The 1,109,478-nt window shown below is 42.2% G+C and overlaps 10 protein-coding genes, 2 long non-coding RNA genes and 3 other non-coding genes across 25 annotated transcripts in view; 4 read left to right on the top strand and 11 right to left on the bottom strand.

Annotated features, from left to right (window-relative positions):
• Positions 1-14,082: 14,082 nt before the first annotated feature.
• daam1a (dishevelled associated activator of morphogenesis 1a) lies at positions 14,083-151,380 on the bottom strand. The gene is made up of 27 exons (XM_055640503.1): positions 151,212-151,380; positions 150,613-150,728; positions 107,258-107,474; positions 81,891-81,980; positions 71,968-72,039; positions 68,517-68,611; positions 65,354-65,687; positions 63,734-63,844; positions 63,153-63,256; positions 63,003-63,069; positions 61,914-62,031; positions 60,208-60,346; positions 60,015-60,073; positions 58,966-59,153; positions 57,853-58,170; positions 57,470-57,577; positions 54,613-54,642; positions 51,768-51,874; positions 41,546-41,630; positions 33,131-33,237; positions 30,972-31,060; positions 29,604-29,772; positions 28,831-28,938; positions 27,481-27,541; positions 23,895-24,026; positions 20,926-21,096; positions 14,083-15,143 (listed from the first exon to the last, which is right to left on the bottom strand). Exons 3-27 carry the CDS (start codon positions 107,444-107,446, stop codon positions 14,937-14,939), a joined length of 3,258 nt encoding a protein of 1,085 aa, XP_055496478.1. The 5' UTR covers positions 107,447-107,474; positions 150,613-150,728; positions 151,212-151,380; the 3' UTR covers positions 14,083-14,936.
• Positions 151,381-458,940: 307,560 nt separating this feature from the next.
• Positions 458,941-474,028, bottom strand: dact1 (dishevelled-binding antagonist of beta-catenin 1). Its single transcript, XM_055640502.1, has 4 exons — positions 473,417-474,028; positions 471,397-471,529; positions 466,373-466,528; positions 458,941-462,352 (listed from the first exon to the last, which is right to left on the bottom strand). The coding sequence occupies exons 1-4, from the start codon at positions 473,726-473,728 to the stop codon at positions 460,452-460,454; spliced, it is 2,502 nt and encodes an 833-aa protein (XP_055496477.1). The 5' UTR covers positions 473,729-474,028; the 3' UTR covers positions 458,941-460,451.
• Positions 474,029-523,563: 49,535 nt separating this feature from the next.
• Positions 523,564-902,289, bottom strand: kiaa0586 (KIAA0586 ortholog). Of its 3 annotated transcripts, none has more exons than XM_055640495.1 (31): positions 902,164-902,289; positions 897,184-897,266; positions 884,821-884,896; positions 881,330-881,396; positions 879,141-879,318; positions 871,725-871,961; positions 869,673-869,877; positions 864,621-864,788; positions 850,613-850,733; positions 761,730-761,886; positions 757,307-757,372; positions 743,124-743,350; positions 732,829-732,901; positions 711,893-712,156; positions 706,066-706,252; positions 702,306-702,509; positions 692,882-693,069; positions 690,554-690,658; positions 634,321-634,398; positions 611,387-611,577; positions 607,433-607,545; positions 605,272-605,456; positions 601,327-601,489; positions 590,809-591,040; positions 584,347-584,591; positions 581,920-581,996; positions 574,458-574,589; positions 565,137-565,320; positions 558,506-558,645; positions 553,220-553,304; positions 523,564-525,036 (listed from the first exon to the last, which is right to left on the bottom strand). In XM_055640495.1, the coding sequence occupies exons 4-31, from the start codon at positions 881,347-881,349 to the stop codon at positions 524,894-524,896; spliced, it is 4,368 nt and encodes a 1,455-aa protein (XP_055496470.1). In that variant the 5' UTR covers positions 881,350-881,396; positions 884,821-884,896; positions 897,184-897,266; positions 902,164-902,289; the 3' UTR covers positions 523,564-524,893. The 3 variants fall into 3 exon arrangements, with proteins under 3 accessions (XP_055496470.1, XP_055496468.1, XP_055496469.1); XM_055640493.1 differs by lacking the exon at positions 902,164-902,289 and adding an exon at positions 901,549-902,006; XM_055640494.1 differs by lacking the exons at positions 757,307-757,372; positions 902,164-902,289 and adding an exon at positions 901,549-902,006.
• On the bottom strand, positions 833,645-836,535 carry irf2bpl (interferon regulatory factor 2 binding protein-like). Its single transcript, XM_055640496.1, has one exon. It carries the CDS (start codon positions 836,264-836,266, stop codon positions 834,284-834,286), a length of 1,983 nt encoding a protein of 660 aa, XP_055496471.1. The 5' UTR covers positions 836,267-836,535; the 3' UTR covers positions 833,645-834,283.
• On the top strand, positions 902,097-916,064 carry timm9 (translocase of inner mitochondrial membrane 9 homolog). 4 transcript variants are annotated; one of them, XM_055640499.1, is made up of 5 exons: positions 902,097-902,515; positions 905,459-905,533; positions 905,647-905,742; positions 911,963-912,118; positions 915,548-916,064. In XM_055640499.1, the coding sequence occupies exons 2-4, from the start codon at positions 905,495-905,497 to the stop codon at positions 912,098-912,100; spliced, it is 273 nt and encodes a 90-aa protein (XP_055496474.1). In that variant the 5' UTR covers positions 902,097-902,515; positions 905,459-905,494; the 3' UTR covers positions 912,101-912,118; positions 915,548-916,064. The 4 variants fall into 4 exon arrangements, with proteins under 4 accessions (XP_055496474.1, XP_055496476.1, XP_055496473.1 ...); XM_055640501.1 differs by lacking the exon at positions 915,548-916,064 and having other exon boundaries at positions 902,108-902,515; positions 905,465-905,533; positions 911,963-912,524; XM_055640498.1 differs by lacking the exons at positions 902,097-902,515; positions 915,548-916,064 and adding an exon at positions 902,558-902,704 and having other exon boundaries at positions 911,963-912,524.
• LOC129700210 (mitochondrial import receptor subunit TOM20 homolog) lies at positions 912,251-923,077 on the bottom strand. Its single transcript, XM_055640497.1, has 5 exons — positions 922,894-923,077; positions 919,720-919,769; positions 915,789-915,870; positions 912,691-912,833; positions 912,251-912,450 (listed from the first exon to the last, which is right to left on the bottom strand). The coding sequence occupies exons 1-5, from the start codon at positions 923,018-923,020 to the stop codon at positions 912,397-912,399; spliced, it is 456 nt and encodes a 151-aa protein (XP_055496472.1). The 5' UTR covers positions 923,021-923,077; the 3' UTR covers positions 912,251-912,396.
• A 5,650-nt stretch (positions 923,078-928,727) lies between these two features.
• On the bottom strand, positions 928,728-1,013,149 carry arid4a (AT rich interactive domain 4A (RBP1-like)). Of its 5 annotated transcripts, none has more exons than XM_055640477.1 (25): positions 1,013,021-1,013,149; positions 1,011,962-1,012,016; positions 999,970-1,000,080; positions 999,780-999,845; positions 996,895-996,985; positions 994,856-994,935; positions 994,681-994,778; positions 992,292-992,427; positions 989,661-989,740; positions 987,350-987,426; positions 984,778-984,926; positions 980,698-980,770; positions 979,521-979,615; positions 974,326-974,423; positions 964,845-965,061; positions 953,442-953,713; positions 952,254-952,517; positions 949,356-949,440; positions 945,160-945,361; positions 944,717-944,779; positions 937,727-938,863; positions 936,558-936,662; positions 936,275-936,478; positions 933,224-933,370; positions 928,728-930,630 (listed from the first exon to the last, which is right to left on the bottom strand). In XM_055640477.1, the coding sequence occupies exons 2-25, from the start codon at positions 1,011,965-1,011,967 to the stop codon at positions 930,527-930,529; spliced, it is 3,960 nt and encodes a 1,319-aa protein (XP_055496452.1). In that variant the 5' UTR covers positions 1,011,968-1,012,016; positions 1,013,021-1,013,149; the 3' UTR covers positions 928,728-930,526. The 5 variants fall into 5 exon arrangements, with proteins under 5 accessions (XP_055496452.1, XP_055496453.1, XP_055496455.1 ...); XM_055640478.1 differs by having other exon boundaries at positions 1,013,025-1,013,143; XM_055640480.1 differs by having other exon boundaries at positions 1,013,029-1,013,120.
• Positions 1,013,150-1,030,023: 16,874 nt separating this feature from the next.
• On the bottom strand, positions 1,030,024-1,054,539 carry psma3 (proteasome 20S subunit alpha 3). Its single transcript, XM_055640492.1, has 11 exons — positions 1,054,386-1,054,539; positions 1,044,507-1,044,589; positions 1,043,324-1,043,447; positions 1,041,268-1,041,369; positions 1,040,263-1,040,336; positions 1,039,916-1,039,988; positions 1,034,911-1,034,976; positions 1,033,246-1,033,292; positions 1,030,735-1,030,802; positions 1,030,224-1,030,288; positions 1,030,024-1,030,137 (listed from the first exon to the last, which is right to left on the bottom strand). Exons 1-11 carry the CDS (start codon positions 1,054,404-1,054,406, stop codon positions 1,030,093-1,030,095), a joined length of 768 nt encoding a protein of 255 aa, XP_055496467.1. The 5' UTR covers positions 1,054,407-1,054,539; the 3' UTR covers positions 1,030,024-1,030,092.
• Positions 1,030,080-1,033,474, top strand: LOC129700205 (uncharacterized). The gene is made up of 2 exons (XR_008723992.1): positions 1,030,080-1,030,200; positions 1,032,910-1,033,474. It is a non-coding gene; the product is annotated as an uncharacterized LOC129700205 (long non-coding RNA).
• Positions 1,054,540-1,055,211: 672 nt separating the features above from the next.
• On the bottom strand, positions 1,055,212-1,055,284 carry trnak-cuu (transfer RNA lysine (anticodon CUU)). The gene has a single exon. It is a non-coding gene; the product is annotated as a tRNA-Lys (tRNA).
• Positions 1,055,285-1,055,303: 19 nt separating this feature from the next.
• LOC129700206 (uncharacterized) lies at positions 1,055,304-1,063,103 on the bottom strand. The gene is made up of 3 exons (XR_008723993.1): positions 1,063,005-1,063,103; positions 1,056,841-1,060,329; positions 1,055,304-1,056,520 (listed from the first exon to the last, which is right to left on the bottom strand). It is a non-coding gene; the product is annotated as an uncharacterized LOC129700206 (long non-coding RNA).
• Positions 1,055,689-1,055,774, bottom strand: trnay-gua (transfer RNA tyrosine (anticodon GUA)). Its single transcript is given in 2 exon segments — positions 1,055,689-1,055,724; positions 1,055,738-1,055,774. It is a non-coding gene; the product is annotated as a tRNA-Tyr (tRNA).
• On the top strand, positions 1,056,886-1,056,958 carry trnak-cuu (transfer RNA lysine (anticodon CUU)). The gene has a single exon. It is a non-coding gene; the product is annotated as a tRNA-Lys (tRNA).
• Positions 1,063,104-1,063,243: 140 nt separating the features above from the next.
• Positions 1,063,244-1,090,231, top strand: LOC129700201 (F-box/WD repeat-containing protein 7-like). 2 transcript variants are annotated; one of them, XM_055640484.1, is made up of 12 exons: positions 1,063,244-1,063,356; positions 1,068,954-1,069,132; positions 1,072,908-1,072,996; positions 1,074,902-1,075,087; positions 1,077,274-1,077,392; positions 1,079,032-1,079,183; positions 1,079,987-1,080,059; positions 1,081,156-1,081,267; positions 1,082,753-1,082,877; positions 1,087,372-1,087,447; positions 1,089,211-1,089,326; positions 1,089,658-1,090,228. In XM_055640484.1, the coding sequence occupies exons 1-12, from the start codon at positions 1,063,249-1,063,251 to the stop codon at positions 1,089,784-1,089,786; spliced, it is 1,464 nt and encodes a 487-aa protein (XP_055496459.1). In that variant the 5' UTR covers positions 1,063,244-1,063,248; the 3' UTR covers positions 1,089,787-1,090,228. The 2 variants fall into 2 exon arrangements, with proteins under 2 accessions (XP_055496459.1, XP_055496460.1); XM_055640485.1 differs by lacking the exon at positions 1,089,211-1,089,326 and having other exon boundaries at positions 1,089,658-1,090,231.
• Positions 1,090,232-1,092,537: 2,306 nt separating this feature from the next.
• actr10 (actin related protein 10) overlaps positions 1,092,538-1,109,478 on the bottom strand; it is a 26,355-nt gene continuing 9,414 nt past the window's right edge. Inside the window, exons 5-13 of the mRNA XM_055640491.1 lie at positions 1,104,971-1,105,078; positions 1,103,105-1,103,172; positions 1,102,942-1,103,021; positions 1,101,893-1,101,928; positions 1,100,357-1,100,436; positions 1,098,853-1,098,926; positions 1,097,147-1,097,228; positions 1,095,706-1,095,907; positions 1,092,538-1,093,099 (exon numbers count right to left, since the gene is read on the bottom strand). Coding sequence (XP_055496466.1) covers positions 1,092,918-1,093,099; positions 1,095,706-1,095,907; positions 1,097,147-1,097,228; positions 1,098,853-1,098,926; positions 1,100,357-1,100,436; positions 1,101,893-1,101,928; positions 1,102,942-1,103,021; positions 1,103,105-1,103,172; positions 1,104,971-1,105,078 — 912 coding nt within the window. The 3' untranslated portion in view covers positions 1,092,538-1,092,917. The remainder of the gene's footprint in view (positions 1,093,100-1,095,705; positions 1,095,908-1,097,146; positions 1,097,229-1,098,852; positions 1,098,927-1,100,356; positions 1,100,437-1,101,892; positions 1,101,929-1,102,941; positions 1,103,022-1,103,104; positions 1,103,173-1,104,970; positions 1,105,079-1,109,478) is intronic.

Raw genomic sequence — 1,109,478 nt, 5'->3', positions numbered from 1 at the left:
ACAGATAACAATCAAACTTGAGGGAGGGAAAACATAGACACATAGAAAAATAGACGCAGGAGTAACAGGATTGGTCCATGTCAGCATTGATTTACGAAGGGGAAATCATACTTGACCAATCTTCTGGAATTTTTTGAGGTTAAAAGTAACATTAGCAAATTTGCAGATGACACAAAGCTGGGTGGCAGTGTGAACTGTGAGGAGGATGTTATGAGGATGCAGGATGTCTTGGACAGGTTGGGTGAGTGGGCAGATGCATGGCAGATGCAGTTTAATGAGGATAAATGTGAGGTTATCCACTTTGGTGGCAAAATCAGATTATTATCTGAATGGTGTCAAGTTGGGAAAAGGGGAAGTACAATGAAATCTGGAGGTCCTTGTTCATCAGTCACTGATAGTAAGCATGCAGGTACAGCAGGCAGTGAAGAAAGCTTGTTGGCCTTCATAACAAGAGGAGTTGAGTGTAGGAGCAAAGAGCCCTGCATTTGTGCAGTGCCCTAGTGAGACCACACCTGGAGTATTGTGTGCAGTTTTGATCTCCAAATTTGAGGAAGATCATTCTTGCTATTGAGGGAGTGCAGCGTAGGTTCACGAGGTTAAATCCCGGGATGACGGGACTGTCATATGTTGATAGAATGGAGTGACTGGGCTTGTATGCACTGGAATTTAGAAGGATGAGAGGAGATCTTATTGAAACATATAACGTTATTAAGGGATTGGACACACTAGAGGCAGGAAACATCTTCCCGATGGGGAAGTCCAGAACCAGGGGCCACATTATAAGAATAAGGGGTAGGCTATTTGGAGCGGAGATGAGGAAAAATATTTTCAGCCAGGGAGTTGTGAATCTGTGGAATGCTCTGCCTCAGAAGACAGTGGAGGCCAATTCTCTGGATGCTTTCAAGAGAGAGTTAGATAGTGCTCTTATAGATAGCAGAGTCAAAGGATATGGGGAGAAGACAGGAACGGGGTACTGATTGTGGATCAACCGTGATCACAGTGAATGGCGTAGCTGGCTCGAAGGGCCGAATGGCCTACTCCTGCACCTGTGGTCTCTTGCCATTCCGTCCTTTGAGCCAGCACTGCCATTCAATATGATCATGGCTGATCAGTACCCCGTTCCTGCTTTTTCCCCATATTTCTTCTATCCCTAAGAGTTCCAATCTAGCTCTCACTTGAAAACATCCAGTGAATTTGCACTGACGAGCACCAGGCCACCATCTCTAGCACTATCACCGACTTCATCAACTCCCACGCCCTACCCGACCGAGCCTCCAACCTCACCGTTCCCCAGCCCCGCACGGCCCAATTTTACCTTCTCCCCAAAATCCACAAACCTGACTGTCCCGGTAGACCCATTGTCTCTGCCTGTTCGTGCCCCACTGAACTCATTTCCACATACCTTGACTCCATCCTATCCCCCTTGGTTAAATCCCTCCCTACCTACCTATGTTCAAAGCACCTCAGCCACTCTCCGCCGTCTCCGCGCATTCCATTCTCTAGGCCCTCATCCCCTCATCTTCACCATGGACGTCCAGTCACTCTACACCTCCATCCCCCACCAGGATGGTCTCAAAGCCCTCCGGTTCTTCCTCGACCAGAGAAGCAACCTATACCCGGCCACTGACACTCTCCTCCGCCTAGCGGAGCTGGTCCTTACCCTCAATAACTTCACGTTTGACTCCTCCCATTTCCTCCAAATACAAGGCGTAGCTATGGGCACACGCATGGGCCCCAGCTATGTCTGCCTCTTTGTCGGGTACGTCGAACAATCCTTGTTCAATACGTACCAGGGCCCCATCCCCGACCTCTACCTCCGTTACATCGATGACTACTTTGGTGCCACCTCCTGCACCCACACACAGCTGACTGACTTCATCCACTTCACCACCAACTTCCATCCGGCACTCAAATACACCTGGACTATTTGCGACACTTCCCTACCTTCCTTGACCTATCTCCATCGCAGGTGATAGACTTCTGACCGACATCCACTATAAACCTACTGACTCCCATGGCTATCTGGACTACACTTCTTCCCACCCTGCTTCCTGTAAGGACTCCATCCCCTACTCCCAATTCCTCTGCCTACGCCGCATCTGCTCCCAGGCTGAGGCGTTCCACACCAGGGCATCCGAAATGTCCTCATTCTTCAGGGAACGGCGGTTCCCCTCCTCCACCATAGATGAGGCTCGCACCAGGGTCTCTTCCATACCCCGCAACACTGCTCTCCCCATCCCCGCACTCGCAACAAGGGCAGAGTCCCCCTAGTCCTCACCTTTCACTCCACCAGCCGTCACATACAACAAGTAATCCTCCGTCAGTTTCGCCACCTCCAACGTGACCCCACCACTCGCCACATCTTCCCATCTCCCCCCATGTCTGCCTTCCGCAAAGACCACTCCCTCCGTAACTCCCTTGTCAATTCTTCCCTTCCCTCCCGTACCACCCCCTCCCTGGGCACTTTCCGTTGCAACCGCAAGAGATGCAACACCTGTCCCTTTACCTCCCCTCTCGACTCCATTCAAGGACCCAAGCAGTCGTTCCAGATGCGACAGAGGTTCACCTGTATCTCCTCCAACCTCATCTATTGCATCCGCTGCTCTAGATGTCAGCTGATCTACATCGGTGAGACTAAGCGGAGGCTGGGCGATCGTTTCGCCAAACACCTCCGCTTGGTCCGCAAGAACCTACCTGACCTCCCAGTGGCTCAGCACATCAACTCCCCCTCCCATTCCCCGTCCGTTTTCTCTGTCCTGGGTCTCCTCCATGGCCAGAGTGAGCAATACCGGAAGTTGGAGGAACAGCACCTCATATTCCGCTTGGGGAGTCTGCATCCTGCGGGCATGAACATTAAATTCTCCCAATTTTGTTAGCCCTTGCTGTCTCCTCCCCTTCCTCAGCCCTCGGGCTGTCTCCTCCCATCCCTCAGCCCTTGGGCTCCTCCTTTTTCCTTTCTTCCCCCCGCCACCCCCCATCAGTCTGAAGAAGGGTTTCAGCCCGAAACGTTGCCTATTTCCTTCGCTCCATAGATGCTGCTGCAACCGCTGAGTTTCTCCAGCATTTTTGTGTACCTTCGATTTTCCAGCATCTGCAGTTCCTTCTTAAAAACAGTGAATTTGCCTTCTGTGGCATAGAACACCTATTCACAACTCTGGGTGAAAAAATGTTTCCTCATCTCAGTCCTAAATGGCCTACCTGTTATTCTTAAATTGGTTCTGGACTCTCCCCACATCCTACATCTAGCCTGTCCAATCCTTTAAGAATTTTATATGTTTCTATAAGAAACCCTCTCATCCTAAATTCCAGTGAATATAAGCCCAGTCGACCCATTCTTTCGTCATATTTCAGTCCCAGGTATTAACCTGGTGAACCTACGCTGCACTCCCTTAATAATAAGAATGTCCTTCCTCAAATTAGGTGACCAAAATTGCACACAATACTCCAGGTGCGGTCTCACCAGGGCCCTGTACAACTGCAGCAGGACCTCCTTGCTCCAAAACTCAAATCCTCTCACAATGAAGACCAATATGTTGTTAGCTTTCTTCACTGCCTGCTGCAGCTGCATGCTTACTTTCAGTGTCACATACACCCAGGTCTTGTTGCACCTCCTTTTTTCCTAATCTGACACCATTCAGATGATATGCTTTCCTGTTCTTGCCACCAAAGTGGATAACCTCACATTTATCCACATTATACTGCATCTGCCCACTCATCCAACCTATCCAAGTCACCCAGCAGCCTCATAGCATCCTCATTGCAGCTCACACTGTCACCCAGCTTTGTGTCATCCGCAAACTTGGAGATGTCACATTTAAATCTCTTATCTAAACCGTTAATCTATCTTATATTACTAAAAGTCTGCTCTTGACCGGTTTTGGCCATCTGTGCTGCGATTTCCGAGAGAACGCTGCCACCTACGGCCGTCATTTTTGGCCACCTTGCTCAGAGCCCCCCTCCGCCGCATGTGTGCCGAGGATTTTTCCCGTCGATTAAAAATGACAGAGATATTAATGTTTTTACAAAATTCCCCATTCTCTCTGCTGCCCCCGCTGGCGGCAGGGGGGAGAGACTATAAAACCAGGAAGTGGTGTGCCACACAGTCTCCTCAAGATGGAGGAAGGCAGAGGGTCACGTTTCTCTGAGCTGTGAATAACACTGAACACATGTCTACTCAAATGTAAGTGCCCTTAGTGGTTCTAAAATGCTTGCAGAATGTGTATTGGTTCTAAAGCTTGCACAAAATGTCTATTGGTTCTAAAGCTTGCAAAAAGTGTCTATTGGTTCTAAAGCTTGCAAAAAGTGTCTATTGGTTCTAAAATGGTTCAAAAGCGCCCCCCCCCCCCCCCCCCCCCCCCAGTTGGCTTGGCTTGGGTGTTTCTTGAAATTGAAAGGCACTACTTACTGCAAATGGTGGCTTGGGAGCTTTGGCTTGAAGTTGAAAGGCACTACTTACTGCAAATGGTGGCTTGGTTGCTTTGGCTTGAAGTTGAAAGGCACTACTAACTGCAAATGGTGGCTTGGGAGCTTTGGCTTGACGTTGAAAGGCACTATTACTGCAAATGGTGGCGTGGTTGCTTTGGCTTGAAGTTGAAAGGCACTACTTACTGCAAATGATGGCTTGGGTGTGGCTTGAAGTTGAAAGGCACTAACTGCAAATGATGGCTTGGGTGTGGCTTGAAGTTGAAAGGCACTACTTACTGCAAATGGGGGGCGTGGGTGCATTGGCTTGAAGTTGAAAGGCACCACTTACTGCAAATGGTGGCATGAAGTTGAAAGGCACTACTTACTGCAAATGGAGGCTTGAGAGCTTTGGCTTGAAGTTGAAAGGCACTATTACTGCAAATGGTGGCTTGGTTGCTTTGGCTTGAAGTTGAAAGGCACTAATTAGTGCAAATGGTGGCTTGGTTGCTTTGACTTGAAGTTGAAAGGCACTACTTACTGCAAATGATGGCTTGGGTGTGGCTTGAAGTTGAAAGGCACTACTTACTGCAAATGGTGGCTTGGGTGTGGCTTGAAGTTGAAAGGCACTACTTACTGCAGATGGTGGCTTGGGTGCAATGGCTTGAAGTTAAAATGCATTACTTACTGCAAATGGGGGCGTGGGTGCATTGGCTTGAAGTTGAAAGGCACTACTTACTGCAAATTGTGGCTTGAAGTTAAAAGGCATTACTTACTGCAAATGGTGGCTTGGTTGCTTTGGCTTGAAGTTGAAAGGCACTACTTATTGCAAATGGTAGCATGACGTTGAAAGGCACTACTTACTGCAAATGGCGGCTTGGGTGCTTTGGTTTGAAGTTAAAAGGCACTACTGTAAATGCACTTACTTCCTGTTTGCACTGTATATTGATTTTAGATAAAACGCTACCACTTACGGCTGTGATTTTTGGCCATCTTACTCAGTCCCCCTCCGCTGAGCAGGTGCAGATAATTCTTCCCATCAATTAAAAATAAAAGTGTTATTAATTTTTTTTAAATGTTGAGAATCTCTCTCCTGTCAACCACTCCATGAAAGCCACACCTTTTCCGGTGGGGGGGGGGGGGAGGGGTTATAAAACCCAGAAATGTGGGTGTGGCTCAGTCTCTGCAAGATGGAGGAGGGAGAGGTCACGACTCGCTGTCTTTAGTGGCTTTGCACCCTACTTCAAATGGTATGAAACTGCACTTGAATTTGGTGGCCTTGCACCCTACTAGAAGTGGTAAGAAACTGCACTTGAATTTGGTGGCCTTATACCCTGCTCGAAATAGAATTTCAAGGATTAGCCGTGTCAACTACCAGCCCATCAGCCGTGAGTGAGTGAGTTGCCAGCACAACAGGCAACTGTAGGAATGAGAACAAGAATTAATAAGTGAGGGGAAAACTTGCGAACAATGCTAAACACGATTATTGATACAAAAAAAAACTAAAATAATTCTGTTCTATTCCTAAATAACCATTTTGAAACCATAGATTAAAATACATGTATAGAGGGTTTGAATCTGTAGTTCTTAGTAAGGCCATAAGGTGGTGTCATTGTATCATAGCTCAAAATTAATATTGCACTCTAGAGAATATATACATTTCAGCAAATGCAACTTAAAATTTTGGTTTTTGGATTGTACATTGAGATTGAACATAGTGATTTTCCATAATCCTTTTTTCAAATTGATTAACTAAACACATCCCCCTGCAGCTTTGTAGCAAAGTGGCATTACACGACTCTGGGGCCAGCATGCTTCTCCATTTCCAGAGTAAAATGTCCCTTCTGAAATGAATTATTTAAGTTTCTTGAAAAAAATACTAAGTGCTTTATCCATGCTTGAAAGAATGAGTGAAAACACTCATCCCATCAAGATAAAAGGTTGCCCGAAACACATGTTTGCCTGCGAACAATCCCAGAAGACATATTGAGAGCAGCTGGCCAGAATGGTGTGTGACAGAGAGAGAAAAAAAACAGGAATTGTTTCCTACAGATCAGGATATACAGCGGAGATGGGGGAGGAGACGACAGGGACAGAGGGATTATACTGAGGAAAGGAAGCACTTGTGTCTGCTGTATTGAAGGGACAAAAAATACATCACCAATTACGTTAATTAAAGTTTAGTTTAATTTATTATTCACGTGTACTGAGATACAGCGAAAATATTTTTGTTGGCGTGCTATTCAGTCAAAGAAAAGACCATGCATGAATACAATCAAGCTGTCAACAGTGCACAGATTGAATAAGGAATGCTGCCGTTGAAATAAAGATGTAACAGAGTTAAATGATTGTAATAGACGATAGCAGACCTTCGTCTGGGACCAGCACGTAGAGAGTTGCCACGCTCCGACGCCATCTTGATTTTTTTCCCCAGCTCCAGACTAACATGTAAAAACATAAATGCTTAAGCGTTTTAAGGACTATTAATAACCTTTTGCAAAATCATAAAATTATACAGAACAAAAGGAACCCATTCATCTTATATAAAATTTTGAGGCACACAGATAGGACACAATCAGAATATTTTTCCCAGGGTGGGAATATCAAAGACTAGAGGGCAAAGCTTTCAGGTGAGGGGAGCAAAATTTAAAGATGATGTCTGGGGCAAGTTTTTCCTTACACAGAGGGTGGGAGGAACCTGGAACATACTGCCATGGATGGTGGTGGAGGTGGAGGCATTTACTATTGTGGCATTTAAGATGTTTTTTGATGGGTACATGGATGTGCAGGGAAACTTATCATGTGCAGGCAGAAGAGATTAGTTAAACCTGGCATCATGCTTGGCATGGACATTGTGGGCCGAAGGGCCTGTTCCTCTGCTGTACTGTCTATGTTGTCCCATTGCCTCATCTTTCCTCACAGTTCAGTATATTTCTTCTGTTTGGATAATCTACTGCTGATTGTGCTTCTGCTCTTGTGCGGTGCATTCTAGGTGATGTCAGGTGGTGTGAAACAAAATTATGATCAACTCATTGGCTCTTTTGCCAATTTGAAGCACCTGTCTTCCTTTCAAATTGAACTATTTGGAGGCAGTAAGTGCAAATCAAATAATTTAATAGAAAAATAATAGTAATAATTATTTTCTAAGGACATTTCCTCAGACTAGTAAAAGTTGGTATTCCACATATCAACAATGTAGCGTTAGAAATCTGGTGTGATTTAACAATTGACAATTGAATAATAAAGTTTAAGAGGTGGTTATTATCGAAAATTAATAAATACAAACAACATGAAAGATTAGTAAAAAAAACTCAAATGCTGGAGTATCTCAGCAGGTCAGGCAGCATCTCTGGCAGTCATGGATAGGCTATGTTTTGGGTCGGAAATCTTCTTCAGATTAGAAAAGGTTATTTCAATATGGACACGAAGCAATCAGGAAGAAAACCAAAGCCATGTACTCCCATAATTATCCAAATCGAGGAGCGGATTAGACAATTAGAGAACTTGATCTTAAAACAAAAATCACTCGGAGTAGAAATGTTGGTTACTAAGACCATTAAAATAAAATAAGCACCAAGGTACAATTATACATTGGGAGAATTAAAACAACAGAGCTCTTGAATTAAGACTGTGTGCAGTTTTAATTCCTATGTTACAAGCATAGAAGCTCCATAGGAAGTGTAAAAATGATTTGCAGGGATGATACTGGAGGTATTAGGGAAGAATGAGCAACATTGACTACTTTGAACTGTACACTGCAAGGGCCAGGAAGCGAGCGGGCAAGATCATCTCTGACCCCTCTCACCCTAGCCACAAACTCTTTGAATCACTTCCCTCTGGAAGGCGACTCCGGATTGTCAAAGCTGCCGCAGCCAGACTTAAAAACATTTTTTATCCACGGCCCTACTGAACAGCCAAAAATCTGCAACCTCCCTTTGATCTGGTATTTTGTTGGTCCACATGCTTGATCAATGGTGTTTTATCATTAATGTTTTATTATTATTAATGTTTAGTGTTTTCTGAGTAATTCGTAACTGTCACTGTATGTCATGTTGTTACTTGTGGGCGGAGCACCGTCAAATTCCTTGTATGTGAATACTTGGCCAATAAACGTACTTACTTAAACTTACTTTATCCAGAGGCAGCTGGCTAAAGCTTGTCACTGTACCTCGGTACACGTGGCAATAAACTAAACTAATTAGTTGGAGATACAAGACAGTTTGAAACAGGCAAGATAAAAATAAATGTAATATGATTAACACCTATAGATATAGCAACATCATTGCAGAGTAAATAATTCATGGATTTAGGATAAGATACAGGGATAACAATGTTAAAGATGGTAATGCAAAATGTGTAAAATTATTCCACGTTTGATATTCTAAACTCTTATTCTGGGATTCAGGAATTTGTGTGCGAAACCTTGATTGTGGAGTGCTTTGTTTATGCTTTGTTTTGATGGGTGTGAAATATTAATATTAGAAATAGATCTTCGTATATCGACTATTTTGATACTACAATCATGGCGCACTGGTATGTATGACTGCTTCTGCAGATAGTCACAAAATGCTGGAGTAACTCAGCAGGACAGGCAGCATCTCTAGAGAGAAGGAATGGGTGACGTTTCGGGTCGAGACCCTTCTTCAGTGCTTATGTAGAGTAAAGTTTTACTGAATTGTATACAAAACAAAGAATTTCACTGTATCTTGGTACATGGAAGAGATGTTTTTGCTTTCAGGAGATGCCAGCAAGGTCAGAAATGTCATAAATGCAAACACAGACTAGTTCAGCTGGACTGTCTGCCTCTGAGCTGTAAATTCCATAACACTTGAGATTACAGACTTTCAACGGTTAGTAACTAATCCTTTAACATAGAACAGTACAGTACAGGAACATGCCCTTCACCCACAATGTTCATTCGAAACATGATGCAAAGTTTACCTAATTTCACTGCCTACAAATAATCCATATCTCTCCATTCCATGCATATCCATGTGCCCATCTAAAGCCTCTTAAATTCCACTATTGTATCTGCCTTCACCAACACCTCTGGCAGTGCATTCCAAGTGCTCACCACTCTCTTTGTGAAAAAAAACAACTTGCCCCACACATTTCCTTCAAACTTTGCTTCTTTCACATAAAAGCTATGCCCTCTTATCTTTGTCATTTCTAACCTGGGCCAAAGGTCCAGACTGTCTGCCCTATCTATGTGTTAAATCATTTTATATACTTTATCAGGCCTCCCCTCAGCCTCTGACACTCCAGAGAAAACAATCCAAGTATGTCTAACTTCTTATAGTTAATTACCTCTAATGCAGACAGTATTCTGGTAAGCCTGTTAGGCACTCTCCAAATCCCCACATCTTATATTGGGGCAATCATAACAGCACACAATACCCCAAAAGCAGCCTAAAGTCGTATAAAGTTGCACTTTTGTTTAATGCCCAAAACCATTCCAACAATCTCATTAAATTCAATAAAGCATTATATGACTATAATTGAGGGGACCATCCTGGCTTAGTCCATGCTTCAGGTAAAATGGATTACATCCATTGCATCTTGAAGCCTCTCATAAATAAGTTTTGGCATTCATTCCTACCAAATGCGCAGACACAATTAAAACAATAGTCCCCATTTCCTATCTTGCATAAAATTCTGCTGGTGTAGTTATCAAAGGAATACTGGTGAGGAGGCACTAATTTCTGGTAGAGTGAACATCAGGACTCTTTGGTCTGACAGGAACATCAATGGTGCTTCAGAGATGAGGAGGACTTGCACTGCATCTGCCTGTTAGTGTGCTCAGCATATTAAGATCCATTACAACTTTGACATAAAAATTACCTTGTTCGATACTGTGAGTGTGCTTTCCCTCATTGCCTTGGAGAATTGTGCAGAAATTACAGCACAGAAAAAAATAATTTGTGTACTGATTTATCCTCCACATATAAACATTTTTAATCACATTTATCCCATTTTCCTGCTTTTGGTTGTCCAGCCTAACCGCAAATGTAGGTGCCAGGTTCTTCCTCCTTGTCCACAAATTCCTGCAAAGATGCTTCACCCCAGCCACTTTTGTGGATCATTCCAACTCCCCGGCTTGTTGTCCATGCTCTCCCACACACAATATAGATTTGAAAATGTGGACACCCAAGGAACTGCAGATTCCAGAATCTTGAGTAAAACACAAAGTGCAGGAATAACTCAGCTGGTCAGGCAGCATCTCTGGAGGACATGGATAGGTGACGTTTCAAGTCGAGACCCTTCTTCCGATATGCATATAGAAAATGAGAGGTGTCAGAAGAGTAATTTTTGAGGGCAAGGACTAGTTTCGCCAGGCAGTGGAGAGTTTCAGTAAAGAAGTACTGATTGGGTCTCTGTTCAAGAAAGAACCAGATGGCTCCCGAGAACTTTCTGGTGGAGACTGGAGATGCAAAGGGAGTGGAGATCCATGGTAATAATGAGGCAATGGGGCCCTTGGAAATGTGGCTATTTTCAAGGACCTCAGCCAATGAACAACATTGTGCCCCGATCTAACTCATCCTCTGTAGGATGACCTGTAACTTGTTTAAGATCATGCCCTCACGGCACCTAAAACTAAAGCACGTTCAACGTCATGTAATACATAGTTATTTGTACTTCATTCGATATTAGTCTCAGAATTAACGTTGATTTCAATCCTCAAGGCAACATCATAGCCAGCAAGGATCAACTCAGAAACTGGGTAAAACTATCTATAAATCACATGATAACCTCTTTCCTAATCTAGGCTAATTCATTCAGATGCCTTTGTCTGTAAAATAATCTAAAGAGGAATAAAAATGCTCCCTTTTTATAGCCACAGTGAACCAAATCCAATACTTAAGAGATTATGTGTCCAATCCAAAGATAGATGTGGACCACACTGATTAAAAGCAAATTCATAACCTTGCTGCCTCACTTGCAACACTATGTTACAGCTTTGTTAACTTCCAAAGATGCATACATTTTAATTGAACTAAAGGTAAAGATAAGATAAAAAATAACTATCCTGAGAAAGGAATGAATTCATGCAAAATCAGGTTGGAATAAGAACAAATCCTCAGTTGTTATACAAAAAAGTAATTTCACTTCCTACCACAGCCAAGAATGGTGCAGAAGGCAGCAGTGAACAAACTCCGAATCAAAGGTAGTGTCAGAATAATGACATGAATTTTTTTTGTACTGTACAAATTTCTTTGTTTCTTTTTTAAGATTAATGAGGAAAATATAATGTCAGTACTCATAATGGCCAAACTCTGTTAAAATTATTTCTTGAAACTGCCATATCAGCATTTAGATCTCTTTTGTTTTCAGAGTAAGAAATTAATAATTAATTCACAAATGCCATTTATTACATTATCCGATGCTAACTAGACCAGAAATTTTGAGACATGAAGTACACAAATGTTCTTAAGTTCCAGATAGAAAGTCATCATATAATCTCACTAATCTTAGAGGCTGCCGTTTAAAAATGTTTGCGCTGATTGGCAGTATGATCACTTCAGTTTAAGAATTTCAAAATCTTCTTTCTGGTGTAAGAATGGTCTCTGGAAGACCCTGATGATGCAAGATGCATATAAATTAAATGCATTTAAATGTACGATTTTACAAGATGAAGCCATGTAGTCAAATAGCTGCTCAATTTATTTTGTTGTAGAATATAGCAAATCTTAAAATAGAACTTAAAATAGAAATCTTAAACTCAGCATCAAGGTTTCATCAACTTCATGCACTCTGACGGCACCAATTAGCTGGGTTGGTACTTTCTGAGTCCATTTCCCATTGGATCTTGGTGCACCGAGGAGAATGTTATTGCACTGATCTGTATTGGAGTAAAACTAACATTTCAAGAAGTGAAAAAGTATTGATATAAATCTCAAAATTAACTCAATATACTTGTTTTCAATTCCACTTTCATAGCCACACAATTGTTACTTAAATGCCAGTTAATATTTTATTTTAAACTTCAATGCTGAAGTCACTAAAATATATCTTAATATACTTTTTCAATTATACCAGGTGTGGCCCTATGAAGAAATAAGGCAGCTCCTTTTCGTAAGCATTCAGGAAGATATCTCCAATTACGCCAGCGAACACCACGTTCCAGGGACTCACAAGTTGTGAAACTTAAATAAGAGAGTTAAATGTAGCCTACTTTTTCTCTGTATATTGTAACCGTGGACGTCTAGGGGATAGAAAGCACATGGTTTAGAATTAAACTGGTGCATAAACTAATACATTTATTTTTATCCCATGTCATAATAAATCAATACCTGCATTGCATAATCATCAACAGAAATTCTTACTAAAACATTGTCAAAATTGTATGTTAAAATTCTTCAAAATATGGAAGTCTCTAACTAGGATTTTGATAGGTTTCCAAATAAAACATTGAAATGCTTCACAAGCCGTGATGGAATTTTTCCAATAATTGATCAAGGTAGCCAACCAACATTAACCTACTGCATAAAACTTAGGTGGCAAACTGATCCTGATTCAGCCTTGTTATCAGTAACGAATGTTTAATTATCATACTGTATGTACTGGCAAAGGAAATGGAAATTCTTCCTCGCAGCAGCAGCAGGCCTGTAAACATAATACTCATTGATATATAATAAGCAAACACAATTCAATAAATTAATGATTCCAATACTAGTGGAAATAACCCAATATTTAAACTACAGCTACCTTTTGACACAATGCAGAAAACAATTGTTCAACTACTTTATCTTTTATTGCATTTTACCATTAAGGATTTTACAAGTCATAAAAAGGTACATGGCATTTGTGACTGCTCACGTTTGCTTTAAATGACATCCCACAAAATTACCAAACAAATGAGATCCTTAGTGTACATTCTTGTTCACAAATATTATAACCATTTTTGGCATTGTTGAAAGTTTTTGTCAAATGAACCCAAGAAACAAATGAGCTTCTACCTGAACCAGCACCAGTCTAAAACATTCTTATAACCGTGGCACATGAAATTGCTTTCACACTTCTATTCTGGAGAGGAAAGCAAAATGGTGTATCAATGTCTGACAGGAAGGACACAGGGACATGCGCGTATGCACGCACACGTGTGCGCGCACACACACACACACACACACACACACACACAGTCAGACCTATGCTTTAATTTTGTTCTCACTCTTTACAGGACCAATCAGAACACGTATTTCCCCCAGCCAATAGTTTAAACTGTACAGTGTCCAAACAATTTTTAAACAAAACATCGGAGTCTGAATAAGAAAACTTAAGAGTGAGCCCTATCATAAACACAAACCTGTTTGCAGGCACTTTGGTTAAGGGATCAAGTCACTGTACAGTGAAAAGAAAGGCTCATCTTGTTGCTACCAAATTAATGCTTTACAATTTGGCTAGAAAATTTGAAGTATTTGCTACAGTACTTGAATATATATATTTGAAACCACTTTCCAAATACGTCCAAATACAAATAGGCTGCAGATTTCGATTGTCCTTATTTATTCACACAATCCATTTACATTAACCATTTTCAGACTGTTAATTAGATTGACAATAAACGTCATTTGTTATTCAAGTTTCAAGGACACATTTTTATTTTTTGTCAAAATCCACTACGCCACACAACCCTTAACCCCCCTACCCTCCCTCCCTCCCTCCCTTCACTCCTCCACCAATACAACTGAATAGAACCACTTCAACTATATTTTGTGTCTGGTTATGGTCCTGCTGTAGAGCTGCCAGCAGCAAGAATAAAGGTTCAATATGTCATTGGCCCTTTAGAGAACGCTTACCATCATCCCATTAATTATGGAATGTTTTATAGAAAAACAAAAGGATATCTGGATGTCACCAAGATAACATCTATATTTGTATTTTCATGTTCATACTTGTTTTCAGTCAAGAAAATAGTTTGAGAAAATGATGTTTAAAATAAAGCATTTCCCAAATAAGAATAGTTTTAAAAAATGATCCAGGGAAATTCCTCAATTCCTTGGAACCAGGTCAAAAGCCACAGATATTCAAGGATCTTTAGCAATACACACACTTAAATGGTCCTTCTAAACTCCACATTTAATACGGTCGTTCGGCATGCTTTATTCACTTCAGATTCACATCCAAATAATCATCAGCTCCACACATCTCCTTACTGTATCAGCACCATCTTTAGTCCATTGGGTAACTGAATGGAAAAGTTAAGTTGCGATGCAATGCTTACTTGGTGAAGCATTTGTGGAAGGATATTTTTTTTTTTTTGTTACAATTTCACGGACACCAAGTTGTACTCATCAGTTGTGCGAATCCTAGGAATGCTCCAACATTTCCTGCGCTTTGGCACCACGTGGAACAAGCTTCTCATTGACCGTGGTGCATGCAAAACTCAGCTACAGAGAGGATAAGGGACCCGCTGTGAGGAGCAGCAGCCACTAGCAGGACCAGTGGGCAGGATAATTGGTGAATATGATCACAACGGGATAGTAAGATGGGAGCTGGCTGCTGCATGGCCATTAATCTGCACTGGTGCTGATGGCTCAGTAGTTGAGCTTGGTGACTGGCCGTTCCCGACTCCCATCCGTCACTTGGCTGGTGACACGTTTCCGGTTGCGCTTGAGCTTGAAATCTTTGTCAAAGACTTCTCCCGAACGGAGAGCTGAAACCAGATCATCGAATTCCCCTTCTTCCTCACCACCTTCTTTTGCCTTTCTTGCTTTTCGTTCTCTCTCTCTTTGTTCTTTCATCTAAGGTTTAAAAAGAAATTCATGGATGAGGACAATGTGGAGTTTGCATGATTTCACATCTCCCAAAGGTGTTGGTTTGGAAGTTAATTGGCCTCTGTAAGTTGCCACTAGCATGTAGGGAATGGATGAGAAAATGGGATAACAGTGCAGTAGTGACGGATGGTCAGCATGGACTCAGTGGGCTGAACGGCCCATTTCAATATGCTGATTCTTTAAATTAAACTAAGATCTATAAGAAATAAAGCTTATTTTGGAATATATATCTAATCAGTAAGACTAATATGTTAACATCCAGCTTACACAAGATACTCATTGCAAATCCCATGGTAAAACAAACTGAACAATTTTATAGATGTGTACACAGGAAATACAAGGAACTGCAGATGCTACAGTCTTGAGCAAAACAAAATGCTGGAGGACTCAGGGGGTCAGACATCATCTGTGAAAGCAACTATTTTGGGTTGAGCTGGTTCTTCAGAATTAGGCGGTGTGGCCCAGCATCATCTGTGGCCTGTGGGCAGCCTGAAGAACCTGAAATATTGTCTAATTGTGTTTTACACGAGTGCTGGAGAAACTCAGCAGGTCACACAACATCTGTGGAGGGAACAGACAGACAATGTTTGGGGTCAGGACCCCTCCTCTGTCTGACCTGCTGAGATCCTCCAGCACTTTGTGTTTTCATAAATGTGTGCTTGGCAGCAGGAAACGACCAAAATGCATGTTAAATGAAAAACTGGAAGAAAGCGAGAACGCAATAAATGTTTCCCAGCCAAATAACTACACTAATACACATTTGATGAAATACCTAATTGATTTTAAGTGTTCCTAGTGTTTCTCTCACATTAAGCCTATATTTATAACTGTCAAAGCTCATGTAATCTTAAGACAGAACTTTATTTCTAAATGTAACACATGTGCAAACTGAAAAACAGAACATGCCAAGTCAAGAACAGATGTGAAGAATATGGAATTAATAATTTACTACATGTAAATGATCCTCAAACTATAAAAATCCAATGTTGGATCTGCAACATGCTGGCCTTTAACATTTTAATTTGCATTAGGTCTCGTAAGAAGATAATGGAGTTTGTTCTTTGTTTAAAATATTGCAAATCATGCAACCATCACAATGTACTCTCCAAAGCAATCTCCTATCATTTAGTCTTCAAGGAATAATTGCTAATGGAAAGAGATTTATAATCCAATGTGTAAATGTCCATGTGAGTACAGTAATTAATATAAATTATTTGAGTTTTGCTAGTGTTCCAATGGACTATCTCTTATTGTAAACATTTATGCAAATTCATTTTCAAATAATCTGGGTGAATGAGTTATGGTATTACTCCACAAACTGTTAGGTTTATTATTGTTACGTATGTATAGGTACAATGAAAAGGTTTTGTGTGCATGCTATCCATTCAAATCAGATAATACTACACATATATATGAGCGAACCATACGCAAATATGAAAGGTAAAAAAAACTGTTAATGAGTATTTACGTAAAAAGCAAGAAATAACTACATTGGGGGAAATGAGAGTGATTACATTCTGGACCTACCAGCATCTGAACAGACAAGGCCCAATTAAGAATAGTCAGCATGGATGGCTATGTGTGTGGAAATCATGTCTCACTAATTTTCTGAAGTGGTAACCAAAAAAATTGATGCTGCCAGGATGTTGGATGGTGTCTATTTGGACTTTAGCAAGACCTTTGGCAAGTCTCACATGGTCGGTTACTCTGGAAGGGATTCATGGAGAGCTAGCTAAATGGATGCATGATTGGCTTGATGGTTACGTTGTTTGACAGATTAGAGCCCTGTGACTAGTGATGTTTGGGGGGAGGGACTCAAATAAAGAAAGCTAGTAGACAAGAGTGTGAGGCAGGAGGCAGAGAAGGGAAGCACTCTGACCCAAAATCTAGGGGAGAAAGAAGAAAAAGAAAATAAACAGAGAATAAGAGGCAGTGGGTTTCTTAAATGTGCATATTTTAATGCTAGGAGCATTGTAAGAAAGGTGGATGAGCTTAGAGCCTGGATTGACACCTGGGAGTATGATGTTGTGGAGATCAGTGAAACATGGTTGCAGGAGGGCTGTGATTGGAAACTAAATATTCCAGGATTTCGTTGCTTCAGGAGTGATAGAATTGGAGGGGCAAGAGGTGGAGGTGTTGCATTGCTTGTCAGGGAAGATATTACAGCAGTGCTTTGGCAGGATAGATTGGAGGGCTCGTCTAGGGAGGCTATTTGGGTGGAACTGAGAAGTGGGAAAGGTGTAGCAACACTTATAGGTGTGTATTATAGACCGCCAAATGGGGAGCCAGAATTGGAAGAGCAAATATGTAAGGAGATAGCAGATATTAGTAGTAAGCACAAGGTAGTGATTGTGGGAGATTTCAATTTTCCACCCATAGACTGGGAAACACATTCTGTAAATGGGCTGGATGGTTTGGAGTTTGTAAAATGTGTGCAGGATAGTTTTTTGCAGCAATACATAGAGGTACCTACTAGAGAAGGGGCAGTGATGGCCCTCCTGTTAGGAAATTAGACAGGTCAGGTGGTGGAGGTATGCGTTGGGGAGCACTTCGGGTCCAGTGATCACAACACCATTAGTTTCAATATAATTATGGAGAGGGTCAAAACTGGACCTAGGGTTGAGATTTTTGATTGGAGAAAGGCTAACTTTGAGGAGATGCGTAAGGATTTAAAAGTAGTGAATTGGGACATTTTGTTTTATGGGAAGGATGTAGAAGAGAAATGGAGGACATTTAAAGGTGACATTTTAAGAGTACAGAATCTTTATGTCCCTGTTCGGTTGAAAGGAAATAGTAAAAATTGGAAAGAGCCATGGTTTTCAAGGGAAATTGGACACGGTTTGGAAAAAGAGGGAGATCTACAATAATTATAGGCAGCATGGAGTGAATGAGGTGCTTGAGGAGTATAAAGAATGTAAAAAGAATCTTAAGAAAGAAATTAGAAAAGCTAAAAGAAGATATGAGGTTGCTTTGGCAAGTAAGGTGAAAGTAAATCCAAAGGGTTTCTACAGCTATATTAATAGCAAAATGATAAAATTGGTCCATTAGAGAGACAGAGTGGACAGCTATCTGCAGAGCCATAAGAGATGGGGGAGATATTGAACAATGTATTTTCTTCGGTATTCACCAAGGAGAAGGATATTGAATTTTGTGAGGTAAGGGAAACAAGTAGAGTAGCTATGGATACTATGAGATTCAAAGAAAAAGTACTGACACTTTTGAAAAATATAAAAGTGGATAAGTCTCCAGGTCCTGACAGGATATTCCATGTTGTTCCATTGTTTTAAAAGGGTTCTAAGAGTAAACCTAGCAATTATAGACCTGTTAGTTTGACTTCGGTGGTGGGCAAATTAATGGAAAAGATACTTAGAGATAATATATATAAGCATCTGGATAAACAGGGTCTGATTAGGAACAGTCAACATGGATTTGTGCCTGGAAGGTCATGTTTGACTAATCTTGAATTTTTTGAAGAGGTTAATAGGGAAATTGATGAGGGTAAAGCAGTGGATGTTGTCTATATTGTCTTTAGTAAGGCCTTTGACAAGGTTCCTCATAGAAGGTTGGTTAAGAAGGTTCAATTGTGGGGTATAAATGCAGGAGTAGCAAGATGGATTCAACAGTGGCTGAATGGGAGACGCCAGAATGTAATGGTGGATGTCTGTTTGTCAGGATGGAGGCAGGTGACTAGTGGGGTGCCTCAGGGATCTGTGTTGGGTCCACTGTTGTTTGTCATGTACATCAATGATCTGGATGAAGGTGTGGTAAATTGGATTAGTAAGTATGCAGATGATACTAAGATAGGTGGTGTTGTGGATAATGAAGTAGATTACCAAAGTCTACAGAGAGATTTAGGTCATCTGGAAGAATGGGCTGAAAGATGACAGATGGAGTTTAATGCTGATAAGTGTGAGGTGCTACATCTTGGCAGGACAAATCAAAATAGGACGTACATGGTAAATGGTAGCGAATTGAGGAATGCAGTTGAACAGTGGGATCTAGGAATAAATGTGCATAGTTCCCTGAAGGTGGAATCTCGTGTAGATAGGGTGGTAAAGAAAGCTTTTGGTATGCTAGCCTTTATAAATCAGAGCATTGAGTATAGAAGTTGGGATGTAATGTTAAAATTGTACAAGGCATTGGTGAGACCAATTCTGGAGTATGGTGTGCAATTTTGGTCGCTCAATTCTAGGAAGGATGTCAACAAAATAGAGAGAGTACAGAGGAGATTTACTAGAATGTTGCCTGGGTTTCAGCAACTAAGTTACAGAGAAAGGTTGAATAACTTAGGTCTTTATTCTCTGGAGCGCAGAAGGTTAAGGGGGGACTTGATAGAGGTCTTTAAAATGATGAGAGGGATAGATAGAGTTAACATGGACAAGCTTTTCCCATTGAGAGTAGGGAAGATTCAAACAAGAGGACATGACTTCAGAATTAAGGGACAGAAGTTTAGGGGTAACATGAGGGGGAACTTCTTTACTCAGAGAGTGGTAGCTGTGTGGAATGAGCTTCCAGTGGAAGTGGTGGAGGCAGGTTTGATTTTATCATTTAAAAATAAATTGGATAGGTATATGGATGGGAAAGGAATGGAGGGTTATGGTCTGAGTGCAGGTAGATGGGACTAGGGGAAAATAATTGTTCGGCACGGACTTGTAGGGTCGAGATGGCCTGTTTCCGTGCTGTAATTGTTGTATGGTTATATGTGCTACAGAAATCACTGCTGAGCCCATTGTTGTTCATCATTTATATATAAACAATTTGCATGAGAATTTACAGTAAAATAGGAGGTATCCTAGGCAGTGAAGAAGGTTATCAACATTATCAAGAATTAAAGTGGAATTTTGGTGGGTTTAGTAGTAATCGCAAATAGTTCAATTCAGATATTCGTGAAGTGGGAAGTCAAACCACAGTAAGATTTTCGAAGTGAATGACACCTGGAGAGCGTTGTGCGATCAACGAGTTTCAATACATAGATCTTTGAAAGTGGCATTATAGGTAGGCAGGGTGGTGAAGAGGCCGTTTCATCAGCAAGGATGTTAAGTAGAGAAGCTGGGACAGGATGCTGGTGAGGTCACACTTGGAGTATTGTCCACCCTGCTGTAGGAAACACGTCTTTAAGCTGGAAAGAGTACAAAGATGACATACGAGAATGTTGCCACAACTTGAGGGACTAAGTGATAGTGAAGAGGCTGAGCAGCTAAGACATTGTATAGCACATCAGCGGCAATTCCAAGGCACTGATACAACTGCACTAGCATTTAATGGAACAGACCAGGAATGAGCATCGATGCAGACGTTTTGAGTTAGAAATCGACAAAGACATCTTTGGATTTAAATGTCTCAAATCCAAGCACAATTTTTTCTAATGTACTATTTTGCAGAAGTCTATTGTGTTGGAAGATCGAAGATAGACACAAAATGCTGGAGTAACTCAGCATTTACTACATGTAGCATCTCTGGAGAGAAGCAATGGGTGACGTTTTGGGTCGAAACCCTTGTTCAGACTGATCTACAGTCTATTGTGTTAATGTCATTATTGCAATGCAATGGCATAAATTAAGATTTTATATGTGAACCCAGACATTATATCCAGATCAATACAGAATTAAAAAAAGGCTTCTACACGAAACTTGAAATAATTGATCATTCCAGCTACTATCTTCAAATATTAATCGCCATGAAATCTGCTATCATTTGATAATATGCCAGACCATGCACACTTGATCTTCTGAGATTGACACCATCTGACCTGTGTTTCCATTTTAGCTCTGCGTTCCTCCTCCTCCTTTTTCTTCCTCATATTCTCATTTTCCTGTTTGGCCTCTGCAAAGGCTTGGAGGAATTGATCAAAAATCCCAAAGAATTCATCAGGCTGCATTCTGCCGGTTTCTTCTCCAAAATGCTTCACGGCTTTGGTGAACTGGTTTGTTGGAGAAGAGGAGAGAAACAGACATTAATTTGCAGAGGGGACACAAGGAACTGCAGATGATGGTTTACAAAAAAAAGATAAAAAGTGCTGAAGTAACTCAGCGGGTCAAGCTGCATCTCTGGAGGACGAGGATAAGCAAAGTTTTGGGTTGGGATCTTTTTCATTGTCAGATACTGATTGATTGAAAGATACAACATGGAAACAAGTCCTTCAGCCCACACCGACCATCGATGACCCATTCACACTAGTTCTGAGTTATCCCACTTTCTCACCCACTCCCTACACACTAGGGACAATTTAAAGAGGCCTACAAACCCTTCTTTGGAATGTGGGAGGAAACCCATGCGGCACAGGGAGAATGTGTAAACTGCACACAGACAGCTCCCAAGCTCAGGATTGAACTCAGGTTTCTGCTGCTATGAGCAAGCAGCTTTACCAGCTATGCCACTGTGCAACTCAAATAAATAACAATAAACATTTACAGCAAAATGGTTTCCAGCAGATAACACTCTTCAAACTGGATTGTTTGGTTTTACTTTCAGTTGTATATATGAATAAATGATGACAAAAAACCCAACATCGAATTTTGTTTCAAATATCTAAGATGCAATCTGAACCAACTGTCCATCAATACACTGCCAACCGAGAATGTTTTATTCCTTCAAAGATATGGGAATCTATGGGAGGCACTGCCTCAAAAACGCAGCCAATATCATCAAATATTCACTTAACCCTGACTATGCTCTCATTTCACACCTTGAAGGTATAAGAATCTTCTTCAATGTGTGAAGGTATAAGAATCTAAAAACTGTGACCACTAGATTCAAGAATGGCTTCTTCCCAGTTACGGTCCTGTCCCACTTACGTGTCCTTGGCACGCAAATTATGCGACCTCGTCGTCGCGTTGAGGCGCAGGGGCATCGTGTGGTCGTGTAATTAGCGTGCCAAGGACACGTAAGTGAGACAGGGGCTTAACCATCAGGTTCTTGTACACTACGCAACATTAACCTCAACTATCAAATATGGACTGTCTTTGGTTGCACTGAGGAACTTTGGGGGTTTTTTTGCACTAGTTGCAGTTATTAGTGTATTTAACTTTTGTGTATGTGCATTGTGTTTATGGACCTGTTATGCTGCTCCAAATAAGAATTTAATTGTTCTGCAGTCGGCGCATATGACAATTAAACACTTCTGACTCGTAATTTCTAATTGTGATATTACATTAAACTCTAGTTTGACAACAATGACATGCACAGAAAATTGCTGAGAAAGCCATAATTAAGGCATCATCTAATTGGACAAATATTCTCTGTCCAGGTTTCAGCACGTTTCTTCAAACCCACCCACTCTCTTCCTTGTATTAAAACGTTCCCCACTTCTAATGCTCAACCTATTGAGAACCCAATAAAAACAGAGGTACAAAGAAGAGACTGCAGAGTACAACAATTTGATTTAGATCATAAAACTGTTGTAAACATTTTATTGGAAACATTTTCATTTGTTAACTTCCTTTGATGTAGCCATTTTCTTCTTATCAAAAGGTTTCACGATTAGTACCATCTGTACATTTATTTTTATAGGTCGAGGTAAATTTATTCATTTCATTAAGTACAGGAACCACGCAAGTAGTTAATCATTTGACGAAAGGATGTGTCCACAGAAATTGCTGGAAACACCAGGTAGTCAAGAATATTAATTACTGAGCTAATTTCCATTTGGTCTATGTTTGGTGTCTTTTCATTTGGATATTAAAGACTGGATCTTGCCCGAAGGCAAGCCATAGAGCTGAACAGGGCAGATCAATATTTACAAGGAAGGTTATAACCCAAATAATACTTAAAACATTTTGGAAAGTTAAATTCAACCAAATTTCAAACAAAATCTGAATTTAATAACGAGGATTTAGACAATTTATGTTTATTAGTATTACGTGTACTGAGGTGCAGGGACAATTTGGATGCTATCCAATCAGATAATGCTATTCATAAATACATTCAAGTACAATTGCTGAGCAAAGGGGAAAACACAGAGTACAAAATATAGTTCTCTGCATTTTAGAGCACCAGTTCCAAAGACAGAAGTTCAATGTCTGGAATGGAGTAGTGGTAAATTGGACAGTACCTCAGTTTACGGAAGGACTGTTCAGAAGTCTGACAACAGAGGGGAAGAAGCTATTCCCGAGTTTAGCTTTCAAACTTCTGCACTGCCCGACAGAGGCATGGAGAAGGAATGATCAAAATTCAACGATAAAATACATTTTTTTCAGCACCCCTGTTCTTTCAACATTGATTTTAGTCAGAAACTAAATTGCCACAGATCTTGATTTAAAGTATAATTTATTTTCTCCAATACACAGCTTCTAGGAAAATCAGTCTTAATTGCCTTAGCAAAGAAGCAGGAAATGACAAATCATTTTATTTGCATTGACTTGCAAACATCAGACTCTAAAAGAAGGCAACTGAAATGGCAATGCGGTGTAGATCCACGTTGGAACATGATCTGGCACCGGACTGTGTGGAAGTATCTCTGACTCCTGCACTATGATCTCAGACATCCTGCACAGAGAGCAGCCAACAATTGGTTGGGAGACAATGAATCTTAATCTCGAGCCGTGCCAATATGGACAGCAAACAGGATGTCCACTTACACACAGAAAGAAAACCAGAGATGAAATTGGGCTCATTTTTAGTGACGAATGCTCACCCATCCCCCACTCCCCCCTCTCCTACAAAGCTCAAATACAAAATAATAGAATTCCAAAAATATGCAGAGGCTTTGATGAAATTTACCAGATCTTTAGCTTCCAACAGAAGATCCTCCACATCAGAGAAACTAAAACTTGCTACGGCAATAAACTGACTCACTACAGAGGTAAACTTGTCGCCAGCCTGTGCAGGTTGCAGCTTTTGGTATGCCAGCTCCTGCAAAAAAGGAAATAAAATGGTTATTTACGCTTTTAACAATCTCTTCAAAAAGTGTTTATATACAGACACAAGGAACGGCAAATGCTGGAATCTTGAGGTAAACATCATGTGCTGGAGGAACTCAGCGGGTCACGTAGCATCTGTAGAAGGAATGAATAGAAGACGTCTCAGGTCTGAAAAAAGGGTCCTGACCTGAAAGGACACAAGTCCATATCCATGCAATGATGCTGCCTAACCTGCTGAGTTCCACCAGCACTTTGTGTTTTGCTCAACACAGTTCGTACTTTTCCCACAGACATTAAGAGAATATCTCATGGATGAGAATATAAGAGCAAGAGTAGGCCATTCATCCCTCAAGCCTGTTCTATCAGGCAACATGATCAAGGATGATATTCCATCTCAGCACTATTTTCCTGCCCTATTCCCATTCCCCTTTGACCCTTCCAACATCCACAATCTCCATTTTGAATGGAATCAATGGGCAATCCTTCAAAGGTGTAGAATTTAAAACATTAACCACCATCCGACATGAAGCCATTTCCACTTATTTCAGTCCTAAATGTCCTGGCTGTTATTTTGAGACTGCCCTCTTATTCGAGCCACATTCCCTAGTATATCTACTCAGCTATCTACCTTGTGTAAGAAAGAACTACAGATGCTAGTTTAAATCAAAGGTAGACACAAAATGCTGGAGCAACTCAGCGGGTCAAGCAGCATCTCTGGAGAGAAGGAATCTCCAGAGATGCTGCCTGACCCACTGAGTTACTCCAGCATTTTGTGCCTATCTGCTATCTACCCTGTTAAGTCTTCAAACATTTTTACACATTTCAGCGAGATTAACTTCTTTCTTCTATGTTCTAGATACTAGAAGCCTCGCAGTCTTTCCTCATATGACAAAAGTGCCACCAAAGTCAATCTTTGCTGCACTCTCCATACCCATGCTCAAGTAAGAAACCAAAGGTTGTACATAATACTCCAGTTGTGTTCTTCACTTAGCACTATATAATGATGGACAAAAATCTATACTCATACTCCAACAGGTCAATGTGTCATTTTTCATGCTAACTGCTGATTTCAACTGTATTTTATTGTTCAGTGATGTATGTACAAGGATATCCTGGTCTCCCTGAGCATCAACATTGTCCACCATTTAATAAGATGCTCCTTCATGAATGTATAGCTCCCTGATTCCCATCACATCATAAACGGAATCAACCTCAGCCTTAAAAATAGTTTGAGAGATACAGCGCGGAAACAGGCCCTTTGACCCATGGAGTCCACGCCGACCAGCGATCCCCGTACACACGCACTATCCTACACACACACACACACGAGGGACAATTTTACCATTTTTACCGTAGCCAATTAACCTACAAACCCGTATGTCTGGAGTGTGGGAGGAAACTGGGGCACCCGAAGAGCATTATCATCATTGCAAGAATCAATCCTGAAACTCCACTCTGTAATAAATTCTTCAGATACAGAGATCATGAAGCCCTGCTTTGTCTGTAAGGACATTTCACTTTTGTAATCCCTTTACAATAAAGGCTAACATACCATATGTTGTTTTAATTGCTTACATTAACTAATTTACTTTATCTCATGAACCAATGAATCCTCCAATATTTACTAATTTCCCAAGTTTTTTTAAAGAACATTTTTTCTATTTATCTTGTCCGTGTAAACCATCTCATAAATGTCAATATTATACTTTTTACTGTATTGCTCACCCACTCAACTTGACCATGTTCTTATACATCTTCCTGATAAATTTACTTTATCACCGTGGTTTATAACACTCATATATGTAGATAAAGATTGTGCCACAGGAATCAGTAAAGATGTTGCCAATGAGTGGTAATCCATGTTATTATTAATGGAGAATAGCTATACTGATCCATGTGGCATCCCATGAGTTGAGGTTTGTCCATCCAAAACAATCCACCTCTTTGCCCTCTCCATTTCTGTGCTTTTTGCATTAATACGTATCTTCCAAAACTTGCGCCCTTGTGTGATTAAAACTCATTGAAGTATCCAGACCCGTGGAGAGAGGGGATTCTGACTTGTAACAGGTAGAGTTTTCATGTTTCTTCCCCCCCCCCCCCCCCCCCCCCCCCAACATCACCACATCACCACATTATGCCCCCTCCCACACCCTCATCCCATACACACGCACACAACACACACTTGCTGCTGAAATCATTGCTGTACAAATACAGCGGCTTCAAAAATTAGAATAGTATGTAAACACTTTTAAAAGCTGGAAGTAGCAACAAAAGGTGCTTCCCCTTCCCGAGTTCCTTTGTGCTTTTCTCCCTGTTTTCAAAGTGCAAAGTTGCAAAACCAACTGTGATCTCATCGTGGCTCTTTCATCAGCCACCCCATTTCTCAACATTGTGCATTCACTTCATTTCTGCGGACATGCGGTCATTGGGGCCAGCACAATTAACATTGTCCTCATTTCAATAAATTAAATGTTTGGCCTTTTTGTTTTAAAACAGAACTGAATGCCAAATCCTCACAATGAACAGAAACTAGGACAGCACTAAGTAGAAAATTTGAAAGAAATACGTTTGTGTGCTCCTCTTTAATTGGGATGTTTGATATATATATTTGAACTGTAAATTAATAATAATAATAAATATTTTATTAATCCCCTTTTCAGGGGAAATTCAGATTGCAAAGTAACTAAACTTTCAGAAATACCTTTTTAACTTGTTTATTGTTCACAATATTCGCTATATTCTAGAAGTTGTAGAGAGGGACAAAAATGTATTAAGAAATTCTAAGTTGTCGTGCTTTCTCTTTAAATGCCAACAACAATAGAAATATACAGGAAAGCCAAGTAAAGAGCAGCCACCAGCAATCTGAAGCCGGCGAATGTGTTTCCTGTCAGTGAAGTGTTGAGCACATATAACGTCGCTCCCATCTAGGTGTTAGCATGCAATGGCTTGTACTAATGAACAAAATCTGGATTAAATGTAAAAGTATTATTAGAACGAAACATCTAAGGTAGACAAAAATACTGGAGAAACTCAGCAGATGAGGCAGCATCTATTTTTTCTGGGTTAAGATGAGGTCATAGAGTTGGAGGGAAGGGGGAACTACAGAGGGGGGGGGGGCAGTGAGAGAGGAGATTGCTAAACTGTCTTCGGAGAGAGGAGGAGAACTTCTTCAAAGTACGCATACCTTGAGGAGATTTCGCAGTGGAGTGGACAAAATGTTTAAGCGAAACGAAACATCTAATAGAAAAACCAGTGTAAATTCAAATGCACAACTTCGAAAGGGAAGGGCACTTGTAGTGAAGGAAGGAAGCACGCCTAATGTGAAGGGAAATGGGTTAATACTAATGAATGTGAAGTCTTCCCACCCGGGCTTCCTTTAAGTATATAATAATAATAATAATGAAGAAAACAATCTAACAAAGAGACATAATACTGGGAATACTTACACTCTCCACAGCCTTCAGACCACTTCTCAGGCTACTGAATTCTTTTTCCAACTCAATCAAACTGCAGAACAAAACCACATCATTCGTCAGTGTCAAAAGGTACACAATACAATAACCTTTTAACTGAGATTACTAAATTGAATTTTAAACCTTTCTCTGAAAAGAAAATTAAGTCTAGAGGAGAAACTTTTATTAACATTTTGAAACATTAAAGATATAATTTACTCACCAGGACCATATCAAAAAATGGTTAACATTGTAATATTTATTTATTTTCTGAGATGAAAATTTTTCACCGACGGGTGAATACTCAAGATTGCCAACGAAACTGAAGGAGTGGAAATAAGCTCTGAAATAGTCCACTGCTGGTACTTTATGAGTGATTTGAGATGCGATTTAGTTTAGTTTAGTCGTTGTGAAGTTAAGGAAAGGCAATTGATCCAAGCCACGCACATTCTTCACCCTTTAACAACTACAACCTTCCACATCGCATGTTGGGAGGATTGGAGTTGCTGTAGGGTGAAGAATATGCCTTTTGGATCAATTATCAGAGCTCCTGAGGACTCCAAGAAAATAAATCTTTTTTTTTGTTAAAATCAATGTCTCGACACCAACTCTCAAAGATTGACACCATCCAGGATCCACAGGCAGCAGTGTAGCAGATCATTTCCTTGACAGCACCTCGCAAAGGCGGCACAATCCCACACTCCAAAGACGTACAGGTTTGCAGCTTGGTATACGGGTAAATTGTCCCTAGTGTGGGTGGGGTAGTGTTAATGTGAGCTGATCTGTGTGGACTCGGTGGGCTGAAGGGCCTGTTTCCGCACTATATCTCTAAACTACGCTAAATCACAATCTCTGTTCATCCAGAATGACAAGGGTAGAGGGTGAACAAAAAAAAATGGCATCACCTCCAAGTCCCTCACTATTCTCAAGTTGATCATTTTCATCATTACTTTATAGTAGTTAGGGCAACATTACCGCCACAACACACTGTGGGCACACCCTCACCACAGCAACTAAAATTTGATTAACATCCCATTGTATTAATGAACAGCAGTGAAGAGAATTGCCACATTCCACTCAGCAACTATAATCCCGCACATATATACTGCTGCACCATAAAACTCAAATACATCGCCGATTACCCTTAAATTTGACTTATTATTTAATCTTTCAAAGCAATATTAAGTACTATTATTATTGTATTAATGTTCAAAAATTGAATTAAATGCAAGAGTCTTATTACAACAATGCATCTAATAGAAAAATCTGTATAAATTTAAATGCACAACAATATTAAGCAAAGTTGTATATACATTGAATACCTATCATGCCTTGAAAACTTACTTAACTTTGGCAGCTTCAGGAATACTCCGTAAATCATCATGGATGGTCACCACTTTTGGATATTTCTTCTCCAAAATTGTAATCAAATAGTGCAAAAGAGTAATATTCCTTGAACAAAAATAACATTTTAGGTGTTTGTTATAATATAAAAAAAGACAAGCAATAAAAATCTACAGTCCAAAGTTAAATAATAAACCGAGATAGAGAAACGAGGAATTGCAGATGCTGGTTTACAAAAAAAAGCAGAAAGTGTTGGAGTAACTCAGAAAGTCAGGCAGCATCTGTGGAGGAAATAGGCAGGCGAGGTTTCGGAACTGAACTCCTGCCTTTATCGGGTTGGGTAAGTTGGGTCAAACGCTGAATTCGATAGATTGGTGTTAGGTAGGAGTTATTTAGAGGCAAAGGCACAGATAGCCATCAACTAACAGAGTGGTCGAGGTCAATGGAATGATTGAATGTAATTGCCAAGGAAACTATTTTCACAAAGATGTCACTTCACAAAATGAAGATACATTTCCACAATATTCACAAGGCTAAAAGTGGTTCTGATGTTTATGTGGACATCCCCACTCCAAGCTTTGAAAATAAAGATTAGTCGTAGCTACATTCTTGTTCAGTTGCTGTAGTGCTTTCCAAGACCAATAAGCAGAACAGACTGAAGAAAAAGTATTTGATTCTAGGTTAGTTAAGGGAACAGAGCTATACTGGCCTTAGGACTGACACAAGCCGCACCAACATTTCATTTCAAAAGCACAGGGTTGACAATGTCTTACTTCTCAATACTAGACTTGGTGTCTGCAATCTTGTTCAGACTGGAGAGTTTGAAACCGTAAGCATTGCCTCTTTGTCCCTTGTTCATGTAATTGCCAAAAGCCAAAACCACCTCCAACAGCTGCTTCAGATTTTTGCTTTGCAGAACCTCCTTGGAACTCATACGAATAGCTGGAAGATTAAGAACAAATCTCATTGGTGAAACTAGCTCAGATAGTGATGTACTAAATCTCAGCTGAGGGATCATGCATTAAAACTGAAATGAATCAAGAACATAAATAACAAAATACCTTAAACTATATTCCAGTGTCAGGTGGTTTAAAGCCTAATCAAATAAATAAAGCAGTGAAATATTGTACTCTTGCTAGTGTACCAATGTAAAATTGGAAAATTATGCAAGATGAAGCTATTACATTTTTCAGCAAAGTAATTTTGCTATAATGGAAAATCTTTCCCAGCTACCCTTTCTAATCAGGGCACTACATTCACCTTAATCAATGACTATGATTTATTCAATTCCATTATCTTTAAAACGTCTCATAAATTCATTTGTGAGTATTTAGCACTTGATGCTTGTCAAAGCCCTTGGAGACAACTGACACGGATAATTTTACTCAAATTGTACTAAATATCTTGTGACTCACTTCAGAACTATACAATAAAAATACACCGGTGTAGCAGAGAAAAAACATTTTCATGTGAGATAACACTTCTGCTAATATTTCACACAATAAAAATAAATTATAAAAATGGTGGCACGGTGGCGCAGCAGTAGAGTTACTGCCTTACAGCGCCAAAGATCCAGCTTTGATCCTGACTATGGGTACTGTATGTATGGAGTTGGTGACCTACGCGGGTTTTCTCCGGGATCTCCAGATCCAAAGATGTACAAGTTTGTAGCTTAATTGACTTGGTATAATTGTAAATTGTCCCTAGTGTGTGTAGGATAGGGTTAATGTACAGAGATCGCTGGTCGGCATGGTGGGCTGAAAGGCCCATTTCCGCACTATATCTCTAAACTAAGCTAGTCCTGAATTTAAACCAGGCAAGGTAGAGTTGACGATTAAAATCACAACTGGACACTGATAAATGATCTGTGAAACCTGTATAATATGTACTCTGTTTTACACACCTTCAGGGTAGTGGCAGAACAATTAGTATCTGAATTGCTCTGCCTTTAATTTCAGGCCCTCAAATGAAGAAAATATCTACACTATCAATCTATTGGGACACAACAGTATACAGCGAAACATAGTTTAAAATAGTGGAGTAGACATCACATGCAACACTGAAGAAAGTGGCCAACAGCTTGAAGCATACACTACGAATGCTCTCCGGGCTAAATAACGAGCCAATGATAAGCGTCATACCTTCAACTTTGGGTTTGACTTCTGCCACTCTTTCTGCAAATTTCTTCTTGAAATATAGGGACTGCAATCGCTGCTGATAGTGAGGGATTCTAGTGAAAATAAAGTCACAACATGTAAGCTTACAATACAATACCGTTTATTGTAATTTGAACCTCAAATGAAGTTCAAACGAAATTTGGTTTCTGCAGTCATACAAGAAGAAGAAACAATTAACAAGACACACAACCAACACAGTTCACAAACATCCATCACAGTGAATCTCCTCCTCACTGTGATGGAAGGCAAAGTCTTGTCTTTCCCCTGCTCTCCATTTTTCTCCCGGTTAAAGCCCCCGGCGGGCGATGGCAATTCCCATGGCCGTTAAAGCCGCGCCGGGCGATGTAAGGTCCCACTCCGGGTCGTTTTCAACCCCGCAATTCGGGCGGGAGACGTTGCCGTTGCGGGAGCTCCAAAAAGCGGTCTCCCACCAGGGACCCGCGAGTTCCCGTTGTCACCGTCCACCGGACGTGCGGCTGGAGCCTCCGAAGTGCCGAAGTCGGGTCGCAGCCGCACGCCACCACAGCTCTCCACACTCCGAAGCCGGCCTGCTCCACGATGGTAAGTCTGCAGGCTCCGCGACTGGAGCCCCCAGGTCGTTCCGGTTGGAGGCCACTCCATGGTGCTAGGCCCCAACAACAACGGAGACCTGACAGGGAAAAGGTCGGGTCCCCCGTACAGGGAAGAGATTTAAAAGTTCCCGCCCCCCACACATACACAGCTAAAAACAATATATAAACCACGACAAACTATACACTCAATGGGACAAAAATTTAAAAAAGACAGACGGACTGCAGCGGCCGCTGCCATTTTACCTCCACGATTGTACCTTGAACATACGATCGTCAGGAATTTTGTAAAAATAAAAATTCCTGGTAGCTCGAAGCACTCAATTCAATTAATTCCAAAATAATACAACCCAGAGGGAGTTTTGGCTTGTCTGAAGAAAACAATTGCTTTAACACACCCAAGGCTTTGGTCAGTTTTGATGATCAGCCTCATCTATGTTTTACTGCCAAGGAACAGGCCCTTTGACCCACAATGCTTGTGTTGAACATGATTCCAAGTTATACTAATCTCCTCTGCATGTAATCCATATCCATCGCTGCATTGCCATGGGCCAGTCTAAAAACCTTCAAATGCAACTATCACACCTGCCTCCATTACCACCCCCCAGCAGTGCGTTCCAGGTACCCACCACTCTGTAAAAAAAAACTTGCCCGCACATCTCCATTATACTTTACCCCTCTCACTTAAACCTAAGCACTCAAGTCTTTGACTGTGCATTTACTTCCTAATTAAGTCATTTTAACACCCTGAATTTTAATACAGTTTTATTCTTGCCCTACATATACACAAACAATTTCTAAGTTTCCAAAACAATTTATTCCTTCCAGCTATTTAGGATTTTGTCAGTGAAATTCAACACGGTGCACAGAAAATACCCAGAGCACCCACCTCACATATCACGTACCCTTCACAATTTCTCCTTCTATTGACCTGTATGGAAAGGTGAATTGGGATAGGGTGCACAACTGTTGATTCATCTGTTCCTGCTCCTACTGCACCCCTGCTTGTTTTACTCACCACTGCAATTATCTTGGATTAATTAAGACCATTCATCAACTGCTTTTGAACTGCAGGGGGTAGATACGGCATTGAAATGCATCTAAACAGTCCTACAGTCTATAAAAAGCAGCGAGCTGCCGGGACTGCAAGTATGAAAAGTCATGTGTGTTTGAAATTCTCATTTGATATCAAATGCCAAAATGAGGATGAAAAAATCCTTTGTGTATTTAAAATTGTTTCAGGAAGTTTTGGCTTGTATGAAGAAAACAATTGACTTAACATGCCAAGTCTTTGGTCAGTTTAAAAAAAAACCTGGCACGTCTCCACACCAAGTCAACAGGTTCCATGAAACTGCCTGGCAGTTTACTTCACTTTTTGGGATAATTTAATCCCGATGGAAACACCCTGCTCCAGGAATTTCCAAACAAAACATGTGGCCGTGATAACATGTGGTACAGCATAGTAGGGTTACCACAGCAAGATGGTTTGTTCGGGGGGGGGGGGGGGGGGGGGGGGGGGGGGGGTTCACGGCATAGTTCATTGCCAGTACTTACCTGCTCATTTCAAACAGGAATCGGTCTGCTTTGGCCATCCGTTCAATCTCATGTTTGTGCTCCTCCAGTACATCGATATCACTCTTCTCCGGGACAAATTTCAGCAGCTGAGATGAATGAAAAAAAAACAGACTTCATATCACATGATTTATTTGTTAACCTAACAAATCAACTTGAAAGATGTGCAAGTCAGAGTTTGTAAGTGAGGTTTTGATTTTGTTTTTCAAATTGAATACATTTGGGTGGCACTGTGGTGCATCTGGTAGAGCCACTGCCTCACAGCGCCAGAGACTCGGGTATGATCCTGACATTGGGTGCTGCCTTGTCTATGTGGAGTTTGCACATTCTCCCAGTGATGGCATGGTCTTCCTCCAGGTGCCCTGGCTTCCTCACACATCCCAAAGGAATGCGGGCTTGTCGGTTAATTGGCCTCTGTATAGTTGTCCCTAATGTGTAGGGATTGAATGAGAAAGTGGGATAACAGAACTAGTGTGAACAGGTGATCGATGATCAGCGTGGACTCAGTGGGCTGAAGGGCCTGTTTCCATGTTGTATCTTTAAATTAATCTTCCAACAATTCGTCGCATTACATTGGGGAAGGTGGACAGGTCCATGGCGCACGGAGGTGGAGCGGTGGCTGTGGGAAGTGAGGGTCGATGGAGTGGGACGTTGGAGGCCCTGCAGCAACTGGAGGATCACGTGGATCAGACGCTGCTGAAGGCCCCACAAAGGTTGGACAAACACATGAATCAGACATGGCCTGCAGCAGCACGGATGGCAGCGACGGCAGGCACCAACGTCATTGCCAGGCCCTGCAACACTAACCCAGTGCCTCCACCAGGACAACGGGCCTTTAAGGCCAAGATAAGACTCAATACTTTTAAGGACTTGAAATTTGAATTGCACAAGGGGGCGCCGCAAATGCGCAAATGTCTCTTTGTGTACTTCCTCGGTGATATCTACTACTCTTATTTCTGGGCATGCTGAACATACATGTAAACCATTCCGGCAAAATAGCTGATGTACAACATTGTACATGCATAACGCAAAGAAAAGTAATCAGTTTCTTTATTTTTCATCTCTGTATGTGGAGCCAGAGCCATTTCTAAAACCGTCCCAAAACTGTAACGTTTTACATCGCTTGGTTTAACTCTTCGTGCTAACCTGTTTGTCAGAGATTTTCATTTTTGAAATCTTGTGATTGGCTGGGGAGTGAGGCTGTTCAAAGTTAATATATAAAACTCTCCTCTTAATCTCATATAAATAAAGATTTTAAACAAACCTCCATTTCAAAAACTACTGGGGCCTGCAAAGATAATTAATGGGCAGGATGGGTTGGGGACAGTGGGCCAAGCACAAATATGTACAGGGTTCTGGCAAAGTGCCAATCTACCTGGCCTTCTCTGGTGCCCTAAACTGTTGAGGGTATATCAGAGTCAAAGAGCCGTGCAGCATATGCCATCAAGTTGGCATATTCCCATTTACCTACATTACCACAGCCCTCTCAACCAAATGTATTTTAAAAGTCATAATTGTATCTGCTTCCATATCTTCTTCTGGCAGTTCATTCCATATACAGACTGTCCTGAGAGTGCAAATGTTACTTCTGAGGTCCTTTTTAAATCTCCCCCCCTCTCCTCTTAAGCCTATACCCTCTAAAGCCTATACCCTCTAGTTTTGGAATCCTCCACCCTGGGATAAAGAGTGTGAACATTCACTTTATCCATTCACCTCATGTTCTTGCACCCCACAGCCTCCTACACACCAAACAAAAAAGTCCCAACCTATCTAACGTCTTGCTATATCTCAAGCCTGCAAGCCTAGGCCACATCCTAGCGGAGCGGAGACCTGACTCGGCACCGAAGCTGTAGCGGCGGCAGCGACCACCCACGGAGTTTGAGCCGTCGCCTCGGCGCAGAGGGAGAACAAAGAGGGAAGAGCCAGAGACTTTAAGATTTTGCCTTCCACCACAGTGAGGAGGTGTTTGGTGAACTCACTGTGGTGGATGTTAAATTTGTGTTGACTATGTGTTTTGTCATTTTTTTAAATTATATGTATGACTGCAGGGAAACAGAATTTCGTTCAGACCGAAAGGTCTGAATGACAATAAACGAATCGAATCTAATCTAATCCTGATGAACCACTTCCGCACCCTTTCTAACCGAATGATATCTTGTGTTCCTTGACAAGAAGGCACATTGTTTGCTTTGTAATAATGAGCCTTGTAAAGCAATGGGCAATATCACAATTGGAGCCGCAGGCCTGTTGAAGGATTGGCTGGAGTAAGACATAACTCTCAAGGGATGAGATGAGCTTCTTTTGCCCAATTCGCTGTTATGGATCAAATTCTCACTGGAACTGGGTCAAGACTTTAAAGTCTCAGACTACAAATACCAACTTTGTTCCTCAATAAAAACACAAAGGGCTGGAGAAACTCAGTGGCCAGGCAGCATCTGGGGAGAAATTTGGATATGGATAGGGGGTGTTTCAGATTGTGACCAGCCCCTCCTCAGACTGATGGAGTAAGAAGAAAACAGCCAGAAAAGGGGGGTTGGGGCGGGACAAAGCCTGGCAGGTGAGAGGGGGTCTGATTGGCAGATGGGTGGAGTAAATGACATGGGCTAGAGGTGAAAAGGAGACAAAAGAGTTTCAGATAAGGAGAGAAGTGAAACAAGGAGGAGTGAAATGTAAAGTGTGAAGGGAGGGATAGGTGGGGTACGAGGAGGACGGCTAAAAGGACATGGTGACTCAGAGGTGGGAGAGATGAAAGATGAGTGAAAAGAGGAAGGAAAAAGATCAGAGTGATGGGGATGGTGCTGCTCACAGGGAGAGGGAAAATAGAAGTGGGGATGGGGGGGATTACTTGATAATGGAGAATTCAAAGTTTATATCATTGGACTGTAAGCTACCAAAGCAGAATATTAAGCTTTTCATACCTCCAATGTTAATCAATACTTAAATTCAATACAGTGTTTATAATACAAAATTCTTCAAGCTGTGTATGAAAGCTCACTTGAATTTGAACTTGAACCAGGATTTTAAAAAGGTTGCTGATTTCTAATGAATCAACTGAGATTGTACCGGCAACAAAAGTATAGCATATTTACATATATATTTATTCTGCCAAACGAAGTATGAAAGTCTGATTAATTGTTGAGCTTCCTGGATTCTAGTTACAATGAAAGGTATGCAAAACAGCACCAATTTAAAATCCATGTAAATTTCTTTTGTTCTAAAAATCATCACTCTCCTTTGATTTCATAAGTTGTGTCAGGTTCTTTTTCAATGGACATTTTGACAAATTATCCAAAATTTATGAACTTAATGGTCTAAGCACCAGGAGGCTTCAACACTTGTTTCATGACGAGTACTCTTTTTATTGAAGAAGGGACTTGACCCGAAACGTCACCTATTTCCTTCGCTCCATAGATGCTGCCTCACCCACTGAGTTTCTCTAGCATTTTTGTCTACCCACTCTTTTTACAAGACAACCTTCTGCCTGAGGTAGCGCAAAACTGTATTTTCCTCGAGGTAGCATCTTAGTTTTGCATAACTAGGACCAGTCAGTGGCGACTCTTGCCTTTCAATGTCTTTCTTTCATCTTACGGAACCCGCACCCTTGATCTGGACTACATTTCAACCCTTCCAATCCCGCAATCGGGAAAGAAGACCTATTTTATTCCGTTCACATTGTAAACTGAGACCAGCTGCTTCTACTCAGTTCACTGATGGCAGTCAGATGTTGCTGCTCGATTCTGAACTGATGAAAGAGGAGTGATTAAAGGTGCAAGGGGATTCCCATAAAATAACGAGCCAACTTCTGTCACTCTTAAACAGGAACAGAAAACCTACCGGCCTCTCAAACTGTAAACTGCACAATACACAAAAAATGTTCAAAGCACCTAACTTCAACCCAGAAGTCTAGTATTTAAAACTTAAAAATTAATAACATTTTTAATAAAAATCCATGATTAAATTTTGTATTATTAACCTGCTGCCAACCATGTAAACAATGTCCAGAAATGAATTATTTATGCATTTCTAAATTAGCTTTGAGTCTATAAAATTCTAAATATCTATTGCAGACAGTAACTTTAGCTAAACAACAATACACAGAGAAGTAAAAGCAAAGATAAACACAAAAATCATAATTTTCCAACATAATGACAGACCAAGACACAAACTGCTGGTGGAACTCAATGGGTCAGGCAGCATCTGTGAAGGGAATGGACAGGCAACATCATAAGGTCATAAGTGACAGGAGTAGAATAAGGCCATTCGACCAATAAAGTCTACTCCGCTATTCAATCAATGCTGATCTATCTCTCCCTCCTAACCCCATTCTCCTGCCTTCTCCACATAACCTTTGACACCCGTACTAATCATGAATCAATCTATCTCTGGCTTAAAAATATCCACCGACTTGGCCTCCACAGCCTCTGTGGCAAAGAATTCCACAGATTCACCACCCTCGGACTAAAGAAATTTCTCCTCATCTCCTTCCTAAAAGAACATCCTTTAATTCCGAGGCTATGACCAGTCCTAGACTCTCCCACTAGTGGAAACATCCTCTCCACATCCACTCTATCCAAGCCTTTCACTATTCTCTATGTTTCAATGAGGTCCCCCCTCATTCTATTAAACTCCAGGGAGTACTGGCAAACGGCCATCAAATGTTAACCTACTCATTCCTAGGTAGTGTTTTGCTCAATATTCCAGCATCTGCAGTTACTTGTGTTCCAAAGCATCGGACGTTGTTCCCTCCACAGATGCAGCTTGAGCCGCTGAGTTCCTCCAGCACTTTGGCTTTTGCTCAAAATTCCAGCATTTGCCGTTCCTTGTCTCCATAAACCACAGACCATTAGCAACAGATTTGTGCTTCAGTAATGTCACTACGGGGCCTTCTTTGTACTTTTCATTTAAGAAAATGGTATCAGCTTTCAGCTCAGATCTCATCTCAATATTATTAAAATCCTATTGTATAGCTTTCAATATATTTTAATCATTTTTTAATATTAAAACAAGCAGCATTAAAAAAAGGAAAATATACCAAGGTGTGTTTTAGAGGCAAAACATCAATATTTAAAACTGCTAGGATTCAGGGTTAAATATATGAAGGGAAGTATAACCCATCTATTCCATATAACTATATAACAATTACAGCACGAAAACAGGCCATCTCGACCCTTCTAGTCCGTGCCGGACACGTATTCTCCCCTAGTCCCATACACCTGCGTTCAGACCATAACCCTCCATACCCTTCCCGTCCATATAACCATCCAATTTATTTTTAAATGATAAAAACGAACCTGCCTCCACCACCTTCACTGGAAGCTCATTCCACACAGCCACCACTCTCTGAGTAAAGAAGTTCCCCCTCATGTTACCCCTAAACTTCTGTCCCTTAATTCTCAAGTCATGTCCCCTTGTTTGAATCTTCCCTACTCTCAGTGGGAAAAGCTTATCCACATCAACTCTGTCTATCCCTCTCATCATTTTAAAGACCTCTATCAAGTCCTCCCTTAACCTTCTGCGCTCCAAAGAATAAAGCCCTAACTTGTTCAACCTTTCTCCGTAACTTAGTTGCTGAAACCCAGGCAACATTCTAGTAAATCTCCTCTGTACTCTCTCTATTTTGTTGACATCCTTCCTATAATTAGGCGACCAAAATTGTACACCATACTCCAAATTGACCTCACCAATGCCTTGTACAATTTTAACATTACATCCCAGCTTCTATACTCAATGCTCTGATTTATAAAGGCCAGCACACCAAAAGCTTTCTTTACCACCCTATCTATGTGAGATTCCACTTTCAGGGAACTGTGCACAGTTATTCCCAGATCCCTCTGTTCACCTGCATTCTTCAAATCCCTACCATTTACCATGTACGTCCTATTTTGATGTGTCCTGCCAAGATGTAGCACCTCACATTTATCAGCATTAAACTCCATCTGCCATCTTTCAGCCCACTCTTCCAACTGGCATAAATCTCTCTGTAGACTGTATTCAAATTAAAACGCGAGCAAAAATGATCAACTTCCATTACTGCTCACAATAGAGCAATTCCATGAACTGAACTTCCTGATACGCATCACTCTACCTAGCATTTCCTTCCCAGGGAAACCCAGCTGGTGTGACAGACTTGACCGTTATTGTGCACTTCCTGATCGTCAGCTTAATTACAGACACTTAAGAATAGGTCAATTGCAGGAACATTTGGTCACAAAAGAACTTGGCACTGAATGTACTGGAGGGAATAAACATTAATTTAGTAATGGGCAGGAGCAAGTAGCAACACCACCTTATCTTGCATTTTAATTTTCCCCTACAGTCATGACAACATCCTCTTGCAACGCTGTTCATTTGCTGGTCCAAATACAATGACTACAGAGTGGCAAACAGGAATTCACAGCACATTTATGTTTTCCAAAAGAAAGTTCATTCATAACATAAGTGACAACTTACAACTACAAGAAACTGCAGGTGCTGGTTTACATAAACAAACACAAATTGGTGGAGTAACTCAGCGGATCAGGCAGCATCTCTGGGAGACATGGATAGGCGATGTTTCGGGTCAGAACCCTTCTTCAGTCTGCAGAAGGTCCCGACCTGTAACGTGGCCTATTCCTGTCATCCAGAGATGCTGCCTGACCTACTGAGTTACTCCAGCACTGTATGTTTATTTGTCTTGACATTTTCCAGGATGTAACTGGATAGTTCAGAAAGGTGAAGCAGGAAAACAATTTTCCTTTAAATGTAAGACCCTACAATAATAAAACAAGCCACAAATATGAAATGTTACCATTTTTGGTGTCCTCTTTTCCCTATTTAAGTGTCAGAATATCAATCGCAATAATATAGAAACACGATTCAAATTATGACCCATTTTATGGTCGGTAGTTATATGCAACAAATTCCAGTGAAATATTATTGAACACTTTTCCTTTACAAATACAAGGACCGCATGTTAGGAGATTCAGATTAGTTTGTCATTTATACCAAGATGCCGTGAAATTCCTCGTGCACATGAAGTTCAAACTGTATACGTACTGTAATTATAAATACGAGCGCAAAGCAGAAGAATGGAACAACATTGGAGTGAAAAAAAATCAAACTACAATAACATAATAACCATACGGAGTTATTATGCTACAGTAGATCAAGTTGAGTAAGTATGGGACACGTCTCCAGGAAAGGAATGTGAAAGAGGTCATTGGAGCAACTATTCCAACTCACAAAAACGTCATACATTTATGTAGCACGTTCAGCCAATCGTGTCCATGTGGATTTTTTAAGAAGGAACTGCAGATGCTGGAAAATCGAAGGTAGACAAAAATGCTGGAGAAACTCAGCGGGTGAGGCAATATCTATGGAGCGAAAGAAATAGGCAACGTTTTGGGTCGAAACCCTTTGGGATGCTGCCTCACCTGCTGAGTTTCTCTGTTTTTGTCTACCTATGTCCATGTGAATGCCTGGAAAGTCCCATTCCCATGCTTTTTATCAATAGCTTGCATATTGCATAACTGCATTTTATCAATAATTGCATATATCCAAGTGCAAATGCAATTACAGTTTTAAAATCACTACTGAATCTATTTCAACTGTCCTTTCTAACACTGAATTCGAGATCACAACTTGCTTTGTTTAAAAAAATAGCTCCTGGCCTTTTATTGTCAATTTATCTTAAATCCAAACTCTGCTTACTGACCTGGCAAGATAAATAATTAGTCTCTATTTCCGCCATCAAAGATCTTCATAATTTAGAAAAATTCAGTTCCTCCATTACCTTCGCTGTTCCAACAAGAACCATTCCAGCTCATCCTGTTTCTTCATTACTGCTTGTGCTAAAGAAAATCTTGCAAAGTAATATATTTACTGGTCTGGGAGAAGCAGCTGAAGTAGTGCTTCCCCCACCCTTCATGGTGACAGAGGTCATGGGCAGGGGCTGTGGAGGGACTAGCCATATAGTTAAAAAGACAAATTAAATCTCTAGCCAAGGTCAGTGCCAAGGCAAAATGTGGAGACATGTACATCCATGATATGGGTCGGTGGGTTAATTCACTTTAAATTGCCCTTAATGTGCAGATTAATCGGTGGGGAGCTGATGAGAATTCAGTGAGAAATAAAATGGAAATGGTGTAGGATGGATGGCTGATAGTCAGCAAGGGCTTGGTGGGCCGAAGGGCCTGTGTCCTTGCTGTATCCTTCAATGACTATAATGGAAGGTCATTTCTTGCAGCCAGCCCATACTGAAACTGGGGCATTAACTCAACTGATAATGCAGCAGCCATAAACATTTCAAAAATTGCCATGAAACATGTACTATTTCCCAATTCTCCGCTCACCACACCCTCCCCACAACAAACACACTCATTGTCAATACAGAAAGGCTGTCACAAACAGTGATGTTACCTGTTCAAGCATGTCCTTTGGCAAATCCTCTTGCTCATCCATTGTTAAAATAGCCCGTTTTATCTCATCATTGGACAGCTTTAACCTAAACAGATGACAAACATGTCAATAAGCACAATGCAGTGTTGGAAGCGATGCAAGGGTGCTAACTGTAGCTGGAAGTATAAATACTAATACTTGCACACTAATATCGTGCATTTATAATGGCTCTCTGTTCCACAATACCGGCAAACAAAACACCTGGGGAAAAGTTTAAGCTATCAAGTAACTTTATAACAAATACTATTAGTTAGTGAACTTAAGTCTGGCATTGAATTGTAAATTGAAGAGGTTCAAATTGATAGTCAGATTGATTGATTGGAAGATACAACATTGGAACATGCCCTTTGGCCCACTGAGTCCAAGCAACCATCAATCACCTGTTCTGTTATCCCACTTTCTCATTCACTCCCGAAACACTTCAAATTGTTGAGGCCAAGTAACCTACAAACCTGCGCATCTTGGAGATACAGGAAGAAACCGGAGCACCCAGGTGAAACTCAAGCGGTCACAGGGAGAACGTCTCAACTCCACACAGAAAGCACCAGAGGTTCAGGGCTGAACCCTCAACTCTGGCATTGAGGCAGAAGCTCTACAATTGTGCCTTAGGAGTACAGTGAGGAACAGTTCCAAAGAAAAATCTTGCTTGCATCACACAAGTTCAAACACATAAAACCAAATTATATATAAAATACTCAGAAAAATTTAGGAGAAAGAACAGTTGTTTGCACAAAATAAATAGAAGACAAAAAGATGATTAAGTATTGGTGGCAACAAGGAGAATTCAATTCAGTCCCTCATGTTCTGGTAAAGCAGGCATCGAGTTCCAAACACATCCAGAGCACACTCTGGCTTCTATCATTATTAATCTGCTTTAAATGTTAACTTTACAGACAGTGCTCAACCTGCTCATTAGGTTCAGCATTGCCTTGTTTCAGATTTTGTATCCATCCAGTATCACATGACTAAAGAGCTGACAAACTGGTCAATCAACTGTCTGAGACAGCCCTGCTCTCACAACCCACTTGTTTGAGAAGAAAAGAGAATCATACTGGTAAACTGGTTGTTATAAATGTACTCCATGCCAGTCTGACAAATATTCCCATACATTGACAGAATTAGGTAATCCGGAAATTTCAGTTTATGTCTTCGGGATGACAGTTCCAGAGCAGTAGAAATGTACATGTGACTCTCTACAAGGAATGAAAGAAATGGTGCAGCAATCACATGGTTCACTTTCAGTCACAAAGGACTACAGATGCTGAAATCATGGGTAACATACAAAGGAAATCAGTGGGTCAGGCAGCCTCTGTGGAGAGAATGGACAAGCAAAGTTTTTGTTTGCAGACGACACTTCTCCAGACGAATGAAATGGTTAACTTTGCTGCCTGACGGTTTCAGAGTGCTGGGATTGAAACTGCTGTGTGGAGTTTGTGTGTTCACCTCATAACTACACAGGTGCTCCAGTTTACACCCTGGAGTCAAGAGAACTGCTGGTTATTAGGTTAACTGGCAATTACAAATTGCCCCTCGTGTGCAGATGGGTGGCAGGGGAACAGGAGTTGAGATGCAGCAAAGAAAATAAGAAAATAACTAGTAGGCCAATAGGCCATCTTCCATGTTAGTTCCATTTCCAGTATATCTCCCACTTTCATCAGCATTTGAGTTTAATTTGATATAAATCTCAAGAACATTGTTAGCGTTAAATAAAAAATCCTTTCACTTTAGAATTTTAAACACAGTTTTTGTGCTGGAAAAAAAATGTTGAGCAAACAGCACTCGCCATTATTAAAGTATAAATTGGATGGCAACTACTGGTGAACCCATACACTCACAATAAAGCACAAACATAGAACAATAGAGCAGAGCATGTCCATGCCAAACATTACGCCAATTTAATTTGATCTCCTCTGCCTGCACATGATTCATATCCCTCCGGGAACTTGATGGATCTGTTATATAACTATCCTGCTATATAACAAATAACATGAAATTCTATATCTGCACAAGCTCCAGAAAGATTCAGGTTACTCCATTCCAGTATAAGTAGTTTAGTTAGTTTATGATCACATGTACCGAGGTACAGTGAAAAGCTTTTTGTTATGTGCTATTCAGTCAACGGAAAGACTATACATGATTACAATCAAGTCATTCACAGTGTACAGATGTAGGATAATGGGCATAATGTTTAGAGCAAGGTAAAGTCCAGTAAAGTCAGATAGAAGATAGTCCAAGGAAGTGGATGGTAGTTCAGCACTGCTCTCTAGTTAGTGATAGGATGGTTCAGTTGCCTGATAACAGCGGGGATGAAATTGTCCCAAAATTTGAAGGTGTTCATTTTCACACCTGTACCTCGTGCCTGCAAATTGCCCCCTGGTATGTAGGGAGTGGCTGGGAAAGTGGGATAACATAGAACTATTGTGAATGGATGATCGATGGTCAGTATGGAATCAGCGGGCTGAAGTGTCTGTTTCCATGCTGAATTGTTCTATCTATCAGTCGATTAGGAGCAGTTGCACAACTGACGGAGCTGGAAGCAGTGTCATTGATAAGTCAATTCACGTAAATCAGAAGCTCAGCAATAATAAATCTGCAACAAATAATCTCCAGTGGAATGCTAAATGCTGTGCTCTCCTCAAAGAACTGATGATTTAATTTTGCCTTATATTCTCAGCATGCTACAGCGTCTCTGAGGCAAGATGCAACTGGGAATTATCTCCACTTGCTGCCCCAGACATTCTGTGACCAGTTGCTAGAACCTGCTCACATCACACCTTTTAGCCACAAAAATATGTATCTTGGCAGATGAGATGCATTACTTATTAGGTGTAGTTATTTACACCATCTTAAAATAGTAACGTCTTATACTTGAGCAAAACACAAAGTGCTGGAGTAACTAATCAGGTCAGGCAGTATCGGTAGAAGGAAATAGACAGACAACGTTTCGAGTTAGGAGCCTTCATCAGACTCCACAGATGCTGCCTGAGCTACGGAATTCAGATTCAGATTCAGATTCAGATTCAATTTTAATTGTCATTGTCAGTGTACAGTACAGATTTAATTTTGGAGCTACGGAATTGCACCATTTTGTTTATTTGCTCAAAATTCCAGCATCTGTAATTTTTTTCTGTTTCTACAGTTTTTCACTTGTCAACATCAGCATTATATTTTTGCTGTTGTTGGCCTTTCTGTTCTAACCAACTGTTTGTCTTTTCCATCTTTCTAAAGAGCTTCAACCAATTGACTTGATGCTGTGCCACACATTTTCCAAAGTGTTTCACACAGATAAACAAATCATGACTACAGTGTTATCAATAATAAACTTTCAGCTGATCTTGCCAATTCCTCCAATGGAAAAAGCACCTGTTTATATCAGGCTTTAAAGGTAAAGTTTGCGGAGCGCTGTCCCATAGTGGAGACACAAGGAACTGCAGAACACAAAGTGCTGTAGTAACTCAGCGGGTCAGGCAGTACCTCTGAAGGGTCCCGACTCAAAACGTTGCCCATCCACGCCCTCCAGATGCCGTGCCTGAGTAGCTAAGTTACTCCAGCACTTTGTGGGGCCTCTTTGTCCCACGCTAGAGTTTCATTCAAGAGGCATTTTGACAGGACAATAACAGCAAAGGTCTTCATCAATGATTCTGGCTGCTTCCAATTTGCCTGTGATTCCCAAAAACAGAAAACTTATCTTACAATATTCACCCCTCAGTGTCCTAATTTTACAGAAATGTACTTTTAAAAATGCTTCTTGAAATTAACAAAAGAACTAGTAATAATTTGCAATCTCCAGGAAAAGTCAAGAGAGATCTGAGTCCCTCCCAGATGATTCCTTCCAAACACAAGAAAATAAAATGTTAAAAAATGTCATATTATAAATATTAAACTGTTGTCATAAAGTACAACTATGTATCAGTACCAATGTTTGTTATCTGGCCTTAAATACAGATTACATACTCTTTTTTCATTCAAACATCCAATATCCAGTTTACTGCTAACCAAAGATAGACACAAAAAGCTGGAGTGACTCAGTGGGACAGGCAGCATCTCTGGTGAGAAGGAATGGGTGACGTTTCAGGTCGAGACTCTACTAATCCTTCTCGGTAGTATCCACTTCTCTCTGCACTTCCCGGGGTTACTCCCTTCCCCACTCCTGCTAAATCATCTTCCTACTTTCATTAAGCAGCTGCACTATTGTTGTGCTGGAAGTTACTACAGCAACAGGAAGCACCGTGAGGCACGAGGGAGAGGCACGGACCCTCTCGGCATCCTGAACGCCGATGAAGGAAATGGATTGCTTTCACCGAGGCCAAGAAAGCCGAGATGCCAACACTGCCTTTGCAATCACAAGCCTGCAGCAACAGTGTTAGGAACTGCAGCAGCAAAGGAAGGCGAGATAACAAATGCAACAACTGAACAGATGGCAGTGATGGCTGGCTTCAGCTGAATGGTCTAGTCTCATATTCAGTCTCTTCACACTCATTAGTGAGAAATGGTAACACCAACTATGACTATTTAACAATGCTATAGATACGAATGAAAGATATGACTAGGATTATATACTAATGAATAAAATTTGCCACACACTCCCTCATCTAAACCAAAGAAAGGTGGAAAAATAAAAATCAATTCCCAGAAAACTAATATATTATCCCTGTTAATACTGAGGCAGCAATGATGTTTTAATGATAATGATAACCACCAGGATATCAATGACAAATCACACCTGAAACTAAAATGCCCACAAGGGTGGCACAGTGGCGCAGCTGGTAGAGCTGCTGCCTCACAGCGCCAGAAACCCGGGTTCAATCCTGACCATGGGTGCTGTCAGTATGGAGAATACAAGTTCTCCCTGCACCCACTTGGGTTTCCTCTGGGTGCTCCAGTTTCCTCCCACATCCCAAAGACGTGCGTGTTTATAGATTCATCGGTCTCTGTAAAATGCCTCTAGTTTGTAGGGCATGGATGAGAAATTGGATAGCATAGAACTAGTATCAATGGGTGATTGATAGTTGGCTTGCACCTGGTGAGCCAAAGAGCCTGTCTCCATGCTGTATCTCTAAACTAAACTAAAACATTTTCAACAGTGAAACTCTGGGGAAGATAGCAGAGTTGATTAAACCCCTTGTTGCAAGGTAGAACAGTCAATACAGACCCTCTGTTGACAGAAGTATGAATTTAACTTGCAGTGACAGCCTGTGACAATGACCTTCTCAAGGGTGCATTCACAGCAGTCATTACGTCATGGAAAGCAAACAAAGCAACACTATTCAACATTGAAACAGAAAGCAGCAGATAGGCACTTGCTTAACTGGAACAAGAAGTCAAACACTACATGACAAAAAGATGGCAAATAAAGCAAGGAATACAAAATAAAGTGCAGATCTGTTTAAACATGGACAAAGAATTGAAAATGCGTCTGTTTAATAGTAATGTTTAAGAAAGATCAGCAGGTGCTGGAAAAATCGTAGGTAGACAAAAAAAGCTGGAGAAACTCAGCAGGTGAGGCAACGTCTACGGAGCGAAGGAATAGCTGATGTCTCGGGTCGAGACCCTTCTTCAGACTGATGTCAGTGGGGGGGGGGAAAGAAAGGAAGAGGCGGAGACAAGTAGGCTGTGAGAGAGCTGTGAAGTGGAGGGGAACGAAGGAGAAAGCAAGACTACCTGAAATTGGAGTAGTCAATGTTCATACCGCTGGGGTGTAAACTACCCAAGCAAAATATGAGTTGCTGCTCCTTCAATTTGCGCTGGGCCTCACTCTGGCAATGGCGGAGGCCCAAGACAGAAAGGTCGGATTCGGAATGGGGAGTTGAATAGCTGAGCCGCCACCGGGAGATCAGGTTGGTTATTGCGAACAGAGCGGAGGTGTTGGGTGAAGTGATCACCAAGTCTGCGCTTGGTCTCACCGATGTGGAGAAGTTGACGACTGGAACAGCGGATGCAGTAGATGAAGTTGGAGGAGGTGCAGGTGAACCTCTGCCTCACCTGGAAAGACTGTTTGGATACTTGGATGGAGTCGAGGGGGGAGGTAAAGCAACAAATGTAGCATTTCCTGCGGTTGCAAGGGAAAGTATCTGGGGAGGGGGTGGTTTGGGTGTGAAGGGACAAATTGACCACGGAGTTATGGAGGGAATGGTCTCTGTGGAAAGCCGAAATTGGAGGAGATGGGAAGATGTGGCCAGTGGTGGGATCCCATTGGAGATGGCAAAAATGTTGGTGGATTATATGTTGTATGCGACAGCTGGTAGGGTGGAAGGTGAGGACAAGGGGGTCTCTGTCCTTGATACGAGTAGGGGGATGGGGAGTGAGAGCAGAGCTGCGGGATATAGAGGAGACCCTGGTGAGAGCCTCATCTATAATAGAAGAGGGGAACCCCCATTCCGTAAAGAATGAGGACATCTCCAATGCCCTGGTGTTGAACACCTCATTCTGGGTGCAGATTTGGCGTAGACGGAGGAATTGGGAGTAGTGGATAGAGTCCTTACAGGAAGCAGGGTGGGAAGAAGTGTAGTCCAGATAGCCATGGGAGTCAGTGAGTCTGTAGTAGATGCGGTCAGTAGTCTGTTATCTGCGATGGAGTTGGTGGGTTCTAGAAACGGTAGGGAGATGTCGGAAATGGTCCAGGTGAACTTGAGTGCCGGATGGAAGTTAGTGGTGAAATGGATGAAGATAGTGAGTTCTGCATGGGTGTAGAAGGTAGCACCAATGCAGTCGTCAATGTAGCGGAGGTAGAGTTCGGGGATATGGCCATGGTACGCCTGAAACAAGGATTGTTCGACGTACCCTACAAAGATGCAGGCATAGCTTGGCCCGTGCGCATGCCATCGGGGATAGGGCCACGGTATGCCTCGAACAAGTAATAGTCAATTTCCTGTGTGCCGACATAGCTTGAGAATAAAACGCAGAGTGCTGGAGGAACACAATGGGACAGGCAGCATCTGTGGAAGGATAGGCTATGTTTCAGGTCGGGACAGACGATGTCTCAGTTCGGGACCTTTCTTCAGTCTGTTCATTCCTTCCTCAGATGCTGCCTGACCTCCTGACCAGGCATTGTGTTTTGCTCAAGATTCCAGCATTTGCAGCTCCTTATGTCTATAAATATATTTATTTGTGCAGCTGAAAAATCCATTTTGAAGCAAGCAAACTCTCAGCCAAACCAAAACCTTGGTCTTTTGCCCGTCAATGGGAGAGTTGGTAAATGTTCTTTCTGCAGCGCAACAAGTAATATAGCCCTTGTGACATTCAGCACATGTTCATTGCTCTGATCCGTCTGAGATACTATCAGGATATTCATTTGATGCATTTTTTTCTAAAAACCAGGCCACCACTCAGGACAGTGAAGATGGTTATCAAGAGTTACAGCAGGGTCTTGATCAGCTGGGCAAGTGGGCTGAGGAATGGCAAATGGAGTTTAATTCAGATAAGTGCGAGTTGTTGCCTTTTGGGAAGTCAAACCAAGGTAAGACTTTCACAATGAAAGGTAGGGCGCTGGAAATTTGTAGAGCAGGGGGACATAACTGAATATGTTACAGCTGAACAAAATGTTGGTGAGGTTGCATATGGAGTATCATGTTCAGTTTTGGTCACCCAGCTTTAGGGAAGATACCGTTAATCTGCAAAGAATGGATGTGGGGGGGGGAGTCCAGAACCAGGGGCCACAGTTTACGAATAAGGGGTCACCCATTTAGAACGGAGACGAGGAAACACTTTTTCTCACAGAGAGTTGTGAGTCTGTGGAATTCTCTGCCTCAGTTGGAGGCCAGTTCTCTGGATACTTTCAAGAGAGTGCTAGATAGGGGTCTTAAAGATATTGGAGTCAGGGGATATGGGGAGAAGGCAGGAATGGGGTACTGATTGGCCTACTCCTGCACCTATTGTCTATTAACACAGTAAAGATTTGCGAGGATTTTACAAGGAACAACTGAGTCATGGACAGATTCGGAAGGCTAGGACTTTATTTCTTGAAGTGTAGGAGACTGAAGGCTGATCTTATAAAGGTGTATAAAATCATCAGGGCAATTGTGTTAATGTATAAATTATTTTCCCCAGGGTAATTGTTAAAGAAGTTATGCTTTCTACATAATTACGTAGTAGACTTATGTATAGAGTTGACACAAGGAACTGCAGAAACTGGTTTACAAAAGAGGCACAAAGTGCTGGAGAAATGGCACGGTGGTATAGCGGTAGAGCTATTGCTTTGCAGTGCCAGAGACCCGGGTTCAATTCTGACTATGGATGCTTGTCTATACGGAGTTTGTACCTTCTCCCCGTGACCTGCAGGGTTTTCTGCGAGATTTTCGGTTTCCTCCCACACACCAAAGACGCACAGGTTTGTAGGTTAATTGGCTTGGTATAAATGTTTAAAAAATTCTCTCCAGTGTTTGTGGAGTAGTGTTAATGTGCAGGGATGGCTGGTCAGTGCGGACTCAGTGGGCCAAAGGGCCTGTTTCCACCATAGAGAACATTGGCTGGTAATGTTTCGGGTCAAGACCCTTCTTCAGGCTGATTGCAGTGGGGGTAGAACGCTGGACGAGAAGTGTGGGTGGGCGAGAGATTGGTAGATTGGTGGAAAAAGATTGACAGATTGTTCAACAGTCACACTCCCACAAATCAAGGAGAGAAATCATGAGTTACACATTTTAAACAAAGAGAAACTCTTCATGAATAAAACAAATATCTGCAGCAAAGCACAAAGTGCTGGAGGAACTAAGCATGTCAGGCAGCATCTGTGGAGGATGGACAGATAACATTTTGGGTCAGGACCCATCTACAGGCTCAAGATTTCTTCGTGTTGGAACGTGATATGTGAAATATTCTCAAATACGCGACTGCTATTCATTGGCCAAAAGGATCAGTCAGCGACATTGACAAAACCATAAAAAAAGACAACAAAACATTAGAAGTCACTGTTCAAATGTTGCTTTCCCAATCTCAGTACATCTCAAAGCACTTGGCTGCCAATTGCAGCTTTTGAGTTTTGTGTTTCCGTAATTTGTACTCCCACATGCTCAATATTTCATCAGCATCGCAATAAAAAATAAAGCTGAACGTGCAAGTTAAACAAATGTAAATTTAAACAGGCATACAAAACGTACATTTGACAACACAGTAAATAGCACACAAATGGTTTTGATGAGCAAACACAGAGGTCAATTAAAAGGCAACAAAAGATATGATCTTGTTGAAAGCAATCAGCTGCAGAATCACAAGCTATTGATTTCCTTTCTAACGCTGGCAACTTGACTGTGTAATAGTTCCAAAAATCAAAAGTAATAAATGCATGAAGAAAGGAAACCTGGTGTGGCTTGTCTTTAAAGTGTCTGAGTAAATTCAAAGAAACATTAATTATTTTTGTAATCATGAAAAATAGAACTTTCTGGGTGGCACAGTGGCAGAGCTGGTAGAGCTTCTGCCTCACAGCATCAGAGATCCAGGTTTGATCCTGACCTCAGGTGCTGCCTTTGTGGAGTTTGCATGTTCTTCCTGTGATCAAGTAGGTTTCTTCCAGTGGATCTGGTTTCCTCCCACATCCCAAAGACATGCGGGTTTCTAGGTTAAGTGCATGGGGCATAGATGTGAAAGTGGGATAACATAGAGCTAGTGTAAACAGATGATCAATGGTTGGCATGGATTCAGTGGACCAAAGGGCCTGTTTCTCAGCTACATCGCCAAACAATACTAAAAATAAACTTTCATTTCTCTACTGCAAGCATCTCCAGATGTTCATCAGGGGTTCTATCACCAGTGGCGGTGCTCATGGTACCACAGTTTCTACTTGGTCTTCTGTGATACACAACAAATGGAAATGAGTTATAAACTGGGGATGCCAGAGATCCAGGTTCAATCCTGACCTTCGGTGCTGTCTGTGTGGAGCTTGTACGTTCTCCCTGTGATCTTGTGGGTGTCCTGCAGGTGCTCCGGTTTCTTTCCACATCCCAAAGACTTGGGGGTTTGTAAGTTAATTGGCCTTTGAATATTACCCCTAACGTGTAGGGAGTGGATGCGAAAGTGGGATAACACAGAACTAGTGTGAACAGGTGTGGACTCGATGGGCTAAAAAGAATGTTTTCCATGCTGTATCTTTCAATCATTTAATTATTGCTGGAATCTATAATGTGCATGCAAGAAAATTAAAATGAATCATTAAAAAATTGAGGTTTCCTGTGCCATATCAGAAAACCGTTACCTGGACAGAAGAATATTGCAATTCTGGGCTCTTCTCCCGTCTATCACGGATAATTCTTTGACTTTCTTGGTAGAATTCAATGTGTCTTCATTAGATTCTATCTCTTTCTGTGGTCCAAAAAAATACAAGGAGTCATTAGAGAACATGAACCAAAAATATTCCGTAGACTAATAAAACTATTTATTTAACATCTCCAACCCCTATTTGTAAATGAATGCAAGGAGGCAGCACGGCTGCATATTCCTTAATATTTTGATTGATCTACGAAGATAAATGCCATTTTCAAGTTTGATAAACTCAGGACACGGATCAAGTGAGAAAGGACTATTCTTGCTGATGCAAAACAACTTGCATGAGCATCTCTTATCTCAGATATGCAACTATGACAAAGAGTGTAAAGAGAAAATGCAATGAAGTCCACACACGTGGATCTTTAACACATGGCAAAGCCCAAATGGATACAAGCATTCTTAATTTACAAATTCCTTAACAATTTCAGGAAATAGGAACTCCATGGTTAAAACTAGCCTTTGTGTACAGGTCAAGCTATGCCAATGTGATCCCAAAATCATGCAAATATCATTCAAAATTTTTTTTTTACTTCAAGAAATTAAAAACAAGAACTTAAAACGGATTGACTGCATTCTAAGTTCCCTCTGACATATTTACACTGAAATCAAATTTGGCTTTGGCATGGAAAAGTTTGCTAATTTTGTATCAAATCATTGTGTACATCTTATTATTCCTGTTATAGATTAGTACCTAATTATATATTTTTAAATCAAGACTTCTTATCCCTTTATATCTTTATTATACAATAACATTAATTGGAATAATATTTTTCAAACCTGGGAGCCTTTGTCTCCCAGGGTGCAAATATCAAGGACTAGAGGAATAGCTTTAAGATGAAAGGGGCCAGGGACCTGCAGTCAGGGGAGGCAGAGCCTACCTGTCATATTCCCAATGAAAATAGCTGTTCCATTTTTCTTCTATGTTTCTATGTAATGTTTGTAAACCCCTTCATTACATGTCCTCACCTTCCATAGGCCAGGTAACGTATTTCACATGTAAATATATTAAATTTAGGCTCGCTGGTCTCATCATAAAACTGCAATGAAAAAGCACCAGGGGAGGCAGCGATCACATTTGCCTCACAAGGGGGCATGTCTTGAGCCCAGTGGTGGAAGAGCAAGCGTCAATTACGTAGGCTCAGCCCACATAATTAACGCTACCTCACTCTCCCTCCAAGTTAACTAACTTCAGCAGTCGGGGAACGTGGCGGCCCGGGGCTGCTCTTAGTGTTGTTATCGGTTAGATCCCTCAAATTGTCAGCCGAGACATCACTGGGCCGCCATGAGGAAGGGTGCAATGGTGTGGTGGGGGGTTCAGCGGCGGTCAGAATAGGACGGCTGCGGGTTATAACGTGCCATCGTTCCTCTCTCCCTTCTCTCTCTCTCCCCTTCTCTCTCTCCCCCTTTCCTCTCTTGCCATTCTCTCCCTCCCCATTCTCTCACTCCCCCTTTTCTTTCTCTCACCCCTCTCTCTCTCCCCCCCTCCCTTCTCTCTCTCTCTTTGTCCTCTCTCTCTTTGTCCTCTCTCTCCTCTCTCTCTCTCTCCCTCCATTCTCTTCTCTCTCTCTCCCTTCTCTTCTCTCTCCCTCCCTCCCAGCCACGGCACCACCCTCCCTCACCTCGGGGAAACGCGGTGATCAATACAGGGAGGGCCGAGCCACTGAGACTAGCCAGTGCCTCCCCAGCCATTGACCTCACTGCATTTCACTGAAAGGTGCAAGGTTTAAAGGACTTATGCGGGACAAGTTTGTGTTTCAAACCCAAAGTGGTGTGTGCCTGGAACACACTGGCAAAGGTGGTGGTGAATGCAGATACGATCGTGGCATTTAAGAGGATTGTACCCAGGTACATGGATATGCTGGGAATGGATCACGCACTGCCAGAGGAGATCAGTTTAACTTGGTATCATATTGGGCACAGGTATTATGGGCTGAAGGGCCTGTTCTTATGCTGTACTGTTCTATGTTCTGTCATATATAATAGGAGCTCTAACATTATAACAATATTCCATACACAGGCAGAGGAGATCAGTTTAACTTGGTATCATATTTGGCACTGATATTGTGGGTTGAAGGGCTTGTTCCTGTTCTATGTTTTATGTTCATTATGATAACAATTATTCCCAAGTTATTTCTGATATTAAACTGCAATACAACAGTGCAATAAGTGGTATTTTGTTTAAAAAGATGACAGTACTTGATGACACAAGGAACTACCAATGCAAATTAACAAAAGAAGACACAAGAAGACACAAAGTGCTGGAATAACTCAGCGGGTCAGGCAAAATCTCTGGAGAAATCAGTCTGAAGAAGTATCCCGAGCTGAATCGTCACCTGTCCGTTCCCTCCACTGACACTGCCTGACCTGTTGAGTTACTCCAGCAGTTTGTGTTTTACCGAATAACAATCGTGCTGGTCTTTCCATCCCCCACACCCACACCCGCCCCCTCCAACCCCTGTCTCCTTCCACCTAAACCTTCCCTCTGATTGCATTTCACTTCATTTCTCTCCAATATCCCTGGAGAAAGAGTAAATTGCATACAGTTCTCCAGGGCTGCTGCCTGACCTGCTGAGTTACATCAGCATCTTGTATCTTTTTTTTCAAACAGTAATTTATGTTAATAATGATACAAATTTTGAACTAAATATAGTACACAAAACTGTTCAAGTGCTCATGACCAAATCTGACTTCAATATGCATTTTCACCATTATAAACATCATGTTGCACTTTGTACAAGCAGAGTCCTCGCATTGTATTAAAAGCACATGCTTACCTGCTTAGAGTGATTGCTCAGATAGAAATCCTGAAGTGCAGGCCAAGGCAAAAGGAGGACAACAGGTAGCATCAGTTAATAGCAATGAAAAAATAAACTGCAGTTCAGAAAATGTTGCAAAGTGGAAAATGAGACACAGCACAATTGTACAGATACATTATTTTCAAAGCAAAATGTGATTGAAGGCATACCAGCATCAAGCAAGAATATCAACTGCATTCATTAACCCTTTCACCATCACAAGGAAAGGTATTTTGCAAAATATTAGGTTCAAATGGATCTTGATATTGACATAGATATCAAATTTTTGTTAAAGAAAGAGCTGCAGACGCTGGAAAAATCAAAGGTAGATAAAAAAGGATCTCGACCCGAAACGTTGTCTATCCCTTCTCTCCATAGATGCTGCCTCACCTGCAGAGATTCTCCAGCATTTTTGTCTACCTTTGATATCAAAGTAGTATGTTTTAATAATAATAATTGTAGAATCGCAATATTTACGTATAAAATTCCAATGGTCTTGTGAACAAGATTGAAATGTCAATACCCCACTGACAAGAGTCCGAATAAAGTTTTATAGGAGTTTACAGGGGTCCCTGATGTTGAAAGGGTTCAAGCAACATAAATGATCAAGCAGTATTCTCCATATTATAATGCAAAAGCTATTACATGCAAATCAGTGTCCATTTAACAAGCCACGTAATTTCTGCAATATCAATTCAATGTATTACGATGACGGATGAAACACATAAACAGCTTTCAAAATAGCAAAAGGAAAATAATTAGCTTGAAATTCAAAGTGAGCAAAATCAGAGATAGGCTGGAAAGAAGATTATTTTTGACCTGTTGTCTCAATGCTTTCTCTTTGCTGGAAGATTTTACATCTGATCACAGCCACCCTAATTCTCAACCACCTGCAATAATCATTTGTTCATTTTTCCCCACAAATTCTGCAATAACTTCAGCCACAAATATTTGTTTTCTGCACTCGATCAGAGAAAATCTGCTAATCTCTTTCTCCCTCAATAGTGAGGATCTTCTATTAATGAGAATATCCCCAGTATATCACTATACACAAGATGTTGACACAAGGGACTGCAGACTCTGGTTTATCAAAAAAGTGGTAGCGCAATCCAGCCGATCAGGTAGCTACTCTGGGGAACATGGGTAGAAGTTTGACGGAGGATAGGTCCCTCACACGTCTCCTCTGTGTCCCGCAGTTCTGCTCATGCTTCCTCTCCTCCCAGATGCAACAAGGACAGTTCCCCTAGTCCCTATCTTTCACCCCACCATCCAACACATCATCCTCCAACATTTCCATCACCTCCAACATGATCCCACCACTAATCATAGCTTCCCATCTCCACCACTTTCCATCTTCTGCTGAGACCGCTCCCTCCACAACTCCTTGGTTCACTCATCCCTCCCCACACAAACCAGTGTGAAGCTCCCCAGTTACTTTCCCCTGCAACCACAGGAGATGCAACATCTGTTCTTATACCTCCTCGCTTGACTCCATCTAGGAACCCCGACAGTCCTTCCATGTGAGACAGAGGTTCACATGCACCTCCTCTAACCTCATCTACTGTGTCCAATGTTATCGATGTTGGCTCTTGTACATTAGCGAGACCAAACGTACACTCGGGGACCATTTCGCTGAACACGCGCTCAGTCCGCCAAGGCCTACTGGATCTTCCCATACTGATCATTTGGTCCTGGGTCTCCCCCATTGTGCAGTGTGAGCCCCAACTGCAAATTGGCAACCACTACAAAGACTATTTCCCCTCTCGTTGCTTCCACACCCCCACCTCCCCCCCCTCACTTGACCTCCCCCATCCTAAAAGTCAGTTAATCAGTTACAGTTTGTGTATCTCTCTTAGACTCACAACATCCCGAGCCAACAACTGGTTAATGAGGTCTGAGGTCATGTGTTGCCGGCCCTGTTTGTCCTGGTGGTTTCTTGATTCAGTCGCCCCCCCCCAATCAATCTGACTAAGGGTCCCAACCCAAATTTTCTTCTATCCATTTTATTCAGAGATGCTGCCTGACTCACTGAGTTACTCTGTATAAAGCATCCTGTCAGATTCCATGACATCTTGGTTTGGGAACTGTTCTGCCCAAGACCTCAAGAAGTTGTAGTGAGTTGTGAATGTTAGCCCAGTCCATCACACAGACGAGACTCCCCACCACTGACTCCATCTACACTTCACACTGGTTTGGAAAAGCAGCCAACATAATCAGAGACCTTTCTCACCCTGGTAGAAGTTACAGAAGCTGGAAAGCACACACCACCAGACTCAGGAATAGCATCTTCCCCTCCATTATTAGGCTTCTGAATGTGAATGGTCCTTCCAGAAGCTAGAGTTGTTCTCATTGTGAACTTTGTCTCTGGAACTACTGTGCTACAATGTGTCGGTATTGCCGCTGAGCAAAGGGGACTGACTAATGAGGCATGAGGGAGGAGCTGGCCAAAGTTGACTGGAAAGGGACCCTAGCAGGAATGATGGTGGAACAACAATGGCAGGAATTTCTGGGAATAATTTGGAAATTGCAGGACCTTTTCAATGAGATTAGGAGGAAGAGATAGCCATGTTTGAATGGCAGAGTAGGCTAGATGGGCCAAATGCTCTAATTCTTATCATATGATCTTATGATGTTGAGAACTATATTTTGCACTTTGTAACTTTCCGTTCACTCTACCAATTGCACTTGAGTTTGGTTTGATTGGCTTTATGTATTGTATTATCTGATTGGATTGGATAGCCTTTAAAACAAAGCTTTTCACTTTACCTCAGTACATGTGACAATAATAAACCAACCCAAACACTCAAATTGAACGGGAACTACCTCATTGAATTACCTGTTGCCTTTGGTATGCAGAGAATGTCTTTTCAAGGTCTTCCAAGTCAAGTATTTTAAAAACCTTCAAATCATCAATATCCTTCCAGATAGTTTCCCCAAGTTTGTTCTGTTCATGAAACAAACAAAAACTGTGATAACCAGTTCAAAAGACAATTTAGTATTCTACAATTTCCACACAAAATTAAACGTCCATTTTTTTTCAAGATGTTAACTGGAATTATATTGCAAGTTTATTTAAGCCTTAACTGTACGGACAATAAGAAATTCTGTGCAAAAATGATTCAGCAAAATCTAAATTCAAGGATCAATACAATAAAATATTTTCATACATTAAATAGAAGTCTCCACTGTAACCATTTGCATTAGCCATGCACAGCTCACCTCTGGTAACTTGGACCAGTTGAAGGATTTTAAAGCGTTTCCTGGTTGAGGGATATTTTTCTTCATGTTCCCTGGACCCAGAGGGGCTCCTGGTGGGGGTAGCACACCACCCAAGGGTGGCATTCCTGGAGGGGGAGGGGGACCTCCTGGAGGCAGGGGTGGTGGAGGCGGGGGAAATCCCCCAAACAATGGGAGGGGAGGGGCACAGGGAGGAGGCGGAGGACCCCCGATGGAACCGAGTGCAGAGTGAGGCAGGGGTCCGCCGGGGGCTCCCGGAGGTGAGAGGGGGGCGCCCGGAACTCCCGAGAACCTGGCTCTCTGAAATCAAAACAGAAATTGGAAAATAAATTATCAGAAACTAGATCATTTTCAACACTTGGACAAAACTATAACAAAAACAGGCTGTATTAATATGTTATACAAAACACAAAGGAACTCAATGGATAAGGCAGCACATGCGGAAGGAATGGATAGCTGCCGCTTCTGGTTGGGATCCTTCTTCAGGATCCATTTCCCCGCACAAATATAATCTGACCCTCTAAAATCCTCCAGTAAACTGCTTTGAACTATATCTCGGGGGAGACAGCTGCAAAAGGTGGGGCGGGACAGAGCCTGGCGAGTGATAGGGGGGGGGGGGGGGGGGGGGGTGAAGTGAGCGCCAAAAGCTAGAGGTGCAACGGAGGCAAAAAGGTATCAGATAAGTGGAGACAAGTGAAATGTAAAGTCGGTGGGAGTAATATAGGTGGAAAGGGATATGGGAGGGGGGCGAATGGCAGGGGGCAAACAACACAATGGTTGTTTGGTAAGACACAAAATACTAGAGTAATTCGGTGGGTCAGGCAAGATCTGTGAAGAGAGTGGACAATAACATTTTGAGTCGAGACCATTAGTCAGAATGTTTGTAGGTGGTGGTACGGAGAAGGGGGAAGGGGAGCTGGAACGAGAGGTGGGGGGCAGGACAAAGCCTGGCAAGTGATAGCTATTTTACATTTTTTTGTCACTATAATCAGAGGAAATGTTTTTGATTTTTCAATAATATTGTGTAAATTAAGTGTATTCATTGTGACGTGTTACAAAAGGCAGTAAAACGTGCTCAGTTGCACGAGAACTTGCATTGCTTAGATCCTGGATCTGGGCTGAGAGATCAGCTGCCTGTTTCTTTGCAGCTTTGTGCTCCTGAGATTCTTTTTCCAGTTTTTCTTTCATTTTATTCAGTGTCTGCATCATGTCCTCCTTCTCCTGTGTCTTAGCTTCACACTCCCTCTCCTTTTTCTCCAGCTTCTGTAACAGCTCATTGTGCTCTGGAAACAGAGAGACCTTTGAGATGCGTGATCAATAAAAGCAAAGCCCGACCTCCCTTTCAAATAATGGCTACTACTGATTTGCAGACAGCAGGGGCGATTGTTATTCTCGTGTGTCAAGACTGCTAACTTCATGGGAGTCCTTACCTCAGATGTCTCGGGTGCTGTTCCTGCTGAAACCAATACAAAACATCTGGGCGGCACAGGTGCTGCTTCATGGTGTCAGAATCCTAGGTTCGACCGTCACCTCTCAGTATGAAGTTTGCACATGCTCTCTGTGATCATGTGGGTTTGCTCCCACATCCCAAAGACATGCGGAATTGTAGCTTAATTGAAGTTTGTAAAATAAAATTACCCGAATGTGCAGGGAGTGGAAGAGAAAGCGAGATAACATATTACTAATGCGAAAGGTGGTCGATGGTCGGCATGGACCCAATGGGCCAAAGGTTCCTGTTCCTATGCTGCATCTCTGAACTAAACTAAAATATGCACTGGTTTTTCTGTAATGCAATCTTAACCCGTTCCTGGTCTCGACTCACACAAAAGTCATGCAACACCACTGAGGGTGGCGCAGTGGCACATCTAGTAGAGCTGCTGCCTCTAATGCCACAGCCTCTGCAAGGACTCAATGGGCCGAAACGTGGACTCAGTCTCCATAATGCAACTCTAAACAAACTAAAATCACTGCACCAATGTGCTTTTGGATGTTACTGATGACTTTGCAACTGAAGATTGAGTGTAACATTCAGCACAAGAAAGATCAGAAGACCAGTATCGGCTCTGGCTTAATTACAGGCCAGTAATCACAATCATTTCACATATACAATATCAGAACCAAACAAAAAATATATATAACTGCACCTTTTCTCATCTTTTCTGCTTGTTCCTTCCATTGTTTGACCTCATTTTCATTCACCAACCTATTTATGTTGAAGATCAAATAAAAAAATTAAAAAGATTTAGCAAACAGTAAGAATCAGATGCTCTGCAAAAGCTCAGGAAATCTATTCCTACAACTCTGAGACAAAATACGCTGCAGAAGAAATAGACTTACATTCTGACAACATTCCTCACATTGAAATTTTCCAAAGGAGTAACATCGGGATCGTGTCCTTTATCATTTTGTAAAACTATCTGTTGCAATATTCGGTCCAACAGTAGCCAATATTGTAGAGTGTTTCCACTTCGCTTATCTGGGGGGAATAAAGTAGTGGGAACTATTAAAATTTGAAGAAAGTAACAGCTGAACACACAAACCATTGAAGATAGTACACAACAAAAACTTAAAAGTTGGTAACTAAGAATAATAACTGAAATACTATACCAAAACAGCCATAATGCCTGGAGTAACTCAACAAGACAGGCAGAGTCTCTGGAGGATATTTTTGGTTGTTGTGCAATTAGTCTGAAAAAGAGTCCTGACCTGAAACATCACCTATCCATGTTCTCCAGAGATGTGCTTGACCCGCTGAGTTACTCCAGCACTTTGTGGTTTTTAAAATCTGTATCTGCAGTCCCTTGGTCCACAAGATACTGAACTAGCCGAGATTATATATTATGAATAGTAATTGGAACCTTTAAAAATCCACTAACTAGCCACAATATAATTCAACAGAGGAGGGCAAAGGGGTTAATTAAGAGGGGAAAAATAGAGCATGAAAGAAATATTGGAATTGGTGGTGAGGTGGAATATTGTGTTGGGGGCCAGCCTTCCCGTGTGAACATGGGACCCAACGGGTCCCACTTAGTCTAGTATTTCTATAAAAGTTTCTGAATGATTACAACTAGCTACATTAGTCAATAGACAATAGACAATAGGTGCAGGAGTAGGCCATTCGGCTCTTCGAGCCAGCACCGCCATTCAGTGTGATCATGGCTGATCATCCCCAATCAGTACCCCATCTCTGCCTTCTCCCCATATCCCCTGACTCCGCTATTTTTACGAGCCCTATCTAGCTCTCTCTTGAAAGCATCCAGAGAACCCGCCTCCACCGCCCTCTGAGGCAGAGAAAGACACACTCACCACTCTCTGTGAGAAAAAGTGTTTCCTCGTCTCCTAGTCTGTTAACAGGATTAAATTGGACTGAACTGAAAGATACAGCATAGTAAAGGCCCTTTGTCCCACCGAGTCCATTCTGACCATCAATAATCCGAATACACTAGTTCTATGTTATCTCACTTTCTCCTCCATACACTGGGGATCATTTACAGAGGCCAATTAACCTACAAACCCATGTCTTTGGGTTGTGGGAGGAAGCCAGAGCACCCAGACAGAACCCACACGTGGTCACAGGGAGAATGTGCAAACTTCATTCAAAGAAGTCAAGATGGAACCCGCGTTTCTGGCACTGTGTGGCAGCAGCTCCACCAGCTGTGCCACTCTGCCACCTGGATGTTTTGTATTGCTTTCAACAGGAATAGCACCTGAGCTGTGGACTCTCATGGAAACTAGCCAACTAGCACCCGAGGGCTGGATCAAACCAAGGTTTCTGGCACTGTGGGGCAGCAGCTCTAACGGCTGCATCACTGTGCTGACTCTTTTAGAGGAATTAAAGTAACACCATTGTAAGCATCTTAACATTCAATTGAACCATGTCTAATCCTTATTAAGGAAGCGGAATTTTGAGGATAGTTTCGATGTCAAGTCCATGCTAACTATTTGACAGGACTTCAGATGGCGACACGCTTTGCTCCATGTTACTCACTCTTCCATTGGAGATTTAATAACATTCTACCTCACCAATTCCAAACGGTACTCACATGGCATCTGAAGCCAATGATGGAGAATTGACATAAAGTGCGGGTATGCATCTGTGTGGCTGATTTTTTTCTTCACTAGTTCAAACACCTGGGTAGCACTTTTTGTGTCGATGTGTACCTGAAGTAAGATTATTCGCACCAGGTTAACAGAACAAACTTTATACGACAATCAGCAGGAACAGCACATAATAGAGTCCTACAGCATGGAAACAGCCCATTCGGCCCAACATACCTATGTGCGACACCACATCTAAGCTAGTCCCATTTGGCCCATGTCCCTCAAAACCTTTCCTAACCATGTGCCTGTCCAAAAGTCTTTTAAATGTTATTATTGTACCAGCCTTGACTACTTTCTCTGGCAGCTCGTTCTATATACCCATCACTCTGTGTGTGAAAAAGTTGCCCATTGAATCTATTAATTTATTTATATCTCAAATTAAACCTATGCCATCTCACCTTAACCCTAATCCTACCCTGGGAAAAAGGCTGTGCATTCACCCTAACTATTGCCCTCATTTCTTTATACACCTCTATAATATCACCTCTCAGTTTCCTGCACTCCAAAGAATAAAGTCCTAACCCAACCTTTCTCCACAGCCTAGGCGCTCGAGTCCTGGGAACAGACTTGTAAATCTTCTCTGCACTCTTTCTTGCTTAATGGCATCATTCCCATAGCAGGATGACCAAAACTGAACACAATACTCCAAGCGTGGCCTCACCAACATCTTGTGCAACTGTGGCATTAAATCCCATCTGTTATATTCTGTTCTCTAAGTGACGAACAAAGGCCAGCATGTCAAAAGCCTTCTTCACTGTCCTCTCTCCCTGTGAAGCCACTTTCGGGATAATATGCAGGCAGTCCTTGATCCCTCTGCTCCACAACACACCACTTCCATAAACTGTGTAGGTCCTGCTTTAGCTCAATGTCCCAAAATGTAGCACTTTGCACTTATTCGAATTAAACGCCATTTGCGATTCCTCGGCCCACCTGCCCAGATGATCAAAACTCTGCTGTAATTCTTGATAACCACCTTTACAGTCCACAAAACCACCTATTTAAGTTATTTCAGCAAAAATCCATCTACTTACCACATCAAATCTTTTTGCTACTTCCATTTCATCCTCATTTCTCAGCATCTCAAAGAAATCTAAATGCCTAAACAAATCATTGAAGTTAGTTTCAAACACATCAGCAGCAAATGTTCAATAAATGAAGCTCAATACATAAAGTCCACTAACCTATCTAAAGTTGCATTTTCATGTTCACGTAATTTGTCAATAACAGGTTGAATACCTAACATTAAAAATTCATATCGGAGATGCACTCTGAAATCAAGACTTTCCTATTGAAACAAAACAAAGAACACAATTACAAGTTTTACATTACCCACAGTTAGACATTTAAAAATCTACATGATGGATAAAAGGATTGAAATTGGTCAATCACAGAAATGGCAGATTACAAGTCATTCTGCACTAGAGGTTTATCACAATGCTGTCTGGATTACAGGGTATTACCTATAAGGAGAGATTGGACCAACACATTGTTTTCTCTGGAGCGTCGGAGGTGGAGTGGGGATCTGATGGTCAGTCAGAACCTTCCCCCCCACCCCCCCGTGTGGAAATATTTACAAAGAGTAGTGGGTGCCTGGAATGTGCTGCCGGTGGCAGTGGATGAGGCAGATACGATCGTGGCATTTATGAAGCTTTCGGATTGGTACATGGATATGCAAGGAACAGAGGGATATGGACCATGATCCATATGAGATTAGTTTAAACCCCCCCCCCCCCCCCCCAATGGCCGAGAAGACATTTCCTACCTCTCCTGAACCTTGGCTTAGCACAGCATTAATGAAAGACATGACAGCAGTTTTAAGGTTCACTTCATCTTTGTATCTTCCTGTATTTCTGTCCAAGTCGTTGATTAGAGTCTGATGGGAAAAAGATGTACCATTTTTGTTTTGTTTTTAAATTCTATCGTTTGAGCAAATTCTCCCACACTACCAAATAACAGATAAATCTTTACAGTAATCTAGATATTGCATTGACAGAGAAATGTTGAGAGATCTGGATGCCTTAGAAAAGTTGGCTACACAACGGCATGCAGGTAAAGCAACTAAATGGGACATCAGCTCACAATATTGAATTAAGATTAGGAGGAGACAACAGAGCCTCTTGAGCTTGCTCCATCATTTAATAAAGTCAGCATTCATCTGATCGTAACCTCGAATCTGCTTTCCCATTTATCCACAGTAATCTATCAGCCAGTACCTAGCCATGGCCTAGCCACCTCAGTCCAACCTGCCCCAATCCCCCAGGATATTCTCCACAGACCTGGTCCTCTTATTTAAGGATGCAAGTGTGGGGGAAGCAGTGCCATTAACTTGCTCTGGAAATATCTAGATTGAGCAACTTGTCCAATGAGGAGAGCTTGAACAGGCTAGTCCACAGCATTTAATTGGATTGAAAGAAATTATCCTGAGGATATTTGAGAGTGTGGATATGGAGGGAAATTTACATTGTGGAAGAAACTGGAACTGGAACCAGATACGATAGTGGCTTTTAAGAAGATTTCAGATAGTCATATGGATATGCAGGGGATGGTGCGATATGGATCACGTGCATGGATTAGTTTAACTTGGCATCAAATTCGGCACAGACATTGCCGGCCAAAGGGCCTTTCCAATGCTGTACCCTTCTATGTTCTATGTTTTACAGCTTCATGCTTTCAACATAACGGGTCATCCATTTAAGACACAAGATGATATTTTCTACTTGCAATGATCTTATGTGTTCTAAACTCTCCTCCTTGAAGGATATTGGAAACGGCATATTTGTATACACTTGAGATAATGGTAGACAGAATCTTGATAAGCATTGTGGGTAAAAGGTCACTAGGAGCTCGGCAATAAACTAGAGTCTTTGGTTGCACTAAGGACTTTGCGCTTTTTTTTGGCTCTAGTACTGGGATTTATAATTTATTGAATTATTGTTTATTATATTGTCTCTGAGAATTGCGTTTACAGGCCTATTATGCTGCTCTAGGTAAGAATGTCATTGTTCCATTATCAGTACCTATGTCAATTAACAACTCTTGACTGGATTCTTGATACTAACTTTTGATATGTTTGCATTCCCCAAGATAACAAACCCGTGTTACATCTGGCTGGCTAAATCTTCAAAAAGTAAACTAAGTCATTTTGTTTGGACCTCAATGGGTCCAAATGACAAATAAATTGTATCTTGTATCTTGTATCTTGTAAGTGGCTCGACTGAAAAGCCTGTCACAGGAAAATTTGATTTTATTTTATGATTAATGATTTATGATTTACTTCAGGATTAAAATAGCCAACTCAGATTTTTACATGCATTAACTTGTCACCAATTAAATGAAATGCTCGCTTTCATCTTGCAGTGCATAATGAACAGGTTCACTGTACCTGGAAGCGCGTTCTCTCACTGGCAAATTTCTGGTAGTGTAGCATTGCCTCCAATACCTTCTTATGCCCGCCTGGCACCAGACACACAGCACCCAAAATTTCCAAGACTGCCACTTTAGTCTTTATATTCTCCGTGGTCAGACTTTGGGCAATGACATTAATGCTCTCCACGTGAGCCAAAACATGAGCCCTGCCCTGAGAGTTGTTCATGAGTGCTTTAATGCAGCCGATGAGGGAAGTGTGTATTCGAGATTCTGAAGTTTCATAGTCCATACTTTTCAGGAAGTTGAGAATGCACGTTAACCCATCCAAGTCAATGAATCTGGTAACAAACCTGCCAAAAGCAAGAACATCATCATTCAAAGAGTGCACATGATATATCCTAGACAAAATGGAACTGCAGATGCTGGTTTACCAAAAATAAATCACAAGTACTAGAGTAACTCAGCAGGTCAGGCAACATCTCTGGAGAACATGGATAACAAGGGTCCAAACCAAAAATGTCACCAATCCATCTTCTCCAGAGATGCTGCCTGGCCTGTTGTGTTACTCCAGCACTTTGTGTCTTTTTTTTTTCAATAAAGGATATACCCTGTTGAGTCCATACAATTTAAGTAAAAATACATAATACCCATCTCCTTCCAGATGAATGAAAACAAAAATATTTCCTGTGCTAGAAAATATTGATACGGGTGACTCCCCCATTACACTACTCAGATTATTGGAAATGTTTCCTTATAAAATTCACAAAATTTGAGATACAGAATTTAAATTTTTTTTAAAAAGTAGGTAAATAAGCAAGTAATAAAGCAAGCATTGCACTGAGCTAAATTACAATACAGATCGTATTCTAATAACACAGATATTCAGCATCTTAGGGTCACCTGTATAGACTTTGTGGGAGAGCAGAGGCAAGGGAACAAGTGAAAGTTATGCTTGATGTAGATAAGGGTATATAGACAGATTATATATAGACAGATTGTACGACAAAGGTTATCGATGAAAATACAAAGATTGTGAGATAAGGATAGAAGAGGTGCGAATTGCGAAGCCAGAGGAAGACATATTGGTGGGAGGAGAAAGGGAAGGAGAGAAATAGATGAGAGTTTGTGTGGGGCCAAGGGAAGGGGGGTGGGGAGGAAAGAAGGAAGGAAAATAAGGAAAGGGTAGTTTTTAGGTTAGATACCTAAAATTGGATAAATCAATGTTCACACTGTAAGCTGACCAAAAGGTTGGTATTGGAATGGGAAGAGGAATTAAAATGGTTAGCAACCAGCAGATCCAGTAGGCCTTGGTCGGCTAAGCGCAAGTGTTCAGCAAATAGTTGCCAAATCTATGCTCGGTCTCGTTGATGTACAGGAGGCTACATCATGAACACCGAATGCAGTAGATAAGATGAAAGGAAGTGTATGTGACTCACTGCCTCACCTGGAAGAGCGGTTGGGGTCCCTGGATGGATGGAAGAGGTGTAGGGACAGGTGTTATATCTCCTATGGTTGCAGGGAAAAATACCTGGAAGTAAACCAAGGAGGTCCGGAAGGAGTGATCTCTGCAGATGGGAATACATTGAAGGTGGCAGAAATGTTGGAGAATGCTGTGTGGGATGCAGGGACTGGTGGAATGAAAGAAAGGTAAAGAAATGTAAAGAGAGAGAATATCTTGGATGTCCCAGAATGGAAAGCCTCATCGAAGGAGCAGGTGTGGCAGTGACGGAGGAATTGAGACTAGGCGATAGCTTTTCTGCAAGAGGCAGGGTGGGAGGATGTGGGTTTGTAGTAGATGTCAGTCAGTAGTCTCCTTTGATGGAGACAGAGAGAGATCAAGAAAGGGGTGAGAGGTGTCAGAGATAGACCAAGTGAATTTGAGGATCGGGTAGAAGTTCGTGGTAAAGCCAATGAAATCAATGAGTTCTGCATGGGTACAGGAGATAGCTCTGATGCAGTTGTCAACGTAGCAGAGAAGGTGCTGGAGCATGTGTACTTTCAGAACAAGGATTGTTCAACATAACCAACAAAAAGGCAGGCGTGGCTGGGGCCCATGGCTTCACCTTTAACTTGGAGAAAGTGAGAGGAGTCAAAAGTTGTTGAAGGCGAGGACAAGCTCTGCCAGGCGGAAGAGAGCGTTAGTAAACTGATCGGGTCTCTGTTCAAGGAAGAACTGGACGATTTTGAGACCTTCCCAGTGGGGGAGCAGAGTGAAAAGGGACTGATGTCCATGGTACAAATGAGGCAATCAGGGATTAGATATTGAAAGTTATTGAAGGGTTGAAGAGCATGCAAGGTGTCTCGATGTAGGTCTGAAAGGACTGGACAACAGAGCTAGGATGAAATCAAGATTTTACATTGTTTCATTTTACTAAGTGAACAGCCAATATTTAAGAAAGAGCAAAAACACAAAGTGCTAGATGAAGTCAGTGAGTCTGGCAGCACCTGTGGAGGGAATAGACTGACGGCGTTTTGGGCCAGGACCGTACTTCAGACTGAAAACAAGCAATGTTTCAGGCCAGGACCCTACCTGATATTTAAGAAAGGAGGTACTTGCAGTGGATGCAATTTGATTTCTGGGATGAATGGCTTTTTGTGTGAGCTAAGGTTTAGCAGATGGGATTAAAAAATAAATAGGTGATGTGTCTCACACGTAAAAGATTCCAACAGGAAGGATGCCAGACGGTGTTCCCTTTATGGAAGGGTGGTGGGCGTGGGCAGAATCGCCAACCTAGGGCTGTGGCTTCAGAACAAGGGTCACCCATTACAAATAGGGATAAAGAGGAAGGACATTTCTCAGAGGGTCATGAATTTATGAGACTGTCTACCACAGAATGCTGTGGTGACAGAATTATTGCAGATTTTCACAGTGGAGATCAACAGACATTTTAAGTACAAGAAGACAAGGGATACAAGGTGAACAAAGGAAAATGATGTTGATGCAAGATGTGATCAGCAATGAGCAGGATTGTGATATCAACTGGCATACTCCCACTACCATTTCTTTTGTTCTTATTTAACTTAAGAACCTCAGGAGACGGTATCCATTAAAAGAGAAAATCAGCAAAAACTTCAACAGAGCGTTGACCAATGCACATCAACATCATTTTTTTGTTGAATTAACATTATTTTCCACTATTTTTCTCAGTCATGCGAGGATAAGATCAAGAATAGTTTGCCTCATGGGTTGAGTTCGTAGTGCTGTCTTCAAACTCTCAATGGTTTTATTCCTTTCATCCTCGTCTTCTTTTTCCAAAGCCAGGAGCGATTTCCTCTGAAAAGGAATGAATGATGAGCTCAGGAATTTAGTACTCTCACTAACCATGTATGGCGGCAGGCGCGGGCACACCGCGACGCCCTGTGTCTCCCTTTCAAGGGAGATGCTAAAAATGCATTTCGTTGTCTCTGTACTGTACACTGACAATGACAATAAATTGAATCATTTCATTTTTCTTTTTTTTTTAAGGCCATATGCAAAGGTGCACGCCATGCTTCACATCACGTTAGCAGAAGGTTTTATGACTGCAATTTGGCGCCCAGTTTTACACCCAATTAAACAAATTTTGGGTTTAACATAACCACCATTGAAGGAATCTATAGGAGGAACTACCTCAAAACCGCAGCCAGTTTCATCAAACATCACACACATTTTCAATTCACTCCTATCATTGGGAAGGTCTGGAAACTATGACAATCAGATTCAAGAATAGCTTTTTCACCAACAACCATTAGGCTCTAGAACACTACACAACACTAACCTCTACGATGAACTACAGACTGTCTTGGTTGTACTAAGGACAAGGGCTTTCTATTGCTCTAGTATTGGGCAATGATTTATTAGCCTTTTGTTTATAATATATTACTTATGTATTGTGTGCTACTGCACGTAAGAATTTCATTGTTCCGTTGTCAATTAAACATTCCTGAGTCTTGACAAGTTTCTGGTATAGTTCCCAACACAGTGAAAGGAAGATGTTCTGAGAAAGATACTGGCTTTGTGGAGCTGCAGTTGATGACAATTACTACAATGGAATTGGTTCATTCTAAATCATGGTAACTAATGTTCATGAACGGCATGGTGGCACAGCGGTAGAGTTGCTGCCTTACAGCACTTGCAGCGCCAGAGACCTGGGTTCGATCCGGACTATGGGTGCTGTCTGTATGGAGCTTTGTGTTCTCCCCGTGACCGTATGGGTTTTCTCTGAGATCTTCGGTTTCCCCCCACACTCCAAAGACACAGAGGTTTGTAGGTGAATTGACTTGGTATAAGCGTAAATTGTCCCTAGTGTGTAGGATAGTGTTAATGTGTGGGGATCGCTGGTTGGTGCTGACTCGATGGGCCGAAGGGCCTGTTTCCGTACTGTATTTCTAAACTAAACTAAACTAAACTTCTGGGAGATGAAGTATGACTATTTGATTGATAATAATCATCACACGTACTATCATATGAAAGGCCTTTTCGCCATATCAACAGATTACTCTGGGCTGGGTTGCTTATATGATTGCATAGAAAAACAAACCAAAGTAATTAAATTGGCATCAATCAAGAGAAAAAATCATCTTGAATGGCATTTGGCACTACCGCAGAACAGGTGGTCAAATGAGTCAGTGCAGCACAAATGTGTTTGAGAAGCTAATTATTTGTTCTTGGCAAGGCAGGAAAAGCAATAACTATTCTGCCAGATGATCATCAATAGATGATGCCTACAATGCACTTTGACAATTTCTTTTTCTTCAAAACATCTTTTGATACTTTCACCTAACAATCTACTTCTGGTGATCACATATTCCATAGGAAATTTCAACTGACCCCATCATCAGTGGTAGACACAAAATGCTGGAGTAATTTAGCAGGACTGGCAGGATCTCTGGAGAGAAGGAATGGGTGATGTTTCGGGTCGAGGCCCTTCTTCATAATCAGTGGATGGACTTGCACTAACTATGCAAAAAAAAGTTTCTCACTTTATTCCTGAACGGTTAGCTTTCATTTTAAGACTGTGTAACATAATTTTGGATTTCACCAACAGAGGAAATAATTCATCTACTCTACTCTTTGTCACTTTAAATACCTCCATTAAGCAAACCCCCAACTTTCTGAACACGTTTATTTCACATTGGTCATAACTTAACAATGAGCACTTTGACATTATTCCAGTAAATTATCAAATTTAGCTACTTGCAGACGTGGAAACAAAGGCCCTTTACTGTTTCCAGTCCCTTGTTTAATTATTAAGAATACATTCTGATTACATCACACTTAAGAATATTAAAGCATATAAATATATCAAATATATAAACTGATTATTAATGTTTTGTATTATTGATAATCGTATATTTATATGTGTGCTTTGCATCTGTGCCTCTATGGTGCAGCAAGTAAGAATGTTATTATTCCATTACTTATGACAATTGAACACACTTGAATAATTGGAAAAGCACCCATTTCCTGCAAACTGAAGTCCAACTTGGAGTTGGTGGAGGACGGCAGCCCGTGGGAAAGAATTAAGATTTTATTTTTTTAATCTGAACGTTGATGACCAAGATATACACTGCACTTTAGTGTGAAAAAAAAGTCCTGCAATTCATGAGCAAAGACTTCAATGGTCAATTTGTTTTCATGCACAAATGTCTTAACATTCTAGTATTCAGGGAATGCATTAAGTAACTATTTGCAAGATATGAATACTCTCGGGAAAGTATTGTTGGTTCAGAAATGCATGTGAAATTAACCACCAGAGTCCAGAGCTGAAGGTACAAGATTCCACAATCACCAAAGTGTAAGAGTGAAAGGATTGATAGAAACATAAAGCTATACATTTAAGTTTACGTTTATTGTCACATGGGTACCATGGTACAATGAAAATCTTTGTTTTGCTTGCAATCCAAATAGATCCGATAATACTATACATAAATACAGACAAGTCAAATTCAAGTAAATAGGTAAAGCAATGGGGAAGATACAGACTGCAGAATATAGTTCTCAGCATTGTAGTACATCAGTTCCATAGAGAAACTCCAATGTCGGCAATGGGGTAGAGGTGAAACGGACAGTCCCCCTAGCCTATGGAAAGACCATTCAGAAACCTGATAAGAGGGGAAGAGCAGTTCCCAAGTTTGGTGGTGCACGCCTTCAAGCTTCTGTATCTTCAAATGGACAAGAGCGGGGAGGAGGGGACGTATTTGATTATGTTGCTGCTTTTCCAAGGCAGCGAGACGTGTAGATTGAGTCAATGGTGGGAAATCAGGTATGTGAAATTTTGGTATTAACTTCTCACCTCACGTCATTAAATGTAAGTGAGAGAAGACAGTATTTGGCTGCTGATACTAAACAAGTAACAGCTGTTGTTACGTTTATAGTGCCTTTGCCTTCAATGAGTTTGATTATGCGACCAAAGAAGAACTTCTTCCTCAATGTCTTCAAACAATTTTACTGTAGAAATGTGCTGACAGAATTTTAACAAAATTTAATGATTATAGAGGCACAAGGAACTGCAGATGCTGGTTGCAAATGCTGGATAAAAAAAAATGTGCAAGATGCTGGAGTAACTCTGTGGAATAGGCAATATCTCTGGAGAATATGGAAAGATTGTGCACATTTATAAATATAAAGCAAAGTAAAAAAATACTCACAATTGCCATCGAATTTAGTTGGTCAATGTAAAATTCTGGCCAACTTGTTGCTCCTTTATTTTCTTCTTGTTCCTGTAAAAGAAAGATTTCACAAAACAGTGACGTGAATATAGTGAAGCCAACTGAAAGAAGAAAGTGTGTCTGGGATATATGACAATAAAACACTCTTGACTTGACGATTCCTTTGTCGAAAATATGGACAAATACGGATTAAAATTCAATAAATCAAGTTATAGTCGATAGAAAACCCATGTTTCAATGAGAAAATTGTGCATTTTTATGTGCTAATGACATTCAAAAGTCATTGTACTTCTACTGTGTTTCCTCTCAGAATAAGGATCGCTTCACCAGGTTAATTCCTGGGATGGCAGGACTGACATATGATGAAAGAATGGATCGACTGACCTTATATTCATTGGAGATCTTATAGTAGCATAAAATTCTTAATGGATTGGACAGGCTAGGTGCAGGGAAAATATTCCTGATGTTGGGGGAGTCCAGAACCAGTGGTCATAGTGCAAAAATAAGGGGTAGACCATTTAAGATTGAGATGAGAACAAACCTTTTCAGCCAGAGAGTTGTTAGTCTGTGGAATTCGCTGGCACAGTAGGCAGTGGAGGCAAATTCACTGGATGTTTTCAAGAGAGAGTTAGATATCAAGGGATATGGGGAGAAAGCAGGACGGGGTACTGATTTTGGATGATCAGCCATGATCATATTGAATGGCGGTGCTGGCACGAATGGCCTACTCCTGCACCTCTTTTCTATGTTTCTATGATCCTGACCTCAGGTGCCATCTGTGGGGAATTTGCACGTTCTCCCTGTGACCATGTGGGTTTCTTCCGGGTGCTCAAGTTTTCTCCCACATCTCAAAGGCGTGCGGGTTTGTGGGCTATTTGTCCTCTATAAATTACCCCTAACGTATAGGGAGTGGATGTGAAACTCAACGGATCAGGCAACACCAATTAAAAAAAAGCAGATTTCAGAAATAATATGATATGCATCACCTGGAGTGTGGCAAATAAAACATTAAACAGCCCCTCAAAAGTTGAGACAGTGTACTGAGCAGAGGTTATACTAGACTAAATCAAAGAGAAAAATCATTTTGGTTTATAAACACAAAGCCTTTCCCCCCCCCACCCCCAAAGTCTTCAAACTTATAGCACGCATGAACTTTACGTTAAATTATCCCACTCCTTTTATTCAATAAACCACAGCGTGCCTGCAGTTAGGACATTATCAGATTTTCCACAACCTAAAGATGGCCACAGCAGCAAAAGATAACAATCATCGCTGGCACCCTATTCCCCCAGCCAAAATGAAATACAAAACAAATTATCCAGCACAGAAGTGAAAAAGGTGTGTCATTCTACACGAGCGTCAGAAAGGCAACAAGAACCAATCTTTAAACATAAATGTCCACCATATCTCTGAAGATCAGATCCAATCCTATCTAAAACGCTACTGTGTTTACAAGCCTGTGACGTGCTGCAAGTATGAATTTTGTTGTTCTGGTTTTGGTACATTGGACAATTAAACTCGTGTTATCTCTCAACTTCACGCATGGGATCATCAGGCATTTCTCTGCATCATTTAAGATTTGGCAGCAATTTAGATCAGTAAAATCACCACATACAACCAATTAACAATCAACTGTGGAGTTTTGCCCATCATTTTCATTCAGAAATTCAGCTGTGTCTTTCAATGTTATAGAGATCAATCTGTTGGAAAATGGCTAATATCTCTCTTTACAAATCCTCACATTTGATGCAATGTTTAAGATTATTTGTTCAGTCAGCTGCTGTAAGACTAAGCAGTTTAAACTGATCACAAAACCTCCAAATGTTGCTGGGTTGGAGGAAGTTGTAAACTTGAATGAAAAAAAAGTGACTGCAGTTTACTATGGATCGTTCCGAACTTCAGTCCAAGTAGCAAAGTACGGATGTCATAAGAAAGGATACAAAAATTCACTGAGCTTTGGCTTTTATCATCTTTTTAATGATTTCATGCTTGATATTGGTGTTGGTGACAGAGACGGACAGGGGGACACGTCCCCTCCATGATTTGAGAGGTGGGGAAAAATCACCCCCTCCCCATGTTTTGTAATCCGGATTTTGAAATTCGGTGAAAAAAAATATTAAAAATCTCCGCTTTCCGCGAGACAGTGGGGGTGGGGCTGATGATCAAGGGCACCGATTGGACGAGAGAGACGTCGGTCAGCAGGCAGTGGGAGGGGACCATGATGATTCAGCGTGATGATTGGAGGAGGGAGATGTCGGTCAGAGGCGGAAGTACGGGGGTGGGACTGAGGATAGAACGCAGTGATTGGAGGAGGGAGACGTCCTGGTGGAGCAAAGATCATAGAGCGGAGCTTGAATTGGCCCGTTCGCGGGGCCTTTCATCGCCCGGCCCGTCTTAAAATCGGCCGCGGTCAAATTGCTGCGTCGAGGAGATCAAGGCTCCCGATGTTGAAGCCACCGCCGGGCGATGGAATATCCCGCGGGCGTTTTTAAGCTGCGCCAGGCGATGAAAGTCCCCGCGAACGGGTCGATTGAAGCCGCTGTTGTTGCTGGAGTTCGGAGTCGGTCACAAACCAGGTCAGTTCCCGATGTTATCGCCCACAGGGCCCACGGCCGAAGCCTCCGAAGCCACTCATGTGTGCACATGCGCGTACGACCGCCAAGAAATTGTGTCCCCCCCCCACCCCCCACCCGCCCCTGCTTCTGCCTGATGGAACAGGAGATGACAGTGGTGTAAGTGCTCCTTGGTTATGTTGGCTGTGCTTCAAATTGCTGATGATTTGTCAACAAATCTAATAATTTTAATAGATTAAGTGCTGGTTTAATGTTTGCCTATTTGTGTCATAAGCAACGCTGTGTGGTCTCCGTGGGCCGAAGGGTCTGTTTCCATTGTATTCGTCAATGATTCATTGCTTCCATTAATATCGCACTCGATAAACTTTTCTGTATCAATCTAAACCATCTCTCGATGCCACCCTCCCTGTTCCAGATTTGAGGCAATCATCTTGTAGAATCGGCAACTACAATGTTCTGCCTGTAGCATTCCAAACACTTTGTGCGGCACAGTGGCGCAGTGGTAGAGTTCCTGCCTTACAGCACCAGAGACCCGGGTTTGACTCAGATTACTGTCTGTATGGAGTTTGCACGTTCTCCCCGTGACCGTGTGGCTTATCTCCGAGATCTTCGGTTTCCTTTCACACTCCAAAGACGTATGGGTTGGTATAAAATGTAACTTGACCCTGGTGTGCATAGGATAGTGTTAATGTGTGGGGATTGCTGGTCGGGGCGGACGTTGGTCCAAAGGGCTTGTTTCTGCTCTGTATCTCTAAACTAAACTGAACTAAATTAATCTTCAAAAGTCATTACCATTCTGAAAATGGTAAGTATTTCCCACTTCTGCAGACTCTTCTTCATGGTTTAGATGCCTAACCTCACCCCCGTTTATTCTCAATGTACCGTACCAGTGACTAATTGCCTAGCTTAATGCAGGTAGAGACGACTGTCATTAAGTATAAGCCATAACTTGCTGAGATACCCAGAAAAAACATGCTTCATTTTTAGTTTAACTCGGAGATTCAGATGGCTCTTCGTATTTCCCATGTTATGCAGGAATGAAGCAATAACTGATCTTTCATAAAACTGCCCTCCTCCAAACATTATTCCAGAGGGTCATAGAATGCATTTATTAAAGTCATCAGCCTTTTCCTTGATCTGAATAATTAGTTGTTAGAGATACAACATGGAAACAGGCCTTTCACCCTACAGAGTCCACTGATCACTTTCCCACAGTATGTTATCCCACTTACTCATTGCCTATCTGCACACTGGGGGGATTCATTTACAGACCAATTAACCTACAAACCCACATATTTGGGATGTGGGAGGAAACAGCAGTGCCCAAAGGGAACCCACACAGTCACTGGGAAAACATGCAAAGTCCACACAGGCAGCACCCAATGTCAGGATCGAACCAAGGTCCCCGTCACTGCGAGGCAGCAACTCTACCAACTGCACCACTGAGAAACCCTCAAAATAATTAAAACAACATGAAGGTCATCTAATGGCAGAAAATAGTTCAATTGAAGGGCCACATCGTGTGTGAATGCATCTATTGCATAGATACATGGATACATAGAAAATAGGTGCAGGAGTAGGCCATTCGGCCCTTCGAGCCTGCACCGCCATTCAATATGATCATTGCCTTTCAGCTGTGGACCGATCCATAGAGTATTTCAAACACAAAAGTACAAGAGCAGAAGATTCTCGTGGCTACAATAATGAGCAATTATTGACACAAGGAATTGTAGATGTTGGTTTGAACAAATGCTAGTAACAAGCAAATGCTTGATGTTTTTATATGATAAAATGTTCTAACCTTTACATTAAAGAGCTGCTAATTTGCTTTAAAAATGATAACATAAAAAGCATGCGCTAACTAATTCCCCAGGGCAGAAGGACTGATATAGGCCTGGCTGACACAAGGTGAAAGTCATAATGTGCTGTGCTACAGTCTGGTTATGTTTTGGCAGCAGTGACAAAGGTGGAGCAGGAAGTTGAACAAGATGACGCAGTGAGTTCAGCGAAGTCAGTGGCAGCACCACCCAACAGGAGATGCTCATTCCATTCAATGGCCGTCATAGCAAATGTGACAGGAAGTGCCTGCAGTGGACAGTGCAGAAAAATCACCAACAAAAACCATGACGTTAGATTTTTGATGACAATGCAAAATTATCTTTGTGATTTGTTCATGTTATTACACAAAACTCAAACACTGGATTGGAGATGTTGTGCTCTCTGAGAAAAAAAATTCAAAACTTTACAATGGAGTTATTCTTGAAAGAATTGCATGGTTTAAACGGCCTGTCCCACTTTCACGACCTAATTCATGACCTTTTTTACTCGCGGACATTTTTCATCCTGCTACAAAAACGCCCCGGCCTACTTAATGCCACGAGTACCTACGGCTAGCATCACGACCTCCTACGACCTACCTATGACCTCGTGACGACCATGCTGCGAGTACGAGTCAAGGGCAAACTCGGCAGAGGTCGTGAATTAGGTCATGAAAGTGGGACAAGCCCTGAACACTTTAACCATTTATTTAGGATGCATGCCATTTATTAATAGAAGGGCAATAGAGAAGAGTGTAGGCAATTATTTAAAGATCTCACCGATTTATTAATAGGGCCTGAATCTAGGACTCTTAACACTGGGTGATTTCATTCCCAGAGCAATAATAACCCGTGATTGCTATTAACCTGCAGTGCAGTGACCTGGAAGAAACACTTAGGTATTTATTTTGGAATGAGAGTGGAAACGATGGAAGTTTAGTACTATTAAAATTTAAAATGGTACCTTAACTGGTAAGAGAAAGTTCTGCATTCAGGTTAAACTGATCAATGAAATGCTCATTGCAGGAGAAGGCCAGGAAAGAAGAAATTGTATTTTGTACACAAAGAATTTTAATTATCAAAGGGGAAGATAAAAATTGTGTCTGCTGGATATTTGAAGTATTAAATAGGGCTGAGGGGGATCTGAAGTGCGGAGATTTATTCCTCTGGTACAGGTAACCACGATCAAGGGACAGTGACAAAATGCTGTATAAAAAGACAGATCTTGTCGATTAAATTAGCACATCAGAATATTAGCTAAAGAGTGAAACTCTCCAACCACAGGCATTTGCTTTTCACATTAAAACTCTGATAATCGACACACTTGTGACTTTGATGGTTCCAGACTTTCAGGATACTACATTTAATATTCCAACATTTCTAATTTGCTTTTTAAATGTTATGCAATAAAATAATACATTTCCAATGAACACAGTTATTCAAAAGGGAGGGTAGGAATTGGGTTCCCACCAAATTAAAATGGAGCATTAAGAAGATGACTTGGCGAGGCAGACGCCAAGCCACTGAGATTTCCAAATGGTTGGATAGCAGATCATTAGAGTGTTATGTATATCGGCACGAGGGTTCAGGCATAGTGTTTCCATTATAATGTTAACATTACCCAAAATTGTAACATCATAACTAGAGTTTCTGGGAAGGAAAATGTAGCTTAGAAGCCTGTCCATAGTTGGATATAAAATGACCTTCTGATGCCATGTAGGTTATGCCAGAAGTCTCTGGAGTCTAAAAAATGTCATAAATGACTGAAGGATGAGTAAACCATGAGCATTTCCATGTTAAGATTATGTCTTTCTCTCCTGATTATTGGGGTTTTCCTTGACCGAGGGGGATTGCATTGCCAAAATCCCTCAAAGATGTGCAGCAAGTTCACAGAAACAAGGTTGATTTGCAATTTAATAATGTTTACTAGAAAACTGCCTGGATTAGAGAGTATTAGCTTTAAGGAGAGATTGGACAGGCTTGGATTGTTTTCTCTGAAAGGCCAGAGATTGCTGTGAGACCTGATATAAATAATTACAATTATGAGGGGCATACGTAGATAGGGTAGATAATCTGAAACCTTTTTTCCCCCAGAATGAAAAAGTGAAAGACTAGAATGCATAGCTTTAAGGTGAGAGGGTCAAAGTTGTATAGAGCATGTTTTTTGTTTTCTTACATTGATGCATGGAACATACTGCCAGGGGTAGTGATGGAGGCAGATATGATAGTGGTGCTTAAGGGACTTTTAGATACGCACACGGATTTGCAGGGAATGGAAGAAAATATGGATCATGTGCAGGCAAAGAAAATTAGTTTAACTTCAGGCACGAACATTGTGGGTCAAAAGGCCTGTTCATGCGCTGTAGTTTTCTATATTCTACGATCTAACTAAAAGCTGCAGAGCCCAGTGTCTATCTTACTTATCCCTGGTCCCGATTGTCCCAAGCTTCAACCAATGTAGATCTTAAACATACAGCCTAGAGGTTGCAAAGTTGGACCTCCATTTTTGTTCTTCCGTCGAGATTTTGCTGTATTTTATTTTCAACTATATTAGATTCATTTAACTTTATTTTGTGCAGGGAGTAGATGCCAAAGTGGGATAACATAGTGTGAAGTAGTGTGAACAGGTGATCGATGGTCGGCGTGGACTTAGTGTGCCGAAGAACCTGTTTCCATGATATATCTTTCAATCGATTCAATAAATTACATACTTTGAAGGGAATTGCAAACCCATATTTAAAGATACCACTAGACTAAGTGGGACTCGTTGGGTCCCAGTCACACGGGAGGCCTGGTCCCCCAACACAACCCATTCCCTAACGCAATACTCCACCACTCACCTGTTCCCCCAATGCAACCCATTCCCCAACACAACATTCCACCACTCACTCATAGCCCCTAACTCAGCAGGCGTGGCTCATTTCCCCTGATCCCCAAGCACTCCCTCCCCTGGGGGGGGGGGGGGGGGGGGGGGGGGGGGGGGGGGGGGGGAGGGGGGGTGTATGGCGAGGGGGGTGTGTGGGGTTGTGGGTGGAGGGATGTGGGGACAGGTGGGGGCGTGTGTGGGCAGGGGGAGATGGGTGTGTGTGCACCCAGGAGGGTGTGTGTGTGTGGACAGGGTGTGTGTGTGGGGCGGGGAGAGAAGGATGTGTGGGCAGGGGGGGGGAGTGAGCTCGGGGAAAAGACGGGGGATGAGCCAGCCAAGGGAGAGGGGGGCAGTACAGGGGAGGGGGGGGGGGGGGGAGCCAGCGAGGGGGACTAGAGGGGTAGTGGCTGGAATTGGCGGTGCAATGGGGACTCACAGCGGGTGCTGGTCGTTCTTCTCCGCCGGGATCAGAATATCCGCTTTCCATTTGGCGACATCTCCGACTCCAGGCTGGGCTGAGTCCGGTCTCCGGGGCTGGGCGGCTGCTTGGGGCGGGGCTGTGCTGCTTCGGATCCCTCTGAAAGTCCGGTTGGAAACCTCCGCCAGCCAGTCTCAGCTCCAGTAAAGATGCGATGGCGCAGTGAGACAGTGGGAGTGACAAGGGAAGAGACTAATCCGCGCGGCTCTGGAAGGCAGAAGTGATCGATCTGCGCACGCGCGTTTTTTACGATTTTTAAACCTCACTAACTTTTACGACATTCAACCGATCGGAACGAATTCGCAGCACAGGAGAACGGTGGGTGAACTGGAGAAAAATCGTAGCAGTATCGCGAACCGTTTTTTTGCGCAAATAGAAAGACTGCCAAACCGGAAGATAACAAGATCAGAGTTTTAGTTATAAATTGATGTTGGTTTATTCCTCATTTTCAAAATTCACTTTCCACGGGGCAATCTAAGAGAGAGATCCAGTGAGAGGCAATAATGATACTGTTGTATCAATGTACCCATCCAAATGTCTTTCGATGATGTTCCAAGCACATAGAGCAAATGTTATTTTAGTGAAAACAAAAATTGATAAATATGCAGTGAATGTTTAAGTGAATTGATGCAAACAGATATATACAAGAATTAAATAAAACTTGTTCATAGAAACTAGAACTGGTTAACTCGCACAAAAACCCTTTCTTCAATGACTGCAGAAAATATGAAAATGGGCAAAATTTCTTTGATTTATGTTTAAGCAGTATGGAAAATGTGTAAATTAGATAAAGGATGAGCCAAGACCATGCTAACCCAATGTATACAGTTACTCTTGTGATTTTCATCTGTTCACCAACAAACCAAAAGCAATTACCAGGAAAGAAAGCTGTATTTATTCTGTAATCATGGTGTGCATGGTTATTTAAAGACCTTAAGCTTTTTACTTCAAAGAAATAAGCGATCAAAATAAATAAGCTATTAGACCACCATTCCACACTTAAGCAAGTGAAGATTCATTGCCAGGTTAGACTAATATCATCTGCCTGTACATGATCTATATCCCTCCATTATATGCATATCCATGTGCCCATCTAAAATCATCTTAAACACACAATCCTATCTACCTCCATCACTACCCCTGGAAACACATTGCAAGCACCCACCCCTCTCTGTGTTAAAAACTTGCTCCGCGCATCACCTTAAACTTTGCCCCTCTCATCTCAAAGCCATGCCCTCTAGTCTTCGACCTTTCAAGTCTGGGAAAAAAGGTTCTGTTTACACCATCCATGCCTCTCATAACTTTACACGTTTCTATCCATAGATAATAACTTCCTTCTTCCATTACAAAAATAATGCAATCTTCGGTGATTTTATCGACATTGATTTTTAAACTTGATTACAGCAGGGCAGATTAACTTTTTTTTGTTCCATCCTGCACTACCCCCTCAAAAAAAGATTGTTATCATATTCTCCTCTGCTTCAATCCTTTCTCCCACTCTCAGCACAGATGGCACAATCTGCCATGCCTGCCACTACATGAACATACACATGAACATGAGAGTGCCCAAGAAAATAGTGCACAACCCCACAGAATATGTTGAGTGTCCTCCTGGCAAATTTTCATCAGACCATTTGGAGTTGTAAATGAGGGAAATTAGCTATGTGTGGATATATATGTAAGGAGAGAATGAAGAGGGACTTCTAAAAAAATCTACAACAGGAGAAAACAAGAGTTTAGTTTAGAAGTACAGCATGGAAATTGGCTCTTTGGTCCACTGAGTCCATGCCAAGCCATCGATCACCTGCACACACTAGTTCTGTGTTAACCAACTTTCATATCCACTCCGTTCACACTAGGGACAATGAAATGAGGCCAACTGATTTTTGGAATTTGGGAAGAGAATGTAGCAACCGGAGGAAACCCACGCGGTCACAGGGAGAACGTGCCAACTCCACCAAACAGCACATGATGTCAGGATCGAACCTGGGTCTCTGGTGCTGTTAACTCTGGTGCTCTACCAACTGCACCACTGTAATGGTGAAAGATACAATTCACTCTGCTGACACAAATCATAAGCGACAATGGCATTTGGCTTCCAGTTCCTAAAGTTTTAACTTGTTCAAATAAAAAACAACTTTTTAAAGTGCAATCTTAATTTTACTCACCTTTTTCTTACTGCAGTATATCTGCCATTTCTTTTCTGCAGGAAGTGCAAACATGGCTTCTCTATGTTTATCAGTGAGGTCCAGTTCATCCTAGGAAGAGAAAGTACAAAGTTATGAGCTTGGAACATGTACCATGTACTAATATTACCCTTCATTACCAGTCCCAATAAATTGGTGACGTTTGGAGGGTCTAAACTGGTACAAGTGGTTGGTTTCCTCCTCAATGCCATAAATACTCATTCTCTGTATGCATTACAGATATTCAATTGATCAAATGCAAACACTGTGCACACACTAGGGAGGGGGGGGAAGAAGATAAGAGGGGAGGGACCAATGCATGCAACCAAGCAAAAAGGAATAAAAGAAAATATAAAGGAATAATCATTGATCAGGATGTCCGAATACAATCAAATCAGATAATAAAGTCTACTTGCACCTGAAAAATGTTCACTCTCAAATTATTGAATATCAGTGAAGATTCAGGAAATAAATTGAGTTAAAAAATATTATTATAAAAACCTACCTCCATTCATAAACCATTTTATATATTTTGGATCACTTCACAAAAAGAATCGTTAATTTGACAGACTTTTTTGTTACCCATTCTTACCCAGACTAATGAAGTAAGCAGGTCAGATGACTGACCAAAAACACTGACTTGGTTTCTCTCTCCAGACACTGTTCAACCCTGCCAAGTGCTTGTAGCATTTTATTTTCTTATCCAGCCTACTCATGGCAAAAACGTAATAACAGCCTAAGTAAATGATAATCCTCAAAATTCAAGAATAGGGTCATATAATCTATTTTTTCCTTGAAGGTTATGCTGCCATAACCAAAATATTGAAGAAACTATGGAGCCAATGCACAAAACTCATTGAAACATCTCATAGTCTGGAAAATTGAATACGTGTTATTTATCTCCAAGGCTACCAGCTACATCAACAACTGCATGTTAATTCGGTCCTTCGCAAATAGCAATGTTTTTCCTATCTGGCTATCACTCTTTAAACACTAACGGCCTGAGCAATATTTGCCAGAGACTTTTTATAAATGATAGCATTTTGCTTAGGTACATAGAACGATACAGCCCACAATGTCTGTGCTGAACATGATGCCAAGATAAACTAATCTTCTGTCTGTATGCAATTCATATCCCTCCAAATGTCTATCCATATGCCTATCTAAAACCCTCTTAAGTGTCTCTATTGTATCTGCCCCCAGAGTCACCCCTGGCAGCGTGTTTCAGGCTCCCACCACCATCTGTATTAAAAAACACAAAAATCGATTTTCTTTTGACCCAGAACCCGAGGATCCCAGAAATGGTTCAAAATTATGGAGCACAGTAATGAATAGCACTGTACACATCATCAGTCAATATGGCAAGGAGGCAGCTTCTACCATCTGCTAAATGTAACTGGGAACAGATAATAAATATTTATTAATTATGCTTCATCATACAAATTAAATAATAGCATCTATTGGTCTTCAAACCTCCCCCGGTGACAGCAATTAACCTAATGTTAGCCATCTAACATAATCAAGTTAGGGGGAAAAGGTTGTTTAATATTCCACATGGTGTGCAGTGTATTATATCAACAAAGGATTTTATTGTTCCTAACATGGTACAAATCTGCGTTCTAAAATAAGAAATACATACATATCAAATTAGGTGCAATGACCTTAAACCTATCACCTATAATTGAACCTCAGTATTATGTCCGACAAAATTATGCCGGGGCACTGTAAGTCTTTGGCTACTGAGAGTGAAAGATATTTCTCCTGGAAATGGAGTACCTCTGCACAGAAATAAGCCCCATGGCCCTCTGAGTTCTCACTTCATCAACCATCCACTTACACTTATCCTAATTTACTCTCCCCACATTCCTATTAACTCACCCAGATCTTCAGGGGCATCTTAGAGTAATCAGTTAACCCATCAAACACATGACTTTAGGAGATGAGACGAGTCAAGAGTGTTTAATTGTCATATGTACTGGCAACGGAACAATGACTTTCAAAAGGGCCATTTATGCAGCAACACACAAATAAATATACAATACTCAATAATACAATAAATGAATAACCAGTAATACTTGGTAACCAGACAATAACAGTGCACAATCATAGTGCATCCAAAACAAAATCTTTAGTACCACTTAGCTGCTGCAGCAGGGTCATGGTCTGTGTTGTGCAATGTTCAATAGGCAATTGTAGTGTTCAAGTGCCCAATATTTTCTGGGAAGAAGTTGTTCTCGAACCTGGTCATCAAAGTTTACAATCTCCTATACCATCTTCTCGATGGTAGTAGTGAGTTGAGAGTGTGGCAATAAAAGATACTTTTTTGACTTTGACTTTAGTGTGGGTCTTAGATGATATAAGATGCATTAGAGCAGATTGTGCAAACTCTAAGGAGCAACTTGAGGGCAGGATTGGATCCAGGTCATTGGCGATGTGAAGCAACAGTTCTATTGGCTGGACCAGTGTGTTACATTGCCAGAAAGGCTCCCATCTATCAGTCTTGAAGTGTCCTCTGAGTTTTTATGAACTGTTGCACTTTTCAAAAGTCAGGAGTTGTTCCCTCACCAATACCCTGACTGAAGGCCAATGTACCAAAAGCCTACTTGACCACCCTATCTACCTTTGATGGGTGCTCCAGTTTCCTCTCAAATCCCAAAAAAGACGTGTAAATGTGTAGGTTAATTTCAGAGCTGCCAAGTTTTGTCAGAGCATTTCAACATTCTAGTACCTGAAAATCATTATTTTGCCGAGGAAATCAGTATTTATACGCGGTGCCATTTTGCTGATTTTTATTTTATTAAATGTGCGGTCATATCCAGGTAAGAGTACAAGAATGCATTACTTGTTTATTGTGTATTTGCAATACCTTTCCCCCTCACCCTCTCTCTTCTGTGACAGTACGGAAAACGTAATGAAAATGAAACTCAATGCAGGAAATCCCAAACAAAAATTGATAAAACTGGAAACAACTCAGCAGATGATGGTCCTGAAATAACAGATTACTTCTCTTTCTCTGGTTGCTGCCTGACCAGACAAATATTTCCAGCATTTTATTCTTTCTCTGGTTGCTGCCTGACCAGACAAATATTTCCAAATAAACAACTTCAGGTTCATAAGTTGTTGGAAAATTTCCAGCCATGTTATCTCATGAAGCCTCGGTTCCCCTGGGTTATCCCCCTTCATTCCCACTCTTCCATGTTTTCCACAATCTCAGTCTGACTAAACCCTTTAGAGACTCACGAGGCTGCAGACTCACGAGGTTGCACAACACTACATGCACTATTGCAGAAAAGTTCAGCTGAGTGCAACCTTCCATTGAATTATAAACATGGAAAATAGGTGTAGGAGTAGGCCATTCGGCCCTTCGAGCCAGGACCACCATTCAATATGATCATGGCTTATCATTTTCTAGGCTATTGTTAATATAATTAAGAGATTTTGATCAGTCAGCAAAACAAGCTGCTGGAAGAACTCAGCGGGTCACGCAGCATCTGTGGAGGAAATGGAAAGGCGATGTTTTGGGTTGGGACAAATCTTCAGTCAACAGAAGGCTCCTGAACCAGAGCATTGTCTATCCATTCCCTCTACAGATGCACTGAGTTCTTCCAGCAGTTTTTTTTATAACTAAATCCCTTCATCTGTGGGTTACTTCCTACTTTTGAATTGCTACTTGTTCCTCCAACATCTACAAATTTAAACCAATTATTTTCTCTGACAAGATATCGGAAGATGAGGAAAACAATCAACATAATTAAAATTACTCATCCAGCTGATTATGTCTGAATGTTTTTGCCCAGTTTCATTATTCTGTCTGGCAGTCTGTTCTGTTTTGACCATGATGCGCAAAGATTAACTTGCTGACACTGGTTTCCATTTGCATGATGATCGTTTTCAAGCAATTAAATGGATTTTCTTTTCCAAAAACTAATCACTATGTTATACTCTTCTTAAGCAATCACTCAACAGCAAGGATGACTTCCATTCCAATTCCGTGGCTGGAAGAGGTTGTTGTAGCTAATATAGGACCCGTAGACTTTGACACCTTAAACCACTGGAAATAAGGTTCTGAAATAGCACAGCACAAACTGAGCTGACCTTGAGTGGAGTTTGAACAGTTTTTCATTAAGGTAGATAAGCACCAGGAAATCAGTAGGAGGCAAAGTGCCACAGTGGGGCGAGAAAGATGATACATTCTGGCTTAACTTCAATCTGGAGATAGGGTCTATTGCAAACTTGTTGGTTGTAACCACGGCATGGCTCAGTAACTCTAACACCCAGGAACGAAGGAGGCTGCAGAAAGTGATAGACACTGCCCAGTCCAACACAGTGACTGTCCTCCCCACCGTCAAAGTGATCGGCAGGAGGTGCTGCCTCAAAAAGGGCAGCCTATATCATCAAAGACTCACAGCATGCTCTTATTTTGCTACTACTATTGGGAAGGTGGTACAAGAGCCCGAGAACCATGACATCCAAGGATAGTTTCTTCCCAGTAACCATCAAGCTCTGAACACTACAAAACACTAGCCACAAACCTACCTCAACTGCGATGATCTACTACGGACTTTGTTTTGATTGCACAACGGTTTTGCTTTATTATGATCTGGTTTCCATTTATTGCATTACTTATTATTGTATATTTATTTGTGTTATTGCATTAAAGGGCCAAAAATGCTGCAGCAAGAATTTTTTGTTCTATTGCCGATGCATATGACATTAAACTCTTCACTCGACTCATCATGTAGCGGATGCAGGAGGAAAATTATGTCGATCAGCAATTTTCAGGAGCTATTTAATCCATCTATTTATACACTAATCACCTCTGTCCATGTCACACAAGGCCAATATAAACACCCTATTTCATTAAAAATTCTAGAAGATACTGAGAAATAATTGTGAGGGAGGGGACTACTTGGAAATGGCCCCTTCAGCCCACTGAGTCCATGCCTACTTTCAATAACCCATTCACTTCAGTTCTATGTTATCCCACTTTCGTATCCCTCCCTAAACACAATGGGCAATTTATAGAGGCCAATTAATCTAGAAACCCACGTCCTTTGCGATGTGGCAGGAAACCAGAGGACCCAGAGAAAACCCACAGGGTCACAGGAAGAACTTGCAAACAGACAGCACCCGAGGTCAGGATCGAACCCCGGTGAAGCAGTGACTCCACCAACTGCACCTCTGTGCCACGCTTGCATTGTTTCTATTGATATATCAAAACAAGTTTCTATTTCACAGTATTGAAAATCTGTTTCTATAGGTTTTGGTGTCACCAGTGAGACACAACAGGAGGTGTGATTGACATAATGGAAGTTATAAATCCTCAAGTTACAATTTCTCAGAAATCACAGAAAGGTTTCAGCACCAAAGAGGATATTCTGCCCTTGGAAACCGTACCAGCTATATTCACGAGTCAAACAGCCAGCTTTTCTCAATGCCCTTTATCTCCATAGCCGTGCAAAATCCTTCCATTCAAGTAGTTATGCAGCACAGAAATAGGCCCTTCAGCCCAACTCATCCATGCTGACCAAGTTGCCCTAACCAAGCTTGGCCCGTTTTCCCACACTTGGCTCATATCCCTCTAAACCTTTCCTATCCATGCACATGCCTTTTAAATGTTGTTATTGCACCTGCCCCAACTACTTCCTATGGCAGCTTGTTCCATAACCCAAAACTATCTGTGTGGCCTTCAGGATTACTTCCCAAAAAAAGTGAATATTGAACATTTTTAATTTGCAAGAAGTCCGAAATAATTTTATTGGGCAAAGGCCATCAACGGATCTGGAGCAAAGGTGTAAAGTGAAACTGGAGAGATAGATCAGGTTCTCTGGGCTAACAAGCTGATTCCTGCTCCTAATTTACTTCTTTACCCCATTTAGAGGCAGTTGTCTAAATACTGCAAGTTTCCCATTGGAAATAATCACAATCAGAACACTTTTTAATTCTAGATGCAGATGGATAATTCAATAACTATGATCCAAATAAATGTTCTTTCAGCAGCAAGGCAGAAAGAAAGAAAAAAAATATGAAACTGCAAACTTTATATTACAACTTGAAGCACTTTCCACAGAATTTCCATGGAATTGACACACTTCACTGCCAACAGTGAAACCTACACAAATAGGTGTTCAAAGAACAAAACCTTGCTTGGGAGTACCAACGGAAGCATTACCCAATACATACAATTATGAGAGGCATATATATGGTAGACAGACAGAGACATTTTGTTTGGGGGGGGAATAACTTTATGGTGAGGGGGGATGGGAGTTTAAAGATGTGCAGGGCAAGTTATGTTAAAACAGAGGGCAGTGTGTGCCTGGAACATATTGCCAAGGGTGGTGCAGGTAGACACGATGGTGGGGTTTAGAAACATAGAAAATAGGTTCAGGAATAGACCATTCGGCCCTTCAAGCCAGCACCGCCATTCAATATGATCATGGCTGATCATCCAGAATACCCTGTTCCTGCTTTCTCCCGATATCTCTTGATTCCGTTAGCCTCAAGAGCTGTATCCAACTCTCTCTTGAATACATCCACTGAATTGGCCTCGACTGTTTAAGAGACTTTTAGATAGGCAGATGATATACAAGGAATGGAGGGATATAGATCAGGTGCTTTCATTATTCAAACTATTGATTATTTTGTTATTGTTACTGTTAAAATTTCCAAGCACTAGTCGACAGCAACAATAAATCTCTAGTCTGTGTTTGAATGTGAGACATTGTAACACTATCTAAATAGGCTAAGCAGTAAAGTGGAAACATTAGTTGCAAATATTGTTGCAATTCACACATGCCTTCACTTTACAAAGAGTGCAAGACAAATTTAGAGATTTGGGAGATTTACTAGTGATTGGAAATCCGGTAGTCTGTATCAGAGGAAGCAAAAGAGGCGAATACAATAAGCGAGTTCGGTATTCCGAGTGTGCATGCCCAGGTCATACGCGATAAACATTATCGGCAGCTCAGCTGCTGCGTGTATAGAGACCTGCGTTTCATCCGTAGTCAGGATCCCGTTTCCACAGTGAACGGCTCGGACTCAGAGCCACAGTTGCTGAGCACTGTGACCAACATGCCATCATGTAAAAGCCTCAATATTCTGAAGTACTTGTCGTGACAACCGTACCTTGATAGTATGCTCCAAAGAGCCTGGCGGTCTACCGAGTCAAAAGCCTTTGTCAGGTCTATGAAGGCCATGTACAAAGGCTGCCTTTTTCCTGGAGTTGGCGTGTTGTAAATATCATGTCTGCTGTACCTCTGGATGGGCGGAAGCTACACTGTGATTCTGGGAGTACCTGCGCAAACAGTGGTAAAAGTCGGTTTGCGAGGACACGAGTAAGGACTTTGCCTGTTATTGACAGGAGCGAGTTGCCCCTGTAGTTTCCACATTCGACCTTGTCCCCATTCTTGAAAATGGTCACTATTAGAGCATCCCTGAGTTCTGAGGGAAGTTCTTTTTCCCAGACCTTGAGGAGTAGGGTGTGGATGTGGTACAGGAGCTCCAGTCCATCTTCCTTTAAGATCTCAGCTGGGATCCCATCTGGACTGGTGGCCTTGTTGTTCTTAAGGCTCTTGATGGCATCTTGAACCTCTGTAATAGTGGGAGGTTCTACCATGTCTTCTCTGATGGGACTCTGGGCGATGCAGTGGATAATGTCTGGTTCAGTTGTGCTGTCATGGTTGAGGAGTTCCAGGAAGTGCTCTTTCCATCGGGCGTTAATGGACTCATTGTCCTTCAGCAGTTCTTGTCCGTCTTTTGAGCGCAGGGGGTTAAAGCCGCGGTAGCTTGGACCATAGACAACCTAAGTAGCGCTGAAGAAGCCTCTGGTGTCACCCGAGTCTACCAGTCTCTGGATTTCCAGAGCCTTATCTGTCCACCAAGAGTTCTGAAGCTCCCTCACCCGGCTCTGGACATCCGCCTTGGCTCTGGAGCGAGCTGCCCTTTTAGCTTTGCAGGTCACATCATTTTGCCAGGCATGAAAAACTTTCCTTTTCTTGGAGACGAGGTGTTCTATCTCTGTGGCGTTTAATATGCCACATCATGTACTATACTGTGCAGACCTTTCTGCTGCTCAAAATCAGTAAATAAACTAATCGCTCGATTGTTCGATCGCCCTATGCGGGGGAACTGACATCCCCCCCCCCGATGCAGGAGCTTGATCGCCTCGAAACGGAGGATCCGAACGCTGCCGGCTACAGGAGTCAAGATCATCCCGTCAATGGGGGCTCGAGGCCCACGACCAAAGAAGAACTAAGGGAAGGACTAAGGTGTATGGGGGAGAGCATCACGGCCTGGTTTTGCAAATCCAGGGCCAAAGGAGATTACAAGGAGTGGTGAACATTGCCTGGTCCATCACGGGGTACTGACCTCCTCATCAGAGAAGAGATCTTTAGGTTGTGCTGTCTCAAAAAAGACACCCGGTATCTACATCACCCTGGTCACGCTCTGACTTCATTCCGACATGTCGCGGGGTCACAGCTGTATGGTCTTGAGTAGTCGCCCACAGGGCCAGCCTTAAGCCGATTGGACCAATTGCTCCCAATTGGGCCCCGCGCCTAAGGGGGCCCCGCGCTAGAGTAATCTACTCTCAGCTCGGGTAGATCTACCCCGGGTGGAGGGGGAGAGGAAGGGGTAGATGGGGAGGGGGGTGTGAGGGGGAATGGAGAAGGGGGAGAGGGGGAGGTGGGTCGTTCCCTCACAGTCCCGGGGCAGCGCTCCCGCCCCTCCAGTCGCCGTGCTTCACGCACACAGCCCCGGCTCCACCCCTCTCTCTCCCCGGGGAGGTGTGATGAATAATACAGAGAGGGCCGGGCCGGGGGTTGGAGCAAGATTTACAAACCTTGGCCTCAGCTCACACCCGTCCGCCCGGACCCCGGCATTCGCTCCTGCCACCGGCCCTCTTCCTCCCTCCCCTTCACTCCTTTCCCTCCCTCCCTTCTTTCTCTCCTTCCCTCCCTGCTTTCTCTACTTCCCTCACTCCCTTCTCTCCTTCCTCCCTTCTCTCCCTCCCTCCCTTCCCTCCCACACACATACATCACGCACAGACAACTAACATACACACAACTAAGACACACACACAACTAAGCTGGGATGGGGTAAAAGCCCAAAGGGTAGGGTGGGGCTGAAGCCCAAAATTTAATGCCTGGACTGGTTTTTTGCCAATAGTTATTGGTTTACCAGGATCTAGTTCATTAATTTTTTTATTTTTCATTTCACAATCATTAAAACAAGTGGTATTGTAACTATGTACTTTTCAGAGGTGATCTACACATTTTGTTTGATACTTGTAGGAGGCTTACATGTATGCAATTTTATATTAAAATGTAGCTTAGATCTGTTTGGTCCATTAACTCGCAGGCACATTTTCAACGCACATTTTGATTACTTTCCATTCTACCAAAGAGATATATAATAGACTTTATTTGTATTTCTGTGATTTTACAGACCTTGGCTGGGAACCTGGGGCTCACCAAAATTGTTCCCGATTAGGCCCCGCACCACCATTTAAGGCCGGCCCTGGTCGCCCAAAGAGTCGTACCTTTTTCTGGTCGCCACTGGATTTTCAACATGTTGAAAATTTTCGGTGATCTGCTGCAACTATGAAGGGTACCAGCAGTTGCAGAAAAAAATCGTGTTAGTGGGACAGGCCCCTAAGAATTTCATTATTCCAATGTCAGTACCTTTGACAATTAAACACCTTTGACTATTGAAATATAAACGCATACCAACAATGTACTAAACAATTTTTTGGTTGGCACAAGTGAGAGAAACCCATACTCTGATCTGGGGAAGAATGTTTCTCTTTCTGCACTGGGAAATAATCGAGTCACAGTAAAAATCCAGACAAGATTGCTGAAGAATTCAGAAATTTGCACGGCATGGTGGCGCAGCGATAGAGTTGCTGCCTTACAGACCCAGGTTCGATCTTGACTACAGGTGCAGTCCCTATGGAGTTTGTTTATTCTCCCCGTGACATGCGTGGGTTTTCCCCAGGAGCTCCGGTTTCCTTCGACATTCCAAAGATGTACAGGTTTGTAGGTTATTTGGCTTGGTATAATTGTCCCGAGTGTGTACGATAGTGCTAATGTATGGGGATCACTGGTCGGCGCGCACTTGGTGGGCCGAAGGGCCTGTTTTCGCGCTGTATGTCTAAACTAAACTAAATACAGCCAGCTGAAATCTAATCAGCAGGCCCTCACAAACCAGTTGCTAAGTCTGAGGCCGAAACCAGTTAAACCTGTTGATGACTACTTTGCAAGGAACAATAGCTCGCATGTGCAGTCAGGGATCAAACGTTAGTGGGCAAAACTCATCTGGGGGCTCGCAAGCACAGACATTAAGAAGGCTTTGATCAGGAAAACAGGAGCTTGCTGCAGCCTAGACGATATTTATGGTAAAAACACATAGCCGAACAAAGACAGCCAAGGTCCAGATTAGGAAGCAGGGTTGGTGCAGTTAAATAAATGAAAGGAACTCCGGGGAGAAAAGTCAACTGTGCACAGATTGAGCTGCAGGTTATGCAGCATGATGCATAATGCAAAAACAGAAAGGAAATACAAAATGAGGAATAAAAGGCTGGTGAATGAGAAACAAAGCACAATATCCATACCAGGAAGATGACAGAAATTTGAGAAATTACAAGAATTGTAGCTAGTGTGGATTTCATTTTTCCCTGAACTGCTACAATTATAAAAGGGCAAAAGCAACTACGAACATCAACTTCAAAATGGATATGAAAGGGCAAAGGATCCTCATGCACTCAGGGATTACCAAGAGCACCAGAGACTCAGGTTGAATCCTGACCTGCGTGTGTGGAATTTGCATGTTCTCCCTGTGACTCTGGGTGCTTCGGATTCATCCCATATCCCCAAAACGTACAGGTTTGTAGGTTAATTGAAATCTGGAAATTGCCTCCAAGAGTCAAGAGTGTTTGTCATATGTTCCAGATAGGACAATGAAATTCTTGCTTGCTGCAGCACAAAAGAATATATAAACATAGTGCATAATGGGAGAATAAAAAGTTCAGTGTGTATATATACACACACACACACATGCGCACGTAAATAAATATGTGCAATAATAATAATAGTCTGTTGTAGTTCAGAGCTTATTTGTTTTTGTGTTTAATAGCCTGATGGCTGCAGGGAAGAAGCTGTTCCTGAACCTGGATGTTACAGTTTTCAGGCTCCTGTACCTTCTTCCCGATGGCAATGTTGAAATGCATGGGCCGAAATCCTGGGGGGGGGGGGGGGGGGGGGGGGGGGGGGACAGAGAGGACACGTCCTCCGAAGCCCCACGTGTATGCGCACGCGTGCGAGCGGCAGCCAAGGATTTGTGTGTCCCCACGTTTTAATAGTGATTTCCGTGCCTGGTGAAATGAGTGTGTGGCCAGGATGGTGTTGGGTCTTTGATCATGCTGGCTGCCGTTTTGAGGCAGCGACTTCGATGGATCCCTTCCAGTGTGTTGAGAGTGGGTAATGTAGAACTAACTTGAATGGGTAGAATTAACTTGATGGTCAGCTTGTACTCGGTGGGCCGAAGGGCCTGTTTCCATGCTGCATCTCCAAACTAAATGAAATGGAATAGAAACATAGAAATTAGGTGCAGGAGTGGGCCATTCGGCCCTTCGAGCCTGCACCGCCATTCAATATGATCATGGCTGATCATCAACTCAGTATCCCGTACCTGCCTTCTCTCCATACCCCCTGATCCCCTTGGCCACAAGGGCCACATCTAACTCCCTCTTAAATATAGCCAATGAACTGGCCTCAACTACCCTCTGTGGCAGAGAGTTCCAGAGATTCACCACTCTCTGTGTGAAAAAAAGTTCTCCTCATCATATTAATACAAAAACAGATGTAATGCCAAGGCTCTATAAGGTTCTGGTCAGCCTGCATTTGGAGTACTGTGAGCAAATTTGGGCCCCATATCTGAGGAAGGATTTGCTGGCTCTGGAGAGGGTCCAGAGGAAGTTTACAGGAATGATTCCAGGAACGAGTGGGTTAACATATGATGAGAGATTGTCGGCACTGGGCCTCTACTCGCTGGAGTTTAGAAGGTTGAGGGGGGAACTCATTGAAACTTACAGATAATGAAAGGCATAGATAGAGTAGATGTGGAAAGGATGTTTCCACTGGTGGGAGAGTCTAGGACCACAAGTCAAGCCTCAGCATTAAAGGGCGCTCTTTTAAAGAGGAGGTGAGGAGGAACTTCTTTAATCAGAGGGTAGTTAATCTGTGGAACTCATTGCCACAGAAGGCTGGAGAGGCCAAGTCACAGGATATATTTTTAAGGCAGAGATAGATGTTCTTGATTAGAATGGGTGTCAAGGATTATGGGGAGAAGGCAGGAAAATGGGATTAGGTGGCAGAGATCAGCCCTGATTGAATGGTGTAGAGTCAATGGGCCGAATGGCCTAATTCTACTCCTATAACTTGTGAACTTGTGAAAAGAAAAAGGGAGCTGAAGACTCGGATAGGATTTGCAGTTTTCTGAACAACTCTGACAAATGTGAGGGGTTGTAATTTGACGTCAAATCAGGAAAGGCCGATACACAGCAAATAGTAGAGCCCTGAAGAATGTTGGAGAACAGAGAGATCCAGGAGTACAAGTGGAAACAAAGAACTGCAGGTCCTGGTTAATACACAAAAGGACCCAAAGTGCAACTGCATCTCATCAGGTCAAGCAGCATCTCTAGAAAACATGGATAGGTGACATTTTGGGTTGAGATCTTACCCTAGCACTTTATGTTCTTTTGGAAGTACAGGTGCATTATTCCATGAGAGTGGCGAGTCAGGTGGATGGTGGTGAAGCTGGTGCTTGGCATACTTGCTTTTGGTGGAAACGGTAACGGTAATGATCATAGAGTAATCACTCTATGACCTCAGGCAATTTTATCACTTAAAGGGGAGACCGTATCCAGAATGAGCTGCCAAAGGAAACTCTAGAAGCGCATACAAACACAACTTTGAAAATACATTTTGACAGATATATGCATCGGAAGGATTAGAGGAATATTGGCCAAATGGGACTAGCTCAGTATGCCAACTTGCTCAGGATGAACAAGATGGACCATAGGGCCTGTTTTCATGTTGCACAACTCTGACTCTATAACTGCAAGTATTGAGCAGGAGCATATATGCAACATTATCAAGAAGAAATAATTACACAAAGTTCATGGTCCATTCAACGCAACTCTCAAAACAGAAAGGTATTGCCTTACGGGCCTGTCCCACTTAGGCGATTTTTCAGGCGACTGCCGGCAACTGTCAATCCTGGAAAACTGGCGACTGGCACGGCGACTGGCAGATTGGAACACACACACACATCGCTTCCTTCACCAGCCCTTTATGCAGGCGGGGGACATGTTGAAAAATTTGCGGCGACCATGATGAGGTCGCAACCAGTTCCCAAAATGCGGGAACTCCTCACGACCATGAAGGAGACTGCCCGGCAACCACACACGAACATGTGGCGACTGCCAGAGCCTCCAGCTGTCGCCTAAAAAAATCGCCTAAGTGGGATAGGCCCATTATACAGCCAATTCTCCTGTTTCAGTCCCTTGCTGAAATATCAAAACACAACAGTAATAATCTTTATATCAGCCACTCTCCTTGTAAAAGTCGTGAAGCAAGGATGGCTATCATGATAATTACATGTTGTGCGCGAGGCACAAATAAAACACGAGGTGTTTAGCCAGAATGTTCCAGAGATTAACATCATTATCCAAATTTAGTTACGCAAAAAAGATTACAATGGAAGGAAATTAATGTCTGCTCTCCCAGAATAGCAACATCACATTGCTGATCTCCTGACCGTCAGTCTGGTTAATTAAATAAGTCTGGGCACTGACACATCACTTTGTTTTTTTGCATTTACACAAAAATGTTTCTGGTCATTTATAGAAATAATCCAGGATTAATGTCATAAATGGGATCTGGGGCATCATGGTCAGCATAGACGGCTTGGGGCTTGTTTCAGTGTTATTTGACTCTACTCTATTGTCATCATCTTCAATAATGCAAAAGTCCCTTATGGAATTACCTTATTTTTAATAACTAGTCTTCCAAACATCACTGCCACTAGTTAATGCTCGTGTTACCTACTTTTAAATTCACTTCGTGAGACACCAAGTATTACCCATTACCTACTTTTAGTTTGTGTCAATGGAACTGGCTCAAACAAGATTTGACATTTTCTAACACATCCAAGTACACGGAATGTCCCAAAGTCCTTTGGAATCGTTAGATGATTTTAGTGTAATCAGTTTTGTAATCAGGATATTGAACTGATAACTTTTGCACATCATTCTCCAATAAATCAGAACATATTAACCAGATAAATCTGTAGAGACAAAAGGAACTGCAGATGCTGGAATCTTGCGAAGAATTCAAAGTGTTGGAGTAGCTCAACGGGTCAGACAGCAACTCTGGAGGATTTGGGTTGACAATGTTTGGTAAAAAAGGGCTGGAATAACTAAGTGGGTCAGGCAGCTTCGGTGGAGAGAATGATAGGTGATGTTTCATGCCAGGACCCTTCTTTAGACTGATGATAGTAGGGGAGAGAAAGCTGGAAAAACAGTGGGAGCAGGTCAAAGCCTGGCAAATGTCAGGTGGATACAGGTGAGAAGGGAGGGGGGGGGGGGGGGGGGGGGGGGGGGGGGGGGGGGGGGGGTTCATTGGCAATGGGTGGACAAAGGCTAGAGATGAAAAGGAGACAAAAGGGTGTCTGTCAGAAGTAAAAAGAGGAGTGAAATTTAAAGCCAGAGGGAGGAAAAGAGCAGGCAGAGCTTCAAACCATTTTACAAATGGACAGGGGAAATATTTTGTGCATCTGGGGTTTAATACACCCTGAAATGTGTTGGGTACATGGGCACTTCTGCCTATGATGCCAGATTGTAAACAGTTGTTAGAAGAGGTGCTAAATGCTATTGAAAGACCAATCATTCATAGAGCTTTCTGCTGTGCAAGAAAACTGCAGTTCTAGTCAGACAACATAAATGCTGTCTGGAACTAACCTTGCAATTATCAAATTCAAACTGCAGTATAAATGTATGGTTGATTAATTATAACAATGAAGAAATGAAGATTAATTTGCTTTACAAAAACCTATGCCCACGGGGAATTGAAGTACCATGATTAAAATTATTCAGTGTGCTCAAGTAGACTGGGCAAAACAGTCAAAATACTGATGTCAAGGACCTCTTCATCGGCTTAACTGTCTCTGATATTCAGAGGCATTTACAAGATGAAATGCAATAAAATAGTAAGAACAAAACCAAAATTAAAAGTACATTTTTTAAAAATCATTACACAGGTGAAAATGAATTCTAAATTCAATTTTGGTCTCCAAATCTGAGGAAAGATATTATTGCCATAGAGGGAGTACAGAGAAGGTTCACCAGACTGATTCCTGGGGTGGCAGGACTTTCAAATGAAGAAAGACTGGATAGACTCGGCTTGTACACACTAGAATTTAGAAGATTGAGGGGGGATCTTATAGAAACTTACAAAATTCTTAAGGGGTTGGACAGGCTAGATGCAGGAAGATTATTCCCAATGTTGGGGAAGTCCAGAACTAGGGGTCACAGTTTAAGGATAAGAGGGAAGTATTTTAGGACCGAGATGAGAAAATCATTTTTTACACAGAGAGTGGTGATTCTGTGGAATTCTCTGCCACAGAAGGTAGTTGAGGCCAGTTCATTGGCTATATTTAAGAGGGAAGATGTGGCCCCTGTGGATAAAGGGATCAGGGGGTATGGAGAGAAGGCAGGGATGGGATACCGAGTTGGATGATCAGCCATGATCATATTGAATGGCGGTGCAGGTTCAAAGGGCCAGATGGCCTACTCCTGCACCCATTTTGTATGTTTCTAAACAGAAGCATACAATGAAATAAAATAAATAAGAATATGGCTAGCCTTTTAAATGAAGGTCAGCAACCTCAATGTGTACAATCAGATGCAGCTGATGTAAAACTGAGGGTCCTGATGAAGGTCGTTCTGACGTGCAGTGGCTGTACCCAACAATGGTCTCGACCCAAAACGTCACCCATTCCTTCTCTCCAGAGATGCTGCCTGTCCCACTGAGTTACTCCAGCTTTTTGTGTCTATCGGCCTTGACTTGCCCGCCACAGAACCGGGAACCCTTCCAGAGGGGGAAGACACCGAGCCCCGCCCCTGCTCACCCCGTGGATCGGAGGGGAGGGAGTCGGAGTTGGACAGGATACAAGTACACACACTGGCCACGGCAGGCAATACAGTGTCTGGATGGTGGAGTGGCTCACTGGAGGCACTGCTGCATCCTGGGGCACGGCTGGATTGTGGACCGCTCCAAGAGGCCGAGATGACATGAGCTGCAGTTGCACAGACTTGTGGAGCAGCAATGGAGGACACCAATTACTACGCTTGGCCAAGTCAACCCTGCAACACTGCCAGGCCAACGGGCCTTCACGGGCAGGTTAAGAACTTATCACCTATAACAACAGGGACATGAAAATGGTGCCAAATCTGGCGACTCTGTATCCTGTCCCAGTGTACTACTGAGATACATTTGAACTGCATCTGAAATGTTTATCCAAGGTATAAGTGCTTATGTGCTGAACTGTATATAAAAATTAATTCTACTGTACCTCACTACATGTGACAATAAAAGTACCATCAACCATACATCCTGCCAAACCTTTGACTGCCACTGGGCACAATAGTGACTGGAGTTAAAAACATCGAACAGTACAGCACAAGAACATGTCCTTCGGCCACGATGTCAGTATTGAACCTGATGCCAAGACCAACTCTCATCTGCCTGCACATAATCCATAGCCTATCCAAAAGTCTCTTAAATGTCACTATCGTATCTGCCTCAACCAACATCTCCAGCAGCACGTTCCAGGTACTTACTGCCCTTTGTGTAAAGAACTTACCCCACATATCTCCTTTAAATTTGTACCTCTCACTTTAAAGCAATGTCCTCTAGACTTTAACATTTTCGCCCTGGGCAAAAGGTTCTGACTCGAGATAGACACACCTATCTATGCCTCTCATAACTTTATATACTTCCATCAGGTCTCCCCACAGCCTCCAATGTTCCAGAGAAAGTCTGTCCAACATCTCCCTGTAGCTAAACCCCTTATTCATGTATCATTCTGGTAAACCTCTTCTGCACCCTTTCCAAAGCCTCCACATCCTTCCCGTAATGGGGCAACCAGAACTGCATGCAATACTCCAAATGCTGCCTAACCAAGGTCCTATAAAGCTGCATCATGTCATCCCGACTCTTATACAATGCCTCAACCTGTCAGCAAGCATACCTTATGCTTTCTTTACTAAACTAACTAGTTGAGTTGCCACGTTCAGGGAGTTATGAACTTGGATGCCCGAGCCCTCTATACATCAAGGGTCATGCCATTAAAACTATACCTTCCCCTTACATTTGACATTTGAGTTCTGAGTGAATTAGGCCACGATTCCCTACAGTACCGTGCCCAAAAACAAAAGCACAATGGTTATTTAAGGCACAGGTTTATGTCAAGAAACTCACCACATTATAAAAACAGCAAAGCCACCGTAGCCTTTTTATACATGTTCTAAGTCTTCCACTGTAGACAATACATAACATGACAATTGCAGAACAGCTTTGATTTTTTCCTTTTACTTTTATTATTCAATTCTACTTCAAACAATTGTAGTCTTTGCTGCACCAGCCATTTCTGCCAAGGAATCTTCCTATTTCATGTTTCACTGAGAGATTTGCTTTCACTGCCTTTCCTCACAATTCTTACATTTTGAGAACTGCAATAGACCTCCAGCAATCTTCCCAATTTCTGATAAACTTCAACTTTTTCCGTTGTTGTAACATCCTTTACATTAGTGTTGGTGTATTGTCATGTATACAGAGATGCAGTGAAAAGCCTTTGTTTGCATGGTTTACAAGTAAATGTTGTAGTAGTACCCACCTCAACTACCCCTTCTGCCAACCTGTTCCATATATTGTACCACCACCATCTGTGTGGAAAATGTTCCCCTCAGAATCCTATTAAATTTTGCCTCTCTCATCTTAAACCCATATCCTCTGGTTCTTGATTAATCTAATCTGGGTAAAAGGCCAGATTATCCCCTTCTCATTCGCCTTATTCGCCTTTTTTTACACGCAAGATCACGCCTCAGCCTCCAGCACTTCAAGAAATAAAGTTCTAGGCTGCCCAACCTCGCCCTATATTCGAGCCCTCAAGTCCTGGGAACATCTTTGGAAATCTTCTTTGACTCTTTCCAGCTCAATTCTACCCATAGCAAAGTGACCAAAAATGAACACAATAGTCCAAATGAGGCATCACCAATGTTTTGTACAAGAATTAAACCTGATCATACTGTACATGAGTATAATCAAGCCGGACTTAAGTGCAATAGAGGTGGTGCAAATAGAAAAATGTCAGAGTACAGAATATAGATTTACAGCATTGTTGCATTACAGTTCCAAAAGAAGGTCCATGTCCAAAGAAATGTCCAATGAAGGCCCATGCCCATTGATCTACCTCAAACACAGTTAGCAAATGTTCGGAAAAGTTTAACACCATTTGTTTTCTTTTACATTGATTGTCTCTGTTAAAACTAAATAATCTCATCAAATATTAGCTAGAAAAGCCTTTATTTCATTTTCTTTGCACTGCTAAAGATCTTTTAATTTTATCATCAGATCCTTCCTTTCCACGTTAAACTATTATTTTCTCAAACAAATCCATGAGAGTAGGATTTCAATGGATGTTACCTGCAGAGTAAGTCTTTGCCTTTAAGGATGGAATGAATGAGAAACAAAGAAAAATGATACTAATATACATCGTGACAATATTCACCAATAATCTCTCATGGATTGAGTTTCCTGTCGTGAGCAAGATTATCTTAAATTAGTAGGAAGAATTATTTCTGAAATTGACCGCAGGTTTATTTTATCTGTCAGGAAATGACATTGGTCGTTATTTAGTTAGTTTAGAGACACAGCATGGAAACAGGCCCATTCGGCCCACAAAGTCCATACCAACCATTGAACATCCGTTCACACTAGTTCTTTGTTAACCCAATTATCATCCAGTTCCTACACATACTATGGACTATTTAGAGAGGCCAATTAACCTACAAATCAGCATATCTTGGGGATGTGGGAGGAAACTGGAGTATCCGGAGGAAACCCATGCAGTCACAGGACGAACATGCAAACACCAAACAGACGGTACCAGAGGTCAGAATCAAACCCAAGACTGTGGCACTGGGTGGCAGCAGCTCTCCCAGCTGCACCACTGTGCTACCAGTTATTGTAAAGGGCGTTCCAGGGGTTTGGTCCATTAGATTAATAAAGTGACTGTTATTGATCTTTTATCATTACCCTTTTCATATCACACAAATTTAACAAATTATGAACTTTTTACTGGCAAATTATGGTTCTCTCCCTCCAACAATATTCAGTAATAACAAGGAAAGTGCCCCTTCTCTTTCTACACCCCCCCCCCCACCTCCCCAACCTGGCCCCACCCCAAAGATAGTGAGATATATAAATCCATGTAATTTAGCCAATTATTTTGTTAGTACATGGGTTCCATATGTTCTGGATTACACTACACACAAAGGATGTATTTAGATACACCGCAAAGCCCAGCAAATAAATGCATCACAAATATCCTCGCCAGCACATTTAACTGGAACCATTAGGTCTTTACTGTTTGCTCTTGGGCATTTGGTTCTGGCATACTTCAAAAAGAACAAATAATTAATTCGGCATGACCAGCCATCCAAATGATTCACCAACAAAATACCTTGATTCCTTATTTCACTTTTGAATTGGTCCCGAGTTCACTGAGTTAATTTGTGAATATTGTTAAATACATACCCCAAGTTCAACCTGGTGTATGAACCAGCTTCGTAAAGTTTTCAAATAACACCACGTGACTAGATTATTGTGGCAGTTTTGGTTGCCCCATTAGAACAATAATGTGGAGACTTTGAAGAGGGTGCAGAAGGGGTAGTTGAGGTGGGTACTACTACAACATTTACCAGAATGCTGCCTGGATTAAAGGGAATTAGCTATATGGAGAGGACACTCTATATCACCACCTTTTCCCCCCAGGGTGGGTTATGTCAAAGACTAGAAGGCATAGCTTTAAGGTGAAAAGGGCCAAGTTTATAGAAGATGTGCTGGGCAAGTTTTAAAATATTGTTTAAACACAGAAAGGTGGGTGCCTGGAACATCCTGCCAGGTTGGTGTTGAAGGTAGATATGATAGTGGTGTTTATGGGGCTTTTTAATGGGTGCATGGTTTTGCATGGAATGGATCATGTGCAGGCAGATTAGATTATTTTATCTTGGCTTTATGTTTGACACAGTCATTGTGGACTGTTCCTTTGCTGTGTTTTTCTAGGTTCTATGGCTGCCCTGAGGTTGCCTTCCTACTTATGCAAATTAGCCAGCTCATTGTCATCCATTATATCTTCCCCCTCTGTGGACACATCGATGATCCTTCCCTCTTATCAAGAAACAGCAGCAGGAGTAGGCATCTGACTCCGTCCTCAAGCTTGCCCCTGCAATCAATATCATGGCTGTTCTACCTCTGGGCTCCTCCATGTTAGATCAATAGCCCTTAAAGCCATACACACCATAGATCATTTCCCTGATCTCGCAGAAGTTTATTTACCTCCACTTTAACTACTTCTACTGAGCTAGACTCCACAGCTGTCAGGTGCAAAGAAATGCAAAAATTCACCATCGATGCGAGTGGACATTTCTACATACCATCATTTCAAATGATCAGCTCCTTAACATGATGTTTAAAAATGAACTGCAGATGCTGGAAAATCGAAGGTAGACAAAAATGCTGGAGAAACTCAGCGGGTGAGGCAGCATCTATGGAGTGAAGGAAATAGGCAACCTTTCGGGTCGAGGCCCTTCTTCAGACTGATGTGAGTGTGGAGGGGGCAGGGTGTAAACTGCCCAAGTGAAATATGAGCTGCTGCTCCTCCAATTTACGGTGGTCCTCACTCTGGCCATGGAGGACGCCCAGGACAGAAAGATTGGATTCGGATGGGAGGGGGAGTTGAAGTGCCGAGCCACCGGGAGATCAGGTAGGTTAATGCGAACCGAGCGGAGGTGTTCGGCGAAGCGATCGCCAAGCTTACGCTTGGTTTCACCAATGTAGAGCAGCTGATACCTAGTGCAGTGGATGCAATAGGTGAGGTTGGAGGAGGTGTAGGTGAACCTCTGCTGCACCCGGAAAGACTGCTTAGGTCCTTGAATGAAGTCGGGGGGGAGGTAAAGCGATTACGCCCCAATCATGTGAGGCGTAAAACAGAATCTAGCAATGGGCACGGTTTAGAAGCCAAGAAATAAGATGATCCATTCAGAGTAACTCATCAACAACCTTCTCCTGAATAGTAGCAAAAGAAAAGTACATTCTGGGCCAATACTAATGGTGGTTATTAATAGGGTTTATACTTTCTAAGGTTTCAGTGGAATTTTGAATGTAATGGGCTACATCATAGGTCAAGAACAGCATCTTCCCAGTAACGAGCACGGTTTTGAATACTGCACAACACCAACCTCAGCAACTATGATCTTCTATAGACTGCCCAGTATTATGGTTCTTGATTTATTGCATTTTTATTAATATATATTTACCACTGTGTTACTGAGTTTACAGGCCTGTTAAGCCACAGCAAGAAAGAATCATTAACCAATCATTATTTTGTTATTGGTACATATGACAATTAAACACTCGTGACTCCTGAAGATCACAACAGGCGTTTTGTACTGCATGAGGACTTCCTCAAAAAGCACCCTCGTCAAGATGAACATATGCCCCAAATCCTATCAAATTTCAAGTTGCAGTCATTATCTGAAATGACAGCTCAGGCAGAAAATATAAATACTGCAGGATGGCACATCTCATAATTTCATAAGATATAGGAGCAGAATCAGGTCATTCAGCCCATCAAGTCTACTCTGCCATTCAAACATGGCTGATCAATCTTTCATTCTCAACCCCATTCTCTTGCCTTCCCCCCCATAACCACCGACACCTGTACTAATCTGCCAATCTCTGCCTTAAATATATCCAATGGCCTCCACAGCCTTCTGTGGCAGGAATTCCACAGATTCACCATCCTCGGACTAAAGAAGTTCCTCCTCCTACTTCAAACAGGCTTGAACATTTCCTTTAAAGCAGTCAACAATTGAAGATGGACGGCCATATTCGACAACAAAACACCTACTTACTGGAATCTGGATAATCAGCAAAACAGCACCACATTTTACATCGGAATTCAAATGCTAAGATTTGATGGATTTGTAGCCAAGTTTGCAGATGACACGAAGATAGGTGGAGGGGCAAGTAGTGTTGAGGAAACAGGGAGTCTACAGCAGGACCTGGACAGGTTGAGAGAGTGGGCAAAGTGGCAGATGGAATACAGCGTAACAAAGTATACAATCATGCACTTTGGTGGAATAATAAAGTAATAGACTATTCTCTAAATGGGGAGAGGATTCAGAAATTGGAGGTGCAAAGGGATTTGGGAGTGCTGCTGCAGGATTCCCAAAAGGTCTCTGGAGATTTGAGGCAGCTCTCCACCAGCTGCGCCATTCTGTCACGAGAGTTGCCATTGTTGTACATGCAAAACTGTAAGAGACGGCATAGTTGACAGTTTGGAAAGAAATATTGCACGATGATTGTGCAGTTAATCTTCTCGTGCCTAATAATTTCAACTGTTGGGATATTGTTATATACTTACTGTCCCCAACTGTAATAAATTGAATGCATACATTATTGAATGTGAGCAGCACAGTGGCGTCTGGTACTATGAGCTGCTGCCTCATAGTGCTAGACCCATGTTTGATCCTCACCTCCGTTGCCATCTGGGAGTAGTTTGCACGTTCTCCCTGTGACCACATGGGTTTCCTCTGGGTGTTCCGATTTCCTTCCACATCCCAAAAACATGCAGGTTTGTAGGTTAATTGGCCTCTGTAAATTGCCCCCAGTGTGTAGGGAGTGGATGAAAAAGTAGGATAACATCGAACTAATGTGAACTGGTGATCAATGGTCAGCATGGACTCGGTGGGCTGGAGGGCTTGTTTCTATGCTGTACCGACAATAAACTAAAACCTATCTTCTTTCCGAAAGAATAACGTGAAGCATAAATCTTCAATGTAGTACAAATAGCTGATTTAATTCGTTTTTCTCCCCAATAATCACAAAAGTTGAATTTCCTTTTCCACCCCACCCACTATCTCTTTAGTAGGCTTTCCAAATCTATGAATTGCAATAAAAGGAGATGATTCAATGTCTTAATTTTCCATGTTTTAGCTTTTATCATTCATTAACAAGTTTTTCTTTTGAACGATTTTCACTCTACCAAAAGCTCCATATGCATGCTGCTCCTTTGGTCTCTCTCTTTTCGAGAGAAACTACCACAAAACCACAACTCAGACAGACAGAAAATAATCAGCAACTGGAGAGGTTTGCAAATAGACTTGATCCTGGCGAGGATTACTATAAAGTAACCACAATGTCTATTTTTAATCTGTACAACAGTCACTTTTACCGAAGCAGCAATGTTAGCTTTCCACCCATATTTTCAATCATAGGTGAAAATAGCTCCCCAGACCGGTGGTTCTGCATTCCATTCTCAACTCTAACCATACAGCAATTTCAAACCCAATGCAAAGATTTTTTAATTGCCTAATTTGACAAAATACTTTTCAGATTAAAACCAATCCTGCAATTGCTTACAAAGTAGAATTTAGATTGAATAAAGCACATTTAAAGTCTGTGGCGGAGCCTATTAGTAATCGATGTTTGTCATGTTAACAGTCATGTGTTAGTGTATCACACGATAAAAAAAAAGAAAAATACTCGGAATCATTTGCAAAAGGACCAGGTTTAAAATCTGAACTCTGGAGAATCTTGCATTCCCTTCATATTTCAAGCTATTCAGTTTTAAATTGTTGTAGTAATCAAAAATGTACTCGGACAAAATGCAGATGTACACAAAATGACATGCAGAATTCGAAATAAATTTAGGTTTAGGTTTGTTATTGTTATATATATCAAGAGGAATAGGTAGAGCAAAGGGGAAGATTCTGGATGCCATTTTGGCCGTGGTACCGCACCAGTTCCACAAACAAAGCCTAATATCCGCATTGAGGAAGAGGCGAGTCAGACAGTACCCTAGTCTTTGCTAATAGGCACTCAAATTGGGCAGCACAATGGCAGCTGGTAGAGCTGCTGTCTCAGTCAAAGATCCAGGTTTGATCCTGACCTGGGATGCTGTCTGTGTGGAGTTGCACATTCTCTCCATGTCCGTATGGGTTTCCCCAAGATCTGTAATGTCCTCCCACATCCCAAAGGCATAAAGGTTTGTAGGTTAATTGGCCTCTAAATTGCTCCGAATGTGTGTGAGAATGTGCGATAACGTAGAACTAGTGTAAATGAGTGATTGATGGCTAGTGTGAACTCAGGGGCCGAAGGCCCTGTTTCCATGCTGTATCTTTCAATCGTCAGTGATTCACGACTGAATCACCCACCTAGATTTACCACACCCCTCCTTCAATGTGCCTAAACCATCCCACAAAGGAGTCAGATCTGACCCAATATCATCTCGTTACCACTGATGTCAAAAATGTTCCCTCTTTTCCTGTCATAATGTTGACATCACCAAAGAGAACCTAAACTAGAATGAGTAACTTGACAGAAAAATAGCTGTAACAAGCGCATTTAAAAATAAAGTTCTTTCCCGTTATCAGCCCTAAACAAATTATTTTTAATTTAACCATCTTTTATGTTTTCACATATTCCTTGTAGTAGGAATTCACAAATTTGTGTTTAAGTTAAACGGTGAAAAGCTTTGTTTTCCATACTAGCCAATCGGATCAGATAAGATAATACTATATATACAATCAAGTCAAACTCAAGCACAATAGGTTGAGCAAAGGGGATGATACGGAGTACAGTATATAATACTCAGCGCTGTAGCTCATCAATACCTTCGACAAAGTCTAACGTCAGTAATGGGATGGGTACGAATCAGACTGTACCCTAAATTATGGAAGGGCCGTTCAAAAGTCAGAAAACATATGGGAAGAAATTGTTCCAGTCTGGTGGCGTGCGCTTTCAAGTTTATGTATTTTCTACATGATGGGAGTGGGGGGGGGGGGGAAAGAAAGACTGACTGGCATAGGATAAGTCTTTGATTAAGTTGACTGCTTTTCTGAGTCAGTACACGAACATCCAACATGTAACAGTACCAACATCTCACAAAGATGTACATGGTCAAAGGTTAATGTTCAATTGGACTGATTGTGAAGACAGTGTACATACCACAAGCTCAACGAACATGGCATCCAATTCTTCAGTTGGTGGCATGGGCAATGATGGCTCCATCGTCTGCAATGCAAAATTGCTGTCATTCCTCAGCCTGTAGGTGATCTCTGGGTGGTCGCTCCCTCGAAAGCAGCAGAATATGAAGGAGAGACCCCGACTACTTCTCTTTCGAGGAGCCATGTTCATGATATTTACTCACAACAGATGGCAATTCCTACAAGGTTGAAAAGAAACAATACTATCAGCAAAACTATTATTGTAATTCACCAAAGTCCACAAAACTTAGAACACCTAAAATACTCGATACCAAGTTAAGTTCATTCTGCAATCTTGCTAAATTTGCAATGCATTCCACTTACTCACAAGAATTCTGATGTGACACTCAATCACTTAAACTAAAATTAATACTGGTCTTCTCCAAGTAAATCTTATGCTATTCATGACAGGTAGTTGAGATATATTTAAAAGGGGCTCCACATTGTCACATTAGTGTCTATTATCAAGTAAGCCAAACGGCTGCAAAGCAATTCAATTTCTACAATCACTGGCAGAAATAGACTGGGCTGTTCCAGCTTCTATCTGTCAACGCCCCTCACAGCTTGACAAAATGGTACTTGACGTAGAGAGACGACAAATTTAGAGAGAGGATATGAACATATCTTGGCAGGCCAGTTGGATGATGAATGGTGCACAAAGAAGACCTGTAATCAGATCAGAACTGTAGAGTTCATCCATAATTTATGCACCACCAGCTTCCCCGAGTGTCAAACCAACTACAAGGTATAAAGCTGTATTTCATGTGAAGAATTTTGAGGGTTTGGTTGTGTCTCTTGTCCCTGCTTTATTCGAGAACTCTCACCCACTAATTGCCCTCTTTGCATAGCTTTTGGGACACGCAACCTCTCCAACTGCCCCCATAAACCGGTTAACAAGGTGTCCTAGTTTACATCTCATCTCCAGGACAACCCTGCCCTCACCGTGTCAAAGATATTCCTGGTTCAAACCATTTTCCCTAAACCTCACTAATTTTAGTTTCTCCTGTTCAGTTTTAATTGGTTGAAAAATACAGCATGGAAACAGGCCCTTCGGCCCACCGAACCGATGCTAACCATCAATTACCTATTCACATTAGCTCTATGTTATCCCACTTTCACATCCACTCCCGACCCAGTAGGGGATAATCCACAGAGGACAATTTACCTTCAAATCTGCATAACTTTGGAATTTGGGAAGAAAGCAGAGCACCTGGAGGAAACCCACACGGTCTCAGGGGGAATATGCAATCTTATACAGACAGCACCAGAGGCCAGGATTGTGCCTGGGTCACTGGCGCTATGAGGCAGCAGTTTTACCAGCTGCACCACTGTGCTGTCCTGATGGAGAGACCAACATTTAACTCCGATTCTCTTTCCTCACAAACTGACTGACCTGCTAATTTTTATTATAGTAAATAAACTAGCACCTGACCAAAAGGCCATTCCAATGAAATACTTTGCCTCAAAATTAAAACAAAATATTACTTATGCCATAGGAGTATTCTGAAATAATGAAATGTCTATATATCTTTTGTTCTGTGGGGAGCCGAAATAAATATTATCAGACTTATTAACCAGGACATTTTCTAAAATGTTCAGGAAAATCAGAGCATTTTCTGAAAGGTTCAGAAATGTAGTAACAGAGGCCTTTTTTTTTATCAAGTTACAGACTGGCCTCTACATCAATTATTTATTGTAAGATGATGTTATAATGTTTGATTATCCTCCAGGCCAGTGTTAGGTCCAGGTACTTTAAATTTAAAATGATCAGAAAACCCTAAGATAAACTATAATTAGCATTGAACTAATATATGTATTGTTTACATAATCACTTATGCTCAAACAAGGGGCAAACACCAAATCAATAGCATTTGCTTTATAATCAGTTATGAAGAAAGTGCCTGATGGAAGAGATGAAAGAAAAAGATGGATTTTTTCCACATTGAAGTGGTTAAATTCACCAACTTGCCTTGTTAGACACAAAGAACAAGAAATCTCAAAAACTGAGCGAGTCTATACATCCCAAACATAAAATTAGACCAGCCTGATGTATTCAATTAGTCTTCCAACAAAAAAAACCATGAAACATCAACGATTATTTAAAAAAAATATTATTAAATGATTGAAACTCATAGTAGCATGTGATTATCACAGTAGGATGGTGACTCAAACTACACAACAAAATGAATTGAACAAAAACTCTCACCTTCATGCACAAATTAAAACAAACCACATGAAATGTCTTGCTGACATTGGATAGGCTCCAACTTTATGTACTGTGAAACTCACAATAATTATTACTTAACTTCTATGGAAATAATTTGCTTCCGAATTCAGCGACTGTATCACCAAATGCAATAAAGTCTCATCATGTTAATAACAATTATTGGGATGCAAAGTGCTAAATAGCAACAGAATGCAGCAAAGAGATCATATTTCCCACATACAATGGTGAAGTCTCAATTTAAAATCGAGAGATTAGTGTGCATTGAATAAAATACATTCAATGAATTGCATCACAGCTTGTGCACAGTTTTGGGACAGCTCTGTCCAAGACCGCAAGAAATTGCAGTTGTGGATGTAGCCCAGTCCATCAGACAGACCAGATTCCCCACCATTGTTCCATCTACACCATGCTGCATTGGGAAAGCAGCCAACATAATCAAAGACTTTTGGATCCCGGTTATTCCCCCCCCCCCCCAACTGGCAGAAGATACAGAAGCTTGAAAGCACTTACCGCTAGATAGATTCAGGAACAGCTTCTTCCCTTCTGTTATCAGACTACTGAATGGTCCTTCCATAAGCTAGCATATGACTATACCTCACGGCAGACATTAGAATTTGTCTCTGGAACTGTTATGTTACAATGCTGAGAGACTATTCCTCAAACCCCTGTCCCACGGTACGAGTTCATTCCAAGAGTTCTCCCGAGTTTGCCCTGATTCAAACTCAGAGATTTACGGTAATGGCTACTCGTCAGTACTCGGGGCTCTCGTGGACATTTTTCAACATGTAGAAAAATCTTCACGAGTCTTCCCGTGCTTACCTGCCATTAGCGAGTCTTCCCTAGTACATGCCGTTAGCGTTACGAGCCGCTATGAGACGTCCCCGAGCTCCGACGTACCCGCTACGTTCATTCTCCGTGCGTACCACGAGTTTGATTTTTTTTAAACTCGGGAGAGCTCTTGGAATGAACTCGTACAGTGGGACAGGGCTATTACTCTGCATCTTTCCTGTCTCTCCACTAATTGTACTTGAGTTTGGCTTGAATGTTTCCATGCATCGTATTATCTGATTTGATTGAATGCAAAACAAAGCTTTTCACTGTATTGCCGTACTCATGACAGTAATAAACTTAAACATAAACAAAGCATGTTCAGTTATCCATTTCAGTAAAGCACTTTGTGATGCATTTCATGTCCAGTTCATGTCTTATCGTGAAGCAGATAACACAGTACGTTCTTTGGATTGCAGAGGGTTTAAATCATATTATTCCAATCAAAATCAAGGCTATTGCTCAACATATGCATTTTGTTGTAAAAGAATCCTCTCTTTTTAAACACTGCCAACAATGCCTGGCTAGTTACAAAATCAAAACCCTTGCTTAGTGTATAATTGTCTGGAGACAAGATAAAATGTTGTGATTCACTTGCTTGAAATAAGGTTAGGATCAAACCCTGGACTCTGGAGCTGCGAGGCAACGATTCACGAACAGTGTACAACACAAAGTGCTGGAGAAAATCAGCGGATCAGGCTGCATTTCTGGAGGACATAAACAGGACACAGATGCTACTTGACCCACTGAGATCCTCCAGCACTTTGATCTACACATGTTTCCAGCATCTGCAGTTTCTTGTCTGCAATTCACTAACAGGTTCTCTTTCCACCCTCACCTCCTTTCCGACCCCACACTTTCACCGTCTCCCCCAACCCTTACTGCCCCCCATCCACAATTTGGAAAGAAAAAGTTGGGAATGCTCAGCAAGTATGGCACAAAATGTCCTTTCAAAAGCTGGGGTCAGCACAGCGATACAGTATGATAGAACTTTATTTATCCCAGGTGGGAAATTGGTCTGCCAACAGTCATAAAACACACCAAGATACGTGAAACATGAAATTACAGTGATGAGTGGAAAGTGCAGGATTTGGCATGTGCAAAGGTTGGGGAGGGGAGCCAGACCACCCCACGACAGAAGGGGGAAGAGTTGCACAGTTTGATAGCCACGGGGGAAAATGATCTCCCGTGGTGTATTGTGCTGATGTCGCAGATGGTGCTCTAGAATATCAAGCTCAATCCCAATCTCTGGTGTGGCCCATGAGTCAATAGTGTTTAATTGTCATATCAGTGTCATATGTACCGACAATACAGTTACAACAGCAGAACAGGCATGTAAACACAATACACGTAGATGGCATATAATAAACCGCTTTTTGTAATCTCCTTCTCTCCCGGGAGCTTTCATGTTTTGTAATGAAATGGTGCCTCTCAACTCCAGAGCCCAGGGTTCAATCCGGACCTAATTTCAAGCAAGTGAATCACAAAATATCTCTCGTCTCTCAATTATTTGTTTTAGTTTAGTTTATTATTATCAGATGTACCGAGGTACTTAGGAAAGCTTTTGTTTGTGTGCTGTCCAGTCAAAGACTCTACGCAAATGCAATCAAACTGTCAACAAGCAAGGATTTTTATTTTGAACATGAACTTATGAAGCAAGGATTTTGATGGTGAGATTTGGCCATGGATCGTTGACGTTATATTGAGAGAGAAGATCCCTTTACGACATTTGTATAAGTTGAGCCATATTCACAATTTTGAGTGGAACAATGCGATTGGCATTGCGACAACATTTCTCCAGGTGTTTCAGCTTCCTCCCGCATGTCAATGACGTGCTGTTTGGCAGGCTAATTGGCTGATCTAGTGATTCCTTGTGTACATAGTTGGCAGGAGAATTAGACGGTGGGGAGGTGGTTCAGATGGGCACATGAATGGAAATGAGGGATTAGCACAGATTAGCCCAAATGAGTGCTTTGTGGTCAGTTTCGACTGTGTGCCAAACAGCGTGTTTCCATGCTTATAGCGCACTGACTTTGTTAACATGGACTGAGGTTGTCAGCAGAATCGACATTCATTCAGCACAAAGGGCTTTTCCATGTAACTATCAAATCCCTCGTGCTGATATTCAACTATCAGTTACACTCATCTCCAGCAACTTTGCAACAAATGATTACTGCAAAAAGTAATGTGGAATATTGTAGCGGTGCCTGCTAGCGCACGCAGATATCGAACCCGGCGTTCGGAAGCCGCGGTCACGTGACTCGGGAGGGGCTGTTGTTTTCGCGCGGTTTACCCCTGCGCGCGTTAGTTCAACGCTGACCACCAATGTGGCCAGACGTGTCTGTTAAACCTGTATGCTGCAACTTGAACTTTCGAATAAAGTATTGTTGAAAACTCCAGGAGTCGTTTATCAGACCACTAAAATATCTTATATATTCTGCAGCACCTTATGTCTCCTGTCGGAGAAATTGAAACGTATTGTTCTGCAGGCCTGCTCTTGGCAAAGGGTATGCAACACTTGCAGCAGGAGCACGATTTGTTTAGTTTAATTGGATACCGCCTGGAAACATGCCCTTCAGCCCACCGAGTCCACACTGACCATCGATCACCCGTTCACACAGGTTCTATATCATCCTACCTTCTCGTCCACTCCCAACACACTAGGGACAATTTTATAGACCAATTCACTGACAAACACACACATCTTTGTAACGTGGGAAGAATCCGAGGAGCTAGAGAAAAACGACGCAATCACGGGGTGAACGTGCAAACTCAGCACAGACATCAACCGAGGTCAGGATCGAACGCAGGTCTGCCGCTGTAAGGCAGCGGATCTAGCAACTGTGATTATTGTGCTGGAGCACAGGCATTTAAAGTGCAACACACTTTTTCTGCCATCCAAAGCTCTGAAGCCACACTTCTCAACTTCAAGTTACACCTTGTGCAATGTGCCACTACACAGTCTCTACAACATCTCGCAACTCTCACAAACAACATAAACAACTCCACCCCAACACAAAGCAGATCCCTACTTTCTTCAATTGCTTCCAAGTCATCAAGATCAGCGGCGCAGATGGTAGCTGCTGCTTCGCTGAACCAGAGACCCAGGTTCAATGCCGACCTCAGTTGCTGGCTGTATAGAGTTTGTACGTTCTCTCTGTGACCACGTGCGTTCCCTCTGGCTCCGGTTTCCTCCCACATCCCAAATAAATGCATGATTGTCGTTTATCCTACTCCAGTTAGAGAGTCACACAGAAACAGGCCCTTCAGCCTAACTTGCCAATGACAACCAAGATGCCAATGCCAACCGATGCCAATCTGCATTAGTCCCATTTGTCAGTTTGCCCATATCCCTCTAAACATTTCCTATCCATGTACATGTCCAAATGCCTTTTAAAATGTTGTTATGGTACCTATGTCAACTACCTCCTCTGGGAGCTCTTTCCATATACACACCACCCACTGTGTGATAGGTTGCCCTGCACATTCCTACTAAATCTTTCCCCTTTCACCTCAAACCCATGTCCTCTGGTTCTTAATTGGCTTACTCTGGGTAAAATGACCCTGTTCATTCACTCTGTTTAAGAAGGAACTGCAGATGCTGAAAATCAAAGGTTAACAAAAATGCTGGAGAAACTCAGCGGGTGAGGCCGCATCTATGGAGCGAAGGAAATGGGCAATGTTTCGGGTCGTGACCTTCTTCAGACTACTCTTTGAGCATCTCACCTTAAATCTATGCCTTCCAGTCTTTGACCTTTCCACCCTGGGGATAATGTTTTGACAGTCCACCTATACACTTTTGTCAGAAGAACCAAGAATTTGAACACAATAATGCAAATAGTGCCTCCCCAACTAGAACACTTCAAATGTGCTATAATGTTGTAGCATCTGCCTTCAATGGCAAAACAGCTCCAACAATGGCACACAGCCAATGCTATGAATGTTTTTCTCATCAACCACAGTGTGCTGTACAGTGCGTCAATTTCAGAAATGCTGCTGTTTTTTGCTGCTTTTGCTATGAGCCTTGTGCGTTCTCCACCACCACCTTGTTTACTTCACGCTATTTTCCTGACTTGTTCAACATTCCTTTCACCGATCTAAAGTTGCAGGCAGGTTGAATATAAACACTCAAACCCACCAAAATCGATCAAACACCAACATGAACGGGGGGGGGGGAGGGGACAAAATGCGACTGGGGCAGAAGAAGGTCAGGAGAGGAAGGAGGAGGGGAGGGCCATGAGCGAGGACAGAAGGGGAGGGGAGGGCCATGAGGGAGAACAGAAGGGGAGGGGAGGGCCATGAGGGAGAACAGGTGGGGGAGGGGGCAGGAGTAGGGACAGAACAGGGGTGGAAGAGGTGCAGGGGACAGAAGAGGGAGTGGAAGGGAATGGGGTAGAGGAGGAGGACATGTAGCAGTAGCTAATCTCACTACTGTAGGGTGCTGCTCTCATGGGTCCATCTTTGCTCTAACCTTCGTTCAACTGAACACAAACTCCTTTTGATAGTTAATTTAAATCTCACTTGGAGACAGAAATGGCACAATTGCTGTCATTACACAGGAATATGACAAAAGATGACAAGTACTATTTTGAGGTTATTATCTCCTTGCTGGAGGCAAACTAAACTCTTGGTGCAGTCAACTATAAATACAAATGTAGCTTTGTTATATTAAAAATATCACCATGGACTGCAAATTGCCTCCAAATATCAGCTGTAATCCAATAAACTGACCAATTAAAAGATGAAATGGTTCCTTGTCCTTCACAATCCATTTCAAGTTAGAACATCCAAGACGAGTCAACAACACGTGTTTTCTTTTTAAATTGTGCTATAAGATGCAGCAAAAACTAAATGTAGCCGTTACTTACTGTGAAACATTGCATGCGTTTTGTGTGTCATCAGGAGAATTGGGAGATGGGGATGGTTTGTCAGTTCGGAGATCATGGTGTGGAGAAAAAGCAGAGAGCGGTTGTGGGTGCAGAGTGTGTTTCTCCCTGGGGTCGGGGGGGGGGCAGTGGGGGGGGGGGGAGAAGGAAAGAGTGAAGTATGGAGAGCCGTGAGGAGAGAGTGTTTGTGGAAGTCAGGTTACAGAAGAGAATGCCGAGAGGGCTGTCGGAGGAGAGAGATCAGTTCAGAGGAGGGAGTGTTAGAGGGAGGGTGGGGATGGGATCAATCTGAGGTGGGAGTGTTGGGGTGGCATTCATTTCTGAGGGAGTATTCAGAAGGAGTGGTGGGGGAGGGGGAGGGAGGGGGAATGGGGTTAGTCGGAGGAGTGATTGTTCAAAATAGACTTTATTCGAGAAATAAATAAAATACATGATCCTTACAAAACGCCATCCCACATTCTCGGAGGCTATACATACAATACAGTTTCCCCAAATCAAAAATTTACCCCACACCCATGCCACTCATGTGTCCCATTGGCGTGGAATCCCTTCCCTTATTTTTCAGGGGTGTCTCCACCACACCCTGCCCCCCATGTCCAGCAGCGGAAGGAACCTAGACTGTGGTCCTCCCCCACCGAGCCTTGGCCTTGGCTGCACCGAACTTCAGTACGTCCCTCAGCACGTACTCCTGCAGTCTGCAGCGGGCCAGTCGGCAACATTCCCCGACGGACATTTTGCTCCACTGGGTGGTCGAACATTGACTTCTCTAGCTTGCTTTTCCTCTCTCTCTCTATCCCTTCCCCTTCTTAGTTCTCCCAACAGTCTTACTGTCACTGACTACATTCTATCTCTGTCCTGCTCACTTCCCTGACATCAGTCTGAAGAAGGGTCTCGACTCGAAACGTCAACCATTCCTTCTCTCCAGAGATGCTGCCTGTCCCGCTGAGTAACTCCAGCATTTTGTGTCTTCCTCGTCATTTCCCTCAATATACAAAAATCTATCCATCCCTGCCATGAACATACACTGAGTGACTAAAACTTCAGAGATTGGGTGTTGACTATCAAAGATACAAGGGCTGCGGAAAACTCTTGTTCAACAACCATATAAACAAGAGGACATGACTTCAGAATTAAGGGACAGATGTTTAGGGGTAATATGAGGGGGAACTTCTTTACGCAGAGAGTGGTGGCGGTGTGGAATGAGCTCCCAGTGGAAGTGGTGGAGGCAGGTTCATTGGTATCATTTAAAAATAAATTGGATAGGCATATGGATGAGAAGGGAATGGAGGGTTATGGTACGAGTGCAGGCAGGTGGGACTAAGGGGAAAAAAATTTGTTCGGCATGGACTTGTAGGGCCGAGATGGCCTGTTTCCGTGCTGTAATTGTTATATGGTTATATAACCATATAACAACAATTGGTATTTTATACTTCATAAATATCTAGATTACAAGTGATTGTTATCTTTTTTTTCCTTTGGCTGTACCTCCACTATTTAAAAGAGACTTATAATGACAGCACTATACAACTTGAAATAAACTCTCAGCATCCACCGAGCCTAGATAATGAACAGTTCAGGATTTGGTACAGTCAAATGTCAAAGATTCCCTCCCGGATAATGATCAACAAAACTGAAAGCCCCATTATTTAGAGGCAGAGAAAAAAAAATCTTTGTAAGAAACCATTTCACTTTTCCAAAGCGGATATTACAACGCGAAATACAAACAAATCTCATGCACCATCATGTTATTAAAGGCTAACAATTGATTCATTGTCAAAGTTACCCATTTCCAAACACAGTTGACCACTTATTCCATTGAAATAATTATTTGAATTTACTAAGTTGATGGGTTGAAAGAAAAAAGCCATAAATGTTGACATGAAACTAAACAAAGATGATGACATTTATACCAGCAGTTATTTTAAAACCCATAAAGCGATGCATTCAATCAACTTCCACATCATTTAACCCAAATACCAAAGTACAGTAAACTCTCATTAGAACAGACCATAGAGGGGGGAATGATATCCGATTTTCCACTCTAACCGAGTCAGATATTACCGAGGAATAGAGTATCATTGTATAAGCAGTGGAAACAAAGAATTGCAGATTCTGGTTAATACACAAAAGGACACAAAGTGCTGGGGTAACTCAGCAGGTCAGGCGGCATCTCAGGAGAACATGGATAGGTGATGTTTTGGGTCAAGACCCCATCTTGAACTCGGTCTAGAACAGGGTCTGGATCCAGGTGAGTTGAGGCAAGGATCGGCAAAGTCTTTGGTCGCGGCCCGTGGGCGACAGGAGTGCAGGTGAGGGGCAGCAGTGGCGGCAGCAGAGGCAGGCTTGGCCTGGAAGCAGCCGAGGAAGTTGTGTGGAGCAGTGGTGGTGGTGGTGGCGTAGGACCGGCCTGATGTTGAAGGTCAACAAGTCCATCCGCGAGAACCAAAATTCATTATTAAGAGGTCCACAGTCAGGAGGGTTTACTGCACGACGATATTTCTTTATGTTGCAAACATTTTAAAACATGGTTTTCAACCAATGTCTAGTGGTCATCCCACCCAAGAAGAATAGCCACCTACTTTCTACCTCTTCGATGTCATTGAGTCAGACAATACAGAAATAGACCCTTCGGCCCAACTCGTCCATGCCAACCAAGATGCCCTATCTAAGCCAATCCATATTTTCCCGCATTTGGCCCAAATCTCTCTCAACCTTTCTCATCCATGTACCTATCCACGTCAATATGGTCACAGCACAATTCTGACAGCAGTCAGTGATACAGCTAAAGGGGATCAACCAAAAATGTCTCAATTGGCATGCTACATTGTGTTATGATTGTGCTACTTGTCTGAACTTCAGTTCTCTTCCCGATTCAATATCATCAGCTATGAAAATGTAATAAGCGAGTGGAGGAGGACTCAACGTTGCACAAGTTAATTAGTGTTTACAATTTCTATACCAGTTCACTTCAGGTAATAGACCTGCCAGTAATCCCTTACTCCCACTCCCGTGTTTATGAATCATTATGTACCAATTATAAAAGCAAATCAAAATAATGCAACATTTTTAACAACACTTGTATTATTACCAATTGTTCAGCTCATAAAATATAAAACTCCTAAAAAAGTTTCACTTCCCTTCAACGATACATTAAATTGCCAAAAACGCTTTTCTGATCTTGCTTCAGAGCACTGCTTATGAAGCTTTCCAATTCAATGTACCGATTTTTATTCATAAACCCAAAAGCTGAGTTATGACATTACGATGTATCAAGTTAAGTATTATTTTGAAATTATGCCCACTATTACATTTCAAATGATAACAAAATAACTACTGGGGAAAATTCAGTGAAAAGTATACATCAAATATGACAAGGCACAGTGAAAGCCAAAAAATATTTTCACAGTATTGTGAAATTCCGCTTCGCTTTAACAGAAGCTAAGCGCTTTTCCAATATAATTAACGTTCCCAAAGGAATGAAAGGAAAGAGTTAGATTCTGAAAAGTATTGAAGAATTGCCTCCTTATAAGCTAATGCAAACGTTATATGTAAAAATAGCTCAGAACGTCTTGCAGGGTCGAATCTATGCACAACTTGCTTAGGAAATCCATGATTAAATCCCTCCCACAATTTCTGTAGCATTGCACGCTATTATAATGATTTGCAAAGTCACACCAAAAACCCCCATGCAGCAAAGATAAATTTACTCTGCCATTGCCAATACAATCTTGAGCAAAAACCAAATTGCCGGAAGAACTCAGCAGGACAGGCAGCATTTGTGGAGGGAATTTCGAATTGGGACCCTTCTTCAGGCTGATTGTATTCAACGTTCATGCCATCCGGACGCAAGCAACCCAGGCGGAATATGAGGTGCTGTTCCTCCAATTTCCGGTGTTGCTCACTCTGGCTCACTCATTCTGAACGTTGAATTCTCCCAGTTTTGCTAGCCCTTGCTGTCTCCTCCCCTTCCTTAACCCTCGAGCTGTCTCCTCCCATCCCCCCACCCTCGGGATCCTCCTCCTCCCTTTTTCCTTCCTTCTCCCCCCCCACCCCCCATCAGTCTGAAGAAGGGTTTCGGCCCGAAATGTCGCCCATTTCCTTCGCTCCATAGATGCTGCTGCACTCGCTGAGTTTCTCCAGAATTTTTGTGTACCTTCGATCTTCCAGCATCTGCAGTTCCTTCTTGAACAGTATATTTGCCAATATGCGATCACAGAAGTTGAACAAGTCAAACAAATTTGAAAAGTGTCCAACTTTTAATGAGAGGCAGCTGAAGGCCAATGATAAGTCAAACTACTTTTAAAACTGGATTGTTTTTAAATGAGATTCAAAGTAACAGCACAACACGCAGAGAAAAGGTTGCGCAAATTATGAAATTAAAATTCCTGAGCTAAATTATTAGCTTACAACAACAGTACTCCCTACATCCAAATACCTATTTCAAGATCCCAGTGGAAATGCGTGTGTCACTGTGTGGGATGAACAACAATTAAGGATTATTCAGTCACCACTCATAAGAAAACAAGAACTGCCCAAAAAGTGCTGAAGTAGCTCAGCAGATCAGGCAACATCTCCGGAGGACATAGATAGGTCCCAACACGAAAATTCATCCATCCAAGTCCTCCAGAGATGCTGCCTGATCCACCGAGTTACTCCAGCACTTTGTGTTCTATGCATCTGTAGTTCTTTGCAACTTTTATGTTGCAGCTCCACTGCAAAATCTCCTCAAAGTGAGCCTACTTTGAAGAAGTTCTGTTTAGACACAAGCAACAATAGATGCTGGTTTACAAAAAAAGACTAAGGGCTGGTCTAACTCACCAGGTCAGGCAGCATCTCTGGAGAACATAGACATATTGGGTCATGCCCCTTCTTCGGACCAATTATGGTAGGGAAGTAGAAACCTGTAAGCTCTTCCCCTCTGTCTGATGGGAATTCTGTGAGACACTCTTTCACTGCCCTCTGTTGTGTCCCGACCCGAAACATTGCCTCTCCACTTCCTCCAGAGGTGCATAAACACTGTGGCAAGTATTAATTTTCAGCCATATTAGTTATCAGATACTGTAAAATCCCAAGCTGGCTGACTGCACTGTGAACATCTTCATCTGCTTCCCTTCTAAAGGAACCATAATTGAACAATGTAAAATGCATTACTATGCATTAAAGGAGAAATGTACAAACTTCTTTATCCTTATTGACAACTTAAGTGCATTCCATAGAGTTTGGTGGAATGCACCATAAGCTAAAATGATGTTTAGCTTAATGTGTGTACATCTCAACATAATGATGAATAAGCTTTTATGTTCTTTTATTAGATTTATTCACTGCTGAGTTAAGATAATCGAGAATGCTTCTAAATCTCCAACAAAAAAAAAAATCACACAGGATGAGTCTCTGGGAAATGCAAACATGAAGAGATACTGCTACACAAACACTGTATGCTACAGCACACTCAAACAATTCAATATCATCTTTTCATGGTTTATTTCCTTGCTATTTTTAAATTGAATCGATTTGAAAAATATAACATAGAAACAGGCACTTCGGCCCAAAGTATCGATGCCGAATATCGATCACCTGTTCACATAATTTCTATGTTATCCCACTTTCTCATCCACTTCATACACTCGAGGGGCAATTTATAGAGGCCAGTTAACCTACAAACCTGCACTTCTTTAGGATATGGGAGGAAACCAGAGCACCTGAAGGAAACCCATGCGGTCACAGAGAGAATGCAAAACCTCCACACAGACAGCACCCGAGGTTAAGATCAAACCCGGGTCTCTGGCACAATGAGGCAGCAGCTCTAACAGCTGCGCCACTGTGCTGCCCTTATTTGTGATGGACCTGGTTAGAGGGTTTGAAACAGTAAAGAAAATATACCAGCCACCATGTCACAGCTTTACATAGGTAATATATTTACATTATATCATTCTGAAGAAGGGTCTCGACCCAAAACGTCACCTATTCCTTCGCTCCATAGATGCTGCCTCACCCGCTGAGTTTCTCCAGCATTTTTGTCTCCCTTCGATTTTTCTAGCATCTGCAGTTCTTTCTTAAATATTTACATTATTGCACCTTAATAAAATTACAAGTGCTAAGCATTCATATCATAACACTCACTATTTCTCTCTCCATCATACGGTAATATGGAAGCAGCTTGCTAAACAACCTTCAGCATACAGATTCACCTACCCCAGAGATATGATTTTCAGTCATTAAGAGAAAAAAGAAAATCTTGTACCTCATGTTTCGGCAGCTTCTCAGCACCAACTTGAAAAATACATCAAACAGGCCACATTAAATTAAATTCTCCAATAAAAATGCACTATTTGACGGAGCTCCTGGCAGCCATTGCCTTTTGCACAGTAAAAGCACGCAGCCACATCTGCTGCCGGCCTGTGAATAGCAATGTGGTCAATCAAAGCTGCAGAGATGGGATTCTACATTAATCTCACAGGCAAGCTAGCAACACTTTCTCCCCCGACCCTCAGAATCTCATCACAGCAAGAAATCTGCTGTTCCAATCATCGGTGAAGCAACAAAACCAGTGCGTTTTGACTGGACTAAAAAAAAACCGTCAGATGTATTGCCTGGAGGCGTCTTTACTCCCGATCAAATTATGCTACTCAGTATATGTTGTGCAAATGACCAGACAAGTAGAAGAGTCTGCAAGATTCAACATGATGCTGATCCTCGAGGGAAAATAAAAATAAATGTTTCTGTCTTGTATAGCTAAATCATTTTTTAAGTATAAGGGTGATTTATCTGAAAAATAATTGCTACAGTTCAAGTACTTTGTTCATTTAACCAGTTTCTGTATGTAAACAAATACACCAAAAGAGATGTTAATCCAAGTACCACACCCATGTGTTGAGCGTTACCACCAGGGGCGCCACACGATTGTCTGTTTTTCGTCTTTTTAAAAAAAAAATTGAGTGTGGAGGCCTCCTCGGACTGACTTGAGCCCCACCGTGGGACGTGGACTTAACATCGGAGCTGATCCCTTGCCTGGGATCGCTCCTACCGTGGCTTGCGGACTTACCATCAGGAGCTCGCAGTCTCAGGAGAAGATGAGTCGGGAAGCTCCAACAACGCAGAGGCTCGACCAGCCCCGACCCCCGATCGCCGGCGCAGGGGAGCTGACATCCCCCCGATGCAGGAGCTGATCACCCCAATGCGGAGGGCCCAAACGCCGCCGGCTACGGGAGTCAAGATCGTCCCGTCAATGGAAGGCTCGAGGCCCCCGATGCGGGAGAGCATCGAAGGGAAGTGATTTGAACTTTTTTTTCACCTTTCACCACAGTGGGGAATGTGGAGGAGTCACTGTGGTGGATGTTTATGTTAAAATGTATTTTGTGTGTTCCGTTGCTTTTTATTTGTATGACTGACTTGGTAAATTAAATTCCTAGTATGTTGCTAAACATACTTGGCTAATAAAGTATTATTGTGATTAAGAATTACACCTGACTTGTCTTTGTATCCCTTCCCAAGCAATAATGATTGACCAAATATACTTTCATAAATCTAGTGGCTTTTCAAATGTTAATAACTGTAATGTAACATTGACATGCATGTGATATCCATATTATTCCAAAAACTAAATAGATCATACTGCTTTTCCAGCTTCAACTTCTATAATCACTTACTTTCATTAAAACCTTATTGTCAAAATTTGAACCAGTAATCCCGTATGTAGTACCAAATTATTTTTGAAATTGTTACTTACTTTTGTAAGTAATTCTTCAATTGCAAAGTCTGTCATAAAGAATTGTAACAAGAAACTGGCAAAAATGTAATTCCCCTCCTCTTTCCTTCACTTCTATACTGCCAGTACCCTGGAAATCCTGTAAACTGCAAATCAGATCCCTCCTTTAGCCATGTTTCTGTGATGGCTGGAATATCTCAGTCCCATGGACCGGGTTTATCCACCTTGGAGTTCGTGCAACCCTTCCCTCTTGTACAGGTAACTTCCGCCACAGTGGAGATTCCAATGGTCCAGAAATATGAATCCTGTCCCCTGCACTAACTCTTCAACCACACATGAAACTGTCCTACCCTTCTATTCCTCCCCTCCCCTTCTTGCCCCTGCACTCCCCCGCCCTCTCTTCCAGAACAAACCCCAATAGCTGATAAACCAATCTTGAAAATGTCCCACTCAAACTATAGTCATTTTTTAAATATTTGAAGCACATAGAGCTTAAAGTTATTTTGAACCTTATTAAATGCAGTAATCAATAAATCCTTTGCACGTCAATAAACATCTAGATTATATCATGAATCATCATTTGTTCAGTGGCTTAAAATCTCAGTGAAAGTCGCAGCATGGAAACAGGCCCGTCAGCACTTGTCCATGCTGACCATGATACCATATAACCATATAACAATTACAGCACGGAAACAGGCCATCTCGACCCTTCTAGTCCGTGCCGAACACATAATCTCCCCTAGTCCCATATACCTGCGCTCAGACCATAACCCTCCATTCCCTTCCCATCCATATAACTATCCAATTTATTTTTAAATGATAAAAACGAACCTGCCTCCACCACCTTCACTGGAAGCTCATTCCACACAGCTACCACTCTCTGAGTAAAGAAGTTCCCCCTCATGTTACCCCTAAACTTCAGTCCCTTAATTCTCATGTCATGTCCCCTTGTTTGAATCTTCCCTACTCTCAGTGGGAAAAGCTTTTCCACGTCAACTCTGTCTATCCCTCTCATCATTTTAAAAACCTCTATCAAGTCCCCCCTTAACCTTCTGCGCTCCAAAGAATAAAGCCCTAACTTGTTCAACCTTTCTCTGTAACTTAGTTGCTGAAACCCAGGCAACATTCTAGTAAATCTCCTCTGTACTCTCCCTATTTTGTTGACATCCTTCCTATAATTAGGTGACCAAAACTGTACACCATACTCCAGAATTGGCCTCACCAATGCCTCTTGTACAATTTTAACATTACATCCCAACTTCTATACTCAATGCTCTGATTTATAAAGGCCAGCACACCAAAAGCTTTCTTTACCACCCTATCTACATGAGATTCCACTTTCAGGGAACTGTGCGCAGTTATTCCCAGATCCCTCTGTTCACCTACATTCTTCAATTCCCTACCATTTACCATGTACGTCCTATTTTGATTTGTCCTGCCAAGATGTAGCACCTCACACTTATCAGCATTAAACTCCATCTGCCATCTTTCAGCCCACTCTTCCAACTGGCATAAATCTCTCTGTAGACTTTGAAACTCTACTTCATTACCCGCAACCCCACCTATCTTAGTATCATCTGCATACTTACTAATCCAATTTACCACACCATCATCCAGATCATTGATGTACATGACAAACAACAGTGGACCCAACACAGATCCCTGGCTAAGCTAGTCCCATTCACCCAAATTTCCTGTAAACCATTTCTATCCATGTACCTGGGGTCAAGGAAAGAGCGTTCACGTCACGGCCCTGTTTCCACCAATCTTTCCACCACCACGCACAAGAAGAGCATGACAGACACCATTGTATGCAGATGCCGAGAAGTGTGTTCAGCTCTGGCTGAACAACTTCTAATCTTGTGTGTGCACAATAAGAAGAAGATGTTCCATGTACCTGTCCAAATGTATTTTCAATGCTGCTAAACCCGCTTCAACTATCTCCTCTGGCAGCTTGTTCCATCTACCCACCTGCATCTGTGTAATAAAGCTGCCCTTCAAGTTCCTATTAAATATTTCCACTTTTACCTTATTCCTATATCCTTAGGATCATAGATAATCATAAAACAAGGAGCTAGAGGAACTCAGTAGGGCAGGCAGCATTTGAGAATTGAAATGGAAAGACAACGTTTAATATGAGAGGGGAAAGATTTAATAGGAATCACTCGGGTATCTTAAACCTGTGTCACCTAGTTCTTGATTCAGCTACCCTGGAAAACGGGGTGCACTCCCCTCAAATTCCCCTCTTGATTTATGCACCTCTGCAAAATGACCCCTCAGCTTCCCACAATACAAGGAATAAAGTCCTCGCCTGTCCAACCTCAACATATAGATAGATCAGGCCCTTGAGTCCTCTCAACCAGAATCAACCCAAAATCCTGACATAATTGTGTCAAGTCTTGCATTTTGGTTTAGGAGCACAGCAAAAAAAGACACAAAGTGCTGGTGGAACTCAGTGGGTCAGGCAGCATTTGTGGATGGAATGGACAGGCGACGTTTCAGATCAGGACCCTTCTTCAGACGTCCTCCACCTGGCTCAACAACTTTTTTTTGAAGAAATCCATGGCAATACCGGCTCAGAGTGGGGATAAATCACTGTACTCAATTCAATGTGCCTCCTCTCTCTGTCACTTACTTTTTTTTGTGGATTCCTAGAACAAAACCATCATATTCCAGACATTAGCAAGAAATTTGCCCTAATGACTTGGCTGAGGTCCATTATGATAGTCTCCTGAGAGTGTCATATAGCTTCAAGATAATTCACTGCATTGAAACATGGTGTCAATTATCTGGGTGGCTATGATAAATCAGTTAACATTAATCTAAAAAAAATATATACAATTTCACTTTGAACCTAAAATATGTCTTGCTTAATTTTAAGCATTTACTTGAAATTTCATTAGCTTGTGCGCTGTTTCAATTTAATTACAAGAACATGTACATTTAATATATTAAAGCATATATACAAGCAGCATTTGCTGTTATACCTGCTTTTGCTGTTATCAAAAGGATTTATTGATTACTGCATTTAAGAGCCAAAAGTCCAGAGTGTTAAATTGTCATACATGCTGAAAATGGAACAATTAAATTCTTACTTGCACCAGCATAACAAGTCTGTAAACACTGTACTCATAGGTTCCACTAAACAAAAGTTCAATTAATGAAAAAAAAGCAAAATTAGTGCAAAACAGAAGCCATGTTCCCAGTGCAACCAAGACAATTTGTAATCTCCTTTTTTGGCATTGACAAATCAACGTTAATGAATAATAGATTGTAAAGATTAAAAATATATATATTAACTACATACCAGAACCCACAATCTATGCCATCTCCTCCAGTCTAGTGCATCGGTGCACCATCCACTTCATAGTTCTCACTGTCTAATCATTTTGTCAACATGGCATTCAGCCAAACTCTTCCCTGAACCAATCTATCTTCATCTCCATCTTATAAAGCAGAGGTGGAAAGAGACAAGAGATAGATTTATTGGGGAAAGGAAATTAGAAATATTAGCAATATTCCCAAAATATCCTGCATATTACAGACCACAACCATCAACTGTGGAATACCTGCATATTCAAATATTAAGGGTACATTTTGGTTTTATTCTAAAGGTAGCCCTCAGATCCAGCTTGTCTTTCTGGCCGTTGTATTTAATGTATTTCTCAGTTGTGACTAATTCTATCAAGGCATCCCGTTTTGCTGCTTATTTCCTTGCATCCGCAAAGATTAACCTTTCATTATTTTGTTCCGTTCCAAGTCAATTTTCTGCAGCCATGAGCATTATTAATTAGAGTATCACCACCTTAACTCCAACGTTTCATCTCCCGCTGTGAAGAGTCCCAGTTATGAAGAAAAGTAATTTACTTTCAAAATTAACTCAGTGTCTCTCCCTCAGGTGCCATCTGATCTACAGGACATTTTGCAGCATGCTTTTGTTTTCAGTTCTTTGAATTTAGCTGCTTGTCAATTCACATACTAGTACTTTTTGACTTCAGTAATCATTCCCAATGGCACATCAAGGTCAGTTACATCCTTGATTGGTATCAACCTTGCACATAATATCCTAGGTGCAACCTGACCAATGCTATTCATGACTGGAGATATTTCCTTTTATCAACAGCATATTGATTGGAATCGATTTAAAGGGGAATGACAACAAAACGTTGACAAATCAATTTCAACTCCATGAATCTTTTTCCAATAATGCCCATGAATGGATCAAAAAGAGTAATTAAGACATCGACTCGCATCAGGTCAAGTCCCTGCAATTTACACGACAGATAGGGAGGATTTGAAGATGGCAGAAGAGGTTGACTGAATTAAGGGGTGTGAGCTACAAGGAGAGGTTGGAAAAAATTGAATTGTTCGCTCTGGAACGCTGGAGGTTGAGGAGAGACCTGATAGAAGCATATAAAATTATGAGAGGCGCATAGGATGAAGTCAGAATCTTTTTCCCCCAAGGTGGAAATGTCAAGGACTATAGAGCATAGCTTTAAGGTGAGAGGGGCAACATTTAAAGGGAATGTGTGGGGCAAATGTTTTTTCTTACACAGCGGGTGGTGGGTGCCTGGAGTGCACTGCCAGTTGTGGTGGAGGAGGCAGATACGATAGTGGCGTTTAAGAGGCTTTTACACAGACACATGGATATGGAGGGATATGGATCACGTGCAGGCAGAGGAGATTAGGTTATCTTGGCATTATATTTGGTACAGATATTTTGGGCATTAGGGCCTGTTCCTGTGCTATACTGTTCCATGTTAATTTAAACTGTGTCGCCCTCAGATCTGATCATACAATTGCAATCTTTTCCACTCAGCAAATCATGTTTAGTTTAGTTTAGAGATACAGCGCAGAAACAGGCCCTTTGTCCCACCGAGTATGCACTGACCAGTGATCCCTGCAGCTCCACACTATCCTACACAAACTAGGGACAATATACATTTATATCAAACCAATTAACCTGCAAACCTGTACATCTTTGGAATGTGGGAGGAAACCGACGATCTCGAAGAAAACCCACACAGGTCACAGAGAGAACATACAAACTCTGTACAGACAACACCCATAGTCAGGATCGAACCTGGGTCTCTGGCGTTGTAAGACAGCAGCTCCGCTACGCCACTGTGTTCTTTAATATACTTCCCCCTTAGTCTCAAGAATCTTGAACGTGCACGGATTTTGAAGCTGCCACTTTATGTTTCCCAGACTATTTTCAGCAGAATGAAGCAACCTGTTATGAAGAAGTGGTTGGCAACCTTTTCCTTGCTCCTGAAGTACAATGACCTTTTCTCTGTCCCACACCATGGTAGGTTGTGGGGACAGCCATACACCGATACAGCCATACAAGTATTTATTTGCATCTATGAATAGGAAGAAACAAAAAACTGTAGATACAGGAATCTTGAGCAAAACGCAAAATCTGGAGGAACTTAACGAGCCAGGCATCATCTGGGGAGCATATGGGGAGACCTTACTGTCTTAGGCCTCCTCCACTAGCATGCTTCAGGAACAGCGCCTCATATTCCACTTGGGTAGAGCTTATTACACCATGGTTATGGTTAAAATTTTCCAATTTTAGGCAAAAGCCACCCTCCCACCTCCCACCCACCCCCCCCCTTCCTTCCCCCCGCCCTGTTCCACATACGAGTACAACCCATTTCTCCCACAATCCCACCACTCCGTCTCCTTCCACCTGCATAACCCCCCTCTGGCTTTCCATTTCACTCATTTTCTCCTTATCTTTCACCCATTGCCTCCTTTTCAGACTCACCCTTTATCCACCCATCACTTGCATCACATTGTTGTAATTAATGAACCATACATTTACTCAGCAGCTTTGAATGTGATAATTGCGAGGTTAGTTCCAGACAGCATTTATGTTGTCTGACTAGAACTGCAGTTTCCTTGCACAGCAAAACAATCTGTCAATGACAATAGTAGCACAAGACATCTCTTCCAAAAATAAGGTTTAAACTCAGGCAACATGAGCAGAAATGCCTATGTACCAACACATTTCAGGGTATCTTGAACCAGATGCACAGAATATTCCCGTCCATATTTAAAATAGTTTTGAGGGTGAGCTCCAAATATTTCCTTGCATTGGTTTATATTTCACTTATTTGTTCTCCTTATCTGACACTCTTTTCTCTCTTTTTCATCTCTAGCCTTTGTCCACCCATCTGCCAATTAACCACACACACACACACCTATCACTAGCCTGCCTGTCTCACCGCCACCTCTCTTTTGCAGCTTTCTCCCTCCTCCAACAATTCAACTGAAGGGTCCCAATCCCAAAGGTCGCCTCTCTGTGTCCTTCACAGATTCTGCCTGACCCGCTTTTTTAATGTACATATTTAAAAAATGCCCTCATCTAACCTTTTATAGAAACTAGTCGTATCCAGCTTTGGACTAACAACATGGGGCCAGAATCTTAAAGTTCCGCAGTAACAAGAATCTCTCAGCATAAAAGCTGAGAGCTCATTCCATATAAATCAATTATGAACGCTGAGAATTTCTCCTGAGATTGCACCCAACTGCTGTGACTCAACAAGAACTCAGCAAATATCAGAAGAGCCACAAAGATCAGAGCAAAAAGCAGCCAAATTTTCGTTCCAACCAATAAGTTTTATCTGCGCATGTTACAGAAGGTCAACTTAAATTGCTGAAACTGTTTGTTGCTTCGGCTCATACACATACACTCTGTATACAAAATAAGACTGCTAGATCACTGCATTTCCACAAGGCAAAGCAAGACAAAAGATATTCTATTCAAGGTCCAGAGCTTTCCAGAAACATCAGGGCAGTTGAAGGAATAAAAGATGATTGTAACCTCTGTACCAGCACACAAGTCATCCCTTCAAGCTGCAGGGCAATAAAGAAGCAAAAGTCATCATGCTCCACACAAAGGCCTGGGCAGGCTGAGGGAATTCTGCAAGAAGCCACTTCGAGGAGCTGCAGACACGTGTGCCTCTCAGGCATTCTTCAGTGCAAAGGCAGGAGACTGTGATAGTCTGAAACCACAGGCTTTAAGGTATCCAATTTTAACCAGGTGACATCTTTAGAAATCTATTCATGGTCATGCAGTAGGAAACATCAAACAATTACTTTTCATACTTGTTCCTCGCGCGTCTCATTTATTTTGTGTGTTTCCAATCTGGATGGCACAGTGGCACAGCTGGTAGAGTTGCTTCCTCACACTGCCAGAGATCAGGATTCAATCATGATTGCAAGTTTAAGAACTCTTCGCTCCAACCGTGCGCAAACATTTTTCAAAAGTGATAGGAGTGGGGGAAAAACAAGTTGGGTTATCACATTACACATTAAATGCTTCAAATCACCAAAACTCCATATCAAACATGTTTGGTTGCCTCTTCCAATTGTTTTGTCTCAATGCCTCTTTCTTCTCTCTCGCTTCCCACTCCCTTTACATACCTATGAAATTATGTAGATTGCTGAATGGGTGCCAAAAAATTTACAATGGCATCTGAACAGGAGCCTCGTTACTTAAAAATGACTTCCCAAATCATACCTGTTTGTGCAAACAAAAAAAATGCATAGAAATCTAGTGGAATCTCATGTAGATAGGGTGGTAAAGAAAGCTTTTGGTGTGCTGGCCTTTATAAATCAGAGCATTGAGTATAGAAGCTGGGATGTAATGTTAAAATTGTACAAGGCATTGGTGAGGCCAATTCTGGAGTATGGTGTACAGTTTTGGTCGCCTAATTATAGGAAGGATGTCAACAAAATAGAGAGAGTACAGAGGAGATTTACTAGAATGTTGCCTGGGTTTCAGCAACTAAGTTACAGAGAAAGGTTGAACAAGTTAGGGCTTTATTCTTTGGAGCGCAGAGGGTTAAGGGGGGACTTGATAGAGGTTTTTAAAATGATGAGAGGGATAGACAGAGTTGACGTGGAAAAGCTTTTCCCACTGAGAGTAGGGAAGATTCAAACAAGGTGACATGACATGAGAATTAAGGGACTGAAGTTTAGGGGTAACATGAGGGGGAACTTCTTTACTCAGAGAGTGGTAGCTGTGTGGAATGAGCTTCCAGTGAAGGTGGTGGAGGCAGGTTCGTTTTTATCATTTAAAAATAAATTGGATAGTTATATGGATGGGAAGGGAATGGAGGGTTATGGTCTGAGCGCAGGTATATGGGACTAGGGGAGATTATGTGTTCGGCACGGACTAGAAGGGTCGAGATGGCCTGTTTCCGTGCTATAATTGTTATATGGTTATATGGAAATCGCAGCAGGATTTTAGACGATAGTCAAGAGAAATGGCTACTTTATTTATATACTTCAGATAGCCCTTGCTTTCTCTCTCCATCCCCTTCCCAGTTCTCCCACTAGTCTTACTGTCTCTGCCTACATTCTTTCTTTGTCCTGCCTCATCCCCTGACATCAGTCTGAAGAAGGGCCTCAACCTGAAATGTCGCCCATTCCTTGACTCCGGAGATGCTGCTTGACCCGCTGAGTTACTCCTGCATTGTGTGTCTACCCTGGCTACTTTATTAGCTGTGTTCCCATCACCAACTTCCCAAACTTTCACCAATTGGCATTCTCAGTTAAATATTGCAAATACAAAGCTTACTTAACAACCAAGATGTATCCAGTCAAGGCAATTTCAACCTATTAATCTCCAAATAGCACCAAAAATTCTAAGAAAAGTTGTATTAGAATGCAGCCTAAATTGCATGTTGCATTCATCTGTTCCGTTAAAATTTAAAATCCCCGTGAATAAAAAGGATTATATTAAATCAAATCAATGAACAGCAAGACAAATGCTAAAGATGGAAAAATACTTAGGGCAAAGGTCCAACCAAATCATCTTTTTCTTGCGAAATTTGGATCAATATCCGTAAATTATGTATTAACAATTATATACATAGGTTTTAATGTTGATAATGATGAGCAAGAAAAATTCCCTCTCATATTGTCTGTCCTTATTTAATAACACGAATCAGTCTACAATCCAACGTAGAAGATAAGGACCATTAAGATGGTATTTTATAACTGAAACTATTTATTGCTTCCTTTAACAAAAAAAAAATCAGAATCCTCCAACATCTGCAATAATTTCTATGGGTGCACAGCCAAAGATGAATTGCACTGGACCTCAAAAGGTTTCCCCTGATCAAACTGTCCACTTTTCATGGTCATTCTAGTGCTCGAGGGTCTTTAGTGTGAAAAAGAGTGCGCGCATCAAGAGCAGTGGTAACAATTTGAGAGAGGGAGGGGTGTAGAGCACCAGAATAGTCTGAAAAACTGTCTTTAAACACAGTATTATTTTCTTTAATACCTAGGCAAACAATGGTAGTGAACCATATTCATGTTATAAAATCAGTTCTGATCCATTTACCAGGTTGCAGTGCAGAGTGAATGAATTGAAGTTTCTCTGCAAAAATCTGTCATCTCTAGTACAATTATATTTTGTGAACTAGGACACTAGGAAGACAGTTTTTTATTTTGGTTTCTTTTTGGGTTTTTTACAGCCCCGGGCTTGTTCTACCATTCAAATAAGGACCCAGTGATCTAGTTTCATTTGACCATCTTTGTCTTCTTTCCTCAATATTTATTTTAATTTACAGAAACCTAGCAACCTCAACTTGAAACTGTGCAATTAACTTCCAAACTTCTTCCATCCTCTGCACATATTCCTGAAAAGTTTGAATCTACATTCAAAAAGCATGAAATTGCAAATGCTGAAAATCTGAAAAAAAAAAAATAGCGAGTCCTGGAAGTACTGAGTCAGACAGCTCTGTGAAGAGAGAAATTAAAGATAACCCTTCAGTTTGATGCCCAAAGCTCCAATGGAGTTCATCAACCTGAATTATTAACTTTGAATCCAAGTTTTGTCGATCATACCTTCGACTCGTCATAACTTCAAAGTGATTACAATCGTGGTCTGTGCAAGATTTACTTAGAACATAGAATACTTAGAATATAATACATGAACAGGATCTTCAGCCCACAATGTCTGCCAGGATAAACGAATCACCTCTGCCTGCACGTGATTCATATACCTCAATTTCTTTCATATCCGTGTATCTAAACGTTTTATAAACATCACTACGATATCTGTCCATCAGGCAGTGCATTTCAGCCATCCACACATATGAAAAAAACTTTGCTCCTCTCATCTTAAAACCACGCCCTCGATTCTTTGACATTTTCTTCCTTGGAAAAATATTCTGCATGTCTACCCTATCTACGGTTCTCATAATTTTATAGGGTCTCCCCTCAGCCTCTGGTGTTTCAGAGAAACATTATCAGCTTACAGTACAATGAAGCATCAGTAATCTAACAGACATGGAACATGGGAGGTGTGAACCATCTGATTTTTTTGACTGTTGGATGTTACTCCTATTAATACCCTAAAACAATTCCAGATTAAAAAAAATTGTTACACATCAGTATCATTATTATTTCAGTGAACCTGCTGGGTTTAAAAGGAACAAGAAGTAGAACCCATTGAATTTCAGCCACACACCCCTGGACCCTTGCCTCACACACACATTGTCCAGGGCAGTGTAGAACTGCCTACTTGTAATTCAGCAATCTGGATTATTATTCTTTTTTGTTAGATAATTACTTTCAATTTAGAAGTTTTAATTTTAACTTAAAATTTCTGAATCTGCCACATAATACTTAAACCAAAACAATAAGAAACTACAGATATTGGAATCTTGAGCAAAAAAAAAAGTGCTGGAGGAACTCAGCAGCTCAGTCAACATCTGTGGAGGGAACGGACAGACATTTTGTGTGGGGACTTGTTCAGGCTGCAGACTGCAATCTGAAGAAGGATCTCAATTCAATCATTTTGTCCTTTCCCTCCACAGGTGCCACCTGTCCTGGTGAGTTCATCCAGCACTCTGGTTTTTTTTTGCATAATATTTAAATGATCTATGCAAATCTCAAGGCCTCAGTTGTTTCCATACTTTATACCATTTAGAAGTGTGCCCTGGCCCCTTTGCATATCTTTCTGAAGTCCAAAGTGCACAACCTCACATTTGACTACATTTACATCAATTTTCCAGTTTAGGTTAATGATTTATTTACATCTCGATAAATAGTTGCACATCCAATCAAACTATTAAGAATGTCATAGATATCTTCTATCTAATAAATTTGAACAGAGGGTTCCAGAATGCAAGCAAAGGAAAAGCAAATTATTTTCATGTACTGTTTATGTAAAAGTAAATGTGTTTTTGGTCCAGGATTTAGAAATTTATGTTAAAAAAAGACAGAAAGGACTGCAGTTACAGTCTGAAGAAAGGTCCCAACCCGTAACGTCACCTTAACATGTTCTTCAGAGAATCTGCTGAGCTATTCCAGCATTTAGTGTATTTTTTTGTAAACCAACATCTGCAGTTCCTCATTTCTACATGAAAAAGCATGAAAACCAATTGAAAATTATTCAAGATTCACCAGATGATACATACCAACCAACAGCTATTCCAATCAGTTTACACATACACAATTAATATTCTCTTTGGAATCATAATATAAAGTACAAATCATTAACAATTCTCCAACCCAAAACCAATCCGAATGTAATTCAAAAGGAAATTGCACTTTGATCATCATAAGTTTAATAACAACGGCTGGTTTATATTTCATGATTTCTTTCTGAGCACAACATGTCCCTTAAACAAAATAAGCTAAAAGATGATTGTAATAGCATTGAGTGTCAATCTACAATTTTCTTGTCAAACAGCAGACAACTGCTTTCAAGTCACAGTAAGGAGGATAAAAGACTCCCGTGACCTCTCCAACTTGCTTTGTCATCAATAGCAATTTACTTTTGGCACACACGCTCCCTTTCTGTCCTTTACAACACCTGCTCCTCACACATTCTAATGAAAGCGAGAGGAAGTGGTGCTCTCTACAGTTCAATAAAATTGTCCTGTTAAAATCCATTAGCAATGATTGCGAGTCACAGAATCATACAGGAGAGGATCAGGCCCTTTGACCCAAACTTGCCCATATAGACCAAGATACCCAATCTACCCATCCACATTTGGCCCATATTCCTCCATACCTTTCCTATTCATGTACCTGTCCAAATATCTTTTAAATGCTGTTATAGAACCTCTCACTATCTCCTCTGATAGCGCATTGCATATACCCACCACTCACTGTGTGAGAATTCTGCATCTCAAGTTTCTGTCCCCACTCACCTTAAATGTTGGAGGCAAAGAGACAGGTGAGGAGAGACACGCAAAATACTGGAGTAACTCAGCGGGTCAGGCAGCATCTCTGGAGAAAATGGGTAGGTGATGTTTCGGGTCGCAGTCGCTGCCTCAAAAATGCTGGCAGCATCGTCAAGGATCCACACCATCCTGGCCACACACTCATCTCCCCCGTACCTTCAGGTAGAAGGTACAGGAGCCTGAAGACTGCAATGTCCAGGTTCAGAAATAGCTTCTTCCCCACAGCCATCAGGCTATTAAACTCAACTGAAAAAATCTCTGTACACTAATAGATCATTATCTGTTTATTTGTTGATGTGTGTATATATTTATATAATGGTATATGGACTCACTGATATGATATGTTTTGTATTTGTGCTTACTATATTCCATTGTGCTGATGCAAATCAAGAATTTCATTGTCCTATCTGGGATATATGACAATAAACTCTCTTGACTTGATTTGGGTCGGGACCCTTCTTCAGACTATAAAATGAGATTGCTTCCAGTGCCCCACCCTTCTTTCTCCCCCCTCACCCCCTTCCACCTGCAACCTTCCCTCCAGCTTTACATTTCACTCTCCTTATCTGACACCCTTCTGTCTCTTTTTCACCCCAAGCCTTTATCATTTACTCCACCCATCTGCCTATCACCAAGGGCACCCACCTACCACTTGCCAGGCCTTGTTCCGCTCCCACCTCTCTTTTCTAGCTTCCACTCCTTTATTACAATCAGTCAGAACATTCCCCTACCAAAATGTCACCTGCCTATTCCCTCCACACATGTTGCCTAACCCACTGAGTTACTCCAACACATTGCATTTTGCTCAATATTCCACTATCTGCAGTCCGTCGTATATATCGCAGAATTACTTGGTTAAATCACTTTGTTGCTACATTCAAACAAACTGATGGTTATACTTCTAAACACTTCAGAGTACTTCGTGCTCCCAAACACTAACCATATCTTTTACTTTTTCCGCAACTTGAACTAGCAAGCACAACAGAACATTTCTATACCATAACATTTGGAAGTATTTGCACACTATCTATCTTAAAATGTCAAACTACAGAACAATATGACACACTTTTTCCTTCCTTGAGTCCGTAAAAGATATCACTCACGGGTAACTGTACAAAGAAGGACAGAATAAAAGTGCAACTTAAACGATGAAAAATAACAATTTAGCAGGGGATAGTTATCAGAAGCACTTTCAAAAGAAAGTGCCTATTAACCTGAATTAATTAAAGTGGTGGATTAGCACATTCTGAAGGGAATCCTGTTGACAGATAAATTTAGCAAATTTAATTGTTCCTTATCCAAGTTTAAGTAGAGACAATCCAAGAAACATCTGCCTAATCAAGACCATATACAAGTCATGCAAGAAGAAGCTTAGAGGACATAATATAATTAACCACTCCACTGTCAAGTATCCATGACCAAAAATTAATTCTGGCTAACAAACGACAGAGATCTTTAGAACTGCTCTTCCAGTTTTTACATCCAAACAGTAGCTAACATCCAGTTTGAATTAGAAATGCCGCAGCTGTCTGTCACCTCTGCCAATTGGAAGCTTTTTAACAAGGAGCGTGTTCTATCGCAGGTCAGGCAGAATCTACGGAGGGAATGGACAGACTATGTTTCTGGTCAGGACCCACCTTCAGACTGTGTTCCTCCAGTAGATTGTTTGTAGCCACTATTGACCATTCTGAAGAAGGCATCTTTCCCGAAACATCACCTGTCTATTACTTCCACAGATGCTATCTGACTGTTGATATGCTCCAGCACTTTGTGCTATGAACTGGGAATAGGTCTGCTTCAACACTGCATATTTGCATATTAAGCCTGAGCTTTCACCTCAGTTCCACTTTATGGTACTTCCCCTCAATTCATTTTGGCTTCAAATCTATCCATCTGTCTTACATTTAGCCATTGAACACCATAGCCAATTATGAGTAGAGAATTTAAAAGATTCACTACCATCAGAGTGAAAGTTTTTTTTTAAATCATAATCTTGATTAGCCACCACCCTCCCCCTCCTCCCCTCCCTGGTTAAGCTGCTGCCTCACAGTTGCAGAGGCACAGGTTCGATCCTGATCTCTGGTGTTGCCTGTGGTGGTGTTTGCATATTCCCCGTGGATTTCCTCCAGGTGCTCCGGTTTTCCCAAAGACATGCAGGTTTACACGTTAATTGTCGGCTGTAAAATGGCCCCGAGTGTGTCGGCAGTGGATGAGAAAATGGAATAATGTAGAACTAGTGTAAACAGGTGATCGATGATCGATGGTCAGCATGGACTCAATGGCCCAAAGAGCCTGTTTTCATGCGGTATCTCTAAATTAAACTAAATCACAAATACCCTGCCCTAGAAATCAAGCGGATGAACTTTACTTTGGCCCTGGAAGAAAAGAGAGATATTGAATCTGGAGTATTTCCAAGGACAAAGCAGATGGAACATGCTTTATGTCGATCCTTCAGAACGATTATGCCAGTTGCATAGACACATAGGGGCGAGCTATACATTTACCCAAGACACAATTGCTACAGTTACATAGCCTAGTTTATCACGTTACAAAAATGGCCACAAAAAAAAATCATAGACAATAACAGGATATAATGTGGATATGAGTGTTTCACAATATTAAGGCTAAAATTTATGTTAAGCAAAAGATCAATTCTGTGGACATTTGTAATGGGTTAGGTCTAGATTCAGATGACATCTATTGATTTAAAAATATTTGATCTATATCCAAAATTAAACTTAACATTAATTGATTCCACCCCCATGACCCCTTAATTCACGTTAATGTATTATTTTTTCACTACTTTGACCCCCAAAACACACTCTCCTCTGCAGGAGATTCAAAGGTGCTGAAATGCCTGAACTTTAAAAATTTATGTTTGCCTAAAAACAATAAATACTACCATCAAAGCCTTGGTCCAGTCAATCTGCATGTTATTTTTCATCAGAGTGTGCTAAAAATTAAGCTCTGATGTGAAAGCAGCCAAGGTGATGAGTGGGAACTCCTTATTTGTCATCTTGTCGGGGGGCTGCAAGTTGGGCAGTGAAGGTTTGATCAAGCTTTGTGTTTTGCATCTACTCATGTAGTCAAGTGACAAAAATATACATTTCCCAAACATTGCTCCAATATCTTCCAACTTGTTCTCCCTCCATATCAAAATTCCTCAACCTATATCCACAGTTATGCCCTTGACATTCCACTCCAAGGACAGTCATCCTGTCTTCGCAATCGCAGGCTCGGCAACTGGGGTTTGGTTCTTAATTCAGGACATCATTTCTGCGGCTACTCTGAGAGATATGGCCTAGAAAATGCCCTTTGGCCCACGCCGACCATCAACCATCCATTTACACTAATCTAATCAAACTTTAGTCTCTTCATATAGTTTCAGTTTAATTTATTGTCACGTGTACCGAGGTACAGTGAAAAGCTTTTTGTTGCGTGCTAACCAGACATCAGAAAGACAATACATGATTATAATCAATCCATTTATAGTATATAGATGCATGACAAGAATATCATTGTTAGCAAATTCGCCCTGATTTTAGCACTCATCACACATGACAGGCAATATACCGTAGCCAATTAAGTGCAAGATGAACTCAGAGGGCAGGCGATATCTGTGGATTGGGGGGAAATGGAGAGGCAACGTTTCACGTCAAGACACTTCTTCAGACTGATGAAACTTCGCCTGTCCATTCCCTGCACAGATGCTGCATGATCCAGAGTTCATCCAGCACTTTGTGTTTTGTCCAAGATTCCAGCGTCTGCAGTTCCTTCTGTCTCAACTTTTTACTCTGAAGAGGATAATTAGGTTTCCTTTTAAATAGGCAAATGGAATAAAAATCAGGGAGAATTTCTCGTGATAAAAATAATGGAAATTGATGTTATGACTCGATACATCGACGTCCAAATGAAAACTGTGTACATTTTATAAAGGAGAAATCTGCAGGACTAACTCAACAGCCAGTACCAGCAAATTCAACCATGTATGCTTCATACCTCTTCAATGAACTGAATAATTTTATGACTGTTGGTGTTAAACTTAAAACTGTCACTGTAATTTTTCAATTACACCTTACTGCATATCCAAACAGAATTAAAATTACATGAAATTCAGTCTCCGACAAATGTAGAAGATTAATGTAATATACCAAGACAGAGACCAGATGTAATCTGGCGCAAAACAAAACAAAGTGCTGGAAGAACTCAGCGGGTGACGCCTGACCTGCTGAGTTCCTCCAGCATTTTGTGTTGTACTCCAATGTAATAAACCAATTATGGTCATTTTTCCAAAAGAGGCAAAACTATACACATCGAAGATTAATGTAAAGTGAAAGATGTCTTCACTTTTTCCAGCAAAAATTGAAGTGTTGAAGGATTCTCTATTATTCTTAATCCAAACAGTAAACAACACTTAAGTGTAAGTACAATGCAAAATGCAGATATAATAAATTGAAGAATTACATATTGTAAATGCTGATCAGTGGCATCAACATTATTTTTTGATATAAACTGCAAGTGTGCTTAACTATTTTAAAAACTAATCAGAAATTTGCCTATTCTGATAATGAATAGATTCTTAAGTCATGATTCAGATGTTATTTTAAACCATAAAAACCTTAAGTAGTAAAAGAACTAATGTATGGATTTAGGGGTCCAAATTTCTGATTCCAATGAGAATAGAGAGATAGAGAGATACAGCACGGAAACAGGTCATTTGGTCCACTGAATCTTCACTGACCATCAACAACCTATTACACTGAATCTTCACTAATCTAATTCAGGTTTATTCTCTCCATATTGTCCTCAAACCCCATGAGATTTGACCACTCATCTATGTACAAGAGGCAATTTACAGAGGCCAATTAACCTACCAATTTGCACATCCTTGTGAGTTTTGGGAAACCGGAGCATTTGGAAGAAATATATGTGGTTGCAAGGAGTACGTGCAAACCACACAGGTAATCCAAAATTAGGATTGAACCTGGATATCCACTGCTGTGAGGCAGCAACTCTATCAGCTGCACTTCTCAGTGTGACTGGAGTCACAGGGAAAATGTGCAAACTCCATACAGACTGCACCAGAGCTCAGAATCGAACCCGAGTCTCTGGTGCTGTGAGGCAGTGGTTCTACAAATTTGCCATCCTACAAATTGATGGATTTATAAATTTCTAAAATCAATTGTCTCACATGAACCACATATGCATGTTCTAAATAAGGAGAATATTGAAAACGCTATTAATCTTACAAGCACGTTGTGTAGATGGCCCTTTGCTTGAGAGCCCATATATATTCCCTGAACAATAACATTAAACACAACTGATTAATCTGGTATCACATCAGCACAAGGATCTCCACAAAATATTACTAGAAGAGACAGATTCCTTTCTAACTGCGTAAATCCCAGCAGTTGCTGTTTCTGTTAGTGTAACTGCAAAGAATAGAGTTATAACTGGCTGGTGTTTGAGCTTCACATGAAAGACATTCTTTAAATGAATGATTCATAACATTATCCAGCATTCAAGAAACTTGGCAGGGAAATCTCAATAAAAAGACACAAATTGTTGGGGCAATTCAGTGGACCAGGCAGCATCTCTGCAGAATGTGGATAGGCGAGGACTAGGGTCGGCACCATTCTGATTGTAGTAGTGCGGAGAAAGCTGGAAAAGAGGTGGGCGTGGGACAAAGCCTGGCGCGTGGTAGGTGGATACATACAAGGGGAGTTTTGATTTGCAGATGTTTGGACAAATGCCAGCAATAAAAAGACAAAGTGTGAGATAAAGATAGAAGAGTTATGAAATGTGAAGTCAGAGGAAGGAAATTAGATTGAAGGGTAGAAATGGGTGCACATCCAAATGGAGGACAGCAAAGCGAGGGTGAAAAGGAGGGGGAGGGGGGGGGGTTGGAAAAAGTTGAGTTGAAAAAGAGTTGTTGAAGGTTAATTACCTGAAACTGGAGAATTCAATGTTCATATGATGGGTTGTAAGCTACCCAAGCGGAAAATTAGGTGCTGTTCCTCCGAATACGAACAGCTGACCGAGGGCCAGGGAAGCATGAGAATTCTCCAGGACCTTAGGACAGGGGTAGATGAGGGAATATTATTTTCCAGCAATCTGGGGCCTTCTCATCCTCTGAACCTACCTCAATATTTGAGAAAATTAATTGTTTTCTCATTAATAACAAAATGTCGACATGAAACTACTCATGTTATGATATGGCATGAAATTCTCAGGAGTTGTCAGGTCATGGAGAGAGAAGCAAAGTTAATGCTTTTACTAGATATCAATTCACCAATCCTGAAATGTTAAGAATGAGAAATGATTTTTGTGGCAGAAAAGAGGGAACCAAGGGAACATCTGTGAGAAGATGGAGACCAAAGGAATGAATGACAAGTGGAGATAATGATGGCTAATTTACCGGGGGGGGGGAGAGGGGGAGAGTCCTGACGGGATGCATCACACCAGTGTTTGGCATCTGGTCTGCCCAAGGCTGCAAGAAATTGCAGCGAGCTTTAAACGCAGCCCAGTGTATCACATAGACCAGGCAACCCTGCCATTGACTCCATCTATACTTCACGCAGCCTCTGGAGTGCAGCCAATATAATCGAGGATCCCTTGATCATTTCTCCTTCTCCCATAGAGCAGAAGATACAAAAGCTAGAAAGCACGTACCAATAGCTTCTTCTCAGCCTTAAATCACAGACCTCATAAACTAAGGATGCATTCCTGATCTCACAATCTATCTCTGCAGCCCTTACATAACCATCTGCCTCATTGGAGGCCCTTGGCCTATCTATAATAGGACTTTTCTTGTCTTTATTTTGCACTAAACGTTATTCCCTTTATCCTGTATCTGTATACTGTGAGCAGCTTGATTGGAATCATGAATAGTCTTTCTGCTGACAACGCAACAAAAAAGCTTTTTACTGTACTTCAATATACATACTTCGATAAACTAAGCCACGTTCGGCTCTGTTCAAGTCCTCTTTTTGCACTGCCTGTCGTATTTGTCATGGTTTGATTGTACCCTTGTATTGTATGATTTACCAGATAGTAAGCAAACAGTTTTTCACTGTACCTCGATATACGTGACAAAAATAAACCAATACCAATACCAGTCCTGGTGCTTTGGCCTATATGTAGGTAAGGGAATTTTGAAGCTCCTTCATCTAACAAGCCTTAAAACTTGCTTCAATATCATTAATCACCCATGATTGTTCCAAAGTGTGCATCCTGTGAAGTTGGCCACAGCCCAAGAGTACTTTTGTATTGACTGACGCCCTCTCAAGTGCTGCTACTTATTAAGTCTTCCGGGCTGCTAATCTTTAAAGGCCCAACAGTTTTACATCTGGCTCTGTAGCAAACTGAATAAAACCTTAACATGGGTCTAGCACATGTTAAAAACAGCTGGAGGCTGCCAACTGTTACCAGAGCTAGCAATATGGACAACTCAAAATAGACAACTCCTATTATGCAATCCAAGTGAACCCAAGCAGCTTCACATTTGACTTGCAGATATCTATACAAGTTCAACAACCTAGAAAGTAGTTGAACCAGTACATTTTTGTGTGCTGCAAGGGAACTCTGTGATAAGTGCAGCAAGTGTCACCAATGTACAGCTTCACCCTTTCAATTAATTGATTGATAAATACAGCATGGAAGCAGGCCCTTCTGCCCACAGAGTCCATGCCAACCATTGATTACTCATTTGCACTAGTTCTCTGCTATCCCATTTTTGCATCCACTCCTTGCACAGAACCTACAAACCCACAAGATTTTGGGATGTGGGAGAAACCAAAGCACCTGAAGGACATCCACGTGGTCGCAGGGAGAATGCGCAGACTTCACACAGACAACACCCGAGGTCAGGATAGAAACCGGATCTCTCCGTTGCCGAACAGGTCTCTCCGTTGCCGAACCAGCAGGTCGAGGAACAGCTTCTTTCCGGCGGCTGTCACTCTACTCAACAACGTACCTTGGTGACTGCCAATCACCACCCACCCCCCCCTTATGAGCATGTTTATTAATGCATTTCGTTGTCTCTGTACTGTACACTGACAATGACAATTAAATTGAATCTGAATCTGAATCTGAATCTGAATCTCTGGCGCCATACGGCAGCAGCTCTACCACTATGCTGCCACAAAACAGTTGGTACAAGGGCATGAAGTCCTTCTCCTCCCTCTGTCCCTTCTGTTCTTAAGTAGAACCACTTCAGATCATTAGAGTTATGTCGAAAAGACCATCAAAAATCCGCCAATTGTGGTCAACAAGGTACAAGTATGGGCAGAGGCCCATTTTGGCCAAGTAACAAACAATTGTCAAAGTTTGTGGCAGAACTGTTACATCTTCCACTGCATCCAAAAAAATAACATCCTCCTTCCTCTTCAATGAGAAGATGTTTACAAACCACATTCATTTGAAGACCTCCACATCTTTGAACATCATACAACAATCTCTGCCCACAACCTTTATACTCCTTTGAACAAATCCAATTTGTCACTCTGGTGCTTTCATTGTTCATTCTACACAACTCTTTCAAGTTCCACATGTCCCAATTAGTCCAAAGATCTAGCAGAATTCTATTGTCAAAAGCCCTTACCTCTGTGCTCATTGACATTCAGATAGTTCTGTATTTCCAACATATCAGGTAATCTGTCAAGGATTTAAAGTCCATTCAAGTATTTTTAAATATTAATTAACAGCATAGGGGTATGCAGACAATCTGAGCAACAAGACCTTGAAACTTTGTTGTGCCATAGATTATGCAAGTGTTTTGTAGAATTTCAAATATCCATAAAAAGGTGAGGATTCTGGCACATGGCTTTTACTAACAAAATGCCCAGAGTGTTAATCAATATAAGAATGGGAGGTAGATATAAAATGCTGGAGTAACTCAGGCAGTATCTCTGAAAATAAGGAATGGGTGATGTTTCAGGTCAAGACCCTTCTCCAGATGTCGGGGGAGTGGGCGGGACAGAGATTAGAGTGTAGTCGGAGATAGTAAGACTGGTGGGAGAACTGGGAAGGGGAGGGGATGGGGAGAGAGGGAAAGCAAGTGCTATTTGAAGTTAGATAAGTCAATGGTCATACCGCTGGGATGTAAACTACCCAAGCAAAATACGAGGTGTTGTTCCTCTAATTTGCGCTGGGCCTCACTCTAACAATGGAGAAGGACCCCCATCAGTCTGAAGAAGGTTTTCGGCCCGAAACATTGCCTATTTCCTTCGCTACATAGATGCTGCTGCACCTGTTGAGTTTCTCCAGCATTTTTGTGTACCTGGGCCTAGAACAGTGCTTGTTCGGCATTCACTACAAAGAGGCAGGCATAGCTAGGGCCCATGCGAGTGCCCATAGTTACGCCTTGGATTTGGAGGAAGTGGGAGGAGATGAAGGAGAAGTTGTTGAGGGTGATGATCAGCTCTGCTAGGCAGAGGAGAGTATTAGTAGATGGAAATTGGCTGGTTCTGCGGTCGAGGAAGAAACGGACCTTCCTGGTGGGGGATGGAGGTGTAGAGTGATTGGACATCCATAGTAAAGATGAGGGAGTGGGGGCCTGGAAAACAGAAGTCATTGAAGACAATATAAGAATGTTGTTCTAAGACTATGTAGTTCTCTGGCACAAGTTCTATTACACAAATATGAATCACACCCTAACTGTCAATAGAGGGCTCTGCTCTGCTCTGCCATTCTCGTTTCCACAGTACAGTTAAAACAATCCTGCTCCATCAGAACATAGAACAGTACAGCACAGGCACAGACTCTTCAGCTCACAAAGTGCCTGCCAAACAAAAAGCTCTCCTCCACCTGCATATCCCTTCATATCTACTTGCCCATCTAAAAATCTCTTAAATGCCACTATCATATCTGCCTCCACCACCATCCCTTCCAGGCACCCACCACCTGTGGTGTAAAACATTTGCTCCGCACATCGCCTTTCAACTTTCCCCCTCCCACCTTAAAGCTTTGGCCTCCAGTATTTAACATTTCTACACGGGGATAAAGGTTCTGACTGTTTACCCTATCTTAATTTGATATACTTCTATCAGGTCTCCACTCAGCCTCCAACGCTCCAGAGAAAAGAACCGAGTGCCTACCCGTGTCTAGTAGCTATTTCCTAATCCCAACAGCAACAACAAAAATCTTTTTTTTTTTTAAATAATTTGCATTTAATTTGCATTTTATAAACCTGCCTTGCCCTGCACTATCCCAGAGTTGTATTCCACAGTGCCAACCCCAAACAAAGGGAAAGATCGAAGAGAGAAACAAGAGACTGCAAATGCTGGAATCTTGAGCAAAAAACATAGAGCGGGAGGAACTCAGCAGGTCAGGTCATGGACAGATAACATTTGATAATCAGTCTGGAGAAGAACATTGACTGTCCATTCCCTCCACAGACGCTGCCTGACCAGCTGAGTTCCTCCAGCACTTTATGCTTTACTTGCGTAAAGCATAAAGATCCATGGGTCAAATTAGGACCAGCCTCAAGTTACACGGCTGTGCGCTACATTGCAAATGGAACCATGGTTCAGAAACACAAATGTTAGTACGTTCTCTTTGGGTCTTGAGGAGACATGCACGCGATCACAGGCAGAACATTTAAATTCCAGACAAACAGCACCCAAGTTCAGGTCTCTGGTGCTGAGAGACAGCAGCTCTACCATCTGTGACTGTGCTCCCCCTAATGAAAAGATACTCTGACACAAAGGTAAGAAAACAATCCAATAATACTGTACAACGACAGCAAAATTATTTAATTCCATGTAGATTTTCTCTACATTGAAGTTAAACGTGCGTCTCATTGTAAGTCGAGCATCAAGTTTCAAAACAGCTTTGTAATCTCCAATCTAATAACCTTGGCTTCAAATTCATTGGCACAAAACAGGAATTCATTCCACTTTCTGTAGGTGATTCAAGAATTCAATCAAGAATGTAATTGCTTTTTAAACTAACTAAAATAACTTTTTAAACAACACTGCCACCAGATCAAAATAAAACCACGGGTTTAAAACGTTATTGTTTTTTTCCCCACAGTGCATTTTAGAATTCATTGAAATGGGAAATTATATTATTAAAATAATGCATCTTTCTCTGCAAAGCGGGATCAATATTCCATTTTGTGAAAGAGACCGCCCCATCGTTTGTTGCATCTACTGTGCACTAAATAATTCATCACAAATGAGCATTTTGATCCACTCGCGTTACACGTAGTAGCAAACTCATTAAAAACAACAAAGGATCAAAGTATGGAGAAAAGTGGCAGTTCAAATTAAAAAAAGATTAATAAGCATTTTTGAAGAAATGAGACAATGGGAAAACTATTTGCAAAATAAATTTTACAATATCTTTTGTAGTTAATAAGCCGAGTGAAATTCAGCCTGCTAAACAGAAAAACAAAGGATTATTCAGTGATAGAGTCAGACAGCACAGAAACAGGCCCAACTCACCCCTGCGACGGAAGTGCCCATCTAAGCCAGTCTCATTTGACTGCATTTGGCCTATATTCCTCTGAACCTTTCCTATCCAGCATAAAATAGAGTACCCCTGTGTAAGCCTAAATCACAGCACATGTCTTTGTGGCACGTATCTTGGTATTTTCTATCTCCATGTTTTTTGGATTGTTAGTTGTCTTTTTACTAACCCTCCCCCCCACCCCCATTTGTATCTGCAGTTCAGGTCTTATGTCACCCCCCCTCATGTCTTGAAACGTTGCCTATCCATTGCCCCCAGAGATGCTGTCTGACTAGCCAAGATCCTCCAACACTTTGCATATTGTTCAAATGTTTCAGTGTATCTGGTTTTGTAGGATGTCGACACTGTGGAACTCCACCCAATGACAATTGAAGGACGAGAATATCCCTCAAAGGGTCTTCTATCGCCCAGTCCACTCCATGTTCTAAATTTTACTACCTCCTTGCCACTGATGCCCAGTGGTGGTATTACTGCATTCCTAATCAGCAGCACTAGAGAACTGATTTATTCTGTAAACTATTTAATTTTATTCAGTCTCCTCCATGCAATATATATGTAGCAGGTGCACGCATGAGCGGCTCTTTGCAATCTGCATTGCTTTTGTGGTGTCCAACAGGAAGGAATGCACAATATGAATCACTACGAACAGGAATTTTAAACTAAACTAAATGCATGTTTAGTTTAGTCTAGTTTATTGTCACATGTACTGAGGTACTGTGAAAAGCTTTTGTTGCCCACAAATCAGTCAGTGGGAAGATGATACATGATTACAGCCGAGCCATCCACAGTGTATAGATATGTGATAAAGGGAATAATATTTAGCACAAGATAGTGCAGTAAAGGCCGATCAAAGATAGTCCGAGGGTCTCCAATGAGGTAGATAGTAATTCAGGACTGCTCTCTAGTTGTTGATAGAATGGTTCAGCCTGATAACAGCTAGGAAGAAAATGTCCCCTAATCTGGATGTGTACGTTTTCACACTTCTATACTTCTTGCCTGATGGAAGAGGGAAGAAGAGGGAGTGACTGGGGTGAGACTCGATCCTGATTATGCTGCTGGCCTTGCTGAGGCAGTGCGAGGTGTAAATGGAGTCAATGGAAGGGAGGTTGGCTTGTGTGATGGTCGAGCACCCACAATTGTTTAAATATTCTTTACTCTCCTCTGCCATGTATTTTACTCAGAAACCTTTTTTTTAAGTTGTAAATTTGCATCTGCATGTTTATGCTGAATTTGTTGGCAGGAGGGTACAAACGATTCCATGCCAGCTCTGCATCAACATAAACATAAAATCAGCATTGCACAACATGCTGGACAAGTTTTGAATGCAACCTTCACTTCCCCGAGGAATATTAAAACTAAATTTCCACTGGAATAAAATGACCTAAAATTATTCATTAAGTTGCTCTTTTTAAGACTTTAGCTTTTTTTCCTTTCAGGATTTTTAAAAACTCTTCTTTCATCAACTGTTCTAATGAGGAATACTCTATTGATTTACAAAGCACTGCAAACCAATTACACTAACGATAAATAAGCACACCTAAATTGAAAAGTTATATCCTCATACAACATTAGAGTACATATTCAACTCTGTATAATCTACAAGCCAGACTTCTGGGAATTCCACAGAAGTATTCAGGACATTTTTAATTATTGCTTCTGGAAAGAAGTTGTCACTTAATAGCATATATTATAAATCATGGTGCAATTTTCCCAAAATAAAATATCATATTAGCTGTCATATGATGGCATTATATTTGGAGGTGTAGCATTGCAATTAAGTAAGAAGATTCTTACATTGTCGCTTTATAGGACTTGTATGTGCAATTATGGTATGGTCACTCCATTATAGGAAGAATATGGAAACGTTGAAAAGGGCACAGAAGAAGTTTACCATTAGAGAGTATTAACTCTAAGTAGAGCATGAACAAACTTGGATTATTTTCTGTGGAGCGTTGTATGTTCTTGCGAGACCGGATAAAAGTATATAAAATTAAGAGAGAAACAGCAGTCAAAACCTTCTTCCCCCGGGTGGAAATATCAAAGACTAGAGGGCATGTTTTTTAGGTGAGAGGGGCAAACTGTAAAGGAGATGTGTAGGGCAAATTTGTTTACATAGAGAATGGTGGGTGGTTGGAATCCACTGCCTGGGGTGGTGGCAGAGGCAGATACAATAGTGGCATTTTAAGAGGCTTTCAGATATAAGGAATAGAGGATATGGATCATGTACAGAAGATTAGTTTAACTTGGCATCATGTTCAACATGGACATGGTGGAGCAATGGCCTGTCTCTGTGTTGTACTGTTCTATTGCATTGCCATCATGTCCATTGCATGTTTTTAAATCGGGACACAGTTTTACCCTGAAGAAGTGGTTCTAAAATAATTTGGATCTTTCATTTTAAGAGACCATGGTAGCATTTACAATCTGTGAGCAGAACTCAAACAGAATCTGCTTTTTGAACAGAAATGTTATAATTCATAAAAGGTGCCAACAGATTTTCAAGATTTAACATAACACAGCAATCTCAAATTGAAACATGTCTTTAACATGAATTCGAAGTTTTTACTCCAAATATCGATCTGTTATTGTTTTAAATCTCAGATTTAAACTCCTCCTCAACGTTGTATTAATTTATGCTGTCATCGTGAGTTTGAAAAGTCTAGATTGCTTTACAATAAATAACATCTGCTTTATATAATCAAACACCAGTGTTATTCAGCATTGACTAATTTGACACTGCTCTTTATCATTTAGACGGAGGAGCTACACCCATGCTCGATTTACAAGGTTACATCCTGTTCATAATCATTCTCCAATTCGATTCTAGACACAAAAAGCTAGTGTAAGTAACTCAGCGGGTGGGACTACATCTCTGGAGAAAAGGAATGGGTGAGGTTTGGATCGAGACCCTTCGGAAACGTCACCCATGCCTTCTTTCCAGAGATTCTGTCTGTCCCGCTGAGTTGCTCCCGCTTTCTGTGTCTACCTTCGGTTTAAACCAGCATCTACAGTTCCTTCCGACACATATCAAATTCGATTCTGGTCAGTTGAACAGACTAATCTATTAGAGGCGAAAGGCAGAATATGCGCAGGGAGATGTTGTAGCACGTTCAACCCTTTCATTTTTTCCAAGTTATGCCTCCTGATCGTATTAACTTCTCCCTGAAGGTCTCACGCACAAAAAGGACACACCCAATTTTTTTCATTCTGACACATATTCCAAATACATGCCTGACCACAAGTAATGCTCTTAACGTCTTCTGATCATCGCCTAAACTCTCTCGCCCACTGTAGGAATCACATGCGGAGACATTTAACCACATTCTGTCCTTACCCCGACATCCCTGAGTTCACGCCACGGCAGAAGTGGGAAGCAAGTGTTTTCCTGATTCTCGGATATTTTTGTTGTTATTGCACGTAAATCAGACCGAGATAAAAAAGATGACACCAGAATAGTCCGTGCACTGAAATCGCAGCTGTCTTGAAACATACCATTTCCATTAAACACCGACCACAAAGAGGGCGTGGGTGAGCTGTTGCGAGCAGGAACACGGAACCCGTTTACAGGTGATCGTCTTCGACAAGTAACAGTCCCAACCCACAGGTCCAATAATCAGGACGATTTAAACAGCCCTCTGGTGTATCCGCTGCACATTGCATTGTTTGAAGCACCCCAACAAATAAATCTGTTTTTTTTACATCATTAATCCCCATCCCTTTTAAAATAATCACTCCCCCCTGCTAAGTTTGAAGCACTAGCCACAAATAAAACGTTTATTTTACATCATTACTCTCACCCCCTTTTACAATAATCACAACCCATGCACTGGGTTGTGCAGTGGCCACATTCTATTGTTTGAAGCTATTACCACAAAGAAAACATTTGTTTTACATCATTCATCTCAACACTTTTGCAACAATCTCACTCCTTATCACACCGCCAAAAACATGCACCTCTCTCTCCTGCCAGTCTATGAGCCTCACCTTAACAAAAGCATCCACTCTTGTTCTTCCACAGCTTACAAGTGACAAACAAAAAGCGAGGCGCAGGGTGGAAGTGGGAAAGATGAATGTGTTCTGGCATGCGGCGTTCTAATTCCCTGAATCAAAAAGAGAAACAGAGAGACAAGGCATTTTTTTTTAAATCAGCCTGACAATCCTTTGCCATCCGGATGCATCGGCGCACAGTCTGTTCAAACATTCACCTCACAAAGTGATCTCCGCACACGCAAGCAAGCAAGCAAGCAACAGCTGCAAACCCCATGGAGTCTGGACACTGAGGCTGGAGACTGCAGTGGCTGAGAGGAGCCAGGAAGCGTGCAGGCAGTTATGTGTGTGTAGACTGGGACTCGGACTGCTGCTTCCTTTTGTTGCAAAGGGAGACTCGCCTGACAATCCCTTCTCCCGGCTCGGAGCCCCTTGCAGTCGCACCCAAGCTAACCTGAACGCTCAGCTCTGCTCTGCTCTGCTCTCCCCCCCACCCTTCCCCTTGATGAATCGACCAACACAATAGCAAGAGCAAATGTCACTCCAGCAGGGAAAAGAACACACGCAACACCCACACACACACAGAAACAATTTACCGACAAATTCCAGCCATCCGTGCAGCAACGTCCATATTTTTCCCCCTTTCTTTCTTTACAAAAAGGATTCAGTTTAACAATTTCCTTTCACTGCAGGTGACATCATCCTGTTCTGCTCATAGAAGACAGCAGCACGTCCGCGCGCATGCGCCACACGCGCCCGCTGCATTGTGGGGGCTGTAGTCCTGAGGCCGGCGTCCGTCCCGCAAACGGGAGGGGAGTGGCCCATTGTCAGGGACTACTGTTCCCAGGAGACGACGGTGCGGCCGCTGTGTTGCCAAACCCATCGGGTATTGGGTGTGGGGAAGGCTGAGGATGGTAACCGTGTCCCGATTGGCTGCTGTGCACCGGCTACTGTGCTGCTCCTGAGTTATTACCTGGGCACATTGAAGCTTGGCACTGCCACACCTGCCCAAGGAGCAGGAGAGACTGGCACCAATGCAGACCGGACTTTCGCATAGCCCCTTACAACAGTTATGTACTTATTATTGGTGCTGCTTAAAAAAAAATGCCTGTGCTACAATCACGCCTTATCTGTACCTTGAACATGCAATATTTAGAACTGTCATTGAATATTCAAAGTAAACTATTTCTAAGGTCAAATGAGTATTTGCTTTAATTTACAAAGGACATGCACAGCAAATGCGTCAAATGATCGTTTTATTATATAACCTTTTATTCTGAAAACTGTTTATATTGCACCATGATTGTACTGACAAAGATCTATTTGGGGCACAGTCAGGTAGAAATACTCCCTCTGAACGACAATATAGAGGACACAAGGAACCATAAGGCTCTCGTTACATGTGTGTCAAAGATCGAACATACAGACCTTTCGACAGGGAGTAATGCAATACGGACCTCAGGAATCTGCGCTTGTTTATAACAGCATGTTTAAATTAGAATTTAAAAACCTTTTGTTACTTTTTGTTGCCAACTGGGCATTGGTAACGTGACGGTATAACCCAGTGATGATACGATTTAAAATAAATTATTTGCTAGCATGGTTGCAAATTCATTGTTTTTCCACATTCAGATTTTGAAAGCAAAATCCTGGAATTTGAAGCCACAAGTGATTTGAAGATCGCTAACTTTCTAGGACTTTTTCATTTGGATCGTAATTCACTTCAACACTGATAAATCATAAATCGTTAAAATGCACGTGTGAGGCAATAGGTAATGCGCGTATAACCGTAATTTAAAAATGTTTTCAGAAAACTGATTGGTATTTCACACCTATGCCTTAAAAAACTTTCTGGCAATAACTTTGTTCAATGCAAAATAAAGTAGTTTTTTTGCTCTGTTTATCATTTACATTCTCAATGATCAAGCTAAAGTTTAAACATGTTGGTATGCTTGTAAAATAATAGATATCAGAGAATTTAAAAAAAAAAAGTTAAAACCTGGTCCATTTAATATATCATTGCAAAAACAGATAAAAGAAATATCAACACATTTAGTTACATAGCATCAACTTCCAATGAATGTTTGCAGAAACAATCATCAGAGCAACAGTTTGTTGACTTGTTTTACAATACATCTCTCGTAAATTTAAATGTAACCAATATGCTACTTCATAAGATAGAAACATAGAAAATAGGTGCAGGAGTGGGCCATTCGGGCCTTTTGAACCAGCACCACCATTTAATATGATCATGGCTGATCATTCAAAATCAGTACCCCATATCCCTTGATTCCGTTAGCAATAAGATTAAATATTTTCTTTTAAAAATATAGAAGCTGGACCATGTTTGAATTCCCAACAATCTTGAAATTAATTTCCACTATGTATAAACTAATACATAAATGTTGTGGCTCAATGGCATCTACATCTGTGCTTAAACAAATATACATGATTGGTATCAACTCAATAACTATTTATTCGTCAATAGCATGTCAACCTACATTCAGTGTGGGTTCAGCAGGGCCATTGGCCACTTATTGGTCCCATGACACCTATCTGGAGAAGAATGGAAAATTATAGCAAGCGGTTCCATCTCCTCTTCTCTCGCCATTTGAGATGCCAGCTGTCTCCACTGGGCAGTGTATACATTCCAAGCATAGCTAGAATTTCCTATCCATACAGCCTATCAATTTTCATCACACCCATAACTGTTACCATTTCAACTCCTGAAATTCTGTTAGCATTCTCTACCATAGCAAACACTGAGAGAAGTCATGGAGTATTCTGGTCTTGCTTGTGTTTCTAATATGCTCCACTTTATCATACAGTCATAAAGCTGTAGAGCACAGAAATATGCCCTCCAGTCCATCTTGTCCATGTTGACCAAGTTGGCATATCGGGGTAGTCCCATTTTCCTGCATTTGACCCATAGACTTTACACCTTTTCTATCCATATATTTGACAATTTCTTTTAAAAGTAATAATTTATCTGCTTCCATAGCTTCCTCTGACAGCAGTTCAGATATGGACTACCCTCTAAGTGAGAAAGTTGCCCTGTGTTTCCTCTTAAATCTCTCCTCTCTCAGCTTAAGCATATGTCCTCTAGTTTTTGAATCCTCCACCCAGGCAATAAGGCTGTGAGCATTCACTTTATCCATGCCCCTCATGATCTTGTACAATAAGTGCACTCCGCAACCTCCTACACACCAAAAAAAAGGGCCAGTCGATCAAACCTCTCCCTGTAACTCAAGCCCACAAACCCAAGTAATATACTGGCAAATCTCTTTTGCATCCTTTCCAACTGAATGACATCCATAAACCATAGTATTTTACTATCTGCCACAACTTACCTATGATGGTGCTGCAAATTTCAATTAATCAAATTGCCAACATTTCTGACAGAAAGCATGTGCTGAGTTTGGGAGTTGTTGGCTTTTATTGTCCACCTAGCATTCTGAGGCATGACAGCTCAGCTGAAATAAAGATGAAAGAGAAAACTGTAAGTCATAGCTGGTGCTAGGAAAGCAGGCCCAACCCAGCATGACATTCTGACTGTGCTTACAAACCAGCTGTAGGTTGGTCTGAAGATGGGTCTCGCCCTAAAACATCACCTATTCATGTAGTGCAGAGATTTTGCATGATTTGTTGAATTACTCCAGTATGGTAGGTAAAGAGAGTGATAAAGATAGCGCATTGATAATTGGGACAAATGGGTTAAATCGAGGGTATGATTAACATCTTGCGAGCAACTAGACAGCAGCTCTGAGCTATTATATATCTCATTGGAGTCTTTGATCGGACTTTACTGGACTTTATCTTGCACTAAGCAGCGTTATTCAGGTTATTCCCTTTATCATGCATTTGTACACTGTGGATGGCTCGATTGTAATCATGTATTGTTTTTCCACTGACAGTTTAACAAAAACTTTTAACTGTACCTCGGTACACGTGACAATAAACTAAACTAAAGTAAACTATTGATGGGAATGAGTTGTAGGTGTTCTTTTTTGTACAGTGAGCCATCTTGATGTCTCTGACAATGCAAGGAATGCAATGTCACCTGATGTGTCATGAAAGGAGCATTTAGCATCTATCTAATTATCTATCTATCTATCTATCTATCTATCTATCTATCTATCTATCTATCTATCTATCTATCTATCTATCTATCTATCTGTCTGTCTGTCTGTCTATCTATCTATCTATCTATCGTCATTCTATTTGTGCAAAAACGGTATGCGATAGTGCTACGATTTTCACCAGCTTACTCACTGTTCTCCTGTGCTGCAATTGCACCAAGTTTTGTTCCAATCAGTGGAAACTGGTAACAGTTATCGATGTTTAAAATTCTTAAAAACAGCGCGTGCGCAGATCGATTGCCTCTCCTGCCATTCAGCGCGGCGTGGATTGGTCTCTTCTACTGTCACTCCGCGGGAGGGTCCGCCCCTTCCTGTGCCATCGCGTCTTTACTGCAGCTGCGGGAGGCTCTGGATGGCCGGCGGAGGTCTCCAACCGGACACAATTTTCGGAGTGATGGACCGGAAACGGCCTGACCCAGTCCAGCCCAGCCCAGCCCAGCCCAGCCAAGCCCAGCCCCACCCAACCCAACCCAACCCAACGCAACCCAACCCGAGCCAGCCCAACCCAACGCAACCCAACCCAGCCCGGCACGGAGTCCAGGATGGCGCCGATGTTCCCAAACAGAAAGCGGAGAAGGACCAGCAAAGTGACCAGCGACCAGCGGCCAGCAAGGAGTGCCCGCTGTGAGTCCCCATCGCACCGCCAACCCTTTCCCCCCGCTGGCTCCTGCTCCCCTCCCCTGTGATACCGCACTCTCCCACATGGCTCTTCCCCCGTCTTTTCTCCAACCTCTCAGCCCCTTCCCCCCCCTCCCTCCACCCACACACTACTCCCCCCCACAACGCTGCCCCCCACACCCCCCCCCCACATCCCCCCCACCCCCCCCTCCCATACCCCCTCGCCCCCCACACCCCTCCCTCCCACAACCCCTCCCCCCCCACACACCCGTCTCCCACACACCCACCACAACCCCCCTACCACAGCCCCACAACCCCCCCACCCCCACACCAGCCACACCGCCCCGCCCACACACCCCTTTCCCCCACAACTCCCGCTCTCCCCCACAACCCTGCCCTCCCCCCCACAAACCTCCCCGCCCCCACAACCCCCCACACACCCCTCCCCACCCATACAAAACCTTCCCCACACACACACACACACACACACCCCCCCCACCCACACACACTCCCACTCCCGCCCACACACACACCCCTCCCGCCCACACACACACCCCTCCCCCAAACCACCCCCTCTCCACTCCCAACATCCTCCCTCCCCCCACACCCCCACCCACACACACCCCCTACCCCCCTACATCCGTCCTCCCCTTCCCCCTTCCCAAACCCCTCCCGCCCCCACATACACACCTCCCCTCCCACCCCAACCCCCCCCCACCACACACCCCTGTGGCGACTGGGACCCAACAGGGCCCACCTTAGTTTAGTAACAGTTAAGATTACAGAGATATGTATAGTCAGAAGTAGCACTACCATGGCATGGAGGCTAAACTGGATACCAAATTAGTGGCTGGTTCATGCTGAAGATATACTATCTTGTATAGTGGAATTTAGTTGAGTTCAAGGTACGAGACTTCTTCCAGAACGTCCATTGTCAACCTGTTCTCATATAATGTAACCACTTTCTTTCAGAACCCTATCTGAAATTATAACCACTAGGGTGGAAAAAACTTTATAACTAGGAAAGATAAAGATATATGTAGTGGATTCTTACTGGTTTTGCATAATTGCAACATTAACAACCAGTGTCTGAAAAATGTTTTAGTGTCTGAAAATAAAACAGGGAACTTACTTGTTCACTGCTTTCAATGTTAAACAAATAAATGCTTGATTCATCACTGTCAGCATATTTTTAATTAAATAATCCTTAAGATTGTAGCTACACCAAAGTATAAGATGACATTGTGGGCTGATGAGATTATTAACATGGTTGTGCTGCACTGCAATAAACCCATTCTTGAGAAGCAGACAACTTTGGCATCAACTTGGCATGTAACTGAAGCCAAAAGTGGAAAGTAATATTGAGCTGAGAGGGAAAACCAGAGATCCCTCAGCAAATGTACCTGGCCACAATGCTCAGGAAAAAAATAGAGGCTGCGTTCAAAAATATACAACAAAGCAGTGGCCCCTGAATCAAAGCCAATATGTTGGGTCACTGCTTCAAGATGAGCAGTTATATTAAACTCCATTTTATTCCAACCTGTGGGGAAGAAAACACTTTATAACCAGGAAATATAAAATGTAAATGTATACAGTGGGCTCTTATTGCTTTTGCATAATTTGAAGATATTTATTGTTGTTTTTGGCATCACATTTTTGTGGAAGTTGAAAGCCAACAGCTTTAGGCATCACACAAAAAGCGATGCTTCAAGCCGTGCAGGGAATGTCCCTGCTCTTGGTCCCGCTGTGCAACTCACATCATCAAAAATGTAATTGAAACACAATTTTTGAGGGACATTATTAATTGCAAACCAAATATTCTTTCCGTGTCTTGCTCAGCTGTTCTTTTGGATTATTTTCTCCTCCACATTTTTTTTTCAACCTTGCGCTGAAATCTCCCCTCATTTGTTATTTCTCCCCATCCCCCCACCCACCCCTCATTTGCAGAACACATATATTTCTAACCATGGCTTATGAATTATGATGTCAATAGAACTAGATTAGAATTTGGCACTGCAAGCTGACATAGGTATTTTCTGGTATAAACCAAATAGATAAATACAATTATGCATTGCTATTACTTTATAATGTACAGAAAAATGCTCCAGAACAGGCAATATTCTCAAACTGTTCATTTTAATGTTGATATCAAATAACATTGTGGAGTTTATTTGCTGTGTTAGCTATCATTTACCAAGTCTGAACATGACATGAATCATAATTTCATTTTTAAAATTAAAATCTCACTTTCAATTTCTCTGCTGATTTGATTGGTATCAAATCAATTTCATATTGATACAATTTTATTAGATCATTTCCTCACTATTCATATATTTTAAAAATCAAAGGTAAATAATTAAATGTGATATCACTTTCAGGCTTAATCTCATCAGGATATTGTTTTGTTACATTTTTGTCACCTGCTGAAATTCATAATACACTGAAAATTATTGTAATTCTCTGCAGACAATGCAGAGACGTCAAAGCCAAGGGTGCTGATATATCTTTTACCCATTAAACCAGTTGCAAAAACAACTGACCTTTTCCGTCCACACTTATTTTGATGATCCAGCAGCATTAGCCATGGAAACAACATTGCTTGGCAGAACTTGGAGATATCACAGTGGAAATTATACAAGATATGGCCTGAATTATGTTGCTGTAAATCTCAACATTCTTGCACGCAACCCAAGCAGAAAATTAGAAACTGATCTTGTATATTAAGTGCTTTCTGCTTTGCAACCTATAATTTAATTTGTCGAGATACAGGATGGAATCTAAAAATTGGAAGGAAAAATAATAAACTGTTCAGTCCAATAAAGTGCCATAATCTACGAAATTACTACATGCCAGAACTAATACATTCACCGCATAAGTGCTGTCTTTTATAACCATTTCTTGCAGGTGAATGGCTGATATTAGGGAGTGGTAAGCAGATCTTTCAATGCGGGATTCCATCTCTGGAACCCAGGGAGTAATAAACATGCTCATGGCATTGCCTCCATTCACTTTTGCACACATGCTCGAATATTACGCATGTGGACATCAGACCACTGCAAACAGCAGGATTAGGCTGTTTGATTCTGCCCCATCATCCTTGACTCGGTGTCGTCCGCGGACAATGTGTACGCACAAAATATGGCCCATTTCCCCGATAACCTGCTCATCTCGATGTCGATCTCCTGGTGTTAGTAGCCTAGCCCCGCCGTAGATCTCGTCTGCTGGTCCTCCTGCACCCACCTTTGCCCACGCCAGTTGTGCCTTTGTTCACTGGTCCTGTGTCCACACGGTCCGGCCACCTTATTCGGACTCCCGCTCGTTTTCTTTCCTCTGGTTCTGGGGGCGGGGGGGGTCATGTAGCGGCACCTAGTGGTTACGCTGTGTATACAGAACCCTCGTCAGAAATCGGGACTGTCACGTGACAGGGTTAATAATTAGTTCAGTAGCTCACGCCCTTCGCAATGACAAGAGCTTAAAAAATGTTTTTTCTCGACTAAGTGCTCGTCTAGTCCAAATACCATTTTGTCAATAAAACCATTTGCTTTACCCGCCTGGTCTCGCTACAACGTGTACCGAGGTACAGAGAAAATATGTCGTTGCGTGCTAACCAGTCAGTGGAAAGACAATCCATTATTACAATCGAGCCATTTACTGTCACAACAACCAACAACCATTCTACACTTTGAACTAACTCTATAATTGATCCACTGCATCTCTTTTGGGTAGGTAATTCCTAAGATATATCATTCTTTACAGAAGAAATCTATCTTCAGCTCAATTTCAAATGGTCTCCCTCTTTTCTGAGAATTCGCCTGTAGGTCCGAGCTGGACTCTTCATTCAGGGATCCGTGCTTAATAAGAATTTGGCACATTTATGTGAGATCTCACATTCTTCTAAACTCCAGACACAACAGGCCTATCTTATGCAATCTTCCCTCACACTGCAAACAGTTTAATCAGAGAATAGTTTAGTGGTTCTTCACTGCACGCCTTCTACAGCAAGTACATCCTTAAGTGCAGAACTACATATAATGCCTAAGGTAGGATCTTACCAAGGAGCCTAACAGTTGCAATTTGACACTTTTACTTCTGCAATCAAATCCTTTCATAATAAAGGTGACTGGTAAAAGTAAACAGTTCACTCAAAAGTATAATTTTCCATTCCAATCATAGAGTCATAGAGTCATAGAGTGATACAGTGTGGAAACAGGCCCTTCGGCCCAACTTGCCCACACCAGCCAACATGTCCCAGCTACACTAGTCCCACCTGCCTGCACGTCTGGTCCACATCCCTCCAAACCTGTCGTATCCATGTACCTGTACAACTGCTTCTGAAACGATGGGATAGTCCCAGCCTTAACTACCTCATCTGGCAGCTTGTCCCATACACCCACCACCCTTGTGAAAAGGTTATCTCTTGGATTCCTACTAAATATTTTCCCCTTCACCTTGAACCTATGTCCTCTGGTCCTCAATTCCCTTGCTCTGGGCAAGAGACTCTGTGCATCTTCCCGATCTATTCCTCTCATGATTTTGTACACCTTTATAAGATCTCCCCTCATCCTTCCGGAATAGAGACCCAGCCTGCTCAATCTCTCCCTATAGCTCACACCCTCTAGTCCTGGCAACATCCTCATAAATATTTTCTGAACCCTTTCAAGCTTGACAATATCTTTCCTATAACATGGTGCCCAAAACTGAACACAATATTCTAAATGCGGTCTCACCAACGTCTTATACAACTGCAACATGACCTCTCAACTTCTATACTCAATACTCTGACTGATGAAGGCCAATGTGCCAAAAGCCTTTTTGACTACCTTATGTAGCTGCGACTCGACCTTCAAGGAACCATGCACCTGCACGCCTAGATCCCTCTGCTCTACAACACTCCCCAGAGGCCTACCATTTACTGTGCAGGTCCTGCCCTTGTTAGACGTCCCAAAATGCAACACCTCACACTTCTCTGTATTAAATTCCATCAACCATTCCTCAACCCTCCTGGCCAATCGATCCAGATCCTGCTGCAATCTTTCATAACCATCTTCAATATCTGCAAAACCACTCACTTTTGTATCATCAGCAAATTTGCTAATCTTGCCCTGTATGTTCTCATCCAAATCATTGATATAGATGACAAATAGTAATGGGCCCAGCACCGAACCCTGAGGCACACCACTAGTCACAGGCCACCAGTCCACGAAGCAACCTTCCACCATCACCCTCTGCTTCCTTCCATGGAGATAATTTGCTATCCATCCAAGTAACCAAGAACCAAGAACCATTCAGCTATCTCTTCTTGGATCCCATGCGATCTAACCTTCCAGAGCAGCCTACCATGTGGAACCTTGTTGAATGCCTTACAGAAATCCTTGTACACAACATCTACAGCTCAGCCCTCAACGATCTATTTGGTCACGTCTTCAAAAAAATCAATCAGATTTGTGAGATACCTCCTCCCAAACACAAAAACATGCTGACTATCCCTAATCAGCCCTTGCCCATCCAAATGCCTGTATAACTTATCCCTCAGAATACTCTCGAGTAACTTTCCAACTACAGATGTTATGCGCACCGGCCGATAGCATTTGCATCCATCTGCATATTCCCTCGTCAGCCAAGCTTCCTTACGTTTGCCTGCTTTGCCCTTCATTCTAACGGGGATGTACATATCCTGAGCTTTAGTCAGCACTCTTTTTAAAACATCCCACTTAGCCGATGTTCCTTTCCCCTCAAATAAACTGCTCCAGTCAATTTGAGTGAGACCTTCTCTCATACCCTCAAAGTTGACCTTACCCCAGTTGAACATTTTAATTTGAGGACCCACGCCGTCCCTATTCATAACCATCTTAAACCTAATCGAACTATGGTCACTGGTCCCAAAAGGCTCCTCACAACCTCTTCGTAGCCCCATGTAAATATACTTACCAACCCCATCCCACCAGACAACCTTCCACTCATAATTACTATGTATTTCTCCCTCTGTCCCCTCCCCTTCCCAGCTCTCCCACAGCCCTCTGTCTCCGCCTCTTCCTTTCTTCTTCCCGCCTCCCCCACCCCCACATGAGTCTGAAGAAGTGTCTCGACTCGAAACGTCACCTATTCCTTCGCTCCATAGATGCTGCCTCACCCGCTGAGTTTCTCCAGCATTTGTGATTACCACAATAAAGGTCATTTTAAGGACACACAAGGTAATGGGAACATGGAATGAGATGTCAGAGGAGATAGTTGAGACAGGTACCATAACAACATTTAAAAGACATGGATAGGAGAGGGATATAGGCCAAATGTGAGTTGGTGAGTCTAGAGTAGATGGGTCGGCATAGGCAAGTTGGGTCGTAAGGCCTGTTTCTGTGTGTTTGACGATGACTATTTAAAGGGATCATCTACCACCAACAGGTTATTCACTGTTTGATGTCTTTGGCTGTTGCTAAGATTCCACACATGTTTATGCTGAGTGGTATGGCAGGTCTAGGAAGTATTTCCGCCAAACTGCAGCTCTGGAATGTGTGATTCAGAACATAAGTAGAAATAAAATGCAAAGGAGGACCAGCTGCAAGAAAAGGTGGGTGGGGTGGGCGGGGGCGATTAGTTTTGGAAGGGTTAAGTATTGAGCAAGCAATTCCCTTCCCTTGGAAGGAAATAGCGAGTTGTCAGCTCTCCACCTGCTTCACCAACAATGTTGATCCCAAGCAATCTGGTGGCAGTCAAGTGATTATGATAAAATTCTCTCATGCACCTGGCTCATTCCAGCTGAATCTGAAGATATGAGCGTAGTTTCCCAGCACTATCACATCAAGATCGTCATTGATGCTCTGTTCAGACATTAAACTGACCCAGGACATAAGATCACAAGAGAGGATGTTAGCTGACTCCATTTGGACACAATCATAGAGTGGTTGTGAGGCATAGAATGGATAAGAGGCTTAGTTTTATGTTTATGTTTAGGTTTATACCACATATACCAAGGTACAGTGAAATGCTTGCTTTAAATGCTATCCAGTCAGATCGGAAAATATTATACATAAATACAATCAAGCCAAACTTGAGTACAATAATAGAGAAGAGAAGATAGAGAGTGCAAAATATAGTTCTCCACATTTAGTAAGTCAGTTCCAGGGAAAAGATCCATGACCGTGATGGGGTAGAGATGAGTCAGACTGCACCCTAGCTCATGGAAGGACCATTCAGAAGCCTGATAACAGAGAGGAAGAAGCTGCTCCTGAGTCTGGTGGTACAGGTACATGCTTTCAAGTTTCTGTACCTTCTGCCAGATGGGAGCAGGGAGAAGAGAAATGGCTGGGATGGGGCGTCTTCGATTACGTAGAGTGCAATTCTGAGTCAGCATGATAGAGTTATATGGGGTCTATTTAAAAGACCCAGTCCATCACAAAGACTATACATCTATGGTGGGGAGTATGGTCTTTGTAACGGATTGGGTCTTTTAGATAGGCACATGCATGTGCACGGAACGGAGGGATATGGATCACGTGCAGGCAGAGGAGATTAGTAGAAACCTGGCATCATGAGTGGCATGGACATTGTGGGCTGAAGGGCCTCTTCCTATGATGTACTGTTCTAATGTTTTTACTCTTTCTTGCTGGAAACCAATAAGTGGAGAGAGCATTGCTGCACCATTGCTGCAGGTATGGAGTCCAGAACTCATTAATCTCTAGATAGTCAATCAAGAGCTTTTACTCTCAACCTATTTGGCATCAGACACACATCTCACCTGCCCAATCATTGACAACTGGAATATCCCCCACAAGACAACAATGAAAAGTAAAACTTACTCTAAGATAAATTCTTCAAACCAATCTTTTTACATGATACCCCACACCACAGCTAACTCATCAACCCTTTGAATTAATGAGGTAACATCCTCCCCCCTCCTTTTTCATTCTCTCTTCCCTGTCCCCCCCCCCCCCCCCCCCCCCCACCCCCACCCCACTCAAGTGCCCAACCATTTCTGCCCTACCCAACCCCCCTTCCTTCACCTGTCCCCTTGCACCCGCATGCCTCCCTCTGGCTTTACATTTCACTCCTCTCTTCTTATCTGACATATTTTTGTCTCCGTTCATTTCTAGCTTTCGTCACTTATTCCACCCCATCGTATTCATCCATCACTTGCCTGCTCTGCCCGACCCCTTCCTCTTTTCCAACTTTCTCTTCCGCTGCCCCAATCAGTCTGAAAACAGATCCAGACCTGAAACATTGCCTATGCATGTCCTCAACAAATGCTGCCTGATCCGCTGAGTAACACCAGCATCTTGTGTTTTGCTCAAGATCCCAGCATTTGCAGTTCCTTGTGTCGCCTTTATATCCTCCAAGTTTCTATCCTCTGTTCTACTTTTACCTCTGCTGATATTCCTGCATGGCAGACGATACCCTCAAAATACACTGATTTTCAGCTGGGTAGACTTTTATGAATGGCGTTACGTGGCTCAGGGCTGGTTTGATAACAGGCAACAAAAATGCTGACTGGCTGAGTGAAGAATGCAGATCTGCCTCCCCTTGAGCCACTCCCAATGGGCAGAGCACTGTAGTAATCTTAAGATATGTGTGGGAGGGTCAGTTGCTGGACATGAGTAGCAGTCTGCAAGACCTTTTGAAAGGCAACACAAAGTCACAATAGCAACCGTCCAAACTCAGTTAAACACAAAGTGCTGGAGAAATTTATTGGGTCAGGCAGCGTCCGTGGAAGAAATGGATGTGCGACATTTACATCCACCTTGTCTTGGACTACAGTCACAGGGTCCTTCCGCTGTTGGACATTGAAGGGCAACGCCCAGTGGGGATACCCATCAAACAAGAGAAGGGATATCACCCCAGGAGGCCACAAGAGTGGCAAGCATGCTTGGTTTAAGGGTCGTTGCGAACACTACCGAATACAACACTAATGAATGTATAGACACTGAGAATGTCTGAAGAAATTTTGAACAGTTTTTGTTTTAGATATATGTTGCATTACTTTAAGATTTTGGCGGTGCTGGCTCGATGGGCCGAATGGCCTAATCCTGCACCTATTGTCTATTGTCTAAGCCTAATCAATGAGCTTCCCAATGGCAGCCAATGTGTTCTCATGAACAAAAGTTAGAATTTCCATGGACACATGTCCTCATCTTATTACTTCCTGCTACCTATGGTGGTGCATCCCCTTGGCCCTTGAGAGTTAAGCACATTTGACAAGTCTCTTCAGATGTACCTGGAATATCTGGGAATGAGTGGGGATGAGGCTTGCAGAAATGTTAAGTGTTGAGGGTGTGGTGAAGCATATAAATGTTAGGTATGAGTCAGGACTCATTGGGATTGTTAACAAGTGAGTAATGGGGAGTGGTGCATCATGGAGTGCTTGGGGCTAGTAATACAACCAGTAGGATCTGAAGCATTCCGTAATGTTGATTGAATGTGTGAGCTTGTTGAACTTAAGGGCCTGTCCCACATGGGCGACCTAATTCGCGAGTTCTGGCGAGTTTGCCCTCGACTCGTACTCACAGCATGGTCGACACGAGGTCGTAGGAGGTCTTCGTAACTCCCCTTCATGCTCGAGAGTGGTCTCCGCGTATTCGAGGCCTCAGCTAGGTCGCGGCATTTTCTTCAATATGTTAAAAAATGCTCGCGAGTAAAAAAAGGTCTTCATGGAAAAAATCGATACTTTTTTTACTCGTACGTTTAGTCGTAGTAGGTCGTAGTAGGTCGGCATGTAAGTCATAGGTAATCGAGGGTAGTCGAAGGTAGGCGAAGGTAGTTGAAGGTAGTCGTAGATAGTCTTCATCATAGTCGAAGGGAGGTCGAAGGGAGGTTGAAGGAGATCGAAGGAGGTCGTCTTCACTCTCCACTATTCGGTGTCCAATTTTCCCGAAGTTAGTCGTAGCTAGTCGAAGCTGGTCTTCAACATTGTATGAAGGAGGTCGAAGGAGGTCTTCTACATAGTCGAAGGAGGTCTTCAACATGTCATTTTTTAAAACTCTTCTAAACTCGCCAATTAGGTTGCCCAAGTGTGACAGCCCCTTTACTGGTGCGCTGCCTCCAGCTCCTTAAGACTACTAATTATTGATACATAGGTCTAGCAATGTATCAATATTGATACATAGGATTTCCCAGTGTGTATTGGGAAGACTGACTGGCTTTCTATGAATATGCCATATCTTTTCCTGTCCAAATCTTTTTCCCAAGCCCCCTGGTCTTTCTTACAGAAAGCTTGGAACCTACTCCATCCTAAGTTGTGTCATTATTCATATTCCTGGATCAGTTTCACTAGCAGTATTCTAACCGGCTACTGTTCCTGCCACAAGACATGCCCTCTTTAATAAGCTTCGCATCAGTGTATTTTGTGCTGTCTGGACACAGTCCTGCCTGCTGTGCTCTGAATGGGAAAAGATTAATTATGCAACGTGATTCAATAGCTATTGATATGAATTTTACCCAATGTAATGCAACAAAGTTTTGATGCTATTTATCCACATATTGATTGCTTGATTGAAAGATACAGCCTTTTGGCTCACTGAGTTCACACTGACCAGCATTACCTGATCACATCAGTTCTATGTTATCATAGTTTTGCATCCACTCCCTACACACGAGGGGCAATTTACAGAGGCCAATTAATATATAAACCTGCATATCTTTTGGTGAGAGTGAATGGTGGAGTACCTGGAGGAAACCCACACGGTCACAGGGAACATGTGCAAATTCCATGCAGACAGCACACCAGGGTCTCTGGTAGCGTGAGGCAGTGAATCTGGTTGTTTATTCATTCATTCCTCAAACTGGAAACCTTGTCTATTCATTCCTTCCAGCCCTTTAAAGTCGTTTTTAAAGTGACCGAGTTTTAAAATAAATACAAGTTCACCTTCAATGCAGAGGTCTTAATATTTTAATGTTGGGTAGGGAGTGGGTTACTTGCTTGTTGTTTGATTTGAGAACTGTTTTTTGATTTGATTGAAAGATACAGTATAGATCCCACTTTCTCATCCATGCCCTGCACACTGGGGCAATTTACAGTGGTCAATTAACTTACACAACTGCACATCTTTGGGATATAGCATAAAACTAGAGCACCCAGAGAAACCCCACGTGGTCACAGGGGGAACATGCAAACTCCAAACAGACAGCAACCGAGGTCCGGACCGAATCAGGGTCTCGGCAGCTCTATCAGCTGCCCTACTTGGTAGAAGAAGAGAAGAGAATGAAACTGAGGAAATTGGAAAATGTACAATTAAGAAACAAGTAGACAAAAATCTTGGCATGTATCGCAAGAGCTCGGATACTGTACAATTCACTTCTGCCCCAGAATGGAAATTGGACATTGTTTCTGGAACTGTGCACTACAATGCTGTCAGATCCCTGTATCTTTCCTTTCCTTCATTCTATTACACTTGAGTTTGACTTGATTGTACATATATATTATCTTATCCGTGTGGATAGCACATAAAACAAAGTCTTTCACTGTACCTTAATACACATGATAAACCTAAACCTCAACCTAAACCTAAAAGCTACTGTGAGGAAAATGATCTAAGGCAGGAGTAGAGTTGTTTTTAAGTGGCCTAGTTTTCTACCATGTTGCTAAAAATAAAATACTATTTCAATTGAACCTTTCAGTCTCAATATTTTAAAATAACATTGAAACAAATACTCTGATGAATGGTTACATTTTTTATCTAAAATCATGGAAATTGACTTATTTTTCCATGCCCTGCTCTGGGATTCCCCTGCTATCTCCTTGTATGAATCCCTTGATCAGAATTCTGAAAGGGGAAGTGGGTTTGGCAAATGGGAATGCCGATGCCTCAAAGACCACTCAGATTACTCATGCCTGTTCCTTGCAAATGTGTACAATGTCTACACGTATGTACCATATGTTCAGATGCACCACAGAAAGATGCTGTCAGATTGCATTACGGCTTGGTTTAGAAACAGCTCAGGCCAAGACAGCAAGAAATTGCAGAGATCACCCAGACCACCACATGGACCAGGCCTACCACCATTGCCCCAGAAAAGCAGCCAACATAATCAAAGACTTGTCCCAATTAGGTTATTCCTTCTTCTCCCTGCTCCAGTCTGGCAAAAACTACAGAAGCTTGAAAGCACACACCACCAGACTCAAAAACAGCTTCTTTCTCTCTTTTATCGGGCTTCTAAATGATCTTCCCATAAGCGAGGGTACTGTCCAATTCATCTCTACTTCATTGCGGACATTGGGCTTTGTCTATGGAACTAATGTGCTGCAATGTTGAGAGCTATATTCTGCACTCTGTATTTCCTCCTTTGATCTACTTATTATAGTTGTGCTTGGCTTGATTGTATTAATGTTCGGTATATATAATCTGTTTGGATAGCATTCAAAACAATGCTTTTCATGGTAACTCGGTACACATGACAATAATAAACCTAAACCTAAAACATATGTGCATGTACGCACCCCTCTGCAAGCAGTCCAATTTAAATTTCTGCACCTGCTCTATTTCCCTCATCAAGAACATGCTTGACTATCTCTGTGACTGTCCCAAAGTTCATTTTTTATTCTCCCCAGTCATTTTGCAGCCACTGATGTGGCTGGCCATACAATACTCCTTCAAGGTTTCCTCTGCTACTGATGAAGGTGGAGCTTCCCTCATCTCATTTCCCACCGAATGTCTAGAAATACCCAGATTATCTCCAGCGGCCCTGAGCTCGATCAGTATCCTTGTCAACTGCATGGTTCCTCTTCATGTGTGTGAAGTGACACCTCAAGATTCTACCTGTTCATTACCTCTCTTAATTAATGCACTGCTCCTTAGCTTTTAGAAAGGTTTTCTCACACAAAGCTAACAGCATCTACAGGAAGAACTCAGCAGGTCCAGAAGCAACTGTGGAGGCAAAAGGATAGCCAACCTTTCCATTGAAACCCTGCACCGTGACGTTGAGTCTTGTGTCTACATCTGACATTCAGTCTTGGTTGAGCAGATAGAGTGGTAAAGAGGGCGTATGGTTTGTTTGACATCAATAGTTGGGGCATTGAGTATAAGAGTCAGGAAGTCAAGCTGCAGATTTGTAGGACTTTGATTAAACCACATTGGGAGTATTGTTCCCGTTGTCCCATTACAGGAAGGATATGAAGGCTTTCGAGAGTTTGCAGAAAAAGTTTATCAGATTGCTGCCTTGATTAGAGGATATTTGATATAAGGAGAGTTAGGCCAAACGTGTATTGATTTCTCTGGAGTGTCAGAGATTGGAAGAAGACCTGATAGAATGATATAACATTATGAGAGGCAATGGAGAGGGTAGGCAGTCAGAATCTTTTTCCCAGACTGAAAAGTTCAGAGGCTAGAGTGCGTCGCTTTAAAGTGAGAGGGGTAAAGTTTTAAGGAGATGTACAGGGCATGTTTTTCACATAGCGAGTGATGGGTGCCTGGAATGCGCTGCCAGGGGTGGTGTTGAAGATAGTCATGATAGTGGCATTTAAAATTAATGCAGGGAATAAGGGAATATGGATTGCGTGCCTTCAGAAGCGATTAGTGTAACTTTGTATCATGTTCAGCAAGGACATTGTGGGCTGAAGGACATGTTCATGTGTTGTACCTATGTTTTTCAACAAGCTAACCGCTTAGTTTTATTGGATTACAACTTTTCCATATACCTTTCATGATGCAGGTAATAACGTTAGTTACTCATTTGCACAAGGCAATACATCTGACATTCCAGACTGATTCCTGGGATGTCAGGACTGTCTTATGGAGAAAGACTGGATAGACTTGGTTTATACTCTCTAGAATTTTGAAGATTGAGAGGGGATCTTATAGAAACTTACAAAATTCTTAAGGGGTTGGACAGGCTAGATGCAGGAAGATTGTTCCCGATGTTGGGGAAGTCCAGGACAAGGGGTCACAGTTTAAGGATAAAGGGGAAATCCTTTAAAACCGAGATGAGAAGAACTTTTTTTCACACAGAGAGTGGTGAATCTCTGGAACTCTCTGCCACAGAGGGTAGTTGAGGCCAGTTCATTGGCTATATTTAAGAGGGAGTTAGATGTGGCCCTTGTGGCTAAGGGGATCAGGGGGTATGGAGAGAAGGCAGGTACGGGATACTGAGTTGGATGATCAGCCATGATCATATTGAATGGCGATGCAGGCTCGAAGGGCCGAATGGCCTACTCCTGCACCTAATTTCTATGTTTCTATGTTTCTCTGAACATGAGTAGAACAGCCAAGCAAAAAAAAAAAACACATGAAAATACAGACTTTAGTGTAATGAGATAAAGTCAGTGTTCATTCTTCCACATCAAAACATTAATCATTCCAATATTCTGTTCCCTTCCTCGTGATCATGATGGTTGATACGACCTTTTACAGAATCGGTTCATTGTGTCGAAACCCAGCTGATCCACTGGTTTAAGGCTAGGACCAAGTCCTGATTTAGTGAATTCATACCATTCCAATCACATGTCATGCTCTTGGTAATACGATGACTTCACAAATAGACATTCTCATTTTGAGCATTAAAGTAGCCATTCCTGTTAACCCGATAGCTGAATTTTTCATTCTTAATGCTAAGGGTAAACCTTTACCATCTCCACACACTGCTAGGCCCAATTAATTGTTTCACAAAGTAAATAATACTGTATTATAGAATATATTTTATATTGATTACATATTTAGCAAAACCACTGTTTGATTCATCTGCTGTATTATGCTGATGAATAAATCTGTATTGTGCTTGGTGAAGAGTTTAACTCAAGCTATGGTGATTACAATGTTATTGATCCTTTCAGCGTCACCAAGTTCCATAATGAATTCTCACAAATATCGTCATTTCTTTTATAGACAATAGACAATAGAAAATAGACAATAGACAATAGGTGCAGGAGTATGCCATTCTGCCCTTCAAGCCAGCACCGCCATTCAATATGATCATGGCTGATCATCTAAAATCAGTATCCCGTTCCTGCCTTCTTGCCATATCCCCTGACTCCGCTATCTTTAAGAGCTTTAACTCTCTCTTGAAAGCATCCATGAATTGGCCTCCACTGCGTTCTGAGGCTTAGAATTCCACAGATTCACAACTCTCTGGGTGAAAAGGTTTTTCCTCATTTCCGTTCTAAATGGCCTACCCTTTATTCTTAAACTATGGCCCCTGGTTCTGGATACCCCCAACATCAGGAACATGTTTCCTGCCTCCAGCATGTCCAATCCCTTAATAACCCTATGTTACAATAAGATTCCCTCTCATCCTTCTAAATTCCAGAGACTACAAGCCCAGCCGCTCCATTCTATCAACATATGGCAGTCCCACCATCCCGGGAATTAACTTTGTGAACCTACGCTGCACTCCCTTCTTTTGTCCTGCATTTTTAGGAGTAACTTGTCACTCTCTGCAATTTCTCCTACCATGTTTCTCTCCTGCGCTCCCTTCATTTCTCTCTCCACATATAAATTCCACACATTTCCGCGCTAATATTGCCATTTTGTGTGGTTTCACCGGACCCATTCAAAGAAAAAGCAATCTCTGATTATTCCTTCTATGGTTCTTCATCGTCTTCTCTCTTCCCACTCCTTCCATTCCTTCCTTGCATCTCCGCCCTACAATTTCCAAATTCCAACCATCAGACTTCATTCCTCAATGCACCATCATTCTTCCGCAGCTCACAATTGGTCAATTGCATCAACCTCCACCTTCTGTCTGAAGAAAGGTCCAGACCAGAAACGTCACTGGCCCATTCCCTTCACAGATGCTGACTGACCTCCTGTGCTCCACCAGACAACGATGATCTGTTCTCTATTAAAAACGTTACGTTCTCTTATCCGGCCCTTTGTGCTAATGCTCAATTAATTTCCTCTCCTTTAAATCTGAGGATTGAGAATAATGGATATGGTTAACAACTAGATTAGGCATTCACTGCCAAAGTCACAGGGCTGCGTAAGTGGTCCTGTTGGACCTAATCATCGAATCATAGAGTCATGGAAACAAACTGCTTGACCCAATTTGTCTTTTGGGTGGTTGTAAATTTCCTGAAACTACTCCACTGCCAGGGTGAGGCCAAATGTAAAATGGAGTAAGAGCACCTCACATTCTGCCGGGGTAGTCTATAACTCAACAGTGTGTAAGTTGAATTCTCCAATTTCAGGTAACCTGCTCCCCCTCTGTCCCTTTCTCGTTTCTGATCTACCCATTTTCTCATTTTCCATGTCTTTATCTTAACCAGTTCCCCTATCACCCAGCTCTCCTCCTTCCCCTATCCAATCCATCTGTCCATTCATCCACACACTCCTCCCACTGAGACCCCTCCCTCACTGTCACTCTCTGCCCACCATACATAGATACATGGAAAATAGGTGCAGGAGTAGGCCATTCGGCCCTTTGAGCCTGCCCCGCCATTCAATATGATCATGGCTGATCATCCAACTCAGTATCCTGTACCTGCCTTCCCTCCATACCCCCTGATCCCTTTAGCCACGAGGGCCACATCTAACTCCCTCTTAAATATAGCCAATTAACTGGCCTCAACTACCTTCTGTGGCAGAGAGTTCCAGAGATTCACCACTCTCTGTGTCCTTATTTGGTTCCATACTCCGTCTTCCTTTCCTACGATGTCACCAAATACAGCTGCTTTGTCCGATAATCCCGTCCAAGTGTCCGTCACTATCTCCATCCTTCCCTTCCCCACCTGATTCCATCTTCCAATAAACACCTCCTCAGCTGGGAACCCACCGATCATTTGCCAGCTCTCCCTTCTACTCTTTGTCTAGATAAAGAATCCCAATCGTTAGAGTCAAAGAGTCATAAAGCACAGAAACATGCTCTTCACCCCAACTCGACCCTGCCGACCAAAGTAGCCCTACCTTAGCTCGTCCCATTTGCCTGCTTTTGGCGATATCACTCTGAACCTTTCCTATCTATGGTATGCTAGCCTTTATAAATCAGAGCATTGAGTATAGAAGCTGGGATGTAATGTTAAAATTGTACAAGGCATTGGTGAGACCAAATCTGGAGTATGGTGTACAATTTTGGTCGCCCAATTATAGGAAGGATGTCAACAAAATAGAGAGGGTACAGAGGAGATTTACTAGAATGTTGCCTGGGTTTCAACAATTAAGTTACAGAGATAGGTTGAATAAGTTACGTCTTTATTCTCTGGAGCGCAGAAGGTTAAGGGGGGACTTGATAGAGGTCTTTAAAATGATGAGAGGGATAGACAGAGTTGATGTGGACAAGCTTTTCCCTTTGAGAATAGGGAAGATTCAAACAGGAGGACATGACTTCAGAATTAAGGGACAGAAGTTTAGGGGTAACATGAGGGGGAACTTCTTTACTCAGAGAGTGGTGGCGGTGTGGAATGAGCTTCCAGTGGAAGTGGTGGAGGTAGGTTCGTTGGTATCATTAAAAAATAAATTGGATAGGCATATGGATGAGAAGGGAATGGAGGGTTATGGTATGAGTGCAGGCAGGTGGGACTAAGGGGAAATAATTGTTCGGCACGGACTTGTAGGGCCGAGATGGCCTGTTTCCATGCTGTAATTGTTATATGTTATATGTTATATGTTATCCATGTACCTGTCCTTCTGCTGCTGGACATTGAGGGGCTGATTCTGCTGGGAACACCATTAAAACAAAGGAAATGGACACCATCCCAGGGGGCCACATGAGTAGCAAGAGCATATTGTTTTGTTTAATGCTAGCTGCGAAGGCCAGACAGTTTAACACTAATGAATGTATAAAGTTGTAGAGTTTTTGCAACGTTTTTATTCTGAATTAAGTTTATTTTTGGTTAAAAAAAAACAACTGAGTGAAAACGTTCCCCCTCAAGTTCCAATTAAATTCTTCTCCTCTCACATTGAACATATTTTCTGGTTCTTGATTCCATCTTTTCTGGGCAAAAAAATCTGTGCATTCACCCTATTGATTTCCCTCATGATTTTGTACACGTGTGTTAGATCACCCCATGGCCTCCTGCGCTCCAAGGAGGGTTGACTGTCCATTTCCCACCACAGATGCTGCTTGATCCATTGAGTTGCTCCAGCACTTTGTTTGCTGCTCCAGATCCTGCTGTCTGCAATCTCTTGGGTCTCCAACAACTTTCTGAGATAGTTTCATTTTTCCTCTCTTACTTTAGTGGAATCTTTAAATAAGTTGCCCGGGTGGGGTACTTATGCCATGTCATCAATTATATATACCCTCATCTCTAGAAAGGACGCAAAGTGCTGGAGTAATTCAGCAGGTCAGGCAGCATCTCTGGAGAACATGGACGGGTGACCAGTCATAGAGTCAGACAGCATGGAAACAGGCTCTTTGGCCCAACTTGCCCATGCTGACCAACATGCCCCATCTGCACCAGTCCCACCTGCTTGTATTTGGCCCATATCCCTTGAAACTTATCCTATTCATGTACCTGTCCAAATATTTTTTTTAATAACCTTGTGCCTTTCAAACTCCGAAGAAGTCCTGACCCAAAACCGCACCTATATCCATGTTCTCCAGCGAAGCTGCCTGACCCACTGAATTAAATAATCCAACCCTTTATGTCTTTTCTGGTCAAACCAGAATCTGCAGTTCCTTGTTTCTACATCTTTGGAATGAACGTTTTACACTTTGTTGCTGTTCTAGCTTTAATCTGCTCTTTATAAAATTCATCTGTGTTTACATCTCTTTATGTGACTTGACATCAATTTGTTTTTGATAATGGATCTCAAAAGTGCCTTAGTGCCAATGTTAAAGGTGCCTTAGAAATACAAACTGTTGTTTTTCGGACAGTGAAGCTTCAATGGACCTTTGTTTGAGATCTCTTTGTAAGAAAACAAGAAAAGTCTGTTGCTATTTGTGATGCAAATAGTACAAAAAGGTATTGTTTGAGAAAACAAACATTTTATCCCAAAAGATCAAAGAACCTTTGTTTTTCCCAATGATTTGTCCACAATTGGTCGTCAGTGGTATGTTATTTAATTAAATTAATTTTCTTGCTCAGTGTGAAGAATCAGCAATTTGTAATCGGTTATTATCTTATTCATGCAGAAATTTGTTGACAGCTCATAAATGAAAAATATCTTGGTTATATTTTTTATGCTTTTCTTACAGTTCCAGTAATTATGTATAATTTTGAAACTAGAATTGTAAATGAGAATTATAATTTAATGGAGGCACGGTGCATCTTGAAGTTGCTGCATGTCCCACTGAGTTACTCCAACATTTTGTGTCTATAGAACTGTACAGCACAGGAATAGGCCCTTTGGCCCACAATGTCTGTGCCAGTCACAATGCCAAGTTAAACTAATGTCTTCCGCCTGCACATGATCCATAATCTCTCCATTCCCTGCATATCCATGTGCCTAACTAAAAGCCTCTTAAATCGCACTATCATATATGCCGCTACCACCCCCATTCCTGGCGACGCATTCCTGGCACCCACCACTCTCTCTGTAAGGCCCTTCAGCCCACTGAGTCCACGCCGACCAGCGATCACCCTGAAAACTAGCACTTTTGGGACAATTTACAATTTTACCAAAGCCAATTAACCTATAAAGCTGTACATCTTTGGAGTGTGGGCAGAAACCACAGCACCCGTAGAAAATCCACGTGGTCACAGGTGGAACATACAAACTGCATAAAGACAGCACCCGTAGTCAGGATCGAACCAGTGTCTTTGGCGCTCTGAGACAGTAACTGTATCGCTGCGCCACTGTGCCGCACCTACAGAGGAAGTTAGTGTGTGCTTTTCTCTTATAATTATCTTGAGGTTAATGATATTTTGCATCTGTTCCACACGAATGCGGCAGTAAGTCCAGGGCATGGAAAGAGAGTTGGGTTAATGGAAATATCCAACAGTGACTATCTAAGATGTGACTGTCCATTGCTACATTTGAGATAACGACTTCTTGCAGACTGCCACATCGTTGAAATGCTTTGAAGCTTATGATTTAGATATATTTGCCTAGTAAATAAAGCAAGTAGAGAAAGCTCAGACTTGACATTTACATTCTAAATATGTTAATGATGTGCTATTAATGTCTGCCAGTCAACCACACTGGCAATGTAAATTAAATATTAAACATGTGGAACCTCTTTCCTTCAAGTATTAATTGTTGTTGTAGATTTTACAATGATGATTAATCTCCTTCCAATCTTTGCTTCATTTCTCCTGCACAGCTTGGCTTGAGACTGGATCTACCTGATCTAATTTACAGACACACAAGGAACTGCAGATGATGGTTTCTTAAGCTAAATCCAAAGTACCTGGAGGAACTCAGCATCTGCAAAGTGAATGGACATAGCTTCCAGTCAGTCAGAGAATCATCAAACCAAACAGTGTGGAAATAGGCCCTTCACTCCAGCTTGCTGACCAAATATCTTTCAAATGCTGTTATAGTACCTGCCTCAACTAGCTTCTTTGACAGCTCTTTCCACATACTCACCATCCTCTGTGTGAAAAAGGTGTTCCACAGGTTCCTCTTTTCCCTCTCACTTAAACCCATGTCCTCTGGTTCTTAAGTTCCATACTCTGTGTAAAAGACTATGCATTTACCCTATCTATTCCTCTCATGATTTTATATACCTCAATAAGATCACCCTTCAGCTTTCTGTGCTCCAAGAAATAAAGTCCTAGCCTGTTCAACCTCTCCCTATAGCACAAGCTCTCAAGTCCTGGCAACATCCCTGTTTAATCTCTGCACTCTTTTCAGCTAAATGACTCTTTCCTATAGCAGGGTGACCAACACTGAGCACAATACTTCAAATGCAGCCACACCAACATGTTGTACAACAGTAACATAACATTCCAACTTCTATACTCAATACCCTGAATGATGAAGGTCAATGTACCGAAAGCCATCTTGACCACCTTATCTACTTTCAATGCTGTTTAAAGCATTGCCTCATAATTCAATTGGTTAAGGAAATACATGATTGCTATCTTGTTTACTGAGACCCCAAATACTTTTCTTTATTTTGCCGTATTTATAACAGCTTACACTTTCAACAATTTGCCAGACAAAGAAAATGTTATCACCTAACCATGCGAAGAAAAGTCTGACTAATGGCAAAACCTATTAGTGAAACTGTTGCAATAAATTGCAGAATATTCATGTAACGGTTCTTCAAGAAAAATCATAGTTCACACTTAATTTCATGGCTGTTAAAGCGCCATTTCAGTAATCAATAAATGTATTTTCAATTGCAAATATTTTCATGGAATGAATAGGTAGCTAATAGAGTCATGGAGTCATTAGCAGAGAAACTGTTCGTTTGGCCCAACAAGCCAATGGTGATCAAAATGCCCTAACCTATTCCCGTTTGCCCACATTGGCCCATATCCCTCTAAAATGTTCTTATCCATGTACCTGTCTACGTGTCTCTTAAATGTGATTATAGTACCTGCCTCAAGTTACTACTTCCTCTTGGTAGCTTGTCCATATACCTACCACTCTCTATGTGAAAAATGTACCCCTCGGGTTGCCATTATATTTTACCCACCTCTCAGATAAACTGATGTCCTTGAGTTCTTGTTTTTCCTACTCTGGATAAAAGACTGTTCAATCATCTTAACTATTCCCCTCATGATTTTACACACCTCTATAAGATCACCCCCTCAGCATCTTGAGCTCCATGGAATAAAGTCATAGCCTGCACAACCTCTCCTTGTAGCTCAGGCTCTCGAGCGTTAATGTGTTCCATTAAAGAGTAAATGAAGGATTTTCTCACACATCATTGTACAGTGCACTCACTATAGCCTGGCTCATCATTTGACATTGGTCGTAGTAGTGAGGTGCAGTGGCATGGATAGTGGGTAGATAAGTGATAACAACATTGAAAAGACATTTGGACAGATGGATGGATAGTAAAGGTTTAGTGGGATATGGGGCAGGCACGAGCAAGTAGGCCTAGCTTAGATGGGGCATCTTGGACAGCATGGACGATTTGGACCGAAGGGCCTGTTTCCATGCCCCATGACTCTATGACCCTTAGTGACAAAGTGCTGCACACAGCAGAGTTAAGGCTGGTTATATACGATATGGTAACGAAAGACATGCACCTTTGCTACTGCTTCCCCATTGCTGAATTCCTGGCATTGTGGTCCAGTTATAATTTTGCCTGTTAGTTGAAGGGTCTCAATGCACCTTGCAATATCTCTCCACCTTTGCATCTCCTCCAACATTCACTCATAGTCACAGCATCTTATAGTTTGTGTAAACTACCCGTTATTCACCAGTTATGCTCATGCACCCAAGCATGTTGCACAACAGAAACTGATTCACATCTTTCAGAAGGAAGAGATGCTCAAATGGAGCCAACAGCTACGAACGAACTTGGGCAGGCATTGAAATGTTTAATGCAAAGAACTGCAGATGCTAGAATCTTGAGCAAAACACAAAATGTCCGAGGAACTCAGCATGTTGGTTTGTGCAAGGAATGGGCAGATGATGTTTTGACTTTGTCAGTCTAAAGAAGGTCCCAATCCGAAATATCATCTGTGTTTTCGCTGCACAGATGTTACCTGGCCCACTGTGTTCATCCAGCAGTTTGTGTCTTGCTATGTTTTAATCAACTCAAAAAAGATGGTTCTGGCCTTGATAGGAACTATGTTGCCTCAAGCCATGGGCAACATGGTTCTGAATCCATTGATGAGATTGATATCAATAAACTTACTCCCCCGATTCATGTCCCACCTGTCCTCGTTCAACAATCTATTTTTTTGCATATCTTTCATTCATTTGTTCTACGTGCCATCTATATCTCTCACTTCCTTTCCCCCCGACTCTCAGTCTGAAGATGGGTCTCGGTCTCAACCCGAAAAGTCCTTTTCTCCAGAGATGCTGACTGAGCTGTTGGTACTCCAGCTTTTCCCCTTCAGATATCCAAGATAGGTATGGTTCCAATCAACAAGCCAATATTTACACACTGTGCAGGAGCAGGTGTCAATGCCAATATTTCCTGTCCTGGTGGAGGTGAGGGAAGATACGTTCTAGGGAAGGAGATGAGCTAGTTATGCCCCTGTCCCACTTAGGAAACCTGAACAGAAACCTCTGGAGTCTTTGCACCCCACCCAAGGTTTCCATGCGGTTCCTGGAGGTTGCAGGTGGTTGCCGGAGGTTGCAGGTAGTGGAAGCAAGTGGGGAGACTGACAAAAACCTCCGGGAACCTCCGGGAACTGCACAGAAACCTTGGGTGGGGCGCAAAGTCTCCAGAGGTTTCTGTTCAGGTTTCCTAAGTGGGACAGGGGTATTGTGATTTTTCTCTGCTGGAAATTTGGAAATTGTGCTGGATCAAGGACATAAATATATTAAATGCCCAAATATTTTGTCAGATTCTTATATTGTAATGGTGTCTCGCACTGGGAGGGGTAGGGGTTGTTATGGTAGTGAGGGTATGTAAAGATTAGATATTGGGATTTAGAAATGTGTGAGACTTTGTCTATTAATTCACCGTTTGCTTATAATGGGATATAGACTTTGCAGTGAAGGCTATAACTGGCTTCTTGGCATTCATGTTACTCATGCACAAGGGATTTCCTGCTGATCATTTTGGAAATACAGCTGCATCTCCCAAGGCAATTTGCATTATTGTTTGGAATTACAAAGGTCAAAAGCATGGCAGGATTTCCTGGGCAGAATCATTAAAGTCCCCTCGCAGTTTCTGGAAAGTCACACCTGCATTTCCTGTTGACTGCACATTTTGAAACAGAGCCTTTCCTGTCACGGTGAAGCTGAGATGAATGGACTGATTCACTGGGGACACCGAGGGCCAATGTGAGCAGGCAATGTGTCTTCAATGATGAGGCGTAGCAGCAACGCTGAATCCAAAGGGAAGGAAACAAACAAGAATACAATCTCACACAAAGATGCGATGGCAAGAAAGACAAAAGAAGACCATAACTTGGAACCATATCCTGCAAACCGACTGTCAGGACGATATTTTAAATTTCAACATTTGGGACCGCCTTGAGGGGGGGGACTGTTGTGAGGGAGGGGGAAGAACAATGAACAATGGAGGACCCAGTGGGGGGACCGCTGTGAGGAGAGGAAAGGGGGAGAACACAGGGGGACCTGGCATGGGTACTTTGTAACTTTTAAGCGCCCTTTATGGTGACTATTTGCATACCTTGGGTATGCAAGCAAATAATTTCACTGTGACTTGTCACATGTGACAATAATGTATTCATTCATTCATTCATTCAATCATTCTTGGTTCTTGGTTCTTGGTTCTTGGTTCTTGGTTCTTGGTTTCTTGGTCCTCCAAAATATTCCAAATGGAATTTAAACTGGAGGTGATGGAGGGAGGACTTAATTCATTCATTCATTTCAAATTACTTTAAAGTTTAGGTGCCTGCCTCAATATATTTTAGTGCACTTTTAAAAAGGTGGACAATACTCCAAATGCAAAGCAAAACACAAAGTGTTGGAGAGAAACTCAGTGTGTCGTTTATGGAGGGAAACGGACAGATGATGTTTCAGGTTGGGGACCCTTCAGACTCTGAATGTAGTATTTCAGTCTGAAACGTCACCAGTCCATTTCCCTCCATAGATGCTGTTTGACCCGCAGTAATCCTCCAGCACTTTGGGTTATGCTCAAGATTCCAACATCTGCAGTTCTTTGTGGCTCCAACCTAAATGCAAATCTCCGCAATGTATTCCCACTAGCACATCTGTAACAAGTATGAACCGGTCATATAGGAGCAAGGCGATCTCTTCCAATTGAAACACATGAGCTTGATTTTGATACTACATGCTAATGCCAAAAATAGAAAAATATCTATTATCTGTTGCTCAATAATTATTTCCAAGAAACAAATGCACAAATATGAGGCATGTTTTTGTGATGTGGTGTTTTAATCAACATGAAGTTTAATCTCCTGCTCCTGTGAATCTCCACTGTGACATTTTATTGAGGCACAAGTCCCATGATTTATCTTGTCATCTCTCTTCAGCATACACAAACAACACAGTTTCACTGTCACAGATAGCTGAACATCTTATTGCTTCTGGCCCTATTTGTACTTTGTGCTTCCTCAATAACATTGACCTACATCGAATGGATTATCACAAATGTACACGGAATTGCTACATCCACACAAACACATATTTTACTGGACAGTATTATTGCCCACTGTTGAACAATGCTATGAAAATGTACTAAATATGAAACCTCTCTAATCACTTCATTTGCAAAGGGGAATTATTTGCAAATTAGGTCAATCATGGGAAAATGATCCATGTAACTAATTTAAAAAAAAAGTATCTTTATATCTAACGGACACACACATTAAATGGTCCAACGTTATTTGCAATGTGGCCAGAGACAAGATGTCTAGTATCCTGACAGACTCTGGAATGACACAGCTGGCTTGTTCACTAGTGAGAGAGAGGGAGAGAGATGAGAGAGAGAATGAGATTGTTAGAGTGTGAGAGAAAGAGTGAGAGGGGAGAGAGTGCGTGAGAGTGTGAGAGAGGGAGAGGGATTGAGAGTGAGAGAGGGAGAGTGGGAGTGTAAAAGCGTGTGAGTGAGAGAACGAGAGAGTGAGAGAGAGAGTGAAAGGGAGAGAGTGAAAGTTTTTTTGGATTTTCTTTTAGATTTTAGAGATACATCGTGCAAACAGGCCCTTCTGCCCACCAAGTCCGCATCGACCAGCCATCACCCCATACACGTCACTGCCCTACACACTAGGGACAATTTTGCAGCAAGCCAATTAATCTAAAAACATGCACATCTTTGGAATATGGGAGGAAACTGGAGCACCTGGAGAAAACCCACACGGTCACAGGGAGAACAACCAAACTTTGTACAGACAGCACCAGTAGTCAGGATCGAACCCGGACCTCTGGCGCTGTAAGGCAGCAACTCTACTGCTGTGCCACTCTGCTTGCCCCAAGAGAGTGAGTGAGTGGGAGAGTGCAAATTTAAGAGAGAGAGCCAGTGAGAGGGAATATGAGAGAGTGGGAGAGTATGATAGAAAGAATGTGAGAGTGAGACAGAGGGAGAGAGTAAGAGAGAGAGTGTGTGAGAGTGAATGAGAAAGAGTAAGAGTATGAGTGAGAGAGTACGAGTGAGTGAGAGTGAGAGAGAGAGAGAGAGAGAGAGAGAGAGAGAGAGAGAGAGAGAGAGAGAGAGAGAGAGAGAGAGAGAGAGAGAGAGAGAGAGAGAGAGAGAGAGAGAGAGAGAGAGAGAGAGAGAGAGAGAGAGAGAGAGAGAGAGAGAGAGAGAGAGAGAGAGAGAGAGAGAGAGAGAGAGAGAGAGAGAGAGAGAGAGAGAGAGAGAGAGAGAGAGAGAGAGAGAGAGAGAGAGACAGAGACAGAGAGAGAGAGAGAGAGAGGAGAGGAGAGAGAGGAGAGAAGAGAGAGAGGAGGGAGGGAGAGAGAGAGGAGAGAGAGAGAGAGAGAGAGAGAGAGAGAGAGAGAGAGAGAGAGAGAGAGAGAGAGAGAGAGAGAGAGAGAGAGAGAGAGAGAGAGAGAGAGAGAGAGAGAGAGAGAGAGAGAGAGAGAGAGAGAGAGAGAGAGAGAGAGGAGAGGAGAGAGCGCATGAAAGAAAAATGTTGGGACCACAGAAACAAAGAAATACAGTGAAGAAAGGTCACATGATCGACAAATGTTGAAAGCATATCCAAGGACCACTTTATAGTTGTGTGACATGGCATGGAGAAAAAATAAGAACCAGCTAAAGGAGTCTAGATAAGGTCATTTTGTAAAGAGATTATATGATGAGAAGAAAAAATAGGAACAGGCAACATTATAATTAAAAACCCTCGAGCATGGTAAGGAAAGAAGATGTGTCTTGTTTACTCAGTCCTTGGATGTGACATCATGAAATAACTGTCTTCCAAGTCATGAGAGACATGGGCTAATGTTGGAACAAAGGCTTCCCTTAGAAATTGACAGGAAAATCATGTGAAAGAAGGGAGGTCCGAGATTGGCAGTGACAATCCGGCAAACAATCATTGCAAGAAGGAGGGCCCCGGGTTCAGAGAAGAATAACCAACAGAGCGGACCTGGCCAGTTCATTTACATGGGTAGTAACTTACTCCAAGCCCTGAGTCTTGTGATTTAGTGCAAGAACTGATAAGTTGGAATAGTGAATCATGAGCTTCATGTGAACTAAGAATTTAATTGCACCAAGGCCTGTGGGCAGAGCGGTGGGGGCAGCGTGTGGTGGGGGCAGCGTGGTGGGGGGCAGCATGTGTGGTGGGGGGCAGTGTGGTGGGGGCAGTGTGGTGGGGGCAGTGTGGTGGGGGCAGCATGGTGGGGGGCAGTGTGGGGGGGGGCAGTGTGGTGGGGGCAGTGTGGTGGGGGGGGCAGTGTGGTGGGGGCAGTGTGGTGGGGGCAGTGTGGTGGGGGCAGTGTGGTGGGGGGCAGTGTGGTGGGGGCAGCACGGTGGGGGCAGTGTGGTGGGGGCAGTGTGGTGGGGGCAGCACACGGTGGGGGCAGGGTGGTGGGGGGCAGCACGGTGGGGGCAGGGTGGTGGGGGCAGTGTGGTGGGGGCCACATGGTGGTGGGGGCAGTGTGGTGGGGGCAGTGCACGGTGGGGGCAGGGTGGTGGGGGCAGTGTGGTGGGGGCAGTGTGGTGGGGGCAGTGGGGTGTGGTGGGGGCAGTGTGGTGGGGGCAGCACGGTGGGGGCAGTGTGGTGGGGGGCAGTGTGGTGGGGGCAGTGTGGGTGGGGACAGTGTGGTGGGGGCAGTGTGGTGGGGGCAGTGTGGTGGGGGCAGTGTGGTGGGGGCAGTGTGGTGGGGACGTGTTTGGGGGGCAGTGTGGTGGGACAGTGTGGTGGGGGCAGCACGGGGGGGGCACGGTGGGGTGGTGGGGGGCACACATGGTGGGGGCAGTGTGGTGGGGGCAGTGTGGTGGGGGCAGTGTGGTGGGGGCCACATGGGGGGGGGCAGTGTGGTGGGGGCAGTGTGGTGGGGGCAGTGTGGTGGGGGCAGTGTGTGGTGGGGCAGTGGTGGTGGTGTGGTGGGGGCAGCATGGTGGGGGTGTGGTGGGGGCAGTGTGGGGGGGCAGTGGTGGTGGGGGCAGTGTGGTGGGGGCAGTGGTGTGGTGGGGGCAGTGTGGGGGGTGGGGGGCAGTGTGGTGGGGGCAGTGTGGTGGGGGCAGTGTGGTGGGGGCAGTGTGGTGGGGGCAGCGTGGTGGGTGGGGGCAGCGTGGTGGGGGCAGTGTGGTGGGGGCAGTGTGGTGGGGGCAGTGTGGTGGGGGCAGTGTGGTGGGGGCAGTGTGGTGGGGGCAGTGTGTGGTGGGGGCAGTGTGGTGGGGGCAGTGTGGTGGGGGGCAGCGTGGTGGGGGGCAGTGTGGTGGGGGCAGTGTGGTGGGGGCAGTGTGGGGGGACAGTGTGGTGGGGGCAGTGTGGTGGGGGCAGTGTGGTGGGGGGCAGCACGGTGGGGCAGTGTGTGGTGGGGGCAGTGTGGTGGGGGCAGTGGTGGTGGGGGCAGTGTGGTGGGGGCAGGTGGTGGGGGCAGGGGGGCAGTGTGGTGGGGGCAGTGTGGTGGGGGCAGTGTGGTGGGGGCAGTGTGGTGGGGGCAGTGGGGTGGGGGCAGTGTGGTGGGGGCAGTGTGGTGGGGGCAGTGTGGTGGGGGGTGCAGTGTGGTGGGGGGCAGTGTGGTGGGGGCAGTGTGGTGGGGGCAGTGTGGTGGGGGCAGTGTGGTGGGGGCAGTGTGGTGGGGGCAGTGTGGTGGGGGCAGTGTGGTGGGGGCAGTGTGGTGGGGGCAGTGTGGTGGGGGCAGTGTGGTGGGGGCAGCGTGGTGGGGGCAGTGTGGTGGGGACAGTGTGGTGGGGGCAGTGTGGTGGGGGGCAGTGTGGTGGGGGCAGTGGTGGTGGGGGCAGTGTGGTGGGGGCAGTGTGGTGGGGGGCAGTGTGGTGGGGGGGGCAGTGTGGTGGGGGCAGTGTGGTGGGGGCAGTGTGGTGTGGGGGCAGTGTGTGGTGGGGGCAGTGTGGTGGGGGTGTGGTGTGGTGGGGGCAGTGTGGTGGGGCAGTGTGGTGGGGGCAGTGTGTGGTGGGGGGCAGTGTGGTGGGGGCAGTGTGGTGGGGCAGTGTGGTGGGGGCAGTGTGGTGGGGGCAGTGTGGTGGTGGGGCAGTGTGGTGGGGGCAGTGTGGTGGCAGTGTGGGGGCAGTGTGGTGGGGGCAGTGTGGGGGGGCAGTGTGGTGGGGGCAGTGTGGTGGGGCAGTGTGGTGGTGGGGGGCAGTGTGGTGGGGGGCAGTGTGGTGGGGGGGCGTGTGGTGGGGGCAGTGTGGTGGGGGCAGTGTGGTGGGGGCCACACGGTGGGGGCAGTGTGGTGGGGGCAGTGTGGTGGGGGCAGTGTGGTGGGGGCAGTGTGGTGGGGGCAGTGTGGTGGGGGCAGTGTGGGGGGTGGGGGCAGTGTGGTGGGGGCAGTGTGGGTGGGGGCACAGTGTGGTGGGGGCAGTGTGGTGGGGGCAGTGTGGTGGGGGGCAGTGTGGTGGGGGCAGTGTGGTGGGGACAGTGTGGTGGGGACAGTGTGTGGGTGGGGTGGTGGGGTGGTGGGGGCAGTGTGGTGGGGGCAGTGTGGTGGGGGCAGTGTGGTGGGGGCAGTGTGGGTGGGGACAGTGTGGTGGGGGCAGTGTGGTGGGGCAGTGTGGTGGGGGCAGTGTGGTGGGGGCAGTGTGGTGGGGGCAGCACGGTGGGGGCAGTGTGGTGGGGGGCAGTGTGGTGGGGGCAGTGTGGTGTGGTGTGTGGGGGGCAGTGTGGTGGGGGCAGCACGGTGACGATGCAGTAGAGTTGCTGCCTTATAGCACCAGAGATCCGGGTTCGAACCTGACTACAGGTGCTGTCTGTATGGTGTTTGTACATTCTACCCGTGACCATGTGGGTTTTCTCTGGGTGCTCCGGTTTCCTCTCACACTCCAGAATCGTATAGGTTTGTAGGTTAATTTGGCCTCGCTAAAAAATTTAAGCTGTCCCTTATGTGTAGGATAATGTTGGTGGTGTATGGGGATCGCTGGGTGGTGCGGACTCAATGGGCCGAAGGGCCTGTTTACAAGTTATATCTCTAAACTAAAAAAAGAGTCTCAAGTCAGAAGTGTTTAATTGTCATATATATCAAAACTTGACCAATGAAATTCTTACTTGCAGCAGTACAATAGGTCTGTAAACACAGTAAACAAAACAAAGTTCAATGAACTAAAAAACTCCAATATTAGCGCAAAAAAGCCAGTTCATAGTTCATAGTTCAGTTGTGTTTGTAGTGTTCAAGAGCCTGAAAGTTGCTGGGAGGAAGCTATTCATGGTTTTCAGATTTCTATACCTTATTTTTGATGGCAGGAGTGAATGAGAATGTGGCTAGGGTTATGCATCTTTGATGATATTAGCTGCTTTTTGAGGCAGCGCCTCCTGTAGATCAGTTTGATGGTGGGGAGGTCAGTGCCCATGATAGACTGAGATGTACAGAGTACCCGTGCCCACCACTTTTTGTAACTTTTTATAAACACTCTGGTGTTTATGACGAGAAAATAATCTGAATATAAGGTGAAAGTATCAAGAGTTTGCATTTTTAAGGAACTCTCATGCTAATAAAGATTAACTTATACTAAACCTTGGTTCAGTCTTTTCTTTGACACTGCAGAGGAAATGGATCAACAAGAATATTCAAGTTGATGAGTCCACCATGAATCAACCAACCATTCCAAACTGACCTTGGCCATGATAACTTCATGTAACTAGCACTATAAACTGGTACAGAGTGTAACAGCAATGTTAATATTTGTAAGAATTGGGACTCCAGTCAAAGGGTTTATGAAGGTTGCCAAGGTTTCCATGTACTGTCTTCTTTCTAGGTAAGAAAGCTGTTTTATTGACCATACTGAGCTATTGATACGACAGGCAGGACTTTGGTTGAAACTCTCAGTAAAAGGACACTTCCAACTGACCCCCTCGGTACAGCTCAGGAACTGAAGCCCAAATTTACATACTCAAGTTCTACATTCTAATGGGATTTGAGCAGAGTACCTTCCTTCTGTAGAGATGCACTGTAACCACAAGCCCTACAACCCACAGGGTCCATGACAATCATTGATCACCCTCACACTAGTTCCATGTTATCCCACATTCCTGGCATTTTACAGAAGCCAATTAACCTTCAAACCATCTTCTCTGCAATGTGGGAGGAAACTGGAGCACACGGAGAAGATCCATGTAGTCATAGGGAGAAAGTACAAACTCCACACGTCGCACCCATAGTCGGGGTCAAAGCCGAATCTTTGGCGTTATGAGGCAGCAGCTCTACTGCTGCCACTGTGCTCAGACACAGCTTTTTCAAAGCTGTTTTGTCTGAAGCTGTCATGAAGTCATAACAAATCATCTGAATGCAGAATTTTGAGTAGATTTTGACACTGAATGATTGCACAGAGCAACTCATAGTGAATGAATAACCCAGTTAACATCTCATTGGAGTCATTCCAGAGAATCAAAGGAAATATTTTTTTTAATCTACCACTGCTCACCTAACATTAAAGCATTCACTGCAGTAAAACTGCTGTGTCAGAACTGCATAGTTAAGGTAAGGGGGATGAGATTTAAGAAGGACCTCAGGGGCAACCTTTCCACTCAGAGGGTAGTCCATATCCGGAATGAGATGCGAGAGAAATCCATAAACGGAGATACAAGTGAGACATAAAATATAGTCGAGCAGATATATGTACAGGAAGGGTTTAGAGGCCAATGGGGAAAATGCAAGGGGCAAGCCCAGTATGCAATCTGATCCAGTTTAGTCAGCGTGGGCAAGCTGGGCCGAAGCTTCTGTTTCCATGTGGTGTAACTCTGTGACGCTTAAGTCCACATTAATGCCCCGACAAGTTTATTTTGACATTCAACTGATTCACATGACTTTAATATGTTATAGAAACATAGAAACATAGAAATTAGGTGCAGGAGTAGGCCATTCGGCCCTTCGAGCCTGCACCGCCATTCAATATGATCATGGCTGATCATCCAACTCAGTATCCCGTACCTGCCTTCTCTCCATACCCCCTGATCCCCTTAGCCACAAGGGCCACATCTAAACTCCTCTTAAATATAGCCAATGAACTGGCCTCAACTACCCTCTGTGGCAGAGAGTTCCAGAGATTCACCACTCTCTGTGTGAAAAAAAGTTCTTCTCATCTCGGTTTTAAAGGATTTCCCCTTTATCCTTAAGCTGTGACCCCTTGTCCTGGACTTCCCTAACATCGGGAACAATCTTCCTGCATCTAGCCTGTCCAACCCCTTAAGAATTTTGTAAGTTTCTATAAGATCCCCTCTCAATCTTCTAAATTCTAGAGAGAGTATAAACCAAGTCTATCCAGTCTTTCTTCATAAGACAGTCCTGACATCCCAGGAATCAGTCTGGTGAACCTTCTCTGCACTCCCTCTATGGCAATAATGTCCTTCCTCAGATTTGGAGACCAAAACTGTACGCAATACTCCAGATGTGGTCTCACCAAGACCCTGTACAACTGCAGTAAAACCTCTCTGCTCCTATACTCAAATCCTTTTGCAATGAAAGCTAACATACCATTCGCTTTCTTTACTGCCTGCTGCACCTGCATGCCTACCTTCAATGACTGGTGTACCAATGACACCCAGGTCTCGCTGCATCTCCCCCTTTCCCAATCGGCCACCATTTAGATAATAGTCTGCTTTCCCGTTTTTGCCACCAAAATGGATAACCTCACATTTATCCACATTATACTGCATCTGCCAAACATTTGTCCACTCACCCAGCCTATCCAAGTCACCCTTGGATGTACCTGCCATTAGCCGCAGCTAATGGCAGGTACAGTTATGTCCAAACAGCAACAGAGGTTATCATGTGGATGAGAAGGGAATGGAGGGTTATGGTATGAGTGCAGGCAGGTGGGACTAAGGGGAAAAAAATTTGTTCGGCATGGACTTGTAGGGCCGAGATGGCCTGTTTCCGTGCTGTAATTGTTATATGGTTATATGGTTATATGTGGGTAATTAAGCTTCAGTTTATAGATATTGTCAGCAAAACCAGAATATATTGCCCATGAGAAGGCAGTGGTGACTAAAAATCTTGAAATCATCCATACCCTCTGAGGAAGGCGAGCTCACAATGCTGCTCAGCAGGAACATGGACACAGCGATGATGAGGAATGGCAAAGTATTTCTAAATCAGAATGGTTTGTGACTTGAACGAGAACCTGCAGGTGATGTTCACATACACCTGAAGAACTCATTCTTCTTACTGCATTAAGTTGCAGGTTTGGAAGGTGCAGTCAGCTGCAGTATATTTGATAGATGGAACAATATTGCAGTCATTGTGCAATGGTGGTGGAGGAGAGGAATATTTAGGCCAGTATAGAACACAAAGTGAGGGTCAGGAAATATGGAGAGGTGACGTTTCGGGTCGGGACTCTTCTTCAGGCTGATTGTAACGGGGAGAAATAATTGGAAAAGAGGTGGCACGGGACATACCTGGCACACCTGGTCGGTGGATGCTGGTGAAAGGAATTTGAATGGCAGATGGGTGGGCAAAGTCGAGAGATGAAAGGAAGACGAAAGGGTGTCAGACAAGGAGAGAATAAGAATGAAATGTGAAGTTGGAAGCAGGGATGTAGGTGGAAGGGGATGGGGTGATGGAATGGGTGGGAGAAATGGATGCAGGATAATGGAGGGTATGCCATCATCCTCCTGTTATGCAGAATGAATGCCTCAACCATTCTGCCTACGACTATTAAATAGTGAACCAGCATTACAACTATCAAGGGGGTAAACAGATAGCAGCAGTAACCTAATTAATAAAATTATGACACAAACAGCTGGAGGAACTCAGCAGATTCCTCCAGCACTTTGTGTTTTTTTGCAAAGTCAGCCTCCGCAGTTCTTCGTGACTGCTAATAGAAGTATGCATGCTTTTTATGCAGTGCAGAAAAGTGTCAATGCAGATGGGAAAGAGAAGAATTGAAGGCAACACAATTACAGCGTTGAAGAAATCAACAACAATATCAGAAAATCCACTTTATCCAGAGAGTAATGGGTACGCAGAACCTAGTATCAGGAGGAGTATTTGTGATAAATGGAAACAGATGCACTTAATAAAAAGTTAGATGAACAAGCGGGAAAGTTAGTAAAGAATTAAAGAGTAGGCTGAAGGATGGTGAAAGGGTGTGGTGGGGGACAATTGGGGTAAGTCTCAAGTGGAGCATTAGTGCCGAATTGTGCTGGTTGGGCCAGATAGATATTCACAGAGCTGCATGACTTTTGTAATTCATCATAAGGACTGGAAGTGTTCCTTGAACAAAGGTGTTGTGATAAATATCACCCACATATTAATTACTTCATTAAGATATGTCGGTTGCCTCACTTAGAAGGGATGCGAGATAGCACAGAAGTAAATAATAAAAACTGAGAAGGTGTAATGAGCCGAATCAAGAGACAGCTGCTTTTGGTTTGAGTTCACCGAGATGGCCATTGGTGTGTAAACCATTGGTGCTCCTCGTCCTTGGGGCAGGAAGGAAAAACAATCAGAAACCCTGGCAAAGTGGTTCAGCTGGAGATACGAGAGAATGCAGATGATTGGATTTTGAATAAAGCACAAAGTGTTGGAGGAACTCAGTGGGTCAGGTGGCATCAGTGGAGTGGGTGAACAGGCAACATTTCAGGTTGGGACCCTTCCTCAGGCTGATTGTAGTAGGGGAGAGAAAGCTGGAAAATAAGGTTGCAATGGGACAAAGTCTGGCAAATGATAGGTGGATACAGATTGGGGGGGTGATTGGCTGATGGGTAGAGTAGAAACTGAGGCTAGAACTTTTTAAATATCGTCACTTTTTAAAAACTTTTTTATATATATTTATTTTACAGAACCATGCGCATGAGACATTTTTATGGACGCACCTAGAACTTTTAACTATTACTTGATTTTGGAGAGTAAAATGCAACAAAATTTCGTTCAAGGTGCACTGTGTCTAGGTGTATATCTGAATGACAATAAAGTTTTCATAAAGTTTCATTCATTCATTCATTCAATCATTCAATCATTCATTCATTCATTCAATCATTCATTCATTCAATCATTCATTCATTCAGAGTAAGTGATAAAGACTAGAGGTCAAAAGGGTGTCAGATAAGGAGAGAACAGGCAGAGGATAAAAAGAGGAAAGTGACTGAATAGATTTCTGTGCCCCACTCCACTGCACTGCACTGTACAATGTGGGCTACTGGTGACAAAGAGAGACTCATCACTGTTTTCTCGATGTTTGAATAGCCGGTTGAATAGCAATATCTTTAATTTCCTCTCTTTGAACATTTTTCAATTTGGTCTAGGACCACTGTAAGGCTATGGTTTGAGAGGATGATCACTCACCTGTCCTTTTTCCAACAGGCCTTCAAGTTCAGAATCTGAAGAATAGAAGTGATTAGAAATTTTAAGCGATGAATGAGTCATTCCATCTATATTGACCATTCTTCCTGAATCTCCCTAAAATTTGCTTCCTATATCAGAAACATTGGGTTCTTCTATGCAATGGAATAAAACATATGACTTGGTGTCTGAAGAAGGGTCCTGACCAAAAATGGTGGCAGTCCATTCCCTCCACAGATGCTGCCTGATCCGTTGAGTTACTCCAGCACTTTGGGTTCTATACAACCATCCAGCATCTGCGGTTCCTATTGTCTCCAAAACAAATTGTGATATGTTTATACTAAAGATTGCAATGAAATGTTACTTCTTCCAATGACTCTGACATAAATTAATTTTGCTTTACCATCCAGGCTTCAGGTTTTGTATTATTATGTGAGTTGTTACCGACTGATTAAATAAAATAAAAATTCATCGAACGTGGAACAGTACAGCACAGGAATATGCCCTTGGGGCACCATGTCCATACTCAACATGATACCAAATTAAACTAATCTTCTCTGCTTGCATGGATCCATATCCCTTCCATGCATATCCATGTACCTGTCTGAAAACCTCTTAAATGTCTATTATATCTGCCTCCACCTCCACCACCACCACCACTATGTTCTATGGCATCCAGGCATCCACTGTTTAAACAAAAACATACCCTATACATCTTCTTTAAACTTTGCCCCTCTCATCTTAAAGCTGTGCCCTCTCAGTGTAAAGAGACCTTCCCCACAAGTTCTGGTCCGTATGTTCATGCATTTTGAAATGTACTAAAAATAAAAGCAGCCATGATGTAGATTTGAGAAGCTTTGAGATCATTTATTAGCACAGTGTTTTAATAAATAATTGAAATTTGTGCATTGAGATAGATTCTCTCAGTTTTTAAATTCAGCGTCCCCTGCTAATTATTTCTTGTTGGAAGAACGTATAAATAATTAGACATCAAGAATAGCAAAATAAGACAGACAATGAATTACTAAAGAAGCAGAGGCATAAGAGAAAAAGATGGTCAAATAGCACAGAACATAGAGAGGCACAGAACAGGCCCTTTGGCCTACAATGTCTGTACTGAACATGATCCCAAGGTAAATTAATCTTTGCTTTATAAAAGCTCAAAGGAAATAAAAATTGCCTTCTGAAAGGAATGTCCAACCTGTACCTATTCAATGCACTAAAACATATTACATTGTTTTATGTTTTATTGCAATGAATGCACAGGTGATAAGTTGAAAATCACTGAATACCACAACCTCGGATCAATATTTTTCATTTGTAAATGCATGTGGGAATACTGAAAGAGAAATGGTTTGACTGGAACTATTTCATTAAGTGTCTGATTTTGCTTTTAATAAAATTGTTGATTTAATTTGGACTTTTCACTGAATGACCAAGCCAACCTATAATTATCAGCCGTAAATAAAATATTTAATTACATTTTTTTTTCAGGATCTGGGCAATGAGACTGTCAAGCTGTCCCAGAGGAGGATCGACTATCATCTAATACAATCGCCCTACACTTTAAAATTTATTTCCACTTGAAATTAATTATTATCTGCACTGCTGTATTTTTCTTATCACTCTATCTTTTGTACATGTGTTTGGCTAGATTGTATTAATGTATAGTATCACCTGACTCGATTGGTTTAGGTTTAAGTTTAAGTTTATTATTTAGCTTCAGGGTTTGGTTTATTATTGTCAAGTTATACTTAGGTAAAGTACAAGGCTTTGTTTAGATAGCTCGGTATGCTAACCAAACAGATTAGATAATATTATACGTTAATACAATCAAACTTAAGTACAATATGTCAAGTGAAGGGGAAGATACAGAGTGTGGGATATTGTTCTCAGCATTGTAGAGCATCGGTTCTAAAGACAAAGTCCAATGTTGCACAGTACACGTACTTATGGAAGGATGGTTCAGAAGCCTGATAACAGAGAGGAAGAATTTGTTCCTGAGTCTGGCAGTGCATGCTTTCAGTCTTTTGTACCATTTGTGCGACAGAAACAGGGAGAAGAAGAATGATGGGATGTGGGACAAAATAGCACACAAACAAAACTTTCAATAATTTAATAATATACCCAAACCTAAAAAACTAAACCTGTTCAGAAGGTGATGGGATGCCACCTTTTCAATGTCTGAAGCTCTTTGGTAGAAGGTACTCTCACAGCAATCTCACAACGTCATCAGGTGTGGATTTCCAGGATGTAGACCAAGTGATGATGGGCGCACGGTGATATATTTCCGAATCAAGGTAATGTCTCCTAATGGAGATGGATTTTGCCTGGCATTTTAACATCCTCCAGGTGACTTGCCATTTGTCAATATACACAGGTATGCACAGATACACACTGACACACTCACTCACACACACGTGTTCATGTCACAGATTTTCTCTGAAGGGTGCTGGTGAATCAGATGGATTTTAACATCCCTCCAAAGCTTTTGTGATAATGACATGGCTTTGTAAAAATAAAAATCTAGGCTGTTAACTGACATTAAATTCCAAAGGTGTCATGGTAGGATTTAACTTAATTCTCTTTATTATTACATAGCAAATCACAGATGATTACAAATTCTTAATTAATATGAGATCAACTTCACAACATGAACAAAATAACATTGGAAGTCTCCATGCAAATGCAGAGACAGCATTCATGGTTCTATCGGCACATCAGTTTTCAATGTTCATATGACCCTATTAACAGCCTTCAATTTTCATTGAAGATTTAACGAGAACTAACTGCATGGATGATCATTCGAATGCAACATTCTTGTCTAATTGTGATGTGAAATGCACCACTCACACCACTGACCGGTTTACAATGCTTTCAGAGCGAGTGTGGGGAGTTTACATCTTTATGTGTTTAAGCGATATTTATTCCTGCAGAAGATGGAGGGAGATGGAGACTTCAGGCTATGCCTCTTGCATACGGGCAAATTTTATACCTCCTGCTCCATTCTTGAGATACAAATCAAATTTATTTTTGCTTGAAGATTACTGTGGTGTTTCGAATGCACCAGACCTGATTTGCGTCATAGAAGTGGCCATTTGACCCCAGGCAGGCAGTATTGAGAAGCTGTTTAGTTGCGCGGACCTTAACAGATGCCACCCCTGTGTTCTGGTCAGGAGCGTTTACTGAATAGGAAAATTGTGATCAATTTTCACCTTCAGTAAGGTCACCCTCAGTAAGATGAGCATGCACTGGGACATGTATTAGATGTGATAATGGATTCAATCAATTCTAATAAGTACTCCTCAACATGAAGTAATGTGGAATATATAATGTTATTCATAAGAGTCTAATAATGCAAGGTTTATGTAAATCAAATTGTTATCAATGATAGAAATTAAAAAACAAATCTGCATATTTGAAGCTCAATTTAAAGTGCAGTGTTATTGTTTAAACTTTCCTGACTTTGATTTCACTAAAATTGTAAACATGACTGACGTCATCCACCTCAGACACAATCAAGCACATTGACAATGTAGGGTGACTGTGTAACAATAAATCATTATAACCCTGTACAAGCACGTCATTCGGTCCGTCTAAATCCATTCAAAAATACATGCAATTGATTAATTGATGTTGCAAAGAATATATATATCCATGATGAGCAGTACAATCTAATACACATACATTTGTTGGGTCTGGCAGCATCTGTGGTGTGAATATACAGATGATGTTTCAAGTCGGGACCCTTCTTCAGTTTGTCCATTTCCACCACAGATGCTGCCTGACCCGCTGATTCCTCCAGCACTGTGTTTTGGTCAAGATTCCAGCTTCTGCAGTCTCCTGACTCTCAAGCAGATGATTCCTTGAAGACTAGAAATGAGCTAATGTGGCTGAATGGGATTAGCGTGGATGGGCAAAAAATATATGTATGGAAGTGGTGTGCTGAAGCGCCTGTTTCTGTGCTGCACAACTCAGAAATTTGGAAAGGGGAGTTAAAATATATAACATGATCAACATTTCTACTGAAATTGGTGGTAAGAGAAGAGGAGATGAGTTGGGGGCCGCTAATCCATCCCCACAAAGGTAACCAAGCACTCGTTTCATGGGAAGCTGGCAACAGGGATGTCCCTTCCCCATTTAGATAACACACAATAGCACACACCTTCCCGTATAAATAGGATACTCACCTTCCAATCTCATAAACCCAGGGGACATCATCCATACACAAGCTTGACATATTTTTGGCATTAGTACTTTTGCATTTAGCAGCTGGTACATACACTGCAATGGAACAAAAGTACATGGAATCACTACAGGAGCAAGAGATACAGCATGGAAAATACCCCCCCCCCCCCCCCCCCCCCCCCCCCCCCCCCCCCCCCCCCCCCCCCCCCCCCCCCTCCCCCCCACCCCCCCCTTCAGCCCAACTCATCCCTGCTCACCTAGGGGCCCAATCTAAGCAGGTTCCATTTGCCCTCTAAACCGTTCCTCTCATGTACCTGTCCAAATTTCTTCTAGGGGCAGAGTCCAGTAGGGACATCCCTCAAACAAGGGAAGGGAAATCACACGAGTGGCAAGAGTGCTTTGTTTAAAGATAGATGAGAACACTGCTGAGTATGACACTATTGAATGTATAGACACTGAGAATGTATGAAGAGGTTTGGCATAGTTATTGTTTTGTAAATGTTTTTTATTCTGAATAAAGTTTGTTTGTGAAAAATAATATTTTAAATGTTGTTATTGTGCCCACCTCCATATACCCACCACCCTTCAGGTTCTATTAAATCTATTGCTTCTCACCATAAACCTATGACCTCTGGTTCTCCATTCCCTACCCAAGGTAAAATACTCTGTGCATTCACCCTATCTACTATGTTGATGTGTGGGGATCGCTGATCGCTGATCGCTGCGGACTCTGTTGGCTCAGCGGCCTGTTTCTGCACTGTATCTCTAAACTAAAAACAAAACTATTCCCCTCATAATTTTACACACCTTCACAACATCATCCCTCATCCTTCTACACTCCACGGAATAAAGTCCTACTTAGCCTGTCCAACCTCTCCCGATAAGTCAGGCCCTTGATTATTTACACTTTACATAACTGCCCTATAAACCTTCACAGTATGTTACCATGGACCAGCAAAATTCATTCCAGTCACAGCCAGCCACATGAATCACTGTAATAGCAAACCACAGCTGCCAGCACATCATTACTTTGACAGGTTCCTCCCCTAGGGGATTTGATTTGTGCCCATTTTATGGCAATTCCCAATTATCTTTTGCTTTTGACTATTGATTCCATCAGAGGTCCGTTAACATAAAACAAGGTCTAATGAGTGGGGCTTCCTGATTTAATTTTAATTTTAATTACTTCGCCGGGAAGACATGGCTCCTGATGCATTTGCTCCAGTTCTGTAATGAGGACAAAGTGTCAGCTGCTGAGCTGTTGGAACTGGACCCAACTTGTCCGCCCTAATTTAATAGAATTTCTATTTTTGCCGCACTGCTGTCAGTTAACGTACTAATCAAATCTAACCAGACACTGGGACACAACAGAAAAATATATCAACTTTTCCCCCCTGATCTGTCATGCAGTTTATTGTTATTTTGCATATTTGTAAAGATAAATGAAAATGCTAATACCTGTCAACCTCGATCTCAGGGGGGAAAATATTCCCTGAACCCTGATTACTTAATCGCTAACCAGATGTGCTGCTTCCGTTTCATTATGTCTCCCTTGGTTCTTTTATAGGACACTAGCCCCAAGGACATTTTGAGAAACTTTAAAATTTGGACCATTCATGAATGCCTGTGGCGGCACGCTGGTGGAACTGCTGCTTCCCTGTGTCAGAGACCCGGGTTCAACCTCACCTCGGGTGCTGTCTGTATGGAGAGGTTTTGACACATTCTCCCTGTGACCATGTGGGTTTCCTCCAGTTGCTCTGGTTTCCTCTCACATCCCAACAACATGCAGGGTTTGAATGTTAGTTGCCACTTATAAATTTTCCTTAGCATTTAGGGAGTTGATGCAAAGTGGAATAACAGGTAACTGGAGTGACTGGGTGGCCGATTGCCAGCATGGACTCGGTGGGTCAAAAGCCATGTGTCCAACGTATCAAATTCAGGCTCAAGAGATACCTTCCATCCTAATAACTACACACCTGCTGGCTAAATATATGTTACTTTGTACTCTGTGGAACTAAAAGATGCCATGGATCCTGAAAATGGTTGCACTGTGCACAGCAGGGGAGAGGCAAAGCACTCAATTAGCATCAAGTCTACATTTTGGATCTGACCCATCACTTCTTCCCTTAAATAACTATGTTCAAGAACAGAATACCAATCAAACAAATAACCTAATTCACCTGTTTCTTTGAAAGTTGAGGGGATACCTCATGGAAGTATATAAAATTACAAGAGGAATAGACAGCATAGACATACTGAACCTTGCTCCCAGGGTGGAAATGACAAAGATTTGAGGGGCCGGCCTTAAGGTGAGAGGGGCAAAGTTTGATGGTGCCTGGACAATGCTGCCATGGATAGTGGTAGAGGCAGGTACAATAATGGTATCTAGGAGGATTTTAGATAGGCACATGGATAGGCAGGGAATGGATCACGTGCAGGTAGAGGAGATTAGTTTAAGTTGGCATCATGTTCAGCACAGGTATGATGGGCTGAAGGGCCAATTCCTCTGCTGTACTGTTCTATATTCTGTCTTATATAATATGAGATCCAACATTCTTAAAACATTCCACAGATGAAAATGTTATTAAACAATGCATTTTTTGTTGTCTGTGACAGGGAGAACAGAGAAAGAGAGAGAGAGAGAGAGAGAGAGAGAGAGAGAGAGAGAGAGAGAGAGAGAGAGAGAGAGAGAGAGAGAGAGAGAGAGAGAGAGAGAGAGAGAGAGAGAGAGAGAGAGAGAGAGAGAGAGAGAGAGAGAGAGAGAGAGAGAGAGAGAGTGAGAGAGAGAGAGAGAGAGAGAGAGAGAGAGAGAGAGAGAGAGAGAGAGAGAGAGCGAGAGAGAGAGAGAGAGAGAGAGAGAGAATGAGTGGGAGGCAGAGAGGGAGACAGAGAGAGAGAAAGAATGATCAAGGAACAGAGTGCAAGTTAATATAGAGACAGAGAAGATAGAGACAGTTAAAAAAGATTGAGAGAGAAACAGACGGAAAGAGAGAGAGACATGGAGGAGAGGGAGGACAGAGACAGAGACAAAGAGACATGGAGGAGACAGAGGGACAGAGAGACATAGAGACAGAGAGGCAAATAGTTGTGTGCATGCACGTGAGTAACTTCAGTTCAGGCTGGGCAGTGGAACTAACGCCATTTCAATGACATGTTTCATACTGCTGACGTTAGTAACATGATTTTTAAGTAAATTACCCAGATTAAAACAAATGCGCTTTTTAAAAGCTTTTAAATTTAGTGTCATAATTGATCTGTTTGCTGCTGCAAGATAAATGGCTACAGTTTCTGCTCAGACTCAATAGACTCTTTTATTAAATTGAATTCGTATTTGACGATAGAAGATTTTATAGACTCCGTTCTGTGGGCTAAGGGAGAAGTGTAGCCCTATTATGGCATTTAAATGGACAAACCAATGAGCTCAAATATTAATTTAGTTCATATCAAGAGAACTTTGGATCAGCTCAAGTTTACTGAAGGTGTAGAAAATGAAGTTTGGTGGAACAGACAAGCCTGCAGCTAAGAGTTTTGACCCAAGGTCAAGAGCAATGATAGCAAAAGTGTAAGTAAGGTAACTCTTGCATTAAAGAGGAAATGTTGCCACGGGTGAACCCCAAGGTAATTTGGGAGTCTCACTTGCGTTCAATCCAGTAGCCCAAGGATGGGAGAGAGGACATGAGATAAAAAGATAGATTTACGGGAATGAGAAGCAATTTATACAATCTAACACAACTGAAATGCCGCAGACTAAAGGAAGGGTTCTTTACTAAACATTGAACCTATTCACTTGACTTCACTGCATGGATCAAAATGCCCTGACACAGTATTTTCTTGTTTGAAAGTAGTGTTTGAAGACTTAAACTTTGGAATGCAAGCTCAGCAAATTCTAACAATGCTGCAATGTTACACAACAGAGTGGGAGATGCAAGAGGACTTTCCAGATATCAGATTTCGTCAACAATTCTCTTCAAAAATAAACAGAACCAGCTCATCCATAAAAATAAAAAAATATATATATTTTTTTTGATTAGCCCTATATGTGGAAAATTCAGTTTCCATTTCCAGTTTCTTTATACAAATCAAAGGTTTATTGTTTTAAAAGTGTGGATGAATGAATGTGAAATCTTCGTCCTTTATGTTTCTGTGGGTGAATACTAACCTCATGGCAGTGAGGGTCACGAGGTTTACAGTGATCTTTCTAAAACAACAATAAATAGAACTGGCAGTGAACGTTCTGCAGCTAAACTTGTCAGACTAGTAAAGGTGTGACAATGGGACACACCAGCCCATACCCGACAGCAACAGCATGACTTTCCATTTCAGTCACATATAAAATATGACAAAGTAAGTCATAGATACATAAAGAGATGTAGCATGGAAACAGGCCCTTCAGCCCACCGAGAATGCGGCTACACAATGCGGCTCCTATGTTCATCCAATTTGATTCTTAGAGGCGCAAGGAATCCAGGACGGAAACCCCGGGGGGGCCTGTGTGGACACGTTCCCCCCATGTTTTGAGAGGCGGGGGACATCCCCTCTCCCCCCCCCAAGCTTTTGTGATCCCGATTTTAAAACCTCCGCTTTCCGCGAGACAGTGGAGGTGGGACTGATGATCGAGGGCGCGATGATTGGAGGTGAGCCTACATCCCTCCCTGGACTTGAGGGAAATATGGCCAGCGCGGAGAGAGCAGCGCCGATTGTCCCGTCAGTCCAGCACAGACCTGTGCCTCATCCGCTGGCAGGATAGATCCCGGCCAGGTCTCCGGAGCTGCGCGCGTGTGCGTGTGTGTGTATGCGCATGCGCGCGCGGCCGCCAAAAAATTGTGTGTCCCCTGTCCCCTCCATATTTTAATAGCGAGTTCCGCTCTTGCAAGGAACTGTAGCTGCTGGAATCTTGTGCAGCATCTATGGAGGGGAAACAAGACACCAAGTGCTAGATCTCTGGAGAACATGTATATGTGATGTTTTGGGTTGGGATCCTTCTTCAGGCCGATTGTGGCTGTGGAGGCGTGGAGAAAGCTGGAGGAGAGGAGGGGCAGGACAAACCCTGGCCAGTGATAGATGCATACAGGTGAGGGGGATGTTGGGTGGGAGGGTTGATTTCCCCCCAATTTCCCCCTATCCCATTGCAGGCAAAGGCTTTTAGAATTGGCACTCTGCTGTGCTACAAACAACATTCTGCATTCATAAGTTCATAAGTCTTCTTCTTCTTATCGAGTCCATACACAAGATTAGAAGTTGTTCAGCCAGAGTTGAACGCACTTCTCGGCATCTGCATCCAATGGTGTCTGTCACGCGCTTCTTGTGCGGGGTGGTGGAAAGATGGTGAAAACAGGGCCGCGACATGAACACTCTTTCCTTGACCCCAGTTTATGTCATTGGAGCAGAAATGTGTCATTCAGCCCACTCTATACCTTCCCCTTTACCTATTGTACTCATTTGCCTTGATTATTTTTATGTCTAGAAACATAGAAACATAGAAAATAGGTGCAGGATTAGGCCATTCGGCCCTTCGAGCCTGCACTGCCATTCAATATGATCATGGCTGATCATCCAACTCAGTATCCCGTACCTGCCTTCTCTTCATACCCCCTGATCCCTTTAGCCACAAGGGCCACATCTAACTCCCTCTTAAGTATAGCCAATGAACTGGCCTCAACTATCTTCTGTGGCAGAGAGTTCCAGAGATTCAGCACTCTCTGTGTGAAAAAAGTTTTTCTCATCTCGGTCCTAAAGGATTTCCCCCTTATCCTTAAAGTGACCCCTTGTCCTGGACTTCCCCAACATCGGGAACAATCTTCCTGCATCTCGCCTGTCCAACCCCTTTATGTCTAGTAGCAATCTGATTGGATAGCATGTAAAACAAAGCTTTTCACTGTACCTCAGTACAAATGACAATAATAAACATAAGCTTAAATCCCCACATGTTAAATTTTGTACGAATGTCTCTGGAATCATCCCTCAATAGATAACCTTTTTGACTCCAAGGAGAGCAAGCCTGCATTGAGTGCAAATTATTTTCCTTTTCTTTCTTCCCCTGAATTATGGAAAATGGTTCATGGGTAAGTAATTAGATTAAGCGGCTGCTAATTTATGAAATGTATGAGCTTTTGTAACTGTTGCATTTCCTGCACTGCAGAAGTAACTACACTGCACTTGGCAAGGGAGGACTTTGGAACATACTGGTCCTGAAATAGACCGCAGAATCCTACGTTTGCTCTTTACATTCTTCCGCAAGTGCTGCATCTGAATTCAACCCATTCCTTGTCTCCACACAAACATATTCCAGCAGGAGCTCGAAGGTAGAAATCAGCAGCAGAAATTCCAAGTAATAAGATAGGGTAGAATCTTTCCCCAGTGAGGAAATGTGAAAGACTAGAGGTCATAGCTTTAAGGTGAGAGGGGTAAAGTTCAAAGGAGATATGCAGGGTAAGGTTTTTTTACATTGAGTGTGGTAGGTGCCTGGAACCAGCTGCCAAGAGTGGTGGTGGAGGCATGTACGATAGTGGTGTTTCAGAGGCTTTTAGGATAGGCACATAGATATGCAGGGAATGGAAGGATATGGATCACGTGCAAGCAGATGAGATTAGTTTTTTTATGTATCATGTTCGGCACAGACATTGTGGACGGTAGGGCCTCTTCCTGTCCTATATTGTTCTATATCCTATAAAACGTTCATCTTGGTGTTAATATATCATATCTTAATATACTTTCCCCATTTTTGCCACTGTGGCACACATATGCAGTAGCACTTGTTTGAGATTGTACTAATTAACTTAATAGGCCACAAATGTATTGCTTGATTACTTCACAAACAACCTGAGCTCACTTTTCCTTTCATCCCAGTAGCCGGTATAATTTCAGGGTTTCCGCTTGTGGACAAATAAGCTTTGAAGGCAATGTTGTAAACAAATAAATCGGAATGTTTTGGCATTTGGAAATCACTGGGGACCCAGGCAGCACAGCCTTTGTTTGAGCCACTGATCACTTCCTATGAAATGGCTTTCAAAGTCAATGGTTTGTAACTCAACCATAATTACGCAGAACTGCATGATTTAACTTGGAATCATTTGCTGAAGGTTCAGTGACAAATCTTATCTAAGGAATTTATCAGATTATAAGATGATAAGACCATACAACATAGGAGCAGATTTAGGCCATTTGGCCCATTGAATCTGTTCTGCCATTTGATCATGGCTGATCTATTTTGCCCACTCAACCCTATTCTCCTGCCCTCCTACGTATCATACTCTTCCTTCACCTGATTTGGAAATCAAGGCTATCAAGTCTCCTGTGTGACATTTTTTACATCTGAATTTGTGCTTTTGTGGAAATACTTAGGCAAGAAAATGCTGGAGAAACTCAACAGGTCAGGCAGCATCTGTGGAGGGAATTGTCGGAGGACATATTGGGCTGAGATTATATCAATTATATTTGGCCTGTTTGACTGTGGGGTCGAGGGGAGGGGGAGCACTTCTAAAGTCTACAATCTGTGGTGTTGTTGATGGTGAGTGGGGAGAGGGGAGGGGGAGCACTTCTAAAGTCTACAATCAAAAGTGAGATCACATAAAACTAGTATGAATGGGTGGACTCAGTGGGCTGAAGGATCGGTTTACATGCTGTATCTCTAAACTAAACTTAAACGTATCTGCAGTTCCTTGTGCCTGCTGAGTCATTTTCTGTTTTTATTATGATATCCGGCATCTGTAGCATTTTATTATTTTCATTTACATATGCTACAATGTTGGAATGTGACAGAATTTTCTCCACATATACTCAGTTATAAAGAAACAATAAATACTTCAGTTGAAGAAGGGTGCCGACCCAAAACACTGTCTATTTCCATCTACAGATGCTTCCCGACCCGCTGAGTTCATCCAGTATGTTGTGTTTTACTCAATTAATGCTAAAATATCTTTGAAAGCTCACTGTTTCACTCCCACATTTTTCTTCATGGTTAGAATTATTGACTGTGCTTCCAAGTGGAGATTGATAGGTCACATTTAACATCCAGACATTGTGGGATCTCTGCTCTCATCCCACATAGCTGCTCCTCCTTCCATTCCTTCCCTCTAACATCCCTCCCCTTCCCCGCATAGTTTTTTTTTAACCTGAAATAAAATTGACCCTTAAGGAAGAAAGCAAAGAGAATTAACTGGGGAATTATCCCAGGGGATTCTTATGAATTTACAGTTGGCAACAGAGTGTCACTGGTGGAGGTCTTCGAACGAGTCCTGGGAAGAATGCAGATACAAACAATCTCATGGGAAAATGAGGCAAAATTAACAAAAATGTTTCCATGAAATGGGCCAAAATATGACATCATCTGTGAATGTTTTCATTTATGTTTCTTTCTTTCTTGTACGAATTCATGAGTATGGTATAGGAAGCAAGAAAAAGAGTTTCCATTTGGGGCATAATGGTACCGACCTGAAATTTCAAGAGCAGGATATCAAACGCACAAGTGCAATGTTCAACATGGACTCTACCTCTACCTCAAATGTGCAGAGACGGTTCATGGAATCTAGCGGCAAAGAACAAATAATATTGCCTGCAGTGATTTGTTGACAAATACCCGAGCAAATTTCAATGGGGTGGATTAGAATCCTAAAGGTAAACAGAGCATCTGCTCTTCCCAACACATGGAATTTTAAAGCATTAACAATTACAATCAGAGGTAGATGCTGGAATCTTGAGCAAAAAACAAAGTGCTGTGGGAACTCAAAGGATTGAATAAGATTGGTGGATTGGATGGGCAGGCAATGTTTTGATAGATTAGTGGAGAAGTCCAGTAGGAGACTGAGATATTGATTGATTTAAAGATGTAGCAAAGAAACAGGCCCTTTGGCCCACTGAGTCCACACTGGCCACAGATCACCCATTCACACTATTTCTACGCAGTCCCACTTTCTCATGCACTTGCAACACACTTGAGGGCATTTGGCAGAGGTCAATTAACCGGTTTAAGAGAGAATGTGAAAACTCCATTCAGACAGCACTCGAGGTCAGGATGAAACTCGGGTATCTGGCATTCTGAGGCAGCAGCTCTACCTGCTGATCCACTACCTCCACCACTTCATTCTGCTGAGGTAGTGCCATGGAGTTTAGAAGGATGAGGGGATCGTCATTGAAACTTAACAAACAGTGAAAGGCCTGGATTGAGTTGTGAAGAGGATGTTTCCATTAGCAGGGGAGTGTAAGACCAGAGGCCATAGCTTCAGTATAAAAGGACCTACCTTTAGAAAGGAGATGAGGACAAATTTCTTTAATCAGAGGGTGGTGAATCTGTGGAATTAATTGCCATAGATGGTTGTGGAGGCGAAGACAGTGGTTATTCTTAAGGGCCTGTCCCACCTGGGCATCATTTGAGTGTTATTTACACAACATGATTTACGTGTCACGATGCATGAAACGTGTGATGTGACGCACACGTGATGCGCGCATGGCGTGTGGTGAGGCGTGGTGGCGTAGGCAGTGACGCGTGGTCGCGCGCGGCACCCCAGGATTTTGGGATTCACAAAATCGTCGCGCACCACCTGCATTACGCGCAAATGCCGCCCACGTGGGGCAGGCCCTTTAAGGCGCAGATTGACAGATTCCTGATTAGTAAGTGTGGATTTTGGGGAGAATGGGGTTGAGAGGGAAAGATAGATCAGCCATGATTGAATAGAAACATAGAAACATAGAAAATAGGTGCAGGAGTAGGCCATTCGGCCCTTCGAGCCTGCACCGCCATTCAATATGATCATGGCTGATCATCCAACTCAGTATCCTGTACCTGCCTTCTCTCCATACCCCCTGACCCCTTAGCCACAAGGGCCACATCTAACTCCCTCGTAAATATAGCCAACGAACTGGCCTCAACTACCTTCTGTGGCAGAGAATTCCAGAGATTCACCACTCTCTGTGTGAAAAGTGTTTTCCTCATCTCGGTCCTAAAAGATTTTCCCCTTATCCTTAAACTGTGACCCCTTGTTCTGGACTTCCCCAACATTGGGAACAATCTTCTTGCATCTAGCCTGCCCAACCCCTTAAGAATTGTGTAAGTTTCTATAAGACCCCCCCCTCAATCTTCTAAATTCTAGCGAGTACAAGCCGAGTCTATCCAGTCTTTCTTCATATGAAAGTCCTGACATCCCAGGAATCAGTCTGGTGAACCGTCTCAGTACAAGAATGGCAAGAATGTCTTTCCTCAGATTAGGAGACCAAAACTGTACACAATACTCCAGGTGTGGTCTCACCAAGTACAACTGCAGTAGAACCTCCCTGCTCCTATACTCAAATTCTTTTGCTATGAATGCTAACATAATATTCGCCTTCTTCACTGCCTGCTGCACCTGCATGCCTACTTTTAATGACTGGTGTACCATGACACCCAGGTCTCGTTGCATCTCCCCCTTTCCTAATCGGCCACCATTCAGATAATAGTCTACTTTCCTGTTTTTGCCACCAAAGTGGATAACCTCACATTTATCCACATTATACTGCATCTGCCATGCATTTTCCCACTCACCCAGCCTATCCAAGTCACCTTGCAGCCTCCTAGCATCCTCCTCACAGCTAACACTGCCCCCCAGCTTCGTGTCATCCGCAAACTTGGAGATGTTGCATTCAATTCCCTCGTCCAAATCATTAATATATATCGTAAATAGCTGGGGTCCCAGCACTGAGCCTTGCGGTACCCCACTAGTCACTGCCTGCCATTGTGAAAAGGACCCGTTTACTCCTACTCTTTGCTTCCTGTCTGCCAGCCAGTTCTCTATCCACATCAATACTGAACCCCCAATACCGTGTGCTTTAAGTTTGTATACTAATCTCTTATGTGGGACCTTGTCGAAAGCCTTCTGAAAGTCCAGATATAACACATCCACTGGTTCTCCCTTATAAACTCTACTAGTTACATCCTCGAAAAATTGTATAAGATTCGTCAGACATGATTTACCTTTCATAAATCCATGCTGATGGAGGAGACCTCATGGGTCGAATGCTCCTAAAATTTATGAACTTATGACTTTTTTGCGGTGCTCAGTACCAGCACATAGCATCACTAAAAACATGATTCTACCCATTGCTGATCTCCACCAGAGAGCTTTTGCCACTCCCAATCCCATCGCCCATTGTCTGCCAATCCAGATCCTGATGTGTTGAGATATTCCCTCTTCTTTTTACAAAATGCCGGGTTCCCCATCTACCATGCACCCCATCCTGCCTTTAAACAAGATGTACAGCTGACACATATTTCACACAACACTGTACGCCACCCATCCAGTTGCATGATGGAAAATGTCTGGATCTGAAATGGTCCGCTTCGACTCTCTAATAGAAACCACTAGAGTTTCTGGGCAGCTACATCCAAAACCTGAATAAATCAAACAGGTGGCAATGGAGGAACAATTCATGATCAAAAGGTATCAAACACGACAGAAAGTTTGAGGGCCTGTAAGTGGCATACCTTGGCCAATGTCGCAGAGGATGTCATAGGTGAGTTTGCCAATCGCTTCTTTAGAGCTGTCTTACTTTTCATGTTGGTCAAGACTCAAGAGTGTTTTATTGTTATATATCCCAAAACATAACAATAAAATTCTTACTTGCAGCATCACAACAGATATATAAACATAGGACTCAGTAGACACCATACTAAAGAACAAAAATAAGTTTGATATAGAGAAACAAGCAATATAGTGCAAAAATAAAACAATGCCTCCAAGTCCCTCATGCAATCAAGGCAGTTTAGTTCATTAATAGTATTCAATAGCCTGATGGTTGTTTGGAAGAAGCTGCTTCTGAACATGGATGCTACAGTTTTCAGGCTCCTATACCTTAATCTAGATGACGAGAGTGAAATGTGTGCTTGGCCGGGTTGGTGTGCATCCCTAATGATGTTGGCTGACGTTTTGAGGCAGCAACTCATATAGGTAGATCCCTTTGATGGTGCGGAGGTCAGTACCTACAATGGAATGGGCAGCATTCACCACTTCTTGCAATTCTCTTCATGCATGCCAGAACAAAGCTTTTCAAACCCACTGTCAGAGAGGAAAAGGTATGAACTCAAAATAAGAGGGCAACAGATGGACAAGCAAGGTGGTGCAGCTGGTTGAGCAGCTGCCTCACAGCGCCAGAGACCTGGGTTCAATCCTGTCCTAGGTTGCTGTCTGTGTGGAGTTTCATTGGGGTGCTCCGCTTTCCTCCCACATACCAAAGGTGTGTGGGTTTGCAGGTTAATTGCTCTCTGTAAATTGCCCCTGGTGTGTCGTGAGTGGGTAAGAAAGTAGGAGAACATAGAACCAAGGTGAAAGGGTGCTCAATGGTCAGAGTGGACTTGGTGGACCAAGCCAAGGACCTCTTTCTCTGCTGTACCTTTAAATAAACAAAAAGTAGGTCGAGACACAAATATATTGACAATTATTTTGGATTATAATTATTTGTTTTTAAAGTTTCCATCCTTTTCTTGTATTCTCACACCAGGCATCGTTGATGAATGTGAACTGAATCATGTAAACCTTGGTCTACCACAGCTCATAGAAACAAAACCCTGGAGATATATCTGCAAGAACTCAAGAAACAACAAAGCCATGATATCAGCAGTGGAGGCGATACAGCGAGAACAGCGTTCTCCCAAGACGCTTGTGAGTAACACTGTGCGAGATCATAGTAATCTTGGTGTGCAAACATGAATCACTTGTCCAGACTGGAATAACAAAAAGGATCATAACTCATTTTATTCTGTTTGTTCAAAAATAATTCCTGACATTTTGAGAGATGGCTGGTGTAGCTGGAGTAGTGCAGAAAGCCCAAAGTTGTTGGTCGGTTTCTTCAATGCCTAAACATGTCAGTTGTCAGACTGGGCTAGGTTTAATAAGTTAGCAACCGGATTACAATGCATTGAGTGCTGCCCAGTGGCATCTACTTTTTGGGGTGGTACAGTGGTGAAACTGGTAGATTCATTGCCTCACAGCACCAGGGGTTCAATCCTGACCTTAGGTGTTGTCCCATATAGAGTTTGCATGTTCTCCCTGTGATCATGTGGGATTCCACCAGGTGCTCCAGGATTCTCCCAATATAGATCAGCCATAATCGAATGGCGGAGCAGACTTGATGGGCCGAATGGCCTAATTCTGCTGTTGTGTCTTATGATCTTATGGCCTCCCCCAATAATTAAAGAGGGAAGCCCAAAATACAGGGTCATAGGCTGAGGGAAGACCTGATAAAAGGTAATAAAATTATGAGACAATAGATAGGGTAGACAGTCAGAACCTTTTTCCCCAGAGCGAAAATGTCAGGGACTAGAGGGCAGAGATTTAAGGTGAGGGCGCAAAGTTTAAAGAAATGTTGACAATGCTGAGAATAGAGAAAAACTTTTGGAAATGTCTCCACTCTTCCAAATATGAAATTCATTTAAAAATCTGGTCTAACATTTTTTCATAAAATCTCATATTTTCATTAAACAAAAAGCAACCATTTATGTCAATTACTTTACCTACCAAACAGTCCCAAGTTGAGATGATCAGCATCACTGTTTCTCTGGACATTTAAAACTGTTTAGATCAGTTTAACCCCTTCACATTACCAGGAGCTGTTCCTGGCAGCTCCCATTAAGTTTACCAGTGCTTCTTATCACATTAAAATGAAAAACAAGCTTGTTAAACACGATTTCATTGATTCAATAAAAACATCAACAATTTTTATGGTGAGACTCTTTCCTTGAAAGATGAGGCTGTTAAATGGTTTGCTTTGATTTGCTGATATAGACTGGAGAAATATCCATTATTTGCCCAAGTTTTAATCAGTTGGTACATACAACTGTGATTCAAAGCAGCTTTCTTTCTGCTGGGACCATTGTTTTCCTTTCAGTGCACCAATAGTTACATCACATTACTCATTAAAGTTTATAGATTAATTTGTACAACGCTAAAACTGGTTTCCTAATTTCCAAAAAATGAAGAAAGTCTAAAGAAGTCCCAACCTGGAATGTTGCCTGTTCGTTCTCTCCACAGTTGAGGCCTGATCTGGAGTGTTACTCCAGCACTTTGTGTTTTGCTCAAGATCCCGGCATCGGCAGTTCCTTGTGTCCCCAATGTCTAACATAGAATTAATACATTTATTTTCAACCATAAACACAATCTCACAATCAACTGGTAGAATTAGAAAAACAAAATTCATCAAATTGTATCTATTGAGTCACAAAGTTATAAAGACATGCTGGGTGATGGAGAGAGGCAATGAGTTTAAATCTGTGTGAAGAAGTGAATAGTGGGTGGATGAGTAGATGAACAGATAATTTTTGCAATTGTGACCACAGCCTGCAACACGGCCAAAAGGGGCATGAATGAAGTGCACACTCTCAGTCCCCCCCCCCCCCCCCCCCCCCCCCCCCCCCCCCCGTGGTGGTATCTAAAATGAGAGAGCATAGGCTTAAGCTGAGAGGAGAGAGTTTTAAGAGGGACCTCAGGGGCAACCTTTTCCATTCAGCAGGTAGTTTATACCTGGAATGAGCTGCTATATAAGCTCATGGGAAGCTATATAAGTGGATACAATTACAACTTTTGAAAGTCCTTGGAACAGATATATGGATAAAAGCGTTTACAGTAGAGGGCTATAGGCCAAGTGGGACTAGCACATTGGCATGGTCAAGGTGGGCTAACGGAACAGTTTCCATACTATACAGATCTATAACTTTGCAACCTCTGCACGTTACTGAGTGATGACTTTAAGTGATCTTCATAACCAAACTAGAACCTTAACTACTGGACTGGTCCATAATCACAGCATCTAATGTCCTTTACTGATTTATTTCTGCATTGATCATAATTTAAAGTTCAGTCTCCCAGTATAGATTTTTGAAGTGAGGAATGAAGGAGTGAATGTCCAAATAAAATACCTTCCCAGTATTATCTTTGAGCCTAGTGAAGCAGAATAGTCTCTGGCACCACAGCAAGCATAAGCTGTGGCCTTTCCTGGTGCCGATATCGACCACACCTCAAGCTTCCTGTTGGTTACAGATGCAGCCACTGCCTCCAAAATATCAGTATCACTGAACAAAAAAACTATTTGAGAAGTTGCCAAGTTAAAAGATGCGTGGTCAATAATTAAATGAGGCACAATTATTAGAAATTGTTTTTTATAAAAAAATATTTGCAGGTTGATTTTAATGACCCAGTCAGCAAATCTCCCTTTATTTTGTCTGTCTGTCTGTCTGTCTCTGTCTGTCTCTATCTATCTATCTATCTATCTATCTATCTATCTATCTATCTATCTATCTATCTATCTATCTATTTATCCGTAACTAAAACTCTGATCTTGTTATCTTCTGGTTTGCATGGTCTTTCTATTTGTGCTACGATTTTTAGCCAGCGTACTCACCGTTCACCTCTGCTGAGGGGAAATGAGCCCCACCTGCACAGTTAGGGGCTTTGGGTGAGTGGTGGAATATTTCATTGGTGGAACGGGTGAGTGGTGGAATATTGCGTTGGGGAATGGGTTGCGTTGGGGGACCAGGCCTCCCGTGTGACTGGGACCCGACAGGCCCCACTTAGTCTAGTGATTCCTAATTTTAATATTCCATTTAAGCCGAGGCATTAATCAACTAATTTTGATGAAGTATCGTTGACCTTGAAAGTAATTGTTCACTCTCGACAAATGTTATCTGATCCTTTAAGTATGAAGTTTTTGTTTCTTCATCTTAATCTCAGAACAGCACTTCCTCACCTTGCGGAGTTTGATTCCCATGTTGCTGATATCCACAGATTTAACACTGCTGTTCTTTACATCAGATGTTTACACTTCTAAATCCACATTTTTCATCATGGCCCTGAGGAGAGAGAGTTTCTGATTGAGTAAATGTTATGAGTAAATGTTATTACCGGCCTCAGAGAGACCAAATCAGAATGAATCAGCTATGATACAAATATCATAAATATCAGCTGTAGACCCTGAATAACATTGGTAATTTGGTCATTGTTAGCACCAAACTTTGACAATTGCATGCTGATGAATTACTGGGGGCGAGGTCAGGACAATGAGAATTCATTCCTATCGGATCAACACAAGCTGCATAAAAAGAAGCCAGTTGTCACTTTGTTTCCTTCACATCAAATTAAGTTCATTGTCAAATGCACAGTATAGTGAGGTACAGGTACAATGAAAATCCTGCTTGCAGCAGTATAACAGGCACATTGACCCAGACAAGGCATGAAAACAAATTATACATAGTCTGCATTCATTTTATAAGACATTGACAAGAAAAGATCAGTGGAAAAAAAAATGTTAATAGAAGAAAAACAGAAAACTAATCCTTGGTCGTCCACATGATGATCTGCAATGTTAAACATAACAGTAGGATTGTGCAGGTCCTTTCAAGAACTTGATAGTTGTAGGAAAATATGTGATCTTGACCCTGGTAGTTTGGGACTTCGGGCTTTTGTACCTTCTGCACAATGGTAGCAGCAAGAAGATGGCATGGCTGCATGGTGGGGACCCTTGATGATTGATGCTGCCTTCTTAAGACAGACCATTCATGTTGATGGTGGAGAGGAAATGATGCACGTGAGACCACTATTCTCTGCAGGCTCTTGCTTTCATTAGAATTGTTGTTGTTGGCCTTGATGCAACCAATCAAAACATTTTCCGCAGTGTATTTGTAGACATTTGCCAGATTAGTGTGACACACCAAATCTCTTTAAACTTCTAAGTAAGTAGATACACTAGCTCGCCAACTTCATGATTGTGTCCACGTGCTGGGACCAGGACAGGCTATCTGACATGTTAATGCCCAGGAATTTGAAGCTGCTAACTCTCTCAACTGCCGACCCACCAATGCAAACGGACACATGGTCTCCAGGCATCTCCTTTATGAAGTCAGCAATCACCACCCGTGATTTGGCCAACAACGACTCATATATGTCTGAAGGAAGGTCCCAACACGAAAAGTCACCCATCCTTTTTCTCCAGAGATGCTGCCTGACCTGTTGAGTCACTCCAGCACTTTGTGTTTTTCATCACCCATACACTAGTTCCATCCTGCACACCAGGGACAATTTACAGAAACCAATTAAGCTACAAACCTGCAATTTTCTGTAATGTGGGAGGAAACCGGGGCACCCGGGGAAATCCCACACGGTCACAGGGAGAATGCAGAGACTGCGTACAGACAGCTCCCGTAGTCAGGAGTGAACCTGGATCTCTGACTCTACGCTGCTCCACTGTACCGCCACTGTGCAGTCATGGGTTAAAAGAGAGTAGTACAGGAGTCTACGCATGCAGCCTTGATGGTCATTGAGCACTACTAACTCCTGACATCCCAGTGCACTGGAGCAGCAAGCATGCAGTGTCACGTCTTTTGGCCATCTCACGGAATTAAAACAAATATACCACCGAGGCATTCGAAACATATCATCACAGCCTGATGAAGGGTCCCGACCTGAAATGTTGTCTGTCCCTCTACAGATACTGCCTGACCCACTGAGTTCCTCCAACACTTTGTGTTTTATTCGAGGTTAAACAGCATCTGCAGTACCTTGTATCTCTACATGATCCGCCTCTCCTGTCATTTGGAGTGAACGGCAGAGGTGAAGCGTCAGTATTTGAGCCACGCATTGAAGAGTACACAGCCCCTGTCCCATTAGCCAAGGCCTGATGAAGGGTCTCGACCCGAAACGTCACCCATTCCTTCTCTCCAGAGATGCTGCCTGTCCTGCTTATTTACTCCAGCTTTTTATACCTATCTTCGTGATGAAATGATTGGTGTAGTTAACCATGTGGCCATTGGTGACCCCTGTAGATTGATGGCAGGGAATGTTATGGAATGATACACCCAAACATCGAGAGGAGAATACTGAGCCTTAACTAGTTTGAGATATATGCCACTTTTATAATGTAGAGTTTACTTTGCATCTGTTACCCAAAGGCTGGATGTCGTCCAGATGCTGCTGTTAGCTGGCACCTTCTGCACCATTACTGTGGGAGGTGTTAATGGAGCCACGTACAGTGGAGCCAAACGTTTTCACAAGCTGCTTATGTCAAAGAGTTTATTAATCCTGGTTTATGTACAATATTAATCTGGTAGAGAGGAATCAAAGAGATATGCAGTCACTGCACAGCATAAGATAGAATTACAGACTTTGTTTTGTAACAATATTAAAGTGAAAATCTGCATGGCTACTGTTCTATGTCTCAGGGATAATTTGTGACATATTAAGATGTGTGGGAGCAGGGATTTTGGAATTAATCTTCTCAGCCTCAAGTGGTTTTATTTCTTTCAAAGCTAAATTTGTACGGTATATAATTTTACAGATACTACACATATTGTCTGAACAACAGGCCTCTTCTCTGTCTGTTTTTAAATCACTTCTTAAAACCCATCTCTTCTCCGTGGCCTTTGATACCCAGTAAGATGTCGACTTTATTTATTTACTTGATTTAATTTCTTATTTTTTGATTGCTTTTATTCCGTGGCTATTATTTTTACTCGTGTTTTATGTCTTTTAATTTATTGTTGTATTTCATATGTAATTTTTGCGCCTCATGTGAGCTGTTATGGTGTCTGTTTATGATGAATTGTTTATTCTTCTGTACAGCACTTTGGTCAACATTGGCTGTTTTAAAGTGCTTAACAAATAAAGTTGGATTGGATTGGATTGGAACAAGAAAAAACCACAAGAAGCATCAATGAAATATAAGCTGGTGAACTTGCCCCAAGGATAAGCCTACTATTATTCAAAATGTTACTGATGTCAAAAATGAAATGAGATGAGAATAAATGTAGTCAGACTGTATCTACAATATTTGTTGGCAGCAGACCCATGTTTTATGAGGATAATAAAGCCATGCATCTAAATAGGTTAAAAGTATTATTTACACCTCATAGCTTTCTCAGTCTGTCCCTCACAACTTGTTACCTTGTTCTATTGAGAAGGATATTTTCCATGATGTAATGTCCCGTGTTTCTACAACTCAGGAGAAATGAGCGGCATTGGAATAATGGTGACAGGTGCAAAAGTCAGTGCCCCAATACCTACAGACAAGGACAAGTTGTCATTGACTCCAACTTGCATTTGATTTTGATGATGCAAAGTGATTAAAATTATGCTTTCTCTGTCATCAGCTGATCATCACACTGGGTCACATCTCTCGCCCTACATAGTCACAGAATTATAGAGACATACAGCACGGAACCAGGCCCTTCGATCCTGCTCATCCATGCCGACTAAGATGCCCGATTTACAGTAAGTACATTCCATTTGTTCACATTTGGCCCATTTCGCTCTGAACCTTTCCTATCCATGAACATGTCCAAATGTATTTTTAAACATTGTTATAGTATCAGCCTCAGTGACATCCTCTGGCAGCTCGTTTCATACACCCACCCCTCTCCAATTGAAAAAGTTGCCTCTCAAGTTCTTATTAAATCTTTCCCCTCTCACCTTAAACCTATGTCCTCTGGTTCTTGATTCCTCTACCCTGGGTAACCATAAATACCCTGGTTTCACCCTATTTACTCCTCTCATTATTTTATACACATCACCTCCTCAGCCTCCTGCTCACCAAGGAATAAAGTTCCAGCCTGGCCAACCTTTCTGGAAGCTCAGGCCTTCAAGTCCTGGCAACATCTTCGTAAATCTTCACTGCACTCTTTCCAGCTTAACGACATCCCTCCTATAACAGAGTGACCAAAACTGGACACAATACACCAAATGCAATCTCACCAACATCTTGTATAATTGTAATAAAATTACCCATCTTCTATACTCAATACACTGACTGATGAAGACCAATGCACTGAAAGCCTCTTAACCATCCTATCTACCAATGACATCACTTTCACGCAACTATTTACCTGCACACATAGAACCCTCTGTTCTACCACATTCCTCAGGATCCTACCATTCAGTAATCATGCCTTGTCAAATCTCATCCAAATTATTGATAAAAAACCACAAACAGCAACGGGCCCAGCACTGATCCCTGAGTCACACCACCAGGCACAGGCCTCGAGTCCAAAATACAACTTTCCACCACCACCCACTGCTTCTTTCCAGGAAACCAATTCTGTATGAAGTGAAGATAGACACAAAATGCTGGAGTAACTCCGTGGATCTGGCAGCGTCTCTGGAGAAAAGGAATAGGTGGTGTTTTGGGTTAAAACGCTTCTTCAGATTGAGAATCTAGGGGAGGGAAACTAGAGATATGAAAAGGTTCAGAACAAATCAGAACCAGCACCGATGACCAAGATGGAGCTCCAGCAGAAATACTCCGGCATTCTGTACCTATCTTCAGTGTAAACCAGCATCTGTAGATCCTTCCAACACATTCTGTATGCAGTGACCTAGCTCTCCTTGGATCCCATGCCATTTAATGTTCCAGAGCAGCCTGTTGGTCATGTTAGTAACCATGAGCTTTCACAGGCTAACGGAACCATAACATGAGTTAGATACGTTTTTAAGTCCCATCAGATCCTGGGGACTTATCCACCTTAATTCTATTCAAAAAATCAAACATCCCTTCCTTCTTGATCTCAAACTACCCAAGCATTCAAGTATACCCCACACTATTCTCACTGTCCACCTTCTCCTTGGTGAATACAGATAGAAAGTACTTGTTTAGTGCCTTACATGCATCCTCTGTCTGTAAACATAGATTACTTCCTTTATCCTTGAAATTCCCCTCTTGCTTTTACTGGCACTGGCAGATTTTGGTAGACTGCCTTCAATTGAATGGTACCAGTTGCCATAGGATAGTTGCATGTGCCAGGTGACATAGTTATGGCAGTCCGCAAAAGACCTGGCAGGCTGTTATCTCGGCTCCTGCTTGCAGACATGACACGTGTTGCCTCAAAATGCCCAGAGGGCTGCCTCCTCACAGTTGTCGTACACAGAACAATCTTCTGTTCAGCAGACTCTACACTGGGGGCCAAGTGCTGAATTGTTCCAACATTTACCTCCTCATTGTGCTTATTCATTTTGATTTTTTGCTGATAACTTGTTCAATACTCACCTGTATCCACCTTTCACTTGCCAGGCTTTGTACCGCCCCTTTACCAGCTTTCTCTCCCTTACTCCATCAGTCTGAAGAAGAGTCTCGTCCCAAATTGTCACCTGTCCATTCTCTCCAGAGATTGCTGGCCCGTTGAGTTACTCCCACCTTTTATGTTTTGCTCAAGATTCCAGCATCTGCAGTTTCTAATGTCTTCACTTGTTCAATATTGTTCACTTTCACAGATGGGCCAGTTCAGACAAAGTGAGTAGAAACTGACGAGAAGTAAAGTTTAAAAAAAACATCAGATGCAGAAATGTTGATATTAATTACATTTTGTCTTTTCTTTAAGCCAGTGTGGAGGCAGTTGCACAAGCAAGTGAAGTAAATTTATACAAGAAGGTGTTAAAGGTCTTTATTTAGAAAGCTTAGATATCTCAAATATCTGTGCTCCATGTGCAAATGTGACCTTGTGTTATCGGTCATTCTCATTCTGAAGTTCACTCCAATCTCCCAACACCTGCCAATATTATTCCAATGAGATACAGCTAGAAATCAAGGAATGGCAACACCTCTTTGGACTGAACACTTTATATGTTTACAGTATTAATAGAGTGATGAAGAATTTTGGATCACAGTAACAGCTCCTAGTCTTTTTGAATAGCAGGCAACAGTAATGACTGTTATAAAGTGCTATTTGCAGTTTTCCACCATTGATGTGATCTATAAAAGGCGCTGCTGCAAAAAGGCAGCCAGCATCATCAAGGCCTCAAACCACCCTGGCCATGCTCTCATTTCACTCCTACCATCGGGAAGTAGGTGCAGAAATCTGAAAACCATGACCTCCTGGTTCAAGAATAGCTTTTTCCCCAACAACCATCAAACTCTTGAACATGACAAAATACTAACTATATTATGAACAATGAACTATCCTGATTTCACAAAATACTTTGTTTTTTTGTACTAGTATTGAGGTTATTGAATTATTGAATTTTTTTTAATACGATATCTGCTTTATTGCTGCAGCAAGTAAGAATTTCACAGTTCCATTGTCAGTACATATGACAATTAAACATTCTTGACTCTAAACGTAATTCAGGCTGGGTACAATCTCCAACTTCAATAAACTTTGCAGCAGAAAGGGGAAATAGTTACTGTGGAGTTGACATGTAAATGAATTTCCACTAGGCAAAGTCTGGCTTATCTACCACTTCTTTCCCCATTGTCACTCATCCTGGTCCCTCACCATATATACCAAAACCAGGCTATTAACTCCATTTCTCCCGACCCGTCAGCCGGAACTGCTGGGTATTTCCAGCATTGTATGGCCAACTTCACCAAGCCAACCAAGATGTTCCACCTACGCCAATCCCATTTGCATGTGTTTGCCCCATATCCCTCTAAACCTTTCTTATCCATGTGCCTGTCCATGTCTTTTAAATGTTGTTATTGCACCTGCCTCAACTACCTCCTTCGGCATCACATTCCATGTACCCACTATCCACGCAGGGTAAAAGTTGCCGGTCAGGTTTCTATTAAATCTTGTCTCTAACCTTAAAGCTATGTCATTTGGCTCTTGATTCCCCTACTCTGGGTAAAAGGTTGAACATTCACCCTATCTATTCCCTTCATGATTTTATATCCCTCTGTATGATCTCCCTTCAGCTTCCTGCATTCATCTTAACGTGCCCTCAAGTCCTGGCAACATCCTCAAATTTCAGATTAGTTTGAATATCTACAGCAGTAGATTTTTTAAATATATATGTGCACAAAATAAGGTGCTTGAAAGGGAAACTACCTCAATATCACCAAAAATAAGCCTGTTGGATTCACATCTTCGGCGACTGCCCTTAACTGATGAGACACTACACTTCTAACTCAATGCGAATACATACCATTGATGTGAATTATTGTCACTTTCCAGATATAGTGAAGGCTTGAACAGATTAGAATCAACACCCAATACCTGTCATTCCTTTTTGTCTGTTTGCAGTGCAGGACAGGAAACTGCAGAATAATCAGCCAACAATCTCACGTAGGAAACATTAATAATGTGCCTCACATCACCAGACTATATTGAATTCTTTAAAAGCAGCTTCCACAAAATAACTTGCAGGATCGCATTGCTTATTTAGTAACAGTTTGAATCTACTTACAGAAGTTTGGGTGATACCTGAACTGCAAGAGTGCAGGTCAAAACAAACAATTGGTATTTGCTGAATTTGGACAACAAGTTACAACATATTTATTGTACAGGTATCTTATTTATTATCACAGCAATGTCGAAATCGCTCCTTCAAAAATTAACAGGTCATCCATTTCCTAGTCCTGTGTGATCTGGCATTCAATGAGTCCATTACTGTGTCCCCTCCACTGCTGAATTATTACTGGGATATGAAGTTGAATTTTAAATCACCTTGCCGCATATCATTTTATATTCACGTGCAAGTGGCAAAAATGTTGTTCCTCAGCAGGGAACATACATGCAAAATAATTTGGCTGTGGAATGCAGTAAAGCCATCACTAAATGGACTAAGTACAGCATAGTTTATCAGATGAAATAGTTTCCACTTGACTAAATCGGCGGCTTACTATAATCCCACATTGCAATGTTGCAAATAAAGAACAAGAAACAAAACCGGTCATTGCAAATGGAACTGTTTCAGAAGGTGAGAAGTGATGTACAAAAGCTACAGTAGAGAATGCAGTTTGCTTTAAAAAGTGATTTTATCTTGTCGAGACAAAGATTCATACAGCATGGAAACAGCCCCTTCAGCCCAATTCGTCCATAATGACCAAGATGCTCCATCTAAGGTAGTCCCTTTTGCCCGTGTTTGGCCCATATCCTTCTAAACCTTTTTTATCCATGTACCTGGACAAGTATATACTGTTATTGTATCTGTCTTAACTATCTCCTTTAGCAGCTTGTTCCATATGCCCATCGACCTATGAGTCAAAATGTTGCCCCTCAGGTTTCTAACATCTTTGTGCAAAAGCATCTTCTGAAAATAGAATTAAATACAAGGAACTGCAGATGCTGGAATCTGGTGTAAAACACAAAGTTCTGGAGGAGAGGAGGCACTTCTTTAGTCAGAGGGTAGTTAATCTGTGGAACACATTGCCACAGAGGGCTGTGGAGTGCAAGACAGTGGATATTTTTAAAGCAGAGATAAACACATTCTTCATTAGAATGGATGTCAAGGGCTATGAGGAGGGCAGGAAAATGGGATTAGGAGGCATAGATCAGCCATGAATTAATGGCGGGGTAAACTTGATGGGCCAAATGGCCTAATTCTATTCCTATAACTTGTGAACTTGCGAACTTATGAAATGGACAGATGATGTTTCAGGTTGGCACCCTTTTTCAGAAAGGGAATGACCCGTTGAGTTAACCCAGCACTTTGTGCTCTGAAAATAGATCTAATACAAATGTTATAAGATTTTTATTCTCAGCCTAATTGCAAGGAGAGAACATTAAAGAAAATACAGCACTCTTTTCCCTTCTCCTGACATTGACTGAGATAGGGATCTGCAACACACTTCCATGTTATAAGGAATAAATCACCAGAATATTTTCTGGCTTGAGTTCCAGGGAGAGGTTGAATAGAATGAGATGTTTTTTAGACCTTACTGAGGTGTGCAAGATCTTTAAGGATTTTGGATAAGATGAATGCTCACCGTCTTTTTCTCAAGGTAGTGGATTCTAAAACTAGAGGGCACTAGAGAGGATTAAGAGGGACTCAGGGCAACATTTTCGCTCAGAAGGTAGTCTATCTGGAATGAGCTGCCCGAGGAAGCTCTAGAAGCAGATATAGTTTCAACTTTTAAAATACATTTATCAATAGAATTACTTTAAAAGGATATGGACCAAATGGAACTAGGCCAATATGCCATCTTGGTCAGCAAGGATAAGGTGAGCTAAAGGTGTTTCATGCAGTACAGCCTCTACTATGACTCCGACTTGAATTGCTTGATCCCCTATACTCTATGCATTAATTCTGCTGCTCTCCACTTTTTCCATGCTCTGACTTTATGTTCTCTATTTTTTCTCTCTTGCTTTGTTGCTGGTGTTAGGTCCTCTTCCTTATATCCACCAATGCTCAGCCCCCTGCTGTACTCACTCTATACTCATGACTGCATAGCCGGTCATAGTGCGAACTCCATCATCAAGTTCGCTGACGACACCACTGTTGTGGGACATATCACTGATGGAGATGAGTATAAAAATGAGATCGACCATTTGACCAAATGGTGCCAGCACAATAACCTGGCTCTCAACACCAGCAAAACGAAGGAACTGATTGTGGACTTTGGAGGGGCTAGGATGGGGACCCACAGCCCCATTTATATCAATGGGTCGATGGTGGAGAGGGTCAAGAGCTTCAAATTCCTGGGCGTGCACATCTCTGAAGATCTCTCGTGGTCCAAGAACACTGATGCAATTATAAAGAAAGCACATCAGCGTCTCTACTTCCTGAGAAGATTATGGAGAGTCGGGATATCAAGGAGGACTCTCTCGAACCTCTACAGTTGCACAGTAGAGAGCATGCTGACCGGTTGCATCATGGCTTGGTTCGGCAACTTGAGTGCCCAGGAGCGGAAAAGACTGCAAAAAGTTGTAAACACTGCCCAGTCCATCATCGGCTCTGACCTCCCTACCATCAAGGGGATCTATCGCAGTCGCTGCCTTAAAAAGGGTGACAGCATCATCAAGGACCCACACCATCCTGGCCTCTCACTCATCTCCCCGCTGCGTTCAGGTACAAGGTACAGGAGCCTGAAATCTGCAACATCCAGGTTCAGGAATAGCTCTTCCCCACAGCCATCAGGCTATTAAACTCAACTCCCAACAAAACCCTGAACATTAATAGCCCATTGCACTTTATCTGTTTATTTATGTGTGTGTATATAGGCGGTTGATAGGCAGGTAGTGGACAAAGGCTAGAGATAAAAAAAAGACAGAAGGCGTAAAATAAAACAATTGAAGAGTTGTGAATTGTGACGTGCAAGATGAAGGACTGTAGGTGGAAGGAGAGGGGGAGAAATAGATACAAGTCTGGGTGGAGCATTAGGAGGGGGGATTGGGGGAAGAAGGGAAAGGGGGAGGGTTTTGTAGTTGCCTAAAATCAGAGAATACAATGTTCATACCATGGTACACGTTGTTGTCCATTCCATCTACAAATGCTGCCTGACCTGTTGAGTTCCTCCAAAAGTACTTCTTGAATATCGCTGATTTCTTTTACGTTCGGACTTTCGAACAGAGTACGTGAATGAGATAGAAGGCTTAGTAATATGGTGTCTATATAAACATAATCTCCCTCAATGTCAGCAAGATGAACGAGTTAGTTATCAAATGCAGAAATTGTGGTGTAATGCATGCCCTCAATCAACATCAATGGTGCCAAAGTGGAAATGGTTGAGAGCTTCAAGTTTCTTAGAGCAAATATCACCAACAATCTAATCTGTCCTGGAGCAAGCACATTGAAGTGATAGCCAAAAAAGCACCTCATTGCTTCTACTTTCTAAGGAGGCTTAGGAAATTAAGTATATCCCCGTGCAACCAACAAAGCATATTGGCGAGTTCCATGTGTTTAAGAAGGAACTGCAGATGCTGGAAAATCAAAGGTACGCAAAAATGCTGGAGAAACGCAGGTTTTCGGCCCAAAACATTGCCTATTTCCTTCGCTCCATAGATGCTGCTACACCCGCTGAGTTTCTCCAGCATTTTTGTGTACCTTGGCGAGTTCCATCACAGCTTAGTTTGGGAACAGCTCTTTTCAAGACATCAAAAATTGCAGAGTTGTGGATGTAGCCAGTCCATCATATAAGACCAGACACTCCACCATTGACTCCATCCACACTTCATGATGCCTTGGGAAAGCATCCAAAATTATCACATCCAAGATTGTCTCACCCGAGTCATTCCTTCTTCTCCCTATTCTTGTCGGGTAGAATGAAAAGGCACACAACCAGACTCAGGAACAGCTTCTTCCCCTCCGTTATCGGACCTCTGAATGGTCATTTCATATCCTAGGGTCTAGTCCTGGTTTTCCAACCTATCTCAATGCAGCCATTGGAGTTTTTCTCTGGAATCGTTACGCTGCAATGCTTAGAACTCTATTTGCCACTCTGGTATTTTCTCTCTTTGTTCTACCTGTTGTGTTGAACGTGGCTTGATTCTATTCATGTATATTATTGTCTGATTTGATTGGATAACATGCAAACGAAAGCTTTTATACTTGACAATAATAAACCGAACTCCAACCCGTTTTTTCTGCAAGGTTTTTTTGATCTCATTTCAATTTCTAATGAGATTCTCCCCTCATTTACCTCTACCCTTTTACTTATTCTCTCTTATTTTCATTGTCCCCAGAGGGCACATCAGGCAAATGCGTGCATTAATTTGGCAACTTAGATATCCCCAGCACACATGACAACTAAAACGGGCATCACTTGCAATACCAACAGTTCAATTAACTACTTACCGTTGTTGGGAGCTTGCCATTATCTTCAAATTGTACAAAAAATAAAAATCTCTATTTATCCAAGATACTTCAAAACTTGAGTTAGTCTTTTTAAAATTGCGTTTGACTTTCAATAAAAATGTCCTCTTCTGAAAATATCCAATTGTCAGAGATCGCAATTGCCTTTAAGAATACATACTTTAAAGAAATGCTATTTTCAAGTCTGGATAAATGTTGTACCAAGCTATGTTTATTTTCCCAATGTGGAGGTCAAGACTTAAACTCAGGGAGTCAAGTTGATTCAACTGCAAACTGTGCAAGACCCTCTCTGCTTGGAATGTTGCCATCCCCAGATACCACATTTAAAGGTTGAATAGTGATTCCTATCCCTCATTCCTATCCATCGCTCACAATATGTCCCCTGTTTTACAAGTGCGCTGACATTTTTGTTGCATTAGTTTAAATTTTCGCACTATTTCCAAACACCACTCTTGGATGCACCATCTTTTCAATAAGAAACTGAACCGAAGTCTCGGGGACAGATTAAATTAATTCAATGGCGCTAGTGGGTCCCTCTATGTGCCAGCCTACATTTATCAACAGAATGTAGACACAAGGAACCGCAGGTACTGGTTCACAAAAAAAGACACAAAGTGCTGGAGGAACTTAGCAGGTCAGGCAGCATAATGGATGGGCCACATTTTGAGTTGGGACCCAATTATCAGACTGATTGTAATAAGAGGGAGAAAGCTGGAAGAGAGGTGGGGGTGGGACAAAGCCTGGCAAGTGCTGAGAGGATACAGGTGAGGGAGATTTTGATGGGCAGATGGGTGGACAAAGGCCAGAGATGGGATGAAGTCAAAAGGCCGTGAGATAAAGAAAGAAGAGGCATGAAATGTGAAACCACAGTGAGAGATGAAGGTGGAAGGAGATGGGGAGAGGGAAGAGGAAAGCAGGGCAGTCTAGTGGGAGAAATGGTTGTGCATCTACAGTATGTGGGGCACAGGGAAGTGAGGTGGGAAAAAAGGTGTTATTAATTTTAGTGATCTAAAATTGGTGAATTCAATGTTCATACCACAACTTATTTTATTATTTATGGGATCTTATCCTGTATTTAGCAGCTATTATATTTCTCAGCATTATGACATTGGCTACATTGCAAAAGCACCCAGCTAATCATGGGCTGCTGTGTTTCATCGCGTGGAAGTGAAAGGTATGTTATAACTACATCCTTTCAAATTAAATCTGTGTGAAGTTCTATCATCGTTGTAAAATGTGCTCTTTCTTTCAGTAATGTCTCACATTGGCATTCTGAACAGACTATAACTTGGTATTTTTGTTCCATTCCTGGTAAATGATTCCATTGTCCTGCTTAGACAATTGGAGCTTGATCTTCCAACGCACTTTGTCAGCTATTGTAAGCATAATGTAGCACAGTGGCACAGCTGGTAGAGCTGCTACCTCACCACACCAGAGACCAGAGTTCCATCCTGACTTCGGGTGCTGTCCGTGTATATATAGTTTGAATGTTCTCCCTGTGACAGCATAGGTTTCCTCCAGGTGCTCCAATTTCCTCCCACAAACCTGCAAATGCTGCTTTGTAGGTTAATTAGCCTCGATAAATTGCCCTAGTGTGTAGGGAGTGGATGGGAAAGTGGGATAACATTGAACTCGTGTGAATGGGTGATCGATGGGTCTTAGGGCCCGTTTCCATACTGTATCTTTCAAACAGCCAATGGGGCTCATGTTGTCGACCTCCCCGTGGTGAGCCCTGTCAACTGACCTCAGTGAGGCGAATGACAACAAACAGAGACAGCAGCAGAAATGCAACCTCAGTCGCCGCAGCTTAGCGCCAACCTGGAACATGCGCCCTTTTTAGGGCGGGCACCTATGGATGTCGAACCGGATGGCATCACCCAGCTGCAGACTTCTGCTGCCTCAAGCGCAAGAAGAAGAATACACAGCTAATTCAATCAATAATGCTTCTCCTCCATCCTTGATATTTCTGTACGACAGAATTCTATTTCTGTCTCATTTTTTTCATTGGTTATAACTAATTGATCTGATGTTACTACTCTTTAATTCCATTTAGCTCTCGTTCTTTCTGCCTTACAAGGAGGGATAGCAGATCCTTCACTTTTCACCCAAGTAATGAGTGCAATAACAACAGGGACTAGGTTTCGGATACAATGTTCCATCCTTGATTTTCCTCAGAAGTATCACATTGATAATTAACAATTTTCAAGTGAGCTGTTGATTTGCCTCCCAAGCTTGTTAATAAGGTTCGTCATTCTTGTTACAATGCATTGCAAATACTCTGCTTAATTTTACCATATCGATGATAAGGGTGAGGAAAGTTTTGGAAACGCTTGACAAAGTGGTAAATAATGTAATATTTAAGGGTCTAAGGCAAGTGTACCCTTGCTAAATTCACAATAATGATTGGATATCTTTCTCCAGCAGTCCAGCTTGATGTGAGGGTGAGACGTTTGAACCTAAGTGAGGACATCTAGAAGCTATTTTCAGTTCACCCAGAGGAAACCCCATGGCTAAATCTTGCCAGATGATGACATCCACCATTTGAAGCCACCAGCGCTTAAATTAAACTCATGGAATTGCCTTAATCAGCTCATGGCCAATGGTTCCAGTATAGTCATAGAGTCATAGTGATACAGTGTGAAAACAGGCCCTTCAGCCCAACTTGGCCACACGTCCCAACATGTCCCAGCTATACTAGTCCCACCTGCCTGCGGTTTGTCCATATTCCTCCAAACCTGCCCTATCCATGTACCTGTCTAACTGTTTCTTAAATGTTGGGATAGTCCCTGCCTCAACTACCTCCTCTAGCAGATTGTTTCATACACCCACCAACCCTTTGTGTGAAAAAGTTACCCTTCAGGTTCCTTTTAAATCATTTCCTTGTCACCTTAAACCCATGTTCTCTGGTTCTTCTTCTGGTTGGGTCCAACATTTATTTGCAATTTAGTCAAATTCAAATGCATTTTCTCTAATGTTTCTGACCCCTTAACTTAATGTCACCTCAGAACCGCAGAACTGGAGAGGAAGCACGAAGCCCCTGACCCTGAGAGACTGCCTTTCTTGTAAGTTACGAGTGACACAGCACTGCTGTTAAATCTCAGCGGAAGCTGCGTGCTCAAAGCAGGTGTGGGCCAAATGAGGCAAGCTGAAGAACGATTAATTTTAATATTCTTCCATCTCCCTATTTCTGTTGCCTTGGAAAATTGAATACGCAGTGATGATACTGTTTCATCAATTAGCTTGGAAGTGTAACTGTGTGAACTAATGAGAGAGAACTAAATTAGCTGTGGGACTTTCAGTTATCAACTCTGCAGTGCTCCCTTTTCTAATTGTACTTTGAGAATTAGTTTATCTGCACTTTTGGATTGAACGATTTGCCAACTATCCATATGTAGACATCACATTACCAGAAGCAAGAAGGCCAACTGTACAACTCAACAAACACACACGGGAATGTCTGTCTGTTGATAGAGCAAAAGTAAAGCTCAACGATACCACTTTGTGGCGGGATGTTGATACTGCAATCAACCTGTTAAAAATGTGCCCAGATGAATTTGTACGATAAAATATACAAGGATCGTGCATGGAATAGTGAGATGATTAGCTTAGATTCTAACACAGATTTTATGGTGACAGATTTAGATAGATACACGCAGGAAACAACAAAGTAATAATAAATGTGTACGCGGTATCTTCAGCTGAATATGCCACCAGTCATCAAAGGAGCTCCGGACAAATGATTCCATTTCACATAATGTGAACCAAATAAAAGCTGACAGCGAGATTAAAAAAAGTAATTGGTAATGTTGTACAGGACTTCAAATAAAGATCCACACAAGAGAGAACACATGTTTTCAGGAGGTTTAGTACATAAAACAGTACAGAACTGACCCTTCACCCCACAATGTCCGTGTCAAATATGTTGCTAGGTTAAATTAACATCCTTTGTCTGAGCATGATACTTCCCCGGTTCACTGCATGTCTATGTCCCTATCTGATAGCCTCTTGAACTCCATTATCATAATTGCTTTCAACCCAGGCAGCATGTTCTAGGTACCCATCACTCTCTGTAAAAAACATGTCCTGCACATCCCCTTTAAATTTTGCCCCTCGCACCTTAATGGCCTGTCCCACTTGGCCGTCATTTACGGGACACGTACCGGCTGTCGCGCGCGTCGTCACCCGTCATCATGCGCCTTCAAATATTTTTTTCGCTCTGCAAGTAGAATTAGTCAGTGTATTGACATCATTTGTTAAGTGAAACATTGATAAAATTATTGTTTGCTGGAAAAATTAATTTACTTTCTGAATTACTCCCAATAAACACAAAATTGTATTCCATTATAGCAGTTTGAGGGTTTGAACCCAGCTTAAGAATTAGTTTGCAAATTTTTTTTTAAATGGCATTAGTAAAATTGTGAGTGGTTATTTAAAAAAAACTAATTTGGTTACTGGTGTTCTTTTAGGATATAAAATCTGCGATCCTTACCTGGATATTTAATCCTTAACTAAGGATGTTTCAAAAATACATATTAAGGTGTTACTCTGAAGGCATTACTCTGAAAGCATTGATGCTTACGGTGTAATTATTTTCTCATTGTGGCCGACTGCATATGGGAGCGCGCTGCAGTGCATGGTTATGGACAGTGACGTAATCATGTGTCACCACGCGCCACACGTACGAGGTCAGGACGCCCGCGAGCGACCGCAATACGCCCGCTTGCGTAGGCGATCTGTCATGCTGGAGGCGGGCGAAGATTTTGTGCCCTACAAAATCCCGGAGAGCCGCCCGATACCGCGCGCAACTCCATACCCCTCTCCATGCAACCGTCTCGTGCGTCTCAACACGATGACGAGGTCACGTAAATGGCACGCAAATGACAGCCAAGTGGGACAGGCCCTTAAAGCTATGCCCTCTCATCTTTGACAATTCCACCCTGGGGAAAAAGGTTATAACTGTCTAACATATAGGTTATGACCCTTTCTATGCCTCTCATAATTTTATATACTTCTATCAGGTTTACGCACAAAGTTATGGACACGAGCTTCCTTGCAACATTCAAAATCAACAACACTGCAAGTTTCAAGCAGGAAAAATCAAGTAAACCAGGTGAAGAGACCAAATAGAAAGACCCATTAAAAACAGGCCAAATCAGACAACTCAAAAAGCACTTCAAGGGCAGCAATAGTTCAGTGACTTCAAAGCAGAATCACCATAAATCACCCAGAACTCAGGATATTAAAATATATAAATTATATCCCTTTCAACAAACCAAGAAAACTTCAATGAAATGCTCAGGATTGGGACAAATCTCACAAGCTACAATTGCAGGTAAATTGCATCTCTAGACAGTAAGCACGTCAGTCTGGCCAGAAAAAAATAAAGACAGTTTTTACTTTTGATTACCCTTTACACTTGCCGTTTAATCAAGTTTTATGTTTGAGAGATACAGCATAGAAAGAATCTCCAGCCCTCCGTCGACACCGACCTATTTACACAAGTACTATATTATTCCACTTTCTCATCCACTCCTTACACACGAGGAGCAAATTTACAGAGGCCAAACAAACCCGCACATCTCTGGGATGTGGGGGGAAACTGGAGTACCCGAAGGAAACCCACGCACGTGTAAACTCTACATCGACAACACCCGAGGTCAGGATTGAACCTGGATCTCTGGCATTGTGAGGCAGCAGCTCTATTGGATGTGACACTGTGCCGCCCTTTTGAGTTCAATCATTTGTATCTGGTCAGTGAACAATTCTTTTCACATTTTGTCACCTGGTAGGCAGCAAAGCTCAGTAGTTTAAGCACTGACATCTCAGGGCAGCACAGCAGCACAGTGGTAGAGTTGCTGCCTCACAGTGCCAGAGATCCATGTTCGATCCTGGCCTCGATTGCTGTCTGTAGTGAGTTTGTACATTCTCCCTATGACCACATAGTTTTTCTCCGGGTGCTCAGGTTTCACCCCACATTCCAAAAATGTGCAGGTTTGTAGCTTAATTGGCTTCTGTAAATTGTCCCTGGTGTGTTGGATATAAGTAGTGTATGGGTGTATTGTTGGTCAGCACCGACTCGGTGGGCCGAAAGGCCTGTTTCCACATTGTATCCCTAAACTAAACTAATCTCACTGCTGGAAATCAGGTTCTGAGCCACGTTGACAAATTGGCGGCTGACGAGGTGAGATCCATAAGTGGACAGAAGGAGGACTGACTGGGCCTTGATTATGCAGGCTGCTTTTCCGAGGCAGCGTGAAGTGTAGATGGAGTCAGTGGTGAGGTGTCTGTGGTCTGTGTGATGGATGTATTCTGTGCCTCAATCCTAGATCCTGGCCCACCCAGACCCTCTCATGATTCAGCACCAAAATGACGTTCTCAGAAAGTCGAAATACAGAGGCAGAAGGATAGTAAACCACAACAGAGTGAAACAGAAAATTAGATTGTCACATAATTAAAAGTAGCTGTCAGGAATAGAAACAGAATCAACGTAATTTTCTAGCCTCAGCATTGCGCAGCATCATCAACCCGCTGAAAAAAATTCACCCACACAAGAAATTGAAATATTAGGTTTGTTAATGAGCAAAATCAGCAAAACAGAAACTTAAATCCATGTATAATCAGACAGGAATAGCTTCTTCTCCTCTGTCATCAGGCTTCTGAACAGTCTTTACACGTTAGGTTACTGATTCACCTCTGCCCCCATTGCAGACATTGGACTTTGTCTATGGAACTTTTATGTTACAATGCTGGGAACTATATTCTGTTCTCCGTATCTTCCCCTTTGCTCTTCCTATTGTACGTGGCTTGATTGTATTTATGTTTAGTATTATATGATCTGATTGCAAAACAAAGCTTTTCACTGTACCTTGGTATACATGACAATAAGAAAGTTAAACCTAAGCCTAAATATTGAAGTATGTGGGGGAAAAAAGCAGATGGAGTTTGTAATGATATAATCTAATCTACAACCATCATTTCTCATTCATGCTGAATATAAACTCATCAATGTAATCAAAAGAATCACCAATGCAGGAAGTAAATACTAATCAGAAAGTTATGCATGGGGGCCAATCAAATGAACATGAATGAACGAGTTATTGGCAGCCGACCCATTGGTAAATCAGCTAACAGGTAGATTTGTTTATACATGTTTGACAAATACACAAAAAGGAGAAAAATGTAGAGAAATCAGATTACGTTCTGAAAGACATCTTAGGAATTGGAAAGGTGTGAGCAGTATTTGTATTTTGAAGATCAGAACAAGGCTGCCCATACTCCTGGTCTCTAAATTGCACAAACACAGTATCCAAGCTTGTGAGATTTGGTAAGGGTGTAACATAGAAAATAGGACATAGAAAAGTACAGCACAAGAACAGGCCTTTCAGCCCACTATGCGTGTATCAAACATAATGCAACATTAACAAATCTGCCTGCACATGATCCACATCCTTCCATGCCCATTTGCCTATTTAATAGCCTCTTAAATGCCACTATTGTATCTGACTCCATCACTACCATTGGCAGTGCGTTCCAGATGCCCACCACTCTGTGTACAAAACTTGTATCATACAGCTCCTTTAAACCTTGCCGCTCTCACCTTAAAACTACGCTTTGTCTTTGACATTTCCTACCCTGGGAAAAAGCTTCTGACCGTCTACACTATCGATGCCTCTCATCATTTTATGCATTTCTATCAGGTCTCCCGGACCAATGAAGGTGACATACCATATGCCTGCTACGCCACTCGATTTACTTGTTTGCCACACTTACATTCATCATTGTCGGGCCCGATGAACGCAGGTCTGAGCGCTAGTTGTCACAGACTGCTGACAACTGTGTGACGCTTGGTGAATTGAGCAATGCCTGAGGAGAGTGTTGCAGTTGGTCAAAGTCAGTTTATTGTCACATGTACCAGTTAAGGTACAGTGAAATTCAGATTGCCATACAGTCATGCCAGTAAGGGGAAAAAGACACCCAAATAAGTTTTTAACATGAAAACCCACCACAGCGACTCCCCCACATTCCTCACTGTGATGGAAGGCAAATAAAGTTCAATTTTCTTCCCTTCTTTGTTCTCCCGTGGTCGGGGCACTAGAATCTTCCGTTGCTGGGCGATCTTGGCTCCCGGCATCGGCGGACGAGCCCTCCTCATCGGGGCAATCAAGCTCCCGCCTCAGGTGGATCTCAGCTCCCCGCGCTGGGCGATCCGACTCCCGAGTCGGGGCTGGTCGAACCTCCTGCTGCTTGGAGCTTCCCGACATCAGCCTCTACCCGAGACTGCGAGCTCCTCAAATTTGAAATCCACAGGCCGCTGTTGGAACTTCGATCCCAAGCAAGGGATTGCAGGCTCCAATGTTAAGTCCACGGCCCTGCATTAGTCCCACTTAGTCTAGTATCCCTCTAAACATTTCCTATTCTTACTTCCTCTGTGTCAGTGCCAGAAATCCCACCAGTCAGATCCCAGCAATCTGTAGATATTCTGCACACCGCATGTTTTTCTTTCCTCCACGATGTTACCTGTGTTTGTCTTGATTCAAAGGTCTTTTATTGTCACATGTACCAATTAAGGTACAGTGATATGCAAATTACCATACAGCCAGAAGAAAAGAATACAATATTGATGTATAGTATTTAATTGGATGGCATGTAAAAGAAAGCTTTTCACTGTACCTCACTCAGTACATGTGCTATTAATAAACCACAGCATAAACCAATCCTAATTTTCTCAGAACTTTCAGTAAAACAGCTGAGAAACACAGCTCACCCACTTCTTTGGCATCTTTCTTTTCCATCGTTTGCAAGTGTGCTCCAGTAGTTTAAAAGACGTGCCAGCATCTGTTTCAGCCACATTGTGGGTTGGCCTTTTTATAGGAAGAGTTAAAGTAGCCTTGATTGGTGTCCGCTGAGCACAATCCATAGGCGCCTAGGTGGTGAAAAACCAGTGCAGTTAGCAGCAGTATGAGGTTGCCATGGTGATAACCCTCTAATACACGGGGGGGGGTGGGGGGGGGGGGGGGGGGGGGGGGGGGTAAGAGGAGAAACAGATTCACATCTGTCGATGCTCGCATCCGATAAAGCAATAAAATAAGGCATAGTCTGTGATTCATTTTGTGGACTGTAGAATTTGATCTCCTTTGATGAAGGTTATGTTAGTGGCATTCAAGGGGTCTTAGGCTTGGATATGCAAGCAATGGAGAGATATGGATTATGTGCAGGCAAAGATGAATTTGTCTTGGCATCATGGTTGATACAGACATGTTGGGCTGAAGGGCCTGTTTCTGTGTTTTTAGTTAGAGATACAGTGCAGAAACAGGCCCTTCGGCCCACGGAGTTGGCACCGACCAGTAATCCCCGCACATTAGCACTATCCTACATATGAGGGACATTTATTTAAATTTTACCAAGCCAATTAATCTACAAACCTGTACATGTTTGGAGTGTGGGAGGAAACTGAAGATCTCAGAGAAAACCCACGCAGGTAACGGGGAAATCGTACAACGTACTGAGAGGACATGTAGACAGGATCGAACATGGGCCTCCAGCACTGTAAGGCAGCAACTCTACCGCTATGCCACCGTGCCACCCACTACGTCATCGTGCCACTAACTGTGCTGTACTATGTTCTATGTACGTCACCAAAATCTAATGAGCAGGCAAATATTGTCAAAGTGAAAGTAATTCACGTCCATTGTAATCACATTGCGTTCAGAGTGTTGTGTCTCGTCATTTGAAGGCAGTCACTAAAGATATGCGTCCAACAGGTTTATGTTTAGTGATATTGAGTTAGTTTCCTTTCAAGCATCTTATTTTGTACCATATATACTTTAAAAATGTCATTTCACAAATATTTAGACCAATCTGAAATTTACAAGGATGATGCCAGGACTTAAGAACGTGAGCGAAAGGGAGAGGTTGATAAGCCATGACAGTATTCTTTGGAGCGCAGGAGGCTGGGGTGAACCTGTAAATGTGTATACATGTTGTAATACGTGTATACATGTCAATCATTCATGAAGGGAATTGATAGGGTGAATGCACAGAGTTTTTTCCCCAGGGTAATGTCAGAAGGAATAGGAGTAGAATTAGGCCATGGGGCCCTTCAAGTGTGCTCTGCCATTCAATCATGGCTGATCTATCTCTTCCTCCTAAGTCCATTCTCCTGCCTTCTTGCCATAACCATTGACAACCCTTGGCTTGAAATGATGTCTCAGGGGACGTTTGAGAAGCTGGGTATGTTCTCCTTTGAGCAAAAAAAGGTTGACGGAAAATGTGACAATGGTTCTAAGCCTGAGAATGCCTATAATGATTCCCCCCCAACCCCCACATTTGGGGGGGTGTAAACAATGGCTTGGGGATTGGAACCCAATCTATCTCGTATATCTAACGAGGAAAGAAGGGTTGTGATGTGGTTGTGACGAGGGGAGAGGGGGGAACCAGGTCGACCATATTTTTAGCCAGTAGAGATGTTGAATGGCAAGTGGGACATGAATCAGAGGAGTTAGTTTGTTTATATCAACTTCATCAATGGATTCAGAACCCCACTGCCCACGGCTTGAGGCAAGATCTTTCCTGCCAAGGCCAGAATCATCTCAACCAAGGGGGTTAAATCAGCAAGACTCTGGAGGAACTCAAAGGGTCAAAAAGCATCTGTGGGAGGAATGGTTGACGATGTTTCAGGTTGTGATCTTTCTTCAGGCCATAATACTCACATATCATGTTAATACCTCATAAGTAGTGATTTCCTAGATTTCCAAATGGGGAATGAATTGGCAGGCTCACTCTCCCAGCTCTGGGTGAGTATAAGCTACTCGAAGGGAATGGTGATGTTATTGGAGAAAATGTAATTTTGGTGGTTACTAGTAACATACATTTTCAGAGTAATACACACCCCCAATAACCTTGGAATCTAGGTTCTGACGACTTATTTTCTCTTTTTTTAGTAAACTTATTGTTTAACAGGCCACTCAAACCACATTAAAATTTGGCGAAAGGTTCCTTGTTCCACATATCTCACTTAGCCTCAACTAATTCAAGCTCATCACCATAACCTCCATTGTAAAGGGACTCAAAAGCTCAGCCTAAATCTGAAATAGGTTTTGCTTAGTAAACCAGCATATCAAGTTAGATCAACAGAGCAGGCAGCATCTCTGCAGAAAAAGGATGTGAAGTTTTGGGTCGGGACCCTTCTTCAGTCTCAAGTTAGATATCAAGTTACCTGTGTCAGAACACTGGAAGTGGCGAGGGAGAGGAGGTTTGATACAGCATGGAACAATAAAGTGGTGGAGTTACAGGATGATTAGGGTCACAGTGAGACTGTCCTGGTTACGCATGTGAGGAAGGAAGTGGGAAACAGATTGCCCACATTGAGGAACCACAAGTTTGCAAGCACAAATCACAAGATCAGTTAATGAGAGAAAATCAGTGAGTTGGTCCACTGATGTCATGCTGTAATGTGAAGTCATGGCCCAGAGGAAGACAGCAAGAATTCATCAGTTAATCTTTAGCTTCAGATGAATCAATGTAACTAGCCATTGCAATGGCAAACTCTGTCATCATTTTACTGATAGTATGTGCTCTATCACAGTGAAATAAACTGAGGAAAGCAGTCAAAAAGAAAACACTGCAGATGCTGAAAGCATTATTCCTTGCATATTATTAATAATAAATAATATTAGCATATTATTCATTGCTTAACATTTTTTAACGCATTTCGCTGGAGATGTAATTTGTAAGTTTATCAAGTCAATGGCAACTTCAAATTTGATCACTTGACTGTTTAAAGAGATTATAAATTCACATTTAGAGTTCCCACAATGGAGCATGCAGAAGCAGCAGCTCAGCTGGTAGAGCTGCTGACCAGTCTTGGGTTCAATCCTGACCTTGGGTGCTATCTGTGTGGAGTTTGCATGTTCTCCCTGTGACTGCTTCAGCTTCCTCCGGGTGCTCTGGTTTCCTCCCATATCCCAAAGATGTGCGGATTAGTAGGTTTTTACTTGGCATCTGTAAATTGGCTCTAATGTGCAGGGAGCAGATGAGAACGTGGGATAACATAGAACTAGTTTGAATGAGTGATCGATGGTCATTGTGTAATCGAACCGATAATAATGTCAGTATATCAAATCGAATAAATGACGCTTCCAGTCAACGACACATGTCAAGTTTCCCTGAAAGTCAAAATTCTTTGGCATAATATAGTTCAATCCCACTATATGTTGAACAAATATTAAGTTAAGTTAAGAAACATTTGGACAAGCAAGCAGAAATACTGAAAAAAAATGTTGAAGTTGCCCCCTCTATTATCAGAATGGAATGATCTTCCATTAAGCTACAGTGTAGCCTTGATCCTCCAACCAACCTCATTGCCGATATTGGACATTTATATCTGTAACTGTACTGGTACACTGCTGCAAAACTATATTTTCTCTTTGTGCTATCTAAATCGCTTGATTGTACCAATGTACAGTATAGTGTAATCGTATCTATTATGGATAACATGCAAACAGAAGCTTTTATCTGTATCTCGGCACAAGTGACAATAATAAACCATATCAATATCAGTTTGCTATGACATTTAGACGTTTGTTTTTAACAAACATTTTCATCTTTTTATTTGTACTTTTATGTTTTACTTTAAAATGGTTGCTGTCAAATTGCTTTCTATCATTTAAATACTAATTATTTATTTCAAAAAAGTTAAATTTTGAACTTTTTTATTTTTGCTGGTGACCATTAAAATATTACTGTCATATTACTCTAGAGATATTATGCGACTCTCACACCCATCACCATCAGTGTTGATAATTATACGGTAGATGAGTCACACCACACTTTTGTTAATTGCTGGAAATATATAAATATATAATAATATTTTCACCAAAATTGCAACATCCCCCATGCTTGCTTCATTGAATATTAAACACTGAATTTGAATACCTCATACATATTCAATTCTGCATAATACCAAATTCAATTTGAATATGCTAAATGGAAAAAGAATCCCTCTATAATAAGCTTAATTGCAATAACATTTTACATATATTACAAACAGACTTTTCCCATGTGAAACATTCTAATACTGCTATTATATGTTGGCTATCTGTATATCTCATATAGGAAGAGCTATTGGTAAAAAAAGAAGGAAGGCTGAAGGATTTATTTAGAACAAAACTTCAGGAGTAAATATATCTGTAATTTAAGAAATAGTGGTTTTAATAATGTATCAAGGACTGGAGATACAAAAGAGCTATTTTATATCACCTCATTATTGCAATGTTTCATAAATAGACTAATCGTGGTTCTAATTAGCAATGGGAATATGTAATTAGTAAAGCCGTATGAAAGACAATGAATAACTGCAAGCTTCTAGTTTAAATCACTGAGTTAATCCACCTTTATAAACTATTTGGTTGGGGGTGTATGATATGTAGCCCCAAAACCAAAAGTTAAACACTGCCATAATTGGTCTTATTATATTAAAGCAAGATGTGTGACTCATGAATCTGATAAAGATTTTTGAGGAAGTAACTAAAAAGAAAGATGAGGCCAAAGCCATAGATGTCATCTACAGGGACTTCAGCAATGCATTTGATAGGGTTCCACATAGTGGACTCCTCTGGAAGGTTAGATCGCATGGGATTCAGGGAGAGCTAACCGACTGGATAGAGAATTTGCTTCATGGAAAGAAGCAGAGGGTGATGGTGGAAGCTTGCTTCTCGGACTGGAGGCCTGTGACTAGTGGATTGCCTCAGGCAACCAGTGCTGGGCCCTTTGCTGTTTGTGGTATATATCAACAATTTGGATGAGAATGTACAAGGCATGATTAGCAAGTTTGCAGATGACACAAAAGTGGATGGCATCGTAGATAGTGAAGATGGTTATCAAAAATTGCAGCAGGATTTTGATCGATTGGGCAGGTGGCCTGAGGATTGGATGAATTCAGTTTAATACAGATAAATGTGGGGTGTTGCATTTGCGAAGTCAAGTTAGGACAGGACCTCCACAGTGAATGGGAAGGCTCTGGGGAGTGTTATAGCACAGAGGGATGTAGGAGTGCAGGTACATAGTTCCATGAAAGTGGCATCACAGGTAGATAGGGTTGTCCAAACTCTTTCGGCACCTTGGCTTTCAACAGTTAGAGTATTGAGTATAAAAATTGGGAGGTTATGTTACAGTAGTACAAGACATTGGTAAGGTCACATTTGGAGTGTTATGTTCCATTTAGGTCACTTTATTCTCAGAAAGGGTGTAGAGAAGATTTACGAGGATGTTGCCAGGACTCGGGACCTGAGTTATAGGGCGAGGTTGAGCAGACTAGGACTTTATCCCTTGGAGTACAGAAGAATGAGGGGTGATCTTACAAGATCACTAGAGGAATAGATCGGATAAATGCCCAGAGCCTTTTACCCATCAAGAACCAGAGGACATAGGTTTAAGGTGAAGGGCAAAAGATTTAATTGGAACCTGAGGGACAACATTTTTACACAAATGGCGGTAGGTATATGGAATAAGGTGCCAGAGGAAGTAATTGAGGCAGATAATATCACAATGCTTAAAGGATATTTGGACATGTACATGTACATGGATTGGATAGGTTAGAAGGATATGAACCAAACGCTGTAGATGGGAACAATATGTTGGTTGGTCTGGGCAAGTTGGGCTAAAAGTCCTGTTCCCACATTGTATGACTGTGACTATGACTGATCATCATTTAATATGACAATGACTTCCACTCGCACAGGCTAAAGTTAATTTTCTTCATTCAAAATTGTGCTTTGACTTGGGGAGGTGTGATCTATGTATAATAGCTTTCACACCCTTTGAATCTTAAATATTCTTTCACTCAGAGCTGTATATTGTGAGGGTGTGCACTGATACAAGGAACGTCGTCCAATTTATTGTAATATGAATATGACAATATGAATGGTGAATATGGAGAGTGAAATACAGGTACAATACATTCTTGCTTCATTATAGATTCAACACATAAAACATAAATCACACATAAATTCAATTAAAGAGAATGAAACCATAAACCCATCATACCCATCTCCAAACTGCGGGATCTAGGATTCAGCTCTGTCTTTGAAACAAGATAACTTCCAATCAATCAATCAATCAATCAAACTTTATTGTCATCTTGCAAGCAACAGTTGTACAGTGCAAAATGAAAAGACGTTTCCCAGTGAATAGCGGAGCATCGCACATGAAATTTAAAACATTCCACACATAATAACACTAAAAAACAATCCAGTCCCTGATGGAACAGTATAAATAGTTAAAAGCAGGTAAAAACACAACGTTAAAATCCTTCCACAAAGAAGAAGGATCATGACCCGAAATGTTGCTTTCCATTTCCACCACAACTGCTGCCTGACCTGCTGAGTTCCCCAAACACATTGTGTTCAGAACTATTAAGACCATTATAAAATGGACATCAAAACACTAAATATATATATACACACGCACACAGTTATACACAATCGTCTTGTTATTTTATGCAGACTATCCAAACAGCCCAGGGTACAAAGGTACAGGCATCTGATTAATAATTTACTTTTCAACAAGTTTCATTAATCTTTCTTCAAGATTCAAGATTATTTAATGACCACACAGTCAAGCTGGTGGAATTCATGTTCAGTACAGGATTTTACACAATAAGCTGATTCCAGTCATGCAGACATACAGTTTGTGTTACAGAAGAACACAGTAAGCAGAACATAACATAACATAAAACACAGAAAACATACAGTATACAGTACATGCACGGGGTGGCTTTGTGATATTATCATAGAGTGATCATAGTTCGATTTACATATGGGTAGAAACTGTTTTTGAATCGTAATGTTTTGGCAGGCAGTGAGCTGTAGCGCCTCCCTGAGGGCAGCAGGTGGAAGATGTGGTGAGCTGGGAGGGAGGGATCAGAAATGATTTTCTTCACACGGACCGTTTGAGATTGAGTGATTCTATTGATGGGAGGGGGGTGCTGATGATTTTGGATGCTTTGTTGACAATGCGCTGTAGTTTATTACGGGAGTGAGTGTCCAAACTGCTGTACCAAACTGTTATTGATGAAGTGAGCATGCTTTGGATGATGGCTGTGTACAATCGGATTAGGAGATGTTTCCTCACTCTGAACTTCTTGAGCTGGCGGAGAAAGAAGAGTCTTTGGTTGGCTTCTTTATAAATGTGGTCTGAGTTGGTTTTCCATTTGAGGTTATTGCTTATGTGAGTGCCAAGAAATTTGAATGAGTCATTGGTGGATATGGGTTCGCCGGAGATGAGTAGGGGGGTCTTGAGTTGTGCCTTTTGTCTGAGGTCGATGATAAGTTCATGGGTTTTTGATGTGTTGAGTAGGAGGTTTTTGTCTGTGCCCCAAGTGACCGCTTTGTGTGTTTGAGTGCGGTATTCTGTTTCGTTGTTGTTAGAGATGAGACCTATGATGGTTGTGTCGTCTGCGTATTTGTATATTTTGACTGAACTATACTGGGAAGTGATTTGGTTTGTATAGAGTTAGAATAAATGTGAGGTTATCCACTTTGGTGGCAAAAACAGGAAAGTAGATTATTATCTGAATGGTGGACGATTAGGAAAGGGAGAGATGCAACGAGACCTGGGTGTCATGGTACACCAGTCATTAAAAGTAGCCATGCAGGTGCAGCAGGCAGTGAAGAAGGCGAATGGTATGTTAGCATTCATAGCAAAAGGATTTGAGTATAGGAGCAGGGAGGTTCTACTGCAGTTGTACAGGGTCTTGGTGAGACCACACCTGGAGTATTGCGTACAGTTTTGGTCTCCTAATCTGACGAAAGACATTCTTGCCATAGAGGGAGTACAGAGAAGGTTCACCAGACTGATCCTGGGATGTCAGGACTTTCATATGAAGAAAGACTGGATAGACTCGGTTTGTACTCGCTAGAATTTAGAAGATTGAGGGGGGATCTTATAGAAACTTACAAAATTCTTAAGGGGTTGGACAGGCTAGATGCAGGAAGATTGTTCCTGATGTTGGGGAAGTCCAAAACAAGGGGTCATTGTTTAAGGATAAGGGGGAAATCTTTTAGGACCAAGATGAGGAAAACTTTTTTCACACAGAGAGTGGTGAATCTCTGGAATTCTCTGCCGCAGAAGGTAGTTGAGGCCAGTTCATTGGCTATATTTAAGAGGGAGTTAGATGTGGCCCTTGTGGCTAAAGGGATCAGGGGGTATGGAGAGAGGCAGGAACAGGATACTGAGTTGGATGATCAGCCATGATCATATTGAATGGCAGTGCAGGCCCGAAGGGCAGAATGGCCTACTCCTGCACCTATTTTCTATGTTTCTAATAACCAGGGTGACAAGACGCAGCCTTGAGGGGCTCCTGTACTGAGGTGTAGAGGGTGAGATGTGGTGTTGTGTATCTTCACCCTTTGTTGTCTGTTCCAAAGGAAGTTATGGATCCAGTGACAGATGCAGGGGTCAATGTTCATGTCCGTTAATTTATGGAAGAGTTTGACCAGGTTGATGGAGTTGAATGCAGAACTGAAGTCCATGAACAGGATGCGGGTGTTTCCAGGTGTTGCAGGGTGTGATGGATGGCCAAGTTGACTGTGTCTTCTACTGACCTGTTGGCTCTATATGCAAATTGATATGGGTCCATGATGGAGGAAGTGCTGGTTTTGAGGTGAGTGAGAATGATGCGCTCAAATGACTTCATGGCCACGGATGTGAGGGCAATCGGTCTGTAGTCATTGAGGCAGGATGTTGTGTTAGACTTGGGCACAGGAATGATGGTGGATTGTTTGAAGCACTGGGGCACTGAACATTGGCAGAGGGAGGTGTTGGTGAAGACAGGGGCCAGTTCTGCTGCACAATGATGGAGCACTGCTGGGCTGATGTTGTCTGGGCCTGCTGATTTATTTTTCTTCTGTCTCCTGAAGGTAGTCTTCACCTCGGCCTCCTGGATGTGGAATGGAGGGGGAGGAAGAGGAGAGGGGGACGATGGTGGAGAGACTGGAGACTGTTCAAACCTGCCATAGAAAATGTTCAGTTTATCTGGGAGTTGATGATCATTATCAGGGATGGGGGTGGATTTCTTTTTGGAGTTGGTGATTTCCTGAAGTTTTTTCCAGACAGTTCTTGTGTTATTGGTTGAGATTTCTTGTTCTATTTTGGTGGCATAATTGTATTTGGCTTTCCTTATTGTAGACCTTAATTTATATTTTGCAGCCATATGGTCCTGCTTATTTCCAATTTTATATGCAGCATTTTTCTCAGTTCTTAATTGTTGAATTTCTTTTGTGAACCAGGGCTTATTGTTGTATTGTTTAACCATTCTTAAAGGGATACAGAGTTGCTCGCAGAATTGGACATATGACGTCACTGTGTCCGTGTGGTCGTGGAGGTCACCAGCTGCGCGGAAGACTTCCCAATCAGTGCATGCGAAGCAGCCTTGCAGCTTTTCGATGGCGTCTGTAGACCACGACCTGACAGATTTGGGCGAAGTTTTTGAGAATTTTATTTTTTGCTTATACTTTGGGATAAGCAGCAGCATCGCGTGGTCTGACTTGCCCAACGGAGCTCCTACAAAGGCACGGTAAGCCTCCTTAAACGGCGTATAGCAGTGGTCGAGCGTGTTGTTCCCTCTGCTGGGGCAGGTTACGTGCTGGTGGTAGTTTGGAAGCTCAGTGGACAGGTTGGTGTGGTTGAAGTCACCTAACACAATTATTGCTGCATCTGGGTATGATGCATTCCTCTATTCAATGCCTAGTGCTGTACCTGTGAATATAAAAAGGTGTTGTGTATTCAGCTGATTAAATATGACAGAAAAGGCAAAATATTGTCGCAGAGTCCGTCTCACTGACGTTACTGATCAACTCTGCGATATATATTTATCAGCCTCTGAACGTTACAGCTGACTGCACCGATGAATACATTTCAGAGATGGAAATGAAGCTCGACAAAGCTTCGCTTATGCAACAATGAAAAAGGCACAAATTAAAAGCAAAGAAATAAAATTGCTATTGCCCAGTATGCTGCAATTTTACCCTTCAAAATTAATCACTAGTAAGTCATAATAGGTCAAAATATCAAAATGCCTTAAGTCAGTTAATTTGGGAATGCTGTTCCTGCAAAATTAGCAAAACAAAATATCTAAATGAAGTTATCCTTTTTTAGTTGTACTGTTGAATTTGGCTTTGTTACACAAATGTTACTCAATTTTCTCCCATGGTTTGGCATCTTGTTCATTTTATTTCTATATACAAACTAAGCCAATTAAAAGTGTGTTTGGTTTTAGCATGCTCATTTAAAACATGCAACATTGAAGAGTACCACACAGGAACAGTCCCTCCTGTCCACAATGCCCCTGCCGAACAGATGACCAAGTTAATCTCCTCTTCTTGCACATGATTCATAACCATCCATTTCCTGCATGTCCATGTGCCTATTTAAAAGCCCCTTAAATGTCTACCCTATCTAGGCCTCTCATAATTTTAAATACTTCCATCGGGTCTCCCCTCAGCCTCCGATGTTGCAGAGAAAAGTTTGTCCAATCTCTCCTTGTAGCCAATACATTAAAAACCTGGCATTCTTCTGGTAATCCTCTTCTGCATTTGTCGCAATCCTATTATACGAACACGTTACAGTTAAACAATAACTGCTTGGCTATTGACATTTATAAGCATACTAGACCAAGTGCAGACCCGTTGGGTCTGTTCCCCCAATGTGCACGGCATGCAGCGTCCCCACCACTAACCCCCCCCCCCCCCCCCCGCACTCATGCTAATTACCCCCCTTGATATTATATTAATATTAATTTGCTCCTTTTACCCCATAACCACCCTATCTACTGATGCATAGCCCCCAACTTGCAGTTACATCTAGAGAGGGGGGGAGGGGGGGCGGGGTTAGAGTGAGGGCAGAGAGAGAAGGGGAAGAGGCAGAGAGAGAGACAGACACAGAGAGGGGCAAAAGGGATGGGGGTGGAGCGGAGGAGAAGAGGGAGGGTGGGTGAGGGGGGAAAGGTGGGGGAGGAGGGGAGGAGAGAGAGAGGGTGAGAGTGAGGGGGAGAGAGAGGGCAGTGCTGAGAGGGGGTGATGGAGAGTAGTGGGGAGCAGGGAGGGGGAGGGAGGGGGGAGGGTGGAGGGAAGAGGGTAGGGTGTGTGGAGGGGGTTTAGGGGAGGGAGGGGGTGGGGGAGGGGATGGAGGGGATGAGGGGAGGAGAGGGGGGGGAGAGAGAGGGTGTGCTGAGAGGGGGGAAAGAGGAGAGGGGGGGGGGAGAGGGGAGAGAGGAGGGGGAGGGAGAAGGGGAGAGAGGGGGAGATAGAGAAGGTGTATGGAGAGAGGGAAGGAGGGAGAGAGAGAGAGAAGGGGTGAGAGGGAGGGGAGGGGCGAGAGAAGGGGAGGGGCGAGAGAAGGGGAGAGAGGGAAGGAGAGGGAGAGGGGGGGAGAGAGAGAGAGAGAAAGGGGGAGAGAGAGAGAGAGAGAGAGAGAGAGAGAAAGAAAGAGAGAGAGAGAGAGAGAGAGGGAGAGAGAGAGAGGAGGGGAGAGAGAGAGAGGGTGCCATTTTACTTCATCCCAAACAACCATTTGCAGGCAGTGCTTTTTTCCTCAAACTAACCATATTTTCATTTTCAAACCACATTATGGGCACACAGCTGTGGAGACATTTGTTCAGTGTTATTCAGAGCTCTGATTGAGGCACACCACTTGCAGAGACTGATTGAGGCACACCACTTGCAGAGACTGATTGAGGCATACCACTTCCTGGTTTTATGGTCCCCCCCTTTATCCAGCAGGGGTAGCAGAAAGAATGGGGAATTTTGTAAAAACATTAATATCTCTGTCATTTTTCATCGACGGGAAAAATCATCGGCACATATGTGGCGGAGGGGGGCTCTGAGCGAGGTGGCCAAAATTGATGGCCATAGGTGGCGGCGACCTCTCGGAAATCGCAGCACAGAAGGCCAAAGGCGGTCAAGAACAGAGATTTAGTAATATAGATAGTAAGCATTCAAGAAAGAAATGGAGAAAGGACCATAAACTAATTAGTTAAATAACAGAAATGTTAATATGTCCAGCAGATTTTTTTTGGTGGTAGATCAGGGTCACTGAGGAGAGGGGAGGGGTGTGGTTGATGGTTGGGGCTGGTAGCAATGGCTCATTCTTCACTCACAGCGCGTGCCGCAGTCTGAAAAGCGAACGGGCCACGAAAAGTGAGCGGGGAGTGGAGGAAAGGAGCGGGGAGTGGGGATCGGGGAGCAGACAGTGGTCAGCAGGCAGCGGTGCGCGCGTAAACCAAATTACTGTGTGTTCAGTGGCTTCAATCCAGAGCCCGGGGGAGGAGGGCGGCTGTGCTGCGGGGGAGGGTGGTTGTGCTGCAGGTGATGTGGGGCGGATGGCGGGCTGAGTGCGAGTCGACTGCGAACGGGCGGCGACCAAATTACAGCGAGTCGGGGGGGGGGGGGGGGGGGGGGGGGTGTAATGGGGTAACTCGCTGCGCATGGAAAACAGTGCGCAGCAGGCCGCGCGAGGAGACCCATTGTGACGTCAGCGGCTCGTATATTTTTAAAATTATTTGAAATTTTACCGTAAGGGTTATTTATCAGTGCGTAAGTGATCATATACACACACACACACACACACACACACACATCCAAGATCAGAGTTTTAATACTGTGGTTACTAGACCAAGTGGGGGGTTAGGGAGGAGGGGGGAAAGAGAGAGAGAGGGGGGGGAGAGGGGGAGTAAGGGGTGGTAGAGGGGGAGGGGATGGGGAGAGGGAGGGGGGGATGGGGGGGAGTGGGGAGAGAGAGTAGAGGGGAAGGAGAGAGGAGGGGGGTGAGGAAGAAGGGGGGGAGAGAGGAGGGGGAGAGAGAGGAGGCGGGTAGAGAGGAGGCGGGGAAAGAGGGGGAGGGCGGAGAGGGGATGGGAGAAAGGTGGGGAGAGAGGAGGAGGAGGGACGGGAGAGGAGGAGGGAGGCGGCAGGTGGAGAGGAGGAGGGGAGTCGAGCGGGCAAGCGGGCTGCGGTCAGAGGCGGGCTGATTCCCGAACACTGCCGTTGGTCGGGGGGGAAAGGGGGAAGAGGAGGAGAGAGGGGAGAGGGGGGAGGAGAGGAGAGGGGAACGAGGAGGAGGGGGAGCAGGGTGCACGTCAACCAAAGGACATCCGCGGCTTCAATCCAGAGCCCGGGGGGGGGGGGAGGGGGGGGGGGGGGGGGGGCATTAGAGTGGTCGGAGGGTGATGTCACTCGCAACGCATGGAATATAGCATGAGCAGAGCCATTGTGACGTGCCCATTAGTTTATTTTCAAACATTTGTGAACATTTTCATAAATAACTCAAGGAATAAAGCTCGAATTTTTTAGGTAAGATGATTTTGGACTCCACCGGATAAAACTCTGCAAGAATATGTAAAATTGTAACCGTAAGGACGTTGTTTTTCAGAGCAGATGTAATTATACACACACACACATCCGAGATCAGACTTTTAATAGTTATAAAATAAGATTATCTGTGTATTGTGTTTATAGGCCTGTTAGGCTGCTGCAGGTAAGAATTTCATTGTTCCTTTGTCAGTACTTACGACAATTAAACACTCTTGATTCTGTTATTAGGAATATTAAATGCCTCCTGAGTTATTAGATGTTCTTCATTTAAATGGCAGGGCCTGGGTTATTTGATCTCATGCAATCATCCTTGAACTCTGTTAATAATTTGGCAGCATTTGCAACATTATTGATAAATGATTGAAAAGGGTAACTGTGAAATATATCTCAAGCTTTTTGGAATTCTGTGTGATATATTTTGAAATATAATGGCTTTTAAGTAGATAGTTTTTTTGTGAATGGAGGTATCAGTCAATTGCTCTTTCCTTCTTCTCTGATGCGGCACAGTGGCATATTTGATAAAGCTGCTGCCTCACAGCGCCAGAGACCGGTGGTGCAGGCAGGCAGGCAGTTTGAAAGGCAGAGATTCTGCCACCTTCTGTTGGTAGGACTTCAATTCTCTGGGGTAACCCCAACAGAAAATCTGATTTGTTATACCTCAGCCACATTTGACCCACAAGCCTGTTGATGGAAAGAAGTCAAAGATTCGGGAAAACACAAAGTGCTGGAGCAATGCAGCGGGTTAGGTAGTAGAGGGAATGGACAGGCTACTTTTTGAGTCGCGACCCTTCTTCAGAACGATTGTTGTAGGGAGGAAAAAACTTGAAAAGGGAGGTGGGGGCAGGACAATGCCTGGCAAGTGTAAGTGAATACAGGTGAGGGGAAGTGGGGGAGTTGATTAGTAGATGGGTAGTCAAAGACTAGAGGTGAAAAGGAGACAAAAGATTTGGCAGCATTTTGATGCTGACTGTCAGCATTACAAAGTACTGAAATGGCCCAAAAGAGTGTGTGAGACTGCCCTCCCCTGGCAAATCAATGCCACCGAATAAGTTAGTCCAGCTGTTGTGCTGCATTGTATTTTTCATGCTAAATTAATTCAGGATGATAATGGGGCAGAGATAAATGCAGCACTGGGTTCTCTGGCAGCAAGAATTTATAATACATTGAACATTTAATTCATCATTTTGATGTCCAGTGTATTTCAATATAGTGCCATCAGGACTCGGGCCCTTAACGTGAGAATATAGAATATTAGAAATTATATTTCTCCTCAGACAATATTGGAGTTTTCACAGACTTGGAAATTAAAGGTTGGTGCCAGAATGTGATGACTCTCTGCGTGCTGTTCCAGAAGAGGATCAATTGTACTCACATACAGTTTGATTTGACTGGATGGCAAATCAAGCTTTTCACTGTATCTCTGTACACATAGAACTAGAACAGTAGAGCACACGAACAGCCCCTTCAGCCCACAATATCTGTGCCGAAGATATTTGTGCCAAAATCAAATACTGTCTAGGTACACAGGTGGCATTTCTTCATTCCTTCTCACCAATGTTCTCGAGGTGCAATTTAGTTTGAAGGCAGATAATGGGGGCTGCACAATCCTTGAGTCTTGGAATCCAATTTTGGTCACCTTCTTTGTTAAGATGCATACAGGTAGGACAAAGCATGGGTGAGCATTCTGGGGGTCATGAGCCTGAACACAAGTGTTATTGCTGAACACACTATCATCTTTAGCATCACTTCTGCAGATCTGTTCAGGGTGAAACGAGAGCCAGTCTAGCAGTGCTGTTTAGTTTTAACAGTAATAATCGCCACGAGTTTCAATACAAGGCTACTGCAAATTAACAGCACACGGACCTAATTTACACATACAATTATGCCAATATTCCACAACTCATAGGATTTACTTAAATGCATGCAAATATTCCCCTCTGTGGTGTGCAGTATGCACATTGCTGGGGAGGTGTGTGGGGGTCAGTGGTGTGCATTGTGGTGTGGTGCCGGAGGGGCTGGCGGAGAGGGTGTGTTGCTGCATTCCCAAAGGTTGAAGGTAATATATTAACACACCTGATGAACATTCTCATGATGAAGAAAAATGCACAGGGCAATTGAATTCCTAGACAATCAGCTCTGATTTTATTTTGACCATGATACTTTATACCTCTTGGAGCTGCAGTTTCATTTGGTGGTCAGCAGATGGCAGTTTGTCTCTTTGTTCAGCTAGAAAGGCACGGGAAGGTCTGAGGCCCATTCCCTTTACAGTTGAAATCTGTCTGCACCCACTTCATCCAGTTCCATTAGTACACAAAGAAACACCTGCTGCTCATACAGGACCTTGACATAATTTGTCCATGCAACCAAGATGCCCCATCTAAGCTAGTCCCATTTGTCTGTGTTTGCAACATGTTCCAAAGTAACCCGATGCTCCACAAAATTATCTTCTGCACTATTTATGTCACACTGGACACAAATAAGTCCTGACCCAAACATCTCCTGTCCATTCCCTCCACAGATGCTGCCTGACCCGCTGATTTCCTCCATAACTTTGAATTTTGCTCAAGATTCCAGCATCTGCAGTCTTTTGTGTTTCCATTTTTGTAACCTGTCTGAATGAACTCTCAGGAATTATTTTCAATACGTTATTTCAGAATCCCATATAGGGTGAAGTATACATGAGCCAGAATGAGGCTTGATCTATTGGAAAATTAGATGGTCCAGACTAGATGATACAAGTATTTAGCACATCTTTACATGAATGAAGATAGTTTCTGCTGCAAATGGATATGCAGGGAATGGAGGGATATTGCCCATGCAAAGGCAGAGATTAGTTTATCTTGGTATCATAGAAACATAGAAACATAGAAACATAGAAATTAGGTGCAGGAGTAGGCCATTCGGCCCTTCGAGCCTGCACCGCCATTTAATATGATCATGGCTGATCATCCAACTCAGTATCCCGTACCTGCCTTTTCTCCATACCCTCTGATCCCCTTGGCCACAAGGGCCACATCTAACTCCCTCTTAAATATAGCCAATGAACTGGCCTCAACTACCCTCTGTGGCAGAGAGTTCCAGAGATTCACCACTCTCTGTGTGAAAAAAGTTCTCCTCATCTCGGTTTAAAGGATTTCCCCCTTATCCTTAAGCTGTGACCCCTTGTCCTGGACTTCCCCAACATCGGAAACAATCTTCCTGCATCTAGCCTGTCTAACCCCTTAAGAATTTTGTAAGTTTCTATAAGATCCCCTCTCAATCTCCTAAACTCTAGAGAGTATAAACCAAGTCTATCCAGTCTTTCTTCATAAGACAGTCCTGACATCCCAGGAATCAGTCTGGTGAACCTTCTCTGCACTCCCTCTATGGCAATAATGTCCTTCCTCAGATTTGGAGACCAAAACTGCACGCAATACTCCAGGTGTGGTCTCACCAAGACCCTATACAACTGCAGTAGAACCTCCCTGCTCCTATACTCAAATCCTCTTGCTATGAAAGCCAACATGCCATTCGCTTTCTTTACTGCCTGCTGCACCTGCATGCCTACCTTCAATGACTGGTGTACCATGACACCCAGGTCTCGCTGCATCTCCCCCTTTCCCAATCGGCCACCGTTTAGATAATAATCTGCTTTCCCGTTTTTGCCACCAAAATGGATAACCTCACATTTATCCACATTAAACTGCATCTGCCAAACATTTGCCCACTCACCCAGCCTATCCAAGTCACCTTGCAGTCTCCTAGCATCCTCCTCACACCTAACACTGCCCCCCAACTTAGTGTCATCCGCAAACTTGGAGATATTGCCTTCAATTCCCTCATCCAGATCATTAATATATATTGTAAATAGCTGGGGTCCCAGTACTGAGCCTTGCGTTACCCCACTAGTCACTGCCTGCCATTGTGAAAAGGACCCGTTTACTCCTACTCTTTGCTTCCTGTTTGCCAGCCAGTTCTCTATCCACATCAATACTGAACCCCCAATGCCATGTGCTTTAAGTTTGTATACTAATCTCTTATGTGGGACCTTGTCGAAAGCCTTCTGGAAGTCCAGATACACCACATCCACTGGTTCTCCCCTATCCACGCTACTAGTTACATCCTCGAAAAATTCTATAAGATTCGTCAGACATGATTTACCTTTCGTAAATCCATGCTGACTTTGTCCAATGATTTCACCACTTTCTAAATGTGCTGCTATCCCATCTTTAATAACTGACTCTAGCAGTTTCCCCACTACCGATGTTAGGCTAACTGGTCTGTAATTCCCCGTTTTCTCTCTCCCTCCCTTCTTAAAAAGTGGGGTTACGTTTGCTACCCGCCAATCCTCTGGAACTACTCCAGAATCTAAGGAGTTTTGAAAGATTATTACTAATGCATCCACTATTTCTGGAGCTACTTCCTTAAGTACTCTGGGATGCAGCCTATCTGGCCCTGGGGATTTATCGGCCTTTAATCCATTCAATTTACCCAACACCACTTCCCGACTAACCTGGATTTCACTCAATTCCTCCACCTCCTTTGACCCGCGGGCCCCTGCTATTTCCAGCAGATCATTTATGTCTTCCTTAGTGAAGACGGAACCAAAGTAGTTATTCAATTGGTCCGCCATATCCTGGTTCCCCATGATCAACTCACCTGTTTCTGACTGCAAGGGACCTACATTTGTTTTAACTAATCTCTTTCTTTTCACATATCTATAAAAACTTTTGCAGTCAGATTTTATGTTCACTGCTTGACAGGGTTATCGTGGGCTGAAGGGCCTGCTCCCATGCTGTATTGTTCTATGTTCTAGGTCATTCAGCAGTGGAAAAAAGTTGTGTAAGAAGGAACTGCAGATGCTGGTTTAAACCGAAGATAGACACAAAAAGCTGGAGTAACAGCGGGACAGGCAGCATCTCTGGGGAGAAGGAATGGGGGGTGGGGGGGCGTTTCGGGTCGAGATCCTTCTTCAGACAAAGTTATTTTGGTAGAAGTTGAATCAGGCACATAATACTAGCTATTTTATCAGCCCCTCTTGGAGAAATAGATTGAAAGGTTATTTTGAGGACCCTCAGACATTTTCAAAATGTATAATTTTGGATTTTAAATTGTATTTAGGTCGCATGTAGCAACATGAAAAAGATAATGATTTCCAGATCAGAAATGGTCAAAATCTGGAGACATACAAAATCATGGCTGCAGATTGCCCATTTCTGAGATTAACATTAACAGAACCAATAAGCCAAGATCCTATTAATCAGCAGCAACATGCGTACATGTCTGATCAAGCAATGAAAGGGAGAACAAAAGATGAAATGCTGGAAGAACTCAGCAGGTGAGGCAGCATCTGTGGAGGGAACAGACAGAGGATGTTTCGATGTCCACCTCCTTCTTCAGAGTGAGTAGAACAGGGGAGAGAAAACTGGAAGAGAGAGATGGTGGAGACAAACCCTGGCAAGTGATGGGTGGATACAAGTAATGAGGATTTGATTGGTAACCACGTGGGTTTCCTTCGGGTGCTCTGGTCTTCTCCCACATCCCAAAGATGTGCGGGTTTGTCTGTTAATTAGCCTCTGCAAATTGTCTGGTGTGTTGGGAGTGGATCTGAAAGTGGGATTCCAGTGAACTGGTGTGAACAGATGGAATTGACTTGGTGAGCCGAAGGGCCTCTTTCTCTGCTGTAGCTTTAAATCAAACCCAGGTTTTGCTCTGCATTCCCACAGCTTTAAGTTCCTGTGCAACCCAGTGATTGTTTCCATGGTTTGAAAGTTGAGTAGGCAATGGGTGGGGCCTCCTGTTCTGTCAGTCTTTAGCTGTCTGATCCCAGTTTTGAACAAGATCTGTTAAAAATAACTGTCCAAGGCTGAGGCTTGGAAAATTTATTAGCGCATGAAACAGATTCATGTATTCTCAGTGCATGGGTGTGTTATGCACCAAAGTAGTCATGGCACTACCAAGCAAATTACTGCGAGACTATTTCAGACTGTCTCTGGACATAATCATAAAGTGTCGAAAAAGCAACAATCTTCCACATTCAAGCAATAAATTGAACAAACATGTACAACAGATTGAAACTGTCTTTGGAGATTATAAAATTGTTTCCAGCTAAAACACTGCAATTCTGAAGGGATATTGTTCTGAAGGGGTGTTCTTGAAAGAGTTTATAAAAGCTGAACCACAGAATCACAAGAGACTGCAGATCCTGGTATCTATTTTCTGTGGAGACACTGGAGACTGCAAGATCTGAACAAGGTCCCAACTCGAAACGTCATTGTCTGTTTACTTCCACAGATGCTGGCTGACCTATTGACTTCCTCCAGCACTTTGATTTTAGCAAAAAAGAACCAATGGGAATAATTACGTCATATCAACAAACTACATAACTGTCTCTGAGCCATTCTGAGTTAAAAACCTGTGGTTACAAAGATTTCAGCATTTGCAGTCTCTTGTGAGACCATGGTTCATCTTTGCTGTTAGGGTTTTCTGAACCCTTTCAAAGGACACTTCTTCAGAAAGAAAATCCCTTCAGAATTCCAGTGCTTTGGTTGGAAACAAAATTATCTACAAAGAGGAGCTGAATCTGTTGCACATATTTGTTAATGCACTGAATAAAATATAGTGATGCACAGGGGTTTGTTTTGTTCCATGCAACACTCTGCAGCAGGGATATTCTACCATGCACAAGAGTCAAGGAGTTGTGCAAAATACAATGACTTTTGCATATTTTGCATGCACATTGAGCATATAGAGTGGCACAACTGGGAGAGTTGCTGCCTCACAGTGCCTGAGACCCAGGTTCGGTGCTGCACATGTGGAGTTTGCACATTCTCCCTGTAACCACATGGGTTTCTTCTAGGTGTTCCAGATTTATCCCACATCTCAAAGACGGCAGGTTTAGTTTTAGTTTAGTTCAGTTTCGAGATTTAGCATGAAAACAGGCCCATTGGTTCACTGAGTCCGTGTCAACCAGCGATCTCCTGCGCGCCGGTTCTATCCTACACACTGGGGACAATTTTACAGAATTAACCTACGACCCTGCAAGTCTTTGGAATGTGGGAGAAAACCGGAGCATCTGGAAAAAAATCATGTGGTCACAGGGAGAATATACAAACTGTACAGACAGCACCAGTGGTCAGGATTGAACCTGTGCCTCTGCTGGTGTAAGGCAGTGGCTCTACAGATTGGGTCTGTGAGTTAATTAGCCACTGTAAATCACCACTAGCGTGTATGGAGTGGGTGCAAACGTGGGATAACATAGAACTAGTGTGTGAATGGGTGATTGGTGCTAGCGTAGACTCAGAGGGACAAAGGATCTGCTTTCATCCTGTATCTTTCAATCAATTCAATCAAAAACATTAAACATCATTGCTAACCAAGGAGAGATAGGTTAGGCTGCATAATGTGAGCTGACATCACAAAGAGGATTGGAGGGGGGGGTCAGGAAATGTTTTTCTCAGACATATGATCGATCGCCCTGCAGACATCAGCATTAGGGTTGGAACAAATCTTAAGAAAATCAAATCAAGGAAGACCTATCTGGATGGTGATGAATATCTTGGACATCCCAATGGCAGATCAGATAAAACCATCCTCTTAAGGTAAGAGGGTTCAACCCTTTGATTGAGGGCTGCTTCAATGTTCCAAGTATTTGTTGTTTATGAACCTTGTCTGTACAGAAGTATTTTACTCAAGTTATGTCGAAATGTGTGCTGCACATGATTTGTCTTAGCTGTGCTACTGTCTGCAGTTCTGGCCACCCCATTACAATGGAGACTTTGGAGAGGGTGCAGTGGAGTATACCGGAATGATGCCTGGGTTGGGTGGTATTAGCTGCAGGAAAGGGTTGGGTTGCTTTCTGTGGAATGCTGGAGATTGCTAGAAGACCCGATAGAAGCATATAAAATTATGGGAGGCAATGGGATAGACAATCAGAATCATTTTCCCAGGATGGAAAAATTAAACATGAGAGGGCATAACTTTAAAGTGAAGAGGGGCAAAGATTAAAGGGAATCTGCGGGGCAATTTGTTCACATGGAGGGCCTGCTCGGGGTGGTAGTTGAGGCAGATACAATAGTGACATTTAAAATACTTTTGGATGGGCACATACTTATGCAGGAAATGAGGAGATATGAATTATGTGCAGACAGAAAGATTTGATCTCGACCTTAAGTTTGGCACAGACAATACAATACAATACAATTTATTTGTCATTTGAACCCCATTGAGGTTCAAACGAAATGTTGTTTCTGCAGTCATACACACAAGAAAGAACCAAGACACAACACAATTTACACAAACATCCATCACAGCGCATCTCCTCCTCACTGTGATGGAAGGCAAAAGCTTATCTCTCTCCTGCACTCCCCATTCCCCTCCCGATGTCAGAGTCAAAGCCCCCGGCGGGCGATGGTAATTGTCCCGCGGCCATTAACGCCGCGCCGAGTGATGCAAGGCCGCGCTCCGGGTCTTGTTGGAGCCCCCGGTGGGCGCTAGCAAAGTCCCACAGCCATTCCAAGCCACGCCGGGCGATGATGTAAGGCCCCACTCCAGGTACTCTTCAACCCCGCAACTCGGGCGGGTGAAGTCGTCGTTGCAGAAGCCCCGAAAAGCGGTCTCCCAGCAGGGACCCGCGGGCTCCCGGTGTCACTGTCCACCAGACCTGCATTTGGAGCTCCGAATCTCCGGGATCAGGTCGCAGCCGAGCGCCACCACAGCTCCGCCCGCTCCGAACTCGGCCAGCTCCGCGATGGTGAGTAGGTCCGCAGCTCCGTGACTGGAGCCCCAGGTCGTTCCTGCTGGAGGCCGCTCCACGGTGCTCAGCCCCAATGACAACGGAGACCCGACAGAGAAAAGGTCGGGTTCTCCGTGCAGGGGGATAGATTTTTAAAAGTTTCCCCCACCCCCCGCCCCCCACACACATACCCACACACATACACAAAAAAATAAAATAAAAACTACATTCAAACGAGACAAAAATTAATAAAAAGACAGACGGACTGCAGAGGCCGCTGCGACGTGAGTCGCACCGCCCACCGGAACATTGTGGGCCAAAGGACCTGTTCCTGTGATGTATTGTTAGAAGTTCTATGTTCTATGTGTATGTTTAGCAACCTCAGAGCTTGTGTGTGCCACACTCACATAGGATCCTGAAAAACATTTTCGGAACTCCACCACTTTGGGCTTCTGAAAAGAAATTCCAATGTGCAGAGAATTAAAACATTGTGCTCTATGGTAGATGTTCTATGATTTTGTGTTATAGCAGCATCTTTTGTGCATTTTTAGTAATATGTTGGATTTATGTGGAAATACAGTAAGCAACAAGCAGCATAGATCCTGAAATTATTTGTTTTACAGAGCACTCTCCATAAGAGGGCACTGTGTTCACAAAATTCAGTCTGTTTTCCTGCAAGATCAAAATCTGAGCTAAAATGACCTCCTTACTTGAAAGCTCATTTATATTAACGTACAATCTCCAACTGAAAGGTACCTACCAAGCAAGACCATCAGAGCAGGTACACCTTCAGGTGTTCAGACACATAGTGAAGCAGTTTAGTAATTCAAATGCAGATCTCTACACAAAATATATATATTTATATGACATGGGGAAATAAAAATGGATTTGCTGCAATTTATTTTTTGTTTTATTTGTTTCAATTAAAAATATTCTCTCAAAACTCAGATTATACTTTATAGCATCTAGAGTAAATGAATATAAATTAGCTTGCAAAGCTGTTATTTTTGATGAGCGCGGTTATGGATGAGGTGCAGTACATGGCACATTATACAATAGTTATGATATGAATACTGAATAAGTCTGCTGCTTTGTATTCTACAGGCAAGGGAGAAACAGTCCAAATCTGCTCTCACTTTATTGATCTCATGCATTCCATCAACAGCATAAAAATTATACCGTGCTCAGAATTAAGACGTAGCAAAAGATGCACAGCAGGAGTCACGGGAGAACATTAAAGGGGTGGCATGGTGGTGCAGCTGGTAAAGCCACTGCCTCACAGCGCCAGAGACCTGAGTTTGATCTGAACCTCAGGTGTTGCCTGTGTTGAATTTGCACATTCTCACTGGATTTCCTCCGGGTGCTCTGGGTTCTTCCCACATCCTAAAGATGTGCGTGTTCAATTGGCCTCTGTAGATTGCCCCTGGTGTGTAGGATGTATAAATGGGGTAACATAAAACTAGTGTGAAAGGGTGATCGATGGTCAGTGTGGACTCTGTGGATTGAAGGGCCTGTTTCCATGCTGTATGATTCTCAATTGAATGAATATGTCAAAGACCTCATGCATTCACGAGATGAACAGGCTCATTGAACTCATGAAGTAATCTGATCTTGAAAAGAATCCCAAATCGCACGTGGCACAGATGCCTTGTTTCCAATAAGCCACGTATACATTATCCATTTTAAATGCTATAAATAAACACGGAGAGAGATATGTGTGGGCAATCGCTTAGTAGTGCCAGCTGTCATAAGTGTAATAACCTCAGTGGAGTGGGCAACATATTAGACTTTGCAGACATATTAGAAATGCAGATTGCAGCAGGCATGGAGATCCAACCAGAAGAACTATGTGCAGAGATTAGCTATAAATATTCTACAGTAAATGCAGTGACATTGATTGATGCTGTAAATAATCTGTTAAATATGATGTAAATTTCTCTAGTTTTAGACAAATTACAGCAATTGGAAGAAGTTGCTGGAAACTATTATCTATGCCCTGTCCCACGACATACTGTACAAATATATTCACATCTTGCAAGAGGCTTGGGAGTGTAAGAGTTGTTTGGGAACAGCTCCATCCAAGGCCGCAAGAATTTGCAGAGAATTGTGGACGCAGCCCAGACCATCACACAAACTAACCTCCCTTCAATTGACTCAATTTATACTGCATGCAGCCTCCGGAAGGCCACCAGCATAATCAAGGATGATTATTCCCATCGGGCAAAAGATATAGAAGTGTGAAAACGCATACTTCCAGGTTCAGGGACAGTTTCTTCCCAGCTATTATCAGACAACTGAACCATCCTACCACAACTAGAGAGCAGTCCTGGACTACTACCTACCTCATTGCTGACACTCGGACTATCTTTAATCGGACATTATTGGTTTTATCTTGCACAAAACGTTATTCACATTATTTCCTTTATCATGTATATGTACACAGTGGATGGCTGGATTGTAATCATATATTGTCTTTCCGCTGACTGGTTAGCACGCAAAACAAAAGCTTTCCACTGTACCTCGATACTCGTGACAATAAACAATAAACTAAAGTGAAAAAAAAGAGAATGTGCCTTGGTCTATTCCCATTATAGTTACTGTAAGCACACAGACTTGGTCTGTAACGGCTACGGAAAGATGCAAAGGAAGCATTAAACTGCCACCATAAAAAAAAGGAAACTTTAAAATTGTTTACAGTATGTCTGACAAAACCGATCTATGTTTCATCAAGACGAGGAATAGCACGTACTGCATGCTGCAACTGTTGAGTATGTGTCTGCATGACAAAATAATCCACATCCTACAGATGGAATGCCTGATTGTTTCAGTTAGAAGTGACAGGGTGATTTATAAATAACTGGAAAGGAATTCTGTGCTGTGTGGTCTAAGCTATCTATGGATTAACATTGCAGCTCGCAAGAATGTTCAAACAGTGGCAACGGGGCTCTTTCCCACTCCAGAAAAACTTAAAAAACTAACCTAAACCTGAGTGCTGGAAGCAAGTCCACATGTCCACACAGACAAAATCTTGGAAAGTTAGTGAAATTGTTTTGCTTTTAAGTGCAAAGGAGCTGCTGACTAAATTTGTGAAATTAAAAGTACCATTGCCCATTTTGAAAGAAAAAAAACACATTCCTTTCAAACTTAGAACCCAGGCAGGGAATGCAGGGATATGGATCACGTGCAGGCAGAGGAGATTAGTTTATCTTGGCATCATGTTCAGCACAGATGTCGTGGGGCCTGTTCCTGTGCTGCACAATTCTATATTCTATAACTGAACAATGTTACATTAATGGCAAAACATGGAGTTTGAAGAAGGGTCCTGACCTGAAACATTACCTATCCATTCCCTCCACAGATGTTGCCTGACCCACTGAGTCTGAAGAAGGGTCTTGACCCGAAACGTCACCTATTTCCTTCGCTCTATAGATGCTGCCTCACCCCCAGCATTTTTGTCTACCACTGAGTTATTCCGCCACTTTGTGTTTTGCTCAAGATTCCAGCATCAGCAGTTTTTTCCATGGATTGGCTTTGTTGGTCACAATCACTGGTTCATAAGATCATAAGTAATAGATAATGCCTCACTAAAATCCATACAGACAACATCCACCACCCTACTCTCTTCTTCGTTACATCCTCAAAAAACTCAATCGTTTGGTAACACAAGACCTACCATGTACAGTCATGCTGACTGTCATAAAGTTATGTGATAGGAGTAGAATTAGGTCATTCGGCCCATCAAGTCTACTCCGCTATTCAATCATGGCTGATCTATCTCTCCCTCCTAACCCTATTCTCTTGCCTTCTTCCCATAACCTCTGACACCCTTAAGGGGCTGTCCCACTGCGGCGACCTAATTGGAGAGTTTAGAAGAGTTTAGGAGAGTTTGAAAAAGTGTCATGTTGAAGACCTCCTTTGACTATGTAGAAGACCTTCTTCGACCATGTTTGAAGACTAGCTTCGACTAGCTTCGGGAAAATTGGACCGAATAGTGGAGAGTGAAGACGACCTCCTTCAATCTCCTTCGACCTCCCTTCGATTATGTTGAAGACTATCTACGACTACCTTTGATTACCTTTGATTACCCTCGATTACCTCCTAATAACATGCCGACCTACTTCGACTAAACCTCTGAGTAAAAAAAAATTGTTTTTTCCATGGCGACCTTTTCTTACTCACGGGCATTTGTCAGCATGTTGAAAAATATGCCGCGACCCAGCTGAGGCCTCGAGTATGTGGGGACTACTCTCGAGCATGAAGGAGAGTTACAAAGACCTACTAGGACTTTCTATCGACCAAGCTGCGAGTATGAGTTGAGGGCAAACTCTTCTGAACTCGCGGATTAGGTCGCGGCAGTGGGACTAATCAAGAATCTATCTATCTCTTCCTTAAATATATCCACTGACTTGGCCTCCACAGCCTTCTGTGGCAAAGAATTCCACCGATTCGCCACCCTTTGACAATGATCTGTGTAATAATCTATGTTGAGCCATGGAGTGCATGGGCAGCATTCCAAACAAGGATCATCATCGTCGAGTTATCCCAGGGAAAAGGAGGTGCAACAACTAATCTGAAGTGTGTTACTTCACATGAACTAAAACATCTGGCTGCAGACCATTCCTGTCCGGAGTGTCCGACATCACTGAATGAAAAACAAGCTTGTCTCAAAACCCCCACATCCCTTTGTAGTTATTCTGCTGAAAATCCAGATGCTGCACTGCTTTTTGATTTTATCAGATGAAACCCAATGATTAAAATTTGAAATGAAAGCAGTTTGTCCTCCAGGGAGATCATGCAATTTGATAATAATTATTCTTGGTTTGTTTTTACATCCATCGTTTTGAAAGGAATGAACAGGACTACAATTATGGTTCACTTTCCCATGAAAGAGGAGTGGAAACTCATGATCCCAATACTTCCTTCTTATGTGGAAAACCTAAGTTATTAAATGCACGTGATCTAAGTTGATAAATGTAGTTGTGGACCTTTTTCATTATCCATACACTATCCATAAAGCCAATCAAGCAAAACTCAAGTACTCTGAATCTGCGATTTGGCACATTCTATCAAGTCCACAGATGGAATTTGAATCATTGATCCAAGATGGTATTTGGTGGAGATGCACGCCAGGAGCACCATGCACACAAAGTATGCTATGAGTCACCATGTATAGGGTGCCGACAAAGTCACAAAGCAGTCCTCAATGGTCCCTCGTTGTTCTCGCCTCCCCCTCCCTCCCAACCTCCCTCCCCTCCCAACCTCCCTCCCCTCCCAATGCTGGGTCTCTTTGTTCTCAACGGTGCACCCTCTACTGGCCTCCAGCACCCACTGCAGGCCCGTCCTTGGCTGCCCACTGCTGGGTCCTCTCTTGGATGGCTCTGCGGCACTCGCCGGGACCCTCATGACGACCCTACCATGCTTCTCGACAGCCCCCCACCTCGACAGCCCACCGCGCTCCTCGATGACCCAACTCTACGGCGGTTGCTCACGAGCCCCTCCAGGTCCCGTCGACATCAATGGCCGTCGAGCCGGGCCTACTGGGCGGATCCTATGTTTCTGACAGGCCAGCCGGGCCTACTGGAGGGCTTGTCCTCACTCGCCGGGAACGCTTTCGGCCATGTTGTTTGCTGGGAACATGCATGAACTGATGATCGGTGATTGGTGTGGGCTTGGTGGGCCAAAGGGCCTGTTTCTGTGCTGTATTCTAATACTAAAGCTAGAATTGCTTTTGTATTAAAACAGTAAATGCTGGAGATACTCACATGCTAAATGGTCATGAAACATTAACTCTGGTTCTTGCTCCACAATTGCTGACTGACCTGTTGAATACCTCCAGTATTTTCTTCTATATTCTGATATCTAGCAGCTGGTCGATGTTTTTGTTGCTTTTTAACTGCATTTGACAGTTGAATAAAACACATCAAGTCATTGGAGCATATCGTCAAAGTGTCACACAGCACCGAAACAACGTGCGCAAAGCCGCCTGCATGGCCGCGCACCTTCTGTATCTGGGCTTCACTGTCGGGATCGGGGTTATCAATAGGCCGGGGATGAGTGGGTGTAAGTATTTGAGCTACCACCTTCAGGACAGAGCCAAGGCAATGGTCCGTAGGTGCGCCATGTTCATCAGCGCCAGTAACTAGTAACTAGGGGCCAGTGCTCCGGGTGGCCGATCACAAGATCAGAGTTTTAGTTATGTATAGATTTTAAAAGAAGCATACGATGACCTCTAACGACTGCAGTGACCCATATTCTACAGGGCCACTTACACCAGTGGTTCCAGTCTGTGCCTGGACTTGTAGCTGAAAATCCTCCCAACTCCTGGCCCCATCAGCTCATTTATACCAACCTTGCCTGCTCACTCCTGCAAATTCGACATAATATAAGTGGTTTGCTTTTCTTTGTCCTTTTTTTTCTGGAGCGTTCGAAGTGTGCTGCATTAAATCCATTACCAAATTTGCTTAAGTGTTAGGAATGTGACCTTTTAAAGAGCCAAGAATGGTTGGTGATTCCAGACGTCAGTTGAGAGTGCAGCAACTTCAGTCATATATTGTTTGTACCGTGGAGTTGAATGTCAGGAATGCTATACTCAGCTGACATGTAACTTTTAATGTACATCTTCAGAGATGCTTATGACAGAGACAAGCCAGAAGAGAGCCTGTACTTGAAAGGAGCTGGAAATCCTCCCAACTCCTTTCAACATCAGCTGACCTACCAGATATCTGTTCATGATGTGCATTCAACATAATGAGTTTGCTTTAAGGAGAGAATTATTTTTTTTCATGAACGAGCCTCTGATTCTACATGTCTCCACCAGGGCTAGATAAACTAAACAGCCCAATTCAAGCTTAGTTTAGGAATGTGAAATTATGAGAGCCAAGAATGGTTGGTGATTCCAGACGTCAGTTGAGAGTGCAGCAACTCAGTCATATATTGTTTGTACCGTGGAGTTGAATGTCAGGAATGCTATACTCAGCTGACATGTAACTTTTAATGTACATCTTCGAGAGATGCTACTGACAGAGACAAGCAAAGATGATGGAGCACATAGAAACTAGAAATTAGGCTGGAGGAGAGGCACATTTTCAACAAGGCTGCACCGCCAGATAATATGATCATGGCTGATCATCAGACTCAGTTCCTTTAAGGAGAGCCTTCTCTCCATACCCTCTGATTCCCATCTAGCCACAAGGGCTAGATAAACGTAACCATAGCCAACTCAAACTTACTTCAGAAGTACCCTCTATGGCAGAGAGTTCCAAAGACAGGGCAGATGGTCAAAAAGTTTTCTCATCTCGGTTTTTAAAAATTTCCGTGGGCAAAGTTTTTAAGTGAGAGGAGGAAAATTTAAAGGAGATAGGTGGGGCAGGTTTTTTACACAGAGTTGAGGGGGCCTAGGATGTACTATCTGGGTAGATGATGGTGACATATGCAATGTGGTGTTTAAGAGGCTTTGGGCCAACCACATGAATAAACAGGGAATGGAGAGATACAAATTCCGTGCAGGCAAAGCAGATTAGTTTAGCTTGGCATCACGTTCAGCACAGAGATTGTGGGCCTGAGGGACTGATCATGTGCTACACTGTTCTATGTTCTATAACTCTCAAAGGAATTTAGATGTGGAGTTATGGATCATAGTCTCATTAGTTACATAATTTATTTCCCATTCTTAAGGGAATGCTAATTGGAATTGCCAATTACAAATGATCTGTTGGATTCTTGAAAGGAGCAAGTTTATTTTATTTGAGACCAAGAAAAATCTATATTCTGAACCTCCAACATCAGATAGAATAAAAAATTACAAAACAGCCCCATGTGAAATGATGATGAACATTTGCATTATCTGTGAAAGCCAGTATCAGGTTCAGCAAACTAGTGTGGCTATTTTTTTCATGAAGAAGCCCTGCCATTCTCTTGGATAACTAAGACCATTAGGTACAACAATTATAATATCATTTCATTAACTACAATTCTTCATGGACCTAAATACCACTGATTGCTAGTTTTTATGATATAATAAGCAGCTACAGTAGAGCTTGAGGCAGTTTACAACCATTGGAAAAGGGGGTTGGATATTTCGATAATCAAGTAAAAACAACAATTATGGCACAGAGGCGCAGTCTCGCAGCAGTAAAGTTGCTGCCTTACAGCGCCAGAGACCCGAGTTCGATTCTGACTACAAGTGTTCTCTGTACAGTGGTTGTATGTTCTCCCCGTGACCATGGTGAGTTTTCCCTGAGTGCTCTGGTTTCCACCCACACTACAAAGACATGCAGGTTTATAGGTTAATTGGCTACGGTAAAGATTGTAAATTGTCCCTTGTGTGTAGGATAATGCTAGTGTACAGGGATCGCTGGTCAGCATGGACTCGGTGGGCCCGAAGGGCCTGTTTCCACACTTTATTTCTCAACTAAACTAAACTAAACAGAAGAATCTGATTTGTAATGGCCAACAAATAGGTGTGGCTGCTGGATTCTTGCCTAAAACACATATTGGACAAGGGTCTGCAGAAGGATCCCAACCTGAATTGCCACCTAAACTTTCCACAAATGCTGCCTGACCCGTTGAGTTACTCCATAACTTTGTGCTTTGCCAATCTCCAATCATTTGTGATTTTTGAGACAAAGTTCTGCAGTAACAGAGTGAAAGTTAAGTTTGTCCTTTTTCCATTAATGTTTTCTGTCATTGCCTCTTCTCCTGAAGACATCAAATTGGATTTCAGTTTTGCCTTGAGCAGTGAAAGATCAGCTGAACTAGTTTGGTTGTCTGGAGACACAAGGAACTGCAGATGCTGGTGACCCGTTAAGTTACTCCTGCACTTTGTGTGTTTTTTTTACTTTACTTGTCTGTTCACGAAGAGCTGATTTTGATATGTGCAACGATGCGTGCCTATGGAAGTAATGGTTCGGGGGAGAAGCGATAGATGTTTTAGAACCACACATACCCTGGCACTAAGTATTAATAGTGCCAGTATGCTCTTATATAAGGGGAGGGGGAGGCACCTTTCAAATGCTATATATATCGTATTAATATATTAAATACAATAGTTTAGTCTCTGTAAAATTGCCCCTAGTATGTAGGGTGTGGACAAGTAAGTGACATAACATAGAACTAGTGAGATCAGGGGATCATGCACTTGGTGAGCCGAAGGGCCTGTTTCCATGCTATCTCTGTAAACTAGACCATCGATCCCCATATCACACTAGTTCTATGTTATGTAACTTTCTTGTCCACATTCTACATACTAGGGCAATTTTACAGAGGCCAATTAACCTACAAACCCACACGTCTTTGGAATGTGGGAAGAAACCGGAACACCATTAGTAAACCCATGCGGGCCACAGGGAGAGCGTGCAAACTCCACCCGAGGTCAGCATTGAATGCAGGTCTCTGGCGCTGTGAGGCAGCAGCTCTCTCGGATGTGCCCCCATCCCACTCTCACTCTTAAGTAGAGTTTTAAACAAAAGTCAAAACTTTAAGGTGAGAGGGCAAAGTTTAAAAGTGATTTGTGGGACAATTTAATTTACACAGAGGATGGTGGGTGCCTGGACCACTCTGCCAGAGATATTGCTGGAGGTAGATCCAATTGTGGTGTTTAAGAGGCTTTTAGATAGGCAAAAGGATATGCAGGAAATGGTGTGATATGGATCACGTGCAGGCAGAGGAGAATAGTTTATCCGACATCATGTTTGACATGCACATTGTGGGCATTACGGCCTATTCCAGTGCTGTACTGTTCTATGTTTCAAGTAAACACACGTCAGGCCAATCAACTAGATTTATTAAGCAAACGGTGAGTGACCTGCGCGAGGAGTTGAAATATTTGAAGTGCCACGTAAATCATGGTGCTGTACTGAATTTATAAATCTGTTTCCCATATTAACTCAGGAAACGTCCCACTCATTCGATGCCCCAGCAGATCTGAACAGGAATGAGTACACCAGTGAGACCACCTTACTGGGCAGCACGGTGGTGCAGTGGCAGAGTTGCTGCCTTACAGGTCGTTCAGTGACAGAGACCCAGATTCGATCCCGACCATGGCCGCCGTTTGTATGGAGTTTGTACATTTTCCCCATGACCGCGTGGGTTTTCTCTGAGATCTTCGGTTCCCTCCTACACTCCAAAGACGTACAGGTTTGTAGGTTAATTGGCTTGGTATAAATGTAGATTGTCCCTAATGTGTATAGGGTTGTGTTAGTGTGCAGGGATCGCTGATCGGTGCAGACTTAGTGGGATGAAGGGCCTGTTTCCACAATGTATCTCTAAACTAAACTGAACTAAACCACCTATTCAGGTGGGTGAACACTCACAGTCTTTTCCCTAATGTAGTGAATTCTACAACTAGAGGGCATTTGCTTAAGGTGAGAGCGACCTCAGGGGCAGCTTTTTTCACTAAAATAATGGTCCAGATCTGGAATGAGCTGCCAGAGGAAGATATAGAAGCGGATACAATTATGACATCCAATAGACATTTGGAGAGATGTACGGATAGGAAGGGTTTAGAGGGATATGGGGCCAAATACAAGCAAATGAGACTAGCCCAATATGCCAACTTGATCAGCATGGACAAAGAGGGCCAAAGGGCCTGTATCCATGCAGAGCATTTCTATGCATCCTATTGTGTCATAGGGCCAAACAGCACAGAAACAGTCTGAAGAAGGGTTTCGGCCCGAAACGTTACCTATTTCCTTCGCTCCATAGATGCTGCTGCACCCGCTGAGTTTCTCTAGCATTTTTGTGTAATTCGATTTTCCAGCTTCTGCAGTTCCTTCTTGAACACAGAAACAGGCCCTACTGCCTAACTTGCTGCCCATGAAATGTTATCCAATGGGCTTGTTAGCTGTTTAAGAATAGATTCTGCACTCACTATATTCTACAGCTCATTCTCTCCTTGGACTAAGAGCGGGCTTTTCAGAGACTTGGGAGATACCAGGTGGCTCTGAAATGTGGAAACTCCCTGTGTGCTGTTCCAGAAAAAGATCCATACTCCTCATGAAGAGTATGATTTAACTGGATAGCATGGGGAAACAAGCATTTCACCAATTAATTCCCTAACATTTTCCAATTTTGTGTAAATAACCCCCCCTATTTTATCTCCCTCCCTCTCTTCCCTGTGCCCCACCTGGAATACACACTCATTTTTCCCCATATCCATCCTTTCCCCTTCAACCTACATCCCTTTCTCTGTCCTCAGTCATACCTCTTCTCTCCTTGTTTCACAGCCTTTTGCCTCCTTTTCATCTCTAGACTTTGTCTACATATTTGCCATGGCGATCTGAAGAAGTTGCCTGATCCAAAATTTTGCCTGACCATGTTCTCCAAAGATGCTGCCTGACCCACTGACTTTGTGCTTTCTGCTCCAAGCATTTCACTTTCTCTGTATGCGTGACAATAAACTAATTAACAAACTAGATTAATTGATAGTCACAGTGCATGGCAAATCTTTTCAAAGGTAGTAGTTTAAAACCATTGATTTATGCACCCTTTCAAAGTAATATATTAGAACAATTAATATTGTTCATCTTTTTAGATCAAATAATTATTTTCCATTAAAAATCTAAAGCAGATGTTGTTTCAATAGACCTTGAAAAATGATCACTGTGTGATTTCAGCTCATTGTGAGCTGTTCAGAACATCCTCAACTACCCTTAAACATTCACACAGTCAGAGAGTCTTAGTAATTCAGCACTTAAACAAGCCCATTGGCCCAACTCGTCCATGCTGACCAGGGTGCTCCATCAGAGCTAGTCACATTTGCCTGCATTTGGCCCATATCCCTCTCAACCATTTCTATGCATGTACCTGGCTAAGTATCTTTTAAATGGTGCTACAGTATCTCCCTCAACTACCTCCTCTGGCATCTCATTCCATATACCCGCCACCCTCTGTGTGAAGAAGTTACCCCTCAAGCTCCTATTAAATCTTTCCCCTTTAACCTAAAATGTAAGTCCCCGAGTTCTTGATTCCTCTATCCTGGGTAAAAGATGGTGCATTCACCCTACCTATTCCCCTCATGATTTTACCTCTATAAGATCACCCATAGCCTCCTGCGCACCAAGGGATAAAGTCCAGTCTGCCCAACCTCTCCCTATAACTCACCTAGTTCTTCCAATGGAACAGAAACCACCAAAATCACTTCAGCAATTGGTCCCCCCCCCCTATAGCAGGATCAAGCGCAGCCAGATCTCTCAGTAAAAGTGGCTCTGTGGCAGGGAACATAATAAAATGTATATGAGGAAAGGAGAGAACCTGACATCATGAGGAATTATTAATTAAATAAATCTGTAAATTTGTAAATCAAACAAATGGAAAAAGCATGTCCAAAATCACAATTTTATTCAATGCATTTTTCTCAGTTGTAACGTCCAAAATAATTCACAGTTATGATTTTAGCTTTACTTCAGAGATACAGCATGGATACAGCATGGAAGCAGGCACTTCATCCCACCAAGTATACAGCGACCATTGATCACCTATTCACACTAATTCTACTTTATCCCACTTTCAGATCTATTCCCTACACACTAGGGGCTATTTACAGAGGCCATTTAACATACAAACCTACACATCTTTGGGATATGTGAGGAAACCAGAGCACCAAGAGGCAACCCATGTTGTTCACTGGGAGAACATGCAAACTTGACTCAGACAGCTCCCAAGGTCAGCATCGAACCAAGATCTCTGGCGCTGTGAGGCAGCAGCTTTACCAGCTATGCTACTGGGCCACCCACTAAAGTTTACACTAATTGTATATTAAAATAATTACCTGATATGCTACTTGGTTTAAAAGCCAATTTAACTTTTCAGAAATTTAAAGTTTAGAGATAAAGGTGTAAACACCTTTAGGTGTGAAAGGTGTAGTAGGATTGATCAGCGACAACGATGAGTCAGCCTACAGGGATGAGATCCAGCACCTGACAGCCTGGTGTGCCAACAATAACCTCGTCCTCAACTCCAAAAAGACGAAGGAGATTATTGTTGACTTCAGGCAGACCAGAGGAGGCAGTCATACCCCCATCCATATAAACGGGACTGAGGTGGAGCGCGTCTCCAGCTATAAATTCCTCGGAGTACATATCTCGGAGGATTTGTCCTGGTCCCTCAACACCTCCAAGCTGATCAAAAAGGCACAGCAGCGCCTTTACTTCCTGAGGAGGCTCAAGAAAGCCCACCTGTCCCCCCAGATCCTGACCAACTTTTACCGCTGTACCATAGAGAGTATCCTGACCACCTGCTTCACGGTATGGTACAGCAGCTGCACTGCTGCGGACAGGAAGGCACTACAACGGGTGGTGAAAACCGCGCAGCACATCATCGGTGCCCTGCTCCCTGCCATGGATGCCCTCCACCGAAAACGGTGTCTGAGACGGGCTGGGAAGATCATCAAAGACCCCTCACACCCCAACCATGGACTGTTTGCCCTCCTCCCATCAGGGAGGCGGTACAGGAGCCTCAGGTCACGTACCAGCAGGATGAGGAACAGCTTCTACAACAACACAATCACACTGCTGAACTCGGAGTCCCGACGATAGATTTCTCTGGTCCCTCCGTCCCCATTGTTTAATTATTCTGTATTTCCTGATTATTCTGTATCTTCCCTCTTTCTATTTTTTTTTGTTTTCTTTATGTACAACTACTACGGACTGACGCAAAACTGAATTTCGTTGTACTGATACTTGTATTTGTGCGATGACATTAAAGTTGAATTGAAAAAAACCAAGCCCTAAGACTCGCCATGTCCGCGCCGACCAACAATCACCCTTGCACTACTTCTATCCTACACACTAGGGACGATTTTTATAAAAGCTAATTAACCTACAACCTGCACGTCTTTGGAAAGTGGGAGGAAACCATGGTTTCCTAGCGGCTTGGTGGTGCAACGGTAAAGTTGTTGCCTTTACAGTGCTTGCAGTGCCCAGAGACCCAGGTTCGATCCCGACTACGGTTGCTGTCTGTACCGAGTTTGTATGTTCTCCCGGTGACCATGTGGGTTTTCTCCGAGATCTTCGGTTTCTTCCCACTCTCCAAAGACGCACAGGTTTATTGGTTAATTGGCTTGGTATAAGTATAAAATTGTCCCTCGTGTGTGGAAGATAGTGTTGATGTGCAGGGATCGCTGGATGGTGCGGATGCAGTGGGCCGAAGGGCCTGTTTCCACACTGTATCTCTAAACTAAATTAAACTGGAGCACATGGAGAAAACCCATACAGAAAGAACTCGTCAGGATCGAAGCCCGGATCTCTGGTGCTGTAAGGCAGCAACTCTACCACTGCACCACTGTGTGTGCCCAAACCCAAACAGTCAACAAATGTTGTTAAAATATTTTAGCCTCTTTGTCATTTGAAAGGTCAATGTTCCAAGAGCTGTGTACAATGGAGTGCAGAAGGAAAGGGACAACTCAAAGAGTCGTACTGGCCATCGGTGTTTATGTCTCCAAATGGTGAAGTAGATGCTCTTTAAATGCAATGTGAGCACGTTACTGAGACTCCCCAGAGAATAAAAAAGAGAGGAAACAGCAAGGAAGGAAGTCCCTATTTTCATAATGAAGGAAACAGAGGTGCCTTGAGAATAACATCAAGAGTTGGCAAAACTTGATCCATGTGAAATTCAATCCTATGGCTAATGCTCTTTGTATGTGGAAATTCACAATTTATACCACCTGTGGGGATAATATAAACAAGCTGAGTAGCTGCAGCACACGGCAAAAATCTTAAGAGAGCAGAAAAGGTTCCTGCTTATATTTTCCAATTACACTTTGGAGAATCTGGATTTCATTCCAGGGTATCCAAAGTATATTTCAATTTTTCCATCCTCTCATTCCACATGTAACATAAATGCCAGGTTTGATATATACTGGTATGTTGTCGTCATAAATTAAAAGTTCATTATATTCAACCACTAACCATAATCTACCAGTAGACTTTTTCCTTTAAAATGTTTTAATTTGATACTGCGTGTTGTGGAAGGAAGAAATTTCCATTCACAGATAAATATGCAGCAAAAAAGACACAAAGGTGCTGGAGTAACTCAGCACTTTGTCGTGTAACAACAACAAGTACCTCAGCAGGTCAGGCAACATCTCCAGATAACGTGGATAGGTGACGTTTCAGACAAAAACAGGGTGTTCACTAAAGAAAGAGCCGAGAGAGTCAAGAATGTTTAATTGTCATTTGAACTGGAAAAGGAACAATTAAAATTCTTACCTGTTACAGAGAACATGCCAATGTGTGCAATAACACTTAGATAAATATATCATAATACAATTAATTAAAAATTGTATTATCAGAAAAAGAAACATAGAAAATAGGTGCAGGAGTAGGCCATTCGGCCCTTCGAGCCTGCACCGCCATTCAATATGATCATGGCTGATCATCCAACTCAGTATCCTGTAGCTGCCTTCTCTCCATACCCCCTGATCCCTTTAGCCACAAGGGTCACATCTAACTCCCTCTTAAATATAGCCAATGAACTGGCCTCAACTACCTTCTGTGGCAGAGAGTTCCAGAGACTCACCACTCTCTGTGTGAAAAATGTTTTTCTCATCTCGGTCCTAAAGGATTTCCCCTTTATCCTTAAACTGTGACCCCTTGTCCTGGACTTCCCCAACATCGGGAACAATCTTCGTGCATCTAGCCTGTCCAACCCCCTAAGTATTTTGTACATTTCTATAAAATTCCCCCTTAATCTTCTAAATTCTAGCGAGTGCAAGCCAAGTCTATCCAGTCTTTCTTCATATGAAAGTCCTGACATCCCAGGAATCAGTCTGGTGAACCTTCTCTGTACTCCCTCTAAGGCAAGAATGTCTTTCCTCAGATTTGGAGACCAAAACTGTACACAATACTCCAGGTGTGGTCTCACCAAGACCCTGTACAACTGAAACCATCCGTAACCATAATAGTCAAAACTGAAGTGTGTCGTGTAACAACAACACATTTGCTGAAGTTAGTGTTGTGCAGTGTTCAAGACTCTGATAATTGCTGGGAAGAAGCTGCTCTTGAACCTGGTGGTCACGGTTTTCAGGCTCCTGTACTGTCTCTTCGATGGTAGTAACAAAATGAGAGCATGGGCAGGATGGTATAGGTCTTTGATGATATTGGCTGCCTTTTTGAGGCAGCACCTCCGATAGATCCCTTAGATTGTGGGGAGGTCAGTACCTGTGATGGACAGTGTCTCCCACTCTCTGCAACCCCCTTTGTTTCTGGGCTTTCGAGTTGCCGAACCAGGTCATGATGCAACCAGTCAGTAGGCTTTCTATCGCATCGCCTAGCAACTAGTTCAGAGTAGCATAGATAGGGAAGCTTAGACCGTCAGCTGTTCACTCTTTCAGAAGTGACTGTGCAAGGAAGTAAAATAATCTTTGACAAGCACAAATATGTGGCCGGTAAAACGATCTGCTCATCTTTCAAACCGGGATCTGCCCTGGCCTGGAATTGCCAGCTGACAGTGAGGTGACTGGAGCATAGAGGCCTGGGCGAATGACAGCAGCACCTGCCTGTGGCTGAGTTTCATTACCTCAGAACACTTAGGGACTGAAAAAGAAATAGAACGACAGAGAAGGAAACTCGACAAATCGGTAAGTTCAAGAGAAGCAGAAAAGAAAATGTAATTTAATTATGACAGAAAGAAAAAGAAAGAAATATAAAAATGTAGCATTTTGCAATTCATGGTATATATCTTTCCCATTATAAATATCTACGGTATGTATATATTCTGGACCATCTGAACATGAAACTGGTCACTTTTCTTCCAGAGCATTCTGAAGCAATACAAACCCAAATAGGTTTTGTAATATATATAAGCCACAGTCATGTTGTTACACGATGGGTTGAATTCAATGCTTTTGAGCTTCTTCTTGTCTTCCCTTGTAAAAAAGATTTTCGCATTTTAGAGGCAGTTTTTTGTTACACAACGACACTTCTTTTTTAATGAATTCATCAGATATTGGAGTCACTGACAAGCCCTACATTTATTTCCTGTCCCAAACTGAATTGACTGCTTTGCATAGATATTCCACAGGGGAGGCAAGTGATAAATGCATTGCTCTGTGTCTGGAGAAAATAGAAGGACAATGGGTTTTATTCCCTGAAGTATATGAGGAAACCAGGTAGGTTTTTGTAATAATCCTGGAGCATCTTGTTATCATTACTTACATGAGGAATTGTCTTCTTGAATTCAAATACTCTAGCTGTCATGGTGGAATTCATAGAACAAAAAACTACATACAGGAACAGGCCCTTCAGCCCACAATGTCTGTGCCAAACATGATGCCTAGTTAAAATAATTCCATCTGCCCACTAATTCCATCTGCCCAAATCCCTCCACTCCTCCATATCCATACCTATCTAAAAGTCTCTTTAATGCCTCTATTGTGTGTGCCTCCACCACCATCCCTGGCAGCAAGTTCCAAACCCTAACTACCCTCCATATAAAAAACTTGCCCCACGCATTTATTTTACATTTTTCTCTCTCACCTTAAAGCTATGCCCTCTAGTCTTTGGCATTATCCTGGGTAAAAGGTTTTGAATGTCTATCCTATCTATGCCTCACATGATTTTATATACCTATCAGATCTTGCCTCAGCCTTGGAACAAAAGAGAAAACAATCCAAGTCTGTCCAACCTCTCCTAGTTGCTAATACTGTCTAATCCAGACAGCATTCTGGTAAACTGCTTCTGCACCCTCTCCAAAGCCTATACATCCTTCCTGTAGTGGCAACAGCAGTGCATTCAACACTCCAACTGCAGCTTCTGATCCATTAGCTTCACAACTGTTGAAATACCCCATGCCACACTATATTCCTACTTGGAAACTCTCAGCACTGAGCAACAGTACTTTAAGGATATTGGTAGGAAGTAGCAAAACTTATTGTTGGGTCTATGATGGCTGGATTATGCCACACTGATGTTTAGTTGAGGAAATCTTACTTAATGGTACAACGGCTGCTACTGTCTACTTTTCATGGTGGCAGGTTTCCCTTGGCAAATAAGGCTTGATGCAGTTACTGACCGAAGTATGCCTATTACAGCAAGTACTTCCAACAGTGAGGTGATAGGGCAGGTACAAGGAAGCTCATTGCAATGTGAAATAGCATTCTAAGTGTCGTTCCCTTGCATGGAGCTGGAAAACGTAGAATAGTGGAGCACAGGAACAGGCCCTTCAGTCAGTGCCAAACAGATGCCTTGTTAAACCACATAATTTACTTCTGTCAGGCTTCCCCTCAACATCTGACAGTCCAGTGAAAACAATCAAAGTTTGTCCAACCTTGTTAGTAATGATTAGTAAGGGTGTCAAGGGGTATGGAGAGAAGAAAGGAAATTGGTGTTGAGAGGGAAAGACATCAGCCATGATTGAATGGTGGAGTAGACTTGATGGACCGAATGGCCTAATTCTTCGCCTAGAACAAGGGTTCCGAACCTGGAGTCAATTTATCCCCAGGGGGTAAATTTCACCTACCCAGGGGGTAAGTTTGTTGATTCTAGATTTGTACATTTTTTTTCTCATTGACAGACTGTGTTCGGTTCTGGTATACCGGTATCTGTTCCATCATTAGTTGTTCATAAATAAGTGAAGTAATATTGTTATGTGCTATTAAAGTTGCCAGGGGTAAACAGGACTAAATGATTGGGAACCCCTACCCTAGAACTTATGAATTTATGAACTCTCCTTATATATAATACCCTCTAATCCAGGCAGCGTTTACAATTGGAATTACAGATTACTCTTTCCAAACGATTGGATTCTTTACTCTGGAGTGTTGAGGTTGAGGGGGGAAGTGATAGAAGTATATAAAATTATGAGAGGCATTCTCTGTTATAAAACTACAGAGAAGGTAGTTCTAGGGTTGCCAGTGGTGGTAGTGGAGGCAGATATGATAGGGGCAGTTAAAATACTTTTCACAGGGATATGCAGGGAAGGGATCATGTATTTAAGAGAGAGTTAGATATAGCTCATAGGGCTAATGGAATCAAGGGATATGGGGAGAAAGCAGATTCTGGATGATCAGCCATGATCATATTGAATGGCGGTGCAGGCTTGAAGGGCCAAATGGCTTACTCCTGCACCTATTTTCTATGTTTCTATGTTTTTATGTGTAGGCAGAGGAGACTAGTTTAAACTGGCATCATGTTTGACACAGACGTTGTGGACCAAGAGGGCCTGTTCCTGTGCTGTGCTGTGCAATTCGATGTACATTACTTGGATCTCTCCATTCCTTCCAAGCCTGAAGTGGAGTCAGCAAAATTAGATCAATGGTATGTCCTTAGATTGTAAACGATCCGGGGCTTATTTGAGGCAGGCACCAGTCGCACGTGCAACTGTCATGACACCCTGTGCATGATCCCCTCTCCCTCCTGCATTCCCTCCGTGGAATGTTCATACTGAGCTGTGCAATTAGATCGTGCATGGCAGCTGAGAGCCTCAATAGCACTGTGGCCAGGGGGCAGTGCGAATATTACCATTTCATTGCAAAAAACTGTCAGGATTAGAAAGATAAATGCTCAAGCAAGAGTGCCTTTGGTCACATTTGGTAATGTGACAGAATGAAAATAGCAGCAAGAAAAATAAAATAGTGTTACCATAATTTCCATACATTCCATTTGATGACAAATTGGGGACATTGATTAGGTTAGACAGTCAGAATCTTTTTCCAGAGGTGGTAATGTCAACGACTAGAGTGCATAGCTTTAATGTGGGAGGTACAAAGTGTGAAGGAGATGTGCGGGGCAAGTTCTGTTTTTACACAGGGAGTGTTTGGTGCCTGGAACCTACTGCCAGCACTGGGGGGTGGAGGCAATTACAATAGTGGCATTTAAGAGGTTTTTAGAGAGGAACATTGATATACAGGGACTGGTGGGAAATGGATCATGTGCATGCAGAGAACATTAGTTTAACTTGACATCATGTTCAGCGCGGACATTGAGGGCCAAAGGGCCTGTTCCTGTACTGTACTGTTATATGCTCTATTGGATCAGACCACAGCAAAGCACTCAGGGCAGAATATGTTGGTTGTGAGGTACTAATGGGCAAAATAAAAATTGTGGTCTATACATTAATAGTTACATTGTATTGTACAGGCCAACAATGTAATTGAACATATTATTCACTGAGTTCACCAGAGCCACTTAATCACTAATTTCTTCCCAACTCTCAAAGATGGGCTGGTGGGTTCAATGGCTATTGCAATCTGCCCTTTACTTAAATGGAAATAATCCAAGGGCATGGGCAATTGGAAGGTGATAAATTGTAGGGCTGCAGGGGTTAGCAGTCAGAACCTGCATGGACTAAATAGGCTGAATGGCCTCCTTCTGTGGCACAATAAGTAAATGCAAACTTATGCAAAAAGCTGTGCCCCAAGTTCTTTGGCAGCATCTCCCAAACCCTGTGACAACATTCAAAAACGCTATTTGGTATTGCCTTCTCAAGAAAACAACTGGCATGGCTAATAAATGCACTTTCACTCATTTCTCATGAGTCGATGAATAACAAACTGTATTTATAATTCATTGACTCGGGAGAAATTAGTGTCAATTCCTTGTGCTGCCATGTTTTATTAAAGTGTATTTAAGGAATTGCAGAGGGTGGAACCTAGAATAAAATGCAAAGTTCTGTAGTAACTCAGCGGGTCGGGTAGCATCTTTGTAGGACATTATCCATGTTCTCCAGAGATGCTGCCTGGCTCGCTGAGTTACTCCAGCACTTTGTTTTTAAGTCAACTGTCTGAATAAGGATCCCAGCCCTTATTCCGGTAAATCTCTACCGGAATAAGTAACAAATTCACCATTACCACATTGGTTTTTCGAGGTGATGTGAATCAAAGAAAAAGTTCATGCAAACAAACTCACAAGTAAACAAACTCACAAGTAAACATCCAAGATCAGAGTTTTATAATAATACTAGACCAAGGGGGACCCGTTGGGTCCCGTCCCCTAAAAGCGCAATTGCGGGGGGGGGGGGGGGGGGCAAAGAGGGGGGAACAGAGAGGGAGGCCCCCTCCCCCCCTCCCCTCCCCTCCCTCCTCTCTTCTCCCCACTCTTCCCCGTCTCCTCCCTCCTCTTCCCCCCCTCCATTCCCTCCACCCCCTCTTCTCCACCCCGTCTCCCCCCCTCCCTCTCTACCCCGGGTAGAGAGGGAGGGGGAGGGGGTAGAGGCAGCACCTACCCAGGTCGTAGAGCAAAATCCTCCAGAGCTAGGCTGCAGCCGGCATGGACCAGACTGAGGCCCGGAGCGATCTGAGAATGGTGAAAAGCAGCGGAGGGCCAGCCAATCGTGGCTTCCGCGAGGGTAAGCCCACCCACCAGTATGACAGACGATCGGGTGGGGGAGACGGAGAGGAGGTTGTTCCCTTTTTGATCGCCGCCATGGCCACTTTTCAACTGAGCTTGGCCGACCGCCACCTCTATGTTGTAAAAACTTGAAGGTGCCCAGCGGAGCGCACAGCACAACTTGAACACGTGTTCAACGGCTTCAATCCAGAGCCCGGGGGGGGGGGGGGGGGGGGGGGGGCGAGGGCAGTTGGGCCACATAACTCGCAGCTCGTGGAAAATAGTGGGGCTGCGCATTGAAAATTCTGCGAGGAGCAGAGGCATTGTGACATCATCTAGCTCACTTCAGCACATCTATCTATATACTTTTAAAACTCTGTGGATGTGTGGGTGTACAGCGTTTTGCATTTGATTTGTTACTCTTCCAAAACCAGGCGAAAAAACGCCGTCATTTTTACCATTTCGCTAGCGATTTTACTTTTACATTCGCACATCCACTCCTTGGTCAATTATTTCCCCAGATTTTGAGTAAAATTGATCACAAAACTCAAAACAAAACTCAATTGTTTAAATCTAAACGGCTTTAACCAGCTGCTGACGTCACAATGCCCACATGCTGACCAATCCAAGCCGCTTCTCTCTCTCTCGTCATTTGGTAGCCCGGCTCTCCTCCACTTCCCCCCCCCCCCACCCGCTCCAAGTACGCTTGCACCACACCTCCCGCAGCTCCCACGCCCGCCCACCCGCTCCAATTCCCCCCTTCTCAAAATGATCTGCAGATCAGGAGGTCATCGGAGGTCACAGCCAGTCACCGGAGGTCACCGGCTTGAACATGGCGGCGGCAGTTATTGTCACGTGGGGCATAAAAGGCCTGCCCCTCCAGCATGCGATTGCATGGGTCTAGCGCGAACAAACGTGGTCGTTTGAGGCATACGGCCGTGCGGGGCTGGTCCCTATTCAAACCGCAGAGGCGTATGGAGTTGTATGGGGCTGGTACCGACATCATACGCACCAATCCGCTGGGCAGGAGGCAGGCTGACTGAATTTGGACGTCGCATGGCGTCAAGTCAAGTCAAGTCAAGTCAAGTTTATTTGTCACATACACATACGAGAAGTGCAGTGGAATGAAAGTGGCAATGCTCGCGGACTTTTGTGCAAAAGACAAACAACAAAACAACCCTATCGGGCGGTGACGTCATCATGCAATAGCAAGCCGAGCGGTGACGTCATCGTGCAACGCCACGTGCTAGGCGTACGCCATCAAGACGCTGTATACGACATTAAGACACTGCGTACGCCCGTCGAGACGCTGCGTATGCCCTCAATGCGCCTGCAGGCTGACAGGCCAATGGTGCGCGGGATTTTCGGACAGTGCAAGATTTTTGGAGCCCCGCGCGATGTCGGGACCAGCCCCACACAACTCTATATGCCTCCACCGATCGAAGTGGGACCGGCCCCGCGAGGCCGTTCCCCCCCCTCCCTGTCCCCCCCCCTCCCTGTTCGTCCCCCCCTACCTCTTTCCCCTCCCTCTCTCCGCTCCCACTCTCCCCTCCCACTCTCCCCTCCCTCTCTCCCCCGCCTCCCCCCCTCAACCGCACGTTGGGGGAACAGACCCAACGGGTCTGCACTTGGTCTAGTTAGATTTTATAAAGATGTCAGATTGATGAACAATTTTATTAAACAACTCGGGAAATAATAAACTAAATTTTCAGATGAGTGGATTTTTGAGATCATGAGGTAAATCTCCACCGGAATATGTAAAAATGTCACCGTTACCGCGTCAGGTTTTCGAGGAGATGTGAATCAAAGAAAAAGTTCAAGCAAACAAACAACCCACAAGTACACATCCAATATCAGAGTTTTATATTATAATAGATAGATTGATGCCCAAACCATCAAATCCATTCATGGATAGAAGTTCTTCAAAGCAAAAATCTTTGCAGAGTTCTTCACAAGACCTTGAATTAACCATGTTTATAGACAGCCATTTAATCATTCAATTGAAAGACATCTCCGTCTGTCTGTGCTATTTGTGAAGATATCCACTAGAGGGCACTAATTTGACATTAATATATTTTTTGACTATCATAAATATTTCAAATTTATGTCTTACATTCTCATCGTTTGCCAAAGGCATTTTTAATTAATGTTATGTTTCCAATTTCATGATTTATATACATGAAATCAAGCCAAAGGCTTTTTCTAACATTGGACAGTACAGTGGTGCAGCTGGTAGAGCTGCTGCCTCATAGTGTCCGAGATCCCAGTTCAATCCTTCCCTTGGGTGCTGTCTGCGTGGAGCTTACATGTTCTCCAGATTTCCTCAGGGTGCTCCAGTTTCCTTCCACGTCCCAACGTTGTGCGGGCTTATAGGTATCGGTACGATTATCCCTAGTGTGTAGGGAGTGGATGCAAAAGTAGATTAACATAGAACCAGAGTGAATGCATGATTGATGGTTGGCGTAGACTTGGTGGGCAAAGGGGCAATTTTCACTGTTGTATCCAAAAGAAAACTAAGATTTGCTGAAAGACCAATTACATATTTATATCAAACTGCAACTAAAGCTACTGTGCCAGTGGAAACACATTGACACAGTCACAGAACATTCAAACCTCATCAAGAGAAAAGTGAGTTTTTTTTTGAGATACAGCATGAATACAGCATGGAAACAGGCCCTTTGGCCCACCAAGTCCCTACCAACTATTGACCACACCGCTCACACACTTTCCCTGTTATCCCACCTTTCTTATCCACTGCCTACATATTAAGGGCAATTTACAGAGCGCAATTAGCCTCTCACATCTCAGTTTCTCACATCTCAATTCCTCCCACATCTTCCAGATGTGGGAGGAAACTGGAGCACCCAGAGGAAAATCACACAATCGCAGGAGTGTATATGCAAATTCCTTATGGATAGCACTCGAGGTCAGGATCAAATTCCGGGTCTCTGGTGTTGTGAGGTAACAGATCTACCAGCTGTACCACTGTGCCGCACAACAAGTATTTTGGATGAGGTAACTAGCCAGAACCAAATTTCAAAACAAGACTATGAGGTTCGGATCTTATTTGGAGGTTATGTGTACTTGATGGTCTGATGGCAGTCGGGAAGAAGCTGCTCCTAAACCTGGACGTTATAGTTTTCAGCTCCTACTTTCCGACGGCAGGAGTGAATCATTTAACGATGTTTTAATCATATTTCTTTGTGGAAGTCACGGATTCTAGAGGAAACCCTCGCTATCTTGAACTGACTTTTTTCAGCCCATGGCAATTAAACAGATTCAAATCCTTCCAGTTTTAGGTGGTCCTTCCCCTCCAAAGGATAAAAAGGCCCTGTATGCTTGACCATCTTCTGTGAGTTTCAATGGTTAAATGCAGCACCATTAACTGTTGTCAACCGTGATTGCTTTTGGGTGTTATTATTTCAAAGGGGAACAAAGCGTGGTAGCTGGACTCTTAATGAAGAAACTGGAATTCCATTGCGGAACAGGCAAACTTAGCATTCAATCCCTTACATTATTTTTGTTTAGGTTTTTAAATTTTTAGTTTTGCAAGTTACTTCATGAGGTTGTACGTACCCTGACAGTAGAGGCAAATCTTCAAGGCATTTCCAAACTGAATTTCTTCACATACGGATAATCAATCTGTAATCTGAATGAATTTTTTTCAGTAATGCTAAGTAGTATTTCAGCACAACCACTTTAATTCTTCTCGAGTCTTTTGGTCATTTTTTTTTTAGATATTCTTGACAATCAAGTGGCAGTACTTTCAATGAATTCATTTTTCTATTGATTAAGAAAGGTTTTTCCTTCTGGTTTCATTAATACTTGATGTTTCATGTTTTAAAACATCAGAATTTTGGAACCGAGTCAAAAATTAATAACAATCTCTGGATTGTTTAACCACAGAAATGCCCCCACTTGAGAGGCACCGCGTTCAGTTAACAGAACTCCCCGAAGAATCAAGATGTGTGGATTAGGTCAACCCAAACTGAACTTCAAACTGGACTATTTAAGGTTTGTCATTCTGATCTCAATCTGGAGTCAATTACCATGGAAATGCCTGTCTGAATTTACTGAAGGTTTGACACCACGTAATAGTTTGTAGCACTGATGATGATGACAGCACGAAAACCAGAGGTGAATATGCAGAGCAAAGCATAACAATTGGTACAGCTCAGAACTGTCCAATCTTTGCTTAGTCTAAAACTCCTCTCCTACTTTCAAATACATTGAAAATCAAAGTTGCCTTAAAGAAATGCAAAATCTTTTAAGTCAGAGAGGGCTTTCCATTTGTGTCAGTGCTACTTATTCATCTCCTTCAGAGGAACAAAATCTGATGATGATTTATTAACCTGAAGTGGCACACAAAGGCATCTGTTTTCTTCAAGGATCATATGAGTTATTTGAAAATAAAGATAAAATGCCTGAAACCTTTATGGTGTATCTGGTTTTAATATTCACCTCATTTTCTTGTAAAGCCTAAAAGAACTCATGGAGTCATACAAGCCTTCTCTATATCTGACTTGAAATCTCAGCGACCCAGATATTATTTGATGAACACAAAAGAATGAATTTTAACCATGATAATTCAATTACAGAATATAAAATTCTGAGGGAAACACTGTTTTAGCAAAGCTACGTATTTGAAGATACCTGAAGAAATGAAATCTGGGTATATTGTCGTCTTCAGCAAGCGTTTCGGAGGAAGTGAACGTTCCGTCAGTAAACAGGTCACAAAAATTATACCAGTCCATTCCTATGCCAATATGAAAACACAGTATCTAACATGGAGGATGTAAAAAATTGATTATTTGCCACTGGGAAAAGCCTGCTGGTACCTTTTAGTCCAAAATGTTTCCTGAACTGTAGCCATATTTTAAGCAAGGCTTTAACCACCGGGTTTGTCATTTGTATTTTACGATTATAAGGTAGTGAGCAGGTGATTATCGGTTGAGGATCAGATAGGAGTTCCATTACTGCTTCTACCACCACCCCTGGCAATGGGTCCAGGCACCCATCACTCTCTGTGTAAAAGAGTTGCCCAGCACATTTCCTTTAAACTACCCCTCTCTGACCTTTATGAGAGAGAATCTCAACATTTTTTAAACACAAATAGAACTTTTAAAGCTGTTTTTTCATCGATGGGAAAATCCTCTTGTCCTGTGCAGCGGAGGGGGACTCTGAGTAAGATGGCCAAAAATCACAGCCGTAAGTGGCAGCGTCTTTTCTAAAATCAATATACAGAACAACAGGAAGTGGTCAAGATCAGACCTTTAGTAATATAGATCATATATGCAATTAAAGCTGACATGCGTTGTTTAAAGGGTACCTTCATCCCAGATTTGTACTGCAGTAGATGTACAGCATGGAAACAGGCCCCTCAGGTCACCGAGTCAACCCCGACCATCGATCATCCCACTCACACTAGTTCTATGTTATCCCACTTCCTCTGTCCCCATTTACAGAGGCCAATTAACCTACAAACCTGCAAGTCTTTGGGATGTGGGAGGAAAGCGGATCACTCAGAATTTTCATAATTTCACTCCTCCCTGTCTAACACGGTGGTGCAGTGGTTGAATTGCTGCCTTACAGCGAATTCAGCACCGGAGATCAGTGTTCGATTAGTGTACTACAGGTACCGTCTGTATGGAGTTTGTACGTTCTCCCCGTGACCTGTGTGAGTTTTCTCTCACACTCCAAAGACGTACAGGTATGTAGGTTAATTGGCTTGGTAAATATTAAAAATTGTCCCTTGTGTATGTAGGATAGTGTTAATATGTAGGGATTGCTGGTCGGCGCGGACCCATTGGGCTGAAGGTCCTGTTTCCGCGCTGTATCTCTAAACTAAAACTAAACCAATATTTCTCATTTCAGCATTTTAGCGTGCCATTTTTCAAAATTTTCTGCTGGTTAATTAGGTGGGACATTAGAATAGAAGGGGGGAATGTAAAAAGGCATCAATGGGATATTAACAAGCTGGATGAGAACTGGGCACATGCAATATAATATGGAGAATGTGATGGTATCCACAAAATAGAAGAGCAAAGGTTTATTAAAATGGTTTGATATTGGGTTGTGTTCATGGTCAAAGGAACCTCGGGGCAAAGTTTAACAGTCTTGTGCATAACGGGTGGTAGGTGCCTGGAATGTGCTGCCAAGGGTGATTGTGGAGGCAGAAATGATGGTGGCATTTAAGAGGCTTCAGGATAGGGACATGGATATGCAAGGAATGGAGTGATATGGATCACTTGCAGGCTGAAGAGATTAGGTTAGCTGGTTATATGCCTTGTTGTCACCTTCTCTTCAGCTTACAATGTTCCATTCAACATTTCCTGATCATCATCTGCTTTGCTGTCGTTTTCACACCACACCCTTCCACATACCTCTCGTCTCCCTCTCCCCTGATTCTCAGTCTGAGTAAGAGTCTCGACCCGAAATGTCATCCATTTCTTCTCTCCGGAGATGCTGCCTGAGTTACTCCACCATTTTGTGTCTATCTTTAGTTTAGCTGGCATTATGTTTGGCTGAGATCTTGTGGGCAGAGGGGCCTATTCCTGTGCTGTACTGTTCTGTGTTCTATGTCTCCAGTTGGGATATTAAACACCAAAGAAAAAAGCATAGTATTTCAAATATCTCCTCATGATTATACTTTCTTATTGGAGTTATCTTTCTTTCATAAATTGCATGGTGTCTCCTGTCTCCTGAAATTGCAAATAGAACTTATGCCCTTGCATTGAACTGGCCAATCGTACTAAGTATGTATTTGATTGAATACTGTTCTAAAGTCAATGACATCAGTCAATCTGAGATTATTGGAGCATAAGTAAAGTGAATGGTCACAGACTTTTTCCCACAATGGAAAATTCTAAAACTAGCAGACATCATTTTAAGATGAGAAGGCAATGATTTAAGAGGGACCTCAAGGGTAACTTTTCCCATTCCAAGGGTGGTCCATATCTCGTATGAGCTGCCAGAGGAAACTACAGCAACAGATACAATTACGACTGTCAAAAGACTTTTGTACAATTGTGGGCCTGTCCCACTTACGCAACTTTTTCGGCGACTGCCGGCACCTGTCATAGACCGTTGCAGGTCACAGAAAATGTTCAACATATTGAAAACCCAGCGCCAACCAGAACAACCAGACAGACCCTTTGGGCGACTACTCATGACCATACAGGCTTCACCCCACGTACATGTCACCAGGGTGTTGCCTGCATGGTCGTGAGTAGTCTTCTCAGTCGCCAAAAGAGTCGTAGTGTCATTCTGGTTCTGGAGTATGGTGTACAATTTTGGTCGCCTAATTATAGGAAGGATGTCAACAAAATAGAGAGAGTACTTAGAGGAGATTTACTAGAATGTTGCCTGGGTTTCAGCAACTAAGTTACAGAGAACTTATGGTTGAACAAGTTAGGGCAATTATTCTTTGGAGTGCAGAAAGGTTAAAGGGGGGACTTGATAGAGGTTTTTTAAAATGATGAGAGGGATAGACAGAGTTGACGTGGGTAAGCTTTTCCCACTGAGAGAAGGGAAGATTCAAACAAGGGGACATGACATGAGAATTAAGGGACTGAAGTTTAGGGGTAACATGAGGGGGAACTTCTTTACTCAGAGAGTGGTAGCTGTGTGGAATGAGCTTCCAGTGAAGGTGGTGGAGGCAGGTTCGTTTTTATCATTTAAAAATAAATTGGATAGTGTATATGGATGGGAAAGGGAATGGAGGGTTATGGTATGAGCGCAGGTATATGGGACTAGGGGAGATTATGTGTTCGGCACGGACTAGAAGGGTCGAGATGGCCTGTTTCCGTGCTGTAATTATGGTTTATATGGTCGCCGCTGGATTTTCACCATGTTGAAAATTTTAGGCGTCCTGCAGCGACCTATGATGGGTGCTGGCGGTCACTGAAAAAGTTGCGTAAGTGGGACAAGACCATTACATGGATAAGAATGGTTTAGAGCGATATGGGCCATGTGTACGATGGGTTGAAGGGCCTGTTTCCGCATTGTACCACTCTATGAATCTGTTATTATATTTAAAATCTTATAAAAGAATACCTCAACATCATTTTCTGGTGCATGATTTATTGTTGCGAGCAGGAATAGATTAAATAAATTTGATCATAAATGTTGACCTAATTTGTCCATTTATGTGTTATCCACTTCCATTTGAATAGATGTCATCTATCAATTTGGCAAGGATTTGGCAAGAATACCATGACTTTCTGAGTGATGCTAGATTATTTTGTGACATACACTTTCAAAGATCTGCTTAAAATCTTAGTTGTTGAACAATAGATATTGTGTTCCATACAGTTTTCCAAAATCCATCCATCACAAATTGTTGACTTGGTCCTAATCTAAAGCTCGTTCTTCATGCCATACCATTTCCATGTATATTTTAATGTTCCTCTGCAATGCAGCACAGTGGCGCAGCTGGTAGTGCCGCTGCCTCACAGCCCCTGACCTCAGTTAATGCCTGTGTGGAGTTTGCACATTGTACAAACCTACCATCAATTACAGATTTAACTCTGGATGCCTGAAGATTATGGAGACACAAAGACCTACTGGAATGTTAATCAAGGTACAAAGTGCTGGAGGAACAACAGGTCAAGCAGCATTGGTGGAAGGAACGGACAGACACCATTTTAAGTTGCAACCCTTCTTCAGACAGTTTGATCATTGTCTGTCCATTCCCTGCACAGATGCTACCTCACCTGCTGAGTTACTCCTGCACTTTGTGTTTTGACTAAAGATTATATTGCCCTTGGTAACAAGTGGCACAGTTCTGGAGACTCCTGTCAGGGCTCTGCATATCTCAAGCCTATGAGCAACACTGGAGGATGTCAATGCCATAGATGACATCTTGGGAAATCAGGTCTCAATATTCTAAAATGTTTCCAGAACCCACACATCAGGGTTACTGAAAAAATCAACAAATCCCATCTGCCATATTTATATGCATCCTGCACCTCTCGCTTACCATCCAACCATGGCAGACTTTTCCTACACACATTTTTTTTCACAGCCTTTAAACTCCCTTCCCTTATTCTTCTGAGGAAATGCAACAGGCAGGCAGGCGGTACAACATGGCAATAAATTTAACTTGGTTTTATTTCAAAAATAAACTTTTATCCATAATAAAAATATATGTACAATGCAAAAAATGCAAAAACCCAACGCATTCTTAGTGTCTATGCATTCAATATTGCTGGTGCCATTCGCAGTAGTGATGACAACTCTCGTTACGCATCACACCATTTCCACTCATGTGGCCCCCTGGGGTGATATCCTTTTCCTCTTTTCACTTTTGACATCACAATACAGCTTACAACATGTTTTTAAATAATAATTGATGCATTCTTCACGATTGTCAGAGATTTCAATGTCATGACTAAAATACTCAGATCCATCTTTGTGCTACTTTGCAGCACAATATACCAAATGTTTTTTTAATAATTCTCACTTTTACCAAGCTGATCATCAACTCCTCTCTTTGGCAAAATATAAAATGTCCCTTGCTGCTTCAATAAAATTTTAGTTCCTTACAGAGACACAAGGAACTGCAGATGTTGCAATCTTGAGCAAAATACAATGTGCTGGAGTAACTCAGTGTTCTGGAGGCATTTGTGGAGGGAAATGAACAGACAACATTTTGGGTTAGATCTCTTCTTCAGACTGATTAGTCTATCTGTAGAAGGGTCCCAATCCTGACTATTGTTACTCCAGCACGTTCAGGTTTTGCTGTAGTTCATTGTCTCTCTCCTATCAAACGTTAAATGCAAGCAAGCAAATAAATGACTTTGCAAGGCCCTGAATCATAGTTCAACATAATACCTGCTCCAAAAGAAGTGTGGTACCTTCATTTCATCGATTACTCCTTCTGTGCATAATGATCAGAATTGTGATTTCTAATTATTGTTATACGAAGAGAAAACATTGCAACATTATATATTTTATTTTCGACAGGGCTGTTGATATATCATGTCAGGTGTTTTTTTTAAACTGTTCACTTATTCAAGTGGAATTCCCTTTGTCTCTTCTTCCTTAAGGGCTTGTCATTTATTTCCAAAGATGGTGGAATTGGTCTTATCTCTTATATGTTCAACCCTGTATAATACTTCCAGCAAATAGTATATACACCGTATCCAATAAAAACAGAAAATGCTGGAAACACTCAGCAGGTCAGGTGTACATCTGTGGAAAGAAAAGCAGAGTTAACATTTCAGGTTGGAGACCATTCATCCAACCTTTTCCACAACTGACCCACTGAGTGTTTCCAGCATCGTCTGGTTTCATTTCATTTCCGGCATCTGTAGCTTTCGATTTGCAGTTACATTGCATTCAGTTCTCTTTAAGATTAAAAAAGAGCATGCCTTGAAAAAATAATATGCCTGCTCAATTTCCAAACAAAATTTAGAATTAGCTTGACAAAAATGGGATTTGAGCCCCAGAGCGCTGTTTTTTTGGAATGCGATCACTGTGTGTCTCCGAAATGAAGCCAGTCCATCTGTTTGTAACAGACTTGTTCAGCATGTGAGATCTACGAAGCTCTGGCAGCTGAAAGGCAACCTCTCAGTGTCCACATGCACATGTGTGAGACATTTTCTGCAGTCAAAATAATGCAAACACACATATGTAAAAATTGAACCATGCTAATTAAAAGTACACCCGAGACAACTCTGAATTTTATTGACACCAAGATCCAAATACATGGAGCACATTGCATTAAATGATGCCGATTATAATGTTCAGTATATCTCAGTATCATGGCATGTTTGTCCATTCAGAATTTACAGGATTACAGGATTAGTGCAATTCTTCTCCACTCCCTCACGATGTACATAGGATTAACGACACACAATTCACGAGCAGCCCAAATGCTTAAGCAGCTCATTTCAATGGAAAGAGATATTGCAATAACACCACATTAGTGTCATATTTTTAAAAGCTGCATTACATAACTATTCATAGGATGTTTCAACTCATCGTGGCTAAAATAAAATGTACACACCGCACAAAATAATCAACATTGCTTCTAGAAAGGCAACATTACAGGAAAGATATGAAGGCTTTTGAGAGGGTGCAAGGGAGGTTTATGAGAATGTTGCATGAATTAGAATTTATTAGCTATAGGAAGAGGTTGAATTAACTTGGATTGGTTGCACATTTTCATTGTGTCAGCGGTTGATGAGGGACCTGATGGAAGGATGTTAAATTATGAAAGGTATAGATAGGGTAATTCAGCAGGTCAGGCAGCATCTCTGGAGAAAGTGGATACGTGACGCTTCGGATCAGGACCGTCTGCAGAGTTGTGAACTCAGCCCTGTCCATCACAGGCACAGCCATCTCCACCATAAAAAGTATCTACATGAGATGCTGCCGCAAGAAGGTGGCATCTATCATCAAGGATTCCCACCATCTGGGCCATACCCTCTTCTCGCTGCTGCCATTGGGCATGAAATATCTGCAATGTACTTGCAATAAATGATTTGTTAGCCCTTAATGACAATGCCATGAGTTGTTTGGCCTGCTGCCCAGCCTGTGCTTGAAAGTGCAATGCTTAATTGGAAATGAAATGAAATGAAATGACAATGCCATTAGTTGTTTGGCCTACTGCCCTGCCTGTGCTTGAAACTGCAATGCTTTATTAGGTTTAACTGTGTTTGGAAGGAATAAATGCTTTATTAGGTCCAACTGTGTTTGGAAAGAATAAATGCTTTATTAGGTCCGACTGTGTTTGGAAGGAATAAATGCTTTATTAGGTCCGACTGTGTTTAGTCCAAACTTCCCGCTCATTTTGTTACTCCCGCTTAGTGGACAGGTCGCGCGTAATTTCCAGGTCACGCTGATTGTGGAAGTGCCGCTGACTGCGGAGGCCCCACAGTGGAGAGGCCGCGCTCAGCCATGTGAGTAGATTCAAGAAAGTTTACTGTCATATAATGGTGTGTGAGTCAATGTGAGTGTGAATGTGTGTGTGAGTGTGTATGTGAATGTGAATGTGAATGTGAGTGTGTATGTGTGTGTGAGTGTATATGTGTGTGTGTGAGTGTATGTGTGTGTGTGTGTGTGTGTGAGCGTATGTGTGTGTGTATGAGTGTGTGTGTGTGTGTGTGTGTGTGTGTGTATGTGTGTGAGTGTATGTATGTGTGTGTGTATGTGTGTGTGTGTGTGTGTGTGTGTGAGTGTATGTGCAAGTGTATGTGCGTGTGAGTGTATGTGAGAGTTTGTGTGAGTGCGTGAGTGACTATGCGTGAGTGTGTGAGTGTGTGTGTGAGTCTGTATGTGTGTGTGTGTGATTGAGTATGTGAGTGAGTGTGTGTGTGTGTGTGTGTGTGTGTGTGTGTGTGTGTGTGTGTGTGTGTGTGTGTGTGTGTGTGTGTGTGTGTGGGTGGTGTGGGGAGGGTGTGTGTGTGTGTGTGGGTGTTTGTGTGTGTGTTTGTGTGTGTGTGAGTGTGTGTGTGTGTGTGTGTGTGTGTGTGTGTGTGTGTGTGTGTGTGTGTGTGTGTGTGTGTGTGTGTGTGTGTGTGTGTGTGTGTATTGGAATTGGTGGAGAGGTGGAATATTGAGTTTGGGGACCAGTCCTCCCGTGTGAAGCTGGGACCCAACTTAGTACAGTAGAAAATTAAAGTCCCACACCTCCAGGTTCTGGTGCAGCTACTTTTTTACAACCACCAGGTTCTTGAACTGACTTGCACAACCCTAAACCTACCTCAGCAACAGAACACTACAGACCAATCCTCGCTCTACTATAACCTTGTTTTCCAATTGTATTTTGCACTAATGTCTTTGTTCTGCAGTGTTCTTGTTTTCAATCTCTAGCAAAATTGATCTGCAGTGCATTCAGAAAGTATTCAGACACCTTCACCTTTTCCACATTTTGTTACGTTATTCTAAAATGGATTAAATTCTTTTTTTTTAATTCATCAAGCTACACACAATACCCCATTACTAAAAAGTGAAAACAGGTGTTTTAAAAATTTTGCAAAGTAATTAAAAAGAAAAAACTGAAATATCACATTTACATAAATATTCAGACCATTACTCAGTACTTTGTTGAGGCACCTTTGGCAGCGATTACAGCCTTGTCTTCTTGGGTATGGCGCTACAAGCTTGATACACCTGTATTTGGTAATTTCTCCCATTCTTTGCAGATCCTCTCAAGCTTTGTCAGGTTGGATGGGGAGCAACGATGCACAGCTATTTTCAGGTCCAGAGATGTTCGATCGGGGTCAAATCTGGGCACTGACTGTGCCTTTCAAGGACACTCACAAACTTGTCACGAAGCCACTCCTGCGTTGTCTTGGCTGTGTGCTTTGGGTCATTGTCCTGTTGGAAGGTGAACCTCCAGAGAGGTCAGAGGTCCAGAACACTCTGGAGCAGGTTTTCATCAAGGATCTCTTTGTACTTTGCTCCGTTCATTTTTCCCTCGATCCTGACTAGTCTCCCAGTTCCTGCCACTGAAAATTATCCCCACAGCATGATGCTGCCACCACCATGCTTTACCTTAGGTATGGTATTGGTCAGGTGATGAACGGTGCCTGGTTTCCTCCAGACGTGTCGCTTGGCATTCAGACCAAAGAGTTCAATCTTCGTTTCATCAGACCAGAGCACCAGAGAAAACAAACCTATTGGCAAACTACAAGCGGGCTGTCATGTGCCTTTTACTGAGGAGTGGCATCAGTTCGGCCACTCTACCAAAAAGGCCTTCTCCCTTGATTGCTCAGTTTGGCCGGGTGGTTCCTAAGTTCTTCCGTTTAAGAATGACAGAGGCCACTGTGCTCTTCAGGACCAGCAATGCTGCAGAAATTGTTTTATACCTTTCGCCAGATCTGTGTCTTGAGTGAGTGGAAAGCTCATACACTGGGCTGGTTACAGAGACAAAGATTCCACTTCTGACAGTCTAGAACTAGGATTCATTGTCTCAAAGCAGCTCACAATAAGAAGACATTCAGGATAGAAATAAAGAGAAATGTCTTCATGCAGAGAATGGTGACTGGATTCCAGACATCTGTGAAGACGTAATTAATAGGTTTGTTCAAAACTGCGATCAGCAATTTCTGGATATTACTGGAATCCAGGGATATAGAAATAGTGCAGGAAAATGGCAATGATATAGATCAGCCCTGATCTTAAAGAATGTGGGAACAAGCTCAAAGGACTAAATGCCGTGCCTGCTCCTCTTTCCTATGTTTCTTTTTAACACATAGCACAGTGGCGCAGCTGGTAGAATTGTTGCCTCATATTGGAGACCTGTGTTTGATCCTGAACTCCAGTGCTGTCTGTGTGGGATTTTTATGTTCTCCCTGTGACCGTGTGCGTTTCCTCCGGGTGCTCCGTTTCCCACCAACATGGAACATATAGACGCGCGGGTTTGAAGGTTAATTGGCCTCTGTAACATGCCCCTTGTGTTTAGGGAGTGGTGCAAAATTAGGATAACATAGAACTAATGAAGGGGTAATCGATGGGTGCTGTGGACCCAGTGGGCTGAAAGGGCTGTTTACATACTGAATTTTTCAATCGATCAATCAATCAATCGCTTTTCGTTTCAACCCCTTTTTCACATTGTTTACTTTCTTTCACCAATTCCAGGAAATAAATGTAGTCAAACCTAAACCAAAGATCACAGAACGTAGCTGGTTTCATCTGTCTGTAAGCACCGCAGATGAACAAAGAAATTGTAACGCAAGTTAAGAGCATTGTGAAGAATGCAAAGAATTCTCGTTTCCCTAGTCGACATAGAATCAGGGAGTACAGAAAAATATGTTGCTCTGTTTTTCACTTCAAGCTTGTTTTTAATCTCAGTGCTGTGACAGTTTGGAAGCAAGGTTTAAATTATTCCTATGAGGAGTATTACTGAAAGCATTTATAATTGGGAACAAAGAAAAAATAGGGACAGCACAGTGTCCCTGCTGTCCGTGTGGGGTTTGCATGTTCTCCCTGTAACTGCATGACATTCTCCAGGAGCTCAGGTTTCATCCCATATCCCAAAGATGGGTTAATTAGCCATTGTAAATTGCCCCTTGTGTGTAGGGAATGGGTACAAAAGTGGGATAACATAGAACTAGTGTGATCGATGGTCGGCATGGATTCGGTGATCCAAAGGTCCTGTTTCCTTGCTGCATCTTTCAATCAATTAATCAGTATCCAGATTAGCTATTGTTTTGTTATTCCATAAATTCATAAAAGATTAGTGGGGTAATTATAAAAATTATAAATTTAATATGTTATTCCTGGTCAGATGTGGAATTTGATAAAAGTAAAAAACATGCACAGTGAACAGAGGACAGATGTATTCAGATTTGCAAAGCCAACACTCAACATAAATACTTGGCAATTTAAATCTGCAACAACAAAATGGAAGAGGGATTTCACCAGAAGCAAAATTCATATTCTGACATGTTTTATCTCTGATAGTGCAGAAGCATTTTAACAACAAAGGAAAAATTCAAGATAAATATATATTATTTTACCTGATGCGCGTGAGATAGTTTCAAGGATACCTGAATTATTATGCATATTTCATTATTTTTGAAGAACCGTGATTCTTTTATGAGGACTCAAAGGTGCACTTATCTCACTAATATAATCAGCAAGAATTTTTTTTTAACATATGTTAGTTGGTTTGACTATTATACTGTCTCTTGATTATCCACCACCTTCATGTATTACCACGGAATAATTTACATATCATCACAAATTCTCTGGAAAAATGCTACATGAACATCTGTCAAGTGTTTACCTTTTATATTTGTGCTATTCAGTATGATGAAGCCTTCACTAGCACCAGACCCTTCCACAAACTGGTATGTACAGTTGTGAGTGTCAGCAGGTGGCAGAGAATGTCTTTGATGCAAACAGATTTGCCTGCTATCACTCTGATCATCATTGTCTCCAAGACGACTGGTCAGGTGATCCCCACAGCGAAATCTATCTTGTAACAAAGATGCTGCTGCAAGCAAAGCAAAGATGCAGTGTATCCAGCATGGTAAATTGTTCATGTGGATCTATCCTCAAGGGGGGAAAAAATCTTAAAATAAAGTGGTAAAAGAACCTGACAGACATTTAACATTATCACACTGCGTAATGAATCATGCCCCTCCCCCCAACCCCCTTCCCAATCTTTGCACATCCCCAATCCTTTCCACTCGTCACTTTAATAGTAAGATTAAACGAGTACTTACCAGTACGAAGTTTGATCTGTATTTTATGAGGAGTTACGATGAGGGATTACGTGAAGAACCCACCCAGCGCGCAGGCGCGGCATACTTCCAAGCAGCGGTGTGGAATCACAGATAGACACTAGTTGAAGTAAAGATAGTGAAGACCAACGAGACATTAGTCCGAATTTGATCTATATAATGAGGGTGGGAGCGGAGGGCACGTAATCCCACATCGTAACTCCTCATAAAATACAGATCAAACTTCGTACTGGTAAGTACTCGTTTAATCTTACTATTTTACTTCGGAGTCACGTGAGTGACTACGTGAAGACTTCAAAGGTCTGTGATTTCAAACCGTGTAACAGTTATATCACTCACTGCCGAAAGATCATCGAGGGAGGAAGTGGTAGCTAGAGACCAACAAGTTTGTTTAGTTATAAAAGAAATGTTTATTAACTATAACAAAAAACAAAATAGCTCCCATGGGCTTTAAATCATAACTTTGCGGTTTTTAAAATGGTATCCGCAAAGACGTCCTGTTCCATCAGCGGTTTCTTGTAAAATCGTTGGAATGTCGATTCCCTTGACCATCCCGCTGCTCTGAGGATGTGGTCTAGGGGAACCTGCATCCTATCCGCCGCTGAGGTGGACGCTGCCCTGGTTGAATGGGATTTAAAAACATTTGTGTTAATCCCTGCCATGCTGAGGACCTGTTTCAACCATCTGGATAATGTTTGGCTGGTTACCCGTCCAAAAGGCTTTCTGTGGCTAACCCATAAGGCTTTCTCTCTCCCTCTAAGCGTTTGGGTTGTGTCTAGATAATGATGAAGGTGGGTCACCACACACAGCCTAGGTTCTGGAGGGTAAGCCCGGAAGATCAACGGGGAGTTTGATGTACCTGGTCTACTTTGTTTTACCAACCCCGGCATGGTGAAAGTAATGGTATCTGGGGTGGTCACCATGTAGTTCAGATTTAGCTGATGGAGCGACTGAACCCTTTGAGCTGAGACAAGCGCCATGAGCATGAGGGGTTTATAAGTGGCCTGTTCCAGGCTCAGGGATCCCACCGGAGGCCAACCTCGAAGGTGTGTCAGAACTACACTCACATCCCACATGTGAGTGTATCTAGGTGTAGGGGGTTTGGTATTAAAGATCCCCTTAAGGAGTCTGATGACTAGAGGGTGGGATCCCACACTATGCTGTTCTATCGGCATGAGGTATGCGGACAGTGCGCTCCGAGCCGTATTGATGGCACTGTAGCTCATCTTGAGATCATGGTGCAGGTGGGCCAGGAACTCCAGCACATCCGAGATCGAAGCCGTCTTGTAGGATGTCCCTGCGTCCAGACAGTACTGTTCCCATTTCCTGATGAAGGTCAGGTACTGTTTCTTGGTGGAAACTCGCAGGGATGCCGACATGGTGGTGATTGTTCTGTCTGATAACCCCAATCCCCGGTAAGGCCTGTTCAAAATCTGGAAACCAGGAGTTTCAATTTTTGGTGGCATGGATGGCTAATGCCAGTTACCGGGTGAGTCAATAGTTGGGGGTGGTGTTGAAGGACCATTGGTGTCTCTACCACCATGTCGTGGAACATTGGGAACCATGGTTGGGTAGGCCAGTCGGGCACGACCAGAATGCCAGAGGCTGAGTCTGCCTGAATTTTCTGGAGTACCCGACTGATGAGGCAGAAGGGAGGGAAAGCATAGAAAAAGAAATTTCCCCAATCCAGCGTGAAGGCATCTACCGCTGCTGCCTCTGGGTCTGGTTCCCAAGCCACATACATGGGTAGTTGGTGATTTAACCTAGACGCAAACAAATCTATATCTGGCGTACCATATTGCTTGACAATTTTAGCAAATAATTTTGGGTCCAACATCCATTCGATGTTGTCGTTGAATTTTCGTGACCTGGTGTCCGCCACTAAATTTAGCTTGCCTGGTAAATAGGCAGCTGATAGCCAAATATGTCTCTCGACACACCATTGCCAGATTATAGCAGTTAATTTGTCGCATGATACTGATTTAATGCCACCCATGTGCTGGATATAAGATACTGCCGTAGTGTTGTCGATCATAATTCTAACATGCACGTGCCGCATATCAGATGCATATGCTTTTAGCCCATAAAAGGCGGCGAGCATTTCCAAAAAGTTAATGCCCAGTGATTGTAGTAGCGATGCCTCTGAGTTAGTCCATCTGCCACCTGTGCTGTCTATGGAGTTAGTAGCTCCCCAGCCTAAAGCACTGGCATCCGTTGCAATGGTTATGTTAGGATTGGTTACGGCGATAGGACTGTGACTGTGCCAAATATTGTCAACCCACCACTGAAGTTCTGATTTGGCTTCAGCGGGTAAATCCATTTTACGATCATAATGCCCCCTATGAAGGCGTAATGCATGAGTCCTTGCTCTTTGTAGATTTTGATAATGCAAGGGCCCATGTTGGGCAGCCGGAAATGCTGCTACTATAGAGCCAATAACTCTGGCTACATGCCGTATTCTAGGTTGCGGTGTAGCAATTAAATGGCTACAAGCTTCAATGAGTGAAACTGTTTTGTTTCTGGGCAGAGTGACAGTCATGTGAATCGTGTCAATAGTGAAGCCTAAGTAATCCATGTTAGTAGTAGGCTCCAATATTGATTTATCTGGGTGAAGGATAAAACCCAAAGTTTCAAGGAGTTGTTTAGTGGCTAACACTCCTGCGACAGCTTGTTCCCGTGTTCTTCCTAATATGAGAACATTGTCCAGATAGGCCACTACTAAATGTTTTAGTTCTCTCAATTTCTTCATGACCACTTTAAGAATTTTCGTAAATAGTCTGGGAGCTGTCGTTAAACCATTGGGCAAAGCTCGGTACTGCCATAGCTGGCCTCTCCAGATAAATTTCAGATATTTAAAGTAATCTTTATGAATGGGTACCAAATAGTAAGCATCTTTGATATCTATGCTTGCCATGTAGTATCCCTTGGAGATCAGTTGTCTGGCAGTGACAAATGTCTCCATTTTGAAATGTTGATACTCAACAGACTGATTGAGTGATGTCAGATCAATAATAATGCGACATCCACCATCTTTTTTAGTTTTGAGAAAAATATTTGATACAAATTCTTGCGGCTCGTGTGTGGTCATTTCTATGATGCCTTTAGCCACGAGCCGATCAAGTTCAGCTTGTCCTTCTACCTTCTCAACTGCCGAGGGAAGGAACACCCTTTGGGGCATGTGCAGAACTGGCGGTTCTACGCCTGGTTTGAACTCAATTTTGTATCCACTAATACTGTTGAGTATAAACTGATTGTTAGTAAGGGAGCACCAAACATGCTTGAAGAACCTCAAACGTCCCCCTGTTAATACTACACCCTTTGTCTGTGTATGTTGACAGGAACCAGACCCACCTACCTCCATGTTCACTTGTGGGGTCGTTTCCGGTGGGTCTGGCCCAAGGTTGTCCGTGTTGGTGCTGCGGTGGGGCGGCGCATCTTCCCACGGCTCCGCCCTGGGCCCCGCTCTAAAAAAGAGCACTGGGGGTAGTGGGAGGCGGTCACCAGGCTTTCACCAGCTCGGTATCTGCTGGTGGCTGCCGAGGCGTGCGGCCAACTGGGTGTCTTCACCCTGCTCGGTCCTGGCCCTGCCCTCATGAGGCCTACTGGTTTTGCCGCCTCCTCCAACTCCTTGAGCCTTTTGGCCAGATCCGCACCAAATAGCAGCGCCTGTCGTTCGGGCGCTGGAGCTTTACAGAGGCCGGCATATGTTGGGTTGAGGGCAGGCCTGATGTTGTCCCGCCGTAGGTTGTTCAGCTCATACGTGGTGCTGCACATCAGTGCGAGGGCATCCTGCTGGGGTATGGTCAGGTCTTCATCCCCAACGGACCGAGCAAAGGCGGTGACGGCTGCTGAGTGGAGCTTCAGGACTCGCTGCATTTTGACCTCCTGAGCCCTTATTTGCTGCCCCAGCTGGTTCCAGATCTGCCCATTGACCGTCTTGACCCTCAGCGCCTCGCAATTTTCTGGCGCGATGTAGTTGTCAAGGGCCTGCTGGACAGCCTTGTCCTGCAGCGGGTTGTTGGACAGCCTGTTTATAGTTGCCGCCATTCTGGGTGGCAACACCATCCCAGTTGTTGGTGGTGCCGCATATCGGCCCACTACACCCAGTAGCTCTTCTTCCGGCACGCCCGGCATGCTGACGATATCCTCCGCCTGCCCTTGGGATAGGCCAGCCCAGTCCTGGCCTCCCTTACTGCCCTCGAACATAGAGGGTACAGAAGGGTGTGGAGAGGAGGAGGCCAAAGCCCGTCCTCCTGGGAGATGCCGCATCTCCTCATTTATCATACGCTCGAGGAGCTGCCTCATGCAGCTTATCCGAGCGTCTCCCCTTTTCGGTGGGGGAGAGTGTTCCCGTTCCTCCGATTCATCGGAGGACACCGGCCGGTCGGTTTTATGTGTCGCCTTCCTCCCTGTGCGGGGCGTTGAAATCTGCAGCACTGGGGGCGGCTCGGTGTCGGGTGAGCGGGAGCGTTGAAAAAGCTCCTCCGCTGCGAGAGGCTGCCGTCCCGCTATGGACCCGTCCTCGGGTGGAGTAGGGCAGGCAGTCCTCCTGGCTGGTCGCTTGCGAGAGGCCATTATTCTCTCTAGCGCGACTCTGTAACAAAAAAGGCACTTACCTGAGGTCTCGTCTTTATGCTGCAGCTGGAGAGCCTGGCTCCAGCTGCTGCCGCTGTTGCACTGCTGACGTAATGCCGCGCCTGCGCGCTGGGTGGGTTCTTCACGTAGTCACTCACGTGACTCCGAAGTAAAATTGAATGTTTCATGTATCTTGTGTTTCATGACTGTTGGCAGACCAATTTATCTCCTGGGATAAATAAAGCTCTCTCGGATCATATCGTATCGTATTGTGTAGTATGTAATTATGGATTGCAATATCAAACTGGCAGAATTAGGACGAATATTAATAATATATGGACACAAGGAACTGCAAAGTGCTGGAGTAACTCAGCAGGTCAGGCTGGAGAACATGGACAAGTGACGTTTTGGAATTGTTTGTATGGTATTGACAATTAGTTTTAGATTTGTATTTCATATCCATGATGATTTAAGGTGGGGAATAGTAGAGGAGTTTTGGGAAAGGAATGTTAGAACTTGACATCCAAAGGGATACCTGCCAAAGGTGAAGTAAATAAAAAATGGGGATGTTTAACAAATGGCTCAGGCTAAAGTGGGGTAGCACAGGAATATCGCAATGCTATGGAGTGAGCTAAAAACAAGAAACAGAATGAGAAATGTGATGTGGTGGTATAAGCACAAGGGGATGAGAGGACTAGGTGGGAGCTCAGGTAAGCATAGGAGAGATTTGAATAAGGTCTACTTTATAGGTTGCCAAGTCAAGTCTGTAGCAAATAAAGGCATGGTTGAGATGAGCCGAGGCAAAAATGGAATTGAACAGTATTTTATAGAGATGGGATCAAGAGACAGTCTTGATCACAAAGCAGAGGTATGGCCAATAGTTATCCAAGAGTCAAAAATAAGATCAAGGTTTTAAATGAATCTCTAATTCAACCAGAGATAGAACATAGAACATAGAGCATGACAACACGAAAACACACCCATTGGCCCATCGCGTCTGTGCCAAACATGTTGCTAAGACAAAACTCTTCTGCCTTTACATGATCCATATTCCGTCGTTCCCTGCATATCCATGTACCTATCTAAAAGCCTTTTAAATGTCACTATTGGACTGCCTCCAGCACCACTCCTGGCAGCAGGTTCCAGGGACCCAAAATCCTGTGCATAAAAACAATTACCCCATACATCTCATAGATGCACAGACAATAGATGCAGGAGTAGGCCATACAGCCCTTCAAGCCAGTACCGCCATTCAATGTGATCATGGCTGATCATCCAATCAGTACCCCGTTCCTGCCTTCCCCTCTTACCCCTTGATTCTGCTAGCCCTAAATGCTCTATCTAACTCTCTTTTGAATGCATCAAGTGAACCGGCCTCCATTGTCTTCCGAGGCAGAGTATGCCACAAATTCACAACTCTCCGTGTGAAAGTGTTTTTCCTCATCTCAGTTCCAAATGGCTTAGCCCTTGTGGCCCCTGGTTCTGGACTCACCCAATATCAGGAACATGTTTCCTGCATCTAATATGTCCAATCCCTTTATAATTGTATAAGTTTCTATCAGATTCCCTCTCATCCTTCTAAATTACAGTGTATACAAGCCCAGTTGCTCCATTCTTTCATCCTTTGACAGTCCCGCCATCCCGCGAATTAACCTTGTGAACCTACGCTGCACTCCCTCAACAGCAAGAATGTCCTTCCTCAAATTAGGAGACCAAAACTGCACACAACACTCCAGGTGTGGTCTCCCCAGAGCCCTGTACAGCTGCAGAAGGACCTCTTTGTTCCTATACTCAATTCCTCCCATTATGAAGGCCAACATGTCATTAGCTTTCTTCACTGCCTGCTGTAGCTGTATGCTTACCTTTAGTGACTGATGTACTAGGACACCCAGATCTCGTTGTACTTCCCCTTTACCTAACCTGACACCATTCTGATAATAATCTGCCTTCCCGTTCTTGACTCCAAAGTGGATAACCTCACATTTATCCTCATTATACTGCATCTGCCATGCACCTGCCCACTCACCCAACCTGTCCAAGTCACTCTGCATCCTCATAGCATACTCTTCATAGTTCACTGCCACTCAGCTTTAAATTCCCTCTCACACAGCTATGTACTTTGCCTTTGTTGTTTCCACCCTGAGAAAAAAAATGACAGTCTACCCTATTTCAAAATGTTATATTCTTCTATCAAGTTTCCCTCAGCCTCTGGCGCTCCAGAGAAAATAATCCAAGTTTGTCCAACCTCTCCTTATAGATAATGCCCTCTAATCCACACAGCTTTCTGGTAAAGATATTTTCCAGGGAGATGGATGGAGTTGGGAGCTATGGCTAGAGTTTGTCACAGGGAACAAAGACCACAGCTTAATTATTTCCAATATTTAGAGGAAAAGACTCTACTACTATTGGATAACAGTCAAGTGATGTATCAAATCACTGGGAGACAAATATGCTGAAGAAACTCAGCGGGTGAGCCAGCATCTATGGAGCGAAGGAAATAGGTGACGTTTCAGGTCGAGACCCTACTTCAAATCACTGCTGCTTGGTGAGACAAGATTGGTGGTTGTAGTGTAAAGCTATATTATCCTGCTGCCATGCTTTTGGGTAATATCATTGATAGTCAGAAGGCAGGTAGAGAATAATCAAGGGTAAAGTATAGGCTGAGAATACTCTCATGTTTGCAAGTTGTCATATCCCGACAACTAAAATTACAAGAATGAACCCAGAGCACTGAGTCCCTCTGAACAGAATCAATGTAAAGAAACATGGTCTATAAATAGTCAGCTAGGACAAGAAATGACAGTTTTCATGATCACATCCACATGGAATGCTGTTTGTGACATTGATGAAGGCCGTTTCAGTGTTGTGACAGTAATGGATATGATGCCGGACGAGAAGTGAGATAGATAGGAACTATTTCACAAATTGCTTTTTACCCATTATAAGGTCAGAAGTCGGGGTGTTAGCTAATGATTCCTTTGTGTGTAGTTCCAATGCCAATACCACAGGTAATGAAGCAATCCGTGACAAGGTCCAGATCACATTGAGATTTTGGCATATGAAGCAAGCAATTTTCACGCCTCAAGTTTGCCAGGCACAAATCATCTCCACCAAGAATGGCCTTAACCACTCACCCTTGCAATTCAAACGTATGACCGTCAGTAAATTCCCCACCAACTTTCTGAGATTATCAGCTGATCAACTGGTACAATTGCATTAATTCTCTAGCTACAAGAGCATTCAGAAGTGTGATGGAAATTCTCCATTTATTTGGATGAAATCTGCTCCATTATCACTTAAAAATAAACCTCAAAACCATCCAGTGAAAAAATGTACTTACTTGACACAACCCTATGTATTCACTTCCTCCGCCACCATTGTAAAGTGACTGTGGTAGAGCAGCAGCAATTTATCATAATACCACAGAGTGGTTACAGGAGGCCATTCCTCCACTGTGCCCGTGTAGGTTCTCCACTGGAGCTATGCACAAATCCCACCTACAACCTCTTAGTTTTAGTTTTATAGATACAGCATGGAAACATGCCCTTCAACAAACCGAGTCCTTGCCAAACAATCACCTGTTCACACTAAGGTACACAAAAATGCTGGAGAGACTCAGCAGGTGCAGCAGCATCTATGGAGTGAAGGAGATAGGCAACGTTTCGGCCCGAAACCCTTCGGGCTTCGGCCCGAAACGTTACCTATCTCCTTCGCTCCATAGATGCTGCTGCACCCACTGAGTTTCTCCAGCATTTTTGTGTACCTTAGATTTTCCAGCATCTGCAGTTCCTTCTTAAACACCTGTTCACACCAGATCTACGATATCCCACTTTCGTATCCACTCCCTACACACTGGGAGCAAATTACAGAGATCAATTAACTTACAAACCCACACGTCTTTAGGATGTGGGAGGAAACCAGAGCACCCAGAGGATGCCCACCTGGTCACAATGAGAATGTGCAAACTCCACATAAGCAGCACCTGAGGTCAGGTTCGAACCTGCGTTTCTGGTGTTGTGAGGCAGCAGCTTTACCAGCTGCACCGCAATGCAGCCCTGTGTTTACTTTCACATTTTTCTTCAGGATATATTCATTGAACCCCTTCTTGAAGTCCACATTGGAACGTGCCTTTTCCAAATCCAGATTACAGATTCCTACCACACCATGTGTCAAACAGATTTATTTTATGTCACTTTAAATTCCAACCCCTTTATTTTATATGTTGACGTCAAAGAGACAATCTCCTTTTATCCACTCTGTCCCATCCACTAATCATTTTATGATCATTCCTTAGTCTTTTCTTATCCAAAAAAAAGTCCCCAACTTCTCTCATCTATCCTTGTAATTGTATTCCCTTGTCTCTTTTAGAGATGTATAAAATCATGAGAGGAATAGATAATGTGCATGTACAGTGTCTTTTCCCCCACAGTAGGGGAAGCAAGAACCAGAGGACAAGGTAAGAGGGGAAAGATTTAATAGGAACCCGAGGGGCAACTTTTCTACACAGAGAGTGGCATGTATATGGAACGAACTGCCAGAGGAGGTAGCTGAGGGAGGCACTATACAGCAGTTAAAAGACACTTGGACAAGTACCTGGATAGGTAAAGTTTGGAGGGATATGAACCAAACATGGGCGAATGGGTTGAGCTTAGATGGGGCAACTTGGTCGGTATGGACGAGTTGGGCTGAAGGGGCTGTCTCCGTACTGTATGAGTCTACAACTATGAATCATTCCCATAAATTTTTCTCAGACCTTGTCAAACATCTTCTAAGATGACCAGAATTGAGCAGCCTTCAGCCCAAAACCCTGAAGGACAAAGCCAGAGGTATGGGGATGTTAGCACTGCCACATTCACCTCACACACACCATCCAGGCCTGGCATTGAATATCCATCCCCACATCATCTCTGAATAAAAATCCACAAACTGCCTCGCTAATTGCAACGATTCAAGTAGTTACCTTCTTAAAGCGTAGCAGTAATGAGTCTGAAGAAGGGTCTCGACCCGAAACGTCGCCCATTCCTTCTCACCAAAGATGCTGCCTGTCCTGCTGAGTTGCTCCAGCTTTTTGTGTCTATCTATGGACAACAATTGCTGGTCTTCCCAGAGAGTTCCACAACCCATGAATTGGATTTTCTTTTATTTATAGTGTCACGGTTAAAAAAGTGGGGTCAAAGGTGAAATGATTGGTTTTTGCAAAGTGCAGTTCAAAGACTTGCCTATTCTTTTTTAAATCGTGGGGCACAACACATTTCCTCATTGTTTCTCAGAGTTTGAATTGATTGCAAAGTATATACAATCTTCAAAACATTCGGCATGTGTGTTTTAAATTACAGTATCATAAATCAATTTTAAGACAATAGGCTAAGCTGAAGAACAGATGACCTTTGTAATTCAACTTGCATTTATAAGTCAGAATGCCATCTGAATCATTTAATTAGTTGCCTACGTTGCAATTACTTCTTAGTATCCGTTATTTTAGATAAAATAACAGAAGTAGATTGTTGTGATTTGCTAAAATGAATCTTCTATTCATGATTTAATAGTCCTGTGGGTTGCTGTTCACTTTGATTTCACCAGGGGTGCTGCGCGATTGGCAGCCCCGCCAACTGTCTGTCTGTTTTTTGGTCTTTTTTTGTTATTGTTAGTGCGTTTAAAATGTTTGTGTAAATGTTCTCCGGTTTGTTTAATGTGGGGGGGGGGGGGGAGAGGGGGGGGGGGGGGGGGGGGGGGGGGGGGGGGGGGGGGGGGGGGGGGGGGGGGGGGGGGGAAACCGGTTTTTTTCAATTTCTTACACTGCCGGAGATGCGATTGTTTTCCGGATCATATCTACAGTCTGCTGCCTAACACCTCCTCGGACTGACTTTGAGTCCCATCGCGGGACATGGACTTAACATCGGAGCCGATCCCTTGCCTGGGATCGCTCCAACTGCGGCCTGCGGACTTTACATCGAGAGTTCGCAGTCTCGGGAGAGGCCGAGTCGGGAACACCAATGACGCAGAGGTTCGGCAAGCCCCGACCCGGGGTCTGATTGCCCGGCGCAGGGGAGCTGACACCCACCCCCCGATGTGGAGGGCCCAGACGCCACCGGCTACGGGAATCAAGATTGTCCCATCAATGGTAGGCCCGAGTCCCCTGACCTCGGGAGACCAAAGAAGGGAAGAGATTGAACTTTTTTCCCCCTCCCATCACAGTGAGGAATGTGGAGGTCACTGTGGTGGATGGTTATGTTAAAATGTATTTTGTGTGATCTGTTGCTTTTTATTTGGACGACTGACTTGGCAATTCCTTGTATGTTGCAAAACATACTTGGTTAATAAAGCATTATTATATTGTATTGGATCCGTATCACAAGAAAATGCCACGGAACAGAAGGAATTTTAAGGGCTTTATTACTTACGCATTATACATTTTAATGCTGATGAGATAATTAGCATCCTATAAAGAATAATTTATAACATCTGTTTTAATCATTCATATCCTCCTGCACTCATTAATTGTGTGAAATTCTGTTTATTAGTACAAGCATGTACACCAATGGTGAGCATGCATATCTATTTTAATCAGCACTATGAATTCTCCTTCCTGCCTTTAATCTTCTCCTCAAACTTTTATTCGTTAGTTAGCAATTGGTCATACATAAGACATATAACAGCACAGCACGGGACCTGATGTAGTGGTTGAGGCAGGTACGATAATGGCATTTAAGAGGCTTTTAAATAGATTTAAAGTAGATTTGCAGCTATATGGATATGAAGGTAGAGGAGAATAGTTTATATAGGCATTAGTTTCAACATGGAAATTGTGGGCCAAAGGGCGGTTCCTGCTCTGTATTGTGTAGGAAGGAACTGCAGATGTTGATTTACACCAAAGATAGACACAAAATGCTGGAATAACTCAGCGCGTCAGGCAGCATCCCTGGAGAAAAGGAACAGGTGACATTTCAGGTCAAGACACTTCTTCAGATCAGGGGAGAGGGAAACTGTTGGAAGAAACTGCAGATTCTAGTTGTAGGAAGGAACTGCAAATGCTGGTTCCCTCTCCCTTGACTCTCAGGCTGAACAACAGTCTTGACCCAAAACTTCACCTATTCCTATGTTCTATGTTTGCCCAACAGCTAACTGACAAAAAAAAATAGCTTTTAAGGAAAAGATTAAAGAAGAGAGGGGGAAAAAAAGAGCTAATTACAAAACGATTGGCTAAATAAGTTGGTGATGTAGCTTCCCATGTAGTGATCCACAGAATTACAGAAAGGTTACGGCTCAGAAGGTGGCATATTGAGTCCATGTCATACAGTAACACTGATAGAAACTTATAAAATTAGTGAGAGGCACTGTAGATGGTCAGAACAAATTTTCCAATTGGAAATGCCAAAGACTAGAGGGCATAGCTTCAAGGTGATAGGGTCAGAGTTTAAAGATGTGCGGGGCAAGATTTTTTACGCGGAGTGGTGGGAGCCTGGAACATGTTACTGAAGGTGGAGGTAGATATGATAGTGCCGGTTAAGAAGTGTTTAGGTAGGCACATGGAAATGCAAGGAATGGAGGGACATGGATCACATGCAGACAAATGAATTTAGATTATCTTGGCATTGTGTATGGCACAAACATTGGGGGCCAAAATGCCTATATCTGTGTTGCCCTGTCCTACGTTAATAACAATGAAATATTGTGGTTACATGTCTAATGATAATGCATTAATCTTATAAGTGCAATGCATGTTCTGAATTTGGAAGGCTCAACTCTGTGAACTTTCCTGATGCTATTTTAAAAAGACATGCATTCTCACCATTGCAGTGCATGCCTATACTAATCAACAGAATGACACCAGGGAACCACCAGGGAACATTTCAAAACTCGTAGCAGTACCCACCAAGACTCACCCATGGCTCTCCACTATATTCCACCATGGGGGTCCTGCCTTCAGTGTTATCAGATGCTGGAAACAGACTAATAGGACAATTATGGACTGTTTTTCCCCAAGTGTCTGAAGGATGCAAACATAAATAGGTTTTTGGCATTCAGCCTCACTACTACGGAGACCCATGTCCCATCCTGACCTTAAGCGCTGAGTAGAGTTTGCATATACCATGTAGAGGTATCCTGGATGTTCCTGTTTACTCCCCATGCACCCACCATAGCAAATGCTGGAGGAATGCAGTGGGTCAGGCAGCATCCCTGGAGAACATGGATATAGATAACATTTTGGGTCAGGACCCTTCTTCAAACTGGTCGACTCAAAATGTCACCTATCCATGCTCTCCAGGGATGCAACATGACCCGCTGTGTTGCACCAGCATTTTGTGTCTTTTCTTGGTAATCCAGCATCTGCTGTTTCTTGTTTCTACCGACCTATACCAACTGCTGTAAACTTCCCAGAGCATAGACTGGCAGGTGAATTGGTGAAGTGGGTAAAATGATGGGGGTGCAAATGGAAAACAGGATTAGAATGGATGGGTGTTGGAGGCCTGTTCTAGTTCTGAGCTACATGACCCAGTGGCTATAACATTTCATAGAACTTGCTAATTCAAAACATTCAAATGAGAGCCTATTACAATGGAGACAATCCGTCTGGAGAAGGGTCTCGACCTGAAACATCACCCATTCCTTCTATCCAGAGATGCTGCCCGTCCCGCTGTGTTACTCCAGCATTTTGTATCTAACTTTAATTTCAATGGGAATTGATGGACTATGTGAAACACGTACACATGGATATACAAGGGCTGAGTGTCCCATGTACTAAACATTGTTGTAACAGTCGGGAATTGACTAGCATTGAGAATGAATGCGTAAGGAACAGCAGATACTGGAATCTTGGGCAAAAAAATAATAATTCTGGCTCTGCAGCATCTGTGGGGGGGAAAAGGACAGAGGACAATTTTTGCTGGGAAGCTTCTTCAGATTGCAGGGAAATGGACAAACAATGTTTTGGGTTGGAACCCTTCTTCAGATTAAAGGGAATTGGATAGACAATGTTTCGGGTCAGGTCCTTTCACATTGAAGGGAAATGGACAGACAGTGGTTTGAGTCATGAGCCTTGTTCAGACTGATCCTGAATGTTTTATTGGTAGCTCGACCCCTTCTGGGGAAGCAGAAACACCAAAGAGCCCGCTGTGAAGTCGGTTAGGGTTTTCAAATGACCACAGATATCCAGTCCAGATCTCCCTTGAAGTTTAGACATGGAGGATTTAACGGAAAGCAAATTGTTCCATCCAACAAACACATATTTAGAACCTCTGTAGTTGTCAAAACATTCTGCTGTGGTGTAACATCTGACTTGCACATCCCATGACATCCTGCCTCCAATGTAGAGAAAGTGGAAAGAATTTAATGTTGGTCATGAACTATGATACTTGTCAACTATTTCTAAGAACAAAAACAAAACAACTGGATAAGAATCCATTAGCATATAGACCACACACAGAAAGTGAAGGAAAACAACAGAAAGGAAGACTTTGACAGGTTTACTCAGTAAACCACCCACACTTGGACATTTCCAGCTTTAATTCCCATCTTGTTGTTAAATGATCACAGTTGAGATGTTTGTGCCTTCAGCTGCCTAGACCCTCTCGTTTACCTCTCTAACCTTCTCTCAAAGTACTCAAGTGCAAAGATTGAGGAGGATAACTGAAATTCAGCAGTCGAAACTTATAAATGAATAAAAATCAAACAGAGCAGCAGTAAGAAATCACGATATCATATGCCAAAGAAGCAATTGACATTTTCTGAGGAAAACACTAGAGATTATTGCAGCAAAAATAATAAAATAACTTGCACTTGACAAATATTGAGACTTTATTCAGCCAATAAGCCATTGATTTTATTGTGGTTTGGACTGATGTAAGGTTTGGGCTGAACTTTCACTGTAGTGGGCCACCTGGATTTATTCATGCAAAAATACACCAAGGAACCTTCATCATAGGAAAAAGAAACAAACAATATACTTTGTCAACCTCCAACTGTTGCAGTGAAAGCTACTAACTCTGTAACTATACTGTAACACTACAATACTGTAATACTAAATTCTGCATTCTGTTATTTTTCTCTTTACACTACCTGTTGAAATCGTGCATTGGTTGAGTGTACTTATGTATGCCGGTAGCTTGATCTGATTTACTTGGATAGCATGCAAACAAATGCTTTTCATTGTACTTCGGTAGAGTGACAATAAATAAACTGATACCAATACCAAGGAGACGCAAGAAACTGCAGATGTTGGAAGCTTGAGTGTGAACACAAAGTGCTGGAGAACTCAGCATTTTGGATTCAGCACAGGCTCACTCACAGAGGACAGAGGCTTGTGGTGGAAGGACAATATTCAGGCTGGAGGCCTGTGACAATGGAGTTCCGCAGAGATCTGTGCTGGAACTTCTGCTGTTTGTGATACATACAAATGACTTGGAAGTTAATGTAGAGGGATTGGTTAGCAAGTTTGCAGATAACACCAAGATTGCTGGGGTTGCAGACTGTAGGGAAAGCTGTCAAAGTATACAGGAGGATATAGATCAGCTACAAAAATGGGCTGAAAAATGGGAGCTAAAGTTTAATCCGCCACATCAGAAACATTGATGCAGAACCAAGGGCTGGGCTTAAAACATAAACTGGGTTTTTATGATAGAACGATCCATTTTATATCAGTTGGTTCAAATAAATTTGCTGGAACATACATTTATATCCGTTATGCCCAACAGCAAAAAAATTATATTACATAAATAAGCCTGATTGGATATAATTGATGGAAAGACAATATCATGAGTCTGTTATGATTGGTCTGTTGTGCAGAGATATTTATCTTATATATTACTGCAAAATACGTGCCCAATCTACGACAATGAAGCACATTTATAACTGGAAAGTAAATAGTTTTAAATGTATTTGTAAGCTTTCATCCATACCAAAAAAAGAAATTAGAGGAACCTTCTGGCTGAGTCACTGTCATTGCAATTTATTATTCAAAGAACATTTATTTCCAATGTTACCTCTTTAACAGTCTTGGAATTGAAATACAGTAGACCCCTTCATAAAGTTTTCAAAACACAGCAATGTTTTGATGTACTTCCTCAAGGAAGCTTTATAAATGGGACCTATTGTATTTTCATTCACTACGATGCAACATTTGCAAAGAATTATTTGACTACATTATCGTGTGAGCAGTTATTTTCCAATTTAATTGAATTTAACTCAAATGCAATGCAATACTTGAGCACAATGTTCTGATTAGATAGTATGAGTCTTGTCATAATCAAGATAAAAACCGTCTTTTGTGTTTGCTTCAATTAGTTACCATTAATTAGGAATTAAGTACAAATGGTTCATGGATGATTGCGTCCATTATATTGAGTTTTTCCTCATCACCAATAGTGATTAAAGAAATACTTTTACCAGCAAGATGGTATAAAAAAAAATGACACCTGACTGCATTTTTTTCTATCCTAAATCTCTCTTCCTATCTTTCCTCCTGGAAGGGTGGCCAAGTGGCACAGCGGTAGAATTGCTGCCTTACGGAGCCAGAGATCCGGGTTCGAACTTGACTATGGGTGCTGTCGGTACAGAGTTCATACATTCTCCCTGGGGTTTAAAGGGGGGGGGGGGGGGGGGGGGGGGGGGGGGGGGGGGGGGGGGGGTGGTGGGGAATGGATTGGCAGAAGAAAGGGTAGGGGGGATAAGGGATGGGGGGGGGTATTACTTAAAATTTGAGATTTCAATGTTCATACCGTTGGGTGGAAGATCCAAGTGTAAAGCTGAATTATTTTTTGTTACGTATACACTTTACTTTGATATGGGTTAGTCTAGAGATACAGCGTGGAAAATGCCCTTTGGCCTACTGAGTCCATGGCAACCATCGATCACCTGTCTCACTAGTTCTATCTTATCCCACTTTCGCATCCACTGTCTACACACCAGGGGTCATTTTTCAGAGGCTAATTACCCTACAAACCCACACGGCTTTGAGATGTCGGAGGAAACCAGAACACCCAGAGGAAATCCACGCGAACAGATGGCGAATGTGCAAACTCCACACAGGCAGAATCTGAGGTTAGGATCGAATCTGGGTCTCTGGTCCTGTGAGGCAGCGACTCTTACCGGCTGTGTTGCCCTTGATGCCTTGTCAAGTTTTCCAAGTATCAATTTTTTGTATGTACTAGCACGGCCAAGCATCTTTTAAAATTTATCATCCATTGCTCACTCATTGAAGAATGAGGAATGAATTATGCCATGTCCAAATATTTACAGAAAGTATTGCAAAAGAGAATAAATGCAATATCTTTTTAATTATGTGAAAAAAAAGGTTACTAAAAAGGAAGCAAAGACCAATGTTCAGCAAAACAACCTCTCTGCCAGCTCTAATACCGCTTGGCGTCAATAAGGAGATAGAATTACCTCTGCAGTCATTGTGGAAATATGCAAAAGGATTCAAACCATTTTGTGTAAATGTAAACAGGATTTTCATTGTTGCATTTAGCTGGCACATGCAACATTTGCATTTAAACTCTTCTCGTACAATCACAGTTTTCTTCGCGGGGGCTTTAGCAAACTATTTGCACACTTCGAAAACAGCTGCAGGCCCCAAATCCACTCTTCCTCACCAGGAACTTTATTACACTGCAGATGTTCATCTGGAAAATGGATTGTGTTACCAAAAGGATGTGAGTCTGGTCAAAATGTCTGGCTGGTTACTGTACATCAAGGGGAGCTCTGTCTGCAGCAGAATGGTCTTGAGGCAGCAGTTGTATATTTAACGTGTGGAGTTGACTGTGAATGAGAAACTAATGACCGTGTCGGTGATTTATGGACCCACAAACTGACTTGTATTTCAAGCAGCAAGTAAAAAGCGGGTAGACTTGCTACTGTGACCAAAAATATATGAATGTCGCATAGTAGCTGTCCGGCAGCCAGTTCGGCATTCACATTTCTGCTGACAGTCTGAGTAGGTCGTGAGGAGAGGGTAAAAAAAATCGTATCTAAAAGAAAACTTTCTTCCGTGCCAGACTGTTCACTGTTGCAAACTCACTCTCGCGCTGGCAACAAGCCACTAATGTGTCGACTGCAAGAGTTTTGGAGAATCCCTGGGTGGGAGATTCATTTCCCTAATCTGCCCTGTAAATGTTCTGAGATAAAGCGAATAATGTTTAATAATAATCAGTCACAAGAAAGTGCCCACGGAACAACGAGGAAGTCCCCTCCTTCCCACGCAACAGGAAACAAATGGAAGCGCGACCATTTCCTCCCATAAAAAACTCCCACTCTCTTCATTAGTTCCCCTCCTACTAAAAGGTGGTGATGGTACTGAAACATACCTGATTCTGGGAAAGACACAAAAAGCTGGAGTAACTCTGCGGAACAGGCAGCATCTCTGGAGAGAAGGAGTGGGTGAATTTTCGGGTCGAGTAAATGCTGCAAAGATGCTTCTCCTGGTTCAGGCATCTAAAATTTGGGACATAGTTTTAGAACAAGTGTCTAAGAGGGAGATCAGGAGAAAATTCTTGACTCTAAGGTCAACAGTCAAGAGTGTTCAATTATCATATGCATCAGCAATTGAACAATGGGATTATTACTTGCTGCAGCTTAACAGGCCCGTAAATGCAATAATGCACAAATAAATACACAATAATACATTAAATTATTAGCAGTAATACTAGATAGTAACACTCTTAATAGTGCAAAACTGAAGTCTGTAGTTTGTGGGTCAATATGGCCGGGTAGATGTGTTGGTAGAGTGGGCTGCTAGAGGCCCTGCAGCAGCCTGGGGATTGATTGGATCGGGCACCGCTGCAAGAAGCCAAGTTCCAGGTCAGAGAAGTGCCTGCAGCAGCATGGAGTGGTGCAGCTGCGGTGGAGGGCACCAACAACATCACAAAACCAGGTCGATCCCTGCAACTTCAACCCATTGCTGCTGCCAGGACAATGGGCATTTAAGGCCAAGTTAAGACTAATTTTCAAGAACGTTGAAAATTGAAGGATGTGAGAAATGTGGTGACGTTTGATTTGGTGTGTCTTACACTGAGAATCAAATACACAGGACTAGATGTTAAAAGTCCCTTGTGCCAATAGGTGGGGAGCATTTCACGTCATCCGTTGAGTGTTGAGAGTGGTAGACGCTCAACATCGGTGGGGGGGGGGGGGGTGATACACATATCTTGGCCTGTGTAACCTTCAGGATAGTTGGGCACAGGACACATCATCAGTAGTGTACCCTTGCATCACTGGGTGTTTCGGCCTTTTAACACTATACACCCTCCACAAGGGCGGCCCGCTGCAGGATGATCAGCCCTCAGCGCGTGTCCCGTGTCAAACCATCCCAAAGATTCACCCTGACGTACTTGGGGCCCAGCATGGGTCTTTCCGCTTGAGCCAAATCCACCGGCTGCTTCTTTCAGCCGCCTCTGAGAGTGATCTTATGGTCTTCCGCAGAGCCTGACCGTGGATTCCAAGCTCCTTCAGCAGTCTGATTGTAGATGACGCAACAAATCCTCTGCATCCCACTTCAACTGGATAGACTTTGGTGTTCCAGCCACGCTGCGTTGCCTCTGCTGCAAGCTCTGCGTAGCGCAGCTTCTTACGCTCATAGGCCTCCTCAACACAGTTCTCCCATGGAACTGTGAGCTCTATGATGTAAGCAGTCTTCTGTGAAGGGGACCAGAACACCAAGTCTGGCCTGAGGTTGGTGGAAGCAATTTCAGGTGGAAAAACTAGTTGTCGGCCGATGTCCGCCAGCATCCTCCAGTCACGGGCCCTGCATAGGTTTCCTTCTTCTGATCTGGTGGAAGGATGTTTAGATGTTTTCTGTCCTTCTCGGACAAAGGTTGTTGCCCTTAGGCGGGGGGGGTTGCTTGCTCTCGGAGGCAAGGAGTTGGTCGCACACCGCCTGTTCTCAAGGGCTGATGCCAGGCTTTTTAGTACCTGATTATGCCGCCACGTGTATCTCCCTTGCGTGAGGCTGGTCTTGCAGCCTACCATGATGTGTTTCAGGGTTGCTGGAGTTGGTCAGAGGGCACAGGTTGGATCCTCGCCGTACCACTGCTGGAGGTTCTTTGGTGTTGGAAGCACATCATAAGTCGCTCTGATGATGAAGCTGATCTTGCTTGCTTCCATTTCCCATAGTTCTTTCCAGCTGATCTTCCTCCGCTCCACACCTTCCCACTGCATCCATTGCCCCTGTTTGGCAAGAGAGACCAGACCGCCTTTGCACTTCTTGCGGCCTCCTCCTGTCGCCGCACCTCCTCGACCACCAATGTCCTCCGCTCTGATGTTGTGGCCTTTCACCAAGTTGGTTTACTTGTCGTAAGGCCAAAGCCTCCTCTTCCCTGCTGGACTTGCCCCACGATGTCTTTGTGCCTCAGGGCTGATGAAGCTTGCTGTACTGCATCAGATGGTGTCCACTTCCGGCCAGTTACTAGGGGTGGCGCAACAGCACTGATGGTCTTGTCTCTAGAGTCCCTCAGTGTCATCTGAAGTCTTACTTTAGAACACTTGTATTACTCTGTTAGACTAGTGAGAGGTAGTTCCAGGACCCCTTTGCCATATAGGCCGATGTTAGTTAGACATCGTGGGACCCCGAGCCATTTCTTCGCGTATGAAGTTATGGTTCGCTCCATCTTCTCCACAGTTGTTATTGGAGCTTCATAAACGGTCAGTGGCCACATCGTCCGAGGAAGGAGTCCAAACTGTAGGCACCAGAGCTTCAGTTTCCCAGGCAGTAGGGTCTGATTGATGTTCTTCAGGCCGTTGACAATTTCTTGCCTTAGTTGTTGCACCTGCTCTTTGTCCTTGAGACTTGCGTTGTACCATCTGCCCAGGCTTTTAACTGGCTGTTCAGACACTGTTGGTATTGGGTCGTCACCGATACAGAACCTTGTGTCTCTAAGCACCCCCTTGACTATGGAAATGCTTCGAGATTTACTTGGTTTAATTTTCATTCGGGCCCACTTGATGTTCTCCTGCAGCTTTCCAAGTAGCCGCTTGGTGCATGCTGCAGTAGTGGTTAGTGTTGTCATGTCGTCCATGTATGCCCTGATGGGTGGCAGACGGAGCCCAGCCCTTGTTCGTTCACCGCCCACCACCCACTTTGAGGCCCTGATGATGACTTCCATGGCCATTGTAAAGGCCAAGGGTGAGACTGTGCAGCCTGCCATGATGCCTACTTCCAAGCGCTGCCATGTTGTACTGAAGTCAGCTGTTGTGAAGCACAGCTGCAGGTCTTGGAAATAGCTCTTGACCAGTGTGGTGATGAGCTCTGGTACATGGAAAAAGGCAAAAGATTCCCAAAGGAGTTCATGGGGAACTGAACCAAATGCATTGGCCAGATCGAGGAAGATCACATGTAGGTCTCTTTTGTCCTTCTTAGCTGCTTGGATCTGGTGCCAGATCATGCTTGTATGCTCCAAGCAGCCCGAAAATCCTGGAATTCCTGCTTTCTGTACAGATGTATCAATGTACTTGTTTGTTACCAGATAGGTGGACAGCCTTTGTGATACAATGCTGAAAAATATTTTCCCCTCGACGTTGAGGAGACATATTGGCCGGAATTGGCTGATGTCTGACGCATCCTTTTCTTTAGGTATTAGCACACCCCCGGCCCTTCGCCACGCCTTAGGTATTGTTTGCTTCTTCCACACCACCCTCATGAGCTTCCATAGAAAGCGTAACACATCCGGTGCATTCTTGTAGAGCTTGTATGGTACTCCGTTTGGCCCCGGAGCTGATGCTGCTCTTGCTCGCCGGACAGTGTTCTCTACCTCTTTCCATCTTGGAGGGCTGGTGTCCAGGTTGAATTCAGGTGGTTGAATAGGCGGGATGTCATGTGGGATGACTAACTGCTCATGCCTTTTCGTGTCTTGGTGGGCCTTTTCCAGGTGTTCCTCCAATTCCCGTTTCGATGTTTTCAAAGTTCCACTTTTTTCCTTTGCGAAGAGGTCTTTGATGAACTTGAAAGGGTCTTTGTAGAACCGTGTTCTTGTGTGTTCTTTCTTCTTGCGAAGTTTCCTCAAGTTCTCTGCTTTTCGCAAGGTTGCCAATCGGCTCTTGATGCCCTCTTGGAGTAGCATGATACCTTCTCTCTCTGCGTCAGTTGCTTTTTTCCATTGCTTTTTCAACTGTCTCCTCTCTCTGATTAGCCTCTCGATCTCCTGCTGCCTCCTGGACTTGATTGGTGTTGGTAATTTCTTTCCACCTCTCCCTTTACTCACCCCAAACCGTTCTTCTCCGTAGCTGTAGATTGGTATCTGATTTCTGAATGGTCTTTCCAAAAGCTGGGGAATTGTCCTGATATCCCAATGTCCTGATGTCCTGATATAAGGATGGTTGCCCATCCTTTCAAGCTTTTCCACTGCTGTGCCCGCTTGTTGCTCCAAGATATGTATAAGGTCACTGTTGACCGTCTCCCACTCTTTCTTTTCAACAGCTTTGGGCCATTTCACTCCAGGTTTGTGCCCTTTGATCTTACCCTCCAATGGAGGTCTTTGTCGTTGTTGCGTGGGCTCCTCCACCGGCATTTCTGTGCTTGTATCACCCTCTTCAGTGACATGGGTGCTGATGCTCTGCGAACTTTGGTTTGAGTCCCGTCGCTGTGCTTCACTCGACTGATTTGACTGGTTGCTTCGTAAGAAGTACTGGTCAATGCGAGGCCCATGTCTCTGCTCTCTCAAGCACTTTTTCTTCCCTTGGTGGATCTTCAAGCCTTTCACTGATGTAATTTTCTCCCAACCACAAATGCACACCTGAAGTTTGTGTCCCGCAGCTGTTGTGGATGTCTCATGTGCCATGCTCTCCTTGTCCGTAGTCGTTTCCGTTCCTGGGTCTGTAACCGTGTTATCAATCGGTGAGCCATCTTCCGCCCCCGCTCTCGCAGGCTCTAGGGGTATTCTCTTTAATTTACTTTTTGTAGCATTTAGCGGGTGTCTCCAACTAACTGAAACAGTGTTGGGGACTGCTATCATGGGTAGCTAGCCCATGACGGCCCCAGTGGGGTCTGTTCCCTCCTGCCAGCTGTCTCTCCAAGCTGTCACGTGGACTTTCCCATGTTGTCAGCTGTCCTTTCACAGCAGTCACTGGACGAGTCCAGATTATCAGAATCAAATACACAGGACTAGATGTTAAAAGTCCCTTGTGCCAATAGGTGGGGAGCATTTCACGACATCCGTTGAGTGTTGAGAGTGGTAGACGCTAAGTATAATTAAGCAAATCTATTGTAAGATTTTTCCTGAACTATGTTCAAAAAGGAATTTAACTTTACCTGAGTTCATGTGCCAATAAAGTACCATTGAACCATTGAAACAAGTTCTGAAACCATGCCTTATGGAGATTTGGAGGTTAAATGCATGATAGACAAATATTTGGCATGCAGGAAGTTCAAGGGTTTGGAGGAACAGGCAGGAATGTGCAGCCAAATTCCCTGATCACATCAGGCATAATCTTGTTGAATGGGAAAGCATGTTCAGGGCCTGTAAAAGCTGATTATTCACCTATATTTTGCGTTGTAATGTTCTTAATCTCAACAACGTTGTCTATATGGATTTCATCAAGGCATTTAACATGGTTCCTCATGGTAGGCTCTGGAAGGTGAGATCACATGGGATTCAAGGAGAGCTTGCTGACAGGATAGAAAACTGGCTTCACAGAAGGAAGCAGAGCGTGACAGTAGAAAGTTATTTCACGAGGTTGGCATGGGCAAGCTGCCTTTTGGCTTTTCATCTCTGGCCTTTGTACAACCACCTGCCAATCAAACCCCTTTCACCTGTATCCACCCATCACTTGCTAGGCTTTATCCTGACCTCTCAGTTCCAGCAACTATGAGGTTCTTGAACACTGTACAACACTCACCTCAAAATCAATGATATTCTATGAACTGTGTTTTGATTGCACTGCATACTTTGGTTTTGCATTATTAGCTAGTGTTACAGATTATTAATTAATTGTATTATTGATTATTTTATATTATCTGTGTGTTACTCTGTTAATGGGCCTGTAAAGCTGCATGAGAAATTTGTTGTTCCAAAGGCGGCACACTTAGCAATTAAACACCTTTGACAGTGATTTACATCCAGTTCTAAAATGCTTTTATTTGCCATAAATTTTAGTGATAAATTCAAACACAATTTTTAAACAGAATCTCTGCACATATTGTTTTCACTTAAATTTTGTTCACTTAAAGCTTGTGGTGTGTTATCCCAAGGTTGGAGAATGCTACAATGTTGCCTCTTTCTACATCGCTCCCATCAGATTCAATTTTAATTGTCAGTGTACAGTACAGAGACAACGAAATGCACGAAATCCCATGCCCAATTATCACAGTTTAGATATAACAAAACCACGTGAAGTGTGAAACTATTAAAATAATGCACCCCAATTCCAACATCTGAAAAATACCCCCAAATTCAGAGAGATAATTTTTGCTCTACTCTTTCAATAACAATCACTCAATTCCCAATTCATGAAATATAAAACAACATGGTACAGCACAGGGACAGGCCCTCTGGCCCATCACAACGCCTGTGCCGAACATGATGCCAAGACCTTATCTACCTGCACATAATCCATATCCCTCCATTCCCTGCATATCCATGTGCCTATCCAAAAGTCTCTTAAATGCCACTATCGTGTCCATCCTCAACCACCTGCCCCAGCAGCGCACTACAAACACCAAACACTCTCCGCATAATACATTTGCCCCAGACATCTCCTTTAAACTTTGCCCCTCTCACCCTAAAGCTATGCCCTAACTCCAAGAGAGATCAACAATCTAGTGCCTCATTATAAGTTACATTCCGTGGTCCCATTTCCAGCAGAGCTTTTGTTGAGACTGGTCAAACTCATTCTACTGAATGACTTTGCAGTCAGCAGACAAAGCAGACCTTTATCGCATGACACAAGCCTACATTGAAGCCCTTCATTCTAAAGCACTAATGACTTACATTCCCCATAAATTTTAATTGAATATACTGTATATGGTGCTCTCAGTGCAGTTCCAAAGGTGCTTGTAAACGTAAATTTATTTTGGTCATCTCACAGGGCTATTTTCAAGACAATAAAAGATGAAAGCAAACAAGACGAAAACCAACTGGTGAAAACTACATAGTCCATCAGCACAGAATAAGGCCGTTCAGCCCAATAGTCCATAAGCACACATATGTAAAAGACACATATGTAAAGAGCTTTCATAACATCCAAGAGCATTTCACAATATGTTTCACTGCGGAAATAAACTACTGAGTTCTTCATGCATTTTCTGTTTTCAATACATGAAGATCATCTTAGGTTACAGCCATGTGACACGGAAACAGCCCTTTGGCCTAACTCATCCATGCTGACCAAGATTACCCATCTAAACTAATCCCATTTGTCCAGACCTGGCTCCTATCCCTGGTAGTGTTGCCTATCCATGCACCTGTCCAAATGTATTTTCAATGTTGTTAATGGACCTTTACTCAACTACTTTATCTGGCAGCTCATTCCATACACCATATTCCATATACTATATGCAAAAGGTATCCCCTCAGGGTCCAATTAAATCTTTCCCCTCTCACCTTAAACCTATGGCCTCTAGTTCCTGATTCCCCTTTTCTTGGAAAAAGACTGTGTGCAATCACCTTACCAATATCCCTCATCATTCTATACACCCCCATAAGATTACTTCACAGGCTTCTGTACTCCAAGGGAAAAAAGTTATAGCCTGCCCAACGTCTCTCAATAGCTCAGACCCTCAAGTCCTGATATCATCCTTTTAAATCTACTCTGCATTCTTTCCAGATTTAGGGCATCTCCCTATAGGAGGATGACCAAAATTGAACACCATATTCCAATTGCATCTTCAACAAGAGAGTGTGAAGGACAAGCCATTTGTTTCATTCTGCAGTGTCGGACACAACCCATAGCCTTTGGCTTCAATTACACAAAGTTTGAAAAATAACATAATACCACGGACTCTTGATTTGTGACACGTATGTGCCATCAATAATGCTCAATCATCCATTGAATAAACAGTGAAACGCATCTAAACATGAACAAAATTACCTATGGCAATATCTATTGATAATGGTATCTTTCATAGGTAGTTCATTCATAATTTAAACCTCAGCTCTGCACAAGCAGGTGATAAAGTACTCAAATTTGCCAAGTCAGAGAGGAAAGGAAAGCACACAATATGTTTTACAGATTAAAGAGAAAGACACAAAGTGCTGGAGTCAGGCAGCATCTCTGGAGAACATGGATAGACAATATTTTGGGTCAGTACCCTTCCATGTTCTCCAGAGATGCCGCAGAGTTACTCCAATACCTTGTGCCTTTTTGTTTTTTATACACCGGCATCTGCAGTTACTTGTGTCTATATCTTTAAGATGGTGAATTGTGTTTGGGGAGACCTTTCCCTCCACAAGGAGAAGTGATTTTGTTAAAACAAAATTTCAGAGGGTGAAACAGTCCTGCACATTTGTTTTCTTTACTCCCTTCAGTGAAAGCCACGATTAAGCAGACTGACTAACAGTGGCAACCATTGGTTTTAGATCAATGCTAATATTGATGTAGAATGAAAAAAACCCTCTAAAGTTGTAGAAGAAGAAAAAACCCAGTTTGGCAATTGATCAGCATTGACCCTGGATTGGATGGCATTTACTGTAAAGAAAGGTTGGCCAAAATTTGGATGTTTTCTCTGGAACTTCAGAGACTGAGGGAAGACCTGATGGAAGTTTATAAAAACTATGAGAGGTATTGATAGGATAGACTGTCAGAACCTTTCTCCCAGAGTGGAAATGTCCAAGACTGGAAGGACTTTTTAAGGTTAGAGGGGCAAATTTTAAAGGAGATGTGCAGGGCAACTTTATTTTTTACACAGAGAGAGGTGGGTGCCTTGAATGCGCTGCCAGTAGTGGTGGTGGGGGATAGATACAATGGTGGTATTTAAGCGACTTTTAGATGGGCACACGGATATGGTGGGGATGGAGGGATATGGATCAGGTGCAGACTTAGCAGATTAATTTACCTTGGCATCATGTTCAGCACATTCATTGTGGGCACATAGGTTCCTGAGCTGTACTGTACCATGTTCGAATGTTCTATAAAAGCTGATTGTTCTGTAAATGAACAACATCTGTCATTTATTAGACCTGTAAGGTTGAAGCTCATACAAGACAAACTTTGGACATTGCACAATTGACGTAATTGGAGCAGGTTTACAAGAGAAAGGTGTTACTTCTGCTAATGAAATCCCATCGGAAAGTTGTGGGTCAGATGTCCCGGTGGAGTGCAAGAGACGTGAAAAATACATACTTGTTCTGCTAATCCTATTTTCAACGTCTCTTCACTAATTTGTACCGTGTTGAAAAATGGTGTGTCTAGGTCCATACATGCTAGCTTTAAACGCAAAGTATGGCTGCAAAACATTTAACGATTATTGATACACTCACAGTCCTAAAATCCTGCAAACACATCACTTCGGAATTTTTAATGCACCTTACGTGCATTAAAAGGAAACACAAAACTGGTCTTTGTGATGAAGAGTCCAAAGCAAAAATCGTAGTAAAATGGAAGAAAAATCTGTTGACTTCTATGCTTTAAAATCTAGTTTAGATTGGGCACCTTGAATGGCATGGACAAATTGGTCAGAAGGGCCTGTTTCTATAATGTCTGACTCTCTGACCAACTTAATGTAATTTGAAAAGAACCATTTAGTTAGCACAAATGCAGAAAACACATGCATGGCTTTGTTACATGAAGGTGGAACCATTATTTGGAACCAAGATGGTCTTCGGCAGTGGAGGCAACAGGCATTTGATACAGGAATTCTCAGTGTGTTGTAATTCATGTTATTTAGTCACATACCAAAATTGAAGTCATCATTTAGCTTGTTAATTTAGTTCACCCCTGAGCAACACTACATTGGGTATTCCTGGCTCACATGAAAATACAGACTGTTCTTATAAATATTAGAGATGGGCACAAAATACTGGAGTAACTCAGCGGATCAGGCAGCATCTCTGGAGAAAATGGATAGGTGACTTTCGGGTCAAGACCCTTCTTCAGACGTCTTCAGGGGTTGAATGCCACACTTAATTTGGAAATAGAGTTAGCACCAACAACTTAGGTTTAGCTTTACTATTGTCTCATGTACAAAGTACAGTGGAAAGCTTTGTTTTGCATGCTATCCAAACAGATCAGATGTACCATACATAGATACAATCAGTTTTAGGTTTAGCTTGATTATTTTCATGTTGCCTGTTTTGCATGCCATCTGATCAGATAATACTGTACATAAATGCAAACAATTCAAACTCAAGTACAATAGATGGAACAAAAGGGAAGAAACAGAGTTCAAAATATAGTTCTCAGTTTTATAACGCTTCATTTCGATAGACAGTCCAATGTCTTCAATGGGGTGGAGGTGAATCGAACAGTACCCTAGCTTATGGAAGGACCATTAGAAGCCTGATAATAGAGGGGAAGAAATTGGTCCTAAGTCTGGTGGTGTGCATTTCCAAGCTCCTGCCTGACAGGAGGAGGGTGAAGAAGGAATAACTGGGTTGGGACGTCTTTCATTACATTGGCTGCTTTTCTGAGGCATCGTGAAGTGTAGATGGAGTCACTGGTGGGATGTCTGGTCTGTGTGTCTGGGCTACATCTACAACTTCACAACTTAAAAGGTGTTTTTAATCTAATAAGTAAATCCCAGTCACCGCGCATGATATCAGATAGAGATTTGTCATCGGTTTACAAAATGTGGTACAAGGTCAAAAGCTTATCTAAAGAGAACTCGCGAGAAACTGCACATGCTGGACCCTTGAGCTAAAAGCATAAAGTGCTGGAGGAACTCAGCAGGTCAGGCAGTAAGTCCAGAGGAAAATGGACAGGTGATGTTTCAGGTCAGAAGAAGGGTCCTAACCTGAAACATCGCCTGTCCCCTTCCCTCCACAGATGCTGCCTGGCTCGCTGAGTTCCTCCAGCACTTGGCTTGTCCAAAGAGTACGGTTTAAAGGCACAATTAAATGGTTAGGTGTGCAGAATCCTGTATAGTTTTTTCAATCTCCAAAACTCTGGTCCCTGCTACACAGTTTGACTGATGCCTGGGCAAAGTAGTGATGCCTTTCACTGTGCTGTCAAGTGGGGATTAAGGAAAGCAGTTGCATATTGTCAAAAATATCAATATCAATTCTTGTATTGCCTGCAGGTCAAGAGCTGGAAATTGAAGTTCCTGTAACTTGAATCTGTGCAGAGTGGCTCTTTGTCAATTTACAGTGCTTACTGCATCATACTTGCGTAGTAGTCAACCACAAAGCAAATTATTTATATGCGGGGAGAGGGTTTATTTTCCTGTAAGGGGTCTCCATTTGAATGAAAACTCTTAAAGATGGTAAAATGACTAACAAGAGGCATTAGTGAGTGCTGAAAAATTAATGGATGTATAAAGTTAAGTGTTTCTCCATGCCAACTGTCAATACTTTGGAGCTGGTGTAGAAAGGTGCACTAGACATTAGATCAGATGCTTCATTAAGTGGTCTGCTGCTTGACGCAGAAAGGGACTCCCAGTGCAATACATCAATGAATGTAGCAGTGGCACTGGGGTTAGAACACAAGGGAGCTTTCTAATGTAACATCCTTCATTTGGGACCGTTTTCTCTGTGCATTCCTTCAGTCTTTCCACGAACCATTGCACACACCGGCGCACGTCTTTAATACTACCAATAATGTATGGAGAGGTGGTGGGGGGGGGGGGGGTAATCATTGGATTTGGGGTGCGATGCTATGCCTCTCCATGCCCCGACTTGCATCCAAGACATGGTAAAAAGTGAGTAGAGTGTGTAGCCTTAAGGTGAGTGGTGCAGAGCGTAAAGGGGCTGTGAGGTTTGTGGGTATATGGAACAAACTCACAGAGGAGGTATTTATGGCAGGTTCTATAACAGCATTTAAAAGACACTTGGACAGATATATGGATAGGAAAGGTTCAGAGGGATATGGGCTAAATGCCTTATGGGCAAATGGGACCAGGTTAGACAGGGCATCTTAGTCGGCATGGCTTTAAATACACCAAACATTGTTACAAATCTGTTTTTTGATCAATTGATCAAAGTTTTGTGGCTAATCCTTTCCAGCACAGGAAAGAACACTACACAGACATGGGTGAGTTGGGCTAAAGGGCCTGTTTCCATGCCGTATAACTCTATAACAGTTTAGCATGGGCAAAACAAAATAGATAAAATCCAATTTCTAGCCAACAGGGTTTAAACTGCATTTCCCTCTTTTTTTTTCCAACAACCGACCGAAACACAAATTGCTAGAGAAATTTGGACCTGGCAGTATTTGTGGAGGGAATAGGCAGGCAGACGCAGTACATCGGGACCCTACTTCAGGCTGGAGGACATCGGGTCTGAAGGATGCTGCCCTGAAATATCACCTGTCTACCCCCTTCACAGATGTTGCCTGACCCCCTTGCCAGCACTGTGTTTTGCACAAGATTCTAGTATCTTGTGTCTCTTATTTTTCAATAGCCCATTTGCTGACTGACTAAATTGTAAATCAGCAGAGCAACACCATAGGATAATTGCACTGTATCAACTCTGTGGTGCAGCTGATAGAGCTGCTGTCTCATAGCGCCAGAGACCCGGGTTAAACCCTGAACTTAGTTGCTTTTAATGTCGAGTTTGCACATTCTCCCTGCAACCACATGCGTTTCCTCCAGACTTACTCCGATTTATTCCCACATGCCAAAGACATGCGGGTTTGTAGATTAATTGTCCTCTGTACAATTGTCCCAGGTGTGCAGTACGTGTGAAAATGGGACAACATAGAATTAGTGAAAACGATGGTGATCGATGGTCGGCGTGGACTCAGAGGGCAAGAGGGCCTGTGTCCATGCTGCAGCTATCAGTCAATTGATTCACTGACAACCACTCTGTTGTAAGCTACGTCTGAAGAAATCTCCTGAAGACATCAATGCATCACATGGTTACCCCAATCAAAACCGTATGCATCAGACAGCAGAGTTCCTGCCGGGGAAAGGCACACACGAGGGCCGCTGGGAGGGAGGCGTTGAACAATGGACAAAGGAGGACTCAGCACGGGGGGGACTGCCGTGAACGGGGGAGGGTGGGAAGAACAATTGTCACTGGAGGACCCGGTGGCGAGACTTCCATGAGGGTTGGCGAAGGGAAAGAACGATGGACAATGGGGGACGCGGTGTGGGGGGAACCGCCATGTGGGGGGAGGGAGGAGGGGAAGCACAAAGGTAGATCTAGTGCGGGATATTTTGTAACCTTGTAAGCACTTTATGTGGTGACTATTACATACCTTGGGTATGTATGCAAGCAAAGAATCTCACTGTGACGTTACATGTGACAATAAAGTATTCATTCATTCATTACCTGAAGCTATCGGTGTCTGAGATCGGCGATCCCAGGCAACAGAGCCCCCACCCGCTTTTAGCCCTCCTAATCCCTGGCTTATGCTCATGAGACTGAGGAGATTCTGCAAGCAAGCTTGCCTAGACCACACTGGGCGACAGATAGACCATGAATGAACAGGAGCAGATGGTGGGAGTAAAGGAGCAGTTTTGATGACCAGTTCACCTCTATTATTAGCGGCTGAGAATGATGATTCAGTCCCCGGGGGTGTCTGCTTCTAAAAGAAGAATGCTTCCCGAGCATGAAAGGTTCGCAGTTATTAGACTCGGCACCAATCAGTCTTCAACAGGTGGCCACGCGTGTGGTGGAGTCCACTTACAGTGTCGCTGCACAGAATCCAAACCTTGAAGTCGACCTTGGAACATATGGTAAACCCAGAGACATCTGCAATAAAGTCCCCCATGAGAAAGGTTCTAATGCCACTAATTGCATCTCCTTTGAATGAGGTTTAGACTCCTGTCTCAGCAGCTCCAGGGCAAAAATCCAGCAGATTAAGAAAATAGGAAATGCAGGCAATTTCAAATTGGATCTACATAAAACATTGTACGGTACAACGCAGGAGGTTTGACCCACAGGTTTGTCTATGCTAAGTCAAACTAATCTCCTCTGCCTGCACATGATCCACATCCCTCCATTCCTCTGTTTATCCATATGCATATCCAAAGGCCTCTTAAATGCTCATATTCTAACTGCCTTCCAGCACCCCTGGGAGTGAGTTCCAGGCACCCTCTGTGTAAAATTACTGGCCCTGCGCATCTCCTTCAAACTTTGCCCCTTTCACTCTAAAGCTATGCCTTCTAGTCCTTGACATCTTTGCCAGTATTAGTGTTGATGATTATCATCTTTGTCATCTTCCTTCACTGATTGTCATCTGTTGGTTGGGAAGTCAAGGATCCAGTTACAGAGGGGTTTGTGGAGTCCAAGTTCCACAAATTTGGAGATGAGCTTGGTTGGGGAAATGGTTTTGAAAACAGACCTGTAGTCTATGAACAGAAATATGACGTTGGTGCCCTTTGCATCCAGGTTTTCTAGGGATAAGAGTCGGGCCGGAGAGATGGCACCAGCCGTGGACCAGTTGTGGTAGTAGGCGGACTCCTCTATCCATGCTAGTACCGTGCATCTAATATGACTGACATATCTTGTTTAACAACCTCATCTGTGGCAACTTATCAAAGGCCTTATGAAAATCCACGTAAACAACATCCACTGACTCTCCTTTGTCAATGCTGCTTGTTACCTCCTCAAACAGATTCATCAGGCAAGATCTCCCCTTAATAAAACCATGTTGACTTCAGTCTATTTTATGTGTTTCCAAGAACCTTGAAACCTCATCCTTTATAATCAACTCTAAAATGTTACCAACCAAAATTACCAAGTATTACCAAGTGTTCCCTGGCTGCTGACTGACTGACAGCTCCCTCAATGACTGCTCCCAGTGGGTTTTCAACAATGATCATAGTGAGAATGTGCAAACATCATACTGCCAGCAGCAGAGGTCAAATGTGAGCTCGGGTCTCTGGTGAAGTGAGGCAGCAACTCTATGCCCAACCGATCATTCCAACAACAGGTTTGGAAATTAATCTTGAAGAGTGTGATAGAATGCATTTGGGGAGATGAAACAACGCAATGAATGTCAAGGTATTGGGTTGTTTGGAGAACGGATAAATGTTGCAAGCAAATGGTCTAGCTGAGATATGGATGAGTTGGGCTGAAGGGCCCATTTCTGTGCTGTGTGACTCAGTGAGTAAATGGATAATAAAACTAACAAAGTCCAGTATTGCACAGGGATTGATTTAACATGCACATTATAGGCAGGCACATGAGATTTATCACATAAACTTCAAGTATATTTACAGATTCAGCTCTTTAGTGGTAACTTTTAGTGATAATTCTGTGATTCAGGCAGAGTGGATACGATCAGGTGATTTCCTCTATTGACCAAGCTGTGCATTGTAAGTGAATGAGATTCATTTTTCTTGCACAAGATCTATTTGGAAACTATCCTCCATTCACTGTTTTGAGAAACCACCCTGCTTTTATAGGGAGAGGTTACTGTAGTTTCTGTTTCACTATACCACGGTACAGGTGATAATAAACAAAATAAAAATAAAATAAACCATTTTCTCCTCTGTACAGTGACAGCTTATGAATCCGCACACCCACTCTCCAATGTGATAGCTCAATGCAAGTAAGCACACGGTGTCTTTGATAGTTGACCCACTTTTCAGTCTGATGACTTGCATGCTCTTAGGTGGCTGATTTTTTTTTTCTAAGGTTTCTTTAATAGTGCAGTGATTAAACAGAACATGTGGTTTGGCACTCAGTGTTTAGCAAAGCTGCAGCTTTAATCCCATAATGAATTATCTGACAGCAAATGTAGTCTATCAGATCATTGTGGAAGAGTGAGGGGAGAAAAGAAGGGCAATTATTCCACAACACTGCACAATGCAAAGCTACTTTCTATGAGGCAGGCTGAAGAAAAGCAATCATATTTTAGTTGCAATGTTAAGCTGACAACACTAAATGAGGCAACAATGAGAAATATCTGATAATTGGTCAATTAATTTTAAGAACATAAAGTGTTCCAGTCTACTGGCAGGTTAGCGGTACAAATTATTCCGTAGGTTTTAACTTTAGACAAAAGACAATAGGTGCAGGAGTAGGCCATTCGGCCCTTCGAGCCAGCACCTCCATTCAATGTGACCATGGCTGATCATCCACAATCAGTACACTGTTCCTGCCTTCTCTCCATATCCCTTAACTCCGCTATCCCTAAGCGTTTCTAACTCTCTCTTGAAAGCATCCAGAGAACCAGCCTCCACCGCCCACTGAGACAGAGAATTCCACACACTCACAACTCTCTGTGTGAGAAGGTTTTTCCTCATCTCCATTCTAAATGGCTTAACCCTTATTCTTAAACTATAGCCCTGGTTAATCCTGGCCAAATTGGAGAGGCCAGGACCCTAAAATTGAGTAAAGGCTTCTGGGCTGCTAGGACAATTTAAAAGTGCTTTCTGTAGAAATGGGACAGGCTGCAGAATGGTGCCAGTTTGTCTAGAGCCTAGATCAGAGCTGCAGAAAGAGAATAGGAACATCTGCAGACTCTGACAATTAGGTGCAAAATGCATAGAATGGATTGGATGAATGCAAACCAGACATACACATTGTAAATAATGTTGCAAAGCTTTACTTTGCTGGATGTTGATTGGATTACGTATTGAGCCTTGTCTGGTTTTCTTGCATATCAAGGGCACATGTTGCGATGTTCGTTTCCTCTGAGAAACACTGTTTGAAAACAATGTATTAACCATTGTATTATTGGGTTAGGGAAATGTCTGTCATGTATGGGGGGGGGGGGTTAATCGATATCTTTAATTGGGTTGTAATGAGATCACCCCCATGTGATTCGGCCCCTCGAGGTTCGGGGACCTATAAAAGTCCCCTACCATGAGGTCCTGTGTTGATCTTCTGGGAGAACGCTTAGGACTGCATGACCTTCTGGAGTGTCTCTGTTTGCAAGGCCAAGAGGGCTTGATACAGTACAGTAGTTGGAACTATAATTGTGTTTTGTCAAAATAAAGTTTAGATGCGCAAGTGCTTGACAGTGATTTTTGACTGAAACTAGACTGGGGGGAAGCTGTGAACGAGCTATTTACAGATTCCTCCAACATCGGGAACATGTTTCCTGCCTCTAGCATGTCCAAACCCTTCATAATCTTATATGTTTCAATAAGATCTCCTCTCATCCTTCTAAATTCCAGAGTATACAAGCCCAGCCGCTCCAATCTATCAGCATATGACAGTCCCGTCATCCCGGGAATTAACCTCATGAACCTACGCTGCACTCCCTCAATAGCAAGAATGTCCTTCCTCATGTGTGTAGACCAAAACTGTGCACAATACTCCAGATGTGGTCGCACTAGGGCCCTATACAACTGCAGGAGGACCTCTTTGCTCCTATACTCAACTCCTCTTGTTATGAAGGCCAACATGCCATTCGCTTTCTTCACTGCCTGCTGTACCTGCATGCTTACTTTCAGTGACTGATGAACAACGACCCCCAGATCCCGTTATACTTACCCTTTTCCCAACTTGACACCATTTAGATAATAACCTGCCTTCCTGTTTTTGCCAACAAAGTGGATAACCTCACATTTATCCACATTAAACTGCATCTGCCCACTCACCCAACCTGTCCAAGTCACCCTACATCCTCATAGCATCCTCCTCACAGTTCACACAGTCACCCAGCTTTGTGTCATCTGCAAATATGCTAATGTTACATTTATTCCCTTCATCCAAATCATTAATATTTATTGTAAATAGCTGCGGTCTCAGCACCGAGCCTTGCGGTGCCCCACTAGTCACTTCCTGCCATTCTGAAAGGGACAGGTTAATTCCTACCCTTTGTTTCCAGTCTGCCAACCAATTTTTGATCCATGAGAGCACCCTACCCCCAATACGATGTGTTCTAATTTTGCCCACTAATCTCCTATGTGGGTCCTTATCGAATGCTTTCTGAAAGTTCAGGTGCACTACATCCACTGGCTCTCCCTTGTCCATTATCCTGGTTACATCCTCAAAAAATTCCAGAAGATTAGTCAAGCATGATTTCCCCTTTGTAAATCCATGCTGACGGACCAATCCTACTACTGCTATCCAAATGTGCCGCTATTTCATCTTTTATGATTGATTCCAGCATCTTCCCCACCACCGAATTCAGGCTAACTGGTCTATAATTCCCTGTTTTCACTCTGCCGCCCTTCTTAAAGAGGGACAACATTAGCTACCCTCCAATCCACAGCAACTGATCCTGAATCTATAGAACATTGGAAAATTGTCACAAATGCGTTCACGATTTCTAGAGCCACTTCCTTATGTACCCTGGGATGCAGACCATCAGGCTCTGGGAATTTATCAGCCTTCAGTCCCATCAGCCTAACCAACACAATTTCCTGCCAAATGAGAATTTCCTTCAGCTCCTCCACCACGTTAGATCTTCTGCCCACTAGTAAATCAGGGAGATTGTTTGTGTCCTCCTTAGTGAAGACGGATCCAAAGTACCTGTTCAACTCATCTGCCATTTCCTTGTTCCCCATAATAAATTCACCCTTTTCAGTCTTCAAGCATCCAACTTTGGCCTTAACTAGTTTTTTTTTCTCTTCACATACCTAAAGAAGCGTTTATTATCCTCCTTTATATTCTTATCCAGCTTACCTTCGTACCTCATCTTTTCTTCCCTTATTGCCTTTTTAGTTATCTTCTGTTGCTCTTTAAAAGTTACCCAATCCTCTGGCTTCCTGCTCATCTTTATGTTTGTTATGTTATATTTATTCTCTATTTTCAGTATATACTCTCCCTGACTTCCCTTATCAGCCACGGTATCCCTTACTCCCCTTGGAATCTTTCTCCCTCTTTGGAATGTCGCCAAAACACTCCAAAGTTATATCACCATCACGCTGACTGCAGCTTTTATTTGGATTCAGGACTTTAGGTTTAACTATTATTTTCATGTGGACTGAGGTGCAGTGCAAAGCTTTGTTTTGCCAGCTATCCAAAGATCATATAACACTATATATAAATGCATTCAAGACAAACGCAGGTACAATAGGTAGAGAGAAGGGAAAGATACAGTACAAAATATACAGTGTTCTCAGTGCAATAGCTCCAGAGGCCACCCAATGAGGTAGAGGAGAATCAGACTGTACCCCAGCTTATGGAAGAACCACTCAGAAGCTTGATAACGCAGTGAGAAAAGCTGCTTCTGAGTCTAGTGGTGCGTGCTTCCAAGCTTCCATATCTTCTACCCAATTGGAGTGGGAAGAAGAAGGGACGATCAGGGTGGGAAAAGTATTTGATTATGTTGGCTGCTTTCACGAGGTACATAAAGTGTAGATTGAGTCAATGGTGGGGAGTCTGTTCAGTGTGATGGACTGGGTAACATCCACAACTCTCTGTAATATCGTGTATGGGATTTACGGAATGTTACCAGTGTTTGGGCACAAAGTTCCATCCATTTTCTCACAAATCAAGAGGTTTGTTGATATTAACGCAAACAGTTTAGAAAAAAGGAAAAATATAAATCACAAAACTGTGGGAACTAAGGGGTTAAGTATCAAAATCTTTACAGAAAGTTCTTTGTTTAGTCTGGTCTTTAACAGGATTGCTTTACCAAAGAACCCCTCTTACATTATTTTCCCAGATAGGGTGTTTACTTAGGCAGCTTCTGGTAAACAAGATGGGTCATCTATCCAAATGCTGGAGCAGCAATGAGCCAATGCCTTGACTGTGTGGTTCAACTGAAGGCTGAATATGGAAACACGGCAGCTGTGCTTGGCTGCTGTTAACACAGTACATCACCATCATGCTGACTGTCAACTTTTATTTGCGAAATATCATTATATCTTTCAGCTCATTTCCATTACTGACAATTTTCCACATGGCGCGTTGCAAAAATCAGATTTATTGTGACTATCTCATTATCAGTCAAGGAGATAGTGGCCCTTTTCTTTTATTTGAAAAAAAAGATATAATATTAGCTAGCCTCTACTAACTGCGTTCCAATTATTACATAGCAATTAAGTGACTGCACATTTTTAAATTTGTGATTAGCAAGAGCGAGTTCATTTTTGCAGAGATTTTCCATTTATTTTTAAGTTTCAATTTAAATTTAGGGTTACAGCATGGAAGCAGCCTCTTCTCCCCACCAAATCCACACTGGCCATCAGTCACCAATTCACACTAGTTTATGTTATCTCACTCACTACACATTAGGGACAATTAACAGAGGCCAATTCACACACAAACCCACATGTCTTTGGGGATGTGGGAGAAATCCAGTGCATCCGAAGGGAGCCCACGCGATCATAGGGAGAACATGCAAACACCACACAGACAGCACCAGAGGTCAGGATCAAACCTGGGTCTCTGGAGTTTGACACAGCAGTTAAAGCTTTTCCATACACTGCATTAAAAATGTGTCATTATTCGACATTGGTAAAGCATTCTAATTAGCTGGTAGTGAAGATTATGGAGAATCCAATGAGATTTTATTTCCATTAAGGGTAAAACTAGAACCCATCGACCAAAGACTATGTGTGGAGCTGCAGCAGATGGGCAAAGTCCTCGATGGATATTTCTCTTCTGTTTTTACTGTGGAGAAAGGCACAGCTTTTAACGTGGGGTCGAATATGAAGACCAAGGAACTCTGGAAAGTTAGACATAGACATAGAAATTAAGTGCAGGAGTAGGCCATTCGGCCCTTCGAGCCTGCACCACCATTCATTATGATCATGGCTGATCATCCAACTCAGTATCCCGTACCTGCCTTCTCTCCATACCCTCTGATCCCTTTAGCAACAAGGGCCACATCTAACTCCCTCTTAAATATAGCCAATGAACTGGCCTCAACTACCCTCTGTGGCAGAGAGTTCCATAGATTCACCACTCTCTGTGTGAAAAAAGTTTTTCTCATCTCGGTTTTAAAGGATTTCCCCCTTATCCTTAAGCTGTGACCCCTTCTCCTGGACTTCCCCAACATCGGGAACAATCTTCCTGCATCTAGCCTGTCCAACCCCTTAAGAATTTTGTAAGTTTCTATAAGATCCCCTCTCAATCTCCTAAATTCTAGAGAGTATAAACCAAGTCTATCCGGTCTTTCTTCATAAGACAGTCCTGACATCCCAGGAATCAGTCTGGTGAACCTCCTCTGCACTCCCTCTATGGCAATAATGTCCTTCCTCAGATTTGGAGACCAAAACTGTACGCAATACTCCAGGTGTGGTCTCACCAAGACCCTGTACAACTGCAGTAGAACCTCCCTGCTCCTATACTCAAATCCTTTTGCAATGAAAGCTAACATATCATTCGCTTTCTTTACTGCCTGCTGCACCTGCATGCCTACCTTCAATGACTGGTGTACCATGACACCCAGGTCTCGCTGCATCTTCCCCTTTTCCCAATCGGCCACCATTTAGATAATAGTCTGCTTTCCCGTTTTTGCCACCAAAATGGATAACCTCACATTTATCCACATTATACTGCATCTGCCAAACATTTGCCCACTCACCCAGCCTATCCAAGTCACCTTGCAGTCTCCTAGCATCCTCCTCACAGCTAACACTGCCCCCCAGCTTAGTGTCATCCGCAATCTTGGAGATATTGCCTTCAATTCCCTCATCCAGATCATTAATATATATTGTAAATAGCTGGGGTCCCAGCACTGAGCCTTGCGGTACCCCACTAGTCACTGCCCGCCATTGTGAAAAGGACCCCTTTACTCCTACTCATTGCTTCCTGTTTGCCAGCCAGTTCTCTATCCACATCAATACCGAACCCCCAATGCCGTGTGCTTTAAGTTTGTATACTAATCTCTTATGTGGGACCTTGTCAAAAGCCTTCTGGAAGTCCAGATACACCACATCTACTGGTTCTCCCCTATCCACGCTACTAGTTACATCCTCGAAAAATTCTATAAGATTCGTCAGACATGATTTACCTTTCGTAAATCCATGCTGACTTTGTCCAATGATTTTACCACTTTCCAAATGTGCTGCTATCCCATCTTTAATAACTGACTCTAGCAGTTTCCCCACTACCGATGTTAGACTAACTGGTCTGTAATTCCCCATTTTCTCTCTCCCTCCCTTCTTAAAAAGTGGGGTTATGTTTGCTACCCATCAATCCTTAGGAACTACTCCAGAATTTAAAGATTTTTGAAAGATTATTACTAATGCATCCACTATTTCTGGAGCTACTTCCTTAAGTACTCTGGGATGCAGCCTATCTGGCCCTGGGGATTTATCAGCCTTTAATGCATTCAATTTACCTAACACCACTTCCCGACTAACCTGGATTTCACTCAATTCTTCCAACTCCTTTGACCCGCGGTCCCCTGCTATTTCCGGCAGGTTATTTATGTCTTCCTTAATGAAGACGGAACCAAAGTAGTTATTCAATTGGTCCACCATATCCTTGTTCCCCATGATCAACTCACCTGTTTCTGACTGCAGGACCTACATTTGTTTTAACTAATCTCTTTCTTTTCACATATCTATAAAAACTTTTGCAGTCGGTTTTTATGTTCCTTGCCAGTTTTCTTTCATAGTCTATTTTTCCTTTCCTAATTAAGCCCTTTGTCCTCCTCTGCTGGTCTCTGAATTTCTCCCAGTCCTCTGGTATGCTGCTTTTTCTGGCTAATTTGTACGCATCATCCTTCGCTTTGATACTATCCCTGATTTCCCTTGTTATCCACGGATGCACTACCTTCCCTGATTTATTCTTTTGCCAAACTGGGATGAACAATTTCTGTAGTTCATCCATGCAGTCTTTAAATGTCTTCCATTGCATATCCACCGTCAACCCTTTTAGAATTAATTGCCAGTCAATCTTGGCCAATTCACGTCTCATACCCTCAAAGTTACCTTTCTTTACGTTCAGAACCATTGTTTCTGAATTAACAATGTCACTCTCCATCCTAATGAAGAACTCAACCATATTATGGTCACTCTTGCCCAAGGGGGCACATACAACAAGACTGCTAACTAACCCTTCCTCATTACTCAATACCCAGTCTAAAATAGACTGCTCTCTCGTTGGTTCCTCTACATGTTCCTCTACATGTTGGTTCCTCTACAAAGTTCGTGGGGATGCCTTGGGAATAGTCGGCGTTAGAGTAGAGGGGGTGCTGAATGTTTTGAAACGTACAAAGGTTCATAAATCTCTGGGGACATTAGATATATTCAAGAAGATTATGGGGAACCTGGAGAAGAAGTCACAGGACAACCGTAACATTTAAAATAAATTTGTAAAAGAATAAGGATAGGAAAGACTTAGAGGAATATGGGTCAACCGCTAGCAAATAGGACTAGTATAGATGGGTATCTTGGTCGTCATGAGCAGGTTTGGCCAAAGGGTCTGTTTCCATGCTGTATGACACTCTGAGAATCCAATCATATTGCACTTGCAACATTTATAAGTGCAGCTAGAGATACAAAATCTCAGCAGAGTTTTAATCTTCAGCATTGTTATGCAGAAGATATAGATATACCAGGCTAAAATCAGACATACAAAGTGCTGGAGTAACCCAGAGGGTCTGGCAGCTTTCTGAAGGACATGAGCAGGTGACATTTTGGGTCGGTACCCATTTTCAAACCGATTTCATTAGGGAGGAAAAAGAGGAAGGTGGGAGCCTGACAAATGATAGGTGAATACAGATGAGGGACGTTTGATTGGCAGATGGGTGGACAGGGAGAAAAAAGACTGTCCCATAATGAGAGGAGTGAAATGTGAAGCTAGAGGAAGGGATATATGTGGGAACGGGAGGGGGGAGGGGGGGGGGGGGGGGGAGAAGGGAAAAAGAGAACAGGATAATGGGAGAAATGGGTCTGCATGTGGGAGGGGCACAGGGAAGATGGGGGGGGGGTGGAAGGGGCTGTTGGGTTGTTATAATTGGAGGATTCATTATTCATATCATCTTCCATGGATGGCTGATGTAGAAATTTCCAGAAGTTCACCACACCCTCAATGATAAATTTAGTTTATTATAATTGTCATGTGTACCAAGGTCCTGTAATGGGGTGACCAGCACTGAATAATATCTCAAATGCGGCCCAACCAATGTCCTATAATGCTGCAACATGACTTCCTCACTCATACGTATGATGGCAACTGTACCATATGCCTTCTTTACTGTTTCTTCGTCCAAAGAGTTGTACTACAATACACTTTTAGAAGAACACATGCAAGGGGGGGAGTGGGCTGCTGAGTACAGTTTCTGCAGTTGAAAATCTGTTGACATTCAACATCAATGTCCACCAGTGAATACTGAACACATAACAAGGAATGAGAGGCTGTCCTGCAAAGGAACAGTACCACAGGTCCATTTAGAAGAGTGGAAGGATCGGTGAAAATATTTGCAGAAATAACATTTTAATAAATGAATGAATTTTGCTCCCCTCTTCTGTCATAGCTCACTATATTAGGGCAATCTTCACTGCATGGTTTGCAATGTTACTCTGATTTATTAAAAATATTTCTTGGAATATTGTACTCTGAGAATGAAATAAACTCTGTTGTACACGGTATATATTGTTACAAAATTATTGTGGCAGCATTGCCCTTTACGGTTGCTAGGAAATAGATGACTGAAATTAAATAGTTTAATTACAGTCAATTATGTGAAATAATTCACCACATGCTGTAATATTAAGTATCTTAACTGTGTAAAAGGTCCTAATGCATAGCCACACAATTATCACCAGTCTGAAAGGTCCCAACGCAAATTGTCACCTGTCCATTTCCCAACACAGTTGCTGCCGGAACCGTTAAGTTTTTCCAGCACCTTGTGCTTTACTCTGTAGTTACCAACATGTTCTGAAGGCTAAATTTGATTTACCCCCAAAAAAAATCATCAGCTTTTACTTTAAATGGGTCATGAGTGTTTCTGACAAGACCAACATTTATTGCCCATTCATAAATGCCTTTGCAAAGACGGCGGTGAGCCATCTTCTTGCACCATTGCAGCTCTTCATTTGAAACTGTGCTCACTTTGATATTCAATAGGTTTAGGTTTATTATTGTCATGCAAACCAAGATACAGGGAAAAGCTTTTATTTGCGTTCTATCCAGTCAAATCAAATCACGTAAATATAATCAAGCCTGACACAATTACAAGAGGATGAGTGAAGAGAAAGATACAGAGTGGATGATATAGTTCTCAGCATTGTGACATAACAGTTCCGGAGAAAAACATCAATGTCTGAAATGTGGTAGGTTGGAGAACCAGGATTGTACCCTTGTTTATGAAAGAACCATTCAGACGCCTAATAACAGGGGGGGGAGTGGCTATTCATAAATCTGGTGGTACCTGCTTCCAAATATCTGGATCTGTCCAGCCGTTGACTTCATTTACACATCATGCTGCCTTGGAAAGCAACCAACATAATCAAGCACTTTTCCCTCCATGCCATTGAGAAGCAAGTATCAAATGGGATGAGCTTAGGTCATCTTAGTCAGTATGGATGAGATGGGCTGAAAAGTCTGTTACTGTACTATATGGCTCTATGTCCTGCAATATCAGAAGATGATGGTTGATCACAATGAGGATCTGGATGTGATGCCACAAGTAAATTAATCTTCAAAAAGGCGTACAGACGGAAATGTGCCTCGCAGGGTCCCGCGGTCTCCCGTTGCTCGTTTCAAGAATAAAAAACAAAGTGCGGGAGTAACTGAAGAATGGTCTCAACCTATAACATCATCTATCCATATTCTCCAGAGATGCTGCCTGAACCAATGAGTCACTCAGCACATTTTCTTTGCAAACCAATTCCTTGTGTCTACTTTGTTTTAAGAATATCCAGTTTTGGATATTCTGCTCATTTCATTTGCTTCACCTGTTTACCAACATTCTACCAGCTTATGTATTATTCTGTTTTTAAAGAAAATCCAGTTGGCTTCAGTAGCGCAGCAGTAGAGTTGCTGCCTTAAGGGCCTGTCCCACTGCGGCGAGTTGGCAAGTTTAGAAGAGTTTGCCCTCGACTTATACTCGCAGCATGGTCAACACGAGCTCCTAGGAGGTCTGTGTAATTCTCCATCATGCTCGAGAGCAGTCCCCGCATACTCGAGGCCTCAGCTAGGTTGCGGCGTATTTTTCAACATGCTGAAAAATGCCCGCGAGTAAAAAAAGGTCGCCATGGAAAAAATTGATATTTTTTTTACTCGTACGTTTAGTCGAAGGTAGTCTTAGGTAGTTGAAGGTAGTCGTAGATAGTCCTCAACATAGTCGAAGGGAGGTCGAAGGAGGTCGTCTTCACTCTCCACTATTCGGTGTCCAATTTTCCCGAAGCTAGTCGAAGCTAGTCTTCAACATAGTCGAAGGAGGTCTTCTACATAGTCAAAGGAGGTCTTCAAAATGACACTTTTTCAAACTCTCCTAAACTCTTCGAAACTCGCCAATTAGGTCGCTGCAGCCCCATTGCAATGTCTGAGACCTGGGTTCGATTCTGACTATGGGTGTTGTCTCAACAGAGTTTGTATGTTCTCCTTGTGACCTGCGTGATTTTTCTCTGGGTACTCTGGTTTTTTCTCACACTCCAAAGATGTACAGGTTTGGTAAAATTGTTAATTGTCCCTAGTGTGCAGGATAGTGCTAGTGTATGGGGTGATCACTGGTCAGCGTGGACTCGGTGGGCCTAAGGGCCTGTTTCCCACTGTATCTCTAAAGTCGAAAGTCGAAATCGAAAGATAGTGAGATTAAACTAAACTAATGTAAGCATGCTTCTCTTTCAATTCAGATATATTCATGAAATTTGTCAGCAACTTCCCACAGGACTATGAGCACACTTTACAATGGGGCTTTCTGGCTATTCCAACTGTACAACCTCAACATCTCCCCTCAGCAGATTACGGTGTTTGCTGATCTGTCGGAGGAATGGCAGCCACTCCACAAAGCATAACTGTGCTGTCTTCTTTCAGGAGGGACCACATTTGTCCTGCCTTCTCTGCCACTTGATTGGGTCCTTGCTGTCAGTCAACCAGCCCAGATTGCTACTGCTTGTTTTGAGATGGTATATTCAGCCAGGGCTTCTGGGCACAAAGTTGCTGTGGGTTACAGATGCCTTTTTTACCACAGGAGAGCTCGGGACAATCAAACAACTATCAAATGCAACTTCACCCGAACAGTTCGAAAGTACGTGACACCTGATGTTGAAAACAGCCCAGAAAAATCATTATAATTGATTCTTTTTGTTGTTGATAATATACCCATTGATATCCTGCTGAATAAAAATGATCCATAATTAGCATTGGATCAAGGTAACATCTAATGCCCAAGAGCTCAATTAGGTTTCTAAATGTTCAAGCTAATCCTTCTGGGAACAACACATATTGTCACAGCAGTTTTATTTTACTGTCTTCTTTGATGTGTACCCTTTCATAAACACCATTTTTTAAAATGCAATAATTCAAATGTGATCAATTGAACCACTTTATCGAAGGTCGCAGAATATTGAGGAGAGCATTGCTTGTGGCTTATTTTCACAATTTTTTTTAAAAACATGCCTTGTGTAAGTTAACATAAAGGGGATACTGTTTCTTTAACGGGTTTCTGAATGTCAGTGGAATTTGACATTAGCCTGCAGCCAAAGCTGTTTAATATTACATGGCTGGAGACACAGTTCCCTTAAGAGGTTAGGTAGCCATGGTTTAATCAGGGACATCTATTTTGTTACCAGAATATGGGGCTCACTGTTTCCAAGCCTTGAACAAGGTCATTGTTCAACGTTCAAACTCTATGAATGAACACAGTAGTTTTTCATACTTGAAGCATTTTGCCTAAACATACCAAATCATTTTACATCTTATGAGCGTCTTTGGCTTGAAAACAGTTATAGAACATAAATGAGCATTAGTTACACTGCTTTAAGCAGCTGTAGTTTAGAACTAGTGTGTGTAAATTAAGGTTCACCCAGCAATCTAATTCATGACATTTAATCCATGCTGAATTGCAAAAGAATATATAAATCTTCCCACACTGTCTGCCTTTCTTTTGTTTGAAGCTCATTCAACTTTGAAAGTTCCTTTATTGTATCCTATGCCACATGAGATGTTCTGCCTGTCCGATTTTAGCAAAATAAATATCAAGCAAGCCGCAGACTATTCCTAATCCTAGCTGTTTAGTTTTGGAAAAAATCCAACTTCTTGATGTTTAACATAGAGCAGTGTAGCACAGTAACAGGCCCTTCAGCCCACAATGTCCATACCGAACACAATGCCAGGTTAAACTAACCTTCTTGTCTTGAATATAATCCATATCCTTCCATTTCCCTTATATCTATATGCTTATCTAAAAGCCACATAACTGCCACTATCATATCTGCCTCCACCACCACCTAAAGCATCCATGTGTTAAAAAAACTTGCCCCACATATCTCTATTAAACTTTGGCCCTCTCACCATAAAGCCATGCCTTATAGTCTTTGGCATTTCCACCCTGGGGAAAAGGTTCTGACTGTCCACCCTATGTATGCCTCTCATAATTGTATATACTTGCATATAGTTCTTCTTCGAGTCCATTGCAATCTCAGATGTCGTTCTGCCAGTATCTGGCGCAGGTCACAGCTGGTCGGGTCGGTTCAGCCAGGTCCTGGGGGCTGCACTGGGGGGCGTCGTCACACTCCAGTAGGTGGGACATTGTCTGTACTGCTCCACAGCTGCATGTGTCTTCTGCCTGGTAGTTCCATGCTTTCATAAGTGCTTTGCACCTCCCCTGCTCCACTCGTAATCTGTTGAGGGTCTTCCAGGTTGGCCATGGGAGGTCGTGCCCGCTGGCGAGGCATTCAGTCGGAGTGATTCCTCTCTCCATCCAGTCGTGGGCTCGTGTGTTGAGCTGGTTCCATTCATCTTTCCAGATGTTGGTCCTTGCTGTTTCTTTGGTTGTCTGGAGAGGTGGGACTGTCTGCAAGAAACTGGCTCTAGATTTCAGTCGGGGTGGAGGTGCTGTGTGTCCGTGCAGGGGGTGCCTGGTATCGATCTCCTGTGCTCTCCGCTCGTCTTGGGCGACGATGGATCGTCTGATATGGGGGGGGGGGGCAATACCAGCTAGGGCGTAGAGGCACGGGACTGGCGTTGTCTTTATGCATCCCGTGATAATGCGGCAGGTGTCGTTGAGGGCTGTGTCAACAGTGTGGTGTGGTGGGAGCGGCTCCAGCTTGAGCACGTGTATTCAGCTGTGGAGAAGCACAGGGCTAGGGCAGTTGCACGGATGGTTGGTGGATCAGCGCCCCACTTTGAGTTTACCAGTTTGCGCAGGATGTTGTTGCGAGTGTTGACCTTGGCTTTGGTGTTCTGAAGGTGGGTTTTGAAAGAGAGTATCCTGTCGAGTGTGACTCCGAGGTACACGGGGTGGAAGTGGTTGGAGAGTTTGTGGTCATCCCATGAGACGCTCAATTGTTTTCCGGCATCTCGATTTTTAAGATGGAAGCTGCATAGTTGGGTTTTTGATGGGTTGCGTTTCAGGTGGTTGTTATTGTAGTAGGTTGTCATCTCTTGGAGGGCGCTTTCCAGGACAGCATATAGTTTAGTTGTGTTGATCTTGGACATTTGGAGTTGACAGAAACTGTAATCAACAGGTATTAAATGATTTTGAGCTATAAAGCCATGCCAAGAAATACTCAGCAAGATGACATGGGTAGACTACATTTCAGACTTGTTCTGTTTGAAGGAAGGACCTGACCTCCAACTTCATCTGTCCACGTCTTCCAGAGATGCTGCCTCCAGCACGTTGTGTCTTTTTCTGTAAATCAGCACCTGCAGTTCCTTGTGTCTAAATACTCGGTGTGGATTTTTCCCCAGAATCCACAAAGATCTTTTTGCTGATTTGTAAATGCACATTAAAATAGATTCTGTAATTGAATTGTGTCTGCAGATCTCTTGAAAGACAGTGTTTTAGCAATTGGCAAAAATGAAACTTTATACATCGTATCTCCAATAACAAACAAAAAGAGGTTATTTAACCTTTTCCTTTTGTTCGACACAAGCAGAAAGTGGTAACAAATCTTGGGTTGACTCAGAGAGTCAGAGCATACAGGAAATCTATAGGCTTGCTCATGCTGCGTTTGCTCTGCCTGTCTCCTGACATAAACTGAACTATTTCTGGACAGGGGCAAAGATCATATGAAAGATACATGGCTTAACAGATTGTCAATTGGATAACCTGGCCTGGTTTTGATCAGCTGGAGAAATGGAAAAGGAATTTTCTAGGCTTCTTTTCTCTTTTTTGGTACAAAGTTTTTGGACCCCAGAATGGGACAGGCTAGATTTCATTTCCTAGGCAATTATGTGTGTTCTTTTTAGTACAACCATATATAACCACATAACCATATAACAATTACAGCATGGAAACAGGCCATCTCGACCCTTCTAGTCCATGCCGAACACGTATTCTCCCCTAGTCCCATATACCTGCGCTCAGACCATAACCCTCCATTCCTTTCCCGTCCATATAACTATCCAATTTATTTTTAAATGATAAAAATGAACCTGCCTCCACCACCTTCACTGGAAGCTCATTCCACACAGCCACCACTCTCTGAGTAAAGAAGTTCCCCCTCATGTTACCCCTAAACTTCTGTCCCTTAATTCTCAAGTCATGTACCCTTGTTTGAAACTTCCCTACTCTCAGTGGAAAAAGCTTATCCACGTCAACTCTGTCTATCCCTCTCATCATTTTAAAGACCTCTATCAAGTCCCCCCTTAACCTTCTGCGCTCCAAAGAATAAAGTCCTAACTTGTTCAACCTTTCTCTGTAACTTAGTTGCTGAAACCCAGGCAACATTCTAGTAAATTTCCTCTGTACTCTCTATATTTTGTTGACATCCTTCCTATAATTGGGCGACCAAAATTCTACACCATACTCCAGAATTGGCCTCACCAATGCCTTGTACAATTTTAACATTACATCCCAAGTTCTATACTCAATGCTCTGATTTGTAAAGGCCAGCACACCAAAAGCTTTCTTTACCACCCTATCTACATGAGATTCCAACCAAATGGATTTTAAATTTCTGCTGTTTACTTTTTTTTTTAAAGGAATGAAGGAGCCTGCTTATGTTTTCCATTGAATGGAAGAAATATTTGCTGCTTGACTAATTATGTTTAGTTCAGATCTGGTCACCACATTGTAGGAAGGATATATAGGCTTTGGAGAAGGTGCAATAGAAGTTTACCAAAATGCTGCCTAGATTAGCGGGTATTAGTTATAAGGAGAGTTGGACAGACTTGGATTGTTTTCTCTAGAGTGTTGGACACTGAGGAGAGACCTAATATATGTCTATAAATCATGAGGCATTGACAGTGTAGGCACCTTTTTCCTCCCATGGTGGAAATTTCAAAATCGAGAGGGCAAGTTATTTTACACAATGACTGGTGGATGCCTGGAACATCAAGGGTGGTATTGGAAGTAGATACGATAGTGACATTTAGAAAGATAGAAACATATAAATTAGGTGCAGGAGAAGGCCATTCCACCCTTTGAACCAGCGCCACCATTCAATATGATCATGGCTGATCATCCAAAATCAGTACCCCGTTCCTGCTTGCTCCCCATATCCCTTGATTCCATTAGGCTTAAATCTAACTCTCTCTTGAAAACATCCAGTATTGGCATCCACTGTCTTCTGTGGCAGAGAATTCCACAGATTCATAACTCTCTGGGTGAAAAGGTTTTTCCTCATCTCAGTCCTAAATGGCCTACCCCTTATTCTTAAACTGTGAATCCTGGTTCTGGACTCCCCCAACATGGGGAACATTTTTCCTGCATCTGGCCTGTCCAATCCTTAAGAGGCTTCAAGATAGGCACGTGAATATGCAGGAAATGGAGAGCTATTGATCACATGCAGGCCAAGGAGATTTAGACAATAGGTACAGGATTAAGCCATTTGGCACTTTGAGCCAGCGACGCCATTCAATGTGATCATGGCTAATCATCCCCAATCAGTACCCTGTTCCTGCCTTCTCCCCATATTACTCCTTATTCTTAAACTGTGCCTCCTGGTTCTGGACTCCTCCAACATCAGGAACATGTTTCCTGCCTCTAGCGTGTCCACGCCCTTAACAAACAATCTTACATGTTTCAATGAGATATTCTCTCATCCTTCTAAACTCCAGAGTGTACAAGCCCAGCTGCTCCATTCTCTCAGCATTTGACAGTCCCACCATCCCAGGAATTAACCTTGTAAACCTACGCTGCACTCCCTCAATAGCAAGAATGTCCTTCCTCAAATTAGGGGACCAAAACTGCACACAATACTGCAGGTGTGGTCTCACTGGGGCTCTGTACAACTGCAGAATGACCTCTTTGCTCCTATATTCGATTCCTCTTGTTATAAAGGCCAACATGCCATTCGCTTTCTTCACTGCCTCCTGTACCTGCCTCCTGTACTTTCATAGACTGATGTACAAGGACCCCCAGATCCCGTTGTACTTCCCCTTTTCCCAACTTGACGCCAAGTTAGTTAGTTTAACCTGGCATCATGCTTAGAATGGACTCTGAGGGCCAAAGGTCCTGTTTCCTGTTCTATGTTCTATCAGCACCGGGCAAGTATTTTCCATTGAATGGCTGGAATATTTTCTGCTTAAATTGTAATGCTTTGAAATATGCTATTTCTCCCACTTACTTCTTATGAAAAGTCCCAACCATGACTCAGTCAGTGGCAATCGCATTGCTGAATCAGAAGATAAGTGGTTCATGTCACCCCTGAGCATGAGTGACACAAGACTAGATGGATGCTCCAGGGCAATGCTATCGGAACATTATATTGTCCAAGGTGCTTTCTTTTGGAGGTTAAACTAATGGCCGGCCTGCTCTCTCAGGTATATGCAAGATATCCCACGACACTATTTAAAAAATCATCAGTAATCCCTGGTGTCTAGCCAAAATTCATCCTCATCCAAAGTCCTAAAAAACCCCAAATAATAATTATTTTTAGAAAAGATCGTAGGTCCATGAGACGTGTAACATTCATTAGAGAGAGAGCTCTTCCAACAATGTGGCATTCCGTCAGGTCCACATTCATGTCAGCCAAGGCTATATCATCACAGGAAGTGCAGATGCTGGAATTAATTAGAACACAAAATGCTGGTGTAACTCAGCTAGTCAGGCAGCATCTGTGGAAGATATGGATAGGTGACATTTCTGGATGGGACCCTTTTTTAGAATAATTGTAGTGGGCTATGAGCTAAGCTTGGAGCTGGAATTCTTAATTTACTGTCTCAGAGGCATGAGAACAAACTGTATCTAAAGGGATGAAAGGAAAATCAAATGCTTGCACATCTTTATTTCAAGGACTGTTCTAAAGGCTCTTGTTTGAATCAGTTTGGAGAACTGTGACCTTTGGTAGACCTGCTGTGCGACTCAATAACAACATTCACCATGAAACCATTGTAGGGATTGAAATCCAAAGACCCTTCCTGTATGAAACCGCTGTTCTAGAGTATGTCAAAAACATTTGGTTCCTTGAAACTTCCCTCTCCAGCAATGACAACTGCTCAGAGTCTACACAACAACCATTCCCCACCATTATTAATTCACGCTCATAAGATGTTGCAAAATAAAATTAATTAACAGCAGATAATTAACACAATTACGTTTCTTCTCATACTGTTTTAAGATCAATATGCATTTGGTTTGAAATGAGACCAGGATAGAGAATACTTAAATGCACTCTTACTCTTGTTACTCTTTTTGTAAACCAGCGTCTGCAGTTCCTTGTATCCACCTAATACTTAAATTGAATTGGGTTTCTGCAAAAAAAGTGACCAAAGGGAGAGAGAGATGTTGGGTGGATTGGTGGGAGTGTGAAAGGAACATTGGGCAGTAAGCTAACCCACTATTACCTGAAAGATCAATATTAAAACAGGAGTAGGTTTTCAATAGGGAGATGAAGGCTGAAATTGGCCGTGCGATACATAATTCATTATTTTGCCTTACTTGATGCAAGTCAGATTTTCTCTTATGGACTCGCTGGGGAATTTTATCAATGGCTTCACTTCAAAAGTATTTAATTCACTGTACGGTGCTTTGGAATATCCAGTGGTCATGAAAAATGCTTTAAAACAATAAATCTTTCTTTCGGTTACCATCTATCATGGTGTCTCATCCAGCTGCAAGGTTATGAATCGAATATATAAAGCTTCAAATTCATGGCACGTTACCTGAAAATGATAGATGTGTCTGAAATGTAGCCAGGGAGTGGGTGGAGGAACGTTAGCTTGTGGACAATGGGTTTGTTTCGAAAAAGAGAGGCCAGCACTTGATCATTTTAAGTACAGCATTTCTGATTTGATTGGACAGCAAGTAAAACAAAGCTTTTCAGTGTACCTCAGTACACATGACAATAATAAATTAAACCTAAAGTCAAACCTATGGAAAAATAAAGTCAAAAAAAGACACACAGTGCTGGTGTAAATCAGCAGGTCAGGCAGCAAACCTGGAGAACATGGTGCTTCGGATCGCAACTCTTCTTAAATCAACCCATCCCTTTAAACCTGTTAAATAGAATAGATATTATTCTGAAGAACCTACTTTTAAAATACTCAAACCAATAAAGGTAACTGCATTCAATGAGAATTGCTGTGGTTTTGATCTTTCCAGCTGTGAAAATTCGTACAAAATGATCATTTGCTGTCACAGATTAAAGGAGCCATCTCCCTCTCTGCATATTAAGGTGTCTGATTAAATCCAGCAGCAGCTTTCCTAACGAGGCAGTGAAAATGAGACAAACAGCAGAATACAAATGACTTTGCATGGGGGAGGGCGGAATGGAGAATGGCACAGTTCACTTTCACCGTCAACAAAAACCATCACCAGCCTATTCACTGCAAACAATGGGCATAAAGTCACATTCAAGTAGAGTGGATCTTGCTACACACCGAGTGAAATGCAAGTGCTATTTCTGTCAGGCATGATCACGCCAAGGTTCTTCAAACATTGCAGCTCTCTGTCTCCTGGCGAGGTGCAGAGTGAGTAATTCCCCAAGTGGCCAATAAAATTGGAGTAACAGTCAGGTACTGCAAGAACGCCCGGTGTGCAGTGTAATCTTATTACATGGTTATTTTAATTTCTGAGCCTTCAGGAATGTTTCTGCTGCTCATGAACTGAACGTGTGTTCAGGACCAGAAACACAGCCTAACAATGGGCATTAAAAAAAACTGATACATTCGATGGTTTGGGGGCAATAATGCATTTTTCTTTTGTTTGTGTAACATTCACCTGGTGCGGTGCGTGGAGCTGAGAACACCGCAGTATGATGCTAATCAACTCCTCCTACACACGCTCTGAGTACTTATTACACAAATCCAATTCAGAAAATATTGAGACTTTCACCTCAAGCTCACCAATGCATTTCTCAGTGTTTACTCTGTGTCACAAGATTGCCAACTGAAGCCAACCTCGCGAGGCGAATCGGATGCCGCAGGGAATTTGGCTCAGAGAAAGGCCAATACCCATGATTTAAAATGTTTAAGTTTCATTATTATAGCTGATCTCAACCAAGATTGTAGTGTAATCTTATTACATGTTCACTTGGACATAGAACATGGAATAGTACTGCACAGGAAAAGGCTATTCAGCCCACAATGTCTATGCCGAACATGATGCTAAGTTAAACTAATCTCATCTGCCTGCACATGGTTTATATCCCATGTGCCTTTGTAAGTGCCTTTAACTGTTGCTATCATATCTACCTCCACCACCACCCCTGGCAGCGCATTCCAGGAATCCACCACTCTCTGTGTGAAAATAAACAGCCCGTATATCTCCTTTAAACATTGCCTCTCTCACCTTAAAGCTGTGCCCTGTGGTCTTTGATATTTCCACCCTGACGAAAAGATTCTTACTGTCTACCCTGTCTATATTTGTATCAAACTTTCTCCAATAAAGTGGAATGTTTCTGTTGCCAATGTATATTTATGAATAGTGGGAAACAGTGGGACAATTCTGCTTCAGGCTTCACTTACCTTTACTAATCACAAAACCCATCTCCACTAATGCCCCTGTCCCACTTAGCAAACCTGAATGGAAACCTCTGGAGACTTCACGCCTCACCCAAGGTTTCCGTGCGGTTCCCGGAGGTTGCAGGTGGTTGCTGGAGGTTGCAGGTAGTAGAAGCAGGTGGGGAGACGGACAAAAACCTCCGGGAACCACACAAAAACCTAGGGTGGGGCGCAAAATCTCCAGAGGTTTCCGTTCAGATTTCCTAAGTGGGACAGGGGCATAACCCTAATCCAGCCTCCCAGTGCAGTTACTGGCAGTTCCCATCATATTCAGGCTTCTATTCACTGCCATTCGCAAAAGAAGGCAGAGCATTAAGATGAGAGAGCTAAAGTGTAAAGAAGAAGTGCAGGCAAGTTATTTTACAGCGAGTGATGGGTGCCTGGATCAATCTGCCAGAATAGTGGAGGAGGCATGTATCTTTGTTGCAATTTAAGAGGCTTTTGAATAGGCACATGGATATGCATGGAATGAAGGGATATGGATCACTTGCAGGCAGAGATTAGTTTTGCTTGATATATTGTCCGGCACGGACATTGTGGGCCAAAGGGCCTGTTCCTGCGCTGTACTAGTCTATGTTCTGTTTTATTAATTTTGAACAAGAATTGGCTTTCTAATGTTAATTAGTTGAAAACAGTCTGAAGTTTAATTAGGTAAACTGGGACAAAACATATTGACCTCACTCGTGTCCAGTGTCCACAATTGGAATCACGGCAAATTTTGTGCATTTTTCAAACCTGCCTCCCCAATGCCACAAATGTCAAGTAAATAAATAGTTTTCTTCCATTCCAGTCATGGAATCATTCAAAACAGAAGCAGGCCCTTCGACCCATCTCATCCATGCTGATCACAAAGCCCCATCTAAGCTAATTCCTTTTGCCTACCTTTGGCCTCAATCTTTCGCAACCTTTTGTCTCCATGTACCTGTTCAAGTGTCTTTTAAATGTTGTTATAGTAACTGCCTCAACGACCTTCCGAACATAAAGGGTGGCATGGTGGCGCAGCGGTAGAGTTGCTGCTTTACAGTGCTTTCAGCGCCGGAGACCCGGGTTCGATCCCGACCACGGGTGCTATCTGAACGGAGTTTGTACGTTCTCCCCGTGACTGTGAGGGTTATCTCCCATATCTTCGGTTTCCTCCTAAACTTCAAAGGTATGTAGGTTAATTGGCTTGATGTATGTGCAAATTGTCCCTAGTGTGTGTAGGATAGTGTTAATGTGTACGGGGATCGCTGATCAGCGCGGACCCGGTGGGCCAAAGGGCCTGTTTCCACGCTGTATCTCTAAACTAAACTAAAGGTCGTGGGGCCGAAAAATGAGTTGGGCAGATTGTCAAATGGCACTTCACCCTGGCACTACTTCCCAAGGCAAACATCGACCCAGGGTTTCCCCATACACTTCCAAAACTAGATACATTTGGCAGAGCTGCTGCTTGCCTGACCACAGGGGCAAAAATCAGAAAGCCCTCTTTGTGAGATGGGCCGAGCTCTGTATTGCAACTGCAAGCTTTCACTTTCCTATGTTCTCATATCATTTTACTTCCTCTTATTTTTGCTTGGGTGAAAATCGGAGCGCAAGGCTGTGAAAACAAAACTCACATTGAAAGAATAAATATCGGGGACGTTCTAGATCGCATGCTTGGTGGTAGAGCCTCACAGTCTCGTTTTGTGATTCTGGGAGAAAGGGCAGGGTTGTGAGCTGGGCTTTACACTTTGAAGTGGAACTCTGACACAGTGCTCTGTGTTCACTTTATAAACACCGTTTACATTCCACTCCATGGCGCAGTGCTCTTTTCCCAATAAACAGAAGTTAACTCGGGAATTTTCCAAACAGCATAGAGCGTTTCCTGGCAAATTATCATCACTTTCTTCATATAAACAACCCTCTGAAAGAAAGCCACATATGTAAAGAGCTTTCACAACATACATCACTGTAGAAATAGACCACTAAGTTCTTCGAGCATTTTCTGTTTTCAATGCATGAAGATCATCTTAGGTTACAGTCATGTGGCATGGAAACAGACCCTGTAGCAGAACTCATTCATGCCGACCAGAATGCCCCATCTAAGCTAGTCCCATTTGCCTGCATTTGGCCCATATCCCTCCGAACCTTTCCATTCATGCGCCTGTTCAAGTAACTTTTAAATGTTGTTATAGTACCTGCCTCAACTATTTACTCTGGCAGTGCATTCCATATACCCACCACCCTGTGTGTTGAAAAGTTGCTCCTCATTTCCTCTTAAATCTTTCCCCTCTCGCCTTACATCTATGCCTTCTGGTTCTTGATACCCCTATCATGGGAAAAAGACTGTGCATTTACCTTGTTAATTTACCACATGTGTTTGGACACCCCTGAAAGATCACCTCTTAGCCTCCTGCACTCCAAGGAATAAAGTCAGAGGAGAAACAAGGAACTGCATATGCTGGTTTACAAAAAAAGACACAAAACACTGAATTTAAGGGCCTGTCCCACGAGCATGCGACTCCATGCAGCCAGCGCGACCTAAAGGGCCGGTCCCACCAGCATGCGGCAAGCGCGACCAAACCAGAAGCGGGGGGCGCGCGGAGGTCGAGTGAGTGACATGAAGTTCGAGTGAAGTCCGCAGGAAGTTCGTGCGTGACAGACGGCATCAAGGCGGCTGCGGGCCGGCAGGCAATTGCCGCGCGGAATTTTTGATCAGGGTCAGTTTGTCGGAGCCCCACGCAATGTCGGGATCAGCTCCGCACAACTCCATACGGCTCCGGCGATCAAAGTGGGACCGGCCCCGCGGGGCCGTACGGCTCAAGCAACCATGTTAGGTCGCACTTGCCGCATGCAGGCGCATGCTGGTGGGACTGGCCCTTTAGATCGCGCTTGCCGCATGGAGTCGCATGCTCGTGGGGCGGGCCCTTAACTCAGTGGATCAGGCAGCATCTCGGGAGAACATGGAAGGGTGACGCTTCGGGTCGTGACCCTTTTTCAGACGGTACCCGGATGTGGCATCGAAGGACAAGAAGCCGAAGCAAAGACGTGGAAGCCAAATAATCGAACAGAAACAAAACTGAAAAGCCAACTAACTGAAATGGTGGGATGCCTAAAAGAAAACTCATCGAAAAGGCCGATATGCCGAAACTCCAACTCACCGAAAGGCAGTGATGTGATGGACGCGGGGGTCTGGACCAATCGCTGACAAGTCCCGCCCCCCGGCGACGTCTGGTCCGTTATTTGGCTTTTCGGCAGAGCGGTCATTCGGTGAGTTGGCTTGTAGGCGACGCAGCCTTTCAGTTAGTTGGCTTTTCAGTTTTGTTTCTGTTCGGTTATTTGGCTTCCACTTCTTTGCTTCGGCTTCTCGTCCTTCAACGCCACGTCCGCACATGTATTCAGACTGAAGTTGGAGTCAGCCCAACCGTTTCTTGTATCGGGCTCCCCCGAATCTTGATTCAACCTGTAGAAGTGCTAACCTTGTGCAATGCTAATATCTGTGGCTTTTTCCAGAGAGGTAAGGAAAAGGCCTCCCAGAATAACAAGTGATGACGAGATCCTTTGGTGATTTCTTTTGATGCTCAGCAGATTGGGTTTGACCATAAGGATTCCCTCCACCCTTTTATTGAAGGAATAGTCATCGAATCATAGAGGTGTACAGCAGGGAAACAGGGCCTTCAGCCCACCTTGTCCATGCCGTCCAAGTTGGCATACTGGGATAGTTACATTTCCCTATATATAGCCCCATCCACCCCCCCCCCCCCCCCCCCCCCCCAAACCCCCCCTATCAATATATTCCTATCTATATTTTTTTTTAAACGATCAATGTTCAAGAGAACTGCCAACTCAAATCCTAGTGACAGAATCATAATCCCACAAAAACTCAGCCCTGCCAAGAGCCATGATAATGTAAGCTCCCGGGACTGGGACTGGGCCCAAACAAGTATAAAAGCTGCTTAAGGTTTTTTGTTGTACGAAAGATGTTTTATTTTAGGGTGGATTTTGACCATTTTTTTTGCCTCAGGTTTCAAGCCATCAGACCCCTATTTACATGTCTGGATGGAGTTGCAAATCTATCACGACCCTTACAGGCACAGAGTTCCACTCCCCGTGGTTACGGCGAAACGTTTAGCGAGTGTGATAAAAACGTTAACATAATCTGAACCACTGATAAATTATCTGGAAGAAATGAACAATGGTTTTTTCACTAATGGGTCGATGCTGTTCTCTGGAGAGTGAGCATTTTCCGATTATTCAGCACCAGACATCGTTGAAAGTTGTGGTGTGTGAACATCCCCAAAATGCTAATTTGCCAACGGGTTAACAATCATCTCTCTTGGGCCAGGTTGGGATAGAATGATGCTTTAAGTAGAACACCAGAGTCAGTAATCCACTAAATATGTCTGATGGTGGAAACAGAGATAAAATGGGTGATGCAATGCTTTGAGCTATTGTGGCAACTCTCCAGACTATCCACCAGAATCTATGTTCAGAATCTTCTTCACAGTATTATTATTATTCAGAATTCCTCTTAGCTCTTACGAGTGGTTTTTTTTGTGGCAGCATGGCGTACCGACGTCTTTAAAAAGTTAAAAACTAGATTGATGTACAACAGCTAACAGCATTATGTGAACATTACGTTATATACGGACCAGCACCTTCTTGTCTACAGAAAAAAACCCAGTAGCTGTTAGCCTTTGTGAATAAGGGGGCAGAGATAATGCCATTCAGGCACTGAATCATAGGATCAAACAGTAGATGATGGATAAAAGCAAATGATGAAAGACGTCAGAAGGAATGGGTATCTATCAAGATTAATTCCACAACAACAGAATGCAAACACACACAATGACCGTGGTCCAAACACTGGGAAGTTTAGTTTAGTTTAAAGACACAGCATGTAAACAGGCCATTCAGCCCACAACGACCATCTATCACCCATTTACTCGAGTTCTATTTTATCTCACTTTCGCATCCACTCCTGACACATTAAGGGCAATTTTACAGAGGCCAATTAACCCCCAAACCCTCATGTCTTTGAGATGAGAGACGAAATCGCAGCAGCCGGAGGAACCACAAGATCATAGGGAAAATGTGCAAACTCCACACAGTGTCAGAATCGAACACAAGTATCTGCAGCTGTGAGCCAACAGCTCGACCAGCCGCGTCTTTAAAAAAAAACTGCAGATGCTAGAAGTCTGAACTGAAAACAGAAAATACTGGAAAATCTCACAGGTCAAGCACCAGCCCTGTAAAAATAAGCATCTCAGGTCAAAGACTCGCCATTAGATTCCAACCTAAAAGCAGCAATAGTTTCCCCGAAATGGTTTCAAAACAAAACTCAATACCAAAAATGTGTTAATACTGGTGGTCTCTCTTGTGGAGTTAAACTTGTGGCATTAAACAGCAGTTAGTAGCACCTTCCCACAGAGTTATTGAGCTCTAGAAACAACCCTTGGAAAAAAAATGGTCTCACACAATAAGACCAGAACTATTTCTGCTTTTGTGTTGGAGCGAGGGGTCTGGAAAGCAGATGTGGGCTGGGTGGAGTGTGTTGCAAGGTCTGGATACATGTTAGCATGATGAAAAGTGGGTGGACAAAGACCTCTTGGAAGCCGAGGAAGCCATACAGTCTACTGAAAAATTCACACCAGAGATCGCTACCTTGTCCAAAAACTTTAGATGGGAAATTATCAGAGTAGATTGCAGTCAGGGCAAGTGTCCTCTTTCTATTTTTGAGAGCACTGCAATGGTATTTGGCCTAACTTGGTGCAGAGTCATGGGACAGTCTACAGTGCAGAAACAGACCATTCAGACCACTATGTCCATGCCAATCATTAAATACCCATCTATATTAAGCCCATTTACCAACACTTGGCTCATAGCCAACAATGCCCCGTCTCAATGTCTCTTTGTCATTGTCAGTCTAAATAACGCTATTGCCTTCCCAGGCAGTACTTTCCAGATTGCCTCCACTTTGGTGAAAAAAAATCCTCATAACTGTCATACTCTTCACATGGTCACCTCTACCGTGGGGAATAGTTTTTTTAAGCATCTACCCTATCTATGTTTCTCCTAATTTTGTTGATCTCAATCAGCTCCCTCCTCACCCTCCTCTGCTCAAAGAAAAACAAGTCCAGCCTCCTCGAATGAAATGTGCAGGTGAATCTCTTCTGAACCATCTCCAATGCGATCACATTCTTCCTAATGTGTGAAATACAGAACTGCACAAAACATTCCTGCTGTGCTCTAACCATTGTGCTATAAAGTTTAGTTTGGTTTAGTTTAATTTATAGATACAGCATAGTAACAGACCATTTGACCCACTAAGTCCACACTGACCTTCCATCACCCGCTCACGTTAGTTATGGTATTCCACATTCTCATCCTCTCCCAACACAGTAGGAGTGGGAAGAATAGACTAAGTAGTGCATGCTTGCAACTTCTGAGCTAATACATCAGAGGGAAACATAAGGAACTGCAGGTATTAGAATCATGAATGCTGAAGGAACTCAGCAGGTCAAGCAGCATCTGTGGAGGGAAATGGACTGATGATGTTTCAGGTCAGGACCATTCTTCAGATTGATTGTAGTTGAGGGAAGATAGCTGGAAAAGAGAGGCGAGACAAAGTCTGGCAAGTGATAGGTCGATACAGATGGGGCAGTGGGAGGGGGTAATTGATCGGCAGATAAGTGGACAAAGGCCGGAGGCAAAAGAGTGTCAAATAAGGACAGAAGGGTGTAAAAGGAATGTAAAGCCAGAGGGAGGGATATAGATGGGAAGGGGTGAGGTGGGGCAGAAGGGATAGGCAGGAGGATGGGAGAAATGGGCGCACACCCAGGTGGAGAGACACAGGAAAGAGAAGAGGGAAGTAAAGGGGGAGGGGTGTTACCGAAAACTGGAGAATTTAATGCGCACACCATTGGGTTGTGGTTCATACATCAGACAGGGGAGGAAGGGGTACTGAGAGGAAGATTAAAAGTATACTAATAGTATCCCTCCATTGGTCACAATCAATACAGTGGACAGGAAGTTTTAAGAAGGAACTGCAGATGCTGGAAAATCAAAGATACACAAAAATGCTGGAGAAACTCAGCGGGTGCAACAGCATCTATGGAGCGAAGGAAATAGGCAACATTCGGGCCAAAACCCTTCTTCAGACTGATGGAGGGGTCAGTGGACAGGAATGTCTCCATAGCAAGTGCGAGTTAATGTAGAGGCTCTCGTTCCCCAGTGGGGAACTCCTGCTGTTGTTGCTAATGCATCATCTGTGTTGAGGAGAGGAGTGCATCTTACATACGCACCCATGAAGGGCATGCAAGATTGGAAGTAGGAATGCGAGCCTTGTAGTTCAGCATTTCACAGTGCAGGCCAATTTATGAAGCCCGATTGTTGGTAATTGTTTGTTGGGAAGTAATTTATAGAGGTGTTGTGCAGATCAAGTATTTTCTGAGCATATTATGGAACTGCATCAAGTGCTCTTCAACATTTACTCCTGAACTCTCTACATTCACTGCCTTTCCAACATTCACCTGGTTTAGTTTAGTTTAGACATACAGCGCAGCATCTGGCTCTTCAGTCCACGCCGACCAGCAATTCCTGTACATTAGCACTATCCTACACACTAGGGACTATTTACAATTTTTACCAAAGCCATTTAACCTACAAACCTGTTTGTCTTTGGAGTGTGGGAGGAAACCGGAGCACTAAGACAAAACCCACGCGGTCACGGGGAGAACGTACAAACTCCATACAGACAGCACCCGTTGTCAGGATCAAGCCTAGGTCTATGGTGCTGTAAGGCAGAAACTCTACCACCACTGTGCCACCTGCTTGATCTCCTCAAAGCTGCAGACAGAGAATATGTCACATTCAGGGGGTCAAACACATCCCTGTAGGCTGCCAGGCTGTGTCATTAAGTCGATGTCATTAAGTCAAGTACATTGTCATATGCACAATTACAGTGGAGTACAAGTGCAATTTAATCTTGCTTGCAGCAGCATCGCAGACAGATAGACTCGCACAATCGCTCAAAATCAAAATATGCATAAAATTCCTAAAAGAAAGACTGCAACAAAAAAAGACGTTAGTACAAAAAAACAATTAGAAAGAAAAGTCCATAAAAGTGCAAGAGGTGGCCCTAGTGTTCTATTGTGGGGGTGGGATTAGGGTGCGCAGGTCAGTTCAAGAATCTGCTCGCTGCAGGAAAGTAGCTGTTCCTGTACCTGGTGCTGTGGGACTTCAGTACACCTGTTCAATGGTAGCAGTGAGAATAGAGAGCATGGTCCGGATGATAATAGATGCCTCCTTCTGAAGGCAGCTCCTCATGTAGATGCTGTCAATGGAGGGGAGGGCTGTTAGGCCTATGATGGACTGGGCTGAGTCCACCACTCTCTGCAGCCTCTTGTGTTCTTTGTGTGCATTGGAGTTGCTATCCCAGGCCAGGATGCAACCAACTGGAATACTTTTTCCACAGTACATCCATAGCAGTTTGTTTGGAGCATTCAGTAACATGCCAAATCTCTTTAAAGTTGTAAGTCCTGAAAAATCAGAGGCAGATTCTATGTGAATTGGGAGCATGGCTGATAGGATTTCCAGCAGCAGTCAAAAGACCCAAGGGTCTCAGTTAGAAAGAAATGAGGAAAGCTGAGATTCTCTTTGCTTATGGTTGCCCTTGAACTAAACGACTTGAATTTGCTGAGAGTTTGGAATGACATAAAGAATAGATCTGCTAACACGGCAGAATCCCTTTCCCAGATAGATTTCTGTGACAATCAAATATTTTTATTGCAATTACTGACGGTAATTCCCGATTTAGTTAATTAATTAATCTAAATTCCCTTGCTGATCTGGGAGTTGAACTCACGGCTAAACAGCCGTACTTCAAAGCCATCCCATCCTCGTGCTTTCTGAAAATGTTTAGCATCTCTCTCTCTCCTTGCAAATTAATATAGTCCTCAGCACTCTAATAGAGTTTGAACCTTCTCCCTGTTCAATAAAAGATCACTCACTTATTTCTGGCCAGGTTTGATGTTTGTCTGTGCACACAGCCTGAAGTGAAGGAGATAAAGAATGGAATACGAGTAAAAATGAATTTACGATGGAACATTGTTAGATATCTGGCTAAAATTATGCAGTGGAGTGCTGGGACCAAATTGACACCAAAGCATATATTTCAACGTGACAAAAATAGAGAGCTAAAATAAGGCAAATTCAGTAATTGTTCCCAGCTGACAACCCAGTGCGCATGAAGGTCACATTTCAAATGAGTAGTTTCTGCCAAGAATTTTTTTTTGAATCAGATTTATGTCACCACAGTACATCAAGAGCAATGGTTCAGGCCACTTGCACATCAGCAGAATTCTTTGCTTGGCTTCCCAGTCCATAATATGTAGGTCACTAAATCTTCATTGTCCTTCTTTGATTCTGACTGAGTTGAGAGTTTAGACATACAGCAAGTAAACAGACCTCCAGCGCACCAAGTCCACGCTAACCATTCATTACGCATTCACACTAGTTCTATGGGGTCAAGGAAAGAGCGTTCACGTCGCGGCCCTGTTTCAACCAATCTTTCCACCACCACGCACAAGACGCACAAGAAGCGACAAGACAGACACCATTGTGCAGATGCCGAGAAGTGTGTTCAGCTCTGGCTGAACAACTTCTAATCTTGTGTGTGGACTCGATAAGAAGAAGACTAGTTCTATGTTATCCCCCTTTTCGATCCACTCCCTACACACTGGGGGCAATTTTACAGAAGCCAATTAACCTACAAACCTGCACATCTTTGGATTGTGGGAGTTAACCGGAGCACCTGGAGGAAACCACGTAGTTACCGGGAGAACTTCCTAACTCCACGCAGACAGCACTCAAGGTCAGGATCAAACCCTGGTCTCTGGTGCTGTGAGGCAGCTGCTGTGTTATTGTCTCAGTCACAGTCTTTCTCATCAACATCGTGGCCCCACACAGTCCCAGCTGAACAGCTGCAGAATCAATAAAATTGGCCGCTACCTTGGAAGACTGTTTGGCATGTTCATGGGAATGACTCCAAATTGCAGCAAATTACTCGCATATCTAAATGGGTGTCAGAAATCATTTGTAAGTGATCATTGTGGTTTTGAGAAACAAATTGGTGAGCCCCTCCCTAAAGTCAGCTAACTATGATTCCTCCAGGTGCTCCAGTTAGTGAAAATCAGTCCACATTAACTATTCAATATTTACCTCATGATCTACATAAAGCAGCTTAACATTCACTGCTTGTCAACCAATTTGTCAATGAAGGCACACAGAACTGCTGAATGTAGTATATTGAGCAAGGCCGGATTAACTCAATGAATCTGACAGCAACAATGTATAGGTCCCAACCCAAAACATTGTCTATCCATGTACTGCAGCCTGAAACATTGTCTATCCATGTTCTCCAGGGATGCTACCTGACCCGCTGTGTTACTCCAACGCTTTTTTTTGCTTAATATATTTTAAATGCTGATTAATTTTGCCATTTAACTTTTAATTATGGAGTCTTAGTCATGCAGCATGGAAACAGGCCCTTCAGCCCAGTTCGTCCATGCCAACCCGGATGCCCCATTTAAGCTAGTTCCTGCCAAAATGGAAAATGCTGGTTGGTGGTGCTGTCAAGTGATTGCAAAGGGTTGACCAGTTCTTGATCCAAATCTACCTCATTTAGAAGAGGAGTTTTCAATGAGAAATGTATTTGACAGTGATAGTGATACCAGGGGAGCCAATATACAACTGTTCATGACATTTTCTAGCAGACAGATCCAATCATTGCACATAGCCAGGGACTCTGGATCTGCAGTACATTGAAAACAGAACATGCACATTTTTGACAAAAATTAACTCCATGACACTTCATGGACAAAGTACAAATTAAAGAGAAAAGAGACACAAAGAATTGCAGATGCTGGGATCTTACGTAGAACACGAAGTGCTGGAGTAACTCAATGGTTCAGGCAGCATCTCTGGAGGCTCAAGATCCTTCTTCAGACTGATTGAGTGGAAGGGAGGGGGGAGGTGAAATTGAAAAGAGGTTGGGACAGGACAAAGATTGGCAAGTAATAGGTGGATACAAGTGAAGGGGAGTTTAATTGGCAGATGGGTGGACAAAGACCAGAGATGAAAAGGAGACAAAAGGATAAAAAAGGAGAAAAACAACTCTTAAATTGAGAAATTTATCTCTTCTCTCACCAATCGTCAATAATCCCTCGTTTAAGTTGTCTACTTTAGACAAGTTGTTCATACAATGGGATAGATTAGGAATTAAAAAACTGTGAGATCTTTATGAGATGGGGCTCTCCTCTCATTTCAAGAATTACAGTCAAAATATCATCTGAAAGGTAGCCAATACTTTAGATATCTTCGAATACGAGACTATCTGAAATCACATACCCAAGACTGTCAATACAGGTGCACAACCTTTTATCCAAAAGCCTTGGGACCAGACACTTGTCGGATTTCGGACATTTTCGGATTTCCGAATAGAAGATTTTTAGCGTAGATTAGGTAGGTAGCGCGGGTGGCTTGAAAAGTCTGGAGCGACTGCCTCCTCCCCGGAGACCGGGGAATCATTGTAAATCATTGCATAAATGTTAGTCAGTTAGTTTGGAGGGATTTTATGTGGTGGTGAGGTGGGTGGGTGAAGGGGGAAACTTTAATTCTTAGTCCCCTACCTGGTCGGCGACTCCCAACATCGCGGAGCTGGGGGCTCCGTCCGGCCGCGGGTGGCGCCGGTTGGAGCTCCGACCCCGGCAACTCTACCCCTGGCTGCGAGGCGGTCCAAATCCAGCGCCGCTCGCAGCCCCCAGCTCCGCGAATGTTGGGAGAAGGCGGCCTCAGCGCCCTGGAGCTTACCGCACGGCGACCCGGTAAGGCATTGCCCGCTCCCCGCTGGTATCCCAGCGCCGCGGGCGACGGTGGATTTGGAGCGCCTCGCAGCCAGGGGTAGAGTTGCCGGGGTCGGAGCTACAACCGGCGCCGCCCGCAGCCCCAGCTGGGATTTGGCGGCCACAGCGCTGTGGAGCTTACTGCACGGCGACCCGGTAAGGCATTGACCGCTCCCCGTCTCTCCGACCAGGTAGGGGACTAAGAATTAAAGTTTACCTCTTTCAACCCCCCCTTCACATAAAAGCCCTCCAAACATTTAAGCAATGATTTACAGATGTTTAAGTGTCTCCCCGGTCTCCGGGGAGGAGGCAGCCGCTACAGTAGTACAGACCTGGGTTGACCGTGGGTCTTTCGGGTCAAGTTTGGCGCCAAACGCGAGCTTTGGTGTGCAGACGACATCCTGGAAAAAATGGCCGGTTTTCGGAGTTTTTCGGTTTCCGGAACACCGGATAAAAGGTTGTGCACCTGTATATGGTTCCAGACATACTAGACAAATGCATGAATAAAAACTCGGATTCAAATAAGTTAATATCGTACCTTTATAATACCCTTTTAAATATACAAATCCCATCGTCAGAAATAATTAGGCTAGCTTGGGAAGATGAATTGGGCCTAACAATATTAAAAGTTAGATGGGAGGAAAGCCTTCTATATATACATAACTGTTCTCTTAACGTTAGGCATTCATTAATACAATTTAAAATACTACATAGACTTTATTATTCAAAGTCTAAACTGAATAAGATCTTCCCAAATGTTTCCCCTATTTGTGATAGATGTCTCCTTCAGGAAGCAACCATTTTTACACAGAGAGTGGTGAGTCTCTGGAATTCTCTGCCACAGAAGGTAGTTGAGGCCAGTTCATTGGCTAGATTTAAGAGGGAGTTAGATGTGGCCCTTGTGGCTAAGGGGATGTATACGCTCACAGAGTCCAGTCACTCCATAAAACTAGACTGGATAACATGGTGATTCACCCCTACGCATCACGTTCATCATTCTAGGTCTGGGAACCCAAACCTAACTCATGGTATATGGGACTAGGCGAGATTATGAGTTCGGCACGGAGGGTATGGCCCTCCTGGTTCCAATTCCGGGCCTACCCACCATTGCCTACCCACATCCAGGTTCGAGGTGAGGAAAGCATCTGATCTAGAGAAGGCAGGTACGGGAAACTGAGTTAGATGATCAGCCATGATCATATTGAATGGCGGTGCAGGCTCGAAAGGGATTCGGCCTACTCCTGCACCTATTTTCTATGTTTCTATAACTCATGTATAAAGTTGCCTCTTGTATAAAGTTACATAATTTCTGGAGGGGAATTTTTGAAATTTTTTCTAAAATACTTAAAATAAAATTGGACCCCGACACAGAATTGATTACTCTAGGTATGTCAGAAGCCTGTTCTGAGCTAACATTATTTCAAAGACATCCTTAACTATGGCCTGATAACGGCAAAAAAACTAATACTTAAATTTTGGAAACACACGTCAGTCCCTACTGTAAAGATGTGGATTACAAACATGTCCGAAAATTTGGAAAATATTAAGGTTGTCTTTGCAGAAAAACCCAGATCAAGGCGGCCTTTTCAGCGACGGTGGATTTGGAGCGCCTCGCAGCCAGGGGTAGAGTTGCTGGACTGGGTTGAACTGTGGTCTCTTTCGGGTCAAGTTTGGCGCCAAACGCGAGCTTTGGTGTGCAGACGACATCCTGGAAAAAATGGCCGGTTTTCGGAGTTTTTCGGTTTCCGGAACACCGGATAAAAGGTTGTGCACCTGTATATGGTTCCAGACATACTAGACAAATGCATGATTAAAAACTCGGATTCAAATAAGTTAATATCGTATCTTTATAATACCCTTTTAAATATACAAATCCCATCGTCGGAAATAATTAGGCTAGCTTGGGAAGATGAATTGGGCCTAACAATATTAAAAGATAGATGGGAGGAAAGCCTTCTATATATACATAACTGTTCTCTTAACGTTAGGCATTCATTAATACAATTTAAAATACTACATAGACTTTATTATGTCTCAACTGCATAATATCTTCCCAAATGTTTCCCCATATTGCTGAGAAGACGAATGGACACCCTTTACCGAATTCTTACAAGGATAGTATAGCGCAACACAAATTTGGATATAAGGAATGGAGGAAAGAGGAATGGAATGTAAAGCCAGTACACAAATTATAAACGATTATAAATGTAAAATGTTACTGTCAGTTTGGTCTAAATTTAAATGAAACAAACATCATTCCATTACTTCACTCAATCTGGAAGAATGAACTAATTTTCCCCATTCAAATGCAATACTGGTTTTGCACATCCAGATTTACAATTATTGGTCTACTTTTATGGGGCTTTTGCACGCCACAAGTAAGACAGCTTTGGAACAAGCGTTTTCTCACCCAAATTATAGCGTTTGAATGAACATCAAAGCAGCACAAGCTTGTGCAGCTGCCAAGATGCAAAGGAAGAAGTTTGGCAAAAGCAGAAAGAAGGTTAACTTTGTGAAACTTGGGCAGAATTACACAAGGAGACTATAAAGGGAACATCTCCACATTAATCTTGGTTGTACCTGTCATTATTTTCCTGCAAATCTGTGATCTTAAAGTTGATTTATTTCATTCTATTTATGAATAAAGAACCACCGAAGCCATAATTTAAACTTGAGGGAGCCTTTCTGCATAAATATTGTAGTCAGAGTTGTACAGTACAAAAACAGGCCCTTCGGCTCATCATGTCTATGCCAGCCATCATGCATGTCTATACTAATCCCATGTTCAAGTACTTGTTCATATGCTTCTTAAATGTTGTTAATGTTCTGCCTTCCCCCCTCGTTCCTTCTTTCTGTACCCTCCTGGTAGTTCATTTCAGATACTAACTATCCTATGTGTGAAAAATCTACTCTTCGAACCCACTCACTCTCACCTGAACCCCATGCCTTTCAGTTTTAGACTCTCTTGCCATGGGAAATACATGCTGGCAATCTAGCCAACCTATACCTCTCATAATTTAATATATTTTGATCATGTCACATTTCAATCTCCTTTACTCCAGGGAGAGCAGACTAAGTCTATCCAATCTCTCCTTATAACTCAAGCCATCCAAGTAACATCCTTGGGAATCTTTTCTGAACCCTCTCTCGCTTAATCATACCTATAGGATGGTGACCAGAACTATAAACAATACTTCAAGCGCAGCCAAACCAAAGTTTTGCACAACTGTAAAATAAAGTGCCAGATGCTGTTTGTTTCTTTGCTCCTTACATTTGATTGTTGTCTAACTTCTACCTCCAATGATGGTGTCTAACTTCTACCTCCAAATAAATGATGGAAACCCCTTTGAGATGTATTTGTTTACCAGCACTGTTGTAAATTCAAAGTGTGACAATAGTTTACTTTGACAAATTTATCCTGAAAGGCAATATTTTTCCGGCTCAATTGAACAAGCTCAATTTTGACAATGATACACTAAAACAATCAAAGCCTGCGTCTGCACAGTGGTTGGTCCATGTTATGCACCACAAACACCTTGGAGTCAGAGGTCAGTGTCTATTCCATAGAGAGGGCAAATTTCCGGTATCTAAAAGAATGAAGCTGCCACTGAGAGAGTTAAAAAATAAGCTGATTGATTAATCTGGATTTGACATATCCCGATTCAAGAGCAAAAAATGAAGACCTCCAGGGTTGTACACAGTGGGAATAGCTTGTTGAATGTCACATTTTTGTCAAAGCACAGGATGCAAGATACAAATCCTATTAAAGTGACATTTCATTGAACACGTGTCACTTATTCTCCATGAAGCAACAAACAACAGACAAAAGCACAGTTCTAGGTTTTATGTGCGCATGCTTCTATCCATCTGGAGAACTATAAACTTGAAGAAATTAAGGTATCCCTTCACATTACAAATAAATCAGTTCAGTGCATAAGCAGTTTCTCCAACAACGGAACCAGATCTTCTAGTTGCTAACCATTTTAACACCCTTTTCCATTCCCATACTGACCTTTCTGTCCTGAGCCTCCTCCATTACCAGTGAGGCCATACACCAACTGGAGGAACAGCACCTTGTATTCCACTTGAGTAGCTTACAACCTAACAGTGTGAACACTGATTTCTCAAATTTCAAGTACTAACCCCACCATCCCAGTGGACACCCATTTCTCCCACCGTCACACCCTTCCCCCAGTCACTCTGCTCCTTTCCCCTCCTTAGTTCACTCATCTCCCATCTTTGAGCCCTCTTCCTCCTACTCTGCATCACTCTTCACCTATATTCCTCTCTCTGGCTTGACATTAAACTCCTCTTTTCGCCTCATCCAACACCCGTTTTGCTCTTTTAATCTTCGTCACTTCCTCCACCTTTCTAGTAATCAAACCTTCCATCATCTGTATCCCCTTGCCTGGCTTTGTTCAGCTCCCACCTCCCTTTTCCAACTTTCTTTCCCCTACCACGATCAGTCTGAAGAAGAGCCCCAACCTGAACCAACATCTATCTATTCCCTCCACAGATGCTGCCTGACTTGCTTAGTTCATCCAGCACGTTGTGTTTGAATCAAACAATTTACTCATGACATCTTGCACACACATTAGTTGTGAGAAGACGGGCAGAAGAAAATAAATCATCGATTTACGATCGACAGTGTTTTACTTAAACCAATTTGTTCTGGACGATTGAAACAAGTTATGAAGCAAATATGACAAGGCTTACTAGTGAATGTACTACTTCCAGCACAAAATAAATTATTAGTAGCAGTATTGTGAAGGAAAACTACATGTTACAAACCAGGGAACAGGTCCTCTTTATCACCACTGATATATTAAATCTGAAACTTCGATCTAATCATCAACAGTAGCCAGAGATTAGAAACACGCAGCATAGAAAGACTCCTCAGCCCACCGTGTTTATGTTGACCATCATGCCTATCCATACAAATCCCATTTGCCTGCAAGAGATATTTCGATCTTTAAGCCTCACTCTTGAACACATTTTCTGGAATAAAGATCAATGCTTCAGAGCTGTCCGGGGGGAGTTTTGCATTTCAGAGATACTGTATTTCAGGTGAAATTGAGGCACCATTTGCCCAGTCATGTGAATGTAAATAATCCTGTAAACGGGCAGAGAGTTTCACACTGTTTTGGTCAATACTCATCTCAAGCTGAAGCTCTCAAAACCATTCATCCCTAATAAACAAGTTATCTGCTGCATTGGACTACAACGCAAGAGAAGCATCTCCAAAAGTATCAGTTAGATGAAGTGTTTGGTAATGAGAATGTTCCATCCTAAGATTTCTACTTCTAAGTGCTGTGGTTCTCAGTACTTAAGAACCACAGCACAATGTTAAATTTGTGTGTCTGTTGCAGAATCAATTCAAGTACTTCCCTGTGGTTAAATGTTCCGACTCAAAGTACATCAGTCGTGGCACAGTCAGCATCATTACTGCTTTCAGAGAATTCGGGATCAAAATCCCACTTGAGAAAGGAGGGAGATAGAAGATTCAATGGCACCTTTTCCAATGAAGACCAGCGAAGGAAAGACAAGAGATTGCAGATGCTGAATTCTTGAGCAAAACATAAAATAATGGAGAAACTCAGCAGATCAGGCAACATCTGGGAGTAGAATGGACAGGCAATATTTTGTTGTTTTTCACACGCTTTTCCCTCTGGAGATGTTGTGTGACCCGTTGAATTCCTCCAGCACTTTGTGTTAAAACCAGGGAAGCTATGCCTGGTGTCAAAACTAATATTCCCCCAAACAACATTCCTGATAATGAGACCTTGCTATTCAAACAATTTCTCCCCCACTTTACCTGTATCACAATAATGACTGCAATTTAAAAGTGTGGAACAGCGTTTCATAGGCTACAGCAAAAAACAAGGTGGAGGAACTCAGTGGGTCAAGCAGCATCTGTAGAGGCAAAAGGATGGTCAGAGTTTCAGGTCAAGATGCTGCATCAGGAATGAGAGTGTAGAGGGGAGATAAGTAGAATTCTTCAGCAGTATGTAGAAGCGAGAGGGTAGGGTGGAGGTGAGGCAGAGGCTGGCAGGTGGTAGGTGAAACATAAGAAAGATTACACAGATGGAGCGGGTGGAGGAGGGAAAGGGTAATAACAGAGGCTGGGAGATGGAAGTGCTGAGGTAAGATAAGGGAGACCCAATGGCTGCAACCTGCTATGGGATATCCTTAAAGTGAGTTGAACGGCATGATCAAAATTAAATCTTTCTATATTTCCATTGATACCTGGACTAATGTGTGACAGGCCAAAATAAGATGGCATGGCAAAATAATACATTTAGCATGATATTAAGAACAATAGCGAACTAAAATCATTTGATATAGTGAATTTTCAGGGTAGGGAAATCAACAACAAGAGGGCATGGGTTTAAGGTTAGAGGGAAAAGATTTAATAGGAACCTGTGGGGCAAAATTTTCCACACAGAGGGTGGTGGGTATATTGAACAAGCTTCCAGTGGCGGTAGTTGAGGCAGGTCCTATAACATTTTGGTATATACATGGATAGGGAAGATTCTGAGGAATATGAGCTAAACATAGGAAATGGCATGAGCAGAGATGGGGCATTTTTGTCGGCATGGATAGGTTAGGTCAAAGACCGGCACGGTGGCACAACGGTAGAGTTGCTGCCTTACAGCGTCAGAGACCCGGGATCGATCCTGACTACAGGTGGTGTCAGTTCGGAGTTTGTACGTTCTCCCTGTGATCTGTGTGGGTTTACTCCGAGATCTTCGATTTCCTCCCACACTCCAAAGACATACAGGTTTGTAGGTTAATTGGTCTCGGTAAAATTGTATAAATGTAAAATTGTCCCCAGTGGGTGTAGAGTGGTGTTATTGTGCGGGGATCATTTGTCGGTGTGGACTCGGTGGGCCGAAAGGCCAGTTTCTGCGCTGTATCACTAAACTAGACTAAAACCAAACCAGTTTCCATGTTGCATGTCTCTATGACTCTAAAGAGTGGCTTAACAAAAAGGAAATATGTATGATTAAGATTTTAATTTCCAAGAACATTTAAAATCCATAGAAATGGGGCTTCTGACATAATCAGAAACCCACACCATCCTGGCCACACACTCATTTCACCACTGCCATTGGGAAGAAGGTACAGGAGCCTGAAAACTGTAACGTTCAGGGTCAGGAACAGCTTCATCAGGCTATTAAACAGTACAACCTCAAATAAGCTCTGAAGTACAATAGACTATTATTATTGCATGACTATTGTTTGTTTTTGAGGTATGTGTATGTGTAGGTGTGTATATGTATACAAATATATGTGTATACTTGTGTGTATGTGTATATACACACACTGAACTTTTTTTTTCTCTCTCGTTTATCATATTGTTTACAGTGTACTGTGTTTACATATTCTGTTGTGCTGCAGCAAGTAAGAATGTCATTGTTCCATCTGGGACATATGACATTAAAACACGCTCGACTCTAAAAATTATTCATTCGAGCCAGGAGGTTCAACCAGCTGTAAGCATCACTTATCACTTCATTATAAAGGTTACTCAGACTGAAATGGAAACGGTCTTCATATTGAGGCAGGTTCACATTGAATGCAATGTTCAGGGTACAGGGGCTTCACATTGTTCAGTCTATTTGATTGACAGGTGGAAAATCTTTTCCAAACCTGACAGCAATAAGACAGACAGAAAGTGCCACAAGATTGCAATGTTAATTATGCTTTTTGCTTTGCCTCGCGATTCTCCAACACTTGCACTTAAATAATGGCAAAAAATCATTTAAATTACCGCTAGCTTGGCAAGTTACCGAGATGTTTAGTATTGAGTGATTGATTGACCGAATAAAAGATACAGCATGGAAACAGGTTCAACAGCCCATCGATTCCACGCAGACTGTTGATCACCCGTTCACATTAGTTCTAAGTTCTCACATAATCGCATCCACTCCCTAAACACTCAAGGCAATTTGCAGTAGCCATATAACCGGCACGGTAGCGCTGTGGTAGAGTTGCTGCCTTGTAGCCTTACACCGAACGAGACCCGGGTTCGATCCCGACTACGGGTGTTTGTCTGTTCAGAGTTTGTACGTTCTCCCCGTGGCCACATGGGTTTTCTCCGAGATCTTCGTTTTCCTCCCACATTTCAAAGACGTACGGACTTGGGGTTAATTGACTTGGTAGAAATGTAAAATTGTCCCTAGTGTAGGATGGTGCTAATGTGTGGAGATCGCTGGTCTCACGCAGACTCTGTGGGACGGAGTGGCCTGTTTCCACGCTGTATCTCTAAACTAAACTAAACTAAACCAAACCAACAAACCCGACAGATCTTTGGGATGTGGGAGGAAACCGGAGCAGTCACAGGGAGAACGTGCAAATTCCACACAGGCAGCATCTGAGGTCACGATCACACCCAGGTCTCTGGCACTGTAAGGCAGCAGCACTACCAACTGCCTTGTAATAGGTGAAGCTCCGTATCAAAAGTTTCTAGTGTTGAGAATGAAAGGGTTTGGTGCGTGTAGGGTTTGCAGGGCGGTGGATATAGGAAAATGAGCTGCCAGAGGAGGTAGTCGAGGCAGGTACTATTACAGCATTTAAAAGGCACTTGGATAAATACATGGTTAGGAAATGTTTAGAGGGTTATGGGCCAAATGCAGGCAATGATCTCTCTCTCAATGTCTGCAAGACAAAGGAGATTGTGATTGACTTCAGGAAGTGAAGCATTACACACAGATTGGCATATATTACTGATGCCAAAGTAGAGATGGTCAAAAGCTTCAAATTCTTAGGAATCAATATGACCAACAATTTGTCCTGGACCAGTCACATCAAAGCCATGCCCATGAAAGTACACCAACATATCTACTTCCTTAGAAGACTTTGGAAGTTTGGCATGTTCCCAAACAACCTTCACCAACTTTTACAGATGTGCTGTAGAAAGCATTTTATTGGGATGCATCTCAGCCTGGTTCGGGAACAACTCCATCCAAAACCACAAGAAATTGAGGAGTTGTGGATGTAGCCTAGACCATCATGCAAACCAACCTCCCTTCCATGGACTCCATCTACATTTCACATTGCCTCGTCGAGGTCACCAACATAATCAAGGACCAGTCTCACGCCAGTCCCTCCCTCTTCTCTCCAAATCAAGCAGGTGGTACTGAAGTTTGAAAATGCATGCATGCCTCCAGATTCAGGGACAGTTTCTTACCAATAATTATCAAGCAACTGAACCAGACTCTTCAGACTGAATCTGAGGAAGGGTTTCGGCCCAAAACGTTGCCCATTGCCTTCGCTCCATAGATGCTGCTGCACCCGCTGAATTTCTCCAGCATTTTTGTGTACCTTTGATTTTCCAGCATCTGCAGTTCCTACTTAAACTAAAATGGGACTAGCTCAGATGAGGCATTTTGATCGACATAGACGAGATGAGCTGACGGTCCTGTTTCTATGCTGTATGGCTATGACTCTTTGACAGATTTAGTGGAAGCAATTAGCTGGAATTTGCACAAGAATATTAAAGGCTCAGTATATTCCATCAAATCCTTTAAGTCTCAATTTACTTCCAGTCACACTTCCTGCAACACGATTTATTGGTAGTAACTCAAAAGTAAATAACATCTCCAGTGCCAGTAATTTTCCATAATAGTTCTTTATAGCTGACAAGTTCATAATCTTTGGCCTTGTTAGAATTTCCCGCACTAAGAATATGGAGTCACAGCTCATAGTAAACAAAACCAAACAAAATCTTTAGAAAGCCATTAACAAAGTTTATAAGAAACAGCAGGAATAGATTTATAATAATAGTGGTGGATATGTGCACTTTTGAAAGACAGCCCAGTAGTGCCAGCAGAGGGGAGATACAGTCCCTTTCATCTCCAAGAGAAACCACATTTAAGTCACAGCTTAAAGAAAAAAGATCCACATCAGCTGTTTGTGGATTCCAGCTACTCAACTCTCCCGCTGACAGCTTTGCATTTATGAGGCTGTGATGCTAGAAGCAAAGCTCTCGCAGTCTGGAGCCATGTAGTCTGGCTGCCTCTTATTACCTGTTTCAGAGCAAGCGAGTAAGAAAACTAGCAGGAATAATGTTTGGGGCTGCACTCACACAAGGCAGTAAACAGCAAAAGGCGAGGAGGAAGGCATTGATTTGCAGAACTTCTTGCGAGAAGTTGTAAGACAAAGTTGTAAGTCAAGAGGGTTTTATTGTCATATGTCCTGGATGGGACAATGAAATTCTTACTTGCTGCAGCACAACAGAATATGTGAATATGTAAACATAGTACATAACAGGGGAAGAGAAAGAAAGCAAAAGTTCAATAAATAACAAATATAGTGCAAATAACAAATAATAATATAATCTTTTGCTGTTCAGAGCTCAGAGCTTATTCGGTGTTGTGTTTAATAGCCTGATGGCTGTAGGGAAGAAGCTGTTCCTGAACCTGGACGTTACAGTTTTCAGGCTGCTGTACCTTCTTCCTGATGGCAATGGTGTGTGGCCAGGATGGTGTGGGTCCTTGATGATTTTGGCTGCCTTTTTGAGACAGCGACTACGATAGATCCCTTTGACAGTGGGGAGGTCAAAGCCGGTGATGGGCTGGGCAGTGGTCACAACCTTTTGCAGTCTTTTTCGCTCCTGGACGTCCAAATTGCCGAACCAGGCCACAATGCAACCAGTCAGAATGCTCTCTACCGTGCACCTGTAGAAGTTTAGGAGAATCCTCTTCGACATGCTGAATCTCCGTAATCGTCTCAGGAAGTAGAGTCACTGATGTGCCTTCTTAATAATTGGGTCCAGGAAAGATCTTTGGAAATATGCACACCCAGGAATTTGAAGTTATTGACCCTATCCACCATCGTCCCATTGATCTGAACAGGATTGTGGGTCCTCATCCTTCCCCTACCAAAGTCCACAATCAGTTCCTTGGTCTTACTGATGTTGAGAGCCAGGTTGTAGTGCTGGCACCATTTGGTCAATCTCACTTCTATACTCTGACTCGTCCCCATCTGTGATTCATCCAACCAGTGGTGTTGTCGGCGAATTTGATGATGGAGTTCGCATTATGTCCGGCTACACAGTCATGGGTATAGAGTGAGTAAAGCAGGGGGCTGAGCTCGCAGCCTTGAGGTGGTCCCGTAACTAATTGTTACTGAGGATTAAGTGGTTCCTCCAATTCGAACAGATTGTGGTCTGTGGATGAGGAAGGCGAGGATTCAATTGCAGAGGGATGCGCAGAGGCCCAGTACCGTGAGTTTGGTAACCAGCTTGGAAGGAATGATGGTAGTAAATGCTGAGCTGTAGTCTATAAACAACAGCCTGACGTAAGTGTTTTTATTGTCCAAGTGTTCCAATGCGGACTGGAGAGCCACTGAAATTGCATCCTCCGTTGACCTGTTGCGGCGTTATGCGAACTGTAGTGGGTCGAGGTTCTTGTCGAGGTAGGAGTTGATGTGCACCATAACCAACCTCTCAAAGCACTTCATCACCACAGATGTTATTGCCACTGGTCAATAGTCATTGAGGCACGTCACTGTACTTTTCTTGGGCACCAGCAATATTGATGCCCTCTTAAAGCGGGTGGGAACCTTAGAAGTGAGAGGTTGAAAATGTCTGCAAATTCTCCCGCCAGTTGGTCTGCACAGGTCGTGAGAACTCGACCGGTTGTACCATCAGATCCAGGCGCTTTCCGAGGGTTCACCCCCCTGAAGGATCCTCTGTCATCAGCCTCTGTGACTGTGACTGTAATACCGTCAGGGCAAATGGGGGCTCGGGAAGGCACATCAGTGTTCTCCCTATCGAACCGTGCGTAGAACGCATTGAGCTCATCAGGGAGTGATGCTTCGCTGTCGTTTGAGCTGCCTCCTGATTTTGCCTTGTAGGAGGTGAAGGCATTCAAGCCCTGCCACAGTTGCCCAACATCCGCATCATCCTCCAGCTTAGAACAGAAGTCCCTTTTGGCCTTTTTGGTGGCCTTACCAAGGTTGTATCTGGACTTCCTATAGACCTCTGTATCGTCAGACCTGAATGCCCGGGATCTGGTCTTCAGAAGAATGCGGATCTCATGGTTCATCCAAGGCTTCTGGTTAGGAAACACTTGGAAGGTTTTTGTTGGGATGCAGTCCTCTTTCTTCAGTTGCTGCCTGCATGCAGGAAGAAGCAGCACCACTGAATGGTCGGAGGGCTAGGGATAGAGCGATAGGCATCTGTGATGGTCGTGTAGCAGTGGTCAAGGGTGTTAGATCCTCTGGTGCTGCAGGGTTTCTGTAAGTTAGGGAGCGATTTCTTCAGGTTGGCTTTGTTGAAGTCCCCAGCTATTGGTGGTAAACACCTCGGAGTAAGTTGAATGGTGCTTGTTGACCACGGCGTGCAGCTCCTCCAGTGCCAGACGGACGTCTGCCTGGGGTGGGAAGTAAACCGCGGTCAGGATGATGGAGGTGAATTCCCTCGGTAGGTAGAAGGGGCGGCACTTCACCTCCAGGAGTTCCAGGTGCAGAGAGCAGGAGTTAGACAGGATTGCCACGTCTGAGCACCACGAAGAGTTGACCATGAGGCAGACGCCCCCTCCTCTCCCTTTCCCAGATGCCTGCATAGGTCCATATAGTGGATGGAGAAACCTTCAGGCTGGACCGCTGAGTGGGGAGCTGGGGGTGAGCCATGTCCCTGTGAAACAGAACACAGAGCATTCCCTCAGCTCCCTTTGGTAAAGCAGCCTTGACCTTAAGTCCTCCACTTTGTTTTCTAGTGACTGTACGTTGGCTAGTAGGATGGTAGGGAGAGGGGGCCGAAGTCCCCTGCGCTTCAGTCTTACTTGTAGTCCTGCCCGATGGCCAAGTTTCCGTACTCCATGGAGCCCTCCTCGGTGTTAAAGGTACAGCACTCATGAGTCTCTGCGACGTCGGGGATTCCACTGTGATCGGGAATTCCCTTACAGTCGGCACCTCCAGCTCCTGCCCGATGGTCTCGATTCCGGACTCCATGAAGACCGCCTCGGCGAGGTCGGGGATTCCCCTCCGATCGGGAATTCCCTTACAGTCGCTACCTCCAGGAGATCGCAGTAGCGCTAATGCATATAAAATGCGTTATCAGCTCGCTACTTACATCGCTGGTTTCTGCAGATTCTTTTATACAGGTGAGCTCAGAAATACAATATTTGAAGATTCTCTGTCATGCAGCTGGCAAAATGTCACCGCAGGTAGGCGCCATCTTGGAAAATTAGTTGATTCATGATCACTTCCCACTTTCACATCCACATCTTACACATTCGGTCCAATTTACTGCGGCCAATTAACCTACAAACCTGCACGTCTTTGGTATGTGGGATGTGGAAGGAAACCAGAGCATCGGAGGAACCACACAATCCCAGGGAGAACGTGCAAACTCCACACAGTCAGCACCCAAGGTCAGTATCGAACCCTGGTCTCTGGCTCTGTAAGACAGCAGCTCTACAAGCTCGCCTTATTAATTTCCATGAACAAATCAATACTCGTCTCCGTGTTAGGATTCGATAAGGGAAGCACCACCAGTGATTTTAGACCAATACACCATTAACAGTTCATGAGGGATGAGAATTATACATATGCTGATATTTTTCTGAAGAAGAGTCCCGACCCAAAATGGCGCCTTTCCATTGTTTATGGAGATGCTGCCTGACCCGCTGAGTTACTTCAACAGTTTATGTCCAAAAAGGGAGTAGTAAGATTGTGTAGGTGTGCAGGCCTACGCTCTAATTTCTCATCGTTTTTTTAAGGTCATAACGTCAAAAGTGATAGGAGCAGAATTAGGCCATTCGGCCCATCAAGCATTCCGCCATTCAATCATGGCTGATCTATCTATCTCTCCTGACTCCATTCTCCTGCCTTCTCCCCATAACCCCTGACACCCATGCTAATCAAGAATATGTTATTGTTATTCAACTGCTTTTGTAGAGTTCTGACTAGAGAGATGTTGCAAAGACACAAATTTCAATGGATTAATGGTTCAATGTTGCTTTAATATCACATGTACCTCGGTACAGTGAGATTCTCTTTTTGCATACAGTTCAGTAAGAATCTTAATATAGATAGGCACATTCATACTTGAGTACAAGAGTGTAAGATAGTAGATTACATGGCAGTATACAAGAGTCACCACGTTTTTGGTACTACCTTATATCCTTCATGTTCAGAGTTCTTAAAAATGGAGGGTCTTAACTTTTCCATAAAGCCCCGTTGTCCTGCCAGTGACACTGGGTTTGAGTTACTGGGGTCGGCCTGGCTTGGAAATGTTGTCAGTGTCCTCCACTGCTGCTTCACCACTCCATGCCGCTGCAGGCCCTGTCTGAACCACGCACTGGGCCACTTGGAGCGGCACCCAATCTAATCAAACCCCAGGCTGCTGTTGGGCCTCCAGCAGCCCACTCCACTGACACCTCGACCCAGACACATCGACCAGAGGGTGCACCGTCCATCACCTCACACAGCCACTGCTCCACCGCCGTGCCCCGGGACACCTCCCACAACTGACCTTGGAACACCTGAAGCACCTCTGAGGCAGGGGAGGTAGGACCTCAGACCGATCACTAGCACCGTTCTTTTCCTGTCTGCTGCTACTTCCACTTTAAACGGTCTTAAGACCATTTGATCATCGTGTTACTCCAAAATATAGGTATTGTTATTGTTACCTTCACCAGTTCCAAGAGTGAGGGTAAGAATAACAATACCTGTATTGTGGAAGCGGCATTTAGAGTAATTCTTCCTCAGTAGGCATGTGTTTACAGTGCACACGTCTCCGCATATTTATTTCACAAGTCACCACTGAGCTGTCAAAGGTAATTAAGATGCTGAGATTAATGGCTATTTTAATATGTAGCACTTTAAGGAATTAAGTATGAACTGGAATTGCATTCCATTGCAAATAGGCCAAACATTTCAAAGCAATGGCCTTTAAATATTAATACCATCTGGGACAATTAGCCTTCTAGTCGTTCAATGTTTTTATGAAGTACAGATCAGACCTCAGCAAGATTGGTTCAAATTTTTTTGGCGGTTGCAAAGTGACATGGCTCACTACCTTCTCCAAAGAGTCAGAGTCAAGAAGTTGCAACAGAGAAACAGGCTCTTCAACCCACCACAGCCATCCTGACCCTTTATGCCCAGCCGCACAAATCCCATTTGTCCGCATTAGGTCTGTATCCTTCTGGTGCCTCACCTGTTAGGTGCCTGTCGCTTAAACATAGTTATGGCATCTGACTCCACCATCTCCTCTGGCAGCCTGTTCCAGATATCAACCATACTGCGTAAAAAATCTTTCTCCTCAAATCCTCTTGAAAATTCAATCAAATCCTAATTCTGTGCAGACGTAATGATAAATGTGGCAAACATACGTTAAAGGTACTGCAAGAAAATTTAATGTGTTAACAGTGAAGAAATCAGATGGAGTAATTGGCATACACTAAATTCTCATGTTAATCCAATTATTGATATCCAATGGATGGAGCAAACAGCAATTATTAAGCTGAGATTTTGCATTACAAAAAAAAGACACAATCACCAGTATGTTAAAATAAAGCAGGGAGCATAAAGACAACAATGAACTAACTATATTTCAAATATGTTTCAAACTATATTTTTTTACTTATTTCCTTTCCTTCCTAAGACCCTGTTTTCTTTGGGGCCGGTTTTCTTTTCTTTTTTCTCTTTCACATTCTCAAGCACACAGTTTACTTAAACATCATCATTCATTTAATGCCAATTACTGCGGACTACACTTCACTACTATCCTCATCCTTCTCTTTTATCTTTTTCTATTACAGCTTAAAGTTTAAAAAATATGAGCAGTTGTACACAAAATGTATTATGTTGCATATCATGATTAAGATGTATGTACAATGCTTATAATAAATTAAAAAAAAGAATAACAATCTAATAGAGAACAACTGAATTGCTGATAGAAATGTCTGCAAAAAACCTTGCGTGTGTGAATATCCCATAATTGTGATATGCACCAGCGAAAAACTAATGATATTCTTAGTTGCGACAGTTTTACATGCTCATTGATGTAATAACACGGATATAAATATAGTACAGTAATCAATAATGCAATAAATTAATAATCATCAATAATAAGTAACCAAACCATAATAGTGCAAAAGCAAAGTTTGTAGCACAACCAAAATAAAGTCCCTTGTAGATCATAGTTGCGGAGGTGGGACCATAGATGGGCAGATTGTCAGTGTTTTGTGTTATTACTCTGTGAACCTGACACAGCTGGGATATTCATCCAGCCATTATTTCATATCTCATAATCTGTGTCACTAATTCAGTATCTCTCATTTGATTCCATTCATTATGTCCTTTGCTACCACAGTCAAGGGAAATCACTTATGCAGTATTAGCAAACTGAGTTAACATGAAGTGCTGGAAGAACTCAGCAGGTCAGGCAGCATCTGTGGAAGAAATAGACAGGCGATGTTTCAGATTGGGACCCTTCTTACGACCTGAAACATCGCCTCTTCATTCCCTCCACAGATGCTACCTGACCCGTTGAGTTCTTCCAGTACTTTATGGGGTTTTTTTCCAAGATTCCAGCATCTGCAGTATGCTGTACGTCTACTATCAAACTGACTGCTTTTCATGTACCAATAAACCTCATCTTTATTTAAACCATCTGTGTGAGATTTTAGTGGCCAACCATGCAATAATTATTGCTTAGAAAACCATCTGGCCCTAAAAATATCAAAGTTTATTTGTGCTCATTGTAATTTCCACACCGCAATGTTTTCAAATAGATGGGATTTTAATTTTATTGATATCTCGGCTTCTTCTTCAATCTCATATTGTTCCAACTTTATTTACCACTCCTATGTCTTTTTAAATTACTTTTAAAATGTGCATATTACTTTGTCCATTTCCATCCACAGATGCTTTCTGACCCACTGAGTTTCTTCAGCACTTTGTTTTTTGCTCAGGGTTCCAGCATCTACAGAGCCTTGCGTTTCCACTTTACCTCCAGGTTGGTTGTGAGGATTCTTTAGTGTGATTCCTTTTTCAGACAATCTGATGACATCGCAGCAGTTGGGAACCAGGGATCTCACTGTTTAGTTCAGAGATACAGCATGAAAACGGGGCCCTCTACAAACCTGCACATCTTTGGGGTGTGGGAGGAAACCGGAGCACTCAGATAAAAACCGACACGGCCACAGGGAGAATGTATAAACTCCATACTGACAGCACCCGTGGTTAGGGTCAAACTCGGGTCTCTGGCGCTGCAAGGCAGCAGCTCCAGCACTGTGCCCCTATACTGCCCTAAACTCACATGATGCCTGACACCAGTACTCACCAGAAAGAAGCAAGTTCTTGTCACTGAGGTGACTACATTTTTGTGGAGTGCTTTCTCCGAGGTTAGCCTCAAACAGAACTGCTTCACCGCAGGCTACAGGTTGGGGGGGAGGGGGGGGGGGAAGAGATTCCATAGCGTACATTATGGAAATATACAGGCCATTTGGTCCAACCCATCCATGCTGCATAATTCCCCATCTAAGCTTGTCCCATGTGACTCCCTGTGACAGAATAGGTTTTGTCTCAGTGCTCTGGTTTCCTCCCACATTCCAAAGATGTCCAGGTTTGTAGGTTAATTGGCTTCTGTAAATTGTCGCTAGTGTGTAGGATGCAAAATTGGCATAACCAAGAACTAGTGTGTGGGTGAGCGTTAGTTGGTGCAGACTTGGTGGGCCAATAGGCCCGTTTCCACGCTGTATCTGTAAACAAAACTAAACTATGCTCTCTAGTCTTTGACGTTTCCAGCCTGATACATAATCAAAGTATTGCTGAATTAACAAATTATGATCCAGGACCTGCTCAAATTGCTCACCTAGATAAATAAGAGAACATGACTTTTTGTTAAATTAGTTTTAAGCTTTTTAGAAATGTTCCACTCTGCTCCTTCAAACAGAAGCACTCCTTGGAACAACGTGCAAGTTTCACATATAATTAGTGGGCAGATCAGCACCAGGGAGCATTTGGTGCACAAGGAACCCCGTTGCAGCAGAATATAGCACCTTCGCAGGATGAAAATTGGAAGGTGTTTGCACAACATTAAAAGACGAAAGCAATAAACAGCAGCAGAGTGCTGGCTAAAACACACATCAAAATAATATTAAACAGCAGAAAGATGAAACTACCAAAAGACAGCTGGAAAATGAAATGAAGATCAAAACAAAAATCAAGTCACCAGTTAGAACAGACAGACTTTGAAAGAGAAACAATGGGCTGTTAGTAAACCAGGCAGGCATTAATCCCTTGGTTAATCTCTGGGGCAAAACACTCCTCAGGACAATTCTGCTTTATAAATAGGAGCACTATCACATTCTCACTCTCTCTTGTCGGTACCTCTGCTGACTCCCTCCAGCAATGCTTTTAAGTCAATCAGCACATCCTGCCTCCTCAGCTGGAAAGTGCTTGTTTTAGAGCCCCACTATCTGTTTTTTTTTTAAACAACAAAGTGAACTCATACATCAAAAAGACCAGTTATGTTCCTGACCATCGATTTCCCACACCAGGCTGCAGGATGCTGACATGAAAACTCGAGATAGGGATGTTGCTTTTTCTTCCACTTAACACGAGATATTGAGAGGCGTAGATAAGGTAGACATCCGAACCTATTTCCCAGGAAGAAAAAAATCAAATACTAGAGGGCAGTGGTTTTAAGGTGGGAGGGGCAAAGTTTAAAGGAGATGTGTGGCGCATGTTTTTTATATAAAGGGTGGCGAGTGCCTGGAGCTCGCTGCCTGGGATGGTGGTAGTCGTATACGACAGTTGCATTTAGGAGACTTATGGATGGGCACAAGGATATGCAAGGACTGGAAGGATATGGATAATGTGCTGATAAGATAAGAATTGGCCTTGGCACGTTAGACACAGATGCTGTGGGACGGAGAGCCTGTTCCTGTGTTCTACTGTTCAATGATCTACGGAGCTGTCTGCCATTCAGGCTACAGTCCTTACAAATATATCAACCCAAAAGCAGAAATTAAACGAATATGGGGATACCCAATGTATAAATGACCCGATTTATAGAAATCCAACTTACGCAGGTTCTCCCATACATCTTTAAAGCCTTTTTCTTTTGCTCATGCAACCGAGTGGAAAAATTCCACTGGAAACCTTGCTATACAAAGTTTCCTTCTGCTACCAACAAAAATAAAACGGAGCAGGGTACCGATCCGAAACATTATCTGACCGCTCCCTCCACAGACGCTGCCTGACCAGCTGAGTAACTCCAGTATATTGTGTTTTGCTCAAGATTCCAGCATCTCCAGCTCCTTGTGTCTCTCAGAGAATACCTAACGCATTATGTTTTATTTAGTTATTGCTGACAGAATATTAATGGGCTGTAATCAATATTGTTAGTTGGGGGTGAATAGTAGCACAGCAGTAGAGTTGCTACCAAAGTCCTGGGTTCGATTCTGACTACGGATGCTGTCTGTACAGAGTTTGTATATTCTCACATGTCCACGTGGGATTTCTCAGGGCGCTCCAGTTTCCCCCCCACATTCCAAAGACATGCGGATTTGCAGGTTAATTGGCTTCTGTAAAATGCCCTAGTGTGTAGGATGCAAAACTGGAATAACATGGAATTAGTGTCAAAATGGGTAATCACTGTTGGCACAGATTTGTTTCCACACTATATCTCTAAATTAAACTAGTTAGTACTGGCAGTAGTAATAATAATTTAAAAAATCAAATTTAGTCCAGAGATATAGCATGAAAACAGGCTTTTCGGCTCACCAAATCCACACTGACCACCGATCACTTGCTCACATTAGTTCTATGTTACTCCACTTCATTCTCTGCACACTAGGTGCAATTTACTAACGACAATTAACCTATAAACCCACACGTCTTTGTGGGAGGAAACCGGAGTACCTGGAGGAAACCCACAGGTTCACAGGGAGAATGTGTAATCTACATAAGACAGCACCCGTGGTCTGGATCAAACTCGGGTCTCTGGCACTGTGAGACAGCTGCTCTACCTGCTGTGTCATTGTGCCTCCTCCTATGTTTAGTTGTATTCATGAATGAATGATTACAGTATTTACTCCATTTGTTTAATCAAGGGGAGTACAAGGTTGATTATTCAATGCAATAAAACAATTAGAGTAGGTGTATGTAGAGTAATACGATGAGGGTAACTATAGAAAACAAAAAGTTTTTGACTAAGAAGAAATTGGCTTTTGGATAGTTCTCAGTAATGGATCCCTCATGGCTGCCTGCACTACTAACAAGATACATTAACATTGCGTCACCAACAACTAAATTAAACGTAATCTGACAGGTATACTCCGAGTCTTATTCTTGCAGGGTGCAGAAGGGAACTTTGTAGAGTAAGGGATTCCAAGTGAATTATTCCGTAAGGTTTCATGAGCAATTAGTGACGGTTTTAAACACCAAATAGACTCAAAATGGCTGTGAGTAAAAGACAAAGTGCTGGGGGAATCCCAGTGGGTCAGACAGCATCAGTGGAGGGAATAGGCAGACAACATTTCAGGGCAGATGCTCCTTCCAACTGATTGTTGTATGGGCGAGAAAGCTGGAAATGAGAGATGGGGATGGGATAAAAGCCTGGGAAATGATAGATGGATATAGGAGGTAGACACAAAGTGCTGGAGTAACTCAGCGGGTTATGGATGGGTGGAGTAAGTGATAGAGACTGAAGATGAAATGGAGATAAAAGGGTCTTAGATAAGGAGAGAAGAGGAAGTGTGAAATGTAGTGCCAGAGGGTGGGAAGTGGGTGGAATGGAGAAGCGAGAACCTTTCATTTCCATTCACCCCCCCGGTTCGTTTCCACTTTCGTCCTCACCCACCACACTCCCAGGTTTCAGGAGGAGAGAGTGAGGGAGCAAATTGGAAGATTCAATGGTCATACCATTGGGTTCTAATGTACTCAAGCAGAACATGAGGTGCTGTCCCTCCAGTTTACACACAGTACCCTAATTTATGGAAGGACTGCTCAGACGCCGGGTCTGGTGGGGCATGCTTTTATGCTTCTGCCAAGTGGGAGCAGAGAGAAGAATGGACGATTATGTTGACTGATTTTCTGAGGCAGCATGAAGTGTGAACGGAGGAATGGAGTCAACAGTGAGAAGTCTGGTGTGTGTGTGATAGAGTAGGCTACATCTACAACTCTCTGCAATTTCTTGTGGTCTTCGGCGGCAGAGCTATTACCAAACCAAGCTCCAATGCAACCAAACAGTCTGCTTTCAATGGTGCATCTGTTGAGAGTTTGCAAGAAATACAAATTCTAAGGGGTTGGAGGACATGCAGAAATTCCCCCATAGGGAAGTCCCTCAGGGGTCACAGTAAGGAGGCTTTTATGTGGAACTTTTTTCACGCATGTGGTGGTTGGTCCATGATAGCCATCATTGGTATATTAAGAGGGACCAAGGAACTTGAAGCTCTCCAGGTACCATTTGGATGATCAGCTGCATGATCATTGATGCCATAAGGTACAGGTCCTGTCTAAGGCATGTATGTTTCACCAGTTTGCATGTACTTCATTCTCCCATGCATAGAGGCTTTATGTACTTCACCATGCATGGTACTTCACCAGGCAGCTGTACCATTTTCACCATGCATGTACATAAGGTACAGGTTCACCATGCTTCACCATGCTCCTGAAGTAAACAACTAGATCCTTCATCTTGCTGATAGAGGACAAGGTTATTTCAGGATCGGGTGAAGGGTGGTCAAGAATAATAAATAGCTATTTCTCCTTCAGTCCCCTGTTTTCTATCTCCTCTTTTTCTCTCTCTATTTTCTCTCTTTTCTTCTTTCCTTCACCTCACTGTTCGATATCATGCACTTCTCTATTTTTCTACTATTCTCTTTCTTCTCTTCCATTTACTGCTAAAAAAAAAAAATAAGAAGTTGTACATAAAATGTAACATGTCAATATATATTAGGTATCTACAAGGTACCACATTATTGTACTTACTTCTAATAAAATAAAAATTAAAAAAAAAAGAGGAAGAGGTTATTGTCCTGATACTATAATCACTGAGTCCATCTCCTTCCTGTACTCTATCCCGTCTTTGTTCGTGGTTTGGCCCACCACAGTGGTGTAATCTGCAAAGTTGCAGATGGAATTAGATGGGATTGGGATCTTGTCAAATGCCTTACTGAACTTCACATGGACAACATCTACTGCCCGACACAGATCAATCACCTTTGTCACCTCCTCAAAAGCTCAATCAAGATAGTAAGACACAACCTGCCCTTCAAATTAACCAATTTTCTTCCAAACAGGAGTAAATCCTATCCCCTTGAATCCTTTCCAATAGCTTCCATAAGACCATCAGACAAACGAACAGAATTTGGTCATTCAACATATCGAGTTCATTCTGCCATTCAATCATGGCTGATCTATTTTTCCCTTTCAATTCCATTCTTCTGCCTTCTCCCCATAACCTTCGACACCCTCACTAATCAAGAACCTACCCCTCCTCTGATGTGCGTCCAAAATATTCTAAATGTGGCCTCACCAGCGCCTTCTAAAGCATCACCATTAAATCCGTGCTTTTATGTTCGAGCCCAGGTACAGGTGTCTACCATATGGGTTAAACATTCTGGAATGGGCATCAGGGGTTATTGGGAGAAGGCAGGCGAATGGGGTTAGGAGGGAGAGATAGATCAGCTATGATTGAATGGCAGAGTAGACTTGATGAGTCGAATGGCTTAATTCTGCTCCTATTAATTATGACCCTCATGGAATGAATGCCAGCATTGCATTGGCCTTCCTCACCACCAACTTTACCTGCAAATTAACCTTTCCGAAATCCCGCACCAGCGCTCCCAAATCCTTTCTCATCTCTGATTTCTGAATCTTCTCCCCATTTACACTACATAGACCACTGTCTCTGTCTTTACTCCTGCTACCGAAGTGCATGACCATACACTTTGATACATTGTATTCCATGTGCCACTTCTTTGCCCAATCTACACTATCCAAGAATCAGTCAGTCAGCAGCTTAGGAAAGAAGACGAGTTAATAACAGGTTAAAGCTGGGTGAGGTGCTGCCACAGTGCCAGAGGCACTGGATTGATCCTGACCTCAGGTGCAGTCCGTGAGGATTTTGCACGTTCTTCCTGTGACTGTGTGGGTTTTCTCAGGGTGCTCCAGTTTCTTCCCACACTCCAAAGGCGTGCAGAGTTGTAGGTTAATTGGCCTCTGTAAACTTGCCCTTAATGTGTGGTGTGGATAAAAAGTGGGATTACATAGAACTAGTGTGAACGGGTGATCGATGGTCGACATGAAACTGGTGGGCCGAAGAGTCTTTCAATCAATCACTAGTCTTTAAAACTGCTCTAAACTTTGCAGCCAAACTAAACAAATACCTTTCAAATAGTTCAACTAATAAATTTAATCGCACAAAATTCAATTGACAGGAAATAAAATCTATAACCTTTTTATAATGCAATTTGCAATTTATTTACTATTAGAATTATTAATTGGCATTGGTGCCATCACAAATCACAAATGCATCGCTTTGAAGGTAACTTGCCACAACACGCAATAAATATGCAATTAACAGCTGTTGTGACAGCTGCTGCTGGATTTTACACAGTGAATATCTGAGTAACATTAATTTGGCTATCCACTCGGTAATTATGAAAACAGGATCACAAGAGATAGATCACTGCATATTTAAATGTCCTGGAAACACCTTGGAATCTTGGATATCCCAGCATTAGTGAACTGCTGCCAAATCTGAAGCAGCAGTCTGTGTGGATGAGGAGGAATGAAGAGAAAAGAGCAATCATGCGAATGAACACTGGAATAGAGGGATACTTTGCATCCAACAAATCCACTCTTCTCTGATAGATACAAAATGCTGGAGTAACTCAGCGGGACAGGCAGCATCTCTGGAGAGAAGAAATGGGTGACGTTTCGGGTCGAGACCCTTCTTCAGACTGAGTTACTTCACACTGTTACTGAAGCATTTTGTGTCTATCTTCGATTTAATCCAGCATCTGCATTCTTTCCTAACCATTCTTCTCCGAGTTGCTCCAGCTCTGTCCTTCTAGCATATTTCATAATATACACACCATCCAGGAAAATCCACACATTTTAATAACTAAGATAACGGAATTGGACGTTTACCAGATTAAAATCAAAACTGTAACTGTGTATGTACCTTATATGTACTTTATGATATTTTTTAATATGCAATGTATTTTTTATGTAATGTTGCCCCTGGTCTGGACCTCGAGTCCGTAATAAAGTTTATTATTATTATTATTATTATTATTATGGGTAACAATGTGTCAGAGTACAGGAATGTAGATTGAAAATCTGATTGAATGGTGCCAGAACAACAAACTTGTTCTCAATCCTACTCTCAATGACAACAAGGAGCTGATTGTTGACTTCAGGAGGAGACAGCCAGGGACCCATGAGCCTGTTATGTCGCTGGGATGATGGTGGAGAGGGTCAACAGGTTCACCTTGCCGGGCAGGCATATTTCTGATAATTTGTCCTGGACCCAGCATATTGACGCAATCATAAGGAAAGACTAGCAACACTTCTACTTCCTGAGAAGGTTGAGGAGATTGGGCATGTTGATGAATTCTCAATTTAACTTCTACAGGTGTATGGTGGAGAACATACTTCTGTATACATCACAGCATGGTTTGGTAACTCGAATGTTCAGCAAAAAATGAAGGAGATGTCAGAAGGTAGACACTGCCCTCCCCACAACAATCAACACCAATCAACAATCAGTCTTATTCGTCACATTGCACATAAAGTGCGAGTGAAATGAATTTGCCAGCAGCGGTACAATGAGAAAGAACACACAAAAACACACTAAAAATTTAACACAAACATCCACCACAGCATTCATCACTGTGGTGGAAGGCACAAAATTTGGCCTCCTCCATTTTCCCCTGTGGTCGGGACCTGTACCCTCCTCAGCGGGCGGTCGGAGATTTAAAGTTGGTGCCGCAGCCAGAAGCACCGCAGACTGCAGGGCTGGCAGTCGAAGCTCCCCCCCAGGGGTCCCGGCAAGGGACCCCGCTCCTGATGGTAAGTCCACGCTGCGTCTGCGGTAGAAGTTGGCCGCGGACGGCATTTGGAGCTTCTTCTTCCCCCGGGTCCCCCACGAGGGATCCCAGGCTGCTGACACCGTTCAAGCTGGAGCTCTGCAGACTGCGGCTTCAAGCTTCAGGCTGCCGCGGGCCAGCGAATGGAGCGCTCCCCATCCGGCGATCCCCAGCAAGGGCTCGCCCGCTCCACGCTGAGAGTCCGCGCTACGCCTGCCGCTGAAGCCCCAGGTGCGTCCCCGGTATAGGCCGCACCAATCCTTGCTGTTAGGCAACGGGGGAGGCGACATGAAAAAAGTTGCCTCTCCGTGGAGGAGGCGACCAAAGCGGTATCCCCCCCCCCCCCCCCCCCCCCCCCCCCCCCCCCCCAAGACACTCAAAGAAACATCAAAACCATATATTAAAACATACTAAATTTAAAAAAAAAGTAGAAAAAAACGGACACGCTGCTGACAGGGCTGCCGGCTTGCAGCGCCCCCACCGACCATCGAATGGATCTGAAGGAGGTGCCGAGTCACAAAACAGCCAGTATCATCAAAGACCCACCCAACCTTGGCCATATTCTCATTTCACTCCATCAGGAATAGTGCAGGAGCCTGAAAACCAAGAATAGCTTCTTCTCAGGCTCTTAAAAACGACATAATACTCTCCTCAAGAACTATGAATCTCACTGGACTGTCGTTGGTTGCACTCAAAATTTTGTTTTTGCACTGGTGTTATGGTTATTAATTTATTGAATTTTTAAACATGCATAAAATATCTGTGTGTTTTACTTCTACAGGCTTGGTGAGCTGCTGCAAGTAGGAATTTCATTGTTCCGTCATCGGTACATATGACAATGACTTGACTCTTGACAAGGAATAGTATTTGAGGAACTGGCCATTCGGTCAAAAAAAAAGTAGGAAAATTAAAGCCAAAATTCTTTGGAAGACAAAAGAGATGGAATGTGAAATAACAGGGAAGAAATTGGTGTCTGACAACAATCAGGTTAAAAACACAATAATAAGACTGAAAGTTCAGGTAATAAGCAAAAACAATAAGCAATAAGTTCAGACAATAAGCAATAAGTCAGGCAAAGAGAACACAAGACAAAGAATCGGTAGCAAACATGAAAATAACTTTATTGATGCGGACACTAGTAAAGGGCGATAACAAGCAGCAGCCAAAAAGGAGATCATCTTTTTGAATCAGAAGGAAAGGGTCTTACATAGGTACTTAACCTCAGTGCGTAGAAGACAAAAGCTGCTGGAATCTCAGCAAAGGAATGTGCTGATATTGGTTGAGTATAAAATGATGCTGATACTGGTTGAGTATAAAATTTAGGAGGTCACAGAACAGTTAGCTATATTTAAATAGATACATCACATAACCTACACTTCAATTTATCTGCATTATTGCTTTTACGGGCCTGCAAAGCTGCAGTAAGTAAGAATTTCATTGTTTCATTGCCAATATATAAGACAATCAAACATTCTTAACTCTTGACTTGAAATTTGAATAAATTAACAAATCTATCCTGGCCATCTCTAAATGCAAATCATGTTTTATTAATTTCATAGATTTTTTGATGATGTAACATAGTGGTTTGAAGAGGGAAATGAGGTTGATATGTACATGAACATTCAAATGGCATTTAATTCACTGACATTCAGGATAAGGTTTATTATTGTCACGTGTGCTGAGGTACAGTGAAAAGCTTTTGTTTGTGTGCTATCCAATCAAATCAGAAAATATTATACCTGAATACAATCACGTTAAACTCAAGTACAAACGGTAGAATCAAGAGAAAGATACCAGAGTGTAGAATATCATTTCTCAGCAGTGTAGTGTAACAGTTCCAGAACAAAGTCCAATGTCTGCAATTAAATAGGTTGGAAGATCGGGACTACACTCTAATTTCTGCTTGGCATTATGATTGAAACCCATGGAATAAAAGTGGCAAGAGCAACATGGATAAACAAAATTGGGTCAATTAAAGGAGTAAAGAAAGGATATGGAGCAAAATGTATGCAGTGTTTATCAAAGGTCACTTCTGTAGATGTGTCTTGGACGTGCATATACAAATCTTTTCTAAAAAGTTACAAATAGCACAAATTTGGAAAAACTTCCTGAACAATAAATGAGCGTAATAAGAGATTTCAAGGTACCGAATGGCTAGATCAAATTTAACAAAGGAAAGTCCAAAGTATAACATTTCTGTTGGAGCAGTAGGGAGAGGTAATGTAAACAAGGAGGCATGGTTGAGGAAATGGTTACGAAAAGACAAACAGAACTCTGCGCTTTATAAGTAGAAGCAAAGAGGGCAAGAGTAAGGAAGTCATGACACATCTTCGCAAAGCACCGTCTGTCACCCTTAGATGAACATTTCTAGACACCGTACTCAAGGAAATGTGTATCAGAGGAAGCCAAGATAGGTCTCAGTGTGTACAGTGAACTGTTCCCGGTGACAGAAGGGTCAAGAACCAAAGGATATAGCATGATGGTGATTGACAAACACAAAAACAACAAAAGAAATAAGTCCCACATTTCTGTTTTATCCCCCTTCTTTCCCCTCTCACCTGTCCCTCACCCATTACCCTCCCTCTGCCGATACATTTCACTCCTCATCTGACATCCTTTTACCTCCTTTACAAATCTGGCTGTAGACCCTTCACCCATCTGCAAATCAAATCCTCCTCGCGTGTATCCGCGTAACATTTGTTTGGCTCTGTCCCGTCCTCACTTCACGTTTCCAGCTTTTCCCCACTACTCGAATCAGTCTAAAGAAGGATCTGGATCCAAAATGTCGCCTGTCCATTCTCTCCACAGAGGGCAGCAAAGTGGTGCAACTGGTAGAGCAGCTGCCTCACAGCGCCAGTCACCCGGCTTCAACACTTCACTGCTGTCTGTGTGGAGTTTGCATGTTCTCCCTGGGTTTCCCCTGGTGGTCCGCTTTCCACCTACATCTGAAAGACGTATGGATTTAATCTGCTAATTGGCCTCTGTAAAATTGCCCTGAACATGTGGGGAATGGTTAAACTAAAACTAGTGTGAACGTATAATCAATTGTCCGTGTGGCCTCGGTAGGCCTTAGGGCTTGTTTCCATGCTGTATCTTTAAAACTAAAATAATATGCTGCCTGACATGCTACTGTAAGTTTCGCCAGCACAAAAATAAAGAAGTAACATGGCACACACACACACACACACACACACATGAGAGAAGAAAAGTGCATCTGTGATATTCAAAAGGAAGCTGGATAAGTACCTAATGAGAAAATATTTGCACGAGTCTAAGAGGGATGTGCATGGGACTAGCTGGATTCCTCTTACATTGAGCCAACAGGGACTTGATTCATTAAATGAACTTCTCCCATAATGTAACCCTCGTGATTTAGATTAATTAGCTGTGAGTGACAAAGAATGTGATCCTTCTTCTCCCCAACACCACCCATCCCGGCCCCCAGTGTTTCACTTCATGGTAGGGTAACACATTAAACCCTGGCAGCATCTTTCCTTCCAGATGGGCAGTAAAGATCCCGTGGTAGTATACAGAGTTCCAGAGCAGTTATCCCTTGTGACCTACTTCAATCAAAAAGCAACAGATTTGCCATCAATATACACTGTGGCCTGTTGTGCTCAAAGTAACTACCATGTTTCCAGCATCTCGGCAGAGACTGCAGGCTGATTACATAAGTTGTTTTGAACTGTAAAGTGCCTTCAAATCTTCTGAAGAGAATATAGAATGAACCAAACAAATGGATGGTTCTCTTCCGTGTAATTTTAATTAGATTACACTCCCATCTGCCACACTTATCATGTTAAACTAAGGTACTTGTCTTCACATTTGAGGGAAGATGTGATAAAAGTATTTAAGATAAGAGAGGCATAGATAGGATAGACAATCAGAACCTTTTTCCCCCATGGTCGAGATGTCAAGGACTAGAGGTCAAAGCCTTCAGGGGCAAAGTTTAAAGGAGATGTGTGGGGCAGGTTTTTTTTTGGGGGGGGGTTTTTACACAGAGGGCAGTGGGTGGCTGGATTGTGCTGCTGGGGATAGTGGTGGAGGCAGATACTATGGTGCCATTTAAGAGATTTTAAATAGGCAAATGAATATGCAGGGAATGGGGCAATATGGATCATGTGCAGGCAGGGATTAGTTTATCTTGGCATCATATTGTGGGCTGAAGGGTTTCTGGGCTGTTCTATATTCTTTTGAAAGCAGAAGATATCCAAATCACATTCTCCATGTTGGAAGCATTTGTCGGATTGATAGTGATAGGAAATGTTTTAACATGACAGATGAACCCAAACAATGATTTGAAGCATTGAAAATGGCAATGTTTCATTTTGTATGACATTTCCAGACAAGTTCCACTGATACACATTGCCTTGAAGCACCTTGTACACAACAGCATCTTTCCGTGCGAGCTTACATCTGTGAGACTTGGCAGACTGCTCGAGAGTGGTGCGGATGGGGATTGCTGACAAACCCGACTCAGCTGATGTGTCCCTTTCAAATACGCTCACGTTTTTCAGGAGGAGAGTCACGGGGTAGTAATCAGGATCAGACACAGCCAATCCACACTCCTCCACCCCTCAGTGTGCTGAGACCGATTACAGCACTCGATGCCTTGGCAGATGAGTTTAGCAAGTGCCACAGAGACCAACATTCAACACCTAGGATTCTCAGTGTTGCTATGACATTTCCCAAGGTAGAAATGTCAAAGACTAGAAGACACAACTTTAAGGTGAGAGTGGAAAAGTTTAAAGGAGATGCACGGGGCAATTTTTTTTTTCTCACACTGAGAGCGCCTGGAACATGCTGCCAGGGGATTTTATTTTCTTCATCATTGAGGTACAGCGATCACAACCCTGGAAGGGGCTTGTTGCATTTTACGCTGCATTGTAAATGCAACGGAAAATATTGCAGCTGCCATTGTATCATACGAATTGACTTTGATCTGGTTCTGCTGATATAATAGATGCCTCGGGCCTCTATAGCTGATCATTCTGTTTTTCTTATTACTATCCCCTTGCATGTGACCACATTTAGTGTAACTTGTCTTCTTCCGAGACTGTTGGAATAAAATGAAATACTGGCTGCTCTTTACTGGGCTGCGCTAACCTTGGATTGATTAACTGGAACAAGTGATGAGATTACCATCTGCAACACTATACTATTCCTACGTGGCAAGGGGCGGCTTATTGTTCCCAGAATGGAGGCCCAGTGTTAGCACTAGCCAAAGGTGGGGGCTCACTAAATCTATAACTGCTCTCAATATATTGCACCAAACAGCTGTGTTTGAGGAATGGCCCAGTGGAAATTCTGGTGTGCAAACAGCAAGTAAAAGGACCCAATCATTCCACAAGGAAAATATGCAGGCTGAAGACTGTTGTCAATCTTGAACTGTAAAGAAATCAGAATAACATTCACATATACAATTTGACTTCACATGCTGAAGCACAAGGATGTATTTGAGGATTGGTGTTTTGTTCTCATGTGTAAGAGATGATTTAATTTTAGCATGTTTGGCTTGTTCAACATCTGGAATACCGATGCCTGCAAAATATGTTGATTAATGTAACTAACTACAGAAAATAACCAGATAATCTTTTGGTCAATTAAATGTTTCATTTAGTTTAGTTTAGTTTAATTTGGTTTAGAGATGCAGCATGGAAACAGCCCTTTCAGACGACCAAGTCCACGACAACCATCGATCACCCATTCACACTAGTTCTGTGCTTTTCCACTTTCTCATCCACTCTCTGAAGAGCAAGGAAACAGGCCCTTTGCCCCTCATCCATGCAAATCAAGATGCCCCTTCTAAGTTAATCCTGTATGACTGTTTGGCCCAAATTTCTCTAAACTCGCATCCACATATCCATCTAAATGTATTTTAGCATGTTCCATAGACATACCACCCTCTGTGTGAAAATGTTTCCCCTCAAATTTGTATTAAATCTTTGCCCCCTGACCTTAAACCAATCAAAAACGACGTATTTTTTCAATTCCCCTACCCTGGAAAAAAGACCCTGCATTCACCCTTTCTATACCCCTCATGGTTTTACACAGTTCTTTAAATCACCCCTTTGTTACCTATGCTCCAAGGAATAAAGTCATAGCCTGTCCAACCTGTATCCAAGCCTAAGAGTTCTGGGAATGCTGTAAGTATATAAAAGTATAAGAAGCATAGATAGGGTAGATAGTCAGAACCATTTTCCCCGAGTGGAAATGTCAAAGACTGGAGCTCATAGCTTTTAGCAACTTTGGACTTGGATCATACAGTATAGCATTGAAAATGTGGCACTCTGTGTAAAATACTATCCCTATACTCTTTTACTTAAGTATGATTGTGTCCTTGCATACTAATTATTTTTACTGAACTGTATTCATAAAAATAATTTCATTGTACCAAGTTGTACCATTGTACCATTGTTCATTGTACCCCCCCCCCCCCCCCCCCCACCGCGGTCCCCCCATGCCGGGTCCTCCATTGTTCTTCCCCTCCCCCCGTCATGGCGGTCCCTCAACGCTCTCATTGACCTTGGGTTGACTCACGAGGCATCGCCGCCACCACGAGGCTTCACCACCCCCGAGGCCCCATCGTCGCGAGGCCCATCTGTTGCCGAGGCTTCTCGCTGCCAACGCCCCACTTCATGCCTCCATGTTGCCGACCCTGGCCCGAGCTAAAGGCTCTGTTGGTCACTCCACCGAACCGGACTCCGACCCGCGAGGCCTGGCTCCTCTGTCCGACCGGCGAGGTCCCGGCTGGGCACTGACCCGGGCTTCTCCGCGGCGATCCCCTTCCCCTTGCCTCTCCCTGCCTGCATTCTCTCTTCTACTGCACCAGTTTGAAGAAGGGTCCCAACCCAAAACATCGTCAATTCAATTCAATTTTAATGTCATTGCACAGATACAAGTATGGGTACAACAAAATGCAGTTTAGCGTCAGTAATAGTCCAATATAGAAATAAAAATACAGAATAAGCAAACAATGTGGACGGAGAGACTGGAGAAATCTATCGGCGGGACTCCGAGTTCAGCAATGTGATAGTGTTGTTGTAGAAGCTGTTCCTCATCCTACTAGTACGTGACCTGAGGCTCCTGTACCGCCTCCCTGATGGGAGGGCAAACAGTCCATGTTTGGGGTGGGAGGGGTCTTTGATGATCTTCCCGGCCCGTCTCAGACACCGTTTTCGGTGGAGGGCATCCATGGCACGGAGCGGAGCACCGATGATGTACTGGGCGGTTTTCACCACCCATTGTAGTGCCTTCCTGTCCGCTACGGTGCAACTGCTGTACCATACCATGAAGCAGGTGGTCAGAATGCTTTTGATGGTACAGCAGTAAAAGTTGGTCAGGACCTGGGGGGACAGGTGAGCTTTCTTGAGCCGCCTCAGGAAGTAAAGGCGCTACTGCGCCTTTTTGATCAGCTTGGAGGTGTTGAGGGACCACGACAGATCCTCCGAGATATGTATCCCGAGGAATTTGTAGTTGGGACGCGCTCGACCTCACTCCCGTTTATATGGATGGGGGTATGTCCGCCCCCTCTGTTCTTCCTGAAGTCAACAATAATTTCCTTCATCTTCTTGGAGTTGAGGACGAGGTTATTGTTGGCACACCAGGTTGTCAGGTGCTGGACCTCCTCCCTGTAGGCTGACTGGTCGTTGTCACTGATCAGTCCTACCACCGTGGTGTCATCGGCAAATTTAATGATGGCGTTGGAGCCATTCTTAAGGAAGCAGTCATGGGTGAAGAGGGAGTAGAGAAGAGGGCTGAGCACACAGCCCTGTGGCACGCTGGTGTTCAGTGTTATAGTGGAGGAGGTGAGGTTGTTGACCCTAACAGACTGCCTATTCCAGTTGCTGTCTGACCTGTCGAGTTCTTCCAGCACTTGGTTGTTCCAGATCCCAGTAACAAACAGTGTTTGTTCCAGATCCCAGTAACTGCAGCCTTTTGTGCCTCCATGGACAGCCCAAGATTGATGGCCCCATGTCAATTAACAGGACATAAATTGTCCTGTGAACATCTCAGTAAGATCAAGAACGCTTCAATTTTGAATCTTTATGATTGAAATAATTCTGTCGTAAACTCTGCCCATATAATCCAAAAGATATATTCGAATTGAACTGTATTGAATTGAAAGAAACAACTTTGAAACAGACCCTTCGGCCCTCTGAAATCCATGTCCCACTTTCAGATAAGAATACTGTATGTTATTCCACAGAACACAATGTTATCCAACCCCCCGCACACGAGGGGCAATTTACAGAGGCTAATTAACCTACAACCTGCGCGTCTTTGGGGTGCGGGAGGAAACCGGAGCACTTAGAGGAAACCCACAGAGACACAGGGAGAACATGCAAACACCACACAGTCAGCTATGAAGCCATAACTCTACTAGCTGCACCACAGTGCTGGGGTTAAGGAAAGAGTGTTCATGTCACAGCCCTGTTTCCACCAATCTTTCCACCACGATGCTCAAGAAGCACAAGACGCCATTATATGCAGATGCCGAGAAGTGTGTTCAGCTCTGGCTGAACAATTTCTAATCTTGTGATGTGGACTCAATAAGAAAACCACAGTGCTGCATTCTGCAGTTGTATAGGGCTCTGGTGAGACCACATCTGGAGTATTGTGTACAGTTTTGGTCTCCTAATTTGAGGAAGGACATCCTTGTGATTGAGGCAGTGCAGCGCAGGTTCACAAGATTGATCCCTGGGATGGCGGGACTATCATATGAGGAAAGATTGAAAAGACTAGGCTTGTATTCACTGGAGTTTAGAAGGATGAGGGGTAAATCTTATACAAACATATAAAATTATAAAAGGACTGGACAAGCTAGATGCAGGAAAAATGTTCCCAATGTTGGGCGAGTCCAGAACCAGGGGCCACAGTCTTAGAATAAAGGGGAGGTCATTTAAGACCGAGGTGAGAAAAAACATTTTCACCCAGAGAGTTGTGAATTTATGGAATTCCCTGCCACAGAGGGTAGTGGAGGCCAAGTCACTGGATGGATTTAAGAGAGAGTTAGATAGAGCTCGAGGGGCTAGTAGAGTCAAGGGATATGGGGAGAAGGCAAGCATGGGTTATTGATAGGGGGCGATCAGCCATGATCACAATGAATGGCGGTGCTGGCTCGAAGGGCTGAATGGCCTCCTCCTGCACCTATTTTCTATGTTTCTATGTAAAATAATTAAGATACACATGATATTGGAGAGAGAAAAGCAGGTGCCAACCAATATCTGGCTCTGCACAAGGAAAAAATAAGTATGTGAAAAAATATATAGTAGACATTTGTAGAATGATTAGGATCTGCAAATTCCAAAAACATTAGCTTACAGACAATGAGACAAAGAATATCATCGTGTGTAATCTTGTTTTACAGATGAGATACTGGGTGGTAAGTGGGATCAGAACCAAAGTAGTCTTAATTTTTTTGAAACTATAATAAAATACAGCTGTTCAAAAACATTACATTATCACAGCTGCTTCAATAATCATTTTGTACTTAGTTCATTTTAACCACCAGACGTGGAATCGATATCTAGAACAATAGAGCCAAGCAAAGGGAACACAGACAATACCATTAGCACAACAATCCACATACATCTGAACCGAATCACCAAACAAACACGTTTTTGTAGATTATACACGTTTTAAATCTTGTAAAGTTTCTTATTTCAACAGTTTGAAGTTTAATCCTTTATTAGGATAGTTTTGAACAACTGGCAAAGAATTAGTTGCAGCTCCAATCTGTATCTGGAGTTGGATTAAATAGATTTAAAAAATGAACCAATCCAAATTAAATTCACATGCGTAAGATTAAGTCGGATGTGAGAATGTACTTTCTCATACGCGATGGATCCAGTTGAAAGATTAACTGGTTGGTGGTATGAAATCTCATTATATATGATAGAAACAAATGTAACCTTTTATCTTGTGTTAAATCTCAAACGGTCTGTTGTTTCGAAGATGATACAAACAAATATTAATCAGCATCGGTACCATCACGAGAAACAAACTCCCAGAATTTTTCAGTGGGTCAGGCAGCATCTGTGAAGTTGAAGATATTGCCAACATTTCAGTTCACGACTGTTGCAGGGACTCGACTTGAAACATCGACTATCCCTTTGCCTCCACAGATGCTGTTTGGCCCATTGAGTTCTTCTGGGAGATAATTTTTGGTCCAGATTCCAGCATCTACAAGTTCTTGTGTCCCCAGCACTATATTGGACTGAATATGGAGACATAGGAAAGGAGTGATATGGATACGCAGTGATAGCAAGCCAGGCAGAAATCAAAGATAGAAGGAATTGCAGATACTGGAATCTTGAGCAAAAGTGCTGGAGGAACTCAATGGATCAGGCAGCATCCATGGACGGAATAAACAGATGACATTTCATGTTGGGACCCTCCTTCAGAATGTTCATAGCATTGGGTTGTAAGCTACCCAAGTAGAATACGAGGTGCTATTCTTCCCGTTTGCATGCGGCCTCACTCGGTCAATGAAGGGGGCCCGGGATAGGAAGGTCGGCTTGGGAATGGAAAGAGAATTGAAATGGTTAGCAAACACAGAGATACAAATCAACTAGACAATCTCATTGACACATTGTCAAACACCTTTTAGTTAATCACTGAACTCCAGCATGCAGGGACCTGGGAAGATATCACTTTCCACTGAGATATGACACAGTGCATTATCAAAGGGTGAAGCGTTGAAAAGCTGGGGTGTTTCTCCAGAACAGATGGTTATTAAAGTTACAGCATACAAATTTTACTAATAAGCAATCAAAAAGTCAAACATGATAAATAATATGAGTCTCTACATAATTTGTATAAAAATCACCAGTGTTTTTTAGTAGACAAAAAGATGCCGGTACACATGTAACAGTTCACATGATGCTATTGGTTGTAGTTTATCTAGCTTTAGACAGATTAGAGATCCCTTTGGCCCATTGAGTCCACACGACCAGCGATCATCCGTACACTTGGGTCTATCCTAGACACAAGGGACAATTTGCAGAAGCCTATTAACCTACAACAGAAAATATTCAGACCCCTTCACTTTTTCCACATTTTGTTACGTTACAGCCTTATTCTAAAATGGATTAAATTTAAAAAAAAATGTTTTTATTCAAATCACACAATACAGGGTCGTTGTCCTGTCAAAAGATTCTAAACACCCGTTTTCGCTTCTTCATTCTGGGGTATTTTGTGTAGATTGATGATTAAAAAACTGAATTCAATCCATTTTAAAATAAGGCTGTAACGTAACAAAATGTGTAAAAAGTTAAGGGGTCTGAATATTTTCTGTAGGAGGTTAATTGGCTTTCTAAATGCACTGTATGTCTTAGGAAAGATATTGTCAAGCTTGAAAGGATTCAGAAAAGATTTACGAGGATGTTGCCAGGACTAGAGGGTGAGCTAAAGGGGGAGGTTGAGTAGGCTGGGTCTATATTCCTTGGAGCGCAGGGGGATGAGGGGGCGATCTTACAGAGGTGTACAAAGTCATGAGAGGAATAGATCAGGTGGTTGCAATGAGTCTCATGCCCAGAGTAGGGGAATCGAGGACCAGAGGACATAGATTCAAGGTGAAGGGGAAAAGATTCAGTTGGAATCCGAGGGGTAACGTTTTCCACACATAGGGTGGTGGGTGTATGGAACAAGCTACCAGAGGAGGTAGTTGAGGCTGGGACTATCTCATCGTTTAAAAACTGAATTGAATCAATTTTAAAATAAGGCTGTAACGTAACAAAATGTGTAAAAAGTGAAGGGGTCTGAATATTTTCTGTTGTAGGTTAATTGGCTTTCTAAATGCACTGTATGTCTTAGGAAAGATATTGTCAAGCTTGAAAGGATTCAGAACAGTTAGACAGGTACATGTGTAAATAGCTCATTCTAAGCTTCCCCCAGTCTAGTTTCAGTCAATAAAATGCTGAAAAGCACTTGAGCAACTAAACTTTATTTTGGATAACACAACAACAGTTCCCCTGTGCAATACCTAACCAACGCAGGTTCGATCCTTGTATCTGCTTGGCCATACCCTTCTAGCCTTGTGCAAGCAGAGACACTCCAAAAGGTCATGCATTGTATCCTGGGAATGGAGGTCGCGGAGCCCTGCTGGAGGCAGGTTTGCGCTGGTCGTGGGTTTTGGTGTTGGCGGTAGTGGCCACGGCCACGGGAGGTCCTATAAAACAGCCAGCTAACTGGGTGGATTGAGCGCAGCCTGCGGCAGCTTAACACAGCGGTGGTGAAAGGAGCCAACAGTGACACAACTGTGCCAGGCCAACCCCATTCGATAAAGTAAGAAAATATGAAAAACTTTCTTTGGTCAAGTTTGGGCATATCAGAGGTTTGGAAGTTTGCATGATGCGCCTGATCATGGCAATTCTCCGCGTGCTGTTCTGAGAGGATCTATTGGGCCCATGCATTGGAAGGAACTGCGATACAGTTAAACCGAAGATAGACACAAAATGCTGGAGTAATTCAGCGGGACAGGCAGCAGCTCTGGAGAGAAGGAATGGGTGATGTTTTGAGTTGGGACCAGTCTGAAGAAGGTTCTGACCCGAAACGTCACCCATTCCTTCTCTCCAGAGATGCTGCCAGTCCCGCTGAGTTACTCCTGCATTTTTTGTCTATCTTTTGACCTCACGTGTTGTCCGATTTGATGATCCGCATGCAGAGCAAGCTTTTATCTGTATCTCTGTACATGTAACAAGAAAGAAACCATTGAACTACTGAAACCTCTTTGCACCCTGTTGTGCAGGTTGACGAGAACAACCCCTTAAACAAGCAAAATCTCACAATGATGAACCACGAGACCATCTATGACAATACCATGAAATATTTGGGTTTGTTCAGAACAGCTCCCACAAAGATTTACCAATCAACACCTTAATCCTTTAGTGCCAAAACAAACTTGCACATTCAGGAAAATCTAGCAGACAAACATACTTGTTCAAATGGATAACCTTCTGCTGAATACAGTGTAACTTTGGAAGTTAACCCTTTACATGCTGCAAGATGTAAAGATGTACATTTTCAGAGCAACTAAAACAGAACCTTACAATTTAGAGAGGGAATTTGGCAATGCATACAAATGAGCAAAACCATGGCAAATCAATAGAGATAAATTAACAAAACACAAAGTGCTGCAGGAACTCAGGAGGTCAGGCATCATCCATGCAGGGAATAGACAGACGACATTTCGGGTCAGAATGTCTGAAGTCTCTCCTTATATGACAGATATGCTCCAGCACCCAACCTGATGAATCTTCATTCCAATGGAGTTATACAGCACGGAAACAGGTTCTTTGGCCCAACTTATCCATCCTGACCAAGATGCCCCATCTATGAGAGTCCCATGTGCTCACATTGGGTCCATATCCCTCAAAACCTTTCCTATCCATGTACCTGTCCACGTGTCTTTTAACGCTATTACAGTAATTGCCTCAACTGCCTTCGCTGGCAGCTTGTTCCCTATACCCCACTACTCTCAGATTGTACTTTCTGCAGCAAGTATAAGGTGATTTTACGAAAGGTCACTGGAGCGTAGATCCGCACCCACGTGACCGAAAATCTCAAGTGGAGGATATGCTAGACATCCGGCACATGTTAGTGGATGGGAAAACACGCACTTTCCCACCCGTTAAAAACATAGAAAGCGGCCAGGTTTTGATCTGCAATTTATTGTGCCAGTCGGGGTGACCGTGAGGCACAGCTACCTAGATTTACAGTTAAAAAAAAAGATAGAAACTAAGGTAAATTAAAGAGGGAGCTGAAGGTGCCAATCCAGCGGAAGTGAACAGCGGACATTTACCGTGGAGATTTAAAGGTCCAAAATATCGGGAATTATCGCGCTTGCTCGCTGAATTTCATCAAAAGTAAAGCATTATTGATAATTCCCGATATTTTGGACCTTTAAATCTCCACGGTAAATGTCCGCTGTTCATTTCTGCTGCATTGGCACCTTCAGCTCCCTCTTTAATTTACCTTAGTTTCTATCTTTTTTTTTTAAACTGTAAATCTAGGTAGCTGTGCCTCACGGTCACCCCGACTGGCACAATAAATTGCAGATCAAAACCTTTCCGTTTTCTATGTTTTTAACTTGTGGGATAGTGCGTGTTTTCCCATCCACTAACATGTACCGGATGTCTAGCATGTCCTCCACTTGAGATTTTCGGTCATGTGGGTGCGGATCTACGCTCCAGTGACCTTTCGTGAAATCACCCTATATCCTTTTGCTGCTGCTAGTGTGAATTTCAATGTTCAGCTTCAGAACATATCACAATTAAACACTCTTGGGTCTTGTAGGAAAGGTGACCAGAATTGTAAATATTCTTACAGATGCAGTGTCACAATGGTGAAATCTTGCACATAAATCTTCTTGCAATGACCTGCAAACATTCATGGAATGGAGGAGCAAACACAATAAGCGTGGATTACCCGAGGCACGGCATTGAGGCAGCTGTGGGCTTCAACATGCTGCCCCGCTGCTGCACAACTTGAGAGGAAGAGTCTCCTCCTATGTTTTCAATTACTGCAGATCAAATCGCTTCCCTTTGATTTGAAGAGCTTACTTTACCCCTTCTTATGTCGGATTGTGACAAACTTTCCTGCTTGGTAAATATAGTTTTAACTCATATCAGCTGTCTGACCAAGGTTCCACCCAACACATAACCCGAAACAAACCAATCTCAGAAATTACAAAATGAATCAATACTGAAAAGACCTTTGATTAAATAACTATGGAGCTGACTGCAAAGCAATAGCATGCTTACTTTGGCAATGCTACATTGAGCATTCTTCTGTGAAAAAGTAGTATTTAAATCAAAATTCATTCATTTGCAGAAGAGAACAAAATTGATGCCTTTCTGCAAATTTAAACACTTAGCACTTTTTCTATCTTTGTAATTGTTAAAATATATCACACGCAAGACCAACACAATGTGTAATATCGTACACAATCATAGGTGTCCCATTTCAATCTATCCTCTCCTCAATTAGTTTACTGTAAAATTGAGGAACATAAGAGTTCATTTTCTGATGCATAACATACAGAGATGTAACATTTTATATTAATTCTAAACAGTGCAAAATTAACATTACACTCCCAAACACTTCACTGTTGGTAAAATTCTGCCAATAATTAGAATACAAAAAGTAAGAAACAAAGAGGGAAGGTGACCCAAGTGCAATTACTAAAAGCAGTTCACTTCCCATGGTAATCCTGGCAGAAAGGAGACAGGGGTAACGACAGCTAACATAAATAAACAGTGCATTGGGCTTTGGAGATTTGTTTTTGATAATTCCAGTGATAAGCCCCACCACCCCAGATTCAAGGATGTTTTTGGAGCCTTTGTTAGTCAATAACAGGGGGTGAGATCTTTTCCCATCATGTAAATGGAATGGAGCAGCTGTCTTTTGCTGATTAGCAAAGAGATTCCCTTGGCAGGAAACCAATTGCTTTCCCACAGTAAAGAAAATGATACGCCTTCCCTCTTTTAATATACACTGCAAAATCTGGTATTCATTGGCATCCAGCATGCACTCATGGATAAGCAAAAACATTTCTGATCTCGAGAGTGTTCAGAATAAAGGTTGAAGTCTGGCAGAGCATTCCCCGACATTAAATATCCGAAGTTATATGGCAATACAAAGAGCATTCTTGTTTTCAGTTGAAGAACAATTGTAACAAAGAACTGAGCACAAAATCATCTGAGGGGCAGCATAGTGGTAGAGCTGCTGCGTCACAGCAACAGGATTGATCCTGACCTGTGGTGCTGTCTGTCTGGAGTTTGCACATTCTCTCAGTGACCCCATGGGCTTTCTTCGGGTGCTCCAGTTTTCTCTCACATCCCATGGCCTGTGGGTTTGTAGGCAAATTAGCCTCTGTAAATTGCCTCCAGTGTGTATGGAATGGATGGGATAACATAGAACTAGTATGAATGGACAATTGGTAGTCAGTGTGGACTTGATAGGCCAAAGGGCCATGCTGTATCTCTAAACTAAATGTACAGTCAAACAGAAAGTGCTTATTAAAGAATACTGCAAAGCTGGATGTCCACACATGTTCATTGCTATTTAGAATTTAAATGAATAGATAAGTTGGTAATCGAGTGGTATCTGAATTTTGCATTCTTTTGAAAAAACCTAGTTGCTGTTCAAGTAATATTAATTCTCGTAGCCAAATTGTTTGATTATGTTCTCCAGTTCCAATTCTGTCCATGAAGAACCAAATTGAGCTGAGGAAAGAGAAAACTGTTCATCATTTTTTTTTTAATACTTGGCCTGCTGAGCTTAATCTTGCACCCTGACCTTGACACCATGCTGAAGTTTAAGCTCAGCCTGAACAACGAAAGTCGATGTTAACTGTGTTCTGGGCTAGAGTGACTTGTGCTTACTTAGAGAGACAGCACGGAAACAGTCCTTTGGCCCACTGAATCCATGCCGACCGTCAACCATCTGTTCACATTAGTTCTATTTTATCCCACTTTCTCGCACACTCAGCAAAATTTAAAGAAGGCATTTAACCTACCAACCCACACATTGTTGGGAAGGTGGGAGGAAACGGGAGGACTCCGAGGAAACCACCACAGTCTCAGGGAAAACTTGCAAACTCCACACTGTCAGCACCCAAGGTCAGGATCAAATAGAGGTCTCTGGCGCTGGGAGGCAGTAGTTCTACTAGCTGCGCCACTGTGTTGCCTTATGATCTCATGGTTTGACATTTAAATAATGCAAGGATCTCTGCTGTAATCAGCCATGGTGTCCAGCAAGAAAATAACATTTTCTGATCCATCATTTCAATCACTGCCAGATATGTTATTCAACACTGGCCCTGGAAGGTTTAAAAATGCACCTTGAAGTTGGTGTAACTTAGCCATTGCAGGTGACATTGTCTCAGGATAGCAAAAAAATAGAGATGGAGGAACTCTACGGGCCAGGCAGCATCTGTGGATGGAATTGACAAACCATGTTTCAGGTTGGGATTTTTCATCAGACTGACTGGTCTGAAGAGGGGTCCTGACCCTTAACATTGTCCGTCCATTTCCATCCACTGATGCTGCCTGGTGCAATGAGTTCCTCCAGTACTTTGTTTCTTTGCTCAAGATTCCGGCATCTGCGGTTCCTTGCATCAATAGAAACACATGGCTGCACAGGGCCACACCTATGAATTGTGTATGTTGAATTCTGTCACCACTATGGAGCAGTTATTTAACCGCTTAAGTTTGTAGCCCATTATTTGGTTTTTGGCAAATTATCTTCAGTACAAGGCATGGCATTTCTCTACCTCCAGTTCCCTCCCCTCTACTTTCAGTCTGATGAAGGGCTCCAACCCAAAACGTCACCTATCCTTTTTCTACAGAGATGCTGCCTGACCCGCTGAGTTACTCCAGCACTTTGCATCTATCTTTGCTATAAATCAGCATCTGCAGTTCCTTTTTACACACGGCATTTCAAGTTTCTTCGATGAAAGGCAACGTCATCTGTATGGACCTGATTCAGACCACAGTTCAACCATGGCCAAGTCTCGAAACTTTGCATCCCCCCCCTCCGATACAGTGAAAGGAGCCAATAGCATTGCGCTGGGCCAAGCCAAGCCCAACATCATCGATCCAGGACATCGGGCCTTGAAATGAGAAATAGAAGAAACTGCACAGTTCCTCAGCCAAAGATAGGACTTTTCAGAGACATGGAAATTGTAAGATGCCACTGATTCATAGCGACTCTCTGCGTGCTGTTCCAGAAGAGGATCTACTTACAATTGTTTCATTTATTTACTTGTGCATTATTGTTCTCATGTGTAGCATGATTTAACTGGAGAGAACACACAAGCTTCTTAGTCTATCCCAGTACACATAACAACAATAAACTATAGACATTCTGTATACATTCAATTCCTTACTAGCTACCCACAATTTATTTTTTGTTCCATTCTTCATTTGCTCCCTCTCCCTTTCTATCTACACTGGTCTTCAATTATTTGAGATAGTGAATAGCCTAACACAACCCAAGATTCAAGCAGTAATAAGAAAATTGAGCCACAAATTTGAAGCCTGTCTCCACCCTTGGAACCAACATGAGAAGCAGTAAAATAAATATCTTTGCTTTCAACATTCTGTGAATCATGCTCGGGAGAACATGACTTTACTCACATGAGAATACAAGGAATGAGGAGAGATGGCTGACCTCAGTCCTTACACGCCTAATGAAAAATCTATCCGTGTCAGCAGTGGCCCTGTGGAAATACACACAGCTCGGTCAGAAGATTGGGGCTTTAAGTACCACTCCAGGATTAAGGTTTACATTGTTGTTCTGGATTGGAAGGTCATAATGAGGCTTGGTCTTCTGGGATTGATTGAATGACACAGCAAGAAAACAGGCTCTTCAGTCCACTGCAAGCATTGATTGCCCGTTCACACTCATTGGATGTTATCTCACTTCCTCATCCACTCCCAACACATTAGGGACAAATTATAGAAACCAATTAACTTAGTTCCACTTGTCTTTGAAACCTACTGCATCTGTTTTTTGTTGGAAAAGATACCATCATGACTTTCATATGAACTTGTATCATGAAAAAGGAACAAGAAGCTTCAATAGGGCAGCACAGTGGCATGGGTGATAGATCTGCAGCTTCACAGTGCCAAAGGCCTGGGTTTAATCCTGACCACTGGTGCTGTCAGCGTGGAGTTTGCATGTTCTCTCTGTGGCTACGTGGGTTTCCTTCGGTCCCTCCAGTTTCCCCCCTAAAGATGAGTGGGTTTGAAGGATAATTGGCTTTTGTAAATTGCCTCTAGTGTGTGTGGGAAGTGGATGTGAAAGTGAAATAACTTAGAACTAGTGTGAATGGATGATTGATGGTCGATATGTACCCATTGGGACGAAGGGCCTATTTTCCTGCTGTATCCTTCAATCTATTCAATCCGATAATGGAGTCAGGAATTGTAGAATTCTCCATCCTACTTGCAAATTTGTTGGAACATTAATCTAATGTATTGTATACGGGGTTCACAATATATTAGGTTTTACACCGGTCAAAGCAAATGCGCTTTGCATAACCACTTTGCCGAGTACCTGTGTTCAGTCTCAGAAATGACCCAAGACCATACAGCCTGCCAGTTTAATTCTCCAACCACCTTGCAATTTAATCTACTGTCTGTAAGTCTTGTCTATTTTATATTAATGGTCAATGCAAGCATGAAGAACAAACAGCACCTCATCTTCAATCCAGGCACATTCAGCCTTCCAGAATCCGCATTGTATCCTCTGTCCTTTCAGAGATAATGAAAAATCTATCCCATAAAGAGTTAGCTATGACTCCACGGTAATATACAAAACTCAGTCAGGGCGGCCTCGATGGCACAGCGGTAGATTTGCTGCCTTGCAGCGCTTGAGACCCGGGTTCGATCCCAACTACGGGTGTTGTCTGTACGGAGATTGTACGTTCTCCCCGTGGGTATTCTCCGAGATCTTTGGTTCCCTCCCACACTCCAAAGACATACAGGTATGTAGGTTAATTGGCTTGGTATATGTGTGGATTGCCCCTAGTGTGTGTGTAGGGTAGTGTTAATGTGCGGGGATCGCTGGGGATCAAAGGGCCTGTTTCCACGCTGTATCTCTAAACTAGAGAAGATTGTTGTTTTGGGCCCTGCTCCAAGATCAAGGTTTACATTGCTGCATAGTATAGGAAGGTCACAATGAGGGTGTTCAGGTCTCCCATTTTCTTTGTCTGTTTCTGCATGAGCCAGTCCCTCGGTGGTAGTGGCCCAGTTTGATCCACTAGCAGAGGCTGATTTGTTGGGCAAGTCTCGTGACTCTGCATCTCCTCTTGATACAGTGGGCGGAGACAACAGCATTGCGCTGGGGCAAGCCAAGTCCAACATCATCAATCCAGGACATTGGGCCTTGCAATGAGAAATAGAAGAAATTGCACAGTTGCTCAGGCAAAGATAGGACTTCTCAGAGACATGGAAATTGTAAGATGCCATTGGACCATGGCGACTCTGTGCGTGCTGTTCAAGAAGAGGATCTACTTACAATTGTTTCACTCATTTACTTGTGCATTATTGTTCTCATGTGTAGCATGATTTAACTGGAGAGAACACACACAAGAAGCGTTTAACTCCATCTCAGTACATGTAATAATAAACTATAGACATATACATTCCTTTCCTTACATTCTCACGAGCGGCCAACATTTTACTTTGTTTCATTCTTCATTTGCTCCCTTTCTCTTTCTATCTACGCTGGTCTCCAATTCTTTGAGATGGCAAGTAGCCCAACAAAACCCAAGATTGAAGCAGTAATAAGAAAATTGAGCCACAAATTTGAAGCCTGTCTCCACCCTTGAAACCAACTTGAGAAGCAGTAAAATAAATATCTTTGCTTTCAACATTCTGTGAATCATGCTCGGGAGAACATGACTTTACTCACATGAGGATACAAGGAATGAGGAGAGATTACTGACCTCAGTCCTTACACGCCTAATGGAAAATCTATCCTGTAAAATGTCTACAGTGGCCCTGTGGAAATACACCCAGCTCAGTCAGAAGATTGTGGTTTTAAGTCCCATTCCAGGGTTAATGTTTGTTGTGCTGGATTGGAAGGTCACAATGTCTTCTGGGATTGAATTAATTGATTGAAAGATGCAGCAAGGAAACAGGCCCTTCAGCCCACCAAGTCCATGCCAGCAATTGATCACCCGTTCACACTCATTGTATGTTATCTCACTTCCTCATCCACTCCCCCCAATTAGGAACAATTTATGGAGACCAATAACCAAGCAACGAGGAGCGGCCTCCAACGGGAAGAAGCCGGGGACTCTGGTGCCGACTCACCGTTGCCGTCGCGGAGCTGGCCGAGACCGGAGCGGGTTGGAGCGGTGGAGGAGCGCTGCTGCTGCTGCTGCTGCCGATCTGCTGCTCCACTGAGTCCTGCTACTGCGGGTCTGCAACGGCTCGGACGACCCCGCGCGGCTCCCTGGACCAATTACCGCTTTTCGGGCTGCTTCCACGAATTCTCTTTGCGGGGTCGAAGAGCTGGAGCGGGGCCTAACACCATGCCCCGCGCTGTTTTGCGGGACTTTTGCACACCGGGGAGCTCCAACATCAAGACTTGGTGGTATCGATCGCATCACCCGGCGTGGCTTCAACAGATGGCACAATCGCCATCGCCAGCCGGGGGCTTTGACTTTGACTCTGGCATCGGGGGGGGGGGACCGGAAGCAGTGGAGAGATAAGTTTTATTTGGCCTTCCATCCCGTTATGTGATGGATGTTTATGCATTACTGGGGTCTATTTGTGTGTAATGTATGGCTGCAGAAACGGCATTTCGTTTGGACCCCCAGGGGTCCAAATGACAATTAAATTGACTCTTGACTTGACTTGACCTTAGTGCCACATCTTTGCAAAGCTACTGAATCTGTTTCGTCTTGTAAGATATACCATCATTGGTATCGATGATGGGACGACAGATGGCGCTAAGTGTTCGGCTGGCGACCGGAAGGTAGCCGGTTCGAATCCCGCTTGGAGTGCATACTGTCGTTGTGTCCTTGGGGCAAGACACTTCACCCACCTTTGCCTGTGTGTAAATGTAATGTAATTATGTGAAGCACTTTGGGGTCAATGAAAGTTGACTAAAAATGTGCTATATAAATAAGATTATTATTATTATTATTAGATCTTTCATATGAACTTGTATCATGAAATTTTAAAAAGTCCAAGAGGCCCCAATAGGGTGGGCACAGTGGCACAGCTGGTCGAGCTGCTGCCTCACAATGCTGGAAGACCCAGGTTCGATCCTGACCTCGGGTGTTGTCTGTGTGGAGTTTGAAAGGTCTCCCTCCCACAGCGTGGATTTGGGATGTGGGAGAAAAGCCACGTGATCTTTGTGAGAACGTGCAAATGCCACACAGACAGCACCCTCGGTCAGGGTCAAACCCGGGTCTCTGGTGCTGGGAGGCAGCAACTCCACCTATGTGCTGGTTTCATGACAATCTCCAATTTCGACAAAGCTGGCAAAGCCAATGCCCACTAAAAGACCTACAAATAAAAGTAGACACAAAGTGCTGGAGTAACACAGCAGGGCAGGCAGCTACCCTGGAGAACATGGATAGGTAACATTTCAGCTTATGACCCTTCTTCAATCTGCAGAAGAGCCTCAACTCAAAACATCACCTTTCCATGTTCTCCAGGGATATTTCCCCGACCACCCCATATCACAAAAAGTAACTTTATTCAGAATAATAAAAAATATATACAAACCAAAAACAGTGCAAAAACTCTTCAAACATTCTTGGCGTCTACCCAGAGTTTCTTTTTTCCCCAAAAACAAACTTTATTCAGAATAAATTAAAAAATATACAAAACTAGCACAAAGCAAAAACTCTCCTGACACTTTCTGCGGCTGCACATACATTCATTAGTGTTATATTTGGTGGTGTTCACAAAACTATCATTATACCCGGCGCCCTCGTCATTCATGTCACCCCTGGGGTGATATCCTATCCCTCACTTGAGGGGGGTCTCCATCACACACTGCCCCCCAATGTGTAGCAGCAGAAGGACCCTACACTGCAGTCCTCCCCCACAGAGCCTTGGCATTGGCTGCACCAAGCTTCAGTGTGTCCCTCAGCACATACTCCTGCAGTCTTGTACCCCCTGAGTTTTTCCAAAAATAAACTTTATTCAGAATAATATTCTGTACAAATTACATACAAAAGAGGAACTGTGCAAAAATGCTTCCGATGTTGCCGGCAGCGAAACATACATTCATTACTGTTGTATTTAATAGTGTTCACAAACACCATCATCATACCCTGCACCCTTGGCAGTCAAACCCCCTGAGTTTTTGCTTTAAAGAAACAAGGAACTTTACATTTTAATTAGAACTAATGTCTCCAATTCCTTTTAACATAAAGTAATACAGAATTTATAAATAAACAACAGTATAGTAAGTCCACTTATCATAGTAATACACTAAAGAATTTGCTGTTACTTGTAATACCAAATGGATAATACTGTGAGGATTTGTGCAAAATGCATGCAGCGTCATAGTAAAGACCAGGATCAAAACTGTTCATGTCTTCTTGGAATGGAGTGCAGTAAGCAGCTTTGATAGTAGCTTTAGGTTGTTATCTTTCCAACCACTTCCATGACTGCAATCTATTCTTCATTGAGGATTAGTCATTCCCATTGTTACATTTTCTCCCATCTCCTCTGATAGAATAAACAAGGTTCCAGTGGGGTCTCAAGATCACAAAATGATTGGAGCAGAATTAGGCCATTTGGCACATCAAGTCTACTCCGCCATTCAATCATGGCTGATCTATCTCTCCCTCCTCACCCCATTCTCCTGACTTTTTCCCCATAACCTCTGACATGCCTACTGATCAAGTATCTACTTCTATCATAAAATCAAAATAAACAATTCAGAATAAAAAATATTCCGAAGCAACAACTTCAGATATTCACAGAGGCTGTACATACATTAATTAACATCCCATTTGGTAGTGTTCACAAAGCTATCATTATACCAGGCACCCTTGCCACTCACATGGCCCCCTGTGGTGATATCCCTTCCCACATTTGAGGGGCACTGCCACCACACCGTACCCACCCAATCTCCAGAACGACCCTAGACTGTGGTCCTCCTCCACATAGCCTTGGTGTTGGCTACACCAAGCTTCAGCGCTCCCTCAGCACGTACTCCTGCAGTCTGGAGCAGGCCAGTTGGAAACATTCCCTGATGGACATCTCACTGTGCTGGGAGGTCAACATGTTTCAGGCTGACCGAAGAACATCTTTCACCAAATTGATGACCTTCCAGCAGCATTTGATGTTCATCTCCAAATGTGTCCCTGGGCACAGTCCATAAATCAGTCCTCTGTTACAGAGTTGCTCGGGATAAACGGTAACAAGCACCCTTGCATCCTTCTCCAGACTCTCTTTGCAAACCCACACTCTGCAAAGAGGTGGGCAACCTTCTTTTCTCTGTAGCAGCCGCCCCAAGAGCAGCTTGCGCTGGTAGTAAGATTCCAACTGTGCAGGAAGGATCTGACTGGGAGGGACCTTCTCACTGCCAGCCAGCATGGTCTTGGTGCATGTTGGTGGGCACCGGCGATGAGACATTTTGCCAGACCATATGGGCAGTCTGCTCTGGGAACCACGCCACAGGATCCATGGAGTCATTTCCCTGCAGTGCCACCAGGATGTTCTGTGCTGACCACTGCCTGATGGACTTGTGGTCAAAGGTGTTCGTCCAGAAGAACCTTTCCACAAACGACAGATGGTGCGGCAATGTCCATTGCGTGGCACCTGTGCCAGGCCCATCCTTCACAACACCAGGGACAGGTAGAACCTCAGCAGGTAGTAACACTTGGTGCCCACGTGCTTTGGTTCTACACACAGCCTGATGCAGCCACACAAAATGGTGGCCATCAGGATGAGGAGAACATTGGGCACACTTTTGCCCCATGTTTTCTGCCGACTTATGCATTGCGACCCATCAGACCCTGTCCATCTTTGAACCCCAGATGAACTGGAAGACGACCCAGGTGACCGCTGAGGAATAGGAGCGGGGGATGGGCCACACTTGCGCCAAGTACAGCAGACTGAGGGCACCTCACACCTGACCAAACTGGGGGAGAAACCGCCACAATAAATGTTCAACATTACTTCGGCCAAGCTTGATGGTGAAGGGGACAACAACATATTTGATGATTAAAAATTGCAGCTGTAAATTAAAATCCATACAAGATTATAATGTGTCAAAAGAAAGTGCAGATGCTGGCTTTCAAAAAAAAGACAGCGCTGGAGTAACTCAGCGGTTCAGACAACATCTATGGAGAACATGGATAGGTGACATTTCGGGTCTGCAGCCTTCTTCCTGACACAAAACAACACCTATCCATGTGCCCCAGATATACTGCCTGACCCATTGAGTTACTCTAGCAAAAACTCTAGTAAAATATTTTTTTTTTACAAGCATGAAGCCATTTGAAGGTGTGAATCCTACCAAACTAAAATTAACAGCGTTAAGCAGGTATTAGTCAGCATTGGTTTGTTAAAAAAGGTTGACAAATTGTAATTTGAATGACTTTAATTTCAAATCAAACAAAAAGAGCCTGAAATATACGCAAGAAATCCTTAGGCTGAAAAACTATCCCCAAACCTTCAGCACTCATTTGAATTATCTGATGCATTTTCCTAAGATTGCAATTGAACTGACCCTTCCTCCTGGACAATGAGACAAGAGAAGCTTATGTTATTACAGGTCGAGAGAGGGAGAAGCAAGTAGTTACATAAGCCTATAGTGGTGGTTGCTTCATCAGTTCATGTTTCCCTGCATTCCAAGAAAATCAGCATTGTGGTACACACTGCCAGGGGTGGTGTTAGAGGCAGGTATGATCGATAGATGAGCCATGATTGAGTGGCAGAGTAGACCTAATGGGCCAAATGGCCTAACTCTGCTCCTATAAATTACAAACTTATGAAGAGGTTTTTGGAAAGCCACATGGATATGCAGGGAATGGAGAGATACAGATCACGAGCAGGCAGATGAGATAGTTCAACTTGACATTATGTCTGTCACAGACATTGTGGACCGAATGGCCTGTTCCTGTGCTGTATCCTAGGTTGTGTATTCTGTATTCTAGGTTGTGATTTGGTGTAGGTTTATATTAATGCAATAGTAACTTTGGGTTGGAATTTATGAAGGAACACTGCAATAAACCAATGTGTGGTTATTAATGTGCTCATCAGCCAGCAAGCTGTGGTGAGGAAGAGGGTCGACCTGTGAATTATGACTTCCACATTGCTGGACCATTCATCCTTTTCCTCAAAAAAACCCATAAGTGCTGGAATAACTCAGCGGGTCAAGCAGCAACCGCGGAGGACATGGATGGATGACATTTCGGTCAGGACCCTTCTTCAGACCCATCCTGATCAAAAATATCACCAATCGTGTTCTCCAGAGATGCCGCCGGATCCTCTGTGTTACTCCAGCACTTTGTGTTTTTTGTAAACCAGCATCTGCAGTTCTTTGTGTCGGTATCTTTCCCCAGCCAGCAACCATTGAACCTACTATTGTTTTCTTGACATTTCAGTATTTGTACATTTTTATTTATTTCACGTCCCATTTTGTGTATCATGGGCAAGACTAGAACTTATTGCCCATTCCTAACTTCCCTCAAGGAAGAGGCGACCTCTTAACCCACCACAATTCCTCTTGTGAAGATAATCCCACAATGCTATTCCAGATGGAGACCCAGTGATGATGAAGAAACATTAATATGTTTCCAAATGGCGGGTGTCTTAGATGGGGCACCCACGTGCTCGTTGCTCTTCTTCAGCACTGCAGGCAAAGCTGCTGGGAGTAACTGTAGTGTGATTTACAGATGATACCCAGTGCAACTGCTGTGTATCAGTGACGAGTGCCAGGGCAATTAATGGAATGCTCATGGAAGTACCCTTACAACAGCACGATAACTATGAATAACTACTACTCAGACTGGCCCAGAGCATAAAGGAATGAAATACTGCATGTTTATCTAGATGTAATTGCTTCAGTAGATTTTTACAATGTCTTTTCTTTCCAACCATTATTCCTGTGCAGTTCTGGTTGACCCATTACAGAAAGGACATGGAGGCTTTTGGAGAGGGTGTAGAAGCAATTATAACCATGAAATTGTTAAAGAAATAACAGCAAGAAACCAGTAGAATGCAAGAAAGAATGCTGAAGAGCATATCTAAGCCACCAATTAAACTGCTTTCCAGAAAATGAACCATAATACTATTTTTTTTTGTGTGGCGCAAGGTTACCAAGATTTAAAACATAAAATGTGTTACTTTAATTTGGCAATCAGGCCATAAACCGGTTTATAATACGGCAATCCACCATAGACATGTGTTCAGGCATCTTGTTGTCTGCAGTCAGAACCTTTCTCCACAGGGTGGAAGTGTCAAAGACTAAAGGGCATGACTTTGTCATGGTTACTGCTACTCAAAATTAACTCAGGTGACACAGAGAATTCTTCAAGAAGTTCAAACCTTTATTTACAAACCGAGGCTGGAACACTCAAAGAGTAAATCACTTGAAGAGTTCACTCCAAACGAAGAGCTGCCCCTTTTTATGGCATGTTTAACTCCGTACGTCCCACCCCCGGTGCAATTCCGTACCCAATCACTTGCAGACATTCCCTTATCGATAACCAATCACTTGCAAACATTCCCTTAGCAATAACCAATCACTTGCATTTACTTTTCTCCTCCATCCAAGTTATTTTCCATTGCGTAATCCACCCTTATTTAAGCCACATGTCTTCCCCTTCTTGGACCCCTTATTTCTCTTAGATAGGGCTTGATACAGAGTTACAGGAGTCAAATAACTCACCACTGATTTATGCTAATGGCTGCAAGGGGATCTTGTGACTCCATTATCTCTTACAAAATCAATCAAACCAGAAAACAAGGGACAAAGACCTTCACATAGAGCACAAACATGCAAAGTTTTCAAAGTTTTAAAATACAAAGTATAAAAAAAGTTAAATATCTCAAGTATTACAAATACCAAGAATATAAAATATAAAGATACTACACTTCTATAGCTTTAAGGTGAGAGGAGCAACGTTTAAAGATTAGTGGGGCAATATTTTTTTTTACACAAAGTGAATGGTGGGTGCCTGGAAAATGATGCCAGTTGTGGTGTTGGAGGTAGATATGATGGGGGGTATTTAAGAGACTTTTAGATAGGAGCATGGGTATGCAAGGAATGAAGGGATATGGATCACGCATAGGCAGAGGAGATTAGTTTGTCATGGAATTTTGTGACAAAGGGCCTGTTCTCGTGCTGTACTTTTCTATGTACTATGTTCTTAAACAAGGCACTGAAAAATTATCAATGGAGGTACTATTGATTCGTGCATGATCTTCGACTGGGAGCCCAGTTTGATGGCCACAGCAGGTGACGTTATGGAGATTTTAGTGATAGAGGAAGAGACAGAAGAATAGTGGCCTGGAATTTACCTTACAACCAAGGACAAACAGAATAACTGAGGGGATTGAGAGACCAGTTACAGGAACCACTTGCACGGAGTAGATCTTTTCATGTCTAGAAGACCAAGATATTAGGTGGCAACTGTTTGTGAAAGTTTAAATGGAATACTGTATTATATATCATCTAAGACGTTACATCAGAATAGAAGGACTGTTAAGAGGAAGACAAATAATTAAATTACATGCCTGGAAACGTAAGCACTGCATTTTAACCGTGGTAAAATAACATTATGGTTGATTCATTGGTCTTTGTAAAGGTTATATGGGGTCATAGCATCATACAGCAAGGAAACAGGTCCTACGGTCCAACTTGCCCTTGCCGAGAATGCAGTGCTGACTAATGCCACGCCAAATATGCTAACATCTGTGGGCAGAAGAACAGGTAACGTCATCTCATCCCTTTTTTTTTTGGGGTTGGCCTTACCACCTTTGCAGTTGCAGCCCCTAGACTGTGGAACAGCATCCCCTTTCCCATCAGAACTGCCCCCTCCATCGACTCTTTTACGTCAAGATTAAAGACTTATCTATACTCCCAAGCCTTTCCTGACGACCTCTGAGTGAGGGCTACATGTATATATGTATGTAGTTTGTTTTGTTGTGCTATTCTTATAACAAATGGAAAGCACTTTGGCCAACGAGAGTTGTTTTTTAAATGTGCTATATAAATAAATGTGACTTGACTTGACCTGAATGTAGATGTGAACAGAAAAGGTGGCACAAGTTGGCATCAACTGTCACTTGGAATCAACCTATCCAAGGGGAAGAGGTTAACGCACATAAGGATTAATTGAAGTTTGCCTTAAATAGCACAGCTCAAGGGAGACGGGGATAAGAAAATCTGGTCGCTCTGCAGCTAAATCATAATTGGTATTTCTTAGACTGGTGAAGTTCACAATCCCACATAATAATACCCAATTATTTGGCCTCCACATCCATCTGTGGCAATTAATTCCACAGATTCACCACCCTCTGGCTAAAGAAATTCCTCCCCATCTCATTTCTCAAGGTATGTCCTTTTATTCCGAGTTACTCCCAGAAACTCCTGTCATTGCCACTCCACTGTCATTCCTGCTAGGATCCCTCTCCAATCAACGATAGCCAGTTCATGCCTTTGTAACTAATTAACTTTATTCGATAGTAATACCAACACATCTGATTTCATCTTCTCCACTCTCAAACTCAAGATAAATTTATGTGCACCAATATTGGCATTAATTGGGGCAGCGGGTGGGGGGGTGTTAACTTGTTAAAAAATGTCAAGGGGAACAAAATAAAATGTGGAAGTTAAAAATTTCCTGATAAGCACAAATGCACTCCAAATAAATGGCCACAATGTGCTCCCAATTTACAGCAGCACAGCGGCACTTGGTGAATAGTGAGAGAGTGATGAATCTTTGAACAGGCCCCTGAAACAAGGATCAAATACATCACTAAAATGTAAGTTAAATTGAATTTCCTCCTGAAAACATTTTGGAACATTGTACAAATAATCTAAAGAAAAGAAATTTGTTACGTGCCGTAAATTTGAAAAAGGAACATTATCCGAGGGTGTAGAAGTGATGTCACCGCTGGCACTTTCCCCACACCATGTGGATACAGCATGGAAATAGGACCTTCGGCCCACCGTGTTCACGCCGACCATCTATTACCCGTTCCTGCAAGTTCTATGTTATCCCACTTGCGCATCTGCACTAGCGGTAATTTGCAGAGGCCAGTTAACTAGAAATCTGCACATCTTTAGGATGGGGGAAGGAAACCAGAGCACCCGGAGGAAACAAGCGCGGTCACAGGGAGGACATGCAAACTACACGCAGTCAGCCCAGAGGTCAAGTTTGAAGCCAGGTTTCTGGCATTGTGAGGCAGCAGCTCTACCAGATGTACCACCAGACTGACACTTCACTGGTAATGACGGGCCATTCGTAATTGTCTGGAGTATTGTGTGCAGTTTTGGTCTCCTAATTAGAGGAAGGACACTCTTGCTATTCTGGGAGTGCAGCGTAGGTCCACCAGGTTAATACCCGGGATGGCGGGACTAACATACAAGGAAAGAATGTGTCGACTGGGCTTGTATTCACTGGAATTTAGAAGAATGAGAGGGGATCTGATAGAAACATATAAAATTCTTAAGGGATTGATGAGGGAAAAATGGTCCCCATGTTGGGGAAGTCCAGAACCAGGGGTCACAGTTTAAGAATAAGGGGTAGGCCACTTAGGACTGAGATGAGGAAAAACGGTTTCACACAGAGTGTTGTGAATCTTGGGAATTCTCTGCTGCAAAAGGCAGTGGAGGCCAATTCACTGGATGTTTTCAAGAGAAAGTTCGATTTAGCTCATAAAGGCTATCGGAATCAAGGGATATGGGGAAAAACAAGAACAGGGTACTGATTTTAGATTTTCCGCCATGATCATATTGAATGGCAGTGCTGGCTTGAAGGGCCGAATGGCCTACTCCTGCACCGATTTTCTATGTTTCTATGTTATATTTAGGCAGAAATCACTCTGCTGCAAGTGAAAGCAGGGTATTTTGGGGTTGGTACGGTTATAGCACCACACTGTTTTCCAGTGGCTGCCAATCCCCAGGCTGCGATTTAGCAGGTTGAAAATCTGCAAACATCCCCTTGCATTCATCAAACTGACAATTAACAATTTTTGAATTAATTCCAAACATCTCTGTGGTGAAATATGTGATCTGCAATCAAATTTACACCTCCATTCTCCACTGCAAGTCTCTTCTCTCTGCTCATCCACTGGGCCCCCAACCAGCAAGAGGCAAAAAAATAAATGCCAGGGATAATCTCTCCTGAACAGCTCCCTGGAGTCTCCTGCGATTTTCACAAGTGGCTGAAGCTTCAGTATTGGCTGAGACATGCATTTCACTCATTCCTCTTTCAGAAGTAGTTCGTGTAATGGATTAAGTGAAGCACAGATCAGACAGATTAATCACTGAGCTGTTATCTCAGTAGTTTGCCAGCACTCAATGTGCCACGTTTTAAAAAGCTATCATACCATATATTTCACTCTTCTCATTTTTGCTTGAACTACAAGCAATCACGAATCTATACTTTTAAAATTTTATTCTGGTTATCTGTAACACTGGTACACGCTCACATTCGATGTATACTGCCTTTCACTGATAAACACAAAATACATGATTTCACAGCGTAAATGTAGTGTTCATTTTCTAGAAGACCCCTTTGTACAGTAGGAACAATCTGCACGGGAAGGTTTTTTCTTTAAGAAAAACAAAACCTTCATTAGCGGCAGATCATTAGGATGCTGGGAGATGAAAGGCTTCTTCAAACTCCACATTCGTTTACATTTGGCTTTTGATTTCCCCTTGCCAGGACAGCATGTCTTAGTTCCTTTCTTTTCAAGACAGCGCGTCACCAGTCAAGCCAGTTGGTGGCCAAAGTCATTATCAGCTCCCAGAAGTGGAAAACCTCAGATCTCTAAAGGTTCGCACAACAAATGGCTGTGGCAACATCAGCATCACAGAGAATTAGCACAGGGAACCAAATGACGTTAGAAATTTCAAGGCTTTGATGGATTAGAAGTAGAGTCCTTTGAGATCCTTAAGCTTCTCTGGCCTTTGGTTTGGTAATTTAACCCCACTGCAAATTATCTTCTTTAGCTGTGGACAATATGCTATTTGGCAATTCAAAAGGATTCTAATCCAGATATAATGGTTGTTGGATTTCTGTTTAAATAGCATAACGGGTTGCAGTGCGGATTGAAAGTGACCAAAATCTTGCGGTTTGATTTTTTTTTTGTTATTTATCCGTTAAGAGAAAATCGCAGTCATTAAACAGCGCCATCAGGTGATATTTGACACATTGGCTTCACAGCTCTTCCTGGACAAATTGTTTTAGAATGCCTAGTTATTTATTGTGACCTGCACAAAGATACAGTGAACAGTTTATTCTGCATGTTAGGTCCTTCTCCACTTGTTCAGGGCCCTAGTGAGACCACACCTGGAGTATTGTGTGTAGTTTTGGTCCCCTAATTTGAGGAAGGACATTATTGCTATTGAAGGTAGTGCAGCGTAGGTTTACAAGTTTAATTCCCAGGATGGCGGGACTGTCATATACTGAGAGAATGGAGCGACTGGGCTTATATACACTGGAGTTTAGAACGATGAGAGGGGATCTTATTGAAACATATAAGATTATTAAAGTTTTGGACATGCTAGAGGCAGGAAACTTGTTCCAGATATTGGAGGAGTCCAGAACCAGGGGCCACAGTTTAAGAATAAGGGGTAAGCCATTTAGAACGGAGACGAGGAAACACTTTTTCACACAGAGTTATGAGTGTGGAATTCTCTGCCTCAGAGGGCAGTGGAGGCTGGTTCACTGGATACTTTCAAGAGAGAGCTAGATAGAGTTACCACATTCTGCGGCCATCTTGCAACTTTTAAGTCTCGGAAAAATCTGATCTTGGACCAAGGAGGCATGCAATTTCTTATATTGCTCAATTTAAGACCCAGTGGCCTGGTTGATGGAATAGGGCTCGGCCTGGCCCAGCCGTCGGCTCTTTCCATCGCCGCTTTCCGCAGCTGCCGCAAGCTGCACCCGATCCACTCACCCACCCGGTTGCTGTAGGACCTCCCGCAGCCACCTCAAGCACCACCACGATCCGCGATGACCATAAACAACCTTTTGTCACCTCCAGCAGTTCCACCTCCCTCTGCTTTCGTGTGCCAAGATCAATCACTGTGCCCCACTTCCCGAGCCAATCACAGAACTTTTGAACACTTTCTGAGTGTGCTGGGAGGTGTGTTCACATACTGTTCACAACTATCGACTCTCCCCCTCACCTTCCATCACTGTTATCTTGGCAGAACCCACTGCAGGGACGTGGTTATTTCAGAACACGTTTGGATGTGAACTAGTAAAATAAGTGGTTCTGAACATATTGGACAATAAAGCACAGTGATGTTGTAGCAAACAAACTGGGCCACACACTTGCAGGGAGAAAGTGTTGGGGGGGAATGCAGTGGAAGGGTGGGGATTAAATTTGAGAAAGTGGAAATCCTGGGAAGGCAGAGATATGGTCAAATTTTACAGTAACACCCCTCAATTAATTTTAATGCAATTTCTTACTTGAAAGATAACAGGTTCTCTGGGTGGAATGTTAAAGACCACTTGGAATGGTGAGGAGACATCAAGGACTAGAAAGCTTTGGAAATTTGCAACCAGGAGGCTGTTAATGACCAAAGATTTTCTTTAGGGAAAAGAGGTCCTGATATTGCTCCCAGTTTCTAAAAACTTTGACAAACTGCAGCCCCTTTTTGCTCCAACAATCCAAAATCTTTCTGCCCATCAATCATTCTTCACTTCCTAGTTGGTGGTCCACACAACCCGAGGCAGAAGTATACCCAGGGTGGAAACGTCAAAGACTAGAGGGCATAGCTTTAAGGTGAGAAGAGCAGTTAAAGACGTGTTTTATTTTTTTTTAAACACAGAGAGTGGTTGGTGCCTGGAACCGGGTGCCAGGAACATGCTGCCAGGGATGGTGGTGGAGGTAGATGCAATATCAGCATTTAAGAGGGTTTTGATAGGCACATGGATATGCAGGAAATGGATGGATTATGGATCATGTGCTAATCAGGAGATGTTTAAATTGGCTTCAGTCTAGCCGCAACTTTCCAAAACCTTGTAGTCTTTGATGCGAGTGTTCTGTACAGTTCCTGCTCTGCACAGTTCTTTGCTCTATGTGCACAAACACAATTTTCAATATTTTGGCCAACTGTTTCTCCATCTCACCCAAAAATAAGAAGTTATGACAGCAATTTCAGGCTAGTAAAATAGCACAAATGTTTCAAAACAGCCAAAAGCCCTATCAGCTTTCAATGACATTTTTGAAACACGAAACATTAACAATCACTTTCAAAGAACAAAGTAAACAGGTTTAAAACCCACCAAGTCCTGCTGATGTATGGTCCTGGCTCATTTGGTAACATTTCTGCCTTCAACCACAAAGGCATGTGTTCAATTCCCCACACAGACCCCAAATATTTCATTTTGACTGAAGCTGCTGGGGGCTGTTATATTATGAGAGGCACCGTCCTTTATAATCCTATATATAAAAGAGCTGTTAAACAGATGGCCTCCTCAAGTCCCAGAACATTACTAAACTGGAAAAAACGGGTGAATCAGAGATGATGGAAACAGGCTCTTTAGCCCAACTCATCCATGCCAACCAAGATATCCCATCTAAGCCAGTCCCATTTGCCTGTTTGACATTATACTTCTAAACCTTTCGGATCCATGCAACTGTCCAAATTACTTTTAAATGTTGTATTGTACCTGCCTCAACCACTTCCTTTGGTACCTTATTCCATGTACCCATCAACCTCTGTGTGAAAACATCACCCCTTTTGAAGATGTAACTAGGAAAATGGACAAGGGAGAGCCAGTGGATGTCATGTACCTGGACTTTTAGAAAGCATTTGATAAGTTCCCACATAGGAGATTAGTGGGAAAAATTAGGGCACATGGTATTGGGGGTGGAGGGCTGACATGGATAGAGAAGTGGTTGGCAGACAGGAGACAAAGAGTAGAGATTAACGGGTTCCTTTCAGAATGGCAGGCAGTGACTAGTGGGGTACCGCAAGGCTCGGTGCTGGGACCGCAGCTATTTACAATATACATCCATGATTTGGATGAAGGGATTCAAAGTAACAGTAGCAAATTTTCAGGTGACACAAAGCTGAGTGGCAGTGTGAACTGTGAGGAGGATGCTATGAGAATGCAGGGTGACTTGGACAGGTTGGGGGAGTGGGCAGATGCATGGCAGATGGAGTTTAATGCGGATAAATGTGAGGTTATCCACTTTGGTAGCAAAAACAGGAAGGCAGATTACTATATAAATGGCATCAAGTTGGGAAAAGGGGAAGTACAACGGGATCTGGGGGTCCTTGTACATCAGTCTATGAAAGTAAGCATGCAGGTACAGCAGGCAGTGAAGAAAGCGAATGGCATGTTGGCCTTTATAACAAGAGGAATCGAATATAGGAGCAAAGAGGTCCGTCTGCAGTTGTACAGAGCCCTAGTGAGACCACACCTGGAGTATTGTGTGCAGTTTTGGTCCCCTAATTTGAGGAAGGACTTTCTTGCTATTGAGAGAGTGCAGCGTAGGTTTACAAGGTTAATTCCCGGGATGGCGGGACCGTCATATGCTGAGAGAATGGAGCAGCTAGGCTTGTACACTCTGGAGTTTAGAAGGATGAGAGGTGATCTCATTGAAACATATAAGATTGTTAAGGGCTTGGACACGCTAGAGGCAGGAAACATGTTCCCGATGTTGGAGGAGTCCAGAACCAGGGGCCACAGTTTAAGAATAAGGGGTAAGCCATTTAGAATGGAGACGAGGAAACACATTTTCTCACAGAGAGTGGTGAGTCTGTGGAATTCTCTGCCTCCGAGGGCTCTTAAAAATAGCGGAGTCAGGGGATATGGGGTGAAGGCAGGAACGGGGTACTGATTGGGGATGATCGGCCATGATCCCATTGAATGGCGGTGCTGGCTCGAAGGGCCGAATGGCCTGCTCCTGCACCAATTGTCTATTGTCTTAGGTTCTTATTAAATCTTCCCACTCTAGTCGTTCTCTTGAATCTGGGTAGCAAACAAATATAAACCTACCCTTTCTAAAGGCAGATACATGTTTAAGAGAGATTTAGGCAGGCACGTGAAGAGGCAAAGAACAGAGGTACAGACAATGTGAATACAAATTGATTGTCACATTAATCGCACGATAACATAAATGACACCATAAATAGTAACTCAACACGTTTTAAGTTTGAGTGTTGTTTCATGTGGTATGGAAAGAGTTTATTTCCACCCTAAGTGCTTTATGCAGATTGGCTTGAATTGCATTACTTAATGCATTATAAAATTGTTTCATTTTTTTAGCATTCAAAAACTAAAATTTAACGGTGTTCCAAACTGGCAAAAAAAACCTTGATGCCAAGCAATTGGGATGAACTAGGAGGTTTAAGTAAAAGTGTGTTTGCAATAAGATTTTATTTGAAGAGGAAGAAAGGGTGGAGACAGAAATCCTGACGATGAAAGTAAAATGGAACACACAGCCCAGGAACAGACCCTTTGACCCAAGATGTGAGTGCCAATCATGATGCCAAATTAAAACTAATCCCATCTGCCTGTATGTTCTGTATCCCTCTAATCTCTGCCTCTTCATGTGCCTTTCTAAATACCTCTTAAACATTGCTATTGTATCTGCCTCCAACATTCCATGGCAGGATATTCCAGGCACATATCACTCTGTGTAAAACAAATTGCATTATAAATCTCCTTTAAACTTTCCAAATTGGGGAAAAGGGCTCTCTCTATGCCAGTGGTAATTCTTTACACTTCTATCAGACCTCCCCACAGAAAATAATGATCAATTTAAATAATCCTAACTGTTCTTAATAATTAATCCTCGGATTCGGAGAATATCCTCTGCACCCTCTCCAAAGCCCTTCGCATCCTTTCAGTAATGCAGCGACCAAACCTATACAATACGGCCAAGCTGCACCATGACTGCCAACGTTTACATTCAACCCCTCAAGCTGTGACGATATATGTGCCATACACCCTCTTTACCACCCCATCCACCTACATTGACACTTTCTGGGAATTATATACTTGCACCCCAATTTACTATGTGCCTCACACTAGCCTGGATGAAACTTAATCTGCCATTTCTCTGCCTACATTTCCATCTGATCTTTATCGTGCTGCGTCCTTTGAAAATCTTCACTATTCACAACTTCGCCGATTTTTGTGTCACCTGCAGGATTATTAAAATGTTACATCCTTGTTTTCCATCTCATAGGATCAGGTTATTCCTGAATTCTGACCAGTCGGTATCCCATGTGTTAGATGTGGACCTGCCCTCTTAGTTTAGTTTAGAGATACAGCGTAGAAACAGGCCCACAAGAAACATTTAGACAGGTACATGGTTAGGAAAGTTTTAAGAGAGATATGGGCCAAATGCAGGCAGGTGGGACTTGTGTAGATGGGATATATTGGTCGGTATGGGAAAATTGGGCCAAAGGGCCTATTTCCACGCAGTGTGGCTTTATGACTCTATGCGATGTGTCGAACTGTAGGCGAGAATGGAAGCATGAATCAGCTTCACCCAATCCTCTCCCCAAAAATAATCAGCCATTGGTGTTCAGACAGCAACATAGAATTAAAAATGTTTAAGACTTCCAAGCATTAAGACTCACCCTCCAGTCTTCTTGCTAAGCGGTAGACAAGACAAACTGATGGGATTAAACATGAACAATTGGCATGGACATGTGTTGCTTAATCAAACAATGTGTATTTAGAAACAATCTTATCCCAGAGTTCTTGGCTGAATTTTGTCCCGTTGTAGACTGGCATAATATTCAAAGCAAGAAATAACATCAACAAAAACAAAAGATACATGTGCCAAGCATAAGGTTTTATGAATATCGTTGGATTTCACCCAATATTAAAAGCTTTTGTGGTTGCTATTTATTGATGGGACTATCTTTCTTACTGTGAGCAATGCAAATGATAGATTTCCCGGAGTCCTTCTGCAAAGAAGTAAAGAAAATGCCATCTGGAGTAGTAATAAATTAAATATATTCTATTTTCATTGCAAGCCTGGCTTCAAAACACACGAGTATATCTGCATACAAGCAATCAATTGTTCAACAGTACTTTATTGTCACATGGACCTAGATACAGTGGCATTCTTTGTTTTGCATACAACACAGTAAACTCATATTATACAGGAGCACAATCATACACAAGGACAAGGGCACAACAAATGTAGTGTCAAAATTGTAGATTTCTTCTGAGGCAGTACACAAAGAGTTGCTGTGCTTCCACCACCATCTTGTACCTTTCTCCAAAGTCTAAAGTACCAAGTTGTTAAAAATGTCGAGTCTTATCTTGGCATTCAAGGCAGCGGTGAAAACGAGTGGCTCGTTGGGGAATTGTAGACCAGGATGAAGAGTTACATTTTGACCAATGCAACCAGCATTTATTGTCCATCCTCAATGCCATGAGGTGGAGAGCCACTCTCTTGGGCCACAGAGGGTTTCAGGTTTAGATACACCCATTGTGCATGACCTCTGGCAGGAGATTCCTAGATTTAAGTGCTGTAACAATGAAGCAAAGGTAATAGGTGCATGGTCTATACTTGGATGGATATCTCAGGGTGCTGTAGTAATCCTGTACGAAAATAGGGCTTTTGGCCCATTGAGTCCATGCCAACCACCAAACACCCACTTCACTCTAATCCCATTTTATTCTCCAATGATCTCCTTCAATCCCTCCTCAAATCTACCACTCAGCTACATGGTCAACATGGTCAATGGTAATTCATGGTCAATGGTTTCCTTATTCTCACGTGTGCAGAGAGAGGTGCAGTGAAATGCCTGTTCTGCATGCTATTCTATTAACCTCACAATCCCCGCATCTTCAGGATGTGGGAGGAAACAGAGCATGTGGAGGCATCCCACAATGTCACATAAAGGATATGCAAACTCAAATCCAGACTGAGCCCAGATTGCTCGAGTTGTAATAACTCTAATGCACCACTCTGCTATCCACACACTCGTGCATTTCCATTTGCCAGTTTCTTTATTGAAGACATCACAGTGGTAGCACAATGGCACAACTGGCAGATTTGCTATCTCACAGCACCAGAGGCCCAGGTTCAATACTGACCTAGGGTGCTGTCTGTGTGGAGTTTACACATTCACCCTGTGGTCCCGTGGGTTTCCTCTGTGTGCTCCACTTTTTCTCCCGCATGCTAAAGACGTGTGGGTTTGTAGGTTAATTGGCCTCTGTATATTGCCCCTTGCATGCAGGGAGCAAATGAGAAAGTGGGATAACATAGAACTAATGTGAACAAATGTTTGATGGCCCCGTTTCCACGATGTATCTCTACAAAACTTTTTTTTTTTTTTTTATATAAAGTCACAGTTTGCAAAGTGTGTCTAATGCTGTGCTGGCATTTAATTTAAAAGGTGACTTTGCAAGGAAGTTACATCATTGGTTAGTCCAGCACTTGGCATCCATTCAAACATGAACCAAGACATTTCAGAGTCATTGCAAATCTGGAGTTCAATGAGCAGTGACAAGATCAGACAAGGGTATCAGACTTCTCAAGACAACATTTCTGAAACATAGATTTTTTAGCAAATCTGCCATTGTCACAATTTTCTTGTTCTAGCTTCTTGTTCTAGATTTGATCTTGATCTTATAGAGGTGTGCAAAATCATGAGTAGGGGAATCGAAAACCAGAGGACATAGGTCTAAGGTGAAGGGAGAAAGATCTAACAGGAACCTGAGGGGCAACATTTTTACACTAAGGGTGTTGGGTGTACAGAAAGAGCTGCCAGAGGAGTTAGTTGAGGGAGGGACTATAACAATGTGTAAGAAACATTTAGACAGGTAGACAAAATGCTGGAATAACTCAGCGGGACAGGCAGCATCTCTGGAGAGAAGGAATGGGTGACGTTTCGGGTCAAGACCCTTCTTGAGAGGTACAGGTTTAGACGGGTATGGGTCACAGTAGGCAGGTGGAACTAGAGTTGGTCATGTTGGTCAGTGTGGGCAAGTTGGGTTGAAGGGCTTGGTTCCACATTCTATGACTCTATTTATCCGATTCATTGAATGTAAATTACCCAGCTGGGTGCATTCAAACTCTTAACCATCCAAAGTTCTCGATATTCACTCAGTATCTTGGTCAGTAAAGGCAATACCCTTCCACACTGCTCATTGAACCGGTGTAGGTTCTCTGACTTGATAGCAATGTTAGGGTGAGAACTGTCAAGAAGTAGAAGATTGAGGGACAAAACTATGTCAATTCAATGGCCCATAGATAGCAACTTTCAACTTCAAAAATATTTCTGTACCCAAATCATTTAGTGCCACACAGCACCAGAGTATCCTCAGTGTGAAAGTAGTTTTTGTTTCTGCAAGGATGGTGCAGCAATCTGCAAGAACAATCTGGTGACCATTTCTACCAACGCATCTTCAAGAAGTAGACTGCAGGGACTAGTCACCTCAGTTACCAATCACACCAATTCACTTACCCCCGACTGTACATACTGGCAGCAGTGCCATTTAAGAGAGAGTTAGATAGAGCTTAAGAGAGCATTAGATAGAGCTCTAGGGGCTAGTGGAATCAAGGGATACGGGGAGAAGGCAGGCACGGGTTATTGATTGGGGATGATCAGCCATGATCACAATGAATGGCGGTGCTGGCTCGAAGGGCCGAATGGCCTCCTCCTGCACCTATTTTCTATGTTTCTATAGTGACTGGATCGTAGCGCAGTGAAATAGGCCTTTCAAATACAACAAAGAGTGCATCATCACCAATCCCAACAATTGGCTCTCACTTTACTACATCATGGTAATTCAGGTATGCATCTAAATACTACTTTAAATGTTCTACCAGCCCCTCGGGCAGCATCTTCCAGATTTCAATCACCCTCAGCATGCAACATTTCTCCCTGTAAATCTCTTAACCTACTGTAACTTTAAGCCTCTGCTGTCTGGTCGTAGATATAGATGGCAAAATAAATATTTCTCACTCTCTACCCGACAATTAAAAAAAAATAAAGCTGGGATGAGCCAGATTCAAAAAAAGGCAATGTAGCACTGGTTTATAATGGTAATTCTGAGCCTCAAAGTGACACAACATACTGACAGTTTTCCAGACCTCTTTATACACTGTTCCTCAACATTTCTCTGTTTGTTGCTCTGGGCTGCAAACTCTGCAGGGAGTTAAAGATTCCTGAAAGCATGCCTTCTGCTTGTTCTTGTTCCAGCAGCTTTTCATTGCCTCCACTCTTTTCCACCTTGCCAGAAACCCCTTAAAGTTAGAAAGGGGCCACTTAAAACATTTATTTTTTAATTCCTCATGGAGTTAAAGGCAATAACCTAATACAACAAAATAACCCCCACCCCCAACTGTTGCTGAGTGTTAACCGGAATTCTTTCCATTGTCTGCATTTATTCAACAGGGCCTTCTCCTTGTCCAGCTCCACAAACCGCCTGGGATACTTTGCAGACAGTTCTGCAGTAGTAAGTCTGACACTTTGTCAATTTTCATCTTGCAGGTGTAAATTAAGCAGCAGCTGAAATAAAAAAACTAATCAGCCTTTAGGTCCTCGGACTTGAGCCGATGTTGACATTGATGGAAAATCTAATTGCGTCAGAATCATACAAGATACAGCACAGGAGCAGCATAGTGTTGCAGCTGGTAGAGTTGCTGCCTCACAGCAATAGAGACCCGAGTTGAATCCTGACCTCAGAAGCTGTCTGTATGACTGTATGCACGTTCTCCCAATGACCGCGTGGGTCTCCTCCGGCTGCTCCGGTTTCCTCCAATATCCCAAAGACGTGTGAATTTGTAGGCTAATTGGCCTCTGTAAATTGCCCTGAATGTGTAAGGAGTGGGATAACAGAGAAATGGTGAGAATGGGTGATCAGTGGTCAGCATGGACTGAAGGGACTGTTTCTATGCGGTATCTTTCAATTAATCAAAATAGAAAATTTGGCTCATTGACACACACACACCTCCAGATGTCTCCGTTTAGGAGGTGGGACAGGGGCATCAGGTAGAGCTCTTAGAGCTAGCGGAATCAAGGGACATGGGGAGAAGGCAGGAATGGGGGACAGATTGTGGATAATCAGCCATGATCACATTGAATGGCGGTGTTCCGGGGGAAAGGGTCAAATGGCCTACTCCTGCACCTATTGTCTATGTAACCATGATCATTATGATCTTTGACATTTCTTACTTTCAACCTGAATGGACAAGGCTCCAAACTGAAAGACCCCCCAAAACAAATCAGGAAAAGCACTTTTAATGTTGCAAAAAAAAAGATCCCACATGTGTGAAATTCCTTGCATTGTTCTCCAGGGGTAATGAGCGTTGTCAAGACCTACAAAATAAATATACCGTGACAAACTTCTCCCATACACTCAGGAGTGAAAAATGCATCTGAAAAAGCCATATAAAACAGAAAATAGCAACAATACTATGTCTATTCTGTGCACGTTTCACAAGGTGTTTTCCAAGTCTGCCCACATCTCAGTTCTGATGCCAGGCACTGGAATCAAATGATGTCTCTGCATTTCAAACATTAATCACTGCGATTCAAGTGGAAGTTTCAATCAGAGGACTTGTTTAAATAAATTGATCATGTTTATATTTGCACAGAAACATGAAAAGCACACGCGTGGCCCAGTGATAGCACATTTGTGTCTTCAGACACAGCTATTGCTCCTTGGCCCAAGCCCCAGGTTGCCTGACTTTGTAGCAGGAAGAAGTATATCATACTGTTTGATAAGACACTAGGTGTAGAGGAACTCAGTGGGTCAGGCAGCATCTGTGGAAGGATATGGACAGATGACCTTCCACGTCAGGACCCTTCTTCAGTCTTATTGTAGCAGATGAGAGAAAGCCGGATAAAGAGGTGGATAAAGAGGTGATTGGCCTCATCAGCAACAACGATGAGCTGGCCTACAGGGAGGAGGTCCAGCACTTAGCAGCATGGTGCGCTGACAACAACCTGGCCCTTAACTCCAAGAAGACCAAGGAGCTCATTGTAGACTTCAGGAAGTCCAGAGGCGGCACGCACACCCCCATCCACATTAACGGGACGGAGGTGGAACGTGTTTCTAGCTTCAGGTTCCTGGGAGTCAACATCTCCGATGACCTCTCTTGGACCCACAATACCTCTACTCTGATCAAGAAGGCTCATCAGCGTCTCTTCTTCCTGAGGAGACTGAAGAAGGTCCATCTGTCTCCTCAGATCCTGGTGAACTTCTACCGCTGCACCATCGAGAGCATCCTTACCAACTGCATCACAGTATGGTATGGCAACTGCTCTGTCTCCGACCGGAAGGCATTGCAGAGGGTGGTGAAAATTGCCCAACGCATCACCGGTTCCACGCTCCCCTCCATTGAGTCTGTCCAAAGCAAGCGCTGTCTGCGGAGGGCGCTCAGCATCGCCAAGGACTGCTCTCACCCCAACCATGGACTGTTTACCCTCCTACCATCCGGGAGGCGCTACAGGTCTCTCCGTTGCCGAACCAGCAGGTCGAGGAACAGCTTCTTTCTGGCCGCTGTCACTCTACTAAACAACGTACCTCGGTGACTGCCAATCACCCCCCCCACCCCCGGACACTTATTATTTTTTTTTTTTATTCAAATCGTTTGCTATGTCGCTCTTCAAGGGAGATGCTAAATGCATTTCGTTGTCTCTGTACTGTACACTGACAATGACAATTAAAATTGAATCTGGATCTGAATCTGAGTTGGAACAAAACATGGCAAGTGATAGGTGGATACAGGTGATGAGGTTTGATGGGCAGTTGGATGGAGAAAGGCTAGAAGTGAAAAGGAGACAAAAAGGTGGCAATGAGCAGAAAAGAGGAGTAATATGTAAAACCACGGGGTGGGATGTGGATGGAAGGGGGTGGTGGAGAAGTGGGGAAAGAAAGGTTGTGATTGTGGGGAGAACTGGGTGCATACTAGGGTGGGGAGGGCATGGGGGGGGGGGGGGGGGGGGGGGGGGGGGGATGTTACTTAAAATTAGAGAATTCAATGCTCATACCATAGATTAAATATCCTAACAGTCTGAAACAAAACTAACAGTCTGTCAGCCCTCTTGGGGCAATATAAACATTACCACTAAGCCAAATTAAGAGGAGAGGTTTTGGCCAAATTTATCCATCGATCAAAATCAAAAATAAAGATGATCTGATCACTGCTCTTCCTTTATGCTGATATATTTCTATGTGCAAATTCACCGCTGAGTATCCTACATTAACACAGTATATATGGTTCAAAGGTACTTCCTTGGCCATGAAAATCTGTGCTTTAAGGATGAAAAATATTCCATATTTTTATCCACATTTCAGGCGCACGCCACATCATTTAAAGTAACTAACACAGACCAAGTGTTGTTGTCAATTGTGGTCATAAAAATACCTCGTAAACATTAGACTTTAAAGATAGTGTGGAAACAGACTCCTCAGTCCACCAAGTCCGTGCCGACCAGCAAGCACCCAGTACACCAGCACTATCCCACATACCAGGGACAATTTACAATTTTACTGAAGCCAATTAACCGCCAAGCCTTCACGTCTTTGGAGTGTGGGGGGGACAGCTCCCGGAAAAAACCCATGCTGTCACGGGGAGAGCGTACAAACTCCGTACAGGCAGCACCCGTAGTCAGGATCGAACCCGGGTCGCTGGCACTCTAAGGCAGCAATTAGACCACCATGCCGCTCCTATTGTAATATAAAATGAAGAGTTTAATGAAAAGAATGAAGAGATCATATGCTATTGGATGCATGATGCCTGAGAGACGCAAAATAAATAGAGAGACAAAAATGTTAGATCAAGAGATAGAATTTAAATAGGGTCTTAAAATGAAAGATCGGCAAAGGGAATTCAAAAGAGCAAGTAATAAGTGGCCAAAGACTGCAACTATAGTATAGATTTGCATAAATTACTGGAGTCAGGATAATTAAGTCTTCAGAGGAGTTTTATAACTGGAGGCTATTGAAGAGTTTGGGAATATAGCCATGTAAAGTCTTGAAGCAAAGTATGAGGATTTTAATCTAGAAGCCACAAGATTTATGCACATATACTTTTCACTCATCTCCCATTGCTAAGTCCCTTATTTCCTTTTAATCCACATCTCTTTCCCCTACCCACGGTCACCTTCCATCCATACCCCTCCCGCTGGCTTTACATTTTACTCCTCTGGTTATCTGACATCCTCCGTCTCCTTTTCACCATGTCACTTACTCCACACATCTGCCAATCAGACCCCACTCACCAATATCCACCGATCATTTGCCCGGCTTTATCCCACCAACCTTTCTATTCTAGCTTTCTCTTCCCTCCGTCATGTCTGAAGAAAAGTCCCAACCTGAAACACTATCTATCCGTTCCCTCCACAGATGCTGCCTGCCCTGCTGAATAACTGCAGCATTTGTATTTTGCTGAAGATTCCAACGTCTGCAGTTCCTTGTGTCTCCAATGGCCGTGATTAAAATTGGGTGAAGAATGGATGCTGACTAGGAAAATGGTTCCTTCAAGTTGGATGAGGATATGCTGGTCAACACTGGTGAAGTCGAGGGGTGCAAATAGATAATGTCGATATTAAGAAACTAAGTATAGAGAGGTTATAGATCGGTGACTCGGGTTGCAGATGAAGTGAATACCAAGTTTCCAAGTCAAGTCATGTCAAGTCAAGAGTCAAGTCGAATCAAGTGAGTTTATTGTCATGTGTCCCAGATAGGACAATGAAATTCTTGCTTGCTGCAGCACAACAGAATATCATAAATACAGAATAGTTCAGTGTGTCTATAAAGCATAGATCATATATATATATATAGAAACATAGAAACTAGGTGCAGGAGTAGGCCATTCGGCCCTTCAAGCCTGCACCGCCATTCAATATGATCATGGCTGATCAAGGGCCACATCTAACTCCCTCTTAAATATAGCCAATGAACTGGCCTCGACTACCCTCTGCGGCAGAGAGTTCCAGAGACTCACCACTCTCTGTGTGAGAAAAGTTCTTCTCATCTCAGTTTTAAAGGATTTCCCCCTTATCCTTAAGCTGTGACCCCTTGTCCTGGACTTCCCCAACATCGGGAACAATCTTCCTGCATCTAGCCTGTCCAACCCCTTAAGAATTTTGTAAGTTTCTATAAGATCCCCTCTCAATCTCCTAAATTCTAGAGAGTATAAACCAACTCTATCCAGTCTTTCTTCATAAGACAGTCCTGACATCCCAGGAATCAGTCTGGTGAACCTTCTCTGCACTCCCTCTATGGCAAAAATGTCCTTCCTCAGATTTGGAGACCAAAACTGTACGCAATACTCCAGGTGTGGTCTCATCAAGACCCTGTACAACTACAGTAGAACCTCCCTGCTCCTATACTCAAATCCTTTTGCTATGAAAGCTAACATACCATTTGCTTTCTTCACTGCCTGCTGCATGCCTACTTTCAATGACTGGTGTACCACGATACCCAGGTCTCGCTGCATCTCCCCTTTTCCTAGTCGGCCACCATTTAGATAATACATAAATACACATAACTAAACAGATAAAGTGCAATAGGCTGTTATAGTTCAGAGTTTGTTTGATGTTGTGTTTAATAGCCTGATGGCTGTGGGGAAGAAGGTGTTCATGAACCTGGATGTGTCAGGTTTCGGGCTCCTGTACCTTCTACCTGATGGCAGCAGAGAGTTGAGTGTGTGGCCAGGATGTTGTGGGTCCTTGATGATGCTGGCAGCCTTTTTGAGGCAGCGACTGCAATAGATCCCTTCGATGGTGGGGAGGCCAGAGCTGATGATGGACTGGGCAGTGGTCACAACTTTCTACATTCGTTTCCGCTCCTGGGCGCTCAAGTTGCCAAACCAAGCCACGATGCAACCAGTCAGCATGCAGATTCCCTACTGTGCACCTGTAGAAGTTCGAGAGAGTCCTTTTTGACATACCGACTCTCCGTAATCTTCTCAGGAAGTAGAGGTGCTGATGTGCTTTCTTTATAATTGCATCAGAGTGCTAGGACCAGGAAAGATCTTTCGAAATATGCACTCCCAGGAATTTGAAGTTTGCGACACTTTCCCTCATCGTCCCGTTGATATAAACGGGATTGTGGGTCCCCATCCTACCCCTTCCAAAGTTCACAATCAGTTCCTTAGTTTTGCTAGTGTTAAGAGCCAGGTTATTGTGCTGGCACCATTTGGTCAATTGGTCGATCTCTCTTCTATACTCTGACTCGTCACCATCAGAGATACGTCCCACAACGGTGGTGTCATCAGCGAACTTGATGATGTAGTTCGCACTATGTTTGGCTACGCAGTCATGAGTATAGCGTGAGTACAGCAGGGGGCTGAGCACGCAGCCTTGAGGTACTCCTGTGCTGATTGTTATCGAGGATGACACATTTCCACTAATACGGACAGACTGAGGTCTGTGGATGAGAAAGTCGAAGATCCAATTGCAGAGGGATGCGCAGAGACCCGGTTCTGGGAGCTTGGTAACCAGCTTCGAGGGGATGATCATATTAAACGCCGAGCTGTAGTCAATGAATAACAGCCTGACATGAGTTTTTGTTGTCCAAGTGATCCAGAGCGGAGTGGAGGGTCAGTGAGATCGCATCCACCGTTGTGGCGGTAAGTGAACTGCAGTGGGTCGAGGTTCTTGTCAAGGTAGGAGTTGATATGCGCCATAATCAACCTCTCAAAGCTCTTCATCACCACAGACGTTAGTGCCACTGGTCGATAGTCATTGAGGCGCGTCACCTTGCTCTTCTTGGGCACCAGTATAATTGATGCCTTTCTAAAGCAGGTGGGAACCTCAGACCTCAGAAGTGAGAGGTTGAAAATGTCCGTAAAAACTCCAGCCAGTTGGTCTACACAGGTTTTTAAGAACACGACCGGGTATATCATCAGGTCAAGGCGCTTTCCGAGGGTTCACCCCCCCTGAAGGATCTTCTGACATCGGCCTCTGTGACTGACTGAAATACCATCACTGCGAATGGGGGCTCGGGAAGGCACATCAGTGTTCTCCCTATCAAAGCGTGGGTAAAACGCATTGAGCTCATCAAAACACATGATTCACATGTTCCAAACAAATGATTAGTACTGGAAGTACGAATCAAAATCTATAACCAGGCCAGGTGGTGCGCTGAAGAGACCAAAATGATGCATCAATCATTCTAATGCTTGTTGGACTAAAAGCAATGTGCCCCAAGAACTCAGGTCAGGCAGCGTCCATGGGGAGAATGGACAGATCACAGATGCAACCTGACACAGAGTTCCTCCAGCACTTTGTTCCAAGTTGCCAGCATCCACAGTTCCCCATGCCTTGATTCTTGGACAAGTTGCGTCAGGGTTCAAGGGAGATAATGGAAAGGGTGCATGGAAAATATCAGCTTGTTATTTGTGAAAGCTTGTCCTGTGTCATCAAGGAGCGATGGATATACTTGTATATGAAGGAGTCAAGGGGAATCAAAAGAGTATTTAATTGTTATATGTACAAGCAACAGAAATGAAAATCTTACTTTCTGCTTCGAAACCCTTCTTCAGACTGATGTGAGGATGGGGGGGGGGGGGGGGGGGAGGGATGGCGGGAAGAAGAAAGGAAGAGGAGGAGCCAGTGGGCTGAGGGAGAGTTGAGAAGGGGAGGTGAAAGTAGGGACTATCTAAAATTAGAGCTTGAATCTGGAGGCATGGCTTTCAGGATCCTGCACATGATGGTGGCAGTGAGACGAGGGCAGGGTGGTGCGAGTCATTGATATTATTGCGATGCACCAGGCAATGTCTTCCACTTTCTATAGTCTTCTTCATTCCCGGGTTTTCGAGTTATCAAACCAGGTCCCATGGACCAAGTCAGTATAGAGGAAAGGAAGGTTTGTTGAGATGGGAGCATCAATTTGCAGGGGTTAATATTAGTTCAACCCAGTGCACTTCTTTTCACCTTCAGCCTGACAGAGTTTTAGGTTTGGTATTGCATATCATGGAAGAGAGGATACATCCATAAAGTTTTATCGATTGGGTTGGCACGACTCAGATCACAGGGAGCTTAATTATTTTAAGTAGATGTAAAACCTTCTGTTAATCTTCTTATTGTAGAGTTTACAGACAGATGCATTAATATTTGCTCGACAGTTTTTAAAGATTAATTTTTTTATTGAAATAACAAGCTTAATTTCCCAAAAGGTGGGAAGAAATTTACTGGCAACCTACAGTGAAATTATATATTTCTTTAAATCGTATTTATAACACCACTTACTTAAAATGACAGAGGAACCTTTGTCCTCTGGTTCTACATTGCATCATTGGAATCCAGTTTCTAAGACATAAACAGGCCACTTGGTCCGACAAATGTACGCTGATATTTATGATCCTCACACACGCTTCACCATAACTCTTCATCCAAGATCATGAGCACAAATCATTTTTTTATCTAATTTATCCACAAAATTATTTATGCTTTTACTCCAGTATAGCTTCAAATGAATTTCCTTCAATAACAAAAAGCCATGGAGTTATTTAAGCATTTCTTTGATAGGTTTCAAAATAACCAGAATATCGTTAGCTTCCATACCTTACCTGTCCAAAGGGTTAAACCATTTCAATGTGTGAAGTAAAATATTGATTTTCTCAATTACATTTGGTTGCAAATCAATTTACACCAACGAAGCAAGACAGTGCTAGATTATTTTCTTTATATTTTTTGCAGGTTATTCACTGTTAGAATGAACACATCGACGTGAAAAAGCAAGGTTAATTTGAATAACGTTAGTTTCCACAAAATGTATTTCTGTATAACCATGGCCTGACCTCGTTCTCACATTCACTGCTGAATATCACGTTATCCTGGGAGAGAGGAAATCCATAGATTTTAATAAATTTTGTTTCAGTGACTCGGATCACATTGAGCTCATTTATCTAAAAGGAATCAATGCTGCTTGTTCAGTCAGGCATTTATAAACAATTTTGTTGTCTAATCCTATTTGTTCATTAAATGAAACTCTATTATGGGTCACCTTGTTTGAATAAAGAAAAAAAAAACACAATGACATGCTGACCTGCTGACTAGCCTTTGAAGTTTCTAGCCTAAGGAATATGCGAGATCGTCTAATTCCTAGCTTGATTCATCATCTTTCGTCTCAAATATATCACAATCCCAAATCCAACCTCCCTTTCCCCTTATTGATGAGTTGCTACATGATTGGCCCTGCCACTGCACAGAAGAAACATGGCCTATAATGTTAGTGATTCTAGTTCAGTTTTCCGCTGCCGTCAATACTGTTCACCAATTTCCTTCCACACATTCTTCCAATTCACAGGAAGTGGGCCAGCTTAGTCGTCTGGCCTATTCAATTGCACCCCAAGTATTTCCACCAATCTTCCTTTCCAGACTTGGTATTAATGTCTCCAGTTGTATAGATTTGTAATATTGACAAATATTCTATTGAACTACTACAGATGTACGGTAGCAAGCATCCTGACTGATGGCATTGCAGACTTGTTCGGGAATGTGAACCCCAGGATTGGAGGGGATTACAGAGAGTGGCAGACACTGCCTGATCCCTCAGATACCGACCTACCCACCATCAAGTGGATCCATAGGAGGTGTTGTTGCAAAAAACCCAGGCAGCATCATCAAAGACCCACATCACCCTGGCCACACTTTCATTTTGCTCCTGTCATCGGGAAGGTGGGACAGGAGTCTGAAAACTCTAACCACCAGCTTAAAGATCAGCTTCTTCCCAGCAACCATCCAGCTCTTGAACACTTCACAACATTAACCTCAGCAACTGTGACCTTTTACAAACTTCATTTTGGTTGCACCATTGACTTTTTTTTTGCACCATTATGGTTACCTAGTATTATGGTAATACATTAATTGTATCTTTGTTTATCATATTATACCTATGGTATTGAGTCTATGGAGCTGTTAAGCTGCAGCAAGAAAGAATGTCATTGTTCTGTTGTTGATATATATGACAATTAAACACTCTTGACATGATTAGTTCAATTGATTAAAATAATTAACAATTACCAAAATAATTAAAATTATGCCAGCAAAATGTAATTTTTTTCCCATTTTTGAATTAATTTTTCTTCAGCAAAAAAAATTAATTAAAAAGACCAAAGTAATCATCAGTACATTTGAACTGACTTTCGTAAGAACAAATGAAAATAAACAACTGTAGGGAGCATTGGTACCTCAGATGAACCAGTCGATCAGGGAACAGGGGAAATCATTGGAATTATAAAGCAAATTTGAAACATGGAGAGAACAACCCATAGAGTTTCAGAAAATCAATGCAAAAATGGGTGCATGATGAAAAGGTTCAAAGTCAGGCTGGAGAAGTTAGTTTTTTAGAGGAAGGGGCACTAATGTAAAATATGCACAATATAGTGACCAGAAGCACCAGCTGCAGTGGATGGGGTGACAGAGGTGGGCGGCAGCAGATGGAAGCACAAGTTGCTGGAGTCAGAGTTCAGGAGGGGGAACAGGATGTCTATCAGCGTGACAAGGATGGATGTTACACACATTGGGAAGGTGACAGCTAGGAGGAATTGAATCGGATGCTGGACGATATTTCTCCAGCTTATTTGAATATTTCTGGGTGCCATATGAGGACCTGGGAGTTCTAAGAGGGCAGACGCTGACCTTTACCATAAACCTTTCTGGATGGGTCTGCCCTCTTCACAAGAGCTGCTGAGCACTGGAGTGGACACTTGACAGACTGCATACACAGTGGTGCCTCAATGGAGCCTGGCTCCAAAAAAAAAATTAACTTTGACCCATGATTAACTTTGAAATTTGAGGAATGGGCCAAAGTGCTCCCTTGCACCACCTCATCGCCCATACACCTGTTGTCTCACCAAAGTTTACCGTATGGCAGAGAATACTAGCTCACCAGTACTGCTTTAAATTAGTACTTTAAAGGAGACAGGTTAGCATTCGTTCAGCTTGGCAAACAAAAGGAGCAAAGCAATGAAGTAAAAGACTAACTGTTGAATCATGCCACTAATACAAGCTTCCAAGTTTGAAATATTTAAGAACCCAGTTGTTTTGACCAAAGGACATGGGTGGGTGCCATCAGTTCAAAGTATTTTCACACTTTCTAAGCGGTTGTTCTTGAAACAGACATCTGTTACCTCTTAGTTCCTTGCCTGTCATATGGCCAGAGCAAACAATCCCTCCCCCTACACAGCCAGAGACATCCTTTGCTTGCTGGGAGGCTGCATATCAGACCAGCTGGATCCCGCCACCAGTCACATCCAGACACACAGAGCTGCACCCACAGCTTTTTGTTTTGTCAGGTGATCTTTGTGCAAACAAATTTGTTTCCACAAGGCCACCACCATCCCAGTTAGGAAAGTGGTGACTTTAAAAATGCCAAAGCAAGTCACTTAATTACAATTGTGCAAAAAAAAAAGGCAAGTTTAAAAAACATTTTTTGGGGGTTTTCAATATGTCAATTTGGAAATGATTCACATAAATTTCTTGAAAAAGTGGCTGAAACAGAGAAGAATTTTGTCAAAGTTAATATTTGAGACATATTGAAAAAAACCTGGAAAAACAGACCAAATGGAAGAATTTTGTCCAAGTTATTGTTTCAGACCTGTATCAACCGTGTGATTCAATTTATTATATTTAAAAAAAATGTTTTCTGTTGCCTGGGCACCTGGTTTTGATAAGTTTAAAAAGACTGAACCATATTTAGTCCAAGTAAATCTGGAATTCCATACCACGTCTCTGAAGGGTTGCTTACATAATATTGTTAGCATTATTGGCAACGTTGAGCTATGAGTGTGGGGGATGGGGAAGGAAGAGAGGAAGGTCGATGTTATTCTTAAGCCATGATCCAGTGATCCCTCCCATCAGTATACCGTTTGACCTTGCTTAACATCAGTTCCTCTCAGACTCAGAAAACACGTCAGTAACACTAAAGAACCAGTAGGTCAACAATTTTCTAAGTGTCACTGGTGTACAATCACTGCCAGCCTCAGTGGTAACATCATTATTTCCATATCCAATATTGTCAATTTACACTTCCAAGACTATCGGCTCCTGAATGGTGAAGTCTTGTTGCTACATTAGGAAAGACCAGAACAAGCCTCAATCTAGAAAAAGCAGAGGGAAAACTATTAACGAGCATCTAAGTCACATGCCCAGTTGTCTAACCTGAAGTTCTCCAAGTATGAAAATGGACTTAAAAAGCTGGAATAACTCAGCGGGACAGGCAGCATCTCTGGATAGAAGGAATGGGTGATGTTTCGGGTTGAGACCCTTCTTCAGATCTCCAAGTATGGATCCACAAGACATTCCAGCACTAAGGCACAGTGGAGCTTATCATCAGCAAAGAGCAATTAGCAATTTCAGGGTTTCCCCAGTCTCGATGCTGGTTTGCAGGTTAATTGGCCTCTGTAAATTGTCCATAGTGTGTAGGGGCTAGGATGAGAAAGTGGGATAATGTGGAAATAGTTGAACAAGTTACTGATGGTCAGCATGGACTCGGTGGGCTGAAGGGCCCATTTCCATGCTGTGCCTGTAAATTAAACTGTGATTGATTGAAAGATGCTGCATGAAAACAGACCCTTTGCCCCACTGAGTCCACATTGATCAACAATCACCCATTCACATTAGTTCAATGTTATCCTGCTTCTTATCCACTCCTTAAACAAGAGGCAATTTGCAGAAACCAATTCACCTACAAAGCTGCACGTCTTTGGGATGTGGGAAGAAACCAGAGCACCTAGAGAAATCCCACGCAGTCACAGGGAGAATATGCAAACTCCACACAAACAGCACCCAAGGTCAGGATAGAACCAGGGTCTCTGGCACTGTGAGGCAGCCATTCTGCAAACTGCATCGCTGCCATCATAAACTCAGTAAAGCTAATGCAGAGAATTGGCAGTAATTCGAGAATTATTACCTACAAGGTATAACACAATAACTCACATGACCACAGATGATGGTTCTCTATTTAATCAAAAGACAGTTTATAGACTGAACAAGAATCAGATTATTGCATTCAGAAGCAGCAAAGAGAATTAAAAGTATTGACACAGTACTGCTTTCTATTTGGTTAATGAAAACAGAACTGTGCTTTTTAAAATGTCAGATGATAATTCATTTCTTGCTACAACCATGAAGTTAAGTAAATAACTTTTCTGTACAAATCCAAATTAAAAAATGAATTGCCTCCTCTATGGAGTAAGAACAGTGTTGTAAACAGGATTGAACCTTCAATAAACCACACAATTGCATGGCCCCTTTTCCATTTAAGAACAAATAACATTTAGCATACAATATTTGATATTGGAATGAAAATAACTTGTACTGTTCCATTCCTTTTTGAAAAGGAATACAGCACAGGAACAGGCCATTCGCCCCAGTACCCGGATGCGGCATCGGACGACGAGAAGCAGAAGCAAAGAAGTGGAAGCCAAATAGCCGAATGGAAACAAAACTGAAACGCCAACGAACCGAAAGGCTGCGTCGTCTACAAACCAACTAAGCGAATGCCGCTCTGCCGAAAAGTCAAATAACGGACATGACGTCGCCGGTGGGCGGGACTTGTCAGCGATTGTTCCAGATCCCCGTGTCCATCACATCACTGGCCGGTGGAGACGGGAGGGTTGGGGTCATTTTCCCACACAAGCCATTATTAGCCTTTGAGAGAGCGGCATTCAGTTAGTTGGCTTGTAGGCGACACAGCCTTTCGGTTACGTGGCGTTTCGTCAGAGCGGCCATTCGGCGAGTTTGCTTTTAGGCGACACAGCCTTTCGGTTCATTGGCATTGGCGTTTCGGCTTTGTATATTTTCGGTTCGTTGGTATTTCAGTTTTGTACGTTTTCGGTTATTTGGCGTTTCAGCTTTGTTTCCATGGTATTTACGGAGTACTAGGTTTAAATATCTGTTGTGCTGCTGCAAGTAAGAATTATATTATCCCATTTCAGGACATACAACAATAAAACGCTTGAAGAAATGACTGACATTTAAGAAGGTGATTCTTCCTTCATCTGCTTAAGCATTAACAGTTGTTATATTTACTGGCATGGCATCGATTGATTCCCTGACTAATTTAAGAGAATTAACAACATCTGCACTTACAAATGATTTCATTATTTCCATCAGTCTCCAATTGCCTCTTGATTTGAAGTAAAATACAACTCACTTGTGCTACCAGGTTGCCCGTTTGCAGGAAATTGCCACATGTAATGAACCTCACCACCGAGTTCAGGATTCAGACCCAAAGATGAACGTCCAAGTGGCCAAGGTGTTCCTCACTGGTGATATCCCATTGCATTCCCACATTGGAAATTCACATGGCTTCAGAACCATTCTTTAATTATCCTTCAGATCAGATTGGAGTGCTTTGTTCCTTTCCCCATACTGGGAAGGCACGCCTTACTGCTCCCTTGAAGGACAAGGCTTTCAAGAGCCAAGAGTGTTTAATTGCCATATGTACTGTCATTGGAACAATAAATGTTTTACCTGCTCCAGGTAAGTCCATAAAGGCAATAACACAAAGATAAATACCATAGAGTAGTAGTGTGGAAACAGGCCCTTCAGCCAACTTGCCCACACTGGCCAACATGTCCCAGCTACACTAGTCCTACCTTCCCACGTTTGGTCCATATCCCTCCAAACCTGTCCAATCCATGTACCTGTCCAACTGTTTTGTAAATGTTGGGATAGTCCCTGCCTCAACTATCTCTTCTGGCAGCTTGTTCCATACACCCACCAGCCTTTGTGTGTAAAAGTTATCCCGCAGATTCCTATTAAATCTTTTCCCCTTCACCTTAAACCTATTCCTCTGGCCCTCGATTCACCTACTATGGGCAAGAGACTCTGTGCATCTACCCGATCTATTCTTCACATTATTTTTTATACACCTCAATAAGATCACCCCTCATCCTCCTGCACTCCAAGGAATAGAGTCCCCGCCTACTCAACCTCTCCCAATAGCTCAGACCCTCAAGCTCTGGCAACATCCTTGTAATAAAACGCAATAAATTAAACAGTTATACAAGGTAACCATAATTGTGAAAAACCAAAGTCTGTAGTACAACCAAGGACATCGTCCATTGAAGATCGCAGTTGCTGAGGTTAGTGTTGTGTTCAGGAGCCTGCCAATGTAAAGAGTGTGAAGACATGGAACAAAAGGTAATTCATGTCTCCACAGATTAGACACCACTCCTACATCCACCCATATACACCACCTACATCTTTCCAAAGTCTGTATCTCTATTGCTTACGTTTTCTAATAACTTGCTCAAGTTTCATCAATATTTTGTTACCTTTATTTTTGTTCCTTTTCCTTTACAGTTCTCTTATTTAATAATCGTGGCTGTGTTCTTGATTGGTTTCTTCACAGAAAAGGACACTTTTTCCACTCCCTTCAAAGCAATTCTTAAAATATACATTTCCCCCCCCCCCATTCAATTGTGTTTCCGCGTTCTAATTTCATCTGTGTCATTCTCCCAAGACCCTTTGTTCACCACTATCAAATCGTTCAGTTATGCATGTTCATCTTTTGATCAAGAGTCACATGGTCTGTCAGACATTTAATAATGCCAAACGCCGAGGTGATTTTATTTGAAAGCATGCACAAATAATTTTGTGTGATACTACATTGTATTCAAATGTTATGTTGAAAAGCATGGGTTTAAACATAACTGGCCAGTGCAAATGGAATTGGAGTAATAGTTCAGGAGGCATTGGGAATTGGGGCATCTTGTCATGATGTGCATGCTTCATTTGTGCTGCCATCTGTTCAGGAGTTCTGACACTCTCAGCATGGGGCTGACATAGGCGTATAGGAAAGGCTCCATTTCTATTACTGTAATTACTGAAGGACTCCAAAGATGTAACCTCACTGCATGCGATGAACATCACTGACAACTAATTGTCCTATAAACTTTCAATCCTTGCCTGTAATGACAGTAAAGCCAGACTAACAGAATGTATCTTTTATTCCCTCAAACATAAAATATTCATACACATGGGACATGGGTGAGATCAGCTAAACTGTACACTATAGACTTGCGTTAAAATGCTAACGTAGGGTCAGTAAACTGAGCCAGCAGTGATGCAGAATCCAAAAAATATTGGAACACCAACTGCTGGAGTAACTCGGAAGAGGTCAGGCAGTAAGTATTACTTACATTACAGCTTTCTCACCCCCCCCCCCCCCCCCCCCCCCCCCCACCCACCACCCCTCCAACCCCCAACCCCCCCCCCCCCCCCTACACATCGCCCCATCCCCAGTCCACCCACCTGCCTTCCTCTGGCCCCAACTCCCATCCCTGCCGGGTGTTCACCATCCCCCCGACCTCCCCCTCCCCCACACCGAACGGTCTGTCCTCAGCAGAGGTCTTACCTTTGTCCCCCTCCGTCCCCATCTCAATGAGTTCCGCGCCCACCATGACTTGGAGCGCTTCTACCGTCGCCTCCGCCTCACAGCGCACTTCCATGGGAAGGAGTCCTCGCTCCCCAATGATGACCCTTTTTCCTCCCGTCTCCAACGCACCCCCTCCTCGTGGAACCCCCCTCGTAACGTCCCGGCTCTGGAACTCTTTATCCAGAACTGCCGCCGCGACGTCAACCGCCTCAACTTCTCCACTCCCCTGTCTCACTCCAATCTCTCCCCCCCTGAATGCACTGCCATTGAATCACTCCGCAAAAACCCAGATTGGGTTATCAAACCAGCCGACAAGGGAGGTGCCGTGGTAGTCTGGCGCGTCGATCTCTACAAAGCTGAGGCCACGCGCCAACTCTCGGACACCTCCTCCTACTTACCCTTGGACCATGACCCCACTGACGAGCACCAGGCCACCATATCTAGCACCATCACCGACTTCATCAATTCCCACGCCCTGCCCGACCAAGTTTCCAACCTCATCGTTCCCCAGCCCCGCACGGCCCGTTTTTACCTTCTCCCCAAAATCCACAAACCCGGCTCTCCCGGCAGACCCATTGTCTCTGCGTGTTCGTGCCCCACCGAACTCATCTCCACATACCTTGACTCCATCCTATCCCCCTTGGTCAAATCCCTTCCTACCTATGTTCTAGACACCTCAGACACTCTCCGCCGCCTCCGCGCATTCCACTCTCTAGGCCCTCACCCCCTCATCTTCACCATGGACGTCCAGTCACTCTACACCTCCATCCCCCACCAGGATGGCCTCAAAGCCCTCCGGTTCTTCCTCGACCAGAGAAGCAACCTATACCCAGCCACTGACACTCTCCTCCGCCTAGCGGAGTTGGTCCTCACCCTCAACAACTTTACATTTGACTCCTCCCATTTCCTCCAAATACAAGGCGTAGCTATGGGCACACGCATGGGCCCCAGCTACGCCTGCCTCTTTGTCGGGTACGTTGAACAATCCTTGTTCAATACGTACCAGGGCCCCATCCCCGACCTCTACCTCCGTTACATTGACGACTGCTTTGGGGCCACCTCCTGCACCCACACACAACTGACTGACTTCATCCACTTCACCACTAACTTCCATCCGGCACTCCAATACACCTGGACCATTTCCAACACTTCCCTACCATTCCTTGACCTCACCATCTCCATCGCAGGGGACAGACTTCTGACTGACATACACTACAAACCCACTGACTCACATGGCTATCTGGACTACACGCCTTCCCACCCTGCCCCCTGTAAAGACTCCATCCCCTACTCCCAATTCCTCGCATCTGTTCCCAGGATGAGACGTTCCTCACCAGGGCATCGGAAATGTCCTCGTTCTTCAGAAAACGGGGATTCCCCTCCGCCACCATAGATGAGGCTCGCACCAGGGTCTCATCCATACCCCGCAACACTGCTCTCTCTCCCCATCCCCGCACTCGCAACAAGGGCAGAGTCCTCCTAGTCCTCACCTTTCACCCCACCAGCCGGCAAATACAACACATAATCCTCCGCCATTTCCGCCACCTCTAACGTGACCCCACCACTCGCCACATCTTCCCATCTCCCCCTGTATCTGCCTTCTGCAAAGACCGCTCCCTTCGCAACTCCCTTGTCAATTCTTCCCTTCCCTCCCGTACCACCCCCTCCCCGGGCACTTTCCGTTGAAACCGCAAGAAATGCAACACCTGTCTCTTCACCTCCCCCCTCGACTCCATTCAAGGACCCAAGCAGTCGTTCCAGGTGCGACAAAGGTTCACCTGTACCTCCTCCAACCTCATCTACTGCATCCACTGCTCTAGATGTCAACTGATTTACATCGGGGAGACTAAGCGGAGGTTGGGCGATCGTTTCGCCGAACACCTCCGCTCAGTCCGCAATAACCTACCTGAACTCCCGGTGGCTCAGCACTTCAACTCCCCCTCCCTTTCCCAATCCGACCTCTCTGTCCTGGGTCTCCTCCATTGCCAGAGTGAGCAACACCGGAAATTGGAGGAACAGCACCTCATATTCCGCCTTGGTTGCTTGCGTCTGGATGGCATGAACGTTGAATTTTCCCAATTTTGCTAGCCCTTGCTGTCTCCTCCCCTTCCTTAACCCTCGAGCTGCCTCCTCCCATCCCCCCGCCCTCGGGCTCCTCCTCCCTTTTTCCTTCCTCCCCCCCCTCCCCCCCCCATCAGTCTGAAGAAGGGTTTCGGCCCGAAACGTCGCCCATTTCCTTCGCTCCATAGATGCTGCTGCACCCGCTGAGTTTCTCCAGCATTTTTGTGTACCTTCGATCTTCCAGCATCTGCAGTTCCTTCTTGAACACAGGCAGTAAGTATCCCTGGAAGAAATGGATAAACTGCAGTCTGAAGAAGAGGCCCAACCCAAAATGTCACCCATCCATGCCCTCTCCAGAGATACTGCCTGAACGCCCGAGTTACTCCAGCACTTTGCATTCTACACAAGATACCAGCATCTGCAGTTCATTGTGTCTGCAACAACTATTAGAGGATGAAAATATGCAGAATGTATTGAAAGCTTGAAAATAATAGAAAAAATAATGATTTGTTGAAATGATTCTAATCCGATTTCACTTGCATCCCCATTTCTGTTCCATGGTGGTTTAGAATTACTGCATTTGTCATTTTTCTACAGATAATTGATGTTTACAAGGGAAAAGATTGATCTCGTGGATGCCTGTCGAGCTTGAAAACAAACAAAATGAGCAGCCTAGCTCGAGCAGGTTTCAGCTGCTCTATTGAAAGTAGTAACAAGCTGGAAAATTTGATTGGAGGCATTTAAAACAATGATTTAATTTGAATTTGATTCAGATGACATAAAAACAAACCACTGGGTCAATGTCAAAGTTCAGTCTATTGGCAGAATTTTAATCAACAAATGGATAAATTGGGTCATGAGAGATCTTACTATTTGTCAATCAACTAACGGTAGGCGTGTCACAAATTATTATGAAGATGTATGCTTAATATCCGAATTCTGTGGCTTAAGACTTCTGGTGAACAAAGCTAACTGGTTACCCAATGAACACCAGCAGTCATCCAAACCCTTTCCTCCACATTAATCACCCCCTCAAGCAATCGGAACCCACACACTCCCAGTCCTTCCTGATCAACTCCTCATTACTTTCCCCCATCTCCTTCCCACTCTTAGGTTGCACTCATCAGAGGCATTTCGTTATAACAATCTGTCCAATCGCCACACGACTGAGAAGAAATGCCAAACAGATCCTACTGTTAAAAATCATTAGGTCCCAAGAGAAATTCAGTTCTCATGGAGTTCCTGACGCAAGATGCAATCCGCTTTTCCCAAATCCTTCAGCTCTATAAATCAAAATCATTCATCTTCGCTGTTTGGCTGAAATAATGTGCATAAAAGGTTTAGAATCTAAATGCTCAGTCATCTACTTATCTTTTTTTTTTTTTATTTTATTTTTATTAGATGTACGGTAAATTACAATCCTACACAACACATATATCTTAATACATTTTTTGTACCGCTTCATTTTTTTTGAGCTTTAACAAAAAGGTAGAAGTAAGGAAAGTAAAGAAAGTGCAAGAGAGTCGTGAAGTGCAAGAGTGTTGGGAAAAGAAAGCCCCTTAGGAAAGAAGTTAGAGAAGGAAGTAAAGTGAGAAAATAGACCCTAGAAAAGAAAGAAAGAGAAAATAGAAACAATCGCTCTATTATAACATTAAACTCCGCAGAAAGGGGACTACCAACCAAGTCTGTTTTTGTTGTTTTACCTCCCATTACCAGGTCCTGATACCACTTATTTATATATTTGTTTGTTTTTTTTTTAATTACTATTGCACCTAGTCATCTACTTATCATTTGGTGCCACGATGAAGGCAGCAAATACAGAATTGCTAAAGGCATCAGCTTAACAAAATCCAAGGAGAAAATGGCAAAAGAAGTGTTGACCAAGTATATACAGTGCCCTCCATGATGTTTGGGACAAAGACCCATTATTTATTTGCCTCTCTATTCTACAATTTGCGGTTTGTAATAGAAAAAAAAAAAAATCACATGTCCTAAAGTGCACATTGTCAGATTTTAATAAAGGCCATTTTTATACACTTTGGTTTCACCATGTAGAAATACAGCAGTGTTTATACATAGTCCCTCCATTTCAGGGCTCCATAATGTTTGGGACACAGCAATGTCATGTAAATGTCACATTTAGTATTTTGTTGCATAGCCTTTGCATGCAATGACTGCTTGAAGTCCACGATTCATGGACATCACCAGTTGCTGGGCGTCTTCTCTGGTGTTGCTCTGCCAGGCCTGTATTACAACCATGTTTAGCTCATGCTTCTTTTGGGAGCTAGTCCCCTTCAGTTTTTCTCCTCGGCATATAAAAGGCATGCTCAATTGGGTTCAGATCGGGTGATTGATTTGGCCACTCAAGAATTGACCATTTTTTAGCTGAAAAATTCTTGTTGCTTTTGCAGTGTGTTTGGGATGATTGTTTTGCTGTAGAATGAACCGCTGGCCAATGTGTTTGGAGGCATTTGTTTGAACTTGAGCAGATAGTATGTGTCTGTACACTTCAGACTACATTATACTAGTACCATCAGCAGTTGTATCAGCAATGAAGATAAGCCTTATACTAATACCTTCAGCAGCCATACATGCCCAGGCCATAACACCACCACGTTTCACAGATGAGGTGGTATGCTTTGGATCTTGGGCAGTTCCTTCTCTCCTCCATACTTTGCTCTTGCCATCATTTTGATACGTTAATCTTTGTCTCATCCATCCTCAAGACCTTTTACTAGAACTGTGGTTGCTCGTTTAAGTACTGCTCGACAAACTGTAACCTGGCCATCCTATTTTTGCAGCTAACCAGTGTTCTGCATCTTGCAGTGTAGCCTCTGTATTTCTGTTCATGAAGTCTTCTGCAGACAGTGGTCATTGACAAATCCACACCCGACTCCTGAGGTGTGTTTCTGATCTGTCGGACAGGTGTTTCTTTATTATAGAGAGAATTCTTCCCGTCATCAGCTGTGGAGGTCTGCCAGTCCCTTTACGATCAGTGAGCTCACCAGTGCTCTATTTCTTCTTAAAGATGTTCCAAACAGCGAGTTTGGCTGATGTCTCCAACAGTTTTATTTGTGTTTCTCAGTCTTTTAACGGCTTCTTTGACTTTCATTGCCACATCTTTGGTCCTCATGTTGATAAACAGCAATAAAAGTTTCCAAAGGTGAAGGCAATACTGGAGGAAAGACTAGGTGTTGAGAGCTCTCTTACACCTGCATTAAGGCGGCAATTAAACACACCTGAGCAATTACAAACACCTGTGAAGCCATGTATGCCAATCATTATGGTGCCCTGAAATGGGGGGAATTATGTATAAACACAGCTGTAATTGCTACATGGTGAAACCAAAATGTATAAAAATGGCCTTGAATAAAATCTTGACATTGTGCACTTTAACCACGTGATTTAAAAAAAATATTCCATATCTCTAGATCTAGATGTAGTACGCTGAAAAGCTCTAGGTCGAGCATCACTTAGCACTGGACAATTTTTACATTTATCAAGCCAATTAATCAATTAATCAAGACAATTAACCTACAAACCTGTACGTCTTTGGAATGTGGAAGGAAACCGAAGATCTCGGAGAAAACCCATGCAGATCATGGTGAGAACGTACAAACTCCATACAGACAGCACTTGTAGTCGGGATCGAACCCGGGTCTCTGGTGCTGCATTTTTGCTGAAAGGCAGCAACTCTACCACTGCGCCACCATGACTGCTCAAATTGTGGAGTAATGGGACTTTAAATAAACTCCCCCCACTGAAAATTGATGTCAACAAGTTCTTCATTGTAATCCTTACCAGTTTAAAGCCTGTTAATAGTGTAATAGGTTACCAATGTTGCAACCCCAATTAATTTCTCTCTTTGATTTACAAAGGTATCTAATCAGTATTCTCAAACACACGTGTCGGAAAGACTTGGGCTGTTTTCTCTGGAATATTGGAGACTGAGGGAAGACCTCATAGAAGTACATAAAACTGAGGCGTAGATTGGGTTTTTCATCAGGGTGGAAACGTCACAAACTAGAGGGCATTGCTTTAAGGTGAGAAGGGCATAGTAGAATGGAGATGCGCAGGGCAAGTTTTCTTTTTATGCAGAGGCTGGTGGGTGCCTAGAACGTACTACAAGAGGAGTTGCTGGAAGCAGATACAATGGTGGCTTCTGTTTTTATTGACCGACACATGGATATGCAGGGCTTGGAGGGATATGGATCACATGCAGGCAGAGGAGATTAGTTTAATTGGGCATCATTACAGGGAATAGGGAAATTCATTTCACGGCACCTTTGGTGCATATGACGAATAAAATTGACTGATTAGTTTAATAGGGCAACATATTTGGCACATATTGTGGGCTGAAAGGCTATTTCCTGCACTGCATTGTTCTGCATTCTAAACATATACTAAAAGCTCAAGAAGTGAATGAATTCTACAAAGATGTCTCAGGGATTGAAACCCATAAAGCTGTCATCTCTGCATCACATCCATCAACAGCATCCTACTGATGGATTGTCATTAGTGCTATCATTTACTTCAACATCTGTCCTTGTGAAAAATGTTACAATATAAAGAGGACTATCATTGGCCCTTACTATTCATTAGGTTACTACAGTCCCCTTAGAATATGCTCAGGCCAGTTTCCTGCCAAATTCTAAAATTGCGGTCAGGTTCAATTAAAAAAAAGATATTTTACATCAATTGAAAAAAAATTGGATCATTGTCTTCAAAGGGAGCCTATGAGTAATGGGCATTGAGAGATCAGGAAATGGTCAATTTGACACCCAGTCACATTGAAACTTGTATCCGTGAGAATAAAGACAGTTCGAATCACCAATATAAACTGTAATGTTGTCTGGGAAGTCAGGCGATGCCTTGCACAAACTTTTCTCCTGTGAAATCTCATGCAATTCAAAAGGTTAGATAATTAGAGAACAATTCAACATCCCTTTACCTCGGAAGGCAATTTCAAAGCACGAATATTATCCGATGAACTAATCCTTCAAACCGAATGCTAAACAACCAATGTACATTAGAAAAGTTACTGTACATTTAAATATATCCCAGAATCTTCATGCGCAAATCATTTGTTTCAAAGCTATTTTCATGATGAAAATTCATATCATGTAATAACCTATTATCGAACTGTTGATATCTCACGAGGAGTAGAAACAAGGTTATTTTTCAACCAGCACTGGATGTTTTAGAACATTGTATCTGGACCACCAGAAATTCACACCAAATCTTGTGTTGGTGGCTGACAACATTTGTGCTGTAGACTGGACAATGACTTGAAAATGCATCTTTTGGCCAAACTGCAATCCATTGAATCACCAACTAATTATTATTTTCAGTACTATGATAGCATTGCTGCATTAAAAATATACATTGTTCCAGAGTTCCACAAATCACATTAAAACACACCAGTACTTACTCTCAACTTTTACAAAATTTGCTATTTCAGACTGCAAGTTAGTTCGACTTCTTTAAAAATTTGATGGTAAAAAAAAAACGTTTGATTGCATTGTAGAAAGTAAAAGTACAACAATGAATGCCTGACTACATTGGCGTAATTACACTAAGACCAAACTTTGCCAGTGCATTCGGATCTTGATGAACTGCCATGGATCAAAATATTTTCCACTGCTTTAGAATTGCTAGTTACGTTTCAATTCTGGTGAAATGGCACTTCAATGGTTTGTTTTATCTATAAATTTGACACTACCTCATAATCCTTCAAGATATCAGCTTGCCTCCAATTCTGGCCTTTTGCACAAAGAAAAACATTCCTCCTCGACTTAACTTTCAACTGTGATTTGATCTCCACATCCTCATGCACTGGAATACCCTCCCCAAACTCTCCCAAGCACGTTAGTTATACCAGTGATGCAGAACATCACAAAAAAAGTGTCCCAAAAGAGATACATGGTGAGCTGGACACAGTGAGGGCTCTGGATGACTGATAAACAGATACATGAAGCATTAAGGCAGCTGGAGAATTTACATCCAGATCTTCAATAAATTTGGGGGGAAAAAATCTACCAGATTAGAAACAGACCATATATGTAACGTTGTCAGATAATATACGTAGACCAGTACAGCACAGGAGCAAGCCTTTCTGCCCACAATAGCCCAGGATTAACTCATCTCCTCTGCCTGCACATGATCCATATCTCTCCATTTCCGACATGTCCATGTTCCTACCTATACCCATACCCCCCCCCCCCCCCCCGCACACACTCCCCCACCCCCCACCCCCCTCCCCCCACCGCCCACACACCTCCTCTCCTCGCCCACACACCTCCTCCACCTATCTCTCCCACAACACCCCTCCCCCTAAAAAACACACACACTCCCGCACCCCCCCCCTCCTCCACATGCCAACAGCCCACACACCCTTCCCACCCCACCCATCTCCCCCCATACCCCCCCCCCCCCCAGGTAAACAAACATAATAGTTGAGTGGCAAATGACAATAGTGCTACCTTCCCAATATTTAACTGAAGGAAATAATGGGTTATCGGGGCTGTATTTTGTGACAGACAGCCTGACACCTTGCATGTCATTTTAATATTACACTTATCCCATCCCCCTGGATATTCAGGATTAATAAATTAAGGTTTTGTCAACACATTACAAATCAGGCTAATTACAAATCAATAACATTAACCAACTCGGAAACACGAAGCGCTGAGCATTGGATCCAAACATCACGGACGACTGGCCTCAGCTCCCCCCTCACATCTGGCAGTGCTCTCTGTCTGAACCAGGGGCCACGGAGCATTTTTGAAAGTGGGGAGGCTGAGCGATCACTGAATACTGGCCTTGGGGGTACCTGGCGAGGGAGTGGAGAGACCGAATGGGAGGGGTAGGTGTGGGAGGAGGGTGTCTCCCGTCCCACAGTAGGGTCTTTTTGAAATTTGATGTATTAAAATCTAGTTTTAGTGCATTGTAGAAGTATGATTTCAATGTTTTTTTGTTTGTAGTATTTTTAAGAGGTAAATTGTTAAGGGGTAACTTTTCCACACAAAGGGCGGTGGGTGTATGGAATAAGCTGCCAGAGGAGCTAGTTGAGGCAGGAACTATCCCAACATTTAAGAAACAGTTAAACTGATACATGGATCGGACAGGTTTGGAAGGATATGGGCCAAAAACAGGTAGTGGAACTGGGAGATGTTGGCGGGTGTGGGCAAGTTGCACCGAAGGGCCTGTTTTCACACTGTATCACTCTATGATTACATTATACCTCCATCATGCATGAATGCTTCAAAATCAAGTGGTCGAGTTACATTGCCATATACTCAAGCATAGAAACATAGAAAATAGGTGCAGGAATAGGTCATTGGCCCTTCGAGCCAGCACTGCCATTCAATATGATCATGGCTGTTCATTTAAAATCATTACCTCTTTCCTGTTTTTCCCCCTATATCCCTTGATTTTGTTAGCCCCAAGAGCTAAATGTAACTCTCTCTTGAAAACATCTAGTGAATTGGCCTTCACTGCCTTCTGTGGCAGCGAATTCCACAGCTTCACAACTCTCTGGGTGAAGAAAGTTTGTCCTAACTGGCCTACCCTTTATTCTTAAATTGTCACCCATGATTCTGAACTCCCCCAACATCGGGAACATTTTTCTTGCATTTACAGTAAGTGAAAATCTAGCAGGCAAGCAGGATGCATTCTCCAATTACCCCCACTTGAAGGCCACTACCTTCCACCGTTTCTACTAAGTGCTTGGTACCTACTTCCAGCAGCCACTGGTTGTCCTCCAGGATGCACCGAGCCGCAGCCCGATCCATGCAGGTCACCAGGGCAAATTCGGCACAGAGACTCTCATGGCAGCGGCGCAACGCTTCCGACACCTCCGACGGCCCGGGACTCTTGCACTGAGGCTGCTCCATGGCCGGAGCTGCAGCGAGCAGCTCGCCAGCCCGGCCATGGAATTGTTCTAGATTCCAGCATCAGCAGTCAATTGAGAGTCCATTACATAACTTCATTGGTCCCAATCAACCACAGAACACGATTGAGTTGTGAGATAATGACAAGGAAGAAACTGCATTGAAACATTAGAAGCAGCAGGATTTCCAGGAATAAGTTCACAAATTTTCTGCATATTAATATTGGTACCTACAGTTAACAAGAGCCAAGGAGACACTATATTCTGCTTCTCCGAATAGGAAAAGCAATGGTACATCCCGGTAACCAGTTAGATGGAAGAAAGATGAATCAGTTTTGTAGCGAGAGCAAGCAACAGCCACAATAGTGAATTCAACGCCAATTCAGGAAAAGCAAGTAAAATGGGGGGAAATAGAGCAGATGAGGCAGGCAGGCAGGGGCAATATAAGAATTCTGTGGTATGAAACTTTCAGTGAAAAGAGCCAAAAATAAAGCAAAGTTGACTTTTTTATTATTAAAACCTGAAGCAATGAGAATCTGATCCCACAAATGTTCAATGCCAGAGAATTTATTTGGCTACAATTTAAAACTTTACACACCATTAAGAGTGATTTCAGTGGAAAAGTTTAGATTGCAACTTTGAGCCAAGTACACGAATTGCATGCTGGTGAGCATACTTGAATAACTATTAGGTCACTGAGATATTATATCAGAGCATTTGGAGAGTCAAAACATCTCAGATAGCAACCTTCCAATTTCCATATTGAACCACATTTAAGCAGGTACACTCACAATCCAAAATCTTACGTCTTTATGGATCTACAATCAAAACATTCTTTCTCAACACCCACTCAAAGTGTTATTAATTTTTGCACAAGGTTTTGATTAAGTTGTTCTCCCTAAATATCTTCAGAAACCAATTGCATTAATGCTGGAAACAAAAGGCCTACGAAGCATAGATGAAATATCTAGTGTTCAAGTTTTCTGAAGGTCCTTGAAAATACTATTAAGTTTCCAGTGTAATTACTTTAAAAAGTTACAAGCTTTGTTCTAAAGGTACCCACTCTGTTCTAAAAATATCATGCCATTCAAATACAACCTCTAACTTGCCATTAAAGCTACATCATTATTCCCCGTTCAGTAATCTTCCAAAAAATCAAATTAGTTACTTGCATGTTGTGTTGCCATAACCTGAAAGACTTAAATTACATCTGCACCATCTCCACCAGTGCAGGTTGGAAATAAGTTCCAATTTCTAAAGCATTGATTAGCATGCAATATTTGTGCAAAGTTCCATATTTTTAGTTGCTTGAGCTATACAAATTATAAATTGCACAAACTTAAAGACTCAAGGTTAAATCAGCAGGAAATGTTCTCACATTTGTTCTAAGGGGGTAGGTACAGAGCTTTCCCCCAAGTTTATTTCCATACCAATCTTAATCTAATGGTTGAATCAAGATAGTGAGACTTGGCAAATTCTTTAACAATGAGGGATACTGTAGGGCTTGCCTCAATGTTTGCTCTTTCATAGAGTTCATCAAGAGTCACCCTGCCGACATTTCTCCCTCATCATAAAATAATGCCGGGACTCGGCCCCGGAGCTGTGGCGGTGGCAGTGACCAGACTCGGCCCCGAAGCTGTGGCGGAGGCAGCGGAGACCCGACTCGGCCTCAGAGCTGTGGCGGCGGCGGCAGCAGCAGCAGCAACGGAGACCCGTCTCGGGCCCAGAACCGTTGCGGCGGCAGCGACCACCCGCGGAGTTTGAACCGGCCCGTTCGTGGAGCACGGTTGAGCCGCGGGATTTACCATCACCAGGTGGAGCCTGGATCGCCTCGGCGCAGAGGGAGAACAAAGAGGGAAGAGACAGAGACTTTAAGATTTTGCCTTCCACCACAGTGAGGAGGTGTTTGGTGAATTTGTTAAATTTGTGTTGATTGTGTGTTTGTGTCATTTTTTATTATATTTTATTATATGACTGCAGGGAAACAAAATTTCGTTCCGACCGAAAGGTCTGAATGACAATAAAGGAATCTAATCTAATAATAGAATCCCAAATATACCTCTACCTCGGGGCACCTAACTCAGTTTCTGTCCATAGAAACTGACCAACCTGCTGAGCGCTTCCAGCACTTGGCTTTTTTTTGGTCCGCAGGTAACTTAACATGAACTGTGTTGATATCCTCATCTCAAACTACACTATTCTTATTTAAATTCAATCACAGAATATAGGTACTGCTGAAAAGTCCAGAACTCCTTAAAGTCTTTGAACAACCACAATACACATGGAAAAACACCAACTTACGGTGCAGCACAAGAGCAGGCCCATCAGCCCACAATGTTTACGCCAAACATTATGCCACGTTAATCGCCACCGCCTGCTTGTGACCCATATCCATGTGCGTATCTAAAAATCTCGTAAACACCATTACCACATCTGCCTCCACCACTACCCTGGCACCCACCTCTGTGTAAAAATAAATCTGTCTTCTGCTTTTAACATCGCCTTCTAGTCTATGATATTTCCACCCACCAAAGGTTCTGTCAACTCTCTCATGATTTTATATACTTCTACCAGGTCTCCCCTCAACCTCTGACATTCCAGAGAAACCAACCCATGTTTGAAAAACTCTTACAACTAAACCAGGCAACTTTCTGGTAAATCTCTGCTGCACCCTCTCCAACGTCTCCACATCCTCACTGTGATGGGGTGACCAGAATTGGACACAATACTCTAAATGCAGCCAAACCATGGTTCAAGTAATTCTATTACAGTGTCCAAAACCTTTTAAATCCAATAAAGCTAAGGGAAGAGAAACACATGGTACATAACCTGCAGAGGGATTAGATACATCAGTTTGGAAGTACCCAATAAGATCCAACCACATTGCTTGGTCAGGTGTAGAAAGCAAACTTTCTTTTAAATAAGGTCACATTGAGACAGTTGAATGTTTAGGATTGTTCATGATCAATCACATTGTGATCCCTTTCATGTTGCAACCAGGCAACATTTTACTAACAGAATACAACATTCATGACAAGATATTCCAAAGATGCATAATGCAAATATGAAGTTTTGTAGTTTTAAGAACTCTGCAAAAATGAACACAACTTATAATAAAGCTCAGCTGAACTTTAGGGCAAGTAATTATTTAATAGTTAAGCAACTCCTTACCTGTAAAACCAGCATATTTAATTTGAGTCCCACAGGCATGTCAATGGTGATCTGCACAATGTTTTTACTGCGGGTCTTTTCGAATCAAATCCCCTGACAGGGATTCCTTTAGGGAATGAGCAGCAGCTTAGCACAGCCCCAGCACAGTTGTTCAGGTATTAAGTTTGTCCACCTGGCCACAAGCTGACCACATCATTGACCTTTTGGGTCAGCCTTCTGCTGATGCACTCACAGAAACCGCTTCAACTCAAAACAGCTGAACTGCTTTCAGGTCAATCAGCCATCTTCAATCTTTCAATGTGAAAGATAATGAGGGCTGCTTTCTGTGCTTTGTCTACCAATTATACCATTGAAAAAAAAAATCTGTGGTAAGACCAAAATAAAATTTGGGTAACTTGACACTGAAGAACAATTGCCCTCCCAATGAGAAAACATTGAAAGGAATTACCCTGAATGAATGGTCACACAAATAAAGTACTGTTTGTCTGTGTTGTGATACCACACCAAAGAGAATGTTCTTGTTTTTTTCCCTGCCTGCGCTTTAATAATTGGATTAGGTAGGAGATAGTTTATTACTGATAAATGTCGATTTCACCTCACCAAATTTTATTTCCACTGACTTTGATGATTCTAAGATGGCAGTATAATTCCTGTCCTAATCTCACCCCTGGTTCAGTAAAACACTGAGTCAAGCACTGGATCAACTAACTTTATTTTCCGAACACAAACACACTAACTAACCAACACCGCAGGTCGGATCTTTGTCTCTCCTCGTCCAAACCCTTCAGCCTCATGCAAACAGACACCTCCAGGTGGTCAGCATGGTCCCAAGTGCTACCCCAGAAGATCGACACAGACTCATGTGCTCTTCCCTCTTATGTACTATATCGGACCCTTGGCGCGAAATACATGGGAGGGGCAACCCCTAGAAGCCAATCATAAATAAAGATCATACAATACATTAATTGACAGTTTCCTAACTCAATCACAGAATATCCCATAACATTGTTTCTACAGAAAGTTCTTAATGAAAAACAGTTCCCTTAAGTAAAGAGGCATTTTACCAGGTAATGTAAACAAATTGGGCAAGGTCCCTCTCATTGACCAATCACAAATAGCAGTGCAAAGACCCTGCAACATAGTTAACAATAGTAGTATAACCCATCATTTCCCAACCAATCCTGATCATGCATTTACCGCAGGACCCAGCTCCTTCTGCAAAACCCTCATACATATTATCAATTAAAGGACATCTGGACATCACCCTGTACTCAACTTCCTCCCAGGCCACAGACATTCTGGAGCCATGATCCTCGTGGTCTTTGCAGCCCTTGCAAAAAGATGCCAAGCAGGTTTTGCAAATGCAGAAATCCTCCATTTTGTCAGGCACTTAAAGTACCCAATATTATCAGCAGCAGTGAAAGATGAACAGGCTGTGAACACTGTGAACTCACCTTCCACTCCCTCGGAAATGGCGCTGGAGTTCCATGATGGGTCTGGGACTTCGGCGCAGGTAAGCAGAGGGGCGGCTGTTGGAGGCGATGGATGGCCTGGTTGATGGTGGTGTTGGTGGAGGGGGCATGCGAGGCCCTACAACAGCTGGATGAGTGAGAGGTCTGATCACAGCCTGTGGCAGCTGCACAGAGGCAGTGGTCGTCACACTGGGCCTGGCCAATGCCTACTGCATCGATCCAGTGCTGTCAGTGAGAGAGGTGGAAAAATAGGCTTTTTTGTGTATCTGCTTTTGAGAGATTTGGAAGTGGAAAGATGGTGACAGAATGTGGCAACTCTGTGTGCAGTTCCAGAAAAAGGGTCTATTGTACTCACGTATGGTATGATTGGACTGATGTAGTATTCAGATCAGGCTTTCCACTATGTCTCTGTACATGTAACAATAAACAAACCAACAAACTATTCAAAATGGAGACAGAAGCCCGTGAGACATACCCTTTGAAATGTAGCAGATGGCTTTAATATGTTGGAGACAAAAGCCAGCTTTCCCACAAGGTACTGTATGGAACTGATTGAAATGCTCCACCCTTCATTCCAGTTCTATGCTAAGTTCAGTTGAAATCAGCTGTGGTGTTTCACTTATCCTTATAATAAGCTGAGGGAAATAGCAAGGCTTTCCTTCCTGATATTATAATCCTCTTCCCTTATTGTACAGGCAAAAGCATGGCAGAAAAAAAAACCAAATAAAGGTCCAGGATGAAGTTAACAATGATGGTTGTTAATCCTTGAGCAAATGGTTCACATTTGGAATCTTGAGCAAAATGTGAAGCGTTGAAGGATCTCAACAGATCAGGCAACATCTGCAGAGGAAATGAACAGACGATGTTACAGGTTAGGACCCTGCTTCTGTGTCTCAAGAGTGATCTCCACCTGTAATATTGTCTGTCCGTTTCTTTCACAGATGCTGCCTAACCTACTGAGCTCCTCCAGCACTGCATATGTCTCAAGTGAGTAGGTGTAATCCCCTATGGATCTCACAGTGATGTCGTCTCCCTGTACACAGAGAGCTACAACTGGATAAGTGTTGACTAGAAGCCCCATGTGATAAACCAAACTGACCTTGCAAGTAGCACTCCCAAAGGTAGCTGTCCATGGCATAGAGGATGGCAGCTTCACCAACAAGAATTAAGGGCACTCCACCCAATGTTACAGGCATGAATCCTGCAAAGGTTGTAGGATTACAAGGTTGATGTGTGTATTTTTTTTAAATACATCTGCTCCCTCATCCTTAATTTTACATAATCCAGTAAGTAAACAAATAGCAAAATAAATGCCAGAAAATAAACTTTTCTGCTGAAGTTATTAAAAAATAATAATTTCTGACAAGCCTGCATCTCATTACAGAAAGAATAAAGTGAGAGGCATTTGGCATTGGTCACGTAACCTTATTCATACAAGTAAAGATGTCTCCCAACCCAACACTAAGTTCTCCTCACAAACTTCACAGGGACAGACTATCCACTGACATCTACTACAAACCCACCGACTCCCATGGCTACTTTGATTACACTTCCGCCCACCCTGCTACTTGCAAGAACACCATTCCCTACTCTCAATGTCTCTGTCTCCACCGCATCTACTCCCAAAATGAGGCTCTCCACTCTCGGACATCCAAGGTGTACTCTTTCCACAATGAGTACTGTTTCCCCCTTGCTGTTGTAGATGGAGCCCTCGCCCATGTCTCCCTCCTGCAGTTCCCCCCTCTTTCCCCTCCCTCTGTCCCCTTCCAAATTTACACTTCACTCCTCTTCCTACCTTACAAACTTTTGTCCTCTTTTAACCTCTGACCTTTGCCATTTACTCCACCCATCTGCCAATCAATGCCCCTCCTCCTCCAATTGTACCCACTCATCACTTGCCAGGCTTTACCCCACTTGTACCTCTCTTTTACAGCTCTCTTCGCTCCTCCATCAGTTTGAAGAAAGGTCCAACACAGAACTTTATCTGTCCGCTTTCCGCCACACATGCTGCCTGACCCACTAACTTTGCTCAAAATATTAGCATAGGCAGTCTCTTGTGTCTCTGTGGACCAGTCCTGAAATTGTGAAAATAATCCCATAGATTAGTCCAGTAACTGTCCTACCGTTGTCCATCATAATCATACATTACAAATAACATTCTGGACTTATCCATCAAAGTCCCCAATCTATTAGGTCCCTCCAGCAGCACAGACCATAGTAGTGACACTGATATATAAATAGGAGGGTGTAGCCCTTAAGGGCCCTCAATGTTCACTCCACGCTCCATGAAATATCATAGCATGAAGTCAAACATGGGCAGGAAATCCTGTCCTGATTATTTACTGGAACGCAAGTGTAGATGCTGAAATCTTGAGTTAAACACGAAGTGCTGGAGTGACAGGGAGCATCTGTGGAGTGAATCAATTTCAGGTCGAAGCCCTCCTTCGGACTGACTGCTGTCCTCTCTTAGCTGATGAATAAATGCCCCACCATTTTGAACTGGAAGTGGTTTGGTGGCAGCTGCATTGGCAGAGCTGACGTAGATGCAACAGCAGGCCTTGGCGATCAAAGAGCAAGTGTCCCGTGAAATGGTCGCCCAATCTACACTTGGTCTCGTGATGTAAAGGAGACCACGACGAGTACACCAAATGTAGCGGACGAGGTTGGAAGATTTGCAAGTGATAATCTCTCACCAAAAGGATGTGGGTGCCAGACTGGGTCTGCAGGAGGTGATGAGTGAATCAATAGAGGATAAACGTATACAATCCAAAGGAATGAACATTGCATTCTCCAATTTCAAGTAATACCCCACTACCCCTCTCTCTTTCCTATGTCGTCCCCCCCCCCCCCCCCCCCCCCCCCCCCACAAAGTGTGGACCTTCCTAATAGTCTTTTTGTGCATTCACCTCCCATCCCAGAGTCTGTCATTTTCATTTTTATTCCCCGCTCCTCTCCCTTCCACTTAAATCCCTCCCTCTGGCATGACATTTCACTCATCTTCTTTCCTTATCCGACACCTCTGTCTCCATTTCACCTCCAGTCTTTGTCACTTACCCCCCTCACCTGTATCCCCCTATCACTTCACAGGATTTGTTTCCCCCCCCCCACCCACCTCCAATGTCAGCTGTGTCCCTATTATTATCAGTCTGATGAAAGGTCCCAACCCAAAACATCGGTTGTTCATTTCTACCACAGATACTGCCTAACCTGTTGAGTTCCTCCAGGACTTTGCATTTTGCTCAAGATTCCATCTTCTGCATCTAAAACTACTTGATCGCATTCTCACAATCAATCGCAATCAATCACAATTTATCTATCTTCTATCTATCTATACATAACTAAAACTCTGCTCCTGTGCTTTACGGTTTGCAGTATTTTCTCTTTGCGCAAAAATGGTACACGATAGCGCTACTATCTTTCGCCACCTTACTCACCATTCTCCTGTGCTCAAGTGCCACCAGGTTTTGTTCCAATCGATGTTATAGTTTCAAAGTTATTAAGGTTTGAAAATCTTAAAAACAGCGCATGCGCAGATTGGTTTCTTCTCCTGTCAGTGACCGGCATGCAGATTGGTCTCCTGTCCTGTCATTCACCCGCCTCGCCCAACGATGCACGGCCACAGCCACACAGCCAGTCGGCCGGAAGGGACCGCTGGAGCCGCTGCGGACCACAGCCGGAGCCACCGCTGCTCCGGGGGACAGGAGCGGCAACCTCGAGATCCTGGGGAGGTGAAGAGCGAGGTTGCCACAAGGGCCACACTTTTGCCACAAGGGCCACATCTAACTCCCTCTTAAATATAGCCAATGAACTGGCCTCAACTACCTTCTGTGGCAGAGAATTCCAGAGATTCACCACTCTCTGTGTGAAAAATGTTTTCCTCATCTTGGTCCTAAAAGATTTCCACCTTATCCTTAAACTGTGACCCCTTGTTCTGGACTTCCCCAACATCGGGAACAATCTTCCTGCATCTAGCCTGTGCAACCCCTTAAGAATTGTGTAAGTTTTTATAAGATCCCCCCTCAATCTTCTAAATTCTAGCGGGGGGGGGGGGGGGGGGGGGGGGGGGGAGAGAGAGATAGGAGGGTGGTAGGAAGGAGAGAGGAGCTATGGAAGGAAGGAGTGACTGAGGGTAGGGGAAAGGAGAGGGAGGGAGGGGGGGGGGGGGAGATTGGGGAGGGGAGGAGGAGAGGGAAAAGAAGAGGGAGGATGAAGAGGAGGAGAGGGAGTGCTAAGGGATGAGGGAAACGCCTGCGCAGTTGGGGGCTATGGGTGAGTGGTGGAATATTGCGTTGGGGAATGGTTTGCGTTGGGGGAACGGGTGAGTGGTGGAATATTTTGTTGGGGACCGGGTTGCGTTAGGGGACCAGGCCTCCAGTGCGACAGGGACCCAATGGGTCCCACTTAGTATAGTAATACTTTATTAGCCAAGTATGTTTAGCAGCATACTAGGAATTTAATTTGCCAAGTCAGTCATACAAATAAAAGGCAACGGCAAAAGGCAAGGAATTTAACCTAAACATCCACCACAGTGACTCCTCCACATTCCTCACTGATGGAAGGCAAAAAAAAGGCAGATTTTAAATTATTGCTGGATCGATAATGACTGCTGATTCTAAACAGCATTACCCTTTCACATCAGATCCAATCTCCCAAACAAAATCTGTTGCAAAACATCATTTGTAGAATGTAAAAAAGGTTGAAGGGCAACAGATTCCTCGTGCACGACCTTCAATACACAAAAATGTCACAATTCACCAGAGTACTGTCAAACAAAGAACACTGAAGAGCCAAATGAGAGATAATGGGACAGATGATCAACATGATAAGTTTTGAGGAATGTCTTGGAGGCACAGATCCAAAGAAATTTAGAACACAAATGGTCATGCAGAGAATTAAGGGATATGGATTACGTGCAGGCTGATGAAATAAATTTAACTTGGCAACATGTTCGGCACAGACATTGTGGGCCGAAGGGCCTGTTCTGTGGTAATCTGTTCAAAATTCCATCTCCAGAGCTTAGGGCCTTGGCAGTAGAAGGCTTGGTCATGCACTGTACAGCCATTTTCCAGGGGCTGGAACGGGAGTACAGATATTTCAGAGTGTTACAGTGCTGGAGTAGATTAGAAAGGGTGAAACTGAAAAAAAAAATGTTTTAATTATAATTTAACCGTGGTGCAAGTCATCCAAAGAACAGAGTAGATGAATGGCCTTGCACTCATGAAAAAGAGGGAAGGCGATGCACATGTGCCTCAAATTGTATACGACAGTTACAAAGATGATAAATGCAGCATCAATCAGCTGAGGCAGGAACAGAATAGGATGGTGTTATACAGGGGAGCTTAAACAATGACAGGTGTGCCCCGGAACAAAACTCCAGATCAAATATCTTATTACTGCTCCTGTTCTTATTTGAAATATTACCAAGGGGAAAGATGAAGCCAGTGAATAAAACACCGTTAATTTATCTAGCACTATACAACATTTTCCAATGGTTTTATGGAAAATCTTTAGGTAGCAAAGCATTTAAATCAATCAACATTTCGTATGTTTAGAACTAAGATTGTGATGAAATGTGGCTTCCATTAAATTCACATTTATATTCCATTATCTGTGACAGTGACGATGGTGGTTCTCGCGGTGGAACGATTAGCAATGGTAGCCGGCCTGGCCAGGAGAAAACATTGGAGTTCTGAACAAGGGTCCATTCCTTCCACAAATGTTGCCTGACCCTTTGAGTTCCTCTGGCACTATGATTTGCTCAAAATTCCAGCATCTGCAATTCCTTGTGTGTCGTGAGTAAAATAAAAATTAGGCTTAATGTCCCCATTTTGCTTTATTCTCTATTGCTATTCCATTTCAGAGTGGACTGTAAATGTGAATCCAATGCTTTGTGTGTAATATTAGATGTGGTTAATGTAATAAATATTGTTAGCATTTGGTATGAAGCAAGTGGAATCAGAACACATGCATACAAATGTCCCGCTGATGAGAAGTACTTATTTCCCCAAATAGAGGATATATCCAGGATATATCCAGCGTGATTGACAGGACATCAGGGAACACAGAAACATGAACTTGAGATAGAAGACCAGTTATGATTTTATTCAAATGACAGAGCAGATTTGAGGGACCACATGGTTTTCTCCTCTCTGGTAAACAGTAGACAGGAGGCCCAGATCAATTTCAAGTACACCTTGAAACTATTTTACAAAAAGGAAAAGGAATTTATGAAACATTTCATGACCACAGGACATCCTGTGCAACATAAGCACTATAATATAGAAAATGTTACAACCAACTTGCTAGCAGGCAGTTCCCAAGGAATTAAGTGTCCAGATGAAGGATAAATGGTCAAAAGAGACCTAATGATCCTCTTCACTGGATCTTCTTCACATCCAGTTCAAGGGATAGAGAGAACCTGGCTTCAAAGTCTTACTGAAAATATAATACAAAGCTTCCCTTAAGCATTAGACTGGCTTATGCACTCTTACAGATTTCCATCACAAATACATCACCCTTACTTTTAAAACACAGTAACAAATAAAGATTCATATTTTAAACTGTCCATATGTTAACCCTTAAAAACATTTATTTGTTGTATTTTGATGAATACCAACTGCTCAAGTTTAGTTTGCGTTCATCAACTATTAACCCACAACTAGCTTCACAACAGGCAGAAACACGGTGATCAGAAATGGGAATCCAATTAATCCAGTCCATATACACATTGGATTGCTGAAGCTAATTTCCCCAAGGCCAACTTTCGCTATTGCACTCGATGACAGTCAGCCCAAACTAACCCAACTCCGCATTTGATGGTGCAAATATCAGAGGCATTCTAAAATGGGCAACTGAAACACAACTTCCAGAAAATAAGACGATTTTAAATAATTTGCCGAAAAGTTCAGGAATACAAGTTGAATGCAGCAAAACATTGGGGCACTCAATTCGAGCAAGAATGATTAACATCTGAGCTCAGGAATTTTGAGTATTCCAGGTTCCACATTAAGGAAGTAGATACTTCAATCCTGCATTATAATACGCTATAGTTCATTGATAGAACAAGATTAGACAAGATTACATGGGGGGAAAAAGTGCACACTTGGACAGTTAGATGCCCTATGTTTATTCTATGGCTTTTTCATAATTTTTTACTTATTGGTTAAATGAATCTTCGGAATACTGCATTGGTATTGGAGAGACCAGTTTTGATTATTCATATCCGACCTTCCTCTGTGCAACAACTATTGGTTCCTCAAACATTATTTACAGTTTCAGACTGAATTTATCAATTCAAACCTTTACTTGCTTTATGCAAAATGTAAAGGGGAAAAGTACAGTTAATTATAAAACAGTTTAAAGATTCAAGGTAAAACAATTTATTAAAGCATGAAACAATGTATTAATATACAGGTAGTATATACAATTAGCAGTGTACAATTTGGAGCTAATATTGAACAATAATATCATGCACAGAATACCGAGTTCAAAACGTACATGCTTATTTCTGACAACTGAATCTTTAAACTCCATAGAGTGTACAATTCAAAATAAGATCCTGTGTCATTTGGAGTTCTCAGCAACAAATTTCCACTTCTCTTATACAGTTGTCATTAATTTCAGTGAACCCGATCTGAATCGTAGGATCTTCTTCTTTAGATTGTGCGATGCTTTGATTTTGACAAAGGCCTTTGGTGGAGACTTCTTTAACTCAGCAGTCGATGGTTGTGCAGGTCGAGACTGGGTGAACTGTGGCCAGACCAGTGCACCACTTGCATCAGAGTCACTGGATGAAGTGGATTCTCCGGCGAAATCAACTTCACTCAAACTGGACTCGCTATCTCCAAAACAATTGGTGGTGTAGTTACTCTGCTCATCCTCACTGGTGTCCGCCACAGTGGAGTGGAACAAGGATTCGCACTCGGCTGAATATTCCGAATCACTTCCTTTCAGAGCAGGGAGGCCACCATTCTGTAAGTATGTACCAGGCAGCGGACAGGGCACTTCTTTCCTGTTGCGCCTTCTGAAGCGTTTTATTGCTTCTTCACGGGTCATCTCGGCAGTGGTCCTCCACTTTCGGTATTCAATTCTTTGTTTGTACCTGGGCTTGACCAGGACAGCTTCCCTTGCCTGCCCACTACACTTGGTGGATTTGGCCCCAGTCTGTCTACCCACAATATTGTTCTCAGATATGGTGTAGAAGGTCTTCTTCGCTCGGGACACAGGCCGCTTGGCATTCCGCTTCACGTGTTCAACGTCGTCAGAAAAATGGCACCTTCTTGGAGCGGCTTTAGGTTTTTGTTTTACGCTCTGAGCGTTTGATGGAAGAGGTGCTTCACAGTGGGGCCTGGGCTTCAACGTTGAACTCTTAAATTTGCTGACCTTTACATTTTTGGTGCCTTTACGGGATTTCATCGCTTGCTGCTGCTGCTGCTGCTGCTGCTGCTGCTGCTGTGCTGGAATGAAATGGGCATTCACCAACTGCCCAGTACCCTCCAAACTGTGCGCAGATGATGCTTCACTCCTGTCGTCTAGTGATGGTCTTTCTTCCACTGTGGAAGGAAAGGAAGCCAGCAGCAGTCTCGACGGTCTTTTGGGAAACGCCACTTTAGGAGGTTGCACACCATTCTCTTCATGCACTGTGACGTGCTGATGAGAATTATCTTTTGGGGTGCATGTGCCACACTCACCATTACCTTCTTGATAATCAAAAGTCACAGGGCATTTAGTGAGTCCATTGGTCAGCACGTTGGTCTTCTTCTGAGGCAAGCTACCACTCTGCACTTCATTAACGTTAGTCTGAACTGTTATTCGGTTACTTATCGCTTCTGTTTTAGATTCCTGCGTGTTATTTTGTTCTTGTTTCTTTTCACTGCCTGGAAGTTGCCTTTGTGGTGATGCCACACTGCATTCAGAGCCATTGGTTGCAAGGGAATGGGTATGAAGGTTTCTTGGCACTTTCAAATCAGTGTTAAGGGGCACCACTGATTGTTTCACACAGATACTACCTTGCCTCAAGATCCCCTTTAGAGGGTCTGTGTTGAGGCTAGTCCTTGGTTTATTGGGTCGAAGAGGCGGGATTTTCTTCTGAAGGAGGCCGAGTATATAATTATCCAGCTTTTTCATTGTAGAAGGGTGCACAACTGGACAAGAACTGACCTGGGGGGCTGGAACAGTGGGCTCAGTTTTTACAGATTCACTCTCCAGTGCCACTGGTGAAGTACTCACACCACCCGGAGGCTTCTCCCCTTCCTCTTTAACGTTCCCGGTTGCAGGATGGAAAAAGATTGGACTTTGTACAGCGACTGCATGCAGAGGGCTCGGGTACCGATAGACATCACCACCGTTTTTGGAAACCAAGTCACACTGATACTTGGGATGAATGTCGGCAACCACATCAAGTGAACTGGAATAGGGTGCAGAGAAGGAACGTCGAACAACACCGGCATATTGGCATTCAAGCAGCCCCTCTCCATAATCCCTCCAGCCAATGAAATCCTCTGCAAATAAGAAAACAGGAGTCAAACATCGCAATTAATTGACTTCAATGTCTCAGTCTTGCAGAAGGTAGAGCCATGCTCCCAGATCCCCTAGAAACACCAGACTCTCTCTTCCCTTATATTTGTACTTCAAGATGCTCCTCAAAATCCAGCTCCCAACATTTTTGGTCATCCATCCAAAGAAACAACTATTACATTTTCAATTAATACATGCAACATCCTGGGACTTTTACCATGTAAAAAAAGTATCTGTTGTTGACTTGCATGTCATTTGTTTTCACAATTTGTCACTGTGTTTTACAGTTAATAAATTAATGTTGCAGCATACATAATCGTAATCTATACATAACTAAAGCTCTGATCTTGTGATCTTCCGGTTTGAGCGTTTTTTTCTCTTTCCGCTATAACAATGCGCGATACCCGTTCTCCTGTGCTGCGAGTGCAACAAGTTTCGTTCCGATCGGTGGTACATTGTAAAAGTTAGCGAGGTTTAAAAATCGTAAAACCCGCACATGCGCAGAACAATCTCCTCTCCTGTCACTCCCCGGATCGGTCCGCCCCTTCCTGCGCCATTGTGTCTTTACTGGAGCTGAGGATGGGCCGGCGGAGGTCTCCAACCGGGCACAATTTTCAGAGGGACCGGAAGCGGCGCGGAGTCGTCACCAAACGTAAAGCGGTGAATCTGATCCCGGAGGAGAGCGTCCAGCTCCCGCTGCGAGTCCCAAAAGCACCGCCATCTCCACGCCCCACAGCTCCAGCCCCTTCCCCGCTGGTCCCCCTCGCTGGCAATTACCCCCTCCACCGTGACACCCCCCTCTCCCCCATGGCTCTTCCCCCGTCTTTTCTCCGAGCTCTTCCCCCCCACCACACCCCCACTCCCCCTGCTCACACGCTGGCGTAGCCATAGCTGCTGGTGCTTCCGGGCCGATCCAAGGCCTGGCTCTGAGGGCGCTGACGGCTGATGCATCCTTGATGCAAGAAGGGAGAGGAGCGGCAACCTCGAGATCCTGGGGAGGGAGAGTGGGGGAAGAGAGAGGATAGAGGGAGAGGAGGAGAGAGGGGATAGAGGGAGAGGAGGGGAGAGGAGTTATGGAGGGAGGGAGGGAGTGACTGAGGGTAGGGGAAAGGAGAGGTGAAGGAGAGATTGGGGGAGTATAGGAGGAGAGGGAAAAGAAGAGGGAGGAGGTGAGGAGGGAGAGTGGGGGAGGAGGCGGAATAGAGGGGGGGGGGGAGTAGAGGAATGGGGAGGTAGGGAGTGGGGAATAGAGGGAGAAGGGGCAGTGGGGGAGCTGTGGTGGGATAGGGCAGGTGAGGAGTTGGAATGTGGGGATTAGAGGGATAGGAGGGTAGGGATGGGAGAGGAGTTATGGAGGGAAGGAGGGAAGGGGAAAGGAGAGGGAGAGAGAGGCGAGGGAGGGATTGGGGAGGGATGGAGGAGAGGGGAGGAGGAAAGTGGATGGAAGAGGGTGGGCGGAGGAGAGAATGCTAGGGATGAAAGGAAATGAGCTGTGTCTGTGCAGTTGGGGGCTATGGGTGAGTGGTGGAATATTGTGTTGGGGGACCAAGCCTCCTGTGTGACAGGGACCCAACGGGTCCCACAGTCTAGTGTACAGTAAGCTTCTAGAAAAGTGTGATAGCAAAAGAGAATCAATTTTTCCCCCAAGTATTGTTGAGGAATAAGTGTTTGCCAAGACACTGGGGTTAACTTTTCTTCTTCAAGATCACATTTATAATCTATCTCAAAGGACATATAGACTTGTTTATGTCTTTGAGGACAGTGCCATAGTATATGTCAATACTTTGGCATAACTTCAGCACTAACTTTGAGTACAAGCCAAGCTCCTTGTCTACCTTTCCAAAATATGAGACTTGAAATACTCAGAATACCTTAGCATAGATGCATGAGATTTACTAATCTAGTCTAAATTGGAACACCTAGTGGTGGTCCAGATAGTCATAGCTAGCAATACAATAACGGAAACAATCTCGTCCGAGCTTGATCAACCAACTCAAGATCCACTCTATTACTACGTGGCAGTGAATGTGACAGCCACTCTTATGCCTTTGCATTGTAGCAGTCCCTGAATCACTGATTTGAAATGAAAGACTTTCATTGAAATTATAAGCACATATGCGTCCAAAAATATAACATCTGGAATGATCATTATATTTTGATACCACTCAGAAACAAAACCAAATTGTAAAGAGACACAAGGGACTGCAGATACTAGAATCTGGAGCCAAAGACAAAATGCTGGAAGAACTCTGTGGGTGAGGCAGCATCTGTGGATGGAACGGAAAATGTTTCGGGCCGGGACCCACTTCCAGATTATTTTTACGTCGGCTTGTACTCGCTAGAATTTAGAAGATTGAGGGGGGATCTTATAGAAACTTATAAAATTCTTAAGGGGTTGGACAGGCTAGATGCAGGAAGATTGTTCCCGATGTTGGGGAAGTCCAGGACAAGTGGTCACAGTTTAAGGATAAACGGGAAATCCTTTAGGACCGAGATGAGAAAAACATTTTTCACACAGAGAGTGGTGAATCTCTGGAACTCTCTGCCACAGAACGTAGTTGACGCCAGTTCATTGGCTATATTTAAGAGGTTGTTAGATGTGGCCCTTGTGGCTAAAGGGATCAGGGGGTATGGAGAGAAGGCAGGGATGGGATACTGAGTTGGATGAACAGCCATGATCATATTGAATGGCGGTGCAGACTCGAAGAGCCGAATGGCCTACTCCTGCACCTATTTTCTATGTTTCTATGTTTAAGAAGGGTCTCAACCAAAAACGTCATCTATCCTTTCCCTCCAAAGATTCTACCCGATGCACCGAGTTCTCCATCAGTTCTCCATCATTTTGAGTTTTGCACAAGGGCTTCTTTTAAAAATGTGCATCTACATCCACTATTGCAATGGTTCTAAAATTTAATTAGGAAGTTTTCAGGGAGCGATTTTAATTCTACATAATGTGGTGCACTCCAAATACATTTAGATAGATTATAAGCGAGACCAAATAGGTGTTCTTTCTGAACCCAAGGTGTTTCAGAGACAAAAATGATTTCCCCAGACCCAAGAATAATTATATAAATTAATTGCCTACCATTAACCAGCATTGAGAGGTTTAATCTTGGACAGAGACGTGCAATCAAAAGCCCAAGCCATTAAAGGTCCAATCAAAGATAGTCTTCAAAAGGGCAAGCTAGACAAAAATAACTTTCTTCTATGCCTCTCCAATATTCAGCTGCTGATATAAATCTCAAATATTTATTGGATATGGCGGCATCTATGTATTTTTCATTGCGAATAAGCATTTGGTTGATGGATTGTTGAAACAATTCTAAATTATTGTCACCATCCCGCCGCCATAACTGTATAAAATTATCAACTAAACAGTTAATTCAACCAAGTTTGCATTCACACACCCTCCTCTCATTGCAAAAAATAAGATCATAACATCATGTGATAAGAGCAGAATTGGAGCCCATTTCTGGCCCATTTGGGGCCCATCAAGAATCTATCTATCTCTGCCTTAAATATATATACTGACTTGGCCTCCACAGCCTTCTGTGGCAAAGATTAAACATAAACATAAACATTAATGTTGTTTAAAAATAAACATTAAAGAACGACAGATAATGAACTGGTCAACAGATAATGCAACAACAAGATCACCATGTTGGTAAGAAGATGTTCCATTATTTGACAGATCATAATCGACCGGCTGAACAAAGATGCCCATCTTCTTTGCTCGTCCAGCATTCAACTACTGAAATAAAACAAGTATTTATTTGACATGGTGGCATGTGTGAATTATTTTGTTGAACTCTCCATCGCATCACAAGATTAGTCAGAGGTTATGTGGAAATGGCAGGAGAATGGGGTTAGGTGGGAGAGATAGATCAGCCATGATTGAATGGTGGAGTAGACTTGATGGGGCCAAATGGCCTAATTCTACTCCTATCACTTCTGATTAACGACAATTTCTTTCAACCCTAATGTCCAGTTCACAGGCCGCTCACCTGTTGACTTGGGCCGCCCATCTGTGATGCTCAGCGATGCGTCCAGAGGGCCACAGAAGCAGGTGCTAGAGTGGCAACTGGATAAACACTCACTGAAAACGGAATTAGAGGAATTGGAGAGCGATCCGGAGGCTCCATCACTCAGTTCGTAAAACCCTGTTAAAGTAAAAAAGCAAGTTGAAATTTTCTAATTAGCAAGTTCATATAAATTTGTTATAACTTACTTGATTTTTACCTCTCAGGCACACAAATCTGTGTACATGACGCGGTATAGCTCAAGAGAACGCAATTTGAAAATTTTAGGTCTTCACATTTGATTTGGGTACTGCACTTCTTGAAAAGGAAGTTTAAGTCAAACTTTCTAAACATTTGATTCATTTGAAGCTGAAAGAACCTGGGCTCCATTTTGGGTGTAACTTTGAAATATTTGGATAATTTTCACTTAATAATAAAAAATAGATCACGAATAAAAATGTTCCTACAATGTTAAACAAATGGGCAAAGATTGTAATCAAAAAAGAGAGTGCTGGAGTAACTCAACGGGTCAGGCAGCATCTTTTGGAGAACATGGATAGGTGACATTTAAGATTGGGCCTCTTCTTCAGACTGATTGTAATAGAGGGAGGAAGAAAGCTGGAAGGGAGATGGGGCAAGACAGAGCAGAGCAAATAACAGGTGGGTGGAGGTGAGGGGGGGCTTTGCTAGGCAGATGGTTGGACAAAGGCCAGAGATGAAAAGACTGAAGGTGTGAGACAAAAGGATTGAAGAGTTGCAAACTGTGGAGCTAGTGTAAGGAATGTAGATGGAAGGGGAGAGAGAGATATATAGGTGTAAGGGCACAGGGGAAATAATGGTGGGAGGGGGGGGGCTTGAAGTTTCCTAACTTGGAGAATTCAATGTTCATACGTTTGGGTTGGAAGCTACCCAAGCGGAATATTAAGTGCTGTTCTTCCAGTTCGTGCAAACTGTAGGAACATCACCTCAGAATCAGCTTGGGTAGTTTACAGGTTAATACAAAACTCACCTCTACCACCTCCCCTGTGCCCCATCTGGACTCCCACCTATTGCTCCCCTCCCCCTCCCCTTCCACTTACATTCCTTCCTCTAGCTTCACAGTTCAAAACTCTTCAATCCTTTAATCTCACACCTTCGGTCGTTTCATCTCTGGCCTTTGTCCAACCATCTGTCTCTCAAAAACACCCCTCGTCTGTATCCACCTACACCCGCAAGGCTTTGTCCTGCCCCTCCTCTCTTCCAGCTTTCGTTCATCCCCCCCCCCCTCCCCCACCACAATCAGTCTGAAGAAGAGTCACAATGTGAAACATCACCTATTAATGTTCTCCAGAGATGCTTCCTGATCCTTTGAGTTACACTAGGACTGTATGTCTTTTTTGTAAACTCGCATCTGCAGTTCATTGTTTCTACAAATATTTTAATCTCCTGGTTTAAGACATCAGTAGCAAAATAACTTTATTGTAAAGTTGGAACTAAGGAAGCAGGGTTTAAAAGTTAGGGAAAGAGTGTAAATATGGGATGTTGTCAGCGCATGGAAAACCAAAGCACCTTTGAAGGTAATCTAGATAAATGCTGAAGCTGAGACAAGTAGAGGGCAATGGTGGAGACAGCAAGTTAATGAGTTTACTTTTGTATTGTTCTGGCTGAGCAACAGAATGGAAAAGATAAAACGAATGGATTATTTCTGTGCCACAACATCCACTTTACACAAACTGAGATTACAGCTAAATATGGCAAAACAGAAAGAACTGGAAAAAATAGATGTACTCATTTGTAAAAGGTCTTACCAATCAAGTGGCTTCAGAATAGCATTTAATGTGTATTCAAAAAATAACTTTTAAAATGCCTAGTTTCCACAAGGTAACCTCATATTACTTATTTTGCAGTATTTTATCATCCTTGAAGCTTTAACATCTAGGGCAATCCAAACACAAGTCAACAATACTTGAAATTATCTTTACCTGCTGAGTATTTGTGTATATTGGGACATTTTCTCAACCTTACCTAATTCTCTTTCCTGATGTAGAGGTCAATTGGTAGTGCCAACAGACCATGGGAACATTAAAACAAGAGCCAGTTTTTGTAAAGTTCTCAGTTGACATAAATAAATGTCCGCAAGGGACCATGATCAGGATTAGCAAGTCTGCTTGATACTCCAAACTTGCTATCACCAATAAGGCCTTGTTCACAATCAGTGAATGCACTGTGGGTAAATACAGTGTAATTTACCCAGGGTAGGGGAATCAAGCACTAGAGGACATGGTGAGAAAGGAAAGATTTAATAAGAACCTGAGGGACAACTTTTTCCACTCAGATAGTGATGGGCATATGGAACAAGCTGCCAAAAGAGATAATTGAAACAGGTACTATCACAGAATTTAAAAGACACATAGGCATCTGTATTGGATAGGAAAGGTTTAGAGCAATATGGGCCAAATGTGGGCACATGGAACTAGCTTAAATTGGGCATCTTGATTGGCATGGACAGTGGGCCCTGGGGCCTGTTTCTGTACTGCATGGTTCCATGACCAGCCTTGGTGAGTATTAGTTAATGAAACAGACCAAGGTTTAAATGCACCTTCCAGATGCATCGTTCTGGGTGGGTTACTAATACACAGGACAATACACTTATCTACTAAGCCAGGGGTGTCAAACTCATTTTAGCTCATGGGCCGGATTGGGCAAAATGCGACTTCATGTGGGCCAGATCAGTTGTGCACGCGCAAACGCACCCTTTCCATTAGTAAACCATTTTGCCTCAGTTTGCCTCTAATTTTTATTGAAGTGATTGAAGTGAGGGTGTGTGTGTGTGTGTGTGTGTGAGGTTGTGTGTGAGTGAGTGCGGTGAGGGTGTGTGACTCGGGTGTGTGAGGGTGTGTGTGAGAGTGTGTCAGTGTGTGTGAGAGTGTGTATCAGTGTGTGTGTGGGTGTGTGTGTCAGTGTGTGTTCAAGTGTTTGTGAGAGCGTGTGTGTGTGTATATGTGTGAGTGTGTGTATAAGTGTTTGTGAGAGCGTGTGTGTGTGAGGGTGTGTGTGTATATATGTGTGAGTGTGTGTACAAGTGTTTGTGAGAGTGTGTGTGAGGGTGTGTGTGTATATGTGTAAGGGTGTGTGTACAAGTGTGTGTGAGAGTGCGTGTGTGTGTGAGGGTGTGTGTGTGTATATGTGTGAGTGTGTGTACAAGTGTTTGTGAGAGTGTGTGTGTGTGAGGGTGTGTGTGAGAGTGTGTGTGTGTGAGGGTGTGTGTGAGAGTGTGTGTGTGTGAGGGTGTGTGTGAGAGTGTGTGTGTGTGTGAGGGTGTGTGTGTGTGTGTGTGTAAGAGTGTGTGTGAGAGTGTGTGTGTGTGTGTGAGTGTGTGTGTGTGTGAGAGTGTGTGTGTGTGTGTGTGAGAGAGTGTGTGTGTGAGAATGTGTCAGTGTGTGTACAAGTGTGTGTGTGAGTGTGTGTGTGTGTGTGTGTGTGGGTGTGTGTGTGTGTGTGTGTGAGGGTGTGTGTGTGTGTGTGTGTGTGTGTGTGTGTGTGTGTGAGTGTGTGTGTGAGTGTGTGTGTGTGTGAGTGTGTGTGTGAGGGTGTGTGTGAGTGTGTGCAAGTGTGTGTGTGAGTGTGTGTGAGTGTGTGTACAAGTGTGTGTGTGAGGGTGTGTGTGAGGGTGTGTGTGAGTGTGTGTACAAGTGTGAGAGGGTGTGCGTGAGAGTGTGTGTCAGTGAAGCAGCGACAACACCGGAGTGAGCGGAAACTCTGAAACTTGGCGACGTCTGGGAGCGTTTCCTTCTCCTCCACCCATCCACCCTCTCGTCACCCCACCCCCCCCCCCCCACGTCTTTTCCCTCCACCCCCAATCCCAGGAATGTGGACCCACCCAGGTGTTCTGTGTCCAGCTGGGGTCAGGGGCGGTGAGGGTCAGTAACCCGGGGGTTGGGCATCGGAGCGGAGCCTTAGCCCGAGATTCATCCTTGCGGCTCTGGAGGTGGCACCGACGCCTGCACTCACCCGGTCCGCTCCTCCAGGCCGGGGTTAAAACTCCATGGGGTGTGGACAGAGTGGCCGATGGACACAGAGCCACCGGAGGTAAGGATGGGAGGTGTGAGCGGTGCCTCTGGGGTCAGTGCTGGGACCATCACCGTGTTTCACTTATCACACCATCTGCATGGGAATTTTTAGTTTAGACTCTAAACTAAAATACTTTTTTATCACCCAAATGATCCCTCAGGCCGGATTAGACCCCTTCACGGGCTGGTAGTTTGAAACCCCTGTACTAAGCCATTGGGAAACCCAAAGCAGAACAGCTTTTTTGAAAAAGTAGAATACTCTACAAAACTAGAGGGATAATTCAAGGTAGTCTCCAAATCAGAAGGTCACTAGTTTATGATCCAGAACCTGACCACTTAATGTGGCATGGACGTACTGCAGTCTATCAGATAACGTTAATCAGAAATGGCTTTCACCTTCCTTGCTGCAATGTAATAGATTTTATAATAATATGAAGAGCAAAGAATTATCTTGGTATGCTGGGCATCCAATAAAACCCTCAACAGATTAAGTGGCTGCTGTTATCCTATTGCCTTTTGTGGGATGCCATTCTGCTACATTTGTCTATATAAAATCATAGACGTCATATTCTGATAATGTGAATGTTATTATTAATATTCTTGGAAAAATAACTGGCTGTCAGATGACAGTTCTATTATCTCGACAACAAACTGTTTAGCAAAAGTAACTGCACCCTGACAAGGGTGATATATAACTTATTAATATCATGTCTTGTGGCTTTGAAGTCCATATGCACAAAGGGAAAAAAAAGGGACAACACAACATTTCTCAGATTACTGCTGTGCTGAAATTGTCATTAAATTCCAGATCAGGGTTTTAAAACAACATGATCTAATGGATAAGGAAATAGATTTGAGAGCAGGAAGGGATATTTAGTGTTCCAAGGGTATGTAATGTTCCTACTGGTGTAAATCATCCTTTGATGTGCATATCCAGATGTCTACCACAAGCAGGCTGACCTGAACTGGGTCTGCTGTCCGTTTCTAGGTTGTCATGTGGACCTTTCTCTGCATCCAACTGAAGGTCACTGATCTGTCGATCCAGCTCCTGCAGCTGATTAATGAGGCCAGCATCTCTCCTCCTCAAGCAGTTCTGAAACGATAGAGCAGCGTATACGTTTTAATCAATTGAAGAAATAGGTGTCGTTCAGTTTTTTTACCACGTAATTCGGCGAATGCCCTTGTACTGACATTGCCGCAGTCACATCACCAAACACAGGTATGTGTTCCCCGCAAGACCAAAAGGCCAGCATTCCACGCCATTTCGACAGGAGTTATTTGTCAATTATTCCACTCCCTGCTTAAATCATATCTGCGGCATATTTTCTCTTGGAAATTCTAGAATACATGAACAAGTTGCTCGCATAATTGAAAGAAAAATCGTTAAATATCGCCGGTCCCACGAGAGAACCTTTGAATGCAGTTAGTTATTCCTGCAATATAACGGCGACCAGCTAAAATGAAAATACTCGTTACAGTTACTCGATTCAAACGTGAGAGATGGAATTGGTGAAAGGGGAACATTTTTCATTGTTGGCAGCGGGCCATCTTATGCACACAGGATTGTCGGAGTTAATGGCTAGCGATGATTGTTCCTGCATTTTAAACAGAACTTTATTCTGTAGATTCTCGTCATCAATGTGAGCTTTTATATTTTTTTATGTATGTTTTAAAACCCCCAAAATAAACCTCTCAGGGCCAATTTCCGCAATGAATTCGATCGTAGGTGACAAGAAGTTCAATGTCATTGATAAACCGGTGAATCATTACCAATTGACACAATGTCTGGGCGTTAGTCCCCGCTGATTGAATTAATCTCATTTTTAATAAGCGCTGACGTGACATTTTATCCCAAGGCCCGCCGAATTACCTATAATACACCTAGAAATACCGTTCCAAGACATTGCGGGTCCTTCCCCATCTTATATATTTATTTAATATTGAAATTTGGAGCTAAATGGCCCTGGCTAAGTAACGCCCAATAACATTCACATTCGGTCACGGTAATTTGGGGGCACAGGGTGTGTGATCAAATGTACAGTTTTGTCAAGCGACGGCCTGTTCCATTGTTCCAGCAACGACGCAGCCCCACTGCACAGAAAGAGACCAGCCCGCTCTAGCTCTCTCCCTCTCTCTCTGTCTGTGTCAGCTGATCAGTTAATATAAACAGAGGCTCCAGCATCCAGCTCTGCAGGAGAGCCGCGGACTGCTTGTAAAGTTAGTTATGTCTATTACAACCGACCAAAGGGCTTTAAACCCCACAGCTGGACCTCCTCCGAGGAAGAGATTAGTATTTTGCTGTTATTTCATTAGCAGGAAGTCGTTTTATTGCATTTTTTTTGGTAAAAAGTCATGACTCCTCTTATCGTTTCAAAAGACTAGTCGAACTCGTTGCAAATGCCCCATTGCATTTCTCATTTACTACCAGTTCCCTCTATAATACGGCTTCTGCAACAGAATAGTAAAATCCGACTGTTACTCTGTGCAAATGTAAACTGGTCCACTTAGTCCTGTGTGTGTATGTGTATGTATACGCACACATCTGCAATCCTAGAATCTGCAGTCAACGGGCCGAGGAAAAAAAGTTCCAACTAAACCCTTGACTTTTTTTTCTGCCTTTGCTTGTTCAGTGGGATTATGAAAATCAGCTGTACGTAAATCACCGATTAACACGGCACTAGGGTCACTCAAAGTAAATGCGGAAACCATTAAAAGAGTTATATACCGGCAAAATAAGTCGTTTTTTTGGAATGGGACAATGTCCTTCAGAACTGTGGATTCCGTTTGGCTACAATGGTCTTCCTAGTGCGATTTTACCAGCCACGTTGCAAAGTATGACGCTGAAGGAGCTAATGAACATATAGGATAATGTTGGGGCGATGTACAATTAATGTCACACATGTACCGCTGACACACTAAGAATAACACACAAATAATATTTCTTTACTGCGAAAAAAAAAGCTTCGTTTCAATGTCTCACCAATTGTTTCCTCAACATGAGGATGTTATCTTCTAATTGCTTTTCCTCAGGGGTCAAATATAGTTCCCCTTGAGAAGCCTTTCTTCTTTCGTCTTTCAGAGCTGCCGGCTTCTCCGAGGCTTTCAGTAATTCCATTGCACCCCGAACCAAGTACTCCTGCCTGTGTTTCAAGAAATCCAGCTCTCCCAGTCCTGCCAAGGTGGCTTCGAACCGGTCCCGGGTCCGACTGCGGTCGCTCTCAGCCTCTGCCGTTTCCCGGTTGCGGGACTCTCCCTCCAGCTTCATCGGATGCCGAGTCCCGTTAACAGGCATCGTGAAACGAGCGAGCGACCGTGTGTTGCAACAGCTCGGATTCAATTTTGCTCCCAACCCCCGGCGTCTTCCCCGCAGTGTTCTTTTGTTCCGTTGATGCCAGGGCTATTTTAAATCCACTGTTTTCCCCGGGATGAGGATCACAAACTACACTCTCCTCTCAATGTTGTCGAGGCGGCGGCAGCAGCAGCCCCGGCCGATGACAGCTCTCCCTCCTGACTCAAATACAGAGGCAGCCAAGCGCGTCTGTGCGTGAGTCCGCGCCCGCCTCTCCAATTCTCTCATCGAACTATGCTGAAGTGGAGCTGAGCGGCCACATCAAACAGCGCCGGGCCACCACCTTTGTTAAAGGGGCAGGTCCTATCCTCCGGGGGATCAAAATTAACTCAAAACACTTAAAAACAGAAGGTTGAGGAAATAGTTCCGCATCGTGTTTCTTTTAAGACGTTATCATTTCAAATCATAAACTGAAAATAATGCAGGGATGATTTACGAGAGTAAACACAAAATGCTGGAGTAATTCAGCGGGTCAGGCAGCATCTCTGGAGAGAATCAATGGGTGACGTTTCAGACTGATTTACGAGGGTGTTGCCGGGACTCTAGAGCCTGAGCTATAGGGAGAGGTTGGGCAGACTGGGACTATTCAATTGAGCGCCGGGAGGCTGAGGAATGATCTAATGGAGCTGTATAAAATCATGAGGGTGGGTGGATGCACAGAGAATTTTACCCAGGATGGGGAAATCAAAATAAACCAGAGGACGCAGGTTTAATATGAAAGAGGCAAGATTTACTAGGAACCCAAGAGGCAACTTTTTAAACTCAGAGGAGAAAGGGAATGTGAAACAAAATGCCAGAGAGGGTAGTTGAACCGGGTACCATCATACCATTTAAAAGACACTTGGACAAGTACATGGACAGGAACGGTTTAGAGGGGCGTGGACCAAACGCAGGCAAATGAGGCTACCTTAGATGGGACAACTTGATCTGCATGGACGAGTTGGGCTGAAGTGCCCGTTTCGATGCTGTATGACTCTATGACTCCAATGGAAAACTGTGTGGTGGAGACGGGGACGATCAAAGGCAAAATTAATTTTCAAAAGCAAAACTACAATTATACCAAAATTGTAAACGTATTACGCCAAGGATTCCACGTGGCTTCGGATACACCAAATTATAGCCTGACGATTTATAAATAGTCTGAAGAAGGGTTTCGGCCCGAAACGTCGCCTATTTCCTTCGCTCCATAGATGCTGCTGCACCCGCTGAGTTTCTCCAGCATTTTTGTGTATCTTCGATCTTCCAGCATCTGCAGTTCCTTCTTGAACACTATAAATCGGGATTGTTTGATCCCAGTGGTATTGGCTGCAGACACAATGAACCACAGATATTGGACTCTCGAGCAAAACATAAAGTGCTGTAGTAGCAATGGCTTAAGAAGCATCTGTGGTGGAAATGCACACACGGCGTTTCGGGACAAGACCCTTCTTCAGACTGTAATTAAAAAAAAACTGCAGATACAAAGTGTTGGAGTAAACTGATGGACAACTGATGGACACATAATGCTGGAGCAACTTTCTCCGGCAATGTTGCCTGAACCGCTGAGTTACTCCAGCATTTTGAGTCTACCCTTCTTCAGACTGATGGGACAGTACCTCATTGTTTTACGGTTTGAAACCGCAGGTAGAGTGGCAATAATAATCGGCACTGAAAGAGACCACACAGCCAGAGCTGGGTCTACAATTCATTCAAGTAAATGCAAGATGGCTAGCACAGAAATACTCGTCAGACCGGGCAGGATCGGAGTGAGGGATTCCGATCAATGACTTTGCATCAGCAATGGTAAACGTTAAAAGGTCAAACATGTTGCCAATCGCAGAAAAGCAGGTTTTAGACACTATACAAGGAAAGGTCAGATGGAGGAGGATGAGCGCGGAATCGGAAGGCAATGAGGGAGAACATGGCAAACGGAATGGAGGCGCTTCATACAGAAGGCTCGCATCTGGAACATGTGAAATACACTCCAACCTCCGCGGTGAAGAGACGCTTTAACCTTGTGTCAGCTCCATTGGTTCCTGGTTCTCACCTGTCCTTCAATCTAATCCAAACACCCCCTTTTCTTCTCTCTTGCACTTTTCGCTTCACCTGCCTCCTCGTTAACTTTCCCCCCACGTAGTCGACCTGAAACCTCACTCCCCAATCCACTCACATTTAAAAAAATAGACATAAAGAAGTGGAGTAACTCAGCGGGACAGGCAGCATCTCTGGAAAGAAGGAATGGGTGACCCTTCAGTCTCGACCCGAAATGTCACTCATTCCTCTCCAGAGATGCTGACTGTCCCGCTGAGTTACTCCAGCTTTTTATGCCTATTTTCGGTTTAAACCAGCATCTGCAGTTCCTTGTTACACAGAAAATAAAGCTTGGTTTACGAAATATTTCAATCACTACTGTTTTATTTCAGACCACCAGCATCTGTGATATTTTTTGTGAGATAAATAACGATGGGTCCTGGAGAAAACATTAATTTATTTTTCTTACTTGGCTTTGTAATTCCTTTGCATTCTCGTGTAATTTCGTCCAATCAATATAAAATACGGGTCAGCTGCTCTCCTATCTGCTGACTGTGCATCACAGCAGCCTGAATGCAACGCTCCAGTTTTGATCTTAGGTCAATTTGCAGCCATCTTGATAAAGAACACGTGCTTTCCTTGAGAAAACACATGGGCAATAACTAAAGGATAGATAATCAGCCAGGCAGCATGTTCACGGCAGGCTGTTCCCCGATAAAGACGTTGAGAACTCGATGTCAAAGTGTGATAGCAGTCCTTTCCCAAACTTCAAGCGTTTTGAAGTTGACATGAAACATGGGAGAGATACTATCCACTCAACCCCCCGATACAGGAGAAAATCTACAGCCACTTTAGCAAGTGAAGTTCTTGCCCAAATGAGTAATCACTGGAATGGTCTGAAAGTTCTCTAAATACATTGGAGTGAAACCGAGTTGGAAGCTTGAGTGACTTTGCTTTGCCGAGTGAAATTTCTGTGGCAATACGAATAGTTCGACCAAGACCCCTCACAAAAAATCTTTGTCATTGTCCCATAGCATATAACCAACCCCAATGTGAACATTGGTCATTTTTTTGTGGAACTGTCACACTACAATGCTGTAACAATATATTCTGCACCTTGGTATTGGATCTGTTGAACTTGTGTGTGACTTGATTGTACTCATATATAGTATGATCTGATTTGACTGAATAGCACATAAACACTAACTGTATCTCAGTACATGTGATAATATTAAACCCACACCAATAATTTAAAATACAATCTTACAGTAGTGGTAATTTGGGGTAAACCTAAGCGCCCAGAACCCAAAATCACAATTTCTACAGCATCCAACAATGGCCATTCTTCAATATGCATTTTTTTGGGAATGGAGCACCTTGAGGTAATTTAAGGAGCTTTATAAATGCAATCCTTTTTCCCAGCTGAGGCGACCGTAAATCCTTGCAAATTCTCATGGAATTGATAGAATCAAGAGTGTTGTACTGTCATAGTAAAAGTCATAGTAAAGATGATTTGTTCTTTAGCCATGACGGATAATCGATCTCAGCATCCTCCTGAGATCCCCATCACCACAAGCATTTGCATCCAACTCATTGCATGAAACTTCATTTAGGGCAGCACCGTGGCACATCTGATATAGCTGCTGCCTCACAGCGGTGGAGACCTGTGTTTGATACCAGCCTCGAATGCTGTCTGTGTGGAGTTTGCAAGTACTCCCTGTGACTGTATGTCTTTCCCCCGGGTGTTTGGGTTACCTCTCACATCCCAAAGATGTGCGGGTTGGTGGGTTAATTGGCTTCTGTAAATCACCTCCGTTTTTAACTGGCTTAGTGCAAACATGGCAGGTTAACCATTCTTCCAAACATTGTGCCCATTTCACACTGACATTACCGACACACTATATTGGGACGGAGACTTGAATGAGCTTTTAGTGCGGTCCATTCGGGAACTGAATTTGAATAAACTGAGCAAAACACAATGTGCTGGAGTAACTCAGAGGGTCAGACAGTGTCTGTGAAGGGATAGAGAGATGTTTCTTCTGAAGGTGGGTCCCAACCTAAAATGTCGCCTGTTCATTCTCTCCACAGATGTTGCCTGATCTACTGATGATCTCCAGCACTTTGTGTTTTGCTCAAGAATCCAACACCTGCAGTCCCTGTGTCACTTTGTGTCACCATTGAATAAACTGAAGTTACGTAGTTTCTGAAATTGAAACAAATATATTTCACATTGTTGGCAACTTTAACAGCTACATTAAAGGAGAAATGAAGGCCCCTTTCTACATGTAATCTCTCTGCCTTATTACTATTGAATGTAAGTCAAAGGCACCCTTCTCACAGATGGGTGAGGCATTCACAAAAAGGGCACGTTGTCTACAATGATCTATCAGCACAATGTCCTTCTCCAGAGACCTCAACAAGTGATTGCCCAATAATTTGTACATAATAGGTATTGCTACTTTAAAGTGATGGATAGTCACTATCCAGGCCTAAAAAGACTACTCATTTACCATGTTCAAAAGGCTTATTGCTAACCTCAACTTTCTGGCACAGCAGCAGAATCTGACCAAGGTTCAAAATTATTATTGTTAATTCGGTTAAAACTGAACCACTACACTTTGCCCATGCACTAGACTTGATCAAGAGAAACAATACTAACCTTGATGACTTTAAAATTATGATCCTCCTGACCTCATCAAAAGAAACAAAAAAGCTTCATGTTAACCTTATCAAGACTGTAAAGTGATCAAGAAAAACTGGGTCTATGTTAACTTCATTAAGTCATTCCATCCACTTGATTAATGTATCTGCAAACATCTCATGCAGATGATGTCTCCCTGTAGAAAAACTGTATAAATGTTAGAAGGCATTATGACTGAACATAGAAACATAGAAAATAGGTGCAGGAGTAGGCCATTCGGCCCTTCGAGCCTGCACGCCATTCAATATGATCATGGCTGATCATCCAACTCGGTATCCTGTACCTGCCTTCTCTCCATACCCCCTGATCCCTTTACCCACAAGGGCCACATCTAACTCCCTCTTAAATATAGCCAATGAACTGGCCTCAACTACCTTCTGTGGTAGAGAATTCCAGAGAACCATCCTACCGCACCAGAGAGCAGTCCTCAACTACTATCTACCTCATCAGGGAACTTCGGGCTATCTTTGATTGGACTTTACTGGCTTTACCTTGCACTAAAAGATATTCCCTTATCACGTATCTGTACACTGTGAATGGCTCGATTGTAATCATGTATTATCTTTCCGCTGCCTGGTTAGCATGCAACAAAAGCTTTTCACTGTACCTCAATACACGTAACAATAATTTTAACTGGAACTGAAACTGAGGTGTTACATAGACAAAATAGAATTAACTTCTTGGCCAAATATAGGTTGATAGAGTGTTATCTCCCACAAGTGAGGGTACGTAGGCATTTATAACATCTACTTATAACATCTACTTATATATTTATAACAATGCTTAATGCTTTGGCTTAAGCTTGGACTCGAGAAGGGGGTACAGTCAATATCATAACATTATTCAGAGATTGCATTGGATCATGCTTCTAACATGCTTTTTACAACTGCAGTATAAGGGATGTGGCTCACTCCTGCACCATTATAGTCATTCCATCTTTCACCTCGCTAAGTTGATTAGTTTTTTGAGGAGGTGATGAAGGTGACCGATAAGGGTAGGGCAATGGATTTTATCTATGTGGACTTTGGAAAGGTATTTGACAAGGTCCCTCATGGTAGGCTGCTCCAGGCAAAGATGCATGGGATCCACAATGACTTGGTAGTTTGAATTCAGAACTGGCTTATCCGTAGAATACAGTGGGTTGTGGTGGAAGGATGCCATTCCATTAGAGAGTGGACGACTTTGAAAATGGCGCCAAAGCATGGCACCTCTTGCATGCATGCGGGCTCAGTCGACTGGAGACTTTGCTAATCGGGATGTGCTTAGGTATGGCAATACTCTGCTGGACTGTTTGTAAGAAAATAATTTCACTGTGTATTTGCACATGACAATAAAGCCGCATTGAACCATTGAACCTACACTAGAAGGATATACAGTTCAGAAGCGGCTGCATGTGTGGCATTGGAGTTTTGTACATACAATGTAGTAACTTGATGACACTGCAAATGTATTGACTTTAGCATATTCTGAATTTATAGATTTAACAACGCTATGAATGGATAGAATGAAATATAAACAAAGCAAAGTACTAATTTTATTTCCTATATATATATATATATATAGGAAATATATAGGAAATATCTATATATATATATTATGAATAAGGATTAATATTGGAATACAAAAAAGTCAGAAAGAAAACAAAATGAGCACCACCAGCTGTTGTTTTTGACAATTCTGGACTTCAAAGGGGTCACAAAGATAGAATCCAGTGATTTAATCCTCTCTTCAAAGGACATATCATCTACCGGAGCTCCGCCAAATGTTCTCATTGTGTATTACATTCTAAATTGCAACCTGAGGGTGTCCACATTTGATAAGTACAGGCCGTATTCATGCAAGTTCTAGCCAGGATTTATGCCTCTGTTGTTCATCACTTTGCAGTAATCTGCTGAAGTGACCACCCAGTTTTATTTTTTTTTAAACATGAATTGTTTGGTAATGCCTAAACAATGTCAGTATCAGAGGTAGAAATTCATTCAACGAAGAATCTTTTATAATCAATTTCAACCAAAAATATCAAACGTTTCTGAAGTGACCAACACAATACATATTTGACAAAAGCATAATCTTGGGCATCTTCAGGAAAAAACAGTTTACAAATTAAGAACAGATCGCATGAAAGAACAAATAAAGAAATACAGCACTTCAGAAGGAGTAATTGGGACAAAGTTGCCCCATTCATGTGTGGTAAATGTGAGGTCTATACAATTCTAGTGGAGGTGTTTGTTAGAATATTGGATTCTGGTCAATTGTTTTAAGGAAACATTCAGAAAGTGATTTGATTATAATGCAGATTACGTTACATTTGGAAACTTGCCTCCAATCCTACTTTGTCACTTTACAGAAATATTTTTAGCAGAAAGCTGCACAATGCCACGCTGCTTTCAGAACAGGATACGGTGACACAACAACAATCCCTTGAGTCTGTGAACTGATATGTATAGTTTCCTGTGCAGGATAGTAAGACTCATTAAGCCCGATTGAGGTATCTAGTAATTATGCAATTAGGTAGAGTTTTATAAAGACTGATTCAAATAATTCACACCAAGATCTGTTCTCATGTATTATATTTGTGAAAGTACATTGAAGCAAGTTAATCTCAAATTTCACAAGGCACTGCAGGTTATAATAAATAAAAATAGGAATGAAGTAAGTTGGTCATCCAATGGATGAAAAAAAACAACATTCCTACCAAAGTAGATAACAATTTTTACACAATCCCATATTTTTCCACCATCACCCCTACACTTAGAATTTCATTTAAAATATTCGGCACATTTCACAAGAACATCATTACAAAAACACAATTTATTTTTCTATATTGGCTTTTTACCGACCAAATTTATGATCAGGTGCTACACGTGACCTAAAGTTATATATTAGATTGAGCTGCACATGAACAGGTCCTTCAGCCCACCATGTCCATATTAGTTTAAAGATATAACAAACCCTTCTGCCCTCTGAGTCCATGCCAACCAATGATCACCCTTTCACGTTAGTTCTAAGTTATCCTATTTCTCATCCACTCCTTAAACACTAGAAACAATTTATGGAGGCCAACTAACCTATAAACCTGCACAACTTTGGGATGCAGGAGGAAACCACAGCACCCGAAGAAAAGCCACATGGTCACAGGGAGAATGTGCAACGCCACCCACTCTTTAATCAGCTAGAGACAAAGTAAAATATTTACCACTTACACATCCTTTTTTAAAGCATTACTTTTGTTAACTTTTGTCGTTGCAAATATTTAGGGATACAGATGCTCAGTTGAAAAACCTTTTATCGGGTTGCATCACAGGTCGGTTTGGGAACAGCTTCATCCAAGACTGTAAGAAATTGCAGAGAATTGTAGACGCAAACCAGACCATCACAAAAACCAACGTCCCTTCTATTGACTCCATTTACACCTCACGCTGCCTCAGCAAGGCCATCAGCATAATCAAGGACGAGTCGTACCCCGGCCACCTTCTTCTCACCTCTCCTATCGTGCAAAAGGTATAGAGGGAGGGAGTTAGATGTGGCCCTTGTGGCTAAGGGGATCAGGGGGTATGGAGAGAAGGCAGGTACGGGACACTGAGTTGGATGATCAGCCATGATCATATTGAATGGCGGTGCAGGCTCGAAGGGCCGAATGGCCTACTCCTGCACCTAATTTCTATGTTTCTAAATGTGAAATCACACACCTCCAGGAATTGGAACAATGTTAACAACAGTGAACGAGTCAAAAATGTCCTTCTTGAATAATCTTTTGGATGGAATTTTAATACTTTTGGGCGACATTAGCCGAAGTGTGTGTCATATCCTGAGCAGCCTACATCCTTGCCTTAAAGCAGTTGAAAAGTCACAAGGCACCGTCTCAAGTTACTATTCCACACACGTTCTGTGAAACACCAGGTTCATGAGCTTTAGAAAAGCAGGGATCCTTATCTGTTTACATTAGATTGATTTGCATCCTTTCGTTTTTTTCTGAGAAGGTTTAAAATAGTAACCAGATGTGGGAACTTTATTCCTAACCAAGATTGAAGTAAACAAATTTGCACCACTTAAATGATGCCTTTTAATTTGAAACAGCTGCATTCTTTAAAAAAAAAAGGTCATCACCAATAGCTCAGGCAAGGTTTCTGATGCCAGCAAGAAAGAAATACAGAAAATAAAGCTCAGTTGTGGTCGTAGTCTGTGGGTCAAAGCCGCAGTATGAAGTGTCGCAAACATAATTATTAGCCCATGGAATTTACACTGAAAATAATTTGCGTAACAGTAAAATAATTTCTAAAGGTCCTTTTTAACGAGAAGAGACTACAGAGCTGGAACAAAAAGCAAACTCCGCGGAACTCAGCGGGTCAGGCAGAATGTGTGGAGGGAAATGCTTAGTTGATGGTTTAGGTCGGGTCCCTTCTCCAGACTGATGTTCTGTTACTTATTTCACATATCTTCCTAATCACTTCAGTGTTAGGCTGTGCAGATTTTGTTTTCACACACTGTACATTTGTGTTGCCATCCATGCGGCTGGCTGTTAACCCAACAGTTTGATGTACTGACTAATCTTCATCTGAAGGGAATTAAATCTATCTGAGACTTCCAATCCCAAATATTACCATTTGTACCATTGGTTTAACCCATCTGCTGCTGAACTGCAGTTATCTCCTTCATGCTTCTTTGTAAAGCAAAGAATCTCAGTAGCTTTGGAAATCTGAAATAAAAACAGAAAATGTTGCCGATACTCTGCTAGTCAGGTAATAATGGTGGATTAGGAACAGAGTCGATGACCTTTCATCAGTTTCGTCATTTTTATCCCTGTGTCACAGAGTTCAGAATCTGTGTTCCTCGAACACTGAATTTCTGATCTCAGATAGAAATGGAGGTCAGTGTCATAACCCTACAGATGGGAAAAACTCTATTAATATTAGCAGGGCCCTGGAGACAGCCTATCCTTCACGGTGGGACACAGGAAACAGTTTTGACTGGGCTGTATTGAACGTTATGAGGTGGAGTGTGGGAGGGGGATGTTGGTGAACATTGAAAGGTCAGCCAGGAGTAGACATATATTAGAGGATAGCCGGGAAATGGATTAGGGTTTAGCGGTCGCTGGCTGGAGCAATGTAATAAACTGGTGATATTTTGGAGGTGTAAGCCTCAGCTGAACAATATAAAGACCAAATACACCATCTATAAAATAAACAAAATGTTGAAGTGACACCATGTTCCCTGCATCATCTCTGGAGGGCATGGAGAAGTGATGTTTCAGGTCAGGACACTTCTTCAGACTGATTTAGGAGGGGAAGGAAAGCTGGAAAAGAGGTGGGGCCAAGGCAAAGAGTTAGGAGGTCCTGACCCAAAATGTTGCCTATTCATGACCTCCAGGGATACTGCCTGATCTGCTAAATCACTTCAGTACTTTGTTTTTTTGTTTGTAAACCAGCATCTGTAGCTCCTTGTGTTTCCAAATACGCCACCTGTGGTTACAATTCACACGCTGCATATTTAGCCTTGAATCCAGCTTTATTTGCGCCCGCCGTCCAAGGTTGAACCAAATTGTTCATTATTTAGACCATCCTGAGTTTGCGCCTCAATCCCCACATAATTTCTATTATGAATACCACCCCTTTTCTGCTCCACATATTCTGCAATTTTCATCTCATCCCAATGCATCGCCATTGAAACTTTCAACCTGCCTTTGTAGTCTTCAGAGGCAATAACTACAATGCTTTCATGATTGGCTGCCATCCCACCTTTTAAACATTAGGGCATTCAAAACCAAGGTATGCATTCTATCTAGCATGAAATCCTTCCCATCCTTCACCTTAGTCCTCACTAACACACAATGGTCCCTGGTCCCAACATATTTCAAATCTGAAATCCACATTCTTGTCTTTAAATCCCTCCCTGTACTCATCTCTCCCAATCCCTTCACACTTCTTACCCATTCCTTCTAAACATCTCATCCTCTTGTTCTGTTCTCCCTAATATCCTTTGTGATCCTTCAGTTCTGCAATGACTTCCTTAAATCGCACAGACTCTATTCCCTTCTTTAGCAGTACGCTACTTTTTGACTTTCCCCTGAAACCCAACACATTCAGCTGAAACACGGCATGTGTTCATCCTGAAACACAGCCTGGATACAGTGAACACTCACATTATTTTTTTCCAGGGTAGAGGATTCTAAAACTAGAGGGCACAGACTTCAGGTGAGAGATTTAAGAGGGACCTCAGGAGCAACTATCTCACCTAGAAGGTAGTCCATATCTGGAATGAGCTGTCATTGGAAGCTATTGAAGGGCTAGGCCTTCCAAAAGACATTGGACAGAAAAAATGGATAGAAATGGCTTAGCAGGCTGGGGGGGGGGGGGGGGGGGGGGGGGGGGGGGGGGGGGGGGGGGGGGGGGGGGGGGGGGGGGGGGGGGGGGCAAATGCAGCAAATGGGGCTAGCCCAGATAAGATGCACTGAAGGGCTTGTTTCTGGGCTCTGCAGCCCTATGATGCTATGGCATTCTCATTAATTATCCATTTCTCTCCTGCACTGGTTTGGTATCCATTGCTTTCAGAAACACTGTAGAAAGGATATTGTTACAATAAGCAAGTTTGGTATTCTGATTGCACATACCTAGGTCATGGGTTACTCGCGATCAAAGATGATAGAGTGGAGCAAGATATGCCACTCAGCGAAAAAAGCGTAGTACATCATGGGTGAATGTTCGCGCCATTTTAATGGGCTGCCTTGATACTGTCATGGCATCCACATCTACATCCAGAGCTCACTGTTCTGCTATAAATTGCTGTAATCGCCAATGTAGACGACCCTACCTGTCTTTCTTCAGGCTCCCCAATAACAAAGAAAGGTGAGGAAATATTATTGTTTTCTGTCGATATTATTCTGTCCTGAAAATGTTATTTTCTGTTCCCCCATCAACGGTCATTGGGAAACTAGGTTTGGTGGTACATTAGAAAGTTATTAGATTTTTAAAAAATAGATCTATACTTTCCACAATAATAATGTCACCAATTTTTGAACTTCTGTTTGTTTTTGTTCTTGTAAGGGAGGAGTCTCCAAATATGGCCTGCGGGACACATCAAGCCCATCAAGAGATTTTTCAAGCTCAGATTCGAGTCGGGGAGCGTGGCAACCCGGGGCTGCTCTTAGTGTTGTTACCGGTTAGATCCCTCGAATTGTCAGAGCCGAGACATCACAGGGCCATAGTGAAGAAGGGTGCAATGGTGATGTGGGGGGTCGGGCGACGGTCAGAATGGGACAGCTGCGCGTTATAACGTGCCATCTTTCCTCTCTCCCTTCTCTCTCTCTCCCTTCTCTCTCTCTCTCTCTCTCTCTCTCTATCTCTCTCTCCCTTCTCTCTCTCTCCTTTCTCTCTCTCCTTCTCTCTGCCTCTCTCTCTCCCTTCTCTCACTCTCCCTTCTCTCTCCCTCCCTTCTCACACTCTCCCTTCCCATTGGTACGGAGCTTTCACATTTTTCAGCTTGAAATTGTGCAATCTGATGCATACTGAAGCGAGTCTTTTAACTTGCACTTGAATGCAATATTTATGCTTTAATTTAGCTATGAATAAGGTTAGGCTAAATTACATTCCTAATTACATTCCACAGTAGAGCCAGGCTCTGATCAACAGGTGCAGCACATGAATGATCTTAACATATTCATGTATGGAAATCAGATTATAATCAAACACTTGGCCCATGTTGACCAACCTGAGTCTCACTGAGTCTCCTGACCCTGACTCCAGTTGCATACCTTCTCTCATTCCTGACCCTGAGTCCAGCCTTACACCTGGCCCCCTATTGTACCCTGATTTTAGCTGCTCACCTGCTTAGGTTCCCAGTGCTGAACACTCCCATTGTCCCAGCTTTGACTGCACACCTAGTACTATTCCAGACCTTGACTCTGGATGTACACTTGGCCTTGCTCTAGCCCCTCTGCACTGGCAATATATCTGGTCCACACTTAAAGCCCCATATCTGACCCCCTGGACTTGATCTATTACATTCAAGTCCACATGTGCTAATCTAATGCGGTAATCTTTTATGGGGCACTTCACAGACCAAATTTTGTATAACAAAATTTGCTACATCCATTGGCTTCCTTGTTATCTAACATGCTAGTTACTTTGTCAAAGAAGTAATCAATTGGTTGAACATAATTTCTCATCCATAAAATTATACTCACTAAGCTTAGCTGTATAAGTATTCTGTTACCATTTCCTTCATTTTCCTAACAAACTGTCCTGAAGTCATTTTCACCCCCAATATTTTCAGTATTTTGCTGTCTTCCTCTCAGCTGGGACCTTTCCGAAATGGTAAGTCCAATAACTATATATTTAAGCAATATTATTCTATTAAATGTGATCTTGAGAGTACATAATATATTCTGTGGTATTCATAACACAATCATGATAAAAAAGATCTTTGTTTTGATTGCACCTACCAACATGCATACATTATTATATTACAGTTAATATGTACCGTGGGCAAATTTTTGTTCCAATGCTCCCCATTACTTTTACATTGAAATGAATTTTAAATGGCATCGGAAAAATAAAACCTCTGGAATGGATGATATTCATTACGTGGTTGGTTGCAGTATCAGCACAATTACTGTATTAAACTTTGAATCTTCAGATGTCCTGGTTCAAGCTAAAACTAAAGACAAATAATAACCTCCTCACACATTCCCCTGCAAGTATCTCTGTCACTCCTTTAAAATATGCCCCTTCTTTGAACAAGCTCTTAAATATCGCATCTGAATCAGTTTCCATCTGATTACACTCCTTGAGGATGTTCATTTACGTGTTCAATTAATAATTCAACGAGATTGGGAACATTTCTATTCAACCTGTCAAAGGAATTTGGGGGGTGGGGGGGGATTTAGAAATAGTCAGTGAGGTAAACAAACATAATAGTTGAGTGGCAAATGACAATAGTGCTACATTCCCAATATTTAACTGAAGGAAATAATGGGTTATCGCGGCTCTATGTTGTGATAGACAGCCTGGCACCTTGCATGTCATTTTAATATTACACTTATCCCATCCCCCTGGATATTCTGGATTAATAAATTAATGTTTTGTCAACTAATTACAAATAAGGCTAATTACAAATCAATAACATTAGCCAACTCCGAAACACGAAGCGCTGAGCATTGGGATCCAGACATCATGGACAACTGGCCTCAGTTCCCCGCTCACATCTGGCAGTGTTCTCCGTTTGAACCAGGGGCTGCAGAGTGTTTTTGAAAGTGATCACTGGCCTTGGGGGTACCCGGTGAGGGAGTGGAGCAACCGAGTGGGCGGAGGGTGTGGGAGTGGGGTGTCCTCCCTCCCACGGTAGGGACCTTTTGAAATTTGACGTTTTAAAATCATGTTTTAATGCATTGTAGAAGTATGATTTCAATGTTTTTGTCTGAAGTATTTTTAAGAGACAACTTTTTAAGGGGTAACTTTTTCCACACAAAGGGTGGCGGGTGTATGGAACAAGCTGCCAGAGGAGGTAGTTAATGCAGGGACTATCCCAACATTTAAAAAACAGTTAGATTGATACATGGATAGGACAGGTTTGGAGGGATATGGACCAAAAGCAGGTAGTGTAGCTGGGACATGTTGGCGGGTGTGGGCAAGTTGCACCGAAGGGCCTGTTTTCACACTGTATCACTCTATGACTACATTATACCTCCACCATGCATTGATGCTTCAAAATCAAGTGATCGAGTTTTATTGCCATATACTCAAGCATAGAAACATAGAAAATAGGTGCAGAAATCGGCCATTCGGCCCTTCGAGCCAGCACTGCCATTCAATATGATCATGGCTGTTCATTTAAAATCAGTACCTCTTTCCTGTTTTTCCCCATATCCCTTGATTTTGTTAGCCCCAAGAGCTAAATGTAACTCTCTCTTGAAAACATCCAGTGAATTGGCCTCCACTGCCTTCTCTGGCAGAAAATTCCACAGATTCCCAATTCTCTGTGTGAAGAAAGATTGTCCTCATCTCAGTCCTAACTGGCCCACCCTTTATTCTTAAACTGTGATCCCTGGTTCGGAACACCCCCAACATCGGGAACATTTTTCCTGCAGTTACAGTAAATGAAAATCTAGCATGCAAGCACCCCCATCCAGGACGCACCGAGCCACAGCCTGATCCATGCCGGTTACCTGGGCGAATTTGGCACAGAGACTCTCATGGCAGCGGCGCAACGCTTCCGATGCCTCTGACAGCCCGGGACCCTTGCACTGAAGCTGCTCCATGGCCGGAGCTGCAGCGAGCGACTCGCCAGCCCGGCAAACAGTCGCCAGCCTCGGCTCCCCGTCTCCATCTGTCCCCGTCGCTGTTTCTGCTTCCAACTCTCTCTCAGCCCCGGCTCTCCAAAACCCGCGGCCCATGCAATTGATATGAGTTTTTAAATTTTCGTTGATCACAGAATTTCTCACGACAGAGCGTGAGAAATTTGTGATCAGCGTGAGAATTTGGCCAAATGCGTGATTCTAACGCTCAATGCATGAGAGTTGGAAGCCCTGATAAACAGGTCTCTCCCTACAAATGAAAACAATTGCACAGAAGTGATATATCATCCATTCTGCAGGTATGTAGTTATAATCAATTTTTTTCTTATTTGTTAAACCTATATGATACTTTCTGTAATTTCAGATGTCGACAGCGGGTCCAGAATACTCGTCGACAAGATCTCCTACACCAAACTCTGGTGTACTAGTCAACCAACCGCTGTCTTTGTTCTGAACACTGAACTTGACCAGTTTTCTGACAGGCAGACCAATAACAGGCTAAATTGGAATGTAGTTCCAATGCTATTTGACATCCCTAACCCGCCGAAACATCTGTTTTCCCAACGCAGGTTACTCAAGAGGAAGAATAAGAACCTCCCGTTACCCATACAAAATTGTGCAAATGACGATTTATTTATTATTGTATATGTTGGAAATGTTGCCCTTTGCGGTAAGCAAGGGGTGGGGCTATCATTGTTTGGAATATGTTGAATTTTACATCATTTTCAATGATTAGCTGATATGCAAAACACTGCAACCCTGTATATCTCGCACATAAAATGATGTAAATATTACCATGAATGACGGAAATATAAAGTGTTTTCCTTGTTTATGAAGTTCAATTTAGAATTATTTGAAATTGTGGGGGAAATATACTGCTGACCCACAAATGTGTCATTACATTCACATTTAAAAAATATATATATATATATATATATATATATATATATATATATATATAGATAGAGAGAGAGAGAGAGAGAGAGAGAGAGAGAGAGAGAGAGAGAGAGAGAGAGAGAAAAGAGAGAAAGAGAGAGAGAGAGAGAGAGAGAGAGAGAGAGAGAGAGAGAGAGAGAGAGAGAGAGAGAGAGAGAGAGAGAGAGAGAGAGATGTTGCTAAACAAAGAGGAAATCACAAGAAAGAAACTAGAGAAATATATATGTGTGTGTATATATATACATCTATATCACATATTTTTTATGTGATATATATACAATATACTCTCTCACAATTGGTCATCAAAACTAAGAAACTGAGCCAATCTTCAATTTGGAAACACACTGCCTCATCGGTCATCTATGTCACTCAGATCCATTAGGTAATGTACCGTTTAGATCACATGCGGTGTCCACCCAGATGGATGCTGTATTCTACTACATGATCAGGTGAATTAAGTGGAAACGATGTTTGCAATTTTATTGTTCCATGTGATATTCATCAACATAGAAAGGAATAAGAAATACGTGCACTTATTGTGTCAACCAGGTCTCTGGTGGACACCACGCGACAACCGTTACACAAAATGTATTTGTGTATTCTGATGCCTTTTTCGGAAACTTGCCATCAATGTGCTATCTTTTCTTATATTTGTTGTTGATACTATGTTAGTCATGAACCCAATAAAGTGATTGTCAAGGAATTTGAAATTTGACCCCGTATGTCTGAAGATCTCTCCTGGTCCGAGAACACGGATGCAATTATAAAGAAAGCACATCAGCACCTCTACTTCCTGAGAAGATTACGGAGAGTCGGCATGACAAGGAGGACTCTCTCGAATTTCTACAGGTGCACAGTAGAGAGCATGCTGACTGGTTAAATCGTGGCTTGGTTCTGCAACTTGAGCACCCAGGAGCGTAAAAGACTGCAAAAAGTTGTAAACACTGCCCAGTCCATCATTGGCTCTGACCTCCCCACCATCGAGGGGATCTATCGCAGTCGTTGCCTCAATAAGGCTGCCGGCATCATCAAAGACCCATACCATCCTGGACATTCACTCATCTCCCCGCTGCCTTCAGGTAGAAGGTACAGGAGCCTGAAATCTGCAACATCCAGGTTCAGGAATAGCTGCTTCCCCAATGCCATCAGGCTATTAACTCAACTCAAAAGATGCTGGAGTCAATTATAAAAGATGAAATAGCCGTACATTTGGATAGCAGTAACAGGATCGGTCCAAGTCAGCATGGATTTACGAAGGGGAAATCATGCTTGACTAATCTTCTGGAATTTTTGAGGATGTAACTAGGAAAATGGACAAGGGAGAGTCAGTGGATGTAGTGTACCTGACTTTCAGAAAGCATTTGATAAAGTCCCACATAGGGGATTAGTGGGCAAAATTAGGGCATATGGTATTGGAGGTAGAGTGCTGACATGGATAAAAAATTGGTTGGCAGACAGGAAACAAAGAGTAGTCATTAACGGGTCCCTTTCAGAACGGCAGGCAGTGACTAGAGGGGTACCGCAAGGCTCGGTGCTGGGAACGCAGCTATTTACAATATACATCAATGATTTGGTTGAAGGGATTCAAAGTAACATTAGCAAATTTACAGATGACACAAACCGTGGTGGCAGTGTGAACTGTGAGGAGGATGCTATGAGAATGCAGGGTGACGGACAGGTTGGGGGAGTCGGCATTTGCATGGCAGATGAAGTTTAATGTGGATAAATGTGAGGTTATCCACTTTGGTATAAAAAACAGGAAGGCAGATTATTATCTAAATGGCGTCGTTGGGAAAAGGGGAAGTACAACGGGGTCTGGGGGTCCTTGTACATCAGTCTATGAACGTTAGCATGCAGGTACAGCAGGCAGTGTATAAAGCGAATGGCATGTTGGCCTTTATAACAAGAAGAGTCGAGTATAGGAGCAAAGAGGTCCTTCTGCAGTTGTACAAAGCCCTAGAGAGTATTGTGTGCAGTTTTGGTCCCCTAATTTGAGGAAGGACATTCTTGCTATTGAGGGAGTGCAGCGTAAGTTTACAAGGTTAATTCTCGGGATGGTGGGACTGTCATATGCTGAGTGAATGGAGCAGCTGGGCTTGTACACTCTGTAGTTTAGAAGGATGAGAGGGTATCTTATTGAAACATATGAGATTGTTAAGGGTTTGGACATGTTAGAGGCAGAAAACATGTTCCCGATGTTGGGGGAGTCCAGAACCAGGAGCCACAGTTTAGGAATAAGGGGTGAACCATTTAGAACGGAGAGGAGGAAACACTTTTTTCTCACAGAGTGTTGTGAGACTGTGGAATTCTCCACCTCAGCTGGCGGTGGAGGCCAGTTCTCTGGATACTTTCAAGAGAGAGCTGGATAGGGCTCTTAAAGATAGTGGAGTTAGGGGATATGTGGAGAAGGCAGGAACGGGGTACTGATTGGGGATGATCAGCCATGATCACATTGAATGGCTGGCTCGAAGGAGCGAATGGCCTACTCCTGCACCTATTGTCTATTGTGTATGGTCAGAGGAGGCTCAGGACAGAAAGATCAGTATGGAAATGAGAAAGGGAGTTAAAGTCTTTGGCAACTGGGAGATTGTGTAGACCACTGAGCGTAGGTGTTCAGTGAAATGAACGCCCAGTCTGCCCTTGGTCTCTCTGATATAGATAGGAGTGATCACCTGAAACAGTGGATACAGTAGAGGAGGATCGAAGAGGTGCAAGTGAACTCCTGTCTCACCTGAAAGGACTGTCAGGGTCTCTGGATGGAGTCGAGAAAAGAGGTATAGGGACAGGTATTGCATCTCCTGTGGTACCTGGAGAAGGGGTGGTTTGGGTGGAAAGGGTTCAGTGAACCAGGGAATTGCGAAGGACAACTTATAATAGTTGTTCAGTACTGCACACCACACAGTAAATTACAATTTACATAGGATTTACTCTGCACCAAAAAAACCATTTAGCCCAATTGGCTGGTTCTCACATATACTTTCTCCCAAGACATTTCCTCATCTTACCTAATAAACATATTAACATAGCACATTTCAGCCACTTCAGACTGATGGGGGGGGGGGGGGAGGAAAAAGGAAGAAGAGGAACCCCCCATCAGTCTGAATAAGGGTTTTGGCCCGAAACGTTACTTATTTCCTTCGTTCCATAGATGCTGCTGCACCTGGTGAGTTTCCAGCATCTGCAGTTCCTTCTTAAAGGCTTCTTTTGAACTACATGTGTTCAAATGGAAGGGTGCAGTGATTTCGGTGGAAGGGTAAGAATTTGAAACGGGGTTTACTTGAGAAGCCTATATATCAATTTGCTGCAACCCCTCTACTTCAAGCTGCAAAACACGCATGCCTTGTTGTAATGTTGAAATGCCTTGCAGGGAAAACGATGGAAAAATTATAGCAAAGCCAGACATTAAGTGTTTTGAATCGAGCATTTTCGCTGATTGAACACGAGGGATGGAGTTATCAATAATGGGAAAGGTCAAGGATGTTGTGCTCAAGATATGTACTAACTTATGAATATCAATAATCCTGCGTACATCCTTAGCCATTATCCTATTGCACTTGGTTATATTCTGTGTATTCTAGGCATAAGCTCAGGGGCTACCGCGCCTTTGCGGTTGCAGCCCCTAGACTGTGGAACAACATCCCCTTTCCCATCAGAACTGCCCCCTCCATCGACTCTTTTAAGTCAAGACTAAATACTTATCTATACTCTCAAGCCTTTCCTGATGTCCTCTGAGTGAGGGCTACATGTATATATGTATGTAGTTTGTTTTGTTGTGCTTTTCTTATAACAAATGTAAAGCACTTTGGCCAACGAGAGTTGTTTTTTAAATGTGCTATATAAATAAATGTGACTTGACTTGACGTGTGCGTTATAACGATGGAAATGACAAGATGACTCTCATTACATTCGGCACGGCCCAGTAACCTTGTGCCATGTGGACGGCTGCAAAGATTAAGATGTCGGAGTGATCGTATTATATTTTATCCATTATTATTCAAATACGTATTGCAAGATCATTAAATTAGCTCCCTGTTGGATGGATATTAAAATTAATCAACTCCTGAAATTATAACGGAAGCAAGGATTCTCAGTCTCTGATGTAATTAGTCATTTGCATCTCCCATATAATTATCGGTTAATTAAATCTCGGGGGACGGGGGGCGGGGGGAGTTCGTCTCTCTATAAGTAGTTATATGCAAATTAATTATTACTTAAGTTACTGGCAAGATTTCAGTCGCTAGCCGTTTAGGCTTTGTCGCATCTCTGGACGATAGTGGCGTATTTGCAGGTTGAACGGATCTTACAAGTAGATACACAAATGGTGCGAACTGTGAACTTGAACAAACAACGCGGCAGATATTGAGCTCATGATTGGGGTTTATCACGTCTGGCATAAACCAAGCCACTCTCTAGAACACACACTGTGCAACTTTCTGGGACAAATAAAGTATCTACCGGACCTAACTGGGAAATCGCCGGGCGTAATGCGCCAGCGATTATAGCAAAGAGAGGAGTTAATTGTAATCGAGGTCAGTGCAGGACTTCCCCGAGACACAAATCATGGTCGTGTTAATCTCAGCGGGCCAGGCAGCATCTGTGGAGGGCATGGATAAGCGAAGTTCCGGGTTGGGGACCTTCGTCAGACTCTATTCCAGCACCTTGTGTCCTTTCTTCGAGTTCCTTGGGTCTACATAGGAGTGTTACTACACTGGACACTAAAAACACAGAAATTAATATTGGGAACAATGGAATATAATTCATATGATGCAACCCATCTCTCACTTGCCAAGTTTTGTACCGCCCCGCCACTTTTCCAGCATCCCCCACCAGCATCCCCAACGACAATCAGTCTGAAGAAGGGTCACGACCAGAAATCTCGTCTGTCCATATGCTGCCTGGCCCGCTGAGTTCCCCAGCACTTTGTTTTTGATAAGGAGTTTTCCTGGTTGTAGTCTCCGTTGAATACGTTCAATGGGTTTTCCCCATCTGCAAATATGAGGAACGCAAATTACACGTTTACTCGGTGGAATACAACGCGCTGGAGTATCTCAGCGGGCCAGGTGGTATCTGTGGCTGACATGGAGAGGAGACACTTCGGGCTGGACCCTTCATCAGACTGAAGACCCAATCTGAAGAAACGTCCCGACCCGAAACTTGACCTATCCATGTCCTCCACGGATGTTGCTCCGGCGCTTTGGGTTGTCTGCAAGATTGCAGCACCAGCAGTTCCTCGCGTCTGCATTTGTACTCTGTCGCTTTCTTATGTTGATGCTTGTCCGGTTGATTCAGCCTTCTCTGCTTTTGCAATTGCCCATTTATTTTCGTTGTAAATGACCCACGAAGATTTCCCACCCAGAGTGAACAAACAGACAAATATTTTCAGAGTGATAATGCGCTGTTCCACCTGGCGCTGGGGAAACCAACATGTCTTTAGATGTGTTGAATGGGTCTGTTTGCGAAATCAGAAATCTTCCAGCAGCGAAGTCACAGGCATGTAAGCAACCATTTCTCTGGCATTGACTTCATCCCTCTTTGTTGCAGTGTTTATTTACATTAAAGTTGCAGGAGTGTTATTTTAATGACCCATCGAGTGTTATTTTAATGACGTTTCGCACAGCTCCCGTCTCAACGCTTCAGCGGAGGCGCATCGTTTTGGCCCGGCCATTATGTTACAAGACGGATTGAATCTCCTTTATCTACACCTACAGCAACGGGTAAAAACAAGGTTGCATTCCAGACTGCTCGGTTTCAAATATTATTTTTCGATGAGAATATTGCAAATAGCATGAATTAACTCGAGAGAATATAGGAAACGCAAACAAGGACGACATGCACTCGGGGGCCGGAGAGCCACCTGGTGCAGAGGCGAGGCATCAGTGGATGGATGAAACGGTGCCAATTTCAGGCCGGCTTGGTACCGAGTTGCCGTTCACGCCTTTCTCGGAACTTGGTAGCAACTCACGGAGCTTATGTTCAAACTTTGCCTTTCTGTAACAAAACAAATTATCCCTGGTTTGTACAACCTGGTCAACGTGTAACCGGACAACACACGAGAGATGAACCAGAATCAAGAACCAGAGGGCATAGGTTTATGGTGAAGGGGGAAGGATTTAAAAGGAATCTAGGGGGTAACTTTTTCCACACAACGGGTGGTGGGTGTATGGAACAGCTGCCAGAGGAGGTAGTTGAAACAGGGACTATGGCAACGTTTAAGAAGCAATTAGACAGGTACATGGTTAGGACATGTTCAGAGGGATATGGACCAAACCAAGGCAAGTGGGACTTGTATAGATGGGACATGTTGGTCGGTGTGGGCTGGAGCGCCTGTTTCCACACTCAATGACTCTATAACAGCTACATTCATGTTTTCATCCTGTAGTTCCAACATAGGCGAATCCGAGGTCCAGTGAGATACAATGGTTTAGGCGCACGCTCGACTGCTATCCCAAAGTACTTGAGAATAAATTATTTCTACTTTTCCCTTACTGTATCACTATGTCATGTAAACCAGAGGAGTGAGGAGTATCCTTTGATGACTATGATCCTCCAGGTTTCTTCCTGGACCATTAAAAAGCAATTGAGCAGACTGCCGACATGTTCCTCTTTCCAATAAGCCCATTTTCTTTACACTGGTTCAATCCAGTAAAGGGCTGATACTATCATCAGTCTCTACTGCCATATTCACATTGACTTTAAAGAGACAATAAATGAATCACACATTCAAAATGAGAAAAAAAATTGACAAAATGAAATGACTTTCAGATTCTCATGCTGGATTCACATTTTAAGTCATGTTGTCAACCAGAATTTCTGCCCAACATTTTCTAAGCATGAGAGAACACCCAATGACTAGTCAAAAGTATTGGTGTGAGCCCAAAGGTACAAGGAGCAAACCCAGAGAGGTGAGATTATGAAGTGTGTTGGGAGGAACTGCAGATGCTGGTTTAAATAGGATTGACAAAAAATGCTGGGGTAACTCGGCGGGACAGGCAGCATCTCTGGAGAGAAGGAATGGATGACGGTTCGGGCTGAGACTCTTCTTCAGTCGTTTCCCTTTCCCCTGACTCTCAGTATGAAGAAGGGTCTCGACCCAAACCGTCACCCATTCCTTCTCTCCGGAGATGCTGCCTGTCCCGCTGAGTTACTCCAGTTTTTTGGGTCTATCTTGAGATTATGAAGTCTTGCTCTGGAGGTTGGGAGGCAGAACATAACTGCACATTCGAGACAGTGAATGGGAATCCAGTATGGAATATTTTGATTTGCATGGCAAATTAACATAGAATGGTGCAACTGTCCATCAAATCATCAGGGGGATTTAGAAAGTTGCAGAGAATTAGAACTTTGATGTTTCTGGCATGTTTTACGATCATTTACTATTGATTGGGGAAATAGAAGAAGCTTGTGTGTGTGAGGCTATGCGAATTTAACAAAGATCTGCAAGTAACAGAACAATGTAATATATAGAGATGTTTGAAGTTATTTATGCTTTAATTTCTAAATAAGTTTTGGGTATGCCGTGTAAGTGGATAAGCGGAAATGAATAACCAAACCCTGAAGACCTGTTACCATCTTGAATCCCTGAAAGGAGTGCAAATATTATTTCTAGCAATTGTTAGCAGCAGCATTTCTGAGCTTGGGAAAGGAACTTGGTATTATTAGGTTTATTATTGTCACGTGAAAAGCTTTTATTTGCGTGTTATCCAATAAAATCATGCAATTCTACAAATGAATATAATCAAACCATACACACTTGCAATAGGTAAAATGAAGAGACAAATACCAGAGCACAGAATATTGTTTCTCAGCATTGTAGCATAACTTTTCAAGAGAAAAAGTCCAGCAATGAGGTAGGATGGAAAATCGGGACTATACCCTAGTTTCTGGAATGACCATTCAAAAGTTTCCTGCTCCTATTCACAGATGATTCTGGCTGGAAACTTAATTATAAACAATGCAGTTGATTTTAACTCCCAGCAATTTTCCAGTAAGCAGTCATGATAATCAGCTTGTTCTTAATTTGTATGCATTAAGTTAATATTATTCATTGTTTAAAAATGTTAATTGTGTAATATTTAAATCTAGATTAAGTTGAATTTAAAACAGAGAATCTAGAAAGGCAATGCCAAAAGGTCACGCCCGGGGACACAAGAGACTGCAGAAGTTGGAATCTTGAATGAAAAAATAAGCGCTGGAGGAACTTAGTGGATCAGGCAGCATCTGTGGAGTGAATGGATAAGTGATATTTGGGTTGTGACCATTCTTCAGACTGTCAAATAGTCTGGATTATTTAGGAGAATAATTTGGTTAAAAGCTTTTCAATTTGGATGTAATAAACTATATGAGAGTTCCCATCAAAATAAAAGTCTGTCCCTGCAAGTAATTTTAAAAAGGATTACTTTTCGTAGAAGTAATTAAAAAGGCATTATTTTGTGGCAGAAAATAAGAACTATTTACAAAATCATCTGAAAATTGTGATTTGCAAGCTTCCCCGCGAGGCCCCAAAGACCAATCTCAGTCACCAAGGCCAATGTCAGATCCAGCCCCAAAAAGCATACCTGTCCACATTTTTAAAACCTGCATGGACCAACTGGCTGGAGTGTTTGCTGGCATCTTCAACCTCTCACTACTATGGTCTGAGGTCCCCACCTGCTTTAAAAGGGCATCAATAATATTGGTGCTCAGAAAGAACAAGGTGGCTACAATTTATCAACCGTCACATTAGATGAACGGGGGATGCGATTTGGCAGGCTCTGCACTATACTGCCTAGAGCCATGGAGTCATAGAGCACAGATATAGGCCCTTCAGCCCAACTTGCCTATGCTGACCAAGATGCCTCATCTACTCTAGTCCCACTTGCCCGCAAGTTCCTACATCAATAAAAACACAATGGCAGGTTGTTGTTCATCGACTACAGTTTGGCGTTCAATATTATCATTCCCTCCAAACCTGTTAACAAACTCAGGGAACTGGGTCTCTGCCCATCCCTATACAACCGGATCATCGATTCCTCATTGGCCGATCACGAGCAGTATGAATTCACAACAACACTTACAGTATTCCTTGAAAACCATCAGCACAGGAGCACCTCAAGGCTGTGTGCTCAGTCCCCTGCTCTTCTCGTTCTATACCCTGACTGTGTAGCCATGACTGACATCCAATGCCATCTTTAAATTTGCTGACAATATCACTGTGGTTGAACAAATAAAGGCTAACGTTGAATCACAGTATAGGAGGGAGGTTGGTGTTCTGGCTGAATAGAGCAAGAACAACAATCTTGCTCTTAACATTAGCAAAACCAAGGACTGATTGTTGACCAGAAAGGGAAAGTCGAGGAGCCACACACCGGTCTTCATGTTCCTGGGTGTGCATATCTGTCGTTGGAATCATGAAGAAACCTCTACTTCCTGAAAAGATTGACAAGATTCGGTATGAGGCGGAATACTTTATCAAACTTCTATAGGTGCACAGTAGAGAGCATATTGACTTTGTAGAGAGCATTGTGGCCTGGTTCAGTAACTCAAACACCCAGGAACAATGGAGGCTACAGAAAATGGTAGACATTGCCCAGTCCATCACGGATACTGACCTCCCCACCATCAAAGTCAGATAATATTAGCAAAACCCCACGTGACCCTGCACTAATAGTATTATTATTGCATAAAAGAGGTGGGGAGAGGGGAGAACAAAGGTGGTCCCGGCGTGATGGCTTTATTCTCCCCCCTCCACCATGAGAGGGGAAGGGGGAAGAATAAAGGAGGACCTGGCACGGGAAACTTTGTTACTTTGTCAGCGCCCTTTATGAGGTAACTATTTCACTGTGACTCGTCACATGTGACAATAAAGTATTCAATTCAATATCTATCTGTGTATTATTGCGTCAATGAGCTTGTAAAGCTGCCGCACGTATGAATTATATTGTTCCATTTCCAGTACATATGACAATTAAATACTCTTGACTTTTGACTGGGTGATTTTGATTCTGGCAACCTCTACCTCTTTTTTGTAATGCCCCAGTGTCAGAATCCTGGTTTTACAATCTAAATTTAGACTATTTTATTAAGCGCTCTGATTTGCACTTTTTTAAAAGACCGTGCTCAAAATGATGCACTTATTAATTGTTTTCTAGAGTTCAGAATTATCTGGATTAACTCATTTGACACGGAAACAGCTGGAATTTCTCTCTTCTATTTACTGTAAATCTGTCAAAATCACATTAATGTCTGATCTGTGGAGACTTTGGAAAATGCTCTCAAACATTTAATGTGATGTATTAGACCCAGCAATGCATTTCACTGTTTACCTGTTTTGCCATGCTTATAGAAATTGATAGGCATAGCACATTCCAAAAATACATTCTTCAGAGACTAGGCCTCTTAATCAGCCAATCTATAAATCACTTCCACTGGTGGAGCCCATGGGTTGCCTCTACAAGTATGTGGCTTGAAAATAACCTCCACAATCGCTAATGATACAGATGTTGTGCTCTGTCTCTGGGTGCATTCATCATAACTACATCCCTCACGATTTTACACACCTCCGCAATGTCACCCCTCCGTCTCCTGTGCACAGAAAAACGTCCTTGCCTTTCCAACTTCTCCTATAACTCAGGCCCTCGTATCATGGGCAATATTCTTGTAAATATTCTATACATCTTTCTGATGGACGGCTAGACAAAACTGTACAGAAAACTCTTAAGGGTGGCCTTACTAACGTCTTGTGCAACACCTATTGTGTGACATCATGTCCTAACTCCAGTACTCAATAACCTGACTGAAGAAAGCCAGTGTGCCAAACACCTTCTTCAACACCCTGTCTAGCTGCAATGCCGGTTTCAGAGAACTATTTAATCCGATCTCTCTGTTCTACAACATTTACCAGAACCCTACCATCCACTGTGAATGTCTTAATCTGGTTTGACTTTCTAAAATGCAACCCCTTGTTCTTATCCGAATTGAACGCCATTTGTCATTCCTCCGTTCACTTACCTAGCTGATCAAGGATCCATTGTAATTTTTGATGATGTTCTTCATTGTCTACGATACCTCTTATTTTAGCATCATTTGCAAACTGCATGGCTTGTACATTCTCATCTAAATCATTGAAATCAAAGGCAGACAACAATGGGCACAACATCGGTCCCGGTAGTACACCAGTACTTATAGGCCTCCATAAAACAACCTTCCATCATCACCTTCTGCTTCCTACTATCAAGCCAATTATGTATTCAATCAGTTTGTTCTCTCTGGATCCTATGCGATCTCAGCATCCAGACAAGCCTATCAAGTGAAATTTTGTCAGACAGTGATAATGTCCACAAATGCCCTTGTCAATCCCATGGGATACTTCTTCTAAAAACTCTTAACACATTTGTGAATCATGATTTCCCATGCACAAATCTATGCCAGCTATCCCTAATCAGGCCTTGTATCTAAATGCTGGTATATCCTATCCTTCCAAATCCCCTCTGGGAATTTGCCTACCACTGATGCCCTTCTTAAATAACAATACAAGATTACCCACGCTCCAGCCTTGTGTACCTTAACCTGTGGCCAAGTGCAGTCATGAAAAATGTTGGCAACCATGTTACCAGTGCCATGTTCAGTGCCAGTTCGAAAAAATCTGTCCACCGATAACAAGTTTGGGTTTAGCAATGACATCCAGACTCCAGACCTCATCACAATTTTGGTCCAAAGAGGTGTCAATTACTTTATTTTTAGATTAAATTGTGCATATTTTAATGCTAGGAGCATTGTAAGAAAGGTGGATGAGCTTAGAGTCTGGATAGACACCTGGAAGTATGATGTTGTGGCGATCAGTGAAACGTGGTTGCAGGAGGGCTGTGATTGGAAACTAAATATTCCAGGATTTCGCTGCTTCAGGTGTGATAGAATTGGAGGGGCAAGAGGTGGAGGTGTTGCATTGCTAGTCAGGGAAGATATTACAGCAGTGCTTTGGCAGGATAGATTGGAGGGCTCATCTAGGGAGGCTATTTGGGTGGAATTGAGAAGTGGGAAAGGTGTAGCAACTCTTATAGGGGTGTATTATAGACCGCCAAACGGGGAACGAGAATTGGAAGAGCAAATATGTAAGGAGATAGCAGATATTAGTAGTAAGCACAAGGTAGTGATTGTGGGAGATTTCAACTTTCCACACATAGACTGGGAAACACATTCTGTAAATGGGCTGGATGGGTTGGAGTTTGTAAAATGTGTGCAGGATAGTTTTTTGCAGCAATACATAGAGGTACCTACTAGAGGAGGGGCAGTGCTGGACCTCCTGTTAGGAAATGAGACGGGACAGGTGGCGGAGGTATGCGTTGGGGAGCACTTCGGGTCCAGTGATCACAATACCATTAGTTTCAATATAATTATGGAGAGGGTCAGAACTGGACCTAGGGTTGAGATTTTTGATTGGAGAAAGGCTAACTTTGATGCGATGCGAGATGATTTAAAAGGAGTGAACTGGGACATTTTGTTTTATGGGAAAGATGTAGAAGAGAAATGGAGGACATTTAAAGGGGAAATTTTAAGAGTACAGAATCTTTATGTTCCTGTTCGGTTGAAAGGAAACAGTAAAAATTGGAAAGAGCCCTGGTTTTCAAGGGAAATTGGACATCTTGTTCGGAAAAAGAGGGAGATCTACAATAATTATAGGCAGCATGAAGTAAATGAGGTGCTTGAGGAGTATAAGGAATGTAAAAAGAATCTTAAGAAAGAAATTAGAAAAGCTAAAAGAAGATATGAGGTTGCTTTGGCAAGTAAGGTGAAAGTAAATCCAAAGGGTTTCTACAGCTATATTAATAGCAAAAGGATAACGAGGGATAAAATTGGTCCATTGGAGAGACAGAGTGGACAGCTATCTGCAGAGCCAAAAGAGATGGGGGAGATATTGAACAATTTTTTTTCTTCGGTATTCACCAAGGAGAAGGATATTGAATTATGTGAGGTAAGGGAAACTAGTAGAGTAGCTATGGATACTATGAGGTTCAAAGTAAAAGAAGTACTGACACTTTTGAAAAATATAAAAGTGGATAAGTCTCCAGGTCCTGACAGGATATTCCCTAGGACATTGAGGGAAGTTAGTGTAGAAACAGCCGGGGCTATGACAGAAATATTTCAAATGTCATTAGAAACGGGAATAGTCCCCGAGGATTGGCGTACTGCGCATGTTATTCCATTGTTTAAAAAGGGTTCTAAGAGTAAACCTAGCAATTATAGACCTGTTAGTTTGACTTCAGTGGTGGGCAAATTAATGGAAAAGATACTTAGAGATAATATATATAAGCATCTAGATAAACAGGGTCTGATTAGGAACAGTCAACATGGATTTGTGCCTGGAAGGTCATGTTTGACTAATCTTCTTGAATTTTTTGAAGAGGTTACTAGGGAAATTGACGAGGGTAAAGCAGTGGATGTTGTCTATATGGACTTTAGTAAGGCCTTTGACAAGGTTCCTCGTGGAAGGTTGGTTAAGAAGGTTCAACTGTTGGGTATAAATGCAGGAATAGCAAGATGGATTCAACAGTGGCTGAATGGGAGAAGCCAGAGGGTAATGGTGGATGGCTGTTTATCGGGTTGGAGGCAGGTGACTAGTGGGGTGCCTCAGGGATCTGTGTTGGGTCCTTTGTTGTTTGTCATGTACATCAATGATCTGGATGAAGGTGTGGCAAATTGGATTAGTAAGTATGCAGATGATACCAAGATAGGGGGTGTTGTGGATAATGAAGAGGATTTCCAAAGTCTACAGAGTGATTTAGGCCATTTGGAAAAATGGGCTGAAAGATGGCAGATGGAGTTTAATGCTGATAAATGTGAGGTGCTACACCTTGGCAGGACAAATCAAAATAGGACGTACATGGTAAATGGTAGGGAATTGAAGAATACAGTTGAACAGAGGGATCTGGGTATAACCGTGCATAGTTCCTTGAAGGTGGAATCTCATATAGATAGGGTGGTAAAGAAAGCTTTTGGTATGCTAGCCTTTATAAATCAGAGCATTGAGTATAGAAGCTGGCATGTAATGTTAAAATTGTACAAGGCATTGGTGAGACCAAATTTGGAGTATGGTGTACAATTATAGGAAGGATGTCAACAAAATAGAGAGAGTACAGAGGAGATTTACTAGAATGTTGCCTGGGTTTCAACAACTAAGTTACAGAGATAGGTTGAATAAGTTAGGTCTTTATTCTCTGGAGCACAGAAGGTTAAGGGGGGGACCTGATAGAGGTCTTTAAAATGATGAGAGGGATAGACAGAGTTGATGTGGACAAGCTTTTCCCTTTGAGAATAGGGAAGATTCAAACAAGAGGACATGACTTCAGAATTAAGGGACAGAAGTTTAGGGGTAATATGAGGGGGAACTTCTTTACTCAGAGAGTGGTAGCGGTGTGTAATGAGCTTCCAGTGGAAGTGGTGGAGGCAGGTTCATTGGTATCATTTAAAAATAAAATGGATAGGCATATGGATGAGAAGGGAATGGAGGGTTATGGTATGAGTGCAGGCAGGTGGGACTAAGGGGAAAAAAAATTGTTCGGCACGGACTTGTAGGGCCGAGATGGCCTGTTTCCGTGCTGTAATTGTTATATGGTTATATGGTTATTTGAACAGGAATGGCATAAGGGAGCCCTGGAAAAACTGGTGAACAGGCACTATAGGTTTGGATGGTACTGTATACAAAGCAAGATGGTTGTGCTAGTAGGAGGCACATCCCAGCCATAGGACCACTGCAGGAGTTACTTGGGTTGGTTCAAAAGAGTCAAGAGTATTATATTGCCATATGTACCCACAACAGCATAATTAAATTCTTCTTCTTCTTCTTCCGTATGGCGTGCACAGCCTAAAGTTGTAGGACAACTAGTTCTATCTGATCTTATTTGATTGTGCACGCCGGATTGATTGCATTTGTCGAAACAGGGTGGACCACATGCAGGTTGCATTCTCCCACCCCATTAAATTCTTAATGCAGCAGCATAATAGGTCTGTAAACACAATTCACGCAGATATATAATAAAATACATTAATAACCACAGTACTAGTGGAAAAAACCTGGCACCACAGGGTCTCGACCCAAAACGTCACCTATTCCTTTTCTCCAGAGATGTTGCCAGATCTGTTGAGATACTCCAGCTTTTTGTGTCTGTGTTTGATTTAAACCAGCAAACCTCCCTACACATAGAAGTTCATCATTGATATCAATGTTTTGTGGTGTTCAAGAGCCTGATGGTTGCTGGGATGAAACTGTTCTTGAACTTTGTTTCACGATTTTCAGACTCCTACACCTTCTTTCTGATGGGAACAAATGAAATGAGAGCCTGGCCAGGGTTGTGTAGATCTTTGATGATGTTGCAACTGCTCAACAGAAATAACTGTTCATGTCAGCATGCAGCAAGACTGGGTGGTATTCAAATATGAGTACCATTCAATATGAGTATAAATAGTAAGTAATGTTCACACCACCCAATTACCAGAAAATGACTATCTCCAACAAGAGAGACTACAGCCATCTGGCCTCATCATAATTCTCCATTGATCAATAACTGAACTGGACCAACCACATGAAAACCAATGTTTGAGAGCAGGTCAGATTGTGGGTATCAATTGAACAGTCATTCATCTCCTAACATCCTAAAGCCACTTTAGCATCACAAGGCACAAGATGATTAAGGAATGCCCTCCATTTGTCTGTTCCATCAACACTCAGTATCTCAATACTATCCTGAACGAAGCAGCTTGGTTTATAAACACCAACATTTCATAAACTGTCATTCTATCCAACAGAAGCACATAAGTATTTGCCTAGGTTATTCCAATAACACCTCCCAAACTTACAAACCATATCAGCAAGAACATGAGTAGTGGGTGCATGGGTGCAGCGCCACCTGCAGGATGCCCCAGTGTTGCATGGCTTGCTGATTTGGGAAAATGTCACCCATCCCTCTGTTGCCAGAAGTCTACCCAATGGTATATGCGTGCATTCTTTCAACAGGATAGCTTAGAATCTCCTTTCATGGCTATTTAGAGATGAACAATATATGCCGGCCTTGCAAAGTCCAGAAAATAAATGTAAACAGATGAGGTATTTTTGTTTCATTTCTGCCATGAATTTTTGCCAACTTGAAATCATGTTTTAGAAGCAGCTTGTTTCAGTCATCGCCTTGTTATTGTTGGTTGACCACTTCCAGGTGCTCTGTCATTACACCTTGTTAAATGGCCCAGTTACAGAGTTTATGGTGAGTTGCTGAGATCAGGATACACACCAGAAATAGTTTCTTCCCAACACCCTTTGACACTTCACAACATTAACCTTAACTAAGAACTTCCTTGCACTGCTTATAGTTGCACTAAAGACCACAGCGTTTTTTTTTTGCACTAGTATTGTGGTTATTAATTTATTGAATTTTCTTTTGTTATTATGTATTACCTGTGGGTGCTGTGTTAACAGGCCTGTTGAGCTGCTGCAAGTAAGAATTTCATTGTTCTGTTGTCTGTACAGATGACAATTAGACACTCTTGAGTCTTGATGTATTATTAATATTATTTCTGTGAAATTTGGCATATGAGTCAGTACTTACATATTCACACAACACAGGAGGCTTTTCAGCCCATTGAGTCTATGCTGGATCATCATGCTCGGCCTCCCAATTATTTCCACTTGGATGGTATGCACTCACTTGCCCCTGGCTCTCCTTCCACTCACCCACACTGGGCAACTTAAAACAGTCAGTTCACCTACCAATCAGCATACTTTTGAAATGTGAGAGGAAACTGGAGCCCCCAGTGGAAATCTATGCCTTCACAGGAAGGCCATGCAAATTCCACAATGTTGAAACTGTATGGGAACAGCAAATTTAACAGCCAAATTTAACTGCCATGGAAACCTCTTCACCCGTATCCATCTATCACTTGGTAGGTATAGGAGGGAACTGCAATTGCTGGTTTAAATCGAAGATAGACACAAAGTGCTGAAGTAACTCAGCGGGACATGAAGCATCTCTGGAGAGAAGGAATGGCTAGGCTTTGTCCAGCCTTCGTCTCCTTTCCCACTTTCTCCCTCTTGTGTCAAACTGTCTATTGCCTCCAGAGATGCTGCCTGACCATTTTGTGTTTTCTTTTCAGTAGTAGCATCCATTGCTGCACTGCCGTGCCTCTCTTAACATCTGATGTGGTACTTCAGCACATCCATGGTGCATTCTGAAATTATTCTGTAAGTTTTGAGCACTTCCTATACATGCTCAATGGCTTTAACAACCCTCGTTGAATAAGGTATCAGCAGGATTTCCTTGGTTCTTTAGAACCAGTTTCAAACTTTTCTTTATGCATCAATTAATGATAACTTGGATTACTGCCTTTAAATAAATGTATTCTGACAGCTGCTTGAAAAACATGCACTGATCTGCTCTTGAGGGCCCTAATGACTCCATGTATTGGAACCAATAGTCTTTATAGTTTAACAATCGGAAAGAAAGGACGTAGGGACTTGGCTGCATATAGAACCTTTCATGATCTCAGGACGTCCCTGTACATTCTCTCCTTGTGAGGTATTTTTATACTGCGGTGCAGAGAAACACCATCCATCCAATTTACACATAAGGCACCATAAACTGCAATGTAAAAATAAACTATTTTACAGATGTTTTTGAGGTGTAAATGTAGGCCAGAACAATGTGCTTCTGCGAAAGATACTGCAGAGTAATTCATAAAGGACAGCACAGCGACCACTGACTACTGCCCTGTAGTGGCGGCAGCCAAAGTCCCTATATTGGGGAACTGAATTCATAGCATGACTTAACAGCTCCCACAAGGTAACGTGACTTGGCAGCACCCCACTAAAACCATGGTAGCTCACTAGATATTGCCATGTGATGAATCTTTTCATGTTGAAACAATGCTGCTCCCTCACATAAACTAACTAGTTTCCCTCAAGCAAAATGATGTAATTTCTTCAGATAAGATTTTTAACTTCAAGACAAGAGTTATTACAGTCAAATATGGTTCACTGGAGTATATAACAGTAAGGGTGGGCACAAATGATAGAGTAACTTAGCAGGACAGGCAGCATCTCTGGAGAGAAGGGGTGGGTGACGTTTTGGGTTGAGATCCTTCATCAGACAGAAACGTCACCCATTCCTTCTCTCCAGCGATGCTGCCTGTCCCGCTAAGCTACTCCAGCATTTTGTGTCTATCTTTGGTGTAAACCAGCATCTGCAGTTCCTTCCTACACATAGAATGGTAAGGCACAGGAATAGGCCCTTAAGGCCACATTATCTGTGCCAAACAGATATGTATGCATTCTGTAGAATTACAATTCATTTGTCAGGACAGCCAATGTTAAGCTAACCAGTTAACAAAATAGGGAGACACACACATTGAATACCAGATGGGTAGGTGCAACAAGTTATGCCAATTCATTTAAATTGAAAGAAAATTTCATTGCCCCACGTCTTGTTCTTGCATATGGCGTGCACAGCCTAAAGTTGCAGGACAACTTGTTCTATTTGATCTTATTTGATTGTGCACGCCAGGTTCATTGCATTCATTGCAACAGGGCGGACCACGTGAAGGTTGCAATCTCCCACCCCATTGCCCCACTGACTGGAACTTCACACCAAAGATACAAATCTTTTTATGGGTTGGGGGGGATGCAAAACAATTGTCAAGAGATTTTGGTTTCCTAGAATAGGCTGTAAAGGGTGACCCTATGATCATCATAGGTTATGCAGAATTTATAGCACAAAATCATTCAGCCCACTCATACATGCTCCATGGTTAAAGGGTTTTCCTGCTTTTTTTTGCTTGGTTTTAATTCAGTGTAATCAGATCTTCAGAAAATCCCCAAATTATCACGAGAATAGAGCAGCCGCAATTATGAAAAAACTCTCCTATTTTACCGACATCAGCAGCAAGTTTGAAAAGGTAGATTTTGTAGATCTGAGTAAACGCGATATCAACAGTGGCTGACCCCATCATGATCCCAGTTGAGCAATACCTAGGAATGCCATGCTGGATGATCATCAAGCCATGAGTACAGCAGGATATTAATAAAAAAATACCCAGGATGCTGCAGGATGACACCAAGAACTTCACCATTAGCAGTTCATGAAAGAGGCTCACCACCAGATCCACAAAATGAATCCGCAGTTATCAAAAAACTTGTAGCCTAGCCAAAGATGCCTGCAACAAACATTCCATTGCAGGATGCTGAATGCAGGCATTGCTGGCAAGAATGCAGGTATTGCAGGCATTATTGTCCATTTTTAATTGGACCTGAGAAGCTCTGATGGGCTGCCTTCATGAGTCGGCCATAAGATTGGCCTTCATAAGATTGGTCTGAATTGAGCTGCTTTCAGCATGTCAGCTGGTCTCGTGGACAATACCCTGCATTTATCTGGGTCAGGTGGGGAGGTCCCAAGCAGGTGACTCTCCAGTCTTGGGGGTTGGACAACCAGACCTCAGCAGTGACTGCTGTTACACGCTGGGCCTGTATGAAGGATCAGTTGACCACTGGCAGGACCCTTCGAAACTGTCTGCCACAGCCAGGTTGATGTGGTCTCATCAGTATGTATTCTTACCAGTCCATGGCTAAATAACTTGCTTCTGAGTTCTATTATGGAATTACTAGAATCTTGATTACACTTACAACTCCTGGTTTTGAACTCTCCTGCAAGTGGAAACATATTTCCTACATTTATCTTATTAATGTGGTGGTCACGGTGGCGCAGCTGTAGAGTTGCTGCATTACAGTTGTCCCCATGACCTGCGTGGGTTTTCTCCGAGATCTTCATTTTCCTCCCACACTCCAAAGACGTGCAAGTTTGTAGGGTGTAGGATAGTGTTAATGTGCGGGAATCGCTGGTCGGCGCGGACCCGGTGGGCCGAAGGGTTTGTTTCTGCGCTGTATCTCTAAACTAAACTTTAAAAAAAACTGGACTAAGTGGGACCCGTTGGGTCCCTGTCACACAGGAGGCTTGGTCCCCCAACGTAATATTCCACCACTCACCTATAGCCCCCAACAGCACAGGCACGGCTCATTTCCCCTCATCCCTAGCACTCTCTCCCCCTCCTCTTCACCCTCCCTCTTCTTTCCCCTCCCCCATTCCCTCCACCTCTCTCCCTCTCCTTTCCCCTACCCTCAGTCACTCCCTCCCTCCCTCCATAACTCCTCTCCCCTCCCTACCCCCTTCCTATCCCCACTCCGCAATTCCCTCTATCCCCCCCAATATCCCTCCTCATCTCTCCCAGTGCCCTCCTCTCCCTCTATTCCCCACTCCCTACCTCTCCCCTCTTTCCCCTACCCTGTCTCTCCCTCCCTCCATAACTTCTCTCCCCTCCCTACTCCCCTCCTCTCCCTCTATCCCCTCCTTCCCCACTTTCCCTCCCCAGGATCTAGAGGTTGTCGTTCCTTTCCCTTCTTGCGTGCCCCTGAGGAGCATCAGCAAGAGCTCAGAGAAAGGATGACGGGAGAGCCATGGGGGTGAAGGTGGTATCACGGGGAAGGGGGGCAGGAGCCAGCGAGGGGGACCAGAGGGGAAGGGGCTGGAGCTGCGGGGCATTGCGATGGCAGTACATTTGGGACGCTCTCACAGCGGGATCAGATTCACCGCTTTCCGTTTGGCGGCATCTCCCGGGCCGGGCCGCTTCCGGTCCCTCCGAAAATTGTGTCCAGTTGGAGACCTCCGCCGGCCATCCAGTGCGTCCCTCAGTGTCAGTAAGACGCGATGGTGCAGGAAGGGGTGGACAATCCCGGGGAGTGACAGGAGAAGAGACTAATCCGCGCGGCGCTGACTGGCAGGAGAGAAGATCGATCTGCGCGCGCGTGGTTTTAAAGATTTTTAAGCCTCGCTAACGTTTACAATTTACCACCGATCTGAACGAAACTTGGTGCACTCGCAGCACAGGAGAATGGTGTGAGCTGGTAAAAAAATCATAGCATACCGTTTTTGCGCAAATAGAAAAAACGCGCAAACCGGAAAAGCACAAGATCAGAGTTTTAGTTATGTATAGATTTGCATCTCTTTTTAGGCTCACTCTAATTTTTGGAGAAATAGCTTTCAATGTGTCCAATGCTTCTTGATGGTTATATCCCTGTAGTTCTGGTTGATCATGGCTAGCCTATTTGTATCAACTGGAAGACAATTCAGAGTGGAAAAATATGAAGATATGGCTGATCTGTTTCACCTACCCAGTGACATCCATACTTAAAAAGACCTCTCGTAAGACGGTGCGACTAATTGTAATTCAACTGCAAGAGTAAAGATATCTTACCCATATCTGAAATTAAAGGCTTTGCTTTCTAAATATTTATGAGTGTCAAAGTGACAGTGTACTAGTGAAGGTGCATCAGTACTTTACACAAATCACACGAGACAGCTTGTGTTGTTCGTCAGATGCATTTAGCTGCTGTCTTAAAATCCCCTAAGCACCGAGCAGTAAAATATGATCTCGGAGCTAAATGCCACTTTGGTTTGAAGTAAAACCATTCAATGGGTTGCTTTGATCTCCTGACCTCCCCTCTTTACATAATTTCTATCCTCTTCTCCAGTTACAGTAGTAAAAACAAAAGCTTTTCAAGAATTATCGGAGCTCACATGTTAAGTTTCTGGATGGACTTATGAGATATTAATTAAAACAACCTGATAGTTTCTTTCCAAATTGAAATACATGATTGTGAATGCAACAAGAAAAAGTAACTTCTAAAACTAAACCCTCTTTTTAGATAATCTCCTGACTTAGTCCTTTACGCTATTAAATTAGCAGAATATTTTTTAAAAAGCAATGTACAAGCAGCACCACAGTGCTTAAAGCTGCAGATGATTGATAGGATTCATACTTTAACTTTACGCGTGTCGTTTACTACAATCAGAGCTAAAATCTATTAATTTTACAAACGAGGGTAAAAAGCTATAGTATCAGTGCTTTCACGTTATATATGAGGTATGGAGAGAATGTACCATGATTTAGCACACTATATACCAAAATTAACACCTTCAGTGTGAGAGGCTTAAACATCTCCTAAATATCAATCTTCAAAATTAACAATAGTTTTGCATATTTGATATGTGACTAAACAGTTAAATGCACAAACTGTGGTGATATCTATATAATTAAAAGTCTCTTCACTACCCTTCCTGTCTGCTCTGTATATTGATTTTAGAAAATACGCTGCAGATGATTGATAGGATAGAAAAATAAAAAAGTTATGAGTGTTTAAAAAACCTTGAGATCCTCTCGCCTGTCAATCACCGCAATGAAAGTAACGTCTCTTCCTGGGCAGGACTATAAAACCCCGGATGCCTGGACATGGCTCAGTCACTCTACAAGATTGCGAGGGAGAGGCCACAACTCTCATTCTATGCTGTGAATCAACTGAACTGTGAGTCTGTAATGTACTTGCAATAAATGATTTGTTAGCCCTTAATGACAATGCCATGAGTTGCTTGGCCTGCTGCCCTGCCTGTGCTTGAAACTGCAATGCTTTATTAGGTCCTACTGTGTATGGAAGGAATAAATGCTTTATTGGATCCGACTGTGTTTAATCCAAAAGTCCCGCTCATTTTGTGACTTCCGCTTAGTGGGCAGGTCACACTGATTGCGTAACTTCCGGTGAGTGCAGAGGTCGCGCTGATTGCGTAATTTCCGGTAAGTGCAAAGGTCACGTTGATTGTGGAAGTGCCGCTGACTGCGGAAAACCCAAAGTGGAGAAGCCACGCTCAGCCGTGTGAGTATTCAAGAAAGTTTACTGCCATATATATGGTGCGTGAGTCAGTGAGTGTGTGAGTGTCTGTATGTGTGTGTGAGTGCATGTGTGTGTGTGTGTGTGTGTGCGTGTGAATGTATGCGTGTGTGCGTGTGTGTGTATGTGAGTGTATGTGCGTGTGTGTGTGTGTGAGTGGTCTCAGTGACTGAGCTGCCAGCCCAAGAATCCATTTGGCCCACAATGTCCACACTAGCCCTCTGGAAACCAGTCCCTTCGGTCCACAACACCATGCTAGCGCTCCAGAAAACGCCCCCTCCCCAGCAATATTGGAATTGGTGAAGAGGTGGAATATTGCGTTGGGGGACCAGCCCTCCCGTGTGAAGCTGGGACCCAACGGGTCCCACTTAGTCTACTTGATCAATATAAAGTGGAGAAGCTTCAGTTTCAGCTTCTGGTCTTTGTTGAGCTGCACAATTAACCAGGAGTGCTTTGGTGCAAGAATATTGGCGTCAGTATCCCTAACCCACAGGATGTGAATTCAGCAAGAATTCCTGCCATCGATTCTAGTTCTTTGCAGTTGTGACATGTGGGCGGTAAGTCACATTGATTTTTATATTTACAGAGCAATTTAGTGCATTGCTAAAGACATCTCGCCACATGAAAACATTTGTTTGTGGTCCATTGATTATTGTACTTGTAGTGGTGGATGCAAGATAAATGTCTATAATGCATTATTGAATGGTTTATACGGAATATGTTCATACTGGTAACCTAACTTGCAATGACAAGTTTTTCAGATCAATGAGTGGAGATTGCTGGAGATTGGAGGGACAGAGCGCTAACATTAGTTCTAAATTAACCGGGATAGTCAAAAATGGTGGCAATAAGCAGTTATTTAGATGAGAAATGGAAACTGTAAATTTATGTATAGTCTCAATCAAGTGTTGCTTTCTCATGTGTTCTCAACTATTTCAAAATTGCTAAATTAATAAATCTTTTTAGCTAGCTTGGAATATCAAATATTATCAATAAATTTCTCACAGCCTGTGCAATAATAGACATAATTGCTAGCAGATTGGTAATGTGCATTGAATACTTTTATATCAGAAAGAGCTGAATTTCTGACATTTGATATCCTTACTAGTAAATATTTACCGAAGTGTGAGCTCGTGGGTTCATCCTGTCACCCGACGCAAAGTGCATTTCCAGTTAAATTCTTCCTGTGGTTATATACCTGACGAGAGAATATATACTTGTTTGAGTCGATGGCACAATTTTCTTTCGGAACAACAGCTAAACCTTAGGCGTTTATCCCATAACCTGTGGGGAGCTGAGAAGCTGCTGTTTAACTGATGGACAGCAGGCTGTGCTCTGACACTTGAGATCAGGGAAAGACAATGTTACAGCGATCTCCCACCACCTGCGCTGGGTCCTCACCTGGAGAATCTCAGTCAGGTCCGAGGAGGAGCAAGACAGCCAACCCTATTGATTCAAACAGATGCAATAAGACAGACTGATATAGAATTTTTAAAGCATTTTAATGCGTTCTAAAGAGAATACTTTAAACTGTTTTATGTTTCAATCTATAGCTTTTATTAGTCTTGTCATGTTTTGACCATTTCTGAAATATTCAGGCTTTCACAAGTCTATGTCTGTTGTTTCATATTAATTACTTTTAGGATGGAGTTATTATTTCTCAATCAAATAGATAGTTGATAAGATTTATGTAGTTATTCTTTAATTTTCCGGTTTACATTAGCCATACTGTTTTCTTATTCCAAATGCAATTGGCTTAATTTCATTTAATGACCAATTTCTGACTTTTGTGTGTCACACTTGACCTCAATGTATTAATCTTTCATACTGCGATCACTTTTCCCTTTAGAGTTAAACCTATCACATTGCACAAGTCAAAATCTAAAACAGTCTATTCCTTAATTGGTTAAAGGGGCTTATAAATCAGTCCCAACAGTATTTGTGTACCTTTTTATCTCTTATCTCCAACAACTACAGGTGCACAACCTTTTATCCGAAGTTCCAAATAACGAAAAGCTCCAAATAGCGGACATTTTTTCGGTCATTGAAGAAAGGTCCTTGAGACGTTCACCGAGGGCGGCCCGCAGAAGTGACAGACCCACAGCCAGCAGCAGCCCAGCCCCGTTCCAACTCCATAGGAAAACTGCAAACTGGCCGGAGACGTCAGGACCACCAGAAGCCATTCCCCGATGGGCCGCTACGGCGACAAGTGGCAGTTCGCCCACAGCCCGAGCTGCGCCCCCTCATCGGGACACCGACCCCCAGGCCCACTGCAAGCACGGAGATCCCAGATCAGCAACTCCAGCCCAGCCCCGCTCCTACTCCAGAGGAACACGTTCCCCGTAGGGGCAGAAGCTGATGGTGTGCAAGGTACGTCTTGTTCTTGGGGTGGCGCAGCTCGGGCTGTGGGCGAACTGCCACTTGTTGCCGTAGCTGCCCATCGGGGAGCGGATTCCTCTGGAGTTGGAGGGGGAGGGGGGTATTGTGCTGTTTGATCGCCCCCTGCTATCCCAGGGACAGGGAGACACAGCGGCTTTTGAGACTGGTTGGCAATCACTTCCAAAGTTCTGCCCACACAGTCAGTACACCTCTCCTACACTGCATTTCATACAAACATTTATTCTACAAGAAAAAACTACATTGAACACTCAAACTCGCGACCGAGTAACTGCCGGGATCGAGGCGCAAACTCGCGACCTTGCGGATATGAGCCGAGCACTCTACCACTGTGCCAGCCGTTAAAATCTACGCTAAAAATCTTCCATTCCGAAGGCCGAAAAATTCCGAATTACAAAAAGTGTCTGGTCCCAAGGCTTTCGGATAAAAAGGTTGTGCACCTGTACTACCAAATCTTCCAACCCAAGTGTAGATGGTTTATGCATGCAACCTATAATGTAGCTACCTCAATACCACTAACCACGCCCAACCATATCAGTATAACTGTGATATCCTCCCTTTGTTCCTCCCTGTTTGTCCCAGTACGCCTGAAGACTAGATGCAGTCAGTACTGGGATGTGTGTGACATGTGCCTTAATTAAAGACTCAGTACAGGTTACAGTGTGTCAGACTCCACTCCTTTACATGGTGTCAGAAGTGGGATTCGAACCCACGCCTCCATGGAGAAGATGAACCATTTTTCAAGAAGCTTGTCAAGAAGTGCCCCAACTGCAATTATGTCCACTCTATGCAGTCGCAGTGCCCAGCATTTGGTAAAGCTTGTAATTTCTGTAAGAAGATGAACCATTTCTCAGCTGCCTGTCCCTCCCGTGGGAACGTTCCTTCAGCTCCTAGACAAGTTTTAAACAACCTTCAGCAAGCTGATAACGAATTTGATTCCCAGTCTTCTGCCGACACTACCCTCGACTCCGAGCCCAGCTATTCCATGGGAGATGCCAGTGTTTACACTATCCTTCATGGCCGATCTCGCCTCCCCGATCCTTCTGTGCTCATTACTGTCAACAACAAGTCCTTCACTGCTAAGCTCGACACGGGGCAAAGGTGAATGTTATGTCAACATCCCTATTCAAACAGATAAGAAATAATGAGCTGCTGACTGCTGATCGCTCCATATTGCGTGTTTATGGGGGAGAGGAGCTAACACCTGTGGGAAGGGCCACCTTCCACTGTGTGCTGAAGAAATCATCCCGTGACCTGTCGTTTTTCATTCTTGACTGTGACTGTGTGACTCTGTTGAGCAAGCAGGCCTGTCAGGATCTCGGTCTGGTGTCTTTCGACCGTACGGTCCACGAAGAGCGTATGATGCTGAATCCACTCTCCAAGTGCCCTGACCTCTTCGATGATAAGCTGGGGAAGCTGCCACTTGTATACAAGATCGCAACTGACCCATCGGTCGTACCAGTGGTCCGTGTTCCACACAGGGTGTCGTTTGCCATAAAGGGCAAGGTCGAAGCCATGCTGAAGAACATGGTTGATATGGGAGTGCTTGCAGCCGTCAGCGATCCCACTGAGTGGGTCTCCACAATGGTCGCCACAATGAAGAAGGGTAAGAGCGAGATACGGGTGTGCATAAACCCCAAAGACTTAAATCTGGCAATAAAACGTCCCCACTACCCTATGAGGACTGTAGAAGATGTTGCTGCCCAGGTCAGTCAGGCCACGGTGTTTTCTGTTCTCGATGCCAGGAGCTCGTTCTGGCAAATACCCCTAGACAAACGCTCCTCGGACTTAACCACTTTTGGCACACCCTTCGGAAGGTTCAAATTTTTGCGGATGCCATTCGGCATCAACTCCGCTAGTGAAGTGTTTCAACGCTCCATGGCGCAACTGTTTGCTGGTCTGCCGTGTGCCATTATTGTGGATGGTATCCTGGTCTATGGGAAAGATGCTGCTGAGCACGACCACCATCTCCGACGGATTCTAGACCGCGCTTGCCAGATCAACTTAAAGCTTAACCCGTCAAAGTGCAGGTTCCGTGTAGCTGAAGTACCCTATGTTGGCCACATCTTCATGGCCCACGGGCCGAAACCTGATCCGCAGAAGACCAACGCTATCTCCGAGCTGCCTGCCCCGACAGATGTTACCAGCCTGCAGCGTTTCCTGGGCATGGTCAACTATTTGGGGAAGTTTATCCCCGACCTCAGCGAGTTGAGCGCACCCCTGAGGCAACTGACGAAAAAAGACATTGCCTGGTCCTGGTTTCAGACTAGGTGCTGCCTGCCTGCAGCTCTATGATGATGGCTCGTTGCAGCCATTTCTTATGCCTCGCGAACCATGACGGACACTGAGCAGCGCTATGCACAAATCGAGAAGGAGCTTCTTGCGGTTGTGTTCGCCTGCTCCAAGTTCAAGGACTTCCTTTTCGGTACCAAGTTCACCGTCGAGACGGATCACCAACCCTTGGTGACAATCCTCAATAAACCTATCCACATCGCTCCAGCCAGACTACAGCGAATGATGCTACAGCTCCAGCGGTTCGACTTTCAGATCGTTTACAAGAGGGGCACTGAGATGCATGTGGCTGACGCGCTGTCCAGGGCCCCCGGTCCTCCTGCGACAGACATCCCTACGAACAGGAGGATCTGCAGGTACTCAATGTCAACTTTGTTCCCTCTAAGCAGCTGCAGTGCCTGGTTGAGCACACTGCCACCGACCCAGACCTGCAACAGCTCGCAGCTGTCATCCAGCGGGGGTGGCCAAGCAAACGCACCTCGCTGCCTGCTGGTGTCCACCCTTTCTTTCTGGTTCGAGATGAACTAGTGCTCCGGGACGGGACCATCATCAAGGGATCATCATCAAGGGTCCCTGCCTCCCTGTACAACTTGTACTACAACGCTGCCCACATGGGGCATCCCGGACCCGATGCCACTGTCTCACATGCCCAAGAACATTACTATTGGCCCGGCATGGCAAAGTACATTAAGGCCCAAGTAGCCTCCTGTCCTGATTGTAACACTCTTGCCCCACATCAGCAGCGCCAGCCACTTCTGCAGCAGCCCGCCCCTGCTATGCCCTGGTCATCGCTGGCTGCCGACATATTCGAATGGCGTGGAAAGCAATACCTAGTGTTGGTCGACTCCTACTCGAACTGGTTCGAGGTGGACCTTCTCCCTGCTATCACCTCTGAAATGGTCACCAGTAAGCTGCGCCGACTCTTCGCCACTTTTGGGTCTGCGGTCCGCTTACAGACCGACAAAAGCCGTCAATTCACCAGTGCAGAATTCAAAGCTTTCGCTGTGAAGTGTAGCTTCACTCACTACACCAGCAGCCCTGAATACCCGCAGAGCAATGGCCTGGCCGAACGTGCTGTCCGCAGTGCTTGAGCAGTCTCGTCTCTCCAATGGTGACTTCTACCAGGGTCTGTTAAACCTTCGTAACATTTCCAGGGACACTACCATGCGATCCCCTGCCCAATGTCTGATGTCCCGCGTTCTTCGCCCACCGATGCCGATCGCCCAGCAATCTCTAGTGCCCAAGGTCCTCCAGCCTGCTGCCATCCAGCAACGGATTGTTCAAAGGCATGAAGTACAGCGCCGCTCTCACGACAAGTCCTGCCGCCCGCTCTCACCACTACTGCCTGGCCAGGTCGTCCGCATGCAAACAGCCACCGGATTCTCCCGACTCGCAATCGTGGTTGGGGTGGACAATTCACCAAGATCCTACTTGGTGGACTTTGAAGGAACTATCTACCACTGTGGCCGCCAGCACCTGTTGGCCGCCAACAAGCCTCAGCCTCCTCCTGCGGCCCCCTATGCGCCTCCATTGCGTTTCGAGCCTCCCAATACTAACTACCCCTCAGCTCCCTGCATGCCCCGGTCAGTCCGCTTGCCGCGTTCTCCTCCCTCTGCCCTTCCGGGGTTCTCCTCCCCTGCCCACTCTCCTTCTCCCCCGTCTCCTTCCCCCCTGGCTCGCCTGTGCCGGTCGGGTCTCTTTCCGCATTCCCGGTTGGGGCTCCGCCGGCTTTCTCCTTCCCGGCTGCTATTGCGCCTCCGCCTCTTCTTTCGGGTGGGGAGGGTGAGGGTGCCATGCGCACTCGCTCGGGTCGGGTTGTCAAACCTCCTGTCCGTTACGGTGATTTCGTTTAGCTTTGCAGGTGTTGTATAACCACCCTGCCACTGTTATAACTTCAATTTTAAATTTCCAAGGGAAAGGATGTAGATGGTTTATGCATGCAACCTATAATGTAGCTACCTCAATACCACTAACCACGCCCAGCCATATCAGTATAACTGTGATATCCTCCCCTTGTTCCTCCCCGTTTGTCCCAGTACGCCTGAAGACTAGATGCAGTCAGTACTGGGACGTGTGTGACATGTGCCTTAATTAAAGACTCAGTAAAGGTTACAGTGTGTCAGACTCCACTCCTTTACACCAAGATCACTCTTCACAAGTGCTGTTTATTGTTAATTATCAGGACTAGCATATTTCCTCTTCCATTTGATCTGGTCTTTCCAAACATTGTTCTCGGAAATATTTAACTGAACATTGGTCACCAGACGATCGTTGTCTTTTAGATCAAACCCCTTTATCTGCATTGTGTGGTTGGAGAAGGTTTTCATTGCTAATCGAAAAGAATGAAATGTTATACAGAACAATGATTGTTCTCCTGTTTTTGTAAATTCTGAGCACAGGTATATCTAAGGTTGCAGTGACTAGTGGGGTCTAGTGACTAGCAAGGCTCGGTGCTGGGACTGCAGCTATTTACAATATACATCAATGATTTAGATGAAGGGATTCAAAGTAATATTAGTAAATTTGCAGATGACACAAAGTTGGGTGGCAGGGTGAACTGTGAAGAGGATGCCATGAGAATGCAGGGTGACTTGGACAGGTTGGGTGAGTGGGCAGATGCAGTTTAATGTGGATAAATGTGAGGTTATCCACTTTGGTAGCAAAAACAGGAAGGCGGATTATTATCTAAATGGTGTCAAGTTGGGAAAAGAGGAAGTACAACGGGATCTCGGGATTCTTGTTCATCAGTCAACGAAAGTAAGCATGCAGGTACAGCAGGCAGTGAAGAAAGCAAATGGCATGTTGGCCTTCAGAACAAGAGGAGTTGAGTACAGGAGCAAAGAGGTCCTTCTGCAGTTGTATAGGGCCCTAGTGAGACCACACCTTGAGTATTGTGTGCAGTTTTGGTCCCCTAATTTGAGGAAGGACATTCTTGATATTGAGGGAGTGCAGCGTAGGATCACAAGGCTAATTCCCGGGATGGCGAGACTATCATATGCTGAGAGAATGGAGTGGCTGGGCTTAGAAGGATGAGAAGGGATCTTATTGAAACATATAAGATTATTAAGGGTTTGAACACACTTAGGGGTTGTCCAGAACCAGGGGCCACAGTTTAAGAATAAGGGGTAAGATATTTAGAACGGGGATGAGGAAACACTTTTTCACATAGAGAGTTGCGAGTCTGTGGAATTCTCTGCCTTGGAGGGCGGTGGAAGCCGGTTCTCTGGATACTTTCAAGAGAGAGCTTGATAGGGCTCTTAAAGATAACGGAGTCAGGGGATTTGGGGAGTAGGCAGGAATGGGGTACTGATTGTAGATGATCAGCCATGATCACATTGAATGGCGGTGCTGGCTCGAAGGGCCTACTCCTGCACTTATTGGCTATTATTATTGTCAAAGATTTGTAGGTACAGGTTCCTGTTGGTTCTATTAACGCGTTAAAGCATTTATTGTCTTACAAAACCGTGTAGGGCATGGGTGGTCAATCTTCAGAACTTTGTGTGCTACTAAATACATGACATCATTGTACATGCATTTTTATTGCTAACAATTAACCCGTTAAAATTTATCTGCAAATACTAATCTCATCTCCTCATGACATATCATTTGTAACTTTATGAGTCCATTCTGCTCATTGGACTTGAAAATCTGGTTGAAATTTATCAAGGAGATGTAGAGAACCTCAGCAAGATGTTTCTGTAAGGGCTGCATGATGTTTCATATGTAGGAAATTCATCCTGGAATGCAGCCATTGATAACAATATGTTGTGCCAAAATCGACACGGGGCGCAAACCAGTTTTTTTATTGATTCAATGGTAATTCTTTTCCTGGAAATTCCTTCCAGAATTTGATTGCATTCTGGAATTACTGACACATCTTTCTGGAATTCCATATGTTCTCCGGTAGTTGTTTCTGCAACCACAATTATGGGATTCAGACATTTTTCACTGATTAGATCAATCATGGATTGGTATGCAAGAAAGAAACAGTAGGATCCTCAGATCTGGCCCCAAAGTCATGAAACAGTCAGAATTATACAGCATGGAAACAGATCTTTCAGTCAAAATGATTCAGGTCCCATTTGCCTGCGTTTGGCCCTTACCTCGCTAAACCTTTTCTATTCATGTACCTGCCCAAATGCATTTTAAATGTTGTTATTATACCCGTCTCAATCATATATGGACCACTATATGTGAAGAGGCTGCCGCTCAGGTCCCTTATAAATAATTCCCCCTCAAGTTAACCTACGCTTCCAGTTTTTTCATTCCCCTTCCCTGGGAAAAAGACAGTGATCATTCACTTATCTATTCCCCTCCTGATTTTATACACCTCTATAAGGTCATCCCTCAGTCTCTAATGCTCCAGGGAATTAAATCCTATCCTGGTGAAACTTTATAACTCAGGCCGTCAGGTCCTGGCAACATCTTCTCTGCACTCTTTCCAGCAAAATGAAGTCTATCCTTGAGCAGGGGGACTAAAACTGTACACAATATTCCGAAGTGCAGCCTCACCAATATCTAATATAATTGCGATATTTCGTCCCAACCCCTATACTCAATACTCTGACTGATGTAGCCCAGTGTGCCTAATGCCTTCACCACCCTCTTTATCTGTGATGGCACTTTTAGGGAACTATGTACATGTACTTTTCGATCATTCCGTTCTACAACACTTCCCAGGGAACCTACAGTGCCCTGTTTGACTTTCCAAAATGCAACACCTCACACTTACCTGAATTGAATGCCAGTTGCCAATCTTCAGCCCATTTATTAAGCTGATCGCAAGATTCTGCTGTAATTTTCATCAATCTTCTTCACTGTCATATTTCAGTGCCATCTGCAAACTGAGCAACAATGCCTTGTTCATAGGTACACAAAAAAGCTGGAGAAACTCAGCGGGTGCAGCAGCATCTATGGAGCGAAGGAAATAGGCAACGTTTCGGGCCGAAACCAATGCCTTGTTCATTCTCATCCAAATAATTTAAATAAATGACAAACAACATCAATCCCTATGGCACACCACTCATCACAGGCCTCCAGTCTGAAAAACAATCTTGGGTCATTACTTGCTGCTTCCTACCATGAAGCCAACCATGTATCATTGTAATTTCTGTAATGGTTGAGGTTGTTATCTTCTACTTGAATTTCTGGTGGTGTTCTTGAATTGAGAAAGTGATTTAAGATGCTTGACATCATGTCTTTTGTATAATCTTTAATTTGTTCTGTAAGGTGGAGGTTGTCTGAGTAAAGGCAGAAATAATCTTGTTAGTACCAACTTGAGAGTTTTCAAATGGCCTATACATCGTGCAACCATTGCTTATAGAGTCATAGAGCGATACAGTGTGGAAACAAGCCCTTCGGCCCAACCTGCCAACAATGTCCCAGCTACACTAGTCTCACTTGCCTGCGCTTGGTCCATATCCCTCCAAACCTGTCCTATCCATGTACCTGTCTAACTCTTTCTGAAACAATGGGATAGTCCCAGCCTCACCTACCTCCTCTGGCAGCTTGTTCCATACACCCACCACCCTTTGTGTGAAAAGGTTACCCCTTGGCTTCCTATTAAATCTTTTCCCGTTCACCTTGAACCTATGTCTTCCAGTCCTCGAATCCCCCACTCTGGGCAAGAGACTCTGTGCATCTACCCGATCTATTCCTCTTATGATTTTTAACACCTCTAGAAGATTCCCCCTCATCCTCCTGCGCTCCATGGTCCCTGCCTACTCAACTTCTCCCTATAGCTCACACTTTCTAGTCCTGGCAACATCCTCGTAAATCTTTTCCGAGTCCTTTCAAGCTTGACAATATCTTTCCTATAACATGGTGCCCAGAACTGAACATAATATTCTAAATGCGGTCTCACCAACGTCTTATACAACTCCAACATGACCTCCCAACTTCTATACTCATTCTAAACCTACATATCTTCAAGCTGTGGATAGGACTTTACCTTTTCTTCAAGGAAAACACTGAATGGCTCCAAAGATAAGATAAACAGGAAGGGAACCACTTCACAACAGTAGTTAGGTTTACCTTCAGGTTCCTGTGTGATGGAAATGTCAATAAATAGGCCCTTTTTGTAACATTTTCCTTTTTTGGACGTCTGCTGGTGAGATGTGCATAGTGGACAATGCAAAGAAAAGGGAGAATGTCTTGAAATGTCAGACTGTGCTTCAAGAGATTAATAAAACCTTTTTTTCCCCTAATGGTTCAGGCATTCCATATGTTGCCTCAATGAAGAATCTATGCTGCAGCACATTGTCATTTTCCAATGCTTATCAAGTGAGACACAGGAAGTTGCTTTTAATGCCATTAGTTCTAACTAATTCTGAGTCTCATCACAGAAACACAGCAAACATGTGTCGCTAGCAGTTATTTATCTTCTGTATATATGGATTTGTTGAGTGAGAGGTTGTATGGCAGTGACTTTTTAGATCATTTTGCATGTTGTTGGAAGCATAAACACTGATTTGTACACACGTCTCTATGTGTTGTTGTGTGGAATCAGAATTTAAGATCTAAAATTGTAACCACAACGACACTACTCCTAAATTCATCAGAATATGGGTGTCTAATGCAAATGATTTTCTATGAATAATGAAACTAACTGCAGTGATCATGTCAATTTCCTTAATGGATGTTGAAATTCGAGTCTATTGGTTGTTTAAACAGTTTTAGTGTGATTAGTTCATTTTATCTTAATTCCGATCCAGGAGGATATTCAGAGGAAGACTTCCTTTGATTAATTTTGTGATGATGTTTCAAAGTACCTGCTTTGTATAACAGTGTCTGCAAAATCGTCGTGTCATTTTGGCTTAAAACCTCTGTTTTCTTTTTCACCCTTGTTCCTCGTAATCCATCAATGCCACTGCACCCATAAAATTAACATAGAGTTAATGATTAAATGTTGTGAATTGGAAACATAACTTGTAGAATGCAGGAAGATTGCAAGCACACCAGTTTTGCATTGCAAAAGGTCCAAAGCAGGTTGTCCCAAGTTATACTGAACCAAACTCAGGATATAATTTGCCCCTAATCCCCTTTTATGGTCAGTGCTTGCTATCAGGTGTCTCTCCCAGTGTTAAGTCTGCAAGGTATATCCAAGTGCAATTGCTCTGCAAGGCACGCTTGAACGAAAAAAAGGTCAGCACATGACAACCGGATGAACTTTGTTCATATCGTGTGGTGCAGGGTACCACAGGGTTGTTCCAGGGTATCACATGCTTTCAGGGATTTTCACTGATTGTAATAATGATCATTGCACAGCTAATTGATGAGTTTAGGATTATTTGTAAGAGGGAGGTTGTTTCTTGAATAAACTTTTGCCAGCTTGTAGGCAGAACATATTTAACTGCCAGCCATAAAAAAACATTTGTTTATCACTTCAATTTTTAATGGTAATTGGTATTTTACTACTTTAAAAACATTAGACTGGGAGACAGAATAAAGGAAAACACACACACTGCATTTAAGTTAAATGCTTTTCCGTAAGAGTAAATGTTATCTGTCTTCCCATTGAACAAACCTCCAAATTTATTGCTCATTAATGACTAAAACACAACTATAAATAAAAAATTCTAGCATGTCATAATCCTTGATTTAAAAGGAATAATTTAGCAGTATAGTCGCAACTTGATACTGCAAGATAAAAAAATGTATCAAAACTGCATACTAAAATATGAAAAAGATATCTTAAACAATTGGTAGAAAGATGAAAAGTGCAAAGAGACTATTATAAGGAAATGATGCAAAGCATCAAAATATTTCCGCTCCAGAAGTATCATCACCATCTAATGTGCTAATGCTGCCAGATTGGTCCTCTTCGTTCATGGAGGGTAGAGTTACAGACATCTTCAAAGGGCCTGCTGGAGGTCCAGAAGACCTTTCAACCTCAGTACCTGAATACAGGGAGCAAAAGGACACATCATCAGAAACTATAATAAAGAAAAATTGTCAGTTGAAACAGATTTTATCTCTTCAAGCAAAATTCTGAGAATTCCTTGCTACAAATGTCATTGCATCTTTTTCCTTCATGCTTCAGATTAAGCCCAAGTAAAGGAGAACATTTATATAAAGTTTTCCCTGCCTTTTTCACTTTTAACAGGTATAAAATGCATTTAAAAAAAAACCCATGAAAGATAGCAAAGTAAAACTGACTGCAAAGTTTTGTTCATTGTTGAAACACAGGAGACCGATTATTTCTGACCTCATAAAATGCATGTGAAAAATTAGCAGAAACATCAAGATCTGAGCATTGTAGTGACTTTGTGTCATTAAGGTAATAATACAAATTAATTAGGACCTAAAAGTCACCTTCCCCTTGACCAGGGCATATCGCTCCATCATGCAGGCAACCTTATTCTCAAAGCACTGAGCCCTAGATAAGGCATTGATGGTTGATCATCTTCAAAGATGATAGTGGTCTCCCCCGGGTTAGTTCCTGCATTTTAGCAGACCATTGATAATGGCCCAAAGGGCTCTGGTGTGTTGGGCAGCATGTACAAAGACCCAGAGCCTCCATGCCTTGATTCAAGCACCAATGTTGCTGGGATTGGATGGCCTGAGGGTAACTGCTCAAGGAACAGCTTCTGGCCCTACAGCTGTAGCAGCCTGAGTCCGCAGCCTGAGTCCGTCCCCCCCCCCCCCCCCCCCCCCCCCCCTTGCCCCCCTATTAGGGCCAGATGGAACAAAATATGGTTGAGATGGTTAAGATAAAGCTCCTTTTGATGTGCGAGCAGTGAGCTGGGCATTGGGACCAGATGTCAAAGAATTTCAATCAATAATTGACTGCACTAAACTTGAAAAAGTAAGCATCCCTTGTGCATTTTCTCATTGGGAACACATTAATTATTTTTTTGGGTATGGCTGCTGTTGTACATGTTACATTTCGCTGCAAGCATTAAATAATGTATGGGGCCGAACTCTTAAAATATAACAACCCCAAACATTCTCTGTATCATCTTACTCAAACTAAAAGCATAAATTCTGTACTGAAAAGAAAGTAATACTATGGTAAAAGAAATGTTAGAATAATTCATCTCACATTCTGAAAATTCAAAACCACTAAACTATCAGCCACCACAAGCCCATGTGTAGTAATAAAGGGAAGAAAAAGCAGTCCGGTGTCTCACAGTAACATTTACTTTATAATACCCAGGTTTATGACAAAATCAGTTAAATAATGCCAGAAGATTTTGTAGATATTTTCTAATTTTCTGCTGTTAGTGACGAACTTAGTAACTTCTTATCCATGGTCTTGTAATTATCTTCCAGTGAAGTCATAATCTTTATTTGTCCACATTATTAAAAATATTTATTTGCTTTAACTAACACTGGACAAAGTTGAACACAGTGTATCAAGCAAAAAATACAGTGTTATCTTGTGAGAGCACCTGGCTCCTCAATGAGTTTTTTGCAGCGATGGTGAAAATTCCTAATTCCCATTTATAAACCTAATTTTTATTTCTAACAGAGCAAAAATTTAAAAAATGATTCTTGGTGACAAAAATGTCACCTATATATTTGCAAAACTTCCTATGGACATTTCCTTATCAAATTGAGGCGGCACAATGGCACAGCTGATGAAGCTTCTACCTCACAGTGCCAGACCCGAATTCGAGCCTAGCCTCTTAGTACTTTCTTTAAAAATCTCAAAAAAACTGAAGATCTGGGGGGTTTTCTCGTTGGAAATAGTAATAATCATTTTGGAATTTCAGCTTCAAAGGGATTATTTAAGGAAGTCAAAAGCTTGTTTAGTTCTTTAGTTTGACTTTTTTTGCTGGACTTTTAGTTTGACTTTTTTTGTTCATGCTCAAGATTCCCTAAAAGAAAGCAAAGATACCTGTCCAAAGAACAGGTAACTGATACTTCAAGTGTTTTTAAATACATTTGAAAGCGATTCATACTTTTGATGGTGGAGAAGATTAAAACAAAATCAGGAATGAAAAAATGTGTGCACATGTAAAATAGGTAAGAATTACAATCATGCAAAATGGCAGCAGTTGTAAAAAAGTATTAAAACAAATTAAAATATGCTGGATTTTACAATGAAAATTTAAAAACATTTTCATTTGCATGTCAACCCATTATTCACTTCACATCCAATTTTTCATAAGGAAGCAAATAGAAGCATCTAGTTCTGTGGTCTGTCTTTGTGAAGTTGTGACACCTCCTGAAAATGAATCACCCTTTCAATCTGTTTTGGAATCAAGGGAAACAATGGAATAGCAGGTCTTTCTATTTTGCTCAAATTGCAAAATACTAATGTTTGGTGTGGGGAATCTGTTCCCACGAACCACAATAACCCAATGAAGAAGGGACCTGGACTGTTTTTAAACAGATCTGATCGTTGACCAGTACATGAAAGCTTTTCATTGTACCTTGGTACACATGACAATAATAAACTAAATTAAACTATGATATCTTGGGAGAACTTGTTTATACATCCCAACCAAATAGATTACCTGGAGGCTGCACAAAGAAGATCACTGCATCTCCATTACTGATTCAAAAGTAACCACGTACATTTACCCAAAACTATGTGTCAATGACATTATTCAGGTACAAGCACTCAACTCTGCTCTGCCCTTAACTCAATTTCTTCAATATTTGTTTTTCCTCTAACTGTTTAGTTTACATTGTCACTTTGACTGCCAAATTTAAATCACTCGATCAATTCCTCTTCTGATGAACATGATGGAGGTAAATAAAATCATAACACAAGATCACAATGGAAATTAGAGTATGTCTTTCAGTGCCTTGAGCCTGGTCTACCATTCAACAATATACCAGTCTTCTATCTTTTCCTCCCTTACAGTCACATCTCCACTCGAATATTCAGAAGTCTATTGTTCTTTGTTTTTAATGTAATTAATAAATCAACATCCCTCTAATCCCTAATTCAAAGAGTCTCCAACCTCTGAGGGAAGACATTTCTCAACATTTCTGTCCACCCCGAACTTTGAGGATGGATGGATAGATCTATCTTTCTATCTATAACTAAATCTCTGATATTGTTATCTTCCGGTTTGGCAGTCATTCTATTTACGCAAAAACGTTTCGCGATAGCAGTACGATTTTTTGCCAGTTCACTCACCATTTGCCCATGCTGTGATTGCGCCAAGTTTTGTTTCGATCGGTTGAATGTCGTAAAAGTTAGCGAGGTTTATAAATCTTTAAAACCGCGTGTGCGCAGATCAATCTCTTTTTCTGCCTTCCAGCGCCGCGCGGATTAGTTTCTTCCCCTGTCACTCTCCGGGACGGTCCGCCCCTTCCCGCTCCATCGCGTCTTTAGTAGAGCAGAGGATGGCCGGCGGAGGTTTCCAACCGGACTTTCGGAGGGACCCAAAGCAACCCCGCCCCAAGCAGCAGCAGCCCAGCCCCAAGCAGCAGCCCAGCGTCGGAGACCCAGCCCAGCGTCGGAAATGTCGCCAAATGGAAAGCGGAGACTCTGATCCCGGCGGAGAACAACCAGCGACCAGCGCCCGCTGTGAGTCCCCATCGCACCACCAATTCCAGCCACTACCCCTCTGATCCCCCTCGCTGGCTCCTCCCCCTCCCCCGTGATGGCCCCCTCTTCCCCGTCTTTTATCCGAGCTCACGCCCCCACCCGCCTACACACCCGTCTCCCCTCTCCCCCACACAATTCCCCCGCGCCCGTTTGTACATTGCACGAGTTTCCTCTGGGTGCTCCAGTTTCTTCCCACATCCCAAAGATGTGGGTTTGTAGGTTAATTCGCTATTGTAAATTGCCATTATGTGTGGATGAAAAAGTGGGATAACTAGAAGTTTTGTGATGGATGGTGTGGACCTGGTGGGCCGAAGAGTCTGTTTCCATGCTGTATCTCTAAACTAATCAAAAATATGTTTTCCCTTAATGCTGGACTATATTGACTTCGACATCAATCACTTTCAGCTGCACTCTTTGAATACATAACAAATCTGTTGTCACAGATGGTGTTCTTGCAGCACAAATGCTATCTTCATAAGCTTGAATGGAGCACCTGGGGCCATTTAAAGCAACATTATCCAACTTTTATGAATCACTGACAGATTTTCTTTCTAACAGTTCCTTCAACATACTAGTTCCGGCTGATATGTGGCTCATCATTACAAGATATGTTTCAAAGCCAGATGCCACACTGAAGTGCAGCAGGTCATCTCAAAACATCTCTCCCAATGCACTTTGCGTTTCTTTGATGATCAATTTTTCTTCTGCTCTTTTAGCTGCGATACAAGATAAACATTGGCTCACTTAACTTTGATCGGAGTCATTTGTTAATATGTAAACCGTGATCCTGCATTAATGTTGATTTTGCACCTGCTTTATGCATTGTGCATAAAATGCAAATTATGTCACAGGTGATGAAATGCATTTTTAAAATGTTTTCTGGATTATTATAGATTAAATATGGTATGAAAGAGTTGGTGATTCATTGAAAACTCACTGCAAGTTCATGAAGCCCCTTCAGTAATGGTGGTTTCATAGCAAATGTTAGACAAAAATAATTAAGATTCACCTTGTTTATTTTCCTGGATTAATGCAAAGAAAATCGCCCAGAAAACGAGCAGTTTTAGCAAAACTGCATTTTGCTGGGCTGGGTTGATGTTGAGATTCTCTCTTCATAATAACAGATCTGAAAAAAGTTCTGATCGACGGGGTCACCAATGTAGGTAGAGCAAAATGTTCTTTATTAGCGAAACAACACTCAAACTACACGTGTACTTGGTCAGGAATAAATTATCTAAGCTCCTGTAGTTGTGTGGAGCACCAGCTGAAACTATACTATTCACCATACTGAAAAGCCCGCAAACTAACCCCTGGTCACGTGACAGTCCCGACCAATGACGAGGGTTCTGAATACACAGCTTCACCACTAGGTGCCGCTACACCAGTCAGCTTTTCTTATATTGTCGGGTTGTGGGTTTGTACATAAATATCAATAAATTCTGCGTCAGAGGGAGGTGGAGGCCGGTTCTCTGGATACTTTCAAGAGAGAGCTAGATAGGGCTCTTAAAGATAGCGTAGTCAGGGGATATGGGGAGAAGGCAGGAACAGGGTACTGTTTGGGGATGATCAGCTGGCTCGAAGGGCCGAATGGCCTACTCCTGCACCTATTGTCTATAAATCAACCCATGGTTTTCCCAGTGGTTCACATGAGCTGCCATTAATCCAGATAGCATCAAAGCATTGGCTGTGCATTTGTCAGTTAGATTTGGACTGTGAAACCTGGCACTTGGGCTAAAAGATTGAACATCTATAATGTCAAGACGACAAGGAGAAGATTAGAAAAACAGAGTTGGTGAAAACATGCACAAGTTGAATGATTACATATTGAGCAGAGTTTGTAAACATACATCCCACTTTTATCTGCATTAAATTCCATCTGCCATTTCTCAGCCCATTTCATCAACACATCAATATCACTCTATAGCCTAAGACTGCTCCCCGCACAGTCAACAACTTCACTAATCTGTGTCATCTACCAATTTATTGATCTGTCTGAATAGGGACCATTTCTCACACAAAGGGTGGTGGGTGTATGGAATGAGCTGCCAGAGGAGGTCGTTGAAGCAGGGATTACCGCAATGATTAAGAAGCAATTTTGATAGGGCAGATTTAGAGGGATAACGGTCAAACACAGGCAAGTGGGACCAGTGTAGATGGGACATGTTGATCAGTGTGGGCAAGTTAGGCCAAAAGGGTCTGTTTCCACACTGTGTGACTCTATGACTGACTCCAAAGCTTGATTGACCTGAAATGCTCTCGCTGTCTCCATAGATGCTGCCTGCCCTGCTGGGCATTTTAGGCACTTTCTGTTTACACTTTTGTACGTTTCTATGTTTAACATGTTTTAATGTTAAATTTCTTCTTTAATGTCATGTTGTATTTTTATTAGTGTGCTGCAAGGACATCTGAATTTCCCTGAAAAAGGGATTAATAAAGTATTTATCTATCTATCCATCTTCAAAAAGAAAACTTTTTCTGCCAGTAAAGCCAGGCTGTCAACAATACTGCTCCTGATTTGGCTGAATACTTGTAAAACAGCTAAGTGAAAATATGCCCACAAGGAAAATGCATTGCTAATAAATCGAACCAACTGGTGTTGAAATAATGAAGAATTATACTGTTCAACGAGTTAAAAAAACACTGATATATCTTGGGCTTGATTTAATAATATATTCCTGGCCAAATCCATGTCTAGTGATAACCCCAAACATTCACATACTTTATATCCATGAGGAGAAAGAGCAGTTAGGGCCACAGTATACATTTTGCATTGGTATTTTGTAGGCAAAACTAAACAATGAACACACTGGGGTCTGTACAGCATCATGACTGCATGCAAAGGATTTTAGGTTCAATTTGTAGCCCAAGGCTTTCCTGCCTGCTTCTTAGAATACCTCTCATTGCCTTCTGTATTTTTGGCCCTGCTCCAGATACCTTTTATAGTCTTTTTCCTGACTTTCCACTTTGAGCCTCAAAAGCTATAAAAGCTGCCTTGGCTGCTGCCTCTCTACGGGCTCTCGTGCTGTGCTTTGCCAAAAATGCGTAACATCTGCTACATTTGAAGAAAAATTTAATGAAATAAAATGGAGGAATAATGTACAAAAATGCAAATGCGTTATATAAATTTCAAGAAGAAAATATGAAAAGCATGCCACCTCTGCAATGGCTTCCACGTAATCAAAGCAGACACTGGGAAGGGAAAACAATGAAATCAAAGGGCAGAATAAGCACCGAGAGAAAAAGCAGGACAAAGAGAGAGCCATGGAGGTCAAGAGCAATAGAAATAGAAGATGACGCCAATGTGGACAGACTGGACAACACCAGTGCACTGCAAGTTATCTTGTGCATTGCAATGGGATCTCTGCAAATTAATAGTTAGCTCACTCCATAATATTTTACAAATGCAAGCACGCACTGTATGATCAAGAAGATTACAGCAAGCCTAGATTTAAACCTCAATTATAATCACTTTTATTTTAGACCTGCCAACTTCTGCTTTCCCAAGGTTAGTAGCAGTGTTTTATTAAGCCCCACTGAATCACAGCGCTCATATTTGTTTTTTTTGGTATTGCTGTTCTTTTCTCATCCTTATCCAATTTCCTCCCACTCTCCATTTAACTCTTAACTGTCAATATATGTAATGCCCAGCTACAGTCCTGTGCCTGAGATAAAAGTAACAGTCAATCATCCTCCACTTATTACAGCGGCAGGGAATGCTGGTAGATACCTGCAACAATATTGAAGAAACACACAGCTCATTTTACACATCTGCAAGTGAAAAGTGCAACAGCATTAACACTTTTGAAAAATATAAAAGTGGATAAGTCTCCAGGTCCTGACAGGATATTCCCTAGGACATTGAGGGAAGTTAGTGTAGAAATAGCTGGGGCTATGACAGAAATATTTCAAATGTCATTAGAAACAGGAATAGTCCCCGAGGATTGGCGTACTGCGCATGTTGTTCCATTGTTTAAAAAGGGTTCTAAGAGTAAACCTAGCAATTATAGACCTGTTAGTTTGACTTCAGTGGTGGGCAAATTAATGGAAAAGATACTTAGAGATAATATATATAAGCATCTGGATAAACAGGGTCTGATTAGGAACAGTCAACATGGATTTGTGCCTGGAAGGTCATGTTTGACTAATTTTCTTGAATTTTTTGAGGAGGTTACTAGGGAAATTGACGAGGGTAAAGCAGTGGATGTTGTCTATATGGACTTTAGTAAGGCCTTTGACAAGGTTCCTCATGGAAGGTTGGTTAAGAAGGTTCAACTGTTGGGTATAAATGCAGGAGTAGCAAGATGGATTCAACAGTGGCTGAATGGGAGACGCCAGAGGGTAATGGTGGATGGCTGTTTGTCGGGTTGGAGGCAGGTGACTAGTGGGGTGCCTCAGGGATCTGTGTTGGGTCTTTTGTTGTTTGTCATGCACATCAATGATCTGGATGAAGGTGTGGTAAATTGGATTAGTAAGTATGCAGATGATACCAAGATAGGGGGTGTTGTGGATAATGAAGATGATTTCCAAAGTCTACAGAGTGATTTAGGCCATTTGGAAGAATGGGCTGAAAGATGGCAGATGGAGTTTAATGCTGATAAATGTGCGGTGCTACACCTTGGCAGGACAAATCAAAATAGGAAGTACATGGTAAATGGTAGGGAATTGAAGAATGCAGTTGAACAGAGGGATCTGGGAATAACAAAATTCAGGGATCTGGGAATAACAAGCGTCCTGCAGCTGGGGGAGTGGCACGGCTTCAGGCGGGGGCTATAGGGGGGCCGGTAGGCGATGGAGAAGCATCCAGCAGCTGGGGTGAGGAATGGCTTCAGGCGGAGCCTGTCGATGGCTGGTGGGAAGGGGGGGGGAGCGTGGCCATGGCATGCCGCTGCCGTTGCCTGCCGCTGCCTACCCCTGCCACTCCCCGCCGGCTTCAGGTGGGGACCGGTGGGACGGCTTCAGACGGGGGCTGTCGGGTGCCGGTGGGGTAGGGGGCAGCTTCCTGCAGCCGGGGTACGGGGACGGCTTCAGGCAGGGGCTACCGTGGCCTATCGCTGTTGTGGCCTACCGCTGGCCGTGGCCTGTCGCTGCCACTCCACACCAGCTTCAGGCGGGGACCGGTGTGGAGCAACCTGCAGCTGGGGATGGGGACGGCTTCAGGCTGGGGCTGGTGGGGGGTGGAAGAGCGTCCTGTAGCTGGGGACAGCGTGGCATCAGGTGGGGGCTGGTGGATCTGCGCACATGTGGTTTTTAAGATTTTTAAACCTCACTACCTTTTACATTAGACCACCAATCGGAACGAAACGGCACAAGAGAATGGTGAGTAAGCTGGCAAAAAATCGCAGCGCTATCGCAAACCGTTTTTGTGCAAATTGAAGGACAGTGCAAACCGGAAGATAACAAGATCAGAGCTTTAGTTATGTGTAGATACACATATATTCAGTTTTCCTAAATGATTCCTTATTTCCCCTCTCTTTATTGACTGTAGCGCTTGCCAACATTAGATGCTCATTCCCAGCTTCTGTCTTCCTTCCTGTTTGAACAAAGGGATCACATTGGCTGCTTTACAATCTTCTGGTATTCTCCTGGAATTTAGCAAATTTCATTCCCAATGGGTCCTGCAGTCATTTCCTTTAAAACAGTTAGGTGCAAGCTATCGAGTCCCAAAGATTAGTCTGCCTTTAGCCCTGTGAGAGATTGGAATCTTTACGTTTCTCCATGCTATGTGAAAGTAGTCCACCTGTTATCTCAGGTCATTTGCCGTATCCTCCACGGTAAAGACTGATACAAAAATTGATATAGTGCATGTGTTATTTCTTTACTTGCTGTTTTAATTCACCAGCCTTGTTCTTTAGAGTCCAACATTAACCATATCTGCCTCCATCCTATTTTTATATCCGAAGAAACTCCGAATACCTGTCTTACTATTACATTCCAGTTTTCTCTCAGTCAATTGTTTTCATTCTTTTGAACTTTTTAGTCTTTCGCTGCTAAATCCTAACAACTTTCCAGTGCTCTGGCTGACCACCAGCCCTTTCCAATTGTATACCTTACTCTTTCATTTAACATTATCCATAATCTTCTTTATTAACCACAGATTGTTCATCTTTCTTGTGGGATCCCTCTTACTAATTGAGGTCAATTCTTGCTGAGTGTTATGGACCAGCTCTTAGAAAATATGCCATTGTTCATTAACTGAACTGTCCCTTATCTTATTTCCCCAGTCCACCCGAGCCAATTCCACTTTCATTCCATAATTGCCCATCGTCAAACTGACTTGGGTGTTCCATCATATTGTGCTAATTATTTCCTAGGGGATGTTTATCCACGAGATGTCTTATTAGTCCTTCCTCATTACTCATGACCAAATCTAAATTAGCCTGTTCCAAAGTAGGTTTCGTTATGTACCATTCTCAGAAGCAATCCCTGATACATTCCACAATTTTTTCTTCAATTATACCTTTGCCAATTTGATTCATCCAATCAATATGTGGATTAAAATCTCTGATGCTCATTGCAGTTCCCTCTCATGCCCTACATATTTCCCCACTGTGCCTCGCCCTATGGCAAGATCACATTTTGAGGGCATTTGGACATCTCCTGCCTGTGTTTTCTTTCCCCTGCTATTCATGATTTTCAACCCAAATTGATTCTACATTACCATGACTCAACACCACTGTGACACCTTCCCTGGTTAATAATGCTACCTCACCTCCTTTCCCTTTTGGCCTGTACATTAGGAGCATTGCATAATCTGAACTGAGCATGCAGTTCTGGTCACCCTGCAAATCAGTCTCTCTAATAGCTATTAGATCTTGCACATAGGTCGCTATCAGTGCTGACAACTCATCTATATCATCGCAAATGCTATGCTGTTAAGCTCCAGGTCATTAACATGTAAGATAATCCTGGGGGGGGGGGGGGGGGGGGGGGGGGGGGGGGGGGGGGGTAGTAGTAACAATTTGCTGTGGGAGTTTTTGAGCTTGCAATGAATTCTTTCTCACGAATTTTGACAAGCCAGAAAAACCCAGAAAGGGAAGAGTCAGAGATGGATCGTGTAAAGGTAAGACCAGGGTGAAAATCAGGCAGAAAAAGTGCTGACATATTTGAGTTCTGAAGGAGCATGAATATAATTGTCAATGTAATGTCAATGTTACGTCCTGAAAAGTTAATCACATGCTCTCACACGCTGTGCTCAATTATCTAAATACATGAGATTTTATTTTGTTGTTGGGTTGCAAGGAATCAGCAAGACATTGTAGCCTGGTTGTGTACTGTACTCTGAAGATACCAGTCTGATAAATGCAAAAAGTGGCAAATAAGAAGGTAGTAACAATTATTATAGAAACACATTGAACCACAGCTCTTATGGTTACGAATCAAAATATGGTTATTTCACAATTTTATGTTGATCCACATGTATCGTGTTTAATCTCAAACCTGTTGACGGAACAGTTCACAGCACATATGGAGCTGATGCGAATAAGCGCTGGTTCAAGTTCCATGTTGCTTGTTTTCTGGTAATAGTTCCAAGCTGTAAAGCACAACTGTACAGCCAATCCAGACTGCTCTTTTGTGCTTACTTTGATATTAGAGGGGTCTACAAGTGTCAGGATTGAGGGAAGGCAGTGTGTTTGGCTGTGAAGCCTAACCGATGTAAAACAGATGGGGCTTAGATGAAGCCAATGCAAAGAAACAATCAAGTCATTCACATGACTAGCTCACAAACTTGGTCAATCAAAAAAGGACAAGAACAGTATCAATTCCAACTACTTCCAACAAAAGTAATTTCTATTCCTGTGGATTGTGAATTTGTTAATGTCAGTATAAACCCCTCTCAGCATTTGGTATGGGCTTTACAATCTCTCTATTAATGTACAGTAGATAATATATACAGGTGTTGTGAAGAAGACACCAGAGTTTAAAGCAGGATACTGCCGAGAGTTCTCACATTCAGCAATATGTCTTTGGTCCATTTGTTAAATAAATAATTACCACGGCTCAGAGGATGAGAACAAAATTTTAAAATCCTTAAGGCTGCACAATTCTAATTTGCAAGAATTTCTAACTAAATTAGAAGCATCTGACACAGTACAGGTGACATTGTCCAATCGTTTTCATAGAATAAATGCAAAGATTATAAGATAAAGGTTTGTGAGATATCAGTTTAAGCAATACCAAATATCCTGTCACAATCCAGTGAAGCACAACATTGCCACCATGATAGATATAATGCTAACTCCAAAATACTTTCATGAAATTTGATGGCTTTTTAGCAAATCAGCATTTAAAGGTAATGCTAAAACTACTAGCCATGAACATTTCACAATCATCTGCTACATACCTGACCATAATAGATACCATTCGGAAAAAAATGTTTACTGGCTCAAGGAAAAATGGCACAATTTGAAATTTGCAATCAATAATGTGGTATCACATCAGCATAAAACTATAATTTTAAGTTAGTTCATTCATTTGTTTTTGTAGAGATGCAAAGATAGATACAAAAAGCTGGAGTAACTCAGCGGGAAGGCAGCATCTCTGGAAAGAAGGAATGGATGACGTTTTGAGACCTTTCTTCAGACTGCACGGTTGCAGATGCTCATTAAATTAAATCAGATTAGAACAAGGTAATCTTAAGAAATTTTATCAAGCTTAAACATTAACAGTGTTTCCCTCTACTCATAAAGTTTAAGTTTAGATTTAGGTTAAAAGGTTATGTAAAGGAGTCCAGTCTGACACACTGTAACTTTACTGAGTCTTTAATAAAGGCACATGTCAAACACATCCCAGTACTGACTGCATCTAGTCTTCAGGCGTACTGGAACCAAGGGAGGAGCAAGGGGAAGATATCACAGTTATACTGAGATGACTGGGCGTGGTTAGTGGTATTGAGGTAGCTACATTATAGGCTGCATGCATAAACCATCTACATCCTTTCCCTTAGAAATCTAAAATTGAAGTTATAACAGTGGCAGTGTGATTATACAACACATGCAAATTTAAACGAAATCACCGTAGCGGACAGGAGGTTTGACAACCCGACCCGAGTGTGTGCGTATAGCACCATCATCCTCCCCACCAGAAAGAAGAGGAGGTGGAGCAGTAGCAGCCGGGAAGGAGAAAGTCGGTGGAGACCCAACCGGAATTGCGGAAGGTGACCCAACCGGCACAGGTGATCCAGGAGGAGGAGACGGGGGAGAAGGAGAACAAAGTTGACATTTAGTACCTGCAGATCCTCCTGCTCGTAGGGGTGCCTGTCACAGGAGGACCGGGGGGCCCGGGACAGCGCGTCGGCCACATGCATCTCGGTGCCCCTTTTGTACACGATCAGAAAGTCGAACCGCTGGAGCTGTAACATCATGCGCTGGAGTCTAGCTGGAGCGATGTGGATAGGCTTATTGAGGATGGTCACCAAGGGTTGATGATCCGTCTCGACGGTGAACCTGGTACCGAAAAGGAAGTCCTTGAACTTGGAGCAGGCGAATACAACCGCAAGAAGCTCCTTCTAGATTTGTGCATAGCGCTGCTCAGTGTCTGTCATGGTACGCGAGGCATAAGAAATGGGCTGCAGCGAGCAGTCATCATGGACTTGCAGGCAGGCAGCACCGAGTCCGAAGCGGGAAGCATCACACGTAACTACAATTGGACGTTGCAGATCGAAAAACTTGGTCGGTGTGCTAATCAGCTTTGTTTTGAGAAGGTCGAAAGCCTGCTGGTGTTGGGGAAACCAGGACCAGGCAATGTCTTTTTTCGTCAGTTGCCTCAGGGGTGCGCTCAAATCGCTGAGGTCGGGGATGAACTTTCCCAAATAGTTGACCATGCCCAGGAAACGCTGCAGGCTGGTCACGTCGGTCGGGTCAGGCAACTCGGAGATAGCGTTGGTCTTCTGCGGATCAGGTTTCAGCCCGTGGGCTGTGAAGATGTGGCCAACATAGGGAGGGTACTTCAGCCACATGGAACTTGCACTTTGACGGGTTAAGTTTTAAGTTGATCTGGCGAGCGCGGTCTAGAATCCGTCGGAGGTTGTGGTCGTGCTCAGCAGCATCTTTCCCATAAACCAGGATGTCATCCACGATAATGGCACACGGCAGGCCAGCAAAAAGTTGCTCCATGGAGCGTTGAAACACTTCGCTAGCAGAGTTGATGCCGAACGACATCCGCAACGAGCTCCTGGCATCAAGGACAGAGAACAGCTCCTGGCATCAAGGACAGGCCTGACCGAACTGGGCAGCAACATCTTCTAAAGTCCTCATGGGGTAATGAGGGCGCCTTATTGCCAGATTTAAGTCTTTGGGGTTTATGCACACCCGTATCTCGCTCTTACCCTTCTTCATGGTGGCGACCATGGTGGAGACCCACTCGGTGGGTTCGCTGACAGCTTCAAGCACTCCCATGTCAACCATGTTCTTCAGCATGGCTTCGACCTTGCCCTTCATGGCAAACGACACCCTGTGTGGAGCACGGACCACTGGTACAACCGACGGGTCAGTTGCGATCTTGTATACAAGGGGCAGCTTACCCAGATCATCATCGAAGAGGTCAGGGTACTCGGAGAGTGGATTCAGCATCACCCGCACTTCGTGGACAGTACGGTCAAAGGACACCAGCCAGAGATCCTGACATGCCTGATTGCTCAACAGAGTCACACAGTCACAGTCAAGAATGAAAAACGACAGGTCACACGAAGATTTCTTCAGCACACAGTGGAAGGTGGCCCTCCCCACAGGTTTTAGCTCCTCTCCCCCATAAGCACGCAATATGGAGCGATCAGCAGTTAACAGCTCATTATTTCTTATCTTCCTGAACAGGGATGTTGACATAACATTCACTTTCGCCCCCGTGTCCAGCTTAGCAGTGAAGGACTTGTTGTTGACAGTGACAAGCACAGAAGGATCGGGAGGCGAGATTGATTATGAAGGAGAGAATAAACACTGGCATCTCCCATGGAAATACTGGACTCAGAGTCGAGGGCAGTGTCGACATAAGACTGGGAACCAAATTCATTATCAACTTGTTGAAGGTCGTTTAAAACTTGTCTGGGAGCTGAAGGAACGTTCCCACGGGAGGGACAGGCAGCTGAGAAATGGTTCATCTTCTTACAGAAATTACAAGCTTTACCAAATGCTGGGCACTGCGACTGCATAGAGTGGACATAATTGCAGTTGGGGCACTTCTTGACAAGCGGGACCCGAGCGGCATAAGTCAGCCACAGTGCAGGATGAACGTTGTCTTGCTTGCGACAGGGCATGGCAACACCAGTCAGATTAATAGCCCGATTGTCAGATCCCCTCTGCCCATGTAGCGGGGCAACCACCTCAGCTATTCGGCATGCATGCATAGCCTCAGTCAGGGTGAGATCCAGTCTTCGCAGCAGCTCTGCTCGTAGCTTCTGATCTAGCATGCCGGTGACCAAAATATCTCTGGTGAGCTGATCACGCATGTTCTCGAAACGGCACCGCTGAGCAAGGCAGCGCAGGTCAGCGATAAAACATTCAACAGGTTCATCAGGCTGCTGTTTCCTTGTAAAGAATCTAGCCCGCTCCAATATACGGTTGGAGGGCAAGTCACAAATCGCCACAAACTTGCGTAAGAGACATACCGGGTCGTTGGCAGATTCTGCCGGCTCGACGACCTGGTCGTTGTCATCCAGGACCGCTGGATTGTAAGTGAAAGCATGGGCACGCTTCATAGCATCGGGACCGGCAAGGTTCAGCAGGAGTGAGGCTTGGACCGCATCAGGGTCGTTTCGGTGCACGATGTTGATGAAGTGGTTGTAGTCCATCACGAAAGTAGCCCATCGCTCCGCAATGTCAGCGTCAAAGACAAGGGGAGAGGGCTTGCGGCACGAGAATGCCATGGTAAATAGGGGATTAAACACTAGTAAAACTAGGAGCAAATAAAACCTGACAAACAGGAGGCGCGCGTTTAACTTACTGACACCATGTAAAGGAGTCCAGTCTGACACACTAACTTTATTTAGTCTTTAATAAAGGCACATGTCAAACACGTCCCAGTACTGACTGCATCTAGTCTTCAGGCGTACTGGAACCAAGGGAGGAACAAGGGGAAGATATCACAGTTATACTGAGATGACTGGACGTGGTTAGTGGTATTGTGGTAGCTACATTATAGGTTGCATGCATAAACCATCTACAGGTTACATTTGGATTTTGTTTTATTATCGTCTCGTGTACTGAGGCACAGTGAACAGCTTTGTTTTGCATGCTAACCAATCAGATAATGCTGCACATAAATACAATCAAGCCAAACTCAAGTACAAATGATAGAGTAAAGGGAATGGTACAGAGTGCAGAATATAGTTCTCAGCATTGTAGCTGATACACATTCTCGTTGTCCGAGCACGACGTGAGGAGGGCTCTGACACGTGTGAACACGAGGAAAGCAGGAGGCCCAGATGGCATATCTGGGCGAGTACTAAAGTCTTGTGCTACTCAGCTAGCTCCGGTGCTCACTACAATATTCAACCTCTCCCCGGCCAAGTCCATGGTCCCTGCCTGCTTGAAAAGATCCATCATTATACCTACACCAAAGAATGCCTCTCCAGCTTGTTTGAATGACTACCGACCGGTAACCCTCACCTCGGTAGTCATGAAATGCTTCGAGAGGCTGGTCAAGAAACACATCTGCGCCTTCCTCCCTCGCAACATGGACCCGCTACAATTCTCATAGTGTCTGAACAGATCCACGGACGATACGGTCTCCCAGGTTCTGCACACTGCTCTCTCTCACCTTGACAACCAGAAGGGGGGCTATGTGAGGATGCTGTTCATTTACTTTAGCTCAGCCTTCAACACGATAGTCCCCACCAGACTGGCCGAGAAGCTGCTGGAATTGGGGCGTAACACACCCCTGTGTGCCTGGGTCCTGGACTTTCTCACCGCCAGGCCCCAGGTAGTCAAGATGGGAGGAAAATACATCAAGGACCCTCACCCTGAGCACAGGATCCCCCCAGGGTTGCGTCCTCAGCCCCTAACTGTACTCCCTGTACACACATGACTGTGTGGCTAAGTTCAGCTCCAACTCTATAATCAAGTTTGCTGATGACACTGTGGTGGAGGGCCTGATCACCAAAAATAATGAGAAGGCCTGCCGGGAAGAGGTGGCTGATCTGTCAGGACAACAGCCTCCTCTTGAATGTCAGAAAAACTAAAGAGCTGATTGTGGACTTTAGGAAGGCACAACATCTGAGGACGTATACGGCACTGAAGATAAATGGGGATACCGTAGATAGGGCGAGCTGCTTTAAATACCTGGGAGTCCACATCCGAAAGGTCTGAATGACAATAAAGGATCTATCTATCGATCTCAGAGGATCTGACATGGACATCGCACGCTGCCGCACTGATGAGTAAGGCAAGGCAGCGCCTTTACCACCTCAGGCAGCAGAGGAAATTCAGAGTGTCTCTGAGGATCCTCCAGTGCTTCCACTCAGCGGCTGTAGAAAGCATCTTGTCCGGAAACATCACACTCTGGTTTGGGAACTACTCTGCCCAGGACAAGAAGGCTCTGCAGAGAGTAGTGCGTTCGGCCGAACGCACTATGGGAACTACACTCGCACCTCTGCTGGATCAATACATCAGAAGGTGCAGATCCAAAGCCAGCAATAGACTGTTCAGCAACGGACTGTTCCAGCTGCCACGGTCAGGCAAATGCCTCTGCTGTCATGCTGTGAAAAGAGAGAGGATGAGAAGGAGTTTCTTCCCAGAGACCATTAGGACTGTAAACTCTCATCTCACCAGGGACTAACATACCATACCAATTTACTGTTGTGTTGTGTCTTTTGAAAATTGCTGTTTTTTTGCTGTTTTGTAGTTGCTGTTAAAATTGCTGTTTTATAGGGGTTTTTTTTGCACAATCCCGCAAGCATTGCCTCTTTTCATTTCACTGCACATCCCGTATGCGTATGTGACAAATAAACTTGACTTTTCTCACAAGGCCGCTCCTCGCTGCCGCTCACCTAGAGCAGCCTTGCTTATATTGGCTGATAAATTGCCTAATTTGCCAATTTATAAATCAAATTCCTCAGTTTAAAATTGTTTTTTTTTCTCCTCCGAGTCACCTTTCCCACGGGTTTCAGCCAATAGGCTCAATAAGTTTCTGTCTACATTTCAAAAACAAGCCAGTGAGTTACTTTAAATTGCTCGATAGTGTAGTTAAGTGGCAAAAATATCAAAAGGGAGTTGATGGGTCTGAGAAAATGTTGCACAGCCTCGAGGAAATAAAGAGAGGAGTGGATATTATACAATTACTCTGGTGGGGGGCACAGCATGAATTTGATGGGTTGAATGGCCACCTGTGTTGAAAAAGCACCCAAAGACCAACATTTGCAATGAGGTAATCTATTTGTTTGTTATCAATTTGGTTCTCCAATCCAAATTGAATAGTTTGTCCCAGCCCGCCAAAAGCAGCGATTAGTTGAAGAAATAAAGGCACGTTTACTGATTCTACGAAATCAGCTACCTGGTGTTGAGGTAGGATCAGGAGCAAAGTCGTAGCTATGTAGCCCTGATTTCCAGAGCCCGTCTCCTTTTTTTGTACATTATCTGGAGATTCAGAATCAATGATTTTTTTTCCTTAATGTCAACATATTTTTTAAATCATAAATATTGTGGAAAGCTTCAGTTTTCATTTGTAATTTAAAATGTTTAACCAAAGTCAGGTTTTACCAATTGTGCAAAATGGTAATATCTGACTTAAGGCTGCAATGGAAAATTCCGTGAATGTTGGAAATCTAACAAGAAAACAGAAAAAGCCGGAAATAAGAAAGAAAACAACTCCTGTTCCTGTTTAATTCTTTGTCTGTAGGTTCTAAGCCAGAAAAGCCATTTAAACCCTCTTTTGGAATATGAGCACGCAATTTCAAGGGCCAAGGTCAGTTTATTGTCACATGTACCAATTAAGGTACAGTGAAATTTGAGTTACCATACAGCCATACTACGTGAAAAGCAACAAGACACACAGCCACATAAAATAAGGTTTAACATAAACATCCACCACAGCGGCTCCCAGCATTCCTCACTCACTGTGATGGATGGAAATAGTCCAATCTTACACTTTATTTTTAGTGTAAGCCATGGCTCAATTGGAAGTACTTTACCTTTTGAGTTCAAAGGTTGTGTCTTCATGATCCGCAAGGGCACAAAAACTAGGCTTACCCTCAAATATAGTACCAATCAAGACTGCCAGTCTCCCATACATGTATACATAAATGATCTGATACCACGATTTCCAAGGAAAACATATTAGTTCTTCACATTGTGCTGGCTAAGATTTAATGCTCAATTAACATCACCAGAACAGATGATCAGATCATTATCATTGTGTACATTTGCTAGGTTTCCTACATTACAACAGCGGCTGCACTTCAAAAGTATTTAATTGTCTGCAAAAAGCTAATATATTTCCGGATGTCCCGAGATTGTGAAGAGTTTTATATGAATCTTTTATTCAGTATGGATAATTCTGTACTGAAGGCACGTTGTCTTGTCTGGAAATCTCTCAATAGGAATACTCAAGCCTTCTCTGTCAATCATTCAAGCAAACAATGAAAATCATGATTCTATTTAAACGAAAAGCAGAAAAATCTTTCAGCATCGTAATCTGCATTCCTTCTGCAACAGACACCATCAGCAACTTAAAACAATAGACAACAATCAGTCCGAAATGGCAACAACACTTCCTCCTCGATAACCAATAGCACAGGGGCACCTCAAGGCTGTGTGTCAGTCCCCTGCTCCATTCACACTTATGGCTGTGCAGCCAGGCACAGCTCCAACGTGATCTTTAAAATCACAGACGATGGGATGAATAACGTGTAATGAGTCAGAGTACAAGAGGGAAATTAACAGGAGGTTAATGCTGGAGAAACTCAGCGGGTGAGGCAGCATCTATGGAGCGAAGGAAATAGGCAACGTTTCGTGCCAGAGCAACAATCTTGCCCTCAATATTAGCAAGACCAGGAGCTGATTGTTGACTGCAGGACGGGAATGCCGTAGGTCATGAACCTTGCTTCATTGATGGAACGGCATTGAAAAGAGTCAACAACATCAATTTCCTGGTTGTACATAGAAACATAGAAAATAGGTGCAGGAGTAGGCCATTCGGCCCTTCGAGCCTGCACCGCCATTCAATATGATCATGGCTGATCTCTGAAGATCTGTCCTGGAGCCAGCACATTGATGCAATCACAAGGAAAGTTCATCATCACCTTTAATTCCTAAGGAGATTCAGTATGTTAACAAATACTCTAGCAAACCTCTATAGGTATACAGCAGGGAGCATAGTGGCTGGTTGCATCATTGTGTGGTTCAGTAACTCAAATGCCCAGGAATTAATGGTAGACACTACCCAGTCCATCACAGGTACCGACATCCCCACAGTCGAAGGGATCTGCAGAAGTTGCTGCCTTAAAAATACAACTAATGTCATCCAAGGCCCACACCACCCTAGTCACACTCTTATTTAATCTATATACGTATAAAACTCTCATCTTGTCCCTCCCCCAAGCATCGATCCAGCATCGATCCAGCTCTTGAACAATGCACAACACTAACCACCACCTCAGCAACTACGATCTTTCATGGACTGTGTTTTTGGTTGCACTACGGAGTTCAGTTTTGTACTGTTCTGGCTATCTAGACCTTCAGTTATTATTTCATTGTATATTATATTTTTGTGTTTTATTGCATTAATGGGTTGGTTAAGCTGCAACAAGTAAGAATTTCATTGTTCTGATGCCAGTACGAATGACAATTAGCCTCTTGACTCTTGAAATACAGCATGTACAGAAAATAATATTGTCATCCATCATTTTGTGTATTTTCTTTTGATTTGGTTATCACCTTTTTACCCAACCACAATTTAAGTAGAATACTTGCTCCTACACTTCTGAATACACTCCAGTACAAAATACCTGGGGCCATGAGACCAGTCAGGCTTCCAATGTTTACTTCCTCTTCTGTTGGTGCTTAATCTTTTCAGATAATAGCTGAGACCCAAATCAATATTATGGCAAGTCATAGGCTAGACCTATCAATCTGTTACATTGATGGAAGGATCTATCCTCTATTCACAAAAGCTAACAAGAAACTTAATTTAAGTTCACCGGCATTTGACAAAGCCATCTGTACTTTCTGAGGAGGCTCCGCTCTTTCAATGTCTGCAGTAAGATGCTGCAGATGTTCTACCAATCGGTGGTGGCCAGTGCCATCTTCTACCCCAGCACACGACAGTGAAGCAGGGCGAAGGCTGCGGCCGGGTTAACAAGCTCATTAGAAAGGCCTGCTTCGGCCTGGGGCGGAGTTGGATTCACTGGAGATAGTCTTGGAGGAGAGGATGATCCTCAAACTGTGGAGCATTTTGGACAATGCAGCAGACACACACTGGGCAACCAGAGGAGCACCTTCAGCAACAGACTGGTTCCACCAAGATGCAGGACAGAAAGCCACAATAGATCCACAATAGATCTACCCCTTCTATCGTGAGGTAGACTGACCCCCCCCCCAATCTTTACACATCCCCAATCCTGGACTTTCCACTCGTCACTTTAATTTCATGTCTCATGTATCTTGTTGTGTTTTATGATGGTTGGCACACCAATTAACCTCCTGGGATAAATAAAGTTCTATCATATCGTATCGCGTGGAGGTTTCAATGAATGTACTTTGGAATGTGATGATTTACATCAGATTCCCCTGCAGGAACAATATGCTGACAAGAAAGTAGCTTGCTATAAGAATAGATGGAGGAGAGGATGATCCAATGTACAGAGAGGAAGTAAAACAACTAGTGGACTGGTGCGGCAAAATTAATCTAGAATTAAATGTCGACAAAACAAAGGAGATGGTTGACGACTTCAGGAGGGCGCAGCCAAAGCATACGCCCCTCAACATCAGTGGCACTACAGTGGAGAGAGTGGAGAGCATAAAGTTCCTCAGTGTGCAAATTACAGACAGCCTCACCTGGTCCAGGAACACCACTGGGACCATCAAACGGGCCCATCAGCGACTGCACTTCCTGAGGAAACTAAAACAGGCCTCACTCCCCACCAACATCCTCAGGACTTTCTACAGGTGGAGTCTGTACTCACGCACTGCATAAATACGTGGTACTCCACCTGCAACTGCTCGGACAGGAAGGCTCTGCAGAGGGTAGTGAGGGGAGCAGAGAGGATCATTGGCGTCTCCCTACCCTCGGTACAAGAACTGTTCCAGAGCCGCTGTCTGAAAAAAGCTCAGAGAATTGCTAAGGACAAGCTGCACCCCCTCCACATACATCTGGATCTCCTGCCATCAGGCAAGAGATATCGAAGCATCAAAGCCCGGACTACAAGACTGCTAAACAGCTTCCTACCACAGGCTGTGAGGCTCCTAAACAGTCACTCTGTACTCACAGTCACTTGATTCTGCTGCTGGCACGGACACTTTAATAACTGGCACTGGCCACTCAAATCAGCTGCCCCGGACATTTTTATGATTGGTTTATTGTATTTTAACGTTGTGTTTTACCTGCTTTTAACTATTTATACTGTTCCATCAGGGACTGGATGGTTTTTAGTGTTATTATGTGTGAAATGTTTTAAATTTCATGTGCGATGCTCCGCTATTCCCTGGGAAACGTCTTTTCATTTTGCACTGTACAACTGTTGCTTGCAAGATGACAATAAAGGTTGATTGGTTGATTGATTGATGAGTAAACCATGGATTGTCAAAGTGTCAAAATTTAAGTAAAAGATTTCCTCGTGGACAACCTTAAAACAGCTTTGGCCATAATTTCAGGTTATTTTTTGTGATAATCCAAAATTATGGTTGACTACAGCTGCCATCTTGTGGTAATGCAGTGAATAGCAACTGCAGCACAGAAAAGTCTGCCCTCCATTGAACCCACTGAGTATCCACCTATTTTATCTCTACTAGTTTTAACCTTCCAATAAATATGGTGGGCTCAAATGTAATAATTTGGAATAACTGAGGCTGTTTCAAAACATTGCTACAGGACAATTTGAGAGAGTTAACAAAAACATTGGAAAGGAGGAAGCCTTTTACTCCTTCAGGCCAGTTCAATTGGATCATAGCTCATTTAAAATTTGATTACAGTTACATGTTTTTGATCTTAAATATTTGAAAATAAGAGAATTAAAGGACAAATACATGGATTGGAAAGGCTTAGAGAGATATGGGTCAAACGCGGGCAAATGGGACTAGCTTATCTGGGGCATCTTGGTCAGCATGGACGAGTTGGGACAAAGGCCCCGTTTCCATAAATTCATGTCATCGGAGCAGAATTAGGCCATTCAGCCCATTCAATCCTGGCTGATCTATCTTTCCCTCACAACCCCATTCTCCTGCCTTCTCCCCATAATCCAATATCAATGATTTGGATGAGAAAGTATAAGGCATGATAAGTAAGTTTGCAGATGACACTAAAGTGAGTGGTGTCGTGCCATTGCGAAGATGGTTGTCACAAACTGCAGTAGGCTCTTGGAGGTACACAAAAAAGCTGGAGAAACTCAGCGGGTGCAGCAGCATCTATGGAGTGAAGGAAATAGGCAACGTTTCGGGCCGAAACCCTTCTTTGTGTACCTTCGATTCTCCAGCATCTGCAGTTCCTTCTTAAACACTGCAGTAGGCTCTTGATCAGTTGGGCAGGTGGAATCATTAATGCTTAATACAGTAAAGTGTGAAATGTTATATTTTGGGAAGTCTAACATGGGCAGGACCTATACAGTGATTGGTATAGCCCTGGGGAGTGTTGTTGAGTAGAAGGGTCTAAGAGTGCAGGTACATATTTCCTTGAAAATGACATCGCATATAGACAGGATGATCAAAAAAACATTTGGCACATTAGCCTTCATAAATCAGTGTTGAGTATAGAAGTTTGAAGGTCACGTTAGAGTTATATAAGACATTGGTGAGGCTACATTTAGAGTATTGTGTTCAGTTTTGATCACCCTGTTTATGGGAAAGATGTTGTTAAGCTGGAACGGGTGGAGAGAATACTTACAAAGATATTGCCAGGACTTGAGGGCCTGAGCTGTAGGGAGAGGTTGAACAGGCTCGGACTCTATTCCTTGGAACACAGGAGGATGAGGAGTGATCGTATAGAGGTGTACAAAATCATGAGAATAGATCGTGTAAATAGATCTGGTCTTTTGTCCAGAGTGGGGGAATCGAGAGCCAAAGAACATAGGTTTAAGATGAGGGGGGGAAAGAAGGAACCTTAGGGGTAAATTGTTTTTTTTTTACACAAAGGGTGATGGGTGTGTGGAACGAGCTGTCAGAGGAGGTAGTTGTGGCAAGTAATATCACAATGTTTAAGAAACATTTAGACAGGTACATGGATAAGATAGGTTTAGAAGTATACGGGCCAAACACAGGCAGGTGGGACTAGTGTGGATGGGACATGTTGGTTGGTGTTGGCAAGTTGGGCCGAAGGTCCTTTTCCATGCTCTATGACTCTAATTCCAAGTATACTGCATAGAATGCAAGTTGCAATACTGACAGATCCACTGTGGTGGCAGTGACACTTTAAGAATTTTTGCTTTCATCTCCAATCTCAACTGGCCTCAGCAACTTTAAGCATCTATCCTGCCGTTACCCCTCTCTGCTTATTTTAAAGATTGTTAGGATTGTACCCCAAGAAACAGATCTCTGAAGACATAATTGATCAATAAGCCTTAAATATTAAGGAATTCCTTAATAAACGGGTGTGAAACTGAGCAGGTTAACATTATTTTATGTATAAAAGGAGGAAAATATGGGTATTAGGCTATTATTATTATTATTATTATCATCATCAGAAATTGGGAAATTCTTCCATTTTAATCAAGCTATCTGCAGCATAGATAATTTATTGTATTTTTAGTTATATATTATCCATGTGTTATTGCATTTATAGGCATGTTAAATTGCAGCAAGTAAGAATTCCATTGTCAGTACATATGACAATTAAAAACTCGACTCATTCTTACTGTATGATCAGCAGCAATATATTGCTCTGAGGCAAAGGTGAAGTTAACGGATTCTCTCACCCAGCACTGTGAAATAACCTGCAATTCTGGCGTTCTTATTTGAATATAGATTGAACTTCTAACTGGATCAGTGACTAAATTCCCTTTTGGCATGGTTTGAGGTATAGAAACGCAGGAAGGTTTCAGCTCAATCTCCAGCCGACACAGTTTGGTTGCACAAACTAAGATTGTGAGGGGATGTCAGCACCAGAATTGATCTTCGTACAAGAGATTAGAGCAAGAACGAAAAAAAAAGCAATCAGCCACTTTTTCTTAAATGACTTAGATTGGAAAAGACATCTCTGTGGCTAGCGAGTGAAAAATTAGGCAGTTAGCAGAGGCATCCATTCCCAATCAGTTAGCCTCCTGGACACTACTAATCAACAACGATCTTTAATATATGGGATGCAGCATCAGAGTGACTAGTAACCATTGGTTTATATCCAAAATTATTCAGTGTCATTCGCTGATCTGTACACATGATTGTAATAAAGTATAGTCTTTCCACTGACTGGATAGCAGGGTTACAAAATGCTTTTCTCTGTACCTCGGTACACGTGACAATAAATTTAACTAATAATTGTTGGGCCATAGCCCAACATAGATCATTCCCTGCAGCAAAGAAGCATAAGAGACAGATTATTAAAACAGTTCTTGTAGCCATCTGTAAACGCGTTTAGTATGTATAATCCAATGTGCTTATTATATTTTCAGGGTTATGTGCTTGGTAAGTTCAAGATTACTGGCCTCCACTGTGAATTATAACACAGAACAGCACAGGATATATTAAAACAGCAGTGTCCCCGCACAGATCCCTGCAGAACTCCAATAGTCACAGACCTCCATCCAGAATATTTACCTTCCACCACAACCATCGGTCTTCTATAAATAAGCCAGTTCTGAATTCATATGACCAGGTTACTGTGAATCCCATACATCTTAATCTTCTGGATCAGCCTACCAACAGTGACCCTTATCAAAAGCCTTACTAAAATCCATGTATATAACATTCAGTGCCTTAACTTCATCAATCTCCTTCATCACCTCCTCAAAAAACTCAATCCAGTTAGTAAAACATGACCTACCATGTCCAATGCTGTGCTGGCTGTCCCTAATTTGACCATTCAAATGGGAGTAAATCCTATCTCCAAAAGCAGTCTAACCAAATGCAGTGTAATCTTATAATATTGCTTTCATCTGTGTCCTCCAACAGGACAGAGATGAAAGCAAATTAATTAATCAATCTGATTAATGAACCGTTAGGTTAATGAACCGTTAGGTTCATTAATTAGATTAAGACTGCTGCATTCATGTGCAAAGCATGCAGCGAGGTTTTGCACAGGGACTTGGAAGTAAGTTGTGCAGTGAATTAGGTGGCAATGACATGTTCATGAACTTCAGAGAAAAAGGAGTGATTGGTGGTGAGTGGTAAGTGCTGAAAATATAAAATACCAGACAGCATGTTAACAGTAATCTTTACGGGGATTAGGTTGGTTTGTGAGAGAAAAAAAACAAATGACAATGGCTGGTTCTTATGGCAAAAAATAGGGAGCGCAGGTGTTTTAACATCTCAGGTGTTATACTGACTTATCCTTGGCCCACCAACGCCTCTGTTTTCTTTGATGTTGGAAAAGATTCAGTACTCTGAACACGCCAACAAACCTCTACAGATGCACTGTAGAAAGTATCCTGACTGGTTACATCATGGCTTTATAGAGCAACTCCAAAGCACAGGAATGCATGAGGCTACAGAGACAATAGGTGCAGGAGTAGGCCATTCGGCCCTTCGAGCCAGCACCGCCATTCAATGTGATCATGATGATCATCCCCAATCAGTACCCTATTCCTGCCTTCTCCCCATATCCCCTGACTCCGCTTTTTTTAAGAGCCCTATCTAGCTCTCTCTTGAAAGTATCCAGAGAACCTGCCTCCACCGCCCTCTGAGGCAGAGAATTCCACAGACTCACCACTCTCTGTGAGAAAAAAAGTGTTTCCTCGTCTCCGTTCTAAATGGCTTACTCCTTATTCTTAAACTGTGGCCCCTGGCTCTGGACTCCCCCATCATCGGGAACATGTTTCCTGCCCCTAGCGTGTCCAAACCCTTAACAATCATATATGTTTCAATTAACAATCTTATATGTTTCTAGAGAGTGGTGGACTTGGCTCAATCTATCACAAGCCCAGCCCACTCCACCATTGAAAGCACTTACATGAGGCACTGTCTTATGAAGTTGGCATTATCATAAAAAATGATAGGTCATTCGGTGATAAATCATTCGGATGGCACATTGGTAGAGCTGCTGCATCGCAGTGCTAGATGCCCGCGTTTGATCCTGACCCCAGGTGCAGTCTGCGCGGAATTTGTACCTGACCCCCCGAGGTTTCTATGAGTGCTCCAGTTTCTTGCCACAAAGAGGTGCACGTTTGTAGGTTAATTGACTTCTGTAAATTGCCACTAGTGTGCAGAATGTGAAAGTGGGATAACAAAGAAATAGTGTACAGGTGATTGTCAGCATGAACTTGATGGGATGAAGGGCCAGTTTCCCACACTGTATCCCTAAACTAAACTCTCTAAATCTATCCCCACCATCTGGACCATGCCCCCTTCTCACTGTTGCTATTGAGCAGGAGGTTCAGAAGCCTGAAGTCCCAAACCATCAGGCTCAGGAGGTAGTTTCCTACAATTGGAGACAGAAGAGAATGCTGATGTTGGAATCTTGAGCGAAAAACTACCAGAGAAACTCAGCAAGGTAGGGTGCGTCTGCGGAGGGAATGGACAGACAATGTTTCAGGTTGGGACCCTTCTTCAGACTGACCCGGAACATCATCCTGGCTCGAAACGTCATCCGTCCATTTCCTCCACAGATGTTGCCTGACCTGCTGAGTTCCTTGAGCTCTTTGTTTTTTCCAACAACTCTCAGGTTCTTCAACCAATCTGCACAACCCTCGTTCTACATTGACAATGGAATACTGGGGACCACCCCTTGGACTTTTATTGTCTCTGATTCTGTTTTTGCGCTAATATCTTGTTCTTTGCAATCTTCTTTCTTTTATATTTTATACATTATTTAAGTATCATTTGCTTTGTGTGTGTTGTCTGAGTATGTGTAGGAAAGAACTGCAGATGCTGGTTTAAATCGAAGGTAGAGAAGGAATGGGTGACGTCACCCATTCCTTCTCTCCAGAGATATTGCCTGACCCACTGAGTTACTCCAGCATTTTGTGTCCACCGTCCGAATATGCTGCTGTAAGCAAGATTTTCATTGTATTTGTACCTATTATACTCGTACATATGACAATAAACCCCACTCCACTTGAGTTGTGGGGAAACATCAGACAGATGGAGGTTTAATATGGGAATGGAAAAGATGTAAAATTGCTTGGTTCTAAGCTCGATGATGAATAAATCACAGGTCTTTGACGCTCACCTGAAAATTGTTCAATAATTTTGGAAGCATTAAATGCCATTTTCGTGCACCAAAAGATTATTTGTTAGTACTATCGGAAGTGGTGTTAATATATATTAAAAAATGCATTGTCTTACCTGGTCGGAAATCCTTGGTTCTACTTTCAACTTGTATCACTCGTGCAGCTGCTGGTTTTTGCTCCATTAGTGCTATATCATCACCCTAAATAAATGTTCATGGGGAAAAAAAGTGATTCAATTTTATTTTCTCAACATTTTGAGTAAAAAATGGTTTAACCAAAAATAAGATTCTGATTAGGATATCCTAAATAAGACCACTAAAATGTTTACCAGAATTACTTCATAAATGACTTCATGTGTGACAAATTCTCATTATTTAACCCAAATGTGGTGAAGGTGAAAATTGATTTAGCAAAAGGCAAAACTTGTTCTTGTAAAATGACCAAATCTTTAAGGCTCGAAGAATAAATTTAGAATCAAATTCCTTTTCTAAACTAGAGAGCAGGAAATGTAGATAATGAATGTTCTACATGTCAATCTCTTGCACCTTTCAATTATACAAGCTAAATAATGTCCTCACTTTTTAAAAAAAGTCTGAAGATTGAAGATGCACACACACTGCGAAGCATAACAGAAGGAATATCCACTATTTGACAATTTGAATATATTCACATTCAGAATACCATAAGTCAGTTTCAATAACTAAGTTATGTTATTATCGCAATGGATTCAAGTAGGCAAAGTGATTGACACACTGACAAGATAATTAGAAACACAACATTTTCCATAATTTAGTTAAACTATGTGCGCAATGTACTTACTTGCACTGCAAGGAATCTAAACTTATATGGAGAAAGGGGAATTTGGTTGCCGAGAACACTGCATTTTTCATTGAACCGCAGGTCAACTTTGGACAAGTGATGCCAAAGTATTGCCTTACATTTAATTGAACCAGTAGTTTACTCTTTCAAGTGACAAACCCCCTAAAGGTTTGTTGAAGTCAAACTGGAGTGTTGTTATTAGATGGTATGAACATTTATTTTGACTTGTTCTATGTTGAATTGTTCACTTAATAACAATATGGATTTATGAAACTAGTTTAAAATGTGCAACAATTGCCATCTTTTTGAATTTATGTTACTTTTTATATTTGGATTTTCAATGGTATGGCAGAACTTTGAAAATGGACAGCTCAGAAACGACATACTGCACTTTCACCTTGGGTTCTTGGTTCAAATACTTTCTCAAACAGATGGGTTTGAAAGTTAGCATTCCATAACATTCCACTGGGAAACAAACTGTTGAAGTTTTTACTGAGGCCCTAGTTCATGTGAGTTTACGTTGTAAAGCAGCCTGCAATTGCACCAATCTAGAAATCTCTGTTGGAGGGGTTGTTAAAAAGGTTCACAACAGTTACAGTGTGGATAGAGAAACAAACACACTCATTGAGATATAAAAGCAAATCATTTTACGCAATTTAATCCCTTGATGGTGTATAAGCAGCATTACCCTTTACAACCTGAAAATTTAAAGACAAAATTATAAGGATTGTGCATTTAGTAGTAAACATAGTTTAAACATTCTTGTCCTCACAATTTTGGAGATATTCCGGCATAGCGAATTCCCCAACTTTTAGCTTGATATTCATTCATTTCAATTGTTAAAGAGTAGATTATCCACTTTTGAAGACAAAGCTGAAACTCCAACCCAAAGATACACTGACTATCAAAATCACATTCTCTGCACATTATGCTCTTAAAATTTACATTGCATCACAGACAATGTTGATAAAAGATACTGATGATGGAAACAATTTTGGTCACACCAGCTGGTTTTAATACCCGAGTAGACTCATTCTCATGCTACACCAGGAAAGACATGAAAGTAGAAATTCATCGCAGATTATTATGCAAGAAAGGAAGATTCACAATAGACAATAGGTGCAGGCGTAGGCCATTCGGCCCTTCGAGCCAGCACTGCATCAACCTGTTACTTGCAAAACTTGATAAATAATTCCAATTTACTGCTATGAAACAGAATATTTCATGCATATTTTAATGTGCTGTTCCAGATATTCTACCAAATTGTTTATGGTTTGTGTGTGCTAAGCAATAAAATGGAATTGGAAAAGCTACACATTGTTTATAATTCCCCCATGAATATAGTATGGTGTGTATTTAGGCACCTGGACATGCAACAGGGCATCCTGCAGTGTGCAATGCAAGTTTTGATGCTATCTCCGTAAAGTTCCATCTTGCACTGTGGCCCATAATCGGCACAGGGCCACATGGCCGCAGACATTAATAATCAATATGGAGCTTGGTGCAGAGCAGATGAATCCTGTCTGATCAGGTCTGAAACCCATGAAGTCAGGCGATTGGAATTACTCACACCCAGGACAATTTAAAATTATTAATTTTTGTCTACTGTGATCTTTCTTCCATCCCCCATGTGCAGTCCACAGTCTATATGTGAATATAACAAAAAGGTTTCCTCCCTCTGACAGATGTTGGCACAATCTACTCTGTCAGCTTTTTGTGATGGTGACTCTGATGCTGCCGCTCTTGATCTTCCTTCAGCCCCCAATCAATGCCATAATGATACACCTTCACAAAACCTCACCAGGCTATCCTGTGACCTACCAGTCTTCCTCCATTTGCTCCACAAAGAAAATGGCAGCAGAGGGTAAGCCTTTTGTGCATGTTAAGCATGTAATGCATCTTCCATCATCTGTGGTCTCCGATTCAACAAATCCTGCTGCAATGGAATTATGCACAGAACTTGGATTGACCCTCTGCCAACCACTATTTCCTGGCAAAAATTATTTTCAAGGACAGGGTATTTTAACTTCCTTACGATTGCCTAAATATAAAATCCAAACAGAAATTTTCTCAAACCTAATGAGAACAAGAGTTTTTTTCACCAAAGCCAAAAAAAAGTTGTATAAGGTTCAGCAACTATTTTGACACAAAGTTCTGTTTAACATTGAATTAATGGAGGGATATAGGTCATGTGCAGGCAAATGATATTAGGCTATCTTGGCATCATGTTTGGCATAGACATTGTGGGTCAAAGGACTGCACTGTTCTATAAAAATCATTGGCTAACTAAGCTGAAACACCTCATTTTACAGATTATAGTCATAGAGTGATACTGTCTGGAAACAGGTCCTTCGGCCCAACTTGCCCACACCGGCCAACATGTTCCAGCTACACTAGTCCAACCTGCCTGCGCTTGGTCCATATCCCTCCAAAGTTGACGTATCCATGTACTTAAACGTTGGGATAGTCCCAGCCTCAACAACCTCCTCTGGCAGCTTGTTCCATACACCCACCTGCCTTTGTGTGAAAAAGTTACCCCTCAGATACCTATTAAATTTTTTCCCCTTCACCTTGAACCTATGTCCTCTGGACCTCGATTCCCCTACTCTTGCAAGAGATTCTGTGCATCTACCCGACCTATTCCTCTCATGAAGCACAATTTTCAAAGATCTTACAGCCGGATAGCTAATAGAATCATGGGTAGACACAAAATGCTGGAGAAACTCAGCGCCTCAGGCAGCATCTCTGGAGAGAAGGAATGTGTGATGTTTCGGGTCGAGACACTTCTTCAGACTGATGTCAGGGAGGGGGCGGGACAAAGATAGAAAGTAGTCGGAGACAGTAAGACTAGTGGGAGAACTGGGAAGGAGGAGGGGATGGATAGAGAAAGCAAGGGCTATCTGAAGTTGGAGAAGTCAATGTTCATACCGCCGGTATATTTCTACCCAAGCGAAATATGAGGTGAGTTCCTCCAATTTGCGCTGGGCCTCACTCTGACAATGGAGGAGGCCCAGGATAGAAAGGCCAGATTGGAAATGGGAGGGGGAGTTGAAGTGCTGGGCCACCGGGAGATCAGATAGGTTAAGACGGACTGAGCAGAGGTGTTCAGCGAAACGATCGCCGAGCCTGCGCTTGGTCTTGCCGATGTAGAGAAGTTGACACCTGGAACAGTGGATACAGTAGATGAGGTTGGAGCAGGTGCAAATGAACCTCTGCCTCATTTGGAAAGACTGTTTGGGTCCTTGGAAGGAGTCGAGGGGGGAGGTAAAGGGACAGGTGTTGCATCTTCTGTGGTACAGGGGAAAGTACCTGGGGAGAGGGTGGTTTGGGTGGGAAGGGACGAGTTGACCAGGGAGTTTCGGAGGAAAAGGTCTCTGCAGAATGCAGAAAGGGGTGGAGATAAGAACATGTGGCCAGTAGTGGGATCCCATTGGAGGTGGCAAATGTGTTGGAGGATTATATGCTGTATGCAACGCCTGATGGGGTGGAAGGTGAGGACAAGGGGGAGTCTGTCCCTACGAATGGGGGGAGGGGAGCAAGAGAGGAGTTGCGGGATATCAAGGAGACCCTTATGAGAGCCTCTTTTATAATGGAAGAGGGGAACCCCTGTTTCCTAATCATGGTCCTTGTTTCCACAACACTGAGTTATTTGCATCAAAAAGGAAACAATGTCGGGCATTTCATAGACTGATTTCCAATGGATATCAAGTTCCTGCAATCTGTGTGGCAATAAAAATTTATTGCGGAAATGATGCTCGTCCACAAAACAGACCCACAATCACAGCTGCGAGTTTGCAGCCAGTTGCGCCTGTTTGTGCCATTTGAATATGGTTTTAAAATTCTGAGTTTATTCAAGCACAAGATCACTAACATAGATATTTTTTTTCTAACTGACTTTCTAATAAACTAACTAAAATACACAAATGTAACAAATAAAGAATTCTGCAGTTTTACAAATTCATTTTTACAAAAATAATATTTTGTTAGTCATTGTGAATGGACCTAACATTAATAAGTGATAAACCCACTTTCAGTGTGATTATTAAATCTGTATAGTTACCACAGTTTAATATAATATTTTTGATTGTTTTTTACATGTGATAATAATGGTTGATTGGGCATGTTCATAGAAAACTTACATTCAATGCTACACAAATATGAGTGAGAGAACATGAAAAGCACAAATAGGTTTGTTAAAACCAGCCCCATTTTAAGTGCAATTTGAACCAATTGCATCCAAAGAACAGTCTACAAGCTAATGCCCCTGTCCCACTTAAAGATGCACAGAGAAGCCTTAGGTTAGTGCGAGTAACCAGCTAAAAATTAACTTGAACTTCCCAGTTCTGACTCTCAAAACCTTTCAATCTTTTATTCAATCTATTTATAAATGCATAATCAAGGTGAAGCGAGAAAACTGACATTTCACTGCACCAGCCACATTTTTACCTGCTCATTCAATGCATTACATTTGTAAAACAGACTGATTTTCAGATTGCTCTAAAAACTATTTAATGTTTGCTTCCACATTCAATTACAACAGAAATAATTGTTCAGCGAGGTTTATGAGGTCTTAAATTTTTACCTGTCCTCTATCGCCTGTCACAGGAGTCTTCTGAGGTGCAACTATCACATGTCTGGTCTGAAGTGCTGAGCCTGTGCCTATTTCTAGATCTCCCAAGGTCAGAGGTCCATGGCTAGCTTCAGATTCTCTTCCATTCCTTTCTGAAAGGAGAACAAGTGAATGTATTCAAATCATTCAACATATCAGAAATTACACAGTATATGGGGAAATAGAGGAATGTTGATACATCAAAGATTTCATCTTTACGCAATTTACCACTGTCTACTGCAAATATTTTTGGAACAAATTGTGATATAAATTCTTTACTGATGATCAGAGAGTACAACGGTCTAATTTATGAGGGTTTGGTGCCAATATTTGAAATGCAGCAACTGAATTCAAAGCAACTACTACAATAATACCTAATCACAAAAATCTGATTTAGTCTGCCGTATAGTGACATATATAAAGTGTAAATATTGCTGCCATCAGATTAGAAATATACTATATGTACTCCACAAATCAACGTTTGATTGGTTCCACTAACTTAACAGAAATGTATTTCCGTAAACATGCATATAAATATAGGAGACATAGTTAAAATACGGATCAGATTTTAGTCAATGATTTCCCAAAACTGTTTGAATATTATACACATGAATTTTGCTTTGAAAAAGGCATGGCTAAGAAATAAATCTAGAATTTACCGTACAGGTTTGATGTAGCTACAATTTAAGACCTCTGTCATTTTCTGTCAATCTCACAAAAGGACACAAAGTGCTGTAGTAACTCAGCAGGTCAGGCAGGATCTCCACACAATATGAATATGCTCAGTTATTCCAGCATTTTGTGTATTAACCAGCATTTGTAGTTCTTTGTGTCCACTTTACACAAACTCCTTGACTGACACCTGATGCCGCACTTTCAACCAATACCAAATCCAGTGTGGCTGGAGCCTGTGACATCTACATAATGCATTATGGCAACTCGCAATAGCTTTCTTGACAGCATCTTCCAAAACTCTCAAACTCCATCAAGCCAAAGGAGGACAGCAGGCCCAAGGAAGTACCAGGAAATCCCCTTTCACCCTCCACGTCATCTTAATATGGGAATATATCTTTAATCCTTCATCACAGAGGCAAAGTTCTGGAATTCCTTGCAAACTGATATTGCAGGCGCTGACCTCCCCATCATTGAAAGAATCAATAGGTGGCGCTGTCTCAAAAAAGGCAGCCAGCATCATCAAGGACCCACAACCCATTTTCAGGAACAAGGTACAGGAGCCTTAAAACAAGACTCTGCTGCACTCTATGCAGCATCTTAACAGGTGTAATCTATACTATTAGTAAAACTCTCATCTTGTCCTCTTCCGATTTGCTTTGTTATTAAATCTATCTATACTATTACTAAAACTCTCATCTTGTCCTCTTCCGGTTTACTTTTTTTTTTAATTTGCACAAAAATGGAACCGTATATCGTTGGGATTTTTCGCCACCTTCCTCACCGTTCTGCTCTGCTCCAAGCGCACCAAGTTTTGTTCCGATCGGTGAAATATTAGGAATGTTTTTGGTCTGTTATTTGCCAGGACGGCAACGCCCCTTCCGGCACCTGCTGTCAATCACCGGTGGCAAGTACAAAGCTGAAGGAGCGGAGTGTGGGCGGTGTTCCATGGGCGGAGGCTGGCTGTGTTTGTGGGCGGGGGCTGTGAGCGCGACAGGCGCGGGGGACGGGAGCCGCTGAGTAAGTTCGGAGCCGGGTCCTGGAGCGGTCTGGGCCGGGAACCGGTGATCCCCACACACCCCTCCCTACCACCCACACCCCGCTTCCCCACACATCCCCCCCCCCCCCCCCTACCACCCCCACACCCCTCCCTACCACCCACACCCGTCCCCCTGCCACCCACACCCGTCCCCTCCCCCACACCCCTCGACCCCATATCCACCCCCCCCCCCCCCCCCCCCTACCACCCACACTCCTCCCCCACACACATACAACCCCTCGCCTACCCCCTCAACCTCCCTATCCCCACAACCCACACACACTCCATCCCCCCCACACACACCCTCTCCATCCCCTCCCACACACCCCTCCCCCACACACACACCCCCTCCCCCACACACACCCCCCCCCCCCACACACCCGTCCCCACACACATCCCTGCCCCCACACACATCCCTCTCCACCACCCCTCCCCCCCACACACCCCCTCCCCCACACAAAGCTGTTGTTGATTGGGATATAAAACAATAACATTTTTTTTACCCTGGAGTTTATTGTTCGATATGTTATGCATATACATGATTATGCATAAGGCATTTTGTGATATATCTGAATACATTTTACAAGCTAATGTGTTTTACTTCCTGTGGTGGTGCCTATCAGAACTCTTCAGTCGAATTGTAGACACAAAATGCTGGAGATACTCAGCGGGATAGGCAGCATCTCTGGCTAGAAGGAAATGGTGACGTTTCGGGTTGAGACCTTCAGATTAGTTGCTGAGCTTGATTGGGTGATGTCAATGTTGCTGGATAGCATAGACCCTTCACAAATGGTCTTTGATTCCAAATCATAAAAGGGAATATCCATGCCACAGATCCCAATAATTCTTTATAAGACCATCTATCTATCTATATCTATCTATCTATATATATATAAATTTTATATATATATATAAAACTCAAATCAGTCCGCCTGCAGTACGGATCCCTTCCTGCCTTTCGATTCGTTGACGGCTGCTCCTTCCTCAGCTTCCAACACACTTCGAAACAATGTTGCAAGACAGGAACACTGAACTTTTCACTGCTGCAGCAGGCAGGGATTTTTTTTAAAGAGGCAGGGCAGTGCTGGAATCTTACTTTTGAGAACGGCTTCAGTTCCATTGGAGGAGACGGGTGCATGGTGGAATATTGGGTTGGGGGATCACACCATTGGGGGAGCAGACCCAACGGGTCTGCACTTGGTCTAGTATATCTATAAAACTCTGGGGCTATCCGTCCGGCTGCTGTCCGGATCCCTTTCTGCCTTTTGATTCGTGCCCGATACTCGCAGATGTCCAATCGGAATGGCCGATGCTCGCAGATGTCCAATCGGAATGGATCCATTTGCATGTACGGCTGCCGGCTGCATTTCTTCCTTTGATTCATTGCCACGCCCAATCCAGACGCTCAATCTCCGAGATCTTTTCCATTTCGGTAGAGATTTCGCTTTTCTTTCTAAGTATCCGCTCCTCATTACATTTCGTCGTGTTGAAGTACACGTTTTTAATCAAATCCTTCTCCCCCCCACCCCCAAGTATTTCAAAAATAAACTGGCTTCTCCATTTACATGTCAGCTTCCAACACACTTCGAAACAAAGTTGCAAGACAGGAACACTCTGAACTTTTCACTGCTGCAGCAGGCAGGGGAGGTGCCATTGGATTTTTTTTTAAATCCACTGCTGAGGGAGGCAGGGCAGTGCTGGAATCTTACTTTTGAGAACGGCTTCAGTTCCATTGGAGGAGACGGGTGCATGGTGGAATATTGGGTTGGGGGATCACACCATTGGGGGAGCAGACCCAACGGGTCTGCACTTGGTCTAGTTAATATATAAAACTGTGTGCCTGCCGGTGTCCCTCCCCACTTTTCCACTTCTCTCCCCCTTCCCCTCCACTCTCCCTCCTCCCTCTTTCCCCTCTCTCCCCCCACCCCCTCCCCCTCCCCCTCCCCCTCCCCCACATCTCTCTCCCCATCTCTCACCCCCTACCCCCGCTCTCCTTTCCCTCCCAAATCTGTCCCGTTACCTCCTCCTCCTCTCCCCTCCCTCCCCTCTTCTCACCCCGCCCCCTCCCCCCACCTGTGTGTTTGGGGGTGGTTAATGAGAGTGCGATGCCGCAGCCCCCTCCCCCCCGCAAATGCCGTTGGGGATACAGACCCAACGGGTCTGCACTTGGTCTAGTTAATATATAAAACTGTGTGCCTGCCGGCATCCGGCGTCCGTCCGTCCGGATGCCGGCCGCCGGCCGCCTTTCTTCCTTTGATTCCTTGCTACGCCGAAACCAGACGCAGAATTGCCGAGATCTTTTCCATTTCGGTAGAGATTTCACTTTTCTTTCTAAGTATCCACTCCTGATTACATTTCGTTGTGTTTATGTACACATTTTTAATCAGATTCAGATTCAACTTTAATTGTCATTGTCAGTGTACAGTACAGAGACAACAAAATGCATTTAGCATCTCCCTGGAAGAGTGACATAGCATATGATTTGAATAAATATTTACATTAGCATATATACAGACATAGTGTTTTTCCTGTGGGAGGAGTGTCCGGGAGGGGGGTGATTGGCAGTCACCGAGGTACGTTGTTGAGTAGAGTGACAGCCACCGGGAAGAAGCTGTTCCTGAACCTGCTGGTACGGCAACGGAGAGACCTGTAGCGCCTCCCGGATGGTAGGAGGGTAAACCGTCCATGGTTGGGGTGAGAGCAGTCCTTGGCGATGCTGAGCGCCCTCCGCAGACAACGCTTGCTTTGGACAGACTCAATAGAGGGGAGCGAGGAACCGGTGATGCGTTGGGCAATTTTCACCACCCTCTGCAATGCCTTCCGGTCGGAGACAGAGCAATTGCCATACCATACTGTGATACAGTTGGTAAAGATGCTCTCGATGGTGCAGCGGTAGAAGTTCACCAGGATCTGAGGAGACAGATGGACCTTCTTCAGTCTCCTCAGGAAGAAGAGACGCTGGTGAGCCTTCTTGATCAGAGTTGAGGTATTGTGGGTCCAAGAGAGGTCATCGGAGATGTTAACACCCAGGAACCTGAAGCTAGAAACACGTTCCACCTCCGTCCCGTTAATGTGGATGGGGGTGTGCGTACCGCCCCTGGACTTCCTGAAGTCTACAATGAGCTCCTTGGTCTTCTTGGAGTTAAGGGCCAGGTTGTTGTCAGCGCACCATGCTGCTAAGTGCTGGACCTCCTCCCTGTAGGCCGACTCATCGTTGTTGCTGATGAGGCCAATCACCGTTGTATCATCTGCATACTTGATGATGGTGTTAGTACCATGTACAGGTGTGCAGTCATAGGTGAAGAGGGAGTAGAGGAGGGGGCTCAGCACACAGCCCTGCGGAACGCCGGTGTTCAGGGTGAGGGTTGAAGAGGTGTGCTTGTCTAACCTAACAGACTGGGATCTGTTGGTTAGAAAGTCCAGTATCCAGTTTTGATGCCCAGGTTACCGAGTTTAGTGATCAGTTTAGATGGTATAATGAAATTGAATGCTGAGCTGTAATCGATGAACAGCATTCTTACGTAAGTGTCTCTGTTGTCGAGGTGGGAGAGGGCGGAGTGAAGTGCTGTTGAGATGGCATCCTCCGTACTCCTGTTCTTGCGGTAGGCAAACTGATAGGGATCCAGTGTGGGGGGTAGGCAGCTTTTGAGGTGTGCCAGGACCAGCCTCTCGAAGCACTTGGTGATGATGGGGGTAAGTGCAACTGGGCGGAAGTCATTGAGGCTTGCCGCAGTGGAGTGTTTTGGCACTGGCACGATGGAGGTGGTTTTAAGGCACGTGGGGACAACTGCTTGGGCAAGTGACAGGTTGAAGATGTCAGTCCAGACATCTGTCAGCTGCGCAGCACAGGCCCTGAGCACGCGCCCGGGGATGCCATCAGGGCCAGCAGCCTTACGTGCATTAGTCCTACTCAGTGCCACGTATACGTCGTAGGGGGTGAGTGTGAGGGGTTGGTGATCGGCAGGGAGCACAGCCTTGATAGCTGTCTCTAGATTGTCACTGTCGAAGCGGCCATAGAAGTGATTGAGCTCCTCAAGGAAGGAGGCATCGCTGGATGTGGGGGTGATGTTGGTGGGTCTACTTGGTCTAGTTTCCTATAAATCTATGGTGAGCGCGATTCATTTCTTGATAATTGAAAAAAAACCTGGTAAAGAACAATAGAATCCAATGACAGAGAAAGCAAAAGTAGCAAAAGCTTTTCTCCGTATTTTTAAATCATTGACACTAATACCAATATGTCTTGTGAGGACAACATAGAATTCACTCTGATATCACAATTAAATAATCTCTGGAAACTGCACCAACGTTGACCTACAAATGACAATCTTTTGTTTATTTTTCCCCGAGAAAGTAAACAAGAAAGCAGCTTCAAGAAAAAAAGAGGGGTAAATGTTGTTAAACATGTTTAACCTTGTCCATTATTTTCTTACAGAAAACATTGCAATGCACAATGTGAACTAGTTTGGTACAACCTTGATATCAATATAAAATAGCAAAGAACAATAACCATACTGCTGAAGGAAATTAGTGAGTCATGCGGCATCTATGGTGGGAAAAAGATAGGGCACATTTTGGCCCGAGACCCTTCAACAATACCTTGCTGCTGATTAACAGGCACATCTTCTAGCTAAGATGCACTGAGAGATGTCAGGCAATTCGGGGTAACATTAAAATTAATACAGGAGAAATTATTCCTGCCAATTGTAATCAGTCCATACTAAGTATCCAACTGAGGAAAGAAATCTTGTTCAACCAACTATGAAGCTCGAGGAATTAAACCAAACATACTAATTGCCCAAAAGGTTTGGTACATGCTCGATAAGGTACAAGTAGAACAGAATGTACTGAATTTGTTTTTCAGATGAGCATGCCAAACCGTGTTGCACTAGTTACCTGTTTGAACGTGAAGCTGCCCAGGAGATGGTGAGCGTCTTGTTCGCGGGAGGTTTATGTCACCATCCATTGAGAGAGGTTTGATGTTAGATGGCAGCCCAATCAGGATGCTTTCTGCTGTTTTCGTGAGTCTGGGCATCTGACCTTCACTAATCTGCCCGGTGCTGCTGTCATCATCAGAGTTCTACGTGGCAAAAAAAGGAAATGGCACAGGAGTAAAATCTTGCAGAGGAAATAAGTCAAGCACAGTTGATCAATGGTACAAAATTTGTAGTTTCTTAATAGTTCAGACTGATTTCTTACTTCTTCTGAAAATGCAGTAGGACTGCATTATTTGTTAGGACATATAACCATATAACAATTACAGCACGGAAACAGGCCATCTCGGCCCTACAAGTCCATGCCGAACAAATTTTATTTTCCCCTTAGTCCCACCTGCCTGCACTCATACCATAACCCTCCATTCCCTTCTCATCCATATGCCTATCCAATTTATTTTTAAATGATACCAATGAACCTGCCTCCACCACTTCCACTGGGAGCTCATTCCACCACTCTCGGCGTAAAGAAGTTCCCCCTCATATTACCCGTAAACTTCTGTCCCTTAATTCTGAAGTCATGTCCTCTTGTTTGAATCTTCCCTATTCTCAAAGGGAAAAGCTTGTCCACATCAACTCTGTCTATCCCTCTCATCATTTTAAAGACCTCTATCAGGTTCCCCCTTAACCTTCTGCGCTCCAGAGAATAAAGACCTAACTTATTCAACCTATCTCTGTAACTTAGTTGTTGAAACCCAGGCAACATTCTAGTAAATCCCCTCTGTACTCTCTCTATTTTGTTGACATCCTTCCTATAATTGGGCGACCAAAATTGTACACCATACTCTATGAGGAACCTTGTCAAAGGCCTTACTAAAGTCTATATAGACAACATCCACTGCTTTACCCTCGTCAATTTCCCTAGTAACCTCTTCAAAAAATTCAAGAAGATTAGTCAAACATGACCTTCCAGGCACAAATCCATGTTGACTGTTCCTAATCAGACCCTGTTTATCTAGATGCTTATATATATTATCTCTAAGTATCTTTTCCATTAATTTGCCCACCACTGAAGTCAAACTAACAGGTCTATAATTGCTAGGTTTACTCTTAGAACCCTTTTAAAACAATGGAACAACATGCGCAGTACGCCAATCCTCGGGGACTATTCCCGTTTCTAATGACATTTGAAATATTTCTGTCATAGCCCCGGCTATTTCTACACTAACTTCCCTCAATGTCCTAGGGAATATCCTGTCAGGACCTGGAGACGTATCCACTTTTATATTTTTCAAAAGTGTCAGTACATCTTTTACATTTGAACCTCATAGTATCCATAGCTACTCTACTAGTTTCCCTTACCTCACATAATTCAATATCCTTCTCCTTGGTGAATACCGACGAAAAAAAATTGTTCAATATCTCCCCCATCTCTTTTGGCTCTGCAGATAGCTGTCCACTCTGTCTCTCCAATGGACCAATTTTATCCCTCGTTATCCTTTTGCTATTAATATAGCTGTAGAAACCCTTTGGATTTACTTTCACCTTACTTGCCAAAGCAACCTCATATCTTCTTTTAGCTTTTCTAATTTCTTTCTTAAGATTCTTTTTACATTCCTTATACTCCTCAAGCACCTCATTTACTTCATGCTGCCTATAATTATTGTAGATCTCCCTCTTTTTCCGAACAAGATGTCCAATTTCCCTTGAAAACCAGGGCTCTTTTCAATTTTTACTGTCCTTTCAACCGAACAGGAACATAAAGATTCTGTACTCTTAAAATTTCCCCTTTAAATGTCCTCCATTTCTCTTCTACATCTTTCCCATAAAACAAAATGTCCCAGTTCACTCCTTTTAAATCATCTCGCATCGCATCAAAGTTAGCCTTTCTCCAATCAAAAATCTCAACCCTAGGTCCAGTTCTGACCCTCTCCATAATTATATTGAAACTAATGGTATTGTGATCACTGGACCCGAAGTGCTCCCCAACGCATACCTCCGCCACCTGTCCCGTCTCATTTCCTAACAGGAGGTCCAGCACTGCCCCTCCTCTAGTAGGTACATGAAACATTTCCAAACTATTTTTGCTCTTTGCATAACGTTATAACGTTAATTCCCATTTCCAGTCAGAGTAATAAGCCTAAACTTTAACTACAGAAGTACATCTGTATATATACTATTAAATTAATGACACTTGTTAAATAAATAATTAATCTTGGGTTGGTTTTTTTTTTAAAGAAAATCCATATTATTTATATATTTTCCAACAGTTTTATGGAATTTAGCACTGAGAGATGTAAGTGTTGCATTTTGGGAGCACTATCATGGGCAGGACCTGCACAGTGAACGGTAGGGCTCTGGGGAGTGTGCAGAGCAGAGAGAACTAGGAGTACAGGTGCATAATCAGTTGAAAACGGCATCACAGGTAGACAGGGTGGTCAAAAAGGCTTTTGGCTCATTTAGCTGCGGGGTATCATTTTCACACAAAGGGTGGTGGGTGTATGGGACGAGCTGCCGGAGGGGTTAGTTGAGGCAGGTACAATCGCAACTTTCAACGAACATTGGGACAGGTACTTGGATAGGACGGGTTTAGAGGGATATGGGCCAAACACAGACAGGTGGGATTAGTGTAGATAGGGCATGTTGGTCGGTGTGGGACTCGGACTCAATGAGTTTCTAAACATCTTGGTTTAAAATTTAGGTTTTTAAAAAAAAAAAGTTGTCCATATTCAATGACACAAGGATTAGATGTCCCCAATAACATAGAATAAATTATGCTGATCTGACTACGTAAGCAGTTCTTTGAAGAAACGGTAGCTGACTGCAATGTCAGTGTTATTGACTCTGGACAACACCAGATAATGTTGCAAATATTTATGCCCCTAACAATGAAATCTTAAATTTGTCATATAATCTGATAAGATCAAAGAACACGCATATTACCCCCTGTTAATATATAATTTACCCAAGGCAAACCAGATGATTATGTCAACACTGTATGGCCAAGGTAAATCCGTGCACTGTTCATAAGATGCATAATTTATCAATGATACAGGCTTTACTAATCTAATATTTTTGACAATTTACAGGGCAAGTGCCAGATCAATGCCAGGATTTAAAGCTTAGAAACAATCAAAATAGGCCAAAATATACATGTTATATTACAGGAAGATTCTTGTTATGCATAAATTATGTGAAATCCAATCGTGCCTGAACCTTTATATTTATTCATTTTGTATAAATGAAGGAGTAAATGAGGTGCTTGAGGAGTATAAAGAATGTAAAAAGAATCTTAAGAAAGAAATTAGAAAAGATAAAAGAAAATATGAGGTTGCTTTGGCAAGTAAGGTGAAAATAAATCCAAAGGGTTTCTACAGCTATATTAATAGCAAAAGGATAACAATTTGAAAATGATCCCTGGTGTGTGCGGGGAGCTCTGGTCGGTGTGGACTAGATTGACCAAAGAGACAGTCTCTGCACTGTATCTCTAAATTAAACTAAACTCAACGTCAAGTGACCCGCACCACGCCACTGATGACCAGTGGAACTACTTAAACTCAGATCTCTGTAATCCCAACCATAGATTCCTTGTCTCTCCGCCTTTAACATCATTTACCTCATTGATCAAGCTGGAATAAAGGGAAGGTCATTTAAGACTGAGGTGAGAAAAAACGTTTTCACCCAGAGAATTGTGAATTTATGTAAGACCCTGCCACAGAGGGCAGTGGAGGCCAAGTCACTGGATGGATTTAAGAGAGTTAGATAGAGCTCTGGGGGCTAGTGTAGTCAAGGGATATGGGAAGAAGGCAGGCACGGGTTATTGATTGGGGATGATCAGCCATGATCACAATGAATGGCGGTGCTGGCTCGAAGGGCCGAATGGCCTCCTCCTGCACCTATTGTCTATGTTTCTATGTTTCTATAACAAGGGATAACATTGGTCCATTAGGGAGTCAGAGTGGACAGCTATCTGCAGAGCCAAAAGAGATGGGGGAGATATTGAACAATTTATTTTCTTCGGTATTCACCAAGGAGAAGGATATTGAATTATGTGAGGTAAGGGAAACGAGTATAGTAGCTATGGAGACTGAGATTCAAAGAAGAGGAAGTACTGACACTTTTGAAAAATATAAAAGTGGATAAGTCTCCAGGTCCGGACAGGATATTCCCTAGGACATTGAGGGAAGTTAGTGTAGAAATAGCAGGGGCTATGACAGAAATATTTCAAATGTCATTAGAAACGGGAATAGTGCCGGAGGATTGGCGTACTGCGCATGTTGTTCCATCGTTTAAAAAGGGTTCTAAGAGTAACCCTAGCAATTATAGACCTGTTAGTTTGATGTCAGTGGTGGGCAAATTAATGGAAAGGATGTTTAGAGATAATATATATAAGCATCTGGATAAACAGGGTTTGATTAGGAACAGTCAACATGTTTGACTAATCTTTTGACTAATTTCTTGAATTTTTTGAAGAGGTTACTCGGAAAATTGATGAGGGTAAAGCAGTGGATGTTGTATATATGGACTTCAGTAAGGCCTTTGACAAGGTTCCTCATGGAAGGTTGGTTAAGAAGGTTCAATTGTTGGTATTAACGGTGGAGTAGCAAGATGGATTCAACAGTGGCTGAATGGGAGATGCCAGAGAGTAATAGTGGATGGCTGTTTGTCAGGTTGGAGGCCAGTGACTAGTGGGGTGCCACAGGGATCTGTGTTGGGTCCACTGTTGTTTGTCATGTACATCAATGGATGTGGATGACAAACAACAGTGGACCCAACACAATGATCTGGATGATGGTGTGGTAAATTGGATTAGTAAGTATGCAGATGATACTAAGATAGGTGGTGTTGTGGATAATGAAGTAGATTTTCAAAGTCTACAGAGAGATTTAGGCCATTTGGAAGAGTGGGCTGAAAGATGGCAGATGGAGTATAATGCTGATAAGTGTGAGGTGCTACATCTTGGCAGGACAAATCAAAATAGATCATACATGACAAATGGTAGTGAATTGAGGAATGCAGTTGAACAGAGGGATCTAGGAATAACTGTGCACAGTTCCCTGAAGGTGGAATCTCATGTAGACAGGGTGGTAAAGAAAGCTTTTGGTGTGCTGGCCTTTATAAATCAGAGCACTGAGTATAGAATTTGGGATGTAATGTTAAATGTAATGTTATAATTGTACAAGGCATTGGTGAGGCCAATTCTGGAGTATGGTGTACAATTTTGGTTGCCTAATTATAGGAAGGATGTCAACAAAATAGAGAGAGTACAGAAGAGATTTACTAGAATGTTGCCTGGGTTTCAGCAACTAAGTTACAGAGAAAGGTTGAACAAGTTAGGTCTTTATTCTTTGGAGCGCAGAAGGTTAAGAGGGGACTTGATGGAGGTCTTTAAAATGATGAGAGGGATAGACAGAGTTGACGTGGATAAGCTTTTCCCACTGAGAGTAGGGAAGATTCAAACAAGAGGACATGACTTGAGAATTAATGGACAGAAGTTTAGGGGTAACATGAAGGGGTACTTCTTTACTCAGAGAGTGGTAGCTGTGTGGAATGAGCTTCCAGTGGAGGTGGTGGAGGCAGGTTCGATTTTATCATTTAAAAATAAATTGGATAATTATATGGACGGGAAAGGAATGGAGGGTTATGGTCTGAGTACAGGTAGATGGGACTAGGGGAGAATAAGTGTTCGGCACGGACTAGAAGGGCCGAGATGGCCTGTTTCCGTTATATCGTTATATGTATGTCAGATTGGCAAGTTCTATGAAATTGATGATCTCCACATGGTTTTGCAAATTATTCGGAGGTATAAATATATTATAAAAGCAGTAGTGATACATTGGCTAAAATCTATACAAAGGGAATACAGAAACCCCTGTTATAACGGACCATGGGGGAGGGGGAGAGGTAAGAAATAGTGTCCATTATTGCAGATTGTCCACTATAACCAAGTAATTGTGTAACTGTGTAACTAGTAGAAACAAGCATACTCAAAAGAACACAAAGTGCTGGACTAACTCAGCAGGTCAGGCAGATCGCTGGAGATCACGGATCGGTGATTTTTTGGGTTAAGACCCTTCTTTAGACTCTCAGTCCAGAACTGGGCCTGGAATCCAGGTGAGTTGATGGCCTTAGCCTGCTGGCCGCCAAGGGAGAGGCAAGGAACGGCAGAGTCAATGGTCGCAGCCCACGGGCAGCCGGAGTTGATGGTGGCAGACGCAGCCTGGAATCAGCAGCTGGGGATGGGGGGGGGGGGGGGGGGGGGAGAGAATAGCATGTGCAGCTGGAGCTGTCAGTGACCAGTGAGCAGTGTGAACTAGGATTGGCATGGGCTGTCGGAGTTGTAAGCGGCCAGGGAAGCAGTGCGAGCCAGGGGTGGCATTGGCAGCCTTCAGTGGGTCCATCTGTTATAACCAAAATCCGTTACAAAGAAGTTTGTTAAAACAAGGGATTACAGTAATTCCCAGTGTATTAGAATTGTTTATTTATATTTCAAAGATTATGATTTAGATTAACTTCCAAAACACTATCTTGGTATTGAGAAATGGAATTATTCCAGAATTTATTCATCATATGTCATGAGTTATCTGATGAATTATCCATGCCTCTATCCCTTTTATATATATATATCTATTAGGTCTCCCTTCAGTCCACAGGAAGCAATCCAAGTTTGTCCAACCTCTCCTTGTAGCTAAAGCATGCGTCCTGCAGTATCTGGATTACTACGTACAGTATTTGTTTCCTTATTTCAAGAGGGACTTTAATGTGTCGGAAACAGTTCAGGAAAGGTGCACCAGACTAATAATTTAAATAAGCACGTCTTATGAGAAATAGCTGGACAGTTTAGTTTAGAGACAGCGCGGAAACAGGCCCTTCGGCCCTCCAAGTCCGCACCGACCAGCGTTCCACGCACATTAACGCACACACTAGGGACAATTTACATGTACCAAGCCAATTAACCTACAAACCTGTACGTCTTTGGAGTGTGGGAGGAAACCAAAGATCTCGGAGAAAACCCACGCGGTCAAGGGGAGAACGTACAAACTCCATACAGACAGCAACCATTGTCAGGATCGAACCCGGGTCTCCGATGCTGCAAGCGCTGTAAGGCAGCAATTCTACCGCTGTGCTACCGTGCCGCCCCAGGCTAGAGACCAGAGACAGGCTAGAAAGATATGCGACAAGGTGGCGAAAGGTTAATGCAGAGTTGATATTCCAATCAGATGAGCCAGTAGATCATGAAATGGTGGAGCAGGTTTAAATTATCTTTGTACAAAAACTCTAGTAGCCATGCAATCTATTGGGGAAGAATGCAGGGCTGTAACGTGAAACGATTCTGGGGAATTTACTGTCCAACCCCTCAGGTAATGTAAACTATTCCAGGAGATGACATTAGCTGAGTGTTTACAACTTTCTGGCTGCAGTAATGGAACAAATTCCTAAACCGACGTGTCAAATTCCTGCTGATGTAATATAGTCAGACTTGTGAAATCCAATGCCTTTTGAAAGTCCAGGTTAACATGGCCAGTATTTATAACTTCTTTTTTCACCCTGAATTCCATCCTTTTTAAACTATATTTTCAGCATAATTTCTACCTAGTAGCAATTCTGGGGTTATTTTCGTACTTGCATCCTAATTTAGTTGGAGCAAAATGACATGATACTTTTATATTTTTGGAAGGTAGATACAAAATGCTGGAGTAACAGGCAGCATCTCTGGAGAGAAGGAATGGGTGACGTTTAGGGTCGAGACCCTTCTTCAGACTGATCCTTTATATTTTTGGACTTGGCTACTGAGACCTGGTTCACCATGATAATACTGAAAATAAATCTAACCCATATGATTCAGCATTTCCCAAGAGTTTTTTTCTATTTTTAACAGCTGATTCACAGAAATACAAATTCCACACAAAAAAAGACTCTGACGCCCTCTAGCTCAGGAAGTGGATGCTGGCAAGCTTCCATCCCTGCACTTCTGTCTCTCTGTTTCTTCTTTCCACTCTAAGCACATCTTTTCTTTCTTCTACGGGACTTAGCGCTTCAGTGCTTCAAGCCCCATTTCAAGTCTGGGCTTTCATTTTATCTCTGTGCCGATCTCCAGAGCCAACTAGCTTAACATCCAAAAAGCCAACCATCCCTGCCATGGATTCAGCAACTGGATGTCTACTGCGCACTTGGGAAATCATTTCAATTTTCACCAATAACATCTTCTGGGTGAAGAAATGTTCAGTTAGAGTCATCCAAGCAAAGATACAAGCTGTTTGGTTAATCTCTTCCATACCGACCAAGTTGCTCCATCTAAGCGAGTCACATTTGTCTGCTAATTTTACCTGCCTCAACCATTTCCTCTGGTAAGTCGTTTCATATACCCCCACCTTTAAAAGCCTCCCATTTGCCAGACCTGTCCTGAGTAGTAATCCTTATTTTGAAGTACCCTAGTAAGTGGAAGATTCAAACCTGCCAGGCCCCATAAGAATGTTTTACTTTCAGTGAGATTCTGCTTAATTTCTCCTTGTAGGGCGCACCATCAGAAATCAATCAATCTGCTGCATAAATATTCTTACTTAGGTAGGGAGACCAGACGACAATATTTCATATGCATCTCAAAGGCCAATCGAGAAGTCTTTGAATATTAATCTTTTTTAAGCGGCGAGAGGTAGATATTTGATAAGCAAAAGGTTGAAACATTACTGCGGATAGATGGGAATGCGGAATTGACATTACATTCAGATCAGCCACAAAACTATTAAATAGCAGGAGGTTTAAATTTGCATGTTCATACATAACCAAGGACTTTCTACTTTCTAGCAGTCATGTAATCTCCTGGGAAAGGAAAAAATAAGATGGAAAATTACTCTCCAACCCTTTCGATAATTTGAACAGGTCTGGAAGCAACTGCCTGGTGTTTACAACTTTCTGACTGATGGAATGTGATGGAATGCCAATCAATGTGTCAAATTCCTCATGATGTAACAGATTCTGATTTATGAAATCGATTGTTTCTTGGAAGTACAGGACAACCTGAATTACCTCATGCACCACCTTGGTGACTTCCTCAGAAAAACTTAACTAAGTTTGTAAAATATAGCCCTCATCTTTGGAAGCATCATTTCGAAAATCGCTTCTTTTTCTCAGTGATCATCGGAAACCTTAGAGCATCTTGCCATGATAGACATCAGGCTGTTAGGCCTATGGCATTCAGACTCTATCTTGGTGCCATATTGCAGTTAAAATATAATTAATCTAAAGCAACAAGCAGAGCAGAACGTACACTACTTATTTTTACCTCGGGGTGATGGACTTCTTGCGGAGCAAATGGACATTGGCCGACTTTGGATAACATTGTGCCAATTGAGTATTTATGTAATCCTTTGCGTGACTTTGAGATGACTTGTCCCACACTGGGAGGATCTTCATCCTAAGTAAATGAAAGAGTTTCATGAAAAACGAGAAATATAAATAAACTGAGGTTTTTTATATAACTGTTATTTTACCCTCAGTAACATCCTATTTCATGTCTGAGCTATATTTTCCAAGATAATTTGTACCTAACAAAGTTACAATTCTTAGGTACACAAAAATGCTGGAGAAACTCAGCGGGTGCAGCAGCATCTATGGAGTGAAGAAAATAGGCGACGTTTTGGGCCGAAACCCTTCTTCAGACTCTTGTTGCAAGTTGCAATTCTTGGTTCTTTTACAAAGTACTAGGGCGGTCACCCGTATTTTGTTGGAGTTAAATGACATAGTACTTTATTTTTGGTCTTGGTTATTGAGACTAGTTCACCAAGATAACCCCTGAAAATATATCTGAAGCAATCCCAATAGCTTTTTTATTTTCTATTTTTAACTGGTTCACAGAATTACAAATTCCACACAAAGAATGACTTTTATTTTACCCTTGTGCCACATTCTTGCACTTGTGGATGCTGGTTAATAAAAGAAGAAACAAAGTGCTGGAGTAACTCAGCGGGTCAGGCAGCATCTCTAGAACATATGGATAGGTGATGTTTCGGGTTGGGACCCTGCACCAGGTGCATGGTGGTAGTGGTGGGGTCAGACAACCTCTGTGTAAAGCTAATATTTCAGGTTAAACCTTCATCAGAACTCATTTCAATTCTGATGAAGAGTATTTGGTCTGTAATGTTAACTGTTCTCTATCTTGGTCTCTATCCAAATGCTGCCTGGTTCGCTGTGTTTTTATCCAACATTTTCTATATATATCCCAGGGTCGATCCTGTTAAGCTCCGTAAGAATTTTCTAATTTCAATGAGATCATCTGTCATTCTTCTAAGCTCTGGAAAGACACTTTGCATAATTTCTCCTCATAGGATAAGCTCCCGTCCCAAATATCAATTTGGTAAATCTTCACCAGGCACATATACGGTATGTAATTACTTAGTTTAGGAGATTAGACCTGAACAAAATATTCCAAATGTGGCCTGCCCCAGATTTTATATAAATCCACTAAGATTTCTTTACTCTTGTACTCTTTTTTTGCAATAATGGCTAACAAACGTGTCTTCCCGCATATGTATTTCCTCGTGTCTCCTTACTTTTTTAATAGTTCATACCTGCATGTTACTTATGGTGGAACCCTCGTCAGTAGCTACGAAGGCTGGCATGTGACGTCATGGGCTAGGGGGAGTGTCCTGCTACATAAGCTTATCTCACCTTGAGATCTGGGGAGTCAATAGGTAGCTGAGCTCGAGCCAACACTCGCTCAGCTGCAGCATCAATGACAATTTCGTTATCATGTAACAACTGAATAAAATTACTGTTTGAACCTGCCCGACGCCTGGCCTTTTCCTGACCAGTTTGGTGCCATTACATACCCCGACTATCCAAATTTCCAATTTGGATTCCTACCGACGCACGCAGCCTCGGGAGACCTGATGTCTGCAGCCGACTACCCAGCCCTGCAGAATGACAATGCCAACCCGGCCCTACCCTAAGGTATGCCGCAGGCCGCCCGGGTCATGGGGTGCCGTCCAGTGACAGTCCATGTGTGACGGCTGCCAAGCTCCCCCACATGAGTTGCCCGGAGCCGACCAACGGAGCTGAGAGGCTGCGGCCGCTTCCGCACCAGCTGCTGCTCACCGGAGCTGAGAGGCCGCGGCTGACCGCCGTCCACAGCACCACCTTCCAGCCGGACGCCGTCCCTGCAGCCTGACCACCGGCAACAGCGCCACCCTCAGATCGACTGCCGTCACTGCAGCCTGAGCGCCGGCCACAACGCCATCTTTAGGCCGGATGCCGTCCTTGCTGCCTGACCACTGGCAACAGTGCCTCGTTCAGGTCAGAGGCTGTCACTGCAACCTCTGGTTTTCCAGCACAGCTTCCCATCCTGCACCATGGACACTGGACAAGTTGAACTTACCTACCACTTTGCACGTGATTGCTCACTGTAGTTTGTGTTGTTTTCTTTGTTTACACTGTATCACCACGCCGGGTTTAGCAATCAGTTTATTTATTTTAGTTTTTTCTTCATTGTTGCTGACATCTCCCAGCCGTTGTTGGGGGCCGTATTTCTCAGGACACGATCCCTGAGCTGGTCGAGGAGATGCGACGGTGTCTCTTCAGTCCAACAGCTTTTGCATCTGTCTCCTCGCACCCATTGGCATACCTCGGGATCGCCCACAGCCGGCGCGTCGACTTTGGTTTTGGTTAGGTGGATGTTTTGGTTTTAGTTTTATATTATTTTTTGCTGTGTATATGTGGGGGGGGGATGTGGTGGGAGAAACTTTTTAATCTCTTCCCTGTACGTAGACCCGACTTTTTCCTTGTCGAGCCTCCATTGTCGTTGGGGCCTAACATCGTGGAGCGGGGGCCAACTGGAATCGACCTGGGGCTCCAGTCGCAGAGCCTGCGGATTCACCATCGCAGAGCTGGCTGACTTCAGAGCACGGAGCAGTGTGGTGGCGCGCGGCTGTGACCCAACTTCGGAGCTCGGAGGCTTCGGCTGCAGGCCAAGCGGACGGTAACATCGGGAGCTCGTAGGTCCCTGGTGGGAGACCGCTTTTCGGAGCTCCCGCAACGGCAAACTTCGCCCGCCCGACTCGAGGGGTTTAATCGACCCGGAGCGGGGCCTTACATCGCCCAGCGCGGCTTAAACAGCCGCGGTACTTACCATCGTCCACCGGGGGCTCTAACAACAAGAGCCTCGGTCAACTCGATGCAGCAGTTTGACTGCGGGAGCAGAATAAAGAACAGAGAACAGGGAAGAGATAAGACTTTTGCCTTCCATCACAGTGAAGAAGTATTTGGAGATTCACTGTGATGGATGTTTGTGTGGAATTGTGTGTGTTTTCTTTTGTTATTATGACTGCAGGAACATAATTTCGTTTGAGCCTATGTTTAAATGACAATCAACGGCATTCTGATTCTGATTCATTTTGTTACTACCATTGGGAAGAAGGTACAAAAAACTGAAAACCATTACCACCAGGTTGAAGATCATGGATCTGCATGGCACAACTTGTTGGCTGCGAGTGTCCCAATGTTTGAGGCCTCGTGGGCACTGTCATGTAATTTTGTTAAACTAAAACAAACAGTTCAGGCAACTACTGACGTAGCATGAAATCATGTTTAACATTTTCACAAAATAAAATCAATTTAAAATGGTTCTGAATGATTGGAAAGACTACTGCAGACACAAATATGTTTTTAAAGTAGACAAAAATGCTGGAGATACTCAGCGGGTGAGGCAGCATCTATGGAGCAAAGGAAATAGGCAACGTTTTGGGTTGAAACCCTTCTTCAGACCCTTCAGGGTTCAATATGATTTTAATGTTACATTCCTGCTTGCAGACAGAAAATCTCCATTGAAATGAACGGGAAGAAGATTCTACTCCAGGTCTCCAACTGACTCACATGGCTATCTGGACTACACGTCTTCCCACCCTGCACCCTGTAAAGACTCCATCCCCTACTCCCAATTCCTCCGCATACGCCGCATCTGTTCCCAGGATGAGACGTTCCACACCAGGGCATCGGAAATGTCCTCGTTCTTCAGGGAACGGGGATTCCCCTCCGCCACCATAGATGAGGCTCGCACCAGGGTCTCATCCATACCCCGCAACACTGCTCTCTCTCCCCATCCCCGCACTCGCAACAAGGGCAGAGTCCCCCTAGTCCTCACCTTTCACCCCACCAGCCGGCAAATACAACAAATAATCCTCCGCCATTTTCGCCACCTCCAACGTGACCCCACCACTCGCCACATCTTCCCATCTCCCCCCATGTCTGCCTTCCGCAAAGACCGCTCCCTCCGCAACTCCCTTGTCAATTCTTCCCTTCCCTCCCGTACCACCCCCTCCCCGGGCACTTTCCGTTGCAACCGCAAGAAATGCAACACCTGTCCCTTCACCTCCCCCCTCGACTCCATTCAAGGATCCAAGCAGTCGTTCCAGGTGCGACAAAGGTTCACCTGTACCTCCTCCAACCTCATCAACTACATCCGCTGCTCTAGATATCAGCTGATTTACATCGAGGAGACTAAGCGGAGGTTGGGCGATCGTTTCGCCGAACACCTCCGCTCAGCCCGCAATAACCTACCTGAACTCCCGGTGGCTCAGCACTTCAACTCCCCCTTCCATTCCCAATCCGACCTCTCTGTCCTGGGTCTCCTCCATTGCCAGACTGAGCAACACCGGAAATTGGAGGAACAGCACCTCATATTCCGCCTGGGTTGCTTGCGTCCAGATGGCATGAACGTTGAATTCTCCCAGTTTTGCTTGCCCTTGCTGTCTCCTCTCCTTCCTTAACCCTCGAGCTGTCTCCTCCCATCCCCCCGCCCTCGGGCTCCTCCTCCTCACTTTTTCCTTCCTTCTCCCCCCCACCCCCCATCAGTTTGAAGAAGGGTTTCGGCCCGAAACGTCGCCTATTTCCTTCGCTCCATAGATGCTGCTGCACCCGCTGAGTTTCTCCAGCATTTTTGTATACCTACTCCAGGTCTAACTTGGTGCTGGATCCATGAACATGTTTCCTTTGCAATTCAGTGGCTGAATAAACTAGCAGAATCACTGTCAGGAGTCCCTTCGTGAATTTGTGTCATCTTGATTTGGAGCCATGCAACAATTTCCTGAACTTGTTTGTATTTTGGGGGTAAATGCTACTTTTACTCCTACCTCTTAGCTGACGTGCCAAAACAGGCTATTTACAGCCATGACCACAGAGCTGAAGAGCCTGCCATCACTCACCATGATGGCTCATGACATTGTGGACCAAAACACCAACCAAGAATCTTATTGTCTGGGTGTCCATGAGAGAGAGAGAGAAAGAGAGAAAATGTAGTTTAGAGATACAGCGCGGAAGCAGGCCCTTCGGCCCACCGAGTCCGCACTAACCAGCGATCTGCACACATTAACACTGTCCTACACACACTAGGGACAATTTTACAATTACAGCAAGCTAATCAACCTACAAACGTGTACGTCTTTGGAGTGTGTGAGGAAACTGAAGATCTCGGAGAAAACCTACGTGGGTCATGGGGAGAACGTACAAACTCCATACAGACAAGCGTGGATCCCATAGTTAGGATCGAACCCGGGTCTACTCCAGTAGCTCTACTACTGCAGCACCGTGCTGCGCATAAAAGGGATAGATAGGGACAAAGGAAAAAAAAACACACCTGCAATGAAGATTAATCCTGTCTGGCTTCTGACATTCATGCTGCCTGCAAAACCTTTCTATAAACAAATCAACCCACGGATCCCCCGACCTCATGTTCTTCCCACTATTCCTGACTGGCTGAAACATTGGTAACTGTGGCCTACAACCCGTGGCTAATGCATTCACTGATAGCTGGGGTGAAGAGGGGAGTGAGGAGTGAGAAGTGTCCAGTTCTGATGTCAGGTGGATGGATTACAAGGGGAGACACACTGGAGAACAAGAATGATAAAAGCAATTGCTTATTGTGATAATATTTGACTGGACTTTAGATATAAATCAGTAAGTGCTGGAACTGCTTAGGAATTAGAGAAGCAATTATTCTTTTTTCACAGATGTTGCCCGACCTGATGAGTGCTCCCAGCACCTTCTGTTTAATTTCATTTTCTTGCATCTACAGTGGTTTATTTTAGGATGCATAAGTTTCCAAAGATCCAACCACTGAGTTAAATGATGAGCGAGCCAGAGAAAGATATTGGAACCTATTATGAGAATCACAAACACCACCTGTTGTATACAGTGAGAATTACATTTAAAACTGAAATCTGACAGGTAAAATTATTAGAGTTATAAAATGAAGGAGTAAAATGTTATGAAGTTTTAAACATGCTAATTAATGTGATGAAGCAGAATTGATTAGTTTAAAGTTGTCATTATTTTGTGCAGCTTTTAAGATAATAAAATTATGAGAGTCGTAGCTACGACTAGAGGGCATAGCTTTAAGGCAAGAGGGACAAAGTTTAAAGGAAATGTACAGGGCACGTGTTTTCATGGTGGGTGCCTGGGATCCTCTGCCAGGTGTGGTGGTGAAGGCAGGTGTGATAGTGGCATTTAAGAGACTCTTAGGCACATGAATAAGCAAGTAATGGAGTGATATGGATCATGTGTACAGTTTAGCTCGGCATCAGTAACGGCAGACATTGTGGGCTGAAGGACCTGTTCCTGTGCTATGTTCTATTATGTCAGCCATATTGATATTGCACAGGTGTCTCCAATTGTTTGTGGTGACCACTAAGCATCTGATGAGGTTTTACCTTCATCACGTCAGTGGCATTTGGGAACTAAATGCACAGGAGTACAAGGGATCACTGAGAACAGCAAAAGGGAATGGTCTGGATAATAACCTGATTTTCCTCTCCAAATTCAAATGAAATAGAATATTGGATGAGTTCTATTAAGTGCATATAAAAAGCTCTGATGGGTTTTTTTCCATCCGTTACCTCTGGGCGATCCTTTGCATCCATTACATTTACTGTTAAGTTGTTTCTTTCCCAGGCATTTTATTTGCAAAATCTGAATGCTATCACATTCTGTTAAATGGCAGGAATACAAATTTGAAATATGCTTTTCAATTTACATTTTATGAATGTTTCTACCTTTGGGCAATGCAATAATCAGGTGATAATATTAATTCACATTCTTTGGGATAATTTAGCAATTAATTGATTATGACCTAATTTACTGGTGAAATTAAAAAACTTGAGCAAACTGGAACGTAATTTCTGACGAGTATTAGCTCTTCAAAAACTAAGTGGCTCACAAGAGTTTAATCTATACCAGAGAACTCATTTGCGTATTCCTCTTACAGACACAGTCAGCAATATACTTTTCAATATTCAGTCAAAATAAAAAGGATATATCTATCACTCAAGTTCTATAACATTTAGATTTGATCTGGAATGGGCTAAGATCATCTACATTTCTCCTGCCAATTCTGTATCCCACTTCCTTTCTAAATACACTAATTTCAAGCTGGGCTACTTTATGCACTGCTTGGCCTCCTTGGGCAAATTGTCATAATTTCACTACAAACTGTGCCGTGAGGGCTGGCAGACCTTTCTTCACAGAGGCTGTGTCTGTCCACTGTTGACAATGACACTGGTACGCTTGCATTTCCAGTGGGGGTAATTAGATAGCAATTAACGACAGAAACATATGTTGATTTTCACTTTCCTAACGCCAAGGCGTTGAAGCAGAACCCATGGATAACACACAGATGAAGCAAATATAAAGAAACCAGTGCATTTTAATCCAAAGACTTTGTTGGATTAATTGCAAACACAGACCTTTTGCAAACTTACCATTTCTTGAGTATCAAGAAGAGTACTGGACAGAGTATCATTGAAGTTTGGAAGAAATATACCTCCTTCTGCCAAGGCTGCAAAAACAAGCAAGGACCAATTACACACCGGAACAGAGAAAATTCAGAATCGCAGATATAATTAAAAATGACAATGAATCACTGCAATGAAAATGTTTGCTTCCTGCACATATAATAATTGCATGTACTATTTATTCAGCACACATTAGCAAATGTATGGCTATTTGTCTTTATATGAACAGTGTGTCGGCTCATTTGCACACATGTCACACCATTGTGGTGTTGATTTTAAACAACCCCCCTCCCCCTTCCATCACTGGAAATGCAAGTATAATAATGTCAACAGTTCAACAGTTTATGCCGATAAATTCTAATCCCAACAGACTGCTGCAAGGCTTTCAACCTGTTAAATATTCAACCAGTACTATGCTCTCTCTCTTCTCTATTAGGTGGACCTTTGGAATCAAACAAAGATGAAAGAAGCTGCAGATGCTTGAATCCTGAGCAAAAAGAGCTGGAGAAAACCAGTGGGTCAGACAACATCTTGGAGGGAATGGATAGACCCTCTTCCGGTGGGTACTTGTACTTCCGGTGGCGCTGGTGGCAGCAGCCTCCACCTACAGCCCGGTATCTTTTTGTTTTTTTGTTTATTTAGTTATGTTAAAGTCTGTTTTTTTTGTGTTTTTTGGTGTTTTTATGTGGGGGAAGAGGGCACGGTGCGGGGGATACCGTCCTTCGGCCGCTTCCTGGTGAGGACGCGACTATTATTCGAGTCGCGTCCTCGCTACCCCCCCTCCCCCCACAGCGGCCTACCTACCTGGATTGGCGCGGCCTTTCCTGCCGGGATCGACCGGAGCTCCAGCAGCGGCGGGACAGCGTTGGAACATCGCAGGGCTGGCGATGCCTTACTGGGGGTCGCCGTCTGGAGCCCGGAGTGCTGGACCTGCTGCACCGACATCCTGGAGCTGCGGTTTGCGGAGCTCCCAACGCGGGCGGCGCTGATGGACAGCGCGGGGTCCTGTGACTCTGCCGGCTCGGCCTGCGGACTCAGGAGCTGCAGACTCCAGCAGCGCGAGGCGGCTGATCAGAAGGTCCGGGCCGCTGAGGAGGAGGATGCTCACTGTCGGGGTTCGGCGTCAGCGTTCCACCAGCCCGGCGTGAGGGCCTGAACATCGGGCCACCCGGGGCGGCGACTGCGGGTGCTCGGAAGGCCCCGACCACGGATGAACATGGAGGGGAGGCTGGCTGGACTATGGTGCCTTCCTCACCTGGGTGCCATTTATGTTATGTTGTGTCGTGGACTTTCTGTGTTTGTGCTTTTTTTAAATTTTTAAATTTTTAATTCAATTTCAATTTTATTTTTAATATGTTGTATTATTTATTTATTATTTATTTTTATTATTTTTTTGTGATTTTTTTATGATACTGCCTGTAAGGGAAATTCATTTCGTTGTCTCAAATTGAGACAATGACAATAAATTTGAATACAATACAATACAATACAATAGACCATGTTTATGGTTGGGACCCTTCTTCTGACTGATGAACCTGAAGGAGGGTCCCAGCCTTCGGCCGTCTGTCCACGAATGCTGCCTGACCTGCTGAGTTCTTCCAACACTTTGTCTTTTGCCTTTGGAATCAAAGATAGCTTGTGTCCATTCCATTCCATTCCATGTGTTCTGTAACGGCCAATGGGGCTAATGTGAGACCTACTGATTCTGACAAAGGTGGAGCAGAAGATGCTTGACAGCATGGATGGGTGAGTAGGTTGGGATGTGTTGTGTTTCTATGTGTGACTGGCAAATGATCTTGAGGTTCTCAACCCCAGCCAGAATGTTCTTTCTTCGTATGAGTAGTCATAGGTCAAGGTTTCCGCCAAATTACTGGAGAGGTTACAAAGAGGTTTTGAAAATATCTTTGAATCATTATCTTTACTCACTGGTAATCTTTTGTCATGACAAAGTTCAGAATAGTGTAATTTCTTCTAGATTGATGAGTCTAGATGTTGAGGAGTCCAGATGAGCACTTGAAGCATCTAGGAATTGAAGATTTCTTGCAGATGGGTCAAATTCCATACCATTTAACTCCATGTCTCTATCACAATGATTAAACTTGCCTTTGTTTATCATACTGGTTCTTTTGAATTAGTGTAGTTTATCGCAAATAGGCACTTTATATGCTGTGTATCTGCTCCCATGGACATCTGGATGAATTTGTCCAAACTCCAATCAAACAACACTTCACAACCAGCTACACCATTCAGTTCTCAAGTGTATGTGGCATTCCGATAACTATGGCTAGCTTTTCCCAACATGGCACATCACTCATGGTTTCCACAGTACTGTGCAATGGTCTACCTCCAACAAATTAATGGTCACATACTTTTAATGGGCTGTTATGGTTATACCTTTTGCTGCAGCCACCTGCCCATAGCTTAACAGGATCTCTCCCTCGGAGATATTTCGATCAGCAGTCTCGGTTTCGGTGGCGGAAATTGTTGAGCTACTTTCTTCAGTGGACGCAGATGGAGTCTCTGATGGACAATGGGGTACTGGAGTTTGCACGTGCATTGGAGGAATGACAGGGGCAGTTGAGAGTGGAGGTGGCAAAATTAAGTTCTCAGGTTCCTCGTCATTGGCGACTGACATAATACTAAAATAGAAGATAATAGATATTAATAAACAAATAGCAATAACATCATTTATCCTTATAATTCCTGGCGTAAACGAGCTAGGAAGAATAAGGATAAATTAATACTTTTAAAATCCTTTATAAATAAATATAGAAATCTAGAGGAGAAATAAATACTTATTCCAAGATATAAATCTGAAACTTGAAAGACTAATGAGCCTTAATTTATTGTTGTGGTTCAATATTGCATGATAGGTTCATTTATTCTACTTATTTGGTGGACTAAAACATGTATGTGTATGCATGTGTGTCTTTTATGGGCACACATGTGACCCTTCTCAGATCATGAGGCTGACAGGAACACATTTGTCTTCAGATTTCTTTGTCGATCGCTGGTAGAATGAGAAATGTGAACACCCATGTGGTTAGTGCTTAATTTCATCTGTTATGAATGATTAACAATCAGGACATAACCAAAATTTACAATTCTTGACCAAAAGAGTCAGTTTTGACAAAGGGGTATTGCTTGTTCAAATACTATTTTGTGAATAAAAGCAAAAAGGAATGATTATATTAAGGGAGCCTTTGGATTATTTAACTAGAGTGAAAGGCAAATGCAAAAATAGGATTTGCAACCAAAGGTAAAATAAGAGCAAAGGACAGATCAAAATAGACACAAGCAACTGCAGATGCTGGAATTTTTAGTAAAAAACACAAAATGTTGGAGTAACTCAGCGGGTCAGGCAACATCTTTGAAAAACATGGCTAGGCAACATTTCGGGTCGGAATCCGTGCTCTCCAGAGATGCTGCCTTATGAGTTACTCCAGTACTTTGTGTTTTTGTAAAAGCAGAGAATTCAGGCAATGAATTCAGGAATTCAGTGTTGTAATGTAGCATGTGCAAATCCATGCGCATATACTTCATGTTTAAGAAGGAACTGCAGATGCTGGAAAATCGAAGGTACACAAAAATGCTGGAGAAACTCAGCGGGTGCAGCAGCATCTATGGAGCGAAGGAAATAGGCAACATTTCGGGCCGAAACGTCTGAAGAAGGGTTTCGGCCCGAAACGTTGCCTATTTCCTTCGCTTCATAGATGCTGCTGCACCCGCTGAGTTTCTCCTGCATTTTTGTGTACCTGCATATACTTCATGACTGAATTAAAATATTTATGACAAATAGTCAAAGACAGGTAATAGAGGCAAAAAATGGAACACAGATGATGAAATATATGAAAGATGCCAAAAATGGCAACACGGTTAAAGCAACCATGGTTAAAGGAGGGGTAAGATATGCTTGTCTTTCGCGGTTGGAGCATTGAGTAGAAAAGTTGGCAAGTCATGTTGCAACCACATAAAACGTTTGGAGTTGTGTGCAGTTCCAGTCGCAACATTATAGGAAGGATGTGGAGGATTTGGAAAGGGAGCAGAAAACATTTGCCAGGATGTAGACTGGATTATAAAGTATTAGGTATAATAAGTGGTTGGTCAAACTGGGAGTTTTCTTCTCGGGAGTGTCGAAGACTGAAGGATGTGACAGAATTATATACAATTATATGAGAGGCAGACATAGAATAGATATTTTTCCCAGGATGGAATTGTTATCTACAAGTAGGCATAGTTTTAGAGTTAGAGGGGTAAAGTGTAAAGGTGATATGTGAGAGAAGTTATTTCAATATAGACAGATGTGGGTGCCTGGAACGTCGTAGTGGATTTGCGAGGGACTGGAAAAAGATGCAAGGATCCTTGTCATGGTTTATCACAAGTAGATCCACAAGATAATTCTCTGATTTACGACTGTTCCCAGGGACACAATCCGACATGGATATCAAAGGTTGCTGGAATATCATCAACTCAGTGAAAGACACACTTTGGTCTGCCTGAAACGTGTTGGTTTCCCGGCACAGCGAGACGTCCATCAGGGAATGTTGCCGACTGGCTTGTTCCAGACTGCAGGAGTACGTGCTGATGAACAAACTGATGCTTAGTGCAGCCAACACCAAAGCTCTGTGGGGAGGACCATAACCCAGGGTCCTCCCCCCATGAGATTAGTATACAAACTTAAAGCACAAGGCATTGGGGGTTCAGTATTGATGTGGATAGAGAACTGGCTGGCAAACAGGAAGCAAAGAGTAGGAGTAAACGGGTCCTTTTCACAATGGCAGGCAGTGACTAGTGGGGTACCGCATGGCTCAGTACTGGACCCCCAGCTATTTACAATATATATTAATGATCTGGATGAGGGAATTGAAGGCAATATCTCCAAGTTTGCGGATGACACTAAGCTGGGGGGCAGTGTTAGCTGTGAGGAGGATGCTAGGAGACTGCAAGGTGACTTGGATAGGCTGGGTGAGTGGGCAAATGTTTGGCAGATGCAGTATAATGTGGATAAATGTGAGGTTATCCATTTTGGTGGCAAAAACGGGAAAGCAGACTATTATCTAAATGGTGGCCGATTGGGAAAGGGGGAGATGCAGCGAGACCTGGGTGTCATGGTACACCAGTCATTGAAGGTAGGCATGCAGGTGCAGCAGGCAGTAAAGAAAACGAATGGTATGTTAGCTTTCATTACAAAAGGATTTGAGTATAGGAGCAGGGAGGTTCTACTGCAGTTGTACAGGGTCTTGATGAGACCACACCTGGAGTATTGCGTACAGTTTTGGTCTCCAAATCTGAGGAAGGACATTATTGCCATAGAAGGAGTGCCGAGACGGTTCACCAGACTGATTCCTGGGATGTCAGGACTGTCTTATGAAGAAAGACTGGATAGACTTGGTTTATACTCTCTAGAATTTAGGAGATTGAGAGGGGATCTTATAGAAACCTACAAAATTCTTAAGGGATTGGACAGGCTAGATGCAGGAAGATTGTTCCCGATGTTAGGGAAGTGCAGGACAAGGGGTCGCAGCTTAAGGATAGGGGGAAATCCTTTAAAACCGAGATGAGAAGAACTTTTTCAACGCAGAGAGTGGTGAATCTCTGGAACTCTCTGCCGCAGAGGGTAATTGAGGCCACCGTTCATTGGCTATATTTAAGAGGGAGCTAGATGTGGCCCTTGTGGCTAAGGGGATCAGGGGGTATGGAGAGAAGGCAGGTACGGGATACTGAGTTCGATGATCAGCCATGATCATATTGAATGGCAGTGCAGGCTCGAAGGGCCGAATGGCCTACTCCTGCACCTAATTTCTATGTCTATGTTTCTATGTCCTTCTGCTGCTGGACCTCTAGAGACATCCCTCAAACAAGGGAAGGGATATTAGCTCAGGGGGCCACATGAAGGGAAGGATGTTCTGTGTAAAGATAGGTGAAAACACTACAACATATGCCAGTATTGAATGTATGGCACAGAAAATATATGAGGAGTTTTTTGAAATTTATGTTTTGAATATATTTTTGGATATAAAGAAGCAGTTACGATAGTAATATTTGAAATGCATTTTATCAGACACATGAACGACTATGGAATAGTGGAATACAGACCATGTGCAAAGAGGTGGGATTAGTCAGATTAGCACAAAGGTTGGCGCAGATATGACATGATAAGGTGAAGGGTCTTTTCCTGTCCATCAGTTCTATGTTTTATAATTGACGTAAAACAAAAGCTCAATATGAATAGATTGAGAAGTAACAATATTAAAAAGAATAAAAACTAATGTCTATCCATAAAAAACAACTGGGTGCATGATATTGTCTCTGTTCTGAAGTAGCAAAATATTTTAAACATTATCTTCTTCTTCAATGCACTTCTCTCAATTTAATTTGCTCCTTTTAGGCTTTTGTCTATGTTTTATTCTGATTCTCTGACTATTTTTTTCCATTAATCCCTTTCTAACTGTTGTTCTGTTGCACAATTTCCACCGAATCTATGGTAGTTCTGACTGGACGGTTGCGTTTCAGGTTTCTGTATCCAACCTGTTCTATTATCTTCTGGTGATCAATTAACCCAGTACTGAAGTCACAAAAGCTACCCTGGTAGCTTTTCCACATATCTTGTGCACACAGAGGGCATCTGAAAGCAGTAACATCTCAAGGCATTCAACTGGAAATTGATCGTGACACATGAGACGCTTACCAGCATCATCTAAACAACGAGATGTGTCAAATTACATTCATCAATCTATTATTCTGTATGTTATTTAAGGCACTGCTTGTGGGACAGTGTTCCTCAGTGTTTCCAGATGATACGTTATAATGGCCAGAAAGCTCCTGTAATTGAATCATCCGATGTGAATGGAAATGTTTTGTAACATATGGTTTGAGTTGTCACAATGCTAGATTTTATTTCACTCCAAGCCACAGGGGAATGACAAACATGGTAGATACTATAAGCCTTTACATGATTGCGGAATTTAATGCTATTACTGAATTGGATGAAATACTAGCTGTCATTCAGAGGTTACTGCCATCGTAGTACTGCAGCAACACAATAGAAGCTGTCACATAGTGACTCCTCTATGCCTTACAGACCAACAAAGACTGATTTTTGTAGTTCACTGTCACTCATATTATGAGTCATACTTGGTAGCTCCGCCCACTAGTTTAACAGAAAGCTTCTCTTCCCTTTCTTGAGTTATGTGTTAAGATGAAGTTACCTGTGCTGTAATGCTAATAAAGTATTTGGATCTTAATCATTGTGTGTGATTGAATTTATTCCAGTAGCAGAGCTCAACAGTTTATAGTCAAATATGAAATTGTTCAACATTTAGCTTGTATTTTCCACTAAGTATGCATTAACAATTGTGTGTGCCAGTCAAACCACAACACAATTTCAACAACCGGCAGTATTAATATTATAATTGCATTAGACTAGATACTGGTCAGAACATAAAAGTGCTGGAAAAAAATACTTCTCTGTAACTTTTTGCAATATACTGTATATGTTTAACGAGACATTTTGGGTTATTTTATCCCTTGTTGACAGCATAAAATATGCATTGATTTCTTGACAGCTAGTCAAACACTGTGATTTTCCTTTTTATTAAGTTTGATAGACATGGAAAACAGAACAGAAAGTAATAAGGGGAGCCAATTGTTAATGCTTGTTGTATGTTCCTCCAAATCCAAGCGTCACCCACTAGCTGTATCTTCAAAAAAGGAAAAGAAATGGGAAGAAAACAGGCAGGAGAAAATAAATACAATGTCCATTCTCATCACTCCTCGACCTTGTAGGCTGTCAGGAGCTGCTTGACATTCAAGTCACCAGACAACATTTGACACACGTTTTATTAAGTGAAGGATTTGTGACAAAAAACGGTCAGGAAGGTACGTTTGAAGCAATGTTTTCAAGGAATGACAGAAGAAGTAGAGATTTACAGAAAGAAAGGAAATTTCTGAGAATATAGGTAACTGAAAGCACAGGTGAATCTGGAAACAAATGTGACTGCAGATAATGGAAGCTTGAGCAAAAAACGAATGGCTGGAGGAATTCAGCGGTCAGCCAGCATCTGTATAGGGAAATTAACTTAAGACATTCTTCAGGACTAGAATGGAGGAAAGATAAGTAGAAAGAGCTGAGAGGAAAGGGCGAGGCAAGATCTGGAATGTGATGATGCTGAATGGATCCAGGGTAAGGGAGGGATGATTGGCACAGGTGAATGTGGGGTTGTGCATTGGTCCAGGTACAGAAGAACACAAAAGTAGGTGAATGAAGGAGGAATTAACTCATGGAATGATCCAAGAATATATTTTTTAAAGCGTTTATACTTTATAAAAGCAGTAGCCAATGTAAGTCAGTGCTGGAATAACTCAGCAGGTCAGGCAGCACCTGGAGAACATAGATAGGTGACGTTTTGGATCGAGATCCTTCTTCAGACTGATTGTAGGATGCACATGAAAGCTGAAAGAGAGATGGGGGCAAGATAAAGCATGGTGAGTGATAGGTGTATATATGTGTGGGGATTTTTGATAGGCAAATGGTTGGTCGAAGGCCAGAGATGAAAACACAAAAGGTGTGAGATAAGGAAAGAGGTGTGAATTGTGGCCAGAGGCAGGAATATAAATAGAAGGGGAGAGGGGGAGGATGCAAGGGGATAAATTGGTGCAAATCCAGGTGGGGTTTGGGAAAGAGAGAGAAGGGGGAGAGTTCTAATTTTCAACACCATTCAAGATTATTTGACAGCACAGGTTAGCACAGGTGTGAACAGAATGATCAAAAAAGGCAATAGCACTAGCATATAATGTCTATGAGAGCAGTTACATTGATCAAAAGCTGCTGACAGCAAGCATTGCATTTTCACTTACATGGCTCTTGGCCGTGGTGCTGCATCTTGTGCCGGGCTAGGATTTTCTTCCTCTAAGGGGAGTTCTGCATCTCCCCAGGGATTTGGAGGAGTCTGCGAAGGCGCTGAACTTGTCTTTAAGATAGGCTGCATGATCGGTGAAGGTGTGGATACTCTTGAATGGGTGGGAGTCGGTGTGATAACAGGAGTAACGACCGGGCTGGATTTTTCCACAGGTTTCAGTCCCACATCATCTACAGCCATGTTAAACATAATGGGTGTTATCTATTGTGCCACAGTTGGAACAGTAATAAAACATTTGAATAATTAAGATAAACCTTTATTTTTATTGACAATGTTATTGACAATAATTAACTGATTTTGTGGTCATCTCTGGAATATAAATCTGTCAACTTTTTTCCCCAACATCTCCCAATAAGCGTTGGTAGGCAAAGCAGGGTACAATCTTGACCATGAGGCCCTAAACTGTGACATGGCATAAAAACAGAGAAGCAACAAATGGATTGGAGGGTGGAGAGGAGGTAGAGATCAGGGGGATTACCAGTGATATCTATAGAGGAAGTCCTGCCTATTAAATTGTCAGATGTCTGAGTTGAGTCACAGTCATACAGCACAAAAAAATGCCCTTCGTCCCGACTTGCCCATGTTGACCAAGATGCGCCATCTACACTAGTCGGACCTGCCTACATTTCGCTCATGTTCCTCATGTCAAGCTTACTTTTCCTATCCATGTACCTGTCCAAATGCTTTTTATATGTTGTTATAGTACCAGCCTCAACTACTACCTTTGGTAGATTGTTCCATATATCCACTACCCACAGTGTGAAAACCTGTCTATCGGTGAAAGCCTAGGCTAAACTCACCGAGGCTTTGACTTACCCATCTGTGGTGCAACTGTGCTGCTTTTGTTTTCCCTGGAGGTCAAGTCCCTCTCCACCAACAATATCTAAAATGGTATACTTGTCAGAGAAGAGAACTGCTGGTGGAGACCCTTGCAGTGCCTGCCTGCCTGTTCTACCTGGCTGGACCTGTGCTGTGACCACATCTTTGAAACCCCAATCTATTATTAACACTTTCTGCCCTCAGTGAGTCCAACTGCTGCACCAGCTGATCCATGCAGTCTGAGAGGAGTTGGAGCTGAACACGATTCCTGCAAACGTAATCATCAGGGACACGACTTCTCATTGTTCCTCCATATTTTACAGGAAGAGCATAACTTTCTGCTAACCGCCATTATAGAGCAGTTCTAGCAATTCTGAACTAAAGGCAGAATTAGGCCCACACGTTGTTGCCAAAACAGATAGCATTGATCTGTACAGTAATTTCACCTAGAATGGGAGGGAGGCAGGATCCATTACAGGATGGGGGCTGGCGAGAGGCTGGTAGTCTCAATGGAAGCTGAAGAAAGTTCAGGGGACAGAATAGGCAAGTGCACGCAGGGAGGAAGGAAGGACTGTTGTATTGAATTGTAATTATTTTAATGCCAGAGGCCTGACGAGTAAGGCAGACGAACTCAAGTTGTGGAAAGGTACATGCGACGGACGTTGTAGCTGTTACAGCAACTGGGTTAAGAGATGGACAGGACTGGCTGCTTAATGTTTCAGCAGAGATAGAGGTGGTGGTAAAAAGAGAAGGGGGTGTTGCTTCATTGATTAAAGAGAATGTCACTACAGCAGACTGAGATTACATTACTGATGGTTTGTCTAGTGAGGTTATATGGGTAGAAGTGAGAAATAAAAATGGGATGATCATCTTGTTGGGAGTGCACCACAGCTCCCCAAATAGCAACGGGAATTAGAAGAACAAATATGCCACGAGATTGCAGGCAGCTGTAGGACTAATAAGGTCGTCATAATAGGGGATTTTAACGTTACCAGTATAGACTGCAACTATGATAGTGCGAAGGGCTTAGACGGGGTGGAATTTGTGAAATGTGTTCAGGAAAGTTTCCTCAGCCAATATGTGGAGGGCTCGACAAGGGGGAGGGCACAGCTTGATCTGCTCTTAGGAAATTAGGAAGTGCAGGAGACTGAAATGTCTGTGGGCGAGCCTTTTTGGGAGCAGCGACCACTGTTCGATTTGTTTTATATAGTTATGGATAAAGACAGGGTGGGCCCACAAATTACATTTCTGAATTGGGGCAAGCCCAACTTTGATGTTATGAGACAGGAACTTGCTAAAGTTTTGGGTACTAAGGAGCACACTTTGGGAAGTCTAACCAGAGCAGGACCTTCACAGTGAACGGCAGGACCCTGGGGAGTGTTGTAGAGGGATCTAGAAGTGCAGGTACATAGTTCCTTGAACGTGGCGTCACAAGCAGACAGAGTGGTCAAGAAGGCTTTCGATGCATTGACCTTCGTCAGACAGGGTATTGAGTATAGAAGTTAGAATGTAATGTTACAATTGTACAAGATTTTGGTGAGGCTTCATAAGGAATATTTTGTTCAGTTTGGTCACCCTGCTATAGGAAATATGTTGTTAAGCTGGAAAGAGTACATCATTAATGTACAACATGTAATAAGAAATCATTAATGTACAAAGTGAAGAGTAGCAGCCCCAACACCGACCCCCGTGGAACTTCGAATGTCACTGGCAGCCAATCAGAAAAAGCCCCCTTTATTGCCACTCTTTGCATTCTCCCATCCAGCCAACCTGCTATCCATGCTCATATCTTTCCTTTGATTCCATTGGCTCTCATCTTCCTCGGCAGCTTATGGCACCTTATCAAAGACTTTCTGAAAATCTAGGTAAACAACGTCTACTGGCTCTCCTTTGTCTGTCCTACTGTTTACTTCTTCAAAGAATTCCAGCAGATTCATCAGGCAAGATCTCCCTTTCACAAAACCATGCTGACTTTGGCCTATTTTATCATGAACTTCTAAGTACTCTGCAACCTAATCCTTTATAATGGACTCTAAAATCTTACCCACCACTGAAGTCAGACTAATCGGCCTATAGCTCCCACTATTCTGCTTTGCTCCCTTCTTGTACAGCGGGGTAATATTAGCAATTTTCCAATGGGCTGGAACCACTCCTGACTCTCATGAATCTTGAAATATCACCATCAACGCATCCACATTCTCTAAAGGCACCTCGTTCAGAGCCCTAGGGTGCAGTCCTGGTGACTTATCCACCTTCAGTCCATTCAGCTTCCCAAGCACCTTCTCCCTAGATTAGCCACTCCACTAACTTCCACCCCCTGACTCTCTTGAATTTCAGGCACATTGCTGTTGTCTTCCACTGTGAAGACTGACACAAAAAAGTTATTCAACTACTCTGCCATTTCTTTATTCCCCATTATCACTACTCCTGCATCATTTTCCAGCGGTCCAACGTCCACTCTTGTCTCTTTCTTACTCTTTATATAACTGAATAAACTGCTGCTCCCCTCTTTTATATTATTAGCTAGCTTACCTTCGTATTTCATCTTTTCTCCCCGGATTACCTTTTTAGTTACCTTCTGTTGTTCTTTAAAAGCTTCCCAATCCTCTGGCTTCCCACTAACTGTTGCAATGTTATACGCCTTCTCTTTTAGTTGTTATTGCCCTTGACTTCCCTTGTCAGCCACGGTCGCCTCATTCTCCCCCTAGAATCTTTCTTCCTCTTGGGAATGGATAGATCCTGCATCTTCTGAATTATTCCCGGAAATTCTTGCTATTGCTGTGCAACCGTCATCTCTGCTCGGGTCCCTTTCCAGTCAACTTTGGCCAGCTCCTCCGTCATGCCTCTGTAATCCCCCTTTGCTCAGCTGCAATACCGACAACCGATTTCACCTTCTGCCTCTCAAATTTCAGGTTGAATCTTATCATGTTGTCGTGGCTACCTCCAAGTGGTTCCTTTACCTAGAGTTCCCTTATCAAATCCAGTTCATTACACAATACTAAATCCAGAATTGCCTTTTCCCTGGTAGGCTCCATTACAAGCTGTTCTAAGAAACCATCTTGGAGGCACTCTACAAATTCCTTTTCTTGGGGTCCAGTACCAATCTGATTTTCCCAATCTACCTCATGTTGAAATCTCCCATGACCACCGTAGCATTGCCTTTCCTACATGCCGATTATATCTCCTGATGTAACTTGTACCCTATCTCCTAGCCACTGTTTGGGGGCCTGTAAATAACTTTAATTAGGATCTTTTTACCCATACTATTTCTCAGCTCTACCCACAATGACTCTATATCTTCTGATCCTATGTCACCCCTTGCTGAATTTCATTCCTTACCAACAGAGCTACGCCACCCCCTCTGCCCACCTGTCTGTCTTTCTGATAGGAAGTATAACGTTGAATATTTAGCCCCCCCTTGCAGCTGCGTCTCTGTAATTCCCACAACGTCATACTTACCAATTTCTAACTGTGCTACAAGCTCATCCACTTTGATTCTTATAGTAAGTGCATTTAAATACAACCCCTTTCATTCGGTATTCACCTCGCCTCATCTGATTATACCCGACCTTATTGTCTTATCCCTTCCGTCATGATACTTCTGGAGTCCACTTCTATTATTTTTTAAATCTCAACATTCAAGTTATCTAGGTACGTCTCCAGCCACTTAATAGAGGGATAAGAGATGTCTTTGCTTTCAATTTTCTGTTACTTTCTCAGTAGGAGGATACATCACCAGGTTCTGATCCAAACAATCCAAATAACTACCGCCCCAACTCCAACCTCCCATTCATCACTAAACTTCTGGAAAGGACAGTAGCGACACAACTTCAAGTCCACCTTCAAAACAATAACCTCTATGAACCATTTCAGTCCGGTTTTTCGCCACAATCACAGCACTGAAACAGCCTTGGTAAAAATTACAAATGATCTCCTTCTCGCAGCTGACATTTATCCATTCTGATCCTCCTCGACCTCACAGCAGCCTTTGACACCATCTCCCACCCAATTCTTCTGGAACATCTATCTGCCACCGGCATCAACAACAATGCACTACTTTGGTTCAGGTCCTATCTACACGACAGAAAACAGTTCATCCAGGGAAATAAAGTCACATCCACAACTGCCACAGTCACCCATGGTGTTCCTCAGGGATCGGTGCTGGGGCCACTGCTTTTTATCATCTATATTCAACCTCTTGGCAATATTCTCCGTCATTTTGGAATCAATTTTCACTGCTACGCCGATGATACACAACTTTACCTCTCCACAAAACCAAACACCTCCCTTCCCCCAACTGCCCTCACCACCTGTCTTCAAGCTATCAGCAACTGGATGTCACTCAACCTTCTAAAACTCAATGGAAATAAAACAGAAATCATGCTAATTGGCTCAAAGTCCACACTCTCCAAAACCCACCCGTTCACCATTTCAGTTGATGGCTCACCCATACCCACCTCCTCCCATGTCAAAAGTCTCGGCGTCATTCTGGACAGTACACTTTCCTTTGGCCCCCACATCAGCAGTATCACACGCTCTGCATACTTTCATCTCCGCAACATCTCCAGACTCCGCCCCTCCCTCTCCAAAGACAATACAAAAGTCCTCATCCACGCTCTGGTCACATCCCGCAACGATTACTGCAACGCCCTTCTCACTTGCACCTCCAATAAACTTCTTCATCGCCTCCAATGCATTCAGAACTCTGCAGCCCGGATCATCACTCGCACCAGATCATCGAACCACATCACACCCATCCTCACTCAGCTCCACTGGCTCCCTGTGCACCACCGGATTAACTACAAGATTTTACTGCTGACCTTCAAAGCCCTACACCACCTTGCTCCCCAATACCTCTCTGACCTGCTGCTACCATACACTCCTTCCCGGTCACTTCGTTCCTCCTCAGCTGCAATTTTAACTGTCCCCACATTTAGACTCAGCACTATGGGTGCCAGAGCCTTCAGCTGCTCTGCCCCACGTCTCTGGAACACGCTCCCACCTCCCATCCGTCACCTGGACACTATCGATCAATTCAAATCACAACTCAAAACACACCTGTTTAGATTAGCATACCTGACATAACTTCCACCATGTTCACCCTGATTTTAATGACTTCAAATGTTTTGTGTATTTTTTTTTTTTTTTTTTTTTTTTGTTTTTAATCAACTTGATTTTAATATTGATAAATGTATTGTGATTTTATGTCCTGTAAGGTGTCCTTGGGTGTCCAGAAAGGCGCCAGCAAATAAAATGTATTATTATTATTATTATTATCATTTCTTCCACTTTTTTCCCTTTGAAGTACCTTCAATCAACCTGTTGTTGCCATGACAGGTTCACTGAACTTATAAGCTTTCTGGAAGAGAAGCTTGAAAGAAATCTATTGGTGTCAATATGCTCCAGTCTATTAGATAGCATAGCTAGTTACCATAGTAACTCAGTCTTCCACAAGTAGTCTACGCAAGACCTAATGTGCACAATTTGCTGAATTACATTAAAAAAAATAGAAAGCCTTCAAATAATAACAGCTCTGCTCCACAAAGATCCATTAAATATAACAATACAGCCAGACGCAAGTCATTCAGCAAAAGTCGATGCCAGCAATTTTTGCTGGAAAAGTCACACAGTCTAATCCCCATGTCCTGTTTTTCTGCCATATTTTTTAATGTTTCTCTCAATTCAAGTATTTCCAAAAGATTTTTCGTAGACCTGCCTCACCTGCGATTTTTGCTTGAGAATTTTGCTTTCAAACCATCTTTGGTAAGCAACTGTGTTTTGAATTTCTACTCAAATTTATTTTATACTTAGTTCTTAACTTAAGCTTTCTATTCTAATCATTGTATGAACATGTGCGAAGCCTCCAACACTGTTGTCACAGCATTCCTTCACCATCCCCGCTCTGGTGAATAAACCCTAACATCGTAAAATCTCACCAGTAACATCCAAATCAGCTCATCCAGTGTCTTTTCCACTAAAACATAAGAAACCAGAACACAAGTAGTCAACTGGGCCCTCCATCATGTTCATCTCATCGTTACTTTCCCATTTTCTCCAAACGCGTACATTTGAACAAGCGTTTGGGAGATGGGCGGATGGACTTTCTGGCTGTTGCAGAGTTGGTTACGTCTCCTGCCACTTCTGAACTTATTTTGAAGCATCGTTACCAGATTATGAACAGTTTGCAGTAACATAACCCTGCGTAATCTGGGAAGGGCTTGTATTCTCCTGTGGTTTAAATGTTCATCAATCTCCAGCTAGAATATATTCAGTGACTACATCCACAGTTCTCTGGGATCTAGATTTCCAATCCTCTGAGAAATGTCACCTCATCCCAAAAAATTAATGACCCAATTATAATGAAGTAAAGTACAGCACAATTACAGGCCCATCTGCCAATCTTGTCAGTGATCACCACGATGACTATATGTCTGCATATGGTCACTTTCCCTACTATATACTGCCTGTTCATGTGTCTGTCTAATCACCTCTGGAACATGGCTGTTTCTATCACCTCCTCTGGCAGTGAATTCCAAATATCTGCCACTCTCTACGTTAAAACATGCCTCACAAATCAACTTTACATTTACCCCTTTCTAATTTCAAACCGATGTTCTCCAGTATTTGACATTTCCACCCTTGAAAAAAGATTCTAACTACTCTGCCTAGGCCTCTCAGAATTTTGTGTAGTCCTATCCTTTCATCCCTCAGCCTCAGATGCTCCAGAGAAAACAACCCAGGTTTGGCTGACATCTCCTTACAGCTAATATAGTCCAATCCAGGCAACATCCTGGTGAGCCTCTCCAAGGCTTCCACACTCTTCCTATAATGAAACAACCAGAACTGCATATAATATTCCATTGTGGCCTAAGTTTTACACAACTGCAACATGACTTGCCAGCTTTCATACCCAATGTACCTACTAATAAAGGCAAGGATGCCTTCCTCATCACCCTATCAACTTGCGTTACCAATTTTATGGAGCCATGGACTTGCATCCCTAGATCCCTTTATTCATCAATGCTGCTAAAGATCCTGCCATTTACTATATACCCTCTTTTGCATTTGACTTCTCCAAATGCAATACCTCGTACTTGTCTGGATTAAACTGCATATGCCATTTCTCTTCCCAAAATTTCAAACTGATCTGTATACAGCTGTAGATGACCATCCACTACTTCACAATTTTGCGTGTCATTAGAAACTTCTTCATCAGACCACTTAAGTTTTCATCCAATTAATTAACATATATTACAAACAACAAAGATTCCAGAATTGATCCTTGCACAACTATAATCAGAGAACACTCCACCACCACTACCCTCTGACTTCTCTGACCAAGCTAGTCTTGGGATCCAATTTACTTACTCGCCATGGATCCCATATGACATATTCTGGACCAATCCACAATGAGGGACGTTGTCAAATGCTTTACTAAAGTCCATGCAGAAAAGATCCATAGTCCTACCCTCATCAACCATTGTTGTCACTACCTCGAATAACTTAATCAAATTTGTGAGACATGTCTCCCCCAAACAAAGCCATGTTGATTTTCCCTCGCAAGTCTACGTTTTTCCAAATGTGATTAACTCCTGTCCCTTCGAGTCTTCTCCAAAAAATCTCCAAATGCAACCAAACCCATAGTTTGGAAGAGTTATACAACAATTGTTCCTCCACTTATTAGAAAGCATTTGAATATATTAAAGACTCAAGAAAGAAACAGCTTATATACTGTAAAAAAAATACAACTTCAGTGCTAACTCTATCTTAACCACATGTTTTTACAGTTTGCATAAATGGTTTAGTTGACTGCTAATGACAGTTTTCTCATCATGCATCTTCAAATCAACACCAGGTTCTTAGTTGGATAATTCAGAACAAGTAAGAAGCAGTATGGTTGTTAAGATTCCGAGAAGCAGAGGAAATAAAACTCTTAAGATTACCAATGCTGGAAATTCTCCTCAAATTGTTGAGCAATCTGAATGAAAAGGAGGTTGGTTAAAGCGATGATCAAAAATTGACCGGCGCATTGAACGTCAAGGTAAATTTGTGTTTTGGAACATATACTGTCATTATGTGCACCCTGACTTGAATTAATGTTAAAAGATGGATTACGAACTGAAGGTCATCTTTCAGCTGAGTGCCATGTCAGTTAGTTTGTTTCAATTTGTTTCAACAAACTAATGACTCAGCTTCTCAGCAACAATCAAATTGATATAAATCTGGCAGGACATTGGGGAAAAATAGCACATTCAAACCACCTGTACTTTTTCCCTGGCGGTTCCACTGGCTCCACACAGGGATTTGCAGTGGGAAGTCAGCAGGATGCCAACTGAATTTGAGGGCATGTATGTCCTATCCACTTAAAAACCATCTTCCTACCGGAGCAATGTTTTTGAACAATCTTTTCTTGTCACACATGGGAAATTATATTTACATAGTGACAGAGGTCTGTTGGACCACAAGCCCGAAACATCTCAAATATAGCCAATCTGATCCTGATGGATCAGTACATATAACAGTACAGCACAGGAACAGATCCTTCGACCCACAAATGTTTGTACAGAACATGATGCCAAGTTAAAATGATCTGCCAGTATATGATCCATAATCCCTCTATTCCCTGCACTTCCATGTGCCTATCCAAAAGTCTCTTAAACAACGCCACTATCATGTCTACCTCCACCACAACTCCAGGCAGTACGTTCCAGGCCCCCACCACTCTTTGTGCAAAATAACTTGCCCTGCACATCTCCATTAAACTTTCCCGCTCTCACCTTAAAGCAATGCCCTATGGTGTTGGATATTTCCACTAAGAAAGAAAGGTTCTATCTACCCTAGCTATACCTCTCATGATTTTATGTACTTCTATCAAGTCACCCTTCAACCTCCGATGCTCCAGTGAAACAAACTAAGTCGATTCAACCTCTCCCTGTAGCTGCAACCCTCTAATCCAGGCAGCATTCTGGTAAACCTTCTCTGCACCCTCTCCAAAGCCTGCACATCTTTCTTCAAATGGGGCAATGAGAACTGCACATAATGATACAATTTCCCCTGAGAGCTAAACCATCTGGAGCTATGATCCTGGCAGGGTCAACCATCGTGGGCAGATGACAGGGCGAGGTTCCTGGCCAAGCATGTCCCAAGATGAAGACCTCAATGATGAAATGGGTGGAGGATGGTTGCTGGGCAATTGATGGAGCACCACGATGGCTAAGGAGGAGGGAGAAGGCTGCAGCAGGGAGAGACTCCCAACCATCATAGAGACCATGACATTGGACCTGGGTCTGGCTCTGTCAAAGACTCTATAGTGGCTGTCTGCGCACCAGTCTTCTCATGCTAAAAAACTGTTGTGCACAGGCATCCTCCTGGAGGAACATACCATGCGACATCCCTTAAAAGATCTGAAGACCGACAGAAAGCATCCACCAGGAGGACAATCATACTTACCGCCTGTTGTACATGTGTATGGTTTGATTGTATTCACGTGTAATACCATCTGATTTTGATTTTGATTGAAGAAAAGCTTTTCATTGCATTTCAGTGCACGTGACAATAATAAATCAGTACTAATACCCATATTATCTTCCACCTTATGGAAAACACTGCATACTTCGCAGGGAAGGTTTCTACTCACTTAGTGGTGACTTCACAAAAGGTTCCAATTCTGGTTCAGATTCTGATTCGTTCTCAACAGAACCTTGGGGTGTGAGCTCTGGTGTTTCAATGAGGGTAGCATTTCTAGCTGGAGGTGATGGCGTCTGTCTTGGTGTTGGAACTGGTGTTGGAATCAGCATTATCTGGAGGAATGGTAAAGTGCAAATAAATCAGGCAGTCAGACCAAGATTGGGTTTTGATTTGAAGCAGTTCGGAGGTTAAATGAGCTTAAATGACTGCATCTATGAATCCACACCAAAACATCCAACTCTGCACTGAGCTCGAACATGACAGGTTGCCTAACAATTTGGAAGAGACTGGCTAGCAATTTCAATACGTTAGCAACTAATTTTGAGAAATTATTACAGAACTTTTGAACTTTAATTCTCTGCAAAGTTTTCCAGCCATCCTGGAACTCCCCACTATGATGATGAAGCACAACAGCCTCGTGGAGACCGGATATTTGATTAGCAAATCTACAATAAATTCAGTATGAGGATTGTTTAGAAAACATTAGGCCAATATCCTAGTAACTGTGGCCCAACAGTTCTGAAGAGAATCGCTAACATTCAGTTATTACCACACAAGTTCAGGCTTGTATGGATCACCCAGAAGATTTATTGACCACAGCTGCCAGTGGATATGCCACTTGGTTCAAATGCTGGACTCTGAATGGGGTCCAATGGGAAAGACAGGATTTCCTGCTGGGAATGTGAGACGTTGATTTAAGACCACATTTATTTCAGAGGGGGAGCTAAATGTTTCTTTCTTTAAATTATTTTACTTTCATATAAGTATCAAACATAAGGATTTTTAAATCCTTTCAATTAATTTTGCTTTTATATTTTAAAATGTTTTCAAGACTGTTTATAAACTTTGAATGATTTTATACATATCTGAATAAATTAAATAAAAACCTCATGGGCATAATATCAATCCTTGACACCCATAGCTGCAAGTGGCATGAATGAGGCCCTGATTGAGATGAAAAACTCTGTACAGACCAAAGAACAGGGTGGCTTAGAATACCACCATATGACAACGTTATTTCTTCTAACTAAACACTCTGTGATGCTAACAAAATTGACTTACCGAACATTTAAAATAATTTCACAAGGAAATAAATAAAAAAAAGGTAAAAAATATATAAATAGATCTTTATCTTCTAAAAACAAACACTAAATTTTACAACAGATTTATAAACTTGGTTGTCTCAAATTTGTGGCCATAAATGTTAAATATTCAAGCACACAGCCTTTTCGTTCGACAAAAACACGTTAATCAGAAAAAGTTAAAAAATTAAATTTCTGCTATATATATTTTGGAGTGTACATTTTTAGTGTTTCACAAGGGCCAGTCCCACTTAAACGATTTTTTAGGTGACTGCTGACGACTAGGCTATCACCACACGGTCACCGGGATGTCGTCTGTATGGCCGTGAGTAGTCTCCTCAGTCGCCCAAAGAGTCGTAGCGTTTTTCTGGTCGCCGCTAGATTTTGAAATGTTCAAAGCTTTTCGGCAACCGTGGGCTTTTCATAGCTTGTCTTCTCCTGACATAGGTGCTATCATAGGTTATTGCCAGGATGGCATAGGTTGTCGCCAAGATGACGTAGGTTGTCGCCAGTTGAAGTAGGTTGTCGCTGGTGCTGACCAGTGAATTCCATTGTTGTAGTTGCCTAAAAAATCGCCTAACTAGGACAGGCCCATTAGTCCAGTCGCCGGTTTTTCAGCGACCTGCTACGAAAATATGACAGTCGCCAGCAGTCGCCTAAAATATTGCCTAGTGGGACAGGCCTTTCAGTCTTCCGCCTTTCATTGCCAAGATATCATTAGATAAAGCATAGCGCAAAAATATTTCAAGTTTATTAAAGCAAATCTTCTGCCTTCTACTATCAACATGCTAATCTAAGAAAGGAATCAATTGGAAATTATCAGATTTTGCTTGTGGTTAAATGGAAAAACATTTGCCCGCAGTTTACTTATCTTCATTGCAAAATGCTTATGTAAATCACGTTCCCTTTTCTCTACACCACAGATTTAAATTTGTAGCAGAGATTGCCAGTGACATCTTTTTTAAAGATAATCCACTTCGTTGACACATAAACAGAGTACTTATTTTAAGGTTACACAAAAAAGCTGGAGAAACTCAGCAGGTGCAGCAGCATCTATGGAGCGAAGGAAATAGGCAACGTTTCGGGCCAAAACCCTTCTTCAGAATACAGTACTTATTTTAAGTACTGTATTCTAACCTTTTCCAGGCAATTTTTAACACGCATCAGAAAACAATACAAAGGTTTTCTGACTTGATGTTATGCTATCCTGTGAACTGGCCTATCACCTGTTCCACCACATTGTGGCTCAGTAAGATATGTTCACAATACCGCTCCTGCCATATTTTATCAAAGCTAGGTTGTTAGACAAGTAGCAAATAAAGGCCAATTGGCTTTCCCCAAGGCAGGGTCCAAAAGTAGCAGTGGCCACACTACAATATGAACAAAATCAAAAGAGTAGAGAAAATGAGCATAATTTCTTAATTGTAAACATGGTGTTAAGAAATATATTAATATAGTTTTTGTTTTTCACTATGTAGACCTTTAACATACTATTATTCTGAGACTAGCTGTACAAATTACCTGCAAGATATATATAATGATAATCCCTATCAAATCTCAGAAGTGGATGATAGAGACGAGGCAAAATTAGATGCACGATGCAGTAATTAATAAGCACAGTTCCCGGATCTCAAAGCACAATTTGATGATTGTTAAAAGTATATTCTTAATTGGAGGCCTCAATTAAATTTTACAAAATATACCACTGATATGAACATATGTAGCAGGGCTAAAACTATACTCCAAAGAACAGCAGTGTTTTGTTCTAATAATATAGTTAAGTTGAATTCCAGGACCAGCCTAAATAGCCATGTCATTTTTAGTGCATGTATAGAGTGTAGCGAGATTGGAATGACAGCAGATGGCAAGCATGAAAATAGTTGTTGTGACTGTAATACAAAAATAGAGAGGTCACTGTTTAAAAATAGGTGGTCACCCCTTTAAGACAGGGATGGGGTGATCTTTTTCCTTTCTCAGGGTCCTGGGTCTTCAGAACTTTCTTTTTCAAAAGGCAGTGGAAGTAGACTTTGAATACATTTAAGGCAGAGATAAATAGATTCTTGATATGTAAGGCACTGAATGAATTGGGGACTGGTGGGCATGCAGGGTTGGAGTTACAATAGAATCAGTCATGGTTTTATTGACTGACAGAACAGGTTGGAGAGGCCAAATACCTAATACTTCCTCATTTTTATGTTACCAGGTATGCTTGCACTTAGATATTTTTTTCTTGAGACCTTTACAGCAAGATTCAGAAACACAGCGTAGGGTGGAATTATTTATGTAGAAGAATTCTTTCAGTCAGAATGTTAAATTGTATTTTTCTTTTGAGGATTCTAGCAAAGTAATGTAGATAGCTTCAAACTCACTTCTAGCGAATAGGCATTAGTAGTTGTGAATATTCCTTTATATATGGCATTGAATAGAAGCCCCGCATTGTTTTTAATGTTATAGTCAGTATAAATCATGTCTACTTTTTTTACATCAAACTACCCTGATACCTTTGGGGAGTAGATGCTCATTTTGATTCATCAGCATTGTTTTTTTTGCATGGTTTTATATTAATCCCTGATGATGCCTAGTTCAGACAACAAAATGCTTACATTTCACACCAGTGAAACACATCATTTACTGCTGTGCAAACTGAGAAATTAAATAATGAGTGGGCGTGATTAAATCACTCCCCAATTCCACGCTCTGCCACTTGCGTTTGATTAGGATTCAGACCCAATATCAGACAGTATTCTCATACACATTATTGAGATAAATGTGTTCAATCTCAAAATGTTTTGTGGAATATGAGAACTTCTAACCGGTGAAGGTGTTCTTTGTTGAGGAGGTTCTTGTACAAGTGTTTTACTTTCACTCTGGCGCTGCCCCAGCATAATGGCGATTATCTCAGCAAGTGCTTCATCTACAAACTGCCGAACGAGTTGAGAGTCCACAGGAATGCCTGCATCCACAAAAAGCTGCAAGCCTCCTCCTCCAGCAGCTTCGACTGTTGAGGAAGCAAACAATAACATCTTAGCTCTGGAAACCATATCAAACCACAATGCACATTAGTAAATTATGTTACTGAAAATTATATATTTCCTGTTTTCACAAATGAAATCGGGACAGAAAAAGCTGCCTCCTTTACAACCATCAGAGGACGGCAGTGTTACATGCTAATCATTCAGCTTTAATTCAGAGAAGAAAAGAAAGATACTTATTTCATATCTCTGCTGTGAAAGTGCCATTTTATTAATAGTGAAAGTTTATAAACAAGAAAATATGGCTCTCTTTAAACAACAGAAATATGAGGAGACAGAAATGTGCTGGAGTAACTCAGTGCATCAGTCAGCATCTCAACAGAATAAGGTGACATTTAGGGGTGGGACCCTACTTCAGACTGATTGTGGGTGGGGAGAGGGAAAGAGAGCAAGAAGAGAGGAGGGGCAAGACAAAGTGTGGCAGGTAAAAGGGAAACACAAGCAAGTGGGGTTTCTAATAGGTAGGTGGTTGACAAAGGCCAGAGAAGGAAAAAAAATAGGTGTGAGACAAAAGGATTAACGCATTGCAAATTGTGAAGCCAAATGAAGGAATGTAGGTGGAGGGGGGAGGGGAGAACTCTGTGCGAGTCTAGGTAGGGCACAGGGGTGGGGGGGTGGAGGTAAGGGAAGAAAACAAAATATGGCTCCCTGAAAACAAGAACAAGCAAAACATGTTTTTTTTAAAACAACAGAAATGTCATGAGAAGGTTGGACAAAGGCCAGAAATGAAAAGACAGAAGGTGTGAGACAAAGAGACTGAAGAATCGCAAATTGTTATACCAGAGGAAGGAATGTAGGTAGAGGGGAGGGGAGAAATTAATGTGTGTCCAGGTGGGGCACGGGGGAGATAAATGGGGAAACCGGGGGAATAGAAACTGGGGGGAGGTCAGGATAGTTTCCTAAAAGCAGAGAATGCAATGTTTTTTCCATTGAGTTGTACCCAAAGCTACCCAAGTAGAATATGAGGTGCTATCACTCCAGTTTGTGTGCAGTCTCACTCTGGCAATGTAGGAGGGTCAGGACAGAAAGGTCAGTATGGGAATGAGAAGAGGAGTTAAAATGGTTAGCAACCGGGAGATCCAGCAGGCCTTGGGTCATCAAGTGCAATTGTTCAGTGAAACAGTCGCCGAGTCTACACTCGGACTCATTGAAGCAAAATTCATGCAGATGTAGTTAGAGGAGGTGCACGTGAATCTCTGCCTCACCTGGAAGGACTACTGTGGTCCCTGGATGGATGTGAGGGAGGAGGTATAAGAACAGGTGTTATATCTCCTTCCGTTTCAGGTGAGTGTACCTGGGAAGGGGGTGGGTTAGCTGTAAAGGGATGAGTGAACCAAGAAGTTGCGGAGGGAACAGTCTCTGCAGAAGGCAGAAAGTGGATGAAAAGATGCGACTGGTGGAGAGAACACATTGGCGGTAGCAGATGTCATGGGAATATGTCACATTTATCAAAGAGAGATTATCCAAAAAGCTGCCAACATTGAGTTCAGGACATTTGAATTAATGTCAACACCGAATAGTAAGTACTGTGCTAGTGTGGCCAAGATTTGTACCAGCACACTATTAATTATGCTGCAAGAAATGTGGATTCGAACATGACTTCCACGTGTAGCATTTGTCACATTTTAGCTATTTTCCCAAAGCTGGTTACAATATGGAAAAGTGGACGATGAGAAGCATATTACTCCTCAGAGACATTTTTGCAGCGATACATTGCTAACATCCAGGCAGGAAACGGAAATGTCAAAGGAAAGCACGGAGAATAAAAGAGTTAGAAAAATAGAGATAATTTACAAAATCCCAAAATGTGTTCAATGGTAAAAATTGAAAGGCAATCTTCTTGAACTGAAGCAACCTTGCATAAGTCATATTAAACATTATTAGGATAAGCTTGAATCTAAATTGGCGCAGCACTTTAAGTTGATGTTAAGGTGAGACATACCAATATCTGAGCCTGACAGCACACTCTCCTCACTTTCGGAATGAATAACATGTTCCACAGGTTGGACAGGACACATCTTACTAATGATTCGGGACATGAGTTCTTGTTCGACCCTGTTGGAATAAGAATTTCAATATTTGTTGACATAACAGAAAATATTCATAATATGTGGACAGATCTTTAAAAAAAGGCATAGAACTGTGTTCTACATTTCAAGCTGCATAAGACATTGGCAGCAGGCACGTGCCGTGAGTAATTGCTCAGGGTGGGCAGTCAGTCGGCTTTAAAAAAATCTTAAACTGCGCAGATTGTTCTCTCCGTTAGCTGTCAGTCAACTTTTATAAAGTCTTCAAAAGCCAAATCTCTTAATAAAGTACAGTATTTCCCGGCAATGAAAACGCACCCCCCATTTTGAGTTGCTAAATTTTGGAAGAAGGCTGATGGGACATAGAATTTCTCACGCTCAAAAAAATTAAAATAAAGAAAGCAATTTGCCCAACGCTTCCAAATCTCCTTCATTCTGAATTACTGAATGGGTGGGGGGTGGAGGGTGATGGCAGGTGGAGAGATGGTGGGAAAAACGGGAGCACACTGGGACAAGTTGAATCAGTTGTGATCTTATTGAATGACAATAGTTGTTCAAGGGACCAATTGGGGGGAAAGTTCCTTTCACAGCGTGTGGGGAGTGCGGTCAGGGGTAAAGTTGCGGGGAGGACAGGAGCATTGAGAAGGAGGGGGTCGGGGATCATGCCAGTAACTCACTCACTCATCGCTGCCACGGCTCCCCGGGCATGGAGCCACCGCATTGTGGCCGGGGAGGGAAGTAGCTCAGGTGGCTGCCACCTCAGCGCCTTCTGCCGGCCTGCTCACCTCTGGCAGTGCTCTCTGTCTGAACATCTCTCACCTGCCGCTCGCCGGCTTCGCTCATGTCAGCCGCTTCCCGTAAATCCTTAAATTCCAACAGCCGAGTAACCTCAATTGGTCCCTTGATCGCGCTGTCAGAATTTAAAGATTTGCGGGAAGCGGCTGACATGAGTGAGGCCGTCGAGTGGCAGGAGAGAGGTTTTCAGACGGAGAGCACTGCCAGAGGTGAGCGGGGGCCGGCAGGAGGAGCTGAGGTGGCGGCCGCTTGCAGCCACCCGAGCTACTTCTCCCCCCGGCCACAATGCGGTGGCTCCGCGCCCGGAGCATCGTGGCAAGTGAGTTGCTGGCATGATCCCCGACCCACTCCTACTCCCCTCCTCAGCAGCGCGGTCCTTTTATAGCCGCTTCCCATCAGCTGCCAGCAATGAGGGATAGACCTGGCTAACCCTCAGTACAACAATATCATTCTTGATGTTGCTGTACTGAAGGATAGCCAAGTCTATCTTTCTTGGCCAACAACCTTCAAACTTCGGCTTCCAAGGCACACGTAAATTTTCATGCCTTATTTTTGGGTAAAAAATAACGTCTTCATTGCCGGGAAATATAGTATTTAAAAACATATAACACCAAGAAATCTACTTACCACATCATTTGTACATGAGCTCCAATCTTCTCTCTTTTTATTTTGTTAAGATATTCTTAAGATAATGGCAGTCCATGTTTGAAAAACCCGCCAAGAAACTTGCGCTGCGCATGCGCAGTACTGCAAAGGCAGAATTTCAGCTGCCTTCAGTCTCCTGGAAATTGACGGCTTGAAGCAGCGTCAACGGCACTTGGGCTGCACAGACCTTCGCGTGTTACATGCACTGCGGATGAAAGGCACGGAGAATTATGCCTACCGAAGAGATCGATCTCTTAGGTCGGCATTATTCTCCCATGCAGTGGCGGACTGGCCAGGGTGTCAGCTTGCCCGATGGCAAGTGGGCCCCTGATGAAGTGAGCCCCTGATGAAGTGGGCCCCTGATGAAGTGGGCCCCCTTTGTCTCCTGGCAACCAATATTTTTAGACTCCCATGCTACAGCTACAGCCATGCTACAGCTCCCATGCCTTTACTATTTATATTTAATAACTACCATTTTATAATTTTAGTCAGGGTAGGCAGTGCCTACCTTGCCTACCCTGACGGCACGTGCCTGATTGGCAGCTTCCACTGAACTTGTGCTCCCTTGGGGATTGTGGGCAGCTGTACAGATGGAACAAGGCCAGGTGGGGCCAGGTGCACAGGCAGACCACTGCTGGGAAATTCACCAGGTAAGTGTACAGAGTGTCCTGCGAAAGGGACCATGTATGTAGGAGAAGCATGGTCAGGTTTGGGGTCAGGAGTGCAGGCACAGTGTGCCAGGGTACTCTGTGAGTGAATAGATTGTGCTGGGAATGGGAAAACATATGCAGAGAGAGCATAGTTGGGACCAGGAGTGCTATGGGGTGTGGCCAGGATGGGCTACAGGAGCTGGGAAAGTGGGCGGTTGTGCAGATTTGAATCAAAGCTGCAATGTTTTTGAATTGCGTTAGATTGACAATAGACAATCGACAATATGTGCAGGAGTAGGCCATTCGACACTTCGAGCCAGCACCGCCATTCAATGTGATCATCTACAATCAGTACCCCGTTCCTGCCTTCTCCCCATATCCCCTGACTCCGCTATCTTTAAGAGCCCTATCTAGCTCTCTCTTGAAAGAATCCAGAGAACCGGCCTCCACTGCCCTCCGAGGCAGAGAATTCCACAGACTCACAACTCTGTGTGAAAATGTTTCCTCATCTCCGTTCTAAATGGCTTACCCCTTATTCTTAAACTGTGGCCCCTGGTGTGGTCTCACTAGGGCGTTGTACAACTGCAGAAGGACCTATTTGCTCCTATACTCAACTCCTCTTGTTATGAAGGCCAACATGCCATTCGCTTTCTTTACTGCTTGCTGTACCTACATGCTTACTTTCATTGACTGATGAACAAGGACCCCCAGATTCCGTTGTACTACCCCTTTTCCCAACTTGACACCATCTAGATAATAGTCTACGTTCCTGTTTTTGCTACCAAAGCGGATAATCTCACATTTATCTGCAATAAACTGTATCTGCCATGCATCTGTCCACTCACCCAATCTGTCCAAGTCGCCCAGCATTCTCAAATCATCCTCCTCACAGTTCACACTGCCACCCAGCTTTGTATCATCTGCAAATTTGTTAATGTCACTTGTAATCCCTTCATCTAAATCATTAATTTATATTGTAAATAGCTGTGGTCCAAGCACCGAGCCTTGCGGTACCCCACTAGTCACTGCCTGCCATTCTGAAAGGGACCCGTTAATCCCTACTCCGTTTCCTGTCTGCCAACCAATTTTCTATCCATGTCAGCACTCTACCCAAGATACCATGTGCCCTAATTTTGCCCACTAATCTCCTATGTGGGACCTTATCAAATGCGGGACCTTATCAATTGTGACCGTTTGCAGGTGGATTGTGTCCAGGAATGTGGTCATGTGTGCAGATACAGTGAGGTCAGGTATGAGATCATGTGTACTGATGGAGTACCATGGAATAGTAGGGCCACCAATGCAGCAGACTGGGAATGGGAGCTGTAGGCCACAATGTGGCCAGAACCTGTATGGGCTGGGAATGTTTTCAAGTGTGCACCATGAACTGAAGGCCAGTCTGAGATCGTGAGCTGGATCATGGCTGGGAAAGGGCTGAAGAAAGTTAGAATGTGGGAGAGTGGAAGGGAACATGTGAGAGGGTGGCAGAAGGTTAAAGAGCGGAGCAAGAGAGGGAGCAAGCTCAAAATGATTTAGGAGTGGGTGTGAGGAGATGAGGGGAGAGCAGGTGACTGGACAAGGGAGATGTGTGTGATTGAGAGAGAGTTTTTGAATATATGTGGGTGGTATGAGGAACACCAATAAGAGGCAGCACCAGTATGTTTTAATTGAATCTTCACTTGCATTGAAGATTTGTTTTGCCAAAGTACCCTCTGCTTCAGTGGAGATCATCAATGTATACAATTCACGACATTTCAATGTCTTCAACATGTTACCTACCACTCTATAAGCTGATTTTCTATGGATTCCTTGCGCTCTATCACTCCTACAATATCAACAACTGGATGAGGGACAGGAACAGAAGGAGGAAATGATGGATCTTTGTACAAAGCAGAAATGGACTCAGCAAAGCCTTCCAACTCTATCGCTGGTTCAGGTGATCCTTGATATTCAGTATCAGTGTCAGGGTCCTAAACACATAAAAACAAGTAGGGTTTAAAATGGAAAAAGTCAGATAAACATTGTTCTGTTACTTAATAATATTTAGCAGTCAGACGGCATCTATGGAGAGAAAAACAGAGTTGACATTTCAGGTTAACAATCCTTGAACAGAATAGTGAGAAAACAAACATTTAAAGTTGCAGAGAGAGATAGTAATGTCGAGAACAAAAGGAAACAAAGGCTGGAGGCCAGGATTGTTCAGGTGATGTGATTAGTTTTGGTGTTATCGAGGAGAAAAATAATAATTTGATCCTATCTTTCTGGAACTGTATAAATGGAGAGAGATAAATGATGGCAGTGGAGAGGGAGAATTCATATTTGAATTGTGACATGTAAAACACAGCAGCTGATGGAAATCTAAAACAAAAGAGAATGCTGGAAATCCTCAGCAGATCATGAAGCATGTGAGGAGAGAGAAAAATGTCTGGCTCAGACAAGGAATTCATGAATTCAATACTGAGTTCCAAGGGTTGTAAAGCCGAAATGGAAGAGGATGTGCTGTTCCTCGAGCTCAGTTTGGGCTTTGATTGTATTGTACAGTGTATGAAACGGAACTAAGGGTGAAGGAGGGGGGGGGTGGGGTCAAAGTGGAATGGAGAATTGAAGTGGGAACTAACAAAAGTGGAACAAACAGAGGGGGTCTGCCAAGTACTCATTTGTTCAGTTCACAGTTTTTCTTTGGAAATTATAAATTATGATATTTTCCCACCTAAATCATTGATATAAAAACTGAAACCTGGAATTAAGAAATTGCAGATTGCAGATTGGCTGCTTTAACTGTAAAACCCTCCTAACGTCCACAAGCCTGAATCTGACTATTTAATTGCGTGTTGTTTTAATTCTCCGCCCTTGGCATCTACTGTGCACCAATAAAGCTCTGTCGAAGCTTAATAAACAGCGCAATATTTTCTTAATTAGATTCTGAAGTAAAACTGAACAATTTTGATTTCAATAGAAAGGTAAGCTGGAAGTTTGAGTGCAATGGGAAATGTTTGCTTTCTTTAATTTTTTTAATGCGTTCATCAGACACAGGCAGCACAGGCAGGGCAAAACTTTAATACTTCCTGAGAAGGTAGTGGAGCCTTTTTGAATTGCTGCAATCCATTTTATTAAGAGAGCGAGAATTGGAAGAGCAAATATGTAAGGAGATTGCAGATATTAGTAGTAAACACAAGGTAGTGATTGTGGGAGATTTCAATTTTCCACACATAGACTGGGAAACACATTCTGTAAATGGGCTGGATGGGTTGGAGTTTGTAAAATGTGTGCAGGATAGTTTTTTGCAACAATACATAGAAGTACCTACTAGAGAAGGGGCGGTGCTGGACCTCCTGTTAGGAAGTGAGACGGGTCAGGTGGCAGAGGTATGCATTGGGGAACAGTTCGGGACCAGTGATCACAATACCATTAATTTCAATATAATTATGGAGAGGGTCAGAACTGGACCTAGGGTTGAGATTTTTGATTAGAGAAAGGCTAACTTTGAGGAGATGCGAAAGGATTTAAAAGGAGTAAATTGGGACAGTTTGTTTTATGGGAAAGATGTGGAAGAGAAATGGAGTACATTTAAAGGTGAAATTTTAAGAGTACAGAATCTTTATGTCCCTGTTCGGTTGAAAGGAAATAGTAAAAATTGGAAAGAGCCATGGTTTTCAGGGGAAATTGGAAAGAGAGAGATCTACAATAATTATAGGCAGCATGGAGTAAATGGGGTGCTTGAGGAGTATAAAGAATGTAAAAAGAATCTCAAGAAAGAAATTAGAAAAGCTAAAAGAAGATATGAGGTTGCTTTGGCAAGTAAGGTGAAAGTAAATCCAAAGGGTTTCTACAGCTATATTAATAGCAAAAGGATAACGAGGGATACATTTGGTCCATTAGAGAGTCAGAGTGGACAGCTATCTGCAGAGCCAAAAGAGATGGGGGAGATATTGAACAATTTCTTTTCTTCGCTATTCACCGAGGAGAAGGATATTGAATTATGTGAGGTAAGGGAAACAAGTAGAGTAGCTATGGAAACTATGAGGTTCAAAGAAGAGGAAGTACTGACACTTTTGAGAAATATAAAAGTGGATAAGTCTCCAGGTCCGGACAGGATATTCCCTAGGACATTGAGGGAAGTTAGTGTAGAAATAGCAGGGGCTATGACAGAAATATTTCAAATGTCATTAGAAACGGGAATAGTACCGGAGGATTGGCGTACTGCGCATGTTGTTCCATTGTTTAAAAAGGGGTCTAAGAGTAAACCTAGCAATTATAGACCTGTTAGTTTGACGCCAGTGGTGGGCAAATTAATGGAAAGGATACTTAGAGATAATATATATATGCATCTGGATAAACAGGGTCTGATTAGGAACAGTCAACATGGATTTGTGTTATGTTTGACTAATCTTGAATTTTTTGAAGAGGTTACTCGGGAAATTGTTGAGGGTAAAGCAGTGGATGTTGTATATATGGACTTCAGTAAGGCCTTTGACAAGGTTCCTCACGGAAGGTTGGTTAAGAAGGTTCAATGGTTGGATATTAATGGTGGAGTAGCAAGATGGATTCAACAGTGGCTGAATGGGAGATACCAGAGAGTAATGGTGGATGGTTATTTGTCAGATTCAGATTCAGAGTCAGATTCAATTTAATTGTCATTGTCAGTGTACAGTACAGAGACAACGAAATGCATTGTAATTGTCAGGATGGAAGCCAGTGACTAGTGGGGTGCCACAGGGATCTGTGTTGGGTCCACTGTTGTTTGTCATGTACATCAATGATCTGGATGATGGTGTGGTAAATTGGATTAGTAAGTATGCAGATGATACTAAGATAGGTGGGGTTGTGGATAATGAAGTAGATTTTCAAAGTCTACAGAGAGATTTATGCCAGTTGGAAGAGTGGGCTGAAAGATGGCAGATGGAGTTTAATGCTGATAAGTGTAAGGTAGGCAGGACAAATCAAAATAGGACGTACATGGTAAATGGTAGGGAATTGAAGAATGCAGGTGAGCAGAGGGATCTGGGAATAACTGTGCACAGTTCCCTGAAAGTGGAATCTCACATAGATAGGGTGGTAAAGAAAGCTTTTGGTGTGCTGGCCTTTATAAATCAGAGCATTGAGTATAGAAGTTGGGATGTAATGTTAAAATTGTACAAGGCATTGGTGAGGCCAATTCTGGAGTATGGTGTACAATTTTGGTCGCCTAATTATAGGAAGGATGTCAACAAAATAGAGAGAGTACAGAGGAGATTTACTAGAATGTTGCCTGGGTTTCAGCAACTAAGTTACAGAGAAAGGTTGAACAAGTTAGGGCTTCATTCTTTGGAGCGCAGAAGGTTAAGGGGGGACTTGATAGAGGTCTTTAAAATGATGAGAGGGATAGACAGAGTTGACGTGGATAAGCTTTTCCCACTGAGAGTAGGGAAGATTCAAACACGGGGACATGACTTGAGAATTAAGGGACAGAAGTTTAGGGGTAACATGAGGGGGAACTTCTTTGCTCAGAGAGTGGTGGCTGTGTGGAATGAGCTTCCAGTGAAGATGGTGGATGCAGGTTCGTTTTTATCATTTAAAAATAAATTGGATAGTTATATGTACGGGAAAGGAATGGAGGAATGGTCTGAGCGCAGGTAGATGGGACTAGGGGAGAATACGTGTTCGGCACGGACTAGAAGGGTCGAGATGGCCTGTTTCCGTGCTGTAATTGTTATATGGTTGTATGGTTATATGGTTAATACACTCCAACAGTGTTATGTGGAACTCTTTGGATTACATCACAGCAACAACTCAGCTCCACCTCCAAGTAATGATGAAGCATCAAAGCTAATCATAAAAGATATGCATTACGTTCCTGTACTGGTCACTGGATGGTATTCAAGCATTTTTCAAAGAGAGGTGGAATAATTCCTCAATATTTTGTGACATTGGCCTGCGTAAACATAAATTTTGGAAATTGATGTATCCAACAGGGCACTTGGCAGGCATTGCAGCTGGAATTGCTGTTGAACAGTTTTAGTATTACTCAGATGCATATAAGCTTGCTTTCTGATTGTGATGAGAAATAAATGCAAACTGATTGTGTAATGATGTATCCAATTGTTAAGATGCCAAGGAGTAGAAGTGCTGTGGAAAAAATACATTCAATAACATGTGGTGAATTCATGACATCTACTTCAAAATGTTGCTCTCCTGTTCTTGTCTGGACTGTTACGACAGGAGCTTTTTTGATTGGCTGGTCTAAATCTGGTAACGGTTTGGTTGCTATGGGGACATATGCTTGCTGCACAATGTTTCATAAATCAAGCTGTTTTAAAGTCTGGTGATTTTGTATATTTTACGGTGCTCTTATATGGACCAGAATGCCATAGGATTATAAAAGTTTTATCTAAAAAGCGGAATTGCTGAACAAAGTAATCTGCATTACAAACATTAGCATCAGTAAGAATGTTTTATCAAATTGCAAACCAAAATCTTTGAAAGTATAAGTGTTTATACAACGTGGTTCACAAGATGGTGATACCTCTTTAAATGTAATACACTTTCTCCTGCCTACTTCTTTAAATGTGATTATGACAACAAAATATTTCAAATCACACGGCCATAGAGAGATATGACAAAAGTATGTACACTGAAACGTCAGGTGTTAGGAAGGAAAAGCACAAGGGTTTTCTGTGTACTCCAATATGTTTTGCTGTACACATTACCACTTGTTTGTGTGGTATTTTATGGGACAGCCTGTTTACAGGATGGATTCTGTAATGGTTGGGAGGAGAGAAAGGGAAGGCAACTGTACAAAGAGCATTGCATTTGTCAAAAACGCTAAAACAAGATGAAACTGAAGCAAAGATTTTAAAGTATTGGCCGAGTTATGACATGCCTGTCTGATTTTGACAAGCTGAGGTCAAGTGACATGCATCATGGAGTCAACCACCGATTTCACTTTGTGATCATGTTGAGTACTCTCCATCTGCCGAAGCAGTGTGTGTCACATCTCCTCGGTACATTTCAGATCTGTGGGATGCCAAACTTTGGTCCATGAATAAACCCAAGCTGGTAACATTTAAAGTTTTCTCAAAGTTAAACAATTACTTTGCAAAGTTATTTGTAACAGAGATGTTTGCAACAGGGAGCACTGCCAATGCAACATTTCACTCAAAAACACTAAACAGTTCATGCAAAGCCCAGAGATCAACTTTCCTGGCAACGGCTGCGGATTTTCTTGAGGTCTGTAGCATTTTTATACCGTGGCCTCTTGCCAAGACAGATTTCCAGACAAACATTTTTGTGCCAAGCACGCTACATTTGAAGTTACGAAGCAAAATGAAAGGGTAATCTGTTGTATTTGGTGCTGGAAACCTGAGTGGTTTTAACTGGCTCGGGCTTCAGTACAGCATTTTGTTTTTTCTGGTCAGATGCGTGTCGTACTTTTTGGAATCAGTATAATACTTTATTGGCCTGGCAATGGAAAAAAGGCATCGTGCCAGAGGCATGAGCTACAGTTTAGTAAAAGTTTTAAGAGGAAAATGTAATCCACAGCACAGCCTTATTAAAGTTGCAGTACTATGGAAAATAAAATTTACACATGCTGCTCAAAAGTACTGAGATGCTTTTGATTTTGTTTCAGGTTTCTAATACTGGGTTTTAATGGTTGAGACTCACTACGGTCATTTCACTAAGAACTATAAATTAGAATTATAGAAATTAGAAAATATTGGAAAGGGACACTGGAAGAATGCATCGATTATGTGGCAGAAAATGATCACAAGAATAAACCGCATTTACAACAATAAACTTGAACATAACTTATGTTCATTCAATCACATCTGTTACATCCATGTGAAGAGGGAGGAAGTGACATACTGAAGCAATTAAAATATTTAATCCTTTGAGCGAGAATAATATTTCTCACGATATGGGTAATTTGAACAAAAACTGCTCCGTTATGACTTTGCTGCTTTGACAATTCAACGTTAAAATAAACCTTTTCTGAGGGCTGCAAACTGCTGGTTCATGCTGTAGTTCAGCAGGCACGACACAGACATGCCACAGAAAGTGAGATGTTGATTCCCAAACACCGGAGGACACCGAAGATCTTGGAGAAAACCCACGCAGGTCACGGGGAGAACGTACAAACTCCACCCGTAGACAACATCCCTAATCGGGATCGAACTCGGGTCTCTGGCGCTCTAAGGCAGTGGCTCTACCATTACGCCACCGTTAGTTTAGAGATACAGCATGGAAACAGGCCCTCTGGCCCACCCCGACCATTGATCACTCGTTCTCACCAGTTCTGTGTTTTCCCACTTTCTCTTCCACTCTGCACACACTAGGAGCAAGTTATGGAGGCTAATTAACTTACAAACTTGCATATCTTTGGAATGTGGGAGGAAACTGGAGCACAAGGAGAAAACCCACTTTGACAAATTCACTCAAACAGGGAGATTTCCCGCAGACTGTGGAAACTTCCCGCAGACAGCACCCAAGGTCAGGATCGAACCCGGGTCTCTAGCACTGTGAGGGAGCAGTTCTATCATGTTGTGCCACCCTGAAAAAAGTTGTTTATATCACTGGCACAAACAACTTTGAAGCATTCGGAGGTTGTGAAAGGCACAATATAGATGCAAGGTTTGCTGTGCATGCTGGAAGCTGGGAAGAGAATAGAAATATCAATCCAGTTTTTAGCATCCAACATAAGACTTGGTGAGCGGATACGACTTTGGAAATTGCGCCAAACCTGGCAACATGAAAATAATTTCAGTGTTTTGCACATGTGACTCTTAAGCATTATTGACTAAGATCAGCTTAGACAAAGATTTAAAACAGATTAGTTGCATGCACTGTCAGATGGAGTAATTGTGTATAAAATGGTCACTGGGGAGAAGAGGAGGATGGTGGATAAATCCAAGTTTGCATGGGTGCTTGTTAGAAACAGGTGTTAGTCTCTATGAACATCTAAATCAGGGTTTTTAATATCTACTTTGGGGCTGCAGTTAAACTTCATTGACATCTGGGTAGAACACACATCCATGGTCCGCGGATTTTACAGGTTTTAAGCAATCTAGCCAGTCGTCCTTGAGAGGATTTCTGGAGGTCTCCCAATAAAAAAGTTTTCTTTGTATGTGTTTGTTTCTATCGCTGCTCATTGCTCCGTAAAAATACTGCAGACTGCTGCTGGCCCATGTTCATGTTCCACCTGTGATGTGCGGTGAGGTCAATGGCTGGGGAGGCACTTGCTAGTATCAGAGCCAGATTTACACACATATGAACCCGATAGAGGTAGCTTAAATTCACCATCCAAAATGGCAGGTTGCGCAATGACTATTGGATAGACAACCATATGTTTCATATTTCATACCAGCATTCTTTACAACACACGCTGGAAATGTTTTGCTGGAGCTCAAGGACAAAGGACAAAGGACATTTATTGTCACATACACCAATTGGTGCAGTGAAATTTGAGTTATCATGCAGCACACAAAAAAGATAAACACAACACTTTAGAATTTAACATTAAACATAAAAACATCTCCCCACATCGTAATCAATGTTTCCCACTGAGGGAAGGCACCAAAGTTGAACAGGCCCCGACCAGAGGTGAACAGAGGAAGAGGACTGAACTTTGAAGGTTCAGTCCTCTTCCTCTGTTCACCCATGGTTGGGGCCTATTGAGGCCTCTGCAGTCGCTGCTACGGCCCAGAGCCTCCGAATCAGCCACTTCCCTACTGGAGACCGCGGCTTCCGAAGTCCACAAGCCGAGCTGGGCGGAGATTCAACGCTGGTGACCCCCACGATGTTATGGTCAATGCCGCCCACGGCTGGAAAGTCAGCACCGCCTACGATGGAATCTAGTGCTGCGCCTCTGCTGCTGAAGCTAGCTAACGTGGAGGTAGAGCGAGGCAGCGTCAATTATGTGGGCTGTGCCTACGTAATTGACGCTCGCTCTCCTTCCACTGGGCACAAGATACGCCCCCTTGTGAGGCAGATGTGATTGCTGCCTCCCCTGGTGCTTTTTCATTGCAGTTTTATGATGAGACCAGCGAGCAAGAATTTAATATATTTATATGTGAAATATTTTACCTGGCCAATGGAAGGTGAGGACATGTAATGAAGGGATCTACAAACATTACATTGGTGACATACAGAGATAGTAACAGGCACATGCTTATTGCCCGGGCTCCATTCGGTTTCTGAGGGGTTGCGCAATCAGAGGGGAGGCTCAGCTCTTCGCTGCCTCACCTCTCATCTGTATTTGCAGCGGAGCTACGCAAATATGGCGATTTTAATATAAAAAATGATTAGATTCATATAGAAATGACATTTATAACACAGATCAGTGGAAAAATCTTTATATTTATTTTATTTTATTATTATTTTTCTTTATTTTTCTTAACAGCTATTTTCATTGGGAGTATGACAGGTGAGGCTCTGCCTCCCCTGACTGCATGTCCCTGAGTTCCACTTCTGTTGGCCTTCCCTAAGATTTTTGGATCTACAGGGTTACTATCCAAATTTCCGATGTGCTTCATTGCGATGCCTCATAGCTGGTGTGATAATGTTCTGCCTGATTCTTTTTGCATCTTTCTTTCACTGTACAGTCCATTCTGCCTGGATACACAAATTACATTTTATCTGTCATTTTCTTTTGCTCTTTATTTGAGTCTGTCTTTTTGCCTGCCACACAAATTGTTTATTAATCTCTCACGCTATTAATATATTTTATTGACCATTTGAATTTGTTCATTTCATTTCTGTTTAATCTTTTCCTGCATTCCATGTTGTTTGTGTAAATCCCCTTCTTTTAATCCCTTATTTAAGTTTATTCTCTATGCTTATTTTCTTAGCAATGCTTCCGTATCCATAGCTATAGAAGTGGAAAGATATCAGTGAGAACTTGACAAAATAGGGAAGTTGGCCAGGACTTCGTGTACGCAGGGAAGGACATATTCAGGTCAGAAAAGCATCGTCTACAAGACCAACTTTAAATATTTACCTGTAGTAGGAAGAGACATTTGAGCAGTGTAAAAAATAATCTGTTAGTTGAGGCTTAATCACACTGAAAATATCCTGTGAAAACTGAAAAAATACCCGAGAGCATGAGCATAAAAGAAATAGAATAATTAATGGGATATATCACCAGAGTGTTTAAACACAGAAACAATGCATAGGACTGGCTGTTTTGCACATTTCTTTGGAATGAACTGTTGCAACATGATTGGATATGAAGATTATATAATTTGAGACTGGTTCAGCCATAACTGGAGTACTGAGATTAGTTCTGGCTACTGCACTTTAGAAATGATATAAAGGCTTTAGAAGAGGGGCAGGGGAGATTTACTCAAATGATTCCAGGGACAAGAGATTTATTCATGTGATCATATAGGAGTAACTGCAGCTATTCCGTTTGTATCAGGGAAGGTTGCAAGGAGATCTCATGGATATATTTAAAATGATGAAGGGTAGAGACAGAGAGAAACTGGTCCTATTGGCAGCAGGTCAAGAACTGGGGACAAAGAATGAAGGAGATTGACGCAAGAATTTAAAAAATGACATGAAACATTTTTTTAAATGTCATTAGGAATGCACTATTAGAGGTACTAGACAAATTCAATGGTATCATGTAAGTGGAATTGGATCAGTAAATGAATGGAAAAAATAATCAGGGCCACTGGGTGTAGGCAGAGCAATGGAACTGGCTGAATTGCTCATATATAACCAATGCTGACTCAATCGGGTCAAATGGGTGTAACTGTTCTGTAATTCTATGAGTAGAAACAAAGAACTGCAGGTGATGATTAATACACAAAAATACACAAAGTGCTGGAGTAACAGCAGGTCAGGCAGCACCCCTGGAGAACATGGATAGGTAACGTTTCGGGTCACAAACTTTCTACAGATTGACTGTAGGGGGGGTGGAGAGAAATTTGGAAAAGGGGAGATGCAGAAATTGAACTGTGAAATGCTACATATTTGTCCACAACGATGACATAACTCAATTGCAGAGATGTACAGACAGAGGTATAATACCAACAACAGGCATTTGCATTGTGCCACCTGACATGGGATGCATGTGATTTGAAGCAGAAAGAGTTAAAGTTTATAGGGGAAAAAAAGTGAAACTGAAGCAGCTAACTGCATTTTGTCTCGTGTTCCGCTGATTTCAGCAAAAACATGAATCAACATTGTACAGGCTAATGACTTTAGCTCATCAAAAATAATCAGTTCAAAGCAAGCAATAAAATTGTAAATTAAGAAAATGATACGGCCTAAGAATACAGAATATTGCATGTTTTAGAAGTTGGAAGTTTTCTTAGTGATTAGAGTATTTCAGTAATTTTGCCAATTATAGGGAATCAAAACTGCAATTTTGAAGATATGAGACTGGAACTTGCAGAGACCCTCCTACAGACTGACTAGGGTGGGGTGAGAAAGCTAACGAGATGCTAAATACCTGTAAAGGGATGTCTGACAAGTAGGATAGTTTGGAAAGGTGATATTGGGTGAATTCAAGGACAGCATGTTCCTGTTCAGACAAGCTTGGAAGATTCATGGATCCTTGGCTGATCAGGTAAATTGAGACTTTGGTCAGAATAAAAAAGGCACAAGGCTACAGAGATGAAGCGAATCCCTTAAGCAATAAGAAATGTAAGAGTACACTTAGGAAGGAAATCAGGAGGGCAAAAAGACACAAGATAGTTCTGGAAGACTAGATAAAGGAAAATCCGGCGATCTAAAGGTATGTGGAGCAAAATGTAACAATAGGCCCCTTTAAGTGTCAACATTGTTGCTTTGGACAGCATTTCTCCATCATAGAGCAAGATTAAAAATATGACTAACTTGACATTTGTTTAGCGTAGATAGCCAGAACCTTTTTTCCAGGATAGATATATCAAAAACTGGCAGGAAAAGCTTTAAGATGAAAGGGGCAAAGTTTTACACAGAGGGTGGTGAATGCCTGGAAAGCACTGCTGGGGGTGGTGGTGGAGATACAATAGTGGCAGTAAAGAGACTTTTGGATAGGCACATGGATATGCAGGGATTGGGGAAATACACATTATGTGCAGGCAGATAAGACTTGGTCTTGCTTCATGTTTGGCACAGACATCGTGGGCCAAAGAGCATGTTCCTGTGCTGCACTGTTCTATGTTCATCTTTTGTGGAAACTTAATAAACAAAATGTCTGTCATATTTACTCATAACTACAACTATATTTTGTCTATACTTTAAAAGTAATTTATTGGTGGAATAGTTTTGAGTTGAATGAAGATGTGAAAGGTGCTCGACAAATGGTGGTTCGTTCACCTTTCAGTTGGTAAAGAGAACTGTGGTAATTTACAAAGTAATTGGAGTAAAAACAGCTGATAATCCTTAACGCACCATTTTTCAATCATACTTGCTTAGTTACAGTCTTGCTGGCAACACAGTTTGAATTAATTTTAAGTAACTGCACTTACATGTTGGTATGGCTGGCAGCCAAGAAAGGAAATGGAAACAACTGGCTCTAAGATTTACTGTTTTCCAAGAGGTTCGAAAGCAAAATTAATAGAAAGAATAATATGCTATAATTTTTGTCTGCAGCACAACATGACTCCACGGAAAAACAATTTATTTTCTTGCATGGGATGGTGAGAGGAGTAATGGTCAGTAATAAAATCTGGATTGCATCTGCCAATATGCAGCATTACATACATTACATTACTTCAGAATTAAGGGACAGAAGTTTAGGGGTAATATGAGGGGGGAACCTCTTTACTCAGAGAGTGGTAGCGGTGTGGAATGAGCTTCCAGTGGAAGTGGTGGAGGCAGGTTCATTGGTATCATTTAAAAATAAATTGGATAGGCATATGGATGAGAAGGGAATGGAGGGTTATGGTATGCGTGCAGGCAGGTGGGACTAAGGGGTAAAAAAGTTGTTCGGCACGGACTTGTAGGGTCGAGATGGCCTGTTTCCGTGCTGTAATTGTTATATGGTTATATGGTTATATGATTTAGTGAAGGTCAGCTCATCCAGAAACAACACAGAGAGGGGGAAAATATTCATGGTGAAAGAGGAAAAGACTACACTTTCCTCTCAACTCATGCCTAGGCATTAATATTACTGGCCCTCGCTACAAATTACCTTCCGTGTATTTGTCTGTAATATATTTCACAATTAAAATATTTACTTATATGAACAAATGTTGATCTTATAGAGGAGTATATAATCTTATAGAGGTATATAAAATCATGAGAGGAATCAACAGTGTATTTTATCCAATGTAGGGGAATCAAGAATCAGAGGATTGAGGATTAAGGTGAGGGGAGAAAGATTTAATAGGAACCGGCAGGGACATCTTTTTCATTCAAAAGGTGGTGACTATATGTAACGAGTTGCAAGAGGAGGTAGTTGAAACATAGAGAAATAGAAAATTAGGTGCAGGAGTAGGCCATTCGGCCCTTCGAGCCTGCACCGCCATTCAATATGATCATGGCTGATCATCCAACTCAGTATCCTGCACCTGCCTTCTCTCCATACCCCCTGCTCCCTTTAGCCACAAGGGCCACATCTAATTCCCTCTTAAATATAGCCAATGAACTGGCCTCAACTACATTCTGTGGCAGAGAATTCCACAGATTCACCACTCTCTCTGTAAAAAATGTTTTTCTCATCTCAGTCCAAAAATATTTCCCCTTCATCCTTAAACTGTGACCCCTTGTTCAGGACTTCCCCAACATCGGGAACAATCTTCCTGCATCTAGCCTGTCCAACCCCTTAAGAATTTTGTAACTTTCTATAAGATCCCCACTCAATCTTCTAAATTCTATATTCTGTTATAGTATCCGAGGCGTTTAAAAGATGGTTGGACAGGAAATGGATAGGAATGATTTAGAAGGATATGGACCAAATGTGAGAAAAAGCTTCCATGGGTCATCTTAGTTGACGAGGCCGAAAGGGCCAAAGGGCCTGTTTCCGTGCTGTATGACTCTATCTATCATTACCACAATACTGTTTACTTGATGAATTTCATGTGAACAAGGAATTTCATGGCACTCTGGTGTTTTGACAAATTACTCTGCTTCTGAAACTCACTATTGTAGATGACGCTTGACCATTGCTCCCTTTTTCGGGTGGTGAAGAGTGCTGTGGTAATTATGGAGTAATTGGAATAAATTGAAGTCAGTTATTGAAATACATTTTTGTTAAATTATTCTTTACCTGTAGATTTATTTTCCACAGATGTTAAAAGAATCACAATCTTAACGTCAAAAAGCAATATTCTTGGGGGAAAGCTTGGGAAGCAAGGATTTTATTCCTAGCAACAAAGGGGGCTGAGGGGTGATCTTCTAGAGAGGTATAAAATTATGATTATTTTTCCTAAGCTGTTTCAGAAATTCTTTTTGTACTATGTTGTGAATGCCCAGTAGAGTGCAGTGCGCAGTAAGAGGATTGTTCCACACAGCCATTTTCTTGAAATAACCTCCATGTGATTTTAGGAGACAATCTTATAAAAAATCTGTAAAACTATTAAGCATAACAACATAGCTTCGACGAGTAATGATTCAGTCCCGATGCTGTCAGAAACATGACAACAATGACTGAAAGAAACCTGGCTAATCTGATGAAAATGTCACATTATAGAAAAGTATGCTCTCTACATTCTCTGACTGTCAGCACCCAACAAAATAAATCCTTTCAAAGAAGAATGGCAACCAAGGTGTAGTGCATGCATTATGTTCGATGTGTTTTACTGCGAAACATTTTCACACTGTTTGTGCTGTGCTCGTTATACATTCTTAGCAACGGTATCTCTTTGGCAAATCCTGTGATGACCAACATGATACATGGCTTCATTTCAGTGTGAAAATTTTTATATGAGAACCCAAGGGGTTATAGCTCTCATGAAAATCTGCATTCCCAGCCATGCGACAATAGGAGGCTAGAAACGTGTTTGATATTCTATTATATTGCAAAAGTATGCAAAAAATAACAATTTCCTCAACATTTCCACCTTCTTCAATGTTAACAACATTCCATCAAATACAATTGTGGAATAGACCTGATGGAAGAAATATTCAAATCTGGTCATAAAATTTGGTGCACAAGATAGCATTTGGATTTCTTTTTTGTCAAACTGTAATGGAGAAATTGATGCAATTTGCAGAGGTGAATTATATTCAAAGACTATGAAGTACCTATTGTGCCTTTTCATATAAATCATAGTGTTATGAGAACAGAAATGGCCCACTGTATCCGTGCCAACCTTTTTATCTGCAGCAATCCCATTTGCCCGCATGAGGATTATTTTATTTATCTGTCTAAATGTGTCTTAAAAGGTAGTTATTGTATCTGATTCCATCACCTCCTCTGGCAGCGAGTTCCAGATATCAACCACTCCCTGTGTAACCCTCAGTCCACCTTTAAATCTTTTTCCTCTCACCTTAAACCTATGTCCTCTTGTTTTCAATACCCCCATCACAAGAGGAGAGATTCTGACCATCTACACAATCTATGCCTCTTGATGCCTTAGCATGCTTTTTGCAATTTTATTTACCTCAATTGGGTCATCCTTTGGCCTCCTTCACTACATGGAAACAAGCTCTAATATCCAATCTCTCCCTACAACTCATCCATTCCAGTCAATATCCTAATGAATCTCTTTGTCAGTGAAATAACATCCTTCCGATGGTGTAGCTACCAGAACTGCATATAACACGCCAAGCGTGGCTTACTCAGTATTTTGTAAAGTTGTAACATGACGTCCCAATTCTTATATTCTGTGCCTAGATCTATGAAAACAAGCATGATATACACCTCCCTTTTGGCTACGGCTTCATCGACTCGCGAGGCTCCACCTCCAACCCTCGAGGCTCCGGCCCGCAAGGCCCAGGCTTCGACCCGCTCAGACTCCGGAAGGCATCTGCCACAGAGGCCATCCGAAAGACGTAGAAGAGCTGGCTGTCTGGAGCTTCTTCTCGGCAGCAGCTTGACCAACCGGTCGGTGGCACTGGTGGTCACGAGTTGCTTAGTCTTTCTTGAATCTGCTACAAGGGAACACAGCTAGCTGCGAGGCACACCACGTTTTCCTCCTTCTTCCCTCACCCTTTTCCCCTCTCTTCTTCTTCTTCTTCTATATAGTGTTTTTTGGCGGTTGGCAAACAACTTTTTTGGTGCATTACCGCCACAAACTGGCATGGAGTGTGGATCAAACAACACCATTACATATTCTAATAACCTATATCCTTCCGAACAAATTGGTTACCCTAAGAAAAAGCAACAGGATTTGATAGCACTTATTTGAACTCCCTTGCAAAATATCTACCAAATCAAATTGTACTCCTTCTTTTCTGAACTCCTCACTCATCCGTTCTCTCTCCTCCTCATACCTCTCACAATGTATAATGACATGCTCTATCGTTTCCTCTTGCCCACAGTATTCACATCTGCCTGTATTATGCTTGCCTATTACAAAATGTGTACTGTTCAGACCAGTGTGTCCAAATCTAATTCTTGAAATCACTGTCTCCTCTTCTCTGTTCTTTCCTGCACATCTCATCTCTCCCACTTTCCTCTGGACTCTGTAGAACCACCGTCCTTTCCGCTCTTCCTCCCATTGCTTTTGCCATCTTTCCTTCAGTCTTTGCTTAATAATGTCTTTGATTTCAGTTTTACCTATGTTAATACTTAAATCAATCTTACTTCTTTTTGTTACCTCTTTTGCTACCTTATCTGCCATTTCGTTTCCTCTAATGCCAATGTGTCTTTTCCCCTCTCTCTGGAATGCCTGGGTGTTATAGGGTGTACACTGACAAGCTTCAGGTGGCCAATCCAATATCAGCTAATTGGACCCAGCCGTTACCAGTGATGCTGGGGACTGGCCTCTCCTGGCCTGTCAGCCAGTGATAGGGGTCAGAGCAGCATGCGAGGAGGTGGCACGGTCACCAGGCCTTGTCTGACTTTGTCTCCATTATCATTCCAGGCAATAAATTCCAAAGCTTAATCACCCCCTGAATAAAGAAACCTTTTCCTTAAATCCCCCCTTCCTTCCTTGAGTCTTTAACCCTGTCTCTCTGAACCTGTGCTCCCTGCTCCTCAAGCCAGCCATGAATGGGAACATCTTCCCTCTACTTCCTCTGTCTAAACCTGGCATGCTGTTGTACGCCATTTATAAAATCTCCCCTCCAAAGAGAACAACTACAGCTTCACCAGTCTACTCTGGTAACCAAGATCCCTCATCTCAGCAAATATCCTTGTAAAATGTTTTCTGGATCCTCTCCAGGACTTCCATTTACTTCTTAAAATGTGGCGATACGGATGCAATGCTCCAAGTAATATGTGGTTTGTATCAAATAACGTTAAAGTACATCATTGTGTTTTGCACTCTATGTCTCTATATATGAATTAGACTCCCAAATGCTATACTAACTGCTCTCTCAACATGACATGGTACTACAAAGATTTATGTATGTGTCCATCTGGAAGTGGCGGCGCTGCCCTGGCAGCAGCGGCTCGCCTGCAGTCCGTTTATTTTTACTTTTTTGTGTTGTTTTTTTTCGTTTTGTCTGGTTAAGATTTTGTTTTTTGGGTTGGGTTTTTGTGGGGGGGGGGGGGGGGGGGGGGGGGGGGGGGGGGGTTGAAACAGGGCTTGCTGTCTCTCCGGGTAAATGCGACTTTTTTGTCGTATCCCCCTTCTCTGCCTCCGTCTGCGCTGAGGCCTAATGGCGGAGCTGGCGACCTCGAGACTCCGGAGGCAGAGCCAGTCAGGACTTGCCCTGGGCTCGCTCCCGTGAGGGCGGTCCGGCTCGGGGCTGTGGCGCTCCCGTCGGGGCGGCCCAGCCCGAGGGTGGAATGGCGCTCCCGTCGGGGCGGCCCAGCTCGAGGGAGGTATGGCGCTCCCGTCAGAGCGGCCCAGCTCGAGGAACGGCACTCACGTGAGGGCGATCCGGCTAGGGGCTGGAACGGTGCTCCGGTGGCTGGGACGGCGTTCTGGCGGCAGTGACCTGAGTCCGGGGTTCAGCCGCGGGCCAGCGGCTGCGTCCGCTGGACTGGAGGGCGGCAGCTTCGACCACCCCGGGCCGCGGTGTTTGAGCCGGCCCGTTTGCGGGGTTCGGTGAGCCGCGGGACTGTTTGTACCATCGCCCGGTGGGGTATCGCCTCAGCGCAGAGGGAGAAGAGGAGGGAAGAGACTGCAGCCCTAAGATTTTTGCCTCCACCACAGTGAGGAGGTGCTTGGAGGACTCACTGTGGTGGATGTTAATTTGTGTTTATTGTTGTTTATTATTGTATTATTGTATGTATGACTGCAGGCACGAAATTTCGTTCAGACCGTAAGGTCTGAATGACAATAAAGGTAATTCTAATTCTAATTCTAATCTAAGTCCCGAGCCCCTGCACACCCCGTAGAAATGAGCATTTAGCCTACATAGTCTTTTTTTGTTCTTTCTGTCAAAATGTATTACTTCTCACTTTTCTGCATTAAATTTTATCTGTCACGTCTGCCAAAGCCAAAATTGCCATCGAAACAACCCGCTGAGAAACAAATCCTCAGATTCAGTGTAATTTATTGTCACATACACCCGGTGCTGTGAAATTCCTTGCTCACATGAAGTCCATAAAGCAAAAAGAACATGAAATAATAAAGATACAACAATAACAACAATGACAAATGCAAAACAGCTGAATGGTAAAATGATGCAAAAAATACTTTAGTCCAATAATGGAATAATAACAGATTTCAGCTGGTAGCTTGTGATGGGATTCAGGCCCTGTAACTGTTTCTTGGCATCTATTTGATTGAATTGTGCCATGAATTAATTCATGGCATCCCTTACATAGCATTACAAAGACCACACTTGGCCTTCATGTACAAGGTCATCCTACTTTGAAAGCATTGGATCTGGACCTTAGCAAAAACTGAATTCACCTGTTCATCTATGTAGAATATGTTCAAGACCAAGTCAGCCAGTCTGAATGAGTACACATCAGTAGTCACCGGTTTCATCAAGAAATTCATTGACGACGGCGTTTCAACAAAAACAATGTACTGTATTTCCCGGCAATGAAGACGCACTAGTGTCGAAGACGCACCCCCAATTTAAGTAGCTAAATTTTGAAAACAGGATGGTGGGACAGGATGGTGGGACAAGACTTTAATCTCAAGTCATACTATCAATGCTGTGGTATGTGCTTGGAGACACAAGCAACCTTAATTTAAAAAAAACACAATGTGTTGGAGTAACTCAGTAGATTAGGCAACATAATTGGGGGACATGTATAGGTGAGTTTCAAGTCGGCACCGTATTCCAGACGTTAAAGACAAAAAGTGTGAGATAAGGATAGAAGGGGTATGAATTGTGAAGCCCGAGGAAGGCACAGGGGAGGTTAGGGGGAACTATGTATAAACACAGCTGTCATTTCTACATTTTGGAACCAAAATGTGTAAAAATGACCTTTAATAAAATCTGGCAATGTGCACTTTGACCACATGTGATTTTTTCTATTACAAATCTCAAATTGTGGAGTGCAGAGGCAAATAAATAAATGATGGGTCTTTGTCCCAAACATTATGGCACTGTATACTCCAGGAAAAGAAGTACATACAAAAAAAACAAATAGTCATAACTGCTGCCAGCCTACAATTTTACACAAAAAAATCTACTGAGAAAGTGTAAGCAGAAGAACACTATACAAAATGTTATTGAGCAACAAAACATTTTTGGGGTTTTTGCAACTGGTAGAATTTTTGATTTTGTAGTGATTTTTGTTTTTTTAATTTGCAGTGATTAATTGAGAAATAAATACCTCTTTGGGAAGATTTTCTAGTATCATGTTATAATTCATTCTGCTCAATTTCATCGATTGCCTTCAGTGATGTTGACAGTGCTGTGGTAGAGTCACTTTATTTCCCTACCTTTTCTGTATCCATAGTAACCGAGTTAATATTTTACTGCAGCATTTTGCAGCTTCTACATGTTCTTATTTTTCAGGGATATGGGAAGGAACATCACGAGCTGTAGTATCTGCACTGCACAATTGGTCCATAACCTCAGCACTGTATGGTTAACCCAAAAGCTATATACGGTTTGATTGGTCTGAGATTCACTCTGTGTTACCGGCCTAACAGCACTATAAGGTTTGATTGGTGTAAGAGCGCTGCGCTGTATTACTAATAAAGGTGCAATGTACTGTTTGATTGGTCCAAGAGTTCTGCACTCTATGACAGATTGAAAAGCCTTGCTTCCCCACACTACTAATTGTTAAAAATAACTACCTGGCTGCTGTATTCCATTAAAATATTTCCTTCAAGCAATGACTGAGGAATTATGATAATCAGGCAGAAAAACATTTAACAGCTTGTCTGGAGGTCATTTGCAGCAGCAGGAATAAAATGTACACTCTCGTTACAAAGCATTTCCAAACTACCAGTGATGTTCAAATTTTAATCATAATTTTTCTTCCTCTTCTTTAAAATCTCTAAAATTTGCAAATGTGGAAAAAAAGACCACATGCACATCTATTTAGAATCAAAAGATTTCAATTCACTTATAGAATGACGATGCTTTTTAAATACATTAAATGTTATGTTCTACAGTTAGAATGCCTAGAAACAGTGAAAGCTAGGTAACATAAAATATGAATGATTGTTAATTGCATTCTGCTGTGCAACTAATATTGTTTTGAGGCCAGAAATCTTTTTATTGTAATTCTATTAATTAATATGCATTTTGTCAATGTTAATACACGGCATAGGTATGCTCTTGTCAACGCTTTAGGGCTGGAATTCAAAGTCTTAAGGAGCTGACAAGAGCGACATGCAAAATCTGTTTTCAAAGTTTTTTATATTATGTTCAATAAGCGAGTTCGGTATTACAACTCAGCATACCCAGGTCATGGGTCATTCGGGATAAATATTCTCGCCAGCTGAGTTACTGTGTGTGTACAGACCTGCGTATTCATTTCAATGAGATTTATAAATACATTTATCCGTCAAATATGTCAGCAGTAGGCCACAGCATACTGCAGGCTGCACAAATCCACAATTGTATCTATTTAAATTATTGACTCAATACAGCACCAGCCTTGAAAATGCAACAATGCCTGGAATGAACCTGTCAATTATCAAATCCCTGGTATTAGCCTGAGTCACAGCCATTCAAATTCGATATTGATTTACCCGAATTACAAGTTGTGTGGTCAACCAATTTGAGACAGTCCTTATATTCCTATTTAAACAACCTTCCTGGATTGAAAGAAACAAGGAGAATGTTCTGTGTGAGTGGAATGTTGGAAAGTTCAGATTGGATTCGAACAGGCTGGTTTAACCTTTGAGGTGGGTTTGCTTAAATAAAGATGCTGTTGCTTTAACCTCTGGGGTTGGTTCCAGTCTGTCAGGGCACACAGTTGCGAGCCGGGTCCGGGTGACCAGGCTGAGATAATTATGAGAATTTGCAGCCATTTGAACCACAGCCCACTAGAGGCTTCACTCAGGAGTGGGTCGCAGCTCCCCAACTGACGGGATCTGTTCTCGCTCTCTTTGAAGGAGGCGCCGCCCGCCCCAGCGAGTGGACAAACACGGAGCCAACCTGCAATATGAGTGGGAGGATATTCTCAGTCAGACTTTGTCGACAGTTGGGGTGGGGGATCTGGGAGAGAGAGAGCTGGCGATGCCGCACAGACGGAACAGTTTAATAACAACCCATTAAAATCCGCCCTTCGGCCACTCGACAACCTGGGCTGATCTGATCTGACAGCCCTCTCGCTAGCTCGCTGCGTGCCCGATCCTAACGCAGAACCTCCACAAAACCTTTGGGCTTTGGGTAACACCTGCACAGAGCCTCAACAAGGGCTGGCGAACTGTGCTGGTCAACATGCACTGAGCGAGATGGCTGGGGGGAAACGCACCGCAACCACCGCAAACTTGGAACAGCACAGACCCTCCACTCAATCTATCCAATACTAAAGGGCAGGCATTTTGCAGTTAAATGTCTTATATCGGATTGGCGGCTTCACAGGGCCAACCATGTACTCAGTTTTCCTTGGAGATGAATCTTTGCCTTGTACATCCACACCGCCTGTAGGCAAAGCATCAGCCCACATCACACTGATACAGTTGCTGCCTGCCTCAGATTAAATATTTTTACACATACATTATGAATAAAGATAAGAAAATGTTTCAAACACAAGTAATATTTTCTTATTCCAGTATCAAACACATTAAGGATTAAATGAAAATATTTTTTTTTTTAACTTTTTGAATATCTCATAATTGCAGATTAATGAACTGAACTAGAACTGGGACTGTGTGAGTAGTGTGTGAACAGCAGGCAAGAAAGAAAGCTATTGAGTTGACAGAATTCTAGATTAATTCCTTGGAAGAACAGTTAACAATCTATATACAGTTTAAAGCACTGCTTTCGCTTTTTTTTAATCCCGAATGACTTTTGACAAATCCCATGAATCCTTGCATTTATCGAAATACCAAACTTGCTTATTGGACAAGCTTATCGAAAACATAATTACATTTGGTTGGGGGAAGAGAGAAAAAGAGATAATCTCCGAGGGAAAGGGGAAAGAGAAAGGGGGATAGATTGAGAGGTGGGTGAAGAGAGAGAGCGGGGTGGGAGAGAGAGGAGGAAGAGAGGATGGGGCAAAAGGAGGAAAAGAAGGAGAAGGGAAGAGAAAGGGAATTGAAAGAAATGGGAAGGAGAGAGAGAGAGAGAGCCATACATAGGAAGGAGGAAAGTGTTGTACATTCTATTTATTCAATGAATGGCAGAGTCTGTCATCAACAATTATGCTTTCGAGTGATATTGAGCTTTTACTGAATGGAACCAATATCATATTTAACACTTCCAATCAGAGTCTTCTCAGACAGACAGCAGCACTGGTTAATAGTTTTGGTGGATATTTTTACAAAAAGAGAGCTTCACAAGGTAGCATTGTGATCAAAATGTTACAGGTGGGATGCGCCTCAGCTCTAACAGCAGTCATGAATCTGTATGCTGCACAAACATGCTTTGTGTGTAACAGTATTGCAGTGGAAAGCTCAGCAGTACTTATCAGATGGGTGTTGCTATGGCGACCAGACACTGCTGTTGAAAGTCGTGTGCAGCTGCTTCAATTTATTTTCAGCCATCAGCTGCTCACCATCAACCATCGGTTGGTTCCTTGCAGCTTATGAACTCAGGTGGAAGCACGTCCACATCTCCACATCTCGTGTGCACGAAGCAAATTTCATCTCACGTTGTGGTAATCCCCACATGTGTTAGATAACATTACTTATGTTTCAATTCCCCCATGAAAGTAATATTTATATTCTTGAAATGGCAAGCGCTTTCCCTCAGTGGGAACACGGATCTATATTTTCACCCAAAGGTTATTTTCCAAACATATGCAATGTCTCTTATTTTGCCATCTGGGGTGCACATGATACAGTATGTTGTTCTTCCCTCAAAGTGCAGCAACATCATTCATTGAGAAAGAAGTGCATCATTGGAAAGATTTTCTAATATCATGTTATTATTAATTCTGCACAATTTCATCAATTGCCTACGGTATAATTGGCAGTTGCTCACTTATTGTTCTCGGTTATTCTAATAGCTTGGAATTTAATGATATTGATTGGCATTATCACAGTGAAGAGATATGGAATGTTTGTTACTCCGATAAAAAAAGTAGATTAAGCTATTTTTGTATAATCATTTCCTTTGTAGAAGTAGTTTAGATTTAAATGTGGATTCAAAAAATGTGCACAAACCTTTGGTAAATCAGCGACAGCAATATAGTTTGTTCCTGGGAAGCCAGTTCCATCCTCCTCTTCACTTTGTTCTGGAGACTAAAAATAAGGGAAGACATTGATCAGAACCACTGTGTGCTGTACAAATGAGTGAGAGATACAGTTTTGCAACTAAAGCTCAAGAGCTAAGCAAACAAAGTAGCCTATTTCCAGCCACCTCATCGCAATGTTTAGAAGCTATATTGTTATTTTATTGTTCATTATTACACCATATTATCCATAAGAGATAGGTACGGAGACTTCCTATGATCAAGGGTAGTTTGAGATTAAGAAGGAGGAGGTGTTGGGCCTCGAAGAGCATTAAAGTGGATAAATCTCCAGGATCTGATGGATCTATTGGAGGTTATTGTGAGAGGCAAGAGTGGAGATTGTGGGAGGCTTGACGAAGATCCTTACATCTTCTCTCGTCACAGGTGAGGTCCCGGAGGACTGGAGGGTAGCTAATGTTGGTCCTTTATTTAAGAAGTAGAGAGACTTCCCTTCTTAAATAAAGGACCAACATCTCTTCTCTTGCCTCTCTCAATAACCTCAAATAGATCCATCAGATCCTGGTGATTTATCCACCTTAATTTGACAATTTCCACATAAATTTCAGCTTGTCAAAACAAACATGGCTTGCCTCTGGCTTCCTGCAATCTGACAGGGAGGCGAGCTGCTGGCTTTTCTCACCATTAATAGCAGCAAATTGCACATTTGTTAACACAACCACCAAAGCTCCCAAACTCCAGCCATAAATTTACCCATATTCCGGCGGCACAAACTAAAGACCACGATTCTGGTTACAAACATACTCATCTTCCTCACCAAAATTAACCCCTTGTCCACGACAAACATCAATTACGAATTCACACTAGTTCTGTTATCCCACTTTCGCATCCACTCCCTACACACTAAGGGCAATTTACAGATGCCAAGTAAACCCACATGTTTTGGGAGGAAACCGGAGCACCCGGAGAAAACCCATGCGGTCACAGGGCAAAAATGCAAAATCCACACAGACAGCACCCGAGGTCAGGATCAACCCGGGTCTCTGGACCTGTGGGCTAAGTACCAGCTGCACAACTGTGCTGCACTGACTCACTCACTGAATTCCTGACTCTGACCCACCCACTGGGTTCTGGCAACTGCCACAATACTAGCCATATCTCCGTGGAGATAGACTCTTGATATTTCATCATTTGCCACAACATGATCCATCTCATGCAAACAGGAATCACTGGTCTATGCAGGAAAAGACTTTGGAGGAAAGGGCAGTGTTTGCCAACCCTCCAAGTAATACACGGCTGACAATGCAAGTATGCAGATCCACTGACAATAAATCAGTGAATAACAAGAACAGTCCAGTCATTGAAATCCTCCCCCTCTCACTCCTTTCTATTTTCCACCCCAATGATAAACCAATAGCTTGCAGAAGTGTGCATTCTTAAATTCAATGGACTGACTCTTCTTTTATTCAAATATTCTGTTATTACACTTCAGTTTTTATGTTGCACTACAATCTTTGCACAATACAGCTGCTTGCATTTGCCATTGTGTTCTTGGTTATATCTGTCATTCCCACGCATTCTCTTTCTGAGCTTCATGCGAATGAGGAATTTTACAGCACCTGGTATATATGTCAAATAAACTGATATGAATTGAATCCAATACAGAATTATTTTCTCAATGTTTCCATATCTTTTACTTTCATTGTTCTTTTTTAAAAACTTTTCTGTCTCCCCCTGCCTGTATTTAAAGTAATGATTATCTTAACACCTTTGATTTGTACTCTACCATATAAATATAGGCCAGTGAAGCTTCAGTCAGGCACAATTACAATACTTAAGACATTTGGAGAGGTACATGAATAGGAAAATGCTTAGAGGCATATGGACCAAACTTGGGCAAATGTGACTAGATCAGATAAATGTCTGGGTCTACATGGACAAGTTGGGCCAAATGGCATGATTGCATGCTGTAGAACCCTATGACTGCAAATATCTCCTCTTTCCTCATCTACTCACATTTCTCATTTGTCCAGTTCCGCTAAATGGCCTAAAAGTGACCTAAAATGTAATCTCCTTTTCTCTACCCATTGGTGCTGCATGATTTTGTTTTTGTTTCAGATTTCCAGCATCTGCATTTTTGCTCTGATTACAACCTAGAACTCACAGAACATTTGGGGGGGGATAAGATGATTGCAACGCATGCTAGGTATTTGTGTACAAAGATTGAGAGGGCATTAGAAGAAAGGAGAGCAGTAGAAGAAAGAATAAGGAAACGTATTTGCATGAAGAAAAGCAACAGGATACTGCATCAAATGAGCAAGAAAGGTTTTGCTCACACTGCTCTGTATTTGTTTAGAGATGTTTCACCAATACAATTCACACGGAGCACCTTTGTTTTACTGGTTTGTCTTTCATTCGCATACACTGGCAGTTAATCTCAATCAGTAAGAAATGTTTGCAAGTGCTTTGATCTGTCAAGAGGCATCACAAATATCCATTTAGTAACCCTATCTGGAAGAACACTTCAATATATTTCAATGAACTCAATTAATTCAAACAGTTAAACTACCTGAACTTTATCTAATCCCTTGAAGCTGTTCCTCTCCATTGAAATGAATGAAATCACCGAACCTGCACCAAGATTAACATAGCGTGGGTTCTGTGGCCAGATCTCCCAGCATAATCGCTGGGAGACAGCAGGAAGTTGGCCCTTGTATTGTGCAAATCCAACATCACAGCGCAATCAGAATGACAATGATGAGACTTCTCAGGAAATTCAGAACTTCCACTACCATGGAAGTGATCATATAGATTAGCAATCTGACCTTCCTTACTAAAAAAGTTATTCACCAATGAGGTAAGAATATTAAGAGAAATGCTCAAAAATGTCTGTTTCTGATATTTTACTCGGGAGGTAGACGTGCAAGATTGTTTGTTTGCTTCTCATGCAAATTTCCACTTTCCTAGCTGTGCTTCTGCCAGATGCTGCTCCAAATATAAACTAGTGATTGACATGAAAATACTGATGGACTGGTATCGAAAATGTGGTGGAGGAATAAACCGTCTTTATTCCAAGTACTCCTGAAAACAGTCTTGGCAAGTTGTGACTAATGGCGTACTACTGTCCCCAGATGACATGAAATTAACATGGGAATGTGGGCATTGAAAAAAAAAGCAAAGAGGCTTCAAGGCTGCAGACAACTTCAGTGAGTGATAAGTTCAAATAGTGTACAATATGTGTACAATATGAAAAAGCGCGAGGTTAATCACGTTGGTTTAAAAAAAAAGTGAAATGCTGAGTTATTTTGAAATGACAGATTGGAAAGTGTTAATATTCAATGTGAATTATATGCTGTTGTACACAAGTCATTGAAAGATGCAGGTGCAGTAGGCAGGAAGCTAAGTGGTGTGTTGGCCTTTGCTACAGGAGTGCGAGAGCAAAGACGTGTTTCTACAATTTTACAAGGGTTTGACGAGACCACATCTGGAGACTTGTGTATTTCGGTTTCCTCATTAAAAAAAAGGCACATATTTGTCATACAGAGCATTGCAAAGATTCACCAGACTAGTTTCACCAATGAAAGTAACTCATTCATATGCACACATATTCAGTATATAAAGCCTTTATTCTTGAGGAATGCAAAGACACAAAGTGCTGGAGTAACTCAGCCGGGTAAGGCAGCAATTCTGGGGAACATGGATAGGTGATATTTCAGGTTGATTCTTCTTGTATGTCTTTTTGTAAACCACAATCTGCAGTTCCTTGTTTCTCTACTCTTTATTGTTGAGAGTTTGGCAAGAGGGAGGACACATTATTGAAGTATACAAAATATTTAGAGGGCTTGGCAGGGAAGATGTTTTCCTGGCTGAGGACTTATAAACTAGAAATCACAGTCTCAAAATAAGGATAGGTCATGTAGGATTGTTATTAGGGTAAATTCCTTGACACAAGGGGTGTTGAATCTTTGCAATTCCCTACCCAGAGGGCTATAGAAGCTCATGAATTCAATGCATTCAAATCAGAATCAACGGATTACTGAAGATTAAATGAATGGAGGGACATGGCGATAGGGCAGAAACAATGTTAACTATGATCATGTTGAATGTAGAGCTGATGAATGGGCTGAGTGGCCTATTCGTGCTTCGATTTATTAAGTTCATATTTGACATCCTTACATGATTACAGTTTCGGCTGTCAGTCCTTCAGCAACCCAGGAGACCAAGAATTGGAACAGAACAGACATTGCTGAGGAAGGAACAATACAAACGGATGTTTAAACAACCAGAGTAGGATTGGCAATCAATGAATATTGAACAATATACCTTGATGCCCTGCCTTTATCATGATCCAGCAGATTTCTGACTATCCAAGCAGCAGTCCTCCCACTGGCAAGTTCCCAAGGACAGGAAGAAATACTTCAGGCAGCCTACCAAAAATATTTAAATTATGCCAACCACAGACATTTAATCAGGGTTTGCACCAACTACCACAGAGCTACATTTCCACTGGCAATTGTACTTCCAACAGGAAGAGCAAGTGGCAACACAGGGATATTCAAATTTTGCTATCAGCCTTCAATTATGGTTTTCGCGAAGACTTTACTGAATAGAATTGACATAGAAAATTGAATCTCTAGAATACACAATTATTTGCTTGGAAGAAGGAAATGAAAACTCACAAGTAAAATTAAAAACATACCAGAAACACACAATATAATTCAGAAGAATAGTTTTTGATCTAAATTACTGATTCATTTTCTCTTTCTCTTGACCTGTTGTGCTTTTATTTCAGATTTTTTGATTGAATTAAAATGCACTTTAGTTTCACAATTCACTGTGGAAATCAGCTGCACATGGGATGAGGATCTATCTGCAAGGCTGCCTTCAGATGGGATTTGAGTAACCAAGGTTCAGGAGTACTTGTAATAAACTCAGTATTCACTTAAGAATTCCAACTAAGGAAGGCTGGAAACATGAATTGTCAATTGCAGATATTTAGCTGACATGAGTGTTTAACGGGATAATGATGATTACCTGATGTAATCATTTTAATTGGCTGGGTGGTCAAGTGGGAGAAAAGTTAAGTAGAACAATGATTTGTGCATCAGTAATATTCAAGTGGGACCAGTTGGTAGATTCTCAGACCAAAGTAAAAGATGCTGTCCAGTAACTAACGAGAATTAAATCTCAATTCCAACAAAACATTAAAATATCTTGATGGGGAATTTCAGTGTTGACTGATTCTATAGGATCATGAGGTCTTTGTTGGAAATGTTGATATTCCACGGAGACCTTCATTGCCCTACAGTTAGCACAGTGGCACAGATACCACAGTTGTCTTCAATGGTTATGAGTTGAGAAGACAATTGAAATTTTGGTACAGTTTAATATCCAGCAATAACATACTTTAAATATCAAGCAAAGTGTTGTTAAATAAACTTCTGAAATCTATCATCAAGATCAGCATGTTTCAGAGAGAACTGCAGATGCTGGAAAAATCGAAGGCAGACAGAAATGCTGGAGAAACTCAGCAAGTGAGGCAGCATCTATAGAGCGAAGGAATAGGTCTGAAGAAGGGTCTCGACCTGAAATGTCACCTATTCCTTCACTCCATATATGCTGCTTCACCCGCTGAGTTTCTCCAGCATTTCTGTCTATCAAAATCAGCATGGTAATAATGTCTAATGGAATTCCAGAGAGGATTAAATGACTTCAAGTCGGTCTGGGACAACAAAAAAGAAAAAGGAAATGTATAATTGTTTTATTGTTGAATTGCCAGTTGCAAATTCTTTGCTTACTAGAGTATTTAACAAGATAATGATGTGAATGCATTCACCTGTTTTAATCATTTTAGTTGGATGAATGGGCAATAAAGAAAATAAATTAGGTAGAACGATTTGTGAATCAAGGATGATCTGTGAGAAAACCAGGAGCTTGGAAATAACTCAGTGATGCAATTTTAAACTATCATGGGATGGTGATATTAAACGGTTTTTATTTCAATATGCAGAATTTTAAGAGTTACTTTACCAGTATTTAAAAATAGCTACCAATAATATTTTGGAATCTACTTTTAATGAATATTAGAAAATAAATATTTGATTTCAAATTTAGAAGCTATTAATCAAAGGTATCCTTCAGAAATGTGATGTAACAAATACCAAGGTAACAAATCTGTTACAAATCATAACTGTAATAATACTGACAGATGAGTAAATTGTACCAGACACACACGCACAGCATTATACAGCATAAGCAATTTAAATTAAAATTGATTAGGCTGATCAGATAATTCGTGGAAATGCGCAACAATTATTTTTTCTATTTGAAACACAGCAGTAAAAAAGATTTATTATGTGTAATTATAAACAAAAGTATATTAAACTAGAAATAATTATTTCTGAAGAAACTGATCAACAAGGCTGTGGCTTATCTAAAAGAACAGATTATCAGTCAGCCTTTGGAATTAACCAATTATGGATAACCTGACTGAGTTCAGATCCATCTGAAATATTGATCGAAACTGTGACGTAAACAATGCACACAGGTACTAACTGCTGCTTTATAACTTTCAAAGTTTACCTTCAGAAAATAGTGAATTGAGATGCAAAGTTTCAGCACAATATTTTCAGACTAAATTGTTCTCTTGTCAATTTAATTAAAAACAATGAGAAAACTTTATAAATTAACTGTAACTTCATGCCAAATTTTAAAGAGGCTAGAGATCGCTTTGACCATCAGCTTAATGAACGATATGATCTCCACTCTTTTCCTCAGACAAGTGCACCGAAGATGATGATCAGTTCCTGCTGATAGTTGCAGAGCTATGGCAAGAGATCCATGCTTTCCAAGATATTTATTGACAAGAGGCAGTTTGGTTCAGTGGGGTCACTGACCTCTTACAGATATTTAGTGTCAGGTCCGTTCTCTTGCATAGGTCAGGGAATGAAGATCTGGAGCTCATCTACAATTGTGTCCAAGCACTGCAGGTCAGTGACTTGCCCTGGTTTGTGCATTCTGTAGATCAGATTGTTGGAGATGAGGTGTTACATTACAGCCAGTATGATTGAGATGTGAACTGGAGTAATGGCGCAGTCATGTTTGAACCCTATCTGCACTGATTGAGTAAACTAGACTATAGGTTTACCTGTAAGTATGTCCCAGATGTAGAATAGAGACGACATTTCTGAGGACAGATAGATTTCTGAAGGATTCTCCACAATCCCTCTTGGCTGTTGGGGTCCAAGGGACTGTTTTCTAAGAAGCTCTCATCACAAACAATAACATAGTTGCTGCTACATAGTAAAAAAAAATCACTTTTATTTACACTTATCTCACGTTTCTCAAAAGCAAGAACAAAGGATTTGTTTTTGCAAACTACGATTAACCTCAGTCCTTGGGGCTTTTCTGAACGCTTGTCACAGATGAAAAATTTCAGTGATCCAATTGTGGCAGCTTTCTAACATTCCCAGCATTTTCCAGGCTTCTTGGCCACGGTTGGAACCGCTGCCTGTCCGCACAAGACAAATGTATTCAGAGCTGCAAATTCTTAGGCAGAAATCCCGTGCTCCTTGATGGGGCCTGACATCCTGCTGACGACAGGTGCACCGAAGAACATGAGATGCAAAACGCAAAGATGGTGATAACCACATGTCATCAGAGATTCCATGCCTGCAGGTACACAACCCTGCTTGGGTGTGTGGACCTCCTGACAAACGGTTTTGATGCATACCTTTTAAACTGCAATGGATAGCTCAGTGTAAAATATGCATCCACAACAGTGCAAACACCAACCTCCCCCATGCAGGTCACAGGACTCAAATAGACCCTGCAAACTCTGGCTGAATCAATATTTAAACGTTTCAGTGAATATATTACTCTGGGCAGACCTGGTGATGTTCAGGGCAATTTTATTAAATTTCTAAGTGTGACAGACATGTTATGTTTATACCTGACAGAGAATAAATGGATCAAATGAGGCTTTCTTTTGAAAGATGTTATGGTGATCAGTCCATTTTATTTTGTTAAATATGGTGCTTCGAGATAATTTATATAACCACCAAGCTCATTGGAGTTTGTGCGATACATAGAGCCAAGATCTTTTTGCTGTCTGTATTATAACCCCTTCCCTCCTTTCCTGCTGATATTGATCATCTTGATAGATGATCTTCCACAGCCTCCATGCCTAATGGCTACTCTATAGTCACAAGTCCCAACACTGAATCGTTGGAAGCTAATCTACTGTGGGAGTATCACCTTTAATGCTCCCACTGTACAGCAGTTTGTACTCAGCAAGGGAATTCTTTGTGTGTAGTGATCTGTGGGAACTCCAGCTGTTTTCCTGATCACTAACTCAGAAACAACATTGTCCTCTGCTTGATATCAGCCAGCACATCAGGTCCTTTCTGATTTTTCAGTTTCTCGTTATTTGGATAAACTCTACAAACATCTGGATAACCACAATCCTCAACATCCAAGACATTTAAAAGCAGTATTGCTGACATTTAGGAAGTGACTCATTTAAAAATGTATTAAATTTTCCTTATTCACCAAAACTTTCCTCGACAAGAATGTGTCCCTCCCTTCCATCTCCACACACATAGGAAATATTTTAAACAGGTTTTACAATGAATCTATGCTAAAAATTTATTTGAATCTTGCTGAAAATCTTGCTTTATGCATTTCTTATAAAGTGGGAAATAAAGAACACACAAAATCATACTAAAATTCTAAAACACTGGAAAACATCACGTTAAATAAGCTCATTCCACAGTGGCTGACTTGCAGATGGAAGGAGGATGTTACCTCATACACTTTGGCATGACTCCAGATTTAAGGGAAAAGGAAAAGGATATAGAAGGCTTAGGTTTAAGTTTATTATTGTTACTTGTACCGAGGTACAATGAACTCCACTTGTAGAAAGGAGGTGGGCTTCAGCTAATTCACTTCAATTTATTTTTGAAATACAATTAAATGCAGTGTGCCTGGCTGTAAAATATTCTATGTACATTTAAGTGAGACATTTTCCACAGGAAGGCAGAAAAGATTGTGGCAGAAGAGAAAGAGAGTTGGGGAGGGGGAGGGTGGTAGCTTTCGTACTAAAAGGGACAAAATGTAAATAAAAGGCAATTCAGAAAATGTATAATCCAAATTCAATTTAATAAATGAAATGCCGCCTTGTGCTTTGATAGTCTTGTTGGAAACTGATTTCTCCATTTTTGCTTTCATTTACATTTAAGATTTATTTAATATTTTCAGCCAAGCTCTCATGACGGCAGAGGGTGTACACTGGATTGACACCCAAATGTTAATAGGGAGAGACTCTGCACACTGTGATGAAGTAATAATTGGAATTGCTAATTGAACTCACCATGCACTTAATTCTGGCAGACTGGTAATTATCACCGTGCAGCTGCATTGCAAAGTCCTTTACAGACTCTTACAGGCTGTCATGTTGAAACATATATCTAATGAGTTAAACCTTTGATAACCATTTTTTTAAAGAAAAGGCATATCATCACATGTTGCAAAGAAACTAATGAGTCATCATACTAATAGCTGTGTTCACTATTTTTTCAATTAACAACATATTTCAAAGCACAATAGCATGATTCCACAATCAGAGCATGTTCAAGCCGAGAAGCAAATCCTCCAGTTGTTAATTACGCCTATCCCAAATACAGGAAACTAGTCTGGCCAACACCCCATGTTTTTTTCTATGCAGTGGTTGTGATTAATGCACTGCAGATGAGAGACCACCCCAAGGGCTAACTGGAACAATGCCAAGAGAAAAGGGAAATAGATTTCTACTGTACTTAAAGCCAGCACATTGGCATTTGGGACAACATGTTATTTTGTTAAAAGGGGAATAACACCACACTGCAGCTTTTATGTGAATCAATCATTTAAACAGTCATAAAATAATTTCTGAAATATATTTTATGGACCGAAGCGGGAGTACATTCTATCAAAAAAAATGTTTTTGGTTGATACAGGTTTTGCACAGAAGAATCGTTTCAAGAGAGAAAATTGTAAAACATAAGTCAATATATCAAAACAGTCAGAATGAATAAAGAATAATATTCTTTGCTACCTGACAGTAGCAAAGCTTTGTTCTCTTTACCATTCTAAGTTAAATGAATCATCCTATATTCTTAATTGACCATTTACTCTCCCACACTTCAATTAAAGGACATTTTAAACATGTTTTATTTAAGTTATTTTTGGAGAGAGGGAAGTGCAAATGTCTGTTAACTTGTAATGAAAGGTTTGCTTAGTGTTCCCTTTGCACATGAATACTGGTGCTTCTGACAAACTAACTGGATAATGGTCGGCGAGCTCAATTACAAGGAAGAATTTTCATCAAACAATCAGGGTGACATCATTGACAATCACCGGGCAGCTCACAAGCAGTATTCAGCTAAGCAACACCCCAAAACAAAATCACTGCATTGAAGTTGTTCTCAGACATCCTCAGGAAATAACACTACATATTCAGTTATGGCTGTATTAAATTATTCTGGAAGTTGACCCACAGTTAGCTACAAGAAAAATAAACAAAACGATAACTGTAATAATATTAACAATAACTGCAGATAGATACATAACATACTCAACAGAAAGGAGAACAAGAAAGAGAAATGATATGCAAATAGAAACCCCATTCGCCAGGACAGATATTTATAAGAACTCATTCTTTGTAAGAACCTTGAGGGAATGGAATAAACTAGACAACAATATGGTCAAATCACCTTCACTAGACAGTTTTAAGGGGGCACTAACAGCATGTTAGTATGCACAACACATCCCAGTTGGCGATATAGAAACATAGAAACATAGAAATTAGGTGCAGGAGTAGGCCATTCGGCCCTTCGAGCCTGCACCGCCATTCAATATGATCATGGCTGATCATCCAACTCAGTATCCCGTACCTGCCTTCTCTCCATACCCTCTGATCCCCTTGGCCACAAGGGCCACATCTAACTCCCTCTTAAATATAGCCAATGAACTGGCCTCAGCTACCCTCTGTGGCAGAGAGTTCCAGAGATTCACCACTCTCTGTGTGAAAAAAGTTCTCCTCATCTCGGTTCTAAAGGATTTCCCCCTTATCCTTAAGCTGTGACCCCTTGTCCTGGACTTCCCCAACATCGGGAACAATCTTCCTGCATCTAGCCTGTCCAACCCCTTAAGAATTTTGTAAGTTTCTATAAGATCCCCTCTCAATCTCCTAAATTCTAGAGAGTATAAACCAAGTCTATCCAGTCTTTCTTCATAATACAGTCCTGACATCCAAGGAATCAGTCTGGTGAACCTTCTCTCTGCACTCCCTCTATGGCAATAATGTCCTTCCTCAGATTTGGAGATTTGGAGAAAACTGCACGCAATACTCCAGGTGTGGTCTCACCAAGACCCTGTACAACTGCAGTAGAACCTCCCTGCTCCTATACTCAAATCCTCTTGCTATGAAAGCCAACATACCATTTGCTTTCTTTACTGCCTGCTGCACCTGCATGCCTACCTTCAATGACTGGTGTACCATGACACCCAGGTCTCGCTGTATCTCCCCCTTTCCCAATCGGCCACCATTTAGATAATAATCTGCTTTCCCGTTTTTTGCCACCAAAATGGATAACCTCACATTTATCCACATTATACTGCATCTGCCAAACATTTGCCCACTCACCCAGCCTATCCAAGTCACCTTGCAGTCTCCTAGCATCCTCCTCACACCTAACACTGCCCCCCAGCTTAGTGTCATCCGCAAACTTGGAGATATTGCCTTCAATTCCCTCATCCAGATCATTAATATATATTGTAAATAGCTGGGGTCCCAGTACTGAGCCTTGCGGTACCCCACTAGTCACTGCCTGCCATTGTGAAAAGGACCCGTTTACTCCTACTCTTTGCTTCCTTTTTGCCAGCCAGTTCTCTATCCACATTAATACTGAACCCCCAATGCCATGTGCTTTAAGTTTGTATACTAATCTCTTATGTGGGACCTTGTCGAAAGCCTTCTGGAAGTCCAGATACACCACATCCACTGGTTCTCCCCTATCCACGCTACTAGTTTACATCCTCGAAAAATTCTATAAGATTCGTCAGACATGATTTACCTTTCGTAAATCCATGCTGACTTTGTCCAATGATTTCACCACTTTCCAAATGTGCTGCTATCCCATCTTTAATAACTGACTCTAGATATGCAGAGTACTGCCTTGCTGACTACAAATCCAGAAGATTCAGAAGGTAACAATGGTGTCTGCATCAGATGAAATTGGATGACTGAGTTGATTGAAAGATACAGCATAGAAAAAGGCCCTTTGGCCCACAGAGTTCATGCTGACCATCAATCCCCCATACCCACTGGTTCTACCTTTTCCCACTTTCACATCCACTCCCAGCACACGGAGGGGCAATTTACAGAGGCCAATTAACCTACAACCCCATGCCTTTGGGATTTTGGAGGAAACGGATGGGTTTAAACTAGATTGTGAGGGGGGTAGAGTCCTATGCAGGACCGGGGCAGTTGAGAGGCTGGAAGTCGATATGGGTGGTGATGTATGTAAGTTCAGTGGACAGAATAGGCAGGAGAAAGGGAGGGAGCGAGGATGGACTGATGGTTTGAATTGCACTTATTTTAATGCAAAATGCCTGACGGGTAAGGGAGATGAACTCAGGGCTCAATTAGATATTAGATATTCTCATAGGTATGCTCAACTGGGATGTCATAGCCATTATTGCAACCTGGTTAAGAGAGGGTCAGGACTGACAGCTAAATGTTCCAGGGTACAGATGCTTCAGGAAAGATAGAGGTGGGGGTAAAAGAGCAGGGGGTGTTGTTTTATTGATTAAGGAGGATGTCACAGCAATGGTCAGAGATGACATTATTAGTGGTTCATCCAGTGAGGTTATATGAGTGGAGCTGAGAAATAGGAAAGGAATGATCACCTTGTTGGGAATGTACTACAGGCCCCTAGATAGTCAATGGAAGTTGCAGGACTACTAAGGTTGTCATAGTCAGAGATTTTAACTCTCCCAATATTAACTGGAACTGTCATAGTGCAAAAGGTTTAGACGGGTCAGAATTTGTCAACTATGTTCAGGAAGGTTTCCTCAGACAATTTGTAGCGAGCCCTACAGAGCAGAGGGCAACGCTTAATCTTGCCTCAGGAAATTAGGAGGGGCAAGTGGATGAAGGGTTCATGGATGAGCCTTTTGGGAACAGCGACCACTATTCTATTAGGTTTAAGATAGTTATGGATAGAGACAGGTTAAAATTCTAAATTGGGGCAAGGCCAACTTTGAAGGTATCGAACAAGAACCCGTTCAAGTTGATTGGAGCAGATTGTTTGATGGAAAAGGAATATCTGGAAAGTGGGATGTTTTTAAAAGTGCGCTGACAAGAATCCAGGACAAGCACGTTCCTGTTAGAACGAAGGGCAAGGCAGGGAGGCATAAGGAAGCTTGGATGGCGAGAGAATTTGAGACTCTGCTCTGCTCACTGAGATGGAGAATTCTCCCCATCTGCGGCATCTTGCACTGTTATCATGAGACTGGAGGAACTGCCCCTCATCAATCCATCTGGCCACATTGATGTCAAATTCCACAACTTCTGGTGACTTTATTTATGTCTGTATTAGTCATTCATCTGTGATATTGGCTCAGCTTGCCTTTAGCCCTTTTCCCTCGGGATGTGGAGGGCATTCCCCCAAGCCTGAACTACGCTGCATTTTGCAACTCCTACATTATTTTGTTTATGTTCCAATGTCTATGTTCTCACTTCCTTATTGCTCCTGTTTAAGCAATGGCCTGTTAAACTTGCTTATCACCACGATCAACCTAATTTTACTCAATGAGAGACATCCCCCTCGCCTATCCTTCCTGCAGCTCAATCAGCTTATGTGTTTCCTTCCCAGTTTTGACAAAACAGTCTTCCAATGTTTCTCTTCCTACAGATGCAGTATGATCAGCATTTTCTTTTAACATATCTGACATTTTCAATATTTGTTCTAAAAAAGATAGCTGTACTGGATACTTGTTTTTAGCATACTTTATCAGTCCATATCAAAGTTTCAGCCTTGACTCAGTTGGTCGCAGTTTTTTCTTTGAGTCAGAAGATTCTGAGTTTAATTCCTACTCTAGACAAGTTCATAACCATAGGTTCACAAGAGCATAAATAACATCTAAATTGATGCATCACTGGCTGGTCAGCACACAACAAAAACCTTTCACTGTATCTCGGTACACGTGACAATAAACTAAACAATAATGTTGAACTGAAGATGTCTGCATGACCCAGATTTCATCTTTCAGATCACAAATCTATTCTTTTGAAAGGGTACAGAAGGGCGTAGAAGTCACCTCTGGTACTCGCCTTGGTTTTAACATTAATCAACATCATTATTTCATTGGTATCTCATAACTCTTTACTGGATGAACATTGGTTGATTGCTACAATGGTTACACTTCAGAAATATTACATTTGTTGTAAACTGCTCAGGGATGCCCAGGTCATGAAAGATGTAAAATGAACTCAAATATTTTTTGGGTACTGTTGTGTTGCTGGCCTTTCATATCACAACCATGCTTGGCTGGCAGTGAGAGGGCTCTACCTGACAGAACCTTCCTGCATGGTTGCACTTTTACTCCCAGCATATGCTGCCATCGAGCCAGCTGCCATGAGGATGCAACAATTCCCCACCCACCTCTTTACAGAATGTGTTTGCAAAGTAGGTCGTAAAACAATGCAGTAGTTCTTGTCGGGATTTCGTTGTCTCTGTACTGTACACTGACAATGACAATTAAAATTGAATCTGAATCTGAATCTGATTTATCCCAAGCAGCTGCATTACAGGGGATCCTCCAAACTTGGGGTTGTCCCAGGGAAGCATACCCAGACAGACATCAAGTGCTGCTGGAAGATCATCAATGTGAAAGACGCACTTTAGTCTGCCTGAAACTTGATGGTCTTCCAGTACAACAAGATGTCCATAAGGGAAGGCTGCCACTTGCCACATTCCAGACTGCAGGAGTACATGCTCAGGGTTGCATAGAAAATTGGCATTCCAACGCAAGGGGGGTTTGTGGGGAAGAACTGCAATCTAAGGTATTGCTGTCATTAAACAGGGAGGAGTTGTGTCTTGTGCAACAGCCTCTCAAACACTTGTAGGGTGTATTGTTCCAAGAGGATACATGAGTGGCATTGGAGTTTTGTTCATATTCACTTAATGACACTACAAATGTTTCCAGTAGACTTTGCAACACTATTACTATGCAGACCAGCCAACAATATGAATGTCAAGAAAGCCTTGCATTGTTTCTGTAGATGTATATATTTTTTTGAAATATAGTTCCTTTTTAAAATTAAAAAGAACAAAAAATATTCTGGATAAAGAATAATGCAGATGGAAGCCTTCTCCTCAAACTAGCCAGTTAGGCAGATCTCGATGCTATGATTTGATCAAGCTACTAAGTTGATAAACTGCACATCCTTTTCTCATTCTATATTTCTAGAATTCTAATGACCAAACAAGACAGACCAGAACTTTCAGTCTTAATAGGGAAATTCTGCAGACAGAACAAGTAACTAAAATTCCCCTTCCATTCAGATGTTGCCTCAAATCACTCTCAATCTATAACCCAAAAATTGAAAAGAGGTGGTATGTGGAGAAAGCTTGAGCAGGTTTAGTATGAAGCGCAGTGCAGCAATATTCAAGGATGTGCTGCCTGCAACAAATGCAGGCTACACTTGTGATGTTCTACCATTGTGGAGGTGACGGACAAAGGGAACTGGGTAGTAGATTGGGTTGAGGACAGGTTTCAGGACCAGGGAGGTAAAAATCAAAGAAAGCAGTAGGTGGTTTCTGTGAAGAGAAGAATCATCAAAGAATAAAGGGGAGAGGATCCAGGATAAAGACTCCCACTCCTCAATGGAAATAATCAAAAGAGTCTGGTTGAGGTCATGTGGGGTGATGATCAAAAGGGACTGCGTGGTGGGGGCAATCATCTGAAAAGAAAATTTGATGAACCACCTACCGGTAAATTTCAGAATCACTGCTAGTGGACCAGGGAAGCTGTTTTACATAAAATTGAACCAAGCTTTTGCATGCCCACTCATTGCCTATGATACAAAAGGTGACATCAAGCCAAGTGCTGCACAATGTCATAATAAGCATTGTATACCCTCACTGCACATGCATAACATCATCACTCATAACAGGTGTGGAAGAACTAAATCTAATTTTTGCTGCAAAACACAAATTATTCTGTTATATTTAACTATTCGAGCAGACGTATGGACCATAATTTGTCAACTCTAGTCATCATCGGTGAAAGTTAGAAATCAGGGTGAAAACACCATTCAGAAAACTAACATTTCTAGATTACTGCACTATGACAATCAATTTATTAAATCAATGCAACACTGGAAAATATGAATGGAAATTTTGAAAGTATCATGGAAACAACATTATTAATGCAACATAGAACCAAATTATTTTAAAGGTGGACCATTCTTCTGTGTCACATCTTCCACCCTAGTTCCTTCATCCTTTTAATACAGTCACACAACATTTCATCACAACTCAAAAGTCAAACCATGCACAAACACTTAATATTAATTTTGCATTATTTAACGTTTCTATTAAAGTTTGTTTTGTCTGTTTGAACAGCAAGTGGAAATTGTTTCTTTATTTTGGGCTGGTACTTGTTTGTTTTTTCACAAAATGATCCACTATTAACAATATTTCTCATACACCTCTTCAAACTTCAATTGGCAAATAAAGCACTGATGAAGGAGAATCCAAGCAATGAAATTACTTAAACTATTGGCAAAAAAACTTTGAAGAACTGGATATGTTATCACAATTCTTATTGTTTCTGCTCTGAAACTAAAAGAAAATGAACTGCAATGTTTGAATGTAATTTTATAGATTTTATGATAGATTCAAAAGATCTTCAAAAGTGAGAATATACATGATATAGCGGGCTTGCAGTAAGATGGTATTATAATCAGTTAAAATCAACAAAGCACTGCTGAAAATATACAGAAATTGACAAAAGGAAATTAAGTCTGTATGTCTGGAAGGTGTCCTCCAAGCACGACATTCGGAGTGGTACTTTCATAAATGACCTAAAGGAGGCTACCTGCAAATCCATCTCAATATTTATTGTTGACATCAAAGTGCCTAGGATGAAGAATCGTCTCATCTGACAAGCATCTTGGGGAGGCAGACAATCGATTGGCAGAAACAGTCTAATCTAGCTGACTGTAAAATAATGCAGATAGAGATACAGGACAGAAAGAGTAAGAAAAAAGCACCGGTCAAGGTGAATCTCGAAATGGTTTGCACAGATATATTAAATGGGTATCTCATGAATCAACATTGAGTGCGATATTATTTTTGACATTATCGAGGATCTTTGTCGGATGCTGCCTAAAGTAATGTATACATCTCCTGAAACAAGGGAATACAGAGTGGAATATTAGTTCATTCTCCCAAGGAGAATAGTTTGGGAGTTAATTTGGATCTGGAGTCTAACAGTTTGAAGGTTCAAAAAACGGACACATACCATTTTGACAAAAATTTAAAAATGCAGGCCCATTGGGTCTGCTCCCCCAATGCAAGATTCCACTACTCACCCTTTCCCCAATGCCAGCCGGTCCCCCAATGTAATATTGCACCACTCACTCATAGCCCCCAATTGCGTAGGCGCGGCTCATTTCTCCTCATCCCCTAGCACTCCCTCCTCTTCCTCTTCACCCTCCCTCTTCAATCCCTAGAGAGGGAGCAGGGGTACAGAGGGGGGGAGAGGGGGGGTAGAGAGGGGGGTGGGGTAGAGAGAGAGGGGGTAAAGAGGGAGGGGGGGGGTAGAGAGGGAGGGAGGGTAGTAGAAAGGGGGAGGGGGGGAGAGGTGGGGGGAGAGAGAGGAGAGAGAGAGGGGGAGGGGGGCAGAGAGGGAGGGGGGTAGAGGGAGGGGAGAGAGAGGGGGGGGGGGGGGCAGATAGGGAGAGGGAGGGGGGATAGAGAGGGAGGAGGGGGTAGAGAGGGAGGGGGGGGGGTAGAGGGAGAGGAGAGGGAGAAGAGAGAGGGAGGGAGGGAGGGGGTAGAGAGGGAGAGAGAGAGAGAGGGATGGAGGGGGTAGAGGGAGAGGGAGGGTAGGGTAGCTCAGCCGCTGCCTGGGGGCAGGGGATCTCCGGGGTCCCTGGAGGGTAGATAGGGAGAGGGCGAGAGAGGGAGAGGGCGAAAGAGGGAGAGGGAAACCCAGGCAACATTCTAGTAAATCTCCTCTGTACTCTCTCTATTTTGTTGACGTCCTTCCTATAATTTGGCGACCAAAATTGTACACCATACTCCAGATTGGCCTCACCAATGCCTTGTACAATTTTAACATTACATCCCAACTTCTATACTCAATGCTCTGATTTATAAAGGCCAGCACACCAAAAGCTTTCTTTACCACCCTATCTACATGAGATTCCACTTTCAGGGAACTGTGCACAGTTATTCCCAGATCCCACTGTTCACCTGCATTCTTCAATTCCCTACCATTTACCATGTACGTCCTATTTTGATTTGTCCTGCCAAGATGTAGCACCTCACACTTATCAGCATTAAACTCCATCTGCCATCTTTCAGCCCACTCTTCCAACTGGCATACATCTCTCTGTAGACTTTGAAAATCTATTTCATTATCCACAACCCCACTTATCTTAGTATCATCTGCCTACTTACTAATCCAATTTACCACACGATCATCCAGATCATTGATGTACATGACAAACAACAGTGGACCCAACACAGATCCCTGTGGCACCCTACTAGTCACTGGCCTCCAACCTGACAAACAACCATCCACCATTACTCTCTGGCATCTCCCATTCAGCCACTGTTGAATCCATCTTGCTACTCCACCATTAATACCCAACAATTGAACCTTCTTAACCAACCTTCCGTGAGGAACCTTGTCAAAGGCCTTACTGAAGTCCATATATACAACATCCACTGCTTTACCCTCATCAATTTCCCGAATAACCTCTTCAAAAAATTCAAAATGATTAGTCAAACATGACCTTCCAGGCACAAATCCATGTTGACTGTTCCTAATCAGACCCTGTTTATCCAGATGCTTATATATATTATCTCTAAGTATCCTTTCCATTAATTTGCCCACCACTGACGTTAAACTAACAGGTCTATAATTGCTAGGTTTACTCTTAGACCCCTTTTTAAACAATGGAACAACATGCGCAGTACGCCAATCCTCCGGCACTATTCCCGTTTCTAATGACATTTGAAATATTTCTGTCATAGCCCCTGCTATTTCTACACTAACTTCCCTCAATGTCCTAGGGAATATCCTGTCCGGACCTGGAGACTTATCCACTTTTATATTTCTCAAAAGTGTCAGTACTTCCTCTTCTTTGAATCTCATAGTTTCCATAGCTACTCTCATAGTTTCCATAGCTACTCATCTGACTATTGACTCAATGAATTCCTCCAGCACTTTGTGTTTTGCTTAAGAATAATATATTTTAATAGCTTTACAAATGAAAATCGTTTAGAGATGTTCATGATCTGCCAAGGGTACTTGTATTTATGCCAAAAGATTGGGAGATATGTAAATGATTGAGAAAGGGCTGTTTCTGATGCGGTAAACAGACAGATGAAATGTTGGTAAATTAGAATTAGCTTACTGATGCTGTTGGCAGACGCATCTAGCTTAAGTTTCTTTTATTGGACTCGCATGCTAAAGAAAAACACAGTTTTGAAGTAAGTCCAGCATGAAAACGGCTAATTGGACCAAATATGCTTCAACCAACCTTCGTATGTTTTCAATGCGCTATTTTCAACAACCATTTTCTATAAAATATAGAATTTCAAAATGATGTGTGTATGTGTACATACACATTTATATATTTTTTTTAAATAACAATTTTGTTTATCATCGATTTCTTTAATTTATGCTACACATGTGTAAATATATAACCTTAAAAATTGACAATAATAAAAGGATTAAAACAGTGACTGTGCAAGGGCACTAATGCCAGTGTAAACTGAGAGTTGTGTGCTTGGGTGCTTTGTTGCAAGCAGCTGACCAATTTATGCCTCAAGGCACAATTAGCATAGATGTTAGTTTCTATGGCAACCGTGAAACCACGTTACAGTATAATTCTGGTTTTCGCATTTTCAGTCGGGAAAACTGAGCTGATTTGTAATCAGCTACATTGAATCCTTCTTTAATCCTTGCACTGCTTTTAACTGTATGACCATTGATATAAAATGCATGAGGTTAACTCAACATTCTAATTGGTTACACATCTTGATTAGAAGGTTAGTATTTAAAAAGATTAAATAAACCAATATTCAATAAATTCAAAATAAATTTAAATCAAGAGGCTGAAAATATTGATTTATTAATCTACTGTTGTATTTGTTGCAATAATGAATGTGAAAAAATGCAGTACAACAGGAGAAATCCCATCTATTTTGCAGCAAATATGCTAGAAAGCAAAGTTTCATTTAAATGGCTCACAAGACTGTTCTGCTATTTTAAGCTCTTTGCTTCCTGAGGGATACTATTAAAATACTCGCCCATGTCCTCAACTTGCATTTGCATTACATGTTAAATGCAACAAAACATCTCATGATACTTCACAGGAGGATTATCATGCAAAATCTGACAGTGAGCCACATATTTTGGCAGATTACCAACTGCTTAGTTAAACAGGTCAGTTTTTAAGGAGTGTCTCAAAGGAGGTAAGAGGAGACATTTAGGGTATTGTCAGCTCAAGACATTGGAATCCACGATGGTGATTATAATACAATGAACAAGAATTAACAGTTTGAGAAACACCAATATCTCAGTTGAATGGAGAGAATACTTAGATGTAGAGGGGATTAAGGGTATTTCAAAATGAGGATGTAAATGTTTTAAATGTAGACACAAGGAACTGCAGATGCTGATTCATCCAAAAAACATAGTGCTGGAGTACAGCTTAAGCAGGTGTTAATGTAAGACTCCAAGTATCGGAGTAATAGGTGAAATGGACTTGAACATAGATAAAGAAGTAAAGCTTGGGAGGCTGCTGCGGTTGTCTGATGGTAACAAAAATACAGTGTCCTCCATAATGTTTGGGACAAAGACCCATCATTTATTTATTTGCCTCGGCACGCCACAATTTAAGATTTGTAATAGAAAAAATCACGTGTGGTTAAAGTGCACATTGTCAGATTTTATTAAAGGGTATTTTCATACATTTTGGTTTCACCATGTAAAAATTACAGCTGTGTTTATACATAGACCCCCCCCATTTCAGGGCACCATAATGTTTGGGACACATGGCTTCACAGGTGTTTGTAATTGCTCAGGTGTATTTAAATGGCTCCTTAATGCAGGTATGAGAGAGCTCTCAGCACCTAGTCGTTCTATCACCTTTGGAAACTTTTATTGCTGTTTATCAACATGAGGACCAAAGTTGTGCCAATGAAAGTCAAATAAGCCATTATGAGACTGAGAAACAAGAATAAAACTGTTAGAGACATCAGCCAAATCCTAGGCTTACCAAAATCAACTGTTTGGAACATCATTAAGAAGAAAGAGAGCACTGATGAACGTATTAATCACAAAGGGACTGGCAGGCCAAGGAAGACCTCCACAGCTAATGACAGGAAAATTATCTTGATAATAAAGAAACATGCCCAAACACCTGTCCGACAGATCAGTAACACTCTTCAGGAGTCAGGTGTGGATTTGTCAATGACCACTGCCCGCAGAAGACTTCATGAACAGAAATACAGAGGCTACACTGCAAGATGCAAACCACTGGTTAGCCGCAAAAATAAGATGGCCAGGTTAGTTTGCCAAAAAGTACTTAAAAGAGAACCACAGTTCTGGAAAAAGTCTTGTGGACAGATGAGATGAAGATTATGGCAAGAGCAAAGTATGCAGGAGAGAAGGAACTGCCCAAGATCCAAAGCATACCACCTCATCTGTGAAACACGGTGGTGGGGTTGTTATGGCCTGGGCATGTATGGCTGCTGAAGGTACTGGCTTAATTATCTTCATTGATGACACAACTGCTGATGGTGGTAGCATAATGAATCCTGTGTATATACAGATCATATCTGCTCAAGTTCAAACAAATGCCTCAAAACTCATTGGCCGGCGGTTCATTCTACTAAAGCAACAAAGGAGTTTTCAAAGCTAAAAAATGGTAAATTCTTGTGTGGCCAAGTCAATCACCTGATCTGAACCCAATTATAGACAATAGACAATAGGTGCATAAGTAGGTCATTCGGCCCTTCGAGCCAGCACCGCCATTCACTGTGATCATGGCTGATCATCCGCAATCAGTATCCCGTTCCTGCCTTCTCACCATATCCCCTGACTCTGCTATCTTTAAGAGCTCTATCTAACTCTCTCTTGAAAGCATTCAGAGAATTGGCCTCCACTGCCTGCTGAGGCAGAGAATTCCACAGATTCACAACTCTCTGGGTGAAAAAGTTTTTCATCGCCGTTCTAAATGGTCTACCCCTTATTCTTAAACTGTGGTCCCTGGTTCTGGACTCCCCCATTGAGCATGCTTTTTATATGCTGAAGAGAAAACTGAAAGGGACTAGCCCCCAAAACAAGCATAAGCTAAAGATGGCTGAAATACAGGCCTGGCAGAGCATCACCAAAGACACACAGCAACTGGTGATTTCCATGAATTGCAGACTTCAAGCAGTCATTGCGTGCAAAGGATATGCAACAAAATACTAAACATAACTACTTTCATTTACATGACGTTGCTGTGTCCCAAACACTATGGTGCCCTGAAATGGAGGGACTATGTATAAACACTGCTGTTATTTCTACATGGTGAAACCAAAATGCATAAACATGGCCTTTATTAAAATCTGGCAATGTGCACTTTAACCACATGTGATTTTTTTCTATTACACATCTCAAGTTTTGGAGTACAGAGGCAAATAAATAAATGATGGGTCTTCGTCCCAAGAAGTCTGGAGGGCACTGTATGTACGAGGGTTTCAGCAGCAAATTATGATGCAGAACAGGTAACATTGCTGAAGAGGAAGTAGGTGGTCTCAGCATTGCTGCAAAATGGGCTCGAGGCAAAAACAAGAACAAGAATGCAAACAGGGACTGAAACAATTGCATTGATCCTCCAAATATTCACCAGCAGAAAATGTCTGCATGAGCAGAATAGATGGAAGACAAGCAAACCTTAATTTTGGATAAGTCAGAGAAATAGTGATGAGGAACAGCTGAATGTATAGAGAAAACATTGAATCTGTGGCATTCATGATGTTCCTAAAATAATCAACCACTCAAGTTTTCATGTTGTATGTTCATATATAATAAACATTATCCTAAACCTTTTATGAAGATGAGCTAGTGTACATTTATATCGAAAGAACAAGCATCTTTAAACAAGCAGAACATCTTTCCATTTTTGTGCATTCTTGTTTTTAAAAAAAATACCAATACTTTGTTGTTGAGAGTCAGTTTCTCTTTAAATAGTTAATTCATACAGCATGCTGCTTTACCAGCATTACGATTCCAAAAAAAAACATTGGTTCCTTGCTGTTCCTGCCTGATGTGGTGCATTTCAGATCTGCTAAAGAGCACTAGCCTGCTGGATAAAGATAATTAAACACAGCTGCCAGCCGTCTGATTCAAACACATGAAGGAAAAAATAGTCACAGACTACATCACCAAAGCTGCACACTATGCAGAATTTTTAACAGTGAAAATTTGTTTTAATTTGCAAAAGAAAATCCCTAAAAATGAATAAGATCTGGCAAATCACAATCCCTTATTTTCCCCTGCAATCTGTGAAATGAATTGTCAGTAAGCCATGCTTATTTCCAAAATAAAACCTGTGACACATCATACCTCATTTTACAGCGATTTTATCCCCCAAATATACATAGCCATCCAAAAGTATCTGATCTGATTTACTTTTGAAGTAATAGGGCTCACCAATTTTGCTGATATGTGTAGTAAGGAACTGCAGATGCTGGTTTACATCGAAGATAGACACAAAATGCTTGAGTAACTCAGCGGAACTGGCAGCATCTCTGGAGAGAAGGAATGGGTGATGTTGTGGGTCGAGATGCCGCTTCTTCAGACTGAGAGTCAGGATAGAGGGAGACAGAGATAAAAGGAGATGTGATCAAGGAAAATGTAGAATAGATCATTAATAGCTAGGAGAAGGTGACAACGAAGCATACAGAGATAAAATGTAATCAGGGTGACTGTCAGACGGTCAGAGAACTAGGAAGGGGGAGAGATTTAGAGAGAGGGAAAGCAAGGGTAACTTGAAGTTAGGGAAGTCAATATTCATACCATTGGATGATATGTTTTGACTTTGGTTATTACACTAAATCAGAGGCAACTGCTTTTCACTCATGTCCATTATGTTAAATCTACCGAACAGCAAGGATAAATGATTTGTTCCAGGACTCACTCATTTTAAAATTTAGTAAATGGATATTATCAGCTGATTTTTTTAAATAATATTTTGTCTTTTAATTTACAGTTAACTACAAAATAGATGGTAAAAATAAATTTTGGGAGCCACAAGTCTTTCAGGTTTTGTGCAGTTAAGATATCATTTATTCACAAGATAAAGGATAAAACGATAGAAATATGCCCTATACGAGCCCAGTTTGAGCAATAACAACTAGTGCCGCACTTAGTATTCAATTGGTGCTGTGTTAAGTACTGGGCAAAGGTGCCTTTCTATAAAGAGGCAGGAGTCTCACTGGGATACGTTTATGTTCCTGTCAGCAGCTTTCCCAATCTGAAATCAGCAGACATTCAAGTACATGCTGCCAACCTGCTACATTGGCAGAAGCCAAGAGCTGGCACAGAAGTGGATATTAAGGATTAATGTGGGGGAAATCAAATTAAATCATCTTCTTTAGGAGATGAATTTAGTAAGAGAAGTTAAAATATTTTATAAAAATATTACACCAATAAAGAATTCCATTTACAGTAATCTCTTCCAAATTGCAATATTCTGTTCTTCCAAGACTGAACAAAAGAGAAATTGACCATTGTCAGTTGTCTAGTGCACGGTTCACCTATCAGGTGAAATAGACTATGTCTATAATGAAAATCTGCAACGTTAATTCTACGTTAATTAGAAATTCAGGCAGAAATTGCAATTTATTATTGTAGTGTGCAGCTTGGTGTAAAAATCCAGCTTTTTTTAAATGTAGTTGTTTTTTTCTGAAAATTGGATTGTGAATTTGCAGTATGAAACCCATGGCACCCATGTAAAGATGTCTTGCCCCCTCACCATTCAAATATTCTGCAGGATCACACTGGACTGACATACATTGCGTAAAGATGGGGACTGCCTGTCTCCTTTTATTAAATGGTACTGTTTCACCATCAAAAGTGGAAAGATTATTATTTTTAAATTCTGTTCTGATGCAATAAATTTTCAACATTTATAAACAACGATTTATTTAAATGTACCTGAGTTTGCAGTGACTAGAAATCTTTTTGATGCATTACTAAAATAACAATTCAACAGGTATATGGATCCTATTTTGCACAACAACATAAGAAATGTCACAAGCTGGAAGCATCTCTGTTACATCCAAACAGTGGAAGACAAATTTAAGAAACAATGCAAGAGTCACTGGAATCAGACACTCAGGTTAAAATCACATGATGCAAGAAAGTAAAATTGAATAAACAATATCGGCTATTAAGACATTTCAAGTTTAAAAAATAAGTAGAAACAAAGAATTGCAGAAGTTAGTTAATGCTCAATAGGCCACAAAGTGCTGGATTAATCAGAAGGTCAGGTGAGATCTCTGGAGAACATGGGATAGGTGACGTTTCGAGTCAAGACCCTTTTTCAGCACGATTTGGGGGGGGGGGGGGGGGGGGAAGAAAAGCTGGAAAAGGGAAAAGGCAGGACAAAGCGTGGCAGGTTTGAAGAGTTGCGCATTGTGAACCCAGAGGGAGGAGTGGGGAGTGGAGGGTCTAGGTGAGGCACAGGGGAACGAGGAGTGGAAGAGGGGGGCGGAGTGGGGGGGGGGGGGGAGAGGGAGGGGGTGGGTTGGGGGGGGGGGGGGGGGGGGGGGGGGGGTTCTGTGAGGCTATCTAAAGTTTGGAGAATTCAATATTCATAGCTGACAACCCTATAATTGACTCTATAAATGTTGAATTCTCCAATTTTAGGTAGTCTCCAACTACCCTACAATCCCACCCCCCCCCCCCCCCCCTTTTTCTCCCTACAATCCACCACTCCCTTCCCCCCTCCTTTCCCTGTGCCCCTCCTGGACTCCAACCTATTTCTCCCCTTCACCCCTTCCTCTCCTGCTATTTTCCTCTTTCTGGCTTCACAATCCACAACTCTTCAAACCTGTCTCACACCTTATCTCTGGCCTGTTTGAACCCTGGTCAAAAAGCCCTCTCGCCTGTATAAACCTATTACTTATGCCACGCTTTGTCCTGACCCTCCCCTTTCCAGCTTTCTTCCCGCCTTCCCTCCCACGAATCAGTCTGAAGAAGGGTCTCAACTAAAAAGCCACCTATCCATGTTCTCCAGAACCGCTGCTGCCTGACCTGCCGAGTAACTCCAGCACTTTATGTCCTGTTGTTTAAAAATAAGTACTTTTGAATTAACATGAAAACAAGGAAAAGACTATTGTGAATATTCCCGCGGCATCTTGATCCATACTGATGAGGCATTTGTGGCATTTTGCAGGAGCACCTTCAGCCGTACTCTTGCAAAATGCTTTCTCTGTGGAGGTCAATGTCGCCGTGACTCATTTTCCTATGCCATATTTAACAGTTTCCAGTTGAATGCTGCATCAGGAAAGACAGCTACACTTTCCATTTGCAAAAGGAAGGATTTTAGAGTTTTGATTTTAGACGGAGAGAGTGGTGTGTTGGGGATTAGGATTGGTCAACATTGCTGTCTTCAGCAGGGTGAAGCCAGCCATTGCCCACGAAGACTCAAATTAGCAATTCATCACTTTCATCAACAAAAAGGGTTTCAATTCCACAAATTAATATCTTCTATGTGGATCACAAGAATAATACTAAGATGTTGACTGTCACATTTCCTGGCAGCTCCCATTACTTGTTTACTCTGTACAGCTGGATATTTTCAGCTGTCAGGACTGCCCCGAGGCTTGGATTTTGATGAACAAAGGTCGCCCTCTTGATCTACAGCTTTGTACTCCAACCGCACCAGCTGAACATCAATATAATGCGAACCACCAAAATATCAGAATAAAAGTGGAAAATGGAGACACAATAGACTGCAGATGCTGGGATCCGGAGCAAAAATAATCTGCTGAATGAACTCAGCAGTCGTGCTGCATCTGTAGATAGAAAGGAAATGGTTGATGTTTTGGGGTGAACCTCTACATATGGACTGAGAGTGGAGAAGGAAGATAGCTGATACAGAGAGGGGGAGTGTTGAGACAGAAGCCAAAGGCGTTTGGTGGAGCGGGGAGGAATGAAGGATGACAGACATATGGAGCCAGATATGGAGCAGAGAGTAGTGCGTTCGGCCGAACACACTATGGGTACTACACTCGACCCCCTGCAAGACCTGTACACCAAGAGGTGCAGATCCAGAGCCAGCAACATTATGGGGGACCTCTACCACCCCAGCAACAGTTCCAGCTGCTATGGTCAGGCAAACACCTCCACTGTCATGCTGTGAAAACAGAGAGGATGAGACAGAGTTTGTTCCCACAGGCCGTCAGGACTGTAAACTCTTATCTCACCAGGGACTAATTTACTGTACTAATTTACTGTTGTGTCTTTAAATAAAAACATCTAACATGTAAATACTGATTCTGTTCTATTCCGTTCTGTTGTTTTTGCACAATCGGCAGGTATTGCCACTTTCATTTCACTGCATATCTTGTTTGTGTATGTGACAAATAAAGTTGACTTGACTTGACGAGATATGGGAGGGGGAGGGATGGAGTTGAGAAGCAGAGGTTCTTTGTTGCTCTCAAAGTGGAGAACACAATGTGTATGTTCTTGGTGAGATTCTACTGTCTACATTAGTCCAGGCACACTCTGCAGTATGCATTAAGCAAGTGCAGAGATTTCACTGAAAAACAGTGCATACTTCATAACTTAGCAACCCAAGTGGTGCTAGGGGAAGAGCAACATGATGAGTTTGAGAAATAAAATGACAGAAAGAGCTGGCGTAACTTACTGGGTCGGGCAGCATCTCTGGAAAACATGGTTTTCCAGTAGGGTCCCTTCCCCCCGATTTGAAACATTGCCTATATATGTTCTCCAGAGATGTTGCCTGACTTGCTGAGTGACTTGCTGAGAGATTTTGTGTCTCTTTTTGTAAACCAGCATTTGCAGTTCCTTGTGTCTGCATGAGTTGTAGGATCACCACTCTGCAGGGGCAAACATTGGTTGAAACATTGAATGCTTTGTCTGTATTCAGAATCATTAGTGGATGCTTCAAATCAATGGAAATCCACACACATTCAGTGATGTGAAATCTTCAAGGAACTTCGATTGAGGCTAATTACTGGTTGATATTTTGAGGTAGTGACAGGGTAGGAAGTGAAGAAGTCTCAATGGCAGATATATCAGGTTTCATTCAGCTCACAACTTGGATATGACCAATATAGCGCCAAGCTTGCTCACCTAGTCCCGTCTCGTTCACTCCCCCTGGAGAGCAGAAACACTGCGCAGGTGTCACTTCACCCTGTAAATGTGCTCATATTGTGCTCAGAAGAGCTCCTTCCCTTAGTGACGGCTATGGATAAATATTGCTAGAGCACATCAAGCAAGGAAGAAGATTCCTAAGATAAGAATCAAATCACATCGGTGGTCACACTGCCATAGAAGATGGCAGATGTAGCAAGAGTCAAATTACTGCTGGTGTTATCTTTAATGGAAAAGCATTGTTCACGGTCTAGCAGCAATCAAGTGCAAATTAATCAGAAGCATGATAGTCAAAGAGGAGCATTATAGATTATGCACCAATGCCAACAACTGCCACATCAGTCTAACATATGGAAAAGGATGTTATTTGCCTGTAATAAAAATGCATGTGAAGAATTTAACTCAGGGATCCTCAGTTAGCTACATAAACCTCAAACTCAAACTCAAACTCAACAGCGATAAAACAGAATTCCTCCTCATAGGCTCCAAATCCACACTCAGCAAAATCAATAACCCCACTCTCACCATCGACGGCACCACTGTCTCCCCATCTCCCCAGGCCCGCAACCTTGGCGTGATCTTTGATTCCACCCTCTCCCTTGAGCCTCACATCCGCCATGTCATTAAAACCTCCTTTTTTCACCTCCGCAACATCGCCAAACTCAGACCCTCTCTCACACCTCCCGCTGCTGAAAGACTCATCCATGCCTTCATCTCCACCCGACTGGACTACTGCAACTCACTTCTCCTTGGCATCAGCTCCACCTACATCAACCGACTCCAACTGGTCCAGAGCGCAGCCGCACGACTCATCACCCACACCAAATCCTGGCATCACATCACTCCAGTCCTCAAACAACTTCACTGGCTTCCCATCTCCCACCGGATCACCTACAAAATCCTGGTCCTCACCTACAAAGCCCTCCACCATCTGGCCCCCCCATATCTCACTGACCTCCTCTCCCCCTACCAACCATCACGGTCCCTCAGATCCACATCAGCCGGTCTCCTCTCCATCCACACGTCCAACCTCTGCAGTTTTGGGGACAGAGCCTTCTCCAGGGCAGCTCCCAGGCTCTGGAACTCCCTCCCCCAACTGATCCGCAATTCCGTGTCCCTCACCATCTTCCAGTCCTGCCTCAAGACCCATCTCTTCACCTCTGCCTATCCTTAGCCCCACGTCCCCCTTCCTTTTCATCTGTGCTTGAATTGCCTCATATTGTGTTTTGAATTGAATTCTGTCTTTAATTTGTGTACTAGTCATGTCTCTACTATTTATTTCATTCCGCATACATGTTTTTCCTCTACTTGCTAAATTTTTGTAAGGTGTCCTTGAGACTCTTGAAAGGCGCCCATAAATAAAATGTATTATTATTATTATTATTAATGGATACTAAGTATATACTGTAATATACAATGATTGTAAATGCTCTATTTACTTCATTGTTATTTAAGTGAAAGACAGAAACATTTGCAGTTATACAACATCTTTCACACCTTTGGACACCCTGAACAGTTTTCCAGCCAAAGCAGAATTTTTAAAAAAGTAAATGTTGTTATAATCTAAGAAACGTGGCAGCCAATTTGTGCACATCTAGGTCCTACGAATAGCAGTGTGGTAATGACCAGATAATCAATTGTAATGAATAAAGCTCATTTTTCCGCAAAGCAAGTGCCACTGGAAAAGCCCACCAGTGCTTGCATGCGAGAAGGTGGTGATCAGCCATTGGGAACCAATGCAGAGTTATGGTGAATCTCCTCCTTCAATGCTGAGAGATTTGGACTTTCAGGTTTTGGACTCAACGATGATGAAAGTATGTAAATGTATTTTCAAGTCAGGATGATTTGTGAGTTGAAGGGCAATCTACAGGTAATGGTATTATCATGCACCTTATCCCTTTGTCTTTCTGTGGTGGAGGTCAGGATTTGGGGGTAGTAGCAGGCCCCCCTCGGTCATGACCGACCATGGGTGATGCATCCTAGTTTGCAGGAGATGCGTGGTCGGATGCAAGCCTTGTTGCACATGCAGCACGTCCCCCCTCTCCACGTCGCTGATCGATCCAAAGGAACAGCAGGGCTGTTACAGTTTGGCACCAGCGCTGTCACAGGAGCTGCCAGAGGGAGGTTGTAGACAACGATGAACTGCCTTAGGGGCTCCAAAGCCAGATTTTCTTGAGGTTTACTCCAGGAGCCTTTTCCTTGACTGGATATGGCCACGAGGCAGTGGAGGTTTTAAATCCGAGTTTTCCCTCTCCTAGATGGACTGCCTTCCCAGGCTGACGAGTCCCATCTGCCCGAGGCTCAAGGGGGCAGGAGCGTCTACCTTCCCGTACAGGTCTATAACACCTGCCCACTGCTAAAAGGGATGGTCAGTCTAAACTGGGTGTAAATGTAGGGCGTTGTGTAATTAGTACATGATGCAACCATGGTGTGTGGTGATGTGAAAGGAATGAACAAATAGGATGGTAGGTGACATACCAATCTGGTATGCTCCTTTATGCTGCTTGAACATTGTTGGTGTTGCACATGTCCAAACAAGTAGACATTTTTCATTTACACTCGTTAGCTGTTCTTTGTAGATGGTGAAAACAAATCTGGAGCATCAGGAGGAAAGCCCTTTACTATTTCATCCCTAACTTTTAACAGCTCTTCTCAGGCCAGTATTTACATGTTTGGTGCATTTGCTTCAGGTCCATGCTGAGCCCCAGGCTGTTAATGGATTCTCAAGGGAATTTTGTGGCGCCAACGATACCCATTCTATTTCAGCCCATGCCTAAATGTTGTCTGCATCTTGCAACATATAGGTGTGAACTGTTTGTTTTCTGAAGGATTGAGCGTGGAAACTAAAAGAAAATGTGTATAACATAGCAAAGAGCAGCAGGAAGCCAGAGGATTGAGACTTTCATAGGACAACAGAATGTAACAAAAAGGGCAATAAGGGGTGAAAAGATGAAGTACAAGGGTAAGCTGGCCAAGAATATAAAGGATAGTAAAAGCTTCTTTAGGTATGTTAAGAGAAAAAGATTAGTAAAGACAAATGTGGGTCCCTTGAAGGCAGAAACAGGTGAAATTATTATGGGGAAAAAGGAAATGACAGAAGAGTTGAACAGGTACTTTGGAAAGACACAAACAATGTCTCGGATGTACTAGAGGACAGAGGGTCTAGGGAGCAGAGGAACTGAAAGAACTTTGCATTAGGCGAGAAATAGTATTGGGTAGACTGATGGGACTGAAGTCTGATAAATCCCCAGGGCCTGATGGTCTGCATTCCAGGGTACTCAAGGGGGTGGCTCTAAAAATTGTGGACGCATTGGTGATCATTTTCCAATGTTCTATAGATTCAGGATCAGTTCCTGTGGATTGGAGGGTAGCTAATGTTATCCAACTTTTCAAGAAAGGAGCGAGGGAGAAAACAGGGAATTATAGACCAGTTAGCCTGACATCAGTTGTGGGGAAGATGCTGGAGTCAATTATTAAAGAAGTAATAACGGCGTATATGAATAGCAGTAAAAGGATTGGTCCAAGTCAGCATGGATTTATGATGGGGAAATCCTGCTTGAGTAATCTTCTGGATTTTTTTGCAGATGTGATAAGTAAAATGGATGAAGGAGGCCCAGTGGATGTAGTGTATCTGGACCTTCAGAAAGCCTTTGACAAGGTCCCACACAGGAGATTAGTGGGCAAAATTCGAGCACATGGTAATGGGGGTAGGGTATTGACATGGATAGAGAATTGGTTGGCAGACATGAAACAAAGAGTAGGAATAAACGGGTCCCTGTCAGAATGGCAGGCAATGGAGAGTGGGGTGCCGCAAGGTTCGGTGCTGGTGTCACAACTATTTACAATATATATTAATGATTTAGGTAATGGGATAAAAGGTTAACGAGGTTAATCCCTGGGATGGCAGGACTGCCATATGAGGAAAGATTGGATAGACTGGGTTTGTATTCACTGGAATTTAGAATGATGAGAGGGAATCTTACAGAAACATATAAAAGTATAAAAGAACTGGACAAACTAGATGCAGGAAAAATGGGGTCATAATCTAAGAATAAAGGGGAGGCCTTTTAAAACTGAGATGAGAAAACACTTTTTCTACCAGAGAGTTGTGAATTTGTGGAATTCTCTGTCACAGAAGGCAGTAGAGGCCAATTCACTGGATGAATTTAAAAGAGAGTTAGATAGAGCTCGAGGGGCTAGCAGAATCAAGGGATATGGGGAGAAGGCAGGCACGGGATACTGATTGTGGATGACCAGCCATGATCACAATGAATGGCGGTGCAGGCTCGAACGGCAAAATGGCCTCCTCCTCCTGCACCTATTTTCTATGTTTCTATGAAAAGAAATTGTGCAATCATAAAAATCTTCACTTCTGACCTTGGGGTTGAAGAAAGGCGTTGATGAAGAATTGATGGGCATATGGCATTGCACAGAGGAACTGCAACAACTCCTGAGACAGTGATGATAATGTTCTAACAATAACAACCATCAACCAACCATGGAGTGCTTCAGTCTTGATGCACACAGACTTGGTTTTATGAGTGTTCTTTTTTGGCTGAAAGTCAAATATTGACCAGAACATCAGGATTAATTTCTGCACTCTTCAGCATAATGCCGATGGAAATGAAGCAAAGTCATTTAATGCCTCATCCAAATGATTGCACGACAGTGCAACACTCTACGTATATACTGAGATGGAGTGTCAGCCAAGGTTTTTGAGCTCAAGCCTTTGGAATTAAACATAACCCACAGCCATCCCAGTGAATGACACAATGGGTTAATCACAAACGATCCACTGATACCAAATCCAAAAAGCATGTTTGTACTAATGCCAGTAATTGTGTTTTTTTTTAAAGAATGTCTGAAAGTGTTGGTGTCAATCCAATTCAGCAATGACTAATAGCGATTCAAAGAATAAAGTAATAACATATTGAGTGAATAGGAACCAAGGTATGCAATTTACTGTTCGAATTATATCATGTGACAAATTACCCTGGCAACAGTTTTGCAAAAATCCAGCCATCAGGCGATTTAGTTTTATTCATGAAAAGCAAAGCATTAACATATTTTATTGAAGATGTCTTTGTCTCTGGCTATTCTTATGGAATAATAGTAGCAGTTAATTATGTGGAAATACTTAGAAATGATGAAAGCTTACTGGGGTGAGATGTTAACAGTGTAACTCCTTCAACAGATACTGTCCAACATTTCCCATTTTTATTTCTTACTAGACCAAGTGCAGATGTTGGGTCTGCTCATCCAACGCAATATTCCACCACTCAAATGTTCCCCCAATGCAAACCGTTCCCCCAACACAATATTGCACCACTCACGCATAGCCCCCAACTGCGCAGGCGCGGCACTCAGCACTCCCTTCTCCTCCTTTTCACCCTCCCTTTTCAATCCCTAGAGATGGAGGGGTGCTAGAGAGGGAGAGGGGTAGAGAGTGAGGGGATAGAAAGTGAGGGGGTAGAGAGGGAAGGGGTGGAGAGGGAGGGGTGGTAGAGAGGGAGGTGGGGTGGAGTGGGAGGGGTGGTGGAGAGGGAAGGGTGGTAGAGAGAAAAGGGTGTAGAGAGGGAGGGGGTAGAGAGGGAGAGGGGTAGAGGGAGGAGGTAGAGAGGGAGGATATAGGGAGATTATTATCTAAATGGTGTCAAGTTGGGAAAAGGGGAAATACAATGGGATCTGGGGGGTTCTTGTTCATCAGTCACGGAACGTGAGCATGCAGGTACAGCAGGCAGTGAAGGGAGCGAATGGCGTGTTGGCTTTCATAACAAGAGGAGTTGAGGTATAGGAGCAAAGAGAACCTTCTGCAGTTGTACAGGGCCCTAGTGAGACGACACCCGGAGTATTCTGTGCAGTTTTGCACGCCAAACTTGAGGAAGGTCATTCTTGGTATTGAGGGAGTGCAGCGTGGGTTCACAAGGTTAATTCCCGGGATGGCGGAACTGTCAGATATTGATAGAATGGAGCGGATGGGCTTGTATACTCTGGAATTTAGAAAGATGAGCGGGGATCTTAATGAAACATATAAAATTATGAATGGATGCAGGAAACATGTTCCCGATGTTGGGGGAGTCTGGAACCAGGGGCCACAGTTTAAAAATAAGGGGTAAGCCATTTAGAATGGAGATGAGGAAATACTTTTTCACACAGAGAGTTGTGAGTCTGTGGAATTCTCTGCCTCAGAGAGCGGTGGAGGCTGGTTCTCTGGATGCTTTCAAGAGAGTGTTAAATAGAGCTCTTAAAGATAGCGCAGTCAAGGGATATGGGGAGAAGGCAGGAACGCGGTACTGATTGTGGATAATCGGCCATGATCACATTATGAAGTTAAACTTCTTAAGGTTATGATATTTTTATAATATCCGAAACACGTTCTAAGGTTATCGGTATAACAAATTTAATTCACAAACACCTCACCAAAATGCAAAGAAAATAAATATACTCGATGTTCTGCTTAAATTTGGAACAAAATTAAATGGTGACATTACAAATCATTTGTATGCCTTCCAATCGCACCCTATTTCTTTGTTGGTAAGTGTTTTGTGCACCCTCGATTAGCAGTAACTCACAGTCCAAACTACAAAAAGGAAATTGAAGACACAAGAGACTACAGAAGCTGTAATCTGCAGCAATAAAGCAAACCATTAGAGGAACTCAGTGGATCTCCAATTTCAGGTAAACTGCACTTTGTCTGCTCCTTTCCTCTCCTGATCCATCCAGGTTTTTTCCCTGCCCCACCTGGTTCTATATGCCTATCATCTACGCATTATCCCCTCTCGGACTTCTATTCTCATTTCTCAATGGGTTTTAAAGCGCATCATTCTTTTTGTACCATAAACCAGTTGTCATCCACCTTTCTTGACAGATTCTAGCATTTGCTGCATTTTCCATCTTCCAGCCTCTGTCTGCCAACACCACCCCTCTATCCCCCACATAGCTTCATCTATCCATTATTCACCCTCCCAATCTGGTTCCACATATTGTCTGCCAAAACCCCTTCCTTGAACCTCTTAATACTGGTAATCTGCCTTATACACTCAACCCTTAGGGATATGGCCAAATGCAGGTAAATGGGACCAGCTTAGCTGATGCATCTTGGATGAGTTGGGTTGTAGGGCCTGTTTCCATGTTGTATGACCCTATGACTCGAAATGTTGACTGGCACTTTGCCTCCACAGATGCTGCTTGGCATGAGAAGTACATTATAATTTTGTTTTAATGCTTGCTTTCCATGTACATGATATTTCTGCCTTACGCAAGGAACTAGTAACAGGACTAAAGGTCATTGAACAAGCGTTCCACCAGGAGTGTCCAACATAACACGTTGTGAGATGCTGAAATGCCTCCATATGGTTCTTCTCATGTAATTGAAAAAGTACACAGAATTCTTTTGGTTGTAATTTTGCTATTTGATAACAAATCTTTCTTCTTCCTTAGCTCACAGTTGGTGATTTTTATTCAGTACTCCGAAAATATACTTTCCCTATGCACTAATGCAAATTGCAATTAACCCAATGATCACCAATGATTTTAACTCTGGTACACCAGATTCAGAATTAATGTGCTACAAATGACACCACCAGGACAACCAGCCATATTGTCTTTCTTCTATTTGAAATGCATTCAACATATTTGCTTTGATCCTTTTTTAATTTATATATTTTCTGGATTGAGCATTGCTGGTAAGGCTAGCCTTTGTTGCCCACCCCTAAATGTCTCCAAGAAGGTGGTGGTAAAATGGCTTCTTGATGCCCTGCATTATTTCAGGTGACGGTGCTCCCTTTGAGCAGAGCAGACTTAGACCCAGCAACACTGAAGGATCAGCGATAACTCTCCATGTCAGGATACGAGTATGTGACTTGTAGGGATAACTGTAGATTGCAAATTTTCCCATGCACCTGCTGTGTTTATCTTTCTAGGTGGTAAACATCACAAGTTCAGGAGCTGCTGTCAGAGTAGCTTGCCTGAGAAATTGCAGTTCATTTCAACATTGGACTTTGTTTATGGAACTGATGTGCTACAATGCTGAGAAGTATATTCTGCACTCTGCATCGTGCCCTTTGATCCATCTATTGTGCTTTAGTTTGACAATTGTTTTCATGTATGGTATGTCTGATGTGTTTGGATAGCATGCAAAATAAAGCTTTTCACTGTACCTTGGTACATGTAACAATAATAAACCTAAATCTAGTTTGCACTGTGGCCACTATGCGTTGATGGTAGAATTAATGAAGGTTTTTACAGGATTCCGTTCAAGTGAGCTTAATGCCCTCCATAATGTTTGGGACAAAGACCCGTCATTTATTTATTTGCCTCTGTACTCCACAATTTGAGATTTGTAATAGAAAAAAATCACATGTGGTTCAAGTGCACATGGTCAGATTTCAATAAATACCATTTTTATACATTTTGGTTCGCACCATGCAGAAATTACAGCAGTGTTTATACACAGTCCCCCCCATTTCAGGGACCATAATGTTTGGGACACAGCAATGTCATGTAAATGAAAGTAGTGTATTCTGTTGCATATCCTTTGCATGCGATGACTGCTTGAAGTCTGCGATTCATGGACATCACCAGTTGCTGGGTGTCTTCTCTGGTGATGCTCTCCCAGGCCTGTATTGCAGCCACCTTTAGATGCTTGTTTTGGGGGCTAGTCCCCTTCAGTTATCCCTTCAGCATATAAAAGGCATGCTCAATTGGGTTCAGATCGGGTGATTGACTTGGCCACTCAAGAATTGACCAATACAATACAATACAATACAATATTTATTGTCATTTGAACCTCAGTGACGCTCAAACGAAACTCTGTTTCTACAGCCATACAAACAAAAAACAATTCCTACTAGACACACAACCAATTTAATTCACACAAACATCCATCACAGTGAACCTCCTCTTCACTGTGATGGAAGGCAAAGTCTTTTCTCTCCCCAGCTCTCCATTTTTCTCCCGATGTTGAAGCCCGATGTTGAAGGCCCAGGCAGGCGATGGTAAGTCCCAAGGCCATTTTGGGCCACGCCGGGTGATGTACAGCCCCGCTCCGGGTCGTTCCAACCCCACAACACGGGCTGGAGAAGTCGCGTTGCGGGAGCTCTGGAAAGTGGTCTCCCACTCGGACCCGCGAGCTCCCGATGTCACAGTCCACCGGACCTGCAGCTGCAGCTGGAGCCTCCGAGCTCCGGAGTCGGGCCGCAGCTGCGAGCCACCACCGCTCCCCACGCTCCGAGGCCAGCCAGCCTCACGATGGTAAGTCCGCAGCTCCGCAGGCTCCGCGACTGGAGCCCCCAGGTCGTTCCGGTTGGAGGCTGCTCCACGGTGCTAGGCCCCACCGATAACGGAGACCCGACAGTGAAAAGGTCTGGTCTCCCGTGCAGGGAAGAGATTTTTTAAAGTTTCTCCCTCCCCCCTGCCCCCCACATAAACACAGTTAAAAACAGTATAAAAAAACACAACAACTACATTTAGCTAGACAAAAAAATAAAAGAAAGAAAGACAGGCAGTAAGGGCCGCTGCAACAGTAAGTCGCGCCGCCAATCATTATTAGCTTTGAAAGACTCCTTTGTTGCTTTAGCAGTATGTTTGGGATCATTGGCTTGCTGTAGAATGAACTGCTGGCCAATGAGTTTTGAGGCATTTGTTTGAACTTGAGCAGATAGGATATGTCTGTACACTTCAGAATTCATTATGCTATTACCATCAGCAGTTGTATCATCAATGAAGATAAGTGAGCCAGTACATTCAGCAGCCCACACATGCCCAGGCTATAACTCATCCACCACTGTGTTTCACAGATGCGGTGGTATGCATTGGATCTTGGGCAGTTCCTTCCCTATTCCATACTTTGCTCTTGCCATCACTCTGATCTAGGTTAATCTTCATCTCATCTGTCCACAAGACCCTTTTCCAGAACTGTGATTACACTTCTTGGCAAACTGTAACCTGGCCATCTTATTTTTGCAGCTAACGAGTGGTTTGTATCTTGCAGTGTAGCCTCTGTATTTCTGTTCATGAAGTATTCTGAGGATAGTGTTCTTTGACAAATGCACACCTGACTCCCGAATAGTGTTTTTGATCTGTCGGACAGGTGTTTGGGCATTTTTCTTTATTACAGAGAGATAATAATAATAATAATATTTTATTTATGGGCGCCTTTCAAGAGTCTCAAGGACACCTTACAAAAATTTAGCAGGTAGAGGAAAAACATGCAAGGGGAATGAAATAAATAGTAGAGACATGACTAGTACACAAAGTAAAGACAGAATTCAATACAAAACACAATAATAAGGCAATTAATGCACAGATGAAAAGGGAGGGGGACGTGGGGCTAAGGATAGGCAGAGGTGAAGAGATGGGTCTTGAGGCGGGACTGGAAGATGGTGAGGGACATGGAATTGCGGATCAGTTGGGGGAGGGAGTTCCAGAGCCTGGGAGCTGCCCTGGAGAAGGCTCTGTCCCCTAAACTGCGGAGGTTGGACGTGGATGGAGAGGAGACCGGCAGATGTGGATCTGAGGGACCGTGAGTGTTGGTAGGGGGAGAGGAGGTCAGTGAGATATGGGGGGGGGCAGATGGTGGAGAGCTTTGTAGGTGAGGACCAGGATTTTGTAGGTGATCCGGTGGGAGATGGGAAGCCAGTGAAGTTGTTTGAGGACTGGAGTGATGTGATGCCAGGATTTGGTGTGGGTGATGAGTCGGGCGGCTGCGTTCTGGACCAGTTGGAGTCGGTTGATGTAGGTGGAGCTGATGCCAAGGAGAAGAGAGTTGCAATAGTCCAGTTGGGAGGAGATGAAGGCATGGATGAGTCTTTCAGCAGCGGGCGGTGTGAGAGAGGGTCTGAGTTTGGCAATGTTGCGGAGATGAAAGAAGGAGGTTTTAATGACATGGCGGATGTGAGGCTCAACGGAGAGGGTGGAATCAAAGATCACGCCAAGGTTGCGGGCCTGGGGAGATGGGGAGACAGTGGTGCCGTCGATGGTGAGAGTGAGGTTATTGATTTTGCTGAGTGTGGCTTTGGAGCCTATGAGGAGGAATTCTGTCTTATCGCTGTTGAGGTTGAGGAAATTATGTTGCATCCAGGTTTTTATAGCTGACAAACAGATCTGGGTGTCATCAGCGTAACAGTGGAAGTCCAGGTTGAAGTGGCGGAGTATCTGACCAAGGGGGAGGATGTAGATGATGAAGAGGGGGGGGCCGAGTATGGAGCCTTGGGGAACGCCTTGAGTGACTGTGGCTGTAGCAGAGGTGTGGTTGTGGAGAGAGATGAAGTAGGATCTGTTGGAAAGGTAGGAACGGAGCCAGCTGAGTGCAGAGCCTTCAATGCCAAGGTCTTTGAGTCTGGTGAGCAGGATGTTATGGTTCACTGTATCGAAGGCTGCGCTCAGGTCGAGGAGGATGAGGATGCTGAGGGAACCAGTGTCAGCAAAGGTGAGGAGGTCGTTGAGGACTTTGAGGAGAGTAGTTTCTGTGCTATGGAGGGGGCGAAAGCCAGATTGGAGGGGTTCAAGTAGGTTATACGCAAGGAGGTGGGAATGAAGTTGCGACGCAACGATACGCTCCAGGGTTTTTGAAAGAAAGGGGAGGTTTGAGATTGGGCGGTAGTTAATGAGAGAGGAGGGATCAAGACCAGGTTTCTTTAAGATTGGTGTAACAGCAGCAGTTTTGAAAGCAGAGGGGACAATTCCTTGGGACAATGAGGAGTTGAAGAGATTAGTGAGGTAGGGGCAGAGAACGGGGAGGCAGGACTTCAACAGGGGAGTGGGGAGAGGGTCGAGGGAGCAGGTAGTGGGTTTGAAAGAGCAGATAAGTTTGGAGATTTCAATAGGGGTGACCAGGTCAAACTGATGACAGAAGAGAGATCCCTTCTGTCATCAGCTGTGGAGGTCTTCCTTGATCTGCCAATCCCTTTGCGATTAGTAAGCTCACGCGTGCTCTCTTTCTTCTTAATGATGTTCCAAACAGTTGATTTTCGTAAGCCTAAGATTTATTCTTGTTTCTCAGTCTCATAATGGCTTCATTGACTTTCATTGGCACAACTTTGGTCCTCATGTTGATAAACAGGAATAAAAGTTTCCAAAGGTGATGGAAAGACTGGAGGAAAGACGAGGTACTGAGTGCTCTCTTATACCTGCATTAAGTCAGCATTTAAACACACCTGAGCAATTACAAAAACCTGTGAAGCCATGTGTCTCAAACATTATGGTGCCCTGAAATGGGTGGACTATGTATAAACACTGCTATAATTTCTACATGATGAAACCAAATATATAAAAATTGCTTTTTATTAAAATCTGACAATATGCACTTCAACCATATGTGATTTTTCTATCCCAAATCTCAAATTGTGGAATACAGAGGCAAATAAATAAATGAGTCATTGTCCCAAACATTATGGAGGGCACTGTCTCTCAGCTAGAAAAATGTACGGTGGTGGGAGATGGGATTACATCCAGACCAGTCTGTGTTAAATCAAATTCTGGTAGGACATACAAAATAAATAGCAGATACCTGAGCAGCATTGACGCGCAGATGGATTTTGAGGTGCAACTCCGTATCTTGCTGAAAGTGATGAAACTGGTAGATGGGATAGGGACGATGGCATTTGGTATGCTTGCCTTCATAGATTGAGGCACTGAGTATAAGAGTTAAGGCATCATGTTGCGGCTGGACAAAACAATGCTTAGACTACAATTGGACAGTACCGGTCACTGTACTAATGATATGTTTGCAATAGAATATAGAAGAGATTTGCCACTATGTTGCTAGAATCAACTTTGGGTGGCGCCACCGCGGTAGCTGCCTCGCCAGCAGCTGTTACTCCTTTCACCCTTTTCGTTATTTTTAGTGTGTCTAAATGTATGTTTTAATGTTTCTTAGTATGTGGGGGGTGGTGGTGGGGGGAATAGGGGGAAATCGTTTTACAATCACTTACCTGGACGGAGATGCGTCTTTTCTCAGTGTTGCATCTTCTACCCCCCCCTACCAACTGGTTTGGCGCGGCCTTTCCTACCAGCAGCAGGAGCAGCGCTGAATTAACATCGAGGAGCGGGGGCGATGCCTTGCTGGGGATCGCAGTGTTGGAGCTCCGGAGTGTTGGGCCTGTTGGACCGTGGAGCTGTGGTCTGCGGAGCTTCTAGCCACGGGCGGCACTGACTTTAACATCGCGGAGCGAGGTGATCCCTTGCCGGGGGTCGCCAGTGTTGCAGCTCCTTCCAGCTCGGCTTGTGGACTTCGGAAGCCGCGGTCTCCGGTAGGAAGCGGCCGATTCGGGAACTCCAAGCCACGGAGCGTGTTCCTCCATTCCGACGCTGGAGTTTTCGATCTTCCCTGCGAGAGGGCCTGTACATCAGGCCATCTGTAGCGGCGACTGCGGAGGGTTCATGGCCCCGACCAACAAATGGAAGATGACTGAACTTTAGTGCCTTCCATCATAGTGGGAAATGTTGATTCTGCTGTGGTGGATGTTTATGTTAAACTCTATTGTGTATTGTGTTCCTTTTTATTCATATGGCTGTATGGTAACTCAAATTTCACTGTTCCAATAGGTGCATGTGACAATAAATGTGAACTTGAATGGAGGCTTTTGTTAAAGAATGGCTCTGATACTCTGTGCTTATTCTCACTGTAACATGGGAGGCTGAGGGGTGACATACAGCAATTTATAAAATTATGAGGGTATACTTAGGATAAATAGCCAAAATCGTTTTCCCATGATAGGGAACCTAGAACCAGAAGGCATAGGTTTAAGGTGAGAGTGGATAAATTTAACGGAGATGTGAGGGCAAGTTTACATACAGAGGATGCTGGTTGAACAGAACAAACTACCAGAGGAGGTGGTAGCTGCAGATACAATAACAATTTTAATAAGGCATTTGCACAGATATTCACATTAAAAAAAATGTAGATGGATACATGGCTGGTACAAATCTCAAATTGTGGAGTACAGAGGCAAATAAATAAATGATGGGTCTTTGTCCCAAACATTATGGAGGGCACTGTACTTCATCCTGGATTATCTTGTGCTTTCTGAGAGTAGTTGGTGCTGCATTCATCCAGGCAAGTGAAAAGATGCATGGGATCCACCATGACTTGGTAGTTTGGATTCAAAACTGTCTTGCCCATAGAAGTTAGGCAGTAATGGTGGAAGGGTGTTATCTTGGCTAGTGTTCTGTGACAGTGATGTTCCACGGGCAGGGGTGTCTGTTGTTTATGGTATATGAGAAATATCAAATTGTGAGGTCAAGTGTAAGGAGAAGGTATAGATTTTATGAATGGCTGAACCCTTCAGAACATTGATGTATAAAGGGGATTGTAGGGTCCAAATCCTGTAAAGTCCTTAAAAGTGGCAACATAAGTAGATAAAATGATAAAGAAGGCATATTGTATGTTGCCTTCATTATTTAGGGCACTGACACAATAATCAGGAAGTCATGTTGCAGCTTTATGAAGCTTAGAGTAAGCCACATTTGGAGTATTGCATGCAGTTCTGGTCATACAGGAAGGGTGTGGAGGCTTTGGAGAGGGGACAGAAGTGATTTCTGAGGATCCTGCCTGGATTAGAGGGTATCTCAGGAGCGTCTTAGGATGGAGATCTGAAAAAAGTTAATATAGTTATGAAAGGCACAGATCGGGTAGACAGTGAAAACCTTTATTCCAGGGTGGAAATGACAAATAGGAGAGGGAGTGTTGTTTAATGTTGGAGTGGTAAAGTTTAAATGAGATAAGCAGGGAACGTTTTTTTTAAAACACAGAGAGCGGATCACCATCCAGGAACGTGCTGTTAGAGGTGGTGGTGAGCGCAGATACGTTAGTGATGTTCAATAGGTTTTTAGGCACATGAATATTAAGGGTATGGAAGGATATGTACCACATGCAAGCAGAAGGAATTAATTAAATTTGACATTATGTTTGATGCAGACGTCGTGAGTCGAAGGGCCTATTCTTGTGCTGCACTGTTCTATGTTCTACCTTCCTTTGTGTGAGGAATAACTTCAGCCATTGGAATATTTTCGCATCGAAGACCTGTGACTTCTGTTTTACTCAGATTCTGAGTTCTTTCCGGCGGCTGTCACTCTACTCAACAACGTACCTCGGTGACTGCCAATCACCACCCCCACCCCGGACACTTATTATTTTTTTTATTCAAATCGTTTGCTATGTCGCTCTTCAAGGGAGATGCTAAATGCATTTCATTGTCTCTGTACTGTACACTGACAATGACAATTAAAATTGAATCTGAATCTGAATCTGAATTCCATAATGCTATACTTGACTAATTGCTGCCTTGATGTCAAGGATAGTCACTCTTACCTCGCCTCGAAAACCCAACACCTTTAGTACAAGGATGTTTCGACCAAGCCTGGGGTGAAATCTGGAGCCAAGTATAGGGAGGTTTCACGGCAGTCGGGTCACGACCCATGACCCGTACTGTTGCTACGCTACTCCAAATGGATTACACGCGATGTACTGCAGGTAGGCACTTACCATTGTTTCCAGCGTAGCGGGCCCGTTAAAACCCGCTGAAATTGTCAATTTTTGCGCTGTAAATAATTATGGAAATCGGGATAAGCGTGTGAGACATTTAGCCTACTTCAGAATTCCGAAAGTGAGGAGAAATGACGGTAGATAAAAACAAGAGCTGAAGGGACAATAACAGCCAGAGTGCTTGGCGAACATTGGCCGTTTGCTCACTGCATTTCATCAACAGTAAGGCATTATTTGTGTTTTTTCTTGATTCCTTTGGCATCTAAAAAGTTTCAGAAGTGATGAATCTGGCTGTAATTTTTTTAAATCACCCATGGTTCTCGTGGGGTTTTACCTACAACATGAAAACGCATCTGATGAAAAATTTACATCCAGATTTATCACTATTGAGAATTTTTAGATACCAAAGGAATCAAGAAAAAACACAAATAATGCCTTACTTGATGAAATGCAGTGAGCAAACGCGATAATTTCCAATATTTTCAATGTTCACCAAGCACTTTAGCTGCTGTAGTCCCTTCAGTTCTTGCTTCTCTATACCTTCATTTCGCTTCACGTTTGGAATTCTGAAGTTGGGTACATGTCTCTCACACTTACCCCGACTCCCACAAAATTTTTCAGCGCAAAAATTCAACATTTTGGCGGTTTTTAACAGGTAAGAAAGTACGCGTTTCTAGCATTAATAACATATACCGGAAGTGACGGATGTCTTCCAGTTGGATTTAGCGGCTCCGTGCGTCGAGCCCTATGACCCAGTGACCTTTCGTGCAACCCCCCTATTCCTGGCAAAATAAACTGAGCATATTGATGTTGTAAGTGCCATTTGATAAACCTGTTGATGACACTTTCCTGATTATTTACAGCAGAGATTAAAATGAAATTCCCACACCTTGCTCCTGGGAATCGTGCAGTGGTATCAGGTGAGCACTAACCTGAGCTTAGTTTAGATGGCCCTGATGAATGAATCATTGAAAGCAGCAAGGCGAGTTGAGAAAACAGTTAATAAAGCAAGCACATTTCTGGGCTTTTTTCCATACAGGCATAGAGCATAAGAGCAGCAATGTTATGTTGACCTTGGTCTGGCCTCAGTTAAAATACTGTGTTCAGTTCCGATTGCCACATTGTAGGATGGATATTTAATCATCAGAGTCCAGAAAAGATTTACGAGAATGGTTCCCGGGACCACAGTGACACGGATACATCAGAAAGGATGGGATTGTTTTCTTTGAAGAGAATGTTGTGGGAAAGTTAGACGTCACTTACTGTAATATGATGAGGCCTCTGGGTTGGAGTGGATGGGAATAGCTGTTCCCTTTGGTGAAAGGGCAAGTATGCGAGGTCACACGTACAAAATAAAACAAAAGAGAATTAAGAGTGGCACGACAAAACACTTTTCGTATGTTGGGGTCTGGAATGTGCTGCCTGTTGATGAGGTGGCAACAAGTTCCAAATTGGCCTTCACGAGGGAATTGGAAATGAATGAGAGAGAATGTTTTTCAAGGTTATAAAGAAAGAAAGTGCATGGCTCTGCTAGATCAATGGGGGGACATGTCTCCTACTGTGCTGTCACCATTCTGTGACTAGGATCTTGCATTTTGCTGGAAAGTGAGATTTCACTTGGACAAAAGCGGCACAATGTTCCATTCTAACATTTAAATGAATCAAATAAAAATTATAACATTTATTTAAATCGCAAATAATAACGTGCATTCTTCAGCTATTCAAAATCAGCGGACAATATCTCCAGATGGGGTTTCCAAAAATGACTCAACAGCATTTTGAAAAAGTACCTCTTTAGGTTTAGTTGCTGGAAATTACGTTGCTCAGCTAAGTATACTCTCAGTGACATCTGCAATCACTCATCAGAATCTTGAACCATAGAAATGACGAAGTCGGTCTCAACCGAATGATTGACAAGTCCAAATATAAAGAAGCAAACAGGTCCACGCACCTAAGCTAACTCCAGAGTGATCTGAAACAGTGCACCTATACGTACGGTGGACGGAATGGCAACCTGAAACACGTTCAACGCCCACCCATGCATGAGAGGTTCTTGCAGTTGTGATTCCAAATGCAACCAAACATTAGACTTCTCATGGACCCAGCAGCTACTCTGCATAATCTGGGCACAGAATTTGCATTGCCAACTCCAATCATTTCAATGGAGAGAAACTGCTACAAAGGAGGCAGGCAAATCTCAGATAATCTACCCTTTTTAACCAATTAAGTTAAATATTTTAATGGAAGTACATGCTATTTTAAGGGTTTTCATTATTTTGAGTCTTTAAAAAACAATTTAATTTTTAAGGTATTTTATGATTTTTCAAATTGATACAGTTCAATTGACTTTTAATAGTTTTTGAAATTTCTGAACATACATTCATATCTTTTGACTGTTTTGAGTCTGAGACCATTACTTAACTACCCGTTAATGCATTTCTGCAGATAGGAGTTGTTACTTTTAAGGGGACTTTGAGCAGCAGGTTCAGTTTAGTTTTAAAGCAGAGCTGCATTCATCAACTTACGAACAATGTTTAACCTTGTACTCTATAACATTGCAAATGCTCCATAAATCTAAACATCTAACCTCTAATAAGATGAAGTTTTTATTTGCTTCTATGAGTTTGGAACAGTCATTGATACGGCTCAGGGAATTCACTACTGGAGTGCTTTCAAGTGAAACATACAGCTGTACAGTGTGGAGACAGCCCACCTTGTTCATGCCGACCAGGTTGGCACAATGAGCCAGTCTCATTTGCCTCTATTTGGCCCAGGGCCCTGTAAATCCATCTGTCCAAATCTATCTATACATAATTAAAGCTCTGATCTTGTGCTCTTCTGATTTGTGCGGTATTTCTATTTGCGCAAAAACGGTATGCGATAGCGCTACGATTTTATGTCAGCTCACTCACTGTTCTCCTGTGCTGCAAGTGCAACAAGCTTCGTTCCAATCGGTAATATATTGTAAAAGTTAGCGAGGTTTAAAAATCGTAAAAAACGCGCGTGCGCAGATCGATCTCCTCTCCTGCCAGTCAGCGCTGCACGGATTGATCTCTTCTCCTGTCACTCCCCGGGACGGTCTGCCCCTTCCTGCGCCATCGCATCTTTACTGGAGTTGAGAGACGCTGCGGGTGGCCGACGGAGGTCTCCAACAATTTTCGGAGAGACCGGAGGCGGCCTGGCCCGGCGCGAAGTCGGAGATCTCGTTAAACAGAAAGTGGAGAGTCTGATCCCGGCGGAGGAGAACATCCAGCGCCCGCTGTGAGTCCCAAACGCACCGCCAACGCAATGCCCCGCAGCTCCAGCCCATTCCCCTCTGGTCCCCCTCGCTAGTTCCTGCCCCCCCTTCCCCGTGATACCCACCTCTCCCCCATGGCTCTTCCCCCGTCTTTCCTCCGCGCTCTCCCCCACCCCTACCTCACCCACACGCTGGAACGGCCGTAGCTGCTGGTGCTTCTGGGCCGATTCGAGGATCCGATGCCTGGCTCTAAGGGCGGCGACGGCTGATGCTCCTCCATATTTGGCATGCAAGAAGGGAGAGGAGTGGCAACCTCGAGATCCTGGGGAGATGAGGAGGGCGTGTGGGGCAAGAGAGGGGAGAGGGGGAGAGGAGGGGAATAGGGAAAGGAAAGGTTATGGAGGGAGAGAGGGATTCGGGGAGGGTAGGAATAGAAGGAAAAGAAGAGGGAGGAGGTGAGGAGGGAGAGTAGGGGAGGAGGAGAGTAGGGAGAGGAGGTGGAATAGAGGGAGAGGAGGGTGGGGAGTAGAGGAGGGGGGGAGTGGGGGAGATAGGGAGTGGGGAATAGAGGGAGAGGAGGGGGTAGGTAGGGGAGAGGAGTTATGGAGGGAGGGAGTGACTGAGGGTAGGGGAAAGGAGAGGGAGAGAGGTGAGGGAGGGATTGGTGGAGGGGAGGGAAAGAAGAGGGAGGGTGGAGAGGAGGAGGAGAGAGTGCTAGGGATGAGGGGAAATGAGCTGCGCCTGTGCAGTTGGGGGCTATGGGTGAGTGGTGGAATATTGCATTGGGGAACCAAGCCTCCTGTGTGACTCTTAAAAGAGTCTAGTCACTTTTAAAAGTTAATTATTGTATCCATTTCTATAGCTTCTGATGAGATTGACATAATGTACGGCACAGTCATGTGGGCTGAAAGGCCTGTTCCTGTGCTTTACCTTTCTAAAATCTCTGCTCTCTCACCTTTACTTTATCCCTCTAGTTTTAGTATTTTCTACCCTTGGAAAAATACTGCGAGCGTTCATTTTAACCATGCCCCTCGTTACCTTGAATACATCAGGAAGGTCACCCTCAGCCTCCCAGGCACCAAAGATGAAAGTCCAGCCTATCCAAACTCGTCCTATAATTCAAGCCCTCAAGCCCAGTTAACATCCTGGTGAATCTCTGCTGCACCCTTTTGAACATAAAGGTGTCCTTCCTGCAGCTGGGTGACCAGAACTGCACACAGTATCTACGTGAAGTTTCACCAATTACTTTAACAGCTACATCATGATGTTCCAACTTTACCCATCCCAATGTAGCCAAGTGTGCCAAATGCCTTCCACACCACACTACCTACCTGACTCGCTAATTTTAGGAAACCATGCACCTATATTCTTAGATATCTCTGTTCTGCAACACTCTTCCAGGGTCTGCTATTCACTGTGTAAAACCTACCGTGATCTCACATACCAAAGTGCAATACCTCACACTTATTAAATTCCATCTGCCATTCCTTGGCACACCGTCCCAATTGATCTAGATCTTGTAAACTTTGATATCTTTTCTCACTGTCTAATATACCACCAATTTTGGTGGCATCTTTATCATCCAAATAGTTTATGTACATAACAAACAGAAGGAGATCCAGCGCCGACCCCTGCTGCACACCACTGGTCGCAGGCTACTGATTAGAAAAACAACCCACATAACTACCCATTGAGTCCTTTTCTCCAAGCCAATTTTGTGAATCCAATTGGCCAGCTCACCTTTGATTCCAAGCAATCTAATCTGCCAGTGGGACCATTCTGTCATGTGGGAACTTGCCAAAGGCCATATTAAAGTGCATATAGACAATGTCCACTGCTCTGCCCTCATCAATCCTCTTGGTGACCTCTTCAAAGCAAAATATCGCCTCCATTGCAGACAATTGGTGACAAAAGATAGGTATGCAGTAAAATAAATAATCAATTAACAAGCATATGGTCCTGAGTGACATCGCAACCTTTCAACGATACACAGCATTTTTCATTTGTACACTATCCAATTCCAGGGACCAAATTGTTAATGTAGATGCTGATGCTAATATCTAGCTGAAATATCAATATATATCAACACATACAGTTCAACAAAAAATACATTTACAATAAGAATAACACACTTGAGACCCATTTGTATTGGAACAGTCAAATTTAAAAGCAATTCTACAGTTAGTTTCAAAGCAGTCTAGTATTTGGGGAGAAATGGAATGGATAGATTCACATATCTTTAAAGTAGCAATGAAATTATACGATATTTTAATTTGATTTTACTCCTGCAGACTCAACAAACTTTAAGAATTTAAAAATATTTTGTAGGCATGGCATCACAACAACGAATCCTGCAATATTGTGTTTCAAGCATTCTATTTTCTCTGCTTTCTTTATTAAACTCTAGGTTTGCGGAAATATTTTTCCTCAATGAGTATTTCTCCTCTGTTTTTCCCCATGGAGAAAGATATGAGAAACTTGGGGCAGGCAATGGAAGTGTCTTGAGGGTGGTCAATATTACAGTTGAGGCAGTGCTGAATGCCCCAATGTGTATGAAGGTAGATATAGGCCAAAGGGATATGGGCCAAATTTGGGCAAGTGGGACTAGTGTAGATTGGGCACCTTGGTCGGCATGGGCAAGCTTGGCCGAAGGACCTGTTTACATGCTATTTCTCTCTATGACCCAAAACCGTGCAAAATATGGGCATTTATAAAAAGCAAGAAACAGATGAAAAGCTATGATTATATATTAATTGTACAATCATTCCTTCTGGATGGAAACAATTATTAACTGGTGCATTTGTTAGCTAGGACACCAGATACAGCAAATAGCCTACAGCTCAAATCCAAACAGTAAATCACATTGGCATATTGGAGTACCAAGTTTGTACTGTATCCAGCATGTGTCATAAATACTCTGCTGTCATGAGCAACAAACAAATTAATAATTCATCACCATCAAGGAAAAGGAATACTATAGAAGCTCTTATGAAATGGGTGCATTGTGGCATATACCTTTGCTGGTTAATATTAGGTCTCAATGGACTTAGTCAAAGAGACAAACAGATGGGAAACAGGCCCTTTGGCTCAAGTTACCCCTGCCGACCAAGATGCCCCATCTACGTTGGACTTACCTGCCTGTGTTCGGCCCAGGCCCATCTGAACCTTTACAATCCTTGTAACTGTCCACGTGTCTTTTAAATGTTATTATAGTATCTGCCTCAACTACCTCCTCCGACAGATCTTTCCAAATGCCCACCCACTCACTGTGTGAAATAGTTATCCGTCATGTTCCTAATAAATGGTTCCCCTCTCACCTTAAACTAATGTACTCTGGCTCTTTATTCCCTTGGGGAAAAAAGACTGTGCAATCAATGTATCTATTCCCCATAATTTTATACACCTCTATAAGATCACCCCTCAGCCTCCTGCACTTCAAGGAACAAAGTCCTAGCCTTCCCAACCACACGCTGCAGCTCAAGTCCTGGCAACATCCTCAATGGCTGCACTCTTTCCAGCTTAACAACATCAGTTGGACAGGAGTTGGGCGAGTTGGATTAACTGCAGACCTAAACTTGACGTCCCAGCTATTTTAATTCAACTGAATACACATTGCAAGTGGAACAGAACCCCTCCAGCTGTCATCAGGGGAAGGGGAGGAATGGTGAGAGATTTCCACAAGGTTCTGTGGGAAGGGAGAGCTGGGAGAAGTCAGAGGCAGATGAAACAATCTTCCTTCCAGTCCTGAACAAGTACTCCACCCTGCTCAACAAAAGGAACTTCTTCACTAATCCCTCTTCCAATAAAGGCCTGTTTTCATTTCCTACAGTGGACAGGGAAGCATGGCAGCTTCCTGCTCAAACCAGATTTAAATGAAATTTAGAAATGATTATCATAATAAACCGTGGCCATTCAATAGCACAAAATATTACAAATTGCATCTTGATAGAATTTTAACCTCTTAAAATGATAGTCATTGGGATTCCTGTGTCAAGAGGATGGCTAGATCCTCCATTTTTTAAAGGTCCTTTCTTGCATGACTGGATTAAAATTGATAGTCATAGAGCTATGCAGCGTGATAAAGTGCCCTTCAGCACACCTTGTCCAGGCTGATCAATGTGGCATTCTATACGTTTAATTTCTCTGCAGTTGACCCACCAAACCTATCTATATATCTGACCCTATGTCTTTAAAAGTGGTCATTATATCCACTTCTTTAGCTTCTTCTGGCAGCTCATTACAGATACGAACAATCCTCACAATCGAAAAATTGCCCACCCGATGTCACTCTTAAATCTCTCCCCTTTCAGGTTAAGCCAATGCTCTCTAGTTTTTAAGATTGGAAATAGACTCTGAGTGTTCGCTTTCCAGATCTTGCACACCTCCATGAGACCCCCCCCCCCCCAGAGAAAAAAGTCCCACCCTCTCTTTTACCCCACCATTGTCATAGTTAAATTCTATTTACTATTCCTTGTCCCACCTTTCCAATGTATCTAGATTATGTTGTAATCTTAGATATCTTTCCCAATTGTTCACTATAACACCAATTTTGATGTAATCTGCAAATTTACTAACTATGTTAACTCTGTTGTCATCTGAATTTTAATGTAGATAATGAACAACAGTGGACTTAGCACTGACTCCTGTGGCACTCCACAAATCAGAGACGTTCAATCAGAAAAATAACCCTCAACAACTACCCTACGACTCATTCCTCCATGCCAATTTTGATTCGACTTAGTTGGTTCACCTTCAATTCCATGCAATCTAACCTTCCAGACTAGCCTACCTTGTGGGTCCTTGTTGAATGCCTTACTAAAGTCCATACAGACAATGTCCACCACCCTGTCCTCATCAGTCCTCTTGGTGACCTGTTCAAAATGTTCAATCAGCTTTTTGAGATGATTGCCCACACAAATCTATACTAGTTATCCCTAATCAGTCTGTGCCTATCCAAATGCTAGCAGATCCTGTGCCTAAGAATCCCTCCAACAACTTTCCCACCACTAACATCAGGCTCATTGGCCTGTCGTTTCCTAGCTTGCCCTTAAATAACGGTACAACATTAGCCACCTTCCAGCTTTCATCTGTGGCTAAATATGATGCAAATATCTCTGCAAGGGCCTCTGCAATTTCCGCCCTAGCTCCCCACAAGATCAGAGGATGCAGTTGGTTAAGCATTTATCTACCTTAATGCATGATTTCGAAATGATGGAAATTATAAGCAAAATTGTAGGTTTGTATTATGTACAACCAAAGGGCATACCTACTGGGGAAGCATGATGGAAAAAGAGGCCAACATAGTGAAGGTAACTTAAAGGTCATGTTAGGAGAGGCAACAGATAGATTTAAGAGGTGTTTAGACTACAAGGCATAGCTAGTTGGGAGTAGAGATTTTAGCGGTCTGAGAAACGACCACTGGAGTTTTCAACAAAACTTTATTCGAAAGCTCAAGTTGCAGCATACAGGTTTATCAGACACGTCTGCCCACATCGCTGTCTAACGCGCGCAAGGGACAAACCGCGCGAAAACAACAGCCCCTCCCGAGTCACGTGACCGCGGCTTCCGAACACCGGGTTCAATATCTGCGTGTGCTAGCAGGCGCCGCTACAAGATAAACATAGATAGTTGTAAACAAGGCTAAGGCCAATAAAACTAATCATGAGATTAACAGGTTCTTTATCACATCTAATGTATTTGTCAGACAAATAAGAGGATGTTTTTTTAATTAATTCTGATGAAACTAGGGGAGCGAAAAGAAGGATGAATGATTACAAAGAAATATTGATAACTGATTAATTATTTCAAAAATTTAATATCCACATGTAACCATTGAAATCCAGAATAAAAGCGGCTGTGGGTGCTGTGAATCTCTGAAATACTTTGGGTTCTCTCTCAGAGTGTTTTCCAATGCGTACTGTTAAGGTCTTGGATAAACCGAATTGTATGAGAAACTCACTACTGCTCTAAGAGGTTTTTTTTTTGTCTGTACGATCTGAGCTGCAATTAAGAGAGCAACTGGGACCCACATGAAAGGCAGATTGTGGGTAATGTTTAAAACACAATTCCCCCCAACAATGCAGTTTAAGACCACCAATACCTCCTCTTTTGTAATTCATATATGATCTAAGACATCACAACTCCTATGATTCAAATCCTTCGTTTCCTCAGTAGAAAACGGATGACTGGCCTTGTTAAGATGATGATTACAATCACCATGTGAGCCTAGTGACATATGCCAATAGATTTAGATTCTCCAATTTTGCAACAAATTGGTGAACAGAATTCTCGACTACTGTATAACCCAGCTCCCCTTTCATGCAGGAATAATTGTTCGATTAAAGCACAAATCACAACTGCACAGCTATTAGGATTGGCAAAAATTGCCCAGCACTTCTAATGCCTTCCTTTCATTTCTCACCTCAGAAATCTGTCACTGACAGAAGGCAGACATCAGGTTCATTTTGTCCATCAAGAGATATTGTCTCAACCATTGATACACATTGTTACACAGGACTCTGCTGCATGCCAGCTTTAGCATGAATATAATTCTCCACAATCCTAGCACAAAGAATTACAGTGCATGTACATCAAAATCTCAATAAAGTCTAACCTTTTGTGTATACAGCCTTATGAAGTTACTCTGGCCTCAAAGTTCAGATTGATTATACAATGAGCTTCTCTGTCCCATATTTAGGATAGAATATTCAACAATTTCTGGCTGGAAGGAACAATTACAAAGGAACACGTCTCTGGCTCACGTCTCTGCTAATCACTCATTGAGCATCCTGCAAGATAAATCATCCAAGCCATTTAAAATTCTTTGATGGTTTGTAATAGGACATGGAGTAAATAGCTGGTGGTGATGGTGCCGTCTGTGCCATTCAACTTCGACAGCTACAATGTTAAGATGGTCAGCACATCAAAGTAGTTGACCTATGGATGTTTCTCCACCTGTGAGGCCGTTGATGAAACACACACTGGCATTTCAATGGCTTATGTGTGGCATGAATAAATTACAGAATAGAAGGCAGTTGTTCTCTAGACAATAGATAATAGGTGCAGGAGTAGGCCATTCGGCCCTACGAGCCAGCACTGCCATTCAATGTGATCATGGCTGATCATTCGGGGTCAAGGAAAGAGCATTCACGTCGCGGCCCTGTTTCCACCAATCTTTCCACCACCACGCACAAGAAGCACAAGAAGCGACAAGACAGACACCATTGTATGCAGATGCCGAGAGGTGTGTTCAGCTCTGGCTGAACAACTTCTAATCCTGTGTGTGGACTCGATAAGAAGAAGAATGGCTGATCATTCACAATTCAGTACCCCATTCTAAATTGTACCCTAGAATTGCAATCTAGGAGGTATACTTTGTTTATTGAAGGGGAGAGCTTCAATATCTTCTGGTTTATCGTTCACAATTACTGGTTACGTTTTCTCGGCTTAAACATGCATATTTGGTTCTCTAATGATTGACCAAGTGACATGAACCTTCTAATACCATCATGTTTGACGGTAAGACCCGTTGGGGTCAAGATTCAGATTTCCAGCATCAGCAGTTTTTAATACCAGAGTCAAGAAGGCCTGCAGGTCTCTAGGGCATTATTAGTAACAGCCTGGTTCATGAGCTGTTCCTGGAGGATTCGTCCCATTGATTTAAATATCACTATCATCCAGGGTCCAAAAGAGAATGATATATTCTTATATTCTTGTAATATTTAAGTAGTTTAACCACTTTCGTACACTGGGTACATGGTCTTACGCTTTTGTTCTTGTATCCAAACTCACTAGATTTGATTTGTGGCTGATATAGCTGATCTCTAAATTAGACAAACAAAACTTTCTATGTCTATAGAAAAACTTTATGTCGTGAGCAATAGCAGCAGCTCTCTCTACACTAGGCAAACACAACAGTCGAGTTCTCTTGAACAGGTTTCACAGTTTTGTCCAGCCGACCACAGAAATGTTGTTCATCAAAATGCTATTACAAATTTCAACAACTTTTTTTAATATTCAGTGCCAATGAGGTCTGACATCAGCTCTTTTTGTGAGATAAAAGGCAGCTTCCATAAGTTATTAACTATGTATACTCTTAAGTGGAATGTCATCCAAATATTAATTTCAGTAAATATTTCGAAGAAAAAGGAAAACATACTATATAGTGAGTCATAAAGTCATGAGGCAGCTCGAAAAGACCGGTTACGCCTTATTTGGAGTATTGTGCAGTTCTGGTCGTCCCATTACATGAAGGAATTGGTGACTTTCGAGAAGGTGCAGAAGAGGGTTTGCTGGGATGCTGCCTGGATCATAGGGTATTATGCTTACCCTATTAGGGCAATTAACGAGAGGTTGGACAAAATGGATTGTTTTTTCTACAACGCCAGAGGTTGGAGACCTGATAGCTATATAAAATTATGAGAGGCAAAGATAGAGTAGATGGTGAGAACCTTTTTAAAATGTGAAAGATTAGAGGGCATAGCTTTGTGAGTGGGGCAAAGTTTAAAGGAGATGTGCATGACAATTTTTTTCCAGAGCGTTGTGGGTACCTGGAACGCGCTGCCAGGGGTGATGGTGGATGCAGATATGATAGTGGTATTTAACAGGTTTTAGATGGGCACATGGAAATGCATGGAATGAGGGATAAAGATTGTGTGCAGGCAGCGATTAGTTCAACTTGGCATCATGTTCGGCACATTGTAGGCTGAAAGGCCTGTTCCTGTGCTTTACTGTTCCATGTTCTATAAATGGATTGTACCATCAAAAAAGAAAAACATTTAAAGACACTGACATCAAAGGTACCTGTTTCAGAGCTGGTGCAAACTGTTGCAGCTCAGGGCTGGCTGACCTTTGGCTTGCTGCTGGACTGATGCTAGGAAGACTAGCAATATCCATATTCGGCAACACCTGTGGATACATTTTCATTACCCGTTATATGAAGAAAAGATACATTGAGAATAAGACAATGGGTCATTTTGCAAAAAACAAAATTATTGAAAATGGATATTCTAAGTTGTAAGAGTTTCTGAAAATTCTGTCATCATGAAAAATTATTTTTTATGTCAAAATAAACCATTATTATTTGTTTTGTCATTTGTATTTGTTTCTTGTCAAATTCGATTTAAAGTTTATTAATTATAATTTATCAGACTGAGCGTTCTAGAGTTGCTATTGATCTGTAGAAATACCAAAAATCACTAATGTATAACAACACCCAAGCGATTTTTGAACGGTTGGCTATTTGCCCGTCAGTTCCAGACTGCAGGTGTACCTGCTGACGTACAAACTGAAACTTGGTGCAGCAGAAGCAAAGCCCCTATGAGGGAGAATCACAGTCTAGGGTCTTTCTGCTGATGGACACCAAGGCATTGAGTTTGGAAGGAACACTGCTTAACACGGGAAGGGTTATCACCTCAAGAGGGCCACATCAGTGGCAAGAGTGTTTTGTGGAAAAACAGGAGCTAACACACTGGACATAACACTTGTAATATTGATTGTATAGAATATATTAAGAATTTTGCATGGTTTTTGTTTTGTCTATATTTTTATTCTGAATTATTCTGAATTTTGAAAAATAAAAATAATACATTTTCACCATAGTCTATAATGATCGCATCAATCACATGTTCATCATTCTGAAATCTCTACTTGATTTGTTGGTGATTATATTTTCCGTTCCATTGTTGCAAATGCTTGTTATATTTTCTCTAACAATAATGATTTTCTCACCTATCCAGTTGCTGTGTAAAACTAAATGTCCAACAATTTCCTGGGCATGTTCTACATACTTCAAAAATAATTTCCATTCAATGTTTATGCAGAAAACACAAAACATTTTAAAATAATTTTAAAGTCAAATTAAAAAATATATTTAAAGAATGAACATTGGTTTAGTTCTACAGGTTGGCATCTGTAGAAGACTAGACTGGTGGAAAAGGTATGAAAGTTAATGGACTTAAAATTAATTATCTTTTGCTGGTGGTTCCTTACACTGATATTTACTTCCCTATGGATTTGTTTGCCTGACTTTCAACCCTGCACATTGCAACGGAGATGAACTGGAGTCAGATGCTGTCATTTCTGACCTCCTACTCTATCCCTGGACTCAGTGTCAGACCTAGGAGCAGAACAGAATCATATTGACCAGAGGGGACAGGGTGCTGTTTGCGTCCAATCTGCAGTTTTACACTAGTCGTTGCTGGCAAGTGGAGCACGTCACCATTCATTGGAATGGGTTTGCTAACCATGAATGGAAAATTAAGTGCAGGTAAGTGATATGTTCGATTTTGTTTTATGTTATGTTTCTGAACATTTTTAGTACTTTAGATGTTTTGAAGAGCACTTCGTGAGTCACACCACCTCTTGCAGTCTCCTTTGTATTGGTCCTTCTGTGTGGCAATAAATGCACAATGAGCGAGTGGAGGGAATAAACTGGGTTGAGCACAATTAGGGTCAACACAATCTGTACTTGTTTGGATTTTCCCCAAAATCCCTTATTATATTTCAAAAATTAAATAGTTTTATGGACATTATTATCACATACATATTTGACTAAAAATTGATGGAATTAAGAATCAATTCACATCAGCATGTTACAAATTAATAATTAAGTTCTGTTTGATTTATGTTTATCTAGTTTCACTGATTTAGAAGGAAGTTACTGGGCAGTGCTACCCAAGAGAAAGCATTCAATTCAACTAAAATCAGAATACATGAAATGTTATTATTATTTTCAATCCAACTGACATAATGGGGCAAATTTTAATCCTGAAGGACGGATGAGCTGGAGGGAGCTGGAAAATGAAATATTTTTCAATATATCAATCCTGATGCTTTCTCACCTATTTCCACTGGTAAAGGGAAGGATCAAATCAGAGGCAAATGGACTGAAAGGTTGTGGGTCATGAACAGCAAGGTGTTTGGTTCATGTCCAATAATTTGGTGGCTCTACATACCCGATCAGCTCTCCTCACATCCCACAATTTTCAACATTCTCCTCATGACCTCACATTTCACAATATTCAAATGTGCATTAGGGAAATCTGTACTCGTAGGTTTCTCCTCCACACAAGCTTTGCTGTCTTCACTGCTGTAAAGCATGGTAGCTGCACAGTACAAAATGCATCTTACCTGTACAGTTAGCTTGACTGGTTCCTTCTTCTCAGACTTCATGTGCATGACGGCGATATTGGGTTTTTTCACCTTTGGCTGTGACTTCCGAGGAGATGAAGGAACTGAGGTTATTACTGTGGTAGGATGTGACCTGCTGATAATCAAGTCTGCGGGTTGTGGAGCACCATTGTCCATCCGCGGCATGCCTAGAAAGACAAAAGGAAATTTAGTCATGAAAGGATTATCAGTAACAATCACTAAATATCTTGAGCCATGAAGGTCACAATGAAAATTTCCCGGGAACTTCACATGCTTTTTAAATGAACAAAATCTGCAGTCAAACCACAAAAGCAGATAATAGAGTAAATGATCAAAAGCCGGATTAAAGAGGACATTTCAAGGAGCTACATAAAGGTCAAAAAAGAGATGTGAACCTCAGGGATGTAAATGTGGAAATTGGGATCTTTTGCAACTGACCAACGGGCTACCAGGACTGGAGAAAATATATTCTGGGATGATCAAGTGGACAGATACAGAGAGTGCAAATAGCTCAGACATTTACAGAATTGTAAGATATTGTAACGATAAGGAATGTGGGCAGCAAGATTGTAACCAGATGGCCTCTGGTTAAAGAAAGTAGAACATGAGTGGTCAACTCTGGGATGGAAGGAAGACTCAGGAGCAGTTGAGTCAAATCAGACAATGCCACAAACAGGGTAATGAACAGTCTTAGTATGGTGCAGATATATGGTATTTTTGTTCACTTTAGAGTGAAATATGACACCAAGGTTGCCAATAGTTTGTTTCAGCTTCAGGCAGCTCCCAGGGAGAGGAATTAAATCAGGAGCAATGGAATGGATTTTGTAATTAGAATCAAAAAGGATAGCTTGGAAATTGCCTGACAGACAATCACCTGGACAATTTGGCGAGTTGGGTGACTCACCAGTGGTGGATAATAGAATGACATTGCTAAGGGACAATACCTTGACAAGAAACAGAAGGGGAGATCCTTGGGAGGAACAGTAGTGGTAACAATGTGTAGATGTGAAAGAGAGCTTTGACGAGAAAACAAACAGTTTGGCGTCTGAATAAGGAATCCAACCCAAGAACGTCATCTATATATGTTTTCCCAAAACACTGCCTTACCCACTGAGTTACTTCAGCACTTTGGGTCTTTTTTTGACAAAAGCAAATCTGTGCTAATTGGATTAGAAAAGCTAATGGGTAAAATGAGTAAAATAAAATATTTACTCCCAGTAGATTATTGGTACACCAAGAATGAAACATTTATCTCGATTTAAACTGGGCGGTACAGTAGGCAGTTTGAGACAAAGCATGGAGAGCTTATTGTGCAGATTTTGGTTTTGTGCAGCCTGTCTCAGATTAGTCAAGAGTGTTTTATTGTCATATGTCCCAGATAGAACAATGACATTCTTACTTGCTGCTGCACAACAGAATATGTAATCATAATAAATAATATAACAACATTCAGAAAAAAAAGAACAATAACAATGCAATAATAATAATAATAACCATATAACCATATAACAATTACAGCACGGAAACAGGCCATCTCGGCCCTACAAGTCCGTGCCGAACAAATTTTTTTCCCCTTAGTCCCACCTGCCTGCACTCATACCATAACCCTCCATTCCCTTCTCATCCATATGCCTATCCAATTTATTTTTAAATGATACCAATGAACCTGCCTCCACCACTTCCACTGGGAGCTCATTCCACACTGCTACCATTCTCTGCGTAAAGAAGTTCCCCCTCATATTACCCCTAAACTTCTGTCCCTTAATTCTGAAGTCATGTCCTCTTGTTTGAATCTTCCCTATTCTCAAAGGGAAAAGCTTGTCCACATCAACTCTGTCCATCCCTCTCATCATTTTAAAGACCTCTATCAGGTCCCCCCTTAACCTTCTGCACTCCAGAGAATAAAGACCTAACTTGTTCAACCTTTCTCTGTAACTTAGTTGTTGAAACCCAGGCAACATTCTAGTAAATCTCCTCTGCACTCTCTCTATTTTGTTGACATCCTTCCTATAATTGGGCGACCAAAATTGTACACCATACTCCAGATTTGGTCTCACCAATGCCTTGTACAATTTTAACATTACATCCCAGCTTCTATACTCAAATAATAATAATAATAATAATAATAATAATAATAATAATAATAATAATAATGTCTATTGGTTCAATTTTACAATTTTAACCAAATGAATACAGGCCACCTTTGCACAAATGCAAGAGTAACTCCAGATATAGCAGTCTCAATATTTGCTAAATGTCACATTTATACCGTGGAAAATATTTTTATTTTGGGAAGAAAGAAAAATGTCATCCTGGTTAACCAGAGACCAAGAAAGATTCCATGGTTTGGCTAAAAAAACGTCACGACTGCAACAAGATGAGTTGATTATTACAGGTGTCTTAGCTACATTTTAACTAGAGAGATAAAGAAGGAAATTATCAGTCATAACTCAAAATTACATAAAATGTTGTTGTCATTCTACACCATCTAGAATGTGCTGTGAAGCAAGAGAGAACAATACCTCAGGCAATGTACATTAAAACATCCTGAAGTACCAGAGATCAATCAAAGTCCTGGCATAGAATCTGAGAATAAATTCCCCAGCATAAAGCTGGGAAATCCAGCAAAATTGAGCTGCTGCTGGACTCCATATGGGAGGTTGAAATGCACTTGCCGAAGCTGAGCCTCATAACTACTCGAAGGATTGAGCACCAGCGGTTCCAATCAGATCATCACTTTCCTTATGTAATTGACAAAGTGACATAACATTGGTAAATGAGATTACAAATGAAATAACTTCAATTCAATTGACCTCAACTGAATGAGTTGATTCAGTTTATGGATGAAACTGGAAATTCAATCCAAATGAACAAAACAAACATTTTCAAATTGTCAGTGATAAAGGCTGTACATATTTGCCTATTTACCCTAACAAACAGGGTAATTGTAATGCTGATTGAATAATGGGTAATAATAAAATGGTAGCTGTTTAATACCACACCAAAAAAAAGGTGCTGGAGTAACTCAGCAGATCTCACAGCATCTCTGGAGGACATGGAAAGGTGATATTTCCAGTAGACTCTGGTCAAGAAGGCTCACCAGCGTCTCTTCTTCCTGAGGAGACTGAAGAAGGTCCATCTGTCTCCTCAGATTCTGGTGAACTTCTACCGCTGCACCATCGAGAGCATCCTTACCAACTGTATCACAGTATGGTATGGCAACTGCTCTGTCTCCGACCGGAAAGCATTGCAGAGGGTGGTGAAAATTGCCCAACGCATCACCGGTTCCTCACTCCCCTCCATTGAGTCTGTCCAAAGCAAGCGTTGTCTGCGAAGGGCGCTCAGCATCGCCAAGGACTGCTCTCACCCCAACCATAGACTGTTTACCCTCATACCATCCGGGAGGCGCTACAGGTCTCTCCGTTGCCGGACCAGCTGTCACACACCTGGCGGCTGTCACACTACTCAGCAATGTACCTCGGTGATTGCCAATCCCCCCCCCCCCCCCCCCCCCCCCCCCCCCGTCACTCCTCCCACCAGGAAAACACTATGACTGTATGAATGTAAATAGATGTATTTATTGTCATATTCTATGTCGCTCTTCCAGGGAGATGCTAACTGCATTTCGTTGTCTCTGTACTGTACACTGACAATGACAATTGAAGTTGAATCTGAATCTGAAGAACCCTTCTTCAGACCTGACTGAAATGGGAGGGAGAAAGCTGAAGAAGAGATGGGGGCGGGACAAAGCCTGGCAAGTGAGAGTTAGATACAGGTCAGAGGGGGTTTGATTGGCAAATGGGTGGACAAAGGTTAAAAATGCATAGGAGACAAAAGAGTGTCAGATAAGGAAAGAAAAGGAATGAATAATAAGCCAGAGGTAGGGCTATATGTGAAAGGGGATGGGCAAAGGGGGAAGGTGGGGCAGGATAGTCAGAGAATTGGGTGCGAACTGTGGCACAAAGAAGGGAGGAGGGAGAAAATGGGGGAGGATGTTACCTAAAATTGGAAAATTTAATGCTCATACTATTGGCTTGTAAACTAATCTACCTAGATTTTTAAGAAATTCAAAATCTGCAACACACTGCCTGAGTGGGTGGTGGAGGCAGATACCCTCACAAAGTTTAAGAAGTATTTTGATGATCATCTAAATGATCAATGATTCGAAGGCTATGGACCATGTGCTGGTAAATAGGATTTGATGGTTGGCATGAGCCTGATGGGCTGAAGGGCCTGTTTTCTGTACTTAGTGCATCTGTGCCTTTGGTGGTGAAATTGAACATCATAGAAACGTGATTACACACTTTTCTTTATGTGTATATTGTTCAGAGCCTGAAGGGAATTGAATATTTGATTCCTTTTCAACAAATACCTATTCTGACCCGGGTCATTCAGGAAGCAATTAAAGATGGCTGACTTTCAGCACTTTTGGGAAAATTAATTTGTAGGTCTACAGGGAATGAACAGTGCAACGGTACTGACCATATCGCTTAACAAAGAGCCAACATGGACTAAATGGCACTTCACATCCTCAAACAATTATATGATTCTGTGAAGGGATTACTATATTAATGGGACTGTGCTACAGTTTCCATAATTACAACAGAAACAGAATGTTAATAAATAGCAGTTAACTAAATAGAAAAAAACAGAATTACTATTCTGTAAGATATTAATTGTACTAGATATGGTTGTATGGCTGGAAGGGAAGAGATATTTCCAGGTCCAATTATTAATCAATTTATATATCAAGAAGCCAAATGTGGTTAATAGTGCCCATAATGAAGTTGAAGGTCCAATTTGAGAGAAGTTTGCTCAGAAACAATGGGATTATATTAGAAATATCAGCTATGAACTAGTAGGAAATGAAACTGGTATATCATGCTGTACATTTAAGGAAGCTGGAGAATGTGAATGTATGTCATTGACAAAGAGGTTAATCAGGTTTCAAGGTATCATTGTAGAAATAATAGTTTCCAAGAGGTATGATAAAAGTTAAAAAGAATACAATAAAACTGGGTTAGGAGAGGATTGGAAAGATTATGTCGAGAGAATATTGAATTAAAAAAAAGCAGTCTAAAAATATATCTGTTAAACATCTGGGCCCCAAAGGAATGCTGTTTAAACAAATTAATGCTGTTTCAACAGATTACGATCAAGTACTTGAGAAATATTTCGCAACATATTTTTAAGACGGAGATTCTTGATTAGTAACGCCCCTGTCCCACTGATGCCCCAAACCTGAACGGAAACCTCGGGAGACTTTGCACCCCACTCAAGGTTTCCGTGCAGTTCCTGGAGGTTCCCGGAGGTTTTTGTCCACCTCCCTACCTGCTTCCACTACCTGCAACCTCCGGCAACCACCTGCAACCTCATGGAAACCTTGGGTGGGCGCAAAGTCTCCAGAGGTTTCCGTTCAGGTTTCCTAAGTGGGACAGGGGCATTAGCGCCCCACCCAAGGTTTCCGTGCGGTTCCCGGAGGTTTTTGTCAGTCTCCCTACCTGCTTCCACTACCTGCAACCTCCGGCAACCACCTGCAACCTCCGGGTACCGCACGGAAACCTTGGGTGGGGCGCAAAGTCTCCAGAAGTTTCAGTTCAGGTTTCCTAAGTGGGACAGGGGCATAAGGGTGTCAGGGGTTATAGGGAGAAGGCAGAGAATGGGTTGAGAGGGAAAAATAGATCAGCCATGGTTGAATGGCAGAGTACTTAATGAGCCAAATAGCCTAATTCTGCTTCTAGAACTCTGAAACTTATGAATTCAAAATTATGAGCAAAATGTAACTGGTTTTATATTTCATTCAAAAAATAATATTCACAAAGTTGCCATTTTATCCTGTTCATTCACTCTTAATAACTCCAAATTTGCTTGGCTGTTCTTGACCACCTGATAAACCAGATTTCTGGATCAACATTCACTCCAACACATATAAATGTTGCCGAAGGAGCTGGTTGGAAGCTAATATAATATCATGATGTAAAATATCATAATATAAAATATCATCATGTAAAATAAATATTGCATGATGTAAAACAGTTTAAAAAAAAAGGTTCTGCAATTTTAAATAAAAATAGTGGAACACACATTCACGCCTATATCAAGGCCAGAACAAAAGCTCTTGATTACACCTGACAAGTCAGTGGAAGGAGTGAATCTACATAACTGGGCTTCGATTACTTTTTTTTTGCAACAGTAGTTAATTATTTTATTATTGCTATAGTGCCGCATTTTCTTGGGCATGTTTTGACATTTTTCTAATGCTCTATAGGAACAGAGCATGGGGAAAAAGCTGGAACGGGGTACTGATTTTGGATGATCTGCCTTGATCACATTGAATGGCGGTGGTGCTGGCTCGAAGTGCCGAATGGCCTACTCCTGCACATATTTTCTATGTTTCTATGTCTCTATGTTCCATATTGGTGATTTCAGAGCCTTATATGTAGGAAAGCATTATCTTAACCTAGAAATATGGATCAGAATAAAATAATAAATTAATTGTTTCAATTTGCCAGGAGATGGCTGACTGTAAGCTGTCGACACCATTAACCACACAAGTGTCAACAGTGAAACCATGGCAACGGCAGACTAATAATATCCAGACTGCATTGCAGGTATGATTACAGGCAGGCACCTAGCACAAATGATTTCAATTCAATAAATTTCAGTCTTACATTTTGGGTAGCTTCATCACCTGAACCCTCTACAGGGAGCAGAACAGTTGAAAAGTCTATAATAGTTGAAAAGTCAGGTCCGCGGGGAGTTCCCCCCGCTACGGGTAGCATGTAATCCCGTGCTACCTGCTCCATGGTCGGATAGCCGGCGACTAATCCGTCTCCCCCACCTAGTTTGCCAGGTAAGGAGGGGGCTGTAGACCCCCAGCAGGACCAAAAACAAGACCTGTCAAAGGGCAGATGAGCTCCTAGCGAGCCAACGGCCATCCACACTTCAGTAGAAGTTGTGATTACTAGAGTACATAGCATTGTAAGGCATCGTGCCTGTTGATGTTTTCAACGATGAAGATGCACTGTTACTAGGGTCCAAGTACTTCAAAACATGAATACTGAAGATTATAAAGATTCTTTATGCTCATAGATAAGCTATCTGTAACCTTAACTACACTGAAAAGCTCATCAAGCCATTCCAAATAACAAAAAAACTACTTACAGAGTTTAACATGCAACACAAGGAAGTCATAGAAATAACAAATGTGATAAATAGGTACAATAGCATGCTAATTTATCAATATGAAAAGGTAAAGTATGAATATAATGTTTTATTTTTGCAAATTATTACTGCTTTTCTTCCCCTAAATGCATCTTATTATCTAAAGTTTTTATTGCATGTTTTAGTCTGCATGAATTTTGGACTCTCTTTTGGGGACGTTTCATTTGTTATTCCCTCTCTACTTATCCTGTTTCCTTCAAATATCATGAATTAATATTTTATAAAGAATAATCCTTATGTTCAAGCCAATTAATTTTTCTGAATTTATGGATTGATTAAGTTGTTGATTGGAAGATACAGCATAGCAACAGGCCCGTCAGCTCACTGTTCATGCCAACCATCAATTACCTGTTCACACTAGTTCTATGTTGTCCCTCTTTATCATACATTCCATACAAAGTAATGGAAATTTACAGAGGCCAATTCATCTACAAACCCACACGCCTTTGGGATGTGTTAGGAAACCGGGGCACCAGGAGGAAAGCATGCGGTCATAGCAAGAACATGCAAACTCCACATAGACAACATCGAGGGCAGGATCAAACCTGGGTCTCTGGCCCATGAGTCAGAAACTCTACCAACTGAGCCGCTGTGCTGCCCTTATTTATGAATGCTCTAAATAGAAACAGGTCTAATAAAAAAATCTGCTTTGGAAAATCCTCTATAACTGTATATTGTAAAGTTTGTATAGCAAAAATACAAGTACAGCATGTTCTTGAATCTGAGCTATTTGGAGGATCAAAATGAATTGTATGAATCTTCCGACAATTACCTCTTCTGCAAAATGACCTTAAACATAGAAACTAAAAAACAAAGCTGCTTTTACGGAGATTGTACAATCATTCCTGTAAAGACACTTATCGGCAACAAAATCTTTCAGTTCATGAGAAATTAAAAATGCAAAGATTTCTTGCTCAAATTTTTGCTTTTAGTACCTCATATGACATTTTAGCGTGCCTCCTCTGATATTTTTCTCTTTTAAAGCTCCATTTGCTACCAATACCCTTTATGGATTCCATGTGTACATACAGGGAGCCTCTTTATTAATGCTTAAGACTTAAGTTCAATGCCTCTTCAATGAAGCTCAGCAGCAGGGTAGCTGAATGACCTTCAATGGCACAGCATTAGTTGGAACTAGCAACTCTTTACTAGTACGTTTAATGAGGGCACTACCTCACCAGGGTTTTCCAGCACACACTGCAGTTCCATATTATTTTTCTAAAGAATACATACAGTCTAACAAAATTACACACGGGTTGTTTCCCACAGCTGGAAACTACTTTTGAATTTTGTCACTATCAGGTTTAGCAAATTCAACAATGTAAATGTTGCTTTTCAGCAGAACTTTTGGAAAGTTAGAAGCATCTGCAGAGCACACAAAGTTGAGACAATTACAGTATCAAACAATGTTTATACACATTTGAGCAAGTAAGCTTAGTTGAAAATGCATATGAGAAAGTAATGATTTTAACAAGACCAAATCCATGGCTTTATCGCTACTGTTTTCAGTCATCATTGTAAGATAATTGTCACAATGAGTTCTGATAAAATGTTGAAAGAATTCTGCATTGATATTGGTCGATCTGATTTTTTGAAAATAATTTTGCCATAGTAATGTTAACATTTAGAGTAAGAAACTTCAATAAATCACCAGTCATCTGTTGGAAGTCTAAAATCACTGACCAATAGAAAAAACATTTTTTAAATCTCCTTCTCTCCTCTGTGCTGCTTTCAATTACCGGTAATTCCTGAATCCCCTTTTATCTGATTTTGGCCTGTTCAGCACATTCTGTCCCTAATGTTAAATTTGAGTCAGTCTAATTAATTTACTATTTCTTGTTCCAAATTCCCCACCCCCATTCCGCCTGTTTTAATTATTAATGAGATTCACATTAACATGTCCTGGTCCCAAATTAAGCTGAAGCAAGGAACCAAAACCCAAGTATAATTCATCCATTTTCTAACTCCTAACTTATGTACCAATAGTTTAGTACTTTCCTCTCTGAGATTCAATAAAGCATTTTATAATTTATCTTCATTTTTCTCTTTGCAATATATCTGGGAGTTATATATACACAGCCATGCACTTTCAGTAAGAATGGAGATAATGATAATCTAGATTTTTTACATTTTGGAATAGGTTTATCTAGAAAAGGTCATTGTTTAATTTTGAACATACCTAGGGAAACAGCCATTGGGACAAGATGCCCTTCAACTGGGCCTGAAATGACAGATGTAGATGTTATCTGATGAGATGGACTAAAAAGGTATTGGTTGTTATGAAAATGTGGAGCGGAAAGTTGTTGCTGTCCTACTGCAGGACTAACGTCTGCCTTGAGTGCAGAGGGAATAGTTTGTGTTCTTGCAGATTTCACCTTGACACCTATTAAAATAAGAAAAAAAGAGTTATGGGAGATCTATATATTTTCTAGCACTTAAAGCCCTGACCCACGGTACGAGTTCATTCCAAGAGCTCTCCCGAGTTTGCCCCGATTCGAACTCGGAGATTTACGGTAATGGCCACTTGTCGGTACTCGGGGCTCTCGTGGACATTTTTCAACATGTTGAAAAATCTTCACGAGTCTTCCCGTGCTTACCTGCCGTTAGCGAGTCTTCCCGAGTACCTGCTGTTAACGTTACGAGCCGCTAAGAGATGTCGCCGAGCTCCGACGTACCCGCTACGTTCATTCTCTGTGCTTACCATGAGTTTATTTTTTTTAAACTCGGGAGAGCTCTTGAAATGAACTAGTACCGTGGGACAGGGCTATAAGGAATTCATTTACGAACGATCATAGATGTCCATTAATTAAACCCTTGAGTCTATCATTCCAAATCTAAAAATATCATATGCTTTAAGTGCTGTATCCCAGAAAGTCCTATGTGCTACACAGTTGCATAGCTGGTAGGGCTGTTGCCTCACAGCACTAGAAACCCGAATTCAAATAGAATAGAATGCTTTTTATTGTCATTCAAACAGCTTGGTTTGAACAAAATTGCATTTTCTACAGTCTTAACAATTACAAAAAAATACAAGATCCACACTTAACACACTTTACACAGACATCCATCACAGTGAATCTCCAACACCTCCTCTCTGTGATGGAAGGCAAAAGTCTTATCTCTTCCCTTGTTCTTCTCCCGCGGTCCAGCAGTCCAACTGCAACGTCGAGGCGAACTGGGTGACCCTGTCTGTGTGGAGTTTGCACATTCTCCATGACTGGATTTCGTCCGGGTGCTCCATTTTCCTCCCACATCCAAAAGATGTGCAGGTTTATAAGTTAAATAGCCGCTGTAAATTGCCCATTTTGTGTATGGATTGGATGTGAAAGTGGAATAATGTAGTGTGAAATAGTGATTGATGGTCGGTGTGGATTCAGAGGGTCAAAGTGCCTGATTCCACACTGTATCTTTCAATCAGTTTCACACTAAGCAAAATATTAACTTTCCAAGCATAATAATATACAAGCCAATCTGCTTGAAGTCATATGTTTCCTATATTTCCTGTTAAATACTTTTATGATTGAAGTTTTGAACTCTTATTTGGCAATTGCAGCATTCTTTTCATTTACTCCTGGAGAATGGTGGGCCACATTGTATGATTGCTCGCAGATCTCAAAGAAACAGCCAGCAATCAGCTCTTGAGTCAGAAAGCCATAGACTTCCATACACGGTTGGGAAGTCTTGAGATAACCTGAGGCGAGGCTAACATGACTCTATCACTTGTATCAACACTTAAGAGCTGTGCTGGAGCAAGAAGGAGAGATTTTACAGCAAGGATTGCAAATCGAGGAATGACAATCCTATTCAATTAATTGGGGTCACTGACTTTACAGGTAAAAGGATAGGGAAGGTACAAAGTGAAGGTAATTCTTTTAATTATATTCAACTATATTGTGGTATTAATTACCTATTTTAAACTTTAATTATCAGTGATGTTATATTTAAAGTTTAAAATATGTAATTAACATAGCAATATAGCTGCCACACCAAACGAGTTAACACTGTCCTTAACTCTGCAATGTGGGTCATCACAGGGACGCTTAAGTCAACACCTTTGCAGTGGCTCCCTGTCCTCTCTCATATCGCCTCTCCTAGCATACGCAGAAGTGAGAGGATGTTGAAAGATTGGTGCACCATCGAGGCTAACCCTGACGTTCCCATCCATGCTGACTTGAACAATCTGCCCAACATGCGCCTGAAGTCCCGTAAACCCTTTGGGTCTTCAGCCAAATCCCTGGAGGACTTTGACCCCCAAGACAGAGTGGCACATAGCCTGGAAAGATGCCAACACCAACAACGGATAGGTCATCACAGACCCCACAGCGAAACCAACGGGATTTGACCTCCATCACAAGCAATGGCTAACCCTGAACAGAATCCGCACCCTCTATGCAAGAACAGCCCATCACCTGCATAAGTGGGGGATGACAGACAGCGCTGCTTGCGACTGCGGACATCCGGACCAGACCATTCCACACATCGTGAATGAGCGCCCACTGAAGCTTTTTCCTGGTGGCATCAAAGCTTCCACTCAGTAACTGATGCTGTCCTGGCCTGGATGTCTACCCTTGACCTACAACTTCAGGCTGTGCACGCCATTCGCAAGAAGAAGAAGAACCTTAAATAAATTTATTTTTTAAATTAATTATGTTTAATGTCTACCTGACAAAAGCTGTCAGGATGTTTAGGAGGCTGGGGCTCAGGATAGAGCTTCACACTATTTGGATCTCTCCACATCTTCAAATAGAGGGCACATTTTTTTCAGATCTCCATATCTCAAAGCTGTAAATGCGAGTGAGCAGGGACTGAGCAGGCAGTGAATCTAGCCAATTTCTCTCCCAATTTTGCTAGCCCTTGCTGTCTCCTCCCCTTCCTTAACCCTCGAGATGTCTCCTCCCATCCCCCCGCCCTCGGGCTCCTCCTCCTCCCTTTTTCCTTCCTTCTCCCCCCCACCCCCCATCAGTCTGAAGAAGGGTTTTGGCCCGAAACGTCGCCTATTTCCTTCGCTCCATAGATGCTGCTGCACCCGCTGAGTTTATCCAGCATTTTTGTGTACCTTCGATCTTCCAGCATCTGCAGTTCCTTCTTGAACACAGTGAATCTAGCCAGTTGGCTGCTTCAGGATGATTCGATACATTTACACAGAGAAAATGTCACATTTCTCTACAGTTACTATGAGAATGGTATGCAGTATACTGAATTGTTTTTGATGTATGATCCCACAATGCAGTGCCATACAATGTTGGAAAGCAAGACTTATTTGACAATAAGTTGTTCCAGACTACTTTTAACAGCTTCTGTCTGGTGAGTTTCTAAATGCATTGTTTTGATCAGAATAAATACATAAATAGAAGTTGGTAAAAGTTTGATTCATACAATGATTGATGTTTTTGTACCACAATATTATGCATACTCTCCCTTTCCTCCATGCTTCTTGACAACAGTTTTCAGCTTTTAAAAATTCTCAACGAGTGCAAGCAAGCATACATAATTTATTTTTAAAACGGCTAAATGAAGTGTACTATAATAGATTACATGAAACCCAGCAACATTTGAAAAGTTTACATCCATTTGTGTTCCCGTAGAAGTGAACTTGGTAATTTTTTTCCCGGGAACATAAATATATACATGATTAGGAATAAAAGGAATAAATTATTATGAACATCATCTATTTCCATGCCATTCACTGTTGCTGTAATTAAACACATCTGGTAATGACCTACTTAATGGTAAATCAGCATCATTATCGTCTCCTCATTTAATTAAATGTAGATTCAAATTGGAGTGAGAATCAGAATAAAATGTACACGTCCTGCTCGAATGATTAAACAAAAGCAGACTTGCAAGATATTTCCTAAAGCCACATAGCAGAACAAATCTGAGAAACGATATAAGTAGTGGAACATCAAACATAATTTAAATTAAAACAAATTACTCACCCTTAATATTCTCAATTATTTTAGGCCTGTGAGCTTTGGATTTAGGTAACGGAGAGTTCACCCTCAAATATGGTCCTTTTTTGTATGTACTGCGATGGCCCTGATAAAGTGCTTTTCCGTATACTTTTCTGAGGTAATCTTCACCTTGTAACACTGGGGTGGTTGAAATAAATTCATCCACAGATATCTGTATAAGAAAGTAAAAAAATAACTTTAGGTCCGTTTCAAAGAATTGATTATTCACAAAAAATAAGGAGCATGGAAGTGATCTGTCCAGCTCCTCACTGGTATTTCTTGAAATGTGTGCTGGAGTGGGACAATTTAATGATGTGGGCACAGATCACCTTTGAATTTAAGTATTCAATCGGTGTTGTTTTATCCCACAACAATCAGCAATAATGTTGGCTTCACAGCAACCTGCAGATAGATTATAGCGAGAAAGCAGGATAATGGCTGGCTTCCTTCACTCTCCCGATGCTGCATCTATGTTTCTATGTTTCTATAGGTAAAATGAAGGGGGGCAGCAGTTGTCAGAGGCAAGAACAATGAAATGTTTGACTGCCTGGCAAATATATAACTATCACTCTGCTCAACATAAACTGCTGGACCTAATTCTGCTGTTTAAAAATGTCTTCATCATAAATGTTGCAATGCATTGGAAATGCTTCTTTGAAGGTTCAAAGCTTTCCCTTCTCACAGTGCTCTCCAAACCAATTCTTCTTTCTGCAACTTAAAAAAACATATTTTTTTCCTTAGATATACACAAAAGAATGGAGTAAATTAGCAGGTCAGGCAGCATTTCTGGAGAAATGAAGGAAGTTGATCATTTTTTGAAAGATCAAGTTGTTGCAGAACTAGCTAAAGAGTTGTTAATGGCAGATTATCCATGATCTTGTTGAATGACAGTATAGGTGAGATGAAAGGCGACCTTCTCCTGCTCCTATCTTCTTAAGTTCATACATTAATTTTGGACAGCATAATTAATTGTACATGGTCAAAAAAAATACAATGCTTCAAAGCAAGTTAAAGTGGAAATTCCATTTCAACCTGCATCTTTGTGTCTACGTCATCCTAAAGAAAAAATCCTTATATATTGACATCTGCTCTTTAATTTAATGTGTTAGTTGATGTTTACATTAAATATTTATGTTAACTTTAATAACTCAAATTTGATAACTCTGTAACAAATAAATCTGAAATACCATATTAACGGGCTGCATTAAATATATAAGAGAATAGAGCCTGTTGATTATAACATAAAAGTGTAGTTTGATCTGCTTCATTAACTGCAGAACATAAGAAATAGGAAAAATAGGCCATTCAGCTTTCACATGTGCTCTGTCATTCAATGTTCATAGTTGATCTTTATCTTGATGCTATGTTCCTCTGTGCCCCTGTCCCACTTAGGAAACCTGAACGGAAACCTCAGGAGACTTTGCGCCCACCCAAGGTTTCCGTGCAGTTCCCGGAGGATCCCAGAGGTTTTTGTCAGTCTCCCTAATGGTCTAAAGTGGTTTCCGCTTCTTCTATGTTCCGGCGATTATTTCAAAAAATTCAAAACCGGCCGTTGCGACTAAAAATAGGTTGCCGTTTTAAAAATCGTTATTTTTTAGTCGAAGCCGGTTGCGATGCTAGTTGAAGGTTGTTGCCGGAGGTTGCAGGTAGTGGAAGGTAAGACCTCCCTGGTGGATTACAACTGGGTTAAAAAAAGGTCTTACCTTCCACTACCTGTAACCTCTGGTAACTACCTTGGGGCACTTCAGGAATTGAACCAACTAGAACATAGAACAGCGCAGGAACAGTCCATTCAGCCCATAATAACTGTGCCGAGCATGAGGCCAAGATAAATTAATCTCCTCTGCCTACACCTGACCCATGCCCTGCATATCCATGAACTATCCAAAAGTCTCTTAAATGCCATTGTCCTTGATGAATAGAAATTCTGAATCAATGTTATAAGATTGTTCTGAAAGACAAAATGGTTGGCCAGGTAGACTGAAACAAAGGACATAAGATGGCTGCTGACCAGACTTGCTGGAACCGGCTGTTAGAATGGATACACAATGTCTTGCAGTTACTGTGTAGTCATGAATAAAGGATCACAGGCCCAGTCTGACAAGATTGAGGAATACACAACCTCCCCCCCTAGCCAGGAAGACTGAGGAATGTACTGGTCTGAGATTATGTGTGGTTCCTCTTTCATCCCCTTATATGTACATACTTGGTTTCCTGTATTCTTCGTACCTGTCGGTTCTTTGATCAGGGGAATGTGGGAGGTGCTAAACGGTGGTATTAACATATAAAGAGCCTTGCAATTAAGGGCAGGCAGCTTGACTCTTTGCCAGGTTGTAACCTGTGTGGAGACTCCTGCTCAATAAAACGTACGTTTAAAGCAACCCTGGTGCCTGGTCGATTATTGTCGAAACAACCGATGTGAGAGAGAAACGTGAATCAACATTCTTAGATCTTAATGATCAGAATGTCTGAGCACTGACCAGCAACTACCATTCCAACTGCAGATGTTTATCTGTTTCAAGTCGGAAGATGACCAGCTTGACAGAATGCTCAGATTGGTGACCGGCTGAACTTCGCTCCATGCATCGATCAAGCCACGTCCTTGCTGACCTGGAGCTGAGCATACCACCATCATTTTCACTCGTCTCCATCTAAGGTAGCTTCCATCCCCACCAGTCCAGTCAATATGGAGACTTATCAATGCACTTGACAATAGGAAAGATATGGTGCTCATTGTCCAACTCTTTGGCAACTATTATTTTGTCCTTTTAGAATTACTACGCTACTCTCTGGTAATGCTAAGACTTTGGATTCTGGGATTGATTTTGGTTGCTTCAACTTCCTCCAAATCTAAAGTTACAAGTTATTCAAAGTTATTCAAAATCAAGTTATCCCTCAATCAGTGAAGGGTTTGGAGTTTGAAACCCCCCCATTTACATACTCTTCATTTTATATTAACTCAACTAGTATGCTTGCACTCTAATTACAGACAAGTAGGCTTTCATGGATTTACTGTAAATGCTGCTCCAAATACAATGACAGGACATGATAGGGGGTTAAATGAGATTGCAAAAGCAAGTATGCAAATTTGAATGGGTGTCAGGATCAATAGCAAGTTTCAATGATGTCTGAATAAATTAGTACCATCTTCAAAACAATCCCTCACATGGATTTGATTTAAACTGACACCCATTTGCTATCTCTAAACTGGTTTAAATATTTAAAACTTCTGAGATAATATACCAGGTATCTAGGAAGAGATTGGGAAGCTATGGGAAGAGCCAGATATAATGAATAACAAAAATATGACAATACCACAAACATAAAACACAAAAGTGAATTAATGATAAAAGGATGAACATTTAGTTTATTAATGTCATATCAGAAATAACATGCCATTAAATGTAAATTGGAGAGACTTTATTTTGTTCTTTAATCAGCACAACAAATAATCTGCCGGAGGAACGCAACAGTTAAAGTAGCCTCTGTGGGGGTAGGAAAGGAACTGTCAATGTTTTGGGTTGAAACCCTGTATCAGGACAGGAAGTGAAGAGGGGAGATAGCCAACGAGGAGAGGTGCCAGAGGTGATTTATTGACTGAAGAGGGATGAAGGATGACAGGCAGACAGATAGAGCCGCGTAAGCATGGCGAAAAGGTGGAGATGGCAGACAATTCCTTTCCCCTACACAGATGTTGCACGGTCCACTGAGTTCCTCCAGCAGATTGTTTGTTGCTCCACATTCTATCAGCCACAGTCTTTCGTGTCTTCCACAAGCAATTTATTGCTGTATTTTAATGTCTTGGTCCATGTTTGAGGATATGTGACTGTACCTTTCATTTCTCAAAGCTATAAATCCTATCCGTGAATATCCGTGTATTATAAAATATATTTTTTTAAATGTCCATTATTATATGAATCAGTGATTTTTCATCGTTCTGTTTGTTTTCTGCTGCTGCGGTTGCTGTGACAATTGCATGTGTGAAAGCCAATCATCTTATCTTTTTTAAACATCAATGATGCCTGTGCCCTTTAAATGCAACCTCAGCTGACAGCAAGAGATGGAGGAACTACTTGTTCTGCAGTTAAAATTGTCTAGAAAATAGCCAGCAAGAGGCAGGTCAGGTAGTGCAGCCCAATATTCTTTGCTTCTTTCGCGAAACCAAGAAAACGAGACTGCAGGTAGCCTCAGAAGTGGGATACAGGAGCATACTCATGCAATCCTGGATTCAGTGCCTGAGATCAGGAAAGGTGAGCAATGGTACATGAACTACAGAAGGGTCTCAACCCGAAATGTCACGTATTCCTTCAATCCAGAGATGCTGCCTGTCCCACTGAGTTATTCCAGCATTTTGTGTCTATCTTTGTTGAACTTACAGACCAATGTCTGTAACATTCCAAGTCCCTCCATCTTGTCTTCTAAACTCCATTCCAACAGATATTTATCTTGCAAGTACACTGATCCCTGTCTATGCAATTGATCACTCAATCTTGTGCAGAAACTGTTGAGATACAACCTATCATAATGGAATGCTATGCCACTTCCTCATAATCATGATCAACAAATGCTCTTCACTTACATTCAACACATACCATTAATGCCACTCACAGATTTTTTTCTTTCAAAGCAAAATATCAATGAAAAAAAAAGAAAATTTGCACCATTTGCTCTTAACCACTGGAGGTGATCGACATGATGTAAGGCACAGACTTTAGAGATGGGGATCTCGTGGCTTTTTGGAAAAAAATAATTGCATTCATCCTTGTGGATTTGAAGTCAGCAGATAGTGAAAAAAATGATCATGTGCGCAATAATAAGTGTTGTTGGAGTGTTATACCAGTTATTTTGACAGAAAATTATTTGTTGACTATTTTTTGGTCTTAGACATTTTTAATTAGTGGAAAGCAAAGATACTAGAGGAGCTCTAGTGTCTTTGGTGGAAAGTGACACATGTAGAAAAGTGATACATAGTTGACAATGGGGTTGTTTATATTGCACAGTAAGTGATCAGTGGTGTGTATTTGGCTCAGGATGTCGAATAGCTGAGTCATGGTGACTCATTGGGAAACTAAGGCATTCCAGATAGCTTGACAGCTTTACTTTCATTGTCGACATAAATATCTATTTTTCATCATTCAATGGTAATACGAATATCACTGTACCTTAATTGGTACATGTGACAATAAAAGACCTTTGAAACCTTTGAAAAAGCTTTGTGCTCTACAGGTTGCACCGCCAATGTTTGCTGCTCTAGAGAATGCAACACATCACACCTATCTGTGGAGCGTGGCTGGTGTTTACCAAAGGGCATCACCAGATCTGTTAGGGCACAGTGCATTTTCGGCTTGCTCATTAATATTCTACATATCAAATAGGTTTTTATACACCTTGCATGGGCTATATTACACATGAGTGATATAAGCCACAATTTAAGGATGGATTTCATGGCCTCCAATCCCCCTATCTCCAAGCTGACTTGGAGGAGCATTCTGGGAGGGTAGACTACTGCAGAACGAGACAGGCTGGCATCGGCAAAATAATCTACATGGTCTTCTTGCGGTTACACACTTTATGCAGTTTGACAGAGTGGAAGCCCATGCCTATTCTGGGTGACATGGGGACACATAGATCATCTTTCTTAAAAATACTATGAACCAAATTGCACCAAGACAAATGGTTCATATGACCAATTACATTATATTTCTATACATTGATTCAGATAAAAACACTAAACCAGGTCTTTGGATTATAATTTCTTATCGCAATGGCATAAAATTCAAAAATAATTTCTCATAATTTTCACAACTCTCACCTTTGATTTCTGTTCTTTCTGCTGTGATGACTGTGTGGTAGTCTTGCTTCTTTGGTTCCTATTTCCACAATCATCCTCAAATTGCTTCTGTCCTGATCTTATTGTGCTTATGAATCTGCTTGCTGTTGATTCTGGTTTATTTTGCATTTTATCCTTCATGTCTTTGTTAAATTTGATAGCCTTAACATCATATCCTTTTCTCGTAACACTCAGTTCCTGTTGCCTTGATTTACTTTGAAGAAAATTCTTCCTTGCAATTTCACCCTGAATGAGAAATTGAATATTTATGCATTAGACATGATATACCTTTGAAATACACGTCAGAACAGAAAAGTGATCATTAATTTCAACTTTTCTGCATTTTCCACATTTTACCGAGCCTTATGTTTTAATCACCCAAGACCATATCAAAGCATAGAGACTTAGAAACATAGAAAATAGGTGCAAGAGGAGGCCATTCAGCCCTTCGAGCCAGCATCGCCATTCATTGTGATCATGGCTGATCGTCCCCTATCAATAACCCATGCCTGCCTTCTCCCCATATCCCTTGACTCCACTAGCACCTAGAGCTCTATCAAACTCTCTCTTAAATCCATCCAGTGATTTGGCCTCCACTGCCCTCTGTGGCAGGGAATTCCATAAATTCACTACTCTCTGGGTGGTAACGTTTTTTCTCACCTCAGTCTTAAATGACCTCCCCTTTATTCTAAGACTGTGGCCCCTGGTTCTGGACTCGCCCAACATTGAGAACATTTTTCCTGCATCTAGCTTGTCCAGTCCTTTTATAATTTTATATGTTCTATAAGAATACCCCTCATCCTTCTAAACTCCAGTGAATACGAGTCTAGTCTTTTCAATCTTTCCCCATTTGACAGTCCCGCCATCCCAGGGATCAATCTCGTGAACCTACGCTGCATTGCCTCAATCTAAAGGATGTCCTTCCTCAAATTAGGAGACCAAAACTGTACACAATACTCCAGATGTGGTCTCACCAGAGCCCTATACAACTGCAGAAGAACCTCTTTACTCCTATACTGAAATCCTCTTGTTATGAAGGCCAACATTCCATTAGCTTTCTTCACTGCCTGCTGTACCTGTAAGCCAACTTTCAGTGACCGGTGTACAAGGATGCCCAGGTCTCGCTGCACCTCCCCCTTACCTAACCTAACCCCATTGAGATAATAATCTTCCCCCTTGTTTTTGCCACCAAAGTGGATAACCTCACATTTATCTATATTATATGGCATCTGCCACGCATCTGCCTACTCACTCAACCTGTCCAGGTCACCCTGCAACCTCCTAATATCCTCTTCACAGTTCACACTGCCACCCAGCTTTGTGTGTTCCGCAAACCTGCTAGTGTTGATCTTAATTCCCTCTTCCAAATCATTAATATATATGGTAAACAGTTGCGGCCCCAACACCGAGCCTTGCGGTACTCCACTCGCCACTGCCTGCCATTCTGAAAAGGACCCGTTCACTCCTACTCTTTGCTTCCTGTCTGCCAACCAATTTTGTATCCATGTCAACACCCCACCCCCAATACCATGTGCTCTAATTTTAGTCACCAGTCTCACGTGCGGGACCTTATCAAAGGCTTTCTGAAAGTCTAGAAACACTACATCCACTGGTACCCCTTCATCCATTTTACTTGTCACATCCTCAAAATATTCCAGAAGATTAATCAATCATGATTTCCCTTTCATAAATCCATGTGAACTTGGACTAATCCTTTTACTGCTATCCAAACGCCCCATTATTACCAATTTAATAATTGACTCCAGCATCTTTCCCCACCACCGAAGTCAAGCTAACTGGTCTGTAATTCCCCATTTTCTCTCTCACTCCTTTCTTGAAAAGAGGGATAACATTAGCTATCCTCCAATCCACAGGAACTGATCCTGAATCTATTGAACATTGGAAAATGATCGCCAATGCGTCCACTATTTCTAGAGCCACTTCCCTGAGGACCCTGGGATGCAGATCATCAGGCCCAGGGGATTTATTATCCTTCAGTCCCATTAACCTGCCCAATACTATTTTTCGCCAAATGAAAATTTCTTTCAGTTCATCTACCCCCTTAGATCCTCTGTCCTCCAGTACATCTGGGAGATTGTTTGTGTCTTCCTTAGTGAAGACAGATCCCAAGTACCTATTCAACTCTTCTGCCATTTCCTTGTTGCCCATAATAATTTCACCCGTGTCTGCCTTCAAGGGACCCACATTTGACTTTGCTACTCTTTTTCCCTTAACATATCTAAAGAAGCTTTTACTGTCCTTCTTTATATTCCTGGCCAGCTTCCCCTCGTACTTCATCTTTTCAGCCCGTATTGCCCGTTTTGTTTCCTTCTGTTGGCCCATGAAAGTTTCCCAATCCTCTGGCTTCCAGCTACTCTTTGCTGTGTTATACATCTTTTCTTTTAGTTTTATTCTATCCCAGACCCCATCCCTTTATTCTATTCCATCCCAGACACAAAATGCTGGAGTAAATCAGCGGGACAGGCAGCATCTCTGGAGAGAAGAAATGGATGACATTTTGGGTCGACACCATTCTTCAGACTGATGTCAGGAGAGTGGGTGGGACCAAAGATCCTATAGCGAGCAAGATAATCCACTCCTGCTAAATCCAATGGGCTGACGTGTTGTACACAACGGAGCTGAACGTCGGCCTTTTCTTCGGCCATTTCAGTAACCCGACCCGACTTTGTATATCCCTCTTGCAGTGTAATCAGCATTGCGGGGGAACAGTTTGTGTGTGTGTGTGTCTGTCTGTGTGTGATAAAGGGTAAGATTCATAATTCTGTTAAATTTTGTTAAAGATTAATATGTTACATAGAAACATAGAAATTAGGTGCAGGAGTAGGCCATTCGGCCCTTCGAGCCTGCACCGATATTCAATATGATCATGGCTGATCATCCAACTCAGTATCCCGTACCTGCCTTCTCTCCATACCCCCTGATCCCCTTAGCCACAAGGGCCACATCTAACTCCCTCTTAAATATAGCCAATGAACTGGCCTCAACTACCCTCTGTGGCAGAGAGTTCCAGAGATTCACCACTCTCTGTGTGAAAAAAGTTCTTCTCATCTCGGTTTTAAAGGATTTCCCCTTTATCCTTAAGCTGTGACCCCTTGTCCTGGACTTCCCTAACATCGGGAACAATCTTCCTGCATCTAGCCTGTCCAACCCCTTAAGAATTTTGTAAGTTTCTATAAGATCCCCTCTCAATCTCCTAAATTCTAGAGAGTATAAACCAAGTCTATCCAGTCTTTCTTCATAAGACAGTCCTGACATCCCAGGAATCAGTCTGGTGAACCGTCTCTGCACTCCCTCTATGGCAAGAATGTCTTTCCTCAGATTTGGAGACCAAAACTGTATGCAATACTCCAGGTGTGGTCTCACCAAGACCCTGTACAACTGCAGTAGAACCTCCCTACTCCTATACTCAAATCCTTTTGCAATGAAAGCTAACATACCATTCGCTTTCTTTACTGCCTGCTGCACCTGCATGCCTACCTTCAATGACTGGTGTACCATGACACCCAGGTCTCGCTGCATCTCCCCCTTTCCCAATCGGCCACCATTTAGATAATAGTCTGCTTTCCCGTTTTTGCCACCAAAATGGATAACCTCACATTTATCCACATTATACTGCAAGGATGTTAACAAATTATGATTATGTTAATTGTCTTTTTTAATGGTTTTTTTTAAACATTTCTTTTTAAATGGCTCGTGTGCTGTGTTTGAGTTGATTTTTGTATTACTCTCGCACACTGTAATTCATCTAATCACACTGTTCACAACTGCGGTATTTGGAAAAATAATAGCAATATGAAGATTCCAGTTGCTCTACTCTTGGAATGTTCCTTAATATTCCTCAATGATTTTTTGTGTCTATAGAATTGTTTTTCAACAATAAAATGGGTCTGGTCTTCCCAATAGCCAGAGAGTGGAATGAGATCTGTCTGTAATGGTGGGATTATGCAAATGAAGTATTTAACAAAATAAAAATTGTTTTGAGCTAGAATAAAAAATTATGTATAACTTAAGGATGGTTTTATTCAGCAAGCATACAACTGATTAGAATGTGTAGGAAAGAACACACATACACACATATATGAATGTGATATAGATGTGTTTAATCAGATAACACACAATATCTATTTCTCCAGATTTTTATATATAATGATAAACTTTATTTCAGACACAAGACCCAGACAAGGGACAACATTACACAAAAATACATTGCAAACCTTCCCGTAACTTTACCCTGGCATCCCAGCCGTGCTGATCTGGGTCAGACTTCCCACAAGCTGTAGAAGGAACATAGGCATATTTTTGCCTTTAATTGTGAGGCAGAAAGAAAATTAGAAGATTTTTACCAAAGATCTTTGATTTTTACAAGGATGTTTCCGTAACCGGCTTCCGTCTCCGCACTAGTATCTTTGCTCCGCTTTGGGATCTTTGGTGCGGAGACGGAAGCCGGTTACGGAAATACGGGGCGAAAATTACCCATGAATCTGCCCATGACCGTACTATGTCTTTTTTGTCAAGTGGACTATCTTGCTCGCTGTATGATCTTTGGGTGGGACAGAGATAGAATGTCGTTGGAGACAATAAGGCTGGTCTGACTACATTCTATCTCTGTCCTGCCCACTCCCCTGACATCAGTCTGAAGAAAGGTCTCGACCCGAAATGTCATCCATTCCTTCTCTCCAGAGATGCTGCCCGTCCCGCTGAGTTACTCCAGCATTTTGTGTCTTCCTTCGATTTAAACTAGCATCTGCAGTTCTTTCCTACACACATCAAAGCAAGTACTGTAGGAGCCGCTAGGTGGGATATGATCTTCATAATTCATCACATTGAAAGCATCTAATCAAGTCACCAAAGTGAAAATTTAGACTGGAGAAATTCCTTCATAACAATCATAAACAATCATAAATATAGCCAGATCAGATGATAAATTGTGCCTAGCAATTAAGTCTGGGTAATAATGGTTAATACATTTCTGAAGACTGTTACATATGGTGCTGTATGTATGCTATCAAGTTTAACCTTACTGAGAATAATTGTGAACCGGAATTGAATTGAACAATTCTCAAGTCTTCTGGGCTTCTACCCCAAATAGAACAGTTCAGCATTCATCCATCGGGCTGCCCACTGATTTGTCAAGCCCATGCACGATAGGAAGCACATTACAGTCATGATTAAATAGCTCAATATGACAATGGAGTATATGATTGAGCAGTTATCCAATTGGAACAATGTTTGGTTCTTACAGATGTGGTAGCAAATAGCCCAAGAAGTATTCTTAAAACAGATGAGACTAGGATGATAAAAAAATACCATCCCACCCAAAGCCAATTCAATTAAGCCACAAGAAATTAATGTTTACTAATCCTGCGACATGATACTACATCTGCAGATGTACAATTTTCCCAGCAGGAAATATATTTGGAGAAGACTACATAGCAGTACATCAATGTTACCATCTAAAATTGGCTTCCATTAAGAATCATTAAAATGAAGCTCTACAGTGACATTTTATTTCAATGCTAAACTATAATATAAATATTTGTTTTAACAAATATGAATATATTTGCTGAACTTTTTAACAAAGCCTTGAATTATTTTCGAGCTAGTCGATAGTTTCCAATAATTAGGCAATGCACTGATTCGAGCCTTGAGCATTAGAAGTGTTTGTTATCAACAGCAAGTGGTCTGAAAAGGATAACCACTCATGATGGTACTCCAGAGACCTTACTCTGCCAAGAATTAATGAGAAACTGTCTGACCTACAATGAGTCCATTCTAAAACCAAGGTTACCCAAAACATGTTTGCAGATGACACATAAATTTGAACACACAGTTGTCAATCACTTTTTTCAAGCCAACAGCCCCAGCACTAAGTCCCTGTCGCTCTCAGGCAGCTATGTTAGACACGCCATCTCATTTGTTGCATGCCTAACAACAGGCTTACAAAACAGTCACTCTTTTCCGAGCTATGTCATAGGAGAAGATTACCAAGTAGACGGAAGAAAAGATTCAAGGGCGTTCAGTTTAGTTTAAAGCTACAATGTGGAAAAAGGCCTCTTGGCATCTTGGCACACCAGATCCATACTGACCATTAATCACTCACTCACACTAGTTCCAGGATATCCAACTTTTACATCCAGTCTCCGCATTTTTTTTTCAGAGTTCAATTAACCTGCAAATCTGCACGTCTTTGAGATGTGGGAGGAAACCAGGGCAACTGGAGGAAACCCACGTGGTCACAGGGAGAGCATGCAAACTCCATTGAGATAGCAGCCGAGGTCAGGTTCGAGCCTGGATCTCTGGCGTCTACCAGCTGTGCCACTGTGCTGCAAACTGCGTGCTTCAACCTTACTTAGACAATTGCAACAAGCCCACTAACTCCTGGGAGCTTCTGCCCACAACCATTAAAAGTGGAGACGATGCATTTGAGATGGTAGATGAACTAGACTATGTTTGAGGAGCACGCGGAAGCCCGGAGGAAGCAGCAGAAGAAGCACATCACCTCATACACTGACTACATGCCCACCCATCAGCCAACTCTTGCCCCATTTGTGGAAGAATATGCATTTCCCACATTAGCCTCTTTAGCCATCTCAGAAGCCACATATCGTCGTAAAGTACAGACGCCATGTCGAAAACCAAGGCTTATAGATTCATGCACGCAGGAGAAGTGGTTCCAATATATGACCACCAAACAAGTTCATGTGATGAAGATCCACAAAAATGTCAAGGACTTGGGGAAGAACATCATGTGAATGTTTGCCAAGAATGGAAGGCAGTAGTCATAAGGCTGGCTTTATTCGTTTTGGAACATAGGCAGCTGAGGGGTAACTAAACAGAGGTTTATACAATTATGAGGAGCATTGATTCATGGGCTCAGTAAAAAGGAGCATAGATAGGGCAGATATTCAACATCTTGTTCTTAGAGCATGGGAGTTAAGAACTAGACAGACAGGTTTAAGTTGAGAGGGAAAATAGTTAAAGAAGATGTGAAGGGTAATTTTTTGCACAGAGAGTGTGGTGGTTTTCTGGAGCAAGCCAATAAGGTGTTTAGACAAGAACTTGTATAGGAAATGTGTAGAGGAATGCAGGCCTAAAGCAGGCAAATACAATTGGCTTGGATTGACATCACGGTCACAAGAACAAGGTGGGCCAAAAGTGCCCATTTCTGTGCTGTACAATTCTATGAATCTATATAATACCATGTATTTTGTACAAACCTATCTTTTTACTGAACCCATTATTCTCATTCGTCTACGCAAGCTCATAATTTATTACAGGGAGTTGTGACCATCTCAAAGCATCTGAATTCAACCTGATGCAAGAAAAGAGGAAACCATTTCTACTGGATCCTGAGCTCTGTGATCCACAGTGGTGCTCTCCCACACAGCTGTGAATTTAGATCATATGGCACTCGCCATTCCAGTTAACATGGCCCAGATCCTCAGAGGAATAAGCAAGTTCGCTATTTCGATAAACGCAAGGAATCATGGGATTTGCCAAAGGTCATTCAGGACAAAAAAGCGAACGCAGCGCTGTATAAACTGTGCATAAATTATTAACTATTCTACCAATTAATTAATCTAGAATTCTGTCACATCAATAGCTTCCTTTCTTGTTCTGCTGTTCACACACTACTTACACAGTCCCAGTTCTAGTTCAGTTCATTAATTTGCAATTCAAAAAGTTAAAGTTTATTATTTTCATTTAATCCTTAATGTGTTTGCTACTGGAATCAGAAAATATTACTTATGTTTGAAACATTTTCTTATCTTTATTCATAATTTTTGTGTAAAAATATTTAATCTGAGGCAGGCAGCGACTATGTCAGTGTGATGTGGGCTGATGCTTTACCTACATGCGGTGTTAATGTACCATTATCTGCCTGCCAAAACCAGGGCAAAAATCAAAAAGGGCCACTTTTCAACATAATTGTATAAGGGGTAAGAGTGTTGTAAAAACAAGCCTGAAGGCTTTGTGTCAATGCAAGGAGCATTCGTAATAAGGTGGATGAGTTGAATGTGCAGATAGCTATTAATGACTATGATATAGTTGGGATCACGGAGACATGGCTCCAGGGTGACCAAGGCTGGGAGCTGAACATCCAGGGATATTCAATATTCAGGAGGGATAGACAGAAAGGAAAAGGAGGTGGGGTAGCGTTGCTGGTTAGAGAGGGGATTAATGCAATGGAAAGGAAGGACATTAGTTTGGAGGATGTGGAATCGGTATGGGTAGAGCTGCAAAACACTAAGGGGCAGAAAACGCTGGTGGGTGTTGTGTACAGGCCACCTAACAGTAGTAGTGAAGTTGGAGACGGTATCAAACAGGAAATTAGAAATGCGTGCGACAAAGGCAAAACGGGTATAATGGGTGACTTCAATCTACATATAGATTGGGTGAATCTCTCCCTGCACTGGAGACCCGACCTTTTCTCGTCGGGTCTCAGTCGTCATTGAGGCCGCAACGAGGAGCGGCCTCCAACAGGAAGAGACCGGGGACTCAGGTGTCGACTCACCGTTGCCGTCGCGGAGCTGGCCGAGTCCGGAGCGGTGGAGGAGCGCTGCTGTTGCTGCTGCTGCCGGAGAGTCGGAGGCTCTCTACAGGTCTGTGGACGACGGCGCCGGGAGCCCACGGCTCCCTGGGGGGAGACCGCTTTTCGGGGCTTCTGCGGCGGCGACTTCTCCCGCCCGAGTTGCGGGGTCGAAGAGCTCCTGGAGCGGGGCCTAACATCACTGCCCCGCGCGGCTGGAATGGCTGCGGACTCTGCGAGCGCACACCGGGGGCTCCAACACCAAGACCCGGTGTGCGACCTCGCACCACCCGGCGTGGCTTTAATGGCCGCGGGACAATCGCCATCGCCAGCCGGGGGCTATGACTTTGACTCTGACATCGGGGGGGGGGGGGGGGGGAGAGTGCAGTGGAGAGAGAAGTTTATTTGGCCTTCCATCACAGCTATGTGATGGATGTTTATGTTAAATGTAATTATGTTGTGTCTGGGGTCTATTTGTGTGTAATGTATGGCTGCAGAAACGGCATTTCGTTTGGACCTCCAGGGGTCCAAATGACAATTAAATTGACTCTCTCTCTTGAATCAAATTGGCAGCGGTGCTGAGGAAGAGGATTTCTTGGAATGTATGCGGGATAGTTATCTAAATCAACATGTAGAGGAACCAACGAGAGAGCAGGCTATTTTAGACTGGGTATTGAGTAATGAGGAAGGGTTAGTTAGCAATCTTGTTGTACGTGCCCCCTTGGGCAAGAGTGACCATAATATGGTTGAGTTCTTCATTAGGATGGAGAGTGACATTGTTAATTCAGAAACAATGGTTCTGAACTTAAAGAAAGGTAACTTTGAGGGTATGAGACGTGAATTGGCCAAGATTGACTGGCAATTAATTCTAAAAGGGTTGACGGTGGATATGCAATGGAAGACATTTAAAGACTGCATGGATGAACTACAAAAATTGTTCATCCCAGTTTGGCAAAAGAATAAATCAGGGAAGGTAGTACATCCATGGATAACAAGGGAAATCAGGGATAGTATCAAAGCGAAGGATTATGCGTACAAATTAGCCAGAAAAAGCAGCATACCGGAGGACTGGGAGAAATTCCAAGACCAGCAGAGGAGGACAAAGGGCTTAATTAGGAAAGGAAAAATAGATTATGAAAGAAAAACTGGCAGGGAACATAAAAACTGACTGCAAAAGTTTTTATAGATATGTGAAAAGAAAGAGATTAGTTAAAACAAATGTAGGTCCCTTGCAGTCAGAAACACGTGAGTTGATCATGGGGAACAAGGATATGGCGGACCAATTGAATAACTACTTTGGTTCCGTCTTCACTAAGGAAGACATAAATAATTTGCCGGAAATAGCAGGGGACCGCGGGTCAAAGGAGTTGGAGGAATTGAGTGAAATCCAGGTTAGCCGGGAAGTGGTGTTGGGTAAATTGAATGGATTAAAGGCCGATAAATCCCCAGGGCCAGATAGGCTGCATCCCAGAGTACTTAAGGAAGTAGCTCCAGAAATAGTGAATGCATTAGTAATAATCTTTCAAAACTCTTTAGATTCTGGAGTAGTTCCTGAAGATTGGCGGGTAGCAAACGTAACCCCACTTTTTAAGAAGGGAAGGAGAGAGAAAATGGGGAATTACAGACCAGTTAGTCTAACATCGGTAGTGGGGAAACTGCTAGAGTCAGTTATTAAAGATGGGATAGCAGCACATTTGGAAAGTGGTGAAATCATTGGACAAAGTCAGCATGGATTTACGAGAGGTAAATCATGTCTGACGAATCTTATAGAATTTTTCGAGGATGTAACTAGTAGTGTGGATAGGGGAGAACCAGTGGATGTGGTGTATCTGGACTTCCAGAAGGCTTTCGACAAGGTCTCACATAAGAGATTAGTATACAAACTTAAAGCACAAGGCATTGGGGGTTCAGTATTGATGTGGATAGAGAACTGGCTGGCAAACAGGAAGCAAAGAGTAGGAGTAAACGGGTCCTTTTCACAATGGCAGGCAGTGACTAGTGGGGTACCCCAAGGCTCAGTACTGGGACCCCAGCTATTTACAATATATATTAATGATCTGGATGAGGGAATTGAAGGCAATATCTCCAAGTTTGCGGATGACACTAAGTGGGGGGCAGTGTTACCTGTGAGGAGGATGCTAGGAGACTGCAGGGTGACTTGGATAGGCTGGGTGAGTGGGCAAATGTTTGGCAGATGCAGTATAATGTGGAAAAATGTGAGGTTATCCATTTTGGTGGCAAAAACAGGAAAGCAGACTATTATCTAAATGGTGGCCGATTGGGAAAAGGGGAGATGCAGCGAGACCTGGGTGTCATGGTACACCAGTCATTGAAGGCAGGCATGCAGGTGCAGCAGGCAGTAAAGAAAGCGAATGGTATGTTAGCTTTCATTGCAAAAGGATTTGAGTTTAGGAGCAGAGAGGTTCTACTGCAGTTGTACAGGGTCTTGGTGAGACCACACCTGGAGTATTGCGTACAGTTTTGGTCTCCAAATCTGAGGAAGGACATTATTGCCATAGAGGGAGTGCAGAGACGGTTCACCAGACTGATTCCTGGGATGTCAGGACTGTCTTATGAAGAAAGACTGGATAGACTTGGTTTATACTGTCTAGAATTTAGAAGATTGCGAGGGGATCTTATAGAAACTTACAAAATTCTTAAGGGGTTGGACAGGCTAGATGCAGGAAGATTGTTCCCGATGTTAGGGAAGTCCAGGACAAGGGGTCACAGCTTAAGGATAAAGGGGAAATCCTTTAAAACCGAGATGAGAAGAACTTTTTTCACGCAGAGAGTGGTGAATCTCTGAAACTCTCTGCCACAGAGGGTAGTTGAGGCCAGTTCATTGGCTATATTTAAGAGGGAGTTAGATGTGGCCCTTGTGGCTAAGGGGATCAGGGGGTATGGAGAGAAGGCAGGTACGGGATACTGAGTTGGATGATCAGCCATGATCATATTGAATGGCGGTGCAGGCTCGAAGGGCCGAATGGCCTACTCCTGCACCTAATTTCTATGTTTCTATGTTTCTATTAAGGCAGGGGTTGGCAACCTACAGCCCAGGAGCCGGATCCGGACCGTAACCCAAAATCATCTGGCCCGCAGGCGTATTATTTTAGTGACTAGAATGTTGTTCTTGCCTTCAGTGAGACCTTGCCCAGAGTTGTCCCAGTGCTCGGGTAAGGCAGCTCTCATGGATGGTTTTGACTGGAATAGTTTTACATTGTGAAGTTCACTGTGCCTGAGTTATTGATCAGAGTGAACACCCGCTTCTGTGGACACGTCTCACTGTGGAGTCTTTTACAGACGGTTTCAACCGCCTGTTGGTCAATAATTGGATCGAGCTCATAAACCAGTGGCCACGCATCTACCGGTGTGTGTTATTTCCAAACTGAACTCACTGTGGAATGAATCCATTAACATAGCCACGTTGCTGCCGGATTCTAAGTTGTCCCTGCCTTCCCTCTGGAACCCTCCTCATCCCCATTAGATGCCGTGTTCCCAGAGCCCTGGTTAAACGCGGCCGGTCACGGTTAAGTCTGTGAAACCGGCCCCATCAGAGACTGCGGGCAGGATTAACAAAGGAATGGACCATTCAGCCTATTGTAGCGGGTGGCTGTTCATGAGGAGTGTGAGAGAGAAAGTGGAGAAGTGTGGGGCGAGATTTAAATTCCAGTGGCATGTAAATGATGAACCCACAAGGATTGACACTGCAATGGTAGTAGCGAGAGTGAGAATGTTTTAACAGTTTGTTTATTTTCAGCTGAGTTTAAAAAAAATAAAACACAAAGCGACCTGAATGATCACCACACTTACTGCCGATGTCATACATACTGCCATTGATACTATACCGCAAGGAGTGAACAAATCCAAATATATCACAGAAGACTGTAAAAGTTTGTTTGCCGAAGTTCTTTCCAGGCACACCAATAACTGCAGTGAGCGTATAACTGTTATACCAGTGTCTCAAACTAACTACTATATTCAGTAGACATAATATTAAATAGACATAATAAAGGCCAAAAGCCTTTCTACCTGTGATACCACTTTCAAGGAACTATGTACCTGCAATCCTAGATCCCTCTGTTCTACAACACTCCTCAGTGCACTGTGTTGGTCCTGCTCATGTTAGACTTCCCAAAATTCAACATCTCACATTTCCCTATATTAATTTCCATCAACCATTCCTCAGCCCACCTGCCCAAATGATCAATATCCTGCTGCATTTTTGACAACCATCTTCACTATCTACAATACCATTGACCTTTGTGTCATTTGTAAACTTGCTAATACTGCCATGTACGTTCTCATACAAGTCATTGATATAGATGACAAACAGCAATGGGCCTAGCACTCAACCCTGAGGCACACCACTACTCACAGGCCTCCAGTCTGGCAAACAATCATCCACCATCACCCCCTGCCGCCTTCTGTGAAGCTAATTTCTATCAATTCAGCTATCTCTCCTTGGATCCCATGCGATCTAATCTTCCAGAACTACTGACCATACTGAACCTTGTTGAATGCCTTACTAAAATCCATATATACAACATCCACAAAACCTTTATCACATCTTGAAAACGCAATCAGATTTGTGAGACACGAGCTCCCACGTACAAAACTATGCTGACTATCCTTAATCAGGTCTTGTCCATCTAAATGTCTGTGTATTTTTTTTCCCTCAGACTTCCCGACAACTTATGTTAGGCTCATTGGCCTGTAGTTCCCAGGCTTTTCCCTGCAGCCCTTTTTGAATAAATGCACAACATTTGCCACCCTCCAGTCTTTCAGTACCTCGCCTCTTTTTAATGACGACTCGTGCACCTGCAATTTCCTCTCTAGCTTCTCACATTGTCATGGATATGTTAATATCAGACCCGGGAAATTTGTCAATCTTCATACGCATCAGGAACTTCAGCACCTCTTCGACCGTACCTGTAATACTGACAGCTCTCTGGCCACTCCCACTGACTGCCCCACGTTCCCCAGTCCACATGTCTTTCTCCACAGTAAAAACAGAGGAGAAATACTCGTTTCAGACTTGCCCATCTCCTGTGGCTCCACACAGAGTTGACCACTTTGATTCCCAAGTCCCATTCTCTCTCTGGCTATCACATCGCATTGGCAAATTGAACGCTCTGAATTACTTTACTTCAGAATGTTATCTCTATATGGTCAACTGCAAGTTAATGCGCTAAAGGGGGAAAAGTCATGTATTTTTCCTAACTATAGTCTAGAAGCTCTCCCCGCATTTACTCCTAAAGCACTGAGAAGGCAGGATCAATTGTGTCCAACATCACCATGGTGAAATGCGCCTCAAATAGATCAAAAATCTATTGATTCAGTTGGGCAGGATGGCCAATTGGTCATGGCTACACCAATATGTTCCAAACTGCATTTGGGACTTCAAGGCCCAATAATGATTGTGGATTCTCAGTGCCTGGTGCCCCCAATATAACATCAACAAGCTGCACTTTGCAAACTATAGTCAGTAAGAAAATACACAATTGGAGCATCAGGTCAAGTAAGCTTATAATCATAGAAACTTATAAAAGGAATCTATCAGACCCACTATGTCAACCTAGACGAAAAAGGTTTTTGAAACCAAGATCATCTTCTAACTTTTGGTACATAGTCCCTTGTTGGTAATAGCATTGGAAGCATCCATTTAAATACTTTTTAATTGTGCTGGCGTTTTTCAGGTAGCATGTTACAGACTGGGAGAATTTATTTTCTCCTAAATGTTCTTCTAATCCTTTTATCTATTACCTAATCTCAAACTCCCCTAATTACTGGCTCACTGAAAAGGAAAATATGTCCTTCCTTTACATCTTATTTAGGTCTCACATATAAAATATATGCGTCAAATAAATCTCAAATCAAATCTTGTACCAAATCAAAATAAACTTAGTCTAGCCAAGCTTTCCTCATGACTAAATCTCTATCACCAGCAACAGCATCATAAATCTTTTTCTGATTGGTGCCTAATGAGATCGCATCCTTCCTTTCATGTGATAGCTAAAATTTCTTGTTGTATTCAAACCGCATCCTAACGTGTTTTATACAATCCTTATCATGCTCTCACTGTGCACATATTCCATTTCACAGTTAATGAAGTATTTTTCAAATGCCTTCCTCAGTGGATTATCCACTTATGCTGCTAATTTCATTGGGCATGTTCCTCTGTACTTTTCACGGCCTGACATGTTTTGTATTTCCAAGCCTTATTTGGCCTCCAAAAAGCATGACTTCCCACCTCTCTGGGTTGAAATTTACTTACAACTATTCTGCACATTTAGAAAACCCAGTCTACAGCCTTCTTATCAACCAGACAGACAATTTTGGCATAACCTACAAACTTGTTATATTTAATCCAAACCGGTGACATCCAAGAACCAAGGAGAATTGATCCAGGAATGAATCCCACTGCAAACTGCCCCCCAGTAATATTGATCAATTGGCATCCTACGCACTCTACTTGATATGTTCCTTCAGATCCAACAGATTTTCACTTGTACAGTAATTATGTGACAATTTGTGAACCAGCCTACTAAAATCCAAGCAAACCATACATCAATTCCAATCGACCCTCATTGAGGTTCCACTCAAAAAAAGTAAATGTAGTCCATTGCGACATGTCCATAACAGGATCCCAGTCTCAGAATCATAGTTATGGAGCACACAAACAGGCCCTTAGGCCCAACTCCACCATCCCGACCAAGTTGTCTTAGCAAGCTAATCCCATTTGCCCGTGTTTGGCCCATATGCCTCCAAACCTTTCCTAACCATGTACCTGTTTAAATCTCTTTAAAATGTTGTAATTACATCTGTCTCTATAGTTTCTTGATAGCTTGTCCATACACTGTCCATCCTCTCTGTGGAAAGAAAATGCCCTTCTGGTCTCTTCTAAATCTTTCCCTGCTTATCTTAAACCTTTGCCCTCCAGTCTTACTGACTTTGCTACCCTGGGAAAAAGATTTGTCCCACTTAGTTTATTTATGCCCATCATCATTTTAGCAAGATTTGGATCACTTATGCCCATCATCATTTTATATCTTATATTACTAAATCTCTGTTCTTGACTGCTTTTGCCCTACTGTGCTGCAATTTCCGAGAGAACGCTGCCATCTACGGCCGTCATTTTTGGCCACCTCGCTCAGAGCCCCCCTCCGCCGCATGTGTGCCGAGGATTTTTCCCGTCGATGAATAATGACAGAGATATTAATGTTTTTACAAAATTCCCCATTCTCTCTGCTGCCTCCGCTGGCGGCATGGAGGGACTATAAAACCAGGAAATGGTGTGCCTCAATTAATCTCTGCAAGATGGAGCTCTGTCAATTAGTCTCTGTCACTCTGAATGACACTGAACAAATATCTACAGCACTGTGAGTACCCTTAATTTGGTTTGAAAATGAAATATGGTTAGAGGTAAAAAAAAAGCACTGCCTGCAAATGGTTGTTTGGGTTTGGGTTGAAGTAAAAAGGCACTCTCTCCCTCTCTCTCTCTCCCCCTATCCCTCCCTCTCTCTCTCTCTCTCTTTCTCTCTCTCTCTCTCTCCCCCTATCCCTCTCTCTTTCTCTCTTTCTCTCTCTCCCCTCTCCTCTCCCACCCACATCTCCTCTCCCACCCCCCCCCTCTCTGTTTGAGCAGATAGGATGTGTCTAATTATTAATAATTGCCAAATTCGAGACACCATAAAATGGAGGATCCCTGCACTTGTCAGAATTGCTTAACCCTTGTCAGCTGAACATTACAGGCTTTGGATAGTGCCAGCAATCTAGGCTCAGACTGGTCTGCAGGATGGTGAGGGGTCCAGGTGTTCTCCTTGTTTCTCCTAAATTGATAAAATGTATAGCAGTTTTGCAAACGACCCTCAAATGCATCATTTCGATTGGATCGCTGCAAAAGCATTGTAAATAGTATAAATAATGGTGCAAGACGGTCATCCTGCTAATCGATGATTGGTTGAACTGTTGAGCCTTGGAGAAACTGTTTGAATCTCAGGGCACACGTTTCAATGCTTATTCTTGTTTGCTTCCATCTAGGACTGTAAAGAGACCACCCCCATGTGGTTCGGCCCCTCAAGTCTTGGGGGACCTATAAAAGTCCGCTCCCAAGAGGTCCGATGTCGATCTTCTGGGAGAACGCTTAGGACTGCGTAACCTTCTGGAGTGTCTCTGCTTGAGCGAGGCTAGGAGGGCTTAGTCAGGCAGATACGAGGATCAAACCCACGATCGGTAGGTACAGTAGTGGGAACTGTAATTGTGTTTTGTCAAAATAAAGATGAATTGCGCAGTCCAGTAATATGAATTAAGGTTCATATTGTTTGAATGAGATGCTAGTCACGGCTGTGATCTCATTATAGATAAGCTTTGCAATTGTGTCCATCTTGGTGTTAGAAGCCACAAGTTATATCTGTAGGGTATATCTGTAATCATCCACCTGCCAGCTTACGGTTTGACATACTGGCATAAAGGCAGGATGAATGAATACCAACTTTGGTCTGAATACAAGGTATGGACGTCGTGACCATGGTCACAAACCAGACACACATGGAGGATGTTGTAACCCTTCAGGTTGGAAAAAAACGCTAGGTTGGTGATAAAGAGGCTGAAAGAAAATGTACCTTAAATTCTGGCACACCTGTGTTGCAAGCACAACATAGCATTCTCTTTCCTTTAATTGTTTTATTTCTGGTAGAAATTTTCCTTGTGATTTCAAAAATCCAATCCTCTATAAATATGGTCCATTATTTCCCGAGATATTTACTAAAATTTATCACCAAACTGACATTTAAAAAAAAATATTAAGGTTGCCCAGCTGCTGACCTCACAATGCCTTTCCTCGTGGCCCCGCCCCCACACCCCCAATGCTCTGGATGAATGCAGCTGCTGTCAACGCGCATGCGCAGTTTTCCACAAGGTACTTTAGCCCTCCGCCCCGTTCATCAAAAGGTGCAGACAGTTTGAGAACGTTCTGCAGCAAATATCCTACAGCTTGGCTCCACTATAGGATCTTTGTTCTGCTCAATCGCGAGGTCAGAGGCGCTCACGCGCTGAAGCTTCTCCGCGCTGCCCGTGCAGCTTCTGAAGCCCCGCCCCTCCCATCCCCCGCCCGCTCACTCAGCTGCCGGTTTCCACAGAGTCGGGCCGGTTTCCAGATAGTCTCTCTCCGTTGTTCGCAGCCCACTCACTCGCCCGTCACAGGGGATAACCTCCTCCCCTCTCCTCTCTGCCCGTCACAGGGGATAACCTCCTCTTGGTCCGTGTCCATGGCCCGATCCTCTGTAACGCTGGCGGAAGCTTTTGGCAGTCCTCAGTAAAGAGACTATAGCTCACTATAGGATCTTTGGTCCTCGGATCGCTCCGATCTCGCTCGGGCCCCTGCGACCTGCCGCCCTGCCCCACTCCTCTCTCTCTCTTCCCCCCCTCTCTCTCTCTTCCCCCCTCTCTCCCTCTTCCCCCCCCCCCCCCCCCCCCCTCCTCTCTCCCTCTCTTCCCTCTACCCTCTACCCTCTCCCCTCTACTCTCTCCCCCCCTTCCCTCTACCTCCCTATCTCCCCCCTCCACTCTCCCTCTCTCCCCCCTCTGCCCCACGTAGCCCCTCCCCACCACCCTCCCCTCTCCCATCCACCCCCCTCCGTTCCCCCCTCCCACGCTTCTCTCTACCCCCCTCTTCTCCCGCTCCTCTACTTTCTCTCCCCTCCTCCCCCCTCCCCTCCTCCCTCCTCTTTCCCCCCTCCTCCCTGGTTGGTGACCTGTTTTTCCGGAGCTCCTGCAACTACAGCTGCATCCGCTGGACTGGAGGGCGGCAGCTTTGGCAGCTTCGACCACCCCGGGCCACGGAGTTTGAACCGGCCCGTTCGCGGAGCACGGTTGAGCTGCGGGACGGACTTACCATCACCAGGCGGGGTCACAACAACGGAAGCCTGGATCGCCTCAGCGCAGAGGGAGAACAAGGAGGGAAGAGACAGAGACTTTAAGACTTTTGCCTTCCATCACAGTGAGGAGGTGTCTGGTGAACTCACTGTGGTGGATGTTAAATTGTGTTTATTGTGTGTTTTTGTTATTTATTATTATATGTATGACTACAGGCACGAAATTTCGTTCAGACCGAAAGGTCTGAATGACAATAAAGGAAATTAATTTCAAAGGACAAAGTTGACCTTATTCGGTGACAAGACTCCATTGTGAGTGCAAAGTACTTCTTACACAATGGGTGTGTGCTCCACCACAATTACTTCAGCGCAGATACTGCTTCTTCCATTTTTTCTCCTGCTTTCCCTCCTCCCAAATCCTCCTCCTCGTCTCTTAATTTCTAGACAGGCCAAAAATACCTTCTATAATTGCGAACAATTTAACAGCAGCACTAGCAAATATTTCTCATCCTCCGTAACCAAACTTAACCTTGTAAATCAGACAGAGGTTGAAATGCCCAGACATGAACCATCAGCCAGAAATTACAAACCAATCAGTAAACTGAAAATACTCCATGGCGACATATTCCTTTTGCCAAATACCTCCACCAGAACTCATCTTGTAACAAGCCAGACCTTTGTGGCAAAGCAATATCAGGAACAAGTCATTCGCACAAGATTTGGACCCTCAGTTCTTTTGTGTATCCAACAATGCCATTAAAGGTGACAACAGTGATAATGAGACGACACAAGGAACTGCAGATGCTAGTTTATAAAAAAACACAAATTGCAAGAATCAATCAGTAGGTGTAAGAAGGAACTGCAGATGCTGGTTTATACTGACGATAGTTACAAAATGCTGGAATAACTTAGCGGGTCAGGCAACATCGCTGGAGAAAAGAATAGCCAATGTTTCGGGTCAGAACCCATTTTCAGACTGGAAGATAGAGACGGCCAGAACAAAACAGGGCCGGCAACAGATGACCACAGGAAGGATGGAATCTGATCAAAGGTTCTGACCCGAAACGTTACCTATTCCTTTTCTCTCGAGATGCTGCCTGGCCCGCTGAATTACTCCAGCATTTTGTGTCTATGTTTGCGTCAAGCAGCATTTCTGGAAGACATGGAAAGGTGACATTTTGGGTTGGGACACTTCATCAGACTAATAGTAGTGGGGAGGGCATGAAATCTAGAAACTAGGTGCTGGTGGCACAAAGCCTGGCAAGTGATCGGTACATACAGGTGAGGGTGGTTTTGTTTGGCAGATGGGTGGACAGAGATGAAAAGGTGTCAGATAAGGAGAGGAGTGAAATGTGAAGCCAGAGGAAGGGATGTAGGTGGAAGGGGCCAGGAGGAGGAGGGGGAGGGATATTGGAAGAAATAGTGCCACCTGGATGGGGTACAGGGAAGGAGGGGTTGGAAGTGGAGAGTTGCTGTTACCAAAAATTTGAAAATTCATTGTTCGTACCTTTGGGTTGTAAGATACCCAAGCAGAATTTGTGGTGCCTTTCCACTACTTTGTGTATGGCCTCACTCTAGCCATAAATAGAATGTCGGTATGGGCATCGGTCAGGCAGTTCAAATGACTAGCAATCAGGAGATCCAGCAGACATTGGTACAACAGGTCTCAGCATTTCTATTTTCATAAATGAAAAATTCCATAAAGGTCTCAGCATTTCTATTTTCAATGCCTACTTCACTGTTTATATTTCTACACAATATGAACTTCTTTAAAAGTTTGTGATAACTAAGGAAAAAATAAAGATGCAAAGACAGGTATTCGGACTATGCAAATGGCATATGCAACTGTAATGCTATTACATTGAAAAACAGCTCAATGCATTGCAACTGAGGTTGCTTTGACATTGGCATTAGCAGGTCATTTGTCCACTTGGGATTAATTGTTTTTCTAAGCCAGTGAACATGGCAACTCTTGCTTACCACATGAGGGCCAGTATCTGGAAATTGCCAATAAAACTATTAGTTAAAAATGGGTATAAATAGAGCTCAGGCATGACTTTAAACTAAAATGGCCCATGCGAAGAAACAGTACATAGCATTATAGAAGACTCAAAATGCTGGAGTAACCCAGCTGGTCAGGCAGCCTCTCCGAAGAACATCGACAGGCGTTGTTTCGGGTCCGGACCCTTCTTCAGACTTTGTTGGGGTGGAGAAAACTGGAAGAAATGAGGGGCAGCACAAAGTCTGGTAGTAGATACAGGTGGAGGACAGTGATAGGCAGATGGGTCGTCAAAGGCCAGAGATGAAAAGATAGAAGGTGTGAGAAAATAATTGAGGTATTGCAAATGATGAAGCTAGAGGAAGGAATATAGGTGGATGGATGGGTGGGGGGTACAATTAGTGTGTCCAGGTGGGTACAAGGGAGGAGGGGTTGTAAAGAGAGGGTTGGGGGTGGAGGGGAAAGGGGTTTCTGATGCCTAAAATTCTCAGCATACCTGAATATCCTTATCAATAACTGTGATCCAGGCATCTACAGTCTTCCCAATGCGAATCTTCTCTGCTTCATCACTGAAATATAATTCAATTAATTATTGTCAAAGTTTTCTGCATGTCATACCTATCCTTAATTTATCAGTCTCTTTGAAACATAAAGTGAAAGCACATGATCATGTTGGTCTGCATTGCTTTCAATTCGTGCATTGACATTAAATTATACTTTCCCAATACGTCATTGCAATTTTGGTGGTTAATAGTCTTTCAATCAATCCTATCACAACTATAGATTTACAAGCCATTCCAAATTCCAAAATAAATTTGGGCATTACGCACCTTTGCCATTGTGGCTAATATTTTATATTAAAACATCAGTTTTGAATTACAAATAATTGAAAGATCAAAACTGACAGGGCAATATTTTATTGGTGATTTTCCATCATCTGCAGTTCCTTCTTAAACACAACGGGCAACATTTATTTCAAGCTTATTATTGGCACAGTCGAGGACTCGCCTATGAACCAATATTTGTGTGTTTAAGCTCCACGTCAGGCACTTAAGAATACAACACAAGCTGACAACAGGATACAATATTGAGGGACATGTTGGAGATAGTATTTGTCAGATGATAAATTAAACCAAAGCCGGGTGTTTTCTAGATAACACTGAACTAATAAAACTAAATCAGATTAATTGGTCATTTATCTCACCATTATTTGTGAGATCACGCAATGCTTAAATTAGCTGCTGCGCTTCTTACATTGCAACGCTTCACTGTGAAGTTCTTAGGATGTTGTAAAAATGCTACATTAATGCAATTCATTTTGATTTAAATCTTTTTATTTGAATTTAGAATTTAACAGCAATTTGCATACACACAATGATAACAGGCAGTGATAGTCAGGACATAATTGTACAACAGTATGTAAACGACCCTCAAAACCCTTACCCTTACCCACCCTCGCCACCCGGGGACAAACAACACTCACATACGTACACATCCACACAAATACGATAAGATAAACAAAATGAAAAAAAAAGTGTGGGGAGGGAGGGGGGAGGGGTTGAGGGGATAGCAGCTGCAATAAGACAGAGCAGTGATAGAGGGCACTCAGTCCTCTTCCGAGTCCGGAAACAAGTTAAGAGAGTTAAAACAAGTTCCAGGAAAGGGTTCCATGTATCTAGGGATGTCTTGGTAGAGCCTTTGAGAGAGAACCTAAGTTTTTCAAGCTTTAAGTTGTAGAGCACCTCCTTGATCCAGCGGGCGTGTGTCGGGGGACAGGTAAGCCTCCAGTTAAGCAAAATCAGTCTCCGGGCTAACAAGGTTGTAAAAGCCAGGACCCGCTTCAACGCAACAGAGAGGTTGGTGTTGGGAGGAATACCAAAAATAGCTGACAGTGGGTTTGGAGGAATAGTCTGGCCATAGGCTCTGCTTAGCACGTCGAAAGCACTACTCCAAAATCCAAGGCAGAGTCCCATTGCTGGTCTGTTAGTTTTGTAATCAGCTCGCCCTCCCATACAGCTTTTAATGAGGTATGAGATTTCAATATAACCGACCCTAACAAGTTGTACAAAAAAGAGATGCATTTCTTCCGGTTGGGATCTAGAGCTAGGATGGAATCGGTCAGGGTTTCAGGGGGACGATTTGGGAAATGGGGGAATATCTTCTTCACAAAATCCCTAATCTGGAAAAAACGAAAAAAGTGAGAGTTTGGGAGGCTATAGTTGGACGAAAGCTCCGCAAAAGACGAAAAAATGCCATCCTTGTATAGGTTTTTGATACTACTGATGCCATTACTATGCCAGGTTTTGAAAGCGGAGTCTGTACTTGAACGTTTAAAGATGTGATTTTTTTAAGCAGTGGGGCCTTGTAAACCGAAGTTTATCCTAAGTTGACTCCATATCTTGAGCGAGAGGGATGCAATTGGGCCTGCACCCGCAGATGTTATAGAAAGGGGGAGTTGAGAGCATAGGACAGACCGCAACGGGAGATGTGAACTCGCCTTTTCCATGTGTACCCAGGTCGGTAGGTGGTCGCAATCATCATTCATCCAGTACAGGAGTTTGTGCAAGTTAGCAGCCCAGTAGTATCGCCTAAAGTCAGGAAGTGCCAAACCGCCGTCACTCTTAGGAGACTGTAGTACCGTCTTTTGAATTCTGGCCGGTTTGCTGCCCCATAAAAATTTAGATATTCTCCTTTCTAATTTATCAAAAAAAAGATTTAGTGATAAATATAGGAACATGCTGGAAAAGGTACAGGAATTTGGGTAGGACGACCATCTTGACCAGATTTATCCGGGCCGCGAGGGATAACGGTAAAACTGACCAGCGGTCAAAGTCTCTTTCAGCTTTCTCAACCAGAGGCATGAAGTTTGTGCGGAACATATCAAATATAGGTATTGTGATAAAAACGCCGAGGTAGCGAAATCCGTCCTCCGCCCATTTAAATGAGGTTAAAGAGAGAGGGAGCTGCTTAGCTGATGAGTTAATCAGTAATAGTTCACTTTTTTGGTAGTTAAGTTTATAACCAGAGTACGCACCGAACCGTTCTAAAATATTCGTAATCACAGGGAGAGAGCTGACTGGATTCGAGATGTACAGGAGCAGGTCATCCGCATACAATGAGACTTTATGAATTGTGTCAAACCGTGTGATACCTTTAAAGCCCTTCTCTGAGCGTAACCAAACCGCCAAGGGCTCTATCGCGACAGCAAACAGAAGTGGTGATAACGGGCAACCCTGCCTGGTACCTCTCCGAAGGGGGAAGTGGGGCGACAGTGTGTCGTTTGTTTGTACTGAGGCCACCGGGGACGAGTTTAATAGACTGACCCAATGAATGAAACTATTGCCGAGGCCAAACCTGTCCATCGCCTCGTATAGGTACTTCCACTCGACCCTGTCAAAAGCTTTTTCTGCGTCGAGGGAGACCACTATCTCCGGGGTCTCACTACTTGGTGAATGGATGATGTTAAGGAGACGCCTAGTATTGTGGAAGGACTGTCGGCCTGGCATAAACCCTGTTTGATCTAACGAGATAATAAAGGGCATCACTTGTTGAAGACGGAGCGCAAGAACTTTAGAGAGGATTTTGAGGTCCACATTCAGGAGTGAAATTGGTCTATAGCTACTACAAAGCAGGGGATCTTTCTCCTTTTTAAGAATTAGGGAGATAGTAGCCCACGACAAGGTGGGCGGTAGGCGACGATGTAAAAACGCCTCATTGTACATATCTCTCAGGACTGGTGCGAGGAGAGCAGAGAAAGCTTTGTAATATTCTACAGTGAAGCCGTCAGGTTGGTTATATAACATTTCTGAAATGGCTCCTTCTAAATTCACTTTTTTCCAACCTACATTCTAACTTCAGCGATTTGATTTGCATTTGGCCGCCACACAAATTGTATATTCCATGGAAACATCGACCAGCAGGAAATAATAGCTGGCTACAAGTGGAGTTATACGAAAGTCAAGATTCAATAAAAGGATAAAAACTCAGATTACACTAGGCTACAAGACTGAAACGATCTGGTACTGTACCTTTGTCCAAATGCACAAACCACAAAGATACTTTTATTCCACACAGCAATTTTTTTTGATTTGTGTCAAGATTCAAACTTCAAATTATTTCCACATGTTAACATGCTCAGTAAGTTGGCAGGTTACTGTGGAACCTATTCAGCTATGGCCGGAAGGAAAAACATGGAAGTACGTTTTAGTGTTTTGCTGAGTACAAAACGTATATTTCAAAAGAGAAAATTGCAAAAGATATAAAGGGAGTATGGCTACATAACTATATTTTACTTGTAACTGGGGATCTGCAACGGTCATAATTTCTGGACTCCGGTTATGGGCTTCAGTATTCCAAATGACTGGATGAAAAACGGCATGCGATGCATGCTGGTCCCATCTGGCTTGGCAAGCCGACTTGGAAAGGCATCGGTTCCAGATGCATGTTCTTGTTTGGCAATACAGTGGTGCCTCTGACCCAGCCGTGATCTCACTAAACCCAGACAAGTTGCTTGAATCGGTTTCACCCTTCCCAAATATTAGTTTAGGATGAGATCTGATCTGGTGTATGTCCCTGTTCCCTTCTTTTTACTGTAGCATTTATTTGACAATTCCAATAAGTAAACTGACTACTGAGCAGTGTTCCAAACCTGTGCAATTCCACACATTCTTCAGCTGGTGCAATGTTTTCAGTGGTCCACAGAACAAACCCACATGTTAGCAGTTTTGAACAGAATTTATGCTCATATCAATATTTTCCCCTGTGCAGTGAACCACATACAATTGAAGGCAGTGGAACTATTTAAACTTTTGGGAATGTGACCCAATTACTTAGCAGCATACTTTGGTGTTGATTGTTTTTAAGCAGTAAGCTTTGTCATGTTAATCATTCACCTGAAGAATTTCTGGAATTAAACTGCTGCAATCAAATGGGAAAACTGACATCGTCCATTGTAAAAAAAAATTACAAAGTGCTGGACTAACTCTGCGGGATCAGGCATCATCTCTGGAATACATGGATAGGTGACATTCAGGTCACCTCACCATTTACTCGAATCGTCACCTATCCATGTCTTCCGGAGATACTGCCTGTCCCACTGAGTTATTCCAGGACTTTGTGGGGTTTTTTGTAAACCACCATCCGCAGTTTCTTGGGTCTACATTTTATCAGCTAAGGTAAACCTGAGAGTCTTCCAAAAAACCTGCAGCAGGACTTCGATAAATAAATTGTTACAAGTCAAAATGACCCATTTGAAATATAACATATGCGCAGCAATAAACATGTCTGGGAAGTAAAAAAAAAAATACAATATATTGCCATAAACTTTCTTGTTCAGGGAAGAATTTAAGTTTACTGCACTTTGTACTGCAGAATAAATCTTTGATCTATTCTTGGCAGCCCAAACTAATATTTTCTCAGGAATGTATTTGAACTCCAACATTAGGCCAATTGAAGCCATTAATGGTTTCAGTGGCAGATGTGAAAAATTGCTGGGTAACTTGTTCAATTATTTTATGCTCTTTGTGGTCCTTCTCCAGTTCACTCTCAGCACTGGCTGCTATTGCATGGTATTTTTCCATTGCACTACGTCGACAGTTATTTAGGATTCTATCGAAGATGTAGCTGAGCTGAGGGTTGCTAAGCAACGGTTTTAAGCAGGAGATAAAAATGGGAGCACTGTGCATGCTAGCACAGCTTCTGTTGATGACCAATATGGCTGACTATCGATTCTAAATACAATCTATGAGGAAGGTTTGATTTGTGACAAAGCAGCAGTGCCTCAGTAAATTATGTCGGCATTCATTTCAAACATTATAATTTGTCTGATAAAGGATTTTACCCCAAATCTAATTTTACATCACCCAGCATATGTCTAATCAAGAGAAATTAAAGTTAATATGAAAATGAAGTGATTTATCAACAGCTGTTAGCAAAAAGATGAAATTTTAAAAACAATCAAGTATCAGTCATTTGATTTGTAAAAATGATGACTACATTTTAATAGATAAAACAGTGTAATTTCTATGTTTTTCTATAATCCTTAAACCTACCCAGAAACGGACTCATGTCAATGCTACAGTAAACAGCCAGTGAAAATTAAACATCATCAGCTGGGTACAATCTGTCATTCAATTTTTGAGAGGTGATACATTTTCGTAGGCAGTGCCTGGTTTCTGCTGAGTTATTCTTCACGGCAATATGGCCAACCTCTTAAGTGCAGCGAGGTTAAAATAATTCGATGTTTACTTGAATCTTTACCCCCCCCCCCCAGTGAAATGGGCACATAGGTTTAGGTTTATTGTCACATGTATCCAGGTACAGTAATAAGCCTTGTTTTGCATGCTATCTAATCAGATCAGCCAAAGGCAAAGGAGGTGTGACTGAAGATTTTGTCAGAGGTACATTTGATGGGGGGTTCTTGACGACAGTAGGAAGAAGAGGTTAAGGGATAGATTATCTGTGGGAATAAGAAAACATGATGGCAATAGTTTATAGAGAATGGCAATAGCAGATAGAAAGTCATAGTAAAATGAGATCACGTGATCCGTTTTATTTTCTAAGAATGAATGAAATAATGACAGTCATCTGGACAAAGTGCACTTAAATATCCAAGTAACGTAAAATCCTCAAAGATTTTTATGTGGGTCTTCAAACACCCAGGCCTGCACAAAGTGCTTTGTTCATTTCTGGGGAAATGTATACTATTCCAACTTTAAAATAGTGACAGTGGTGGAGAGTTAGATTTAGCTCTTAGGGCTAAAGGAATCTAGGGATATGGGGGAAAAAAGCAGGAACAGGGTACTGATTTTAGATGATCAGCCATGATCATATTGAACGTAGTGCCAAATGGCCTGCAGAACCTATTTTTCTATGTTTTTCCCTCTGGTTGTCTATAACAGGGGTCTCCAAACTATGGCCCGCGGGCCACATCTGGCCTGCCACGAGATTTTATCCAGCCCGCAGCAAGCTCCCAAACATATTCCGTGCAGCGGGCTATTTAGCGGGTTCTGTGCTAACGAGATAAAACAGCGCCCCCACTTGCCCCGCCCATCCCGTCTTTACTTGACTGGCGTCAAAATCTTTTTTCCCCCTCAGGGACCCGACAGCTCCACGGGTAAGTTTCCTTTTCTGTCCCGAGGTGCGGCAGTGAGCATCCTGGAGCCAGGGGAATAGCCGCGTGTCTCCCCGCTCCCGGCCCTTGCACCGGCTTTAACCCTCTCCCTCCCGCTCCCTTGGAGCACCGGCCTCGCTCTCCCGCTCCTTCGGCTCCAGGGACGCTCACCCCCCACCCGACATCGTCGCCCAGAGAGAGAGACTGAGAGAGAGAGAGAGAGAGAGACAGAGAGACAGACAGACAGAGAGACAGTCAGAGAGACAGTCAGAGAGACAGTCAGAGAGAAAGTCATAGAGACAGTCAGAGAGACAGTCAGAGAGACAGTCAGAGAGACAGTCAGAGAGAAAGTCATAGAGAGAGAGAGAGAGAGAGAGAGAGCGCAAGAGAGAGAGAGACAGTCAGAGAGAGAGCGAGTGTGGGAATGAAATTGAGAGATAGACATATTGTTTCGAAAGGTTTCTAAAGGGGAAGGTCAAAGAGAAATAGAGAGAGCGAGACCGAGAGAGAGAGAGAGAGAGAGAGAGAGAGAGAGAGAGAGAGAGAGAGAGAGAGAGAGAGAGGGGGGAGTGGGAGAGAGAGAGGAGAGAGAAAGAGGGAGGGGAGAGAGGGAGAGATGGGAGAGGGAGAGGGGGGAGGGGGAGGGGGGGGGGGAGAGGGATGGAGAGGGAGAGAGTTTACATTTATAAAACTGACATTTATTTTTTCCTACGGCCTGCAAAGGTGTGCCAAATATATAATTAGGCCCTCATACTGAAAAGTTTGGAGGCCCCTGGTCTACAACATGCAGTATCTTACACAATCTGGTGCCACATCATGACCATTAAACCCTGGAATTACAAATTCTAAAAAATGTTTTCTCTGGAGTGCTGGAGATTGAGGGGAGGCATGATAGAAGAATCTAAAATTATGAGAGGCATAGATACAGTCAGAATCTTCTTCCTAGGAGGAAATGTCAAAGTCTAGAGGGTGAAGCTTTGTGGTGAAAGTTGCAAAGTTTAAAGAAGATGTGTGGAGCAAGTTTATTTTTTTGCACAGAGGGTCAAGCTATAGCTACAGCTCCAGTTACAGTTATAGCTTCCGACAGCTACAGTTCAAGTCTCCCCTCAGACTGCAGCACCCCAGAGAAAACAAGTGTGGTCTCACCAACGACTTGTACAATTGTAACATAAGGTCCCATCTCCCGTACTCAGTGCCTTGACCGATGAAGGCAAGCATGTCAAAGACTTCTTCCCCAGCTTTTCTACCTGTGTAGGGACTTTAAGCGAACTATGTGCCTGGACCCCTCGGGGTCTCTATTCTACAGCATTCTCCAGGATCCAACCCTTTACTATGCAAGTCTTGTCATGGTTCAACTTACGAAAATGCTTGTCAGAGATCAACTGTAATTGCTATGTATTGACCCACTTCTCCAGTTCCCTCTGTAATTTTAGATAGCCTTCTTCATTGTTCACTACCACCGATTCTGATGTCAACCACAAACTTATTAACTATGTCAACAAATTTGTCACCCATATCATGATTATAGATTACAAACAACAGTTATTCCAGCACTGATCCCTGCAGCACATCACTCATTACAAGTCCGACAATCTGAATAACAATCCTCCACTATCACCCTAGACTCCGTCCATAAAGCCAATTTTGTATTGGCGTAGCTCACTCTGGATCCCATTTGATATAATCTTCAGGACAAGCCTACCTTGGGGGACCTCAAAGGTCTCACTAAAGTCTATTATCGGTGATTATATGTTGAAAATTATGGTTCAAGCAATTATCGTTTAGGTCTCAACATTGGTAGTCAAAGCAGATGCAGAAAATGACATTATATGGTTTGTGCAAATTAAGGTACTGACGCTTTACAATGATCTTAAGCAATTGTGACATACCAAATTACCAGAAGATTCACATGTATTTCCAAACTATTGATATCTGCCAATGTTTGGCTCTACTGATGTTTGCCACAGTTGGAGGCCATTTTGAAATACTCAACAATTATGTTCCATTTAATTTTTGACATCATGGCAGTAGGAGCATTATTCTGACTCCCACAACCTGTCATCCCAAGGTCATCACCATAGACTACTCTTGAATTAGTATCCTCATCCCACTCTCCCACCCATTCTCACTTTACTTACTTTGACTGGTTCAATACTGCCAAAGATCTTATCCCCTCTGGTGAGCTGCTTTTGGTTTGCGTGTTTATCCACTTCTATTAGATGCCTGCCTACATCTTACCTTATGAAAATGGCCGCATGTAGATCTACTCACACATGAACAAATGGAGAAGTGTTTCATATAATCAGCAGTGCCTGCAATTTTAGTCCTGATGCCTATCCAGTTCCAGCTACTGAAAAATGTGCATCTTGAAATCATTTATACTTTGTCTTTAATATTGGATAGCTTGACAACTCTTAAAATCCTTGTGAACACTGAATGAATGTTTAGTTGGTGATAAATATCACCAGGATATGTGCGTATGTAATGCAACATGTTGAATCACTAAAGACACAAGGAACTGCAGATGTTGGAATCTTGAGCAAAACATAAAGTGTTAATCCACATTAGAATGTGTTCCACACACTCCAAAACATCACCAAGTAAACATTCATTCAATGTTCACAAGGATTTTGAGAGTTGCCATCCAATATTAAAGACAAAGTATATATAATTTCCAGATGCACATTCTTCAGTAGCTGGAACTGGATAGACATCAGAACAAAAAATGGAGGTTGCGCAGAAACTGTGGAGGCAATGGATAGGTGATGTTTTGAGGTTGGGACCCTTCTTCAGCCTGATGCTCTCCACAGATGCTGCCTGTCCTGCTAAGTTATTCCAACACATTGTGTTTTGATGTTGAATTATTAATTTTACTGGCAATATATATGAATTTCAACTCAACAATGAAAATATAACAAAAGTATCAATGTGCTTTTGTTGAGATTTTGTTAAGAAGTTATCAGAATTATCATGGTTATCATGAGGGAGCTTGTCTAAGTTTCAATGCACATGTCATCACCTACCAATACAAATCTTACAAGAAAACAGAGAGGGGGGGGGGGGGGGGATATTAATGCCATAGAAAATTCATTATCAAATATTTAAAACCATGATCCTAACCGAACAATTTGAAGTTTAAAAGGTGTAATGTGGAGGAGGTAGCCAAGCAACTAAATATTGAGTGGTTGCTCATAACTTTAATAAGGTATTGGCATGGTGTACCTCCAATTTAAAGCAGCATTCGGTTTTAATGTCACCGATGTGGTTTCACCAGGCTTGGGAATTCCAACCATTGAAGGAAGATTGCTGGTAGCAGTAGGTAAATAATTGTCCAGCATGGCCTATGGGTGAGGCAGAACAGCAGTGCTGTCTCTGGCCAGTCAATCTATTATGTTACATTGGTTACAATGCTTGGCTGGGTTTCACAGATAAGCTCAATCTGTTGCCAACGTAGTAGGAGTTTCAACTGTCATCACTGTAATGAAGATGAATTTAGGCAGTTGGAGGCATATAATTATTTTTAAAAAAGGTCCCAAGTAGTCACATGGATCGACAATGCATCTTTAAAATCTATGGCCGATTTGGGAAAGAGGAACAACAGCAGCACACAAAATATCCTCCCCAATAAAGCATCAATATTACACTGATATTACAGTAACATCACATTGTTAGTTCCATACCTGTTTGCAGTTAAGGAATCAATTACTGAATATAAAGAAGCACTGTCCTTTGCTCTAACAATTGCTTCAAGGTTTTCTTCAATGAATTTCTTATTCAGTTGCACCTCACGCAAAATTCTTTCAGCATCTTCAAACATTGATTTTGGTGCTTTTACTGACTCAATCAGTGAAGGCTTCTGCGAGCATCTAGAGTCGGTCCCTTTGGCACTGAGGGTAGGTTGCTTGAGCTGAAAATGAATTTATTTTAAATTTTACTTTGAGGGTCAAAAATTGAAGTAGAAATGAAAGATTAAACTTACACGTTTGACAAAATATCAAATGCATTCGTTATCTCTCTTAAATTTATGGATTTCTTCTTTTAAAATATCAACTAAGCTTAAAGAAGAAGAAACAGCTTTGCTTTCTGTGATGACATAAACTGGTGTAAAACTAATGACGTAAATGCCACTGTCAATCATCTGCATGCTAAAACTGCACTTTACTTTTTTATTGAACAATATGTCTTTGGAAAATCAGAAATGAGTAATTTGAAATAAAAACAAAGAATGCTAGAAACACGCAGAAGGTCAGGCAGTCTCGGTAGAAAGGGAAACAGGTAAACAAGCAAAACAGGATAACAGCAAAACAGAATAGCAACAGGGCATATGCAAGCTGTCAGAATGAGCAGCCAAGTGGCAGAAGTAGCTGAATAATTTAATTGTGGACCTTGCACTTTTTATTTTTTATTTTTATATAATCGGGACTTTCTTTGTAACTGTAACACTATCATGCTGACACACTATCTTCTGTTCTCTGGTATTTTTCTCTTTACACTATTTGTTCTACTTGCATATGTCTTGATTTTACTCATATCTCATTTGATTTGGCCAGATAGCATGCAAACAAAGCTTTTTGTGGTATTTTGATACACATACAATTAAAAAAAACCTTCTAATATCTACATCATGGCAGAATACAGGTTTACAAGCACAATTCAGAACTGGTTCAAGAATGGATGGCACTGGCTGTGTAAAGTAGAAATAAATGTTGAGAGGGCATCAAATAAAGCATGGGGGATCTTTTGGTTGATAGACAGAAAATATACAAAATCAAATAGGCAATGTTAATTTTTTACGACCCACTGATTGAGCACAACTGGAGTACAATGTCCAATTCTGGCCACCTTATTTTGGAAAGAATGTAACGATTCCAGAGTGGGAGCAAAAAATCACTTGCATGAATGGTTCCTAGAACGAGGGGTTTCAGCTGCTTCTTACACTGTAAGTTGGGATTGTTCTCCTTCAAGCAATAATTGAGAGTATAATTGATAATGTAGGAAGATGAACACGTTTAGCGAGTGTCTTGGACTTTCCAAAGGAAACTGAAAGGTCCTTGAGGGAAAATATTCTATGGACATACAGGGGAAGCGCTGGGGAATTAGATCGATTGCTTTGTGGATAGCTGACGTGGACACAATGGGTCAAAGTATTTCCTTCTGCGCCAAAATGATTATATAATTCTAACTGTAATCCCATCGTTGGTTGCAATTCTGCAGGCATGATGGCACTTCGATGTTGTATTACAGTTACACAAAACTATATTTCAAACCCAAAATCCCAAAACATTTTATAGGTATGTTATAGGCAAGGGGAGACCCATTCAATACCAAAGGGCTAATCTGTGCATGGAGCCACAGGATGTTGGTGACATCTTAAATTAATATTTCTTATTTGTACACAGAGAGAAGTACAATGTCGTTGGATAATCAGGGATGATGACATGTTCGCTATCAATAAAAAATAATTCTTATATTCTTAGCAAATGTGGCATCTTCATTTATGAAGGGCAGCAGAAATAAACATGGTAAATGCAGGCCTGGGTCTCAAGTCAATGGTAGTAAAATTACTTGAAGTAATTTGGAGGTCCAGGATTAATCTACACTTGGAAAAGCAGGGTAAAATCAAAGATAGTCATATTGCTTTGTTATTGTTGGCTGACCAATTTGATACAAATTTTCAGAGGTCACTAAAGTATTGATGAGGGCAGTGAAGTTGATGTAGTTTACATGGACCAGTAATCAGAATATGAATCAGAATGCTTTATTGTCATTGCATGTGTCACATACAACGAGATTACTGTCTCTCCATTTAAAAGAACTTCAAACATTCACATATTCATACTTTTTACACTCCCTCCCTCCCTCCCCAAACCCACCCATGGATTCACATTTACATAAATTAACACTGTCTCCCACCCCCCCTCCTTCCCCATAACCCGCTCCCGAGACAGAGTTCAGTTCCAAGATTGCTGATGGGTAAAAGCTGTTCTTGAGTCTGGCAGTGCGTGACTTTAGCGACCTGTACCTTTTTCCTGAGGGCAGCAGTGTGAAAAGGTGGTGACAAGGATGTGTAATGTCTTTCACAATATCAGTAAGATCTTAGACATGATCTTACATGGGAAGTTAGTCATAAAGAGCGACCAAACAGTTTGCCCATGAGATCCAAATCAAGTTGGCAAATTAGATATCAAAATGGCTTGTTAATATAAGAGTAAGGGTGATGGTGGAGAGTGCTTTTATGATTGGAAACTTGTGACCAGTGGTGGAATCGGGGGATCCATCACCAAATCATAGAAAGCTACAGACCAAGTATCAGTGTATGAGATTAGAACGGGTTGGTAATTGATGGTTGACATAGACGTGATGGGCCGAAAGCTTCCTTCTATGCTGCATGACACTATGACTCTGACCATTGCAATCCTGTTCAATATTGCTGACAAAAGCACCTTTTAAAAAAGGATGAGAGAAATTATGAACAAGAAGCAAAAGTAGGAAATTTATTTTATAAGCTGCAGCAACAGACCGAATCCTGGTCAGGAGTTCCTGACTGTGGCTGTTTCCTTCAGTTATACATTCCAAATGTTTCCTTCAGTTCTTAATTCCAAATCCCTCGCTGGATAAAGTGGAATATGTTACTGAACTTGCAGAAATGGAAAGTACAATAGGAAACATGAAAGGGAATAAGTCACCAGGCTTGGAACAGCATCTGATAGAATTCGACAAAAGCAAGCCAATATTACTGAAAGCCTTTGCATGGATAAAAGAAGATGCCAAATGCTCCAACACAGGTCAGTAGGGGTCTTATTTCAATTCTGGCAAAGGAAGATCTATACACTGTACGCTTGTCATAACTTGGCTCACTGTGCAGTATACACAAACTAGTCTGAGGCTGGCACCAGGAGCCCTGAGAGGAATAAAAGTTAACCAGCCAGTTTTGCAGCACTCATGGGAAACAAACTGTCTTGGCAAGGAGAAGGAGAACTAATCTTGATATGACATACTGCTACATTTCTATTTCGGTCATCTCAAACTAGAATGAGGGTTAAAAAAAGATTTAATGTAGAAGAATTTATTCTCAATATTTAAAAATGACAACTTTGATTAACCACAAAGATCAAATGAGTGGCTTATGTCAATGGTCGGCATTTCCTTTAAAAAGCCCTGTGCATGTCATGACTTCTCGTGACAAAATCCAGCCCCATCTGCCGATTCTCTCCTCCTGTTTCTTTGTCTCACAGCAAGCAAGAAAACAACCCTCAGTTGTTGTGCACTGTGAGAGCTGCATACTCTTTGAAAGCCTTTCTAGCTTCACGTCCTTTGGTGCCAACAGACAGAAGAGAGTGTAGGAATTCAGAGGTATAGGAATTCAGAGAAAAAAAAATGAATGATAACAAACCAAATCAGGATCTGGAGAATTGGAGGGGAGAGAATATTAGAATAATTCATTGCGAACAACCCTATTCCAGACTTACACTGGCCCCATCTCCAAACTATCTCTGCTACATTGACGATTGCATCGGTGCTACCTCCAGCATACATGCAGTACTCAAGGACTTCATTAACTTCACTACCAATTTCCATCCAGTACTCAAATTCACTTTGAACATCTCCGACTACCACCTCCCCTTTCTTGATCTCACCGTCTCCATCACAGGAGATAGACTATCCACTGATGTCTATTATAAATGGACTGACTCCCACAACTTAGACTACACTTCTTCCCACCCAGCCTCCTGGAAAGATTCTATCCCCTACTCCCAATTCCTCTAAATACGCCGCATCTGCGCTCAAGAGGAGGTGTTCGTACCATTACATCCGAGATGTCCCCAATCTTTAGGGAAAGGGGGCTCCCCTTTTCTATCCTATTCAACATACAAATTCCTCGTGTGTTGCAAAACATACTTGGCTAATAAAGTATGATTATGATGATCATCTTTGATGAGGCCCTTACACGGGTCGCCTCAGTATCCCACAGCTCTGTCCTTGCTCCCCTCCCCCCAGTCACAACAGGGACAGTTCCCTTAGTCTTCACCTTTCACCCCATCAGCCTTCACAGACAATTCATAATACTCTGGCATTTTCACCACCTCCAACAGGATCCCACCACATCACATCTTCCCATCTCCATCCCTTTCTGCAGAGACTGTTCCCTCCACGACTGGTTAACTCATCCCTTCCCACCCCCTCCCCAGAAACCTTCCCCTGCAACCGCAGTAGATGCAACACCTGTTCCTATACCTCCTCCCTCGAGTTCGACCAGAGACCCTAACAGTCCTTTCAGGTTAGGCAGAGGTTCACTTGCACCTACTCCAACCTCATCTACTATATCCATTGTTCCAGGTGTGGATTTCTATATATCAGCGAGACAAAGCGTAGTCTTGGTGATCGCTAAACACCTTTGCTGGCTGGTTAACTTTTATTCCTATCAGGGCTCCTGGTGCCAGCCTGGGCCTACGTCATCCCCCAGTTGCCAAACTCTCCTTCCCATTCTGACCTGGACCTCCTCCATTGTCAGAGTGAAGCCAAATGCAAATTGGAGAAATAGTACCTCAAACTTTGCTTGGGCAGCTCACAATCCAGCAGCATGAATATTGATTTCTTTAACTTCTTGCATCCCCTCCCTCTCCTTCCCTCCCCCACCTTAGTCGTCGTACCAGTTTCACTGCCTTCCTGTTGAGTTTCATTCTACACTCGTTATCACCTATCCCACAGCAGTCAATGGACCGTTGTGGGCTACACATAGTGGAAACAGGCTCTTTAGCCCAACTCGCCCACACCGGCCAACAATGTCCCAGCTACACTAGTCCCACTTGCCTGCGCTTGTTCCATATCTCTCCAAACCTGTCCTATCCATGTACCTGTCTAATTGTTTCTTAAATGATGGATAGTCCCAGCCTCAACTATCTCCTCCGTGATCCATACACCCACCACTCCTTGTATGAAAAGTTACCCCTCGGATTCCTATTAAATCGTTTCCCCTTCACCTTGAACCTATGTCCTCTGGTCCTCGATTCCCTACTCTGGTTCCTACTCTGGGAAAAAGACTCTGTGCATCTACCAGATCTATTCCTCTCATGATTTTCTATACCTCTATAAGATCTCCCCTCATCCTCCTGCGCTCCATGGAATTAGAGACCCAGCCTACTCAACCTCTACAACATTACCCAGAGGCCTACCATTACTGTGTAGGTTCTGCCCTTGTTTGACGTCCCAAAATGCAACACCTCACACTTTTCTGTATTAAACTACATCAACCATTCCTCCGCCCACCTGGCCAATCAATCCAGATCCTGCTGCAATTTTTCACAACCATCTTCACTCTCTGGAAAACCACTAACTTTTGTATCATCAGTAAATTCACTAATCTTGCCCTGGTATGTTCTCTTCCAAATCATTGATGTAGATGACAAATAGTAACGGGCCCAGCAACGAACCCTCAGGCACACCACTAGTCACCGGCCTCCAGTCTGAGAAGCAACCTTCTACAATCACCCTCTGCTTCATTCCATGGAACCAATTTGCTATCCATTCAGCTATCTCTCCTTGGATCCCATGCAATCTAATCCTCCAGGGCAGCCTACCATGCAGAACTTTGTCGAATGCCTTACTGAAGTCCTTACAACATCTACAGCTCTGCCTTCATCAAACTTTTTGCTCACATCTTCAAAAAATCAATCAGATTTGTGAGACACGGCCCACGAACAAATCCATGCTGACTATCCCTAATCAGCCCTTGCCCATTCAAATACCTGTATAACCTATCCCTCAGAAAACTCTACAGTAACTTACCAACTACAGATGTTAAGCTCACCAGCGTATAGTTCCCAGCATTTTCCTTGCAGCCCTTCTTGACAAGAGGCACAATATTTGCCACCCTCCAATCTTCCGACACCTCTCCTGTATTTAAGGACGACTCATAAATTTCAACCAGGTCTCCAGCAATTTCCTCTCTAGTTTCCCGCAATGTCCTCAGATACATCTGATACAGGCCCTGGAGATTTGTCTGCCTTCAAACACGACAGTACCTTCAGTACTTTTTCGACGGTAACCTTGACTGCTAATTTCCGAGTCTGAAAATGACACTTCCAGTGACTGCTCAAATTTCTTCCATCCTACTGTCTTTCTACTCAGTAAATACAGAGGAGAAATACTAATTTAGAACATTGCCCATTTCCTGTGGCTTCACACAGAGGTGACCGCTTTGATTCCTGACATGTCCCATTCTCTCTCTCTAGTTACCCTTTTCCCTTTATGTATTTATAAAATATTTTTGGACTGTGCTTAATGCTACCCACCAGAGCTATCTCCTGGTCCCTTTTTGCCTTTCTGATTTCTTTTTTCGTATATTCCTTAATTCCCAAAACTCGTCCAGGGATGCACTCGATCCCAGCTGCCTTTTCCTGGGATCCCATGCATCCTTCTTGTTTTTGACTAACGTCGCAGTTTCCCTCGTCAGCCAAGCTTTCTTATGTTTGCCTGCTTTGCCCTTCACTCTAACGGGGACGTACACATCCCGAGTTTTCTTCAGTGGACTTTGAAAAACATCCCACTTGGCCGATGTTCCTTTCCCTTCAAATAACCTGCTCCAGTCAACTTGAGCGAGACCTTCTCTCATACAGTCCTTTACTTAATCATTGTTACTTTTTCGTATCACTCTCATTCATTTGTTCTATACCTCGCCTATATCTCTCATTTCCCTTTCCCCTGACACTCAATCTGAAGAAGGGTCTTGACCCAAAACGTCACCTATTCCTTTTCTCAAGAGATGCTGCCTGACCCGTTGAATTACTCCAGCTTTTTATGTCTATTTAAAGCAAACAACAAGTTGTGGACAATGCTTTAAGATGAAGGAAATTAAGAAGCATGAACAGGCAAGGGATTGGGTAGAAGAGCTGCTGATAGCAGTGATGGCTTGAACACCCGAATGAGAAATATGACTGAAAAGGATTCCTTCTTTAATTGGGCAATAATGATGAAGAAAAGTTCCAGTTAGAGAAAGAGAAATGATCTATAATTATCAGTTTGAATGTAGCAACCTAATAGAAGTAATGCAGACACAAACAACTGGAATCTTAAGTAAAACACAAAATGCTGGAGTAACTCAGCAGGTCAGACAGCATCTGTGGAAGGGATGGACAGGCAATGTTTTAGGTTGGGACCGTTCTTCAGACTGATCAGATCTAGTCCAAGTTAGAAAGCCAGAACGTGGCAAGTTGTTTTGAGATATCAGTATTCATTTGGAAGGCTAAAAGATTGTCCCTGTGAAAAAGTAGAGAATATAATATGGAGAATGTGAAGCAGTTCAGGAAACTGAAAGGATTCCATATGGAAGAGTGATTATCTCCTGGGTCTACTGCAAATTCTAATGTTATCCTCACATTGATTGTTATAAAATTAATTTAAATGAATTAAAATGAAAAAAACTTAGAATGTTCCAAGGTAAATATTATTCAACACCCTAAATAGATAACCAGTTTTATGCCTTTAATATCTATAGTTCTCTCTTGTTCAGGTTGTTTTCATCGGTTGAGAAAATGTAGCAGCATCTTTTGGAAGTAAAATGGTAAAATCTATCAGGTTGGAAAAATGCCTGCTTTGAAAAAGGTACAACCTTCATAATGGTTCCTGACTAAGTGAGTTTTTATTTTCAAATAAAGCATGAAGCAGTGAAGTGGAAAAACAGTCAGGTCAGAATGGCTGGTGAACGCATGTGCCTGACAGAACAGTTGCTAAGCAGTCCCACAAAATAAACAATCACAGACTACATTGGGCTTCTGATCAGTGACAAACATAATCAAGGATAGCTCTTACACGTACAACAAGTTCCAAACAATGCAAATGGCCACAACACACTGTTATGCTTTTGTTTATGTGATATTTCAACTATTGTGCATACCTTGTTTTGTAGATTTATTTCTCAAAATATTTATTATATTTCTAAGGGAATAAGGAATATGAGAATCTCATCTATTTGATGCATTAGCTAATTGTTAGTTCAGCCTAGTCACAATAGATTCAAAAGGCAACAAATGCTTGTTCAGACTATTTGTTTCTGTTTAGTTCAAATGCTTGAATTTTACAGTCTTGTTTGGTTTGTTCTCAGGGCTGCAATCAGTGCAATATTGTCTTCAATTCGTCAAGACAAAAGCATTGACAAAAATCAGAAGGGTGCGAGATTTAAGCAGTTTAAACCCGCAAAAGCACAGGAAGAATATCCCACCAAGTAAGCAAAGTTGCCACAAGAAGAATGAACATGTGTTTTTGAAGATTAGAAATTAAATTCCACGAGTCATTCCTGCCCCACAGACCCAGATGATGAAGATCCTACTGTAGTTCTTGATAATCTTCTTTACTGTCTACGATACCATCTATTTTAACGTCATTTGCAAGTTTACTAACCATGCCTCGTACATTCTCATCCAAATAATTGACATAAATGAAAACCATGAGGCCAGTCCGATCCGTGAGGCACACGAGTCATGGGCCTACACACCCAAGCAGAGAGTAGTGTGTTCGGCCGAACGCACTATGGGAACTTCACTTGCCCCCCTGCAGGAACTATACATCAGGAGGTGCAACTCCAGAGCCAACAATATCATGAGACCCCTTCCACCCCTGCAACGGACTGTTCCAGCTGCTACGGTCAGGCAAACACCTCCGTTGCCATACGGTGAGAATGGAGAGGTTGAGAAGGAGTTTCCCCCCCCCCCTCCTCCCACCAGAAAGGGCGTGTCCTTCATGGCGTGATTGACAGGAGAGAGAATCTCAACATTTTTTTAAACACTAATAGCTCTTTTATTTTTCCTCGATGGGAAAAATCCTCAGCACCTGATGAGCGGTAGGGGACTCTGAGTAAGATGACCAAAAATCACAGCTGTACGTTGTAGCGTTTTTCCTAACATCAATATACAGTGCAAACAGGAAGTGGTCAAGATTAGACTTTTAATTACATAGAAGGCAAGGCAACTTTAATTGGGCAAGGCAACTTTAATTGGGCAAGGCAACTTTAATTGGGCAAGGCAACTTTAATTGGGCAACACAGCTTTAGCATTTCCAAACCAAATGCAACACAGCTTTAGCATTTCCAACCCAAAGGCAACACATCTTTAGCATTTCCAACCCAAAGGCAACACATCTTTAGCATTTCCAAACCAAAGGCAACACAGCTTTAACATTTCCAATCCAAAGGCAACACAGCTTTAGCATTTCCAAACCAAAGGCCACACTGCTTTAGCATTTCCAAACCAAAGGCCACATAGCTTTAGCATTTCCAAACCAAAGGCAACACAGCTTTAGCATTTCTAAACTATATTTTCAAACCACATTAAGGGCACTGTCTGGTCAGTAAAACCACTCCCATTGAGTGTACATGTGTTCAGTGTTTTTCACAGCTCAGACTGAGAGACGTGACCCTGTCGCTCCCCCATCTTCCAGAGACTGAATGAGGCACTCAACACTTCCGGGTTTTATAGCCCCTCCGGAAGGGGCATGGCCTTCAAGAGAGAGAATCTCAATATTTTTTAAACACTAATGACTCTTTTATTTTTAATTGATGGGGAAAATCCTCTTGTCCTGCGCAACAGAGGGGACTCTGAGTAAGATGGCCAAAAATCACAGCCGTAAGTGACAGCGTTTTTTCTAAAATTAATATACAGAACAGGAAGTGGTCAAAATCAGACTTTTAGTAATATAGATATGATATAGATAAGCTGATTTTTTATTAACAATTCAATTGTCTTATCACACAAATGGAATCTTTCCCTTGTGTATTACTTTCTTACGCAGACAGTTCTAAGGTTTCCACAGGGTTTTGGATATAACCTTATTGTGCATAAAATGTTATATCTGTCACTGGGCATTTATGACACCTGTAAGCGAAATTGTATTTATCTGCTCTACTATGCAAACAACATCAGTTTCTGCATTGCAACAATAGTGTCTTTCTGAATTGCTCACAGTCAATTCTATGGAAGAGAAGTTAGTTAGTTACTTGCAAGCAAAGTAACTCTCATATTTGATACTGGGCCCAAGTAAATAAAAACTATTTATTTTCGGCAATTTGAACTTTACTCAAAAAAGTAAAGATATCAGATTTACATTCTGTGGCACCAAAATCAGCAAAAGCTTCCTCACCGTTTAAACAGTATTAAAGGAATGGTTACATTTTAATGTATTTTAGATTTGGCCAAGAAACACAGTGATGAATGCTGACCGTGTTACTTAACCAAGCTATTCCCAATTGCTTGCGAGTGGCCCAAATTCCACCAAATCTTTCCTATCCATGTGCCCATCCAAGCATCTTTAAATGTTGTGATTGTACCTGCCTTTACCACTTCCTCTGGCAGCTTGTTCCAATATGCACACCACTCTGAATGAAAAAGTTGTCTTTTGGATCCCTTTAAAATCTTTCCCGTTACCTTAAAATTGTTACCTCGAATTTTAGACTGCCCTAACTTGGGGTAAAGACTAGGTATTCACCTTATCAATACGCCTCATGATTTTATATACCCCTGTTAAGTCACCCTCAATTTCCTACACTCCAGTGAAAAATAACCAAGCCTATCCAGCCTTTCCTTCCAAATCAAACCATCTGCAGCCAGTAACATCTGTAACAGTCATAAACATATTCACACGCTTCCAGTTTAATAGCATCCTTCCTATAACAGGGTGATCAGACTAGACATTGCTCTAGATGTGGCTTTACCAATGATTGTACAGATGTAACATGGCATCCCAACTCCAGTACTCAATATGTGCAGATGCTGGTTTAAATCAAAGACAGACACAAAAAGCTGGAGTAACTGAGTGGGTCAGGCAGCGTTTCTGGAGAAAAGGAATAGGTGACGTTTCGGGTGGTGACCCTTCTTCAGACTGAGAGTCAGGGAAAAGGGGAACGTGAGATCTAGATGGTACTTAGGACAAATTAATGAAAGATGTGCAGAAAGCAACGATAATCAAAGAAATGTGGAACCCACAATGGTCCATTGTTAGTTGTGGGATAGGTGATGATGAGTTAATACAGACAGTGGAACTCAACAGGACAACAGTAAAACTAGTAGGACTAGGGTGGGGGAGGGACGAAGAGAGAAAGGGATTGCAAGGGTTACTTGGATTTAAAGAAATCCATATTCATACAGTTGGATTGTAAGCTGCCCAAGCAAAATATGAGGTGCTGTTCATCCAATTTACATTTGCCCTCACTTTGACAATGGAGGAGGCCCAGGACAGAGAGATAAGTATTGGAATGGGAAGGGGAATTAAAGTGTTTGGCAACTGGGAGATTATGTAGGCCGAGGCGGACGGAGCGAAAGCGTTCAGCGAAATGATCGCATATGGAGTATTGTGCTCAAATTTGATCAACCTGCTATATAGGATGTTGTTAAACTAGAAAGAGTGCACAGAAGATTTTAAGATGTAGCCAGGTCTTGAGGCCCTAAGCCAGGAGCCTCCAAACGTTTTACAGCATGAGGGTCATATTATATGTTTCGCACATTTTTCACCACTCTGCACAACTTGCCTTTGCAACACAGGAGCAGTGGCACGGTGCTGCAGCAGTAGAGTCAATGCGTCACAACGCCAGAGACCCGGGTTCCATCCTGACCATGGATCTGTACGGAGTTTGTACCTGCGTGGGTTTTCTCAGAGACCTCTGGTTTCCTCCCACACTCCACGTTTGCAGGCTAATTGAATTTGTCCCAAGTGTGTGTAGGATAGTGCTAGTGTGTACGGGCATCGCTTCAATGGGCCGAAGGGCCTGTTTCCATGCTGTATCTCTAAAGCTGCGCTACCACAGAACCCGCTAAACAGCCTGCCGTACAGAACGTGTCAGAGCTTGCTGCGGGCCGGATAAAATCTCAATGCGGGCCAGATGTGGCCCGCGGGCCATAGTTTGGAGACCCCTGCCCGAAGCTATTGAGGGGAGTTGGGCAAGCTTAGAATTCATTTCTTGGAGCACAGGAGGCCAAGGGGTAATCTTGTAGAGGTATACAAGATCATAAAGGGAGTAGATAGGATGAACGCACAGGGTCTTTTACCCAGAGGAGGAGAATCAATAATCAGAGAACATAGGTTTCAGGCGAGAAGGGAAAGATTTAATAGGAACCTAATGGGCAATTCTTTCCACATAGAGGGTAGTGGGTATATGGAACAAGCTGCTAGAGGAGTTTTTGAAGCAGGTACTATAAAAAAAGTAAAATACATATGGATAGGCAATTGGATAGGAAAGGTTTAGAGGTTTAAGATAAACAGGATAAACGGGGTCTGATTAGGAACAGTCAACATAAATTTGTGCCTGGAAGGTCATGTTTGACTAATCTTCTTGAATTTTTTGAAGAGGTTACTAGGGAAATTGACGAGGATAAAGCAGTGGATGTTGTCTAATATGGACTTTAGTAAGGCCTTTGACAAGGTTCCTCAGGGAAGGTTAGTTAAGAAGGTTAAACTGTTGGGTATAAATGCAGGAATAGCAAGATGGATTCAACAGTGGCTGAATGGGAGAAGCCAGAGGGTAATGGTGGATGGCTGTTTGTCAGGTTGGAGGCAGGTGACTAGTGGGGTGCCTCACGGATCTGTGTTGGGTCCTTTGTTGCTTGTCATGTACATCAATGATCTGGATGAAGGGGTGGTAAATTGGATTAGTAAATATGCAGATTATACCAAGATAGGGGATAATCTAGGGGATAATGGATAGGGGATAATGAAGAGGATTTCCAAAGTCTAGAGTGATTTAGGCCATTTGGAAAAATGGGCTGAAAGATGGCAGATGGAGTTTAATGATGATAAATGTGAGGTGCTACACCTTGGCAGGACAAATCAAAATAAGACGTACATGGTAAATGGTATGGAATTGAAGAATACAGTTGAACAGAGGGATCTGGGTATAACCGTGCATAGTTCCTTGAAGGTGGAATCTCATATAGATAGAGTGGTAAAAAAAGCTTTTGGTATGCTAGCCTTTATAAATCAGAGCATTGAGTATAGAAGCTGGGATGTAATGTTAAAATTGTACAAGGCATTGGTGAGACCAAATCTGGAGTATAGTGTACAATTTTGGTCGCCCAATTATAGGAAGGATGTCAACAAAATAGAGAGAGTACAGAGGAGATTTACTAGAATGTTGCCTGGGTTTCAACAACTAAGTTACAGAGATAGGTTGAATAAGTTAGGTCTTTATTCTCTGGAGAGCAGAAGGTTAAGGGGGGGACTTGATAGAGGTCTTTGGAATGATGAGAGGGATAGACAGAGTTGATGTGGACAAGCTTTTCCCTTTGAGAATAGGGAAGATTCAAACAAGAGGACATGACTTCAGAATTAAGGGACAGAAGTTTAGGGGTAACATGAGGGGGAACTTCTCTACTCAGAGAGTGGTAGCGGTGTGGAGTGAGCTTCCAGTGGAAGTGGTGGCGGCAGGTTCGTTGGTATCATTTAAAAATAAATTGGATAGGCATATGGATGAGAAGAGAATGGAGGGTTATGGTATGAGTGCAGGCAGGTGGGACTAAGGGAAAAAAGTTGTTCGGCACGGACTTGTAGGGCCGAGATGGCCTGTTTCCGTGCTGTAATTGTTATATGGTTATATGGTTAAGAGCCAAACATAGGCAAATGGGACTAGTGTGGATGGGCAATTTGGTCGGCATGGGAAAGTTGGGTCGAAGGGCCTGTTTCTGTGCTGTGTGATACGCATTCTTATATTAAAGAAATTACGAAAATTCTTCAATGCAATTTTATAGCTCAACATGTGGCATAAAGAAACTGAAATAAACTGGAGAACTACCAATAGGAAAAGCAGCAAACCTCAGGGGGGAATAAAGTGAGGACTGAATACAGAGTGGAGATGAACAGTGTAGCAATTTCCATGGCAACTCACCAGATGATATTGCAGAGGCGGTGAGTCAATACGCTTGCGGCTGTTGTGCTGATTGGCACTCACACTCTATTTGCGAGAAAGGGAATTAAGAGAAGGAATAAGTGAAACACCACTGTATCTTGTGACCCTTTACTGTTATTTTCATTCCTGTCTCAATGTGCTACCAAACAGTTGAAAATGCTGTGAATATTTTAAGAAAAATCAGAATGCAAACCTTAATGCCTTCCGTATGAGATTGCCTCTGCTCTGTCTCCAAAAAGTGACAGCGCGTTTACAGTTAAGTCTTCTACAAATCAGAATCATTTTACAGTACTCACCTTGCTTGCCTCTACATTTGACAAAGAAAAAAATTAAGACTATGGTCTAATTCACGGTTCTAACAATTAAGATACTGAGAGCAAAACACGAAACGAGCTGTAAAAAACAGTGGAAGAAGTCTAACACAGTTCAAACAGCTTACAATGAATAGGCTGCTATCTGTGTGCCACGAGTCTCCCTTTTACCTCAAAAAATAAATAGAAAATTTCCCATTTAATGCTTTGAAGCAGTAGCCAACAGACACAGTTAGCATTCAATTTAATGTCAGAAATGTCTCATGGATTTTTATTAAGTTTGTTTCATGTAGAAAAACCAACAATGATGCAATCGTAGCCCTTAATGTTTGTCGTTCCCATTACAAAACATTTGCGCTATTTATTATCTCTCTCATTATAATCACATTTTGGATTACAAATCCAAATTCATGTAATAATGATTCATTTATATGAAACGAATATTTGTTTTCAGTTGATTAAGAATAAATTCTCATTTGGCTTTCCTTGTTGCAATACCTGCCGAGGATTATACATCCTTCAACTTAATTTTTATCCGTATTTTGTCAACAAAGGCTATGTAGTTTCCAAATGCTCCCAACAAGTATTTTATACTTTTCTCCAATTTTCCCGATGACAAAATATGTCAACGTTATATATTGTGTAAACATGTTATATACAGAATTATTTGAATTAGATCTACTGAGACATGCTGCAGATTCCCATTATTTTTAATACAATTTTCTACATCACTGTGATTTAACATATTTGCAAGTGAATTGCAATGAATTTACATAATCTGGTATATAACTGAAAATATTGCAAATTGACACCCCAAGAGTGTTAAGAAAGCAATATGCTGATACAGGCATTCAAGAAAAAAAATCTGAGCTGATTTAATGGCTACATACTAATGTTTGTGAATGACTAAATAGCTTACATTTTGGTTATCTTTCTGATGCATGCGATTAATAACCAGAGCAATCCCAAAATATTTGTGATGTATATTTGTAGATGGATATCATAGGCAACATAATAGAAATGTAATATTACCATAAATTAAGAAAGCAAATGCCTTGTATATTTATTGTACATTATGCATGGGGCATTTCCAGATACTTAATGTTATTACCACCAAACAGATAATGAACATTTCAATATTCTGCCACTTTTATTTCAGTAAAATGCAAATTCTTTGTTCAATATAATAACAAAAACCTTCAATCTGGCATTTGCCCATAATTAGCATCCATTTAAAATACTAAAAATGTCTAACATCAATTTTTGGGCATGTGTTCTTTGTTACCAGCTCTTTCCAATACATTTAGTTCGCGCTGTAACCATTTTTATAAAGAGAAGCAACACAAATTATATATATATTGAATTATCGTATATATTTTTAAACTGATTTAATAACTTAATCAAAATTATTTTCTGCTAGTAACAGATGGCTGGAGGATAAGCCACTGATATGAATAAATGCCTTGTGGATATTTACATCTGTTAATAGATTCACAACTGCATATGTTGACATTCTGAAATTAAAACAGAGAATGCAGAAAACACTCAGCAGGTAAGGCAGCATCCAGGACAGAAAAGGAGGTACCGTTAATATTAATCACCACAAAACATTGACCAAAAGATGAATCCTCCATTCAGCTGTGCCTTGTTGGCTGTCACCTGTGGCTTTACCGTAGCATTTTTGTCTGAGACTAGACTAAGTGGGACCCATTGGGTCCCTGTCACACAGGAGGCTTGGTCCCCCAACGCAATATTGCACCACTCACCCATAGCCCCCAACTGCACAGGCACGCTCATTTCCTCTCATCCCTAGCACTCTCTCCTCCTCCTCTTCACCCTCCCTCTTCTTACCCCTCTCCTCCTCCCCTCCCCAATCCCTCCCTCGCCTCTCTCCCTCTCCTTTCCCCTACCCTGAGTCACTCCCTCCCTCCATAACACCTCTCCCCTCCCTACCCCCCTCCTATCCCTCCATCTCCATCTCCCCCACTCCTCACCTCCCCCTATCTCCCCCACTATCCCTCCTCACCTCCCCCACTGCCCTCCTCTCCCTCTATTCCCCCTCCTCGACTCCTCCTTCCACCCTCTTCTTTTCCCCCTCCTCCTGCACTCCCCAAATCCCTCTCAACTCTACTTTCCCCTACCCTCAGTCACTCCCTCCCTCCCTAACTCCCTCCCCCTCCCTCCCCCTCCTATCATCTATTCCCCGCCTCCCCTATCCCCCCCCCACTATTCCTCCAAACCTCCCCCACTGCCCACCTCTCCCTCTATTCCCCACTCCCTCCTCTTTTCCTTCTCTTCCTACCTTCCCCCAAACCCTCCCTCACCTCTCCTTTCCTCTACCCTCAGTCACTCCCTCCATAACTCCTCTCACCTCCCTAACCCTCCCTCCTCTCCCTCTATCCCCTTTCCTCCCCCACTCTCCCTCCCCAGGATCTCGAGGTTGCCGCTCCTCTCCCTTCCTGCATGCCCCGGAGAAGCATCAGTCGTTGGCGCGGATACTCAGCTCAGCCCAGAAGCACCAGCAGCTAAGGTGTGGGGGTGGAATGCTCAGTGAAAAGACGGGGGAAGAGCCATGGGGGAGAGGGAGGCAGGAGCCAGCGAGGGGGACCAGAGGGGAAGGGGCTGGAGCTGCGGGGTGTTGCAATGGTGGTGCATTTGGGACTCACAGCGGGCGCTGGACGCCGGGATCAGACTCTCTGCTTTCCGTTTTGCGACACCTCCAACGCCGAGCCGCTTCCAGTCCCTCCGAAAATTGTGTCCGGTTGGAGACAATCCTCCATCCTCAGCTCATCCGGCCATCCTCAGCTCCAGTAAGGATGCGATGACGCAGGAAGGGGCGGGCCATCCCGGGGAGTGACAGGGGAAGAGACCAATTTGCGCGGTGCTGACTGGCAGGAGAGGTGATTGATCTGCGCATGCGCGGTTTTAAATATTTTAAAAACTTGATAACTTTAACAATATCCTACCGATCGGAACGAAACTTGTTGCACCCGCAGCACAGGAGAACAATGAGTGAAATGTCGAAAAATCGCAGCACTATCGCGTACCGTGTTTGCGCAAATAGAAAAAACGCGCAAACTGGAAGAGCCCAAGATCAGTGTTTAGTTATGTATAGATCGAAAGTCGTTCAAAGCGACTTACAAAGCACAAATATCCTGGCTGACATTCGTGCTGGGATTTTGGATGAAGCACTAAAATGAGAAAATAATGGCGTTATCAAATTTGTGGAAAAGACAGTATCGTTTGGGAAAAATATGGTCTAGGTTTATGATTGTCATGTGTTCTGAAGTACAGTGTAAAGATAGCTGTTTTGCACATTATCAAATCAGATCAGATAATGCTATACAATCAAGCCAAACTCAAGGATAAGTAGAGCGAAAGAAATGATACAGAGTGTAGAATATAGTTCTCAACATTGTACGACAAAGTCCAATATCCAAATGAGGTAGAGGAGAATCGGACTGTACCCTAGTTTATGGAAGGACTGTTCAGAAGGCAACAACAGAGGGGAAGAAGCTGTTTCTCAGTCTAGTGGTGTGCACTTTGAAGCTTCTGCATTTTTTGCCCGATGGAAGCAGGGAGGAAGAAGAATAACAGAGGTAGGAAAGGTCTTTGATCATGTTGGCAGCTTTCCCGAGGCAATAGATAGATGGGGAGTCTGGTCGGTCGAAAAAGAGCTATCCCTGCACACCTTTTTTTCCCCTGAATCAACATTATGAACAGATTAACAAAGCATTTTAAAATGAATGTCTGTGTGGATGCTTGCTATTCTCATTGTGGCTGTCATGTTCCTTGCACTGCTCCAGAAATCCCCAGCTGTAAAATGCATTGAGACGTAAGGAACATGAAAGACATCTAAAATGCAAGTCATCTTTTATACATCTTTACCAGCCTACACGGTGAGTGTTTCCTGCATTTCTACTCCAATGTCATCAATTAATTTTATTAACAATTCCAGGAACAGGCTGACCAGCTGTTTGTGTGGATCGAATTCTAATATAGCTTTCTATGTTTGTTTTCAAATTTCTTAAACAAGCATTTGCAGTGAAGACTTGCAGCTTCAAGCAATGCATTGTTTATTGTTTCATTACCTGTAGAATGCCATGCATTTCCCCATTCAGTCCACCAAGGTCACACAGCACATCAGTAGCTCTCTGTGCAACTGCGCTGGCTTTGCAAGCTGCTGATCCAGAACCCCTAGAGGCGTCTACAAAGGTTGTAAACGATTCAGTCAGCGGGTTGCTTGAGCTACAAAAAAAAAGCAAATGAAATTCACCATCTAAAAATTGACATCAGTTGAATACAGACACATATTAACCCTAAACAGATTAGTGCAATTTCAACATGTTCAGAAATGCTATAATAACAGATGACATTTTAAAACATGCTAAGTCAACTAGTGAATAATTATTAATGCAAAAAACATTACATATCGGGCATGCCTGGACATATTTATTGCTTTATCCTGCTTTGGCTACTGTCTGTGTGGAGTTTGCATGTTCTCCCTGTGACTGTGTGAGTTTCCTCCAGGTGCTCCGTTTTCCTCCCACATCCCAAGGACGTGTGGATTTGTAGGTTAATTGGCCACTGTAAAATTGCCCCGAGTGTGCAGGTACGCTGTAGTAGATTAGAAAGTGGAATAATAAAGAACTAGTGTGAACGGGTGATTAATGGTCAGCGTGGACTCAGTGAAGTGCCCACCGAGTCCATGCTCTCTCACTCTAAACTAATCTCATTCCTTCCTACCTGGACCTACCCTTCCCACTTGTATCTGTGACATCCCTAATACTCTTCACTGCTTCAACAGTTTCAATTTCTCAGATGCCAAGTGGCTAATCTTCAAGGGCATAAAATCTCTCCACCCCTCCATCCCAAATCAGGAGGTCTGAGGGTTATCTGCTTCCTCATTAAACAGCGCACCAACCAGATCTTCACTACCTACACACCCATTCGGCTGGATTAACATGTTCGTCAACACTCAATTTCTCCAGACCAAAGTGTAACAGCGAGAACTGGCATGGGACAAGCCCCGTCTTGAGCCTACCCCCTCAGCTCTTTTTTCCCCCACTGCATCAATGCAGTGCTGTTGCTTCCTGCACTCAAACAGAACTCAGCAATTTAATTACTGCCAATGTCTACCCTGCTCTCACCTTTACATGGTCTATCCGTGGTCCATCCTTTTCAGCGTTTCCCCATCTTAATCTCAGAGCATGGGGCGGTAACAAACATTCATTACAAGCCTACAGATTCCCATCCATACCCTCCCATAGATATATCCTCTCATCCTGCCTCCATTCCATTGTCTCAGTTCTTCTGTCTCTGTTGTATTTACCTCACTAATATGGTTCTCTACATAGGCGGAAGGAGACAGCCTCCTTCTTCCCAATCTGGGGCTTTCCCTTTACCATAGTTTACATTGCCCTCCACTCATCTCATCTATCTCCCACAGCTCACTCTGAACCCCTCTCCTGCTGGACAGAACAAGAACAAAGTTCTTCAGTCATTCCACCCCATCAGCCTCTGCATTCAACAGACCATCCGTTACAAATTTCAGTCAGCTCAAACAAGATTGGATAAGGATATCATTAAGCTAAAAAGGGAATAGAAATGGTGTTACCAAGATTCGAGGGCTTGAGCTACAAGGTGAAGCGATAAAGGCTGGGATTTTATTCTCTGTCGTGTAAGAGGCTGAGGGGTGACCTTGTTGAAGTATACAAAATCATGAGAGGCACAGATAAGGTGAATTATCACAGTATTTTTCCCAGGGTACACTAGTCCGGAAGTAGAGTCCATAGGTTTAAGGTGAGAGAGGAAAGATTTAAAAGACTTCACAGTTATCATGGCTTCCGTCTCTCATGGATATTCATGTGTTCTACCCATTCCTCTCCGCCACTGAAAACTCACTGTCTTTTCACTCTTTCAGTTATAACAAATGGACTTTGACCTGAAATGTCAACTCATGTTGCCTGACCTGTTCAGTCTTTTTGGCATTCCCCGTGTTTGTTTCAGATTTCATACATCTGCAGATATTTTGATAACCAGAAAAAAATCATTGAACATTATTGCAAAATAAAGATGACCAATTTTAGTTATAAGCTTAACTTTCAGTTAGTGAAGCATTTCACTAATTATGCTATTTGTTTATTAATTTTGCGACCATCTTTATATTTACATTGTCTAATTAGTAAACCCAATCTATGACAATAAAGTTTGAATAGAAACAAAATCTGTGTTGTGTTGAACACAAAGGTACACAAAATTGCTGGAGAAACTCAGCGGGTGCAGCAGCATCTATGGAGCGAAGGAAATAGGCGACGTTTCGGGCCAAAACCCTTCTTCAGACTGATGGGGGGTGGGGGGTGTTGATGGGGGGTGTTGAACACATGTCCTTTGTATTATACTTCATTGGATTAACTACACACAATTCAAATTCTTGCGTCCATTTGTTATCAATATAACTCATTGCATCACATAACAAAAAATCTGTTATTGCCTTGTGTCATGAAAGCAATATATTTCAACCATAAAAACAATCTTAATACATGAACAATATAAAATATTGGCACATTCACCTTTCCTTTGTCTGTCATGTGTGAAATGGTGCATTTTCTGTACATTTAATAAAACTGAATTGTTAAGATAGAACGATGAATTGCAGATGCTGGAACCTTGCGTAGAACACAAAGTGCTAGAAACGCAGGGGTAAGGCAGCATCTCTGGAGAACATAGATGTGATGTTTCAGATCAGGACCCTGAATTAAGTGGTTCAGCTGCTGATAGCATTAACAAGAGAATGGGCTAAATAGTCACGTGAGAACTAAGTTTAAAATTCAAAGGGAATGGAAAGAAACCTTGTGTCTTAAATAACAATAAGCCCACTTACATGGAAAGATAAAGTGCACATCCATGCCCACAGTTTCCTACAGTTCACGTTCATGGTTTGTGCAGATGGAATTGAAAATTGCTAAGTTGCTCACAACCTGTGTGGTTCTCACACATTTCCCAACAGTACATCATTTAGCAACTCCGCACAAAACTCCAATTAATTTTCTTTTTCAGGATTGGCGGGAGCTGAAGCATAAAAGATCATGGGGTAACACAGCATAAATCAGGAAAGAGAATTTAATTTGAACCTCGGCAAAAGGAATGAGCAGTGTAATGAAAATCGGGTACAACCCAGGGTATCTGGGTTTTTTTAAATGCTTCTTTCAGCTTAACTTAATCAAACAGACCCTGCAGCCCAACTCAACAATACAGATCAAGGTGCCTTCCTGAGCTTCATTTGTGATATTTGAGGCTTTGAGGCCGGCACATGAACATGCAGGGAATGAAGGAGTATAGATCATGTATAGGCAGATGAGATTAGTTCATCTCAACATTATGTTGAGCACAGACATAAGAATGGCTGAAGGGCCTGTTCCAGTGCAAAACGTTTCCATATTCTTTATTCTATGTTGTACCCTTTATTCTATGTTGGCCTCACCCTCAATGACCCCTTTTGTCTCCTCTCACTTCTTCCATGTTAAAGGTGTAGCCACGGGCACTCGCAAGGGCCCCAACTACACCTGCCTTTTTGTCAGTTACGTCAAACAGTCCATGTTTCAGATATATACTGCCCAATTCCCCAACTCTTTCTTTGCTCCATCAACGTCGGCATCGGGTCTGCCTCCTGCACACGTGGATTTCATTAACCACCACTAACTTCAAACCAGCCCTCAAATTCACCTGGACTATCCCTGACACCTCTCTCCACTTTCTTGATCTCTCTATCTCCATCACTGGGGACAGACTATCAACTGGCGTCTATTATAAACCTATCATCTCCCACAGTTAACTGGACTATGCTTACTCCCACCCAACCAATAGCAAAGATGCTATTCACTACTCTCAATTCATATGTCTTTACCACATCACTCCCAAGATGAGGCTTTCCATTCTGGGAATTGGGAAGGCGATAGAAACAGGTAGTGCAGGGCTGGGGAACGATAAGATTGGAGGCTGGGTACGGGAGATAGCCAGTGGTGATGAAATCAGTAATAAGCTCGAAGATAATGGCCTGGTGTTCATCTGTGAGGTCATGGTCAAGGCGTAGGTATGAGGAGGTGTATGAGAGCTGGTGCCTGTATAATGCCTCAGCTTTATAGATGTGAGCATGCCAGCCTACAACAGCACCTCCCATGTCAGCAGGTTTAATAACGTTGGGATTGTTGCTGAGTAAATGGAGGGCTGTGTGTTCAAAGGGGGTGAGATTGGAATGTGTAAGGGGAGTGGAGAAGTCAAGGCGGTTGTTGTTGCGCTGGCAGATGGAAATAAAAAGGTTCAGAGAGGGTAGATGGCTGGCAGGGGAGTCCACGAGGAGGAGAAATTATGGAGACAGGAGAAGAGGGTCGTCACTGGGCAACATAGACTCCTTACCAAAAAGGTATGTTCATGTGCACAGATTGTAAACATTCTTGGCAGTTTTGACTGATAGCTTCAGCACCAAACCGTCATTTCACAGAGTCTGTCAACTTGCCCACAGTGCCAGGAAGACTGACCTGGATATTTCAACATCGAGCTTGTTGGAAGATTAGATTAGATTAGATCGAATTTATTTGCCACACAACCAGGGTCGGTGGAATTTGGGTTGTCAGCAGCGGTACAATAATAAAGAACACACAACCACAGTAAAAATGTAACACAAACATCTACCACAGCATTCATCACTATGGTGGAAGGCACAGAACTTGGCCAGACCTCCTCCATTTTCCCCCGTGGTCGGGACCTCCACCCTCCGCAGTCGTTGCTGCGGGCGTCCAGATGGTAAGGGACAAAGTCAAAGTCAGGGTAAGTCCAGGATCGGCTCTTCCCCACCGTAGACCACGGCTTCAGGCTGGTGTCGGCCGCAGACCGGCGGTCGAAGATTTAAGGTTCCCGCCACGCCGCAGCCAGAAGCACCGCAGACCGCAGGGCCGGTGGACGAAGCTCCCCTCCAGGGGTGATGGTAAGTCCATGCCAGACCCGCGGTAGAAGTTGGCCGCGGGTCGGCAGTGATGGCTTCTTCTTCCCCCGGGTCCCCAACGTGAGATCCCGGGCTGCAGACGCCGTGCCAGCTGGAGCTGTGCAGACCGCGGCTTCAGGCTGCCGGCTGCCCCGGGCCAGCGAAGCAGAGCGCTTCCCTCCAGCGAGCCCCAGCGAGGGCTCACCCGCTCCACGCCGAGAGTCCACGCTGCGCCCACGCTTAAGCGCCGGGCGCGTCTCCAGGAAAGGCCGCTCCAATCCTTGCTGTTAGGCCACGGGGGAGGAGACCTGGAAAAAGTTGCCTCTCCATGGAGGAGGCGGCCAAAACAGTTTCCCCCTCACCCCCCCCCCCCCCCCCCCCCCCCCCCCACCACACCACCCCCCACACACAAAACACACCGAGAAACATCAAAAACATACTTTAAAACATACTAAAAAAAATTAAAAAGTTGAAAAAAAACTAACACGCTGCTGACAGGCTGCTGCCACTGCAGCATACAAAGGTCAGACTTGAAAAGTATGATTTGTTTAAAAAAAAGAAACACATGCAGCAGAATTTAACTCAAGCCAAGACGTGGAAACATAGATCTACTGGATGTATAAATCACCATTGTTGAAGTTGGTTTGTCACCAGTTATGTACAAAACATAAAAGCAAAGGTTTTCAGACAAAAACAATTGCACCTAAGGTACTTCTCATTGGTGGAGATACACAAGCATATTTGGAGAGTAATGACCTTTTTAAGCCATGGATTTGTCAGTAGCCAACTCCTGCTAAAATCGTCCAAGCCCAATCTTTACTCAGTAACCCAGTCCATAGATAACAATTGGTTGAAGACTACAATATACTTGTGTTGCTAATATTTGATTGCTGAAAATAATAAAGTACCAATGCATATTTTCCCTTTATCCACTCAAGGATCAATCACATCAATGACTTTGAAGCAAAATAATATTTTGTATGATTGCCAATTAGTTGCAGTCAAGAATGTTTAATTATCTTATGCACAAGGAGAGGTTGGACAAAATTGGATTGTTTTCCCTAGAACGCTGGAGGTTGAGGGGAGACTTCATAGAAGTATATAAAATTATGAGAGAGACTGTTCGGGTCAGAACCTTTTTTCACCAGAGTGGAATTGTCAAAGACCAGAGGGCATTGGCTGCAGTCTAGTAAGTAATTCTTACTTGCTGCAGCAGCATAACAGGTTTATAACATAATACATAAAATTCAATAAATTATGAATCCCAATACTCAAGCAAAAAAAGCCCAAAGTCCTTTGTGCAACCAAATGTTGCAACTAATTAATTACATTACATCTTAACTTTGCGCCCTATCCACTGAAATATTGAAGACCATGCCCCCCCAAAATCAGCTGTTTCCTTTGATAAATGTGAATCAATTAAAAAGCATGTGCCTGTTTTTCCCAATTAAGTCCAGAGCTTCTTGGCCAACTGTCAGATCTGTATTGCACCTTGAAGATTTATGGGATGCCAGTGGCTCAGAAATCAGAATAGTAATCGGTTTTGAAGATTGACCTTGATTCCCATTTTAATGGCTATTTAGCAACTCCTGTTGCAATTCAATATTGCGGGGATGTCCAATGACATTGGACGAAGGAGTGCCCCCATTACAATTGAAAAGCTCATTAAGGATCACAGCATGCATCTGGTTCCTATAACATCAGTATTCACTGCTTTATGGAATGGAAAGAATACAAAATGTGAGAAATCATAATTAACAAAAATAGTATTTAGGCTGTACTTCCTACAATTTACATTCAATTGTCTCTTTAAGCTGATTAAACACAGCTGAAAACTGGATAGTCAATAGTATGAGTTTTATCAAGGTAGCAAAATAGTTAACTGCAATATTGTTATCTGCCCTTTTCTATTCATTTTTTTTATATATAAGAATCTGGATGCATCAGTGTATTGCTATGGAAATCTGATTGAATCCAACACTTTCAATTCCCCTGCAAATGGTAAACAGCTTTTGCCTCAGGGGAATTTCCACTTGGAGTTAGAAGCAGCTTCCAATAACAAACATGGATGTGCCTAGCAATCCGCTATACACAATTTACACACTGCACGGTAAATGGTTCATCAGTCAGTGAATCCAGGTTTTAAGTCCTGCATATCACATTGCACTTTAGTCACGAAAAACATTTTGTTGATATATGCTGTATATCTAGACAGCAAACAGATTGTCAGGCTGAAGCCATCAGCCCTGTAACACTCATCACACACTCGTATCTGCATAAACTAAATTTAGATAGTGGCAATATACAAAACCAAACAATATGCTGTTACATGTCAGTGTACCTGCAAAAGCCAAGCAATTTAAAATAAATCCATAAAGTGGAAGACAAAACCTAATACAATTATAGACAAAATAAATTAATTTGGAAAGTGTCCAACAAGACTACATATGCAAACAAGTATGTGTTTGTGGCGTGGACTAAACAAAACTGCAGAGGATATTACATTTCCCCTTACTAACTGCTTTGTGAAGCAAACTGTTCTTGGAACAGCAGACTCTTTCATTGGCAGGTTACCCTACCCCAAATTCATTGCAAAACCCACGACTATAATAATGCAAAATGGATTCCTTCAGACATTCTAGTTTATTCCTAGGTGGATTCATGTTTCTTTCTATATAGCCATGAATAATATAAATGCAAAGCTGATTTCTTTCTCCTTAAGCAGTATTTGGATTTTAGTGTGTATAACATTTCAACAAGACAATGAAAATAAAGATATACTCTTTCCCGCAGCCAAAGCTCCTTAAAATTAATTTCAATTACATTACAAGCATTCACAGAAAATTCCAGGTTTAGGTGAAGCAACATGTTGCTGTATTTTTGTTTAACCATTTGGTTTGTCAAGCTCAATGGATGGCTCAATTAATGAGTCCAGTGAATATCTAAACCATACAACAACTGAAAATGTTATAAAATACCCGTTTCATAAGAGCAAATTCAGGCAACAAGACAAAAACAGATATTTGTACAGATGACAAAAGGTTTGATCAAAGATAGATTTCAAGTAACATCTTAAAGGATTAGAGAGCTATAAAAGGATTAGGCAAGAAAATTCCAGAGCTTGGGGCTGAGGCAATTGCAGGTTTAACTGCAGGGGGGGGGAAGCTTGATAGGTCCTTGTCCCGGACTCATTATCCTATTGCTTAAGCTTGAAATTTAGTTGGTGGGTGGACAGGGAGAGAAGCAAAGAGTTTTAATGGAAGAAAAAAAATTTGAAAGTCTACCGCTTTTCTTTGGCTAATTGACATTTTAAATGCCATTCAAAAGTTCCACTGACTAAGTCACAATCAGCTCCTACATTGTAAAAAGTAACAAACACAGATATTGGATAATAGATGCCCTGTTTTCATTTTTTTCTGAATAAATAAATAAATGTTTTTCTGGCAGATATGGCTTTTGTTGTTTTTACTGGATGTGTGGAATTGTTGAAATATGTAGTGTCCATTTTTAAATTAAAATTTTGATGAAAATCACTCTAAGTACAATTGATTACTTGCAATCACTTCCAGTATTTTATTTGTCCTTTTCATGAACCGAACCTGCCATTTTAAAAACTCACAAGGGATCAAATGTTTCATTCATAACAGTCTCGGCCCAAACTCCACCAGCGACTCACAGTACCAAAATGTCACCTCTGGTTTTCTGAATAACAAACAACAGCATAAAATTGACTTTCCAAATTCAATCTCAGCAGGCTTGGAAAAATAAGTCTATCACGCTAGACAAAAATGTTGGAGAAACTCAGCGGGTGAGGCAGCATCTATGGATCGAAGGAAATAGGCAACCTTTCGGGTTGAAACCCTTCTTCAGATTGTCTATCAGGCTGTTGAGGTAGTACATGGAATCATAAATTGCTATATCTCAGGAGGAGGCTATTCAGCCCATTGAGTCCATGCCAGCTTCCTGCACAACAGTCTAATCTACCTACTCCACCATTTTCAACCTGTAGTCCTGCAATTCCCTGCCCCCCCCCCCCCCCCCCCCCCCGACTTTCCTAGATTTATTTCCCATGACACAATACCCCGGAAATAGTATTTCACTCTGGAGCTAGCCGTGCCTTTAGCCAAGATGCTCAATTGTAGTAACAACTCTGGCATCCACCCAACAATATGGAAAATTGCCCAGGCAAGGGCCGTCCAAATATTGGACAAATCTAATCCATTTTAGTACTGCCTCATCAGTCTACTCTCAGATATTAGCAGAATGAATGGAAGTTGCTGTCAACAATGCCATCAAGTGACCCTCATTCACCCATAACCTACTCGCCAATGTTATATTTAGGTTTCACCGGGATCACTTGGCTATAGAAACTTGGTCCCAAACATGAACTAGAGAGCTGGTGTGAGATGAGAGTGAAAGTTCTTAAAAATCAAAGTGTTAGATCCTGTGTGGACTCAAGGAGCCTGGTAATACTGATATAATTGGGTAAAAGAAAGCATTTCCTTTCTGTAGTAAATGTGATCAGCTATTGGTCTTCACATTCTAAGTCCTCTTGCAGTTGATACAATTCCCCCTCACTGTTGACGCTACTTCCCTATTTTGAGCCATGTTGAAAATTTACTCTGCCTGCCCATATCCAAGTCGCTAATGCACATCGAAGAAAGCAGGAGTCCAAGCACTGATCCAGGGGGAAACCACTGGGCACCATTCTATGGTCTGTTTTCTTTCCTCAGCCAATTTCTTAAACAGGCTGCCGATAATCCTTTCCTTCCGTGGTCTTCATGTATGTGGTTGATTTACACAAAGATAAAGCATGGCCCAGATTAAAAAAAAAAAAATTCTCATGATGATGCCTACATTTTGTGATTAAAAAAAAAATAATATTCATTTATGGGGACAGGTTTATCAAACAGAAGAAATACAACATGTTGTTCAACCACCGTTACTAACTGCAAACCACAAGCTTCTCTTACATCTGGAAGAACTTGCTAAGAGTCTGAAAGCAATTTAAGTTCCACTAGAGTTTTGAACATCTGTTTGTTTCTGAAGTATGATACAAATATTTTAATGAAAATACACATGCATCATTAACAATCACATAGATTTTTAAAAGGAAAATAATGACTACACAATATTTCTCTTTTATAATAAGAGACAATTCCTTATGTTATTTTACTTTGGCTAGGAAACAAAAAATACTCCAGCTCATATTGTCAAGGCTACATATTTCTAACCTCCAAAAAAAACATTACCTTTTGCCTTCAGTTCTTTTTCTGCTTCCAGCTACTTGCTCAGACCAAACAAAAACAAAAACAAAAACAAAAACAAAAAGTGCTGGAGTAACTCAGCAGCTCAAGTATTCATTTGTGTGTTTCTTTTTGTAAATCAGCACCTGCAGTTCCTTATTTCTATAAAATCATCAGTAGCCTGTGTTATCCCAAATTTAGTTTAAATCCTATGAACAGTAATCACTGAGATTGGCTAATTCCATTTCTTGACCTTCCATGCCCCCTGCCGAGTTTCTCATTTGCAACTCAGTAGCTGCCAGGCCCATCTCTCTTCTCACTGCTCCATGCCACCAATCACCACATATCAATTACAATTCCATCAAATCCTCCTGCCAAGCCTTGCCCTCTACAATTTCCAACGTTGCCCATTACATGCAGTTTAAAGTCATACACATCTTCTGACTTAGTTTGATTTCAAAATCCTGTCCTCAGCTTCAAAATTGTAGTTACCAACCTTTAACTTTCCTGCCTACTGCCAGTGCTTAAAATATTTCCACTGCAATAGAATACAATTGTATTAATACTCATGGAGGTGATTATGTGCCCATTGGTGCCATATTGTTGGAACTGGTTTGAAACACAAAGGATGATACATTGAATGCAGAAGCTGGTGGGGAGCGAGGAAGTGGGAGCAGGGAAGGTAAGGATCGGGGAACTTGATTCTTGCTCTGCAGGAGGAGATAGGGATGAGAGTGGAGCTACGAGACATAGATGAGATGCAGTCAATGGATCTGTTAGTAATGATCATGGGAAAGCCATGGATTGGAAAGGAGGATATCAGTTCAAAAGGCCAAGCCCCATGGACAGAGGAGGTGGGAAATGGATGAAATCCTTATAGAAGGCAGTGCAGGGGAAATATGGTCAAGAGTATCAAGAGTATCAAGAGTATATTTAATTGTCATTTGGACCCCTGGAGGTCCAAATGAAATGCCGTTTTTGCAGCCATACATTACACACAAATAGACCCCAGACACAACATAATTACATTTTACATAAACATCCATCACATAGGCCAAATAAACTTATCTCTCCACTGCACTCTCTCCCCCCCGATGTCAGAGTCAAAGTCAAAGCCCCCGGCTGGCAATGGCGATTGTCCCGCGGCCATTAAAGCCTCGCTGGTGAAGAAAGCTGTGGTGGTCTTGTGGATTTTGTAATGTTAGCATGTGGCTAACCTCTCCCCTGAGGGAGCAGAAGAGATCATGCAATAGAAGAGTCAGAAATACACCACGTGAAGGTGAGAACAGTGGAAATTGGTACCAAAAATGATGATATTTTTGAATTTGAGTGAATGCAAAAAGCAGCATCAATGCTGTCGCCAATGTACTGGTAAAAGGGTTGGAGGAGCTGGCCCTAATAACACTGAAACATAGGCAGGGTTAGATTTGTCCCATGAAAGTTCCCACAGCTATGCCTTTAATCTCAAAAAAATGTGTGGAGTTGCAGCTTATCTATTTCAGAACAGGTTCAGCTTGCTGGTAAGGATGGGTTCATGGTGGCAGGGTGCTGGAGGGTCAGAGGAGGGTAGGTCAGCATGAGTGAGGCAAGCAAAAATATCAAGGTGGTTAATGTCCCATCAGCAATTAGCAATGAATAGATCAAGAAAATGTAAGAGGTTAGAGGCAGGGATTCAAGTGGATTGCAATCCTGAAGATATTGGACTCCATGAAGTGGAACTTGACAATTGCAATGCCGCATACGAGTGGTGATCTGCCTCTTCATTTAATTAATTTCAGCCATCAGATAGCAGCAACCACCTTGCCAAATGCCTTGAGACAATTTGCAGTGGTGAGCTCCAATTAGAAAAGAACACAGCATCATGATCACAGCAGGCACAGACAGTCATGCAGAAATTACATCCGACCTGTAAAAGACTGAACAAAATGGCAAACTGTCACACTCATAGCTTTCAGATACTGCACAGGAGGCCTTTGTGAAAGAAAGACCTCTGTCTGGAGCGTGTCAATAGGTCTTCAAGAAACATAGTCAGAAAACAATGGCAATGTACAGCTGTAGAAGTTAATGGGATGTAATGTTAAAATTGTACAAGGCATTGGTGAGGCCAATTCTGGAGTATGGTGTACAATTTTGGTCGCCTAATTATAGGAAGGATGTCAACAAAATAGAGAGAGTACAGAGAAGATTTACTAGAATGTTGCCTGGATTTCAGCAACTAAGTTACAGAGAAAGGTTGAATAAGTTAGGTTTTTATTCTCTGGAGCGCAGAAGGTTAAGGGGGGACTTGATAGAGGTCTTTAAAATGATGAGAGGGATAGACAGAGTTGTCGTGGATAAGCTTTTCCCACTGAGAGTAGGGAAGATTCAAACAAGGGGACATGACTTGAGAATTAAGGGACGGAAGTTTAGGGATAACATTAGGGGGAACTTCTTTACTCAGAGAGTGGTGGCTGTGTGGAATGAGCTTCCAGTGAAGGTGGTGGAGGCAGGTTTGTTTTTATAATTTAAAAATAAATTGGATAGTTATATGGACGGGAAAGGAATGGAGGGTTATGGTCTCAGCGCAGGTATATGGAACTAGGGGAGAATACGTGTTCGGCACGGACTAGAAGGGTCGAGATGGCCTGTTTCCGTGCTGTAATTGTTATATGGTTATATGCCAGGATATATGCCCATAAACCTAGTTAAAATACTACACACCTGGCGTACATATGAATGTATCCCCACAACAACGTTCCTGTCTCTTAATTGATCATTCAAATAGCCAAGCAAATAATTCAATTGAACAGCAATTAGGAATGGCCAATAGATGCTGGTCTTCGTCAGCAATATATACAAGACAGAAAACGAATGTGTCATATCCAAGAACTCAGTAGATCATACACCTGCCACTGATATGCTAACAATCATCCACCATCGGACCTATCCTTAACCTTATTTGTTTCCCTGCTATGTAGTTAGCACTGATGGAGGTACATTTGCTGGTAAGTCAACCAGCACAGGTGGCTAATCCACAGTTTGCATAGTACTTGCTGATACAATTCCCTCTCTCTTGGTGGCAACTAACCAAGGCAACAGCATGAACTGAGGTGAAATATTTGTGTCCTCATGGCTTAATCCCAGGAAAGAGATAGGATGTCCATTATACATTGGTCATTGCCGGATACCATGGGCAGCAAGGATTCTGAAATAATTAAGATAATTGGATCTTCTTGCCTAACTCGCTTCCTCAAACACCATCTTCAAATCAGTTCACGTCCCAAGTTACAGCTGGTGAAAGAATACAGCCTCTGCCTCCCCAATTCACTGAACTACCAGTTCTTTTTTTTTTTCTTTTTACTTCAGATAATAACTGCAGATGCTGGTTTACAAAAAAATGACACAAAGTGCTCAGTGGGTCAGGCAGCATCTGTGGAGAACATGGCTAGGAGATATTTCAGGTCAGGACTTCATCTGACTGATTGGAGTTGGGGGGAGCGGGGGATTATATTGGAAGATAGTTGGACAAGGGCCAGAGATGAATAGACAAAAGGTGGTGAGATAAGATAAGGAGGGAAGTTGCATGAAATGTGAAGCCAGAGGAAGGAATATAGGTGGAAGGGAAAAGGGAGCAATGGGTGGGCCATAAGGAAGAGAGGAAAGAAAGGGGGGGGGGGGGGGGGGATTTGTAGGTAGATAACTAAATTTGGAGAATTCAACGTTCATACCTTGGGATTAAAAACTACCCAAGTGGAGTATGAGAGGCTGTTCCTCCAATTTGGGTGTGGCCTCGCTTTAGCAATGGAGGAGGCCCAGGATCAAAAGGTATGCAAGGAAATGGGAAGGGAAATTAAAATAGTAAGCAGGGAGATCCAGCAGGCCTTGGCGGACTGAACACAAGTATAGCCTGGTCTACACTTGGTCTCACTGGTGTAAAAGAGGCCACATCGGGAGCAACAAATGCAGGAGATGATGTTAGAAAAGGTGCATCTGTACCTTTGTCTCACCTGGAAGAGCTGCTGGGGTCCTTGGATGGATGTGAGGAAGGAGATATCGTGACAGGCATTATATCTCCAGTGGTTGCAGGGGAATGGACCTGGGAAAGGGGTGGTTTAGGTGGGAAGGGATGAGCCAAGGAGTTGCAGAGGGATTGTTCTCCATAGATGCAGAAAGGAGTAGGGATGAGAAGATATGACTGGTTATGAGATCATGTCAAAAGTTGCGGAAATGTTGGAGAACAATGTTGGATGCGGAGGCTGGTGGAGTGAAAGGTAAGCTCGGGGATCGCTATCCTTGTGACATCTTGTGGGAGGGGGAGCGAGAGCAGAGCTACAGGACACAGAGGAGGCACAGGCGAGGGATCCATGTACATCAGCTAAAGTGGAAAGCCTCCACGGGAGCAGATGTGGCGGAGATGGAGCGATTGAGAGTAGTGGATGCCATCTTTGCAAGATGCAGGATGGGAAGAAGTTTGGCCCAGTTGCAGCCCCATGGCATTCAGCTATGAAGTAGAGAAAAAGTTGGGGGATGATGTCAGTATATGGTTGGAGCAAGGACTGTTGTTCAAAGGTCTGTTATTGTCACATGTACCAATTAAGGTACAGTGAAATTCGTATTGCCATACAGCCATACTAAAGAAAAGTAACACGACACACAACTCCATAAAAGTTAACATAAACATCCACCACAGCGGATTCCCCACATTCCTCACTGTGATGGAAGGCAATCAAGTCTAAGCTTCTTCCCTCATTGTGTTCAATGTCACCAACAAAAAGCCAGGCATAGCTGGGCCCCATGCAAGTGTCCATGGCTAAACCTTTAACTTGAAGAAGGGAGAGGAGTCAAAAGAGAAGTTGTTGTGTGAGGACAATGAAGAAATGCTTTGAAAATAATACGACTCAGATACACAAGATGTCTTCACTGAATTTTACATTCACAATCACAAATTCAGATTGTGACTTTGCAATCTGGAGGACAGCTCAAAAGTGAGATCCTTCGATGTCAGGATGGTGGAGAATAAATGCACATGTGAATTGAAGTACAATAGACTTCAATGAAGCATGTTGCACATGACAGCTGATGACTAAACAATAAAATGCTTGCTCAGTGGAAAGCATGCTAGAAATCCACTATTCGTTGTCAATAATTGAGAAATCCACCCCTAACTTGGCACTGGGTTTTGCATAAAATTTACAGTGTATCCCTTGCAGTGTGGCCAACGTTATTCTCATGCTTGTACCCCAAATATTTATTGTTGTATCCAATTGCAGATTTCCTTGCAACCCATCAACATCTGAGTGTCACACAAGCTACGGCTTTGATCTTGCAAGGTCAATTACAAGGAAATAATCTTTCCTTAAATATGGGAACCAAAAAATGTTCACAGTACTCCAGATCTGATCTCGCTAATGCCTTATACAGTTGCTGTTAGACTTTTCTATTTTTATTTTCCAACCCTCTTGAATTAAGGGCTAAGATTCCATTCGCGTTCCCTATTACATGCTGCTTTTGAATGTTAGCTTTCTTTGTTTCATGCACAAGAATCGACAAATTCCTTTGTGTTGCAGCTCTCTTCAATTTTCTTCCCCTTAAATAATATGCTGGTATTTTGTTTCTCCTTCCAAAATGAACAACTTCATATTTTCTCCACTTGCCAACTAACCCATCAAAATCTCTCTGCTTGTATCCTCTCAACTGTCTTGCCTTCTCATCTATGTTTGTGTCGTCCACAAATCTGGCTGCCATTACATAGTTTAGTTTAGAGATACAGCGAGGAAACAGACCCTCCGACCCACCAAATCCTCATCGACCAGCAATCCCCGCACATTATCACTATCCTACACACACTAGAGACAATTTACATTTATACCAAGCCAACTAACCTATCAACCTGTATGTCCTTGGAGTCAGGGGCAGAAACCCTGGGGGGGGCTAGAGGGGATACGTCCCCCCCCCCATGTTTTGAGAGGTGGGAGACATTCCCCCCCCCCCAAGTTTTTGTGATCCCAATTTTAAAATCGCCGTTTTTAGCGCAGGATTGAGCCTCCGAAGCCTCGCGCGAGTATGTGCATGCGAGCGTAGCCACCACAAAATTGTGTTCCCCGTCCCCTCCATGTTTTGATAGTGAGTTCCGTTCTTGCTTGGAGTGTGGGGAGAAACCGAAGAATTCAGAGAAAACCCATGCGGTCACGAGGAGAATGTACAAACTCCGTACAGACCGCACCTGTAGTCAGGATCAAACCCGGGTCTCCAGCAGCGTAAACGTTGCAAGGCAGCAACCCTACTGCTGCGCCACTGTGTCACCCTTGTTCTTTCCTCCAAGTTAATGATATTGAAACAGTTGTGGTCCCGTCATACTCCACAGGACACACATTGCCAACCTGAAAATGACCCCCCCTTATCCCTATGTTTAAGAAAGAACTACAGATGCTGGAAAAATCGAAGTTAGACAAAAAAAAGCTGGGAAAACTCAGCGGGCGAGGCAGTATCTATGGAGAGAAGGAATAGGTGATATTTCGGGTCGACCCGAAACGTCGCCTATTCCTTCTCTCCTTAGACGCTGCCTCACCCGCTGAGTTTGTCCAACTTTTTTTGTCTACCCCTTAACTCTATTCTCTGCTTCCTGTCCATAAGCCTTTCCTCTATCTAATCCTCTTTCCTCTATCGATAAAATGTATTCTCCACTCCCTCTTGGAGGATAGGCACAGATAAAATGCACGGGAGATGATTTGATTTCTGCATGGAACCACATAGTATACACTGGGTTTGCAATGTTTATTTTGTGTTAGCTTTTACTTATGGATTGTGAACATATAAATACTGTAATGTTCAGTGGTAGTAAGATGTGAGACTACTGCTAAATAGAGAATTTGGCTGTAGACATGTCTGGATCAGTTACTCTAGCATCCATGGCATAATGCAGGTATTTGGTTTGCCTTTATGCCACACCTCTGTCAGCTCTCAACCTCAGCACGCTTCTGACGGACTTAGAACATAGAATCATAGGACACAGGAACAGGCCCATCCTCCACAATGTCCGTGCCAAACATGATGCCAAGTTAAATGAATCTCTTCTGCCCATACATCATCCATGTGTGCCTATCCATATACCCATCCAAAAGCCTCTTAAACTCCATGATCACATCCACACATTCACAATGTGTACATTTTCTCACCACAAATGTACACCATTTTAGATTTCCAAGAGCACTTGTGGTTCTGAAACAAAGGGGCTTTAATGACTGTAATCTCTCAGTGACCTGTCCATGTGGCTGTCCAAATTTCCAAGTATGATGAATTAACACTATTGTTCAACATACAAACTATTCACCTTAGTCACAATCATCTTCCAATGAGCTTGAAAATTTGTCAAGTTGATAACTGCGGCATTGTGCACAGCTGCCTTACAGCGCCAGAGACCCGGGATCGATCGTGACTACGGGTGCTGTCTGTACTGAGTTTGTACGTTCTTCCTGTGACCGTGTGGATTTTCCCCTAGGTGCTCCGGTTTCCTCCCACATTCCAAAGACATACAGGTTTGCAGGTTAATTGGCTTCGATAAAGATTGTAAATTATCCCCAGAGTGTAGGATAATGTTGTTGTACGGGGATCGCTGGCTGGTCACAGGGTCTGTTTTCACGCTGTATCTCTAAACTAAACCATTCAATCAATGGAAATATTCTTCCTTCCTTCATACAAATCATAACATATACAAACATATTTTATCCCTCCAACTTTCTACACACTGAATTCAAAGAACAAAATGGAGATAAAATGCTCTCTAACTTTATCTGGTCAGCAACTTACAAAGAACTGTGATGTTGAAATAGTCTCCTCATAAAAACAATCACAGACCGAGTCTTCTCCTCCCCAAGTACAAAGAATACCTATTAACAAGTACAAATTGGAATTTAAAACTTAATTGTTTTATAATGATTGAGAATTTAAATGATAAACCGTGACACATTCCAAACTAAACTAGTCCTGCTCCTTCCTTGCGTCTGTCTCTTTGAAAGACATTCCTGATGCGGAAACTGCCAGACATCTTCACCTCAAAAAATGCCATTTGCTTGGCTTCAACTGGTAGACCTGATACGGCCTGGGTTGTGACCAGTAAAATGCATTTTGATCTTGTCCATTAGAATATGAACATTTCCATTGTTTTCTCAAAACCAAAGCAGGTGCACAACCTTTTATCCGAAAGCCTTGGGACCAGACACTTTTCGTAATTCGGAATTTTTCGGCTTTTGGAATGGAAGATTTTTAACGTAGATTTTAACGGCTGGCTCAGTGGTAGAGTGCTCGGCTCATATCCGCAAGGTCGCGTGTTTGCGCCTCGATCCCGGCAGTTACTCGATCGCGAGTTTGAGTCTTCAATGTAGTTTTTTCTTGCAGAATAGGAGAGAATAGGGAGGGTTAGGCTGGGATCATTCTCTGCAAGATGATCTTAGTGCGGGAGACAAGTGTAGGAGAGGTGTACTGACTGTGTGGGCAGAACTTTGGAAGTGATTGCCCACCATTCTCAAAAGCCGCTGTGTCTCCCTGTCCCTGGGATAGCAGGGGGCGATCAAACAGCACAATACTCCCCTCCCCCTCCAACTCCAGAGGAATCCGCTCCCCGATGGGTCGCTACGGCGACAAGTGGCAGTTCGCCCACAGCCCGAGCTGCGCCACCCCAAGAACAAGACGTACTGTTTCCGTGCTGTAATTGTTATATGGTACCTTGCACACCATCAGCTTCTGCCCCTACGTGTTCCTCTGGAGTTGGAGCGGGGCTGGGCTAGAGTTGCTGATCTGGGATCTCCGTGCTTGTAGTAGGCCTGAGTGTCGGTGTCCCGATGAGGGGGCGCAGCTCGGGCTGTGGGCGAACTGCCACTTGTCGCCGTAGCGGCCCATCGGGGAGCGGCTTCTGGTGGTCCTGACGTCTCCGGTCAGTTTGCAGTTTTCCTCTGGAGTTGGAACGGGGCTGGGCTGCTGCTGGCTGTGGGTCTCTGGGATCTCCGTGCTTGCAGTGGGCCTGGGGGGTCGGTGTCCTGTTGGTCCTGACGTCTCTGGTGACTGGCACTGACCTGCTGGCATCGCCGACATGAAGACAGTGTAAAGCCCCCGCGCCGGTGCAATGGGCGGGGAGCTGGAGAGGGGAGGGAAGGGGTCATGGCTGGGAAGCAGAGGGGTGTAGGTGGGGTGAAACTGAAGGGAGCGACAATCTGTTGCTGCCTGCCCGCCGAGTTAAAAAGTTCCCACGCAAGACTCACGATACACTGTGTATCGTGAGTCTACCGTGGGAACTTTTTAACTCAGCGGGCAGGCAGCAGCAGATTGTAAATTATTAACCCTCCCATACAATATACCCTCACCTTCTCTTTTATGAATGGGGATTTAGTTCCCCTTTCTTCGAGGACCGACCGGAGGCTCCGCTGTCACCTCTGCGGGCCGCCCTCGGTGAACGTCTTCAAGGACCTTTCTTCAAGGACTGAAAAAATGTCCACTATTCGGAGCTTTTCGTTATTTGGAATTTCGGATAAAAGGTTGTGCACCTGTAACTTCAGAATTACTGCAAATAATGCATCACCTAATCCATTTCATCATTGCAGCATTTGAAATAGTCACTGTCATAAGGAAGCAAAACATCAAAACCAATTGCATATACCAAAGGCTACAAAGTCATAAACATGAATGGAGCTAAAAGGTACGTTACAAACAATTTTAAGTTACTCTTAAAAGTTTAGCAATAAATAAACCACAATCACAAAATTAAGACCATTGGAGAAGAAAGAGCAATATTCAAATTATTTGTTGCTGCAACGAGAGCCGAGTCAATTTACTGTCACGTAAATAAATTTCTGAATCCAATTCCATAATTAGTAACTCTCATCCAAGAAACAACATTGATTATTTAAGAAACTGTGAAATCTTCTTCACAGGCAACAGAACACAATCATGAACAAAAGTGAAAACTCTCCTTCCTGCTACTGTTTTTAATTTATTTCTTCGTTCAACAATGCAAAGTAACATAGAAGTCTAGAAATATGATAGCAGCATGGTTGCATGTTGGGTGGGAGGAAAGAATCAGACTTTCCTCAAGTGCATCTCCCAAAGCTGGCTGCTGATAGGCACTGGCTTAACCCTGTAAATGAAGTAATTGTATACAAATACTGTCATTTGGGTGTTCCACTCACAAAAATGCCAATAAACAACTTCCACACCCTGCTAAAGTAGTCGCTGGCTTAGCTGATTGTCCCTGCAGTCACAAGCCAAATACTTCTGATGCCCAGTAAATTCAAAAATATTCCAAAACTATTAAAACAGCATCAAATTAATGGACAGGCAATTGGATTTGTCAAAAAAAACAAATCACTTAACGGCATTTAAATAAAATGTTTTAAAGATCCATAAACACCAGCACACACTATGATTCGCTGCAAACATTCCCCTTCATTACAATCAATGGAGTGGAAGTCCTTCTGACAAGTTTAACCTGGAGCTGTCCTTTGAGCAGTTTCTCCAGTGCAAGTGCTGGGGATCTGTTGCAACTTTGTGAATCTCAATGCAGAATTTCATGCCAAAATATAGTAAGAATAACATAGTCAACAGCTAATTTGAGACTCTCCATTTCACATGCAACCAGGTTTCCTGAATTTGCTGGGATATTTGCTGGGAAATGAAAAGGTCCAGTGAATTGGCCTCCACTGCCTTCTGTGGCAAAGATTTCCATAGATTCACAACTCACTAGGTGAAAACGTTTCCCCTCATCTCAGTCATAAATGGCCTACCCATTATTCTTAAACTGTGACCCCCTAGTTCTGGACTCCCCCCAACATCGGGAACATTTTTCCTGCATCTAGTTTCCTGTTTCTATACGACACCCTCTCATCCTTCTAAATTCTAGTGAATACAAGCCCAGTTGACCCACTAGTCTTAATGACTACAGGCCTGTCGCACTGACCTCTGTAATCATGAAAACCCTTGAAAGACTAGCGTTGGCCCAACTGAGAAGTATCACAAACTCCCTGCTGGACCCCCTGCAGTTTGCATACTGGGCCAATAGATCAGTAGATGACGCAGTCAACCTAGGCCTGCACTTCATCCTCCAGCACCTAAACTGCCAGGGGACCTAAGCAAGGATTCTGTTTGTGGACTTTAGCTCTGCATTCAACAATATTGTGTCAACTCCAGCTCAATGCTCTTAAGACAATGGAATTGGTTGTAGACTTTAGGAGAGCTCCCCCTCCCCTACCCCACTCATCAATAATACTACAGTCACAACTGTGGAGTCATTTAAGTTCCTTGGAACCATCATCTCCAGGGACCTTAAATGGGAGGTCACCACAGTCAAAAAGGCCCAAAAGAGGATGTACTTCCTGTGGCAGCTGAGGAAATACATCCTGTCACAGGCAATGATGGTCCAGTTTTACACTACCGTCATAGAGTTCGTCCTCACCTCCTCCATCATGGTCTGGTTTGGCTCAACTACCAAGCATGACATCCGGAGGTTGCAGTGCATCGTTCAATCAGCCAAGAAAGTTGTTGGCTGCAACCTTCCCCCACTGACGAATGGCACACTGCAAGGGCCAGGAAGCAAGCGGGTAAGATCATCTATGACCCCTCTCACCCTGGACAGGAACTCTTTGAAGTGCATCCCTCTGGGAGGCGACTCCAGACTATCAGAGCCACCATAGAAAGACATAAAAACAGCTTCTTCCCATGGGCAGTAGCTCGACTCAACGGCCAAAAGTTTGTACTTTGTTTTCACATGTTTAAATTATAATGTTTAATTTTTAATTGTCTGCTGTATATCATGTTTTTACCATGTGCGAGCAAAGCACCAAGTCAAATTCCTTGTAAGTATACATACTTGCCCAACAAATGTATTCTGATTCTTTCATCATATGTCAGTCCCGGGAAAAATCTGGTGAACCTACGCTGCACTCCCTCAATAGCAAGAATGTCCTTCCTCAAATTAGGAGACCAAAACTGTACACAATACTCCAGGTGCGGTCTCACCAGGGTTCTGTACAACTGCAGTAGGACTTCCTTGCTCCTATACTCAAATCCGCTCGCTATGAAGATCAACATGCCATTTGCTTTCTTTGCTGCCAGCTGTACCTGTATGCTTACTTTCAGTGACTGGTGTACAAGGTCACCCAGGTCTCATTGCACCTCCCCTTTTCTTAATCTGACACCATTCAGATAATAATCTGCCTTTTCTTGTTCTCTTAAACCTCACATTTATCCACATTATACTGCATTTGCCCACTCACTCAATCTGTGGAATTTACCACCCCAGATTGCTGTGAAGGATCAGTCAATACATTAATTCAAAATAGATTAATAGATTTCTGGAAGAAAATAAAGGAATTGGTCCCAGGGAGAACGTACAAACTCCATGCAGACAGCACTCGGTAGTCAAGATAGGACCCAGGTGCCATGTGAATCAATGGAAATAATACAGGATGTCGTGCTGAGGTACCAATCAATTGGTTGAAAATCCCACAAACAAACAAAACTCCAATGTCCTCCCACATACCAAAGGCATACTGGTTGATACCTTAATTGGCCTAGTGTGAATAAGTGTCAGGAGAATCAGGAAGGAGTGTAGACATGATGGGGTGCGAAAGGAAAAGGGGATTATTGTAGATAGGTGCTAGATGATTGGCACTGGTGTAGAGAGGCAAAGGGCCAGCTTCTGTGCTGTTTAACACATAAAGTCATTTGTACGGCTCAGTCAATGGTCAAACTTAAAAATGCACAGAACTTCTTTGTTCGGTTATTTATAAATTATGTACTCAAGGTGAGCACAAAGGCAGGCAGGCTAGAACTGGCTTGCAAAAGTCCTTGAACTTTTGCCAGATTTATACACTCCACCCACCCAATCCGTACACTTCTCCAAAATAAATGCTTTTTCATGCATTTTTGAGTTACACAATTTTGTTTTGGACATTATTGTCGATTGCAGCATCTGAAACTATCACAACGATAGAACAGAATCAAAAGCAAGACTGAGACTCATTAGAATAAAAATAAAGAATGTCCACAGGTCTTAATCTACAAATACATGGTAATGATGAGGTGCAAATATACTGGCCTGGATACTGCATGCTGCAGAAACAGAAAGGGCCAGCTGCTCACAATACCTAGGCATTCACAAACCGCCTGAAATAAAATTTGCAGCGATTGGAGGTCTAAAGCAACACAATGCCAGTCACAGATCAGAAACCCAGACAGAGAAAATAACTCAAGGCAGGGAGGAGCTGGGAGGTAACATTGAAGTTGGCAGACTAAATCTGGCAAAAAAGTGAGCAGAAGTCAGCTCCAACCTCCCAATTTCTGCAATTAACTTCCACATTCCACACAGTGTCAAAGCTGATTCCGTCCAATCACTCAGGGGAGAGGAGCATTAAGTTCAACATCACATTCACAGGTCTCATATGTTTCCTGACACTCATTATTGAGAGTAAGCAAGAAGCACAATAATAATTTTGGGAAGTCTGATCAATATTCATGGAATGATTGGAATAAATATTAAGTACGCTCAGATGTATTTTGTCCACTTGTGGAAATGGATCTAATCATCGTACTTTTATTTATAAATTACTTTCTACACTTCAAAGGCGTTCTGAATTAGGAAAGGTTTAGAGGGATATGGACCAAATGCAGGCACGTGACGAGTTCAGGTCGGCACCTTTGTTGGATGAGTTGGGCAGTGTGCACCTGCCAGGGTATATAGAATGATTTGAATGGACACCATAGTTTAAATATCACTTTTTACTATCATCCCTTATGCAGACTAGCTCCACCTCATTGCTGTCACTGCCAGAGAGCATTTTGATGCAGAACAAGGGGAGGAGACTGCAAGGGCTAACAAAATTGGGAGAATATTCCGCTTGGGGTGTCTGCATCCTGGGGGCATGAACATTGAATTCTCCCAATTTTGTTAGCCCTTACTGTCTCCTCCCCTTCCTCAGCCCTTGGGCCGTCTCCTCCCATCCCTCAGCCCTCGGACTCCTCCTCATCTTTTTTCCTTTCTTCTCCCCTTTCTCCCAACAGTCTGAGGAAGGGTTTCGGCCCGAAACGTTGCCCATTTCCTTCGCTCCATAGATGCTGCTGCACCCGCTGAGTTTCTCCAGCATTTTTGTGTACCTTCGATTTTCCAGCATCTGCAGTTCCTTCTTAATCACCTTATTCCCTGCTGTTATCAGATTATTAAACGAACCTCTCAGACGCCATTACCGTAGCTCTCCACTCTGTGCTGAGCCATCTGGAGCAGGGGCAGAGTTACGTCCGGATGCTCTTTGTGGATTTTAGTTCAGCCTTTAATACAATCATTCCAGACGTTCTCATTGGTAAACTGGTCACTCTCGGCCTCCCCACTGTCACATGTGCCTGGATAAAGGATTTCCTCACCAACCGGCCCCCGACTGTGAGACTCGGCCCCCACCTCTCCTCCACTCGCAGGTTGAGTACCGGTTCCCCACAGGGCTGTGTGCTAAGCCCCCTCTTATACTGTCTCTACACCTACGACTGCAGTCCGGCCCATAACAACAACCGCATCGTCAAATTTGCTGACGACACTACTGTGGTCGGACTTATTTCGAAGGGAGACGAGGCAGCCTACAGAGAGGAAGTCCTGAAGTTGACAACCTGGTGCTCAGAAAACAATATGGCTCTGAACATCAGGAAAAACAAAAGAGCTCATTGTCGACTTCAGGAGGCACAGCACCGACTTAGCCCCCCTACACATCAACGGGGAGTGTGTGGAGAGGGTCAACACATTCCGGTTTCTCGGCGTCCATATCGCTGCTGACATCTCCTGGACGGACAACACGACAGCGGTCATCAAGATGGCTCAGCAGCGGCTGCACTTCCTGAGGGTCCTCAGGAAGCACAACCTGGACTCTAACCTGCTGCTGACCTTCTACCGCTCGTCTATCGAGAGCCTGCTGACATACTGCATTACAGCATGGTATGGCAGCTGCACCATGGCAGACAGGGAGAGGCTTCAGAGGGTAACCAGGACAGCGCAGAGGATCATTGGCTGCCCTCTCCCCTCCCTGATGGACATCTACACCTCCCGCTGCCTTAGCAGGGCAAAGAAGATCATCAAAGACAGCTCCCATCCTGCGTTTGGACTGTTCGACCTGCTGCCCTCTGGAAGGCGCTATAGGTGCATCAAATCCAGGACAAACAGACTCAGGAATAGTTGCTTTCCGAGAATTATATCTACTATAAATTCAAATTCACACATGCACTGACTACACCGCCCAACACGGACTTCCATCTGTATATATGTATATATGTATGTAGCGCCGCAGAATGTGTGCACCTATTCCACCCCCCATCTCCCTTCTGTTTTTTGTTTTTTCTGTTTCTTGTTTTTTGTGCTAAATTGTATGTATGCACTGAGTACGAGCAGCTTTCAGTTTCACTGTACATGTATAGTGACAATAAATGGCATATCTGATATCTGATGTTAAGTATAAATATCCGATCTTCCAATCTACTTTTTTACAGCCCTCACACTTTTTTCTAATTTGTACTAGCTGCAGCTCTGTTTTCTGCACTTTGTTTATGTTTCCTTTTGGATTACCTGATGTACTCGTGTGATTTGCCTGGGCAGCAAGCACAAGTTTTTCACTTGATCTGGAAACACGTTCAAATAATAAAGCACTATTAATAACAAGAGAAATACAAAAGTGGAGCTAAATTTAAAATATTATTCATATCACTTTAATAGTTTTTCTCACCTCTCAATAACTGGGGATGTTACTGATGTAGCAAAATTGCTGGAGAACAGTTTAACAATGGCAACCTCTGATTATTGTGGTCACATACAACAAAAGGGCTGAGGAATTTAGGGGAGAAACAGTGGTGCTCAGGGGGGTGGGGAGAGGAGCAGTGGCTTCGAGCAAGGTGCTGGGCTATAAGTGAATCACTGAAGTAATTGCAAAACATTTTGTTTTAACAACTCCATTTACAATTAGTATGCATAATTAAATAATCAATTGGTGATCGCATTGATTAAGTCCATTCATGATGATTAACTGACGGTCCCACATGTTTCCATTGTTAAGGCTTCACATCTGTGAGGATTTCCTGTTACAAGTCATTACTTGTTCTAAGAGCCTTGTCAACATTTGTCATTCAATTCTAAATCAAGAAATTTCACAACTGCACCAAAAAAAGACACAAAGTGCTGGAATAACTCAGCGGGACAGGAGTTACTCCAACAAGTTTTGTCTTATTTTGTAGGCCAGCATTTGCAGTTCCCTGTTTCTGAAGAAGGGTCACAACCTGAAACGTTACCTATCCATGTTCTCCAGAGATGCTGCTTGATCGGCTGAGTTACTCCAGCACTTTGTATCTTTTTTTTGTAAAACAGCATCTGTAGTTCCGTGTTTCTCCTCGCACAACTCTTCATTTGACCACCAAGTCAGAGTCAAAATTTCAAAAAGTTTACAGCTATTACTTACTTTCAGCATCGAGGTACATAGCGTTACAAATAAAAAAAACAATTTTAATTCCTTGCTGTCTTCCAGTCCTGACTTCCCCAGAAAACTGTGACGAACAGACACAAAGGAGAAAAAGAAACAGAAACAAAGAAAAAGTAAAAAGAATGTGCAATGGCAGCATAAAGGAGACACCAAGAGCAGTGGAACATTGCACAGTATAGCATAGGAACAGGCCCTTCAGCTTATAATGCCCGTGCCGAACCTGATGCCGTTAAACTAATCTCTGCCTACATCTATCTATATTACTAAAAGTCTGTTCTTGACTGGTTTTGGCTTTCTGTGCTCCGATTTCCGAGAGTACGCCGCCACCTACGGCCGTCATTTTTGGCCACCTCGCTCAGAGCCCCCCTCCACCGGATGTGTGCCGAGGATTTTTCCCGTCGATGAAAATGACAGAGATATTAATGTTTTCACAAAATTCCCCATTCTCTCTGCTGCCTCTGCTGCCCCTGCTGGAGGGAGGGGGAGGGACTATACAACCAGGAAGTGGTGTGCCTCAATCTGTCTCTGCAAGTGGTGTGCCTCAATCAGAGCTCTGAATGACACTGACAAATGTCTACAGCACTGTACCCTTAATTTGGTTTGAAAATGAAAATATAGTTGGAGGTAAAAAAGCACTGCCTGCAAATGGTTTTGGGTTTGGGTTGAAGTAAAAAAGGCTCTCCCCCCCTCCCCTTTCTCCTTCCCCCCCCCCCCCCCCCCCCCTTTCTTTTTCCCCCCCCCCCTTTCTCCCCCCCCCCTCTTTTCCTCCCCCCCCCCCTCTTTTTTCCCCCCCCCTCTTTTTCTCCTCCCCCCCCCCTTCCTTCCCCCCCCTCCTCCCCCCTTTCTTCCCCCCCTCCTCCTCCTCCTCCTCCCCCATCCCTCCCCTAAACCCCCCCCCCCCCCTTCCCTCCACCGTCCCTTCCCCTCCCTGATCCCCCGCCCCTCATCTCTCCCGCCTCTCTCCTCCTTCTGTGTAAAATAATTTGCCCTGCACACCTCCTTTAAAATTTGTCTCTCTCATCTTAAAGAAATGATAAAGATGGAGCCAAAGAAAGAATGAGACATGGGAAGATATATTAAGATTGCAACATAAGAAAAGAAAAATATTAGTGAGAATGAAAAACATCATAACTCCCCAGATATATTTCAAATCTCTTGACTGCACATGAATATCCCTTCAAGCCAGTTACAAAAGACATAATATTTCCAGACCAAGTATCACTCAGACACAGTCAGCCTCATGTCATTTCTCAAGCATAAGGAATTGGAGCATTCGTATCATGGTTTTGTTATCTTGAGGGCTGGACAGAGAACTGGGTTTTGCAAAAGACAGTTAAGGAATCAAATTCAGTTTTTGAAAATAGGGAAGAAAAATGAAACCGGTGGCAATAAAGTCACATCATAATGGTCTGAAAATCTAATTAATTTGCTGATGATCTTAGGGAAGACAAATACCAACCTGAACCATCATCAGCCACAAACCTATATAGAATAGAATTGTTTCTTTATTGTCATTGTAACATGAACCATGTACAACAAAATTTAAAAATGTCAGCCAGTCAGTGCACCATTCAAACATTTCTAAAAGCTAATGATACATACAAGATAAAATATTAAAAGATAAACAACTAAAATAAATATCACGAAAATAGCACGCATAAACACCCAACCCTCCATCCTTCTGTCGATTTCACAGTGTACCACAGTCCCTTAGTATGTATCGCCCCTGCGTTCCTTGGCGGCTACATTTAGTGCTTTTATAGCAGTGGGGTAAAAACTGTTTTTTAGTCTGTTCGTCCTTGTCCTTGTAGATCTGTACCGTCTGCCTGACGGCAACAGTTCAAACAGGGAGTGTCCGGGGTGGGAAATGTCCTTTATGATACTCTGGGATTTTTTGATGCAGCGGGAACTGTGTAAGTCCTCCAAGGTAAGGAGAGGGCAGCCGACAATCCTCTGGGCATTGTCAATGGCCCTCTGGAGCGCTTTCCTCTGAGCCGCTGTGCAGCTGGTGTACCACACGCATACACAGTATGTTAGTATGCTCTCAATGGAGCACCGATAAAAGGACAGCAGCAGTCTCTGAGTGATGTTATTCTTCCTGAGCACCCTCAGGAAGTGCAGTCTCTGCTGGACCTTTTTCAGCAGCGCAGTGGTGTTCACGCTCCACGTCAGGTCCTCCTCAATATGGATTCCCAGGAAGCGGAAATCCGCCACCCTCTCCACACAGTCCCCTCTGATAATCAATGGTACCATGTCCGTTTTATTCTTCCTAAAGTCTATTATTAATTCCTTTGTCTTTAAGGTGTTGAGGAGCAGGTTATTTTCTTCACACCACACTGTCAGCTGCTCCGCCTCATCCCGGTAGGCGTACTCGTCCCCCCCCCGGAGATGAGTCCCACCACCGTAGTGTCATCCGCAAATTTGACAATGGTGTTGCTGTGGTGGGCGGGGATGAAGTCATGTGTGTAGATGGTGTAGAGCAGGGGGCTCAGTACGCAGCCCTGTGGAGAGCCGGTATTGAGGCTGAGGGCCGTGGATGTATGATGGCCCACTCTGACTCTCTGGCTGCGACCCGACAGGAAGCTATTTATCCACGTACAGGTGGAGTGTGGAAGTCCCAAGTCCCCCAGTTTGTCCACCAGTTTGTGGGGAAGGATGGTATTAAAAGCAGAGCTGTAGTCCACAAAGAGCATCCGCACGTAGCTCCCCCGCTGCTCCAGGTGAGACAGTGCAGCATGGAGAGCTGTGGCTACAGTGTCCTCTGTAGATCTATTTGCTCTGTACGCAAACTGGTGGGGGTCAAAGCTTCGGGGCAGGAGTGATGTGATATGACCCCGGACCAGTTTTTCAAAACACTTCATCACCACTGGTGTGAGTGCGACTGGCCGGTAGTCCTTGAGGCTGGAGATGTTGGTTTTTTTTGGGCAAGGGGACTATGGTGGAGGACTTCAGACAGGGTGGAACAGTGGACTGGGCCAGAGACTGGTTAAAAATCCTCGTACCGACTCCAGCCAGCTGGTCTGCGCAGTCCTTCAACACGTGTCCAGAGACGCCGTCCGGACCAGTAGCCTTCCTTGGATTGATGGCCCGCAGCGTGCGCCTCACCGCATGCTCCTCTATCTTGAGGGTTAGGCTGCTGTGGACCATGTGCTGTGATGTGGCTGTCTCGGGTGGCTCCACTTCAAAGCGAGCAAAGAAGTGGTTCAGCTCCTCTGCCAACAAGGCGTCACCTTCAACAGCTCCAAGGTTGGTCTTTGGATATCAAATCCAAACTTGGTCAAGAAGATGGCTCACATTATCTCAGGACCACCTCGTTTGCAGGCACCAACAGCAATTCTGATAGTTTAAGAATTAGTTAAGACTCACTCTCTCAGCTTACCCAGTCATTAAAAACAGTTCATGAAGACAATTTCAACTGGGTGAAATTCAGACTACACTGATAAAATTGTGACTTCAAACTATCCACAGCTAACAGTGCAAGAAACATGAGAATTGTTTAAACAAATCTGAAACAGAACATTGTTAGTGTAACTGATGATTGGTTGTAATTCAACTAAGCAGTTACAATAACGTTATAAACCACAAGAGTAGACCTGGACAGGTTTATAAACTTTAGCAGAGAAAGATCAAATTGCACTCTTAAGCATTCTTCCAAAAATCTTTTATTTTTTGTAATATAATGTATTTTGATTAAGTGCTGAACAATTGCTCATAATGTTAACGATTCAACCGAAGAACTGCAATGTTAATGCCAACTGATGAATTGCAAAGCAATTTTTTTAATTCTACATCAATTATTTGATATTCCTGAATTTTAATTGATGGATACGTTTTCTTCTTTGTTTTTAATATTTATCCCTTTATTTTTTAACGTAGAAAATGAAATAGTATACAAGATGTACGAGGCTATGGTTTCCTGTTAACACTACTGCGAGTGGGAAATTGAGATGAATCAACAGTGTTCAGCGGAGATAATTTGATAGCACTGAAAGAATGATACTGAGATGGCAGCACTGATGCAGAGTTGACAGAGATCAGTAGCACTGTATAAGGGGAATTTGGCATGGACTGAAATGATGGGTTGGATAATGCCAGCAGTGGATGCATGGAAAATGAAAAACACCTTAACTAGCATTCAACATCGGGGACTGGGACAGAGAGATACCCTAATCAATAGGAGGCTTGAAGCTTAATAACATCAGAAATAAACCAGGGAGAGCATGGGAAAGAGCAAGGATTTCAGCTGTAAAGCTAAAGGTATGGGAAAAACACATTTCTGATCAAAATCTGATTAGAAAAATCCTTCATGTATCTCAATATAAATAAAACCCGCTGAGAGAAACTGAAAACATAGCATATAGCACTATTTTTTCAGTTCTGCGCTGTCACAATCTATGTAATAAGGATGGGAGTGGCATGGAAGTTTTTTTTTTAATGCAATGCCCTGAAGTATAGATGAATGACAATGGGTAAATATATAGAAAAAAAAATAAATTCCCTGATTACTATTGCTGACTTTGTGCTAATATGGATTTATCCTCCAATTTCTCTTTTCAGAAAGATGGATTCAGTAAAAGCAATGAACATCCTGATATTTATGTTTGGAAATGCCCCCCTATGGATTTCCAGTTTCATTATAGTATTGCTTCGCACAGATTTGCATGCGACTCTTTGCAACTTGTTGCTTGGGGCAAAGCAATTGAGATTAAGCCTATCTCAAAACATAATTTCCAAGAGTCTAAGTCTGAGAATATCGAATATCAGACTGTAGAACAGCATAGATGCAGAGGAAGGAGGTCAGAAAGTCAAATGAAAGATTTGCAGTTTAAAACCTATGTACCTTATTCTACATTGGTATCTAATGACATATCATTGTTATTTGCACCTTTAATTTCATTCACCTTTTACACTGGAATGGTTAATATCAATAAACAATTTTGAATATTGCAAATAATAAGTGAACATTTTAATCCATTTTATCAGCTGTTTACATTTTGCAAATAATTTTATTTAAAGAACATTTGTGGATGTTATAGCTGTTATGATTATTTATATAATCAATGTTTTGAATTTCCATCGCAAGGTACCAGTTGTTCAAACCACTGCTATATATATTTGCAGTACAAACCAAAGTGCATTCTTCTGAAGATTGAGTAACAATATTATTTTCTTCTATATTAAATTAACACTTATTAAAAACAAAACAATCTTACTCATTGACTCGTGCAAGGGGAAATGACAATGAATTCATAATCCTGTACGTATAGCAGATGACAAGTGGGCGTTTTGAATTCTTAGTTAAAGATAACCCTTGACAGTGACATTCGTAGCCCGACTGATGAGTCATCCTATGTTTGTGCTCAGTGTCAGCTCTGGAATAATAAAGACAGCCTGGGGGTGCACATCAGTGTTTTTCATCCTTGCTGCAGCTTCAGTGCAGACAAAAATACATTTATGGAAGGCCATTTTCTCACTTTCTAATGCTGCTGTCTTCCATTAATGGGGTGGTGCAGAATCTCAGGGGAAGAATGAGCTAATCAAAAGCATCTGTATCCAGGCAACCATACCCATGATTTTCACAAGTAAGAACAGCTGAGATTCTTCAGGCTGATGACCAGTCACAAGAACATCAGAGTGCCTATATTTCAAGCTCCTTCATTTATGCTCTCTCATCACAGTGACATTCAATCCTTTTCCAGTAAACACCCTCCCCCTCTATTCAATAAATAACCACTCAAGCATGTATAATACCATAAGGTTGAATAGACACGACTGAGCAAGATTTTAACATGTGGAAAGCCTGAATTGTAATTTAGCTACCTGTCAAAGACATTTAAAATTCCTGTGATACATTCATCCAGAACATTCTTTTCTGGTAATGTGTTCTGAACAATCTAAATGAATATAAATCCTTGCATTTTTCTTTCTAAAGAATGGAAAAAATAAAAGAAATGGGAGCTGTGACATTATCAAATTAAGAGCCAAACAAAAAATTAAATTGCTTAACATTCGTTAATAATTCACTGATGAACTACAAAGCTCCTAACACCAAAAACAGAGCTGTAGGTCAAATACTAAAAATGTGGTCACTGCCAAACAAAGAAAAACAGCTTAGAAAACGATTGTAAATCTGAGCAATCCAACCAAAAAGGCTTTTTGTATTTCAGAGATTTTTATATAAGTAATGCACTTTTGTGTTGTAAAATAAAAATGATTGACACGGTTGCATTTTTTTACAAAACTGAATTAAAAAAAATTTTTAACACTATTTTTCCAATAGTGAAGAATAGGAATCAAATATTCATGTTATTTGTACAAACATCCTGCTGATTTGCTCTCTCCTAGATCTACAGTTGGAAGGAATTGATGGGAAAAGCTGTTTACAAATCTCACATTTTAAGTATCAATTTATGTTATTTAAACACAATCTTTAAAATGAACTATGCTCTGGATAAATGTATACGGTCTGTATATCTCAAAAAAAAAGAAATTTTCTTCATGAAAAATCCATTAGTGTGTCTAAAGTTAAATTTAAAAATTTACATTGCTAAATGTTCTGCAAAAACAAAATTACAGTGAAATGTACAATCTTACTTTTAAAAAATGGTTTCAATACCTTGCAACAAGAAACAATAAACATTGGAAATTCTGTTGCTGAATGTAAACTTCAAAGCATTGAAAGATTATAGCCCGAAGGCTTTCAAACACCTGGTTAGCATAATTATTCTAAAGAAACAAACAATGCAAAATATAGGTATTGGGCCCTGTCAGATAAATCATGAATGGATGATCTTGCCAAGATTGTATGGTGATAATCTTTCATAAAAAACAAGATTAAATTTGTGTTTTTACAATGAAAAGTATTTGAATTTTCATCTATTAAATGTTATTTACTTCATCCCTTTAATGTAAACAGAATATCCCAAGCTGACCAACATTGCCATGGATGAAACAAATAACATGCATCAGTAAAGACACACAACACATTTAAGCAACTGATTCCTTTGCAGTATATCTTCTCAAAACAGTAGTTTGTTAATGGAATATTCTGCAAGTTGTTTACGTGGTAAAAAAACTCTAAAAGGCCACAACTTATTCACAATTGACAAAAATCTTCACATTTGATACAAAGTAGCAATAATGTTTACAGCACGAGCTTTAATAAGCATCTTCCACCAAACATTTCCTCCAGCACACTTAAATCTCATAATATCACTTGGAGAATAATGGTGGTACTGTTTGTTAAAGTTTCCTCGATGGAATTAACACAGCTGATCCAGTTTATGTCAGTACCTATGTTCCTCCCATTCTACATATGTCATATAACTCAAAACCTATATTCCTTTCTCCCTTAGACATTCATTTTATTATTTATGCAATGGTATCCTTTTTGTTGATTGAAAAGTTAATTGGAAATAAACAGGTATTTGTGCATTCTATTTTCTACTTTTAAATAGGATAATTGAAAATTGTTCCATTGTTACATGCTTTCAACAAGGTTAGTTCACAAATAGTGCCGTTTCTTACATCTGCCAAAACATCATTACGACAGCATTGTGCAACTGAGCCTTACGGATCAAAAGATTGTGTTGTCCCTTAATCTCTTCTTAATTATTAGTCGTCACTAAGCATGAGAAAACTACTACATGCAAAGCTGGATAAGCAGGTTGCAAACTATCCAGGATTCTTCATTCAAGGGAAATTGGCTTTGCTGGCTAGGCCTACATTTACTTGCTCTTCCGTAATTAGCGTTGAGAAATTAGTAGTGAGCTGTTTTTTTTTAACTCCTGCAGTCCTTGAGGTGTGTGTATATCCACAATGTTGCTAGAGAGGAAGCACCAGGATTTTGGCCGAGCAAACAGTAATATCTTTCCAAGTCAAGATGTTGTATGGATTGGAGGGCAACTTCCAAGTAGTGGTGCCCTGGCCTATTTAGCTGGTGGAGACTGTCAGTTTGGAAGAGGCTGTAGCCTGTAGGGAGAGTCTAGGTAGACCTGCACTTTATTCCTTGAAGTGCAAAAGGCTGAGGGGTGATCTTATAGAGGGGTATAAAATCATGAGGGGAATAGACAAGGTGAATGCTTAGAGTCTTTTACCCAAGATAGGGGAATCAAAAACAGGAGGACATATATTTAAGGTGAGAGGGACTGGGTACAAACATAAGGGGCAACACTTTCACTCAAAGAATGGTGGGTATCTGGAACAAGCTGCCAGAGGAGGTAATTGAGGCAAATATTATAACAGCATTTAAAAAAACACTTGGACAGATACATGGATAGGAAGGATTTAGAAGGATATAGGCCAAACCTAGGCAAATGAGACTAGTTTAGATGGGGTATCTTGGTTATCAAAAGACAAATTGCCCAAAGGTCCTGTTTCCATGCTGTATGACTCTATAACACTATGTGAAGATCATTTTCATCAGCCAGGCAATGAAATGGGAATGATTGCCTCTCGAACCATATCTAAGTACCAATCAGCAGCATCTGGGGCGAATTTTTTGTATCAATGGTTCACATTGTTAATTGTTTTTGTTAGCTTACCAGCTTCATTTATTGACAATTACATTTTGTTATTCACAAAGCATAGGTTCAAATCAAAATAGTAAAACTTTCAGAAAGTTGAGACATTTTGTAACTTGCCAGCTCATCAAGTTAAATTTCATCTTCATACCATTTTCAATTCAATATTAGCATCTTCAATAAGCATTTTTTTCTCTTGAACATGTCTGCCACTGTTCTTGCACGTCATAAGTTTCATTGTAAACATATTGGTTCTGCAGAATACATTTTTTTGTTAAAATGAACAATTAGGATTCTTTCCTCAAAACATCCCAAAGAACCAGAGAAGGTGTTTTTGAAATATCGTCAGTGTTGTAACATAGGAACAGGAGTAAGGCCATTTAGCCTCTTAAGCCTGTTCCATCAGTCAATTAGGTTGTGGCTGATCAATTAAGTCTATGCTAGTTATCTACCATTATTCTAGATATTGTTGCTGAATACTAGCCCTGAAATCTCAATTCTAATATTGTGTTTGATCATTATTAATGTGTATTACAATACCTTTCCCACCAGAAAAAAGTTTCCCTCCGTCTATGCAATAAAGATCTTTCATTTTAAATATCTCAATTTAATCAGCTCTTTCTCCCCACAGCCATCAGACTATTAAACACAACTTCAAACAAACTATGAACTATAACAACCTATTGCACTTTATCCGTTTACTGATATATATATATATATATATTGGTATATGGACGCACTGCTCTGATCTGTATTTATAAATACAATATCCTGTTGTGCTGCAGCAAATGCAAGAATGTCATTGTCCTATCTGGGACACTTGACAATAAACTCTCTTGACTTAAGAGATAAATATTGGCTAGAATATTAATAGAACTTTTTGCACTGCTTCAGGAATTTCCACACAATGGCTTACTTTAACAATTATTAAAATCACAACTCTCCATTTGTATTGCAACAAAACATCAGCCCAGAATGCATACCCAAGTATTGGAATAAGGTCTTGTAACCACGGGTTAGAATGTGCCATCAGCTATTTGTGATTCCACAGAAAACTGCACGCTGGCTGCGGCATTTACACCTGTATGCTGCTGTAGAAAGATGGAATATGAAAGATTGAAAGGTACAACATGGACATAGGTCCTTTGTCCCGTTGAGTCCTCGCCGACCACCAATCACCTGTTCACATTAGTTCTATGTCATCCCACTACCGCATTAATTCCCAAAACACTAGGAGTAATTGCAGAGACCAATTAACCTAGAAACCAACACATCTTTGTGATGAGGGGTACAAACCGGAGTACCCAGAGGAAACCTATGCGGTCACAGTGCAAAAGTGCAAACTCCACCTGCAAAGTACACTCCCCTTCCCCCTTGCCTCCACCCTAGTCGTTTTATCAGTCCCACAGTTCACTACGTTGTTTCTCTCTTGAGATCAAACTTTCCCCAGCCAACAATGGACCCACCATTCATTGTCCTGCCTGAGATCAGTTGTGGATGGCCCTGTTCTTTTCTCACCTTCAACTTTTCACCTCAAACCCACCCCCTTCTTTCAGTCTGATGACAGGTCCCGACCAGAAACGTGACCCATCTTTTCTGGCCAAGGATGCTGCCTGACCTGGTGAGTAACTCCAGCACTGTATGTCTATCTTTGGATTAAACCACAATCTGCAGTTCTTTACTTCTTAACTTTGTGCAATTTGATCATAAGCTCACATGACTTTCTGTCACGTTTGTTTCCTGGGAGGGACTCTTCTGTCAATCCTGGGAGGGAATTTACTCAAAAAGTCTTCCTTGCCTGGGGCTAGTATTTACCTTAGCTTCTTTAAATACAGATTAGATTATCGTCATGTATGTCACAATAACAAATGCAGAGCAGCAGGATGGTGCCAAGATTGTGGTGCAATCTGAAGTTATATATAAAAAAATTAAACTACAATAACTAAATAATCAATGAGGTATTGAGTACTTGGGAGTAAGAGTACTTGTCAGCTGTTCTGGGAAGGGGATGTGAAATAGGCAACTGGTTGAGCAGGTGGATCATGTGGGAGAAGCTGTCTTAAATTTGGACATCCAAACTTTTGAGCTCCTGTAACTTCTCCCAGCAGCAGAGGAAAACTAAATGGCCAGAGTGGCAGACATCCTTGACGATATTCCAGCCCTCCTAATGCAAGGCACAGTGACGATGTACTGGATATAAGGAAAAGACAACCTTGTGATGGACTAGGCAGTATTCACCACTACCCACAGGTTTAGGCGGTTAAAAGCAGACAGTTGCCATATCAGGTGCAGATATCATCTGTCAAAATATTTTCTGTAACTCAATTTAGAAGTTCGAGAGAATTTGTGTAGACTTGCCAAATCTTCTAGGATGCCAAAGAAAGTATATACGCGGACGCGCTTTCTTGATCATGAGCATGAAAACACACACAGGTTTATGTGGTCATATCTCCTTACAGCTGCTTCATGATTTCTTACAAATAAAATTGGAATCCTCTTAATAAAAACCAATACTCCTAATTTTAAATAAAAATTGACTACAGAGTATAGTTGTACAAGGCCAAAAAAAGTTTGTTTATTTCAGTTAATTTGCTTTAAAAAAAACAACTTTTACTTGGAAAGCACGCCAGCTGATAGTCGCATCTTTATAAAATTAATGAAATCCGAGAACCACTCACTGATAAATTTGGCAGGTAATAATGATTCAGCAGCAACCGACTCTCTCTCTCTCCCCCCCCCCCCCACCACCCTTCTGCATGATGCCGTAACCAGTGAAGTTCCTGTTATGTAAATATTTTTTTTCTGAGTGATGGCTGCAGGCCAGAATGTGGACAATGAATGGCCCAGATCTGACCTTGCCTTCAGTAATTCTAATTCTTTCCCTGTCATAGCTTGTGGCTTCACATCCTGCTTCTCATGAAAGATTAATCGACTGAACTGGCTCGCAGGTAGTCACATGATGCAACACAAAAAGCAGAGGATCGGTATGAATGACTCGAATGATAAATAGCAGTTAGAGGATAGGGATTTGATTTTAATTATATATGAGGGAAGGGAGGAATTAGGGCCCATTTCAGCCTGATAAACTGTAAAAGCCTACATGATGTAAGCAGCAACCAGGATGACTCTGATGCTCTAATTGTGTTTGCAGTGTCTCGAGCCAAGATGGCTACCACCCTTTGATGAAAACAAGCCTGAAGCAATGAAAGAGTCTGCATTTATTTTTATAGCAAATCGACTAAGGTGTCTCAAAAACGTGAAGATGACAAGCTCAACAAATGTCCCTAACATGCACCGTGCCACAGAATCATTGTTTGCACAACGTCTAAGAAATAATGCATAAGGTAATTCTACCCGAGATGCCCAATCCCCAGTGAAGGAAACACTAATTTATTTGATATCTACATGTGAGCAGTCTGGAAATTTAAGGTTATGATGTTTTTTTTGACATCTCCATTTCTTTTGATTATTTTTATATGATCCTTGAGAATGTTTTTTTAAGGTCTTGCTCATTTTTAATTTACCTTAATGTTGTTTTAAATGACAATGTTTCAAGTTTGAACAGCAGCAATGCGATTTAAGCCAATCAAAGATTAATTTAGATTATTTTGCCTTTTATTCATTGAGGCTTGTCCTCTTTCAATTATTCCCCTGCCTTGATCACATTACCAGGTTTGTATTTTTCCTTTGTTCTGTTAATTATACTTCATTTGTTACTGTGTATTTCCGGTGGCCGCAATGTACAAGTCAGCAAACTAAATTCAACAGGGTAGAATTAGTGTATTTGGCATCTTCACGGTCAGCAAATTGAATTTGTGCTGCTTACACAGCAACACGGATTTAGTAACCATCGATCACCTTGTTTTTAAAAGTAAACAGAGTAAGGAGTAAAATCTGACCTAATCGAACCAGTGCTCAAACAAACAATAATACAAAGCCAATTTATACTACTCCTGAAAAAACTGGAAAGACACCAAACAGTGCATGTTTCCGTTCATAGCCAAAGTATATAATTTAAGGGGCCCCGAGGCTGATGGGGGAAGGGCAGTGAGCTTGTTGAGCTAAAACAAAGCAGTACATACATTCCAAGAAGCCAAGGATGGAAACCTAGTTTTATACAAAAACAGAGGTCGACTGGATCAAATGTTTTTAATTGGCATTTGCAAGTAATACTGTAAAATTTGGTGCAATGACAGCTATCTTTCTGTTGGGATGAATAATAGAAACAAATTTTAAGCAATAGTATTCTGTATTAAATATTCACGATAATTGTACAATCTAGCAGTATGTGAAATCGATTTCAAAAGGGCAAAGCTGCACACATTAGTTAACTACTGCACCAGTTTGAAATATTTTCTGATCAAATGTCCATTAAACAAAGTGCATATAATGTGATGCATATGATGTTTATATCGCATTGATCACCAAACTTAGAACAGATTTATTAAGTTCATTTTTTACATGTAAAGCAGATAAGCAGGTAAAGTAAATGTGCATGATTTAGCAGAAATTCTTAATTCCCTGTGTACAACTAGTTGCTGAAAACTAATAAAACTGAACTTTGATTAACAAACACAAGGGGACAAAATTAGTGTTCAAAAATGAAATAATCCTTCTATGAAAGAGTTGCCTATTCAAGATATCTTTCATAATCTTTCATAAATTTAAATCCATCTTGCAAAATGTATGCCTTACATAAACATACCACCCAAGTGTTCGAAAACATAATTAGTCAATCTTTGTTCCATATCGAATGTAAAAATTAATACTGGAAACATTCAGGTCAGGCAGCGTCTGCGGTAAGAAAAATTGAGAACATTTCAAGTTGAGGACCCTTCTGATGTGAACTGGTAATTTGGTTTCTTTCCACAGATGCTGCTTAACCTGCTCAGAGTTTCTAGCATTTTCCATTTACGTTTCAGATCTCCAGTGTCTGCACATTTTTATTTTAAATATTTTAATGGTAGGTTTATAAAGGTATCATTTTAAATTTCATTTCACAGATCATTGTAATTATAGGAATATAGCAGCGTAACATTCTCTTTGGCTGACAAACACCCTTTTACATTGGTAGAACACGAAGTGCTGGAGTAACTCAGTGGGTCAGTCAGTATTTGGATAGCTGTAGCAGGATCGATCCGAGTCAGCATGGATTTACGAAATGGAAATCATGCTTGACTAATCTTCTGGAATTTTTTGAGCATGTACTGAGGAAAATGGACAAGGGGAGCCAGTGGATGTAGTGTACCTGGACTTTCAGAAAGCATTTGATCAGGTCCCACATAGCAGATTAGTGGGCAAAATTAGAGCACATGGTATTGGGGATAGGGTACTGACATGGATAGAAAATTGGTTGACAGACAAGAAACAAAGACTAGGGATGAACAGGTCCCTTTCAGAATGGCAGGCAGTGACTAGTGGAATAAGCTCAGTGCTGGGACCGCAGCTATTTACAATATACATTAATGATTTAGATGAAGGGATTCAAAGTAACATTAGCAGATTTGCAGATGACACAAAGCTGGGTGGCAGTGTGAACTGTGAGGAGGATGCAAGGTGACTTGGACTGGTTGGTTGAGTGGGCAGATGCATGGCAGATGCAGTTTAGTGTGGAGTGAGGTTATCCACTTTGGTGGCAATAACAGGAAGGCAGATTATTAACTGAATGGTGTCAAGTTGGGAAAAGGGGAAGTACAACGAGATCCGAGGGTCCTTGTTCATCAATCACTGAAAGTAAGCATGCAGGTACAGCAGGCGGTGAAGAAAGCGAATGGCATGTTGTCCTTCATAACAAGAGGAGTTGAGTATAGGAGCAAAAAGGTCCTTCTGCAGTTGTACAGGGCCCTAGTGAGAGCACACCTGGAGTATTGTGTGCAGTTTTGGTATCCAAATTTGAGGAAGGACATTCTTGCTATTGAGGGAGTATAGCGCAGGTATACGAGGTTAATTCCCGGGATGGCGGGACTGTCATATGTTGATAGAATGGAACGGCTGGGCTTGTATACTCTGGAATTTAGAAGGATGAGAGGATATCTTAATGAAACATATAAGATTATAAAACTGTTTGGACACACTAAACGCAGGAAACAAGTTCCCTATGTTGGGGGAGTCCAGAACCAGGGGCCTCAGTTTAAGAATATGGGGCAAGCCATTTAGAACGGAGATGAGGAAAAACCTTTCCACACAGAGGGTTGTGAATCTGTGGAATTCTCTGCCTCAGAAGGCAGTGGAGGCCAATTCTCTGTATGTTTTCAAGAGAGAGTTGGATAGAGCTCTTAAAGATAGCAGAATCAAGGGATATGGGGAAAAGGCAGGAACGGGGTACTGTGTGGATAATCAGTCATGATCACAGTGAATGGCGGTGCAGGCTCGAAGGGCTGAATGGTCTACTCCTGCACCTAATGTCTATTGTCATCTATGGAGGGAATGGACAGGGAACGTTTCAGGTTGGGACCCTCCAGTCGGGCCCGCTCAGTTACTCCTGTATTTTGTGTTTTACTTAAGATTCCAGCATCTTATGTCATCCTATATTACATTAATCCTATATTAATCCTATATTTACATTAATCCTATATTATTCCAAAATTATTCTCCCTCCATTCCCATCCACTCCTAATTTCTACCGCTCACTTACACACTGGAGGCAATTTACATTTAACATATCTTTGGAATGTGGGAGGAAATCAGCGAACCTGCAATCATAGGAGAACAATCAAACTTGACACAGATATTACCAAAATACAGGATTGAACCCAAGTCACAGAAGAGGGGAGACAGCAGCTGTGCTATCCTACTTACTTCCAATTACTGATGAAATTCAAGAAACAAGCTTAAATTTTTTATATTATAAAATTCTCAAACACATTCTCTTCAAATTTTGTAAATTCTTATCTAAACTTACAGCAATGGAAATCCACTCTTATTTGCTGCATTAGGGAGCCACCAAGGAACTAAACTTGTATTTGGTTTTCTTTAAACAGTTTGAGGCAATAGCTATTATTTCACCCGAGGAATGCTGGGAATCGCAGTGCTTGACCTGCCTGAAGATTCATAATGGCACTTCACATTTTAAATGTCAAAGACACACTGAAAAAAAATTCAATGTTTTGTTAACTGCCTTATCGTAAACGTGCAATTTTGTACAATCAATGAAAAATAATCTTGCAAATACACATTTTCCAATGCCGTCAAATTTAGTTCCCCTTTTAAATTATGATATTGCTTCTTATGTTTAGTATCTGCTTTAATTTTTTTAAAACTGAAAAATCACATCAGAGCCACCCATTATCTGCCAATAATCACCAAAATTATAAATGACAGACAAAAAAACTGAATATCATTTATTTTCATCATACCTTCATCGCTCAGAATCTCTATTATCTTTTACGTGCATCAATTGAATTTTTATATTTTGATTTCTTGTAAGCCCTTCAATGGGAAAAATAGTTTGTTTCTTTTAATACCCCACAAAGTCATAGTTCTGTATATTGTTACAATACCCATCTCATATTTTCGATAGCTCCAACTCCAAGTACTTCAGCCTTGATTGGCTCCATTTATATTGACAGTGGTAGACAGAGAATCACTAACAATTGATTTTAGTTTAGAGATGCAGCCTGGAAAAGGGTCCTTCGGCCCACTGACTCCACACAGACCATTGATCCCCCATTCATACTAATGAACTCTCATCCTACTTTCACATTTGGATGCAATTTACAGAGGCCAATTAACTTACAAATCTTCGTGGATTTGGGATGTGGGGCGAAACCAGGGTACCTGGAGGAAACCCATGTGATCATAGGGAGAACGTACAAATTCCAGATAGCACCCGAGGTCAGGATCAAACCCGGGTCTCTGGGACTGTGAGGTAGTGGCTCTACCAGCTGCACCACTCTGCCTCCCTCAGCATATTTACCAATAAAATATTCTCCCACGCTGGCATCTTTACCGTTACAGAATTCTTGGTACCACAAATATCATTGTCAGCTTCAGTTTCTTAACTACATGTTGCCTCTCAGCAATTTCATCTGAAAACACAGCATATGTCAATGCCTCTCAGTTCTCTTTCACCATCTCTTGATTCCACTACTGCCATTCTGTTTGTTAACGTCCTGTACTAATTCTGGAGCGAATTTCTCTATCTAACCAAATTGGGCCACTGGCACAGATGTTGCCTCACAGTGCCGGAGACCCGGGATTGATCCTGACCTCGGGTGTTGTCTGTGTACTTTGCATGCTCTCTCTGGAACCTTGTGGGTTTCGTTCAGATATTCCTGTTTCCTTCCATATTCCAAATTATGTGCAGGTTTGTAGGTTAATTGGTCTCTATTGCCTCAAATAGAGTGAATACAAACACGGAATAACATAGAACTACTGTGAACGGGTGATTGATTTTTGGTGTGGACATAGTGGGCTGAAGAGCCCGTTTCCTTGCTGCATCTTCCAGTCAATTCAATCAAACCATTGTGGAGATCAAAACAATTCCTTAACTACTGGGCGGTACGATGGCAGAGCTATTGCCTTACATGGCCAGAGACACGGGTTCAATCCTGACTACAGCTGCTTGTCTGTATGGCGTTTATTCATCCTCCCCGTGACCTGCGTAGGTTTTCTCAGAGAACTTCGGTTTCCTCCCACATTCCAAAGACGTATAGGTTAATTGGCTTGATGTAAATGTAAAATTGTCCCTAGTGTGTGTACGGTAGTGTTAATGTGTGGGGATCACTGGATGGCATGGACTCGGTGGGCCGAAGGGCCTGTTTCCACACTGTATTTCTAATCTAAACTGATTATTGCCTTGTCTGAAGGAATTGTCCGAACATATCATGATTCTGGTATAAGATGAGATGAGCTTCAAAATACAGTCCACAGTATTACACTATATAATTTCTCCTCAAATATTGTCAAACTCCACTCACTGTCTCAGCTCATTTACTGTTGAAACCTTCATCCAAGTCTTTGCTACCTTGGAATTTAATTATGCATTGGGTTCTATCAGTGTCCCTTCCCTACAGATAAAGTTCGCAGCTATGAAAAACTGTGTTCCCTGGGAACATATTTTGCTCACCCAGACACATTTTCTTTCTGGCTTAGCTCTGATATTCCCTCCCTAAACCACTCCACCTCTCTCCTTAAGATTCCGCCCCTTTGAACAAACTTTTGATCATCTGCCCAAATAAATTATTGCATGGCCCTCAATCAGCTGTTGTTTGGTAAAGACCCTGTGAAACTTCTTGGGAGGTATCGCTGATATAACATGTAAATAGAAGTCACAGTTATTGAAGAAATTATATAAATACAAGTTGCTGTTATTGTCTTGAGGGATGACTTCCTATGTTAGAGATGCTGTATAAACGAAAGTGATCATGGTGAGAAAGAATTCTGGGCTATTGCACAAGTAAACAACATTTTTGGCTGGCTGTTTGATCTTAGCTCAGAAGGTAATCTAGTGCCTTGAACTGAGAGGGAAAAAAATGGGCAAATTTCCAGCTGTTGATCATTATCCAATGACCCCCGCTGAAAGTCTGAAAAATTCAGCTTGGCTTTGACATTAGACTCAGGCATAGGCTATCTTTATCCCCATAAAATTAAGTAAACTAAATCTATGCAGATTAGGTTAAAAGCATTTAAAATGGTTCACCTTATGTGATGACATAAGGTTTACATTTTTACCATAAGCGATCCAAACAGCCAAAGATTGCAGTACCATGAATGTTTTTAAAACTGGGTGAAAGCATTTCCTTCTCATTGCAGCAAGACCAATTATGTACAATATATTTCACCAAAAGTTACTTTGAAATATCCTGCAACACGTGTAGAGTGCCATTATTGATACACGGCAAATTAGATCAGCTCCCATTTTTCCTATCACCACAATAAATTCAATACCATTTTGTATTGAAATTTGAGTTAACATTGTCATTTTCCTTTTGCAATTTGAATGATTGAGATGACAGCAAATAAGAGATCCGAGTGAGTTTATTTAATTATTGAATACTGGATAATTTACTTCAAGTGTAGGGTGTTAAGGCTTTCAGCTTTCTTTCACACTTCTAAATGACCAGCAAAATACCTGAACTACAAAATGAAAATGTCATATGCCTATGCTATAACATTTGAAAGGCTCTCAGTGGAAAAAATCTAACAACCAGCCTCCTGGAAAGAGTTCAGGAAATGGGTGAAATTCCCATCGGAAACTTAATATGGTTACATCCCATGCTCCAAATTGCATACATGTTTCCATCCTGAAAAAGAGGCACCACAGCTACCATTTGGCTTTGCCTTAAGTTATGCTTTGAACTTCCAATAGACACACACTAAATACACTTAAGCAATATGCTAATAACATTCGACAACCCAGATTCATGCCTAGAATTTTACTCAGGTCCGCGATGGAGTCAAAGGATTTTGAAAACATTTTGTATATGACCTATTATTTGTATTATTCATCATGAGCAAAGTGTTTGCATTTATGTTAAATATTTACGTACTAAATATTTACTTTAATAGTTGGGATTTGATTGGCTTAAATGAGGATATGAATTTCTGTCAAAAAAGGTGGAATTAGAAGGAATGCTCTGGATGTGAAATTAATTTGTCTGTGGAAATTATCCTTGTACACAGGGGTATGCAAGTATTTGGCTATCAAAATTTGTATATAATCCATAATAAAAGTATAGTTCCATATATCATGCTTTCTACCTTGGTTGTCTGAAAAGAGTCATCATAGTCCGACAGAATTTTTTTATTTTTTTTTAAAGTGGCAAATCATATCAATTATAAATTTATTTTTAAAACCAAAAAGGAATTTTAAAAAGCCTTCACTGCCCACATGTTTAAAGAGGTCAGGAAACACTAACTTAGCCCTGAGCAGCTTTTCTGCCAAAATGAAATGCTTTAGATTGTACACGTTACCAGTCAAGAAGCCCGGGGCATTGAAAGAGATTGCTGACATCATTGTCTGTAAATGGTTTGCCATAAAGCTGCAACTAATACAAAATGGAATGTTAAAAAAAAATTTAAAAAAGATTTGTGTATTGGGAGGTTTCAGCTGAGAAGGATGCCCAACTGCAATTTTTGTCCAGCTGTACGGTGTACAATTCTCGGAAATAGTTCAAACATGCACAAAAATAAACATAACACAATGAAAGATACATTTGGTAGCAGTTGAAAACAAACTTGGGCACACAAGAAGTTAATTACTCAGTGCCCTTGCTGAAGCTCGTACTCTTGCATTCTAGAATAAATCAAGCAGCCTGTTTGAAAGGCTGCTTGCCAGAAGCAATAATACTTTCAATGATACAAAAGTCAAATTTGTTACATTGATTTCTGTGGTTAAAAACAAAACAAAAAGTTACAAAATGAGAAATATTAGAAAGCAGAAATTTATAGTAGAATATTACACACTTCTTGAAGGCAGCCAAATATATTAAAATTTTAATTTCTATCTGCTGGAGGCTGTAGCAACAATCTCATCCAATATGATCATCTCAACGGTATCATTTATCATACACTAACCATTTATCTCAAAATGTAATACCAGTTTCAAAACTGCTCCAAGATTCTGTACAATATTTCAAGTAGCAATTAACTATCTAATGACCAAGTTGAGATGTTTAATAACTATTTGGCACTTAAATTATGAGAGGCATAGATAGGGTGGACTAGACAGAGCATTTTTTCCCCCAGGTTGCAATTGTCAAAGAGCTTGAAGGTAAGAGGGACAAAGTTTGATGTGCAAGGCAAGTTTTCTTTTATACAGAGTGGTGGGCGTCTGATACGTACTGCCAGGGTTGGAGGCAGATACAATAGTGGTTTTTAAGAGGCTTTTCGATAGGTGCATGAATATGCAGAGTATGCAGAGATATGGATCAAAGAGCAGGTTAGTTTAGCTTAACATCAGGTTCTTGTTGGTGAAGGGCTTGTTTCTGTGTTGTACTTTTCCATTATCTTTTTGTTACATTCTCCTAGATATCTCCAGGTATAAATTCCTGCAGTATCCCACAGATAAATTAAACACGTGAAAGAGTCTTTCAAAAGCTTTAACCATTACATAAAAGGGCGACTCTAAAGTATACGTTAGTATCAAGAGATCCTTTTAAGCTTCCTGAACTATGTGACACTTTAACCCAACACGCATTCCATGATATATATTTAAAATTTTGGCTGAATTGTTCTCAATGTTTGTGCACATTGTCAAATGATTTAGGCAACCATTTTTATAAGCATATCAAAATAGAGTCTGGAGATCTTGGATAGTTGTTCATTTTTTCTATTTAAGCACCAGATATCAGATTTCTGGCCAAGTCAAACACTTTGAAAAATATATTCTGGATCCCTCCAAATAACCACTTAGAACAGACCTTCTCATTACCTAAGTGTCATCACCCATTGCCTGTATCATCTTTCCTTGTGGTACTTTTATGAAAGTCTGCTAATGTAGGGTTATTTTATGATGCAGACTCATACTAACGTGGAACAAATTCATTTCACATGGAGTCCTTGAGTTGTTAGCAAGAGATTTTCATTCTTGACATTAAAAAAGTTCCAGGAAAGATGTGATAAACAATCACAACAGATCTCAATCAATGCAGAATAACACAGATTGGAGGTACAACAGTTCCAGTTCCAAATATTCAGAAAACATCACAATTCTTTACTCCCCAAGCCTTCTGAAAATAATTTCCTTAAAATAATTATATTTTTAATTATTTATCATATTGCCTTTAGAATGTAACCATTAAGTCTGCCTCTGGCACCCTTTCATAGGGTGCACTCCAAATCATAACATCGCATTAGATAAAATGTCCCTTAGTTCTTTTGCGAATTACTATAAATCTGTGCTCTCTGATTACTGACCACATCAACAATCCACGTTAATTTCAAAAATAATTACAATTTTGAATCTCTACCAAATGGCCCTTGGACTTTCTCTCATCTCTCCATGCCGGCCAATTCTTTCTTCAGTAAAGTGGCAACATCCTTTCCAAAGCATCGTCCATGACATTGACAATTAACATCGACAATAATCAAAAAAAAATTACATATATATGCCGATTTGTATTACAATAATCTTAAATCAGTGAGAATAGCATTTCTGATGTAGGAAATCAGAATCCCACAAATTTTGAATTTACCAAAACATTTCATAATGAAAAGGGTGCGATCACATGGCTCAGACTATTTGTTCTGGAAGAAGGTCCACCACATTCTCCTCTCTAGTCCCTGTCACCTATCCTCTCGCACATATTCCTTACCTTTCAACCACCTACATTAGACAATTTACAGTGGCCAATTAACCCAATAATTAGCATGTTTCTATGATGTGGGAGGAAAATGGTGCATGGGAGGGTAAGCCCAGAGAGGGAATGTAAAAACTCCATACGGACAGCACTGGTAGTCAGAGTCAATACTGACTGGCTGATGCTATGAAAAAGTAAGGGGGTGGAGAATTAATTTTAATTCAGAGTAGAGAAGACAATCTCCTCCAATTAATAATGACATGTTAATAGTACATGTAAAAATCATGACAAATCTCCTTATAAGTATCAATCACATCAGTGTTTGAAGATGCAAAATTCAGACTGCCCTTCCTGCAAAACCACTTCTTGATATAAATGAACGCAAATATCCAAGGAGAATTTATTCAAATCTCCAGTGAACATTTGAGGATCGGTGCAGTCAGGACCAGATAAGAGCCACTCTGCAATTGTGTTATCCCAGAAAACCATCCTACTGCTTGGTCATAGACATAGAAACATAGAAATTAGGTGCAGGAGTAGGCCATTCGGCCCTTCGAGCCTGCACCGCCATTCAATATGATCATGGCTGATCATCCAACTCAGTATCCCGTACCTGCCTTCTCTCCATACCCCCTGATCCCCTTAGCCACAAGTGCCACATCTAACTCCCTCTTAAATATAGCCAATGAATTGGCCTCAACTACCCTCTGTGGCAGAGAGTTCCAGAGATTCACCACTCTCTGTGTGAAAAAAGTTCTTCTCATCTCGGTTTTAAAGGATTTCCCCCTTATCCTTAAGCTGTGACCCCTTGTCCTGGACTTCCCTAACATCGGGAACAATCTTCCTGCATCTAGCCTGTCCAACCCCTTAAGAATTTTGTAAGTTTCTATAAGATCCCCTCTCAATCTCCTAAATCTCATGAATTCATCATATTAAAAAATTATAGTTTAAGGGTACCACAATTCCGAATCAGTTCTCAAGCTGAAGTGTAGCTGTCATTGTTTTCCCGAGTTAATCTGGAACATGCCCAGCTAGAGCGACACATGCCAACTGTGCATGGTGGAGCTTTACCACTGATTTTTTTTTTTTTAAACTGATCTGTGGCCTAGATTTATTTTCCCTTGCAATTATTTTTGAACCAACAATCAAATAAACAAAGTCACGGTATTTGAACTTGATGACTTTTGCATCAATAGAAATTTTGGAAATATTTCCCCATCAGTACCACAACATTGCCATTCAGTTTAAGTTGCAATGATTTAATTAGAACAAATATTTTTGATAAACCTGATTACACAACAAGCACTGCAGCAGAATTCCAATCGCTCTGTAAACTATCTCTCTTCATGTCAGTCTAATACATTTACAGTTTCAGCTTCATGCAAAAACAAAACCATAGTTCACGCTAGGCAAGCTTCCTTGCCTTGTTTATCCAAATGCTGTTTTCCATTAGTAAAGAACAGCTGCTTGCTCAATCAAGCACACATCAGCAACAGTGCTCAGAAATTTTTTTTTCTCTGAAAAGTGATGGGGGTGGGAGCAGGGAAGGAAACCTGGGCCACGGCATCAAATGTGTATGGAATTACTGTTAGCATCACCCAGAATAGTCTCCTTAATTATGATGATGGTAATACTGAAGGTGACAACATCTTGAAATGTAAATAGGAAGTTTGAGAAATGCTACATTTTAATGGAATTTATATGAGAGAATAACCCAATGGCATGCTTTAATAGCTGCTAATTCAACCCTGCATCTTTCCATGAAAAATTCAAGACAAACATATTTAAGTGTTCCAAAATACAGTTCCATCTCTAGATAAAATGGAGTTTGATATTTCATATACTGATTTTATGTCAACCTGTTTATATACATAATGTTGAAAAGTAGACTAAATGTGAAACATTTTATTGTTGAGCAGATAAGGAGCCTTAATGACCAAAGCTGCACATTTATTGTTTAATATTTTGGAATCAATTAAGATGTTCCTGACACTCCAACATTACATAAAATAATAAGGAATAACACAAACTATTACACCAGTATCCAAAATTCACATTTGATTTTAATACAATGCTCGTTTTAATATAGCTACTCTGTGCTAATTTTCAGTGTACAAAGAAACTAATTTCTAAAACAATCAGGAAGTCGAAAATAAAAATAAGAATCAAAGCTGCATTTTATTTGCTCAATATTCCCCAAAGGGCAAATTTCATCATGCACTCTGCAACACACATACACAATCCTCCTTTTATTGCAGCATAATTACCAACTTAAATTTGTTAACTTTGCTTTTTTTAATTTGAATGCATTTTTAATAAAAGGGATGTTGTGCTTCATACCCAAACACCTGGTACACATCGCTGAAATGTGCATTTTATAGGAATAGGTAGGGTGCTGGTTAACATTTACGAAACTGGAATGGAGAATTAAGACAGCAATTTTTTTTTAATTCTTTGATTTTCCTCAAAATAAATGATTTTTTTCCCCCCATGCCATATCACCTCAATTTGAAACCAAGCTCGCTGAAAAGAATATTATCAGAATACCAATTTTGAGCAATCTAAACTTCACTATGCAATTCACTTGTTCATCATCTTTATCTAAATATTACCCTTCTTCTTACTCATGACAAAATTAGCAATGAATTCAAGCTCAGCCTGTCTTAATTCAAGTGCACAATTTGATATCCATAAAACAAATTAACCACAATCACAACACATGCAAAAACAAAGTGAACAGTTCTTTTTCTTTTTGTGCTTGTTATATTTAGGGCAAATGTGTTGCTGAATTTAATCACTCAGCAAAAATTAAGGATCGTGTGAACATTGTGGTGGAAAAGAAACCAGTTCCCTTGCATACAATCAACGGTGCAGCGCTATCAAACATGTGCTTAAACATTTGCCTTTGTTGCCCATTTTAGTCCTGCACCATACTTTGATCTTGAAGCAGCCACATTATGCTCTGGAATGCAGACCTTTGTATGCATCTCTGTCCCAATTGATCTGCTTTATTGACAAATGAAGTTTCACTCAGCTACCAGGAATATTCAAATGTGAATCAAAAAGGCAGAGAGGACCAGATATTAACTATGCCTGTGATAAATGTTTGTTACAATTTGATTACAGTCATGGGGCCTGCTTCTCTTTCTGTATTCCTCTGCCCACCATGTCTGTGCCAGCCTTCAGATTTCCATGTATATTTAACCCATTTTCCAACACTGCCCATAGCCTATGCCATGGGGTTCATAGTGTTCATTTAAATAATTAAGTATGAGAGGACCTGCCTTTCTCAGGCAGTGCATTCCACCTTTCAACCACCCTGTGAGTGAATGCATTCTCTGAAATTCTTTCCAAATCTCCAACTATCTTCCTTAAAAGCTATGCCCACTGATTATGGCCACCTGTGCTAAGCAAAAAAGGTTTCTCACCATCTGGGCCCATCAAAAATGTGTGCATCTCAATTATGCCTTCTGCACTCCAAAGAAAATAAACCAGCCTATCTAGTCTCTCAAAGTCAAAATGCTCCATCCCAGGCAACATAGAAGAGAAGCAACTCCGTACTTTCTTCAGGCAATCATCTCCATTCTACAGTGTGTCACACAGTAGTCCAACTGACACAATTAATATTTTATTTAGTTGCACCAAAACCCCTTGCTAATGAAACCCTGTATCACGTAACAACCTTATCTACCTGTGCTGCAACCTTCAGGGATCCTTATACATACAGATCAGGTTCCATCTGCCAAAACTCTGCCCATCTAATCAATATTGTAGAGCTTCAAGCCACCAAGCCTCCTCTGCAAAGTCAATATTAGTACGAAATTATATATATATATATTAGTGGAGATAAATAATTACGGGGAACTTGCTCTTTGCGTCTTAAGCATTACAGCCAGGATTGATAATGTCAGTAAAGATGTAGTTTATTTACTTATTTGTGTCTCTTTTCCTCAAGTAGCTCACTACGAACTAACAAAACACATCAAAATGCATACAAATGTTCCATCTCTTTCAGAATTAATTTGTGACCTTGCTTCTGTTTTTTGGGCATAGCTTAAATAACATGAGATCATTGATGCTCCGTTCTGTCTGGACCTAGACATAGGGGTTGGCAGTAAAGTAACAATACTCACCATTTAATACACTGACACATACCCATGAATCTTCTGGGCAGATGGCAGAATAGCAAGATGGATTCAACAGTGGCTGAATGGGAGAAGCCAGAGGGTAATGGTGGATGGCTGTTTGTCGGGTTGGAGGCAGGTGACTAGTGGGGTGCCTCAGGGATCTGTGTTGGGTCCTTTGTTGTTTGTCATGTACATCAATGATCTGGATGAAGGGGTGGTAAATTGGATTAGTAAGTATGCAGATGATACCAAGATAGGGGATGTTGTGGATAATGAAGAGGATTTCCAAAGTCTACAGAGTGATTTAGGCCATTTGGAAAAATGGGCTGAAAGATGGCAGATGGCGTTTAATGCTGATAAAAATGTGAGGTGCAGGACAAATCAAAATAGGACATACATGGTAAATGGTAGGGAATTGAAGAATACAGTTGAACAGAGGGATCTGGGAATAACCGTGCATAGTTCCTTGAAGGTGGAATCTCATATAGATAGGGTGGTAAAGAAAGCTTTTGGTATGCTAGCCTTTATAAATCAGAGCATTCAGTATAGAAGCTGGGATGTAATGTTAAAATTGTACAAGGCATTGGTGAGACCAAATCTGGAGTATGGTGTACAATTTTGGTCGTCCAATTATAGGAAGGATGTCAACAAAATAGAGAGAGTACAGAGGAGATTTACTAGAATGTTGCCTGGGTTTCAACAACTAAGTTACAGAGATAGGTTGAATAAGTTAGGTCTTTATTCTCTAGAGCGCAGAAGGTTAAGGGGGGGGGGGGGGACTTGATAGAGGTCTTTAAAATGATGAGAGGGATAGACAGAGTTGATGTGGACAAGCTTTTCCCTTTGAGAATAGGGAAGATTCAAACAAGAGGATATGACTTCAGAATTAAGGGACAGAAGTTTAGGGGTAACATGAGGGGGAACTTCTTTACTCAGAGAGTGGTAGCGGTGTGGAGTGAGCTTCCAGTGGAAGTGGTGGCGGCAGGTTCGTTGGTATCATTTAAAAATAAATTGGATAGGCATATGGATGAGAAGAGAATGGAGGGTTATGGTATGAGTGCAGGCAGGTGGGACTAAGGGAAAAAAAGTTGTTCGGCACGGACTTGTAGGGCCGAGATGGCCTGTTTCCGTGCTGTAATGGTTATAGATGTTGTCACTGGTGTAGTGCTGCACCTTTTATGATGATCTGTGGCACTCACAGAGCACCAGATGTCGTTTTTACAGCCAGATCAATAATGTGACATTGCAATTGTAACCCTGCTCAGTGCAAGAGGAATTACAGATTTGAACATTTATTGTATGTGCATGGATGAGGAGCCAATAGCACAAAGATCAGATTAGATTCTTGAAACAACTAAATCCCTTAGAAACAAAGAAATTAGGTGCAGGAGTAGGCCATTCGGCCCTTCAAGCCTGCACCGCCATTCAATATGTTCATGGCTGATCATCCAACTCAGTATCCCGTACCTGCCTTCTCTCCATACCCTCTGATCCCCTTAGCCACAAGGGCCACATCTAACTCCCTCTTAAATAGAGCCAATGAACTGGCCTCAACTACCCTCTGTGGCAGAGAGTTCCAGAGATTCACCACTCTGTGTGTGAAAAAAGTTCTTCTCATCTCGGTTTTAAAGGATTTCCCCCTTATCCTTAAGCTGTGACCCCTTGTCCTGGACTTCCCCAACATCGGGAACAATCTTTCTGCATCTAGCCTGTCCAACCCCTTAAGAATTTTGTAAGTTTCTATAAGATCCCCTCTCAATCTCCTAAATTCTAGAGAGTATAAACCAAGTCTATCCAGTCTTTCTTCATAAGACAGTCCTGACATCCCAGGAATCAGTCAGGTGAACCGTCTCTGCACTCCCTCTATGGCAATAATGTCCTTCCTCAGATTTGGAGACCAAAACTGTACGCAATACTCCAGGTGTGGTCACACCAAGACCCTGTACAACTGCAGTAGAACCTCCTTGCTCCTATACTCAAATCCTTTTGCTATGAAAGCTAACATACCATTCGCTTTCTTCACTGCCTGCTGCACCTGCATGCCTACTTTCAATGACTGGTGTACCATGACACCCAGGTCTCGCTGCATCTCCCCTTTTCCTAATCGGCCACCATTTAGATAATAGTCTGCTTTCCTGTTTTTACCACCAAAATGGATAACCTCACATTTATCCACATTATACTGCATGTGCCAAACATTTGCCCACTCACACAGCCTATCCAAGTCACCTTGCAGTCTCCTAGCATCCTCCTCACAGCTAACACTGCCCCCCAGCTTAGTGTCATCCGCAAAGTTGGAGATATTGCCTTCAATTCCCTCATCCAGATCATTAATATATATTGTAAATAGCTGGGGTCCCAGCACTGAGCCTTGCGGTACCCCACTGGTCAATGCCCGCCATTGTGAAAAGGACCCGTTTACTCCTACTGTTTGCTTCCTGTTTGCCAGCCAGTTCTCTATCCACATCAATACTGAACCCCCAATGCCGTGTGCTTTAAGTTTGTATACTAATCTCTTATGTGGGACCTTGTCGAAAGCCTTCTGGAAGTCCAGATACACCACATCCACTGGTTCTCCCCTATCCACGCTACTAGTTACATCCTCGAAAAATTCTATAAGATTCGTCAGACATGATTTACCTTTCGTAAATCCATGCTGACTTTGTCCAATGATTTCACCACTTTCCAAATGTGCTGCTATCCCATCTTTAATAACTGACTCTAGCAGTTTCTCCACTACCGATGTTAGACTAACTGGTCTGTAATTCCCCGTTTTCTCTCTCCCTCCTTAAAAAGTGGGGTTACGTTTGCTACCCGCCAATCCTCAGGAACTACTCCAGAATCTAAAGAGTTTTGAAAGATTATTACTAATGCATCCACTATTTCTGGAGCTACTTCCTCAAGTACTCTGGGATGCAGCCTATCTGGCCCTGGGGATTTATCGGCCTTTAATCCATTCAATTTACCCAACACCACTTCCCGACTAACCTGGATTTCACTCAATTCCTCCAACTCCTTTGACCCGCGGTCCCTTGCTATTTCCGGCAGATTATTTATGTCTTCCTTAGTGAAGACGGAACCAAAGTAGTTATTCAATTGGTCCGCCATATCCTTGTTCCCCATGATCAACTCACTCCTTGTTTGCATAAAGCTCACAGAGTTAGCATGATGATGATAGCATGACGTGGTAATGGTAGATACAAGAAGAAAAACAATTATATATGCAAAACAGCAGTAGATTGGTGCACTGATTGTCGTGCATTCTGAGGTAGTGCAACAATATTCAAGTGCAATAACGGAATAACTGACAGTTAAAAGTAAGATGCTGCCATACACTCTCCGGGAAAAGGATGAGATATAGGTGATTAGTTAAAGAGACGGATCAGAGCGGAGAAGAAGTTGTTCTTAAGTCTTTCAAGCTTCTGTACCTTCTCGCAGAAGGTTGGAGAGAATTAAGGGAATGGCCTGAATAATAGACATCCTTGGTAGTACTTCTTGCCTTCCTGATGAAACACATTGGATAGAAGGAAGTGACAAATCTCTGATGGACTGGGTTGCGTTCACCACTCTCTGCAGGCAAACAAGAGGTGTAAAATGTTGACACCAGGAACTGCAGAAGCTGGTTTAGAAAAAAAGACAAAATGCTGGAGTAACTCAGTGGGTCACACAAATTCTCCGGAGAACATGGAGAGGCTAGGTTACAGGTTGGAACCCTTCTTCAGACCCTTCATTAAGAGCAGAACAGTTGCCGTACCAGGCTGAGATGCATCCCGACAGAATGCTTTCTACAGTGCATTTGTATATGTTCCGCAAATACAAATGCCAAATCTTCTCAATGTCTCAGAAAGAAAATACACTGATGCACTTTGCTGATAACCACATCAGTGTGAAAGGACCAGGTTTGATTGCTGGTGATATGGATGCCTAGGAAGATCTCAAACATCCATGGAATTATGACTGAACGTCTCCAAGTCAAAACTCTGCCTAACAGAAACCACATAGCCTAAATCAGAAAGTATAATGCAGGCTGGAATAATTAAATTTGTGCAAAAAACGAAATATGAGTGCAATGAAATGCAATTGAGACTAGAGGCAGACATGTAACAGCAGAATTTCTATCCATCTTTAATCATTAAAAAATCTGTGACCAAGCCATCCGACTTGCTAAAATAAAACTCATTATTTGTCATTAATTCTAATCTAGCACCCCTACAAAAATAAACTTTTACTCTCACACACAAGCTCCGGCAGATGAGAAATATCTAATGGTTCAACTGCAAACATCGACTTCAATGTCCAGGGCATCCACAAAGATCTAATACAACCTCCCCAGCATAAGCAAAGTGATGTAGAATGGAAATTCCTAAATTTCATCTTTTAATGAGCACACCTATGCACCAGAAGTCACCACATTCTTCACCTCTTAAAGAGATAATGTTCAAAATTGTTGAAACTCTCAATATAAAAGCGGAAGTGGAATATTTACTGCGTTTCTAATGTAAAAAGCACAAAAAAACTCATCAACCCAAGTGATTTCATCCAAATGATTTACTAAATTCTGATTCAAATTTTAGAAAATGAAATGTTTAAAGCCCAAATCACTCAATTAAAAAGGACAAAAAAAACCACCAGTTTCGGAGATGTCTGAGGGACAAAGTTCAAAAGGAGGTGTGCAGGGCACATTTGTTTAACTTGCCATCATGTTTGGCTCAGACATATTGGACTAAAGGGCCAGTTGCTGTGCTGTACAGTTCATATGTTTGATTATTTTTTATGGGTTTTTTGGCAAATTAATACAAAACAATTATGAAGCATGAAACCCAATAATTCAATTTCCTACAACAGCAACAATGTATACTCTGCAAATTCCATCAACACGTGATGTATATCGGCCACAATATAAATCTGGTTCGATAATAACATTTAAAAAACTGCTAACAAAGACTTTTTATCCCCCAACTTGATCCCTTTATCGATAAATTACAAATCAAACGAGTTCGAATCCACAGAACTGACTTTTGCAAACAAACCCCAAATCAATGGCTGTATTTGAAGCAAGGCTAGTGAAATAAAAGCTTCAAAGTCTGCTTCCCATGTCCCAGCCCTAGGGAATTAAATCACATTTTCCAGATTAGATTCCCCAGCTGGTATATGATACAGCAGAAATGTGTTGGTATTTTTAAGATTATGCTCAATTCAAATCTAGATCAGGCAAAAAAAGAACACACATGGCCATGTGTTTCTATGCAATAGCCTTAAGAGAAGTGTCTAGCAACCCATGACAAACATTTCGAGGAATTAATTAAATTTGTGTGGTTATATTCATGAATACAGTAACCCATGGTGGCAGCATCGTCTTTTACTCTCCAAACCCTGCTTGTTAATATTTATATTTAGCACTTCAATTATCATTGCTATTTAAAAACCCTGTCGCAAATTACATTTCACAAGCATGCGCTTGTTTGCTTTTTTATGTTTAGGAGCACAGCATTCAAAATTGTTATGTAAACACCAACATTACCCAAGTCATAAACAAATGCAAAAGTATTTCTGCCAACCAGTTACACATTTTGCTGGATATATTTATTTTGCAAAGGTTCACAAAATAGCAGAGAAGGGGTCAACCATTTAATCTGTGTGCCAGTTTCGCACACCCACCTTGGAAATTCGACCCTCAGCTATCCTGCACTCGGATAAAATCCACTGCATCATTCTGCAGAATAATCAATTTCTCAGTCTGAGGAGCATTCTTCTCACATGCCAGAGTAATAAAAGCCCATTTAAATAAGAGGCAGAACAGCTGCCAGAATACAGAGCAGCTAAAAATAAAGCCACCGATAGAATTAGACTGAGCAGCACTGCAATCACAAAAGAGCCGCTCTTCAGTTTCCACTTTTTTCACTATGCAGACACGGAAGCTCTTAGAAACATCAATTAACGTTGAAATGATTCATGAATAAGATTCCCCATTTCAAATGCTTCAATTTAAGATTAACTTCGCAGTAAGCCACTTTTTCTGTTTGTTTATGCAAACCGATGATAACTAAACCCGCCGAGCTCAGAAATTTGTGATAATTATGCTGTCACCGGGTTTGGGATTATTTTATTCTACTGAGAAATATATTTGCAAACAGAATATAGAATCCATCTTTAAATCCGTCTTTGTTTCTTCGCTGTAAAGAGATAAATGGTCAAACAAATCATTGTCGCTCAACCATGCTTTTCCCAGTGTAAAGGTATTCTTAATTTATTGTTATGTGGTGGAAAGATGCAACAGTCATACAGAAAAAATAACCTTTAAATGAATTAACTAAAATATGTTTTCAATAAATGTACTTAATTTGCTTTTATTGGTTATATCTAATACCTAAGAATTAATTTGTTATTTTCCAGACTCCTAAATAACAATCAAGTTTTGTAGTCGTTATTTCACCTTCATTCTCGGAACACTAGCTGATACCAAATGGTAATCTTGCTGGCAAAAGAAAAAAAACAAGAAAGTAAATCTAAATATGTGACTGCATGCATTTTTGTGAATTATTGCAGAAGACATTCCTCATTCAACAGAGGGGGCTTAATGACAGTAGAGGGCTGTTATTTGACTTACAGAAGCATAGACATCTAGCATGTACTAACAACTGCTCCTTCAGAAATGCCACTGGGGATGAAGACTACATCACATGACCGTCTAGTCCAGTACCAGTCAAGCATAGTTAATTCCATCTGTGTCCACATGCCTTGACATTCTTTAGGCTGTCCCAGTTTTAAATTACATAGAAGGAATTGCCATTAGCAGGAAAGAAATGTGCCTGGCAACACTGCAATTATTTACATCCTCACATGCAATAAAATGAGACAAAAGTTTGAAAAAATAGAAAGCTAACCTAATGACAATATAAAACACAATCTACAAACACAATTGACAATACTACAATGCAGTACCGATAGTGTTGCAATTGTGGAGGCACTAAAGGCCCACTTTGCATCTAATGCAAATTATCCCATTAATGCCGTTCTGAAGAACAGTACAGGAATACACTCTGGTGCCATGGCCAACATTTATCTCTCAACTTTAAAAAAAATCAAGCAAACCAAATCATTATCACATTTCTGTTTGTGAAGCTTGTGTGCAAATAATTGTATTGGGTTTTCGTGGCGGGCCCTCCATGTCGGGGCGGTCAAGCTCTTGCATCGGAGGGGAGGGGGGGAGGGGGGGGAAAGGGGGGGGCGGAATCTCAGCTCCGCCGTGCCATCTACTCCGGGTCGGAGCTGGTCGAAACCTTCTGTGACGAGAGCTTCCTGACGTCTCTACCCGCGAGCTCCCCGATGTAAGTCCACGGCCCCGCGGTGGGACTCAAAGTCAGTCTCGAGCAAGGCCGCAGAGCGACCGGAGATACAATCCGGAAAACAATTGCATCTCCGACAAGGTATGAGATTGAAAAAAAGTTTCCCCCGACCCCCTCCCCCACATAAAACAACCAGAGAACATTAACACATACTTTTAAAACACAATAAAAATAACAAAAAAGACAGACCGTTAGCGAGGTTGCCATCAGGACAAGATGGTAGTTTGATGAAGGTGATGAAATTGACCTGTTCTGCACTGTACAAATGTATCTACTTTATTTCATGTCAACTACATAACGGTGGTTACACTATAATAAGCACCCATACCATATCCACAAATGTTATAACACCAATGATAAAGTAGTGTAGCTATGAAAATGTAACAAAATAGAACCAAGTTTCAGATTTGATATGGACCAAATGATTAGCCCAGTTATACCATCATGTGACTGTGTCAAGGACTGTAACAAAACTGTACACACCAATGGAGACAATTTGAAAATCTAGAAATAAACTAGCCAACCAGCAATTCATTGAACTTTATAGAACAGAGAATGGACTAGTTCACAAAATATGAACAGATTTACTACATGTACTGTTGTAAAGTGAAAATGTTTGTTTTGCAAGCTATCCATTCTGATTATACTATACATAAATACAATCAACCCAAATTCAAGTGGAGCAAAGAGAAAGATACAGATTGCAGAATAGAGTTCTCAGCAGTGTAACAGTTACAGACACAAAGTCCAATGTGTGCAATGAGGGGAAGGAGAATCGGACTGTACCCAAGTTTAATGGAAGGACCATTCAGAAGTCTGATAACCGATGGGAATAAGTAGTTTCTGAGTCTGCTGGTGTGTGCTTTCAAATTAATTCACAACAAGGCTTACAACAGAATTGGTTAAGGGGCTGTCCCACTGCGGCGACCTAATCCGCGAGTTCAGAAGAGTGTCTTCAACCTTCCAGCTCGAGCTGGATCAACAAGCAGAGATGAAACCGCGAGCTGGATCGACCGACCGCACACACACACACGACGCAAAGGCAGAGGCCAGGGAAAGCACTGTCTGAAATTCACACCCACAATGAACAAAAAGGTAAAAGACGGTTGCACAGTGTACGGTAAGACCTTTAGAGAGCGCGGGGGGGGGGGGGGGGGGGGGGGGGGGGGGGGAGAAGGGGTGAGAAGGGGGTGAGAGAGTAACTTTTAAGAAGCCAGACAACTTACAATAAAGTTTAGCGGGCATTTAACCTACCGGTCGGTTTGATTGGGTTCTGAAATGAGTCAATTAAAATGCCCGGTCAGCGAAGGAGATTGCCTACGGCTGCCCTCGACTGCCTGTAACTACATAGCGACCCGGCTGCCCTCGACTGCCTGTAACTACATGACGACCCGGCTGCCCTCGACTGCCTGTAACTACATAGCGACACCACTCCACTGCCCTACGACTTCAAAAGAACCATGCCGACCAATTTTTACTTGCGGAAAAATTTTCAACTTGCTGAAAATCTTTCCGCGACCTAGCTGAGGCCGCGAGTATTCAGGAACTTCCCTCGAGCATGAAGGAGAGTTCCAGTGATCTCGAAGGACCTCCTAACACCACGTGTCGACCATGCTGCGGGTTTGAGTCAAGGGCAAACTCTTCTAAACTCGCAGATTAGGTCGCCGCAATGGGACAGCCGCTTTACAGAGTAGCCACAAGCAATACATAAACATGCAGAGCATTTACAAAATATTAACGTAAAACATATATTACTTAAAATGAAACAAAAGTGGAAAATAGATATGACAATAAATACCATCTTCTGTACCTACAGCAGAAATAAAGGCAAAGTATTAGTTAACAGAACATTGACTATTTTCTTTCTCAACCAAAAACAAATGTGATGCACAAACACATCAAACAACAAAAGGGTGAATATTCAAAAATCAAGATTCATCACCAGTCATTTTTAGCACTGGATCTGTCAGTTAATGGGTGCTCTTTTAAAGAGCACTTTGGTTTGAACAGACATTAATTTGGATATCAATTTCCTACTTATCCTTTTGTGTTCATTTGGCATAAACAATTAGCTAATGGACCATTTTTCGCATTGTTGGGTTGATTCCATTAAATAGTTGGGGATTCTTGAAACATTAAACTCCAAAATAAAAACAATTGATACATTCTGGTTTAGTGTTAAACCAAAATGCCATTCAATTCATGCTAACAGTACTCCACATTTGACAACTTACTTGCAGTGCATATCCAGTTCATTACAATGTTACTGTCATGCTAAACCATATTAACAACACTACTTCAGATAGGAGACAAAATATATGTAATCTAGGCAATAAGACTAGTTTCTTGTCTATCCAGGCTCAAGCTTTTCCAAGCTTTCGGCACACATAAAAGATGCATTTTATGTAATTCTGCTTTGGGCCAAAACGTGTACTGGCATACGTGCTTTTGGTACTCAAGAACAAAATCTTTCTACCAGTTCATTTTCCAGGAGCTTTTTACAAATTGTCTTCAATAGTATTAAGCAAAAGGCGAAGGACAACTATTGATGAATAATCTTATACTGTTATAGAAGCAGCGCAAAAAAAAAAACCATATAGAAAGTACAACTTCAAATGTTTTTGTTGCAAGACAGATTTCATTTGGATACAACAAATGAGTTGTAAATATGAAAAGAAAATTAGTCATTCTGCTGCAAACTTTGGGCTAAACCTTCCAAAATCAAAACATGCAGAAAACATTTGTGTGCTTGTCAAAGATTAGGAAGCTCCAAATAGTTTTTCCTCGTCTTACCTGTTCAATTTCCATAAATTCATTGTTTTTGGGATAACTTAATTATTGCAACTCTGCTTCTTGAAAACTCTGGTTTCAAGTGATTTGTTAGAAGTGTCCCAAGCTGTTGTATATAAAAAGTCTTTCTTCACATCACAAAATGTTTTTCTTCTACCCGAGATTGAAAACAAATTGGTGTCAACTCAAGAGTATTTGTTATACGAACTGGAACAATGAGATTCTTACTCAGGTAAAGGGAAATTCTTCCAGGATTGAAAATTATTTTTCTTCAGAAGTGTCTAATATTTGTATTTATAAATTAGCAATGAGCCTGTTTTGTTTCAAATAGTATCCATTCCTTCTCAAAAGATACCTATTTCCATCACACTTCTAGGTAATGAAGGGAATTTGTTGTATATTTTACTAAAGCATATCTGTGGTTACTGAAAAGATTTTAATTCCAGAAATTCAATATTTCCTTTATTTGGTCCTCTTTTTATTTTTATCATTGCATAAAATATTCACATTGTACTTGCAGCTCAAATTTTCACACATTTTCCCCGATTAGGATAAAATGTAATTATTACCTGCATTGGAGCAATGATAGGACGCACTGTTTTTAAGCAATTGTAGATTTTACAAATCAGAAAAGAAATCCAAAGATCTGGATGGCATGCTGCTTTTCTGACATCATTATGGTCAGGAATCAGTTCAACACAAGCCAAGACGTCCAGCAACTGTGATGTCATTAAGCTGGTTGAGTAGCCAATCACTAATTCCCAGACACAGAATATAAACTAGTTAATGATTACACTATTCACAAAGATTGGTGCATATTTGTGAGCATAAAATAGAACCCAAAATATCAACAAACTCAAAGATAATTTGACAATTCCTTATATTTTGAAGTATGTATGCAAGTAAATTACAATACACAAAATAAATCAGAACCAGATTGAAACATAGAAACATAGAAATTAGGTGCAGGAGTAGGCCGTTCAGCCCTTCGAGCCTGCACCGCCATTCAATATGTTCATGGCTGATCATCCAACTCAGTATCCCGTACCTGCCTTCTCTCCATACCCTTTGATCCCCTTAGCCACAAGGGCCACATCTAACTCCCTCTTAAATATAGCCAATGAACTGGCCTCGACTACCCTCTGCGGCAGAGAGTTCCAGAGATTCACCACTCTCCGTGTGAAAAAAGTTCTTCTCATCTCGGTTTTAAAGGATTTCCCCCTTATCCTTAAGCTGTGACCCCTTGTCCTGGACTTCCCCAACATCGGGAGATTGTTTGTTCAGCAGTTATTTTAGCTTTTCTTACCTGTGAAAAAATCACTTAACCTTCAGGGTTATTTTGCAGTTGGTCCAATTTGATAATACCCTAACTTCACATCAGCTCAAACAATTTAAGTACAGTGTAGATTGTGAAGATATGTAGTGAATACATAACTGGCAGTGCATGTTAAATTACTCACAGCAACTTCCAGAATTCTAAATTAAGCAAAACTTGCACACAAAAAAATTCCAAAGCTGCTGTCAGTTTTTGTGTAACGGTGAAAACAGCAACAACCACATATCCAAATTTCAACCTGCTATAGATGTAAAGCAGTCACATGTAGCTTTCGACTACAAGTTGTCAGAAATTGTTTAGAAATGTGCTCATCTTAAACCTTTCTTATTTAAGATTCAACATTTTAAAAGAGCCTTTAATTCACTAGGCTACACTATTTCACATCAGGGCCTATCCATAATCTCCAGATATGCTGCCTGAACTGCCGAGTTATTCCAGCACTGTTTTGTTTGTAAGCTAGCAATTGTTGTTCCTTTAGTATCCAATGGAATTGTTAGTTCACTATTAAAAATAAATGGATTAGTTAAAATGCAGCAATTGATTAGAAATACTATGATATAAGATATAAGCCCCTCATAATCTAACCCTCCCCTTGCTTGAATAATAACTTTTCGTAGTTATTGTACCAACAATTAAAACATTTGTTACAATCCAATCCAATGTGTTTAAAATGCATATTAACTTGGCTGCACTGTTCATTCATTTTTGGAAAAATCTTCTGCTAAGAAAACATTTGCCATCCATATTTAAACCTGACCAATATATCTTGCCAAGCCCGCTGAACCAGCTGTTACAATGTTTAACACATGCTTCTTTTTCTCACCAGCTGGAAGGGATCATCGTTCCTTTTCCATGCAGTGCATTCTGGGTTTATTCATGTTCTGTGGTTTTGCCATCAGACTTTCCAGAGAATTCTGGTTCATAAAGAAGCAAATATGTGTTTTGCTTTTGAGCCAAATGTCTCCGGAAGGTTTTTTGGGTTTTTTTTTTAAATAGCATGGCTACAGCACACAAATGCCAGAATTAACAATCTTTCCCAGAATGCAATACAAGATGGTGAAACAACAATGTCCCCCAGTGGTGAAATTATTCAATGTCACAAGTGAGTTTTTCCACACAAATGTACAATAGTAAAGGTGCTAATCATCCACCGTGATTTTTATTTAAAATACAGTCCCTATTCAAATACTGCCCAGCAGAATCAAGACAAATGTGGTTTTGCCATTGTAATGAGATCGTTATTTTCTTTGCAAGAATCTTTAAAATGTAACATTTATATAGCGACCGTGGGGGATAAAGCTTTTGTTTTTACCCCCCCAAAGGATATGGAATAGTTCCTGAAAGCAATTAGTTATCAAAAAGATAACATTGTAAAATGCACAATAAGAGGCCCACCATAAATTGGAGGAGCAGCACCTCATATTTCGCTTGGGCAGTTTATACCCCAGCGGTATGAACATTGACTTCTCCAATTTTAGGTAGTCCCTGCTTTCTCCTCCCCTTCCCTGCTCTCCCTCAGCCTACTGTCTCCACCTCTTCCTTTCTTCTCTACCCCCCCCCCCCCCCCCCCCCCAGCCTCACATCCAGTCTGAAGGTTCTCGACCCGAAACGTCACCCATTTCCTTCGCTCCACAGATGCTGCCTCAGCGCTGAGTTTCTCCAGCATTTTTGTCTACCATTGTAAAATGCACAACTAGTTTAACACTAAATTGATCACTTAGCAAAGAATTTGTTTGGAAAATGCAAATGTTATTCATTGCAATAAAACAGGAGAACTTAATATGTCATTCGATTAATGCGTCATTCCAAGCTACTGTTTTCTGGCAGTCTGCAGCAGTTCCTCTGCTCAGACTGGAGAGCAAGTAATCACCAATTCATTTGTTGAAATATCTAAATATAAATAATTTTGTATTTTTATTGATTTTTTTTCTGCAACTCCTTCATGTTTCCATACACTCATTTCCAGCTGAGAAAACGGTCTTATGTAGGCATCCGGCAAACTAGCCTGATGATGAATGCACCAATGCTAGACAAAGTATCTGGAAAAATATACAGATGACCATGCCAAACTTTACTGCAAATTATTATCCAATAGGGAAAAAAGTGGCCATTATGAACCAATTTAGTGACATGATCACTAAAATGGCACAGGAAAAAGTTATTTACAGTAGTAAACTTTCATTAATGAAAGACAATTCCAGACAATTCCTAACTGAATCCACCCCAAGCTATAGAAAATATAAAAATTTAGTACCGACAGAAAAATCATAAAATTTTATGTTAGAAATATAAATATATCATTAAAAGTATTGGATGTAAATACAGTAACCTCCAATGGTCCACAATGTCTAACATTTTATGGCTGAGGCAAAATTAACTGTTCTGAAGAAGGGTCTCGACCCGAAACGTCACCCATTCCTTCTCTCCAGAGATGTTGCCTGTCCCGCTGCAGTACTCCAGCTTTTTGTATCTATAACTTCTGTACTAATAACATAATTATTTTGTTTAAACCCAAAGTGTATTAAACAAACACTTTAGTTTGCAAAGCTGTTCACCACTTAAGGAACACATTTCTGAAGGAAAAATTCCAAACATAATTTCAGTTATTTATTTATTTCAAAAGCAACATTACAGGTACAAGAGTCTTATACTTTTAATCATATACATTCAATGGAAATATTAGGACTGCGGGAATAGGTAGCTTTCAGGAAGTACGTTCAACATATTTACTAATTAGCTCAAAGTTGTAACGAAATCCATATGCAAGATGGCTCAGTTACATAGAATTGACAAACTTTATAAATACATTTCAATTGATGTAATTGGGTCTGATCATTAGGTGCAACCATTACACTCTCAAGCTTTGCAAATAATGCTTCTGTAATTACTATCACATCAGCAATCGTTTATGTTCTTTTAGAAGGTGCATTTCTTTACATTCGATTTGTCTCTTCAAAAATTGTTCATAAACCACCAAAACTTGAGAGAAGTAGTTACATTACATGAAGAGACCCAATTCTCTTTTTAGATCTATTTTTACCAAACAGATTTATAATATTGGTCATCTTTAACAGTGATATACATCGTGCAAACATTTGGATTCACCTTACCCTGCAGAGCAAATACTGTAAAATAGGTTGAGCAACTTAAAAGAAAATAGTTAGAGAATAAATGACATAACTGTAATTATATCGGCAACCACGATATTGTAAGATTAGATATATTAATGTCAATGTGACAATTAATGCTTCTTTCTCACAAAATATAATAAATTTGAATTAATTTTGGTTTACATGGCGAGCGCACAGAAGGCAATACACAGACAATCCTCTCGATTCAAGCAACAGTAGAAAGTCCAAAAGAGCACAGACCACAAATCAAGCAAAAAATAGACTGAAGATCAGTAATGCAAGTTTAACGTGTTGATATCCAAAAGGATTAATGAGATACAACATGGAATTTCAGGTACAATAACAACCATCCACAAATATAAATACCGGCCTCTCTACAGACCACAGATACAGCACTGTTTACTGGTTCTTGCTCGATCTCACACTGCAACTATATTTCAGATTACTGAATAAATAATTATGAGCCAGAGTCTGATAAAAAAAATATTCTATAACACAAAAAAATTCAAATAATTTAATGTACTCACTTACAGCATGAGATGGCTTCCTGGACATTTAAATGAAATATAATGTGTGATTTTGTCAGAGTGTATAAATTCATGAGAGGGATAGGGTAAATGCACGTTGTCTTTTACCCCCGGTAGAAGAATCAAAAACCAGAGGACGTAGCTTTTAAGATGAGGCAAGATTTAAAAGGAACCTGGGGCAATCTTTTCACTCAGAGGTAGTACCTGAAGCAGGTACTAAAACAGCATTTAAAAGATATTTGGACAGGTACAAGGAAAGGTTTAATGGAATATGGGCCAAATGCAAACAAATGGAAGTAGCTTAAATGGGGCACCTTCATCGGCTTGAACAATTTGGGCACAGAGCCTGTTTCCATGCTGAGTGACTATGAATCTATGTCAATTGAATTGTCCTAGATTTGGAATCACACAAGGCCAGGTAAGTAAAGAGATGGCAGAAAGAACATTTGTAATTCAGGTGAGTTTCATGACAATTCAGATAATTTAATAGTCATGATTACTGATCCAGCCTTAATTAATTATTCAAATGTAATTTTCTTGATGCATATACCAGCATTGTTCACTGATGTATGACGACCCGATGCAAACTCCAACAAAATGCTTTGTGTCATTATTGATAGGCTTTAGGTAGTAATCTAGTAACTTAATCATTATCTTACTGTACTGATTGTGTTGCCAGACTACAACGGCAACACAACACATGACATGAATTAAAATCCTACTATTTATATCTTGTTTTCTTAAAATAAAGTACAAATAAATATACAACAAAACTTTACAATTAAAAGATATGGTGATGGAGTAATTCAGCAGATCAGGCAGCATCTCTGGAGAACATGGAAAGGTGAAGTTTCGGGTCAGCACCCTTGTTCAGACAGAAAGGTGCATGGAGAGCATTATCATAAAAACTCTACGGCTCCACTAACAAATCAAAGGAACCAGCAAAAGACTGTAATCAGCTCTGTATGTAATGCAATGCAGCAAAATGGCCCATTCAGTTCAAGATTAGCGATAGGCAATAAATAATGGTCTTATCATCATTGCTTCCTGTAAACCAACTAAATTCACAGTTTACAAAAAAAGACAAAAATGCTGGAGTAACTCGGCAGGTCGGGCAGCTTCTCTGGGGAAAATGGATGGGGGATTATTTGGATTGGGACTCTTCTTCAGATTGATGGTGGCGGGGTGAATTGTGGAGGAAAAGCTGAAAGTGAGAAAAGGACAAAGCCTGGCAGATAATAGCGATTACAGGTGATCGAGGGGAGGGCTTGATAGGCAGATGGTTGGACAAAGGCCAGACATGAAAAGATAGGTGTGAGACAAGGATTGAAGAGTTGCAAATTGTGAATCTAGAAGGAATATACATGGAAGGAGAAATAGGTGCGTGTCCAGGTAGGGCACAGCGAAGAGGGGGGCAATTGAAATGTGTGGGGGGTGGGGGATTGCAAGGTTAGAGAGGGGTGGGTCTGGTGGTTACCTAAAATTAGTGAATTCAATGTTCATACCATTGGGTTGGAAGCTACCTGGTGCTGTTCTTCCAGTTTGCGTATGGCCTCACTCTAACATTGGAGGAAGCCCAGGACAGAAAGGTCAATGTGGGAATAGGAAGAGAAGTTAAAATGGTTAGCAGCTGGGAGATCCTGTAGTCCTTGGTGGACCGAGCACAAGTGTTTGATGAAGCCTGCTAATGATTTAGACCTCGAACTTGCATCAATATTTAATTGGAAACAATTCTATTCACAACAAATGCTTAGATTCACTTAAAACCATCAGTAGAGACCTAAACACTCCAAATATTATTTCCATCGCAACTGTACGAAACAATTTACAAAATATTACAATATTTTTCTAAATCTCTAGATTCTTAAATATAAAATTCACTGTCCTCCTTCATCTTATTCATTAGCTGATAATCTTTAGCTGACAACCGTGTTCCCATACCTGTCTTTGTGATAATTAATTTCAAAAGTTCTTGTGTTATCAATTACTTTAAAAAAACATATTTTCAAATACATATCAACCAGTTCCATTACCATGTTTCTGAATTTCATTGCACCAGTGTTAGGGTCATTTTCTCCCCATTCAACACTGTAGAAGAGTACCCAATTGATATTTGTTTAAACGGATACCTTAATTGATTTTTCATTTCAGTATTGGTTTTCAAGCATCAATGCTAAGTTTGTGTGTGCAATGTGCTATTTCATCTTGTACTATTTTGTTCCACATTGACTTGATGTTCAAAATACTAAATTTCTGTTTAGTAGTACAGGTAATATGGTTAGTAGTAAAACAAAAAATGTGCTTATACATTAGAACAAAAATAGTCTGTTGTTTTTTTAAAGGAACTACATCAATATTTTTAATTACTCTCCAAATCTACAACCAATTTCCTCCATGTGGATCCATCGACTTTTAAAAATGCTCAAGACAAATCCCGTAGAATATATTAACAGGTATGCAGGTACAAACCTTCCTTTGTTTAAAAAAATTAAAATGAACGCAGTTAGCCATTCCACCATTGGTAACTATGCTTATGTTCAAGGCCCCAATTCCTCCCTGAAAATGTCTGCATCACTTTCCTCCTCTAACATGCTCCTTAAAACCTACGTCTCTGTCATCTGCCGTGATCTCTCTTCGGCTTGATGATGTTGTGTTGAGCAATATCCCTATGAAAGCATCTTGATACACTTTACTTTGTAAATTCTGCTTAAAAATAAAATATTATTCTTATGAGCTTCTAATTAAGGATTTATAACAGGCGCAGACCAGACTCTTACAAAGTTGGAATGATTTGCTTCACTGAGCTACTATATAACAGAATGTATGTGTTTTTTTGTGGTAATAATAAAAATAAACAGGGAACAGCGCTTCTAGCTCTATCCACTTCCAATTATTTCTAGGAAATGTGAAAACGGAAACACTCACTTAAAAACGATCATTAATTGGAAAATTTAAGTTATGTAGCTTTCTAAAATCTCACTAAAAATTATTATGCAAACTATGTTGTGGGACATGCAACTTAGCACAAAGACATCAACGAATATAAAAATAACGAATTAAAATATAAACGTAACTCCCAACTTTATTACCTCCAAAATAAAAATCTGTCACTGACAAACAGGTGCATAAACTAACAAGAGGCACAAATCCTGAATGCAAATCCCCCAATGAAAAAAATAAGATTGACATTCCTTGAAAACAGCATTAGCTACAATCAACATTTACTTTTCTTCTGTCAGTCACTTGCAGAATTCATCCACCTTAATGGAAATAGGAAATTTTGAACTATTAATAAAAATGTGAAATTGTCATGGAATCCAATAAACCATTGATGAAACAATTATAACATTACACTCACACTTTCCGATACCAATTAAACGGATAGTCTGTCATTTGACTTGAAATAAATTTGCAATAGGATGAATTAAAAATATGCCAAACATTATCACACCTCGCTGGTCAATTTAGTCAATGTACAGACCAAATGTTTTACTTTTTTGCCAAAATTGAAATTTTAAGTTTCAGAGAAAGTGCATTTCAAATATTTCAAGTGTGCAAAAACTCAGAAAACATTAACTGTAGCAGTCCAGATGTAGCACTCTATTGCATCAAGTTGTTTAATAGACATACTGTTGAACCGTAACAATTATGAGGGTAAGCTACCAGGAATGTAAACATTGTAAATGCAGAAAATAGAAAAACTCCCAAAAGTCAAACAATTATCATGTATATTTGTATCTGAAGACATTTTGAACATTTGCAATAAATATTGAACTGCACAATAATAGGGCAGATCAATTAAAAATATTATATTTGGGATTAGGAATAAATTGCCTCTGATCAAGGTAAACAGCTGTTTTTTGGTGTACTATCTGTGTTCAAACTTGTTACAATTATCTAGACCACTAGAGTTAACCAGCACAGATTTCACACAGTAACATTCAATCAAGTTTATTTAATCTCAGAACAATTGTTTAAGATTGTGTTTCAGTTAAATAAGTACAAACTGGAAGTCGTCAGGTTTTAATCCAATTAAAAAATCTGAATGGTAAAACCCGAATCAGCAGTTTATTTCTATAATAAACAAGCAGTCAGGTAATTTGTAAATAAATGGCTCTTTGCCAAGACAAGTAACTATTGCAATAAAAGCATCTGATAAGAATGGCTTCTCCAAAAGAGCTTGAAGAAATAAGATTTCCAATTGCAATAAAGACAACCAGTTTCTCTCAGGTCAATGCATGTCCAATGTGTTTGCATTACTGACATCTGTAAAGAAATGGACTACTCAGGGAGCTTATTCATTGAATTTATTACAATTTATTCAGCTCCAAGGCACATTACAGTCTTCTGTTACTACAGAAATGTATAAAGAACAAACAGAGCATTTTGTCATATACAGTACAGCATTTTGCTCTACAATTTAAAGCATTCGTGCATCCATAAAGCAAAAAAAACACATTATAAAAAATTCAGATCACTGAATCATAAAATGAAAGATTTTGCCCTTGGAAACTAATATAAAGAACCCCTCACCTTTTAAAAAAAGTCACTTTGTAGACTATCCATAGGGCTTGTAACATAACTGTAACCATTCTTTGTAACAATTTGTTTGCATTTCTGCAGACGTCAACACTGGCCTTGGCAATTCAGCGAAGTGCATACATTTACAAAAACACACCAGCAGCGTTAATTGCTAAGTGCTATGATTCTGTACCTAGCCAACACACTGCCATCGATAAGTGAAAACAGTATTAAGCAGTAATATCGGATATTCTTTCATAAAACCAGGTTCATCCTTCAATTGAAGAAGAGTACATACCTTGTTTCAAAATATAGAAACATACGACGAAAAATGAAAATGTCTATACATAAGACTAAATGCTTAGTTCTTATTCACATTTGACTTCAATCATTGAAGTATCAACAAAGATTAAGGGTCTCTTTCTTTTTTGACCTTAACGTCCCCGGCTAGGATTGTAGCAATCTCTCCTTGCATGAAGGCCCACGGAACATTTGAACCTACCAATGGGCATTTTTCTCCACTGGGGCAATAAACTTCTCCATTAGCCCCCTGAGCCTTGATGCTCTCCCGTGAGCAGGGGAAACAAAATTTGTGATTGGGCACTGATGGGCATTGCACAAAGTGAGTGTCCTCCAAACGTTCGTGACAAATGGTGCAGCAGAGTGGCCCATTGTTGGCCATCGGAGAGTCTGGAATGTTTGGGGGGTGAACGGGATCGATGCTGGGGTTGGGGTGGCTGTTGGGAGGAGCAACGGACAGAGCAACATCTCCGTTCCTGGACACCATGCGGCGCTGGCTGCCCCCTGACGCCGGGGACACCGGACTGTTGCTGTTCCGCCTGGTGTTGGTGGTAGTGGTCGAGTGTACGGAATTGTTGCCGTCTTTCGGCGAGTGGGCATTGCCCAGGGTGTCAGCGACGGACATCAGAGCAGCCATGGGCGACTGTCCGTTCTGGGGGCTGCATTCGGGAGGCGTGGTCCGGTTGGGAGGAAGATTGGGAGCCCCGTGCGCCACGCCGGCCGCTCCAAAGGCACCAGATGCCGCCATGGTGAGCTTTAAGGCTTCGTTTTGGTTAGGCAACCACTGTTGCTGCCGCTCTTCTTTGATGCCACCCGTTTCTGAGTCCGGTTCGGGAGAAGCTTTCCGCTTGCGCATCCCGGGCCTGGAGCTGCTTGGCGGGGGACGGGGCAAGTTGCACAGGGCGGTGGGCAAGATGGGGCAACTAGCGTCGATGTGGGGCTGCGGCAGCATGTCGGCTCCCACCACCTCCTTGAAGAATCGCACCGACTCAGGCAGCAGGTCCCCCAGCAGCCGCCAGTCCCCTGAACCGTGTTTCTTCTCATACTCGAGGTACTTGAAGCCGGACGAAAGGCCCCGGCCGAAATCCTTCATACAGTCTTGGTACATTTGCTTGGCCACTCCTGAAGCGCTGGAGAAGACATTGGCCGAGCCGCTCGGATACTCGATGAAGATTTTCAATTCGTAGTCCATGCCGGGCTTGGAAACGGCGTCGAAAGCGAAGACCCGGCCGAGCAGAGAGTGGTCCTTCTTGAAACGCACATCGAAGGGGTTGCAGTTGGAGAGAGTGAGCAGCGTCTCCCGCACGATCTTGGGCTTGCTCACCCAATCCTCGGAACGGTTCCGCAAGCTATCGCCCAGCTCGGCCAGCGTCTCGGCATTGCGCTGCTTCTCCTTTAGTTCCCGCTCCTGGTCACTACTGGACACCGAGCCGGGCCGCTTGTTGACATCGCTCAGCACCTGGCTGTTGACGGTGAGCGAGGTGCCGGCCAGGCTGGTGGAAGGAGACGGCCGGCCAAGTAGCCCGTGGGAGCTGACGGCTCCTGTGCTCGGACCGTTCAGGGTAGTCTGTGGCAGCAGGTTGGGCGGCACCGTCACCGGGCCCGGGGGCACGATGCCGTGATTTCTGCGCGATGAATTAGGACTCTGCCGGTTAAGTTCCGGCGGGACGTCCTCCGATTTAGGAAATCCATTGGGTCCATTCAAGCCATTTGGAAGCCTGCCAGCGTGGGCGAGCCCTGGGTATTCGAAGCGAGGTCTCTCGGCGCTCAGGGAGTAGCGATCAAGAGGTGGCTGCGGCCCCTTGTTCGGACCGTCGACGTGGTTGAGCTGCTGGCCCGGGTCTTTGCTGGCAGCCAGCGACTGCACTTTGACAGGCGGAGGCCCCGGAGAACGTCCCTCTTGGAAGCCGTGAGCCCGCTTCAGCTGACGCGCTGTCTCGATCACAAACTCGATCCTATCGGCCCCTTCATAGTTGACGCAGCCTCGGCACACGGGTTCGGTAAAATCCCAGATCATGGCCCATGGCATGCGGGGCAGATCGCAGAGGTAACACGATTGTCTACGAGCCGAAGATACCTGTGCGGCGGACATGGTGGGAACGTTTGAATTCCTTCGGTGCACAGCGTGGAGTGTAGGTAGGCCCGCTGGTTCCGCGGTGTGGCCGGGCCCGGGCTCACTTCGCTCGCCTTCCCTCTCTGCTTTCTCCTCTCTACTATCGGCCGCGCCACCGAGCTCCTCCGAGCAGCACGTGACGTCGGCCGCGCTCTGCAGCCTGTAACCAGGCGAACGCGCAGGCGCACCGCCACATTCTTCGCCTTCCCCACCCCCTTCGATTCTCCTGCAAGTCTGCTCTGCTCCATAAAATCTCAAATCTCTGTTTACCAGAGTACTTGTATTCAGGTCCAACGCATTAGGTAGCAACGCAAGCACCTTCTCCCTCCCCCACCCGCGCCCGTTTCGCGTGAATCAGCTTGCACTTAACTACACCAAGCAATTTCAGCGTAAGGCTGGAAGGTGACGTGTCTTGATTCCAAGTCCATGGATTTTTATGGTAATGCTACAACCTTTCCCTTTGATAACACATCTGCTGGTATGCATTAAAATATGGCTGTTGCAGCGTGAAGAACTCGCATCTTGTGCTTCAGAGAACACCATGTACATTTAAGCCTGAATTCGATTACAGTTTAAAATTTAACCAATTACATTTAAAATCTAAATGCAACTAAACGATGAAAGTCCAGCCTGAAAGAGCCAAAGCAATATTTACTTTGCCTAACAAGTGACCTCTAAGAATAACATTGCGGGCGAAATGTTAAAATGACCGAAAACAAAATTGCGACGAGGATTTCCTTTAACCGTCATAAAGGCACAGCCCTTCTGATAATAAAGTAGTTATTGTATAAATTGCATATTTAAATTGTGGGGATATTATGTCAGTGTTTGCAATGTTGTCTCGGTTTTCCCCCGCCTCTCAGCTGCAGCTTTCAGCAGCAGCCTCGGTCCCTCCCCATGACGTCAGGGCCTGTTCTATTTCAGTTCTTTTCACAATGTCGCAACACTTCGGGCGTTTTGCGCCATGTCACTCACAAATCGAGCACGTATTTTATTCTCTATTGTCGGGCCACTTTGTAAGCTCCCATTATATTGGTCAAAATTCATTCATCCCAATACATTTAAAAATCTATTGCTACATTAGTAAATGGACATTCTGTGTTTCCCTGCCAGAAACAAAGGGTTCACAAAATTAGATAGAAAGGAAATGTTCGCAAACCCATTGAAGATCGATCTCTAGCAGCCTTAAAGAGAAATGATAAGATTAAATCAGAGATGTTAAATCAGAGAGCTTACATAAAAGCTTGTTACATCGTATTGTTTTATAATTATGCAACTTCCACCCAAATCTAACCAATCCTTTGCCGGTTTCCTGTTGTGTAATTTGCTGCGGGGAAACGGCAATCGAAAACGATAATATGTCTCCCAATGAATGCTTGTTTTTACTTCTCATTAAAGTAATTGTTCAATGGTGCGTGTCCCGAGGTGAGGGAGGTGCTGCTTGTTTTTCCACTACGGTTCAATCATTAATATGGAGGTAGAACATCAATTTCGGAGGCTACGTCAGCGCTTTACAATAAATAAACAATAATTTGGTTACTGTTTGATCAAGTTTAAAAAAAAACTCGAACTTTTAACGATTCTGGAATAGGAAATATAAAATAACAAAACAAAGAGTTAGGAAAATCGCCGTTAGATTATAGGTCTATCGCTAGATTATCGCCGATCATGGAATTGCAGCAGAAATGTTGTAGGAAGAGACTACAGATGCTGGTTTAAACCGAAGATAGTAGACACAAAATCCTGGAGGAACTCAGCGGGCCGTTTCAAGTCAAGACCCTTCTTCAGACTGAAGGGTCTCGACCCGAAACGTCACCCATTCCTTCTGTCCATAATCCAGAGATACTACCTGTCCGCTGAGTTGCCCCCGCATTTTATGTCTACCCATGGAATTGCAGCAAATATCCATGATTTTTAACATGGTAAATGATTTGCTGATTGAATTTAGCTATTGTTAAATTTTTAGTAGTTCTGAAAGTAATGCTCATTTCTCTGGGATTTCTATTTGTGGGGGCAAAAATGGCGTTCAAAAACATGCTGTTAAATTTTAATATATTTTTCAGATTGCAAATTATTTCAATTGACTTTCATGTTTTGTATTTATCAATAATACCATGTTGTATGCCACTATCTTCACATATAATAACATTCCAAATATCTGAGCATTTTATACAACAGAAATTTGGACCGAAAGACACTTAAATGTGAACACACATCGGGCCTCTGTGATGTCAATGACAACTGTATCCTAATACTGCTTTCTGATCTAAACCTCAAATGCCAACCTGTGCAGCAGACCAGTCCACGAGCCCTAGGGCAAGAAACCGAGAACCTGACCAACTCCTTCTCATTGCTGACATTTTTGACTAATAATTAAAAAACACGTTTTAAAGTATACGTTGACTTAAGTTGAATTAAAATAAAAATCTTGAAATCATATTAAATTTATTTTAACACAATTATGCAAAGGAGAAACTTAATTAATGCGGAAAAGAAACAAGCCACTTACCTTCTCCAGCCTGGACGGTGATCCATTCAATGAATATGGCAGCGTTAGAAATGCCAGCAAAGTAATGTATTAAGATGAGTGTTCAGAAGTGAACTGTTTCTAATCCCTCAAATCAGTACAGTAAGGATTCACCTTGAACTCAGTACAATTCCAACTGCAGGAGATTAGGTAGGCTGACATTTCACCACCAATGTGCTCCATATTTCCACACCATAGTGTATGGGCACAGATATCGTAACCTTTTCTGTATTGTCACCCAAACAGAAGTATATTTTGAAGATAGACAAAAAATGCTGGAGTAGTAACTCAGCAGGACAGGAAGCATCTCTGGCGAGAAGGAATGGGTGACATTTCAGGTCAAATATACAAAATATGTGGAGTAGGCCATTCGGCTCTTCGAGCCAGCACCGCCATTCAATATGATCATGTCTGATAATCCAAAATCAGTACCCCATTCCTGCTTTATCCCCATATCCTTTGATTCCATTAGCCCTAAGAGCTATATCTAACTCTCACTTGAAAACATCCAGTGAATTGGTCTCCACTGCCTTCTGTGGAAGACAATTCCATTGATTCACAACTCTCTGGGTGAAAATGTTTTTTCCTCATCTCAGTCCTAAATGGCCTACCCCTTATTCTTAAACTGTGACCCCTGCTTCTGGACTCGCACAACATCGGGAACATTTTCCTGCATCTAGCCCGTCAAATCCCTTAAGAATTTTATATGTTTCTATAAGATCCCCTCTCTTCCTTCTAATTTCCAGTGAATACAAGCCCGGGCGATCCATTCTTTCAACATATGTTAGTCCCGCCATACCGGGAATTAACATGGTGAACTTACGCTGCACTCCCTCCTTCAGACTGAAGGGTCTCGACATGAAACGTCACCCATTCCTTCTCTCTAGAAATGCTGCCTGTCCCGCTGAGTTACTCCAGCATTTTTTGTCTATCTTCAGTTTAAACCAGCATCTGCAGTTCCTTCTTTCACAGAAGTATATTTTGGTCTTTGTTTTTACAGAAATGTGCAATCATACCATTCCACATCAACGTAAATAGCCCCCATTGAAGAGATTGAATGCAAATCATAAAAATGGGCCTCCCATGCCTGAAGTTACAACACAAAGCAAACTTGTCCATCTTAATTTTGCCATTTATCACCACTTGTGGTGGTAATACAGGTCTACATCACTACTCTAAGTATAATAATTTCTATTTTTTAAATCTTAAAATGAAGATTTCTAAACTTAGCAGACTTAAGTCACAGCAGTTAATACCATAGCCATGTTTTTGGTTTGTGGCATTCGACAAGTTATTTTGCAGAAATATCCAAAAGAAGAAATAAATCAATAACATAGTTAAAGGAAGACTGTATTCACTTTCAAATAATTAAAAAAATAGATGACACTTGAAAAGGATAAAGATGGAGTGATGAATATTAACTTGGCCTGATCACATTAAATTCCTAATAATTGATCATGCAGAGAACGTAACGAGGGGCAACACTGACTTCCATATAGCAAAGTGAGCCTAGTGTTGGACTCAAGTTAGATTCTCTACCGTCTTAGTTTAGTTTAGAGATACAGGCCCTTCGGCCCACTGACAATCATATGTACAATCATTTCTAAAAAATATGCTCTCACAGATCATGTTTAAGCCAATAACAGCTACATCAAAATAAATGTGTAGGAAAATACAGCTGCGCATTCACTTCTTTCGTTGAAACAGTAAGTTTCGACACTGGTCATTATTAACGTGTCTGACATTTTCTGTCCATAATAGAATCTGAAACAATCATATCAGACACATTTCTTGTTTGAATAAATTATTTTCCTCAGAATTTATCAAAGGTAGAAACCATGTTTAATTATTTGTTTTACACTATATTTATTTGAATTAAAGTTGATGCTTTATATTACAAACAAACTTGCTCTTCACCCATGTCATCCACTACAGAAACTGATACATTGGGGTAGATTAATGAAAAGTGGAATAAATTTGTATTTGCAACTTAGAGAGTCATATAGATGTACAGCACCAGAACAGACCCTTCGGCTATCTTGTCCTTGCCAACCAAGTTGGCATATTGGGCTAGTACTATTTGCCTGCATTTGGCCCATTGTTCTTTATTCTAAAATGTTAAGATATTCTAGCAAAATATTCAAAAACCACTCAGCAATTGTAAATCATTAAATTCACAGGTGAAATTATAGCGTGGATAGTTCAGCTCAAATTATAAATTTATATATAATGATGCAAGAGAGATCTTATTTCTGTTAATGCAATGCATTCTTGACTGTTAATAGGACACGGTGTACAGTTAATCAGTGTACAGGGTAAGCAGTAGCTAGAAGGACTGTCAATTTATCTTTAGAGTCTGGCTTCAAATTTTTCCAGTTTTGCTCCTGTGGAAGTAAACTCATTATGCAGGCCCTAATTTAAGATTTTTGTTAATTTGGACCCAGGATGATGAAACATTTATGTGCCATCCACATTGTAAAAGATATTACAGAGAATGAGGCAATATCAATATTTGGTGGAGATAAATACATCAATCCACCATGACAGAAGATTTATGGTTCATATATGTAATTTCTTCTCTTCTGAGCAATCCACAAATAAATTAAAATACCTGTAAGTAATTTGTGCAAATATATCTGTATGATGCATAATATTTTACTTTTAGAAATGTCAGCATTAAACTTTCCAGATTGTTTTCAGACAAGATGGAGAGAGGAGCGATATTGGTTCCACTTCAATCGTTCAGCTGAATAGAATGAGCATCAAGTACTCACTCATGTGACCTCAGTAGTACTACAACATTACAGTCGTAAGTTGATTTGCTGTGTAGTTGTTAAATATTGAATATTAAAAATCTCTTCCTGTAATTGACTGAGTTTAGAAGGTTGAGGGGGACATTGAAACTTACAAAATAGTGAAGGGCTTGGATAGAGTGTATGTCAAAGGAAGTTTCCACTAGTGGGAGAGTTTAGGACTAGAGGTCATAGTCTCAATTACAGGACGTTCCTTTCGGAAGATGAGGAGGAATTTATTTAATCAAAGTGTGGCAAATCTGTGGAATTCTTTTCCACGGAAGGCTGTGGAGGCCGTCAATGATTATTTTCAAGGCAGAGATAGATAGATTCTTGATTAGTATGGGTGGCAGGCGTTATGGGTGGAAGACAGGAGAATGAGGTTAGGAAGGAGTGATAGATTAGCCATGATTGAATAGCGGAATAGACTTGATGGGCCAAATGGCCTAATTCTGTTCTTATCCTTTAAGAAGTATAAGACTTCTACTTATATTCAGGTTCAAAGACACAGGATTTGGGGCTGGAGGTCAGAGTGAAAGTTGGATGGACTATGAAAAAAATGAAAACCCATGAATCATACATTCAAACTTAGCAGGAATTGGAATGGGAGTAGCTTTGGCCCAATATCTGTCTGGAATAATAGGAATATTAGGTAAATGAAAAAAGTAAAGTAAATCAAAGAAAAGGCAAGTTAAAAAGAACATTTAGTGCAACTTCACCCCATTCAAAAGTTTGAATATGGAATTTCTCAGCAAGGTGCAGTAAGAATGAAGCATACACAAGAACATGCAAAATCTCGATTCTGTGCTTAACTGTCTCCTGCCACAATCTATATAATTAAAAGTGTCATCTTGACCACTTCCTGTTTGCACTGTGCTTTGATTTTAGAAAAAACTTTACCACATATGGCTGTGATCTTTTGGCCATCTTACTCAGAGTCCTCCTCCATTGTGCAGGCCCCGAGGATTTTTCCCATCGATTAAAAAATAAAAGACTTATTAGTGTTTTAAAAATCTTGAGATTCTCTCTCCTGTCAATCACCACCATGAAGGTTACGCCCCTTCCAGTGGGAGGGGGGAGTGACACGAGGAAGAAGAAGTCTGTCTGCAAGATGGCGAGGGAGAGGTCACGACTCTCTGTCTGAGCTGGAAAACTACAGAACACTGTGAGTATGCAATGTACTTAAATAAATGATTTGTTAGCCCTTAATGAAAATGAAATGAGTTGTTTGGCCTGCCCTGTGCTTGAAACTGCAATGGCAATGGAAGTGAAATTAAAATGCAATGAGCTATTCGGCCTGCCCTGTGCTTGAAACTGCAATGTAATTGGAAATGAAATGATATGAGTTGTTTGGCCTGCCTGAAACCATTAATTTCGGCCCACGAGGCCCCTATTAGCCGAGAAACCAGGCGTTTTGCCCCAAAAGGCCCGTGCCAGGCCAGGAAAAGTCCAGAAAAAGTGCTTTTCACTGAGATTTCACAGATTTTTTTTTAAAGATCCCCTTCGGCCCATCAGGCCTGTACTAGCCCAGGAGTCCCTTCAGCCCATCAGTAAGTATTCCCCCTGCAAGTATTAAACCTCACCCCAGTATTTTTCTCCCTCCCTTCATTTGCTCCCTGTGAGATCCAGGCCAGGATAGACTTTCCTCCTTCATTGCTGTGATCTACAGAAAAAGATGAAAATTGTCTAAAATTGATTCTCCTCCCTCCCCCTTCGCTTTCACAGAGTCTCTCACCTGTTTTGGGCAGAATTTCTGGCAGTTTCTGAGCCACCAGGCCTGAGTGATTGAGCTGCCAGCCCACCAGGCCCGAGTGACTGAGCTGCCAGCCCACCAGGCCTGAGTGACTGAGCTGCCAGCCGAAGAATCCATTCGGCCCACAATGTCCATACTAGCCCTATGGAAACCAGTCCCTTCGGCCCACAACACCCATACTAGCGCTCCAGAAAGCCCCCGCGCCCCACTGACCAGCAATATTGGAATTGGTGGAGGGGTGGAATATTGTGTTGGGGGACCAGCATGACCGTGACCGTGTGAACATGGGGCCCAAAGGGTCCCACTTAGCCTAGTATCATTTATATGTTGGCTAGTTGAATAAAAATAGAATAACGATCCAATTAATCAGAATGTAGATGGTAGTACAATCTATTTCATACTCACATATTGGATTTTATACAGTCAATATTAACTATATTTAAAAAAAAACATTTTTTTTTCCGTCTGGTTCTTTGCACTCCATAACCCTCTGAGCTGCTTTTAATAAGGCTGAAATCATTAAAGGATGTATATTTGAAATTGATTCTCCGAGTTTCAATTACCAAATATTATTACAAAGCCTCACAGAATTAATAAGGATCACATGCCAATGACGCATTTCACTGTCCTGGAGGTTGGCTTTCCCATATACATCAAATTCAACTTGATGATGCACATGACTCGGTTTTAAACGTTGACATTTCAACAAAGATTTTCTACTTTATTCAATATAACCAGCTACTTATTACATATGTCTATAGATCATAAACATTTCCAGGTGTTAACAATCTATTAAAACTTTCCCTACAGGATGATAAAAGTGTTTTGCAAAAATTTGCTGACAGTGAAAATGGATCATACGAGTGAGCAGCTGAAAGCTCCATATGGATCAAGAAGACTATGACTGTATTATTTAATTCAACCCCAACAGATAGCCTCAATAGTCACATTCCCTTGCATTTACAGCACCTAAACACTTTCAGCAGTAAGATTACAGAGTAACAATCCTACTTTTGAGAGAGGGAAAGCAACTCACAGATATTATCTGACACAATGCTTGAGAGAGACGGAAAAAGACAAAGGATGAAATTTTGCTCCACATCCTAGGTGACTGGAGAAGTGTTGCGTGAGAAACTATCTGAGGCACTCTCATGAAACTTTGGAATAATGATTGTAGATTTATGGGGATCAGAGGGACAAAATAGCAGCAATGGCAGAAAAACAGAGAAAGACAGAAACTCTAAGAAGGACATAATTAGCTATTTGGCCCATTAAATTTCAACAGTCTAAATAATCAGCCATTATTCAAAATACATTTGGTACCATGCTTTTACCAACTCGGGGTCAAGTGAACCCCAAGATCAGCCAATACCCATCTCTATACCTATAAAAGTCTGAACTGTGTTTGTATTAATTGTATCTTCCTCAAAACGCTACGCGCTGATGCTAACATCTTTACATATTCTTACTCACATTTTCCCCCTCCACGACCTACTCAGCTTCACTTAAGATTCCATCCTATATTTCACAAGTTATTCACGATTAAAGCAGACTGCCTTTTTCCAGCAGCTTGCAGTGATGACATCACAATGCCACTCACAGTGCACCAATCACAATTGGTTCTCAAGCTGCCGAGTACCACAATGACATCACAATCGGACGTTGCCAATGGTAACCGCAGCTTCTCAGCCTTTAATGCCACTCACAGTGCACCAATCACAATGGACTCCCAAGCTGCCCACTGTCACAATGACATCACAATGGGACGTTGCCAACAGTAACCGCAACAGAAGGAGAGGTTGCCAAAGGCAGGCCCTATCAGAGGGGGAGCAACGAGTACCATTTGGCATGGGCCTCATGCCTGTCTGCTTCAAAGGGACTTTACTCAGAGAGTGGTAGTGGTGTGGAATGAGCTTCCAGTGGAAGTGGTGGAGGCAGGTTCATTGGTATCATTTAAAAATAAATTGGATAGGCATATGGATGAGAAGGGAATGGAGGGTTATGGTATGAGTGCAGGCAGGTGGGACTAAGGGGAAAAAAAGTTGTTCGGCACGGACTTGTAGGGCCGAGATGGCCTGTTTCCGTGCTGTCATTGTTATATGGTTATATGGATCTTGATTTGGGGGTCTTTAAAATTGAGGGGCCTCTGCTTGATCTTAGTTTGGTAGCCTCTGAAATTGAATTTGGCCTGGGCCTCAGTTCATCTATGAGAGAGGCAGGGGGAGAGAGAGGGGGGGGGAGAGAGAGAGAGAGAGAGGGGGAGAGCGAAAGAGAGAGAGAGAGAGGTGAGAGAGGCAGAGGGAGAAGTGGGGGAGAGGGAGGGAGAGAGGAGGGTAAGGGGGAGGGTGAGATTTTATATATAGAATGCCTTTTATTGTCATTCAAACCACTTGGTTTGAACGAAATTGCATTTTCTACAGTTTTTACATTACAAAAAAACCCAAGACCCACACTTAACACAGTTTACATAAACATCCATCACAGTGAGTCTCCAACACCTCCTCCCCTTAGTTCTTCACCCGCGGTCCAGCAGTCCAACTGCAGCGTCGAGGCGAATGTTAAAGCCCCCGGCTCTGTGTCCTTTAAGCCCCGCGATTCCAGCGGGAGAAGTTGCCGTTGCGGGGGCTCCGAAAAGCAGTCTCCCACCAGGGACCTGGAGCTCCCGATGTTCCTGTCCACCGGGCCTGCGGCCGGAGCCTCCGAAGATCCAAAGTCGGGTCGCAGCCACGCGCTACCACAGCTCTTCCCGTTTTGAAGACGGCCAGCTCCGCGATGTCAGGTCCGCAGGCTCCGTAACTGGAGCCCTCAGGTTAGACCCGGCCTCGGCCGCAGCCGGCTCCACGATGTTAGGCCCAACGACACCGGAGACCCGACAGGGAAAAAAGCGGGTCCCCTTGCAGGGAAAGAGATTAACGGTTTCCCCCACATCCCCCCCTCCACCCCCCACATATACACAGCTAAAAAATAAATAATAACTAGGCTCAAGACAATAAAAACTAGGCTGAAGGCTGAAGGTTTGCTCCTGGGCCGGGCCAGTCCCCCCCTCCCGCCCCCTCTTGTCCCGTCCCCCTCCCCTCGCCCCGCCCCCCCTCTCCCCCGCCCCTCCCACGTATATTGCTACTCATAACTTTCTAAGTCAGGCATGATTTAATGTGCAGTAATGAGCATTCATGATTGAAGAGAGGAATTCAACATTTATGCTGCTTTCAGTGCTCAGAAAAATATTTTGTTTATTTTTACAGTACATTGTGGATCAAATGCATTCAAAAACACATCTCACAGTTACAAGAATATGCTTTAACTCCTGCATATGATTACTCAGTATGTGTGAATTTTCTATTTCCAACTGCAGTCTTTTTGTTCATATAGAATGTACAAGTCGGAAAATATATTTTTCTTATCATTTGTCACTTCAATTTTTCATCCCATTTCGATTCTGACCAATTTGTCTGCAGCCTCATTCACCATTAGAAAGAAACCTAATGTAAGCTTGAGGAACAGCACCTCTGGTTCTATCCGAGCATGTTGCAGCATTCCTGCCTCAATATTGAATTCAACAACTTCAGGTAATTCTTTGTCAGGACTGACCAGTTCTGCTGTAGGAAATTTGATCCGTACTATTGCCTCCGATTTTTCCCTTCACACACAGCCTGACCTGCTGGGCATTTTCTACAACCTTGCAGTTTGTAGTTTATTGCACATCCCTTTGTTTGTGTTCACTCTCTTTGACTGTCATTACTAATCTATCAATCAGTTGGATGCACCAACATGTCAACAAGCAATCCAGGCCTTGCCTGTGAAAGATATTACCTTTGTTTTATTGATCCCTCACTGCAACTAAAACTATGTTATTTTTTCAGCATAACAGGATGCTGCCTAACCCGCTGAGTTACTCAAGCACTTTGTGTCTTTTTAAATTTTTCATTATTCTGGTTCTAGCTAAAGATTAACCAATTTGCTCTACTTTGATGTTGCTTAATACGTGAATGCTTCAAATGCTCTGTTTATATTTCCTCATCAGTATGGTTGAGTTTGAATATAGGTTCCTATGGTAAAAGGATACTTTGTTACATTCATTTCTTGTAACACATTATGCCTAAAAACAGGTATAAAATTGTTCCCATGAGAATGAAAACAATAATTAGATTTACATACAAAAAATTAAAAACAACAATGTCGAAAACACGTTGTCCATAAGATGATTGTGCTTGATCTATTCTAGACTACACATAATTAAATGCATAGCTTTTGCTCTTCGTAGCCTCAAAAGTTCAAAATCAAAGCAATGCTCCAAATGGCAAAGATAATAAAATTATTTTCCTTATTTCTAATAAATACCTCAGTATTTATTAGAAAATATTTATTTATTAAATGCCAAAAACATCATCTCTGCAACTCTAATTGCCAAAATATCTTGAGTTCAAAACAATCTGTTCTCCCAGCACAATAAATGTTCAGCAAGGAGATGGCTTAAACAATCTCCTGTTCCTAGCTTCTCAAAAAATTACGATATTAAAAACTAATCAAAGTCTCTGTTATGATTTCACAACCAAAGTTAAGGAAGGGCATGACATGGAAACCTATATGAAACAAGCTTGATAACTGAAAAGGATGAAAATTGGTCTCGTTTTTTGAAATGCATATTATTGATAACTATTAAAGGTACATCACAGCAAATGTATGTGATAAAGTTAGAGATGCACTAAATATTCAGTACAATGGACATAAAATATCTACCATGAGACAATTTAAAAAATGGCACTGGAAAAATGTTGAGTCTATCAATGAAAATCAGTAAAATTATGTCATGAAAATGTGTCTGACTAATTTGAAAGACCTTTGTGCAGAGTCAATGAGGACATGTGGTTGATTTTGTTTATCTGGACATCTAAAGGGATTTAATAAAATAAAACTAATGGCATTAAAGGTCAGAAACCAATGCATGGTGGCTGAAAAGGTGTTTCAGCATGAAGGCAATACACCCGTGTAACCCAGGGATGGTCGTAAGAATAATTCCTCATTTTTATGTGTACTTGGGTGTACTGGGTACCATTTGAAATTTGCCGATGATCTGAAAGTCAGAAAGTCAGTGAAAAGTGAGGAGCACAGTAACAGACTTCAGGATGACACAAATAGGTAACTAACTGAAATATGCATTCAGTGGCAGATTAAAATTAACATAGCAATGTGAAGCAATACATTTCTGGTAGAAGAGTAAGGAGAAGAACTGTACAAAAATATGTTACAATCTTAACAGAGGATGCAAGAACAAATACCTAGTGCACAAAAATCTTTGCGGGTGACAGTATAAGTTGAGAAGACCAATACAATATATTAAACTTTTGACTCGACTATTACAAGCATATAGTGAAATTAATAATAGTAAAACTACATGTTAGCCTTCAGTCAAACCATTTACATGCATTGTGAGTTCCATGTATTGAAAAATATCAAGGCCTTGGAAAAGATGAAGGAACATTTATTACAATAATAGAAGGTATGAAGAACATTTGGAAGTGAATCTTGGAGGTTCGCATTTCTAAAATATGAAGGGATTTAAGGTATATTTTTGGTAAAAAAGAGTAATTTTGCCTGGGTAAATGAGAAACTGCTCCAGTGGCAGAAAAGGCAGAGAGAGAAATGTATGATGATCGGTTAAAAAAAAGGCAACATTACAAAAATACTTATTATGCAACAAGGAGTGCATGCCTCAAAATGTGAAGATAATTTATTCAATTGGAATTTTGAAAAAGAAAGTGAATAAATACCTGAATGAAAATACATTACAGCCACAAGGGAAATTCAAGATGTGGGACTAACTGAATGGCTTTTTGAAATGCTGCTCACATTCATTGGACTGAATGCCATTTATTGTGCTGAATCATTCCTTTCTGCACTTGGAAATGTAGAAATTATATTTTCCAGTTACAAGGGTTACGAAAAGCCTACATTTTGTAGAAATGTTATGGTGAGTGATTTCTTTACAAGAGATTAACCTGTCTTTTTACTTACATTCTTTTCAAATTTCATTTAGTTTTAAGTAAAAATTCTAGAATTTAAAACATTTTATATGTTTGGCAGTGGATGAATCAAAATTTCATTATTTAAAAAACAGTGGCTAAAAACACGATGAACACTGTTGAACAATTAAGTCATAAAAATACTCTGGATTACTTAATATAACTTGCCTTGTTGGAATAGAAGAAAGCTATGTACAACTATTTAATGGTGCAGCACAAACGAGCAAACATTCTGCCACAGATAATAGAGTTGATTTTATGGAAGTCTTTCTTTACATTTTACGTCAAACCTAATTTTCTTGAACTCCTTCCAGCTGCCTAAGTGACAATTTTGAGTCCATATGTACCAGCAACTGGTAAGTAACATAAATGGGGAATGATAGTTGAAAATCCATGAATATTTCTTTTAATTACCCCTTTTGCCTCCAATAATGAATCAATTATGCTTCCAGTAATCGTGAACTGTGCACAAAAACATCTAGTCTTTACACAATGAGGCAAAAAAAAAGAAACAATACTCATTCTCTCTGTTGTATTCAATTTTTAACTATGTAAAATGAAAAGCAAATATAACAAAGTGGACAGCTGCTGAAACATCTGTTTTGGAAAATTTGAAGTGATAAATAATAAAATATAAAAAATCAAAATTACTTTAACAAAAACAAAATAGATTATTTACTTTGTTTCAAATGATGTTTGTTGCCATCATTTACATTGCACTGAATAGTGAAGGAAATTAACAATCTCAGTTTGTGCAATCAACTTCATGGGTTAATTTTTAGCTTCCGCTAAGTATGTGGCGAATAGCCAAATAAAGGATGATGGGAAATGAGAGCTTGCCAAGTACAAACTGCCAGCATTAAGCAGGCTTGACAGCTATGCTTCTTATAAACTTGGCAGCAGTTCAAAGTGCTTTTTCAATTGAAATCCTGGAACCTTGCCACGTGCATACAGATTTGCTTTGCCTCTCTCATAAGGAACTGATAAATGCCATTATGGTAACCATAGAAACTGAAGGATATCAGAATGGCCTTGTGATCTAGTCTCCTATCTTCGCAGTTTGAAAAGCAACAAAAAAAATTGAGTTCATTTTCATTATGTATTTGCATAACATATATTTAGCATTAGAAAGCCTCAAAGTCAAAGACTTTGCAGTTGGTGTATATACTCTCAGTTAATTCCTATTAAGGAAAAAAATATTGCTGAGAATATGCAGCTAAGTCTTTTTTTTACCTGGACCTTTCTGGATATCTGCTAGCAGTTGTCATGGCAACGTTGGTTTTCTCTACATCATGGATCTCACTTGTTGGATTTTCCTGATTATTTAGAATGTTTTCCAAAAAATTCCTTTCTCCTGAAACGGTAGAGAAAAACAGTTGATGTTACCTGCACAATTTACCGAAGTAAACAAATAATTGGCTGCTCTGTAAATCTAGGCCACAGTGCTGGAGATACTCCAAATGGAAACCAAAACCTGAAAGTTTGTTGAAACCAGCACTAAGCACATTAATTTGAAAGGCATATAACAGCTTTAAAACTACGGCAATTTCAAGAGATATTTATGCAAAGTCACCCAAAAGATAGGTCTAAAAAGAAACACGTGGTACATTAATTCAAATTTATTTTTTGAAGTGTAGCAGTAGTACTGAAATCTGAACATCTGAAATTGTGTGTTGTTTTGCTTGAACAGAGTAAAACCAAGCACAATATGAAAGCACAAGCTGAAAGTATAACCTGTTCACAATATCTAATCATCACCATTCTAGTCAGGTGAATCATAATGCTTGCAAAATCGGGTACTTCCTTTGAGGAGTACACAAAGCTTTCTAAAATTTGTTCAAGCAACAATATACCAGAATTTAAAAAAGGATAAACATGTCTAATTGTGCTTCACCTGTAGGTGGCAGTGCAAGAATAGTAAAATATTGCCCTGTTACTCCACCGTGTAACATGAAATAAAATACTAATGTAGAAAAAGCAAGGGTAGAGCAGGAAAGAAATGAACCAATGAGCATACAATAGATTGATGAGAAACAGCATCAAATGAAGTGAAACCCAGAATTAAACTCAGATCGGCAAAAGGAACACATTCAAACCAGGCAAGCAAGGAACAAAGCAAAACTGCAATCTCCCACCCATCCTCAGTAACTACCCACGCCAAATACCAATGGCATCTCATGGTTTATAAACTGTCATCTACCAAACTGTTCATTCCTACCCAATGTTCAGTGTTACAATCCCACTTTTCAAAATAATCTTTGGGATTACTGATACTTTCCCTACGAATATTCCCGCAGAGCAGATATGGTACATATTTAACCAAACTGAGCTTCTTCCTTCTATAATAATACTTTTTTTACCCGAATATTTCCTCAGCCTCATCCTTCTCCACATTCCCACTTTTATCATCTAATTCAATTAATTGCTCCAACATCATTTGATTTAAAGAGCTCCCCTGGTCTCAGCTTCCTGTGGGAGCTATTACGGTTAACAATCCACTGATAATTGCATTAAAATTCAAATTATTTTCAGTCAGTATGAATGTAATTTAAAACCAAAATTTGTGTGAAAATTAATTTCTATTACTTTAAGCAGCACCTTACATAGTCTAATTGTTGTTAGCACAATGGGATTTATATAGCTTAAACAATAAAAACACATATGTCAGGCTGTTGTTTGTAGACTACACCAACACCATCATCCCTATGTTACCAAGCTCAGGGAATGGGTCTCTGTGCATCCTTATGCAACTGGATCATTGACTTCCGCATCAACTGAACACAATTGGTATGAATTGGCAGCAATCCATCCTCATTGATAACCATCTGTACATAAGCACCCCAAGGCTGTGTGATCAGGCCCCTGCACGACTTTATAGCCATGATTGTGTAGCCGGACATAGTTCCAATTCCATGTTTAAATTCACTGTCGACACCACGTGGTTGGACGAATTACAGATAATGATCATTCAGAGTATAGGAGTAAGATCAATCGTCTGATGGTGCCAGAACAACCTTGCTCTCAACATCAGTACGACCAAATAACTGACCTTTAGAAAAGAAAGTTCGAGGATCCATAAACCTGTCTTCATCGTTGAATTGGTGGTGGTGGAGAGTCAATAACCTCAAGTTCCTGAGCATGCATACTGTATCTCTAAAGATCTGTCCTGGACCCAGCACAATGACGCAATCATAAAGAAAATCCATCAACACATCTACTTCCTTAGAAGATTGAAGAGATTCAGTATGTTGGCAAATACTCTATTGAACTCGACAGGTGTATCGTAGAGAGCATACTGACTGGTTGCATCATGGCCTGGTTTGGCAACATCGAATGCCCAGGAATGAAGGCGATTATAAGCAGTGGTGAACATTGCCCAGTCCATCACAGGTACTGACCTCCCCACCACTGAAGGAATCTACAGGAGGCACATCCTCAAATAGGCAGCCAGCATCATCCTGGCCACGCTCTCATTTCATTCCTGCCATCGGGAAGGTGGTATGGGGACTGAAAGCGTTAACATCCAGTTTCAAAAGCAGTTTATTCCCAACAAACATCAGGCTATTGACCTGTACGTCTTTAGAATGTGGGAGGAAACTGAAAAACTCTGAGAAAACCCACGCAGATCACAGGGAGAACATACGGACAGCAACCGTAGTCAGGATCGAACCCGGGTCTCATTGTTTCATTGTTTCGTTTTGGGATATATGACAATAAAACTTCCTTGCCTCTCTTAAACCTCTTTATGCTGCGCTATTTAAAAACAACTTGGGTCATAACTAGCAATATTTACAACTATGCTTCTAAAAACGTTGTACACAAGATGATTTTCACTTTAATTTTAATAGTGTTCATTTAACAAAATGTATGTCCACTCCCCACCTTCCATTTCTTTTCAATGTTCACTCTTCACAATTATACAAACTGAAGGATATTATTTCCCACTAATGGTGGTGGGTAAATGGAACGAGCTGCCAGAGGAGGTAGTTGAGGCAGGTACTATAACACCATGTAAAAGGCACCTGGATAAGTACATGGATAGGAAAGGATTAGAGGGATATGGGCCTCACGCGGGCAGGTGGGACTAGTGGAGATGGGGCATCTTGGTCGGCATGGGCAAGTTGGGCTGTAGGGACTGTTTCTGTACTGTATGACTATCCTCACCATGAGGACTGCAACATTAAGAAGGCAGCTCACCAATATCTATTCAAAGTAATTTCGGAAAGTGACCAAATGCTGAACTTGCTGGTGACCCCCACGTCATAGGAATTTGTTAAGTACAGAAATTACAAAGGGGCACTGAGAGATATATTGAGGGAAATAGGTCCTTTGTTCACCCAGTGCACACTGACCAGCAGCCATCCATTTTCATTAATTTCATGCTAATCCCATTTTATTCTCCCCACATTCTCAACAACAGTTACCCGATTATACCACTTGCATACACTAGGGACAATTTACAGTGGCCTATTACCTTAGTAACATGCGTTACTTTGTGATAGAGGTGTTAGAATTGTAGATAGTTGTGACGGTTGGCGAGGAATACAATTAGGCTGTGGGCCGAGGAGCTTTTTCGTTCAAGTTCATGACCCAACTCACGGAACTACCTGAATTTTGAACATATTGTGTAAAAATATTATATAAATCATACCTGAAACTCGTCAAGACCAAAACTTGCACATTTTTTAAAAATATGAGAAAAACGTCCAACTTTCGGAATAGTAATTGTACAATCAATGCACGTTTGACATTGAGGTCGGATGCAAATTGACCAATTTTGCGCTTTGGTTTATGGTCGCTAGGCAGCGGGGACCCTGGGATCATGACTGCCTCCTAATTACATCAAAACAATAACACGGTTTCGAAGGAATAAAGGTAATGCTAACCTTGCTGATCATTTTGTTTTTCAATTGATTTATCTTTATAAAGTTATGATGTGAACTGTTAAATAAAAATGATAAATAACAAATGTAGAGGTAGGGTTAGGATTAGGGTCAGGGCCAGTCGGTCATTCAATCGGTCAGTCGGTTATTCAGTCGGTCGGTTGATCAGTCTGTCAATTGGGCTTGTCGATAGGCCGATGGATGCTGTGGAGGATCGGTCGGGCTGTCGGGCTGCTGGTGGGTGGTGAGAGTTGGGCCGGGCCACTGGTGGGTGGTGAGAGTGGTCGTTCGGGCCGGGCTGACGGTGGGTGGTGAAATTGGCCAGGCTGCCGGTGGGTGGTGAGAGTGGCCGGACCGCCGTTGGGTGGTGAGAGTGGTCGGACGGCCGGTGGATGCTGCAAGTGGTCGGACGGCCAGTGGGTGCTGCGAATGGTCGGTCAGGCTGTCATTAGGCCAGTGTTGCAACAAGCGTGTGGGAGGTCTGATGGAGCCGGCGCTATGGTGGTGCTGAAGGCAGCCTGATGACCACGATGATCCAGAAGGGCATGCTGGCCGAGGTGGACGCACTGCAGGGCCACATGTACAGAGCCCGCAGCCAGTCCCAAAGCAGCTCCAGCTCCAGCCGTGGGCAGCTCTGAAAGGGGGGTGAGTGGGGTGAGAAGGATGGAAAAAGGGGAGGAGGAGGAGCCCGATGGCGGGGGGATGGGAGGAGACAGCTCGAGGGTTAAGTGTGCTTTTTTATTTTAACCATATTTTCATTTTCAAACTACATTAAGGGTACTTACTCACAGTAGTGTGGACATGTGTTCAGTGTTATTCACAGCTCAGAGAAACGTGACCCTCTGCCTTCCTCCATCTTGAAGGGACTGAATGAGGCACACCACTTCCTGGTTTTATAGTCCCTCCCCCTGCTGCCAGCGGGGGCAGGAGAGAGAATGGGGAATTTTGTAAAATCATTAATATCTCTGTCATTTTTCATCGACTGGAAAAATCCTCGGCACACATGCGGCGGAGGGGGGCTCTGAGCGAGGTGGTTGAAAATGACGGCCGTAGGTGGCGGCGTTCTCTCGGAAATCGCAGCACAGATCGCCAAAACCGGTCAAGAACAGACTTTTACTAATAAAGATAAATAGATATAGAGAGAGATATGGTATAATATATGGTTTAAATAGACTGCAACACGGAAATAGGCTCCCCATGGTGTAATATGGTAATTGGACACTAGATGGGGTATACTTTTTCGATCTCATTTCCTAATTGGTTATTTAATTAATGTGCAACTTTTGGCAGGTGACTTCCTTCTCAATTATATTTTCTCTAAATTAGTGCAAAATTTCATGTAGTTCCGAGACATGTGTCACAAAAGTTGATTTCTAGACACATTTTTTATGCTCGGCCCACAGCCTAAATGGGACATACAGTGCCCTCCATAATGTTTGGGACAAAGACCCATCATATATTTATTTGCCCCTGTGTGGTGAAACCAAAATATATTAAAATGGCCTTTATTAATATCTGACAATGTGCATTTTAATCACGTGATTTTTTTCTATTACAAATCTCAAATTGTGGAAAACAGGTAAATAAATAAATGTATGGATGTCGTCACTCTACACCTCCATCCCCCACCAGGATGGTCTTAAAGCCCTCAGTTTCTCCCTCGACCGCAGAACCAACCAATCCCTGTCTACTGATACTCTCCTCCGCCCCGTGGAGCTGGTCCTTACCCTTAACAACTTTTCGTTTGACTCCTCCCATTTCCTCCAAATACAAGGCCATGGGCTCACACATGGGCCCTAGCTATGCCTGCCTCTTTGTAGGGTAGGTCAAACAGTCTTTGTTCGAGGCATACAAGGGCCCTATCCCCAAACTCCACCTCCGCTACATCGACGACTGCATTGGTGCTACCTCCTGCACCCACACACAACTCACTGACTTCATCCATTTCACCACTAACTTCCATCCGGCACTCAAATACACCTGGACCATTTCCGACATTTCCCTACCATTTCTAGACCTCACTATCTCCATTGCAGGTGATAGACTACTGACCGACATCCACTATAAACCCACTGACTCCCAAGGCTATCTGGACTACACTTCTTCCCACCCTGCTTCCTGTAAGGACTCCATCCCCTACTCCCAATTCCTCTGTCTACGCCGCATCTGCACCCAGGATGAGGTGTTCAACACCAGGGCATCGGAGATGTCCTCATTCTTCAGGGAACGGGGGTTCCCCTCTTCTACTACCAGGGTCTCACCTATACCCCGTAACTCTGCTCTCACTCCCCATCCCCACTCGTAACAAGGGCAGAGTCTTCCTTGTCCTCACCTTCCACCCTACCAGCCGTCACATACAACAAATAATCCTCTGACATTTTCGCCACCTCCAATAGGATCCCACCACCGGCCACATCTTCCCATCTCCTCCCATCTGCTTTCCGCAGGGACCGCTCCCTCCATAACTCCCTGGTAAATTAGTCCCTTCCCACCCAAACCACCCCCTCTCCTGGCACTTTCCCTTGCAATCGTAGGAAATGCGACACTTGTCGCTTTACCTCCCCCCTTGACTCCATTCAAGGACCCAAGCAGTCTTTCCAGGTGCGGCAGAGGTTCACCTGCACCTCCTCCAACCTCATCTATTGCATCCGCTGCTCTAGGTGTCAGCTAGGCGGACGGCTGTCCGAGTGCGAGTCGAATGTGAGCGGGCGGGGCGACAACCAAATGACTGAGGGGGGGGACCACACACACACGTAACTCGCAGTGTGTGGAAAACAGTGCGCAGCAGGCAGCGCGTGGAAAACAGTTCGCAGATGGCGGCGCGAGCAGAACCATTGTGACGTCATGAGCTCATTTACTTTTAAAGATATTTCAGATGTGAACATTTTTGACTTGACAGGATAAAACTCTAGAGAAATATGTAAAAATGTAACGGTCAGAGCGTGGTGTTTTGGAGCAAAAAAAAAACACACGCACAGACACAAACACATGCAATAGGATAAATAGCCAGAATCTTTTTCCCAGGAGATGAAACCTAGCACCAGAAGGCACAGGTTTAAAGTGAGTGGAGAAATTTAACGGAAATGTGAGGGCAAGGTTACATACTGAGGGTGCTGGTTGAACACAAAAAAACTACTCGAGGGAGTGGTAGCAGCTGATACAATAAAAAATTTGCACAGAAATTCATGTAAATTGCTGGTACAGGCAATTTGTTTTGGATCATTGTTGGCATAGACGAGGAGGGCTAAGGGCTTGTTTGGACATTTTGGATTAAAATTATTCTACCCTTTACCTATAATAGTATCACTCGATTTACTAGTGGCAAACCCCTTATCAATCAAGTCAAGAAAAAGTTTGCTATGCATGTGTGTGTCTGCATACTTAGTGAAACACAAATTTATCAGCTTATTCAAACCTCTGGACAGAGGTGAATGCATTTATAACAATGAGGCAGATGATTACTTAGTAAAGGAAGTCAAGAGACAAATGATAGCATCATAATGAAACTTTACTAATTTCTATCGTGGGCAGCATGGTAACAGCAAAGTAGGTATCCCTCTCATCATGATTACACTATTAATTTCTGAAGCTCTGGTATAAGGAAATGTTAATAACATTTAAGAAAGTTTTCTTCGGATTGTGGTCAGCAAAGAAACAAACGGAACAGTGCCATCTGCTGGAAGACATCTGAGTTACTACTAAATATAATCGGCTATGAGCAGTGCCAAAGCTTTGATGTGTTACTGCATGAAGAGACTGCATTGCAGATTGCCTTTCTTCTATGTCCACTAACTTTTTAACAAAAAATGTTTTTGAATTAATTCACTTTTTGAGATTTGCAAAATGCGTTTGATCCTTTCTGTGGTATTCTCTTTCAATTGTCCTCATCCTTCAATTTAAAGTTACATGAAACTCCTACATAAAACCTCCTTGACATCTTTCCGTGTCAGAAGTTGTTAATGAACTGATTGAAGGTTTAAACAAAACTAGCTCATTACAAAGTTCATGGTTAAATTATGCAAAACCCACAACAGCTATTTTGACAGCAACAACTAGATTATACGATAGGCATGCTTTACAACAGTGATTACACTTTAGAAATACTTTATTAGTCTGAATCAAAACAGTCGACAAGGGTGTGAAAAATAGTGAATAAATGCAAGTCTTTCTTTAATTTCAATATGAAAAAACATCTTGGCCTGCATATTTTATCATATCATCATATCCCTAGAATTATAAAGCTCTGGTTTTGGATGTGTGTGTGTGTGTATAATCATATCTGCTCGAAAAAAACGACGCTCTAATGGTAATTTTTTTTACATATTCTGGTAGAGATTTATCCCCTAGACTCCAAAATTGTCTTGCTTGAAAAATTCATGCTTTATTTCTCGAGTTATTAATCAAAATGTTCAAAAATCTGAAAGGACTCACAAAAAAACCCCACCTTGTTTTGGCTGATGACGTCACTATGGATCTGCTTCACGCAGCCTGCGTTATGTTCCACACTCTGCGAGTGACGTCTCTCCCCCTCCCCCCCCGCCCCCAGTCGGGCCCTGGAGTCTGCAGCCTCAAGCCTGCAGCCGGGACCAAGGGAGTATTGCGTTCAGGAACCAGGGCTCTGGATTCAAGCTGCTGAACACGCAGTCCTTTGGTTGACGAGCGCCCCGCTACCCGCTCCCTTCCTTCGTCCCCTCTTCCTCTCGCCCCCACCTCCTCCTCTCCTCCCTCCTCCCACCTCCTCCTCTCCTCCCCAAGCTCTCCCCCTTCCCCCACCTCCCCCCCCTCCTAATTGCCCCTCTTTCCCCTCTCTGCCCCCCCCTCTCTCTCTTTCAGCCCCCTCTCTCTCTCCCTCCTATGCCCCTCTCTCTCTGCCCCTCTCACAGAAACATAGAAAATAGGTGCAGGAGTAGACCATTCGGCCCTTCGAGCCTGCACCGCCATTCAATATGCTCATGGCTGATCATGCAACTCAGTATCCCATCCCTGCCTTTACCCACAAGGGCCACATCTAACTCCCTCTTAAATATAGCCAATGACTGGCCTCAACTACATTCTGTGGCAGAGAATTCCACAGATTCACCACTCTCTGTAAAAAATGATTGTCTTATCTCGGTCCTAAAAGATTCCCTCTTATCCTTAAACTGTGGCCCCTTGTTCTGGACTTCCCCAACATCGGGAATAATCTTCCTGCATCTAGCCTGTCCAACCCTTAAGAATTTTGTAAGTTTCTACAAGATTCCCCCTTAATCTTCTAAATTCTAGCGTGTACAAGCCAAGTCTATCCAGTCTTTCTTCATATGAAAGTCCTGACATCCCAGGAATCAGTCTGGTGAACCTTCTCTGTACTCCCTCTATGGCAAGAATGTCTTTCCTCAGATTAAGAAACCAAAACTGTACGCAATACTCCAGGTGTGATCTCACCAAGACACTGTACAACTGCAGTAGAATCTCCCTGCTCCTATACTCAAATCCTTTTGCTATGAATGCTGACATACCATTGCTTTCTTCACTGCCTGCTGCACCTGCATGCCTACTTTCAATGACTGGTGTACCATAACACCCAGGTCCCGTTGTATCTGTCCTTTTCCTAATCGACCACCATTCAGTTAGATACTTTCTGTGGCCACCAAAGTCATTCTTTCAATTATACTGCCTGCAATGCTTGCCCACTCACCCAACCTATCCAAGTCACCATGCAGCCTCCTAGCATCCTCCTCACAGCTAACACTGCCCCCATCTTAGTGTCATCCGCAATCTTGGAGATGTTGCATTCAATTCCCTCATCCAGATCATTAATATATATTGTAAATAGCTGGGATCCCAGCACTGAGCCTTGCGGTACCCCACTAGTCACTGCCTGCCATTCTGAAAAGGACCCATTTACTCCTACTCTTTGCTTCCTGTCTGCCATCCAGTTCTCTATCCACATCAATACTGAACCCCCAATACCGTGTGCTTTAGGTTTGCATACTAATCTCGTATGTGGGACCTTGTCGAAAGCCTTCTGAAAGTCTAGATATAACACATCCACTGGTTCTCCCTTATCCACTCTACTAGTTACATCCTCGAAAAATTCTATAAGATTCGTGACATGATTTACCTTTGATAAATCCCTCTCTCTCATAGCCCCCTCTCTCTCTCTCTCTCTGTGCCCCTCTCTCTCTCTGCCCCTATCATTCTCTTTCTGTCCCTCTCTCTCTGCCTCTCTCTATCATCATATCTCTAGAATTATAAAACTCTGGTTTTGGATTACCTCCCCTCCCTCTCCCTCTCTGGACACGCGTGTGAGTTGGGGACTATGCATGAGTGGATAGGGTGGGGATGAGGTAAAAGGAGTGAATGAATAATATTAATATAATATCAAGGGGGTGGTTAGTGTGTGTGTGTGTGGGGTGGTTAGCGTGTTTGTGGGGGGTGGTTAGTGTGTGGGTGACGCCGCAGGCCGCCCGCCCGCAACCACGTGTTGAGGGGACGGGACCCAACGGGTCCCACTTGTTCTAGTAACTATTAAAAGTCTGATCTTGCATGTGTGCGTATTTGTTTGTTTGTGTGTTGTCACATCTTCACGAAAAAACAATCCAGTATCGATAAAAAATTTACATATTCCTGTAGAGATTTTTCCCATGGTATCCAAAATCACCTTATCTGAAAATTCCATGCTTTATTTCTCGAGTTATTACAGAAAATGTTCAAAAATAGGACAGAACTTTGAAATAAAAACAACCATGTTTCGCTGACGGCGTCACAATGGATCTGCGTGCCGTTCTTCCTCGCGCTGCGAGTGACGTCACCCCCCCACCTCTCCCTCTTCCCCGTTCCCCCGCTGCCCGCCCCGCTCCCGTCCTCCTCTCCACCTTCCCCCCTCCCAAGCCCTTCCTCTCCCCCATCTCTCTCTCCCCTCTTTCTCCCCTCTCTCTCTCTGCCCCTCTCTGTCTATGCCCGTCTCTCTATCTCTGCCACTCGCTCTCAGTCTCTGCCCCCTCTCCCTATCCCTCTCCCTTCCTAGACGCGCCTGCGAGTTGGGGGCTATGCGTGAGTAGATAGGGCGGGGATGGGGTAAAAGGAGCAAATTAATAATATTAATATAATATCAAGGGGGGTGGTTAGTGGTGTGTGTGTTGGGTGGTTAGTGTGTGTGTGGGGCGGTTAATGTGTGTGTGAGATGCTGCAGGCCGCACCCCCCCCCCCCCCCCCAACTCCCCGCAACCGCGTTTTGAGGGGACAGGACCCAATGGATCCCACTTGGTCTAGTAACTATTAAAAGTCTTATCTTGGATGTGGATGTGTTTGTTCATGTATTTATTTGGTACTATCCCAACATTTAAGAAACAGTTATAGACAGGTACATGGATAGGACAGGTTTGGATGGATATGGACCAAACACGGGCAGGTGGGTCTAGTGTAGCTGGGACATGATGGCTGGTGTAGGAAAGTTGGACCAAAGGGCCTGTTTCCACACTGTATCAATCTATGACTAGCATTTATTGCAACAGGGCTTGTATACAAAAACAGGAATATAATGCTGAGGCTCTATAAGCTGCTAGTAAGGTCACATTTGGAATATTTAGTTAACAGAAGCTTGATCAAAGAAATGGGTGATAAGAATGAACAAAAAGTTTAAGTACATTTCAAAATTAGATCTAGGTGATTGATATTACGGCCAGACAAATCACTTGAAGGAACAAACCAGAGATTAGAGCCATGGCAATGGAGTTCAAATATTGGTCAATGTCTAACTGATGGAAGTTAGAAGAGTGAAGAAACTAAGTCTTCTAAGGATTCAAACACGGTCATGAATTGTAATTTAATTATGTTGTGTACTAGAGTCATACAGCATGGAAACAGGCACTTCAGCCCACCTTGTCTATGCCAACCAAGGTGCTCCATAGTCTACACTAGTCCCAGCTGCTCACTTTTTGCCCATATACCTCTAAACCTTTCCTATCCATATACATGTCCAAATTTATTTTAAATGTTGTTATAGTTTCTGCCTCAACTATTTCCTTTGGCAGCGCGTTCCATATATCCACTACCCTCTGTGTGAAAAATTTGCTCCTTAAATTCCTATCAAATCTTTTCCCTCTTGTAGCGCGACAATAATCCCGAAATGAAGGCGGGGAGCCAGGTGTTTCGGGAGGTATTTTATTCCCTGTCCTTCTCCTGACCAGATGAGTCTGCAAGAGAGAGATTGCACCTAAACCCCTGCCCTTTATCCCTGTAGCTAAGGGCCGCCCCCAGACTCATTCATTCCCGTGCCGAGGGGTTCGATAATGGATATGCCTGACCTTTGGGAGCTGCCACACTCTCACCTTAAACCTATGCCCTCTGGCTTTTTATTCCCCTACTCTGAGTAAAACACTTTGTGCATGTACCCTAACTATTCCCCTTATGATTTTATACATCTATGAGATCACCTTGTATCCTTCTATGCTCTAATGAATATAGTCCTATGCTGTCCAACCTCTCACTATAGCTAAGGCCATCAAGTCCTGGCAACATCCTCGTAAATGTTCTCTGCTTCCAATCCAGCTTAACAACTTCTTTCCTCCAGCAGGATGACCAAAACTTAAAACAATACTCCAAATATGGTCTCACCACCACAGCCTTGTACAGCTGTAACATAACATCCAAACTTCTATACTCAATGCCCTGATTGATGAGGGCCAATGTCCCTAAAGTCTTCTTGTCCACCTTATCTACCTGTGGAAAAGCTTTTCCCACTGAGAGTAGGGAAGTTTCAAACAAGGGGACATGACATGAGAATTAAGGGACTGAAGTTTAGGGGTAACATGAGGGGGAACTTCTTTACTCAGAGAGTGGTAGCTGTGTGGAATGAGCTTCCAGTGAAGGTGGTGGAGACAGGTTCGTTTTTATCATTTAAAAATAAATTGGATAGTTATATGGATGGGAAGGGAATGGAGGGTTATGGTCTGAGCGCAGGTATATGGGACTAGGGGAGATTATGTGTTCGGCACGGACTAGAAGGGTCGAGATGGCCTGTTTCCGTGCTGTAATTGTTATATTATATGGTGACACCACTTTCAAGGCACAATGTATCTGTACTCTTGGACCCTTCTACTCTACAACACTTCCTAGAGCCCTGCCATTTACTATAAAGGTCCTGCTCTGGTTAGACTTTTCAACATGCAACATCTCACATTTATCGGCATTTAACTCCATTAACCATTCCTCTGCACACTTGCCCAACTGATCATGATCCTGCTGTAATCTTTGATAACCATCTGCACTGACCTACTTTAAATAATCTGCAAATTTACTCATCATGCCTTGCACGTTCTCATTGCTTCCTTGAAGCAAATTTTCGTTCCGATTGCTAGCTCTCCTGGATCATATCCAGAGCAGCTTACCATGCGGAACCATGTCAAACCATGAAATCCATATCTACAACGTCTACAGCTCTTCCCTCATTAACCTTTTCGGTTACATCTTCAAAAAACACATCAAATGCGCGAGACATGATCTCTGATGCAGCAGCAAACCTGGAGGATATGTTCATGGATTAATAATCTTGAAACCTGATCCAGTGATATTGACTCAAATCCCTCCCCGAGTGCTGGGGAATTTGAAATTATTCCATTAAAAAATTGCAATATACATCTAATGTGACTGACTACATGATGACTACCAAACAGTTTCAACAACCTATTTTGGGTGATTTGATAGGTAGCTGAATAAAGGCCAGAGATGAAAAGACAACTTGTCCCTGCTTTCCCAAATGCCTAACAAGTCAGTTATACCAAACTGTCATGACAAAATCATAATAAAAATGGATATGAATCAAGCCACCGAGCAACAACTCCAAAACTGGGCATCAATGAAAAAGTGTGGCATATTAACAGCTGCAGGATTAAAGATAAATTCAGAATACATTTTCAAAAAGGAATTGAATATGACCTCAATTAGGAATACTTTGCAAGGATGAATGGAATAAACAGCATAGTGGCATCAGCTGGAGCACTGGTTAAATTACTTTTTCATTTATTGTGTCATTAAGTAATAAATGATTAGGATGGTATATATATATAAACAAAATAAACCTAAAACACTGTACACAAACTAAGGATAATTCACCATTAATTTATCATTAAATGGCACTTCCTATTACAGCTATACACATTTCTGGCCAGTTACATTTTACTTTATCATTTCAATTTTGCTCTTATGATGTTCCAAACAAAGAATATGTTCCAGATTTGTCAAAGATTTATTCACAGTGCAATAGTGACAGTGCTTCAAATTTATCTTTCATTCCAAACGTTTAATTTGATACTGCCTAAATTGTTTTCAAACTTAATAAGAGTGCTCATTAGTTTTGCTAATAATTCATTTGCTGTTACCTTGTCCAGATGCAGAAATCCTTGCACTTGCTTTTGCTTTCTGAACAGCAGACCTCATCTTCTGTTGAACGTGAACATCCTTAGACATTGGCACTGGGGCAGACTTGCGGGGTGCTGGGGTCTGCAGTGAACTTCCTGTGCCAAATGCACCTGGACAACTCTGATAAGCTGAAATTAAAGCCAAAACATGTGTCAAGTTATTATTTTCCTAAATTATAAACATGTTACCCCAAGAAAATGGAGGCTTCAACACTTTGCCATAACGAAGCATTTTGGAATGGCAAATATTGAATAGATTTGATTAATACTCAACACCTGACTGCAATCATGGCTATGAGTTTCCAGTCATTTGCCACTTCCATCCTGCATCTACTCTGTCCATCTCTCGGTCCTTCGTCTTATAAACTCAATGTCATTATCATGAAACATTCCAGCCAATAGTATATTCAGAAAGCAGAGTTTTCAATTCGTTAAGATGTAATGGAGGATAGACACAAAAAGTTGGAATAACTCGGCAGGACAAGCAGCATCTCTGGAGAGAATGAACGTGTGACGTTTCAGGTCGAGACTCTTCTTCAGACAAGATGTAATGTACAACGATGGTGTTATCCATTCCTTACAGATATGGCAAGTTATAACCTCTATGTATGATTTAAAAAAAACCTTCAAGGAATAAACGTTATTGGAAATTTGGAAATGCGATTAATTGATGTGGGACTATGATTCTGCAAACAAACAAAACTACTTCTTTCCCTGCATTACCAATCTATTACTATTATCATTTGAAATAAATATAAATGCTCATATAAACTGTGCATAGCTTTATCTTTTACAATTACAATTTACTACCAGTTTATAATAGTGTGCCTCCCAGAACAGTCATGTAGGCAATAAGACTAAAAAAATTATGCGCAAATTTTACAAAAGTGCACATTTTTATTTTAGGAGCTACAATATTGTTGCAATAGGAACAACATTTTAACAGGAATATCATAATCATAAAACTAATAATAAAACTTAAGGCTGCACAGCGGTAGAGTTGCTGCCTTACAGCACCAGAGACCCAGGTTCAATTCTGACTACGGGTGCTGTCTATACGGAGTTGTACATTCTTACTGTGACCTCGTGGGTTTTCTCCGAATGCTCCGGTTTCCTCCCACTCTCAAAAGGCGTACAGGTTTGTAGATTAATTGGCTTCTGTAACTTGTAGTAAATTGTCCCTAGTGTGTAGAATAGTGCTAATGTGCGGGGTGATCGCTGTTTGGCGTGGACTCGGTGGACCTTGGGGCCTGTTTCCACATTGTATCTCTAGGTCTAAAGTCTAATGAAGAAGACACAAAGGGAAAGGAAAAGGAGCAAAGGAAAAAAATAGTGCAGAAAATAGTTCTCAGCATTATGGAGCAATAATTCCAGCGACAAAGACTAATGTTGGCAATGCGGTAGAGGTGAATTGGACTATACACTCGTTCATGCAAAAACCTGGCGCCTGGTCAATCATCAATTACAGATATGGATGGAAAAATGGCAGCCAAAGTTGAATCTGCGCAAGTGGAAAGTGTTGCACTTTGAAAGGTCAAATGCAAGGGGAAAGTATGCAGTTAATGGCTGGACCCTAAATACCATTGATATACAGAAGGACCTTGGGATCAAAGTTCATAGCTCCCTGAAATGGTAACGAAGATAAATTATATGCTTGGCTTCATCGGTCAGAACATTGTGTACAAGAGTCAGGAAGTTACATTGCAGCTTTATAAAACTTTGTTTAGGCCGCATCCCGGAGCGCGTGTGTAATTGTAGACAACCCTTTACAGGAAGGATGTGGAGTTTTAGACAGGGTGCAGAAAAGATTTACAAGGATGCTGCCTGGGTTTGAGGGCATCAGGTATAAGGAGAAGTTGGACAACTTAAATTGTTTTCTCTGGAGTGTCAGAAGGCGAGGAGAGACCTAATAGAAGGATATACAACTATGAGAGCCATGGATAAGGTAGACAGTCAGAATATTTCTCCTAGCATGGAAATGATAAATAACATTGCTTTAAGGTTAAAGAGGAAAGGTTTAAGGAGATGTGCAGGGCATCATTTTTACACAAAGTGGTAGATGTCTGGAACCTGCTGTCAGAGGTGATGGTGGTGGAAGCGAATACGATCATGGTATTTAAGCAGCTTTTAGATGGGCGCATTACCAGGACAAATTTATATATGGCTCATGTGCAGGCAGAAGGGAATAATTTAATTTGTCATCATATTTGGCGCAGATGTCATGGGTCAAACGGCCTGTTGCAATGTTATAACATTCGATGTACGTACATAAATCTGGTGTTCGTAATCTGGGAAAGATCCGTATCGAAGACCGAGGGGGGATCTGATTGAAACTTACAAAATTGATAAAGCTCTTTGAAGATTGGTTTATGAATGCAACCAATCATATATATCTTAGCATCACTAATCCCGCCTCACTGTATCATTTATACTAACACCCACTTCTCCCGCTACACAGTTCAGTAGCAGGCTGGAGCCAGTGAATACTAATATGTTGTTAAGTCTGAATGTATATTAAAGGCTATCTTGAAGTTACACGTGTGTAATGTCTCATTTACATGGTGTCAGAAGTGGGATTCGAACCCACGCCCCACGTCCTTCTCGCCTCCGGTCCTGTCGCTGCCCTCTAATCTTTCCGATGAAGGGGTGGGAGGGTTTGGTCCGTACGCGTTCGGGCCGTGTCAGTAAACCGCCTGTTAGATATGGTGATTTTGTGTAACTTTAATGGCACGGGTACCCACCATACTCAATCTTCCAAGGGGAAGGATGTAGATTGGTTTATGAATGCAACCAATCATATATATCTTAGCATCACTAATCCCGCCTCACTGTATCATTTATACTAACACCCACTTCTCCCGCTACACAGTTCAGTAGCAGGCTGGAGCCAGTGACTACTAGTATGTTGTTAAGTCTGAATGTATATTAAAGACTATTTTGAAGTTACACGTGTGTAATGTCTCATTTACACTCTTGATATGTTAGATGCAGAAAGGCGTTTCCTGGATTGCAGTGAAGGACCATGGGCACAATATGAGAATAACCAGTAGGCTATTTTGGACAAGGATGAAGAAAATGACTGGAGAAAGAATGCTACCCTCTAATTAGCCATTCTGTATCTAGTCTGTTGATCACCAAGGCATCAAAACATTTGATTCCAAGAGTGAATTCATTTTTTTCTCAAAGATAGGATACAATCTTCTTCCCCTGATAGGGGCATCAAAAACAAGAGGACATAGCTTTGTGAGAGGATCTTTAAAAGAGATACGACGGGATTTTTTTTTTTCGCACAGGCCGATGCAAGGATCTGGACTCAAGCGACAAGTGGAGGCTCTGCAGTGGCCAGGTGCTCGACTGGATCGGGCACGGCTCCAAGAGACTGAGCGAGCGAACCAGACGTGGCCTATAGTGGCACAGAGCGGTGAAGTACTAGTGGAGGATGCCATAGGTTTCACTTGGCCAGGTGGATCCTGCAATGCCACAAGGACAATGGGCCTTTATGGCTAGCTGCACTTTAAACATGGACTTTGAAAATGACGCCAAAACCTGACAACACTTGTATATTGTCTCAGTAGACTATTTCCATACACTTTGTACTTAATCTACAACTGTGCTTATGTACAGTAATACTTTGCTGCACTGCACCTCGGTACATGTGACATTAAAGAACCATTGATAATAAGGTGCTGTTCCTCCAGTTTGCGTGTGGCCTCACTCTGGCAATGCAGGAGGCCCAGGACAGAAAGGCTCGTGTAGGAAGGGAAATTAAAATGGTTAGCAACTGGGAGATCCAGTTGGCCTTGGCTGACCGAGTGCAAGTGTTCAACAAAATGATTGCAGAGTCTATGTTTGGTCTCGTTGATGTAAAGTAGGCCACCGAGAACACTGGATGCAGTAGATGAGGTTAGAGGAGGTGCACATGTACCCGTCTCACGTGGAAAGACTGCTGGGTTCACTAAAAGGATGGGAGCGAAGAGACATAGGGACAGGTAATACACCTCCAGCTGTTTTAGGGGAAAATACCAGAGGAAGGGGTGGTTTGGGTGGGAAGGGATGAGTGAACCAAGTAAATAAGTACATTTTATTTATAACACGTTTAAATCAACTCGCGTTGAAACCGAAGTGCTTTACATAAATAAATAATTAAGTTTCCGTACATCCATAGAAAAAGAAAAAAAAAGAAAAAAATGACACAACACATTATAGAAATCAACATGAACGTCCCCCACAACAGAATCAAAATTTTCCACTGTGGGGAAAGGCACCAGAAAGTTCAGTCCTCTTCCTCTGTGATCACCCGAGGTCGGGGCCTCTTTGTGGCCTCCGCAGCCAGTCCGATATTTTCAGGCCCTCTTGCCGGGAACATGGAACTCCGGCGTCAGGTGTACACTCCTCAGCGGCTTGGAATGTCTGGAGCGGCCGCTTCCTCCCTGGAGACCGCGGCTCCCGAAGTCCTCAGGCCTTCGGAGTTGCAGAGGGAGCAGTCTCTGCAGAAGGTGGAAAGGGGTGGGGATCGGAAGGTGTGCATAGTAGTGGGATCACATTGGAGGTGATGGAAATATCGGAGAATGAAGTGTTGGATGCAGAGACTGGTGGGGTGAAAGGCGAGGACCAGGGAAACTCTATCCTTCCACATGGGGCAAGCACTATGTGTCTTTTTTTTATAAATCACCATCTGCAGTTCCTTGTAGGTGTGGGCCAATGGGCCTGTTTCCATGATGTATCTGTAAACTATTGCAGACACGGTTCTGGGCTGGAAGCTCATCTTTTGGAAGAAACTAAAAATCATTACAATTTTCATTCCCAAATTATTATTATTACAAAATCACAATTTTAACTATGGCTTTACAACAATAAGCAACATTAATTCTTTTCATAATACTCCTACTAATGACACTGTAACAAGCATCCAGCTAAATTTCAAAGACACTGCAACTCTGACCATTTTTCAACTATATTGCATTAGATAATGAGGCTTTTTCTCCAGGAACCAGAATTGTTTGCTCTTCTCACCTTGTGTTGCTGTAGAGATGTCAGATGGCACATTCCTTAGTGAAACATGTTTGATGTTGTTGCCAGGCAACTGCTGGAGTCCTTGACTCATTGTCCGTGCTGCGGTACACGTTGCTGAACTTTGCAACAATGTATCTGAATGTTCTGGCAACGCACCACCTGGATGAATGCGATTTGTCGTGAATGCAGAAGTGAACATTTGTGACTGAAGGAAAGACAAAAATTAGAACCAATAAGAGCCACTGTGCAACATGCAACAAGACCTCCCAGATTCTACCACTCACATCATGTGGGGCAATTTGTTTACCACCCACATCCCAATGACATAGGTTAATTGCACTCTGTAAATATCCCCTAGTGTATAAGAACTAGATGCAAAAGTGAGATGACATAGAAATAGTGTGAATGGGTGATCAATGGTCAGTGTGTTCAGTGAGCCAAAGGGCTCGTTTTCATGCTGTATTTCTAAATTAAACTAAAAACTAAGTCTTTGGGATGTAGGAGAAAACTAGAACTTGTGGAGGAAAACTATTGGTCATAAGAACAGTTAAATTCAACTAACATACAGTTAAATTGAATAACATTGAATCTAGGTCGCTGGCACCGTGAGGCAATGCCTCTCCCAGCTGCACCACTGGAAATCAAAGCTTTGCATCGAAGTTCAAGATAAAATTCAGCTTTGCTGGTATGGAAGTACAGACATCAGTCATTTACTTGTTACTCAACTTTTGTATCTTTTGTATTCTTTGCAGCTTGTTTTGTAACTTGTGTAAATCATTGTAACTGGTGACCTTGGTAACTTTGTAACGTACCATAGCTGGATGAGTAAAAGATAAGGTGGCGAGATGTGAGAAGACATGTGATTCAGAGCAAGAATGGACTAAGACAAGAGATAAGGGTGGCAAGATATGAGAAGACATGTGATCTGAAACAAGGATGGACTAAGAGATGGCAAATAACTGGCAAGAGAGGAGATGTGGCTGCAAGTGATTGGTTATTGCTAAGGGAATGTCTGCAAGTGATTGGGTATGGAAATGTACCTGGGATGGAAGCATGCCATAAAAAAGAAGCGACTCATTGTATGAGGTGGGCAGTCAAGCGATTAACATTTTGATTTGCAAATAAAGGTTTGAACTTCTCGAAGAATTCTCCACGTCGTCGGACTTAGTCTCGAGAATCGGTAACCACGACAAAATTGGAGTAGTCGGCAGGATCGGAAAGAGGCCCGTTCGGTAAAGGACGACCAGCCGAGGGCACTTCCCAACCCTTCAGGGGCTCCCTGGGACAACAGGACAAGGTTTTAAGTCTTTGGGAGAGCGTTTCCTCAAATGCCCTATCAGGAACAAAATAAATCTGGAAATAAGCCCAGACAGTGGTATCTAGAGTGGTATCTACAATGCCCTCCATAATGTTTGGGATAAAGACCCATCATTTATTTATTTGCCTCTGTACTCCACAATTTGTGATTTTTAAAAGAGAAAAAAAATCACATGTTGATAAAGTGCACATTGTCAGATTTTATTAAAGAGTATTTTTTATCCATTTTGGACCATGTAGAAATTACCTGTGTTTTATGTCCCCCCCCCCCCCCCCCATTTCAAGGCACATGTTTGGGACACATGGCTTCACAGGCGTTTGTAATTGCTCAGGTGGCTATTGTGTGTAACATAGTAATATATACAAAATGCATTACAGTAAACCATCCAGACTATTGCAACTCCAAACCAAAGATCTCTACCACCAAGCCCAAAACAACAGGCACATTGGATTACCATCCACTGCAGGTTTCCCTCCGAGTCATACATTGTCCTGAATTGAAAATATTAGTCTGACCCACTGGGTTCCTCCAGCACTTTGTGTTTTGCTCATCCATTCATGTTATTAGAACTAAATCTTGGAATTTCCTGCCCAACAGCACTGTAAGAGTACCTTCACCAAAATTATTTCAAGACAGCAGCTCACCACCACCTTCTCAAGAGCAATTAGGGATACGCATTAAATGAAGTCTTTGCCAGCAATGCCCAGATCATAAAATACGATGAATAAAAATACCTGGAGCTCTAGCTGACGTTCTTGAATTTTTTCCAAATGGCTCAGTCGTTGATTCGAGAGCATGCTTAACTGGGCCTCCAGTTCTCTGACTCTCTCTTTGTGATTCTTGGACTTTGGATCCTGAGTCGACACTTTTGCTTGATGTTCTGTGATGTGCTTTACTTGTTGATCCATTTCCTGAAGTTTAGTTACCAACTCAGTCAGAGCAGCAATTTTAGCCCCAAGGTCACACTGAGCCTACATAAAATAAATTTCAGTTAATTAGAAAGATAACAAATATCTGAAAAACTTAAATTTGATTGCACAAATCAAACATACAGTTATATCCAATTTTCAAATGAAGAACTCATTACATCCATCAAATAATTTGCATGGCATTTGTTCGTTTTTGAGGTTTGTGAATTAAAGTTAAATCGTATTTTTCTGATGTGGGCATCGTGGTGAAGGTCTGCATTTTTCTCATATCACGAACGCAATCCTGGTGATCCTAAATCATGAAATGTCTTAGGTAACATGAAAGTAAACCTGGAATTATTTACCCTATTGTAATCCGAGGCAAGAAGAATGGCGGATTGTTTACTTTAGCAAGGCTGAAGTCTGTGCCAGCACTGTGCAGTAAAAGACCAAATATTACAGCTTCGTATCATGCTGAGAAATCAGCAAATGTAAAGAAGCCTCTGAACAGAGACTTGGGCTCGGAGAAATACAACAGATGTGTGACAGCAAGGAGTCAATAAGTCTAGCCATCTGGGGTGTTTGCATATTCACAGAACTAGCCTTCACAATACCTTCCTAAAATAGAGGCACCTTGTGGATGAATTGTATCCCAAAGTCCTTCTAGAAATATTGACAGGCAGCAGTTTGCTTATACATGACATGAGCATGACTTGTGTCCAACTGCTTTCAACATTAGAGCGAAAGTGCTGAGGAGTTTCAAAACTTATTTCTTCACTTGAAAATGTGTTCTTATTATACAATTCTAACAGTGAAATTAAGGTGACATAAGTATCATAAAGGAAAGGTAAAAATGTTTATGCAGGTCAGCAAAGGAAGAAGGAAGATGAATGCAAAAGCAATGCTACATCAAATGGAATATATACATTTCTATAATTAATTATAGAGAGGGTGTGTGTGTGTGTGTGTGTGTGTGTGTGTGTGTGTGTGTGTGTGTGTGTGTGTGTGTGTGTGTGTGTGTGTGTGTGTGTGTGTGTGTGTGTGTGTGTGTGTGCGTGTGTGTGTGTGTGCATCTTCTCTAAAAAACGACGTGCTAATGGTAAAACTTTTACATATTCCGGATTTATCCCATCGACTCCGAAATTGTCTTACCTGAAAAATTCATGCATTATTTCTCAAGTTATTAATCAAAATGTTCAGAAATCTAAAGAAACTTTGAAACAAAAATGGCTGGCTTTGGCTGATGACGTCACAATGGCTCTGCGTGCTGCCCGTCTTGGGTCTGCTTGCTGCGAGTGACATCCCCCCCACCCCGCCCTCCTCCCCCCGTTATTCAAAAGTCGGGCCGCCGATTGAAGACAAAAGATCATAGCTGAAGACTGCTGTCAACGCCCGCTCGCGCCTCAGGTCAGGTCCGGTCCTTGGCTCGGCTTGCCTCGGGCCTTCCCCCTCCGCTCCCTCTCCCACTTCCCCCACTCTTCCCCCCTCTGTCTCTTGCCCCCTCTGTCTCTCTCTCTCTACCCCCTCCCTCTCTAGACGAGGCTGCGAGATGGGGGCTATGCGTGAGTGGATAGGGCGGGGATGGGGTAAAAACCCTACCACCTCTCTCCACCCCCCTCTTCCCTCCCCCCCCCCCCCACCCCCACTTCATCACTAAAAGTTATTAATGAAAATGTTCACAAATCTGAAAAAACTTTGGGAAAAAAAAACGCTGGCTTTCGCTGATGACGTGATAATGGATCTGCGTGCTGCCGTCTTGAGTGTGTGCGCGCAGCCCTCTTGGGTCTGCGTGCTGCGAGTGACGTCCCCTCCATCTCTCCCTCCTCCCCCTGTTATTCAAAATACGCTCGGGAACGCTTTCTCTCGGGGATGGCTTTCTCTCGGCTCCTCTCTCCCCCCCCCCCCCCCCCCCCCCCGGCCTCTCTTCCCCCTGGCCAATCTCCCCCCGCCTCTCTTCAACCACCCCCCCTCCCCCAGGCCTCTCTTCCACCCCCCCTCCTAAACCACCCCCCCCCCCCCCCCCCCCCCGCCCCTCTCTGTCTCTGCCCCCTCTCCAGACGCGCCTGCGAGTTCGGGGTTAGTGTGTGTGTGGAGGGTGGTTAGTGTGTGACGCCACAGCTGCCTCCCCCCCCCCCCCCCCCGCAAACGTGCATTGAGGGGACGGGACCCAACGCGTCCCACTTGGTCCAGTTAAACCATAAAAATGGGGCTCTCGAGCATCAGAATTACTGCATTCAGGACAGTATTGGTCCACTGTCTATTGACAGGAGCTTTAGTCAGGACAGGGTTACAACAGAGATACTGTGTTCCAAAGAATAAACTGGTAATTCGGCAGTTGAAATGCTGACAGGTGGACAACTGATATACAAACTGCTCTTCGTAAAATAAACTGGTCAATTAGCTGAAGTCATGTTCATTGTTCATGTTCATAATATATATTAATGATCTGGATGAGGGAATTGAAGGCAATATCTCCAAGTTTGCGGATGACACTAAGCTGGGGGGCAGTGTTAGGTGTGAGGAGGATGCTAGGAACTGCTGATGACTTGGCACCATGTTGGTGATTTTAGTTTGGCAAAAACAGTTTAATGTGGACACATATGTTCCCATAACGTGAAAGCTCTTTATTGTCTAAAAAGTGGCCGATTGGGAAGTGGGAGATGTGCGAGACCTGGGTGTCATGGTACACCAGTCATTGAAGGTAGGCATGCAGGTGCAGCAGGCAGTAAAGAAAGCGAATGGCATGTTGGCTTTCATAGCAAGAGGATTTGAGTATAGGAGCAGGGAGGTTCTACTGCAGTTGTATAGGGTCTTGGTGAGACCACACCTGGAGTATTGCGTGCAGTTTTGGTCTCCAAGTCTGAGGAAGGACATTATTGCCATAGAGGGAGTGCAGAGAAGGTTCACCAGACTGATTCCTGGGATGTCAGGACTGTCTTATGAAGAAAGAATGGATAGACTTGGTTTATACTCTATAGAATTTAGAAGATTGAGAGGGGATCTTATAGAAACTTACAAAATTCTTAAGGGGTTGGACAGGCTAGATGCAGGAAGATTGTTCCGATGTTGGGGAAGTCCAGGACAAGGGGATAAGGATAAGGGGGAAATCCTTTAAAACCGAGATGAAAACTTTTTTCACACAGAGAGTGGTGAATCTCTGGAACTCTCTGCCACAGATAGTTGAGGCCAGTTGTAGGAAAGGGAGTTAGAGGGCCCAGTGGAGGGATCAGAGGTCTATGGAGAAAAGGCAGGTATGGGATACTGAGTTGGATGATCAGCCATGATCATGTTAAATGGCGGTGCAGGCTCGAAGGGCCGAATGGCCTACTCCTGCACCTAATTTCTATGTTTCTATGTTTCTATTGGTACAGTGACCCAGGAAGGGTGTCAGTATATCCAGTAAAATTCTGATAATCTGGCACCATTGGGATTTTAGCAAACAAAACACCCTTGCCACACAGATGTTCCCATAGGGTGAAATCTCTTCCTTGTCCTTCAAAGTCTCGCAGCAGAAGTGCCCAAAACTGTGGTATTATTAGCCTGCAATAATGTTGAGGGCAAGAGAGACGTGAATCCCACAAAACTAAAACATGGTAGGCTGGTTTTGATGGGATCAAGGGAGAGTTAGCAATTGTACACAAGATTGGCTTAGTGGAAGAAGTCAGAAGTGTGAATTATATCTGCATGGAATCAGTTCATCTTCAAACCATCAGCTCATAAAAATGAATTATTGACGGCTGGGCTGGAATTTATCAAATATGTTCAGGAAAGTTTCCTCAGGCAAGATGTAGGGCCCTAAAAAAAAAAAGATGGCAAAGCTTCATCTAGTTGTAGGAAATTGGTAAGGGCCAGTGAGTGAAGTGTCTGTGGGTGAGCATTTTGGAACCAGCGATCATTATTCCATTAGCTTTAAAATAGTTATGAATAAAGACTGGGTGAGCCCACAAGTTAAAATTCTTAATTGGGTCATGGACAAACTTAATGGTATTTGACAGGAACTTGGTGAAGATAGGTTGTTTGTGGGCAAAAGGACATCCGGAAATTTTAAAGGTGAGATCTCATGGGCATGCATGTTCCAGTTAGAGTGAAGGGCAACGCAGATGGGAGTAAGGGAGCTTAGATGATGAAAGAAATTGTGGCTCTAGTTAGGAATAATAAGAAGCACCAGGACAGGTAAAGGCAGCTGGGATCAAGTGTATCCCTCGAAGAGTTTTGGGAACCGAGGAGCATACTTAAGAACAAAATCAGCAGTGCAAAAAGGGAGCAGGAGATAGCTTTGGCAGACAATATTATGTAAAGTTTTAAGCAGATTTAAGAAATATGCATTAAGGGAAAGAGGGTAACTGGAGAGAGCACAGGAACCTCAGAAGCCAAAAGCAAGTTCAAGTTCAAGTTCGTTTATTGTGATGTGTCCCTGTATAGGACAATGAAATTCTTGCTTTGCTTCAGCACACAGAACATAGTAGGCATTTACTACAAAATAGATAAGTGTGTCCATATACCATGATATAAATATGTACACACATACATAAATAAACTGATAAAGTGCAAATAACAGAAAATGGGTTATTAAAATTAGTTTTTTGTCCGAGCCAGGTTTAATAGCCTGATGGCTGTGGGGAAGTAGCTATTTCTGAACCTGGTTGTTGCAGTCTTCAGGCTCCGTACCTTCTACCTAAAGGTAGCGGCAGGGAGCATGCAGCCAGGATGGCAGTGGGTCTTTGATCCACCGCTGCCAGCCTTTTTGAGGCAGCGACTGCGGCCAATCCCTCGATGGAAGGAAGGTCAGAGCCGATGAGGACTGGGCAGAGTTTACTACTTTTTGTAGTCTTTTCCTTTCCAGGGCACTAATTGCCGAACCAAGCCACGATGCAACCGGTCAGCATGCTCTCTATTGTGCACCTGTAGAAGTTAGAGAGTATTCCTTGACAAACCGACTCTCCGTAATCATCTCAGGAAGTAGAGGCGCTGATGAGCTTTCTTGATAATTGCGTTAGTGTTCTCGGACCAGGAAAGATCTTCAGAGATGCGCACGCCCAGGAATCTGAAGCTCTGACCCTTTCAACCATCAACCCGTTGATATAAATGGGGCTGTGGGTCCCCCTCGTACTCCTTCCAAAGTCCACAATCAGTTCCTTGGTTTTGCTGGTGTTGAAGGCCACGTTATTGCGCTGGCACCATATGGACAGTTGCTCGATCTCTCTTCTATACTCCGACTCATCCCCATCAGAGATACGTCCCACAACAGTGGTGTCATCAGCGAACTTAATGATGGAGTTCGCACTGTGATTGGCTACGCAGTCATGGGTATAGAGTGTGTACAGCAGGAGGCTGAGCATGCAGCCTTGAGGTGCTCCTGTGCTGATTGTTATCGAGGCTGACACATTTCCACCCATACGAGCAGACTGTGGTCTGTGAATGAGGAAGTCGAGGATCCAATTGCAGAGGGATGCGCAGAGACCCAGTTCTGCAAGTTTGGTAACCAGCTTGGAGGGGATGATTGTGTTAAATGCTGAGCTGTATTCGATGAATAACAGCCTGACATATGAATTTTTGTTGTCCAAGTGGTCCAGAGGGCCAGCAAGATCGCATCCACCGTTGATCTGTTGTGGCGGTAAGGGAACTGCAGTGGGTCCAGATTTTTGTCGAGGTAGGTGTTGATTTGCTCCATGATCAACCTCTCAAAGCACTTCATCACCACCGGCGTTAGTGCCACTGGTCGATAGTCATTGAGGCACGTCACCTTACTCTTCTTGGGCACTGGTATAATTGATGCCCTTTTAAAGCAGGTGGGGACCTCAGACCTCAGAAGTGAGAGGTTGAAAATGTTCGCAAAAACTCCAGCCAGGTGGTCCGCACAGGTTTTTAAGAACACGACCGGGTATACCATCAGGACCAGGCGCTTTTTGGGGGTTCACCCCTCTGAAGGATTTCTTGACGTCGGCCTCTGTGACTGAGTATGAAATACCATCACAGCGAATGGGGGATTGGGAAGGCACATCAGTGTTCTCCCTATCAAAGCGTGTGTAAAACGCATTGAGCTCGTCAGGGAGTGATGTTTCGCCGACATTCGAGCTGCCTCCTGGTTTCGCCTTGTAGGTCATCTCTGTGGGGAGCCACAGGAGATGCGCAAGGACCTCAATGATCATTATCCTATTTTTACCGTGGATAAAGACATGTAGAATGGGAAGTTGGAACAGTTAATGGATATGGCTTGAGAACAGTCTATAATACGTTTGAGGTGGTGCTGGACATCCTAAGGCATATTAAGGTAGATAATAGACAATAGGTGCGGGAGTAGGCCATTCGGCCATTTGAGCCAGCACCACCATTTAATGTAATCATGTCTGAACATCCACAATCAGTACCCCGTTCCTGCCTTCTCCCCATATCCCTCGACTCGGCTATCTTTAAGAGCCCTATCTAGCTCTCTCTTGAAAGTATCCAGAGAACCGGCCTCCACCGCCCTCTGAGAGAGAATTTTTCAGAGACTCACAACTCTGTGTGAAAAAGTGTTTCCTCATCTCCATTCTAAATGGCTTACCCCTTATTCTTAAACTGTGGCCCCTGGTTCTGGACTCACCCAACATCGGGAACATGTTTCCTGCCTCTAGCGTGTCCAAACCCTTAATAATCTTATATGTTTCAATAAGATCCCCTCTCATCCATCTAAATTCCAGTGTATACAAGCCCATCCGCTCCATTCTCTCAGCATATGACAGTCCCGCCATCCCGGGAATTAACCTTGTGAAACTACGCTGCACTCCCTCAATAGCAAGAACGTCCTTCCTCAAATTTGGAGATAAATCTCCCGTGCCTGATCTGATATATCAGAGGACACGAAAGGAAGCTGGGGTTAGTGTCATTAAGCAATTAAACCTTAATTAATAAAGAATAAAGCATTTTAGCAGAAATAAATCAATGTCCAACAAGACAAGAATTGCTACAGAATTGCTGCCAATGAACTTTCATCGCATTGTATATTTAATAGTTCTCATAAAATATTTAAAAAATTATAATCATAGTAAAGACCCAACTATGACTGCATATGCAACCTACCCCTAAGTCATGACCAATGCCGACTGCCAATGTGTATCTTTATTTCCATGAATATTGTAATATTAAAAAAAAGTCCATTTACAACAATTTCTTGCATAAAAATACTTGTCTGCACAATTCTTTGCAATTTTTAGCATGCCACTTATCATTGCTATTACAAATGCATCAACAGATTTCACCAACCTTAAGCAGAGGTGCAGTTGCAGCAATGGCTGATGCAGTGGCAGCTGCGGTCATAACAGTATTGGAACAAAAATTGGTCTCTCTCGCACCCCGTGTAAAAGATTCCTTATCATCAAAAGAAGGCTTCACCAGAAGTTGCGCTTCCACATATTTTCCTTTGGGACCAGTCAGCACCTTTCTGGGAATTAAAATTGTACTAAAGTTCAACACAACCTTGACAGGAATATGAACACTTTTTGAATTGACTGTTACTGTCTATGTATGAAGTTCCTTTTGTAAAGTTAGAGAGAGATGCTTCTATAAGTAATGGGAACACCGTTTCCACAATATTTTGACATTATATACCCATATACATAGATTGTACTGCAGAGTAATCAAAAACTCACCGAGACTACTTTAAAACAGCAACATGCGTTAATTACAAAAATAAATATAATTGTATTTTATAGCAAAGAATTGGAAAAGCAATGGTATTGTATTGTTGTGGTGTGTGCAGCATTGAACCATCAACATTTTCAGGATTAATTGATTTTAGTTAGGGGAGAGGAGGCAGTGAGGGGGCAGAGAGTTGGGGGGTGAGGCAGACATTAAATTGTCAGGACAACAACCTAACCCTTAATATCAACAAGACAAAATAGGTGGTTATCAACTTAAGGAAGCGACGGTATGACCAAACATAACCCTCTCCTCATCAACAGAGCTGCCTTATATCCATATCACCAGTTACCTAACTTGGTCCCTTAACACTGAGGCAGAGATCAAGAAAGTGCATCAGTATATTTACTTTCTTAGGCTTCTGAGAAGATTCAGCATGTCCACAAAATTTCTCTCGAACCTCCACAATGTGCTGCAGAGGTATTCAGTCAGGATACGGGCATGGCAACTGCTCTGCTTTGGACACCTGAATCTGCAAAAAGTGGTGGACACAGCTCAGTCCATCCTTCCATCCAGTACAAATGCAGGGTGGGTTGCATCAAGTAGGCTGGAAGTATCATCAAGGATGCCCTGGCCATTGCCTTTTCTCGCTTCTATTTTCTGGTGGAAAATACAGGAACTTGAAAGCCCAGTTGTCCAGATTTAACAACTGCTTCTTCCGCATTGTTATCAGATTCCTGAACGAAACTCCTCTTTCACACCCCATTCCTGGTGGTGCTGCCATGTACTCTTACTCTAACATGCAGTTATTCCATTGTTGTTGTTTTGCACTTGTCATTGTATTTACCATTACTGTATGTATACTGTTTATTCTGTGATCAAGGAATTCCATTGCACCCTGGTGTATATGACAATAAACTAATCTACAATATTAATTTTATTCTGTGGGGATAAGAATTTACACTTGCCAAATTAAATCCAACACCTCTAAAAGGATGCTACTGCCAAGCATAAGCGTCCTACTACTATTATTTCAGAATTCTACAGATACCATTTTCTCCAGTTCCATCTCCATCAAGACCTACACCCTTGCTTGCAAATCACAAAAAATGCACCATTGGTCATTTTACCACTTACCTTCCCACTGTCCAAGATTCTATCACTCAATGTAAGTGAAGAAGCAATTCATGTGTACTTATTTTAAAACACTATATTCACTACTCATGATTTGGGAAGACCAAGCACACATCTGCGGACTGCTTTGTACAACATTTCCACCGTCAGAGGTATAATTTTTCAGTTGAAATGTTAAACTTAGTCGCAGCTGCTCTATTGGAATCTACAGCATTATTCCAGCAAATGGCTTGATGTTCTGGTCAATATTTATCCCTTAAATCATTATCAATAAAAGCAAAATCAAGTATCACAAAATAAGCATGTTCATGAAGTTTGTTATAGACAAATAGTCTGCTATCATGCTTTATGGCTCTATTTAGAAGTGGCTCGAAAGTGGTTCAGAACATTGGGGTCTTCAAAAACCTTATCAAGTACAAGACTTTGCTTCAATGGAGATGGACTTCAAAAAAGAGTAACCATGTATAAATCAATAAGGATACCAGTTTAATGTATGCCGAAAATACACCAACGCAGCACATCAATAACACATTTTATAGGTGATCTCATTTTAAGAATAAATAAACTATTCACAGAAAGTCGAATAGAGATTTAACTGAAGAAGTAACCGCATTCTAATTGTTGCTATTATAAGTCCAGAAACAATTTGATTGGCTATTAAAATTATCACCGCAACTTACCGCTGAACAATGGCTTTCATTGCTTCTTTTTGCCCTCCAGTATAGTGGGAAATCAAAATATCATTTCCTGAAAGGCATGCAAATTGAAATTACACCTTTATGCAGCTACCACAGCAAATTACAAATAAAGGAATTGCTATTTTGCAACATTTGTCATCTACACTCTACCATCCAAGAGGATTGCATGATATGATTAAAATACTGCAATCATGCCTCAAGATATTTACAACAGCAAACTGTTCTCTCATTTTCTTTCCTCACTGAATAGCCTGACATTTGCTTCATAACAATTTGAACAGGTAAAATTGGAAACGGGTAATTCAGATTTGACTCCCCAAGGTAGCATCCAAGGCCTAACCACCTTCAGCTGCTTCATCAATGACCCTCTTTCCATCACAAATACAAGAATGGGGATGGTTGCTGATGATTGTGCAACATTCAATTTCAATCATAACTCTTCAGCAAATTAACTAGTTCATGCCACAGGCAACAACACCCAGAAATGTTAGGCATGGACTGATAAATGCCAAGTAACTTTATAGGACAGCAACAAAAAAAAAAACATACAGAATGACTAATTCCAAGAAGTGACAGCCTATTGAATGACTTTACTATTGTCAAGTCTTACACCATCAGTTTACTGGGGATAATTGTTGAACATAAACCTAAAACCCACTTACCTGCATCGCACTAAGGTGAGAGGCTAAATATGCTGCAACAAGTAACTTACCTCCTGATAGCTCAAAGCCTTTTCACTATCTACAAGGTGCAAGTCAATAAAGTGATTGAATACTCTCCACTTGTCTGAATAAATGTAGCTCCAACAACAATCAAGAAGCTGGACTTCAATTAGGAGAAAGCTTACTTGATTGGTTCCTAACTTTATACGAAAGTATACCAAAGCTCTCAAAAACCCTCTTCTTAAATAGCAACTCACAAAAATACTATTAACTCCCGGACAACAAGCTGCAGAATGTCCACAATTTATGGACTGTTCTGTAGTTCAGCTTATTTCACACCTGCGAAGAGACCCTGCTTTTTAGTTTTAATTTTAGAGGCACAGCGTGGAAACAGGTCCTTCGGCCCACCGAGTACGTGTTGACCAACAATCACCCCATACACTAGTTCTATCCTACACTGCAGGGACAATTTGCAGAAGCCAATTAACCTATAAACCCTTTGAATTCCGGTACAAACAAGCACCTGTAATCAGGATCGACCCCAGGTTTCTGGTGCTGTAAGACAGTAACTCGACCGCTGCGCCGCCCACCATCAAAAACATGGACTGGTTTGATGAGAGACAGGAGTTATTGAACTTCAAATGCAAAGGTCTCAAAGGAAAAGTAGCAGCTCTACATGTACCTGATTACCAAAGTCCAGCAGAAAACCAGTAACCTAAAAATATGATTGGTAGGGGTCACAACAACCTGCTGATAACTATGATATGTATGGGTTCTCAGCGCAGTTAAGGCCATTTAAAGCTCAAACATTTAAGGTAATACTCCAATGAGAGCCAAGAACGTATGAATCTATCAGACAGAGAGGCATTCGACACCAGCTGAAAGATACACTTCAACAATGGCTCTGTTTTTGATGTGAGCACCTTTGACTACATTCCTTAGCTCTTCCAGCTCTTCCAGCATTCCTTAGCTCTAGCCAGCCCTTCCTAACCAAAAAGCCAAAAAGCCCATTGACCAACTAAAAACAAGGCTTTGACAGAACATAATATCCCAGCTGAAGTTCTTAAACTTAATTATGTAGGACCCTAGTGAGATTGCATTGGGAATAATGTGTTAAGGCTTGGTCTCCCTACTCAAGGAATAATGTAATTATAATAGAGTGAATGCAGCAAGAGTTCACTGAATTGATTCCTGGCTGACCATATAGGAGAGTTTAAGCAGACAGAGATCATGGAGTTGAAAATAATAAAGAATGAACCAGCTGGGGTAACTAGAACCCAAGGAGTCAAAAAAAAGAAATTAGTCATTCCGTAAAAGGACGAGAAGAAATCTCTTTACCCAGAGAGAAGTGAATGTATGGAATTCTCTACCCTTGTGAGCTATGGACTCCATCATGCATTTTATATAAAGCATAGATTGACAGATCTTTGGATATTCTTGGAACTAAGGAAAATTGAATCATGTAAAAGATCAGCAATGCTCTACTGAATGGCACAGCAGGCACAAAACTGAATGGCCCTGAACTTTTTCTTATGTATCTTATGTTGCGGGGGGGAAACCCCAAGAAAGAATGAATAGAAATCGCCCATTTCCCTTTGAAGGTGGGTTATAAAACTAGGCATAAAATATCTTTGAAGGAACCTGACAAAAGAATTAATGCGAACTGAGAAAAATACTTTTCACTCGGAGGTACTCACAATCTAAAAGGGTTGTTGAGGCTGAAATCTTCATCACTTCTTTCAATTCAAGAGAGGGAGTGCAGAGAATTTCCAAATGGATGGAAACTAACCATTCGGAGAAACTCAGGGGTCCATTAATGTAAACCATGCATATTTGCAAAATAATTCCAAAAGCTGATAGAATATTAGCCTTTCTCTCAGGGAGTTTGCAATGCGAAAGGATAGAAGTTATACTACAGTTTTATAAAACTCACGGTAATATACTGGGTACAGAGCTACTAATGCCTGGAAGTATTTACTGACCTAATAAGAGACAGATATTAAATTATCAGATTACAATAGGACAAAATATTGATTAAAACAGGCAAGCTGAATAGACCTGGCAATAATATTCCCTTCAGTACAGAGATTAAGAGTCTAATTAAATTGTTTAGAATGGCTAAATGATTTGAAAAGATTTACTGGACTTTAATGGGGTCCAAAACACAGAAGATAAAATTAAAATGAAATGACATTTGTCACAGGGAATTTGGAGCACCTTTAATCAAAATGGTACTGCAGCCATGTCCATAGAAAATGTCAAGACTAATATCTGTAAATATTTGGACAGCTAACATTAATGATTACGCTTAAGGTGGGGTGAGTGAAGACAAAATTAAAAATAACATAACTCAATAAGTCTAACAAGCCCTAGTCCATTCCACCCTCTGCTTTCAAAATTAACAAAATATCTCAACTAATAGCATTTTTACAGTAAATAAACAGAAATGGCAGGAATGACTCTTATTCCCATGAACTAAAGTGGAACGGTATTCATGGAAAACCATGGCAAGTTATTTCAGTCTGCAACTGAAGGAGGAGAGGAAGAGAAGTTTGCATTTCATATAATAGTATTAATTTGTTAAGTGTTTAGGAATGCTAACCACAATTTGAGATTTGGAAAGCAGCTGGAATTTTTACATCAACACTGATGGGAGATACTATTGCTGTTTATGTGTTGTTCCTTATCTCCTGGAATGTAACTCCTTTGTAAATCAAGGAATACCTGCACAGTAAAATATATGTCCAATGCATGTTGTTACATTGTCAGAATAATGTTAAATCCGTTTGGAAGGATGTGTCTTAGTCATACCTTTGAGTTTGCTGCCATCTGCTGCTGCTTTTGGAAGGTCTTCCACTGTTCTATGTACATCACTTGAATTTGACCACTTTTTTAAAGAAAACGAAAAAATAAAATTCTCAAAAGACATTTCATAAATGCATCAGGCCTAAAAAACAAATCAAGACTATATATTTAAAAACTACTACTTTGCTGGGGCTGGGAGCATGTGGTGTGGTGCAAGTGAAGAGAAACTGGGAGAGAAAAGAGACGTACCAGATATTTCCTCTGTTTCCATGTTCTGCCACAATCCCCAACACATCACCCCTTCACCTTTGTTCCCCATGTCAGAGCCTTTCTTTCAATTACTGGACATATGCATAGCAGATAAACCATCACTCTTGTGCCTGTAGTTTCTGTTCGATTCACCTAGACCCCATTGAGGACATTGGACTTTGTCTGAGGCAACGATGTGCTACAATGCTGATAACTATGTTGTGAATGCTGTATCTTTCCCTTTTGCTCTATCTACTGTACTTGAGTTTGAATTGATTGTACATATGTATGGTTTATCTGATCTGTTTGGATAGCTTACAAAACAAAGCTTTGCACTATACCCCAGCCCCTCACACTCTCCCCCACCGACAAGTGCGTGCCACTGAGCAAGACTATTGCACGTAAGGCTGCCGCCCCTGACGGCATCCCCGGGCGCGTCCTCAGTGCTTGTGCTGCGCAGCTGACGGATGTCTGGATTGACATTTTCAACCTGTCACTTGCCCAAGCAGCTGTCCCCACGTGCCTCAAAACCACCTCAATCGTACCGGTGCCAAAACACTCCACTGCAGCGAGCCTCAACGACTTCCGCCCAGTTGCACATACCCCCATCATCACTAAGTGTTTCGAGAGGTTGGTCCTGGCACACCTCAAAGGCTGCCTACCTCCCACACTGGACCCCCACCAGTTCGCCTACCGCCAGAACAGGAGTACGGAGGATGCCATCTCCATGGCACTTCACTCCGCCCTCTCCCACCTCAACAACAGAGACACCTATGTGAGAATGCTGTTCATCGACTTCAGCTCAGCATTCAACACCATCATCCAAACTGATCACCAAACTCAACGACCTGGGCATCAACCCCTCCCTCTGTAACTGGATATTGGACTTTCTATCCAACAGACCCCAGTCTGTTAGGTTAGACAACCACATCTCCTTAACCCTCACCCTGAACACCGGCGTTCCACAGGGTTGTGTGCTGAGCCCTCTCCTCTACTCCCTCTTCACCTACGACTGCACACCTGTACATGGTTCCAACACCATTATCAAGTTTGCAGATGACACAATGGCGATTGGCCTCATCAGCGACATCGATGAGTCAGCCTACAAGGAGGAGGTCCAGCTCCTAACATCATGGTGCGCCGACAACAACCTGGCCCTTAACACCAAGAAGACCAAGGAGCTCATTGTGGACTACAGAAAGACTAAGGGTGGCACACACACCCCCATCCATACCAATGGGATGGAGGTGGAGCGTGTTGCCAGCTTTGGATTTCTGCGTATCCACATCTCTGGAGACCTCTCTTGGACCCACAATACCTCAACTCTGATCAAGAAGGCTCACCAGCGTCTCTTCTTCCGGAGACTAAAGAATGTCTATCTGTCTCCTCAGATTCTGGTGAACGTCTACCGCTGCACCATCGAGAGCATCCTTTCTAACTGTATCACAGTATGGTACGGCAACTGCTCTGTCTCCAATCAGAAAACACTGCAGAGGGTGGTGAAAACTGCCCGACGCATCACCGGTTCCTCACCACTTCCCTCCATTGAATCTGTCCAGAGCAAGCGATGTCTGCGAAGGGCGCGCAGCATCGTCAAGAACTGCTCTCAGTCTCCTCCCATCTAGGAGGCGCTACAGGTCTCTCCGTTCCCAGACCAGCAGGTTCAGGAACAGCTTCTTCCCTGCGGCTGTCACCCTACTTAACTCTGTACCTTGGTGATTGCCAGCCAGCCACCACCCCCCCCCCCCCCCCCCCCCCCCCCCGAACATTGCACTGATAGATAGATAGATAGATAGATAGATAGATAGATAGATAGATAGATAGATAGATAGATAGATTCTACCTCTGTTTATACTGTGTACATCCATCCACAACGTACTTAATGCTTACTGCACTAATACTTCTGTCTGTACTACATATATCCCATCCAGTGTATCCATACTACAATGTCCCACCGTACACATATTTCCCCACCTATAGTGTACCCTTATCTATAGACTACTGTATATATCCTCCTCTTACTGCCTATGCTGCTCAACTGCACTTTCTTAGATATTATTCCACCACATGCACTGTTTTTGCACTTCTGGTTAGATGCTAACTGCATTTTGTTGTCTCTGTACAATGACAATAAAGATGAATTTAATCTAAATGTGACAATAATAAACTTAGATTTAAGTTTAAATTTAAGTTTCATGAAGCCAGCAATTTTCAGTGCAAAAAAACAAAAAAATTAAATCCCAAGCCATAGAATGCGACATAAATGTTTTTTTTTTAAACATTGTGCAACCTACTTAGATAGGTAATGATTTTACTTAATTTGTTGATACATGGAAGACCGATTTCAACATTGCAAGATAAGACCTAGCAAACATAGGCACCTAAAAGCTACTTGCAGGTAGATCTACTTCACAAAGTGGGAGCTATTCACAATAATGAGATTTCAGGAAGCAGATGGGCTCTTTGGTAGTATAGAAGATATAGACGGGTACATAAAATAAGTTAGGAAGACAAAGAGAGGACAAAATATCACTAGTGGGCATTATTAAGGAAAATATCAAAACATTTTAGAAATATATTAACTTCAAATGGATAGCCAGGGAAACAGTAAAACTGAGCTAAACAGTGAGGGAAGTAGGGTCAGCAAATTGGAAGTGTAAGGATGGAGTTAAAGGCAAAGAGAATACAGGAAATGTACAGAAGTCTTCCAAATTAATGGACAGAAAGTTTAAGAAGGGATAAGAGTAATGTTGCGTGAAATTGTGACCGGTGTGAGAAGTAAGGTGAATACCAAATTAAAGGTGTTGTATTTGAATCCGCGTAGTATAAGAAACAAAGTGGATGAGCTTGTAGCACAGTTAAAGATTGGTCGGTATGATGCTGTGGGAATTACAGAGACGTGGCTGCAAGAGGATAGGAGCTGGGAACTAAATATTAGGGGTTATACGTCATATCGGAATGACAGGAAGGTGGGCAGAGGGCGCGGGGTAGGTCTGTTGGTCAGGACTTAAATTCAGTCCTTAGTGAGGGGTGACAGGATCTGAAAATGTAGCAATTGTGGATAGAGCTGAGAAATTATAAGGGTAAAAAAACCCTAATGGGAGTTATTTACAGCCCCCCAAACAGTAGCCAGGATATAGGGTTCAAGTTACATCAGGAAATAAAATTGGCATGTAAAAAAGGAAATGCTACGGTGGTCATGGGAGATTTCAATAGGCAGGTAGACTGGGAAATCAGGTTGGTACTGGACCCCAAGAAAGGGAATTTGTAGTGCCCTTTGAGACTGATTCATAGAGCAGCTTGTCGTGGAGCTGAGGCAATTTTGGATTTAGTGTTATGTAATGAACCGGATTTGATAAGGGAACTCAAGGTATAGGAGCCATTAGGAGGTAGCGACCATAATCTGATAGGTTTACAAGGTTAATTCCCGGGATGGCGGGACTGTCAGATACTGAGAGAATGGAGCAGCTGGGCTCGTACACTCTGGAGTTTAGAAGGATGAGAGGTAATCACATTGAAACATATAAGATTGCTTGGACACGCTAGAGGCAGGAAACATGTTCCCGATGTTGGGGGAGTCCAGAACCAGGGGCCACAGTTTAAGAATAAGGAGTAAGCTATTTAGAACAGAGACGATGAAACACTTTTTCTCACAGAGAGTGGTGAGTCTGTGGAATTCTCTGCCTCAGAGTGCAGTGGAGGCAGGTTCTCTGTATACTTTCAAGAGAGAGCTACATAGGGCTCTTAAATATAGCGTAGTCGGGGGATATGGGGAGAAGGCAGGAACGGGATACTGATTGGGGATGATCGGCCATGATCACACTGAATGGCCGTGCTGGCTCGAAGGACTGAATGGCCTACTCCTGCGCCTATTGTCTATTGTCTATTGATATTTTTAAGGCAGAGATAGATAGATAGATTCTTGATTAGTACAGGTGTCAGAGGTTATGGGGAGAAAACAGGAGAATGGGGTTAAGAGGGAGAGATAGATCAGCCATGATTGAATGGCGGAGTAGATTTGATGGGCCAAATGGCCTAATTCTACTCCTATTCCTTGAGTCAGGGCCAAAGCGGCAATCTATACAAGTAGCCAGAAGATTTAAATTGATATTTCTCATCTGTTTTTACAAAAAAATATTGTCATTGGATATTTCATGAAGGGGACAAGGATATTCTAGAATATATAATAAGGTGGTATTAAAAGTCCTAGCAAGATTAAGTGTAGATAAATCCTCAGCAACTGGCTGGAGTTTTTGCCTCTCAATACTGAGGTCAATATTACACCACCATCAAGAAGCACCATCATCCCAGTGCCAAAGAAAAGCAATACCTCGTACCTACATGAATACCGTCCTGTGGCCTCGACATCCACCATCATGAAATGTTTTGAGATGCTAGTTATGGAACGCATTAAATCCAGTCTACCCAGCGGCCTTGACCCTCTGCAGTTCACCTACCACCATAACAGGTCCATCGACGCCATCGCCCTAGCCCTACACGCATCCATAGAAAAACTGGCTAAGAGAGACACCTACGTCAGACTCCTATTCCCAGGAGTCAATATCACCAACAACTTCTCCTGGACCACCCATATTGAAGCAGCGACCAAGAAAGCACACCAAAGCCTCTACTTCCTTAGAAGGCTGAGGATGTTTGACATGCCCCCTACAACTCTCACCAGCTTCTAAAGATGCACCATAGGAAACATTTTTATCAGGATGCACCACAGCTTGGTTTTGGAACAGCTCCAAGACCGCAAGAAATTGCAGCGAATTGTGGACGCAGCCCAGACCATCGCACAACCCAACCTCCCTTCTATTGAAGATGGACACAAAAAGCTGGAGTAACTCAGCAGGTCAGACAGCATCTCTGGAGAAAAGGAATAGGTGACGTTTCGGGTCGAGACCCTTCTGCAGACCTGATCCGCTGAGTTAATCAGCTTTTTGTATCTATCTTCAGTTTAAACCAGCATCTGCAGTTCCTTCCTACACATTTTGTCTGCTCCACTGCAAAATCTCAAGGTATGCCTACTTTGAAGAAGTTCTCCTCCTCTGACGAGAGTTCTACAACATCCTCTCTCGCGGCTCCCCTTGTGCTGTCTAACCCGCTGAGTTATTCCTGCTTTATGTGTCTATCTTTGGTTTAAACCAGCATCTGCAGTTCCTTCCTACACACCTCCCTTCTATCGACTCCATTTAAATCTCACTCTGCCTCAGCAAGGCCAGCAGCATAATCAAGGACGAGTCGCACCCTGGCCACTCCCTCTTCTCCCCTCTCCAAATCAGGCAAAAGGTATAAAAGTGTGATATACGCACACCGCCAGATTCAGGGACAGTTTCTTCCCAGCTGATATCAGGCGACTGAATCATCGCACCACAACCAGAGAGCAGTGCTGAACTACTATCATAAGATCATGTGATAGGATTAGAATTAGGCCATTTGGCCCATCAAGTCTACTCCGTCATTCAATCGTGGCTGATCTAACTCTCCCTCCTAACCCCATTCTCCTGCCTTCTCCCCTTAACCTCTGACACCCATACTAATCAAGAATCTATCTTTCTCTGCCTTAAATATATCCACTGACTTTGCCTCCACATCCTCTGTGGCAAAGAATTCCAGATTCACCATCCTCTGACTAATGAAATTCCTCCTCATCTCCTTCCCAAAAGAACATTATTTAATTCTGAGGCTATGACATCTAGTCCTAGACTCTCCCACTGGTGGAAACATCCTCTCCACATCCACTCTATCCAAGCCTTTCACTATTTACCTCTTTGGTGACCCTCGGACTTTCCTTAATTGGACTTTGCTGGCTTTACCTTGCACTAAATGTTATTCTCTTATCATGTATCTATACACTGTAAATGGCTTGTTTGTAATCATGTGTTGTCCTTCTGCTGACATAGCATGCAACAAAAGCTTTTCCCTGTACGTACACGTGACAATAATAAAATAAACTAAACCATGAAAACGTACACCAATGGGCACCAAGAAAACTAAGGTAATGTGTCTCAATGATTTCTGACGGTGGCACTAAAGTCCACGGTAATCAAGTACTTTGAGAGATTGGTTATGGTGCAGAGTAACTCCTACCTTAACAAGAACCTGAACCCACTAGAATTTGAATACCCCAACACAAAAACAGAGGATGCAATCTCACAGGCTCTCCACTCCACACTGGACCACTTGAACAATGGTCAAGAGTCAAGAGTGTTTTATTGTCATATCACATGCGTTCATATCATCGGTGCTCCGCTCCCTGCCATGGCTGTCCTTCACCGCACACGGTGTCCGAGACGGGCTGGCAAAATCATTAAGGAAACCTCACACCCCAACCATGGACTGTTTGCCCTCCTCCCATCAGGGAGGCGGTACAGGTGCCTCCGGTCTCGCACCAGCAGGCTAAAGAACAGCTTCTTCCAAAGCACCATTGCCCTGCTGAACTCACAGGCCCGGCGCTAGCCCCCCCCCCCTTCTCATCGTTTATATAATTTATAGTTAAGCTCTTATTCACCAGAATATAGCACGTCAATCTTTTGCAACTTAACAACTATCTGTATATATGTATATGCCTATGTACATACACCAATATATCCTCATTTATATATATTGTCTTAACCAGCACTTTACTACTCTGCACTCTGGTTAGATGCAAAACTGCATTTTGTTGTACCTGTACTTGTACCATGTGCAATGACAATTAAGTTGAATCTAATCTAATGTAATCGACAGCTCCGTGTTCAACAGCACCATCCCCTCCAAACTGGTTACCAAGCTTTCTGTGCATCCTTCTGCAAATGGTTCCTCGACTTACTCATCAACAGATCACAATCTGTACGAATCGGTAACAATTATCCTCCTCGATAACCATCAGCACAGGGTGTTCAACCCCCTGCTCTACACTATATTCATGACAGTGTAGCCGGATACAATTCCATCTTCAAATTCACCGATTATACCACTGTTATTGGACAAAATACAAATGATGGTGAGTCGGAGTATAGGAGATTGATTAACTGACTGAATGGTGCTAGAACAATAACATTGCTCTCAATGTCAGTAAAACCAAGGAACTTATTGTTGACTTTGGAAGAGGAACACCAAGGGTCCACAAACCTTCAAATGCCATGGGATGCATATCTCTGAAGATCTGTCTTGGACCCAGCACAATGATGCAATCATAAAGGATGCCCATCAACACCTCTACTTCCCCAGAAGATTAAGAAGATTGGATGTTAGTGAAGACTCTCTTGAACGTGTGCAGCAGAGAGCATATTGAATGGGTGCATCACGGCCTGGTTTGGCAACTCGAACACCAGGGCAAGGTGGCAAAGTAAATCCAATATCACTTTTTTAATTGGAGGCAGAGCGTGATTGTGGAGAGTTGCTTATGTGACTGTGACTGATGGTGCACCCCTGGAAATGGTACTGGGAGCCTAATATGAGGGTTCAAATGCAGGGACCCTAAATATTAGTAAGTTTGCAGATTACATGAAAATTGGTAGTGTTAATAATGAAAAGAATAGTTTTAAACTACTGGATAATAGTGATATGGGCAGGGGAATGAAAGGTGACATTTTATTGAGCAAAACAAAGTGCTGGAGGAACTCAGCAGGTCAGGGAGCATTTGTAGAGAGAATGGACAGACAACGTTTTGGTTTGAGCCTGTCAGACTTATGGAGTAGGGGAGAGAAATTACAATTAAATTGACTATTGACTATTGAAAGCTGGAAAAAGAGGTGGGGCAGGGTAACTGCTGGGGACGCCTGGTAAATAATAGGTGAATACATGCGAGTGGGGTTTGATTGGCAGATGGGTGGAGTAAGTGACAAAGGCGAGAGGTGAAAAGGAGACAAAAGCGTGTCAGATAAAGAGAGAAGATACAAGACACAAGATACATTTATTTGTCACGTGTACCAATTGGTACAGTGAAATGTGTGGTCGCCATACAGCCATATAAATAATAAAGAGCACATAACACGATAGGCTTTAACACAGACATCTTCACACAGCGGGATCAAAGTTCCCACTGTGAGGGAAGGCTCCAGAATTCAGTCATCCTCCTCTGTTGTCCTCCCGTGGTCGGAGGGGTCCCGAACCCGCGCTGTCGCCGCTAGGTGCGGCCCGATGTTCAGGCTCGCTCACCGGGGTGACGGAAGTCCGACGTAGGGACTGGAGGACGTCCTCCGCGGCTTGGGCATCCTAGTCGGTCACCTCCTACCGAAGTCCGCGGCTCCTGAAGTCCACAGGCCACTCCGGGCAGAGATGCAACGCTGGCAGCCCTCGGCAAAGGGCCCCAGGACTTTGCGACGTTAAAGTCAGCGCCAGCCGCGCTGGGAGCTCTCCAAACCCCATTCTTGGTCTTGCTGAGACATTCAATATGATCATGGCTGATCATCCAACTCAGTATCCTGTGCCTGCCTTCTCTCCATACCCCCTGATCCCTTTAGCCACAAGGGCCACATCTACCTCCGTTTTAAATATAGCCAATGAACTGGCCTCAACTACATTCTGTGGCAGAGAATTCCAGAGATTCACCACTCTCTGTGTAAAAAATGTTTTTCGCATCTCAGTCCTAAAAGATTTTCCCTTTATCCTTAAACTGTGACACCTTGTTCTGGACTTCCCCAACATCGGGAACAATCTTCCTGCATCTAGCCTGTCCAACCCCTTAAGAATTTTGTACGTTTCTATAAGATCCCCCCTCAATCTTCTAAATTCTAGCGAGTACAAGCCGAGTCTATCCAGTCTTTCTTCATATGAAAGTTCTGACATCTCAGGAATCAGTCTGGTGAACCTTCTCTGTACTCCCTCTATGACAAGAATGTCCTTCCTCAGATTAGGAGACCAAAACTGTACGCAATACTCTAGGTGTGGTCTCACCAAGACATTGTACAACTGCAGTAGAACCTCCCTGCTCCTATACTCAAATCCTTTTTTGTTATGAATGTTAACATACCATACGCTTTCTTCACTGCCTGCTGCACCTGCATGCCTACTTTCAATGACTGGTGTACCATGACACCCAGGTCTCGTTGCATCTTCCCTTTTCCTAATCGGCCACCATTCAGATAATAGTCTACTTTCCTGTTTTGCCACCAAAGTGGATAACCTCACATTTATCCACATTATACTGCATCTGCCATGCATTTGCCCACTCATCCAGCCTATCCAAGTCACCTTGCAGCCTCATAGCATCCTTCTCACAGCTAACACTGCCCCCCAGCTTCGTGTCATCCGCAAACTTGGAGATGTTGCATTCAATTCCCTTGTCCAAATCATTAATATATATTGTAAATAGCTGGGGTCCCAGCACTGAGCCTTGCGGTACCCCACTAGTCACTGCCTGCCATTCTGAAAAGGACCCGTTGACTCCTACTCTTTGCTTCCTGTCTACCAGCCAGTTCTCTATCCACATCAATACTGAACCCCCAACACCATGTGCTTTAAGTTTGTATACTAATCTCTTATGTGGGACCTTGTCGAAAGTCTTCTGAAAGTCCAGATATAACACATCCACTGGTTCTCCCTTATCCACTCTGCTAGTTACATGCTCGAAAAATTCTATGATTCGTCAGACATGATTTTCCTGTCATAAATCCATGCTGAATTTGTCCAATGATTTCACCACTTTCCAATTGTGCTGCTATCCCATCTTTAATAACTGACTCTAGCAGTTACCGATGTTAGACTAACTGGTCTGTAATTCCCCGTTTTCTCTCTCCCTCCCTTTTGAAAAAGTGGGGTTACATTAGCTGCCCTCCAATCCTCAGGAACTACTACAGAATCAGCGGTCCAGCACTCCGGAGCTCCAAACGGCGATCCCAGGTAAGCATCCGCCCGCTCTGCGATGTATCCAGCGCTGCGCCGCCGCCGCTGAAGCTCTGGTCCGGGTCCCCAGCAGGAAAGGCCGCTCCAATCCAGATGGTAGGCCACGAGGAGGGGGGCGAGGACATGACTCGGAAGGTAGTCGCATCCTCGCCAGGAGGCGACTGGGAAACGGTTTCCCCCTTACCCTACCCCCTCCCCCACATAGAAAAACTAAAGATACTAAAGAAACATACTTTAAAACTACCTAAAAATAACAAATTAAAAATTTTAAAAAGAGAAAAACAAACAGACTGCAGGAAGAGGCTGCCTTCAATGCGGCACCCCGAGCGAGAAGAGGAGTGAAATGTAAAGCCTCACTGTATGGAGGCTTTACACTTCACTCATCCAATAGATACAGAGGTTGATGGGGTGAAAGGTGAGGACCAAGGGAACTCTTTTCATCTTCCATCTGGAGGAGGAGTAGGAAGAGCAGAATTGTGAGACACAGAGGGGACGTGGGTGAGAGCTCATCCCACAACTGCAAGGCGAAACCACATTTATTGAAGAAAGGCAACATCTCACATGTCCTAGAAGCAAAAGTCCCATCAGACGCAATGGAGACGGAGAAATTAGAAGAAGGGATGGCTTCTTTGCAAGAAGCAGGATGGGAGGTGTATAGGAAGGAACTGCAGATGCTAGTTTAAACCAAAGATAGACACAAAATCCTGAAGTAACTCAGCGGGACAGGCAGCATCACTGGATAGAAGGAATGGGAGACGTTTCGGGCCGAGATCATTTTTCACATTCTGAAGAAGGGTCTCGACTTGAAACGTCACCCATTCCTTCTATCCAGAGATGCTGTCTGGCCCGCTGAGTTAATCCAGTATTTTGCGTCTATCTCTGGGAGGAGGTGTAGTCAAGTTATTTTGGAATGAACAGGAGTATTCATAGTTTTAACAATTTTTTTTAACTGCAAACTAAACGTATAATCTCATATAAATTCTAGCACAAAGACTATTTATTTAGGATGGACAAGTTGGACCAAAGGGCTTGTTTCCATGACTCCACAGGGAATTCTGTTATAATGCAATAGTTGCGTTATGGCTACAATGGCTAAGTTTATTTTTATTACTGCAAACTAAATATACTGAAGATTGTATGTTACGTTGTTTAATAGAATGTAATTGCATAAATGTCAACAGGAACGATTGCTTGTCAATTTCGGTGGCCACCCACAGTAATAAGAACAGCAGTATTCTGAAGAAAAAATGGTGTTCGATAACTGCAAGAAGGATATGTGGAATCATTTTCCCCCCTTATACTGTTTAAATCCATGACAGGTTTTTGTTTCCAAATTAACTTTTAAATGGTTCACTTATTCCCAGTTGCATTATAACCAATTAGGCCCGACTAATGCAAATTACGTTCCTTAATTCATAACATCGCATTCTATTCAACACATATTATGGAAACACACATTATAGGAAAACTACCTGTGTTTCCACTTTCATATTATCTCCTACCACTGCCTCTGCCCTACTTTTGTCACTTCCAGATTTCACTGCTCTACTGTTCTTCTGGCCAGCCATCAATCCCTACATTCTAAAACATTAGCTCATCAGCTCACTAAAAAGCATCTTTCCATATCCTATTGGACACAAAGTTGCACAATCATCACCCATCTTTGTTCACCTATATTAGCTCATGGTATTTCAACAATTTCTATTGATCTGTTTGAATCTTTCATGATCCCACACAGGTTCACTCTTGCCACTTGCTCACACTGCCCTCTGTACTGACTGCATCATTGTGTATTCACTATATCTTAATGTCTAAAATTACTTCCTAGAACTTTCTGCCATTTTATCCTCCGATGAAATACATCTGAAAACCCAATTTGTGATCACCGTTCTGGACATCTGCTCTGAAATCTACTTATGTAACCCAATATTGACACCAAACTAAAGATGTTTAAAAAAAAGCAAGTTGCCTTTGTTATCAGTCTAAAATGAAATGGTGTGTTGGAAAGAACTGCAGACGCTGATTTAAATCAAAGATAGACACAAAATGCTGGAGTAACTCAGCGGGACAGGCAGCATCATTGAAGAGAAGGAATGGGTGACGTGTTGGGTCGAGAAACTTCTTCAGACGTCCAACAGAAATGAAACAGTACACTTTCATAAATTTGACTAAAATTAGCAAAAATTTTCATTTCAGGAATGCGCTGTAGAGGATTTAAGTTTATAAAGCCTTTCTGACAATTGTAAAGTAGCTCTCAATGCATTGATAATAAAATAAAGCATTGTTTACCCATAGTGGTAACTTGTAATGGTCACATCTGCCTTCCTTTTGTGCTCCCTGCCCAGTTGATTTTGTTCTGGCCAAATCATGCACTGAAATCAAATAATTGTAAAAAAGGTTATGTGCAACCTTCACACGAGAACCACAAAGTTTACATTTAATCAAAAATAAACAATTTCCAAAAAATTCAAGTGCAGGGAATAGGCTTTCAAAAGTACTCACGTTTTTTTTTTCTTCTTCAGCCAAGATATATTACATATCTAACAAAAGCATATAATTCCACCACATGCCAAATGATGTATTCAAAAAACTAAGTTGCAGTAAAAGACCACATCTTAAATAATGTGTAAGAAAGAACTGCATATACTGGTTTAAATCAAAGGTAGACACAAAATGCTGGAGTAACTGAGTGGGGCAGGCAGTATCTCTGGAGCGAAGGAATGGGTGATGTTTCGTGTCTAGCCCCTTCTTCAGACGTTTCCCATTCCTCTCTCCAGAGATGCTGCCTGTCCCGCTGAGTTACTCCAGCATTTTGTGTCTACATCTTAAATAATGCTTGCCAATGTAGAAATTGCTATAAAACATCCAGAACTTCTTATAATTTATTTTCTTGTATAGTACAAAAGTTTATCTTGAAGTTAAATGGAATATTCAGGATGCAGACAGACGAGCTGAGTTTCACACTGTTCCTTATCAGTGCCAAGAAATATGTTTTATTCTGTGGAGCAAAGACAGTAATTTAGTCTGGTGGTTCAGTCTGAAAATTTAATTAGTTGAGGAGCCAGGTGGGAATGAAATAGAGCTTGGGATTACACAAGTGCATGTTGAAACTGTTGTTGAGTTTTCAGATGAGGTTGTGGGGGCTTCTAAGAGGTGGGAAGATGTGGGAGAAACTTACTATTACTCCTTGGATGACAGCAATAATGCTGCATGGATGAGAAGTGAAACTATTGCAGGTAATCTTGTGTTGGTAAGAGTGGAAGAAGAATGTGCTTCCATTCCATTGGCCAATAGAAGCGATGATTAAAGGAATGGTATTGTCAAACATCACCAATTTCACCATTGTTCAAGAACTTATTGTGATTTTAATTGAAGTTACCTTGTGCTACAAGAATACCCAATACTCTTGGGGAAATAATATATCAAGAGTAGGAGCTACCTCACAGAATAAAAATAAAGAGAACTATTTAGGCAGCCTGATTTCAGAATAGACAAGAATGAATTTACATATTTTTGATCAAAAGGTGATGTTTTTCAACATGGTGACGTTAGTATCAATGGGGATCTAAATAGATTACAGGATCCATGCACATGCAGATTACCAATAAAGAAGTAGTTACAAAAACATCAAAATAACTGATGGAATATTAGCTTTAAATAGAGGTCTAAAATATAAAACAGTGAACATCAGGTAATCTCTAGCTTGCATGATTTTTCTACTTAGAGCACATCACAACTATCTCAGAGAATTCTAACATTTTTCAATCAGAAACTAAGTTATTTCACAAGCCAAGAGTGCGAAAAGATATGGAGTGAAGGTAGATGGGACTAGTTTAACTTGACATCATTACTGGCACAGACATAAAGTGAGCAGGTGATGTTAAGATGCAGAATAGCCATAAGCTTGAGGGACTATTGTGTCATTAATGAGCTCATGGCTTTTATAAGGTACTAGACCAATTGGGACCTGTTCGCTCCTTTTGGTTCATTTGCTCCTTTTACCCCATACCCGACCTATCCACTCATGCATAGCCCCCAACTGACAGGCACGTCTAGAGAGGGAGAGGGAGTAGCGAGAGAAGGGGCAGAGACACAAAGAGGGGGGCAGAGAGAGAGAGGAAGAGAGAGGGAGCGATAGAGGCAGAGATAGAGAGAGAGGCAGGGAGAGAGAGAGAGGCAGGGAGAGAGAGGCAGGGAGAGAGAGAGGCAGGGAGAGAGAGAGAGAGAGAGAGAGGCAGGGAGAGAGAGAGAGATGGGCAGAGAGAGAGATGGGCAGAGAGAGGACAGCGAGAGATGGGCAGAGAGAGATGGGCAGAGAGAGATGGGCAGAGAGAGGGGGCAGAGAGAGAGGGGGGCAGAGAGAGAGGGGGGCAGAGAGAGAGGGGGGCAGAGAGAGGGGGGGGGCAGAGAGGGGGGGCAGAGAGAGAGGGGGAGCAGAGAGAGGGGGGCAGAGAGAGAGGGGTAGGAGGGGGGGGAGAGGGGTAGGAGGGAGAGAAGGGGAGACGAGATGGGGGTGGAGAGGAGAAGGGGGACAGGAGATAAGGGGGAGAGGAGATGGGGGGAGAGGTGAAGGGGGGGGGGGAGAGGAGAAGGTAGGGGAAGGGAGGAGGAGGGGGAAGAGGTGGGGGGGGGGAGAGGACGAGGGGGGGGAGAGAGGAGGGGGAGCGGGGAGTAGGCAACGGTGCACGCGTCAACCAAAAGACTGCGTGCTCAGCGGCTTCAATCCAGAGCCCGGCGGGCAGGGCGGTTGGGCTGCGGGCGGCGACCAAATGACTGCGAGTTGGGGGGGGGTGGCTGACGTAACCCACAGCGAGATTATACACACACACAAACCCACACACATCCAAGATCAAAGTTTTATAAGTATAGAGATGACAGTCTAAGGGGGATGGACGAAGCCTTCCATGCACTTGAGATGATACTTGGTCATCTCTAAGATAGAAGACATAAAAATGTGAGCAGGTCAAGCTCTGGGGAAGCAATGGACAGATGTTTCAGGTCAGGACCCTGCTTCAGACTGATTTCGACCCTAAACATTACTGTCTATTGATTGTTATTGCAATCAATAACCTACGCACTTCGGTTACGATTATGAATGTCTTAAATTAAAACTCGCCAGTTCAAAACTTTAAAAACTCCGACATGACACCACTGCAGTATTCGGCTCCCAAGAACCGTTTGCAAATCAGAAATCTAATTGCGAACCAAGTTCCCACCCAGCGAATGCCTGGAGCCCTGCAGCAACTGTCAAATATCCCGCTGGTTTCCCAAACATTCACTCTGATGGGGGACTAGCAGTGGAATGATTAAAATGTAAAAGACCATGATTAAATGGCAGAGCAAACTTGATGGAATGGCTCAATTCTGCACCTATAACATACGAACATGTTAGGGCATAGTTTTAAGGTGAGATGCATTTAGAACGGAGACGAGTAAACACTTTTTCTCACAGAGAGTGGTGAGTGTGGAATTCTCTGCCTCAGAGGGCGGTGGAGGCAGGTTCTCTGGATGTTTTCAAGAGAGAGCTAGATGGGGCTCTTAAAAATAGCGCGTCAGGGGATATTGGGAGAAGGCAGGAATGGGGTACTGATTGGGGATGATTAGCCATGATCACATTGAATGGCGGTGCTAGCTCGAAGGGCCAAATGGCCTACTCCTGCACCTATTGTCTATTGTCAAAGTGTAAATAAAGATGTGTGAAGCAAGCCCTTTTTAAAGAGGAGAATGAAGACTGCCTGGAACAGGCTGCCATGGCAGTGGTGGAGGCATATACGATAGTGGCGTTTAAGGGGCTTTTAAATGACACATGAATATACAGGGCTGGAGGAATATGAATCACATGCAGGCAGAGGAGATTAGTTTAACTTGGCCTCATGTACTGCATAGACATTGCGGGGCAAAGGCCCTGTTCCTGTACTGTATGTTCCATCTCAGCAGTTTGATAGCAAAGTGATGTATGAAATCCACCCCAAACGTTCGGGTTGTCCATAACTCGGGCATTTGCAAGCTAATGACAACCTGTAGAGACTAAGGAACGACAGATATTGGAATCTTGAATCTGCGAGTCACACACCATCTGCGAAGGGAATGGATTAGTGATGTTTCATAGAAAATAGAAATAATAATAATAATAATAATAATCTTATTTATATAGCACATTTTCAGTCAACTTGCATTGACCCCAAAGTGCTTCACATAATTACATTACATTACACACAGGCAAAGGTGGGTGAAGTGTCTTGCCCCAACGACACAACGACAGTATGCACTCCAAGCGGGATTCGAACCGATTACCTTCCGGTTGCCAGCCGAACACTTAGCCCATTGTGCCATAGAAACATAGAAAATAGGTGCAGGAGGCCATTCGGCTCTTCGAGCCAGCACCGCCAGTTTCAGGCCAGTATCCTTCCAGTCTGCAACATAACATCCATAGAAGTCCCAGCCCAAAACGTCGCGTGTGCATTCCCTGCCCGGAAGCTGCCTGACCCGATGACTTCCACCAGCATGTTATATTTTACTAGAGAATCTGTACTTGTACATTTCATTGCACCCCCTGGAAACCATTCACCGGGATCCTGTTCGATGTTTAACGTTGCACCAAAGTTATAGAATTCCTAACACAAATCGAAACACAGGTGAAGAATATTCATTCACCTCGTGAAGATGCTCCTGCTGACACATCGGGTGCCAGTATTTTACACGGTCGTCTGTTGGCCGGCAAAGCGGGCGGGATGTAAACAGAGTCGTCCGCCCGACGTGGAGAGAGAACTTGGCGCAGATTCTCCCCCGATGTCGGGGCTCTGTCCGAGGTCCGAAGAGGGGAGAGGTGGTCGATCTCCCGCACTGAGGGCTCCATTTGCCCTCGGCAGCTGCCACCACCTCCTGGACGACAAAGAGTAGCACCAACCAACCAACCAGCCAGCAGCCCGGTGCCGTGTCTCGCCGCCTTCTTCCCGCTCCTCAAAGTTTATTTAAACCACGACACTTTCCAAACGATTAGCGTCCAGAAACATATTTTCTCCTGCGGGGTGAAAGTAAAAGGTCGATGCTTGTTTGGAGGAGGAAGCGGTCCACTCAGCTTTGCTTTGCTAGCTACCGACTGCCGGCTGTGAGTCCCCGCCGCGCGCGCACGCTCCCGCGCCCAACGGTCAACCCGCTGGGTCGCGCGCACTCCGCTCCGGTCAGTCCGCGCTCGCTGCCCCGTCGGCCGTTTGCAGCGCGCGCGCGCTCCAGGGGAAGTTTCCCGGGCAACTCGGGGCGCCGCCTCACCTCAGCGGACCGCGGGGAACTGCAGTGTGTTAGAAGCCGCTGTCTGGTTTTTACACCGCTTTGGGGTTAAGAATAACATTACATTCAAAAGAAATAAAGACTGGCGCCGCATCCGGGTCCCCGCGCTGAACGTAAAGCTGCTCGCCGACTCAAAGATAACTTTCTATCATCCATCGGTTATTCTATTCTTTAAAAAAAAAAGCCTTAACCGAAGAACTGTTAGCAGAAATCTCCCCCCCCCAAAAAATTACTGTCAAATGTCTGCATGAAATGAGACTACTTTATTCCAGTGATCTGTGGTGGTGAATGTGCGAGCGAGAGATCAGTGTTTGCGGCTGGATCAGGGGCGCCGGTAAGTCATGGCGGTGGCGGCGATGTGGTGAACGCGGTTCACTGGGGGCGCGGCAGGCTCGGCCGCTGACAGAAGGTCCCTGTGGTGGTGGGGTGGGGGACAGGACGAAGCAAAGCCCCCGTGCTCATGGCGTGTGCGGGATTTGGACTGGCGAGCGAGCCGCTTCCATCGGGTTTGTGACCGTGGAAGGTGCGGCTCCTGATGAAATGCTCAGCTTGTCTTTGCCCTTCCACGTGTATTTCGACTTTGCACCGTTTTTCTCCTCCGGCAGTAGGATGGTGCGAATGTCAAAGCTTAGAGGGCATAGGTTTAATGCGAGAGGGGTACATTTTAAAGTAGATGTGCAGGGTGAGTGTTTTTGGTGCAAAGTGGTGGATACCTGAAACCAGCTGCCAGACGTGGTAGTGGAGACAGATAAGACCAAAGATCACAGTGGCATTGGAGGCGCCTTTGGATAGGTACACAGAAATGCAGGATATGGATCACGTGCAGGCAGATGAGATCTCCAGTCGGAAGTCGCAAATTTCCGCAAGTCGCTTCAAATAATTTCCTACATTGAGCAAAATACAAAGTGCTGGAGGAACTAAAGAGGTCTGACAACATCTGTAGAGGGAAATGGACAGGTGACAATGTCCAAAGAAGGATCATGACTCAAAAAGTCATCTGCCCACTCTGATGTTGCCTTTACTGAGTTCTTCCAGCAATTTGTTGTTTGTTGTTCCTTGTGTTTCCCTACTTTAAACGTTGAATGCCAACTTTTGTAAAGTCAAGAGTGTTTAGTTGTCATATGTGCCAACAAAAGAGCAACGAGAACAAACAAGTTTCCTTCTGCAAGGACAGGTTAACACGTTTTAGTTCTCGTGCTTTTTCCAACCAATCAATTATGATTGTGTTTAGTTTTCCATCGCACTAGGATTTGTATTAGATAAATGATTTCCATTTTCAAATATTGCACAATGATCACTTCTCAAGACAGACCTTCCCTTGATTCAAAGGTACTATTTAGAGTGATATACAACACGGAAACAGGTCCCTCAGCCCAACTCACTTATGCCGAGCAGGACGCCCTATCTAAGGAAGTCCAATTGGCCCATATTCCTCCAAACCTCTTTTAAATTATATTTAACCAGCCTCAACTGCAACTCGTTTCATAATCCCCCCAAAAAAGTTGCTCCTCTTGTTCTTGATTTTTTTTCCATCCTGAGAAAGGGACTGCAAATTCATCCTATCTATTCCGGTCATGATTTTACACTCCTCAGCCTCCTGCGATCAAGAAATAAAGTCAGAGTATAAAGTACTAGTTCTAGAATAAAGTATTTGATATCCCATGTTTCATTCCTATGCTATTACCTTGCCCGTCTCTTTCCAAACCCGCTATTTCTCATTTAGATTACATGGACCAGGCTAAGGGCAACAAAAAATATCATCCTGTACATGAAATTAGAGGGTTCTTTATTACCCCCATTTGTTAAATTAATAGGAGGTTAGAGGAGGTACATGTGAACCTCTGTCTTGCCTCTCCCCGTCTATCATGGACAGCATTTTCCAGTAATGGGAGAGTCAAGAAGTAGAGGACCCAGCCTCAGAAGAAAAGGGCATACCTTCAAAGTTGAGATGAGGAGTTGTTTCATTTGCCGAAGGATGGTGAATCTGTGGAATTCATTGCCACAGACAGTTGTGGAGGCTAAGACAATGAGTATTCTTAAAGCAGAGATTGATAGGTTCTTAATTGGGACGGACATCAAAGGTTATACGGAGAAGGCAGGAGAATGAGGTTGAGAGGGATAATTAGATGTGTCGTGATTGAATGGTGGCGCAGACTTGATGGGCTTAATGGCCAAATTATCCTTCATCTTGTGGCCTATTTTACCTAATTTGCCTGGCTGAATTTAAGAATGTGGTTACAATATTTCACCTTTGGTCCTTTGAATTGTCAATCTGATCCACATGAAAAACAAAGTTGCGTATAAAGCATATTTGATTTATTTAAACGCCACTGTTCTGGTAATAAATAATTGGCCATACAATTGTCTTTTGTTCCTTCTTTCTCACTCGGATTGGTCGTTTGCCTTTGATTTTGCTCCAAAGATTTTAAGTAATTTCTCTCACTGTTTATCCTTAGTTTCTAGTAATTTGGAATAAGAATGCTGGTGGTTGTAGGAGGGAAGGAAGGAATAGATTGCTGCTCAGTGTAGGAAATTCCCTCAAAACATAAACTGTTAAGTGCAAAGACTTATTTTTTTTTTAAAACAGATCTCTCAAACATTGCTGCCTTTTTATCCTTATTTGATGCTTTTACTTTTTCTTCCCCTTTGTTCTCATACTTGACCAATCAACTTTCTCAGGTTTCAGAGGGTCTGAAGAAGGGTTTCGGCCCGAAACGTTGCCTATTTCCTTCGCTCCATAGATGCTGCTGCACCCGCTGAGTTTCTCCAGCTTTTTTGTGCAACTTTCTCAGGTGTTCTTCACTTCGATGGACAGCTCTACCATTTAACTACTCTGCCATCTTTCCATTTATCTTCCCCCTTTCTCATGTTCTATTTTTTTTAAATAATATTCTAAAATTCTGAGATAGGAGCTTTCTTGGTTTGGTGTCTCTTGTGATTGAATTGCAAGAGACAAACTGGTAGTAACCCTGTTGGAGTGAAGCCTATGAAGAGAAATTGAATAACTAGACACTTTTATTTTGAAGCAAGTATTAAGGGAGAACTTTTAAAACACAGAAACCTAAAGACTTCTGTCATCTCTGAGAAAAGGGATTCAACATGTTTATTTTTCCTTGAAATATAACCTCCATGTTGGTATTCTTTGAACCTTATATGCACCTTCTCTGGTCTCTCCGTCATTTAAGTAACATGATTAGACAACATAATTCTCCAAGGCTATACACAGATTTAAGATCTTTTTTCAATTCTAATGTATACTGAATTGTTTTGTTGCCAGATACAGTAATCTTTCCCAAGGCCAAAAAACATAGTAATGGCAGCACAAATATCAGAAACAGACCAGATAAAACAGGTAATTTTCATTTAATGTTTGCTTGACACTGGAAGTGAATTGATGCATTTCTGTTTCCAATTAAGCCAATATGGGATTTAATGTGATTATTTTTCTCTTCCATCCACCTGCAGTTTAAAGAATTTCTGGGCACATATAACAAACTTACAGAGCACTGTTTTATGGACTGTGTAAAGGATTTCACAACCAGAGATGTGAAAGCAGAAGAGGTATATATTTTACTGATTTATTATTTGAATGGTTTAAGCAATCCCAAGCATTACTCATTGTAACTGCTTCAATAGTACTTTTTTATCATGCGTAGCACGGTACAATGAAATTCATTTTTGTATTCAATACAAGCATCGCTATATGTAAACACTTATATTTGTTTCACCTGCATTCTTTCATACAATAACTGAGAAAGTTTTGTTTTAATTTTCAAAATCCCAAATGTAATGCTATCCAATGATTTATCTCAACATACAGTATCCTCCATCATTTATTTATTTGCCTCTCTACTCCACAATTTGAGGTTTGTAATAGAAAAATCACATGTGGTTAAAGTGCACATTGTCAGTTTTTCATAAAGGTCATTTTTATACATTTTGGTTTCACCATGTAGAAATTACAGCAGTGTTTATACATAGTCCCCCCCCCATTTCAGGGCTCCATAATGTTTGGGACACAGCCATGTCATGCAAATGAAAGTGGTCATGTTTAGTATTTTGGTGCATATCCTTTGCATGCAATGAATGCTTGAAGTCTGCGATTCATGGACATCACCAGTTGCTGGGTGTCTTCTCCGGTGATGCTCTGCCAGGCCTGTATTGCAGCCATCTTTAGCTTATGCTTGTTCTGGGGACTAGTACCTTTCAGTTTTCTCTTCAGCATATAAAAGGCATGCTCAATTGGGTTCAGATCGGGTAATTGACTTGGCCACTCCAGGATTCACCATTTTTTTAAGCTTTGAAAAACTCCTTTGTTGCTTTAGCAGTATGTTTGGGATCATTGTCTTGCTGTAGAGTGAACCAACGGTCAATTAGTTTTTTGGCATTTGTTTGAACTTGAGCAGAAAGGATGTGTCTATACACTTCAGAATTCATTATGCCGCTACCATCAGCAGTTGTATCATCAATGAAGATAAATGAGCCAGTACCTTCAACAGCCAAACATGCCCAGGCTATAACACCCCCACCACCGTGTTTCACAGATGAGGTGGTATGCTTTGGATCTTGGGCAGTTCCTTCTCTCCTCCATACTTTGCTCTTGCCATCACTCTGATATAAGTTAATCTTCGTCTCATCTGTCCTCGAGACCTTTTTCCAGCACTGTGCTTGCTCTTTTAATTATTTCTTGGCAAACTGTAACCTGGCCATCCTATGTTTGCAGCTAACCAGTGGTTTGCATCTTGCAGTATTTCTGTTCATGAAGTCTTCTGCGAACAGTGGTCATTGACAAATCCACACCTGATTCCTAAGAGTGTTTCTGATCTATCGGACAGGTGTTTGGGGATTTTTCTTTATTATTGAGAGAATTCTTCAGCTGTGGAGGTCTTCCTTGGCCTGTCAGTCCCTCTGCAATTAGTAAGCTCACCAGTGCTCTCTTTCTTAATGATGTTCCAAACAGTTGATTTTGGTAAGCCTAAGGTTTGGCTGATGTCTCTAACATTTTTATTCTTGTTTCTCAGTCCTTATTTAGCTTATTTGACTTTCATTGGCACTATTTTTGGTCCTCATGTTAACAAACAGCAATTAAAGTTTCCAACGGTGATGGAAAGGCTGGAGGAAAGACTAGGTGCTGAGAGCTCTCTTATACCTGCATTAAGGAGGCAATTAAACACACCTGAGCTATTACAAACATCTGTGAAGCCATGTGTCCCAAACGTTATGGTGCCCTGAATTATAGGCATAGATACAGCTGTCATTTCTACGTGTGTGAAACCAAAATGTATAAAAATGGCCTTTAATAAAATCTGACAATGCACTTTAACCACATGTGATTATTTGCTATTACAAATCTCAAATTGTGCAGTGCAGAGGCAAATAAATAAATGATGGGTCTTTGTCACAAACATAAGGGACGTATGAGAAACCGTATTAAACATTCAGTAATCCAATTGTAATTGATCCACTTTGTGATTTCTGAAAGTAATTAAAATGTCTATAATTACTATGAAACTCAGACTGTCGTTAAAATCCCATTGTTTTTCACAATTATAGTTCGAGAAATTATGTCTGCCATTTTGTCTTAATTTGTCCTATTGGTGACAAGACTCCGAATAATGTTGATTCCGGCAACACCCTGAAATAGTGTATCAAGCCATTCATTTCATGTGTAATCAGGGACCAGCTAACAACCCTCATATTCATGAATAAATTAATGAAAGCCCAAACTGGACGACAATAAGGAGATCTTGAATAATCCCGTGTTAATGTGGGATAGAATGAGGGAGGCTGGAAGAGTCAGGTCTTTTGGTAACAAAGAAATAAAGATATTCTTCCCCCTCCCCATCCCCCGTGTTCACTGAAGCCAGACAAATTCAATACTCTACTTATAATCATCGGGAAAGTGAGTGAATGTGTGATCGTCTGTTGCTGTCAATAAACTGTCAGTTTAGGTTTTGTCAAGACCACTCAGCACCTTAGCTCATCACAAACAAGGACCAAGAGCTGAATCCAGAGGGCAGAGTGACTGCCCATCATATCTAGGCAGTATTTGTCCAAGATGGTATCCAGGAGCCATGGTAAAACAAAAGTCAATGGCCATCAGGAGAGAACACTTCACTGCTTGGTTTCATAGAGTAAGATGGGTGTGATTGTTGGAGACTAATCATCTCAGCCCCAGAACATTGCTGAGGTTTTAATTAGGGAGTGTTCTGAGCTACTCATCTTCAGCAGCTTCATCATAAGGTCACAGGAGGGGAGGTTCATTGCACAATATTCAAGTAATCAGCAAATGAGCCAGACCTAGATCAAAACAACATTCAGGCCAAACAGTAGCAGGCAAATATAATTTCCAAAGGAGCTCAAAATTCTTAAGGGGTTGGACAGGCTAGATGCAAGAAGATGGTTCCCGATGTTGGGGAAGTCCAGAACAAGGGGTCACAGTTTAAGGTTAAGGGGGAAGTCTTTTAGGACCAAGATGATAATTTTTTTTTCTCCACAGAGAGTGGTGAATCTGTGGAATTCTCTGCCACAGAAAGTAGTTGAGGCCAGTTCATTGGCTATATTTAAGAGGGAGTTAGATGTGGCCCTTGTGGCTAAAGGGATCAGGGGGTATGGAGAGAAGGCAGGTACAGGATACTGAGTTGGATGATCAGCCATGATCATATTGAATGGCGGTGCAGGCTCGAAGGGCCGAATGGCCTACTCCTGAACCTATTTTCTATGTTTCTATAAATCATATAAGCAAAATTAGGCCAGTCAACCCATCGAATCTAGTCCGCCATTCAATCATAGCTGATCTATCTTTCCCTCTCAACCCATTCTCCTGCCTTCTTCCCATAACCTTTGAACCCCTTACTAATCCTGTCAATATTTGATTTAAAAATACCAAATGACTTGACCCCTACAGCCATTTTTGACGACAAATCCCACAGATTCACCTCCCTCATCTCCTTTCTAAAGGTACATCTTCTCATTCTGAGGTTCTGACCTCTAGTCCTAGACTCTCCCGAGTGGAAGCATCGCCATCGAATCATTCATCATGGAAACAAGCCCTTTGGCACAACTCGCACACGCCAACCAACATGCCCCATCGACACTAGTCCCATTCGGCCCAAGCTTGGCCCATTACCCTCTAAGCATATCCCATCCATGAATCTGTCTAAATGTTATGCTAGTACCTCCATATCCACTCTGTCTGGGCCTTTCAGTATTCAGTATGTTTCAATGAGATTCCTCCGTGCCCTCACCCCATGTATTCTTATTTGGTGTAACAACCTCACGTGCATATAACACCTTAAAGGACATCTGTAAATCCACGTTAAAAAAAATCATTCACTGACTCTCCTGTCTATCCTATTTACTGCCTCAAAGAATTCCAACAGATTTGTCAGAAACCTCGTGCTTAATAATCAACTAAAATCTTACCAATCACTTTAGTCAGGCTAACAAGCTCCTCTTTTGCCTCACTCCTTGAACAGTGGAGTAACATTTGCAAATGTTCAGTCCTCTGGAGGCATTCCTAACTAATGATTCTTGAAAGATCACTACTAATGCCCCCACAATCTCTAAAGCTACCTCTTTCAGAACCCTGGGGTGTAGTCATCTAGTCTTGGTGACTTATTCACCTTCAGACCTTTCAGCTTCCCAAGCACCTTCTCCTTAGTAATAGCAACTCCACTAACTTCTGCCCTTTGATTCTTGAATATCTGACACTGCTGGTATCTTCAGCTGTGAAGACTGACACAAAAGAAATATTCGATTAATCTTTATTCCCCATTACAACTTCTTCAGCGTCATTTTCCAATGGTCCAATGTCCACTGTTGCCTCTCTTTTACTCTTTATGTATCTGAATAAACTTTTGATATTGCCTTTTTAGTTTCCTTCTATTGGTTTTTAATAGCTTCACAGTCCTTTAGTTTCCCACTCATCTTTGCATTATATGCCTTCTCTTTGTTGTCTTTAACTTCCTTTGTCAGCTGTGGTCACCTCATTCTCCCTTTAGAATCTTTCTTCCTATTTGGTATGAAAAGATCCTCAATCTAATGAATTACTCCCAGAAACTCCGGCCGTTGCTGCTCCATCATCATTTCTGCTAGAGACCCTTTCCAATCAACTTTAGCCAGTTCCTCCGTCATGCCTCTTTATTACCTATAAGCAGTGATACGAGCACATCTGATTTCATTTTGTCCCTCTCAAAATGCACGTTTCATTTTTATCATATTATGTCCACTACCTTCAGGGGGGTTCCTTTACCTCAAATTCCCAAGTCAAATCCTGTTCATTACACACTAAATCCGGAATTGCAGTTTCCCTAGTAGGCTCAACTACAAGCTGCACAAAGAAGCCACCTCTTAAGCACTACAAATTCTTCATTTTGAGATCCAGTACCCACTTGTTTTTCCCCCAATCGATCTGTATATTGAAACCCCCCATAAGCACATCAACATTGCCTTTGTTATATGCCGAATCGATCTCCTGATGTTTGTTTCCTACATCCTGGCTGCTGTTCAAAGGCCTGTACACAACTCCCATCATGGTCTTTTTTACTTTTGCAGTTTCTTAACTCTACCCAAAAGGATTCTACATCTTCTGATCCTATCATCTCTTGCTAAGGATTGAATTTAATTCCTTACCAGCCCCTCTGCCCACCTGCCTGTCTTTACGATAGGATGTGTAACCTTGGATGTTCAGTTCCCAGCTCTTATCCTCTTTCAGCCAAGTGTCCGTGATGCCCACAATTTTGTATGTACCAATTTCTGACTGCACGATAAGCTCATCCACCTGGGTCTGTATACCACATGCACACAAATAACACTTTTTGGTCAGTTTTCACCACCCCTCTCCAAACATTCTGTACTATTACTTATCTGGCGACTCCTGTATTCTTCCTTTAACCTCATCCATATAGTTACAATATGTTGAACCCATTCCTCCTTCCCCCCCCCCCCCCCCCCCCCCCCCCCCCCCCCCCCCCCCCCCCCCCCCCCCCAAACCTTGTAGTTTAAAGCCCTATCTATGCCTCTGGTTATCCAGATCAAATGAGTCTGGACCTTGCCTGTGACATTCAACAGCATTACACACAGTTCCTCCACCATCAACAAAATTGAGTTGCTGTTGATCAGAAACTCAATTGGGCCCACTGCACAAACATTGTGGATAAAAGACCAGGTCAAAGGCTGGGTACTGTGCAACAAGTGACTCACTTTCTACCATCCCCAAGCATTTCCGCCATCTAATATTCAGGAGTGCGATGGAGTACACACCACATGCCTGGAAAAATACAGCTCCAATAAATCTCAAAGCTGGATAGCATCCAACACAAAGCAAACTTCTCCTTTGATACCCCCTTCACCTTCCTAAACATTCATCCCCTACAGCACCTGCAGATCGTAGGTGCAATGTGCATCTGCAAATTGCACTACAATCACTTAGAGGTTACTCCTGTAGTACTTTCCAAATCCATTGCCCTCCCAGTCATGCATAATCCTGACCTGGAAATGTGGTGCAGTTTCTTCATTGATATGGAGTCTATATTCCGGATAACCGTCCAGCAGTCCCAGTTCAAAGTGGCAGCACCCATTTAAGGCCACTTACAGATGGACAATAAATCCTTGTCTTGCCACTGACTCTCACATTCCAAAAACATACTATTTGCACATATTATCTTGAAAATTTGTGATTTTGCTTTCACATTATCAATATATACTGTAGAACACAATATGTGAGAACTTTATTTTTGTTAGCAATATTCAATCTAATTATATATATTTTTAAACACAGATGACTTGTTCAGAACACTGCCTTCAGAAATATTTGAAGATGACCCAAAGAATATCTATGCGGTTCCAAGAGTACCATATTCAACAAAATGAAGCATTAGCAGCAAAAGCAGGACTAATTAGCCAACCTCGTATGTAACAAAGGACCATTTGAGAGGTAGGGTATAAATGGTGCAAGTCACTTGCATGAATAGAAGAATGGCCGCATTTATAATGTCCAGAATGCTGGCGTCAAGCAAAATGAACGTTATAATCAAGTGAAGGTAGATGGAAACAGGAATACAATACATTGATGGACCAAGCCTTCTGTTTTATTTTGAAAGTGATTGGTACAGTTTTAGAATTAGTTTGTAAACTCGATTCAACATTAAATCAGAGGTTAGAGTTTACGATGATGGAATAAACTTTGTTGGAGCCGAAGAAAGCGTAAACATTTTATTCAACGTCGTCATCTACCAAATTCTGTATGTTCATTCCTGCAAGGAAACGCTGAAAGGTGGGAAAGAAATTATTAGAAATACTATTGTCAGACGTCTTTAAATCATTAAAGTCAAAACAATCAATGTGCATTGCAATAATTACTTCACTGGCAAACAGTAGCAAGATTAACATTTACATTGACTCAGGTCATTATTGAAACCATGAAAAGTTTAATTTGAAGTAAAAATTATTCAATCATTTAAGAAAATGATTGAATTGATATGGAAAAAGAAATGGGTATTGTCACACCTGTCGAACAGCTGGCAATCTTTGGATGAGCATTTGGAACACTTGGTGTGGTAGTGTTTGCTGGAGAACCTGTAATAGTTGCTGGGGCTGACCACAGACTGACACTGCATTGCTTAAATGATCAACTCCTTTCTCATAGTCACCTGAAAAAACAGCAAAACGATGGTATGGTGAATACAGGCATTGTCCAGCAAAAGTATAAATGTTCCAGTACCAGACAAATTGCGGGAATAAATATGCCTTCCCGTCACCACTAATATTCTGGAATTATTTTTTAAATCAAGCTATTTCAATGATTTGTTACAGGACTAATTATCTTTTAGTACAATAATCCTGTAACCTGCATCATTTTATTTCCAAAGAAACTAGCTTAGATGTCAAGTAGCATATCTTTGAAGAACAAATCTCATCCTTGTTTTTTTTCCGTCAACGATATCAGAACAGTATTACATCTGTTTGATTCAATTTCAATGACTGCATGAGGAAAATCTTCTAATCATCTATCTGCTCCTTGGCTCAATTTGTATATGCTTGCACAAATGAGCAAATAAATCTTTTTGCCATTTTGTTGATATGATTTATTAAATGGGCAAGTATACAAGGGATACTGCTTTTACTTGCTCTTGAAAATATCAAGACTAGATTTCAGTATTTTCCCTATTGATGTGTAGGAAAGAGCTACAGATGCTGGTTTAAATCGATGGTGGACACAAAATTCTGGAGTAACTCAGCAGGTCAGGCAGCATCTCTGGAGAGAAGGAATGGGTGACGTTTTGGCTCGAGACCCTTCTTCCGTCTGAAACGTCACACAGTCTGAAGAAGGATCTCGACCAGAAACATCACCCATTCCTTCTCAAGAGATGCTGCCTGATCCGCTGTTTTGCCTATTGATGTCATGCTAACCCATTTCTGTTTTCTTTCCCACTCCTTTAAGAAATGGAGTTACATTTTTTTCCCGATTGTGTAGTAAAATCTATGAAATGTTGGAAGTTTATTACTGGTAAACATAGAAACATAGAAAATAGGTGCAGGAGTAGGCCATTTAGCCCATCGAGCCTGCACCGCCATTCAATATGATCATGGCTGATCATCCAACTCAGTATCCTGTATCTGCCTTCTCTTCATACCCTCTGATCCCTTTAGCTAACCCTCTTAAATATAGCCAATGAACTGGCCTCAACTACCTTCTGTGGCAGAGAATTCCACAGATTCACCACTGTGTGAAAAATGTTTTTCTCATCTCAGTCCTAAAAGACTTTCCCCTTATCGTTAAACTGTGACCCCGTGTTCTGGACTTCCCCAACATCGGGAACAATCTTCCTGCATCTAGCCTGTCCAACCCCTTAAGAATTTTGTAAGTTTCTATAAGATCCCCCCTCAATCTTCTAAATTCTAGTGAGTAAAAGCCAAGTCTATCCAGTCTTTCTTAATATGAAAGTCCTGCCATCCCAGGAATCAGTATGGTGAACTTTCTCTGTACTGCCTCCATGGCAAGAATATCTTTCCTCAGATTAGGAGTCCAAAACTGTACACTATACTCCAGGTGTGGTCTCACCAAGGCCCTGTACAACTGCAGTAGAACCTCCCTGCTCCTATACTCAAATCCTTTTGTATGAATGCTAACATACCATTCGCTTTCTTCACTGCCTGCTGCACCTGCATGCCTACTTTCAATGACTGGTGTACCATGACACTCAGGTCTCGTTGCATCTCCCCTTTTCCTAATCGGTCACCATTCAGATAACAGTCTACTTTCCTGTTCTTGCCACCAAAGTGGATAACCTCACATTTATCCACATTATACTGCATCTGCAATGCATTTGCCCACTCACCCAACCTATCCAAGTCGCCTTGCAGCCTCCTAGCATCCTCCTCACAGCTAACACTGTCCCCCAGCTTCATGTCATCCGCAAACTTGGAGATGTTGCATTCAATTCCCTCGTCCAGATCATTAATATATATTGTAAATAGCTGGGGTCCCAGCACTGAGCCTTGCGGTACCCCACTAGTCACTGCCTGCCATTCTGAAAAGGACCCATTTACTCCTACTCTTTGCTTCCTGTCTACCAGCCAGTTCTCTATCCACATCAATACCGAACCCCCAATACCGTGTGCTTTAAGTTTGCATACTAATCTCTTATGTGGGACCTTGTCGAAAGACTTCTGAAAGTCCAGATATAACACGTCCACTGGTTCTCCCTTATCCACTCTACTAATTACATCCTCGAAAAATTCTATAAGATTCGTCAGATTCATCACTATCTCTATAGCTGCCACCTATCGAAATCTAAAAGTGGCTGACATTGTATTTTGCCAAATCATTTCCTTTTTAAAGATCTCTGGAAACTTCTACAAGCTGTCGAGGTTTTTTGCCCAACTATTCTCATATTCTAGTTCTCATTTTCTTTTGGAAGCCTCTGTCCTATTTTGCCAAATTCTTTCTCGATCCTCAAGTGTACCGGGTTTTTGTTTTGGCACAAGGTAAGCTTTTTTGCTTTGATCTAATTCCATCTTTAGCTTATCTTGGTAACTGCAATGGATACTTAACTTTTTTTTTGTCTCATTATGACTTGCAAATTATATATTCATTTGTTAACAGACATATCCTTTTCATGTTATTTGACAATCTACCACTCAGTTTATTTTATTCATATTTAAGACCCGAGTTTCATATTGAACTCAACAGTGAAATACAGTATTCAATGTGGTAAAATTGCAGATGCTGAATCTGATATTAAAAAAAACTGGAAACTTTCGGCAAGTAATACAGCTTGTGGAAAGAGAAACAGAGTTAATGTAGGAAGGAAACAACTAATGTCTTTGACCTGAAGTGCGATATCCTTTTTTTCCCCCACAGATATTGCCCAAATGGCGGAGTGTTTGCAGCATTCTTTTTATTTTCACTTAAGAACATACAGTACAATTTGAAAATGGTATATGGATGGTGGAGGGAGTTCTGGGCAATGGTTGGGTTGCAGTCAAGTGGTCTGATTTAATGTTGTTTTAATGTTGTGAGATGTTCATGGGACTGGATTCATCGGTGCAAAATGTGGTCTGATTGTTAAAGTAGATAATGAACAATAATACCCCAGGTTTACCTCTTGCCAATAATTCTTCTCCCAACTGGACTTCTTCAAGAAAAAACTTCTGTATTGCTTCAACATCTTTTAAATCTGGTAACTGGAATTACAACATGACTTTGAGAAACATACATCCGAACTCTGATATTTACTGTAAACTTGAAAATTGCATTGTTGTTACATAAAGAATCAGCTTGTTTTTACATGATATTTTTACATTCATCAGTAGTGATAACGTTTGATCGAATCTTGTCACGTTGCATTTAACTAAAATTAAAATTTGTTTTCACATTACACATTTAACACAACAAATTATTCCAGAAATAAGAGGTGAAATTAGATAAGACGAATAGATGTTCCACCAAAAGATGACATATTGAAGAGGAGGAAATTGTAGATATTTAGAAAGGGAATTCCACAGATTGGCGAATTAGACGTTGAACAACTAAATTAAGGAGTAACAAGCTTGGAAAATCACATTTATTTCAAAGGATCATAAAATTGAAAAAAGAGAAAAAGTCCTGGAGGGAACTGTAAACAAGAATGAGAATTTAAAAACTGAGATGGAAGCGCAGAAGCAAAATTTGAACAAGACCTGATCCAGGTTAGGGGGGACATGAAGTTTTAACTTGAAGTACAAGCTTAGATAAATAAGATACTTTTGAATACTCGTGTCCAAATGTATTAAAAAAACTTGGAGGATGATTTCAACAGCTGTTGCGCAATGGGATGCAATGAAATGGAATTCACTGCTCTTAGTGACAGTATAGAAACATTTTCTGACTCAAGTCTATATTCAACTATGACACCAAAGTTGAAAAATTTGATTTGGTTTCAGACATTTAACAGATAAAGAAACAGAGTCGGTGTCTATGGAATGGAATTTAGTGGAGACTGAAGGGAACAACTGAGGTCTTGCCAGAAACACTACGAAATGCAGATGCTGGTTTTAACAAAAAAAAACAGGAGTAAATCACTGGGTTAGGCAGCTTCTCTGGAGGACATGGATAGGCGACTTTTCTCGTTGAGATCCTTCTTCTGGATGATTGTAGGACAGGGCAGAAAGCACGGAAAGCATTGGGGGCAAGACAAAGGCTTGCAAGTGATAGGTGGATACAGGTCGGGGGGTGGGGGGGGTTGACTGGAAGATCAGTAGACAAATACGAGAGGTGAAAAGGAGACAAAAAGCTGTCAAATAAGGGGAGTGAAATATGAAGCCAGAGAGAAGGGGAGGGGGAAAAGAAGGTGGAATAGCAGGAGAAATGGCTGATACGTCCCCTGCAGTTGCTGGAGAAAGTACCTGGGGAAGAGACAGTTTGAGTGAGAAGGCAAGAGTCAACCAAGGAGTTGTTGAAGGGTCTCAGAAAGGGATGGGTAGGGAAGATGTGACTAGTGGTGGGGTCACATTGAAGGTGGCGGAAATGTTGTTAAATGATGTGTTGGCTGCCGAGGATGGTGTGGTGAAAGGCAAGGACCAAAGGAGCTCTCGTACACCTTCTCATGTCTATCCTTCAACCCCTTCAACAGCTTTAAAACCCCAGGCCCCATTGGCTCATCTTCTGTTTGGACATTGAGTCCATTCTCCACTAGGAGGATCTCGGGGCCCTTTGTTTTTTTTCCCCTTTATCAGATACCCTATCAGTTCCCCTCTACTCTCTCCTCCATCAAGCAGATTTTGTCTTCATCCTCAACAACTTCTCTTTTGATTCTTCTTACATCCTTCGTTAAAAGTGTGGCCATGGGCACGCCAATGGGCCCCAACTATGACTGCCTTTTTGTTGGTTACACCTTATTCCAAACATATACCCGCACCATCCCCAACTATTTCTCTGCTACATCAACGACTGTGTTGGGGCTGCTTCCTGCACCTGTGCTAAACTCATTGATTTCAACAATTTCAACACCAACGTACACAATTAGTGGCACCTCTCTCCCCCATCTTTATCTCCATCACGGAGGACAATTTATTGATATTTACTATAAACCCACTGATTCGCAGTTATCTGGACTACACCTCCCACCCTATTTGTTGCAAGTACGTCACCCCACTAGTCCCAATTTCTCCTCCTTCGCATCTGCTCCCAAGATGAGGTGTTCTATTATAGACAAAGGTGCTGGAGTAGGCCATTCGGCCCTTCAAGCCAGTACCGCCATTCAATGTGATCATGGTTGATCATCCACAATCAGTACCCCGTTCCTGCCTTCTCTCCATATCCCCTGACTCCGCTATCTTTAAGAGCCCTATCTTGAAAGTATCCAGAGAACCAGCCTCCACCGCCCTCCGAGGCACAGAATTCAACAGACATACAACTGTGTGAAAAAGTGTTTCATCTCCATTCTAAATGGCTTACCCCTTATTCTTAAACTGTGGCCCCTGGTTCTGGACTCCCCCAACATCAGGAACATGTTTCCTGCCTCTAACGTGTCCAAACCCTTTATAATCTTATATGTTTCAATAAGATGCCCTCACATCCTTCTAAATTCCAGAGTATACAAGCCTAGCCGCCCCATTCTCTCAGCATTTGACAGTCCTGCCATCCCAGGAATTAACTTTGTAAACCTATGCTGCACTCCCTATTCTATTTTAAGACATCAAGATGTACTCTTTCTTTCGTAAGCAAGGTTTCCCCTCTGCTGTTGTAGATGTATCCGTCACCCATGTCTCCTCTATGTCCCGCAGTTTTGCCTTTGCAGCCCCTTCCTCCAGACGGAACAAGGATAGAGTTGCCCTGGTCCTAACTTCTCATCAGCCTCCTCACACAACACATAATTCCCCGACATTTCTGCCACCTTTAACATGATTTCCCCCCCACCCCACCCCCCAGTCATTTCTTATTATCCTCACTCCTTTACTTAGAGACCTCCCCTTCTGCAACTCCTTGGTTCACTCATAATCCTCACTCCCAAACTGCCCCCTTCCCAGGTACAGTCCACTGCAAACACAGGAGATATAACAACAGTTCCAATACCTCAACCCGCAGATCCATCCTGTGACCTCAACAGCCTTTCCAGGTGAAACAGAGGTTCCATGCACCTCCCATTTACTGCATTCAATACTCCCGATGTGGCCTTTTTTACATCAGTTAGACCAATTATAGTCTAGGCGACCATTTTGCCAAACACATGCTCGATACGTCAAGGCCTGCTGGACATCCTGCTTACTTACTATTTTAACTATCTTTCCCATACCGCCCTTTCTATCCTGGGCCTCCATTGTCAGAGTAAAGGCACAGACAAACTAGAGGAACAGCACCTCGTGTTCCACTTGGGTAATATACAACCAAACAGTGTGAACATTGACTTGTCCAATTTCCCCCCCTCTCAATCCTGTGCCGCTCCTGCTGTGCACACATTATTCTGGCTCCTCCATCCTCTTACACCTAAATCCCTACCTCTGGCTTTTCATTTCACACCTCTCCTTTTGTCTGCTATTCATCTCTTGTCGTTGTCCAGCTATCTGCCAGTTAAATCCCCCATGCCTCCATTCACCTATCATTAGTCAGGCTTTGCTCCACTCCTACCTTTTCCATCTGTCCCTTCTACAATTAATCTGAAGAAGGATCGCAACTGGAAACATCATCTATCCAGGTCCTCCAAAGATGCACCCGATCTGCCGAGTTACTTTTGGAATTGCAAACGAGCAATCTGTTTGGACACTACTTCATCATCATCCTTCATATATCAATGTGGAGTATTAAATGTAGTTAGGCTATTGTCTCTCCACATTTCACCCCAAGCATGTCCTCACCATGTATTTCCTGGAATGTTATTTCATGTAACACACACCCCAAAGCAGATCAACAAAACTAATCAGAAATTACAAAGGCCCTGAATGTAAGTGTGATCAGAAAACTAAGCAGAAACCAGGCACTGAACCCAGTCTATATGTACGCCAACATCTCAACAGTTAAGCATTTATGATAATGCCACTGGTACAGGAGGATGTTACCTTGCCAATACATTCATTTGCTTTATCCTGTTGCTTCAGTTTTCTTCTTCCTGTAATTTTTTTTAAGTGAGTACAGCTATTTAAAAACATAAATGTAAACATTGTAATATGAAATGCTATTTTGGAATTTGGAGCAGATCATAGATAAGGTCAATGTAAAAGCATTTAAATACGATGTCGCTGATGACTCAGGACTGCAGATTATATGAATGATAACAACAGTGTCTTAATATAAATTGTTCACGAGTATAAATGGTCCCAATTTCGCACTGTCAGTGATAATACCATTTATGCACTTCTGAGTATATAAAGAAAATTACCCAAGGAATAATTACAGCAGTTGCAGCAATATAATATTTAACTTATCTTGTATATAAAGTATTTCTCATTCAAACAATCACGTTTGTCATTATTTAAAAAAATACTCGCCTCAGTAGTGACTCAAATTACCACAATCAGCAGCGGCCTCTGCAGCCCGTCCGCGTTTTTATTATTTTTGTCTATGTTTTTATGTAGTTTTTGTTATTTTGTGTTGGTGTGTGTGTGTGGGGGAGGGAGGGGGTAACTTTTAAATCTCTCCCTGCACGGTTGGGGCTGCAATGTGGAGCGGCCTCCAACAGGAGAAGACCGGGGACTCTGGTGCCGACTCACCTCACCGTCGCGGAGCTGGCCGGGTCCGGAGCGGGTGGAGCGGTGGTGGAGCGCTGCTGCTGCTGCGGCCCGACCTCCGGAGATTCGGAGGCTGCAACTGCGGGTCTAGCGGACGGCAGCACCGGGAGCCCGCGGGTCCCTGGAGGGAGACCGCTTTTCAGGGCTCCTGCAACGGCGACTTCTCCCGCCCGAGTTGCGGGGTTGAAGAGCTCCTGGAGCGGGGCCTGACATCACCGCCCGGCGTGGCTTGGAATGGCCGCGGGACTCTGCGAGCGCACGCCGGGGGCTCTAACACCAAGACCCGGTGTGCGACCTCGCACCACCCGGCGTGGCTTTAATGGCCGCGGGACAATCGCCATCGCCAGCCGGGGGCTTTGACTTTGACTCTGACATGGGGGGGGGGGGGGGGGGGGGAGAGTGCAGTGGAGAGATAAGTTTTTTTGGCCTTCCATCACAGCAATGTGATGGATGTTTATGTAAAATGTAAATTATGTTGTGTCTTGGGTCTATTTGTTTGTAATGTATGGCTGCAGAAACGGCATTTCGTTTGGACCTCAAGGGGTCCAAATGACAATTAAATTGAATTAAATTAAATTAAAACTTCAAATGTTCTTCAAAGTTTAAGCAGACGTTTACTTGTGATACAATGATTATATACACTCTACCCATATATACACTTTGTTCTTAAACACATTAGTCTGATTACAGTTGATACAGTTTTACTTCACTTTATCAGAGCCAAAAGCACATATATTAAAATGTTTAATGTACAGCCAAGATTTAAAAAAAGCTGGGCCTTAAATGTCAAATAACAAATAGTTCAAGTCTCACTTTAGTTTTTGTAACCTTTCCTGATACTGAATCAGTAATTATTAATTTATTATCATTGTTCTGACATGCACTTTAGATCTGAAATAGTAAACTGTAACAAAAAAATCACAGACCTTGGATAATTGCAATATTACATTAGCTTTGTACAAAAATGTATATTTACTTTTTTAAATCAGGTCACACTTCTTTCTATTATATGAAACAAATAAATTCATAAAACACTAGTCCTACAAAACTTCTGTGACCTGTTTTAGTTCTTTTCTTACCCAATGAATTCAACAAAATAAAAGCAGCTGTAAAATGCTAAAAGAAATGTATGTTCTGTCCTTGAAACTTGATTTATTTCTGCTAATTAAATAAGGACGTCAGAATACCAACAAGGACGTGTTCTCAAAGTTTGCATAATGGCTGTACTATAGTTGGCAAATCAAAACTTAAAACAAATACTAATTGTTTTGCAAACTTCTAAAAATTTAGTGTTGCAACCTGTTATTGTCTACCACTCTTGCATACTTATAATGACTGCCAAACAACTTTGAGGAGCTGGAAGGGGGGGGGGAAACTGAGGGGAAAATTTGGTGAACCACCATTACTGCCTGACTAAACATTTTTTAAAGTCAGTATCAAATGAACCATTAGTTAAGATTCTCTTCTCATAATATATTTGACCCGGTTACCCGTGGAACCAGCAATTGACGGGCATGTAGCCAGCAGCTGTTACTGTAGTATCCCTTTAGCTCAAGCAACCATAAATAACTGTTACTCCTATTCTTTCGTCTCCTTTTCCACTTCTGCCACACTACCATACCCTGGTTTATAACAAGTTTTATTCATGCTTTTGAATTAATTTCTACATGTGAAACACATGTAAATGGGCACTTCTAAGAATGGTCCAGTCCCTCAATATTACTCTAAAACGTCAAGCACGAATAGACAGAGAAACACAAAATGCTAAAGTAACTCAGCGGGACAGGCAGCATCACTGGATATCAGAAATGGGCGACGTTTCAGGTCGAGACCCTTCAGGGGTGACCCTACATTTTGTGTCTATCTTCGGTGTAAACCAGCATCTGCAATTCTTCCTACACAGGCAAGTATATATGCGATTTGAGGAAATAACGCCAACATGATGCTGCCAAGATGGTAAACTAATTTACCCAATCTATTTTAATTACACTTTCTTCAAGTATTTGCTACTATAGTAGTTTGGCGTAAGTGAACGTCAACCAACAATATCATGCTGCCAAGATGGTAAACTAATTTACCCAAGTTTTTTTGGTTACGTTTTCTTCAGGTATTTGGTACTATAGTAGTTTGGCGTAAGTGAACGTCAACCATAAATAACTTGCATTTATACAACTCTGACATACATCTCAATGTGATACGCATTAAGGTAACCAACAAAATGTAAATAGAAGTACTAAAAAGACATAATAATAGAAAGTGTAATGAAAAACGAATGACCAGAACTGAATTAGATGTGGGGAAAGTTTTTGGAGTTAATGGTGTTGCTAATTGACTCTGTTCCTCCTTGCACGGTTCCACAGCTCTCGGACCCACTCAGCATTCCCAGTAGACGTCCATGATTTAATTTGATTTTCTATTAGCATGAAACTCCGTCCACTCCTTGTGCACCGCAGCCTCCACCAAACACCCAGGTGTCGCTGGTAACAGTGATGCAAAACCACTTACTTTCCCGCAGTTTTATTTTGAAATCCGGAGCAGCTCTTCTTTTCCTGTCAAAGTATATGCAATAACCGATGAACAGCGCTCCGAAGACCCCGGCCACGATGGCCCCCGTCCTCCCAACCAGCGGCATTGCGACCTGCCGCCGTTCTCGCCCGCCGACTCCCGGAAGTATAACCCGGAGGGCGTCGCCTTCACCCTGGCCCAGCCTCCGCAGAGCCGGAGTCCTACCATCTTTCTGACCAAAGATCTTAGAGCAGATCTTTGTTTCTGACTGTCATGCCGGCATTTCTCTCCCTCTCGACCCTCTACTATCTTTGCTCTCGACAGGAGCACCTCGACTGGACTCAGTCATAAAGTTGTACAGCACAGACACAGGCCATGCGACCCATCCTGGCAGACTGGGCTGGTCCCAGTTGCCCGCATTTGCCCTTAACCCGACCGATCCATCAAAGATTCGCTATCCATGTAGCTATCAAAATGTCGATTAAAGTTGCAATTCTATCCGCTTCTTGAGAGTCAAGCAGCAGCTATGGAGGAAAGAAAGGTGACGTTTCGGGCCAGAACCGAACCGTTTTCTCCAGGCCTGAAGAAGAGTGCCGATCGAATCTCCAGAGATGCTGCTTGAGTTATTTCAGCAGGTTGTGTTCCCTAATCATCTTTCACATCTCATTAGGGAGGTTTCACGGCTGTCGGGTCACGACCCATGACCCGTACTGTTGCTACGCTACTCCAAATGGATTACACGCGATGTACTGCAGGTAGGCACTTACCATCGTTTCCAGCGTAGCGGGCCCATTAAAACCCGCTGAAATTGTCAATTTTTGCGCTGTAAATAATTATGGAAATCGAGATAAGCGTGTGAGACATTTAGCCTACTTCAGAATTCCAAAAGTGAGGAGAAATGACGGTAGATAGAAACAAGAGCTGAAGGGACAACAGCCAGTGTGCTTGGCGAACATTGGCCGTTTGCTCACTGCATTTCATCAACAGTAAGGCAGTATTTGTGTTTTTTTCTTGATTCATTTGGCATCTAAAAAGTTTTAGAAGTGATAAATCTGGCTGTAATTTTTTTTAAATCGCCCATGGTTCTCGTGGGGTTTTACCTACAAAATGAAAACGCATCTGAAGAAAAATTTACAGCCAGATTGATCTCTTCTGAGAATTTTTAGATTCCAAAGGAATCAAGAAAAAACACAAATAATGCCTTACTTGACGAAATGCAGTGAGCAAACGCGATAATTTCCAATATTTTCAATGTTTACCAAGCACTTTAGCTGCTGTAGTCCCTTCAGTTCTCGCTTCTCTATACCTTCATTTCGCTTCACGTTTGGAATTCTAAAGTTGGGTACACGTCTCTCACACTTACCCCGACTCCCACAATTTTTTGCAGCGCAAAAATTCAACATTTTGGCGTTTTTTAACAGGTAGGAAAGCACGTTTCTAGCATTAATAACACATACCGGAAGTGACGGATGTCTTCCAGTTGGATTTAACGGCTCCGTGCGTCGAGCCCTATGACCCGGTGACCTTTCGTGCAACCACCCAAAAAAGGTCACTCCTCGCCTTCCGTGCTCGAAAGCAAACAGTCCCAATCCCTCTCTGTGAAAAGGTTGCCCAGAGGACCCGTTTAAATCTCTCACATATGGGCGTTAGTTTGCTGTTCTGATCGCCCTGCTGCAGGAAGTGTGTCATTAAATTGTATTCAGGAAGTTGTTACCTGGTCTTGGGGGACAGGCTGGGACGTTTTTCTTTGGAACGCAGGAGGCTGAAGGGTTATCTTATTGAGATGTACAAAATCACAAGGGGATTAAGTGATCACTCACCCTCTTTTTTCCCCAGGGTAGAGGATTCTAAAAGTAACGAGACCAAGGGGGACCAATTGGGTCCCGTCCCCTCAACGCGCGGTGGGGTGGGGGGGCTGCAGCGTCACACACAAACCACCCCCTTTATGAATATTATTCATTTGCTCCTTTTACCCCATCCCCTGCCATATCCGCTCACGCATAACCCCCAACTGCACAGGCGCGGCTAGTGGGGGTGGAGAGGGAGGGGGTAGAGATTGAGGGGTGGGAGGGTCGCGGCATCACAGGGGAGGGCTGGTTCCCGAAGGCAATACTCCACCACTCACCCATAGGTCCCAATAATCACCACTCCTAGAGAGGGAGGGGGGGGGGGGGGGGCAGAGAGGAGTGGGAGGGGGGGGGGGGAGGGAGGAAAGGGGGGGGACACCAATGCTCTACTACACTCACCCATAGGTCCCAATATTCACCACTCCCTAGAGAGGGAGGGGAGGGGGATGCAGCACCTACCCATGTCGTAAAGCAGCAGCTTCCCCACCTTCTCCCCCTCCCTCTCTCTCTTTCTCTGCCCTGAGGAGGGGGTAGAGAGGGAGGGGGTAGAGGCAGCACCTACCGAGGTCGTAGAGCAGCAGACCCCCATCAGGCGCCGGACCCGAGCCAGGCTGTGGCCAGCGTGGACCCGAGCGATCCGAGGACGGTCAAAAGCAATGGAGGGCCGGCCGATCGTGGCTTCCGCGTGACAGACAATCGGGCAGCCAGGTGTGATCGGGATCACCAGCGAGGAAAAGGCCTCACGATTGCCAGAGTCCCTGCGATCGACGGAGTAATCGCAGGTCTCCATAGATGGTCTCTCCCAGAGGGAGTAATGACCGCCACGATCAGCTTCCCATGTCCCGCACCCTCACCCGTACCCGCGCGGTGATAATGGCAGACGCAATGTTCAAGAACTTCAAGGAGCCCATCGGAGCGCGCAGCACGACCTGAGCATCAATTTAAAACGTTAAGTGACAAATTTAAAGAAGTGAAAGTTAAGAAGCCAAGAAGTACAATAGACAGAACAGGGATAACATCACGTCACTCGCAACGCGAGCAGAGGTAGGCAGGCAGGGCCATTGTGATGTCATCATCGAGATCATCTCATTTATTTACAAAGTTATTTGAATTTTTTGAACATTTTCATAAATAACACGGGTATAATGAATCAAATTTTCAGATGAGGCATCATGGCGTATATCTCTACCAGAATATGTAAAAATGTCATCGTTAGCACGTCGTGTTTTCGAGGAGATGTGAATCACAGACGAACACACAAATAAATACATCCACATCCAGAGTTTTATAATTACTAAAGATCAGAGTTTTATAATTATAGAGATGGGCTTAAGGTGAGAGGGTAGCAATTTAAGAGGACCTCAAGGACAACTTTTTCACGTAGAGGGTGGTCCGAATCTGGAATGAGCTGCCAGAGGGGGCTGTAGAGAGAATTAACAGACATTTTGACAGGACATCTATGGATAGGAAAGGTTTGGAGGGTTATGGGCCATTTGCAGGCAAATGGGACTAGCCCAGTATGCTAACTTGATTTTAGTAAAGCAGAATGAGGACGTTAAAGACATTAACCCAGACAAAATGAGGGAGTTTAAAAGAAAATGAAGAACAAGACATAAACAAAAATGCAGAGCAAGTCCTCCACCAAAAAACCTGAGGCCCAACACAAGCTTGAGAAACAGCATCTGGGCATGTTGCAGACTTCCAAACTCAGAAATCATTTCCACAACTTCAGGTAACTTTGATTTCTCAGTTTGCATCAGTCATTCATCTATACATAGAATTCAACACGGAAACCAACCATTTGGCCCACAATGACCATTCAGAACATGCTTCCAAATAAAACGAATCACCTCTGCCTACACGTGATCCATATCCCTCCATACTCACATGCCTATCCAAAGCCTACCTAAAACCACTGTTGTATCTGGGACCCACCACTCTACAAAAAGTCACCCGTGTACATATTTAACGTTTTCCCTCTCATCTTAAAGCTATGCCCTTTAGTCTATGACATTTCCACCCAGAAAAAATGGTTCTTCCTACCCTACGTCTTTCCGTTATTTTTTTCGTATTTTTTTTATTTTAAGTAATATTTGGTATTATCTACATAGTTCTTTTTTTTATTTTTATTTCTGCGAGTAGGGGACTTGCCCAGTCTTACCTGCTAGGAATGTCCTGCTCTGCATTTCACAATTCCTATATTATTTTGTCTATGATCTCACCCTCCAACTCCTATCATTGGTCGAATAATCTTGTTTAACATAGCTAATCCTCATGATCACCCTTGTTTTACCCTGGTAGAAGCACCTCCAACTCCAGCATCCATGCAGCTTCACAGAATCCTTTTATCTCCTTTTCATTTCTGATGAAGGGTCTCCAACCTGAAACATTGGCTCTGTATCTCTTCTTGAAGATGCGTCCTGACCTGCTGAGTATTTCTGATTGAGTGAAAATTATAATCTTGTTCTTTCTCTGTGAATAAGCTGAGGGTAAAATATCCTTGCACCGTACACTTAAACCTATTGTTAAATAGAAACAGTAGTCAATCAATCGGTGGGGTATTTATCCATTCACACATCAACAAAATCTGCTTTGTGCCAAACCAAGATACCAGATGACTACTCACATGACATGGCCAGAAATCCAAAAGAGTTCAAAATTAGTCATACAGCATCTACATATCTAACATTTTGAAATAAGAGTACAGCCATGAGTTCATTGATGCAGGTTAAACATTTCAGTCCTTGTCTCATTCATCACCTATTAGAAAAGTTTCAATCATTATAAACAATAAGGCATTAATTATAAACATGAACAAATTAAATTCAGTATTTTTTCAATTCCCTAGTTCTCAAAAATTAATTTTTTTAGATCAGTTTCTAGAATCTCAAAGCTGTTTGGTAAATGGTCAGAGAAAAAAAAATTTACTTCAGGGACACTCTTCATTTGTAACATATTAGGATTGCACAATACATCGTACTCTGAACAAGTGTATTTTGTTAGGATGCGATTCATTTGAAAAATGTCTCAATTATTAGATGGAATCTTTGACCCAACGTTCATTTCTCTACTGGAAAATTTAGACATCCAATCCAAAATCTTTTGGTAAACGTATTGCTTTGTCCAACAATGTTTATGTGGAAACTTTAACAATAGCAACATCCTAAATGCTTATTTTCCAAAGAAAGTAGATCCCAAGCTAAAGCCAAATTAATGTTAGCCTAAATGTTGAGCACACCTAGCCTTTTAAAGGACTTGAACAGAGAGCACGGAAGAAAAAGGGGATTTATCAATATTTTCCAATGGATTTAAATGCAGTCAATAAATAGACTATAGAGATATAGCATGGAAACAGGCCCTTCATCCCACCGAGTCAGTGCCAATCAATGATCGCCCCATACACTTAACTCTATCCTACACACTAGGGACAAATTATCGAAGCCAATTAACCTACAAACCTGCACGTCTTTGGAATGTGGGAGGAAACGAGAGAAAGCCCACATGGTCACAGAGACAATGTACCAACTCTGTACAGGGTGCACCCATAGTCAGGATTGAACCCGGGTCTCTGGCCCTGAAGGCAACAACTCTGTTGCTGCACTACTGAGCCGTCCTTAAGGAAGGAAAGAAAGTCAAGGAAGGAAAAACTGTCAATGGTGCAATTAAGGCAAAAGTACCAGACACACATTCAGCGGAAGAAAGTGTGGGAGTTATAAAACTGTTACATGACTATTTTCTTTTCAAAGTAATCAAATTGTTAGCTTCCACTATATTCCTAAATGATATTCATCTTAATCACAATTGATTAAATAAACTGAGGTGTAGCCACGCTATGCCCAGTTTAGTTGTTACAAAACAATAACTGGTCCAACAGACCAGTGAAGGTGAAGGATCAAGAAATGGAGTGCCAGGTCACCCTCAGCCAGGAAATGGTGGATTAGGCAGTAAATCTGGTGGCATAATGTGCAGCAATAAATTCAAAGTAGGTTTCTTAAAACTTGGCCTTTATTAAACTCTGTACGGAGCTCCATTTTATTTCACATTACGATACACCAGCTTTGCAAGTGGAGAGAAAAAAAAATGCTCTGCTTTTAGAAAGTTAAGCCATTGTCAAATTATTCTCTTCCCCTATACGTGGAAGAAAATAATCCATTGTAATAACTACTACAATTTCACGCTGTCAAGAAATACAAAAGAAAATCTCAAACATAAAATGAATGGACATTGATTTGTTAGCAGTTCTATGGAATACTATTACAATCCACCTCAGGCCCACTGCTGTTCTGAACCACAGTATCATAATATACAAACAGTCTAGAGCATTCACACTATAACTCTACAGTATTATTAAACATTGGGAAGGGACACCAATTCCTTACAATGTACAGTACATATGGGTAAAAATTGATAAAATAATCACATCTGTACACAATACATGTGCAAACTGTATCTTTAAATACATGGTTCTGGAAGAGTTGATATATACAAAGTATGCAATGGAGGCACCATGGCTATACCCATGGCTTGGAAATACTACACAGCCACCTAATGGTTACCGTCATTTCTTGTAGTTGTGCTACTTTATTTTCCCAAACATTGCAGTTGAATTTAAGGTAGTAGACAACTTGGCATAGTTATAAGGTTTTACCAGCCAACTTTGTTGAACAGGGCAAATAATGTACATTTTACCATTAGGCAGTGTGACCACAAAGCTAGCCAACTGGACTCTACGGGATACGTAATTTAAGAAAGCGAACCTGCTTTTGAAATGACTGAAATTGTAATTCAAGGTTTGTAACATCTTGTAAATTAAAACGAACAAACCTGGAAAACTGAACTAAGTCTGAAAATATCTTTCTTTCTTGTTTTAAAAATACATAAAAAATACAAGTATTATGTCCATTGCCTTGTCTGAATAAATATACTTCACAAGTTGCAAGATAATACATTTTTTTATTTTACACAAAACTCTTCAGGTCTAGAAATTTTTGTTAAATAACTTCATTGTTGTGATATATTTGAAACTTTTTTTGTAATAAAATAAAAACTCTGCAATTACATATAAAAAGAGACAAAATAGTCTTGCTATGGAAATTAGTCTACTGAAAACCAACTACTCCGATGACTGTAAACATTACAAAATTTAAATAAGAAATCTCATTTGCATAACTGTGCTCAAAATCCAACAGCAAAATAGCGGAAGACTTTTTCATTACAGTTTCAGTTTTCAATACACTAGATTTCCTGTAACAACCTATTTTGTCCCATTTCCAAATTACACAAAATAGGGCACTCTGCTCACCGTGTACTTTGGCAGTTCAACATAGCTAATGCTCCCACAACTAAGACTGAACTGGAACCACTAACCCAACCTATGAACTGAGCTGACTGGGCTCGTACAAGGCACCTTCCGTTCCATTACCGGCAAGGCCATTTTTTTCCCTGTTGCAGTTAATGTTCTGCAAATGTCTTCAGAGGAAGGTGGTCACACATTCATTTCATTCAGTCACCGAGAGGCTTCCACAAAGTGCCATTTCATGTAATAAGAGTGGACAGTAGTCATCAGTGAAGCTCGTCTCATCTCCAAATTACATTCAACTCCGTGCCTTGCAGTGCTAAAGGAACTAGAAATTAACCAGGCAGAGTGGGAAACTTTTGCTTGAATCCTACTGATAATGCACAAGTCCAATCAGCTGAGTGCTTCCTATGCTAATGTTCCAGGGTTTTTTTTTAGCACTTGTGTCGTGGCAGCAGGCTGCTGGGGAACGGGTAGGGAAGGGTCATCATCACCTGCACTCTACTGCCACACTGTTTTGGGCTGGTGAAGAGGAAGTGGGACTCATTCCAGTTTCTGAAGAAGCTGAGGATGTACCTGGAGCTGCAGGTGTAACTATAAAATAAAAAAATACATAAATTAGTACATTATTTATAGAAAGTATTAGCACGGTTTTTCAGTTAACACAGAAGCTCTCTGTAACCATATACTAGGTAAAATATCATGCAATAACAGGCGAAAACCATATGATCTAGATGATGAAAATGTTTTAAGGAGTTGGGAGATGAATCGCTCATCCCTATACTGAATCTCTATCATTTAAACATAAAGATTAAAGACTTGATTGAAGGAACAAAGAATTGTACAGCCATATTTGAATGTCATTTAGGAAGCAGAACAACTGTGCAGCTGAGAGAGAAAGCTATAAAAGGGTTATAAATAGATAAGAAAATGGGAAAACTATGACAGCCGGAATTCTGGCAATGTATAAGGACTTTGGTCGGGGATGACGTGATTGATCCCACCATTAGCCACATTTTCCCATCTCCACCCGTTTCCGTCTTCCGCAGAGACCGTTCCCTCCGCAACTCCTTGGTTAACTCATCCCATCCCACCCAAACCACCCCTCACAAGGTACCTTCCCCTGCAACCACAGAAGATGCAACACCTGTCCTTATACCTCCTCCCTCAACTCTGTCCAGAGACCTAGACAGTCCTTTCAGATTAGGCAGAGGTTCACTTGCACCTCCTGCAACCTCATCTACTGTGTCCGTTGTTCAAGATGTAGACTCATACATCGGCATGATCAAACGTAGACTGGGCAATCGTTTCCCTGAACACCTTCGCTCAGTCCGCCTGAACTTAGCTGATCTCCAGTTGCTAAACACTTTAATTCTCCTTCCCATTACCACACTGACCTTTCTGTCCTCGGACTCTTCCATTGTCAGAGTGAGGCTAAACGCAAATTGGAGGAACAGCATCTCATATTTCGCTTGGGCAGCTTACAGCCCAGTGCTATGAATATTAATTTCCCTCACTTCTGGTAGCTCTGGCATTTCCCCCCCCCCCCTCTCTCTCCCCCAGCCAAGTCACACCAGCTTCTCGTTTTCACCCAACAAACTGCTAACTGGCCTGTTTCCTTTATCGTTGTTACTTTTTTTTGCATAACTTTCATTCATTGTTCTTTATCTATCAACATCATCACCTATATCTCTCGTTTCCCTTTTCCCTAACCAGTCCAAAGGGTCTCGAACCGAAACGTCATCCATTCCTTCTCTCCAGAGATGCTGCCTGTCCCGCTGTTACTCCAGCTTTTTGTGTCTATCTTTGAAGTGATCCAACAGTTGTACATGACCACGATCTGACCCGATCTAGACTCCCACATTCAGTTTGGCAGCATACCCAAGGCAGGAGACATTGGCCCAGGAATGGCTGCAGCACACGCTCACGATTATCTAACCAGAGTTTCATAGGGTTACACAGCAGAAAGTGCTGGAGTACAACAGTGGCACAGCTGCTGCCTCCCAGCGCCAAAGACACGGGTTCCATTCAGACCTCAGGTGCTATGCAGAGTTTGAACGTCCTGTCTGTGACCATGTGGATTTCATCCGGGTGCTCCAGTTTCATCCCACATCCCAAAGACATTCAAGTTTGTAGGTTAATGGGTCCCTGTACAATTGCCCCTAGTGTGTAGATGATTGATGGTTGGTATGGAGTCGGTGGATCGTTGGGACTGTTTCAAAGGCCCTAAAACTCTAACATCTCAAACTAAAACTCAGGCAACATCTGTGGAGGGAATGGACAGTCCATATTTCTGGTTGGGAACCTTCTTTAGACTGATTGTAGTAGGGAGGGAGAACGCTGGAAAAGAGAGATGGGGACAGGACAGGGTTTTTATGACAAATGGGGAGTGCAGAGGTGAAAAGGAGACAAAGGGTGTCAGATAAGGAGTGAAGAAGAGGAGTGAAATGTGAAGCCGAAGGGAGTGATATACGTGGAAGAGGACTGGGAGGAAGTGAAAGAAGGTATAATAGGAAAATGAGGGAATCGGAGATAGGAGGTTAGAGATTCCAGTATCTGTAGTTCCCCATGTCTCTTTCATTGGGTTACAGCTAAAATCAAATTTACATAAGTTCTCTTTAAATTCCACACTGCTTCAAGTTTAGAAGATTAAGGGCTGATCTATTAGATCAGTGATTCTTAACCTATGGTGGTCGTTTGGGGCTTTGCCGGGGGTCATTAAGGGGACACAAATAACATATCAATTTGTTGAGCCCATGTTTAGGATCCTAACAAAGGTACATACCATGTACAGTATTTTGTTTGCGTATGTGCCTACTGGTGCCAAAAAGGTTAAGAACCACTGTATTAGAATTACTTAAATGGTAAGAGGATCGCTTTATGATGATCAAAGTTTCACAATTTTCCCATCCCCCTCCACACAGTCTATTATACGTCAAAAATCTGGAAGTCCATTCCTTAAAAGGCCATGCTTAAATGAAAAATTTTAAATGCCGATTGAAAAAATTAATTGGGAAGGAGTGTCATGGGATACATATTAAATGCTTATTTATATAATTCAACCACAGTTTGCATAGCAATGCAGATTTGAAAAGGCTCAGTGGCGGACTGCTGTTCCTAAGCAGAATGAATCATAAACATTATTATTTTAGATACTATAAAGACCATCAATTATATAGAACATTACCTTCTCGTTCTTTCTTTTTTAATCGTTTTCTCCTCCTGTCTATGGATGCTACTTCAGATTTCAAAGACGTGTAGTATTTTCTGATCTCCTGTAACTTGTCCTGTAGAAAAGCTATCCTTTCAGTGCTCGTCAGATTGTTCAAGTCGGCTGCGGAAAAGATTAAGTTTTCGAAATCAATAAAAAAAAAAAATCAAGTGAACAGGATGAGAACCTCAAATGGAATGTGCATGATTCATTTATCTCCATTACAGAACATTCATTTTCAGGAGGGCAACCTAATGCTCAACTTTAAAATATTTTTCTTTCCATAGCATTAAGCCTACCAAGATCTTTAATGAATTAAGCCTGCACTTAAAGACAACGCAAGGGCAAACATCCATCTTTTTATAATAATAAGTCTTGTCTTGTTTGTCTGTCTGAGATCAAGGGACTACGGCAAAACAGTACACAATAGCACCATCTTTTTTGCAGAATCTTACTCAACTTTCTGGGCGGGCGGGTGGGGGGCAGGTGCCCGGGGGGGGGGCACGTGTGCACGGGCACTTGGGGGCGGGACGGCTGCACTTGCGGGCGGGGCGGGAACACTTGCGGACGAGGCAGGGCCACGTGTCGATCCAGCCCGACCCCACCCAATCCAGCCCGACCAGACCCGATCCAGCCCGACCAGACCCGATCCAAACCCGACCAAGCCCAACACAGCCAAGCCCAGCGCGGAGCCGGAGATGGCGCCAATGTCGCCAAACGGAAAGCGGGGACTTAGATCCCGGCGGATGAGAACGACCAGCAGCTGCTATGAGGCCCCATCGCACCGCCAACCCCTTCGCCTCTGGCCCCCCTCCCCGTCATACCGCACTCTCCCCCATGGCTCTTCGCCCGTCTTTTCTCCGAGCTTGCTCCCCCCCAAGGCCCCACACCCCTTCCTCCCACACACCCCTCCTCTCCCCCCCCCAGCCTACATCTACTCCCTCCCCCCCCCCCCCCCCCCCCGCATTGTTTGTGATTCTGTGTGCGCGTGTGTCTGTTATCCCAGAACCACACCAAAACGGTACACAACGGTACTACAGCTCAGCCCACCCAAGTTCCTAGTTTAAGAAAAAATATACTTTTAATAGGAATAGATTAAGAAATAATTGATGCTGGGAGACTGAAGCCAACCGCAAATTTATTATAATAAGAAGGAACTGCAGATGCTGGAATAATTCAACAGATCAGACAGTATCTCTGAAGAAAATAGATCGGAAACTTTTCGGGTCAGGTGATCTGAAGAAGAGTCCCAACCCTAAATGTTACCGATCTATTTTCCACAGAGATGCTGCCTGACCCACCGAATTATTCCAGCACCTTGTTTATTGTGATAATTGTGTTTGTGGTATTAGTGAACAAAACTATGACAATCTGAGCCAGATTCTAATGCATAAAATATGAGAAGTATCCTTGAAAAATAATTATTTAATAGTTAAATATGTCAAATGTCGCAGAACAAAAATGAGACGTTGGAAATAAATATCACATCAGACATCTATGGGGTGGGCATACACAGACATTTCATCTGTAAGCACTGAATAGACAAATTCTTGAATTTCTAACATAATAATCAAAAATCGAGATGTTAGTGTGGATTATTATTGTCATGTGAACAAAGATACACTGGAAAAACCTCTGCCTGCTCTCTAGTCAAATGCACCATACACAAGTACAATCAAGTCATGCACAAGTACAACAGGTAGAGCAACAAAATAACAGAATATATTTTTAAAAAGAACAAGTCAAATTTGGTTGCCTGTAGAACCTGTCTCCATCTTATGCCTGTTGTGTTACGTCATGCAAACTGTGATCTTAATTAATGGGTTTTCAGACGACCTCATGACAATAAAATACTCTCGACTCTTCAATAACAGTATTGCATTTCGTACCTAGGTTTGACCTTGACATTCAGCTGTTCTTCCTACTTCTCCAATTTCTCACAAATATTAATTAAATCCATTAATTTTATTAGATGGATTCTCTCTATGAATGTTTTTTTGTCATCTGCATTCTCCTGTTCAAACTAATATAAAATATTTGTTTGACCATTTCCTTACATCTCACATATCTGCCTCGGCAAAGAAAGACTAAGAAAAATCAGCACGTCTCCAATGACTCTCACCGGTTTCCACAGATGTACCATGGAAAGCATCCTATCAGTTTGCATCGCAACTTGGCTTGGCATTGCTCTGTACAAGACCACAAGAGACCACAGAGAGCTGTGGACACAGGCCAGTCCATCACACAAAAGCGGCTTCTCCTATAGTTGGGAGACCAGAACTCACACAGTACTCCAAGTGTGGTCTGATTTGAATTCATTTTATTAGCCAAGTATGTATACATACAAGGAATTTGCCTTGGTGCTTTGCTCGAAAGTAACAACACGATATACAGAAGACACTGTTACATCATGATGTCCCAACTTTTGCACTCAATACCCTTCCCAAAGAAGGCAAGTGCTCCTCACCACCCCTTTCAGCTGACTCATCACTTCCAGGTAAGTATGCTACAGATTTCTTTGTGTTCCCAAAGAATTACATTTGTGAGTCTTAGATATTCTATTTAAATTATATTTGGCACCAGAATATTTTGTTTGTATGATATTTTATTTAATCAACGAATCCGTTTTTTTCTACTGAAGCAGCTTGTAACATTCATGAAAACAGTGGCAGGAATCTTAAGTGGCAGGAAAGTGATAATAGGAATAACTTAAATTGAGTTACTCGAATGATCTATAAACAAAAATGCTGCCTGAAAGGTTTTGCTTTCACTCAAAGGCATGTGCACAAAAAAGTTAGATTGTACTTTAATTAATTAAGTAACTGGAAGCATCAGGAACAGTGAATGGCCCATAAAAGACAACAAACTGAAACTTTAAAAAATTCTCACCTCTCTTCACATCATCTTCTGGAATCAATTTGATTGATAAGCAAATTAGGTTATTTGAAACATCAACTGACAAATTTTTACTGTAAATCTAATATAGGTTTAAATTAATATCTGCATGCAAAATAATATGTTCCTCACCAAGCTGGAAGCTCCATTTATAAGTTCTGGGTGATGTACCATCTATTCCATCTTTTTCTTTGTCCTTGTCCCCATCTTTACTGTTGGGAGACGTCAATCTTGATGGGGACCTGCCAAGTTTTTGAGACTTATTTGAAGTCTTCACTGGAGTGCATTTATTGGAGTTGTCCGAGACTGGTAAGTCCTCACTATCGCTGCTGTTGCCTTCAAAATATATTATTATTATTAAAAACTTGTAAATGAAACTATTTAAAGCTGTTTAAGTGTCAGCTTCAGAACCTACCAGTTCCATTCTTTTCATTCTTACTGGACACATTTGACCGTTTGTGACTACGCTTTTGTTTCTTGGCAGGTGTCCCATTGTTGCTGTCGTTTATTCTTTTCTGACCTATGTGTAATTGAAATGTTAATGTAAAACATAACACTGCAGCACTTTCACACCACTGAGTAAGTGATATAGTTATCATTACAACAACTTATAGGTTTCATTTAAACATCAAACATTCACACCCGTAATTACAAATCTCAATGGACAGACACTGGTTTAAAGCAAGATCAACACAGTTCTTTCTAGAAGAGATTTACGTTGGAATTTTATTCTTAATATTAAAAAAATTTGAAATGCCCAATTTGACTGAGAACGCTTAACAGAATCATCCCCCCCTCCCCCCCCCCAGTAAACAAGGGTGGCAGAGTTGCATAGCTAGCAGAGCTGCTGCTTCACAGCACCAAAGACCCGGGTTCAATCCTTGGGTGCTGTCCATGCAGAGCTTGTACATTCTCTGTGACCGTGTGGATTTCCTGCAGGTGCTTCAGTTTCCTCCCACATCCCGAAGACATGCCTCTATAAATTGCCCCAAGTGTTTTGAGAGTGGATGAGAAAGTGAGGTACCAAAGAATTAATGTGAATGGGTGATAATAATTTGTGTTCAATACCTCTCATTGCAAAATAAACCTCCCATTGGCTCACAAGAATCAACCCATGTGTAGAAATGAAGGTAGATGTCCTAGCTGAATTAAAAACATACAAGCATTGAAAAATCCTTACAAATATGCAAAATAATTAATGTAAATAAATTAATAAGAATCTACTAAGAGAACAGGAGTGTGTGTCATTCACTTGGGACAATAGGCAGTGTTTTTCACGTTAATACCCTGAGAGAAGATTATTCTTGGGAGCAACTGAAAATTCAGAATTTTGATGGAAGAGGAAGGGCCATTCAAGCTGCAGGCTTCCTAAGATGAACTTGGTACAAGCTTCTGTGCAAGTCATTTTCTGTGCAAGTCATTTTCTCAACTAGCCAGTCAACAAATGGCTTGCAAAGAATCCCAAGAGAGGGGATGAAACGTCAAAATAAAATTTGCTTTCACAAAAAAAGACTATCCGAATGATAACATTTTTCAAAGTTCAACCTGCAACTATTAATGCTGCATAACTTTTTAAAGCTCTACCTTTATCCTTGCTCTCAACTTCTTGTACGATGATGCTGCTGCTCGAGCTCATACTGGCATCAAACCCATTGACAGACTCGCTCTCACATAATCCTTCCTGTGATTCTCCTGCAACACTATCCACTTCAATGGTGATATCACTTTCGCTCTTCACACTGTGAACTTCATCCTGATGAACAGGATTTGTAGAAGTGATCGGCAAAACTTGCTGCATTGAAGTTGACAAAACTGCTATGACTAATTCAGGAGAATTAGATCTTGAGATGCCTGCTCCTATATCTTCACTGCTGCTTTTTTCTTTCTCATCCAAGTCATCCAAATCTACCTCATGACAAAGTAAAGCTTCGGGTCCAATCGGAGGCATTGTATCTTCATCAGTTTTCAATGAAATGTCCTCTTCAATTTCTAAACAGGGAGCTTCCAATTCTTGTTTTATGCACTTCACTGTTTCCATCTCAGATGGAGAAACATCACCATTTTCAAGTTCCAACCTTTCAATCATTTTATATTCCTTATATTCACTTCTAAAGATCTCCTTTTTCTCAGTATCTTCATTTTTCACAATTTGCATTTTCTCTTCACTTTCCCTCCGAAACCTTTTATCAGGTGTTAATTGCTCTGGAGATTTTCTCTTTCCTGGTTTCTTCTCGTCATCGACAAGTGCATTCGACAATCCAGTATCAAGAACTGGAATTTCTTCTTCAGGAGCATTAGGGGTCACTGACTGGTTGTCCTCCGAGCTTTCCATTTTTTCTGTGTTTTGTTCACTCTCACTCACTGTTTCCGTGTGATTTGCAAGGGCAGGCTTGTTAATTTCGGAATAAATATCTCGTGTTCTACAACTTCTTCTTCCTTTGCCTTTGGGGGATCTGTCCATCAATTCTTTACGAACATCTTCAGCTGGAGATAACACTTTCTCATCATTGCACAAAGGTTGCGTATTTTCTACCTCCTGCTTCACAGGTATGTCTTTCACATCATCATCACACGGTAACTTTTTGTCCTCTTGCACACAACTATCTTTGAGTCTCTTTCCCTCTGGTTTCTCGTCTTCATCTTTTATGGAAATATTTTCCTCTCTTACCGATTTGCTGGCTGAGGCGTCCAATTCACTTTCATCTGAAGAGTTGGTAGACTCTACAATGAAACACATTAATTTCCATTTATACATTATGGATGAAAAACTAAAATGCAATATAACTTGCACCAAAACATATATTTTCACATCCAATGTAGAGAAATTGTAACGTTTTGCTTTATTCTTGTACAACAAACGATAGCTATTCAATAGAAAATCATGGCATATGATGGTCGCATTAGTATATGATCAAATAATTGCCAGAAAGTACATTTTCTCTTTTTATCATTAGCATTAAATACCCACCCACCAATTGGATAAACCCTCTACTGACCAAGATGACAAATGCTTGATCTTTAATTAAAATCTTGCAATACTGGTTGCTGGGAAGCAGCCTTTACCAACAAAGAACGAGATTGTCCAAAATCTGGATGTGCTATTGGGGATAGACAACTGTCACAAGAGCTGTATCATTTTCATTACTATAAAACAATTGAAATTGACACCATGAGATTGCTTGTTCGTGAACAACATGCTGCTGGTGCCGACGATGGCTGCCATAGTGTACAGCTCCTTGCTGTTTTGTATGTCTTTGTTCATTTGTGTCGTCTGTGAAAACCCTACAAAGATTACTTTCATGAGAGAGGTACTCATTAACATCAGACATACAGTACCTCCAAACATCATTCCGGATTTCTCACTCTCTGGATTATTTGAACATACTCGTCAAGTGGTTGTGTTCAAGGTCTTGAGACAGAGGAGGACCTGTGGGAAGCGCTCTGGAGCACTCACCCGACTACAGCGACGAGGATCACGCACACCACTCCCGAGCATATTCCTGGCAAACATACGTTCTCTCAATAACAAAGTGGATGAACTGCAACTCCTGCGCCGGACAAACAAGGACTTCTCAAATAGCAGCTGCCCTGTGCTTCACCGAGACCTGGCTGTGCGAGTCGACCCCGGACAGCGCGGTGCAACTGGCTGGCTTCCAACTTCACAATGGAGGCAGCGGGGAAATCAAGCAGCAGTAGAATATGCTTCTGCACCAACCAGGACTGGTGCAGCGACAACACGGTACTGTCAAACTTCTGCTCTCCCAACCTAAAACCCTTCTTTATAAACTGCAAACCCTTCTGCTCTCCAAGGGAATTTAACTCCTTTATTCTCGCTGGAGTTTACATCTCTCCCCATGAGGCGCAAACGCAACTCACTGACCAGGTAATGAGGGTAGAGAGCGACTTCCCGGACTCCATGGTCAATGTTTTGGGGGACTTTAACAAAGCTAACCTCAGACGTGACCTTCCAAAGTACAGAGTTCATATTACCTGCCCCACCAGAGGGCAGAGAACACTTGACCACTGTTACACACCAATCAAGAACACATATCGCTCTGTTTCCTGGGCGGGTCTGGGTCTCTCTGATCATTGTCTAGTTCACCTTATTCCGACCTACAGGCAGAAACTAAAATATGCTAAGCCTGTGGTCAGAACAACAAAAAGGTGGACAAGCGAGGGCATTGAGAACCTACAATCCTGCTTTGACTGCACGGATTGGAATGTGTTCAGGGAAGCAACCCCAAGCCTCGATGAGTATACAATGTATCATCATATCTCAGCTTTTGTGAGGACAGTTGCATTCCAACTAGGACACGAACCTGGTTCAACAACGACAAGCCTTGGTTTACAGTAGAACTCAAGACAGCTCTGCCAGTCTAAAGATGAAGCCTACAGGAGCGGGCCTCTACAGGCAGGCAAAGTACAAGCTGAGAAGAGGAATCAGAGCTGCCAAGGAAAGGTGCTCTGAGAAGTTGTGGAGCAGCTCAGTTTGGAAGGGCTTGCAAGAAATCACCAGCTACAAGAGGAAAGCCCCCTGCTCTTTGGACAATCGTCAGCTGGCCAACGACCTGAATGAATTCTAATGCAGGTTTGACAAGCAGAAACGTAACCCTTGTACCCATTTCCCCCCTCCTCAACCAACATTCACACCTACTCACAGCCTGACCCCAGTCTGAAAAGACTGGACCCTTCTACACCCACTCCTCCCCAATCACCATTTCACACCCAATTACATCCCGACTGCGAAAGACTGTGGCCTCTTCCACAACCCGTCCCCTCCATGCTGCACAACATCACTTCTCCATCAACAACAATAAAAATAGGAGATGGAGAGGCTGTTCAGAAGACAGAAAAGTTGGAAATCTCCAGGACCCGACAATGTTTCCCCCTCTACTCTCGAGCTCCGTGCCAAAGTACTGGTCTACACAGTCATTTTCAACCAGTCTCTGCAATCCTGTACTGTCCCTGCCTGCGTCAAAGTCTCCACTATTGTCCCTGTGCCCAAAAAGGCAAGGATTACTGGTCTTAATGACTACAGGCCTGTCGCACTGACCTCTGTAGTCATGAAGACCTTTGAAAGGCGTGTGCTGGCCAAGCTGAAAAATATCACAAGCCTCTGCAGTTTGCATATCAGGCCAATAGATCTGTGAATGACGTAGTCAACCTGGACCTGCACTTCATCCTCCAGCACCTAGACCGCCAGGGGACCTATGCGAAGATTTTGTTGGTTGATTTTAGCTCTGCATTCAACACCATGGTGCCAGAGCTACTACACTCCAAAATCTCCAAGTTGACTGTGCCTGAACCCCTCTGTCGGTGGATCACCAGCTTCCTGACAGACAGGAAGTAGCATGTGATGCTGGGAAAGCACATCTCGTATCCACAGACCCTCAGCATTGGAGCACCGCAAGGCTGTGTACTCTACCCTCTCCTCTACACCAATGACTGCACCTCCACTGACTCCTCTGTCAAGCTTCTCAAGTTTGCAGATGACACAACCCTGATTGGACTGTTCCAGGCTGGGGTGGAACCTGAATGAATGAACGAATGAATGAATGAATGAATGAATACATGAATACTTTATTGTCATTGCACAATACTGTGCAACGAAATTCCATTACATCTCCTCCGGTTAAAAAAAATACAAACACGACAACCATTGACACATACGTACACTTATTAGTAAAATAATAAATAAGTATTTAAAAAGAATTTGGCGGCATTTCTTGGAATTACATTTTGCTTCCCCAGTGTTCTCTGTTGGAATTAAGCTCTTTTATCACACATGGGTAGAAACTATTTTTTAGTCTACCGGTGCGAGCCTTCAGAGACCTGAATCGCCTCCCAGAGGGTAGCAGAGTGAAAAGGTGGTTGGCAGGGTGGGATGTGTCCTGCTTGATATTTGTGGCTATATATCATCCAAGGAAGGCAGTTAAGCGTTTGTAATGCTCTGTGCAGTTTTTATAATTCCCTGCATCGCCCTCCTCTCAGCCACAGTACAGCTAGCAAACCACACCAGGATTCCATAGGAGAGGATACTTTCCACGGCACATCGGTAGAAGGACAGCAGCAGCGGCTGTGAGACGTTTGCTCTCCGCAGAGACCTCAGGAAATACAGCCGCTGATGTGACTTATTCACAAGAGTGACAGTGTTCATTTGCCATTTGAGGTCCTGGGAGATGTTTATTCCCAGGAACTTAAAGCCAGTGACTCTCTCCACCATGTTTCCTTTGATGTATAAGGGAGCAGGTTCCTTTCTCCTCTTCCTCCTGAAGTCAACGACCAGTTCTTTTGTCTTTGATGGGTTGAGTACCAGGTTGTTTTTGGTACACCAGACAGTCAGTTTTTGGACTTCATCCCTGTAGAGAGACTCGTCGTTGTTGTCTATCAGTCCCACCACAGTCGTGTCATCCACAAACTTGATGATCCTGTTTGTACTGTGTGTTGGTGTACAGTCATAAGTGTATATTGTATACAAGATGGGACTCAGCACACAACCTTGTGGCGCTCCTGTGCTGAGCGTCAGGACTGGGGATTAATTGGACCCCATCCTGACAGTCTGTGGGCGGTCTGTTAAAAAGTCCTTAATCCATCCGCATGTGTTTGCATTAACACCCAGATCAGACAGTTTGTCCACCATTCTGCTGGGGAGGATGGTATTAAATGCAGAACTAAAATCTACAAATAACATCCTCACATATGAGCCAGGACGCTCCAGATGTGCCAGTGCAGAATGTAGAGCTATGTTGATGGCATCCTCCGTTGACCTATTAGCTCTATATGCAAACTGATGCTGATCCAGGGTGGATGGGAGTGAGGACTTAATGTGGGCCAGGACCAGCCGTTCAAAATGTTTACATTTGTGCACCATTTGTCATAGGAGTAAATACATAGCCCCCCTCCTCTGCTCTTACCAGAGTCACTGCTCCTGTCGGCACGGTGTGCTGTGCAACCTACCAGACTGATGGCCTCGTCCGGGATCCCAGCTCGACAAACGCGCTTCTGCCGCCTCCGTCTGCGCCGCCTCCCGCACCGTCCGTTATGTTTGGTGATCCACTCGGACTCCGCTGGGCGGGTGATTTCTGGCGGGATGTAATCGTTGTGGGAGCTTCTTGCGAACTCTAGTTCGTTACACAGCGTCCCAATCCTTAGAAGGTCCTGCCGGTTGTATGTCGAGTCGCAGGTCCACAGGCAAACGGATAAAACAGACAAAAACAACAACATCCACACGGTGGAGAGCAAAGCCGCTGCATTCAGGTGCGCCGCCATTTTCCTGCCTACAGACAGGAAGTGACACAGCTGGCGCCCTGGTGCCATCGCAACAACCTGGAGCTGAATTCTCTTAAGATTAGTCCAATTCTATACGGCCATCGTAGAGTCCGTCCTCACCTTCTCCATCATGGTCTGGTTTGGCTCAGCCACCAAGCACGACATCCAGAGGTTGCAGCAAATCGTCTGATCAGCTGAGAAGGTTATTGGCTGCAATCTTCCCTCCATTGATGAACTGTTCACTGCAAGGGCCAGGAAGTGAGCAGATAAGATCATCTCTGACCCCTCTCACCCTGGCCACAAACCCTTTGAATCACTTCCCTCTGGAAGGTGACTCCGGACTATCAAAGCTGCCGCAGCCAGATATAAAAACAGCTTTGTTCCACGAGTAATAGCTCTAATAAATAACTAAAAATCTATAGCCTCCTTTGGCTCTGGTATTTTATTTAATTCATATGTTTAATCAATAATGTTTTATTGAGTTGAAATCTACCCAAGAAGAATGTGAGGTGCTGTAACACGTTATTTTATTGAGTCTTCAAAACAAAAATAAATAGCATGAAAGCACTTTAGCTAGTCTAGTTCAGTTGAATCGGGCAAATTCACAAAATTAATCTCGTACCTTTTTAATGATAAACATGCAGAGCTCTTATTGGCTTTTGACAGATTCAGACCTATCACTACTATCAGCCATGTAAATTATTGTACTGGCTCAAAACGCATGTATATTTAGAAGTAGCAGCACAAGCGAGTCCATCAAAAATTTCATACTTTAGAGATCAAATTTCAATATGCTATTTCATCGCTCACTTTTAAGGAACCGAGGAACAGTATGTCCCCCAATCCCTTTGTTCTGGCTACGTGAATATTGATATTTGGGAATATTTTGTGGGCATCAGCAAAAGTTAATCAAGCAAAAGTATTAAAATAAAAGGAGCTACCTCTGATCACAAAATGCATTCACGACCCTCAAAGGTTCAGAATAAAGACACAATCTTAAAATGCGAGCCAGGCTACTCAGAGAAGTAACAAAATATATTTTTCAACATTACTGTTCTTCACATTAACTTAATTATATAAAAATAAGCAGTAAATTCAAGTCAGACAGAGACGCAGTTCCGCTGATCTACCGTAAAGGAATGGACCAAAGGCAAGTGGATAGTGGAAGATCACCCATAAACTCTGCAAATGGTAATACAGGCCTTATTATCAGTACTCTGAATGCAATACAAATGAGGCAATTGTGGAAAATGAGTACAAGCCCCAACAATGGAAATGATTAAGTTAACAAATAGTTATCTGTACCATTTGATGCTTTGTCCGAATCATATATCCCAGAGCTACGCCTGGTGCGTCTGCGAGGAAAACCTGGAGAAAGCAGACATTAAGGGGCGGTAAATAATCAGTTAAAAATGAAATCATTCATCGAATTAAACAAGTTAAGCACATTTGCCTTTGCCAATTGGAAATTGAGATGTGAAACCAATTCAATGGAACTTGAAATTTGAGTTTTATTAATTGTCAAGAGGTCAAATATTCCATCAAATTACTGATGGCAACTGTGGAGTGTTACCCATTTGCTCATTACAGATGAACGAATTAGCAAGGGGGAAAGCTTAAAAAACTAACTTAAAGACTTTAATGCAATTGCAGGCACTTAACAATGATGCGCATCATTTATTGACTACGAATATCATGAAACACCTGAAAGTCTCCAAGGGTAGAGTGTGTCATTTAGTCATTTATACCTTCCACTCCATTGAGAAGGGGTGGAGATTCCGATGCATTACTCCGCACACTTCTGGTCCCACTTTTCCCATCGGAGCCTGGAGTCCTCGATAAACTCCTCGGAGAATTGGAAGTCGGCGTGGATTTCAAACTAGGGCGGCCACGTTTTAATTTATTGTGCTTATCTTCATTTCTCTCCCTCTTTTCTTGGTCCTGGTTACTCTGCAATTTAACAAATGGAACAATTAGGATCTGCCCAACATATACAGCCCTCCTGCACAATAATACACCTCAAGATGTTTCACAAATGAGTTAACAAACTAAATCTTACAATGACCTCTAAACCAAATTTTAAAATGGGCGAGAAAATCTTGGTCATTTTAATCAATGTCTTAAATGAGATGAGAGAGGAAGAGGAAGGGAATTCCAGAGGTTAAGTCCTGGTCAGCTAAAGACGCGCCACCTTAGATGATACGTAAAAGCAACAAAAACTGATGCACTGCAGATATTCAAGGACTTTAGAGCTGGAAAATGTAACAGAAAAAAGAATAAAGCCATAGATGTTATTCAGAAACATCTGAAGAACAGTAATGCCAAGACTTGTGTGAGTTTATACTTAACGTAAGTTGTTCGGGACATAACATATCAATGGTTCTAGTGCCATAGTAAAACATACATAGAACATAAAAAGTAAAGTACAGCACAGGAAATATCTCCTTTAACTCACAATGCTCTTGCTGAACACAATGCCAAGATAAGCTGATCTCATCTGGCTGAAGATCAGTTCCATACCACTCTATTCCCTGCATATCCATGTGGCTATCTAAAAAGCCTCTTAAATGTTGTTACTATATCTGCCTCCACCACCACCTCTGACACCATGTTCCAGGCATCCACCACCTTCTCTGTAACAACAATCTGCCCTGCGTATCTCATAGAATGTAGAACATAGAACAGACTAGCACAAGAACAGTCATTAGACTCACATTGCCTGTGCCGAGTATGAAGACAAAAACATCTCTTATCCACCTGCACACAATCCATATGCCTTTACAAAAATCTCTTCAATGCTACATTATACCTGCCTCAACCACCACCCCCAGCAATGCATTCCAGGAACACGCACACACACTTCCATCATGAACCTCTGCAGAACATCACTGACCACAAGCCTCCAGCCTGAATATTGTTTTTCCATCAGTAAGACATTTCAGAAAGCCTCCAGCCTGAATATTGTTTTTCCATCAGTAAGACATCTCAGAATCCATACAACCAAGCCACTGTTAATCCTATGCATCTTAATCTTCTGGGTCAGCCTACCGCAGGGAACTTTATCAAATGCTTTACTAAATCCTTGAGGACAACATAAACCTGCCAATCACCCCCCACCCCCCCGGACACTTATTATTTATTTTTTATTCAAATCGTTTGCTATGTCGCTCTTCAAGGGAGATGCTAAATGCATTTCGTTGTCTCTGTACTGTACACTGACAATGACAATTAAAATTGAATCTGAATCTGAATCTGAATCTATGCATCTTAATCTTCTGGGTCAGCCTACCGCAGGGAACTTTATCAAATGCTTTACTAAATCCTTGAGGACAACATAACCTCCTTCATTGATCACCTTTGTCACATTTTCAAAAAAACTCAATCACTTTAGTAAGACACGACATGCCACGTACAAAGTTATGCTGGCTATTTTTAATTAACTCTCTTCCAAATGGCAGTAATTTGTATGCCGAAAAAACTTCTCCAATAGCTTTCCAATCAATGGCGCAGGCTCGCCGGCCTATAATTGCCTGGATTGTCGCTCCATTAGCAACTCTCCAGCCCTCCAGGACCACATCCGAGGCTAGAGAAGATGCAAAGATCTTCGTCAGAGCTCCCACAATTTCCTCTCTCAACCTGGGATAGATCCCATCAGCCTCTGATGATTTATACTGCTTAATGCTCTTCAAGTGCCTCATCACCTCCTCCTTCCCAATCTCCAACTGCCATTGCATATTAGTATTCTCCACAACAATCTGCAACCTCCATGTTCTTCTCCTGGGTGAAAATAGATGCATGGTACTTGTTCAGTGCCACTAATGCAAAGTTCTCATTCAATATTCTCCTTGAAACTTTGCCCATCTCTCCATAGATCCATTCGAAGCTGCTGTCTGTCAAGGCCTGAGACAAAGGTGCAGAATCTAATTGCCATCTTTAGAAGGTAAATGTAGTGAGATCTATTGCAGCGACCTGCAAGCTGATTTCCAGTTTTCATTTACTTCCAGAAAAGGGATAGAGACATGAAACAGTGATTGGTTCTTTTTCCACAAATACTATCTCACCTCATGAATCTTCCAGCATTTTTTGTTTATAATTCAGATTGGCAGTATCTACATTTTGTTTTCAATGTTCCAGTTATTCATATTGGACTTAAATGTGTAAAAGAACAATGTGCTAATCGAACCCACAATTATTCCTCAATGTAATGTTTGTTTGATCTTGTCACAAACGGCTTACTTTGGAATACTCTAGATATGAGATTTATTATTGATATTACAGTTGAATTGTTAAACTACTACTTTTAACCCGTAGAACAGATCAGATTGAATATTAGTTTGAAATGAACTTGAAAATGTCATAATTTATATAATAGAGATAAAATGGAACTTAAATTCTGCTGACTCACAGAACAGGCCTGAAGGATTGAATTCCTACATTCTCAGTGAAGGAGAGGAAAAGACCAAGATACTAAATCAAAACAGTGGCCTACCTCCCACACTGGACCCCTATCAGCTCACCTACCACAAGAACAGGAGTGCGGAGGATGCCATCTCAATGGCACTCCACTCCGCCCTCTCCCACAGCGACAACGTGAGAATGCTGTTCATCGACTATAGCTCAGCATTTAACACCATTATCCCCTCAAAACCGATCACCAAACTCAGCGACCTGGGCATCGACCCCTCCCTCTGCAACTGGATAATGGACTTTCTAACTAACAGACTGTTAGGTCAGACAACCACACCTCTTCAACCCTCACCCTGAACACACCGGCGTTCCACAGGGCTGTGTGCTTAGCCCCCTCCTCTACTCCCTCTTCACCCACGACTGCACGCCTGTACATGGTTCCAACACCTTCATCAAGTATGCAGATGATACAACGATGATTGGCCTCATCAGCGACAACGATGAGTCGGCCTATAGGGAGGAGGTCCAGCTCCTAGCAGCATGGTGCGCTGACGACAACCTGGCCTTTAACTCCAAGAAGACCAAGGAGCTCATTGTGGACTACAGAAGGTCCAGGGGTGGCATGCACACCCCCCTCCATATTAACGGGACTGAGGTGGAACGTGTTTCCAGCTTCAAGTTTCTGGGGGTCAACATCTACCTCAATACCTCAACACTGGTCAAGAAGGCTCACCAGCGTCTCTTCTTCCTGAGGAGACTAAAGAAGGTCCATCTGTCTCCTCAGATTCTGGTGAACTTCTACCGCTGCACCATCGAGTGCATCCTTACCAACTGCATCACAGTATAGTATGGCAACTGCTCCGTCTCCGACCGGAAAGCACTGCAGAGGGTGGTGAAAATTGCCCAATGCATCACCGGTTCCTCACTCCCCTCCATCGAGTCGGTCCAGAGCAAGCTATGTCTGCGAAGGGCGCGCAGCATCGTCAAGGACTGCTCTCACCCCAGCCACAGTCCGTTTACCCTCCTCCCATCCAGGAAGCGCTACAGGACTCTCCGTTGCCGATCCAGCAGGTTCAGGAACAGCTACTTCCCTGCGGCTGTTACACAGCTTAACTCTGCACCTTGGTGATTGCCAGTCACCCCCACCGGCAACTCCCTCCCCCAGAAAAATTGTGTATATATATCGCCCTGGGGGAGGGAGTTGCCGGTGGGGTATATATATAGTGCAGCGGTAGAAGTTCACCAGAATCTGAGGAGACAGATGGACCTTCTATATATATATATATTCTGCTGTTCATTATTCTATGTTCGCTCTTCTGGGTGAGATGCTAACTGCATTTCATTGTCTCGGTACTGTACACTGCACAATGACAATAAAGATTGAATCTGAATCTGAAAGTGTTTTGCAGGGCAGTCTTCAACACTGACTGAAAGCATGGCAACATTAACTTTTTTCCTTTGTCACCGCAAATTAGTTTTCTTCATAATACATTGTAAAAAACAAGGTAAAGTGTTTTCCCCTGGATTTACTCAGTACCTTCAATTTTCTTCTATGTTTTCCCTTTGGGGCACCTTTTTCAGAAGGCCAGATAATTCGATCACCCTTTACCCATTCATCATACCTGAATGGAAAAAAAGGAGGCAACTTAAACTTTCAAAACTACACAATTGCATTAAGAACAATTAAGACTAATATAATGCCTAGAATTATCTAAATCTGTTCAAACTATTGTCTGTCTGTCTGTCTGTCTCTCCCTCTCTCTCGATACATACACATACATATAAATATACACACACACACACACACACACATATAAAACAAACCCTCATCTTATTTGTTTCTATGCATGCGAGTGACTGTGCGTGCGTGTCTGTCTGTCTGTGATCCCGGAACTATGCCAAAACATGATAGCGCTAATATTTTTGCACCACCTTACTCACAAATGTCCTGTGGTCGTTTGCATCAAGTTTTGTTCAGATTGATGTTATATTTCACAAGTTAGTCATAATTTTTAACTTTACAAATTCAAGGCAGGAGGGAAGGAGGAGAGGGGAAAGAAAAGGGGGAATGGAGGACGGTAGGGGAAGGAAGAGGGATGGCGAGGCGCACTTGGGGTGGGTTTACGGTGACTCGCGTCACAACGGGAACCTGTCAGGTGCACCTGCGCAGTTGGGGCTATGGGTGAGTGGTGGAATATTGCGTTCAGGGACCAACCTCCCGTGTCACTGGGAGCCAATGGGTCTGGTTTATTTTTAAACCTTGCAAAACATTACCATGTACAGATTGCATTGTGACTGTGGGCTGGAGCTGACAAAAGTTAGTACAGGTGCACAACCTTTTATCCGAAAGCCTTGGGACCAGACACTTTTCGTAATTCGGAATTTGTCCGCCTTCGGAATGGAATTTTTTTTGCGTAGATTTTAATGGCTGGCTCAGTGGTAGAGTGCTCAGCTCATATCCGCAAGGTCGCGAGTTTGCGCCTTGATCCCGGCAGTTCCTCGGTCGCGAGTTTGAGTCTTCAATGTAGTTTTTTCTTGCAGAATAAATGTCTGTATGAAATGCAGTGTGTTCTCGGCAATGAAGACTGGCTGCAGTTCCCAAATCCCTCGCGTCCCTGGGACCAGCACAGTTCCCAGATCCCTCGCTTCCCCAGGACTGACTTCAGTTCCCAGATCCCTCAAGTCGCCGAGACTGGATTCAGTTCCCAGATCCCTCGCGTCCCTGGGACCAGCTGCAGTTCCCAGGTCGCCTGCCTCCCGGCCGCTCGCAGCCACCCGAGCTACTTCCCTCCCCGGGCCAGACTCCCCACACGCTATAAAAAAGGAAGTCCCCCCCCCCCCCCAGCGGTGCTGTCCTTTTACAACCGCTTCCCATCAGTTGCCAGCGATGAGGAATAGACTTGGCTATCCCTCAGTAGAGCAACATCGTTCTTGATGTTGCTGTACTGAGGGATAGCCGAGTCTATCTTACTTGGCCAGTAACCCAACCTTCGGCCTCCAAGATGCAGATAAATTTTCATGCCTTCATTTTGGGTAAAAAAAAAAAAGTGTCTTCATTGCTGTGCAATACGGTACTTATTGATGCATGGTGTTCATTTCCTTTATCCCAAAATCGTCACATAGCAAGTGAAGCGAGTACGGTCAAATATAGTCATAGTGGTGCAGAACTTCCCAATAAATGATTTATTTTTAAGGCTTTCTGATTATTTATTTTATTTAACAGGGGACATGAACCGCTTATTCATTATCTTCATGTGATCTGAAGTTGTTTACACTTGTTTTCAACTTTATTATTAGAAGTTCCCAGCCAATGTTATTTGTGTGTTGTTGCATTAATGGGCCTGTAAAGCTATACCAAGTAAGAATTTATTGTCCCATTGCCAGTACATATGTGAATTAAACACCCAGAAAAGTGTTTAAATTGTCATATGCCCGACCACAGAACAATAAAATTTGTATCTACTGCAGCAACACAGTAAAAGATGGGAAAAACCATTAAAATAATTTGCGGTGCTAACAGCTTAAATACTTTAACTTTGTTAGCAAGACAACAGAGGTTGTGATCGATTTCATGAAATACACATACATTGACAGTGCCAAAGTAGAAATGATTCAAAGCTTCAAGTTCTTTGGAGTAAATATCACCAGCAACTTGCCCTGGACCAGCCATATTGAAGTTCAGCATGACCCCAACTCACCAACTTTTACAGATGCACCATAGAAAGGATGGTTTGGGAACAGCTCTACCCAAGATTGCAAGAAATTGCAGGAATTGTGGATGTTGCCCACACCATCACACAAACAAATCATCCTTACATTGACTCCATCTACACTACACGCTGCCTCGGCAAGACCACCAGCATAATAAAGGACGTCTCACCCCAATCACTCCCTCTTCTCCCCTCTCCCATCAGGCAACAGGCAAAAACTCAAACCTCCAGATTGGGGATGATCAACCATGATCACATTGAAGCTGGCTTGAAGGCCTACTCCTGCACCTATTGTCATATTCAGAGTCAGTTTCTTCCCAGCTGTTATCAGGCAACTGAACCATCCTATCGCCAACTAGAGAGCGGTCCTGACCTACCATCTACCTCATTGGAGACCCTAGCTCATCTTTAATCAGACTTTCCTGGACTTTATCTTGCACTAAACATTATTCCCTTTATCCTGTATCTGTTCACTGTGGATAGCACAATTGTATAGGCTTTTCACTGACTCCATATCATGCACAAAAAAGCTTTTCACTGTATTTTGATACATGTGACAATACTTATCCAAATGCAGCAGAACAATTAAAGGTCACACAGCTAATTTTTAAAATAGAGATTAATGTTGCATTTAAGACATTCCCAAGTAAACCTTACTACCACAATACAAAAATAATTGAAAACATCACATTAATAACAATAGTTTGTTATGCCATATCTATTACCTTGTATTCCAGCCATAGTAATGTACCAAATAGATGACCTCTCCATCGTCAACTTCAGATTTTCTAATATTGGCTTCGTAGATTTTCTGATTTTTCCCACGTCCATATTTTACTTTTACTTTGCTTCCAGAAGGAAACCTTTCAAATTCATTATCTTCGTCTTCGTCTTCCTCCTCCTCCTCTTCCTCCTCCCCTTCATCATCCTCTTCCTCCTCATCCCCATCTTCCTCCTCATTCCCATCTTCCTTTTTATTTTCATCTTCTCTATTTATTGAGAAAAGAGAGAATTATGATTAAAAATATGATAATGCACCTTTACGAGTCAGGAGTGTAATTCTCATAAATACTGTCTATGGGACAATGAAATATATCAGCTGCTGCTTTATAGGCCCATTAACACAATATACAATAATTAACATTATAAATTAATAATCAGTAATACCAGACCCACCAAAGTACAAATCTGAAGTTCATAATGCAACCAAAATAAAGTCCATAATAGATCATATTTTTTGAGCAGTGGTTGATGATGGGAAGGTCAATACCATTGATGGACCGGACAATGTCTACCACCAACTGCAGCCTCCTTAGTTCTTTGCATTCAAGTTACTGAACCAGGCCATGATGCAACCAGTCTACCTGCTCTCAAATACATTTGTAGATTTTCACAATGGCAGCATTGTTAAATGCACTATCAATTGGCTCAACACCAAAGAAACCAGATTTTATTCAGGGAATATAAAAGTTTACAGGTCCCAGGATTCTTTTCAATTTGTCTGCATCCTCTCCTACATTTCTTGAACTTTGCCATGACAGACGTATTGGTCATTTACGAGATTGTGCTGTGAGCAAATTGTTTGCCACTCATGCCCACACAAGAGGAAAAATTTGTGGCTTGGGATATGTTTTGGGGCATCCCAAAATTGTAAAAGGCATGACAAAAAAAACAAAAACAAAAAAAGTTTGTACATTTTAAGATCATTCACAGTAACTTTATGTATAAGAAATCCTGCCCATATCCAATAACTGAGCAAGGGTAACAATGAAATTCAAGCAACTAAACAATTTACAAATACAAATGCAGCTCATACTCTTCAGTGCCCCTTTAACACAAGCCCTTTTCAAATATTCTTCTTAAACAATGCATCACCAGTTACATTCAAGAACAAGATTTAGTGTAATACATACTTGCTTTGCCTTTCCACTTCGTTTTCTTCCCTCTCTTCATCACCTTCCTCCTCATGCTCACATTTCTTTTCAGAGTCATCTTTCTTATTCCTCTCTGCTCTATTTTTGGGTGTGGGTGTATTTTTCTCCTGTGCTGCATCCATTTCTTTCTCCTTTTTATTAGAATCTTCCTTTGACTCCTTATATTCTTTATTATGTTCCTCATTCAGCTTTTCTTCTCCACTGATCTCTTTGATTTCTTTTTTGACTGGCGTTGCATTTCTCCTCCGACCCTGAAGATGAATAAATTAATTTAATTTCAACACGTAATTAAAACGGCAATGTGCAAAGTTAACAGTCAATTTTGCAAGTTACATACGCTCTTCAAAAAAAGTCTTCAGGAATAATTGTGTTCCACCAGGGGGTACTTTGTGGCAAGTTCCGCCTTCCGTTTATTGAAACATAGAAAACAGATGCAGAAGGCCATTTGGCCAGCACCGCCATTTAATAGGATCATGGCTGATCATCCTAAATCAGTACCCCATTCCTGCTTTTTCTCCATATCCCTTGATCCCATTAGCTCCAAGAGCTATATCTAACTCTCTCTTGAAAACATCCAGTGAATTGGCCTCCACTGCGTTCTGTGGCAGATAATTCCACAGATTCACAACTCTGGGTAAAGAACTTTTACACTTAAGCATAATTGGTATCTGGCTTGCATATTTCAATAATGATCTACATGCAAAAGTTATTACAAAGCAATTACTTGAAAAACCTGTTATGTGAAGTTTTATCTTCCACAGGCACGTGCGCAAATAACTTGATTAAGGGGCCAGTAGCATTGGAAATACAAGAGGCTACAAATGTTGGAATCTCATGTAAAACACAAAGAATTGGAGGAACTCAGCAGATGAGGCAGTAACTGTAGAGGTAGTTGGACAGATGAAGCTCTGGGTCGAAACAATTCTTCAGACTTATGGAGTAAAAGAGTTAGCTGGTAGAAAAATATTAAGGGATGAGATTAGAAGAGCACGCAGCTACAATGAGTTTATGGCCGATGTTGGAAATGAAATTAGTTTACTGTACAAGTTACAGTACGTGACTAATATTTCAATTTATCAAGAATAATAACCAAAAATGTTAATTACAGGAATTACCATTATTTACTTTTACTTCACGCCATCAAACAATTCTATGCATAACTAATGACGAGACATACAATCTTGCTTTGATTTCCCATGCCATCTTCATCTTGTTTACAATTGTGCCCACGTCCTGAGTTTACTTCAGATTAACAACAATATTTTCCTGACCCACACTGAAACATGAACAAACAAGTTATGATTTTCCACCCAAGAGTTGCCACTGACAGGAAACCCACTCACAAACAGTTACTGTATCAGCCTCTAGTCGGCACCAAAGAGCTGCTTAAGAAATAAGAAACAAACTCCCACTTCCTGAACAGCTTTCAACACATTAGCACATCCTGATCTTTTTTTACCTTAACCTCGCCAGTGCTGTGGAAATATTATTGTAATCACCAAAAACATTAGTATATGTGTGGAAATTTATTCTCTCAAAGGGTAGCGAATCTGTGGAATTATCCGCTCCCGAGGGTGGTGAAGGACAGACCATTGGATATATTTAGAATCACACAGCACAAAAACAGTTCCTATGGGTTGACTTGACTATGCCAACTGGGATGTTCTAAACTAAACCCAAATCATCCTATTCCTTTCCTTTCCATGCATCTGTCCAGATGCTTTTTAAAGATTGTCTGACTACTACTACTTGTTCCTTATTCTCGCTACTCTGTGTGTAAAAGATTTGCCCTTCAGATCTCCTTTAAATTCCTTAAACCAATGTCCTCTAGCTTAAACACGCCTACCCTTGGAAAAAGGCTAGCTATGCACCTCAATTTTATAAACCTCGATAAGCTCAACACTCAGACTCCTATGCTCAACCCACAGCAATCCCAGCTAATCAATTAAAAATGATATCCAGGCATTCAAGCCACCATCTGCAGTTCTTTCCAAAACATCAGCCTGGTGAATCTTTTCTGCACTCCTTTTAATTTGACCATATCCTATAGCGTGGTGACCACAGCTGCATATAATATTCCAACTGTGGCCTAACCAATATCTTATGCAGTTTCAAAATGAAACTTCACCAAATGAAAGCAAGCCAAATGTACACCACCTTCATACCCTTTCCACTTGAATTGCTATCTTCAAAGAGCTGAGAACTTGCACCCAAAGGTTGTTTTGTACATCAATGCTTCCAATGGTCCCAGCTATTTACTGTAAATGTCTGGCTAATATTAGACGACCCAAAATGCATTGCCTCATACTTACCTAAATTAAACTCCATATGTGTAGGAAAGAACTGCAGATGTTGGTTTAAATCGAAGGCAGACACAAAATGCTGGAGTAACTCAGCGGGACAGGCAACATCTCTGGAGAGAAGGAATGGTGACGTTTCGGGTCTGAAGGGTCTCGACCCAAAACATCACCCATTCCTTCTCTCCAGAGATGTTGCCTGTCCTGCTGAGTTACTCCAGCATTTTATGTCTACCTTTAAATTAAACTCCATCTGCCACCACTGCGTCCAACTCTCCATTGATGTATGTCCCTCTGCATTCTTAGGCAACCATCCTCACTATCTACAACTGTACAAATTTTAGTCTTGTCAGCAAACTTATTTATCAGATCAGATATTCATATTCATCATTTATATATGTAAAACAAAGATCCCAGCCCCACTCCCTGTGGTACCACACTAGTTACAGACTTCCAGTCAGAATTAAGTCTCCATACCACCCTCTATCTCCTATCACCAAGACAATTTTGGATCCAGTTGGTCAAATCACCTTGGTCCCCACATGCCCTAAACTTCTGGATCAGCATACCATGATGGACTTTGTCAAAAGTCTTGCTAAGCCCCATGTATTTCACATCTACCACCTTGCCTTCATCGATTTTCTTCATAACCTCCAAAAAAAACTCCATCAGATTTGTGAAGCAGGATTTCTAATGCATAAAACCATGCTGACCCCCTATTCAGTCTCTGCCTTGATCATAAATCTCATCCGGAAGAATGTTTCTAATAGCTTCTCTCCTACTGATGCAAGGCATCAGCCTGTTGCTTTCCCACTTATACCCAGGGTAGAGATAAGTACATATTAGAAAGATTAAGGAGTTGAGGGTTGTAGGCAACTGTCACAGATGTGGTGTTGAAGCCAGCATAGATCAACTACAATCATAACAAACAGCAGGACACACGTGAAGGGCTTGGTAACCTACTCCTACTTTCATGGGTTCTTATGATTACACTCCAGCTTAGGATGGAATGTTTCAGTTTTGAGGAAAGACGGAGAAAAAAAAAAAAACAAAAACAACAAAAAAAAAAAAACAGGAGGAAGTCAGCAGACCAGGCAGCATCTGGGGTGGGAAATTGACAGAAAACATTTTGGGTCAGCATCCTTCTTCTCCCAAATATGTTGTATTCGATTCCCTCCACAGATGCTGCCTGACCTGCTGAGCTCCTCCAGCATTTGTGTATAAGCGAGTTTGGTAATCCGACTGCGCATGCCCAGGTCATAGGTCACAAGCGAAAAACACTCTCGGCAGTCATGCCACGGCATGGACATAGACCTGCGCCTCATCCGCAGCCAGGATTGATCCTGGGACTCCGGCACCGCAATCGTTACCGAGCCACCACTGGACCATCCCCGTCCTCACCCGAGTGGGCCCCCCCCCCCCCCCCAGCCCCACTGTCCGGGGGCGGCCAGAGACGCCGGGAGTCAGATGGGAGCACAACTCTGCCTGTTAACCTTCCAGCCCTACCTGGACTTAAGGGAATGACAGCATAGGCTTACAGCAGCACGGAAAGGCAGGGCTAACTCCATGGCTCCGGGCTGGTGTCCCGTCAGTCCAGGCAGTTCAGTAGGTTAACCCGGCTAGACAGGTAAAGTTGAGATGGATTTAGCGCTGCTTCTCCGCGATGGCTGTGGGCCTCGGCCTTCATTCCCGCAAGTCCAGACAGGGCTGGTAGGTTAACAGGCAGAGGTGAGCTGGATTTGGCGCTGCTTCTCCACGCTGACTGTGGGCCTGGGGGGGGCGCCGCTCCCGTCTGACTCACAACGTCTCTGGCCACCCCCGGACGGGGGGGGGGGGTTGGCACTCGTGAGGGGACGGGGATGGTCCAGTGGCAGTTCGGCAGCAATTGCAGTGCAGGAGACCCGGGCATCTGAAGATTCAGGCATCTGCAGTTTCTTGTGCCTGGACAGGCTGTGTTTGTTTTCCTTCCGGCTTAAGAGACCGAGTTGAGAAAATTATTAGGGGCATGGATTGGGTAGATAGTAAGAAACTCCAAATTCCACAGATATCCAAAACCAAAGGACAGGTTTAAAATAAAGAGCATGTCGTTTGGAGAGACTGCGAGGAAGAATTTTTCACCCATAAGGTGGTTGCAATCTGTAATGCCCTGCCTGGGGGAGACGATGGTGCTCGGTACACTCACAACATTTAAGAAGCATCTGGATGAGCTACAGACCAAGTACTGGTTAATGGAATTAGTATAGATCGATACTTGATAGTCAGTATGGGCACATCGAGCCAAAGGGCCTATGCTATATGACACAATGACTATAACCCAGAGAATGCTGTGTTGACACAATTACTCTGTGACGTTAATCTGGTGGATGAGAGTTTAAACTCAAATATGGAAGCCAGGGAAATTAAATTCAGTTTTTTAGAAAATCTGTAATTTACCACAAAATTCATAACACTGCTGTATTAATCAAGTAATTTGAAAGATTGGGAATGGCCCACATGGCTGGACAATCCAGACCCTCTACAAATCGCGTACAGGAAACAAGTCTATGGAGGACACCATCTCTCTAGCACTATATCCAGCCCTCGATCACCTTGACTATGAGAACACCCACGTCAGGATGTTTTTTATCCCCATTTTCAACTGATTTCTGGACCTGAAGATATCGACCAGTTAGAGTTGATCATACCATTTCCACCACTCTAACCCTCAACAGCTCCTCACAGTTGTGTGCTCAGGCCCTTCCACTATTTTCTATACACCCATGATTGCGTCCCCATGTACAATGACACCACTGTTGTTGAGCTGTCTAAGAAAGAACTGCTGGAAAAATTGAAGGTAGACAAAAATGCTGGAGAAACTCGTGTGAGGCAGCATCTATGGAGCGAAGGAATAGGTGACGTTTCGGGTCGAGACCCTTCTTCAGACTGATGTGGGGATGGGCAGGCGGGAAGAAGAAAGGATGGGGCGGAGATAGTGGGTTGTGGAAGAGCTGGGATGGGGAGGGGAAGCAGGGAGAAAGCAAGATTACCTGAAATTGGAGGTCAATGTTCATACTGCTGGGATGTAAACTACCCAAGCAAAATATGGGGTGCTGCTCCTCCAATTTACAATGGGACTCTCTGGGCATGGAGGAGGCCCAGGACAGAAAGGTTGGGTTCGGAATGGGAGGGGGAGTTGAAGTGCTGAGCCACCAGGAGATCAGGTTGGTTAATGCAAACTGAGTGGAGGTGTTGGGCGAAGCGATCGCCAAGCCTGCGCCTGGTCTTACCGATGTAGAATCGTTGGCACCTAGAACAGTGGATGCAACAGATGAAGTTTGAGGAGGTTCAGGTGAACCTCTGCCTCACCTGGAAAGACTCCTTGGGTCCTTGGATGGAGTTAAGGGGGGAGGTAAAGCGACAAGTGTAGCATTTCCTGCGGTTGCAAGAGAAAGTGCCAGGGGAGGGGGTGATTTGGGTGGGAAGGGACGAATCGACCAGGGAGTTACGGAGGGAGCAGTCTCCGCGGAAAGACGAAAGGGTAGGACATGGGAAGATGTGGCCAATGGTGGGATCCCTTTGGAGGTAGCGAAAATGTCGGAGGATTATCTGTTGTATGTGATGGCTACTAGGAGGAAGGCGAGGACCTGTCCTTGTTACGAGTGGGGGAATGGGGAGTGAGAGCGGAGCTACGGGATATAGAGGAGACCATGGTGAGAGCCTCATCTAGAGTCGAAGAAGAGAACCCCCTTTCCCTAAAGAACGAGGACATCTCCGATGCCCTGGATTGGAACACCTCATCCTGGGTGCAGATGCAGCGTAGACGGAGGAATTAGGAGTGGGGGGGGGGAGGATAGAGTCCTTACAGGAAGCAGGGTGGGAAAAAGTGTAGTCCAGATAGCCATAGGCATCAGTGGGTTTGTAGTAGATGTCGGTCAGTAGTCAGTTATCTGCGATGGAGATAGTGAGGACTAGAAACGGTAGGGAGATGGCAGAAATGGTCCAGGTGAACTTGAGTGCCGGATGGAAGTTAGTGGTGAAATGGATTAAGTTAGTGAGATCTGCATGGGTGCAGGAGGTAGCACCAATGCAGTCATCAATGTAGCGGAGGTAGAGTTCGGGGATAGGGCCATGGTAGTCTCGAACAAGGATTGTTCAACGTACCCTACAAAGAGGCAGGCATAGCTGGGGCCCATGCACATGCCGATAGGCACGTTTTGGATTTGGAGGAAATGGGAGGAGTCAAAAGAAAAGTTGTTGAGGGTAAGGACTAGCTCCGCTAGGCGGAGGAAAGTATTGGTAGAGGGGATTGGTTGGTTCTGCGGTCGAGGAAGAAACAGAGAGCTTTAAGAGCCTCCTGGGTGGGGGATGGTGGTGTAGAGTGATTGGACGTCCATGGTGAAGATGAGGGAGTGGGGCCTGGAAAAAATTCATGAAGATGAAGAGCCTGTGAGGCGTCTTAGACATAGGTAGGGAGGGATTTGACCGGGGGAAGGGGGGGGGGAAGAGAGATAAGGTGGAGTCAAGGTATGTGGAAATAAGTTTGGTGGGACAAAAACAAGCAGAAACAATGGGTCTGCCAGGACAGTCAGGTTTGTGGATTTTAGGCAGAAGGTAAAATCAGGCCGTGCGGGGCTGGGGAATTTTGAGGTTGGAGGCTTGGGAGGGCGGGGAGCCGGAAGTGATGAAGAACTGTTGTTGAGCCGATCTACAACAATGATGAGATGAACTGCAGGAGAGAGCGAGAACATATTATGTTGTCAGGGCAGTAACCTAGCCCTTAAGGTCAGCAAGGTTGGAAGGAAGTGAGGAGGTGAAGGGAGGCCTGGTAATGGCAACTCTTTCTCCGAAGTGCCAATGACTGCATCAGGGCTATCTCCGATACTTGTGCAGTACTCGTTGATTTCATTAACTCTACCACTAACTTCCACACTGCTCTCAAATTTAAAGAGTCTGAAGAAGGGTCCAACCATGTTCTAGAGATGCTGCCTGACTAGTTGTGTTACTCCAGCTTTGTTCCTTTTATGGAAACCAGCACCTGCAGTTCCTTGCAACTTCCCCACAATGGCTTCGTGCCCACTGCTATCTGACTCCTGAACCAATCACCTCTTAAGCATCCCATTCCTGAAGATGCTCTCACATACTCTACCTCAGTCAGTTATGCCATTATTGTACTTTAATATGCTTTTGCACAATTTAGATTTTACACTCCTCCAATTTTGCACCATTTTTGCACTCTGAATTGTATTTATTGTGGTATCTATCTTTTCCGTATGTATACCGTATACTCTGAAGTTTATGTGAACAAGGAATTTAATCACACATTCGATTCATAATCAAGTGCAATTTCATTAGATTATGACAATAATCTAAAATAGCCTAAGTGATGCCTAAAATTGAAGAGAATGTTCATACCGTTGGGATGTTAGCTTTGTTCCACCTGTTTGCGTACGTCCTCACTCTGGCAATGGAGGCAGCCCAGGACAGAAAGGGCAGAATGGGAAGGGAAGTTAAAATGGATAGCAACCGGGTGAACCAGCAGGCTCTAGCAGACCGAGCACTTCTTCGGAAAAACAACATGACAGATCTACTCCAGGAATCGCATTTCAAAGGAAACAGCCCAACTCTTGCAACACATTTCCTGCATTTATCTGTCCCACTCACAGAACAGACCCATCTTTGGACATACATTAGCCGTGGGCTCCTTAGCATGACACCATAAAATCTCCAGGCATCTTGTCAAAAAACAAGGAACTAGCTTCCTGATAAATACATCATGTCCTCAGCTAACAAAGCATTGCTCCATCACGTTGAACTACACCGAATGCAACAGGAGCACAGAACGTGCTCTGAACGAGGGAACTCAATGTCCATCACTGAGAGTGGCTTGGCAGCACCATCATTGATTGAACTGGCCGAGAGATAAAGACCACACCTGACAGACTGGTAGGTAGCAAACCAACAGACACCAGAGATAAACTGACTGGCCTCGACAGTTCATCTGTTGCAAACGCATCCATCTATATTAGTGCAGGTTCATGCCAAGGCCACACACTGACAAGCAGCATGGCATCTACCATCCAGCAAAAACAATAATACTCAGATTTGATAGCACAAAACTGGGCCCAATCGTCCATTAGAAGCAGAAGACATGTATCCCATCACAATCTGTAATGCCATGGCACATCACATCTCTCACCCCAATTAGGTCAGAGAAACAACTTTGGCTCAAAGTGGGAAAACATTATGCCGAGACTAGGGGCAGGAACACAAAGATAAGGCAGCAACCTCAATCATAGCAAAGCTGTAACAGCAAGCAAAAGACAAAGTTAAGTGATTTGACAACAAATATCCACTGTATTGGCACATATGATCATGATTGCTACTAGAATTAAACACAAAGTGGAAGTTCCAAGATGTTCATTTCCTTTAGGATGGTGGGGAACATCTGCAATCATGCTCAGTCAGAGGTGTTAAGTGCAATAATGATCTTGGCTTCCTCAGAAGATTCCCACCACCAGAAATTAAACCATTGCATTTGAGTCAATCCACTGAGTAGTAATAAAATTAGATTAGGTTGTGTTGATATGGATGCCTAGAAAATTGAAGATATCGACCAGCTCCATTCATGAGGACAGGGTTGTGGTCACCCCTTCGATTCCTTAGCTTAACAACCAACTTTTTTTTTTGCTTCATCTCATTGTCGCTGTTGATCTGGACTGAAGCAAGGTATCCTGTGGTGAGCAACCTTTTGACTAAAGCCTTTCATTACCCACAAGGCACAAGTCAGAAGTGCAATGGAAAATATGCCACTTGCCTGATACGAGCAGCTCCAACAACTTGCAAGAAGCTCAATGCCATATGGAACAAATCAGCCTGCTTAAATAGCATTCTATTCACCATAGTGAACTTTAATTTGTTCCATTACTGCAGCGGAAGTAATCTCCAAAATGGACTGCAATTGCTTGTCTAAACTTTCCAACAGCTCCTTCAAAATCTAGAACATTTACCACTAAAGGAACAGGCAGCAAGTGCATGGGTATATCACCATCTGCTCAAAATTATACCACATCCCAACTTGGAACCAATTTATTATTCCTTCATCATCACTGGATGTGAACCCTGGAAGTCTCTGCCCAATAGCATTGTGAGGGTATTTTCACCAATATGACTGAAGCAATTCAAAAAGCTAGCTCACCACCATTTCTGAAGGGTTATTAGGATTGAACTTCCAGAGTCGTGACGCCCACATCTGAAACAAAAGAATATTTTTCCAAATGCTGCAGCAATGTACAATAGATCCAGGTGTAGGCCATTCAGCCCCTCGAGCCATTCAATGTGATCATGACTGATCATCCACAATCAGTACCTCGTTCCTGCCTTCTCCCCATATCCCTTGATTCCGCTATCTTTAAGAGCTCTGTCTAGTTCCCTCTTGAAAGTATCCAGAGATCCAGCCCCCACTGCCCACTGAGGCAGAGAATTCCACAGACTCACAACTCTGAGTGAAAAGGTTTCCCCTCATCAACATTCTAAATGGCTTACCCCTTATTCTTAAACTGTGGCCCCGGTTCAAGACGGGAACGTTTCCTACCTCCAGCGTGTCCAAACCCTCAATAATCTTATATGTTTCAATAAGATGCCCTCTCATCCTTCTAAATTCCAGTGTATACAAGCCCAGCAGCTCCATTCTATCAACATATGACAATCCCGCCATCCTGGGGATTAACCTGGTGAACCTACGCTGCACTCCCTCAATAGCAAGAATGTCCTTCCTCAAATTAGGAGACCAAAACTGCACACAATACTCCAGGTGTGATCTCACTAGGGCCCCTGTACAAATGCAGAAGGACCACTTTGCTCCTATACTCAACTCCTCTTGTTATGAACACCAACATGCCATTGTCATTGCCTGCTGTACCAGCATGCTTACTTTAATTGACTGGCGTTTCGGCCCGAAACGTCACCTATTTCCTTTGCTCTATAGATGCTGCTGCACCCGCTGAGTTTCTCCAGCATTTTTGTGGACCCCCAGATCCTGTTGTACATCCCCCATTTCCCAACTTGACTCCATTTAGATAATAATCTGCCTTCCTGTTTTTGCCAGCAAAGTGGATAACCTCACATTTATCCACATTAAACTGTATCTGCCATGCATCTGCCCACTCACCCAACCTGTCCATGTCACCCTGCATCCTCCTCACAGTTCACACTGCCACCCAGTTTTGTGTCATCTGCAAATTTGTTACTTTTAATCCCTTCATCCAAATCACTAATGTATATTGTAAATAGCTGCGGTCCCAGCACCGAGCCTTGAGGTACCCCACTAGTCACTGCCTGCCATGTTGAAAGGGACCCATTAATCCCTACTCTTTCTTTCCTGTTTGCCAACCAATTTTCTATCCATGTCAGCACTCTAGCCCCAATACTATGTGCTCTAATTTTGCACACTAATCTTCGATGTGCAACCTTATCAAATGCTTTCTGAAAGTCCAGGTACATTACATCCACTGGCTCTTCCTTGTCCATTTTCCTAGTTACATCCTCAAACAAATCACAGAAGATTAGCCAAGCATGATTTCCATTTCGTAAATCCATGCTGACTCGGACCAATCCTGCTAGTGCTATCCAAATGAGCTGCTATTTCTTCTTTTATAATTGACTCCAGCATCTTCCCCACTACCGATGTCAGGCTAACTGGTCTATAATTCTGTTTTCCCTCTCCTGCCTTCCTTAAAAAGGTGGGATAACATTAGCTACCCTCCAATCCACAGGAACTGATCCTGAATGTATAGATCATTGGAAAATGATCACCAATGCATCTACAATTTCTAGAGTCACTTCTTTAAGTACCCTGGGATGCAGACCATCAGGCCCTGGGGACTTATCTGCCTTTAGTCCCATCAGTCAACCCAACACCATTTCCCGGTTAATGTGACGCACAATACAAAATGCTGCTAGAGTGCACAATTCTGATTTATACTCAAGAACGCAGATCCGCATTAGGATATCCAAGTATTAAAACAATGACAGATGCCAATCAAAAACACGCTGAGAATATTCTTGGCTTTTAATGGTTCTATAACCATTTTGTATTAGAGTTACTTACTCTTGGAGATCTTGCTTCTTTTTCGTCTTTTTCATTTTCAGCCTCATCGTTTTTCTCAAATTCAGTTTCTTCAGCTAAATCGATAGGTACTTTCTTCGGATTATATGCTCCATTTTCTTCATGAATCTCTAATGTTATTCCTTTGGGTTCCATGTGGTGAATGGTCCTGAAGAGAAGATCAGCTGCACGACAGTATTCTTCAAAGCCATACAAGTACCTTGGATTTAGAGAAAAAGATAAAAGGGAGAGGCGCAAAACTGATATTAAGGAATGCTCACAACTGTGTCGAGTTTCAAACGTTCAAGTCTGAAACTTACTGAGGAAATTTTTAAATATCCAAAATATTTAATGATTATTAGAGGTACGTTTTACAGGCCAACTTTGGCATGAAAGCAATTGTTCAGTTACCGTCCTTCTCAGATACATAATTACATTGAATTTCACACATTTACTACGATTTAAGAGTACGATCCCCATTCAGATAAGATGATCATCACAAATGCAATGGCAAAAATATATCCATGGTTGCAAATACTAAAAGTATACTGAAGCATCTATTGCCAGTTCTATTCACCTTCTGCAGATTCAGTTCCAATGAGGCAAGCACAAACAATGATCGATATTCCCAAGTGCATTTTTGCTGACAATTAAAGACAAATCTCTGCATTTTAGACATGTTTAAATAAGGGACATACACATAAATAATCCATAATTTGCCGTTCTGAAGATATCCACAAGTAATTATAGAAACCAGCAAATCTCTGTAATGGATTCATTTTTAAATTTGAACGGCTGTGACATATTAGGGCAGAAATCAGAAGAATGAGCAGCGCGCCGAGGAAAAAACATACATCTTGGGCTGAAATGGTGTAAAAACTTCAGGGCACTAGTCATGTTTGACAAAGGAAGTCAAACATACCATAAATGTAAAAGAGACATTTTTTAAAAATAATAATGCAAAGATTAAAAGGAAGATAGAGGATTGGGAAGCTTTGTAAAACCAACAGGAGGCAATTGAAAAGGCAATAAGGGGAGGAAATATGAACTATGAAGGAAACGGTGCCAATGATATACAAAAGAGTTTTTTCAGATATATAATGGGGAATAAAGAAATGACCGACGAATTGAATACGTTTTTTGAGTCGGTCTTCGGAAGAAGCCTGCAACGTACCAATGTAGCCTGAATTCAGTGGTTGGTAAGACTTTAGAGTCCATTATTAAGGATGAGGTTTCAGAGTACTTAAAATCACATAATAAAAGCCAAAACAGCATGGTTTTGTGAAGGAGTCACCTTGCCTGACAAACTATGGAATTCTTTTAAGAAGTAAATAGCAGGATAGACAAAGGAGAGCCAGTGCAGGTTGTGGATTTTTAGATGGCCTTTGATAAAGTGCCGCACTTGATGCTACTAATAAAGATGAGAGCCCAGGGTGTTAGAAGGAAGATACAAGCATGGATAGAAGATTGGCATAATGGCAAAGGCAAACAGTGGGAAATAAATTGGCTTTTTCTGGTTGGCTGCCAGTAAATAGTGGTGTTCCGCAGGGGTCATTGTTGGGTCTGCTACTTTTCACGTTGTATGTTGATTTGGATGATGGAATTGATGGCTTTGTGGCCAAGTTTGCAGATTCTACGAATGTCGGCAATGGGGCAGGGGCGTAGAGGAAGCATGGAGTAGCAGATAGAATACAGTGTAGCAAAGTGTGTGGTCCTGCACTTTGGTAGAAGGAATAAAGACGTAGACTATTTTCCAAATGGGGAGAGGATTCAGAAATCAGAGACTTGGGAGTGCAGGTGCAGAATTCACAAAAGGTTAATTTGCAGGTTGAATCGGTAATAAGGAAGGCAAATGCAATGTGAAAAGAAGTGCTCCCGTTAGACAGGATCAAGAGGGATCCCAGATGATGATGATTGCGTTAACGTTCGATGAGCATTTGATGACTCTGGGCCTGTACCAGCTGGAGATGAAGGATGAGGGGGATCTCATTGAAACTTACCGAATAATGAAAGGCCTAGATAGAGTGGATGTGGAGAGGATGTTTCAACTAATGGAAGAGTTTAGGACCAGAGGTCAAGCCTCAGAATAAAAGGACGTACCTTTAGAAAGGAGATAAGGAGTAACAATAACAAATGGAATTTAATGCTGATAAGTGTATGGTGTTGCACTCTGCAAGGGCTAACCAGGAAACAATCAATGGTAGGTTCTTGGAGAATAGAGGAAATAGTAGGATCAAGGCATACAAATCCAAAATCCCTAAATGTGGCAGCACAGGTAAAATAGGTGAAGGCAGCATATGAGATATGCCTTAATTAGCCAGGGCATAGAATTCAAGAACATGAATTTAATGGTACAACTTCAAGACATTGGGTAGGTTACAATTGGACAATGTCAGTTTTGTCACTACACTATCCAATCAGTGAGAATTGCCAAGCTCTAGCCAGGGATGGAATATTTCACTGATGAGAAGCTCTGTAGGTCAAGTTTGTTTTTTTCAGAAGCAGGGGAGGCTGAGAGTGAATGAGTGATATGCAAAATTACCAGGGGCATGGGCTGGGTAGATAGGTGGGGACATTCATCATTGCAGCAGATTCAAGAAATAAGAGAGCACAGATTCAGGGAAAAGGAATCGAAGGAAGAATCTATGATGCAGAGTGCTTGGAATCTGGAACACACTGCCCAAGTGGGTGATGGAGACATGTGCTCACAACATTGAAACAGCATCTGGACAAGCACATGAACCTCCAAGAAATACAAAGCTAAGGACCAAGTATCAGTAAATAAGATCTGTACAGATGGGTACTTTATGCTTGGCATGGACTAATTGACCCGAAGGCCGTTTCCTTGCTGCATGACTATGACCAAGCCAAAATCTGGTGGAAAAAAGTTGCCACAAACTTCCGATAACATCCTTTTGTTTCAGTTAAAAAGTGCTGGGATTGGAGATTAATAGTTAGTATGCAGGTGCCAAAGATAACCATATTTCATTGCTATATTTATTTGGAATTTGAACTCGATATGTTCAGCAACCATAAAATGGCAGTTTTCTGAATCCACATATCCAGCAGATAATCCACTTGCAGATACCTCATGCTTCTTTAATTTTTCATCCATTGATGTAACATGGAGGAATGACAAGTTGCTGCGAAGAATCATATGAGCAAGGCTTTATGATTGCAATTACAAAGGAAGGGCAATGCCATTAAGAGGTTTCAAGATTGAGAATTAACCTCTAACCTGTTTGATTCACCTCCCAACAACTCTCAAAGTCAAGAACAATCACTACAAGGACTTTGTTATGGTGCTGTTTACATGCATGTTGTAAACTTGATTTTACACGGTGTTCATCTTTAACGAGCTTATTAAAAATTGCACCTTTTTTCTTCTTAGAATGTGTTGAGAAATTTCCCTTCAGGTCGCCTCAATGGGATTTACAGCCAAAGAAGTACAAAAGCAATGAAATCATTATTGCAAAGAAGGAATCATGGCAACCAAATTGCACACGGTATGCTCCAGCTAAGCATTATAGTAATTGTCAGATCACTTGTTTCAGGCGTGTTGATAATATTGGATTAATATTGACCAGGAAAACCACCAAAGCACGCCTGCTCTTTAAAATAATGCCATGGTTCTTTTTATTTTTTTTATTTACCTGAGAAAGCAATTGGAACAAAGAACAGGACAGCACAAGAACAGGCCCATCTGTCTGTGACAAACATGAAGCCAAAACCATCATCTACCTGCACCTGAATAATCCACATTCTTCCATTCCCCGAATATCCATATTTCTATCCAAAAGTCTCTTAAATGCCACTATTGTAACCACCACCCATGGCCGCTCACTACCCTCTATTTAAATAAAACTTGCCCCGTACATCTCCCTTAAACTTTGTCTCCCTCACGCGGAAAGCTATGCCCACTAGTGTTTGACTTTTCCCTCCTGGAAAAAAGTATCTGACTGTCTATCTATGCCTCTCATAATTTTATATACTTCCATCGGGTCTCCTTGCAATCTCTGACGTCCAGCCCCTGTAGCTAATACCCAATTCCAAGCATTACTCTAGTAAACCTCTTCTGCATCCTTTCCAAACCCTGCACATCCTTGAAATCATGGGGTGACCAGGACCCATGAGACCTCATCCAACATTCAATAGTGCAGCACTTCCACGAGATTGAGAATAGCTTTTACTTTGAAGATCCGGCACAGTGGTAAGCCCTTGTATATTTTCACTCACAAGGAATACGAAGAATACAAGGCAAGCACCTAGAACTCCAAAATGGAAATTAGTTAGTAAGAATTAGCATTTAGGTTTTGGCAAGTTAATAAAACAGAGCTCAATAAAAATGCCTGTAGCTTGGCCAGTTCTTTGTCTTTTATGGTCCCTGTTGTTTACTTTGCAAGTTAAACAAGTAGCTTTTTTAAGGCAGAGTGCACTCAAGTTACACAAGAATCCCAATATGTTATCTACATATTGCTTGCAAAGCACTAAATGTGAATTATTTTGATCACATTATAAAGTTTTTCCAAACTTTATGACCTTGCATTACACGGACACAAAATATTAACAAAACCCAAATTGGACTTGGCTACAGTGGCTTGCAAAAGTTTTCATACCCCTTGAACGTTTCCACATTTTGTCACGTTACAACCACAAACGTAAATGTATTTTATTGGGATTTTACGCGATAGACCAACACAAAGTGTTGCATAATTGTGAAGTGGAAGGAAAATGATACATGGTTTTCAATTTTTTTTACAACTAAAAAACTGAAAAGTGTGGCGTGCAAAAGTATTCAGCCCCCCCCCCCCCTAATTTTCAAGTCTTGCCAGAGATTCTCAATTGGATTTAGGTCTGGATTTTGACTGGGCCATTCTAATGCATGAATATGCTTTGATCTATACCATTCCATTGTAGCTCTGGCTGTATGTTTAGGGTCGTTGTCTTGCTGGAAGGTGAACCTCCGCACCAGTCTCAAGTCTTTTGCAGACTCTAACAGGTTTTCTTCCAAGATTGCCCTGTATTTAGCTCCATCCATCTTCCCATCAACTCTGACCAGCTTCCCTGTCCCTGCTGAAGAAAAGCATCCCCACAGCATGATGCTGCCACCACCATGTTTCACAGTGGGGATGGTGTGTTCAGGGTGATGTGCAGTGTTAGTTTTCCGCCACACATAGCGGTTTGCATTTAGGCCAAAAACGTCAAATTTTGGTCTCAGCTGACCAGAGCACCATCCTCCACATGTTTGCTGTGTCCCCCACATGGCTTGTGGCAAACTGCAAACGGGACTTCTTACGGCTTTTTTTCAACAATAGCTTTCTTCTTGCCACTCTTCCATAAAGGCCCGATTTGTGGAGTGTACGACTAATAGTTGTCCTGTGGACAGATTCTCCCACCTGAGCTGTGGATCTCTGCAGCTCCTCTAGAGTTACCATGGGCCTCTTGGCTGTTTCTCTGAACAATGCTCTCCTTGCCCGGCCTGTCAGTTTAGGTGAACGGCGATGTCTTGGTAGGTTTGCAGTTGTGCCATACTCTTTCCATTTTCAGACGATGGATTGAACAGTGCTCTGTGAGATGTTTAAAGCTTGAGATTTTTTTTTTTATAACCTAATCCTGCTTTAAACTTCTCCACAACTTTATCGCTGACCTGTCTGGTGTGTTCCTTGGGCTTCATGATGCTGTTTGTTCACTAATGTCCTCTAACAAACCTCTGAGGCCTTCACAGAACAGCTGTATTTATACTGAGATTAGATTACACACAAGTGGACTCTATTTACTAATTAGGTGACTTCTGAAGGCAATTGGTTGCACTGGATTTTATTTAGGGGTATCAGAGTAAAGGGGGCTGAATACTTTTGCACGCCACACGTTTCAGTGTTTCATTTGTAAAAAAAGTTGAAAAGCATGTATAATTTGCCTTCCACTTTGCGGTGTATCACATGAAATGCCAATAAGCGACGTTTCCGGTTGTGGTGTGTAACGTGACAAACTGTGGGAACGTCCAAGGGGTCTGAATACGTTTGCAAGGCACTGTAATAGACACACACAACCACACACACAGTGGAAGGAAACAGGTCCTACAGCCCAACATGCACACACTGACTAACATGTCCCAACTGCACTCGTCCCACCTGCCTAGATTTGGCCCATATCTGTCTAAACCTGTCCTATCCATGTACCTGTCTAAATGTTTCTTAAAAACTGCGATAGTACCTTGCAATATATCTGGATAATAGTTCTGGATTTTAGTTATAATAGACAGTGTTCAGTCTGACAATCATTGTGCATGCAAAGAAATTCAGTTCAAAATGCCTACTATAATTGCATTAACCTGAAGCCCAAACTTTACTCAATGTCAGGTAATCTTCATACGTGCTTAAGCAACCTTGGGTTAGAAACAAAACAATGATCAAATAATGAAATACTCCTCATGGGGTGGTTCTTCCACTCTATTAAGAGTTTATTTAAATTGGTATGCAAGTTCCTGTATTCAGTCAACCACTTCACCCTTTGGTGTGAAACTTTATCTCAGGAATGCATCTGTAGAATACGCAATATCATTAGGTACTCAACTCAATTATCATCTTTTACTGGCAACGTCTGAACCATCAGCAATCCTCAAACACCATGGCCCAACATTGCTCATTTAAAATAAACCAAGAATACGGCTGAAATGGCAGCAACTTAGCAACGTGCAACCATGGCGATGAGCTGTGAACAATCCATCATCTTTCCACTTCCATATCTCAACCGAATATTGTAATGCTACAAGATCATGCCAAATGTGTTGATACTAGCGCACATTATGGTTGTACATAGCAGACTCATCTCACACATTCTATACTCCAAGGATCTGTAAATGCAAATTTGAAAGTTATTGCTTTGGTTACTTATTCTACTTTATTAGCTTGATTTCAAAGTAACAATTATTACCCTCAATCTTGTCATTCTTTAATAATTAATTTCAGGGCATGGGCATCACTGGCATTTTTGTCAATCCCTAGTTGGAGAAAGCAGTGGTGGCTCTTTATTTGAGCTGCTGTTATTTCCACAACGCTGTCTTGGATTTTAATGTAAAAAGAATCAAGAAAAGGGACATACGTCCAAGTCAAGATGGGGAATGATTTGGGGACAAACCTGGTGTTCCCATCATCTTACTGCCACGATCTTTCTAACTAGAGGAATTGTTGATTTCTGAAATAAAAAGACATGACCATGACTGCAGTGCAAGTCAGTGATCAGGGTATATGGTTAGATGTCAATCAAGTTGACTGCTTTATCTTCAATAATGTCACAATTCTGTTGTGGTTCCTGCGCCTACCCAAGAAAATGAAGATTGTTCCACCCTGTGCCTGATTTGTGCCTTGTAGATGATTTGAGGAATGAGAAGATAAGTTATGTACCAGAGAACATTGAGCTTTTAACATACTCTTGTAACCTTGGCTTAACTGACTGGTCAACAGTGAACTGCAGAATATGGATAGAAAGGGACACAACATCCGTAATGCCACTGGATATCATATTTTGTTTAAATAAACCTTGGCATGGAGCTTTTCAAGCTTGAATTCAACGAGCCATGAGGCAAGTTTTGTACTTCAGCCAAGCCTTAAAGTATGCAACTATGGACAACTTAATTATGTGAAGATTGACAATAAAATTGAACACTGTACAGTCCCACTTCTGACAGAAAGGCAAGTCAGTCATGAAGCAGCTGTCGACAGTTGGCCAAAGGATGCCGCATGAAGGACTCTGTCCTGCGGCAGAGAAGACTGGCGTCCATCAAACACAACCATCTTCCATTCTGCCAAGTACAATTCCAGTCAATAGAGGCGTTTCATTCTGCTTCCTATTGTCTTTAATATGACTTGGTTGCCGAACACTGTTTCTACTCAAATCTCTCTTGATATCAAGGGCCATCTCCCTCACAGGACTTCCAAAACTCAGCTTTTGTATGCAAGGTTGTAATGAGCTCAGGAACCAACAGGCCCCACTAAAATCAAAGCTGAGCATTGGCGAGCAAATAACTGGTGAGAAGTTACTCGCATCATTTCACAAAGCTCTTGACAACTCCTACCATGATTTTGCTCATGACTGGGAACAGGTTATTAGGGCAGTAATTGGCTGGGTTGGACTTGTCCTGCTTTTTGTGGACAGGACATACCTGGGCAAATTTCCACACTGTCGGGTAGATGCCAGTGTTGTAGCTGTACTTGAACAGCTAAGTTAGGGGTGCGGCTAATTCTGGAATACAGGTTTTTCAGCACTACAGCCGGGATGTTTTCAGGGCCCATGGCCTTTGCTGTGTCCAGTGCACTTAGCCGTTTCTTGGATGTCACGTGGGGTGAATCGAATTGGCTGAAGACTGGCATCTGTGATGGTAAGGACCTCAGGAGGAGGCTGAGAAGGATCATCCATTCGGCACTTCAGGCTGAAGATGGTTGCAAACACTTCAGGTTGTAAAGAGCTTTGGGACATCTGGAGACATAAAAGACGCTATATAAATGCACATTGTTTCTAAAAATGTTTAGCATTTATAGACAATGCCATGGTTTAGTTATTCTACTTTCCTCTTACGTTAAGGAATAGCATGTAATGGTCAACACTGGGAGTCAGTATAAATTGCTCAGCACGTTCTATGGAAGTAGCCTCAAAATAAATCCAAATAAAGGGTAGAGTAGATGCAGGTTACTGTTCTTTTCTTTTTTTACTTGATTATCTGTTCAGCACAAGAAAATAACAAACCTGTGGTAAACAGTAGGGGTTTAAGAAAAAGTTCTTTGAAATACCCGTCCCAATATTCCGAAACAATATTTTTTGCTAAATGTAGAGCAATAGAATATTCTATTCTCCAGCTATCTTTACATAAATTAAGAAACTCAATAACGCACTAAACACTCATTTAAAATAAAACTAACTAAATCACTTATTGTTGTAATCTATTTGCCCCTTTTAAGCCGATGGTATTTTCCTCGTAACATTATATGGAAGTTTATTTAAGTAGAAAAATTACTTGCCCATTAGTGTCCTTCTCGTTGTCCAGGTCAGACAAATTGAAAAGGTTTACACTCTCCTTGCCAGCAAGATGGAACTAAGAAATCTCAGAAATATTTTCACTCTGCTGCTTGTTGATCAAGACCATCTTGCTCAGTGTTAAGTGGAAACAGCATTATTTAGTTTTAATAGAACCAGGTTGTAAACAAACTTCAAGGAACGTGTTGTTCAGAAAATCAGAAAAATGCAAAAACAAATAACAGTACAATTTATTCCAGGACGATGTACTTGATTGAAGTCAGATCATTTGCAGCTATGCTTGTCCTTATTCAGATACTTGCTCAGGGTTTTAAATTGTTCCATGGGATGGGATGCCCCTCTCCAGCGTTATTAATCCCCCCCCACCATCACGTGAAGTTTTACAGCAGGTGGGGAGAGAGAATACACAACTACAGATGATGCACATCCACAAAAAAACATCAAAAGTACTTACTTCTTATATGCTGTTTTTACATTATAAGAGGCAGCAGTGTTCAGAATTGGAATACCCAGATCCATGTAGATTTGTTTCCACACAGAGCCACTGTCAATCTACAGAAAGAAGTACAACTTAGTGGCAGCATTTCATCAGCAGTCTAAGTTTTGCTTTTGAGCTTTAAATAAGTGGATTAGGGAAAAAAGAGACACTTCCACCCAAGTGAGTTCAGTTAAGAGGGTGAGTATACAGAGAGATGACAAGTTTTCCTCTGATGACTTAACAGGATGATTTGCTCAACTGACAACCATTGTCATGCAACGTTTTGGCACTCCACATTAACAGTATATTAGTTACCAGTACATTAGTACATCATATTTTATGTCAATTAACATCAGCAATTTTTTTAAAATCTCCATTTTGACAGAAAGGCCAAGTACCAAAGTTGAAGGAGAAGAAAATTATTACAACTGCAACAATGATGCAGAAACAATTGCTGAAGCATGAACAAATGGAAGCAACATAAAAGGACAGGAGGAGTTTCTACAGTGTTCAGGTAAACTTGCTTGATCAGTATACTTCAGGCCCAATGAGGAAGACAGCAATGCTTTACTTTTTTTCTGGAAAATGAGCCAGAACCAGAAAAACAGGTATCAGGAAAATCAGTGAGTGTTTTGGTTCAGCATATGATGGAAAAAGATATAGACCATTCCAAGGTAAAAATAAGTCAAATAAAAGACCATTTTAAATGGGATGAATACCACCTGGGTACACTCAAAGCTTGGCGACAAGAATATATTTGAACAACAAGATTTTTAATGCGGAAGATGTTTCAGTTGCAGTCCAGGCACATTTCCATGAGTGTTATAGGATAGATAAATTCAACTTAGAGCACTTTGTATAATGAAAAATAAGGGCAGAACAAATAACGCAAGGCAGACATTATGTGAAAACCACCCCGCCTACAAAGTTAAAAAATAAACAATTTTTAAAATCTTTGATAAGAATGCGGCCGTATAAGAAAAGGGAATTCAAAAGAAGAATTGTAAGGAACCAGAGATTAAAAAAGGAAATTTACTGATCGGGCAAAGGACATGACTGAGGTACCAAGGAAGATAATGCTGCTGGAATCTCAGCAAAGGAAGATGCAAGAAAATTTAGACTTTGACAACATGTTTTAGGAGGTGCTTTACTACGACCACTGCATGACTTTATTGTAAACAATCAAAATTGGGCATACAAGGCACTATTTTCATATCCACAGACAACACAAAACCTGGGAGACTTTGTGAACAGCCAAGGAATAGTTGTGACAGCACCAGAGGTCATTCAGCCCTTCATGTTCATGTTAGGACGCCGTGCAACTCCCTGGTTCCACTTATCAGCCCTTTCCCCATGGACTCGGAAATGTTTCTCCAGCATCTATTTAACCAATTCCTCTTAAAAGCTCGCAGAGGAACCCATCTCCACCAAATCTATTAGCAGTGCATTCCAAATTCCAACCAATACTGGATAAAAAAGTTTTTTTTCGTGACTCTGTATTTTTTTCTTCTGTGTTTACACCAGTAAAAAAAAAAATACCTACCCTCAACCAGAAAGGAACAACCTCCCACTAACCATGATCAGACCCCCCTCATCATTTTATATACTTCCAACAATTATTCCATCAGCTCTCACTTCTCAAAAAACAGATGCAGTTCTTCTCATCTATCCTTGCAACAGTTATCCCAGGGACCATTGTATTTTCTGGACCACCTCAGATACCGTCACTGCTTTCCAGCATAACGACCACAAGAATTGAATGCAACATTCCAGCTGAGGCAGGACCAGTGTTTTAGCAACCTCCCTCCTAGGCTCGTCTCTATTTATAACAGCTCGTAATTGTGCACGTCTTATTATCTGCCATTTCAGCCTCTTTCAATTATATATACACACTTACCTCCAGGTTTCTATGTCCGTGTACTCCCTTTAGCACTGCATTGCCTCGTTTCATTCTTCCTACCAAAAGGCATCACTTCACATTTACCCACATTAAAACTCATCTACCATGCCTCTGCCCACTCCGTCAGCTTATTTCAATCCTGCTGTCATCGATCACAACCTCTTTGCAGTTCATGATACAGGTTCACAATCTCTTATCCGAAAACCTTGGGCCAAACACTTTTCGAATTTCGGAATTTTTCGGCTTTCGGAATGGAAGATTTTTAGCGAAGCTCAGTGGTAGAGTGCTCGGCTCGTGGCCGCAAGGTCGTGAGTTTGCGCCTCGATCCCGGCAGTTAAAAATGTTCGGTTTTCGGAGCTTTTCGGTTTTCGGAATTTCGGATAAAAGATTGTCATATCCACAAATTTAGAAATTGTCCAAGAGAGTTAAATTTGGCTCTCAGGGCTAAAGGAATCAATGGATATGGGGAGGAAGCAAGAATGGGGTATTGATTTTAGATGATTAGCCATCATCTTATTGAATGGTGGTGCTGGCTCGAAAGGCCAAAAATGGCCTGCTCCTCAAAACATTTTTCTATGTTTCTAACACCTCCCAAGTCCAAGCCAATAACGTAAATCAAAACAAAGCATTGGGTCCTTACATGGATTCAGGTGAACGTTACTGTTCACCACCCCCAACCATTAACCCTGGCTCATTGTTTCTGCTAACTTAACTAACTTCATATCCATCCTCTCAATGTCCCTGAAATGCCACGTGGTTCAATTTTGTCCATAAGCCTGCCATGCAACACTTATCAAAACCCTTCCAGAAATCTATGGAAAACCACAACAGATTTACCCTCGTCCTTGGACAAATAACGTTGTCCCGGAGGGGACTGTACACTGTTTCCCCAACAAGCCCTGGTTCACCAGTGACATAAAGGTCCTTCTCAACCAGAAGAAGAGGGCCTTGATGAATGGTGACAGGGAGGAGAAGAAACTGGTGCAGAAAGACCTGAATGTAAGACTAGGGCAGGGCAAGGACAACCATAGGAGGAAGCTGGACTGAAACTTCAGCAGAACAACATGAGGGATGGGTGAAGAGCATTACAGGTAACATGAAGATCAATGGCCTGGGGAGGGAAAACAATCAGGATTGGGCCAATGAGCTAAACCCGTTTTATTTATTTATTTTTTAATAGATTTGATCGTGGGGCTTCTGCCCACCCTCCCCCCTCAACCCCCCTGGTCCACTTACTCTGCCCTTTCTTTGCTGAGCCTGACCATCAAGGATGAGCAGGCGAGGACGGAGTTGAGCAGACGCCGCCCAGGCAAAGCTACGGGTCCAGATGGTCTCAGCCCTAGGGCAACACAGGGGCCCCACAGGGGACAGGGGACGGTCCTCTCTCCCTTCCTGTTTACCATCTACACCTTGGAATTCAGATATAACTTCGCCTCCTACCACTTGCAAAGGTTTTCACATGACTCTGCAATTGTGGGCTGCATCAATGAGGGGAGGGAAGCTTAATACAGAGGTGTAGTCACCGACTTTGTTGAGTGGCGTGGGCTGAATTACCTGCAGCTCAACACCGACAAGACTAAGGAGTTAATGGTGGCCTTTAGGAGGAGAGGAACACCCCTGCCTCCATCAATGGTGTGGATGTGCCAGAGAGTTAAAATACCTGCGAGTGTAGCTGGACAGTAAACAGGATTGGTCCTGGAATGTTGAGGCTGTGCCTGCACAAGGAGTTATAGAGCCGCCTGTACTTTTTGAGAAGGCCCCGCACTTCAACGTCTGCAGTGAGATGCTGCAGATGTTCTACCAATTGGTGATAGCCAGTGCCATCTTCTTCACTGCCATGTGCTGGGGCAACAGGGCTAAGGCTGTGGACACCAATAGGTTCAACAAACTCATCAGGAAGACTGGCTCCGATCTGGGAACAGTGCCCATTGCTCCAAATGCCAGCTAACCATAGTATTATAAATCTGCAGCATGATCTCTTGACTCTTGCACTCAATGTCCCGACCGTTCAAGGTACGCAAACCATATGCCTTATTTGACACCATCTTGTGTTGCCACTTTCAGGGGGTTATGGACTTGGACCCCAAGCTCTCCCTGCACATCAATGCTGCCAAGATTCTTACAATTAACTATATTTTTTCCGCTTAGATTAGCCTTCCCCTATTTACAATGAAAGCGTATATTCAAATAAATAGAAACAGAACATTAGGCACAGCTTTTCAATAATATCGTGCTTTCAAAAGAGTGAAAATTTAGATGCGTTGAACTTCCATATAAAATGGAATACAAAATGTTAATACTTGGAGAAATAAATTAACATCTAAATTACAATACAATACAATATTTATTGTCATTTGAGCCTCAGTGAGGCTCAAACAAAATTCCGTTTCCACAGCCATACAAACAAAGACAATTTCCTACAGACATACACACAATTTAATTCACACAAACATCCATCACAGTGAACCCACTGTGATGGAAGGCAAAGTCTTTTTTCTCCCCTGTTCTCCATTTCTCTCCAGATGTCCAAGCCCCAGGCGGGCGATGATAAGTCCCACGGCCATTTTAGGCCGTGCTGTGCGATTTACAGCCCCGCTCCCGATCTAAAAGTCAGTGTTGGAGCCCCCGGCGGGCGCTGTAATGTCCCACGGCCATGAAGCCGCACCAGGCGATGTACAGCCCCGCTCCGGGTCGTTCCAACCCCGCGACACGGGCTGGAGAAGTCGTGTTGCGGGAGCTCCGGGAAGCGATCTCTCCACCCGGAACCCGCGAGCTCCTGATGTCCCAGTTCACCGGACATGTGGCTGCGTTGCTGGAGCCTCCGAGCCCCAGGAGTCGAGTTGCAGCAGCGAGTCACCACCGCTCCCCACGCTCCGAGGCCGGCCAGCCCCACGATGGAGAGTCCGCAGCTCCACAGTCTCACGAGCCCCCGGGTCGTTCAGGTTGGAGGCCGCTCCACGGTGCTAGGCCCCAACGACAACGGAGACCCGACATGGAAAAGGTCGTGTCTCCCGGACAGGGAAGAGATTTTAAACAAGTTTCCCCCTTCCCCCCCGCCCCCCAAATATACACATTTAAAACCAGTATTAAAAAAAACACCAACACTACATTTAACTAGACAAAAAATAAAAAAGGACAGACAGGCTGTAGGGGCCGCTGCAACGGGCGAGTCGCATCGCCGCTATACATTTGAACATTTGCTTGAACATTTTTAGTTCAATAATATGGTTATGCTTCTTGAGCTGAAGGAAGTATAATTACTTAAACTCACATTGTCACATCCACCATGTTGATAAACCAGTCTGAAGAGCTTGAAAAGATTCAGATCCTTGTAGCCGAGTACTGGTGGTTTATTGATGGGTGTTCCTAGAAAATATTGTTCACTTGGTTAACAAAATATTGTTTGATTCAGGGTAAAAGAGGTACAGGTTCACCACCGATTTTCCAACAACTGGAAGCCCAGCATCTCCTTTAATCCGGACAGAATTCCGAAAGCACAATCGAAACTGCTCCCCCCAGGCAGAACTCCCCAAATGTGGGGCCCAGGCTGAGTGAGGTGGCCAATCCCGACCTCATTGGGACATCCACACCGATCAGCGGGCTGAATTTGCCCCCCCCTCCCCCCCCCCGCCGCCCCGTGGCTGGGGCTCTGGATCCGCTCCCACAGCCGACTTTGCAAGCTGGTATTTCGGCTACATATGCGAACCGTTCCGGTACTATTGGGACTCCTCTTAGAGAGACCGTAACCTCTATTGGTTTGGCTAAATGAACAAAATGAACAATGCAGTAAAGCTCCGAAATCAAGGATGCCTGAGAATCAGTGGTGGGCCTGTATATTGCTGAGAATTCACCATATGCTCAGCATTGGCATGTATTCTAACTATTATGATGCCAACATTCAGAGATTACTTTCCTAAAGTCAATTGTATTCACAAGTCATACATCATGATCATAATAACCTAAATACCTGTATATCAGCTCTCAGTTAGGTTTTTTTGTGTGCAAAATTAGGTCATTTTTGTTGAGCTTAAATTTTCTTAGCATCCCCAGTCAAGATTTACAGTCCTACTATCACAGTGACCTGCTATAAAACAGCATGGTATGTAAACCTTCTCTGGGCCAATGACACTTTGCAACATACATGAATCAACTTGCTTGATTTACATTTTTAGAATAACTGCTTGTCTAATTACCATCAAAGTTTAATTTATGTGCTCTTATTTTAGGAATAACACTCAAAAATCTATGCCTGGTATCTTATGGCAGCCTAGTCCTGTGCGGCGCATGGCATTTGTTTGATTTACACACTGCTTTTTAGCACGCATCCCCGCGTATAATAACACATTTAACAAATGTTCATACCTGCATTAAATTAGGACCATTGTACAGACAAAATATTCAAAATATACACACAATAAAAGAATGGCTTCAATTTTAAGACACCTTACCCCTATCCTCCATGAACTTGTACAGCTGTTGCAAGAAATTAGCTCTCTCTTCTGGATCCTGCTCCTCCTCTACCTGGAGATGGACATATTAATAGTCATACAACAGAAGATGACATCTGGGCTCATAATAAGAACTGCAATTAGATGCCACGCTCAAAAATGGGACACTGAATTCTTATATCCATTTACAATATCAGGCCGAGGTAAAGAATGGATCGACTGGGTGTATATTCACTGGAATTTAGAAGGATGAGGGGAAGGGATCTGAGAGAAACATATAAAATTCTTAAGGGATTGGACAGGCTAGATGCAGGAAAAATGTTCCCAATGTTGGATGAGTCCAGAATTCAAGAATAAGGGGTAGGCCATTTAGGACTGAGATGAGTTCACCCAGAACTGTGAATCTGTGAAATTATCTGCCACAGAAGGCAGTGAAGGCCAATTTATTGGATGTATTCTAGTTAAATAGAGCTCTTAGGGCTAACAGAATCAAGGGATATGGGGAGAAAGCAGGTATGGGGTACTGATTTGGATGATCACATTGAATGGCAGCACTGGCTCGAAGGGCCAAAATAGCCTATTTTTTTAATGTTTCTTTGTTAACAGCCAGTTTTTGGATAGTACTACCACACAGTATAACAGTCACAAAAAAAATTATACCCATGATTAAAAACGATATGTTCATTTTGCAGAATCTGAGTGTCAGCATTTCTAATTGCCCAAGGCAGTGGCGGATGTGCCATATTCAACCATTGCAGTCCTTCTGGCGAAGCTACTTCCGATATTCAGTTGGGCAGGGAATTACAAGCGAGATGGATCGAAACACAAGTTGTGAATATGACATAAGGAGGCTAGAGAGACTAGAAATGGGTTAAGTGAGAAACCCATCAACGTTTGGCAAGTGGAATACGATATTGGGAAAATGTGAACGTGTAAAGTGGTTGACTTTGAAATGATACAAGCCAGGAGTAACCTACCAATCAGACCAGTGAAGAGTTTCCTCCCCCGAAGAGGATTAGTAAACTAGATGGGTATTAATGACAATATGATCATCATTACTCAGACTATAAAATTAACCAAATTTAAATTGCACAGCCGCCAAGGTAGGATTTGGGTACTGAACTGTTGTGTTTTCACCATAAATTTAAAAAAAAAACGATTTAACAACAGAACATGCAAATTCCCTTCTGTTTTCGATTTTATTTTTAAATCAGAGGTTGTTACTTCAGTTACTTTTGGTAACTTCAGATGCTTTTGGTAGCCAAATCGGCACTGAATAGTATTTTGTTTAATGAAAACTTTTTCACACCAAAAAAAGCACTAATCTCAGGAAAAAAAGTACCTATGTGTAAATGGTCAATGCAAAATGGGCATCTTGTTATTTTAATCTAATCATTATTAAAATTCAGACAATCTATGGTTTGCATTGTTACTGTAGAGTGAAAATTCAATTACAGGAAAGCACTCCATTTTAATTATAAAATCTCGAGGACTGTTGATCATAAAATCAGAGTTGCGCATCGTTGGAAACATACCCTTTAGCCCACTACATCCACGTTGGCCTTGTTACCCACCCACATCATCCATATTAGTTCTATTTCTTTTGATGTCTTTTCTATTTAAGCATCTAAATGTCTCTTCAACATAGTGATTGTAGCCGACTCCACCACCTCTACCAACGAATTCCACTCTGTTTAAAAGTCCTATCGCTCACCTTAAACCTTTGCCCTGTTTTTTATATCCATACCATGGGGAAGAAAGATCCTGACTGTCTACCATACCATGCCTTTCATAGTCATCTCATGGCCTACTTTGCTCCAAGGAAACCACACCCAACATTTTTTCACAAAGAAAATCGCCCAATCCAAGCCTAGTGAATCTCCTCTGCATTCTCCAATGCAACCACATCATTACTATAGTGTGGTGACCAGAACGGCACACAATATTTCAAGTGTTGTCTAACTGGTCTACCACTCTCAACATAGATTGCTTAAATTGGATCATAACTGGTAGGCTGATTGTACAATGAATTATTAAAATAGTTGAGCGCCGACAACTTGACAGGTATTTGTCTAATAGACATAATGGGATCTTGAAGAAATCCTGTCTCACTCATATAGTTGACATTGGCCTATTTTTAACACCAGGTTTAACTAAATTGCAGTAGAAATACGATCCTCCAACTGTGTTATACCACCTCACAGGGAAGTTGTGGCGAAGCTCAATGCAAATTAGAACTTAGTTACTCTAACACATGGCAATGTGATCACTGCAAGCACAATTCCAATTTCTCACTTCAGGAAAGGCCACTGGCTTTCTCTCTATATCCACTTTTGGTGTAAATATTTAATGACTATCAAGCAATATAAACAAATAATGTCCAATATTGAGAAGTGAAATATTCCAAATGGTATATTGTATAAATGAAGGAAACTAGAATTGAATGATTTTATCGGTAAAATCCATTTTTAAATGAAAATCTGTTGGCCTATGAGGGGCACTAAAAACAAAGATATTCTTTACAGCATTTCAACACTATATCTATAAAGATAAAATATAATCCATATGTGCTAAATCTAAATCCATATGTTAAGCCCCCACACATTTTTTCCCCCCAATTAACTGAATAATGTAGTCCTTTTACTTTACTCTTACTCTTTGGGCCTGGAAAAAATAAACGTAACATTAAATTTGAGGACAGAAAGCCAATATGATAATATGGCAAGCTTCCATACATTGTCTGTGAAGCTGCTGCAACATCTTTAGTTACTTTCCAGCAGGCTTGCTTAAGAAATCTTGCAGGAAGTGGACACCCAATCATTTCAGCTTTTCAGAAAAAATATCCTACTCCTATAGTGACATCTTGATCACAACTTAATTCAAAGAACAAAGTTTCTCCTGGTATGAACCTTGGTGTTATATTGCCAACACAAAAGCTTTTCACTGCACACAATCAAAAATGTTAAGAAATTCAGCCAAACTCTTGACCCGAGACTGAAAGTGGATGCAATTCTGTTTGCTTTCAATATGTTTAACTGTCAAAGCAGTGCATATTAATTCATATGCACTATAAAGCATATTTAATTCAAAATCTAGATTTTAAAACAGTAAATATCATTGGCAATATAACCACTTGGATTTGCCAGCTTCACAAAGAGAGCAGCTTTGCTACGAGAATTGTTGGCACTTCCACCCAAACAACTTAAAATTAAAGAGCCTTCAAATGTTTTGCAGCGAGAAATACATTATTGTCAGAATGCTTATAGAAATACCATTGTTATGTCTTCTATGCTTTTCACCTAGCTTCTTGGCTCCGATCTTTCAAGTAATTATGCATCGAACTTAACGAAGCCTTAAGACAAATACTATAATACAAGAGAGCTATACAGACCTTCAAGCACAAATTTCCATTCAGTAACATGGATGTTAAGAACTTGACTTCATCGCCACTTTCCTGAATGATTTCTACAACCCACGAGCTTAAAAATCCATCTAAGCATTGAAAATACCGAAGTACTCAACTGTCCTCAGCTCTCCAACATAAAGTCCACAGAGCCTTAAGAGAAGTAATCAGTCTCTCTCTCTCTCTCCGACTTAAATGACAATGTAATTTAAAAAGTACACAAACCTGGAACAACTGCTTGGGTCCTTGAATGGAGTTGAGGGGGGAGGTAACGGGACAGGTGTTGCATCTCTTGCGGTTGCAACGGAAAGTGCCCGGGGAGGGGGTGATACGGGAGGGAAGGGAAGAATTGACAAGGGAGTTACGGAGGGAGCGGTCTTTGCGGAAGGCAGACATGGGGGGGGGGGGGGGGGGGGGGCAAGTAATTTAAAAGGTTTTTTTAGATAGGGCACATTGATATGCAGCAAATGTAGGGATACAAATGACTTGAAGGCAGAGTAGATGAATTTATCTTGGCATCATGTTTGGCGCAGACCTTGTGGGGCAAAGGACTTGAATCTGTGCTGTAATTATGTATTTGTAATTTTTGTAATTATGCAATTTTATGTGATAGGCCCCGATATGAAAATTCTCACATGCTAACTCATCTAATTATCCAAATTGCAATAATGTCCTACCTCGTGTTTCTTTTCTTCATGTTCTTCGTCATTCTCTATCTCCTCTTCCTCTTCATCACTACTTGAGGATTCTAAAATGACACTCATGTCTACTTTCCAGCTCTCAGGAACAATCCGTTGCTGGTGGAATTTGAGAGCTTCTTCAAGTGCTAAGAGAACATTTCTCATTAGAGTGACTGAATATCATAAAACAATAATCACAGAACTTAACAGTACATAAGCCTATCAGTTCACCATGCCCAAACCAGCACTTTGAAAGTAGTTTCGAATTGATTCCAATGCTTCCACAGGCCTGATGTTTTTCCCTTTGCAAATATATAATCAATTCCATTTTGAAAGGCACAGTTAAATCTGTTTCTTCTACATTCATTGCAACAATATTCTCAAACAAAGATCAGATTTATTGGAGTTGATCACAGGCCAATGCCAATCAAGTGCACACCAATGGCAGTTTTATTCTTCTCCCAAAAAGCATCCAAGATCCAATAGACCAAATCAAACTGGATTCATCCCACATCCCAAATTTTCTCCCCACAAGCCTTGCCTACCACTCGGGCCAACCCACTACGCTGATTGAGGCCACAGAAAGTTATAGTGAGAGGCAAGTATCACCAACACCATGGAACCATTTTCTACCAAAGTCAGTTTCACCATATGCACCCTATGCAAGTGATACACTATGCTACAAGAACAATACAAGTTCTCCGTTTAAATGTTGTCAAGGCCGGAAAGGGTACAGAGAAGATTTACAAAGATGTTGCCAGGACTAGAGGGTCTGAGCTACAGGCAGAGGTCGAGTTGGCTTGGACTCTATTCCTTGGAACATGGGAAGTTAGAGGTGTATAAGATTATGAAGAATAGATCAGGTAGATGTACAGAGTCTCTTGCCCAAAGTAGGTGATTCAAGGGCCAGAGGACATAGGTTTAAGGTGAAGGGGAATAGATTTAATAGGAATCTAAGGGGTAACTTTTTAACACAAAGGGTGGTGGATGTATGGAACAAGCTGCAGAGGTGGTAGTTGAGGCAGGGACTATCCCAATATTTAAGAAACAGTTAAGACAGGTACATGTATAGGACAAGTTTGGAGGGACATGAACCAAATGTTGGCAGGTGGACTAGTACAGATGGGACATGTTGGCCGGTGTGGGCAAGTTTCCACAGTCTATGACTCGAAAAGACTGGATACTGTAATTTTGCATTCTTATTGAAATTGTTTGAATCTACCTTGAACGCAATGTCCAATAAGAGTTGTACAAGTTAGTGAATATTAATTTACAAAGCTTTTCTTACAATCAACAGAAAAAAAAGCAGACAAGTGCTCCATGCCAGTCTTTATATTTTATCCCAAGCATCTTAAAACAACTTCATCAGCATTGCAGTTCTCATATATTTATTCAAATTCCTCCTTAAATTTATCTTCACTGATCATTTTAATTACTTATTTTTCCACATAGAAAATTATGAGTTCTCTACTGATTTATCAGCGACCATCTTAAACTTGTGACCATCCTAGCTTTAATTTCCCACATGCAAAAATATCTTCTCTACATTAAACCCTAGATAATTTAACAAATCCCATCAGATCATTCCTATGGGGGGGGAATTAAAAAGGGGAGAACAACACCCTCACCACCCCAAACATCACATTTTGTCTCTCTCCTAATGCAATACTTGTTTAAAAATCATTACATCTTTCCCAGTGCTTAGACACGTCTATAGCAAAAAACAGAACTTCACACAATGTTCCATGTGCTTCTTAACCGAGGTCTGTAAAATACTGCTGCTTTTCAATTCTATTCCTTTGGAAATGCTTCACTAGTGTATTGAGCTGAAATGAGTGATATAACAAAGACCAGAGGTGAAAAGGAAACAAGAGGGGGTCAGACAAGGAAAGATGAAGAATAAGATATAAAGCTGGAGGAAGGGATATGGGTGGAATAGAATCAGGGGAATGGTAAGAGGGGAAATGTGGGTCACGGGGATTGAAGATGATGGGGAAAGGAGTAGGATGATGGGAAAGTACACCTATTCCTGAACATTACGACTAATCGTCTCATCGCTGTTATCTGAACTATTCAAAACATGGTGTCATAAAACAGACCTTTTGGTATGATATTATGCACGTTAATACTGGAGGAAAGAAGCTCCTTATACCCATATCAAATATTGCACACGTTGAAGACAGTTAGAAAGTTATAAATACTTAACCCCGCAAAAAATCGGCACTGTTCCGGAATAATACATCTTGATTCCAAACGCTATATTAGTAATAGTTCCATTTGAATGAAGAAACAAGATAGTGCAACTCCAGGCAGGTTTGTTACAGAACTCAAATTCACTATTCAATAAACTAAGACTGGTCAACCATAAATCCCAAGAAATAGGAAAATTAACCAAATCAGACAATACAGCAGACCAGTAACACAAATGTATCATAATGTAGAACACAACTCGGCCTTAAAGTTTCACAAGGCAATAAGGCAGTTGCCTCGTAACTGATCAGGCTTGCCAATCACAACTAGTAACTCCAGTTGCAGCAATTCACTCCATCACAAATACCAACTTACTTACCTTGTTTAATGACCAGGTCTGTTTTTGAAACTTTGTCCCAATCAAGCTCCCTTATATCCTTTCTGGCTATGGGATAGCTATTGTATTATAAGAAAAACACCAATATTTAATTCAAAATTAAAAGTACAGGCTTTATTGCTGAATGACACCTTGATGGAATTAACAGTTCTGACATCTGCCACCAAGCAAACTACAGGCATCTCATTTTCAGCAAATAGCAAACAGCTTTTAAATTAAAACTGATCAAAATCTTTTCAAATTTCATGTTCCTCTAATTTTACTGCTGAGCAATGATTGGAGTGATCTGATAAGGGTGTCAGGGGTAATGGGGACAGGCAGGAGAACGGGGTTAGGAGGGAGAGATGGATCAGCCATGATTGAATGGTGAAGACTTGATGGGCCGTATGGTCTAATTCTGCTCCAATCACATGTCATGTTATACGAGTCTAAACACTCCCAGGTGGACTGGCTTATATTTGAGTTGCACTTAGTTATCTTGGGGCAATCTAGTGGACAACTTACAACGATGACACAAAGAATTGCAGATGCTGGAATCTTGAGCAAAACATGGGTCAGACAGCATCCTGAAGAAATATCTGAACCTTAAATGTCACCTATTCATTCCTTCCACAGGTGCTGCTCAAGTTGCTCCAGCAAAAAGACATTTGAGCCATTCGGCCCTCCGAGCCAGCACCGCCATTCAATGTAATCATGGATGATCAACCACGATCAGTACCCCGTTCCTGCCTTTTCCGCACATCCCTTGATTCCGTTAGCCCCAAGAGCTCCATCTAACTCTTTTGAATGCATCCAGTGAATCGGCCTCCACTGCTTTCTGAGGCAGAGAATTCCACAAATTCACAAATCTGTGGAAACGTTTTTCCTCATCTCAGTTCTAAATGGCCACCTACCCTTTATTCTTAAACTGTGGCCCCTGGCTCTGGACTGCCCCAACATCGGGAACACGTTTCCTGCATCTAGCGTGTCCTATCCCTTAATAATTTTACATGTATCTATAAGATCCCCTCTCATCCATCTAAATTCCAGTAAATACAAGCCTAGTCGCTCCATTCTTTCATATTATGACAGCCCCGCCATCCCGGGGAATTAACCTCGTGAACCTACGCTGCACTTCATCAACAGCAAGAATGTCTTTCCTCAAATTAGGAGTCCAAAACTGCACGCAATACTCGAGGTGTGGTCTCACCAGGACCCTGTACAACTGCAGAAGGACCTATTTGCTCCTATACTCAACTACTCTCGTTATGAAGGCCAACATGCCATTAGCTTTCTTCACTGCCTGCTGTACCTGCATGCTTACTTTTCAGTGACTGATGTACAAGGTCACCCAGGTTTCGTTGTAGTTCCCCTTTTCCTAACCCAACATCATTCAGATAATAATCTGCCTTCCTATTCTTGCCACCAAAATGGACAACCTCACATTTATCCACATTATACTGCATCTGTCCACTCACCCAACCTCTCGCTTTAGCGGTTATGATTATATAAACAAAATAGCCAAACAAGTTTAAAGAAGCAAGTTACAAATGGGAACAAGAATATTATACATGAATGTTGGAAGATGAGAATAACCAAAGGCCATTGTGTTATGCAAAGGTTAAAACAGCAGCTCAGCTAAAATTTAGTTGTCCGCATTTAGTACCCATTGAGCAATTAGGTTTGTTCAGAAAACCAATTAGGTGCTTAGGAAGATAATTTTGCTCACTTGGAAGAATTATTAAATCAGGGAGCCTCAGGTCATGCAGCCTCAAGGACATTTTGGAGTAAGACAAGGTAAACTTTTCTTTCCAGACATCAGAGATTTAGCTCGACAAAATAACCCTGTTCCCATACCTAGTTCAAAAACACATATTTGACTGTTGTTCATAGCCTAGGGAAGAAGCATGGGCTCAAGTATATAAGTGTCTCCAATTCTCAATGTGAAACAATATTTGATGAACAGCCAAACCACTGAAAATAGCAAAAATGTATTAGCACTTTTATGTTCCTCCTTACGTGAAAAATAAGGGTTTGCAGTCTCAAAGTTAGTTCTGGTGAATTACACAAGGCTCACTGAAACCTCCTTTGAAATAAGGAATGAATTCTAGAAAATAATGTCCTATATTCAAAGAGGAATGAATTAACAATTAAGCCTAACAATGAAATTCAGGCTCCAAAAATTATTAAAAATCATTGTAGAATATAATGTAAAACCAGTATTGCATATTTTGGAATGCATGTTTACAGAGTTGAACAATTTGCATGCTAAGGAACTTTTTTTTGTTTCTGTATATTTCACATTGAAACTTACAATTTGGAATCGGCAAAAGACCGTACTAAACACTGGTCCTTTTTCACAGTGATTTCATCACTGCAGCTTGGAGACAGCACCTGTAATGGAAACAAAGTTTTTTTTGTTTTTTTTTTTTTAAAATGGGGTTCCAGCAAACCAAAACGACAAAGTGTGTTTGGGAATATTTAAGATTGCTCCGAATCACTAATTACACAGATTCTCCAAAGGAACATCACCCAGCTGGAATTAATTTTCTTCTGTTTGAGTTTAGTTTCAAACTAAATTATGGAGAAGGATAGGACAAATCCAAGTTTAAATGCTTGAATGGAGATAATGCAATTGTAATGGTATTAGACAGGAACTTTCAAAAAACAATTGGAAGGCTGTTCACAGATGAAAGGACACCCAGCAAGTGGGAGGCTTTTAAACACGAGATGAGAGTTCAGAGCCAACAGGTTCCTGTTAGAGTGAAGAGCAAGTTTGGCAAAAGTAGGGAACCCTTGATGACAAGAGATATTGAGGCTCTAGTCAGACGAACGAAAAGAGGAATGTCAGGTATAAACAGATGGGATCATGAAACCCTTGCGTTGTACGGGTTTAGGGCCACACTTAAGAGGGAAATCAGGAGGGCAAAATTGGGATTGCCTTGGCAGATATGATAAAAGAGAATCGAAAGAGCGTCTGCAGTACATCAAGGGCATGAGTAACAAGGGAGAGGAATGGTCCCCTTAAAGATTAACAAGGTCCGTGTATGGAGTCATCGGAGATGGACGAATTTTACAGAGACCGGGATTCCATCCTGACCTCGGGTGCTGCCTGTGTGGAGTTCACGTGTCCTCACTGTGACAGAATTCACTCTGAACAAACTATACTCCATTCTCAATAGCCTGAAGACCAAACACCCTGAAGCCCGTTATAGCCAGAGACTACAATAAAGCCAACCTCAAGGGTGTACTACCAAAGTACTATCAGCATGTCTCTTGACCCACCAGGGGCCAGAATACCCTCGACCACTGCTCAATAAAATGTCTACCGCTCTGCACCTCGACCATATTTCAGGAAATCTGATCACCCAGCTGTGCTTTTGCTCCCTGCCATCAAACAAAAATTTGAGTGAGAGGATCTGGCACAGAGAGTTGCGAAATGTTGGTCAACAGACATGCATAACATCTCACACGACTGCTTTGAGTCAGCGGACTGGTCCATATTCAGGGATTTCGCAGCTAACCTGAATGTGTACGCCACTGCATACTCAGGATGTATCACAGCTTGTTTTCGGAACAGCTCCATCCAAGACCACAAGAAATTGCAGCAAATTGTGGACTCAGTCCACAAACCAACCTCCCTTCTACGACTACATTTATACCTTACGTTGCCTCAGCAAGGCCAGCAGCATAATCAAGGACGAATCACACCCTGGCCTCTCCCTCTTCTTCCCTCTCCTGTCAGACAAACGGTATAGAAGTGTGAAAACGCACTCCTCCAGATTCAATGATAGTTTCTTCCCAGCTGTTTTCAGGCAACTGAATCATCCTACTTCAACCAGAAAGCAGTGCTGAACTACTATCTACCTCTCTGATTACCCTCGGACTTTCCTTGATCGGACATTGCTGGCTTTACCTTGCACTAAACGTTATTCTCTTATCGTGTATACGGGATGGTTTTTTAAACCAATATATAGAGGAACCGACCAAAGGGCAGGCCATCGGTCAGTGACAGGATCGGTCAAAGTCAGCATGGATTTATAAAGGGGAAATCATGCTTGACTGATCTTCTGGAATTTTGAGGATGCAACAAGTAGAATGGATAAGGGAGAGCCTGTAGATGTGATCTGGACTTTCAAAAAGCCTTTGACTAGGTCCCACACAAAAGACTAGTGTGCAAAATTGGAACACGTGGTAATGGGGGTAGGGTACTGACATGGATAGAGAACTGGAAGGTAGACAAAATGCTCGAGTAACTCAGCGGGACAGGCAGCATCTCAGGAGAGAAGGAATGGGTGACGTTTCAGGTCAAGACCCTTCTTCAGACCCAAAATGCCACCCATTCCAGCAGGGTGGGGGATTGCAACCTTCATGTGATCCACCGTTTCGACTAATGCAATCAACCCGACGTGCACAAACAAATAGATCAAATAAAGCAAGTTGACCTACAACTTTAGGTTGTGCCTGCCATACGCAAGAAGATTTAAACCATCTGCAGTTCTTTCCTTCAGTAGTTTAATAGAGCCCGGTACCACCTGATTAAGCTCTGGCTTCCTTGGGTGGATGAAGACTGCCAGCTGTGGGCTTTCCTGGAAACACGATGGGTACTACCCGACCACTCTGCCCAAATTTCACTCATGATGCAAAGTACAAAGCTTGCTCCAAAAGCTGTGGATGCCCCAAGACGGACTTAGACTTTAGCAACAGATTTGAGATAAGAATACAATTTTCAGCAAACCTTGGTGTCCGCACAGTGCATAACATTGGTTTCAAAATTATACAACAAGCGCATATTATGTTCAACAGAGTACAAGTCAAAAAATCCTGAACGTGCTGAAATTCACAATCCATGCAAAATAACAATTTAAAAATGATCTAATAATTATCCAATAATGCAGCTTGCAAGGATGAAAAGATCCATCATTGACTGTGTATACTCACTTACCAAAGCTGGATACCAGCCTTTTATTTTATCCCCATTGCAATCTACGTAAACGACTTTGCCCAAAAGTTCATCATTAAGACGTCGTTTATCATCATCCTCCTCTTCACTCGATTCCTCTTCCTTTTCATCTTCAGGTCTGCAACAATGAATTATTGCTTGCATTTTAACAGTACAATAAAAGCTGTTGCCCGGAACAGCCAGGCTTGACATGTGCTGATTAATCTAGAGTTACATCACCTAATAAATGTATTACACTATACAAAAATACTTGATAAGCAAGAACAGTGAAGTGCACATAAGAATTGAGAAGTACCAGTAGCAATCTAAAAACAAATACCAGTGGCATTCAAAGTTATAATGAGAAAAAGCACCACAGTGAGCCACCATTATGCTGAAGAAATGCAAAATGGAAGGTGGTTCAAGAAGAATGATGAACGGTTATAAGTTACTTAAATGCCATTTATTAAGCCATAGAAAATATCAAGTAATAAATCTTTTGAATTCAGGAAATTACTGTAATCACACAAAAGATAGAAGGCTAGTTAATCTGACAATAGTGAGTGATCGTGGATACCCATTTCTCGTTGACGTTTTATGTCCATTTGAGGCCCGGCCAGCATCTGACACCCAAGGCATCTTCTCATTCATCACCAATGAAATTTAGATTACACACCAACTCCTAAAACACAATTTGAACCTATGAAACTCTTATCCAGAGGCAATAGTATTGCCAGCCACACTTAGGCTGAACCAGACATGATATTCATGTCCAGAAAAAAAGTAGGAAGTATTGGCTGGGGGTCCAGGGGGCTCCTGCATTTTCAATAAATCGAAAGTGATTCCCAAGCTTTCTGCTGGTAGTTTACATAGCAGAAGCTTAAATCTAACACATAACCAATAAAATAACCCCAAAAGATAAACATTTCATGAAATAAATGACAGCTAAAAAAATCTCTACAAAAAATGATACCTTGAAATGTTTTGTTAGTCCTTGCTGTCTCCTCCCCTTCCCTAGTCCCCCTGCTGTCTCCTCCCATCCCCCAGCCTTCGGGCTCCTCCTCCTTTTTCCTTTCTTGTCCCCGCCCACCCCCGCCCCCGATCAGTCTGAAGAAGGGTTTCGGCCCAAACAGCCTATTTCTCCTTCACTCCATAATGCTGCTGCACCCGCTGAGTTTCTCCAGCTTTTTTTTGTGTAACCTGAAATGTCTGTTGGCCTAGCACTGCGTGCAAACAGCACAGAAAAAGTGATTTTGGCTGATGCCACCTTCTGCTTCAGTAAGGGAAGCTGGTCGGTGATTGGCCGCTGAGTGACGGACACAACGCCCTTGGAGATGGCGGCTGATTGGACGGGAGGAGACCGATTTGTTGATTGTACAGGAATTTTAAGGGAGCTGGTCGGTGATTGGAAGCAACCCCCTTGGAGACAGCGGTTGATTGGCTGACAAATAATCGGGCACAAAAAATTGACAAACAGGATTTTTTTTAAATAAATAAATAAATCCGAAAAATATCATGCCTGGGCTGAACTTAAAACCAATTTCTGACAGCACCACGTTGCAGTACTCTACTGCACAATATTTACACCAGTGAATTTGCACCAGAATGCTTTAATGGAAATTGTAATGTTTCAGGGAAAAATAAGTCAGGTTATACTTCGTACTAAATTTACACTATTTGTAATTTTTTGGGTTTGAGTACTGAAGTATTGTTTTATTTATCTTTTTTAATTTCTTAATATTTTTAGAAATAGTTTCTCAATTTTCATAGCTTTTACATGTTTCTGAATGGCGCACACACAAAAAACTTTTGGGAATAAATATATAAAATGTTGGAATACCTAGCAAACCAAGCAACGTCCAAGGGAAAATAAACAGATTGACACTCCAGTTTGAAGACCTTTCATCAAAATTGAGAAAGACAAAAACGGGGTTGTCTTCAGTTGCAGGGAAGGGGGAGAGATGGATAGGACAAAGGATACACAGGTTTAAGGAGAGAGGGGAAGATTTAAAAAGGGAACACGTGACATGTTTTTAACACAGTAAAAGGTTAAAAGAAATGAGTAGACAGTGGAACAGAGTACAATGCAAAGTTTAAAAGACCTTTAGACAGGTTAATGAATAGGAATGGTTTAGAGAAATATTGGCCAAATGCAGGCATAATAGAATACTACATCAGGAAAGACAGGAGAGTTGGTCATAGGGCCTGTTCACATGCTTTATAACTCTAAGAGTATTTAAATTTAACACATCTTCATCACAGCTCTTTACGACATAAACCTCGAGACATTTTATTCTTATTAATGTCAAGTAACACAATCATTTGTTAAAATTTAAGCATTCCATGATGCTACAGAAGTACAAAACAACAAGAGTAGTAAAATTGTACTTACACAGGAGCAGATGATGATCTCCTGCCTCGGTTTGTTTTCTTCCCAATTACTGGTGTGCCAAAGTGCTCCGGGTTTGTAAGTGGTAATTGGTCAAGGGTCTGAAACCAAGTACAGACATTAGTGCTCTGAATTATAAATATCAACATTCGACATCAACTGGAAAGCAACTACTCACCTCACTCTCAGCAAAATGTCGCTCTCCTTTCAGGCATAGAGATGTACGGCGAAGCGTCCTTTCATCACCATCATCAAACACTAATCAGAGATGGAGGAAGAAAAAGCACATTTCAAGAATTATGGTACATGTTGCTTACCAGAACAGATATGCCGTAACTCCTGCTCCAGTCGATCAAATAGAATATTAAAATGGCACGGGCAGCAGAGTTGCTGCCAAGCGATGTCAGCGTTCGATCCTGACTACAGGTGCTTTACGGAGTTTGTACTCCCAGTGACAGTATGCGTTTTCTCCAAGATCTTCGGTTTCCTTACATACTCCAAGTACAGGTTTGTATGTTAATTGGCTTTAAAATTTAAAAAATGTAGATTGTCCCTCGTGTACGTAGGATAGTGTTAATGTGCGGGGATCACTGGTCGTTGCGGACTCAGTGGGCCGAAGGACCTGTTTCCACGCTGTGTCTCTAAACTAAAACAAATTTTTACTCCTGGAATGTGGCATCCGGTTGGTGGTGCAAATAAAGGCCATCAATGAGTATCGTGACCAATGTCCTCCACCTCCTCATCCCCAACATAATCCACCTGGGCCAGGCTGATTCTGAAAATCCACCAGGACAACAGGCCTTTGCAACGAGGTTAACAACTCTGCACTCACAATAATTTGGAAATGAGGCCAAACCTGGCAACTCTTGCATGCCGTTTCAGTGTACTATTCGTATCCACTTCACAGAATCGAAAATTATATTTAGTTATACTTTTCAGTTCAGTCTAGTTTACAAGAACATGGGTAGTTGGTGCACGGGTAGAACACCGCTTATAGCTCACATAGCATATTGCAATTTCTTAATTGTCACTGGCTCCAAATTTTTTTCAATTAATGTTTCTTACAGAAACCCCTCATAAAGGGAACAACTGCACGTTGGTGCATTAGAATTCAAAGTCAAGTTGAGTTTGGAGAGAGTCCAACTGGTAAATAATTTCTCAAGTTTACCAAAGTAATAACAGCACTCAGTGACAGAAATACCGACAAGCACAAGAACACATGCACATTCTCCCACAGGAAAGATTCAATGTTCTTTTGATGTGACCGGAACCAGCCAATTTGATTTGAAAGTGAATACTTTCGCCAACATTGTCAAAAATATACTTTCCATTTAGTCACTGGAAAGATTCAGTACAGTCTACAAAGTCCAGAATAGTACCAAGGCAAAGGAGGTTTGGGAAAGTTTAGATCAAGTGCATCGTGGACTTCACATGAAAAATGCATGTTTTACTTCTCTACATTATCTCCAGCATTATCTTCTCCACATTCCACACTAAGGTGCGAAGTACAATTCAAAGTGTTCAGATTATTTTTAGATTCAGAATGGCCTTTGTGTTGTCTCATCCTCCAAAAATATCAATACTACCGCCAGCTGCAACTTTCAGTTAGAGCTCCCAAATTAAGAAATTTACACGAAAATGTTCATAATTCAGAAGAATATTATTTGTGACAACAATCAATTTAATTTTCAGGTTTTCATTTGGGTTATTATGAAAGGCAACTATTCTTGGTATGTCATTAAACTAGAAATATATAAATAGAAACATAATGGGAACAACATCGTAAAGCTGTATATGGGGAGCATAGACCACTGACCAACTTTAATAGTTTGATACGGTTAGAGAAAAATGTTACAGGTTTCAACTTCCAAGCTCTGCTACTCAGACCGAGGGTCAAGCTGATCATCACTTCTCCGGGAGATTAGAGTTCAGATACAGTGGGCATTGGACACAGTGGCCTAAACGTTGTACTTGAGTTTGAACTGATTATATCTTTGTATGGTATTTCTAATCTATTTAGATAACATGCAAAAACATACCTTTTCACTATGCCTCAGTAAATGTGACAACTGAATTATGAACGCTGACCAGGAATCGGTGAAAAGGTTTTCATAAAATAAATTGGATACTACAAAGACTAATACTTGCACTCCAATACCAAAACATAATTTACACACCAATAATAAGCAACAGAAGAATCATTCAAAATTCACTCACCTACTGTATACCAGCTTGCATCTGTGAGTTTATTGATGGCAGCCTCTTGATGAGAACCATCACATCCTTTCACCTCAACTGATGCTCCAATCTGAAGCATAATTTAAAGACTGAATCAAAAAGGATCCTCCATAAAACTTGCACTAAAACAAATCAGATGCAGATGCACAATAAAGCACACAGCATCCGAAGAACATCTGAAAGTAACTACAAATTGTATAAATTATTGTGCAAACTCTTGTTTGTGAACCCAAATAATCTACCGGTTTAAATTAAATCAGTGTCACATCAAGTGCAGTATTGTCATATAAAGTTATCAAGTACTTTTACCGCATGGATAATGCACTGAATTAATGTTTCAAGGCCAAAAGCCTCAGAACCCAATCACTTCACATTCCCAAACCAAAGAAGAATGCAATACTAAAAACATTTTTCTATGGAGGTGTGCACATTTAATTTGAAAAAGTCCTTCAAGCATGTCTACTCCAACATTTGGATCAGCAATAACATTCCAATGATTTGAGAACAGGTTTTCCTTTGTTATTATCACCTCAGAGAAAAGATTGTAAATTCAGATTGAGTAGATAGTGAATTGACTGCGAAAAACTACTATCAAATATACATGTTATAGACGATTGTTAGACGTTGTAATAAGGTTTACCGGAGTTGTATCCTGAGCTACTCTAACACCAATCTTGTGCGGACTGTCAGAATGACCATCACAATCAAGGTCACTCAGGCATCATCCGAGGGCCCAAATCACCCGCGAGCTCTTTACCACTGCGATTCTCAACATGCTCTGATGTTAGACTCCTCATGGAGTACAGTGGTACAGTGCCAACCTCCTGCAGTTTCCTGTCCATTGTGGTGCAGAAAGGAGTGTTGAGGAACAGGGCCATGGAAGAGAAGCTAAAAATTGTCTACATTTATTGAATTAATTCATGTAAAATCAATTCAATAATAAATAAATAGCTGGTTGAAATAGTTTTAAAATGTTGTACTTTAAATTTCAATGTCATTAGCATAATCAATTTGATATTTTTTGAACAGATTTCAAAATCTCTTCACAAAGCAACTAGCCTGGGGAGGAAATAAATGTTAACTGCTTACCAAAGGCTTAGGAGAGCGTACAATTTTGAAGTGGAAATTTGAAGAATCTAGCTTTGGCACCAAAATTCCTAGTGCAGCCAAGTGTGGTCTGGGGTATAAAAGATACCTCAGACCACACTTACCGAGATACTGGACCAACCCACGACAGGCTTGATATGTGCACAAACCATACGGTTGATGAGAGACCCGATCCCACATTTCCAATTTCACTCATCTCTTAATGTATTTGAAAGATGTTTTAAATCATTTTCAAGCTCGAAATTGAGAATTTTTAATTCTTATCGTTATCTGGGTGTGTGTTATTTTAATTTCTCCAGTAGTTTCTCCAGCATCTTTGATTTTCCAGCATCTGCAATTCCTTCTTAAACATTTTAATCTCATCTTTGTAACTGATCAAATTGTGCTTTCTACCTGGAAATACAGGGACACTGTTTCTTTAATGACCTAAATAATAACAACAGACACCAGGTGCAGGATTAGGCCATATGGCCCTTCAAGCCATTCAATGTTATCAAGGCTGATCACCCACAGTCAGTACCCCATTCCTGCCTTCTTCCCATATCCCCTGACTCGGCTATCTTCAAGAGCCCTATCTAGCTCTCTCTTGAAAGTTTCCAGAGAACCGGCCTCCACCGCCCTCCTAGGCAGAGAATTCCACAGACTCACAACTCTGTGTGAATAAGTGTTTCCTCATCCCCGTTCTAAACGGCTTACCCCTTATTCTTAAACTGCAGCCCCTGGTTCTGGACTCCCCCAACACTGGGAACATGTTTCCTGCCTCTAGTGTGTCCAAACCCTTAATAATCTTATATGTCTCATCCTTCTAAATTCCAGAGTATACAAGCCCAGCCTCTCCACTCTCCCAGCATATGACAGTCCCACCTCAATAGCAAGAATGTCCTTCCTCAAATTTGGAGACCAAAACTGCACACAATACTCCAGGTGTGCTCTCACTACGGCCTTGTACAACTGCAGAAAGACCTCTTTGCTCCTATACTCAAATCCGCTTGAGTTTACACTTACACTTTCATTTTATAATGCTATCTAAACAAACACAATTGATTTAGCTACATTTGTTTTTGAGTTTTATTTGAGATAAATATTCCTGCCTCCAAACAACTGAATAAATACAAACTAGATTCTATTCAGATATGTCATTTCAGTGCTGTTGAACATTTATTGGATCGACAGCCAATCACCATGGGAATTTATCTTCCAAAGCCGAATCAAATACAATGGTATTATACATTTTTAATTCAATTAAATATGTAACAAATTGGAAATGGGGGGCAGGGATATGCCAGTAAGATAGTAAAGAATATCTCGTGATGAGGGGTTTGCAGATACTGGAATCTTGAATAAGAAAACCAAGTGGTGGAGAAACTCAGCAGGTCAGAATGCAACTGTGGAGGGAAATGGACTGAAGACGTTTTGGGTCGCAACTTGGCTCCAACCAAAACTGTCACTTGATCATTTCCCTCCACAGATGTTGTCTGGCCTGCTGTGTTTCTCCAGCACTTTTGTTTTTATTTTATTGCACAGAATATTTATCTTGGCTTTTTTTTGATAAACTGATGTCAATCCAATCGCAGGCGAAAAGAAGCATCTGAGCATTAGACATGATTTCAGCAACTGCAGCGTGATATGGACACATGCAGTTAATGTAGCATAGTGGGAAGAAATAATCTTGGTAATGAGTAGATTCTTGAACAATTGCAAGTTTTGTTTATTGCTTAATTAATTCCAACAGAACGTCAGAAAAATGTCATACATACTCTTAAAGGACCCTTTACTTGGTCATCCTGGACAACTTGCGTTGAATTGTCATGTTTAAAGAGCACCTAAACAACAATAAAAATTCAAAAATGGCTTTAGAAATTATCCTTCATAAAAAGCTACGATGAGAGAAATTCAAACCGAAATTAGTTCTACAATGGAACGGGATTTTGTTGACCAGCCACATACCTTAACCTTTACCAGTCGCTTCACGGTCTTAATCTTTGCCTCGCAGAAGGCACCACGGTACTTGGCACTAACATCTGTCCCCACTGTAAGATAGGCAGGCTCATCAGCTGCCTGCAAGTCACAAATGTTTATTTTTTTTACTTTATTGAAAATGCTTGAATATAATTTGAAGTGTGCAGAAGCACAGTATTCTAGAATCCTGTTTACCACTTATAATTCCAGGGCTCAATATACTTGAGAAAATTGCCATTTTTAAAATCATCCCAGGTTTTCTCCCTGCCATTAAATGGAGGAACAGGTGGGAATAGGGCATTAAATAACCAATTTAATGCTCCAAGCAGAAACCAGGAAAAGGAAACAGGAGAGAGAAAACAGTTTCTGCTTCACTCATATAGGAAAGAGAAAATATATTCTTAAATGCTCTACATAAAAAACGATTACACCCCCACAAAGAAACTTACATGCCGATATATGCTAATTTTAGGTCATTTTAAAATTCCAATATGTAATAGAATATTTCAAGAATGCACCACCAAATTGAATAAACATCAATAAACACAGAATCAAAGCAAACATTTCTTTCTTAAATTATTGGGATGTCAAAAACAAAATCCGTGTGATTTTTGCCTCAGATTGACACTGCAAGCACAAAGTGCTTTTTTTACATTTAAAACTAATTTTGCTTCCTTCTGCTGTCATATAATGAGAAAACTCATCACAGCATCAGGACAGGGTGCATGCTGACATCTATGTAAAATTTCTGCAGAGTGGCAGATAATGCAAGTTACTAAACAGTGTGTCTTAACGGTACACAATTCCCTATTCATGTTCAGTTGAACAGTTGTGACCGAGGTAATTATGTCCTTATAAAGTTTTATTTTATCCAATTGCCAGATTCATAAAAACTTTACTTTGCATTACTGCAGAACCGCAATTCACAATATGACCTGAAAATCTCAAATAGTCAGTTTTAAACTCATGTTCAAATTTCCAAGTCAGAAAGTTCCAAAATTAAACAAAAACTGTATTTCAATGCAAATGCGCCGACCCAAAAGTCGAGTCCAATCATTCACTCCCCCTCCTCCCTCCATTGATTGCATTGGGGAAATGGGTTGCATTGGGAGAACGGGTGTGTGGTGGATTATTGCGTTGGGGAAACGGGGCCGAACGGGTGGAGAGGGGTTTTGGAGGGTGGGAGGGAGTGACTGAGGGCAGGGAGTGCCTGAGAGTAGGGGAAAGGAGCGGGAGGGAGAGGTGAAGGAGGGAGTTGAGGTGGTGAGGGGAGAGAAGAGGGATGGTGAAGAGGAGGGGGAGGGAGTGTTGAGGGATGAGGGGAAATGAGCCGTGCCTGCACAGTAGGGGCTTATGGGTGAGTGGTGGAATATTGCGTTGGGCGAACAGGCTACATTGGGGGAATGGGTGATGGGCTCCGGGGGGGAGTGGGGGGGGGGGGGGGGGGGGGCCTGTCCCCGAGGGGAGCAACGACGCTGCGCTCAGGGACAAGCCCTCCCGTGTGACGTGACGCCGACCCCCCCCCCCCCCCCCCCCCCCCGCATTGGGGGACGAGGCCCAAAGGGTCCCACTTTGTCTAGTAACGTAAAAATTTGACTTGATAAACCGAGAAAAAACATGAACCATATATACAGTACAAAACAATATACCCGTAATGCATTCAGAATTAGAAGAGATGTATTCCACAATTTTCCATCTTTTTGGTTACACACATGACTAAGAATGGGGGGGAGGAGCTCTGTATTCCCAGCAGTCCAATGCTGAGGTGGGAAAGCAGGAAGGTTATGGTCTCAAGACACAACAGATCCTTTTCCACAGAGCTGCAAAGAAACGGGTATCAAATGCTCGCAAGAGGCAATTGGGGCTCATGTTGTCAACATCCCTGTGGTGAGCCCTGTCAACAGAGACAGCAGCAGCTACGGATGACGAACTGGATGGCATCACCCTGCTGCAGACTTCTGCTGCCTCGAACAGAAGAACAAGGAGGCAATGATAATCATGGGACTTGCAAAAGTGGACATGCATACACGCAGGAGATGGTCAGAAAAGAGGGGAGGTCACAAGGGACAATCTGGCCCAAAATCATCAGGGTCTTGAACAGTGTGCAACAATAACTGCAATTCCACCTCAGTAGCAATGATCTATAATGGACTGTGCTGGATGGTCTGTGTACTTTAGTTTTGCATTACTATGATCTAGTTACCTCGTATTGTTTATAGTTAATAATTGTATTATCACATTAATATGCCCACAAAGATGCACGTAAGAATTTCATTCGCTCCATTGGCGATATATATGTCAATTACACACAATTCTTCACATTTTCAGGAACATCTGAATGGGGCTTGTTTGGAGGCAACATCATGCATCCAACCTCTCCCTGATGGGGCAACAGGGTCGATGAGTTTAATACCCAGACACATTTCACTCTCACTATTTGACATGAAGCAACAGCAAAACTCCAAATGTAAAATAACAGCAGCAGCAAACAGCCGGCATAAGTTTGGGCTCCGATTTAGAAAGCACTGAGCTGTGGAGACAATGAAAAATCTCAGCAAGGCAACTCCTTTGCTGCATCAGCAAAACAAGTTAAAAGCTTCCAGAGCAACAATGTTAGAAGAAGAGAAACCCACTCATATTTATCCTGTCAACATTTGAGAGGGTCTTAGTGGAATCAACATTGTTGCTTATTAGCGGAAAATTTGCATCCGGTGTCACTCGCAGATAAAACCGCATGTACACAATCTTTCCTCATTGACTCGCCTCTCAGTCCAGGAACAAGAATAACCCATATTGCATGCACCTTTAAGCGGGTATATCCTTCCCTTGTTACAGTCAAAACTTCCAGAGCTACAATGAATGTACTTTCATTTGTGTACATAGAAAATAGGTGCAGGAATAGTCCCTTCAGCCCTTCGAGCCAGTGAAAATAGGTTCAATATAATTATGGTTGATCAGCCAGAATCAGTACCCTGTTCCTGCTTTATCCCCATATCCTTTGATTCCATTAGCTCTAAGAGTTATATCCAACTCTCTTGATTACATAAATAAAGACAAAAGCTATGGTTTTTTTCTAGTTGAATACCAGTTTAGGTGTGAATGTATGTTTCTTCTTTACCTTTCCCAAAAAAGTGAATCAAACAAGCAATTGTAACAGAATTCTCTCTCCACCGGTAACAAACAGTTCCAATCAAAAAATTAAAACACCCGCTTTTCCTAAATATGTTGTTGATCAATAAACATTGTAAAACACGATTGGCAGCTATTAAATAAAACAATTATTTATTTTGATTACAACAAAAGCAATCCGCTAAAGATCCAAAACAGCCACATCCTTTGAAATTCTTCAGTTTAGGATGAACATCAGGAATGATATCTTTAACTGAATTCCATTGAATTATCATGCGCAAAGAGAGGAACTAGAGATCATTTGGTCACCAATGAAATACCAAACCACCCAAAACATACTGCCTATATCCCAAAATAGCTGATGTTCACTGCTGCATCTAATCTAAGATTACAATATTCCAGAGAGCTGTCCATCCCTTGTAAATGTTTAGCTTGATATATCTTTTTAAAACAAGATATGCAGAGAAAATATTTAGTACCTCTGGCTATAATTCATTCACAAATCAGTCATTTAATGAGACTCCACTTACCTTAATTTAGAGGGTAGTAAACTTTTGAACATAATTTTGAATCTGTAAGCCAAGGGAAACCCGAGTGCACATGGCAACCTATTGTACAGGTGAATGGGAATTATTTCTAATGATTCACTGAATTTTAAACTGCACTATTCATCAACACTATGCTGGATAGACAACACAGAATTACTCTTGCATGGACAGTTTTCAGTCATGGTGAGAATCTTATTGGAGCTTGTTACTCACTATAGTTAAGGAGAGTCACTGGTTAAAATGCAAAGATCAAAACATACTGTTCTTGCATGCCACCTAAAATCCAAGGAACAACATGGTTTTCTTGTTTATGGGATGAAACATTTAATTGGTCTCAATATCCTGTTACTCTTCAGAACAAGGTTCTTGATCGAAAGATTAATTATTTCTCTCCACTATCACTGCCCAATCTCCTTGGCTTTTATTGAGATTTCAAATACATGCAGATTTTTGCTTTTCAATCCATAAAAGGAAAATGTGTGACGCAAACCTATACAATTCAAAATAAAAAAATATCATGCTTTAACTGCAGTAGTTCAGTAAACAAAATAATATGTCCATCATTCTTCAACTTGCATATTATTGCCATTTCACAGCTCTATTCACACTTGACGGGCTTATATTAAAAATTAATAGGCAAATCGCAAAAACATGTCTTTAATTAATCTTACACGATTGAATGTTGAATGTATACACCCGATGTGCGAGCTTTAGGAATGGATGGACAAGGACGGCAAAGTGGCAATCATCAGGGTAGGTAGTATGTAGTTTATCAGTCACTTGCAAGATTACATCAAAAGTAGGGAAATGGAACTAATTTCTCACAAACTGATTCGCGATGAGGAATCCAAACCACAAACAAGCTCATGAAATAAGTGCTCTTATCAAAGTAGTCAAACTCATTATAGGATGCCTGATTACTGGATTTACAAATGGCTTTAAGAGCGCAGGTGGCAACACTGTTTCCACTGTCAGTAAGTTAATAATGCCAAATATTCAGTGGATTACAAAAATATTCAAATGTCTGAAAAAGCACCTTGAACATAGTTAACAAAAATCCAACACTGATTCTTAGTATTATTTTGAGAGGTTGGAATTCAGAAACAGCCACCAAAAATCAACATAAAAGCAAATTTGCAGATCCTTAAAATTATCAAATAAGCTTTAAAAAAAAGTGGATAGCAACAGATGTGAGCAACAAAGTGCAAGAAAAATGGGCACATGGAGGAAAGCTCCTATGCAACCTTGAATGGTTAAAATGGTCTACTCTGCAATAACAAGTTATAATTCCATAAGAGAAGGGAAATACGCACAAGACCAAAATAGATATAATAGCTGAGAAAAAAAAAAAAACATTGCTGCATGTCTTCTATGGAAACGTTAAACCATGATCCACAATGGCACCCAAAATAAATGTAATATTAAGCCAATATACCATATTGCTTTCTCACCAACTTTTCCAAAAGGTGAAATTGTGCATGTATGGTAATCAATGCGAAACTAACTGACCTGAATGGTGCAAAGCAATCTTAAATTAAGTGATACTGAAAGAGTAATGCTACTCTCTTACTTAACTTGGTAATCCATCAGTATAAGCGCTCATACCTTTAAAACCAGGAGGTCAACAGCAAGTCATCATTCCAAAGTCAACGTACACTGGAATTACAAATCAGCCTTCCCAGATAGGCATAGTACAAAACCAAATTCACGACAACACAATAAACAGTCACTTACTTCAGTGCTTTTATGGTACTACGGTTGGCAGCTGAGTTTTATATATCAATCTTGTAACCATCAATCAAGATAGTCAGGGACAAATGACACATGGGAACATTACAACCTGCACAATCCCATCAACATTACAAACACTGATTTCAAGAGGAACATCATATTTAACTAGCTTTACTAAATTATTAAGCCAGTGGATATTTGTAATACAGTAGATGTAACATGCAATTTTTTAAAAAGCTGTTAATATAACTGAAGATTCATGGTTGTTATTTGGAGCCCACGGACCAACAATAAACTAGAAAGCAAGTACTTCCTAAGCATAAAATAGAGATTTTACATTATGTAGATGGGATCAAATTGATGTTCAAATGTTATTGAAATATATATTAATTCTAATGGCATTAGAATTGGAGTACAATTTTTAAAATGCAACTTAAATAGATCTCAACAATGATCGGAAAAGCTATTACATTTTGCCAGGAAAAATGAGGGGTCAGACAGCTTTCTAAATAAATGTAAGGAAAGGGTAAAACAGCCATTGAACTAGACATTAATTCAAGCAAGACCAGCATAGCATGGGTCCTACAAGGTCTGAAGAAGGGTTTCGGCCCGAAACGTTGCCTATTTCCTTCGCTCCATAGATGCTGCTGCACCCGCTGAGTTTCTCCAGCTTTTTTGTGTAACCATGGGTCCTACAAGGTTTACTTCCAGTTACAATTGGGAAGTAGACGGGTCGCGTTAAGCGTAGTGTATCCTGCATTAAATCAGAGTGGTGAGCACAGCACACACAGACACATATCTGAGGTAGTGAAGCAGATGCAACAAACAAAAAACTGTTTGAGAATGATACCAGAAACTGAGGATACAATCAATCTAAAAGGTTAAATAGACTAACTTTCTTCAAAGAAAAAGCCATGTCCTTAAGATAATAAAAGGGTTCTAGAACATCCTAAAGTGCTTCAGAGGTATGCTATCAAAAATAAAATATGAAACAAAGTGAAATGGAAAATGAAAAAATGAACCAAAACCAGAAGCAGGTTTTGCAAAGCATCAAAGTGGACAATGATTTACAAGGATAAAACAACTAAAAAGCAAAGGATGTTAATGAGAAATTAAAAAGGAAAGTGCAAAAACAGAAATACTGTAGAGCAAAACGAGCTTACAGATTAAGAAACAGTAAGAAAACATTTCCTCTTGAAATTCATCACGTTTCAAAATTTCCTCATTCTGTCTCCTTATGAACACGAGCAAAAAGGCTGTACAGACTAGGCAGTCAAATCGTCCATTTTGGTGCTGTACTGATCTAACTTTAATCAGCGCTAACATCCATTCTGCTCCCATGCTTAAATGCAAATATAAGGAACACCTCACAATAAGAATGTTTGATGTTACCCACAATCAATTCGGGTAAATATTTGGAAGAATCTCCTTTATCAATCGTAGGAAATCCTCAAGATAGTATTAGCCATTTAAATGCATTTTGTACTTTATGATCTACTTACTACTTCAACCATGTATCAAATGCAGTGGATAGATAAAGCATGGACGTCGGAAAGACAATTAAGGAACCAAATCTGAGTGACCACGGGCAAGGCAAGCAATATTAAAAACTGGTCGAAGGTCTTCAAGTAAAGCAGATGGCAATAAGAGTTTGAACTTTTCATCAGTAAAGATTATTGCAGAAGACCACAGTGAACAACAGAAACAATGAACTTCCTTGGTCAGATGCGCCAGCGGACGTTTAAGTCTGAGGTGGGTAATAATGTGATGACAGAAAGACAATTAAGGAACCAAATCTGGGTGACTGCAAAGTCCAATAGACTGTCAAGGCAAGCAATATTAAAAACTGAAGCAGAAGGGCTTCAAGGAAATAAAGAGTATGAACTTTTCATCAGTAACTCAATGGGACAGGTAGCATCCTTGGAGAGAAGGAATTGGTAACATTTCGGGTCTTGACCCAAAACAAGTCTGAAGAAGGGTCTCAACCCAAAACGTCACCCATTCCTTCTCTCCAGAGATGCTGCATGTCCCGCTGAGTTACTCCAGCATTTTGTGTCTAACTTCAGTTTAAACCAGCATCTGCAGTTCCTTCATACACAGGAAGTTTAAGATGTTTAATAATGGAGGAATAGAAAAAACACCAAGTCCTTCTTTAGACGATGTAGTGGGCAATAATGTAGACATTGAAAAGAGGAACACAGAACAGCATGTCACAGGATAAGGCCCATTAACTATGTCTGTGCCAAACATGACGTGAAATTAAAGTAATCCCATCTGCCTGCACATCCCTCCATGCCCAATATCCACTTGACTCTCTAAAAGGCACTGAAACACCACTGTCCTGTTTCCACCACAAACCCAGCTAGCACTTTCCAGACACCTACCACTGTGTAAAAAAGAACCTGCCCCCGTCTCCTTTTCCCCCTTTTGCCTTAATGCTATGTCCTCTAATATTTGACATTCCAACCTTGGAACAAAGATTCTGTCTACCCCATCCATGCCTCTCAAAATATTCTAAACTTCTCAGGTTTCCCCTCAGCCTCCGTCGCTCCAGAGAAAACAAACCAATTTCATCCAACCTCTCTTATAGCCAATACCCACGAATCGTGGCAGCATCCTGGTGAATCTCTTCTGCACTTTCCAAAGCCTCCAGATCCTTCCTGTAATGACATTGTCTTACAAAATTGAGCTCCAAGTTTACAAATGCCCAAACTAAGGATTACTGAGCTGATTAGAGTTCATACTCTTGTAAACAACCATTTCTTGTTTGCCACATAATTTTTACACAATTCCAGTTATAAAGGGCACCCATCCGTCAGTTTTTTTTAATTCATTTCTATAAATATAACATAATCTCTGTGCAAGATTATTCTCATTACAACCACTAGCCAGCAAATATGAATTTCATCTAAGCAGTCAATTTATGAAACATAACCATGATAATTGTTTCAAGCAATTCCAAAAAGCATTCTCATATTTTGGTAAAAAATATGAATTGCACGATATCTTAAAAGCTTATTAACACTATAAAAGAAACCAACAAGCAGGTTGTACCAGAGGGATCACAAACTACTGTATTTGAACATTCAACCACAAGTCTGTACAAACAAATATTTATCTGAACGTCAACTAGACGTTTTGAAACTACACTTCGGAAGGTTGATTAATGTACGTTTAAGAATGTAGTAATAACAATGTTCATCACACACTAAATAATGTACGATCAGGGACCTGTAAATGCTGCATTACAGCTTTCTATTAGAATTCAATGCAGAAATATTGCTACTCAAACACGGGAACAGTCATAAGAAAGAGTTTATCTTGCACATTCTGGACAGTGTCAACCACATCTGAATATGAATAAAATAACCACTTGACACTAACTTTTCAAACTGGGACTGGGGATCGACTGAACTTAGAACTGGCAATACTTAAAAACCACCTGCACTTAACTGATATTGACAATAACAGGAATAATTCTACATCAATAATCACCCTGCATGTCAAAATGAGATGTGTAATTTCCCCAATTCAATCATAATCTTTCTATAGTCTACCTTCCCAAAGTACAGCTAGTAAATTACATTGAAAAAATGGAGCCAAAAAAATTGCATCACCCCTAATGATATTTGTCTTGCAACTAATTGCAGAACATTTCCCTGGACATTAATTTTATGTTAAATTTCTCTTTTGAAAATAACCCGGACAGTTTTAGATAAGTGAACTTCTTCAGTCCTAAAACTGAACCCTTCCACCTTTCATGGCTGCTAGTGACAGTATCATTAAAGCCTCAATTTACATGATGGCAGCCACAATCGATAATATTTATATGTTGGCGGAGATTGGTTCTATTCCAGGTTTCTTAAATTGCCCAAAACAAAATTATCCTTCAAGTAATCTGCTGTGTAAACAAATTGTGTTTGTATCAAACAGCTATAGAACTAACAATGTCACCCACTTTTTAAATTCAAGTAACCAAGTTTCAGGTCTGCAGAATCGTTCTTACCTATGGGCAAACATCCACGCAAAAATTAGCTCCATATTGATTTCAACAAAATTCCCTACCCATGCTTAGAGCCAAAATATTTCAAACAACCTCTTTGGAGAATCTATCCCTGATGGGAGGAAATGAATTACTAAGTTCATGTTCCAAGGATACCAAGTACGTATTTGCTGTCATCAATTTTGACATGTACCCAGCATGCTGATTTCACTGCATCATTTTCCTGCAAAGTACTTCATAACCTCTAATTTTAAAATAATTTCAAAAAGCACAAAAGCTTCTTCCCAAAGATAAGACTTTCAATGCCCCATGAACATTTTAATATTCATACTCAAACATTTATCCTGCCAGGATTTAGTGCCTACTACTCATGCTTATAAACAAAGGCAGGAAGTGAATTATTATTAGTGCGATTTGTGCTTCCGTCAAACAAAATGGGTAAAATCCCAAAATCCCATTTTAATAGCTAGGCCCAATTATCCAAATATACAAAATGAACCATGAAATCTTATTTATATTCAGTCAGTGTACAAAATCAGGCCCTTCAGCCCAACTCTTCCATGTTGACCAGGATATCCCAACTAAACTAGTCCAATTTTCCCCATGTTTGGCCCATATCTCTCTCTCAACCTTTCCTATCCTTGCACCTATTCAGATGTCTTTTAAATTTGGCACAGACATTGTATTCAAGGACATATTCCTGAACTGTACTGTTTCAAGTTAGCTCTGTGCAAATGTTGTTAATGTACATCCTCAAGCAGCTTGTTCCATGTATCACCACTGTGTGAGAAAGATACCCCTCAAGTTGTTACTAAGTGACAAGTTCCTTCCTTAAACACCAACTACTTAGGGCGGCACAGTGGCAAGTGAAAAAATTGCTGCCTTTGTTTTCTCCAGGTGTTCCAATTTCTGCCCACATTCCAAAAACATACAGGCTTGTAGGTTAATTGGCTTCAGTAAAACTGCCCCTAACGTGTAGGATAGTGCTAGCATACGGTGATGGCTGGTCGGCAAGGGCCGAAGAGCCTATTTCCATTCTGTATCTCTAAAGCCTATCTATTCCCATCATAATTTTATACACCTTGACAAGGCCCCCTCTCAGTCTGTAGTACTAATACAAATATTTAATTACATAGTTTCAAAACAGACAAGGCTTTGAAATAAAGTTGACTAGTTAAAACTGGAAAAACAGTTCTTTAAAAAGAAATTCTTGCACAATTCTCCAAAGGAATCAAGAGGCTTTTTTAGTGCGAAAGATCACCTGTTAAATCTGGTAGCAGCTCAAGCTTTAAGTCCAAAGGTTAAAAGAGTTATTTACATGCATCACCGTAGCAGCTGCAAAAACCTAAAAGTAACCATGAACTAGATATGAGAAATTCAATTACATTTGCCATTTATTTCAAATGACAAGTCTTGCAACTTGTATAGTCTATCCCAAAGGGCTTTGAGTAATAGTTACAATTAGTGTAGGATTGTAGTTAATATGTGCAGAGGGGCCAACAAAAGACACTACAAGAAAATCTGTTTTTGTCGCAAGAGATCAATACCCGGACATTGGTCCTGCTGAGTACCTCAGGATCAGAGAACTATCTGGAGAAATTGTTTCAGCAAAATCTTGTTCAATATGGCACTGAATTTTAAAATGCTATAAATGAACTTTGAACCCTCAATCAACCAAGTTGGTGCCACAAACTGATCCACAGATAACAACGAGAGGTGTTTGAATAGAAATAAACACTTATTGGTCAAAGTTATTGTTTCCGAAGTAAACATAGTGGCTCCCTGTAATATAAAAATTTCAACCAAGGATAACTTTACTCTTGGGGATGTAGAAAGTTCCACCTATTAAAGAAAGAACATGCACATTCACCCAGTATCTTGGTCAATATTACCCCTATTGCTAACTTGTATACTCTAATGCTATTAGAGTATACAAGACATCAATTGCTGGAAATACTCAACAAGTTCAGCAGAACCTGTAGGGGAGAGAAAGAGAGTCAACATGTTAAGTTAATGGACTTCAATGATTAGATTGCTGAAAGAAACCACCATTTGTTGAGATCAAATACAATAAAAACAAAACAAAACCAATGCATATGTTACTCGTGACAGGACACATGGCCCTTAACATTTTAAACATACTTATTAGTGCACAATGTTTGAATTCAGTTACCTGTTTTATCTGTTACTTTGCAAACGTAGATTTGGAAGAAATCCTTGTCAAGGACATAACAAGGTACAGTTACCAAATTTCTATCTTCCTTTCTTACCTTATCCTCTTTCGTGTGTTGCCTTTATCTTTGTTTTTACTTCTTTGAAATGTATACGCAAATTTTACCAATTCATTATACTTCAGTTGGTTTGAATAGCTTTGTTCAATTTTCTTTTTTTAAAGATAGACGACAACAAAGCTTTAACACTTACCCTAATATTAGTACTACTTGACCCATGTCAGATATAAAATAAAGAATATTGATCAACATGAGACACTCAAACACTATACTGTGGACAAAAATGGCTAACATATCAAAAAAGGAGTAAACAAGTAATGGAGTCAAAGCAAACTTACCTTCATTTTCGGGTGTCCTATCTACTTGAGTGCTTCCAGCTCGAAGTTGTGATCACTGCCATTAAGACAAGGATACAATCTTAGCACATGAACAAGGTTCCAACACACCGAAATGTAAATAACATTTTGCCCTCCCCCCGCTCACCTCGACCTACACTACTCGCCTCTAAAAGCAGATGGTATGAAGTACACACCCTTGAAATTATTTTACAATCTAAACAGAGAACCAGAAATAAATTGAGATACAATTAAAACGGTGGGTGGGTTTGGAGGACAATTTGACTGCCCTTTCCCGCTTGCTCCTCCATCCTGTGTCACGTCGCCATTGCTCTCGTTTTCTGCACCATGTCAGTTCAACAAGCTCGGATCCTGTAGTACAATTATGGAGGTGTCCCGGCAAATCAGCCGCCTTCTCCGCTCATAGATCGACAGCCAAACGCACCCTCCCCCCTTCCTTCCAACACCCTCCCTCCCAAACACGGATCGCTCATTTTATTTGCTCGACTTTTTCGTCTACAGTTCGAAGCGGGGGAAAGGGGGGGAGAACAAGTGAGGGCCAGCACTTTAAAACAGGTCGATGTGAAACAGTGGCGAAGTTAGATATGTTAAAGAAAAAAAGAGGCTAGCTACCTCGGACCGCCTTTCAAGCCCGCCCCCCCCCCCCCCCCCCCGCGCTTTAACACAAAAATAGCGACGATCGAGCTACTGCACACGAATAAAATAAAAGCGAGAGACCTCAGATACACGCGTAAGTCATCATATCTAACGTCCCGACAGCTTAAAACCGCGGGGTCTGTGGTGAGGAGGAGGGGGGGAGACAGGAAAAAATGCGTGTGAAGAGGCAAGAAGTCGGAGCTGACTGCCATTCAATGCCCACCTACGTTCACTTTAAACCGAGAGCAAAGGCGGGGGGGGGGGTGGGGGACGGGGACAGCGAATTCACCTCAGGTCCGCAACCGGGAATCAACCCCGTCCCTCCCTCCACTCAAAGGATTTTTTTTCCTGCTCTAATCCCACAGAAGTAAAGGGAGATCAGGCCGTTCGCTCGCTGAGACTCACTCACTCACGCACACATCCACCGCTAACGTCCACTTCCCTGGGTCCCGGTCGTGTAAAAAAAACAAGCTGTTGAGCGAGCCCTGCTGCCCTTTCTCGAACTACCATTGGCTGAATGTTGAGCGAGGCGACCCGCACGGCTCGCCGATTGGTTGCGCGGTCACATGGAAACGGGTCCGAGCGGGCGGCTCGGGCCCAGGGTGCAGCGCATTCCCCTCCTTCTGCGCCTGCGCGGCGCTCGGAGACGGGCGCCGGAGCTGTGCGCCTGCGCAGACGGACGAGGCGCCTGGGCGCCATCTTGGTGGCGGTTTCTTTTTGCTGCCCGAGCCGTCGTCGAAGCAGCGGTGACCGTGAGGAGGATGAGGCAAGTCAGGGGAATCATTCGTCTTTCTGCCGCTGGTTGTGACGTCTTTCGTCCTTTTTCTCATCCCGGATATAACAACACGGGCTAATGTAAGTTTTAGGATTGCGACGGGCTACGAAAAAGGTTGCGAAATGTAAATATAAAAGGTCAAATGAAGGCTATTTCGTTTCTCGTCATTTGGGAGTTGTTAGGTTCAATGGCGGCTCTGGCTGTTCATGCGTCGTTGGTTTGTTACGTACCCGGAAACAGCTGTAGCTGTAAATAGTGTGCATGCGGCGCAGGCCAGCGACTCGCTGCTGTCATTTGTGCAGCGTTGATGTTACAGATGTTACAGAAATCACTCAGCAATTGAATAAATAGACCAGTATTTCACTCAAAGCGAGGAAACCATTATACTAACATTAATTTTTTTAAAATAGAAAAATGAGAGCGAGTGACATGCAACTGTTGATGCTGAGGTCTTGAACAAAACACATAGTACTGGAGTAACTCAGCGGTTCAGGAAACATCGGTGAAGGGACAGACGACGTTTCGGGTCGGGACCCTTCTTCAGACTCCAGAATGTTTAATTGTCATGTGTACCGGCAAGGGGGGGGGGGTGAAATTCTGACTTGGTGGGCCCGTTAGAATCGGAATAAAATTGTATTGGCCAAGTATGTATACATACAAGGAAATTGACTTGGTGCATAACGCAATAACACAGATAAGTGATTCAATTAATTAATACATGGCAGAACAGTTCAGTGTCGGAACGCGATCAACGCAGGAGCGGTACCTTTGTTTCAAGAGTTTATTGATCAACAATGGAATAATGAAATTGTTACTACCTGTAGCATGTAAACACAATACTTTTGGATAATATATAACATAAAACATCAATAAATAAATAACCCAGGCTCGTACAAAAAAGCACAATTCTTCATGCAATTGAAAACGGTCCAGTTCTTCGTTAAGATTAGTGGTGTATAGTATCTTTGTTTAATGATACGATGAATCAATAACATTACTAGTGCAAAAGTGAAGTCTGTGGTGCAACGAAAGACATTCCACAGAAGATCATAGTTGTTGAGGTTAGTGCTGTGGGGTGTTTGTGAGTCTGTTTGCTGGGAAGAAGCTATTCTTGAATCTGATGGTCAAGGCATTTTGGCAGCTGTACACCTTGCTGATGAGAGTGGCCATGGAGATGTGGATATCAGCTGTCTTTTTGAGGCAGCTCCGGCTGTAATTCACTTCCATGATTGGGTCATTCAATACCTGCAATGGTAATGCTAACCACTCTACTACTCCTACATTCCTGGGTATATGAGTTGCGGAACTTGATGTGATGCAATCTGTCAGAATGCTCTCTACCATATACACGTAGAAGTGAGATTAGAGCGTTCATCGACATACTGAATATCCTTAATCTTCTCAGGAAGTAGAGAAATTGATGAACTTTCTTTGTAATTGTATTTGTGCTGGGCCCAGGACAAATCTTCAGCGACATGCACGCTCAGGAACTTGAAGAAGCAGGCGTTTTATTGATGAAGCTGCTGGAGATAGAAGCAGGACAGCCAATTCAGGTCGACAACCCTTCATTGGAACACATGACAGCATTTTTCGAGTGACTATACCGAGATGCGCTTGGTATTACCAACATGAAAGTGAGCTGTTAAAAGTACGCAGGTCTTAAAAAAACATGTAAAAATCTATACCAAAAGATAATGTTGCATCTTTGTATTGGCACAGTGTAGATTTTTGAGGTGGTCCATTTCAAGGCTATTGGAACAATCTGAATCTTCAGTTTTTCGGATCAACATCCAAAACTCTCCTTCATGCCTGTCCTCTTTTGCAGATAATTGTTGCCAAATACAATTTTATAGTGAATCATAGTCATACACCGTGGAAACAGGTCGTTCGGCCCAAACTTACCCATGCTGACCATCATGCCCCATTTAACTAGTCCCACTTGCCGGCACATGGCCCATAACCCTCTCACCCTATCTAACCCATGTACGTGTACAAATGTTTCTTAAACATCATGATGGTACCCGCCTCAACTTGTTCCATGCACCCACCATCCTTTGTGTAAAAAAAACAGTTGCTCCTCGGGTTCCTGTTAAATCTTCTTTCTCCCCCCCTCTGGTTCTTGATTTCCCTACTCTGGGCATGACTCTTGTGCATTTTTCCGATCTATTCCCTTCATGATCTTGTACACCTCTATGATCACCCCTTATCCTCCTGCATGCCAAGGAATAATGTACTATCCTGCTCAACCTCTCCCTATAGCTCAGACCCTCTAGTCACACCAGCATCCCCGTAAATCTTCTCTGCACCATTTCCAGCTTGACATTGCTATAACATGGTGACTAAAACTGAACAGAAAATTAAACAAAAAAAATTGGCCTTGCCAATGTCTTGTACAGCTGTAATACGACTTCCCAACTTCTATACTCAATACTCTAACTGGTGAATGCCAATGTACTGAAAGCCTTTTTGACCACCCTTATCTACCTGTGATGCCACTTTCAAGAAATGATACACCTGCATACCAAGATCCCTCTTCTCTACAACATTCCACAGAGCCCTGCCATTCACTGTGTAGCTCTTGCCTTTGTTAGACTTCCCGAAATGCAACACCTCACACTTCTGTACCAAATTCCATCAACTATTCCTTGGCTCACCTGCCCAACCGTGTTTCTAGCTTCAGGTTCCTGGGAGTCAACATCTCCGATGACCTCTCTTGGACCCACAATACCTCTACTCTGATCAAGAAGGCTCATCAGCGTCTCTTCTTCCTGAGGAGACTGAAGAAGGTCCATCTGTCTCCTCAGATCCTGGTGAACTTCTACCGCTGCACCATCGAGAGCATCCTTACCAACTGCATCACAGTATGGTATGGCAACTGCTCTGTCTCCGACCGGAAGGCATTGCAGAGGGTGGTGAAAATTGCCCAACGCATCACCGGTTCCACGCTCCCCTCCATTGAGTCTGTCCAAAGCAAGCGCTGTCTGCGGAGGGCGCTCCGCATCGCCAAGGACTGCTCTCACCCCAACCATGGACTGTTTACCCTCCTACCATCCGGGAGGCGCTACAGGTCTCTCCGTTGCCGAACCAGCAGGTCGAGGAACAGCTTCTTTCCGGCGGCTGTCACTCTACTAAACAACGTACCTCGGTGACTGCCAATCACCACCCCCCCCCCCGGACACTTATTATTTTTTTTTTTATTCAAATCGTTTGCTATGTCGCTCTTCAAGGGAGATGCTAAATGCATTTCGTTGTCTCTGTACTGTACACTGACAATGACAATTAAAATTGAATCTGAATCTAAGATCCTGCTGTAATTTTTGACAGCCATCTTCACTATATACAATATCACCCACTTTCATGTAATCTGCAAACTTGCTGATTGTGCCTTGTACGTTCTCATTCAAATCATTGATATAGATGACAAACAGCAATGGGCCCAGCACCCAACCCTGAGGCACACCACTATGCACAGGCCTCCATTCCGAATAGCGACCTTCCACCATTACCCTCTGCTTCCTTCCGCAAAGCCAATTTTCTATCCAATCAGTTATCACTCCTTGGGTCCTATGCGTTCTAACCTTCTAGAACATCCAACCATGCGAAACCTTGTCAAATGGCTTGGTGAAATCCATATGTACAACAACCATAACACTGCCCTCTTCAACCTTTTTAGGTGCATCTTCAAAAAGCTCAATCAGATTTGTGAAACACGATCTCCCGTGTTGACTGTCCAAAATCAGCCCTTGTCCATCTAAATGCATGTATATCTTGTTCGTCAGAATACTCTCTAATAACTTTCTGACCACAGATGTTACTCACTGGCCTGTAGTTACCATGCTTTTCCCTGCAGCCCTTGTTATTCAAATCATTGTCATTTAATTGTGTCCCTAATTGTCATTTAACAGTTTGCTATTTTTCCAAGTTTTAAAACATACTGTAGTCCACAGTGCTCTAATTCACCTTGTTTGCATCAAAACTACACTGACTGAGAAAATAGCAGGGCATTTCGTTTTTGGAATTTCCATTAACACTCCTTATTCCTCTGGTCAGGGATGTGAGAAGTGCTTCTTCTTTGATTGCAGCATGATGTAGTTACACAGGTAATTTCCGTTATCTAAATATGGAGAAAATTTGGCAAATTCCAAGCAAATGGTATGTTTTTAATGTAAGCTTAGTAAATATCCCACAGCTTTCCCATGGGTACAGAATTGTGTGTCCATGTCCTTATGTGTTGTTCAGCCAAAATCACTCAAACAGATTAGCTGGTCATTATCTCATTGCTGTTTGTGGAGCTTAGCTTAGCACAAATTGACTACTGTGTTTCTTCCATGACAAACATAGCTATGTTTCAGAAAAGCGCATTGGAAAGTCCTAAAACATACTATATAAATAAAAAAATTGTTATTCAAATTGCACTTGAGAAAGCTTTGGTGAGTTTATATGATGTACAGTGTCGAAGGGAGTGAGTTTTTTAAAGACAGTTGATCTGTTGATAGTCTAGTGATTATTTTGTCCTAGATTATATTATTGGCAATGCATTCGGGGAGGCAGGAGGAGAATGATTCAAAGTTTCAATATTTCAAAGGTTGTTGAGAAAAAATCAAATTGGGTCTCAATTTAACAGGTTTTTGTTTGCTGCGTCCTTGCTCCCACACTCTTTGGGATTTTCTTCCCCCTGCTCCTGTAACATGCCTTCGGCACTGCAACAGAGGGGATCTACCTGTGTACTAGATCAGATGGCAGGCTCTTCAACCTCACCCGCCTCAGAGCAAAGACAAAAGAACATGAAGCTCTCATCAGAGACATGTTGTTTGCCGACGACGCTGCAGTTGTGTCCCACACCCAGCAGGATCTACTGTCATTGGCAGACCGCTTCTATTGGGCATGCAAGGACTTCGGGCTGACTATCAGCCTGAAGAAGACGAACGTCTTGGGGCAGAATACCGAGGCGCCACCTGTCATCACCATCGATGACTATGAACTTGATGCCGTCCATCAGTTCACATACCTCAGCTCCACCATCACCGACAACCGCTCCTTGGACACAGATTGATAAGAGGATCGGGAAGGCAGCTACAACCCTCGCTCACCTCACAACTCGAGTGTGGACCAACCCAAAGCTGACAGTGAAGACGAAGATAGCAGTCTACAATGCTTGTGTCAACAGCACGCTGCTGTACGGCAGTGAGACATGGACTACATGTGCCAGGCAGGAGAGAAGACTCAGCACCTTCCACCTTAGAAGCATCCGCCGTATCCTGGGAAGACGAGTGTCCAACGCCGAGATCTTGTCTCGTGCTGGCCTTCCCAGTATGTACACTCTACTCCGGCAGCGCAGACTGCGGTGGCTGGGCCATGTCCACCGCATGGAGGATGGCCGTATTCCAAAAGACATCCTCTATGGAGAGCTGACATCTGGGAGGAGAACCATCGGCTTCCCCCAGCTACGTTACAAGGATGTCTGCAAGAGAGATATGAAGGCGCTCGACATCGATGTGGAGTCCTGGGAGAGCCTTGCAGCTGATTGCACGAGGTGGAGAGGTACCCTGAACCAACACCTCAAAACGGGGGAAGAGGAACTGTTGAACGCAGCGGTAGTCAAGCAGGTGCGCAAAAAGGAGCACAGTAACTTCAACAAACCAGAGACCACACACGTCACCTTTGCAACAGAGACTGTCACTCCCGCATTGGTCTCTTCAGCCACAAACGTCGCTGCTCTAACCGAGGTTTGGAGCAAGCAGCCAACAACTAGGATGTATCACCCACAGTCAGTTATGGCCGAGGGGGCCTATGAAAACTGTAAGAAGACTCAATTTAATGTTGTATTAAGTCAAATCCAGCGCAACAATATAAATAGTCCTTCATATGTCATTTGAAGGTGACGGGTTTAGTTTTTGTTAACGTAGTTTAGAGATACAGCGCGGAAACACACCATTTGGCCCACTGAGTCAGCACTGACCCATGATTTCCCTGTACACTAGCAGTATAATTTCGCTGTCCGTCTTTAGAATGTGAGAGGAAAGAGGAGCACCTGGGGCAGCGAGGCACCTGCTACATAAGAGAATATTTACATATCTTCCCAATCTCTGTCTCCCTCTACCCTGACTCTCAGTCTGAAGAAGGGTCTCGACCCAAAACATCACCCATTCCTTCTCTCCAGAGCTGCTGCCTGTCCCGCTAGGTTACGCCAGCATTTTGAGTCTATCTTCGTTTTAAACCAGCATCTGCAGTTCCTTTCTGCACATTTCATGCTGGGAGCTGCGTTGAGCACGTACTCAAGTCAGTTGTGACTATAGTTGCTCCATAAAATGCGATGCTGTTTTTGTACGTTTTGCACTTTAAAAGCAGTACAAAGCGTCACTCGTATTTCATTTGTCTACCTGCAATCACATGTGAAGTGCTGGAAAATGTACAGATATCCCTATCAACTATCCTTGTTATCCAGTAAGGAGCTCTTATCAAAAAAATCTGTTGTCTTGTAATAATATCAATGGCCCCCAGTAAAACAATTCAAGTCATTAGCAAATAGAGTAACTTCCTTATTCACTGGATCCTTTCTATCATAATATAAGGTACTTGTTGAGAGCCAATCATTTCAAGGTGTTTGTTGCAGGGATTCTTGAGATAAACCCCTGGGCCCAGCTGTCTTAGCTTCATTAGGGAGTTATTTCCATGATTTCATAAGCGGGGATACTTACTGTTGATTTTATTTGTTCTATTTGTAACATCCCAAATTTAAGCAGTCCATGCACTCATGGCGAAAGGTAAGAAAACATTCTGTCTTTTGCTGTTAAGTGGCTAAACATTTGCACTGTGTAAGTGCCAAGTAGGGACCTATCTCAATAAAGAGTCCCCTAGACACAGTGGTCAAATCACATCCTCGGGGGCCCACCGGTAAACCAAGTTAACTGGCATAATCAAACCCAGATTCATACCTAATTAGTCATACAGCTCAGCTTCTCCACCATCGAGACCACATTGCCTCGGGGAAAGCAGCAAGCATAATCAAGGACCTTTTTCAACCCAGTTATTCTCTTTTCTATTGAGTAAGATTGTCCTTCTGCTGGGTCCTTTCTGTGGGTCTTGGGTGATATGTCCCTACAAGTGGATTCCTGTGTAGTGTGGGAAGACTGGTGCGTGGAGCACATGGTCCCTGACAGAGGCAGATCAGGACCAACAACTGGATCCCATGACATTTGCCAGCCTCTGTCTACTGCAGTGTTCTTGTACCTTCTCTGGCATTGTGAAGCTGAACCTGCTGGCCAACCATCATCTTCCATCTGGGGTCTTTTTCGTGGGCCACACTTTGTCATGAATTTCTTCTTTGACCCACTCTTTATGAGTGATCCTGCCTCGATCATAGCTGCAGATCGTTTAGCTCTAAGGATCAGAGGCACACAACATGTTCCACTACAGCAAGATGGCAACTCTCAGAGAAGGTAGAATATACAGAAGCTTGAAAGCATGTGATACCAGTTCCAGGAACAGCTTCCCCCCCCCCCCCGCTGTAATCAGACAACTGACTATAAGCTAGGGTGTAGATCTGATATTCTACACTCTGGTATTTTTCATTGCTCAACCTATTGTACTTGTGTAGGGGTTGATTATACTGTTGTACAGTATGACGACTGGATATCACACAAAAAAAAGTTTCAGTATCTTGGTACGTGACAATAATATACCAGGTACAGGAATACGAGAAACATGAAAGGATTTGTACTCTGTGTTACTCTTATTGTCTGCTCAAACGTAACAAGTAAAATGGATGATGGGGAGCCAGTGGATGTAGTGCATCTAGACTTTCAGAAAGCCTTTGATAAGGTCCCGCACGGGTGACTGAAATTAGAGCACATGGTATTGGGGGTGAGGTGTTGACGTGGGTAGAAAATTGGTTAGCAGACAGGAAGCAAAGAGTAGGAGTGAACAGATCCTTTTCAGAATGGCAGGCAGTGGTGAGTGGAGTGCCGCAAGGCTTGATGTTGGGGCCGCAAATGTTTACCATATATATTAATAATTTGGAAGAGGGAATTAGGAGAAACACTAGCAAGTTTGTGGATGATACGGATGGGTGGCAGTGTGAACTGTGAAGCGGATGTTAGGAGGTTGCAGGGTGATCTGGACAGGTTGAGTGAGTGGGCAGATGCGGTTTAATATTGATAAATGTGAGGTTATCCACTTTGGTGGCTAAAACAAGGGGGCAGATTATTATCTCAATGGGGTTAGGTTAGGTACGGGGGGGGGGGGGGGGGGGGGACAGCGAGACCTGGGTGTCCTTGTACACCGGTCACTGAAAGTTACCGTGCAGGTACAGCAGGCAGTGAAGAAAGCTAATGGAATGTAGGCCTTCATAACAAGAGGATTTCAGTATAGGAGTAGAGAGATTATTCTGCAGTTGTATAGGGCTCTGGTAAGACCACATCTGGAGTATTGCGTACAATTTTGGTCTCCTAATTTGAGGAAGGATATCCTTGTGATTGAGGCAGTGCAGCGTAGGTTCACGAGATTGATCCCTGGGATGGCGGGACTGTCATATGAGGAAAGATTAAAAAGACTGGGCTTGTATTCACTTGAGTTTAGAAGGATGAGGGGGGGTGCTCTTATGGAAACATATACAATTATAAAAGGACTGGACAAGCTAGGTGCAGGAAAAATGTTCCCAATGTTGGGCGAGTCCAGAACCACGGGCCACAGTCTTAGAATAAAGGGGAGGCCATTTAAGACTGAGGTGAGAAAAAACATTTTCACCCAGAGAGTTGTGAATTTGTGGAATTCCCTGCCACAGAGGGCAGTGGAGGCCAAATCACTGGATGGAGTTAAGAGAGAGTTAGATAGAGCTCTAGGGGCTAATGGAATCAAGGGATATGGGGTAAAGGCAGGCACGGATTAATGATTGGGGACGATCAGCCATGATTGCAATGAATGGTGGTGCTGGCTCGAAGGGCCGAATGGCCTACTCCTGCACCTATTTTCTATATTTGTAAATCTGTTTTAACATATTCAAGACACAAATCAGGAGTGTAATGAGACATCCATTTACTTGGATGAGTATTGCTTCAACATTCAAGATATTCAACATATCTGGGAAGCAATCCTTGAAATATTTAGAATACGAGTACAAGAGTTGACATTTGCCAAGACTACTCCAAAGATAGCAGATCTGTGCTCAAATTTTCACTATTCCTCTTTAATTGCTTGGTTCAATTTTTGAACTTTCTGTCCAACAGCAACATGGGAGTACATCCATCACCAACACATTACAATGGTTGAAGAAGGTTGCTTATCATTAAATTCTCAAGAGGAATTACAGATAGAAAATCTTTTTATAAATTAAGTTATCTCCATTTTAAATGATGCATTGACAAAAAGTGAATAAATTAAGAAAAGTGTGATAGCAAAAATAGAAGAAAAAGGGTGCAAAGTCTTATGCAAGGAATTGAGTTAAAATAAATAAAGTTTTAACAATTGCACTTGTATTGTGATGTCTTCCCTGAATGCAGAGATTTATAATTAACTGTTTTATTAGAAACCCACACAAACAAAAAGGTACCAAACGCAAAAGGAACCAATGCCATAAACAAGTGAGATTTTGTCTCCTATATATCGTAGCAAATGACATTAAATGTGCTTTAATGTCATGTATACCTAGGCACAGCAAAATTATTTTGTATAGTTCAGTAAAAATCTTACTATACTTGGGCACAATCAGGCTTGAGTACAAGAATGTGATAGTAGTAGATTACACTGAGACAGCACCATTTAACAATTACAGCATGGAAACAGGCCATCTCGGCCTTTCTAGTCCGTGCTGACACTTATTCTCCCCCTAATCCCATCTACCTGCACTCAGACCATAACCCTCCATTCCTTTCCCGTCCATATACCTATCCAATTTAATTTTAAATGATAAAATCGAACCTACCTCCACCACTTCCGCTGGAAGCTCATTCCACACAGCTACCACTCTCTGAGTAAAGAAGTTCCCCCTCATGTTACCCCTAAACTTCTGTCCCTTAATTCTCAAGTCATGTCCTCTTGTTTGAATCTTCCCTACTCTCAATGGAAAAAGCTTATCCACGTCAACTCTGTCTATCCCTCTCATCATTTTAAAGACCTCTATCAAGTCCCCCCCTTTAACCTTCTGCGCTCCAAAGAATAAAGACCTAACTTGTTCAACCTTTCTCTGTAACTTAGTTGCTGAAACCCAGGCAACATTCTAGTAAATCTCCTCTGTACTCTCTCTATTTTGTTGACATCTTTCCGATAATTTGGCGACCAAAATTGTACACCATACTCCAGAATTGGCCTCACCAATGCCTTGTACAATTTTAACATTACATCCCAACTTCTATACTCAATGCTCTGATTTATAAAGGCCAGCACACCAAAAGCTGTCTTTACCACCCTATCTACATGGGATTCCACCTTCAGGGAACTATGCACACAAGAGTCGCCATATTCCCGGTGCCATCTTGTATCCTTCAAATTCAAAGTTGTTAACCATGTTAGAGTCTTAACTTGGCCCATAAGGCCCATAAGTCCCGGTGGTGGCATTGGGTTGGAGTTTCAAGGATCAGCCTGCCTGAGCGATGGTGTCCTCCACTGCCACTCCATGACACTGCAGGGTGTGTCCGATTCGCAAGCTGGACAACTTAGAGCTGGGCTAGATCTAATCGAGCTGCAGGGAATCCAGCAGCCCGGTATATCTTTATGCTTTTCCATAACTGGGCAGACTCTAAATTAAGACACAAGGTACCTCAGAAAATAGAATCTTAAGCAAAACACAACGTGCTGGTGGAACTCAGCAGGTCAGGCAGCATCTCTGGTGGGAATGGATCGGTGACATTTTGGAACGGGACTATTCTTCAAATTCTAATCTAAATGAATTCCATTATTGCTACCCATTTTGTTTGCTAAATTAATTCCTATAAAGTCCATTGAAGTCCATCTCTTGAGGTGGGCTTGCAGTGTAATGATTGAAAATGTTCTCCAGACTGCATTAATAAAAATCTGTCCTTTGCTCTGTTTCTCAACCATAAAGGTCATCTATCCCTTTTCTCCAGAGATGTTGTCTGACCTGCTAGGTTACTGCAGCTGTTTGTGTCTTATCTTCTGTTAAACAAGCATCTGCAATTCCTTGTGTAGGAAAGAACTGAAAATGCTGGAGTAACTCAGCAGCACAGGCAGCATCTCTGGAGAGGAGGAATGGGTGATGTTTTGGGTCGAGTGAAGAAGGGTCAGCAGTTCCTTCCTACATACATCTATCCAATTGATGTTGGGTTAACAGAAATCCCCTACAACTACTGCCTTGTTTTCAAGAGCGTGTTAGGTTTAGTTCTTGGGGCTAAAGGAATCAAGGGATATGGGGAAAAAAGTGGGAACAGGGTACTGATTTCAGATGATCAACCATGATCATATTGAATGGCTGGCTCGAAGGGCTGAATGGCCTACTCCTGCACCTATTTTTCTATGTTACTTTTGCACTTATTACTACTTTGCACTTCTCTCAAACTTTAGTACATATTTGCTCTTCTATCTTTGAATCTTATAAACAGTTTAGGCAATATAATAGTTGTTTTTTGTTGAATGCATGGGCTTATTGTGTTTTTCCCGATATTCCTTTTCTAGCCAAGTGCTAGACAATCTTGTTTTTTTAAAGTTCATTGTGGTGAAGCTTGTCCCATTCGTCTGTGTTTGACCCATATAACTCCGAACCTTTCCTGTCGAAGTACCTGCATTAATGTCTTTTGAATAAATTCACATTCGCATAGAAACTTATTTTTGCCACTTACCCCATGGCTATTACATTTTCACTGATATAAGCTGGTCTCGTGCAGATGAGCAGATTGATTTTACCTGATTTGATCTAGTTACCCCCTTTCAAAGTGCATTGATTTATCAGTTTAAGATCAGTGTTGTTGAGATTCTGTATATGTTAGTACCACATTTAGCATTACCCTGCATTGTGCTGCTGCCTTCTTTAAAGCATTCTTTTGGCTACATCAATGTTTGGACCATTATTAAAAAATGTAGATAAGATAAAAGCATCTGCCATGACGACCTCACAGTTATCTACAAAGAAGGTGACTCAAGGAGCATATTTTGGGGGAAATGAAAGATATGCTTTGCATTTGGGTGGATGACGAAACACTGTTATAATGAAGACCCTGTAGAGCGCTGTTTCATTTAGCGCTCCCATTTACTAGAAACATATTTATCAAGAGCTTATTGAGGTATTACTGTACTCTTTGATTCTGTAATAAATGTGAATCTGTTGGCATGATTCTTAATGTTGAGTAGTGGCATCGATGCACTGAGATGCCCCAGCCTATTTACAATTATGAGGAGGTCCCAGCCTATTTACAATTATGAGGAGGTGGGACAAGATAAATATTACAAGTTTCTTGCTTATTCAGTATCTGTTACAAAATAATTCTGATATACTGGATATCTCTTGTCTACAGAGAAATTGTAATGAAACAGCCAAAAGGTGCAGAGCGAGTAGTAGGCTTGGCAGATTCAAGAAGTGTTGATGTAATGACATGAACAGAGGCCATGGGAGTAGTTTAGACCATGGGAAACTAAACAGGTTAAGAATGCTTGGGCATATTTTATCAGCAGAGAAAATGTGATGAAAGGACGTGACCTACGGCAGCAGAAAAGTAGAGTAGAATAGGGAGAGACCTAAACAAAGCATAATGGTGTCACTGCAATTTTCTTGCATTATGTGGAACCTGAAGTGCACTTATAAAATCTCCAAATGATGCCAAATTAATTATGTAATTAACTCTGAGGACTGACTTCAGGTTTGCAACTGCATTTATTCATGTATATTGCCTAGGTGGACATCCTGGATGATCAATGAAAGTTTTCTGCACTATCATCCATAGCCTACTGAGACTGATGCTTGACACCAAGCTAGGACATATTGGCGCGACCATGCATAGCTGAAGCTGACTTCAGACATCACAATCCTGCATCTTCGGGTGCAGATTAGTTCATAGTCACATACACATAGGGTGCAATAGAATTCCTTGTTCACATGAAGCTCGCAGTCTAAAGTGTATATTAATGATTTGAACAACAAAAATACAAATGAGTGCAAAACAGTGGAATGATGCAAGATTGCAGTGTGAACCGAAGACAGTAGTTCCGTTAGATGGCATCCTTGTGACAAGATCACCCTTGTATAAGAACCACTAAGCTTCAGAGGGAAGAGAACATTTTGAATTATTCGAGAATCCATGTGATTATCTTAATCCAAATGTATAAAACATTGTCTCGAATAATTTTTTTCCCAAAATCACAATTAACTAGTGTCAAACAAAATGTCCTCTTGCCCAGTTATGACAGAGATTACTGAAACATTAACTGCATCTCTTTCCACCTGCTGTGTTTTATTTCATATTTCCAAGATCAGCTTTTAAAAATTTGTTGTATTTAATGTATTCATTAAAAAATGACATACTTGTATTACCTCCTGTTTAATTCGTAGCTAACTAATATCTGAACACCTTTTTTTTCCTCTATCCTAATTTAAATTTATGGCAAATAGCCCTGTTTTTTGTTTTTGAATTGAACTTTCACTTTCCTAACAGCCCCTCAGCATTTCGCTAATCAGAATTTGTCACGTTCCTAGCCAAGGTGCCATTTGGTACATAAAGTAATGTTGTCTATTTCCAAATCCACATAATTTCTGTAAATAAGTGTTTGCACTCCTGTCAATGAATTAGCGCCATCTTAGTTTCATTCAGAGCCGCATTTGCTGTCTGCAACCTTTATCCATTTTTGCCATTATTCCTTTCATTCACATGGCATAATTTGCTGTGGTTAATTCTGTATCATTTGTCAGCCATCATATCTATCTCTATAATTATAAAACTCTGATCTTGGATGGCCCATCAAGTCTACTCCGCCATTCAATCATGGTTGATCTATCTCTCCCTCCTAACCCCATTCTCCTGCCTTCTCCCCATAACCCCTGACACCCGCAGATATCAAGATTATTCAACAAACCCGTACTAATTCCACTGTTATCTTTCCACTAATGAGACAGTAATTACTTAAAAACTAGATAGGGCTAAAAATCACAGGTTGCGGAAAGCAGTATTTAAGTATCGCTGCCCTGTATTAGGGGATGAACTATATAGATATATAGATTTAATAGGGTGGTGGGAGAATAGAACTGGCTATAACCATTGTTACTGTTTAAATTATTTATCCCGCTCGAGAAAGTAAGTATTCAGGCTTTTATGGCAGATATCACAATTTAGTTGGCATGTCAGAAATCTTAATTTTTTTTATAGCCACTCAAGGAGCATAGCCATTTCATGAGATGTTCAGAGTTTATAGGAATATTGGATCCAAGCTTTGATTTTGTGGATAAATGTAGTCTGGTTTGTCCAAGCAGCAATTTGTCTTATTGGTTATGCACAGTATTACAATACTCCTTAATTCTGACATTTGTAGGAAGAAGCTGCAGATGCTGGTTGGCACTCTGTCTGAAGATGTCCTGCTGAGTTACTCCAGCATTTTGTGTCTATCTTAATTCTGACATGTTAACGTTGAAACTGATTGCATTTTCCAGCAATATCATTCTATAACATCAAGACCTGTAGCGACAGTAATTGTAGTAAAATTTGAAGTTAAATTCTAATAATGTCTGCTGGTAACTTGAACTGCAAAATTAAGTTTAATTGTTTCTAACCATTCAACTACAAAATTAAATTTAATAAAATTTGGTATGATTGAAGTGCAAAAAAAAAGTGCAAAGATGCAGCTTTATAGGACTTCGGTTAGGCCACATTTGAAGTATAGCGTGTAGTGCTGCTCACCCCATTCCAGGAAAGATGAGGCTTTGAAGAGGGTGCAGAGGTCTATCAGAATGTTGTCCTGATTAGTGGGTGATTAGTTATAACGGAAGGTTGAGCAGACATGGATTGATTGGGTAGACAATTTCTACCTTTGTCCCCAGGTTAGAAATATCAAATATTAGAGGACATAGCTTTATGGTGGTATGCAGAGCAAGTTCATCTTTAGATGGAGTGCCTGACACATACCGCCAGGGGTAGTGATGGCAGCAGATACAATTGGGGCATTTAGGAAGCATCTAGATAGGCACATGAATATAGATCAGGGGCCTCCAAACTTTTGTGGACCGTAGGAAAAAATAAAGAAATGACTGACACGCGCACACACACACATGGACTCCCACATACCAAAACACACAGACCCGCACACTGACACTCACACATACAGGCTCTCTCACATTCTCTCCCTCGCACACATACACACGCACTGTGAACACCCCTCAGGCATATTAACAAAGACCCACGCACGCATAATGCTCGCCCATCGGGCACATATGCACACAGAGCCGGCTGCCGATCTCCTCAGGGTCGTCGAGAGAGAGGGGGGTAAAGGGAGGGGGAAGACAGAGCTAGGGAGAGAGAGAAAGAGAAAAGAGGGCAGGGGAGGATTGCCACTGGCCGTGTCGGCGGAGACCCAGTCAAAGGGTCCAGGTCAGTGTGGCACCCCGGAGGGGGGAGCTGTTCACGGGTCACCCTGGGGGGGTGGGGGGGGGGGGGGGGGGGGGGGGGGGGGGGGGGGGGGGGGGGGGGGGGGGGGGGGGGGGGGGGGGGGGGGGGGGGGGGGGGGGGGGACCGCTACACACCGACCCTGCTGCCAACTAGCTCACTCCACTCCCCACCCCACAACTTGTCTTTACAACACGGGGCCAGCGCCAGAGACCCAGGTTCCATCCTGACTACGGGTGCTGTCTGTACGGAGTTTGTACCTGCGTGGGTTCTCTCTACCTGCGTGGGTTCTCTCTGGGTGCTCTGGCTTCCTCCCACACTCCACGTTTGCAGGTTAATTGAATTTGTACTGAGTGCGTGCAGGATAGTGCTAGTGCGTACGGGCATCGCTTCGATGGGCCTGTTTCCCGTGTTTCGTCTCTAAAGCTGCGCTACCTCAGAACCCGTTAAATAGCCTGCCGCATAGAGCTTGCTGCAGGCCGGATAAAATCTTGTGGTGGGCCGGATGTGGCCTGCGGGCCATAGTTTGGAGACCCCGGATAATGATCATATGCAGGCAGGTGTGACTGGGGCAAAAGTGGTAAAGTTGCTACCTTACAGAGACCTGGGTTATTTCCTAACTATGGCCGCTGTATACAGAGTTTGTACATTCTCCCTGTGACCACGTGGGCTTTCTCCGGGTGTTCCAGATTCCTCCCACCTTGTAAAGATGTACAGTTGTGTAGGTTAATTGGCTTTTGTAAATTGTCCCCATTGTATGGGTGATCGCTGGTTGGTGCAGACTCAGTGGGCCAAGTACCTGTTTCCATGCTGTATTTTTTAAACTAAAATTAAATTAGTTTTGCTTAGCACAGACATCTCAGCAGTGCTGTTTTATCATATTAAGCTTAGCCACACTGAACCTACTTTGAATGGAGCAGCCTCAATGTCTGCAATTAGACATATTAAGCAAAACCAATCAAGTCAATGGACAACATTTTATTTTGGTCACAATCTGACCAATAATACTACATTGTAACAGCAGGAAGTCTCCAGCTTCATTTCTCCAAGGATTTGGTGAAGTTCAAATTTACAAACATGAGAAAACACATCAAACTTGATGCTGCGATTTCAGCTTTTAATAATAAAAAGGCAGGAGGCATTACAAACAGCATTGTATATAGGAATAATTACATGTTGTCTTCGTCAGATTCATCATCTTCCTCGAGAGATTCCTAAAGAAAAAGCAAAGTCCAATGAGGAAGAGTCCTTCAGAAAAGCTACACAAATTGAAATTTGTAAATATAAGAATTTAATTTACTTTGGCATATTTTTCTGCTTCCTCTTTTACATCTTTAGGTACAAGTACATGTTTGCCATTTGTAACTGCAAAACAAGTGTGAAACATCAGCATTAATGTTAATTTCTAAGCTCAATAAATATGCAGTGGAGTAACAGCTGTAGTTCAACCATCATTGATTTGTGCACTGAGCTATGCCCTGAATCATATTCCATTAAGCAGGTAAATAAGCCAGTACCATGTGAATGATGTTGATAAACCTGGCTCACAATAGGTTGCAAATCAACTATTTCCATAGATTTGAACATACCACAAGTTTGTCTATTTGGTGTTGTGACAAAAGATGCTCAAATTACTGGTTCAGATATAAATTTGGAATTGTAACAAAGTCTTAAACTCAGATATAATACGCAGTCACTTCCCACACCTCTGGTTGACAAAATACAAATGCTTAAAGAATGTTTTCAACAGGAGTATTTGAAATTAATGTTATTTTGAAGAGGTATTCACAGAATTAAGGAAAATATATTACTTTCTCCAACCCAGCTGAGCTCCAACTCGAAGGATTTATCCTTTACTTCATCGTGGACAATGTAGATTCTGGAGATTAAACAAATACAATATTTCACCAAATAGGCAATAAATTGGAAAAATACAACATTTAAGAATTCGTCCCGAGGTTGAGTTTTCTCCAGACCTTCTCAAATGCCTTCATCAACTTGAGAGAAAGTATACTGGGAAACTTGTGATATCATTCAAAGACCCTGGACCACCAGCAGTTGGTACTAGGGCTATGGATTTTCAATATTGTGCTACTCTTAGTTCTTAAATGTCAATGAGAGATGCACTTGGAAAAGTGTGCAAAAAGTATTAATGTTCTAAGCCAAAAGCACCCCACTGAATTTCTAAACATGTTACCAAGTGCTCCATCTGGTGGACCAGCTAAGCTAAACAATTGCAACAATTAAATTATTTTTGATTTAGCAGTTAAGACTGTCTAAAAGGCATTATCTCACATCTACATTCCCTTTGCGAGTAGCAGTGCAGAATGTCACTACCCTGCTCATTGGGCTGGCAGTAATGCAGGTTAAAAGCAAAACAGAATGCAGAAATCTAATTTACTCATCAGCCTTACCAACTCCCAATTGGGTAGGTAAGGGATTCCAATGCTTACGCTGAGCAGTTTAACCATTTATCTAACCATTGGAAAATACAAAAGAGAAAAGCATGCAGAAAATCTGAAGTGCTTGGTTTACACCTCAGCATGGTTTTAATTTCCACCATTTTCTATTACCATGATCATGAAAGATCTACTTTACAAACATGGAGGCATTGACAAGTCAAGCACTTAATGCACAAGCCTTTTGCCCACAAAGATGCTGTTGAGCCACCTTCGTGAATGGGTTCTTGCGTCCGAATTATTTGAGCGGTGATACTTCTAATGCAGTGCAACTGTTGTTAAATATGTGGTCGAACAAAGCAGCAGGTGCAGTTTGTTACCACCTACAAGTCTGCAAAATGTGAATTAGTTATTATTATGCATCTTGTAAGTTGTACCATTTTTGGTCACTGTACACTGAACGATAGATGTCAGGATGTATGTAGTTCCCATTACTCAGAGCGTACAAATAGGAAATTGGCAGAAAACAAGAGGGAGAAACTGTTTTTAAACACCAAAGTATGTTAACGTTGGGACCAAGGCTTTATAATATTGGATAGGGAATATGCAGGGTCCCTGCATGCCGGCTTGAATTTAAACAGTCTGCAAGGTGGCAAAGTACAGTGAATGAGGACAAGCAACTGGGAAATTTAGTTTAATATTAAGTGATTTTAGCGGATAGAACGTAGATCAGAATGTGTGCATTTGAAAGAAGCTACAGGAACAAAGGGAGCCAAGTGCATACTGCAGGAAAGTGGAAGGAGATCAGATAATGGTTAATAAAGCATGGAATTGATAAATAGAGATGGAGTTCAAAAAGAGAAGGCAAGGCTGGAACTGTATTGCATTCCAATCACTCACTTAAGGATTGAAGGCTCCAAAACATGATGCAGAAAAGATTTACCAGAAGAGCTCTAGCAATGATTAGTTTCACCTGCAGAAGTTGGATGAGAGTAGTTATTGTGCTATTGGAGCAATGGTTAAAACAAAATGGAAATAATCAATGTTGGTTCAGATAAGAAATACAAGGAAAGTTTTTTTCATTACCAAACAGTTCAGTGAAGGGTAGTGTGGAGATAATAAAAAGCAGTATTGATGAATTCATCAAATATAGGAGATCTTCTGGATTTGTTACAAATTCACTCAAGTAGTTATGGGGGCATGGATTTGACCTGGTAGCTGTTGCCTTCTGTGCCAATTTGTCATGCTCCTGACAATCCACCACTAAGTTATAAGGTTTTTACATAGAGTTTTTCATTGCATAGAGATATTTTGCCTGGGTAGAATTAAAACCTGTCATCTCTGCTATTAAGCTTTTGCTCACTTTTAAAAAAAATAATCTAGCTCTTATCAGATTATTTGTTCTATTTCAACCAGTACATCGAACCAAACACACTGGGCTATATTATGCAGGTTTTCCAGAAAAGGTCTCATGTTTGAGACATGAACTCAGAGTCTGATATCAAATGGAAAACATCTTCAAAGTAATATTGTCTTGTGTACAAACAAAATTATGGATTTTAATCCTTTTTGTCGATCTCTCAACAGAAGATTTGATCTAACGTATGAAAAGGAACAAAGTTACACTTAATATGTAAGAAGAAACTGCAGATGCTGGTTTAAACCGAAGATAGACACAAAAAGATGGAGTAACTCAGTGGGACAGGCAGCATCTCTGGAGAGAAGAAATGGGTGATGTTTTGGGTCGAGACCATTCTTCAGACTTGCATATTACACTTAATATGTCAGCTCACACAACACACCAGCAGGTGATATCTGTAGCAGGCATGCCTGCACAAAATGAAGACGAGTTTCCTCATGCAGCAACAGTTTAAGTAAATAAAAATGTCAACGTATTTCAGCTATTTGTAAAAAAATACTTACATTTTTGCCACTTCTTTAACAACTTCCCTGCATGTCATATCTTTCATCTAAAATGAATCATGAAGAGTGTTTATATATTAGATATTATGTTCTTCAGTACACTCCAAAGCAAGCCCAGTTTTTATCTTAAGCAAGTGATTCAAAAAAGATGCAGATTTATTTCATTTTGAAGCCACATTGTTAAATGCTTTTTAATGTAACCTCTGTTTTAATAAAGCCTCTAACAGGATGTACACTGGCTTGATGTCGATTTGTGATAAACTATGTACATGTACAAATACTGCAAAAAAACAGACATGTTTTTTCATAAATATAGTCTTAGTTAAAGGCTGTCAAGACAAGTATTTTTGAAGACCGAGAGATGGAACTCTGTTTCTCTTTACAGGCCACAGTAGATGAATAATCAATCACTCCAGCCTGACAGAAAAACATAATATAACTTAATTACTTTCATGCAAGGCGTATCAGTATTTAAGCACTGGATTTATAGACTATAACATTCCTACGAGTCAAAGATGTGGAAGACTTGTTAATTAACCATTAACACTTATATAGTACTTACTGCAGATAATATTTTAGTTGTAGTATCTCTCCCAACAGAGTACAACTGAATACAAATTCTGGCACACGTTAAAAGCATTTGAGAATGCAATATGTATGATGACTATCGGCCTCATTGTACGGGTCTGTTCCCTCTGCCTAGAATCATTGCCCAGAGTTCGCCCATGCCCAATGAAGCTACTGGATCCAAAGAGTTCAACTAGGTGGGCCTTTGTATTGAAAGAAGAATCTAGCTGCCAGCCAGCTAAACTAAAGGTGGAGCTTTGCCAGTTGGAAAAAGTTGGAATTATTTTACTGGGTTTTAAATGCCTTACAGTATCATTAAAAAAATTAAGGGCAATACAAACCTAATGAAAACAATTGAAATGAAAGAATAATTTTAACAAGAAATTTACCCCCAACTTTGCACCTAAATCTTTGATTTCAAACGTGGAGTAAAGGGCATCGGGGTCTTAACTGCTGGACCAGGTCAACCAGCAGGCCTGGGCTCCATTGACAGATTTACTTGTCCATCACTTAGTCCCAGGTTTTCAGAAACACATAGAAGTCTGAGATTTACTTACTAAGCAATTCATCAGCAAGATCAAGCTCAATACTTAGCATTTTGATTTTTTTTAAACGTCTACAAGGGCAGGTTCATAGATACAGCAAGAAAACAGGTCTTTCGGCCCACCATTTACATTATTCACAATTTCTTTATTCTGTCCAAGTTAACACCACTCAACTATACAATCTACCATAGCTAATTATACTTTTTCCTGCTCTTCCCCTGCAATCAGTCTGAAGAAAGCTCCCGACCCAAATTGTTACCTGTCCATACCCTCAGTAGATGCTGCCTGATCTATCGAGTTAGATTCACTTTGTGAATTGCTCAACCTATTCATTTTTGAGTTATGGGAGGAAACCACAGAAACCCACTTGGTCACCAGGAAAACATGCAAACTCCACACAGACGGCACTCCGAGTCAGCAGCTTTGCTATCTATCGAGTTCATTCTACCTGATCTCGTCTGACCAAACAATAACAATCATTCCCACGGTTTCAAAAAAATTACATATGCCAGTTATTATACACTCATAATTCCATTTAAAATATCTAACATACCTGCAGCTTCTCAATTTCTGTTTTTGCTGCTTCTTTAGCTTTTCCAATTGCACACCCCCAGTAACCCTGCAGAAACAATTTGAATATTAGCTACCATATATCAGTTTTCATGCATGGTACCATTAAAAAGGAAACCACAAGGACCAATGATCTTATAATTTCTCAGAACAGTTTAAACCTACCTTAAACATGCAAATTTTAAGTGCTACATCAGGTTAATAAACACCAATCTTTTTAAACCCTAGCTGCATTATTGAATTTGATAACTTTGACTGCTTATAGCATTCAATAATAGCTAAGAAAGTATTACATGGAATAAAATGTTACCAGTTCATCGGCATAGTGGAGTTAGGTAGGCATACCAGCAATATATCGAAGAACAGGTTTGGAGTGAAGTGTATTTCTGTTCATGAAGTCTTCTGCGGATAGTGATCATTGACAAATCCACACCTGACTCCTGAAGAGTGTTTCTGATCTGTCTGCCAGGTGTTTGGGTATTTTCTTTATTGTAGAGTGAATTATTCTGTAATCAGCTGTGGAGGACTTCCTTGGCCTGCCAGTCCCTTTGCGATTAGTAAGCTCACCAGTGCTCTCTTTCTTCTTAATGATGTTCCTAAGTTTATTTTGGTAAGCCTAAGGTTAGGCTGATGTTTCAACAGTTTTATTCTTGTTTCTCAGTCTCATAATGGCTTCTTTGACTTTTATTGGCACAACGTTGGTCCTCATATTGATAACAGCAATAAAAGTTTCCTAAGGTGATGGAAAGACTAGAGCTCTCTTATACCTGCATTAAGGAGGTATTTAAACACCTATATGGGGTAATTGCTGGTCAGCACAGACTCCGTGGGCCCAAGGGCCTGTTTCCAGATTGTATCTCTAAAGTAAAGATAGAACCGCTTTATCGTGGTTATGGATTGGTGCCGCTGCCTCAACTTCCAGGAACCCAGTAGATTTCATTCAGACCTTCGGTCCTATCTGTATGCAGATTGTACATTCTCCCCATAACTGCATGATTTGTCAGGTACGCCAAATTCCTTGCAAAGTCATGCAGATTGAGTTAAATTGATTGCCATAAGATTACCCTTAGTGTAGATAAATAACAAATAGGAATCAAGGAGAGTTTAACGGTGTGCAAGAAAGAAAGCATTGGAAAGAATCCAATGCACCGATGGGGCTGCTCTACTGGGATCTGGACTGGATCTGATGGGCTGATTTGCCACCGTCTTTGTCACAATTTGTATACAAATCTGCTAAGCACCCTTTGAAGTTGTAACAGGCAAACAGACAAGGACGATAGCAGTAGATGTCTTCTGATTGATAGGTTGCAACACAGGTGATTGAAGAAAAGTAGTGCATGTGGTATTGAAGATTGGTTGAAGGACAGTATAGTCGGAATAAAGGAGTCATTTTATTCTTGGGAGGCTGCGACTCATGTGTGGTGCAGCTGTTAACAATCTGCATCAGTAATCTGGATCAAGGGACCAAATGTAATTTATCCAAGTTGTTTTGCTGATAGCCTGATTCTAAGGTGAGCAGTCAGTTATGAGCAACTCAAAAGATTGTAGACAGCCCGAGTGAATGCGCAAGGACATGGCAGATGTCAAGTAACGTGGAGAAAAGACATCTAGTTGGTTTCATAAAATATGACAGTACTTGCTTTTTAATGGTTAGGAAGTGAAAGGTGTTGGTATTTAGAAGAACCTGGATGTCCTTGTGTACAAATCACCGAATGTTAGCTTCCAGGTACAAAAAGCAAAAAGGCAAAACAAAGTAACCCAGCAGGTCAGGCAACATCCGAGAAAGAAATGGAGAGTGACATTTTAAGTCAGGGCCCTTCTCCAGGCTCATGATTCCAGTATCTGCCATTCCTTGCATTTCCATTAATGAGGCAAGCTGTATGTGGACCTTTACAGCAGGAAAAGGTGGGTGCAAGAGTAAATAAATCTTATTGCATTAAATCCATATTTTTTGCAGCTGGAATTGTGTTAAGTGGTCACCTTGAGCAAATGAATATTATACTTATAACAGAGTGCATTGAAGGTACACCTAATTGTTTCTGCATTTGCAGCTTGCGCTGCAAAGGAGAAATTATCCAAACTGTGTTCATTTACTTGAATTTAAAAGAATTGAGACCATCTCTTTGAGACATACCAAAACGTTAGGAGTGATAGTTTCCCTAGATGTTGTCTCAAAAAGGTTGCCATTCTAGACAAAGATAAGAATTTTCTTCCCCATATGGTGGAGCACCTTTGGAATTCTCTATCCAAAAACACCATGAAGGTAGAAGAGAACTAAATTAGTGGTATATAACTGGACTAACACCTAAATACTACCGCAAAAAATCCAGATGCACCTGTTTAAATCCCACTTTGGCAGCTGAGATGTCGGGAAAAAAAAACTATTTAAACACCTGGTTTCAATAAATAATCATACAATTACTGGATTATTAACAATTTATCTGGTTCACTTACATAGTCATACAGTGTGGAAACAGGCCCTTCGGCCCAACTTGCCCTCATCAACCAATATGCCCCATCTACACTAGTCCCACCTGCCCGCATTTGGCCCATATCCCACAACCTATTTTATCCATGTACATGTGTAAATGTTTCTCAAACGTTGCTATACTACCTGCCTTGACTACCTCCTCTGGCAGCATGTTCCAAAGACCCACCACAGTTAATCTAATGGGTTCCCCCTCAGGTTCCTTTTTTCCACTCCTCACCTTAAACCTATGTCCTCTGGTTGTCGATTGAAAGTGAGGGGGCTGAGCGATCACGCGTGTGCGTGTGTGTGATGCCCCATCCTCACCCTGCGTAACGTGTACATATTCGCAGCCCCGCAGCCGGCCAAACGTCTCACCTGCCCCCAAGGGGGTCTTGCGCCAGCATGGTGTCTGGAGCTGTGGGCAGGTGTCTGGCGTCGAGAGTGTGGCATCGTGGATCCCAGTCTGGGATAGAGGGGAGGGGTGGTCGGGAACGCTCGGGGGAGGTTGAGGATCGCTCCCGATCTGTAGGGCAGGTATCTGGGTGATAGGGTGTGTTGGCAGATGTCAAGTAACGTGGAGAAAAGACATCTAGTTGGTTTCATAAAATATGACAGTACTTGCTTTTTAATGGTTAGGAAGTGAAAGGTGTTGGTATTTAGAAAAACCTGGATGTCCTTGTATACAAATCACCGAATGTTAGCTTCCAGGTACAAAAAGCAAAAAGGCAAAACACAAAGTAACCCAGCAGGTCAGGCAACATCCGAGAAAGAAATGGAGAGTGACATTTCGGGGGGGAGACACAGAGAGAGAGAGAGAGAGAGAGAGAGAGAGAGAGAGAGAGATATCCCCTCCCCCCCGCTCACGTTTCACTTTCAAAAACGCTCCGCGGCCCCTGCATCTAGGACGGGTTCGGCAACCTACGGCCCACATCCGGCCCGTAACCCAAAACCTGGCTCGCAGGCGTCTTTTTTTCCCCCAATTGGTTTTCGCAACCTGGGAACTGCAGCCAGTGCCGGGGCACACAGGCAACTTGGGCACTACAGCCAGACCTGGGACACGCGAGCCAAACGGGAGGCTGCAGCCTGGGACCCGGGAACTGCAGCTAGTCCCCGGCTGCTAGATTCTAGGAGCTGGCGGCCTCCAACTAGAATCGACCTTGAGGGCACCGGTTACAGAGCCTGTGGACTTACCATCACGTAGCTGGCTGACTTCGGAGGCTGTGGTGGCGTTGCGGCTGCAACCCGACAATAATATCGCCCAGATACACATCACTCCGGTAGAAACAAAATGCTGGAGTAACTCAACGGGACATGTAGCATCTCTGGAGAGAAGCCAGCTGGTGACGTTTTAGGTCGAGACCCTTCCTGTAGGGTGAATTATTCCAGCATTTTGTTTCTACCTTCAAATTAAACCAACATTTGCAGTTCTTTCCTACACATATCAGTCCAGCCCGCTTTGGTCTTTAGACGACAGCCTTTTAGACTTTAGAGAGGCAGCTCGGCAACAGGCCCTTCGGCCCACCGTGTCTGCGCCGACCAGCGATCACCCCGTACAGTAGCCAAAAAAAGTGCCCCCCCCCCCCCCCCCAGTTCCGCAGCCCATGCTCTATAAGATCACCACTGTGCTCCTGGCCTCCAGTAAAGTCCTAAGCTGCTCAACCTCTCCTGTAGCTCCGGCCCTCAAATCCTGGCAACATCCCCATAAATCTTCTCTGCACCCTTTCCAGCCTGACAATAGCTTTCCCATAACATGGTAACCAAAACAATCTTTAAACAAAGGATATTTATCATCCTTACTTGATCCTACCTTTGACCACCCACTGCAGTTGAATCTTAACTACCCCCTCGGTTCAGATTAAAAATACCCAAAAGGTCAACATTTTGGGTGGACTAACTACAAATCTTGAACCTCTGCCAACGAAATTACAATATTGTGAAATGGAGAAGTCTAATTATACCCACATTTTATATGACACTAGACCAAGTAGGACCAGTTGGGCCCCGTCCCCCAATGCGGGGGCCAGTGGCGCTCACCCCGTAGACAGGTGCCCCCTGGAGCCAATCACCCCTACTATGAAAATTATGGAATTTATGGACGCAATCAATGGTGCCCACGTTGGGGAGGCGGGCAGCGTGGACTCAACGTGTTGGGGGTTGCGGGCACTCTCCCTCTCTCTCTGGAAATGCGACGGGAAGATGTTTATCGCCACCATGGGGAAAATGTGAGTAGGATGTGTGAAAATGGGAAGCGTTTGGAAGAAGATAGGAGGAATTAACCAGATTGACACAGAGACGCGTCATGGGCACATACACAAACAAGACAAAGACTTTTAGTTATGTAGAATATAATGCAAGTCAAACTTGATTTACAAAATACAATACTAAGCCCATTCTAAATCAAAAGTGAAGGTTACAAAACTTTACCCAAATTGAAAATCCCATTGGGTGTACATTTGACATGTAAAACCACTGTAACATCAAAAAATTGAATTCTCAATATGCGATTAGAGACACTTACATGGGACACTCCTGAAGGATCAATCATGTACATCTGAGCACCATCATCCTTGTCATAAGACCCCATAATAAAACTATATAAAAACAACATTTTTGGAATAAATTTTGGTCAAAGAATTTCATTTTGAATAAATGTAAATGACTTATAGTTGAAAAATTGTATGTAGAAGAATGTAATTTCCACATTACCCCATTCATCAAGTACGCCACATTTCTAAACAATCTGATAATTTCAAAACAATAAACTGTTGGCACACATTCCCCAATCTTCCCACTCAATGATACAAAAGATGGCTTAGATCAACTACATAATTATTTAAATCAATGGATAATATCCCATAAAATTACCTGCTTCCAAACGGCCTCACAGCACTATATAACGTGTAAGCGTGGACGTACATTGCTACTCTGTCTGCCAGATGCTTAAAAGAAAGAGAAACGTTTAGTAAAGTTTTAGAGTAAATTATCAAGATTTGTAATAACTTTCTAAATCAGTCCAAGTGCATTATAAAAAATAGTAACGGTTGGATTTCTGAAATGATTTTCAAATGCTAAGTACAATACAGGGATATTCATTGTGGACTTAAATTACAAGGATAGAAATCCATGCGATTTAAAATAACCAGACAATGGTAATTTGGCCCTTTGTATAGCGATCTACTCTTTATTCCCTACACATCACCTTTTGATTTTAATCCAGCCACTGTCTCCCTTCGTCTCTCGTTGTTTTACTATTCAGAAGTTTTTTCTACTTTATCTAAAGCTGGTCAAGGTTTCTTTGTACACTTCCATTAAATTTGATTCTCCAGACTTATGACTGGAAACTAACACATCCCTGGAAACCTGTATAGAATGTATAGAACCACTGCAATTCATTTTTCAATAATGAGTAGATAAGATTTGAAAATATTCCAGCTTCAGTTCAGAGTTAGTAAACTGCAATTAAGTTTGACCCTTCATAACTAGTTAAATGGGTGGCATAGGGGGGTAAGAAATATTTTTAAAGCAAAGATTCATAATTTATCTCTGCTAACTAGCACCCTCAGAGAGAAATGCCTGTAGGTTGATGTACGGCAAACACAGGGCAGCAGTTTCATAACAATGTGGAAAGATAGCAGACCACTGCCTCTGGGAGGGTGGGAAGATGAGAGAATTTAGTTCAATAGCCATGAGCATATACCACCAGAGGGAGCACGAACATGGAGATAGAAGGGATTCAATAGAAAATCATACATTCAGTGCATATTTAAGAGACATTCGATTAAAAGTTAGCATATTAAGTTTTACATATGCAATTCACACAGGGCAAATTAAGAGTAATTCCAAAATAACACTATGGAATAGATTTCATACCCTCAGTGGAATATCGTATCCATAATTGGACCTAAAGTTGGAAGCTTCTTCTCTTGCAATATCAGTAAGAGATCGTGCATCTGCCAGAAGACCTGCTACTGCCTGTCGGATGAACCAATCATAACACCATCTGTTGATTTAGCTTGTATATCAATCAAAATATGGTACACATAACATGATAAATTAACAAAATATTCCATTTAATTTTTCTTAATCAATTTTCCCATGTAATTTAATGTACTAAATTGTTACAAGTATATTTTTTATCTCACGTTTTATCTAACAAATGAACTTTACCCAATGACAAATATCACCCCTGCGACCGTGCACTTTTGCCAAACTATTGGACTGTTCACATGCAATGGCTGGATGAAGAGTCATTTAATCTAGATAAAACAATGGGGTTAGCAAGTACATTTTCAGTCCTCAAGTACCAACTTTGTGTTTTTCCATGGCCAATCTTGTCAAACTGTTGTCATATTTAACCTCTTGTTGAATTTCAAACCTCATCCACTCTGTCACTTAGGCAATTTACTTCCATCTCCATAACACTGCCCAACTTATCCCCACTTCAACTGGAACCTTAATTAGTGCCTCAATTGTAACCCTCCTGGGTGGGGCTGCTTTACTCAACTTGAGGTTATTAAAAGCTGTACTGCAAAACTTGTTTAAACACCAATGAGTTTGGTGATTTTTACAAATGTCTTATTAATTTAAATTAGCAATGTTAAAATTTTGAGATTTTAAAAATCAAGTCTGCAATTTATCCCATCAGATAAAGCATAAAAAGAAGTTTAATTTGACACCTAATTCACTTTCATATCTCAAGTATTTAAAAAGATATGGCCATTTTCATACTCGGAAATTAGCATCTTGTTCCCTACTGATTTTTTATGGACATAACAAAAAAGCAGTGATCGAGGACAGTCAAAAGCCCATAACTTTCTTAAAAATTAAGAGAACTGAATGAAATTTTCAGTTATCATAGATTGAAGCATTCTGAAACAAATATAAAACAATCTTACTTGGATAACCTGAAATTAAAGCATATAATTAGTTAGTTACCCAATTGTAGCTAATTTCAAACTTCGATTACTAGATCTAAACATCTATCCATTTCTTAATAAATGATTAACATTTTTAAATAGCCTAAGTGTACAAATAATATTCACAAATAATTCACAATAAAACATGATTTTTAAATCTCATTGACATTAATTTATAGGCCAAATGGAAGGAATTTAGTGTTCAATTGCTGTAAATTAAAGTCAATTTAAATCAGCTTTCTAGTGGGTTCCTGTGAACGCGCTGGTTTAGAACGTTCACATTGCGGTGGATTTGTGCCCTCAAATGCCCAGAAAAATACTGCGGGATATAATGGGGCCAAAATGAGCTACTCGCAACATTAAACTTTGTATAAAGGGATCTTAAGAAGCTCCTTTTAATGTAAAAATAAACAGCCTACCTTCTGTTGTCCCCTGTATGAGATCCGGCCGGTTGCCGGCGGTCAGGGTTTTAGAGGTTAATTTTTAAACTACTATAACAACTAGATAAAGCCCTTAAAAGTAATAATAGCTAAATCTACGGAATCTTCCAGCGATTTTTCGTTAATAATTAACTAGGCTGAACATCCTCGATTTGAACAGCCTAGGGGAAAATCGCGTTTTAAACCCGCCCCCCTCTAAACGGCGCCAAAATCGCGCACACGGGCTGGGACAGATTTTCAGCGACGCTTCAGGTAGGCTTTGCAACATACCTATTTAAATCCCCATTTATAAATTCCAACATAGTCTTGATCATCCAGCAGCACTTAAAATTGTGGCATCATTAGTGACAATGCATTTTAGCCTATTACTGCAATTCACCATTTCAGCTGCCAATTTTCTTCTTTTAATACATAAAAAAACAACCCCATTGAACAACCATTTAATTATCTGCCTCATCTTTTTGTGACTCGATTACACTTTATTCAATGATATTATGAAACCCGTGGGACATTCTTGCAACATTAAAAGTAATCTTTTTTTTTAACTGGAAGCCCATTTAAAAATCTTACCATTCCTACATGACGATCAACGTTAAATATCCGCTTGTTCGACCCCTGTTCATATAGTTTAGAAAGAACCAGCTTCTCTACTCCAAAGACGACTCCATCTTTACATCTTATCCCAATGGCTGTGCTGTGCAAACAAAGGAAAACATTAATATTTTTCCTGTCCCATTCAATAGTTAATGTGTCATTTTCATTTGAAAAGGAGAGCCAAATTTTTACTTTAAGATTCTAGCATAGCATTCAAATATTTGTTATTCTTCGTCAAAAAAGTGAAAATCAAAATTGACAACTTTCATCAGGCAGAATGAACATAATGAAAAACACAATCTTCTATCAAGTTTAGAAGTAGCTACAAACTACTTTATCCTATATAGCAAAGTTGGAGACGTGAATTCACTGAGGTTCGTGTTCCTGATTAACAGAATCAGGTTTGGAATGGAATACTTTATTATCACATGTGACCAGCAACAGCGAAAATCTTTTCTTGCACACCCAATGTATACTAATAGCAGGCACCTATGGCGCTGACAAAGTGACAAAGCACGCCAGCTCCTCCCTTTGTTCTCGTTCTCCACCCCCCCCCCCCCCACCCCCACAGCAGTTCCCCCACGCCGGGTCCTCATTGTCCTTTGTTCTCCATCATCCTTTGTTCTCCAACCCTCCCCAATCGTCCATTGTTTTCCCAAGGCCTCGCCGCTGTCGACGCCCCATTTCACGCCTCCATGGTGTCTATCCAGGTCCCAGCCTCGGGCTCTGTCAGCGGCTCCGCAGACCCGGAGTCCGACCCGAGAAGCCCACCTCACAGCAACAATCCTTACAAGGGATCAACAGCCACTTGGAGAACTAATACTTTTGCACTAGTACTCCAACAAAGCATGACATAGAGACACAAGGCCACGGCAGATGCTGGAATCTTGAGCAAAACACAAAGTGCTGTAATAACCGAGGAGGTCAAGCAGTATCTGTGGAGAGAATGAACAGACAAAGTTTCAGGTCAGGACCCTTCTTGAACCTGAAGGCTCACCTAACCATTCCTTCGACAAATGCTGCCAGACCCACTGAGTTACTCCTGCACTTTGATTTGCTCATGGCCCAGAAATAAAAACAAAAGCTGATAACCTTTGGTCAAACTTTAGTGTTGTTAATTCTCAACAAAAACATTCTGCAATGAATAAGACTTCCTTACCTGCTGTTTTCAACAGCTTTCATTGCATATTCAACCTGGAAAACCCGTCCATCAGGGGAGAACGTTGACGCTGACAAATCATACTGAAAATAAAAAAAACATCTTGTATAGCAAACTATCAAAATTATCTCAAAGATAGACACAAAAAGCTGGAGTAACTCAGCGGGACAAGCAACATTTGTGGTGAGAAGGAATGAGTGATGTTTCGGGTCGAGACCCTTCTTCAGACTGGTTAGGGATAAGGGAAGCAAGAGAAATAGGCGATGTTGTAGCGAGATAAAGAATAAATGAAAGATATGCAAAATTAAAATTATCTCCTCAGGTTAAAGTATTACAAAACATTTATGTGGAAAATATAGGGCACCACCAGACTGCACTCATACCATTAAATCTTCCCTCAGTCAAATCATCTCATCTCAGCATGGCTTCCCACCCAACAAAAGATAAAATGCTATTTGCCTCAGTTGTTTAAGTTTGTGGGTGTCACAATTTAGCAACTAAGATACGTCTCCTTTTTCTGTAATGGATTCTAATGAAATGGAAACTTGCACATCCATTTCATCCAATATTTCAGATCACCCATTGCTTTATGAAAAATCCCTAACATCTTGAATCTTTCGGTGCCTAATATGTCCTTTGAGCGCATAAAAATCAGAGGTGTGCATAGCACCAGGTACAAAATGTCATTTGTTTTTAAAATTCTAAAATCTGAGATGTGTTTGTTCATATTTATAATGCTGACCTGCTGTTGTTTGTAATACTTTCTTCATCTGGATCTAAAACTCTTGCATCCCATTTAGTTTCTTATTTCATAAAGATATAGGTATTGTTTGATTAGAAATCTGTATCCAAATTACATAATAGCCTCATATAAATAAACGGTATTGTATTGTATAAAGTTAACCGAGGCCATTTGAAACTATGGCATGCAACAATTTAACTATCCCCCCCAAAAGTTTATGTCCTAAGATATTCTGTTATATTCTGTTATCTGCTAACTGATGAAAACAAAATGCCGCAGTTACTGGAAACACAAAATAAAACATAAAAGAAAACAAAAATCATGCCAGGCAGCATGCGTGATAGTGTCTAAAATTTTAATCAGACATCAGCATGTTTACCAGTCATGGAAGCAGCACAGATTCTGCACAGAAACAGGTTCAGTTTAGTTTATTGTCACGCGTCTCCCATCAGGAAAAAGGCATACAAGTGTGAAAATGCACACCTCCAGATTCAGGGAGAGTTTCTTCCCAGCTGTTATCAGGCAATGAATCATCCTACCATAACCAGAGAGCAGTGCTGACCTAACATCCATCTACCTCTGGTGACCCTCGGACTTTCCTTGATCCGATTGTGGTGGCTTTACCTTGCACTAAACATTTCCTTATCATGTATCTATACACTGTAAATGGCTCGATTGTAATCATGTATTGTCTTTCTGTACTGGATAGCACACAAAAGGTTTTCACATGTCAATACACCAAAGTGAACTGAACAGACGTGGGGAAAATATTGTTTGTGTAGGCTGCTCTTGCACTCTCCACTTCCTCACCCTCGTTTGCTGTCCATAGTCACCGTGACACTCTGTTTTACCATCTGACAGCAAATGAGGTCCCCAGTGCCACTCTCTGTACAGGGAGGTCTTCCCACTTTATGTCAGGGACCTGGGGTACAGAGTGTTGCACAGTGCTTTTTGCTTTTTGAGTCATCTGCCTGCCATTTCTGTGGCCAGGAGGAGTATGCGGTAGAGTTGCTGCCTTACAGCAAAATGCAGCGCCAGAGACCCAGGTTCGATCCGACTACGGGTGCTGCCTGCATGGAGTTTGTACGTTCCCCCATGATCTGCGTGGGTTTTCTCCGAGATTTTCGGTTTCATTCCACACTCCAAAGATGTATAGGTTTGTAGGTTAATTGGCTTGATAAAATGTTAAAAAAAAAAAATTGTCCAGTGCTGAGTGATGCTCTACCTATAGGCTGTGGGCCGAGCATCAAAAATGTGTCTAGAAATAGGATTTTGTGACCCAAGTCACCAAACTACATGAAATTTTCACATATTGTGTAAATTGTTTTATATAAATCACCCCTGAAACTCGATATGAAGAAGACTTGCACATTTTCTATTAAATCAGAGAAAAATGACGGGAATTTTTTAGTCCAATCAAAGCACATTTAACATTGAGTTGTCTGCCAGTTGGCCAATCACGCGCTTTGTTTCAGGCAAGCACACAAAATGGCTGAGGGGGCTTCACAGATGCCTGTTTTACTGGAGATTCCCATGTGTTGTTCTGTGGAATAAATGTGGTGGAAACTTGCAGCAGGTTAATTGTATTTAGTGGGAAAAGCATTAAAAAGGCTGAAGAAAGTGCTGCGAAGTGGATTAAAGTGCAAGAAAGCCTTCAAAGTCCCTGCTGATGTGCTGGAACACAAAGAAGGCCCCCATGAATCAACTCTAACTGAAAGGTACAAAGTCTGAATTTATGAAAATCTATCTGTATGGACTTTAATTAATTTAATATAACGTGAATAAATTCATTCATTCATTCACTCACTCATTCATGAAATTGAGGGCCTAAACTATAACACAGTCAATTAAATATTGTCACTAATGCCAGCTTGTTGTAAAGTCATAAGACTTTAACAAATAATCTCGGAGCTGCCTGCGAAAACTTACCGGGAAAATGTGCTCCGACCGCGGGGCCTAGGTACTTGCTGTCTCAATTAATAAGCGGCCGATTCGTGATCGCGGAGCATCTCCGCGGGCCGGGGGGGGGGGGGGGGGGGGGGGGGGGGGGGGGGGGGGGGGGGGCTGTACATAGTGCAGTCTGTAGCGGTCGTTTTCAGACCCCGATAACGGGAGAAAAACGGAGGGATATCGATCGCTCTTTACCGCGAGTACCTAGGCCCCGCGGTCGGAGCACTTTTTCCTGGTAAGTTTTCGCAGGCAGCTCCGAGATTATTTGTTAAAGACTTATTACTCTACAACAAGCTGGCATTAGTGAAAAAGTTTAATTGACTGTGTTATAGTTTAAGCCCTCAATTTCATGAATGAATGAATGAATGTATGCATGATTGAATGAATGAATGATTGAATGAATAAGGAATAAATGAATGAATTCACATTATAAAATGGTGCAATTAAATTAATTAAAGTCCATACAGATAGATTTTCATAAATGCAGACTTTAGTCTTACCTTTCGGTTAGTTGATTCATGGGGGCCTTCTTTGTGTTCCAGCACATCAGCAGGGACTTTGAAGGCTTTCTTGCACTTTAATCCACTTTGCAGCACTTTCTTCAGCCTTTTTAATGCTTTTCCCACTAAATACAATTAACCTGTTGCAAGTTTCCACGACATTTATTCCACAGAACAACAAATCGGAATCTCCAGTAAAACAGGGATCTGAAGCCCCCTCAGCCATTGCCTGAAACAAAGCGTGTTAAACTGAGTTCTTTCAATCTAAAGTCAACTTGACTCAAACACTTGTTGCTGTTAAAATCAATTCTTTATTCAGCTGAGACTAGTCTCTTGAACCTTCCAACACAGAGCTGATGCTCTGGGGCGGGTCCAGAGAGGAGTAACTTTGATACAAACTCATGGCATTTATATAGGTATTAGACATTTTAGATACAGAGGGTATGACAAGCTAGTAACCAATCATCTGAGTCCTTCTGGTGATTTACAACATCAGTCACATGATCCCCCTTCCCTGGCCTCATTACAGCCTTTGTTTGCCTGTGCTTTATAACTGTTTTAGAATTATTTTATTTCAACACAGCAAAACCCCAGTAGGCTCTTATGAAAGACCATTCCTCAAAATACAAGATACATATATAACACAATGATCACACAAGTCATACACACTGTCTATACCAAGAGAAAATATATTCCTATAAATCTAAACAATTTCTATAAGTCTAAAGTGTACCTTTCTATTAAGCCAATACATTTCATAATTGGTGTTACTATAATTTTACACATTTTGAAATACCACTACCTATGTCTCTAAAACAGTAATTATATAAGTTTGCTGAATTACAGTTTCTAAGTTCAAAACGCACATTTCCATCTTCCATCCAAAGATACATGGGTCGTAAATCTGTCAATTTACTTAATATGAGTTTGGTGCCTTTCCTGTTATCGGGAAGTAGGATTTCCAATCTCATGTACCAGGCAGAACACAAGAGACTACATCTCAGACCATTACGTCAGAATTCCATCTGCTTCAACCTTCTATAAACTGCTCCCTCAATCTAATTATTTCTCAAAGCAACTATTCTTTCACTTGCATCTTATTCCTTATCACACATTATAATTGTACACAGCCAAAGCTAACTGTAGTCTATCATCTCTCAGCCTTGAATTCTCTCAAACCTAGCAAAACAAGCCATAACTCTTCACCTTTATGTCACATTCAGAGCTCAAAAATGTACCATAGAGACAAAGCAGATGGCCTAAGAAGAGGCCCCTTATTCAGCTTCCCAATCTTTAACACAAAGCCATATCAAATACAATTTCCTCCAGTGTTATAATTGCCCCAAACAATAACCTAAGCTAAGCAGGTTCTGGTTCAGGCCTCCATGTTTTGATTCATCTTTGCCTGTGTGTATGTGTCTGTTTGCACTTTATTTCGGTTCAGGAAAACTTTAAGCTTTTCTTTTGCAAATTACCTAGCTTATATAAAAGTCACTATCCAAGCGGTTCTATTTGTATAATATTTCCTCAAGCGCGTGATTGGCCAACTGGCAGACAACTCAATGTTAAATGTGCTTTGATTGGACAAAACAATTCCTGACATTTTTCCGGTTTTCCCTAATTTAATTTAAAAAATGTGCAAGTCTTCTTCATATCGAGTTTCTGGGGTGATTTATATAATTTTTTTTTACACAATATGTGAAAATTTCATGTAGTTTGGTGACTTGGGTCACGAAACCGCAGAATAAAGCTCCTCGGCCCACAGCCTACTAGAGCTTTTCAGCATACTACATCCGGATCCACTCCCCCCCCCCCCCCCCCCCCCGCGCCCCACCGTCAGTCTAAAGAAGGCTCCTGACCCGAAACATCACCCACCTATGTTTTCCAACGAAACTGTCTAACACGCCGAGTTAGTGCAAACTGTTGGCAGCGAGCTGGAAGCTGCTCTACCTGTACAGCTGCTTCAAACAGGCCAAATTTGGAAAATGCAAAGCCTGGCTTCTTGGACAGGTAAAAATGGGAAGCCTGTATGGAGATGGGCGATGAGACTGAACAACACGCCATGCACAAATATGCTGCAGCTGGAAATAAATTTGATATAGAGTGGAATCTTAAGACTGTACAGTGGCTGTGAGGAGCAGGTCGATTGGTCTGGTTCGAGGCATCAGTGGATCGGCCACTGGAGGCCCTGCAGCAGCCTGGGGCTTGACTGGAGTGGGGACCACACTACGAGGCCGAGTGCGCCTTGTAAATGGTCCAGGTGAATTTATCAGAAATGGTCCAGGTGAATGAGTGTCGGAGTAACTTCCATCTGGCACTCAAATTCACCCGAACCATTCCCAACATCTCCTTCCGTTTCTAGACCTCACCATCTCCATCGCAGGTAACAGACTACTGACCGACATCTACTACAAACCCACCGACTCCCATGGCTATCTGGACTACACTTCTTCCCACCCTGCTTCCTGTAAGGACTCTGTCCCCATCTCCCAATTCCTCCATCTACGCCGCATCTGCACCCAGAATGAGGTGTTCCAGACCAGGGCATCGGAGATGTCCTCATTCTTTAGGGAACAGGGATTCCCCTCTTCTATTATAGATGAGGCTCTCACCAGGGTCTCCTCTATATCCCGCAGCTCCGCTCTCACTCCCCATCCACCTACTCGTAACAAGGACAGAGTCCCCCTTGTCCTCACCTTCCACCTTACCAGCTGTCACATACAACATAATCTTCCGACGTTTTTGCCACCTCCAACCACTGGCCACATCTTCCCATCTCCTCCCCTTTCCGCAGAGACCGTTCCTTCCGTAACTCCCTGGTCAATCCGTACCTTCCCATCCAAACCACCCCCTCCCCGGTACTTTCCCTTGCAATCGGAGGAAATGCTACACTTGTCGCTTTACCTCCCCACTCGACTCCATCCAAGGACCCAAGCAGTCTTTCCAGGTGAGGCAGAGGTTCACCTGCACGTCCTCCGAACTCATCTACTGCATCCTCTGTTCCAGGTGTCAACCTCTCTACATCGGTGAGACCAAGCACAGGCTTGGCGATCACTTCGCCCAACACCTCCGCTCAATTCGCAATAACTAACCTGATCTCTCGGTGGCTCAGCATTTCAACTACCCCTCCCATACCGAATCTGACTTTTTTCTCCTGGGCCTCCGCCAATGCCAGAGTGAGGCCCAGCGCAAATTGGAGGAACAGCACCACATATTTCGCTTGGGTAGTTTACACCCCAGCAGTATGAACATAGACTTCTCCAATTTCAGGTAGTCCTTGCTTTCTCCCTCCTTCCCCTCCCCATTCCCAGCTCTCCCACAAGCCTACTGTCTCCGCCTCTTCCTTTCTTTTTCCCGCCCCCCCCACCCAATCTACCTGCCACTCCACCTTCAGGGAGCTATGGACCTGCACTCCTAGATCCCTCTGCTCCACAACAGTACCCAGAGCCCTACCATTCACTGTGTAGATCCTGCCCATGTTAGACTTCCCAAAATGCAACATCTCACATTTTTCTGCATTAAATTCCATCAACCATTCCTCATTCCTCAGCCAATTGATAAAGATCCTGCTGCAATTTTTCACAACCATCTGCACTATCTGCAAAACCACCCACTTTTGTATCATCTGCAAATTTGCTAATCTTGCAGCGTATGTTCTGATCCAAATCATTGAAATAGATGACAAACAGTAATGGAGCCCAGCATCGAACCCTGAAGCACAACTAGTAACAAGCCTCCAATCCGAGAAGCAACCGTTCACCATTTCCCTTTGCTTCCTTCCATGAAGCCAATAAAGCCAATTTACGACACTGATTGGAATGAAAACCTGAATAGCGTCCAAAACATGGTGACTTGCACAGATTCAGTGTGGTCTACTATCTTGCAATCTTACAGAAAACCCTGGTTTTAACAGACACCTTTATAACAGATTTTGATTAAAATGAATGGACCTGCCAATGCCACCCCGCCTCTCAGCCACTTCTGACCCCCAACTCCAGGAGATTGCAGATATTAGTAGTAAGCACAATATAGTAATTGTGGGAGATTTCAATTTTCCACACAGACTGGGAAACACTTTCTGTAAAAGGGCTGGATGGTTAGGAGATTGTAAAATGTGTGCAGGATAGTTTTCTGCAGCAATACAGAGAGGTACCTACTAGAGATGGGGCAGTGCTGGACCTCCTGTTAGGAAATGAGACGGGTCAGGTGGCGGAGGTATGTGTTGTGGAGCACTTCGGGTCCAGTGATCACAATACCATTAGTTTCAATATAATTATGGAAAAGGTCAGAACTGGACCAAGTGTTGAGATTTTTGATTGGAGAAAGGCTAACTTTGAGGAGATGCGAAAGGATTTAAAAGGAGTGAATTGGGACATTTTGTTTTATGGGAAGGATGGGGAAGAGAAATGGAAGACATTTAAAGGTGAAATTTTAAGAGTATAGAATCTTTATGTCCCTGTTCGGTTGAAAGGAAATAGTAATAATTGGAAAGAGCCATGGTTTTCAAGGGAAATTGGACACGATTCGGAAAAAGAGAGAGATATACAATAATTATAGGCAGCATGGAGTAAATGAGGTGCTTGGGGAGTATAAAGAATGTAAAAAGAATCTTAAGAAAGAAATTAGAAAAGCTAAAAGACATGAGGTTGCTTTGGAAAGTAATGTGAAAGTAAATCCAAAGGGTTTCTACAGCTATATTAATCGCAAAAGGATAACGAGGGATAAAATTGGTCCATTAGAGAGTCAGAGTGGACAGCTATCTGCAGAACCAAAAGTGATGGGGGAGATATTGAACAATTTATTTTCTTCGGTATTCACCAAAGAGAAGGATATTGAATCATGCGAGGTAAGGGAAACAAGTAGAGTAGCTATGGAAACTAAGGGACAGAAGTTTAGTGGTAACATGAGGGGGAACTTCTTTACTGAGAGAGTGGTAGCTGTGTGGAATGAGCTTCCAGTGGAAGTGGTAGAGGCAGGTTCGATTTTATCATTTAAAAATAAATTGGATATGTATATGGACAGGAAAGGAATGGAGGGTTATGGTCCGAGTGCAGGTAGATGGGACTAGGTGAGAATAAGTGTTCGGCATGGACTAGAAGGGCCGAGATGGCCCGTTTCCGTGCTGTAATTGTTATATGGTTATATTGATATCAAAAATTAATGTGATCAAATATTTTGCTCATTAGCATCAGTAAATATAGTTACATCTTATTGCTTTAACATATACACAAGCAATAATACAAGAGGAAAAGTGGTAACATAAAGTAGAACATAAAGGGCCGGTGTAGCTCAGTAGCCAGGCAGCATCGGTGGATAACATAGATAGGCAATGTTTCAGGAACATATAAAGTTGGGATGGTTTACATTAAAAATATAATCTGGATGCTAAATTGAACTAGGTGATAAAATATAAATCAATCCATTTGTACAAAAACAAATGTGTCTTTAAGACCTCTGCAAATTTTATCACCCAAGGAAAGCATAAAGTACTGAAACAACTCAGTGGGTCAGGCAGTGGACATGGACAAGCAATGTTCGGATCAGGACCATTCTCATTTTAAAAGCTGGATATCTTCCTGTAATAGGTAGAGGCAGAAGGCCTATCCCAGCCGTGTCGTAACAATAACAATATCGCTGCAGCCTGGCAGTGTTTGCGACGCTGGGGACTCGGGTTCGATCCTGGCTGCGGGTCTATGTGCGCACAGCAGGTCCAGTCTCTCTCCCAATCTCCCACTCGCATCTCCCCCCTCTCTTCTGCTGTTACACCCCTCTCCCATTACCTGGCACCCCTCAGATTAAATATATATTTACACATAAATTATGATAAGAATTTATAGTTTATACAGCCAGCTTTTTCTTTATCGCGAATGACCTTTGAAAAATCCCATGATTCCTTGCATTTTTCAGGAAATACCGAACTCGCTTTTTACACCAGCTTTTTGTGTGTGTTTTAAGAACGTAATCACTCGGTCTATCACTTTAGCTTATATTCACAAACAAAAACACAAGAGGAAAATAATGGTAACATAAACTTGGTATACCTACATTTAAACAAAAAATGCATGTGGTGTGTTAAATTGAACCAGGTTATAAAATACGATTTAATCCACGTGGAGTGTACAAAAATAAATCTGTCATTAAACGCTTACGAATTTTTAATTCTATGGACGGATCCCGAACCGAAACGTCACCTATCTATGTCCTCCACAGATGCTGCCTGCGTTCTCCGGCGCTTTGTGTGTGTGTGCGGCGGGGGGGGCGAATTTTAAAAGCCGGATATCTTTTTGTGAAGAGCCGGAGCTTTCAGACCGTCATAAGGCCGCTCAACAATAACTTGCCAGTTAACAGCCATCTCCATGTCCTCACTTTCGCTTTGACGGTGAGCCTGCCGGTGACTCAGCACAGACCAAGTGCCAGAGACGCGGCCGAAGGGAATTACTCGCAGTCAGAATGTACAAGGAGGGCCAGACTGCTGGGCAAGCCAGTACCCGGTGCCATGAAGCTACAGAACGAAGCCCGATGAAGTCCCCCTCACTCTCCGTACCCCACAACCCGTGGCGCAGCCAGGCCTGCCGCAGGCTCCGGTTACGGCTACCACTCCCCTCACCACGATTGAAACCAAAACCGCCCATATTGCCACACATCTCGAACGTAGAAACCCGCAATCCACGGCATGGCACGACTCACCCCAGTACCGATGGAGCTCATTCCGAACCCAAAGAATCAAACCAACGCCGCTCACTCGGTTGCTTTCTTTCCCTGTCCGCCCCGACAGTGACGCACCTTCTGATTGGACGCGAGCCGCAACCAATCAGTGAGACGGGCAGGCTGGAGTCGGGTTCAAAGATCCTATAGCAGAGCTGTATAGCATAGCTCTGCTATAGGATCTTTGGTCGGGTTGGTTTTTGGCTGATGGGAGGGAAGGTCGGGATGTCGGGTACAGAGGATTGAAATGAGTGTGTTAATTGCATTACAAGTGTAATGTGGATGACTCCATCCTCAAGAAGTGTACTGTAAATGCCTCCATTAATTGACGAAAATGTACTAATTGCATTACCACTGTTCTCTGGACGCCTCCGTCCTCAAGGTATGCATGGTATTTCTTGTGTTTTTTTATGAATAAAGTAAATTTTTGATAAAAGCCACGAAGACCATTAACATTTCATTTGCAGATAGACACGAAAAGCTGGCGTATCCTGGTTGACCTTTGCTGGTCTCAACTCCTCAATCTACAATGGCAATTTTAAATAAAAATGTAAAAAAAGTCACAGATAAAAATTGTGAGAATCAACGAATGTTTTCAACATTTTCTGTATGTATTTCAATCAACAATGGCAATGTTAAATAAAAAGAGTAATAATACCTCACCATATGGTAACTCAACTTTCACTGTACCTTATGGTACATGTGAGAATAAACTGACCTTAATATTTAACAAATAGTGGAGAAAGAACGAATGCTTCCGCTAAGAATCAATCAAAGATATTTTAGCGAGAGGCACAAATAAAATAAGCGCCCAACGTGGGGCTCGAACCCACGACCCTGGGATTAAGAGTCCCATGCTCTACCGACTGAGCTAGCCGGGCAGTGAACAACGCACTATACGCAGTCCTTTTTATGCGTTGTATTGCATGTAATCATCGCGTATTATAGCCGCAAGTGCTGGAGGAACTCAGCGGGTGCTGCAGCATCTATGAAGCGAAGGAATAGACCATGTTTCAGGTCGAGACCCTTCACTGCTGGAGTTTCTCCAGTATTTTTGTCGACCGTTTTCCAACATCTGCAGTTCTTTCTTAAACAACTAATCCTCGCTTATATGTGTGTTGTGTGAATTAGTCTGCCTTTTCAGACGCTTGGAGCATTGCCTATAGTATTTTAATCCTTGTAAATGAGCGGGGCGTGAAATAAGCACCGCGAGACAGAAAGAGAGGAACAAAATCACTTAAAAACCCTGCGTATAAACTTAAAAGCAATGCAAGAAAAAACGACGTCCTTCGAGCCGGAATCGAACCAGCGACCTAAGGATAACTCTGTACGTCCTACAGTCCTCCGCTCTACCAGCTGAGCTATCGAAGGCACGGAAGTACAGCCGCTCAGAAGTATTCAAGAAGGGCAAAGCCGGATGATCTATTTTCTTGGGAATATTTTTTCCCCCCAGATTTCTCCTCATACTTAATAACAATAATAACTTAATAACAGGTTATTAATGGGGATTTATAATTTACAATTCTGAAGAGAATTTTTGAGTTCAGAAAATTGCGTAATTCCGTGATTAATTTAAAGGACTCAATTCAGCGACATTTGTCTTTGTGCCCAACGTCACAACAAATAACAGAAGATGTTTGTTATAACGTTTGGTGACAAAATGTTGCTAAATTGAGTCTCTTAAAATTTGTTCTGAATATAAAATTTACAGAAACGTATATCGTTGATAGGATCAACTAGGCATGTTCAATGATAAATGCTAACACATTGTAGTCATAAAATTGTGGCAATCATTGCCGCAATGGGGGACAAAGTTGGTTGGCAGGACGATAGAGCAGCCTATAGAGCAATTTTAAATTAATAGAAATATACAGAGGTTTTTTTTAACATTTTTAACAACTGCGTAGGAAGCAAGGACAAGGCGTGAATAAGGGCCACAGCAGCTCAAGAAAGTAGATCATAAACTGACGCAAAACTGCATTTCGTTGTACTCATACCTGTATTTGTGCGATGACATTAAAGTTGAATTGAATTGAATTGAATCAAATCAAGATCTTCGAAGATCAGGGCAATTAGAAATGGGCTATAAATGTTAGACTTGTCAGCAACTCTGGCGCCTTGAAAAATAAACGAATAATTACAAAACATCAGAAAAGATGGATAGAGCAGAGGAATTAACATTTCAGTTATGAAACTTTCTAGAGAAACGGAATTTTCATCTATGATTTAAAACTTCCACAGGAGGTTTTCTGGTTAGTTTACTGGTTTTTGTAATATTGCTGATTGACATGGTCAGCAGGGTCAAAACTTCTGCAGATTGACTATAAAACTGTGTTGCGATTTGGAATTTTCTGGCTGGAGAACTTGACACCTCAAGGAAAAGGAAAATAACTTCAAATCTGAATTATAAACGCAAAATCATTTAAACCCTACCCACCCTTCCGCTTGCTACAGGGGAGGCCTTCCGGTATTGCTGCACAGTGCCCGGCTAGCTCAGTCGGTAGAGCATGGGACTCTTAATCCCAGGGTCGTGGGTTCGAGCCCCACGTTGGGCGATAAACATACATTTTACTTGATATGAACGTACCTTTTATTTACACATTTAAACATAGACTATTTTGACCATGTACAGATTTGTGTGACTGTGAGTGAAGACAGAATACAAACTCCACTGCCGAATCTGGATCGAGGTTAAATGGGGAAACTCCAGATATGTGGACTCAATAGACAATAGGTGCAGGAGTAGGCCATTCGGCCCTTCGAGCCAGTTCAATGTGATCATGGCTGATCATTCACAATCAGTACCCCGTTCCTGTCTTCTCCCTTATCTTTAAGAGCCCTATACAGCTCTATTTTGAAAGTATCCATTGAACCAGCCTCCACCGCCCTATGAGGGAGAGAATTCCACAGACTCACAGCTCTGTGAAAAATGTTTCCTCATCTCTGTTCTAAATGGCTTACCCCTTATTATTAAACTGTGGCCCCTTGTTCTGGACTCCCCCAACACCGGGAACATGTTTCCTGACTCGAGCGTGTCCAAACCCTTAATAATCTTATATGTTTCAATGAGATATCCTCTCATCCTTCTAAATTCCAGAGTATACAAGTCCTGCCGCTCTATTCTCTCAGCATTTGACTGTCCTGCCATCCCGGAAATTAACCTTGTGAACCTACGCTGCACTCCCTCAATAGCAAGAATGTCCTTCCTCAAATTGGGGGACTAAAACTGCACACAATACTCCAGGTGTGGTCTCACTCGGGCCCTGTACAACTGCAGAAGGACCTCTTTGCTATACTCAATTCCTCTTGTTATGAAGGCCAACATGCCATTCGCTTTCTTCACTGCCTGCTGTACCTCCATGCTTACTTTCATTGGCTGATGAACAAGGACCCCCAGATCCCGTTGTACTTCCCCTTTTCCCAACTTGACACCTTTTAGATAATAATCTTCCTTCCTGTTTTTGCTTCCAAAGTGGATAACCTCACATTTATCCACATTAAACTGCATCTGCCATGCATCTGCCCACTCACCCAACCTATCCAAGTCAAGTCAAGTTTATTCGTCACATACACATACGAGATGTGCAGTGAAATGAAAAGTGGCAATGCTCGCGGATTGTGCAAAAAAACAAACAAACTATAAACAGAATGGAACAGAATCACATATTCACGTATTACATATTTGCGGGAGGAAAAACGAAAAAAACAGCAATTTTAAAAAGACACCACACAACAGTAAAATGGTACAGTAAAGTTAGTCCCAGGTGAGATAGGAGTTTACAGTCCTAATGGCCTCTGGGAAGAAACTCCTTCTCATCCTGTCCGTTTCACAGCATGGCAACGGAGGCGTTTGCCTGACCATAGCAGCTGGACCAGTCCGTTGCTGGGGTGAAAGGGGTCTCCCATGATCTTGTTGGCTCTGGAGTTGCACCTTCTGATGTATAGTTCCGGCAGGGGGGCGAGTGTGGTTCCCATAGTTCGTTCGGCCGAACGCACTACTCTCTGCAGGGCCTTCTTGTCCTGAGCAGAGCAGTTCCCAAACCAAATCGTGATATTTCTGGACAAGATGCTTTCCACCGCCGCTGAGTGGAAGCACTGGAGGATCCTCATAGACACTCTGAATTTCCTCAATTGCCTGAGGTGGTAAAGGCGCTGCCTTGCCTTACTCACCAGTGCTTCAGCGTGTGATGTCCATGTCATATCCTCAGAGATGTGGACTCCAAGGTATTTAAAACAGCTCACCCTATCCACAGTATCCCCATTTATCTTCAATGGTGTGTACGTCCTCGGATGATGTGCCCTCCTAAAGTCCACGATCAGCTCCTTAGTTTTTTTGATATTCAAGAGGAGGCTGTTGTCCTGACACCAGAGTGCCAGATCAGCCACCTCCTCCCGGTAGGTCTTCTCATCATTATCGGAGATCAGGCCCACCACCACAGTGTCATCAGCAAACTTGATTATAGATTCAGATTATAGAGTTGGAGTTGAACCTAGCCACACAGTCATGCGTGTATAAGGAGTACAGTTAGGGGGCTGAGGACGCAACCATGGGGGGACCCTGTGCTCAGGGTGAGGGACTGATGTATTTCCTCCCATCTTGACTACCTGGTGAGAAAGTCCAGGATCCATGCCCACAGGGAGGTGTTGAGCCCCAATTCCAGCAGCTTCTTGGCCAGTCAGGTGGGGTTGAAGGTTGAACTGAAGTCTATGAACATCATCCTCACATAGCCCCCCATTCTGGCTGTCAAGATGAAAGAGCGGTGTGCAGAACCTGGGAGACCGCATCGTCCGTGGATCTGTTTGGACGCTATGCGAATTGTAGCGGGTCCATGGTGCGAGGGAGGAAGGCGCAGATGTGTTTCTTGACCAGCCTCTCAAAGCATTTCGTGACTACCGAGGTGAGGGCCACCGGACGGTAGTCATTCAGACAAGTTGGGGAGGCATTTTTTGGTACAGGTACAATGATGGATCTTTTGAAGCAGGCAGGGACCACGGAGTTGTCCACGGAGAGGTTGATTATTGTAGTGAGCACCGGAGCTAGCTGTGTAGCACAGGACTTGAGTACTCGCTCCGAGACGCCCCTACAGCTTTCCTCGTGTTCACCCGTGACAGCATGGCCTCTGACTAGTCGGACCACCGCTTTACGTCCCTCGTCGCTGCCGCTTCCCGAACTATCTTCTGTTTATACCCCGGCAGCAGGAAAATGGCAGCGTGGTCAGATTTTCCTAACGGAGGGAATGAAACGGCCTTGTAGCCCTTCCAGAACAGCGTATAGCAGTGGCCCAATGTTCTTTTCCCCCTGGTGGCACACGTGATGTGTTGGTAGAAGTTCAGCATGACCTTCTTGAGATTTGATTTATTAAAATCTCCAGCCACCACCATAGCCGCATCCAGGTTCTTGTTTTGATGTCGACATAGCACATCGTGTAGGGCTGATAGTGCCACGTCGATGTCCACATGCGGTGGAATGTAGACGGCTGTGGCGATCACTGAGCCAAACTCCCGGCGAAGGTAAAATGGGTGGCATGAGATCGTCAGGTGCTCCAGGTCCGGCGAGCAGGAACGGGAAAGCATCTTGATATTTGCAGGGTTGCACCAGTTGTTATTGGTCATGAAGCCGACTCCTCCACCCTTGGATTTCCCAGATGCTTCTGTTCTGTCAGCATGATGGACAGTTAAGGACTCAGTTGGGCATATTACCTGATCCGGAATCAGCGAGGTCAGCCATGTTTCGGTCAGGCAGGTCATCCCGCTTGTTTTCCAGGGACTGGACGTTCGCTAGAAGAATGCTGGACAGAGGAGGACGAAAGGCTTGGGCTCTCAGCCTATTCCGCGCCATCTTGAATATGGCGCGGCCATACTCCTGCACCTAGTGTTCCTCCGTCATCCTCCTCACAGTTCACAATTCCACCCACCGTTGTGTCATCTGCAAATTTGCTAAAGTTACTTGTAATCCCTTCATCTAAATCATTAATGTAAATTGTAATAGCTGTGGTCCCAGCACCGAGCCTTGCGGTACCCCACTTGTCACTGCCTGCCATTCTGACCTGTTAATCCCATCTCTTTGTTTCCTGTCTGCCAACCAATTTTCTAACCATGTCAGCACTCTACCCCCAATACCATGTGCCCTATTTTTGCCCACTAATCTCCTATGTGGGACCTTTTCCTAGTTACATCCTCAAAAAATTACAGAAGATTAGTCAAGCATGATTTCCCCTTTGTAAATTCATGCTGACTCAGACCGATCCTGTTACTGCTATTTCATCTTTTATGATTGACTCCAGCATCTTCCCCACCATCGATGTCAGGCTAACTGGTCTATAATTCTCTGTTTTCTCTCTACACTCCAATCCACAGGAACTGATCCTGAATCTATAGAACATTGGAAAATGAGTGCCAATGCATCCCCGATTTCTAGAGCCACTTCCTTAAGTACCCTGGGATGCAGACCATCAGGCCCTGGGGATTTATCAGCCTTCAGTTCCAGTCCACCCAACACCATTTCCTGCCTAATGTGGATTTCCTTTAGTTCCTCCGTCACCCCAGATCCTCTGGCCAATATTACATCAGGAAGATTGTTTGTGTCCTCCTTAGTGAAGACGGATCCAAAGTGCCTGTTGAACTCATCTGCCATTTCCTTGTTCCCCATAATAAATTCACCCTTTTCAGTCTTCAAAGGTCCAACTTTGGTCTTAACTAATTTTTTCCTCTTCACATACCTAAAGAAGCTTACTATATTCTTGGCTAGCTTACCTTCGTACCTCATCTTTTCTCCTCGTATTGCCGTTTTAGTTATCTTCTGTTGCTCTTTAAACATTACCAATCCTCTGGCTTCCTGCTCATCTTTGCTATGTTGTACTTATTCTCTTTTATTTTTATACTATCCCTGACTTCCCTTGTCAGCCACGGTCACCCCTTACTCCCCTTGGAATCTTTCTTCCTCTTTGGAATGAACTGATCCTGCACCTTCTGTATTATTCCCAGAAATACCTGCCATTGTTGTTCCACTGTCATCCCTGCAAGGGTATCTTTCCAGTCATCTTTGGCCAGCTCCTCCCTTATGGTTCCATAGTCCCCTTTGTTCAACTGTAATACTGACACCTCCGATTTACTCAAATTCATAACAAGAGGAGTTGAGTTTAGGATCAAAGAGATCCTCCTACAGTTGTACAGGAATGGGGTACTGATTGTGGATGATCAGCAATGATCACATTGAATGACGGTGCTGGCTCGTGGCCGAATGGCCTACTCCTGCACCTATTGTCTATTGTTTATTCTCTATTGTCTAAAACTTAACATATTATGGTCACTACCTCTTAATGGCTCCTTAACCTCAAGTTCCCTTATCAAATCCGGTTCATTACACAACACTAAATCCAGGATTGCCTTCTCCCTGGTAGGCTCCAGTACAAGCTGCTCTAAGAATCTGTCACAGGGGCACTCCACAAACGCCCTTTCTTGGGGTCCAGTACCAACCTGATTTACCCAGTCTACCTGCATGTTGAAATCCCCCATAACAACCGTACTACCTTTACTACATGCCAATTTTAACTCTTGATTCAATTTGCATCCTATATCCAGGATACTGTTTGGGGGCCTGTAGATAGATCCCATTAGGGTATTTTTACCCTTACAATTCCTCGGTTCTATACTGACTGCATCTTCTGATTCTATGCCACCCCTCTCAAGGGACTGAATTTAATTCCTCAGTCGGATAACAAACACAAAAAGCTGGAGTAACTAACTCAGAGGGTCAGAGTATCTCTGGAGAACAGGAATAGTTGCCGTTTCGGGTTGAGAAGGGTCTAATCTCACCAACGAATACATAGAAACATAGAAATTAGGTGCAGGAGTAGGCCATTCGGCCCTTCGAGCCTGCACCGCCATTCAATATGATCATGGCTGATCATCCAACTCAGTATCCCGTACCTGCCTTCTCTCCATACCCCCTGATCCCCTTAGCCACAAGGGCCACATCTAACTCCCTCTTAAATATAGCCAAAGAACTGGCCTCAACTACCCTCTGTGGCAGAGAGTTCCAGAGATTCACCACTCTCTGTGTGAAAAAAAGTTCTTTTCATCTCAGTTTTAAAGGATTTCCCCCTTATCCTTAAGCTGTGACCCCTTGTCCTGGACTTCCCTAACATCAGGAACAATCTTCCTGCATCTAGTCTGTCCAACCCCTTAAGAATTTTGTAAGTTTCTATAAGATCCCCTCTCAATCTCCTAAATTCTAGAGAGTATAAACCAAGTCTATCCAGTCTTTCTTCATAAGACAGTCCTGACATCCCAGGAATCAGTCTGGTGATTGAACACAATCGATGTGTTGTCAATGCAATGAAAAAATGCATTCATATTTGAAAGGAGATAAAAGGGGAACCGGTGATGCTGGAATTTTGAGCAAAATATAAAGTGCTGGAGGAACTCAGCGGGTCAGGCAGCATCTGTTGAGGGAATATAAGAGTTTTTGGGTCGGGATCTTCTTCAGATTATCAGGCTTCTTCAACATTAACATTTTAATTTAGGCCTCTTTAAGTATTCTGTCGGAGCAATCTAACGCAAGCCTTTTCTCCAGCGATACTGTCTGACCCACTGACTTACTCAGCTTTTAGTGTCTATCTTCGGTTTAAACCAGCACCTGCAGTTCCTTCCTACATACATAGTCGGATAATTGTTGCTTTGTTCGGCGATGGTTGGTGCAGCGGCCGCGCGGCGGGCCTGGCAGTCGATCGTTGTCATGGCAGCGTCCGGGCGGCGACCCGCCAATGTCGTCGGTTGCCATGGTTGCGGCCAAGCGGAGGGCCTCAGGAGACGCCGCGGCCGCGGGTAGGTATCCTACCCCGAGATGGACGGGGCGCCCAGGGAGAAAGTAGACCTGATCTCCTCTGCATTCGGCACACTGCCAGAAAAGGAACAGAATGAGACACTGTGGCGATTACTCCGGGCCTGCCAGGTGAGGAGATTGGCAGCAGAGTGTAAAACACATATAATCTCACCAACGAATACGATTGAACACAATCGACGTGTTGTCACTAAATGCATTAATATTTTAATGGAGATACAAGGAACTGATGATGCTGGAATCTTGGGCAAAATATAAAGTGCTCGAGGAACTCAGCAGGTTAGGCAGCATCTATTGAGGGAATAGAAGAGCTTTTGGGTCTGGATCTTCGTATTATTAGGCTTGTTCAACAGTAACTTGTTCAACAGTAACATTTTAATGTTGGCTTATTTAATGTCGGAGCAATCTAATGCAAGCCTTTAATCAGCATTGATGTAAGATCGTTAACCTTAAATACTAACTCTTCTTTTCTCACCCTCATGATCAAAACAATATATATAAGCCAACATTAAAATGTTAATGTTGAAGAAGCCTAATAATCTGAAGATCCAGACCCAAAAGCTCTTCTATTCCCTCAATAGAGATATATATATATATATACATACAAACATATATATAAAACATATATACATAAGAAATAGGAACAGAAGTAGGTAGGCTCCTCCATTCAGAAAGCTCGTGACTCAACCAATCTTGGCTTCAATGCCACTTTCCAGCTCTCTTCCCATCCAACACATCATCAAATTTCCCGCTCTCTCCCCATCCAACACATCGTTCTTTCCCCACCCAATACACATGTTAACTTTCTTACTCTCTCCCTCTTCAACACACCATTGTTTTTTTTTAAATGTATTGATCTTTCTTGTGTCTATGTCACAGTCTGCCCTCTCCTCATTCTCATCCTTCACCTCCACTTCACCTCCCAGTACTTTTCCACCGGTCCCTCCTTCTCCTCACCTGCCTGCCTGCCAGCCACTCCCCTCTCATCAGCCCAACTCTCCTCATCTGTTGCACTCATTTGCCTCTGATCACCTATTAACCCAGTATATAGACTCTCCTCACCGTTCACACAGTGCCAGATTGTTTTCAGCATTCAGGCAAGACTCTCCAGCGATTTCCCGACTGCCTACATGGATTCGAACCTGCCTGCCCCTGACCATTCTGTCCTGTCGTCTTCCCGGATATCACCTCAGCCTTCTGTCCCCGACCACGGCCTTCGTCCTGTACCTCCTGATTTCTGTCTGCCTCTCTCCTGGGCTGTTTGGTGTATCCCTGCAACGTCTCCTCCACTTCCTGCCTGGCTTCGACTCTCCTTTCGTCTGTCCCTCGCTGGTTTGTTTGCATCGTGTGTTGGATCTCCTGGTTACCGGACCTTCCGCTACCCCAACTACGTCTCCTGCCTGCCCCTCTTCAGAACCCTCACTCAATCCTGAGCCTCTGTGTGAGTACGGTGTACCCATTCCTGTGTTACTACTCTGTGTTACAGTATCGTAATAAAGTTCATTACCAATTATACCTGCCTGATTCTGTGCTGCTATTGGGTCCAAGCTATACCCGTTACAGTCTATTGTGTTTATAGATCTATTATGCCGCTGCAAGAATTTCATTGTTCAATTTTCGGAACATATAAACACTCTTTACTCTTGATCACCATTCCTGCTTTCAAATCACCAACATTCCGGCTCTTTCCCCATCCAAAAACATATCAGCTTTAGGGACAAGAAATTTCACATGCCAAAATCTGGAGCAAAACACAAAGACCTGCAGGAACTAAGTTTGTCAGACAGCATCTGCAGAAATAATTCCCAGATGATGTTTCGGGTTGGGACCCTTCTTCAGACTCGTCAACTTTCCTGCTCTCTTCACATCCAACAAATTCGTCTCTTAGATTTTTGCCACCTTCAATGTGGTTGGTTCACTCATCCCTTACTTGGTTCACTCATTGATGTTACCCAACCCACCCCTCCCTAGCACAATTCCCTCTAGCCGCAGGGGATGTAACACCTGCCTCTACCCTCCTTCTCTCATTTCTATCTAGGGACCCCTACAGCTGGCCTTTCCTGACAGAGATTCACTTGCATCTTTTCTAACCACATCTATTGTCTTTGATGCTCCTGATGAGGCCTCATCCATGTCAGTGACACCAAACATGGACCAAGTGTTCATTTCGCCGAACATTTGCGCTTGGTCTGTCAAGGCCTCCAGAAGATCCTGGTTGCTAGGTAATTTCAACTCTTCTTTCCAGACCCTTACTGATCTTTCTGTCCTTGGCCTCCTCCCCTGCTAGTGTAAGGCCACTGCATAAACCGGAGGAACAGTACCTCATATTCCATTTGGGTAGCCTTCAATTATACAATTTCAATTAACACATCTTTATCCTAGCTTTCCTATCCTCCCCCCCCCCCCCCCCCCCCCTCCTCCCCCAGTGCACTCACATTTCTCCCACCAACACTGTTACCCTGTCCCTTTCCAGTCCTCTTTAAATTCATTCCCATCCCACTCATCTCTGAGGCCCCATTCCCCTTTTATTCCACCCCCCTTTCTCCTCCTCCCCTGACCCTTCCACCGACTTTAAAAATCACTCCTCCTCTTCTCCATTCTTCTGATACCCTTTTGTCCCTTTTCACCTCTAGCCTTTGTCACTTACTCCACCCATCTGCTGCCCCCCCCCCACCTCACTTGCATCCACCTATCATTTGGCAGGTTTTGCACCATCCATACCTCTCTTTTCCGTCCATTCTTTCACTTGGCAGGCTTTGCCCCACCCATACCTCTCTTTTCTGTTCATTCTTTGGTCAGAACAGGAATGGACAGACAAACTTTATCTGTACTCAGATGCTCGGATTGAACCTCGTGAAACCTCTCTACATGGCCTCCAATCCTTCCTTAAATATGAAGAGCCACTGTTTGGAGTACTTAAACTGATAATTCATTTGCACTATGTGCAAATTGCATCAAAACTACCCTACATTTGTTCTCCATATCCTTTGCTAAAATGGCCAATATTCTACTAGTCTTTCTAATTAGTTGTTGTACCTGCATACTAACATTTCTGTTTCACGTACTAGGACCCCCAAGATCCATTTGTATTGTGCCATTTTGTAGTCTTACACCATCCTTATGACCACCATCCTAGGACCACCAAGTATTTGTCAATTGAATGTTTTACTCTGCTAGCTTTTAATGCATTGAATGTTTATTTTGTTTTAGTAATTTGTAGCCAGGATGTTTAGGCACTAAAAATCTCTGAAATAGGCAGGCAAAAGGGCTTAATAAAATTACAAAAAAGGCATGAAAAGGCATTTATTGACAAAAAAGGCATAAAAAGGCATTTATTTCCACCACCAAAATATGGTTAAAAATGATAATTATAAAGGTATACTACATTAAATTACCAAAGTTGCCTGGATGTACATAACCACCAGCATGTTTTCAAATTATCTGGTGTTAAACTATGATGTCTGTTGGACAAAATATGCTACAGTTGTGAAAAACTTATTTCTACCCTAGCTAAGATCACTGGTGCATACCTGAAACAAGCTACAAACTCTACATTCATGTTGACGATGTGCATTACAACTACCTTTGAGAACCTTTGATTTTGTATTTCTTCAAGATCTTTGTTAGCTAAAATCACCCTCTCACATTTTCCTTGTATGTCTTCACCTACATCACCAGGAACTTTAAGTACAAAGTACAGCAAGTGAAGATGTAAACAACTGAGCAATAGTTCTACTCTTTGACTTCTCCAATACTTCCAACGTCAAGAAATACTCCTTTGATGGTTGACCTGCCTCTAGTGTACCAATGACCACATTGGCAACAAATCTCCCCACAGTATCAGTTATCTCGTCTATTGAGATCCATATTTTGTTGCATGCAACTTCTTCTCTAATTTTCTGTACAACAACGTTGAAGTTGCTGTCAACATAATTTTTCCGTAATGATGACTCGCTTGGTATATGTTCCTCTGTGTATTTCTCTAAAAAAGCTCTGAGAGATTTGTTTTCCAATTTCCACAGTGGAATTCCAGCATCAATGAATGCATGGCACAGATCACTTGAAAACTCAGATTTGCGATTGGAGCCAGCAGTAAATGTTGTGAGGAGACAAGCTTGCGTATTTCCTACCTTCTGTTTCTCTGCCGCCAACTTGTGTTTAGGTGGCTGTACATGCATGGAGATGAAATATCTTTTCTCATGATTCACTGCTTTCTCACATGCGTTGCAAAACAGCACACAGTTGTCTGTAGAGAATATATCACTCCCGTACACTCTCACCAAATCGTTCAGTTTTTTACAAGGCGTTGACTTGACTTTAGGCATTTTGACGCTTGCAGGGGTAGATCCTACAGGAGCGGGGATGCAGACCTCTCCAGGCAGGCCAAGTACAAGCTAAGAAGAGGAATCAGAGCTGCCAAGGAAAGGTACTCTGAGAAGTTGAGGAGCAAGTTCTCAGCAAATGACTCTTCTTCAGTGTGGAAGGGCTTGCAAGAAATCACAAGCTACAAGAGGAAAACCCCCCCCTCCTTGGACAATCGTCAGCTGACCAACGACCTGAACGAGTTCTACTGCATTTTCGATAAACAGAAACTTAACCCTGGTAACCCCAACCAACACTTCACATCTACTCATAGCTTGACTCCAGTTTGAAAAGACTGGACCCTTCTCCACCTACTCCTCCCCAATCACCACTTAACGCCCACTTACAGCCGGGTTTCGCCCTGGTGGTGTAAATTTTCTTGCAAGTTACGTTAAAATGGCGAAAAAGGCTGAGTTAGGCACTCAATAGTGAAAAAGGCATTATCTTCCTGAAATCATCAAAAAAGGCATGACAATGCACTTATGGCATTTAAGGCAAAATTCTGGCTCTAGTAATTTGTGTTCACAGAATCTGCCAGTTATGTCTGTGCTTATTTAATGTTTCTATCACGTGTAATGACTGAGATAGCAGCCTCTTTATCATACACTAATTCATTTCTACAATTTGTTGTGTAGGAAGCTGGTAACAGGATGACACTATAATACTTAGCAAGTGGATAAATAGGAGGAGTAGCATAGTTATGAGAAATGATAGTGTGAGATGGGAGGATGTTCAGATGATCATGCCTTATATTCGTGATTGACAAACATTAGATGGAGAGTTGGAGCAAGGAATATGTAGAAATAGGAGTCCTATTATATGTATTAAATCATTACTAATAGCTCTGGGGAAGGACAAATACATTTCTTAAACTGGTACTAAGGAACCCTTTATAAAAGGGAAAATAATTCTTTCTCACAGGGAAATGCAAGATAGAAAAATAATTTCAAGGTATTTAGGTTTATGTTTAGGCGATTAACCAATTGAAGGAGGCACAGAGAATCAAACAGGTTTTGGGTGAAAGTTCCAGAGTTAGGAAGTTTGCAACTCAAGGGCAAGGCCAGAGATAAAGCAACTAAATTCGGGGAATATGAAGAGGCGAGAATAAAAGAAGTACAGATATCTTGTAGGATTATTCAATTGAAGGAGATTGAACAATAAGGGGAGGTGATATGGCGAGGTTGTGAGGCAAGTTTGAGAATTTTAAACTTGAACCATTGCACGGAGACATTGTCAGTCAGCCTGCACATTGACAGCGGAAAGATACATGATTCTGAGTGTCTTTACCTCATGTCATAGCAGCCATTTTTAGTGTATCTGATCTTCTGCTGACCTTTATTTCCTAGATGTCACAGCTGAAAGAGATCTACAATGAACTCTGTTCCTTGTTATCTATTGACTTTGTGTCAACACTACCTCAAGAGCTGGTGGAAAGAATATTTTCATATTTGTCTGCAGATGATCTATTTGGAATAGCATGTTGCAACAAATCCTGGAGGGAATTTTCAAACACTGATGTTCTATGGTAAATTATTTAAGTGTCTTAATTCTTTAAGTGTCTTAAGTTACATGTTCATCGTGGGTTAAAATAATTTTGGCTTAGTTTAGTTTATTATTGTCACGCGTATCGAGGTACAGTGAAATGTTCTTATTTGCATGCTATCCAGTCAAAGAAAAGACATTCATTATAATCTAGCTGCCCACAGTGCATAGATAAAGGTTAAGAGGTACAACATTTAGTGCAGCATAAGGTCCGATTAAAGATAGTTCAAAAGCCTCCAATGAAATAGATGGGACGTCAGGAGCACACTCTAGAAGACGAGAGGACCATTCAGATGACATTTTGGGTCGGGACTGATGAAGGGTTCCAACCCAAAATGTCACCTGTCCATTTCCATCCACAGATGCTGCCTGACTTGCATTGTGAAGGATAGTTCACAAGTCTAGTCATCTAAGCAGTGACTGAAGGGGTAATAGACCATGAATCAAAAAATGGTCAAAAGAATCCAGAAGGAGCACAGATGCACTTTAGCCTAGGACACGATATAGAATACAACATATAGAATACAGAGCAAACATATTTACAAAGTAGTTGAGAAGAGGCCAGTTGAATAATCTCTTGTCTCAGCGTGGATGTCAGGAATAAATGTATCAAAGCTTTAGGTTTCTTATTGTCACGTATACAAATCATACAGTAAAAGCCTTGTTTTGCTATGCCAACATCATACATAAATGCAAACGTCAAACTCAAGTGCAACAGATAAAGCACAGAGTGCAGAATATAGTTCTCTGAATTGTAGCGCATCAGTACCATAGGCAAAGTCCATTGTCCACAATAGGGTCCATATTTACAGGTAGAAGAGAAATAAAAGAGTAAATTGATTGTATCGGATGATAGGACCCCTTTCTCTGAGAAGAGTTGCCATGCTCCAGCACCCCATCTTGCATTAGTCTGGGCACATATCTCTACTTTTTGTATAAAGGTAATGTCTATTTGTAACTTGTTGGAATATCTTCAAATTGTTTCCACTAAATAATGTGGATAAATTGTTGGCATCTTGAGAATGGATCACTAAATGTCAATTCTATTATTTAACACTGTTCTGTTAATTCAACAGTTTGATGTAATCTGCAGTGTTAGAAAGGCATTGGACTCTAAAGGGAAACTGAGATGAGTTGTTGTGTAAGTCTCTTAAACATGCATATTAAATTAGATTTGGTTTCAATCCTAGACGTGTCAGGCACTCTGCAATCAAATAATCAAATGATTTATGTCAAGAGGGCAAAGATGGAGGGAGATACACAGACGCAAAACATTTATATTGTTATAAATTATTTTGTGCCAATAAAACTTGTGCCAATTTCAAGTAATGGGTTTGATGTTGGGAGAGATAGGGTTACGAAATGCACCACTGATGATAACTAAACCCCGAAAGGCCTGTTAAGTATAGCCAAGGGCAGAGAATTCTGGTGGTGTTCAGAAGGATCACCAACTAAATAGCCAGCTGACAAAAAAAAGAAATAGATTACATGATTAGAATGGCTGGAAAACACTGAGGATTCCCATACAATACTGTGCATAGTAGAATAAAACTATATTTAAATATAACAGGAAAAATGAATACATATTTAGATATCATGTAGAGATAAGCAAGTATATAAATAATATGTAGGAAGGAACTGCAAGTGCTGGTTTACACTGAAGACTGACACAAAATGCTGGAGTAAGCAGGCCAGGCAGCATCTCTGGAGAGAAGGAATTGGTGGCATTTCGGGTTGAGACCCTCCTTCAGACTGAGAGTTGGGAGAGGGAGACATAGAGACATGGAAGATATATAAATAATATCTTATGTAGCAAACATGAACAAGTAAAAGGCAGTCAGAAAACAATGACAGTATTGCCAGCCTGATCCCAACAGCTAATCTCCTGCTAAACAAGGTCAAATTGCATCAAAGCCGTCACCAGGACAATCAATCAAATGATATGTAAAGGAACGTGAATTGAGAACAAACCTCAAATTATAACACTTTGGATGATCAGTCAACGGTGGCACAACCTCATATGGATCCAACTGGAGGAAATGCTCATTTGGATTAACAATATGGGAAGTCTTGTTATTTGGGAACGGCAGTTATAGTTGAATGCAGGTGCAGCTGGGCGGATGGGGTGTTCGTAAGATATTGTCCATGGAACTATCACCATATTCTGTTGTGCTGCTGCAAGTAAGAATTGCATTGTTCTATTTGGGACATATGACAATAAAACACTCTTGACTCTTGATTCAGTTTTGGTATAAAAGGGCATGGAGATACTGTGTCACCATGACAGAAGACTCGGATAATTATGTAGCATGCATGTAACACCGCACACCTAATTTGTTTTCTATTTATCTATCTACCCTTCTTACTATTGGGTGCTCTTACATGATCTACATATATATGCCACAAATGAGTTGCATGATGCGCTTACCAAACGTGAGGAAATGTGAGAGTCCCCGTGGCTTGAAAATCTAGAGCAACTGAAGTGTAATTTAAAAAAAGTGATCAGGTAATACTACATATTGCAGACTGAGTTAGCAGAGCTAGAACGGAAAGTGGTAGAGGAATTAGGTGTGTCATAATCATACAACAGAGAAACGGGCACTTTGGCCTGACATCCATGCTGTTCAATATACTCCTTTTGCATATGTTTGGCTCTTATCCCACTAAACCTTTCCTGTCTATGCACCAGTCTTGATTCATGGTGGGAGAAATTTTTGAATTGGTAATTGACAGTTGATATTCACCCTGGATTAGAATTATATTCCATATATTAGTAATTGTTTAGACGCTTTAGATGTTTACAAAGTGGTTGAGAAAAAAATGATCGGTTGAATAATCTCTTGGCCCAGCAGTAGGCAACTGTTATGGATGACAGTGATATCTGGTTTGTAGAATAACTGGCCCTGTAAATTGCCGCTGGTGTGTAAAAAGTGGTGCAAATGTGGATTAACAGAACTTGTGTGAATGGTTGCTGAATGGTCAGCGTCGATTTGGTGGGCCAAATGGCCTTTTTTAATGCGGTATCTTCCAATCAATCAATATTTCATGTTTGAGCATAAACTGTAAGTTAAATTAAATTTTGAAATAAAAAGACTAAACAGAATCTCACATCAGTTATGTATGCAATTTAATCATTTTCGCCTGAATGATGTAAAACCAAATAACATGCATTAAGGAATTGAAATCAAGATGATGGCAACAAATTATAGTTAATTCTAATTATCACCTAGAACAATTAGGAGGAAGCAATTATTTCACAATAGACTGAACTTTACTTGTCGTGAAAGGAGAATTTCTAGAAAATATTTTTAATGTTCAAATAAAATCAAATGTTCAAATAAAATAATCATGGGATCTTTTAGAGAAAAACTAATGAGGGTCTTTCATCAAAAATAAACAGCATAAAAAATGAATAAATGATGTCTGTTTCCAGCAGAATTTTAATCAATACTTTTTACATAATTTGTTGTGAAAATAGTTTTTGTTATGAAAATAGTTTGTGAATCCTGTCAGAGAGAATTCAGAGAGAATCCTGTCTCTGAACTGATAAAATATGAACATCATCTTCTACACTTTGACTGACATTATAAACTTTAAAGAGAAGTAAAAGCACGTCATTTTAGAACTCAATATATTCCAGTTTTAGATAATTCATGAAATCTGAAGATAAAGAGAGCAAAACATTTATTTGCATATTAAATTAATTTTTTAGTTAATTTATCACATATAATCCTCAGATATTGTATTATTTCTGATAGGCAACCATTGTGTGCTCTGAAAAGCTGGCATAATTTCAACACTGACGAACAACTCTTTTCAAAGGACCAGTTCAGTTTCAGTCCCACAGGTAACAACCAACACTGTGTGTCAGGAGGCAGTGCATTTGTCAATCCCATTTCAAAATGTATTTTTAAAGTGGAGATACAGTCAAAGTATCTATTTGTATGTGAAAAGAGTTTATTGCAACAGAGAAAATTGCATTAAATATTGTTGAATGATTTGGAGAAAAAAAATCTTTAAAATACAAAATATCAATTGTGACAGAACTTTCACTGAATCTCAACATATAATAGTTATCGCATACTAAATACTATTGTGATAACTATCTCGAGTAGCCATTGATTAAATAATGAGAAGATTTTTGCTTTAAAATGAACATATCTTTCCTGAAAACTTTCCATCAGTGACAATTTGTTGCAGCACTATTGAATAAGCTAAAACTATTTATTAGAAATTCATCTTGGGTTGCATGTTAAATGTGTTCTATTGTCTTGATTGACAATAAAAGGCATTCTATTCTACTCTATTCTACTATTTATACATCCAACTGAATGGACATTACATTCTCTTGTAGTTAACAAAATTGAATCTCAAGAAGGGAGTACAGTAGACCATAGATAATACATCACATTCGTGCCCCTTGAACTGTCATTTTCAACTAATGAAAATAAGTTCACGGTGGTGTTGCAGTAGAGCTTCTGCCTTACAGCGCCAGAGACCTGGGTTCGATCCTGACTACGGGTGCTATACATACAGAGTTTGTATGTTCTCCCCATGACCTGCTAGGTTTTCATCCGAGATGTTTGGTTTCCTCCCACACTCCAAAGCCCTACAGGTTTGTAGTTTAATTGGTTTGGTATAAAAGTAAAAACTGCCCCAGTGTTAGTGTGTGAAGGGTAGTGTTAATGTGCGCGGGTGCAGACTTGGTGGGCAGAAGGGCCTATTTCCATCTCTAAAACTAAAACGAAAAAAAACTAAATCTAAGTATAACATCATTAAATTGGTACAGAAGAGTAAAAATACACAATATTACATATAGCCCTACAAAACAGTGTACCTTATTTAATGGTAGATACCTTCTACATCTGTTTTTCTTTCATTTTATACTCAAGCTCTTTATAGGCTTTACTGCATGCTTGCAATACTTTACGTGGCAATTTGACTGTTTCATGCACAATAGTGAGTTGTGAAAGTTCATCCTGCTCGAGTTGTAACTGAGATGCTAGAGATGTAATCATAAATGGGGATAAAATAGTGGAGTGTTTTTTAAAGTCACAATTATAATTTTGAAAAACTTAGTCTTTAGACAAAATACATATTCTGGAACGGCCATCTCTGAGAGCAAGTAGGAAGAGGAGCACTATCCCACCCCTTTGTCTCATGTCCAACTAATATTGCTGCATGAGATGAATTACCCAGTTTTAAACCAACGTTGGACCAGCTTAATTCTTAAATGGAATTCATTAGCAATCCTTGCCTATGTATTCCACACAGCACTGAACAAATACAGTTTAAGGTGAAGGGATCCATGGATGATTTGCAAACTAATACATCTTCTTGTCTGAACTGGCATAGAAAGTAAATCTTCCTGTATGTTATTTTGGGTTTTACTATTCCAATTCAGCAGGTACTTTCACTACATCAGATATGTAGACAGATTATCAGGAACGAGCATGCTTTCACTGTAAATAAATACATAGTAGTCACTGGTATTATATACTTGCTTATATTGCATGCTATATTTTTTAACCTGCATTTGTATTAAGAACACAAAAGATAATACCAGTAACAAATATCACATGTTTAGAGGTTCAAGCTTATTTTCTTTACAAGAAATATCACTATACTTTAATGACATAATACTCTGGTCAGTCTAATAATTTATCGCAACATCGGGACCAGTTTAATGTGATGTGCCATAGAATATTTTTGTCCTTTAATCAGTTAATATATTACGTTTTCATTTTGTTAGGTCTCACATCTCCGAGGTACAATAAACCTAACCTTTCTGATCTTGCATCATTGTCTCCAACCTGCCGATGGAAGGAGATATACTGCAGGGCGTGTCACCTGACTCAAAACTGGACATTAGGCAGATATACAGTTCTACCTTTACTTCGCGGCCACCAAGAAAGAGTGGATTGCCTTGACTGTGATGGTGAGTGATAATCAGCTAGTGCAGAGAATATGAAGTGAATTGCAACATTTATTTTTGTTAGAGAGCCATCCACTGTGGTTTGGGGAAGGACCATAGTCTGGTGGCAGGACACCGAAGGGCTGAGCCTGTGCATCAGCCTCTCACATCTTCATGGAAGCATTATTTAAGGGGGGATTTGAATAGCATTGATGAATTGTAAGAAAAGCTATATTCAATTGATCAAAAAGGTCTGAAGGTTGGTAAGTCACCTGGACCTCGTTGGATTACAACCTACGGTTCTGAAAGAGGTAGCTTTAGAGATTGTGGAGGTATTAGTGGTGACCTTTCAAAAAATCACTAGAGGACTGGAAAATTGCAAATGTTACTCCACTGTTCAAGAAGGGAGCGAGGCAAAAGAGGGGAAACTATAGACCGATTAGCCTGACTTCAGTGGTTGATAAGATTTTAGAGTCCATTGTTAAGAATGAGGTTTCCGAGTACTAAGAAGAACATGATAAAATAGGCCGGTCAGCATAATTTTGTGAAGGGGAGATCTTGCTGACAAACTGTTGAATTCTTTGAGGAAGTAAGTAGGAGGATAGACAAAGGGGAATCAGTGGATGGTGTTTACTTGGATTTTCAGAAGGCCTTTGAAAAGGTGCCACACATGAGGCTGTTAAACAAGATGAGAGCCCATTATATTTGAGGGATGATACTAGCATCGATAGCAGCCGGGTTGGATGAATGACAGAAGGCAAAGAATGGGAATAAAGGGGGCTTTCCTGGTCGGCTGCCAGTGATTAGTGGTGTACTGCAGGGGTCATTGTTGGGTCCACTACTTTTCAAGTTGTATATTAATGATTTGGATGATGGAATTGATGGCTTTGTGGCCAAGTTTGCAGATGATACAAAGATAGGTGGAAGGGCATGTAGTGTAGAGGAAGCAGGAAGACTGCAGAAGGACTTGGACAGGTTGGAAGAGTGAGCAAAGAAGAGGCAGATGGAATACAGCGTAGCAAAGTGTGCGGTCATGCACTTTGGTAGTAGGAATTAAGGCATAGATTATTTTCCAAATGAGGAGAGGATTCAGGAATCAGAGTTGCAAATGAACTTGGGGGTGCTGGTACAAGATTCCTGAAAGGTTAGAATTTATTTCAAGAGGACTAGAATGTAAAAACAGGGATGTAATGCTGAGATTTTATAAGGCACTGGTCGGACCACATTTGAAATATTGTGAGCAGCTTTGGGCCACAAATCTGAGGAGGGATATGCTGGCATTGCAGATGGTCTAGGGGAGGTTTATGAGAATGATCCCACAGATTATTGGGTTAACGTATGAGAAGTGCTTGATGGCTCTGGGCCTATATTTGCTGGCGTTTAGAAGGATGAGGGGTAAACCTTGTTAAAATGTACCGAATAATGAAAGGCCTAGATAGACTAGATGTGGAGAGGATGTTTCCACTAGTGGGAGCGTCTCGGACCAGAGGGCAAAGCTTCAGAATAAAAGGACTACCTTTGGAATATATTGTAGATGAGGATGAATTTTGGTGGCCAGATGGTGATGAACCTGTGAAATTCATGAATTAATAATCACAATACTAATGCAAAAATAATAAACAGAAGTCCTTGGTGCAACCAAAGATAGTCCATTTAACTTCTTAGTTGAGTTTGGTATTGTGTACTGTTCAAGAGACTAATGGTTGTTGGGAAGAAGCTTGTCTTGAACCTGGTGGACACGGTTTTCAGACTTATTCCCAGTAAACCACAAATTACATGAGTTCTTGAATTGCTGGATGATGCCACCTATTCCCTCTTCCGTGTATATCATGAAGCAAAATTGTTCCAAATGAATGATATTTTAGTTTAGTACTTTATACCTAGCCTGTCATTATTCTTTCTGTTCGTTCCTATTCCTCTCCCTTCGTTCAAACATTCACAAGAACAGACTTTCTTGTGAGACACAATAGAAATTATAAACTTGATCTTTGCATAACTGCACCTAAAAAAACAATGACATCAGGAGGCTGCACATTGGTATGTTTAACACCTGTATAATTTTGCCATGTAGAATGCTTTTTTTAATGCAGATTAAATGAAAAAATACCTGACTTTTCCATGCGCAGCCTATCTTTTGAATAAAACATTTGAAGTTATGGTTTTCTCATCCACCACTGTCTCCATTTTATATGCCTCTTCCATTACAACAGGGAAACGGCTGGTTAGTGGCAGTTCAGATAAAACTGCCCGCGTATGGGATCTGTTCACTGCACGATGTCTGCAAGTTCTGGATAACCACACAGATGCTGTCACATGTGTTTGCATTAAGGTAGAATAATATTTCTCACACAGCCATTTGCAAGAATATCTTTACAAATACAAGAACCCGCTTCAATTCCTGCAAAGGTAGAATCAATACACAGTCAAATCTGTTAGAACAATTACTGTAGAAAATTACTTTGGAACTGTTTGTAGAAAGCTTCAAACAGAAATGTTTTTGAAAATTTATTTTTCTATTTCTTTGAATTTTTTTTCTAAGATTATATAATTAAAATAGAATGTTTCAAAACATGATTGATGTGGACCAGGCATTGCTATAACTTAAACACACTGCCTGTTGCATTTTGGAGACTGGGTTCAACTCCACATCACTGGTAGACTGGTAAATATTGGCAGTTTTCTTCCATAAACTAATGTGCCTTAATTGAATCAAAAGCACATTACATTTCTAAAGTTGGGGCTAAAATGGAATAATAGAACAAATGTAAAGTTATAGAAATCAGAACCTTAACAATACATGGGTGAAATTGATCTTTTAATGAAATGATCCACAACTTTGACCATTTCGTGTGGGTACAGAAAAACATCTCGGCATCACCTAACATGAATCTTGCTTGGAAATACAAATTACTGCAAATTTTGGTTTACAAAAGAAAACAAAGTGCATTAGTAACTCAGCGGGTCAGACAGCATCTATGGAGGAAATGTAAAGGTGATGTTGTGGGAGGGGATGTTTTTTCAGACTGAATAGAGTCTGAAGAAGGGTTCTGACCCTAAACGAGTCTGAAGAAGGGTTCTGACCCATCCTCCAGCGATGCTACCTGACCCGCTGAATTACTCCACACTATGAACCTCCCTTGGATGCCTGAGATTTTGTGTTAGGTGCACATTAGTCTCAGAAAGGAACATCATTGATCGTACCCTGGACAATCAAGTTCTCACAGCTCAGAGCCAGACAGGGACCCTATTAATCCGAGTCCATACTTACCTTGCATTCTTCGACACCCTCTCTCCATCCACTGATCTTACCCTACCAACACTCCCTCCCCCCACCTTCTACAAATTCCTGATTCACCCAGACATCAACCATAGAATGGGCCTTGCTCTTACCTCTAGTCCGGACTCCAGAATAGTGTGATACTCGACAGGTTTAGGTACGTATGTACTGAGGTACAATGATAAATTTGTTTTGCATGCAATCTAATCAAATCGGATAACACTATGCATAAATACAAATAAGCCAAGCTTAAGTACAATAGGTAAAGCAAAGGGATAGAGTGCAGCACAAAATTGAATGTTGTGATCTCCTTTTGCCAGATGGCCCATACCATTCTAATTCTGGCTTCTAACTGATTACACCATGTCCCATTGCTCTGATTCCAGATGCCCCAATGTCTCTTACTCCACCACTTCCACAACACCCTCCTTTACCCCCAATCCCTGATCTTTAAATTACTCTCTCCTCACCCCAGGTACCGATCCACTAATCAGTAACAGAATCTCAGCAAGAAAAAACAACTCGGATCCACTTTACCAATTGCTGAAATATGTGAGAGTGCAAAAACCCTGATAAAAATTTCATTCTTAAATCGTTGTTAAAAAAAGCATGTGATGCAACAAATTTTGGGTGTGATTGTTGTGAATATTAATGTCATTAAAAAGCTAAAGCAATGACTTCCACTTTTCAGCATGAGGTTATTGTAACAGGTTGTGCTGACAGCTTGATTAGAATTTTCCAACTAGAGACGGGAGCGTGTTTGCGAGCACTGATGGGCCACAGCTCAGCAATTGATCATATCTGCTTTGATGGAACAAAAGTGGTCAGTGCCAGCTCAGATAGGTAAAAGTCAGATTTTACATGTGATCATTCAATAAAGTAATATTTTTAAGTGTATCCGCTTAAATATATAGTCTAAAGATGTATCCATAATTAAAGAAGGGATAATGTGACATTGTTTTAATTTATTTTCTATAAACCTTGCATCAATCTGAGAAAACCTGGGGCTGTTTCCAAATCAGTCACAGAATGACTTGGATGCTGTAACTTAGATATTATGTCCCATCTTGCAACCATATAAAATCTAGAATGCTTTTATACTTGAGGTTAAACTAAATTATTTTCCTCCCTTTTCTCTCTCCTGTCTAAGCTTTGAAAAGTTACTAACTTTTACATCTAAAGAGACGTAACAGCTGACCTTGATCGATATATACAACATCAATTTCTGCCCATGTGCACAAAAGCACAGTTCCATGCAGAATTATTATATAGTTAGCGGAAACGTGAACTTTGGACTTTATCACTTTTGTGATGAAGTGAACTGGATCCAATATATTACAGTACCCCACCGAGCTAATTCAGCACAGTTCAAAGTCAAATCTGGCATCTTTCCTTTCGATGGATCACAGCCTTTACCAGCTAAACCTTGAGTGAAATTGTGCCTAGGCACTTTTTATTATTGGCATATTCTAAACAAAACAATGCAACTAAAATATGCCTATACACAAATTATATTATAAAGAACCATCAATTTGAATTAATAGGCAATTAAGCATAACCAAATTACAGCAAGAAATATTTGTATAATGGTCATTTAATGTTAATTTCTGACATGTTAGTTTATCCTCTTATCTCTTGATAATTAGAACTCTTCGAGTTTGGTCCATTCAGGATGGACGGTGTAGGAAAATACTCCGAGGTCATGAAGATGAGATTCAGGTAATGTTATCCTTCATGATGTTATGATAGATATGTGGGACAGAAGGACTTTTGAGTACAATGAGCTAAATGCAGGCAAACGGGACAAGCACAAGGTACTAACTTGGTCGGTATGGATAAAGGCCCATGCAGTTTCATTTTGATCGATTCTGCCCTATAGGCAGTGAATTTCAGATTAGAACTAATCTCTGGATTAAAATATTTTCCTCACCATCTCTTTTCTCGAGCTTTTGACAGCACTGGGCCTGCATTCGCTGGATGCGGGAGGATCTCATAGAAACTTACTGAATCGTGAAAGGCCTGGATAGAGTGGATGTGGAGAGGATGTTTCCACAAGTGGGAGAGTCTAGGACCAGAGGCCATAGCGTCAGAATAAAAGAACGTACCTGAGGAATTTACCTGAATCTGTGGAATTCATTACCACAGAAGGCTGTGGAGGCCGTCAATGGATATTTAAGGCAGAGATTGACAGATTCTTGATTAGTACAGGTTTCAGGGATCATGGGGAGAAGGCAGGAGAATGGGGTTGAGCTGGGAAGATAGATCAGCCGTGATTGAATTGTGGTGTAGACTTGATGGGCTGAATTACCTAATTCTGCTCCTATAATAGATGAACTTTCTAAATTTTGTTCCAAAATTTAAAATCTGTACCTTGGTCCCATAATCACCATCAAGTGGGTACAACCTCCCTCTATTTACCCTTCCTAAGCTGGCCATGATCTTTTAGAATGTTGTTAGATGTCTTTTTTGCTCCAAAATCTCTGATTCACTTTGGATGAGGCATCTGGGGTAATACATTTTGTGAAAGCTTAGTGTCCATATATGGTTTGCCAGCGTAATTGACAACAAGGCAGAGTTATTTTATGCCAAGAATTATTAGCTAAACATAATTATAAAATATCAAAAATATTTTTCAAGTTCTTGTTCCTTCCCCGATGATTAATATAGAAACTGCTTTGACGTTTCTCAGCTTTATCGTTATTTGGACTCGTTACTGATGCAAAGCCACACTTCAATGTAAATATATTTTACATTGCATTTAAATAGGACGTTTGTATTTGTTTAAGATTGCACTAACCACTTGCTTACCAAACAGCACTTGACAATGAAAGAGCATCTGGTTGCTAGCGCATCCTGGGACCATACAATAAGAATATGGAATATACAAACAGGAGTATGTACAGCTCTTCTAAAAGGCCACACAGAAGGTAATGAAGTGGAAACAAAGAACTGCAGATGCTGTTTAATACACAAAAGGACACCAAGTACCGTATTTGGTTAAAACACAAAAGGATGCTGGAATATCTCAGCAGGTCAGGCAGCATCTCTAGGATCCATGTTCCGATCCACATTTTCCAGGGATGCTGCCTGACCTGCTAAGTTACTCCAGCTTTTTGTGTCTTTTTTGGACATTGAAGTGGATATTGACTCAGTATTCCTCTCCCAAAAAAAATGGAAAATAGGCAGTTATTTACACCAACAAGAGGGTGCTTTTTAAAATGAAAAGCTTCCTATGTCAAGACTGTAGCTTTCCACCAAAGACAGATTCATGGAAATTGCTACATTAAACAATGCTGCTACATCTTAGAGAGCAGTTAGAGAGTAATGCTGCTGCATCTTAGAGATATTGTTTTTTATGGCATTATTTGAGGTTTTAATGATTTGGTACAATTCTTTTCTCTTGTGAATTTTATCACAGTAGATGCGAAATAAGTAACTTGGAGGAATTTCAGGACAGCAGATGGCACAAATAAAGTGCACCATGACAAAATCATGAAGATTGGTTCAACACCAACATTCACTTTAACTGCACAACTCATTCACAATTTTGTTTTTAATGAGACAATGAAAGTGGGAGGCAAATATCATCGAGTCCGAGTTGCAAGGATGTAGGCATTCTTCTTTTTAGGCAGTCCACTGTGGCCATAGATTACTTGCTTCCACTCTATTTTATGGAATAGAAGATATTTGTGTGTAGGAAAGAACTGCAGCTGTTGGTCTAAATCAAATGTAGACACAAAATGCTGGACTTACTCAGTGGGACAGGCAGCATCTCTGGAGAGAAGGAATGGGTGACGTTTTGGGTCGAGACCCTTCTTCTGATATTTGTGTGTGATTTTTTTTTACTGTGTGGGTGACTGTTGTATGCCAGTTGCACACCAAAGTATTAGTAGTGATGTCTTGGACCAAAGGCAAGGAAGGTCAGCTGCACAGGGTCTGCACACTGGTGTATGACGACTCACAAATACATAGTCTTGTCCACACACTCTCCCTCGCCATCAACCTTCTCAACTATCTCATCCACATGCTTTTCCTCTTTCAGTCCCTCAGTAAATCTGACTGAAATTACAGGTAATCATCACAGTTTCAGACCAATAGCAACCTTAAATGTTTCCTTCATTCTCACACTGATTTATAAAATATAAGATGCAAACTCACAGAAAATGTCCTGCTGGTTTTCAGATACAGATTACGATATTGGAATGCGAGCCAAGAAATCTGCAAGGTTTATTTATTTCTGTTTAATGTTATAAATCCAAATTATTTCTATAGTTCAGTCCACCAATTATCTAATTCACACCATTGTCTAAAACTGATTCTTTAGGAGCTTAACAAAAATAAAAAGCAATATTTTGCGGGTTTTGTGGAAAGTCAATCTGTTTTTATTGTTGTGTGTACTTTTTCCTCTGCAGTGGTGAACTGCTGTCAGTTTGACGGTCGGTATGCGGTGAGTGGAGGAGGGGATTGTTTAGTTCTTATCTGGTCAGTAGACAATGGGAAATTGCTGCATAAGTGTCCAGGACACATGGGAGATGTGGTAAGTAGCTTCTATAAGGTGAAAACCATGTATGGGAATTACAATTTTTCCAAATTTAAAGAGACAAGAAAATATAACAATGAAACAGCATACCTCTTCCAATTGGAGAAAACACTTCTCAAATGGATGTGTATTCAATTGTAGTCACTACTTTCGACATGTTTCTGCTTATCCAGTGGTAATCATGATAATCTTAAATACTGTCAAATTTAGAAACGGCATCACAAGGATGATTCCACAATACCCAGATCAAGTGTGCTGCAACGGTGTCAGGGCAGAAATGCAGAAAATCCTTAGCAGATTGAGCAGCATCCGTGGGGAGGGATACAGTTAAAGTCTTAGGACATAAAAACTTGATCACAGCCTTTTTCATCACTCATTTCTCTCTACGTAGGTACTATCTTTCCTTCATCTTGTTTCTATTTAGTGTAGCAGGGAGTATCCAGTTTACTGACCCGTGCCACTAGCAAATTCTGCTCTCTCTGGCATCAGACAATCTAAGAATCGTGCCTTTTTATTTTAGGATTAAAGTTGTCTGAGGCATTTATAGATGATAAAGGGGTATAAACACAAATTATTAATTTACATGAAAAATACAAAGATAACATGATTTTAAGATAATAGTTGGACGTATAATAGAAGGAAATACAAAATTACATCATCAGTAAATTGGAATGAGCTTCCAGTGGAAGTGGTGGAGGCAGGTTCATTGGTATCATTTAAAAATAAATTGGATAGGCATATGGATGAGAAGGGAATGGAGAGTTATGGTCTGAGTGCAGGCAGGTGGGACTAGGGGGAAAAAAAGTTGTTCGGCACGGACTAGAAGGGCCGAGATGGCCTGTTTCCATGCTGTAATTGTTATATGGTTATGTGGTTATAAATTGAGTTTCATTAAAACAAAAACCAGCAATGATGCAGATATCAAATTTCTCATTGATGATTGAACAATTCAGGGTCTTCCTTGTATGACACTCATGCCCTTGGGATATCACAAATATTATTCAAACAACTCAGTACCGTTGTACAAAATGAGTACAAAATGCGTTATTTGCATCATTAGCGCATCTGTCCAGTCAACCAAAAGCGTCAGCAGGATCTACAATTTAAGTGAGTGGCGGAATTATAAGGGTTATAAATTGTGTCCATTTGGACTTGCATTCTTAATTATTTATTTCCATCACTATCTCATTGCTCCATTTGCTTACAATCTGAAACACTGAATCATCGAAGTAAATGCTTGTTAATATGACGGTCATCATCATGCAGCCATTTTTGACAACTTAGTGCCCGTATGGTTGTATTCTGATAGATGAATCTCATGATGGGAGCTCAGTTCGCTGGATTATCAATTAAAACCAAGAGATTACCAGTCATTTAAACATTGGTTGAAGGGACTCTTCACTGTGGCGGAAGCAAGCATAAATGATCTCCTAAGCACAAGTAACTGATGAATTACATTGTGGATTATGGTTTACAAAAAAAAGACACAATATGAATAATTCAAAGACACAATGTGCTGGAGTACCTCTAGAGTAACAAACTCCCTTCTGCCCTGTGCCTGACCTGGACTTGCACATATTTCTCACCCCTCCCCTTCTCCTTCCACCTACATTCCTTCCCTTAGCTTCACAATTCGCAACTCTTCAACCCTTTTGTCTCACACCTTCTGTCTCTGGCTTTTCTCCAACCATCTGCTTGGCTACAGACCTCCTCACTTGGAACCACCTATTACCTACCATGCTTTTTCCTGCCCCACTTATCTTCCAACTTTCTTCCAACCCCCCCCCCGCATCTGATGAATACTTATAAATCACCGAAACATCACCTGTCCACGTTCTCCAGAGATCTCTTGTCAGCTATTCAAAACTAGAAATGGCAACCTGAACCAAATGCTCCTTCTTGAGTCCTTCAGACATTCCCCATCTCCTCTTTTGCTCCTGATGATTTGTATTGACTCCTCTTCATGATTATTTAGACATAATCATTCCATTCCTTCTTCTGAGTGCATTTTCCCTCTATCCACATTGATAGGGACTCAACAGAAATGAGCATCTAAAACTACCCAAAGAAAATGTGATGAGCTAGTACAATCCAATTGTAGGTAGCAGTCTTCTCTTGCTCCAAGAGTCCAAGGAAAATCAAGCTTAATAATGAAGGGTGCAATTTCATCTCATTACCTTTCCACTTACTACTTTTCCTGAATAAGGAACATCGTAAAATATTTTCCATTGTGGTGTATTTATTTACCTTTTGCTAAGATTTTTCTCCACATCTTTAAAAAATATTCACATTTTTCTAATATTCTGCTTTTGAAATATCTGCTTTTCAACATTTTACTCCCTTATGCCTCTATCATTTTATCTTTCTTCCTCCTAAAACAAAAACACGATTTATTGTCTGGTAAATTTTGTCTCTTCTTCGGTCTGCGATCTTAGTTTTTTTTTACCTCAATCAAATATTAGAAGTACATTAAAATTAAGTACAAAAGTAATTTGATAATGATCTAAAAAGATCTAACCACAAAATGTTTTTTCAATTAGGACTCAAGTACATTATGCCCATTGGGAGCTAATCTCTAGTTTTTTCCTATTCTAGTCTTTGCACCTAACACTGCCTCCTTGGACTCCACCAGTTGATCAAAAATAACTATCCTTAATTTATTTCCCTCCAATGTCTGATCGCTCAGAAACAATATCCTTTCAGCTGTAGGATATCTGTAGAAAATTACATGGTTATCATGCATTGAAAGATCTTTGGTAGTTATATAGACAATAGGTGCAGTAGTAGGCCATTAGGCCCTTTGAGCCAGCACCGCCATTCAATGTGATCATCGCTGATCAACCCTAATCAGTACCCCGTTCCTGCCTTTTCCCCCATATCCCCTGACTCCACTATTTTTAAGAGCCCTATCTAGCTCTCTCTTGAAAGCATCCAGAGAACCTGCCTCCACCGCCCTCTGAGGCAGAGAATTGCACAGACTCGCTACTCTCAGTGAGAAAAAGTGTTTCTTCGTCTCCGTTCTAAATGGCTTACTCCTTATTCTTAAACTGTGGACCCTGGTTCTGGACTCCCCCAACATCGGGAACATGTTTCCTGCCTCTAGCCTATCCACACCCTTAACAATATTATATGTTTCACTGAGATCCCCTCTCATCCTTCTAAACTCCAGAGTGTACAAGTCAGCTGCTCCATTCTCTCAGCATATGACAGTCCCGCCATCCCGGGAATTAACCTTGTAAACTACCCTGCACTCCCTCAATAGCAAGAATGTCCTTCCTCAAATTAGGGGACCAAAACTGAACACAATACTCCAGGTGTGGTCTCACTAGGGCTCTGTACAACTGCAGAAGGACCTCTTTACTCCTATATTCAATTCCTCTTGTTATAAAGGCCAACAAGCCATTCGCTTTCTTCACGGCCTGCAGTACCTGCATGCTTACTTTCATAGACTGATGTACAAGGACCCCCCAGATCCTGTTGTACTTCCCCTTTTCCCAACTTGATGCCATTTAGATAGTAATCTGCCTTCCTGTTTTTGCTACCAAAGTGGATAACCTCACATTTATCCGCATTAAACTTAATCTGCCATGCATCTGCCCACTCCTCCAACCTGTCCAAGTCAACCTGCATTCTCATAGCATCCTCTTCACAGTTCACACTGCCACCCAGCTTTGTGTCATCTGCAAATTTGCTAATGTTACTTTGAATCCCTTCATCCAAATCATTGATATATATTGTAAATAGCTGCGGTCCCAGCATCGAGCGTTGCTGTACCCCACTAGTCACTGCCTGCCATTCTGAAAGGGACCCGTTAATCCCTACTCTGTTTCCTGTCTGCCAACAACTTCTCTATCCATGTCAGCACTCTACCCCCAATACCATGTGCCCTAGTTTTGCCCACTAATCTCCTATGTGGGACCTTATCAAATGCTTTCTGAAAGTCCAGGTACACTACATCCACTGGCTCTCCCATGTCCATTTTCCTAGTTACATTTTCAAAAAATTACGGAAGATTAGTCAAGCATGATTTCCCCTTCGTAAATCCATGCTGACTCGGACCGATCCTGTTACTGCTATCCAAATGTACTGCTATCTCATCTTTTATAATTGACTGCAGCATCTTCCCACCACCGATGTCAGGCTAACTGGTCTATAATTCTGTTTTCTTGCTCTCGCCTTTCTTAAAAAGTATCTATACTTTTATTTTACTGAGCTCAATTGTGTGCTGTTTACTTATTACCATCAAAGTGTATCTCTTAGTCTGTAATCATTCAGCGCTTTTTCTTTCTGTAGATACTTTAGCTACTTCCTGTTGCCTGTCCTTTAAAACCGTGTTCCCTCTCATCCTAAGCACATGCTTAAAAATCTCTTTGCTAGTTTCTTCTCAAAATGTTTGTTGCACTGATTTGATATATTGATTTCTTGAAATAAATGATCTCATCCACATTTTATGTGACCTTTCTCACAACATTTTTATTTTATTCCCTGCAGTACTGTGTGAAGTTTAATGAAAAGTCAATCTGCTCTGGTTCATCAGATAGCACCATTCGAGTCTGGGACTTTACAGGTGTGCAAAATTAAACACATTATTATGAATTCAGTTTGAAAGCTCCCTTTTGTCTTCAAAACAAATATTTTCAGGGCAGATAGAAAGCAGCTCATTGTTATTGATAGCCATAAATCCACTCTTAAAATTTTTGAAAAGCTATGCAACACTGACAGTGATTAACTCACCATTGTTCATTCTTAGCCACATATATTGAGCAAGCCATAGTTATAAAGGACAACAAATAAAGCTCAACTACTCTTTACTGGAATTTAGACCTGTACGAATTCTTATTTTAATCACATTTTCCCAACACTTCTCCATTTTATTATTATGTTACATGTGCATCAAACCTCCCTTTAATGTGTTTATCGGATCAGATACTCTTCCAGAAACAGTTGAAACTCATGGTGCTGATATAAATATACTCTAGTGTACTGCACTTCCTGTTATATTTTTATTGCAAATTCAAAAACTATTGACATTGTATCTGAATTGCAACCAGAAAATGATGGAAACACATAGTAAGACGAGCAGTATCTGTGGAAAGACAGAGTTAATGTTTCAAGTTGAATACCTATCATCGTTACTACTAAAATGAGAAAGGGTCTCTATTTCTGTTTCCACAGATGATACCTCACCAGCTGAATGTTTCCACCATTTTCTTTGTCTCACATTTTCTATTACATTCTAGAGAAAATTACATTTTAGAGAAAATGCCCTGTTTTAATACTCAGACTCCTGTTTGAGCTTTCTAACAATTGGCAACTTGGGGATGTCAAGCATGCAGAGAAGGCCTCTCCACCAAACATGTTGTTGGTTATCCACAGTCCCTTCAACACACTGATCTCAGCTCTTGGGAAATCTAGCGTAGAAATTGCGGAGGCCCTTGCGCAGGTACTTGCATCAGCTTAGCCACTGATGAAGTTCTGGAAGACTTTAGGGTGGCTAAAAAGACACAAATCCTGAAGGTCATGGCTGATCGTGCCCAAATGTTCGGTGAAACAGTCAGCAAGTCTATGCTTGGTCACGCTGATGTACAGGAGGCCACATCAGGAGCACCGGATGTAGCGGACGAGGTTAGAGGTGCACGTGAACCTGTCTCACCTGGAAAGACTGCTGGATTTCTTGGATGGAGGTGGGGTAGCAGGTATAGGGATAGATGTTACATCTCTTGTACTTGCTGGGAAAGTACTGAGGCAGGGGTGGTTCGCGTGGGAAGGGATGGTGAACCAAGGAGTTGCAGAGGGAGTGGTCTCTGAAGAAGGTGGAAAGGAGTGGGAATGGGAAGACACGACTGGTGGTGGAATAATTGTTGAAAGTGATGGAAATGTCAGAGGATGATGTGTTGGATGCAGAGGCTGGTGGATGAAAGGTGACAACGAGGGGAATTCTAAAGCAGGGATTTTAATAACTAAAAACACAAAAGTGTTGAAGATGGAGTAGTACTTCAATATATACTTGAAGGAGACATGTCTCCTGTCTGGGGGCATGAAGGTGACAGTAGCTAAAAGGATGAGGAAAACGCAAGCCTTAAAACTGGTAATTGCTGAATAGATGGACAGGGCTGATCAACCCACTGCTCATCCCAGAAAAGAACATCACAATTCCCTATCACCATCCTTTCTCTTGTACTTACCAGCAAAGAGTCAAACCTTTGGTGGACATTTATCTAGAGTTTATCTAGTCATGTTCGATCGCAAAACTCTGAAAACAATTTTAGACGTTAAAATTAATTATGTAATGAGGAAAATACTTCAAGAATGTCCAATATTTAATCCCAGGGAAATGTCTCTTCATCATGACTGAACACATTGGGGTAGTCAGGAGTCTACACCTGAATGGAAATCGACTTGTTAGTGGAGGTGATAGAAAGAAGATTTTAGTCTGGGATATACTGGTAAATATACTTTTTTGAGCAACAAATGTTGCATGTATACTTAAAGTCATCTTGCCCGATTCTCTCTGAAAGACATCATTTTTATCTATACTTTTTGTGTTCTTTCAAACATCCTGCAATATTTAGTTCAGCTGTTAATCTTCACATAATGTACACTCTCAGATGTTTAACTGATAAAATACATTTGAATGGCAAAATAAACATGTATTATCATTGAGCTAAACCGACCATCTTCAATTTGTATTTTGCGGAGTTAGCAATTATAATAATACATAACAGTATATTTTTTGTTGCTGTCTTCATGCTCTTGATTTTCATGCTTTTTTTCTAGGAAGGGAAATTAGTTAATGTCGTCCATAGAAACCCATCGCTTCTCCATAAGATTTGGATCAATGAGACAAAGGTCGTTACAGCTTCTCCTGAATCACCTGGAATTTTAACAATTTTGAGCTATTGGTAAATTACTGTAGTTAGATATTTACAATTATCAATTACTAATTTTTATGTAGAAAACTAAGATGATTAAACTTTGTCAACTGAGCAAGGCCCAATGTACTTCCTGGTCATACATTTTCCCTCCCCCATTCCATTGAGTCAATTCTGGATAACCACAGCAGAGTTTTATTTTATGTGACTATAATGTACTGAATTGTTTATTACAACAAACATATTGCAATATTTTTCATTAAAAAAGTAAAAATGCTTTGAATTTCCATCTATTTGTTTCCTCAACATTGAACCAATTTGCATTTCAAGTTCCAAGACATGAGAATGAAGAAAGCATCTTTCCAAAATCTGTCACTTTTTCATATCCAGTTCAACACAGCTTTAAAAATATCAATTCCTATAAATGACAGGGGTTTCCCCAAAGGATAATAGATTGTGGAAAAAAAACCCGAAAAAAAACCCGGTAATTTACACAAGTGTTTCCAATTGGCCATTGTAACCTGGACAGAATGTTCCCCCTTCCATCAATTTTCCAAATCTAATTAACACAAAGGTTGAATTTCAACAAGGCCTCCCCTGCTCTGCCGCGATATACTTCACATAAACATTCACTGCAACTGTGATTTCCATGAAAGTTCAGATGCCAAGATGTGAGCAGCCTAGCGCAGTTCTGCTACTGATCTGCACACTCCCCGATTCACGTAAGAGGCAACTTGTGTAAACTCACACTTATGTAAACAACTCACAATAGGTGGGCACTTTCTTGAAAGATTTGTGTTATTGCAATTCAGTTATTAAGCATCACCTGGGCTCACAGCTCTTCCAGATTCAGTCAACATTATCGGTGCAACACTGGGAAGGCGAGCGAAAATGAGGTGGAAGATGTTGGCAACTCCGGGGGAGGAGCCTGTTGTGCAGGGAGAGCAGTGGAGTGGACAAACGACAGGAGGAAGAGGAAGGGAAGGGGGGGGAATAAACAAAGCTACGGCCAACAGGAAGAAACGGCAACTGGTGAGAGGGGAGGGAAATCCTACGGTGACCAACCACGTCCTGTCATTGGCGGCAACTTGAAACGCTCCAACTACAATATGATCCGCAACAGCAGCCACGTCAACTGGACAATGTGGCAGCTGGTGACGAAGGGCTCACTGGTGCAGACCAGCGCCACCTAGTTTTAAGGTGAACTGACAAAAAGAGCTGGAATGACTCAGCAGGTAAGGCAACATCAATGGGGAATATGGATAGGTGACGTTTCGAGTCAGAATCCTGCAGACGAATTCAGTTACTCCAGAACTTTGTGTCATTTTATGTATTAACCAGCATTTGCAGTCCTTTGTTTCTACATTTTTAAGCTGATTCTGCATTGAACAAAATCTCATTTACGCAAGGGTTTACGGAATGTCATCTTTACACAAGTCGGGGAGTGCCTATATTTATTCATTTGGGAAAATAGTTTTACATTGGGAAAAAAACTCTAGAATTTTAGTATCATATTTGCTCATTCAGGTGGTGTGGTTACTTCAGCAATTTTCAAATTACTGATTCAGACATTCTGAAAAAGAATGTTTAATGGCCACATGGAGCATAACATAATGTATCAAAATAATATGGTAAAACTAAGCCTACCTAAAAAACAGATGGTGTGTAAATTATCTACAAAACTATTTATAAAACCGTAACAGATCATTATTTGATTGTCATACCACTGATCAACCAGCTGTAGATGCATTTCCTCCACTTGATCCCAGGATATGGAATTGCAATAGTATTGCTCTATTACTTCTATTGAACATAGTTTGATAACCAGGATGAAGCTGCTGTAATATCACTCAGTGAAATAGAATGGTTGCTTAATTATTTGTAGATTTACTGTTATATAATGTTTAGTAATTTCATATGAAGTGAGGTGTTCTTATTGAATTGATTGCAAGGTAACAGGTCAGTTTAGTTTAATGAAATGAGGCCAAATCATGGACAGGCATAATTGAATACGTTCTTCTCAAAGTTATAATACCTCACAATCAGTTATTTAGGATTCATTTACATTTTTGCCATACAAAATTGCAACCTTTACTCTTGGTTTAAAATTATCCACACATATTATATGTAATCTAAAGATTAAAAGTTTGATTTATTTTGCAAAATTTAATGGCTGTCATGATTTGCCAAAAATCAGAAACCAAAATAATAGAACTGTACTTTACTGTTCTCAGTCCAGCAAGGATCTACTTCCTCACTAAGAATAATGGTAATGTGGATATTTCCTTCCAGAACTATTTTTTTATCTGTTGAAAAGTCTGACAACAGAGACACGCAGCTAAATTAGACAAGGTTTCCCAGAAATTTGCCCTGTCTGTGATACAAGATGGCTGACTTAATGTTACCTGCTGCTTCAGAGGTTTAATCAATGTATCCTAAGAAACTATAAAATGAACACCATGTCAAAGGAGATGAGCAGGCATAATTAAAGGTTCAGTGTTAGAATTGGGATTTGTGTCATTTTTTAAATGGATGAATTTGAATCAATGGATCCTATCAATGTCATAAATATACACGTCGCATCAGGAAGATTTATGTAGTATCAACTGATGCATTCAGATTAATCTTCTACGAACGTAAAGCATGTAAACGCAAAAATGTCTTGGATTCATCCTTTTAAAATTAGATTTCCAAAAAACCTGTTGCTCCACAGAACAAATGTATACTTGCAATTATTTGGAAAACAAGACTTTATAACTACATTATACAATAAAGATAAATTTGGTGTGGTTTCAAGAATTTTTATTTTTTTTTTAAACACTGGACCCAAAATGCATTTTTGCAGCTGAATCGACTTCCCAGTCAAGCACCTGCAATTTCAAACTCTCACATCCACCTGTCCCAAAAAAACATCCCCAACAGCACTGAGAGCATTAATTTAATGCCGTCTTTTTAAGCCTTTAGTAATTACATCTTAACATATGTTTTTGAAACATGCAGTATTTTGATTAATAATATTAAACTACATCAAGTAACTGCTCAAATATGTTTGATGCAACATATAGATATAGTAACATTATTTTTGTAAATGTAAGTTTAGAACATAATTACTAAAATAATCAGAATATTACTTCTAAACTAGTTTGCCGCAGAACATGAACATCTCTACTTCTCTGTGGAATATGCTCTCTTCATCAATGGAGGAGGTGCTTTACTAGTTTCATACATCATTTCTAGTGGTGGGTTATTCAGGCAGCACCAGTCAGGAATACGACCTGTCTGGCTGTAATATTCTTTGGAGACTGAACGACTACCCAAAATGTCTTGCAGAGCACCAAAAATAGCTCCTGAGATTAAATAAACAAAAAAAATGTTAAAACTCAATCATATTCTCTGCTATATAAATCTCTCAGTGCATGTATATTATTTACCTGTCATCATGCCATGATTAATGCACAATATAAACAGCACATGAAAGCTGAATTACAGAAGGAAAGTAACTTTTAAAAGTTGAATAAATTCGTAATATTTTTTCATTTGATCTGACATGAAAAACCGCATCGATATATAAAGACTAAACATAAAAATAACCAATATAAAGTACCACTTAAAAGATTAGGAATAGGAATGTCTATGTCAGCTTGGATTTTTTGAAAATTACTAAAGGACAAACAATGTTGACCCATGGTCAATGGTTAATTCTCAGACCAGAGGATAATGAACAGCAGTGTTTCCCAAGGATCTATTGTATAAAAACTATTTACTATTGGAATATAGAATTTTTGAAATCGCCAATGATACCAAATTTGTTACATATGAGAGAAGTGTTTGCACTAATACCTATTGCCTACAGCAATACACAGGTTCAAAACATTCGTTTGGGAGACTGGTGGGATAAATTTGCTAGCTACTGTAGGGTTTCAGCCTTTTTGTGCTTGGTTCGTAGCAACATTTCTGCATCTTGCAGAGCGATCAGAACAGTTGTGTTAAACACCCTGGTTTAACTACATGTTGCTCTGGATTGGTCTATGTTTATAAATATTGGGTGACTGCATTTCCGGCATCAAAACGGTTCAGGTTATAAACAGTTCTCAAGAACAGAACCCATTCGTTATCTGAAACGGATTGGTACACATTAATGAGCAGATTGGACTGATGAGTGATGGATGGAATGTAATACAGAGAATGGAGAAACTGAACACAGTACTCCATGTGGCCTTACCAACATCTTGTACAAATGTAATATAATGACCAAACATCTATACTCAATAAGTAACTCAGCGGGTCAGGAGCATCTCTGGAGAACATCGATTAGTGAGGTTTTGGGGTGGGAGATTGAAACCTTCACATGGTCCACCCTGTTTCGACTAATGCAATCAACCCGACGTGCACAAACAAATAGATCAAATAGAACAGGTTGACCTACAACTTTAGGCTGTGCACGCCATATGCAAGAAGAAGTGAGGTTTTGGGTCATGATCCTTCTTCAGACTGACTGTGTGTAGGAGTGTGGAGCAAGCTGGAACAGAAGAGGTGCAGGACAAATCCTGGCAGGTAATAGCTTTTTACGGGTAGTAGGGCGTGGGGAGAGGTAAATGTGGACAAATGGAGTTAATAAAAATAAAGGAATTTAGGTGGAAGAGGAAGAAGAGGGTTTGTAGTTACCTAAAATTGGAGAATTCAATGTTCATGCCATTAGACTGTAAGCTACCCACGCAGAATATGAGGGTTTTTTTCCTCCTGTTTGTGGGTGACTGCACTCTAGCAACGGAAGGCCCAGGACTGAAAGGTCAGTATGGGAATGGGAAGAGGAGTTAAATTGGGTAACAACCAGGAGATTGTCTTAGCAGCCAAAGTAAATTTTTGGCAAAGCCTGCCGGGTCTACACTTGGTCTCACCGATGTACAGGAGGCCACATTGGGAACACTGGAGACAATATATGAGATTAGAGGAGGTGCATGTGAACCTCTGTCTCGCCTGAAAAGACTGCTAATGAGGTTAAAGGAGGTGAACGTGTACCTTGATGATGTTAGAGGAGGTGCACATGAACTTCCAGAGATGTTGTCTGACCTGCTGAGTTACTCCAGCACTTTGTGTCTTTTTTCGGAAAAGGTCCTACCCTGGTTTGATTACCAAAATGTAACATCTCACCCTTATCTGCATTAAACGCTAGTAAATAAATTGTAAGGTAAAATTTATAACTTAAAAAAAGTCAATTAAAATTATGTTGGGGTATTGATAAAAAATTGCAATAGCCTGGAAAATTTGCTAGTCCAGCACCAAAGTTCTGATCTTGCAGGATTATTGTACTTATTGTAATTCGTTGCTTTAGACCTTTGGCAATCCTGGATAAATCTAATGTATAAATGCATTAAGAGACCTCATCATATACTCAATATTAAACTAGGACAGCAATCAGCAGAAATAGCCAGCAAAATATGTCAGAGATTTACCACTTTGCATCATTCCCACAGTTGACACACATTATATACACCTAAGCAAATTAGAAACACAGAAAATAGGTGCAGGAGTAGGCCATTTGGCCCTTCGAGCCTGCACTGCCAATCAACATGATCATGGCTGATCATCCAATCAGTACCCCGTTCCTGCTTTCTCCCTATATCCCTTGATTCCGTTAGCCCTAAGAGCTATATCTAACTTTCTCTTGAAAGCATCCAGTGAATTGGCCCCCACTACCTTTTGTGGCAGAGAATTCCACAGATTCACAACTCTCTGGCTAAAAATGTTTTTTCCTCATCTCAGTCCAAAATGGCCTATCCTTTATTCTTAAACTGTGACCCCTAGTTCTGGACTTTCCCAACATCCTGCATCTAGCCTGTCCAATCCTTTAAACATTTTATATGTTTTTAAGATAAAATTGTCTTTTGATACAATAAAAATACAACATTTAATATATATATATATAGATGTTCTACGTAGAACTTATTCTCACCTCCTAACCAAGCAACAGAATTTGGTTTTGCAGGTGGAGTATGAACTTTGAACGTCTTGGTAGCCAACACTTCTTTGTATTTTGGTTTCTCCACCAGACACCGAATTTCAGCCATAATACGATGTAGGAAGCCAGGCAGCATAGCAGTTCCACCAATGATCACAAGATTCTCTGCTAGATGTTTTCTTGTGTCAATAGGGCACTGGTAATAAAATTAAACAGAAATATCATTAATGTCCTTCTAGTTCTCTAGTTTCTCAGAATTATACCCTGCATATATCGATACATAACCTGGCAGTGATCGATACATAACCTGGCAGTATCACTTGTACCAGAGGCCAACAGACAAGCAGTGGCTCAGAAATATTTATAAATCACTGAAACGTCACCTATCCATGTTCTCCACAGATGCTGCCTGACCCGCTGAGTTACTCCAGAACTTTGTGTCTTATAAATCTTTATCTTTATTTTTGGATTGTCCAGTTAAATAAATGGAGGCATTTAAAGAGGTAGATAAATATTTGAAGGATTGGGGAATTCAGGGTGATAGGAGTTGAGGCCTGGGGTACTTTAGCCATCATCATAAAGGAAGATAGAGCAGCTGGCATAATTATTTTCGTGTGCTCCATTTTTCAGATCTGCTTTTCAAAATCACCTACAAAACAGGGATAGTAGTTTGCTGTAAAGAACTTTACAGTATTCTGAGAACATTAATATTGTATGTCTGCAAATTCATCCCTGCGCAGAATACGCAATAGGAGGTCCCCAGGTTATGGAATGGTTACATTCCTGAGAACTGTACACAAACTGGATTTTTCCAACTCGAAAAAGAACAACTCCCCCCAAAATCACATGAAATCTTATGCATCAACGGTCTTAGGGACTGATTTGCAATGAATAGACTGGGGAAAGTCAGCATAGATGTTAGGAGTTATTACCAGCAAGTGAACATAACAAGAAGAAAATATGTGCTAACGAGAAGTGGCTCAGGTTTGTTACATTTGATATTATCTGATGGTGAATTCGGAGAAGACATTGGCTTTCTTTCTGCATGAACTCTGCATTCTGTAACGTCGGATTTTCACATCAGGTCTTTGTAATCTTTGCATTTAGCAGTAGCATCTAATGTTCTCCGCCAGTACGATTTATACAATTGAAATACAAAGCACTGCTGATACTTTATGGTGCACATTTTTAATTTAAAGCAGCATCATACGACTGAAGAGCAGGTTTCGGGGGTAGATGTGCAATATCTTGTATCATTTTACAGATCCATTCTTTCTTTTTGACTATCCCAAATGCAAACTTTTTTGATTACAATATAGCATTTTAACTCTTATTTTTCACATATTTAAATGACCAACAATATTATATTATCAAGAAACTAAGAATCTTTATAAAAATAAAATAGATTTATGACATACAGCACAATACACCTTACCTGTAAAAGTGAATCAAGGATTAATGTTGCAATGGATTTTTCTTCATTATCTTGTTCAAAAAGCATTTCAATTACAGAATCTCTACAAATAACAAAGGTATAAAAATATCCGTGAAATGCAAATTCAATCACTTTACTAGTTTATAATCATGTTACAAATATCCAATTTATAGCATAAATCAATGGTAACAACGTAATCTCAAAATAAAATGGAAATGTGGGAAACATTTATGAAAAGACTAAGATAACAAAATTCACAAGTTAATTTCACCAGAATAGTTTTCTTTAATATAAAACTGCAGTCAGCCTTTTTGTCTTTTGCTTGAGCAAGTTCTTTTTAAACTAATTTTATTTTGCCAAGAATGTGATGTGCTGCGAATTTATGGCCGTCACAGCAAAATATTTATTTGTCATATTTTCCTGAGCACAGGAGGCGGCAGCGGCGGTGCCGGCTAATTAACCTACTGAGCCTATGCCGGCTCTCAGAGCACTTCCATCAACATTATTCTCTCAATTATTTCCCTTCACCTGTTTTCTCGCACAATCCCATCAAATACTGCTGATTCTTTCAGTCAACTGCACTGGAGGCAGATCGCATCAGCAAATTAACCTACCGACCAACCAACCTTTGGGTTGTGGGAGCAAAACGCTATACCTGGGGGAAACCAATACAGTGTCAAGAAGAATATGCAAATTCTACACACACAGAGCTGGAGGTCAGGTTGAACCCTGGATATTCCAACAGTAAACCTAACTGTGTTGCTCTGGTCACTTGTAGATTCTCCACTAGAATATGATGAAAGAAAGCAAGTCTACTGCACTGAGAATTATGGAATTATTTAGTTTGGATCCTTTGCATCCATTAATCTTATTTCTGCCCCCCTTACTTTCTCTGACTTTTATATTCATGGATATCTTTATGCTCCACTTTTAAATTTACATTCATGTCTTAAAGATACTTTTTGGTATTTATTCTCCTAATTATTATGAATATGAACCCACTGTTTTTTACCATCAAACTTTTTTTCCAAAAGCTTCACCATTCCCTATTCATCAGCCATGGGGGAGTTACGGAGGAGTCTGGCTGTAACAGAGGCTTAGGCCATTCTGAAACAGCTAACATCAATCAGAGAGAGCAATGTGACTCTCTCTTCTGCACTCTAGTTTCCTTTCTCCTTTGCACTACCCCATATGTGGTATAATTTTATCCCCATGAGACTTCTGCAATTAGAAGCAAAATCTTTGGTTGAATACATTCTTTACCTCCTACCCTAACCACAGCATGATACCAAAAAATGAGCTTTGGCATCACCACCTTAGCAGAGATTGGATAATTCAGTAGAGACCATGGATCAAACAAAGATCATGTTATTATTTATGGATCTATAACACACTGGACAGTTTTAACAAAGTCACCGAGGAAATCTAATTTAGCTATTTTTTATTTCTTCACTTTTTCCCCCACTGGTTAGTTTAATTTTCTACCTATTTCTCCCTCCACATATTCTTCACTGGATATACTGACGATTTCTCAACTGAAAAACAATCCCAAATCCACTGCTTTCTTTTTTGCACTTTGGTGTCAAGCTAATTGATAACAGGACTTCATCGGTAGTCAGAAAACTCAATTTAAACATCAGTATACTATGTCAGGCCACCATTTTTATCATAACCTGCAGAAAAAGCTTTTATGAAAGTGATCCAACCTGACTGATCCTTTGACATGTAAAATCCTCTCTCCATCCAGTGGGTATGCCACATCCGGAGGTGATTGTGGGCGCTATAAATAAATATGAAGTAGACATTATTGTCATATAGAGATAACTTGTTATTCTCTTGTTGATCAATCTTTACTATTTTGTTGCAAAATAAAGGAGCCAGTCATCAACTTTAGGAAGTTGGGTGGAGTACATGCCCCAGTCTATATCAATGGTGCTAAAGTGCAGATGGTCAAGAGGTTCAAATGTTTAGGTGTAAATAACGCAAACAATTTGTTCTTGTCCAACTACGTTGACACATTGACCAAATCCTCAATTCCACAGAAGGCTAAGGAAAATCAGCATGTCTCCAAAGATTTTGCCGATTTGATCAGGCCGCATTTGAAGTATCGCATGCAGTTCTGGTCACCTCATTACAGGAAAGATGTGGATGCTTTGGAGAGGGCACAAGGGGAGTTTTAACAGAATGCTTTCAGGATTAGAGGGTATTAGCTAGGGGAGAGGTTGGATTGACTTGATTGGTTACTCTGGAGCTTCGGAGGTTGAGGGGAGTATGTAAAATTATATATAGAAGTATATAAAATGATGAGAGGCATTGATAGGGTAGACAGTCAGAACCTTTTTCCTCAGGGTGGAAATGTCCAACACCAGAGGGCATAGCTATAAGATGAGAGGGGGAAAATTTCATGGAGGGCAAGTATTTTATTTATTTTTTTTACACAGAGAGTGGTGGGGGCCTTGAACGCATTGCCAAGTGAGGTGGTGGAGATAAATACGATAGTGGTGTTTAAGAGGCTTTTAGATCGACAAATGGAAGTGCAAAGAAAATAGGGATATGGATCATGCACAGACTGATGAGATCAGTTTAACTTGGCATCATGTTTGACACAAACACTGTAGGCGGAAGGCCCCGTTCCTGTGCTGTACTGTTTTATATTCTAATTTCCACAGATGTACCATAAAAAGCATCCCATCAGGATGTGTCACAGGTATGGCAACTTCTCTGCCCAAGACCACAAGAAATTGAAGAGAGTTGCGAACACATCCCAGTCCATGACACAAATTAGCCTCCCCTCCCCATCAATCGATTCCATCTATACTTCATGCTACCTCGAGAAAGCAGCCAACCCTCCATAATCAAGGAACCCTCACGCCCCAGTCATTCTCTCGTCCCCTCTCCTGCTGGGCAGAATATACAAAAGCTTGAAAGCACGCAAAACTTAATTCAAGAACAGCTTCTTCCATGCTGCCATGAAGTTCTGAAATGCACATTTCATACACGATGCAAGAATTCACAATCTTTCAATCTACCTTGCTGTGACCCGTGTACAGTTTTAATCTCCACTTTCTCTGTAGCCGTAACTCTATTCTGCGTGCTGTTTCTTTTCTAATTGCACTACCTGTTACACTCATATATGGTATGAGTGTACCATTTTTTTTCACTGTTTCTCAGGATAAGCGACAATAATAAACCAATATCAATGCTACTTACCTCAGCTTTTCCATCAATGTTAAACTTGGCAGCTTGAATTTTCTCACCCCGTTGGAGATCACTAACAAAGCAAGTACGAACTGTAAGACAAATTTCCCCCAAAGTTTAAGTTATCCTGAAACACATGTATATTGAGTGTTAAACTGAATGAAATCGGCACTTATTTGGTGCAGTTAAACATTCAAAAATAGTACAGTTAGGGACTTAAATTAAAAACATGCCCTTTGTATTTCATCCAAGTTTTCAATGAGAATTCTATTTCCAAGTAGCTTAACCACATCTTTTTAGTGTATCAAATCTTATATTAAAGTATAATTTAAGAGGAAAGCACACAGAAATGGCAGGACGCATGGCAGCATTGAAGTATAGAGAGATCTTAGGGGGAAATCTGTTGTTTCCCAAAAGGAGCGCCACAAGTAGATAGGATGTAAAGAACATTGGTCAGGGCACTATGTTTAAAAGTACTTGCTGGAGTTTTGAAGGATGAGTGGATATCTCATTGAAACCTGCTGAATATTGAAAGGCCTAGATAGAGTAAATGTGGAGAGGACGTTTTCACTAGTGGGCGAGTCTATACCAGATGGTACATCCTCAGAATAAAAGGACGCACTTTCAGAATGGAGATGAGGAGGAACTTATTTAACCAGAGCGTGGTGAATCTGTGTAATTCATTGCCATAGACGGCTGCGGAGGCCAAGTCATTGAGTATGTTTTAAACGGAGATTGATAGGTTCTTGATTAGTAAGGATGTCAAAGGTTACGGGGAAGAAGACAGGAGAATGGGATTGAGAGGAAAAATAGATAAGCCACAATCGAATGGTGGAGCAGACTCGATGAGCCGAATAGCCTAATTCTGCTGGTATGCTGCTATCATCAAATTGCAGATGCATACACTTTGGTAGGCCAAATATGGAGTATTGTGCAAAGTCCTAGTTGTCGCATTACAGGAGGAATGTGGAGGTCTTAGCTTGGGTAACTTATTTTTCTTGCCTCCTCTGCCACTTTTTCTTTCAGCTCATTTCATATACCCACCACCCCATGTGTGAAAAAGTTACCCCTTAGCTTCCTATAAAATCTTTCCCCCATCATCTTAAACCTATGCCCTTAGTTCTTGATTCCCCTATCCTGGGAAATAGACTCATCCTTTCTATTCTCCTCATGATTTTATATGGCTCGAGAAGACCATTCCTCAGTCTCCTTCGCTACAAAGTATAAAGTTCTAGCTTGGCCAACCTCTCTCTCTCTCTATAGCACAGCGCCTTGAGTCCTGGCAACATCCTAGTAATGTTACTCTGCACTCTTTCCAACATAACGGCATAATTAATGGCAGATTTACAGTACGTGATAAGAAAATATATTTGCTGCAAAATGTGATTAGAATGAGTTTTGTGCAAAATTGTTTGCAAAAGAGACTGCAGATGCTGGAATCTGGAGCAAAACACAAATTTCTAGGGCTCAACCATCAATTTGCCTTCACAGATGGTGGTTGATCTACTGAGTTGCTCTGGTAGTTTGTATTGTGCAAGGTTTTTTTACCTTTGATATCCTCTATGGTTTCTTCTGGAAGTGAGCCTGTTGAAAAATATTTGGGAGCAACATTAAACCCATGCTGTGTAATATTAAACTATTTAAAAATTAATAAATGACTAAAATATTAATTACTTAAAATGTAATAACTTGTATTTGCATTGAGGCTAATAGACAGAACAACAATTACCGTACTTCCCGGCAGTGAAGATGCTATTTTTTTACCCAAAACTAATGCACAAAAATTTACCTGCATCTTGGAGGTTGAAGGTTAGGTTGTTAGCCAAGAAAGATGGACTTGGCTATCCCTCAGTACAGCAACATCAAGAACGAAGTTACTGTACTGAGAGATAGGCAAGTCTATTCTTCATTCATGGCAGCTGATGGGAAGTGGCTGTAAAGTGGGAAGCGGCTGTAAAAGGGCAGCGCTGCTGGGGGGTGGGGGGGGGGAGAGAGTTCCAGCGGAACCGGCCGGCACCTTAGCGCCTTCTGCCGTCTGGCCGGCCCGCCACGGTGTCCTTCAGCACAGGTGCAACCGGTGGAGTTGGTGGGTAACTACTGGGCTGGGAAGGCTGGCTCTCCCTCTCCCCATGTCTCTCTGGTCTGGGGTAGGCGACCTGTGCGCTACAGCCAGTCCCAGGGCAGGCGACCTGGGAGCTACAGCCAGTCCCGGTGCTCGCAGTCGACCTGGGAACTGCAGCTAATCCCAAGGACGTGAGGGATCTGGGAACTGAAGCCAGTCCTGGGGACGCTAGGGATCTGGGAACTGCAGCTAGACCCGGGGCACGCAGGCGATGTTGCCAAACCCTGGACTAAACCAAACCCTTGATCCTGTCCCGCCATCCTTTTCTCAAAATTTAGCAACTTAAATTGGGGGTGCGTCTTCGACGCAGGTGTGTCTTCATTGCGGGGAAATACGGTACTCTTCCAAAAGGAATTAGTTGAAGACAATACATTCTGAAATCAGAAAGAGGTTCCCCCCCCCACCCCACCATAAAATAGAATCTTTATTGCATCATCGTTAATGAACCATCAAAGTATTTTTATTCAAGACTTACTCATCACGGAAGCCAACCCTTCTCCAGTATTAGTCCCCGTGTCCACAGTACATTCTTCCAATAACCGGGCCTGCAACTCCCTGCAGTAATAAAATATGTTGAACTATTCCAGCTTCAATCATTAATTTAATAAAATAAATGTGTTTTAAATTGAAATACTTACTTGTGGATTGCTTTTCCTCCCAGTGGAAGTGCTTCCCATGCATTCAAAATCATAATTCCTTCATATATCTGACAAAGCTAAGGTTACATTTCACATGGACAATAATCTTAATACACATTAATACTTCGAGTCACTATTTGTTTGCTGAGACACAGGGATTTTTTCCTCCAACTACCCAACAAAAACAAGACTAGAGCCCCAATTAAATCTCTATTTGGTAGGCTTTCCACAAATTCCGTCATTTGGGATCCAGTACCAACCTGATTTTCCCAGTCTACCTACATATTGAAATCTCCCATAACCACTTTCTTACATGCAGAATGTATATCCTGATATAATTTGTACCCTACATCCCAGCTGCCGTTCAGAGGCCTGTATATAACTCCCATCAAGGTCTTTTTACCCTTGCAGTTCCTTAACTCAACCCACAAGGATTCGACATCTTCTGATCCTATGTTATCTCTTGCTGAGGATTGAATTCCATTCCTTACCAGTAGAGCCACTAACCCCTTCTGCTCATCTTTTCGATTGGATGTATATCCAGGGATATCCAGGGATCTTCTGGAGAGTGCCTGCAACATTCACTTTTAACTACATTTTCTACATCTATCCTATTTTTCCACAGAACATTCCTAGTACAAATGCCTTTTAGAAATAAATGACAACCGGGTCTATTTCAATTGTTTCATATTCTTAAGCAGCTTTACTGCCTTATATTAATAATTTTACCAATAATTGGATGACAGAATTGATGGCATTATGGCCAAGTTTGCAGATATGTGGGGGGGAAATCTCATTGAAACCTAGCAAATAATAAAAGGCCTAGATAGAGTGGATGTAGAAAAGATGCTTCCAGTAGTTGGATAGTCTAGGATCAGAGGGCAATTTCTTAAAATAAATGGACGCCTTTAGAATGGAGATGAAGAGTGAGTGCTTTAGCCAGTGCCTAGTGAGTCTGTGGAGTTCATTGTGTGCGGAATTCATTGCTACAGACGGCTGTGGAAGCCAGGCCATTGGGTATTTTTAAAGCAGAGTTTAATAGGTTCTTGATTAGTAAAGGGAGTCAAAAGTTTTGGGGAGAATGGTGTTGAGAGGGAAAAAAATCAATCAACCATAACCGATGGATCAAATTGATGGACCTAATTCTGTTCTTACGTCTAACTGAAGAAATACTGTTTGGAATATAACATCCCAACATAACCAGTTCCCTAACCTAAAAAATGTTACATCTGGCACACTCCTATCCTGGACATTAATTGTGGTTAATTTAAAATAATATAGTTGAGAATATTGTACAAATCCTTTATTTCTAATGACTACCTTTCCATATCTACTTATTTTCCTCATTCATTGGTTTATTCTAAAGTAATTTAATTTACCTTTCCTATTTAAATATTTTCTTCAAAATGCTACTACTCAACAATTGAAAGTCAAATTTCTGTTATTTTAAAACTGCAAGACAATAGCACTAAACTAAAAATGCCATTGAAAATTCAGCACAAATGGTAACGCAGTTAATGAATGATTAAATTCAAATGTGACTGGCAGAATATGAAGGTACATCACAAGAATGCATGTATTCAGAATGTGGCAAGAAGGCAGTCCTTTGAACTATACTGGGGGGAATTGAATGTATTTATAAAAAAAACAGGAAGTTTGGGCTCATTATAGTAAAATCTTTCTTTGTAAAGTCACATCAGAATGGCATTACATTCAGTCATTAATTTGCTTGACAACCATGCTTTTCTATTTATTACTATGACTGTTTTACCACAATATATATTGATGATGGCCAAACAAACTAAGTTGTTAGTAACCAGCTAACAACTGATTTCATCTTTCATGGAAATAATTTCCAAAGGATACTGGTAATGCTAGTGCTTCTGTATATCCACAATCTAATACCACAGCAGAGTTGATACCAAGAGTCAATAGCGACATAAGATGGCATGGAGCAAAGAGCACTGAAGGAACCTGGAAAAGCAAAATGTGGAAATAATACAACTCGTTCCTTAATTTTAAAGGAAAATTTAAATGCAATACTTCAAAAATATTTACTTCTCAACAAATGCAGTATAATAAAAGTTAAGAAGGACACCATAATTAACAGGGCAGAAAGCTCAGGAAGGGATAGGAGAGTATGGCCAAGTGAAATAGGAATCGATGTGAAAGGTGAGAGGAGTAATGGATTAAAAGAATGATATATGAATGCACAATGTTTAAGAAATAAAGTGGATGAGCTTGAGGCTCAGTTAGAAATTGGCAAGTATGATGTTGTGGGAATTACAGAGACATGGCTGCAAGAGAACCAGGGCTGGGAACTGAATATTCAAGGTTATACGTCCCATCGAAAAGACAGACAGGTGAGCAGAGGGGGTGGGGAAGCTCTGAGGAATGAAATTCAGTCCCTTGCGAGGGGTGACATAGAATCAGGAGATGTAGAGTCAGTATGGATAGAACTGAGTAATTGTAAGGGTAAAAAGATCCTAATGGGAGCTATCTACAGGCCCCCAAACAGTAGCCTGGATATAGGGTGCAAGTTGAATCAAGAGTTAAAATTGGCATGTCGCAAAGGTAATGCTACGGTTGTTATGGGAGATTTTAACATGCATGTAGACTGTGAAAATCAGGTTGGTACTGGACCCCAAGAAAGGGAGTTTGTGGAGTTCCCCCGAGATGGATTCTTAGAGCAGCATGTATTGGAGCCTACCAGGGAGAAGGCAATTCTGGATTTAGTGTTGTGTAATGAACCAGATTTGATAAGGGAACTCGAGGTAAAGGAGCCATTAGGAGATAATATGATAAGTTTTAATCTAAAATTTGAGAAGGAGAAGGGAAAATCGGAAGTGTCAGTATGACAGTGGAACATGAGGGAGGAGCTGGCCAAAGTTGACTGGAAAGATACGCTAGCAGGGATGACAGTGGAACAACAATGGCAGGTATTTCTGGGAATAATACAGAAGCTGCAGGATCAATTCATTCCAAAGAGGAAGAAAGATTCCAAGGGGAGTAAGGGGCGACCATGGCTGACAAGGGAAGTCAAGGACAGTATAAAAATAAAAAAGAAATATAACATAGCAAAGATGAGCAGGAAGCAAGAGGATTGGGAAACTTTTAAAGAGCAACAGAAGATAACTAAAAAGACAAACGGGGAGAAAAGATGAGGTACGAAGGTAAGCTAGCCAAGAATCTAAAGGAGGATAGAAAAAACTTATTTAGGTATGTGAAGAGGAAAAAAATAGTTAAGACCAAAGGTGGACCCTAGAAGACTTAAAAAGGTGAATTTATTATGGGGAACAAGGAATGGCAGACAAGTTGAACGGGTACTTTGGATCCATCTTCACTAAGGAAGACACAAACAATCTCCCAGATGTACTAGTGGCCAGAGGACCTAGGGTGACAGAGGAACGGAGGGAAATTCACATTAGGCAGGAAATGGTGTTGGGTAGACTGATGGGACTGAAGTCTGATAAATGCCCAGGGCCTGATGGTCTGCATCCTAGGGTACTTAAGGAAGTGGCTGTAGAAATCATGGATGCATTGGCGACCATTTTCCAATGTTCAGATTCAGGATCAGTTCCTGTGGATTGGAGGGTAGCTAATGTTATCCCACTTTTTAAGAAAGGCGGCAGAGAAAACAGGGAATTATAGACCAGTTAGCCTCACATCGGTGGTGGGAAGATGCTGGTGTCAATTCTCAAAGATGAAATAGCAACACATTTGGATAGCAGTAACAGGATCGGTCCGCGTCAGCATGGATTTACGAAGGGGAAATCATGCTCGACTAATCTTCTGGAATTTTTTGAGGATGTAACTAGGAAAATGGACAAAGGAGAGCAAGTGGATATCGTGTGCCTGAACTTTCAGAAAGCATTTGATAAGGTCCAACATAGGAGATTAGTGGGTAAAATTAGAGCACATGGTATTGGGGGTAGGGTACCGACATAGATGGAAAATTGGTTGGCAGACAGGGAACAAAGAGTAGGGATTAACGGGTCCTTTTCAGAATGGCAGGCAGTGACTAGTGGGGTACCGCAAGGCTCGGTGCTGGCTATTTATAATGTACATTAATGATTTAGATGAAGGGATTAAAAGTAACATTAGCAATTTTGGAGATGACACAAGGTGGGTGGAATTGTGAACTGTGATGAGGATGCTATGAGAATGCAGGGTGACTTGGATAGGTTGGGTGAGTGGGCAGATGCTTGGCAGATGCAGTTTAATGTGGATAAATGTGAGGTTATCTACTTAGGTGACAAAAATAGGAAGGCAGATTATTATATGAATGTTGTCAAATTGGGAAAAGGGGAGGTACAACGAGATCTGGGGGTCTTTGTTCCTCAGTCACTGAAAGTAAGCATGTAGGTACAGCAGGCAGTGATGAAAGCTAATGGCATGTTGGCCTCCTTGAGTACAGGAGCAAAGAGGTCCTTCTGCAGTTGTACAGAGCCCTAGTGAGACCACACCTGGAGTAATGTCTCCAAATTTGAGGAAGGACGTTCTTGCTATTGAGGGAGTGCAGGTTAATTTCCGGTATTGCGGGACTGTCAAATGTTGATAGAATGGAGCGGCTGGGCTTGTATACTGTGGAATTTAGAAGGATGAGAGGGATTCTCATTGAAACATATAAGATTATTAAGGGATTGAGGCAGGAAACATGTTCCTAATTTTGGGGGAGTCCAGAACCAGGGGCCACAGTTTAAGAATAAGGGGTAGGCCATTCAGAACAGAGATGAGGAAAAACTTTATCACCCAGAGAATTGTGAATCTGTGGAATTCGCCGCCTCAGAAGGCAGTGGAGGCCAATTCTCTGGATGTTTTCAAGAGAGAGTTAGATAGAGATCTTAAAGATAGCGGAGTCAAGGATATGGTAAGAAGGCAGGTACGGGGTACTGATTGTGGATGATCAGCAATGATCACATTGAATGGCGGTGCTGGCTCGAAGGGCTGAATGGCCTGCACCTATTTCTATTCATTAGAAGGTCACTACTTTTTTGACTATATTATTCATGTTCTGCATTCCATCCAGATTAAGAGCAGGTTTCTATAGCGTGGCACTCCATCTGGTGGTATAGCAAAGGATTGAAACCTGATCAACAATTTAAAACACGATAAACATTTCTCATCACATCACTTCCATTTTAAAATATTGAATTGTATTCCTGTTTCCCCCATACTGCATCTAATCTTTTTGAGTTGCTAATTTTTTTTTCAGTTTGCAATTTACCTGTTCAAAATTTCCTAATGCCGCTAAAATCTTGCCTCTCAGAGCACACGAGAGGCCCCAAAAAATTTTGCTCAACAACTTTAGGCATAAAAATAATTTTTCATGATTTCAGGAAAGTAAACTATACTCATGACTGCAAAATAGATTAAAAACTGAATTGATTGCAGCAGAGGTTTCCAAATTTGTTCAGGAAAATTGCAAAATCCACAAATTACAGAGAAAAATTATTTGTCAGCAGCAGATTTGTGTGGTCTGCAAATTAGCAAACATTTAACTAATTTCCAATTAGGTTCTGCAGTTAAAGGTTCAAAGGTTTGTTTATTGTCAATTGTACCAGTTAAGGTACAGTGAACCTCGAATCTCAGATAACGATCTCAGATCTCAGGCCTGATCTCAGATAACAATGAGAAGGCTGGTCTGGCACTCTGGTGTCAGGACAACAGCCTCCTCTTGAATATCAAAAAAACTAAGGAGCTGATCGTGGACTTTAGGAGGGCACATCATCCGAGGACGTACACACCATTGAGGATAAATGGGGATACTGTGGATAGGGTGAGCTGTTTTAAATACCTGGGAGTCCACATCTCTGAGGATATGACATGGACATCACACGCTGCAGCACTCGTGAGTAAGTCAAGGCAGCACCTTTACCACCTCAGGCAATTGAGGAAATTCAGAGTGTCTATGGGGATCCTCCAGTGCTTCTACTCAGCGGCTGTGGAAAGCATCTTGTCCGGAAATATCACGATTTGGTTTGGGAACTGCTCTGCTCAGGACAAGAAGGCTCTGCAGAGAGTAGTGCGTTCGGCCGAACGCACTATGGGAACTACACTCGCCCCCCTGCAGGAACTATACATCAGGAGGTGCAACTCCAGAGCCAACAAGATCATGGGAGACCCCTTCCAACCCAGCAACGAACTGTTCCAGCTGCTACGGTCAGGCAAACGCCTCCGTTGCCATACTGTGAGAACGGAAAGGATGAGAAGGAGTTTCTTCCCAGAGGCCATTAGGACTGTAAACTCCTATCTCACCAGGGACTAACTTTACTGTACCATTTTACTGTTGTGTGGTGTCTTTTTTAAATTGCTGGTTTTTTCCCCCCCTTTTTCTTAACTTCCACAAATATGTAATAAGTGAATATGTGATT

The sequence above is a fragment of the Leucoraja erinacea genome, chromosome 9, assembly GCF_028641065.1.
Source record: "Leucoraja erinacea ecotype New England chromosome 9, Leri_hhj_1, whole genome shotgun sequence".
NCBI lineage: Eukaryota > Metazoa > Chordata > Chondrichthyes > Rajiformes > Rajidae > Leucoraja > Leucoraja erinaceus.
The sequence above is the reverse complement of the archived record's forward strand: the minus strand, read 5'-3'. Positions and strand labels throughout refer to the sequence as shown.

Bases quoted from the DNA above. Each gene is read 5' to 3' on its own strand.
- kiaa0586 (XM_055640493.1), bottom strand. From the start codon at position 901,750: ATGGAGCCCTCAGTGCGGGAGATCGACCACCTCTCCCCTCTTCGGACC. The intron at 761,887-850,612 runs GTAAAAAAAAGA...TTTTTTTTGTAG, and splicing joins AGATATCCAGAAAGGTCCAG to CTCAAGCAACCCGCTGACTG. The intron at 601,490-605,271 runs GTTAGAAGTTCT...CCATTCCTCCAG, and splicing joins AACAAAGAACACCTTCACCG to ATAATGCTGATTCCAACACC.
- dact1 (XM_055640502.1), bottom strand. From the start codon at position 473,728: ATGCCTGTTAACGGGACTCGGCATCCGATGAAGCTGGAGGGAGAGTCC. The intron at 471,530-473,416 runs GTGAGACATTGA...CTATCGTTTCAG, and splicing joins TCATGTTGAGGAAACAATTG to AACTGCTTGAGGAGGAGAGA. The intron at 462,353-466,372 runs GTGAGCGGCCTG...TCTTATTTGCAG, and splicing joins TGGGCGGCCCAAGTCAACAG to AGGATTTCATTGGCTGGAGG.
- arid4a (XM_055640477.1), bottom strand. The intron at 979,616-980,697 runs GTAAGGTGTCTT...AATATTTTCTAG, and splicing joins CAAGTTCATGGAGGATAGGG to GAACACCCATCAATAAACCA. The intron at 945,362-949,355 runs GTACTGAGTAAA...GTTAAATTGCAG, and splicing joins AACATAGAAGAAAATTGAAG to AGTAACCAGGACCAAGAAAA.
- psma3 (XM_055640492.1), bottom strand. From the start codon at position 1,054,406: ATGAGCTCCATCGGTACTGGG. The intron at 1,043,448-1,044,506 runs GTAAGGAAGTCT...TTGTTTGCACAG, and splicing joins AAAGCTGTTGAAAACAGCAG to CACAGCCATTGGGATAAGAT. The intron at 1,030,138-1,030,223 runs GTAAATTAAATT...CTTTTTCTTTAG, and splicing joins AAGCAGAAAAATATGCCAAA to GAATCTCTCGAGGAAGATGA.
- LOC129700201 (XM_055640484.1), top strand. From the start codon at position 1,063,249: ATGGACGGGGCGCCCAGGGAGAAAGTAGACCTGATCTCCTCTGCATTC. The intron at 1,069,133-1,072,907 runs GTAAATTATTTA...TATTTCTGATAG, and splicing joins TCAAACACTGATGTTCTATG to GCAACCATTGTGTGCTCTGA. The intron at 1,081,268-1,082,752 runs GTAATGAAGTGG...TTTCCTCTGCAG, and splicing joins TCTAAAAGGCCACACAGAAG to TGGTGAACTGCTGTCAGTTT.
- irf2bpl (XM_055640496.1), bottom strand. From the start codon at position 836,266: ATGTCCGCCGCACAGGTATCTTCGGCTCGTAGACAATCGTGTTACCTC.
- timm9 (XM_055640499.1), top strand. From the start codon at position 905,495: ATGGCAGCACAAATATCAGAAACAGACCAGATAAAACAG. The intron at 905,534-905,646 runs GTAATTTTCATT...ATCCACCTGCAG, and splicing joins AAACAGACCAGATAAAACAG to TTTAAAGAATTTCTGGGCAC. The intron at 905,743-911,962 runs GTATATATTTTA...TTTTAAACACAG, and splicing joins GAGATGTGAAAGCAGAAGAG to ATGACTTGTTCAGAACACTG.
- LOC129700210 (XM_055640497.1), bottom strand. From the start codon at position 923,020: ATGCCGCTGGTTGGGAGGACGGGGGCCATCGTGGCCGGGGTCTTCGGA. The intron at 919,770-922,893 runs GTAAGTGGTTTT...AAAAAATTACAG, and splicing joins CAAAATAAAACTGCGGGAAA to GAAGAAGAAAACTGAAGCAA. The intron at 912,451-912,690 runs GTGTGACAATAC...CCCACCTTTCAG, and splicing joins GATTGCCAGCTGTTCGACAG to CGTTTCCTTGCAGGAATGAA.
- daam1a (XM_055640503.1), bottom strand. From the start codon at position 107,446: ATGAACATGGCTCCTCGAAAGAGAAGTAGTCGGGGTCTCTCCTTCATA. The intron at 65,688-68,516 runs GCAAACTATTCT...TGCTTTTGGCAG, and splicing joins CTACGAACTCAACCCATGAG to GTTTGTTACCAGATTCATTG. The intron at 54,643-57,469 runs GTAATTCAATGA...CCTGCACTTCAG, and splicing joins CTGCATACCAAAGGCAACAG to GATTTCTATCTGAGCAATCA.